This window comes from Taudactylus pleione, unplaced genomic scaffold (assembly GCF_031769625.1).
Source record: "Taudactylus pleione unplaced genomic scaffold, aTauple2 ptg000579l, whole genome shotgun sequence".
NCBI lineage: Eukaryota > Metazoa > Chordata > Amphibia > Anura > Myobatrachidae > Taudactylus > Taudactylus pleione.
The window spans coordinates 4,314,229-5,316,474 of NW_028284981.1; the positions used below are offsets into that span (position 1 = coordinate 4,314,229).

The 1,002,246-nt window shown below is 45.6% G+C and overlaps 11 protein-coding genes across 25 annotated transcripts; 4 read left to right on the top strand and 7 right to left on the bottom strand.

The window, feature by feature from the left end:
- Positions 1 to 889: 889 nt before the first annotated feature.
- Positions 890 to 36,797, bottom strand: PRICKLE3 (prickle planar cell polarity protein 3). Its single transcript, XM_088453390.1, has 8 exons — positions 36,725 to 36,797; positions 19,110 to 19,195; positions 11,136 to 11,316; positions 10,934 to 11,047; positions 9,685 to 9,825; positions 6,899 to 7,102; positions 4,113 to 4,299; positions 890 to 2,228 (listed from the first exon to the last, which is right to left on the bottom strand). The coding sequence occupies exons 1-8, from the start codon at positions 36,755 to 36,757 to the stop codon at positions 1,546 to 1,548; spliced, it is 1,629 nt and encodes a 542-aa protein (XP_088309516.1). The 5' UTR covers positions 36,758 to 36,797; the 3' UTR covers positions 890 to 1,545.
- A 19,569-nt stretch (positions 36,798 to 56,366) lies between these two features.
- Positions 56,367 to 57,608, bottom strand: PIGH (phosphatidylinositol glycan anchor biosynthesis class H). The gene is given in 2 exon segments (XM_088453502.1): positions 56,367 to 56,957; positions 56,960 to 57,608. Coding segments are annotated over 2 exon segments (651 nt in total). The 5' UTR covers positions 57,507 to 57,608; the 3' UTR covers positions 56,367 to 56,853.
- A 4,907-nt stretch (positions 57,609 to 62,515) lies between these two features.
- On the bottom strand, positions 62,516 to 96,619 carry SYP (synaptophysin). Its single transcript, XM_088453391.1, has 7 exons — positions 96,530 to 96,619; positions 94,977 to 95,042; positions 90,626 to 90,750; positions 90,224 to 90,419; positions 89,872 to 90,063; positions 80,667 to 80,973; positions 62,516 to 63,426 (listed from the first exon to the last, which is right to left on the bottom strand). Exons 1-6 carry the CDS (start codon positions 96,545 to 96,547, stop codon positions 80,671 to 80,673), a joined length of 900 nt encoding a protein of 299 aa, XP_088309517.1. The 5' UTR covers positions 96,548 to 96,619; the 3' UTR covers positions 62,516 to 63,426; positions 80,667 to 80,670.
- Positions 96,620 to 107,671: 11,052 nt separating this feature from the next.
- On the bottom strand, positions 107,672 to 262,117 carry CACNA1F (calcium voltage-gated channel subunit alpha1 F). Of its 2 annotated transcripts, XM_088453392.1 has the most exons (48): positions 262,079 to 262,117; positions 260,357 to 260,633; positions 257,106 to 257,211; positions 252,952 to 253,091; positions 252,714 to 252,856; positions 245,422 to 245,574; positions 233,593 to 233,789; positions 231,919 to 232,022; positions 229,191 to 229,351; positions 224,487 to 224,570; positions 206,000 to 206,081; positions 203,833 to 203,859; positions 201,098 to 201,258; positions 198,471 to 198,696; positions 196,560 to 196,767; positions 189,903 to 190,023; positions 181,285 to 181,363; positions 179,090 to 179,132; positions 173,950 to 173,995; positions 173,720 to 173,852; positions 170,935 to 171,064; positions 170,790 to 170,849; positions 168,647 to 168,753; positions 164,070 to 164,157; positions 163,641 to 163,748; positions 161,635 to 161,687; positions 161,311 to 161,457; positions 155,150 to 155,351; positions 148,721 to 148,879; positions 147,717 to 147,827; positions 143,442 to 143,525; positions 139,140 to 139,160; positions 137,697 to 137,825; positions 131,501 to 131,566; positions 131,307 to 131,398; positions 130,427 to 130,586; positions 128,313 to 128,440; positions 126,551 to 126,647; positions 122,138 to 122,240; positions 120,156 to 120,257; positions 119,771 to 119,901; positions 119,024 to 119,128; positions 118,688 to 118,926; positions 117,469 to 117,591; positions 110,080 to 110,240; positions 109,784 to 109,890; positions 108,961 to 109,224; positions 107,672 to 108,830 (listed from the first exon to the last, which is right to left on the bottom strand). In XM_088453392.1, exons 1-48 carry the CDS (start codon positions 262,107 to 262,109, stop codon positions 108,552 to 108,554), a joined length of 6,078 nt encoding a protein of 2,025 aa, XP_088309518.1. In that variant the 5' UTR covers positions 262,110 to 262,117; the 3' UTR covers positions 107,672 to 108,551. The 2 variants fall into 2 exon arrangements, with proteins under 2 accessions (XP_088309518.1, XP_088309519.1); XM_088453393.1 differs by lacking the exon at positions 224,487 to 224,570 and having other exon boundaries at positions 109,784 to 109,893; positions 110,059 to 110,240.
- Positions 262,118 to 268,544: 6,427 nt separating this feature from the next.
- On the top strand, positions 268,545 to 301,013 carry CCDC22 (CCC complex scaffolding subunit CCDC22). Its single transcript, XM_088453503.1, has 17 exons — positions 268,545 to 268,813; positions 277,565 to 277,742; positions 280,671 to 280,803; positions 283,351 to 283,457; positions 286,016 to 286,094; positions 286,187 to 286,356; positions 287,792 to 287,998; positions 289,157 to 289,222; positions 290,168 to 290,275; positions 290,352 to 290,471; positions 295,485 to 295,601; positions 296,391 to 296,492; positions 296,690 to 296,797; positions 299,384 to 299,479; positions 299,565 to 299,624; positions 300,044 to 300,118; positions 300,457 to 301,013. The coding sequence occupies exons 1-17, from the start codon at positions 268,764 to 268,766 to the stop codon at positions 300,568 to 300,570; spliced, it is 1,890 nt and encodes a 629-aa protein (XP_088309629.1). The 5' UTR covers positions 268,545 to 268,763; the 3' UTR covers positions 300,571 to 301,013.
- Positions 301,014 to 304,503: 3,490 nt separating this feature from the next.
- On the bottom strand, positions 304,504 to 472,796 carry FOXP3 (forkhead box P3). Of its 7 annotated transcripts, none has more exons than XM_088453506.1 (13): positions 472,764 to 472,796; positions 470,532 to 470,586; positions 331,384 to 331,526; positions 331,181 to 331,309; positions 323,397 to 323,538; positions 322,000 to 322,171; positions 319,193 to 319,282; positions 317,946 to 318,033; positions 315,385 to 315,459; positions 315,134 to 315,296; positions 309,306 to 309,382; positions 308,727 to 308,828; positions 304,504 to 304,732 (listed from the first exon to the last, which is right to left on the bottom strand). In XM_088453506.1, exons 3-13 carry the CDS (start codon positions 331,507 to 331,509, stop codon positions 304,607 to 304,609), a joined length of 1,290 nt encoding a protein of 429 aa, XP_088309632.1. In that variant the 5' UTR covers positions 331,510 to 331,526; positions 470,532 to 470,586; positions 472,764 to 472,796; the 3' UTR covers positions 304,504 to 304,606. The 7 variants fall into 7 exon arrangements, with proteins under 7 accessions (XP_088309632.1, XP_088309636.1, XP_088309634.1 ...); XM_088453510.1 differs by lacking the exons at positions 470,532 to 470,586; positions 472,764 to 472,796 and adding exons at positions 361,473 to 361,584; positions 372,294 to 372,331 and having other exon boundaries at positions 331,202 to 331,306; XM_088453508.1 differs by lacking the exons at positions 470,532 to 470,586; positions 472,764 to 472,796 and adding exons at positions 361,473 to 361,584; positions 372,294 to 372,331 and having other exon boundaries at positions 331,181 to 331,306.
- On the top strand, positions 425,712 to 459,599 carry LOC148481470 (putative G protein-coupled receptor 173). The gene is made up of 2 exons (XM_088453504.1): positions 425,712 to 425,854; positions 458,058 to 459,599. Exon 2 carries the CDS (start codon positions 458,254 to 458,256, stop codon positions 459,370 to 459,372), a length of 1,119 nt encoding a protein of 372 aa, XP_088309630.1. The 5' UTR covers positions 425,712 to 425,854; positions 458,058 to 458,253; the 3' UTR covers positions 459,373 to 459,599.
- Positions 472,797 to 472,958: 162 nt separating the features above from the next.
- LOC148481471 (uncharacterized) lies at positions 472,959 to 501,336 on the top strand. The gene is made up of 8 exons (XM_088453394.1): positions 472,959 to 473,185; positions 473,506 to 474,313; positions 475,980 to 476,057; positions 476,137 to 476,248; positions 482,090 to 482,229; positions 482,999 to 483,084; positions 483,164 to 483,297; positions 495,887 to 501,336. Exons 2-8 carry the CDS (start codon positions 473,567 to 473,569, stop codon positions 496,045 to 496,047), a joined length of 1,458 nt encoding a protein of 485 aa, XP_088309520.1. The 5' UTR covers positions 472,959 to 473,185; positions 473,506 to 473,566; the 3' UTR covers positions 496,048 to 501,336.
- A 28,373-nt stretch (positions 501,337 to 529,709) lies between these two features.
- Positions 529,710 to 601,355, top strand: LOC148481472 (semaphorin-3F-like). 3 transcript variants are annotated; one of them, XM_088453396.1, is made up of 18 exons: positions 529,710 to 530,957; positions 534,079 to 534,193; positions 570,179 to 570,339; positions 571,385 to 571,447; positions 577,197 to 577,316; positions 578,735 to 578,828; positions 579,691 to 579,810; positions 580,225 to 580,364; positions 581,336 to 581,450; positions 586,521 to 586,590; positions 588,068 to 588,212; positions 588,824 to 589,046; positions 589,138 to 589,226; positions 590,190 to 590,231; positions 590,696 to 590,853; positions 592,379 to 592,446; positions 592,593 to 592,726; positions 600,414 to 601,355. In XM_088453396.1, the coding sequence occupies exons 2-18, from the start codon at positions 534,094 to 534,096 to the stop codon at positions 600,654 to 600,656; spliced, it is 2,085 nt and encodes a 694-aa protein (XP_088309522.1). In that variant the 5' UTR covers positions 529,710 to 530,957; positions 534,079 to 534,093; the 3' UTR covers positions 600,657 to 601,355. The 3 variants fall into 3 exon arrangements, with proteins under 3 accessions (XP_088309522.1, XP_088309523.1, XP_088309521.1); XM_088453397.1 differs by having other exon boundaries at positions 534,084 to 534,193; XM_088453395.1 differs by lacking the exon at positions 529,710 to 530,957 and adding an exon at positions 531,706 to 531,819.
- A 35,097-nt stretch (positions 601,356 to 636,452) lies between these two features.
- On the bottom strand, positions 636,453 to 675,851 carry KDM5C (lysine demethylase 5C). Of its 3 annotated transcripts, XM_088453401.1 has the most exons (28): positions 675,500 to 675,850; positions 674,457 to 674,826; positions 665,411 to 665,488; positions 657,038 to 657,160; positions 656,386 to 656,556; positions 656,153 to 656,290; positions 655,800 to 655,865; positions 655,253 to 655,376; positions 654,770 to 654,945; positions 654,501 to 654,659; positions 654,243 to 654,362; positions 653,324 to 653,482; positions 653,064 to 653,245; positions 651,887 to 652,049; positions 651,589 to 651,708; positions 650,159 to 650,535; positions 649,918 to 650,042; positions 649,646 to 649,796; positions 648,844 to 648,940; positions 648,399 to 648,754; positions 648,150 to 648,288; positions 647,242 to 647,421; positions 646,368 to 646,508; positions 645,770 to 646,291; positions 640,986 to 641,040; positions 640,681 to 640,883; positions 639,421 to 639,639; positions 636,453 to 637,593 (listed from the first exon to the last, which is right to left on the bottom strand). In XM_088453401.1, the coding sequence occupies exons 2-28, from the start codon at positions 674,598 to 674,600 to the stop codon at positions 637,582 to 637,584; spliced, it is 4,500 nt and encodes a 1,499-aa protein (XP_088309527.1). In that variant the 5' UTR covers positions 674,601 to 674,826; positions 675,500 to 675,850; the 3' UTR covers positions 636,453 to 637,581. The 3 variants fall into 3 exon arrangements, with proteins under 3 accessions (XP_088309527.1, XP_088309525.1, XP_088309526.1); XM_088453399.1 differs by having other exon boundaries at positions 653,064 to 653,482; positions 675,500 to 675,851; XM_088453400.1 differs by lacking the exon at positions 675,500 to 675,850 and adding an exon at positions 675,438 to 675,478 and having other exon boundaries at positions 653,064 to 653,482.
- A 54,610-nt stretch (positions 675,852 to 730,461) lies between these two features.
- Positions 730,462 to 934,075, bottom strand: IQSEC2 (IQ motif and Sec7 domain ArfGEF 2). 4 transcript variants are annotated; one of them, XM_088453402.1, is made up of 16 exons: positions 933,500 to 934,075; positions 864,535 to 864,564; positions 831,008 to 831,103; positions 771,529 to 771,799; positions 770,736 to 771,122; positions 751,067 to 751,944; positions 741,450 to 741,611; positions 739,089 to 739,211; positions 738,823 to 738,989; positions 738,510 to 738,649; positions 738,248 to 738,373; positions 738,067 to 738,166; positions 737,498 to 737,659; positions 737,139 to 737,312; positions 733,455 to 733,504; positions 730,462 to 733,194 (listed from the first exon to the last, which is right to left on the bottom strand). In XM_088453402.1, exons 1-16 carry the CDS (start codon positions 933,964 to 933,966, stop codon positions 732,265 to 732,267), a joined length of 4,263 nt encoding a protein of 1,420 aa, XP_088309528.1. In that variant the 5' UTR covers positions 933,967 to 934,075; the 3' UTR covers positions 730,462 to 732,264. The 4 variants fall into 4 exon arrangements, with proteins under 4 accessions (XP_088309528.1, XP_088309530.1, XP_088309531.1 ...); XM_088453404.1 differs by lacking the exon at positions 831,008 to 831,103; XM_088453405.1 differs by lacking the exons at positions 831,008 to 831,103; positions 864,535 to 864,564; positions 933,500 to 934,075 and adding an exon at positions 798,197 to 798,365.
- Positions 934,076 to 1,002,246: the final 68,171 nt, after the last annotated feature.

A 1,002,246-nucleotide genomic window follows, 5' to 3' on the forward strand; every position in this document is an offset into this window, starting at 1 on the left:
CCAAATGTAAATGAGCCCCAAAGCAGTTAGTAAGATCTACTTGTTGATGAAAACACACTAATACTTTCCAGAAAATGCATGTAGCCATAGGGATCACTATGCCTTATATCCAATGCATGGAAATGGTACTAATGATCCCATTTAAATGTAGATATTACTGATTTTTTTTATATATAACAGCTACATAATGGGAGTAAGGTGCAATCAGGGAGATTACTAGACTCTTCAGGGAGTCAGGGAGATTGCTACTATTTCAGGGAGTCTCCATGACAATCAGGGAGAGTTGTCAAGTATGATATACTGTATGTATTACAGTCTCCTTTTTTTTATTTTATAAGATAACCTCCAGCATATTAGTTCTGCCATCATTGTGCTAGACACTGCGTGGTCCATTATACCATGAACCTAAATACCCAGCATGTACTCTATTCTCCTTATGCCTGAGCCACGCCCCATTTCGTGTGCACGTGCCTTCGGCATGCCAGGGGTAGATTACTGCCGCACCAGGTGTCACCACACTCGGTGACGCCACTGGGACAAACTGTTCAAAGGTGATGAAGTCTAACTTATTTCCAAACATTGCCCCCTTGTTTTTACTTATATGAACAATAGTAATGTGTTTATCTGCAGTTATCATGTAACACTTCTGCAATGGTGGATCCCGACACCTCACACAAACTTCAAGCCAACAGGAAGCCTTTGCTCATCCTGCACATCTATCCCCGGTGACGAGGAAAAAGACGGCATAGGGGGTGTTCCAGCACACGTTCCGCCATTTATGTGTACACATATAAGTATGATGGACAACAGCGGATGAATGAATGACGGTGGACTTGCTAAGTCTATTGATGCCAACTGCAAAGTACTTATTTGTCTCTGTACAATACAATGGTTTCCAACATTAATGTTTTATTTTTGTGGTCTAAGAGAGTTTATAATACATTTGTCACAATACAGCAATAGACATATCAATATCACAGTATCACAGTGCAAAATGGGGCATGGGGTAGGTCATCTGGCTCAATGTCATTAAAATGAAATGTTAAACCTAAAAACACTGCTTCAGTGTGAGCCAGTATTAAAAGCACCCTAATCACATGGTTTTCTTTAGTGGTAGTGGTATGTACTAAAGTGCGGGTTTTTAGAAGTGGAGATGTTGCTTACAGCAACCAATCAGATTCTAGCTATTATCTTCTAGACTGTGCTAGATACACGATAAGTAGAATCTGATTGGTTGCTGTGGGCAACAACTCCACTTGTAACAACCTGCACTTTAGTAAATATACCCCTAAGTGTGCAAATCCTGACCTTTTGTTTTGCATTATTTGTAGCTGGAAGGACAGTTCAGGGAACCACTTCTGGTTCCTCCAACACTTGCTTCCCTGTCATGTTTGGGCTCAAGATGTATAGCGGGAATGGGGTTAGAGTGCTTTTAAGTGTAAACATTGGGTTGTGTAGAAACCTGAGATAGTTTCAAGCTGTCTGAGTTCAGTAGGACACATTGGTGGTAGATGATGGCCTCTCGGTGGCCATGCTGCATCTATATCAGGACAGGATACAGTTCTTTTCTTTCTTCTTTGGTGTGGAGGCCGGAGTGGAAGGAGCAGAATATCCTGGTGGTCTCATAAAAGCAGGCAACGGAATGGGTTCTCCTAAAAAGTAACCATCCTCATCATCCTCAGAAGAAGAGGAGGAAGAGAAAGACGGGTAGGAAAACTGTATGGGTTCCTTGAGTTCAGTGCTAAGAGGAATCCTAAAAGTGACCCTGTGCCCTGTCCGATTTTGGCTTCTGAGGTCAGGCATAGAGCGTCTTTGGGAAGATCCACGGGAGAATTCAGCGGGAGCTCCTCTCAAACTGGAGTGTATGGATCTTACAGGAGTTATGTGGGAGTGGCAGGGCTGGGGTGTCCTAGATTGATCTATCATAGACACAGATCTCCTTCCTCCCCCCATTCTACGCTCTCCGAAACTTTCTCCCTCTGGGTCTATGTTCGTAGACGTGCCGACATCCCTTGTCTCCTTGCGCGGAGATACGTCTGATTGTGACGGGCTGACGGGACGCTCGCTGCTACCCTGTGTCAGACTGCAGGGCTTGGAGCAGTAAATTTGCCCATGACGTGGTAGGAATGGCCTGCCCAGAAGGGATGTCCCACACCTTCCACAACAGAAGCAGCGTTCTGATGCATGCCAGTGCTGTCCTCCATGCGATAGCTGTCCTTCATCTACACCTGGCAACAAACAGACAATATGTTTAATAGTGGAAGACTGCCACTGAGAATGTATTGTAGGTAGCCAATGTATAATGAGGTTTTAGGGAAGAACATAGCCCCATAAGTTAAGAGTCAGGCAATGGTTTTACACCGCAGAGATTCCTTCTGACGTGCTGTATGGAGTGCATATAACGCTACCTTCTAGATTTGTGCCTGTTTGTGACAGTTTATTTATTTTGCTTGTTCATAATAGGTTTTATATCTCTATAAATATACATTAGGGCATATTATACGGCACAGACAAAACACGTCTCATACGTGAGACTTTAAGCACTTGCTGTGTAAGAAGAGACATATGATTGGTAAGGGTGTGGTATGAAATGTCAACATGGTCTGAATGTTGACATTCAGGATGTCTACATTGACATGTTGACATTAATAATATCAACACTGACGTAATCCATACTTGCCGACAATCAGCTCCAGCCTTCCGGGAGGGAGCTGATTGTCGGCTAATAGCAGGGGGCGGGGCCGGCCTTTGGGGGCGGAGCCAGGGGTGGGGGCGGCCATTTTGTGGCACACTGGGGGCGGGGGATGGGGGCGGGATGCACGATCGCGTCATCGTGACTCCGCCCCCTCTTCACAATGCTCTTATTTTCAGCATTGCGAAGCAGGGGGCGGGACCACGATGACGCGATTCTGCACGAATCGCGTCACCGGGCCCCCCCGCTGCGGGGGTTTCCGTTTGTATCAGGGGGGAGGTTGGGAGGGTCAAAAGCTTCCGGGAGGCTTGCCTGCCTTTCCGGGGGGCCGGGAGCGGCACCCGAAAATCGGGAGGCTCCCGGCCAAATCGGGAGGGTAGGCAAGCCTGCGTAATCTTGTTCTCTTCATTATGTCGCCATTATGAATGTTGTTTTAGTCTAATACGAATTGCAGCCTAACCCTAATAGCAGTCTAACCCTAATAGCAATCTAACCCTAATAGCAGTCTAACCCTAATTGCAGCCTAACCCTAAGAGCAGTCTAACCCTAATTGCAGTCTAACCCTAACTGCAGTCTAACCCTAACTGCAATCTAACCCTAACTGCAGCCTAACCCTAACTGCAGCCTAACCCTAACTGCAGTTTAACCCTAATCTAACTGCAGTTTAACCCTAATCTAACTGCAGCCTAACCCTAACCTAACTGCAGCCTAACCCTAACTGCAGCCTAACCCTAACTGCAGCCTAACCCTACCTACAGCCTAACTCTAATCTAACTGCAGCCTAACCCTAACTGCAGCCTATCCCTAACTACAGCCTAACCCTAACTACAGCCTAACCCTAATCTAACTGCAGCCTAACCCTAACTACAGCCTAACCCTAACTACAGCCTAACCCTAATCTAACTGCAGCCTTACCCTAACTGCAGCCTAACCCTAATCTAACTGCAGCCTAACCCTAACTGCAGCCTAACCCTAACCTAACTGCAGCCTAACCCTAATTACAGCCTAACCTAAGATGACTCCCCCCCCCCCCCCCCCAAGTGAGGGGGCGGGCTGCAGGACCTGCCCCTCCCCCCTCTTGGTGCCTCTGTGCACTTGCATTGTCGCCATCCAGCTGCTGCCCCAAAACGCCCAATTTCACGGAAAGACAGATTCAACCGAGTTGCGTCCCATTCAGAATAGAACGGACACATGCAAAAATGTGCATCTCCGCATGTTGTGCATTCCCAAACACCCCCTTTGCGTCCGTGCGCAGAGATCCAGCCAACTCAGCATCCGCCCCATATGAGTACACAGTGGTCTTGTGACCTTTTTCACTGTACGGTAATGTTGCACCCGCTAAGTAATGCATTGCCTATGAAAATGGCCCCTCTCATATTGCATTGCACTAAAGCAAGTGGTGACACCAGGCTCTGCTTACCAATGCTCTCTCCACAGCTGTCACAGTACTGCGCATACAGTCTCTCATAGCAGTGAGAGCAATATGGCCGCTTGTCCTTCATTATGTAGATCTGACCTTCCAGCGCGCATTCACACTCAATGCAGCACAAGTGCCTTTTATGCCAATGATAACCCTCGGCCTCGGTGCACTCCACTGAGAAGATGACCTGAAAGAGGGAATAGTTATCTATAAACAGCTCAAAGAACATGAATAGTTTTCATAACAACGTCAGTTGAGCAGTTGGTTGAAATAAGTTGTATGAATGTTATTTTATATAGATGTGTGGTCCTGATTCAGAGACGAACGCTATTTGCGGACGGACGTTCTGAAAAAGGGGCCGGATATTTAAATGAAGTGCTCGCTCTTTGCGGTCTGTGGACGCCTCTATGTGTGAACGAGCGAACAAAACATGCGGTTGCTATTTTGAAAAAAACGCCCCCTGGCCGCTCGCATCATACGTCATCTCCACTATTTATTAGATTAATCGAGTACATCGAACGGCGTATAAACTGCTCGCTACTCTTGTGGTAGCATTTTCCTACCGCAATCATGCGAGCAGTTCAGGCTAAAAGACAACCAAGTGACGTGGCAGATGACGCTGCTTTGTTAATTATGCACACCCATAAAACGCCCGTTTTGACCGTTTGGGACGCCTGCGTTCGGATCTCCACTCCCCGTTTTCAAGCACCTTCCCACGTTACCACCCACAAACGCCTCATCCTGTCACTCAAATTATCAAGCATTCGCTATATTGCGAGCACACGATTTCTGACCGCACTGACTGGTTTGCGCATGCGTACTAAAACCCATACGCATGCGCAGATGTGCGAACATCCCTCCGAACGAACGAGCGGCCGCTAACGAGCGGCTCTGAATCAGGCCCTGTGTTTGATCCCACAATCATACGGTGTGATAGCCAGGAGCCTCATATTACTACTATGTGCTGAAGGAGGACCCTGTTCCTTTTACTACGGCTGTGGATTCCTGCTTCCCTCCATTCCCTTCCTCACATCGTGACACTGCCCTGGCCACATGGATCCCTCATGCTGGGAGTACACTATACAATTATCGGGGCGATCCACCCGATATCAGCGAATCACCCCAATATTTGTACTGAGTGTGCAGGCGACCGAAGGTAAAATATCAACCAGTTGGGCATGCCGGATTGTCCAGCATGCCCATCCGATGCAATATTTTGTATTTTAAATGTCGCCCGCATTGGGCAGTGTATGGGCAGCCATGGCCGACTGACAGACATTTCCCCTGTTCCTTCACAGGGAAGGAACGGGGAAATGTCTCCTCTCCAGGGGTGGAGAGCAGATATCGGGTGAAATATCTCACAGTGTATGCCCGAAAGGTCAGCCGCCGACCTATCAGACCATCGGTAAGTGCATACACAGGTACCAATTGTCTGCCTCATGTGCCATGCTTGACATCACAACTGGGCGGCCATTTATCTTTCAGATATATCGGTCATCTGCTGTACTGCACAGCTGATCCAATATGTCTCTGACCGACGTCGTTCACAGACATATTGGGCGGTATTCAATTGTTTTGCCCCCTACGCGACCGACAGGAGCTATTCATTCAATTGTTGGCGTGATCAGCTGCCGGCGCACCATATCAGCTTGCACCCCCTGGGGGATGCAAGCTGAAATGGGTGAAAAGTGACCTGTTTGGGGCGACCAAACGGCACTTTTCGTGATCGCGCCCAGCACTTTGGTCGGGGGTAGACGTTTTACGCGGCTATACCCTACATCTATGGGTGCGATTAACGTGATAACAGGCAACAAAAGAATAGCTCCCTGTGATCTCCTGTCACTTTAGACGGGAGATCGGTCGTGCTAAAACAATTGATTACCGCCCATTGGGTGAACACACCTGCCGATGTACTATAGATATATCGACGGTTTAGTGGTGATATAGATATCAGTGTGTACCCAGCTTACCAGTAAATCATTTGCGCTGCAGAAAAGCAGATTTCAATCTTGCTTGCAGCCAGGGGGAGCAATAAATTATTATCCATTCATTTCAACCATTCAGTTCCAACTTATTCCCATTCTGTGTACTGTGTATTTATAAAAACACTTTAATTGATGGTTTTAAATATATACAGTAATGACAAAAGGCCCTCTGACGTAAGAGCTAGCTAATGCTGCATTCATATCCGCCTACTATGTTAGCGATTTCTGGGCCTGATTCAGAGCCGCTCGTTAGCGGCCGCTCATTCGCTCCGAGCGATGTTCGCACAACTGCGCATGCGTATGGGTCGTAATGCGCATGCGCCAACCAGTCATTGCGGTTGGAAATCGAGCGCTCGCAAAATAGCGTCATCGACCACGTCACTTGGTTGTTTCTTAGCCTGAACTGTTCGCATGATTGCGGTAGGAAAATCCTACCACAAGCACTGCGAGCAGTTCAGACGCCTTTCGATGTACTCGATTAATCTAATAAATAGCGGAGATGACATATGATGCGAGCGGCCAGGGGGTATCTTTACAAAATAGCGAGCGCATGTTTCGTTCGCTCGCTCAGACATAGAGGCGTCAACAGACCGCAAAGAGCGAGCGCTCAATTTAAATAGCCGGCCCCTTTTTCAGAACGAGCGAGCGCAAATAGCGTCCGGCTCTGAATCAGGCGCTCTGCTTGCACCTCCATAAGCTCTAGGGCACAACCCACAAAGCCGCTGGTCACAGCTAATTGAATCTTGTCTATTAAGGACCTTGCATGCGTTTGGTTCCCGTTGCAGAGCGGAAGACACCCACCTCGTCACATGCTAAGCACCGTGGTCGTTGGAGCTCAGCATGGTGCCGGCCACAGTAAATCTGTCCTCCTTGGTAGAAGTAGATGAGGTCGCACAGGAGCTCCGAGCACTGGGTACAGGTGAAACATTGGGGGTGCCAGCATGTGCCCAGTCCAGCTCTGGATGCAAATATTGCCACATCACCCCCGCTGATCTGATGCCCACACTGCACAATGAGAAAAGGATTATTGTAAGTCATGGTCCAAATAATGTCCCTTTAATGCAGCGGTGGGCCATAAGCGTCCCTCCAGCTGTTGTTGAACTACAAATCCCAGCATGCATTGCAGCATGTGCGCAGTGTCAGCTTTCCCCAGAGAAGTCCTTCACATACGTGAAATACCTAAACAAAATGCCAGGGATATAACTCGCTGGGACAGCGGTTATCGCAACTGCTGTCCCTGCAAATTTCCCTTAGTACATACCATTTTTATTTAGCATATAAAATATTCTGCGACTATTAATACATAGGCTCCATATGAGAAAATTCACTTTTCAACAGCAATTAACAGTGGTAAGTTTAACTAAGTGGTGGGCAATACGTGGCCTGTGAGCAACCAGCGGCTCCTGATATTTTACCAGTGGTACTCCCCAACTCTGTGCCAACACTCTGACATAATATCTGCATTACATCATAAAGCAGAGCATAAAGGGCAGATTTATCAATAATCGCATTTGCAATGCGATTTGGCCGTGATATTAGTGCCCATGATCGCATGGCAGTATGCAATATTACCGCCCAGATGTATGAAATAGTTGTGCATGCGCAGTTTACAGACCATGCATGTGCGGCTGTTTCCGAAGATTTTTGGAAAATATAGTCCATACCGTAGGCTACAGCAGCAAAACACCATCGCATTCTGGAGCTTTGTAAATCTGGCAGCACGGCCGTAGCTAGGGTAGTGCGGCCGGTGCCATCACACAGGGCACCACAGGGCAGGGGGCGCTGTTTGGGCCTGTCACATTTCTGTTTATTATCATTCTCACTTGTAGCTTCCTCTTATTTCATCCCCAGCATCTCCTGGCCTCTCCTATCTCTTCCCTGGCCCTTCCCCATGAAGCCATGACCCTTTTTTGGGTGCATTATGTCCCTTTGAAAAATGAGGGGGGCGCCAATGCTCTTTCTGGCACAGGGCACCAAAAAGTCTAGTTATAGCTCTGTCTGGCAGCATCCCCCATAAAAACCTATGAGGGCTGCGGCTGCTATAGGAAATGGACGGGCCGCAGAAGATATCTCTGATTTCTGCTACGATCCGTCCTTTATACATTGGGGTGATACTAAATACAAACTTGCCGACAATCAGTTCCCTCCTTCCGGGAGGGAGCTGATTGTTGGCTAACAGCGGGGGGCGTGCCCGGCCATTATGTCACATTTGGGGGCGGAGCCGGGAGTGGGGCTGCGTGATCGCATCATCGTAGCCCCGCCCCCTCTTCACAATGCCATTATTTTCGCGTCACTGGCCCCCCCGCTGCGGGGGTTTTTAGTTTATTCTGGGGGGTGGTCGGGAGGGTTGTCTACTGCCGGGAGGCTTGCCTGCCTTTCCGGGGGGCCGGGAGCGGCACCCGAAAATCGGGAGGCTCCCAGCCAAATCGGGAGGGTAGGCAAGCCTGACTAAATATTTGGAGTATCCCCCGAAAATGGGTGTTTTTTTTCGGGGAACGTGTAGCAAATATGTAATAATAAATAGGCCCCTAGGACTATGTTAAGAAAAACATATACTTTAATAATCAGAAAGTGCTTTACTCTTTAGTTATACACTTATATTTTATATTATATAAATTGAAGCCTTATAATACAGGGGCTACAGCCCCACCTAGAGGGACAGAGTGAGTACAGCATAACTAGTTAACAGGTATGTTAGTAATTTACAAAGACTGTGCTGTAATTATTAACAGTATTACTATTAACATTCATCTATATAACACCTACATTTTCTGTTGTGCTTTACAATTTGGCAAATAATTTCCTGTACACAGCGTTAATCACTGGACACGTGTAAATTTGTACATTATACATATGTTTCCAAATACAGCAATCCTCAAATCACGCCAATGGCCCTGTTTGGCACGCCTTTCCGACTAAGCCACACCATGCGTCCCACCACACAGCTTTTCACCGAATTTGCATCTTATTTTCCTCACTAATGCAACAACTGTAGAATCCATGGGTGCCCTGCAGGTATGCCTTCGGCATCCCGGCGTTTGGCATCCCGACCGCCAGGATGCCGAAGGTATGTAACGGGGTTGGGGGGAGGGTTAGGTTTAGGGGTTAGGGTTAGGCACTAGGGGGAGGGTTAGGGTTAGGCACTAAGGGGGGAGGGTTAGGTTTGGGGTGCGGAAAGGGGGAGGTTAGGTTCAGGCACTAGGGGGGGTTAGCGTTAAGCACCAAAGAGGGTGAGTTAGCATATCGACCAACAAGTGTCGGTATGTTAACCCTGTCGGGATCCCGGCATCGGGATTCTGACCTCCAGGATCCCGACTGTCAGAATTTCATACTGGCTCTGGCAGTGCATGCAGCTGCTGTGTGCGACTCACACACTAACCTGGGGAGAAGAGGCTCCTGTATCCCGTCACACAGCGTTGTGAGACTTTATACCAGCTACATTGCAACAAAAAATACTAATCCCACTATAAGAGACTGTGGACGCAGCTATGTGGAGCAAAAATGATTAGGACACATCTGTATTAGGAGTAGGACACATCTGTATGCATAGGACTAGTGATTTACATAAATACATGCGGTGCTCTTACCTTCCGGCACACCGTCCCACTCATGGTTCTGGAGACTGGCCGCACAGACCCAAGACCCAAATTCTCTAGTCTCCGTTTCTGGTTGAAGAGTGTCAGCAGCTCCACCTCTTCCTCTCCCTGCAAAGAGCAGCAGTACCGGGCCTGGCACAGGACCGGCTTACAACTAACAGCAGTACTGGGCCTGGCATAGAACAAACAGCAGCACTGGGGTCTGCCACAGGACCATGCAAAGAGCCACACAAAGCATGCCATAAGGAGCATAGTAGACAGTTCAGATGTACACTAGAAAGCATTAGGGCAGATAATGCCAGAGCTGAGTGTAAAGGAAGATACAGTAAGTAGAAATTGGTAAAGGGCTTATGGCTTAAATAGGAACTGGTTGCAATAAGACTACAGAGACCTGGGCAGCACAAGACCTGGGCTTCCTCATCAGCTGGTCAATAAATCTAATTCCAGCTCTCTTCCTCAAAGTATGGGATTCTCTATACCAGGGGTGGGGAGCCTTTTTTCTGCCGTGGGCCATTTTGATATACATAACATTATTCGCGGACCCAGTCCAGGCCACGCCTCCTCCATGTGATGTCACATAAGGGCGGGGCTACAATCCCTGGTGATTACAGCAATGCACGGAGCATCCTGAGGATACTCTGGGGAGCTGTAAGGGCAGCGATGTGACCATCTGAAGCTTCCTAAGGATGCTCCAGGTGGCACTGTTGCATAGATTCTGGCTGCAGTGTGCCATTCTAGTCACCCTGCTAACCAGATGAGGCTAGCAGAGAAAATCTCTGAGGGCTAGACCAAATGATTCCAAGAGCCTTATATGGCCCCCGGGCCTGAGGTTCCCCATCCCTGCTCTATACCAATACAGAAAGGCACAGTCACTTAGTGATTCAGCTGATTGGGCGTCAAACGGTGCGTTTCATTTCATGACTGTATGAGGTTCCTATGTGCTCTGCAAGGGATAAATGAACCAGGTCTACATAGCTGGAGGTGATATGAGACAGCTCTGGTTCTCAAACCCCTGGATGAGCCCATTAATGCCATTTGCTGCCGGCTATACATCATAGTAAGTATAATTCAGCAACACATAAAGTGCTAAAGTTTGTTCATTAAATGATAGCCCTGTATAATAAAGATAAGTGAATCTGAAAGGAAATATGAGGGTGGAGAGGCTTGCTGACAGACCAGGCCTCAGGGAGTGGAAATTGCCGGGCCAAGTCTCAAGTGTGGAGTTGACCATTCTCCTTACCTCGCTGTCATGTGGGGGTAGCTGGCGGAGAAGTTGCCTCAGTCTGTATCTTTCTCCTGTACTCTGTACGTAGGGGACCTTGTCCTCAGGGATACAACTGAAGTATTGCTGTACCTGAGAGAGAGAGAGTGCAAACACTCATAGGTAAATAACTGAGAGATGCACTGCATAGCACTGACAGGACGGGTGATGAGGGATATACCTGCTCAGGAGTCAGTCCGGGGGGCACCCAGGCATACTTCTCCATCGCAGTGTCAGAACTGCTTTCGCCCGAGGACAAGCGATGGGCACCCACCATTCGGCAGAGAGACCGCTCTAAATCCTGAGTAGCTGCAGCGCTGCCATGCTCCTCCCATGGGCATTGACAGTGTTGGCAGATTTTCCTGCGCCAAATAAAAGAACAGACTAAAACGTGAGAAGTCAACATTCAGTTACATGCATGAAAGCAATATAAAGCTGTACAGTACACATCAATAAAGGCAACATAATTAGCTACATAGAGAGTATATACACTGCATAAAACAGTAGGCTTACCACAGCAGTGTGATTATCATACAATGTACTAAGCTCTGGAAAGTGATAAAGTGGAGAGTGATAAACTACCAGCCACTCAGCTCCTAACTGTCATGTTACAGGCTGTGTTTGAAAAATGACAGTTAGCAGCTGATTGGTTGGCAGTTTATCACTCTCCACTTTATCACTTTCCAGAGCTTAGTACATTAGCCCCTTTGAAGACCAGAAACAAATTGGAGAGAGCCATTATAAGGGTTTTAGAAGTTACCTCAGATTTTTGTCACCTGTATAAAAGTACTAGGCCTCTGGCCTCGCATCATCTTATGGACATGGAACTCATCAGTAATTCCTAATATCCATATTATTCACAGTAGGGAGTAATTATCACATATACAGTTTATAATACACAAGGACATTTCTGGAAAAAATTATATCAATAAGCAGAATAAACTGATGATGTATCCCAGTACACTGGCAGCTGCTTCTACCATTAATATTGGGTTCCGCATGTTTTGTTGAGAACCACAATGTCAGCAGTTATTATATAGGCACCATTATGTCGACCCAAACAAAATGTCGACAACCACTATGTTAACTTGCAAAGTGTCCACACTGACAAAATGTGGACATGAGCAAAATGCTGGCCGGGAGACTTGCCCACTCTTTCGGCCGGCTGGGAGCACCACCTGATTTTTGGGAGTATGTAAATCCCTAATTCCAATCACAGCCCTAAAATTTCCATTGTTGTTTTCTATTTCCTGCAAATTTCTCTTAGATTTGCTTTAAGTAAATCTCAGGACTGCAAATTCGACTGTAAAGCGCAGAAAAAAAACAATCCGACGCTTAGTGAATCTACCCCTCTGTGTGCAGTGGATGCAGTCAGGAAGCAGACGGTCGAAATGCCGACAGCCGGCTTCCCGACTGTGCAATTCCGACAGGGGAAGTATTGCTGAAGTATTGCTGTACCTGAGAGAGAGAGAGTGCAAACACTCATAGGTAAATAACTGACAGGAGCACTGCACAGCACTGACAGGACGGGTGATGAGGGATATACCTGCTCAGGAGTCAGTCCAGGGGGCACCCAGGCATACTTCTCCATCGCAGTGTCAAAATCCCGACGCCTATCAAAATCAAAATCCCGACGCCTATCATTATCCCTACACCGGGAGCCCAACGCCCGGGACACCGAACGGGCGCAGGCGTTTACAGCCGCAGGGGGGGGGGTTAGGTTAGGGGCTCCCGGGGGGACTTAAAAGAGTTCGGCACCCCCCCGGGAGGGTTAGGGTTAGGCTAGGGGAAAGGGGGGCTAGGGTTAGGCACCCCCGGGGGGGAGGTTGGGGATAGGCACCCCCCCCCCGGGAGAGTTAGGTTTAGGCTATGGGGAGGGGGGGATTAGGTTTAGGCACTTACGGGGGGGAGGTTAGGGTTAGGCCATACTTGCCAACTCTCCCTCATTGTCAGGGGGACTCCCTGAAATAGTAGCAATCTCGCTGTCTCCCTGAAGAGGCTAGCAATCTCCCTCATTTCATCCTTACCCCCATTATGAAGCTGTTATATTAAAAAACAGAGATATATACATTCAAATGGGATCATTAGTGTCATTTGCTTGCATTGGTTATTATAAGGCACAATGATCCCTATGAATTTCTGAAAAGTATCTGTGTGTTTTCATCAACAAACAGATCTTACTAACTACTTTTGGGCTGGTTTACATGTGGATGTAAGTCAGGTTTAGGACACACCCCTCAGATTTATCAGTACACGCCCACTGTAACACGCGCTCATAGGTGCTGCTTTCACAATCTCCCTGAAATGGTTTTTTAAAAGTAGGCAAGTATGGGTTAGGCACCAGAGAGGGTTAGGTATAGTTAGTTTACTTACCTATCGGGATCTTCACAGCTGCCGGACTTCCGGCGTCGGGATTTTAACGGCCGGACGTAGGTCCGGCGCTCATTCATACCGATCCCGTGTGCAGTGGAGTCAGGATTTCGCTATATCTCCCCAGCATGTTATTAATCTGGGCAGCATGCAAACAACTATAAATGTCAGAGACCTGGGGGCTGGGGCTGCTCTACACAACAAGTCACGTAACTATCAATGTCAGTATGTTGAAAAGTGTTTTAGACTTCCTACTAAAAAGCTGTGTATTATAAGCAATAATGTAGGGAGTAATAATCACATGTATAATACACATTGACATTTCTAGTCCTTACTGTAAATTATTATCGGATAACAGAAGACAATAATATGTTCTATAACCGTGTAAAATGCGTGAGACTGCAGTGCCCATATTGGTGGTATCTGATCACAAGAGAGATCTTCTTAGCTGGTATACACCAATCTGGTAGTACATAGTAAAACCATGCTTATAATAAAATCCACTTCCTGGAGTTTATTTACTAAATTGCGGCTTTAATCCCGCATAATTTATATCAGCAATGCTAATAACTGCAAAACCAGACGTGTATTGCATTATTGTGGTTTATATTGTATATACTGAATAATAGTATTGTTGTTTTAAATTCTATGGGCAAAAATTCAGATAATCGGCAGCTTTGAAAAGCCGCCATCTAGTAAATAAACTCCATGGCCGGTATCATACAGCAACATTCCAGATGTAGACTGAGATCAGCACTGCCACTAAAATACCTTTCAGCAATTTGCTTTTGAAGAATTACATTGCACAGGAAAGTCTCCAACGCTTGGATTTCAATTTATAGGTACACACAGATCTCAAAGGAATCTACGCAAATATTTCAGATATTACTTATAGTACTACAAGCAAACACAAAAGGCAGAAGTTCTATTATTGTAGGAAGTTAACTAAAGAAAGCGGTCCATTAGGAGATATATAAAAGTAATAAGGGGGTCATTCAGACCCGCTCGTGAGCGGCAGTACGCTCGCAAGCGGGTCGATGTTCCCCCACTGCGTATGCACATGACGCGAGACCCGGCGATGGTGACTGACAGCACGCCCCCTTTGGTGCGCGTGCCGGGGGCGTGCCTGCCAGACGGAGGCGTTCCCATGGGAACGCCTACCGTCTCAAGCCAGCCCCACTGACATCACTAGTGATGTCAGTGGGAGTGATTTTGGCTCTTATAGAGCCAAAATCACTCCAGGGCTTGCGGCAGCGAGACCCTACCGCAGGGTCTCCGTCGCAAGCCCGATGGTCGCTATAGCTGTGGGTGGTAACCCACAGCTATGCGAGCGTCCATGAGGACGCTCCAAAAAAAGGTAGGAGGGCCCTGATTCAGAGCAAGCGCTCTGGTCAGAGCGTTCAGCTCTGAATCAGGCCCTAAAATCACTAAATTATGATAATTTAATCTACACCAGCTCAGCTCTCTGAAATGTCCAATTGTAGGGGATTGATGCCCATTACTAAGAACATTTGTACCAACTGCTGGGACTATTAGGAGGTGTGTCCTAATCATACTGCATGGCAGGAGCTTTTATGGGAGTGCATTAGGTGGATACTGGTGGCATGACACGGCACCACAGTCCGTATTCCAAAGTTCCAATGTTGGGAGCTATTCTCAATCTGCCGGCACACATACAGGGATTGTTTTCTAACTGTGGGTGGTGATAATTAATCACTTCTAGTTTTTATCTTAGCTTCACTAGGACCTTGCCATGTTATTTATTTTTTTAGTTAATGTACTGTTAATGTGGAATATTATGAATGTACTATTTTGTAAAGTAGACAATGTTTCGATAATCATCCACAATTGTTGCACTGCTGAATTTCACAGCTGGGGGTTATATTCATGGGGTCAAATCAGTTGCGGGTGAAGCTGGCAATGTCAGCGAGTACCGTAATCTAGTTTAGGGTTGGCCATTGACCATCGATGGTTAGCAACCATCTATGGTCTGATGACAATCGCAAGTGTTTGACTGATGGACCCACTATGTACATGTGCAGAGCTCCGTCTGGCATGTCCAAACCATTAATGGATCACCATCTTTGGTTAATTCCTGATGGCAGAAAACCATCGACCATCAATGGCAAAGTCGTTGATGGCCATCCCTAATCTAGTGCATTCATATGACGCACGTATGGTAATCACGAGTTTCCGTATAGTAACATACACCCCTATGGGACTGCAAACAAAAAATGCACGCTTTCATGGAGAAATTGGATTTAACTGGAGACCATTTGGTGTGCTGATGCTGGCATTCCAACGCCTTCGCATCGGCACATCGTGGGCATCACCCGCAATTTGCCGTTAACAGAATTGACCCCTAAGATCTCATAGCTCTGGGGTCTATTTACTAAGCAGTGTTAGGAGACAGAGTGAAAAGTGATAAGGTGCCGGCCAATCAGCTCCTAACTGTCATCTCACGGGCTGTGTTAGTAAAATACAGTTGGGAACTGATTGGCTGGCATCTAATCACTTTTCACTCTGTCTCCTAACACTGCTTAGTAAATAGACCCCTAAATCTTTATTTATTCCTTTGTGATTGTGGGTTGAGTGCGGGGAACTCAACATTCTGCTAGTGGGGGCAAGAGGGGCAGTGGAAGTAACATAATAATCTGCTTGTAGATCCCTTCAATGATCACAAGCTCCTAATTTTACATTCATAGGCAATGTTGCTTCATCTTCATGGCGCTCTGAGCTATGCGATCTCCCAGAGCCAACTGTGAGCTGGGAGTTATTTCAGGAGCTCTGAGGAATGTGACATATGAAATAACACAGCATAATGTGAGATTAACCTGTGTCACTGTGAATGCAAAGGAAGAATCAGTCATAGACATAAGACGAGAATTGTAGTAAAAAGAAAGAAAATATACTTTTTTTTTTCTTTTACCAAATATGTAATTATACATTATATGTAAAGAGGTGTAATATGCTTTATGTTAAATAATTATTTTATTCTAGTTTCACATTCTGTATTCTGTAATATATTGTATTCCTTTTTATCTACTGCTTAGAGCAATGTGGTTTCCAGTCCTCAACGGGTCATTTATCCTTTTTTGCCTACTTTCGTGTTACCGCAGACACTTATGAAGCAGCAAATTAGCTTTTGGGCGATGTTGTTTCACGGCCACCAGTCTCAATACCGATAGGGGAATCCCGACAAGGGACTTAAGAAGGACGCGCCCCGGTTAGTCCAGGGCGCCCTTAGTGTTAGCCGCGGGGGGGAGGGGGTTAGGTTTAGGAAGCGTAGCGGGGTTAGGGTTTGGTTTTGGGGGGGAGGTTAGAGTTAGGCAAACCTAGGGGGGAGGGTTAGGCAACACTGTGTGGGGGGGGGTTAGCGGTAGGCATTAAGGGGGGAGGGTTAGGTTAAGGCACGAAGGGGGAAGACTTAGGTTTTTATTCACTAATGGGGCGGGTTGGGGAGGGGTAGGGTTAGGCTACAAAAAGGGAGGGTTAAGGGGTGCTGTTCAGGCCTGTCAATTTTCCTGTTTATTATCATTCTCACTTGTAGCTTCCTCTTCTTTTATTCCCAGCTTCTCCTGGCCTCCCCTATCTCTTCCCTGGCCCTTTCCCATGAGACCATGGCCCTTTTTCAGGAGCACTATCTTATGTCCCTACTTAAAAAATGGGGAGGGGGCACCAATGCTCTCTCTGGCACAGGGCACCAAAAATTCTAGTTACGGCTCTGGTTCTCGGACTCTATTACAGTGAGTTTACTCTCACATTTTCTAAACTCTCACCCTATTACATTTGGTCCACAGTGCGAACTCGAGTGGGCCAATCTCCCACATGCTGCCCACTTCCTGACTAAAGTGGGTGTACCCTTGGTTTGATAATGCCATTCATAGAGAATATCAGCACCTTAGCCCCGCCCCTCATTGGAGAAAGACACATTGGCGCAATCATTTCCCGCATGCGCGACTGTCCTGCCTAGCTGAAATTGGGACGGTTGGGAGGTATGAGAGCGCCGTTGTCTTTCTACTGTGTTTTTTTATAAGGCTATAATTATCTGCAATGTTTATGCAGGGAATTGTCTGGGTTACAGTATCTCTGATTAAAATAGATTGCGAGTCCAGTCTATGGTCAGGAGTAAGTGAAGTCAGCTCTGGATTGTTGGTTATTTATTTTGACCAATCCTTTTGCACCCACTTGTCATGCATGCCCAGGGGAGTTTTGTGGGGACAGTTTTCATGGGCCATTACCTGTTATGTTGGATCTCTGGGTAATGGAGGATTTTAATGGGTTTACTCAACTCATGAGGGGAAAAATATTTATATGTACATGTTACACCAGGCAGCTGGGACTACAATATGCAGTGGATGTTGTGCAAACTTGTACTTTGTGTTTGGTATAATATGTTGTTAATATTTGTTATTTATTAACAGTTACTTATATAGCGCCAGCATATTCCGTTGAGTTTTACAATTGGCAACAAACCAGTAACAGAACAAGACTGGATAACAACAACCAGACACAAAGGTAAGAGGGCCCTGCTCGCAAGCTTACAATCATATTTTTTTTTCAGCACAGATAGAATTATAGAACTCATTACACGGGATGGATACGAGGGATTGACAGACACCATGTCGATCCTGAAGCATACATGCCTACCCTCCTGGTTTTCACGGGAGGCTCACGATTTTTTGGGTAACCCCCTGCACCCCTGGAAGGGTAGGCACTTCTCCCGCATTCTGCCCACTTCCTAGTGAAGTTGGCGGAATGGGGAGAATTTCCGCAGCGATCGCGGGTCCCCATGTAGGGGGCAGGGCTTAAGGATGTGATTCTTCATTAATCGTGTCACTTAGCCCCGCCTCCTATGTAAATGTGCGCCAATCGCGGCTATTTATCGTGAAGGTGTGGGGCTTAATGACGTGAACCGTCAGGCCCCGCCCCCGTCACAACTCATTTTCTTCTCCTCCCCGTACATCTCCCGGGGATGGGAAATTAAAGGTAGGTAACTATGTCCTGAAGTACAGGTGCTGGCATGTCGACCAGGTGAACATGCTACTTAGAGCATGTTGACCGGATCAGCATTACAACTGCAAACATGTTGGTAAGGCTTTTATAAATATGTGTGTACAGGTCGGATGATGTGGTGGAGTTTCTGTACACACCAGCGGATGCCCTGAGACAACCAACAGCCCAGTGACTTAACCAGTGGAGTGGATTATTGATAGTGAAATGGGTAAAGCTGTACTCACTGTTATACACACTGGTTTGATGGAGCGAAGCGATTGATTGTATGCAGGAACCGGGTATCGGTCTACGCTGACTGGAACATGCTGTGGATCATCATTGGTCTCTCAGGAGCTAAGTGGAAGACCAACATCTCTCACTGTGGCGCTCTAACACAGTGACAAGATGGCGCCTCACATGCTCAGTAGTAACCTCGGTGGCCATCTTGGTACAAGGAATAAAGGCTCCATGGAGGAGCAATATGGAGTCTGTGCAGTAGCGCACTCCAACTTCAACAAAAACAGCATGTTTACTTTAAAGTTGTTCTGGCAATCCAAGTGACATGCTGTAAGTAGCATATTAACCTCGTCAACATGCCAGCACCTGTATTCCAGGATAGACATAGATATCGTCGTCATAGTGACTGTTGATCACGTAATTACTTCCCCATTACACACATCTACATAAATTTAAGTGTACAATATAAGTAAGGCACAGAGAAACCAATGTACACATTACAAGATGCAGATACTCAAGGGACACACAATAAACATGTAACATTTGTACATACCTCCACCTGTGAGCAAGGAAGCCTGGGCACCGCTCCTTGCAGGAGTAACATGGCTGACCGTGACCTGTGACATTGACCTCTGTTCCCTAGTAGAGATATACAAAGGTCTGAGATTAACCTCTGACTACATCATCTCATAATAACAATGACATATAATACTCATAGGTTGCATAAAATTGGATTTAAAAAAAAAATCAAAATCAAAAACGGATTTATTTGATTTAAATAGGATTTTTTTATTAAATTTTTTTTTTAAATACACGTTTAAAAATTTAAAACGTTTACTAAAAAAAAAAAAATTTTATAAAAAATCCTATTAAAATCCCGAAAAAAAATCTGATTTAAATCAAATAAATCCGTTTTTTATTTATTTATTTTTTAAAAAAATCCAATTTTATGCAACCTAATTAACTCATATAGCTGGTTTTTTTTTTTTTTTTAGGAAACAGTAGGACTGTTTGGGAGTACCGCTCTGATGAGACCACTTTAGCGTCTTTTGCTGTAGTCCCGTCTGCGGCTTTATGCTAATGTTACATATAGCCCATCCCTGGTGTACAAGCGTGCAGCTGACTGTGCAAGGACTGAGACACCCACTTTGAGTGTCTTTGGACGCTGTAATACCGCTTGGTGCGTCTGTAGATGCCACCATCAACTGCACCATTGAAACTTCTAGAATCCCTATACTAGGTGCAGATTCTCCGGCAGAGTATGGCCTCCAATGTGAGCCATTAAGTGTCTGTGTATGTAATCATTATCAGCGGCACGCCTGTGACACTCCCATAAGCCGCCCATAAGGCAGTCCATCGCCCTGTGCGCCTGAATAGCCACCTCCCTGTTATTAACGAGTCACCGCCCAGGAATGCGCAATACAGTTTCATAACACTTCTACATTCGTCCACCTAAAATTGCTACTGCGACTGTGTATGAACACAATTAGGATGCACAAGCGGTGCAGCTGAGATGCATGCGAAGTAAAGAAAATAATTCAACTGCGTCCAACATATCGGGCCGGTGAGTGCAAATCTTATAGTATCTCTTTCTAATTGGAGCACCAGTTTATTTATAGATTCTGGACACAGGGCCTGATTCACTACGGATCGCAACCGCAAATGCAATAGCAATTAGCAAGACTGCGAGACCATCGGCAACATCGAGTACCATCGCAGCCTCATGCACACTTGCACAAGGTCTGAACTTACTCAGGAATTGCTAACTTCATCGCACTCCATGTCCTCAAGGCATCGCAGTGGATAATTTATGCACACCCCTGTCACGGTGTTAAAACACACTGGCACGCCTGCGTTTCCCGGACCACCCCCCACAAACGGTACTTCCTGTCAATTACTCTGCGATGGGTATGAGTAGTTACTACGATCGTAGTCCCATTCGCAGTGGCCGGTTTGCACATGCGCAGTACACAAGAATCAGCCGATTGCGTGCGTAATTGCTGTTGCGATTGATAGTGAATCAGGCCAATTGTTTTATCAGTAACATTTAGTGATATTCTCTTGCTGCAACACGGGCTGTGATAAGAGCCTGTCCCGGGGACGTGCTGGAAGCAGAGTGATAGTTTGCTCCTTTCATACTTCATGGAGTGGCTCCTAAAGAATCTGGGTGGTTTGTTTTGCCCAGTGAAACGCGGAATAAGTGTTGCCTCCTATTTCATTTCACTACTTGGGAGGTATTGGAGGTTGTCCTAGGTCCAGCTGTTTATTATACAGGAGCAGATATTCACTTTGGCTCATATAGTGAACGTTTTAACTTTGTTACTCTTGAGATGCATATTTGTTGCTTCTTAATAAATGAATGTGCTTTTAATATCACACCGTCCATCTCTTATAGCGCTGGTTTCTGTGTATATATGTTTTTCTATATTTAGGGACTGACTATGCCTTTTTACCATCTGCCTTGTGACAGCGCGTTTACACTCCTTTGATTTTGTAATCCACAAATTTAAATGAATCTAAGGTTTTCTGAGTTGAATATTTAGCAAAGAAAGTGACCATCTAAAGAAAATCGTGAATCAAATATTCTAATAACTAATTAGATTACACTGTACAACAAAGTAATACTTTTAATTTGTTTCCTTTCTAAAAATAGTCATACATTGCTAATTTGAGGTCAAGAAAAACTAAAATGATTTCAGAATGTTTTTACTAGCTCTATTTTTAGAGCTACACTATTTGCACTATACTGTATGTACATTAGTAATATAGTCATAGTGAAAACCTATTTTAAAATAATTGATATTTTCTTGATAGAAAATAAATAACAGTTGTTTTAATTCAATCAATCACAAATAAGAACACAAAACGAAACAAACATACAGCATACGAAACAAACATACAGCATATGAAACAAACATACAGCATACGAAACAAACATACAGCATAGGAAAGTACTATGTAATATAGTGGCCTATTCATGGGGGTGCTTTCTCTTTGCTTGTCGCTTGTACTCCTCTTCTGGGGCATCTCTTGTCACTGTCCAACAGTAGTGATCACCTACCCTGATATCTTTGTTCCATTGCTGAAATGTCTTGGTGGAGTCGCTCACTATGCTTGTCACTCAGTGCACCACTTGTGTGGGTAATCCCATGAATCGCATAAATTTGAATAGGGGAGGGGACAAATAACTGATTAATTTAATTTTGTCATTAGGCCCCGCCCCCTCTGTGTGGAACGCAGATTGCTGGTAAGATTCTCTCCATTCTGCCCACTTCACTAGAAATACCCCTACATCGTCATACATGGGCTATATCTCAGAACTCGGAGCTAACTGAGAGTTTTACATGTCATATTCATTGTTTACATGCTGAAATCAATTAGAAGTAACTATTTTCACATCGGAAACATTTTCATTGTTGTGCAGTGTTATATGATCTGACCATTCTGCTGCTTATGCAACCAAAGCAACATTATAGCTAGTATACATTTTAACCAAACTCAGTAAACATATTAAAGGTACAGTTAAAATGGAAGGTCCATTAGACAGCATCATGCGTGACGTGCTTAGATATCTTCTCTCTGCACATTCCTCATAATAGAAAAGTTTGCCAATAATGGGGAAAGAAAGGCAGTTTAAAAAATAAATAAATACATTTCTACTTGTGCATTCAATGCACGTTAAGTGTGGATGTACTACTATACAAACACCCAACCACCAACATGCCCCATATACTTGCCACTCTGAGGGGCCTATTCATCAACACTAAAATAACGTTTCTAAGGCCATTTTCCTTAATTAACGTTATTTTAGTATTCATGAAGAGACTTAACACAGGAGATATCACTGATATCTCCTGGTTAATTCCGCCTGCGTTCATTTTCCACACTCCCCATACATTAGTACATTAGTATGGGGATATGAAAATTATGGTATTCATCAAATTCCGAAAATTATGTATTTTTGGAATTTGATTGAGTTAATATTCGCCACTGTGAGGTGGCGTACAGCGGGTTACACTTACCTGTGTCAGCGTGGGCAGGTCCCCCGGCGTCTCCCTCCAGCGCTCTGGTCGATCCTCTGGCTCCGGAGGCTGGTCTGACTAGTATTCTCCCAGCAGAACACAATAAAGTTTAGAAAAAAAAAAAAACTTTTTTTTTTCCTAAACTACTGTGGTCAGCTGGGAGAACCAGCCACTGGAACCGGAGGCGCTGCAGTGGGCAGGTAAGTGCAGGGACAGGGGGGAGGTGAGCAGAGGGGGGGGTGGGGTTTGTTGGGGGGGGACAGAAAATTACCGCAGCTGTAGGTAGTGCTGCGCATGTGCTGGTTTTACGAATGTAACAGCACATGCGCAGCACGGATTCCAGCTGCGGTAAGTTACAGTAGAGAGGGATAACTATCTATTTCCCAAAAAGCTGTAATCGCAAAAATTACAGCTTTTCGGAATAGATAGTTATGGAGAGGAGGAATGATGAATTCCTCCGGTATTTAGGTAGAACTCCACGCGAGTTCTAAACCTAATTACCTCCAGAGAAAGTTTAGGTATGATGAATAGGCCCCTGAGAGAGTTGAGGAGGTAGTAGAGTGACTGTGGCGCCACCTAGCAGCCATATTATCACAGCATTACCAGTTAAATACAGTAGGAAGAAGTCACTTTATAAATAAAGTAAACTTGCTATGATGACACGTGTCATACGATATACAGGAAGCCCTCACTGAGTGTAAGCTCTCCTTAACCAGAACATTATAAAGGAGATTCCCAGAATAAAGGTTACTTAGCTACAGAGAGAAAACCTTGGAAAATGATTGAGGGCTGTAGACAAAACATTTATTCTGTAACGTCCTTCACTCATCGTCTGGATTCATTACAACCCGAAGAGCAGAATTATCAATATGTATATATTAAGACTGCTTAAAATATATAGTTTGGGGGAATATCGAAAATGTGGATAAAGCCAGCATTATCCAGGTAGTTTTATATATTACTAAGTCAAGATTTAGCAATTCAGTCAACTAAATTCTCTCCCTTAGAAATTCTGCAACAGTGAAGAATTAGATTGTAACCAATTAAATAAGTCTTGGGGTGGGTGAAATAAGACAGAAGCCTGATTTGTAGCTATACTATTATAATAAGAACGTTGTGTCTGTCTGTTTGTTCCAAGATGCCGCAAATACTACTGAGCTGATTGTCATGAAAACTGTGTCATTGTGTAGTGGAGACTCCTAGGAATAACCTGCACTTTGTTTTATCTCCATCCGTCAAGTTAAAGCTGAGCAATAACAAAAACAACATTTATTGACATCATCAGTGCAAGAGATAGGTGTGGCACCATGCATGGCCGGTAAGGAGTGGGGGGAGAGGTGCTTTGTACCTGTGTTTACTTGAATAGGAGAGGCTACATAGCAGTCTGTGCACAGGGCACACAGTGACATTGGTGTGAGTGGTGGGTGAATAGGATAGGCTACATAGCAGTCTGTGCACAGGGCACACAGTGACATTGGTGTGAGTGGTGGGTGAATAGGATAGGCTACATAGCAGTCTGTGCACAGGGCACACAGTGACATTGGTGCGAGTGGTGGGTGAATAGGAGAGGCTACATAGCAGTCTGTGCAGAGCACACAGTGACATTGGTGTGAGTGGTGGGTGAATAGGATAGGCTACATAGCAGTCTGTGCACAGGGCACACAGTGACATTGGTGTGAGTGGTGGGTGAATAGGATAGGCTACATAGCAGTCTGTGCACAGGGCACACAGTGACATTGGTGTGTGAGTGGTGGGTGAATAGGATAGGTTACATAGCAGTCTGTGCACAGGGCACACAGTGACATTGGTGTGAGTGGTGTGTGAATAGGATAGGCTACATAGCAGTCTGTGCACAGGGCACACAGTGACATTGGTGTGTGAGTGGTGGGTGAATAGGAGAGGTTACATAGCAGTCTGTGCACAGGGCACACAGTGACATTGGTGTGAGTGGTGGGTGAATAGGATAGGCTACATAGCAGTCTGTGCACAGGGCACACAGTGACATTGGTGCGAGTGGTGGGGGAATAGGATAGGCTACATAGCAGTCTGTGCACAGGGCACACAGTGACATTGGTGTGAGAGGTGGGCGAATAGGATAGGCTACATAGCAGTCTGTGCACAGGGCACACAGTGACATTGGTGTGAGTGGTGGGTGAATAGGATAGGCTACATAGCAGTCTGTGCGCAGGACACACAGTGACATTGGTGTGAGTGGTGGGTGAATAGGATAGGCTACATAGCAGCCTGTGCGCAGAGCACACAGTGACATTGGTGTGAGCGGTGGGTGAATAGGATAGGTTACATAGCAGTCTGTACACAGTGACATAGGTGTGAGTGGTGGGTGAATAGGAGAGGTTACATAGCAGTCTGTGCACAGGGCACACAGTGACATTGGTGTGAGTGGTGGGCGAATAGGATAGGCTACATAGCAGTCTGTGCACAGGGCACACAGTGACATTGGTGTGAGTGGTGGGTGAATAGGATAGGCTACATAGCAGTCTGTGCACAGGGCACACTGTGACATTGGTGTGAGTGGTGGGTGAATTGGAGAGGCTACATAGCAGTCTGTGCACAGGGCACACAGTGACATTGGAGTGAGTGGTGGGTGAATAGGATAGGCTACATAGCAGTCTGTGCACAGGGCACACAGTGACATTGGTGTGAGTGGTGGGTGAATAGTAGAGGTTACATAGCAGTCTGTGCAAAGGACACACAGTGACATTGGTGTGAGTGGTGGGTGAATAGGATAGGTCAGACTTGCCGACATTTAGCTCCCTCCTTCCGGGAGGGAGCTGTCGGGCTTACAGAGCAGGGGGGCGTGGCGCGTCAAAGGGGGCGGGACACAGCAGCGACTCGTCATTGGAGGCGGAGCATGGGGGTGTGACAGCGCGATCGCGTCATCATGGCTCCGCCCCCTCTTCACAATGCCGATATTAATGGCATTGTGGAGCAGGGGGCGGAGCCACGATGACGCGATTCAGCGCGAATCGTGTCACCGGCCCCCCCGCTGCCGGGCTTTATACTTACAAGTCCGTGGGTTGCAGACACGTCGCCAGAGGTCGGGAGACTTGCCTGCCTTCCCGGGAGGCCGGGAGCGGCACCCGATTTTCGGGAGGCTCCCGACCAAATCGGGAGGGTAGGCAAGTATGGGATAGGTTACATAGCAGTCTGTGCACAGGGCACACAGTGACAGTTTGTGTTTGGTTAAAGTGATGGCAGGAGGACCCCACGCTGTGTGTAAACCTGCTATGGCATTACCACACCAGCCTGGTGTTGGTTAATGAAAAATAGGGGGAACCCAACGCTGGTTTTTCCACCGATTTTCCGTGACCAGAACAGGCAGAAAAGTCGAGGGCTGGCTATGGATTCAGGGGGACCTCACGCCGATTTTTAAAAAAGATTTTAACTATTTAATTGTTTTATACCCTAAGAAGCCTGCACAGATAATCGTGATCTGTGCAGTGTGTCTTTTCGGACGAGTTTGCTGTCGATGGCAAAACCGATGGCATTTACACCTGCCAAATCTGACTGACATCAATGACAGGTTTCAAATGAAGTTGAAACCTGACGGATAATAAATAAACGGATTCACGTCGATGTTGATCGATATAGATTGTTTTGGCCTGTGCAAGTCCAAATTTTTCCTAAAATCATTATTTTTAGGAAAAAATGTAGGGACTTGCTTCTGAACCCCTTGAATACCCACCCACCCCATTACGAATTAAACAATTGGAAATCTCCAATTAGCTAACTAGGCCAAAATGACTTACCTTCTGGCAGAGCTGTCCTCCTCCTCTGCCTTCCCAGCATCTGTTGTTAGCGGTGCTACTGCTGCCTGTGTATGTGGGGTGCTACTAGTCACAGGATGGGCAATAAGTGGCTGTCCAGCTGTTGCTGAACTACAACTCCCAGCATGTGGAGGGCAGTATCGCTGGTGTGTGTGTGACCTCCTATCAGTGTGTGTGTGTGGGACCTCCGCTGTGTGAGAGATGCCATCAGTCAGTGTGTGTGTGTGAGCTGCAGGTGATTGTGTGTCCTGGTCAGTCGGCAGTGTGGAGCATGCGGAAACCGGGCACAGGAGTGGCCGGCACACATCGGTGAGTGCCTGGTGTTCAATGGCCGCATTTATTTCTTCTCCCCCACAGGAGTTTGCCTCCAAAAAAAATGCTTGCAAGAATTTTTTTAGAATACCGCAGGTAATAGGGAATCAGTATGAATTATCCCGATTCCCTATCACGTCAGCACCTACCCAACATGGGTGGAAGTCCCGATCGTCTCCAGGTAAGTATTTACTAACCTTCCCCCCTAACCCTCCTTAGGGGTGCCTAACCCTAACCTTCCCCACAGTGCCTAATCCTAATCCGCCCTCTGAGTGCCTAAACCTACCCCCCCCCCCTTCCCCGCCGCCTAAACCTAAGTCCCCCCGAGGAAGTGCCTAACCCTAAGTCCCCCCAGGGGTGCCTAACCCTAACCCTCCCTCCCCCTAGCCTAACCCTAACCTCCCGGGGCGGTGCCTAACCCTAAGTCCCCCCCGGGAGCCCTAAACCTAACCCTCCCCCCCCCGCAGCTGTCCGCAGCGTCGTCCGGCATCACTTCGATCGGGATGCTGGGTGCCGGTCTCCCGGCGTCGGTAAAATGACAGGCGTCTAGATTTAGACGCCTGTCATTTAACCCTCGCTGGGATAAAGCAGTCAGGAAGCCGGCTGTCAGGATTACGTCCGCCGGCTTCCTGACTGCATACCGGTAAAAGGAGCGCACATACCCATAGTAATTCAAGATTGGCCGCGAGGTGTGCACTCAAGTGAATATGCCCCTTTGAAGTTAATTGATAGCTTTGGGCAACTTCTCCACTCCATCTTTCTCCCAGGCTTGGTACATCTCCCCATTACTGAGAGCTCGCTATAAGGAATGTGAGGTGAGCTGTCCTGAATATTGTGCAGGCAAATCATTGTTACAGATTGCCTACAGCTGCCCTAGATGAAAAGGATTGATGTGAAGATTTGTGTATAACAGCTCCAAAACCATTTAGCACCAGCAAGGCGGCAATAATAGTCTGAGAGGTCTTCATACCACATAATTATGGTGCCAGCTGTCCCATATTTACCAGGAACAGTGCAAGTTATAATGCTTTGTTCCTGAGTTGGACAATGTGTATGCAGAAGTATTTCAGCGATAAACGCTCCTGAAGGCGTAACAATATATTGTGTCCTGCACATTCTATATCATTCCCATCGCCCTGATCCCATGTAAGGGATGAAAGAAACATAACTCACTGAGCCAGGAATTACTCAGGGCCTAATTCAAAAATGGCCGCTAATGTGATTGCAGCTGCGTTTTCTCATGAAACGCAGCTGCGAAAATATGCTAATAGTTCCAAAGCTTACCTGATCATAGGGACGCCCACCGCCGCCTTCTCATCTGCGTACGACATCGCTTACCTGCGTAAATATCAGTGACATCGATGCGCATCGAGCGTCCATCTTGCCCTCGCGCCAGGTCTGACCAACTGCAAAGACTGCAGCTCTCCTAACATGCCGAGGGCTCTCATGCTGCATAGGAGATCGCAATGGCTAATTTTTGCACGCCCATGTAACAGCGTTTAAACGCTATGACACGCCTGCGTTTTTCCACCCACCCATTACCCCCCCCCAAATGCTGGCTACCTGTCACTCACTTTGCGAATGGGCTCTCTGTGCGTGCAGAATCGCAAGACAATCTCAGCACGTGCGCAGTGTATCTTACACGCATGACAATCGCTCGTTCTGAGTAATAAATTATCATTGCGTTCGTGTCTGAATCAGGCCCTCAGTGTGTACGGGTGTGCCGTTCCAACATCCGCTACGTCGAATATGACAGTTTACCGGATCCGAGTCACCTGTCGGGGAAAATCGGGCAGTGTGCACCCAGCATTACTCTTTTATCCCTGGAATTATCCATGCTGCACAATGGCATCACTCGTTATCCGTGTATGAGATGAATGCTATTGTTTTATGTTACAGGCCATATAAGGTGAAAGTTCTGTCAACATGACATGACGTAGATGCTTTGGCCCAATGAGACTGCACAGTGCCCCCAGAACCTCCCGGTTCTCAGCTTTTAAATATATGGAAGCTGTAAACATAAACTTTAATTGGTCGAACACACCGGAAATTCCGGTCCTGGAATCTCCCGAGGGCACATTCCCTTTTATCAGATGTCAGGTGGAGATCAAAGAGGGGGTGAGACACCGAGGGGGCGAGACATGACAACACTGACTTGCTAGTACAATGTAAAGCACAGAGGTTTGGCAGCTGCAAATGACTTGGTGCTGCCAGGTGCTTGTCAGAAGCTAATTAATCTCCCCTACGAAAGGATGCAGGGCATTAAATAGTTAACTATGTGATCCATAGTAATTCGTTTCATGTTAGGCTTTAAAGGTAATATATAAGCAGTTCCTGCTCAAACTGCATCTGTTGAATTCATAAGAATACAGCCTTCCATTCACTGGGAACGATCTAGGAATGGCAATCCACAGGTGAACCACTGATGGTACATGAGGCCTGCTTCAGAGATGCTCGTAAGCGGCAGTATGGTCGTTTCGAGCGATGTTCGCACTTCTGCGCATGCGTACGGTTTATAATACGCATGCGCGAACCAGTCAGTGCGGCCGAAAAACGTTTGTTCGCTAGATAGCGAGTGCCTGCTACTTTGAGTGACAGGATGAGGCGTATGTGGGTGGTAACAGGGGAAGGTGCTTGAAAACGGGGAGTGGAATTAAGAACGCAGGCGTGCTTAAAGGTCAAAACGGGCGTTTTATGGGTGTGCATAATTAATACAGCAGCGTCATTGACCACGTCACCTGGTTGTTTTTTAGTCAAAACTGCTCGCAATATAGTGGTAGGAAAAACCAACCACAAGAATAGCGAGCAGTTCATACGCTGATCGATGTACTCGATTAATCTAATAAATAGCGGACATGACGTATGATGCGAGCGGCCAGGGGGCGTATTTTTCAAATAAACGTCCGCAAGTTTTGTTCGCTCGTTCAGACATGGAGGCGTGAACAGACCGCAAAGAGCGAACGGTTCATTTGAATAGCCACCCCCTTTTTCTGAACGAGCGAGCGCTAATTGCATCTGGCTCTGAATCAGGCCCATGGTTTCAACCATCAGGAAGAAACTATCAATGGTTGAACCATGGATGGACCCTGATTGGGCATACAGCGACATCGGTCCACCGCTATTTACCATCGATGGTTACTAATCTTCAATGGTCAATAGGCATCTCTAGAACTATGGGCTTGATTCAGAGTTGTAACGCAAACCCGATGGTATGTACAACTCCGATGTTTGAAGATCTGCGCATGCACAGGCCACTCGCAGTGCCCGGATGCCATAGCTTGATTGTGAGGTTGTGGGCGTTTTGGGGTAAGGGAGGCTTCAGGCAGCATCTCAGAAAGCAGGCGGGTCTGCCCCCATTTTCTGGGCGTGCTGAAGGCAGTGGCTGCGTTCTTATTCGCAGCTTCACTGGCCTCAGCTGCGTGAAAACACCGGCCATCCTGAGTAACCTGAAGATGATCGATGGTCACGCAGAGTGATCCGATACTACGGACTATGGGCCTGATTCCAATGTGGAGACAAATGTCATCGCAGCTTCAATTTCTCATGGGTCGAAGTTGTGAAAATATGCCAATGAGCCACTCGCCGTCCAGTGCTTACAGACGCCCACTGAAAGTATTTAACATCACGCACATAGCGCTCATGCATTAAACTGAAAACATCGGAAACATGGAATGCAGATCGGACGGCCATCAGCCTTCTGAGTAAGTCTAAGCTGCCACAGGCACAGTGGGTCTCCAGACACGCAGAGGGCTCTCCTGCTCCGAGCAAGGGCACAGTGGCTAATTTATGGATGCCTAGAAGGAATCAGTATGATTTCCCGGCGGCCGCATGGCCGGGAGTCCGAATCCCGGCAACAGCAGCCCGACAAAACAGCAGAGCCCGGCAGCGGAAGCCCGACAGCGCTGGAAATCCTGATCGTCCTAAGGTATCTACTAATCTAACCTAACCCCCCTAACCCTAACCCTCCTTAGGGGTGCCTAACTCTAACCTCCCCCCTGTGCCTAACCCTAATCCCCACTTCCCCGCTGCCTAAACCTAACCTCCCCGGGGGGAGGTTAGGGTTAGGCACCCCCCCGGGGGAGCCTAACCCTCCCTCCCCCTAGCCTAACCCTCCTGAGGGGGTGCCTAACCCTAAGTCACCCCCGGGAGCCCTAAACCTAACCCTCCCCCCCTGCGGCTGTCTACTGGTCTCCCGGCGTCGGAAAAATGTCAGGCGTCTAGATTTAGACGCCTGTCATTTAACGGTCGCCGGGATAATGCAGTCGGGAAACCGGCTGTCGGACTTACGTCAGTCGGCTTCCCGATTGCATCCTGCCTAGAAAACAGTATTTAAATGGTCCCAAACGCCTGCGTTTTACTAACCTCCACAGTTACCTCCTCCCCCAAAGGCTGACTACCCGTCACTCTGTGAACGTGAAAGCAATTCAGACGCTGCATGTGCCTTACACACATGTGCAATGGCTAATTATCACTCAAACTGCTTAAATATTGTCATTGCGTCCACATCTGAATCAGGCCCTATTTACACAAGGCGCCTCCTGCAGCATCTCCATATTACATGCATTACCGTATTACCTGCATTACCGTAATACCTGTAATTACCGTATTACCTGCATTACCATATTACCTGCATTTCCATATTACCTGCATTACCATATTACCTGTAATTATCGTATTACCTGCATTATCGTATTACCTGCATTACCGTATTACCTGCATTACCGTATTACCTGTAATTACCGTATTACCTGCATTACCATATTACCTGCATTACCATATTATCTGTAATTATCGTATTACCTGCATTACCATATTACCTGTAATTACCGTATTACCTGCATTACCATATTATCGTATTACCTGCATTACCATATTTTAGCATCCAAAGACGCAGCTTTTTAGCGTCCAATGCTGTATCAAACTCTATCTACATCAGTGAACCACAAAGCATTTAGGTAATAATGACCCAGTGCAAGGTATGTTGCAGTATATTCTATTCTGTGGTTACCTTAATCCATACTTGCCAACTCTCCCTCATTGTCAGGCAGACTCCCTGAAATAGCAGCAATCTCCCTGTCTCCCTGAAGAGTCTAGCAATCTCCCTCATTTCACCTTACCCCCATTATGACACTGTTATATAAAAGAAAAAAAAAAGAGATATATACATTCAAATGGGAGCGTTGGTATAATTTCCCTGCATTGGTTATAACAAGGCACAATGGCCCTCATTCAGAGCCGTACGCTCTGAGCAGAGCGCACGCTCTGAATGAGGGCCGGGCTCCATTTTCATGGAGCGTCCTCCTGGACGCTCGTATAGCTGTGGGTCACCACCCACAGGCTATACGAGCGTGCATTGTGATGGCCGCGATGGTCGAGACCATCGCGACCATCGAAATTGCGAGTCGGAGCCTGCGGTTGAGGTTTTCAACCGCAAGCTCCGGAGTGATTTTGGCTCTATCAGAGCCAAAATCACTCCCACTGACATCACTAGTGATGTCAGTGGGCCGGCTTCTGACGGGAGGCGTTCCCGTGGGAACGCCCCCGTCAGGGAGGCACGCCCCCAGCACGCCCACCAAAGGGGGCGTGCTGTCAATCAACATTGACAGCACGCCCCCTTTGATCGGACACAACGAGCGAAGGACTTTCCTTCGCTCGTCACGTCTGGCGCATGCGCACGATGGAGCTCCCTCCGTCGTGCGCATGCTCAGTCCATAACATCGACCCACTTGCGAGCGGACAGCCGCTCGCGAGTGGGTCTGAATCAGGCCCAATGATCCCTATGGTTACATGTATTTTCTGAGAAGTATCAGTGTGTTTTCATCAACAAGTAGATCTTACTAACTGCTTTGTGGCTCATTTACATATGGATGTAAGTCAATTTTATGACACACCTCTCAGATGTAGTAGTACACGCCCTTTTTACCGCCGCGCTCATAGGTGCTGCTTTCACAATCTCCCTGAAATGCTTTTTCAAAAGTAGGCAAGTATGCCTTCCAGAATGATGAATCGCGTCCACGTACATTGCAAATTTTGTCTTGCACCCCATAGATGTGTTACCGTACTGGCCGATACATGCACAGCCCGGCGTCCCCAGCAAATGCGCCCCCCCCAATGCTCCTTGCCAGAAGGGATAGCAGAATGCTGTAATATGTATAAATGCCGGGACTCCGCACTTTATGGGGTGTGGAATATGACATTGCTGTTACTAATAAACCAAATCTATATTTTAGGACTCAGCAAAATAAAAAAAGTCCTGTTGCAAAAAATTCTACCAAACCTAATACTGAATCACAGCAATAATCTAGAGGCGCTGACAGCGCTCATTAAACTAGTTCACAAACCTCTCCCTGATTCTAGACAACCCAGAACGGAGTCCTGGGAGCCAGGTAGAATTAATAGACCGATTTGCTTATTTTACTTTCATGGAGTAAATGTCTGAGGACCGGTGATGCGTATATCTGTGCACCCTTGTGTATTTCCCAGGGCTGTGGAGAGTTCCAGAGGGTAAAAGGGACATAACATGCCGGATAATAGTGTGACCTTTATAGAAACAGTTATGGCAGGTTGCCTGATCCTGTCCTGACCTGGCTAGGGTCAGGGTCAGGGCAGGGTGTGGCCTAATTTCAGGACCATTGAAAGGTACTGTGATATTTTGCTTATAAACACAATAAAATCCCTTTTATTGTGATATGCTGATATGACACAGTCACACCGTGGTAAAATAGAGCCTTTATTTATCTGGTTATAGGGGCTAAACAGATCCCCACTGCACTAGAAAACTACAGTAGCATGCATTTCTTTTCTCAGTTCATGATAAAAAAAATGAGGTACAGGGTGTCTATTTAATAAGCTGTGTTAGGAGATAAAGTGAACAGTGATAAGGTACCAGCCAATCAGCTCCTAACTTTAGAATGTAAGCTCTCACGAGCAGGGACCTCTATCCTCATGTGCTCCTCTTTACATTATCTTCTACTCCTTACTCCCCATAAGGGCACCTAACACATGACTGCCAACTCCCTGCTGCTTACTGTGAGTGCTTTAATCGCTGTTGCAGCAATGTATATAAATCGTGTCCTTGTCCTGCACTGTATTGTACTGTAAGTTACTTGTTTCTTGTTCACTTACTAGTTCTATGTACTATGTAAGGCGCTGCGGAACACTTGTGGAACCATATAAATAAAGGATAATAATAATAACTGCCATTTTTCAAACACAGTCTGTGACATGGCAGTTAGGAGCTGATTGGCTGGTGCCTTATCACCATTCACTTTATCTCCTAACACAGCTTAGTAAATAGACCCCCAAGTGTATTAAGCTGACCCGTATTCCTGCGCATAGTGACATCCCGCATGGCGGCTTAGCACACCGTTTCAGGATTCTTGGCGGAATATAGAGTGTAAGCTCCACTGGGGCAGGGACAGATGTTATTGGCCAAATATTCTCTGTAAAGCGCTGCGGAATATGTGTGCACTATATAAATAACTGGTAATAAATAAAATGAATACTGCTTTAAAAAAAAAAGAAATTTAAAAAAATGTGTGAATGCTATATACAGTTATTTCTAATGGAAATTTGGTAGATTTCATAGAATTTAGAAGACAAGTTGTTTATTTCAAAGGATGGCTAAATATTAAAAAAATAATAATTAATTATATAAAAGATCTATTACTAAAATTCACAGATATATAGTTAACAGCTCAAGAAAGTTTCAAACCTGATCAACCTCATTCCTATTTATTAACGAACGTGTAAGGGCCCTTTACACATGCGGAAAAACACTAATGTTTGCATGTTTTACGTAACTGGCCTATTTACCAATAGTGGTCACTGGTTATTCCTCAACCTCCGTTTGATTGTGGGAACTGACGCCATCTTCAGATGGCGTTAAGTTCTAGAACCCCAAAACCGAAATGAAAAAGAGCGAAACACAAAACAAGGCACTTTCTGTCCAGGGTGATGTGTCTCTGTTGAAAGGAGTGAGGGTGAGACTGCAGCACACATGCTTTGCAACACCGCAGATATTGTTTTTTTTCTTTTGGTACGCCTCCTTCCCTTAAGCCACGCCCTTTGCCATTACCCAGGCTCTCTACAGCCCTGCCCAGGCCACCCACTTCATTCGGGAAGTGGGCAGCACATGGCAGACGGGACAACTCTGTTGGTAGTCCGGGAGAGCCGTCTGAAATTAGGTACTCTCTCGCACATTTAGGGAGAGTTGGTAAATAATTTTTAGAATATGAGGAGTGAGATCACAAATCTTAGGGATAATTATAGAGTGTGAGTTTGGTTTCCAGATGGGCAAAATCTTATTGGGTCTGTGAGAGGAGACATGGAAATTATCCACTGCTGACAGAACCACACAACAGCTGCCACACTAGACTAGAAGTTATTTAAAAGCATTAACTTCCCAAATAATTACAACTGAGTCACTGACGTAACTTCTTCTGCAATAGAAAGATACATGTCCTTAGGCATCGTATGTCATTTTAAGCTATAATTTATGAAACGTCTTGTCCTTTTAAGCTAAAAACCAGCGGATCAAATGATTCTACAGGGCAGAGATTTCTAGAAAGATGCAACAATTCTATTTCTGATATCGTAGTACAGTAAGTGTCACAGTAATAGGTTGCTATTCCTTTTAGATTGCGTTTAGATCTTGCTTTGCTTTTTATGGCATTAATGTAAGACAAGAGCAGAACGCTGGCACATGTCCTTTCTCTTTGCGTAGAAGAAGGATAAAACCATGTCTGATCATTCTTCGGGTATCATGTTATTTCATAACGCCACGCTGGTATTATCCTGTGTTTCACGGGCGTTAAAGTGGTGCTTTGTCGCTACCGGCAGATTTGTCTGACATCTATCTTACATTAGGGTTCTCTTATAAAGCGAAAAATATAAAACCACAGCAGGTCATGATGTCCCCGGTAAAAAAACATTTATCTCCGGGCTGATAGGAGGAGACAGGCAGATTTTGGGCGCTGTCACAGAATAAGCGCCTAGTTATGCCCAATAGTACAGGAGGATTTAAAATGCCCTTAGAGGACCCGGAGAACCTGTCTCATCCGATAATTTTAATGGGGTGGATTTTGCACCTTCCCTGAGCTTTTTTAGGAGCACTTTGCCCAATGTAGGACCAACCCCAGACTCTCCTCATTCCCATGGTTAGTTGAAGCCATAAATGAAGTGGCACTGACCTGTATTGTAGGAGATAAATGGGAATATCTGTATAAAATAAGTATTGAATCCAGGTGGGAATTTGAAGTTACGATCACACTTTTGCACACCTAGGAGCACTGCTAGTTTGCGGGACATGTTTCCAGAGTTGGTGGCCTGTCTAAATTGTGCTGGGATGACCATCTGGAGGTTCTGATGCAGAATTGAGGCCTAGAACTGCGGGCATCCAGGACGCCTCGTAAATGAGGCCCAATGAGTTAGTGCTTAAACCAAACACACAAACAAACAAAACACAGGCAGGGGGCAAAAAGGGCTGCTGGGGCACTTCTAGGCCTGTAACAATAGCTGACGTACCGCATCATCCTACCAATGACACATATCTTAAAACAGACAGTCGTAATTAATGCTTACAGTTATTGTGGTTTTACAAACCCAGAACCAGACACCATAATAACACCCCCCAGTGTAGAAGCTCAGATGGCATTGACGGTGCCTAATTACAATTATCCATGTCTGGGTTAGGTTGGTATTACCCAGGTTCTGGATGGTACTCTTCACGTAACAGCAGACGCAACTCACGACACTGCTGGCGACACTCACTAATCTGCCATTGGTGTCGTTTAGTGACTTTATCCAGCGCTAAGTAATACAGATTCAGCCCAAAAAAATCATTCACACCAAACCCAAGTGGAGATGAGCGAAGCACAAAAGAGGGCTCTGACGCTTTCTGCCCAGGATAATGTGTCTCTGTTGAAAGAAGTGAGGGCGAGACTGCAGGATGCCTGTGCTTGTGAGTGTCTCCCAAACAAAGAATAATAGGAGATAACCAGTTTACCGACACTATGCTGAAGACCAGTCGCAGCTGTCCGCCTTACCTGAGACCGGAGCCTCCTGGAACTGCGGAACATCCTCACACGCTGGATGTCTCCTGATGACTGTTCCTGTAACTCTTTCCTGGTCTTCAGTTCCGTTCACCTGAAACCAGACCCCACCCCTACACACAACACAGAACCTCCCCAGGGGGAAAGTCAGCCAGCCCTACCTGGGAAAGAGAAGACAGGCACTCCTAGCCTGGGAAGAGAGAGAGAGACACCACCCCCGGAAGCAGCTTTCATATTACAGAACATAGATCTCATTAACTCTTCAGTGTCTGGTCTGGGGGATTTAAATGAACAAAAAAAAAAAATGTCAGAGGCCACTTGTTTCCGAGCTTCCAAAGTGATAAAAAGGAACAAAACATTTATTATAAAAACATGTATGTCTTGTTTATACAGCATTCACCGAAGACTTGTAGATACATTTTATCATTAGAGATGTGCGGGTTTAGATTTCGGAAATCCAAACACATCCAAATTTAGGGGTTCCGAGTAGAACTGGGTCAAGGTTCGGATTCACTTTTGTGACCCAGTTTGAACCGAGACCCAGTTTGGATCTTTTGCTGGTTCGGAACTCGGATTTAAAAACTGAACTCGGGTTTTGAATTCAGAAATTTGTAGCTGTTTTTAATGATTTTATCGATTTTTATCTGAATCCAAAATTAAAACACTTGAGGGTGGTTTTGCAAATCCAAAGCACGAAGATGAATCCAGATCCAAAACCAAAACCCGGGGGTGCGCACACATCTCTAATTATCATATAACACAGTCAACAAACCTAGGGACCTATTAAATATCAAGCATGAGAGCAATCATTTATTACTGCCATACAGTGGCATCTCTCCCCACCATGACACCTGGTGTGGGGAGGGATGCCATGCGCGCGGTGCAGCCGTACGCTGTCAAAAGGGGGTGTGGCCTCATGGACAGGGGGCGCGGTCTCGTGGGCAGGGACGTGGCCACGCGGCCCGAAACCCGGCCCGTGGTTATCATCAATGGGGTGGTGGGGGGTGCCAGAGGTGTCACTGAGGGGGGCCAGCACCTTGGTGTCACCCTTCGGCGGGTGACATGCGGGAGTGGCCAGCACCCCCCTTGTGCAGCCACTGCTGCCATATTCCTGTCAATATAATGTTACAGAGGCTGCTGAGAGGTCCTGGCCTGGTGGGTACGGTTTAACCGAGCCTCAGGGGATATGCCGTGCCAGACACAGCTAGCCCCTAGTTGGACTTTCAGATCAGATCTACTTAGTACAAATAAATAAATCAATTTAAAAAGTAGATTATGCCGGTTGCGATGGCTCTCTATAAATGATGGATAATAATAAAGCTGCGGGCTTCAGAGATGGATGCTATGCCGTTATTTGTGCAGTTGGGTGATGTTTTCTATACTGTGCACGCACCTGAGTCGCACAGCGCATATGTCCACATGGTTTACCGATGGCGATTGTAGTGAGGATTTGGAAACCAAGTGATTGACAGTCAGTGTGTCTTTATGGGAGGCAATGGGGAGTGGCTAGTCAAACGCAGGTGTGATGCGAGTAGGTTGTGGGTGTGTCACAGCCAGCCCCTGCGTCTTTGGATGCAGTTTTCACTAGCGCACTCAGGGGGGGTTTGTGAGTACCCAGAACCCCCTGACAGACTGGAGCAGGCACCATCTTCATAACCCCTCCCCCTCATGATTCACAGGTCAATCGGGAGGAGGCGGAGCCAATATGATTTGATTCCATTAGAATTGCGTCATTTGGCTCTGCCCCCTCCCGATTGACCCACAAATTGCGGCATTTTATCACTAGTGGGAGGGGCCTAATGACATGGTGCCAGCCTGCCAGCTCCCATCGTTATCAGATCTACAACCTGCAGCTGCTGCAAGGTAAGTGTGTGCATAATGTATGTGTGTAAGGTATGTGTGGCGTATGTATTTGTGTCATAGTTACCGACCTTCTAGACATAAAATTCGAGAGCTGCCACAGAGGGCTGGTTCAGGGGGTGGGGACGGACTGGTGACAATTAGCCCCCACCCCTTTCCTGACCTAGGAGGAGGGGGCAGGACTAAATTACGCATATTGCGTTGTTTAGCCCCGCCCCCTTCTCGCGGACCCGCAAGTTCCTTATTAAATCTCCCCATCCTGCCCGCTTCACTAGGAAGTGGGTAGGATACTGGAGCTGCCTACACTTCTGGGGCTGTGGGGGGTTACCCGAAAAATCGGGAGCCTCCTCCGACTTCCGGGAGTGTAGGCAAGTATGATGTATGTATATATATATATATATATATATATATATATATATATATGTATTGTGTGTATGTATATATATATATATATATATATATATATAATATATATATATATAATATATATATATATATATACATACACACATCTATATACAGTATATATACTGTATATACACAGTATATATGTGTGTATTTGGAAAAAAAAAAACCCTGGTTTTACTGGTCCCCGGCGCCTCAGTTCTGGTGGACATTCCAAGCAGCCACAGGCTTTCTCAGAAGTTTGATGTGCGGCTGATCCTGCTTCTTTGTAAGCAAGCGGCGGATTAGAGACGCAGGTAGTGGGCGCCTCTGTACAAAATACAGCAGCTGCAGCATTGGCACAATTTCTCAGTACAAAGACGGCATTTGCGCCCACGACTGAATCAGGCCCTGCGTCATCTCTTCTACTGGCCCATAATGATGAATGCATTTTCTGAAGCCATGGCCCATGGGCCTGATACAGAGACAGATGCAAACGGAATCGGTATGAAATACCGCCGGCCACATGGCCAGCGGTTCGATTCCCGGCAGCGGCAGCCTGACAGATGAACAGATCCCGGCAGCGGCAGCCCGACAGCACTGGAAATCCCGATCGTCCTCAGGGAAGTAATAACTAACCTAACCTAAATCCCCTAACCCTCCTTAGGGGTGCCTAACCCTAACCTCCCCGCAAAGTGCCTGACCCTAACCCCCCCCTTCCCCTCTGCCTAAACCTAAGTCCCCCGGACGGTGCCTAACCCTGTCCCCCCCAGGGGTGCCTAACCCTAACCCTCCCTCTCCCTAGTCTAACCCCAACCTCCCGAGGGGGTGCCTAGCCCTAAGTACTTAAGTCCCCCCCGGGGGTGCCTAACCCTAACCCTCCCTCTCCCTAGCCTAACCCTAACCCTCCCGGGGGGCGTGCCTAACCCTAAGTCCCCCCCCACGTGCGCTAAACCGGGCACGCAGATGAGAAGGCAGCTGTGGGCGTCTTAATGCTCAGGTGATCTTTGCAGACATTTGCATATTTTCTCAACTACGTTGCATATAAATGCGCAGTTGCGATCACATTTAGCGTCCGTCTCTGAATCAGGCCCCATATTTGCTGGAGCTAAATAGCCGATGTGACACTATTCGCATTTTGAAGCTTTGGGGTCTGATACAGAGTTTCACGCAAGTCTGCAGGCGGCTCTCGCGGGTTTTAGCAACTGCGCATGCATCAGGGCCGACAGACGCAACACTGAGTAATTACGGGTGACGCAGAGTCATACAAATCGCAGCTCCTTCGGTTACTGGGTGGCAACTGGGAATTGCGGGCTAGTCAGAGGTGGATCGTACGGGGGGAGCCGGCTGATAGGGCTGGTGCAAGTCCACACTGAGGGCCTAATTCAGACCCGCTCGCGAGCGCTGAGCGCTGTCGAAGCTGGATAATTGGCTGAGACAAGACCAGCTTAAAATTAGGTCGTAACGACGCCATCTTGCGACTGCCCGCAAGACGCCATCTTGTAAATCAGACCGCAAAACGCCATTTTGCGAATGGCCGCCCAGCGCCATTTTAGCTAAACTCATACTTAAGTACATATGGAGCTGTTACTATTAGCATCATGCGATTGCATCTTACACCATTTCTCATACACGCATAAATACGCACAATTGCGCTGTTAACTAGTCGCATATTAGCGAATGCATAAGATCCTGTATGAAAACGCTGTTTGTTAGCTTCATGCGCACGCATCTGCCCCAAGTTAACTAGCATCTTTATATCAAACCCCAAATACTTACACAGTACATATTCACATAAAAGGTCTCATAAGCTTTAAAGTATAAGATTCAAGTTTGTTCATTTATTATAATTGCTGTGAAATAAAGGTTATTTGGTAGCTAAGGTTTAATACATGATAAGTAAGTCATGTTTGATATTATACTGATCTGCACTCTTTCAACAACATTCTGGTATCGTCAGTGTGAAGATCGCAACATGCATTCTCAACTTATGGACCGCAGAGACTTAAAGCACCGAAATGTACATTATATGACCAACTGTTAGGATGTGCATGAGGCAGGAAACCAGAGACAACCAGTTGTTAGAGGCTGGACTGTGTCTATTTGAATCAACCTGTTAAATGCTCTGCAACAGATGCATCCTCCTTGGGAACCAATGGTATCAGCGACAAGCCTCTCTATAGTGTTGTCTGTTTCTGTGAGAGTATAAACGTGTGTGTTGTGACCCCAGTCTGAGTCTTCTTGCTGAATGCTGATTGACGGGGGTTTCTTGCTGATGCCTACATCTGGTCCAGAAGCGCTGCGTATGTATAACTGTACTTGGGTCTGTATAATTCTTTGCGCTAAATTGTACTTAGATCATAGCGTGTAACTGACTGTACTTTTACTTGAAATATCACTTTGTGCTTTGGAACCATAGGTTCAAGGTCTGGAGTCTTTATTTACTATATGACTGCGTACGCAAAATAGCGTAATCCTTAGAGGTTTATAGGCAGGATATTAGAAGGTATAGGCAGGATATTAGAATGTATAGAGGTTCTAATTCAATATCCTTAGCGCTCGCAGGCGGGTCGATGTTGGCCCAGTGCGCATGCCCACGAGGGAGCCGGCTCCGTCGTGCGCATGCGCGAGACCCAGATAGCGACGGGCAAACCGTCACTATGGGTCTCGCTACAAAGGGGGCGTGCTGTCGATGGTGAGTGACAGCACGCCCCCTTTGGTGGGCGTGCCAGGGGCGTGGCTGCCCAGACGGAGGGAACGCCTACCGTCTGGGGCCAGCCCCACTGACATCACAAGTGATGTCAGTGGGAGTGCTTTCGGCTCTGATAGAGCCGAAAGCACACCAGGGCTTGCGGCAACAAGACCCTACCACAAGGGTCTCATCGCAAGACCGATGGTCGTGATGGTCTTGACCATCACCACCATCTTTTTGGCCGCTCGCTATAGCTGTGGGTGGTCACCCACAGCTACACGAGCGGGAAGGAGGCCGCTCTAAAAACTAAGAGGGACGGCCCTGATTCAGAGCGAGCGCTCTGTCTGAGCGTCCGGCTCTGAATCAGGGCCTGAGAGCAATGACTGCTTCTTGCACAAGCGGATGGAAAGGACGTGGTCTGGCCGCATAGATGTTACCAACTCAGGAACACAAGGGAATATCCGCATTTATTTGTCTGCACGCAGTTTAGCCGCAGATGCAGTCGCACTTCGGGCCGCACTGAATCAGGACGTTTGTGTATGTTAAGCCAAACCCACTTGCACAGACTCGCTTTCTAGTCTAAGCTGCAATTTTCAGTGCTATGTAAATAGTTTAGCATCATGTAACATGACTTCATGACATGCCTGATCACATATGCTGCCAGCAAGCCAGCAAGCCCAGCATCACTCACCACTCTGTAATCTGGTATAAAGGATGGAAATTATCATTTGAGTTATGTTATTAAAGATGTTTTCCCACCTTCAAATGATTTTAATATTCTGCATTTTCCATGCTCCATTCCCACCATATGTTACATACATGGGTCATGGGGCTCTAATCCACAGAGCTGTTGAGTCGCCACCGTCCTCTGTTTTTGTGTCTTACATACAATGCAGCTTTGCCCCAAAGAGGGGCAGAATCTCATTATCATGAGCACGATTGCAGCTCTACCTCCGTGCCACAGCCGCAGCCATTGTAAATATGGGGCAAAGCGTTGAAGCGTCCTAGACCCCATTGCTTTTTCTTCTTGTTTCTGTGCTTTTCAGACATGTCTTTCTATGAGCAGACAGAATTTTGTACGTTTAACTTTGATGCCCTAGGATTCAACAGCTTTTCTGGGCTCTCAGCACTGAATTCAAATGTATCTAAAGAGCAACTTTATCTTGTAACTCTGGGAAGGAAAAATAAGAAACACTGGGCCTAACTCAGACCCGTTCGCTAGGACGCGTTCGCTCGTAGCTGCCGATGGTTCGCATTGTCCAGTGCGAGAGATCGGGAAGCGTTCGCTCGCTGCGCATAGACTGCCCAGTAGAGTGATTGACAGAAGAAGCCCTTTGTGGGTGGTGACAGGGGCTGGCCACTAAAAACGGGGCAGTGGAGATGCGAACGCAGGCGTGTCTAAGCACCTCAACGCCATTTCAGAGGTGTGCATATTTAAGAGTCAGCATCATAGTACACGTCACCTGGCTGGATTTTACACTGAAGTGCTTGCAGTGCTTGCGGTAGGGTATGGTCAAGCACAAGTGCTGCCATCGCATCCGATGGTACCCGATGTTACCGATGGTTGCATACATTTCCTGAAGATGACGTGCGCAAGTGGGCGTCTTAAGACTGGCTGGTTGGCGTCTGCATACACAAAGCGATCGCACACCAAGACATGGTGGGCGTGCTAATGGCTTGCCGTACGATTGCCTGCCTTGCTGAATTTGCATACGCATCGAGCGAGCGGGTCTGCATCAGGTCCACTGTCTGATGATACAATATATGGCTGAAAAGCACAGCAGCCATACCTTACCTCTTCAAATTGGGACAGACTGTGAAAGGGGACGTGACCACATCACCATGGGGTGATGATGGTCGCTTCATCGTGGAGACATGGCCACACCCACAGGAGCGTGCATAGCACTTCAGAAGTGCTAAGTGCTCCTTTTCCCTCTCCCCTGCCCCTAAAAACACAGATTTATTGCCAAAGGTCCCGCTATCAGGATGGTGGGACATGTGTAATTCTACATACACACACTGCAGCCATAAAAACGCTCTTATACACTTACTAAAACAGCAATTTCCAACCCATATACTCTATAACAGGGTTGGGATGAGGGTGTTGGTGCAATAAGGTCTGCCACTGAAGGAGCTGCAGCCTATTGCCAGGGAAACACTGGGAGTTGTCACTTACAAAGAGTTACACCAGATATTGCATTGCTGCTTGTACTGTGGACTCCAGTTGGTGTCAGGAGCTCTTTACACAAGCCGCACTATTATCCATTAGAGAGCAGAGTGTGTGTAGCATTTGGTAACCAGGGCCAGTTCTAGACATTGCGGAGCTCAGGGCGAGAGGTCCCAGTGGCGCCCCCCCCCACAAAAAAAAAAATTTAGATGGCGTTTCTCTGCGCACGCGCTTCCAGAAAGGTGGCGTATCCTTGCGGAACACCCCCAATTCATCACACTGTGGGTCATGCCCAGCACTTACGAAGGTGCTGGGCTTCCCCCAAGCTCTCCCCTCGTGGCGAATAATTGCCATGTTCAGTAATGCTCCTTACACAGTAATGCCCTGTATAACACATTATGCCACACGCAGTAATGCCCTAAATAACACATTATGCCACATGCAGTAATGCCCTTTATAACACATTACGCCACACGCAGTAATGCCCTTTATAACACATTATGCCACATGCAGTAATGCCCTTTATAACACATTGTGCCACACGCAGTAATGGCCTTTATAACACATTATGCCACATGCAGTAATGCCCTGTATAATACATTATGCCATACGCAGTAATGCCCTGTATATACATTATGCCACACACAGTAATGCCCTGTATAATACATTGTGCCACACACAGTAATTCCCTTTAAAGTATATTATCCTCAATTCAAGTTACGCCACACAGTGGTGCCCATTTTACACAATGCATAAATTAATGCCCCTGATACACAAGGCCGACAGTAGTAGTGCCCCTAACACAATGCCCACGGTAGTAGTGCTCCTTATACAATGCCCACAGCAGTGGTGCCCAGGGCCTAGGGGTGTTCGACCAGTGCGGTCGCACAAGGGCGCCACCCCTAGAGGGCGGCACCCTTCCCCAGCATCCCGATTTCAGCGGGACAGTACTGTCCCGCTGCACCATCCACGGCCCGAAGTGGCCCGCGGGTGGTCTAATTGGGAGGTAGTGGACCCCCACCGCCGCAGCTGTGCGGGGGTGCCGGACCCCCGGAGTGTGAATGGATGCCCCCCAGAGGGCTGGGGGAAGCCCAGCCAGTGACGGATTGCTGGGCTTTACCCCCAGCCTGACGTTATTTGGAGGCGTGCCTTGCGGGCACGCCTCCAAATAACGTCACATAGGGGGTGTGGCCTATGGTAATTAGGCCACGCCCCAAATTCGGTCGCACGCGGCAAAGCGAAAGCGCCATGTGATGGGCCAGCACAGGGTGCTCTGACCCCTGGAGCCGGCCCTGGTGGTGCCCCTTACACAATGGCCCAACTCAGGAGTGAGCTCCGTCTTTCGGCTGCCGCTGCAGGGAGGGAACCGAGTGCCCGCTGATAACAAATATGAGCGGGTGCCCGGCAAATGAAGCCTCCCTGCGGCGGCCAGTGGGGGGGAACCGGCGCGTTTTTTTTTTTTTCTGGGAGATTTTTTCCTCTTTCTCCTGGGGACTCAGTGGCGCCCTCTAGGGGCCGGCGCTCCGGGCGACTGCCCTGTTAGCCCACCCCTAGAACCGCCACTGTTGGTAACTAAAGCTCCCACCACCACAGAACATTAGCAAACACTGATTACTAGAACATACTCTAAAGGGGCCTATCCATTAGCAGATCTTTCTGAAAGACAAAAGACAAAAGATTTATCTATTGAAAATTCCTGGGGCTGCTGAGACAGATATCTGTCATGTACATGACAGATTTTTGCAAACGATGAACGATATTGCATGACATCATTCTGGGAGTGCATTTTTTTTATGTTTCTATTCATTTTCACTAAAAAAAATCGTTAGTCGTTTACCGCGACAGATATTTCTAATATCTGTCAGCGATAAACGATAATTGACCAACATGTTGGAGAGGCAAAAGACCAAATTTGTCGGCTGCGGGAGTGCGCATTTTTATCGTTTTAGCCTATCCATTAGCAGATAAATTGAATGACTGAAAAATAAATCGTTCATCGTTCAAATTTATCTACTAATGGATAGGCCCCTTAATAGTCCTTATACCTACACTAACCACCAGACTTTATACTCAATACTCTAGCCACCAGAATGGCCTCTGCTCAATACTCTAGCCACCAGAATGGTCTGCTCAATACACTGGCCTCCAGAATGGTCCCTACTCAATACACTATCCTCCAGAATGGTCCCTGCTCAATACACTAGCCTCCAGAATGGTCCCTGCTCAATACACTAATCTCGAGACTCATAGGCAAACGCAGGGGGGGTTTCCGTCTGCCTGGAAACACCCCCTCCCCAGCACATACCATGGCCATAATAGAAATAGTAATATAATAGAATGTTATTAGTGCTGCATGTTCTTCTCAGTACAGATTGAGTCTCCCATATCCAAAATGCTTGGGACCAGGGGTATTTTGGATATCGAAATATTCCGTATTTTGGATAATTGCATACCATATTGAAATGTTTTAATAATAGGGCCCAAATCTAAACACAGAATGCTTTTATGATTTATATACACCTTATACACACAGCCTGAAGATAATTTTATACAATATTTTCAATAATTTTGTGGCTCAAACAAAGTTTGTGTACATACATGAAATTAATTTATGTGTTATATACACCTTATACACACAGCCTGAAGGTCATTTTATACTTTATTTTTAATAATTTTGTGCCTTAAACAAAGTTTGTGTACATTGAACCATCAAAAATCAAAGTTTTCAATATCTCATTAATGCCCAAAAAATTCTGTATTTTGGAATATACCGTATTTTGGAATATTTGGATATGGGAGACTCAACCTGTATCATAAATGAAATGATTAGCACCAACTGTGGATCTTTTAAAATATGTCAGCCAGTAATAAATATACCTGTGCACCAACTAAGAGATGTGGAAAACATGCACTGTTAGGGGTGCACTGCAAAAAACCATCAATAGGGTTAATAATTAACACTGTATAATAATACACTATCTAGTACATAAGGAGACCGATATGTACATATATGTCCAGGGCAGTGCTAAGTTCTTCTGCTGCTCCCTCAGACTCCCGGACTGGCTCCAATGCTCAGGAATGGAGCCCACATCTGAAAAAAAAACATTCTGCTCAGACAGGATGGAACTACTGCCGCATCTAATGGCTCACTGCGATCACTGGTCCTGTATATGCTGGAATTATGACACACAATTTACTTTGTATGTAACATATTAAAGCTGGACAAGTGCTAATTATGCCCTCTTCATGGACTGGCCACACTCACTCTAAAATCAAGCATTTGGAAACCCCCCTCTAGAAATCCTGCGTTTGCCACTGAGACTGGCACCTACTCAATACACTAGCCTCCAGACTGGCACCTACTCAATACATTAGCCACCAGACTGGCACCTACTCAATACACTAGCCTCCAGACTGGCACCTACTCAATACATTAGCCACCAGACTTTCACCTACTCAATACACTAGCCTCCAGACTGGCACCTACTCAATACATTAGCCACCAGACTGGCACCTACTCAATACACTAGCCACCAGACTGTGCTCTGCTAAATACACTCACAAAACGATCTGTATCTGTCCAAAACCTGGACTGTAATGGCAGAGTTTGGGAACCTCTGCTCTAAATGGAGGTACTTGACCATGCAATGCTTTCTATTAGGCCAAACTTGTTTGTATGTCCCAAGGGTTCCCAAACTTGGTCCTCAAGGCACCCTAACAGTCTAGGTTTTAAGGATATCCATGCTTGTGTAAAGATGGCACAATCCAACTGAGGAACTAATAAGTCACCTGTGCTTAAGCATGGATATCCTGAAAACTTGGACTGTTAAGCTGCCTTGAGGACCAAGTTTGGGAACCACTGGTATTACCTACACATTTGTCTACTCCAGAATTCAGCGATCACGTCTGTATGAACTAACTGGAGCTCATTTCTTGAATTCATGTCAATGACATGTTTTAGTCAGGGCTATGTTCAGCAGCAGACAAATATCTCCAGGATAAAATGGGTTTTAGTGGGTGTTCAGACTCAGGAATACAATACTTCTTTTATATCCGACAATAAAGCAGCAATCTCATTATACACCCACTTTAGTCTCTGCTTTTAAAAAAAAATCAGGAAAATTGGCAGAATGATGGTGATGAATGCAAGCCTTTGTCAGCATTCACTAATACTTCTGCACCGTTTACTACAATAATAAAATAAATGTCTACTCAAACATCAATGGGACTTAAAGGGAAATACACTTCTTTTATAAGTAAGGATTTTTTTTTTCTGACATAAATGTTTAGTTAAAAATAAAGTTTATTTTAGGGGTGTTGAGAAGGATTAGGGATAATGTAATGTTGATTGACTTTTTGGGGTGTGAATTTTTAGAAGTGAGTTTTAGAAGAGATGTTGCCCATAGCAACCAATCAGATTCTACTTAACAGTTAACTAGCACCTTCTAGAAGATAATAGCTAGAATCTGATTGGTTGCTGTGGGCAACATCTCTTCTAAAAACTCTCACTTTAGTAAATTTACCCCTTTGTCTTTTTAAAGCAGCAATCACTTTACTAATGAAGTTATTGGATAAGCCATGTGAGGTTGGTGTCACACAACCTGGAAATACGTATATATCACAGCTATCAGGGTTTGTTTAATAGGTTGCGATCTGCAGCCATTGCGGGAACTCCCGTATTTTGAAAGCGGCAATCATTTTAAAGGCAAAACCAAGCTGGTTTTGCCTTCAAAATTATTGTTGCTTTAAACATACAGGAAGATTTGCAGGAGTTCCCACAGCAGCTGAAGATCGCACTCAGGGTCCAATGCATTCACAAGTTGTGATCCGTAATGAAATAGCGATTATGCGCGCAGTTCCACTGCGAAGGTATGCTAATCCATTGCAATCGCTATGCCACCACAGCACTACATAAGGACGCCCACTTTACCTTACACACATCCGTAATGTTTAGCAAGACTGCGAAAACATTGGTACAATCGAGTACCATCGCAGCCTCACGCACACTTGCACAAGCTCTGACATTACTCAGGAATTGCTAACTACAGCGACGCTATGAGACCTCAGGCTGCGTATAGCATCGCAGTGGCTAATTTATGCACGCTCCTGCAACAGTGTTCAAACGCACTGGCACGCCTGCATTTCCTCGCCCCACGTCCCCGCCACCACCCCCAAACGGTACTTCCTGTCAATCACTCTGCCATGGGTCTGCGTAGTCACTGCGATCGCAATCCCAATCGCAGTGGCCAATTTGTGCATGCGCAGAATGCAACAATCAGCCGATTGCGTGCGTATTAGTAACTGCGTTCCAAGTTGAATCAGGCCCTTTATTACACAAACTCCATCAAGTTACTCTTTATAATCATTTTCACTTAATGGTGCATACACACGGTCAGATTTTTCCTTCAGATATGAACGATAACGATTTCAAAATCGTTCAGTCGTTCATATCTGAAGGAAAATCGATGCGCGTTCCCGATGGTCAGATAACGATTTCTGACATCTGATGTGTTTGCAGTCAGACTTGAACGATTCCATTCATTTTAGTGCAGTCAAAAATCGTTCAATCGTTCAAAACTTTGGTAAAATCGTTCAAATCGTTTAATCGTTCAATTGTTCACCGTGTGTATGCTCCATTAGAATCATGAAGCCATCAATTTCCTAGGCTGGAGTTTCCAGAACTCCGCCATTACAGTCCAGGTTTTAAGGATATCCATGCATGAGCACAGGTGACTTAATTAGTACCTCAGTCAATTTGATTTGACCATCTGGGCTCAAGCATGGTTATCCTTAAAACCTGGACTGTAATGTTGGAGTTTGGGAACCTCTGTTCTACGCTGTTAGTCAAGTTATTTTGTTATGGGTAAGATAACATGTTTTCTCAATAGACATCAGTAGGTGGAGCCAGTAGTACATACATGAAGGTGTCAGAGATTTGTTCTCAGTGCAAATAAATTAATATTATTATATTTTACTTATAAGGCACCACAAAGATTCACCATCTCCATACAGGGGGTAGACATAAAACACATATCAGAATTACAGAGCATAAGTACACTATAAGACAGATAACCTTGGCTGAAGTATAATGCATTATAACATCACATGGTACTGGGGCTGGCTGCACGTACGTCTGTGTGCAACTGAGTCCGGATTTGTGTAAAACGAGCTCTGATTATGCTGGGTTCCCGCTTGCAAATCAACTGCTTCAGGGGCCGTGATTAGTTGGATTTGAGGAGAGTAGCCACAGTAGACCTTAGGCAGGGGCGTATCAACAATGGGTCCAGGGGTGGCCCACACCGCACACCCTGCACCCATATTTTGTAATACTTACTGTACCCCTCCGAAGTCTAGTGTCGCAGCCCTGCAGAAAAAAATGGCCGCCACGGCCATTTTCCCCACGTTTTGCGCATGCCGCAGCGCCATTTTCCTGGTAACTAGTGCCCAGAATCTACTGCTGTGGTCAGTCCACTGTCGGCCGCAGGGGAGAGAGGAGGGGGCCCCGGAAATGGCTCCCCTCCTCTCTTAATACGCCCTTGACCCTAGGCTACTGCAAAAGTCGATGGTGCGACCTATGTGTCGAAGTTGGAAGGTTTACAAACTCCATTGCAATTAGGCCACACCCCCTGCAGTACCCGGCCCCGGACAGACCTGCATCCACAAACATGTAGTAATGAGCAGGGCCATAGCTAGGGTAGTGCAGCCAGTGCCATCGCACAGGGCACCACAGGGCAGGGGGCGCTGTTTGGGCCTGTCAAATTTCTATTTATTATCATTCTTGCTTGTAGCTTCCTCTTATTTCAGCCCCAGCATCTCCTGGCCTCTCCTATCTTTTCCCTGGCCCTTCCCCATGAGGCCAGTCCCCTAGTTACGGCTCTGGTAATGAGGTAGGAGTCCCTCCTCTGGGACAAAGACATTCCTCCCGACATATACCCAGGCAAAATCGGGACAAACAAACAACAACCATGGACTTGCAAGAAACTCCCCACCTCCCTCAAAACCTTTCCTGACGGAGCCTATTCTGATAGTTATTGTAACTTGCATCAATGCAATACCTGTTATTTCAACTTTAAAGGTGAATACACACGTAACGATTTTGTAACCAACGATTTTCTGTCAGTTTCCCTTGAAAATTGAACGATTTTATGAAGTGTAATGAACGATTTTTACAACGATGAACGAAAAAAGTTCCTTCCCTTAATGAAAATCGTTATGTTGGTCAGTCTGAAATGAACTACAAACGGGAGCGCGCTTGAACGATTTTCGTTCATTGTTATAACTCAGGAACTGAACGCTTTTTTGAACGATTGAACGATAACGACGTCGTTATAGTTAAATTGTTTAAAAAATTGTTATATGTGTTGTGTACGCACCTTACCACTCCGGGACAGGATTGCTGAGGTAATAATACTACTACCTTAGTGGTTCTCAAACTTTTTTGAATAACGGCACCCTAGAGTATCAGCATTTTTTTTTCGCGGCACCAATACGACACAAGCTTCTTATTGAAAGAGTCATAAGAAATTATTAAATTAAGTAAATTGTGCTCACCTGTCATCCTTAGGGTCAGTTTTGTGGGGCCGGACAGGGTTGTGCTTCTGTTTACACACACATTTAATGATTGATAGTCACCAGCACTGATTTTGCCCATCACATTGACCATAAATAATTTTATTTAGTCCTGGACCACCAACCTGTGTCACCCAGTTTGGGAATGACTTACCTCATGTAATAAAAATGTGTACACCACTGCCATCTAGTGAGAGAGCTGTTAATACCCAGTCTTGTATTATAACTGTGTTAGCAATTGTAAAGTGATATGGGGTTTGTTGGCGCTACAGAAATACATTTTCAGAATGGCGAGCAGCTCCAGCGACAGATGACGGCTTGACCAGGGAGGTACACCTATCAAACCAAAACACAGGTGTCCTAAGGCGTTCTCGGTGAGGAAGGGTCTTCATGAAGCATCTTATCCTGGTACACGCTAAGAGAGGGAGCTGCAGTTTCCAACTTGCCTATGTGGCCAAATCAGAATAGGTTGTAAAAATACAACTTATTCACCAGGCAGGGGGAGATGTACTAAGGCTTTGAGAGTGATAAAGTACCATCCAGTCAGCTCCTGTCATTTTAAAGGCTGTTTGGAAAATGACAGGAGCTGATTGGTTGGTACTTTATCACTCTCCAAGGCTTTAGTACATCTCCAATAAGTTATTTGGGACCCCATTATTTGAAATAGGAGAAAAACTCCCTTTTTTCAACCCCCGACTGCCCCTTAATTATTGGAAGCCAGTTTGAAGGGGATATTTCCCCATCCGTGGACTCCAGAATTTTTCTGTTTTCTGTAGGGTAGTGGTTTTTTTTGCCTGTTATTCATACTGACCACCAGCATTTTACCTAAATAAGGGTATACGTCCCGACATTTGAGGTCTTCATTATCTTGGGGCATGGTACCAGGTGTGCCTAGCACTAGGCCACTACTTACCACCCTACACAGAGCATCATGGACTGGGACATACCTCCGAACCTTACGATCTGTAGCACAAAGGTGTCCGCAGGAAGAGCAACAGGACAGAGCCCTCAAACTATGACTATACAGACTAAATCATTGAGAGTTAAGGGGCCTATCCATTATGCGACCTGAAAAACTGAACGACTAGTCCTTCAGGTCGCCGGGTGCGGTGCCCACACTGAACGTCATTCAGTGCAGGATCCCGACCTCCTATCTGGGAACATGTGGAACCTGACGATCGTTGTCAGGTTGACCAGCATGTTCCGTAGATAGTCGGGGTCGGCAAGGACCCAGCGTGCACACGCATCGCTGGTCCTTGCCGACTATTCGTTAGACGACTTTCTGAACAATGCGACCAAAACCTCCCGATTTTGGTCGGATCGTTCAAACAGTTGTGTAATGGATAGGCCCCTTTTATGAAGCAGAGATTCTGTCTATTGGTCCGGTGCGTGTCTGTGAGCCTGTCTCCTGGTCAGTCAGTGTGTTTGTCGGTGAATATATTTCTTAGTCCAGTCAGTGTGTGTGTCTGTGAGCCTGTCTACTGGTCCAGTCAGTGTGTGTCTGTGAGCCTGTCTCCTGGTCAGTATGTTTGTCGGTGAATAGATTTCTTAGTCCAGTTAGTGTGTGTCTGCGAGCCTGTCTCCTGGTCCAGTCAGTGTGTGTCTGTGAGCCTGTCTCCTGGTCCAGTCAGTGTGCGTGTCTGTGAGCCTGTCTCCTGGTCCAGTCAGTGTGTTTGTCGGTGAATATATTTCTTAGTCCAGTTATTGTGTGTCTGTGAGCCTGTCTCCTGGTCCAGTCAGTGTGTGTGTCTGTGAGCCTGTCTCCTGGTCCAGTCAGTGTGTGTGTCTGTGAGCCTGTCTCCTGGTCCAGTCACTGATAGGAAGATTATTTCACATATACCCATTTGGTTCAGCAAAATGCTAGCAACCGATTACACTCTATGGAGTAATATTCTCATTTAGAAGCCTAGCTTTTTTTCTGTTACGTTAGTAAATACATATATGTACATAAGACTATATGAAAGTATAAGGCAAACTACCAACTCAGGAAATATTTCAAAACTCAGGAGGTGGATTATAACTAAATGTTAATCTCTTAGATACAATTGCAACACAAGTATCTAATTTACTCATCCTTCAGTGGATATAGACAGCAGCACACAGGAAAAGATACAGTCAAAGGATATTCCGACAAAAGAACTTTTATATACTAAAAGTTAGGAACAGCATATTGGCAAAGGGACTACAAACTGACAGTTGTGTAAAGTACTTACCCCGTATTAAACAAGTTAAGGACTTGCAATGTATCAACTACTCTATGACCGCAGGTGTTACAGTAAAATATGACTTATTACTACTGTATACATCTAAGTTGTTAATGTATTTACAGGGACTGAGTGTTACTCTGTTCAGTTACATTTTACCATTCATATTGTAATCCAGTTATGTAATTACATGTCAATGCCAAATGTTCATATCTGGAGTGTCCCAGTTGTGAACTTAAGTACAATTATAAAAGTACAGTGAGGTAACTTAAGCGTGAGATTATTTACTGTAGTAATCTTAATTCAAGTAATTTATAGAGGTTTTTAGACTTTTGGGTAAGGCTTACCCAAGTCTAAATTGGTTTATGTGGGTTTTCCCAAGTAGGCCAATTAGTACTGATACTTGGATGGAAGCACTGAATGTGTAAGTGTACCACTTAGGGCCATATTCAATTAGGTGCGAAAAGTCCTGTACTTTTCGCATGCCGGACTTTTTGCCAACATCACTGACTTTCCATGCAATAAAGTATCGCGCTCGTCCCCGCTTATCCCCGTATTCAATTAGAAATCGGCGAAAACGGAACCTGGTGAAAAGTGCTGTCAGATTTGGGGAAATCAGCCTGATACCCCCCAAAATATGCACTGACATAGGCGATCACTATAGATACCCCCGAATACGCCTGCTGAAGGTATTTGGGGTACTTAAATGCGCTCAGTAGCTGCTACTTAGCATCTTTGCAGAAGTGGTGTAGAATAGCATTTAGCAGGTTTTTTTGCAGAAAATAAGTAGTCCCAGCAAATTTGGGGTACACGAAAATGGGTGCTAACATATTTTAAAGTTGCTAAAGTCATGTTTTAAAAATCATTAAAAAATCTGCAAGCAGGGAGAGTGCCGCAAGCACCTGCAAACTTAAAACACCTGGGGCATCCTTGGGGCCGCCCCTAGAGTCTATTTCGCTACTTTTTTAGTTGTCCCCCAACTTTGGTATTTTCACCCCCAAAATGAAAGTGCTTTTTTGGGGTAAGTATTTTTTAAACTTTTTTTTTGACAGTTTACTGTTGGGGGACTGTACCAAGGGTGCTAGGTGGTTTCCGGACATTTGCACCCAAAAACCCCAATTCTGACCTTTTTTTCCACACCTATTCATAGGCAAACTTTTTTGCTGGCTCCATTGCATTGACTTCCCGCACCAGTGAAAAGTCTTTGGAATTGAATATGGGGAAAAGTTTTCGCATGGCAAAATGACGTCACCGGCGATACTTTTCCGCAGAAACTGACTTTTCGCACCTAATTGAATATGGCCCTAAGTGGGAAGATCTAAGTAGGTACCCTAAATTACAAGTGAGTTAGTAACCTGTGACCCTTTAGTGGTAAAAGGGGGGCTACACTAATATCCATATATTAGGACAGGCATCGCTTTTCACCCCTAAAGTTGTAAAAATATGGGGGGATCACTTTGGGTACCCCCGTTTTAGCCTGTAATTGAAAGTGGATTTAAATAGCCGCAGCAGGTGTTTTTTTCCGACATTGAAGAAGTGATGCAGAAGAGCACTTAGATTATTTTTTTTGTTTTTTTAAGTGGTCCCATCAAATTTGGGGTACATGAAAATGGGTACTAGCATATGTTGATGTCCCTAAAGTAAGTTTTTAAAAATTCTGCATTTGTGCACCTGCCGCTATAATTCTATTCTAGAATACACCTGCCGCATACATGCAGAATAGCCCTGAACCTATTTCCCTATTCTTAAACAATTTTTTCCCATTTTTTTTTTTCACCCCAATTTTTTAATTAATTTTTTGGGGTGTCCCTATTTTTTTTTTTAAAAACTTTTTTTGACACAGTTCTTTTTTAAATGTCATTCTCAGGGGTGCAGGCTATTTTTTTTAAGCCTGCACCCCTAAACCCCAATTCTGCACTTTTTTTCGACACCTATTCAATGGTGAAAACTTATCCCCGTTTTTTATCAAAGACTTTTCGAACCTGCGAAAAATCTTTGAAATTGAATACCGTGTAAAACTAAAACCTGCGTTAATGACATCATAGGTGCGATATTAACGCAAAAACGATGTTATCGCACCCATATTGAATACCCCTAATACTGTATTTTACATATATTTGTAACATATATTCAGGGGAAGATAATCAAGCACTATATTACTCCAGGAGCTGTGGAGGAACCTGTGTTTTTGATGACCGGTGCCATGGTACAAAGCCACATTCTTCCCGGACATGTTGCTGGAACTTGAGGAGGCCACTTAAGCCTGTTTCCACAGACCAAGTGGAAATTAGAATGGCCGCCATTTTGTAAGGATGCTCTGTACATTCTGTCAGGAGTTACCAACATGACCAGGATAAATAAAATATTATATATATCACATACACACACACAAATGCCTTTAAAGGGTTAGACAATGCAGAACAGCTGGCTGTTAGAGCAGGTCTCCTGGATAGGGAGGGCCATCAGTGGATTAACAATTGATGGTATGACCATTGAAGGGGACAATCACTAGATTTCCCTGTTATGGCAAGCAGCGAGCCAATCAAAGAAAGGGGCAGGGCTAAGCACCAGACCATTGGTGCTTATGGAATAGGGCCCATAATGAGTGATTGCAGCAGTTATTTCTCAAATAGGTTGTACTTAAAAGTGTAGGAAGGATAACTTTTTTTAATAGATATTTCATTTATAGACATCCATGAACATGTGATCCAGCCACCTAATATTTCTAAAACAGATACAAAATAAACAAATCACCCATAATTATATTATATAAATTTGTATTTTATACTATAGACAGAGCAGCTCAGCTCTATGCAGATACCAGTTGGGAATTTCAGAAAAGCCTCGGATTTCAGGGACAGGTCCTCCTCAGTCCATGAGAACCACAACATGCATGGTTATGGGGCTTTGCTCCTCTGGGATAGCGCAGACTTGCCCCTCCATATTGGGTCTCAGCGCCGCCCCTCTGAGAAAGGGGCTCCTGGTCCCTCCATGTTGAGTCTCAGGGTTGTTCTTCTGGGATAAGATCTCCAGACCCCTACATGTTGGGTCTCAGTGCTGTTCCTCTAGGATAGGCCCTCCTGACCTCTCCCTATTGGGCCTCAGTGTTGCCCCTCATGGTTAGGATCCCCTAACTTCTGCATGTTGTGTTCCAGTGCTCTCCTTCTGACAACGTCTTGACCCCTCCATGTTGGACCTCAGTGTTGACCTTGTAGGATAGGACCCAGTGACCCCTCCATGTTGGGTTTTAGTGCTCCCCCTCTGGGATAGGACCCACTGACCCCTCCATGTTGGGTCTTAGTGCTCCCCCTCTGGGATAGGACCCACTGACCCCTCCATGTTGGGTCTTATCCCCCTCTGGGATAGGACCTCCTGGCAGCTCCTGTAGATCTCCAGCAGGCAGTCCAGGCGCGGCTGGGAGCTCTGGAAGAGCGGGATGACCTGTGAGAGCCCCCGGGGGTCGGAGGGATCCCCCAGCAGGATGCACAGGTAGTAGAGGACCTTCTGCATGGAGATCCCCTCGTTGATGACCACGTCCCGCACCCGGCACATCTCTATGAAGACGGTGCTCTCCCGGCCCGAGGCGTAGCTCAGCGTCTGCTGGATCCCCAGCGAGCCCAGCAGCAGCAGCGACTCCTGGTCGACCTTCAGCAGGTGCAGGTAGAAGAGCAGCCCCAGCACGGTGCAGAGGATGGCGGCGGTGAGCACGGCGCTGTGCTGGGTGTACAGGAAGGCGGCGTAGGCCAGCAGCCAGACCCCGCAGGTGCAGCCGGTCAGGGAGCGCAGGGACAGCTTGGGGCTGGTGACGGTGAGCTCCCGGCAGCTGTCACTGTACGAGCTCTGCTGCAGGGTGATCTTATTCCCGTCTACGTCCAAGAACTCTCTCCCCGGGACCTCCATGCCTGGCTGTGACCTCCGCAATCAGGGGGCACCCGTCTTACCCACGCCGTCAGCTGACCCCATAGATTTTGTGCCCTTCTTCCGGGATTTGGGGGGCGTGGCCGTGACGTAGGCTTTGCGCTTGCTGTCTGCCTTTCTGTTTTGCTGCTTCCATTGGGCCTGATTCGTACATCTACGGAAGGGGATCTATCTCTACACAGGTCCTCTCCGGGAAGGGGATTTAGATATTACCATTCTTGAAATCCCCTCTATGTCCACGTTGATAGTAACTAATGACGTTGGACAGTAACTAATGACTTCAGGGTACATCTACTAAAGGGGATCTTTCCGCTACCAATCTGGAAATGGGCGCTGCTGCGTTCGCTCTTACGCATACTTACCTACTCTCCCGGGACTGCCGGGAGCCTCCCGAAAATCAGGTGCTGCTCCCGACACCCCGCAAGAGTAGTCAAGTCCCCCGGAACGGGCGCCGGCCCCCTGTGACCTCCCTCGAAAGTGGGTGGACCAGCGGTGCGATGACGCGATTCGCCCTGAATCGCGTCATCGTATCCCCGCCTCCTGCTTTATAATGCCGGTAATATCGCCATTATAGAGCGGGAGGCAGAGTATGCTCTCACGTCTGTTGCCAATAGTTGCGTCTGAAATATTATGCGTTGCTTGTATCAGCCTTTCCCCCGATGCACAAGCGTCCAGCCACTTTAAGCGTCTCTGCACGCTGTAATACCGCCAGTGTTTCTTTAGATGCCACCATCGGCGCACCATCACTTGCACCCGCCCTATGGCAGGCGCAGTTTCTCAGCCTGACTCTGGCCTCCTATGGCTGTGCGTCTGTGAACGCAGCTGCCTGCAGTGGCACGCCTGCGACACTCATATTACACGCCCATGAGATGGGCAATTTCTATCCACCTTCCGGGAAGGCCCATCACTTTTCTATACCATTTCTGATACCATCTGTGCCAATCGCACCATCCTGTTTGTGCATACACTCTCCATGGAACATGCGCTGTAGGAGAGTTCAGAAATTTCCACACAAGCGGAGTTGCAAACAAAAAAAATTGCTTAACTACGGTAAACATCGGGACTGCGTGCGACTCGGAACCATTTAGTTAAGGCCTCGGGCAACATGTAGGCTTGATGTGCAGGGAACCATCATTAGGAGTAACTAGGTAGGGAAACATAAAGGCTAGCTGGAAAACCATCGATGGTCAATGGCCATCCCCAGACATGCTTGAACTTCTACAAACAGCTCGAGACATATAGTGCCTGATTCAGACCCGCTCGCGAGCGCATAGCACTTGCAAGCGGATCGACAGCCGGGCAGTGCGCACGCGCAGCCTGCGCGAGCCCTGCAGCGAGCGAGAAATCACTTGCTCCGGGTCTCACAACAAAACGGGTGCAGCTGTTGATCAACAGCTCGCCCCATTTTGTAGGCGGGGAGGGGGGGTGGCTGACCAAACGGAGGCGTTCCTGAAGGAACGCCTGCCGTTTCAAGGTGTCCCTACTGACATCACTCGTGATGTCAGTAGTGAGCTTCCTGCTCTATTAGAGCAGGAAGCTCACTGGGGCTTGCGGGAACGAGACCCTACCACAAGGGTCTCGTCGCAAGCCCGATGGTCGTGACCATCGCGACCATCACCTGGCCACTCGCAAAAGCTGGAGGCCGGCCAAAAAAAAAAAACAGGCCGCCCAGATTCAGAGCGAGCGCTCACAAAGAGCATCCGGCTCTGAATCAGGGCCATAGTTTAAGCAACATATGCCTCTCCAGCTATTGTACATTAACAAGTCCCAGCATACCTAGGCAATTTGGCTCTTATGAGTCCTGCTGCGGAACAAGAAGTCACTGCATGTTCTGCACAGCCTCCAACAGGACCCCTTTCACCAGGTGCAAAATACTCTGCTCATGAACTTATGTTGCGATCGAAGCATAGGCAAACACTGGGGGGGTTATGGTTGCCTGCAAAGCCCACTCCATAGCCCACACCATGTTTACCACAATAGAAATAGCATATAATACTATAAAGTTGCACGTTTTTTTTTAAGATCCCCTCAGTGTTATAAATTAAATAATTAGCACTACAGTACATGCTGATCTTTTAAAATGTGTCAGCTAGTAATGAATATATGAATATACTGTACTTGTGCATCAACTTGGATATCTGGAAAACATGCAGTTAGGGGTGCACTGATATAGGACATCTATAGGGTCAATTATTAATACCGTATAATAATACACTATCCAGTATATAAAGAGTATATAAAGAGACCAATACCAATATGTACATCTATGTTCAGGGTAGTACAAGGTTTTTTTGCCCCCTCCCGATTTCCGAACTTGCTCAAATTATCTGGTAATAAAAACATTCAGCTCTTACAGGATGGCCCTACTGCCGCATATAATGGTATGCAGTACCTTCCTATGACATATATTATAGCTGATCATGCCCTCTTCATGGACTGGCCACACTTCCTTTAAAATCAAGCATTTGGAAAGCCCCCTGTAGAAATCCTGTGTTTGCCACGGCAAAGTCACCTGTGTTCGACTAATACGTTGGTGAGAACAGTGTCTTTAACACAGGTGACTGATCACAACTTATGGTGCGTACACACTGGGCGATAAAGTGGACGACTGAACGATATCGTTATCGTTCAGTCGTCCACTTTATCGTCCATTTTTAACACCAAAAAGATGAACGATGACGACGACGCGCGTTCTCGCGGGTCGTTGGTCATCATCGTTCATCGGGCTGACATGCAGGCCAACCTGACGATCTCGTCAGGTTGCTGCATGTCAGGGAATGGGGCAGAGAGCCCGGCGCTGAACGATATCGTTAATGATATCGTTCAGCGGCTGTGCTCAATGTCATGAACGACATTGAGCACAGCCTGCCGGGGACAACACTACACGATATCGCTCAGGGAGCATATCGTGTAGTGTGTACCCACCATTAGTCCAGTAGCAGATAAAGTACTTGGTGGAGGGGATAATGACTAAGTGTCTGGTGTTGTCATGTTATTATACAGGGACTTGTAGTTGTAAAAAAGCCTAAGGGGTCTATTTACTAAGTGGTGTTAGGAGACAGAGTGAAAAGTGATAAGGTGCCAGCCAATCAGCTCCCAACTGTCATTTTTCAAACACAGTCTGTGAGATGGCAGTTAGGAGCTGATTGGCTGGCACCTTATCACTTTTCACTCTGTCTCCTAACAGTGCTTAGTAAATAGACCCCTAAGCCATCTATATGTGTCTTAACTATAGTGATGTATGGAAAACTGTCCACCCTGGCTTTAAAAGTCAGTATACCAGCAATAGCAAACCAAGGGCTTTGCATTGTATATATTTAATTGGATTTCATATATTTTGCATCCACTGAAGGGGAGTATGTAGGTGAAAGTAGGTGGTCCTCCAGGACAGGCAGGATAATGCCAAGAATCATTGGTCTGTGGGGAGGGGGCCAGGCCAATGTAATGCAAAACATCCGATGAGCATCACTCAGCTGCCCCGATAAAGTTTTATTGTTTAATTGCTGCAATATATTTTCTACAGCTGCAATAGGAAATATTTGCTTCTAACTATATCTATTTTACATTTTATTAGTTTACTTAATAATAGTGCAGCCAGGGAGGACAGACTTGTCACTGGCCTCTCCTGCACTGCCCTCTTGTGGGAGAGGTCATTGTGACATGACTGCAATAATATTCACAGTACTGTAATTCCAAAATAAACAATATAACAGGAAATGTTGTAGGCTTTGAACTCTCTGGGGCATATTTATCACAGGACAAAGAGGCCAGACATAATATAAAACATAAAGAATATTGAGTATGAAGTTTTTTTTGTCCAATATTATATTAATATATATTAATAAAATAATATTACCACCATAAGAGAATGATCAATGTTATTTGCCTCTTTAATCAATACATAATGATTGCCCTTATTATAAGTGTATTGTTATTCCTCACCGGCTGATTGGCCAGATAACTCAGACTGCATATGCTTTTTGAGCTATCTCGTCTGTCACATACACCTAATTTTTTACTACAGATTTGGCTGCGGTTTACAAAAACATTGCATGATAGATTCGGTGTTGTCTATCCTTCACATATAATAATAAAAAAAAAAAAAAGGATGTCAATGTGTTTAGTAGTGGCATGTTCTAAACTTGGCGGATTGTCGGCCATTTTGTCCAGGGTTTTTAAAGCTGCCAGAGAACCACCAAAAATCAACTGTATTCACAACCAATGCTCGGCCCACTAGCCCCGTTTTCTCATAGGCTACGGCAGGGATGGGGAACCTCGGGCCGCGGGGCTGTATAAGGCCTGCAGAACCATTTGGTCTGGCCCTCGGAGCTTTGTTCTCCTAGCCACATCTTGCTAGCAGGGTGCCTAGAATGGCACCCTGCAGCCAGAATCTATGCAGTAGTGCTGGCTGGAGCGTCCTTAGGATGCTTAAGACGGTCACACCGCTGCCCTTACAGCTCCCATTGCTGTAATCACCGGCGATTGTGACATCACGTGGAGGGGCGTGGCCTGCACCAGGCCCGCGAATAATGTTATATATATCAAAATGGCCATCGGCAGAAAAAAGGTTCCCCACCCCTGGGCTACGGTGTTAATTTGATCAATGTGTGGTACTGTGAGTGGTTTTAAAACCACTACACATCGCATTCTGTTTTTAGAATGTCTAAAACCGCATAATACGTTTTGTGTTTTGAAACCCTTTTTTTTTTCTTTTAATGGAGGCTCCTAATATGGGGATTTCAGCTGTCCAGTCAGTGACGGATCCGGAGGAGGGGCAATCTGATCTAGAGAAAAACTACCTTGACATACGTAAAATGGGCAGTCGCGGTCCTCTTGCTACACCAGGGTGGGAGGGTCCATTTTGTTATCATGCTGACCATGGTCAGGTGCACTGTTTATATGTGTTTACGTAGTGTATTTTGTACTGTATTAGAATAAATAGAAGATGGTTGTGCTACCGTTTGCAGAGATAATAAAATACTCAGACACAGTTTGTTCCAGCCTGTCTTTATTTTCCAGTCAGGATTACAACACGCAACTTTAGTGTCACAAACACAATATACAGCACAAAGGGATACTGGGCATGGGCGATTTGAAAGCTGATGTGCATAAAAAGCGGGCAGTAATGACGCTGGGTGAGGGAAGACAGGGGTTTAATACCCAGAGTGCACAGGGAAGGGATTACCCTTTGGTCACTTAGCGTTACAGTCCTAGGTTGTGTCACTCTCCTAATTAACTCTGTAGCTGGTGTCGCTTAACATAGCTTGTGCCACCTCAGCCCACTCATACCTACGCAGGGCACAATAGCAATCTTTAAAGTATTAAATTCTGCATCAATCCCATTATTGTGCAAGAGGGGCCTACAATGCATTGCAAAGTGCAGACATCACGGATTGCTAAAGGAAATCTAAAACTAACCAGAAGCTTAAAAACGGTGCATTAACTAACCGCCCTGAAAATTCACTTCCCTGCCAGAGGGGCTGATGGGTAATCTGAAATCTCACTCTCTTACATCACAATACTGTGTTTACTCACGGAGGGGGGTAATATTATATAGCGCTGCAGCCCGGCCCACCTGACAGGGAAAAGAGATTGACGGGGGTGTTCTGCTGAACTCTGGTAGGAACGGGGTTACGTAGCGATGCTCTGCAGGGTTCTGGCAAAGACAGGAAAGGGATTACACAGCAATGTTCTGCAGGAAGACAGTCTCTGGTAGAATGAGATGGGATTTTCCTGTGTTTTGGTACAGATATATCATTAAATATATATATATTATATATTATATAAACATCACAGACACGACATTCTCCCATTAATATTCACTCTGGCATCTGGGCTGCATTACCGCACATCAGAATATCACAACCTGCAGCTTGAGCTCACTGATCAGCCGCAGAGAACCCTGCAGGGAAGAGAAGGGGACACAAGGTGACGATTCAGGGTGAGAGTAATAATAGTGAGAAGGGGACACAGGGTGACGATTCAGGGTGAGAGTAATAATAGTGAGAAGGGGACACAGGGTGACGATTCAGGGTGAGAGTAATAATAGTGAGAAGGTGGCACAAGGTGACGATTCAGGGTGAGAGTAATAACAGTGAGAAGGTGGCACAAGGTGACGATTCAGTGTGAGAGTAATAACAGTGAGAAGGTGGCACAAGGTGACGATTCAGGGTGAGAGTAATAACAGTGAGAAGGTGGCACAGGGTGATGATTCAGGGTGAGAGTAATAATAGTGAGAGGGTGGCACAAGGTGACGATTCAGGGTGAGAGTAATAATAGTGAGAGGGTGGCACAAGGTGACGATTCATGGTGAGAGTAATAATAGTGAGAAGGTGGCTTAGGGTGACGATTCAGGGTGAGTAATAATAGTGAGAAGGTGGCACAGGGTGATGATTCAGGGTGAGAGTAATAATAGTGAGAGGGTGGCACAAGGTGACGATTCAGGGTGAGAGTAATAATAGTGAGAGGGTGGCACAAGGTGACGATTCAGGGTGAGAGTAATAATAGTGAGAGGGTGGCACAAGGTGACGATTCAGGGTGAGAGTAATAATAGTGAGAGGGTGGCACAAGGTGACGATTCAGGGTGAGAGTAATAATAGTGAGAGGGTGGCACAAGGTGACGATTCAGGGTGAGAATAATAATAGTGAGAAGGTGGCACAAGGTGACGATTCGGGGTGAGAGTAATAATATTGAGAAGGTGGCACAAGGTGAAGATTCAGGGTGAGAGTAATAATAGTGAGAGGGTGGCACAAGGTGACGATTCAGGGAGAGAGTAATAACAGTGAGAAGGTGGCACAGGGTGACGATTCAGGGTGAGAGTAATAATAGCGAGAGGGTGGCACAAGGTGACGATTCAGGGTGAGAGTAATAATAGTGAGAGGGTGGCACAAGGTGACGATTCAGGGTGAGAATAATAATAGTGAGAAGGTGGCACAAGGTGACGATTCAGGGTGAGAGTAATAATATTGAGAAGGTGGCACAAGGTGAAGATTCAGGGTGAGAGTAATAATAGTGAGAAGGTGGCACAGGGTGATGATTCAGGGTGAGTAATAATAGTGAGAAGGTGGCACAGGGTGATGATTCAGGGTGAGAGTAATAATAGTGAGAGGGTGGCACAAGGTGACGATTCAGGGTGAGAGTAATAATAGTGAGAGGGTGGCACAAGGTGACGATTCAGGGTGAGAGTAAAAATAGAGAGAGGGTGGCACAAGGTGACGATTCAGGATGAGAGTAATAATAGTGAAGAGGGTGGCACAAGGTGACGATTCAGGGTGAGAGTAATAATAGTGAGAGGGTGGCACAAGGTGACTATTCAGGGAGAGAGTAATGATAGTGAGAAGGTGGCACAAGGTGACGATTAAGGGTGAGAGTAATAGAAGTGAGAAGGTGGCACAGGGTGATGATTCAGGGTGAGAGTAATAATAGTGAGAAGGTGGCACAGTGTGATGATTCAAGGAGAGAGTAATAGAAGTGAGAAGGTGGCACAAGGTGATGATTCAGGGTGAGAGTAACAGAAGTGAGAAAGTGGCACAGGGTGATGATTCAAGGTGAGAGAAATAACAGTGAGAAGGTGGCACAAGGTGATGATTCAGGGTGAGAGTAACAGAAGTGAGAAGGTGGCACAGGGTGACGATTCAGGGCGAGAGAAATAATAGTGAGAAGGTGGCACAAGGTGACTATTCAGGGAGAGAGTAATAATAGTGAGAAGGTGGCACAAGGTGACGATTCAGGGTGAGAGTAATAATGGTGAAAAAGTGGCACAGGGTGATAATTCAGGGTGAGAGTAATAGAAGTGAGAAGGTGGCACAAGGTGATGATTCAGGGTGAGAGTAATAATAGTGAGAAAGTGGCACAAGGTGATGATTCAAGGTGAGAGTAATAATAGTGAGAAGGTGGCACAGTGTGATGATTCAGGGTGAGAGTAATAGAAGTGAGAAGGTGGCACAAGGTGATGATTCAGGGTGAGAGTAATAGAAGTGAGAAGGTGGCACAAGGTGATGATTCAGGGTGAGAGTAATAATAGTGAGAAGGTGGCACAAGGTTATGATTCAGGGTGAGAGTAACATAAGTGAGAAGGTGGCACAGGGTGATGATTCAAGGTGAGAGAAATAGAAGTGAGAAGGTGGCACAAGGTGACAATTCAGGGTGAGAGTAATAGAAGTGAGAAGGTGGCACAGGGTGACAATTCAGGGTGAGAGTAATAGAAGTGAGAAGGTGGCACGGTGATGATTCAGGGTGAGAGTAATAGAAGTGAGAAGGCGGGACAGGGTGATGATTCAGGGTGAGAGTAACAGAAGTGAGAAGGTGGCACAGGGTGACAATTCAGGGTGAGAGTAATAGAAGTGAGAAGGTGGCACAGGGTGGTGATTCAGGGTGAGAGTAATAGAAGTGAGCGGGTGGCACAGGGTGAGAGTAACAGAAGCGAGAAGGTGGCACAAGGTGACAATTCAGTTTGAGAGTAATAGAAGTGAGAAGGTGGCACAGGGTGATGATTCAGGGTGAGAGTAATAGAAGTGAGAAGGTGGCACAGGGTGATGATTCAGGGTGAGAGTAACAGAGGTGAGGAGCTGGCACAAGGTGATGATTCAGGATGATAGTAACAGAGGTTAGAAGGTGGAATAGGGTGATTATTCAGGGTGAGAGTAACAGAAGTGAGAAGGTGGCACAAGGTGATGATTCAGGGTGAGAGTAATAATAGTGAAAAAGTGGCACAGGGTGATAATTCAGGGTGAGAGTAATAGAAGTGAGAAGGTGGCACAGGGTGATGATTCAAGATGAGAGTAACAAAGTGAGAAGGTGGCACAGGGTGATGATTCAAGGTGAGAGTGAGAAGGTGGCACAGGGTGATGATTCAAGGTGAGAGTAACAAAGTGAGAAGGTGGCACAGGGTGACAATTCAGGGTGAGAGTAATAGAAGTGAGAATGTGGCACAGGGTGATGATTCAGGGTGAGAGTAATAGAAGTGAGAAGGTGGCACAGGGTGATGAGTCAAGGTGAGAGCAACAAAGTGAGAAGGTGGCACAGGGTGAGAGTAATAGAAGTGAGAAGGTGGCACAGGGTGATGGCACAGGGTGATGATTCAAAGTGAGAGTAACAAAGTGAGAAGGTGACAATTCAGGGTGAGAGTAATAGAAGTGAGAATGTGGCACAGGGTGATGATTCAGGGTGAGAGTAATAGAAGTGAGAAGGTGGCACAGGGTGATGAGTCAAGGTGAGAGTAACAAAGTGAGAAGGTGGCACAGGGTGAGAGTAATAGAAGTGAGATGGTGACACCTGGTGATAATTTAGGGTGAGAGTAAGAAGGTGGCACAAGGTGATGATTCAGGGTGAGAGTAATAGAAGTGAGATTGTGGCACAAGGTGATGATTCAGGTTGAGAGTAACAGAAGTGAGAAGGTGGCACAGGGTGACAATTCAGGGTGAGAGTAATAGAAGTGAGAATGTGGCACAGGGTGATGATTCAGGGTGAGAGTAATAGAAGTGAGAAGGTGGCACAGGGTGATGAGTCAAGGTGAGAGCAACAAAGTGAGAAGGTGGCACAGGGTGAGAGTAATAGAAGTGAGAAGGTGACACAGGGTGAAGGCACAGGGTGATGATTCAAGGTGAGAGTAACAAAGTGAGAAGGTGACAATTCAGGGTGAGAGTAATAGAAGTGAGAATGTGGCACAGGGTGATGATTCAGGGTGAGAGTAATAGAAGTGAGAAGGTGGCACAGGGTGATGAGTCAAGGTGAGAGTAACAAAGTGAGAAGGTGGCACAGGGTGAGAGTAATAGAAGTGAGAAGGTGACACCTGGTGATAATTCAGGGTGAGAGTAAGAAGGTGGCACAAGGTGATGATTCAGGGTGAGAGTAATAGAAGTGAGAAGGTGGCACAAGGTGATGATTCAGGGTGAGAGTAATAGAAGTGAGAAGGTGGCACAGGGTGATGATTCAAGATGAGAATAATAACAGTGAGAAGGTGGCACAAGGTGATGATTCAGGGTGAAAGTAATAGAAGTGAGAAGGTGGCACAGGGTGATGATTCAGGGTGAGAGTAACAGAAGCGAGAAGGTGGCACAAGGTGACAATTCAGGGTGAGAGTAATAGAAGTGAGAAGGTGGCACAGGGTGATGATTCAGCGTGAGAGTAATAATAGTGAGGAGGTGGCACAGGGTGATGATTCAGGGTGAGAGTAATAATAGTGAGAAGGTGGCACAGGGTGACAATTCAGGGTGTGTGTAATAGAAGTGAGAAGGTGGCACAGGGTGAGAGTAACAGAAGCGAGAAGGTGGCACAAGGTGACAATTCAGGGTGAGAGTAATAGAAGTGAGAAGGTGGCACAGGGTGAGAGTAACAGAAGTGAGAAGGTGGCACAAGGTGACAATTCAGGGTGAGAGTAATAGAAGTGAGAAGGTGGCACAAGGTGACAATTCAGGGTGAGAGTAATAGAAGTGAGAATGTGGCACAGGGTGATGATTCAGGGTGAGAGTAACAGAAGCGAGAAGGTGGCACAAGGTGACAATTCATGGTGAGAGTAATAGAAGTGAGAAGGTGGCACAGGGTGATGATTCAGCGTGAGAGTAATAATAGTGAGGAGGTGGCACAGGGTGATAATTCAGGGTGAGAGTAATAGAAGTGAGAAGGTGGCACAGGGTGATGATTCAAGATGAGAGTAACAAAGTGAGAAGGTGGCACAGGGTGATGATTCAAGGTGAGAGTGAGAAGGTGGCACAGGGTGATGATTCAAGGTGAGAGTAACAAAGTGAGAAGGTGGCACAGGGTGACAATTCAGGGTGAGAGTAATAGAAGTGAGAATGTGGCACAGGGTGATGATTCAAGATGAGACTAATAACAGTGAGAAGGTGGCACAAGGTGATGATTCAGGGTGAAAGTAATAGAAGTGAGAAGGTGGCACAGGGTGATGATTCAGGGTGAGAGTAACAGAAGCGAGAAGGTGGCACAAGGTGACAATTCAGGGTGAGAGTAATAGAAGTGAGAAGGTGGCACAGGGTGATGATTCAGCGTGAGAGTAATAATAGTGAGGAGGTGGCACAGGGTGATGATTCAGGGTGAGAGTAATAATAGTGAGAAGGTGGCACAGGGTGACAATTCAGGGTGTGTGTAATAGAAGTGAGAAGGTGGCACAGGGTGAGAGTAACAGAAGCGAGAAGGTGGCACAAGGTGACAATTCAGGGTGAGAGTAATAGAAGTGAGAAGGTGGCACAGGGTGAGAGTAACAGAAGTGAGAAGGTGGCACAAGGTGACAATTCAGGGTGAGAGTAATAGAAGTGAGAAGGTGGCACAAGGTGACAATTCAGGGTGAGAGTAACAGAGGTGAGGAGCTGGCACAAGGTGATGATTCAGGATGATAGTAACAGAGGTTAGAAGGTGGAATAGGGTGATTATTCAGGGTGAGAGTAACAGAAGTGAGAAGGTGGCACAAGGTGATGATTCAGGGTGAGAGTAATAATAGTGAAAAAGTGGCACAGGGTGATAATTCAGGGTGAGAGTAATAGAAGTGAGAAGGTGGCACAGGGTGATGATTCAAGATGAGAGTAACAAAGTGAGAAGGTGGCACAGGGTGATGATTCAAGGTGAGAGTGAGAAGGTGGCACAGGGTGATGATTCAAGGTGAGAGTAACAAAGTGAGAAGGTGGCACAGGGTGACAATTCAGGGTGAGAGTAATAGAAGTGAGAATGTGGCACAGGGTGATGATTCAGGGTGAGAGTAATAGAAGTGAGAAGGTGGCACAGGGTGATGAGTCAAGGTGAGAGCAACAAAGTGAGAAGGTGGCACAGGGTGAGAGTAATAGAAGTGAGAAGGTGGCACAGGGTGATGATTCAGTGTGAGAGTAATAATAGTGAGGAGGTGGCACAGGGTGATGATTCAGGGTGAGAGTAATAATAGTGAGAAGGTGGCACAGGGTGACAATTCAGGGTGTGTGTAATAGAAGTGAGAAGGTGGCACAGGGTGAGAGTAACAGAAGCGAGAAGGTGGCACAAGGTGACAATTCAGGGTGAGAGTAATAGAAGTGAGAAGGTGGCACAGGGTGAGAGTAACAGAAGTGAGAAGGTGGCACAAGGTGACAATTCAGGGTGAGAGTAATAGAAGTGAGAAGGTGGCACAAGGTGACAATTCAGGGTGAGAGTAATAGAAGTGAGAAGGTGGCACAGGGTGATGATTCAGTGTGAGAGTACACAGAAGTGAGGAGGTGGCACAGGGAGAGAGTAACAGAAGCGAGAAGGTGGCACAGGGTGATGATTCAGTGTGAGAGTAACAGAAGTGAGAAGGTGGCACAGGGTGAGAGTAACAGAAGCGAGAAGGTGGCACAAGGTTACAATTCAGGGTGAGAGTAACAAAAGTGAAAAGGTGGCACAGGGTTATGATTCAGGGTGAGAGTAATAGAAGGAGCGGGTGGCACAGGGTGAGAGTAACAGAAGCGAGAAGGTGGCACAAGGTGACAATTCAGGGTGAGAGTAATAGAAGTGAGAAGGTGGCACAGGGTGATGATTCAGTGTGAGAGTAACAGAAGTGAGAAGGTGGCACAGGGAGAGAGTAACAAGTGAGAAGGTGGCACAAGGTGACAATTCAGGGTGAAAGTAATAGAAGTGAGAAGGTGGCACAGGGTGATGATTCAGGGTGAGAGTAATAGAAGTGAGAAGGTGGCACAGGGTTACAATTCAGGGTGAGAGTAATAGAAGAGAGAAGGAGGCACAGGGTGATGATTCAGGGTGAGAGTAATAGAAGTGAGAAGGTGTCACAGGGTGATGATTCAGGGTGAGAGTAACAGAAGTGAGAAGGTGGCAGAGGGTGTTGATTCAGGGTGAGAGTAATAGAAGTGAGCGGGTGGCACAAGGTGAGAGTAACAGAAGCGAGAAGGTGGCACAAGGTGACAATTCAGGATGAGAGTAATAGAAGTGAGAAGGTGGCACATGGTGATGATTCAGGGTGAGAGTAACAGAAGTGAGAAGGTGGAACAAGGTGATGATTCAGGGTGAGAGTAATAATAATGAGAAGGTGGAATAGGGTGATGATACAGGGTGAGAGTAATAATAGTGAAAAGGTGGCACAGGGTGACAATTCAGGGTGAGAGTAATAGAAGTGAGAAGGTGGCACAGGCTGATGATTCAAGATGAAAGCAAAAAAGTGAGAAGGTGGCACAGGGTGATGATTCAAGGTGAGAGTGAGAAGGTGGCACAGGGTGATGATTCAAGGTGAGACTAACAAAGTGAGAAGGTGGCACAGGGTGACAATTCAGGGTGAGAGTAATAGAAGTGAGAAGGTGGCACAGGGTGATGATTCAGGGTGAGATTAATAGATGTGAGAAGGTGGCACAGGGTGATGAGTCAAGGTGAAAGCAACAGTGAGAAGGTGGCACAGGGTGAGAGTAATAGAAGTGAGAAGGTGGAACAGGGTGAGAGTAATAGAAGTGAGAAGGTGGCACAGGGTGATGAGTCAAGGTGAGAGTAACAAAGTGAGAAGGTGGCACAGGGTGAGAGTAATAGAAGTGAGAAGGTGGCACAGAGTGATGATTCAAGGTGAGAGTAACAAAGTGAGAAGGTGGCACAGGTTGAGAGTAATAGAACTGAGAGGGTGGCACAGGGTGATGAGTCAAGGTGAGAGTAACAAAGTGAGAAGGTGGCACAGGGTGAGAGTAATAGAAGTGAGAAGGTGAGTGACACATGGTGATAATTCAGGGTGAGAGTAACAATGGTGAGAAGGTGGCACAAGGTGATGATTCCCGGTGAGAGTAACAGAAGTGAGAAGGTGGCACAGGGTGATGATTCCGGGTGAGAGCAACAGAAGCGAGAAGGTGGCACAGGGTGACAATTCAGGGTGAGAGTAACAGAGATTAGAAGGTGGCACAGGGTGATTACTCAGTGCAGAGTAATTGAAGTGAGAAGGTGGCACAAGGTGACAATTCAGGGTGAGAGTAATAGAAGTGAGAATGTGGCATAGGGTGACAATTCAGGGTGAGAGTAATAGAAGTGAGAAGGTGGCACAGGGTGACAATTCAGGGTGAGAGTAACAGAAGTGAGAATGTGGCACAAGGTGAGGATTCAGGGTGAGAGTAACAGAAGTGAGAAGGTGGCACAGGGTGACAATTCAGGGTGAGAGTAATAGAAGTGAGAAGGTGGCACAGGGTGATGATTCAGCGCGAGAGTAATAATAGTGAGAAGGTGGCACAGGGTGATGATTCAGGGTGAGAGTAATAATAGTGGGAAGGTGGCACAGGGTGACAATTCAGGGTGAGAGTAATAGAAGTGAGAAGGTTGCACAGGGTGAGAGTAACAGAAGCAAGAAGGTGGCACAAGGTGACAATTCAGGGTGAGAGTAATAGAAGTGAGAAGGTTGTACAGGGTGATGATTCAAGGTGATAGTAATAATAGTGAGAAGGTGGCACAAGGTGATGATTCAGGGTGAGAGTAATAGAAGTGAGAAGGTGGCACAGGGTGATGATTCAGGGTGAGAGTAACAGAAGCGAGAAGGTGGCACAAGGTGACAATTCAGGGTGAGAGTAATAGAAGTGAGAAGGTGGCACAGGGTGATGATTCAGTGCGAGAGTAACATAAGTGAGAAGGTGGCACAGGGAGAGAGTAACAAGTGAGAAGGTGGCACAAGTTGACAATTTAGGGTGAGAGTAATAGAAGTGAGAAGATGGCACAGGGTGATGATTCAGGGTGAGAGTAACAGAAGTGAGAAGGTGGTACAGGGTTATGATTCAGGGTGAGAGAAATAGAAGGAGCGGATGGCACAGGGTGAGAGTAACACAAGCGAGAAGGTGGCACAAGGTGACAATTCAGGGTGAGAGTAATAGAAGTGAGAAGGTGGCACAGGGTGATGATTCAGTGTAAGAGCAACAGAAGTGAGAAGGTGGCACAGGGAGACAGTAACAGAAGTGAGAAGGTGGCACAAGTTGACAATATAGGGTGAGAGTAATAGAAGTGAGAAGGTGGCACAGGGTGATGATTCAGGGTGAGAGTAATAATAGTGAGAAGGTGGCACAGGGTGACAATTCAGGGTGAGAGTAATAGAAGTGAGAAGGTGGCACAGGGTGAGAGTAACAGAAGCGAGAAGGTGGCACAAGGTGACAATTCAGGGTGAGGGTAATAGAAGTGAGAAGGTGGCACAGGGTGATGATTCAGTGTGAGAGTAACAGAAGTGAGAAGGTGGCACAGGGTGAGAGTAACAGAAGCGAGAAGGTGGCACAAGGTGACAATTCAGGGTGAGAGTAATAGAAGTGAGAAGGTGGCACAGGGTGAGAGTAACAGAAGCGAGAAGGTGGCACAAGGTGACAATTCAGGGTTAGAGTAATATAAGTGAGAAGGTGGTACAGGGTGATGATTCAGAGTGAGAGTAACAGAAGTGAGAAGGTGGCACAGGGAGAGAGTAACAAGAGAGAAGGTGGCACAAGTTGACAATTTAGGGTGAGAGTAATAGAAGTGAGAAGGTGGCACAGGGTGATGATTCAGGGTGAGAATAATAGAAGTGAGAAGGCGGCACAGGGTTATGATTCAGGGTGAGAGTAATAGAAGGAGCGGGTGGCACAGGGTGAGAGTAACAGAAGCGAGAAGGTGGCACAAGGTGACAATTCAGGGTGAGAGTAACAGAAGTGAGAAGGTGGCACAGGGTGAGAGTAACAGAAGCGAGAAGGTGGCACAAGGTGACAATTCAGGGTGAGAGTAATAGAAGTGAGAAGGTGGCACAGGGTGAGAGTAACAGAAGCGAGAAGGTGGCACAAGGTGACAATTCAGGGTTAGAGTAATAGAAGTGAGAAGATGGTACAGGGTGATGATTCAAGGTGAGAGTAACAAAGTGAGAAGGTGGCACAGGGTGATGATTCAAGGTGAGAAGGTGGCACAGGGTTATGATTCAAGGTGAGAGTAACAAAGTGAGAAGGTGGCACAGAGTGAGAGTAATTGAAGTGAGAAGGTTGCACAGAGTGAGAGTAATAGAAATGAGAAGGTGGCACAGGGCGATGACTCAAGGTGAGAGTACAAAGTGAGAAGGTGGCACAGAGTGAGAGTAATAGAAGTGAGAAGGTGGCACAGGGTGATGACTCAAGGTGAGAGTACAAAGTGAGAAGGTGGCACAGAGTGAGAGTAATAGAAGTGAGAAGGTGGCACAGAGTCAGAGTAATAGAAGTGAGAAGGTGGCACAGGGTGACAATTCAGGGTGAGAGTAATAGAAGTGAGAAGGTGGCACAGGGTGACAATTCAGGGTGAGAGTAATAGAAGTCAGAAGGTGGCACAGGGTGACAATTCAGGGTGAGAGTAATAGAAGTGAGAAGGTGGCACAGGGTGACAATTCAGGGTGAGCGTAATAGAAGTGAGAAGGTGGCACAGGGTTATGATTCAAGGTGAGAGTAACAAAGTGAGAAGGTGGCACACAGTGAGAGTAATAGAAGTGAGAAGGTGGCACAGGGTGATGACTCAAGGTGAGAGTACAAAGTGAGAAGGTGGCACAGAGTGAGAGTAATAGAAGTGAGAAGGTGGCACAGGGTGACAATTCAGGGTGAGAGTAATAGAAGTGAGAAGGTGGCACAGGGTTATGATTCAAGGTGAGAGTAACAAAGTGAGAAGGTGGCACAGAGTGAGAGTAATAGAAGTGAGAAGGTGGCACAGGGTGATGACTCAAGGTGAGAGTACAAAGTGATAAGGTGGCACAGAGTGAGAGTAATAGAAGTGAGAAGGTGGCACAGGGTGACAATTCAGGGTGAGAGTAATAGAAGTGAGAAGGTGGCACAGGGTGACAACTCAGGGTGAGAGTAATAGAAGTGAGAAGGTGGCACAGGGTGACAATTCAGGGTTAGAGTAATAGAAGTGAGAAGGTGGCACAGGGTGACAATTCAGGGTGAGAGTAATAGAAGTGAGAATGTGGCACAAAGTGAGAGTAATAGAAGTGAGAAGGTGGCACAGAGTGAGAGTAATAGAAGTGAGAATGTGGCACAGAGTGAGAGTAAAAGAAGTGAGAAGGTGGCACAGAGTGAGAGTAATAGAAGTGAGAGGGTGGCACAGAGTGAGAGTAATAGAAGTGAGAAGGTGGCACAGGGTGATGACTCAAGGTGAGAGTACAAAGTGAGAAGGTGGCACAGAGTGAGAGTAATAGAAGTGAGAAGGTGGCACAGGGTGAGAGTAATAGAAATGAGAAGGTGGCACAGGGTGACAATTCAGGGTGAGAGTAATAGAAGTGAGAAGGTGGCACAGGGTTATGATTCAAGGTGAGAGTAACAAAGTGAGAAGGTGGCACAGAGTGAGAGTAATAGAAGTGAGAAGGTGGCACAGGGTGATGACTCAAGGTGAGAGTACAAAGTGAGAAGGTGGCACAGAGTGAGAGTAATAGAAGTGAGAAGGTGGCACAGGGTGACAATTCAGGGTGAGAGTAATAGAAGTGAGAAGGTGGCACAGAGTGAGAGTAATAGAAGTGAGAAGGTGGCACAGGGTGACAATTCAGGGTGAGAGTAATAGAAGTGAGAAGGTGGCACAGGGTTATGATTCAAGGTGAGAGTAACAAAGTGAGAAGGTGGCACAGAGTGAGAGTAATAGAAATGAGAAGGTGGCACAGGGTGATGACTCAAGGTGAGAGTACAAAGTGAGAAGGTGGCACAGAGTGAGAGTAATAGAAGTGAGAAGGTGGCACAGAGTGAGAGTAATAGAAGTGAGAAGGTGGCACAGGGTGATGACTCAAGGTGAGAGTACAAAGTGATAAGGTGGCACAGAGTGAGAGTAATAGAAGTGAGAAGGTGGCACAGGGTGACAATTCAGGGTGAGAGTAATAGAAGTGAGAAGGTGGCACAGGGTGACAATTCAGGGTGAGAGTAATAGAAGTGAGAAGGTGGCACAGGGTGATGACTCAAGGTGAGAGTACAAAGTGAGAAGGTAGCACAGAGTGAGAGTAATAGAAGTGAGAAGGTGGCACATAGTGAGAGTAATAGAAGTGAGAAGGTGGCACAGGGTGACAATTCAGGGTGAGAGTAATAGAAGTGAGAAGTTGGCATAGGGTGACAATTCAGGGTGAGAGTAATAGAAGTGAGAAGGTGGCACAGGGTGACAATTCAGGGTTAGAGTAATAGAAGTGAGAAGGTGGCACAGGGTGACAATTCAGGGTGAGAGTAATAGAAGTGAGAATGTGGCACTGAGTGAGAGTAATAGAAGTGAGAAGGTGGCACAGAGTGAGAGTAATAGAAGTGAGAATGTGGCACAGAGTGAGAGTAATAGAGGTGAGAAGGTGGCACAGAGTGAGAGTAATAGAAGTGAGAAGGTGGCACATAGTGAGAGTAATAGAAGTGAGAATGTGGCACAGAATGAGAGTAATAGAGGTGAGAAGGTGGCACAGAGTGAGAGTAATAGAAGTGAGAAGGTGGCACAGAGTGAGAGTAATAGAAGTGAGAAGGTGGCACATAGTGAGAGTAATAGAAGTGAGAAGGTGGCACAGGGTGATGACTCAAGGTGAGAGTACAAAGTGAGAAGGTGGGAATACAAGTGAGAGAAATAACGAGTGAGGTAACGAGGGAAGGAAGGATGTCAGACAGGAGAGATGGAGGGAGCAAGGGGCTAATTATACAAGATAAATAAAGAGTAAAATGAAGGGTGAGGGTGATGAAGGAAAGTGATGGAGAGATAAATAAGAATGTTCTGTACATGTTGCAAAGATATAAATCTAGATGTAAATTACTCAACATAACAGTACGGCATCATTGCTACAGAGACATGTTCATCCAGCAATTAAAGGCACATTTTGACATTCACAGACATATATGTACATGTTCCCCTACCATATAATAGGTAAACATATATGTATCAGTAAGCCATAGTAATGATTAAGGGCCATGTAGTAATTATACAGCTCACATGATGGACACACATGTGCTGTTATAACACCACAGAGCACAGTTAGAGAAATACTGTTGTAGATCTCCAAGTTTCAGAATGGGAGACTCATGGTACTGCTGGACTGTCCCTTGGGTACCTAAGTGCAGGGTCCGGAAGACAAGGACTTGTATTTGGGGATGAGATATGTAAGTGATCACTGAGAGATAGAAATTCTGTGTGTGTGATGTGGCAACTTTCTGTTTCCTGATATTCCTGTGACTTAGGATCTGGTGCAAAACTGCTCGCACTACGGATCCAAGCGCACGCATTCAGACCCGAGCGTATGAGCCGGCGATTCAGAGTTGTATGTCGCCTCTCCACTTGGTTGGTAGTTAGGACATATTAAGGGCGTGTAGATAAAACTGCAGCTATTGCAAGTAGTGGGATATCTTGCACCAAGTATAGGTGCGGTGCAAGTGCGCCCTAATAATAATGGCGGCCAAGCCAAGCATATGGGATAGGGATAGGGAAGGTGTGGTTGCAGAGATGTCTACAAGTTTGCATATGGGCAGGGCCGGATTATAGGCGGGGCGAAAGGGGCGGTCGTCCCGGGGCACCCACACATTGGCAACTTCCCCCACTACGCTTACAATTAAATCGCTGCTTATCCCGTCCACAGCGGTTACTTAGGTTACTTAGGCAGGCGGCGGCTATAGCGGCTACTTAGGTTACTTAGGCGGGCGGCGGCTATAGCGGCTACTTAGGTTACTTAGGCGGGCGGCGGCTATAGCGGCTACTTAGGTTACTTAGGCGGGCGACGGCGGCTATAGCAGCTACTTAGGTTACTTAGACGGACGGGCGGCTATATCCGGTGGCTCAGCTGTTTCTTACAGCGGCCACCAAGGAACTGCTGCACAGTCGGGGTCTCGCGTGATGATGTCATCATCCCGCGAGACAATGACTGAGAGTGACTGTGATGCTGCTGCCACATGCGACGTGAGTGAGACGCCCAAGGCGCCCCTTCACTCATTGCCGCTCCTCGAAGGCTGTCTAGGCAGCCGCTTCCAGCCTGCTGTGCTGCAAGTGCCAAGTGAGTGTGACACTCAGTGAGATCATCTCACTGTGGACCTCATTCAGAGCTGCTCGCAAAAAGCGAGCGCTCGCTCTGAATGAGGGCGGTCGCTTTTTTTTTTTTTTTTTAGCCGGCCTTCTGGCCGCTCGCTAAGCTGTGGGTAACCACCCACAGCTTTTGCAAGCGGCCAGGTGATGGTCACAACCATCGGGCTTGCGACGAGACCCTTGTGGTAGGGTCTCGTCTGCTGCAAGCCCAAGTGAGCTTCCGGCTCTAATAGAGCCGGAAGCTCACTACTGACATCGACGCGCTTGCGAGCGGGTCTGAATGAGGCCCTGTGTGTGTTCCCTGGCTGCCTGCCCTGTGAGAGAGAGCTAGAGAGGCAGATAGTAATCATGTCTCCCACTCAGTCAAATTATTTAATTTATATATAGATCTATGTATATATTTATATATATACATATATATATATACTGTATATATATATATATATATATATATATATATATATATATATATATATATATATACAATTTTGATCATTTTATTAATAGGAGCCCCCACAAGTTTGTTGCCCAGGGGTCCCCACAGATCTTAATCCGGCCCCGCATATGGGCGAATGCCCGCAATGTGGTTGGAGTTATGGTAGGCTTGCAGCCGTAGGGCATATAACCCTAAAATTATTGCTCCATTCTGATATGCAAATTATGGTTCCAATTTGGTTCAATACCTCACAGTATTACTTTACTTTAGAAGAGCAGGCGGTTTAGTATTCCCCCCCAGGGCAGGACTGGATGGCACTAATGCGAATGCCAGATGACCCAGTCTGGCCGCCTGGAAGCCTGAAACATTTACACATATATTTCTGAATGGTACTTTTTTTAATTATTGAATAATTGCTATTTTTGTTTTTTTTATTATTACTATCATGGTTATAATTTGCATCTGAACACACCATGTTACCGTACAAGGGGCTGATTCAGCAAAGGACACAGGCACAGGCCCTGGCCACTCCCGGAAAATGGGGGAGGCAAGTTTCCGGGAACGCATGCCGTCTCCGCCCCCCACCGCCCTGTAAACGCCTGGCATAGCAGGGGCTGCGTGCGATCACACAGGACCCATTCTGAGCAATTTCCCAATAATCGGGAATCTGCGATCAGCAGTGCTCGCAGCTGATTCAGGCCTAGGGTGTGCAATGCATTTTGCATTCGTGCAAGGAAACGCTGTGTGTTTTCCATGTAGCACACAAAGAGCTGGGACATGCCCCCCAACCAATCACATTTGCCGAGAGGCAGCCAATAGGCGGAGCTGGGTTGCGTGTGGTTAAAATGTCATCTTGCCAACTGAAATGAGATAAAGGGGTTTAGCTGCATTCCTGGCTGTATGGGGGACATTGCGCATGGGGTGCGCAGCCATTTCCGTGCTGCAAGTAGACTTGGTTTTGCACTAATTTTTGGGTCTCATCCTATATATATTTAATGAAACTTGTGACTTCTATAGGCACTTACATGAAGAAGCACATTTCTAGGGGCACCTACGGGGACTGATTCTAACTTGAGAGCAATCAGGAACAAACCAAGGGCCTGTTTCAGAGATTTGTACGCTGTGCCGATGTTTTTGCAGAGATTAGCGTCCGCCTGCCCATGCGTACGAGTCGCACTGCGCAAGCATCAAAGTCCATTACAGTAGTCACAAGCAGTGACTTTCTACGCGCAGCGTGGTGGACAGTTAAGGGCTGAATGAGGGAGGTAACGGAGTGTGCCACAAAAACGCAGGGGCATCGTCAATGTTTTCGGGATATGTCGCTCCCTGCGCCTGCGATCCAGAATGCTCCAGCGTCTCAGTTCAGACGGCTATTTTTCGCGACCATAGGGTCGATTATGGAAGTACCTACGTATGTGGCTGAGTATTAGTACGCTGTTGCTTGGATTTGCAATGGCGCCTCTGGTCTCAATACAGATTCCAGCGCCTGAGACGTTAGCGTGTTTTCGCATATCCTCTGCGTACAAAATCACAGCAGATACGGCAATAGTGTATTTCCCAGAATCCGGCCCCATGGTGCAATGCAAGGGGGGCAAATATATTTATTGTTTTATGCAGGGTAAATACTGGCTGCTTTTGCCAGAGCCGTAACTAGACTTTTTGGTGCCCTGTGCCATAGAGAGTATTGGCGCCCCCCTCCCCCCCAATTTTTAAATAGGGACATAAAATAGTGCACCTGAAAAAGGGCCATGGCCTCATGGGGAAGGGCCAGGGAAGAGATAGGGGAGGCCAGGAGATGCTGGGGATGTAATAAGAGGAAGCTACAAGTGAGAATGATAATAAACAGGAAAATTGACAGGCCCAAACAGCGCCCCCTGCCCTGCGGTGCCCTATGCCATGGCACTGGTTGCACCACCCTAGTTACGGCCCTGGCTTTTGCATGTCGCTCACAAATGCTGGCCAGCTTTATTATTACACTGCAATATAGATCTGATTTTGGACACTCCCCTCCCAAATCTATATCTCTGCACATTTTACATATATCCAACCTAGACTGCAGCACGGTTTTGCCAAGGTGCGAAGTTACTGGCTCTTTTTTGCTTTGTTCCCAGTTCAGAATCAGCCCCACAATTGTGCCATTGTGCCTTGGTGTACCCTCACTCTCATGATTTAGACCAGGGATGGGGAACCTCCTGCCCGGGGGCCATATAAGGCCCGCGGAATCATTTGGTCTGGCCCTCGGAGCTTTTTCCTGCTAGTCTCATCTAGCTAGCAGGGTGCCTAGAATCTATGGAGCAGTGCTGCCTGGAGCGTCCGTAGGATGCTTCAGAAGGTTACACAGCTGCCCTTACAGCTCCCCGGAGCACCCTCAGGATACTCCAGGCATTGCTGTAATCACCGGCGATTGAGGCCCCACCCCCTTGTGACATCACACAAAGGGGTGTGGCCTGCACCGGGCTGGCAAAATAATGTGATATATATCAAAATGGCCCTCGGCAGAAAAAAGGTTCCCCACCCCTGATTTAGACCATAAATCAGGATATACCGAGCAGTATTTTTTAAAAATACTAAACTAAAACTTTTATGTAATGAAGGGGTGGTTCTATGCATTAGGGGGCTGGACATTTCTAGTCAGCAGCGAGATCACTCAGCGGCGGACAGAAGACATGCAAACCGATGTGCTCTGGTCGGTCCATGTAAGCACAATAGTGCAAAACCAAAGCAATTAGTGCTACATACTTCATACATGACCACCACTGTGTAGGTTACTGTTGCTCACCATGCTGACACTTACCAGCTCACATCTGGTTGGAGAAAGAGGTTGGGACAGCTTGCTGGTTGTATGTCCCTTGACTGTACCCCTGTTGGTTGTATTCAGGTTGTTGGCCATAGTAGTCGGGTTGATAACCTCCTTGCTGTCCGTACGTGTCCTGCTGACCGTAGCCCTGAACCTGTCCCTGTCCCTGGCTGTAGGAGTCAGGAGCAGGCTGTTTCTCCTGGGCCGGTGGTGGGTACTTCATGAATGGAGCTGTCCATCCCGTCTCTTTGAATACAAACCAGAGGTTTCCCAGCCAGATTACGCAGTTGAGAAATCCAAAGGCCTATAAGAGAGGGAACAGTCAGGGTACAATATGAGCAGAAAGGCCTGAATTCCACCACAAATCCACCACAAAACAAGGTCTCTTTATGTTATATGTACAGTGCACTTAGGGGGGATCTCATCTGTCTGCGATGTCCGCTGGATGTCCTCTGTGTATATAACTGTCTATTACGGCACATTCTTCACTCATTTACCTGCAAATCTCTATAGGGGGCGAGGGAAAATAAGTAAATATAACGTTAGCAAAGTGCTTTCATCAGACAGTTCGTGAAGTACTTCATGGTCTTCATCAGACAGTTCGTGAGGTACTTCATGGTCTTCATCAGACAGTTCTTGAGGTACAATTTGTGAGGAACTTCAAGGCCACGCACTGAATTGAATTCCTCTCTTAGAGGGTTTTTACACCTTCCTTCCTAAGTGGTAACTCTCCATCCTTCCTCGCTAAAGCTCCACAAGATCCCCACAATATTAGGTGGGGATCTTGTTTTATCATCATCATTTTAATAGTTATCAGCAGTGCTCGAAGTGTGCCAGTATACAGCGGTATGGTATACCGGCACTTCAAGCACGGAGCCGCCCGCTGGGACATCTGGAGAGGCATATGGAGAAGGCGCCAACCGCTGAGATTTTGTGACACAGACTGCACCGCGTGTGTAGCGCTGACCGGACGGAGTTCGGTCAGCGCTACACTGACAAACACACAGCCGCCGGCTCCGACAGCTGTGTGTTTGTTGTAAGCAGCAGCCAACGAGAGTCTGTCAGACTCTCATTAGCTGCTGCTGCGCCCACTGCGGGAGCCGCTCCATCTTCCGGCTCCCGCAGTGGGCAATGGGAGAGACGTCATGATGTCACATGACGTCTCTCCCATAATGCAGAGCGGCCCGGCCCGGGAGGACAGACGGAGGAGCAGATGGCGGCGGCGGGAGCGGGGATTCAGCGGGGGACTACTACTACTGGGGACACTACAAGGGGGGGGACTACTACTGGGGGCACTACAGGGGGGGACTACTTCTACTGGGGGCACTACAAGGGGGGACTACTACTAATGGGGGCACTACAAAGGGGAGGACTACTACTACTGGGGGCACTACAAAGGGGGGGACTACTACCGGGGGCACTACAAGGGGGGGGGACTACTACTGGGGGCACTACTGGAGGCCTGCATAAGGGTGTTCTCTCCTGTGGCACACGGGGGCACTGCATATGGGCACTACGACAGGGGGCTGCCCTAATCTTTATTTTTACCTTACATTAATCCCATATGGACCCGCCTCCTCCCTGGAACACTGGAGGGGGGGGGCGCCGTAGCACGCATATTCTTCGGACACACACGCTACTCCTCTGCCAGGGCCGCCTGCATGCATTTGCCCCCCAGGCTAAAAGTTGCCAGCCAGCCCCTGGGAGCCACTACTACATGGGGCACTACTATTGTGGGTAATGTATAGGGGGCACTACTACAAGGGGCACTACTGCTACTGTGGGCCATGTATAGGGGGTACTACTACTATTGTGGGCAATGTATAGAGGGCACTACTACAAGGGGCACTACTGCTATTGTGGGCCATGTATAGGGGGTACTACTACTACTGTGGGCAATGTATAGATGTGGTGAACTACACTGATGAAAAAGTGACGCATCTTAATGACGGGATACATTGTGCATCCTGGCGGCCGTAAATGCCGGTGCTTATATCACCAGTGCAGGAATCCCGACACCTGTCACTATCTCGGCACCGGCATCCCGAGCACCGTGATAGCGAAGATAAGTGGTGGGGTTGGGGGGAGGGTTAGGCTTAGGGTTTAGGCACTACGGGGAGGGTTAGGCACTAAGGCCCTGATTCAGACCCACTCGCGAGCGGCTGTCCGCTCGCAAGTGGGTCGATGTTCTGCACTGAGCATGCGCACGACGGAGGGAGCTCCGTCGTGCGTATGCGCCAGACGCGACGAGCGAAGGAAAGTCCTTTGCTCGTTGTGTCTGATCAAAGGGGGCGTGCTGTCGATGTTGATTGACAGCACGCCCCCTTTGGTAGGCGTGCCGGGGGCGTGCCTCCCTGACGGGGGCGTTCCCACGGGAACGCCTCCCGTCAGAAGCCAGCCCACTGACATCACTAGTGATGTCAGTGGGAGTGATTTTGGCTCTGATAGAGCCAAAATCACTCCGGAGCTTGCGGTTGAAAACCTCAACCGCAGGCTCCGGCTCGCAGTTTCAATGGTCGCGATGGTCAAGACCATCGCGGCCATCAAACTGCACGCTCGTATAGCCTGTGGGTGGTGACCCACAGCTATACGAGCGTCCAGGAGGACGCTCCATTTTCATGGAGGGCGGCCCTCATTCAGAGCGTGCGCTCTGCTCAGAGCGTACGGCTCTGAATGAGGGCCTAAGAGCGGAGGGTTAGGTTTAGGGTGTGGGGAAGGGGAGGTTAGGTTTAGGCACTAGGGGGGGTGGCTAGGGTTAGGGGTTAGGCACTAGGGGGAGGGTTAGGCAGTAAGAGGGGGGATTTAGGTTTATGGTGCGTGGAAGGTGAGGTTAGGTTTAGGCACTACGGTGCGTGGAAAGTGAGGTTTAGGGTTAGGCACCATGGAGGGAGGGTTAGGGTAGGGAGAGGGGGAGGGTTAGTATACCGAACAACAAGTGTCGGCATGCTAACCCTGTAGGGATGCCGAGTGCTGGCATCCCATACCCAACCCCTTCAGGACACGCCCCACTTTGAAGTGATCACACCCCCTTTCCCAGAGCGTATGCGCATAAGTACATCCTTACATTTTCCATACTCCCACTTCGACCACTGGTTATCAGAATAAGGGCAACTTAAATGGTGCATGGCCTACATCACAAAAAGTAGGCGGAAAGACTAAAATGATCATAATATGTATAGTTTGGAGCAGAGAAGGGAAAGGGGGGACATGATAGAAACGTTCAAATATATAAAGGGTTTGAAGAAGGTACAGGAGGGAGATATTCTTCATAGGAAGAGAAGTATTAGAACACAAGGACATGCACTGAGACTGGAGAGAGGGAGGTTCAAGGGAAATCTGAGGAAAAATTACCTCACAGAAAGGGTACTGGATAAGGGGAATAACCTTCCATCAGAGGTGGTAGAGGCTAAAGGTCAGATGTACTAAGATCTGCAAAGTGATAAAGTGGAGAGTGATAAAGTACCAACCATGCAGCTCCTAAGTCTCATTTTTCAAACAAAGCCTAGAACATGACAGTTAGGAGCCGATTGGTTGGCAGTTTATCACTCTCCAATTTATCACTTTACAGTAGAGCAATTCAAACATGCTTGGGACAAAAGTAAGGATATTCATACAAAGAAGTAATGATCAGATAGGGTTGAGGTTACTATACTCGTATAAGGGTAAAAAAAGGGGCAGACTAGATGGGCCAAGTGGCTCTTATCTGCTGTCAAGTTCTATGTTTCTATCCTGCTGCAATACTCCATGAGTTACACAATAAGGTTCATGTACAAACGGCATCACCAATGCTATTCTGTGACGTGTTTTCCATAGCAACCAATCAGATTGTACTTAACATTTATCTAGCACTTTCTAGAAGATAATAATTAGAATCTGATTGGTTGCTATAGGCAACGCTTCTATAAACCCGCAACTTAGTGACTATACCGCTAAGAGTGTGACCAGTGTGTTTTTAAGAACCAGGAAGTGAAATGCTAATTATCTGCTCTATCTACCCATTTCTGTGTTTGCATTATGTACAGCGATTTTTCACATTTGGCAAATGCATGGTGAAACTACGCCCCCTGCTGGACTCTGTCACATCAGACCCTGGTAGCACAAAGGGAGGGATCCAGGGGCGTATCTATAATGGGTGCAGGGTGTGCAGTGCACATGGGCTCCTGGGTCCACCCTGTACCCATATTATCTAAAACTTACATATCCGAGGTCCCGCGTCGGGTGTCTCAGCGCTGCACAAAACGCCGGAAAAATGGCCGCCCAGTGCCCAGAGTGCACCGATGCTGCGATGGCCGGCCAGCCGCGCTCAGGGGGTCATTCAGACCCGGTCGTTAGCGCCGATGCGCTTGGACCGGGTCGATGGCCCCTCACAGAGCATGCGCACGACGGCGACGGCGCCGTTGTGCGCATGCGTGAGACCCGCTACGACCGACAGCGCCGGTCGTAGCGGGTCTCGATCCAAAGGGGGCGAGCTGTCGATGTTGATTGACAGCTCACCCCGTTTGGAAGGCGGGCCGGGGGGGTGGCAGCCCTAACGGGGGCGTTCCCATGGGAACGCCTACCGTTTGGGGGCGGCCCCACTGACATCACTAGTGATGTCAGTGGAGAGCTTCCGGCTCAGACAGAGCCGAAAGCTCTCCAGGGCTTACGACAAGGGAGACCCTACCCTAGGGTCTCGTCGTAAGCCCCGATGGTCGCGATGGTCTTGACCATCGCGACCATCACCTTAGGCGGTGGTAAGGCTGTGGGTGTTAACCCACAGCCTTACCACCGCAAAGGAGGACGTCTTGAAAATTCAAGAGGTCCTCCCCTCATTCAGACCGACCGCACGCTCTGTGCAACCGGCTCTGAATGAGGTCCTCAGTGTGCTGCTGGCCGCCGGGGCGAGAGGAGGGGGCCCCAGACGGGGAATGCACATGGGCCCCATCCTCTCTTAAGACGCCCCTGGAGGGAGTTGCAGCTGGAGATTTGCAAATGCAACCGACACTGAATTGGTCATAAAAAATTCAACTGTATTTGCGAGTCGGTATGCGTCTGCGGCACTATAGAGCTTTTTTGCATATGTTTAAATGACCATAAGAGCCTGATTTAGAGGTGCACGCTACTTCAGCCCTGGCTGCGTCTTTATGCTAATACCGCCGCCGCCGGACTTCATACAGGGACTCCCACCGGCTGCGTCGCTAATCCGCCATTGTGTGCATCAAGAGGCACCATCAAACACTGCACCAGCCCTACGAAGACGCAGATTATCTATCTGAACATGGCTGCCATTGTCAGTGCAAGCGCGGCAAAAGATGCACTCGCTGACCGCGACACAGTAATCCTCCTGCGGCGATTGCATATTGTAGCGCAGCCTCTGTGGGCAAAGATCCGGCGGCATCTTTAGGACATTTTGCGGAATGGAAAGGCGTAATAGTTTGGTAACTGTAACACGTATTTTTCTGCAATATGGAACTTGTCATGGAAGTATTTCTCTGCAATACATGGCTGTCTATGATCGGCTATACAATTTGCTATGCAGGAGAATGGCGGGTACTTTTTACTATGTAGTAGAATATGGACATCGCTAAGTATGAAACTATATTGTGCTGCATGCAAAGGATATGTAATAAAAAAACAACATCAACAAGGGACACATCCCAAATAAAGTCTCACCCTTTCTTCCCCATAGGTGTATAGACCTAATATAAATCACTGCCAAAAATGTAGCCCATCAGAATGACATTCCTTGCGTTATTTAGTGAAACGAACAGGGAGGCTCAGCTCTAAGTATATATAATACACTGGATGAAACGCGCAGGGACTCTTGGCAGGATTACTGGCACTATAATTATGTCAGTGATAACTTTCCTAATCCGCAGGTTTTCTGGATACTCTGCTTAAGTGAATAAGTAGTCAACTGCATTACACCAACAACTGCATGGGGTCACAGGCTAGGAACACCTACCAATGGGCTAGTCTGGGGAGAAGGTAAATAGCCACCAACCAGCTGTGCTAAAATATGGAAAAGCAGCAAGTTGGGGGCGTGTTAAGTAAATAGGCGCCTCCTGCCTGCTTTTCTGATCCCCTAGATGCAGCCATCAGGTCAACTACGTGACCATCGGACATCTGATCTGATATCTAATATGTCCCCGTTTTCTGGAATGCTCCGTGTCACCGCCCCCAAACACCAACAGCCTGTCAAACATTGCAGCCCCAAAAGCGGTTAAGAGGTCCCTGCCTGCAAGCTTACAATCTATAGGTCAATTTATAAGCCTTGATTTGTATAAGGCTTGCAACCAGTTCAAATGAATGCTGTCACAGGAAAGTAACCTGTAAATCCAATATAAGTAGGAGGTAAGTTAAGCATCAACATGCCCCCAACATTGGAGGTCTTGTCAGCGAGATGGAGCATCTGCTATATTTCTACAATGGTTTGTTTTTTTAGCCGCATGTTCTGCAGACACCTGCTTCCAAAGCGTGCGAAAATGCTTAACCTACCACCCCCTGCAAATCAGGACACTCCTGACCCTGATTGTTGGACCATAGAACAGTCCTCTAAAGGACTGCACTGCCCACCAAGAGTGGGATGGGTGGGTGAAATGCAGCAACATAATTCTAAAGAAAATAGCACTGTAGTTAGCATAATGGCCACAAGAGGGCCTGAGCAAGCAGAAGAAACATAGGGCCTGATTCAGAGATGAACTCAGGGCACATCTCTGATATTTAGGGGTCTGTGCCTACGCCGGACCCGTTCTGCGCATGTACAGAATGGGTCCTGCGATCTCGCTCGCAGATCACCGCAAGCTGCAGCATGATTGACATGATGCAGGATTTGGTGGGCGGAGCGCGGACATGCCTGGCTGCCGTTCACAGAAATGGAGGAGTGTCGTCTCCGATTTCCAAGAGGGATGAGGGCCAGGGTCTGCGTGGGCGGATGCAGATTCTTGGCCTCTTGTGTGTCAAGGCACCGGCCAGGCTGCGGGAAGCTTCAGCTCCTGCAGCCTGACAGTAGGAGCAACCATCGGCGATGGTTCCGATGGTGATCCCAGCCTGCAACGTCGGTCGCAGTGCTGGGATCACGAATGCAGTAAGGAGGTGTCTGACACAGCGATATTTTATTGATAAATTATGGTGATAAGAAGAAGTTCATGTGTTCTATACATTAAGTGGAAAATTTGTCCCAATAAGCATTTTTACTGTATATGTGATAAATATTTTACACCTAAGTTCGCAAAGTGTAAATTTTAACTGGAATTTAGTAAGAATCTCTTGCCAAGGAGGCCCCAGCCAAGAGTAGGAAGAAGAGTGATGGCCTATGCTATTGTTCCGGGTCCGGCATCTGTGCACTTACTGCCAGGGCCGTAACTAGGGTTATGCGACCTGTGCCATGGCGCTGTTCGGGACTGTCAATTTTCCTGATTATTATCATTCTCACTTGTAGTTTTCTCTTCTTTTATCCCCAGCATCTCCTGGCCTCCCCTATCTCTTCCCTTGCCCTTCCCCATGAGACCATGGCCCTTTGTTAGGTGCACTATCTTATGTCCCTATTTAAAAATTAGGGGGGTGGGCGCCAATGCTCTCTCTGGCACAGGGCACCAAAAAGTCTAGTTACGGCTCTGCTTACTGCTGTAGTTGACGCATGTTTTAGGGGGGGGGGGGGCACTGGAGAGGGATCTGGAAGATCGCCCTCTGAAAAAAATTGGGGTACAGTGGGCCTGATTCAGAGCCGGACGCTCTGACAGAGCGCTCGCTCTGAATCAGGGCCGGCCTTCTGGTTTTTTAGAGCGGCCTCCTGGCCGCTCGCATAGCTGTGGGTGACCACCCACAGCTATAGCGAGTGGCCAGGAAGATCATCGCGATGGTAAAGACCATCGCGACTATCAGGCTTGCGACGAGACCCTTGTGGTAGGGTCTCGTTGCCGCAAGCCCCCAGAGAGCTTTCGGCTTTAACAGAGCCGAAAGCTCTCCCACTGACATCACATGTGATGTCAGTGGGGCCGGCCCCAGACAGTAGGCGTTCCCATGGGAACGCCTCCATCTGGGCAGCCATGCCCCCGGCCCGCCCACCAAAGGGGGCGTGCTGTCACTCAGCATTGACAGCACTCCCCCTTTGCTACAAGACCCAGAGCGACGGTTTGCCCTTCGCTTGCGCACTCGGCCACCATCGACCTGCTTGCGAGCGCATAGCGCTCGCGAGCGGGTCTGAATCAGGCCCAGTATCCCATAGGCCACTATAGGCTAACACCTTCTTCAGATGGCATTAGTTACCGGGGCCAATCATTCTGAAGCTTGTTAAATCCGACAGCATAGCAGCCCCCATGTAAACCTATGGGGGCTGCTTTGTGGGTGGAAATGGAGGGCCGACGGCAAGTATGGGAGATATCTGCTGCGGTCCATCCTGTTTTCAGGTACTCCCCGAAAAGTCTGGCAAATATTGCTTAATATATATGCACCTAAATCACTTTGGCCGCTGCTCGTGGGCCACTGTTATGTTCTTCTCCCCAGGCTAAAATGTGACAGCCAGGCCCGGCCATACATATTCATAATCCAGGGACCGATACACATCAAATATGTCAAACACAATTAGTAGCCTGAGGGAGAACAAAAATGAATCATCCAAATTCGTGTCTGTGCGGCAGATCCTGCTCTGGTGATTGGCTGCATTATTATAGATTATAGTTCTACTATGTCCCAGAAAAGAGATTATTTATTTAGTCCTGGAAAGTAATTTGTGATTTGAGCACATGTTATAAAATGAGCCATATAACTGATCAGTGTACAGACCTCCTTTTAGAGACCTCACAATGAAGGGGGTGTGGACAGCAAAATAATGACATTACAACTTTGCCATTTCTTTCTTATTGTCCATGTTTCAACCTCCGCTAGTGCAGTCACACGAAAGTATGCAAGTTTTCCGTTTCTGTTTTTACTCTTGTTCATTTTATGAAACTGCTTTGCAATATTATTACCTTATGTCCTTTTGTTATTTTTCCTAAATAAATTAAGCAATGTGAAAGTCTTTGTCCTATTAAACTCCATTTAATAATGTTCTGTCTTAGGGTTCTTAAATAATTAACATGCTAGGTTAGGTGGATTTTTTCTATAGGCAACATTTCAGGCACACAACTGTTTTTGATACAGTAAATCTGATCAATCAGTAGTGTTTACAAAACAAAATATTAGACAAAACACAGTGAAACACTTTGCCACAAAGCTTACTCACCACAGAGGTATTCAACCCGGACATAATAGGATCCCGGACTTCTTGACACTTGTTCTCTGGGTTCTGACATGCCGGTATCTGATCCTTAATCAGCTCGGGGTCGGTAGCAAGCTTAATGTCAGACAGGCCCTTCGCCCATGCACTCGAACTTACCAGCCACAAGAAGGCGAAGACGGCTGTCACTATGCAGTCCTAGAAAAGGAAAAACCGGGCCGCATGTAAGTGAAAAGAAGAAGTAAATAGCTAAGAAATGGGAGAGAGGTAAAGGAACTTGATCAAGATAAGTCATTCTAGAACGGAAGTGATGTGGGTGCAAACTCAAGTGGACTGAAGGTTACGAATTATGACTTACAATCATGGGTCCTTTGTTGTTCTCGCGGTATTTGTTCTGCAGGAATATGTACGTGACCAGAGCGCCAAGTGAGTAGAGAAAGGCGAACACTGCCACGGTGACGAAGAACTCAGCAGAGGAGGAGTAATCCCCAACCAAAAACACCTTGCTTGTAGAACCACGGCATGTTGGAAAATCAAAGTACTCCTGGTGCAGCCTGTATGAGAGGACAGGAATCAGACTGGAGAACAGGGTGATGCAGGATGAACTAAGGGTAACATAAAAGGGTCATGCACAGTAGGAAAATGGGATATAGGTGGAAGGAAAGGTCATGATAGATCAGAGCAAGAAAAGTCTTAAGTGTCAAAGGTTTATGATAGACTAGGATAAGGGGAACTATAAGCACCAGGACTACACACTCACTTAAATGGATATTCAAAGTCCACTTTAACATTCGGCTTGCTCTCAGTTTTGTTGCTACATTCAATGCTCATAGTGAACTCTCCAGAATAGCTTCCACATGTTGCGAAGGCAAAGATAGAAAACAGCTGTAAAAGAGAGACAGAGCGATCCAGAAAAAGATAGGGTGACAAAAAAACGAAATCTAGATTGGGGCATGCAGCAAGATTAACATCTAGGAATGGGAAGATGAAGATAAAGATAAAGAAAGAGGATCTAGAATTAAACATTAAGAAAGAGAGGCTGATTCAGGGTTGTAGGCTATTCCTCTCGCGACTAGATACTGTGAGCTAATATGCAAATGTTGAAGCCGCCGGGATATGTGTTGGGACGCCCACCGGCGGCTTCGCAAATCCAAGCGGCTGAGTAAAAAATTGGAGCATCTGCATACGAAGAGAGCACCACTGGATGCAGATCAGTCGATTATCGGCGTTCTGAGTAATACCCCTATTACACCGGAGCTAAAACCTGGGTTATTGCAGGATTAACCCGGGTAGTGCCTTGGTGTAAAAGGGGAGAGGGTTGGATCGCCGGGTCGAGTGACCCGGCAATCCCACCCAGATAACTTGCAGGGTTTAACACAGGAGTAAGCCATGAAACCCTGCAGTGTGAACGGGTCGCGATGACCTGGAGCGCTCCACATGCCGGCCGATTGGCCCGGCTTCAGTGGTGCTTGGAGATGACCTCATCTCCAAGCGTCCACTTTAACGCCTAGAAAAGCTGGGTCCATGCAGACCCGGCCCCGGTGTGACTCGGGAATATCCTGGGTCGGTGCCAGGGAAATTCCGGGTCTGATCCGGATTGGAACTCTGTTCCAACTCCGGGTCAGACCCGGAATTTCGGTGTAAAAGCGGTATATCTCTATGGTTTCTTAAAATGGCCCACGGAACTAAGATGCCGGCACCAGTAAAACTGCGTACACAGACGCATTAACTGAATCCGACATGCCTATATAACAGTTGCGACACGCAACCACCCCTCCGTTAGCTCCCGTTACCACCCACAAACGGACCAAAACTGTCAATCACTCTAAGAGAGAGTAAATCTTCTCTGCAAGCGACACCACAGAATCAACGGGACACATGCGCCGTGCGCCATAGATTCATGGGCTATAATACAAACATTGGCCAACTTCGTAAATATCGACATAACGTACAACCCTGAGACAGGCCCAGAGATAAGATCTAGAAAAGAAAACTGTGGATGATTCGCTTAAGCATAGATAAAGTTCATAGAGACGGTCTTGATGATCCAGAAAGTGATATGATTGAGGAATGGTTCAGAATGGAAAGCTCAAATCTAAACATAAATAAAGGCCTTAAGAACTTCTCGCATATCTATAACCATAGGTAGTGTTCATTCTAGCACCTTGCACCTGTCAAAACATGCAGTTCCTCTTTTCTGCCTGGGGTGTCACTCTCTGCTCTGGTGCTTCTAGCACACTCCGGTTTGTATCTCAGCCATTTGTTGCGTCCGCTAAGTGTGCTAGAAACACCAGAGCAGAGAGCAATACCCCAGGCAGGAAAGAAGAACTGCACGGGTTGAGGTAGGTGCAGGGTGCTAGAATGAACACTACTAGGCAGACGATTATAAATAGTGGGGTACATGTAACTGTGATAAAAGATGTTGCAAGTTGATAGCGACCAATCAGATGCTCACTTTAGTTTTCTAAACTGTATTCTTCAAAAAAAAACTGCGAGAATGTCCTATAGGATCCGCACGCGCAACGTTCAGTGGTTTAGAAGGAAACAAAACACAATCGAGGGACAATAACTGTCGAATGAAATGAACACTAGTTTTTCATGCCTTCACTTCACTATACTCCAGAGTTAGGGAATTAGATAATGGCACAGTGGCACAGTGGTTAGCATTACTGCCTCACAGCACTAGGGTCAAGAGTCCAATTCCTGACCTATTTGTGTGGAGTCTGTATTGTTTCCCCTGGGTGCTATAGTTTCTTCCCACGCTCCAAAAACACCTGGTAGGTTAGCTGGATTTTGCCAAAATGAAACTCGCATGCGCACGCTTGTATGCCAGTCAATTTAGACAGAAAGCTCCAATGAGGCAGGGACTGTGGTGAATTACAGATATTCTCCGTACAGCCCTGCATAAAATTGTGGTGCTATATGAATAAACGGTAATGATAATTAAACTTAAATATATACATGGGTCTATTTCTTTAAGATCCGTCGGAAAACAAGATCGCTCGTCGCAGTGATAGAAAGTCGTCTTGGTGCGACTGAGCGATGCGCAGCACCCTGGTGACACTGCCGGCAGCGGTGGCAGTAATATTACAGCGCGCCAGGCCAGTAAGGGGTACATCAGCGAGTGCGTGGGTCGGCGTATCGGCTCCCTGCGTGCGCACTGGACTCCAGTTTTCTCAGGGTTTGCAGGATTTCTGTCTTGATAAACAGACCCCATAATATTCTTATAGAAATGTAGAACTTGGACTGAGACATACATAAAATCATGTGAAGCTAGAGAGACAATATGTCACGTTCTTTCGCTGCCAAATGTTATGGTGATAAGTAGTGGGTGGAACAAACAGTTTCTTTGCACTGTTGAGTACATTCCAAAGCTGGCAGCACCTTACATGGCAGAAACCTCCGCACACCTTAGTTCTCCCTGGCAGTGTATGGCCATGAAATACCTAATTTGCATTACATTATGTACTGACATCTGAACCCCACATATTGAGAAACTAGCACTTGGAGGGTTAAAAGCCAAATAATGACCAAATTAATGTCAAACCCAACAGCAGAAGCCGGTTGCGCAGTGGGTCGCTTTACCCCTGCCAACAGGCGAGTCATCGGCAAGCTGGGGGGCAGGTGGGGCTGAGTGCTCTGAGGGCGCAGTGGGCAGGCTGGGCTGGATTTATCTTGGTGGTAATCCACAGAAGGATTGTGACCTCCTGCATCTCCACAGAGACTGGAGAGTATTTTTAGAGCATACAGTAAAGAGGATTACTGTGTAACCTGGGGTGTGAGTGTGCACAAGTCAGAACATTAATAGACGCCAATGGTGACTACAGAAGGGGGTCAGAAGGAGGTGGATAGACACACTTGTAGGTACATAGAGGCAGATAAAGCCACACAGACAACTAGAAAGCAAGTACATTAATGTGCCCATACTTATGGACAGCTAGAGAATAACGTTCAGTTGTTTCTCCTGAGACTTCAGCTGTCTGTCTCTGCATGTACAACGGCACATGGGTGAACACATCTGGATGGCAGTGCCTAGCAGGTGCCCACACAGCCTTGTGTGGACACCTGGTCGATCCAATTAGACGTCTGCGAGTAATTGCGGCAAGGCGGGCGTGTTGCAGCCCGCTGGTGGCGTATCCACACCGTTACAACGGCAACTCGCCTTCCTCCTGTCTATTTGAATTGACCCCTAAAAACAACCTGATATTTGCCTATTCCTTGAGGTAGCAGAGATTGAGCGCCGGCCGTTACTCTCTCTATGGGATACATTATGCGCCATCTAGAAGCACTTTATATGGGAAAGCGCATTTCTGTGAGCATGTATACCCATGGGGAAACATTAAAATTTACGAATGAGGCACATGAAGTAAAGGGTAGCCAGATATCCCCTTAAAGGCACACTAACGGTCCAGTTTTTAAGGATATCCACGCTTGAGCACAGATGGCTAAATCAAAATAACAAGTACTAATTAAGTCACCTGTGCTCAAGTATGGTTATCCCTAAAACCAGGACTTTTAGTTTGCCTCAAGGGCCGAAGTTGGGAACCACGGCTCTATTGCGACTTATCTTGTATATAACTGAGACTCCAATAAGCATTATTTTGCCTCTCAAAATGCTAAAAAAGCAACTACAAGTATACACATGACAAAGAGGAGTGGGGCAGACACCCAAGTATGTATATAGCAAGCACTTGTGCAAAGGGTAAGTGTTAGTCCATACATGAGTACAACCGGAAATAGACAGACAAATACTGTATATAGATAAGCTACAAGGGCACATATACAAAGATACAGGTACACATCACACATATTTATTCATAGAATAACAGACAATTTTACAAATGCATAAAATCAAGCAGATAAATAGTCATGAATACACAGAGGCAATGAGATACATAGACATATACACATAGCACATATGCCAAACAACACAGTCAAACAGAAAGTAATACAGTTTATGACGGACATAAGGGCCTTTCGTTTTGGAAATTGGCAATACTGTAGTTATGTACCTACAGCAGACAAAGATCAAGAGAATAGATAGATAGATAGATAGATAGATAGATAGATAGATAGATAGATAGATAGATAGATAAAGTGAAATCACTCACCCACTCCAGAATTTTGATAAATCCCAATGGTTCCTTCACTATACGAAATTGCCCCCCTGCCACGAGCTGCAAATGACAGTAGAGTCAGCATAGCATATAATACATATAGACAGAGGGGGTGAAATAGTGCTGGACACATCTGCGCTGCGTAAATATGTGCACAACCTGCGCTAGTAATTTTAACGGCACGTATCTGACACTTTGCGCTTGGAAAGGTGGCTTGGGGGCGGGCAAGCGTAGAACAGTAAGGGCATGCAGACACATGTTAAACACCCCCTTTGAGATGTATCTTACTTTGCCTTATAAGTATATTACCAATTATATTCCTTACCAAACACAAATTCTGCCCCTAATAAAAATAGGAGCAGTATATTCGCAAACATTTATCTTTCTAGGTCCCATTGTAAAGCACCACCTGAACATACAGCAATGGTTCCCTGTCCAAGGTGCTGAAACTCTATGTGTAACATTTTGCAGTGTCCCTTTGATCCCTCCAGAGTAAGATTCCATAGACACGCATGATACATGTCACTGTGTAGAGGTGATAGTATATCCCTCCAAGATGTGATGTGATGTCATGTAATGACCTCAGAAGACACAACAGAACTAAATGACAGAGGACGTGAATTTGATACCTACTGTACACGCATTTATAACAACCCTGTATGCAGAGTGTGCAGCAATCTGTTTTGCTTAAACATATACAAAATGACAATAATCAACTGAAAACAATTCTATGCAAGTTGCAGCCACCATTCCTGGGATGAGTCTGCACTATACCGACTGTATCTATATTATTTATTATTATATTATTCAACTAGATCTGATCAAAACACAATTGCCTTTGCATTATCCATGCATGTGCCATCGATGGTTTTCAGCAGCACGGAATCCTTGTATATAATGCAGGCCACAACAGGACATTACAGGAGGTGGACCAACAGTATCCACCTCACTGGCCCAAACATGTCATCATACAGTATGCATACAACACGCCAGCAGGAAACATGTACAGTGCATTATACCACATATTGGAGACCACATATAGCCCATCCCCCCACACTGTACCCAGCAATCAGCATTGCAAAGACATATGGCTACAAACATGTAGGAGTATGCAGCAGCACACATATATATCAAGCACAGCAGATATTGCAAGCATATATATTATACATTATATCCCTGCATGTATGTATGTATGTATATTCCCTGCATGTATGTATATATGTATGTATGTATATATATATATATATATATATATATATATATACACACACACACACATTTTGGGAAGGATATATGCAAATATGTGATGGGATATAGGTGCAGTCACATATATTTGTGTCACCGGCTCATAGCTCTCCTCCACCTCCCTCCTCCTAGCTGTACCCCTCCTCCCTACCATTTTCTCTTCTCCCTATACCCTCCCTATCTTCAATCTGCTTATCTCTTCTCTGCCTTTTATCCCCCTGACAACCTCCTCCCTATCTGCACACTGTACCCACCTTGCTCTCCCTTCCCCAGCGTACCCCATCCTTTCCCCCGGATCTTACCTGGTTGACCACCTCCATGTCTGCAGAATGCTGCTGGTGAATCGCGGCAGCGCGGAGGGGGGAGTGCGCTTTATCTGCAGCAGCCCGATATGCGGCGGATGGGGGGAGAGCATTGCCTAGAACAGCTGGCTCGGTCACCGCCAATGGAATGCGTTGATAGGGGGCGCTGTTGTCACATGTAGTAGATGGGTGACGTTAGCGATCCCCCATCTTCGTTGAGGGCAGGACTGACACAATGGGGCTGGGGGAAGCCTTGGAGTGTGTTGACGTTATGAGTGACCGTTCTCAGACCCAGAACACATCCCAGCACGGCTCTGTGTGGGCTCCTGTCTTATAGTTATCTGCCCCCAGCATGTTATCAGACAACCTCCTGTCAGCTCCTAGTGCTGCTCTCATTATAGATAATCACTATGGTGTAGATGCTAATATAATGGGGGCAGCCCAATCCTCTGTATTACACACATAGGAGTCAGTTCATTCTGATTGTGTCTTTAATGTGAAGGTTATTGGAACCAATCTGATTGCACTTACTCCTGGTGGTTACAAATGAACTATGGTGAAAATAATAATAGTGATATTACTAATACTGGCTCTGCTCCCACTACTGTACAACCATGCACCACACCTTATTTGTGCATTACTCTATGCCTAATAATTACTCATTGCTGCTACTGTATGTAATATTCTTACATCTTTGTGGTTGCACACATACATTTGTTTTTAAATAACATGTTCAGATTTAAAAAAATATACACCCCCCCCCCCACACACACACACACACACACACAGATAAACCAGGTAATGCATCTCAGCTTCCTCTTTCCAGCAGAGAGTTAATAGCACTCTCAGTGTGTCCTTGATGTCACATTAACCCTGACACATAGGATCATATAGCATGGTAAGCTCATCATGGCACACTGTGGGGTGTGAGCACTGTGAAGCCAGCATTCACTGCAGGATAAGGCAGACAAATGGAGGACACCCTGAGCTGGTCCTCTGTCTGTTATCTATCTATTGTTCTTCTTGCCAACATGAAGCGGTCATGCCCGGAGTCAAAATGGTGGATGCGGCTCGTCACTGCTGTTACCATAGCGACACAGTAATCGCGTTGTAGTGAGATAATTATGGCAACTGTAATAGTCACGTAGTGTGTGGCCTTATTGCATGGCTAGGGTAGAGGTAATTGGAGTGACCTGGTTATTGCACTGATAAGATGGTAGTCAGCTTTTTTTACGACTAGCGGCTGCTAGGAAAGAAATTTATTATCTTAAGATGGGCTCCAGTTTATCCTCTAAAATGGTTACTAATGGCGTCACCGGAACAGCTGACGGCCATCTTGGTTGGGGCAGGCAATTTCACTCCATCATTCACATATATTTAGACTCTAATTATAGAAAGGAAAAAATATATATTTCTGCGTGGGATTTTAGTCTGAGGCAGTATTTATTACTAATACGTAATAGGGAAACCATTTATATCTTCTTTTCAAATACGTGCTGCTGGGTGTGCAACTATTCACCTTGGGTATTTTTACTAAAGTGAGAGTTTTTAGACGTGGAGATGTTGCCCATAGCAACCAATCAGATTCTAGCTATTATCTCCTAGAAGGTTCTAGTTAAATGTTTAGTAGAATCTGATTGGTTGCTATGGGCAACATCTCCACTTCTAAAAACTCACTTCAGTAAATTTACGATGCTGCTAGATCATATGTGGAAAAAGGACATCTGTGACGTTGCAACCACGTGACTGCGGCAGAGGGGCTGGACTGCTCCAGTATTACCATCCACGTGGGCATAGAGGGGGAATATATTTTTGTGGCGAGCGTAGCTATCCACCGTGGCCAAAGCGTGGTGAGCCCGCGAGGGGCCACTTTTGGCCCCCGTTCTGATCCTTGCCCCTCCCCCTTTGGTTGCGGGTCACGTGTAACATCAGAGGTCCTTTGCAGCTCCCACTTCTAGACCTAACTGTAAATTTACGAGAGAGAAGGATTCTAGGTAGATATTATTTATGATCTGTTATTTATATAGCACTCACATATTCTGCAGCGCTTTACAGAGAAAATCTGGCGATTCACATCAGTCCCTGGCCCAGTGGAGCTTACAATCTATGTTCCCTATCACATGCTCACACACATACACACTAGGGTTAATTTTTTTGTTGGGAGCCAATTAACTTACCAGTATATTTTTGGAGTGTTGGGGGAAACCGGGATACCCGGAGGAAACCCACGCAAGCACAGGGAGAATATACAAACTCCGCACAGTTAGGGTCGTGGTGGGAATCGAACCCACGACCTCAGTGCTGTGAGGCAGTAACGCTAACCATTACACCATCGATATGAAATGTTGCTACATTTGTAAATGTTTGCAATAAATAAGGGATTACATCATTTGTCATTATATTCTAACACAATTACAATGATTCAGAAAAGGAGAAACCTACAATTTACTAAGATGACTAAATGAATTATGACCTATTGAGCTGTATTTGTAGTGTGCTCCTTATTTCCCAAATTGTGGTACATTCAAAATCATTATAGGGGTTGATGCTAATGCAGCATTAGACTTACGCCGGGTTAATGAGTTTATCTTGCGTGCTCCAATACTGGGGCGCAGACAAGTTTGGGGAATGCAGTCTCATACAAATTCCAATCTCATCTACACTAATGACTGAAGAGCCGTAACTGGGGCTGTAATGGGGGGCGATCTCACTCAGGCAAAGTTCAGTGAGGATGTGTCAATGGAACTGGGGGCTATTAAGAGATAGATGTAGGGACATTTGCACCTAGTATGTGTGCGCTGATGAGAATAACTAGTAAGAAACCAAGCATACACATAGGGGATGGGTGCCAGTGTTAGACTGGGGCATTAAAGGCACACCAGGGAATGCAGTGGTAGGGGCTCAAGCTTACATAGAAACATAAAATTTGACAACAGATAAAAAAAAACTCTTGGCCCATCCCTTTAGAGGTGTGGCCAGCCACCAGAAGGGGTGTGGCCAACCACCACAGCGGGACTTGGTCAACCTTTAGATAGGATGTGCAAAGAATAGGGCACCTTTATAAACAAGGGGATGGGTTTGTCAGGACCAACAACTTTGATTGACAGGAGGGCTAATCAAGGTGTAGTTTCCATAGAAACAAATCAATCACCCAAGTTCATCAATGATCTTGCTCCATCAAGTTTCTGACCCGTAAGCAGGGTTGTACTGGCCCACAGGGGAACATGGGAAATCCCCGGTGGGCCCCCTGTCTGTGGATCCACCCCCTACTCTAGGTGTCAGGTTCCAGACCTCAAAATTATAGATTGATACTCTATTAGATGATCAGTTACCAGGAACACTGATCAGCATGCGGGCTTGGTCTCTTCTATAGAAACTACACTAAGATTTGCCCATTAGTTAGCCAAGCATCTGTGGTGGCTGACCATACCCCCTCTTGTGGATGGCCACACCCTTTAAGCATGGGCCCCTATCACTGTAGTCCACTGGTGGGCCCTTCATATCCCAGTCCGACACTGCCCCTAAGAGGAGGAGGTTGGGCCTATAGACAATAGGGCCTACCAGGAATTTCCCCTGTTCTAGGCTTGCCATACTATCCCTTTAAACCGGGACACTCATGAATTACACAGGTTCTGTGGCTGATTAAAACCAGATGAAATGCAGGCTTGAAGCCAATCAGCCTCAGAACCTGTGTAAGTTATATGTGTCCCGGTTTAAAGGGATAGTATGGCAAGCCTACCCTGTACATCTGTAGGCCACTTTGACCTGGTGGGTACAACACAAGATGAGTAGAACTCCGCATACAGGTGAATATATGTATTTCTTCCATGCATGCTGATCTGGAGCTTCATCTGCCTATTTTTCTTTGGCCTGTAGTGTTTATCAGACGACGACGAGAGACTGCAAGAAGTGGCTACACCAGCTCGCAGCTCCGGCAGCCTCAAACTCGCAAATGTTTATGTAGAAACCGCAAACTGTAATAACCCCGGCCTCACATGCTCTCATAAGGATCTGCAGCATTTGCTTTTGCAGTTAGAAAGTTCATTTGGACTGAGTGAGTGAATGTTTAAGAGATAAGTAGTTTTATTTGGCCGTACGACTATTTTTAAAAAGGTATTTATATGCACCTGCTGTGATTTTTTTTATGTACAGATTTAACAAAGTCTCAAGTTCTTGTTTATCTGTTATATTTTTTGATTTTTAAAAAAAATATACATAGTTTACTGACGTACCTTTTCAATATGTGTACTGTATATCGGTAGATTTAAACAAATAGAGGAGTAAGACCAGTATATAACAACTCCCTATAATTTAAAACATATCACTGTACATGCACTACACTAATATTAGAGAGACTAGTAGCACTTGGTTACTTGGCTCTTGGAGCAAGATGAGCACTTGTGGTGATGGTCAAAAGCACAGTCCTGCATTATTAAAGAGAACTCCAGAACATAGAAAAATGTAAAAGAACTGCGTGTGCAGTAGAGGGAGGAGATCAGCGCTGGGTCTCCTACAAAGCAGCACCAAGCTATGACGGTCTGGTCACAGGGAAACCCGCAGCACATGGTCTTCCTGTCTAGTGGGGTAACGTCCAAGGGCCAAATGTAACAGCCCGCGATTTGCGGAAGCTGGCGTGACTCCAGCGAGATATTCAAGCTGGTTTTGCCATTAAACTCATTGTTGATTTAAATCTAATTACAATCTTGCCGGAATTGTTAATCAGGGCTGGTGCTAAGGTGTTCGTGCCCCCCATGCAAACCATAAATTTGTGCCCTTCTCACCTCAGTCAGGGACAGGTAACTGCCAGCTGTCTGTCCCTCTCTTATTGTGTGGCAGGTCCTCCTCCTGTTCTTATGGTGCGCAGCTGAGGCATCTCCTGCATTGCTTCTCTTCTTGGGCACAGCACACCACACACAGAGAGAGTGCACGGCGGGACGTCATGGCATACGTCGTGCGTGTATACAGCCAGTCTACATGCTATTGCTGGCAGTGGCGCTGCTTATAACAACTTAACAAGGCATCGGAACGAACTAGCTCCTCCTGCTCAGGGACGGGCAATTAAATCAGTTCCTGACTGGGCGACAGCAGATATAAATTACATTTAAATTCAGGCGGATCGGCAATCTGGCTGAATTTCAATGCCATTTACGTTCACAGTTGCCCGGTCCACCTCCCCTAGTTTTGACCTGCCAGGCCCGGCCATGACACTGCCGCACTGGCTGCCTGTCACAGACGCAGCGAGTGCAGCTATAAAAGTGCTCAGAAAGCAAGCAACGGGGAGGGCACCTCTCCAGTCTGGTGCCCCCCTGCAATGCTTACCCCGTGGACTGCATTGCATCGACCCTGCTGTTAATAGGTGGCGCTCATCAGCTTTCAGAGCCCCAACGCATCTGACAGGCCAGGAGGCCTGTCTGCCAAGAATTAATATATAGATACTTCACTCTGATTGGTCAAAACATGTGAAAGCCACTTTGATTGGTTGGTAGTAGCTACACCCTACGAGGAGGAGTCTAGACAATTATCCTCACTGTGTCAGTAAGGTTCATTGATTCATCTTACCATTGGACCGGGAGTGCAACAAAACATTTGTCGGTCTCATAGTAAAATTTGGCAAGTTCCCCATGTATGGTGAAAAACTCACATATACAGATGGGTCTTTCCCAAGGAAGCCACCCCCCCCCCCCCCCCCCTCAGCTGTGGACCCCAGAGTGGATGCTTCCAATACATCTATGGTATTTATGTAAGACTTTGAGCACTAATTTAGAGGACGGCCTCCACCTCCACAACAGCTGAACTGCGCCTTCCTAAGTCTAAGAGACCAGGGCATAACAGGCAGGAAGGAGGGGACAATCTCCTGCAGCTTTTTCCCCCAAGAATGGAATGAGGGCCTGATTCAGAGTTGGGAATAGAGGCCCTGATTCACAGCCGGACGCTCTGACAGAGCGCTCGCTCTGAATCAGGGCGTCTTTTTTTTATTATGGAGCGGCCTCCTGGCCGCTTGCGTTGCTGTGGGTTGCCACCCACAGCTAATGCGAGCGGCCAGGATGATGGTCGCGATGGTCAAGACCATCGCGACCATCGGGCTTGCGACGAGACCCTTGTGGTAGGGTCTTGTGGCCACAAGCCCCAGAGAGCTTTCGGCTCAAACAGAGCCGAAAGCTCTCCCACTGACATCACTTGTGATGTCAGTGGGGCCACCCCCAAACGGTAGGCGTTCTCATTGGAACGCCTCCGTCTGGACAGTTCCCTCGGCCCGCCCACCAAAGGGGGCGTGCTGTCACTCAACATCGACAGCACGCCCCCTTTGCTGCGAGACCCGGATCTCGTGCATGTGCACGACGGAGCCGGCGCCGTCGAGCACATGCGCTCTGGACCACCATCGATCCGGTTGCGAGCGCTCAGCACTTGCAACCGGGTCTGAATCAGGCCCAGAGTGAGATATCTCTCTCAACTATGAACCTGAACAAACCATATTGCAATGCAAGGGGTGTAAATACATACATTTTTTACATGTGCGGTAAATACTGGCTGATTTTGCATGTAGCCCACAAATACTACACAGCTTTATTATTACTCTACAATTTAGATGTCAGTTTGGAAACTCTCCTCCCAAATCTAATTCTCTCTGCACATTTTAAATCTGCCCCCCCCCCCCCCCTTGCAGTGCAGCATGGTTTTCACCAAGATGATCAGTTGAGAGAGATATCTCACTCTGGGCCTGATTCAGAGCCGGACGCTCTGACCAGAGCACTCGCTCTGAATCAGGGCCCTCCTACATGAGAATGGAGCGGCCTTATGGACGCTCGCATAGCTGTGGGTTACCACCCACAGCTTATGCGAGCGTCCATGATGATGGTTGCGATGGTCAAGACCATCGCGACCATCGGGCTTGCGACGGAGACCCTGCGGTAGGGTCTCGCTGCCGCAAGCCCTGGAGTGATTTTGGCTCTATCAGAGCCAAAATCACTCCCACTGACATCACTAGTGATGTCAGTGGGGCCGGACTCAGACGGTAGGCGTTCCCATGGGAACACCTCCGTCTGACAGCCACGCCCCCAGCATGCCCACCAAAGGGGGCGTGCTGTCAATCAACATCGACAGCACGCCACCTTTGGTGCGAGACCCGGAGCGACGGAGAGCCCGTCGCTAGTCGGGTCTCGCGCATGCGCACGACGGAGCTCCCTCCGTCGTGCGCATGCGCAGTGGGGCAACATCGACCCGCTTGCGAGCGTCCTGCACTCGCGAGAGGGTCTGAATGACCCCCTCTATTCCCAAGTCTGAATTAGGCCCTGAGTGTTAATGACCAAGCTTTAAATTTGGTTGTAGTACCTCAGGCTTAGTTATTAATGTTAGGTTTGTAGTTCTGCATAACTAGTACACTTTGTATATCAATCTGTTGTTTCTCTCTGGCAGTGGATGGCACATTATTACATTTTATTTGCTTGAGCACAATCCCCGTTTGTCTGAGGGGCTTCTGTCAAGGCCTTGTGACACTCGTCTTGCGGAGATGTTTCGTCTTTGTTGCATAAAGTGAGCATCATCCCAGTGATTTGTGCTCTGCCTGGTGCCTTCAGATCAGCTCCCTGCAAACCAGCTGCACCCAGAGAGGCGGCTCATTCATAAATGAGCACTTGGCTCAGTCTAACTCAGCTGTGTTCTTATCCTCTGTAGAGGTCATTGAAGTTTCTCTTCAAGAAAATCTATTGGGACATGAAAACTAAAACCCTGACTGAGGAAACAGCAAATGCTTAGGTAATGATAATACTTGTGTCGCCCTCCAAATATCTAGCTGTGTCGATTTACACTGGCTGCCACATCCACTTTGTATGTTTAAAGGGAAGGTGTTAATAATTCAGGTGGTATTTTGTTTTTGGAAGGAACCCCTCCACTCCCAGCTAGGGGAACCGTGTCAGACACCCCACTAGACTCACAGCCTGGAGCTTAGATATAAACTCCTGCAGATTAATCTTGTTACCTGCAGATAGTCACTGACCGGCTGGGGAAAAATGTGGCAGCAATCCCAAAAATAAAACTGAATCACAGATTTATTTATTTTTTTCAACTGTATCAGTATTCCAAAACCATATGTCCGGCTCTCCCAAACACACACACAGAGAAGAAAAAAAAAAAAAGTTTCCAGATAAACTAAAGAGACAAAAATAATGTAACTTTTTAATTTTTTTTTAATAAGTGAAAATTCATATGTACACTTAAAAATTTATAAAATGTAACATACAGATAGACAGAACGTATATTCACTTAACAGTCCTGGCTGTCTGATGACCTCAGAATTTTAAATACTTCTAAATGAATATGTTTTCATTTTGGTGGTAACCTGTTTGCCAGTGGGGTATTTATGGAAAACAATAGCAAAAATCCTGCTTTTAAAAGGAAAAAAATGAATGCAGGCGAAATTTGTCAGTGGAATACAAGTAAATCTCTCCAGTCCCTAGTCTTATGCTGACCATACACGGGACGATTGATCACACGATTTGGGAAGTTTCTACAGGTTGGACAGACCAATCATTTGAAAATAGTTGTATTTTGAGTCTTCTGCGACCCCGATGCACGTCCCCGCCATCGTCTAGTTGGATCGCAGATCAGGTGGTTTTGCAGAGAGACCTCAACTGATCGTGTAGGAATTGTAATTGATCAAATCGTATGGTCTCATGTGAAATAGTTGCATTTTAAATACAAATCGCCCAGTATCTGAAGGGAAGAATTTTCAAGGGAAATCGTACAACTGATCTGACCAACTTTTGAATCTCACCGTGTATGGCCACCTTAACTCCGCAGAGTACGGTCAGTATATAAGAGTCAGTGGGGTTCATTCAGACCCGCTTGTGAGCGGCAGTACGCTCGCAAGTGGGTCGATGTCCACCACTGCGCATGCGCACGACGGAGGGAGCTCCGTCGTGCGCATGCGCGAGACCCGGAGAGCGACGGGCTCTCCATCGCTCCGGGTCTCGCACCAAAGGGGGCATGCTGTCGATGTTGATTGACAGCACGCCCCCTTTTGGTGGGCGTGCCAGGGGCGTGCCTGCCAGACGGAGACGTTCCCATGGGAACGCCTACCGTCTCAAGCCGGCCCCACTGACATCACTAGTGATGTCAGTGGGAGTGATTTTGGCTCTGATAGAGCCAAAATCACTCCAGGGCTTGCGGCAGCGAGACCCTACCGCAGGGTCTCCATCGCAAGCCCGATGGTCGCGATGGTCAAGACCATTGCGACCATCATCATGGACGCTCGCTATAGCTGTGGGTGGTAACCCACAGCTATACGAGCGTCCATGAGGACGCTCCAAATAAAGGTAGGAGGGCACTGATTCAGAGCGAGCGCTCTGGTCAGAGCGTTCAGCTCTGAATCAGGCCCTGTGTCTGTTGTTTTTGCAGGTATGTCGGTCAAGGCCCTATTGTGCATAGTAGTCATATTAGAGGTGTCCAGCCACTATTTATTTTCTAACTTTTACATTATTTTTTTTCTCCTAAAATGCTTCTTGCTTAAATCATATACTAAGTGATGGACACTAAGGCCGGGTACACACTTACACGATATCAGCCCGATTTGGGCAAATCGGAGCAACAAGTCAAGCATATCGCGCAGTTTGTATGCCCGATTGCGCGCTTCCACAGGTTGCATGCGATATTGTGTGACTGGCCGTGCTGCACAGCCAATCAAACAATATCACATGCGGGACTGTGTAGTTTAATGAAGGGTAAAACAAGTGATCGCTTCGTCACTCGTTAAATCTTCCTAGTGTGTACCTGCAATCTTGCACGGTCTGGGGCGAAGGGTAATCGCCCCGACCATCGGCAAGATTGTGTGTAATCACCCTGAGACTGTCATTATTGCGCATGTTACTATTGTACGTTTCTATATTGTATATTGAGAAGTCTTTCCTACATAAAGTACGTCTGTATGGTGCAAGCAGTATCCAGGGCCGGTGCAAGGTTTCTTGGCACCTTAGGCAAAACGTCAGCCTACTGCCCCCCGCAGCCGCCTACACACACTACAATACCCACTTTCCAGCCCCTCTGGTGAAAGTGTGGAGGCAAAGTTCCACAGCCGCCACCTACATTAAGTACAAAGATCCTTAATTTTGTGATAGGAAGACTCAGTGGCACCCCCCCAGATCTCGGCGCCCTAGGCAGCAGTCTACAGCTGCCTAATGGTAGAGCCGGCCCTGGCAGTATCCTATTGGAAATACACCACCTCCAAGGACATGGAAATAGCAAGTTCTCTTCCAGGGAACAAGACTTTGCAGCAGCCAGTAATCCAGAGAACACCCCAGTAGCTGCACCTTCTTTATGTGTTTAATCCTACTTAAATTTAGTCCCACAGAACCAAATCTTGGATTTGCAGGGAGTACAGCACATATTTGCTAAAGGGGAAGTCTGCATTTTGTGCCATCACACCAATGGGGAAGTGGCCAGGATCTGGGTGGGTGGTCTACTTTCCCAGAATTCTGGGATAACTCCCCGAAATTCAGGAGACTCTCAGCAGGCAAGTGTTGTATAACAAGCGGCAGACAAGGGCGCACAGCCCACATTGAGTTGTCAATCTGTCCATCTCCTCCCAAGTAAGTATAACTTTGTACCTCACCAGACACCACCATTTCACGCCTAAACTCCGGAAATAAAATATGCTGTGTTCGCGCTGTGGGAACTACACAGGAATAAATGACATTATCTGGGTTTCCTGTGTTACCGGTATATGGATAGCTCAGTAATATGTGCATAATGTATGAAAAGGGACCTCTCTATCAATGAGAACAAACTGAGGGCCTGATTCAGACCCACTCGCGAGCAGCTGTCCGCTCGCAAGTGGATCGATGGTGTGCACTGCGCATGCGCACGACGGAGGGAGCTCCGTCGTGCGCATGCGCGAGACGCGACGAGCGAAGGACTTTCCTTTGTTCGTTGTGTCTGATCAAAGGGGGCGTGCTGTCGATGTTGATTGACAGCACGCCCCCTTTGGTGGGCGTGCCGGGGGCGTGCCTGCCAGACGGAGGCGTTCCCAAGGGAACGCCTACCGTCAGAAGCCGGCCCCACTGACATCACTAGTGATGTCAGTGGGAGTGATTTTGGCTCTGATAGAGCCAAAATCACTCCTGGCCTTGCGGTTGAGAAACTCAACCGCAGGCTTCTGCTCGCACTGGCGATGGTCAAGACCATCGCGACCATCATCCTGCACGCTCGTATAGGCTGTGGGTGGTGACCCACAGCTATACGAGCATCCAGGAGGACGCTCCATATTTATGGAGGTGGGCCCTGATTCAGAGCGAGCGCGCTGGTCAGAGCGTCCGGCTCTGAATCAGGGCCTGAGCTCTCCAGCGACCAGATCCATTGAGATGCCCGAAAAGGCCTAACTACATTTCAAATAGCTCATGATGCTCTTTAGATTCAAAGTTTCCATACAGTTAAATACATTGTTTATTTTTACAAATAATAAATATGGTGTAGAAGCAGTGTTTATTTTGGCTATAGTTTTCCTATACTAGACAGTCTTTCTTCTATTTTGGTGTATTTTGAGCTTAAAAAAAAAAATGAGCAGTCACCCCCCCTCTTGACCAATAAAGGGAATATGTGTAAGGGGTAGTAGCTTATACTTATTCATCATAATGTGTCCCCCGTACTCTGTGGGCAAGCAGAGAGCAGGGCCGTAGCTAGGGTAGTGCGGCCGGTGCCATCGCACAGGGCACCACAGGTCAGGGGGCGCTGTTTGGGCCTGTCACATTTCTGTTTATTATCATTCTTGCTTGTAGCTTCCTCCTATTTCATCCCCAGCATCTCCTGGCCTCTCCTATCTCTTCCCTGGCCCTTCCCCATTAGGCAATTCCCCTTTTTTGGGTGTCCCTTTGAAAAATGAGGGGGGCGCCAATGCTCTTTCTGGCACAGGGCACCAAAAAGTCTAGTTACGGCTCTGGCAGAGAGGCAGGCTACAGCTCGGGCAGCTGAGGGTACGGATGTGTAGGCTGATACAGTAGCTTTGGCTAGTCTCCCTCTCAGAAGGAATAGAGTCTCAGAATGAGGACACACAAGCCATTTCATCCCGCAGCTCCTCCTCATCCCTGCAGTGCACGGACTCCTCATCGCTGTAGAACAGTCCTTGCCCCATCATGTCCTCTCTGCCGCCGGTACTCCCGCTCCAACTGCCTTTCCGACTCTGACTTAGAAGGTCACTGGCGGCGCTCTCCATCTCGTCGATGGTCATGTGACACGCGTCTGCAATCTCACGCTTGGCAAAAGCAACAAACTTGGGATCCCGTGCGTAGAGCCCCAGACCCTCGGATATCAACACCTACAGGAAAAGAAAAAAGTAAACATATCTCAAAATAAAATAAAAAAATCTTTAAAATATAAATAATAAAAACCAGTTACATATTTAAAATGTAACGGAGTATACTGGTGGTGGAGTCGCATCTACTCACTGCTTCCACCAGGCTGTCCGCGCTCCCTCTCTTTTCTGTCAGCCTCTGCCCGGGCACACGAAGCTGGGTGTAGGTGCAGTAAGGCGCCTTGTCCTCCTCCTCTCTGTACCAGTGAGTGCAAGGGATGGTGGGCAGGCTGCTGTCCTCCTCCACCAAGATAAGGGGAGCATAGAGAAGGCGCCCACGTTTTGGGGGGTTGGCCCAAGAGTGTGAACCACCGGATGAGTAATTGGTTCTTTGCCAGGAATCTGAGGTTCCATAAACCTGAGGGGCACAAAATACAATTAAAACAAACGCTCACAACCTGGAGAGGATGTAAGGAACACTCTGAGGGAGATTTATTAAAGCTTGGAGAAAGATAAAGTACCAACCAATCAGCATCTAACTTCCATGTTACAGGCTGTGTTTGAAAAATGACAGGAGCTGATTGGTCGGTGCTTTAACTCTCTCCACTGCATATCTCTCTCCAAGCTTTGACAAATCTCCTCCCATAGTGTCATAGGGTGGAGCATGACGTGACAGGAAATAACCCTAAGTTCCCCCCGGGAGCCCCTAACCTAACCCACCTCCCCCCGCCACACGTGGCTGTCCGCGCCCGGCACGCGGCTTACTTTCGATCGGTATGCCGGGCGTCGGGCTCCCGGCGTAGGTTAAATGACAGGCATCAGGATTTCGACGCCTGTCATTAGTCCCCTGCCGGGATTAGACAGTCAGGAAGCCGGCGGTCGGCATTTCGACTGTCGGCTTCCTGAGTGCATCCCGGTGAAAGGTAGCACAGAGGGTCGGGTGCAATGCAGAGAAGAGGCAATTGAATGGTCGTTACCCTGGTTCGGTTGGGCGGTGTATTTTGGTGGTATGTTCCTGGAATAGGGATGTCATCACAGCTTCCCTGTCTTTTCAGGCACTGGATGCTGAATGCAGATTTACTACCTGTGGTGAGACCAGAGTGTTACATTGTTTAACGTGTTACAGTCCGGTTGTAACATTTGTGATGCAACTGCAATTACATCGCTGTCAGCATAGTCTAATGCTATTTTATTAAAGTAAAATAAGTAATATACTCTACTATAAACCATCTGTTCCAGTTGAGAGTGTCCGCACTGAACAACTTGCAGTTACCAGGAGTAGGGGGCAGCAGTCGCCTTCGAGGGGCAGGTCTGCCATCCAGTGTGCCGTTAGCCCGGGGTGCCGCAGGATGTTCCGCAGGTGTGGGCTGAACCTTCCCCCTCTCTTCAGGAGATACAGAGCACTGAAGGGAATCCTCCAAATTCTGCTGCTGCCTGAACGGGAGCAAAGGATGAGATAGAGAGAATAGCAGATGAACCCCATTCACGTTTAACATTGGGCAATCATGTCACATAGGCCCTGATTCAGAGCCGGACTCTCTGACCAGAGCGCTCGCTCTGAATCAGGGCCCACCTCCATTAATATGGAGCGTCCTCCTGGACGCTCGTATAGCTGTGGGTCACCACCCACAGCATATATGAGCGTGAAAAAAGATGGTCGCGATGGTCTTGACCATCGCGACCATCGGAACTGTGAGTGAAAGCCTGCGGTTGAGTTTCTCAACCGCAAGGCCAGGAGTGATTTTGGCTCTATCAGAGCCAAAATCACTCCCACTGACATCACTAGTGATGTCAGTGGGGCCGGCTTCAGATGGTAGGCGTTCCCTTGGGAACGCCTCCGTCTGGCAGGCACGCCCCCGGCACGCCCACCAAAGGGGGCGTGCTGTCAGTCCCCTTCGACAGCACACCCCCTTTGATGAGACACTCCGAGCGAAGGAAAGTCCTTCTCTCGCCGGGTCTCGCGCATGCGCACGACAGAGCTCCCTCCGTCGTGCGCATGCGCAGTGGGGAACATCGACCCACTTGCGAGCGTACTGCCGCTCGCGAGTGGGTCTGAATGACCCCCATAGTCCCCTAAGCAGTCACTTAAGAGTTATATCTAAAATATTTAAATAAAATATCAAATACAAATAATAAAAAAACAAAAATAATACATCATATTTTGCAATAATAAAAAAAAGAAAAATAATACATCATATTTTGCAAGTTCTTATTTGAACGTTTATTACTATTGTGATATTCAATGTATTTTTGCTGAGAATCTTATTTAATTACTAAATGTAAATTTTAAATGGTAATTGTTTCCTTTTTTTTTACGGTGTTTCAATAATAAAAAATAAAATATAAAAAAAAATAAACAAGACCAGATGGATCGGACGTTTCTTTTCAAATTCTGTTTCTAAGGTCTATGCATCAGCCCTGTGTCATGCCAACAGTAAAGCATCCTGAAACCACTCATGTGTGGGGTTGCTTCTCAGCCAAGGTAGTGGGCTCACTCACAATTTTGCCTAAGAACACAGCCACATAGAACACATAAGACAAAGGGGCATATTCAATCAGCCGCGAAAGGTCCCGCACTTTTCGTCGACATTGCTGGTTTTGCATGCGAAAAAGTATCGCGGACTACCCGCTTAACCCCGTATTCAATTGCAAAGGACGCGAAAAGTGCTGTCAGATTTGGGTAAATCAGCCTGGCACTCCCCAAAAGATGAACTAATATTGGGGATGTGGTAGATGCCCCCGAATAGCCCTGCTGAAGCTATTTGGGGTACTTAAATGCTCTCATTAGCTGCTAATTAGCGTCTTTGAACAAGTGGTGAAGAATAGTATTTAGCAGTTTTTTCTGGGTGAAAAGAAGTAGTCCTAGCAAATTTGGGGTACATGAAAATGAGTGCAAGCTTGGTTAAAAATTGCAAAAGTGAGGTCTTAAAAAGCGTTACAAACGCGCCTTCAGCATGCACCTGCAATCAAATATACACCTCTCCCATACTTGTAGATACCCCCAAAGTCTATTTTGCTAGTTTTTAAATTTGTACCCCAACTTTGAACTTTTTCGTCCCCTTTTTAGGATTTTTTTGATGCAGTTTTCCTTTGGGAACCTGTCCTAAGAGTGCAAGGTGGTTTCCCCACCTTTGCACCCCAAAACCGCAATTCTGCACTTTTTTCCGACAGCTATTGATAGACAAAACTTTTCCGCTGGGTACATTGCATTGCGCTTTCGCACCAGCGAAAAGTCGCCACAATTGAATACGGGGATACGTTTTTGCTGTTGGCTAAACTTTTTCGCAGAAAACGGCTTTTCGACGTATTTGGCGTATTTGGCGTATTTATAATGGGTGCAGGGTGTGCGGGGAACACGTGCCCCTGGGTCCAGGGGGGCCCCGCACCGCAAACCCTGCACCCATAATATTACTTACCTCTCCGGAGTTCCACATCGGCGCGGGGGACCGGACCTGTAAAATGGCAGCAGCGGCCATTTTCCCGGTGACCTGTGCATACACTATAGACTCTGGGCACACTCTAGTGCCCAGAGTCTATAACTCCGGCACTGGCCGTGCACAGCTCAGTGGGCTGCCGGGCGGAGAGGAGGGGACCCGTGTCGGAGACTGCAAACGGGCCCTCTCCTCTCTAGAAACGCCCCTGCTGCCTGGTGTGGTCAGAAAATTACGACCATGCCAGAAAAGTGGTTAGTACAGTTCCTGGAGATAACGTATGTTACGAAGGGAAAGTGGGCGTCTTGTGTCAGCGTCAGGTGGGTATCTAAATACATACCGCGATTGCACGGCAAGACATAGTAGGCATGCCAATGTCTTGCTAGTGACCGTGGAACTTGCATACTTTGGCAGCTGATGGCTGCGTGCAAACACATCCTAGCGAACGGGTCTGGATCAGGCCCTGAATAAGAGGGGAGCTGTTTGTAGTTTCCGTCTGTAGATGTGATGCACAAGATGGAGAATTTTCTATATGACGTGATCCCGTAGACTGACTTCCCAATACAGTAGTGGGCGGGTTTACAGCGTATATAAAAACCCTGGAGGTTTCACTTTTGGACTTGGTTGATGTATTGATCTATGCTGAGGATCCTGCTGAACCATGCCGGGAATGCTAAGATAAAGCAAGGCAACCTGGCTCTACTTACTTATAGATCAATGCTATATGTACTGCAGGTCTGGCTCGGATACGGATGCTAGTAATACTTCCATCCCCTTCATTTATTGCAACCTGCCCGTTTTTCTCCTAATATTACACTGCCTTTAGCTTCATTATAACTATTAATTAGGAGGAGGGAACACAGATTACGTAACACTTTTGTGTCTTTAAATGTTTCTATTAAATTGGTGGAAATGTAGCTACTGGGCAGCACAGCAAGCGGAAAGTTAGCATGTATCTATGTATGCGAATAGTACGTACCTTGCGGTCTCATTACTGGCAGATACATACACAGCATACTGTATATACCTCTCTGTCTCATTACTGGTAGATACGCTGCATACTGTATATACCTCTCTGTCTCACTGCTGGTAGATACATACACAATATACCTCTCTGTCTCATTACTGGTAGATACATACACAATATACCTCTCTGTCTCATTACTGGTAGATACATACTGTATATACCTCTCTGTCTCATTACTGGTAGATACATACACAATATACCTCTCTGTCTCATTACTGGTAGATACGCTGCATACTGTATATACCTCTCTGTCTCACTGCTGGTAGATACATACACAATATACCTCTCTGTCTCATTACTGGTAGATACGCTGCATACTGTATATACCTCTCTGTCTCACTGCTGGTAGATACATACACAATATACCTCTCTGTCTCATTACTGGTAGATACATACTGTATATACCTCGCTGTCTCATTACTGGTAGATACATACACAATATACCTCTCTGTCTCATTACTGGTAGATACGCTGCATACTGTATATACCTCTCTGTCTCACTGCTGGTAGATACATGCACAATATACCTCTCTGTCTCATTACTGGTAGATACATACTGTATATACCTCGCTGTCTCACTGCTGGTAGATACATACACAATATACCTCTCTGTCTCATTACTGGTAGATACGCTGCATACTGTATATACCTCTCTGTCTCACTGCTGGTAGATACATACACAATATACCTCTCTGTCTCATTACTGGTAGATACGCTGCATACTGTATATACCTCGCTGTCTCACTGCTGGTAGATACATACACAATATACCTCTCTGTCTCATTACTGGTAGATACGCTGCATACTGTATATACCTCTCTGTCTCACTGCTGGTAGATACATACACAATATACCTCTCTGTCTCATTACTGGTAGATACATACTGTATATACCTCGCTGTCTCATTACTGGTAGATACATACACAATATACCTCTCTGTCTCATTACTGGTAGATACGCTGCATACTGTATATACCTCTCTGACACAATATACCTCTCTGTCTCATTACTGGTAGATACGCTGCATACTGTATATACCTCTCTGTCTCACTGCTGGTAGATACATACACAATATACCTCTCTGTCTCATTACTGGTAGATTTGCTGCATACTGTATATACCTATCTGTCTCACTGCTGGTAGATACATACACAATATACCTCTCTGTCTCATTACTGGTAGATACATACACAATATACCTCTCTGTCTCATTACTGGTAGATACATACACTATATACCTTTCTGTCTCATTAGTGGTAGATACATACACAATATACCTCTCTGTCTCATTACTGGTAGATACGCTGCATACTGTATATACCTCGCTGTCTCACTGCTGGTAGATACATACACAATATACCTCTCTGTCTCATTACTGGTAGATTTGCTGCATACTGTATATACCTATCTGTCTCACTGCTGGTAGATACATACACAATATACCTCTCTGTCTCACTGCTGGTAGATACATACACAATATACCTCTCTGTCTCATTACTGGTAGATACATACACTATATACCTTTCTGTCTCATTACTGGTAGATACATACACAATATACCTCTCTGTCTCATTACTGGTAGATACATACACAATATACCTCTCTGTCTCATTACTGGTAGATACGCTGCATACTGTATATACCTCGCTGTCTCACTGCTGGTAGATACATACACAATATACCTCTCTGTCTCATTACTGGTAGATACGCTGCATACTGTATATACCTCTCTGTCTCACTGCTGGTAGATACATACACAATATACCTCTCTGTCTCATTACTGGTAGATACATACTGTATATACCTCGCTGTCTCATTACTGGTAGATACATACACAATATACCTCTCTGTCTCATTACTGGTAGATACGCTGCATACTGTATATACCTCTCTGTCTCACTGCTGGTAGATACATACACAATATACCTCTCTGTCTCATTACTGGTAGATATGCTGCATACTGTATATACCTATCTGTCTCACTGCTGGTAGATACATACACAATATACCTCTCTGTCTCATTACTGGTAGATACATACACAATATACCTCTCTGTCTCATTACTGGTAGATACATACACTATATACCTCTCTGTCTCATTACTGGTAGATAGATACATAAATAATATACCTCTCTGTCTCATTACTGGTAGATACATACTGTATATACTTCTCTGTCTCACTACTGGTAGATACATACACAATATACCTCTCTGTCTCATTACTGGTAGATACATACTGTATATACCTCTCTGTCTCATTACTGGTAGATACATACACAATATACCTCTCTGTCTCACTGCTGGTAGATACATACACAATATACCTCTCTGTCTCATTACTGGTAGATACGCTGCATACTGTATATACCTATCTGTCTCACTGCTGGTAGATACATACACAATATACCTCTCTGTCTCATTACTGGTAGATACATACACAATATACCTCTCTGTCTCATTACTGGTAGATACATACACTATATACCTTTCTGTCTCATTACTGGTAGATACATACACAATATACCTCTCTATCTCATTACTGGTAGATACGCTGCATACTGTATATACCTCGCTGTCTCACTGCTGGTAGATACATACACAATATATCTCTCTGTCTCATTACTGGTAGATACGCTGCATACTGTATATACCTATCTGTCTCACTGCTGGTAGATACATACACAATATACCTCTCTGTCTCACTGCTGGTAGATACATACACAATATACCTCTCTGTCTCATTACTGGTAGATACATACACTATATACCTTTCTGTCTCACTACTGGTAGATACATACACAATATACCTCTCTGTCTCATTATTGGTAGATACATAGACAATATACCTCTCTGTCTCATTACTGGTAGATAGATACATACACAATATACCTCTCTGTCTCATTACTGGTAGATACATACACAATATACCTCTCTGTCTCATTACTGGTAGATACATACACTATATACCTCTCTGTCTCATTACTGGTAGATAGATACATAAATAATATACCTCTCTATCTCATTACTGGTAGATACATACTGTATATACTTCTCTGTCTCACTACTGGTAGATACATACACAATATACCTCTCTGTCTCATTACTGGTAGATACATACTGTATATACCTCTCTGTCTCATTACTGGTAGATACATACACAATATACCTCTCTGTCTCACTGCTGGTAGATACATACACAATATACCTCTCTGTCTCATTACTGGTAGATACGCTGCATACTGTATATACCTCTCTGTCTCACTGCTGGTAGATACATACACAATATACCTCTCTGTCTCATTACTGGTAGATACGCTGCATACTGTATATACCTATCTGTCTCACTGCTGGTAGATACATACACAATATACCTCTCTGTCTCATTACTGGTAGATACATACACAATATACCTCTCTGTCTCATTACTGGTAGATACATACACAATATACCTCTCTGTCTCATTACTGGTAGATACGCTGCATACTGTATATACCTATCTGTCTCACTGCTGGTAGATACATACACAATATACCTTTCTGTCTCATTACTGGTAGATACATACACAATATACCTCTCTGTCTCATTACTGGTAGATACATACACAATATACCTCTCTGTCTCATTATTGGTAGATACATACACAATATACCTCTCTGTCTCATTACTGGTAGATACATACACAATATACCTCTCTGTCTCATTACTGGTAGATACATACACAATATACCTCTCTGTCTCATTACTGGTAGATACATACACAATATACCTCTCTGTCTCACTACTGGTAGATACATACATATACAATATACCTCTCTGTCTCACTACTGGTAGATGCATACATACACAATATACCTCTCTGTCTCACTACTGGTAGATGCATACATACACAATATACCTCTCTGTCTCATTACTGGTAGATACATACATACACAATATACCTCTCTGTCTCATTACTGGTAGATACATACATACACAATATTCCTCTCTGTCTCATTACTGGTAGATACATACACAATATACCTCTCTGTCTCATTACTGGTAGATACATACACAATATACCTCTCTGTCTCATTACTGGTAGATACATACACAGCATACAGTATATACCTCTGTGTCCCATTACTGGTAGATACATACACAGCATACAGTATATACCTCTCTGTCCCATTACTGGTAGATACATACACAGCATACAGTATATACCTATGTGCCTCATTGTTGGGGGTGTACACGGGTGAGGAGGTTTTAGATCTCTGTTCATCTTCTGTAGCGGTTTCTTCTTGCTCATGTAAAGTGGGAGGTAGAAAGGTCCCATCCGAGCTCCTCCTAAATATATATATAACACACACCCAGGAAATAAGCATCGCATGGTCAGGACCACACATGTATTATCCATATTAATCACTCTGAAATGTAGCAAGTAAAAGGTAACCACACCTCATAATTTAGTCATACAATTTGATTGAATTAGTACATAAAATTTGGATTGGGCAAGTTGGAAAATGTATCTTAATGCTACTGCATTGTGTGTGTGCTGTAATTGTTTCATCTTTCACCACAATCTTATAAATATGCCAGTATATACAGTAATACGTGAATGAACTTGTACATTGTCTATGCAATCTACATGGTTTAAATTGTAATTGGTTTTCTAAAGATTGTAACGTGTTTGGGTAAGTTGAGGCAGCATTGAAGGCAAAGAAAAAGGATATAGAGCCAATCAGGAGACATGCTGAGGCATGTGCATGGACACTGAATTGTCTCACAGTCTATGAAACCAGGCAGCACCTGCTTTACAAAACAGCAACTTCCTATGTGATAAACAGCACCTGCTTTACACAGCAGCAACTTCCTATGTGATAAACAGCACCTGCTTTACACAGCAGCAACTTTCTATGTGATAAACAGCACCTGCTTTACACAGCAGCAACTTCCTATGTGATAAACAGCACCTGCTTTACACAGCAGCAACTTCCTATGTGATAAACAGCACCTGCTTTACAAAACAGCAACTTCCTATGTGATAAACAGCACCTGCTTTACAAAACAGCAACTTCCTATGTGATAAACAGCACCTGGTTCCTTGTGACACACGCTGCAGTAAAACAAGGGGACTAGGGCTGTTTCACCCATGAGGCGGGATGACAACCTCATCTCAAGCATGGGAGAGAGGAGGTTCTCTCCAGCACCAGGAAGTAACTACCGTTTGGGTAGCTGTATCAAAAAAGTGGAGCAGTTGCCCATAGCAACCAGTCAGCCTCTAGCGGTCATTAATCTAGTACAGTGACAGAAGCTGATTGGTTGCTATGTGCACCTTCTTCACTTTATCTCTCTCATACATCTCCTTTATGGGCCTTGAAAATTTCAGTAGAACATTTTTTCAGTGACAACTTATGTTGCGTGTTATAGAAACCTGGTTCACCTGCGTGTGCTGAGTTGCCTCTTTTTCCCACTAGTCATACTGGGCACCGGTGGAGGAGGTGGCAGCAGGCTGTCTTTGGAGCCCCCACCAGATCGATTGACCATTGAGGATCTACGATGAGTGGGTGTCTGCTCATCACAGCCGCCAATGGAGTTGGTGAGCGACAACACAGACGCGGAGATCTGATGTTCATTGGTCAAGCCTGGCGCACTCTCACATAGAGGTGTCTCTTCGGCAACCTAAAATTGATAGATGAGATGACGGTTGAACTATTGACACTCAACTACCCTCCAACCCCATCAGACCTGTGATGTCATCCATGGTTTTATTACTCACCTGGCGCCCCAACCCCCTAAATGCAGACAGGTCATCCTCTTCCAGCTCGCAGGATAATGCTCTGCGGATCTCAGATCCCAAATCCTGCAAGCTCCTCAGCCCAGCCTGGGGAGCAGCAATATAGAACAAGTAGAGATCAATTATCTTCCTGTACTTTTGCAGAACAAAATTAGACACACAAAGGTAACATTACTAAAAGATTATTTTAATCGATTTCAAATCGATCTTAATCGATCAAAATCGATGTTGTGTTTCAGAGGCTAAATCACACATTTACTAACGGACAATTTTTTTATGTTGAATTTTAAGTGTTAGTAAATGTGCGATTTAACCTCTGAAACGTAACATTGATTTTGTTTGATTTAGATCGGTTTGAAATTGTGTAGAAACGATTAAAATTGACCTTCAGTAAATTTACACCACAGTATTAGAAATGTAAGCTGCATTCCTGGACGGTGACTGAGAGGTGAGGGGCGTGGATAAAAAAAACCGCACAGAGAGGTTATGTCCTATGGGAGTGTCGCTTGCGTCTTGCCAGCGTGACTATGAAAGCGGTTGCATACAGAGACATCCAGGCGCTCAAATAGATGGCCATACTCAGACCTAGAAACTGCAGCTGCCATAGGATGCACCTGCTAGTAATGCAGAACCTATAGACGCCACAAGGGGGCGTCTCAGTCTTTGCACATCCAAACGCAGGAACTAGTAATAAAACGACTACATATATAGGACACTGGGGCCACTGACCTGTAATGTGGTAGAATTGCTGGGCAGGTTCTCTGTTCCCAGGAGACCCTTTTCCTTTCTACGGCGGAATTTCCGAAAGTAATCCTGGATCAGGAAGGTGGCGTAAAATTTCCCCACGGTCACCTCTTCCTCTGAAACATGATAACCGAATATATAACACTTATTTTTTTATCAAACTGGCAGCTAAAGGCACATTCCAATCCGACCTGCCCAGCTGTTAGCCTGATAGGTCACAGACGTATGATGCAAAGAAATGACTGGCTCACAGAAAATGAGAGCACCAATCAGGATACAGACATACTGTATATTGCAGATGCACTGTATAGTTAGATACTGTACGCAACGCGCCAACAATATTAATATATAGTGACTGTATGCTACTGACCTTCAGGGGGTGGGATGACCTCATCTAATATCTTCTGTTTGGTTCTTTTCCAGATTTTTTTAATGACGGCTCTTAGTTCCTCGTTAGCAGCGTCAAGGTTCCCTAAAAAATATAAAGGTCTATAATGATCAAACAATTTGCTGAGCTTCGGTTTGTAAATATAGCTCAACGCGCTATAGTTCTGGACACTTTCCAATAATGAGACACTGATAAAAGACTAGTCCAGCTTTATTTCATATATGATCATATCTTTTCCCTCTTGACTTATTGTAACACTTTAGCTGGTATCTTGTCTCAGATAACCCATATAAACATTTCAAGGAAATCTAGAATCTAGAGCTAATATATATATATATATATATATATATATATATATATATATATATATATATATATATATATATACACACACACACACACACACACAAGAGTGAGCCCGGCACTCAGGACAATAAGAAAAACAGTATGGGTGCCCTCCTAAAAAAATATAGCACAAGATCCTTCTGGCATGGGTGTATACCCAGCACACAATAAAGGAAGGCGGCACTCCAATAGAACATGTAATTCAATGTGTATTAATAATCAAAACGGCATATTAACATCCATGTGTCAACGTTTCAAGGCTGAACGCCTTTTCATCAGGACATGTGAAGGACACCGTTGACACATGGATGTTAATATGCCGTTTTGATTATTAATACACATTGAATTACATGTTCTATTGGAGTGCCGCCTTCCTTTATTGTGTGCTGGGTATACACCCATGCCAGAAGGATCTTGTGCTATATATATATATATATATATATATCGTCCGCAAGTCTTGCACTCTCACCCATGAAAAAGTCATCGGGGGGGGGGGGGGGGTGCCTCTAAGATCAAAAATATATACAAGAATATCAGGACGAGGGCACTCTCCAAAATTCTGAACATATTTTCAGTTCACAATACGTCGTCCAATTGTTTGTCAACGTTTCAGTCCATAAAGGACCTTCTTCAGGACAGCAAAATATTGATGTACCAATGATAAGTGCAACAAGATCTGTCCAACCTAGGACACAAGGCCCACAGAGTGTTGCCACTTCCAAACTTGCCACCTGGTAAATAACAGGGTTAAAGAATCCATGCATATGATGGCGTATGCATAGCTACCGGGGATTCACCGTACCACCAGCATATGTGGAGCACGTGTGCCATATACACACCAGATGAGTCAGTGACTCCCCGGTGGCTATGTATACGCCGCCATATCCATGGATTCTTTAGCCCTGTTATTTACCAGGTGGCAAGTTTGGAAGTGGCAACACTCTGTGGGCTTTGTGTCCTAGGTTGGACAGATCTTGGTGCACTTATTATTGGTACATCAATATTTTGCTGTTTAAATGTCCTGAAGAAGGTCTTTTATGGACCGAAACGTTGACAAACAATTGGATGACATATTGTGAACTAAAAATAGTTCGGCTTTATGAAGCCGTAATAAAAACATTTTTGCTTGTAGAATTTTGGAGAGTGCCCTCATCCTGATATTCTGGACTGTGCTATATATATCTATTAGGGGTGAGCGGGTTCGGTTTTACTCGGATTTACTCGGATCTTCAAACGGCATTTTATTGGCTATCGCCTATCATGTGTTTTGGATAGCCAATATAATAAATCCGAATTTGCGGTAAAGTGGCGATAAGAACCAAGTAAATCCGAGTAAAAACGAGCCTGCACATCCCTAAATATATATATATATATATAATATATATATATATATATATATATATATATATATTCATTTACTTTTTTCTGTGTCAGATGAAAAAATCATTGATTTTCTATGAAATTCAATCTACACAGCCACTTTACTGGCAATCTCAACTAGACTTGCAGATCAACTCGATTGGTTTTACTAAATATTAAATGTGGTTGATCTGAATTACTTCTTGAATGTGCGAATGTTCATCAACAAACTTCTAATACACAAGACACAATATATATACCTTCAGTTTTGATCCTCAATGAAGTTCGTACCAGGGCGAAGAGTGTGGCATTGAATGTCACAGTGCCATCGGAGTTAAGGGGCATATTCATGGCAACCAATCTCTGTGAAGACATTTAAGGATGGTAAGTACCAACTGACGGGGAAGTTAGCAACTTGAAGAAGAACAAACTTGGTTAAGAGAAGTAAGAAAGATGCAAGGTATGGCCAGGTATGGCTGCGCATAGTATGGCCAGCTCTCAGCTGCTAAGGAGGGCACGCATGGTATTTTTGAAAAAGTTTTTGTGATGGGGCGTGGCCATACCTTCGGGATTGGGCCACGCCCCCAGTACCTGGGCCCGTCTTAGCTCTCGACGGCCCTGGTCACTTGCACATTCTGGTTGGAGAAGGTGGCTCTACTTGCTAAGTACTGAGTAATGTTAATCTCTTGTTGTGGGGAGGGCGCCTTGTGGGGCGTTTTCTGAGACATTTCACCACATAACAGGATCTAAGATTTGCTCCAGTTCATAGCTGCCACACGTCAGGTCTCACCTCTTGCAACAGGACGCATTTCGCGCTCGTACATAGGAGCGTGTGTGTAGGTGTACGCCCAGCAATGTAATAAAAATCACAATTTAACACAGACACACATAAGTGAAACATGTAATACCGACTCCTATGTCACCTCACTATCATGATGCATTTAAGCCATAAACCATGCAGTATTTTAGGAGATCAACTTGAAAAGTTGACGTAATGCAAGGAGTGATTCTAAATTGATACGTGATTGTGTATTTAGAATGGACCTTTACACTTTTGCCCAGATTTTCCAGGTGCACTTCTAGTTTGCATCTAGAGCAGGGGTAGGGAACCTTTTTACTGCAGAGGGCCAGTTTGATATATATAACATTACTTGCAGGCCTGGTTTAGGCCATGCCCTCTCCGCATGATGTCACATGGGGGAGGGGCCACAATCGCTGGTGATTACAGCAGTGCCTGGACCCGGAGCATCCTGAGGATGCTCCAGGGAGCTGTAAGGGCAGCGGTGTGACCGTCTGAAGCATCCTAAGGATGCTCCAGGTGGCACTGCTGCATAGATTCTAGTTGAAGTGCCATTCTAGGCACCCTGCTAGCCAAATGTGGCTAGCAGAAAAAAGCTCTGAGGGCCAGACCAAATGATACCAAGGGCCTTATAAGGCCCCCAGGCAGGAGGTTCCCCATCCCTGATCTAGAGAGAGCAGAGGGTAGATGTACACGTTGAAGTGCACTGGGTATGCAATCTAGGCCCATTGGTACAATACCAGGGTGTTTTGCAGTTGGCATCCAGTGCGGCTTGTACGTAAGTGAGGCTTTGTGTGCAGGAGCAGGAAATGGCACTATGTTAAGCCCATGAATGCACCAAGCAAGAAGCTTTAGGTCACTGCTAGAGAAGACCCTACATCCTAACCATTTGCCTGCTGCTGAATCATACACAAGAAGACTCATTCCATCACACTGCTGTCCCGCTGAGATACATGCAAGGAAGTGCTTTCCCCCACAACACATGTGTATGTATGAGTCACAGTCTGCAGCAGCTGTGTGCATGGAGATAGTACATTATTCATTTTACCTAAGATGATGCTGGCAGACAACGAGGAATCTACACCGCATGGACAGTCGTCGCTTCAAAGCGACAGCACATAATTTAACAGAAATTAATATATAATGTTATACAGTACTATTTTCTCATTCATTTTCCCAATTATAATAACAAAAAAAAAAAAAAAAAAAAGATAATGGTTGTATCCACCTCCCTGCTGCCCTCTGGTGGAGAAATAAACAAACTAAAGTGTTTTGATTCTAGCTTTTTGCTTACTGGTGACTTCAGGGAGTCAAAAAAAAGACAGACTGGCCGCTCACATCCCCAGCTCACTACAACAGGCAGCTGGAGGCTGATTTACTTGTTAAATCAAATCTGCAGTTCTTTGGAAAATAGTTAATTCTTAATACCCCACCCCCATATTATATGTTGGCTGCAGTTGCTGGATCATTGGCAGAATTAAAGGGCCCACATGAGAAGGGAAAGGCCACATAGAGTTAAACGACAACGTAAAAATCCTGTCTACTATCACTTTTTGATCATATCTTAATTAATTATAACTTCTACACTTATCTTCTAAAACACTGCTCGCTAAGTCCTCATTCATATCGCGCGTGCGGCCTTTGTTTCACGTGTCACATTTGCGCCTGGTAATGTTATTACACTGGTACAATTATAGCTATCAATGTGATTTCTTATATAAAGTGCACTCATGTATTATTGAAGCCATTCCAAGCAGGTACAGGCTTACTCCCCATTGCGGTCACCTCTGATATGCAAAAAATCAGGTCATTTTGTTGGGTAAAAAAAGCTCTGCGACCACGCACTAAACAGAGGAAGCCCCCTAAACTGTACACATTACACCCTTGCTGCTCATTAATATATCCTGTCCTCCAACATACTGTACACTCTCCCCTGCATGTAGGTTTTGTTCAAGACCCCAATACACCCAGCTCTTCACATAAAGGAGCAAAAAAAATGTTGCACCCCGCAGTCAGTTTAGTACACAAAAATAGCTGGTTGGCGTCGCAATACAGTATTTGCACTGTGGGACGGCAGTTTTACAGCTTCATAAATCAAATTGGGGTATTCAAGCAGCAGCATATCTAGAGGTCTGACTCTGGATGCCCTGGGCAAAGTGGATGACGTAAGGGGCCTATCCATTAGGACGACTTTTTGAACAGTCTGAATGTTCAGAAAGTCGTCTAATGGATAGCTGGCAAGGACCAGCGATGCGCGTGCACGCTGGCTCCTTGCCGACGGCGACTATCTGTGGAACATGCTCGTCAACCTGACGACGATCGTCAGGTTCCACATGTTTGCAGATAGGAGGTCGGTCTCCAGCACTGAATGACGTTCAGTGAACACCGTTCAGTGCGAGCACCGCACCTAGACGACCTGAAGGTCTGAACGCTAGTCGTTCAGTTATTCAGGTCGCCTAATGGATAGGCCCCTTTACTCTACTGCCTCGTGACATCAAGACGTTGCACGCTCTACACTTCTGGGCCAAAACATCACGGCTATTCCTTGATGGAGCCCAGAGCCAGGAGATGAGACCAAAAAGCAAGGCTGGGGCAATCAGCAGAGAGCTTTCTGCAGGTCCCTTTAGAGATACAATTTTGTGGGTGGTTGAGTTGGTCCCCCTCCCCTCCTTGAACAGTGCCCCTGGCGAAAACCATCCTAGCCAACTGCTAATAATTACGGCTCTCTGTGTGCAAGTGCTACGGCTCTATGGTATCTGTGCAGTCTTCACTGATACAAAGAAGTTCATTCATAGTCCACAAGTGGTCTATACATGAGGAGCAAACAAGTACGGATGCAGTTATTCCTTGTTCTGTCACTACATGCTCTTCAATACAATCTGCATGAAATTTCCCAAGTCTGAGGTGCCCAATATATCAAGATCCATCTGAACACATGATGTGATACTGAATGTGGATTCTAAGTTATCTGTGAAATTGGGACAAAGGGCCTGATTCAGACCCGGATGCTATTTGCGGACGCTCGTTCTTAAAAAGGGGCCGGATAATTAAATTGAGCGCCCACTCTTTGCGGTGTGTTGACGCCTCTATGTCTGAGCGAACGTCCGAAAAATGCGCTCGCTATTTAGTAAAGACCCTTTGCCGTTCGCATAACACATCATCTCCGTTATTTATTAGATTAATCGGGAACATCGAAAGGTATCTGAACTGCTCGCAGTGCTTGTGGTAGGATTTACTTCCCGCTATCACTGCGAGCAGTTCAGGCTAAAAGACAACCAAGTGACGTGGTCGATGACGCTCCTTTACTAATTATGCACTCCCATTAAACGCCGTTTTGACCGTTAGGCACGCCTGCGTTCGGCTCTCCACTCCCACGTTTTCAAGCACCTTCCTCTGTTACCACCCACAAACGGTACATTCTGTCAATCAAATTAGCAGCCCCTCGTTGTTTTACGAGCGCACGATTTCCGACCGCAATGATTGGTTTGCGCATGCGCATTGCGAACTGTACGCATGCACCGTTGTGCGAACATCGCTCAGAGCGAACGAGCGTCCGCTTACGAGCGGCTCTGAATCAGGCCCAAAGTACACTAGAGCAAAGAGCTTAAATCTAGACAACCCTTAGGTAGATTATTAGTTATTCTTTTCTAGCAAATGTAATTATATATATTCACATTGTGATAGTTATGTCTGTAGTTTGCAGTCATTGCTATAAAAATAAATACAATCCCTGACCTACTGTATTTCCAATATTTAGTTTTTATGGTTCATGACTGGTTAAGTGTGAGCCTCTGACTCAAGTGACTATTGTTTACAACAAATCTTCCTTGGTAACTCCCAAATCTCATCAATGATAGTGTTATTGTAAGTTTACCTTACATGCCACACGGTGTGGACACAGTTTTCCAAATCCCAGGGGAGGTTGGATACGGCGCAATAAGGTCACCACATCCAAGTGTTTGATACGGCCCCTGGAAAAAAAAGTTGAGGGGCCATTTACTTTTTAGATGATGGGAGAAATGTAGTTTTCTGGTGGAACGGTGCTAGTGAAGGGAACCGGAGCAGATGTGGAAAGATCTAAGATCTGGTGGAGTGTTGGAGGTAAGCGGGCAAAGGCATGGCAAAGAGCAGGCGAAGGGGTGGAAGAGAATGGATAGAATTGTGGGTGAAACGGGAGGAAGAGAGTTGATAAGAAAGTATTTAAAAGAGAGAAGTTTAAATGGTGGAAGAGAGCTCGCTAAGAGGTGGGAGACTGTGGTGAAGAAATGAAAGACAGCAGATGAATTGGTGGAAGAGATTTGATAAATGGGTGGAGGACAACAAGGGAAGTGGTGGAAGAGAGAGATTGGCATGGTATAAGAGACCAGGTGATTTGGGGGAAGAGACCAGAAGATGTGCGGGAAGAGACCAGGTGATGTGGTTTAAGAGACCAGGTGATGTGGTAGAAAGACCAGGTGATGTGGTAGAAAGACCAGGTGATGTGGTAGAAAAACCAGGTGATGTGGTAGAAAGACCAGGTGATGTGGTAGAAAGACCAGGTGATGTGGTATAAGAGACCAGGTGATGTGGTATAAGAGACCAGGTGATGAGGTATAAGAGACCAGGTGATGTGATGGAAGAGACCAGGTGATGTGGTTTAAGAGACCAGGTGATGTGGTATAAGAGACCAGGTGATGAGGTATAAGAGACCAGGTGATGAGGTATAAGAGACCAGGTGATGTGGTTTAAGAGACCAGGTGATGTGGTAGAAAGATCAGGTGATGTGGTTTGGTATGATGAGGGCAAGGACTGTGGTTTGGTATGATGATGACAAGGATTGTGCTTTGGTATGATGGCAAGGATTATGGTTTGGTATGATGATGGCAAGGATTATGGTTTGGTATGATGATGGCAAGGATTATGGTTTGGTATGATGGCAAGAATTGTGGTTTGGTATGATGATGGCAAGGATTATGGTTTGGTATGATGGCAAGTATTGTGATTTGGCATGATGATGGCAAAGATTGTGGTTTGGTATGATGATGGCAAGGATTATGGTTTGGTATAATGATGGCAAGGATTGTGGTTTGGTATAATGATGGCAAGGACTGTGATTTGGCATTATGATGGCAAAGACTGTTTGGTATGATGATGGCAAGGATTATGGTTTGGTATAATGATGGCAAGGATTGTGGTTTGGTATGATGATGACAAGGACTGTGATTTGGCATTATGATGGCAAAGACTGTGTTTGGTATGATGATGGCAAGGATTATGGTTTGGTATAATGATGGCAAGGATTGTGGTTTGGTATGATGATGACAAGGATTGTTGGTTTGGTATGATGATGACAAGGATTGTGGTTTGGTATGATGATGACAAGGATTGTGGTGTGGTATGATGATGGCAAGGATTGTGGTGTGGTATGATGATGGCAAGGATTGTGGTTTGGTATGATGATGGCAAGGATTGTGGTTTGGTATGATGATGACAAGGATTGTGGCTTGGTATGATGATGGCAAGGTTTGTGGTTTGGTATAATGATGGCCAGGACTGTGATTTGGCATGATGATGGCAAAGATTGTGGTTTGGTATGATGATGGCAAGGATTGTAGTTGGCTTGGTAATGAGGTGAGGATATGGACTTCAATACTTACTTTGCCTCTGGGTCATACTCAGACCATATTCTCTTAAACTCATCCAAGTGATGTGGTCCCAAAATGGACCAATCCCTTGTGAGGTAATCAAAATTATCCATAATGACGGCCACAAACAAGTTGATGATCTGAAGTGAATAAAAGTATACCGATCACCACATTAATACAAATAAGTCACTTAAAGTACAGGTAATAGTGATAATAAACATTTAAAAACAAGTATATTCTACACCTATTAGATGGACTGTCCCTTCTGCAATATTGTGCTAACCTCCGTGGAACTAGTTATAATGGATGTCAGAGGAGAATTCTTATATATTCTGTCTGTGTTTTGTGCTCGGAATACAAAACAGGGCATCGCATGCTTCAGGCGTGGTCCAGTTTATATTATATGTAAATTGAGTCACCTAATACATCTCAGCGGCTAGAGTACATTATAATACTGGGAAAATCGTGTCTCTGAAATACGTCCAAGAGAATGGTGCTGAGATATTTGCATTATTTTACCTCAGAAGACCTCGCATTTCAATCGCTGCCAAATGCAAAGGCATACATACAAATTAGGACTCAGAGCCCGATTCAGCAAGCACCCGTCCACTGCGAGTATATGCTAATGATATGCACGCAGAACAAGCTTACTCCCAGCACTACACAAAACACCCACTTCCCTTATCATGCGTACTGTTGTACCACGCAAGACAGCGGAAACATCGAGAACCATCGAACACATTAGCATAATAATGGTTGACCTGACTTCGCGCAGGATTTCTGCCACTTCCTGCATGCAAATAGACCTCAGGCTTCGTCCGACACCCGACGCCGCAAGGGCTTAAATATGCATGCCCCTAAAACGCCGTCCAAACGCACAGGCACACCTGCGTTTGCCTGACCACCCCCCACAAACGGCACTTCCTGTCAGTCACTGTGCTCCGGGTCTGCGTAGCCTCTGCAAACGCAGTTCCCATCGCAGTAGCTAGTTCACGCACAATGCGATGCATATGCAACGTTCGATTGCGTGCGTCTGCATCCGTGCGATCCTTGCTGAATCAGGCCCTCTCTACGCTATCATTTTACACTGAATTAACCCTAGCATGTATGTGTGTGTCCATGTGATAGGGAATATAGATTGCAAGCTCCACTAGGGCAGGGACTGAAGTGAACAACTGCAATATTCTCTGCAAAGCGCTGCGGGATATGTGTACGCTATTGTATATATAACTTATTAAATTACATCAGTATTGGTCCCCTGCCCGTGTGCAGTCTCCGTCCGGGTCCCCTCCTCCCTAGTCGGCGGCACAAGCGAGAAGACTGTCACTGTGCCAGAGTCTACTACTCATGCGCAGGTCTCCAGGAAAATGGTGCGACGGCCATTTTGCCGGCTATGTTTCAGATTGTGGGGAAAATGGGCGATGCGGGGTTACAAGGTAAGTATTAAAGAACAGTGGGATCGATTTAGACCCGGACCCTAAGCTGCGATCGCTCACATCCAAAAGGGGCCGGGTATGCAAATCCCGCGATCGCACTGCCTGGTGTAAGGACGCCCTCTATGTCTTAGCGACGGCAGAGTGAGCGCACGCCGCTATAAAGACACCCACTTTTCTTAATTAGCACACGTCATCTCCAGGAAGTGTATGAATAATCGGGACCATCGAGAGCCATCGGAGCTGCACGCAGCACTTGAGGTAGACCTTACCCCACCGCAAGCACTGCGATCACTGCAGGCTGAAATACAACCAAGTGACGAGTACAATGACGCTTCCATGCTAATTACGCACACCCATAAAACTCAGTTTTGACGGCCAGACACGCCTGCGTTCGCAGCACCACTCCCCCGTTCACAAGTACCTTCCCCTGTTACCACCCACAAACGGTGCTGTCACTCAAAGTAGCGCTCAGTCTTTGTGCTACGAGCGCACGATTCCTGATCGCAGTGACTGGTTCGCGCACGCCCATAGCGAGCGATCGCGGCTTAGCGTCTGGGTCTGAATCGGGCCCAGACTGTGCAGTCATGAGCACTGTACTCCCTGCTCCCATTAAAGATACCCCACTGTAACATACACACAGGGATTTATAACGCCACACTATAAAAGCATCACTAATTGACATTTACTTACCAGGAAGGCGCAAAGCATGAAAAAGCTGATAAAATAAACAATAGCGAAGTTACTCCCACAAGTAAACTCTTCCTCTGGGGCAAAGTCTGACTCAATATCACATCTCTTGCCCGGCAAACTGGCCAACATAATCTCCTGCCAGGCCTCGCCTGTGGCACATCTAGAACAGAGAGAACTACAGTATGTCAGTGCCCTTGGATTGCGCTTCTGGACTGTTTAATGTTGAACTTTTAAAGCTCAGTCCTCTCAGTTGGCTTCAATTTAATGGTGGCATCACACGAGTTCTATCAAGGAGGCATCTAGGCTCTTCCAATTGAATAATGATATTCTAGTAGTAAAATAGAATGGACATTACACAAGCACTTTAACCAGTTTTTGAAACTCTGACAGCAGCAGCATTATGGACTCAATAAATACGCCCTCCTACTGAAATCCAACCTTTCCCCTGTGGCCGGGTCATGGTACTCACTTTCATATGCTCATGCGACAACTGACTGAACTAAGTCGCAAATCTGTGCGAGCCTACCCGCTACCACTTACCTAACTGCTATTACTTACCTGACACCTACCACTTACCTAACCACAATTAACGCTACAACTTACCTAACTGCTATTACCGCTACCACTTACCTAACCGCTAATCCTTACCTAACCACTACCACTTTGGAAGTATCTCAGAAAATACTGTGTTTCAGAGGAACCATGATGTATTTCCTCTACTTTCCCAGCCAGTATGAGCTTGTTTTGTCATTTATCATACAGAATATAGCATTGTAAGTCTGTACTTTATTTAATAGTAAAATAAATTCAGTGTTTATCATTGTGGTGTCTTTGAAGGGACTGTCCTGCCCTTGCCATTGCATAGCCAGGGCCCCAGTACCTGAACAGCAGCAGCACAGCCTGTGGGAAGGTCTGGAAGTTGTTATTCCGGTTGATCTGAGTCCCATCCTGCATAGCGATTTTCCCAAATGTCTGCACACAACAACAAGACAGAGGTTGGAGGCTGTACCCTGGCCCACACTGTGGCTGTGAGTGGGAAGCTCTATGGTCCCATACAATACACGTCTGACTCACCTGCATACCAATGACGGCATAGATAAAAAATATCATTGCGATCAGAAGAGCGACATATGGCAAAGCCTGGGGGAGGAAAACACAGGGAGAGACTTATAAAGACGTATACAACCAGCACCTAGCCCTAAGCTGAGACAGACAGATGCACAAGGGACGTCTATGTTTTATGCTTCCAGTACGCTATACGTATGTTGTGTTGAAGGTTGTGCCTAGTTAAACACAGCACGATTACGGGATCTTTTTTCTACAACCTGATAATCAGAAACAAAGTGAATAGAACTGCTGACGTCCACACAAAGGGGACAATTCATGGTTGCACATAAGTCCTTTTTTGCGGATTAATACATTTTTGCCAATCATCAACTTTTAGCAACTATGGGTGACAAAACTGTGCGCATCGCAGCCGTATGTGCAGCAGAGTGCGTGCAACAGAGTGACTGCGCAGAGGATGTGTTCTGTGTGTGTGACGTGAGCTTGTAGACCTTACCTGCCTACCTTTAAATTCAGCTGAACACTTTGGGGACAGGCTCTTTAAGTCATTAGGCCACGATTTAGGAAGCGGCCGGGATGCCGGGATCCACCCACTCCTCCGGGGGTGCAGGGGACCATCAGAAAAATCGGGAGTCTCCTGCACCTTCTGGGAGAGTAGGTTAGTATGTCTCAGAGAGCTCTCTTGCAACAATAGTTGCATTGAAGCGAATATGCACTGACAGTGCTGGCGGCTACTTTCACAAGATTGGGAGCAATGCGGACGGATAGATGCAGCCATCTCTGAATACAGGCGAAGATCCACATTTATTTAGAGCTCGCAATGAGGTCGCATCTACGGCAACTCCAAAGCAGTCTGAAAGTGCTTAATTCTGTTATCACTGCGAGGAGCACTGCTATACAACTAAATTGGGAGGGGAGGGTTAATATTTGAAGCATGACGTTCCAAATTAAATTACTGCTAAAAAATACTTTTATTATCTGTAAATATAGGGGGTCATTCAGACCCACTCGCGAGCGGCAGTCCGCTCGCAAGTGGGTCGATGTTCCCCACTGTGCATGCGCACGACGGAGGGAGCTCCGTCGTGCGCATGTGCGAGACCCGGCGAGCGAAGGGCTTTCCATCGCTCCGGGTCTCGCACCAAAGGGGGCGTGCTGTCGATGTTGATTGACAGCACGCCCCCTTTGGTGGGCGTTCCGGGGGCGTGCCTGCCAGACGGAGGCGTTCCTATGGGAACGCCTACCGTCTGAAGCCGGCCCCACTGACATCACTAGTGATGTCAGTGGGAGTGATTTTGGCTCTGATAGAGCCAAAATCACTCCTGGCCTTGCGGTTGAGAATCCCGACCACAGGGTTTTTCTCGCAAGTCCGATGGTCGCGATGGTCAAGACCATCGCGACCATCTTGTTGGACGCTCGTATATGCTGTGGGTGGTGACCCACAGCTATACGAGCGTCCAGGAGGACGCTCCATTTTAATGGAGGTGGGCCCTGATTCAGAGCGAGCGCTCTGGTCAGAGCATCCGGCTCTGAATCAGGGCCATAGTTCTCTGAAATTCTGGAAAACAGATCTTACCCATCTAAACAGAGATATTCAAGTGTATACCCACAGGGGATTCAGGGCCTGATTCAGAGGCGCAAGCTATTTGCGTGCGCTCGCTCTGAATCAGGGCGTCCCTATTTTTTTTAATTCCGGCCTCCAGGCCGCTCGCATAGCTGTGGGTGACCACCCACAGCTTGTGCGAGCGGCCTGGCGATGGTCACGATTATCGTGACCATCGGCATTGCGAGGACACCCTTGTGGTAGGGTCTCAGCACTCGCAATGTCAAGTGGACTTCCAGCTCTAATAGAGCAGGAAGTCCACTACTGACATCACGATTGAGGTCAGTAGGGCCGCCCACAAACGGCAGGCGTTCCTTCGGGAACGCCTCCGTTTGTTCAGCCACCCCCCCCTACCCGCCTACAAAACGGGGTGAGCTGTCGATCACCATCGACAGCCATCCTGTTTTGCTGCGAGCTCCGGAGCGAGTGAAGGTCTCATTCGCTACGGCGTTCGCGAACTCTATGCGCTCGCAAGCGGGTCTGAATCAGGTCCTCAGCTATTTTGTGGACTGAACCAATAGTCAGTGTATCAGTTCAGTGGGTATCATGACTTTGTGATGTCATTAGTTGCTAGTGAATGAATAAGCTGAGTATTGGTTCAGTCCACACCTACAGTGGCCACCTTTCCTCAGAACCGGCACACTTTAATGACATCCATTTTGCACCTATACTATTGTTTACTAGACTAAAAAAGATAAAAGCCCTTTTTACATAACACCGTTACATAAGTGCTGCTGATACCAGCAAGATGGTGGGCGCTTCTTACGACCTTCCTGTGTTATTCAATTGTATTCACGTTAATTTTAACACATTTCGCAAACTGACAGAAAAGACGCAGCAATTCATTTCAAAATGAGTACAGTGCACATGTGATGTACAATAAATCATACTTGTTCATTTGCTGCCTTGATATCACATTACTCTAATAAATTCCTATTGTCGATATCCGCTCAAAACACCCATTTTCAGGGGATACCCTGAATGTACACACTGGGGACTGCAGCCATTATCTCCTTTCCTCCATTTTCATTCGTAAAACCAGTCCCAGTAGTTTCTGTGGGGGCTGCTAAAATGAAGAATGTACCAAGCGCCGACATGCAAAGCATTTCGGAGCTTGGCCTCGCCCCGGTAGCCAACGCCATCTCCAGATGGCGTTAGCCATTGTAGCCTATGAGCTACATGCCGCAAAACATTCTGGGAGAGGGATCCGTAGGAGCGCTCCCTGGCAATGGCCGCTCACACGTGTGGCCTGATGACCTCACATGTGCAGTAGCGCGGCCAGTCCCTGAACCAGGAAGTAAAGTGATCGCATTAGTGTCTGCACTGAGCAAATTCATGCAATGTACGTGAATGGGCGTACGTTCAGCACTGTATCATGCATCACCCCTGTTTCTGGATGGGTGAGGAGGTCTTCAGATGATCTTGCCAGTCCATGAACCCCAACATCCAAGATTTTTAGAAATGTTTTGGCACCTAGGCATATTCAGAAACTAGAATCTGTTTTAGGTATGATATATGAGTGAAAGTCTATTGAGGGAGACATGTATCAAACCTTCTAAAAGGGACAGGTGGAGTAGTTACTCATAGCAACCAATCAGCTTCCAGCGATCATTTTATGGTATGTACTAGGTAACTGATAGCTAGAAGCTAATTAGTTGCCTTGTCCTCTGGAGAAGGTTATATACGCCTCACCATACTTGCCTACTTTTGAAAAAGCATTTCAGGGAGGTTGTGAGAGCAGCACCTATGAGTGTCGGGGTTAAAGTGGACGTGTACTGCTACATCTGGGCATTGTTACATTGCTGCTGGGTATGATCTACTTTTTTAATGCATGAGCTGTTTGTGCATCCCATTCGCATCGCTTTGCGAATAAAACGCATTTGAAGGTGAAAAGTCGCAGGAAAAGGGAGTCGCACTGCTCTCCCGCGTTATGTGTAACACAACTTGTAGCGCACAGAGGATAGATGTATGTGGACATATCTGTATGTTGCAGTAAAGTAGATGTGGAAAGGGGGTGTGTGGGTACTCTTTACCTGGGCCCAGGCCCACTCCCCGCCTCGTAGCAGAAAGCAGCACATCAGGCAGGGAGAGAGAGGACTGATTGCTGCCCAGCAGAGGGGCCCAGGAAGGCCGCTGCCCCTGTCAGTCTCTCTCTCCCAACATGATGTGCTCAGTGGAGCGATCACATTTTTTTTTGTAGGGGGGTGGCCAAAGCACACCGATTTGTCCACCACCCCTGGTACCTGGGCCCCTCACCTCTCTCGATGGCCCTGGGGAAATATTCCCTGCTCCACTGCATAACAAATGATCCCCATTGTGTTCCTTTCATCGCCCATTCTGTGATTGGCACACCGGTCCTCGCACGGTTTATCACAGCGTGTTCTGACCTTTCTTCTTATTGATTATTTTTTGCAGTGTATTACATTGGCCTATTATGAGCTAATAAAATCTTCATGAACTGGGTGAAGAGAAAAACAAGTCTCTGAAGTGTGTGAGCAGAAACACATCAATACCCAGGTATGAAAGACTGATGTAGCCTTATAGATTGGGGCAGTCTTTTCACAGGTGGAACTATTATTCCAACGGTTTATTACATTGGTAGAAATACACTACATTAAGAGGACTAATGGCTGAGACCTGGCTTCCACCAATACTTTGCAGGGAGGAATATGCTTTGTGCCACAAATCGGAAAACGCCCTATTGGACACGCGCGACCTCCCTCCCCTGTGAATCTCATTCACAAAAGAAAATCTTATATTTAGATGCGACAGTAAAATGTGCCATACTGGTAGCTCTGCCCAGAATTTAGGAAGGAATGTCCCCGATTGGTTCAGTTATTCTTATCCTAAGAATTTGCTCCCATCCACATGCTGACATTTTGTCGTTCAAATTCCATTTGTTTTGCAGACAATCGGGCACATTGTTCCTTTGTCTTGAGTGCTTGTGGGTCTTGTAGATAGGTTTGTGTGATAAAAGCAGGGTGGCAGTGAAGCTGTATCGCTTGCAAGTTGCAATGGGCAAGGAGCCTTGTTACCACAGATCAAGCCTGAAGCAGATAGTATAAGATAGGCTACTAGGAGATTATCATTGTAGTGTACTGACTAGGCCCTAGGCGCTATGTTAGAACCTCTGCAGCAGGGCCGGCTCAAGGCACATTCGACCAGTGCGGTCGAACAGGGGTGCCACCCCATAGAGGGTGCACACCTCCCAACCATCCCGATTTCAGCGGGACAGTCCCATTTTTCGGGCACTGCCCTGCTGTTCCACCCTCGAGCCGAAGTGTCCCGCTGGTAGTCGGGAAGTTGGACACCCCCACTGCCACAGCTGTGCGGCGTTGGGGGCTCGTGCGCATTCAGTGCAGGGAGAGGGCTGGGGGCAGCCCAGCTACTGAAGGAGTGCTGGGCTCGCCCCCAGCCTGACATTAAATAGGAGTCATGCCATAAGTGCATGCCCCCAAATATCATCATTTAGGGGTGTGACCTATGGTAGTTAGGCCACACCCATTTTCGGACACATGCGGCAAAGCAACGCGCAGGGTAAGGGAGCGTCGGTGTCCCTGTCTGCACAGGGGCGCACAGTAGAGAGCTCCAACCCCTGGAGCTGGCCCTGCGCTGCAGTGTGATTTAAGTTTTTAAACGTTTGCTTAAAGTGATATAGCTCTGTTGGCGATTTTATAGTACTATACTTATAGTATTATTATCTGGATATTTGTATGGATATTTGGCAAGTGATAGGCAGACGGTAGCCTGAAAAGTACTGACTTGGTGATCGTTTGCCAGATTAACCCAGGATACATATACACTGCCCCTTGGTCTGGGTAAATAGTCTGCAACTAAGCTTGTTTTGCACTTCACATTTCTTGTCACCATTGTTTAAAGGGCAGGATGAACAATCCATTGAACTATTGATGCAGTGGGTACCTTGTTAGTCATTGTTCATTTTATCCTTTATGTCTTATTTCCAAGTATTGCTTATTGCACATTGGGCCCGATTCAGCAGAGGACGGGATTGCAAAGACGCACACAAGCAGCTTTGCAATTCTGTCCTTGCTAAAATGCAAATGTAGCAGGAGGTGTCTGACATCTTCTGGTGTATCTGCGATCCCAGTACTGCGACCGAGGTCGCAGGCTGGGATCACCGTCACGACAATTGGTTGTGATGTTGGTTGGCGCTGGCCAGCTGAGTAAGCTTCAGCTTACACAGGCTGGCCGGCATGCGAGGCCAAGAACCCGCACCCATGGACGCAGATCATGGGCTGGCCACTCCCGGAAAATGGGGACGGCGCCCCTGTTTCCAGGAACGCAGGCCGTCCCCGCAATGCCCAGTAAATACCTCTGCCTGTCAATCAGCCAGAGGCATACGGGGGCCTGAGTTTGATCACGCAGGACCCGTTCTGCACATGCTCAAGGACGGGTCTAGCGCACGTACAGATTCCCGATAAATGTGCACTACTGAATCAGACCCATTGTAACTGACGTAGTGCGTCCAATACGGCATGCCGCTTTCCAGCCTGTCACCCCCCCCCATCCCCCAAACACAACAGCTTATTAAGCAGAATTTGTCGCTGGACTAATGGCAGCGAGATCCAGACCTGAGTCACCTACCTGAAAGGACTTAATAAATGTCCACAGCAGTGTCCTTATACCTTCTCCCTTACTGAGCAGCTTCACCAAGCGCATGACACGGAAGAGACGGAAGAAAGTGATGGAAATCCTGGAGCTGTCTTCTGAACTCTGGAGGAGGGGGGCACAGGTGAGAGCAATTATCAGTGACAGGAGGAGAAGACAGGTGACCACACTGTGCATGTTTTCCGTACTGATAGGAGGGTGAGGACATCCAGGAGCGCAATAAGCAAAATCATCTATATGACAGTGACAGTGGAGAATGGAAAGAAGAATACGGAGATTCCCAATGTCGGGCTCCGTAAATATAATAGTGTAAGAATGGATTATGCAAGATAATTGGTTATCCTGATATAGAGGTGGTCTAACGTTTCTCATTTATGTAGATGAATAATTATTATTGTTATATGAAGATGAGACGGAAACTCCTCTTAAGTTCATATGGCTCTGTGCCTCTGTGCCAATCTCATTGGGTGGAGTTCAATGAGTTTAAAAAGAAAAAGATATATAGATATAGAGATGGATATATAGCTAGCTATATATTTCCTTTGTGTGTATTGTCCGCCAGATTCTGGGGACAGCACCACCCTCTTGGTCTGGAGGTCAGAGCACAGAGCAAGGTGGCACGGGGAGATTTACAAGCATCAGGGATGCCAGCGGATCTGGCACATGGCACTCCCGAGGAAATTTTTTTTTTTTTTCAATTTAATGTATTGACCTCCATAAGGTAGGCAGAGTACAGTCAGAGCAGACTGGCATAGAAAGACATGGGTGTATTAATGCATCCTCGGAGCAGCACCCAGCCCCTCTAAACCCTCCACATTCCACCTGGTGCCAGCAAGTGGGTCCCCCCTTCTATGCGGCACCAGCTTCCCAATGATATTCGGGAAGATATTGCATGCTCGGGCAGTGTCAGAGCAGTGTCTTTGCTTTCACCGTGCAGCGCCATCTTTTCAAAGATGTAATTGAGAAGAAGGCGCTGCACAGCAGGGGGCACACACTTGCCAACATCAGGTAGGCATGCTCTGGGTGCAGGGTGTGCGCTGGGTCCAGGGGCTCGTGTGCACCAAACACTCTGCACCCTTTATAAATACACCTATGCAGAGACGCGTATATACGCGTCCAAGCTGTGGTTTTTGTGAGTGCTTAATGATGATGGCGGTTATCATCACTAAGTGGCAGATGCCAAGAGGAGCTATTCCTGCAATAGCCGCAGCTTTATATTCCCATGTCTCCTGGCCTCCTGTATTCCCTCAGTACAGCTTCCCACTAACAATAATCTCTGAATAATATGGATAGCCGCAGTTGGGTGCTGGGGGAGGGGTTTGATCATGAGGATGAGGAGGAGATTTCATGGGTCAGACAGATTTATTGATAAACAGATACAAGTAATAAGCCTCACACTAAATAGAAATAGCTACCTACCTCCCCAACATGCCATCCATTCTGAAACAGGACACACAAAGAACAGGACCAGGTGATGATGGATTATTACATTGATGATGATGAAGATGATGATCATGATGTATCCACGGGTTGCATGTGACAATGTACAGGAATATCATAGGAATTAGCACACACATATCTTATCTTAGCTATTCTTATAACAATGGTTTCATAATATCACTGGACATCATGCATAACACATAACATGTATATTCATACACACATATAACATCTAATATTAGATTGTTGGTTTATTTATAGAGTAGGTAAAAATCAGTATAGACAGAAACCTGTGCAGTGTCACACTAGACCAGGGGTTCCCAAATGGTGGGCTACAGAGACTACCCAACTCTGCTCCACCCACCCGCCTCCTCTCAGTTCCCGGCCACCTCCTATCTGCTCCTGCCCATGGTCTGGTTGCCTCTCCCCTAGGGATGGCCATCTGTGGTATAGCCATCGATGGTCACCATTTGTGGTTAACCTCAATAGCATTATACCATCAATGGAGAAGCATCAATGGTTTTGCCCACCGATAGTCATCCCTGCTCTCTTATTCACTGGGCAGCGGACCAATCCGAGTTGAGAGCTGGGCTTTGCAGGTTGCATTGGGGGATTTAGCTTTGTTCCGTATCCCATGTGACCAGCAGCGCTATACAGACTGGTGGCAGCAGCGCCTTCACCCACCACTCACACCAATGTCACTGTCACTGTGTGCCCTGTGCACTGACTGCTATGTAGCCTATCCTATTCACCCACCACTCACACCAATGTCACTGTGTGCCCTGTGCACTGACTGCTATGTAGCCTATCCTATTCACCCACCACTCACACCAATGTCACTGTGTGCCCTGTGCACAGACTGCTATGTAACCTATCCTATTCACCCACCACTCACACCAATGTCACTGTGTGCCCTGTGCACAGACTGCTATGTAACCTATCCTATTCACCCACCACTCACACCAATGTCACTGTGTGCCCTGTGCACAGACTGCTATGTAACCTATCCTATTCATCCACCACTCACACCAATGTCACTGTGTGCCCTGTGCACAGACTGCTATGTAACCTCTCCTATTCACCCACCACTCACACCAATGTCACTGTGTGCCCTGTGCACAGACTGCTATGTAACCTATCCTATTCACCCACCACTCAGACCAATGTCACTGTGTGTCCTGTGCACAGACTGCTATGTAGCCTATCCTATTCACCCACCACTCACACCAATGTCACTGTGTGCCCTGTGCACAGACTGCTATGTAACCTATCCTATTCCCCCACCACTCACACCAATGTCACTGTGTGCCATGTGCACAGACTGCTATGCAACCTCTCCTATTCACCCTCCACTCACACCAAGGTTACTGTATGCCCTGTGCACAGACTGCTATGTAGCCTATCCTATTCATCCACCACTCACACCAAGGTTACTGTGTGCCCTGTGTACATACTGCTATGTAACCTCTCCTATTCATCCACCTCTCACACCAAAGTCACTGTGTACAGACTGCTATGTAACCTATACTATTCACCCACCACTCACACCAGTCACTGTGTACAGACTGCTATGTAACCTATACTATTCACCCACCACTCACACCAAAGTCACTGTGTACAGACTGCTATGTAACCTATCCTATTCACCCACCACTCACACCAATGTCACTGTGTGCTCTGTGCACAGACTGCTATGTAGCCTATCCTATTCACCCGCCACTCACACCAATGTCACTGTGTGCCCTGTGCACAGACTGCTATGTAACCTATCCTATTCACCCACCACTCACACCAAAGTCACTGTGTACAGACTGCTATGTAACCTATCCTATTCACCCACCACTCACACCAAAGTCACTGTGTACAGACTGCTATGTAACCTATCCTATTCACCCACCACTCACAACAATGTCACTGTGTGCTCTGTGCACAGACTGCTATGTTTCCTATCCTATTCACCCGCCACTCACACCAATGTCACTGTGTGCCCTGTGCACAGACTGCTATGTAACCTATCCTATTCACCCACCACTCACACCAAAGTCACTATGTACAGACTGCTATGTAGCATATCCTATTCACCCACCACTCACACCAATGTCACTGTGTGCTCTGTGCACAGACTGCTATGTAGCCTATCCTATTCACCCACCACTCACACCAATGTCACTGTGTGCCCTGTGCAGAGACTGCTATGTAACCTATCCTATTCACCCACCAATCACACCAATGTCACTGTGTGCCCTGTGCACAGACTGCTATGTAACCTATCCTATTCACCCACCAATCACACCAATGTCACTGTGTGCCCTGTGCACAGACTGCTATGTAACCTATCCTATTCACCCACCACTCACACCAATGTCACTGTGTGTCCTGTGCACAGACTGCTATGTAACCTATCCTATTCACCCACCACTCACACCAATGTCACTGTGTGCCCTGTGCACAGACTGCTATGTAACCTATCCTATTCACCCACCACTCACACCAATGTCACTGTGTGTCCTGTGCACAGACTGCTATGTAGCCTCTCCTATTCACCCACCACTCACACCAATGTCACTGTGTGCCCTGTGCACAGACTGCTATGTAGCCTATCCTATTCACCCACCACTCACACCAATGTCACTGTGTGCCCTGTGCACAGACTGCTATGTAGCCTATCCTATTCCCCCACCACTCACACCAATGTCACTGTGTGCCATGTGCACAGACTGCTATGCAACCTCTCCTATTCACCCTCCACTCACACCAAGGTTACTGTATGGCCTGTGCACAGACTGCTATGTAGCCTATCCTATTCATCCACCACTCACACCAAGGTTACTGCGTGCCCTGTGTACAGACTGCTATGTAACCTATACTATTCACCCACCACTCACACCAAAGTCACTGTGTACAGACTGCTATGTAACCTATCCCATTCACCCACCACTCACACCAATGTCACTGTGTGCTCTGTGCACAGACTGCTATGTAGCCTATCCTATTCACCCGCCACTCACACCAATGTCACTGTGTGCCCTGTGCACAGACTGCTATGTAACCTCTCCTATTCACCCACCACTCACACCAAAGTCACTGTGTACAGACTGCTATGTAGCCTATCCTATTCACCCACCACTCACACCAAAGTCACTGTGTACAGACTGCTATGTAACCTATCCTATTCACCCACCACTCACACCAAAGTCACTGTGTACAGACTGCTATGTAACCTATCCTATTCACCCACCACTCACACCAATGTCACTGTGTGCTCTGTGCACAGACTGCTATGTAGCCTATCCTATTCACCCGCCACTCACACCAATGTCACTGTGTGCCCTGTGCACAGACTGCTATGTAACCTATCCTATTCACCCACCAATCACACCAATGTCACTGTGTGCCCTGTGCACAGACTGCTATGTAACCTATCCTATTCACCCACCAATCACACCAATGTCACTGTGTGCCCTGTGCACAGACTGCTATGTAACCTATCCTATTCACCCACCAATCACACCAATGTCACTGTGTGCCCTGTGCACAGACTGCTATGTAACCTATCCTACTCACCCACCACTCACACCAATGTCACTGTGTGCTCTGTGCACAGACTGCTATGTAGCCTATCCTATTCACCCACCACTCACACCAATGTCACTGTGTGCCCTGTGCACAGACTGCTATGTAACCTATCCTATTCACCCTCCACTCACACCAAGGTTACTGTGTGCCCTGTGCACAGACTGCTATGTAGCCAATCCTCCTATTCATCCACCACTCACACCAATGTCACTGTCACTGTCTGCCCTGTGCACAGACTGCTATGTAGCTTATCCTATTCATCCACCACTCCCACCAATGTCACTGTGTGCCCTGTGCACAGACTGCTATGTAACCTATCCTATTCACCCTCCACTCACACCAAGGTTACTGTGTGCCCTGTGCACAGACTGCTATGTAGCCAATCCTCCTATTCAAGTGACCGCTGGCCCAAAGCACCTCTCCCCCCCCTCCCCTTACCGGCCGCATGCATGGTGCCAAACCTATCTCTTGCATTGATGATGTCAATACATTTTGTTTTTATTATTGCTCAGCTTTAACTTGACGGATGGAGATGGTACAAAGTGCTGGTTATATCTAGGAGTTCCCACTACACAATGATGCAGTTTTCATGACAATCGGTTCAGTCGTTTCTGCGCCAACTTGGAACAAACAGACAGACACAACGTTCTTATTACAGTATATTAGTATAGATTTCTATTTTTATACTACCAATGCAGTACTCACATTAACCTCTGTGACCGCAATATCCACAAGGCTGCCCACCACAATAAGAGCATCGAACGTGTTCCAGGCGTCACAGAAATAATGCTGGCGTGACAATGTGATAGAGAGGGAGAGAAGATCAGAAACCATGGGGTCTATTTACTAAGCCTGGATGGAGATAAAGTGAAAGGAGATAAAGTACCAATCAACCAGCTCCGAACTGTCATTTTGTAAGCACAGCCTGTGACAAGGAGCTGGTTGACTGGGACTTTATCTCCGTTCACCATATCTCCATCCAAGGCTTAGTAAATAGACCCCTATATCTTACAATTGTTCAAAGAGGGACAATATCAAAATATGAATTTATATGCTGTACAGATTGTAATACTTGCTTTTTGTTTTAAATACATACAGTCTTCAATATAACCATTGTTTTATAATGTGTTGGGTTCTGTACTCTATGACAATGTACTGACAATAAGAAAGCATGTGCCGCCACCTGCAGGCTGTCTGGAGGTACTACGACTTTATAATTTCTCAGAACAAAGGCTATATAGCCGCAAATAAGCGTATTAGATTATTCAGTCTAATCACTGGCCAGTTTTAGCGCACAGATCAACACCCTTTTAAGTCAGCAAATAAACGCACACAGTGGGGCATCTAAATCATAAAAAATAGATAGAGATAACCCAATAAATGAAATGACTTAAACAGGTTATACCGTTCCATTCATTAATCAATCAAAATGAACCAACATTAAATTTCGTTGTCGATAAAAAGCAGAGTGAGTCTCTGTGATCTTCAGTTACGGGGATTGTTAGAGTCACTAGTGTCTATCAATGGGGTGACAGTAAGGTGTGAGTTGTGAGTGGAAACCCGCGACTTCCATTAATATTATGCCGGCCGCTGCCGTCATCATTGGTATCAGCACTTGTACCAGACCCATGCTAAGTGCAAGAGATCAGTCAGATACAGGCGTCCCTTCCCCGTATGTAGTGTCAGAATCACACTGAGCTTTGGATACATGCCCACAAGTAAGGACGAATCTGTGCAATCGCATTGTCACAGCCCAGTTCACACCCTGAAATGCCCGAGCTCACAGAAAGCGAGAGATCCAGCCAAGTTCTGTCAGACTCAGAGCAGAATGGACATACACAAATGTGTGTAAATTTGCATTTGGCCATGCGCTGTATGCAAAACTCGCCATTTGCGCCCGAAAAGAGAGATCTGTGCGTCTCAGAATCAGCCGCCTCGTCTGCGGAGGCATCTCAAGAACACAAAGTAGGAAAATGCAAAACCAAGGTATCTAACTGTGAACAAAGAAAAAACCCGGCACTTAAAAATGAAAATAATATAAAAAAATAGTATAAAAAAAAAACAAACCCGATCCAAGCTGCTGTGTTAGGCAGCTAACCTCAGGGGGGAAAGAATATAAAGTAACAAACCAGCACTGCAGTCAGAAAGCACATAAAAGAATGTGTATAAACAGTGATTATGTGTCATACAATATTATTTATTCATTAAAAAATATATATAAAAAATTGCAATAATTACCGTCCATTTAAAAATAGAGCAACACAGAGGACATACAGGCAGAATCATTTTTCTAAACAGAAAGTCACAAACAATTATGAGGCTTATTACATGGCATCTGCATCCATATGAGCTTCAGGCAATATAGACAATTACTTTACATTTTGTTGTGAACATGCAGCGCTCTTAATAACAGGGACCCATTTATTAATAATCGCATTTGCAACGCCGTCTGGGTGCGATATTAGCGCCGAGATGTATGGAAAATCACATGGAGGGACATGGGCTCCGAAAGGGAGCCCATACCTGCGATGTGCTGGGAGTGAGGTGACCACATCAACGGTCTCTTCATTCCTGCGCATACGCGGTCTACTGACTACACATGCATACATCTCTGCTGCGATCCCTCCATAATACATTCAGGGGATACTAAATATTTACAGGTATCCCCCAAAAATGTGTGTTTTTTGGGGAATAAGCCACAAATATTTAATGAAAGAAATGCGCCCCTAAATGAGTCGCCACAGCATCACAGTAGAAGCTTTGGAGGCGGAGGTGAGAAGAGGCATTGTAATCAGTGGGCAGGTGGGGCAGTTGTCATTGGCAGAGAGTGTTGGGAGAGTTAGTAGGACAGAAGAGGCTGACAACTTTATAAATGAGAGTGAAGCACTGAAAATGGATTCTACAGGGCAAATGGAGTCAGTGTAGTGATTGGCAGAGATGGGAGGGGGATGCAGTCAGGAAGCCGACGGCCGAAATGCCGACCGCCGGCTTCCCGACTGTCATATTCTGGCAGAGGACTAATGATGGGAGCCCGACGCCCGGCATACCGAACGAAGGTAAGCCGGGCGCGGACCGCCGTAAGGGGGGGGGTTAGGTTAAGGGCCCCCGGGGTGGGACTTAGGGTTAGGTACCCCTCCCCCGGATACCATGGGGTAAATTTACTAAGATGGGAGTTCTATTAAGAAGTGATGTTGCCCATTGCAACCAATCAGATTCTACTTCTCATTTATTTAGGGTTAGGGTCAGGCTAGGGGAAGGGGGGTTAGGGTTAGGCACCCCCGGGGAGTGGTTAGGGTTAGGCACACCCCCGGGAGACTTAGGTTTAGGCTGTGGGGACGGGGGGGTTAGGTTTAGGTACTTACAGGAAGGGTTAGGGTTAGGCACTAGGGGGGGGAGGTTAGGGTTAGGCACCCCTAAGGGAGGGTTGGGGTTAGGGGGGGGGGAGAGGGTTAGTTATACTTACCTTTTTAGCTGTCGGGATCTTCACTGCTGCCGGTCTTCCGCCATCGTGATTTGAACCGCCGGACATGGGTCCGCTGTATTTCATACCGATCCCATGGGAGGCACAGGGAATTACATCTAGCAGATGCACTAAGGATGGACAAAAGTGGGGAGAGGCAGAAGAGAGGGTGGCAGAGAAGAGGAGGTTGTCGAGGCCAGAAATAATGAGACAGTGGACAATAGTTTTGGTTGTACTGTATGGAGGGTGAGGCAGGGTCTGCAATGTTGAGTGTGTGGTGGCAGCAGGATTGGAGAGATACTGAATAAGGGGAGGGAGGAGTCAGGATGACACCCAGGTAGTGGACTTTACAAACAGAGGAGAGCGTAACGTTGGAGGGGACAGGGGTGAACTCTGGAGGCTCAGAAGACTATGTGTTCCATTTTATGCATGTTGCGTTTGACAAAACGTGGGAGGAGATGGGCAGGGAGACAGCTGAACACACAAGAAGAGAGATCAGGGAAGGAGAGGTACATTTGGGTGTTGTTGGCAAAGGGCTGGTATTGGAGGCCAAAAGTGCCAGGGAAGAGGAAAAGTTGAACATGTGTTGAAGTAGGTGTCGGTACTCGGTAGAGAGGGATCGGGGGAGGTGAGAGGAGATAGATATGTAAAAGGAAGGCAGAGATTGACCCCAGAGACTGAGCACATGGCGGGTTGGCTGGAGATGGTGGGCGAGGGTAGGAGTAGAGGGGAGAGATCTTGATGGATGGAATTAATTTTGGAGAAGAAATCTTCAAAGACGGAGAGGGGCAAGGAGAGAGGAAGAGTGGGAGAACAGATGAGGGAATTGAAGGTGTCAATAAGGCAGCCAGGAATGGAGGACAGGGAACAAACCGCCAGACTCCATAGTAAATGGCCCCATAGTAAATGACTGAAATGCAGTGTGTGGAACGGTCAGGTCGGTCTTACCATTGCATTAAATTTTGACTTACCACTACATTGTAAATACATTGGTCTATAGCACAACTACACACTAATATTAATCTACTTTGACATTGGATATTTGGACCGTCGAATGACATAAAATGGCTGCCCCGTATTATTCTGGTGATCTTGCCAATGCTGATAATAACATTTAGATAAAGGGAGCAAATGTTCAATCCACAAAATGACTGCATCCTGTGTCTTAATCTAATTTAATGTATTGTTACGAAAATCTCACTTTTAAATGATTAAAACAAATGTCATATTTTGTTTTTAACGCGGTAAGGGGTCAGGTACATGCGCCGCCGGAACTAATAATCAGAGATTTTTTGGGAAATAATCAGAGATTTTCTACTGTATTAAACGGTAAATGTGCGCGGCCGAACATGACGGTGACTTCCGGCGGCACCTTGCGTCATAGTCATTCCACTCCCTTCCTAGTGGCAGTAATCCAGGGCATAATGACCTCTGACCTAGACAAACCACTGACCTAGAGCTGGGGAAGGTGGTAACAGACACTATAGGAGAAGCTGGACATGCGACCGGGTTGGACTGACCTTAGGTCGGAATGCGATGAGTTTCAGCAACATCTCCACAGTGAAAAGTCCAGTGAAAACCATGTTTAGGATGTCCATAGCGTAGTTAAATGGCTTTGACTGTTCATAATGCTTTAAAATATAAAAATTGAAATATAAAAAATAAAAACCCTCAAAACAGTATAGCATAATACGATTATTAATGATACCATGGGGTAAATTTACTAAGATGGGAGTTCTATTAAGAAGTGATGTTGCCCATTGCAACCAATCAGATTCTACTTCTCATTTATCTAGCACCTTCTAGAAGATAATGCCTGGAATCTGATTGGTTGCTATGGACCACTTCTTAATAGAACTCCCATCTTAGAAAATTTACCCCCACAAGTTGTGAATACATAATTTACACATAAGTTATAATTATTTAACATTAGAATATGACCACTCTAGCCAGCCCCAGCAAAACCAGTATGCCTAAGTGCATTCAGAGGAAGATTTCCACGCGTGTGGATTAACTCCGGCCCAAGCTGGCTGCAGGGTGGCTTTGCTGGCCGTACCACTTTCCCTTCACTATTCCTGTATAGCACCTGATTGGACAGAAACTACAACCAATAATCTGGTGCATACACTATGCCATCTCCCAATGAACATCTAGGGTGCCCTCAGTCTACCACCACTCTCCTCTCCATGCCGACAGCTGGCTAGCCTAGAGGATCGGTACAGGTAATGCTGGAGGTCTATGGGAGACTGTGATAACCAACTGAGGGGGATTGCCCAAAAGTGGACATCAACTTTATAATTACACAAAACAAGTTTGAATTCAGTGATGACATCAATTATTGTTTGCATTTAATGACATCCCAAAATAAAAGTAAAGACGGTGATAAGGCCTCGTGCCTCTATATGGGTGGAAAACTCCTCAGTGACGTGTTCAATGAATATTATCCAATATATTTCATTATCTGCATATAGAAAGATGTAAAGAGTATAGAGTGCCCTTATAAGCATCCAAGCTGTTTATTTACCTGCATGGCCAGAGCAATAGTGTTGAGTAGGATCAGCACAAACATAATATACTCAAAGCCGGTGGAGTTCACCATGTACCACACTTTGTACTGGTATTTCTGCTTTGGGATGTATCGGCGCAGGGGCTGGGCCTTCAGGGCGTACTCCACACACTGGCGCTAGAGAGATATGAAGCAGATACATCAGGGGGTAATAGGGGCGTTTCTTAGGGGAAGATGTTGTTGGTTATGACATGAGGAGCACGGTAAGTGGTGTGAATAGTCCAGACTGACCGGTCAGCGCACACAGGGCCTGATTTAGAGCTGTACGCTAATGCTGCCGCATTTTCGTAGCCGAGGATTTGCGAAAATATGCTAATGGCACATCCACCGGGACTTGTACTAAGTCGCCCACCGGAGCCATCGCAGCTGTCCGCAGCTTTGTACACATACGCAGCATCGAACGCAGATCATGCAAACATCATCGACTCCTCGAGTGAGCCTGTGGTCACTCAGAATGGCCGACGTAGGTGAGGCGCTGGAGCCGTGTTATCTGCGTACTGGATCGCAGGTACAGCCAGAAACGCACCTGAAAATGCCCGAAACACTCCTCTGTTTTAGCCATCACTCCCCGTTACCTCCCACAAACTGTTCGCTTCATGTCAATCACTTACAAATGAATCCTCACTGCAACCGTAATCGCAACGCAATCGCCGCACGTGTGCATTGTGGCTGTGACGCATGCGCAGACCACCGATAATCGTTCGATTACGTGTACATCGAAATAGAGTATAACTCTGAAGTAGGCCCACAGTCACAGGGGAATGCGATCAGATGTTTTGCGTTTCGCCACGCACAGTGACATCGGAAAATTGCTTATTGGCCATTGTTTGGAAGAAGTCAAGTCGATATAAACACACTGTTAGTATTCAGGCGAAATCCAGACATGCAGGGAAGTGTGTCATTATACATGCAGGGAAGTGTGTCATTAGACATGCAGGGAAGTGTGTCATTAGATATATAGGGAAGTGTGTCATTAGATATATAGGGAAGTGTGTCATTAGATATATAGGGAAGTGTGTCATTAGACCTGCAGGGAAGTGTGTCATTAGACCTCAGGGAAGTGTGTCATTAGATATATAGGGAAGTGTGTCATTAGACCTGCAGGGAAGTGTGCCATTAGATATATAGGGAAGTGTGTCATTAGACATGCAGGGAAGTGTGTCATTAGATATATAGGGAAGTGTGTCATTAGATATATAGGGAAGTGTGTCATTAGATATATAGGGAAATGTGTCATTAGATATATAGGGAAGTGTGTTCTTAGACCTGCAGGGAAGTGTGTCATTAGACCTGCAGGGAAGTATGTCATTAGACATGCAGGGAAGTGTGTCATTAGATATATAGGGAAGTGTGTCATTAGATATATAGGAAAGTGTGTCATTAGATATATAGGGAAGTGTGTGATTAGACCTGCAGGGAAGTGTGTCATTAGATATATAGGGAAGTGTGTCATTAGATATATAGGGAAGTGTGTCATTAGATATATAGGGAAGTGTGTCATTAGATATATAGGGAAATGTGTCATTAGATATATAGGGAAGTGTGTTCTTAGACCTGCAGGGAAGTGTGTCATTAGACCTGCAGGGAAGTATGTCATTAGACATGCAGGGAAGTGTGTCATTAGATATATAGGGAAGTGTGTCATTAGATATATAGGAAAGTGTGTCATTAGATATATAGGGAAGTGTGTGATTAGACCTGCAGGGAAGTGTGTCATTAGATATATAGGGAAGTGTGTCATTAGATATATAGGGAAGTGTGTCATTAGATATATAGGGAAGTGTGTCATTAGATATATAGGGAAATGTGTCATTAGATATATAGGGAAGTGTGTTCTTAGACCTGCAGGGAAGTGTGTCATTAGACCTGCAGGGAAGTATGTCATTAGACATGCAGGGAAGTGTGTCATTAGATATATAGGGAAGTGTGTCATTAGATATATAGGAAAGTGTGTCATTAGATATATAGGAAAGTGTGTCATTAGATATATAGGGAAGTGTGTGATTAGACCTGCAGGGAAGTGTGTCATTAGATATATAGGGAAGTGTGTCATTAGATATATAGGGAAGTGTGTCATTAGACCTGCAGGGAAGTGTGTCATTAGATATATAGGGAAGTGTGTCATTAGATCTGCAGGGAAGTGTGTCATTAGACCTGCAGGGAAGTGTGTCATTAGATATATAGGGAAGTGTGTCATTAGACCTGCAGGGAAGTGTGTCATTAGATATATAGGGAAGTGTGTCATTAGATATATAGGGAAGTGTGTCATTAGATATATAGGGAAGTGTGTCATTAGATATATAGGGAAGTGTGTCATTAGATATATAGGAAAGTGTGTCATTAGATATATAGGGAAGTGTGTGATTAGACCTGCAGGGAAGTGTGTCATTAGATATATAGGGAAGTGTGTCATTAGATATATAGGGAAGTGTGTCATTAGACCTGCAGGGAAGTGTGTCATTAGATATATAGGGAAGTGTGTCATTAGACCTGCAGGGAAGTGTGTCATTAGACCTGCAGGGAAGTGTGTCATTAGATATATAGGGAAGTGTGTCATTAGACCTGCAGGGAAGTGTGTCATTAGATATATAGGGAAGTGTGTCATTAGATATATAGGGAAGTGTGTCATTAGATATATAGGGAAGTGTGTCATTAGATATATAGGGAAGTGTGTCATTAGACCTGCAGGGAAGTGTGTCATTAGACATGCAGGGAAGTGTGTCATCATTAGACATGCAGGGAAGTGTGTCATCATTAGACATGCAGGGAAGTGTGTCATTAGACCTGCAGGGAAGTGTGTCATTAGACCTGCAGGGAAGTGTGTCATTAGATATATAAGGAAGTGTGTCATTAGATATATAGGGAAGTGTGTCATTAGATATATAGGGAAGTGTGTTATTAGACATGCAGGGAAGTATGTCATTAGACCTGCAGGGAAGTGTGTCATTAGATATATAGGGAAGTGTGTCATTAGACCTGCAGGGAAGTGTGTCATTAGATATATAGGGAAGTGTGTCATTAGATATATAGGGAAGTGTGTCATTAGACCTGCAGGGAAGTGTGTCATTAGACCTGCAGGGAAGTGTGTCATTAGACCTGCAGGGAAGTGTGTCATTAGACCTGCAGGGAAGTGTGTCATTAGACCTGCAGGGAAGTGTGTCATTAGACATGCAGGGAAGTGTGTCAGTAGACATGCAGGGAAGTGTGTCAGTAGACCTGCAGGGAAGTGTGTCATTAGACCTGCAGGGAAGTGTGTCATTAGACCTGCAGGGAAGTGTGTCATTAGACCTGCAGGGAAGTGTGTCATCATTAGACATGCAGGGAAGTATGTCATTAGACATGCAGGGAAGTGTGTCATCATTAGACATGCAGGGAAGTGTGTCATTAGACATGCAGGGAAGTGTGTCATTAAACATGCAGGGAAGTGTGTCATCATTAGACATGCAGGGAAGTGTGTCATTAGACCTGCAGGGAAGTGTGTCATTAGACATGCAGGGAAGTGTGTCATTAGACCTGCAGGGAAGTGTGTCATTAGACCTGCAGGGAAGTGTGTCATTAGATATATAGGGAAGTGTGTCATTAGATATATAGGGAAGTGTGTCATTAGATATATAGGGAAGTGTGTCATTAGATATATAGGGAAGTGTGTCATTAGACCTGCAGGGAAGTGTGTCATTAGATATATAGGGAAGTGTGTCATTAGACCTGCAGGGAAGTGTGTCATTAGATATATAGGGAAGTGTGTCATTAGATATATAGGGAAGTGTGTCATCATTAGACATGCAGGGAAGTGTGTCATTAGACATGCAGGGAAGTGTGTCATTAGACATGCAGGGAAGTGTGTCATCATTAGACATGCAGGGAAGTGTGTCATCATTAGACATGCAGGGAAGTGTGTCATTAGACCTGCAGGGAAGTGTGTCATTAGACCTGCAGGGAAGTGTGTCATTAGACCTGCAGGGAAGTGTGTCATTAGACCTGCAGGGAAGTGTGTCATTAGATATATAAGGAAGTGTGTCATTAGATATATAGGGAAGTGTGTCATTAGATATATAGGGAAGTGTGTCATTAGATATATAGGGAAGTGTGTCATCATTAGACCTGCAGGGAAGTGTGTCATTAGACCTTCAGGGAAGTGTGTCATTAGACATGCAGGGAAGTGTGTCATTAGATATATAGGGAAGTGTGTCATTAGACCTGCAGGGAAGTGTGTCATTAGACATGCAGGGAAGTGTGTCATTAGATATATAGGGAAGTGTGTCATTAGATATATAGGGAAGTGTCTCATTAGATATATAGGGAAATGTGTCATTAGATATATAGGGAAGTGTGTTCTTAGACCTGCAGGGAAGTGTGTCATTAGACCTGCAGGGAAGTGTGTCATTAGACCTGCAGGGAAGTGTGTCATTAGATATATAGGGAAGTGTGCCATTAGATATATAGGGAAGTGTGTCATTAGACATGCAGGGAAGTGTGTCATTAGATATATAGGGAAGTGTGTCATTAGATATATAGGTAAGTGTGTCATTAGATATATAGGGAAATGTGTCATTAGATATATAGGGAAGTGTGTTCTTAGACCTGCAGGGAAGTGTGTCATTAGACCTCCAGGGAAGTGTGTCATTAGATATATAGGGAAGTGTGTCATTAGACCTGCAGGGAAGTGTGTCATTAGATATATAGGGAAGTGTGTCATTAGATATATAGGGAAGTGTGTCATTAGATATATAGGGAAGTGTGTTCTTAGACATGCAGGGAAGTGTGTCATTAGACCTGCAGGGAAGTGTGTCATTAGACATGCAGGGAAGTGTGTCATTAGACCAGCAGGGAAGTATGTCATTAGACATGCAGGGAAGTGTGTCAGTAGACCTGCAGGGAAGTGTGTCATTAGACCTGCAGGGAAGTATGTCATTAGACATGCAGGGAAGTGTGTCATCATTAGACATGCAGGGAAGTGTGTCATTAGACATGCAGGGAAGTGTGTCATTAGACATGCAGGGAAGTGTGTCATCATTAGACATGCAGGGAAGTGTGTCATTAGACATGCAGGGAAGTGTGTCATTAGACCTGCAGGGAAGTGTGTCATTAGATATATAAGGAAGTGTGTCATTAGATATATAGGGAAGTGTGTCATTAGATATATAGGGAAGTGTGTCATTAGATATATAGGGAAGTGTGTCATTAGACCTGCAGGGAAGTGTGTCATTAGACCTGCAGGGAAGTGTGTCATTAGACCTGCAGGGAAGTGTGTCATTAGACCTGCAGGGAAGTATGTCATTAGACATGCAGGGAAGTGTGTCAGTAGACCTGCAGGGAAGTGTGTCATTAGACCTGCAGGGAAGTGTGTCATTAGATATATAAGGAAGTGTGTCATTAGATATATAGGGAAGTGTGTCATTAGATATATAGGGAAGTGTGTCATTAGATATATAGGGAAGTGTGTCATTAGATATATAGGGAAGTGTGTCATCATTAGACCTGCAGGGAAGTGTGTCATTAGACCTTCAGGGAAGTGTGTCATTAGACCTGCAGGGAAGTGTGTCATTAGACCTGCAGGGAAGTGTGTCATTAGATATATAGGGAAGTGTGTCATTAGATATATAGGGAAGTGTGTCATTAGACATGCAGGGAAGTGTGTCAGTAGACCTGCAGGGAAGTGTATCATTAGACCTGCAGGGAAGTGGGTCATTAGACCTGCAGGGAAGTGGGTCATTAGATATATAGGGAAGTGTGTTCTTAGACCTGTAGGGAAGTCTGTCATTAGACCTGCAGGGAAGTGTGTCATTAGACATGCAGGGAAGTGTGTCATTATACATGCAGGGAAGTGTGTCATTAGACCTGCAGGGAAGTGTGTCATTAGACCTGCAGGGAAGTGTGTCATTAGACCTGCAGGGAAGTGTGTCATTAGACCTGCAGGGAAGTGTGTCATTAGACCTGCAGGGTAGTCTGTCCTTAGACCTGCAGGGAATTTTGTCCTTAGAATGGTTCACTAAACGGAATTCACTTAGAAAAGCGGCATTAGTGCCATGACAACACAATGTCATATTAAAGAATGGAAACTATCGACTTATGTGTCACCAAATGGAGCAGTTAGTCTATGGCCTAGCAGAATGGATGATGGTAGTAGGAGACAAATGTCTAAATATCACCATGTTGAAATGAAGAGGCCAATGCTCAGTGCGTCTAGAGGGCACCAGATTGGAGTGCAGAGGTTAGTAGAGAGTGTGTAGAAGGTGCCAGGTTGGAATGAACAGATCAGTGTCTTGAGTGTAAGAGTCACCGGGATGGAACGAGAGGTCATCGTCTAGTGTGTGAAGGTCACATATTGGGTCTTCAGTGATCAGTCTCTGCTATGTGAGGGTAACCAGCTGGGGATGACACAGTTACCTGGTTTTTGTCCAGCTCACAGTTCTTGTACTCCTGCTCGCCCTGTGCCCGAAAGGTGATGATGACAAAACCCACGAAGATGTTCATCATGAAGAAAGCAATAATGATGATGTAGACAATGAAGAAGATGGAAATCTCCACTCGATAATTGTATATTGGTCCCACGTTTTCCCCGTTGGCATCAATGGCCTTGTACAAAAGCCTAGAGGAGGAGTAAGTCAAGGTGAGACCCCAGGATAACTCTCCGGGGATGAACAGACAGACAAATTCTCCAACTATTCCCCTTTGTTCTAGAATTAGGGACAGTATGTTGGAATAAGTGTATGCTGCCTCATAAGAACTCGCTAATCTTTCCCTAATTTATATACTACATTCTTTTCAGTATCTACATGTTACCACTCCAGTAAGTATTTCCAATTCTCTTTAGGATCTTTGTTATGTTTTGTAGTTTTACATTATTATTTATATTTTATAGAACTTAATAAAGCAAGACATCGGTTATCTAGGTATAGGGATGGCCAGGATAATTCACCTGTCACTTTATTACTTACACCTATGGGAAACTGGACGTAACGACTAATAGGACAGAATGGACAACGGTTTGTGTATTGCAGTGGTTCCCAAACTGTGCCCCGTGGCACCCTGGGGTGCCTTAGGATACTTGCAGGGGTGCCTCAGGTTGGTGGTCCAGTACCAAATCAAATTATTTATGGTCAATGTAATGTAAATATGTGGACAAACAGAAGCCCAAATCTGTCCACCACCACATAACTGAACCTAAGGATGACAGGTCAGCACAATTTACTTCACTTGACTACAATTCTTTCTAATTTTCTTAATAACAAACTTTTGGCTTAGGGGTGCCGTGAAAACAATGCTGATACTCTAGGGCGCCGTGGCTCAAAAAAGTTTGGGAACCACTGGTGTATAGTACAAAACATTGACGCAATGAGGACAATCCATTAAGCAGTGAGTGTAATACCCCTTTTACACCAGAGCAAAAACCTGGGTTTTTGCTGGGTTTACCCGGTTCGCAGCTCAGTGTAAAAGGGTCCCTGAAAAATAACCCAGGTCAAGTGACCCAGCAATCCAACCCAGGTAGTTACCAGGGTTGGATCCAGGATGGACCCGGGTAATGTGCAGTGTAAACGGTGCAACCCGGGTTATCTGACCTGGGTCATGCCTAAAATGAGCTGATTGGTGGTTGTGGGGCATTCACCTCCCACTTTTTATGACCTCACAGGTTTAGCAGGGCAGACCCGGGTTCAGTGTGAACAGGGCTGACCTGGAAGTAACCCAGATCGAAGGTGCAGTGTAAATGGGTCTGACCTGGGTCTGACCAGGGTTGCAACCATGTCCAAAAACCCAGGTCGGACCTGGGTTTTTGGTGGAAAAGAGGTATAATGGAGTATATAGGTTACTAAGAGAGTGGGAAGCGAAACAAGTGGCAAAAAAAAATATGAGCCTCAATTGGAAAAGGAAATTAATATCCAAAGTATGTTCATGTGCAAGTGAGACACTGTTTGGGAACTCTGGGGGAATAAGCCAGGCACACATGAAGCCTGGAAATAGCTTCACAAATAGGAATCACTTTGTTGGGTGCATATGAAAGGTTTTGGAGTACTACGCCAGGTAGTAAACCGCTTGTGATTTTACGAATGCACCATGGATACGGATGGGTGCTTTTGTCGTTGCTCGGGCATATATTACCATTTTGTGTGTATGGTTTTTTTTTTCTCCAAAGCAAAACAAGTTGTTATTTCTGATATACTAGACAAATATTGACAGTTTCGTTGATGCCTAATAACGAATGCGGATTTTACAACCAAAACAATTGGCTATTAACATGGGCATAAGTGTATGCGAGTTTGCCTGGCATAAACCGGGGTCCATATGCTGCTGCTGCCGACCTGCATGGTTCTAGCGATAGCTGCAGCTTTTCTACAGAACGCAAAGTGCGACTGCTCTTCGGATATACTGTATGTATCTCTGATGTGCATAGTATAATGACACTTGGGGCATGAAAATTTTAGCAATACCACATTTATTTTAGTTATTGATTAGCTTCAAAGGGTGGCATCAATAATGCACCCTCTATTGCTTTTAGTCACTAATACGTTCAATATCCCAGCACATGGGATTCCGGTGGTCAGAATGCCGGTGCCGGAATCCCAACACCTGTCAAAATCCTGGCGTCGGCATCCCCACCGCCAGAATCCAGAAGGTAAGTAGTGGGGTTAGGGCTAGGGGTTAGGCACTAGGGGGAGGGTTAGGTATAGGGTGCGTGGAGGGGGAGGTTAGGTTTAGGGAGGGGGGAGGGGGAGATTAGGTTTAGGGTGCGTGGAGGGGGAGGTTAGGTTAAGGGTGCGGGGAGGGGGAGAGGGAAATTAGGTTTAGGGTGCGGGGTAGGGGGGGTTAGAGTTAGGGTGCGTGGAGGGAGAGGTTAGGTTTATGGTGTGGGGAGGGGGGAGGGGGAGATTGGGTTTATGGTGCGTGGAGGGGGATGTTAGGTTTAGGGTACGGGGAGGTAGAGGTTAGGTTTAGGCACCGAGAAGGGAGGGTTAGGGCTAGGTACTAAGGGGGGAGGGTTAGGTTTAGGGTGCGGGGAGGGGGGAGGGTTAGGCACTAAGGGGGGAAGGTTAGGTTTAGGTTGCAGAGAGGGGGAGGTTAGGTTTAGGCACCGGGGGGGCGGTTAGGTTTAGACACTGGAGAGAGTGGGTTAGGGATAGGGAGAGGGGGAGTGTTAGGATACCTACCAACAGCTGTCGGTATCCTAAACCTGTTGGGATGCCAGCATCGGTATTTTAACCACCAGGATCCCGAGCCCCGGCATCCCGTACCCAACCCACTGCCAACAACTACTTGCTCCATACTGTGGGTTTACTCTGCACTGTATCTTAAATAAATCTCATTTCATAGTCATTGTACTTTATTACTACACTGGAAATAATGCTGCAAAAATGGATCTAGTCACAAAGGGTATATCATACTGCCACACATGGGTCACTTTTCCCATATATGCCTTGGGTCCTTGTATGGTTTATCACCCACAGTGCAACCTTCGTAGTGCGCCCACCATGGCTGCCTCACCTGGTACACTCGTGGATGGGATGAAAAATACATGGACCTGACTATTATGTTGGGACCCTACTCCTAGCATCAGGACAACCACACCCATTTTGTGTCATCTCTTCTAGGCGTAACCTATTCCACCCAGGGTAATCCTACGTAGTGCGCCCAAGACGGCTGCCTCATGTGGTACCTTTGTGGGTGGAATATATAACCCATGGAAGTTATTTCCCAAAATGTCTGCACCAACCCAGCAATATGCTTATTGTACTCTCTAGGTTTCGGGTTGATGTTAATTATCTCGGTGTGGTTTTCTATTTTTTTGCAACACCAAATCCTTGTACAATGTACCATGTTTTCTGATGTCTGTAAAGCGACTTTGAGTCCTATGGGAGAAAAGCGCTATATTAATAAAATTATTATTATTATTATTTCCACTTACAGTATGTATGTAAAATACAGTCCCCTCCCATGTGGCTCTCAAGACCCACTATTTCATCAAAGCCTTTCAGCTCTCATCTTAAAGGGGGGTATCCACTAGACGATAAAGTTGAACGATTGAACGATAATGATAAAATCGTTCGATAATCGTTCAAACATCGTTTGAACATTGTTTGCAAATCATGCAGTAATTGTTTCTAACGATGTACGATGCGCGCTCCCACTGGTCGTTTCATCGTCTCCTCCATCGACTGAACATGCAGGTCAATTTCACTTGATTGCTTACAAATCGTTTACACATCGTTCAAGCTGAACGATCAAACGATGAACCACTATCTGCCCACTATAGCTGAAAGCTCTCAATCACAGATTCAAACAACATAGTTTATCGTTAGATCTTTTGCAAATCGTTTGCAAATCTTTTGCATATTGTTCAGAGTGGAAGATCAAATTTCATGGGAAACTTCAAGGGAAAATCGTTAAGAGGTTGGACAGGGATAAAATCGTCTAGTGGATGCTCCCCATAACTTGCTGCTGCATACTCCTTCCTCCCTGCCTACCCCATCTGTGTCACACCTGTATGTCTGTCCATCCCCTTTAGAATGTAAGCTCTTGCATATTATACCCCTAGATTACAATACTTAACAGGGAAATCCACAAATGCTGACTGCTTTAAATGCAAATCTCCCAACGCTGATATTTACCACTGGTCATGCCCATATATTAAACAATTTTGGGAACAGGTCTATTTATATATAAAAAATACATTACACATAGACTTTTTGATGACTCCAGAATGGGCCTTTTGGAGCAAATACGAATCGTCTTCCATATATATATATTGAGCAAGTCGGAGAAACTTCTCTTGACAAAAATAGCAGCTACAGCCAAAAAAAACAATCTTATCTTGCTGGATAGAACCTAATGCACCTTCCCTTAATCTGATGATGCCAAAAATACTTTACTTATTTAACATGGACTGGTCTTCCACAACTCTAGACAAAGAAAAGTTATCGGGGAAGTTTTTCTCAATATGGCTCCCTTTCATACATACACTAACAGCTGAATTGAAAATGGCTCTCAAACGTAGTTTTCAGTGGACGACTTGGTACAATTTAGCGGCTATAGAAGGACAGGCACCCTTCTAATACAAAGAAAAATAAAAAAAATAAACGACTTAAATAGTTACACATATATTTTTCTACAGATATATCGTTATGTGTTTAGAAATATACGTTGATGGTTAATTATAAATGTCAAATAAGACACTATTACTCCAGGAGTTAGATGGAGTTGTTTAACGATGTTACAAAGGATTACAATAAAGTCTACTGTTTTCTCAATACAAACTTTATGCAATAACAATGTATAAAACAACAAAAATTTTACAATATTGTAACTTTCTGAATTTATGTCAATAAATAAAAAAAAATGATTCAAAGAATGCAAGCTCTTATGAGCAGGGCCCTCTACCCTCTTGTGCTTCTGCTTACTCTACTTTCATCTACTTCTTAAACTGGCCACACATTTAAAGATTATCTGTCCAACCAGCCAATTAGTTGATTGGTTGGAATGAAAATCTGGTAACGTATGGGAGTAACTGATGATCAGCAATTTGCTCCTAAATGTCAGAAAACAGATGAAAATGGCGTCAAACGAGTTTGTTAAATGTTTGATCTAAACAATTTGTTCAAACAACAGTTTTTGTCCATTTTCTGGTGTTTGGGAGCAAATTGCTGATTGTGTCATTTGCTTTCATACCTTACTAGATTTTCATTCCAACCAATCAACTAGATGGCTGGTTGGACAGATAATCTGTAGATGTGTGGCCAGCTTTACTCTTTACTAGGACACTTAACACTTGGTTGCTTTGCATTGTTGCTTATCTGGGTGTTATGGTCACAAATGTAGCAATGTATATTATCAATGGCCCTCATTCAGAGCCGCTCGCTATTTGCGGTCGTTCGTTCTAAAACAAGGGGTGGCTATTCAAATGAACCGTTCGCTAATTGCGGTCTGTTCACGCCTCTAAGTCTGAACGAGCGAGCAAAACTTGTGGTTGTAATTTTGAAAAATACGCCCCCCCGCTCGCACCATACGTCATGTCCGCTATTTATTAGATTAATCGAGTACATCGAAAAGCGTATGAACTGCTCGCTATTCTTGTGGCTGTTTTTTTCAACCGCTATTTTGCGAGCAGTTCTGAGTAAAAAAAAAACAAGTGACGTGGTCAATGACGCTGCTGTATTAATTATGCACTCCCTTAAAACGCCCGTTTTGACCTTTAAGCACGCCTGCGTTCGAATTCCACACCCCCGTTTTCAAGCACCTTCCCCTGTTACCACCCACATATGCCTCCTTCTGTCACTCAAAATAGCAGGCATTCGCTATATAGCGAACGAACAATTTTCGGCCGCACTGACTGGTTCGCGCATGCGTATTAAAATCCGTACGCATGCGCAGATGTGCGAACATCGGTCAGAACGAACGAGCGGCCGCTTACGAGCGGCTCTGAATCAGGGACAATGTCCTGTATTGTATTGTATTGTAAGTCACTGTAAATCAACCTATTTGTTTATGTACTATGTAAGGTGCTGCGGAACACTTGTGGCGCCATATAAATAAATGATAATAATAATAATACTACTCACGCCGGCCAGCCCTCAAAAGTAGACACTGTAAATAGCGCCATCATTCCAGACAGAACGTTATCAAACTTGAAGTCGCTGTTGTGCCAGATCCTCTCTCGTACCATTGGGTGAGTAACATCCCCGTCCTTGTACACAATGAATGTTCCCCTGTGACAAGCATAGTGTAAAAACATTTAATAACTAATCATCCTCTCCATACAGACCTCTGCGTGTGGATTTCTGTATATAGTACATAAGTAGGAGTTTCTCTATCAGTGCGTACAATATGTGTATATGCACACAGCTAGTTAGTGAGGTATCTGGTATATGTGAGAGGTCTCTTACTTGCACTCCTCTGGGAGGTGTTTGGCCTCATCAGTGCAGCTGTAGAATTTGCCCTGTAGAGAGGTGATATGGTAAATACTGACTAATGATAAAGGCTGAGGAGACAAATGTATCATTAACCACACAATGAACAATAAACAGACGCAGCTACACAGTCACACGCAAAGCACTACCAGGGCCGTCTCTAGGGGTGTTCGACCAGTGCGGTCGAACAGGGGCGCCACCCGTAGAGGGCGCACCCCTCCCCAACATCCGATTTCAGTGGGACACTATAGTCCCGCTGTTCCACCCGTGGGCCGAAGTGGCCCATGGGTGGTCAAATCGGGAGGTTGGGGACCCCCACCGCTGCAGCTGTACAGCGGTGCCGATACCCGGAGCCTGAATGGATTCTGCGCGCATGCGCACGGCTTCCATTCAGTGACGGGAGAGGGCTGGGGGAAGCCCAGCTAGTGAGGCTCCCCCCCAGCTTGACGTTATTTGGAGGCGTGCCATGCGGGCATGCCTCCAAAGAACGTCACATAGTGGGCGTGGCCTATGTAAATTAGGTCACGCCCCAATTTCACCACGCGCAATGTTGAGGCGCACAAAGAGAGCCGGCCCTGAACACTACATATGCGCGGACAAATCAGTGTCTTACGCATCTCAATCTAATATGTAACCGGGCCACAATGGGGCATCGGCACGCAGGATAAGTGTGCCATTGGTGGAATTGCGGGCTACTGAGAGGTGAGCATATGCAGAGGTCAGCTGATTGCAGATGGATCTTTTGCACTGACCATAGGACTGGTGCAAATACGCGCTGATAATAATGGCAGCTGCTCTCACATAGGGATGTACAGGGACGTTGCAGGAGATCTGCATTTATTTTCACGCACGCCATGTGGCCGACTCGGAAACCGGCCCATAGGGTGTAGGCCAGGGGTCTTCAACCTTTAAGACAGTGTGGGCCACATTAAAAAATTAAACGAAGCCCGAGGGCCATAAGCTATACTGCGGTATTTACACTCTGCTCCATCCTCACACGATTATGTCCCATAACTGCCCCCTCCTACGATTTTAATTAGGTCCCAGAACGGCCCCGCCCCCCCACACAATTGTAATTATGCCCCATAACTGTCCCTCCTCCTCCATTAATTATGTCAGATAGTTGCCCCATCCACAAACAATTATGTCCCATAACTGCCCCCTCTGCAGTGCCCCCAGTAGTGCCCCTTATACAGTGCCCCAGTAGTAGTCCCCCATATGCAGTGCCCCTTATATAATGCCCCCAATAGTAGTCCCCCCTATGCAGTGCCCATTATACAGTACCCACAGTAGTAGTCCCCCTATGCAGTGCCCATTATACAGTGCCCACAGTAGTAGTCCCCCCTATGCAGTGCCCCAAGTAGTGGTCCCCTTATGCAGTGCCCATTATACAGTGCCCCCAGTAGTAGTCCCCCCTATGCAGTGCCCCTTATATAGTGCCCCCAGTAGTAGTCACCCCTATGCAGTGCCCCCATCCCTATGCAGTGCCTCTTACATATATAGGACAAAGACACACAAAAAAAAAACCCTTACCTGAATCCCCGCGCCTGCCACTGTCCGCTCCTCCTTCCTCTCTGCACTATGGGAGAGACGTCATGGCGTCATGACATCTCTCCCATCACCAACTGCGGGAGCTGGAAGGTGGAGCTCATGGCCTGGGTGCAGCAGCCAATGAGAGTCTGTCTGACTCTCAATGGCTGCCAAAACAAACAAGCCGCCGTGCCCGGCACCGACGGCGGTGTTTGTTTCTGTGTAGTGCGGACCACACACTAACCAACGGCAGGCCACGGGGAACAGCTCCACGGGGTGAAGACCCCTGGTGTAGACAATTCAAAGCCTTTTACTGATTAGCTGGTGTAAATTGGGCCTAGACGTAACATTCCAATGAGACGCCTTTTGGTTATTTCAAAAGCACACAGGCAGGGGCACTGAGTAGATAAATTGCAATACAACACATGAACAACAGACAGACATACTTTTACCTTAAAGAGTTGAACCCCGATGCAGGCAAACATAAACTGGAGGAGAGTGGTGACTATCATAATATTACCAATGGTGCGGATGGCAACGAACACACATTGCACGACATGCTGAGGAGACAGAAGGAGAGCCCAGATTCATTTTATGCAAGGCCGTAACAGTGTGCAGCTATGCCCTTTGACAGCTAAGCTGGTGCCCTTGTGCTTCTCCCATGGGCATTCGTAATGTAAGGGCACATCCATGCCCACTTTCATACTAGCTACTCCTACAATGTCCATCCCACTGGCAACAAGCTTTAGTTTAGACATCAGTAGAAGCTCCGGGCCCACACATATGCATGACATTACTACTAACAGCAGGGGGCGCCATTTGGTAGTGATGCAGGATTTCACCAGGACAGCTATATAAAAACAATGGTATACGGACTTTACCTTCAGTCCCTTGGCTCTGTTAATGGCTCTCAGCGGACGCAGCACTCTCAGTACACGGAGGATCTTTACCACGGAAATAGCGCTGGAACTGCAAAATAAACACAAAGCACTGGATCAGAAGGGTGGACTAAAACCACTGATACAGCCTAGGATAGTATGTTAGGTAGAATAGAGGTCCGATGCTATATCAATACAAAAAGGGAGCGCTGGATGAATTTATCGGAAGCTGATTCTTTTATTAGTTTGATAACAAATATTAGCTCTGAGGTCATCGAATATTGTTTTATTGGTGATATTTAATGTTATTCCACTAATGCGCTCTATCGGGCTGATACACAGTAGAACGTACAGCCATTTGTATGTTGTGTGTTTTCGCACTGAGCATAATTGGGGAACAAGCGTAAGTAAATAAGTGCGACGCAGAGACCTAGGTACCATAGTAGTAGTGCGCAGCAACTTTTACTCAAAGTGTGATTGACAGTCAGGGAACATTTGTGGGGGGTAGTGGGGAATGGCAGCAATAAACAAAGGTGTATAGCAACTGTTTTTAGGGCATGTTACGGCCTGCGTCTGCCATCCGGTACACAGCAAAAACAACTACAGCGTCTCAGTTCCCGTGCCTATTCTGAATAGCCATAGGGTTATTCAGACCTGTGATAATAGAATGATCTGTGACTGTACGCTGATGCTTGGATTTGCACAGCACAGGTGGGCGTCTTGATGCAAATCCCAGCGGTTGAGACTTTTTCATATTTTCACATATACACACACAACGATATATATATATATATAATATATATATATATATATATATATATAGTGCTGTATTTTATATATACTGTGTGTATATATCTAAAATTTTATATATATGTATATATATATATATATATATATATATATATAGTTAGTTATTATGGTGAGCGCAGAGGCCCTGTGATTTCTATTTAAACAATGTGGTCACATACCATGTTGCACCCCAAATCTAGGAATGGTGTGTGCCGTGGATTAGTGCTTTTTGTTTATTTTGATTAATTTTTCTAATTAATCATTTTTGTGATCACATTTTCTCATGCACCCCTTTTACCTAGTTTAATCTAACTTGTGTCAGCTGTTTTCCTAGGTGCTTTGCAACAGGTGTGCTTGGTAACTGTCTCACATTTAAAAGCAAAGTTGCTGTGAGCTTTAAACCTTGATAGCATACCCTGAGTTTAACACTAATGTGATGGCTATGTCCATGTTATAATTCTGAGCAATAGAGTAGGGACTTGCAGTAAAGTGGGGTCCCGTGACACGGGCTGCAAGCTTAAATGCATTGATCAATTCATGAACCAAAACCCTACTGTTTATTATGTTTATTATTATTATTATTATTGTTAGTTATTATGGTAAGTGCAGAGCCCCTGTGATTTATATATATATATATATATATATATATTGCTATATTTTATATACACCTATATATGTGTATGTATATATATAAATAAAATATAGCACTATATAGATCAATTAAATTCACATTTAAATATAAAAAAACGAAATATATAAAACACTACACTGATTCAGATTTGGACGCAGACGTGGCTGTAACGATTGCCGCAGTTGCCTCTGCGTCTTTCCCGCTTGGCGCTGCAAAGCCCGTCCCTGGTGTAGATCTGTGCATCCCAATGCGCAAGGACTGAGACGCCCACTGTAAGCATCCATGGACCCTGAAATACCGATTGGAGCAGCTTTAGCCGCCACCATTGGTCGCACCATCGAAATTTCCACCAGCCCCATGGCAGTTTCTCCATCATAGTACTGTATAGCGTCCTATGTGAGTGGTTTGGAGTCTTTCTACACAACCGCTTCCAGTGACACCCCTGCGGCTCTCCCATAGAAATGAAACATCTCTGATACCGCATGTCCACATCTGTACTGTCTGGTGAGTAATAAATAAAAACTCAAATCTTTTTGTTTGTGTCTATTTCTTCAGGGTCTCAGGGAAGTGACTTTTTCATTGTCACCGATGTAGAATCAGACCGCTGGAACGTAAGTCTTGGTATCAAATTCCTGAGTACCCTGTTCTCTTGTGGTCTCACAATCCCAGATATCCAGTTCTTTTGTGGTCTTCTTTGATCTCTTGCCAAGCTTGGCATGAAGCCACTTAATGAGTCTGTTTTTAGGAGATGACTTCATCTTCATAGTCTCCGATGGATATTGGGACCACGGGATCATAAGCATCCAGGATATTCAGTTATTTTATGGTCTTCTTTGATGTTTTGCTAAGGTTGGCACAAAGTCACTTAGTTAGTCTGTTTTTGGGCTTCTTTTTAAGAGGACTTCATCGTCATCATCTCCGATGGTGAGATGGAACCAAAGGATCCTTAGTCAAGGTATTCTTTGATGTTTTGTCCACCTTTGCCACTTAATGAATTTGTTTTTGGGGCTTTTTTTTTTTTGGAGATGACTTCAACATCGTCACTGATGGTGGTTGGGGCGGCAGGATCATATGTCATGGTATCAAAGATGACTTCCTCTTTGTCGTCACTGATGGTGGAAGGGACAACAGAATTAGTCACAGTATTAGAGATGACTTCACCTTCGTAGTCACTGCTGGTGAATGGGAGGACAGGGATTATGAGTCACTGTATCATAGATGACTTTGTCTTCGTCGTCATTGTTGGTGAATGGGACCATGGGATCATAAGTCACGCTATCAGAGGTGACTTCGTCTTCGTCGTCATTGTTGGTGAATGGGACGACAGGGTCATAAGTCACAGAATCATGATCCCGCTCATCCTTATCTTCTTCAGTTCTCATCTCTGGCCAGGCCTCTTGTTCGATCACGAGGCTGGCAGGTCTTTCACGCTCGTCACAAGACATTTTCAGTCTCGGCCTGCTATTAATTTCTGCCTTTTTTTTTCTTCATCTCTCCAAAACACTTCCACTATGCAACTCATATTGAGAAGTGAGGATTCCAAGGCAGCAGCTGAGACTATTACCACCAGCTATAATCACCTGTTGCTGAGGCTCAGGAGACATTAATATATTGTGATGCTTACCCCGGTCTGTTCCCGGCACAGATTGACCCTCCGTCCTCTCTGGCTGGTCTGTCCTGTCCTGTCTTGTATTGTATTTTTAAAATGCCCATGTGGTTCCTACTGTGCACCATGCACCTATCTTCTGAATCTTCTGCAGATAGTGTATCAGCAATATAAAAATAGCCCCCCCCCCCCCCCCCCAAAAAAAATGATCTTATTTATTATGCTGGTACTTGAAGTACAGCACAGCACATACATAGTTTGTGTCTTGAAGAGTCTTCTACTTAACCCAATGAAACCATACATTTTCAGTACACAGCACCCAGCCCGACGAGCAGAGGCGTACCTAGGGTTAATGGTGCCCAGGGCCCATTAAAAAAAATGGTGCCCATTAAAAATTGTTCTTTTCTGAGGTATGAGCACTTAAACAGGTTAAGAACCACTGCTGTACACTGAGGCACAGCCCAACTTATCAAGTCCCTCTTATATAGAACAGTGTATCTACCCTGGGACAGCAGTCTGCCAACGCTTGAAAATATTTTCTGCTGACCACAATTACAATTTTTGGCATCTTAAATAAATGCTAATAACACTACTGTGCTGTAGACTTTAGCACAGTGCCTTAGGGGTCTATGAACTAAACCTTGGAGAGAGATAAAGTTGACATTAAAAAATACCAACCATTCAGCTCCTGTCAATTTTACAAACACACACAGCTTGTAAAGTGACAATTAGGAGCTGATTGCTTGGTACTTTATCTCCATCCACTTTATCTCTAAGACTTTGGGGTCTATATACTAAGCCTTGGATGGAGATAAAGTGAACGGAGATAAATTACCAGCCAATCGGCTCCTAACTGTCATTGTTCAAACAGCCTGTAACATGGCAGTTAGGAGCTGAATGGCTGGTACTTTATTTCCATTCACTTTATCTCCATTCAAGGCTTAGTATATAGACCCCCAAGTCTCCTCTGGGGATGTGTTGCTGAGAGGGAGGGCCACACACGGAGACTGCACACAGGGTCCCTCCTCTATTAATCTGGCCCCTGTCATCAGGGTTAGGCACTGCCTGGGCACATGCCCCTTACGCTGCAGTTTATGTGCCCCTTTAGCTGCTGCACCACCTCACACAAATCAGGGTTGGAGGGTCTGACTAAACATTTAGCAGATGACTTGTTCAATCTCTCTGATTAGTACATGCCCTGCCTATTTAATGTGAGCAGATAACATTGGGTGCAAATGGAGAACTGCCAAAGCAAATTGCAAACTTCAATACTGAATCACGCTCCGTAGCCAACTGTTCGCTGTCAACATACCTGTTAATTCAAATGCTTTTCACACTAGTTTTCCATTTTTGAGCATCGCTATTTAAGTAATTTCTTATTCATCTTTAGCAGTAAACATATATATATATAAGCATGTACACACACACACACTTCCTCTACATGCTGTTTCTCCCCCCCTTACGCTACAGTGTTTGTTGTTGTTGTTTTTTTCTTTATATAGAATCTGTCCTCTGTTAGGTGTCTGAGGGACAGAACAAGTGATCCTGACTCACTGTATCCCAAAGGAGATGAGAGACACGCTCACAACAAGCAGATCCAGGAGGTTGAACCAGTTGCGGCAGAAGGAGCCTTTGTGCAGGAAGGCGCCGTACGCTGTCATCTGGAGGAGAGATGAGGGCGCATTACACACACCGGATATTTGGGAGCAGAATAATGACAGAAAAGGGCAACGGACACAGAAACTTGTATACCACAGGTTCTCAAACTCGGTCCTCAGGACCCCAACCAGTGCATGTTTTCCAGGTCTCCTCACAGAATCACAGGTAAAATAATTAGCTCCACATGTGGAACTTCTAAAATGTGTCAGTGAGTAATGACTACACCTGTGCATCCTGAGGACCGAGTTTGAGAACCTCTGTTGTATACCATCAATTCTGTTGTGGAAATAGGTCTATACTGTATTATCCTTATTGCAGAGGTTCACAAACGTCACAATTACAGTCCATGTTTTAAGGATATCCATGCTGGGGCACAGGTGACTTATTTAGTACGTCAGTAAATTTGTTTTTGCCATCTGGACTCAAGAATGGATATCCTTAAAACCTGGATTGTAATGGCAGAGTTAGGGAACATCTGCCTTACTGCATTCATCCCAGGTCTTAAGTGATAGTAATAATCCTGGCTGCTTGTCTCCCAGTTCTTTTCTGCAACCATTTTATTCAAATAGAATAGAGGACATCCTAAAACATTAATGTGCAATAAGGATCTGATAAAGAGCGCATACCATTGTAAGCATTCTGTCTGTGTGCGATGATTGCTATGGAAATGCAGTTGTAGGAGTATATTTACTAAAGTGCGGATTTTTATAAGTAGAGATGTTACCCATAGCAACCAATAAGATTCTAGCTATTATCTTCTAGAGAAGGTGCCACATAAATGATAAGTAGAATCTGATTGGTTGCTATGGGCAACAACTCCACTTCTAAACACCTGCACTCAATACCCTTTTTACTAGGGATGTGCAGGCTCGGATAGGTTCGAGTTTGCACGTGGAGTTCGGATTTTTCCCTCCAAAAAAACGGAACTCAGAACGAGGCAAAACGTCATCTTACATGGACGAACATCATCATTCCTGGACAAAAGACCAGGAATGATGATGTTCGTCCATGTAAGATGACGTTTTGCCTCGTTCTGAGTTCCGTTTTTTTGGAGGGAAAAATCCGAACTCCACGTGCAAACTCGAACCTATCCGAGCCTGCACATCCCTACTTTTTACACCAGACCTAAAACCCGGGTTATTGCAGGGTTAACCCGGGTAGCTCGTTGGTGTAAAAGGGGATAGGGTTGGATTTCCGGCAATACAACCCAGGTAACTTGCAGGGTTTAACACGGGAATAACCTGTGAAACCCTGCAGTGTAAACATCGCGATCGGGGTCACGGTGACCTGGAGCGTGCCGCATCCCGGCTGGTTGGCCAGCTTCCAGTGGCGCTTGGAGATTACGTCATCTCCAAGCGTCCACTTCCACGCCGGATGAGCCGGGTCACTGCAGATCCGGCTCCAGTGTGAACGGTGCCGACTCGGGAATTTCCTCAGTCGGCACCGGCTAAATTCCGGGTCTGATCCGGTTTGGAACCCAACCTCCGTGTCAGGCGTGGAATTTAGGTATAAAAGCAGTATATGTAAATACACCCCATTTTGTTTTTCATTTTGGATTATCTTGTACAGTATTTTAGGTTTGATGGTCCTTAAATGGGTTTGACGGTGTCTAAGTTACAGCAAAGTCAGGGTGCTACTTATGTTTCGTGCAGCCCTGGGAATTCTCTTTTAATTGGGACACTCCCCACGCTCAGCCTCTGTATAACATCACTTCTTCTATTATTTTTACTGGGTAAATAAGAGGTTGGTAAAGTAAAAATAAATAAATTATTAATTAATGAATATAACAAATACCATTTCAGGTACATTCCTACCTACCAGAAAGGTGCTGATAGGTGCATGTGCTACTTGGCTTATATGCTAAACACAGGCAGGCCCGAGCATCACTGAGCAGGAATGGGGGGTCTGGTAACACTAGAGAAGAGCACACAGACAGCAGGGAGAATCGGACAGAGGATCACTGGCTGCAATAGGATATGGAACACGAATGGAAAGAGCCAGCAAGGAAGAGGACACATGGGGAGAGGTCTCTTGTCACCTTCAGTAAGATTTCCACTGTGAAGATGGAGGTGAATGCATAGTCAAAATAACCCAAAATCTGTAAGAATAAAGAATCGATCAATCAAGTGAAATAGGGACAAGAAGAGATATAAACGCTGGCACATCGTTACGTTCTCACTCACGTGGTTGCGGAAAGAGTGGGCGCGTATTGGATCTTCCGCTGCCAGGGAGATGCTGCTGAGGATGATGAAGACCAGGATGAGGTTGGTGAATATGTGATGGTGAATCAGGCGATGACACCCAACTCGGAGCCTGAAGCACAGTAGGGAATCCAAGGAATATAGGAAAATACGCTGGTTATTATTGGTGACTCTGGAATGTGACTATTAGTGGTATCATTATTAGTATTTGGATGAAATGTCAACACAAAAAGGATTTCCTAATATAGGGTATGACTTCAGTTTGCACACAAAGATTCAGCAGAGTACACAATTGCAATTACATACGCAGATCGAGCGATTGTTAGCCACTGCGCATGCAGATTCACTGCACTGCACGTACGCTGCGATCATGCTGCGATTACGGACGCACTGAAGAATTCACCTGTCTGCTTCAACACCGTTTCATGGGCGTGCATAAATTAGCCACTGCAATTGCATGCGCAGCCTGAGTCAGGGCCGGCTCCAGGGCTAATAGCGCCCTGTGCCGGCCGAGTGCCCTACGCTCCTTGTCGCGTGCGACCGAAATGGGGTGTGTGGCCTAATTACCATAGGCCACGCCTCCTTACATGACATTTTCTGAGGGGCGTGCCCGCATGGCACGCCTCCAAATAACATCAGGCTGGGGGGAGCCTCACTAGCTGGGCTTCCTCCCAGCCCTCTCACAGCACTGAATGGATGCCGCACGCATGCACGCAGCATCCATTCAGACTCCTGAATGCACAGCTGCGGCGGTGAGGTCCCCAACCCCCCGATTTGACCACCCACGGGCCACTTCGGCCCCCGGGTGGAACAGCAGAACAGTACTGTCCCGCTGAAATCGGGATGCTGTGGAAGGGTGCGCCCTCTATGGGTGGCGCCCCTGTTCGACCGCTCAGGTCGAACACCCCTAGAGCCAGCCCTGGCCTGAGTACTCACTGCGTGTGAGGAAACTTGCAGTGTCTGCGGCTGGTAAGACCTGGTGCAAATGCTGCGCGATGAGCCGGTGTGCGTCGATGGTACTGATGTATACACAGGAGTGCGAGGCTGGACGGATATGAGAAAGCAGCAGTGGGCGTATTTATACTGGCAGAGCTATGGTGGACATTAGCATATTTTCACTGCTGCATTCTGTACGAAATCGCAGCTGCATACGTAATAGCGATCCTTACTGAATCAGGCCCTAATGTCACACTAATCCTACCCAAGACAAAACATTGCCTTTGGGGACATGTACGGGCAGATTTTATATTGTGGGCATGGAACTTATAAAACAGCTGCACCAAACCTATTGACGGTAAACAGGTGTGTGGTTAGTCGTGTCTCTTGGAACAATACTGCCTAGAGATAGCCACTTAAGTATATGCAGCACTAATTTGAAAACTACCGTATTTTGTAAGCGATTTCTTTCTTTATGTGTCCAGTGAGAACATCCGACACCAGAATGTCGATAGGTTCTGAACTTTAAGTCGACAACCAATATGTTGACATTGAATTTTTTTTGACACGGTTAAACTGTCGACATGTTCATAATGTCGGCATTTAACATGACAACACCCAAATGTTGACATACAGTTATCATTGCTTACTTTAAGGTTTAGTTTTCGGATTAGGCTAAAATAAGCAAGGACATGTATGTCGACATCTTGGTGTCGACATGGCAAACGTCTACAATATGAACATGTTGTCATTTTAAATATTTATATATTTTTTTGAATGTTGACATAACGTAAATGTCGACATGTAAACTGCCGACCTTCTGAAAGTCGACTTTTCATAGCACACCCCTTTCTTTAATCTAGTGTTAATCACAATGATGTATTTACTCTCAAAATATATTTACACTAATAAAATATCTGCAACGATGAAACTGATAGAAAACACACCTATTAGTGGGCCACCAGTGCCATTTAGCCAATTTTTTTTTAATCTTCATATGGACATCTAAGTTGAGTCTTCTCCCAGGAAGGGGCCCTAGTCTGAGATATACACTGTCACCTTAATATAACCACTAAAGGTGCGTACACATATAACGATTTTTTTTTTACTTGTTATCGTTAAATCGTTTAATAAATCGTTCATTTTTTGGGGTGAACGATGAACGATAATCGTCCAAGCGCGCTCCCGTTTGTAGTTTATCGTCCATTCAACATAACAATTTTCGTTCAGAAAATAGTTCATGTTGTACAGAATGAACGATGTCCGTTCACTGTATGCATGGTTAAAAAATAGTTCATCGTTCATGAAAATCGTTCAGTATTTTAGTAATCAACAGTTTTTGTAAACGATTTTCGTTCACTTTTTCAAGGGAAAATCTGACCGAAAATCGTTAACGAAAATCGTTGGTTACTAAAATCGTTACGTGTGTATGCACCTTAAGACTTTCACACTTCACCGTTCTCCAGGCATCACTTCCTGGAGTACTTTCCAGGTGACAAAGCTATTTATAAAAGGTAGGGGTGAGTGGATTCGGTTCTACTCGGTTCCATTCGGATTTAAAAACCGAATCTTATTGGCTATCAGCTGTCACGAGTTTTGGATAGCCAATAAGATTCGGTTTTTAAATCCGAACGGAACCGAGTAGAACCGAATCCACTCACCCCTAATTAAAGGTATGTCTGTATTTGTCTGAATGGACACAACATCAGTCGACAGGCGCTGTCATCCCATAGTACAGTCCCGGCCCTCTACAGCGCAATTGTCTCTTTTGTGAGATAAATATACTAAAGAGAACCATCTAGACATGTAACAGCCTGGGAGAGTCTCTCACGGGTTAGTGCTGCTGAGAATAAAGAAGGCGCTGCCCTCTGGGATTGGAAGAACTTTCTCCTTTGGTGCAAACTCTGCAAGTTTATCCAGGTGGGAATCGGGGAGGCTGGTTTCTTCATCTTCCTCATCCTCAGCTATGAAGACACAGAAAGAGACATTTTGCCACTGTACTCATTAATGATGTATAAGTACGCCCCAACAGAGGCGGAGAGGAGGTCAGCATCTACTTACATTCCTCACTTCCCTCTTTGTCCTCATTATCCTCCTCGTAGGGAACCTACAGGAAGAAGGAATAGAGGTACAGCCATAAAGCAGACGTTTATGTCCCACCTTACATATGCAACATAATTTCCAGATATTCCCATGGTGCTCCTACGTGTCACCAAAACACAGTATAATTTCTCTCTCACCGTTTCAGAACTTCTCCAGAGCTGCACCACTTCTGTGGCACTTTCAGCCTTACCATGGCACAGCTTCTATCAGTTTGTGGCTGAAAATTGCTCCGTGCTTTAAGCAATCAACGCAGTTTTCAATATGTGCTGCCGTCATCCCGTCCTCGCCATGCAGCATGCTATGTCTCACAGACACTACTCTATATATTTTGTGCTGTTTTTGTACTTGTTTGTAATTTCAGCACACCCTTTACTAAGTGTACTGTACAGCTTAGTGTTAAATTCTGCTGCCATATAAATATAGTCCATTCAGTAGGGAGGTGTAGGGTGGGCTCCATCACTTCATTCTGAGGCACATGGAAAAAACTTGATTTTGTGCTATTGGACGGTATATGTTAAATGCCTGTTATAAATAATCACATAGTCCTAGAGTTATCTAGAATACGTGCAGTGTAAAAAAAAAACTCAACTACTGCCCGTAGTCGGCAGTGCGGGTGAATCAGAATCAGCCCCATTAAGTGTATAAATAACTGGTAATAACTGGTAATAATTAAGTGCAACAGCCTTGTGCAGTTTCTCTCTCCCCTACTGGGAACTACAGTAACCATAGCTGATCTCTGTTTAATATAGAGGTGAGGAAGTTCCTTAGTCATTCTCCATTATTTTATTTTTTTTCACTTAGAGCTTAATCCTTCCACTGCTGGGACTACTTTGGCACTCTTTGGGCTGGTCCAATTCCTACATCAATATCGGCAATTATCTATGCAGTACCCACACAAATTCAATGGCGTAACTAGGGTATTTGGAGCCCAAAGCAAGATTTAAAAATGGAGCCCCCCCCCCTCCATGTGCGCGCGATGGAAAAGTGGGCGTGACCATTTGGTACAATGGGCGCGGTCACTGTAAAATGGGGGTATGTCAACATGACACACCACAGTTTCTTGTCACTCTGGGAACATTCCTTTCCATTCCATATGCACCTTAATGCCCCCAGTAATAGTGCCCCTTATGCAATGCCCCAGTAGTAGTGCCCCTCATGCAATGCCCCCTGTAGTAGTGCCCCTTATGCAATGTCCCCAGTAGCAGTGCCCCTTATGCAGTTCCCCCAGTAGTAGTGCCCCTTATGCAATGCCCCTGTTGTAGTGCCCATTATGCAGTGCCCCCTTTTTTGCCCCTTAAGCAGTGCCACTTATGCAGTGCCCAATATATAGTGCCCCCAGTAGTGCCCAATATACAGTGCCCCATTAGTGCCCAATATACACTGCCCCCAGTAGTGCCCCTTATGCAGTGCCCCAGTAGTGCCCAATATATAATAGTGCCCCCAGTAGTGCTCCTTATATAGTCCCCCTTATACAGTGCCCCCAGTAGTGCCCCAATATACAGTGCCCCCAGTAGTATCCCTTATGTAGTGCCCAATGTATAGTGCCCCCAGTAATACCCCTTCTACAGTGCCCCCAGTAGTGCCCAATATATAGTGCCCCTTATGCAGTGCCCCAGTAATGCCCCTTATACAGTGCCCCCAGTAGTACACCTTATGCAGGGCCCCCAGTAGTTCCCAATATATAGTGGCCCTTATATAGTGCCCAATATATAGTGCTCCCATTAGTGCTCGTTATATAGTGCCCCCAGTAGTGCCCAATATACAGTGCCCCCAGCAGTAGTGCCATTTACACATAAGGCACACACAGACACACACACACACAACACATAATTTACTTACCGGAATCCCCGCTCCTGCACCCATCACCGCTGTCCGCTGCTCCCGTCCCACTCGGCACTGTGGGAGAGACGTCATGACGTCTCTCCCTTCACCCAGTGCGGGAGCTGGAAGGCGGAGCTCATTACTGGGCTCCGGCCCTGGGTGCTGCAGCCAATAAGAGTCTGACTCTTATTGGCTGCAGTGCTAAAACAAACACATCGCCGCCGCTGTGTTTGTTTCAATGTGTAGTGCTGCGGACTGCATGTGCCCTGGACTGCGGCCAGTGGGCGACAGCGCCCAGGGCACGTGCCCTGCTTGACTTTTTTTTTTCCGGAAAGTTTTGAATTTTCTAAGAATATCATTAGTTTGTATAGTTCTCCTCTAATGGGAAAACCAATCTACTCAAGTCAAAATGGGCAAAAAATTATTTTTTTTTATAGAAATTGTGAGAGAGTGAACTTAACACAAATGTGTGATTTTTTTTTTCTAACCACCACCAAGACAAACTGTAATTGTGGTTCTTGATTCAGCATTAATATACAATTCCAAAACAGCAAAAACCCAAATTCTATACATCAATGATTCTGAGTTGGAGGCACATCACCCGCTTTGGAACCGACTGCGCATGTCTCTGCAAAGCATGGCATGCGCCGCACAATGCGTCCAAAGACGCAAGTAGGTGCGTGCGGGTTGCATCTTGTGCGAACGGAGCCTAACGTGAAGTAGGGCAGTGAGTATCGAGATGCACGGAGCAGCTGCTGGGAGTGTCGTGGGCGTGTCTAAAGCTCCATGCAAATCGTGCGTATGAAGGAGGGAAGACTGTTTCTGACAGATGTTTTGAACTTGGGGATGGTGCGAGTGCCAAAACGAATGGTTGCATCTGCGGACACTAGAACAGTGGGCCTGATTCAGAGCCGGACGCTCTGAAAGAGCGCTCTCTCTGAATCAGGGCGTTTTTTTATTTTTGGAGCGGCCTCCTGGCCGCTCGCATAGCTGTGGGTGGCCACCCACAGCTATAGCGAGCGGCCATGATGATTGTCAAGACCATCGCGACCATCGGGCTTGCGACAAGACCCTTGTGGTAGGGTCTCGTGGCCGCAAGCCCCAGAGAACTTCTGGCTCAAATTGAGCCGGAAGCTCTCCCACTGACATCACTGGTGATGTCAGTGGGGCCGCCCGCAAACGGTAGGCATTCTCATGGGAACGCCTCCGTTTGGGCAGCCACCCCCCCGGCCCACCCACCAAAAGGGACGAGCTGTCACTCAACATCGACAGCTCGCCCCCTTTGGTGTGAGACACAGAGCGATGGAGTGCCCGCCACTAGCCGGATCTCGCGCATGCGCACGACGGAGCCGGCTCCGTCGTGCGCATGCGCTGAGGGCCACCATCAACCCGGTTGCGAGCGCTCAGCGCTTGCGACCAGGTCTGAATCAGGCCCAGTGTGTAGGATAGGCTTGGACTTTCAGACGCATGGTTTTGCAACTTAATTTGGCGGATTGTTGCTTTAATATAAGAAAAAAAGCACAACGCCGCGGTCATGGGGAAAAGCAGCTGCAGAAGAGTGCCGAGGAAAAATATGCTAGCCCAAACACGGCACACCATTTTGGAAATAAACAACCGCCTGTCTCAAAAGAGGGCAGCTTTGTGTTAATTGATGCCAGGATGGGGAGATCTGGGCATTAGAACCCCAACGGTGGGGGTGGGGCTTAATGATGTCATCAAGTCTCAACCCTTTGCAAAATCCAAGTGACAGCAACTATAGGGGGGCACTCTGTTTGTCACAATCTGCATCTCAGATACGGATGTGATGAGATTAATTCACCAGAATTCGCACTGTGATATTTGAATACATCGCAAAAATTTATCATATATATCGCATGCAGGGAGAAATCTGCGAGAAAGCGCTGTCCCTGCGAATCCTCTCCGAACACTTCTCAGGGTATTTATTGCGAAAATTACCCTGAGAGTGGTTCTGTTCATCACTATATTGAACCCTAAAACTGCATACACACACAACGATTTTTTGAACGATAATCGTTTAACGATAATCGTTTGAAAAAATCGTTCACTTTCTGAGTCAAACGATGAACGATTATCGTTCCAGCTCGTTCACATTTGTAGTTTGTAGTTCAGTCAGGCTTGTCAACTGAACGATTTTCATTAAGGGAATATGCAAAAATCGTTCATTACACTTTAAAAAATCTGACAGATAATCTGACAGAAAATCGTTCATAAAATCGTTGGTAACAAAATCGTTGTGTGTGTATGCAGCTTTAGGGTTTGGCTACTTTAAATCCTTTGGTCAAGGGTGCCAATCATCAGCGGCTTTGACATACTGACACTTAGTAAATCTACCCTTAATTCCAAAGTGCTCTTCTTTCTTTTCCTTCTCCAGATAAATCCAAAGGAAAACAGAGAAAGAAAACTGATAGATGATGCTGGGCTGCGCTTTGCAACGCCCTGACCCGAATGATAGGCCAGGTTCTGCAATAAACAATATCACTGGAACGCACTGTGATAACATTTTATATCCCATGGGAACGCCTACTGTCTGGGGCCGGCCCCAGTGGGAGTGCTTTCGGCTCTGTTTGAGCCGAAAGCACTCCAGGGCTTGCGGTAACGAGACCCTACCACTAGGGTCTCGTCTGAAGCCCGACGGTCGCGATGGTCTTGACCATCGCGACCATCTTCCTGGCCGCTCGCTATAGCTGTGGGTGGTCACCCACAGCTATGCGAGCGGCCAGGGGACCGCTCTAAAAATCAAGAAGGACGGCCCTGATTCAGAGCGAGCGCTCTGTCAGAGCGTCCGGCTCTGAATCAGGGCCACAGTGTTGGACTGGGCATTCTAGAAGGTAGGTAAGATCAATTCAAGAAAGCACCAGTGACAATCTATACAATAGAGTCCACCTTGGCTGCATACCGCAGACTTATTCATATGACGGCTGTGTTTTGTTACCTGGTGGAATCCTGTGCTGCATGAGGAGGTTAATACAGTTTAAGATGTCCTATACACAGAGAGGAGAACGCTTGCTGACGCCACAAATGACAACACTAAATGGTTCTCACACTCCCTGTATCAGTTCAGATGGTGAACCTCCATATTTAAATCTCAACCCTGGATATTAAACATCATCACGTTTTAAATATTTGGCTTCTAGAGTCCAAATATCAACCTCTGCACTATTATGATAACTAAGCCTCCTGATATTAGCTGCGTGCTCACATCTATGAGAACATGGGTGCATCATGTTATTAAATATTTGCCAAATACAAAACTCACCGCAACGTTGTTGTCTTCTGTATTCCCTGATTTCTTGCCGCCCCTGTAATGAAATATGTACAGATGTAAAACTTGTTTTGTCGTAAGTTAAGGTGTACCTAATGGCAGCAAGTACAGTAAGTAGAATCACATCCCATTATACTTGCTGATACTTGATGGCCCCAAGTGAAATCATATACTCCAGCCCCAATGTCATTACCTTATACTACAGTCCCAATGTCATTACCTTATACTAAAGCCCTAATGTCATTACCTTATATTCCAGCCCCAATGTCATTACCTTATACTCTAGCCCCAAGTCATTACCTTATACTCCAGCCCCAATGTCATTACCTTATACTCCAGCCCCAATTTCATTACCTTATACTCCAGTCCCAATGTCATTACCTATACTCCTGCCCCAATGTCATTATCTTATACTCCAGTCCCAATGTCATTACCTTATACTCCTGCCCCAATGTCATTATCTTATACTATAGTCCCAATGTCATTATCTTACACTCCATCCCCAATGTAATTACCTTATACTCCAGCCCCAATGTCATTACCTTATACTCCTGCCCCAATGTCATTGCCTTATACTCCAGTCCCAATGTCATTACCTTATACTCCAGTCCCAATGTAATTACCTTATACTCCAGCCCCAATGTCATTATCTTACACTCCAGCCCCAATGTAATTACCTTATACTCCAGCCCCAATTTCATTACCTTATACTCCAGCCCCAATGTCATTACCTTATACTCCAGTCCCAATGTCATTACCTTATACTACAGTCACAATGTCATTACATTTTACTACAGTCCCAATGTCATTACCTTATCATACTGTCCCAATGGCATTACTTTATACTACAGTCCCAATGTCATTACTTTATACTCCAGTCCCAATGTCATTACTTTATACCCCAGCCCCAATGTAATTACCTTATACTACAGTCACAATGTCATTACATTTTACTACAGTCCCAATGTCATTACCTTTTACTCCAGCCCCAATGTCATTACCTTATACTACAGTCCCAATGTCATTACCTTATACTCCAGTCCCAATGTCATTATCTTACACTCCAGCCCCAATGTAATTACCTTATACTCCAGCCCCAATTTCATTACCTTATACTCCAGCCCCAATGTCATTACCTTATACTCCAGTCCCAATGTCATTACCTTATACTACAGTCACAATGTCATTACATTTTACTACAGTCCCAATGTCATTACCTTATCATACTGTCCCAATGTCGTTACCTTATACTACAGTCCCAATGTCATTATCTTATACTCCAGTCCCAATGTCATTACCTTATACTACAGTCACAATGTCATTACCTTATACTACAGTCACAATGTTATTACATTTTACTACAGTCCCAATGTCATTACCTTATACTACAGTCCCAATGTCATTACTTTATATTACAGTCCCAATGTCATTACCTTATACTCCAGTCCCAATGTCATTACCTTATATTACAGTCCCAATGTCATTACTTTATACTCTAGCCCCAATGTCATTATCTTACACCCCAGCCCCAATGTCATTACCTTATACTCCAGCCCCAATGTCATTACCTTATACTCCAGCCCCAATGTTATTACCTTATACTCCAGCCCCAATATCATTACCTTATACTACAGTCCCAATGTCCTTACCTTATACTCCAGCTCCAATGTCATTACCTTATACTCCAGACCCTCAAAAAATAAACATGCCTCTCGTATGTAGTATCTAGGGAGGTCCTCACGGGACATCCTCTCTTACCTGAAGCAACATCTGGCTAGTGCTAAAGTACAGATTTTCCTTGCGCAAACCCAAATGTATTACATGTAGTCCTCAGATCATAAACAGAGCTATATTGCAGAGCTTATTGATGGATTTCACTACAGGCCAAGAGTCAGCAGCAGATTGAGATGCTTGTGTGGTGGTGTATCCCTACTATTTGCTATATGCAAGGTGTATGCTCGAGTGATCATCCAAAGTGACCAATTCTATATCTACATCTGTCACATACATTACACCACCATACATTCCAGTAGGTAGGTATACGTATATGCAATAAATATATATTCAGTAATTATACATATAGCGTTTATCTCTATGCGCACCCTGCCCTCCATGTCTTTATTATTAGTTAGTTCTCCAGAAACCGCTTATATTGTACCACCAATCCCTTACACTGACATTATTCTTACTTCTTGTCTTTGCTGTTAATATTATCTCCGTCGGCCAGATTGTCCACAGCAATAGCCAAGAAGACATTCAGTAAGATATCTGCACACATAGGTCAAGGAAGCTTCTGCATGAACCCTGAGAACACGGACACAAACCCAAAAATCCCCTTAATCTCCCATAGAACTCAGTTGTTGAAAAGAAAAGCTTCTATTAATCACAAGTTACCTGACGTTCTGAAAGAATAGGCCTCCCCGAAAAAATGTACATTTCCAGTCACCCTTCCCCCACCCATTCCCCATATAACACAGGTGTGAGGGCACCATGCCATGATCACCCATGTTCTTTAAGTCACCCATTTGTTTTATTATTCCCTTTTGTTAACTTAACTTAATCCTAAACCTAGAAATAAACACACTGACACATGTATATGGAATTCAAAGAGGTCACAGCCAGAATTTATTGATCAAATTGAAATTCTAGTATAGGTGGCAAGAAGAAAGCAGTGCTCCAAGGCCACAGCCCAGTGGATATCAATACAAATAAAAAGGGGCGGATCCCCGCCCTGCACAGACTGACCTGGGGCAGTACCATCCTTCCCTAATTGGCACAGCATTGGTCCCTCCCTTGGAACAATGGGCCTGATTCAGAGCCGTTCGCTATTTGTGGTCGCTCGTTTAAAAACAAGGGGTGGCTATTCAAATGATCCGTACGCACATTGCAGTCTGTTCACACCTCTAAGTCTGAACGAGCGAGCAAAACATACGCTCGTTTATTTGTTAAAAACGCCCCCTGGCCGCTCGCATCCTACGTCATGTCCGCTATTTATTAGATTAATCGAGTACATCGACCAGCGTATGAACTGCTCGCTATTCTTGTGGTTGGTGTTTGCTACCACAAATTTGCGAGCAGTTCTGGCTATAAAATAACCCAGTGACGTGGTCAATGACGCTGCTGTTTTAAATATGCACACCCATAAAACGCCTGTTTTGACCTTTAAGCACGCCTGCGTTCGGATCTCCACTCCCCATTTTCAAACACCTTCTCCTGTTACCACCCACATACGCCTCATTCTGTCACTCAAAATAGCAGGCCCTCGCTATATTGCGTACCAACGATTTTCGGCCGCACTGACTGGTTCGCGCATGCGTACTAAAAACCGTACGCATGCGCAGATGTGCAAACATCGCTCGGAACGAGCGTACTGCCGCTAACGAGCGGCTCTGAATGAGGGCCAATGACCATGTCCCCCCTTTTAGGCGGTGACAAACTGGCCGCTCTCAAAGGAAGAATGCTACCACAGGCACTCCTGCGCTAATAATAGGCCGCCCATGAGCACTGCTTCCCGCCAGGCTGCACCTCTACCTGTTGGAAGCAAACACAGACAAAAGCACAAACCAACAACAGAAAAATTTACACAAACCATCTTACACGGGTGGGTGGGTGGGGTTGAAATAAACTGGAAAGAGGAAGATGGCTCCCCTCACCAGGCTATTTATATGGAACCTCTAAGCCCTCCCTTAAATCCTACCATAGGCTTATACTCCTCAAGTGACGAATACTAACCACATCCCCCTCCAGCTTTTAACCCTTAACTTACCTAACAAAATTACATATCAAACAGGGTGCTTATCTATCCTCAAACTTATTCAAGTATTCGGATGCATTAAGTCACCCATTTGTTTTATTATTCCCTTTTGTTAACTTAACTTAATCCTAAACCTAGAAATAAACACACTGACACATGTATATGGAATTCAAAGAGGTCACAGCCAGAATTTATTGATCAAATTGAAATTCTAGAATAGGTGGCAAGAAGAAAGCAGTGCTCCAAGGCCACAGCCCAGTGGATATCAATACAAATAAAAAGGGGCGGATCCCCGCCCTGCACAGACTGACCTGGGGCAGTACCATCCTTCCCTAATTGGCACAGCATTGGTCCCTCCCTTGGAACAATGACCATGTCCCCCCTTTTAGGCGGTGACAAACTGGCCGCTCTCAAAGGAAGAATGCTACCACAGGCACTCCTGCGCTAATAATAGGCCGCCCATGAGCACTGCTTCCCGCCAAAGCCTGGTTCGCAGAACCAGGCCCGCCACCAAAACTGTGACCTTCTTAATGAAATTGAAAACTGCAGAGGTCATCGGTCAACCGCTCTAGCCGCGCGCTCGTGAGATGTACCCCGTCGGGCCTATGCAAGCTCTCTGCCCCGTGACATAAGCTTGGGTATTGTATGACGCGTCCACCAAACGCTAAATGACAAGTGTGCAATGGCCATATCCGTTCAATACCCACGAGCGCGACCAAATCATTGCCTCCCAAGTCTGGCCCCAAACTTCTCCTCTGCTGCCCATGGGGCATCTAGCAGGCACTTACAGTGCATTTCTCGTAATCCTAAGCAATGCCACTTACGCACTCACAACCAAAATTGGGCATGTAACTCCAAAGGGTGCTGGCTAGCCCAGTAAATATAGGAATTTTCCCACACCCGACAGTTAGCACTCACGGACAACCCTGTCCGAAAGTTCACCTAGACAGAATTGGCATTTATACAGACAGATATTGGTATTTAATACAAACAGAAATTGCTATGTATAATAACAATAATAATCTAACCACAAGGAAAGGGAAACAAATAGTTGGGTGACCCATCTGAAGATGAAAAACAGCAAAACCTAGTGGCAGTAGGCATAAGGCCCCTGGGTTTCCCAACAAACTCGCAAGGAGCGCAACTACTTAATGTTACTTGTTTCAAATACGACTTCCACTGCCCTAGCTATAATATAATTCTGAAACACCCTCGTAAAGTACGACCTGGACAAAAGGGAGTTAGATTAACATGGATAACCACTGCCCGCCACCTGGAGGGCAAACCCTATTAAAGTACCCCAAAGAGCAACTGGCCAAATCACTGGATCTGCATGCATCTGAATAGAAATCCTTCACTCCCTGCCAATTAATCTGTCTTAGACCCATCTATTCAGCACAAGCTCAATACCGGTTTGATAACCACCTTATTTTAACATTAAACCTGATAGCGCAGAAATCTTAGTAGCAGCAACTAGCTCGCCCATTCTAAAAGCCCTAAAGTAAGCTAATGAAAATGCTAATCAAAAAGGGGGGGGGGGGGGGGGAGGTGCCTAGCACTTGACCGAAGCCACTCCTTTACTGGCCCAATCAAATCCTGTAATAGGGCTGCGTTGATGGGGCTCCGCGCAATGCCTTTGTTAGGACACTCCCTTGCCCACCCTATTAAATACCTTTGTTAATACTCTCTTGCCCACCCTATTAAATGCCTTGTTTAATACAAATAATTTGTCAGGATCCGCCAAACGTGCAACTTGGAAAATTATACTGGGTAACACTGGAGACAAGCCGCCTTGGAACGACCCCTGTCATAGCAGCTACAGACAAACTCTGCCATACAATCATTAACCATCTGAAACCGCCCGCTCTTGGAAGCTAAACACCTTGCCAATCGCACAAAACTAGCGTGTAGGTCTTAATGTACTTGGTGCCCATGACTTCCGTGCTAGCCCCTGGATGCCGGCGTGACGATCCGCCAGGCATGGAAGGGGAAGGAGAAACCATGTAAATTAGCAGGAGGCGCGAGCGAATGAAACATGTCCTACTGAACGATATAAGATGTCCACTATCTTGGTAGCAACGCCCGAAACATGCCGTGCCCTAAACTCAATATTCCTTAAACACATAGATGCCTAACCACTGCGAGGCCGGATCCAAGTCCGTCCTAGATTAGAGCCTTCTTATACCACACCTAAGTTATCACCAAACAGGATTTGCCTAATGCAAGGCTTGCTGGACCGCAGTTCGACCGCCACTACAATTGAAAAATTCTCAAGAATAAGGATGTTCCTGTCTAGGCCCTGAACCCCACAGGAAACCGGCCAAGGCTCCCTGCCACACTCCCCTTCAAATGCACCACTTAATGAACAGGATGCATACGTAACGGTCTAAGTTCGGACTTGGCTACGGGTGACGTGTGCAGAACTGTACTCCGTTGAATTTGCGCATAAAAAACAAACAAATGCGCAGCATGTCCACTCCGCTCCAGAGGGACACATATGAGGTGACGAGGCTTCCTAACCCCTGCTGTGGCTCCTTCTAGCCGTCTACTGAAAAACCGACCCCTATGTATGACTCTAAATGCCAAACTGAGGGGGCCCGATAGCGACTGCAACTGTACTAGCGAAACTTTTTTTTTTTTTCCAAAATGAAATGCTACTAGCAACTCCCCAAAACGCCACGCCTTCGCCCTAGGCAAGCGGCATAATCCTATCAAGGTATTGATTTCTATCCGCAAATAAGATAATGCGCATAACTGAACCTTCTTACCTGTCACGAGCCATCGGGGCTCCCATAACGACTAAACTAAGGAAATTATTTGAATACTGACAAACTCTGGTATCTACTAGCCCCATATCATGAAAACATCCAGGTAGCGGGACACAACAGTATGTCCCAATACCCGCATGGACAACTACTGCAAAAAGTAACTAAAACCTTCAACTAAAGTACACGAAATGAAAAAGCCAATCGGCCGGCATGTAAAAACAGTCATCTTAACCACAAGGCCATAAGGGCTTTCCCTCTGTGTAACGTAATTGAGCCCTGCAACTCCAAACCCCAAATATTTAAAGGACTTGGGGTAAAATGGGCAGCAGTCAAAAAGCAGATGCGATATCTGCCTTAGCTAGTAGAGCCCTCCCCCCGTTTGTTAAACGGCGCAGTGATCTGACAGATATTTTGTGTGATTGCCGAACCCTTCCATTTATGTAAGAGACTCTGTAACAACCCCAATTTACCCAATTCCTTCTACGACACCCCCTTGAAGGCGGTGCACCTAAACCCTACCAAAAGTGGGTGGAGTAAAAGGGGCCACGCATGGGCCCCCACCCGACTTCCGCTTTCAGATTCCTCTCAGAAACCAAGGATATTCCTGTGTCAAAGATAAATGCAAACCCACGCCAAAACCCCCCAAATTAATCAATGACGGTGCTTTTCTGAACACCTCTGCGCTGCTGCTGCAATATTCTCCTTGACCCTGTGCGGCAGACCAACGCGCACACCTTGGCTGGATGAATGCTCCCACAGAGCATGCAGATATGACTGTATCCACAGCCTGCCCCATATGACCCTGCGTGTTATTACACGCGTAGCACTACCAGCGGCTGTTGCCCACAGATCTGGGCAGGCCAGAAAGGGCTGCTTCCGACCAACCGAGGATTCCGCAGGCAAGCTAGGCAGTTGGTCGAGCAAGCCAAACCTCAACATCCTTGAAACCTAATTGAAAACACTGCCTGTCCCTCCTGTTGTGTCTGGACTCAAGGTAGCACGCCGCAAAAAACATAACATACCCGAAGGCCCCCGCCATTACTCCTGCTGACTTAGCCTGAACTAAACCTACGTGCGTCAGCCGTAATCACAAACATATCCACAAATTTACTCTTCACTAACCGCTCCCTACTTTAAAACTTTAAATCTTTAAGGATAGCCGTATTCGCTCAGTGAACCATAACCCGCACTTCATCCGGTACCTCAATTGCTGACACTGTGTTAAATCTCTAAGGGCACCCTTGCTACCCATTAAATTTGCACTAAGTAACGCCTAAGCTTGCGCGGATTTACAAATGAACTGGAAGAATCGCTAGAATCATCAGTGGAAGGGGAATGTGTGCTGCGCAAATGGGTTAACACCATGCTCACCTGATCCTGACGTGGAAGGCCCAGCCACTGGCTCCTTTGTGTTCGCCAACAGTCCCTCGTTGCGCGGTGCGCCCACCACGACTTGATTCGACATCAGCACCATCTGTCCGCTGGACTTCCACAATGGTCCTAGACGCTCAAAAAACTGTGACCTGGGGGCTCGAAAAAATATCCGGTGAAACCCACGCAACAAAGTCCCTCCGCAGAAGAAAGAGCAGGAGATGCTGTAGCCAGCGGGGGTACGGGATCAGGTTTTGGGGGGAGGGGTGTGAGGAAGGGGTGGAAACATGTATGGGTTCAGGAAAACAGCTGTAGTGGCATGCGGCTGGATGGGCATAGCTATTGCGCCTTGTAGTGAGGCACCAATCCCTGGGAAAAAAGGGGGGGGGCGCGTTAGCAGTGGAGGGGGCGAACTGGAGGAGAGTGGGGGGCAGTGGCTGGCAGTGCATAAGCGGGGCGGATGATAAGGGGCTGAAAAATGCATTGGGCTTATGTGCAGCATCCCGGTGGCAGGGAAATAAGGGGGGGGGCAGCCCGGCGGCGCGTCATTGTAGGCTTGAATGGGGCAGGATTATTGTGCTGTGCACCAGCCGCCCCTAAATGCAAGGGGGATGTAACCCCCACCCCAGGGTGCGGGGGGGGAAAGGGGACAAGTTGGTGGGTGGCGCGCTAGGGGACACCGCACCAAGGAGGTCTCTGGTGCTGGCAGAGCAGGGGGGGGCTGTGCAGGGAGGTGTCCCCCTGTTCTTAAGTAGTGGGGGCATGGGGGGGTCGGAGGGGTGCAGCAGAGCACCATGCGGCGCCTGGCTGCACAAGATGGCCGCCGCAACCCTGTGGGTGGAGCTAGCCACCAGTGCAGGGAGCGGGATGGCCGCGCTTAGCGTGAGGGGAGACGGGGAGTGGGGGCCGTCTAGCTAATATTGCTGCCACTTGAGAGCAGGCGGCCGCGGGGAAGGGGTGGTCGATGTGGGGGGGCGGCAATCGAGAGCCGGCAGCGGGAGTGCAGGCAGGTGGAGCCTTGCGCCTGAGCGGACCATGGCCCTCGCCTGGCTGGGGAAGCAGCCACGGAGGTGAAAGGCCTGGCAGCCGGGGGCGGGGGGGGACACGGGGCCTGTGTATCTGGAAATGACAGGGAGGGAGGGCACTGGCAGGTAACAGGGACTATATGGAAACACAAGCAGGGGAAGGGGGAGGAAAAGTATGGAACATGCGCAGAAAGGAAAGGACAGGGGGGAAATTAGAAAAAGGAAGGTAGTAAAACATAAAATTAACAGGAGACAGAGAGGGTGGTAGACCAGGGGAAATAAATGGGGTGTGAAATGTGAAAGAAGAAGAGAAAGACAGACATATAAAATACAATACATATGTCACTTAGCCAGCCTGGTTGAAATAAACTGGAAAGAGGAAGATGGCTCCCCTCACCAGGCTATTTATATGGAACCTCTAAGCCCTCCCTTAAATCCTACCATAGGCTTATACTCCTCAAGTGACGAATACTAACCACATCCCCCTCCAGCTTTTAACCCTTAACTTACCTAACAAAATTACATATCAAACAGGGTGCTTATCTATCCTCAAACTTATTCAAGTATTCGGATGCATAAATGTCTACACCCACTGGTGCTGCACCAGACCCTCTCAGCGCATCAACAAGAGAGCAGAGGAGGAGCAGTGAGGTTCTATCACAGGTGATGCAGCTATGTCTAATCTGCTCCTCCTGTGTTAGATACTAACATAGAGCTGTTTACTTTCGAAATCTCTACTCCCATGTTTGAAAGGGGACCTGGAGCAGTCCTGGTAGGCGTGATTACACTGGAAATGCATGGTACCCTGAGAGGAGCCTCACAGTTCTGCTACCGTGTTTCCCCGATAATAAGACACGGTCTTATTTTTTGGGGGGGGTCAAAAAAACTCCATAGGGCTTATTTTCGGGGTTGGGCTTATTTTAATTAACATTGACAGCATCATGCCCTCAGTCCTGCTTTTATCCCCATCATGTCCTCAGTCCTGCTTTACAATTCTTTACTTACCATTATTTTTTTTTCCTATTTTTTTTTTGTTAGGGCTTATTTTCGGGGTAGGGCTTATTTTGGACCATTTTTCAAAAGTAAGGGTAGGGCTTATTTTCGGGGTAGGTCTTATTATCGGGGAAACACGGTAGCTGATCACTCTCTTCTAAATAAAGCAGCCTCGTAAAGTTATGCCATGCAGAAAGATCCCAACCTGATTCAGACCCGCTCGCTAGATGCGATCGCTCACACGATGTGTATGCAAATTGCGTAGGCAGTGCTACCACACAGCAATGCATTAGCACGCCCAGTATTTCTTAGAGAGCGATCACATAGTGTATGCAGACACCAATTAGCCTGTCTTAAGACGCCCACTTGTGCACGTCATGTCCAGAAAGTGTATGCAACCATCGGTACATCGGGTAACATCGGATGCTATCGCGGCGCTTGAGGTTGACAATACCCTGCCGCAAGCACTGCGACCACTTCAGTGTAAATACAAGCCAGGTGACGTGTACTATGATGCTGTCTTTTAATTATGCACACCTCTAAGACGCCGTTGAGATGCTCAGGCACGCCTGCTTTTGCACCTCCACTCCCCCGTTTTTAATGGCCAACCCCTATTACCACCTACAAACGGCTTCCCCTGTCACTCACTCTGCTGGTCTGAGTATGCATAGCGAGCGAATGCATTGTGAACTTTAGCTAAGGTAAGCGCACTGCGATGCATACACATGTGCACAATGCATACCATCGGCAGCAGCGAGAGTTTGCATCTTAGAAAGCGGGTCTGAATGAGCTCCTAAGTGCAACAGATCCTTTTCCAAAGAGGGAGGCCCTTCGTGATTTTTGCTACTGATTTACAACAGTTATTTCAAATCTCAAACGCTCCATTTATAGGATACAATTTCCACATATGAAGAGGATGATAAAATACACGCAGACCAGCATTCCAGGGAAGAATGGTCCCCCATAGGCCATAATGCCATCATACATCACTGCGTTCCAGTCCTCCCCTGTCAGTATCTGAATGGTATTCATAAGTGGGAGAGAGAAGAAAAACACGTTATGGCAGATTTGTTATTACTATAGTACCTTAACTTCAAATAGACATTATAATACCCCGGCCGTAAGTAACGGTGTGCGACGGATGCTGCAGCGCAGAGCTCAGTACGTCGCCGCCCCATGGCCCTTGCTTCTGGCAGGCATGGCGCCTGGAACAGCACTCAGCAGCCAGGATCACTGTTGTGGCCCCACCGGAGCATCCCTTATACTCTCCAGACAGACACCCTGCAGTCTGTGCTGCTGATTGGAGCGTCCTGAGAGGAGTTTTCAGCTTTTATGGAACCACATGTCTCGGACCCAGGGCATGCTGATATTAGTAGTTTCGCATGAGCTGTAGACCTGCTGGCTGTCTAGCTTAGCTCTCATACTGTACCAGCTAGATGCTTATGAATTGAAACCACTCTAGAGTAATATTTACATTCAACAAAGTGTTTTCTTTTAATAACAGTACTGAAAACGGCAAGTCAAGCATAGGGATTATAATGAGACGGAACAGTTAGAAAATTGGCAATTATATAATATCAAATTTAAATAGTTGATTTGGGTCTAAGCCCTCAGGTTTTCAATCACTGATCTAGAGAAATTGCACTTGAGCATAATCACACTATAAATAAATATAAAAAAGGTACATAAGTAAGGTTCTCTGAGCAGGACTTCATATATACTTATGATTTGGTGAGTAGATAAAGGGAAAATAAACAAATCAGAACTTAACATATACATATATTATTAACTGAAGATTGTTTGTTTATTGGAATCACTCAGTGGCATCACAAGGGGGGTGCGGGCTGCACCCGGGTGTCACCTGCCGAGGGGTGACACCAAGGTGCTGGCTCCACCTCAGTGACAGGAGCCGGGTGCTGCACTGTAACATTAAGTGCAGCACTCGGCTCCTGCCACAGGGAGGGAGCCAGCACTCCGCACCTTCGGCACCCCCCACCACCCCAGTGATGATACCCACGGCGCGGACCGAGGTTTGGGCTGTGAGACCATGCCCCTATTAGTGAGGCCATGCCCTGTCCACGTGGCCATGCCCCCTTTTCGGTGACACGTGCATGGCATCCCTCCCCACACCGGGTGTCACAGCGGGGACGGACACCACTGGCATCACTTATGTAGAATTTTGGTGCCAGCGGTGGGGAACTTCCCTCTGCTGCTATGTCTCTCTGGGATATATTTACCAAAATGCAGCGGTAATGGTCAATATGTACCACACAGGTAACAGCAGCTGTACTACAGGTTACTGCTGCAATTCACTAAAGTACAGACCTCTTGAGGCACACTAACAGTCCAGGTTTTAAAGATATCCATGCTTCAGCACAGATGGTTAAAACAAAATAACTGAGGTACTAATTAATCTGTGATCAAGTATGGCAATCCTTAAAACATGGACTGTTATTGTGCCTTGTGGACTGACGATGGGAAACACTATCCTACGGTAAACTGTGATACTGACGAGACCGCAAGAGAAATCTATGATTTCTCAGTGCTAAAATGTTTAGGAATCTCACAGATAAAGGGGTTATCAGTGCTTAGTAAGTTTATCCCTCTATTCATAGCGGGGAAGATGTGTCAAACTTGCTAAAGAGTGGAGAAATTGTCCATAGCAACCAATCAGCTGCTACTTATCATTTTATAGAATGGACTTGATAAATGCTAGATGGAAGCTGATTGGTTGCTAGGGTCAATTTCTCCACTTCTCCAATATTTAGAAGGTTTGATACATTTCCCCCACAGCCTGTTATATGGTGGACAGTGCAGTCCAATAGGAGCTGCTGTGTATTGATTGTTGGTATGCTAGCAATAGTGCTTCATGGGGGAGATTGTAGTAAGTACAAGCAGCGCATCCAGGTGACGGGTGCTGTAACATCCAATCAGATCATTTAAAGCAGGTATGGGGAACCTCAGGCCCGGGGGCCATATAAGGCCCTGGAATCATTTGGTCTGGTCCTCTGAGCTTTTTTCTGCTAGCCTCATTTGGCTAGCAGAGTGCCTAGAATGGCAGACTGCAGCCAGAATCTATGCAGTAGTGCCGCCTGTAGCGTCCTTGGAATGCTTCAGACAGTCAGACCGCTGCCCTTACCACTCCCTGAGGATGCTCCGGGCATTGCTGTAATCACCGGCGATTGTGGACCTGCCCCCGAGTCACATCACACGGTGGGGGGCGTGGCCTGCACCAGGCCCGCAAATAACGTTATATAAATCAAAATGGCCCTCGGCAGAAAAAAAGGTTCCCCACTCTTGATTTAAAGGCTATCTTGCTAGGGCACAAAACTATAACAGTGGATTAAGAAGGGGCTCTGGGCTACACATGCTCCGCGGGACCCTACCCCACGTTAGTTTAGACTACATACCAAAAGCACATCATGGGGCGTCATGCAGCTTTTGCAACCGCTCACACTCTGTGTTGATTCTTATGCCTAGAAAACGCTGCATTTGGTCATTGTAAGCGTTGCAGGAGATGAGCATTAACCATTTACTTCACATGAAACACAGAGAGTGGTTTGTGCGTTGGCTGGAGAAGCATTATTGCCATTGGGAGTTCCTTTAATATTGATGCCTGCAGTCAGCCAGAATGTTAATCATCGATCTCATACTGTCACATAAAGAAATAGACCCAGGATGTCTAATTTGGTTTTGTCAGTAATGTAGAAACTGGATAAACTGCGGCCTACGGGCCTGATTCAGATATGTCCAGTAATGCACAGCCGCAGGGAAGCGGATGTGCAATGCCCTACAACTAATATGCTAATGCATTGCAGATCGGTATACTGTGTCCTAAGACGCGACATCTGATCTTCTGCAAGACCATGGCCATCTGAGTAACCCTAATGTTACCCAGATTGCCCCTCGCAGCTCCGTAGCAGGGGCCAGGAAGTCTGCGTCGGAAGACGCAGCCCCTGTCCTGGCCACACCTACAAAACGCGGCCAGCTGAACGGTCCCAGCTGCCATCCCCGCTTTGCCCCCCAAATGCTGCAGCTTAAGGGAGCTGCGAGCGATCTCGCAGAGGGAGACCTGCACATGCGCAGTACAGATCCTGCGCGGGTCTCTCACAATCGGAGCAATACACAAACCCATCAGGCCCAATGCTCTTTATTATACATAAAACAAGAACACCATTAAATTGGATTAGTAAGGCCCTTTAATCACTGGTATCAATATGCATGATTTTAGAGTCACTTAGCCGCAAGTGAATGCGTTGGGATCCTGGGAGTGCCCGGAATTCCATTGCCTCTCCAACTGCAAGTGCTCATTACCCTGCAGCAATTTCACTGGTGTTTAAAGAAACGCCAAAGAGTAATTAGCCTAAGATTTACCTTCACTATAGACCGGTAACGACTCCTTTTTGCATCACGGGCTGCTTTTTTTTTTTTTTATTATTAAGCGTTGCAGACTGGTTGCCATAGTAGACCATATTTGCATGTACTTAGTTTATACTTTACTACATAAAATCATACTGTAACATTTGATATCCTGTAACACCTTGTTGCCATGGCGAAACTGCATGCTTTGTAATTTTCTTATTAAGCAGGTAAAGTAACCCTTCCGGACCATTATAATTATAATAATAATAATAATAATAATGATTTTAGCACTGCTCTATAGCAAGGTGGAATGTTTTATGTTTTAAGCACACTATATACTGTTATAAGTTATAACACATTCATCATAAACATGAAATGAGATGGTCTTTCTAGGAATCACCTTAAGTACATAGACTACTGCTCTCTAAGGGCCTGATTCAGCAAGGAACGCAGTTGCTAATACGCATGCAATCGGCCGATTGTTGCGCACTGCGTATGGATCATAGTGCGTATGCGCGAACTAGCCAGTGACTACGCAGACTAATCACAGAGAGATTGACAGGAACTGCCATTTGTGGATGGTGAGGGGGGGGGTTATGGTGTCGGCCGAACGCAGGCGTGCCTGTGCATTTGAATGCCGTTACAGGGGCGTGCATGTGTGGAAGTTAGCAATTTCTGAGTAAGGTCAGGGCTTGTGCAAGTGTGCATGAGGCTGCGATGGTACTCTATTGTACCAATGTTTTCGCACATCACTCGGGGGACACTCTGTTGAAATTAACTAAATGGCGGTGCGGTGGCGGCCTTGGGCAAACCCCGACTGGAGGCAGGCCCAGTCATGTCTATGCATGTCAGCGTGCATGAGCGACCTTGTTGCAAGCATTGCATACAGGTATATTAGACCATTCACTGAACTTTTTTTTAGGGGGGGACTGGACAGGGAAGGCTGGCTGACTGGGTGGGGACAGGGAAGGCTGGCTGGACAAGGTGGGAGCCACGGGGCAGGGAAGGCTGTAACAGAGGGGGGGGGACAGGGCAGGGAAAGCTGACTGGACAAGGGGGGGAGGCATAGGGCAGGGATGGCTGGCTGTAACAGGGCCCGGGTTGGACAGGAAAGGCTGGCTGGAACAGGGCAAAGTCAGGGAGTACCTGGTTTAAAAGGTTTGTTCAGCTGGCCGCACTGGTGCTAGCCAGGTAGAATTAGCGCTCCTTTTAAAACATGGAGAGAGATGGGGACCCGGGTAGCAGCGGTGCTGCACCGGCAACCAGAGATGGCAGGCGAGGAGATTTCATATACAACGCTGACCGGCATTTCAATAGCCGGCCGCGAGCCAATCACAGCTTGCAAAACAGCCAATCAGGAGCGGCCGTTCCTGATTGGCTGCCATTCCGTGATCTCGGGCTGGCTTACGGGCGCTGGTTTTGATTCATTGTATAAATTTTCTCTGCATACCGCTGCAACCCGGGCCTCCCTCCCTCTCCCCTCTCACTCCGGGCCCGGGACTCGAGACCCGGCGGTCCTCCCCCTGATGTCGGCCCTGATCAGAGGTATGAACTGTCAAGCCATCAGAGATCTAGGATCTACATTTAAACCACCTTAGATTTGTGGGTCTGCACTGTATAATGGTCTCCGAAATATGATTGGCATTGTATAGTTGTCATTAGCATGTATTTGTATAGTGGTCATTAGAATGTTCTTTGAACAGAGCTCAATAGAATGATCTCTACATTGTATAGATGTCAACAGAATGCTCTCTGGAATGCTCTCTGCACTGTATAGAGGCCATCATATGCTCTCCGCATTGAATAGTGGTCACTAGAGTGCCCTCTGCATTGCATAGAGATCACTAGAATGCTCTGTATATTTTATAGTGGCCACATAATGGTCTCTGTATTGTACAGTGGTCACTAGAAAGCTCTCTGCTTGATATAGAGATCACTAAATTGCTGTCTGCATTGCATAGAGGCCAGTAGAATGCTCTATTTACAAATTGCATCTGCAAGCTGCAAAAATTCCTTTAAAATTCTCAGGTTCAGGGCCGGCACCAGGATCGGAGCACCCTGTGCCGGTCCTCTGAAGTGCGCCCTATCTTGCGACCAAAATGGGGGTGTGGCCTATTTACCATAGGCCACGCCCCTACATGACTCCCGTCACTGAATGGATGTCGCGCGCTTGCATGCAGCATCCATTCAGAGTCTCCGGGGTCCGGCACCGATGCGGCCGTGTGGGTCCCCAACTTCCCGATTTCACCACCCGCGGGCCACTTCGGCCCACGAATGGAACAGCGGGAGAGTACTGTCCCGCTGACATCGGGATGTTGGGGAGGGGTGCGCCCTCTATGGGTGGCGTCCCTGTGCGACTGTACAGGTCGAACACCCCTAAAGCTGGCCCTGCTCAGGTTGATGACTGAAGAGCAAAAAAAAAAAGTTTGTATCAATGCATCAGACTTAACAGGTGGATAAAGCACCTTACTGTATATTTGCACATAAGCAGAAAACGAGATTTAATTTTGCAAAACTGTATTTTTTTTTTTTTAATGAACTGACAAGTGGAGATGACACATTTAAGGAAAAGTGCCCCCATTGTATGACAGACGACCAGCTTTACGTGCCTGCAGTCTGACATTAATTCCCACAAGTCAGGGGTGCCAGAAAACTGCCTTCCTACTATACTTTTATTGGCACACATTTTGCCCCTTTCCGTTGCACAGTTTCTTAGTGAAAACCTTTAAACACACAAAAGAGTCACATGTCATAAAGACAGTCCTGATATATCTTCTCTATCTTATGAGTGAGACATAAATAAAACTAAACAGGACTGTGCTTTACAAGAAAAAAACATAAAAGTTTAAATTTAGAAACAGGAGGACCTAAAGTGAAACTAGTTTATACTCTCTTCTCCTCGTATCATTTTCAGAGTGCCCGCGAACCCGCAAATGTCTTTAACAGCGGTAGTTAAAAAAAAATTATAATTTGGTGTGAAATGCATTAAAGCTGAATTATGTGCGGTTTAAAGCTGTGTTGGATTGATGTGGTTATAGCTTTTGTCAACTTTCTGCTTTGCAATGATCCTGTGACATGGGTGGGGCCAGTTATGGTCCGCATGGGTGGGGGCAGTTATGTCCTGCCAGTTGTGTTCCGCAGCAGTGTAGGGTACAATCAGGTGACAAAAGGCAGGTGCCACCAATCCTCACCTGGAACACAGTGAGCAGTGCCTGCGGGAAGGTGTCAAACGTGCTTCGTTTGGTCTGGGTCTCATCGAAGTTGAACTTTCCACCGAAGAGCTGCATCCCAAGCAAGGAGAAGATGATGATGAAGAGGAAGAGGAGCAGCAATAATGAAGCAATGGATTTCATGGAGTTCAGCAGTGAGGCGACCAGGTTACTTAGCGAGGCCCAGTGTCTGCATTTTGGAGAGGAGAGTGATGGCAGGGAGGGAGAGAGAGAGAGAGAGGCACCAGATGGGGTAACCCACCCTTTTCCTCATGAAGTATACAGATTCTTTTCACTCAAGCTACTGGTGTGATATCAATACCTACAACCACGTGCCTGTATGCAGTCAAATAGACATATACACCTTTGTATTACCGTTTGTATAGCGCCGTATAATGCAGCGCTGCACATTGACTATTTCATCATTCACATCAGCTCCTGAACCCTTGAAGCTTGCGCTCTAAATAACCCTACCTTCATAAGGCTCTAAAGCATCACGGCCATATCAGCACAAGATGGCCTCAGTAAATTGGAGGAAGGGTGCAGCCCCCAAAAAAGAAGAGCACAATGGCACAGTGGTTAACATTGCTTCCTCAGAGTGCTGGGGTCATGGGTTCAACTCCAACCAGAGCCCCATCTGTGAGCAGTTTGTATGTTCTTCCTGAATTTCCTCCTAGTCAAAGACATATCGGTAGGTTAATTGACGTCTAACCAAATTGACTGTAGTGTGTGTCCACGTGGAAGGGAATATAGATTGTAAGCTCCACCGCGGTTGATGTGAATGGCTAAATATTCTCTTGGGGGAGTGGGTGTTGTGCAAAATGTTGACGTTTGGGATGTCGGCGTTCAACATGTCGACACCAGGATGTCGTCACTGCCAGAATGTCAACAGTCGGCATGCCGACTGGTGAGTATCTCTAACCCTAGCCACAGCCTAACCCTAACCCAAAAATCCTGAAAAAAAAATCAGATATTCTTGGGCATATTTGCTAAGGTGCGGGTTTTCAGGAGTGGAGTTGTTGTTCATAGCAACCAATCAGATTCAACTTATCATTTATCTCGCACCTTCTAGAACACAGGTTCTCAAACTCGATTCTCAGGATCCCAAGCAGCGCATGTTTTCCAGGTCTCACAGAATCACAAGTGAAATCATTAGCTCCACCTGTGGATCTATTATGTGTCAGTGAGTAATGAGTACACCTCTGCACCTGCTGGGGGACCTGGAAAACGTGACCTTTGTGGGGTCCTAAGGACGGAGTTTGAGAACCACTGTTCTAGAAGATAATAGCTAGAATCTGATTGGTTGCTATTGGCAACAACTCCACTTCTAATAACCAGAACTTTAGTAAATATACCCCTCTGATATACCGTAGGAGCTACTGTAGATAATTATCACAAATGAATAATAAGTAGGCCACTAATTTAAATAAACAAATATTAGACATTAAAGAACATTTAGGGCAAGTTTCCTTTTCAATTTAGTGTATGGGCTATCATATGTAATTTTGGATTAGGCTAGATTCCCGCGTAGACCATTCGCACTCCTCACTACAATATGGCTTCCATAAAATACATACAGCTGAGCACCCTGTAACAAGGCGGCTACTTTATCCCACTCACAGTGGTTTTATAGCAGCTGCTGTATACCAGATATGGGGGTAAATTTACTAAGATGGGAGTTCTATTAAGAAGTGATGTTACCCATAGCAACCAATCAGATTCTACTTGTAATTTATCTAGCACCTTCTAGAAGATAATACCTGGAATCTGATTGGTTGCTATGGGCAACATCACTTCTTAATAGAACTCCCATCTTAGTAAATTTACCCCATGGTGTCCTTCTTCTCACTGTTTATAATACACCCCAATGACTGGGAATCTTGTCCTGCTAACCTTGTGACTTTGAAGATCCTTAGTAGCCGCACACAGCGCAGGACAGAGATCCCCAGCGGGGACATGATGTGGAACTCTACGAGGACCGTCTCCAGGATCCCTCCACACACCACAAAGCAGTCGAAGCGATTGAAGAAAGACACAAAGTAGGCGTGGAACCCCAGGCTGTACAGCTTCAGGAGCATTTCCAGGGTGAAGAGAGACAGTAGCACCTTGTTGGCATAGCCTGGAAAGGAAGGAAGCTGGGATGTCACAACGGTGAGCATGAGGGAATGCTCAGTAAGTCAACAACTTATACAAAAAAACTAGCTGGACATACATTAATGGTATAGCGATGAGTGAATGAGAAGTAGGGACCTGTCACGGGATGTAGTTATGAGACTGGCGGCCGTGATGCCGCCGGTCTCAATCCCGACGCTGGAAGCCCGACAAGGGACTTAAGATAGGCGTCAAAATACAGACACCTATCTTAATCCCGACGCCGGAATCCAGGAGGACAACCGCCCGAACAAAGGTAAGCCGGGGCACCCTTAGTGCTAGCCGGGGGGGGAGGGTTAGGTTTAGGTAGCATAGTGGAGTTAGCGTTAGGTTATGGGGGGGTTAGGGTTAGGCACTCCTAGGGGGAAGGGTTACAGTCAGGTACCACTGGGGGGGGTTAGGGTTAGGCACTAAGGGGGAGGGTTAGGTTTAGGCACTAAAGGGGCGGGTTAGGGTGTGGGGTGGTGAGGGTTAGGCTACAAGAAGGGAGGGTTAGGGGGAGTAGGGGAGAGGGTAAGTATACTTACATGACCCCTGTCGGGATACCAACCATCGGGATGCCGCTGTCGGTATTTTGATATGAGGCATCCCGTCAGCTGGCATTACACATTACATACCGATTCCTCTGTCACTGCCTCATACACAGACAATCTACTATTCAAATCATTAATGGATATGTAAAGAGGTAAAAGACTGCTGATGGCAACTGCATATACTGAAGCTGCAGGCAAGGTAGTTATTATATGTAAAGTGCACCAGCCTGAGCACAGAGCAGAGAGACATATTTTAATCTATGCAATCTATTAGTTCACCAGGAATCAATGCACTTACCTAGAGACAAATGGCATGATGCAATTGTACATGGAAAAAAAAGCATGTATTTGCCCGTATTCAGAGTTACGCAAGTCTGCGCGATCACCCAGTATGCTACTAGTCATCATCATCAGTGCGGACTTGTATCTACCCTAGTTCCAAAAGATACGACTCCAAACAATGTATATTTCCGCTCACTTCTGTCTCTGCTCAGGAGAGCGCCCCATTACACCCCAGTGCTGCCTCTTTGTTTGTACGGGTGGAAGAGGCAGAAATGCGTTGCGCTCTGCATTACATACACTTCCATATGCAGAACGAATTCATGCAAGATACGCTCTGGAAATGGGCTTATGGCCCTCATTCAGAGCCGTACGCTCTGAGCAGAGCGCACGCTCTGAATGAGGGCCGGGCTCCATTTTCATGGAGCGTCCTCCTGGACGCTCGTATAGCTGTGGGTCACAGCTATACGTGCGCATGCTCAGTCCATAACATCGACCCACTTACGAGCGGACAGCCGCTCGCGAGTGGGTCTGAATCAGGCCCAATGTTCTTCTCTGCATCAGCCATAATGTGCAAACACACAGGCATTCTGTGGGCTGAAGTGACCCCAACAGAGCGCAGACACTAGTTCTTCGGTACTTGATAGGCTGCATTCTCTGTAGCATTGCTCTGGGACACAAAATTCCTGATTTTATTCATTTCATGGAGGAAGACGAGGAAGAGGAAGGAGGAAGAAGAGGAGGAAGAGGAAGAAGAAGAGAAGGAAGATGAAGAAGAAGAGAAGGAAGAGGAAGAAAAAGGAGGAAGAAGACGAGGAGGAGGAAGGGGAAGAATGTACCTAGTAAGCGTCAGCAAATTGTTTTAGGTGCCCATAGATCCCATCTAAAGTGATTGGAGCTATTTAAATGTTTGCCCGACTAGCCCCGCTCTGGTCACAACAACTGCGTTCTCTAGTCCAAAATGCGCTAGTTCAGTCGTGTACTCACTCGGAGTTGGACGTAAAAGCGAGCTGCAGCTTCTTAGGCCTCAACTTGCTCATTTTATTTAGTGCGCACGATCGTGATGTGCGTCTTTTTTCATGGCAAGTTGCACTTACGATTCCCTACAGCAAGTTATCAATGCATTATGCGCCTGAGATGGTCTTCTAAATGCTGCAAATGCTCCTGGGGGGGTGCCGTGGTGCCACGATTAGTGTCATTTTACAGCAGGGGGCACGGCTACGATGACATAATCCAATCGTGTCATCAGATCTCCGAGTTGCCCACTTCATTCGGGAATTGAAGGCTATGCAGGAGACTGGCTGACTTTTTCGGAAACACGGAAGAGCCCCCCTGAGGTTCTGGATATTTCGATAGAGTTGACAAGCATGAAATACGCACAGTTAGTGCCCGAAAAGTTGAAATTAATCTAAGAATAACATGTTTATTGCTTTTTTATGTAAAAGAAATATAAGAGGATGACTTGTAAAGTCTTGCAGTTGTAAATCTCTGCCTTTAATAAATAAAACATAATTAATGATTTGCATATGCCAGTCTTGTGTTCTTGCAGCCTCTCACCTTGTATCTGAGTAAGCCATTCTGGTTGCCGGTAGTGCTCAGAGGCAATGGTCAGGGTGTTCAGAAAGACCAGGATCAGAACCATCCAGTAGAACGTGACGGATTTAACCGCCAGCCGACATCTCCTCCGGAAAGCTCGGTTCCAGCGTTTCAGCTTTCGGCTATTAAAGGCAAATGTTTTATTTCAAAATGATGGATTTGCAGTCCCTGGAGGTAACTGTCACCCTTTCCAACAGAGTTCCCCATATATGCTGTCTATAAAGAAGTCTCTGCCACTGTAGGGGCTCCCACGCTGGCACTTTCCCTGCGCCCGTGGTATGATTGCCCTGACTGACGGACACAGGGTTGCCAGCACTGCATACAGGGTTTATTAATCCTTATGAGGAAAGTTCTGACAGTAAACAGGAGCATTTACAACATATAATGGAACATGCGCGTAACACAATAGGACAATATAGGGCTGATTCAGAGTCACACTCAGCCGCGCCCGTGTCTGCGCCTTTGGCCAGTCGCACATCTGTGACTTTATGCTAGAGATGAGCGGGTTCGGATTAGTTCGGATTTTCCCGCAAAAAAATGGATAGCAGAAAGAGGCAAAACTTTTGTCCATGAAAGATGACGTTTTGCCTCTTTCTGAGACCCGATTTTTGTCGGGAAAAATCAGAATTTGGCGGGAAGATCCGAACTAATCCGAACCCGCTCATCTCTACTTTATGCAAATGCCACTGCAAAGCCCTTCGCTCATGTACAACCACGCAAACAAATGTGCAAGGCCTGAGACGGCCACTTTCAGCGCTGAAATAGCGTCTTTAGATGCACCATCAGTTGCATTATCACAACTTGCACTAGCCACATGTCAGGGCGCAGTTTCTCTGTCCGAGTTTGGCCTCCTATGTGAGCAGTTGAGCATCACTGTACGCAACCACTATCAGCCACATGCCCGCAACACTCCCATACCACACCCATAAGACGGACCAACTTGGTGCGTGCGCTAAGCCACCTCCCTGTCACCGCCCAGGAAAGCCCCAATACATTTTTAAAACGCTTCTGATACCGCGCATCTCCCGTGACTGGCAGACCTAGCGACAACAGCATCGCCACCCACACCCCCAGTTCTAATTTTGTTCCCAGGCAGCGCTGGGCCAGAGACGTGGCCCGTACCGTGACCTACGGCAATGAGCGCAGTGACATCATAGTTCATGCAGCCATCCATCGTCCTGCCAGCACAGTGCTCTGGAATCTGCACTGAGGCTGCAGCCGCTGCTGGTGCCAGGTGCCGCCCCCTGGCTGAGGGCAGGGAGGAACTGGGAGCTCTTCTCTCTCAGGTCAGGTCAGCCTTCTGTAGGGAACTTGGACAACTTTTTTTTCCTGTGGGGGCCAATGTGTGTTTTTTTTTTTCCTGTGGGGGCCAATGTATGTGGGTTTTTTTTTCCTGTGGGGGCCAATGGGCCTGATTCAGACCCGCTCGCTAAGATGCATACTCTCGCTGCTGCCGATGGTATGCAGTGTGTATGCAATGTGCGCATGCATTGCAGTGTGCATGCGGATACCTTAGCGAGAGTTCACAATGCATTCGCTCGCTGCACATAGACAGCCCAGCAGAGTGAGTGACAGGAGAAGCAGTTGGTAGGTGGTAACAGGGGCTGGCCATTAAAAACGGGGGATTGAAGGTACAAACGCAGGCGTGCCTGAGCATCTCAACGGCGTTTTAGAGGTGTACATAATTAAAAGACAGCATCATAGTACACGTCACCTGGCTTGTTTTCACACTGAGGTGCTTGCGGCAGATTATGGTCAACCTCAAGCCCTGCGATAGCATCCGATGTTACCCGATGTACCGATGGTTGCATACACTTCCTGGACATGACATGCACAAGTGGGCGTCTTAAAACAGGCTGGTGGGTGTCTGCGGACACTATGTGATCGCTCTCTAAGATATACTGGGCGTGCTAATGCATTGCTGTATGATAGCACTGCCTACGCAATTTGCATACACATCGTGCGAGCGATCGCATCTAGCGAGCGGCTCTGAATAAGGCCCAATGTGTGTGTGTGGTTTTTTTTCCTGTGAGGGTCAATGTATGTGTTTTTTTTTCCTTTGAGGGCCAATGATTTAGGGTTTTTTTCTGCGGGGGCCAATGTGTTTTATTTTCTTCCTGCGGGGGCCCATGTTTTTTGCGGGGTTTCTGTGGGGAGCAGTGTGTTTTGTTTGTTTTTTGTTGATGCCAATGTGTGTTATTTTTTTCCTGTTGGGGTTAATGCGGTTTTTTTTTTCCCCTGTGGGGCACAATGTGTGTTTTTGTTTTATTTTTTTTAAATAATTATATTAAAAATAATAATATAAGTATTATGGATAACGTTGGATTGGGGGTGCGCTCTAAAATGTTTTGCACAGGATGCTAGTAGACCTGGTGCCAGCCCTGAATGGATGGACCCCTACCTGCAGTGCTGTCTGAGATGCGATTACCAAGCAGAGTGCTGATTGAATGGTGTTAATTAACAGATAGTAAATGTAACACGGTCATAGGGAAATCATCTATACATATATGAGCACAAACAATTGTATTAATAATTGCTATACGCTATCATACATATCTACCATATACTACTAATCTACCATAAACTATAAATTAAAGGGACATTTTGATGTCTAATAGACCATCAGGGGCATGGAGTAACATATAACTGAATGCTCCTCTCACACAGATACCTCGCACAACGCATGCAGTACTCACCAGCACCCGGTCTGGCCCAACTTGCTCCTGGATGAAAAGAACAAAACACAGCTTAGTAAGTACATAGAAGAAACAGAGGAAATATTTATATCAACAGGTGGTTACATCAGCAATGTACAAGTCACATTGGTCAGAGTTACTAGACGACACAAGGAATGTAATCAATGGGAGACGTCGAAGTGATTAGAGACAAATTAGATGGTGAAATGAAATAGAACCAGAAAACTACCCACCATCTGGTGAGAATTAGTGATAAAGGGAACGTATTATGGGCACAAGCTCAGCACAAACTACAGAGGTACTGTGGTCCTGGCTCAGAGATGGTCTCAATGCTGTAGGCGCATGTGCCATGATGGTCAAGGTGGTGGAGAGTCAGGTGCCGTTTGTGGGCGGAAGCAGGGAGGCAGCATCTCAAGGGCAGGCGCGTTGCGACCGTTTTCAGGAGTGCGATATGTATTACCGCCGGCCGCATGGCCGACAGAGGAAGAAATCCCGATCATCCCTAGGTAAGTATAAACTAACCTATTTTTCCCCCTAACCTCCCCCCCCTGTGTTTATAGCCCTAACACCCCTCTAAGTGCCTAAACCTAACCCCCCCTTCCCCGCTGCCTAAACCTAAGTCCCCCGGGGGCGCCTAACCTTAACCCGCCCTCCCCTTAGCCCAACCCTAACCTCACGGGGAGGTGCCTAACCCTAAATTCCCCCCGGGAGCCCTAAATTTAACGCTCGATCGGGATGCCGGGCGCCGGTCTCCCGACGTAGGTCAAATGACAGGCATCTAGATTTAGACGCCTGTCATTCGTCCCTAGTCGGGATTACAGTGTCTGGAAGCCGGCGGTCGGCATTTAGACCGTCGGCTTCCGGACTACATCCCGTTTTCAGGAAGTGTCTCAGCCTGTGACTGTCATCCCGTACACGGTTGCATCTCAGTTCTGAGTAACCATAAGATTACTCAGAAGTTCAATGATCGACCGATGTGCATACGATGGTTGTGTCCTTATACACAAGCGGCGGATCAGTAATGCTGCAGTTGGTCGTCTCAATAAAAATCCCGACGGCTGCGTCATTTGCACACGGTGGCTGCGTACAAATTTTCTGTATCCTTCTCCCTATATGTTGAAAAATCTTCAATAAAACAGATTATTTAAATGAAAAAAAAAATGTGAATACATGTATGGAGAAGCAGAGACAATCTCTCAAGTCTCACCTACTAGCACATTAGGACCATACCCAGCTTTAAATTAAATTATTTTATTACTCGCTCCTAAAATGCTGCTTGGTTTAGCCTCATTTATGGTTCCAATTAATCAGCAGAATAACGGGCCACTTGGGCTTACTGAGGATGTAGGGAGGGGGTCATGATGACCATTGTTCAAATATATTCTTTTTGACACCTCACACTGTGCACAGGAACGGTTTTGCCTCATTAAAGGTATAGGACAAGACCGAATGTCCGCCAACTCTCAGCTGATGCAGAACTCTAATCCTTTTTCTGAGAGTGAACGCTGCTTACACCAAGAAACACCCCTGAAAGTGGGAACTCTCCCCCTTTTTCTCATTACAATAGTCCCACCCTGCAAAATTAAATCTACTTTCTGCACTGATCCACAATACACGCAGCACCAGTGAGCTCACTCTGTATTGTATTATCTCAACTCCTCCTCCCTACTTGTGCAAACTTTTACTCCTCCGTAGGGTCGTCCGTCAATGAGGTAACCCTCGTTGGTCGATGTTTTTCGTGCTGTTGGCGGAAATCTATCAATTGATTTGCAGTTACGCATGCGCAATACAAAAGAGTGTGTGGCTTTTTATCATCTGTCCTCCCCAATCAATGGGTAAAGCCATTGACCATTGGCAGGAAACCATCGATGGCCAATGAACAACTCTACTTCTCCGCAAACTTTCCCAACAGACCTAAGCACGTCGGCAGACCAGTATGCACACTGGAAGTACAGTAGTGGTATTTATGCTGTAGAGCCGCATTTTGGTACTGCATAAATGTCCCCCATTGTGTGGCTGTGCCGGACCCCACCTGCTGACTATGCTGCATTGTGATACAGTGCCTTCTACTCTCACAGGTTTTATGTGGCTCCTTTAATCCTGACACATCTGCAACATAAGTCATGGGAAGGCTCTGGGCTAATGATGACACGTAATAATAACTCACATGCATAGGGAGCAGCAGTTTGTATGTTCATCATCTAGGTTCTCAGTGTTGAGCGATGTGGTCTCACTGGCAGGGAGGCTGGCTGTAGGGAGGATGCACAAACAATGGGAATAAACATTATTCTTACAAACACATTATGGCTTAAAGGACATTACATGGCTGCCTCCATGACCGCGCCCTACACTTCGATGCTAGCTACGTTTCCAGTCATACCCACAAACTTTTACCAAACCTGTGTTATGATCATATGTGGTGGTCTTGTCTAATTATATACAGTGTGTTATGTAGATCTATTCATAACCCGAAGCAAAAACAAATGTTCTATACTGCTAATATACCCACAATAAAGTTAAGCTAAACTTGCCTTAAAATGAAATGAACATTCACTTATCACCACGGCAGTGATACATTGTTATTATGACTATATTATTGGCGCTATGTATTCTTTAGTTGTGAGGTTGTCAGTAAATACTGGCCAAGCACTAAAAAGAGGGGCAATGGGAATGCTGCATGTTTAAATGTGGTTAGACGTAAAGGTCCACGTCCTCTCTAACCCCTTCTAACATCCTGATGTTTATAAACATCATGGGCCTGATTCAGAGCCACTCGTAAGCGGCCGCTCGTTCGTTCCGAGCGATGTTTGCATGACTGCGCATGCGTACGGATCGTAATACGCATGCGCGAACCAGTCAGTGCGGCCGAAAATCGTTTGTTCGCTAAATAGCGAATGCCTGCTATTTTGAGTGACAGGAGGAGGCGTATGTGGGTGGTAACAGGGGAAGGTGCTTGAAAACGGGGAGGGGAGATCAGAACGCAGGCGTGCTTAAAGGTCAAAACGGGCGTTTTATGGGTGTGCATAATAAATACAGCAGCGTCATTGACCACGTCACTGGGTTATTTTATAGTCAGAACTGCTCGCAAGATTGCGGTAGGAAAAACCAACCACAAGAATAGCGAGCAGTTCATACGCTGGTCGATGTACTCGATTAATTTAATAAATAGCGGACATGACGTAGGATGCGAGCGGCCAGGGGGCGTAGTTTTCCAAAAAACGACCGCATGTTTGGTTCGCTCGTTCAGACCTAGAGGCGTGAACAGACCGCAAAGAGCGAACGGTTCATTTGAATAGCCACCCCTTTTTTCTGAACGAGCGAGCGCAAATAGCGTCCGGCTCTGAATGAGGTCCCATGTTTCTAGATGACATTCGTCAAACTGATGAAACGATGGATGCTAAATGACTGCTTGGAGACACCAGAAAGTCATCAGGCATACTGTAGCTCTAGCTTGATTCACTTTATGGTGAAAAATAGGGATCAGCACTCGATGCCTGAGTGTTATAAATTATGAGGGATATTCCACTCCACAATTGTAGGGGGAACAAGTAAATTAGCATAATAAACAACACTAGTGAACAGTAATATTGCCACAGATGTGATAAAAGAATGAGTATAGAGAATGTAACGGTGTAGGAACTACTTTTAATAAATATGTAATATTAGGAATGATAAATCTAATAAACGAGTCAAGTACATACCATCAAACTTAATCAACTGAGAGCATATATAGAAACACACTATATTTCCAGTACGGAATTCTTTGGTAGGTGTCTCAGACCTCATAGCACCTAATTCTGTGTCAGACGCTGTGTCTGCGCCTTTTGACGCAATTGCGTTTGCGACTTTATGCTCATGCCCTATATAGCCCTTCCCTGGTATACATCCGTGCGTCAGAAATGCGATGAACTGTGATACCCACTGTCAGCGTCCATCAGGCGCTCATACACCTCTTGCTGAGTCTTTAGACGCCACTATCGGTCAAACCATCAAAACTTGCACCAGTCCTATGGGAAGTGCAGATTATGCGTCTCAATATGGCCTCCTATGTGAATAACTCTACGTCTCTGAGCTAACCACAGTCAGCGACACAACAGCGACGCTCCCATAAGAAAGTATTTCTCTTTTGATCATACTTAAAACAGATTCTAAAATAATCCTGTCTATTTTTATAGGGTTTTATCAAGCATTGGGGTTGTGTGTTGTGCCCACACAAGTGGAAATATTGGTATGGGGTCAGCCGCCCATATGGTCCACAACAAAATAGGGGGCCTGATACAGAGGCGCACACAATCCGCACACTATGCGCAAAAGTTCTGGAATCCACTGTGAGGCATGCATTACACAAAGTGTACGCACAAAGATGCGTAGGGCCGGCGCTAGTGCCAATCGTGCGCGTGATGGCTTGTCGATAGTTTAGTGTCAAGAATCACTGGTCCTTGCACATTCAAACGTAGGCCACTTCAGCAGGGGAAGGCTGATACTAGCATTTGCATATTATCGCAGCCGCGAATCAGGCAGCAGATGCAAGAGCGGACGCAGCAGCATCCACCATTGAATCAGGCCCAGTATGTTGAGACGGGATCGGTATGATTTACCGCCAGACCCATGCCCGGCCGTTGGAATCCTGACAGCGGCATCCCGGCAGAGGGGGAAATCCCGATCGTCCAAGGTAAGTATTGTCTAACCTAATTCTACCCCCTAACCCTCCCTTAGGAGTGCCTAACCCTAACCTTCCCCCCCAGTGCCTAACCCTAATCCCCCCTCTAAGTGCCTAAACCTAACCCCCCCTTCCCCGCCGCATAAATCTAAATCCCCCCCGGGGGTGCCTAACACTAACTCCCCCTTCCCCTAGCCTAAACCTAACCTCCCGGGGGGGGGGTGCCTAGCCCTGTCTCCCCCGGGAAACCTAATCCTAACCCTCCCCCCCCCCCCGTGGCTATCCGCACTCTGTAAAATGACACGCATCTAGATTTAGACGCCTCTCATTTAACCTTCGCCGGGACTAAGCAGTCGGGAAGCCGGCTGTCATGATTAGGTCCGCCGGATTCCCCACTGCATACCGTTGAGACTGCATCTATATTTGACGTATCTATTCTGGGGAGTAACTCCTGCAAGATTATTGTTCAGTTTGGCCATTACTCCCATTGTTCAATGGCTGACTAATGTAACCAGATGATGAAATGGACAAGACTCTTTACTTGATACACGTGGACGTGTGTGGAGTCTGGACCAATGAGCCTGCAGATAGAAAGAAGTATTTTCTCACATTGGGCCTGATTCAGAGCCGCTCGTAAGCGGCCGCTCGTTCGCTCCGAGCGATGTTTGCCCAACTGCGCATGCGTACGGATCGTTATAAGCATGCGCGAACCAGTCAGTGCGGTCGACATTCATGTGCTCGCAAAATAGCGAATGCCTGATAATTTGAGTGACAGAAAGAGTCGTATGTGGGTGGTAACGGGGGAAGGTGCTTGAAAACGGGGAGTGGAGATCCGAACGCAGGCGTGCGTAAAGGTCAAAACGGGCGTTTTATGGGTGTGCATAATTAAAACAGCAGCGTCATTGACCACGTCACTGGGTTATTTTATAGTAAGAACTGCTCGCAAAATTGTGGTAGTAAAAACCAACCCCAAGAATAGCGAGCAATTCATACCCTGGTCGATGTACTCGATTAATCTAATAAATAGCGGACATGACGTAGGATGCGAGCGGCCAGGGGGCGTATTTTTTCAAAAAACGACCGCAAGTTTGGTTTGCTCGTTCAGACCTAGAGGCGTGAACAGACCGCAGAGTGCGAACGGTTGATTTGAATAGTCACCCCTATTTTCTAGACGAGTGAGCGATAATTGCGTCCGGCTCTGAATCAGGCCCATTGGTCAATGATCAGTCCAAATAAAAGAACAGTCTATCTTGGTCAGATAAGCACCAAGTTTGGCAGGGTACAAATAGATTACGTGCACATAAAGGGACTGAGGGCCCGATTCAGACCCGGTCACAAGGCTGCGTTCGCACGCAGCCGTCCGCAGCCAAAGTATGCAAATCCCGTGATCGCTAGCAAGACATTAGCACACCCACTATGTTTTGCCGTGCAATCACGGTATGTACTTAGATGCCCACCAGCCTGACACAAGACGCCCACTTTCCCTTAGTAACATACGTACGCCATCTCCAGGAAGTGTATTAAACAATCGGTAACATCGGTTGACATCGGACCTATACGCAGCACTTGTGGCTGACCATGCCCTACCGCAAGCACTGAGAGTGCTGCTGTGTGTGAGTCAGCCATGTGTCGTGTATGCTGACGATGTGTCCTAACTATGCACGCCTCTGAAATGGCGTTCCAACGCACAGACACGCCTGCATTAGCACCCGCTCAACCCTGTTACCATCGATCACCCCCTGTCAACGCCCACAAACAGCACGTCCTGTTACTCAAGATTGCGAAGCATCTGTGTACTGGGTGCGGACGCTTCCCAATCGCAGTGACTGGTTCGCGCACGCGCACTGCATCTTGTACGCATGCGCAGATTGCAAACATCGGCAGGATACGTGCGAACGCAGGCTTATGACCGAGTCTGAGTCGAGTCCTGAATACAATAGTGATAAAACAGAAGACTTCTTGAAAAAGTTTAAATTGTGCACCGGGCTACAGTGCCACGCAACTCCTAACAGCATGGTAACGCAGAGAGAAAAAACCATCGTATCTGTGATAGTTAGCAAGTCATGCTCCTGAATGCCAATGACATATTGGGGTAAGGCAATCATGGTAGCCTGATATCTGCAAAATCACATGCATAGGCTACAAGGCAAACTTCATCTGATCAGCTGAACCGAAAAAAAAGTCTGTGCTGCAGTATATTAATAATGGAATGGGACGAATAAAGCACTCTAGGATGACGATAACAGTGGTGAACAGAGCCGTAACTAGACTTTTTGGTGCCCTGTGCCAGAAAGAGCATTGGCGCCCCCCTCATTTTTCAAAGGGACATAATGCACCCAAATAAGGACCATGGCTTCATGGGGAAGGGCCAGGGAAGAGATAGGAGAGGCCAGGAGATGCTGGGGATGAAATAAGAGGAAGCTACAAGTGAGAATGATAATAAACAGAAATTTGACAGCCCCAAACAGCGCCCCTTGACCTGTGATGCCCTGTGCGATGGCACCAGCCACACTGCCCTAGCTACGGCCCTGGTGGTGAATAACTGAAGTATCTAGCAATCGAGTTGTCTGTGGTGCTTGATAGCTGTCAAAGACGGAAGGACTGGTCCATAAACTAGACAGATTCACAGAGAGACTAGCTGCAAAAGAGTTTTTGCAAAAAAAATATGCTGAAGGCTATGATGACACTTTTGTTTCAGTTACTAAACAAAGTACACAGGGAACTGTCGGATGGGACAACTGTACAGATGAAAGGGAGATGTCATGACATAAAAACAGTTGTACAGGAAAGGAGAAGAGCATGTTCATAGGTTACAGTGATCACTTGACGGACTCTAGCCATCGGTCACATCAAGGAACTCTAAGACAATTAGGGCACACGACATCAAGCTAATCCATGTTTGTAGTATACGAAGGCGGAATAAGCGTGAGTATAACTAAGAATACTATGTTTTTTGCTGTATGGCTGTTGATGACAGCCTTGTTGCTGGGCAGATTATAAGGCTGTCTGGTCAGCTGGTTGGGTGAGCCAATGATATTGCTTGAAGGAGTGGTCAGATGATCAGTATATATTGGGCTGTGTGAGCATGGACAGCCTCTTGGTTCCTGGATCTTTGAAACACTATCAGGCTGAGTAGTTTTTCCCTTTTTCTGTGCATTACCTTTCTATTCCAGTTTAATCCTTGCATTCCCCCCTGGTATATATATTCCCACTAGTGCCTCCCTTTTACATTTATCCCCTTTTCAGGCTGTACTGCCCCCCACCCCTCCCTGCCTTCTTTCCCTGTATAGCCCGTTCATGCCATTTCTGCCCCCCCCCCCTCCACCCCCCTGTATTTGGTATTATTAGCATATGGCACCACTCAGCCCCGGCACCATGCACCCCCCCTCCTCCACCTCCACTTTCTCGTGACTCCCCCGTGTCTGTAGGTCTCCAGCCCTTCCCGCAGCAGACCAGCACTTCACTGCGCCAGCGGGAGCTTCCGCTTTCGCGCCTCCCGCTGGCGCCTTTTAGTTATCCCCCTAGCCCCCTTTTCCTTCACCCCCCCTGCGGGGGTGTGCGCTCCTGCACCTTCCGTCGGCTTCCAGCCCCGACAACACAAGCACTTTTGCACCAGCGGGAGCTCCCGCTTCCGCGCCTCCCGCTGGCATGCCGGTCACTGCCCTCCGGTCCCCATTTCACCTTCCCCGCCGGTGGGGGTGAGCTCCTCCCACCGGTGCCCAGTCCCTGGCGGCGCTTGTTACTCTCTGCGCCAACGGGGGGTCCCATCACGGCGTCTCCCGCTGGCGTTTCCTGGCTGCCCTCCAGCTTTCACTTCACTTGCGGCTGTCACCGCTCCCGCGCCGCCCGCCGGTTTTCCGGCCACACCGCCGCGAGTGCGGCCCCACACTCCCCTTCCTACCCCCCCGCGCCGGTTCCACCGCGCTGGGGGTGTCACTTTGTTTGTCAGCTGCTATACATTTTCCCTGCCCGCGCGGCAGGCCCGGCGGCCATTTCCCATGGCGGCCATTTTGGGTCCCACCTTGGTAGTGGGATCTCAGCCCAGCATCCATTTTTTTTTTTTTTTTTTTTCTTCTTTTTTCCCTAGCTGGCTTTGCAGCTTCAGCCCACATATGCCCTCTGCCTGCCCCTGCCTTTCTACCTCCTCTTGCCCGCTGCCCCTGCTTCCCCGCACCTCCTTTCTTCGTTTTTCTGCTCCCCCATTTCCCCACCCCCCGGCCGCAGGTTCATTGTTTCCCTTGCTTTACCCCCCCCCAATTGGTATTATTATCTCTGCCCCTCCTTCCTCTGGCTATCTTTCTTTGCCCCTTCATCCATGCCTTCTTATAATATTTTCCTAGTATGGCTCCCCGCCTCTCCTATGTCTCTGCTTCCTGTACCCCATCTTCCTCTCTACCCATTATCCTTCCACCCCTGTGGGTCCCATGCACCCTCCCTGCCTTCACATCTGTCACCCCCTCCACCCCCGTGCTTGCACCCGCCTTCTCCTGCTCACCTTTCTCCTTTAGTTACAGGTCGGCCTGGCTCTGTTGGCTCCTCAAGTTGAAGCTGAAGTTCATGCAGCTGCTGTTCCATTGCGGTGGCTAGTGATCCCGTGCGTTTTGAGATTTTTATGTCGGTCGACATGGTGGCTCCGCTGCGTTAAAACATCGAAGATGGCGCCTCGCAGAAGCATTGTAGAGGAGGTTCTGGGTCCACCTGGTGCTGGCGAGTATGATTGTGTCACAAATTTTGTTATGATTCCATTTTTGTTTCTCATCTACCGTTTGCTCGCCCGCGTAAGATTGACAGGAGGGTTGCGCAGCGGTTAGTCAAGGGGTTTAGGCGATAATTACAGGGTGGTTTATGACGCAGTTGTAGGGGTTAGGAAACAAGGGTACTGTACATTGTGTCAATTCAGCTTTTGCTGTGTGCTTTGCGCTGCAGCGAATAAGGATCCGCAGAAGTTAATTTGCTGATTTTTCTTGTTCAGAATCAGACAACATAGGCGAGTGTCGCAATTTTTGTGAATATAATGGATTGGATCATGCTCCCCTTTGCCATGGGCTATTTGGCGGACAGGGTGCATGGGTGGATTTATTATACATCTGTGTTGTAGTTACATGTATGTCTAGTCCAGAAATTTGGTATGGGGTGTTTTTTATGCCCAATGCAGGCGGAACCATGTCGGTAGGGCTGTTATGCCTTTTGGGTGCAAAAGGTGTTTCAATTTGTTTATAGGTTACGCAGCAGCGTCAACCCTCCTTGGTCACTGGCTGCCTCGCTTTACCTTTTCTAAGCGGGTGTAATAATGGTTTATAAGGCATTTGTTTTGCCGGTTATGACAGCCTATGTTGTGGAGGTTGGGCTTTCGTTTGCCCTCATGCCGCACCTGCGGGGGTAACGCCTATCCGGATATAGCCTAGGTGTATAGGAGGGTTTAACTCCCGACTAAGGGGTAGCTCCAAGGGAGCTAGTTAGGCTCAGTCGACATTTTTTGTTTGGTTTCTTTTCTCTGTGGTTATAGCCCCATGCAGGTTGTGGGTTAGTTTCGGTTTGTGCAGCATGCATCCTATACATGGTAGTATCCTATACATTGTGTAGTTCCGTTATTCTACCATCCCCGTTGGTTCCTCATAGCAGTTTCCACATTTTATGAGTTTTAGTTCGCAGTCTTGTTATGTTGACTTTCTGGTTACGTTTATTCTGGGTCAATTTTTTGGTTTGGTCTTGCACTCGTAGGACGGGCAATGCATGGGGTTTTCAGTGGTGTTCAGTTGAATTAGCAATGATTGTTTGCCTTCGGGCGGTGCGGTTTCCGACACCTAGATCGAGAAATCCAATTTTTCTTACTTTTGTATGTTCAGCCCGGCACTGACCATGTCGGTGTAGCACATCGTCTGGACTGATTTCTCTTCATGGGTGCAGGAAGGAGTGACGTCTTTTTGGACCTCCTCTTTTGGCACAGTCAACTTTTTCCGTGTTTTGGGGGTTCCAGTTGCGCTTGATATGAATGTAGGTTTTGTGTCCAGTTTGTCTGTTGGTGATGGAGATAGCAGGTTATGGTTGTTTGTTTGTTTGTTTTTGTAGCGTAGTGGGAAATGGACCGCATATCACACTAGACATTTAAGGTTTTGAGTCTCAGTAGAAACACTATAAAAAACAAAAAAAACAAAAACAAATTTAAATGACTGGGTTTGTAAGTTGTTTGCTTAAAGGCGGCTTGTTTATAGGTTTACGCAGTTTGAGCGGGCACTTCATTGTTTGGTCAGGTTTCTGGTTCAATTTATCGGTGAACTAATTTTGTACTTCAGTGGCAATGAGTTTTTGCTGCAGTTTTTTACCAGTTCGGCTGGCTGGCCGGGTATTTTGAGCTTTCAGGTAGAGGAAAATTTATCTGGGTAGTTTATTACGATGCAGGTCTTATGAGTAATGTTACTGTTGGAGCCGTTCCCAATTTTCATGGCCATATAGGCTGGTCAGTGCGACTGAGGATTAATTCTTTTCTAATCTACAGAATTGGGTGTAGCTCATGCCATCTACATCTGAAACTCGTTCTTTTTGCGTTCCCTTTGTCATTTATTTTTGTGCGTTTAGGTACAGAATATTATATTTCGTCATGTAAATTGCGCTTCGGTCTCTAGTCCCAATTATACCATGGACGTAACCGTCTGCCTGGCAATTTTTGGCGAGATTATGGGCTAAGCCATCTACGGAGGGTGAGTTTTTTACAGTATTTGCTTTACTTCATAGTTTGAAACCATTCGTAGCAGGGTGGGTCCAAAGCCTCTGCGGTGGTGGCGCCAACGGTTATCTCATCTATAGTAATCTTAAAGGTATACATGTACATACCCAGGCATTTATTACATGTTGGGTTAATTGGGTTCCCCGTTCGCAGCGTCTCCGGAGGCCTTTTTGATGTGCAGTTTTTATGCGTTGCTTGTGGTTACGGGTCAGGTGGCTTCTCACGGGTGTTAGACCTCGTTTTTACATTTTACTTTTCAGCTGCAATTTTGGAGTGTTTAGTTTCATCAGAGATTTTGTTTCAAGATATTGTTTTCCGGAGATCAGTGGTGCTTTGCAATTTTTCATGGGGCAGTGGAGACCATACAGGTGGGGGTGGATAGTTTCCTTTTCTCAACATCCAGAGGTTAATTTGCCCGGTACGCCTTGTGGTGCATTATAGATGTGGCGCCCTGCTTGTTGAGCACAAAGATGGTTTACATTCCAATCTTATCCTGCATACTACAGTTCAATTGGAATGCAAGGTTGGTTTACAGGCCCAATCTTATCCTGCGTACCACATTTTAGTTCTCTGATGTTTTTGGGCAAAGTTTTGATTGGGGCAGTTTCTTTGCTTCAGTTTCTAGTACTCATTTTCTTCAAATTGGCGCAGCGATTGCGGGGACATTCCCTGCAGAGTTTAGGGTGTGCAAACGGCTGCCTAGGAGACATGTGCAGTTGCGACTAGAGCTAGTTGCGCACCTGGCGCCAACCTGAAACATTGTTTACCAACCAATCGTTGAACGGCTAGCATTCAACAATTGGGGGGTGGTGAAGGGATTTTTTAATTTTTCCTCCCGGGAGCCTTGATCCGGCCCAATTTGGTTCACGGGTAGGTTTTTTAGTTTTTCCCCTTCACTCGGGTTACTTGTTTTCCCCTCTTATGCATCCCTGCTAGTTAGTTGCTATGTGTTTTCTTAAAGTTGTGTCGGGATGGTTTGGGTTTGGTGCGATACTCAGGGTACGGAACTTTGTTGCTCACTGGGTTTGCAGCAGTTTGGGTTGTGAATGATGTGCGCGGTTTAGGTGTAGAGTTTCGTGCTTGATTTTCTTGTGTCCTCGGTGACTAACTAGGATGTGTCTGACTAGGAGGTATTGCCTGTCAGGAGCAACGATGTGCGTCAGTGGAAAGGTGCGAGGTGATCGTTCGTGGTGAGGGTTTTTGTTGGGTTTAAGGCCAAATTGGAGGATGTGTGATCTGTATGGTGCATAGTTTGACTGGAGAGTGATGTATAAGCATGGTGCTTTAGACAGGACAAGGAAGAAGGTGAATGTGTCAGAAGCCTGTTATGCGGTGTCACTGGGTGGCTTGGTTGTGAGTCATAGCTTTTAGTTGGAGATTTAACTCGGTATTTTTCAATCCTGATTGAGGGCATCTTGATGACTTGGATTCAGTTTCCTTATTTAGGAATTCTTGTTTTGGGCTAGGTCGTGTTGGGTGGCAGTTTCCTTTGGAGTCTGGCTTTGGCGGGAGTACGCTGCAGCTCAGTGGCTTTATGTGGCGTAAGATACGTTGTGGGGGCACTTGCCCTCGATGAACCTGGCGAATTTGTCCTGCTCCGCACGGGGGGACCCGGGCGCTTTTTGGTACGGAAGCGCCTCGGATTGGCCCAGGAGGGAAGTGGGACCCTTGCAGCGTTAGTGCGTCTAGAGGGGGGACGTGTCAGTCGTTCCCCGAGTATTTGAGCAAAGAAAAAGCTAGAACTGAGTCTGCAGCGTCTCTTTGCCACCCTGGTTAGGTTAATTCATTATAAATAAAAGCTGTGACCTTTTTTAGCCAAGCTCTTGTTGTCTGTGTCGTTATTTATTAGTTTAAGTTAAGTAAGCTATACAAGGTTGTTAAGGGTTAGAAGCAATAAACCAATGTATTTCTTATACTATAAGTTTAAAGATGACACATGGATGTATCCGCTTATTTAATACTAGATGATACAAGGTTAAATAAACGTAAAAGATTAATACCCCTTTCACACTGGCGGTTGGAGCCGGGTTATTTCCCAGGTCTAGATGTTCACACCGGACCTGGGTCTACATTGACCTGGGTCTTCTGGCATTACGCTGGACTTATCTCCAAGCGCTACCGAATCCAGTGAATCCGCTGGTTTGAGGCACGGCCCAGGTCATCATGATCCGGGTTGCGTCGTTTAAACTGCACCATTATCCGGGTCCTTCCCAGGTTCAAACTGGTCTGGGAACCAGCAGGATTTCCGGATGTGCCGGGTATAGCTGCCAGCAGGATTACTGGATGAACTGGTCTGGGAACCAGCAGAAGCCTGGGATACACTTGTAGACAGGAAGACAGAAGTAGCACAATCTGTACACCGCGGGAAGTAACGAGATGCTCAGGCCCTGAATGCTATCAGAGGAGGATTGTTATACCCTGGGTCTGGCAGGAATTGGTGGATTCAGTCAGGTGGTCTGGCAGAAGCACTCTGAGTGGTGGAGGGCACAACATGCACTGGAAGCAATCATATCAGCAGTACTGAGAGTCAGAACTGCACCTGCGATTCCAATCAAGGCTAGCAGTGTTCACAGACAGAAAAGGCCCAGGTGAATAATCACTGTGGAAAGGTGAGCATAGTCCAAATGTATACACAGAAGTGTTGCAGCCAGCATGATTAGAGCAGATCTCCCAGGCGAATTACACATACAGATCCACGGGACAGTTGGCAGGAGTAAGTCTCACGGCAAAAAGGTGTAAAACTAGCCAGGGTCGTGACAGTGGGAACCTTCTACGTAACCAAAGTTCTAAAATCAGCACAATCTTCAACCAGTTTGGGATAACAGCAACCAGCCATTGCCAGCATTGGTGGAAACAGCTCACATGTGGTTGGAAAGCGATTATGTTCATCTACCTACCAACAAGAGGTGCAGACAAGCAGCGTCACAGCCGTACGTGGCAACAACTACAAATCCAGTTATTGTAGGAATTGTCTGTAGTCAGCTTCGCAAAGGGATTAAAAACAGTCAAGAGAGTCATGCAATATCCTAAAAAAGACCTGAAACATGAATCTAAACATCCCAGTAAATGATGATTTTATACTCATAAGCTAGGAGGATGCGTATTAAGCTGGTGACTCCAGTTATCGCAAGACAACAAGAGGTTATGTATTGAAATTATTGGAATCTGCTGGTAGAGCAGAAAGTAACTACAGTATAAAAGGGCGTACACACTAGATGATTTTTATGAACGATATATCGTACATATCGCTCAGTGTGTATGGTCTAAACCAGGGATGGGGACCGTATAAGGCCCGCAGAATCATTTGGTCTGGCCCTCTGAGCTTTTTTCTGCTAGCCTCACCTGGCTAGCAGGGTACCTAGAATGGCACACTGCAGCCTGAATCTATGCAGCAGTGCCACCTGGAGCGTCCTTAGGATACTTCAGACTGTCATACCGCTGCCCTTACAGCTCCCCGGAACATCCTAGCATGTTCCAGGCATTGCTATTATCACCGGCTATTGTGGCCCGCCCTTGTGTGAAGTCACACGGAGGGACGTGGCCTGCACCAGGCCCGTGAATAATGTTATATATATCAAAATGGCCCTCAGCAGAAAAAAGGTTCCCCACCCCTGGTCTAAACAATGGTCGTTAACGATGTCTGCTGTCGTCGATACATGCAGGCCAATCTGACGATATCGCCAGGAACTGCCTGTTCGGAGATCTGGCAGGATGACGTCACTGAATGATATCGTTAGATATATCGTTTAGTGTGTATGCTCAATGTCGTTTGCCTGGGAGTTCAAGGGCAAACACTGACGATATCGTCATGGAGCATATCGTCTAGTGTGTATGAGCCTTTAGTAGTGTTATCATCATCAGATTTTAGCAGCTGATGCTAGCCAAGAGGTGATTTGGGTGTGCCACCTCTTAGGGTGTCTCGGAGAGTGGGTAAGTGAGAAGATTGATGCTAGTACCAAGAATAGTCGATAAGGTGTTAGAATATTTTCTCATATCATAATAACAACAGCTGTATACTGTATGAATTTTGTTAGGTTGTTAATAAAGTAGAAAAATAAAAAGACAGGAAACTAGGAAGTGACAACTGATACGTGTGTTGCAGCTGTGTTCGGAAGATGTTCTGCACAATTAAAAAAAAAAAAAAGATATGTAAATTACTACCCGCGGCACAGTATCAAGAAATGTTTTTAAACATCCTTCACAAATTTTATTTCACTCCTCATAGGCAATACCTGGCAGGAATGATTTCTTGACATAACTGCTTACGTTGACAAACCCCTCAGGCAGTTTTCCTCCATTGTTTTTGGTCTTGCCCATTATTACATCAGTTCTGGCTGGCGGTTAGGAAGTTCTCCCTTGATGATTTAGTTAATTATGTCCCATTCACGGCAGAATGGGCTATGGGGCTGATTCAGAGCCGCTCGTAAGCGGCCGCTCGTTCGCTCTGAGCGATGTTCGCACAACTGCGCATGCGTATGGTTCGCAATGCGCATGCGCAAACCAGTCATTGCGGTCGGAAATCGTGCGCTCGTAAAACAGTGAGGGGCTGCTAATTTGAGTGACAGAATGTACCGTTTGTGGGTGGTAACAGGGGAAGGTGCTTGAAAACGGGGGAGTGGAAATCCGAACGCAGGCGTGCCTAACGGTCAAAACGGCGTTTAATGGGAGTGCATAATTAGTAAAGGAGCGTCATCGACCACGTCACTTGGTTTTCTTTTAGCCTGAACTGCTTGCAGTGATAGCGGGAAGTAAATCCTACCACAAGCACTGCGAGCAGTTCAGATGCCTTTCGATGTTCCCGATTAATCTAATAAATAACGGAGATGACATGTGATGTGAACGGCAAAGGGGGGTCTTTACAAAACAGCGAGCGCATTTTTCGGACGTTCGCTCAGACATAGAGGCGTCAACACACCGCAAAGAGTGAGCGCTCAATTTAAATATCCGGCCCCTTTTTAAGAACGAGCGTCCGCAAATAGCGTCCAGGTCTGAATCAGGCCCTATATACGGAATTATACCAGCCACACAGAGAGTTGCAAGGGGGTGTAAAAAGCTGCTCCTAGTTATTAGTGCAGCTGACAGAAAAGTTATCTTGCAAATTTGGATATCGACCTCTCCTCCATTGTGGATGTTTCAAAATAAACTATTTAATATCTTTAATATGGATTGGATAGAAACCTCATTGAACAAAGGGCCTGATTCAGAGCCGGACGCACTTTCAGAGCGCTCGCTCTGAATCAGGGCGGCATTTTTTTTTTTCAGAGCCGGCCTCCTGGCCGCTCGCTAAGCTATGGGTGACCACCCACAACTTTTGCGAGCGGCCAGGTGATGGTCGCGATGGTCGTGACCATCGGGCTTGCGACGAGACCCTTGTGGTAGGGTCTCGTCCATCGCAAGCCCCAGTGAGCATTCTGGCTCTAATAGAGCCGGAAGCTCACTACTGAGGCCGCCCCCTTCCGGAACGCCTCCGTTTGGCCAGCCACCCCCCCCTGGCCGCCTCCAAAACGGGGCGAGCTGTCAATCACAATCGACAGCCGCCCCTTTTTGGTGCGAGACCCGTAGTGACGAAGTGCCCGTCGCTGGCCGGGTCTCGCGCATGCGCATGCCAGAGCCGGCTCCGGCGTGCGCAGTGGGGGGCCATCGACCCGCTTGCGAGCGCTCACGAGCGGGTCTGAATCAGGCCCAAAGAGTGCTTGTCCCCACGATTTTTTGACACATGAGAGAGCTACATCTCCACTTTACCTGGGGACTTTCAGCACAGAATCGAAGATGCCTTGAAAAATACCATTGAACAAAGGTGACTTTTGGGAGATATCCCCTTTAGTACGTAGTGATTACATTAACTTTTGAGGTGGCTCCTGGAGGTTGGGTCTTGTTGTCCCGCGCAGCTTCCCCCCCCTCCCCCTCTTTATCTTTTCATTTATTGTTTTTCCTTTTGCATTGGTCTATTATATCCAGGGGCGCCGAGAGCCGTGCTGGGCTTGGGCGAAGGAAGGGCGTGTCCTAAACATTCCCTTAGGGGAATTTTTTTTTGCAGCGCGTTGGGGAGGGGGTTGCTGTGAGCCAGTGGGGGGTGCGATTAGTGTGATCGCTCTCTCCACAGGTATTGGAGACTGCTGTGGCTGCTGCTTAGCAGCTGCGAGCAGTCTCCCGGTGCAGCCCAGCACACAGCAGCGTGTGCTGGGCTGCTTTGATGTTAGAGGAAGGGAGAAAGGGCGGTGGCACCGGACTTGGGTCCACGCCGGGCACCTCCAGCAACTCGGGCCCGAGTAATTAGTACCCGCTCCCCCCCCCCCCCTCTCGGCGCCCCTGATTATAATCTAATATCTTTCCATAAAGATTTACTGTATTAATTCGTTTTTGTAGTGATTTCTATTCTATATACAGGTTGAGTCTCCCATATCCAAATATTCCGAAATACGGAATATTCCGAAATACGGAATTATTTTGGCATGACTCAGATAATGAAACCTTTGATTTTTGCTGGTTCAATGTACACAAACTTTGTCTAAGGCACAAATTATTAAAAATATTGCATACAATTACCTTCAGGCTGTGTGTATAAGGTGTATATGAAACATAAATTAGTTTAATTTCTGTACACAAACTTTGTTTGAGCCACAAAATTACTGAAAATATTGTATAAAATTACCTGCAGGCTGTGTGTATAAGGTGTATATAACACACAAATGCATTCTGTGTGTATATTTGGGTCCTATTCCCAAGGTATCTCATTATGGTATGCAAATATTCCAAAATACAGAATATTCCGTTATCCAAAATACCCCTGGTCCCAAGCATTTTGGATATGGGAGACTCAACCTGTATTATGGCTACTGATAGGTTATTATTTCTGCTTGTAACTAAATAAGTTCTGTCATTTGTCTTCTGTTATGAGACATATAATTGTTTGAATGTTTACTTAAAGCCATGCAATTGTACTATATGTATAGCATACTGAATTTTTTATCGTTGATACTTTTGGTGCTTTACACAATAACATTTAGTTGGAAAAAAAATGTTTTTATATCACGAGTCCTGAATCATCTGCTGCTAACAATATGAATTTGCAATAATGGAATCCAAGGCAATGTTGAATTCTAATATCATTTATGAAATCATGTTTTCATACTGATTTTCCTTTAATACATGTAATTATGGGCCAGATTCAGATTGGGGGCCTGATACATTATTGTGTGCTAATAAGCACACAATCGGACGATTGTTGCGTTCTGCACATGTGTACGCATCGCATTGCGCGAACTAGCCACTGAAATGTATAGCCGCCTTGAAATGTATTGAAACGCTCACCGGCGGCTTCGCAGATCCAAGCAAGTGCGTACAAGCACGCAGCGGTGATCTCAGATGCTTCAATAATCGACCATCTGCGTAATGCTATGGCTGCACAAAATGGCAGCGGAACTGAGACGCTGGCGGCATGTTTTCTGTGTATGGAATCGCAGTAGTATGCGGAGACACACCCTCAGAGACAGCCGCAACATGCCTGCGTTTTTACCGCCGCTCCCCGTAACCACCCTCAAGTGCTGCCTGAATGTCAATCACTTTGCAAAGAAATCCTCACTGCAAGGTACCTTGGCGCGTGAGCAGTGCAACCGTGACGCGCGCGGAGTTGGCCAATAATCGCCCAACAAAGTAAATATTGGCATTGCGTATATCCGAATCAGGCCAGATGTCAACTGGACAGTCCATATAGGCAAGTGGTGGCCCTCCATTTATTGTGACACCTTGACCACCAGGGCATGCTGGGCCTTTTAGCTCCACAAGCTCTAGCAAATGGTCCAAACCTGCCATAGAACATGTAATGTGGGGGTTTAAAAGGACAGGACTTGAAAAAGGATGTAAAATAATTACAACAATGTGACAAATAGCTAAAAATATCATATTTTTTATGTTTATCATTATCTTTATTAATTTAGTCCTTTTAATGCCCAGCAACCTCTACGAGCTTATAGTAATCAATAAGAGGCCATGGGCATTAAGTACAGACCATTAAGTACACGTAATAGAATATAAGCAGGCAGTGGCAGCAGTGATAATAGTGAATCAGTGAGGCTACTAGAGCAGCATTCTGGGTGCAAATGCCCTTTTTGTTCTGCCAGGCCAATCAATGCTGCGGGCTCAATCCCCTACCAATCAAATTCCATTTAAGCTACGTAATCAGGGGCACATTTGTGTTATACCGAATTTGCTTATCAGTTGGGTACAAAAGGTCGACAATGATTTGGTCGACATGCAATGTCGACAGTGCAGAAGGTCGACAGCACAAATAGTCGATATGGAAATGATCGACACAAAAATAGTCTACCTATTATTTTCTTCACCCTAACCCTAACCCTCTCCTTTGTGCCTAACCATAACTGTCCCTCCTAGTGCCTAACCCTAACCGTGCCGTCTAGTGCCTAACCGTCCCGTCTAGTGCCTAACCCTAACCGTCGTGGTAAGAGCCTAACCATCCCTCCTAGTGCCTAACCCTAACCGTGCCGTCTAGTGCCTAACCGTCCCGTCTAGTGCCTAACCCTAACCGTCGTGGTAAGAGCCTAACCATCCCTCCTAGTGCCTAACCCTAACTATCCCTCTGGGTCCCTAACCCTAACCCTTAGGTTTAGTGTTAGGGTTGGGCACTTACCAAACCGTAAAAGAAGCTCCAAAAAGATGCATCGACCATTTCCAAGTGAAATGTCATATATGAGGCCGGGGTTGCTATTCTAATCATATGCATTGCATTTAAATGGGTATTGTGACATTCATTTGCTAAACTGCATTATATTTATATATGTTGTGAAATATAATTTAGAGCAATGTCAACCAGTTTACAAATTGCATATTTAAAAAAAATATCTAACTTCAGCAAATAAATGTATTGTGTATTTTCCATCATTACGTGCTCAGCTTCAGCTTCTGTTATCCGTCTGTGAGTACTGTCCTGTAGCCCCTTTCTATCATAGGTGTAGTAACCGTCCAGTAGTACAGCACACAGAGGGCTAAATCTGTGCCCATTTCCAGTTATTAAAGTTTTTAAAACACCCTTTTTTCTTCAAGCCCCCCCCGCCCTCCGAACTTCTCTCCCACAAAACTATATCTAGTGATACAGCTATTCACTAACACCGCCACAGCACAGCACAGGTAGGCTCACGTCACGTGTCACTGGGGAAGGGACTGTGGAGTCTCGGGCCACAGTCCATTGGGAGGTGACAAGGGTCTAGATACAATTAGGCTACAAGTCACTGAATACACAAGCCAGAGAGTTACTGTGGTTTTCTGAGGAATGGTTAGGATGCATTAACCGTTGAAGTCTCCCTTTCCTCCTGCCCGTCAAGTCGGCCAGAGTGACGCCTGTATGTAAGAGACAGACGAACATTGCACGCGACAGACAAACAAACAGACAGACATTGTGCGTAAGAAATACACGGCAACACTGAACAAGACATGATTTGTGATGGAGAGGACAAAATGCACAATAACCAAACATTATGTTAGACAAATGAACAGAGATCCAGCAGATATATGGAAGGCTTTTCTGGCCTCTTATAATACAAAGACACTGAGGCACTCAGAGAACCCTGCACAGAAATACGTAGGTCATGGAAGGGGTTTTAGGGGTAAACAGAACACAATTTAGACTTTTATACAAACATAGATGGTTGGATCTAGGGCTTTTCTATATGCCCGAGAATAGACTGAACTATCGTTAAGCGGTGTGCTCAGCTGGGCCACCACGATGAGATTCAAGTCAGGATAGAGATTTCTTAGTCCCCCCAAGGCTGCACGCTCAGATATGACTGCGCTGACCAATAGGAAATCACCGAACACCGCCTTCTCCTGCTTTCTCCCCATCTATAGTCCGGCTCTGCACATCGCTGCAGCATGGTGGCATAATGGTTAGCATTATCTCACAGCACTGAGGTCACGAGTTCAATAATTATTCCAAACCAGGACCCTATCCTTGTGGAGTTTGTATCTTCTACCAGTGCTTGTGTGGGTTTCCTCCGGGTGCTTTGGTTTCTTCCCATACTCCAATAAAACATACCGACAGGTTAATTGGCTTCTGACAAAATGAACCCTAGGCGGGTATCCAATTAGCTGAGATATTTTTTCTGGGGCGAAAAACAGGCATTTTTCGCCAATAATTCCCATTTTTTCGGCAATTATTTTTTTGAATGAACAAATAGGATAATTTGCCTGAAAACATATAGGATCCGTGATAGGTCTTAAGTGTTTTCGCCATTGCACTGTCGAAAAAATTGCACTTTTCCGGTATAATTATTTGGGACACATCAGGTCCCGTAAAAAGATCCCTGATAAGTGCTGGCGTTAGGCTGGTCTTCGGCGCTAACTGGATAGCCCTGGGGGATCCATTTGCGCCCCAACAATGCTCGGGCGAATTGGATACTCCCACTAGTGTGCGTGTGTTTGTATGTTAAGGAATATAGACTGTGAAATCCAATGGGGCAGGGACTAATATGAATTACTTTTAAACATTAAGCAATATTTGCAGGCGATTGCACAATAACGACGTGGAACTATATAATTAAATTATAATAATGGTAATAATACTTAGGGTGGACAGAGGGAGAAAGGCACCAGATGGTTGGCATTGTTGTCTATCACTGCCAGGTCCCCATGGCAGCCAAAGGCCAGGTAACTTGTCCCTGCATAACCCTCTCCAAACTCCTCTCCCTGGTGCTCATTTCCTAATTTCCTAGCATTGCTTTTAATATCCTGTTTAATAAACACCCTGCCGGTACTCAGAAAAAAACAGTGCAAGTACTGCAAGTGCGGTTATCAGAACAAAAGATGTCGGTACTCAGGAGAAAAGGTGCCATTACTCAGGAAAAAAAGGTGTCGGTACTCAGGAGAAAAGGTGCCATTACTCAGGAAAAAAAGGTGTCGGTACTCAGGAGAAAAAGGTGTCGGTACTCAGGAGAAAAGGTGCCATTACTCAGGAAAAAAAGGTGTCGGTACTCAGGAGAAAAGGTGCCATTACTCAGGAAAAAAAGGTGTCGGTACTCAGGAGAAAAAGGTGTCGGTACTCAGGAGAAAAGGTGCCATTACTCAGGAAAAAAAGGTGTCGGTACTCAGGAGAAAAGGTGCCATTACTCAGGAAAAAAAGGTGTCGGTACTCAGGAGAAAAGGTGCCATTACTCAGGAAAAAAAGGTGTCAGTACTCAGGAAAAAAAGGTGACGGTACTCAGGAAAAAAAGGTGTCAGTACTCAGGAAAAAAGGTGGTAGTTATCAGAACAAAAGGTGTTGGTACTCAGGAGAAAAGGTGCCATTACTCAGGAAAAAAAGGTGTCAGTACTCAGGAAAAAAAGGTGCCATTACTCAGGAAAAAAAGGTGTCAGTACTCAGGAAAAAAGGTGACGGTACTCAGGAAAAAAAGGTGTCAGTACTCAGGAAAAAATGGTGTCAGTACTAAGGAAAAAAGGTGTCAGTACTCAGGAAAAAAAAGGTGTCAGTACTCAGGAAAAAAGGTGTCAGTACTCAGGAAAAAAAAGGTGTCAGTACTCAGGAAAAAAGGTGTCAGTACTAAGGAAAAAAGGTGTCAGTACTCAGGAAAAAAAAGGTGTCAGTACTAATCAAAAAAGGTGTCAGTACTCAGGAAAAAAGGTGTCAGTACTCAGGAAAAAAGGTGTCAGTACTCAGGAAAAAAGGTGTCAGTACTCAGGAAACAGGAGTCAGTAACCAGGAAAAAAGGTGTCGGTATTCTGGAGAAGAGCAGTCGGTACTCAGGAAAAAAAGGTGTCAGTACTCAGGAAAAAATAAGGTGTCAGTACTCAGGAAAAAAAGGTGCCATTACTCAGGAAAAAAAGGTGTCAGTACTCAGGAAAAAAGGTGACGATACTCAGAAAAAAAAGGTGACGGTACTCAGGAAAAAAGGTGTCAGTACTCAGGAAAAAATGGTGTCAGTACTCAGGAAAAAAAAGGTGTCAGTACTAATCAAAAAAGGTGTCAGTACTCAGGAAAAAGGGGTCAGTACTCAGGAAAAAGGGGTCAGTAACCAGGAAAAAGGGGTCAGTACTCAGGAAACAGGAGTCAGTAACCAGGAAAAAAGGTGTCGGTATTCCGGAGAAGAGGTGACGATACTCAGAAAAAAAAGGTGTAAATACTCAGGAAAAAAATGTGTCAGTAATAAGGAAAAAAGGTGTCAATACTCAGGAAAAAAAGGTGTCAGTACCAAGGAAAAAAGGTGACGGTAATCAGGAAAAAACGGTGTCAGTAATAAGGAAAAAAAAGTGTCAGTAATAAGGAAAAAAGGTGTCAGTACTCAGGAAAAAAAGGTGTCAGTACTAAGGAAAAAGGGTGTCAGTACTCAGGAAAAAGGGGTCAGTAACCAGGAAAAAAGGTGTCAGTATTCAAGAGTAGAGGTGTCGGTACTCAGGAAAAAAAAGGTGTCAGTACTCAGGAAAAAAAAGGTGTCAGTACTCCGGAAAATAGGTGACAAAAAAGGTGACGGTAATCAGGAAAAAAAGGTGACGATATTCAGGAAAAAAAGGTGTCAGTACTCAGGAAAAAAAGGTGTCAGTAATAAGGAAAAAAGGTGTCAGTACTCAGGAAAAAAAGGTGTCAGTACTAAGGAAAAAAGGTGTCAGTACTAAGGAAAAAAGGTGTCAGTACTAAGGAAAAAAAGTGTCAGTACTAAGGAAAAAAAGTGTCAGTACTAAGGAAAAAAAGTGTTAGTACTCAGGAAAAAGGGGTCAGTAACCAGGAAAAAAGGTGTCGTATTCCGGAGAAGAGGTGTCGGTACTCAGGAAAAAAAGGTGTCAGTAATCAGGAAAAAGGTGTCGGTACTCAAAAAAAAGGAGCCAGTATTCAGGAAATAATGTATTGGCTCTCACCTGAAGTTACAAGTAGATAGAAGAGTTAAAGTAGCTTCCACACTCTGGACAAGTCTTCAGATGTTTCTCTTATTTCTGATTTCACAAATTTCTTCCTCTTTCCAGAACTATTTGTAAGATTTAGTAGTGAATAGCTGCCTCGTCAGTAGTGAATAGCTTACTTGTCTGGTGTGAAAAGCGGCCTTGTCATGAGTGAAAATCTGCCTCGTCAGAAGTGAAAAGCTACCTCATCAGGAGTGAAAAGCTGCCTCATCAGAAGTGACAAGCTACCTCATCAGAAGTGAAAAGCTACCTCATCAGGAGTGAAAAGCTGCCTCGTCAGAAGTGACAAGCTACCTCATCAGCTGCTTCATCAGGAGTGAAAAGCTGCCTCATCAGGAGTGAAAAGCTGCCTCGTCAGGAGTGAAAAGCTGCCTCATCAGGAGTGTAAAGCTGCCTCATCAGGAGTGTAAAGCTGCCTCGTCAGGAGTGAAAAGCTGCCTCGTCAGGAGTGAAAAGCTGCCTCATCAGGAGTGAAAAGCTGCTTCGTCAGGAGTGTAAAGCTGCCTCGTCAGGAGTGTAAAGCTGCCTCGTCAGGAGTGAAAAGCTGCCTCGTCAGGAGTGAAAAGCTGCCTCGTCAGGAGTGAAAAGCTGCCTCCTCAGGAGTGAAAAGCTGCCTCGTCAGGAGTGAAAAGCTGCCTCGTCAGGAGTGAAAAGCTGCCTCGTCAGAACCGTTCGGTGTCTGTGGAAGTCAATGGAAGCTTTCCTTACTTCTGGCAAGGCAGCAGCCTTCTATCATATGGTACAGGCAATATGTTGCACTACGACAACAAGAATGAAGCCTCCCTTTACCATGACAGGAGTTAAGGGCACGCGGGATTGGATGCGTAACCAGCACACAAAGAATTATATTTTGTATTTATATTTAACTGAAATTAAAATAGTTTTCAGTTTCCAGTGGAATTAGCTCTTCAGGGGAAATAATAATTAGCCGCTCGCAGTACGTTCAGGGCAAGTTGTGATTTATAAAGTGGTCAGAAAGTGCAGTGGCGGAGGGGAATATTTTACCAATAAAGTAAACACCATTTGTATTTCACTGATATTCTCCCGTACAAAGCTTTCTTCTCCGATACTCACGGTTGTGTCTTTCACCCATTTCCTCCCCTTCTGGCTCAATGTCCTCAGCCTGTGTGATCCAGTCTAGATAGCCCTTTAGGTCCTCCTCCATTTGCTGCTTCTCCCTCAGCTTCTGGAAATCCCCCCTGGCTTTGGCCTTCTCTCTCTCCTTGGAGAACTCTCTGTGAGTGAACAGATTTCAGAGTAGATTGACACAGAAGAAGGATGAAATAAACTGAGCATATACAAATTGTGGGAAAAATTGGCCCAGGAACGGAATCAGAACCACAGCAAAGTGGAGTAATAACATTTACATTGACATTTGGGGAACATTGTTAGTCTCTGGCATTGAATCAATATCATCTAATTTGTAAGGCGCATTTGCCTATGGTCAGAAAACCTTCTATCAGTCTTAATTTGCTGCTCATCCGTGTCTACCTTTGTTGAAGTGGATGGGGGCAAAACTACCTTCAACAAATCTGGTTATTGAAATGGTTATTGGAATGAGCCAGAGCGCGCCACTGTGGATATTCTATATTGGCTCCTTTAGAGAGGCTTCAATCCCTAACCAAGATGGCTGCCACCTGTACTTCTGCTCATGGGCGCCTCCATCTTGTCACTGTGTTAAAGTCACCCTGCTATTACCACGTGTTCCATCCTATTACAATCGCTGATACCGCTTGCATCCTGCACCGCTACCCAGATACAGTCACATGCTGGTGACCTGTATGCTCTGCACAAGCTCAGCTCCATGCTGATAGTCTGTATATGCATAACTGTTAGTACGGCGGTACTAATCACATTACTGCTGAATAACTCACCCCACTGGCTAAGTACTGGGCTGTTCAGTGACTCAGGGTATCTGCTGGTGTGTGCAACTACTCCATACCACTGCCAATAGTATACACATAGGGCAGGATGTATTAAGCATCGCATCAACGATGTGGTACATCCCGACTGTCCTCCGGTACATACCGTGGTTCATTACATGTAACAAGAATATCGCAAAGGACAGCTCTCCCGATAAGAGCTGTCCTTTGCGATGGCTCCGGTCAGAGGGACTTCTGGGTTTAACAACCAGAAGTCCCTATGGCGTGCTTCTGCGCATGCACAGAAGGCCAACGGTCGCTGGGGGTGATGGGAGGTATCGGACAGGATCCCTCCCAAGGGGGGAAGTCCCGTTACCCATCGGGACAAAGCACCAAAATACATCGCATTCCGGTGCTTAGTACATTTGGGGAATGCGGTAATACCCCCGAAAACTGCATTTTCGGGGGTTTTACTGCATTTTCACCTTTAGTACATTCCCCATATTCCAACACACAGGTGCACAATTTATTTTAAGGAGAGGTTTGTTGTGGGTAACCTAGTTGACAATTCTCTCAAATTCCAGCAACAGTCCCAGGTTTTAAAGATTGTCTTATCATCTGTTCTTATTTTCTGGCCGGCCTTCCTGACTGTCTGTCTGTCGGTTATGTATTCGGACACCCCTGCATCAATTGGGATGAAACCAACGCGAATTGGTCCAGTTGGATCCTGGACAGGTTTTAGGGGAGTTAGGGTCACGGTCGGACCTCCTATTGGTGTACACTGAGCAGAACAGTGACCCGAGGAACCTTTTCTGAGCCTTCCACTGGATGTATTTGGACAAAAACTTCACAGAGTGGTAATATTGAATCCCAGAAGACATACTAGGGAGTTGAGGTCTCAGTCGGACCTCCTGTTGGTGTACGCTTGGCAGAACTTTGACCCAGGGTCTGTTCTGGGCCTTCCACTGGATGGAATTCGATATAAACTTCACAGAGGAGTGGCAATTGGTCTGAGATGCCTAATGGAGTGGTTGGGGTCCCGGTCGGAACTCACGGTGTAGTGCGCCGGAAAGAACTTTGTCCCAAGGAGCCTGTTCTGGGCCTTTCACTGGATGGATTTGGATGAAAACTTCACAGACAGGTGGCAATTAGTCTGGGATGTCTAATGAAGTGGTTTGGGTCACACTCAGACTTCACGGCGGAGTGCGCCGGCCAGAACTTTGACCCAGGGAGCCTGTTCTGGGCCTTCCGCTGGATGGATTTGGACGACATCACATAATAAAACTTAATAACTTGAAGATTTAAACCTGGGCAACGCCGGGTACTTCAGCTAGTACACTAATATTTATTGCTGAAAGGTATTTTTAAATGCAAGAAAATACTTTAGTCAAATTGAGGAACATGACCCAATGGGAAATGTAGTGTTCCAAGGTTCACCAAGACACGATCACATTTGGCGTGCTTAGATGTACCAACTCGTCAGCACAGTGTGCCTACAAATTGTTATAAATGTTGGCAAATGTTGGGAAGGTGACCTATGGACTTGTGTGATGTGTTAGTGAGGATAGGGCTGCATGTGACAAGGGAGGAACAAGGATCCCAGCAGCACAGAGTATATCAGGAGATGAGTGATGTGTCAGTTAGGTCAGGGCTGCATGTGACAGGGGCAGTGATATGATGTGAGGAAGGGAATTGAGGCAGCAAGAAGCCACAGACTGAGAGTTATATAGTGCTAGGTGCAGGGTCATCCAGCAGCACAGAGTAAATCAGGAGATGAGTACAGGGCAGTGATATGATGTGAGGGCGGAAATAAACCTCTAATCTCAGACTTACCTTCAAATATCTGTGCACTTTGCCCATAGTTATCTCATCTATCTGGGATTTCATGGTAAACAAAGGCTATCTATCTCCATCTGACCCCATGAAATATGTGCACTCACCCACTCAACACACCCAACACAAGGTTTAAGACGAAGAACGACCCAAAAATAACCAGGCTGACGAAGTAAACCCAGGGAAGCTCGTGGCCCATGGCATCCTGCATCTGGAGACACATGAGAGAAGGACATTATGTATAGACATTATCAGCCTAGGTGGAAACACAAAAACATACTGTTTTGACATGTTAATAATGAGGAATATAAGATATACTTCTAACAAAACTCATGTGTGACAAGTTCTGCAGCTCTGCCACTACTGGCTGCCCATATTCTGTGTCTTTTGGGGTCCCCCTTAATTCTCTGGGTCTTCTGTGTCTTTTTCCTGTAACAGCACCAACATCAGTCTTCTCCTCCGGTGCAGGAATTATATCTTATATTAGCCATATTTTTGCATGTTCTTCATACAAAGGTATTCACAAACGGCTTCACTGTGCAAGTGCACAACTTTCTTCTGTAATTAGAGGTGCACATATGCTGCCTCCCCTAGTACACGGAGAGTCGGGTCAGAGGCGTAAAACTGTAAGCGCTGAATAGAGACGACGACCACAGGCAAGGTAATCACGCCCCTTTGAGGTGCATCCCATTTAGATTTGCACATATCTTTACATACGTTATTTAAAATATGTCACTTTTGCTTGAGCACCAACTGGGTGCAGTTTTGGGAGTTGGTGATGCCTTTGGTTATATGTTTGCTCTGTATGTACCTGTACACTATATTGGGGGTGCACATATTTTGAGGTGGGTGCAACTCAAGATACAGACATAGGGCCTCATTCTCATGCAGGGCAGCAGCTGTGCAATATCGTACAACTGAAATGCAAATGCAGCAACCTGCTGGAGGCGTCTATAGGAAACAGATGCCTCCTGCATGCATCTACGATCCAAGTGCATCGGATGGAAAGCCATGATGCTTGCAGCCCATGGCCAGTTTATGTAAGCCGAAGCTTACTCATACTGACCATCGGAAGTGATCAGCTAGGTCCCTGTGTGGAGTGATGGCCGGCTACCTCAGTGTCAGGAGGGGATGCCGACCGCCGGCTTCCTGACTGTCTAATCCCTGCAGGGGTCTAATGACAGGCGTCGATATCCTGACGCCTGTCATTTTACCAACGCTGGGAGCCTGACGCCCGGCATGCCGATCGAAGGTAAGCCGGGCGGCAAGCGCAGACAGCCGCAGAGGGGGATTGTTAGGTTTGGGGCTCCCGGGTTGAACTTAGGGTTAGGCACCCCCCGGGAGGGGGTTAGGGTTAGGCTAGGGGAAGGTGGGGTTAGGGACTGATCCCATCAGGAGGCGAGTGCTGCACTTAATGCTACAGTGCACCACCAGGGCTCCTGGTAGTGAGAGGGAGCCTGCACCTTGGTGTCACCCCTCGACGGGTGACACCTGGGTGCGGACCACCCCTCCTTGTGACGCCACTGCAGTGGGGTGGGGTCATTGCCCATGGTTAGCATGTTATGTTGGGGCTTATAGAGATCCACTGGATTCCTATCTCGGGGTTAAAGAGTGAAAAGACAATGGGAGAGGGGATGATATTGCACTGCACAAATACTGGTGGCTAGGTACAGGGGAGGAATAAGAGCAGGGAAGTGAGGGGAAAGAGGAGAGATACTTGAAGTCAATGTTGTACCCATTACCATGTGATATAGATGTAAACGGCACCAACTGTCACTCACCCAGTAAAGCACGTCAGTCCAGCCCTCCATAGTAATGCACTGGAATACAGTTAGCATGGCAAAGAAGAAATTATCGAAGTTTGTGATGCCACCGTTGGGCCCTTCCCACTTGCCCCGGCACTCTGTGTTGTTGAGGTGACATTCCCTACCATGGCCGGAAAAAGCGCAAGGGGCGGGCTCTTCTTCTGAGACGAGGTCTAACACACAGTGCAGCAAAAAAAAGAAAAGTAAAACGTAAGTTACCAATCACAGACAAAAACACGACAACATTGTGTAGGTGTAGTATGTGTGTGCACACCTAGAAAACAGTAATATCAATTAGGGTTCTATGGTCCTGATTCATTACAGATCGCAACTGCGATTACGCACGCTATCGGCCAATTGTGGCGCTCTGCGCATGCGTATTATGCTCCTGCGATTAGGACTGAGATCGCAGAGGCAACGCAGACCCCTCGCAGAGTGATTGACAGGAAGTGCCGTTTGTGTGTGGTAAGGGGGAGGGGGGCGAACCCAGGCGTGCCAGTACGTTTCAACGCCTTTGCAGGGGCGTGCATAAATTATTCACTGCAATGCCTTGCGCAGCCTGAGGCCCGATAGCATGCATGGAAGTTAGCAATCTCTGAGTAAGGTCAGTGCTTGTGCAAATGTGCGTGAGGCTGCGATGGTACGCGATGTTACCGATGGTTTCGCAGTCCAGCTAAACATTATAGATGTGTGTAAGGTAGTGGGCGTCGCAATGGATCAGCATACTATCGCAGTTGAACTGCGTGCGTAATCGCTATTGCATCCGCAGTTGCTTTCCCTAGTGGATCAGGCCCTATGTACTAAGCCTTGGAGAGCGATAAAGTGGACAGCGATAAAGTACCAATCAATCAGCTCCTAAATGTCATTTTTCAAACACAGCCTGCAAAGTGACAGTTAGGAGCTGACTGGTTGGTACTTTATCTCCGTCCACTTCAAGGCTTAGTACATAGGGCCTGATTCAGAGCCGCTCGTAAGCGGCCGCTCGTTCGCTCCCAGCGATGTTCGCACATCTGCGCATGCGTATGCGTTTTAGTACGCATGCACGAACCAGTCAGTGCGGCCGAAAATCGTGTGCTCGCAAAATAGCGAATGCCTGCTAATTTGAGTGACGGGATGAGGCGTTTGTGGGTGGTAACAGGGGAAGGTGCTTGAAAACGGGGAGTGGAGATCCGAACGCAGGCGTGCCAAAAGGTCAAAAGGGGCGTTTTAAGGGTGTGCATAATTAACAAAGCAGCGTCATCGACCACGTCACTTGGGTGTCTTTTAGCCAGAACTGCTCGCATGATTGCGGTAGGAAAATGCAACCACATGAATAGCGAGCAGTTCATTCGCCTTTCGATGTACTCGATTAATCTAATAAATAGCGGAGATGACGTATGATGCGAGCGGCCAGGGGGCGTTTTTTACAAAAAAACGTCCGCATGTTTTGTTCGCTCGTTCAAACATAGAGGCGTCAACAGACCGCAAAGAGCGAACGGTCAATTTAAATAGCCAGCCCCTTTTTCTGGACGAGGGAGCGCAAATAGCGTCCGGCTCTGAATCAGGCCCATAGACCCCTTAGTACAGTGTAAGGAGGACTGAATAGAGTACAACAAAGGATGACTGTACATTGTAGCACACCTTAGCAGTCCTGAGCATAGAGCAGTGAGACGAGACTATAAAAAGCAATCTGACAATACATCTGGATGAAGTGTCAGGAAACAGACATGACAGTGTAATTTCTATATATAATGAGATCCGTTTCCTCTGCCTGTCTCAGCTTATACTGCTGAATATTATGAAGCATTCTGCAAATGATGAGAGACGTAACACTGGAAATGAGCGAAACCCCTGGCGCTCATAATACGTATCTTTTACACAGAGAAGATCAGAGGCCAGAAACATCACACTGAGGCCTAATAGCACAGAGTGTTTAGTATAATAAGATCTCTTGCTGGCCCTGGAAGCCTGCTCGTCCAGAGAGACATATGGTGATCACAGGCAGCTTCACAGATTAAATCGAATGAAAGTAACTCCTTCAGTTCTCTGTGAACTCAGAAACACTAATCTTTGCAAAGCTTCTGACTTGAAACAGAACTATGGATGTTGGAAAATAACACTAGGTCGGCATAGGCTTTGTACGTTGGCAGAGCGATAGAAGTGCGCTCGTTGATGTGTCTGAAAGGCACTCTGCAGCATAGTGTGCAATAAATTTAATGAACGTTCCACCTAAAAAATCAATTGTAATTTCTGCACCCTGCAAGTAACATCCAAATTGCTATGAAAGGTGTGTCTCTGTGCGCAATGCATTCATTTATATGGGTGTGATGTGGCTGAGGTTGCATGATGAGGGGGCGAGGCTAATTTATGCGTTTGATGCATCATTTAGCTCCGCCCCCTCCATACGTCGCCGTGATTCCCAGCATTTATCTCCCCATCCTGCCCACTTCACTAGGAAGTGAGCGGGTTGTGGGAGATGTGGATACTTTTCAGGGGTTGCGGGGGGCTCCCCGACAATTCGGGAGCCTCCCGACACTTCCGGGAGGGTAGGTAAGTATGACTCACCCCCAGCTGACACCTTGAGGTAGGCTATCAGTGATGTGCAGTGAGGTAAATGGCTGGGGAGGCACACATGGATCTGGGTCTGAGTGATGGGAGCCTGCCTCACCCCCTACTCACTATAACTCTCCCCTCACTACGCTAAGCTTCAGTGTCCATTGATTCTCCTACCTGCATAACTGTGTCTTCTCTAGCTTCTGCTCACTGAGCTCTGATCTCTAAACACTGCAGGACATTTCTTGGGCACGCCCCCACCCTCCCCCCATACTCAGAGGCATACCTCTTTTAGCTCTCTTTCTGTGCAGGTTATTGTCTGTGCTGTGGCCCTGCAGTGTCTGACTATACAAAAGTGAGTCTGAGCTGTTGCTACCTCGTCTCTCGTCTCCCTGCAGTCCCAGGGAGCTCCACAAAGCTGGTGGAGTGTTAACTATAGATATTATTACAATAAACAAAGGAGATGTTTATAAGTTATAAATATCTTCCTTGTATTATTCTAATATTTTTTATATAAAATCTCAGGAGTATGACAGGGGAAGCTCTGCCTCCCTTGTCTACCCTGACTGCACGTCCCTGCTAACTATGAGGACGTATGAGATCTCTAGTGAAGACACCAATCTGCCCCAATGCTGGGAAGATCCAGGCCTGCCGCAGTAAGGTTACATACAGTGCATCCGGAAAGTATTCACAGCACTTCACTTTTTCCACATTTTGTTATGTTACAGCCTTATTCCAATATGGAATAAATAAATTTTTGTCCTCAAAATTTTACACACAATACCCCATAAGGATAACATGTAAAAAGTGTTTTTTAGATTTTTGCTAATTTAATAAAAAAAAAAAAAAAAAACTAAGAAATCATATGTACATAAGTATTCACAGCCATTGTCATAAAGCTCAAAATTGAGCTCGGTGCATCATGTTTCCATTGATCATCCTTGAGATGTTCCTACAGCTTAATTGGAGTCCACCTGTGGTAAAATCAGTTGATAGGACATGATTTTGAAAGGCATATTATTATTATTACATTTTATTTATAGGGCGTCACAAGTGGTCCGCAGCACCGTACATACAGTAAAGCTTACACAGAACATTACATTACAATACAGTAACCAAAATATAAACAGAACACAAGTAACAATTAGCAACACAATTCTCAATGCACAGTACAGCTCTGAAGGTGAAGGCTGTCATAGAAGTACTAGAGAAGAAGGCTGTGAGACAGTGGGGAGGAGGACCCTGCTCCTAGGAGCTTACAATCTACAATCATACACCTGTCTATATAAGGTCCCACACTTGACAGTGCATGTCAGAGCACAAACCAAGCATGAAGTCCAAGGAATTGTCTGTAGACCTTCGACACAGGATTGTCTTGAGGCACAAATCTGGGGAAGGGTACAGAAAAATAACTGCTGCTTTGAAGGTCCCAATGAGCACAGTGGCCTCCATCATCCGTAAATGGAAGAAGTTCGGAACCACCAGGACTCTTCCTCGAGTTGGCCAGCCGTCTAAACTGTGCGATCGGGGGAGAAGGGCCCTACTAGTCAGGGAGGTGACCAAGAACCCGATAGTCACTCTGTCAGAGATACAGCATTCCTCTGTGGAGAGAGAAGAACCTTCCAGAAGGACAACCATCTCTGCAGCAATCCACCAATCAGGCCTGTATGGTAGAGTGGCCAGACGGAAGGCACTCCTTAGTAAAAAACACATGGCAGCCCATCTGGAGTTTGCCAAAGTGCACCTGAAGGACTCTCAGACCATGAGAAACAAAATTCTCTGGTCTGATGAGACAAAGATTGAACTCTTTGGCATGAATGCCAGACATTATGTTTGGAGGAAACCAGGAACCGCTCATCACCAGGGCAATACCATCCCTACAGTGAAGCATGGTGGTGGCAGCATCATGCTGTGGGGATGTTTATCAGCGGTAGGAAATGGGAGACTAGTCAGGATAGAGGGAAAGATGAATGCAGCAATGTACAGAGACATCATGGATGAAAACCTGCTCCAGAGCGCTCTTGACCTCAGACTGGGGCGACGGTTCATCTTTCAGCAGGACAACGACCCTAAGCACACAGCCAAGATATCAAAGGAGTGGCTTCAGGACAACTCTCTGAAAGTCCTTGAGTGGCCCAGCCAGAACCCAGACTTTAATCCAATTGAACATCTCTGGAGAGATCTGAAAATGGCTGTGCACCGATGCTTCCCATCCAACCTGATGCAGCTTGAGAGGTGCTGCAAAGAGGAATGGGCGAAAGTGCCCAAAGATAAGTGTGCCAAGCTTGTGGCATCATATTCAAAAAGACTTGAGGCTGTAATTGCTGCCAAAGGTCCATCAACAAAGTATTGAGCAAAGGCTGTGAATACTTATGTACGTGTGATTTCTTAGTTGTTGTTTTTTATTATTAAATTTGCAAAAATCTAAAAAAAAACTTTTTACACGTTGTCATTATGAGGTGTTGTGTGTAGAATTTTGAGGACAAAAATGAATTTATTCCATTTTGGCGTAAGGCTGTAACATAACAAAATGTGGAAAAAGTGAAGCGCTGTGAATACTTTCCGGATGCACTGTATGTATATATATATATATATATATATATATATATATACTCTTCAGAAGGAAAGATCCGCTGAAATCAGTCCAGACTTCACATAACTGTGTCCGGTGAGTGTACGGCGCATCATTGACCTGTTGGTTCTGAAGACTCTCCAACAACCAAATCTCCCCTTGTGGCCTTGTCCAGGTATTTTCCTCCACTGGGGATAATTAGCACTCTGTAGCACAGCGCTCCAACCACAGGCCTGGCGCCACTGATTTAGCTAATCTGTAAAGGTATGCCGACCAAGCCGCAGATCTGGGTTAGGCACCCTTTTGCTACATGACATTCGGATAATGCAGTGTGGGACATCACAGGGGTAGAGGCGGACTATATTAATAGAAACAGTCCTTAGGCCCACTTCAAAGGCACCATTAGAGCTTATCTGATCATTCCACCAACCAAAGTCATACACAGGTCTCTCGGGAGGACCTGGGAGTCCGGCTTGTGTAAGCCACAGGCAGTGACTGCCTTCAAAGTTTTCTTTGTAAAGTCCCCTTATGGAGGACAGTTGGTGCTGAACAGGGCTGGATTAAGGTATGTGGGGGCCCCTGGGCAACAAACTTGTGGGGGCCCCAGTCTATAAAATCAAAGTGATTATATGGGCGATGTTATAAAACAGTATAATGTATCAACCAGCATTGTTTATATAAATATATATATACATATATACACACTCAGGTATATATGTATATATAGATATATGACATCACACACATATATAAGTACAAAATCCACCACCTCAAAAATCAGATCAAAGTGTCTTGAAAAAGGTCTCCAGGAACCGAAACGTCGACATGACAATGTACAGTGTGGCTTCTTGTGAAATAAACCTTGGTGTTGATGATTGCCTTTTTTCTTGCATTTATACAGTCAGGTCCATAAATATTGGGACATTGACAGAATTTTCAGATTTTGGCCTCTATTCACCACCACAATGGCTTTGAAATGAAACAAACAAGATGTGCTTTAACTGCAGACTTTCAGATTTAATTTGAGGGTAATTACATCCAAATCGGGTGAACGGTGTAGAAATTACAACAGTTTCAATATGTGCCTCCCACTTATTAAGGGGCCAAAAGTAATGGGACTATCAACTCAAAAGCTATTTCATGGACAGGTGTGGGCTATTCCCTCGTTATTTCATTATCAATTAAGCAGGTAAAAGGTCTGGAGTTGATTCTAGGTGTGACACTTGCATTTGGAATCAGTTGCTGTCAACTCTCAATATGAGATCCAAAGAGCTGTCACTATCAGTGAAGCATGCCATCATTAGGCTGAAAAATCAAAACAAACCCATCAGAGAGATAGCAAAAACATTAGGTGTGGCCAAATCAACTGTTTGGAACATTCTTAAAAAGAAAGAACGCACCGGAGAGCTCAGCAACACCAAAAGCCCTGGAAGACCACGGAGAACAACTGTGGTGGATGACAAAAGAATTATTTCCCTGGTGAATAGAAACCCCTTCACAACAGTTGGCCAAATCAAGAACACTCTCCAGGAGGTAGATGTATATGTGTCAAAGTCAACAATCAAGAGAAGACTTCACAAGAGTGAATATAGAGGGTTCACCACAAGATGCAAACCATTGGTGAGCCACAAAAACAGGAAGACCAGATTAGAGTTTGCCAAACAACATCTAAAAAAGCCATTACAGTTCTGGAACAACATCCTATGGACAGATGAGACAAAGATCAACTTGTACCAGAGTGATGGGAAGAGAAGAGAAGGAAAGGAACTGCTCATGATCCAAAACATACCACCTCATCAGTGAAGCATGGTGGTGGTAGTGTCATGGCGTGGGCATGTATGGCTGCCAATGGAACTGGTTCCCTTGTATTTATTGATGATGTGACTGCTGATGCTCTTTGGATCTCATATTGAGAGTTGACAGCAACTGATTCCAAATGCAAATGTCACACCTAGAATCAACTCCAGACCTTTTACCTGCTTAATTGATAATGAAATAACGAGGGAATAGCCCACACCTGTCCATGAAATAACTTTTGAGTTGATAGTCCCATTACTTTTGGCCCCTTAAAAAGTGGGAGGCACATATTGAAACTGTTGTAATTCCTACACCGTTCACCCGATTTAGATGTAATTACCCTCAAATTAAATCTGAAAGTCTGCAGTGAAATCACATCTTGTTTGTTTCAGTTCAAAACCATTGTGGTGGTGAATAGAGGCCAAAATCTGAAAATTCTGTCAATGTCCCAATATTTATGGACCTGACTGTATATATATATATAGATAGATAGTTTGTGTGTATGTACAGTATGTGTGTATATAAATATATATATATATATATATATATATATATATAGTATAATGTGTGTATGTATATACAGTATATATATTTCTATACATACACATACATTTATACTATATATATATATATACACACACATACACACACATTTATATACATACAGACAGTATGTGTATGTATACAGTGTGTGTATATATATATATATATATATATATACACATGCATACATACGCTCATTTAATATATTTATAATAATGTGTGCGGTGGTGGGACAGCGGGCTACCTTTCCTTCAGCTCCACGGCTCCTCAGCTCCTTTCCTTCAGCTCCTCAGCTCCACGGCCCACCGCCTGGGGAAACGCTGAAGCAGGGTGAATTGTTCCTTGAGCGCCCGACTAGGCTGCTATGCCCCGCACGCCACGCACTGCAGGGCAAGCAGTCTGGGCTCTTCTCTCTGAGATTACATAATAATCTCACGACACTGTCACAGTGTAGAGAGTCTCCTCGGCAGCGGGGACAGTTAAATGTAAGTAGTAGCGGCCGGGGATCGGGAACAGTGTGTGGGGGCCCCCAATGTGTGGGGGCCCCAGGACGACCACCCCTGTCGCCCTGCCCTTAATCCAGCCCTGGTGCTGAATGTGCATAGGACTAACCATTATTGGGTACCTGAGACCTAATAATGATGAGCTTAACCCTCCAGCATGGGTAGCCATCTTTGTGACTGACATTTCAAAGAAGACTTCAGGACCGCGTTAATAGATCAGAGGAACTATAACTGTGTCACTAAAGTACAGTAATAATGGCTGATCATTAAATATTTCACCGTTGACATAGAGTAGTAACCCCCAAGCACTCAAGACAAGTGCAGTTTTTACTGAAAGCTCACACGTGTTATGTCTAAGGCCTCAGTAGCATACAGATAGAATTGAATGCTACTAGATTGCAGTATAATAATATAGCAGCGAGAGCAGATCAAATTATACCAGCTAATGTGTGTGGAAGGATCATTGTTATCCACTAAATGCATATATCAAAGAGGGCCTAACTTTGGGTGTTTGCCTTGTCCCATCCAGGGAATAAAACTGTATTAAATGTAAAGATCCATTCCTATTCGGCATTGGCTCTGAATGATTATTATACAGGTACATGAGCTTCTAGAAGACAACTAAGGGCTTCAAAACCTATGACTAAATACTATTTACCCCCCTACAACCTAGTAATAAAAGGGATACACCTGAAGACCTGAATATCATGTCTAAGGGACTGATTCAGAGAGGTACGTTCTTCCGAGGATGAACACACATGTCCAATGGTTTGTGCCTTGGCCTGCGCAGGACCTGTTCTGCGCATGCACAGAACGGGTCCTTCGATCTCGCTCGCAGACCCCCCCAAGCCGCATCATTATTGACATGCTGCGGCATTTTGGGGGGCGTGCCTGGGCATCGTTCCCGGAAACGGAGGCATGTCACCTCCATTTTCTGGGAGGGATGAGGCCAGGGTCTGCGTCGACGGATGCAGATTCCTGGACTCTTGCGTGACCAGACTGCAGGAAGCTTTAGCTCCCGTAGCCTAGCGGAAGGGACAACAATCACGTCCGATGGTGATCCTAGGCTGCAAACTCAGTCGCAGCACTGGAATCACGCAGATGCAGCAAGGAGGTGTCTGACACCTCCTTCTGTATTTGCATCTGAGATGAACAGATTTGCCCAGCCACTTGTGTGCGGTTGTACAAATCCATCCATCCTGGGCCGGCTCCAGGGGTCGGAGCACCCTGTGCCGGCCCTTGAGAAGGCATCCTAACATCGCGCGCGTCAAAATTTGGGGGCGTGGCCTAATTATCATAGGCCACACATCCCGTGTGATGATATTTTGAGGCGTGCCCGCATGGCACGCCTCCGAATAACGTCAGGCTGTGGGTAAAGCCCAGCACTCCGTCACTGGCTGGGCTTCCCCCAGCCCTCTCCCGTCAGTGAATAGTTGCCGCGCGCATGCGCGCAGCGTCCATTCACACTCCGGGGGTCCAGCACCGCCGCGGCGGTGGGGGTCCCCAACCTCCCGATTTGACCACCCGTGGGCCACCTCGGCCCGCGGGTGGAAAAGCGGGACACTACTGTCCCGCTGAAATCGGAATGCTGGGGAGGGGTGCCGCCCCTCTATGGGGTCACCCCTGTGAGAACGCACTGGTCGAAAACCCCTAGAGCCGGCCCTGAATCCATCTCTGAATCAGGCCCTAAGTGCACTTCTTTAAACCTTGCTTAAGTTCAGCAGAACACAGTGAAACCTCAGTAGGGATGACCATCGGGACCTTAAGCATTGATAGTACCATTGGCGGTTGACCTTGCTGGTATGCAACAATCGGCTGGCTATGTGCTATCGATGGCGGATAACCATTGGACCTCCGTCATTGATGGTAAAACCATCGGCCATTGGTGATTAACCATTGATGGTTGTTAACTATTGATGGTCGATGGCCAACCCTAATCCTGAGTCAGGAAGAACTAATAAACTGTTGGAATTAATCTGACTCCACTGACTCCTCACCTCTGCTGGAAGCGGAGAACCCCATTACCATGCTTACTATGCAACAGTTACTGAAAACACTTAAACCTGGCCTTACCTCAGATCTGTACTCTTCTGTACTGACCATGTACAAAATAAAAGGGAGGAATTAGTCTCTCCAAATAACGAGCTAACCACAGCTCAGGTAGCACTGCAAGACGTCACTGCAAGCAGACACTTACAGAACTTCTACAAGTCAGTCAGACAGGCAGTTTTTGGAACCGACAGAGAATTGTATCCAGTATGACCATTGGCGACAGGGACCATGGGAAGTAAAAAGGGACAGAAGTTCTTGGTCCAAAAAGAAGAACTTGTGTAATAGTAATATACACACAGTCCAGGCTCCATGCACAAGCTATACTGTATTGCATGTGAAGCATGGTGAACAGATTGATAATAAAGATTCAAATAGAAATGAATGATCCCTATGGGAACAAAAGTATGCATGCAGGAGAGCGTATCCCATGTCCTTATACCATTATGGAGAAATACCTGGATACACTGGGAGAATTTTTCATAGTTTCTTTGTTTTTTTCTGCTATGTGGGGGCTGCTTGTTTCTTTGACCAGATAGCTGGAATCACCCTTGAGTGTGGGATTCCCCCCCCCCCTGCTTTTGTGGCAATATTTGACACCATTTGAGAGATTAACTAATTAGCATTTCATATACAGTATCTAGAGGGGGTGATATTCTGTTGACTCAGCACAGCACCCTCCCAGTATATAGTAGTCACCTTCTACCTATATGATTACTATATAATGCACAGGGCATCACTGGCCACCACATAATACAGAGAGCTTCAGTGGCCACCATATAATGCAGAGAACATTACTGTCACATCACAGAGAACACCTTATAATATAGAAAGCATCAGTGACCGCAATATAATATGGAGAGGATCAGTGAATGCAATATAATACAGAGAACATCAGTGACCACCATATAATACAGAGAGCATAAATGACATCCATATAATACAGAAAGCATCACAGTGACTACCATATAATACAAAAAAACTCACAGTGACCATCATATAATACAAAGCATAGCAGTGACCATCGTATAATACATAGAGCATCAGTGACAGCCATATAATGCAGAGAGCATCAATATCCACCATATAATACAGAAACCATCAGTGACCGCCTTATAATACAGAAACCATCCCAGTGACTGCCATATAATACATAGACCACAGTGACCGCCATATAATATAGAGATTATCACAGTGACTGCCAAATAATACAGAGAACATCACAGTTACCACCAAAAAATAAAGAGAGCACCAGTGACCACATATAATGCAGAGAATATCAGTGACAGCCATATACCTAACTAGACATATGCTCTCTGCATTATATTTGTTAGGTTTACAAATTGCAGTTTGGGTGAGGACGCAATGAGGTCTAAACGGTGTTGTCCAAAAGTATAGATCAACCAGTGTCCATTGAAATGAGCCATCTGGCAGGAAGAGACAGAAGGAACTGTGAGTGCATTAGAGCAGTCAGTCAGTATCTGACTGGATAGGAGCTCTGCTCATTCAGTCACTTGTCACTTCCAATCAACACCTCCTGTTCTAGCAGACAATGAGTAGGACAGTTACAGTTGTTCTGCACTGACAGATCTCTCCTCTATCTGCTTTCAATATGGCTTAATTCAGGTAATAATGCTTGTTCCATAATTGTGGGGTCAGCGGCGGGGGTCCAACCAGAAGTGAACAAACCCTTCAAAGCAACAATATATTGACACATTACATAAATAACACAAGCCATAAATGTTTTGTAGAATAAAACAAGTGTACTCTAATATCTAAAAGCTATTTCACTGAATGGGGGTTAAATACCTGAGCCAATGTAGAAACAGGTCTTATGCATGCGTCCGATAAACAGCTCCAGTCCGATGATGGCGTAAATGATGATGACAAACAGGACCAGCAGTGCAATGTGCAGCAAGGGCACCATGGCCTTCATGATGGAATTTAATACAATGTGCAAACCTGCAAAGCACAGTAAGAAGGGTGAGACTGGCAACAACACGATGCAATGCAGCCCTGCATTCACCAACAGGACACAACACTAGCTGTGGTAACACAAACCTACATGTGGTGATATAATGGCGATTATTAAGTAGTCAAAATTTGCTGCTTTGCTGACACCAGAAATTAGACTGCAAGATGGACTGGACAGAAAATTAGTGCCTGACTAATTATGTAAGTACAGTGCTGGGTACAAATTACGCGTGTTATATAAAAATCATTACAATATATAAATACTGCTCCCTCCTCCTTGTCCTCCCCATCTGTATCATACCCGTCTGTCTGCCCCTCCCCTTGAGAATGTAAGCTCTTACGAGCAGGGCCCTCTACCCTCTTGTGCTCCTCCTTACTTTATTTTTATCTACTTCTTACTCCCCACTAGGACACCTAACACTTGGTGCTTATGCTCTGTCACTTAATTGGGCCACCAATGTATATTATCCATGTCCATGTCCTTCATTGTATTGTATTTTACTGTAAGTCGCTTTTTTGGTTATGTACCTTGTAAGGCGCTGCAGAACACTTGTGGCGCCATATAAACCAAATGATAATAATAATAATAATAATAATAATAATAAATACAGTATATAACTCTGCAATTCACAGAATCAATATAGCATACTTTTTTACTTAATCAAATAAACTGAGTATCAATAGCCTTCAGTGGGCAAAGTAACTCAATATAGCCTGTGATAGGATCACTGGTAAAGTGGTCTGTGGCAGGGACATTTATCCCAGATTCCTGTCCTATGTGTTTAAAATCCCCAGGAGAAAGTCTGCAGTGTAGCAGGCTTGAGTTTCGGTTTTTTTAAAAGCCGGTTTGGGACCTGGGGGTTGTGGGTGAGAGGAGAGGGAGGGCTCCACCCACGGCCACTCCAGGTTTTGGTTCTCTTAGCCTGGTAACAGGCTTGTTAGGGTTTTCCACCTGAGAGTGGCCAATATAAGCCTAGTGTGTTGAGGGCTGATTGTCTCACCTGGGAGAGCAGACAGGGAGTTTGCTCAGAGACACTGGAAAAACCTAACTGTAAGTGTTGTGCTGTGCTTTTGTTGCTGGTGAGGGCATTAGGCCTTGCCAGGTTCTGGTAGTGAGGGAACTACCTGTGAAGTTAGTGCCCCGACAGGGCTAGGATTTATGTTTATGTTTTCTTTATGTTATTTCTGACATTGTACAATAAAGACTGGCGCCGACCAGCTTGTACTTGCATCCAGACTGGTGTGCTGCTTCCCTGCTGCTGTGTGTGTGTGTAAGGAAGGAGTCCTCTACCCAGGAGAGGGACCCCCTAACCTAACTGTGTCACAATATGGTGGAGAATGCGGGCAACCACACACACTGAAGTTGCAGGGAGAGGAAAACTTTCCATTTAAAAATTAAAGGGACAGACACCCAATTGGTGAGTGTAGAAATAACACTGTGTCCTTGGAGTCCCATAGAGGAGGCGTCAGCCAATGCTCAGAGAGGCAAGGTTCAGCTTCCAACCTACACCCCAGGACAAAATGGAGGACATTATTAAGGCCTTGCTCCAAGCTACAGCAGCTCAGCAGGAGACAAACAAACTTCAGCAGGAATCTACCAGAGCTCAGCAGGAGACAAACAAACTTCAGCAGGAATCTACCAGAGCTCAGCAGGAAGCTACCTGGGCTCAGCAGGAATCTACCAGGGCTCAGCAGGAATCCACCAGGGTGCAACTGTTGGCCTTGGAGACAGCCCAGTGGCAACAACAGGTCGCCATTGAGGAAACCCGCCAGGCCTTAGCGGAAAACAGCCAGACCATAAGAGAGGTGGTACAGCACCTGGTCGCCCGGCCCAGAGATGTTAATACTGGTCCTCCCACCACCACTCACTCCGTACGAGCCAGTCACTTCCTCCAAAAGATGACTTCGGACGATGATGTGGAGGCCTATCTCGCCGCATTTGAAAGAACGGCCGAAAGGGAGAGTTGGCCCCAGGAGCAGTGGGCAAGTCTGGTGGCACCTTTTTTGTCTGGGGAGCCACAAAAGCATATTTCGACTTATGCCTGGCTGATGCCAAGGACTATAAAAAACTAAAACAGGAGATCCTAACTCGCTTGGGAGTCACCACCTTTGTTCGTGCCCAACGGGTCCACCGCTGGGAGTTCCATATGGACAAGCCTCCACGTTCACAGATGCATGACCTCGTCCATCTGTCCTCAAAATGGCTACAGCCCGAGACGCTGACGGGACCACAGATCGTGGAAAGGGTCGTGATGGACCGGTACCTGCGATCATTACCCGCGACTCTGCGCAAGTGGGTGAGCCATGCAGACCCTAAGACCGCGGACCAGTTGGTCGAGCTAGTGGAGAGGTACGTGGCGGCTGAGGAGCTGAGGAGTATGCCCCACGAAGCCCCGATGGCGCACCGGCGAACTCCCACAGACACTGGTAAGACTGTTCCAGGGGAGAAGGGTGCTGGGCGGTGGGATGTACCTAAGACTGAGGGTGTAGAACCTGGAGACAGGCCTGCCAGGCCAGGAAGGTTCTTGCCCAGTAAACAACTAGACATTAATATGATTCAGTGTTTCCGGTGTGGTGACTTCGGCCATATTTCCGCTAATTGTTCATTTACAACTGAACCTATGCAATGTGATACTGCTCATGTCTACCGCAGGGGGTCTTTCTTTGCACAGACAGCCTGTACGGCTGACCGGCAGGCTGAGTCTGATAAGCACATGTGTGTACTCACTGTAGATGGCAACCGAGTAGAGGCACTGTTAGACTCTGGTAGCTTGGTGACACTTATAAAAGCTGAGCTGGTGAACCCCTTGAGGCATACAGGGAAAACTGTTGGTGTGACCTGCATACATGGGGATACTCGATATTATGTTACTGCCGAGGTGAACATCGAGACACCATGTGGTTCGGTTATAGTTTCTGTGGGTTTGGTGCATGGTCTGATGTGCGATGCAATATTGGGGAGAGACTTTGCTCACTTCTGGAAGTTGTGGGAAAGCCGTTTTGTTCCAGAAGTGAACAACCCCGATCCATTTGAGAAGGTTGTCGATGTAGTGGAGGAGGGAGTTTCTTCTGAGTCAGAGGTACTCCCTTTTTCTACTATGATTGGCGAACTAGAGAATACGGAGCGTGACGGTGGCCCACCAACTGATGTGCCTCCCATTGAGGTGGGAAGTGTTGTTGGGCCAGTTGATCGTCTGCCTGATTTAGAGGTCAGAAGAGAGGTCTTTGCCGTGGAGCAGTTGAAAAACCCTACTTTGGTAAAAGCCAGGAAGAATGTAAAGGTAGTTGATGGTAAACCCGTAGACCCTGATAGTCCTTTGTCCTAACCCCACATGGCAATGTGTCAGGATTTATCCTGCCCTGAGTGTCAGTATCATGCTCCCAGACCACGTTTTAAGGGTCCACTAGTTCCATTGCCTATTGTAGAGGTGCCAATAGTGAGAGAGCACCTGAAACAGGCTCAACAAGCACAGCAGAGGGTATACAACCGCAATGCTCGGTTACGCAGCTTTGCTCCTGGGGACAGAGTGTTAGTGTTGGTTCCCACTGTGGAAAATAAACTTTTGGCTAAATGGCAAGGGCCCTTTGAAATCTTAGACAGAGTGGGACAGGTCAATTACAAAGTTTACCAGCCGGGGAAAAGAAAGCCGGAACAGATATACCATATAAATCTGTTAAAGCCCTGGAAAGATAGAACGGTACTGTCGGCCGTCCGAGCCCCACCAGTAAGTCCAGGGCCCTTAGTTCCTGAAGTGACCGTGGCAAAAACCCTGTCGGCAATTCAACAACGAGAGGTCAAGGAGTTTCTGGTTAGAAATAGGGTGCTGTTCTCTGACGTACCTGGGAAAACCTCGGTCGTTAAACATGACATCATCACTGACCCAGGGGTTAAAGTTAATCTAAAGCCCTATAGGTTACCAGAAGCACCAAGAGCATCGGTGTCGAAAGAAATTAAAAATATGCTAGAGTTAGGGGTTATTGAAGTATCACATAGTGAATGGTCAAATCCCATTGTGTTGATTCCAAAGCCCGACGGGAGTGTGCGTTTTCTGCAATGACTTCCGAAAGTTGAACAGTGTTTCAAAATTCAATGCCACAGTGGAGAAGGAGGCGTTGGCCATAAAGTGGGCGTTACAAACTTTTACATTTTCGGTGGAACACAGGCCAGGGGGCCTGTTGTTTAAAGCAGACGCGTTGTCACGCGTTCATTGTTTGGGGGCTTCAGTTGTTCCGCCCCATAGGTCGAAACAAAGGGGGGGGATATGTGATAGGATCACTGGTAAAGTGGTCTGTGGCAGGGACATTTATCCCAGATTCCTGTCCTATGTGTTTAAAATCCCCAGGAGAAAGTCTGCAGTGTAGCAGGCTTGAGTTTCGGTTTTTTGAAAAGCCGGTTTGGGACCTGGGGGTTGTGGGTGAGAGGAGAGGGAGGGCTCCACCCACGGCCACTCCAGGTTTTGGTTCTCTTAGCCTGGTAACAGGCTTGTTAGGGTTTTCCACCTGAGAGTGGCCAATATAAGCCTAGTGTGTTGAGGGCTGATTGTCTCACCTGGGAGAGCAGACAGGGAGTTTGCTCAGAGACACTGGAAAAACCTAACTGTAAGTGTTGTGTTGTGCTTTTGTTGCTGGTGAGGGCATTAGGCCTTGCCAGGTTCTGGTAGTGAGGGAACTACCTGTGAAGTTAGTGCCCCGACAGGGCTAGGATATATGTTTATGTTTTCTTTATGTTATTTCTGACATTGTACAATAAAGACTGGCGCCGACCAGCTTGTACTTGCATCCAGACTGGTGTGCTGCTTCCCTGCTGCTGTGTGTGTGTGTAAGGAAGGAGTCCTCTACCCAGGAGAGGGACCCCCTAACCTAACTGTGTCACAAGCCATACACATTAACATCCAAACTTAAGAGACAATCATTTTTATTTGAATAAGAAAAGAATATTATATTTTTGGAGCTTGATGAATTCAGTCCCTATACTAGTGTACTAGTGTATGGGGACAGCGGGTTATTCCGCAAGAGGAAGGTAAGCAGGAGATATCTGTGATTCTAGTGTATGGGAACAGAAGGCCAATCCGCTAGAGAAATGTAAGCAGGAGATATCTGTGATACTAGTGTATGGGGACAGCGGGCCATTCCGCTAGAGAAATGTAAGCAGGAGATATCTGTGATACCAGTGTATGGGGACAGCGGGCCATTCCAGGAGAGAAAGGTAAGTGGGAGATATCTGTGATACTAGTGTATGGGGACAGCAGCCATTCCGCTAGAGAAATGTAAGCAGGAGATATCTGTGATACTAGTGTATGGGGACAGCAGCCATTCCGCTAGAGAAATGTAAGCAGGAGATATCTGTGATACTAGTGTATGGGGACAGCGGGCCATTCCGGGAGAGAAAGGTAAGCGGGAGATATCTGTGATACTAGTGTATGGGGACAGCGGGCCATTCCGCTAGAGAAATGTAAGCAGGAGATATCTGTGATACTAGTGTATGGGGACAGCGGGCCATTCCGGGAGAGAAAGATAAGCAGGAGATATCTGTGATACTAGTGTATGAGGACAGCGGGTCATTCCGCAAGAGGAAGGTAAGCAGGAGATATCTGTGATACTAGTGTATGGGGACAGAAGGCCATTCCACAAGAGAAAGGTAAGCAGGAGATATCTGTGATACTAGTGTATGGGGACAGCTGGCCATTCCGCAAGAGAAAGGTAAGCAGGAGATATCTGTGATACTAGTGTATGAGGACAGCGGGCCATTCCGCAAGAGAAAGGTAAGTAGGAGATATCTGTGATACTAGTATATGAGGACAGCAGGCTATTCCGCAAGAGGAAGTAAGCAGGAGATATCTGTGATACTAGTGTATGGGGACAGGAGAGAAAGGTAAGCAGGAGATATCTGTAATACTAGTGTATGGGGACAGCGGGCCATTCCGCGAGAGGAGGTTAAGTAGGAGATATCTGTCATACTAGTGTATGAGGACAGCGGGCCCTTCCGCAAGAGAAAAGTAAGTAGGAGATATCTGTGATACTAGTGTATGGGGACAGCGGACCATTCCGCAAGAGGAAGGTAAGCAGGAGATATCTGTGATACTAGTGTATGAGGACAGCAGGCCATTCCGGGAGAGGAAGGTAAGCAGGAGATATCTGTGATACTAGAGTATGGGGACAGTGGGCCATTCCCCGAGAGAAAGATAAGTAGGAGATATCTGTGATACTAGTGTGTGGGGACAGCGGGCCAATCCGGGAGAGAAAGGTAAGTAGGAGATATCTGTGACACTAGTGTATGAGGACAGCGGGCCATTCCGAAAGAGAAAGGTAAGTTGGAGATATCTGTGATACTGGTGTATGGGGACAGTGGGCCATTCCGCTAGAGAAAGGTAAGCAGGAGATATCTGTGATACTAGTGTATGGGGACAGCGGGCCAATCCACTAGAGAAAGGTAAGCAGGAGATATCTGTGATACTGGTGTATGGGGACAGTGGGCCATTCCGCTAGAGAAAGGTAAGCAGGAGATATCTGTGATACTAGTGTATGGGGATAGAGGGCCAATCCGCTAGAGAAAGGTAAGCAGGAGATATCTGTGATACTAGTGTATGAGGACAGTGGGCCATTCCGCAAGAGAAAGATAAGAAGGAGATATCTGTGATACTAGTGTATGGGGACAGCGGCCATTCCGCTAGAGAAAGGTAAGCAGGAGATATCTGTGATACTAGGGTATGGGGATAGAGGGCCATTCCACGAGAGGAAGGTAAGCAGGAGATATCTGTGATACTAGTGTATGGGGACAGCGGGCCATTTCGGGAGAGAAAAGTAAGTAGGAGATATCAGTGATACTAGTGTATGGGGACAGCGGGCCAATCTGGGAGAGGAAGGAAAGCAGGAGATATCTGTGATACTTGTGTATGGGGACAGCGGGCCATTCCGCAAGAGGAAGGTAAGCAGGAGATATCTGTGATACTAGTGTATGGGGACAGCGGGCCATTCCGCGAGAGGAAGGTAAGTAGGCGATATATCTCTGATATCTCCGGCTTTACCTTCTTGATGAATGGCCCGATAACTTAATTTTTACAATTGCAGGTGATAATGTGCATTTTCATCTGCTTTTGTGAATATAAAGTGATGATCAATAGGCTTACTTGGGACACCCGACACAAGTCGTAGCGGTCTCAGTACGCGAAACGCTCTCAGTGCTTTCACGTCAAACCCCCCGGGCTTCCCACTCATGTGATGTGCGTCGCCTTGCTTGTGCGAAAACTGTTCCAGGATTACACTGAAGAGCCTGCAATACAAAGCAAACAGCAGACGCAGCGTCAGCCGGTGGGTGACTGCGAGAAGCGCAGAACGGGTTGTCCTGATCTCAGCCTGGTTCCTCACCCAATAACAACGATGACGAAATCTAACAGGTTCCACCCGTTTCTGATGTAGGCACTGGGGTGCATGACCAGCCCATAGGCAATGATCTTCAGGAAGCTTTCCACAGTGAAGATGATGAGGAAGATGTACTCCACTTGTTCCTGGGACATGTCACACACAAATAAACTCATCAATTCAGATAAAACCATTATTGTAGCTTTTTGTAAAATATATCTATTCATTTTTTGGACTGCTGTTAATTTATAATAGCCTTATCATTTTGTGTAGGAGCTTGTCTTACAAGCTGTAAGAAGACATAGAAGAAATACAACAGCAAAAAATACAATGATCTAGGGATGTAAGTTATTATTCCCATATCTCGTATTGTTTTTGGGGAGAAGGCCTGGTTTAAGGCCGTCTGTGCATCCATCAGCCCAATGGGTAGATTTTATCTTGCTATATGGCGCAAAATGTCTCATGAATCAGCCTCTTAAACGTTCTAATTTTCAGGAGACGACCCACTTTTTTCAGTGACCAAAGGGGTGGGACCTGTCGGTAAAAAGATATGGCATCGCCATATATAAGCATGGTTCCAGCACATTAGGGACATGGCCTAATTAGTCCTAATATTCCAATCAGTAATACTGTCAGACATGCCTCCGTGACATCTACTACATTGGCCCTAATGCCCCCTTACGTCCTCCGGGCCTAGTGCCCGCCTACTGCTCCACAGTCCTAATGCCAGACGCTGCCCACGGGCCTGATACTTAACCCGGGTGGACTAGTGAGGAAATATAAATGATGGACTTGCCAGTCCTTCAGGGATTTCAGGAACCTGGGATGTGGCACCCTCCACAACCCCAGGACTCATTACAGTCTTCACCTGATGAGCAGTGGCAGCCTTAGCCCTTTTGCAGGGCACACTGCTGCCTCAGTGCTTCCAACATCTTCACCGTTGGCTATTTTGTCTTCACCTGGTGGGCGGCAGCCCATTAATAGCTCTTAGTAATGGCTGCCACGCTCCAGGACTTTAGGCGTCTTCTTCCTTCTTCAATCATCAGGAGCTCTTCACTGCTCCTTCCCCGCCATCGGACTTTCAGACGCCACCTCATGCTGGTTTATATAAGCCAGCACTATGGAGCTGGGCGATGATGCAGATCACCGCGATTTGCTTGTGGCTGCCATTTCAGTTTGGTTGCAGGACCACAAGCAGCGATTGGCACCAAACTCGAAATGCCAGACTGTAATTGGCGGAGCCTGAATCTGCCATCGAAAAACATGGGTGGCAGTGGAAATTCACATCTGCTACTCCCATGGCCGCTGCCAAACTCTGCTTTCAGGGCCGGATCCCCAAGAAATCCAAGTCTGCCGCCATGCCTGAGACCGCCGCTGGTCACCTCGGCCTGCAGGGTCAAGATCCCTCTGGTACCTTGGCCACTGCTGATGCCCGGTGGTGGCCATGGTGGAGTCGATGAGCATAGTGGCCACAAAAACTATGGCCATTGTGCTGATGGCCCTGCTAAGTGGTCTAGAGAATTTCTCGGAGACATCAGCAGACTGCACTGGGATCCCTCTGGATCCAGGCCTAGCCTCCACACCTGGGACCACTTCCGGACCCAGGTACACATAGAATCACTAGTATTCTGCACTGTGAAGCTATGAATGCCAATAGACTGCACTGCAGCACATACAAGAGTCCATCTCCTGCTAGGCATAACTGCCATATTCTCAATAGCACTACTGTGGGGGAGATGTATCAATACTTGGAAAGAGATAAAGTGGAGTTAGTTGCCCAAGTGTAATTTCATAGACTGTGCTAGATACATGATTGTTAGTAGCTGGTCTCTACCCCACCCCCCTACTCACTCCAATGAGTGGACTTTAGTGCTGTGCACCAATCATCATTCAGGCCTACTTTATCTAATGACAAATCTGCCCGTGGTTTTTTCAGGCAGAGGTCTACAAGTTGCTGTTCTCCATCTGTTGCTGAAATTGTATTTCCCAAAATTCCCTGCCAGACACTGTTTATCTGAGAATAACCTGCCGTCTGCAACCAGCTCGTCTAAATCAAGAGTTCTATCTAAATATCTGCCATATAACTATAGATACAGTACAGGCAGCATAATGTCTATCTCCGTATTTCCTGCTGAGCATGTAGTAAAACCCTGTCACACGTGCTACACCCTCCTTCATGCGCAGGGAACCCCTACCCCTCCTCCAGGGAAAGCCCACAGTGACGGATTAAAACTCATTACTGGTTGAACAGTCTAAAATTAGCCATAACCACTGGAGCTTAGCATATAAATCAGAGCGGGAGGGAGGGGAATCCAGCTGTCTTCAGATTGCCCTGTCCAGGGTCCCTAAATCTATGGTCTGAAGTCTGTTTTTGTGAAAAAAAGGGACGCCGCCTCTCAACGGCACTAAACGTAGGGACTGTAGAGCGCAAACACAAAATGATCTAATAAGAGCAGTCATTGTGAAGCCATCACAGTACATTCAGTAGGGAAAGGTATCATAACCTGGCAGGATTTACGATGATTAGGATGTAGTCATAATGTCAACATCACAATGTCAACAGTTATATCAACATTGTTGAAATGTCGACTTTCTGCACGGACAGGCAGCAGAAGGTTAGGGTTAGGCACTAGTGGGATGGTTAGGGTTAAGCACTAGGGGAGGGTTAGGGTTGTGCACTAGGGGGAAGGTTAGGATAAGGCTGTGGGACGGGAGGTTAGGGTTATGTACTAGGGTTTAGGATTAGCAATATTCACTGCTGGAAGTCATCCTGACATCACCGCCTGACCCGGTCGGTCACCACTAGACCACCAGGGACATTTGTCAACATTCTAATCATGTCAACATTTCATCAGTGTCGACATGATGAATGTAAATGTGGTCAATGACAACATGCCAAGCATGTCGACAGTTAGCCGATTGGTTGCTTTGGGCAACTTCTCTCTCCAAGGCTTGATAAATCTCCCTCTATATGGCCTAATCCAATGTCTTACATACCTCTCTGATGTTTACTGAACTGAGCATGTGCAGATGGGGTCCTATGTTGTCGGACACAGCGCGGCTGCAGATTTCAGGTGAGCAGAGACGACAAGGGTGCGGCGACAGGCAATGTTTTACAAAGCGGGGGGGGGGTTAACACTGTTTTGGAGGCGTGCTGAGGCCAGCAGCAGCGGATCACAAAAGCGCGCAGTGGACGTCTTTCTACCACAGACGCTTTCCGCTGCTTTCACATATTTTAGCACAGCCGCTGCATATGAAGATGATCTGTGAATCCGGCTGTCGGTTGGGATGGGATATCGTTATGCATACATCTCTGGGCCTGATTCCGACCCATTCACTAGCCTGCCGATTTTCGCATGCATATAAGACGCAGGGTGCGTGCGCGAACCAGTCACTGCGAACGGGAAGCGATGGCACGTTGAACACAGACGCCTCGCTAGAATGAGTGACAGGACGAGCTGTTTTTGGGTGGTGACAGGAGGAGGTAGATGGAAACGAGGGGTGTGGTGCGAACACAGGCGTGCCTGAGCGTCAAAACGCCGTTTCAGCAGCGTGCATAATTAAGACGCAGCGTCATACTACACGTCACCTGGCTATGTTACACACTGCAGGGTTTGCAGTGCTTGTGGTAGGGTATGGTCAACCGCAAACGCTGCGTATGGGTTTGATGGTACTCGATGTTACCAATTGTTGCATAAACTTCCTGGAGATGACGTGCGCTACGAAGTGAAAGTGGGCGTCTTATGACAAGCTGGTGGGCGTCTTAAATACATACCGCGATCGTACGCCAAGACATAGTGGGAGTACTAATGTCTTGCCGTGCGATCGCGGGATTTGCATACTTTAGCAGCTGACGGCTGCCTGCAAACGCATCTAGCGAGCGGGTCTGAATCGGGCCCTCTCTTTCTTCCCATGCAAAGCGACAGTCAATTTCTCCAGGGAAATTACCGAGTTATCTTTAAAGCATATTAATGAAAGAGGACATGAGTGAGCCCACCAATGTTTTGGGCATTCACCAACTAGAACAAACTTTTTAACACCTTTACTAATACGAGTATAGGTATTGTAGGCAGTCAAGGAATAAAGGCGGCCTCACAATCGCCATGAGGTATTCTAGTAGAAAAGACTGGTTCCACTGTCCACCGATCATGTCACCTTACCAGGTTGTGGTTGGCTATGTTTGAGTCATCTTCAGGAAAAGGGATATAGACACCTAATGCCACGCAGTTTGCGAAAATGGTCATGAGAATGAGGATATCGAAAGGTCTGAGATAATAGTTTTAAGGAAACACACAGAGTCAAGATGGAAAAGCCCAAAGACCGCACATGCAGCACATAATAATGTCACCATCACCAGTGTGCAATACATATGCGGGCAAGCCACTAACGTTTTGCGTGTGCTTCATGCTGATAATCGGATGCTGTGTTGCATTGGCACCTTATTGTAACACCTTTACCCTTTGTAGAGTGTCCCCGGGAAACATTTTTTCATTGTTTGCTATTTAAATTTTGAGGGGTCTATTTACTAAGCAGTGTTAGGAGACAGAGGGCCGATGCCTGCTCAGTGCGCATGCGCACGAGGGAGCCGGCTCCGTCGTGCGCATGCACGAGACCCGGATAGTGTCGATGGTGAGTGACAGCATGCCCCCTTTGGTGGGCGTGCCGGGGGCGTGGCTGCCCAGACGGAGGCGTTCCCATGGGAACGCCTACCGTCTGGGGCCGGCCCCACTGACATCACAAGTGATGTCAGTGGGAGTGCTCTCTGCTCTGATAGAGCCGAAAGCACTCCAGGGCTTGCGGCAACGAGACCCTACCACAAGGGTCTTGTCGCAAGCCCGATGGTCGCAATGGTCTTGACCATCGCGACCATCTTTTTGGCCGCTCGCTATAGCTGTGGGTGGTCACCCACAGCTATCCGAGCGGCCTGCAGGCCGCTCAAAAAAAACAGAGGCACGGCCCTGATTCAGAGCGAGCGCTCTGTCAGAGCGTCCGGCTCTGAATCAGGGCCAGAGTGAGAAGTGATAAGAAAGTGATAAGGTGCCAGCCAATCAGCTCCAAACTGTTATTTTACAAACACAGCCTGTGAGATGACAGTTGGGAGCTGATTAGTTGGTACCTTATCACTTTCTTATCACTTTTCACTCTGTCTCCTAACACTGCTTAGTATCTAGACCCCTAAGTATTTAGGGGGAGATGTATTAAACCTTTGAGAGAGGTAAAGTGGAGAAGTTTCACATAGCAACCAATCAGCTTGCAGCTTTCATTCATGTAGAACAGTCTACAAAATGACAGTTAGAAACTGATTGGTTGCTAAGGGCAACTTCTCCACTTCATGGGTCTGATTCAGAGGTGGGCGCAGTGTTGAAGCCGCACGCAGTTGGCCGATGTAAGTTCGCGCATGCGTCCCGATTGTTGCTGCTCGGAGGCGCAGTGCAGAAATGAAGTCAGTGGACTTTAGTGGGCATTCCTGGGAGGTAACGGAGGTGGCTAAATCATCGCGGAAAGCAACTGCGCCCATAGGTGCACAGCCGCTCACGCAGGACGCCACACTCAGACGGGGAAACTACACCTGCCATAGAGCTGGTGCAAGTTTCTATGGTGCTTCTAAAAACGCTTCAAGGACCATCTAAAGGCGCTGCAAGCTGGTGCCTCCATTTAGATGACATCGGCTGCGGCATTAGCATAGGACGCAGTCGCGGATGCGGCAAAAGATGCAGCTATGTCTGCGACCGACTGGGTATCAGACCCTATCTCTCTCGAAGGTTTGATACATCTCCCCCTCTGTGAGGTAATAGGTGAGAGGCGCACACTTCTAATGGAATGCAAACAAAAGTGAGAGAGAACCAATCAGAGTCAGGCCAGTGCCAGGATATAAACACCGTATTACATACACCTCCGTGGATAAACTAATATGGACATGTTACTGAAAGGATAACAACTGCTCTTCGAAGGCACAAAATGATCTTCAGGTAACGTACTGTAGTCTTCATTCTAGCACCCTGCACATGTCACAACCAGTGCAGTTCCTACTTTTCTGCCTGGGATGTCGCTACCTGCTCTGGTGCTTCTACCACACTTTGGTCTGTATCTCAGCAGTTTGTTGCGTCAGCAGAGTGCGCTTGAAGCACCAGAGCAGGGAGCGTCACCCCAGGCAGGAAAGAGGAACTGCACGGGTTGTGACAGGTGCAGGGTGCTAGAATGAAGACTAGGTAACGGTCTGATAAAGTTGTGCATCCTCTCCACACTTCAAAAAACATCGTGCACAGGGGCGTATCTATAATGGGTGCAGGGTGTGCGGGGAACACGGGCCCCTGGGTCCCAGAGGGGCCCCGCACCGTTCACCCTGCACCCACAATATTACTTACCTCTCCGTAGTCCCACGTCGGCGTGGGGGTCCGGCGCTGTAAAACTACTGGAAAATGGCCGCGGCAGTCATTTTCCCATCGTATGCGCATGCGCAGTACAGGGAAAATGGCCGCCGTGGCCATTTTCCCGGTGACCTGTGCATACACTATAGACTCTGGGCACACTCTAGTGCCCAGAGTCTATAACTCCAGCGCTGGCCGTGCATAGCTCAGTGCGCTGCCGGGCGACGAGGAGGGGGCCCGTGTCGGAGACTGCACACGGGCCCCCTCCTCTCTAGAAACGCCCCTGATCGTGCACAAACAAACCTGTATCTGATGGCCCCCAGGCACCTGTACTACAGTACTATAATCCCATAAGGACCACATGCCTGGCCCCCGGGAGAATGCAGAGCTACAAACTAAGGGTCTGATTCAGAGATGGACGCTAATCTGTACACAGCGGCTGTGCGAAAATATGCAAACATTTCAGCCGCCCGGATTTGTATCGAGACGCCCACCGGCGGTTTCACAAATCCAAGCGACTGCGCACAAAGCCAGTACAGATCAGTTTACTATCGGAGTACTGAATAACTCTATGGTCGCGCAGAATGGGCGCTGTAACTGAGGCGCCTGAGCCATTTTTACCGTGTATGGGATAGCAGTCATAGGCAGAGGCAGGCCCTGAAAACGGTCACTACGCAGTTATGTCGCTCCCCCTCCCCCTTGTTGCCGTCCACAAACGGTCCCTGCTTGTCAGTCACTCTGAGAATAAATCCTGTCTGCAAGCGATGACGGTAATGAAACATGGGCTCGTGCGTAGCGCGAATCAGACACTACCGCAGATCACCGATAATCGCTCAACTGCGTAAACTGTGACCATCTCAGAATCACACCCTAAGACGCCTATTTATTACACTTACATATATCACAGTGAGGCCATCTCACAGGCTGTGTTTAAAAAATGACAGTTAGGAGCTGATTGGCTGGCACCTTATCACTTTTCACTTTGTCTCCTAACACTGCTTAGTAAATAGACCCCTGTATATATAAAACCTTTTGAAGGATACTTCCACTCTACAATGCTGATACTGGCCCTGCGGATAGGGTTGTTGAGGTACAAACAAAAAAGGGCCCTTGGATTCCTGTGGACCCCGCTGCCTCCTTGACTTTTGTGCTTGCTGTAATGCTGCCGCTTCCTGTGTGCTTGGGAGCTAGCTGTGGAGTTCAGGGTATCCGTCCCGTTCATCACCGCCCCGTCGATGGAGTACCGCCAACAAGAGAGGACAGCCTCCGCTGTTTCCATAAAGGGCTCCGCCTCCTCGCTGGAATACGGTGGAGCAGGGCCTGCAGGGGATTTATATATGATTGGTTCTGCATCCCTATTACTTATGAGCAACATTAAAGTCACACAGTTGGGATAAATAATTTTTCACAATACAGCTGGATTGAGAATAAAACTAGAATACAATAAATTATTTCCTGTTTATTGGAATAAGCAAAACAAAAAGCGTGAAATGGCGAGTTTTATCTTTGCCGCTTCCTTCTGTGCAATACAGGGCATGATTCAGAGGTAGGCGGATTTAAAATGATTTAAATCTGCGTCCGAAGCACACTGTGCATGCATCCCGATGGTAGATACATGCGATTTTAATAGGCGATCCTGGGTGGTGACTGGGGAAGTGGCTTTTATCAGTGGGCGTGTCGGTGGCGTGCAGGTGTCAGGAACTGCATTGAAAGACACAGTTCCACCGGCACTGCCGGCCATAACCGTCGGACATTCTGAGCAACCTTAGAGTGGCTCTAATGTCCAATGGTGCAGCTGATAGCCGCTCCATGGTGCACTTTTCAACGCACCGCAACGGATAATAGTCACAGCCAGGGGACATCTCAGTAGGAAGCCCATCGGTTGCAACGTTAGCAGAAATTCACAGTAGCAGTTGCGACAACCGTCCTCCTCTGAATCAGGCATACTCGCAGACTTTGGGCTGCCCCTCCAGGGAGGAAACGCCAGGACGGCACTGCGGGGGAGGGATAATGGCGATGCAATCTCTTTGTCTAGGCCCCACCGCCCGGTAGACAATGCCAAAATTAAGGGCATTGTAAAACATGGCCAAGTACCACCCACTTTACTCGGGACTGGGAAGTGGCCTGAAGTGAACGCAAAATAGATCAGCTGCATGGGCGTGTTATGGGAGTGTCACGGGGAGTCAGTGAAGCGGCTGCATTCTCAGAAGCAGAGCCGCGGCCACAGAGGCCATGTTTAGTTACAATTCAGACGGAGACACTGCACCTGCCATAGACTGGTGCAAGTGTGGATGGTGTGCCGATGGTGGTAGGTTCAGACTCACCAGTGTTGCAGCGAGTGCGGGCACCTGAAAGTGGGCATCTCAGTGCTTGCACATTTCGGCACACGCTAGTACACAAGGGGAAGGCTGAAACATAAACATTTGCATATTATCGCCACCGCGGGCCCACAATAAGACGCTGTCGCAGCAGTGACCTTGTACACCTTTGCATCTGGCCCAGTATGAGGTCACAGAGAAGGAATATTTAGTCATCTTGCCATACAAGCAATCCAGTGCGTGTCTTAACATAGCAGTGGGAACTCATTTAAGTTGATTATGTTGCTTAATCTCACTGTATACTTGTTGCTGAGCTAAACAATTTTGGCCTGGAATTAATGACTTTGCTTCTTATCATATCTACAGCAGTTTCCTTTCCACGGGACACTGTCCTAGAGCTGTCAACCTATATCTACTCAGCATTGCGGTGACAATGGCCTGACTTACCCTTCCCATTCTCCTCTGACTCTGCAGACATCTCCTCACAGAAAGGGAATGGGGGTGTTCTGTGAACTGAAGTCAGTCATCAAAATCTCATCTGTACTCTTTGCAAATAGTCCAGCAGCCCTGGACCTTATTGATTCCCCAGCATTCTGTGTATTCCTCCTCTTCCTCACTCCTAGGCTGCAAAGGAGACGGCAGAGAGAGAGATTAGTGGATGGACAGATGTACAGCTGGTATATGCAAGTGCAACAGATACATCTAAAGGCAGAGTGTCATACGCTGTATCAGAGTTGTGCAGAGATGGGATACCTGGGTAATGTTTGCGGACCTCACCTGGTGGTACAAAGGGGGGCAGTCTCCTCTCCATCTTTTTGCTGTTCCCTGGCCAGCAGTGCCCAGATCAAGCCGGGTTCCCTGAGTCTTGTCCCCTCATCCCTCCCTCCACCAGGGGATTACCACAGATTGAATGTTGAGCCTTTAAAACAGGTGGGGGGAGGGACCAGGGGTGGCAGTGACATAGGGAATATGTACAGAGGATGCAAAGCCTCATTATCTTTATATAGAGATTTATATAAAAGGACGAGCAGGCGTCTACACATTTAGGTAAATGGTGATATGAACGCACACCATTTACAGAGTAACTAAGGGCCTGATTCAGCGAGGAACGCAGTTGCTTAATATGCACACAATCGGCCGATTGTTGCGTACTGCGCATGCATTGCAGTGCGCGTCCACGAACTAGCCACTTCGTAGAGGATGCGCTGACCCATGGCAGAGTGATTGACAGGATCTGCCGTTTGTGGGTGGCGACGGGGTGTGTGTGGTCGGGCAAATGTAGGTGTGCCAGTGCGTTTCAACGCCATTGCATGGGCGTGCATAAATTAGCCACTGCGAAACCAGACGCCACCTGAGGTCTCATAGCGAGCTGAAGTAAGCAATTCCTGAGTAAGGTCTGGGCTTCATTAACTGTGCGTATGGGTCCGATGTTACTCGATGTTACCGATTGTTTCTCTGTTTTTGACCAAATATACGGATGTGAGTAAGGGGAAGTGGGCGTCCTTTTGTCAGGCTGCGATCGCAATGCGAATGCAAACATTTACACATCCCCGCGGATATTAGCAACGCAGTTGCGTGCGTATAAGCAGAATAGCGATCCGTAGTGAATAAGGCTCAAGAAGCGGAAATTAAATGGAAAACATCACTAGGCAGCATCAAGGCAACTATTGATAGATCGTAATCAACTCTTTGATAGTTAATCACCAGCCAATCCTTTGCTGTGTGTCAGAGCCCTGTATTACAGAGTATACTCTGGAGAGACAAATCAAGGCACATCCATCAGTCGTGTGTTCAAAGATTGCTCTACAAGGTTAGCATTGGGACTATATAAACCTCTCCTTGTTCCTCATTATCCCTTATCTTTCTCAGGATGGGAGCTAAGGGTGGTTAGAATACGTACATGGGAGGCAAAGCTACATTGTCTACTCATATCTATTTGGCTATACTGCTGACCAGCTGCACATTTCAAGACTTGGCCTTGAGGGTTAGTAAGAAAATCCTGCTCAACAGTTTTCAGTTATTAAAGCTTATGAATAACTTCTTCTTAAAGACCCGCCATCCGTTACAAAATGGAGTCTTATGTGGATAGCTTAATATCAGATTTATCACTAGCATATACAGATGTCATAATCAAGACATATAGATAAACTGATCATGGAGAAATGCAGACATTTTCTAGTATATAATGCATGCAAAACTATTTAGGTTTCACAAGCAATAGCAGCAATCATAAAGACTTTGGGGCTGATGAATACCAATAAAGTTACACCTGAAAGAATTGCACATAAAAAGAGTGTATTCCCGCACATACAGTTCCAACTGCGAATAAGTGCGTTCTGGCCTGATGCTGCAGCATATGTTTACGACATCTGTTCACCTTGCGTATGGCGATCGTCATCATCATTATTTGGTATTAACACTTAAGTTGGCCACACACTAGACCAACTTACATCCAACCAGCCAACTTGTTGATTGGTTGGAATGAAAATCTGGTAAGGAATGGGAGTAAATGATGATCAGCAATTTGCTCCTAAATGTCAGAAAACAGATGAAAATGGTCGTCAGACAAGTTTGTTAAATGTTTGATCTAAGGGCCTGATTCAGACCCACTCGCGAGTGGCTGTACGCTCGCAAGTGGGTCGATGGTCTGCACTGAGCATGCGCACGACGGAGGGAGCTCCGTCGTGCGCATGCGCCAGACACGACGAGCGAAGGACTTTCCTTCGCTCGTTGTGTCCGATCAAAGGGGGCGTGCTGTCAATGTTGATTGACAGCACGCCCCCTTTGGTGGGCGTGCCGGGGGCGTGCCTCCCTGACGGGGGCGTTCCCACGGGAACGCCTCCCGTCAGAAGCCGGCCCACTGACATCACTAGTGATGTCAGTGGGAGTGATTTTGGCTCTGATAGAGCCAAAATCACTCCGGAGCTTGCGGTTGAAAACCTCAACCGCAGGCTCCGGCTCGCAATTTCGATGGTCGCGATGGTCACGACCATCGCGGCCATCAAAATGCACGCTCGTATAGCCTGTGGGTGGTGACCCACAGCTATACGAGCGTCCAGGAGGACGCTCCATGAAAAAGGAGCCCGGCCCTCATGCAGAGCGTGCGCTCTGCTCAGAGCGTACGGCTCTGAATGAGGGCCTAAGTAATTTGTTCAAACAACAGTTTTTGTTCATTTTCCGGCGTTTGGGAGCAAAGTGCTGATTGTCATTTGCTTTCATTCCTTACCAGATTTTCATTCCAACCAATCAACAAGTTGGCTGGTTGGATGTAAGTTGGTCTAGTGTGTGGCCAGCTTTAGCCTGACCACCGCAAATAATCCAGCATGCCCAGGCATATTTCTGTCTCTTCCCGGGTCTGCATGCAATTGCGTGATTACGTCCTTACTGTACCTGACATCTGTAACAACGCCGCCATCTGACCACGATCCACTCATCCAGGCCCAAACCAGAGATAAGCAGAAAAGGCGAAGAGCTGTAAATCTGCATGGGCGCATATGTGATCGTACACTGCTCAGAGCAAGCGCAAAGTTATTTCACACAACTTACTATAGGTTTCGCCAACTGGTGTAGTACTCACTCAGCAGGAGACCCTTTAAGATTTGCAGAGGTACCAATTAGTAGAAATTAATTGCCCAAAACACACAAACAATCGGTACTAGCACCTAGCCTGCCTTAATGTCTCATCATGTAGCGCCCAGGCCAGGCAAATACACATCCCTCATTTGCCTCTCTGAATTATAGTGCAGAGCTGGGACAGAGTTACATACGCACAGAATTTAATGATGCTGGGCTGAATAAAACAAACATCAGTTATTGACTGACGACCTATTTGCAATATAATAAAGGTATGGTAACTAGTACTGTCTCCCAATTGCAGCGTTCATGCGCCAAATACCACCCCAAAACTGGCGGAATAATGCCGTTGGACAATAACCTAACCGTGCATGCAGTCATCATTCAACAGCACTAACTGTCCCCCAATTGTGAAGCCAAATTGGACATAGGGCCTGATTCAGAGCCGGACGCAATTAGCGCTCGCTTGTCCAGAAAATAGGGGTGGCTATTCAAATGAACCGTTTGCTCTTTGCGGTCTGTTCATGCCTCTAGGTCTGAAAGAGCGAACAAAACTAGCGGTCGTTTTTTGGAAAAATACGCCCCCTGGCCGCTCGCATCCTACGTCATGTCCGCTATTTATTAGATTAATCGAGTACATCGACCAGGGTATGAACTGCTCGCTATTCTTGTGGTTGGTTTTTCCTACCACAATCTTGCGAGCAGTTCTGGCTATAAAATAACCCAGTGACGTGGTCAATGACGCTGCTGTTTTAATTATGCACACCCATAAAACGCCCGTTTCGACCTTTAAGCACGCCTGCGTTCTGATCTCCACTCCCCGTTTTCAAGCACCTTCCCCTGTTACCACCCACATACGCCTCTTTCTGTCACTCAAATTTTCAGGCATTCGCTATTTTGCGAGCACATGAATTTCGACCGCACTGACTGGTTCGCGCATGCGTATAACGATCCGTGCGCATGCGCAGTTGGGCAAACATCGCTCGGAGCGAACGAGCGGCTCTGAATCAGGCCCATAGATCCAAGTACTTATTGTTTTGGGTCTAGCAACAGTAATTGCTACTGTTTGGACATTTTAAGACAAATTAGATTTTTGCTAGAAATTAATGGCCAATCAATATACTTGTATTTGAGCCTGACAAAAACTGAAATGATTAATTGAGCTTATTTACTAGAAAATGTATACCAACCAATCTGCAATTTTGTAATAAAGGCTCAAAATCACATGGTAAAGATACCTTACTCCAACATAACAACATTACTCTAATTTACCCCTTTCAGATATGAGAGACGGGAAATTGCCGGGTCTATGAACCTGTCAATTTCCCAGGTAAACAGCAGGGTCGGGGACCCGGGACGGAACTTAAGGCCCCCATACATCAGCAATCAGAAAACCACAATTGAACAATTTGAAGATTTTTTGTCTGATTTTTTTTTTTTCCAACCTAGCAATCTGCGCCCATACATTACAGATCTTTTTCAGTGATTTGCAGATCATTTTCAGCAAATACAGATCTGCCAATCTTGCAATTTGCAGACCGTTACTAGTAACGGTCTGCAAATCTGCTGATGATCTCCATACACTAGCAATCTACAGCCCCAATCCATCTGTGAAATCCAACATGTTGGACAATCTGAGGGCCTGATTCAGAGCCGAACACTCTGACCAGAGCGCTCGCTCTGAATCAGGGCCCTCCTCCATGAAAATGGAGCGGCCTCCTGGCCGCTCGCATAGCTGTAGGTGACCACCCACAGCATATGCGTGCGTCCATGATGATGGTCGCGATGGTCTTGACCATCGCGACCATCGGGCTTGCGACGGAGACCCTGCGGTAGGGTCTCGCTGCCGCAAGCCCTGGAGTGATTTTGGCTCTATCAGAGCCCAAATCACTCCCACTGACATCACTAGTGATGTCAGTGGGGCTGGCTTCAGACGGTAGGCGTTCCCATGGGAACGCCTCCGTCTGGCAGGCACGCCCACCAAAGGGGGCGTGCTGTCAATCAACATCGACAGCACGCCCCCTTTGGTGCGAGACCCGGAACGATGGAGAGTCCGTCGCTCGCCGGGTCTCGCGCATGCGCACAACGGAGCTCCCTCCGTCGTGCGCATGCGCAGTGGGGGAACATCGACCCGCTTGCTAGCATCCTGCGCTCGCGAGCGGGTCTGAATGACCCCCTGATTGCAATGTGCGATCTGTGAAGCCTATACATTGCAGATTTTTTTATGCAATCATCTGCAAATTGCAGAATGGACACAATCGATTGCTGATGTATGGGGGCCTTTAGTCCCGGGTTGTTTGAATTCACACTTACCTAAATCCTGGGTTGATGCACGTTCACGTGCATCAACCCGGGATTAAAGGTGCATACACACGTAACGATTTTTTGAACGATAATCGTTCATCGTTATAACTCAGAAACTGAACTATTTTTTCAACGATTGAACGATAACGTCGTTATAGTTAAATCGTTAAAAAAATCGTTACGTGTGTATGCACCTATAAAGAGTTAACCTGCTTATTTATTCTGGACACGTGAATTACACAGTTTCTGCCTGTGGCTGATTAAAAAAAACACTAGGTGAAATGGAGACTTGAAGTAAGCCAAACACAAAATCTGTGTAAAAGTGCGTATCTACTAATAGATACAAAAGCACGATTACGACATTGTAATCGTGCTGTAATTTCTCCGTCTGTGATGTGCCTACACTGAATGTTCATTGTAGGCACATCTATCGTCCCCGTACGTGATCGTCAGGTTGACCAGCATGTACGGGCGATGATAGATGGCAAAAACGACCAGCGGGCACGCACATCGCTGGTTATGACATTTAAATGCCCAATTTGTGGCCGATTACTGAGCGATTGCACGATTACGATGTTGGTCTCGTAGTGGGTATGCACCTTAATTCATATATGCTCTTTAGTAAAGGGATGATATGGAAACCCTGGTTAGAATTTTTGCTTTCTAATAGTTGGCCAACTGTTTACTAAAAAATAAATAAAAATATTGGGACATTTCCAGAAAGAAACACACATTTAAAAAAAAAAAACCCACTGGAAATGAATGATATTAGATAACTATAGTATTCATATAAATGTAGCATTGATATTATTATTATTAGTGAAATGCTATATTATTCGTTCAATTAAGTTACAGCGTCTGCTGTACAGTTTTATAGCTCTACAGATATGTACAAATAACGTTTTGATATAATGGTACCACAATATTGGGTTCCGGACTACATTTCCCGTAGTGCATTGCGACAAGGATGCGCGGAAAGTGTCCTATGTCAGGGGGAAGTCTGGCTCGCAGTCACCGCGGTGCATTGTGGGGCGTGTAGTCCGGAGGTGAGCTGTTTCCTGTGTACTGTAGTAAGTCAGTGTGAAAGGCAATATCTATGGGGAGAATGGAGCAGGGCGCGGGGTCCTAGCTGCAGACAGACTGCACACATACATGCACAACCCATGTACAGTTACACACACAGGTCAATGTATGTAGACATACAGGCAGCAGAGGGCACACAGTTATTCCATACAGCAATACTGCCCACTGTGCCATGGAGGAGGTGGACCGGATTCTCATTCACACTCTGCGGACCTGTGGCACGTAAGTAGCCATCATAGGGGTTCATGTGACACTTTTTTTTGTCCCAGTTATGCCATATCTCAGATCATGTGACATCATATGTTACTACACCCTTATCATGTCTCAGATCATGTGACTTCATATGTATCCACACACCCATCAGGTCTCAGATCACATGACTTCATATGTATCTACACCCTCATCATGTCCCAGGTCATGTGACTTCATATGTAACTACATCATGTACAATGTCATGTTACTCTCATGTGTAGTGGCACTATCACCATTCATCTTTATGTGTGATTCCCATGTAATGCTTTGCCATGTGCCACATCATGTGTGTACCATATATGGTTACATCTTCATCATATGCCTGGTTCTTATGCTGGGTACACACTATGCAATATGTTGTTCAGTGAGCCAACGAACAACATACCGCATATTGCCTCTGTACGTGTGTACAACAGGGGATCGGTATCTAATCCCGGCGGCTGGATAGCCACCGGATCAAATACCGACAGTGGAAGACCGACGGATCAAAATCCCGACTGGGGCTGGTAAGCACCCTAAATCTCCCATCTGCCTACCCTAACCCTCGCTTAGTGGTGCCTAACCTAACCATAACTTCCCCCCCGTTGGTGCCTAACCCTAACCCCCCCCTTCCCGCACCATAAATCTGACCCTCCCGGGGGATGCCTAACCCTAACCTCTCCCTAGTGGTGCCTAAACCCTAACCCCTCCTTTCCCTAGCCTAACCCTCCCGAGGGGGGCTTGCCTAACCCTAAGTCTCCAGGAGGTTCCTAAACCTAACCTCCACCCCCATTACAACCTAAAACACTCGGCTTACCTTTGTTCGGTACGCCGGGGGTCGGGATTTAGTCGTGGGGCTAATGATAGGCGTTGGGATTTCCACGCCTATATTTAGTCCCATGTCGGGCTTTCAGTGTCGGGATTCCGGCTGCCGGTAACCTGACTACATCCCGTACAAAAGGTATGGCTGTGAACTACATCGTTCTCAGACATGTTGAATCGGCCCTGCAGCACACCTACAGATCTGGCTGTGTGCATGGGCAATCCGCCGACCGCCCGTACACTTGCTGCATCCAGCGACCGCTGGTGAATGCCATCTCAGCTGGGCGGGCAAATTTAAATGCCCGCCCTGTTGTGTTGTCAGTGCTGACATATCGAGCGGCAGATTGGTAAGTGTGTATTGGCTTACCAATTGGTTGCTCGGTCTGCGGATCCCTGAGTCTGCGGACAAGTCGCCCAAGTGTGTGCCCAGCCTTAAGCACAATTTCCTCCACCAAAGCATTTAACATGTTTTTCACTATACCTAGGTCTTGTGAAATTTTATATTTTCTAGCACCAGTGTTTCTACTAGTCTCTTGCTGCCCAAAACTGCTAGTATGTACTGTATCCATATTGGTCTAAGACAGTGTTGGCTAACCTTGACACTCCAGCTGTTGTGGAACTATATATCCCAGCATGCCCTACCACAGTTTTAGCATGCCCTAATAGCAAAACTGTAGCAGTGCATGCTGGGTTATGTAGTTCCATAACAGCTGGAGTGTCAAGGTTAGCCAACACTGGTCTAAGATACACCGTGTGACCATAGTGACACAAGAGCATGCGAGGTCCCTGATGTGGGCTACAAGTTGACCAGTTCTGTTAATGTGCCTCATCTTTATTGTGTCACTATATTGCCTTATGTTGTACTATGTGGTATGTAATGTACAGGGCATTATAGTTGAATAGCAAAGGCTGGGCTTCTTAGACACTTTCATCCCTTCAAATATTTCTAGGGACATGCCAGCCTTGAGTTGTAGAGCTACCATAATGGTCTACCGATGTCCATCATAATTTCACCCTGTTTTTTTTGTGTTTTTTTTTTTTTTCTACCATTACTAGATCAAATCTGTTGGATTATGTCGTTTATTTTGGTTAGATGTGATGAGTGCACATAGAGATTGATCCAAATTGTATGCAGCTCCCTATGTGGTCACATTCGGTATGCAAATATTTTGGTAACAGAATACTAATGTGACTATATACTCATTGCATGGCCACTGTGCCGCTTCACTATTTCTGTTTGCAAATGCAGTATCACTAGTACCAGGACTTGCACATACCATATGCTGGGTGTAACAGATCCTTCTGAAATAGGCGTCCGTTGTTATACACATGACTGGGAAATGGGATGCAACTCCAGTATACATGCCCGTGACGCTCCTACACGTGTCATGGGAGTGTTAACTTAAAACCCAGAAACACCCATCCCACTTACAGGGAGAAACGGCTGAGATCCGTTGGACTCTGAGATACATGCGCAGTTTGCTAAAATGTGCTAGATGCGGCCACATATGTTGCTGCTTATGGCTCAAGCTGGGTACACACCTGACAGATATATCTGAAGATGATGGTTGTTTGTACACACTGAGCAACCATCATCTGGTCACGGGTCCCGCTATCCGGGGGGCGTGTCGCACCTCCCTCCCCGCAGTTTCCCCGTACACACAGCATGGTGGACAGATGTATCTGTCATTGGCTGTGCAGCACAGCCGTCGCGATATGTCTGTGATCGACGTTGTTCACAGACATATCATTGGTACACACATATCATTGGTACCGATGGGCACCTGATATATTGGCAGATCAATCGATCAGCCAATATATCTGCCAGTTTGTACCCAGCATTAGGATCGGGCCCATACTGTGCAATGTGGTTGGCCAGTTTTGGGTAAACCGACTAAAATGTTGAGAGTGTGAATCGATACAAGGTCATGACTGGACCATTACAAAGATCTGACCAAATGCAGTGACTTATTGAATTGGACATTCTCTGTACTTGCTACCAATTTTATAAAGTGTATTTATTTTGTTGAGTACAATCACCTGTAGAAAATAAAAATGAAATAACCATCCCACCCCCTACACCAGTGGCTCTCAACTCCAGTCCTCAACAGGTCATGTTTTCTGGATTTCTTTAATCATGCACAGATGAGCTAATCTATTTTGCTGGGTCAGCAATTATCCCACCTACTTCCACAGATAGAAATCCTGAAACTATGACCTGCTAGGGTACCTTAGGACTAGAGTTGTGAATATCTGCTCTACACCATCATTCTCTGGAAATGAGCATTCTAATCGGGGTGTTTTAGCATGATATTTGGCCATGCTAGCACGCTAAATGGATAGACAGTTGATATTTGGGGTGGGACACATATACCCCTTTCACACAGAAAAGCAAATTACCGGGTAAAGCACTTTTACCCGTTAATTTGCTGATCAATACGGGTCCTTTTTCTGTCTGAAAGGGTCAATCCGGGTCGAAAATCCTGGGACTTCGAACATGGTATTTACCAGGGTCGGAGACCTGGGTTGACCCTTTCAGACAGAAATAATACCCGTCTTGATCAGATAAATTACCGGGTAAAAGTGCTTTACCCAGTAGTTTCCATTTCTGTGTGAAAGACTGGTATTTCAGAAAATTCTGTCTGAAAGGGTTTAATGGTCCGTTTTGATCAAATTGGCCCACCAAAATCGTGCTGTATGTGGATGGTTTAAGGGTAAGCAGAACATGTGAGATGTGAGGATTGGTTAGGGCAAGTAGGGTATCAAGAGGTACACATGTAGATATACAAGAAAGGGACATAGAAGCATTGAAGGAAGGAATATGTCTTTAAAGTAGATGGGTTTTAGGTAAAAATGTCAATGATTCAGTGGTGTGGGAGATGTAATGGGCAGTATTTTTGATATCAAAGAACTTGGTAGTAGCTTTGAAGTCGTTGGTGTCACAGCTGTGGACAGTGTAACGTAGCATTCCGCATGCAGATTCACCCGCAGTCACACATAGAATATAGGCCTGCAGCATATCATTCTAATCAGCAGGAGCTACTTGTGCGCCCAATATGCAACGCTGGGCGTATAAACGCATTTGAAGGCAAAAAGACGCTTGGCGCTACCAAGTCACACTACGGCATGGCGCAACTAGAAGGGCTATTTAACGTGTAAAGAGGCGAGATGTATGAGGACACATCTGTAGCAGTTTCTTTGTTCCTTAACGGAAATCTCCTCTTATCAAACTTTTTATTGGAGATTATGGGAATCAAACAAACGTGATCAGTATGTACTGACATCAGGCAAGCGCTGGCAATGTTTGGTCTGTACAATCTCGGAGCCAGGCTCTGGAGGAGTGTAGGGGTCACTGCGGATGAATGGATTGTTTTGGGGGGGGATATTTAAAGCTCAGTTTTATGTTTAACTCGGATTCATTCCCAAGAGATAGTTGAATTAGTGGTTCTGGTTGGGGAGTCCTGTGAAAGGAAAGGTTCTGTTCTTTCCATGTTGTGCAAGAGGAAGTGACAGAACCGGGATAGATTAAATGTATGGCACAACGGACTGGGCAAATTGTTAGATGGCACTAAGGTAGCTGGCTCCAAATACAAGTAGTATGTGAGCCCAGGCCTGGGCTGTTCTTGTAATACTTGCTCGATTAGTGTTATTTAAACAATCATTTGGGACAAAACAGGAAATAGTTTTTTGGAACCAAACGCATATAGAAATGAAGCGTGTAAACGTGTTCAGTGCACGCGCATTGAGGTGAACGTCGGTTTTCAACCACATTGACGGGTGTGAAATGCCCTGAAATTGAACTTGAAGCAATCCAACTGAAAAGCACAATAAAACACAAATGGGCGAAGCCTCATTTGCAAAGGGCTTTTTATCTTCACAGTTGTTTACACGCATGTAACCTGCCCTAAACTGGGTACACAGCTGACAGATATATTGATCGGCCAATATAACTGGTGTCCCGTCGGCCAGTGTGTTCTAGCGATATGTCTGTGAATGACGTCGTTTGCAGACGCATCGCTTCGGCTGTGCTGCACAGCCAATGCCAAGTATATCTGCAGCTAGATCTGTCCATTAGCAAGTGTGTACGGGCAATCAGCCAATAGCCCATTCACATGCAGCAGCAGCCGCGGGGAGGGGGCAGACCTGCCCCCCGGCCAGCGGACGCCTGCGGCTGCCTGGAAGATGGTGGTAGTTCAATGTATATGAACGACCATCATCTACAGATATATCTTTGCAGTGTGGGCCTGATTCAGAGCCGCTAGCAAAAAGCGAGTGCTCACTCTGAATTAGGGCGGACGCTTTTTTTTTTTTTTGAAAACCGTTCTCCTGGCCGCTCGCTTAGCTGTGGGTGACCATCCACAGCTTTTGCGAGCGGCCAGGCAATGGTCGCGACCATCGGGCTTGCGACGAGACCCTTGTGGTAGGGTCTCGTCTGCCGCAAGCCCCAGTGAGCTTCCGGCTCTAATAGAGCAGGAAGCTCACTACTCACGAGTGATGTCAGTAGGGCCGCCCCCAAACGTCAGGCGTTCCTTCGGGAACGCCTCCGTTTGGCCAGCCACCCTCCCCCGACCCGCCTACAAAACGGGGCGAGCTGTCGATCAACATCGACAGCCGCCCCGTTTGTAGTGAGCCCCGGAGCGCCACCATCGACCCGCTTGCGAGCGGGTCTGAATGAGGCCCTGTGTACGCATCTGAAGAGCTTGATTTCAGTGCCAGGGTGCACATAGCCTAATGCCCGTGGGCATATTCCATGAGATCCTGCAATTGCTGTGTGCATGGTTTGCAGAAGATCTTAAAGATATTAACAGAGAAGATTGTTAAAAATATAAAAAACTAAAACAAAAATATAATTGTCCAAGTGTGAAAATTGTGACCTGATTGTAAAGAGTGCAGGAGCTGTAGTAGTAGGGTGTAAGCACTATAGCTGATGACATCCAAACCAAAAGTCATTTTTAGTTAGGAGGTGGAGTAATAAGGCGGTAATAAGATTGATGGAGACTTGCCCAAGTATTGCCTTACAGAGCATTGCGGACAGATGCCTTGTAATCTCGCTTCTGAGAAGTAAGCCTCTTAGGGGTGGTCAATATGCGGAGCCCCTTCTGTTGTAGAACTACACATCCCAGCATGCCCCGCCACAGTTTTGCTATTTGGCCATGCTAAAACTGCAAGGCATGCTGGAATTTGTAGTTCAACAACTGGCGGACCGCTTATTTCACTAACCCCAGTCTGAGTCTAGCTGCTCACAGGATGTGGCCAGGTTCATGTGAAAGTTTGAGATTTGGGTAAATAAATGATTTGTCCTTTTATTATGCTGTAGCATACATTACTATTCTCTTTACATTATTGCATATTACACTTAAAGTTGGATATAGGGACTTTGTTGCATACAGAGACTCCGTACATCAGTTATGAGTATCTCATCACTACTCTGTTCTTGTTAATGTCACTTGGAACTGGGGAGGAAATTCATCAAAGCTCCTAAAGAGGACAAGCGGGGGTGTTGCCCTTCAGTAGTAACCAATCAGATTCTAGCTATAATCGTATAGAGTGTACAAGATAGATGATAGCTAGACTGTGATTGGTTGGTATGGGTAACTTCTCCACTTGTCCTCTTTAGCAGGTTTGATAAATCTCCCCCTTGGTGGCCTAATCCCTCCCACTGCAAACTCAGATACGCATGAACACACAGGAGTTTTCTGAGCTGTAATCCTCTGTGCTGCTGTCAACATGGTAACTTTTTTTTTTTAGTTCAGCGCATCTGTGTGACCTCTGATTAGAAGCATGACTACTTTTCCTTAGTTTCATTATATGGGCTATTGCATGACTATTTCATTATATGGGCTATTGAGCACAGTGCCATAACCAATGTCCTTCTGCAGACCACAGATCACATGAGCAGCTTCTGTATGCATCTCATTATGTCTCAGCGACCATGTGATCAGACGGGCTCACCAGTGTGACACTTGTCAGGTGCTTGTGAATAGAGGCATGGCGCAACCTCACAGGATTTCATCCTAGCCTGTCACAGTCCTGGTTTTATGGTTCTGTCCTCACTGAAATCCTTGGGAGCTGTGTAGCAATATGATTTCATGGCTTAATATCTTTGTTCACCTAAACTTGTAAAACAACCACTTCTGTTTAGCTCCGCAATTATCCCATGGTGGAGCTGAGACAGTTTTCCAGCTCTTTACATGACAATTCAGCCCCAAGGGATTTGATGCTGCTGGAGGATATTTTGTTTCGGCCTCAAATGATCATTTTTATATTTGCTGATGCAGATAATAAATGAGCCTCTCTGTGCAGAATACCATGTGCTCATAAGATTTCCTTATTTTTTATTTGTCCTGTAAGGTATAATGATCTACTGGCCTGAGTGCAGCCACCTTATGATTGCACTATAAGCCCTAGGCTAGCGTATTTCGCAAGTGATCCAACCCTTCTGCGTGAACGTGAATCTGGCAGATCTCATCCATTCTGGCCAGTTGACGGTGCTCCTGGCTTCCAAGCCAACCTCCTGTGTATGACCAGCTTCACATGTCTCCCACGTTTAATTGTCCTTACTCTGCCCTGGTCTACATTTGTCTGCATGCCGCTTTGCACTGGTGGATTGTCCCACAAATGGAAAGACAGTTCACCTTTTTAAGTTTCGTTGCTAATCGCCACCAGTACCAGCCTGCATGGCAGCTTTTACTCAGCCCTGTGGAAGGTAGTAACACTTTGGTAGTGTTCATTCTAGCACCCTGCACCTGTCACAAGCCGTGCAGTTCCTCTCTCCTGCCTGGGGTGTCGCTCTCTGCTCTGGTGCTTCTAACACACTCTCTGGTCTGTATCTCAGCAGTTTGTTGCATCAGCTGAGTGTGCTAGAAGCACCAGAGCAGAGAGCGACACCCCAGGCAGGAAAGAGGAACTGTACGGGGTTGTGACAGGTGCAGGGTGCTAGAATGAACATTAAACAAATTGTCTCCCAGCACTTAAACTATCCTTATTTTATGCAGCAAAAAAGTGTATACAAACAATATGTATTAGCCTTTGCTACTTATTTCAGTAAAATGTTCTTTTTTAAGAAAAGATTGTTACACATTTATATTTTATGTTCCTGTTAAAAAGGTGTTACGCTCTAAAAATAACGTGTCATCCTTTTATGCCATAATTGTTTGCAGCTGTAGTGAGTTACTAAGATTAAAGGCCCCCATACATCCACGATGTAGTGATACTGCAACCCGGCATGGCAGGGTCAGTGAAATCCAACATGTTGGATTTCACTGATATGCCGATCACGATTAAAAAATTATCGTGATTGGCAGATCGGTGAAATTTAACATGTAGAATTTCACCGATCCTGCAACGGATCACGGAACATCGATGGGCGCCGGTCGGCATTGCACTGTCATTAGGATTAGTAATTTTTGTCGCAAAGGAATTGGTATAAAATAGCGGATTAAGCATAATGATGAGTGGCGCTCACTCGTATAGGAGTCTTTTCCCTTTAGGGCAGGGCGCTAAGGGGGTGGCCAGGGCGTCAATGGGTGCTCCCAGAAAGGGGCATGGCTGATCGGGGACATTGTGACCCCCCCCCCCCAATTGGTCACACTTGGGGGCATGCCCAGTACTTCCGGAAGTGAATAGATGCTGTGCGCATGCACGCAGCATCTATTCCCTGCAACTTTTCCCGCCCACGAAACACTGTGTGGCCTGTGCGCAGGGAAAGCACAGGGCAGGCTGTTTTAGCGACTTGAGGATAGTGTGTGTGTGTGTGTGTGTGGACCCATCTGTATTTTCTGTGTAACCTGTTATATGTCAGGATCCCCTGTCGGAAGGGTCTCTGGGTACAGATTTTGAAAATGTCACGAGACGGTCTTTATTGTTCTTCCATTGGTGCTTTTGTGATGTACTTATAATGCTGCCTTTTCTGCTGTACAGAGAGATCCCAGAAGAAGTGCAGAGCGTGCGTCACTTCACCACAGAACTTATTGTAGAGGCAGTGGTGAGATGTCTGCGTGTGATAAACCCTTCCGTGGGCTCCAGCCTGAGTCACGTCCTACCCCCTGGGATGTCGGCTCGCTTCCGTATAGGCACCAGCCTGGCGCAGGCCTGTCAGGTGAGCCGGGTTCTCGATGGATGGGAAGAGTCATTTCAACAGGGGAAGTTATTTTATAAAGAGTCTTAGGGCCAGTAAACGTTGGTTATTATTGTTTGGTGAGCACGCTGTCACTGTGATATGTTGTAATACACTAGTGATTTTATATATAAATATACACAAGTGATGCAAGTATATTATAATAATAATAATGTAATAATTCCTGTAAATATTATCCGTCTAAATGGTCTTCGCTTATGATTGGTGACTTTTTATGTAATTTATGTTCGATGGGAGTAATGCAGCCATTTTATATATGTATATAACAATCAAGCACACAATAATGTCATGTAATAAACCGGTCAAATACTCCTGTAATTAATCTAAGACATAAATAATGCATGACGAGCAGAGAAATTATAATGAATGAAGCGATGGCTATATAGTTATAGTAGGAAATACCTTAATACCGTTTCTACTAAGCACGTTTTTATCTGCCGCCCACTGCCCTGCACACAAGGGGAAACTCCTTTTACTGGGGGCGATCATGAAGGCAGCCTTTGGGCATGCTCAGTATATGCACTAGGAGGGCAAATGGGGGCAAGTGGAAAACCAGATGTGCCCTGCAGGGAATGGGATTGAAATGCCGGCGGTTCAAATCCCGACAGCGGCTGCCCGGCAGGATCAAGATCCCGACAGAGGCAGGTAAGTACCCTAACCTCCCCTGTCCTCCCCTAACCCTCCCTTAGTGGTGCCTAACCTCCCCCCTAGTGCCTAACCTACCCCCAGGGGTGCCTAACCCTAACCCCCCCTTACCGATCCCTAAACCTAACCCTCCCAGGGGGGTACCTAACCCCAACCTCACCCTGGGGGTGCCTAACCCTAACCCTGCCTCCTAGGGGATACCTATCCTTAACTTTCCCCCCGCCAAAAAATACCATGCTAGACTCCCTAATCCTAGTTTCCCCCCCCCCCCCCCTCCCCGGCATAGTTCGGGATGTCGTCCTGGCGTTCCGGCATCGGGGTTATGATAGGCGTCGGTATTTTGACACCTATCGTAACTCCCTAGCCGGCATTCCGCTGTCGGGACTGCCGCTGGTTACATGGCTACATCCAGCTTCCGCCCACACAGGTCTCACATGATGCTAGCCAAGATTGTAGTGTGGTAACACTGCCTGGTGCAGGGCTCCAGTATACAGTATACACCATTCTGGCAGATCATATTTACAGGAGTTGATATGTGTGATAGTGTGCCCCCTAGTGTAAACTGTGTCATAATGTGAAAAAGTGTCTGTACACTTCCATGCATGACACGGTCACTGGATCTCCACTATCTGTACAATTTATGGCCATTCCCTGACCCTCCAGCCCTTTCCCACAGTGGGGGAATTGTGATTTATTTGCAAAGTCCAGGAAGTGGCTTGGTATCCTTGTAAATCATCCACGGCAACTAGACGTATGATAGACTTAAACAAGCAGCACTGACATGGCCATGCTGAACTGGATGTATAATTGCCTGATATATATTCGTTATAATTGAATTAAGTTTTCATTGGATTTGTTGAAAAAATATTAAATTGAGACACATTGCTGTCCTCAAGGTCTCCCCTGTAAAAAATAAAATAAATGTAAAAATTGATGCAAATAAATAAATGGACCTTGTTACTGATTTGTAAACTGCCTTTAATCTAAGGAGTGAAACTCAGTAACAACTTTATGTAGCAACACTGAGAAGAAGACGACATCAGAGCTGGGTACACACTGGAGCAACCGCAAATCAGTCTGATTTTTGGGATGATTACCCTTGAGCCCAGAGTCGGCGATATTGAGCGTTAACACTGTGCAACCTTGCCATTGACCAAACGATATATCGTTTTGTTTTTTTTCCGTATACGATTTATCGTTGCTCCTGTACACACTAGAACAACCATCTTTAAGATCACTGGCTGGGAGTGGCAAGAGGTGACGTCTTTATAGAGGCCAAATGGGAACGACATATCGCCTGGTCGTCCGGTTGGCCGTACACACTGCCCGATGTGCACCATATTGTTAGCGATAGCTATAGGTTGTCCGTGCAGCAAGGTTGACCTAAGTCCGATGCTAACTACCCGCGGAAGCGGTCAATCGTGCGTATAGGCTAGGCGGTGTAGGCTATTTGTCGTTATGAAGCGGCAAATTGTCCCGATATCGCTCCAGTGTGTACCCAGCTTAATGCAATTACATGATTATAAGTTTCCTGTCGTACGTATGACTTATTCACAAGCTCTTCTGAATTCTATCATTTGTGAGTTCATGACTACACTTATGTCCGATTGTTGTGCTCCAGAATGTTAACGGCAAATGTTTCCAACTGGCTGCCAATAAACCTATTTACTGTACACGGACAAAATTGTGAGCCGATGCTGACCTATTGTCCGTTGTTTCTGTGCCTTTGTAAGCCATGAAAAATGTAGTGATCACTGATTAAATAAAATAGTAAGAATGTATGCACCTACACCCTATCACACCCCAATAACTCATGATAGTCATTGATGTTCGTCTATATCCTAATGATAAACCTTCAATTTTAAACTCACTCCGGGCAGCAACCAGCTCTCGTCTGTTAGTAGATCCAGTAATGGTAATGCTGGCCACACACACTGTAATATCTACAGCGTCATCAGAATATTGACCTTACATTACAGCATGCTTTGCCCTAGAATGTGCCCAAATAAGATGGCAAGTCATTGGATTTTTATTTGGCATGTTGGTAGATCTGGTGAAAGGTGACTGCTATCAGCCTCTGGGTGACGGCAGATTTAGAGAGGCCATATGGTTGAATCTTGGGTTCAGCGTTTGGGTAGTGTAATGCCGGCTATACTCGATGCGTATTAATGCTTCTGTTTTAAAGAAAAAGTTCAGTCTCTGTTTATAGGAGTAACTGATATTTGGAATATTTGAAATACTTAGGACCTGGGCTATACTGGAGAAGTTGGTTACCAGACATTCCTGTACAGCAGCGAGCCAGATATCCGAGCCCTTCTGATTTTCCTGGCCGAGAAACTCCCCAGACACTCCCACGATGACGCCCACCAACCCGCAGGTACTGGAAGACTACAGCTAGGAGTCACTGAACGTTCTACCACATTCCACAAGCTGATTGCTTGGCTTAGAAAAGAGTGTTTGAAAATCCAGTGTGAATAAGCTATGACATATAAATGGACACTTGTCCTGTAAAACACTCTAATACCTTATTTCTCATGTGTAAATCTGGGGAACACTGGATCGGTGGGTATAGGTTCTACTGCTTCCATCTGTACACTAAGGTCCAAATGTAATAGGCTCCAAATTGCTGGTCCTGGCGAGCTAGCCAATAGGTGTAAAGAGGCAATTAATTTTAAGGCAAAAGCAACCTGGTTTTGACTTAAAACTAATTGGCACTTTAAATCTAGCAACTATGTTTCCGTAATCATGCTGGGACCAGCAAATCAGAGGCGATTACATGTGGGAACAAAATGGCTCCATCCCCTGAGATTTATACTCTATACACCACCAGCACTGACTAGTTATCTTACTGCTTTAGGAGCTTGTTTTAGTTTACCTGTTTTTCTTTATATTTTACGTCATATGTTCTTCAGCAGAGAAGAGTAGAATGTCTTTAGATAGATGGACAGGTCACGTTAGAATTGTCAGCTCTGTGGACCTGATTCACCACGGATCGCAATATATCGTACGCGCGCAGCTAAACTCCGATAGTATGCTAATCCATAGCGGTCGCAATGCCACCACAGCACTACATAAGGATGCCCACTTCACCTACACGCACATCCGTAATGGTCAGCAAGACTGCGAAAACATCGGTACAGGCGAATATCATCGGACCCATACGCACAGTTAAGGCAGGAGGTCAGACATCATTCAGGAATTGCTAACTTCAGCGCACACTATGAGTCCTCAGGCTGCGTATGGTATTGCAGCGGATAATTTATGCGCACCCATGCAAAGGCGTTGAAACGCACTGGCACGTCTGCGTTCGCCCGATTTCCCACCACCACCTCCCCGTCACCATCCACAAATGGCACTTCCTGTCAATCAGCCTGCGATGGCAGGGGTAAACGCAGGATTTTTAGGGGGGGGTTTCCATATATCCCGGTCAGCCCCAGCCCCAAACAACCAGCCCCAGACAGCCCCTGTTCCAGCCAGACAGTACCCTGTCCAAGCCAGACAGTACCCTGCCCAGTCAGACAGCCCCTGCACCAGATAGCCACCCCAGCCAGCCTGTCCCAGGCCCAGCCAGCTATCCCCAGCCAGGCAGCCCCTGCACCGGATACAGTTGCCACACCAGCCAGCATGCCTCAGCCATCCCCAGATAGCCATCCCCTGCCTAACACAGCCAGCCCAAGCCCGATAGCCAGCCTACCCCCAGACAGCCAGCCCAAACCCCACACTTACCTGATGCTTGTGCTTTGCATAGCGGGCGCGGGGATCGGCAGCGTCGGAGCGAGTGGGCCCCCTCTCTGTCTGGGCCTCCAGTCAGTCCCTGATGGCCTCCGTCCAGGCCCTGGTGATCACTGCGTGCTGCCCGGCAACTGCAGGTTCAGCTGTCAGCGCTTCCGCATCAGGGAGTATGAAAGCCACCTGATTCAGAAGCGCTGACAGCTTACCAGGCAGCGGCTGGGCAGCTCCAAGGGTGGCCCACTGATAGTGCAGAGACAGAGACAAGGTTGTCTCTGTCTCTAAAAAAAAAAATTGGTTTGGTCAGGAGGGGTTTCTGGGTACTCAGAAACCCCCCCTGCGTGCGCTACTGGATGGGTTTGTGTAGCCGCTGCAATCGCAGTCCCGATCGCAGTGGCCATTTCGCGCCCAGCAATGCTTACGCAGTACGCAACAATCGGCCGATTGCGTGCGTCTTATCAACTGCGATCCTTGCAGAATCAGGCCCTGTATTTCCCAGTCTTGTCTGTCTGACAGCTACAGAATATACGACCTTTGATAAAAAACAGCAATAAATCCCCGGAGGAGGGTCAGGGGTGTAATGAGTGCAAGTAACTTATATCCATAAATTCCTGGGATCCCTAGAGCCAGACATAAATATTGTAGAGCACAGTAAGTCTCTCACTATCACAAGATAAACATGGAGGGCCGTTGTCCCTTCAGGAAAAATTACAGTTAATCTTGTGCAGTTTTATCATTCCTGCTTGTTGTACTCCATTATTGTCCCTCTCCGAAAGTGTTTGCATTGTTTATTCAGTGTTGGTACAGTTTGTGCAACGTAAAAACTGTTAACGCAAACTCCAGTAAAAGGGACTTTTGTAAAGGTGCCTATACACTAGACGATTAAAATGAGCGATTGAACTACAACGATATCGATATCGTTCGAAAATCGTTTGCAGATTGTTTAAAAAATTGGTCTTTTAGATATCTAACATCGGGCAAACATGCTGGACAACCTGATGATAACGTCAGGCTCAGCATGTTTGCAGATGATGGATGAGCCTGCACTGAACAACTGCTCGGTCAGTGCAGGCTCATCATAGACAGACAAACGACTGCACGATTACAATGTCATAATCGTGCAGTCTTTTGCCTGTCTTCTAGTGGATGGGCACCTTAAGACGATGACACAGATTTCTGTTAATTTTGTTTGTAGGTAAATCAGCGCTCCTACAAAGAGAGATCGCAACCAAAATAAAGCAGCAACTCTCCCACCCTTGGCTGCCGCCATCATGTAGAACGGTGGCCGCGCAGAGATCTCAGGTGTGTATTCACAGTAATCATAGTGCGCAGCAGTGTTATATGAAAGATGGGTTACTCTACAGACCCTGGGAGCTAGTTCTGCTGTGTTCATTTATTTGAAACGCACAACACGCTATTTTTACGTTGATTGCAATACAAATAATCCGCTTATCCTATCTGGAGACATGTCAGGTCAAGTTGGTATCATGATATGAGAGAATGCAACATACTGGGGTTTATGTATTAAGCAGTGAAAAGTGTGGAGAATTGGACCAGTGGAGACGTTGCCCTTAGCAACCAATCTGCTCCTACCTATTATTTTATAGACTGTACATGATAAAGGCCACTTCAAAAGCTGATTTGTTGCTATGGGCAACTTATCCACTGCTTTCCACTGCTTGGTACATAAACCCCACTGTGAAATGTAAGGATATTAGAAGTCACAGAGGAGTTCCATGATAACCAAGTGCTGTTATACAGGTCACGGAACACCTAGGTGACTTCTGTTAGCGTTCTAGATCAGCAGCAGGAGGGAACATTACTCCTTATCATACAGGAGTATTAGGTTTGGGACAAAGAAGATATTCTCTGATAAATGTCCCAGCTGTTATTAAATGTTAATCTTAGTGGTGCTCAATAGTTTTTCAGCTGCAACCCCTAGTGGCATGATGCTGGTATTCTGGGATCCCAATTGTTAGTGTACCTCCTCACCAACACCCCAAAAAAAATGCGACCCTACTTGGGTTCCTGATTTACCGGTTGTGAATCTCAGCTTCTCTGCGATGCGAGTTCAGTCTGGATTCACTATAATCTCATCATCTTTACTCGATGTCAGTCACCCAGTTTGAGAACTGTCAGATTAATATAATAAAACATTTGTGCAGAATAAGGAGGGGAATTCCTCAGGATATGATGCCGGACATCAGCAAGATGTCTGACTGCGCATGTTAGAACATCTTTGTTAATTGTCCTGCGCACCTCTATGGGTAACAAAGATACATTAGCAAAGATACTGTCCGCCAAGGGATTTCACGGACCTTTCAGAAGGGAACATTGCAGCCGTTGCGCAGAATTGATTTCTCCCACCGTCTAGTTTTCTGACAAGTAAACTGAAAGAGGCATTATTTCATACATGCCAACTCTCCCTCTTAGTCAGGGAGACTCCCTGAAATAGTAGCAATCTCCCGGACTCCCTGAAGAGTCTAATCTCCCTGATTGCACCTCACTCCCGTAATGAAGCTGTTTTTTATATATATATATATATATATATATATACATATATATATAAAAAAAAAACTCAGATATATACATTCAAATGGGATCATTAGTACAATCTACCTGCATTGGTTATAAGGCACAATGATCCCTATGGTTACATGTCTTTTCTGAAAAGTATCGGTGTGTTTTCATCACCAAATAGATCTTACTAACTGCTTTGGGGCTCATTTACATTGGATGTAAGTCAGTTTTATGACACGCCTCTCAGATGTAGCAGTACACGCCCACTTTACCGCCACGCTCATAGGTGTTGTTTTCACAATCTCCCTGAAATGCTTTATCAACAGTAGGCAGCTATGCCTTATTTTCATACATGGTTTAACTGTACCCTAACTGTCCAATGTACTGTAGCGTGATAAAATCCCCTCCTTCCACTTTAACACAAATATACAGTAGATTATGCCACAACCTGCAGGCGCTGGGTAAATGACTGCTTTGATAGCAATAAAGGGAGAGTGTACAAAGTCATTGATGAGTTCTGTCTGACGTGTGCCGATGCTGTGAGTTTTCTGATCACGCCATCTTGTAAATTACACAAATCTACATAAACAGTTCCGTTACCTAGGAGACCACAGACTGATCGCTAGAGGCTTTAGGCTAGTGTCACACGGTTGTTTGTAACACCTCTTTATTTTAGGACTCGGAACTGGTTGGTTCTGTGCTGTATTTGTTAGCACATAGCAGGCAGTGTAAATGTTGCCTTGCCAGCGCTAAGGAGTACTAAGAAAGCCATTGTCAGTGATCATTATGCACAGCGCCACTGTGTAGCAGGAACTTCGTGCTTCTAGTGCAGGGGTGGGCAATAAGCAGCCCTCCAGCTGCTGTTGAACTACACATCCCAGCATACCTTGCAACAGTTTTAGCATGGCCAAATAGCAAAACTGTGGCAGCTGGGGGGGCTGCTTATTGCCCAGCCCTATTCTAGTGCATTGCAGCATGTCAGAGCAGAGAATCATGGGGCTGAAACATGCAGGAGGTGAGAGGCTCATGTGACAGGAGTAACGTCACTATCCTTCTCTCCTCTCCTCTTACAGAGCAATGTATTATAGCCAGTCCCCAATCCTCCTAATAGGCCTCTGCGCTTTCACCACAGAAATAGGGCAGGTTATGTGCTGTACAGATGTAGCTAAAATTAGTACTTTATTGTGTATTTTATTTAATATTCGTTTTGACACACTAATGTCTAAGCATGAGAAATAAAAGTACTATGTACAAGAAATAAGATCGGGTAAAGGGGTTATATATGAGTAAGGGGCTGTAGTTACTCTGTAGATCGCTGCATAAGTTGTTTTACCTTACAGAGTGTTTGCTGGTTACATCGGTTCCATGCGCAGCCGCTGTCTCTAGCTGGAGATTCTTCTGTGAAGTCCGTCCCTGCGGGTAAGATACATGGATGTATTACTTTAGAGCGGGCTCGGGGAGGTTTGGCCGTGTTATAAGTCTTCCCTGACGTTCTGTACCCCGGTCTGCAGAAAGGAGAGAGTACTGGGATCGTTACCTGCCTTTTGTTAGCGCGCAGCTGCTTCACGCCCACTTCCTGGCCGCATCCTTACTGGAGAGAAACGCGTCGGACCTCAGTGCCGTGCAGGAGTGGGAGGCCGAGTGGAAAAGTCAGGGACTGGCCTCTCGGTTGTCCCCCGAGGTGAGTTCCGCAATGGTGCGGATGCAGAGGTGGAAGTAAATTGGACGTACTTTACTATATAGATAAAAAAGGAAACCTTTACGGAAACAACGTGTATATTTGCTAGGGATGTGCAGGCTCGGATAGGTTCGAATTTGCACGCCGAGTTCGGATTTTTCCCTCCAAAAATCGGGTCTCAGAAAGAGGCAAAACGTCATCTTTCATGGACAAACATCATCATTCCTGGACAAAAGTCCAGGGAAGATGATGTTTGTCCATGAAAGATGACGTTTTGCCTCTTTCTGAGACCCGATTTTTTGGAGGGAAAAATCCGAACTCGGCGTGCAAATTCGAACCTATCCGAGCCTGCACATCCCTAATATTTGCCTATTTGGAGAGCTGTATGCAGCTTGAGATACGCCCACACCTGCAGCATAATCGTCTGGTTTGCTACATGTCGTCATCGGGAGTACTGAGCGCAGATTATATGCCTCCGAACATGTGCATATTCTCGTACGCACAGATCTGCGTATTCTGCGTTTGCGTGAACGCCCCTTCCTGGACCCTGCCTACATGGGAACGTCCGTCTTCACACCGCGATTCGGATGCAATCAGAAAGTGGTCATTGTTCTGCTATCGTGCCCCCATTTTCAGAGCATCCGCAGTGCGACTTGACGCAAGATACGCTAAGCAGATGGGTGTATGCTCAGCTCCAGTGTTGATAGCTGGATTGCAACTGTTTATAGGCAGAATAGGAGAATAGAGAGATCATAGGTTTTATTCTACATATTCCTTCCGTCTGCAGAATGACTGTCCCTGGATGGCAGGAGCCATCTAAAAACAAGGGGCAGAATAAGGTTCTCTACTCAGAATAACCACTGCTTGTATGTCAGTAAAGTTTTTCCATTACGTTATCATTTACTGATATGATCTTAGTACATGAGTTGTTGGTAATCTGTTTTAGCTTCACCCCTCCCCCGTGGCTTTGGTTTGGTAGGGAGCCACACATTATAGTTGGATTGCAGTGTCTATACCATCTGCACTCACTACATCTGTGTGCAACATTTTAGTGCTTTGAAGTCTAATTCCTGGAAGAATATCTAAGGGGGATTTTTAGTTCTTATCAGGACGGCCACATTCAGACTTAAATAATTTCTGTTTACCTCACTTTTATAGTTTGCTATGGGTCTTATCCACTCATTTCATGGAAATAAATGCTGTATAATCAGTTAGGGCAGGGGTCTTCAACCTTGGCCCTCCGGCTGCTGTGGAACTACACGTCCCAGCATGCACTGCCACCTTTTTGATATAACAACATGCTAAAACTATGGCAGTGCATGCTGGGATGTGTAGTTCCACAGCAGCTGGAGAGCCAAGGTTGAAGACCCCTGAGTTAGGGGGATAAAACTTGCCATTTATCCTATATGAAGTGCTGTAACATGATTTTTATTCCCAGGAGTATCGCAATCGGAAACGCCAACGGCTGCAGAAGCGCATACAGGATCAGCTCCACCAGTGCAGCCAGCAGCTCGCGGAGAACCACCTTCCGGCCCCATCCACACAAGACCTGATGGAAATGCTGAAAGCTTTCACCGTAGAGGGAGGAGCCGATCAGAACAAAGGTTCCAGATTCACTCACGCCCAAAAATTCACCCACCAGCAGGTGACCGCTTTAATCGTCAGCCAGGCTTATTACGTATATGCTGTGACAATTTGGTGCTATTGCATTTCAACTTTTATTTAAAAAAAAAAGTACAAAAATGTGCAGAATGCTATTTTCTATTCATATTACGTGCTAGAATCACAACTAGCATATTTTATTACTTCCACTGTCATTTTAAATCAGTTAGTCCACTACTTAAAGTAGACTCATTACCATGAATTATATAAACTTTTTAAATTTTCTTTCGTTTCTTTCAGAAATTGATATTTTTTTTTATTTTTTTTTAGCCACAGCCTCATATTAAACTTTTCTCTTACAGGCATCCAAACAGTTTGGAATGTTTGGGATGGAGAAATAGAACGTTATAAGAAAAAAAACACATGTACAATGTATTAAAACAGACATTCATGGAGTATAATTCCACTTGGTACTAAGGACCTCATTCAGAGCCGGTCGCACAGAGTGTGCGGTCGGTCTGAATAAGGGGAGGACCTCTTGAATTTTCAAGACGTCCTCCTTTGCGGTGGTAAGGCTGTGGGTTAACACCCACAGCCTTACGACTGCCTAAGGTAATGGTCGCGATGGTCAAGACCATCGCGACCATCGGGGCTTACGACGAGACCCTAGGGTAGGGTCTCCCTTGTCGTAAGCCCCGGAGAGCTTTCGGCTCTGTCTGAGCCGGAAGCTCTCCACTGACATCACTAGTGATGTCAGTGGGGCCGCCCCCAAACGGTAGGCGTTCCCATGGGAACGCCCCCGTTTGGGCTGCCACCCCCTCCCGGCCCGCCTTCTAAACGGAGCGAGCTGTCAATCAACATCGACAGCTCGCCCCCTTTGGATTGAGACCCGCTACGACCGGCGCTGTCGGTCGTAGCGGGTTGCATGCTCTGTGGGGGGCCATCGACCCAGTCCGAGCGCATCGGCGCTAACGACCGGGTCTGAATGACCCCCTAAGTTTTGGGCGTTATTAAATCAAATTAAATTATTGCTAATATGCAGTGCTTAGAAAATTTGTTAAAATAGTAACAACAAGCTAATAATTTATAAATTAAGCACAATACTTTTACAAATACAGATTTAAAAAAAAGTAAAATTAAAACAAAAATATTATGTTTTTGTCCTTTTTTTTTTTTTTTTTTTCCCCTTGTACCGTTTCAGGATCCTCAAGTATTAACAGAACAGATGCAAAGAGCAGCTGAAAGTCTTCCCAAAAAAGATGCACAGGTATGGAAATATATAGTAATTAGGTCACTACTAAACCTCATTAATAGAACACTTTATCACCAGCCAATGGCTAATTGTTTGAGCTGCAGATGTAATTAATCTCTTCCTCTTTCTAAAATTTGGCATTTTGTGGTATTGCTAATTAACTGGTTGTGTTTAGCCTGAGCCAAACTGCATTATTGAACAGAAACCGAGAGATCATAAAATGAGACTTAGCTGCTGGGCAAGAATCTTGTAGGGGCATCGTGGATCTGCTCGTGTAAGGATTCTGTAAATCAGGGAGAATACTGTTAAATTGACATTTTATTTTATGATACAAAGAGTTCCCAAAATTATACTGATTATTTGTGGCTCAAAGCAACTATTTTACTTTGGTGGTTGCATTTGGTGCCTATGCACGTAGGGCCTGATTCAGACCCGCTCGCAAGCGAGTCGATGGTTGTGCATCGCACACGCACGGCATGCGCAAGCCCCGTAGCGAGTGAGAAATTCACTCATTCCGGGGCTCGCTACAAACGGGGCGGCTGTCGATGTTGATCGACAGCTCGCCCCGATTTGTAGGTGGGGGGGGGGGGTCAAACGGAGGCGTCACGAACGCCTGCCGTTTGGGGGCGGCCCTACTGGCATCACCAGTGATGTCAGTAGTGAGCTTCCAGCTCTATTAGAGCCGGAAGCTCACTGGGGCTTGTGGCAGACAAGACCCTACCACATGGGTCTCGTCGCGACCATTGCGACCATCTCCTGGTGGTCACCCACAGCTTAGCGAGCGGCCAGGAGGCCAGTTTAAAAAAAAAAAAAAGAGGCCGTCCTGATTCAGAGCGAGCGCTCGCTTTTTGCGAGTGGCTCTGAATCAGGCCCATAGTGTGTGTGATCGGATAAGACTGTTTTTTTTAGACGTTTTCCCAACTTCTGCAATGTTTATATGGCTCCATGTTCTCTCTCCAGGATGCGGATGCTGAGCACCAGGAACTGACCTCTTTGCAGCAGAAAATAGAGCAGGAGATCCAAGGGCTGACGGAGAGCACCAAACTTCTTCATCTCACTCGTACTCAGGTAGGAGGCCGCACGGCAAGTGGCGTGAGAGAGTCGGCAACCTCCCCCTGTAAAATAATGGGATTATCTAATGCAGGTGGAGGCAGAGGCCGACAAACTGCAACAGCGCTGTGAAGAAAAGGAGAGTTCGGTCAGAGTGAAAAAGAGAGCAGTGGAACTGCTACCAGATGCAGACAACAATCTCTCCAAGTTACAGGTAATCCTGGCCAGAATCCATTCTAGATGCATGGTTTACCTGACCATAACCTTAAAACAACCTATGTCGGCATGAGGAGCTTTAAATAAGTCGGCATGATCAAAACTTCCATCCATCTACTTTTCAGTCCCAGCACCTCTCATCTAGCAGCATGCACCAGTATGTAGACCTCAACATTACTACTGTAGGCCCACTAGCAACATGCAGTGATGTATAATTAGTCAGCTCTAGAACCCACGGATATGTAGGTCATACCATTTGTCAGCATGTACAGAACTCTAGAACCGTTTTTCCAGCATTATGCACTGATAAGTAGGTCATACCATTTGTCAGCATGTACAGAGCTCTAGAACCGATTGTCCAGCATTATGCACCGATCTGTAGGTTGTTCTATTTTCAGCATCTATGGAGCTCAAGGAAGTTATTCAGCATTATGCACTAATATGTAGGTTGTACCATTGTCAGCATGCATAAAGCTCTAGAACCATTTTTCCAGCATTATGCATTGATCTGTAGGTCATACCATTTGTCAGCATGTACAAAACTCTAGAACCAATTTTCCAGCATTATGCACTGATGTATATGTTGTGCCATTGTTAGCATGTACAGAGCTCTAGAACCATTTCTCCAGCATTATATACTAATATGAAATTTGTACCATTGTCGGCATGCAAAGAACTCTAGAACCATTTCTCCAGCATTATGCACTGATATGTAGGTTGTACCATTGTCTGCTTACATAGAACTCTAGAACTATTTCTCCAGCATTATACACTGATATGTAGGTCGTACCATTCGTCAGCATTTACAGAGCTCTAGAACCATTTCTCCAGCATTATGCACTGATATGTAGGTCGTACCATTGTCTGCTTACATAGAACTCTAGAACTATTTCTCCAGCATTATACACTGATATGTAGGTCGTACCATTCGTCAGCATGTACAGAGCTCTAGAACCATTTCTGCAGCATTATGCACTAATATGAAATTTGTACCATTGTCGGCATGCAGAGAACTCTAGAACCATTTCTCCAGCATTATGCACTGATATGTAGGTCGTACCATTGTCTGCTTACATAGAACTCTAGAACTATTTCTCCAGCATTATACACTGATATGTAGGTCGTACCATTCATCAGCATGTACAGTGCTCTAGAACCATTTCTTCAGCATTATGCACTAATATGAAAGTTGTACCATTGTCGGCATGCAAAGAACTCTAGAACCATTTCTCCAGCATCATGCACTGATATGTAGGTCGTACCATTGTCAGCATGTACAGAACTCTAGAACTATTTCTCCAGCATTATACACTGATATGTAGGTCGTACCATTGTCTGCTTACATAGAACTCTAGAACTATTTCTCCAGCATTATACACTGATATGTAGGTCGTACCATTCATCAGCATGTACAGTGCTCTAGAACCATTTCTTCAGCATTATGCACTAATATGAAAGTTGTACCATTGTCGGCATGCAAAGAACTCTAGAACCATTTCTCCAGCATTATGCACTGATATGTAGGTCGTACCATTGTCTGCTTACATAGAACTCTAGAACTATTTCTCCAGCATTATACACTGATATGTAGGTCGTACCATTCGTCAGCATGTACAGAGCTCTAGAACCATTTCTTCAGCATTATGCACTAATATGAAAGTTGTACCATTGTCGGCATGCAGAGAACTCTAGAGCCATTTCTCCAGCATTATGCACTGATATGTAGGGCGTACCATTGTCAGCATGTACAGAACTCTAGAGCCATTTCTCCAGCATCATGCACTGATATGTAGGTCGTACCATTGTCAGCATGTACAGAACTCTAGAACTATTTCTCCAGCATTATACACTGATATGTAGGTCGTACCATTCGTCAGCATGTACAGCGCTCTAGAACCATTTCTTCAGCATTATGCACTAATATGTAGGTCGTACCATTGTCTGCTTACATAGAACTCTAGAACTATTTCTCCAGCATTATACACTGATATGTAGGTCGTACCATTCGTCAGCATGTACAGAGCTCTAGAACCATTTCTCCAGCATTATGCACTGATATGTAGGTCGTACCATTGTCTGCTTACATAGAACTCTAGAACTATTTCTCCAGCATTATACACTGATATGTAGGTCGTACCATTCGTCAGCATGTACAGAGCTCTAGAACCATTTCTCCAGCATTATGCACTGATATGTAGGTCGTACCATTGTCTGCTTACATAGAACTCTAGAACTATTTCTCCAGCATTATACACTGATATGTAGGTCGTACCATTCGTCAGCATGTACAGAGCTCTAGAACCATTTCTCCAGCATTATGCACTGATATGTAGGTCGTACCATTGTCTGCTTACATAGAACTCTAGAACTATTTCTCCAGCATTATACACTGATATGTAGGTCGTACCATTCGTCAGCATGTACAGCGCTCTACAACCATTTCTTCAGCATTATGCACCAATATGAAAGTTGTACCATTGTCGGCATGCAGAGAACTCTAGAGCCATTTCTCCAGCATTATACACTGATATGTAGGTCGTACCATTCGTCAGCATGTACAGAGCTCTAGAGCCATTTCTCCAGCATTATGCACTGATATGTAGGTTGTACTATTTGTTAGCTTGTACAGAGAGCTCTAGAACCTTTTCTACTGCATATTCCACTAATATCTAGGCCCAACCATTTGTCAGTTTGTTCAGAGCTCTAGAACCTTTTTTTCCTGCAGCATGCACTAATGTATAAGGCCTACCATTGTTGAGCATGCACAGAGCACATGAACAATTACACCAGCAACATAAGCAAATACGTAGGCCCCAATGTTAGTCACCATGGACAGATCTCTAGATATTTTTTTTTTAGCACTATATATATAATTTGTAAGCCTGAATGGTACTCTAGAACGTCTCAGCCAGCCGCTTGCATGCATATATGCAGGCCCCAAAGTTTGTCACCATACAAAGTGTTCTAGAACAGGGACAGGCAATGTGTAGCCCTCCTGCTGCTGTGGAACTACACATCCCAACATGCCCTGGCACAGTTTTAGCTTGCCATAGCAGCAAAATTGTGGCAAGGCAATGCTGGGTTTGTGTAGTTCCACAGCAGCTGGAGTGCCACACGTTGCCAATCCCTGCTCTAGAACCTTGTGTGTTACCGAACAAGCTCATGTACTGGTCACTTTCCCAGCTGCTTAATCTTGAACCTGATTTATGTATATAATTATCTAATTAGAAAGGTCCCTAATGTGAACATCCCTATACCAAAAGAAAGACATTTGTCTGTAAGTACGAATATAAGTCTTTCTTCAAGTAGAATAAGTCATAAAACGTTATTATGAAAATGACATTCTGCAGAAATGTGAAAAACATGTGAAATGGTTTTACTGTGATCTTTGGAAATCTGCCAAATTTGCCACCTTGTGCCGCGTCCACCTCACCCTCCCAACGCCAGATACGTGGGCGGCAGTTAGTGTATCTACAGCAGTTCTAGTGGAGTAATATTGCTAATCCTTTCTCTTATAACATTGCGTAAGAACATAAAGAGTTGTAATATGCCAATATTTATGCAGCTTTCCTGCTTCACAGATCATTGTGTTTGAGGTGTGTTATACTGATATATAGTATTATGACGTTCTGGGGTATTTTGCTCAGGAGAGTGGTCAGTCGGGCATTATTTAGGTGCTCAAATCAAGTTAAAGCAAAACCTTGCCCCCATTTCAAAATATTGCAATAACTTGTTAAACCGGCCAGCTGCGTCAAAGGGCCGTATTCAATTAGAGGCGAAAAGCCGGTCTCGGCAAAACTTTTTCGCCGATTACGTTATTTTTCGCCGATTTCACTCTTCCCCGTATTCAATTAGTCTGACTTTTCGCTGGTGCGAAAAGTTTGCGCCTTGTAACCAGCTGAAAAGATTCGCCAATGAATACCAAAAATTCAGAATTGGGGTTTTGGGGTGCAAAATTGCGGCAACCACCCTGCACCCTTTGGACACCCCCCTTGACGCTAACTGTGTCAAAAAATGCAAAAAAACCCCACAAAGGACACCCCAAAAAAAGTGGGTGTACAAAATCAAAAACTAGCGAAGTAGCCTTTGGGGGGGTGTGCAAGTATGGGAGAGGTGTATTTTTGATTGCGGGTGTTTGCTGAAGGTGCGTTTTTGGCGCTTTTTAATGCTTGACATTAGCCATTTTTAAATATGCTTGCACCCATTTTCATGTACCCCAAATTTGATGGGACTACTTATTTAAGAAAAAAAAAAGTTGTAAAATGCTATTCTTCACCACTCGCTCGAAAATGCTAAATCGCGCCTATTGAGACCATTTAAAAACCCCATATACCTTTAGCAGGGCTAATCGGGGGTACCCATAGTGAACCCCCATGTCAGAGCATCTTTAAGGGGGCGTCAGGATGATTTCTCCAAAAATTACAGCACTTTTTGACGATTTTGGTTTCGCCGGGTCCTGTTTTCGGACATTTGCAATTGAATGCAGGGACGCGCGCGTTAAGTTTTCGCCGGCAAAACCTCCGATGAAACTGACTTTTCGCTCCTAATTGAATATGGCCCAAAGTCTACCCAATTCTCACATTTTAGCGAGTTAGTGTAGGGACTGACGCAGTTGGCCAGCTTGACAAATAATTGCAATATTTTGTTTCCAACATTCCATCAATGTAAATGAAATACAATTTGGAGAAAAAATTAGGTGAGTGCAGAGTCTGTATGATATTTTTTTTTTAAATTTAAATGGTGCGGTCACATGTATCTCCGACACTGCATTTGGCTGAGTGCCGTGGATTAAAGCCTATTGTGTTAGAATATATAGATATATAATCTCTATCTCTACATAATAGCAGACCTTGCTCTCTAATGTCACTTGGTTCAAGTGGGTCCTATAATGAGATGCTTAATAGTCAATTTAGTCCCCTAGGACTCCGGATGACCTCTGTCTAGCATCTTGTAGATCACTGCAGCACCGTCTCAGTGGGATTTGTGGCTAAACGTCTCCTCCTGTTTGCAGGCTATGGTAGACAGCAGTACCCTCCGGATGGGGAACCTCGTAGGCCAGTGGGAAACGCATCGAGTCCGGCTGATGGAGGAGTACAGAGAGATGAGGAGAGCCCACCAGGAGAAGGAGGTATGTGGCACTCGCAGCGGTGACACGCTTTGAAGTGAACGTGTAACCTATTCACAGTAGCGGTAGTAGTAGTGTAGTAGTAGTGGGTGAAACCATTCTTCATGGGAATGCAGCCTTATAGTAACCAGTGATATAACTGAGGTATGCTGTGCCATGTGCCTGCCAGGACTGAAGCTGTGTCATTGGCTTAATATTAAATAGTAATTAAAAACTTTTTTGTTTTGTGTTTGTAAAAGTTTGGTACTGTAGAGATCAGCCATCATGGGAGGATAAATAATAAAGAAAAACATCAGCCCTGGTCTTTTTGTCAGGGAGGGTTGTGGTTAATTGTAGATTAATAGGCAGCAGAAGTCACTTCTTATTGGTCCATGCGGTCACACCCCCTTGTGGTTTATACTTAGAACAAGCTTAATATGTTGATGGCTGTAGCTCTGGAATGCTGCAGCCCTAAGAAAAATGGCTTGAGTAGTTCCCAGGGGTTAGCGCTATATCCTGAAAGGACAATCCACCTCCGTGAGAACAATAATTATCACCTTTACGTCCAACTTTAAAACTATTTGACCAATATTGCCTAGTGTAAATAAATTGACACTAATTATGGAATTGTTACAAAAAAAATTACATTTAGACATTGAACTGAATTTGTTAGAGCCCAGCACAGTAATAATGGTGATATCACATGAGACAACAGCCACTAGAATTAATAGCAAAAACAGAAAGTCCCTTTATAATAAAATAAAGTTTTGTATATTGTCACATGTAATGCTTATATGGTTCGTTCTATCACAGGATGAGTCTTCACGCTGGATGAAAGATGTCAAAGATTTATATGAGAAAATCCGAGGAGCAGCTGACGAGGCCAAGCGCAAGGAGGAGCTGTACAAGCAGCTGGTGAGGGGGGCAGTGTATGGGGCTAATTTGGGGGACACCTATGAAAACTCTTCTACAGCTGATTGGTGGATACCTGCCACCCCACTGACTCTACACAGGTGTCCATCAAGCAGTTTTATCAGTGTCTACCATGGTGTGTTCACTAAACCATATAAACCATTCCAGATCATGTTCATCTCTAATTGTATCCACTTTAGGTGTCGGAATACGAATCTCTCCCCAAGGAAGTCTCTCGTGCAGCCTACACCCAGCGCATCCTAGAGATTGTAAGCAATATTAAGAAGCAAAAGGAGGACATCACTAAGGTAATATGTCAGAGGAACTCTGCTCTAGTGAGCGGCTTTATGAAATATTTTAAATTGGACTCTGGGTTGGTGTTCCTTGGACTCTAGGTAGTCATTGTTTGGACTCTAGTTAGGCGTTCTTTAGCCTCTAGTTTGGTGTTCCTTGGACTCAAGCTTGGTGTTACTCAGATTCTAACTTGTTCCTAGGACTCTAGCTTGGTGTTCCATGGACTCTAGCTTGGTGTTCCATGGACTCTAGCTTGGTGTTCCATGGACTCTAGCTTGGTGTTCCATGGACTCTAGCTTGGTGTTCCATGGACTCTAGCTTGGTGTTCCATGGACTCTAGCTTGGTGTTCCATGGACTCTAGCTTGGTGTTCCCTGGACTCTAGCTTGGTGTTCCTCGGACTCTAGCTTGGTGTTCCTCGGACTCTATCTTGTTCCTTGGACTATAGATCATTGTTCCTTGGTTTCTAGGTAGGCATTCCTTAGATTCTAGGAAGGTGTTACTTGGTCTTTACAGTGCCTTGAAAAAGTATTCACCCCCCCTTGGCTTTTTACCTTTTTTGTTACATTACAACCTGTAATTTATTTATTTTTTTAATCTGAATTTTATGTGATGGATCTGCACAAAATAGTCTATTTTGGTGAAGTGAAATGAGAAAAATATATATAAAAAAGAATCTTTATAAATAAAATTTAGAAAATTGGCATGTGCATATATAATCACCCCCTTTGCTATGAAGCCCCTCAAAAGTTCTGCTGCAACCAATTACCTTCAGAAGTCACATAATTAGTGAAATGAAGTCCACCTGTGTGAAATCTAAGTGTCACATGATCTTGTCAGTATAAACACACCTTTTCTGAAAGGTCCCAGAGGCTGCAACACCACTAAGCAAGAGGCATCACACCATGAAAACCAAGGAGCTCTCCAAACAAGTCAGGGACAAAGTTGTTGAGAAGTACAATTCTGGGTTGGGTTATAAAAAAAAGTATCCAAATCTTTGATGATCCCCCGGAGCACCATCAAATCCATCATCCTCAAATGGAAAGAACATGGTACAGCAACAAACCTGCCAAGAGAGGGCCGCCCTCCAAAACTCACAGACTGCGCAAGGAGGGCATTAATCAGAGAGGCAGCACGGAGACCAAAGGTAACCCTGAAGGAGCTGCAGAGTTCCACAGCAGAGACTGGTGTATCTGTGCATGTGACCACAATAAGCTGTACACTCCATAGAGCTAGGCTTTATGGAAGAGTGGCCAGAAAAAAGCCATTACTTAGTGATAAAAATAGGAAGGCACGATTTGAGTTTGCCAAAAGGCATGTGGGCGACTCCCCAAATGTATGGAGGAAGGTGCTCTGGTCAGATGAGACTAAAATTTAACTTTTTGTCTACCAAGGAAAACGCTATATCTGGCGCAAACCCAACACATCCCATCACCCCAAGAACACCATCCCCACAGTGACACATGGTGGTGGCAGCATCATGCTATGGGGATATTTTTCAGCAGCAGGGACTGGGAAACTGATTTGAGTCGAGGGAAAGATGGATGGTGCTAAATACAGGGATATTCTTGAGCAAAATCTGTTTCAGTCTGCCTGTGATTTGAGACTGGGACTGAGGTACTGCTAAAGCAACACTCAAGTGGTTTAAGGGGAAACATTTAAATGTGTTGGAATGGCCTAGTCAAAGCCCAGATCTCAATCCAATTGAGAATCTGTGGTCAGACTTGAAGATTGCTGTTCACAAGCGGAAACCATCCAACATGAAGGAGCTGGAGCAGTTTTGTCTTGAGGAATGGGCAAAAATCCCAGGGGCAAGATGTGGCAGGCACATAGAGACTTATCCAAAGCGACTTGCAGCTGTAATTGCCGCAAAAGGTGGCTCGACTTTAGTACTGACTTTAGGGGGGTGAATAGTTATGCACGCTGAAGTTTTCTGTTATGTTGTCCTAAATGTTGTTTGATTCACAATATACATAAAAACACTTCACAGTTGTAGGCATGTTCTGTGAATTAAATGATGCACACCTTCAAACAATCCATTTTAATTCCAGGTTGTGAGGTAACAAAACATGAAAAATGCAAAGGGGGGTGAATACTTTGGCAAGGCACTGTAGGTAGGTGTTCACTGAGCCAGCCTTATGGTTGTTAGTTGTTTTCATTTCAGTATTTAGGCATTTTGTATGACACACAGGGCACATAGATATTGAATGGGTAAAACTGTTTCCATGGCACAGGAGAAAGCTTCAGATATCAAAACACTGCGTAGAATCTTGTGTTGCAGTTCCACTAAGCAGTATATTACCAATTTGAAACGTGTATTGTACAGTGTTTGTGACTTAACACGTGAATGGATTATAAAATAACTAAAAAGTTCTTCAATTTCCAATTTGGCATTTTCAGTCCAATAGGTTCAATGAAAGATTTAGGAGGTATGAAAATACTTTCAGAAATAATTGAATGGATCTTAAATCCGTAAAAACCTTTAGTTCAGAGTATGTTAGCCAGGATGATACAAGAGGATAGTCTGATTTTCTTCGCAATGGGATTTTGAACCTGCACAATTTTGTAAATTAATTTGTACCAACCTTATTTTCAAATCAGATCCTCTCGGACACTAAAGAACTGCAGAAGGAGATAAACAGTCTCACTGGAAAAGTCGACCGAACTTTTGTAGTGACTGATGAGCTTGTATTTAAGGTGCAAAGCCCTCCCCTCCGATTAGTCTACCCCCAAGCTATAGCTGTATGTGATAAGCAGTATAATCCCTGTCTTTTCTTTACAGGATGCCAAGAAAGATGAGCTAGTCAGAAAGGCCTACAAATACCTGGCTGCCTTACATGAGGTAGGACAGAAATGAAGACCCTCCCTCTGTGTGTACCCACAGTGCAGCTAGCCATTTCATGGGCTTAACCAATATTCATGTGGATGCATATCCTTGCCAAATGTTATAGACTGACCATGGCAAATGGGCAAGTTATTTCTGATTAATTCGGCGATTTGCAATGGTAATTCTATGCCGTTTTTTCATTTGAGTTACAAGGATCCAGTTTGGAGATGCCTCTGTCGCGTCCATTGATAGGCTGCTGTCTCATGACAAAATGGCTGCCGCCTCTGTCTTTAGGTGAATGGTACACTCCATCTACAGTGATTTTATGATACGTGTTCATTCCTTCTTTATGATACATGTTCATTCTATCTTCATGTATAATCGATAGTCTGACTATGTGATCCATCTTGCTTACATTTTGGCTTCCTCCCTAGAACTGTAGTCAACTAATACAAACCATAGAGGACACGGGGACCATTCTGAGAGAAATCCGTGACTTGGAGGAGCAGGTAAGGGTTTTGTTTATTTAAAACTTGTGTACATAATACTTTAACAGATTTTTATCTTATTCCAGGTTGGTTATGGCCTTTTGCAGCTTTAAAATCAGTGGTGAAATCTCAGGGCAGCCTGCAACTTGCAGACTGTATACGTATTCCTATATGGCTACTATTTGATAACCCGCTTTTATTTTCTTAAGAAACAAAGAATCTGTGCTTCTATGTTACCTGATTTAAGAGGTGTAAGTTTGGTTGAGCATGCTGGGAGTTGTAGTTCAACACGTTGGATCATTGGCTATTGATGTAACGCAAGGTGACCATGCAGCTAAACTCTTTGTCTGTCTTTGCAGATAGAGACAGAGACGGCTAAGAAGACTGTCAGTAATCTGCAGAAGATTTTGGAAGATTACAAGGCTATTAGACAGGAGAACGCTCTACTGCTAGGTCGCGTGAGGGAGACTTAGGAAAGCTGGACATTTTAGTCTCCTCTCATTGAGGCCTACATTTGAATTTATTTACGGCCCTGAACATAGACTCCACATTTGTCATAATACTATATTCACATCTGTAACACAAGTGGACTTTACTTTCCTCACTAATTAAACAATCTTCGCACACATTGTTGTGCTTCCAATGCTGTTCAGAATACAACCTGCAGAGGGCACTGCAGAGCAAGCTATCTGGCCCTTGCGCTGCACCCAGTTGAAATGTGCGGTGCTGAAGGCGAATGGTTTTCATACATAAGCAGAGTACAGTCACTGGGGTGATCTGATCTGTTCCCCTTTTTTCCTCTTTAAAGGAAGATAACAGATAAAAAAACACGTTGCTTTTACACACAGAAGATAGAGAATTTTGTAACGTTCATGTATGTAAATGAAATAATTTCTATAAACGGAGATTGATGATATCCTATGTGCTGTTTTTCAGCAGAGCAAGTTGTATTTTCTACACTGTAGTCACTAGACTGCTTTTCAGTTCACCTGTTCAATGCATATGGAGGCGTACCCACCATATAGGCCTGTGCCCAAGGCTCCTCTGCTCATGGGGTGGCATAGAAATGGGTTCATCTTACTTTGAATATACAACTATTTATCGTCAGTTGGTCTGTTGCTGACATTCAATAATCCCTTATTATTGTTCATGTGCAAGGGAGGGACGTAGTCAGGAAGCCGGCAGTTGAAATGACGACCGCCGGCTTCCAGACAGCGAAAGCCCGTCATGGGACTAATGATAGGCCCATCATAAGTGGGGGTTAGGCTTAGGCACCCCTGGGGGGAGATTAGGCTTAGGCACCACTAAGGGAGGGTTAGGGGGGGAGAGGGGTAGGGATAGGCTTAATACTTACCCTGTCGGAATCTCCATCTGCCGGCCTTCCGGCGTCGGTATTTCATCCGCCGGGCTTCGGTCCGGTGGTATAACATACTGATTCCGTAAGAAGTATACAAAAAAACAGTTTTAACTTTACTACCTAATTACAGAAAATATATGGCGGGGGAAGGGATTAATACAGAGTTCTTTGATTTCTAGCCCTTGCTCTGGTTGTCGACATGGTCATAATGACGACAGTGTACATGTTGACATAACCAGTGACATCCCTCCCCACGGTGTCACCTGGTGTGGGGAGGGACGTTGTGTCGCGCGGCGCCAAAAGACAGCGTGGCTTCGCAGAAGGGACATGTCCTCGCGGAAAGAGCGTGGCCTCGCGGCAGAACCCCCGTGGTCCCGTTATCACTGGGAGGCAGGGGGAGGGTGTCGGAGGTGCGTGCAGTGCCGGCTTAATTATACAGTGCAGCACCCGTCTCCTGTCACTGATGGGGAGTCTGCACCTTGGCGTCACCCTCGGCGGGTGCCACCCGCACCACCCTTGTGACGCTACTGGACATAACGTTTTTCTACTGTTAGGGACCCATTTGTGAATAATCTCAAACTCCTATTAGCACCATGATCGCATTGCAGTATGTAATCATAGCGCCCGGATGCATTAAATAGCACTCGCAGTGACAGGGGTTCTGGAAGGAGTCCCTGCGATGTGCTCAGGCTGAAGTGACCACATTAGCGTTGTCTTCACTCCTGTGCTGGGACTCCAGACCACGCATGCGCGGCGGCCATTGCGCCATGGATAGGGTTCCCTCTCCGGATAATATTTGCGATGTGTAGCCCATAGGTTACAGGAGCTCAACGCCATCCAGAGCTTGGTAAATCCGACAGCATCGCAACATGATAGAAAGCTGCGGCTGCTGTTGGAAATGGAGGGGATACTTAATATTTGCGGATATTGTTTTCGGGGGAATATGCCGCAAATATTTAATGCTAAAAGGGCCCCTTAGATTCCTAGATCGAAACCTGTAATGTCGACATTTACAATGTTGACATTGTGAATGAGAACATAATGACTGTATAACCTCGCTCTACGTGCGGGGGGTAGAGTGAGAGCTTCTCAGATTCCTCAGCCCAGTGAAGGAAGGGTAGAAGCGGAGTCAGGAGATAATAAAATGATGTTACTGACCCTTGCCCCCCCCCCCCCCCCCCCCTCCAACATTTATTAGAACCGTAACAATAAATGGCATGGCAGCCTCTTGTCCATCTTGTGCCACAGCCGCCATGGGGGTCGAGGTAGAGCCGTTAGAAATTGGGGCCCAGAGAGTGATGATTTTTCAATTTAACTCCATGAGGGCAATGGTGGCATTCCGATGATGACTTGGCAAAAAAATGTTCTCCCTTCGTGGCATGCCTTAGCCCAGTGTTGGCTAACCTTGACACTCCAGCTGTTGTGGAACTATATATCCCAGCATGCCCTGCCACAGTTTTAGCATGCCCTAATAGCAAAACTAGCAGTGCATGCAGGGTTATGTAGTTCCATAACAGCTGCAGTGTCAAGGTTAGCCAACACTGCCTTAGCCCCACCCTCCACCTCTGTTTGGCTCACTACAATCACATGGCTGCACCTTTGACGGCCACTGATTGTTCAAACCATTGTTGATTTTTTCTTGATGGGATCTGTTGATGGTCCTCATACAGTATTGCAGTGGTCACGTCAAACAGCCCCTCCAAGAGTGTCAGGTCCCCTGCGACTCTGCTTGTGCCGAGCGTCTTTTTTTTTGCCTGAAAATGCATCTTGGTCACAATGTGATGTGACTAATCCCCCTTCCACACGTGGACGTGCAGTAGCCCGGGTTATTGCTCAGTGTAAAAGGGCTCAGTTGAAATAACCTAGCATTTCAACCCGGGTAACGCTTTCCACCCGGAACCCGTTCATAGAAGAGCCGGTGACGTCATTGGCGGGCCGCCAGTCTGAAAGGGGTCTCAGCTGGGTCGCATCCAGGATGAACCAGTGTACAAAATCCCAGGTGCGACTCCGGTTTACAGTGTGAAAGGGGTATAAGACGCACCAGGAGACTGCAACTGAATTAGAATCTGTTTACGATGCAGCGACCGCGTCTCCTGGTTCATGTAGCATCACATTGTGACGAAGATGCTTTTTCGGGCAATAAAGACTTGCGTTGCACGCAGAGTCACACGGGACCTGGCATCTCACTCATGCGTATTGAGGACGCATCTGTACTTGGAAGGTACAGATGGTGCCATCAACGTAGACCAGGGGTCTTCAACCTTGGCCCTCCAGCTGCTGTGGAACTACACATCCCAGCATGCACTGCCATAGTTTTAGCATGCTGTTATATCAAAAAGGTGGCAGTGCATGCTGGGATGTATAGTTCCACAGCAGCTGGAGGGCCAAGGTTGAAAACCCCTGACGTAGACCATCGATATTGAACCATTCAATGTCCATCCCAGCTCAGAGAAGCACAAAGACACTGGACAGTGCAAATGTTCCATAGACCTTAGCAACCAATTGAATATTATATTTTAGGGGAATTGAATCTCTGTACTTATAACAAGACATACCTGCACGAAAGGGACTTACTAGGACTGGATGTAAGGGTCATAATAGGGCGTGCTTCCTATTCTGGGATACCCTCTTGGGTCAGGTACAACCTGCAGTTACCAAGTCCCCAGACTACAACAATATTCCAGTGTGTATTGACATCTCCTTCCCTAGTAACTGGTTGCTATGTGTTACTGCACAGTTAAGTGTTTGGAATACTATTCTGTTTTAATGATGTTATTATACAGTCTTAGAACCCAAGAATATGAACATCTATCTTTTACACCTCTACAAGTGATCAGGAAAGGCGAGTGTTAAGATGCCGTTCAAACAATATTTGCACAGTAAAGGAAAAGACCGATTCGCTGATGTATTATTTTAGACTTACTGTACAGTGGGTTTTGGGCAGAGAGCATATTGCACAGTCAGGCAGGAAAGAGGGGTTACATCATGTGTAGCCAAGCGGTTAATTAGCTGTTGTATTCAGGCACAGAGGCGGACACTGGACCAGTCACATTATATTTTATTGCCAGCCTGGGATTTACACCCCAGCAGTTTATATAAGAGAATGACCTGTATACAAGGAGACTCGTGTACATGAATGGAAAGGCGGCTGCTTAACGGGAACCTCTCACTCCCCTCTTCCGCTGGAATTCCAGCTCGTCCACCATCCATACCGCCCCCCTCATGTTCTCCACTCGCACAAAGCATTTGTGGAGGCTCAGGTTGTGGCGCACGGCGTTCTGAGGGAGAGGAAAAATTAGAGGAATTAGGTTAATAGGAAATTCTCCACAGGCCTTGTGGGTTTTTTACAGCTCTGCTCTGGAAGATACATTACCAGCCACATATACCTGGCTGATGCTTTACCAACAGAGGCCTTCTTGTCATACTCTAATAGTGACCTGTTTGTTAAGGATTTCAGTAAATTACCTCAGAAACTCTGCCCGATGGCTTTCAGGCTGCCATGTGCTATGTGACTTACAGTACACGACAGTCGCTGCTAATTATTTAACCCCTGCATCAGTAATTGTACAGTATTCCCTCTTTATAACCCCATCCTCACCGCCATGATATTCTCTGCTCAAAAGTACTTTGAATATACTAAAGTAATTCCATTAGGCCAGGATTTATAGTGTCATTTACTACACAGCCAGTTTTACTCGTGTTCTCAGGCTCGGCTGCCATTCTAAAGGACCAGGAACCTCTAAACTTAAATATATATATTTTTTAACCCCCCCGACCCCATACTCCCAACTTTGCAGAGAGTGGGAAGCACAGGAGAGGCTGTCACTCCATGCAGATTATGGATAGAATCCTGACAAAATATACTGTAGTGCTAGCTAAAAGGGTCTGGAAACCATATTATAGATCTGCCATATGCCAGCGTAGGAGTTCTGATTCGCCAGATATAAGGAAGGTGTCTGATTGCTGCCGGGGGGGAGAGGGGGGAGGTACACAAAAAAATGTTTTTAATTTCAGGAATTTCTGGTCTTTTAAAATAACTGACAATTTTACTTCTGCCTGCTGTGATAATACCCACATTGGTCTTCTCTCTGTGGGAATTTCTTGCCTGATGCACAGAGCTATAATAATATGCGCATGAGTGAGTTGAGCGCATATCGAATACCACAATACATTTTAAAAATGCTGTCGTTAGGGCTCAATTTCTTACACCATGTTTAGGTGCAAATTGTGTAACGTAAAGTTATTAAATGAGGTTTAGTGACTAAAAATGGCATTTATTTCTCGGTGGCCCTATTTATCAAGCTTTTGTTTTTCATAAAATGTTGAAATGGCAGTTTCTGCATAATCTTATGGTTTGTTGCTATGTTCTAATGGCACAATGGAGGAGATTTCATAGAAATCTCCTGCAGAAGGCTAATCAGCACTGCAGATCGCAGTCACAGTATTATCTGTGGGGACTACGGTCTGACACCAATGCTGAGTTTGGCCCCGTTAGTTCACACCATCTTCAGATGGTGCAAACCGATTAAAGCCTAAGGCCCGTATTCAATTTGAAGCATTAAGTCCGGATCCGCGTTAAGTTTCCGCCGATTACGTAATTATCGCCTGTTTTGGTTTTACCCCGTATTCAGTTTGAAAGACTTTCCGCTCAATGCAATGTAATAGGCGGTAAAATTTCGCCTATGAGTGGCAGGCGGAAAAAAATGCAGAATTGGGGTGCAACGTTGCGGGAATCCCCGTGCAGCCTTCAGACAGTCCCCCAAAGGTAATCTGTGTCAAAATGTTTTTTTAAAAAAACTTAAGGACACCTCAAAAATTTACTTTGAAAAAGGGGGCGAAAAAAAAATGTTGGGGTACAAACTAGCGAACTTGACTCTGGGGGGGGGGGGTCCCCAAGTATGCCCCAAGTGTTTTTTTGATTGCAGGTGTTTGCGGCAGGTGGATTTTTCATGATTTTTTCAACTTCACTTTTTCAACTTTAAATATGCTGATCCCCATTTTCAAGTACCCCAAATTTGCTGGGATAACTTATTTTCTGGGAGAAATACTCTTGAATACTATTCTGCATCACGTATAGAAAAACGCTATTTAGCAGCTATTGAGCCCGTGTAAAAACACCAATACCTTCAGCAAGCCAAAACGGGGGGTACCATAGTGAACCCCCATGTCAGAGCATCATTTCGGGGGTGTCAGACTGATTTCCCCAAATCTGACAGTACTTTCCGCTTGTTAAAGTATTGCCGGGTCCCGTTTACGCGTACCGTATATACTCGAGTATAAGCCGAGTTTTTGTGCTGAAAAAGTACCCCCTCGGCTTATACTCGAGTCAAGTGTAGCGCTGACCGGACGGAGTTCGGTCAGCGCTACACACTGCCAAACACACAGCCGCCGGAGCCGGCAGCTGCGTGTTTGGTGTAATCAGCAGCCACTGAGAGTCTGTCAGACTCTCAGCGGCTGCTGCTGCTCCCACTGCGGGAGCCATCTTCCGGCTCCCGCAGTGGGTGATGGGAGACACGTCATCATGACGACGTCTCTCCCATGCAAAGCGGCCGGATGAGCGGACAGCGGCGGGACCAGGAGCGGGAGTTTAAGGTAAGTGTTTATTTTTTTTTTTATTCTTTTCACGTCTCTCTCTACTAGGGGGGGGGACTACAGGGGGCATTATCAGGGGGCACTACCAGGGGGCGATTACTACAGGGGGCACTACCAAGGGGCATTATCAGGGGGCGATTACTACAGGGGGCACTAAAAGGGGGGATTACCACTGGGGGAACTACAAGGGGGGGATTACTACAGGGGGCACTACCAGGGGGGGATTACTACAGGGGGCACTAAAAGGGGGGATTACTACAGGGGGCACTAAAAGGGGGGATTACCACTGGGGGAACTACCAGGGGAGGATTACTACAGGGGGCACTACCAGTGGGGGATTACTACAGGGGGCACTAAAAGGGGGGATTACTACTGGGGGGGGGATTACTACTGGAGGCACTGAAAGGGGGGATTACCACTGGGGGCACTACCAGGAGGGATTACTACTGGGGGCACAACTAGGGGGAATTACTACTGGGGGCACTACCAGCTGCTGCCATTTCCCACACTAGGCTTATACTCGAGTCAGTAAGTTTTCCCAGTTTTTTTGGGGTAAAAGTAGATACCTCGGCTTATATTCAGGTCGACTTATACTCGAGTATATACGGTACTTTAAAATTGAATACGGGGTAAAGCGTGCACGAGCGCGATACTTTTCCGCCTCCAAAACAGGCAAAGCCGGCGTTAAGTCCGGGCCGCATTAACTCAACGCGGCTTGGCTCAAATTGAATACGGCTCTATGTAGGATTTACTCGCAGGAGAGTGATCTTCCGATATCCCTCCCGAAACCTCCGGCCGGCAGCGAAACTGACGCTGTGCGAAAACGCAGTGTCAGCTTTCCCCGGAGAAGTCTTTCACAAACAAAGACGTATACAAAGTGCCAGGGTTTTAACTCGCAGGGACAGCGGTTCCCACAACTGCTGTTCCCTTGAGTTTCCCTTAGTACATAGCAGAGATATTTTCATTAAAAAATGAAAATATCCGCTGCAAAACGGATACATGATAGCGTCAGTTCTGCGCTTATTAATTCATAGGCCCCTTTATGACAGAGCTAAATAGAGTTCTAACATTTATGATCTACGCCCTGAAATGCACAAGCAAGTATGTGCCTCTGATAAGCACACAGCATTAGCAGAGTGTAATCTGGCATGCTGTTACTCACTATCAGGGATATTCTAAAGAATAAAAAAAGAGAAGGAATTGAAAAGTGCAGTTCTTTATTATAGCCCATATTCTATACTTGTATGAACCCATACCCTCCGCTCCATCACATCTCCTTATGCTAATTAGTAAATAGGGGCTTTGGTTTTCTAAACGCCACAACAATAACAAAAAAGTCACTGTTCTATGACCAGCGTGATTATTCTCTACAGAAATTTTTCGCACTGAATCCACGCTCCATAGCAAAAAGTGAGAGCTTGCCCTATCAATTCCTTCCTTATTGCAAAATAGAACGTTGTTAATAAATTAAAAACACACGGACACATTTTACATCCTAACCAGAGAATTTGTAGAACGAGGCAAAAATGTACCACTCCTCTATCAAAGACATGTTTTAGGACATTTTCAGGTTCCTCCATATGTCAGTGCAGCTATCTACCCATTGGGATTCGGCATATTTTAAAATATATATGTGTGTGTGTGTATTTTCATATTTGTGCAATTTTAAATATGAATTACCTTCCAAGTGACCTTGTTGAGCCTAAAGAAAGCAAACATTTTGGTAAACCAGTGATAAATTTCATTTAACGCCAGTTGTTTCTGTGGTGACTCCAGAATTGCCTATAAAACACCAATAAAGAAAATAATTAACAGATGTTTTAATAAAGTGTTGTCGCAGCCTGTACCTACTTTACGGGTCAAACACAAAGGTCCCCCCCCCACATGACAACTGAGATCTAGGAATACCAAGACTTGTAGATGACGATATTTGCTTATTGAGTATCAACGATAGACACCCTCCAGTCTTATAACAAGTGATACTACAGGGACATTACTTTTTCCTTTTGTAAAATAAAATAAAGTAACCAAACAATTGGCAGCATACAGTAATATAAAAGCATTGTGTATAACAATGATAGACAACAGAGAAAGAACACTAGGGTATAATAGTTTTTAAATGTAGCACTTGGAATGCAATAAATGCATTTTTAAAATGATAGCTTTGTTTTGTTGTTTTATAGTTTTACTATATAGTAAACCAGGAGAAATTAAACAGTAAACATCCAATGCATCATAAACCTATAGTGCTGTACTTACCCATCGGATGAGGGAAGCGTAGGTAAGTGGTGGTCTAACATTATTGGTCTTATAATATTCTACGCAGTTTGTCCTGTCTGTGAAGGATAAGAAACCATTATTCCATCTATTCCTATTCATTTGACCATCCTAAAATTCGTGAAGGTTTATTAAAAGGGATTCTAAGCCATTTTATGCTTAATTAAAATAAGGTAATTTATATGTATGTACCTTTTCCATGTACAGTATGTATCATTTTAACTGCTACCTAACATATACACAACCTTTGCGGAACTGACCACACCCTAGTTACACTTAAGCTGGGTATACACTAGGTTGACGGGTCGGCCAACCTGCTGATATATCTGATGATTGGTAAGTGTATACACACTTACCAATTGTATGCCCGATGTGCAGGGCTTGAAGGCTCAACTGGGCTGGCATTAAAATTTGCCCACCCAGTTGAGCCGTTCATCACCGCCGGGTCCCTGCAGCATGTTTAAGGGCGATGGGTGGGTCGCTAGTACACACCAGCAGATGACCGATCGATCTTTCAGATATACTGTAAAAATGTCGACAAATAACATTACTGTTTTTAGGCCACACCAGCAAACTGTTATTCTAAAAGGTTTATGACACCTCAATAAAACGTCCTGCAGAGCTCTGGGGGATGGGGATTTAGGAGGGATAATTCGGACCATTGGTATGTGAGTAAAGTAGAAATACAATTTTATTACCTCTGATTTATGGCCGACCATGTGGCCTGTCATGATGACAGGCCTATTTTTTATGTGGATGCCTGGAGCTGTAGCCCCAGCCACCCCGCTGTTAATCTGGCCCTTCCCCTGACTTGCTTTCATGTGTATCTTCAGGGGCCGGCACATACGCTGTGATCACCCTACTTTACAATGTAGGAAAATTATATTTTTGCACTTTGACCTTTTTGATTAAAAACACATTTAATGAACTAAAGCATTCAGTTATTAATGCAAAGGGGTATACGTTTATGGTTGTCAGAATGTCAACAGACGATTTTAGGGTTGGGCTGAGGTTAGGGTTAGGCTGCGGTTAGGTTTAGTGTTAGGCTGCGGTTAGGGTTAAGCTGCGGTTAGGGATGGGCTGCGGTTAGTGTTAGGCGAATGTTAGGGATAGGCTGCGGTTAGGGTTAGGCTGCGGTTAGGGTTAGGCTGCGGTTAGGGATAGGCTGAGGTTAGGGTTAGGCTGCGGTTAGGTTTAGTGTTAGGCTGTGGTTAGGGTTAGGCTGTGGTTAGGTTTAAGCTGCGGTTAGGGATGGGCTGCGGTTAGGGTTAGGCTGAGGTTAGGGATAGGCTGCAGTTAGGTTTAGGGTTAGGCTGATTTAAGGATTAGGCTGCGGTTAGGATTAGATGCAGAATTAATGCTAAAACAAATAGTTTTGAATGACTGTCGACATTGACAATGTCCACTGTCTGGCAATATTTTCATTAGGTCACTGTCGACATTGTGAATGTAGACATTCAGAACATGTCTATTTTCTGGCGTCGACATTCTGAATGTCAACTTTTTGTACCACACCCATGCTGAAGTACGTTGTACGTTATGTAATATAACCCGTGCTTCTTGATCCGTTCAACAATGTTTGAAACCTGGTTTAATGCTGCTTGATAGAGACAATCTGCCATAAAAAGAGGCGCAGGTTTATCTCATTTGCTGAGGCGCGTGAGGGCCACCCCAGGGTCTCCAGTGGATCTTGTGTTTCATATTTTGAAAACAAGGAGTAACCGCTGTACTGCTTGGGAACCACAGGTAATGCTGATGTCTCACTTATAGCCCGATTCTCCTAATGAAATGGAACACCATAAATACTTCCGGGATTGTTTATTGCTCCTCATCAGCAAATGATTGCAGAGCTGAACACCTTTACTGATTACCCTTGAAAGAAACAAAAAGGAAACAGGTGCTTCTATATATACAAATTATTTGAAGTGAGTGTCTATACTATAAAGTCAGATATCTAAGATATGAATACATTGTTTTAATAAGGTGGCCTTGTCAATCACGTTCACAACAATGGTTATCTAATGCATCCTCAGTATGCTTCCCAATTACTGGCGAAACAAAGGAACGATGATCTAATTGCAGATAGCAAGCGTTTGGCCCAGCTATCTCTGTTTGATAGTTGGCTGTCTTTATAACCGAGATAGGTTTACTTCTTATCCACAAGGCTTGTGAATGCTCTTGCAATTAGCATATGCTAATCTCGCAGAGGACTAATCCATTTACGTGGAGACCCCCTTCAGCTAATACTTGTTATTTGTTAGTCACACACAGTTTATTTCAGCACAGCTTGGGTAACGTTAAGTCTGGAGCCTAATGTGTTACTCATTATCATTCAGCACAGAAAACTCTATTAGTGTTTAGTCCATTCTGCAGACATATCATGGTCTATTACTTTTATTGACTGATTCATATCTTTTAAAGGCACATTAAGCCAAATTTGAAAGATTTTCCATATATTTTACCTATGGAAAATACAAAGAAATACATCTAAATATACATATGTACATAAATGCTTTTTGTACATTATGTGACAGTTCTCTTTATAAACAGCAATTAAACTGAATCATCATTATCGTTCTTGCTATCAAGATAAAATCTTATGTGTGTGCTACACCTTCCCTCCACCTACATATCCCTTCTCTCCACTAACCGTTCTCTTCCCTTCACCTACAGTTCCCTTTTCTCTACCAACCGGTCCCTTCTCTCCAGTAGCCGTTCCCTCCTCTCCACCAGCCGTTCCCTTCTCTCCACCAGCCGTTCCCTTCTCTCCACCAACTGTTCCCTTCTCTCCACCCACAGATCCCTTCTCTCCACCAACCGTTCTCTTTCCTTCACCTACAGTTCCCTTTTCTCTACCAACCGGTCCCTTCTATGCACCAACCATTTCCTTGTCTCCACCAACCGTTCTCTTCCCTTCACCTACACTTCCCTTCCCTCCACCAACAGTTTTCTCCACCTATAGTTCCCTTCCCTCCACCTAGATATAGTCCCTTCTTTCTACCTACAGATCCCTTCTCTCCGCCAACAGTTTCCTTCCCTCCACCTATAGACAGTTCCCTTCTCTCTGCCTACAGTTCCTTTCTCTCCACCTACAGACAGTTCCCTTCCCTTCCACCCACCTACAGACAGTTCCCTTCTCTCTACCTACTGTTCTCTTCTCTTCACCTATAGTTCCCTTCCCTCCACCTACAGACAGTTCCCTTCTCTCTACCTACAGTTCCCTTCTCTCCGCCTACAGTTCCCTTCCCAACACCTACACACAATTCCCTTCCCTCCGTTTACAGGGGGAAGAGAATAGTTTCAGGGACCAATGGCAGATATCTCGTGTATGTGTGAACAAAATCACTATCTTCCACACAAATGCCTTTATACAGAAAGATAACACAAAACCCCCCACAATATTATCACACTTATTTTTTTTTTGTACAATACAGAAATATAGAAGGCCAAGTTCCTTTATGATGACCTCAAATCAAGGAGTAGGGCAGGGGTGCCTCAGGTTGGTGGTCCAGCACCAAATCAAATTACTTATGGTCAATGTAATGTAAATATGTGGACAAACAGAAGCGCAAACCTGTCCACCGCCACATAACTGACCCTAAGGATGACAGGTGAGCACAATTTACTTTACTACATTTTTGAATTTCTCAATAACACACTTTTGGCTTAGGGGTGCCATGAAAACAATGCTGATACTTCAGGGCGCCGTGGTTCAATATAGTTTGGGAACCACTGGAGTAGGGTGTTAACCTCTGAAGTGTTAAACTCTTTGCACATGTGAATTTTGCGCAGTATGATTGCTGTTTTTTTACTTTAATTTATTTGAATTTATCATCGTGCAACCTTTGATTCAGAAGTGGAATGACTGCTTTCAAAATAAGCACTGAATCTATACATGTTACAAAAATAAAGTTATATATTAAATAGGGTGAATTTTAAATATCAAGTTTAACACAATAACTGAATCTTCCTCTACGGTAGAACACGAGCACAAATAATAAAATATTAAGTTAACTTCCAACTTGTTAATGAGAATAAATATACAGTATTTTGTCAAAGTGTGATGCTTTACACAAAATAGCTGCTAACATACTATACATACAGTATATATCGCGCCTGAAGAGGCGTGATCTCACCGGGATGGGGCATGTTCTCACGACCACTCTGGGGGCGTGCCCAGCACTCACGGAGATGCTGGGCTGCCCTCAGGCTCTCGCCCTTACTGAATAGATGCAGAGCCCCCCAACGCTGCCCAGCCTCTCTGCTGATGGGACTCCTGTTTTGTTCTATAAATGTTTCCAATTGTAAAGTGCAACGGAATATGCTGCGCTATATAAGAAACTGTTAATAAATAAATAATAAATGAGCTGATTTTTTTTTTTTTTTTTTTACTTCCGTTGTGAAACGATTGCAGTGTGTTTAGTTTGTGTGTATGTGTATATAGAATTTTGTGAACATCACATACCTAATGCGGTACATGCAATTTTTTTTTCTTTTCTTATGTATGCAAGACCTCCTGTTACTAAACATATTGCCTGAAAGGTATTTTCGGGTGGCTATAATAAAGTACTATAGTATGCAGACAAGGAGGAAAGAATGAGCAATACAGTTATATTGATGGGTCTGCAGAGGCTGTTGCTTTACTTTGTATGGCAGTCTTTCAAATTTAAGGCCATTTTCATAGGGAAAGCCTGTCAAAAAGATTTACAGAATATGTATGCTGACTTGCAGTAAGGCAACAATACTACTACATATAATTTAATTTGCCTAACAGAGCAGCCTAAAAGAAAAAAATATTAAACAAGATGAGACATTTTGCAACTAATATGTAAAGTTGCCAACACAAAGGAAAAAAACAAAAAACAAAACAAAAACTGGCGTAATAAAAGGCTGGTCCCGTGCATGACCTGTGCTAGATAGATAAGTGGCTACAGATCAGATTATTGGTGAGTCATCTGTACATCTGCATTGTATTAGTGTAGCAGACCCAGGCCCTGGACTGGTTTAGAGAGCATGTTTGCTAATAAAGGTAGAATAATTAATGACACTTTCTGTTTTAAAACCGTTAATTAATAGGGCGGCTTTCTTCAGCTTCCAATCCCAGTAATCACCATTAGCTGTTAGACATGACTAAGCTGCCTGGTACACATATAGATTTTGGAAAACACTAAACACCATTAAGGTCTGGATATGAGTCACACGCAAAAGCAAATCGCAGCAGCGCCTATCGGCGGTCATCCGCGTGCAAGTTTATGCAAATACTGCTACAACCTCCTTCCTTTGTGTACATTTGCGCGGCTGAATGTGCAAGGTGTGAGATGCTCACTTTTAGCGCCCGTGCACACTGTAATACCGATTGGTGCGTGCTTATACGCTACCATCGGTCCCACCATCTAAACGTGCACCAACCCTATGGCAGGTGCAGTGTCTGACCGCGGCCTCCTGTGTCTGTGTGTCTGCTCGCCTGCAACACTCCCACAACACGCCCATTGGGCGTACCATGTTTGCGTTACTTGCTTGTCACTGCCCATCACTTTTCCACGTAATCGGTCGATTGTTGTGATCCGCCACTGTCTGAATCGATCGCAATAGCACCTGTGTGTGTACGCTCTGTGTAACGCAAGCGGCGTGAGGGGTTTTCAGAGATTTTCGTGCATGCGCAGTTGCAAAACATGTTGCCATTACATGAACATCGCTATTGGGTGCGTCTCTGAATCAGGCCTTAATGTCTCTAGAAAACAACATCCATCGCACAAGCCACTGACACCAAACCAACGTCAATATAGAGTATAGTAAATAATGATACAAACTGTCAAATATGCTGCTGCTGCCGCCCTCCCAGAGATGTCTCCTCAGGGCCAGGACGGTATCAGGGAATTCTTTCTGCAGAGGGACGGAGAGATCGAGGCCAGGCAAAGCGGAGGCTCCAGGGTGATGTGACTGCTGTAGAAGGAGACCGCGCTCTCTCTGCTTCTGTACGAGATGACACGGCAGGTGTTGGTTTACCGCATTACACTGACACCACAGATTAGTAAGTATTGAGAGGTGTTCACTCACTTACAGGATTATGGACTGTACCGAGTTTTCCCGTCATCAAACTTTGCATCTCTTGCAGTCTATATTTCTCTACGGCAAGCTGTAATAATGCAAATAAATGGTCAATGGCATCATCAACAAAATGAAGGTCTCAGCTTCCCCTGCTTATAAATCTTGTCACAGGTTCTTGTATTGACACTGAGGAAATATTGGTGATACCAGGTAAGGGAACTTGTGGGAGGTTTATGGAAGGCGCACTGGCACTTCCTGTGGGGAGATGTTCGCAGGTGGATGATACTGTCAAATCTTTCCAATTTCACTAATGCAAGAAAATATGCTCTTATTAAAGTGAATCCCAGTAATATATTAACCAAGGATGTAGCTAGAGGTGTGCGACCGGTGCTGTCGCACAGAGCAAAGGGCTTTGCGGGCGCCACTGTTGCCACCCTGCGGCCCTTGCTTCTGGCTAGCAAGAAGCCTTGAATGGCACCCTGCAGCCAAGATCTTTGCGGCAGCTCGTTTAGATGCTCCAGACAGGCACCCGGCAGCCTGTACAGCCAATCCTTAGGATGCTGCAGTCAGGCTGTAGAGCCGATCCTTAGGATGCTCCAGTCAGGCTGTAGAGCCGATCCTTAGGATGCTCTAGTCAGGCTGCACAGCCGATCCTTGGAATGCTCCAGTCAGGCTGTACAGCCGATCCTTAGGATGCTCCAGTCAGGCTGTACAGCCGATCCTTAGGATGCTCCTCTCAGGCTGTACAGCCGATCCTTAGGATGCTCCTCTCAGGCTGTACAGCCGATCCTTAGGATGCTCCAGTCAGGCTGTACAGCCGATCCTTAGGATGCTCCAGTCAGGCTGTACAGCCGATCCTTAGGATGCCCCAGTCAGGCAGTACAGCCGATCCTTAGGATGCTCCAGTCAGGCTGTACAGCCGATCCTTAGGATGCTCCAGTCAGGCTGTACAGCCAATCCTTAGGATGCTCCTGTCAGGCTGCACTACCCGATGCTGCCAGCCCCTCCCCCTCTACGCGACATAACCTTATGCTCGTGACGTCATGATGTCAGGCACTCAGGGCCAGCACAGGGCGCATTTGAGCCCTGTTACGGCATTGATATTAACGTACTCATTCTGCCTCCATTTGGTACCATTCTCGCAGGGGTGTATTAGTGCCAGATTGCAGATGTTTTGTGTGATATTGTGTGAGTCTTTGCTATCACTTGAGCCACCTCCATCTTTCTGACATATCACCGGAAACATGGTGCCACAGGCAGAATACACAGGGAGGGTCTGTGCTGGGTGCAGGGTGGGCGGCGTGGGGTCTGCACCCCATGAGCCAGTGTGCACCACACACACCTCACCCATCACAGATATACGCTACGGCATTCTCATGTAAGAGACGATTTATTGAGCAAAAAGTATCAGCATTCACATAACTGGCTTAGAAGTTGCTTGAGCACAACATGCCTCGCAATTGTTAAATTCAACGGATTATGTTGGCGCTATATAAATAAACGTTAATACATCTCTCAGCTTGTGCTGCAATATTTTATACCATCTTGAACCATTTTTTGATGCAAGACGTTGTGTGAAACACAAAATTCCTGGCAATATGGGATCTGCACAAATAGGCAGTGGATTGAGGGCCTGATTTAGCAAGTATCGCAGTCGCTAATACGCACGCAATCGGATGATTGTGCGATCTGAGCATTGCGACCGGGACTGTGATCGCAGTGAGTACGCAGACCCGTCACAGAGTGATTGACAGGAAGTACCGTTTGGGGGTGGTGATGGGGGGGTCGGCGTGTCAGTGCGTTTGAATGCTGTTACAAGGGTGTGCATAAATTAGCCACTGCGATGTCCTACGTAGCTTTTGAGCTCTCACTGCGTGCAGGACAGTTAGCAATTTAGTGGCAGGGTCAGACCTGCCTTAAATGTGCGACTGGCTCCGATGTACTTCGATGTTTTGGCTGGATTACAAGGTATTACGGATGTGCGAGAGGGGAAGTGGGCATCTGCATGTTGTCAGTGATAGTGCTTTGCGATTGCAATTATTAGCCTACTTTCGCAGCAGAACTGCGTGTGAGCGATCGCATCAGCGATCCTTGCACAATCAGGCCCTGTGATCGGTGTGGACACCAGCCTAGGAGGACTTCCCAAAACAACACAAGTGGGGCAAATATAATCTTGACTAGAAATAAAGGGAGATGTTTGACTGTACATTTATGAATGTAGATGGATCTGTTCTGGATCCCAAAAACTTCTCAGGGTCTACAGCAACAGGAAGGAGTAATCTGATTTGTGTATCATTGACATTTTGTATAGACAAAAGCATACAGAAGGGTGAAAAAAGGTCTGTGACTTAAGTACTACCTAGGGCCAGAGTGTCTTACTTCTCTGCGGTACGGCACATACATTGTACGTAAATCAGTAATAATCAATCCCTTGATGAGTCACAAGTGTACATGTCAGTTTGGCTACACATGCCGATCACCCTGGTCTATGCAGATGAAGAGAACAAAGTAGAGATCTATACTGTGACTATAATAGGAGGCGATCCTGATGTACTAATATCTGTGGTATCTTACCTGCTCTTCTAGGCTGTATACCACCTCTGTCTGGATGAGGCATTGTACTGTGCTTTTATCATCCAGGTGATGGTTATTGTATAAGTGCCTGAACAGACAGAAGAACATCAGCTTATCAAATATCGTAATAAAAGTTTTTTTTTCTACTAAATTAATTTACAAAAATGCCCTACTCTTTCAATATTAGTATTGCAGGGGTCTCTCTCCTGGGCCCCCACCAATTCTATATTATAGCAGTGTCCCAGCACTTACATATAATTATATATAGTTGGGAGCTCTGAAGATCACCTTTTTTTTTGTGGCTCAGCTCTCGGTAGGCGGTAGCTAGAACATGCAATAGGTTGACTGTGTTAAAATGTTGACCAGTTCAAATGGTCACCACACATAGGATCTTATTCAGAGACGGCCGTACGGTCTATGACCGCACGGCCGCCTCGATGTTTTGCCAGTGCGCATGCGCACGAGGGAGCCGGCTCCCTCGTGCGCATGCGTGAGACCCGCTACGACCGACAGCGCCGGTCGTAGCGGGTCTCTTTCCAAAGGGGGCGAGCTGTCGATGTTGAGTGACAGCTCGCCCCGTTTGGAAGGCGGGCCGGGGGGGTGGCAGGCCAAACGGAGGCGTTCCCATGGGAACGCCTGCCGTTTGGGGGAGGCCCCACTGACATCACTAGTGATGTCAGTGGAGAGCTTCCGGCTCTGACAGAGCCAGAAGCTCTCCGGGGCTTACGACAAGTGAGACCCTACCCAAGGGTCTCGTTGTAAGCCCCGATGGTCGCGATGGTCTCTGACCATCGCGACCATCACCTGAGCGGTCGTTAGAGCTGTGGGTGTTAACCCACAGCCTAACGACCGAAACAGAGGCGGGCGGTCAGGATGCAAGCGGCCGCCCAGTTTCTGAGCAACCGCTTGCATCCTCCGACCGCCTCTGAATGAGGGCCATAATATGGTTGACACCTGGTTTTTTTTTTTTGGTTTTTTTTTCATTTAACTTTAATCCTGCCCCTGCCCCTGGTGCCTAACCCTAACACTAGCCTCTCCCTCACCACCTGTGACCCAGGCAGGCATTATACCAATGAGTTCCTGAATCTAGGAGTCTAGAAATCCTGTTAGCTGCGTTGCCACTGCCCTTCTGGCGCATTAATTGCTCCGTGGCCAATCTCCTAATCACATCAACATCTCACTGTAACAATGCACTTAGAATGTTCCCATTCTTATAGTCTCTTATACGATTTTGGAAATGTTCATACCTGAGGAAATATCGGTGATCTGCGAAGGTCTTCTCGCACCGTGGAAACTTGCAGGCACTGCCATAGTGTGTAGGGTGGATGAGGTCGCAGCTTTAGGGAAGAACACACAGGGACAATGAGCGAATGCACACAGTATGCCCTGGCATGACGACCATGTCTTGCAGTATTATATCGTATTAATCTACAGGATCTACTGTACTTATGTTATGGACCCCTTTTGGAAGTTAAGAAATGTAAAATGTAACCCACAGTCTAATGCTTTTATGTCCATTTACTACTTGTATCATTTATTATGTCCATGTCCATTTACCACTCGTATCATTTTGCCTAGAGCAGCAGGACGTCCGTGGTGTGAGTGATCTATGTGTTGTTATCCTATTATTATACCAAAGGGTTGTTTTTGTTTTAATTTTTAAACTAATGTGTCACCAGTGATTACTATAGTAACACGTATTGTGCATGCTGGGGACATCATTGTTATTGTGGAGAAATATTTGTTGGAGAGGGTTGGGGAACGCTATGACGCTGGCTGTTATATAATAATACAGTAATATAGTAAATATAGTTAAATAATAAACCCTTTTATAAAACCAGTACATTTTTAACCTGAGCTTAATAAGTGATGTTTTTGTTACAGAATTCAGAGTTAATGTAACAGAATTTTAATGGCAATTTAACTCTCTTGTTTCCACTCCACTTTAAACCTTATTTGCCATAACTGTTCTAATAGATCACAGGTGTTCTCAAACTCTGTCCTCAGGACCCCAAACAGTGCATGTTTTCCATGTCTCTTCACAGAATCACAAGTGAAATAAATAGCTCCAACTGTGGATCTTGTAAAATGTGTCAGTCAGTAATGAATACACCTGTGCACCTGCTAGGTGACTTGGAAAATGTGGACTGTGTGGGGTCTTGAGGGGATGTAGTTATGAGTAGTCTAAATCTCAATGTAGTCTATTTCCCGACGGCTGAAGCCCGACAAGGGACTTAAGATAGGCGTAGAAATACAGACGCCTATCTTAATCTCGACGCCAGAACACAGAAGGACGCCTGCTCGAACGAGGTAAGTCCGAGGCGTCCTTAGTGTTAGCCATGGGGGTGGCGGGTTAGGTTTAGGTTACATAGCGGGGTTAGCGTTAGATTTTGGGGGGGGAGGTTAGGGTTAGGCACCCCTAGGGGGGAGGGTTAGGTTTAGGCACGAAGGGCGGAGACTTAGGTTTAGGCACTAACGGTTAGGGTGCAGGGTGGGGAGGGTTAGGCTACAAGGAGGGAGGGTTAGGGGGAGAAGGATAAGTATACTTACCCGACCCCTGTCGGGATACCAACCATTGGGATGCCACTGTCGGTATTGTGACAGGTAATGCTTCCTGCAGAATATTATAGCCCTGTATAATGATCCATAATACATTATGAATGGTAAGTGTAATGTGCTATCTTGGTACTGCCACATAGTACTGAATGATCTCTTCCTCTACTCGAGTGGTTCTCAACCTCAACCCTCAAGTACCCCCAACAGGTCATGTTTTCAGAATTTTTGTTTGTAGAAACAGGCCGAATATCTACTGACACGGTAAATAGATTAACCCCACCTGTGAATGATTAAAGAAATCCACAAAACACGACATGTTGGTGGTACTTGAGGACTGGAGTTGAGGACCCCTGCTCTACACTAAAGCTGGGCACACACTATACAACGGCACGACCGATGTTACAATACTTTACGGGCAGGGACGGATTAAGTCTTTTGGGGGCCATGGGGCAACTAAGTTGTGGGGTCCCTTGTCCCCCTCCAATACAGCCACAGTGCCCCCCCCTTCCCCCTGGTGACCCTCTCACAGATCCTGTCTGTCTCTTCGGCACACTGCTTCTCCCTCCCCAGTGCCCAGACCCCACACTTACCGTATTTCTATGCCGGCTGCTCACTGCAGCACAGCTCCTCGGCTGCCTGCTCTCTTTCAATGGGCGCAGCGCTGCGTGACGTCATGACATCACGCAGCTGCACCGATTAAACAAAAGCAACTTTATTGCACCGGCCACTAGCACCGAAGGGAAAAACGATGGCCAGAACTTATGAATCGGGCGTACACACTATACGATGTGTACGATATCTCGTTCCGATCTGTATCGGAACAATATATCGTATGATACATCGTATGGTGTATAGCCAGCTTAAACCTAGTGATGGGAATATTTTCTGAGATGTGTTGCTTTTGCCAAGGGATTTGATTTCATATTTATATAGTTTGTCCATCTACTTTTCTACAGTTGGGGCCTGGTTAGGGTGGTGACACCAAGTACCGCAGTGAAGATGATAAGAGCAAGGATAGCCCAGAGAGGAAGCAAATGACGTTTGCGCGGATCTGTGTGTGGCCGGCAAAGTGCAGCATGCAACAACAGGATATCAAAAAAAAAGACAAAAGTATCAAAATCTAAATAATAATCAAAATAGTTTCTTATACAGTCCAGTATAGACTGCTGGTGCAGACCATTACTGCTTGATACTGGGTGGGAAATACTGTCCAGTGCCCTGTAATTCTTAGCATTAATAGATACTGAAAGCCACAAAATCTTGAATATGAATATGGGACAGACTTCAAGATTAAAAGGCCCTAAGCTCTTTAGCAACTTGTTTCTTAAATAGCTTGCACCGATTCCCAAGGTAGTTAGCTATTAGGTGTATTGTGTATTACATCTTACCTTTCATTATCTATTTATTTTGTAACACTTTATTTAAGGATTAGCAAGAGAGTGTTGCTTTCCCCAGCCACAATAGTGATCACACTGGTAGTTATACCCTCTCCACTGACCTGTCCTTGACCCGACCATCGATGGAGTACTTATTTTGGGACTTCTCAGTGGTCGGGGACGGCTCTTGTTGTACATATGCAGACGCTGAACTTTTCTGACTGACTGCGTCCTCTTCAGCTTTTCCAAAGTGTGATGCGTGTTGGACCCAGCCCAGGCTGGCGTGATTGAAACCTGTGACAGCATAATCCGCTTGAGAACATGTTATCAGGGTCAGACTTGCACAGAGCGAAAGTCAAGGGAGGATCAAAGATATCACATACTTTGGGTGTAACTGAATTCATTTGCCACTTAGTACATACTCACCTTAAGGCTTAGCTTTACCTTACTGAAACTCCCACATGTGGGTACAGTCTGCCGTGTTTTCCCATTCAAACAAATACCTTCCTTTATATAAAATTCCTTTAGCGATTAACTAGTATATCAAATATATATTATTATGCACTGTCAAAGATGCAGAACAGTGAATGCAGAGCAATCCAGGAAGATTAATGCCTCAGTTGTAGTCATCCAAAACGTGATATCTTTAGTTCTGTACGCATATTTGGGGACAGCTTCCTTAAGGTGGAACCACAGTTAATCGTTGTGAATGAAGGGGATTTGAGTAACAATTATTGCAGGCATTAGCCACAATGTGCCACTGCAACGCATTTGGAACACCAGCAACAGCACCTTATATCGCCCCAAATTTGCCCCTAAATCACTCATTTTAGCTTGCGGCCCTATAGGTGTTATTTTGAAATATGTCATTCAGGCATTACCATACTGTACATGCGGCTGATGTGCAAACTACATCACTCTTAAATGATTTGCCCCGTAGACTACAAGAGCATGGTCCTTCAGCTGGTTATGCCATTGCAATACTTATGTCATATCTGGGTTGTGCTTGATTGCTAATGAGCTCTGTTTGAGAATGTTGTTCTCAATCCATGACATGTGAGAAAGCCCAAGAATTTGGAGTGCTTAGTCCAATAATTTTCAGGCTTTCTTGGTGGCTAACGGAGATTCACCATACCTCTTAGTGCGGCTGTGAATCAACCAGTGATAGATGCAGCACAAGACACAGGTGGGCTAAGTAGAACACCATTGTATTTGTAACGCTTTATTAGCGTAAAGGAGGAGTTGTTGGAGAAGTATAAATACTAAGGGCCAGAGTGCCACCTTTATGGAAGGAGTGTACGCCCAATCAAAACTTTGATCCTACTTCAATACGCCTGATCGTGGACATACATGCATCCAATGGTGCTGGCCAATTTGGAGGATTTTAATGAAATCAGAAAAACATCCTAGCTGGTACTTGGTGACCACTCTAACCAATGTAACATGATGACGGTCAGGCCAAAAAGACTATAAATGGGCAACTGTCTAAGTTGTGCTATACATTGAACAGAGTACTTACCTGGGGCCAGGGTCTGCTGTTGCTTGTGTTTGCTCATTACTGGAAACAAACGTGTTGGCTGCAGGTTGAGTATTGATGATGATGATGAAGTAGAGGGCACCAGGTGGAGGGCAGAAGACTGAGAGGCAGAGTCTCGAGGGATCTGTGAGGAGAATCAGACACTAGTGAGCAGTGCTAGCTCTGGTGGTGCACTAAAGTGAGAGGAAGGTGTCATTATTTGCTGCCCCATCATGCAAGCTGCCCCAGACATTATGTGATACCCCGCAGTTGCCAGGTATCACTTAAAGACCTGCCCCAATCGCAGATAATACATCGCTGTCTCAAACTATTACATTATAAGTGATTCTGACCTCAGTTATAAATGGCCGGTGAGAGTCCACTCAAATTAGGCCATTTTTGAAAAGGGAATCGAGGCCGGCACTATATTAAACAAAGTTAATTAAAAAATAAAATAAAAGAGCAGTTGGAGGGGTGAAGCCATTGAGCAGAGTGAAGCAGATAAAGAGCTACATTGGAGAGAGAGAGACTACAATAAGCAGACTGGCTGAGACTTGTGGTTCCATGCAGAGAGTCCCACTAAAGTGAGAGCTGTACTTACCTTTTGGAGGGAAAGTACTACCCTGACATAGTATATTATATTGGTAAAATTAAACCATTTATATGCCCATAAACATCCATTGTTGTGGAACAGACATAGTTTATGGTACATTTATATACATATCAGTGCTGCAACTTTGCTGAATAGTTGTATATACTTTAAAGCCCCCAATGTGCACACAAAGGCTCAGATGTGACCCAGATTACCAGCATTCAAGTCACTTAGAGAGTCTTCATCATGCTCGTTTAACCGTGGGTAGTCGGAAGGTCATTACTATAATAACCAACGTAGCCAGAAAGAGTATCCTGCAGCAATGGCTCTCTCTTCACCCTCCTTCTCTTAGTATGTTTAAAGACAAACTCTTCTTTATATTTAAAATGGACTGGGTGGAAGCCTCCCTCCGAAAGGAACTTTGCGTAAAAAAGTTATTTGAAACCTAGGAACAATATATCTACTCACAACCTAACGACATCAAAAACCTCATACTCACATGCTTATAACCCACGAAATGGCTACAATCTCAATTAGTTTCTGATAACCACATACTCCAATCGTAAAGTATGACATGTGATTCATGGCTTTATATTATCATACATCATAGGTGGTCCCTTGTCCTGGGTCCGCCGCATCCCTTTACCCTACTCCCCTCCTTCCCCTCACACCCTCCTGGCTATTTCTCCAATATTCTACCCCCCTTAATCTCTCCTTTTTCTTGTTTTCTGTTCTTTCTTCTACTCTCACAAAGTTTCCTTATCTTCAAATAAGACACAAATAGTAGATCTTTTATGCTTATTCCTCTCTTCAATGATAAATCTTTGTGTATTTGTTATGTTTATCAACGGAAATTACAAAATTGAAGACAGATTAAAAATCTTTCACGTTAAATGTACTCATGAGGAACTTGCATTACACAATGGACTTTTCTTCTCTTTGTCTGATGCTATGACAACATAAAGTAAAACAAGAGACAATCGAACTAATTTTTACTACTGTATATTGGTATCTTGGATACTTTGTGTTATAACTTCTGTAACTGTATTACTATGATTAATCCACTTCCATACCCTGTGTGATGTCCTGTCTCTTATAAATCCTCATGATTGTAAATTTTTCTTTGTCTAAATAAAACAACTGTAGAGTGCTAGCAGAATGCATATTATGTTAAGTTTACAATATTTGATTCTCCAGGTTTTTTTTTCATTAGCAATAAAGCTAACAGTAATTGTGAGACTGTATTTAATTTATTGTGAATTTAATGTAAATATCCTTTCATTTACTACAACCATCTTGCTGTCTCATTCCAGTTGTCAGCTGGGGTCAGTTAAAATATTCCATTCTTGCTCATGCTAGCTTGTTTATGCATTCACTGTGCCTGGGGGAGAACCCTTGCCTCTCTGCTGGAGCATGGTCTGAGTTGGTAATTGCCGCCAAGGAAAGAAGCAAGAAGGTTGGTCTATCAGAGAGGTAACTCCAAATTACACCTGCTCAACACAATCCATATTCTAATTTTAAGAGGTTATCAAAATTAGTCCCATCTGTATTTTTATAAAACTGAACTGGGCTGATGGCTGCTTAGTGGTTAAAGAGCAATTACACCTTATACCAGGGGTTCCCAACCACGGTCCTCAAGGCACACTAACAGTCCAGGTTTTAGGGATAGCCTTACTAGAGCACAGGTGACTTAATTAGTTCCTCAGTTATTTTGATGAAACCATCTGAGCACAATCATGGATATCACTAAAAGCAGGACTGTTAGTGTGCCTTGAGGACCGTGGTTGGGAATCACTGCCTTATACAATGTAACAAGTTACCTTTACCCTAATCTTAGCCACTTGCATTTAAACTCCTCTAACCTATAAATCTGGGTATTGACAGTTTTGTATTTAATCCATGTAATTAACCCTGCACACAGCAATTTAAAGCGTTCATAGTAGAAGAGGATTTCAACATTATTGCTGATTTGCAGTAGGTGCATTTAACCACAACCTCTCCAGGCACAGATGAAATTAAAAAAAAAAAAAATTTCACCAGCTCAAGCCAGTATTTCAAAGTGAGTAAGAAATGCTTCCTCACATAGAGTGTCGAACAACAGAATATGTACTCTTTATTAGCGACCCTTCCACTCTCCCCAGTAGACATAATGCCAGTAAGACAATATTTGGGTCTTCTAATTTATTATGTAGGAAGTACATCTGCATACAAGTTCCTTATCTAGACATTCCCAAGTTAAAGAAAGGAAGGATCTGGGTCTTTCCTCATCACCTTGGGTAGCACAGGTGTATTAAACACTCTATGAAGTCATAGGAGAATATGGGAAAGATTTCTGGACTGCACACCCTGTAATATATATATATATTATGGGAGGTGCTACCTGATGAGACTAATTGCAGGCACAAAAACAGACTAATCTCAGGTGCACAACTCCAAATTATTAATAATATATAAATGCAATAGAATTTTGCAATCAATAGAGGTTTTAGCATAATCTTGGCCAAGGTTATGGGCCTACCCACTACATCCAGGTAACCCCTTTAGGGTAGGTCCCTAACATACTAGGATTCAAATCCAGAGTGCAGGACACCCCCAAACTAGCCCAGCTAAGCTGCCCCAGGGCACCGCCATAGTTAGAAAAGTGCAGTGTAAAAGAGATAGTTAAGAGCACCCACAGAATGAAAATAAAAAAGTGAGGTACATGTATAATAAACAAACAGTGAAGGATTAAAATGTGTTATAAAAGAAAAATGTGTTATAATGCGGTGCCCTGAAAAAGATCAACCAAGGCAATCCAGGGGGACCCACACCCCAAAAATTTAATCTCGTCCCATGTGTCTTCATCTGTCTCAAGAATATCTCACAACCATTTGGCATGGGTCCTATGTGTAAGCGGGGGCATTCTATTTGTCAGTGGGTCATAACAGGCAGAGACTGGTATTTTAAGGGTTTGTCTTGTTTTGTGATATTTCCTCCTGTTTATATGCCGGTCATCATCATAATAAAACCCACCTGGGGTCTCAACACCCCTAACCAATACAGAGCTGCTTTCCCAGGCTGTGACCAATCAGAGCAAAGCTTATTTGTATTGATAAAAATAAGAGGCCTGTGGCTTGTAATTTTTTTTCACAGCTCCTGATGTTTTTTTGTTTTTTTAAAGGAATTTACAATTTTAAATTTTAAATCTGCAAGAAAGGAAGAGATCCTGTCATGGGTAGTACAGGACAGGGGCTGCTACTGTCTATACTTCAAGGATGGATCCCAGTTGCTGGTAGCCAGAGGGGTAATCCGGGGACAAAGTCAGGGATGAAGCCGGAGTGTTTGTCAGATGAAGCCACGGTTTAAGAGCCCATGCGTTCATTCAGTCAGTCGTCAGTCAGTCAGTGACACAGTCAGACAGTCGTCAGTGAGTCACTCAACCAGTCAATCAGTGACACAGTCAGTGAGTGAGTGAGTCAGTCATCAGTCAGTCAGTGACAGTCAGTCAGTGAGTCAATCATCAGTCAGTCAGTGACACAGTCAGTCAGTGAGTCACTCAACCAGTCAATCAATGAGTGAGTCAATCAATGAGTCAGCAAAGCAAACAGGAAAAAGTGTACTATTCATGAATAAAGTGGTGTGTAGGGGGTGTTTTCATTTGTAGTCAATTATGTCTGTCATGGTGTGTGTGTTTATTTTACTGTATTTTTGGTATAGGTGCACCATGGGTGCCAGCAGGCCCCTTGATGTCAGGGCATCTATGCACACCCTTGTCGCTCTACAAGCACCACCATAACTTAACACTTTAGCCATGCCAGGGCTTGCTGGGATCAGTAGTGCACCAGCAAAATAATACTTATTAAACCCTTTCCACTTTAGTACCCCCAACACCCTACTTTATTACTCCAATACCCAGGAATGTGGGAAAAGCCCTACTGCTTTTTGACGTAAGGCAGTGCAAGTGTCAGATGCAAGCCCCTCTGTATTCCCGCATATGCGTGGGGGGTTATTTGTAAGCATGTACAGAGCGAATTCATGTAATTTACGACAAGCACAATGGAGCAGTGCTTACCCTGCAGCAAACATTTGGTCAAAAATCGTTGCAAAACATCGAGGGGGCGGGGCCATGATGACATAATTTGCTGTGCCACACCCCCAACCCACTTACCTGGACCTTTCTCTCCTGGAGACTTGGGCCCTCATTCAGAGCCGTTTGCTATTTGCGTTCGTTCGTTCAAAAACAAGGGGTGGCTATTCAAATGATCCGTTCGCACATTGCAGTCTGTTCACACCTCTAAGTCTGAACGAGCGAGCAAAACATACGCTCTTTTATTTCTTAAAAACGCCCCCTGACCGCTCGCACCATACGTCATGTCCGCTATTTATTAGATTAATCGAGTACATCGAACAGGATATGAACTGCTCGCTATTCTTGTGGTTGGTTTTTTTCAACCGCTATTTTGCGAGCAGTTCTGAGTTAAAAAAAACCAAGTGACGTGGTCATTGACGCTGCTATATTAATTATGCACACCCATAAAATGCCCGTTTTGACCTTTAAGCACGCCTGCGATCGGATCTCCACTCCCCGTTTTCAAGCACCTTCCCCTGTTACCACCCACATACGCCTCATTCTGTCACTCAAAATAGCAGGCACTCGCTATATAGCGAACAAATGATTTTCGGCCGCACTGACTGGTTCGCGCATGCGTACTAAAAACCGTACGCATGCGCAGATGTGCGAACATCTCTCGGAACGAGCTTACTGCCGATAACGAGAGGCTCTGAATCAGGTCCTTACTGACTAATGTCAGGAAGTATGCCCTTGATTTACCAACATAAGAAATATGTAATGAATTTGTGTATCATCTTCTTTATGCCCAGATAATCTTCTCTGCATCATTCCAATTTTATATATGTGTGTGTCACCTCCTGTATTTGTTGGGTTTACTGGTTAATGATTGATATAAAAATGATTTACAGTCCAGCCTAAATTAATAGGTACAGTAATAATTTCTTTCCAGGAATACGACAAGCAAATCATTACACAATCCTCTAATCATTATTGTACTGCCACCCACTCTTCTACTTGTCCTGAAAGTTACCTTTCAAGTCAGGAATTGTTTTTACGAACTATCTTTAACTGAAGCCTCAGTTTGTTTCTGAAAGGTGTTGAACTTGGCTTCAATGATCGGAACTTTCCCTTTTTAGGATTCATGCCAACATTATTCCCAAAACGTATAAATGTCTTATTTGACAAAGTGTAGTGTCATGTGCCAACGAGGTCACCGAGCTTCATCATTAACTTCCGATGGAAACAATGACAACAAAAGCTGCATTGATCAGAAGCTAAAATAATGAGCACTGTATACAATATGGTCATTTAGAGGAACATTAGCACTGGTTAGCACTGATCCAAACCAGACTGTTTGGTCTAACCTCCAGGCAGCCCCGTATCTGTCACAGGTGGCCCTAATTGGGCATAGCCTACACATGTATAGCCAAACAGGAAAGTTCCAAGAGCCAAACAGATGGACCGTTAAAGCACCATTTCAAGGACGTATCCACATGAATGAAATGGTGCCTTAATGGTACAGCATTTTGGCTCTCGGATCTTTCATATTTGGCGATACATATTTATGCACATGCTGGGACAACTGTGAGAGATGTAGGGCTGGATCAGGACTAACCAGTGCTAATGTCCTTCTAAAGTTCCATATTTGGCTGGACCAAAATGCAATATGCAGCTTGTACACTCATGTATCAAACCCCTATTTCCCTAGCTAGCGAGCAGGGCCCTCTCTGTCGGTCAGTTATTACCCAGTCTTGTTTTATTACTGTTTTGATCACAATTGTAAAGCACAACAGAATATGCTGATGCGCTATAAATAAATGTTAATAATAATAATAGTTATTTTTACTATTATAATAAATACAGCGGGCAAATGACGACTGCATAAAGGGTCAGATGCAGCCACCAACTCACAGCATTTATTGTCTGCCCCGACTGACAACTAATAGCTTGATCTTTTCAGGCCAGTACATGCTGTTATTACCAGCCAGTTAGGCAGGGCCGGCTCTAGGGGTGTTCGACCAGTGCGGTCGCACAAGGGCGCCACCCGTAGAGGGCGCACCCCTCCCCAGCATTCCGATTTCAGCGGTACAGTACTGTCCCGCTGTTCCACCCGCGGGCCGAAGTGGCCCACGGGTGGTCAAATCGTGAGGTTGGGGACCCCCACCGCCGCGGCGGTGCCAGACCCCCGGAGTGTGAATGAATGCCGCGCGCATGCATGCGGCATCCATTCACTGACAGGAGAGGGCTGGGGGAAGCCCAGCCAGTGACTGACTGCTGGGCTTTACCCCCAGCCTGACGTTATTTGGAGGTGTGCCATGCAGGCACACCTCCAAATAACGTCACATACGGGGCTTGGCCTATGGTAATTAGACCACGCCCCCAAATTTTGTCACACACGGCGTAGGGCGCATTATTAAGGGTGCTCCAACCCCTGGAGCCGGCCTGCAGTTAGGTATAATAAGTGTTGGGCCAAAAGGCTGTGAATGTCAGTTACCCTCAATTGTTTCATTAATACTCCGTGATTATTATGCTGTAATTTAAGATTATTATGAGATAATATATCTTGAGACTAACCAACACAATGAAAAGTTACTACTGACATCCTATGATCCATGTCGTTCCCCTAAACTCCACCAATCCGGTGCGGCTCTGCTCTCTGACCCTTAATGCGCCTGCTGCTGCTGACTACTCCCCGTATACTCGCACTCCTGCAGATGGAAGGTTCTCCGCAGAGAAATGCGTTGACAACACTGCCCGGTGTGTGGAAAGCCCGCTTCAGATGCACAGAGTAAAAAACGAGGATTGGGAGCGAAGTGCAGAGTATTTGGTAGAAACCAATAGATCACAGCTACTTGCAGTTTATTGGAACTTGGTGAAACCCCCTCCCTCTCTCATAAGTGGTTCATTTGATCCTGGGCAGAGTTCTCATTTAAATAGCTAATGGAAAGGGGCTAATCTAACTATTCTGCCTACATACCACCATTTTTCTATTTGAAAAAAAAAAGCCTTGTCACAGTTATTAACCAGCATTTGGAAATCAGATGTTATATTTACATTAAAAATCAGATAGTAGAGGACTGCGAAAACCTGATTAACACTGAGTGCAATAAAAACATCTTTCCACACGCAGGTTAAGCTACTTACGCTTATTTTAGTAGGACTTACTGGATGGATGACAACTGCCTGTTTGTTTTCATGAAGCAGGGCCCGCAGGTAAGGCGTGGAACAGATAGTGGCCGGAGAATTCACCATGATATAAGGACTCTGGTGCTGCTGTCAACATAACACAGTTAGAATAATATTGAGTATGATTTTTCTTTGTCTTACTTTTAACAGCAAAAGCTTACCTGGTGTGACTGCGAACTGGCTCCTGCAGTTCTGTGATTCCATTGGCCGATTTGCCCTTTTCCTTTCCCTTCTGGCTGTGGGCCACTCTCTGGTGCTGGAGCAGCCTTGTTTTGGGGGCTCGGCATCTGGGCCTTTTAATCAGCTGTGAATGAAGAAGGGTTAATCTGGTTGTCATCAACAATAGTGCACATAATACATTATATCACTGGTGTCATATCATCTAAGCTGTCACAGTGGTGGCAACCATTAGATGGTGTTCTGGTGATGCTTCTACCAGTATGTTGCCATACCTGTTCTGGCATTGTCCTTGCCTTTTTGCATAACTCCCAGCTGTTCGGTTTCAAGCAAGATATTCGTGATTTGACCTGGACAGTAATGTCTCTCGATTCAGAATGTTGATGGTATGTCTCCATTCATAATGAGTGGTGAGTGGACAGTACGTGCACCCAGAGCTGTAACTAGAATTTTTGGTGCCCTGTGCCAGAAAGAGCATTGGCACCCCCCTCATTTTTCAAAGGGACATAATGCACCCAAAAAAGGAGAATGGCCTCATGGGGAAGGCCCAGGGAAAAGATAGGGGAGGCCAGGAGATGCTGGGGATGAAATAAGAGGAAGCTACAAGTGAGAATGATAATAAATAGAAATTTGACAGGCCCAAACAGCGCCCCCTGACCTGTAGTGCCCTGTGCCATGGCACCGGCCACACTACCCTAGCTACGGCCCTGCGTGCACCTGCCACTGGTATTGCAATGGATGGGTCTTTTAATGGGAGTGTTAAGGAGCTGCCTAGGGCATTATAAATGGTATGCATGCCCATGCTCACTTCTATATGTATCCCAAAGTTAGAAGGTATGGTTTGGTGTGAATGTTCAACCTATTTTATCCCTGTGGTCTCCTAGGTCTGGTACCCCGTACTTCTTACTGATAAACTCCGCCAAGTTGGGCGTAAATCCTGGAGTCATCTGAGAGCAGGCAAGAAAGGGGATTTCTTTAGATATCAATTGTACTAAAGTCCCTCCATTTGATGGAGATCCATCCCGATACCCTCATTATACCATGTATTTAGTAGGTGTATGTAATTCACATGCGGCCAGAACCTCTGCAGTTAACCTTCGCCTCTGCTGGGATCTCTCTTATTATGCAGAGAGTTGCTCAGGGCCTGATTCAGAGCCGGACACTATTTGCGCTCGCTCGTTCAGAAAAAGGGGCAGGCTATTTAAATTGAGTGCTCGCTCTTTGCGGTCTGTTGCCGCCTCTATGTCTGAGCGAGCGAGCGAACGAAACATGCGCTCGCTATTTTGTAAATACGCCCCCTGGCCGCTCGCATCCTACGTCATCTCCGCTATTTATTAGATTAATCGAGTACATCGAAAGGTGTCTGAACTGCTCGCAGTGCTTGTGGTTGGATAAGAGACAACCAAGTGACGTGGCCGATGACGCTGCTTTGTTAATTATGCACACCCTTAAAATGCCCGTTTTGACCGTTTGGCACGCCTGTGTTCGGATCTCCACTCCCCGTTTTCAAGCCCCTTCCCCTGTTACCACCCACAAACGCCTCATCCTGTCACTCAAATTAGCAGGCGCTCGCTATTTTGCGAACACTCGATTTCCGACCGCACTGACTGGTTGGCGCATGCGCATTACGATCCATACGCATGCGCAGATGTGCGAACATCGCTCGGAGAAAATGAGCGGCCGCTTACGAGCGGCTCTGAATCAGGCCCTCAGTGCCAAAGGTGATCAGCAAAGGACGTGGTCTTCAAGTGCTGGGACCTTGCTAAATGCAGCAAATGATGGAGGCCCCATTGACAGAGGTCCCAAAATGCTATTGGGACGGGAAGAAGTTTGCTTTAGGCCATAGGCATGATCTTCTGATAACTGGTGTTTATTAACAGATAATAGGCCCAGACATCTGGAATCTGGAATGTGAAAAAAAACCACAGGGAAGTATTTTTCTCTTAGGTGATAAACCTCAAGAGTTTAATCATAAAAAGCCAAATTGTATCTTCTAAATTGCAGAGATTAAATATGTCCTTAGCCTTACTGCTTGCCAATTTGCATCAGATTTTAAGTGTCTAGATTGCATAATTGAATTTGTGCACTGCAAATAAAAGGTCCTGAATTAAATAAATTAACACTATAAGCTAAATAAAAAGTTGCATGCCTATGCCCCATCTTTGGTAATTTGTAAAAAAAATGTAATATGAATAAGAACTTAGCTGCATAAACCATTAATACAGTCAGGGCTGTAACTAGGGTAGTGCAACCAGTGCCATGGCACCGCAGGGCAGGGGGCCCTGTTTGGACCTGTCTCATTTTCCTATTTATTACCATTCTTACCTGTAGCTTCCTCTTCTTTTATCCCCAGCATCTCCTGACCTCCCCTATCTCTTCCCTGGCCCTTCCCTGAGGCCATGGCCCTTTTTCAGGTACACTATCTTATGTCCCTATTTAAAAAACGAGTGGGAAAGGGGCGCCAATGCTGTCTCTGGCACAGGGCACCAAAAATTCTAGTTGCGGCTCTGAATACCATTAACTCATCCAGGCTCTGGTGTTGACTGTTTTAGAGTGTTTTACCCTTTACCTTTCACACACTACATTGTGTTGCTGTTTTTTTAACCTTGTTACACGACACACTTCTGTGTACAGTTATACTGTATACTCCTACAGTAAGTGCACGGCAGGTTCACCAGTTTGGAAACCCCATCTGTCTTCTGATCTATAGATCTATAGATCAGATAGGAAGCAGCGGAGAAATTGCCACTGCTGGCCTTTATTGTGCAGCTGTGGCATATTACACTTACACATGATAAAGACTGGTAGAGGGGGGGGGGGGGGAGCCTTTAGAACCAGTTAGCCTGGCTTAGCTGATCAGCTGGTAATAGGGCCACCAGGTGTGCTTGACACTGGTTCTCCAGCAGGGCTTCCCTCTGCAGCCTTGTACAATATGGGAGGGCGGGAGGGAAAGGGGGGGGCAGGTATATATTACTGGTGGAAAAATAGATCACTAACTGGTCCTTTAGGAGGTTTCTTACTGTGTAATGTGCCGTAGAGACCACTTTTATCCTACCACACATTTTATACGGAGGCTGCATTCTTACGTCTCTATTAGAGACAAAAAATTAATTTTAATTAACGTGATGGAAAAAAAAAAACTCCACTTTACTAAACAAAAGCCCAAAATTGCGGACAACTTGTGACCACGGTATGTTGTGATGACTTACCCCATCCACGGTGGACACAGCCACCTGTCTCCAGACAATTGTGCCTTCTACTACAAAGATGTCTGACAAGTGACTTCCCATGGAAACTTTCCCCTCCCCCACCAGAGATGTGTTTTCCATTGTGACTTATAGTCCTGGCTCTCCGGGTACATTTTCATAAGGTCGTCTGCTGGTTTCTTTTGTCTGAGCTACAGGAAGCAGAGCCCACGTAGGATGTGTCTCTATCTGATGCTTCCCTTCCTGTGTCTCTTCTCAAATGATATACTGTATGGGTAACGGATTTTACTGTTTTGGGCTATGTACACCTCTCAGTAACCTTTAGAGGGAAAGGACTCGCTGAGTTTTCAAACAGAAGAAATTATTTTGGCAGAGCTATGAATAAATATAGCTCCTCGGCGAATGATAGTTCTGTATTGAAAGTATTGAAAAAATACCAACTGAAATATATAATAGTATTTATTCGTTAACATTTTTTTATTGAGTGCTAGCATATTCCATTGCGCTGTACAATTAATAGTAAGGAAAGTAAGAGCGTATGAACTTGATACAAACGCGTTCCGTCCAAAATTTTATTACATCATATTTAATGGACTCTAAGGGAAATTTATCAAACCTTCTAAAGAGGACAAGTGGACGTATTGCAGGTTCTAGAAATCATTTATCTAGTACATTCTATAAAAATAACAGCTCATACCTGATTAGTTGCTATGGGAAACGGCTCCACTTGTTCTCTTTAGTAGGTTTGATAAAACTTCACCTACAGCGTAGCAAATGTCACACAACATGTACTGACCAAGGAATCTTATTTATTGATTGCAGAATTGCCGGAGCGTGTAAAGGACAGGGCCGTTGAAACTGCCAAAGGGCCCGGGTACTAACATAGAATGCGACGGCAGATAAGAACCACTTGGCCCAACTAGTCAGGCCCTTTTTTACCTTTTGTTAACCTCAACCCTATGTGATCCTCAGTTCTTTGTAAGGATATTTTAATGCTTATCCCAAGCATGTTTACATTGCTCTACTGTCTTAGCCTCTACCACCTCTGATGAGAGTCTATTCCACTTATCTACTACCCTTTCTGTGAAGGGGTGTGGCCAAATCTGGGAGGTGTAGCCACGCCCCCTCCAGAAAAAAAGATGATAATAGAACGATGCAAGACCCAGGGTAGTGGTGCCATGCACTGCAAAGAGGGGTTATTGTCAGCAGCTGGCCCCTCCCCTCCCCTCTCAGCGTCAAGGGACATGGAAGCCGGGTAGCCTCGTGGCTAGTGGTGCGATGATGGGTACTCAGGTAAACATGTCCCTCCTTTCACACCTAAAGGACAGAGGGCCTGATTTAGAGCCGCTCGTAAGCGGCCGCTCGTTCGCTCTGAGCGATGTTCGCACAACTGCGCATGCGTATGGGTCGTAATGCGCATGCGCAAACCAGTCATTGCGGTCAGAAATCGTGCGCTCGCAAAACAGCGAGGGGCTGCTAATTTGATTGACAGAATGTACCGTTTCTGAGTGGTAACGGGAAGGTGCTTGAAAACAGGGGAGTGGAGATCCGAACGCAGGCGTGCCAAACGGTAAAAAGGGCGTTTAATGGGTGTGCATAATTAGTAAAGGAGCGTCATCGACCACGTCACTTGGTTGTCTTTTAGCCTGAACTGCTCGCAGTGATAGCGGTAAGAAAGTCCTACCACAAGCACTGCGAGCAGTTCATACGCCTTTCGATGTACCCGATTAATCTAATAAATACCGGAGATGACGTGTGATGCGAACGGCAAAGGGGCGTCTTTACAAAATAGCAAGCGCATTTTTCGTTCGCTCGCTCAGACATCGAGGCGTCAACAAACTGCAAAGATCGAGCGCTCAATTTAAATAGCCGGCCCCTTTTTTGGAACGACCATCCGCAAATAGCGTCCGGCTCTGAATCAGGCCCAGAGTAAGCATTGAGTAGCCCAGAGGGGGGGCGTGGCAATATTATCATGTTGATTTTTGATATAATAATAGAAATTCAGATTTGTAAACAATAGAAGAGCTATTGTGTCTTAAACATGGAGAAGACACACAGCCTTAACATATACAGCCACTGTCCCTGAGAGTCATATCCTCGACATTTAGGAGAAGTGTTTCACAGAAGTTAAAGACTTCTCTGGGGGAAGCTGACACTGCGCATGCGGGAGCCGGCCGGGAGCTGCGGGGGAGAGATTGAGATCAAAAGATCTGCCCCTGGAGTCCCCATAGGCTTACAGCAGTGTACACCATCTGATGGTGTAAACTACTAGGGCTAAACTATGAAAAGCTTAATTAAGGGCCCAATTCAGACCCGCTCGCTAGGCTGCGTTCGCTCGCAGCTGGACGATCTTCGCTATCTGCGCATGCGCATAATCCAGTCACTGCGATCGGGAAGTGATCGCACGTTAAGCTCAGACGCCCCGCAAGACCGAGTGACAGGACGAGCCGTTTGTGGGAGGTGACAGGGGAAGGTAAATAAAAACAGCGGTGTGGATGTGCGAACACAGGTGTGCCTGTGAGTTCTAACGGCGTTTCATGGACGTGCATAATTAACATGGAGCGTCATTATACATGTCACCTGGTTGTATTTCACACTGCAGCAATCGCAGTGCTTGCAGCGGGGTATGGTCAACCCGCAAGTGCTGCGAGCGGCTCCGATGGTACTCGATGTTACTGATATTGTATAACTTCCTGGAGATGACGTGTGCTGCGAGGGGAAAGGGGGTGTCATTAGACTAGCTTGCGATCGCACTGCCGTCGCACGCTAAAACATAGTGGGCGAACTAATGTCTTACTGTGCGATTGCAGCTTTTTGCATATATTAGAAGCTGACGGCTGCACGCGAGCGCATCTAGCGAGTGGGTCTGAATCAAGCCCTAAGTACATAGGGGTCAGATCGTAGCCCCCATTGATAATAATGGGAACTGTGATCTGCAGCGCTAATTAGCACTTTGCTGGAGATTTCAGTGAAATCTCCTGCATTGTGCTATTAGTACATAGCTACAATACATAAAATGATGCAGACAATGCAGTTCCTGCATAATTTTATGTAAAAAAACCAGATTGATTTATAGGCCCCTAAATCTTAAATAAAAAGTTGTTTGTAACCTCCACAAATGTGTATGTGAAGTTTCCCATATATGGATAGTATTTGATATGTTTGATATTGGCTTTACACTAACTACAAGCTAATTTCCTTTGTTATCAGTCATTTCCGATTTATGACTGCATGGTCCTTGTGTGGCAATTTCCATGGTCAATTTAACCTATAATAGCAAACAGGCCAGAAAATGCCATTTGTACAAACTACAAACTATTGCTCCTTCCGAATAATTATTTGTTTAAGTGAGCTCTGACTGCATTGGCCAATGAGAGATGTCACTGAGGAAAGGACGCTACTAGGTCGAGTCTCCCATATCCAAATATTCCGAAATATGGAATTATTTTGGCATGACTGAGATATTGGGGTAGATGTATTATAGTGGCACGTTAAGTGCCGCTATAACGCTTCCTGCTTTGCCTCTTTATGTGTGAACATCTCACCGGCCGGAGAGGAGGAGCGTTAACTCCCCCCTCCGGCGCTACCCGCTACAGACCACATCGCATCAGCCTAGTGCTGATGAGATGTGTGTCAGGCCCGGCCGACTCCAATGAGCATGCGCGGGATCTTGCAAGTATCGCGAGATCCCCGCGTGCAGCCATGGAGCCGGTAGCCGCCACAGCAGGGACAGCGCTGTCCCTGCTGTGGGTATAGCTAACGCCAGGCTGTAGCTGTCGATAACGACAGCTACAGCCGGCCGAACGGTCAGACGATCTGATCATTCGTACATGGCCCAGGCTGTCGGCGCTGCTATCTTGTAGATAGCAGCGCCGATAATGACAGGGGCGCATAGCGCCCCTGTCATTTACCGCCCAGACCCCCGATCATACATTGGGGAGAAACGGTATCAGCGCACTTAACGTGCGCTGATACCGTTTCTGGGCTTCATACATCTACCCCAATGATTTTTGATGGTTCAATGTACACAAACTTTGTCTAAGGCACAAATTATTAAAAATATTGTATAAAATTACCTTCAGGCTATGTGTATAAGGTGTATATGAAACATTAATTTCTGTACACAAACTTTGTTTGAACCACAAAATTATTGAATATATTGTATAAAATACCTGCAGGCTGTGTGTATAAGGTGTATATAACATAAATGCATTCTGTGTGTATATTTGGGTCCTGTTCCCAAGATATCTCATTATGGTATGCAATTATTCCAAAATACAGAATATTCCGTTATCCAAAATACCCCTGGTCCCAAGCAATTTTGGATGTGGGAGACTCAACCTGTATACCCTAATAATCTGATCCGTTTGTGTCTCTATTAGTCATGCCTAACGACGGAGGACCTGATTCAGTTTGGATCGCAGTTGCTTATACGCATACTATTATTGGCAGTCATGTGTTAGGTGCCCTATGGGGAGTAAGGAGTAGAACATAATGTAAAGAGAAGCACATGAGGATAGAGGTCCCTGCTCGTGAGAGCTTACATTCTTGTATGATTAGAAGAGCACAACAGAGGCCTTTGTAGCGGAGAACAAGTAGCTTTGGGCTCCCCCCAAATTTAATTATAGGGCAAGTAACCACGTGTTGGTGGACCATATAATCTTTAATCAACTTTGCAATAAATATCAAAAGATTTCACGTTTTAGGTCCTAAAGTTTTACATTGTGAATGTACATTATTTGTGAATGCTATTGGTGGTAGCTTTCAGATATTATTGCTTTTTTGTGGGCATTTCACCATACCATGATTGCGTCCTTGTGGCCCCCCCGCATGCTATACAATGCTGTGAATACTGTTATTGGAAAGAGGGGTGCGGGACCACGATGATTCAATTCAGCACAAATTATGTTGCCAAGCCTCTTGGAAAGTAGGCAGCTGCATGAGGCCTTTGGGGGTCTGCCCACTTTTCTGGGTGTCCAGGAGAGCCACCCGAGATTAAGGAGTCTCCAGGACCTTCCGGGAGGATGTAGGCAAGTATGTGTTTTACCAAGCTTGCAATAGCTACTTTTATGCAGGCGAATATGGGCCTTTCTTGTGTGCATGTCAGACCGATAGCATATGTGCTTTCTGACAGCATGCAAAACATTCTAAAACATACCACAAATATCTGTTAATTTGTTCCCAATTTTTCAGGTAGCCCCAGCACACCAGGAAGCATAGGTAGTTCTCCCGCGATCTTTTGGGAAAATTCTTTTGGGGAATTTGTGGGTCCTACGGGGGGGGACTAAATGAAGCAAATTGCAACGTCCCTTCCTTGCGGACCTCAGACTTTTCTGGGAAAGGGGTGGGGCCTAATGACGTTTGTAGTCCGGCTCCACCCCCCTAACCGGCCAGCAGCATCTCCTCTCCGGGCTGCTCCTGGAGAGGTGTATTCAAAAGTCGGTAAGTATGGTTAGAATGTTCTGCCAGCATTTATATTGTACGTATCTATATTGTTAGTAGTATTATTATGCTTTATTTAAAGGGACCACAAAGATCTCACAGTGCTGTACCAGGAATATACATAGTAACAATGTAACTTGACATATCATAAGTATAAAACAGTGTAAATTAACATATGTAGGAACAACATACAGAGAAAAAGTGACAGACTAGACTGTATGAGGACACGGGGCAAAGGTAGGACATCTCACTAATTTGTAGGACAAGCGGTGGTAAATCGCAAGGAGGCGAGGCAGCTCAACACTCAGCCTGTACACAAGGCAAGGGTGAGTATACAGTATGAGAATCACTCTTCGGACTTGGCAACAAAAGGCAAGAGCACAGGTGGCATGGATAGTGCTAGGGGATGAATGAGAGGAATGAGGGTCCTGCTTGTTAGAGCTTTCATACTAAGGGGAGGGGTCTGTATTATTATTCACAAAAACTCTTGCAGATAAGACACAAATCATATTAACAGATTAACAGATAGTTATGAAAGCAACATTAATAAGGAAATACTGTATATAAGGATTTGGATAAGAAGCATATTTGGTTTTTGCAAAAAGAAGGCACTAGGTGGCAGCTTTGCATCAAACATGATACTGCTGTCCGAGACCAGGGTCTGCTGAGGAAACGACATCTTCTGGTGTCTGTGGTGTAATCAAGTTACTAACTTAAGTGAAACACAAAACCATAGAAGGAAGCACAAGTGGGAGGACAGGCTTCCAAGTGCCTCACACATCCCAGTACATGATACAGCGAAAGAGCTCAGAGTTCAATATTGGGGCCTGATTTAACAAAAAAAAAAAAGGAGACCATTCATTGCATACAGAATGAGTTGCTGATTCTGTGTTAACGCCAAGCCAGAAAAATCTAAATGTTCAGTACCATTTGGTTTTCATTTATTTTTGTTAGATGGACCTCTTAACTCTTTAATGTCTAATGGTAACGTTCAATGGTTCCAACAGGCCTTGTGGGCAATTTCATCAGAAGCTGCTCTGCTTCTCATCTTAGGTGGGGGGGAGGGGGGCAGCATTATCTGTCAATCAGACTTGTTTTGTGGCGCTGAGCTATGACATCATATCCCAGATCTATACCCCCCAACGAATCGCCAGCATGGAGGACTACAATAGTATAAGCAGCTTCACCAGTAAAAAGTTTTCGACTGACGCTCATTTATCCACGAGTTTCATCATACACCACGAGATTTAAAAATCAATGCATATGATAATGGAGCTCCAGCCAATCAGCTCCTAGCTGTCATCTGTTTGTAAAATGACAGTTGGGAGCTGATTGGCTGTAGCACCATTTATCATATGCCACGAGTTTTAAAACTCGTTGCGTATGATAAAACTCGTTGATACATGGGCCCCTTCAGTTTGGGAGAGCTGCATGGACCTGTCAGCCATTGAGTGTTATAAACTTTGGCAGCCAAAGTGACTGCTGAGGTTCAACCTAATGGTTCCTCCGGCCTTGCTTGTAGGAGGATTTTTATTTAAAAAGAGCAACAGTTGGACTAGAGGTGGACGCTATTTGCATTCTTTTTGCAGTTGGCCAATAGTTGAGGATCTGCTCATGCGTAGGAGCTCGCCCTGCACATGTGCAAATCTGGGAATGTGATGTCACTCTCAGTGTCCCAAAAGTCGCATCTTCGGACGCAGTAGCGGATCACAGAAGCCTGTACTCGGCAGCTTTTTAATAAAGACGCCTCCTGCGGCTTTTGCATTATTTCGGACACCAGCAGTGTACAAAGACACAGCGGTTGCTCTAAAGCATATACCTTTGAATCAGTCCAGATATTACTTGGCTAGATAGCGTATATAAATGACTACAGTATTTATACTGTAAGTTTTTACACTGTTGAATACCCCTGGGGAAATGCAATGGGGTGATGTCTTGAAATGGATAGAAAAGTAGCAGTGCGCAGCAAATAAATATGAGAGACTTACTAACAAGTAGGATCAGTGGAGTAAAAGACAAACACTGATGCCAACACAAGCTTGACAGGAAATAACTGATAAACTTTGCTATTTTAGCTTTTTGTCTGTATTAGCCGTCTTATAATAATGTACTACCGTAGCTAAAAGAAAAGCTATGAAGCAAATGGCAAGTAGTGCCATGATTACAAAAACAGCCGTATCAAACACACAGGGCCTGTGCCAGCCCACACCTCCCCTGCAACCAGAACCATCAGAACCACCAGAACCATATGCCATTACAAAGAGTGGGACTGGGTCAGGAGCAGTCATGTAGCTGGGCACCAGGCACCTCTCCAGACTGCAGAGTGCCATCATTCCCTCACCCCACAAGCCGGAGGAGGGTGCCACTGGGGCAGAAACGGTGCAGCTCCATTAGCCTTACGTCCTGGGCAGTGGCAACAGTCACACTTCCTTACAAACGCAACAAGAACACCGCGTCAGTCATGGCATAACTGTCATTATATATTTACATTCTATAACTGACAGGATTTTTTTCTTATTCCTCCCATGGTGTACATTTTATACACATGTGAAATAAGCAACAACTTTAATAGGGTTGGATACGGAATCCCAACGGTCTTGATGTGGACGGTCAGAATACCGATAGCGGCATCCCTACAGTCAGAATCCTGACAGCTTTCTGTAAGTATTATAAAAACCTCCCCCTAACCCACCCCTCCCTAACCCTAGCCTCCCCTCATGCGGCCTAATCCTAACCCTCCTCTCCCGCAGCCTAACCCTAACCTTCCCCCTAGTACCTAACCCGGACCCTCCCGCAGCCTAACCCTAACCCGTTCTTTAGTGCCTAACCCTTCCTCTAGTGCCTAACCATAACCTTCCCCCTAACCCCAACTGTTCCCCTGATCCTAATACTTACCTCCAAAATCTGTCGGGATTCTGACAATCAGGATGACACTGTTGGTATTGTGACCATCAGCATCCTGCCTGTCGGGATGCTGACTACATCCCCTTTTATCCGTGCGTTGGATGCGTGGCCTAATGACGTGTTTCTATGAGAAGCGCGTCATTTAGCCCCGCCCCCTGTTCGAAACCTGCATTGTTGTGGCAAATTCTGAAGGGTGGGGCTTAATGACAATCTGGTCGGCCCCACCCCCAACTCCACCCACCTGCTTATCATTCATAAGTCGGCAAGTATGGGACAGACAGTATCAGAAATGGGGCGGCAAAGTGATGGGCGTTACTGGGTGCTGAATGGGAGGTGGCCTGTGAAGTGAGCGCCCAAAAAATCTGTGTTATGGGAGTGTCGTAGGCGTGTCATTGAGAGAGGCCCCGTTTCCAGACGCACAGCCACAGAGGTCATGCTCGGACAGAGAATCCGCATCTGCCATGGGGCTGGTGCAAGTGCCGGTGTTGCGCGTGATCCCGCGCCGATGGTGGTGTGTCGAGAACCATGGGTTCAGTGTTACAGCAGACACAGACGACGCCGAGCGTAGGTGTTTCAGTGTTTTCTCATTCAAACGCAGCCTACTGCACCAGGGGAAGGCTGATACTAGCATGTGCATATTATCGCCAGGACTCCGGCAAAAGACGCAACAGCGAATGCAGGATGCAGCGGCGTCCACCTCTGAATCCAGCCCTAGATCTATATAGCATGCTGATCGTTAAACTGCATACTTTAATGGTCAATGGGGTTTTAGCCATTGAATGCCTGAAAGTTACAAAATAAACTGATCCACCAATCAGACTGGAATCGGTATGCAATACCGCCGGCCGCATGGCCAGCAGTTCGAATCCCGGCAGCGTCAGGCCGACAGAGTAAGAGATCCCGGCAGCGGCATCCCTGGAAATCCCGATCGTCCAGAGGTAAGTACTAACTAACCTAGGTTACCCCCCTAACCCTAAATCTCCCTTAGGGGTGCTTAACCCTAACTTCCCTCCTCTAAGTGCCTAAACCTAACCCCCCCTTCCCTGCTGCCTAAACCTAAGTCCCCCGGGGGGGTGCCTAACCCTAACCTCCTCCCAGGGGTGCCTAACCCTAACCCTCCCTCCCCCTAGCCTAACCCTAACCTCCCGGGGGGGTCCATAACCCTAAGTCCCCCCCCCCGGGAGCCCTTCGATAGGGATGCCGGGCGCCGGTCTCCCGGTGTCGGTAAAATGAGCGGCGTCTACATCTAGACGCCGGTCATTTCACCCGCGCCGAGATATAACAGTCGGGAAGCCGGCTGTCGGCATAATGTCAGCCGGCTTCCCGATTGCATACCATCAGACTCTTGGGAACTATTATTATGGCAGAAGTAATCAACTGTGGATAACATTAGCCATATTATGCACATTGTTTCTGATGCAGAGTCGTAGGATTTGGGACCTACACTTACATCTGAAGAGCCTTTAACAGGGCTTCCTCGGTGCTGATCTCCCACTGCCCACCCCCAAAACCTCCGCAGCATGTTGTTCATGCGCCTCTGCTTAGGGGCACGGCGACCGTAGACGCAGAAAGAGACCTGTACACATCCTGCGCAGATCTCCATCAACCGGAGTTGTACGCAAGCCATCGGGGATGGTTTGCGTACAACTCTAAAATCAGGCCCTAAATTCCTGATCCATATACAGTAGTGCCCTCATTTCACTCCACACAAGAGGTGCTAAAAATAAATATTAGAACAATTCTACAAACAATCCCCATTCAGTTAATCTCTATCAATTGGCTGCACAATATTTGCTGGGTAAACAATGGGTATTATATCTCGCCACCTACTCCATGCCAAAGAAATTTGAAGCACAGAGTATTTATAGGTTGGAAGGCAGATGGAAAATATGTACAAAAGGAAACAAAGAAGCAGGGAATGGTAATTAACCCTAAGGACACCGAGTGTCATTTTCTTGTTCATTCTGGGCACTTAGAACTTGGCTGTGAATTCACTACCACTTGTATAACACAAGTGTGAGTGTGTCTCTCTGAGAGGCATATAGTATGTGTGTGCCACTCTAAGTAAATACCATTAGTGTGGATATTAACCATGGGCTGTTTCCAATCCTTCTTAAAGAGACTGAAAGCTCAATAAATTTATTTCAGATAATTAAGTCTAGTAAGTGTGTTTATGGCTGCCCATTGTTCTACAGTATGTTCTCTTTCTGTGCAAAATACAAGCCATGTATGAGGGCTGTGGGCCTGACTCAGAGCTGCTCGCTGCTGGCGAGCGCTCGCTCTAAATCAGGGCGTGTTTTTTTTTTCTCCAGCCTGCTCGCAAAGCTGTGGGTGACCACCCACAGCTTGTGCGAGCGATCTGGAGTCCGTTGCGACAATCGCGACCATCGGGCTTGCGACGAGACCCTGTGGTAGGGTCTCGGCTCCCGCAAGCCCAAGTGGACTTCCTGCTCTAATAGAGCAGGAAGTCCACTACTGACATCACAAGTGAAGTCAGTAGGGCCGCCCACAAATGCCAGGCGTTCCTAAGGGAACGCCTGCGTTTGAGCATCCACCCCAACTGTTGCACTGTGCGCTTGCGAGCAGCTCTGAATCAGCCCCTGTGTCTTCCACCTCTCTGTAGGGATGGCCATCAACCATCATTGGTTTGAAACAGCCCCGGCCCCCGCATCAGAGCTTTCCAGTGCCCAAATTCAGCAGCTGCTATATGGACACAGAACAAAGACTGCATCCCCCATGATGCATCATAGGAAGTCTCATTAGCCGGCGCATGTGCAATCCAGGAGCAGGAAGGTTAGGTTTGTATTGGGGAGAGTCTTAGGAGCGTGGCATGTGCAATCTGAGAACCTGAAAGAGGAGGTTCTAAGCCCACAATAGATGCCCGCAAAAGGCAAAAAGGACCCCTAACAAAACAGGTTGCTGGTGAAGGCAGAGCCTGGCCAGAATCCAGGGATGGGGGGGTTGGCGGTGGGCACTCAATAATGCCTCCTGACTCCTAAATCCACCCCTGAACAAGACTATGGGGTCTATTTACTAAGCAGTGTTAGGAGACAGAGTGGAAAGTGATAAGGTGCCAGCCAATCAGCTCCCAACTGTAATTTTTCAAACACAGCCTGTGAGACTGTAACTAGACCCCTATATGGTTGCACAGAACTATATGTTACTACAATAGTCTATGGTTGTACAGGACTGTATGTTGATACAATAGTCTATGGACTGCATTTTGCCACAAGACTCTGTGGTTATAAAGGACTGTATGTTGACATCAGACTGTATGGTTATAAGGGGCTGTGGGGTCTATTTGCTAAGCAGTGTTAGGAGACAGAGTGAAAAGTGATAAGAAAGTGATAAGGTGCCAGCCAATCAGCTCCCAACTGTCATTTTTCAAACACAGCCTGTGAGATGACAGTTGGGAGTTGATTGGCTGGCACCTTATCACTTTCTTATCACTTTTCACTCTGTCTCCTAACACTGCTTAGTAAATAGACCCCTGAATGTTGACACCACACTCTATGGTTGTTATGTTGGTATGAAACCCTAGGGATTGAGACTCAATGGTTGTAACTGACTATAGTGTCATGAAACTCTATGACTGTATGGGCTGTATGGTGGTATTACACTCTGTGGCATTAAGGAGCTATATGGTGGAATCAGCCTCTAAGGTAGTAAAAAGCTATTTGTTGGCATGGGACCCTATGGTGGTAAGGGGCTATATCTTGCCATAAGCCTCTGTGGAAGTGTCTGTACAATGACATGAGACTGTGGATGGAAGGGGCTGTACAGTGACATGAGACTATGAATGTAAGTGGCTCTACAATGACAATACTATTTCAGAATTATTTTTTTACTGGTTTGCTATGCCACCTGGTAACACACCCACCCCCCACCACCCATAATTACATAAGTGCCCAGGTGACATCATTCATACTGCTATTTTAATGTCAAACCATTGTAGTCCACATTCAAAAGCTATACATACCTTAAACAAATTATATTACATTTGAGCTTATATAAGATAATGTAATGCTTAAACTTAATTCTAATTTAAGATGGTGCTTTTACTCCCGGGCGCTAATTAAGAAAAATAAATAACATATAGAATAGTTACAAGTATTTTTTTTACTCATAGCAACAGCTCACATGGCATAATCTTAATTAGACGGTTGCTAACTTACAACCGGATAAACGTGTGCGCTCACTTATCCATGGTAGAGGATCAGATTGTAAGCTCCACTGGGGCAGGGACAGATGTGATTCCAACACACTTTGCTGGATGTAAAGCACCGAGTAATGTGTTGGCACTATACCCACAGAGGATAAGAATAGTAACCTGAGAGGTGATTCCCAGAACTCTAATGCCATCTCCAAAGTCAGCACCTTTTGCTCTGCCTATGAATATTTATAACCCTTTATAGCAAACGAATAAATAAAAAAGTTTATATATTTTGCAAGCATTCTCCTCCCGAGAAGGAATGATGGCAGAGGCCTTTGGCTTTTTCGCCACCTCGCAGTTAATGTAGTGTCCTCTAGTTGGAAGGCATAGAGGGACAGCTGTCCTGTATTACTATGCCTTGTTTGTTTTCCTTTGGCTGAAGCTAGTCTGGAGTGGGATCAGTTTTTGCACCTGTTTTTTTGGAATGGGATTACCAGCTCAAAGTAAGGCATGTAGTGAAGGGCTGTCTGCCTCTGCCTCGGTCGATTGAAGCCATGCCAAGCCGAGAGTTTATGTCTTGTGGCTAACCACCAACAGGCACTGCACTTCAAAACACAGCAAGAAACCTGATACCGATCTCATATGTCAGACTTCGGGGACAGGACCGGCCATCTCTCCCAATGTCACTGCGTGCAGTATTGGAGTGTGGGCTTTGCACCGGTCTGTGAGTGTGCGAGTGGAGCAGGGAAATCACCACATCCTTTGTGAAGTCACCAAAACCACTAATTTCACTAAAATATGCTCAGAAGCATCTACCAAGGAGACAAGTTCAAACTGTACAAAACGACCTTGAGGTATCTTTTTGTTTGCTTTTATCTTGTTCTTATACTTTTATACGGTATGGATTTTGAAACAAGATATTAGCAGTGCCAGGATCTTATTATCTGCGCCCCGGAACGAATTACCTGGGCCCGGGCTCGATTGAGGGGCCCGGGTTTACCCCCCCTCCCTTACCTGTCAACGACAGCAACGTGTGACTCCCCAGCACATGCTGTGTGTTGAGTTGCAGTGGGACCAGGGAGGCTCCTGCCCCTGATCAGTAGCACCAGTCACCTCTGGCTGTGCGGGAGGGGGAGCAATCCCCCCCCCGTGGATTTGCCTGGCTGAGGGGCACACAGTGCCACCTGTGAAGCATGCTGCGGCAGGACATGGCGTTGCAAATTCTATTTTGATAGGTTTTTTTGTAAGGAACATTAGGCAATCTCCCCCCCTCCCCCCATTACCTCTACCAAAAAAAAAAGTGTCAGGGCCCCACACAGCTCTCTATGTCCCTGGCAGTATTAAAGTATCAGTGATTTTTTTTTTGTGGTGGTACTCAGGGGTACACAGTACCAGCACTTTTTTTTTTTTAAATCTAATTTTAAATTCTAACAACTAGTTCCAAAAACAGGATGAAATCAGTGAAATCATCTTAGCAATGAATAATTATCTGCACACTTATCCAGAGTGTGGAAGCTGCTATATATATTGCATACACCTGTTGACAGTCAGAACGTCGGCAAGTAGTATGTGTCTGCATGCCTGCGTTCCGGGGTCCACATACGGCTTCTCGACATTCTGATTGTCGACAAGATGACGATCAAATACCCAATTGATTATATGTCTGCAGTGATACAACTGGCTGCTGTTTTGTTATTCTTACTTTGTGTGTAAATGTCAGGAGATTACAGATGTGCACGTTACAATATATATATATATTATATATATATATAAGACTGGAGTTGAGAACCACTGCATTTAGTGAACAATGATTACTGGGGCCCCTTCCACCCTTGTACTTTTGTATAACTGCTGACAGGCGGAGCTCAGGGACTGCCTACTATTTACAAACCTGTGCATTTACAATCGAGCAGAAATACTTCTGCAGAGCAAGGGAATTTTATGTTGGGAAGATATGGGACACAGCAAGGAGGGGGCATCTGGGAGGTGTTGGTAATATTCAGTGAAGGCTGCAGAGCAGTCCAAATTTTAAATAGGGGAGCCACACCAGCTGCCACCCTAAACGCTGCCAAACATCGCCGTCCTGGACTCACTGGTAGTTGATGCAGCTCCCCTATTTGAGTTTTGGACTGAGCTGCAGCCTCACCTCTGGAGCCGCCACTGGTAATATCCTATCTCTATTCTTAGTAGTTAACATCAGGGACATTGAGGGGGGAGGGGAGGACTGATTACTGGGGACAGACATTGTCTCGGGGGCCCATACTGCTGTGGAGGAGGAATGTCCCCGCAGGGACAAATGACTGGATGTCACTTTAAGGGACATCAGGAGCTGTCTTCTATTATTTTTGGCCACACCTCCCAGAATTTGGCCACGCCTCCTGTTTCGGCTGCCCTGTTTAGCATGGCCATGTCACGACTAGTATGTGACCACATCAGAATGACACACCTGAACAACACAGAAGCTACAGGGTTAATTTTATTCTTACACACCAATATTAATGGGGGCAATTCAATATGGCAGAATGTGCGCGTGTGTGAGACATATACCATACAAGTAACATTGCAAGTTTGTGCAGCTCAATGGTTGATGCTGCTGGATGCGATGGTACAACATTGCATATATATATATATATATATATATATATATATATATATATATACATATATATATACAGTCAGTCAATATTGGGACATTGACAGAATTTTCATATTTTGGCCTCTATTCGCCACCACAATGGCTTTGAAATGTAACAAACAAGATGTGCTTTAACTGCAGACTTTCAGATTTAATTTGAGGGTAATTACATCCAAATCAGGTGAACGGTGTAGGAATTACAATGGTTTCTATATGTGCCTCCCACTTTTTAAGGGGCCAAAAGTAATGGGACAAACTAAACAATCCTAAATCTAACTTTCACTTTTTAATACTTTGTTGCAAATCCTTTGCAGGCAATTACAGCCTGAAGTCTGGAAAGCATAGACATCACCAGGCGTTGGGTTTCATCCCTGGAGATGCTCTACCAGGCCTCTACTGCAAATGTTTTCAATTCCTGCTTGTTCTTGGGGCATTTTCCCTTCAGTTTTGTCTTCATCAAGTGAAATGCATGCTCAATTGGATTCAGGTCAGGGGATTGACTTGGTCATTGCATAACATTCCACTTTTTAGCCTTAAAAAACTCTTTGGTTGCCTTTGCAGTATGCTTCGGGTCATTGTCCATCTGCATTGTGAAGCGCCGTCCAATGAGTTCTGAAGCATTTGGCTGAATATGAGTATATAATATTGCCCGAAACACTTCAGAATTCATTCTGCTGCTTTTGTCAGCAGTCACATCATCAATAAATACAAGGGAACCAGTTCCAGTGGCAGCCATACATGCCCACGCCATGACACTACCACCACCATGCCTGATGAGGTGGTATGTTTTGGATCATGAGCAGTTCCTTTCCTTCTCCATACTCCTCTCTTCCCATCACTCTTGTAGAAGTTGATCTTTGTCTCATCTGTCCATAGGATGTTATTCCAGAACTGTAATGGCTTTTTTAGATGTTGTTTGGCAAACTCTAATCTGGTCTTCCTGTTTTTGTGGCTCACCAATGGTTTACATCTTGTGGTGAACCCTCTATATTCACTCTTGTGAAGTCTTCTCTTGATTGTTGACTTTGACACATATACACCTACCTCCTGGAGAGTGTTCTTGATTTGGCCAACTGTTGTGAAGGGGTTTTTCTTCACCAGGGAAATAATTCTTCTGTCATGCACCACAGTTGTTTTCCGTGGTCTTCCGGGTCTTTTGGTGTTTCTGAGCTCTCCGGTGCGTTCTTTCTTTTTAAGAATGTTCCAAACAGTTAATTTGGCCGCACCTAATGTTTTTGCTATCTCTCTGATGGATTTGTTTTGATTTTTCAGCCTAATGATGGCTTGCTTCACTGATAGTGACAGCTCTTTGGATCTCATATTGAGAGTCGACAGCAACTGATTCCAAATGCAAATGTCACACCTAGAATCAACTCCAGACCTTTTACCTGCTTAATTGATAATGAAATAACGAGGGAATAGCCCACACATGTCCATGAAATAGCTTTTGAGTTGATTGTCCCATTACTTTTGGCCCCTTAAAAAGTGGGAGGCACATATAGAAACCGTTGTAATTCCTACACCGTTCACCTGACTTGGATGTAATTACCCTCAAATTAAATCTGAAAGTCTGCAGTTAAAGCACATCTTGTTTTTTTCATTTCAAAGCCATTGTTGTGGTGAATAGAGGCCAAATTATGAAAATTATGTCAATGTCCCAATATTTATGCACCTGACTGTATATATATATATATATATATATATAATTGAATTGCTACCTTAAAATATAATTCCTGCCAGTAGTCCTTAAATGGCGGTTACTATACTGATTCACGCAATGAGGCGGGGCTTATTAAAAAGTGGTAGAGGCCTCAATCAAGTGTACTTGAGATTGGGCGGATTCAGTGGGGTTACGGCATCCAGAGGGGAGCTTATTTTATACTGTGATTTTGCACTTTTTATGATTATGAGACATGAAATATTGGAATACATAAAAATAGAATCAACATTTAATAGGAATTTGAAAAAGAACCGCCTGTGGTTCGAAACGCGTTGGTGGCGCTGAACGGCACTACCCGGTGGTCCAGAGAGAGATCGAAAACAAGCGTCTGACATCATTAAGCGGCGCCGCTGAGAAGGCACGCAGCACTCGTGGAGAGCGGGAAAAACAGAAGACCCGATTCCAAGCGCCCAGCACTTGTAACTAAAGACACTCCTTACCAAGTACAGGTACTGTAGGGAAAGTAAGGGCAATATTAGCGATCCTTCTCAATGCACCTCTCTGAATTGGGACAGTGACATTACCGTTCAATTTTAATTACATCTACAAAAGAGTTTCTAAACATTATTTGTTCTGGATGTTTTATAGTATAAGGGGTAAATTTACTAAAGTGAGAGTTTTTAGAAGTGAGTTTTAAAAGTGATGTTGCCCATAGCAACCAGATTATAGCTATTATCTTCTAGAAGGTGCTAGTTAAATGTTAAGTAGAATCTGATTGGTTGCTATGGGCAACATCACTTTTAAAACTCACTTCTAAAAACTTTCACTTTAGTAAATTTACCCCTAAGTCTTTTCTTTAGTAGCGCTTGGTTTGAAATTTTAACCCATTTAATAGGAGCATATGGAACTCTTCTATTAAATTTAAATTCCAAAGTACATTACATGTCATTTGTTTCCAATTCTATCTATAATATAATTCACATACAATCCCCACTGTAATTTTTATTTTTTTTTACATTTAATTTTCTTGAATTCATATATTCGTTGCGCACGCTTCCAGACATGTAGGACCTGATTCAGAGATGAACGTAATGCTGATGGTTACGCAGTTGTGCGATTATCGGTGGTCTGCGCATGTGTCTAAATCACGGCAACGGGGAGTTGGCAACTGAAAGACTGTCGCAACCATTTTGGGGGCGTGTGTCTGCTTGCGACTGTGATCCTTTGCACAGTCAAATTGGCTCCGGCGTCTCAGTCCCGGATGCCATTCTGCGCGACCATTGGGTTACTCAGAAGTCCGATAATCGTCTGATCTGCAACCAGATGCTGCGTCTTTCCACGGTGTCACTTGGATTTGCAAAGCCGCTGGTGGGCGTGTCAATACAAATCCCAGCAGCTGTGGCCTTTGCATATTTTTTCATGCCCACTGCGCACAAATTTGCGGCTATAGTGGCATTAGCGCCCAGCTCTGAATCAGGTCCATAGACATAAAGATATAAGCGAGAAAACAAATAAAGGGCGGTATTCAATTGTTTTAGCGCGCCCGATGTCCTGTCTAAAGTGACAGGCATTAATTAAATAGCACCCTGCGATCTCCTATCGCGCTGTTTGCGCCCATAGAGGGTCGCGAAAAGTGCCGTTAGGGCACCCAAACAGGTCACTCTTCGCCCATTTCAGCTCGCACCCCCCTGGGACTGTAGCTGAAATGGTGTGCCTGCAGCTGATCGCGCCCAACAGGAGCAACATTTGAAAAGTTCCTGTCGGGCGCGTAGGGGGGCGATATAATTTAATTCCGCCCAAAGAGTGAGTGAATAATTGCTCAATTTCAAACGATCAACTGGCCTTCACATCCTTAAGGTGACGTCTTTTATGCAGAATAGGTTTTGAAGAGAAAAAAAAAGAACTCTCTTTTTTAAGGTGACGTCTTTTATGCAGAATAAGGCCGATCGCCGTACACACTACAAATCCCATACACGCAGCACACGCTATCTTGGTGACAGATCAAACTTGATATCGACCGACTGTCTGACCCTGGTGCAGTGCTCACAAAACAATTCCCGAGCCAACAACCTGATATCGGACAGGTCAGCCTGAGAATTGTAAGCTATAGCTAGATTGTTCTTTGGATAGAATAGAATAGATAGATAGATAGATAGATAGATAGATAGATAGATAGATAGATAGATACCTCACTCAACATCTAAAAATATACAAATCTTGCATTCAGCAATGTGCTCTTGTGACACCAGGGGGCCTGTGACACCACAATGTCTCCCCACTAGTATCAGCAGGGTGAGTTTTAGATTGTAGAGTATCTTAATTAATAAGTATGCTCATTAACAGATTAAAATGCAAATATGTCTAATTATGAAAGAAAAAAAAGTGTGATCAGGGAAGCGGGCCAACAGTGAACAGCTGAACACAATTTGTAGACGTGTCAGTTACCTGAAATTAATGCTATAAGAGCTTTCAGCTAACACAACCCCCTTCTTTGTGGTTAACAAAAACTGCAATATCAGGCGTACTTATTCTAATAACACAGCTACTCTTTGCAAAATTAGAAATTCAGCAATTTTATAGCAATCAGTAATTAGTAACATTACCTAATGTTTATTATCAAGCAGGTTGCAGGATGACAGCAATGATAAATTATAGTATTTAAAAAATATATATTTTTTAAAGATTGAACTACAGCAATTTTTTTCCCCCAGGAGCCTCTGAGGTTTCACATCTGTTGATATATAAAGGTGGCCTGACTATTACGCAATTTAGAAGTGAAACAATGGGTTATTGCAATTAAATCCTGAATAGAATTCTTGAAGTAGTGACAGCCTTTTCTGCACATAGAGAATGGAAATTTTACCTGCAAACAATAGGCACTGTAGTAGTTATATGTAACCTAACCGTGCAGATAATATATGACCAAATTGGTCAACCTCTGTACTGTGTATAGCCCCATTGTGACAAATATAATTTCCATGAATCGGTACTCCTCTGTTTGGACAAAATATTCGGTTGGCTGATTAACACCCCTGGCACATGGCCTCTAGTCAATTGCTAATCTACAAGTGAACAGCAGTGCTGAAGACCAGCTGCACATACTTAGGAGTGCAGCCGAATTGCTTCCAAATACGACTGCTTGGTGATTATAGTAAATGACCGTTTTTCACTGGGTGTGACCAGTTTAATAATCCTCGAAAATTATCTAATTAAAGTGCTAGTAAATATTGAAACCTATAGATCAAGGTTTCTCGAACTCACACCTCAAGGCACCCTATCAATCCAGGTTTTAAGGATATCAATGTATGTGCACAGATGGCATAATCAAACTGGCTGAGATACTAATTAAGTCACGTGGGATTAAGCATGGACTGTTAGAGTGCCATGAGGACAGAGTTTGGAAACCACTGCTATAGATTGTAAATTGGCCAGTAACTTACCTCTTTACCTTTCATTCCCCAGTCCCGCTTTATTACATTTTTGTCCGCAATTATAAAGCAAAATGGAATATACTGGCTGTAACTACATGTTAATGAATAAAATAATAAATAAACCTAGAACAAATAAATTTAAATAATTCCCATTACATAGATTTTGCCATGAAAGTCACCCCTGCAGGTAACTGCAGCACCTTAGTACTCCAGCCTGGTGTTCTGATATAAAGACCAGCAGATGGGGGGATGTCAATGTAGCTGATTAATCGCATCAACAAAAGCCCTCTGTGGGAACTACCTGTACACTCAAACTTCAGGCTGTGAGCTCAAGCACCCCATCAGGCTGTATTACTGACAGTGGTGATTCCTGAACTAAAGCTGCGTACACACGTAAAGATTTTCTGTCCAACCATCCAACTAGTTGATTGGTTGGAATGAAAATCTGGTAACGTATGGGAGTAACCGATGATCAGCAATTTGCTCCTAAATGCCAGAAAACAGATGAAAATGGTCGTTCAGACAAGTTTGTTAAATGTTTGATCTAAACAATTTGTTCAAACAACAGTTTTTGTCCACTTTCCGGCATTTGGGAGGAAATTGCTGATTGTTATTTACTTTTATACCTTACCAGATTTTCTTTCCAACCAATCAACTAGTTGGATGGTTGGACAGAAAATCTTTACGTGTGTACCCAGCTTAAGAGGTGTCGGGTGATAGGATAACCATAGACTTTTTTAAAGTAATGTGTTGGTTATTTTAAAACATTTGGGTGGTATAGTTGTTTTTATAGGCAACAAATTTTTCTTACTGCAGTAAAATGCTTTAGAATTGCCATGAATGCTGATTTACCATGCAGCTGGATTATTGACATTAGACCTTATCATGTGAGCTGGGAAGTTATTTCATAAGCCTGTTGCTCTATTACTACGTTATTGCAACAACAACAAAAAATTTCCCACATTTCTTCTACAAACAATTTCAATACTTTTCAAAATAAATCTAACTCAAAAATGATGAGTTTGATGACAGAAGTTATGATTTGTTATGACCTTTCTTGACATACTGCAGATCAGTGTGAATTACAAATTAGCAGGTATGTGAGATGCTGTACTATTTTGGTCTTTTACATACATTTTTTTTTTTGTTGCGCCAGACTCACATCATGGAAATTCCACGTTTACTAAAAAATTTAATTTTGGGTGTCGGATTAACTATAAATTCAGTTGTACAACATGAATGTAATCTTTACTATTAATAATACTTGTAACTGTTGTACATAAATATTAAAATATAATAATAATAATAATAACTTGAAACTTTTATTTATAACTTTTAATACTGAATTAAATCTGATGCCATCACTAATAAAGGATGACTTCATCTTGGTCATCATTTGGATTATCAAATGTGTACATTTTATATTGCCGCATTAGACACAGTGCTATTCATATGTTAAAAATAAAATTTCCACTAAAAATTCAAAAACTCATTTGAGACTATTAAATACAATAAAGAAAGTAAAACAAGGAAAGTTAAACTAATTGGATCCAACAACTTTCACTTATAATATATATAAAAAAAAAAAAAAAAAAGAACATAATGGTAAAAACTTTGTTATAAATTGTATGGCAAATAGAACATATTTAATTTAAGACATATAAGGAAATTGTTTTTACACTGCCTTCAGATACTGATAATCTGTGGTTACACTAAATTTGGCGGTATATTAAGCTGTATGTAACAAGGCTGTGATAGCTAGGTGTGGCGCATCAACGGGATATGAGTTAAAAGAGGTGTTTTCTGGGTCTGTTTCTCAGAAATGCAAACATCGCTTTTTTTTCAGTATCGACCCTACCTCTGGCGTCATTGCGGTTGTTTTTACTTTGTTGTAGATTGTGTAAAAGGCGGCAGATGCGGGGAAATTGGTGTATGGTACTTTCCCAGTATACGTCACAGTTTGCAAAATGCGCACAAACCAATACTACTGATTAATCACTTTTAAAGTGACTGGAATTATATATTTCATGCAACAAGTGTACAGTTTCTTAATTGTGGAATCAGTGCCGTTATTGCTTACAGTATATGCATTTCACACCATAGGGCTGCAGGTCCCAGTCCTGAATTTTTTTAAACTTATTCAATATAAATATATAAATATAAATAACCTGAATTTTCCAGAGTCTAGCCTGTTTTTCTTTTTTTCAATATTAAGTTTTTATTGAAAGTCTAGTCTGATTTATAGGTGTAATATCAATGGATCAGTACTTTACAAAAATAATAATAATAATTTGCTTCTAAATAAAGTTCAACTTTACAGTACACCACGTAAACTAAAAGTCAGGCATAAGGTGACAATTACTCCCCATATATGGATACATTATTAAAGAAATTATTAATACTTTCAACAACCATTGTTGGTATATATATCATTGCTCATAGGAGGTTGGTCTGGTCACTATAATATACATCCAATTAACTTTTTTTTTAAGCACAGCCCTTTGTGCACAAAACTGTAAATTATTTTCCATCACATACAAGGTCATAACATTTTATAAGATTAATATTTACTTCAGCATTTGACTATAGATACCTGTTCCACTAGTTGTGGTTTACTAGATATGGAACGGGGAGGGTTCTATCCCAGTACTGATTTCCGTTATCCTGCTAATGCTATCTGACTCCACTGTGGAAGGAGCAGCATTAAATCTTTACTGAGAGTTTCCATGAATGGACCACGACTAATGTGTTTTGTAATTATTTACCAGTGTAAACTATTCCCGAAGATTGTGGCACTACTAGTTTCAAGAGCAGCGACCAGGTCGCATCCGAAGGCGCAGAATTATCAGGGTAATAATGAATTGCCTCCCTAAAGATTAACTTGATTTGGTTACTGAGAATAAAGGAGTCATCTGTCTGCATGGCCAGCGGAATCTGCATAAAGAGAAAGGGTCCGGCCTCCCACCAGATTATACCAATCGGCTGGAAGATAAAAGAACCTAGTCCCCAGTAGATTAAACTGAATCTGTACAATAATGAAAGGCTGAGACCCCAATTGATTTGTCAAAAAAAGGGAATTGAGAATTAATTTCCATACAGCCTGTGCCCTGAATATATGGTCTCTATGTTTGCTAGATTAAGTCCCATTAATAAAAATAAAAAGCCTTCATTAATCTTCCACTGCGTTTCTTAGAATGTTGTATAATTTATGTGCTGACAGATGTGTTTGTCTTCAGCCAAGGGGTTGTCATGGAGGTGAAACTGGCATGTGAAGTGTGAGACCTCAGCGCAGACAATGAAGTCACGTCAAATGGGAAAAGCTATTGGTATAATTACCCTTTTCTTCTTATTTTTCCTTTTTTTTGCTTCTTGGGGCAAAAGGGGATGCAAAAATGTCAAAACTAGACAAAATTTGCCTTAATTTCTAAGAGTGAGAGAGTGAGATGATAACTTTGTAAAGAACTTACACACACTTTTTTATATTGTGTCATTGTTAATGTTGTCCGTTTAATTTAGTTTTGAATTGACTGCATATGTGTGTGACTAAATATTCTGTATAATATATATATATATATATATATATATATAATTCAAAAGTTCAGCACTCACATCAACAATATGTTCACATCAATGGGGTGCACATCAGCTGTATGTCCAGATTCCAGAGTCCACCAGCATAAATATGTATTGGAAAGATGGCACTCACCAGTAAATGCAGCTTAATTTATTGCAGGCTTACATGCACTGCGACGTTTCGGTTCCCAAACGGACCTTTTTCAAGCAGCCCAGCATCATAATAGCACATGTAAATCACAAGTACAGGTCCCAAGCATGATTTCCATGTGCTATTACGATGCTGGGCTGCTTGAAAAAGGTCAGTTTGGGAACCAAAACGTTGCCGTGTACAGTATGTAAGCCTGCTATGATTCAATAAACTAAGCTGCATTTACTGGTGAGTGCCATCTTTCCAATATATATATATATATATATATATATATTTATATATATATATATATTTCCAATGATGGAATAATTTCATGCCAGGAACTGCAGGTTTTTTTAATTCAATAAAATTATGCAATGGAGAACAGCATAGTTACTGACGAAAAGTAGACAGCAGTACCCAACGTTTCTGGGGCGTGAAGGACCCCGTCATCTGGATGATGAACAATCAAAGAAGAGAATAATAGAGGTAATATATATATACATACAGCACTCATTGTTTTTTATTGCAAATCAAGTAACTAGCTTGTTCCTCTAAAACATGTGGTCTTGATGAAAGGGCATGGGAGCCCTGAAACTTTAACAAAATGTTTGACCATCTGCTTACAAGCCAGGGCTGTACCTGGTTATTATTTGCTGAGAGCTGTATCTCCTAATACAACGAACACTGTTTCGCAAAAAAACAAACAAACAGTGAGTTCTGCCTTTTCTTCAAAATGGGATATCTGCATTGTGTATTATTCATATGGAAGGCAACTTGGTGGTTGAAAATTAGTTTTGACTAATGTTGGACTTTGCTTTCCGGCCAGATAAGCATTTAGGCAAACACAGTATAAAAAATAGATTTCATATACCAAAAGATAGATCCAGTAGATCCATGAGATTGATATAGGTTAACATTTACAACATATAAACCTTGATAAAAGGGTTTGCTCCCTGAAACGTTGACCTACTCTCCAGCCTTTGGGGGATTCTTTTCCAGCACACACGAGACCTAGAGTGCCATCCATTTCATGTGGATATATATATATATATATATATATATATATACACAGCAATTACGGCCGGCACTCCAAAGGGCTAAAGACATAATGTGCGCCTGGTGCCTTCTTAGATTACCTATCCCTGTGTTGGGAAGGAAAAAATATATGCAGCAATGGGCGGCACTCACGGTGACTTCACAAAATACACAAACGCTCATGATATTAAATATATATAGCACATGGATCTATCTTTGGGAAGGCAAAATCTATTTTTTATATTGTGTTATATATATATATATATATATATATATATATATATATAATTTATAATTAAATATATACCACATCCACATAATTTGTCTTTTACTCATGTGAAGATGAGAGAGAGAGAGAGAATGACAATCTTTGGGATGATATTCATACCCATCCTCCTTGCCCCTTACCTCTGTCTTCCTGATAACTGTCAGATGAATTTAAAAAAACATGCCCCAAACAGCCCCTACTTATAGCGCAAGGAAGCACCGTGTCATCCCCAACACTGGCTCTGCCTCTGACCTCACGGAAATTGGCCACTTTAGCTTTTTTTGCATGAAAACAGACATCTCAGAATTTTTTTTTTTTTTACTTGGTATTTTAAAGAAATCTGCAGTTCAGATGGTGAAAAGGTTAAATAAATATCATTTAAACCGCATGGGAAAGAATTATCACTTAGAGATAAATAGTTCAGAACTGGTAGGTACCATCTAGTCTCTTTTCACCATATGAGTGCCCTCAAGATTTTTTTTTTTTTAAATCTATGTTGTTCATTTAAATATTTATTTATTTTTTTACATATCAGACTAAGCTGGTTATTTTTACATTATAAAAGAGCCAGCTCTCCTCCTCAGGGTACTTGATCGGAGACATCTTCAAGCGTCTGAGACATAGGGCACTGAAGGATACTCTGAGAATATAGTAAGCTCAGACGGCTAACGCCAGCTCGGCTAGCCTCAACATCTCTGTAGAACCTAAGTATGGAAGGTCAGTGACAATTTGTTGAATCATAGGGTTAGACTCACAAAAAAACCGCAATCAATTTATCATTAAATGTACATCTAATGGGAAAGTTTATTGACTTATAAAATGTTGTGATTTTATGGTTAGAGATTAGGTAAAAAAAAAAAGGAGGCAGAGATTTTCATCAAAAGCCATCGCAATCTACATTATGGCCAAAACCTTGGCAAGCTAGTTTAATGCTCTCAGAACAGAAATATCTTTTGTCTCAATGCCAGTGTAAGGGACAGGGAGACCCAGCACAAGTGGCATGTTTCCCAAGTTAAATGAAGATGAGTGATAACTCATTAAATAGACATAATTTATTATCAATATCTCTTTAAACATTCCATGTTAGCACTGTGGCAGCCTTGAACAAGCTGCTTATGAGAAAAAAAATAGCATTAAATCTAACCGGCTACGGCCCATTAAAATCATTTCAACATTGTTATAACTTGTAACCCAAACAGTATAACAGTATAAAGTGAGCATAGTATCTGACTGGAATAGATTATAGATTCAGCTGATACAGAAAATTATATATATATATATATATATATATATATATATATATACGCAATTTTATTTTTTCTGCTTATAAGGATATTACAGTAATGCGGCTTGGTTTGCATAAGATGCATTTCAGGCCTTGATTTTTTTTTATTTTTTTTTCTTACAGACCTTTATGCAAAATAGAGTAAATAGATCTTACATAAAATATCAGTAACGCATGTAGCATACAAGTCACAGACTATAAGTCAGGAGGAAGCACATTTTTAGATTTGGAATTGGATTACTCCTGTGCCTATAGTGCATAATAGGCTGCAGACTACACTATCTAACAACAGTTTACACTGAATAATGTGTGGTCACTTATCACAGTGATTGAAGCAAAACTGCTTACCTGCATGAAGTTCTCCACATATACAGTATACTGTATATAGATTGCAAGCTCTGCTGTCACCATCTGAATTGGTTACTCCACTGCCTGCTATGTACAGCCCAGTCGTGCACACCTGTGGAAGATGTTACTGCTGTATACGTAAATTATATTAATAGTACAGAAAAATTCAAAACCCAAGCAAAGACATATTCTTTATTACAGTTGTATTGGCCTTACAGGATCTAAATTCCTATTTGAGCCTTTATTCTGATTATGGATATTGCAATCCCTGATATGCAGCTGACAATTTCAATGTGTTGATTCTACAACTAAAGCCACTCTATGGGACCAGCACAAGGGGAACGGACTGTATACTGCAGAGCTCCTAGGCAGGGAATAGGTTAAGGACACAAGGCTGCTAGCTTAGGAGACCAATTGGAATATGTTACTAGTTGTCTGCCTGCTAAAATTTGAAAGGCTGGCACAGCTGTCCTGCGGGTCTGTTTCGGATGTCCCTGTGAGCCACCAAAACAGCACTATCGTCCCTCTGCACTGACAGAAGATGTCTCCTTAATAGGAAACATTTCCTTAAATCCCTGTTTCCTTACCATGAGAGTGATGAATGTGTCCTCGCCTCTACAGAGTCACACCAGTCGCTGTGACCATGACACTCTTGCCTGTTCATGCTGTCTGGCATGTTGAGCGGAGTCCTAGCTGGTACAGTGTGCCGTTCAAGCGGGGCACACTGCCTCTCGTACAGCTGGGATGCTATAGACCTTCAGGTACAGGCTCTGTCTTTTATCTCAAGAGTGCCCTTTCATCTTGAAGCCAAGAGCTGACGTCATATAAACCCATTGTGCCCGACAGAGGGACGCAGAATCTGCTACATCCAGACTGAGAACCTAGCAGAAGCAGTGCTGGGCTCCTGAGGCACTGTAGGAGTATATTGCTCGGACATATTTAATGACTGCAAATGTAAATATAAGCTGGTTTCATCATTCCAAATGCAAGTTGTACCTGTTGCCTACATATGCTGGAGGCAGTCATTTTGTGTCAGGAATCAATATCAATATAAGGGAATGCAGGTTATCCATTCACTACAAACTAGTGACATTTCTCTCTATATTGATTTCACTAGATAGCATGAAGTGCCTCATGCCTCATTGATGTTACTAATTCCTTGTGAACTGGTCGACTGAATATTGGCTTCTAAAATGGCTGCCTCCTTCTAAATAGATAACAGGTGCACTTTAATTCCCATTGCATTGAAGTATCTGTTCAGGTGGCTCAGAGAGACTGAGTGGACTTCTTTGTGGCCTACGGTACTCTGAGCCCCTTTGTAGAAAAAAGAAAGAGGGTTTCTGGGTATATGTTCGGTTAAACCTTCTAAAGAGGAGAGATGGAGAAGTTGCCGATAGCAACCAAGCTTCAGGAAGAAACACAATTTCCCTACAAACACCCTACTGGATGTTCAGCTGTGTGAACCAACAGATGAGGCTGTCAGTCTGAGAGAGGACGCAGATTTCAGACTTTCATGGGTATAACCAGAGCCGGCCCTAGCCAAATTAGTGCACTAGGCAAGATTTTATGTGGTGCCCCCCAATAGGATCCTGAAAAAGCATATAGCCTCACAGAAGGGCATGGTCTCACTGTGCTGTGTCCCCTTTCTTCCCAGCACCACTCACCCAGCACAGCACCCTTCTACCAGCACAGGTCGCAGGACAGTACTCCTCACCCAGCACCCCTGTCCCAGCACATCACCCCTCTCCCAGCACAGCACCCATCACCCCTCTCCCAGCACAGCACCCATGCTAACCACTAGCCGTCGTCCAGGTGCCCCGTCCCCGCAAACCGCCGCTGCCTGCTCACTGTTTGCTGCTGCCAGGCCCTATCAGAGCCATCAGCTGAGCTCCGATCGTGGACGCTGCATAGTGACAGTAGCAGCTGCCATAGTCTCTGCCCAGCCAGCAGCAGGTGCTCCGGCCGTGCCTGCCCCAAACCTCTGCCGGCCCTAGGCAGGCTTGGGTGCCCCTAGGCATTCCGAATGCCCTAGGCATTTGCTTAGTTTGTCTAGGCCTAGGTCCGGCTCTGAGTATAACTAATATCTGTAGTTGGTGTGTAAGTGCAAGCTTTAAGCCACAGATGGCGATTTGATTACACGAGCAATTACGGCAGGCTGATCTCTTCCTGCAACTCCATAGGCCCCATCTCTCTTCACATACTGTATTTACAGGTCTCTGCTACTGAGGTTCACCAACATGTGAATGTTTTGAGGAAAATAGGGTCTGCTTTAAAAAAAAAAAAAAAAAAAATTATTAATAGTGTGTCCTAAGAAAAATTGCCAGTCTCCTAGTCTTATTACTGTAAGCATGACAATAAATAAATAAATTATTAATAGTGTGTCCTAAGAAAAATTGCCAGTCTCCTAGTCTTATTACTGTAAGCATGACAATAAATAAATAAATGGCTCGACATTGTACACAATTTGGTATAGCCATATTGTTGTTAGGATAGAATCCTCAACATTACACGTGCCCTAAACATGTTTTACTTTGTAGCACATAACGTAGTTCTTTTTTTGTATAATCAATATTTATAGGAAATCACAAGTGTAGCAAAACATTGGCAACAATAGGAAGTTTTTAGAAGTGGAGATGTTGCCCATAGCAACCAATCAGATTTGAGCTATTATCTTCTAGAAGGTGCTAGTTAAATGTTAAGTAGAATCTGATTGGTTGCTATGGGCAACATCTCCACTTCTAAAAGCTCTCACTTTAGTAAAGATACCCCATAGTGTGAATGCGTTTTTCAAATATAGCAACAGAAAATAAGACAAAAGAAGAAAAAACATGGGGTAATGTGAGGAAAGAACACCAAGGGAAGGAGGGCAAAGAGAAAGGATGGAATGGAGGTTGGAGTAAAATAGGTATATGGATGTAAAACAATTTGACAAGCAGCATTAAGATAAAAGATGAGTCAATTTATCTTTACCCACCAATTCTATCTTGGACAGGTGATCCTGATACTTAGCAGATTCTTTATACTCCAAACAGGCAGACCATGTACTGCCAAGGCCAAAAGTTTTGAGAATGACACAAGTATTGATTTTCACAAAGTTTGTGGCTTCAGTGTTTTTAGACCTTTTTGTCAGATGTTACTATGGTATACTGAAGTGTAATTAGTTATAAGCATTTCATAAGTGTCAAAGGCTTTTATTGACAATTACATTAAGTTTATGCAAAGAGTCAATATTTGCAGTGTTGACCCTTTGTCACATTTAGCATCCTGGAGTCCCCTACTGAGGGGCTGGAAGTTGAGGTCCCGGGTCAAGGAAGGAGACAGGAGCGAGGGGCCTGGATGTTCAGTCTCCTCGTCCACAAGCATCGGGTGTTGGTGAGACCTGACCTAGGGTGCGGAGTCTAACCTGCCGGGAAGTGTTCACCAGTGACCCCTCCAAGTGGGATATGGGTTTCAGCTGCACCCGGCAAGCAGGTCGCGGTCCCCAGGTCAGGGATCCGATGCGAATGGGAATAGAGAAAGAGACAATGCTTTGGCCCACTGGAAATATAATCTCTGTACCACTAGTACAGAGAAGCACAATATAGATGTTTCCTGACAGGGCCGCCATCAGGGGGGCCCGCCCACTGCTACCACCTTTGCAGAGCCTGCAGCCTGAACTACCCCCGCCAATCCAGTCCTCGTTACTAAATTATGGAGCTGGAGGAGGCAGCCCACTCAGGCCGCTCCTCCACCAGCTTACAGTGGGACAGTCAGACTCCATAACAAGCTTTCAATAAAGCTTGTTTTAGAGTCAGCGCGCATGACGTCATGATGTCACACGCGCCACTGGAGGGCAAGGTCGACGTCGGAGGAGCCGCGGATCGTGGAGGAAGTAGCCGCTGCCGGATTCTTCTTATCGTAAACCAGGGGGGGGGGGTGGTGTATATAAAAAAAAAAAGGAAGAGGCACAGACTGCACTCAATAACGGGGGGGGGGGGCGAGAGATGTATAAAAAAAAAGGAAGGGGCACTGACTGCATTCAATAACAGGGGGGGGGATGTGAGGTGTAAAAAAAAGGAAGAAGGTCACACAGACTGCATTCAATAATGGGGGGGGGCCCTTCCTATTCTGTCAGTTCCGGGCCCCACAATTTCTGATGGCAGCTCTGTATCCTGAAGAGGTGCTGTGGCAGACCCGAGGGAGAGAATCCACTGAGGAGTAGGTTGTGCAGCTAGCACTGGAGGGAAGTGAGGATATGCTGCAGTCACTGAAGGAGAGTGGTGATTGCACCAGTTTGGATGCCGTGGTGTCTGTACACTGCTGCACAAGGATATGGCACTTTGTATATAATATACTGGCAAAGGCACTTTGTAAATAATACACAGGACTCAGTACATAGCAGATGTACGGAGCATATACTGGAAATACCACTGTGAAGAGTCTCTGGAAGATTGCATGTGACGCTTGGACGAAGCAAACAGCAACCATCTGGGAATAACAAAGTTGATGATGCAATTAACTGTTCACCTGGAGTCCTGTTTATACCCCCAGGTAGCTGTCCATTGGTTGAGCAAGTCAGCTGAAAACTGACACAGCTACCATTGGATAAGGATCTATCATTTAATTCAGCCCAGAATCCTGACAGTACCCCCTCCTTTTAGGGTGGACTCCGGACACCAATAAAGGTTCGGCTGAAACTTCCCAGATAAACACGAACATCAGCTATCCACCACAAAAAGTGAATATCTTCCAGATAATCTCTAAAAGCCCAAACCTCAAGATGTGAGGAAGCTTCCAAAAATAGTGAAAAAAAATGACAAATGGGATTTAGAATCAATTGTCATAGAAAGGTTGGTCCAAATATAAAGAAAACAAGGAATTCATCGATTTTTCTTTCTTCTACGGGATCGTTTAGGACCATTCGAAAGGAGAATACTCCGTTTGAGGAAAAACCTTAATGGGATCTACTGAAAACGGTGTTTCATCATGATCAGGGTCGTAATCAGAATCTGTGTTGTAATTTAACATCCGAATCGAACTCTTGTTCCTTGAATTAAAAATTTCCTGAGGTTCACTATAAAATACGTAAGCAGAAGATCCAATACATATCATAGGCACCAAAGGACCAGAGCGGTGAGAAGAACTAAGATGAACACAGCCCACCGTTATATGTACAATCTCATTCTCGATGTCTTGATCAACCAGAGGTTGAACTTGCTTACAACTAATGTTATATGGAGACGAGGAAGTGACATACTTCTTGTACGTCCTTACTATGCAGATTCTTTGACACTTGCTTTTTCTTGGGCCAAGACGAAATGTAGGACTGAGAAATAGCTGTATTCTTGGTGGAATCAGTAAGATGCTTGGAAAGAATATTAGAAGGAGACCCTCCATTGGGTCTCCTTCTAATAAGGGTGTTCAAAGGTGGATTCCCTGAAGACTGATGGGAACACGGGCCAAATTTCTTAAGTACAGCATCACTAAAGGCCACAAGATCCTGAAGAACTGGGTCATTGGATTCAATTAGCGGATTAGCCCATTTCAATACTTCTTCCCTAAAAGTCAGGAATAAATATTTAACTATGTTGTAGGGAGTAATTCCAGAGGAAGGATCAGACTCCATGATGGTAAGATATCGGTTAACCAGCGCAAAATATTGAGCTACATCTCCTTCAAAGTAGTCAAATGATGGAACAGCGGATGAGTTATGTGAAATTAAAGCTTGCTTCTCTGGAGATACTACAGATGGAATGATGAATGAATTGTCAACTAGGATGAATAGATCACTGGAAGTTGCCTCCTGAGGCTTACTACTGGAAACTTTCTCCTGGGAAACGGTACTTGGAACCCCCTCCTGAGGTATAGACTTCTCATGAAGAACTACACTTAGAACCCTCACCTGGGGTATAACACTTGAAAACCCCTGCTGGGGTGCGAGACTTGAAACACCTTCTTGGGGTGAAAAACTTGAAATGGAGACCCCCCCTGGGGTATGGGACTTGAATCCAACTGCTGGGGTGCGAGACATGAACCCCCTTCTGGAGTCCGAGACTTGAAACCCCCTCCTGGGATCCGAGATTTGAAACCCCCTCATGGGGTGCGAGACTGAAACCCCCTCCTGGGATGCGAGACTTGAAACCCCCTCCTGGGGTGCGAGACTTGAAACCCCCTGATGGGGTGTAAGACTTGAATCCCCCTGCTGGGGTGCAAAACTAGAAACGGAGATCCACTCCTGGGGTACGGGACTTGAAACCCCCTGCTGGGGTGCAAGACTTGAAACCCCCTCCTGGGGTGCGACACTTGAAACCCCCTCCTGGGGTGCGAGACTTGAAACCCCCTCCTGGGGTGCAAGATTTGAAATCCCTTGCTGAGGTGCAAGACTTGAAACCCCCTGCTGGGGTGCGAGACTGGAAATCCCCTGCTGGGGTGCAAGACTTGAAACCCCCTGCTGGGGTGCGAGACTTGAAACCCCCTGCTGGGGTGAAAAGCTTGAGAGCCTCTCTAGGAGTGTGACACTTGAAACTCCCTTTTGAGGAGAGAGACTTGAAACTTCCTGTTGAGGTGAAAAACTTATGACCCCCTCCTGGGGTAAGAAACTCGAAGCTGAGATCCCTCCAGAGGTATGCAACTGTAATATTTCTCCTGGAACTGGCGAAACAAGTGTGTCACTTGAAGCTAGCAAGTCAAGTGTCTCCCTGGCTGTAGATGGGTTAGACATCTTTCCTTGGTTCCCAGATCTGGAGTAAGAGTATCTTGTTACAGGACCCCAGTCAAAAAGTTGAACCTTCTTTAGCATAGTAGATTTTGACCCTTTGCCTGAGACTGAGGGAACTGTGACTGCAGACGACGAATGAGAAAAACTAGAGACATGAACACTGGAATGCAGAGCTTTGGTATCAGAATTAGGCTGGCGGATGGTACAGTCTTTTAAAAAATTGTCGGAGTTCCCACAGTACAAGCACAGAAAAAACTCCCTACACCACTAGCGTTCAGCCTCAGAAAGCTTAGGAGGTGGGAAACTCCGATGTTTTACTTTATTCTGTGCAGAGGAGGATTTAGGAGAATCAGAGGAAACATCAAGAAACTTAGGAAAAAAATGAAAAAAATTTGTGAGGGAATCTTGTACTTGCCTCAGTAATTGCTGAAAGGTAGTCAGATGTCTGGATATGAAAATACTAGAAAACAGGAGGGGGGTCTGAGGAAAAAACTTCGGAAGAGATGATACAGGAGGAGGCTTCTCAAAAGACGTTGCAGAAGAATTTGGATTCGTTGAGGCTAGAGTTAACTTAATGGTAGTTGATTGACTTGTAAGTGCCTGGATACTTTGTGCCAGAAGTTTTTATACTGCTTCATGACTTTCCATACGGGAGGCGAGATCTTGAATAGCCTCAATACCCAGAGAACCCACGACTTCCATATTTGGCCTGATCAAACTGTCACGTTTAGTGTCCTGGAGTCAAGGAAGGAGACAGGAGCAAGGGACCTGGATGTTCAGTCTCCTTGTCCACAAGAATCGGATGTTGGCGAGACCTGACCTAGGGTGCGGAGTCTAACCTGCTGGGAGGTGTTCACCAGTGACCCCTCCAAGCGGGATATGGGTTTCAGCTGCACCTGGGAAGCAGGTTGCGGTTCCCAGGTCAGGGATCTGATGCAAGTGGGAACAAAGAAAGAGACACCGCTTTGGCCCACTGGAAATATAATCTCTGTACCACTAGTGTATACTGGAAATACCAATGTGAAGTGTCTCTGGAAGATTGCATGTGAAGCCTGGACGAAGAAAAGTTGATCAGGCAATTACCTGTTCATCTGGAGTCCTGTTTATACACCCAGGTACAGTAGCTGTCTATTGGTTGAGCAAGTCAGCTGAAAACTGATACAGCTACCACTGGATAAGGATCTATCAGGTAATTCAGCCCAGAATCCTGACAGTACCCCCTCCTTTTAGGCTGGACTCCAGACACCAATAAAGGTTCGGCTGCAACTTCCCAGATAAACATGAACATCAGCTATCCACCACAAAAAGTGAATATCTTCCAGATAATCTCTAAAAGCTCAAACCTCAAGATGCGAGAAAGCTTCCAAAACCAGTGAAAAAAAAACTTGGTGAAAACCAATACTTTTGGCCATGGCTGTAGTGGTAAACCCCGATGCCTGTCCTGGCTGGATAGGAGTAGATCCTCCCTATACATGTACATATCTGTTAAACCAAGCAGATGTCGGGGGTTGGGTTTCCAATAAACCGGAATTACGCGAGTAGAGAGTAGAGATTTCTTATATGTAGAGATAAATATATTAGGTTAAGCAGGGTCAGATGGCGTCTACTCCCTAACAACAACCTTGGCAATCTGAATAATCGTAGTCCAAAACTCCCGGAGTTTAGGACAATTGCACCAAATATTGAAGGGGGACCCTGGTGTACCTCCACAGTGCCAACAGGAGTTGGGAAGACCCGGGAACATTTTAGCACATAGTTTGACAACAAAGCTGCGCTTGGAGATAGCTGCTAAATATGCTAAACACCTATAATAAATTAGAATGTCGTGATAATGTACAATTTACAATATGGAATAGTGCAAACCAAACTGCAAACCTTGCTATGTAATACTGCTCACAGTTACAGGCAACTGTAAAGGGCCACACATTACCTTTCATCTAAGTTATACGCCCAATCAGTACATTAAAAAAAAAAAATTAGACCCCTATATAAGATATCTACTAATCACGCAGGAAGGAGTATGAGATTGCAGGTGAATGCTGGGATGGCTCCATAAGGCCTTAGGGCCAGGACCGGCTCTAGGGGTGTTCGACCTGAGCGGTCGAACAGGGGCGCCACCCATAGAGCATGCACCCTTCCCCAGCATCCTGATTTCAGCAGGACAGTACTGTCCCACTGTTCCACCCATGGCCCGAAGTGGCCTGAGAGTGGTCAAATTAGGGGGTTGGGGACCCCCACCGCCGCAGCTGTGCGGCAGTGCCGGGACCTCGGAGTCTGAATGGAAGCCGCACGCATGCGCTTGGAATGCATTCAGTGCTGTGAGAGGGCTGGGGGTAGCTCAGCTAGTGAGGCTCCCCCCAGCCTGACGTTATTTGGAGGCGTGCCAAGGAGGCACGCCCCTCAGATGACGTCACGTAAGGAGTCGTGGTCTATGGTAATTAGGCCACTCCCCCAATTTCTGTTGCATGCGGCGCGATAAGGAGTGCAGACCACTCGGCCGGCACAGGGCGCTATTAGCCCTGGAGCCCGCCCTTATTATGACCACAACAATGCAAAACAGATAACCATTTTTATGCCGATAATTAAAAATAATTCTGTTTCTCCATACCAGTTACTTCCTGCTGGGCGGCACAATGCATACTAGCCAACGGGGGCAGCTAGGTTGGCACAGCACAGATTACGTCATTGTAAAGGAAGAGACGGGGCTATGATGGCATGCTTCAGCGCAAAAATCGCGCCATCAGCCGCCACTTCATTTGGGAAGGCAGACTCACAACACATAGCCTCTCAAACCATTTTTTGGTAGCACATAACAAAAATCCTGAAGGTCTAAAATTCATGATTATCCAGAAAATCGCCAGAAATTGGAGAGGCGGAAATATTGTGAAAACTTTAAGAAGAACAGAAACTAAGTGCATTTATGAAGTACAAACCCTACAACCTCTTGGATTGAATATAGATATAGAACTAAACGCTTTTTTATAAAGAATGGAATTTTAGTTTTTTAGTATCAGTTTTTTAAAAAATTATTTAATTCTTAAATACATATTATTCTTAAATTATTTAAAGTTAATTAATTCTTAAATACATATTACTCTGCTTTATTTAAATTTTGATTCATTTCAATTGACATTTTAAATTCATCAATACATATTTCATAATTTATATTTTTATATTATGTGGCACCTTGAAAACAGATCTACTATGATTTTTTAATTATTTAAAAAAAAAACCATTATGGAGGAGGATAGAGACTCCAAGATGGAAGAAAAGCACATGGTTACCCCTTTTTTTAAATACACTTCCGGGAGGAACTTGAATTTTTTTTTTAAAAATCAATAAAATTTAGTATGTATATAAAGGCAACTTGCTGACTATGATGCCATCCTTGACAATGTGCGTATGTGCACGAAACGCGTTGGAGGGTAACTGGTGGTCTTTTTCCCTGCACTCTGCACGCCTCAGCCGCACGGCTGCTCACTCTCCCGCCGTGGACCCGCTGACGTCATCAACATCGGCCGCTCACAGCCAAGATGGAAGAAAAGCACATGGTCACCGCTTTTTTTCAATACACTTCCGGGAGGAAGTTTAATTTAAAAAAAAAAAATCAATAAAGTTTAGTATGTATATAAAGGCAACTTGCTGACTATGATGCCATCCTTGACAAAGTGCGCATGCGCACGAAACGCATTGGAGGCAACTGGTGGTCTTTTTCCCTGCACACTGCACGCCTCGGCCGCACGGCCGCTCACTCTCCCACCGCGGACCCACTGACGTCATCAACATCAGCCGCTCACAGCCAGTCACCGGCGGTCCACGTGGAGCCAAGAGCCAGGACCCGGCTCAAGCCAACAGCCCACTGAGTGTAGCCCGGACCGACTCTCTGGAGAGAGAACGGAGGAACCGGATCTACCAGTAAGGGTAAGATAGGGAGAGTTAGTCCCATTTTCATCATCAGGCACAGTGATTGCTATACGGTACCCACCCATTTTTATCTCCATAAAGGAGCTGTAAACATCAATTTAATCCAATTCTTTTACAGGTGCCACATATATATAGCTATATATTTCAATTAAGCGCCCATTTCCTATTGTTCAGGCCATGTGAGACTTGAATACACTTACGGGAGGCTAGGAGGGCCAGCCGAGATTTGGGAGACTCCTGGACATTCCTGGAGAGTAGGCAAGTCCGCCGCAATGGAATGTGGTGGAGTGCCAGGCCGTGCAACGTGTTGAGGGTGCAATGTTTTTTTCATGATGGTGCTGTGAAATGAACAGAATAAATTATTAAAAAGTATAAATGAATAATGTATATGCTGTGTGTAACCCATCCTTAATTTCACATGTATTTAATGAGGTCACCACTTCACATCGAAACATTATTTAAAACTGCATGCCATTGACTCGCCAGCCTGGGTAGGTTAAGGTGGTACAAAAACACACAGGATATAGAGCTCTAAGGCAACTACAAAAACATGTCTATTATTAGATACATTTTGTGCAATAGCCACACAATCAACACAGCACATTAGTACAATGCACCAGAATAGTGCACATTTATCCCTCACACTAGTTCTGGGGGCAGGATCTGCCCTTCATACAGTATGCAGTGTTTTAAACTGTAGGTGGTATATTTATATTGGAGATGTGTTGCGCTTTGGTTAATTTACTGGGGCGTTGGTCCGGGAGCTGCTATATTTAAGGGATCACCACTCCCATTTTGCAGAGTTATAGTACAAGTTAAACAATCTAGCGCTCACCTTTATTGTATATGGTGTATTGTAATTACAATTTATATTTGATATACAGAGGAACTTGTTAAATAAGATGATGTGGCCAGCTCACACACCCCCTGCGAGGTATGTGTATTTATTCGGAATCGGTATGATTCACCGCATGGCCGGCTGTTCAAATCCCGGCAGCGGCAGCCTGACAGAGGAGGAAATCCCGATCGTCCCCAGGTAAGTATAAACTAACCTAATTTTACCCCCTAACCTTAACCCTCCTTTAGGGTGCCTAACCCTAACCTCCCCTCCCTGTGCCTAACCCTAATCTCCCCCCTTCTCCGCCGCCTAAACCTAAGTCCCCCGGGGGGGGTGCCTAACCCTAACCTCCCCCCAGGGGCCTAGCCCTAACCCTTCCTCCCCCTAGCCTAACCCCAACCTCCCGGGGGGGGGCCTAACCTTAAGTCCCCCCAAGAGCCCTAAAACTAATCCTCCCCCCCGCCCCCGCGGCTGTCTTCGCCCGGCATCCCTTCGATCAGGATGCCGGGCGCCGGTCTCCTGGCATCGGTAAAATGACAGGCGTCTATATTTAGGCACCTGTCATTTAACCCTTGCCGGGATTAAGTAGTCTGGAAGCTGGCGGTCGGCATTCTGTCTGCCGGCTTCATAAACGTAAACATATACCATTTATTCACTGATTGTAAATTTAATATGATATTGATAAAGAAACAATCCAATAAGCAAAATGTATAGTTTTAATTTTATTTATGACCTTTAAATTAATTTTTAATTTTGCTCATATGAATACGACAGGACAAACAGACCAACATAGACAGCATGGGAAAAGGCAATGCTGGGGAGAACGAAGAAAAGGGGGGGGTGGGAAGAAAATAAATGTGTCAAAAATTATAAAAAATGATAAAATTAGATAAAAATGTTCCTAGAAGAACGGTCCTAGTGATCCGCTTGTTATAAAGTTGCCAGAGTGGATAACCGACAATTGGCCTTATTCAATTAACGGCGAAAAGTCCGAGGTCGGACTTTTCAACATCATCGCCGTTTTTCCTGGGGATAAAGTATCGGGCGCGTGCTCACATATCCTCGTATTCAATTAGGAATTGGCAAAAACGGGACCCGGTGGAAACTGTTTTTTTTTTTTTGACACAGATTATTTTAAGGGGACATACCAAGGGGTGCAGGGTACTTTTTTTAAGTCTGCACCTCAAAAACCCAATTCTAAATTTTTTTTTCACCACCTATACACAGGTGAAAACTTATCCCCGTTTTTTTACAAAGACTTTTCGCACCTGTGAAAAGTCTTTGAAATTGAATATGGGGATAAGTGGTAATGGCGAAAATGACATCATCGGCGATAAATTATCGCCGATAACGGACTTTTCGATCCTAATTGAATATGACCCAATGTATCAAATATATGTTAATATAAAATGTTTTTCAAAGTTGCCAACATGGTAAGTTCCTGTCCAATTAGGCACATTCAATATTATCTTTAAAAGTTGATGTCTTTGAGAGAACCGGATTCACCCACTGTTGTGGTAACTGAGCCGTCAGCCCTGCAGTTGCTGACAGTTATCCCAGATGCTGGTTTATTGAGGAAGGTAAGTATCGGGCTAGCGCTGTTACATGTTGCGAAAACTGGCAGCATGTATAGCGATCCCTGTAGTTGTGGCTAAGAGGGGTATCTGACGGCGTTGCTGGAAGGAGTGCTGGAGTGCCCAGGCAGCGTGTACGCCGCTGTCTCTTAGCCCTCCGTCACGTCCCCAGCGTCGACAGTCTTCCCTGTTATGGCACACAGACCTGACTTACCTTCACTCGCGGCTCAGACTTGGATGTTGGTCGTCCTTCAAGGTCCGCCTTCCGTCTATCTAGGGGCTGGGTGATGCCGGCAATCTCAGAGTGTTGTTGCGGGAGGCTGTGATGTCCATCACGTTTCCTTCCTCGGCGGCCTTTTTTCAGGGTATATTTACTAAAGGTTGATTTTCATAGATTTTGATTGATTTCAAATCAATAAAAATTGATCACCATTGATGTTGCGTTTCTGGTGAAATACTGGCTGGTGTGGCTTCCGAAGGGCTTATCGGCTCGTTTTGGCAGCAACTTCCATCGGTTACAGGTAAATTGATGTGATTTGGGCATTTTTAAACTGATGGACATTCGGCCTGATTCAGAGATGTGTGCTTATGCCACTGCAGCTGCGATGCTGTACGCTGCTACTGTGCGAAACTACACTAATGCCGGGAGATGTATTGAGATGCCCAACATTGACTTAACAGAGTCCAAGCATCTCCGTACAAAGCAGCATTAGTCACAGGTCCTTCCATTATCCTTCTTCTGAGTAAACCTATGGTCGAGCAGATTGGCCGCAGGAACTGAGACTCATTTTTCTTCCAATCGAGATCGCAGACGCAGGATGTGACACGCCCCTGAAGCAGTCACGACATGCCTGCATTCTTTGCCGCCAATCCTCGTTACCTCCCCCAAATGCTCCCTGTCAATCGCACTGCGAGTAAATAGATGCTGCGAGCGACTACAGTACCTTTTATACCTTAATGCACGCAGCATGCGACTCCGATTGCCAATTATCACTCAACGGCGCAAACAGCGCCATATTGTATAACTCTGAATCTTGGCAGTGAACAAAATACCATCCAACCCCATGAATAGTAATACTGCAGGCATGACCATCAGTTCCAAAACGCGCCCTGAAAGTGACACTTATTATTTTTTTCCCATAAATCTTTTGGGCTTGAATGGGAGGAATAATCTCCTGACTTTCAGCTTCACCACATTTATTATTTAGGACTGTGGACCTCATTCAGAGGCGGTCGCACGGAGCGATTTGTCGTAGCGAGCGATGTTTTTTTCAACTGCGCATGCGTGTACATGGCAGTGGGCATGCGCAAGCCTGTCTTCCCAACCGCAATCCTCTTGCTCGCTAGTCACTATGAGGTCGTAGCTGTGATTGACATTTCGTGCCGTTTGTGGGTGGTTACAGGGGAAGGTGCTAGTGAACGGGGGTGTGGTGGTGCGCACGCAGGCGTGGTTGACCTTAAAAAGGGTGTTTTAAGGGCGTGCATATATTACTGAGCGAGTCATCACACACGTCATCTCGTTGCAATAACGACGCTACTGCTCGCAGAGCTAAGGGTAGCCCAGGGTCTACCTTAAGTATTGCGAGTGCTGGCGATGGTTTCTGCCTCAACCGATGTTTGTAGGCAATTAGCAATGTAACAGGTGTTAATCGTGCTGACATAGGTTGCCGCCTGCGACCGACTCTGAATTAGGCCGTAGAGATAGGAGGTGTGCTTTTATTGTTGTGGGTGTTTCCGCGCTTACGATGTGCGTTGTGACTGAGCGCTCGTTTTGCATATTCTCGATCACTTTGGGTGCGACCTATCGCTCCCGTGTGATCGCCTCTGAATGAGGTCCTGTATCCTAAGCCGCAGCAAGTCTGTGCATTGTTTATATGTTAATGATTTGTTCATTTCTTGATGTAACATAGCAATTACTTTGTCTAGCCCAGACTTCCAATTAATTGCCTGATGTAATCTCTGCTAATATGTGATCCTTTGAGATCCTTGTCTGCTGCAAGCGCATAGGATTATATCACAGTAATTCAATAAAATATAAGCACTAGTGTTAGCCGTAGTAAGGGCATGATTCAGATATAAAGGTTCATCCAAGGATGCACGCACATCTCTGATGCTTTGGGGTTTGCGCCTGCGCAGGACCGTTCTGCGCATGTGCAGAATGGTTCCTGCGATCTCACTCGCAGAACCCCTCTCCCACCCCCAATCCCCCCCACCCCAGCCACAGCATGATTGACATGCCGCAGTGTTTGGGGGGTGCAGCAGGGGCGTTCCCGGAAACGGAGGCGTGACGCCTCCATTTTCAGGGAGGGATGAGGCTAGGGTCTGCGTCGATGGACACAGATTCGTGACCTCTTGCGTGACCAGGCACCGGCCAGGCTGCGGGAAGCTTTGGCGACCGAGGTCGCTGCGCTGGGACCAGGCAGATGCAACAAGGGGGTGTCTGACACCTCCTTCTGCATTTGCATCTGAGATGGACGGATTTGCGCAGGCGCTTGCGTGCGGCTGTGCAAATCCATCCAGCTCTGAATCAGGCCCTAAATACGTAATTGATTTCATATGTTTTCAAATGACTATTAACCAATTGGTTATCAATAAAATTAGCCAAACTAACGTACAGCTCAATGATGGTCAGCCTTGGAACTCAAATAACGCATTAATATGGAGTCAGCTATTCAACAAAGATCTTGAATTCTGCGTCCAGGCAGAAACAAGTTGGGTGGCTGATTCATTCAGTATTGTGCTTAACAATTTTACCTCTGTATTTAATTGCGCTATGCTTCACAGACAGGTAAGAAGCGCAGAATATACTGTATGCCATAGTGTTGTATTTCATTATTTATTTTAAAAATACTAGTGACATGCAGATAAGTACTACATCAGGGACGAATGACCCCTTTTACACTGCAGCTAAAACCCAGGTTATTGCCGGGTTAACCCGGGTTGCTGCTCGGTGTAAACTAGGGTAGTGCAACCAGTGCCATGGCACAGGGCACCGCAGGGCAGGAGGCGCTGTTTGGGCTGTCAATTTTCCTGTTTATTATCATTCTCACTTGTAACTTCTTCTTCCTTTATCCCCAGAATCTCCTGGCCTCCCCTATCTCTTTCCTGGCCCTTCCCCCCTTTTTCAGGTGCACTATCTTATATCCCTATTTAAAAAATGGGGAGGGGGCGCCAATGGTCTCTCTGGCACAGGGCACCAAAAAGTCTAGTTACGGCTCTGTAAAAGGGGCCAGGTTTGGATTCCCGGGTTGAGTGACCCGACAATACAACACGGGTAGCTTGCAGGGTTTAACACGGAAATGGCCCATGCAACCCTGCAGTGTAAACGAGCAACCCGGGTCGTCCGGATTTCCCGGTGCTTGGAGATCCACTGCTCGGTGAACGGTGCCGAGACGGGAATAACCCAGGTCAGTGACACAGTGAGAAAGGGGTGTGATTCAGTTTGGAACGATGGTACAAATCCTGGGTCAGACCCGGGACTTAAGTGTAAAAGGGGTATATTCTGTCCTCTTTTGTATTCTCCATGGTCTCAGGACCTCATTCAGAGGCGGTCGTTAGTTGCAAGCGGCATCGGCGCTCGCGACAGACTCTGAATAAGGTCCTCAATCTTCAGCATGTGCCCTTTCTCCAGCATGTGCCTCCGGGCTGCTCGCATAGCTGTTGGTGACCACCCACAGCTATTGCGAGCGGCCAGGTGATGGTCGCGATGGTCTCGACCATCGCGGCTTACGACGAGACCCTTGCGGTAGGGTCTCGTTCCCGCAAGCCCCAGTGAGCTTCTGGCTCTTAATAGGCGTTCCGTCGGGAACACTTCCGTTTGGTCAGCCACCCCCCCTGCCCGCCTCCAAAACGGTGCGAGCCGTCGATCAAAACCGACAAGCGCCCCCTTTTGGTGTGAGACCCGGAGCGACGGAGAGCCCGTTACTAGCCGGGTCTCGCGCATGCGCACATCGGAGCCGGCTCCGGCGTGCGCATGCACAATGGCCTAACATCGACCCGCTTGTGAGCGCATAGCGCTTGCGAGCGGGTCTGAATCAGGCTCTGTGTTCCGTAACGTATCCAGTCCCTGGCTCTCAGCTCAAGGAGGTATTCAAATTAATTAGGGAAAGGAAATGTAAAAAATTAATCTGCATTACAAATCACCAGTTGGAACTTATATAAAATAAATCAGACAAAACTGTGTGATATGCTGATGACAGAAGGACAGTCTGCTGTCACTACTGCTGTTTTGGGATTTGGGAATTACAGTACAAGTTGAAATACATGGCAGCATAACAGAAGCAAGTGCTCAACAGAATCCCGTCTGCAGACAAAAAATTTTAATCTGTATGTTGCACAGTGAGATCGCATATCGTATGCTAAGCAGAAAATCCTATAGAGACACAGGGGTAAATTTACTAAGAATCATGTTTGGGCGAGATTGCAATCTCGGGTGAGTTTAGGCATGTTTTTCAACTGGCAAATTTACTAAAGACAAACTTGGGTGAGTTTGGGAGAGATTTCTTTATTTCCACTGATAAACTCAGGTGAGATTGCAATCCGGATTAAACTCACCATCGGCCAAACTCAAAAGTACTTTCACTGAAAAGTGACTCGGGAATTTACCTAGAATAGTGTAATTGTAGCAAACTCGGACCTAAATAGAAGTTTTAATTAGACCACCTCCTGGATGAAAAATATACAGATCAGTGTGATCAGTGTATTTTTCTGCATCTACAGATAGTTTAAAGTGTTAATTAAAATAAAAAAATAAAAATAAAAAACGTATGGCCCCAACCAAAAAGCATAACCACCCCCGGTCTGCTCAGCCTGTCCTGGTTTTAAAAATAGGGGGGAGGAAATTGCATAGGGGTCCCCCTATTTTTAAAACTAGCACAGGACTCAAATCCTGTCGGGGTGTAATACCACAGCCATGGGACCCTATCACCGGGTCTCCCCGGCCAAAGCAATATCACCCCAAGCCAGGGATCTCAGTGGAGGTGGGGACCCCCCCAATAAAGGAGTCCCCCCTCTCCCTAGCACCCCAGGCTTAACCTGAAGCGCGGGGGTCTTCTCCACACTCCTGGAGCAGTGGGTACGGGGGTAATAGTAGTGAAAATAGTTTGAAACTTTTTTTTTACCATGGAACTACAGGTGCCAGCGTGTCTGCCCTTTGGCACTTGTGGAACTACGAGTGCCAGCAGGCGGCCGGTACTCGTACCCCCGCTGTAAAAAAAAAAAAAATAGTTAAAAAACTACAAGAGACACACATCATAGAAAGTAAAGTTTTATTTCACACCTATAACAAAACAAATCAACCTCACTTGCGCTCTGGATTGTTCCAACAAGTAAACAATACGTCCATCAAAGGAATTGTCCTACGTCCTCCAGTATAGGTAATTCTCCGGTATAAAAAAGAAGAAATGGAAAACACAATATACTGTAGTGTAATAAAACGTCACTGTACGATGTAGCCACCCAGGGATGTGAATATGAGAATATGGTGGACTATGAAGATCTTCTCCTGGCTTATTATGGTCCTAACTTCCATAAGAATCACCCAGATGTGAATGAGGATATCTCGTGTGGAGTTCCTTACATATATGCTTACTTGTAAGGGCGATGTATGGACATATAAAGGTATCTTTATTTTCAGAAACCTCGACCTGTGGTCCTTAACGGAATGTGGGGACAGCAGATGGTAATAATATGCAGATTCCTATTGCCCTGCAGAAGATGGACCCAGATCAGTAAGGGCAAATGGGTAGCATATAGAATGGATGGGATACTGCATACAATGAGTGTAGCTTCACCGGGTCTTGACAAAGAAAAAAAACGGACTTCTACTTTGTATGTGCTGCTTACACATACACCGCTACCCGGCTAATGACGGGATACCCCCACGTGGCAATTGTCAAAAGCAGGAGCCAGCCAATCAGTGTCCATTAATTGCAGAATGTCCGCTGATTGGCTGGTGGGTCTGGCTAATGACAGATGCCACGTGGGGTTCTCAGTCATTGGCCAGGAAGCGGTGTGTGTGTGTAAACAGCACATACATCGCAAAAGTCCTTTTTTTTTTTTGCCAAGACCCAGGGATGCTACGGAGACCACCGCCAGGACAGAGGTGAGTATAGGATTCCCCTCCCCATTTTTAAAACCAGGACTGGTCAGCAGCCCAGTGCTGGTTCCTAAAATTCGGGGGAACCCTACACGTTTCCCCAACCCCCAGTATTTTTAGGAACCAAGACTGGCTGAGCAGCCTGAGGCTGGTTATGCTTTTTTGGGGGGGACCCTACTTAATTTTTTTTTTTTTACAGGTATAACACAAGCAGGCTTCACATATCTCATTGATATGTGCAGGCTGCTTGTTCGGGAGAGTTTGGCAGAGAGAAGACATTTGCAACTCGGGTGAGAAAACTCGATCACATATATCATCGGAAAACACACTCTCAGCAAAACACGATTCTTGGTAAAATTGAGTGTATCAGAAGCCTAAAAACACCAGAGTTTCAACGAGTCAAATCGAGTTTTAAAATGGCAAAACTGGACCAAACTCGGATCTTAGTAAATTTACCTCACAGGGTCTTGGGGGTGTGTGTAACGTAGCCACACTCCAATGTAGTCAGCCCCTCTACCCCGACAAAGACTGCTCCGCTCCGTGTAAAAGCCCCCAAAATTAACAATACTTATCACCACCTATTGTTACAATTCAAAATGTGTTTTTGGGGTATTTATTATTGCACACACGTCGTGACACAGGCTCCGCAAAGAGCCTCTCCTGGGCAAAAGCAATCACTTGACTTCCTGTCCTGGCGAAAGCAATCACTTGGCTTTCAGGTTCGGACCAGGCTGAGTCTCTGCGCACGCCATGTAATATAATCTTTTTGGAGATCTGTAAATTGCTCTGCATGGCTGATGATTGACAGCCATGAGGCTTACAGCCAATCAGCAGCCACTTACTGTAGCCACCCGGTTTCCTTCATTTACCGGGGTAGAGATGTATGTAGAACACATACATCTCTACAGTGTCTGAGGGGTCCTATTTGGTTAGTTATTTTGCCTAGTCCCGGACTGTACTGGAGAAGAGGATCGAGCTGTGCCATGATGTAGGTGGGTATTGAATTTTTTTTTTAGGAAAACCCTGGGAATTCTACTGGACAAGTGAACCAATCACCGGGGAGAAGGTAAGCATGTGTGAGTGTGTTTAGTAAGTCATAAAACTTTACAAGTAAATAATAGTAGTCATCTATTATTCACACTATTACCCCTACACCCACCAGACAGGGGTGCAGGGAAGAGCCCCAGGCTTCAGCCTAAGCCTGGGGTGCTCAGGAGACGGGGGGCACTTTATTGAGGGGGGCACCTCCCCTGAGATCCACAGCCTGTGCTGACTAGCTTGGGGTGTTAATGCTTTGGCAGGGGTGACTCAGTGAAAGGGTCCCCTGACTGTGGCAGTACATCCCGGCTAGTTTGAGTCCGGTGCTGGTTATAAAAATCCGTGGACATCCACACCCTTTTTTCCCCTGTATTTTAAAACTAGGACTGGCTCACAAAGCCCAGTGCTGGTTCATAAAATATGCGGGAACCCTACACATTTTGTCCCCCGTATTTTTAGAGCCAGGACTGGCTCGAGAGCCCCAGGCTGGTTATGCATTTTTTTTAACCCTTTATTTTCCTATTTACAGTCAGAAACAGACACGGATCACACTGATCTATGTACAGTATGTTTCTGATGAACTCGCAGCTCACGGGCAGGTTAATTGATTTCCTGAATCTGTACACGAGTCCGTTCTCGTGAGTGTTTTGAAACTCGATTATTGGTTAATTCCCGAATCCTATCTTTACTAGTGAACATTTTTTCGAGTCTGGCCGATGGTAAAATGAAACGTGTTTGCTATATTTCCCTCGACTTTTTCTGTAGCAAACGAGAATACTCTCCTGAGTTTAACATTAGTAAATTTCTGAGTTGCAAAAAATGGCCAAACTCTCCAGAGAATGCTTACTCAACCAAACTTGATTCTTAGTAAATATACCCCCACGTTTTTATCTCTATCTATCTGTATTGTAAAAGGAGTATTCGTTACAATGTAATCTCGCTTTTAAATCACATTTGCAGCACTTTGTTCATTTGCAACAGGGTTTCAGTAGCAGCATTTCCAGACCCTCCTAACATATATTATGCAACTTTTCACCAGTCATCTTAGCCACAATTTGGATCAATACACCTATAACACAAAGTTGCTGTGCTTTGCCCATGTCTTCATGCCCGTCTCCAACCCGTGCCCTGACCCCTTTGTCGTAGGCAGCCGCATGTGCAAGTCGCCAAGAAAAAAAAAAAAGGCACAACGCATTACATAGAGTAATTTGTAGCCGAAAAAAAAAAATGCAACTTGCATTAACGTCCAACTCAGAGTTAAGGCTGGTACACGCTAAACAATGTCTAGTGTGTACGAACCTTGTTAGTGATGGGACCCGGCATGGGCAAGTGCGTACACACTTGCTGATGCCGGCAGCGACGAAGTGACGGCGGGGGCATACTGCTTTTGTCAGTGACATAGCGGGTACACACTAGCCGATGTGCCCGATATGTCGTCCGATCCGGCCTGATCGGACGACTTATCGTCTAGTGTGTACCCGGCATTAGGCTCCTCATGCTGCCCAACTTTGTGGCAGCAAAGACATGGGGGCGTGTTCGTGTCACGCAGGGTGTGCGCCTGCATCGCAGAGTGGGCATAGCCATGTAACTGTGGCGTGTCCAGCGCTGGGAAGTGCTAGGTTGCTCCTTATCTCCCTTTCAACCCCTGCAATCGCCTTTTCACAGCCACATCTACCACTGGCAGATGCATGTGGGACGGAACCCTCAAATAGGGACTGTTCTGCTACATCGGGATGATTGGGAGGAAGATATGCAGCGAGTACCACACCCCCAGGCTCACACCCAGGGAAACATATCAAACTTTCTAAAGAGTGGAGTAGTACATTCTGTTAGATGATAGGTAGAAACTGATTGGATGTTATGGGTAACTTCTCCACTTTCCCTCTTCTCCACACTTTAGGCTTGATACATCCCCTCCTTTAACTCGAGTCAAGCTCATAACTGCACCAATTATCAGCGTTATAATCTACCCCTGCTACAGAAGATGTCCAATTCAGAATTTAGTCGCATAGAAACTTTTATATTATATATATATATATATATATATATGTATATATATATATATATATATATATATATATATATATATATAGAAAGAATTATAACAGTAAAACCTTTGGCAAAGTGCAAACATAATTCTGCCAAATAGTTTGTCAAGCCACAGAATAATAATTTCCTAAAACAAGAATCCCAACTTCCATGATTATATTGTATATGCAGCAATACTGGTACAAAGATACAATCGCATGAGTGGCACTGCAGCTGGAGGCCTAGGATGATTCTCCTAGTTAGGACTTGTTGGCACATGAATATAAAGCCGTAATCCCAGCCACCCAAGCTCCAGGGATCAAAGAAGATCGTGCCTTGCTCTTCACTTATATGATTTTAAATCGGCAGGTAGAATGTGTGAAGACAAACAGAGCATCAGTAAAGGAGCGAGGAGAAATCGATGACAATCTTGGGAATCTCCGAATAAACAGCTGTAAGAGATATCCTCATCGTTACCGACCTCTGCTGTTATCACTAGTCATCAAAGATGGTCTATTTCATTAGGGCTTTCATTGCCAAGAGTGACAAAGACGTCAGGCGGTCAGGAGGTAGACAGTGACGATGTCACCAATTACTACAGGTGTGTCCTTCCCATACAGCTAGCCTCAATACGCCATGTGGCGTAAGTGAGCTGCGCTGGGCGTGAGGCGTCTTGTTTGCGCTTTGCGAGACTGCATTGATTAATTTGATATGTGACACTTGTTTATCGGTGTGTGATCTAGTCTGAATCTGTATTACGGAGCTTGGTGTGAGATAAAAAAGCCGCTGCCACTGCACCGTCAGTCAGAGTCAGTCGCACACATATTTATACAAGTGTCGCGTATCAAATTAATCAGCACAGTCTTACAGTCATGCATTTGAGCAGAAAAAGACTCTCAACTCAGGCAGAGTGACACGGGACCTGGCACGCCGAAAAGGACTGTTTGGCGCGACTGCGTCAACACTATAGGAAGACACATCTGTATGTGAACTTCAATATGCCGGTGCCGGGATACCGACTTGGCTGAAATGCTGCTTACAATAGATTTCACCGTGCCGCTTACCAGCGCGTTTAAGCGGTAACACCAGCCTGGGTGAAACGCTCTAAGTAGCATTTCAGCTGTGCCGACGTAGGACAGAGTTGTATGCTATTTGCATCGCTGCTGAATCTTTGGACGCAGAAGCAATGCAAAAATACGCTAATGCCGCAGGAGGCGTCTGAGGACAGAAGAAGACGCAGCATTGTATCACCATCCAGACCATCGGTTGTGGCATCGGCCATCATCTCCATAGTCGTGGCCAATTTGGGAAACGATTCCAGTCGCTATCCACTCGCTGCATTAGCATGTCAAGGCTTAGAAGACACTGCAGGCGATCTCGCAGTGCAGGTCCTGCGCATGAGCAGGTCAATATGCCACAGGAGATGTACGCAAACCGTTGGCTTTGTGTACATCTCTGAATCAACCCCACAGTGGGGTCGACATAGCAACCGGTGACATCATCACTGTCAACCTCCCGAACCCAACCTACAGATAATCTTTACATTTGAAAACATGCTTACATTCCTGTATTCATGTTAATAGGCCTCGCCCCTCACCACAACACTGCAAATCGTGCATATATAAATATGGGGGGAGGGGGAATTAAATCGATTATCAAAGAAACACGTCATTAGGCCCCACCCCTCTTCACGGATTTGGCGATTCAGGTACGTTTCTCCCCATTTCTCTATGAAGTGGGCGAGATACGGGAGGCGTGCCTACTATTCTGGGGGGGGGCGCAGGGGGATACCAGAGAAATCGAGAACCTACCACAGGTTCCGGGTGAGGAGGCAAGTATGGTTTGTATTATTCACACAGACATAATAACACCAGGCTCTGCAGTCACACTGCTTTTGGGAGGCTGACTCCGGGGACCTGGTCACAATGGCTATCTGTAGCATGTTCCAAATTCTTTTGAATGACTACATTCCTGGGGAGGGTGAACCCAACTGGGAACTGTGGGCCTGATTCAGATATGTACGTATACCCGATGGTTTACGTACATATCCGATGGAGGGTCATCAGCGCATGCGCAGGAATCATTTTGCACATGGGCAGAACATGTCCTGAGATCATGATCACAGTGCCTGTGTTTCCAGGAACAATGCCCCCTCCCAACCCCCAAATGGCCGCAACCTGTCAATCAGGCTGCAGCCATTTGGGGGCAGCGCCGTGCAGTGTACCTGGAAACGGGGGGCATTACACCCCCGTTTCCAGGGAGTGCTAAGGGCAGGGTCTACTTACGCAGTCTGGGCAAAGCAGCAACAGGTCGCGATGGTGATACGACCTGTTGATCTGCCGAGGTGTGCACAAGGGCGCATGCATCGAGTGGACATTGGCCACACCATCGGACTTTGGAGCAACCCTATGGTTGCTCAGAATGTCCATCGGAATTTAGCTGTTAAGGTTAGAGGTACTGCGTCTTTTAACACAGTCCCTGACATCAGCACGCCCCCGACATGCCCGCAGTCTTGAGTCAACCTCCTAGGAATGCCTCTCGAAACTGCATGGATCTCCATTCAGTTCCAATCTGCGTCTGCCAGCAGTGACTATGGGTATGCACCTTGGACACATGCGCATAAATAAATGATGGTGCAGGAATCCCGACACCAGTCAGAATCTCGGCGCCGGCATCCCGATGGTAAATAGTGGGGTTAGGGGGAGGGTTAGGCACTTACTAACTATTACAGACAGGTGTTGGTATCCTAACCCTGTCAGGATGTCGGCGTCAGGATTCGGACCGCCGGTATCCCGAGCGCCGGCATCCCGTACCCAACCCGTTACAACACACCTATGTGTTATCCAGTAATCTCTCCAGAGACATTTTAATGATCGATAAAAAGATGCATTAGCAATGCTAACAAGCCAGGTAGAACGCTAGTTTACAAGATGAAAGCAAAGCACAAATAATTCCCAAATAACAACTTACATCCACCACCCCGGGGGAGACTATTACTCAAGATCATAAAAACATTTAATCACTACTATTGCTTCATCTACCCCCCCCCCCCCAAAACTCCACCACAAGTCCACCCGCATTAGAACAAATACCGCTCTTTTTTTATTCTCCGAATTCACCATAGGTCGCATATTCACTAGACTGCTGAACAACTCCATAATTCATGCATTTATTTCAAACTGCATAATAAGACTCCCTAAGGCTCCTAACTCATATGTCCTCCCAGGGGTATGTTACACGAGGTTTGGAAATTAACTTATTCCACACTCAGTTTACATTAAAGATGAACAGGCAGGTGGTGCGCTATTCCCAGACGTGTCTCAGTCACAAATTATTATGGTTCCTAAATCAAACGGAGGAGGCGAAAAACTAAATTAAGGATATTTAAATTATGTATTTGCCACAAGAGTAAATAATTGTTAAGTCAATTCAAATGAGGTTATATTTATACTTTTAAGGGAAGCTTCCAATAATGTCTGAATTTTTAAATATAGAGGACACTAAAACTAGGACCTCTACATTTCAGGTGGCCTTACAGTTAGAAAATACTTCAGACTGGGACTTTATATAGAAAACTAGCTGGAGTACCCAGCGTTGCCCGGGATTTTAAGAATGTTTGTTTACACATCATCCTCCAACAAACCTGTCCTTAGGCAGGCCTCACGAAAAGTGTGACAAACTTCCCCATCAACAGTCCTAAGGTCTTCGAAGGAAGTAGTACCTGTAATGGTGTAAAGCAAACTTCAGAGATAGAAGCATTCAAAATGTGTCAGATATACAGTGTAAACACGGCCAAGAGCTTCTGTTGCTCTGATACCTGGATGAACATCTAGAGCGACTCCCTGTTTTCTGCGCAAAAAAACTTTTCGAGAAGCATTCCATGTGTAATATTTTGGCAGCTCACAGTATAACAGGGTTCTTGCAAAGTCATAATTTTGTACAGTTCAAAGAAAGAAGTCAATGTTGTTGCGTAATTTGATATAGTCAGACAGCTGAGAATGATGGGAAAGCCTGTTAAAGCTCTCTTCGATAATAAACATTAAGATCATGACAAAACATGACAACACAAAACGCTCGCTCCGTGGCCCTACCCATATGCCGTGAGGCCCCACAATGAGCGTACAGCAAAAAATTGTGTTTTTTAATTAATTAAAAATTAACAGTAAAGTACTGATTTATTTTATTAAATAGATATATGCAAAAGATAAAACTATAGATTTGTTCTCAAGTTTATAAGATCTATATTCAATTGTATACTTTAACACTATATATGAATATAATTTGTTTCTGTATTACATTTTATTATGTATGATTATATATCAAATTATGTTTGAAACAAAAAATATGTTCCTTATTTTCTATACACATTGTCTTAATAAAAATATTTTTGAAAAAAAATTAACAGTAATTAATTACAATTAAAAAAAATTTCCATTGCTTCGGGCGTGTTTTAAGACGCTCGTATGTAAAATTTCACGATCTTGGCTTGTAAACTGTGGATTTGTATAGAGAGACAGAAGGATAGAAATAGTATAAATAGTATAGATAAGAAAGTTCTTAAATATCACCACTGGAGGCAGCAGACAGCAGTACTGAGTGCAAGGCCCCACAATAATTGTGGTTTTTAATTAATTAAAAATGAACAGTATTTAATTTCGATTCACATTTTTTAAGTTGTCTCGGCCGTGTTTTAATACACTCGTATGTAAAATATCACGATCTTGGCTTGTAAACTGTGGATTTGTATAGAAAGACAGAAGGACAAATTTTCGCTTTTATATAGTAGACTTGAAAAAACTGTTTATATGGGCCCCTCTTTAACTATTATCAAACTTTGTACTCCAGTGTCCCAAGCTTTGGTGAAAATGCCAGACAATGAGGATTTTTAATCAATAGGGGACAGTATCAGCTTCTGTCAAGAACATCCTTATATTAGGTCAAGAACATCCATTTATAACTTATCCAGCACAATTATATTATATTCATATGATTTTTTTGAAATACATAAAATTAATATTGATTTAATATTGAACAGCAATATAACGGACCATCGATATTCGGATCATCGCAACATTGCATTTTCCCTGGCGGCTGCTCCTCTGATAGGGCATGAAGAAGGTGAAAGCTTGGCAAACTGCATGGGTCCTCGGCCCACCTGTTGCCCATCCCATAAACACGTGTCATCAGCTTCTGACATGACATGACAAATTGCACTACTGCAATACAAAAGACATCTCAGCACTATTTACAATACCGATCACGACTGAGGAGCTCATATACCCTTCATCCTCCTGGAACAGAATTTGTAAAAAAAAAAAAAAACATTAAAAAAGGTGTTTAGATGCTTACAGGTTGTTTTATTCTATTTCTAGTAACTTCGAATCAAGACGCTATGGCCTGAGCTAGAATTGCCAAATTAGATGACAGCCAGAAAGCACATTTAATAGACAAATTGTAAGTTCCCACAGAATAGATTTCGCAGTCTCAAGCAAAACGTCAAAGACTTTTTCTAAAATGCTAGCGGGTTTTGTGTGTTTAGCTGTGGCTGGTTACTGGCAAACAGGATGCTGAAATAAAGAGAACAGGTCAAGTAAAACTTGAAGCAGATGGTGCAGAGTATTCTGCTACTTGATTAGAAGCACGTGGTCTGTCGTCCTTTACAGGAAAACATACTCAGTCACTGATGAGTGGACACTACATACAGTAACAAGCTTTTACACTACAGGCTGTAGCAGAAACAGTTCCTGCATTCCAGTTATAATCACAAATTCTCTTCATAAAGCCTTTTCTTCAACAGCCAACTGCTTGCAGGCTGGGTTATTCTGCTTGGGATCAACAACAGATAACTGCTTCAACTCTACGCAGAGTGACCAAGTGATCTATTTACTAATAGTCTCCTTGTTGTCCCAAAAATGAACATTCCTTATAGCGCATATCACATTGATTCGGAATCTTTTTAGCATCCAAATGGGGCCCCAGTAAAATCCTTCTACTTAGTGGTGTTTTTCTATATCTCACCTAATACTGCACCATGGAATTACAACAGGGTACGGCCATCATTCCTGGAAGAGTAGGCAAGTTTCCTGGACATGGCTTGCTGCCGTCCCTCCCCCCAGCATAATGTGGACGGTCCGGGCAGAGCTTGATTATACAATTCAGCACAAGTCAAGTCATCGTGACTCTGCCCCCCGCTTTATAAAGCCAGGAATAAAGGCTTTGTATTGCTGTACCATGCTCCAAGAACCTTCCTCCTTGTTACGCCATGTCCCCTCCGGACCTCTACCTGGCTTCCCCCTCCTGGAGGGGGCAGTCGAAATATTGGCAACTATGCCTTTAACAAAAAAAGCATACAAGAGTGTAAATAGTACATGTGGAATGGATAAAAAAAACAACAACTTAAAAGCTGAAGGATATATAAAAGACATTCAGGGTCTGATTTTGAATTGCACGCAGCGGGGTCCGTGTGTGTGTCTTGGCCGGTCACACATCTGCGACTTTATGCCCTGAGACGGATCTTCTCTGTGCCTTTGAATAGCCACTTCCCAGTCACTGCCCTGGAATACCCAATACATTTTTAATATACCTCTCTGTGCTTGCAACTGAAATCACAACTGCGGCTTTGTACGAGCACAATTCGGCGCACCTTAAAACTTGCTCAACTACGACTGACATTGACCTAGCATGTGACTCAGAAACAGGCCCCTGAAGAGCAGATCAATTTCCTATTCAACTTCCTAGCTTAAAATGAGAAAGAAAATGAATGCCTTAAGCCAGAAGTTCCCAAACGTGGTCCTCAAAGCACCCCTACAGTTCAGGTTCTAGAGATATCCATGCTTGAGGACAGGTGGTTAAATCAAATTGACTGAGATACTAATTGTCACCTGTGGTCAAGCATGGATATCCTTAAAATCTGCACTGTTCGGGTGCCTTGGGAACCTCTGCCTTAAGTGCTTGAACTGGACTATTTTTTATACCCCTTTTCCACTAGTTTGCCAGGTTGCACCCTGGATGATGTTCACGCGCCCATCCCGGGAGCGACCCGGCTGAGACCCCTGTCAGACAGATGGCCCGTCACTATGATGATGATGCTATTGGTGTCATGTGATGAGCCAGCGCTTGGAGATTATATCAACCCGGGTTACTCATTCACACTGCTTCACGAGCCGGGCTGAACCCGCACTCAACCTTGCTCGTGACCAGTGTTGAAATGCCAGGTCACTCGAGACGGCTTATTTCAACCCTGTCCTTTCACACAGCAAAATAACCCGGGTTGCTGCTCGCTCACGTGCAAAATCCCGGGTTATTGCTGGCAGTGGAAAAGGGGTATTAGAAAAAAACTGCTATAAATACTGGCTGCAATCAGAGGCTATCTACCAAACAACTACAGTACAAAGAAAAAATATATATTGCATCTGTAGATATAGTAATTACCAACTAGAGGTCAATTGTAATACATTTTCCTGCACAAATGCAAAACATGTAAACATTAAACCATCATTGAATGAATAAAATCACATTACTCTCATGAAACAGCATAAAGCTAGGTATTATTAATACACACACTTATGTAGTTCTCGCCCTACTGGTTGTGTCCAAGGATATTATGCTTATAGGATAGTATAAATAGCAATGTATCTCATAATCTACAAACACTTTAAGGGGATAATTCAATGGTTTTGTGCGCCTGATTGCACCTTAACCCCCAGTCTACACTAATATACATTTGCGTACGTCGCACCCAAATAGAATGGGGTTAGGCGCTTAAAGTGGCTAAACCCGTTCAAAGTCCTGGTTAGCGCGCCCAAACCCAGGACTTTTCACCCGCCAGGACTTTTCACCCGCCGACAGGATCAATTGATTAGCTGCCATCGGACACAAAATACTGTTGTGGGCGGCGAAAAAAGAATACAATTCCCCCTAGATGTAGAAATGGTCGCAGGTTCAGAAGAAAACAGACTTGTAAACAAATTTCTTTGTCCTGATAATTGCAAAATTCTTTTAAATAACAAGTATGCTCCAAGTAGATGTTAATCAGTTATAAAATTTATAATAGCACATGATAAAGCATGGAGCAAATATCTACAAGCCATAAATAAAGCGCTCCCTGATTGTATGTACAGTAGAAATAGATAACTATAGTCCTGAGTGCAGGGCCATAACTAGGGGTATGAGAGCAATGCTGCTGCACAAAGCACACTTTTGGGTGCTGGCGTCTCCGCCCCCTATGCGCGACATCATGTGCAAAGGGGTGCTGTTATGCCCTGTTCCCTCCCCCTGAGCGCTTGCCCAATAGCGCCAGGAGGCGGGCTCAGGCTGTGCATAACACACGCATCGCCGCCAGCACTGGCGGCGATGCGTGTGTTAAACAGCAGCCAATGAGAGTCAGATAGACTCTCATTGACTGCTGCAGCACCCACTGCAAGAGCCAGACTTCTGTCTGGCTCCTGCAGTGTGTAATGGGACAGACGTCATGACATCATGACGTCTTTCCCATTATGCTGAGCGCGCCAGCCCGGGAGGACTGGCGGGGGGCGGCGGCGGGAGCGGTGTCGCGGTCCGGAGCAGCAGCGTGGATTCAGGTAAGTATGTTTTTATATTTTTAAAAAAAAAAAACCTGTCAGCACTACTGGGGGCACAACGGGGGAGGGCGGTGGCTACTACTGGGGGGACCTCTACTGGGGTGGGGGCACAACGGGGGGGTCGCTACTACTGGGGGCACCATTATTGGGAGGACCTCTACTGGGGGGGGCTATTACTGGGGGCACCATTATTGGGAGGACCTCTACTGGGGGGGCTATTACAGGGGGCACTTAATCGGGAGGGGGAACCTCAACTGGGGACCACTACTTGGGGGGGGGACTACTACTGGGGGCATTATAAAAGGGGCCTACTACTAGGGGCACTGCACTGGGGGGACCACAACTGGGGGCAATAACAGGAAGGATCACTACAGGGCCCACTGGGTAGGGGGGGTCACTACTGGGGGCCTGCATCAGGGGGACCACTACTGGGGGCACTGCATGGGAGGGGGGGGGGACTACTGCTGGGGGCACTATATAAGGGGCTTACTGCTAGGGGCACTGCGGGGACCACTACAGGGGGCACTAGATAGGGGGAGATCACTACTGGGTGCCTGCATAAGGGGGACCACTACTGGCAAAACTGCATGGGGGGTGGACTACTGCTGGGGGCACTATATAAAGGGCACTGCATGGGGGGGAACTACTACTGGGGGCACTATATAAAGGGCACTGCATAAGGGGATACCACTACTGGGTGCACTGCATTGTGGGGACTGCTACTGGGGGCACTACATAAGGGGGAACACTACATAGGGCACTGCATTTGGGGGGACCACTACTGGGGGCACTGAGTAAGGGGAACTAATTGGGGGCTGTATAAGGGGGACCACTACTGGGGATACTGTATAAGGGGCACTACTATGGGCCTGCATAAGAGGGACCACAACTGCATACTGGGGGTACTGTATAAGGGGTACTACTGGGGTTAAGGTGCATATGGATAGGAATGTTCAGCGTGAAAATAAAGGGATCATGTTGACACGCCCCATTTTTAAGTGACCACGCCCATTTTTTTTCCGTGCACAGGGGGGTGGGGGGGGATTTCTGCACTCCGTTTTCAAATTTGCCCTGGGCTCCAAATACCCTAGTTACGTCACTGGCCCCCAGTAGTAGTCCCCCCATGCAGTGTCCTTTATATAGTGCCCCCAGTAGTATTCCCCCTATGCATTGCCCCCACTAGTAGTCCCCCCCTATGCATTGCCCCCAGTAGTAGTCCACCCCATTCAGTGCCTCCAGTAGTAGCCCCCCATGCATTGACAATGCCCCTTATCACACACACACAAAAAAAACTTACCTGAATCCCCGCTCCTGACGCGACCGCCGCTGTCCGCTCCGAGTCCCGGCTCTTCTCCTGCAGTACAGAGTGGCAGAGATGTCATGATGTCTCTCCCATCACCCGCTGCGGGGGAGCCGGAAGGCAGAGCTCATGAGTGAGCTCCGGAAAGCTCCCTCAGTTGACGCAGCAGCCAATGAGAGTCTGTCTGACTCTCATCGGCTGCTGTAACATATACAGCCGCCGCTGGCGGCTGAGCGTATGTCACTGTGTAGTGTGGCCGCGCTCACTGCGGTCTACACTACACTAGCAGAGGGGACACTAGCGGCAGGTGCAGACAGAGGCCACTAGTGGGGGCCTCTCTGTGTGTGGGGGCCCAGGGACGATCGCCCCTGTCGCCCCCCCCCCCTTAATCCGGCCCTGAGTGCATCACAGCTTACAGCGTATGGGGCAGCATAGCTGCAAACTAGTCAGACAGCACCTACGATGGGCACACCAACCACGGAGCAATGGGACAAGGTGGCCTGGTCTGGTGCATTATGTTTTCTGTTACATCATGTGGATGACTGGGTGCATGTGCATCATTACTTAGGGAATAGACGCACCAGGATGCACTATGGGAGAAAGGCAAGCCAGGGACAATGAGGTGAAGTTATAAGGAGGGTGAGGGTAGGGACACTTTGGGGCAGTTACAGGTATGGTGAGGGCAGGGACACTGAGGAGTACTTACAGTTACAGGAAGGCATAATGCAGAGACACTAAGGTGAAGTTACAGGGCTGGTTGACATCAGAGATACTGAGGGGAATCCTACATGTAATATGAGTACATAAAGAGCATTGATGCCCTAATCCACAAGTGAAGCAGGGAGAGTGCACACCGAAAGAGCGCGCTGAAGAAAAACAGGCATGATCTCACTGGGAAGGGGCATGACCAAAAAATAGTACCCCCCAATTCAAATTATGCAACACAGTAGTGCCTCTTCATCACATTACACCGTACAGTAGTGTCCCTTATTCACGTTACGTCATACAGTAGTAGTGCCCATTATAACACATTATGCCACACAAACTTTTATTTTGCTGTGGCTGGACAAAACGCTATTATTGCGCAGTAATTTCCAGAGAGCGTGGCTAAACCCGGTGCCATCATGCCCACACAGGCTTCTGAACAAACAAATTTAATTACTCCGTCGGGCAAACATTAGTTAAGGCAACTGATTAATTAATTTAATCGCCCCCAGATAGCCAGCCCCAATTGCTATATGAACAGATTATAATATATATATATATTTTGTGGCAGTATCACCAGAGGTGGCGCTGGTGAGCAGCAGATTCTGTGTGTGGCAGGAGAGATCCACCCACACAGAATACAAAAGCATTCTGGGAGAGTGTAAGGGCTGCCGAGTGAACTCAGTGCAGGGAGGACTGAGGCAGACCAGTCAGACAGAGGGCCTGATTCAGAGCCGGACGCTCTGAAAGAGCGCTCGCACTGTAACAGGGCGTGTTTTTGGGTTTTTTTGGAGCGGCCTCCTGGCCACTCGCATAGCTGTGGGTGACCACCCACAGCTATAGCGAGCGGCCAGGTTGATGGTCGCGATGGTCAAGACCATCACGACCATCGGGCTTGCGACGAGACCCTTGTGGTAGGGTCTCGTGGCCGCAAGCCCCATAGAGCTTCTGGCTCTGACACTGGTGATGTCAGTGGGGCTGCCCCCAAATGGCAAGCGTTCCGTTGGGAACGCCTCCATTTGGCCGAACACTCCCCCGGCCCGCCCACGAAACGGGGCGAGCTGTCACTCACCATCGACAGCTCGCCCCATTTGGTGCGAGACCCAAAGCGACAGAGCACCCGTCGCTAGCTGGGTCTCACGCATGCGCACGACGGAGCCGGCTCTGTCGTGCGCATGCCCAGTGGGCAAACATCGACTCGGTTGCGAGCGCTCAGCGCTTGTGACCGGGTCTGAATCAGGCCCAGAGCTCACTGTGCTAGCAAGCCAGTGTGGGCCAGGAGGCCTGAGGCTAGACCTGTGAGGTACAGGGAAGGCCATCAAACCCTGGCACTGAGCTGTGGTACCTGCAAGGAAGCAGGCCAGATCGTGAGAGGCGGCAGCCAACAAACTAAGGAAGCTATACCAGGCCAGGGGGCCAGTGTCCAGTCCTGCTTGTGGCAGGAAGGACCACCAATCTCAGAAACTGTGAGAGACTTTCATACAGAGTAGCTGCTTCTGTAGAGAGGGTTCAAGAAGTGAGCTAGTGCCGTAAGAAAGGGCTCGGCGTTTATTATTTTCTGTTTGTTCCTGATTATGCTGGAAGCACAGCAACACGTTCATTTGTTTTACTGGAATGCCATGTGTGGAGTCTGATCCTGCACCTAATCACTGCACCACTGATACTAGTCTACCAAGCTAATTACCCCAAGTATCACTATATATATATATACACAATAGATAGCCTATTATGAGAAGAACTTAGTAATAATAAGAAACAATGATTAAATACAGGAGTTACTCCCAAAACAGTCTGTAAATTACAGAGGTATATTTACTAAAGTGCAGGTTTTTAGAAGTGGAGATGTTGTCCATAGCAACCAATCAGATTATATCTATAAACTTTTACTTTTTTCTACTTAGTATGACCCCTCCCTTTCATGCACCTGATTAGTGCTGCTAGATTGATTGAGCAGCTGCCATTTTTGTTTGTTTGGTATGAGTTGCATGAAGGAGCCAGCATTAGTGGGGCATGCTGGTTCTAGTAGTGCTAGTTGGAGTTCCCAGGGGTGACTCCCAGGTAAGCTGGTTCTCAATGTGGATGCATTTATGTATGTGCCTTTATCAGGAGGCCTTACATTTGACAAAATTTATATGTGCCTTTATCATGAGGCCTTACAATTGGTACAATTTACATTTGAGCTGAGCGTTTAGGCGTATGGCCCCCGGGGCTGGTCTTGCTGGGCCCCCTCATTGCATCACCACTTAATACACATAGTTGCTTTTCACATCACTTGTTATGTTTGTATTTTTTTCTTGTAACATTTCACATATATTTTAACCACTTTTTTCAAACACTCATTAATTAGTCTTACACATCTATACTTTACACTGCACTATCACCCTTTTTCCAATTTTCGTGTGATGCCCTGGGGGGGTCCTGGGCTGGACGTTTTTTGGGGTGCACTGCGCCTCGGACGTGAACCCCTTAGTGTTAGGGACTGCTAGTGATAGAGAAGCCGTGACGAAGCCTAGCAGCATCCCATGTATTTGCAATTGCATGCAATCAATATCTCTGAATTTCTATGACCACATAGTCTTCATATATTGTTGCAAGTACTATTCAGTGTGCTGAGGAACAATAGGGGGTTAAATCCCCCTAATTTTTCTACTTAGTATGACCCCTCCCTTTCATGCACCTGATTAGTGCTGCTAGATTGATTGAGCAACTGCCATTTTTGTTTGTTATCTATAAACTTCTAAAAGAGGCTAAATAAATGTTAAGTAGAATCTGATTGGTTGCTATGGGCAACATCTCCACCTCTAAAAATCTACACTTTAATATACCCCTTACAGTCTACATGAATTGTACCCCCTCCCTCCTCCAACCCCTCAAGCTGCAGCCACAAATTAATAAATGCCTTACATGGAGAAAAGCAAAGCAATATAAATTGCTTTTTTAAAACTTTCTGGCCCCCTCTCCTCTTCTTCTGTAGACAGGCTGGGCAGTTCACTGCTGTAGTCAGCGTGGGTGAGGCCGCAGTGTCCTCCTCCTTTGGTTGTATCTCACAGCACCTCACTAGAACACAACACACCATCAGATTCATCCTATTGGTGCACGAGTGCGTGGTGACGAAATGCCGCCGGGCCGTGCGCGCTTGTGCACCAGTAGCTTGAATCAGGGCCAGAGTAAGGCTATGGGGGACCTGGGCCATTTCAGACAGGGGGGCCCTATTACAGAGGTAGGCAGATGACATTCTCTCTATATATAAAAAATATGTATTTTTTACAATATGTGTGTATAATTTATAATGTGTGTCTGCCTTATTTGCTCCCAGATGGTATTACTATACCCCTCACCCCACATAGTGAGCCTGTTTCTGGGGTGGACGCAGCTATGGTTACCGCCAGGGGACGCATATTGGAATTGCAGAGATCTATGCAATTTCGATAGGTGTTCCAAGGCGGGCACTTTAATGGCGATGGGCGTGCTGGTGTCAGTGCTGCGTCGAAAGACGCAGTTTCATTGGCACCGACAGCAGACATTCTGGGCCTGATTCAGAGCCGGACGCTCTGACCAGAGCGCTCGCTCTGAGTCAGGGCCCTCCTACCTAAAATTGGAGAGGCCTCCTGGCTGCTCGCATAGCTGTGGGTGACCACCCACAGCTTATGCGAACGGCCAAAAAGATGGTCGCGATGGTCAAGACCATCGCGACCATCAGGCTTGCGATGAGACCCTTGTGGTAGGGTCTCGCTCCCGCAAGCCCAGGAATGCTTTTGGCTCTAGTGAGGTCAGTGGGGCCGGCCCCAGACTGAAGGCGTTCCCATGGGAACGCCTCCGTCTGGGCAGCAACGCCCCCGGCACGCCCACCAAAGGGGGCGTGCTGTCCTCACCATCGACAGCACGCCCCCTTTGGTGCGAGACCCATAGCGACAGCTTGGGCATGCGCCTAGCATGCGCACTAGGGCACCATCGACCCGCTCGCGAGCGCTCAGCGCTCGTGAGCGGGTCTGAATTGGGCCCTCTGTCTGATGGTGAAGTCGATGTTTAGTTGATGGTGCGTTTTCATGCACACATCGGCGGATTTGCGTTGATGCCGGTGGGAATCTCAATAAGATGCCAAATGACCGCTGCATTAGCCTAAAGATGCAGTAATGGCTGCGACTTTGTCGCAGCTGCTACTGCAGATCCGTCCACTTCTGAATCAGGCCCAGTATTACTACACCCTACCCCCATCATATTAATACAACCCCCCATCCCATTAACACGGGAAGCAGTCGAGAAGCCGACAAACGGAATCCCGACCGCCGGCTTCCCGATGTCTAATCCCGGCAAGGGTTAAATGACAGGCGTCGAGATACCGACGCCTGTCATTTTACCTACGCCGGGAGACCGACGCCCGGCTTCCCGATTGAAGGTGCTCCAGGTGCGGACAGCCACGGGGGGGGGTGGGTTAGGTTAGGTGCTCCTGGGGAGGACTTAGGGTTAGGCACCCCCCTGGGAGGGTTAGGTTTAGGCTAGGGCAGTGATTCCCAACCTCGGTCCTCAAGGCACACTAACGGTCCTGGTTTTAGTTATATCCATGATTGTGCACAGATGGTTAAATCAAAATAACTGAGGTACTAATTAAGTCACTTGTGCTCAAGTAAGGCTATCCCTAAAACCGGGACTGTTAGTGTGCCTTGAGGACCGTGGTTGGGAACCCCTGGGCTAGGGGAAGGGGGGGTTAGGGTTAGGCACCCTCGGGGGGGAGGTTAGAGTTAGGCACCCCCCGGGAGACTTAGATTTTGGTAGCGGGGAAGGGGGGGTTAGGTTAAGGCACTTAGAGGGGGGTTAGGGTTAGGCACTTGGGGGGGAGGCCGGCGGTAAATCATACCGATCCCCATTAACACTACCCCCCACAGATAACATGAATGCATATACCCCCCATAATATAAGTAATGTACCCCCCTTCATATTAATACACCCCCATCCTATTAACACATCCCCCACAGATAACATGAATGCATATACCCCCCATAATATAAGTAATATACACCTCATAATATTAATACACCCCCCATCCCATTAACACATCCCCCACAGATAACATTAATGCACCCCACCCCCAAACTGCACTAATATGCTCCCTACACCTTATACACTGTACTTACCTCAACAGGTAGATGGTTTCCTTGTCTCACTGCAGGGCTCCAGAGGAGGAGGAGAGAGACAGGCTGCCCTTACACAGACAGGGGACTCGGTGAGAGAGGACTGCGTGGTTGGTGGAGACTAGGGGAGGAGAAGGCTAAACACAGGTTAGAGTGAAAAAGGGGTGGGGCTTAACAGATATGAAGGGGCGGAGTCTCAACTGGGAAGGTATGAGGAGAAAGAGGTTCATTCATCCTCACGGCAGTGCAGCAACTCCCACCCCCTCCACAGTGCATAGAGTTCTAGTCAGCACACAACAGCAGCAGTGCTGGACCTGACCACAAAGTTTCCTACGGGCCCAGGAGGGCCGGGATTACTTGCGCCCTTCCCTTAATCCAAATCTGGGATGAATCTGATTGATGCCAGAGCGGGGAGGCGGAGCTGTAGAACAAGAACATAGCTCAGTCAGGTGCGGGCTATGTAACAGTCTGACTGAGTGGTAATTAAAAAACATTGCAAATTGGCGGCAGAGACTAATGGGTGGTCCGGTGCACCCCCGGACCACCCCTTAGTTTCACCTATGGTTGGGGACCCCCACCGCCGCAGCTGTGCTGCGGTGTCGAACCCGGGAGTCTGAATGGATGCTGTGCACATGAGCGTGGCATCCATTCAGTGACGGGAGAGGGCTGGGGGAAGCCCAGCTAGTGAGGCTCCCCCCAGCCTGATGTTGTTTGGAGGCGTGCCTTGCGGGGACGCCTCCAAATAACATCACATAGGAGGCGTGGCCTATGGTAATTAGGCCACACACCTTGGTCGCGCACTAGAGAGAGCCGGCATGGGGTGCTCCGACCCCTGCAGCATACTACCTACCACATACTACCTACCTAAACATTGGTGCAGACCAAATGCACCCCATCATGGCAACGGTATTCCCTGATGGCAGTGGCCTCTTTCAGCAGGATAATGCGCCCTGCCACACTGCAAACATTGTTCAGGATGGTATGAGGAGCAAATGAAAGAGGCAGCAGTATAACAAATATTACACAGCTTATGTCTCACACAGACAATAGCTTACATAAAGTATGAATATTTAAATCTATTAAAAAAAATTATATTTTAGCTGATATTGGGCCTGATTCTGTAAGGATCATTATTGCACAGCTGCACACAGGCTATAGATATATGATGTATGCACACAGGCTATAGATATATGATGTATGCACGCAGGCTATAGATATATGATGTTTGCACGAATGCAGCTTTGCAGTTGCAATCCTTCCAGATATGTTAATGCAGCAGGAGGCATCAGGCCCCCTGTGTATTACTTATCTGACACCTATCTAATATATATGGACGCTAACCTATAGAGAGTACCAATAGATCAATTGGTGTAATTATATTTGTATGCAATTGACAGCAGCCTTTATATAGGTGGGAAGATTGCTGGATTCCCATCAACTGAAAAGCACACAACCAAAAAATATATATAACAGGCGTTAGTCAATATAAAAATTTTTATTAAAATACACCAAAATAAACAGGAAAAAATAAAATAAAAAATAATATATATAAAAATAAATATTTAATATATTAATATGTATATAAATAAATAAACAGGAAAAACAATTAATATAAATAGTAAAAAAATCACCATACGTATGGCTAACACAATTAATACACACTATCCAAAAGAATAAATATATATATATATATATATATATATATATACACATCTGCCTAAGACTAAACAGTCATCCTACTTATACACTTGATTCTTAACGGCGTTTATTAGCTATACAGATGTCAGCCTAAATTTGAGAGTATTGTCATATATGTTCACCAAATCACCAAAAACAACACACCTTTCCCTTGCTTAGATTTCTCTCCACCCCGCCTCTTTTGGTTACTCAGCCTCTTTTGGTTACTCAGCGGCTTCCTCAGAATCTGATTCTGAGGAAGCCGCTGAGTAACCAAAAGAGGCGGAGAAACTACGGTAGTTAATCACTATGATGATGTGGAGAGAAATCTAAGCAAGAGAAGGTGTGTTGTTTTTGGTGATCCCCTGTGTTTCCAGGACTATTGTACATCCAACTATCCATTACTAAGGCTGTGGATGTGATGGATACACAGAGTTGGCTGATATGTAGCCAGTTCCAATGCTGTCTGCAGACTGAGTGGGAGCTCTTTACATATATATTGCACACCGCATCATCGTGATTCAGAATCTGCTAGACAAGGACAGCAGGCTGGTTGGATGATCAGCATATCCTATGCATGCTGACATAATATTTTCTGGGATCACGTAAGACTTTGGACGCCATTTGCTATACATATATTTCTGCATGCATGCTTTTTTTAATTTACTTATTCCGGAAAGTAACAACAAATAAATCTTTTTGGCACACCTGCTGAAATTACTCTCCATGAACTGATATCCCCAACACTAATGGGGTTGAATTTATTTGTATGATCTGGATTCCTAATTATAGCATATGCAAGTTAGATATCCTAACAAAGAACATCTTCAGTTATTCATTTTTCTTTTTTCTGTGTTTTTTCACATATATACATTTTTTTTTTTTTGTGGACAGTACATATATGATAATACTCTCAAAATTTAGGCTGACATCTGTATAGCTAATAAACGCCATTAAAAATCAAGTGTATAAGTAGGATGACTGTTTAGTCTTAGGCAGATGTGTATTTTTAGCTATCTATATATATATATATATATATAATATATATAATATATATATCTATATATATATATATATATATATATATTCTTTTGGATAGTGTGTATTAATTGTGTTATCCATATGTATGATTTTTCACTGTTTATATTCATTGTTTTTCCTGTTTATTTATTTATATACATATTAATATATAAAATTTATTTTTATATATATATTTTATTTTTTATTTTATTTTTCCTGTTTATTTTGGTGTATTTTAATAATTTTTTTATATTGACTAGCACCTCTTATATATATTTTTTGGTTGCATTACTTATCTGAGCTGCGTTGTCCAGCACAGCATCGGTTAATCTGTGTAACATCGGCCGGCTGCGGTGACCCATGGGGTCACGCAGCTGGTTGCAGCAGTTTAGAGGAAGAGGCCAGGAAATCTCAATCACCTGATGGAGATCCTGGCTTCTTCCCTCACCGCAACGGCGGCGACACGCTTTTGGAAAACGGAGAAATGGAGGGCATCGCCACCTCCAAACGGCAGCAGATTGACAATTACTGACAGTCTGACGCCACTTTGCGTGCGGACTCAAAGAACGGGTCTGGCGCCTGCGCAGATTCCCGAACACTGCTGAATCAGGGCCACTGTTCCTTTAACTTAAAGCCTGTACATTTTCTACCTATAAATCCATTAAAAAGAAAAGATGAATAAATGTAAAAGGTCAGTGCCATTGTTTGCCTTAAGGTTTGAATTTCACCCGTATAGCCAAATGTTGTTTGTTTTGGCACCTTGTGAGGAATTCCTGGGTTTTTAGTAGAAAGGTTAATTTTCCTATGAAAGAAAAATAGCCGATTCTTTGCAATTTAGTAAATTTAGCACATGTTTTAGGACTGCTAGCTGGTGTAGTACATAATGTCAACATTCACCATCCTGACATTCATTAGATCAACATGAAAATGTCAACATGGTTGAAATGGTGACACTTGAACATGTCGACATGGTTATAATGTCGACATTGTTGCAATGTTGACGATGTGCTTTTTTGTGTGCTTCTATCCCTAACACTAACCCAAATGGAAATTTTCGACATTATGGCGTTGGCATTTCCTATAGCGACATTCTGTCAATGTTGACATATTGCAGATGTCAAAAATCACAAACGGGTATCACAAATTGGAAGAAAGAAACGGGAAAAGTTTAGGGGGAAAAGTTACATATTACATTTACTGATTGTCCTTTGGCTTGTAAGCAGGCAGTAATTTATGCTATCATGGTCGCCAGTTCTCCTGGAGGGTTGGTTATGGGATCCCGGTGCACAGAATACTGGTCGGAATCCTGAATGGGTGACAATGTCAACACCTCTTGATAAATACCCTAACCAACCCCTCCCGTAGCCTAAACCTAACCCTCCCCCGCCTCACAGCCTAACCCTAAGTCTTGTGCCTAACCGTAAAGCTGCCCACACACAGCGATTTTTACCCGATTTGGCCGATTTCGACAAATCGGGAGGACAAATCGTGTAAAATATGTCCAAACGTTGAGTTTCTACTCACGATCACGATGCAATGCGCGTTCCCACTTGTCGTACCTCGCATCTTCACATCTACCGTGCTGTAGGGCAGATTTGCCAATCTGCGACACGATGGATTTTGATTGTGAGTTTGTTTTCACACGGTCAAACGCACGATTCATCGTACATCGCAGAATTTGACAGACAGGACCCTGTACACGCCCATCCACCATCTTGTGCAGCATCGTGGAGAGAAGGAGAAAGAAGTACGATCGAGCCTGCACAACAAGTCTGCAAATCTGTATTTTGGTGAGTATATTGCTGCTGTTGATGCACCACCACTGTCCACCAATGTTATAGCCACCCACCTACCGACCATATAAATGTATGACCCAGCCACCGCCCGCCACAATGAGGTGGGCGGTGGCTGGGTCATGCATTCACCTACCCACTAATGTGTGCCAGCCACCCACCTACCCACCATAATAAAGCATGAGTCAGCCACCGCCTGCAGAAATTATGCGGGCAGTGACTGGGTCATGCATTCACCTCCCACCTACCCACCAATGTGTCTCACTGGCCACCTATCAACTCACTGGCCACCAATGTCACGGACAACCTAATAAATGTCCACAAAATCATAAAACACTAAAAAAATTATTAAAATGACAAAAACAATTTCAGTTCAACAACAACAAAAAAAAACTTTACAACAATATCAAAACATATCTAAAATTTGTTTTTGTTCTTGTGATACATGTGTTTATAATGTATGAATATTCCACCATAAACAATTGTATGTCAACAACAAACAATATATTAAAATACTATTAAAAATACATTACATTCCTGTAAAAAAACATATTACAATACAATAAAAATACATGAAAATCCTGTAAAAAAAACATATAATACTATTAAAAATAAATTACATTCCTGTAAAAAAAACATATTAAAATACAATAAAAATACATTAAAACACTAAAAAAACATTCGAAATTTACTAAAAAATGTACAATTGTAGCTTAATAAAATGTCCTTATTTCTTTTTTTTTCAGCAAAGTCTATATGGATACCGAAAAAGAGTTTGTGACTGGATTCTTGGAGATCCTCCAGTCAAAGGAGTGTCTATGGTGGATATCCAGTAAAAAGTACCACAACAAGTCTCAGAAGTTGGCAGCTTTGGGGGTGTTGTTAGACTACACAGAAAATTATATTGCGGATGCTGACCCCAAAACAGTCCGGAACAAAATTCAAAACCTGCGTGCCATCTACGTAAAGGAGAAAAAAAAAGTTGAAGATTCGAAAAGTTCTGGAGCAGGCACTGACGAATTGTACCAGCCAACACTGTGGTACTATCACCTCATAAGCTTTCTGAGTGAACAGGAGCCACAACGCAAGTCACTTGTCCAGATGGCCAAGCGAAAGGGAGAAGAACCAGCAGAAGTGTGTGGACCGTCTGCGGAAGTTTTGGTAAGTAGAGACACAATTCGTAAACCAAAACCTTTTATTGTTTATGTAGTTCAATCCCAATTGTCCAATATAGTAATTTATCTCACAGACAGTCCTCCTGCCATGGCACCGCACCTGGTCCGTTGAAATAGGCCATGTACTCCTCCCTCACTTCTTTGGCACGTGTGGTTGATGTTGTATAAATTGGTGGTGCAGACGCAGATGTAAACTGGGCAATGTCCTCCAGAGGTCCTACATCTTCTGGTGTAGCTGGGACTGGTCCTCGTTGGGTAGTTTTTCCTTGCAGAAAGTTGTGCAGCACACAGCACGCCATCACAACCCAGTCTATCTTCTCCACACGTAGGTTTATGGTGGTGTGGAAAATGCAGAACCGGTTGCTGAGTATTCCAAATGCATTTTCCACAATGCGCTGTGCCTGGGATAGACGATAGTTGTAGATCCTCTTCTCTCTGGTCAGGCCCCTCTGGCTTCATGACATGTTCATGCAATGCAAAAGCCTCGTCTGCGACGAAAACATAATTTAGGCCGTGCTTTGTTTCGTCCAATGATGGCAAGTTGAGGGTTTGTTGGTGAGTCTCTGGTAGAAAGCCGTCTGTTTGAAGGACCCACCATCTGAAGCACGGCCATTCTTGCCAACATCCACAAACATAAATTCATAGTTGGCATTCACCACTGCCATGAGAACGATGCTGAAGAAGCCTTTGTAGTTGTAGTAATATGATCCGGTGTTGGCAGGTGGGTTGATGCAGATGTGTTTTCCATCGATGGCTTCTCCGCAGTTAGGGAAATTCCAACGTTGTTTGAACTGTTCAGCGATGCTCTTCCACTCCTCCACGGTGTTAGGGAACTGTAAAAATAGTAAAAAATGGGTTAAAACATGACTATAATATTGTTTTCCTTTTTTTTTTTCTTTATAGACTCCCACCCAAGAGCCTGATATGTCCTCCACGCCGGAAATAGCTTTGCTCGGGGACAGCGATGTGGATAATACGACCCCATTGCCAACACCCATTGTACCCAGACCATCATCCTCTTCCATTAAATTTAAAACAAGCAAACCTTGCAATACTGGTACTGCAGCACTTTAACGATAGCCTTGCAGGTCTCCGGGATGATGATGCCCAAGGACTGAGGTGAGATGAGTGTCCCAAACTTCAGGTCTTCAAATGACCTTCTTGTAGCCAGGTACCTGAGGGTAGCCACCAGTCTCTCTTCAGCAGGGATTGCCCTCCGCCACCTTGTGTCCTGTCTCCAGATGTGGGGGGTCACCAAATGCAGTAATTCCTGGAAGGTGGCGTCATCCATGCGCAGGTAGTTGCGGTAGTCCTCCGGGTTGATTTCCTTGATCTCCAACAGCAGGGACATGTGAGAGCGGGTATCCCGTTGCAACAGCCACTCCTTAGTCCAGCATGCTCTCGTCCTTCCTCGCTGGGCCCTCTCCTTAATCAACCGGACCCCGGCATCAGCACAGAATTCAGGAACAGGATAGAATGCAGGTAGGTAGCACACACTTGCAGGTAGAAGAAACTTTGTAAAAGGCAAGCCAAATACAAAGAGCACAGTAGCAATGTACAGGATTCAGCAGGAATACACCTAGCCTCACTAGTAACAGAGCTGAATGTGCACAGGGTTAAAATGGCGTCTGCTTTTTATACCCCCTGGCTAGCCCCTCCCTTTGTTATTATTATTTAAATTTCCCACCAATCGTGAAGAGAATCTGGGGGTGTTTTGTAAAACTCACGATTAATCGTGCACAATCTCACGATGCGTACCATCCGAAAGTTCGTGAGATTGGAAGTCAAATTGGCAGCTTTTTGGAACTATTCGTGCTCATGACTGCCGGGGAGCTCCCATGGAGAGTTCAGGGGAAATCGTACACGATGTCGGATTGTGAGCACATCGCTATGTCTGTGGGCACCTTTACTCCTAATACTTACCATCAGGATGTCAGCGGGCGGGATTCTGATGCCGAGACTCTGAATATATTAGGATGCTGGTATCGGCCTCCCAACCACCAGGATACCAACCACATCCCCTCCTGGAAGGTTTGGTTTTTTTGCATTAACCGGATGGATTTAATTCAGGCACTCTCTTCTTTATTCATTTTTTTCCAGGACAATCAGATTTATTTTAGAAGCATATTGGAACATATGTCTGCTTATGTTATAAGAACATTACACGCGTAAGAGGTCTTGTTACCTGACTTATTGAAACAACACTCGTATGGGCCTCCCTGGCCTGGGCCCAGGGATCCGTGTGCACCCATTATAAATATACTACTGCACAAGATGACTCCAAATGTAGCCATCCTGTAGAGAGTAATATATGTAAAAATATATAGCTAACCTGTCGGAACAGCACAAGGCATAGTAGCACGTAGCAGGGCGCATAGAATAGTTTCACAATGCTCATGCAGAACGGGACCTGGATCCTCTCATCTGGAATGATGATGGAGAGGCCATCTTCCAAAAAATATTAATGATTTGACTAAACAAAGTTGGTTGTCGCTGGAAACGCCTGGGAGTCCCTTCTCAGCACCAATCTCCTAATAAAATGTAGTACATGGCATTTAAGTGTGTATATTTTAATAATAAATCCCACAAATATACCCTGGTGTGATTGGTGCACTTATAATAGCCCATCCTACCAAAGAGGCACATGCCAGGGCTCTTCTGACTGGTTACTGCGGTCACATTTACGAATCAATTTTATCTGTTACTGTGCTCTAGTGATTTCTGCCGTCAATCAAGCAGAGTCCCAGATGCCAGCATCTGGTGACCAGAGGTGTATCTATAATGGGTGCAGGGTGTGTGGTGCGCATGGGTGCAGGCTTAGGAAACAGTCAGGTCAATCCAATTAGGTGCGAATTGCGTGTTTGTTTCATGAAACTCACAGACTTTGCACGAATGCGCCCACCTGAGAATTCTCCAATCCAATTAAAAATGCCTAATCGTGGTATTAGCAGCAGAAGTTTGCAAATTGACTGCCAAATGCGATGATTACTGATTTGTACTTTTTAAAAAACAAACTTATTATAAACAAACTTTTCTTCTTTTAATCTAAAACGAATTAACCGGGAAAAAGAAAAATATTTTGAGGTAAAGGTACTTTAAAAAATTATTTTAAACAATTATATATTAAAGAAAAAAAAAAATATATATATATTTTTTCAATGAAAAAAAATAAATAAATACTGAAATTAGATTTGGGGTGCCAAAATTAACTAAAAGAAAAGTTGGTTTTGGGGTAATTTGGGGCCTTTTTTTTAGATGTTACCATATTTTATGCAATTTAGAATATTAGTGTATAAAACCCACATGGATTACTGACACCTCTGGAGTGACACAGGCTTTGTTTTTGTGCAATATAGACAAATGCAAGCATTATGAGACCACCTAAACATATATTAACACAATTCTAAACAAGAGTGGAGTTAATCTCATACAGTTTTAATCTAGCGTTCAGATAAAAACCAATATCAATAATAAAAAAAAAACAACAATAAATAAAATCTTTCCTGGCCTTCCCAATATTTGCTCTCTGTTGCATATCTGGTGGCTCTGCACTTCCTTAACTACCTTTTGGAACCAAGTTATTCAAATTGCAAAAGATATTGTGGGAGAAAGGGCTCCTGAAGGCCCAGAATTTTGGATTCTGAATATCATCTCATGGCCCATCTCTAGATACAAAAAGTCCCTCTTGCGCCATATGAACAGCGCAGCTAAGGCGGTTATACCAATTAAATGGAGATCAATGTCTCCCCCTACTATCAAAGAATGGTTCACCCATCTAGACATGTACATGACTATGGAAGAGATTGCAATGTCTGCAAGAGATCGTCTCTCTACTTTTACCACAACATGGTTCTATTGGCCTGAATTTAAAGAATCTGATAAATATAAGGCCTTAATGGCCTGAATTGATTTAGTGTTACCCCTTATTGATTTTATTTGCAATTGTTATAGTTAGTAGGAGACTCAGGAGGCTCTCTTTTTCCTTCCTCTCCCTCCTCCCTTTTTGTCTTTGTAGTGTCTTTGTAATTGTTGATTTGTTACTTTTAAAAATTATTGATGCATCTGTATATGATGTGTTGTTGATTCAATATTTCAATTATATGTTTAATCTATTTTTTTGCATCTCTAAATAAAATAATATCTAAAAAACAAACAATAATGTGGTGGTATATTAGAATTAGCACTGTAACTCCAATGCATATAATGGACAGGGATGCAATCAGGAAGCTGACGGTCTAAATGCCGACCGCTGGCTTCCCGACTGTCTAATCCCGGCAAGGTACTAATGACAGATGTCGAAATCCCGATGCCTGTCATTATACCTACGCCGGGTGCCCAACGACCGACATACCGAATGAAGGTAGGCCGGGCACGGACAGCCGCTCATTAGGTTTTAGGGCTCCCAGACTTAGGGTTAGGCATCCCCCCAGGAGGCTTAGGTTTAGGCTAGTGGAAGGGGGGTTTAGGTTGTGGGGAAGGGGGGTTAGGTTTAGGTTGCGGGGAAGGGGGGTTGGGTTTAAGCACTTAGAGGGGGGTTAGGGTTAGGCACTTAGAGGGGGGTTAGGGTTAGGCACTTGAGGGGGAGGTTGGGGTTAGGCACCCCTATAGGAGGGTTAAGGTAGTGAGTAGGGTTAGCGATACTTACCCAAATTAACGATCGGGATCTTCACGCCTGCCGAGCTGACGCTCCCGGCCATGCGGCCGGCCATATTACATACTGATTCCAATGGACAGTGTGAACAAAAATCAAATAATATTGTGCCTGTAATCAAATAAATCCTGCAAGGTGCATGAATAAATGGCAGCTGATACAATTACCAGGTGTAGGCAGCTGGCACAGTCCATGGTGGATAACCACACAATGTTACAGTCCGAGACAATGTGTTGATATCAGCAAGGCAGCTTTCCAATTGTGATCCTTGCTATTATGCGAATGCATCAGGAGGTGCATGACCATCGCGACCACCATCGGTGGTCGCGATGTATGGTGCCGGGCCTCCGGCCAGCTGAGTAAGCTATAGACTGGCCGGCCTGTGAGCCCAGGACACTGCGTTGATCAATGCAGATCCTGGGCTGGCCACTCCTAAAAACCTAGGCAGACATGCCCACTTGTTCTGGAACGCCGTCCGCCCCTTAAAAGCCTCTGCCTGTCAATGCAGAGGCATTCAAGGGTCTGCGTGCGACTACACAGGACCCATTCCTCAGACTCGCAGAATGGGTCCTGCTGAATCAGGCCTAGTGGGAGAGTTCCAGCTACAAATGGTCTAGTGGCATAGCCTGCACTAGTAACTGAGTGGGAAAAAGGCCAGTGTGAGAGTTCCAGCTACTGAGGGTCTGGTGGAGTAGTCCGCACAAGTAACTGGATAGGTGCAGGCGAGTGTAAAAGCTGAGGCCGCGGGTTGGGTATGGGATCCCGACAGTCAGAATCCCGACACCTGCAGGTAAGTAACCTAACCCTAACCCTGTCCTAACCCTAATACTTACCGTTGGGATCCCGGCGGTCGGGATTCGGGTGCCGGGAATCCGATTACCGTTGGGATTCCAATGCCGGTATTCTGAGCGCTGGCACCCCGACCACCGGTATAGAAACTACATCCTGCAGCTGTTGCTGGAGTACAGGCACTGTTCTGGTAGTGTCACGACCAGGGTTTCGCGGCATGGAGGTTTGCGGTCCTTAACGGTGAGGGCGCTGTGGCGCGGTCCTTCTGTCTAGGGAGCTGGCGTATGGAGACTGGCATTGGCTGTACGCAGAGGTCTGCCAGCATTGGGCCATCCTGGCAAGGGTAAGTCTAGCGGCATCTCTGCGTCACAGGTGTCTGGGCGCCACCATGTTGTCTTAGGCCATGTGAAATAGCAGGCCAATCGTCTGTAGGTCACCTGCCTATCACGTTCCGCTACTGGGTACTTAAGGGTGTTCACAGCATAGCTGTGAGAGAGTTATCTGCGCTCCTGAAACCTAGACTTGTGCTCCGGTGCTTGCCCTAGCTCCTTGTCAGACTCCCTGCATAGCCTGCACTGCTGTGCCTTGCTCTCTGCTGAGATCAACCCTGCACCTTCCACCAGACCCACTCCTGCCTGAACCCATCTCCTCAGTTAACCCACTCCTGCCTGAACCTGTCTCCTCAGTTAAACCCATCACAGCATTTCCATTTCAGCCGGCATCACAGCATTACCGGATATCCCATTCAGCCACTATTCAGCAAACCAGGATATCCACTTCACTCTCACAGTCTATCTGGATTCATCTCTGTCACTGATCTGCACATTCGTTCACTCCCATTCACTAAAGCTCCCTTCAGCCACATATATCAGTTTGTTTATTACTGGACTTTAGTTTATCTTATTATTCATGTCTACAAACAGTCACATTAAACAACCCACCTTTCAGTTTAAACCTGTGTCTGCTCCTGTTTCCACCCCGGGTCCACAACAAACACAGACTCTGACAGGTAGATACGGAATATTCCAATGTAGCTAACAAATTGCAGGTGGTCCCAAAGGTGCGTAGACATGGAACAAACAGTGAGTGGCCACCACATTTAACCCTTTCCCCTGTTTCGATGCAGCTAGGGTCAGCAATGTATTGTTTTTCCTTTTGGATTTGTACAGTATAACTAGTAAGGCCTGAATGTATACAAATATTCTTCTTACATGACTTAATGTCATTTCTATGTTGTTGCCCCCAAGGATGCCAAGCTCACCATTTACATGGTTCTGCTCTCTCTCCCCCAGAATCTGTAACGTCTCTGAGAATTTGTGCCGGCCATCTCCAGGACCAGGAAGGAGCAGAGCGCTTGGAGCGTTCTTAGGACACTATGAGCGGCTGTGTGGTGGCGTCCTAAGGATGCTCCGGGCAACTCTCTAGGCTGCAGGTTGCCATTTTACACATTCTGCAAGCCAAATGCTGGTGTTACAGGGGAGCAATGGCGCGTCCACCTAGGCCCTGAGAGGCAGCACCACTCGCACACTCTTCTGTGTGCGAGTGGCCCTGGCCTGCACAGAGATATAACATAAAACCTTGTCTAACATGTATTCAGTGCAGGAGAAAATGAAGCGAAGAAAAATGGGAAGATCAGTGAACTTTTAAATGGAAAATATTTAGGCTGGTTTTCAAAGTTTTCTTCAAAAAGGATAGCACATCCAAATAGCAATATTCATGCTATCATCCTGAATATACCCACAGAAAACGAGACATACAAAAGGATTGCATATCACATAACTGGCTCATATCCACTCAAGACTAGGGACATCCTATGAGGGAGCCTACCCCTCCCCCCATGTGCATGGTAGATTTTGGTACTGTGCCAGATTTTGCAGGGCTGGTGCGACATGTGCTACGGCACAGAGCACAACAAGGCAGGGGGCGCTGTTCGGCCTCTTCCTCCTTCTCCCCGTGCCATTTCCTTCTCCACCTCTCCATGCTGCCGCCTCCTCCCAGTCCTCCCTGTATCTGGTCAGCAGCCGCTTCTTCTTCCCCGTGCTGCCGAGCCTAGAGTAGTCGAGCCCAGATACTGGTTAATAGAACCAAAAACTAAGAGCAATCCATCTATATAGGACCGAGCAGCAGTACGAGTACCAGCGTGTTAAGTTTACACCATGTGACCCCGGTAGCAGCAGAAGCATGTGAGGGAAACGGAAAGCCGCCGGATTAATGAGGGCTCCGGGACAGCTACAGCTGGTAACATATACTTTTCGGTAGCTGTGTAGCAGCAGATGTGCATGACCAGCATGCCGCATGAGTAGCAACATGACATCCATATATTAGATCACAGTGCTCAGGTTGGACGCACACATGGCACAGGTTTAAGTTTCCAAGCGTCTGACGCGCCCAGCTAGGAGCACACAGCATACAGTGTTAATATCCAGCCTGAATCCTGTAATATATGTATTTTCCTGTTTTAGTAGCCATGTGCCTATGTTATAGCCAGCAGCAGCATCCCATTGTTACTGCCTTCCTCATAGCCTCACATATAACACTGGCAGGCCGGCTCGGATGGCCATCGACCATCAATGTTTTCAAAACATTGATGGTGGCTGGCTGATGTTAACTAGTTTCCCATCGATGGCAGAGAACCAACTGTTCTCTGCCATCGATAGATGAGTGGGAGACGATTTTTTTTTCCTCTGGACAGTACAGAGCTTATCCCCACCCCCGGCAGTTGCCCCATTTTTTATATAGATTGTAAGCTCCACTGGGGCAGGGACTGATGTGAGTGACCAAATATTCGCTGTAAAAGCGCTACGGAATATGTGAGCGCTATGTTTAGCAACTGGTAATAAGTTGGTGGTGCACCCATGACTCAGTTAATTGTGAGATATAGATAAAAAGAAAAGAAAGAAGACTCTCTTTTTGGGGCAGTCTTAAGAAAACAATACATGTATAGTTGGGATAATTAAAATGTAACTTTTATTTATGTATAAACAAAATATATCACCTTAAAGATAAATGTCTAGAATGGACGAGGGTGGTTCAATAACTGTCACGTGTATAATGTTCTCTATTTCATTTTAATTTCCCGCCAGGCCAGAGCAGGTAGGACCACTGTTTCCCCTCACAGCCATTAGACTGCATCTCACATTAATCATACTGTCCCAAAATCAGTTGTAAGGTGGCGTGGCTGGCGGAAACATGGTCAAACATTGAGGTGCAGAGTGTGATCAATCTGTGTGAGCTTTTCCCCAAGACACTGGGCTGTATTCAATTAGTTTTGCGTCCGCTATAAAGTCTCGCCTTCCCCGACTTTCCGCCTACATCGCGTGTTTTGGACGCGGAAACTTATTGTGCGTGCCCCCGCTATTCGCCGTGTTCAATTCCAAACCACGCAAAAACAGCAAGTCGTGAAGTCGTAACAGGCGGAGAAAGTGCTGTCAGAAATGGGGAAATCAGAATGAACACCCCAGAAAGATGCACTTAGATTGGGGATCAATGTAGTAGTGCCCGAATAGCCCTAATAAAGCTGTTTGGGGAACTTAAGTTGTTTCAATAGCTTCTTATTAGAGTCTTTGCACAAGTGGTGAAGAATGGCATTAAGCAGTATTTTTTGGTGAAAATAAGTAGTCCTGTCAAATTTGGGGTACCTGAAAATGGGTGCTAGCATATTTTAATGTCTCTAAAGTGAAGTTTTAATAAAAGTGAAATTTCTACATCATACAAGCACCTGCAATCCCAAAAACACTTGGCCCATTCTTAGAGCACCCCCAAAACCATATTTCGCTAGTTTTTGAAGTTGTCCCGCCACTTTGTGCTTTTTCAACCCCAAAATGAAAGTACTTTTTCTTAAGTTTATTCCAGGAATTTTTTTACACAGTTGTCCTTTGGGGGGCTATCCCAAGGGTTCTGAGAGGTTTCCCCACCTTTGCACCCCAAAATAAAAATGTTGCACTTATTTTCTCCAGCTATTCAGAGATGAATCTTTTTCGACTAATACATTGCATTGACTTTCCGCATACGCGAAACCCGGCTGGAATTGAATACGGAGATAAATTTCCGCCATGCGAAAAGCCCCGATCCGCTATACTCTTCCGCGGATCTCGGCTTTTCGCGTCTAATTGAATACATTAAGCAGCACTTAGTGTGCCCTTAGTATATGGCATTTTGTGCATTATACAAAGTTTGTTTACATTGAACCATCAAAAAAAAGCAAAGGTGTCACTAACTTAGTCACGCACAGAAAAATTCTGTATTTTGGAATATTCCGTATTTCGGGCAATATTTGGATATGGGAGACTCAACCTACTGTATCAGCATGATGGTGTTTATTTATTAGTGCATTTGTGCCGGAAGTGTACATTGTAACATTGTTCATTTTAAGTATATGCACCTGGTAGTTTTAATAAAAGCTAATAAGGATATTAAACAAGATATTTATTAACATCTTCACACTTCTCTCTCCAGCACCCTTCACTTCGTTACTTTAGGCAGTGCAGTCACTTGATACAAGAGCTGACATTCTCGCATAGTGAGACTGTCACTATAACTTCTCTGCCCATGCACAGCTGCGGTCACATTGGCTAAGCCGCTCACTCACGTTGGGTCACAGTTTGCTTCCTTCCAGCTATATCTTTACTCTCAGGTGCATCAAACACTCTAAAGAGGACGAGTGGAGAAGCTGCTCATAGCTTTAATCACATTTTAGCTATCTTTGTACAGCATGTAGTAGATAAATGACAGCTAAAAGGTGATTGGCTGCTACAGGGGTGGCTTAGAAGAGAGGAAAGGGCCCATGTGCAGTCTTCAAACAGCCCCGTCCCCCTCCTCCTGCCCCCCACTCACTGGTACATTTTCTCGAGTAAGTTCTGGCACTGTGCCAATGCGCAGGTCTCCGGGAACATGGCGGCCCACAATGTTCCCAGTCATTTCTATGGTGCACATGCTCAGCTCTCTGGGAAAATGGTGGATCACGCCATTACCCAGTGATTCCTATGGGACTCATGTAATGAGGTAAGTATGATGTATGGGTGCCAGTTCTGCAGTGTGGGCCCCCTTGGATCCAGGGGCCCATGTGCACCGCATACCCTGCACCCATTATATATATGCCTATGGGCTGCCACAAGCAACTTCTCCAGTTGTCTGCTATAGAAGGCTTGATACATCTTCCCCTTACAGACAAGCCAGATTAACATCCTCCTGCGCTGTGTTAGACTTGAGCTCACACTCCAACACTCTGTAGCGGCTGAAATCCCGACAGTGGAAGGTCGCATAGTACAGAATGCTGACAGTGGTAGGTAAGTACTGTAACCTACCCCTCCCCCCTTACCCTAAACCTTAGGGGTGCTCCTTAGGTGTGCCTAACCCTAACCTCCCCCCCTAGTGCCTAACCCTGAACTCCCCCCTGGGGTGCCTAATCCTAACCCCCGCCCCCGTTGTGATGTCAGTCACGGGGACCTGCAGCAAGTGTACGGGTGATCAGCTAGCCCGCTCCCTTACACACAGCACAATGAGCTGACACGATATGTCTGTGAACGACATTGTTCACAGACATATAGGGCCTGATTCAGAGCTGGACTCTATTTGCGCTCACTCGTTCAGAAAATAGGGGTGGCTATTCAAATGAACCGTTCGCTCTTTGCGGTCTGTTCACGCCTCTATGTCTGAACGAGCAAACCAAAACTTGCGGTCGTTTTTTGAAAAAATTCGCCCCCTGGCCGCTCGCATCCTACGTCATGTCCGCTATTTATTAGATTAATCGAGTACATCGACCAGGGTATGAACTGCTCGCTATTCTTGTGGTTGGTTTTTGCTACCACAATTTTGCGAGCAGTTCTGGCTATAAAATAACCCAGTGACGTGGTCAATGACGCTGCTGTATTAATTATGCACACACTTAAAACGCCCGTTTTGACCTTTAAGCACGCCTGCGTTCTGATCTCCACTCCCCGTTTTCAAGCACCTTCCCCTGTTACCACCCACATACGCCTCATTCTGTCACTCAAAATAGCAGGCATTCACTATTTTGCGAGCACACGATTTTCGGCCGCACTGACTGGTTCGCGCATGCGTATTACGATCCGTACGCATGCGCAGTTGGGCAAACATCGCTTGGAGCGAACGAGCGGCCGCTTACGAGCGGCTCTGAATCAGGCCCATAGTCTGTACACACTGGCCGACACACAATTGAACAGCCGATGTGGGCCAGTGCGTACCCAGCATAAGGTTACTCGGATTGGCCACCTTATCTGCGCTGCCGAGGCCATTACATCACACTGGCCTTGGCACTCCCAAAATGGGAATGACACGCCGAAGTTTTAAAAACATAGTCCGACGCCGCCACCAAACGTCTTAGGGGGCACTGTGAGTGATCTCGCAGGACCTGTTCTGCGAATGCACAGTCAACCCACCATCAAAGATGTATGCATACTAGCAGATTTGCATACATCTCTGAATCAGGCTCTTAGTTAACCAAAAACTAATCGCAGTCCTTTTTGTATCCTATATAACATCTAATCACAGTCCTTTTTGTATCCTATATAACATCTAATCGCAGTCCTTTTTGTATCCTATAAAATATCTAGTCGCAGTCCTTTTTGTATCCTATATAACATCTAATCACAGTCCTATTTGTATCCTATATAACATCTAATCGCAGTCCTTTTTGTATCCTATATAACATCTAATTGCACTGCTTTTGTATCCTATATAACATCTAATCGCAGTCCTTTTTGTATCCTATATAACATTTAATCACAGTCCTTTTTGTATCCTATATAACATCTAATTGCAGTCCTTTTTGTATCCTATATAACATCTAATCGCAGTCCTTTTTGTATCCTATATAACATCTAATTGTAGTCCTTTTTGTATCCTATATAACATCTAATTGCAGTCCTTTTTGTATCCTATATAACATCTAATCGCAGTCCTTTTTGTATCCTATATAACATCTAATCACATTCCCTTTTGTATCCTATATAACATCTAATTGCAGTCCTTTTTGTATCCTATATAACATCTAATCACAGTCCTTTTTGTATCCTATATAACATCCACAACAACCTCTGAACCAGTTTACAATAGATCTGTGGGGGGTAATTCAATTCATGACCACGTTAGGACTGTAACATTGCTCATTATATCTTGCACCCTTTATATGGGTGCACAATAAAATGAGCAATGCTGGGTTACTGTAAATATTGGTAATGTGTGCGGCCGCACATCGCAACCCAACATCGCTCCGAATTCCAAACTTCCATAGGGTCAAAAGCAAGTCTTGCCAGGCTTAAATGTGTTTTACTAATGCAAATTAATTAATTCTGGGGCTACAGGTAGGAGGAGGTATTTGCTGGCTCAGGCACTAAGGAGCTAGAATAAGTCTGGGCTTCAAGAACACATTATGGGGCTGATGCTTATTATGGGGATAATCTTTCATTCCACACCCAAAGTTCATTTTGGGTGTGGAATGAAAGATCTACACTATTTAGATAGTCAAAACATCGACACCACGCATTAGACAGGCAATAGGTCGACAGGAGCAAAGGGTCGACTGTTAAATGGACAACATGGTAAAAATGTCGGCGCCGAAATAGTCGACACAGAAAAAAGCCAACACTTTTTTCTTCTTCGTTATTTTAACCATAATCATCACCATAAGCCTCCCACTAGTGTCGAACCCTAACCCTCCCCCTGCTACCTAACCGTGACACTCCACCTAGTGCCTATCCCTTCCCCTTGTGCCTAACCCTCCCCCTGGTGCCTAAACGTAACCCTCCCCCTGGTGCCTGACCATAACCCTCGCCCTGGTGCCTAACCCTCCCTCCGGTGCCTAACCATAACCCTCCCCGTGGGGCCTAACCCTCCCCCTTCCCCTGGTGCCTAACCATAACCCTCTCCCTGGTGCCTAACTGACCATTCCCTTCTGCAGCCTAACCCTAAAAATCATGAAAAATTTATGTTGACATTTTCCGTGTCGACAGTTTGTATGTCAAACTTTTGACCATGTCGCCCATTTGATCCTGTCGAGCTTAGTCCACGTCGACCCTTTAACTGTCAACCATTTGCATGTCAATAATCTGGTGTTGATCTATCTACTGTAGACACTGCAGATCTTCCAACCCTGGTCTGTCCCTTTTACGAATGAATCTAGCGATGTTGTAGCGCTGCACATGCTTTGTAGATAAGAGTATAGAGTCATATGCATATCAGTCACAACACCACTTGTGACAATATGGGCGTAACGGGGAGGTAATGGGATGTCTGCACATAGACTAAGTGCGTATGGAGAGATCCGTTTGAGTCCAGACGGAACCAGCTTTAGGGATGGTATAAGTGTGCACTGCTAATGATGGAGAGATTCCTACAGCTGTGCGCATACTCTCATTTATTTCCACGCGCACAGCACAAGTGAAATTACGGCCAACTCGCCTGCGACTCTGAATCGGCTCTCATTTGCTTGCTTATTTTACACCACAATAAATGGATTTTCTGACGAGGCAAATCACTGCTTGCTGGCATCTACTGATACTTTGGCCAGCAGCGGCACTGTTTCTACACAGTCTAGACTCATATTTGTATTTGCTTCAGGCAAACAAACTATAGCATCTGCTACAGATGTTAATACATGAGTGTATGCAGAACACTGTGGATTTCTGTGCAAGAAGAGGTAAAGCCTGCATTTGTTGCTGAACACGTAGAGAACTAGGGGCCTGATTCAGAGCCACTCGTAAGCGGCAGCTCGTTCGCTCTGAGCGATGTTTGCCCAACTGCGCATGCGTACGGATCATTATACGCATGCGCGAACCAGTCAGTGCGGCCGAAATTCATGTGCTCGCAAAATAGCGAATGCCTGCTAATTTGAGTGACAGAAAGAGGCGTATGTGGGTGGTAACAGGGGAAGGGGCTTGAAAACGGGGAGTGGAGATCCGATCGCAGGCGTGCTTAAAGGTCAAAACGGGCGTTTTATGGGTGTGCATATTTAAAACAGCAGCGTCATTGACCACGTCACTGGGTTATTTTATAGCCAGAACTGCTCGCAAAATTGTGGTAGCAAAAACCAACCACAAGAATAGCGAGCAGTTCATACCCTGTTCGATGTACTCGATTAATCTAATAAATAGTGGACATGACGTAGGATGCGAGCGGCCAGGGGGCGTAGTTTCCCAAAAAACGACCGCAAGTTTTGTACGCTCGTTCAGACCTAGAGGCGTGAACAGACCGCAAAGAGCGAACGGTTCATTTGAATAGCCACCCCTATTTTCTGGACGAGCGAGCGCTAATTGCGTCCGGCTCTGAATCAGGCCATAGATTCCATATAAACCCTGCCTATAGACCGGGGTCCCTGTCCCTTTAAAAATGACATCTCATTAGGTCACATGAATAGGAATCACAAGCAAAAGATCAAACAAGGACAAAGGAACCTGTGAGGCAGTACCAGTAAAAGCTATATAAAGCTGCCGCCTTGCACATTTTCTTGCTAGTAACATTATTCTTGCTTTGCTATGTGACAATGTGTTGGGCGCCAAGTTCCTGGGAATTACCAGCACTTGTTAGGAATTTGCTAAACACTGATTTATTTATGAAGGTGTCTAAGCAGGCAGATAATGGAATGCCCTCCAAGGAGCTGGTATGCTGAAGGGATTACACCGCACAGGTCTGTTACTATAGAGCTCAGGTAGGCCACCCTGAACTGTCCCACTGCTTCGAACCACAAATCCCAGCATTACCATCCAAGCCAATGGATTGCCACACTGCTGGTTTCCATGACGAAAAAAAGTGGTTTATATCATAACTGTCTTTGGCTAATAGAGTCATGGCAACAATTTAAATTGATTTTGGTTTTTCCACCTTATGCTGGGCATACACTGCCAGATAAAATGTCTGTCAGACCGACAGACATTTTATCTGGCCGGCTGCCAGCTGCAGATGTCCGCGGCATACACTGTGAGAGAAATCTCACAGTGTATAACCCGACATCTGCGCTCCGCCCCCGGTGGAGGAGACATTTCCCTGTTCCTTCCGTAGGAAGGAACACAGGAAATGTCTATCTGTCGGCTGCACTGGGCATACACTGCCCAATGCGGCTGACAGTTTACCGGGTAATATCGCATCGGACGGGCATGCTGGACAATCCAGCATGCCCGACCGAGCAATATTTAACCCTCGGTCGCCCCCCCCCCACGCTACAATTATCGCGGCGATCCGCCGCTATCGGGCGGATCGTCCCGATAATTGTAGCGTGTATGGCCAGCATAAGATGTCACATGAAATGGAAATATGTGCCAGACTAGCATGTTGGATATATTATGGATTTAAAAAGTTACATTTTTTAGCGACCTGCTGACTTTGCTAATAATTCAGCAAGCACGTGTGAGTGTGTCAGATCTGTGCCTTCAGTATAGGAAAGGCCACCATACATCTGCCGGCGTATTGATCGATTCTGCGATCGGAACCGCTGATCCGCCGGCCATCGATGTTCCGCAATCCGTTGCAGGATCTGTGAAATCCACCATGTTAAATTTCACAGATTTGCCAATCACGATCATATTTTGAACGTGATCGGCAAATCTGTGAAATCCAACATGTTGAATTGAGCAACTGAATTGAGTGATTGAATGATAACGATATCGTTCGATAATCTGATAATTGTTTGAAAATCGTTTGCAGATTGTTTAAAAAAATATATAAAACTACCAGCAATGTGCGCTCCCGCTGGTCGTTTAGACATCTATCATCGCACAAATATGTTGTACAACCTGACGATATCGTCAGGTTCAACATGTTTGCAGTTGATTGATGTGCCTTCACTGAACGACTGCTCGGTCAGTGCAGGCACATCACAGACAGACAAACAACTGCACGATTACAATGTCGTAATCGTGCAGTCTTTTGCCTGTCGTCTAGTGGATGGGCACCTTTACTCTTTATGCTGGGCATACACTATACAATTATCTGTCAACTATCTGTCCAATCTGGCTGGTTGGAATGAACATCTGGTAATGTATGGGAGTAAATGACAGTCGACCATTTCCTCGCAAACACTGAAAAACAGACAAAAATTGGCATCCAGATAAATTGGTTAAATCAAATGAATTTAACCAATTTGACCAATCATTTTTGCCTATTTTCCAGTGTTTAAGACCATATGGTCGATTGTCATTGGCTCCCATACATTACAAAATTTTCATTCCAACCAGCCACATGTTGGATTTCACAGATCCTGCGATGTCGGGTTGCAGGTTGACATCTCGGCAATCCGTCGCAGATGTAAGGGGGGTACCAATAGGCTTGCTATGTCATCCCTTTAATTCGGGACACAAGTGACTTACATAAGTTCTGTGGCTGATTAAAACCTTGTGAAATTGAGGCTGGAAGTAAGCCAGGCACAGAATCTGTGTAATTCATATGTGTCCCGAATTAAAGGGATGATATGGTAAGCCTATGTATAGTCATTGTTTCTGGATAATTGGATGAAACTGTGAAAATCTGTACAGCTGCCAGACTTCAAAGTACTTGATTTGCAGTGATCCAACATACAGGGGTCGATTTAATTGGCTGCAATCCATCTCGCCTCGGACTCGCGGATCTGTGTATGCCACCTGAGGGCTGTGAACAAAAATCTGTGAGTACGGGGCTACCGTATGTGCCGCATATGCGCACACTCATTCCATTCATTCTGAGCTGGTATATGCAGCATAAATGTCATTTGGAATAGGGGAGTGGTTCTCAAGCTCGGTCTTGAGGACCCCAAACAGATCATGTTTTCCAGGTCACCCAGCAGGTGCACAGGTGTATTCATTACTCAGTGACACATTTTAAAATATCCACAGGTGGAGCTAATTATTTTACTTACGATTCTGTGAAAAGACCTGGAAAACATGCACTGTTTGGGGCCCTGAGGGCTGAGTTTAAAAACCTGTGGAACAGGGATTATTACTCCCTACTGTAAACATATCCATACTACACATATAAATGTAGTATTCACAGTATATGCTGGATCTGACCATAGTTTTGTGTTTGGGTTATTTTTAATGTGTAATGTAGTGTGTAATATCGATGATCCCTATTTCTAAAGCCATTCTGAACAGAACGAAACACAAGTGCACATCAAACATAGCCATGTGCCTACAGCTAACACAGGTATCCGTTCTGATATTTGTTACCTAAACATTTGGCAACTGTGGAATCTAATTGTTCACCTTTTGTTCTGCATTTTTTGAAGCTCTGATACTTTGCAGATTCACACTCTACTAATCTCTCCCTTGGACATAATGGCTGAATGCACAGGTAAAGTGACACCTGTGTCCTGTCTGGTTACAATGGTGACATCCGTGGAAAACTCTGTGATTTCCTTGTCAGGTAATGTGTTAAGGTGCCCATCCACTAGACGATTAAATTGAGCGATTGAATGATAACGATATCGTTCGATAATCTGATAATTGTTTGAAAATAGTTTGCAGATTGTTTAAAAAATATCTAAAACGACCAGCGATGCGCGCTCCCGCTGGTCGTTTAGACATCTAACATCGTACAAATATGTTGTACAACCTGACGATATCGTCAGTTTCAACATGTTTGCAGATGATTGATGTGCCTTCACTGAACGACTGCTCGGTCAGTGCAGGCTCATCACAGACAGACAAACAACTGCACGATTACAATGTCGTAATCGTGCAGTCTTTTGCCTGTCGTCTAGTGGATGGGCACCTGTACTCTTTATGCTGGGTATACACTATACAATTATCTGTCAACTATCTGTCCAATCTGGCTGGTTGGAATGAACATCTGGTAATGTATGGGAGCAAATGACAGTCGACCATTTCCTCGGAAACACTGAAAAACAGACAAAAATTGGCATCCAGATAAATTGGTTAAATCAAATGAATTTAACCAATTTGACCAATCATTTTTGCCCATTTTCCAGTGTTTAAGACCATATGGTCGATTGTCATTGGCTCCCATACATAACAAGATTTTCATTCCAACCAGCCAGATTGGACAGATGTCTGACAGATAATTGTAGAGTGTATGTCCAGCATTAGTATAAGTTTTGATTGCAGGGTGAGTTAATGTAACGCCCGTTATATAATACTGATGACAAATAGGGGTCAGTTGTTATCGGAGCTGTGCTAGAAATGTGTGGCGACTGTTTTCATGTGCCCATGTTGATGGCTAATCAATAGCCATAAGAATATAAATAGACCTGTAAGATAATTTCCAAAGAGCTCTGGGGGTCTTTTATAAACATGGAATAATAAGAGCTTGTAATGTTAAATAAAGTTTTTATTGCTGTGTGACATTAACCCCCTCCCCATTCCTTCTGCTTTTACGGAATTTGCACTGATAAAAGCACAGTTTTGTGCAATATAATTGGGTGGCACTGTGGGCATGGACACAGCTGAGCTCGAATTGCGAAAACCCAGGATTCATGCGATAGGGCGTACTGCAAGAACAACATTTTATTATGCTGGACAGGATACTGCAATGACTTCTGGGTGCAGTGCGCAGGAGCCTATGGGTCACAAAGGGGCGTTGCACACTCTGCATCCAGGAGATATTCATTAAAGTGTCTTTATACTTGCTCCCAGCAGAACCATCTTTCCATCGGTGTATTTGGAAAGATGGCACCGAGAGAGGAGATAGCAAAGTCTTTCTTATGTTCTACACATACGCCATCTTTCTGACCATATTGCCAATTAATATGAGGGGCGCCAGCTGCACAGTGTGGAGGCCTGCTGCACGCAGGACATCTCAGATCTTAAGGTGCGTACACACAGAGCGATAAAACTGAACGATACTAACGATAACGTTCATATCGTTATCGTTCATTTTTATGTACTTACCAACCTGTCAACGACCAACGATGCGCGTTCCCGCATGGACGATAAAGATATCTTTCATCGTCCATGCATGAGGCCAACTTGGATGATCTCGTCAACTTTGCCTATTCAGAGATGTGGCAGGATGACTTCACTGAAAGATATCTTTCAAGTTGTTGGGTGGTACAGATCGTACCGTCTGTATGCACCATTACAAAGCCCCTCCTTCAAGAAGCAGAGATTGCCCGTTGATTTTTAGTCTGCAGAGCCTTTTAGGTTGTGCATGAAAAGACAGCCAAGAGCTATGTAATAGAATAATCTGGGTCGGAAAGCAGTATATAAATAGGGAAAAAGGGATAAAATGAATTAAAGGGAGTTGTACACGTGTAACGAGACTTTTTTGGCAGATACATATATTGCAATCACAGAAAGAAAAACCTGTCGACTATGGCCCAAAGCTTCTGTTCAAAAAGACAATGACAATATAGGGCCTGTTAAGACGTATGTACTGTGCTGTTACATATACACAACTATCTCTGAAAAATGTACAGAGAACCAGCATTTTGCAGGAGGGGATTCATGAATGACAAAATGTGCAGCTGCCCATACCCTTGCAGATTCACCTGTTTTGGTGTTTCTTGAAAAAGTTTAGGAGCTTTACAAACTGGCTGTCCTTTAGTGAATCAGCGGCAAGGAAATCTTTATTACCATAACTCCAAATTCTACTAACAAGATAAAGAATGCCTTCACCTCTGGAGGAGACCTGTGATTCTGCCCAGATTCCACAGTCCACAATCCTACATAATGACATGTCTCGCACAGTCACGGCTGATACAGGATTGCACAGGGATGCTCTGTAGCTGTAATGAGCTAAGCTAGCAGTTATGGCACAGAGAAAATTGAGCAGAAAAACACTGTGCAGAAGAGGGTGAACATCGATGCTCTGCAGAGTTCTGGTAGTGTTTAAATAGCTAAATAGCAATGCATGATATTCTGCATGTCTCTGGCAATGAAGGAGACACATGGATTCAGCAAGTCCCTTGCAGGATAGTAGTACAAAATGAGAATGACGGCTCTGACAATGAAAATGTAAATACTTGATGATCATCTGCACATCCCAGGATAATGCAACCGCTCCAAATCCACACGTCCATGGAGTGAGACAGCAGCAGCAGCACCAGTCTGAGGAATAGACAGATTATTGGAGGATCCTGTTCGCTGAGACCAAGGCAAGGTTTCTGGTGCCCGAATGATGTCAGAACGGTGCAGGGGAGGGATGGAGCTGTATCCCTGCGAACATCCGGAGCCGACAAGTTATCCGGCTCCTGTATCCATGGCAACTAGAGGCGGATACCTCTTCCCCCCCCATGAGCCCCCCCTTCTCCATCTCTATCCTTCGCTCCCTGCCTCCCCCCTCCCCACCATGTAGAAGATGGCTGGTTCCCTTTTGCTGGAGTGGCCTGGAAAAAATCAGACGGGCACCCCCTACCTACAGCTTCTTAGTGTCCCCACCACTACCATTCCCAGCTGGGTCACCACTGAGACCTGGCAGCTGAACAGGTAAGACTGGGATTGGCCCCTGTGCTGTTCTGTTATACCTAGTGGGGTCAGGATGGACAGGCTGTTCCCGTCCCTGTGTCTGTCCCTACTCTCCCATATCAGTCTATGCATGTCACTGTATAATGAAGCAATCTGTCTGCCATCGCTCTATAGGCTCCATCTCTCTGATTTCATATCTGTTTGTTCCTGTGACACTGCTCGGCAGTGCTGGGTATGCCTGAGAACCCCTCCCCCACTTGTGTCTCTCCATCCTTTTTCTCTCATCTGCTTTATCTTTCCCTGCACTCTTTGTATCTCCTCCAGTCTGTCTCCCATCCCTTGCTTCGTGTCGGTCTCTGGAATACTGTCAGGGAGGATCGTGTCACTATTAAAATGGGGACAGGGGGCTAAAGCCATGATCACCTCCACCTCATAAAATCCTTCCGATGGTAGCTGGAGGTCTGTGTGCTGCACTAGACTTCACCCTTTCTCTGCCAGAAGGCCTGCAAAATAAAGGGTTAGATTTCGTGTGTGATCCCGGAGTGTGCCACCCTGCTAATTGTAAGCTATTAAACCCAGGAGAGAACCAGGGCCTCCTTTTGTCATGCTGATTAGATTATTCAGTTTAATTGATTCTTTATAGCCCCTTGTTTGCCTTATTGTCGCTGCATATGCAAATGGTTTCCTAGTGCCATCAACTTTTATTTTTAAATGCATTATTGCGGTGCCCCTCTCAATTCACTTACCCTATCTACTCCTCCCAGCACAGATGTAACCCTTTAGGCTCCAGACCCTTGTCCCTACACATTTGTCATTAGCTTCGGCTCTGTCACCCGTTTCACACATGCCTGCATAAAACTCATGCCAAGGCCACAGGGCATTGGACATGTTTCCCCGAGCAAGGCGTCCTGACCGTGTAAGCAAGAGGACATGGCACTGACAGCTGGGCTGTTTGTATGCCAGGCATGCCACAGGGGGAACCGAATGATCGTCATTTACTGATGTGGTCTGGTTATTGTCACGAATAATGAAGAGACGAGTAAAGACAGTTTCCTTTACTTCCCTTCTCTTAGCCTTTTAGCTTCTAAGCTTAAAATATCCTAATTCCCCCATACACACCACCTTTACCTACTTTGAGGAAGTCTGCATTCCTATAATATCTCTAATTACCCCAAGGCCAGATATGTCATACGTTACTGTTCCCCCTGTTTGCTAATAGGCAAAGGTGAGAGAATTGCGCTGAAATTTCAAGCCAAACGAGTTTGCTCAATAGGCCACTTTGCAGACGTGCCACGTTCCGGCAGTACAGATTTCTAGTACCGCTAGCTCTTCGCCATCCTGCAGAATAGCGTTACACACTGTGAGGCCGATGCAGAGTAACGCCACTTTGCGTCCAATACGCAGATTACTTCTGCGCGTTCTCAGAAAACAGGCCGCACATCAATGTGCATATGCAGTTTTAAGTTGACACTTACGTTTGACCGCGACTTGAGGAGCCGGACAGGTGGAAGGAAGGGCCAATATAACGTAGGCCGAGAACAGTAAGGGCGTGATTGCATAGTTGGGAACAGATGCAGACCAGCAGAGAGATGCACATAAGCCCGTGAAAGCCGCATTAATTGCGGGTGTCTGAGGGCTGGTGCAGATATAAGCTAATGATGGTCCCCAACGTTACCTAGCCACTTATGATTGCTGATTGCAGATTCACCACTGAAGCAGACAGTGGCTTTCTGTATTGCCCAAGAACATATACGTTCTAGTGAGTGTATTTTTTTCTCACTTATTAAAACGGCTGTATTCAGGTTTTCTTTTTTTTACGTGTTTTATTCAAACTAACAGCGAGTGCATATTTCGACGCCAAAATTCATGAAAAATCTGGGTGCGTCAGTAATGCATGATGCCTGATGTACACCTAGCGCATATGGATACTGGTACAGACCTGCCTGGGTCCCACGTTTTTATAACAATATTTACATATGCATGCAATTACAGTCTTTGTAATTGAATGCATTTTATAACGCAATCAAACTCCGCATGATCCCCTGTATTTGTAAATCTGAATGTGGCTGCATTAACAGTCTATGGGGCAGATGAGATGGGCAAAGATAAGGCAGTGTGACTTAACTGCAGGTAAAAGCAGCAGCAACGCGGGTTTCAATGGAAAAACTTGCGTCTTATAGTTCATTAGGTTATATCTATGAAAAAGTCCTTATTTTTAAGTAAAAATCTCAGGACACAGGGCCTGATTCACAGATGGATTGAATTGCAGAGCCGCACAAAAGCAGCTGTGCAATTCCGTCCATCTAAAATGCCAATGCAACTGGAGGCTTCATCTGCGATCCCAGTGATACAACCGAGGTCGCAGCCCGGGATCACCATTGCTGCCCCTTTGGCCAGGCTGTAGTAGCTGAAGTTTACCGCATCCTGATAGGGGCCCTGGCAGCTTGGAAGGCCAGGAAATCTGCGTCCACCGACGCAGACACTGGTCTTGCCACCACTCCGAAAAACAGGGGCGGCACGCGCCCATTTCTGGGAACGGTGGCCAGTCATGCCATCACCCAGACCCTCGAACACTGCAGTACGTCAATTGTGCTGCGGCTTGGGAGGGTCTGCGGGCAAGATCGAAGGACCCGTTCTGCACATGTGCATGCACAGACCACTCGCCATCGGAGATGTGCGCTAACCATCAGGTTAGTGTACATTTCTGAATCAGGCCCATAGTACAGTACCCCTGGGATATCCCATCCAATGAAAAATAATGTATTTATAGGTGCTTAGATAATAAAATATGACCAACGTGTCATTTTCCCCTTATAAGTAGAAAAAATGGGTTTAATAATGAGGAGCAGGGGCGTATTTATAATGGGTGCAGGGTGTACGGGGAACACGGGCCCCGCACCACACACCCTGCACCCATAGTATTACTTACCTCTCCGGAGTCCCACGTCGGAACTGGGGTTCAGCGCTGTAAAAACTGGAAAATGGGCAGCCATTTTCTCAGTGACCTGTGCATACTCTATAGACTCTGGGCGCACTCTAGTGCCCAGAGTCTATAACTCCGGCGCTGGCCGCGCAAAGCTCAGTGCGCTGCCGGCAGCCAGACAGAGAGGAGGGGGCCCATGTCGGAGACTGCACACGGGCCCCCTCCTCTCTAGAAACACTCCTGATGTGGGGTATGTATGATGAGTTGTTGGAATTGATAATAAATGGGTTCCTGAACTCGCAGATAGTTGCTTGTTATCAATTATAGGGCTTAATTCAGCCGTGCGCTGTTGAACACAGATTCCCGATAGTACATGTTCTGGGCATGTGCGGAACGAGTCCTGTGTGACCGGACGCAGTGCGGCAGCAGACGGTCAGTGATTGAAAGTCTGCTGCCGTTTGGGGGCGGCCTCCATTTTCTAAAAGGCATGTCGCCGCCGTTGGGGGTGGGAAGAGGCTAGGATCTCCGTCGGCAGACTGAGACTTCCTGGCCTCTTTTGGACATCTGCGATGGCCAGCCTGCGTGACCCCATGGTCACTCAGCCGGCCAATGATCACGCAGTTGATCCAATGCTGCGTCCGTGGATTATTTATGCACCAGGAGGCATGGCACTTCCTGCTTCATTAAGATAATAGCAAGGACGGAATTGCAAAGCTGCTTGTGTGCGGCTTTGCAATTCCGTCCAGAGCCGAATTACCCCCATAGTTCATTATTAAAAGTTATAGAAAATGTACCATCATGACACCATTCAGCAGCAGCCTCCAATACACTGTTTATGGCCACCAATAGCCTCCTAACTGGTCCTACTATCTATTTGCCACTTTTTTTGGGGGGGTCAGGATGATTACCTCACTAATTCATGGCCTTCACCTTGTTCGCACACAGCAGAATTAACGCTCAACATCGATCCAATGCGGTTCTAATTAAATTGTACAAACAGTTTTAATTTTTTAAAATGTTTTTTTTTAGCCAAAAATATCCAGTGACGTGTGGAAAATTAACGCGGGACTTCATAGCACAGAACTCGCTGTTAATTGAATTGGCCTGTATGAACAAAACAATGAAACAATGACAGTCAATTCCTTCTTTGCGGTGGGGTTGGTGCGGTAGAGCTTAGAAGGCGGCAATATTTATACCATTCTGTGCCAAAAGTAGGTGATGATCGTCCACTCTGCCGGGCTAGTATACACTTAGCCCGGAGATGGGGGGGTTTAGGGACCCCCCGGGGGACTTAGGGTTAGGCGCCTCCCGGGGAAGGTTAGAGTTAGGCTAGGGGAAGGGGGGGGGGTTAGGTTAGGCACTAGGGGGGATGTTAGGGTTAGGCACTCCCCCAGGAGGGTTAGGTTGAGGGTTCGGGGAGGGGGGTTAGATTTAGGCACCCATGGGTGGTTGGGTTAGGCACTAGGGGGGGAGGTTAGGGTTAGGCACCCCTAAGGGGGGGTTGGGGTTAAGGGGGGAGCGGGGAGGGTTAGCATACGTCAGGATCTGCACCTGTCGACCTGTCACTGTCGGGATTTGAACCGCCAGTATTTCAATCCCATTCCGTACTAATGTACATAGGGGATGATTCAAGGTATCGTAACTGCTGCCATGGTAGCAGTATTGATTGCACTATTATGGCAATGCAGCAGGAGGCATCACGCATGCATTACTGTTCCGAGCTGCGTCCACAGTGGAACATATGCGTGATCCCCTGCCGGCTTGAGTAACCAGGAGGTCCACTAAAGCCAGCGAACGCAGTTGCTCTAAAGAGACCAGAAAATCTCAGTCAGCTGACGGAGATCCTGACCCCTTCCCTTCCCCCAATGGTGGCAGCACACCGCTGTGTGGAGGAAACAGAGGCCATTGCCACCACCTCCCCGCCCAGAAACGGCAGCAGACTGACAGTCAATCACTGGCAGTCTGCTGCTGTCGCTCTGCGTGTGATCACGCAGGACCATTACTGCACGTGCGCATTAGGGGTCTTGCGCCAACACAGAATGGCACAATCGGAGATGTGAGCTAACCATCGGGTTAGCGTGCATCTCTGAAGTAGACCCATAGAGCTCTAGGGGTACTGTACATTTTCTAAAAGTAGGTTTTAATTGATTTAAAATTGATCAAGATCGATCAACATCTCTGACAGGTAGTCAGAGTTTGGGGGATGGAGAAACGCAGCGTGCCTGTCCGTTTCAACGCCTTTACATGGGCGTGCCTAAATTAGCCATTGCGACGGCATACGCAGCTTGAGTGTTTACTGCATGCATCGAGGTCAGCAATTTCTAAGGAAAGTTAGGGCTGCTGTAATGAGGGACCGATGGTACTCGATGTTACCAATGTATACGCAGGCCTGCAAGGTATTACGAATGTGAGAGCAGTGGGCGTCTCTATGCTGGCAGTGCGACCGCATTGCGATAGCATTCATTAGAATATTCTCGCAGCAGACCTGCATGCGATTACGGAGCTGCGATCGCAATAGCGATCATGCCCATAGACACCTATAGGATTCAGAGCGTGCTGATCCAACCAATTCAGTAGGACATACATCTTTTAGCGTCAGTAACTTAGGGCCTGATTCAGACCCACTCGCGAGCGGCTGTCCGCTCGCAAGTGGGTCGATGTTCTGCACTGAGCATGCGCACGACTTTCCTTCGCTCGTTGTGTCTGATCAAAGGGGGCGTGCTGTCGATGTTGATTGACATCACGCCCCCTTTGGTGGGCGTGCCTCCCTGACGGGGGCGTTCCTAAGGGAACGCCTACCGTCAGAAGCCGGCCCACTGACATCACTAGTGATGTCAGTGGGAGTGATTTTGGCTCTGATAGAGCCAAAATCACTCCGGGCCTTGCGGTTGAAAACCTCAACCGCAGGCTCCGGTTCGCAGTTTCGATGGTCGCGATGGTCAAGACCATCGCGGCCATCAAACTGCACGATCGTATAGGCTGTGGGTGGTGACCCACAGCTATACGAGCGTCCAGGAGGACGCTCCATAATTATGGAGGACGGCCCTCATTCAGAGCGTGCGCTCTGCTCAGAGCGTATTACGGCTCTGAATGAGGGCCTTAGTTACATGAGTTAAATAATTAAAAAAAAAAATCGGAATATTGAAAAAAAGTATATGCTTTTTAACATAGAATGGTATTCAATTAGTTTCGCACCCGCGGAAAAGTTTTGCCTTCCCGACTTTTTTGCCGGCATCACGTGTTGTGGACGCGGAAACTTATCGTGCATGTCCCCGCTATTCGCCGTATTCCGGTACAAAATACCCGAAAACAGCAAGCGGCGAATTCAGAACAGGCGGAAAGTGCTGTCATAATTGGGGAAATCAGCCTGAACCCCCTAAAAAGATGCACTAACATTGGGGATCAATGTAGTAGAGCCCGATTAGCCCTAATAAAATTGTTTGGGGTACTTAAGTTGTTTCAATAGCTTCTTATTAGCGTCTTTGCACAAGTGGTGAAGAATGGCATTAAGCAGGTTTTTTTGGTGAAAATAAGTAGTCCTGTCAAATTTGGGGTACTTGAAAATGGGTGCTAGCATATTTTTAAGTCTCAAGAGTGAATTTTTAAAAAAAACATAAAAAACCACCCTCACACATGCCCCTGCAATCCCAAAAACACTTGGCCCCTCCTTACAGCACCTCAAAAAGATAATTCCGCTAGTTTTTAGGCTTGCTTTTTCGCCACTAAATTAAGTAACTTTTTGGGGGTGTTCTTATGTTTTTCCCCAGGATTTTTTGACACAGTTGTCCTTTGGGGGGCTGTCCCAAGGGTTCCGAGTGGTTTCCCCACGTTTGCACCACAAAATAAAAAATTTTGCACTTCTTTTCTCCTGCTATTCTTAGGCGAATCTTTTTTGCTTATTACATTGCAATGACTTAGGCGGAAACCTGCTGGAATTGAATTTGGAAATAAGTTCCGACCACTTGAAAAGCCCCGATCTATTAGAATTCTCCGCGGAAAACGGCTTTTCGCGTCTAATTGAATACAGCCCATAGTGTGCCAAGTATTTACTTTTATGCTGCAATAATATTTTTTTCTTCTTCTTCCTAAACTGTATGGGTATATAATTAAAATATATAGATATGTTTATTTTTTATTTTTTTGGGTGCACTAAGTATGGGAATGTTCTAAGTTGCACATTGTTTGCATCGCTGCTGCGTCTTCGAACGCAGAAACAATGAGAAAATATGGCAATGCCGCAGGAGGCGTCTGAAGGCAAAAGACGCCCAAAGCTGGCATTGCCAATCCGAGGGCTATGTCCGAAGACGCAGCAACGGATCACCATCGGCCATCTGAGTAAGCCTAAGCTTACTCAGACTGGCCGCCGGAACTCCTCTCTGGGGTCAGGAAATCTGCATCGGTCGACGCAGACACTGACCTCGTCATGCCTACAAAGCAGGGGCAATGTCCCCATACTGTAAAGCAGTCACCGGCACCTGACTGGCTTAGGATGTGCTGCGAGCGTTCTCGCAGTACAGGATCTGAACATAGGCAATATAGATCCCGGGCATACGCAGATTAGTGATCATCGGAGAAGTACGCAAACTATCGCGTTTGTGTACATCTCAGCATCAGTCCATATTTCATATACAGTATATGCTATATTTGCTAAATTGCATTTTAAGATCTATACTAATACCTGTATTGTGTTAGATCATTGTTTATTCTCAGTAATTACTGGGCAGGTTTTTATATCTGATACTATGTAGTAACTGAAACTATTTTGTAAATTAACACCACTGGGGGGACTGTGCATCAGTAAGTAGACACCCGTACAATCCATTGATTTTACACCAGCCGCCGCAAGCGTCATCATTAATATCGCCACTGGCGCTAACCGCATGCTAGATGCAAGAGATCAGTCAACTACAGGCCTCCCTTCTCCATACACAGGACTCTGAATCGCACAGAGCGTTATAGACATGCCCATGACATTCCCACAAATCAGGGTGGTTCCGTGGTTACCGCCCAAAGTCACAGAAAGAGAGATCAATCTGCAGATTTTAAAAAATCTTGAACCATACAGCCTTAGTAATAACCTAACAGCAGTAAACTATTTATTATTAATATGCATACAGTTCTTGAGAACAATCAGCATTAATGCTGTGTCCCTTTCTGCCTTACTCAGTATTTATATGAGCTCTTAGGGGGAGGAATTCAATTACCCGCTGTATATTAGCGCGGGTAATAACGGGTGGTAGCCTCGGGCTTTAACGCCCGGGGCTATTCAACTGGCCTCCCAAATTCGCCCAATAGCCGTGTTAAAAGGCGTTAACACTGGGTATCGGGCGTTAACACACTGAATCCGTGTAAAGTTCACGGATTCGTGCGTCAGCTGGCTGTTATCACAGAACAGTTATCAGGGATTTCTTTTCGGGTCTCATGAATAGCCCACGGCGATCAATTAGCCCACTGTAAATGACCTCGGCTAATTGAATCTCCTCATTAGGTGTGGGTAGATGCTTCTGTGGCGCCGGGCTAATGGGACCCTTCAGATGTCACAGGATGGGTCTCAGTTGCACAAGGAGGGGCTGAAGTGGAGTTGTACATAAGCAAAGTTTTTCCAGTGCGCAGTGTGCCATTTTTGTGAATAAACATTCTTACCTTAACCATGTAGACCCCAACACATTTTGCAGTTACTCCTCGGTACATACAGAGGGACATAAAAAAAAGGATGGAGAAGGTGTGCAAGCATTGGCCAAGTACAATAAGGGAATGGGAAAATGTATCTCGTCCATTCTACTTACAAAATAGCAGAGCGGAGGTCTCTTGTAGGCCTGTGCTGCTGCAGCGCAGATTGTGGGTACATTCAAGGGATCACCCATACTCAGAAGAGGTATACATTCTAAGCAGAGGGATATGGGGACAGTGACATAGCTCCTGGAGGTAACGGAAGGAGGACACCTAAAGAATGTTGGGGCCTACAAGCATAGGGCGCTGTTCTGCCCTCTGTTCCCGCTCCACCCCCACTCTCTGTCCCCAGTCCACCTTCATCCCCGTTCCCCCTCCACCCCCTCCTCTGTCCTCTTTCCCGGGCTCGTTTAGTTAGGGCCAATTGTTGGACTCGCATCTATATTTTGGATTACTGCAGGATTGGCATGTCTGCTTTTCATACACTGGGCAAAATTTACTAAGCGGCGGTTTGACGGCGGGTTCTATTCTATTCTAAACCCTGGCGGCTTGGTGGCGGGTTCTATTCTGTTCTAAACCCCGGGGGTTTGGTGGCGGTTTTGCAGGGGTTTCTAAATGACAGCCCTATTCTATTCTAAAATGTGTTTTGATGGCAGTTTTGCAGCGGTTTTGGCCTTAGTAAATCTGCAGATAGCAAAACCGCCGCCAAACCACAGTCAAAACACATTTTAGAATAGAATAGAACTGGGCTGTCATTTAGAAAACGCTGCAAAACCGTCACCAAACCCCCGGGGTTTAGAATAGGATGGAAACCGCCACCAAACCGCCGGGGTTTCGAATAGAAACCGCCGCTTGGTAAATTTTGCCCATTAGATCAGTGGTTTTCAAACTCGGTCCTCAGGACCCCACACAGTTCATGTTTTGCAGGTCACCCAGCAGGTGCGCACAGGTGTAATCATTACTCACTGACACATTTTAAAAGATCCACAGGTGGAGCTAATTATTTCACTTGTGATTCTGTGAGGAGACCTGGAAAACATGCAGTGTGTGGGGTCCTGAGGACCGAGTTTGAGAACCTGTGCATTAGATCACTAAAATATTATCAATCTTATCTGAAATCGATATTACGATGTATGCGCCGTTAGCTGTTAGATTAGTACTACTCATGCGCAGTTGAAAAGTTAGACCAACCCATGCGCACGGTTGTGGGAGATGCCAGGAACGCACCGACTCATGAAGAGCAAGGGATGCCATGGACTAGGTAAGTATCTTGCTGCTGCAGCATCAGGGGTTTTGGATCGATTCTATGAAAAACATTACGGAGCCGATTCTGAGTCGACCGCGGCCGCATCCTTTGACGCTGCAGCATCCGCAACTAACTGCCCAACAAAGCCCTTCCCTGGTCTACAGCCGTACAGCCCGATTGTGCAAGGACTGAGACGCACACTTTAAATGTCTTTAGACGCCACCATCAGGCATAGCAATGAAACTTGCACCAGCCCTATGCCAGCTGCAGATTTTCCATTTGACCATGGCCTCTAATTTCAGCGACATGCCGCAAAACTCCCATTAGATACAACATGTCCGTGGATCTGAGTTGCCACCCTCTGTCACAGTCCAGGAATAACCAATACATTTCTAATGGTGCGACTTGGATGCATTGCGTGGTAGAAAAACAGTGCAACACTGCGTCTTGCAACTGCAGTGTAACTCAGAATCAGGACTCATGTTTCCAGAAACGATCCAAATATCACGATATATCGGCCATGGGAAAGCGGCCTTTTCAAAAAATTGGAGTTCGAAGCCCATTCCTAGGTCCATTATGCTTACCTTTCAGAGCCCGCCTCGTTTGTCATGTCTCAACGGTAGTGGAAGCCGTTGATAGAAGGGGGCTCGTCCTGGCTCCCACTGCACATATCAGGGAAATGGCAGACATATAAAATTTTCTATATATACAGAAAGTATCCACGCGACTGCCATATAATAAAGGGATGTAGTTATGAGACCGGCGGCTACGATGCCGCTGGTCTCAATACCGACATCCAAATCCCAACAAGGGACTTGAGATAGGTGTCGAAATCCTGACGCTGAAACACCGAAGGATGCCAAGTCAAACGAAGAAAGTCCAGGGTGCCCTTAGCGTTATCCGCAAGGGGGGTTTAGGTATAGGGAGCATAGCGGGGTAAGGGTTAAGTTTGGAGGGGAGGGGGGAGGTTAGGGTTAGGCACCCCTAAGGGGGAGGGTTAGGCACCACTGGGGGGGTTATGATTAGGCACTAAGGGGGAAGGGTTAGGTTTAGGCACTAACTGGGAGGGTTATGGTGAAGGGTGGGGAGTGTAGGCTACAAGAAGGGAGGGTTAGTGGGGGAAGGGGAAGTATACTTACCCGACCCGTCGGGATACCAACCATCGGGATGCCGCTGTCGGTATTCTGACAGGAGTCATCCCAACAGCCAGCATTACATACCCATTCCATAATACAGACAGCATACAGTTACCGCCATTTAGTTCAGACATGATTCCAGTGACTCTACACAGTACAGACAGCATTTCAGACACTGTCAAACAGCACAGAGAACATCCCAGTGATCATCACAGAATATACACATGATCCCAGTGACCTGGCTCATCACATATTTAAACCTGCTCTATTTTTTTATTACTGGATATACAAGAAATTCTAAAAAATGTTAGAAACCAATTTGCCGATCTCTACTAGCGACTCTGGGCCCGATTCATCACGAATCGCAATTGCATACACAGTTTGACTGATTGTTGTGTACTTCACATGCGTATGCACCACAATGCGCGTGCGCAGCCATTGCACTGCGATTACGGTTGCAGAGAAGAATCCGTAGCAGAGTGACAGGTCGTGAGCGTTTGGGGGGTGGTGATGGGAGAGTGGTCGGAGAAACGCAGACATGCCTGTCTGTGAGAACGCCGTTACACGGGCGTGCATTAATTAGCCACTGCGACGGCATTCGCAGCTTGAGTACTCACTGCATGCGACGAGACTTGCAATTTCTGAGACAGGTCAGGTCTGCTGTAATTGTGCGTGACAGAGCGATGTTTCCACAAAGAACTGCGAGTTATTGCGAATGTAAGAAGGCATAGGTGGGCGTCTCTTGCTGGCTGCGCGATTGCAGACATTAGCATATTTTCGCAGATTCGTTGAGTGCGTAATCGCAGCTGCGACCACAGTTGCGATCCGTGCTGAATCAGGCTCTCTGTTACTGCTGTTGGCACATGTTAGCGCACACAAGCCGAAACCAGTCATTTGACAACAGGTGAAAGACAAAAGGTAAACTTTTGGGGGAAGGTTAACTAGAGAAATTAAATAGAAGAATAAAATATATAGTTCTAGTAACTGTGGTTTCATGGTAATTCTCTGCGCAACTTAGTATAGAACTCTTTTCAGTAGAACACCTCTCCAGGATTCTGAGCAGGGCAGATGCAATGTCACACTAGTCTGAATTACATTGCTGATTGGTAGCTTCTATCTCGACTACAAGCTGTGACTCTTTTACCCTTACCACTAGAAGCGGGCAACACCCTGTGAAAAGTCATAACAGTAAAACCAACAGTCTAACATTGTTTAGGTCCCTCTCGTGTCCCCAAAATAGCTCTAACATTTTGAGGCATGGACTCCACAAGACCTCTAAAGGTGTCCTGTGGTATCTGGCACCAAGGTGTTAGCAGCAGATCCTGTAAGTTGCGAGGGGAGGTCTTCATGGCTCAGACTTGTTTTTCCAGCACATCCTACAGATGTTTGTCAAACCATTCCTGAACTAGTTTTGCAGTGTGGCAGGGCGCATTATCCTGCTGAGAGAAGCCACTGCCATCAGGGAATACCGTTGCTGTGAAGGGGTGTACTTGGTTTGTAACTATGTTTAGGTAGGTGGTATGTGTCAAAGTAGCATCCACATGAATGTCAGGACTCAAGGTTTCCCAACAGAACATTGCCCATGCCATTTTCCCATAGTGCATCATTGCGTCATCTTTCCCAGGTAAACGACGCACACGCACCCGGCTGTCCACATGCTATAAAAGAAAATGTGATTCATCAGATCAGGCCAGTTCTGACGCTCACGTGCCAATTCTAGGCACTTTCAGCGGGGTACATGGTCAGCATAGGACCTCTGACTGGTCTGCGGCCCCATATACAGCAAGCTGCGATGCACTGTGTGGCTGACACCTCTCTATCATAGCCAGCATTAACTTTTTCAGCAATTTGTGCTACAGTAGCTTTTCTGTGGGGTAGGACCAGACGGGGTAGACTTCCCTCCCCAAGGGCAATGTCGCCGGTTCACCGGTTGTCCTTCCTTGGCACTTTTGGTAGGTACTACCCATTACGTACCGGGAAAACCCCACAAGACCTTCTGTTGTGTAGATGCTCTTACCCAGCCATATAGATATCACAATTTGTCATGCTTGGATCCTTACGCTTGCCCGCTTATTCCTGCTTCCAACACATCAACTCCAAGAACTGAGTGTTTACTTGCTGCCTAACATATCTCATCCCTTGACAGGTGCCATTGTAACGAGATAATCAATGTTATTCACTTCACCTGTCAGTGGTTTTAATGTTATGGCTCATGGGTGAATGTATTCATTTATGGAATGTCCTCTGCTCGGGATCTTTCTTCCGCATATTAATAAAATAGAACAAAAACCGTTGGAGCAGTTTCTCTATCCTCTTGTTAGAATTGGAAATATAAGTTCTACTGAAAAAGAGTTCTATACTAAGGATCTTGTAGAAAAACCACCTTTGAAGCCACAAATGTTTGAACATTTTATTTGTCTAGTGAACCTGCACCGCAGAGTTCACCATTCCTCTTTCACTTAGGGGGACTATGGCTTTTCCCTTCATCTCTCAGCGGCAAAAACCTCCACTAGCTCATCTCTTTGCAGAGGAGTGGTGCAGACCTTCCGCCTCCTTAGACAGTAGGTGCCATTTTGCCAATATTGTACACAATATTGTCGCCTGAGTGGCATCGCAAAACAGGAGCACAATGGAGACAAATATTCTTAAACTTCCAGCATGTGGGCTGACCTATGTCAAATGATGCCCAACACAAGCCATCAGACAGCGAACTCCGAACACATCAACTCCAAGATCTGAATGTTCACTTCACACCCAATATATCCCACTGACTTTTTTTGGGGGGGACTTTTTACTGTTATTTTTGGCCCAAAAACACAGAGCTGCTGCCAATTTTGGTCATTGTAGAATGAATCACATATTTTTGTATGGGCAACTTTACTACAGTGATAACTCTTCGAATGATTTTGAGCTATCTACACCACTGTAAAGTCAGCAACATTCTACCTGACAGGAAACATTCTTTAATGATAGATTCCATGTCAACGTAGAAATAACATAAAACAGCCAAAGAATTTGGACTGCAGTTGACCTCTTTTATAACACGAGGACTTTTTCCAAAAATAATACTTCTATAACACATTGCAAAGACGGAAAGGTCATATGATCCTATTCTAGGCCAATGCTGTCAGCTACACAAGATATTATGAAATTCCTCAGTACTAAACTGTAATGGAAAATGTCTACAGGACCATTATATATACAAATATAATGTCACTAGTTCAGTCAGCGGCTGTCTTCTGATCTTCCAGTGCCTCATTCTAATACAGATGTTGGAGGCGTCCTCTTTCCTCTATAACAGTGGTTCTCAACTCCAGTTTTCAAGTACCTCCAACAGGTCATGTTTTCAGGATTTCTATCTATGGAAGCAGGTGGAATAATTACTGGCCCTGCAAAATAGATCAACTCACCAGTGCATGATTAAAAAAATCAAGAAAATGAGACCTGTTAAGGACTTGAGGACTGGAATTGAAAACCACTGCTCTATAGGGATGGATGCATGGCACTCTCTCACAGATTTGCACTTACGGTCATGTGATCGAAGGGCGTCACGGGGGATGATATTTTCATTGAAGGCTCACTCTGGCTGCAGCAAGATGCCAGAGTATTAGGCTCACAACTTCATGACCTCAAGTGTACAAGTCTTCAGCTTGCTGACTTCTCTCATATATTACCACCAGTTATGAACCAGCACAGGTGGTAGCAACATGCGTACCGGGTGCTGCAGAGCACAAACCTCCTTGCAGGGTTCCTGGTGAAAATCACTGTTAGATTCCTCTGTTACTGGTAGCGCCGATACTAGAAGATACAGGCTGATAGTAAAAGAACTCCCAAAGAATCTTGACATTAAGTTTACATATGAGAATAAGAGAAATTGATTGGGGTTGCAATTGGCCCTAGAAGTGTTTTTTTACATAATATTTAACACTCTAATAGACTAAGCCCCCAAGGGCAGGGCCCTCCACTATCCTTGTCTCCAGTGCGGTCACACTCACAGTCAGTGGCACTGATCCTGTCTCTCCGCCCTCCCAGGGCACTGGTTCACTTAGTGCTACTTTTAGTAACAATTACTTACTTAGTTGTAAAGAAATTTCACTGATTGAATTTTCCCCCTTCCAGTGTCTATATGTTTGTATTATCTGTGTGTTTTATTGTAACTTTCCCTGTACGGTGCTATGGACACTTTGTTGCTCCATATAAATAAAGGCTATTGTTCCGATCAGGCCAGAAGGTTTGGAGGTATGTCCCATTCACCACTGCTCTGCATGAGCGAGTGCTGAGTGTACCGGCTATGGTGTGTGCGGCATTTAAATGGTGCTTTTAGTGGAGAACGAGACTGGGCTCCAGAAGTTCTGGACACCAACCCATGATGCATGACTACATATAGAGTTGGGAGCCATGAATTACAATTAAGGTGGGTACACACTTGACCAATCTCATCCAATCCAACTTCAGACCAACTGGTTTGTCAGACATTGGTAGAGTGTGTACGCTCGCAAGACCTCTGGTTTCATACATTCCTGGTCTTCTGAAAAAGATTTTTAAATCTGCTGAAAAAAATCTGGAGACCAGATCGCCAATGACCAGACCAATTTAGAAGTGTGTACGTTCCTGAGACTGGTTTGTCCAATTATTTTCTCAATTCATCCCAGTGAGTGGCAGCCGGTCTGCCAAAGATTGGAAGAGAGTGTACGGTGACCAATTCCTTCATCAGACCATTTTAGCAGATGCAGATTGAGAGGTCTGCTGCAAAATTGGACAGGTGTGTATGCATAGATTGGATGTACAGGTCTACAGAGGGATTGTATAAACAGTCTGATCTGGGGTCTGATCTTACGATTGGACAAGTATGTACCCAGCTTTAGTGTCACCATAGGTTCAAGAACTACTTCAGCCTGTTAAATATAAATTCACAATTACACTTCACTGTAGCAAACAATAAAATATACACACAAAAAAAACCCAGAGCATGTAATTAATCAACATTTGCAGATGTCAGGATGTACTTGTTTAAAATTTACAGAAGGTAGGGATAATTAATAAGCATTTGCAAACATCAGGGTGTACTGGCCAAAACTTTTGCAGACATTAGGGAGGTAGTTGGCAAACATTTGTAAACATCAGGGCATATTGGTATACATATACAGACAGGGTGTGCTTAATAAACCTTTACAAAAACTGCAAGGTACTTAATTAACGGTAAGAATTACCGCCGGGATGAAATACAGACGCCGGAAGGTATATGATCCCGGCTGAGGTGAGTTAGACCCCTAACCTTCCCCCCCCCCCCTAATCCTAACCCTCCCTTAGAGGTTCCTAACCCTAACCTCCCCCCAGGTGTGCCTAAACCTAACCTCCCCCCGATGGTGCCTGACGCTAACCTTCCCTTCCCTTAGCCTAACCCAAAGTCCCCCTGGGAGTCCCTAAACCTAACCTAACCCCATCCCCCACCCCGCGGCTATCAGCTCCCAATGCCCAGCTTATAGTATTCACTCTAGCTCCGGCGGCAGGCAGGGCGCCGGAGCCAGAGAGGGCACCTTTATTTTTAACCTAGTTAACTTTTTTATTTTACTGCTGGTTAATGTGCATATCGCAACCTACTGTAAACCAATTATCGCGGCAACCATGCAGAATTTCTACATTGCATGACATGGGGGGGAACTGCATGAAAAGTGGGGAAATCACTCTGAGCCCCAGAAAAAGTGGCAAATACCATTGGATAATAAGAGTATAGACGGCTATTTTTGTCCTTCAGCAAAGGAATCAGCGGCAGCCCAAACAGGATGAAAATCCCGATCGTCCCCAGGTAAGTATTCACTAACCTATCCCCCCCCCAACCCTCCCTTAGGGGTACCTAACCCTAACCTCCCCGGGGGGGTGCCTAACCCTAACCTCCCCCCAGGGGTGCCTAACCCTAACCTCCCCCCGGGGGTGCCTAATCGTAACTCTCCCTCCCCCTAGCCCCCTAGGGGGGGGGGTTAGGTTTAGGGCACCCGGGGGGGACTTAGGGTTAGGCACCCCCTCGGGAGGGTTAGGCTAGGGGGATGGAGGGTTAGGGTTAGGCACCCCCGGGGGGGACTTAGGGTTAGGCACCCCCCCGGGGGACTTAGGTTTAGGCAGCGGGGAAGGGGGGGTTAGGCACTTAGAGGGGGGATTAGGGTTAGGCAATTGGGGGGAGGTTAGGGTTATGCACCCTAAGGAGGGTTAGGAGGTTAGATTAGGTTAGAGAATACTTACCTATCCACAATCGGGATTTCCAGCGTCGTCGGGCTTCCGCTGCCGAGAACTCTGCTGTTGTCGGCAAGGCGCTGCCGGGAATCGAACTGCCGGCCATTCAAACCAGTCAACTGGTTGGACAGAAAATCTTCATGTGTGTATGCAACTTAAAGGTGCATACACACACACAACGATTTTGTTACCAACGATTTTATGAACAATTTTCTGCCAGATTTTTAAAAGTGTAATGAACGATTTTTTTTAACTACAAACGATTTTTGCATATTCCCTTAATGAAAATCATTCAGTTGGTCAGTCTGACTGAACTACAAACGTGAACGCGCATGAACGACAATCGTTCATCGTTTTAGCTCAGAAAGTGAACGATTTTTTCAACGATTGAACGATAAACGATATCGTTAATCGTTCAAAAAATCGTTGTGTGTGTGTATGCACCTTAAGAATTACATTTATTCATTACTGGCCAAATTATGCTAATTAAATGCCTACAAATGCACAATTACTCATTGGGAGGAGTGTATAGAAAAGTTCTGCAAACATTCTGTCCAAACATTTTTACCTTCCCCTATTTTTCACCTGCTCAGGAGCTGCGAACTAAAATGCACGGAAACTCCCATTGAGACCCTTTTTAACATATTAATGGGTTTTCTAATTGTATAGCAAAAAAGTCGCGGCTGCCTGATTTTTTTTTTTTTTTTTCCAGCCTTGTTAAACAATTTTCAGCCAACATTGTGACTAATTGAATCGGCCCATTGGAATACTAAACAAACATTTAAAGACCTGAGGGATCCTGGGATAAACATTTACAAGTATTAGGGTAATCTGTAGATATCTGGTAAATATTCAGGCATAAGAGAAGTACATTTACATATATTAGGGACACCTGATAAACAATTACAGACAGTACGGAGCTGATTCTAGGTCGCACGCACAGTGGCTGTAGTTGCAGGCAGCCGCAGAAGTCTGGTTTACTACCTTATGATAATGCAAGAATCCACTTGGCTAATTCCGGAGTTGGTGCCTCTACAACAGGGGTCAGGGAACTTTTTTACTTTTTACCCCCAAATATATTTAGATACACCGACGTTACCCCCATATAATGCCTATGTAGTAGTGCCCCCATATAATGCCCCTGTAGTGCCGCTTGTACAAAAAAAAACCCCAAACACTTACCTTAATCCCCACTCCTGCATCCGCCGCCGTCCTGTCCGACCGGCTGCTCCTCGGAACTATGGGAGAGACATCTTGAGGTCTCTGCCATAGTGCGCATGGAGAGAGGCGGAAGCTGGAGTTCAGAAGAGAACTCCAGCCTCCGGCTAACGCGGCGCTGCAGGGAAGGAGCCGGGTGCCCGCTGGTAATAACATCTTAGCGGGCGTCTGGCTTAGAGCCTCCCTGCGGCACAGCCCGGGCATGCATATGAATCATTCTATATTATAGAATGATTCATATGCATACCCGGCTGTCTGTCCATTACCCCCAGGAATTTCATTTTTACCCCATGTGGAGTAATTTACCCCTGTTCCCTGACCACTGCTCTACAAGAAGAAAACTGTGCCACCCACTAATTTTACACCGGCCACTGTATCAGTCATTATGAGTATCAGTGCTTGCACCAGCCCCAGGCTTGGTGCAACAGATCCGACAAAGGCTTCACTTCCCCGTGCCCAAATGGAGCTTTAAATACAAGCCCATGACACTCCCCCAACAAACGTTTTAGCTTGCACCCCATAGAGGCACGAGTGAGAAATAGTCAAAATGTATGTACCGAGATAGGCAGAAATATGCGCACATTGCTTGCCCCATTGTGGCATCTGTGGTAAGCATTTTCCAGAGAAAAAATAGCAATACTTGATGCACAATACACAGTGACGATGGGCAACCTCCAACCTTAAAAGGGCTACACCACAACCTTACTTTTATTTTTAAATCAGCCTTTAAATGATCTCTGCACCACATCACTCCTCCCAAAATACTCTTGCATGCCCTCAGACCCCCATTTGCCAAAAAAAAAAAAAAAAAAGATCCCACCTAAAAACATTTGCATGAACATTTAGAGACGTTAAGGTAACTTTGTAAATATTGACAGATGTTAGGGGGTACTTTTTAACAAAAACAAAAAACAAACAGCTTACTCTTTAGTGTTAAAGGATACATTCACACAAGCAGTCATCTTACAATGACCTTCCAGCTGAGCTAAGATGGGACTTTCAAAAGGAAACATTGATCCCTACACAAGGGACATTCGCACTGCCTTTCGAGGCAGCACAGGAAGAATGCTCGATGAAGCAAAACAATTGTGGCTGCGTCTAGGCTGTGTCACGCAGTTTCCCTTTACGTCGTCCTTGCGGTACTCAGAGATGAAAGATATCACTTTGAATTTTCCTCTGAACTGCATTTTGCTTGGTTCAATGATAGATAAACAAAACACAGCTCAGACTACTCTAGGTGTACTGGCGTAATGTTTGGTGACATGGCATCACGTCATTGTTGGTTTTATTTATTTTTGTATATAATGTAATCAAACTGTACGTTTTAATTAATAGTTAAATAAAAAAGAAAAGAAATGGGAGGGTTCTAGACAAATTAACTTGCTGTATACCAGTTAGAGTTTGTAAATATAAATATTATAACTGGTATATTGAATCCTGGGCAATGCTTGGTTGAGGGGTCTCTTCCATGGTTGGACTGACCCACAGTGGTACAGGGGAAATCCCCAGTGGGCCCCACCTCTGGTCAGGTATCAGACAGTGCATTTGAATTATAGATTGTTACTCTATTACAGAGTCTGTTACCTGGAAGAGCAGGAACATGGATGAACAGACTATACACTGTAGTATCCATGTTGTCTGCAGGCTATGTCCTCTATAATGTTAGCCAAGCCTCTGTGGAGGCTGGTCTCACTCTTTAAGCCCAGGCCCCTACCACTGCCTTACCCGGTGGGCCCTTCATTCCCCAGTCTGACACTAGACCCTCCTCTCCTCCTACACTTACCCCAGCGCACTTTCCTGCAGTCCTGACTCCTTTCTCTTTTTCCATTACTGTCGCAGCCGTTAGCGGGGGGAGGGGGGTGGGGGGTAGTGGGAGAGCTCCAATGTGCCATTGATGAAAACTTTTGGTAAGGTAAAATCTGCTGTAAACTAAATAAACCAATCAGATACTTGTTTTTTTATAATCTAAACTGTACCAGAACAATGGTTACTATAATACAATTTGTTGCAATGGGCTATAGTACCTTTTTTGTTTTCTTTTCTAAAAGATTTAAAAAAAAACTAAAAAATGTTGACTGTGCCCCATAGCATAATTTTGTAATGACCCATGTACTGGTCAAAAGTAAAAAAAAAAAAAAAAAAAGATGTGCACCTGGGGCCTTGCCAAGGAAGGTGGTTCATCCAATCCGCTAGGCTTGTAGCAAGTGCACCTCCTGCTACTATCGTAGTTAGGGCCTGATTCGGACCCGGTCGCAAGCGCATAACGCTCGCAAGGGGGTCGATGGTTCCCCACTGTGCATGCGCATGCCAGAGCAGGCTCTGGCGTGCGCATGCGCAAGACCCGGGCAGCGATGGACGCTCCGTCGCTACGGGTCTCGCACCAAAGCGGGGCAGCTGTCGATGGTGATTGACAGCTTGCCCCGTTTTGGAGGCGGGCAGGGGGTATGGCTGGGCAAAGGGAAGAGTTCCTGCAGGAATGCCTGCCGTTTGTGGGCGGCCCTACTGACATCACTAGTGATGTCAGTAGGTGGACTTCCTGCTCTATTAGAGCAGGAAGTCCACTGGGGCTTGCGGCCACGAGACCCTACCACAAGGGTCTCGTTGCAAGCCCGATGGCATCTTGACCATCGTGACCATCACCTGGCCGCTCGCATAAGCCGTGGGTGGTCACCCACAGCTATGCGAGCGGCCAGGAGGCCGTCTTTAAAAAAAAAAAAAAAGGGACGTCCTGTTTCAGAGCGAGCGCTCTCAAAGAGCGTCCGGCTCTGAATCAGGCCCTTAGACCTTTGGCCTCAGTATTGTTATTCCAACTTCTCCTGCCTGTGTAGTACGATTTATCGCTGTCCCTACCTGACATTGCCACTGCAGAAAATAGCAACAAAAGTGTTAGCACGCAATTTATTTTACGTTACGTCTAATGTAACTATACCGCATCATCCTTGACATCGTCCCATCTGATGTGCAGCACATCCAATTGGAAGATGCGGCCACCCAATTCATTGTACGATGACTTGGGTGGTTTTCTTGGTACACACTATTCGATGGTCATTCCGATCTGTCGCGGACAATATATGGGACCAAATATCGTATAGTGCAGAGGTCCTTAAACGCGGTACTCAAGGCTCCCCAACAGTTCAGGTTTTATAGATATCCATTATTGAACATAGGTGGGTTAATTAGTACCTCAGTCAATTTGATTTTACAACCTGTGCTCAACCATGGATATCTCTAAAGCTGCATACATACACAACGATTTTTTGAACGATTATCGTTAACGATATCGTTTATCGTTCAATCGTTGTAAAAATCGTTCACTTTCTGAGTTAAAACGATGAACGATTATCGTTCATGCACGTTCGCGTTTGGAGTTCAGTCAGACTGACCAACTGAACGATTTTCATTAAGGGAATATGCAAAAATCTTTTGTAGTTCAAAAAATCGTTCATTACACTTTCAAAAATCTGACAGATAATCTGACAGAAAATCGTTCATAAAATCGTTGGTAACAATATCGTTGTGTGTGTATGCACCTTAAAACCTGAACTGTTGGGGAGCCTTGAAACCGCGTTTGGGAACCTCTGGTATAGTGTGTATCCAGCTTAATCCTTTATTCATTTGAAAAAAATGCTACAGTAAAGGGCAATGCACTTTTTTTGTCAACTGGACTATTATCATTGTTGTTGATTTGTATGGTGCCCCAGTGTTCTGCAGCACAGGATCATGGGAAACACAGAGCCTTTATAAAGGTAGACAACATAGGTGCAAATAACGTGAGTTATTCCTAACAGAAAACTTACAATCTAGAAGAAAAAGGGCTGCGTAACGGAGACCGAAGGAGCGACTGAGGCACAGGGTGGGGATTGGGACAGTTGTGAGGGTGTATCAGTGTGATTTGTATGGGTGGGAGTGGTATAGATGAGAAAACAAGAGATATGGTAAGAACTTACCTTTGTTATCTCTGTTTCTACGAAGTCCATAGGGTCCACAGGGTTGACCTTGGGGTATAGCTAGATCTGGATCCATGGGCACCACGCAGTTAAAGCTTTAGCTGCTCCCAGGATGCACTTGGGTCCGTCCTCCTCTATACCCCGCCCCCGGCCACAGCACCTCAGTTGGTAAGCAGCCAAGGCCGAAGGAGGAGACTAAACAGAGAGAAGGAAGACTGGAACACACAAGAAACCATACTCACAGAAATGGGAGACGGAAAACCGGTGACCAGCCACACAGCCCATTTGAAGCCAGGTGCGTCAGGGCGGGCGCCCTGTGGACCCTATGGACTTCGTGGAAACAGAGATAACAAAGGTAAGTTCTTACCATATCTCTTGTTTTCTACTTCAGGGTCCATAGGGGGTCCACAGGGTTGACCTTGGGGATGTCCCAAAGCAGTACAACTAAGGGCGGGGACGCTCCTGTGCTGAAAGGAGTACCCGGCGCCCAAAGGATGCATCCTGAGAGGCAAAGGTGTCAAACGCATAGAACCTCAAAAACGTTTGAATTGAAGACCAAGTGGCCGCCTTACACAGCTGAACAGCAGAAGCGCCACGTCTAGCAGCCCAAGAGGGACCCACAGAACGAGTGGAATGAGCCTTAACAGAGGCTGGCACAGGTAAGCCCTCCTGTGCATAAGCCTCACAAATAACGGAACGAAGCCAACGGGCTAACGTTTGTTTGTTGGCAGGCCAACCCCTCTTGTGAAAACCAAAGAGGATAAACAAGGAATCAGACTTCCTAACCGAAGCCGTCCGGTCTACATAAATTCTAAGCGCACGGACCACATCTAAGGAAGTCTCACCAGCTGAAAGATCAGGGGACTGAAAAGCTGGCACAACAAGTTCCTGATTAATATGGAACTTCGAGACCACTTTGGGCAAAAACTCAGGACGAGTGCGGAGCACCGCTCTGTCCTGGTGAAAAATCAGGAAAGGAGGGCGACAGGAAAGCGCCCCCAATTCAGACACCCTCCTGGCCGAAGCAATTGCCAGGAGAAAAACCGTCTTAAATGTCAGCCACTTGAGCTCCACCGCCTCAAGAGGCTCAAACGGAGGACCCTGCAGGACCCGTAGCACCACCGCCAAGTCCCAAGGAGCCACAGGAGGCACAAAGGGAGGCTGGATCCTGAGAACACCTTGGAAAAAGGTGTGAACGTCTGGTAGTATTGCAATCCGCCGTTGAAACCACACGGACAAGGCGGACACATGAACCTTCAGAGATGCAAGGCGTAAGCCGAGATCCAATCCTGACTGAAGAAATTCCAAGATCCTAGAAACTCGGAACACCTGAGGATCATAATGTCTGGACTCACACCACTGAAAGTAAGTGTGCCACACTCTGTGATAAATCCGTGCTGAAGCAGGCTTGCGTGCCCTGAGCATGGTACCAATAACCGAACTGGAGAAGCCCCGAGACCTCAAGACGGCTGTCTCAAGAGCCACGCCGTCAAAGACAGCCGACCCAGATCCGGGTAAAGGCAGGGCCCCTGAGACAACAGGTCCCGACGCTGAGGAAGAAGGTACGGAGCGTCGATGGAGAGGCTCCTGAGATCGGAGTACCAAGGACGTCTGGGCCACGCCGGAGCTACCAGCACGAGCATGCCGCCGTCCTGCTTGAATTTCCGCAGAACCCGAGGAAGCAGGGATATCGGAGGAAACTGATACGCCAGGTGAAACGTCCATTTCACCGACAGCGCGTCCACCAGACTTGCACCTGCGTCTCTTGTCCTTGACCCGTAAACGGGCAACTTGTGATTGTGACGGGAGGCCATCAAGTCCAGCTCCGGCAGTCCCCACCTGTCCACGAGTAGCTGAAACACCTCTGGGTGAAGCGACCATTCCCCGGGATGCACGTCGTGACGGCTGAGGAAGTCCGCCTCCCAATTGAGGACTCCGGGGATGAAGACCGCCGAGATCGCTGGAATGTGACCCTCCGCCCAAGTCAGGATACGAGACACCTCCGACATCGCTGCCTGACTGCGAGTTCCGCCTTGGTGATTGATATACGCCACCGTGGTGGCGTTGTCGGACTGCACCTGTACCGCCCTTCCGTGAAGAGCGGGGCCGGACGACTGCAGGGCCCTGAATACTGCCCGCAGTTCCAGGATGTTGATGGGGAGAAGTGCTTCTTCCGCTGACCAACGACCCTGAAGCGACAAAGAGCTGGTCACTGCCCCCCAACCCCGGAGACTGGCATCCGTCGTGAGCAGGACCCAGTCCGGGATCCAAAATGGGCGCCCCTCGACCAGATGAGCTGTCTGAAGCCACCAAGCCAAAGATAGCCGAACGTCCGGAGACAACACCAGCACCTGAGAGCGGATCCGGTGAGGTAACCCGTTCCATTCTGATAGAATCAGCCCCTGCAGGGGCCGGGAATGGAACTGGGCAAATTCCACCATGTCGAATGTCGACACCATGGACCCCAGAACTCTCATAGCCGAATGGACCGACAGGCGGCAACGGCTCAGGCAACTGCGTATCCGCAGCTGTAGGGAGGCGACCTTCTCCGGAGTCAGGAAGATCCTTTGCTGACGTGAATCCAGCAGGGCTCCCAAATGAACCATCCGCTGTGATGGAATCAGGGAGGACTTTTTCCAATTTATCAACCACCCGTGTGCTTGCAGGCAAGCGATCGTCAGGTGGAGATGTTGAAGCAGTACCTCCGGGGAGCTCGCCAGCAACAGGAGGTCGTCCAGGTACGGCAGCAGCCGTACATTCTGGTTCCGAAGATGTGCGGCCATGACCGCCATAATCTTCGTGAACACCCTCGGTGCCGTGGAGAGACCAAAGGGTGGCGCCCGGAACTGATAGTGGTGTTGAAGGATAGCGAACCTCAGATACCGCTGGTGTGAAGATGCTATCGGAACATGGAGGTAGGCGTCCTGGATGTCCAGGGACACCATGTAACCCCCCGGTTCCATCGCCAGAATGATGGAACGTAACGTTTCCATCCTGAACTTGGGAACTCTGAGGAATTTGTTCAGAGACTTCAAGTTGAGGATAGGGCGATGAGAACCATTGGGTTTCTGCACCAGAAACAGAGACGAATAATACCCCGTCCCTCGTTGTGATAGAGGAACGGGAACAATGACCCCTGCTTTCAGCAAGGACTCTATAGCCTCCTGAACCTGTAACGCCTTGGTCTTGTCCTGAGAAGGACTTGTGCAGAAAAACTGGTGGGGTGGTCTGTGCCGAAAAGACAGAGCGTACCCCTGGGAGACCACTTCTCGAACCCAGGCATCCGTGGTGGTATTGTGCCAGCACTGGGCAAATAGAAGAAGTCGGCCTCCCACTCTGAGGTCCCCCAGAGGGAGGCCCGTCCCATCAGGCCGCAGGTTTATCTTCCTGCTTGGAAGAAGGGCGCCGAGCACTCCAGGCTTGCTTCTTGGGTTTAGAGGCCGTCTTACTCGCAGACTGTCTCGGGAAGGACTGACCTTTCGCCTTACCCTGAACCCGAAAGGAACGAAAAGCCGAACTCCGAACCTTAGCAGGCAGTGCCGCCGAAGGGAGGAAGGCCGACTTGGATTTAGCCAGGGTGTCCACTATTTTGTCCAAGTCCGGACCAAATAGTAATTCCCCATTGAAAGGTAAGGCCTCCAGACCTTTCTTTGAATCAGAGTCTGCTCTCCAGGACCGCAACCATAAGGATCGGCGGGCAGACACCGCTGCAGCCGATACCCGCGAGGTCAGCAGACTAGCATCTAAAGAAGCTTCTCCAATGTAAGAAGCAGCGTCCCTCATTTGTCCCAACAACGCCCGCTGGACATCCGGAGCGTCGTCCGGGAAGGTATCTTCCAATGCATTGGCCCACCCCTCAATGGCCTTGGCCACCCAGGAGATGGCCATGGACGGTCGGGCCGCCGCCCCGGAGAGGGAGTAAATAGACTTTAAGCAAGTCTCAACTTTCCTGTCCGTGGGATCCTTCAACGAGGATATCGACGGTAATGGTAAGGTGGCGCCCCGAGTTAAACGGGTGACATGGGAATCCACCGCTGGTGGAGTTTCCCATTTTTTACAATGTGCCTCAGGGAAGGGGTAATTAGAAGCCAACCGCTTCTGAGGAAGGAATCTCTTACTGGGCGCCTGCCAAGCTACCGCCATATGATCCGTCAACTGATCCGACAGGGGAAACACCGCAGAAGCCACCTTAGTTTTTTTGAAACTAGGAAACTTCGACTTAGGAACCGGTGCCTCATCCTCTATAAGAAGAATAGCTCGCACCGCCCTAACTAGTGCTCGCACATTAATGGACGACTTGGTATCCATTTCCTGGACCGAGGCGTCCGAGTCAGTGTCATCAGGGACCTCCCCATCATCTGAGGAACCCTCTGAGTCCGATACCTGAGCAGCCCGTGTCATGAGTGGGCGTTTTGAAATCCTAGAAGGCATGTCAGTCTGCAACATTGACTGAAAAGCCGAGGAAGCGGCCGCCAAATTTTGCACGGAGTTGGAGAGCACATCCACCCAGGGTGGAGGAGTCACCATAGGGGCCTGAAAAGGTACCACAGGCTGCTGCGGCACAGGGGAAGCCTGCATATACATAGGCAACCCCGCATAGGGACCCACCGACTGAGACCCAGGAGGACTCCGCAATAACTGCGGGACACCCGGGGAATGGGGGATGGTCGGCTGGGACAACGACCTAGTAGGGAGAGCAGTCGGGACCGACAGACGGTCCGCAATAGACACCAGCACTTGAGAAAACATCGCCCACGGTGGTTCCTGCGCCAGAGAAGGTCTGGATGGGCCAGGAGCCACCTGGCATCGACTACACAGGCCATCCTGTGACAAATCCTCCCTATCTACTCCTGCAGAACAGCGTCCGCAGGAGGCCAACACCGGAGCCACTGAGCGCTCAACCTCCTCGTCTGACATGACAGAATATATTATATATCTGGCACCAGGGTAGAAGTAAAACGCACTCACCGGTGTGCTGAACAACAGCCCACAATATGGCACTGAGTAGCACACAACTGTATGTGACGGACCTCACAAATACGTGATCTATATAAGTGAGGTCAGTAGAAACGCCCCTCCCCCACACACCTGTAGGGCTTGTAGGAGAAGTAAAGGGATAGGTATAAGCTGACAGTAAGTAGAAAATAAGCACAGACAGGCAGCACTAGCAAAAGTCACATACCATGCAGGAAGATATACTCACTGCACCTTTCCACTACTACAATCAACCTGCCCAGATTCAGTGTCTGGGAGGGCTATAGTGCTGTGTACGCTGTCCTTAATCAGGGGAGAGGTACACAGGGGGACCGGTCCGCGTGCTCCCTGAAGATCTGCGCTGCCACTGTGAGAAAATGGCCGCTGGAGACCTCAGAGGAGGAGTGGCCGAGTAGCTGCAGCTCAGCGACGCCAGACTCCGTGCTGAAAGGCGCGCTGAGCTGAGGGGAGGAGCCGCTGACAGGGAAGGCTTCCTCCCCTGGCTAGCATATTAACCCCAGGGCTTGCCGGCATCCCGCTTGCCATATATCCCTGGTGGTCTAGTGGTCCCACGGGTTATTCCTCCTCAGAGGGGGAGCCCGCCGCCACCGCTAGCGGCCCCCGGTCTGTCCCCTAGGACCGGGGGCAAAGGACTGCATGTGCAGGCAAAACCCGCGAGCCGCCGCTAATCGGCGACTCGCGGCTTACCTTGTCCCCGGCGACTCCGGCAGCAGACCAGGGAGGGACCCAGAGTCCGGCTAGTACGGACTCTGGCCTCCCGCCGCGATCCCCAGTGCAGTACTGGCGTCGCGGCGCCAGCGGGGAAGGAGAGCGGCAGCGTGGGCGTCTGCATAGACAGCCCGTCGCTGCCACACTAGAGCCTCTGTTTTAAAATAAAAATCTAACAGGCTCTTTTTTTTTTTTTTTTTTTTAAATAGAAAGCTTTTGGGGGCTGCTCCTGCAGCCCCCCTGCGCAGGTGACCCTACTCCGGCCGGGCACCAACTCAAACTGAGGTGCTGTGGCCGGGGGCGGGGTATAGAGGAGGACGGACCCAAGTGCATCCTGGGAGCAGCTAAAGCTTTAACTGCGTGGTGCCCATGGATCCAGATCCAGCTATACCCCAAGGTCAACCCTGTGGACCCCCTATGGACCATGAAGTAGAAATTCTAGTTAAGGGGTTTCAGAAAGAATTTAAAGATTTGAATGATTGAGGAGAGTCTGATCAGACATGGTAAGGAATTCCATAGGCGGTCTGGGAGAAGTCTTGTCGGCGGAAGGTGAATATTTCCAGATGAGATCTGATATGTATGACATGGCCTTGTTGTTGAGGGTTTATATTTGAGGGTACTTTTAATTTGGCCTGTGCAGCAGCATTTAGGATGAATTGCAGTGGAGATAAATGGTTGAGGGAATTCCAGATAGGAGGAGGTTGCTGTGGCCAAGACTGAGAGAACATGTAAGGTTGGGTGCACACTTTGCGTCCGGCCAATACGAGGCCCAATGGTTCCGATGAATGGTACATCGGACGGTCAGTACTCTCTGCACAATCCGGTGAACGACCGTCCAATATGTCGTTCACCGGCACCATTGACCTTAACGGCGTCGGCATCTGGGTCACTCACTCAGCTGTGCATGCAGACCGATGGAACAACCCCAATTAACGACCCGTGGAAGCATGCATAGTGGGAACACACTAGACGATGTGCCCAATATTTCGGCCCAATCCGCGAGATCAGACGACATATTGTAACCAGCTTTAGAGTCTTGGGTGAAATCCTGGTTAAGAAAGAGACATATTATAGCAATATTTTGTTGGTGGAGGTGACACGACTGCAAGAGCGGTTGGATGTTAGGTGTAGGAGAGGCTGGATTAAAAAATGACATAATATGGCAACGTGGTAGATTTATCTCAAGGAAAATTGAGTCTCACGTCTAATACAACAGGTTAGGATGAAGGAAGTAGACCGAATTTATTTTTGCAAAATGCTTATATATTTGTGCTGCAGAAAATGAGCAGGTGGTTTGTAACTTGGGGCCTGATTCATTAAGGATCGCAACTGCGATTAAACACGCAAACGGCCGATTGCTGCGATCTGCCTATGTATCGCAGTGCGCGAAGACTCCACTGCGATCAGGATGACAATACCGTTTGGGGGTGGTGACGGGGGGGTTGGCAAAACGCAGACGTGCCAGTGCATTTGGACACCGTTACAGGGGAGTGCATAAATTAGCCATTGCAAGGCCATACGCAGTTTGGGCTTTCACTGCGTGCGATGAGGTTAGCAATTCCTGAGTAAGGTCATACCTTGTGCAAGTGTTCGTGAGGCTGCGATGGTACTCAGTGTTACCGACGGTTTCGCAGTCTTGCTAAGTATTACGGATGTGTATGGAGGTAAAGTGGGTGTTCTTATGTTAGGCTGCATATGGCATTGCGATTGCAATCATTAGCATATCTTTGCAGAGAGACTGCGTGCGTAATCACTATTGCGATCGCAATAGTGATCCTTACTGAATCAGGCCCTTGGTACATGGAATACATTTTTCCACATAAATATCAGTGTATGTCTTATATGGTATAATAAAGAAATACAAATGTGTGTGTTTGTGTTAGAGACTAGACTAGTGCTAGCCATCTCAGTTGCCACCTCATGCAGAGTGAGTAGTCACACCTCAATTCATGTTTCTCAGAGATAACAACATTTCAGAACCATGAGTTCTCTTTCTATACTTAGTATGCAAAACCCTATTGTGTGTTTATTTCCTCGCACATTCTGAGATGACAGTTAATGCTGTAATATGTTGTGCACACAATTTCCTGAGGAATAAATAGTGTTGCAAGGAACAAATGAAAAGTTACTGAGTGCTCGCTGTCAGTTGTGCCAAACAGGAGGATAAGATAATGGTAAAATAGTCGGAATCGGTATGAAATACCGCCGGCCGCATGGTTCGATACCTGGCAGTGCCTGGCCAACATCAGCAGAGTTCCCGGCAGCGATAGCCCGACAGCGCTGGAAATCCCGATCGTGGATAGGTAAGTACTAACTAACCTAACCCCCTAACCCTCCCTTAGGGGTGCCTAACCCTAACCTCCCTCCCAAGTGCCTAACCCTAACCTCCCCAAGTGCTTAACCATAATCCCCCCTCTAAGTGCCTAACCCTAACCCCCCCCTTCCCCGCTGCCTAAACCTAAGTCCCCCAGGGAGATGGCTAACCCTAAGTCCCCCCCGGGGGTGCCTAACCCTAACCCTCCCTCCCCCTAGCCTAACCCTAACCCTCCCAGGGGGGTGCCTAACCCTAAGTCCCCCCGGGTGCCCTAAACCTAACCCTCCCCCACCGCAGCTGTCCGCTCGCGGCACCTGGCATCCCTTCGATCAGGATGCCGGGCGCCGGTCTCCCGGCATCGGGGAAATGTCAGGTGTCTACATCTAGACGCCCGGCATTTCATCCCTCGCCGGGATATGACAGTCGGGAAGCCGGCTGCCGGTATTAAGGCAGCCGGCTTCCCGACTGTATACCAAATAGTCTACATATTGCAAGCCTTGCATGCTGATTATATATTCTCATCATCAGTCTGAATTTCTGCATCAAAAGAGGCCCACAAAGACATTCATATTCTGTGTTTATAATCATGTTATTTGATAGCAGAGTTTAGTAAAAAGGCAGGTAATAATAAAGAACTATATTAATGCAGGTATTTTTGTATAAACTAACAACAAAATAAGACTACTATTTTAAGGAATAAAGGGCCTAATTCGGCAGCGTACGCAATAGCAGTTACAGACGCAGATCGAGTGGTTTGCCATCGCGAATGCGTATAAGCCACACTGTGCAGTGATTGCATTGCGATTATGGACGCACAGAAGACTTCATCACAAAGTGAGTGACAGGCTGTCAGCATTTGGCGGTGGTGACGGTGGGGGTGAGTTGCCGGAAGAACGCAGGCGTGTGTTTGTCCGCTTGAACGCCGTTTCGTGGACGTGCATAACATTAGCCACTGCTATTGCCTACGCAGCATGAGAGCTCTCTGCATGCCAGGAGCCTTGCAGTGTCTGCAACTGGTCAAACTTGTCGTAAATTCTACTGGACTGACCGATGTGCCTCGATGATACCGATGTGTAAGCAGGAGTGCGACATTGGACGTATACGAGAAAGCAGCAGGCGAGTGTCTTTAGCCTGGCTGTGCTTCGGCAGGTATTAGGATATTTTCGCTGCTGTGTTCCGTGCAAAATCGCAGCTGCGATCGCATTAGCGTTCTGCTGCTGAATCAGGCCCAAAGAGAGAACAGACCACTCTTACTAGAAAACAGTTATCCAAAAGGTTTCGTAAACGAGAGAGGAAGAAAAGTCATTATTGTTGTCTATCAGTTTTGTCATATGCACAGACTTAATGGTAAGAATTTCTTACAGGTACTATGAGGAACTCTGCTAAACTATTTAAAGAGGAGGAGAATAGCTGGTGCAGTGTAGTATAAATATATTTTCGTATATTGTATAAAAGATGAAAAAACGCTTAAACAGAAAGCTTTCTATAATGACCATTATGGCTTCTAGATCCCATACCTGTGTATTTAAATATGATTAAAGTTTGATATCTATCCTTCTTAATAAGCCAGGAGTTACAGCGATCAGAAAAAAAGTCTTTCGATTATCTAGAGCTTTAAATTGGTAGATTGTAATCCTCACGTTTAGCCTGAAAACTGCAAATATTTACATTTTAAAATACAAAAGTTATTGTGAAACCTTTATTTGACTAATGTGTTACTTTTTTTTTAACAAATGCTGTGATGACAAAATAATAACCTTTATTTTTCCTCTCTCGCCCCCCCTTTCCCCAATTTTGTTCCTCCATCATTCCGTCATTAAATAACCATATGCTGTACAGTCATACCCATATTTTGGTCTTGCCACAAAACCTTTATCTCTTTTTTTTCATCTTCTCCCACTACCCTTTGTTTTCCCTGCTGCCACTTGAATACCCACCAAACCTGGCCCCCCTAAATATCACCGTAATTGGAAATGGAGCAGCACAGAAGGAGAAGGGGGCACTGACCAAAGGCTAGTTGGAGCCGGCCTCCAACATGGCTAATGGCAGTGATTCAGAGGAGCTGTCTGGCTCTCTTACCCAGTCAACAGCCATCTCCACCCATCTCAAGCTGGTGCTACTGGGTTTCATTATATGTGCCAGTTTGGCAGGCAACCTACTGGTTTCCCTGCTAGTGCTAAAAGACCGCTCCTTGCACAAGGCTCCTTACTACTTCTTGTTGGATCTCTGTCTTGCCGATGCGGTTAGATCATCTGCCTGTTTTCCATTCGTCCTGCTTTCCATCCGCAATGGCTCGGCCTGGGCCTACAGCCTATTAAGCTGCAAGGTTGTGGCCTTCATGGCAGTCCTATTTTGCTTTCATGCCTCATTCATGCTCTTCTGTATCAGTGTTACTCGCTACATGGCCATTGCCCATCACCGATTCTATTCCAAAAGAATGACCCTCTGGACGTGCATTGCAGTTATATGCATGGTCTGGACACTCTCGGTTGCCATGGCCTTTCCACCAGTGTTTGACGTGGGTACTTACAAATTTATACGTGAAGAGGACCAGTGCATATTTGAGCATCGATACTTTAAAGCCAATGATACCCTTGGATTTATGCTCATGCTGGCGGTGCTCATTGTTGCAACTCATATTGTCTATGCCAAACTACTCCTCTTTGAGTACCGCCATCGCAAAATGAAGCCGGTGCAGATGGTGCCGGCCATCAGCCAAAACTGGACATTCCATGGGCCAGGAGCTACAGGGCAGGCTGCTGCCAACTGGATTGCTGGATTTGGAAGGGGGCCTATGCCACCGACTTTGCTGGGTATACGTCAAAACACCCACACTGCCAACAGGCGTCTCTTGGGGATGGATGAGTTTAAAAGTGAAAAGAGATTGGGACGGATGTTTTATGGGATTACCCTCAGCTTCTTGGTGCTGTGGTCACCCTATATTGTGGCCTGTTATTGGAGGGTGTTTGTGAAAACCTGCAGTATCCCTCATCGTTATTTGTCCACTGCAGTGTGGATGACTTTTACTCAGGCTGGGGTAAACCCCATCATGTGTTTCCTACTCAATAAAGACCTGAAGAGCTGCCTTCAGCTCCACATCCCATGCTGGAGGACGAAAGCCTTGCTACCCAGGGAGCCTTACTGCGTAATGTAACAAGGAAACCATTGCACTCCCAATCTCACACTAACCTCAGTGATTGGGAGTAGTGGATTTACATGACCAAGTTGGCACAATCGAGGAGTCGATATGTTGGACCAACTTAACAATGAAAAAAAAAAAAAACACACAAAACAACAAGCTGAAAGACTAAAGCCTTTTTAAAAAAACAAATGAAAACAAAACAAATAATGTTTCCTTTTTCTAGAGATGTAATTGGCTAAAGAAAGACTTGGTGGGTGGGGAGGGGAGGGGAGTGTGAGAATTTCTGGGATGTCTCTTTTTTATTCCAGCTAGTGCATAAAGGGAGATTGGTGATGGCCGGGTGGGGGTGGGAGTGGCGATGGAGGCAATGCAAAGTGCGTCTGGTGGGAGGGGAGGCTGATGGGAATTTATGTATTTGTTTATGGGCATATTTATTGAAATGGTTATAATGCCACTACTTGTATTAATGTCTTTTGATTGATACAAATGTGAGGGAATTTGCTTTCTAGTTTTTTTTTCTACTGCTTTAGAAAATTCATGTCATATTCACATTGGATGTAAAACGGCTAAATCCAACGAGACAATGATGAAATCCTAAAGGTACCCCACACACAACGTCTCTTTGAATTTGACTTATTTGTTCACAAAACAATCTGTTAGCCTTTGAATAATTTATACACGGACACAGAAAATTCTGGCTCAACTTGGTAACACTGTACATGATTAGAAAAGCAGTTGTCTAATTATGATTGATCAACCTGCCCACACACACAGCGAGGCAATTGTTATTAAACACTGACCAATCAAAATGATTAAACTTTGATGACAAATATTTCTGATAGAACTTTTCCATAAAGAACCTTCCAGTAAGGTATCCCATGTGCTACATTGTAACGATAGCCCTCATCAAATATAATTGCATGGTAATAATAAAAATGGCTGTGTGCGTGTAGGTACCTTAAGGCCAATCACTAATTCAGCCATTATTTTAGACTTTGTAAAAGAAATATTGGTCAAGCACTACAATAACATAAGCAAATTTTAAAGGCTCTTTAACATCAATGTTTATTTCTCTTTAGTTATATTTAGCAAATATCAATTTATGAACATCCTGTCCGCTTTACAGCATTCATATGTGGCTAGGCAGATTTAATCTTGACACTATGGGGCAGATTCACGTTTAAAGGCAAATTCCAATGGCGACTGCACCCGTCTATGGGCGATTAAGTGGTCTATGTACTATGCCTTGGGGAGAGATAAAGTGGATGGAGATAAAGTACCAACCAGTCAGTGCCTAAATGTCACTTTAAGGGCTGTGTTTGAAAAATGAGAGTTAGGAGCTGATTGGTTGGTACTTTATCTCCGCCCACTTTCTCTCTCTCCAAGGTTTAGTACATAGCGGTCTATTCACTAAGCCTTGGAGAGAGATAAAGTGGAGAAAGATAAGTACCAACCAATCAGCGCTTTACTGTCACTTTACAGGCTGAGTTTCAAAAATTTGAGTTTCAGAGCTAATTGGCTGGTACTTTATCTCTCTCCACAGCTTAGTGAATAGACCCTTTATTTTCAGACAGAAAAAGGCAAAAAACCCGGCTTTTACCCGGCATTTGCATGCTGGGTTGTTTTGCGTGTCCCTCCCTGTACCCCCCTTCGGACAGAAGAGCAAATTACCGGATCATACACTTCTACCTGGTAATTTGCTGATTAACATAGGTATTTCCTTTGTCTGAAAGGGTCAACTCGGGTCTAAATTCCCGGGTCTCTGACCCTGGTAAATTCCTGGGTCGAAGTTCTGGGAATTTCGACCTGAGCTGACCCTTTCAGACAAAAAAAGACCCCTGTGTTGATCAGCAAATTACCGGGTAGAAATCTATGATCCGGTAATTTGGTTTTCTGTCTGAAAGAAGTATTATACACGCGTACCGATTTTAAAGTGCAATTTGATCGATAATGATATAGTTATCATTTAAATCGCTCTTTAAAAATTACCCTACCAACTTACCATCGACCAGCGATGCGCGGCCACGTATGGACGATAGCGATATATCTACATAGATCATCCAACACACCACCAACTTGCCAGCAACTATAGCAACCTATAGTAACTTGTTGTAGTTGCTGGCAAGTTGGTGGTGTGTTAGATGATCTATGATCTATCCATCCAACACACCAGGGAGGATGGAGTACGATCTGCCAGCGATATTGAATCTCTGGCAGATCGCTATGTGTGTATGCACCATAAGAGTCATACCCAACTCCATTTCTCATCTCCACCTGCAGCTCCAGGGGCGTAACTGGGCGGTAACGGGACATCTGCAGTCTAGGGTATGTAAAAAAATGGCGAGCTACGCTTTAGTTCTGCACCTTCGAAGATACGCCTGTTTTCAGATGTGTCTTTGGCACGAAGATTAAGGCTGGTGCAAGTGTGCACTGATAATGGCTATGAAGCCAAGTGTAAGGATAGATGTGTTGCAATCACTTATAGTTGTACAAACTTCATACTGAAGAATATACGCATTTTTACCCGACTTGCATTCAAATCTGCACCAGCCCCCAATGTTTTCATACATACTTTAGGTTACTTTGACCTAAATTGGGGAGGGAGTTTTGAAGAGATACTGCAAAAAGAAGTTTCCTATCTATACACACACACAAAACAACAACTACTGTCCTAGTAACGGCTGATACAGAATGCTACAGAAGTACTCAACATGAAAAAAAATTTTTAATGTATGAACCGTCATTTCATATAAGGATAAGTTTCAAACTTTCATTGTGTTGTTGTTTTTGTTACACAACATGACTGGTACTAGTTCATTGAAGACAGAAGTTGTGTACTGTGCACACAGTTCAGTCACTCTCAGCTTCGGAGATTAAAAGGGTTACAGTATGTTTATTTCGGATGACTGATGGTGGATAGGTGAAATTTGGGGTATGGAGGACTAAGGGCTAGATTGAGTACTCGACGGTTTAAACCCCAAAACTTAAAACGTCAATAACCTTAAATGCAAAACCAGGCATGCATTGCACTTATATTATTGCGGTTTTGTATCTCGAAGTTAAAAGCTGTCCCACTGGCCATATAGGACAACTCCCCATTACCACCCCCTGCTGATAACCTGTAAAGAAGGGAAGCTTTTGTGTCCCCAAGGTAACTCCCCTATAAGTACATGATTTCCTGTCCTGCAAAATAAAAATTAAATTTTGCATGTGGGCTCAATGAGAGACATTGAGTGTACCAAGCCTGCATTAGGTGATCGTGTCAGGGCACCAGCCAACCCCGCACATCAGAAAGTTTTTCACATCCACCGCCTATAGCTAAATGTGCTTCCTGTAAGAATAAACGCATTACATCACAGAGCATCCATCTGAGCTGCAGGGATGCATTTTTGGAAATGACCCTAAAACCTAATTCCACCAACTCACTTGCTCCCACTTATTTGAATTCTGGGGGTCCCTCCCGTGGGGATCCTTTCCCCTGTGTCAGATGCATAAATTGGTTTAGACATGTAACACTTAATTTGTCTAAACTAATGCAATAAAGAACACAGATCGTGGCTTGAGGGCAATGGACCTTATGCTGTTGGGAACCGGACAGAAGCATGGACTCCAGCAGTACACAGCAGATATCCTGGCCGATGACTCACAATAAATAAGGTAAGAGGTAGTAAGTATGGGGGCAGGGTAACTATAAAAAAACAAAAAACAGTTAATCAAAAAAACAACCATCTGGTCTGTATAGAGAAATTATTAAAGCCACCCCTCCCCATTATCTTTCCCACTCACTCTTAATTTCCCTATAATATAACTGCCTCAATGGAAAAGGTTAAAAAGAGCGAAAAACTTCAAGAAGGGATTCTGATCTGCCTACATAATACAATTAAGTCCCAGTTATCATTATCCAAATAATAACCTGTAGTAAAGGTAGCATGGGCCGAATCCACAGGCAAAATGGATCAGATAAGAATCACAGAGACCAATCTTATTAAATTAAATTTGATATGAGAAAGATACTTACAATGCTTAAAATATATATAAAATCAATTAATACGAACACGTACAAATATAGCCTTATGCAAATAATTTTCTGGAAACTTCAATGAACAGTTTCACAATCTGTTTGCTGGAAGACACGTGAAGATGGAACAATTCCTAATGTCAAATTGGCTTCCAGGAATTGTAAAGTTCTGCATGTGGATATGGTATTTAACCCCATCTGTTTGTCAAGTTGTCCCCCCACCCACTTTTTCTTGGCTTTATGTGTCAATGCAAATTAGCCAATACCAAGCTTGTCAAAACAACATTCTTTGGTGGTGGTGGTGGTGAAAAGGAGGGGGTGACACTCTCCAGGCAATCCTCATATTTTTACCATTATCTGTCTGTTGGATCATTTGCTGGCAGTCCTTATGGGCTATACATAAATATGCCACCCTACCCCTCACATGGCATCTTAGAAAAATGATTAACTCTGTAGATGGATATTACACCTCAAGGGTCAATTGCAGGTCACCATGCTGGTAATTAAAATAAATACACTTAATAAAGGGTTACATGTTGTCTAATAATTAGTGATCCATTACATAATCACAACACAAACACGTTTTTTTTAAGCTTACACAGGCCCTACCCATCACAAGAATAGCTGCAGAGTACTAATGCTAGATACTCTCATAGTTCTGGTGGAGTTACTCCTATCCCAGTTCCAGCACCTCTCCCCCTATTGATAAGGACAGGGAAATCATCCTGTTTTATTCCACAACAACCAATTACATATTCAATATATTTGATAAATCAAAATGTTTCTCTGACTATCTGAGAAGCAGAATCTACAAACATCAGACTGGGCCTCGGAGAGGTTGGCTCCAACTACCAATCTTTAAAGAGAGGTGTATAGATCAAGTGATAGACCACACAAACAGGTGTATGTATCTAATCCACACATTAGGGCTAATTAAACAGAGCCCCCCCCCCTCTCCCCTGACCCTGTGCTAAAGTGACCCTGACCCATCACTTGTATAGATAAGGTCTTATCAGATATTCTGTGTAACCTCTTTATTGATGCTGATCATCTAGAGACTCTTTTGTGCTAAGGCACAGTGACATTGAACACCTAACCTGTCACTGAACTGAGCCACTAACTGGAAGGTTTCATAATCAGACTTTCCCAGCAGGTGTACTAAATAGGAACAGCATGGAAGCAAGAATGGTTTGCAGAGCAATATCACACATTGTAATAACAGGAAGAAACAACCCAGTCCACACATGACTACTGCTGTAAAAAGGACACAAAAAGCGAAACACACACCTGATTCTTTAACAGGGAGGGGACTAGGACAAAAACAGGCACAATTAAAAATGTTAATCGCAAACTCCAGTTTTATGAAATGTTAATATAATAATATCTAACTATTGGCACCCCATTCTGCTGCATCATCCATCCGTCACTGGGTGCATTAGACCTGCTTGCCGAGAATTCAAACTATTGCCTGCTCACACTGACAGTCTGAGATACCAAATTCTGATGCATAATCCAACCACCACTGGATGTATTATCCATGCTAGGTGAGAATTCAAACTATTTCATATTCACACCGACAGTCTGATACACCCCATTCTGCTGCATCACCCATCCGACACTGGAAGTTCTGCTTCCTTGACACCAGACATTACACAGTGGTGAGTGAATACGCTTGTGTACCGCTCCACTATCTCAGCCATGTTGGTATTCTGGGACAAACAGCTAGAAATGTAAAAATCAATTAAGCCGCTGATTTTGGTACACATAACTTGAAAACTACTGGAGTTAGGTGGAAGGTTTGCATTCAGAAATGTTACTTATACCTCTTTTCCACCAAAAACCCGGGTCCGACCTGGGTTTACAGACATGGTTCTAACCCAGGTCAGACACCGTTTACACAGCACCATCGATCTGGGTTATTCTCAGGTCAGCCCCGTTCACACTGAACCTGGGTCTGCCCTGCTAAACTTGTGAGGTCATAAAAGTGGGAGGTGACTACTCCACAACCACCAATCAGCTTGTTTTAGGCATGACCCAGGTCGGATAACCCGGGTTGCGCCGTTAACACTGCACCATTACCCAGGTCCATCCTGGGTCCGACCCTGGTAGCTACCTGGGTTGGATTGCAGGGTCACTTGACCCGGGTTATTTTTCAGGGACTCTTTTACACTGAGCTGTGACCCAGGTAGACCCAGCAATAACCCAGGTTTTTGCTCTGGTGTAAAAGGGGTATTAGATTAGGGGAATGTTATATTACAGTTTCAGGAACGGTATAGTTAGGCTTTAAATTCTTTGTCGTGTTTTCCCCTGCCACCGTATTGGATGTTTTCGGTTGAAATTTTGTTCAGATACAGTTTATTTTCTCTACGGTGGGGCTCACACATTTTGTTGACCCAGCGGCTTGGCGACCGTCCCACTGAAGGAGCGATGTGGTAAGCAAACACACTTATCAATCGGTCACTCGATATCTCTGGCCAGACATCACAACTAGGTGGGCATTTACATTTGCCTGCCCAGTTGCGATGTAATCGTCGGTGGTTCCAAGGCCAACATAACGGGTCTGTCGGTAAGTTGCCCATACACAATGGCAGATACCACGCACAATCTGCAAGGTATATCACAAAAGCCGCACTGTACGGCCGACACAATATATCTGTGAACAACGTTGTTCACCTATATATCGTGCATACACACGAAACGATGCACTGAATGATATATTGTTCGTCGCCTATACAAGCAATATATTGTACAGTGTGTAACTAGCATTAGAGCTATCACAGCTTTTCGGCGACATTGAGAAGTACTCTGCAAATATGAAGCACAAAATGTTGATGCTAAATTGCATATACAGGGATATGGTTTTGATTTGATCTCTTCCATGATAACATCTATAGTAAACCTATTTTTAGTTTTTACATTTTGTAATAGTACCCCTTTATAGTACCCTCATACTTATATAGTAATTAGACGTTAAGAAATACTTGCACAGTATACAAACACTATGTTTCTACAGTCACACTTCACACAAGGTAATTATCAAGTATAAGAGACTATAATATACAGGTGTATCTCTAATGCTTCACACAAATGATTATGATTAGATAAATGCTTTGCGGTTCTAGCAGTGACTATATTCCAGCACGCACCATGGAACCACATATATATCCTTCCAACTGTCAGGATTAGCCTCGATTTGAAGGATCGGTCCTATTGTCCCAGCGGTTGACACGTTTGTCCCTGCTCACCATGGTGAACTAGTCACTTGTGCGTATGACAATTCAAGGGAGAGAGGGAGCCTAGCTCTTCTGAAGAATTCGAAAAGACCATGTCCCCTCTAAAGTGTATGTGACCACACCTAGGGCCTGATTCAGACCCGCTTGCTAGATGCGGCCGCTCTCTCCGAGCGTATGCGGTTCTAGCAGTGACTATATTCCAGCACGCACCATGGAAGCCAATATACTGTATTCAAAGCATGAGTTAGAAAAATTCACTTATGTTGCTGATTGATCCACATACAGTCACAAGGGCATGGTGGAAACATTTCAACCAGCGCTCATGATACAATGAAAAATGGTGTCACGATTTGCAGAAGCGAAATGATTGATGACCACCCCCCGTGCGCCTACCGCCCAGAGCCTACACCTGCATGCGGTGACTGTGAGACTGAATCCTCAGGGGGCATTCAAGGTTAATTGGAATTAAATGACAATCCTGAGAATTAATGAGGGAAATTAGGCTATGTCCCACTAAGTTGGTCGTCCTCTTTACTATCCATGAGATACAGGAGGATATTCTAAATGGTTTATTATACACACAATTGCTATATACCTGTATAGAGATATAACTCTGTGACTGTTAGGTGCTGGACAGATAGTCAGCTAATATAAAAGCAGGAAAACGTAGCTACAGTAAGTAATATAGACTTAAAACAAGGCCCAGTATAATTTAAATATTCAATTGCCAGCAATCAATGTGATTATTCACATTGGGCTCAATTTACTAATATATACAGTCATGTTAGAAAAGGAAGTACAACATCTTTGAAACGTGTTTTTGTTTGTGCAAATTTCCTTTATTAGTTTCAAAGAATGACCAATAAATGTTGAAAAATACATTGAATATCCATTAGCAAAGGGTTTAAGGACAAGGCAGAGACAAAATAAGCCTATCACGCATATTTAACAATCATCTAATCCACACCACATCCTAAAATTTGTTAAATCTAATCCTAAGTGACAACTAATCAGTGTCTACTTTTTTATTCAATCAGAAAATAAGCTAAAATGAAGACTTTATGAGACGTATTCAAAATGGGTGAAATTTTTGCCAAAAAACAGGCGAAAACGGCAACAGGACGAAAAAAAACTGGAGAAAAGTTTTCTTCACCCCCGACCAGGCGGAAAAAAAAGCAAAATCCCTATTTTTGGCTAAAAATGTAAGGATTTCTTTCAGAAACCTTTGGACACCCCACCTAATGATGAATTACCGGAAAAAAACATTTGTAAGTTGCGTACTTTGGCAAAAAAAAAACACGCAAATTTTGGGCGGAGAAAATAAAAAACGTTGAAAAAAGATAGAAAGCTATTTTTTTCCAGGAAATTACTGTTCCACGGAAATTGGGGATTCTTTAAAATGGGCGCAAGTATAATTTCGTGTCGTAAAAACACAATTTTAAAAACCGTTAAAAAAAACGCCTGCTGCGACCGCGTGATATTTAAAACACTTGACGCATCCTTACCGCCCATCGAAAAATCAGACTCAATACGTTAAAACCATTTAGAACTTTAAAAATAATAAAAAAATTTGCGCTGTTGTATTCCACCAAAGTTCACAACTTATGATTTTTTTTTCCCGGTAATTTATCATGAAAGAAATCCCCACATTTTTAGCCACAAATAGGGATTTTGCATTTTTTTTTCGCCTGGTTTGGGATGGAGAAAACTTTTCTCCAGTTTTTTTTCGCCTGTTGCCGTTTTCACTTGTTTTTTGGCGAAAATTTTGTGTTTTTTTTTTAGCAAAAACGGCCGGTGAAATAAACGGCCGTTTTCGCCGCTAATTGAATGCGGCCCTGTGTATGAAAAAGTGAGTACACCCTTACAGCTTTCATATCCATAGCAGAGAGGGTTCATCTGAAGCTGGGTAGACAAGGTACGATCTGCACAAGCAACGATATCGCTGAACGAATTCCCTTGAACTTTTCTTTAGTGCAGGACAAGCAATACTGAGTGTACACACCGAAAGATATCTATGATAGATATCTTTCAGTGAAGTCATCCTGCCACATCTCTTAACTTGCAAATCGCGATGTAATCGTCCAAGTTGGCCTGCATGTACGGACGACCATAGATATCGTTATCGTCCATGCGGGAATGGGCATCTTTGGTCAATATGAACGATTTATCGTTGAACGATATCATGATCGTTCACAAATATTGTACCGTGTGTACGCACCTTAAAGTTGCATACACACGGGACGACCTATTCATCAATCAATATCGCTGAACGATCTCCTTTGAATTTCCTGGTGTGTTGGATGAACGATATTGTTCATCCACACACCAACAATATCACCCACGACCAACAACCATTCCCTCCTGCAGGCACTGATAGATATCGTCCAGGTTAGCCTGCGTGCATGGACAATTAACGATATCGTTATCGTTCCGTACGGGAATGCACATCATTGGTCGATCGTTGGCAGCATAAAAATTAACAATATAAACGATGAAAGATATAGTCATCGTTTATATTGTTCATTTAAATCGTACCGTGTGTACGCGCCATAAGTCAGATACTGCAAATCACATGCACCCCGTCATTTGATCATCAGGAAGTGCCACCACCTCTATACACAAGCTGCAGCGTGGCAGATCAGCCTGAGGCAACTGTGCTAACACTATGGCAAGGAGACAAGACAGCCAAAAGATCTCAGAGAAACAGTTATTGTCTCTCATCCACACTCTTTATCTGCTCCCATTCACGATTAGAAGACTTTTTTGGGATGCACCCACTCTGTGGAATGCCCTCCTCCGCACAACAAGTCTTTCCTCTGGTCTCCAAACCTTCAAGCATTCTATGAAAATTCACCTCTTCAGGCTGCGTATCAAATTCCAGAACCACCCACATAACCATCATAAGCTTCCCTAACTAATTACAGCCCCTCTATACAGTCCACATATAACTTTACATATTTTCTCTTTCTACACTCCCACATCCCCCTGAACCCAGGCCAACATCGCTGGACCATTTGCAATAAGTAGCCCTTATCCTTATGTGTCAATGCATATTTCCCTATAGAATGTAAGCTTGGAGGAGGACCCTCTTACCTCTTTGTCCGTCTGATATTACCCAGTCTTGTTTTATTACTGTATGTTCCCAACTGTAAATTGCAACAGAATATGCTGCGCTATATATGTAACTTAATAAATTAAATAAATATCTATGTATAGATCCCAAAAATGAAGAATTTATAGTAAGAATGACATAAGGAGATCATAGTCCTGCCTGACTGGTCATCCTGTTGCAGGCCACCATAAAGTTATAGGTGTGAGGGCTGTGTGGCTGGGATGGGCGCCGTGTAGTAGATGACAGCTCAAGTCAGAACGATTGGATCACGTTTTGCGGCAGCCGGTGGAAGTTACGGTGATTAATCTCTACGGCTAGCTTCATCATTATATTATACATACAATCAGTACTATCATTGAGAAAGTAAAGGTGCCTACACACTTACCGATCTGCACACGATCCGACATCGTGTACGATTTCCCTTTAAACTCCTCCCCGGCAGCTCTGCACACAATTTGGTGTTTAAAGTGTCCAATTTACAAACGATCTATCGTGCATCCAGACTTTTTCCAGTGCATTTGTGTTTCCAAGATTGGCAGATCTGCCCTACAGCACGGCAGATCTGACGATGCGATGTGCGACCAGCGGGGACGCGCATCGCATAGTGATCGTGAGTGGGGACTCACGATTTGGGCATTTTTTACACGATCTGTCGTTCCAATGCGTCGGAATCGTCCAGATCGTGTAAAAAGTCGGTAAGTGTGTAGGCACCTTAAGGTGATGCAGTCTCATTGGTTTTTAAAATGCAAAACTCATTTAAAGATGTTAATATATGATTTTTAGACCATGTGATAACTTTTAGACTTACATTTTTGACCTCCTGGTTTTTGCAGGCCAATTGTCCCAGTCCCCACAAAGTCATTCTGTAAAAGAGTTAGAGCACCATCATTATTTCAATTGACAGATCATTAGCACCAGTTTATTTGTAAGGCATAACAAAACTGCGCAGCGCCAGTCAGAATAACATATTATACAAAGTACAATTCATATATGAGAACAGCACAACATACGCGGCTGACAAATGATGAGCGAGACGCGAGACAGAGGGTAGAGTGGCCTCTGCTTGTGTGTGCTTACAGTTGCAAATGTAAGGCACAACTAAGTCCTAGGGGTATATTCAGACTTGCCTACCCTCCCGATCTGGTCAGGAGCCTCCCGAAAATCGGGTGCCGCTCCCGACCTCCCGGGAAGGCAGGCAAGCCTCCCGGGTGCCGACGACCCCCTCCTATCCCCCGCAATTACATGTAATACCCCAACAGTGGGGGGGGGGGGCGATTCGCATCATTTTGGCGCCGCCCCCTGCTTCATACTGCCTGTAATATCAGTAGTGTGTAGTGGGGGCGGGACCAAAATGACAAGATTGAGTGGCTCCGCCCCGCCCGCAAAACTCGTCATCTGGTCGGCCCCGCCCCTGTTTTCTGGCCACGCCCTCCCAGTCATGCCGATCTAGCTGCTCCCTCCCGAAAGGGGCAGCCAGATAGTCGGCAAGTATGGGTATATTTATTAAAGAGCGGGTTTTTAGAAGTGTAGATGTTGCTCATAGCAACCAATCAGATTCTACTTAACATTTATCTAGCACCTTCTAGAGAAGATAATAGCTAGTATCTGATTGGTTACTATCATACTTGCCGATATTCAGCTCTCTCCTCCCGGGAGGGAGCTGCATGCCTGCACACAGTGGGGGGCGTGGCCGGAAAATGGGTCTGTTTTGGGGGCGTGGCCGCAGGTTCGTGTCATCATGGCCCCGAAAATAAAGGCATTGTGAAGCAGGGGGCGGAGCCACGATTCAGCGCGAATCGCTTCATCGGGCCCCCCGCTGCGGGACTTTCTAGTAGGCAGCCAGGAGGCTTGCCTGCCTTTCCGGGTGGCCGGGAGTGGCACCCGATATTCGGGAGGCTCCCTACCAAATCGGGAGGGTATGCAAGCCTGGTTACTATGGGCAACATCTCCACTTCTCTGGCTACTATGGGCAACATCGCCACTTCTAAAAACCTGCTCTTCAGTAAGTTTTGACTATAAAAATTATTAGACTAGTAAAGAAGATATTCATAATATTTCTTTAAATTTCTATTATTATTTTTATTGTCAAAACTTTGGAGTATACTCAAGTATGACAGTACAGGCTCTGCCAACCTGCCTCACATCACTGATATTATATATCTCCATAGAGAATTTGGTACTTCCGTATCTTTGCGGCCCCCTGGTTACGCTGCTTACGTATCATCACTGAATAATGAAGATACGTAAGTAGCGTAACCAGGAAATACTATTCGACCCCTTGTGGGCTTGCTGCGCTCGCCTTGCAGCAGGCACGGTGGCTCGCTTCGCTCGCCACATGGATTTATTCCCCCTTAATGCCCACTTGGATGGTAGGGAATGACGGGGGCCGAATAGTATTTTCTGGTTACGCTACTTACGTAGCGTTACCAGGGGGCCGCAAAGATACGGAAGTACCGAGAATTCCGAAGGGGAGGGCAGGGTGTTTAAGGTGCTATACCTCAAAAGCTATAGGAGGTACCGAGTTGAAATTTGGTAGGGGCGGATAGAACTGTCACATGGTGCTCCATGCTAAATTTCAGGGCATAAACATAAAAAATGAGGATTTGGGAGTAATCTAAAGCTCCAGCTGTCCCATTTCTCTGACATATATATGTAAATATATATATATCTGTGTGTATATATATATATATATATATATACACACAGATATATATATATTTACACCACACACTAATATAGATACAAACATATATATATATATATATTTATATATATTATTTATATATACAAACAACGGGGGGCATTACCCTATAATTTTTTTTATATATATTTTTTTATAATTAAGATAGTGTATTTTTCAAATATGTTGTTATAGACTGTGATAAATTATATAATAAAAAGAACACGTCTTGGATTCTTCTTTTCGTGGTAAAGTGCATTGCTGGAATGGATTCTAGAATGACAGAATAGAACAGTCACGAATTATAAAGAAAAGATGCGGGTTTGCTCCCGCGTTGCATTATGGGCAACTACTACTCACACACAGCCCGCCCGCCCTACAGATTGCGTCCCAAGCCTCGCTCTGGCTAAAAGCGGCAAAAAAAGACGGGCGACTCAGACACTGCCTTTCTATAGGTCACCACTCTGCCGGGGGTGTGGCTCGCCTCACACTCCCCGCGGCGTGATTGGCCTGATGGGATGATTGGCAGCGGGGATGTGTTGTCGGAGGAAACAGTCTGCGGCTCGTCATCACGTGATCACGGGCTCGTATTGGGCGGGAGATGCTGGCTGGGCCCGAGCGGCCGTCGGTGACGTCCGTTAGTCACGTGCACGGTTGTTGACGTGACGTGGCGCCTGTGCACTGGTGTAGATGTGACAGGGGCAGTGACGTCACGCGGTGACAGCTCTCGTCTCGTGGTCGTCGGCGCCGGGGGGACAAGTTTTGAGGGGGGTCCCGGTGTGGTGAGTTTGTCTATTTGGAAGGTGGTATTGCCGTGTGTGGGGGTGGGGGCTGGGCGACGTTACAGCGTTGTCTTGGGGGTTGCTGATAGCTGCTCGGTTCAAAGTTGACCTGTCACCTATACACGATGGAGGCATCCATTTTGTGGCCCCAACTAATATTCATGAGAGTGTAGCCTATCAGAGCGCTGGGGGCCGTGACTTCATGAATATTAGTCGGGCCTCTTGAATATTAGGAGGATCCCTCAGTGAGTCACTGCTTCCCAGCAGACTGACTAGCTGCATGCTTGGTGGTGTAACATTGCCTCTTATTTGATTGACAGATGATGATGGGCCATGGGGTGCATTGGTGACTGTCTACTGATACTTTGAACTCTCTGCACCATGAGTTGTCCCGAGAAGAACGAAGAGTGCTCGCCTCCGCCAGCCAAACAGAGGAAGGTCTTGGAGACTGAGGAAAAGGAGAAGAATAATGGAGCCCTCGATCTGCCCGCTAGTCAGGAGGCAGAGGCTGCTCAGGCTCTGTGGGAGATGATCAACTGGCGGGAGTCGGGAGATCAGCGATCGGAAGGAAAAGAGCGGCCTGGCAACGTTACGCCGCACACTCCAGAGAGAGGAGGGACAGAGGATCCCCACGTAAGACTCCCGGTGTGTACCCCTGAGAGGGGAGATACAGGGGAGACTGCCAGAGGGACGCCACACATCCCAGAAGGTGGTGAAACTGGAGAGAAAAACCCAACACCATTAAAACCAGATCCTTTAAAGACAGATACAGAAGTAGATGAAGATTCAGGAGATCAGCGTAGACGGAGTGCACAGCAGAACCTTGAGAGAGCGGATTCAGAGGAGCCGGCTGTCTTGTCGCCTCTTTCTTCGGATTCAGAAACTGTGGATCCCCGATCGTGTAGTGAGGGTGATGAGTGTTGCATTGTCTCTGTTGGCACCCAGGCCACCAGCACCGATCGTTCCCTACAGGCACTGGAGTCTGTGCAGCAGGAACTCAAGGCAGTAAATGAACGAGCCGACCGGGCTTTGCTCCAACTCAAACGGCGATACGGGCAGTTGAGAAAACCACACATCCAGAAACGCAACGCCATTATACGCACCATCCCTGGTTTTTGGGTCACTGCTGTATCCTATTATGCTGTTTAAAGGTGTTTGTACATTTTTGAGTTACCTCCCTCCTTTAACTTAATCTCCATCACGTGTAGCTGTTTAGTGGTACTATGCTGGTGCCTGATTCAGAGTTGTACGTTATTGCACAGTAGCTGCATCTTTGGACGCAGGAGGCATCTTGTGTAAATGGACGCCTCCTACTGGCTTCTGTGTTCCGCAGCTGCATCCGAGGATACAGCATCGGATCACTCTGCATGACCACTCAGGATGACCGGGGGTTTCACGCAGCTGAAGCCAGTGAAGCTTTGTACAAGGATGCACTGGCTTCAGCATGCCCAGAAAGTGGAGGTGACATGCCCTCACTTTCTGGGATGCTGCCTGATGCAGTCCCCAAACGTCCGCAGCCTGTCCATCAGGCTGCGCCGCCTGGGCACTGTGAACGAACTTGCAGAAGCAGATCTGCACATGCTCACCACAGATTTTGTGCGTGCGCAGAACTTTTAACATCGGAGTTGTATGCATACCATCTGGTTTGTGTACTACTGTGAATCAGGCCCGCAATTCCACTATTGCCTCCAGTGAAGCTCCAGTTGTGTCTGCGTGCATGGACCAATGTAATGCAATGTAAGCTGCACTCTGATCGGATTGGCTGTTATGGTCCAATTAGATACACGCTCATATTCTGCCGGATTCGCCAAACACTTCAGTACAGGTAATGGTAGAGTAATTCTGTTAGCTCTATCCATGAACCTTTCAAACACGGGTGACAAGGTTGACCGGAAGAGTTCAAGAAGGGGGATAGTGGCAGTAGGATGACATATGATTGTTACCTGCTTGTAAACAGAATTTGATTATTTAATAGCCGCCAAGAGTGCCGTACGAATCTGAGTATATTACATTTCCTCTACCTTCGGGAGAGGTAATTGAGGAGGGCACTGGCACATGGTAATTTACTAAACTGTGCAAGTACTGGCTACACTTTTCCATATATATATATATATACACTATTCAAAATAAAATACCAAGGATGTGTTTAAAGAAACGCATGTTAAGAACGTTTTTAAATGAATATAATGTAAGTTTTTGAATCAATAGTGCAGCAATTGTGCTGCTTATTCATTTCCTATATCATTAAATCTCCAGAATAATAAATATTTAGTATTCTAATATTTTGTCTGTGTTTTAAATCGATTATTTTAATTTGCTAATCATCTTCACTCCAGGTTAGCAAAGAGTATGTATTATTTTCTTATACAGTTAGGCCGATATACTTATATTTCTTTTTTTTATTTTTCAAAATAGCAAATTGTACATACATATAATGTCCATTAGTAAGAATAAAATGGAGTACTATGTGTTACATAAAAAAGTACTTGTACATATATGACATTAGTATAAAAGATAACATTCAGAAAGATAAACAAAGAGGTATAGTGGATTTTTTAACATATATATTATACATTTATTTATTTAATATTTTGCATATTATTAAATGCTTTTCACCTTCACAGTTCTATTATAACTAGTGTCATAGAGGTCCAATTTTTTTTTCTTTTAGTTGCCAGAAAGGGTTAGGCTTACGCTTATTTGTTCAGATGACTGAATTATGTAAGCATGGGAATACTGTATTGCTCAAAGCTTTGCCCCTACCTGTGTCTTCCTTGACTTCCCACAATTTCAGTTTCTCAATCACCCACAACTGTCTGCTATGATTGATAACCGTGATGAGGACACGCTGAGTTACATGAACAAATTGCAGGTAGGTGGGACAGGAAAAGATGCCCTTTTAAGCTTTAAGATGTTTCATTTCCATACCAACCCTGTTTCCTTTTGTATAGGTGGAGGATTTCACACACTTAAAGTCAAGTTGTAAGATCAAATTCTACTTCAACTCCAACCCCTACTTCAAGAATGATGTGATCATCAAAGAGTTTCAATATGGCTCCTCTGGTGAGTATTGTTTTTGTAGTTAGAGTAGACATCGCGAGTCGGCAACTTGGGGGTCTGCATTGAACCTCTTCTGCCCCACTGGTCTGTTTTTAAGATTGCATGTTTTCTCTGAGATTCCTCTACAATTGCTACCTTCACCCAGGGTCTGTGCTGACAGACCCAAGCCAACTCATTAAGCGGTTCTGTTTATTGCCAGCACCCCTGTGTTTTTTGGCAGGTCCCACATACATTTAAAGTAAACGCATCCTTTTATTGGGTGTCAATAAAGAGGGATTATATGTTAATTTTAAAGTATCTTGAACTCTAGCTGTGCGCTGCCAGTGATAATGACTCTTACTCCTCTGTGGGAGTATGGGTGGTGGTGGGGGCTAGGATGACTAATATCCATTTTTGCCTAGATTGCCCCCACACTCTATACAATATACACTTTACCTAGTCAGATCGCCATTTGTGCCATTTTGAGTTTCACATGTCTAAATTACATCAGTTTTTATGAAAAAACAGATCAATATTGCACCTAGTATATCAGGAGAATACAAAAAGTTATGAATATTTTTTTGTTGTTATTAATAACAAGTGAGATGCCCATTCCAGGGACAACCTTTTGGCTCATCAGCAATGGTTGAACTACATCTCCTGTGATGTTTAGCAGTAGCTGGTTGCCCATTCCTGAGTCATTCTGTAATTTACTGTTAATTATTATGTATTATATTAAAGTCATTGGTTTCTACTTCAGGGTCCATAGGGTATCCACAGGATACCTTGGGGTATAGGTGATGACGTCAGGCACGGACACCACAGAGTTAAATTTTCAGCCTCCCAGGATGTGGGCAACGCTCCCTGTGTTTCCCCATATGGCTTATTGCAGCGAGTGGTGGTTTCATCACATGCAGGGGTCCCTGGGCAGTTGATGGTACCCCAGTGTATCCTGTTTTTCGCCCCCCCAGGTCTTGCAGGAGCCTGTGGGTGAATTTATTGTCCAAATGGTATAGCACCTGATGGACGTTTTACAGGGGGAGTCGCCATTTCGGCCTTCTAAACGGCCTTTCGGGTCTCAGACGGCTAAGGATAATAAGGACATGACGTCTGATGACGGTAACATTATTGACTTTTTCAGATACGAGCCCCTTAGTGCAGAGGAGGCGTAGTCTGGGTCTAAAGTCTATATACCTGGCCTTATACGGGCAGTCCATGCGGCTTTGGTTATTACATATCCCCCGTGGCTAAATCCAAATATGCCTTCTTTAAGGGTAAGGGTGTTGCCACTGTAATTCCTCTATCTGGTCGGGTGGATCATTTAGAGGAGGCGTGGAAAATCCGGGTGATCGGTTCCAGCCTCAAAAACTGTTGACCTTTTGCATACCCCTTTGCGGATAATTACTTTTCCGAATGGGAGTTACCTTTACGGGTAGATTCTCATGTTACACGCCTAGTGAGGAGTGCTACGTTGCCCATGCCCTCCAGGTCCTCCTTGAAGGAGGTTACAGATTACAAGGTGCAAATATATCTAAAATCCAATTATTCCCTTGCTGGAGGGGCGTCCAGGCCGGCTATGGCCGTGTGCTGGGGGCCAGAGCCATGGACCGCTGGGTAGGTAACTGGATCTCTGCACACTGACTCTCCGGCAGAGCAGGTGGATAGTGGCAAATTCTCATAGACTTAGCCACGTTCATAATGAGACAGTCTTACATATAGCCTGCTCCTTTCCAGAATCTCCTTGGCAGCAGTAGCGGCTCGGCAGCAGTAGCGGCTCGCCGCTTCCTGTGGTTGCGCTCTTGGAAAGCGGACGCAGATTCCATTTGGAATGCTTTGCCTTTTATGGGACAGGTCCTGTTTGACCCTCATCTGGACACAATTGTGGCCCCGCAGGCAGCAGCTATTTCTGCGTGTCTGCCATCGGCTACAGTCCCATCGGGGTCTGGGGCTTCGTCTTTTCGGCCCTGTGAGGCCAGGGTAAGTCTAAAATACAGCTTTCCAAGACAGTCAGTAGCCAGGAAATCTGCTCAGCCATAAGAACAGTCTTGGAGTACAAGACATCCTACCCCCAAGTTGGACTATAAGTCTTCAGCCTCACGGGACGGGCCTCCTCTCGGGGGACCCCAGAGTTGGAGGCCGGCTTCTCCAGTTCGCCCAGTGCTGGTGTCCGACCACCACGGACACTGGGGTAAGAGAAGTATTTCTTGAAGGTATGTCCTCTAATCCCGGTAAAGGCCTCCCAGCTGGTTTTTCATTACAGGTCTTCTGTCAATTCAAGACAAGGCCCTGTAATTTTTGAGGGTGTTACACTCTATGCTACAGGCAGGAGTTATAGTACCTATTCCGTTGCCCCAAAGGGGAACGGGGTATTACTCCATCCTCTTTCTGGTACAGAAACCCAATGGGTCTTACCAGGACATCCTCAACCTCGAATCCTTCAACAAATTCTTAAGGGTTCCTCGGTTCAGGAGGGGGACCCTGCATTCCATCATTCAATGGAGCCTGGGAATTTTGTGGTGTCGTTGGATATATTCAGGGTGACTACCTGAATATCCCTATTTTCTTAGCACACCAGTGTTTTCCTCAGGTTTGCAGTGGTCGATAAGCATTTCCAGTTTCTGGCATTGCCCCTTGGCCTGGCCTCCGCGCCTCACGGTTTACCAGGGTCATGGCAGTTATGGCAGGCCACCTGCGGATGCAGGGGGTCCGCTTGTTACCCTATCCGGTTGACCACCTGTTGTTACCAGGGTATCCAGAGATACTTCAGTGCCATCTGCAGTGGACAATATCTGTGTTGCTACGTTACGGCTGACTGATAAACTGGAAATGGTCTTCTCTGATTCCTTACAGAGGATGCTCCATATCCCAACATCTGAGGATCTTTGTGATTGAGGAAAAGATCTCTGCATTACAGGAAAAGGTACGCAGTTGCCTGCGGATTCGCCGAGTGTCTATTCACTCGGCAATGTGTTCCTGGGTTCCAGGGTGTCACTGTTCGACATGGTGGAGAGTACCCAGTTTCACTCTAAACCTCTAGAAAAAATTGATCCTCTCCGGATGGGATGGGTTGCCCCATAGGATAAAGTCAATAGTGCTTTCCCCGGAGGTTTGTCTCTCTCTGGCCTGGTGGCTGCGGAAAGCTCACCTAAACAAAGGGCACCCCCTTTGGGATTGCGGACAGGGTCCTTCTGACGACGGACGCCAGTATCCGTGGCTGGGAAGCAGTGACGGGTCCACACTTGTTCCAGGGCAGGTGGACACCAGCAGATTATGCGCTTCCCATAAACATCTGAGAACTCTGAGCAGTATTCAAGGTTCTCCAGCATGCAGGACAGGTCCTCCACGGAAATACCGTGCAGGTACAGTCTGACAATGCCATCATGATGGCTTATGTAAACCACCTAGGAGGTTTCCGAAGTCAGGCGACACTGACAGTGGTGTCCCGAATTCTGTCTTGGGTGGAAGGCTATATCCCTGCCATCATCGGCAGTGTTCATTCAGGAATCCTCAGATGGAAAGCAGGCTTTCTTAGCCGTCAAGACGTGCATTCAGGGAAATGTCCGCTTCATCAGGAGGTGTTCAGTCTTCTGGTGAACAAGTGGAGCCTTTCAGAGATGAGACTCTTCTGGTAGACGTATGTAGGTCCAGTGGACCTTCCAAGCTGTGTACCTCGTCCCTCCATTATCCCTTCTTCCTCCAGTAATGGCAAGAAGAAGGCATGCTCCTGCTGATGGCTCCAGCGTGGGCCAAACGGCACTATTACTCGGATCTTCGGAGCCTCTCAGTTAACACTCCGAAGCTGTTGCCTCTACGCCCGGACCTGTTGTCTCAGGATCCTGGCTGATACCCAGACCTGGGTTGTCTGTCCTTGACGGTGTGGCGGTGGAGACTGCCCTCTTAACGTCTAGGGGTTTTCCAGCTCTATAGTTAACAGGGGCTCTGTCCATGCTAAGAGCTCGGAAGCTTTTATCTGCAAGAATTTACCATCAGGTATGGCATACTTTCTTTCAATTGTGTCGCCCTAGAGGTTATGCGCCTCGGGTAATCCGGATATCCAGAGTGTTGGCTTTCCTACAGGTGGGCTTAGATAACGGTCTTCGCCTTGCTTACCTGAGGGTGCAGGTTTCTGCCCTGTTGGTATGGTTTCATCGTAGGATTGCTACTCTTCCTGAGGTCCGCACCTTTGTGCAAGGTGTACGTTATATTCAGCATCCCTTTGTTCCACCGGTGGCTCCTTGGCATTTGGCTGTGGTCCTTAGGGCTCTCCGAGGACCGCCATTTGATCCACTGGGCTCAGTGGATTTCAAATGACTTACGACTAGGACTGTATTCCTTCTGGCCATTGATTTGGCCAGTAGGGTCGCAGAATGGGGGGCTCTGTCATGTAGACCTCCCCTTTTCTCATCTTTCCTAGGAACAGGGCAGTGCTTCGCCCTTGCCCTGGTTTTTTACCTACGGTGGTGTTTAGTTTCCACATCAATGAGGAAATTATAGTACCGGCCTTTACTTCCCCAGTCCTGTCTGCTGGTGAGGCCTCCTTGGATGTGGTACGGGCTCTATGAATTTAAGTTGACCGTACCAGTCCATTTAGGAAATCAGACTCTGTTTTGTCCTTTCTGGTTTCCATAAAAAGGGTTGGCCTGCCACTACGCTAACTTTGGCAGGATGGATTCACAAGTCTTCCTGTTCCATCCTCTATTAAAGCTCTTACACTATGTCTGTGGGTCCTTCGTGGGCAGCTCGACGTGGCGCCTCAGCGGTGATTGGCAGCCACGTGGTCATCTGTCCATATTTTTGTAAGGTATTATGCTTTTGATACCTTCGCCTCTCAGGATGCTTCCTTCGCGCGGCGGATTCTCCTTACAGCACAGGAGCATCCCCACCCTTAAAGGATACTGCTTTGGGACATCCCCAAGGTATCCTGTGGATACCCTATGGACCCTGAAGTAGAAAATATGAGATATGGTAAGAACTTACCCTTGTTATCTCTATTTCTACGAAGTTCATAGGGTTCCACAGGACTCACGCCCTGCCGCACCTGTACTGCAGATGGGCTTTGATCTGGTCACCGGTTTCTCCGTCTCCTTCTGGTGAGAATGTGATTATTGTGTGTTCCAGACTTTCTTCTCTCTTTGTTCTCCTCCTCCGGCCTATGGCTTGTTACGAAACTGAATTGCCTTGGCTTGGGGGTGGGGTATAGGAGAGGGACCCTGGTGCATCCTGGGAGGCTGAAAATTTAACTCTGTGGTGTCCGTGCCTGACGTCCTCACCTATACCTCAAGGTATCCTGTGGAACCCTATGGACTTCGTAGAAATAGAGATAACAAGGGTAAGTTCTTACCATATCTCATATTTTTGGTTTCAGTTTAGACTATAGCTTTCTCTAAAACGGCATCAGTTTACCTTTTTTAAACACCACAAGAACAGTTTTTAGGTCGGTTCTTACGAGGTACATATTATGGCATAGCAGCAGTACGTTTTGTACTTGCTAGGCTCTCACAACTAACCTGTTTAAAATGTCCAGTTATATAGAAGTTAATTTGATGGGGTTTATACTACAAATTTCTGTCCAAACCAATGTTAAGTTCCTATGTTAGATTTAAAAGTTTCTGTAGACCATCAGAATATTTACAGCAGCACAATTTTTTTTTTTTTTTAAGCAGATGAATGTGCTGCTCTTGTTGGAGTCAGTATCACTTTTAAGATTGCGGTAGTGATGACCGGGCTACATGCGTCAGGGACTGTCCCCTTAAGACCAGTGTAAGCTGCAAGCTGAGCGTATACAATGGAAGGACCACAACAGTAGTGGTATCCGGGTCCTGTAAAACATGTGGAAAATTTACAGAATTTTATATTTTTCTTCAGGGCGCCTCACCTCTCATTCCACTCCCATCCGATGGTGGCGTGGGCTCAATCCATCAAGTGAGAAGAACAGCAGCTCTGCGCCCAGTTTTTTCAGCTGGTTCTCGGATCACAGTTTCCCTGCTGCTGACCGTATAGCAACGGTAAGGAATTCCTCATACTTTCAGTATCTGCGACTAGAAGTGAGTGTTTAAAGGCCCCTACACACTAAACAATATTTTTAATGATTTGGTCGATTCTGACGCATCGGAACGACAAATTGTCCATTGTGTATGCACGCTCCCGCGGCGTCGTTCGTTGCATCTTCAGATCTTTTGCTCATGCAGGAAAATTTGTCAATCTCGTTAACGATTCGTCGCAGATCGTGCAATGTGTGTACGCAATACTGAACAACCAGGCGATATGGTTACATTATATAGTTAACAAACTAACCACCAAACGATGCAAGATATTTTGTTGGGTCGTTTGCTAGATTGCCCAGTGTGTATGCACTAGATCGTTTGTCCGGGAGTTCAGAGGAATCTTTGACGACATTGCATCATTTGCAAGTCTTCTAGTATGTACCTAGCTTAAAGGACAGATATCATGTTTGTTATCAGTTTAATACTGTGCTTTTTTTTGGCCATCAGTTAGCAGTATGCTGGAGGTCTTATCCCGCAACAATAACTGTCACTGAGTTACAGACCTCACCAGAAACTGGCCAGAAAAGATGTTCCCTGTCAGTAGTAAACATTCAGGGATATGCATTTTGTTCAGCCCATTCCATTCTGATAATTGTGGGGGCAAGCTCCAAAGTGATAGTTTTCCTTTAATGTAATGGTGCTCATTTTCATGTATGTTTGAAGATCTCCATCTGGCACATAGTTATCATGTATCGATTGGGTTTGTAGCAGCTACATGTATTTTCTGCAGATCATCAAAGAGGATCTATGGCCAAATCCCTTGCAATATTACCTCATTGGAGAGGGCGATAGCGATGAACCAGGAGTCGAAGACAGGTTAGTGATATCATCTTGGTAACTTGTTTGCACAAATGTTGTCCTGTTCTGGAACTCACAGCTCTAGTGTGTTTTACAGCGACACAGACAACATGGATGATTGTGTGGTCATTGTTGACGATGATGATGAGGAAGGGGAGGAGAACGAAGAAGACGACGATGATGAAAATGATGTACATGAAATCTCTGATAATACAGAAAAACAAACAGAAGGTAAATTTTGGTTGTTGAATACCACTCACAGCTTTGGCAACTTTTGTCCAGCAGTGCTGTAAAAGGCAGCATCTAATTGGTTTGTTACCACCCTCCCTAGTCCCTTTTATGTCAGAGTATAACACCGACATTCCGACGGGGTTAGATACCGACACCTGTAGGTCGGCGTCCTAACCCTCCCTACCCGATGCCTGTACCTAAATTTTTTTCCTTTTTTTTTTTTTTTTTCCTGCACCCTAAACCTGACTCTCCCCCCTAACCCCCACTACTTACCTTCGGCATGCCGGCGCAGAGATTCTGACAGGTGTCGGGATTCCGGCACTGGGTTTCGAAGCGCCGGCACCCTACACGCTGGGATATTGACCGTATCCCCATTATTTATAGCAGCACAAAAATCTCCCTGTGATACCTATTAGATAAGTGAATAGATTTGAGGCAATGGCATAAAGGGGGCGGAGCTTAGTGCCACTCAACCTAATTGTAACACTATGGGGCTTGGCAGCAATTGGCATAAAAAGTGACATGTACAAGAACCAAAATATATTCATTTTCGAATGTGAACAGTGCAATTCACCCCAAACTGGCACATAAATAAGTCACCAACTTTTGGCACAAAAGCTGATGGTTAAAAAGTATTTTTTCTTCTTCAGCGTCCATAGGCTCTACAGGGAGACTTTGGGGTGTAGGTGATGGAACTGAATCCGGGCACCACGCCGTTAAAAGCTTTCAGCTCCAAGGATGCATTGGTCCACTCTCCCTATACCCCGCCCCCGAGCCAGAGGCACCTCAGTTTCGTTGGTGCCCAGCCAGAGTCGGGTCACCATTACACAGGGGCAGCAAGTAGCCCTTAAGTTTGTTATTTTTATGATTTATTTAGTTTGACTTCTACTACAGTGCACAGAAGCAGACTGTCCATGGGACGTCTGCGCTGCCGCTCCGTCACCCCTCCGGAGCCACGACGCCAGTACTGATCTGAGGATCTTGGCGGACATTCCAGGGGTCAGTGCTAGCCAAGGCCCCTGTGGAGGACCTAGACTGCATCCGAACACAAAGGGACAGGTAAGGCGGGTTACTGCTCGCGGTGACCCGCCCGCTAAGGCAGTCTATACCTGGGTTACTGGGTGTGGACGCAGGCTCTAGCCACCGTGATCCACTGGACCACCAGGGACATTAGATTCGGGAACCAGCGTCTCAGGGGTTAACAACCAGCCAGGGGAGACAGCTTCCCCGTTTTAGCAGCTCCTCTCCTCAGCTCAGGGCGCCTTTCCTCTGAGTTCTGGCTTTCCTGAGCTGTACTCCTCCTCGGCCACGCCCCCTCTGCGGTCTCTGACGGCCATTTACTTCATGGTGCAGTCGCAGCTCTATCAGGACAGATCGTGGTCCGGTCCCCCTGCATACCTTTCCCGAGGGTCAGCATATATAGCACTATTTCCTACCAGACACTAAGACTGTGTAGTGCCAGTTTGCAGTAATTCCTGCATTGCGCTGCCTGTCTGTGTATCTTTTTTCCATCTGTTAGAATATGGCTATACCCATTCCCTATTTCATGCCCTAATACAGGTGGGTGTTAGGGTGGTTCATACATTCATGTATTATATATTTGTGAGGTCTGTAACATACTGTTGTGTGCTGCGCTGTGTCATATTTAGGCACCAGGTCCCTGCAGCTTACCCAAGCATAAGACAGGATCAGTGTATTGCTTCCCGGCTATATTAGTACATACTTGTGGTTGCATTGTACCCAGTGCCGCATTGTGTGTTATCTTACTCTGCAGAATTGTCCGACAAGGGTAATGATCACATTTCTGCACCCATTATGTACTGCAGGTTTCAATAAGGAGGATTTGGTTCGGGATGGGTTATTGTTATAATCCATCAGGTACCTTAAACCCTCTGACATCGGTACAGGAGCCCCCTGTGGGCGGTCTTTTCTCAGATGCGGGCAGTCTAGCGGTCCTGGCTGCTTTTCCTCCTATGGGGTTACCACAGCAGCCTGTCATTCCCTCGCAGGGACTAGCGCTAATTATGCAGTCCCCTCCTGTGTCACAGCAGGCTGTCATTCCCACACCGGTATTACCACAGGGTATACCTCCACCATGGGTGGATGTTTTCTCTACTTCAGTGCAGAGTCTGGCAGCTTCCTCTACGGCCATTCAGACCATGTTGCAGAGTGGGAAACCTGTACGGCCAGCTAAGCGTCCTGTGTTGTCATCTCAATCCACACAGCTATCGGAGTCTGAGATGACGTCTGATGACTGAGAAGTGGCTGACGCCTCTAACCCAGACTCCCTTTTGCAAGAGGCGGAGACTAAGTCAAGGATTAATATTCCTGCCTTGGTGCGTGCGGTCAGATCCGTTTTGGTTATAGAGGATGACTAGTAAGCCCCTAAATCCAAACACCTTCTGTTTAAACAGATAAAGGTGACTTCGGCAGTATTCCCTCTGTCAGATTAACTAGTGGATCACATGGCTGCTGCCTGGCAATCGCCTGGTAAGAGGTATCAACCTCAAAAACGTTTGACCTCATGTTACACATTTCCTGAGGCTCATTGGAAAAAGTGGGAATCACCCCCTGCATTGGTTTCCCACATTACATGATTGATTAGAAGTGCAACGTTACCTATGACTTCAATTTCCTCCTTAAAAGATCCTACAGATAGGAAAGTGGAAACTTGCCTGAAATCAATATACTTTTTCAGGAGCTGTTGCCCACCCGTCCATGGCTATCTCCTGGATATCTAAGGCTATAGAGAGTTGGGCCAATGCACTTGAGAACTCTTTCCCCTCGGAAGCTCCAGAGAATCAGGGGTCACTGGCTGGCCACATCTAGGATGCGGCTGCATATATCGGTGAGGCCACTCTGGATGCTAGTCTACTGACCTCCAGGGCCGCGGCCGTGTCTGCTCGCCGTTCCCTGTGACTGTGCTCTTAGAGCGTGGCTGCCGATTCTAAGAAAGGCTTAGAGGTCTTACCCTATAATGGGGAGATTTTGTTTGGTTCAGACCTGGACAAGATTGTTGGCAAAATCAGTCTGTGTTTCTGCATCTGCTCCTTCAAAATCTTTTAGGTACTTTCATCCCCAAGGAAAATTCAAAGGCAGTCCATTCCTAGACAGTCCACTGCCAAGAAGGCCGCCAAGCCTAAGAAGCAGGCCTGGAGCGCAAGACGTACTGCCTCCAAACCAGAGGATAAACCCTCAGCCTGACAGGGCGGGCCTCCCTCTGGGGGACCCCAGAGTGGGAGGCCGACTTTTTCAGGTCACCCAGTGCTGGTGTCAAACCACCAAGGACGCTTGGGTAAGAGAAGTGGTCTCTCAGGGGTACACCCTCGCATTTCTTCGAAGACTTCCCGACTAGTTTTTCTGCACAGGTCCTCCTTCAGATATGAACAAGGCCTTGCAGATCCAGAAAGCCATATGGTCCTTGCTGCAAGCAGGGGTAATTGTACCAGTTCAACTATCTCAATGAAGGACTGGTTATTATTCTACTCTCTTTCTGGTTCAGAAACCGAATGGGTCTCATCAGGCTATCCTCAACATCAAATCTCTGAACAAATTCCTCAGGGTGCCCAGGTTCAGGATGGAAACCTTACGCTCCATCATACTGGCTATGGGACCTGGGGATTGTATGGTCTCGCTGGACATTCAGGACGCATACCTACATGTTCCCATAACGCCTTCTCACTAGCATTATCTACGGTTTGCTATACTGCAGCAACACATCCAGTTTCGGGCGCTTTCCTTTGGCCTATCCACGGCTCCAAGGGTATTTACCCAAATTATGGCTGTCATGGCGGCCCATCTGCAGAGTCTGGGTATCCGGCAACCACCATATCTGGACGACCTCCTCTTGTATGCCAGTTTTCCAGAAGTGCTTTCCCACCACTTGCAACTGACAATGGCATTTCTACAGGCGCACTGGTGGTTAATCAATTGGAAAAAGTCCTCCCCAATTCCCTCACAGATGTTGGTTCATTTGTGGGCACTTCTGGATTCTCACCAGCAGAGAATCTTTCTGACTCCAGAAAAGCTCTCCACGCTACTGCAACGAGTGTGCAGATGCCTCCGCAGTCGCCGGTTGTCAGTCCACTTGGCGATGAAGGTCTCGGGAACCATGGTGTCCATCTTCGACATGGTGGAATATGCTCAGTTTCTCCAGGTGGACCGGATTACCCCATCGGATCAAGGCTCAGACGATGGTGCTCTCTCCAGAGGTGCGCCTGTCTCTGACCTGGTGGTTACTGACGTCTCATCTAACCAAGGGTCACCCCTTTTGGATCCCGGACTGGACACTCCTAACAACGGACGCCACTCTCCGGGGCTGGGACGCAGTGACCGGTCCACACTCCTTTCAGGGCCGGTGGACAACGGTCGAGGCATCCCTGCCTATCAACATATTGGAACTTCGGGCTGTGTACAGGGCCCTCATGATGGCAAAGCTTATTCACAGAAAACCCGTGCAGGTTCAGTCTGACAATGCCACCACAGTGGCTTACATCAACCATCAAGGAGGCACTCTAAGTCAGGAATCAATGACAGAAGTGTCACGCATTCTGACATGGGCAGAATCTCATCTCCCGGCCATTTTGGCAGTGTTCATTGTGGGAGTTCTCAATTGGGAAGCTGACTTCCTCAGCCGTCACGACGTGCATCCAGGGGAATGGTCTCTTCACCAAGAGATGTTTCAACTCCTAGTGGACAAATGGGGTCTCCCAGAGGTGGACCTCATGGTCTCATGACACAATCACAAGTTACCAGTGTACGGTCCAGAACACGAGATGCCGAAGCAAGCTTGGTGGACGTTCTGTCAGTGAAATGGACTTTCCGGTTTGCGTACCTATTTCCTCCAGTCTCCCTGCTTCCTCGGGTTCTTCGGAAGTTCAAGCAAGACTGAGGCACTGTCCTGGTGGCTCCAACTTGGCCCAGACGTCATTGGTACTCAGATCTTCAGGAGTCTCTCCATCGACACTCCGTTCCTGCTGCCTCAACATCCACACCTGTTGTCTTCGGGTCCTTGCCTTTACCCAGACCTGGATCGTCTATATGACGGCGTGGCTCTTGAGACATCCCTCCTAAGGTCCAAAGGATTCTCTAGCTCAGTCATCAACACAATGCTTAGAGCGCGTAAGCCTACTTCTGCCAGGATCTACCACAGAGTGTTGCATATATATTTCCGGTGGTGTCGTACTAGAGATTACAACCCTCGGGTGTTTCGGATTTCCAGAGTCCTGGAATTCCTTCAAGCTGGATTGGACCTTGGCCTACGCCTGGCCTCATTGATAGTGCATGTCTCTGCACTGTCAGTGTGGTTCCAACATAGAATTGCTCTGCTCCCAGATATCCACACCTTCCCTCAGGGTGTCCTCCGGATTCAAACTCCCTTTGTCTCCCCAGTGGCTCCTTGGGATTTGGCAGTAGTTCTTCGGGCCCTCCAGGGTCCTCCAGTTGAACCACTAGGTTCGGTGGAACTTAAGTGGTTATCAGTTAAGACTCTTTTTCTTCTGGCTATTGCATCTGCCAGGAGGGTGTCAGAATTTGGAGCGCTCTCCTGTCGTTCTCCCTGATATTTCACCAGGACAGGGATGTGCTTCACACTAGCCCTGAGTTCCTTCCTAAAGTTGTTTCTAGTTTCCATATTAATCAGGAGATTATAGTACCGGCCTTTCTATCACAAGACCTCTCAGGAGGGGAGGCCTCCTTGGATATGGTCCGCGCACTCAGGATTTATGTGGACCATACCAGTTCCCTTCGGAAATCAGACTCCTTATTTGTGCTCTATGGATTTCACAAGAAGGGATGGCCAGCCAACAAACAAACATTGGCTAAATGGCTGCATATGACTATCTTAGAAGCTTACACGCAGAACGTTTTTGTCTGAGCTCTGGCAGACCAAGATCAGAATTATTGACCTCAGTTGATCATATCCGGGAAGCATTGGACTTATTAGGTGATGCACCTTAGATTATGGCCTTGTTTCATCCAAAATTCCGCCCTCAGTTGGAATCCGAAAAACTCTGACTCAAGGCATGGTAGGCTGACCCAGAGTCCAAAATAACTTGGTATTTATTTATTTTTTGCAGGTGATATCCTTATTGGTCCTGAGCTGAATATATTTGTCAGTCAGACCACAGGAGGAAAGACTTTTTATCTTCCCTGTTAATGCTCTTAAATTGAGGTGTCTTTTTTTTTTTGTTTCTGTTACTTTAGACCTTCAACCTGACCAAGAAGCATTTATTCTAGGGTACAATTCTCAAGGAGGAAAGCAAAATTGAAGACTGGCTTAGTCACATTAAAGAACAGCCACCAAACATTCAAATAAGCTATTGGCATTCTTCATCTTCTCTTCAGGTGGTTCAATTCCACTTCAGATACCAATGTGAGGGGAATAATAGATCAAGGATACATACCAGATCTGCTGAAGCCGTCTTAGATTTATTTTTTTCACCATAGATCTTCCAGAAGACAAAGAGACATGATTTGCTAAAGACCGTTCAATCTTTTAACATTTTTAGGGATTTTCATTCCAGTCACAGAGGAGCAGAAGAGGTTAGAATTATGTTTGAATATTTTCCTTGTGCACATACCAGGTGGAACTTTGCAGGCCATTCTGATACAGAAATCCCTATTTTCGGGTGGATGGGTTAATGATGGAGTCTCCTTGTGCTCCGTCATAAATTGCTTATGGGCATCAAGAACATTGAGTTCCAATCTGGGAATGTCACCACTGCTTCCAACATGCACAATTCATTCACATCATTATTCATTCCGGGTACTTCTTGGCTTGGTAATAGTGTCCAGGGTATAATAATCTCTTACTTGGGCAACCATCTAATTATGGCAGGCATCCTTGACTATACTCCAGACCCATATGCAGGCTGTGGCACAGACCTTAGAGTCCCGCAGGCTGTTTATCAACTGCCAGAAATCCAGACTAATTCCAGACAATCTAATTACTTTTCTAGGGCTGCTGTTTGACAGCACAGAGTGTTACTCCCAGAAGACAGGATCTTTTCATTACAGAAACTAATAAAATCTGTAAAGGAATTGGTAGACTTTAAAGCGCTGCTCTATGCTGTCATGGATGGGAAAACTTCAGGGTTGAGAACCATTGGTGTAGACCAAACCTGAGTAAAGATTTCGGTACCTAGTTCCAGCGAGGATAATGAAAAATGTCAGTCCCTTTCCAAGGTGGATTCCTCCATAATTGTCTAGAACCTTTACTGTTCCGATCCCACTTGCGGAAACTTTTAGAGATGGTAGGTGGTAGGATTAGCTGTTGGGACAGAATGCTGAACTTGGTTGAGCACATTTGTGAGGTGTCAAGATATCTGGGGATGCAGCTCTGGATCCTGGTCTCACTGGGGCTAATATTTTAATTTCTCTGGTCTCTGTCCACCATACACTCTGGCTGAAGGTCTGGGAAGTGGAAGTAGTATATGAGGAATATAGTCCCATTATTGTTTGGGCTGGAACTGGATTAGGCAAGTGACGAGGTGAAAAAGTTCCTTTTTGCCCATTAATACCCTAATGTCCTATGGTCCTTTCTGTAAGTTGAAAAGTAGTTCCATTGTTGAGAGAAAAATCCTTTACTCCCCATGGAGGCCAACTGAAAGAGAAACCGGCTTGGCCAGCTAAGAGATCATTTCATTTTATGAGCTAGCTACCAACTCAAGCAACAGTGATGGGAGCCAGTCTTCTTGGCTTCCGGGATCAGCAGTTAATTTCCTCTTCAGAAGCCTGGGCTAGATTGGGGGGTAAATTACTGATCTACAACCACGTTTAATCCACTCTGCTCATACTGGAGATAAAACAAATCTTCTAGCTCTCTGGGATCTATTCTGGCATCAACTACAGTGATTATATTCAAATCTCTTCTTTGTGCAAAAGCCAGACACATCGTTTTTATCCCATTGTGAACCATAAAACAATCAGCATGATGGACAATCTGTCCACCCAAGAGCATCTTCTCTTCAGATATTACTGGTATGGGTGAGAGTTAATGTAATTTGGATTTAGTCTACATCATAGACCCCTGAAGTTCCTATCCAGAGGGGTTTTCACCACTGGCTTTCCCAAGGACAAAACAAAAGCACGGACTCTTGAGTGAGGCCATTCTGTTTTTGTTAACCTTAGGGATGGACAGACATTCCAGTCCTGGTAGAGCAGAAATCTTTTCTTGGTCCAAATGTCAGACTGATCTTTCCAGCCCATTTTAAACCTTCAAACACCCAGCTTCAGGTTGATAGGTTAAAGGTGAAATCTCTGAGGTTAGTCACCAACTTCAAGGATGCATACCATCTAAGGTCACCAATTTCTTCTCAGAGTTGTAGTCCAGACTTCTAATTCTCAATTTCAGGCTCTACTTTAGCTTAGTAAAAGGTGGATCATCTACCAAAATACCATCTAGTATCTTCCCAGTGGTTTGTTTTTCAACACCTGTTTCAACTAATAGAAATGCTTCAATGTATTCTTGAGAAGATACAAATAGTTGTTCAGGTGATTCTGGTGACATCAGTCTGACAAAACCGTTTCTGGCTCCTATCACAGCAGTGGTTGTGGTGAAATCCCATTTGCTTCTCTACTGGGATCAGTTGTTCATTTTCACTTCATATTCCTGGGTGAGAGGCATAGTGGATCAGTTTATAGCCTAGACTTCCTCAGATAACCATCAAGCAGTTTCTTAATTACTAGCTTTCTGATGGACCAACAAAATGCCAGGTCCTGCAAGTGATAATATAGATCTTTATCATGGCAGAATTAATCACCCCAGTGACACCAGTGGTGCAGAAGGGGATGGGTACTTTTCAACTATTTATTTTTCAAAAACAAAACTGTACCCTTTGGTCCAAATCTGGGAGACCTGCCAATGTCTCAGCAGATTTGCGGTTTGATCATCATTTCCAGCACTGTTCTTTTTGGTCTGGTGACAACCACTCAGGTATCCACAAAGAATTTGGCGGTCATGGCCATTCTTCTGAAGTTCAGGGGGGGATAGTGATCATCCCTTACTCTGCTTTAGACGCATTAGGAAATGGCACATGTATTGGAGTCCCACTGTTAGATAATCAATTATCAGAACTCCAACCTGGTTCCTATCCAAGGCTGAACTTTCTGGGTCTGTTGTTGGGAACCAGTAGCAGACTGTGGGGGTCATTCAGACCCGTTCGCGAGCGCAGGACGCTCGCAAGCAGGTCGATGTTGCCCCACTGCGCATGCGCACGACGGAGGGAGCTCCGTCGTGCGCATGCGTGAGACCTGGATAGCGAAGGGCTCTCCGTCGCTCCGGGTCTCGCACCAAAGTGGGCGTGCCGGGGGCGTGGCTGCCAGACGGAGGCGTTCACATGGGAACGCCTACCGTCTGAAGCCGGCCCCACTGACATCACTAGTGATGTCAGTGGGAGTGATTTTGGCTCTGATAGAGCCAAAATCACTCCTGGGCTTGCGGCAGTGAGACCCTACCGCAGGGTCTCCGTCGCAAGCCCGATGGTCGCGATGGTCTTGACCATCGCGGCCATCATGGATGCTCGCATAAGCTGTGGGTGGTCACCCACAGCTATGCGAGCGTCCAGGAGGACGCTCCATTTTCATGGAGGAGGGCCCTGATTCAGAGCGAGGAGGGCCCTGATGAATCAGGCCCTGTGTTTCTTCCAAGAGACAAGACAGACTGACTGGTAGGGTGTCTTATTGGCTCACAGATGGACACCTGTCTTGTTCTGTAAGAAGGTCCTGGAGAAGATTGTCTTGACTTCTGAGGCAGTTTGCAGAGTCTCCTTCAAGGACATACCCGATAGAACTTCTCCTGAAATGGGACAAGTGTCATGTTCACCTTAACACTCAACAGATTTCTGTCTCCAATCATGCATTTTCCTTGTTTCTGGTGGCTAAAGGTCAACAACCTCCCTTGGAGCTGTCTATTTGCCCCAAAAAACTGGACAATTATTACTACAGTCTTCAGGATGGGCGATTTTACTCCATCATTGTCTGTTGTCTCCAGCAGAGGCCAAGCTACTGATCCACGTCCTAGAAGTCTGCAGGAGTTTCTTGTAGGTGCCTTGGGATTCAGATAAATTAAATGATTTCCCATCTTTAGTTGGTCCATCATTGCATCTTTCCCCAAGGATATGTTAACCCAGGGACTGTATTTTTTTTTTTCCATCAGGGATTAGTACAGCTGTTTTAATAGTGTGGCAATTTAACCATAAAAATTAAGGGTTTTTTATTTAACAGGGTAATTTGAGCTATTGTTAGGGCCTCCTAAGGTGTTGCAGTCATCTTAGTCTCAAGTGTGTCACACTTTGCAACCTTTCATTCTTCCTTAAGGGGGAGATTTATCAAGCAGTGTATAGTGGAGAAGATGGCCATAGCACCCAGTCAGCTTCCAGCTAGCATTTATCAAGTACATTCTATATAATGATAGGTAGAAGCTGGCTGTTGTTATGGACAACTCTTTCACTTGTCCACTCTTTACATTGCTTCATACATCTCCCTCTCAGTTTTTTTAAACATTAATTTAGTACTGAAGGTTTTGCAACAAACTCCTTTTGAACCAATGGAATCACTGGATGTGAAGTTTCTTACATTCAAAAGCTGTTTTCCTTCTGCCCATTTCCTGGGCTCGTTGGGTGTTTGGAACTGGGGGCTCTATCTAACGAACAATAGTGTGCATGGACTATCTGAATGCTCCCGCGGTCACATGCGATATCGTCTGGTCGGCCGTGCTGCATGGCCAACCAGACAATATCGAATGTGACGTTGTTGCAAGAAATTATGGATGTTTTGTCCTTCTTTACATCGCTGTGTACCTGCGGTACAATATGTTGGGCTGTCATATCGCGCGGGTAGACATTGGCACAAGTGTGGACCCAGCATACCAGATCTCCCCATCTTTACTCTCCTGTATCTAAAACTCTGTTTTCAGCCTTAGGGATTTCTAACTTCCACTTAATTCAGGGCATCGTTATCCTGGCATTGAGTCATAATGGCTCCTCAAAGTAAGAGTAATCTTTTCACTTGCTAGGTGTTATCAGGGCACTAAAGATGTGTAGGAAGTCAGATGATCTTCTGGTCCTCTAAGATGCCTCTAAAAGAGGTTGGCCAGACTATATAATTAAAGGTATCAGTTCTGTGATTCGTCATGCACATTGGAGCGGAGCAGTCTGTTTTTGTTTTTTTGTTTTTTTTATAATGTGATGGCTCATTCCATCATATTATGCTGCATACACATGGTCAGATCTGTCAGATGAACGATTTTACCAACGATTTGAACGATTTCAGACAGTATTAAATTGAATGAAATCTGTTAAAATCTGAAAGCAAACACAGACTATGTCCGATATCATTATGACATGTGGGAACGCGCATCGTTCATCATTGCAGGCCCACATGTCAGATTTTCTTTCAGATATGAATGATTTTTAAAATCGTTATTATTCATATATAACAACAAATCTGACCGTGTGTATGCACCATTAGTGAACACTTTGGCTGAGCAGCTGTTTTGGGCGGCCTCATTATGTACATTCTTGTTTGTACTCTGTATCCATTACAGGGACACTGGGTGCCTTTTTTAATTTTTCGTTTTGTTTTCAACAGGTATTTTTGCTAATATGTGCTGGATAGAGAAGTTAGACTATAAGCCCCAATATTGAAGGAACTGGTTTATATTAATATGCAATTTAACAAATTCCTTATTCTCTCTGTGCAGCTTTTTATACTATGATGGTACTATGTAAATAAACTTAATTAAAAATGCTATTCAGAGCTTCACTGACAGCATCTGATGTGGAAGCAAAGCTTCTCCGAACTACAGATGTGTCCTTACACATCTTTGCTGCAGTCGCTTCTAAGAACCCCTCTTGGCGCGCCAGGTCCAGTGAGAGACTGCTAGCACTGGGTGTCTTTTTAGCGTCTTTTTTTTTTTTTTTCCCCGAAAATGCTTCTAAGTTGCGATGAGACTAGGATGCACGGATAGACTGTGCTGATAAATTTGATATGTGACACTTTCATACCTGTGTGCGACTGAGTCTCTGAATCTGTATATGAAGTGCTGCAATGCAGCGGCTGCAGCTTTTTTTTCATTCCAAGTTCCAATTGTGCTTCATATACGGACTCAAGTGCAGACAGATATTAAATGAATCTGCTTGTGCATCGTAGTGCATTGCGACTTAAGGCCGGTACACACTAGACGCTGTCTAATGTGTACCGACATCGTCAGTGACGGGAACCGACGAGGTGCCGACATCCTCAAGTGTGTACACACTTGCCGGTGCCGGGAGCGACAGCAGGGTCCATGCTGCATTTGGCAACATGGCCCCCGCTAACGATATCGCCCATCAGACCTGCAATGTCGCGAAATCGTCAGCGACATATCGGGTACACCCTGGCCGTTGTGGGCCATATGTCGCTCCGAACCAGCGGATCGGATGACATCTAGTCTAGTGTGTACTCGGCTGTAGACTGCAAACAATAGACGCCCGACGCTAGCGGAGTTGCATGGGACCTGGCGGCTCACTCACGCCAGGCAAGTCGCGCTAATATGGATGTAGTTTGTGCTGATTTTCAACTGCTTTTTTTATTTTTTTGTGTTCTTCAGAAACAGATGACGAAGAGGAAGATGAAGAGGATGACATAGATGGGGACTTGGTACCCGATGAAATGGTGGAATCGGCCATCGGAGAAGAGAACGATGTTGTTCTGGATGCAGAAGATTCAGAAAATTCCTCAGAAGAAGAAGAAGGAGGCGACTCTGAGTAGGATATGAAGATGGTGTTGCATAGCTTGAGATTAGGAGGGTGCAGGGAAAGCCGCTCCACCCCCACTAGGAGGTGCGTTGCACTACAGGGAATAAAGGTGTGCAAATAACACAGTGAATTCCACTGTCATACAATTATTCAAACTTGCAGGGCTTCCCCTACCCGATTCTACAAGCATGTCTAATCAGGGACGATGCGTTCATACGCTTTTCTAGATCATGTAGTGGGGAAGCGGATGGACATTTTACCCCATTGCAGTCACCCATAGTATTTGCACTGCAGAGTAGGCACACGGGAGCCAGACTTAAATACTACATTTATTAAGGTGGAATCTAATTTAAAAACAAAATAATGATTCAGTAAATTTTATGAGGGGTTTTTTTTTTTTTTTTTTAGGTAAATAGATATATACTTGCATTTTTATAATTCAGGTGTGGTGTGTTTATTTTATGTTTATTTTATGTTTTATTTTTTAAGATACAGGGGTGGTACCAATGTGTTTAAAGTCGCTAGAAAAACACAAAGGAATGCAGTGCTTTGCAGGCCATTGTTTGTGAGGTTGAATTTTTTTTTTTTTTTTCTTGACAACCAGAGATTTCTTACGGGGGTGGCCTGTTCATTCATCCGTTTTATTTATCGCCCTGTCATAATCCCTTTCAGTCTGTGCTGTCTGCTGTGGACTTTTAGCCATATATTTCCATGGCGAGCATCAGATCTAGATTTACATGACCCAAGACTTCCCATGAGGACCCCACCTTTCAAATCCCATCTCACTCCACTCACACTTCCCGAAGCAGGCCACCCCCCCCCCCTCTCTCCTTGCCTCTCTCTATCCCTCTGACTATAGTGTGTACACTGGTCTACTGTGTATGTGTGTATTTATAGAAAGAGAGGTGATTGGCTACAAACGTGGAAAACCATCCTGCTAGGTTGCGTAGATTACTATGCAATACTGTACTCAACATTATGGAAGTTGTACTGCCGCTGCTGTAAATAATTAGGAGATAATAGCTAGCAGATGCATACCCTTGGTCTTGAGGATACCTTGTTGTTTTGTGTTTTATATCCAGAGATGTTGCAATAATTGTTTTAGCAGCTTTTTTGGTTTTTGGCAATAGCAGTGCAGAACACATCTTTACTTAAATGTGACCACACTGCACCCTAGCGGTAGTTATGTGGCGTTGCAGATGCAAATAAGTTGGCACGAAAGCTGTGTATTTGAGCAATGCGATCTCTATTCTTTTATATACATAGCACTCGGTCGCATAATCCCACTGGTAGGGGCAACTGTAGCTTTGCTTTCACATAATACCATCCGGCGTAGTTGATGCCGTTTCTTTTTTTTTCAACATATGCCATCACTTCTGTTTTTTTATTTTTTTTATTGTAATTTACTTCAAAGGAATATCGTAGACTGAAGTGAAACAAGTAGTGTCACTAAATAGCAGGGCAGAGTGCCTTGCCCAGGCTCGCTATCGTTGCATGTGCAAATCCGGACACTGAAAGTGTTATTTCTGGGGTGGAAGTCGGTAAATGCTTGATTCTCTGCTGCTTGGCAGTGTAATGCTCAGGATTTTAGTGCACTGATTACTCAATATATTTTCCTCTCATCTTTTTCTTCTGCCATGCTCCTTTATACCCACTGAGCAGAGAACTTTGAACTGCAAGAACAGTTTAGTTAGGGAGCTGCTCTCACTGTAAATGTGAACGTCACTTCTATCAAGCCGTGGAAGATAAAAATAGACGCTAATATTTCCCTAATAAAAACTCCAATGTGTCATCCATGCTCTGTTTGAGAGCATATGGGGTCTGCATTCTCCTGGAGTATTTAGTCATGTTATAAAGGGAATGCTGAGGAAGGGGCTTCCTCCACCAGTGCATTGTAGAGATGGCCATCGGAAGGTCACTATCTAATAGTTGTGGCGCTTTTCTGCCCGCAACATGCCTTGCTATGGCATGTATCCATCGATGGTATGCTAGTGCTCAGGCGCTAAGACGATCTGCTGCGGAGACAGAGTTTCTCCTTCATGGTAAAAGCAGCAGGAGTCAGGCCAGCAGCCATCGGAGAGAACGATGTGATGTTGGGAACCATAGCAATCCTGGCATTGAATGGCAAAAGCATCTCCATCGGAATGGAAACCCATGGCTGCCAACTATTGTTTTCTGATGACCAACCCTTGGACCTAATAGCTTTCCCCACTGGGAGTGTAAACCCGATGACATTGAGTAGAATGAGGCACTGGCGAGGACTGTCCCATCTTTATTGTTTTCTACAATCGCTAACCAAAGTATTTAAACCTATCCGAAACCTATCAAAATTAAATGCTTGTCATGTTGGGATCCTTATTTGAAAAAAATACATTTCCCCCTACACACACGAGACTTCCTGACAGCCATTAAAATTATACAATACCTTGTAGTGGTGTTTAACAAAGTATACATTATAGAATTTTATATTAGGCCTAGAGGCAAAGGAAAAGTTTTTAAAGACTACCTTGTCCCACTACAAGTCGGTTCAACATTTCGAGGCATTTTGTAACACTGAAAATATATTACTTTCTTCGTATGTATGGTGTTCTTATTTTTCCTCTATTGAGATAGATAGATAGATAGATATATCTATCAGTCATGCAGATATATATTAGTGTGTGTGTGCGTGCTTGTTCTGTCTTTGTGTTGCTAAATTGCATTGATTGTGCAAAGCATTTAATTACTAAATGACAAAGCATTAGGTCTGTTCAGTAAGACTGAACTCCAATCATCTGTCCATTAAGGACAGAGTGGACCTTCCAATTCTGTGGATCCATATATCTTAGCATGGACTTCTGCTCCCCTAAAAACTGTAGTCCGTCACATTGATGCGGCCTGACTAGAATTAACTTTCCCCTTCCTGTGTTTCAAAGTAAACATTCAAAACTGTGTTTTGTGTGTAAGCAGCACTCCATACTTCATTTACTGGAGCAATCTAGGATTTAATAAGTACAGTTTACAAAGACTCCAGACACATTTCATATAAGTCTCAACCAAAGCGTTAAATTTACTCCAACATTCAGCCACACGCAGTAAACAGATTACGTTTTATTTTACCTCAACTCACCATGGTAACCTGCTTAACTCAGTTCATTGAGAAAAGTGTGTTGAATTTATAACTGGTCAGGATGGCTTACTGCTGTGAACCCTTCCTTTTATCTATATTATTCAATATAGCATCAGCTGGGTCACTTGTACCAATGATGAGGCAGCATTGAGCATAATATACATTATCTGTGCTTATAATACCAGTGCACGTAAGTGTAATTCTTTAATCCTGCAGTGGATGGTTGTAAAAGTTATTTTCCTAAATTTTTCAAATATGTTTTGTGAATGTTGCTAATTATTCTTTCTTATAGGGATTTTTGTAATTTATTGGTGTTGGGTCTTTCAGTAGTTGGGAAAAGTGATGCAATGTATGAGCTGCACTTTGCATTGTTTTAAAAGCAATTGTGGAAAAAAAAAGTTTTTATGACCCAACCCCCTGTCAACTTTAATAGGAAACTCTAGACTTGGGGATTAATTATCATATTAATGTAGTGAGGATAGGCCACCGAATATGTTATAATGTTTATGTAATAAGGACTGTTAAACGTAAAATATAGGTTATCTTATGTAACGGTGACAAAAACATTCACAAATATAATAGTAAAAAAAGAAAAAGTCGGGATATTTGAGAGAGAGAGAGGTCCTGATTCTGAGTAACACATAATGTTCTCGCAATTCCTAATGTCTCATTGATTGGAAGACCAATACAACTATCTGCCCGTATTTAAACTAATACAGCTTTTACACCTAATTTCCGGGTCTGACATGGAGGTTGGAACAGGGTTCCAATCCGGATCAGACCTGGAATTTAGCCGGCGCCGTTCACACCGGAGCCGAGTCTGCATGGACCAGTCTTTTCCGGTGTTGAAGTGGATGCTTGGAGATGATGTCATCTCCAAGCGCCACTGGAGCTGGCCTATCGCCAGGCATGCGGCACGATCCTGGTCACCCTACCCGGATCACGCTGTTTACACAGCAGGGTTTCACGGGTTATTCCCGTTTTAAACCCTGCTAGTTGCCTGGGTTGGATGCTTTTACACCAAGGAGCTACCCGGGTTAACCCTGCAATAACCCGGGTTTTAGCTCTGGAGTAAAAGGGGTATAAGACTCATCTGTGGGACAGCACCTTCGGCCACGAGAATGGCTGTCATCACTTGTTATGACACTTACACATATCCCATGCTTGGTGCAGAAGATGTGACTGAAAATGGTGTGCTCGCTGCATATGCATAACTTGGAATAGGACGCAACCAGGATTACATGCCCACAAAACTCTTCTCCCTAAATCACCTTTTAGGGGGGAATTCAATTAACTGTGGTAATTTATTGCAGCTTATTGATCCCCCAGCGTCTATGAAAAAAAACTCCTGTTTTTTGCGTGTGAATAATTAGCGAGGCTAATTGAATTCCCCCTTAGATGCGTATGACTCTGAATTGCTTGTAGATGCTCCAAGATGCTTATGTCAGCTGCGTCACACATCCGCTGAAAATCTCAAGATGCGTCAACGTTCAGGTTGCATCCATCTCTGAATCGGGCCCAAAGTTGTCATCCTGGGAGTAAATATTTCTCTATGCACAGCAGACTTTCATTAAAGGACCCTATGCATTGGCCTTTTTGTCTGAAAGTAAGGACAGTGGCTTGTGCTCAGCCTTACAGCAAGTGACGCTTCAGTGAAACATTGCAAGTTCTGTCATGGTATAGAGACTTTTACACACATGTTTGTGAATGGTTTTAGTAGTTCTTTTAGATAGGACAACTTGTGTTACATGTTATGGTTCTTTTTAAATACTGAATTTACCACGAGTTCTGATTGGCTACAAAATATTCCACTGGCCAATCCAAACCAGCCGACAGTGTGAGCATTCCACTATATAGAAAGCCAGAAAAATGTGCAATGAGATTAAGCATTTACCTTCCGGCTGGAGACTTTTAATTTTATTAGTCAAAGAGTGTGAATGTCCTATAATCTGTTCTTGCATTGGGAGGCCAAAGCAGGGCCCTGTATCAGCTGGTGTGGGGTAAAGCCTGTTGCCTTCTAATATATTGTATAACGTAGCCAAATGGTGTTTGCTTACTTGTTGCTACCTACCCAGGGCTTTTTAGGATCCTACTGTTTGCAATTCCCTTTTTTGTTCTTTAATAAGAAAAAAATATTCCTTCCCTCAGGGAAGGTTGTTAATTTTTAATAAAAAAAAATTCTTCCTTTTGTGATTTTTATTGTCTTTGATCTCATTACTCCTGTTTTATCTCCGCATACATGCATAGCAATAACTGATAGGTCAGTAACTTGTTGTCCAAAGCATTCTTGTGCTTACCGCTGTTTTGTAATCGAATATATTTGTTGTTGATTGTGTACATTTGTATAAACCCAGGCATCTGCCACTCATACTTATACTCCTTTTGACAGCAAACCAGAGGTACCTCGACCTCCAAATTGAATATTTTATTCTTAGTTGTGTGGGAGGCCACGTTGAAATGCTACAGTAGGAAATTTGGCCCAAATTGTTTTCTGCTAAAGTCATTGTATAGTGTGACTCCAAAATTTAAAAATAACACTTGTATCCTGTATTGTTGTACTGACAGGTAATATTATTGAGCCAGTAAATCAATGCAGGCTATCCATGAGTTTAATGTCTAATAACACCCCTGTAATTAAGCAGGGATATAATTTCATATAATCTGGCGAGTTGCAAATTGATTTAGGTAAGGTAGGCTAAATGGGCAAAAAAAAAATCATCAGTAAAAGACTTTTTATTTCTAACTCGTGTGTTACCCACAAACCTACGTTCTGGCTTTTTTTTTTTTTTTTTTAAATCTATTTTTATTGAAGCAACGTATAAACATTGAGAACATATCTTACAATACAAAATAACAGGTATGGGATCAAAAACAGTTGGACACAGTGAGACAGTTTTTTTATATAAGGCATATAGTTTACTCAAGTTCTAAAATACATACATATTAAAAAGTTGATTTCTGTTCTGGCTTTTTAATGTAAGTCATGAGCGCCAAATTCAAGAATCGTCGCAGACATGCCAAAAAATAAAGGCGGATGTGATGGGCATGCTGTTTTAAAGTAAATAAAAAGTAGCCCCCTCCCCTTCTGTAATGGGCCTGTGCTAATCCGCTTTGATCCGCTCCTCTGGGATGGGGGTAAAACGAATGCTCGCACCAAGAGGTAGCCTACCTGGAACCCCTAGGCTGTGGGTATCAGGGTAATTTTATAAATTATTCATACTTTTTTGCCACCTTTATAATAGAATAATTCAAATAATATATTACCCACTTATATATATATATATAAAAAAAATCTTCTTTAATACTTGCCTATTCTCTTGTTCCTAGCATAATCCAACATAAACAAATGGGAATTAATAATAAAAACAACATTATGTCCTTGAGCAAGTGGCACTGGCCTTGCAATGGTTTCAAATCATGCTGTTAGGCTTAATAGCCGGACTGTCAAGTGTAGTGTGGCCAAAAGTCTTGTATCACTAGCACATCAAGCTTTTTCTGTACTCTAGAAAGGAATTTGAGGCAGCTTGCATTAAGCTATGTGTACATGTTGTTATATAGTGTTTTTATTTGCCTATTCTATGGTGTCTTACTTGATTTTGCACCTAAAAGTGAGAATAATACGAAAAGCCAAGAATTATTTTTCAGTGATAAGTATATTTTGCCTCAGACCTATGTTTTGGTCAGTACAGAATTAATTTCTGCAGCGTATGTATAAGAAAGAGTGAAGCGATTAGTATTTGGTTGGCCAGCCCTTAACCTTGAGCACAACCACACAGGCTTTGAAAAAAACAGGTTCTGTAGAAGAATGGGAGAGACGATTCCATTCCAGTTTGTGGTACGAGCTTCAGTTAGCCCCCTTTTTGTATTGGGCTTCTTCTTTGGGATCTCATATCCCACCTCGATTGGGTAAAGATCAGGGGACGGTCCAAGCCAATTCAGCAACTTCATCTTACAGGACGCAATCCAATTCTTCACATCTTTAACTGTAGGGCAAGGTGAATTGTAATATTGAAAGTCGAAATCTCCGCATGGATACATTTATTTTGCAGAGGGAAGCGGTTTTGTCTCTAGTGTTGTAATCTATTTTGCAGCATTCTTCATTCCTTCCATGATTTGAAGACTTGCAACACCAGCGGCTGACATGCATCTACAGACCATGACTTTTATCGGATACTTTACAGTCACGCTTAGATACTCAGGACAAAATAGCAGAAATCATTGTACATATAGGCTTGCTTCATTGCTGTAAAGACAGTAAAAATTACTTTCTGCCATTGTTCAACAGTCCAGGATTGATTCTACTTTTAGCCCAGGCTCCTTTGAAACATTGTCGCCAGCAGCTTTCTCCTCGCCCTCCGTCTTAGAAGAACCGTTCAAGTTGTGCAATCTCCCGAACATGGTTTTCTTCCCAACGCAGTTCGGAGGCTTCATTACTTACAGCATATGAAGAGAACCCAATTCATATGTGAAACGGAGAGCGCAAAATGTAAATACATACCCGCTGGAAGACTACAATTGGTCAACTCATGGCAGCACCTGATTTGTTGATGGATAATGCGACCTGATGCAAAATATTAGAACTGCGGTGTCTTCAATGCAGTTTTCTGTTTGTAACTTTTAAACCACTGTATAATTAAAGTTGGGGGAGGGGGGGGGGGGAATTTAGGATGCGTGCTCTGTATGCGTTATTTGTGCCTGAAAATCCCTGTCAGTAGCAAATAATCGCTCTGTGAACATTGTGCATGCCTCAAATCAGGTCTTGAGCGCATGAGCGTAACCCCAAAATAGTAGAGGAGCTCATTCTGAGGGGCATATTCAATTGTGTGCGAGAATAGCAAAAAACCTGCAAGGTTTTTCCTGCAGGTACGGGTTTTTTGCTATTCTATTAGGTGCGTGTTTTTTTTAAAAAAAACACGCACTGGGAGGTTTTTTTTTTTTTCATGCACCTGCTGAGCAAGCGTGATTTTTTCCTAAAATCAATGATTTTAGGAAAAATCACCGGGACTTGCTCTGACACCCCCGTGGCACCCCCCCTGAGGACTAATTAAGCAATTGGAAGTATCCAATTAGCTTAATTAGTCATTAATTACCTTCCACCGCGCTGTCTTCTGCATCATCTTATGCATCCAGCGTCGGGAGCCGGCTCTTCTGCAGCAGGATGAGTATGTCAGTGTATGTAGGTGTTTGTGTGTGAGTGAGTGACCCCCTGAGCGGTGTGTGTGTGTGTGTGTGGCCCCCCCGGAATGGGCGCTGGGAGGACTACATCTCTCAGCAGCCCCTGCTCCTCCCATCAGCCCCCGGGACTCCCAACAGCCCCCTCTCCAGTAAGAAGAGAGAGGGGGAGCCGCGGAGACCCCCTCCCAGGTGGGTTTTTTTTTTCATTTTACGCGGCGCAGGGTTTTCAAAGCTGAAAACCCCGCGACCACTATTTTTTTAATTGAATTCCGCGGGTAGCGGGAACGCTCATACCTGCGGTATTCCGGAATTGGGCGTGAGGTACAAGGTTTTAACTCTCTAAACCTTGCGCCCAATTGTATATGCCCCTTAGACTATTGTAATTCATAAATCCTTATACATTAATAATTAAGACTATACCTTGCAACCAAGGTCATTTGTTTAATTTTCAATTAAAATAAAGTTGACTAGTAATCCCCACAACATGCACACGTGGGGCCGCAGTCACATTGCAGATGGATTGCAAACGGAATTCTAAAGCAACTGTATGTACGTCTTAATGCTTGCGCATCACACCACCCCACTTTATTCCGTCAGCTGCCATCACTAGTGTCAGCACTGACACCTACCCCATGCTGGGCGCAAGATATATGACTGAAAAATACGTACCTTCAGTGTACGCATGACTATGGCACAATTCTGGCGACACTCCCCCAAGACTGGTCTTTTCCCTGCTTACAGCCAGTTAACACTCAGAAATGCCCCCTTTCTCAGAGGGCAAGAAATGCCGGTGATCCGCCTGGCTCTGAATCGCCCGTAGATACATAGATGCAAATGTTCACTACGGCATATATAGAGAGTTTGCTATAACCTGCTAGATGCGAACGCGTTTAGACCTGCATGCCACCCAAGCTTCTTCATGGGTCATTGGTGCACTGTACATAACTTTCTAACTGGTTTTTGTGTGCGGTAAGTATAAATGCATGTGTTGGCATTCTACCTGTTAATGCTGACTTTGAAACATATATTTTAGCCCACTTGGTATGTGTGTCAGTATAAACACAGGTTGCCGCAAACATCAGCTTGTACTACAACAGGCCATGACCTAAGGTGACTATACACTGTCCGGTAAAACTCCCCACCTGTCAGAGAGACCAATTACCCCGCATGCTGAAAACATACAATATCCTTACCATACACTGTCAGTTGTCTGTCTAATGATGAGATATCCAAGCCGGAAAAAAAATCACATCTGCTGGGCGTGCTGGAAGATTTTTCACGGCCGCCAGACCGATAATTGTTACTCCGATGCAGCCATATGCTGTTCAGTTATCATGCCGATGAGCCTGAAAATTGGGCTATGATTGTGTTGAATAGGAAACATCCCTGGTCGTCAGAAGCACTTTAGGCATATCGAAAAAAGTGTTATGGAGACAGTACTATTTTAATGATTTTATTGTGAAGCATAAAAGCGCAAAAAAATACAATATACAGTTACTGCAATTTTTGTTGTGTAAAAGAAATGCATAGGTACAGGTACACAACTGAAGTATAATTGTACCTCCATCTCAGTAGGTGTTTTGAGGAGTCTCTTCCTGATTACAAGGGATCTGCTGGACAAAATAGACTGGAAGATAAGGTATTAGAGAGACCTATGCATGTAATAGTTTCAGGTGTTCGATCTGATCTAATTTTCCTTTAGGTGGCGTTATTTGCTTCCAGTGGCTTAAACTTAAAAATCATGTGGCTACAAATGCTTGGTCCAAGAGACCTTGATCTTCTGGACATATATATAATCCTGGCTCCTGTTAAGGACTGCATATTTTGGAACAGCGAATAAAAGGTACTTTAAGCATATTTTGTAAAAGTGAAAATAACCTTGTTCGTGATGGTTTGATTTTTAGTAGTTTCCGCATAGTATGAGTTGTTTTTTTTTTTTTATCGAGTGTATTTCTTGAAAAGTTTTTCAAATGATACATGTACAATAAACAATCAAACACGCAAATATAAAAAAAACAAGTAATGAGCACACTCAACACTATAAAAAAGTGATGGCAGTGCAATAAAAATAAATATTCATACCGAAAACAACATAATATGGAAATTGCAACAGAAACATAAATATGACACAATTCCAAGGAGACCCAGCTATAAAAGACAACCCTTCCCCATGGCCATAAAGGGAGAGAAGACGGGAGGGGCAAGGAGAGCGTCCTTTCCCCCAGGCAACCTCTGGAGAGGATTCGGAGCAGCCGCCTGATATACACAGCAATACTGCACTGCCGATCACCGCAGGCCCATGCCAGAGAAGGTAACAAGGCTCTGCACCAGGCATCCAGCAGCCCGGGAGTCCCTTTTAAAAGCATAGGCAGGCGGAGACAGACCAACCAGCCCGGTACAGGTGGGTAAGACAAACACAGGCGGCTACAAAGTTAAGGTCCAGGATTTACACGCTGGAGAGCGCTTGTACAATATAACTTGCAGATCTATCAATGGGACATTTTTGTTCAGAAGTTAAAATCGCCGTTCATGCACTATTCTGTGATTACCCAAACTCTCCAATCCTAAATTTGTTTTATGTTAAATGTGTCTCATTTGGGGAAACTACCTGCTGAGAAAAATTTTACACTGTTCCTTTTCATTTTAATAGGAATTACATTTTTAATGGACATAGCCATTTGAAATGCATTGCTTATAGAAATCAATGGGAAATGCTCAGCCAGTCACAAGCAATATTTAACATGCTGGTTGCTTGTGTTTGGCTAAGTGGAGAGTGGCCACAGCCATACAAATTTAAAAAAATGCAGCTGGCAGCAAAACAATCCAGTACTATTGCAAAACTTCCAGAGATCCCTAACTGACAAGGGAGACTGGCACTTCTAGTTCCACACGATCCGGCAAGTTTTGGCAACCATTGGCTCCAGTATAGTATTGTTATAAGTAATACCATACATTTTGTGATACACCCTTAGAATTAGGACCTAGATTTTCACCTACAGTATAACAGCGGCCTTTGCCTTAAAGCTCATTATGCTTAACGGTACTCCGACAGCACTTAAGTGTGGGCATCGCGTATAGGGAATACTGCTAGAATAAACCAGACATTAATCAGGTAGTAGAAGTGCACAATGTGATATGATAATGTAACATAACAACCTAAAAGAATGCAGAGTAGATCTCAATGTATGCAACTTAGATGAGTACTAGGGGTAAATTTACTAAAGAGAATTTTTAGAAGTGAGTTTTAAAAGAGATGTCGCCCATAGCAACCAGCCAGATTCTACTTAACATTTAACTAGCACCTTCTAGAAGATAATAGCTAGAATCTGATTGGTTGCTATGGGCAACATCTCTTCTAAAACTCACTTCTAAAAACTCTCACATTAGTAAATTTCCCCCCTAATATCAAAAGTGTACTCACAGTGTTGGCTGATTGTGATAAAACCCACCAATAACTAATTCTGCTGCGGTGCATAGAACAAGCTGAATGGGGTTTATGCATATAACATTTCAACATATCAAAGAGTGTAATCCAGTGATCGTGCCATTTGGGTCCCAGGGACCCAACACTCAAAATTTGAGGTCCTACTCCATTGTTTTAATTTATTGCATTGTGCAAAATCTAAAGGGTAATAGCTTACACAGACCACATACTTGATATAATAAAATATTGACTAATCCAGTTCAACTAAATTTACAGATGCAACAAAAAATACATTTTTTGACATCTCTGTGCAGCGATAGCAGGAAAATAAAGTGATATATTAATATGGAGTATCTAAGAGAATACATGGATATAAAGATGTTAAAAAACAGTATTATGTCTATGCAAGGTGACCAGTACTATAGGGCTGTGCGAGGTGACCAGTACCATAGGGCTGTGCGAGGTGACCATTACCATATGGCTGTGCGAAGTGACCAGTTCCATAAGGCCTGTGTAAGGTGACCAGTACCATATGGCTGTGCGAGGTGACAATACCATATGACTTTTTAAGGTGACCAGTACCATATGGCTGTGTGAGGTGACCATTACCATATGGCTGTGCGAGGTGACAATACCATATGGCTATTTGAGGTGACCAGTACTTTATGGCTGTGTGATGTGACCAGTTCCATATGGCTGTGCGAGGTGATCAGTACCATATGTACTGTGTGAAGTGACCAATACCATGTGGCTATTTGAGGTGATTAATTCCATATGGCTGTGTGAGGTAACCAGTACCGTATGGCTGTGTGAAGCGACCAGTACCATATGGCTGTGCGAGGCGACCAGTACCATGGGGCTGTGCGAGATGACTAGTACCATATAGCTGTGCGAGGTGACCAATACCATATGGCTGTGCAAGGTAACCGGTACCATATGCCTGTGTGAGTTGACCAGTACCATATGGCTGTGCGAGGCGACCAGTACCATGGGGCTGTGCGAGGTGACTAGTACCATATGGCTGTGTGAGGCGACCATTACCATATGGCTGTGCGAGGTGACCAGTACCATATGGCTATTTGAGGTGACCAGTACTTTATGGCTGTGTGAGGTGACCAGTTCCATATGGCTGTGTGAGGCGACCATTACCATATGGCTGTGCGAGGTGACCAGTACTTTCTGGCTGTGTGAGGTGACCAGTTCCATATGGCTGTGTGAGGCGACCATTACCATATGGCTGTGCGAGGTGGCCAGTACTTTCTGGCTGTTTGAGGTGACCAGTTCCATATGGCTCTGTGAGGTGATCAGTACCAGATGGCTGTGAGGTGACCAGTACCATACAGCTGTACAAGGCGACCAGTACCATATGGCTATTTGAGGTGACCAGTACTTTATGGCTGTGTGAGGTGACCAGTTCCATATGGCTGTGTGAGGTAACCAGTACCGTATGGCTGTGTGAAGCGACCAGTACCATATGGCTGTGTGAGGTGACCAGTACTTTCTGGCTGTTTGAGGTGACCAGATCCATAAGGCCTGTGTAAGGTGACCAGTACCACATTGCTGTGTGAGGTGACCAGTTCCATATGGCTCTGTGAGGTGATCAGTACCATATGGCTGTGTGAGGTGACTAGTACCATATGGCTGTGTGAGGCGACCAGTTTCATATGGCTGTGTGAGGTGACCATTACCATATGGCTGTGCGAGGTGACCAGTACTTTCTGGCTGTGTGAGGTGACCAGTTCCATAAGGCCTGTGTAAGGTGACCAGTACCATATGGCTGTGCGAGGTGACCAATACCATATGGCTACTTAAGGTGACCAGTACCATATGGCTGTGCAAGGTAACCAGTACCATATGCCTGTGTGAGTTGACCAGTACCATATGGCTGTGCAAGGCGACCAGTACCATATGGCTGTGCAAGGTAACCAGTACCATATGCCTGTGCGAGGTGACTAGTACCATATGGCTGTGTGAGGCGACCAGTTTCATAAGGCCTGTGTAAGGTGACAGGTACCATATGGCTGTGCTAGGTGACCAATACCATATGGCTATTTAAGGTGATCAGTACCATATGGCTGTGCAACTTAACCGGTACCATATGGCTGTGTGAGGTGAGCGATTCCATATGGCTGTGCGAGGTGACCAATACCATATGGCTATTTGAGGTGACCAGTACTTTCTGGCTGTGTGATGTGACCAGTTCCATAAGGCCTGTGTAAGGTGACAGGTACCATATGGCTGTGCTAGGTGACCAATACCATATGGCTATTTAAGGTGATCAGTACCATATGGCTGTGTGAGGTGAGCGATTCCATATGGCTGTGCGAGGCGACCAGTACCATGGGGCTGTGCGAGGCAACCACTACCATATGGCTGTGCGAGGTGACCAATACCATATGGCTATTTGAGGTGACCAGTACTTTATGGCTGTGTGATGTGACAAGTCCATATGGCTGTGCGAGGTGACCAATACCATATGGCTATTTGAGGTGACCATTATCATATCGCTGTGCGTAGTGACCAGTACCATATGGCTGTGTGAGGTGACCAGCTCCATATGGCTCTGCTGGGTGATCAGTACCATATGGCTGTGCGAGGTGATCAGTACCATATGGCTGTGTGAGGCGACCAGTACCATATGGCTATTTGAGGTGACCAGTACTTTATGGCTGTGTGAGGTGACCAGTTCCATTTGGCTGTGAGAGGTGACCAATACCGTATGGCTGTGTGAGGCGACCAGTACCATATGGCTGTGTGAGGTGACCAGTTCCATATGGCTGTGCGGGGTGATCAGTACCATATGGCTGTGTGAGGCGACCAGTACCATATGGCTGTGTGAGGCGACCAGTACCATATGGCTGTGTGAGGTGAGCCTCATGGTTTGGAAAGGTACAGAACTGCTTTGTTCCATTTCTGATTTTGAACTGAATGGGAAATAAATGCAGTAAGAAAATGCTTTTTATTTTTTTAATCCCCAAAAAAAAGTTGGCTGCCCCTCCAAATGACACATCCTAAGACACCTAGTAGCCCAATGTTTTCATCTTTCTGAAACTTATATGACGAAACCAAAAGGTCGAAGCTGGAATTCCAACTGCCCCCTCAGGCTTTAGCAATCACAATCCATGGATTGCTATCGCAGTTCGTTTTCTAGAAACGGCAGACTGGTAGCAACAAGAGGGATTTTAAGGATTAACACAAGATACTACTGGCTGTCATTACGTGATTTGAATGAAAACGATAAACTGTAAATAGCAGCACTGCATGTTGCTTTTGAACTTATTTTACAAAAATAAGTTGGAGGAAATCTGAAAGTACAATTATTGAATAAAGATTATAGTGGTAAATATGAATTCTGTTCTGGCACTGTTTCAATATCAATAACCTGTCAGAAGAAGTAACTATAGCCAATTGAACAAATGAAAAAGGAACCACATGTGAAAATAAAATATGTACTATTGTTTTGGAGCCGTAATTTACCAGGTTGCTAGCTATTGTGCCTCATGTTGCAGGGGTCTTTCAAGTAAGCAGGCGCATATGCTGTACTTAAAGTAGACCCGAGATCGGATATTTTGTAAGCAGCCCTACCACATTCTGCTGGATGATGCACTTATATCTGCCTCTACTCCATATAACGCTTGGTCTTATGAAGAATTAAAGAAATAGATTGAAGTGGACTTGGATTTACATACTTAAGAAAAAAAAATCCAGAGAATCAGTGATCCAAAGCTCCTTTGTAGGACCTCAAATAAAACTGTTTAAGATGAGGGCTTTGATGGTCAGTTGAATCAGGCTGAAAAAGCTGCATTGGAGTCTTTCAAGAGTATATGTTGGAACATCTTAGGGAAGCCTAAGGCAGACAACTACGAAGAAATAGTGGACAATCTTTTAAAATCCTAAAAGACCATGTGATGCAACATGTCTTTTAAATTCCATTCCTTGGACACGCACCTGGATCTCTTCCCAGCAAATCTTGAAGCAGTCAGCAATGAACATGGCGAGCGGTTCTACCAGGATATTAACCTAATGGAAAAGCGGCATCAGGGCAAGTGGCACCCTAGTATGCTTGCTTGCTATTGTTAGAACCTTAAAAAGGATGCTCCTGAGGCAGAATACAGCTAAAAATCCAATACGTCTACATTTTAAGTGAGTTAATAATTTACTATGTATGTATTGTTAATAAACATAATATTGTAAACTCAAGATACTTATGTAATAGAGACATTCTAAAACCACTTTTTGAATTCAGCACAGAAAATACTATTAGATTAGATTTTTACTGACAAACTACAAGTCTCAGCAAGCTTGTCATGCCCAATTTTGATGGCTGCCAGTGCATGCTGGCACTTGCACTTGGAGAACTACACTGGCACATGCAGTGTACCTGTGGGGAGAACTTGAAGAAGTTCTTCATTGAAGGGAACACTCCCCCCACACAAACCTCGTTCAACGTTTTATTACCCATATTCCATACGACCCTGTAGGCATCCACATACTGGGCAAAAGTAAAACAATATGGACCAACGAACAACTTGTCCCATGAAGGACTGTTAGCTCTTGCCATCCCTATTTTTAAATTAATAGGTTACTACTAACCAATCTGGACGGCTTCTCTCACACTCTGACCAATCAGCGCAGCCATCCATTTTAGTAGAAATCACACGTGGTCCTTCACGGGACAAATTGTTAGACTTACCATATGCCAATAAACTGGGCATGACAGGATTTGATAGGATCTGTTGTACACCAGTGTGACTGAGTGGGTCTCTCCCACATTCTGAGGAAAGGGTTAACCTGTAGCCAGGGAGGAACCACACGCTTATCTTAATTAAGACCAGCTAAGGTATAAAAACCTGGTACATTTAGTTAGTCAGTGGAAATGTGAGGGAGAGGTTGTGCCTTCAGCAGCTCCCTCTGCTGGACAATCTGACCATGACTGTGCTGGGAATATTCTGCTCGTTTGAACTTCTGTCTCATGTAAGCTGAATTATTGTTCCTGAACTGTGTTTGCCTTATGTAAGAAGTCCTTACACTGACTCTGCCTTTTTAAGCCTGGAATAAAAAGTTTGCTTGTTTGCATCATCTCAGACTCCCATTGGTCATCTGAACTTACCCGCTACATTGTGGTGTCAGAAGTGGGATGAGGTGAGTTTTGTGCCAAGGATCCTAAAGAGAATGTTGAACTTTTTTAAACAGCAGCAAGCAGTGGTAACAGCTCCAGTACTTACCAAAATGCAGGCCTCAGATGATGTGGAGGCCATTCTTACCACTTTTGAAAGCGTTGCTACCTTGCAAGCATGGCTCACAGATTCCTGGGCCATAAGGATTGCCCCTCTGCTAACGGGGAAGGCCAAGCTGCATACGCCACCCTCTCCCTGGAAGATGAAAAAATATATGACCGAGTGAAGGCTGCCATAGCAAATCGATTTGGCCTCTATCCATAAGTGTACCAGCAGAAATTCAGGTCTGTGTCCTATGATCCTGATGGAAGGCCACGTGTCCTGGCCCAGAAACTGTCCGACCTTGCAGTTAAATGGCTGCAGCTGGACCTACATAATTCTGCCCGGCTGGTAGAGTTGGTCACTCTCGAACAGTTTGTTGCACTTCTCCCTGCCAAAGTTGCTCGCTGGGTCCAGCTGCATCGCGTTGAGAATTTGGAGTCCGTTGTCTGGCTAGTGGAAAATGCCTTGCTGGCGCAGGATGGTATGGAGAACCTTTCGTCTTTAATTACGCTGGAGTCTCCCCATCTGTCTCCACAGTGGGTGTTGTTCTCGACCTTCTGCTGGAAGCATGGGAAGAACAACCAATAGAGGGCGAAACTATCCTTCAATATGTGGTCCAGATGCATAATCGCATAGACCTACCAGGTCAATTGGCCCGGGAAAATTTGGTAAATGCACAGAAGGCTCAAAAACTTCTAGGCAGATTTACCATGTTAACCTGTTGAAAACATGGAAGGTTCAAGAGATGTTTTTTGTAGACCTTGGTAATGGCCATAGTGACCTTGGTCCACAGATTCCTCAGTCTGATGGGGTCTCTCCACCCCTTGAACCTTTGAATTCAGACAAGCTGAAGCCTTTCTTGGGGAACCTAGTTAATGAATGCTCATGTTTTTTTCTGATAAACCAGGGAGGAGCAATTTTAGTCTGACATGACATTGTAACCCCACCTGGCGTAGTAGTTTGACAAAAACCCTATAGGATTCCAAGGGAAAAACAAGCGCAGGTAATCAAGGAAATACAATAAATGTTGAAGTTAGGGGTAATTGAGGAGTCATCTAGTGAATGGTGTAGCCCCATTGCCTTGGTCCCAAAACCAGATGGTTCTACAAGATTCTGCATAGACTTCCGCAAAGTTAATGGAGTGTCCAAATTTGATGCCTACCCAATGCCAAGGGTTGATGACCTGCTTGATAGGTCAGGTTCGGACAGATATATTTCTACCCTTGACCTTACGAAGGGATATTGACAAATTGAGCTGACAGAGGAAGCTAGGAAGAAAACTGCTTTTTCTACTCCATTGAGCCTCTTTCAGTGGAAAACAATGCCTTTTGGCTTACATGGTGCCCCGGCTTCTTTTCAGAGGGTAATGGACCAGGTGCTTCGTCTTTATCAGAATTATGCTGCAGCATACTTAGATGATATTGTCATGTATAATCAGCATTGGAATGCCGTTGTTGGGCTTAGGGCTGTTCTTCAGTCTTTGAGAGAGGCACGTTTAACTTCTAACTTGAAGAAATGTGTTCTAGGTAAAATGAAACCAAGTACTTAGAGTATGTGGTGGGCAGTGGGTGTCTGAAGCCCCTTGTGAGTAAGGTACATGCACTAGCCGATGCCCCAGTTCCGACTACCAAGAAAGAGTTAAGGTCCTTCTTGGGTTTAGCAGCCTATTACAGGAGGTTTTTGCCTTGAAAAAGCTGCCCCAGTGCAGTGAAACGCGTTGGTGATATTCCCTGTCACTTTAACTTATTGGCACCTTATCATCTATTGGGCTCCTTTAGATACAAAGCACCTTGATATCTATTGGAGTGTTGTCTGGACTTGGGACATTGTGCATCAATATCCAGCTACTGGCTACAGAGAGGAACCACAAAGTCTTTGTTGGAAGTTTTCGGACCCTGAGGCCATAACTAATGAAAGATTCCCTCAGGACTTTAGCACAAGCTGGTAACCCTTTATAGCTGGAACCTTTGTTTGCTACCAAGAGACTCTATGACCAGGTGCATTTGAACTGCTCGATTAGAATTAACATAGTGCTTTCAGGGTGATTATATTATATTTGCCTGCTTATTTTTAATGTTTACATTGGTGGATTAATATTTTCATTGTATGTGAATTTCTATACCTTCCATGTGCCTATACACAGTACTGTGTGTATTTTTATATTTTATATATTATTAAACCCTTTTTAGTTTTATTTCTGTTAACTAGCGCTGCTTTATCTTTTCTTCTATCACTTACAGGAGGCTGACTACCTCCTTTCAGCAGCCGCTTGGAGCAGCAACACCTAGCAGCGCCCCTAACTTTTCCTACCATCTTTTGTGTAAAGGCCCGGTTTTAAAGTCCCCAGATTTAAAAAGCATTTTGTCGTACAAACAGATGCCCCAGATGTGGGCTTGGGGGCAGTTTTGTGTCAGGAGTTCGATGGCATTGAACACCTTATTTTATATCTTAGTAAAAAGTTGTTCCCACGAGAGACTTGATATTCTGTAATAGAAAAAGAATGCTTTTCTATAAAATGGGCTCTTGAGTCATTGAGATCTTATCTTTGTGGAGCCAGGTTTACTGTGGTTACTGATCATGCACCATTAAAATGGTTACAGTCCATGAAAAATTCTAATGCAAGACTGACAAGGTGGTACCTGGCTCTCCAGCCTTTTTCTTTTGAAGTCCGACACAGTCTGGGACGTCTACGTATGAATGCAGGTTTTTTTTTTGACCCGACCTGGGCTGGAGAGTCGAGCTTCTGCTGCGGGCAATTTAGGTTTTGCCCTTTAACGAGGGAGGTACGTGACAGAGTGGGTCTATCCCACATTCTGAGGAAAGTGTTAACCTGTAGCCAGGGAGGAACCACACCCTTACCTTAATTAAGACCAGCTAAGGTATAAAAACCTGGTAAGTTTAGTTAGTCAGTGGAATTGTGAGGGAGAGATTGCACCTTCAGCAGCTCTCTATGCTGGACAATCTGAACCAAACAGAGCTGGTTTCTCTTTGGGGTGGGGGTGCTTTTTTTTGTGCCCAGCCCCCAGATACAAGCTAGTGTTGACCAGCGTAGAGCTGGTTTGTACTATTGAGGAGGGATCCTTCACTTTGTGTCTCTCTGCTATAGTGCCTCTAACCCTGGCTGGTAAAGCCTAGTGCTGGATGTGGAACATTTTCCCCAGACTCTCCCTTCATGTTTGCACTACCAGTCTAGACTGACAGTTCTAATTTAACGTGAAGGACAATATATATTTTAAAAACATGTGAGAATAAAGCACTTTGTTGGCAGCTTGGCTTCCAAATAATTTTTATCTATTTCCTCTTTTCTTTTCCCTCCTAATCTCGCTCTCCCCCCTTATCTCTTTTATCCATCTCTATTTTCCTCACCATCTCTCTCTCCCCCATCTCTTCCCCATTTCTCTCCCCCTCCATATCTCTCTTCTTCCCCTATTTCCCACCATTTATCCCTAACTCCACCGCCATAAAATTTTCTTCACACATTATCTCTCTCTCATCACCTATGTATCAGTCTCTCCCTTCATTTCTCTCTACCACCCCATCTCTTCCGCCCTGCCTTCCTATTTCTCTCTCCTAGCATATACACCTCATCTTCTGTTCATACCCTCCTTCTCGCTCTATTCCTATCTCACCTCCCCCATTCTTTCTCCCACTCCTGACTTCAATGGCTGAAGTTTATGGAAACATTATTATAGATGTGGTTAAGGTGTAAAGCTCATACAAAAAAAATTATAGCCAAAGAGACTATGTTTAGGGCAAATTACAAGAGGGAATACAAACCCCAATATACAGGTTGGCTTTCATAGAGCCGCTACTACCAACATACACTCCCCCCATCTCTCTCTTTTCCCCATCTCTCTTCCCCCTCATCTCTTTTCCTGCACATCTCCCTCTTCCCCTAATTTCCCCCTTTTCCCTCCCCTCTAATCTCTCCCTTTCACTTTCCCCCTCATCTCTTTTCCTCTAATCTCTCTTTCCCCTTATTACTCCTTCTCTCCCTGTCATCTTTCTCCCTGAATGTTCTTCCCCCTTATCTCTCCCTCTTTCTCCCTTCTCTCTCTTCTTTATCCATATCATTATTTCCCTCATCCCCCATCTCTCTTCATATCGCTCTCCCTCTCCTCTATGTCCCCCCCAATATAATTGTCTTACAGAAATTGTTGTATTCTAAGAAAAGCACCTGCAGTTTATGCACTTTGGCAAGTCAACCATGGAATGGTTTGAAGAGTCTCTTTATGGGTTCAGATGTTCTATGCTGATAATCGACAGTGGTAGTAGGAGGATGATTGTTAGGACTCTGGTATCTGAAGCTTATGGAGACATTATACATGTGTCAAGGTAAAGCTTTTACAAAGAAAAATAAAAGTGAAATGGTGCATTATGTAACATGGTTCTTTTTAACTCATGCCAGGCTTTTATGATATGTTTAGGGCTTTCATAGAAATACTACTAACAACTTACTCTCTTTCCCCCCCCCCATCCATATATCTCTCCCCCCCACATATCCCTCTCAACCACATACGTCAATCTTTTCCCCCTTATCTCCTCCCATATATCTCCCCCATAACTCACTTTCTCTTCCCCATATCTTTCTTTCTTCTCTATCACTCTTTTCCCATTTCTCTTTTCCCATCTCTCTCACTCCATATCTCTCTACTCGCCATCTTTCCCTTTTTTGTTTTCTCACCATCTTTCACTCTTTTCTCCCCAACTCTCTTTTCCACGTCTTACTATCTCCATTCTCTTCCCCATCTCTCTCTTCCCCCATATTTCTATCTTCCCCATCCATTTCTATTTTCCCACCTGTCTCTCTCTTCCCCTCATATCTCTTTCTATTGTCCCATCTGTCTCTCTCTTCCCCTCATATCTCTCTTCCTCGTATCTTTCTCTCCACCCCTCACATTTTTCTCTTCCATCATCTCTCTCCTCCATCACCCATCACTATTTTCTCCCATCTGTCTTTTCCCATTTCTCTTTCCCCATATCTTTCTCTTTTCTCCTCATCTCTTTACTCCCCACCTCTCTTTTCTCCCACGTCTCCATTTTTTCCCCCATATCTCTTTCCCTCATCTTTCTTTCTCCCCTCCCCCATATCTCTCTTGCCCCATATCTTTCTTCCCCCATATCTCTTTCCCTCATCTTTCTTTCTCTTACCCCCCCATATCTCTCTTCCCCCATATCTCTTTCCCTCATCATTCTTTCTCTTACCCTCCCATATCTCTCTTGCCCCATAACTCTTTCCCTCATCATTCTTTCTCTTACCCTCCCATATCTCTCTTGCCCCATATCTCTTTCCCTCATCATTCTTTCGCTTACCCTCCCATATCTCTCTTGCCCCATATCTCTTTCCCTCATCATTCTTTCTCTTTCTCCATATCTCTTTCCCCAGCTCTTTTTTCATCTCTTTTCCCCAGCTCTCTTTTCCCATGTCTCTTTCCCCATCTGTCTTTCACTTTTCTCCCCATATCTCTTTTCCCTCATATCTTTCTCTTCCCGCCATATGTCTCTTCCCCCATATCTCTTTACCCCTCTTTCTTTCTTTCTCCATATCCTCTCTTTTCCCATATCTTTCTCCCCATCTTTCTCTTTCCTACACAAGCCTGTTTCCCCCATAAGTCTCTTTTCCCTTGCTCGCTCTTACCCCATAAAGTCTTTATCTATTTCCCCCATATCTCTTTCTTTCCCCGTATCTCATTTCCTTAATTTGTTTTTCCTCCATATATCTCTCTCCATGTCGAGCTCTGCTCCCCTCACATCTCTCTCTTTCCCCACATATCTCTCTATTTACCCTTTTCTCTCTTTCCTCCACCTCTCTCTTTCCTCTGTATCTCTCCCCATCTCTCTCTCTCTCTCTCTCTCTCTCCCTCCCTCACCTCTTTCTTACTTCCCCTCATCTCTTTCCCATCTCTCTCTCTTATCCTTGCTCCTTTGTTCATAACTCTCTCTCTGTCTTCCTAACTCGCCCCCCCTGCCCATTCTTTCTCCTCTTCCCTCTATTTTCTCTATAATATATTGTCTCGCTTAAAGGCAATTGCCAGATTGTTGTATTCTAGGAAACGCACCTGTAGTTTGTGCACCTTGCTTGTTCAGCCATGAAGGGAATTGTATGAAAAGTCTCTTGATGGGTTCAGATGTTATGTGCTGATAACTCACAGTAGTAGGAAGAGTGCTAGGACACCTGTGTCTGAAGCTTATGGAGACATTTTTATAGAGGTAAAGCTGACATACAGAAAGGATGCAGTGGAGCGTTGTTTCACATGGTTTTTTATAACTCCTGTTAGTCTTTTCGACTATGTTTAGGGCAACGCATGTGAGGAACCATGAACCCTGATTACAAAAGTTGGCTTTTATAACACAGCTGCTACAGTGCCAACATACATTAACCTATAACTCTCATGAGCGTTTCAGAAGTGAAGGAGTTTAGATAAAACGGAACATTTTTTCCATGCACAGGTGACTAATGGGCGGTACACACTAGACGATCGTCTAGTGTGTACACTCAATGTCACTGCATGCAGGTCCAACGGGCGACATCGTCAGCGAGGGCTGAATGCAGCATGGCTGCCACCGTCGCAATGTTGCTCCCTACATCGGCAAGTGTGTAAGCACTTGCCTATGCCGGGACCCCCACTGGTCCCGTCGCTTACGAGATCTTGCTGGTATCGTTAACTTCGTTAAATGTGTACCCAGCATAAGGGGGAATTCAATTAGATGCGGTAAGCCGCTTTTTTGCAAAACGAATTATACTTATCGCACAATAAGGTGAAAAGTTGAGCAAATTCCCTATTTCAAGGTATAAATGTCGGGACTTGGTTCAGAACCACTGAGACACACTCCTTAATGACTAATTAGGCAAAAATAATTAGCTTAATTTGGCCAATACTGATATGTCATTTTTGGGTTGAAAAAAGAGCAAAGTGCTGGAAAATGGGTTAATTGATGTGGGACTGGAGGATATATGGAAGATTGCAGGTGGGTTTTAGAGCCGTATTGTAAATGTTTTTTAAAAGTGTCTTTAAATTAGACAAATATATACTTATAGGCATTTTTATACCACCCCAATTTAAAAAGAATATTTTGCAAAAAAAGCAAAACACTTGCTTTCATTATTTGACTGTTTTAGAAACATGCTTTAAACAGCCATTTAATTTACAATTTAGGAACCCCAAATACTTTTATAAGGGTCACTAATACACTTCTATATTGTTATCCTATATCACGTTACCTTTTTTTGGGGGGTACAAGTAGATTTCTCCATCTTCACTTATACTTATCGTGCATAAAACCAGGAAGAATTTTTGCGCGAATGTTGCATTGCGACTTTTGGAATTGGATTGCGTGAAAAATGGGAGCGCGCATAGACGCAATAAATTAAATTTGCACGCGTACGGTGCAAAAGCTTAGTGCAAGAAAAATTATTGCAGCGAATTGAATTCCCCCTTCCTTGCTTTCACTGTCCTTTTTCCTTGCAAGGGACCCAGCCGCCTTTTTGCCTGACAGATCCATCTACAATATCATAGTTATCAAACTTTTGCATATATATTTCTTATCATTTTAGTGGTTCTTTTGTATAAGGTGACTTTCAGGTTTTGTGATCCTTTTAAAAGTGATTTATTGACTTGCAACAAACCAATCACAGAGGGCCTGATTCAGTGATAGACGTTAATGCGATTTTAATGCAGATCGAGTGATTGTTTACCATTGCACATGTGTACAGTAAATGGACGTACTGCGCACGCACTGCGACTGTCTTGCGATTCTGCCTGCACAGAGGACCCATTCGCAAAGTGAGTGACAAGTAGTTAGTGTTTGGTGGAGGTAACGGGGGGTGATAAAACGCAGTTGTGTCTGACCGTTTAAATGCCGTTACATGGGCGTGCATATATGAGCCCTTATGATCTACGCAGCATGAGAGCCCTTTGTGTCAGGTGAGCTGCCGCGTCTGCAGCTGGTCACACCTTCCGCAAGGGCAAGATAGCCGCTCGATGTGCGTCGATGTTAGCGATATTTATGCAGGTAAGCGACGTCATACGCAAATGAGAAGGCAGCGGTTGGCGTCCTTATGCTTGGGTAGGCATTGGAACTATTTGCATATTTTCTTCTTCTGGGTCCATAGGGCTCCACAGGGAGACCTTGGGGTGTTGGTGGTGGATGAGGACCGGGCACCATGCAGTTAAAGCTTTCAGCTCCCAGGATGCATTGGTGCAACCCCCAATACCCCGAGCCAGAGGCACCTCAGTTTTGTCAGTGTCCGGCCAGTGTCAGGTCACCATTATGCAGTGGGCTGCTTAGGTAGCCCAAATAGCTTTTATTTATTTTTGTTAGTACTTCTTACTGAGCTTGCAGCAGCAGACTGTCCACAGGACGTCTTTGCTGCTTCTCTGTCACTCCCTTCGGCGGGCATCCCTAGGTCCTCGCTAGCCGGCCCTATAGACAGACCCGGACACCAGGAGGGCATGTAAGGCGGGTCATCGCTCGTTGGCAGTCTTACCTCCGGTCTCAGGGGACAGACCGGAGGTGCTTAGAGTGAACACAGGCTTTGTCCACAGTGATCCACTAGACCCCCATGGTACATATTGAGCGGGAATTCAGCGCCCCGGTGGTTTATAATCAGCATGGGGAGGTCAGCTTTCCCATAACAGTGACCCCTCCCCTCAGCTCAGGGCGCCATTCCTCTGAGGTCTCTCTTCCCTGAGCTGCTATACTCCTCCGACCACGCCCCCTCAGAGGTCTCCAGTGGCCATTTTCTCCAGGCTCAGCCACAGCTTTCTCAGGGAAAAGCTGGGTCCGGTCCCCCTACATACCTCTCCCTGGAGTCAGGTTATGTAGCGCTATAGCCTACCAGATGTTGAGTCTCTGACCACAGAATCTGTGCAGTTGATTGTAGTGCCATTCTGCAGTTATATTGTATTTCTGCATTGTATGTGACTTATGCTAGCGCTGCCTGTCTGTTTATTTTCTCTATACTGTCAGTATATGTCTTTCCCTTTTTTTTTTTTTCCTTTACCCTAACATATAGGTGTTTTCAGGGTTTTCCTGTGCCTCACATCTCTAAAAACAAATGTATTTGTGAGGGTTGTCAGATACAGTTGGTTACTGCACTGTGCCATATTTGTGCTGTGCGCTCCCGCAGCTTGCCCAAGCAAAAGACAGGATCAGTATATTGCATTCCTACTTGTATTGTACTTACCTAGTGGTTGCATTATTGTGTGCTATACTACTCTATGGCTATGCCTAGCAAGGGCAAGAGTAACAAGCAAGCATCTGCACCCATACTGCTGTCATGCAAATTATGTGCTGCAGGCTTAAGTGAGGAGGATTTGATGCAAGATGGGTTATGTGTTAAGTGTTATACTCCACCAGGCCCATCAGACCCCCCCAGCTCCTGCACATGATGAACCAGCCCCTAAATCGGATCAACTAGCTGAACACATGGCAGCAGCCTGGCATATGCCTGGTAAGAGGTTTCAGCCCCAAAAACGTCTGACCTCCTGTTATCCATTTCCTGCGGCTCATTGTTCAAAATGGGAGACTCACATGTTATGCGCTTATTTAAGAGCGATACGTTACCTATCCCTACAGTATCCTCTTTGAAGGATCCTACGGATAGAAAGGTTGAAACTTGCCTTAAATTGATGTACTCTCTTTCAGGGGCTGTTGCCCGTCCAACCATAGCTATTGCATGGCTGGCTAAAGCTATAGAGAGCTGGGCTGACGCACTTGAAGACTCTTTTCCTTCAAATGCTTCTAGGGATCAGATGTCTTTCATAGCTCACATGCGAGATGCAGCTTCCTATATTGGAGAAGCGACATTGAATGCCAGTCTCCTAACTTCTAGAGTCTCGGTCACGAAGGTCTCTGCCCGCCGTACCCTGTGGCTACGCTCATGGAAGGCAGATGCGCATTCCAAGAAGGGCCCAGAAGTATTGCTCTACATTGGGGAGATCTTGTTTGTTCCAGACCTTGACAAAATTGTAACCACATTCTCGGCATCAAAAACTGCATTTCTGCCTTCAGCGACTACTTCTACAAAGCCACATATTACATCTTTTAGGTCCTTTTCATCCTCAGGGAAAGCCTAAAGGTCAGTTCTTTCCTAGGCAGTCGGCTTCCACTAGGGCCGCCAAGCCCAGGACCAAGCAGGTATGGACCACCAGATGCCCTGCTTCAAAATTTGAGGACAAGCCATCAGCCTGACGGGATGGGCCTCCCCCTGGGGGATCCCAGAGTAGGAGGCTTAGTTCTTCAGTTTGCCCAGTGCTGGTGTCAAACCACCACGGATGCTTGGGTAAGAGAAGTGGTCTCTCACGGGTACGCCCTTATTTTTGCGACGGCCACCACACCAGTTTTTCTACATAGGCCCTCCTTCAGACCCAAGCAAGGCCCTACAAATCCAGAAAGCCATACAGTCCTTGCTACAAGCAGGGGTAATTGTGCCAGTCCCGCTATCTCAGCGAGGGACCGGTTATTATTCTACTGTCTTTCTGGTTCACAAGCCGAATGGGTCTCATCGGCCTATACTCAACCTCAACTCCCTGAACAAATTCCTCAGGGTACCCATGTTCAGGATATATAAACGCTATGCTCTATCATCCTAGCTATGGAGCCTTGGGACTTTATGTAATCTTTGGATATTCAGGACGCTTACCTACATTTAGCTATAGCGCCTTATTATCAGCGTTATCTCCGGTTTGCTATTCTACGGCAACACTTCTAATTTCAGGCTCTGCCCTTTGGACTATCCACAGCTCCACGGGTATTTACCAAATTTACGGCTATCATGGCGGCCCACCTGTGCGGTCAGGATGTCCGACTGCTACCATATCTGGACGACCTTCTGCTCTTAGCAGGATCCCCAGAGGTGCTTCAATGCCATCAACATATTGGAACTTCAAACTGTCTACAGGGCCAAGGACATACTTCAGGGAAAACCTGTACAGGTACAGTCCAACGATACCACAATAGTGGCTTACATCAACCATCAAGGAGGCACTCCAAGTCAGGCAGCAAATGACAGAAGTGTCACGCATTCTGACATGGGCCGAGGGTCACCTCCCGGCCATCTCTGCGGTGTTCATTCCAGGAGTTCTCAATTGGGAAGCAGACTTCCTCAGCAGTCACGACGTGCATACCGGGGAATGGTCTCTTTCTCTTCAACCAGAGGTTTTTCAACTCCTAGTGAGCAGATGGGGCAATGGCCTCTCGACACAATCACAAACTGCCGGCGTATGGGCCCAGAACAAGGGATGCCGAGGCAACCTTCGTAAACGCTTTGTCGGTGAAGTGGACCTTCCAGTTTACTTATTTATTCCCTCCAGTCTCCCTTCCTCCTCGAGTTCTTCGGAAGTTCAAACAAGAAGGAAGCACTGTCCTGCTGGTGGCTCCAGCTTGGCCCAGACGTCATTGGTACTCATTCTTTGGAGTCTCTCCATCGACGCTCCGTTCCTGCTGCCTCTACGTCCGGACCTGTTGTCTCAGGGTCCTTGCCTTTACCCGGACCTGTCTTTGATGGCATGGCTCTTGAGACATCCCTCCTAAGGTCCAAAGGATTCTCTAGCTCTGTGGTCAAAACTATGATCTGAACGCGTAAGCCAGCCTCTGCTCGAATCTACCATAGAGTGTGGCATACATATTTCCAATGGTGTCGTATCAGAAGTGACAACCCTCAAGTGTTTAGGTTTTCCAGAGTCCTGGCCTTCCTTCAAGCTGGATTGGACCTTGGACTCTGCCTTGCCTCATTGAAAGTGCATGTCTCTCCTCTATCCATTTGGTTCCAGCATAGACTTGCTCCACTACCGGATGTCCACACCTTCCTCCAGGGTGTCCTCCGTATACAACCTCCTTTTGTCCCTCCGGTGGCTCCATGGGATTTGTCAGTAGTTCTTCGTGCCCTCCAGGGTCCTCCATTTGAACCTATGGAATCTCTGGAACTCAAGTGGCTCAAGGCGAAGACTTTTTCTTCTGGCTATGGCGTCCGCCAGAGGGGTGTCAGATTTAGGAGCGCTCTACTGTCGCTCCTCATTTCTGATATTCCATCAGGACAGGGCTGTGTTTTGGACTCGCCCCTGGTTTCCCTCCAAAACTTGTTACTCATTTCCAATTGTAGTCCCGGCCTTTCAATCACCAGACCTATCAGCAGGTGAGGCCTCCTTGGATGTAGTCCGTGACCTCGGTCTATGTGGACTGTACCAGTTCTCTTCGGAAATCAGACTCCTTATATGTGCTCTGGATTTCACAACAAGGGATGGCAAGCCAACAAACATTCATTGGCAAGATGGCTTCGCATGACTATCTCACAGGGATACACGCAGGCAGGCCTTCCTGTACCGGCTACTGTTACTACTCATTCTACTTGCTCTGTGGGTCCTTCATGGGCTGCTCACCGTGGCGCCTCAGCTGAACAGCTTTGTAAGGCGGCCATGTGGTCCTCTGTCCATGCCTTTCTGAGGTTCTTTGCCTTCGTTACATTTGCCTCTTAAGATGCTTCATTTGGGCGCCGGATTCTCCTCTTGGCTCAGGAGCGTCCCCACCATTGAATAACAGATCTCCATGTGTAGCCATATGGACCCTGAAGAAGAAAATCAGTTATGGTAAAACTTACCTTTGTTAACTCTCTTCGTAGTCCATAGGGTCCACAGGGCACATGGCTTCACATGGGCTATGTTTCTGGTTCCCGGGTTCCCGTCTCCTCCTACGAGAGTGAGATTCTTGTGTGTAACAGTCTTCCTCCTCTCTTCTCCTCCGGCCTTTGGCTTGTCACGAATTGTTGGACCAATGCATCCTGGGAACTGAAAGCTTTAACTGCGTGGTGCTCGGTCCTCAACCACCAACTACACTCCAAGGTCTCTCTGTGGACCCTATGGACTTCGAAGAAAGAGAGTTAATTTTACCATAACACTCATTTTTCGCTGCAGAGTTCTGTGTAAAACCGCAGCTGCGACTGCAGTAGCTTCAATATCTGAATCAGGCCTAGAGATCAAATAAAGGATTTTCAAGTCTGACCAACATATTTGTCTGTACAGGATTTTTTTATTTTTTTTAATCGATAGCGAACTCTTTTTCCAGCCAAAACAGAAATAAATCCAGTGCCTAACCACGATTGCAGAAGACATGCTTACGTCATTGCTTGAAAGAGCCCTGCAACTTCGCTTGCCCATGGTTTCTGTGCTGTACACACTAATCTCATAATCTAATGGATGAAACAAAAATATAAACAGTTTGGCGTATTGTGAAAATAAAGTACTCCAGCCGTAGGCATGGTATCCAAGATTTAATTTGCGTATATTCAGAGATAACTGTAGAAGGAGTAATTGCTTACACAGACACAGCATGGCATGCCAGCGGTATAAATTGACACCCTTATCCATATGTTATCCAAGGATAAGGAAAGATGCAATATGCAGGCACCCACATATTCCCTGTCAATGTCACCATCTGCTTGGAGAACCGTAGCATGCTGTCTTTTGCGATAAGAATACTGTTTTGAACTGGTTACTTTTTATTTTCCCTTTCCCTCACTGTTTCACCCCTCCCCTCATCATTAGCTCCCTGCCAGCTTGCTCTCCCTGTTTGTCTGATTGTTATCGCTGGCTCTCAGTGCAGGATTAAACACGCTAACAGGAATGTTAACATAGGGCCAGGGACACCGTTAAAAATTAAATTAAGAGTGGCAAATCAGGATGACGCACTGTTTCGGATCCCCCTTTTCTGTTACACAATCCCTGCCTCCCTTCTTTTCTCCTGCTGCTGCTGCTGACCCAAGTGACTCTTGGGTATAAGTGCTCTGCGGCACACACTTATGTAACCAGAAGTGCCTTCCAGCACACTTGTCTATGATCTTAGTGATTCCCCTGCACTGCTTAACCCCTGCGTCCATATCATCTTGCTCGCTTTAACTTCGGCACTTTGCTTGACATTGGTATTTTGTTGTACTCTTCCATGACCTAAAATCTCATTCATGATCGATTAGTGTCCTTTAAATGCAAGTCATTTGGGGACTCCCTCTGACGTGCCTTCTTAAATTGTCTTTACCGTTATTGTTTCTTTCTCTCTCCTTAATTAGTTTAGGTGTCCTCTTCAAGCACACTGAGCAGGGGGCCAGCATGTTCCCCAGTGTCTCATTGGAACAGGCATCAATGTAGGGTTTGAAGTGAGTGACTTTAAGCTCAGCTCACTGTGGGAGTCTCGATCACTTTATGAGACCCTCAGCACATTCCAGACTTCTATGTCCCTTCTATCCAGTGTTTGCACTGCCGGAGAAAAAGAAGCCACTTACATAGAGAACGGAAGAAACGCAGCCGCTTGGCGGCACTTTTTCTGGGCCCAGGTCTGTCTCTCAATGTACAAGTCTAAAGGTAATGAGATTGATGATACAACGCACCTGTGTTTTGTGTGCAATCATCCTTGTGCTGCAATCCTGTGCAGCGTTGCTTTCCTTTCTTGCCTAATGGTGCATACACACGGTCAGATTTTTCTTCACATCTGAATGATAACGATTTAAAAAATTGTTCATATCTGAAGGAAAATCTGACATATCTGACATGCCTGAACGATGGACGATGAACGATGCGCGTTCCCGATGGTCAGATAACGATATCTGACATCTGACGTTTTTGCAGTCAGACTTGGACGATTCCATTCATTTTAATGCAGTCAAAAATCGTTCAAATCTTTGGTAAAATCGTTCAACTTGTTCAATCGTTCATCTGACAAATCTGACCGTGTGTATGCTCCATTAAGCTGCATACACACACAACGATTTTTTGAACGATTATCGTTAAATGATACTGTTTAACGATAATCGTTTGAAAAAGATCGTTCACTTTCAAGTCAAACGATGAACGATTATCGTTCATGCGCGTTCACGTTTTGTAGTTTGTAGTTCAGTCAGACTTGTCAACTCAACGATTTTCATTAAGGGAATATGCAAAAATCGTTTGTAGTTCAAAAAAATCGTTCATTACACTTTAAAAAATCTGACAGATAATCTGCCAGAAAATCGTTCAGAAAATCGTTGGTAACAAAATCGTGTGTGTATGCAGCTTTATGGTGCGTACACACTGGGCGATTAAAGTGGACGACTGAACGATAACGATATCGTTATCGTTCAGTCGTCCACTTTATCGTCCATTTTTAACACAAAAAAGATGAACGATGACGACGACGCGCGTTCCCGCGGGTCGTTCGTCATCCTCGTTCATCGGGCTGACATGCAGGCCAACCTGACGACCTCGTCAGGTTGCTGCATGTCAGGGAATGGGTGAGAGAGCCCGGCGCTGAACGATATCGCTAATGATATCGTTCAGCGGCTGTGCTCAATGTCATGAACGACATTGAGCACAGCCTGCCGGGGACACACTAGACGATATCGCTCAGGGAGCATATCGTCTAGTGTGTATGCACCTTTAGTGTAAGATTGTACATACATCTGTTAAAGCAGCACATCAAACTTTATTTTTATTTTCTTGTATTATGGGCACTAATTTATGCAGTTAAATATGTGCCTAACTCCAGCGAAAATTGGACTTATCCCTTATAAAATGTTACAGCGCTGTGATTAATAAGTGTGCCAAGGGTACAGTCTCCAGTTTGGTTCAATTAAAGGTAATGAAGGAGTTGTGCACTTCCTTTTTGTTTTTGTATTTGTGCCTTTCTTTATCTTGAAGTCTCCTCTTCCCATCTGAGGGCAGCCTTGTCTCTCCCCAGGGTGGCTAGCCCTGCCTTGTCTGTATGCCAGGTATAGCAGTATACCAGGTCTCTCGCTATAAAAGTATCTATTGTTAGAGTCTAGTTAGACTATATCATGTTGTTCTAGCCTACCACAAGGGTTGGCTGTATCCCTGGCTCTTTGTTATGTTATCACTCTGGATTCTGAGCTCTGGTCTTCATCCCATTGAGACCTCTGATAAGCTGTATGTTTAGAATTCCTCTGGGAGGGGACAAATTTGTTTGGAGTTGTTTCTATGTAGTGTTGTGTGCACTGACCTCCCTCCTGCCTGTGTGACTAGGGACCTGATCCCTGCTGGCTTCCTGGTCCACTAATAACACATCCATTGTATCCTTGTAACCTGTGTTGCTGATAAACAGCAAATTGCACTCTGCCATCCATATTAACCTTGGCGCCGCCAGAGTGGGAACCCTCTGCATGGAAAGAGGCTTTAAATGTTTTTTTTTTTTTTTTTAAATTTCACTGCCATTGAGCACATCACTATCTGTGCTGGTTGCTATGCTCTGTGTCCAGTTATTTACCATGTCTTGGTGTCCCGCTGAGGCAGAGAATAGACTACAGCCCTCCAGCACAGAGCTTTCTCTTGTATAAGCTAGGGGGTAAAGGGTAGCAAGGCCTGCACTGCCATTGCCCTTGATATGTCTATATTATGGATGAAGCCATGGTATAGAAATCCGCTGCGCACAGTGGGGAGTTTAGATGTGGGGGGAGGAGGCTAACGCTGCCAGCTATGTACCTGCTCTGTATATAAATGCAGTGGTTGACAGAGCAGGGGATTGGCAAAACAAAGCAGAAAGGGCACGCCAAGGTCACGAGAACATGCAAAGAACAGAATATGTAATGAGTCTTTTCATGGCACATAGGAACATTGCTCAAAAAAAGTTGCAGTCCTTTGGGCACGGGCAGCACACACACACATTAGAAGAAAGAAAAAAAAGCCGTATCATTGAAAACATCCTTGGGAACTCTTCGAAGGACAGTCATCTGGTACTAATTATTGGTGGTTTATTTATTCATTTTAAAGGTAGTTTTTACCATTGTGATTGCCTGATGGATCCTGGCCTTGTGGTCTTACACCTGAAATTCGTTTACTAATGGATGGAAGGGGGTGAGGATGCTGCTAGTACTGTGAGTGCAATGCAGTCAAATCCTTTTTTGTGCCAAGTTATTACTATGTGGGTGTCGGCACATCAGAGGTTAATCATATAGTAATACAGACCGGAGAGCTCAGGTCTTCACACAGCTAAGACATGAGTGATGGTATTCTCTCCCTATCTCTCTCTCTCTCTCTCTCTCTCTCTCCCTCTCTCTCTCTTTCTGTCTCTCCCAGGTATTACGCTCTCCTTCCTACTTTCTCTCCTCAGCCTTTGCCAGTACCCCTCCTTAACTCTACCCCTCCTTGTTGGCTCATTCTGCCTCTCGGGGCTTTAGGTGTTGTTGCTGTCTCCTATCAGGCAGATAATCTTTGTCTCTTCGTTTTGATTGTTCTTGTGTTCTTCCTTACGATTAAAGATCAGGTAGTTTGCTCCAGTTCTCTTCCTTCCCTTTAATCATCTCCCCTCCCTCATACCTCTGGCTGTGTAGTCCCTCCCTATAGGCTTAAGCTTATTTGTTGTCTTTTGCGACCCCCCCCCCCCCAATCCTTTTCCCTCCTCTCCCTCTTTCTTTCTCTCCCTCTTTCCTTCTCCCTCCTCCCCGCTCCAGTGTTTCTCTCCCCCTTTCCTTCTCACTTCAACAGAATGGAAAGTGGAGCTGTCAGGTTCTGTCATCCTGGAGCCTCCCTCCTACAGTCACTCTTTGCTCTGCAAACATAGCTGCACAGAGTGGCACTGTGTGATACTGTACTGTGCATGTAGCTTGCCTACTTTCCATGTCCGTTTCTGGGTCTAGATTCCAAGAACTGCGCAGAAAGCAGGAAAACCGTTTGGAAAACTTGGACCTTTACAACCTGCAGACTGTCAGCACGGTTTCGTTGTACTTGCATCTCCCTCGTCTACTTCTCTACCCTCTGACATCCTCACCTAACCAGTCTTCAACTTTTCAGCAAACAAAACCCTGATTTCTCTCTAGCCGGTGTAACACACCTGTGTACACCTGTGGCTCCCCTGGCTGTCAAAGGGGTTAACCTGACAGGTCGCATGCTGCCTCCAGTGATCACGTATGCTTCCTGTAATGCACGTTTCGAAATGGCACAAAGTCATATCAGCTGATTGGGGATATCTGCCTCCTTTTCTGCGATTTTCCTGTCCTGTTTTGTGAGAACACGTCCGAGGTAGGTACCGCTTACATCCTCTTCTATAAACTGACTTGACTTTGACAGTTGTTCAGCATTATTCTAAGTATTTTGTACATTCCTCTTCTCTTGCATACAATTACTTTAGTAACACCTATGATTTGTGTTGTACCTTAACTACAAAACTTCTTTTAGTCCTTATTGGCTGAATGCGTCTGCAGGTTTGTGTCTTCACAATTTCAGCCTGCTGGGGGAACCTTCCATGCAGACACTCATTATAATGGTAATAATTCATCAGGCTAGTTTTATAACATGGGTATTTGTACAGTACATTGTGAAATATGCTTGTAACGTATTATAACAACTTCGTCACTCTCCCCTACACTTTATGGTTAGTATCCACATGTGCAATGATTTGATCTCCCTGTGCCATTGTTTTAGGTGTTTCTTTTGTGCTATAGCTTCTCCGCAGTACAGTAGCTTCTGTCCTACTTTCCACTTACTGTCCCTCCATTTACACCCTAGCTAATGTCTCATTCTCTTGGCTTGTACTTCTCTCACCTTTTGCAATTGACAAGTACTGTATATCTCTCTCCCTCTCTCTCTCTGCAAGTCTCCTCCCTGTCTAGTCTTCCTTGAGCTTTACTCTTTAACCTCATCCCTCCATCCCCTGTCGAGCTCTCACTTTTTCTGTCTTCTCCAATCTTTCACTATTTTTTTGTTCCTGCCTTCCAGCACGTTCTCCCTCGCTCACCCTCCCATCTAACCTCCTTTGTAAGTTGGACAGGATTGGGAAAACAGAACTGCTCCATATCTAGTGCCTGGTACGAGGTGTCCCTGGTTTGAGAGGTGCTGGTTGCTATGTCGTAGAGAAGCCAAAATGACAGATCGGCGAAGCCCTGTAATTATATCTCTGCCAAAATAGAGTAATTAGACTCTTAACACTCTCTCTGTTTCAAACAATCGTACATTATAGCCCAAATGTGCCATTTCCTATAGTTCCTTCATCCGTAAAATAATAAGCAGCAAATTGTTATCCCATGTACGTTTATTAGGGGTAAACACGTTTTCTATATTTGCACAGCAAGCTTTATTCAGCTGGCACTAATGTTACCATCCATCAGTAATGATAATGCATACAGTAATAATACAGCCATTCTTTCCATCAGTAAGAATCTCGTATCCTCCTTACTATTCTGCATCAGGCTGTATACTGTAAGATTCTAGGATTCCTTCTAAACCACAGCCTGCTGGATGCTGCTACTACTTTGTTCTTGGATGGATGTTCATATTACATAATGTGTTTTGGGTAAAATAAAAAAAAGGGGGATTATTAGTACAATAAACGAAAAAATTGCAATGGTAGAGCTGAAATGCTTGTCACCATATCAAACAATACAAATTAGAATTTTTCAAGTATGGAGATATGTGTGTGTGTGTGTGTGTTTGTATTATATACTTTAATGTGTATGGCATGAGTTAGAAAATAACATGCATGGTTATGTAGTAAAGAGAGAGATTCTCCGCACAAAGGTGTGATTTTTCTTTAAGGATTGATCGAAACTTTGGCGTGTCTGTCCAAAAACACTGTCTCTAATCTGGCATGACTATAAATCATAGCATGTGTCGCAACCCAGGCAATTTACATGCACACGTCCCAATCCCAGCATCCAGAGACAGTCCGGTTAGGAAAGTCTAAATCGTGCGCAGCAACCCTTTTCCCAAAAAAAGTAATTTCCGATACCAAACCTCAATGATACTAAAAATATATTCTGACTCTCTCTTGCGTTTCCTCCTGAAGGATACCCTGTTATAAAGGACTTCCTTATTACCGCAGTATATTCTCACGCTCCTTTTCTTACACACAAATCCCTTGAAAGCCTTGGACCCAAAGGTACAATTGCTTTTATACAAAGTGCATTTGCACCCCAGTTTGACCCTGAAATGCCATCCCCACACCACTTTCTGCTCATTGTTACTTTCACACTATATTTTTGTATAGAATAATTCCAGGCTTCTATTTTTTGCTATGACCAGACAAAACATACAGTATGTTATATCACAGTAATTCAAGGGTCGTCTTTCTAAAAATTGTTTATTTGGTTAATCATAAGTTACTCATAACCTCCGGTGTTGTTAAATCTCTATAGAGGATTTGGTTTATAGAAGATGTCATTTTACTAGGTGCATAGGAAAGCACATGTACATCGGAAGATTCTTTAAACCCAGTTTACTATACATTGCTAAAAGCGTATACAAGGTAGTATAAATGTAGATGACCGGCAGACATGACTTTAATGTTTATTGGTACAAATTAAAGCCTGGTAAGTTAGAATTCGAGAATCAAGTTGGAATTGTGGTTTATTTGTTCCAAAAGGTAGACAGTCGCTGTGTGTGTTTTCTTGGCCCTAACACGTCCGACCATTGAGTATTAATCGTGAGGGAGATTAAAACGTCATGTGAATACTGAAAAGCAAAAATATTTCTCTAAAATGAACTGCAAGCGATTGCTGTCTGAAATCAGAATAAAGCAACAATGTACAGCAACTCTTATCTCTGTTGTTTAAAAAAAAAAGATAGCTATATATTAGTCTGTAGAGGCTAAGTAATCAAACAGGTTTTGTGAAATTAAAATGCTCCAGAACATAAGCCTATGTTACCTTACATCATGTTTTGGTGTCACTTAAATCTCATACAGTTCCCTGAACCCATCCAAACAAAACAAAAGGCTTTAATGATTTCCTTTTCATTGTCTGTTTTGTCCTTGCTTCTGGGATGCTTATTTTAATCAGTTTGACTAATATCCTCATAATTTTCCTTCTAACCAAGATTAGACACAATGGAAATTTCCCGGAACATCCCTGTATTAACATGAACCGGCTAAATAGGAACTATATTCAGCAAATGCAACTCTGTTATATGAAAGTAGTGATAAATGGATGTTATAAGTAAATAGTTCTGGGCTACTCATTTCCTGCTATGAGGCGCTGACAGAGTTGGACTTTGGCTCTATATTATGACCTTTTTTAGTTTTAAATGTGATGATCTGACAGTTGACCCATCCTGTAGCACAGTAAGTAAAGTGCTGTGTGCCGGTGTTGTGGACAGTACTGTTGGGACGGTTTGACTAACATCTCATCTTATCTCTCACTTTCTCTAGGGTAGTAGTGGCAACATGTGGATCTCTATACTGCCCTCTCTAGTTTTACTGCTTCTAAGTCTTCCTGCGAGTACATGGACGTCCCGACCTGCCCGAGTCTACCTGTCATACAAAGGTAAGTTGCAGACATTGCACAAATGCAAATTAGATCAACTCCAGGGACCTATTTAATTAACAGGTGCCGTGTACACAAGTGCATTATAACCCATAGCAACGGATGCCTCTGTTTTGTAAACTTTTCTCGACTAAGCCTTTTATGTTTAAATCCCAAGCACCTGCCTGATGTGCAACTCCCTTTGGTGTCACCTCGGGGGAGAGGTAATGACTTTTTAACAAATTGGCCAGAAAAATGATACCTGCACTGTAGAAAATGTCATTCTTTGCCCTGTTTGCAGAATGCACTATGTCAGAAGCCCTAAAGGCAGCTGACAGGTCCCATTTCACAATCCTCCTTATTACCTGCGATAAAATATCTGCGACCTTTGCTACCATAGGGTCATTAAGGGGAAGAGATTACCTTTGTGTTATTGTGTGTATTTGACCTCTAACCTCGGAAGGTCACAGGAGGGTGAGGAATTGTCTCCTTAGGTTTCCTACAGAAGGAATTTCTTGGGGGGAAATATTGGCAGACTTGCGATATTGACATTATTAAGGGCTTGTGAACAAAGAGGGCTGTTTAACACCTATCCTTCCATAAACAAGTTTGTGCAATAAAAACACACCCTCATTGTCACCATTTTGTTCAGCTTTTTTGGCTGTAAAGCAGAGGCTGAATTCTAAAGCCATGCCCTCTCTGCAGCTCTTGGCAACAAGTTGTACACACACTCATGTTACAAGCGACAGCAAATTCTCTAATACGGTAAATTAGTATGAAAAGAACACAAGACCGGCTGGCTTTCTTTTTAAAAAATATTTCGGAATGATCTGAAGATTTCAATCTGTTCCTCGGCAATCAAGTTGGTACAAGTGACAGGTCTGCAGTTGTGCGTTTCTCTGTGTTTAACGTGGATCCCAGGCAGAACAAAGAAGGGTCAACAGGACAGGGCTGTTGTCGGGATTTTGATGTACTTTGTTCTTGACAAGCTCATCCCAAAAATACTGTGTTACCTCACCGTAGACGTGGGGACCTATTAATAGGGTGCACTGAGCCCCTCTTTCTGTGTGTGACAGCTGGGCTTTTATCCCACGCGTCACTGGGTGTGAAGCTGTGCGCGTCTCCACAGCAGGCAGGGTTCGGGGACACCCTCTGTGTGTCTGTGTATAAATCCTGAGACATCCTGTGTGTCAGGACAGATCTATGTATGAATAGGATGAGCTCACAGCCAGCGTATGCCTGCCGGAGAGAAGGCATGCATAGGAACGAGTCGGGTTTATGGGAAATTTAAGCGGAGCATGCCAGCTCTACTTGACATTCGTTATCTCTCTGCAATTCTTCCTCTATTGTAAACCATTGCTACCCCTTCACTTCCAATATGCCATTGCAACTTTTTTTTTTTCGTTTAGCTTACATTTAGATGTATAGTCATTATAGTACCGGGAAGTAGTGTTTTTTTTTTATAATTTATCTGTCCGGTCTGCATTTCTCACCTCTTTAGTGTGTGGAAGGACACATGATAATATATATTTACCATTTTAAACATAGTAGGAGAAGGTTTATTTAAAGGGGCTGTCTCTTTTGTACAACCCCTCCTCCAAAGCCCCTCGCCGTTACCTGACTCCTTGAACCATACCGTGCAGTTTATGTGAAGACAGCAGCTGCAGTTCAAAGCGCCCGGAGGTCTCGACGACACATCCAGTTCTATTCAGCAGAACACAATAGAACACTTCCAGTTTAGTCTGTTTCATAGGTCTGTACGGATTGGGTCCCCCTGCACTGTGAGCTGCAGCAGCTGCCGGCAAATAAACTGCGCGGTTTGGCACGAGAAATAACAGGGAACCCATGAAAAGGCCACCCCTTTTTTTTTCTACATAGGGGGCAGGACGTAGAGGGTTGGAGTTGCCCAAAAGTGCGAAGCCCTTTTAATAACACAATTAAAATTGTACCAATTTTTTTTTTTAGTCCTACACCAATTGAATATTAATTTCATCAGTCTAACTTTGTTCAAGACAGGTCAAATCTTTTTTTTTTTTATTTGCATGACCTTTTATTATTTTGTCTGGTGTTTTTAACTTTTGTTGGAAGGAGAGGTTTTTGCTTTTTTTGTGATGTGAAGTTAACAAAAATGTCTCTCTTGTGTAGGCCTAATGTCTGCTCCAGTATTTCTAAATTAAAAGGCGAAACAAAATCAAAATATTGTTTTTTGTATTTGAAAGTGTGCCACTTACGCAGCCATTACTAAGTACAACTTTAGTTAAGAAGCAAAAAAAAAAAATCAACTTTACTATGTTGCAACTCACATACATCTGGTTTAGTGGCCAGTGTGTTGCATGAATGCTGAAAGTGCACTAATTGCAATTTTGCAACTGTCTGTGTTTGTGAAATGCTACAGAATTTTCATTTTGGAGATTAGATATTAAAATATCTTTGTCACCACCTCAGATGTGATGGAATCAACTTCACATTTACTGTTTCTATGAGATGCGGTTGTCTATGGACACAGGGGTGACGAGAGGCGTGGTGGTGGTGGGGAGGTAGAGGTGGGGGAGTATTAATTAACCAGGCCCGGCTTGTCTGAGGGTCCTGGTCCAGCCATGGGGAGAAAGGAATGTCTTCTCCTCAGCATGTTTTGAACTGTTAATGAGTGGGTGTGGCCACACCATCTTATTTAGCCACACCCCAAGGGAATTGTGGGAATGAGGCTGTGACTCTGTTAATGTGTTAAACTGTGAACTTGGCAGAACAATTATAGGAGCTAGGAAAAGTCCTAAATCTTGAATATTAATATACACAAATCTACTCTCTGTATAGATTATTTAAAAAGAAAAAAAAGTTTTCATGGCAATGTAGACATATATATATATATATATATATATATATATATATATATATATATATATACAACGTGGAGTGTAACATAAGCGCCTAACTGTATCAAATTAATTAGTGATATAGTAACACGTGCAAAGTTAAAGAAAAAATCGACACTACTTATCTGGTAGTGAAAGCTTCGGTCACATGACCACCATGGGAATAAATAATATGTAGAAGAAAGAAAAAATTCAACATAGTGTATACTGTTTTCAGTGTTTCATAAATATTGCTGAACACAGCTTCATTAGGAACATATCAGTCCCAAAAAAACATCCACTTCACAATATATGAAGATTAAAAGACATTTAATTACACAGAAAACAGACAATGGCTAAAAAACAAACGTACAAGATGTATGACAAAAAAAGGCTTATCTGTCCATAAAATGGTACTCAGGTACTGCAGACCCAACGCGTTTCGTCTATCAGACTATCTATATATATATATATATATATATATATATATATATGCACATTCACATACCTACAGCGGGTAAAATAAGTTTTGAGAACATCAACATTTTTCTCAGTAAGTATATTTGTAGTGGGGCTATTGTAATGAAATTTTTACCAACTGTCAGCAATAACCCATGCAATCCACACATGCCAAGAAATCAAACCATGGATGTCCATAAATTAAGTTATGTGTAATAATGTGAAATGACACAGGGAAGAAGTATTGAACACATGAAGAAAGGGAGGTGCAAAAAGCCATGGAAAGCCGAGACACCAGCTGAAATCTATCAGTAATTAGAAGGCAATCCTGCCCCTTGTTAGTGCAAATCAATATAAGCTGGTTCAGTCTCCACTGATGGCCTATAAAAAGGTGTCTCATTACCAAGGTGTCACACAAGAAAGATGTCATGATGGGTAAAAGCAAAGAGCTCTCTCAAGACCTTCGCAACCTTATTGTTGCAAAACATACTGATGGCATTGGTTATAGAAGGATTTGTAAACTTCTGAATGTTCCTGTGAGCACTGTTGAGGCCATTATCTGGAAGTGGAAGAACATAATTTCACCATAAACCGGCCATGACCAGGTGCTCCTCGCAAGATTTCTGACACAAGAGTGAAAAGAATTATCAGAAGAGCCAAGGACCACTTGTGGAGAGCTTCAGAAAGACCTGGAATAAGCAGGTACAATTGTTTCAAATAAAACAATAAGTAATGCACTCAACCGCCATGACCTGTATGCACTCTCACCACGCAAGACTCCATTGCTAAAGAAAAAGCATGTTGAAGCTTGTTTAAAGTTTGCTGAACAACATTTGGACAAGCCTGTGAAATACTGGGAGAATATTATCTTGTCAGATGAGACCAAAATGGAACTCTATGGATGCCATAATACACACCATGTTTGGAGGAGAAATGGCACTGCACATCACCCCAAAAACACCATACCAACAGTGAGGTTTGGAGGTGGGAACATCATGGTGTGGGGCTGTTTTTCAGCAAACGGTACTGGCATACTTCATATGGTTGAAGCAAGGATGAATGGAAAAATGTACCGAGACATTCTTGATAAAAATTCCGCTGCCTTCTGCCAGGATGCTGAAGATGAAACGAGGGTGGACATTTCAGCAAGACAATGATACCAAACACACAGCCAAGGACACTCTCAATTGGTTTCAGAGAGAGGAAATAAAGCTGCTAGAATGGCCCAGCCAATTACCTGACTTGAATCCAATTGAAAATCTATGGCAAGAACTAAAGATCAGAGGGCCTGATTCAGACCCACTCGCGAGCGGCTGTCCGCTCGCAAGTGGGTCGATGTTCTGGACTGAGCATGCGCACGACGGAGGGAGCTCCGTCGTGCGCATGCGTCAGACGCGACGAGCGAAGGAAAGTCCTTTGCTCGTTGTGTCCGATCAAAGGGGGCGTGCTGTCAATGTTGATTGACAGCACGCCCCCTTTGGTAGGCGTGCCGGGGGCGTGCCTCCCGTCAAAAGCCGGCCCACTGACATCACTAGTGATGTCAGTGGGAGTGATTTTGGCTCTGATAGAGCCAAAATCACTCCGGAGCTTGCGGTTGAAAACCTCAACCACAGGCTCCGGCTCGCAATTTCGATGGTCGCGATGGTCTCGACCATCGCGGCCATTAAAATGCACGCTCGTATAGCCTGTGGGTGGTGACCCACAGCTATACGAGCGTCCAGAAGGACGCTCCATTTTCATGGAGGCCGGCCCTCATTCAGAGCGTGCGCTCTGCTCAGAGCGTGCGGCTCTGAATGAGGGCCAGAGTTCATAGAAGAGACCCACGGAACCTTCAAGATTTGAAGACTGTTTGTGTAGAAGAATGGGCCAAAATCACACCTAAGCTATGCATGCTAGTTTCTCCATACAGCAGGCGTCTTGAAGCTGTCATTACCAACAAGGCTTTTGTACAATGTATGAAATAAATTTCCTTAAGCGTGTTCAATACTTTTTCCCTGTGTCATTTCTCATTATTACACATAACTTAATTTATGGACATCTACAGTCAGGTGCATAAATATTGGGACATTGACAGAATGTTCATGTTTTGGCCTCTATTCACCACCACAATGGCTTTGAAATGAAACAAACAAGATGTGCTTTAACTGCAGACTTTCAGATTTAATTTGAGAGTAAATACATCCAAATCAGGTAAACGGTGTAGGAATTACAACGGTTTCTATATGTGCCTCCCACTTTTTAAGGGGCCAAAAGTAATGGGACTATCAACTCAAAAGCTATTTCATGGACAGGTGTGGGCTATTCCCTCGTTATTTCATTATCAATTAAGCAGGTAAAAGGTCTGGAGTTGATTCTAGGTGTGACACTTGCATTTGGAATCAGTTGCTGTCAACTCTCAATATGAGATCCAAAGAGCTGTCACTATCAGTGAAGCATGCCATCATTAGGCTGAAAAATCAAAACAAACCCATCAGAGAGATAGCAAAAACATTAGGTGTGGCCAAATCAACTGTTTGGAACATTCTTAAAAAGAAAGAACGCACCGGAGAGTTCAGCAACACCAAAAGCCCTGGAAGACCACGGAAAACAACTGTGGTGGATGACAGAAGAATTATTTCCCTGGTGAAGAAAAACCCCTTCACAACAGTTGGCCAAATCAAGAACACTCTCCAGGAGGTAGGTGTATATGTGTCAAAGTCAACAATCAAGAGAAGACTTCACAAGAGTGAATATAGAGGGTTCACCACAAGATGTAAACCATTGGTGATCCACAAAAACAGGAAGACCAGATTAGAGTTTGCCAAACAACATCTAAAAAAGCCATTACAGTTCTGCAACAACATCCTATGGACAGATGAGACAAAGATCAACTTGTACCAGAGTGATGGAAAGAGAAGAGTATGGAGAAGGAAAGGAACTGCTTATGATCCAAAACATACCACCTCATCAGTGAAGCATGGTGGTGGTAATGTCATGGCGTGGGCATGTATGGCTGCCAATGGAACTGGTTCCCTTGTATTTATTGATGATGTGACTGCTGACAAAAGCAATGAATTCTGAAGTGTTTCGGGCAATATTATATGCTCATATTAAGTCAAATGCTTCAGAACTCATTGGACGACGCTTCACAGTGCAGACGGACAATGACCCGAAGCATACTGCAAAAGCAACCAAAGAGACTAAAAAGTGGAATGTTATGCAATGGCCAAGTCAATCCCCTGACCTGAATCCGATTGAGCATGCATTTCACTTGATGAAGACAAAACTGAAGGGAAAATGCCCCAAGAACAAGCAGGAACTGAAGAAATTTGCAGTAGAGGCCTTGCAGGGCATCACCAGGGATGAAACCCAGCGTCTATGCGTTCCAGACTTCAGGCTGTAATTGCCTGCAAAGGATTTGCAACAAAGTATTAAAAAGTGAAAGTTAGATTTAGGATTGTTTAGTTTGTCCCATTACTTTTGGCCCCTTAAAAAGTGGGAGGCACATATAGAAACCGTTGTAATTCCTACACCGTTCACCTGATTTGGATGTAATTACCCTCAAATTAAGTTTGAAAGTCTGCAGTTAAATCACATCTTGTTTGTTCATTTCAAAGCCATTGTGGTGGTGAATAGAGGCCAAAATATGAAAATTCTGTCAGTGTCCCAATATTTATGCACCTGACTGTATGGTTTGATTTCTTTGCATGTGTGGATTGCATGGGTTGTTGCTGACATTTGGTGAAAATTTCATTACAATAGTCCCATTACAAATATATTTACTGAGAAAAATGTTGATGTGTTCAATACTTATTTTACCCGCTGTATATCACTGCCTTGAAAACTTCACAGCTCCAGAGTAAATCTCAGGGACTCTCTGAAGCAGGCCATCATTTTGTGGTCTCATTGAGCTGATGGGTTTCACAGCCCACTGCTTCTGCAGCAAAGGGTAAAGTAAAACCCCACTGTTATAGCCAATGGAGAACAGAACATCAAAGGCAATGCAAGCTTTATTTATAGAACACAACATTAGAAGACCGAAATCTAAATTGAACAAACAATTATGTCTATGACACTACACTATATTCATTTTGTTGCTTATTATTATTATCATTTATTTATATGGCGCCACAAATGTTCCGCAGCGCCTTACAAAGTACGCCTCACAGTTATAAGTGTTCCGTGTCACCATACATAAAGATTAATATGCAACAGCTCTATTGTACATGGCACCAGCTGCGTGGCAGTATTCATACCATATATGTATACAAAACAGACTTTTGCTGTTGCCACTTTCAATAATAATATACTGCAAAGTGCATTTAACGACCATTTAATAGTGTGTTGGGCTTATTTGCTAATATAGGAACCTCCAGAGAATTGGGGTCCCTTGACGGTGGGCTGCAAAGTCCCCATAGTTTTATTTGGTAGATACACATAGATTTGTAGTATATAATTGCTCGCGCCGACAGTAAAAGGCTTTCCGTTTTGTAGCATTATAGAAGTACATTAAACAGTTACGGATGAGTTAACAAATGCACTTTTTAACATAATAGCATAATTACAGCAGCTACTCGCGGCTAATTGAATTGACCCCTTAGAGGAGCCAATAGGAGAGAGGTCCCTGCTGGTGAGAGCATTCTAGAGGCGGTGGGCAGACACTCGCAGGGTAAAGGGAGCAGCTAAAGGAGGCCAAACCTGCTAAATTATGCAAATCAGCACCAATCATTACATCTTGTTTATTTCGGACGTAAGATCTGAGATTGTATAGGAACTGTATATAATGTTTATTTATAAGCATCACTCCTTTTTTTTTTTTTTTTTTTTACTAGGTATGTTTTTATAAATGTCACCTAGTGTGTAGCAGAACATACTGTATGACTCCATTGTTCATGCTACACAGTGGGTTTAACAATGTTCTACATGGATTAGGAAAACTGAACTCCAGATTGTGCGTTTCACCATTTGTTTCTCATCTTTGTGAGCTTGCCTTGTGCACTGTGAAGCTGGAATGGGGCCACATACCAGGCACAAAGGATGCCTTATGATGGGTGAGAAAAAGAGTGGAACAAAACCCCTCCTGTACAAACTACAATGCAGATAAAGGTGACTTCATGAGCCCATGGACTTTACGCTTGAAAATATATTTTTGTTGAATGTTTCAGTATTTTCCCAGGGACAAACTTTCAGCAGATGTAGTTGATTGGGGAGGGGGTTGTTATAAGATGATGTCATTGGTGCTTCGTTTTTTTCTCTCTCTCTCTTTCCTCCACTCTCTGCTGTTCCCCCTCATCTGACTGTGGGGCATAATTACAAAAAGTAATTTCACGGGAGATCCTCCCAAAACAGACATCCTCACAAAAGCTAAAGACCACCAGGTAAATCCTGGGCAGTCCCCCCATTTCCTACCACAATCGCGGCCTTTATAGGTTTCTATAAGAGCTGCTGAATTTTGAGCTCCAGAATGCCAAACAATCCGGATCGGGGTCCCGGTACATGTGGGCTACTCTTCTGCATTCTTCAGAGAGCGATCCTCCAGATCCCTCCCTTTTGGCTCTTATTAACGCATGTGCAGAGTGATTGCTTCCAACACTTCGTCTCAGGACAGAGCTTTCTCGGAAGCTCTGTCCCGGCACCTAAAGCATGGTAGTTGGAATCTGTAATTTGCATTACCACATTGCAATTACCAGCGAAAATATCTCGCCATCCCCTGTTTCTAAAATGAGAATTGTGGTAAATATGCCCCTATTTCTTATCAGCACTTGATTTTATTATATAGATTATGTATAGCATTATCTTTTTCCTTTGATCCATCCTTACCATTGTACTTTTTGGGACGTCCTTGCTTTTTCTCCTCTGCTACATCTATTTTCTGTAGGTGACTTGCTGCACACATTGAATGGTGGATATCTGATCTTCTCTTTCTATTGTGTACTACTAATGAATGAATGAATAAACTACCGTAGTTGTTAATTGTGGATAATTTAAATATAATATTATTAGTCACAGGTCCTTCACTCCACTTATTAATTATATTTGTGTGTATATATATGTGTGTATATAATATATATATATATATATATACACAGTATAAATATATGTATGTATGTATGTATATATATATATATATATATATATATCCAACTAAGGTGCGGCACTCACGGTACTTGCAAGAAATTCTTAGACAACGCGTGGCAGCAGTCAACGTTTCAGTTTATATTCCAAACTGTTTTCAAGACATATTACAAAATGACATATCTTACCTTAATATACTATCACCATACACCACGTGAGAGAACTGTTGTCCTCGCGCTCTGTTCCTTGCGTCGCCGGATAACGTATCATGCGCATAGCGCTGATGTCGTCCCGTTCTCGCGCACACCACGTGACCATCAACAACAACCCATCACCAAGCAATCAAAAATATTTTACTACGCTGGACAACAAAGCTACAATTAAAAACAAACAAATATTTCAATTAGTTACTATCAATCGCTATATGATATACATGGTGAAACTGAACCTGACATATATATCCATATATTATACATCATTTTCAGACAAAAGAAATAAAGGGAAGTTAATACTGCTCTGGAAAACTGCTGATCTATGAATTAATTTGTGGATTACATATTCGGTTGGATGGAGAGACCAGATATACTGGTTTGTGTACTGTAATACTGTGGCATATTTAATATGAACACTAATCTTTGTACACCTGGGTGTGCAGATAGAAGATGTGAACCCAAAAAACAGGACAGACCCAATAAACAAGCCACACCCTATTATGACATTATGGACTACAAAAGGATACTAACATGAAAACACTATTATGCTTTTAAATTTGAGGTACTGTCTGGTAAAGTAACAATAGCACAACAGTACATTTTCAAAGCTTGATGTCGTTTTGTTAAGATTTGTCATTTTCCGTAAAGTTGGTTCAGCCCCAATAAAATGGCTGCCTCCTGTGTGTAGATGACAAGTTCACCTATGAAAGTAACTTATACTGTACACCAAAGGTTCCCAAACGCCGCCAATACAGTTCAGGTTTTAAGGATATCCATGCTTGAGAACAGGTGACTTAATTAGTACCTTGGTCATTTTGATTTGACCATCTGGGCTGAAGCATGGATATCCTTAAAACCTGGACTGTAATGGTGGCCTTTGGGAACCTCTGCTGTACACCCAGATTCCTTTCAGGAGCCATTTCCATCTCTGACTGACTCTGTGCAGAGCAGCAAGTTTATTCTTTGCCTCAGTAATAATAATCTGCTAAATTGCTTTTGCTTCCAGCGGAGCTGCAGTGTGTGCCCTGTAGAGGAGAGGTTAAAATCTGATAGCTGACCGCACAGGGCAGATACGCAGACATGCATTTTGTAGACATCCCCATTGATTTTGCTTTACTGCAAGCTGTCTTGCACACATCAGCAGAGGCTTACCAATGAAAATCAGTACTTTTCCATTAAAATGTCATTTTCTTGTTATGAAACATGATCCATACACCTCAACGCCGAGTGTCCTCAGAGTCTGACAGCTGTGCGGTCCAAAGGTTTGAATCATCCTTATTCCAGTCTGCCGCTTCTCCCGAGTGGTAGGCTGCACCTCTAAGGCTGCAAGGCTATGGCTGAACTACTTTTCTATATTCTGATCTATATATTATACCTCAGGCACTCAAGCTTATCGAACCATTACAGATTTTACCAGCAATCGTGGAACCTGAGCGACTGGACCTCTCCATGTGGTCATTGCTTTCAATTAAGTCATAAAAGTACATAGTAGATATTAAATAGTGGACGATATATGTTGCAGTTTTGTGTTTTTGTATTAATATGCTATCTTTTGTGTGGTGTGCTGCAATTGTCAGGTTTTTTTTTTTGTCTTCATTTTAGTCTGTATGTTCAAGTGTCCAATTGGTTAATTTGGAAAACTTAATAATTAATACGGCTATGTTAATATGGGTTGGGTATGAAATAACGGCGGCTTAACCCTCCCCCTCCCCAAGCGGCTAACATCGAACATGCCCTGATTTCGGCGTCGGGCTAAAGATAGGGGTTGGGATTTCGACGCCTATCTTTAATCTCGAGTCCGGAGTCCGATGGCCTGCATCCTTGCTGCCGGTAAATTAACTATATTCCGTCAATATGATACAAAAACATTTCAATGATACCCCCAGGATGACTGCTGGTCAGATAAAAGTACTCTAATCACTTGCCACATGTGCGGTTGGTTCATTGAAATCCGTTCATTACACATGTCCACTGAACATGAGTCATGAGTTTTATATATATAATATAATATTATTTATTTATTTTTTTGTGTCGCTATCCCATGAAGAGATTAGCCGTGTTTTAGCTTAAATCACTGTGGCAGATTATTAGAAAAATCTTTGTGTTTGGTTTGTTTCTTTAGACTGCTGTTAATGATTTATAATTCTGGGGAGTATCCTATACCTTGCAATGTAATTACAATGACCTGGCCAAGGATGTAGTGAGCAGAGAGGCTTTGGAACTCCCCCCTGGGCTCTCTCTGATCTGGGTACTGGTAAAGAAACACACCCTCTTCCCCAATCTGCCATCACAAGACATTCTGAGAGTTATGGACACTTGTCTATCTGATAAGGAGATAGTGATTTTTAGGAGGACAGCGAAAAAAAAATGAGATGTACGTTTAACAGTTGCTAGACGTATTATTTAAAGAAACCAAAAATAAATGTTCTATGTGGGATTTCTGCTTTCACTAATTCACTTTATTAAATATTATCTTTCAATGCACGGATGACGTTTATAACAGTGAAACTTGTTGGCAGTGCATAATACTGAATAATACATTTGTAGTCAAATATAATTCTGCATAAAGGGGATGCAATCAGGAAGCCAGCTGACATTTTACTGACAGCCGGCTTCCCGACTGTCATATCCCGGCGAGGGTGAAATGCCCGGCATCTAGATGTAGACGCCGCTCATTTCCCCGACGCCGGGAGACCGGCGCCCGGCATCCTGATCGAAGGGATGCCGGGCGTCGCGAGCGGACAGCCGCGCGGGGGGGGGTTAAGTTTAGGGCTCCCGGGGGGGACTTAGGGTTAGGCGCCCCCCCGGGAGGTTAGGGTTAGGATAGGGGGAGGGAGAGTTAGGGTTAGGCACCCCCAGGGGGAGGTTAGGGTTAGGCACCCCCACTGGGAGGTTTGGGTTAGGCTAGCGGGAGGGTGAGTTAGGGTTAGGCACCCCCAGGGGGAGGTTAGGGTTAGGCACCCCCTGGGGGAGTTAGGTTTAGGAAGGGGGGGTTAGGTTTAGGCACTTTGAGGGGGGATTAGGTTTAGGCACTTGGGGGGAGATTAGGGTTAGGCACCCCTAAGGGAGGGTTAGGGGGTTGGTTAGTTTAGTTAATACTTACCTAGGGACAATCAGGATTTCCAGCACTGTCGGGCTGCCGCTGCCGGGATCTGTTCCAGTGTCGGGCTGCCGCTGCCGGGTTCTGTTCCAGTGTCGGGCTGCCGCTGCCGGGATCTGTTCCAGTGTCGGGCTGCCGCTGCCGGGAATCGAACTGCCTGCCATGCAGCTGGCGGTATTTCATACCGATTCCTCATAAAAGTATAATTTTTTAATTGTTATATACACATTGGCCATCCAACTATTGTTATCATTCATTCCACAGTCATTAAGTACAGCACTTATTCATTTTGCCATTCTATAGACTATAAATTGACATATGGCACTAAAAGGCTTTTTTTTTCACAAATTCATGTGTTTCTGTACTAAAAATTTCCTGAGGCTAGTACAAGACAATGTTCAACATTCACACTCCCGACTGTTGCTGAACTTCTCTTGTTATCAAAGTCAGACTAAGGGGCCCAGCAGGAGATCTAACCCACAGGGGCTGAGCCTTGATTCGGAGTTATGTTTTAGGTACAAAGTAACTTACAATATAAAGCTAACTTGGTTCTCTTTTGTTTTTGTGGAGTGGGGCATTTTACAGATTATGCTAGAGGGCACATTTAGACCAATAAACTCTACCTCACCCTTTGAAATATGTACTCAATCTTGGAGAGTGATAAAGTGGGGCAGATGTACTAAGCTCTGGAAAGTGATAAATTGGAGAGTGATAAAGTACCAACCAATCAGCTCCTAACTGACATTTTTCAAACACAGCCTGTAATATGACAGTTAGGAGCTAAGTGGCTGGTAGTTTACCACTTTCCAAATTATCACTTTCCAGAGCTTAGTACATCTCCCCCCAAAGTACCAACCAATCCGCTCCTAACTGCCACATTACAGGCTGTGGGGCCTATTTATCAACGAGTTTTATCAAACGCAACGAGTTTTATAACTCGTTGCTTATGATAATGGTGCTCTAGCCAATCGGCTCCCAGCTGTCATCTGTTTGAAATTTGACCGTTGGGAGCTGATTGGCTGGAGCACCATTTATCATACGCAACAAGTGTTAAAGCTTGTTGCGTATGATAAAACATATATGAGAAATGACAGATAATAGCTGATTGGTTGGTACTTTATCTCTCTCCAAGGATGAATCTGACCCTCACTGTCCATGGATGAATCTCTGACTCTCTGAGTCAAGAGTTGGGCAGTTTCCTTACAGGATGCCAAATTGGCAAACTCTTTTACCCAGTGCTCTGGGCGCATTCAACTCCAGTGTATGTTATAATGCAATGATTCTGGTTTTTGCACTTATCTTCCTCATTGTCAGCAGTAACCCTAATAGACAATAAATAAAACAATAGTTGGTACATGACAAGAAAACAATGCATAATATATTTACCATTTATTTGTCTTTTTTAGTTAATTTATCATTTGCTTTAATGATTACATGTTTGAGCAAAAAAGTATGGTTTATCGGTTTCATGGTTAGCATTACTGCCTCAAAGCACTGAGGTCATGGGTTCGATTCCCACCACGGCCCTAACTGTGTGGAGTTTGTATATTCTCCCTGTGCTTGCGTGGATTTCCTTCGGGTACTCCGGTTTCCTCCCACACTCCAAAAATATACTGGTAGGTTAATTGGCTCCCAACACAAATTAACCCTAGTGTGTATGTGTGTCATCATGTGATAGGGAATATAGATTGTAAGCTCCACTGGGGCAGGGACTGATGTGAATGGCCAAATATTTTCTGTAAAGCGCTGCGGAATATGTGTGCGCTATATAAATAACTGGTAATAATAATAGGGAAATAAAGCAAAAAAATTAATAGAGTTCGGTCTTTAAAATAGTTCTCACCTTTAGACATCCACGTTATTTTGGGACAGGCTCTATATAACCCTTTAGTGTGTGTATCCACTTAAAAAATGTTTCTTTGTACAGATGACGGGGTACTCTTAGTATGAAAATTCATAATATTAAAACATAACTTTCAATAATTTTAATTAAAACATTATATAGTGAGCAATCAAAGAGATGGACATAAATACAGATACACAAAAAAAACTTTTGAATAATAAATATAACATATTTGGAACAAATTTACATACTTGCCTACTTTGAAAAAGAATTTCAGGTAGATTGTAAAAGCAACACCTATGAGTGTGGCGGTAAAGTGGGCGTGTCCTACTACATCTGAGAGGCGTGTCATAATATTGACTTACATCCAAATGTAAATGAGCCCCAGAGCAGTCAGTAAGATCTACTTGGTCACGAAAACACATTGATACTTACATGTAACCATAGGGATCATTGGGCCTGATTCAGACCCACTCGCGAGCGGCTGTCCGCTCGCAAGTGGGTCGATGGTGTGCACTGAGCATGCACACGACGGAGGGAGCTCCGTCGTTCGCATGCGCGAGACGCGACGAGCGAAGGACTTTCCTTCGCTCGTTGTGTCTGATCAAAGGGGGCGTGCTGTCGATGTTGATTGACAGCACGCCCCCTTTGGCGGGCGTGCCGGGGGCGTGCCTCCCAGACGGGGGCGTTCCCAAGGGAACGCCTACCGTCAGAAGCCGGCCCACTGACATCACTAGTGATGTCAGTGGGAGTGATTTTGGCTCTGATAGAGCCAAAATCACTCCGGGCCTTGCGGTTGAGAAACTCAACCGCAGGCTCCGGCTCACAGTGGCGATGGTCAAGACCATCGCGACCATCAACCTGCTCGCTCGTATAGGCTGTGGGTGGTGACCCACAGCTATACGAGCGTCCAGGAGGACGCTCCATAATTATGGAGGTGGGCCCTGATTCAGAGCAAGCGCTCTGGTCAGAGCGTCCGGCTCTGAATCAGGGCCATTGTGCCTTATAACCAATGCAGGGAAATTATACTAATGATCCCATTTGAATGTATATATCTCTTTATTTTTTCATACGTAACAGCTTAATAATGGAGATTTCTACTATTTCAGGGAGTCTCCCTGACAATCAGGGAGAGTTGGCAAGTATGGAACAAAATAATGAATTAACATTGTTGGCCTGATCATCCTATTGCAAATGTTCTAGTCCTGTGCAGGGTAATTAAACGTTCTGTGTATATCCACTCCTAGACCATGATGGGTACAGGGCAGCAAGGAGATCAGTGAAAGCTGGGTGTGAAATTCACCTTGTGTTTAGTAAATATATAGAGAATGTGACATCCGGTTTAACAGAAGCTGTGGTCTGCTCAGTCGGGGGCTCAGTGTTATTCGTACACTACCTTGCTGCCTGATCAACTAAGATAGATTGGGGCTTCGAGTGCCGGCAGCTTTTACCGCTACCAGTTGCCAAAGAAAAGTTGGACCCCCCCACACACACACACAGACTTATTAAATACTGGGGGTGAGGGCTGCTCTGAGAGCTTCTTATGACAATTCATGACCCAGTCCTGTTGTGATGGTTGATCGGCACGCTCAGAACAGCTGGATTATCCAGCCACAATGTCTGTAAACATAGGCTGATTCTTGGCATCAATACTTTGTACTTATCATCATGTACACAATTACAAGATATTGGCAAAGCTTAATGCAAGTTCTACCAAGCAAGCTCATGGATTGTCTTACAAGAAACATATTTGTTGCTTTGGCGACACGCTGTCTCTAAAACACTGACATCTTCTGACAGGCGATAGAAGTACATCTCCAAGTAAAAACTGCGGGATTGCGACCACGATCCGTCCGTCGAAGAAAAGGTAAAAGTCAACTTTGCCCACGCTGCACTAATAAATAAATTATAGCAGCCAAAACTGCAAACTTACTGAGCCATTTGCCATTCAAGAAAATTAAGCTAAATGAAAATATATTTCGATACGTCGTATAGAAGGATATATCGTATTGACTTGCTTTTGCTGAACAGCTCTGATTAATTTGAAAATTAACCTCAAGTTGCTCTCTACATGCTGTTGAGTGCTGGGTTACAATACATCGCGCACGCTGTACACACTGCACGATCCGGTGTACGACGGCGCGATGTATCGTTACATGCTGCATGTAACAGCACCACGTCGTTCATTGAATCGTCCCATCTGATGTGCAGAACCCTCGTACACACTATACGATGTGTGTGATATATATCAATTCGAGCTACATAGGAGCAATATATACATCGTATGGTGGACCTCATTCAGACCCGCTCGCAGGCGGATCGATGGTGAGGGCCTGCGCACGCGCAGTGCTCGCACTGCGCGTGCGCAAGCTCCGGAGCGAGTGACAAATGCACTCGCTCCGGGGCTTGCTACAAAATGGGCGGCTGTCGATGTTGATCGACAGCTCGCCCCGTTTTGTAGGCGGGGTGTGGGGGCTGGCCGGACAAATGGAGGCGTTCCTGAAGGAACGCCTGCAGTTTGTAGGCGGCCATACTGACATCACCAGTGATGGGGTTTGCGGTAGACGAGACCCTACCGCAAGGGTCTCATTGCAAGCCCCAATGGTCGCAATGGTCTCGACCATCACCTAGTCACTTGCTAAAGCCACAGCTTAGCGAGCGACCAGGAGGCCGCCTTTCAAAAGAAAAGTGTCCGCCCTCATTCAGAGCGAGCGCTCTTTTTTTTGCGAACGGCTCTGAATGAGGTTCTGTGTGTACACATTTTAGGGGCTAGAACTTCAGTTGTCTGAAATGATACCTTACCAGTAATGAATACAGCTGCTGCATTACCTCATCTAGCCAGTAGGTGGCTTTGCAGACACGTTTTTGGCTCCCATTAGGGCACTGTACTTTGCTATTTCTTTAAACATGTTAACAGGTACTGTAGCAATGTTCAGTCATTGCTTGGAAGTGGGACAAGCATTACATAATACCTGGTTTGAATTTCTTATCGAGTCATGCGAAGAGAGTTCAAATATAAAGCAATAATTTACTTTTTACTGGGGGAGGTTTCAGTAACCGTGAATTCAAAGAATTTGTCAAGTTTATTCACTTTACAGAATAATGTTTAACTTGTAAGAATGCCAAGATGTGAGATTTAAAAAAAAATAATAATAATAATAAAAAATCCTATTTTTCTATGGCTTTCCTATATGTCATTGCATGTCTTGAGTATGATCTAATTGAGACTTAGCTTGTCCATGTACATTATCTAGACATACTACTGTTACCCATAGTTTTGATTATTCCATTGCGCCGAGTCAGATTCCCACTTAGGGCGGTATCCAAATAGCCCCGATCATAATTCGGACACTAATGGATCACCCAGGACTATCCAATTAGTCCCAAAGTGCCGTCCGACACCAGCAATTATCGTGGGTTTTTATTCAGGACCAGAAAAAAAAAATTGCCACCGCAAAGACAAAAACACATAGATCCGTGTACTTATCATGGATCCTATGTGTTTTCATCCAAAATATCCTATTATTTTGGATGAAATAATAGGATAGGGAGAAAGGAAAAAACAAAACTGGTGAAAAACTGGGCTAATCTGCTTCCGCCGCTAATTGGATACCCCCCTAAGTGTGCCTCCTAAATTGTTCTAAGCCAGTAAATGTCTTTGCAACACCCTATGATTGTGTTTTGGTGTAATAGATGGCTGTGAAAGATTTAATTCCATGCTTTGTAGGTGTGCTGGCTTCCATTATTGACTGTGTGGTTTAGATTGGAGATGTCAGTGCCGAGGTTCATTTACTGTGATGTGAAATATATGTAATATAATGTAAGTTACGTTATCGGATTTACCACTGATTTGGCTTATGTCTCTTAGCAAAGCTATTATAATAGATTACTGGTATGTAGACACTTGGTACAGAGAATATTTTCCAACACTACTTAGCTTTTTTTCATTTCAGTTTGTCATTGACATTGCTTTTAAGCCTGGTACACATGAGACGACGTGTGTTCCCGGCTGACAGCAGATGCGACAAACAACATATCATGCCGTCCGTACACACCACACGATCTGGTGAGCGACTGCACGATATGTCGTACCCCCGTCGCATCCAAATACATGGGGCATACTTGCCTACCCTCCCAATTTGGCCGGGAGCCTCCAGAAAATCAGGTGCCGCTCCCGGCCCCCCGGAAAGGCAGGCAAGCCTCCCGGCAGCCGCCGACCCCTCCAGTCCCCCCCCCCCCCCCCCGCGATTGTATGAAAAAAATCCCCCACAGCGGGGGGCCAGTGACGCAATTCACGCTGAATCGCATCATTTTAGCCCCGCCCCCTGCTGTATAATGCTGGAAATCTCACCATTGTAGTGGGGGCAGGGCCAAAATGACGTGATCGCATGGCCACGCCCCTGCTCCACCCACAAACACCGGCCACGCCAGGTATGGACAATTGCAAGGTGCAGCTATTCTTTTGTATGTTCTCCGTATAAGGGGAGATGTACAAAGCCTTGGCAAGAGATAAGTTGCCTAAAGCAACCAGTCAGCTTCTAAGTGTAATTTCTAAAACTGTACCAGATAAATAATAATTAGAAGCTGATTGCTTGCTTTGGGTAAATTCTCCACTTTATCTCTCTCCGAGGCTTGGTACATCTCCCCCTATGTCCTTATTATGTGTCTGTGGACTAACCTACAGTGCAGCCTTCTCTTACTCTGTCTTTAATTCTCCAATATATGTTTGTATTTCATATGTTCAGCTTGGACCATTGCATAGGGGAGAAATGACATGTCAGCCTATAAGGTTTTTATCAGACATGCCGACATTCTGGCTGCCCCTTTCAGGAGGGGGCAGCCAGATCAGCAAAACTGGGGGGCGTGGCCGGCGCTTGTGGGCAGAACTGGGGGCGTGACCACACAATCACGTAATTTTGGCCCCGCCCCCGCTACACAATGGCGATAATCCCGGAATTGTGAAGCAGGGGGCGGGGCCAAAATGACGCGATTCGCCGTGAATCATGTCACAGGCCCCCCGCTGCCGGGGATTTTCTTGTAATTCCGGGGCTAGACTTGCCTGCCTTCCCAGGAGATCGGGAGCGGCACCCGATTTTCGGGAGGCTCCCGACCAAATCGGGAGGGTAGGCAAGTATGGTTTCTATACTCTAGGCTGGTGTCATAAAAGCCTATTTACTTAGCAGGTAACAGCTCTCAGATATTTTTGGGGATTTTTTATGGTGGAAAGAATAGTGATGCTCAGATCGATGCTGCAATTCTAGCCACAGTATAATTGCTTGTATGACAGGTGCAGTATAAAAAACATAACATATATGGCCTGACTCAGACTTTTACGCTATGCCGATGTTTTCGCAATTGAGCAATTGTGCTCCGGTGCATGCGTCTGATTCGCACTGTGCATGCGTCAAGGTACGTTACCGTAGTTGCATTGTGTCAGTGGTCAATTCAAATAAAGCTTGCGGCAGCCTAGCAAAATACACCCTGTTCTGTGGGCACATTAAAATAAAATGTGGGGATGGCTAATCGGAGGCCCTGTGTCCATCTTTTGGACCCACACAGGCATTATTGTATTTAGCACACCTAAAAGTAATGGAAATAATATCGGTCTTTTCTAGGATCAATATTATGTCCGCAAATGTGTTTTGGTATTGGGGTGAAAGGATGCCCATCTGCATTAGAGCAAGTCTCGCTGGTCAGGAAGCTAAGAACATCACTGCCACCATTGGATCAATTTCTGGAACGATCCTATCGATACGCAAGGTCTCTGGGATTGATCAAAAATAATAATAATTAAAAAAAAAGAAATTGTGATGTATTGGACACGAAGCCCGATTTTTCCGAAAAGAACAATCTTCGATGTCCATCCCAAGTCCAGTGTACTAAAAGGAGGAGCACATAATACTTCAATTTATATAAAGTGGGAACATCCTAAAAGAGTCTGTACGTTCCATGTTCCAGTGTCCCCCATGGGATGATAGAGTAATGTTACCTGCTTTGTTAAAGAGGCTTTTAATTAACCCAGTGCATTCATTCATTATCAAAACAGATGTTAACAACCTTTTCTTGTGCTTATAACGTGGTTGGTGCATCTTGTGATTGTTCTTCTGGCTGTTTCCAAATAAATGATGTCAGGCAGCCCTAGGCCCCTAATGTGTGCTGTACAGAGAGATAGGGGCCTGATTCTGAGACGGAGGCGGGTCCACATTGCAGACGGATCCGGCGGATATCTCCAAACTGCACCTGCACCATAGAAAGCAATCGCTGACTACAATATGCCGCACCATGCATGCTCATTGCTACTATGGGGTCAATCCAATTAGGTGCTAATTGCAAGGTGAGAGTCTCTATTTTCTCTTCGAATTCGCATAGCGAATTTATTTTGCAATCCAATTAGCAACTCGCACTGAATCAGACTGAATTAGCATCTTTCCATTCACACTTCCCTGAGGGTGTGAGATGGAAAGGAAAATCTTTATTTTAAGGTTAAAATGTTGGGACATTGTGCTGAACCCCTTGGACACCCTGCCTAATGATTAATTAGGCATTTGGAAGTTTCCAATCAGCTTGATTAGTCCAATAATTACATGTCATTTTTTTGGGTAAAAAAAAATTGTCCTCAAATTACAACAAAATCAACTCGCTTTCGTTAGTTTAGGCACCGCAAATGTAATTTCAATCATTTTTTTTATTCAAATATATATATATATATATATATATATATATATATATATTTTTATATATATATAATTTTTTTTTTTTTCAAGATGCCCTCAAAATCACCCTTTTTATGAATTTTTTTTTTTTTGCATATGTCGTTAATTCGTTTGAAATAAAACGAAAAAAGTTTGCTTTTTATCATTTTCTTGCATTTAAAAACAAAACAAAAAACACAAATCATCCATTTGACACCATTTCAAAACCTACAGTACCTTCCTAATGCCCACAAACAGTCTTCTATACGGTCCTGCTAACAAAATGATCCATTTTGGGGGTTCCAGGATGGCCTCCCCACTTTTTCATACACTTCTCTCAAATCTCATTTGGCAGTCAATTCGCAGCCCTCTGTTGCGAGTAGTGCGAATAGGAATTTTTAATTGGATTGGAGAATTCTCGGGAGCGCGCTTCGATGCGAAGTGTGCGAGTTTCAGGAAACCAAACTCGCTACTCGCAATTCGCACCTAATTGGATAAAGGGCTGGTGCAAGTTCCTATGGAGTGATGATTGTTGCGTCTAAAGACGCACCAAGTGGTATTACTGTGACTGAGGACACTAAAAATGGGCCTCTCAGTCCTTGCACGGTCAGGAGCACGGCTGTACACTGGGGAAGGGCTATTATTAGTATAAAGTCATAAACGCGACTACGGAAAAAGGCAAAGCACAGTCGCCGCAGCAGGCAAATCAGAATCAGCCCCTTAGCGAGCTGTAAGCAGCAAAGGACACAGTACAATATAGAAGTACAAATCTTGCAGGAAAATAATCTGCGCAGCAAACCCAATTATCCACCTTATTCTATAGCTCATAGACTCCAGTTTTTGTTGTTCCATTACAAATGACACTTTCTTTAATTTTATGGGGTTTTTTTTGTTTTTTCGGGACAAACCCTTGTTTAAATGTTGTAATAAATAAAACCTGCATTTTGAATAAATAGCATGATATCTGGAATCTAATTAGAATTATATCTATTTTGTTTAACTTGCAATTAAAATAGTTCATACACAATCGCCTAGCTTCATCTTATCGTAAGAATTCTCCCCCCCTGTCATTATTTATTGCGACAACCTGGTATCGCGGCACACAAACACGTCCTTTCACTACGAACGGTAATGATCCCGATGCGCGGTCCCGCGGGTCATTTGTCGTTTCCTCAGATCTTACCTACCTGCAGTAAGATCTGGTGATCTCGTTACCGATGCACAGGAAATCGTTGAGGACGCATGATAGGTCGTTGGTCAGATTGCCCAGTTTAAAGCACAATATCATATGTCCGGGAGTTGCCCGGGATTTCAAGGGAAATCGTTGACGACATCGCGATTCATCTAGTGTTTAGGCACCTGAACAATAAAATGGACTGCTGACATTCACAATGTCAGCATTATTTCTATATTGACATTGTGAAAGTTGACATTCTGGCGTTGACCTGACTGAATGGCAACGCCGTGAATGTCTACCTAATGACTGCACACCTTGCAGGGCAACTGCTTCAGAATCTGCTGTGCATTTATTTTATTTGTAGGCTATGTGCGTGCGGGATAGTGACAGAGCCTCATCCAACTGTAGAAAATATATCATCGAGTCACTGCTGTCTATTGGGGATACTTGATATGACTTTGAAGTTGAAAAAGGCAAAAGTGCAAATCCTTTCTAAGGATGCTTGATGTTGTGTTTCCCAATTTGGTCTGCTGCTATGGAAACCATCTAGAGAGTCAGTGAGCCGAGCACATTGCTCGTACTCTGCTGCATAAATGTATATTTTCTGTTTTGAATGGAGGTCCGCAGCATAATGTCGAAGTTTTGCCTGGGGCACAAAGTATCCTTGCAGAACTCTCTGCTTGCTCTAAGAAGCAACAGAAAAATAGATTCTTGCCACAGGGCAGGAATTCAGTCGTGTAAATGCAATTAATTGAGTAGGCGACTGTCAACAGTAAGGTGGGGAGGGTTTGGGGGGCTCCTCTAATCCGCTGAGAAATTATTATGGTTCAGCAAAAAAAAATAAAAAAAAATACCATGCATGTTTCTTCCATCTGTGTAGTATACAGTCATAACTTTTGCAATGCAAAGTTAGAGCCATTTTTGTGGCATGTGCAGTGGGCCAAGTTAGGAATTGGAACCACAACTTCAATAAAAATATTATATAAATAAACGATACATAGCGGGAAGCCAAGTCAGATATGCTGATTTGGAATATGTCGTTTTCTTATGTTGGATTTTTTTTCTACATTTTTCTTTTTGTTATCCCGGTAGAATTTAAGTAGAATGTTTTTTTTTTTCTGTTTGATTTATTATATGACATTAACAGGTAATTACATTTTAGATTTAGTTTCCGTGGGGGGAAAACAAAACCTAGTTTAATTTTTATTTTGTTGTTTGTCTAAGTTATAAGGTTTCTAAGTTTGTTAGGCTGGGTGCACACTAGAAAGGCGGACCGGTCAGTAGACCGATCCGACTGTACTAGTGGCCGATTGGTAAATGTGTATAGCTTACTAATTGGCTGCTTGATGTGTCTGGGCTTACATCACAACTGGGTGGGCATTTAAATTTGCCCATCCAGTTGAGATGTCGGTGTCGGCGGGCCCTGCAGACAGTGTACAGGCGGTCGGCGGGTGATACATTGCAGGCAAATGTACATTGATTAATAATTTAATGGCAATACTTGGACAATTGGAATGAGTGAGCTGTTCCTTGCTCATAACGTGACTTATAAGTCTATACATTGTGTCACCACTGGAAAAGGGCAACAAGGAAACAAACTGTCTGGGGAGGTTTATCATGTTACTGTGTTTTGCTGCCACTGACTATTGTTACATATATTTTATATATGGTATAGACAGTTTTACGGTATTATCTTATACATAACAGGGGGGTGCTTGCCTATGTCCGCTCATGTCTGGCGGTCTACTGGTGCACCGCAAAGAACAATGGAGGAGATATATCAAACCTTCGGCGGGCAGGTGGAGAAGATGCCCAAAGCAACCAATCAACTACTAGCTATCATTTATCTAATACATTCTATAAAATGATAGGTATTAGCTGATGGGTTGCTATGGGCAACTTCTCCACCTGACCTCTTTACAAGGTTTGATACATCCCACCCCATTATCTTTAAGGTGTTAAGCTCTTGCGGTAACCGGGAGTAGTTTATTAATGTGAAAAGCACAGTGTATTACTTACAATCTTTCCTGCCATTATTTCTACAATGCTCCACTAGTTCCGTCACCTGGCACTGGACCTCTCGTGGCATGCCAGGTGATATTGGATTTCCCCACTGTTACTGTAATATAATGGGGACATTGTGTGGGTTGGCAGTGCCAGCAAACTGTAGTTGTATACTTCCTTGGGCTCTTATATTTACCTATTATTGCTTGGCAGAGCAAACACTGTGACACACACACTACACTACACTACACTTTGCACCTGTAGAAGTGTCCTGATGATGGAGTCCAGTCTTCTCAGTTTGGATCGCCCCAGGCTTATCATGTGTATCAGGTTTGGTATCCTTACCTACAGCCAGAAATGTAGAATATGTGCCAGTGCAAGCCTATGTATCCTGGTGCACATAAATCTCTGCTTGGTCTTGTACTGCAGGGATGGCTGCAGAATATATAGGCTGGCTTACTAATGACTGACAGGTTAGTGTTATACAGTCAGGTGCATAAATATTGGGACATTGACAGAATTTTCATATTTTGGCCTCTATTCACCACCACAATGACTTCGAAATGAAACAAACAAGATGTGCTTTAACTGCAGACTTTCAGATTTAATTTGAGGGTAATTACATCCAAATCAGGTGAACGGTGTAGGAATTACAACGGTTTCTATATGTGCCTCCCACTTTTTAAGGTGCCAAAAGTAATGGAACAAACTAAACAATCCTAAATCTAACTGTCACTTTTTAATACTTTGTTGCAAATCCTTTGCAGGCAATTACAGCCTGAAGTCTGGAGCGCATAGACATCACCAGTGGCTGGGTTTCATCCCTGGTGATGCTCTGCCAGGCCTCTACTGCAAATGTCTTCAGTTCCTGCTTGTTCTTGGGGCATTTTCCCTTCAGTTTTGTCTTCATTAAGTGAAATGCATGCTCAATCGGATTCAGGTCAGGGGATTGACTTGGCCATTGCATAATATTCCACTTTTTAGCCTTAAAAAACTCTTTGGTTGCTTTTGCAGTATGCTTCGGGTCATTGTCCATCTGCACTGTGAAGCGCTGTCCATTGAGTTCTGAAGCATTTGACTGAATATGAGCATATAATATTGCCTGAAACACTTCAAAATTCATTCTGCTGCTTTTGTCTGCAGTCACATCATCAATAAATACAAGGGAACCAGTTCCATTGGCACCAATACATGCCCACGCCATGATACTACCACCACCATGCTTCACTGATGAGGTGGTATTTTGGATCATGAGCAGTTCCTTTCCTTCTCCATACTCTTCTCTTCCCATCACTCTGGTACAAGTTGATCTTTGTCTCATCTGTCCATAGGATGTTGTTCCAGAACTGTAATGGCTTTTTTAGATGTTGTTTGGCAAACTGTAATCTGGTCTTCCTCTTTTTGTGGCTCACCAATGGTTTACATCTTGTGGTGAACCCTCTATATTCACTCTTGTGAAGTCTTCTCTTGATTGTTGACTTTGACACATATACACCTACCTCCTGGAGAGTGTTCTTGATTTGGCCAACTGTTGTGAAGTGGTTTTTCTTCACCAGGGAAATAATTCTTCTGTCATCCACCACAGTTGTTTTCCGTGGTCTTCCGGGTCTTTTGGTGTTGCTGAGCTCTCTGGTGCGTTCTTTCTTTTTAAGAATGTTCCAAACAGTTGATTTGGCCACACCTAATGTGTTTGCTATCTCTCTGATGGGTTTGTTTTGATTTTTCAGCCTAATGATGGCTTGCTTCACTGATAGTGACAGCACTTTGGATCTCATATTGAGAGTTGACAGCAACTGATTCCAAATGCAAATGTCACACCTAGAATCAACTCCAGACCTTTTACCTGCTTAATTGATAATGGAATAACGAGGGAATAGCCCACACCTGTCCATGAAATGGCTTTTGAGTTGATAGTCCCATTACTTTTGGCCCCTTAAAAAGTGGGAGTCACATATAGAAACTGTTGTAATTCCTACACCGTTCACCTGATTTGGATGTAACTACCCTGAAATTAAATCTGAAAGTCTGCAGTTAAATCACATCTTGTTTGTTTCATTTCAAAGCCATTGTGGTGGTGAATAGAGGCCAAAATATGAAAATTCTGTCAATGTCCCAATATTTATGCACCTGACTGTACATACATTACTACCTGTGCTGCAGAATATAGGCTGGCTTACTAATGACTGAGTGGCATAGACATCATAGACCTACCCCTCCCTTCCTGGGTGCATAGCACAGAAGGCAACACCTGGCCTCCCTAACCATGCCTGAAGGGGATACCCATCCAGCTAGATGGAGTCACTGGCCTCCAAAGTAGAGGCCATCAGCCAACACGCCACTTTCTAGGACAGTATACCTGCTATGCCAACATTATTTCTGATCTGCCAGACCCACTCTGGCACCACTCTGGCATCTCACTCATACCCCTTTTACACCAACCGAATAACCCGGGTTATTGCCGGGTCGATCTGGGTCGAGGCTCTGTGTGAACGGCTCCCAGAAAAATAACCCGGGACGATTTACCCGGCAATCTTACTCGGGTTGAGAGCAGGATTGAAAACAGGTTGTTCCCGGGTCATGCGGCAGTGTGAACGGGTGCTACCCAGATTATTTGACCCGGCTACATTCCGCTATTTGTTGGTTGGAGCTTCTGGGGCGCAGGCAGATGATGTCATTTGTCAGTGCCCTGCAGAGAGACGCACACGCAGCCATCACTTGCCTGCCTAACCTCCTGCACACAGCCTGACCAACTCCCACAAAACGCAGGCTGATACACAGCCTGCCACAGTCAGAACAGCAGCCTGCACCACAGCCACACATGTGCTCCGTCTGCCATCATTGCTGCAATGCTGTAAGCAGTCCCCACCCCTCTCTTTTGTTGCCTTTTGTGACCTCATCATTGTCAGTCCTTAAAAAAGACCATTTTTAATGACATCTATAGGGAAAAGCAGGGATTACCCAGGTTCAGTGTAAACGGTGCAAATCCGGGAATAACCCTGGTCGAGTTGCAGTGTAAACGGGGTCTGAAGCCGAGTTCGACCCGCGATTGACCAGTGTTCAAATTCCAGGGTCAGACCTGGGATTTTGGTGTAAAAGGGGGATAATACCACTTTCAGACAGAAATATCCATAAAACCCATATCTTTGCTCCTAACCCCCTTTCACATCACATTAGACCCGGGAAATTCCCGGGTTGACCCCTTTCACACAGAACCCAAGTCAGCCCTGCAATATACTGTGAGTCATAATAAAATGGACTGCTTTTATGACACACAGAGATGAGGTCATGAAAAGTGGGTGGTGACTGCTCTGCAAAAGTGTGAGGATCTTAGCAATGTTTGTGTAGACTATAGCGTCCTTCGCTGTGCCACTGATCTGTTTGCTGATCTCCTCCTTTCTGACTGCCAGCAACTCGCGTATCTCCTCCTCTTTCCAGTGCGCCATGCCTCTCTCTGTTTTTCAGCAGCACAATTACGACATCAGACGCCACTGCCCCGCCCGCTCAGCCGCTCCAATCAGCCAGTGCCGCGCCATCTCAGCCAATTAGCACTGCCCGGAGTTTAAAAACCTGGGTCGGAGCCTTTCAGGCAGCCGCCAACCCGTGTAGGACTCAGGTAAATACCTGGGTCGAAGTCCCGGGAATTAGGTCCCGTGTTAACCATTTCAGACAGAAAAAAAACCCGGGTCGACTAGGCTAGAGCCGGGAAACTACCGGTTTGTTTTCTCTATCTTAAAAGGGTATAAAAGTAACCACTTTTGTGCTGCAATTGATCATACAGTATATTTTAATATAATATTGGTCCCAGAGTACTACCTATAGTAAAACTGTTGTGTCCAAAAGATATGTACAGTCTATCTCTTCCCGCAGTGTGTCCTGCTAGCTCCAGCAAGAATGTTCTTGTAGTGCCACGTTAACCCTTCCACAGCACAACCACTCTAAGGACCTCATTCAGAGTCGGTCGTGGCGGCCGCACGGTCGTACGCCACCGATGTTTGCTAAACTGCGCATGCGTAAAGTTTGCAATGCGCGTGCGCAAACTAGCTGCTACGATCAGAAATTTCTCTCTCCTTGAACACAGCCAGGTCGGTAGTTTGAGTGACAGAATGAGGCGTTTGTGGGTGGTAACAGGGGAAGGTGCTTGAAAATGGGGGAGTGGAGATCCGAACGCAGGCGTGCCTAATTATGCGAACGGCGTTTTATGGGAGTGCATAATTAACAAAGTAGTGTCTTGGCACACGTGACATGGGTGGTTTGTACACTGACCTGATCGTAGTGCTTAAGAGAGGATATGGTCAACCTTAAGCTCTACGACCAGTTCCGATGGTTACCGATGGTCTCGATTAATCCTTATATGGCCGGAGATGATGTGTAATGCGTACGGGAAGGGGGCGTATTTTTTGTATTTTTTGTCTTACGGCCGCATCCTCCCCTTGGTCGGCCAGCTAATGATCCGATCTTAAGGACGCAACTTGCGAGTGCATCATTTGCATATCCGGACCCTTTTCCCTTACGACCCTGCGGCCGCAACGACCGACTCTGAATGAGGTCCTAAATTCTCTGAAGGTTGTAGCTATCAATATACACAGTCAATACTTTATGGTTTTAGCTATGAATAGGCGCAACAATGATGGTTGTCTGGTCTCAGCCAAGCTAGCAGCTGTTATTAGTTGTCACCCCTCGGTCTGTTAGAGATTGACTGGTCGGGTATGGCAAGCAGACGGCTCACCTGTTGGCGGGTGCAGTGGTGCCGGCTGGTTTGTCACGCTGTATTAGACCACAAACGGATGCTATCTCTTCAGCAGGAATCGGTACGATTTACCTGACAGCGGCTACCTGACATGGGTGAAAATCCTGATAGTCCCTAAGGTAAGTATTCACTAACCTAATTCCCTCCCCTAAGGCTCCTTAGGGGTGCCTAACCCTAACCTTCCCCCCAGTGCCTAACCCTAATCCCCCCTCTAAGTGCCTAAACCTAACCCCCCCTTCCCTGCTGCCTAAACCCGGGGGGGTGCCTAACCCTAAGTCCCCCCCGGGGTGCCTAACCCTCCCTCCCCATAGCCTAATCCTAACTTCCCGGGGGGGTGCCTAACCCTAAGTCCCCCCTGGGATCCCTAAACCTAACCCGTCCCCTCCCCCTGCGTGGCTGTACCCGCTCGGCGCCCAACATCCCTTCGATTGGGATGCCAGGCGCCGGTCTCCCGGCGTCGGTAAAATGACAGGCGTCTAGATTTAGACGCCTGTCATTTATCCCTCGCCGGGATAAAACAGTTGGGAAGCCGGCTGTCGGGATTAGGTCCACCGGCTTCCCGACTGCATACCCTTCAGCATGTATGAATCCTGGCTTCTATTAGCCCGTTGCTGCCGCCTCCAACACCTCCTTATGCTGCGTGTGTATATGCGGCTAGCGGTCTCACACTACTGTCGGGAGGAACACCAAGAGCAGTTCGTAGTGGTGGATGATGTTTAAGAATATAGAGGTCACAGAAGCAATTGTAGTATCCCAATCGACGCGTTTCGCTCCCTAGCCTACAAGGAACTTTTTCAATATTTGGATCATTCAAGTATATTGTAGCAATAGCACGGCTTATTCATGCAAGTGTTGTTTTCTCTATATATGTGTCTGATATGCAACTGACATTTGGTCCAGCTGCATTGCTCTAAATTAGCTACACAGAAATGCCCAAATTACAACCAAAGTGGGTTTATTTAAACATTTTTTATTCAGTATATGTGCAGCTCTAAATTTCTAAATATATATATATTTACATATCTCCCAAGTGCCAGGAATACTGAAACAGTCAGGTCACACTGACTTGTTTCAATATTAAATAGTTCCTAAGGACCAAACTCCACTCCCAACAGCTAGTTTATTGGTCGGAATCACAGTCAAGAGAGAAACATAACAGGGGTTTTTAACACAGTACATAAGCTTGGCTCTGCTTCAGTGTTTAATGTGAATGGACTTCGTCAGCCTGCTCAGCTTTTCACCTATGTGCGTAACAAAATAAAATACTTCACTTAATGTGTCTTTTAGATGCAAACAAGCAGCTATGTACGTATATGTATTACATTTTCCAGGATCCTGGGATATTTTTCCTGCTGTATACTCGCTGTGTCTAATCTCTAGCAGGACGTGTTTCCCAGCACAGGACTTTGCTGTTATCAGTTTCAGTTATTAGTTTATTACAACAGGCTGGCATCACGTTGCACTTAAACCAAACTACTCAGATAACATTTCATTACGAAGACAGTGTTGTTTATTTTCATGCAAAAATTGATTTTCTTGGCCCCAAGTGCACAGATTTCCCAGACGCTTAACACATGTCCAAATTTGGCGTTTACTTAATTTGTTTATTTGTGCATCCAGTTAAAAAGTAAGTAATCAGGGACCATGATTAAATCCAGGGCTGACTTTAATAGGTGGAACTGTCTGTGTGGATTAAATGTAGGGATAGGACAGATATTGGTCACTAATGTAATTACACACATGCGGGAAGAGACATAATCAGCTGGAGCAGTTATTCTATATACAAGAGGAACAGCACAAATTTGCAAGGTCAAATGAATAGGTGAAAGAAATAGAGTAAAAATATTAAAATGTATTTTAATTTGGTCACATTGTATTAAATATTCCTCACCGTCTTCGGGGGATGCATGTTTAAGAGACCACACATAGCGAAGGGCTACAGTAGTCTGCCAGCGACACTTCTGGGAATGCTACAAAAATTATCCAATTGAGTTTGATATCTTTTTTTCAACCGTGCTGATTGGTCTTGGCTGAAACATGATTTTATGAGGCCAGTTAATTGATATCTCCACCTATGTACAGGAAATGTTTATGTGGCAAGTACACCTAATGCTGGGTACACATTGGAGCGTTGTCGTTCCGATTTGACCAAATGGGAACCACAAATCGGACATATTGCTCGGTGTGTATGATTGATTTGCGAGCTCCCGCAGTCGCATGTGATATCGTCCATCGGTCAGACGATATCGAATGAGGCGCCGTGCATATTAATGCACGAGTGATCGTTCTGGGCCTTCATTACATCGCTGTAATGTGTACCGGCAATCATGCGATGTCCAGGGTGTCACTGGATATCGGCACGATTGCCGGTCGCTCAAGTCTGTACCCGGCATTAGAGTCAAATGATTTGTATTACTCAAAATGAACAAACAACTCTGTTTTCATTCAAGGCTGATACTTTCATACAGTTCTGTGTGTGTGTATATATATATATATATATATATATATATATATATATATATATATACAGTATTTATGTGTGTAGGTATATGTTTATAGACAGGTGGGTGCTCATGTTGCACCATATCATTAAGGTAGTAGTCCAGTTGTCCAGGTCGACGGTGGGAACCACTGCTGGATATAACACCTCTAGGGTAACTAAGAAATAAAACTTTTGCTGGTGCAATAAATACTTTAAAAAACATTTTGCTTTATTAAAACAAATGTATTCTGCTCACATTATGAAGCTGACCTCATGCTTATAACCAATACTGAGCAAAGATCCCCAAGGTAAAGTAACCAACGAACAGCAGACGGAGCAAGGGAGGCTACCCAACGCGTTTCGTCACACCCCTGAGTAAATATTACATCAATCTTTCTTTGCTGACCTTTTATTCTATTGGCATAAAATAAAACATTTTTAAATACTGTATCGTGCTTAGAACAACGCTAGTTTAATTTTAAGCTAAACTTAATATGCTTAACACCATGGAAGGAGATGTGAAATCATTCTGCATGTGGTACTCTGGGTCACAGGTATGTAATTGGGGCAGAACCATGTAAATAAATGAATACATAATTAAGGATGACTTTAAAAGAGAAACAGGGCCTTCCATATGTGATCTTAAAACAGCGCACACCACTCAGGTCCCCGGAGAATATCCATCCTAAGAAATTGTATAAGATCAACATCTCATACAAGGCTATTGAGCGAGCGAGGGCCAGTCTGTAAATCCATCTGGACTCTAGATGGAAACATTCCTGCCCACAATTTTCACCTCTGCAGAGTAGTGGGACATGTTTCCACTTAACCCTGTCTTATAGATGTATAGTATAATGATAGATGTACAGTATAATGATTTGCAAGTATTTACGTAAAGTGAAATATTGTTTTCCGCTCAAATTATAATCCACAAAAGCAAATCAGTATGTGACATTATAGTGCCTGTGGTGAGCCCAGTGGCATCTCCTTCCATCTGGTGACACCCGGTGCAGGTAGTATTGTAATGCCGCGCGCCGGCAAAAGGGCTTGTGGCCTCGCAGCCCAAACCCTCGTTTTAGTCCCGGAGATGCGGACTGTACCCAGGGACTAGTCAGTTTGCATTGCCGGCTCCCTCACTGTGTCAGGAGCCAAGTGCTGCACGTAATGCACGCAATGCTACAGTACAGCACCCGGCTCCTGTCACTGAGGAGTTGGCACTTTGGTGTCACACCCTTGGCAGGTGACACCCGAGTGCGGCCCGCACCCCCCTTGTGACGCTACTAAGTGAGCCTGGAACCCCTGGAGCTTCCCCGATACACAGTTTGCCCTGGAATAAATTAACTTGCACAACACACACACACACTGGGGGGTATATTTACTAAAGTGCGGGTTTATAGAAGTGGAGATGTTGCCCATAGCAACCATTCAGATTGTACTTATCTTTTATCCGGCACCTCTAAATGATAATAGCTAGAATCTCATTGGTTGCTATGGGCAACAACTCCACTTCTATAATCCCACATTTTAGTAAATATACCCCTAAGTCTGACTATGTACAGTGTCATTTGGCATAATCAAGTGGACCAACTGGTGTCCTCCACCAAGATCATTGTACTTAATCATAATTTAATTTATTGGGTGTATGTGAGAACTGGACTGGATAGAAACTCACTATGACATTTGGAAGGGGATTATAATCCTAGTTAAAAGTGAATATGCAATGCAAAGCATGGTTAGATGTCAGGCATCTGCATATCCAATCCAGATGAGTGCACTTTGGGCAAGGCGTGGTGCTAACTTGCTCGTTGATCTGGCCTATTAACATTTTTGTGGTAGCTATTATTCTTTCATAGGCCAGGAAATGCAACATTATTAAGAGATAAAATCGCATCAGCTGCGCTACCACCACCTGTCCAGTAGGCGGTGCTACAGAGTCTTTCCAGTACATTGGCTATTACAGGACACTTATGTGGGATAAAGGCATTACGGTGAGCGTTCATCATCTTGTCTGCTAAGTGCTGTAGAAGGATTGAATGGCTAACTAGAATTAATCTTTAATTTGAATCGCACCTTCGTGGACAGTCAAGGAATGTGTCTAGTAAGTGCAAGGCAGCCATGTATCTCCTGACCCAGAGCTGCAGCGAATGTTACTTACAGTGAGGCAGCATACTTCTGCTAATGGACTGCGCTCAACATTAGCAGAGCGAATATAGATGTTGGCTTTTATTACAGAGGTTTCAACATAGCTCTGTAGTTATACCCTGTTATAGGCCAGCTGTCGGCTCATAATGTTGTTATGATAAAACACTCTTGTGAAAGAGACTCGTATAAACGTGAATAATTCATTATAAATGTGCAAGTGAAAGAATATTAAATAAAGTCCGTAAATTGTGAACTTTGTGACGTATAGAACTGTCCAACAATACCTTCTGTAGGAAAACATGGTTGCTGAGCTGCCCGGGTTTTTCAGGGGAAGTCCACCTTGAAGTAATGTTATTACCCAGGCAGATTTGTCTGTATTAATGTTCTTGAATATGACCTATAACAGATGTACGCAGTTCTATGCATTGGTTACAAATCTACCTACTCAGATCTATTGTTACATCTAGGGTAACAAAGATAAGGGATGCTGACGGTCTAAATGCCGATCGTCGGCATCCCAGCAAGTGTCTAATGACTGGCGTCGAAATCCTGACGCCTGTCATTAGACCTGCGCCAGGAACCCGAGACACGGCTTACTGATCAAAGGTAAGCCAAGCGCCGGCCGCGGACAGCCGCGTGGGGAGGGGTTTAGGTTAGGGGCTCCCGGGGGGATTAGGGTTAGGCACCCCCCTGGGAGGTTAGTGTTAGGCTAGGGGAAGGGGGGTTAGGGTTAGGCACCCCCTGGGAGACTAAGGGTTAGGCTGCGGGGAAGGGAGGGTTAGGTTTAGGCACTTAGAGGGGGGTTAGGGTTAGGCACCCCTGAGGGAGGGTTAGGGGGGGAGGTTAGGTTAGTAAATAGAAAAAGCACGTACCTGTCGGCATCTCCACTGCCGGGCTTCCGCTGTTGGGATTTGTTGGGCCGGCGGCAAATCATACTGATTCAAGGACGTAGCTATAGTGGGTGCAGGGGTTGCAGTTGTTATGGGGGCCCCAGACCCAGGTCATGTAGTTGTCTGCCAAGTTCCCAGAATTGCCCACTAAGCAACTGTATCTGACCTTTTGTCCGGCCTGAAAAGGGGAACGCTTCAGTGCTCATAGAGTATGAATTTGGATCACTGTGGGTGTCTTTTGAAATAGGGCACTACTATGGGGGATTCATTTAACCTGGGGGACTATTATGGGGCATTACATTAACCAGGGCAATGCTATGAACTAGGCGCAACTTGTCTAGGTCATTAGTAAGGGACATAAAATGTACATATGATGTGGACGTTTTAGTCAGCAGCCAATTTACCTTAAATGTATTTGGAAAGTGGGGAGAAATTGAAGTACTCGGTGGAAACTCACGCACATATAGGGAGAACATACAAACTCCACACACCAGGCCCAGATGGGAAGTAGAACTCGTGATTTCAGTGTTTTGAGATATATTAACCACTGTGCCACAGAGTTCGCTGAATTTATGGTCTGTAATAAAAGATGGGAAGTGACGGTCCATTAACCCCTGTAACCATGGCTTTCTACAATAACATACAGAATAAGGTCTCAGATACTGAGAATTGCAGCCTGCATACAGAAGTGATACTGTGCTCTTGTCTAGAGAAGTTTTCAAAACTGTTCCATGAAATAATCCTCATTGCATGCAATGCTCAGTGTCTGTGAGCTGATGCTGTATTTTGTTTAAGCTAGGTATTTAAAATGGGGCCGGTATAGCTTGTCTACAATCACTATGTCGATAGTGACTTTGTATACACGGGAAAGCCAGCGCCGGGATCCTACAGCATTTTAACCTGTGCATGCATTATATAACATGCTCCAAAAGTGCCATTTTATCCATGTTGGCATCCCGGCACAAGTTTACTCCTCTTTGCAGAGTCACTGTTGACAGAGTGACTTTAGACATCCAGGGGTAAATTTACTAAAGTGAGAGTTTTTAGAAGTGAGTTTTAAAAGTGATGCTTAGTGATTGATCTGGAGCTCATTGAAGATAATGAGTTATGAATTGTTGGATTTGCAATTGTAACAAAGAGGAGTTATGAATTTTGGTCTTGCCATGATGATGATAATAATGAGTTATGGATTTGGGGCCTACTGTTGTGCTCTCTTTGCTGTGGTTTGCTAAGGTTGTCATTTCAACTCTAAATAGTTTTTGGAACAAGAAAATCCATATGAACTAACATGCTTCCAAAAAAAAAAAAGGAACATTTCTGCACATGCTGACTATCTCGCGCTCTTTCCGTAGAACTCATGGAGTCCCGCACAGCTCGTTTCTTCAGCTTCGGCTTTAATACCAGCGATTATCGGATCCTTCTGCTAGATCAGGACCAAGATCGGATGTACGTAGGGACCCGTGACTACCTGCTCTCAATGGACCTCGGCAACATCAACCGCGAGCCCTTAATTGTAAGCCCAGGAATGGAAGGAGAATGAGACAGACAAGTGAAAAAACCAGCCACAAAATGCTCACACTTGTAAACAAAAAAATCCTTTAATCGCTATATTCTGCCACTAATCACATTTGTTAAAAAAACAGACTAATTCTAGTAATACGTAATGAGTATTCTAATAAATTCCCAGGCATATGGGCTCACTGGGCTGAATATCCCGCAGCCTTTAGGTGGACTTATGTCAGCGAACACTCCACATTTGAGACTCCGACAAATTCATTTAGTAATCTCCCCTCTTCCCCCTCATATACCCTTATTAACTGACCCCCCCACCTCCCTACCCTTATACAGTAATGACTACACCACACGTGTGACTTATTACGATTTAATTTATTAATTATTAATTTTCTGCCTGTACTTTAAGCCCTTGTTGACTGTACCTAACTTGTTTGTCCTTGCGTAAATTTAGGGATATTACTCTTAAATTACTTTGGCAGATACCGTATGATCTAAGATTGTGCTATTGTTTGCCATGCTGTGCCCCCTCCCCACACCTTTTTCTCCTCTTTATTCTTTATAAAATAATAATCTAACTAACCTAATCGCATTTGGATAGGTAAAAGTGGCGTATTATTAGGGGCAGAAGTATAAAACCTTCTAAGAAGGACTAGTCCCATAGCAACTAATAAGATTTTGGCTATAATTGTATAGAATGGACTAGATACTTGATAGCTATAAGCTAATTGGTTGCTACGGGAAACTTCCCCTCTTGTCTTCATTAGAAGTTTGCTATACCTCCCCATTAGTGTCCAATGTGTGGATCAAGCCTGATATGTATGTTACAATGTGTGAAATATCCAGAATGTATTTATTCTGGTAACTGATGAAGAGCGTTTTGGATAAAGAACATTCTCATACCCGTTAGGTGCTTGCCTGTGTACTTTGGACACGTAGGCCCTATAGTCTTCATTATGGGGGCACCAATAGTGTATTTAGTCTGTGGTTCTTTCAAGTACGTGTTTCTAGACTCATTAGTGTCTGTTCTCTTTTCTCACTGTCAGATTCATTGGCCAGCTGCCCCAAGCCGGCAAAAGGAATGTCTCATGGCTGGGAGGGGACGTGCAGTGAGTATGCCGGTCTATCCTCTACTGTACTTTACTAATGCAACCTGTATTTATGTTCCCTCTTCCAAGTCTCTGCCACAAACACACACAGTTTGCGAACATTACGTTGTTTGTTGTTTCCATGGACGTCTTACAAAAGTGGAGAAGGGCAGATGTACTCACTATGGGAATAGAGTATACAAATCCAATTGGCCTCTTGGTGTAACTTTAATGCAGTGTAATTATATATACAATATGTCTTCTGTGAGGTATAGTGTAGCAATTATTCTATTTGATTTTTAAGGTCGTCTAGAGTGCTCTGCAGAACTGGGCAGGATATGCTTAAAACAGGTGCATAGAGTATCGACAAAATAAGTGCAGACATGATCGTAAGAGGGCCCTGATCGCAGGAGCTTACTGTCTAGTGGGAAGAGGCTAGAGCTGATGCAAGAGGTGCGATTGTGATTCAGAATGGAGATGTTTGTGCCGGCATGTGTAGCATAATTGGAAGTGGATTGGACTGTATTAAAGAGCTGAGAGGTCTATTTACTAAGCCTTGGCTGGAGATAAAGTACCAACCATCCAGCTCCTAACTGTCATTATTCAAACACAGCCTGTGACATGACAGTTAGAAGCTGATTCACTTTATCTCCATCCAAGAACTTAGTAAATAGACCCCTGAGTCTTCAAAGATTGGGGAAACTCCGTAGGTGGGTAGTGGCACAGGAGAAAACTTATCAGCGGGAGGGAGAGCATGTTATCAGAGAGAGTTGCAGGTCAGAGGCAGATCTGTGAGGCTGTGAGAGCAGGCAGAATATTATGAGATAAGATTTCACATGCATTAGGGGTGGCGTTGGGAGGGGGGGTATTGTAGGTGTGGAGTCAGTGTAGGGATTTGCAGAGTAAATGCTGAGTGGCAAGAGACGATGATCAGACTTCTGGTGACATTTAGGACGGATTGAAGCAGGGACAGATGGGTGAAGGGGATGCCAAATAGGAGGAGGTTGCAGCTGTCTATGGTAGGAGAGTATGGAGGAGAGTTTTGGTTGCCTCTTAGATAAGATAAAGATATATACTAGTAATATGGTGAAGGTAGGAGCAGTAAGGACAGCACAGCAACAAGCTGGGGAGGCCGAGGAAATCGTGGTTGTGTTGATGGGGAGATTTGAGGGGAGGTGTTGGGAAAAATCAGGATGATGAGCTCTGTATTTGGAAATGTTGAGCTTGGAGCATCCTTTAGAAATGGTAGAAAGGCAGATAGTAGAGATACAAGATAGAGGAGGGGAGAGGTATATTTTGGGGGTCGCCAGCATAGCGTTAGATTGGAGGCTACATTCATCAGGAGAAAAGGTGTTCAGTGAGAAAAGTAGAGTGCCAGGCCCAGGAGAGCATTGTGTAACCCCAACAGATGGCGGACGTGCCGGCGTTAGAGACACCGAGGAGTTGGGCAGGTAGGAATTGAACGCTGAGAGACTGTGGGGTCTATTTACTGAGCTTTGTTAGGAGATAAAGTGAACGGTGATAAGGTGCTAGCCAATCGGCTCCTAACTGCCATGTCACAGGCTGTGTTTGAAAAATGGCAGTTAGGAGCTGATTGGCTGGTACCTTATCACTTTTCACTTTATCTCCAAACAAAGCTTAGTAAATAGACTCCTCTGTCACAGAGGCTGACAGAGGAGGGGGCAGGTGATTAAAGCCGTTAAAAGCGTCACAGAAGTCCAGAGGGATGAGTTAGGAGACGTGACCCTTAATCGTTACTTTTACAAGATCACTGATCACCTTTCCTTGGGCAGTCTCCTTGGAATGTAGGCGGCAGAAGCCCGATTTCAAGAAATGAGAGAGAGGCGGTTGGACAGGCGCTGCTCAAGTAGGTTAGAGGCAGAAAAATAGGACAGAATTAGGGCAGAAGCTGGAGAGAGGCTGGAACTTTAGGGGAGAGACTGAGGGGGTGAGGTACAGACAGGAAGGGAGGAGAATGAGAGTGAACAAGATTGAGGTGCGGAAAATTGAAAGCGCTGTAGAACACTGAGTCGGACACAATGGCGAAGTTCACGTAAATTGTTGATTTTTTTTTTCAATGACTACTCGTGTCTAAATCCCTAGAAAGCTGCACAGCGCGTGTGTGATAGGGTGTTAATCTTATGGGCCTGTTATAGGCGCTCTGCAGGAGTGGTTTTTGGGCTTAATCGCGTACATTGGAGACCATACTCTGATGGAGATTCCACACCTAGCATGGGGCTGGGGCAAGTCCCCGATGGTGCTACCGATGGTTTTATCACCCGTTGTGATTGTTGATAAATAAGGCCCTCAGTTAGGGACCGATTTTGAGATGGGAGCAAGCAAAAGAACAAGTAACTTTGCATCTGGAACAAACCATGTTGCACTGTATGGGGTGTAAATACATTTATTATGTTTTGCATGCAGCACAAATACTGTCTGCTGCTGCTTGTAGCCCACAAATGCTGGACAGCTTTATTCTTACATTGCAATTTAGGTTTGAGTTTGGACACGCCCCTCTCAAATCTAATGGTGTATACAAATCTAATGGTGTGATAGAGCCAAAATCACTCCTGGCCTTGCGGTTGAAAAACTCAACCGCAGGCTTTTGCTCGCAGTTTCGATGGTCGCGATGGTCAAGATCATCGCGACTATCATCCTGCATGCTTTCGTTATCGTTCATATCTTCCAGAAAATCTGACCGTGTGTCCCCTCCATATCTCTGTACAAAGTACCAACTGGAGAGGAGCTGTCTAGTTGAACTAGGGATGTGCAGGCTCGTATAAATTCGGATTTTTCCCGCCAAAAATCCGGTCTCAGAAAGAGGCATAACGTCATCTTTCATGGACAAACATCATCTTCAGTGGACTTTTGTCCAGGAATGATGATGTTTGTCCATGAAAGATGACATTATGCCTCTCTCTGAGACCTGATTTTTGGCGGGAAAAATCCGAACTTGGCGGGAAAATTCCAACCTGTCCGAGCCTGCACATCCCTAAGTAGAACATATATTTGATCCAATATGCAGATCTGGAGGGCATTTAGATTACAAATAAAACATTGTGTAAAAGCTGGATTTATAGAAGGTTAAAGCCTGATCTCCTGAGATAATCTTTGAAGCTTGTAGACTGTAAAATTCTAAAATATTCCTATGTGGTCCCCATATCTTTATAACATACTGTATTGCAAGTTTGCAACACGATTGGAATTAAAGACCAACATTTTGTGTTGAGTAAGAAAGTACAGGAGACTATGACGAGGGGGGATTTAAGTAATTAAGGGTAGAAGGAACTGTAAAGCTGGGTACATACTAAACGTCTGTGTACCCAGCGATACGACCCCAGCGCCGACGGGCCGACATATTGGGCGGCTCGGTGCCCCATATGCTGGTCCCCGCCGCATACCTCTGTATGGGATCGTCGGCTGCATCGCCTGATCTTCCTGCATGTACAAAAGATCAGGCGATGCGCAACACGATGTAGGGCATACACACTGCACGATATTGATGATTTGTCGTTCCGATGTGTCGGAATCGCCCAAATCGTTAGCAATATCGCGTGATGTGTAGGGGCCTTAAATTTATTAAAGAACTACAAGGCATGTAGCAAAATATATGAAGAGATTCAGGTTTGCAAAGACCGAAGCTAAAAAAGAGGATTGTCTGATCCCAAAACCTCTAGTACATAAACAGCAAGATAAATAAAACTGGTACCTGGCAACTTAAAGTAAATGTAATCCTAGAAGATACAGACAAAGATAAACTTAAAAAAAAAACTGTTTTGTCTGTCTTCACAAAGGATGAACAAAGTTCCAGGACATTGGTTGTGCAGAAATAGCCTACACATTCCATCATATGGTACTTTCCTAGCACAGGAGGGGGTGCAGTTACACCCAAGCATGGTAAAGGCAAATAATGCATCGGGACCACATTACGTCCACCCATGTGTGCTAAAGGAACTAAGGACCTGATTCAGCTTGGATCGCAACTGCTAGTAAACACGCAATCGGGCGATTGTTGTGTACTGCACATGCGTAGGCATCGCAGTGTGCTTGCGCAAACCGGCCACCTCGATCACAGAGACTGACAGGAGGGCGGGGGGAGTGGTCACCGAAATGCAGGTGTGCCAGTGCGTTTGACCGCCGATGCTGTGGCGTGCGTAAATTATCCACTGTGATGCCATACGCAGCTTGAGGACTCATAGCGTGTGCTGAAGTTAGCAATTTCTGAGTAAGGTCAGAGTTTGTGCAAGTGTGCGTGAGGCTGCGATGGTACTCGATTGTACCGATGGTTTCGCAGTCTTGCTAAACATTACGGATGTGTTTAAGGTAAAGTGGGTGTCCCTATGTAGCATACCATAGCGATCGCAGTGGATTAGCATATTATCGCCTTTGGACTGCGTGTGTAATCGCTATTGCAATCGCAGTTGCGATCAGTAGCGAATCAGGCCACAAGTTCAGTAATAGATAGACTGCTCTTTCTTATATTCATGGGCTCCCTCAAAACTGTAAATGTGCCGCAAGATTGGTGGAATACAGAGTTGGTGCCAACCTTTAACAAGGGTAATTGAAGAGATTCTGAGTGGTGTAATTCTGCAATACAGTATAGATTGGTAGCGCAGTGTCCGAGTGCAAACATAACATATATCGTTACATTTGTTTTTTAAATTGAGCATTTTTTTATTGATTTTAATGTGCATTTACAGAAAAGAAAAAAACAAGAAAGAATTTACGTCTGATTGGTTGCTATGGGCAACATTTCTTCTAAAACTCATTTCTAAAAACTCTCACTTTAGTAAATGTACCCCTAGGTCTTGGTTGTGCAGTTTATGTGATCTATTTGTATGTTGCTGCAGTGATTGATACTGTCCCACATAACTGATATACAGTATAGGATGAGAACACTAGTTTTAGGGTAAAAATTTTTAAGTATTCCTTACATTCTGTCCAAACTCTTCTTCCCCTCCCACTTGTGCTAAGGTACTGAATGTTGACACTAGGCACTTGGAGATCCTGAGGATATTGTACACTTGGAGATCCTGAGGATACTGTACACTCGGAGATCCTGAGGATACTGTACACTCGGAGATCCTGAGGATACTGTACACTCGGAGATCCTGAGGATACTGTACACTCGGAGATCCTGAGGATACTGTACACTCGGAGATCCTGAGGATACTGTACACTCGGAGATCCTGAGGATACTGTACACTTGGAGATCCTGAGGATACTGTACACTTGGAGATCCTGAGGATACTGTACACTTGGAGATCCTGAGAATACTGTACACTCGGAGATCCTGAGGAAACTGTACACTTGGGTCTTGGAATTAGGAGCAAGTAACAAAAATAAGGAGCTAGAAAGAGCAATTTACACCTTGGCAAAACCGTGTCGCACTGCTGGTGGCACAGATTTAACATCGGTAGAGAGATTTAAAGTTGGGAAGGATGTTCTAGCTTAATTGTAAAATTCAGTGTAAAAACAAAGCTACGTGCAAGAGCAGTTAGTATTTACTGTGCATGCACTATAAATGCATTTGTACCCCTTGGGATGCGAAATGCTCCTAACTCTGCTTCAGGGGTGAGTGGTGAAATGTTAGGGGTTGAGCAGGTTGCAGCCTGACTACTTGCTGGCGGAGGGGGACTTGGATAGCACTTTATTCTAAACTGGAATTCCCTCTAAACATGTTTGAGATTTTATGTAACCTAAACCGCCATCAGCTCTCCGTTTCCAGGGTCATCCTTATATCTGATATCCTATTTGTCTCCCACCGTAGGATGAGTGCTCCAATTACCTTCGTGTCATCCAGCCTCTGAACCGAACACATCTTTATGCTTGCGGAACAGGCGCGTATCAGCCCCAGTGCACACTTATCTATCGGGGCTGGAGGTCCGAGGTGAGACAACAAGCTCCCGTGAGAGTTAGCTTCCTATGCTGGAGAGAACACAGCTGTGAAAACTGTAGTCTAACAATACATGGCAACTGAATCATGTCACAAAACATGTAGCTAAGTACTGTAGATGGTCCGTCACCCACACGCTGGAGGAAGCTGTTTGCTGAGCCGAGGCACTGTTCATGAGGTGGCAGCCTATTGATTCACTAGGAACTGATGACATCACTGAGGAGCGAGACTCCAGGGTGCTGATTATGTCATTGGTTCCAAAATTGTTAAACTGCATTATATGCGATCTGTATTTTAGGTGATGGATCCTTTATTTTTTTTTTGTTAAAACACAAAACCATGTAATTGATTTGTGCCATAGAAAAAGTTAGAATAGTGCACGTAACTTTATATTGAAAGGTGAATGTCCTTCTATAGAAGGAGGAAAATGTCAGGGTTTCATTGCCATTATAATTGAATTTTATTTGTTTTTCCTTTAATCGGTGCTATTATTAACACTGTTTTCAGCATTTTCATGTAAATTAATGGTGTGTGTATACAATATGGCAAAAAGGAGAATATACTAATAGAAATTATTGCTGTATATTTTTTTTCATGCACAGTTGAATTAGAACCCACCATTTTATCTGCTAGGAATGTTCTATCTTTGAAAAGATCCTGCAATGTTATCTGCATTTTACTAATTGCAATGCTATTTGTTTTTTAATGATTCACCTGTTACGTTTTTTAATCTGTAATGATATCTAAGGAGCCTTCACAATTTGAATAACCTTGATCTCCAGTAGAAGAGCTACAGCGCCACCTTGTGATAGACAGTTGTTACTGCAACCTTGTTAAAGCAAATGCATGACACCACATTTTTGTTCTTAAAACATCAGAGATAGGACTTTACAATTGAAAAATAAATATGGAGCCTAATGCAATAGCTTTAGTTCAGTTGTGTTCGGGGGACGTTGTCCGTTTTACTACCTGAATAAATATTTATCTACTGCACATGTTCTCAAACTCGGTCCTCAGGACCCTAAACAGTGCATGTTTTCCAGGTCTCCTCACAGAATCACAAGTGAAATTATTAGTTCCACCTGTGGATCTTTTAAAATGTGTCAGTGAGTAATGAATATACCTGTGCACCCGCTGGGTGACCTGGAAAATGTGAACTGTGCAGGGTCCTGAGAACCGAGTTTGAGAACCTCTGATCTACTGGAAACATTACGTATATTGTAATATTATTGTCCTTTACATAGCAATAGGGGACTGAAAGATTACTTTAATGTCTCACATTTTTTTGTTTCTTTTTGATGACTTTAACTTTAGTTTAACTGATGATTGTTATTACTTTGTTCAAAGTTGGATTCCTTCTTAGATCTTGTATATATTTCATCTCATTCCTATACCATTTTTCTCTAACCCAGGACTATGTATTCAGGATTGTGTCTGGTTCTCATGAATCTGGGAAAGGGAGATGTCCGTATGATCCCAAGCAGGAAAATATGGCCACCATTATAGGTACGTTTTACACACAGCGCCCTCTACAGAGACATAGGGGCTGATGCCGGATGAGACCCACTGTAGTTAGCTTAGGGTAAAATATGTAAATTTGCTCTGCTCATGCTAGCGACGTGCACATGGGCTCTGCAGATCTGCCTGTTTCTGACATGAGCACTTGTGAGTGGAGGAGGGGTGGGAAGGAAGGGACAGGACAGACAAACGTAGGCCCAGTGCAGTAAAGAGGTGTATGCATAGATGGATGGATAATTGTATGTGATGTATTAGAGAAGTGTATGGTTTATGTGACATATGCCTAATATATACCTGGCTACTGGTGTTTGAAACCCACGCATTTTGCCATAGTTGCATCCTTCCTTATGCAGCAAATTGCAGCTTTTATTAAAGAACACCCTTTAATCCTGCAATGTGAGGGACAATGGTGTCCATCACGGCATCAGTCCCAAGGAGCAGTGCACGCAGACCAGGCTGGGCACAGTATGACTAGCAGTCAGGATTATCACAGGCTTTACATAATGACCTGCTCAGCACATTTGACCATTTTCAGCCACATTAGCAGACATTTGGGGGTATACTTGCTAAAGTGCGGGTATTTAGAAGTGGAGATGTTGCCCATAGTCAGATTTTAGCTATTATCTTCTAGAATGTGCTAGATAAATGTTAAGTAGAATCTGATTGGTTGCTGTGGGCAACAACTCCACTTCTACAAACCCGCACTTTAGTAAATGTACCCCCTGGACTAAGTTTGGACTCTGAAATAATCATTCTTAATAAAGAAAATAAGTTTTGATTGGAATGGGTATTCAGAGCATTGTGTCTATGAATTATAGTGCCTGCTGACGGGGTGATTTGTGTCTCACAGATGGGGTGCTGTACGCTGGGGTACAGGTGGATTACATGGGGACGGACTCTGCCATCTTCCGCACGATGGGTCACAAACCTCCGATACGGACAGAGCAGTACGACTCTCGCTGGCTGAACGGTAATACCCCACATTGCTGCTCTCTTCCTCTACAGGACCTGAACACAGGTCTGCATTCATTTGCTAATAGTGTTCAGTAATCTTGCAGCTATTGTACTCCAAGTTCCTGAGAGAAGACAGAGGGCAATGTGCTCTGCCCAACTCTTTGTGTGAACTACAGGAGAATGATAAAAGTCTATGATGAGCAAAGACAGCTTAATGTTAGAGTAACTTTAACTAGCTGTTGATGGGTCTCCCCAGATTTACATTGACTAACCATGGAGCATCTGTCCTAGAGGACATTCTGATCATTACAGTGACACAACCTGTAGTCTGGTGTAAATCAATCTGCTGATCATACCTGTGATATGGTCTCAATCCCATGCAGGTAATGCATCATCGCACAGATCTCCCAATATATGTTTCTGTCCCCAGACCCTGTATTTATGGGATCGCTGGTCGTGTCAGAGAGCAGCTTCCGAGAGGATGACAAGCTTTATATATTATTCCGGGAGAGGAGCCTGGAGGGGGAGAGCGGTCCAGCGGTGGTGTCGCGGATTGCTCGAATTTGCCTGGTGAGAATGGCCAACCTGTGTTTTACTATGTGCTGTACAGTGTTCCTGGGGTATCAGTGAATTGCTATTTATTGTAATGCATGAGAAGTCTCATGCAGTCAGTGACTTGGTCTCATACTGTCTTATTTATTAGTCATAGCTTATTAAGTATATACTGTAAGATAACAATTATTTACTATGGAAAGATAGTTGTAAGGATTGTTCTCTTAAATCTACATTTAGGTTACTTTCTCTTTAATTGGCTTGTACACTCCGTCTTGCAACTTTGGCTAATAATAATGTGTTCTAGCTTCCTTCTTTGCCAAGTATTAAAATATGAATCACAATGATTGGTATCCAGCATACTATACTGATCACGTGTTCTGCATTGGATACATATATATTGTATCCAGGGTGATTTATAACCAGAGAAATGGCAATGTAAAAACTTAAAATTGCAAGCGATTGCATGCAAGTAAATAACCTAATGACGTCTGAAGGTTTAAATCTCCTTCTGAATGTGTATTTTCTTTTTTTTATATATTAATAATGAGATTTAATGCTATATTATATATTTAAAAAAAAACTATTTTGGTCCTTTTATATTTTTATCTTCAAAATATCTGCAAACTGGTCCGGGGTACCGGGAATAAATACATCCCTGCCGAACAAATGCTACAACTACCTGCAACAAATTATCTATCCATTAAATAACTCCCAAAGAAAGTATATGGAGAGGAGGTCATAGAACAGTACATTACAGCTCCCAGATACTGTGATGCTGGTGCTGAATAGATGCCATCAATACTGTGGGCTGCCAGTGACCCTGATGTGTAAAACATGACATGTAAGGTGTCTGCGTTCTGGTTCTCATGGTGTATGTCATGCTGTTTGCAGACCCCACGTGATACCTGCGCAGAGGTGGGTTTCTTGCACATTATGCCGTATATACACTTTTGGGGTAGATAAATATGTAGATGATCTCATTGCAGAATGATGATGGCGGTCTGCGCTCGCTGGTGGGGAAATGGACATCTTTTCTCAAGGCAAGACTGGTTTGCTCTGTCATTGGCCAGGATGGGGTGGAGACATCGTTCGACCAGCTGCGTAAGTATTGCCAGGAGCACGCACCGCACTTCGCCTACTGCTCTCCAGATTTCACTTTGGTAACGTGGTTTGTGGTTCGTGTAAAGAAGAATCTATGAATGAGCAGGTTAGGATTGCCAGAAGACTAGACCATAAGGCTGCAGGAGACTCTGGGAGTCCTGTCCCCCCCCCCACCACCTACTCTTTGGTTTAGAAACACGAAGGGAGATTTATCAAAGCGGAGAGAGATAGCGTACTAACCAATCAGCTTCTAACTGTCACTATACAGGTTGTGTTTGAAAAATTACAGTTAGGAGCTGATTGGTTGGTACTTTATTTCTCTCTACTCTATCTCTCTCTAAGCTTTGATACATCTACCCCATGGAGAGAGAATGGTATCAGGTCAGGTACTTGGCAGTCAGAATTTGTCGACATACAATATGGTAGACCTGGTTAAAATGTCAACACGTTCAGAGTGTCCCAAACTTACCATGACACCAGAATGTCGACATATCATTTTTTTTTTTGTTGTTGATTTTTAGGTTTGGCTAAAATAATAATAATTAATAAAAATAATGCAGACATATTGGTGTCGACGTGTTAACTGTCAACATTCTGAACAAGTTGACCTTTTAACCATGTCGACCCAATTTGTATGTCGACATATTGGTTGTTGACCTATTGTCCATGCCGACATTCTGAATGTTGATTAGTCCCACCACACCCGAGAGAATGGCACTTGTGGCCGCAGTGAGGTTTCCCTTTAAAATAGGAAGGGGAGGGGGACATGCTGGGGTAAGATCTGATGGGGAAGGTGAAATTAAATTATTAATTTAGGGTTTAGAGGTCCTTTTAAAGGCAACCGGGGAGAAAGAAGTAGCAGGGGGTTATCCAATAGCGGGCAAAGCTTTTAATGATCTCTAAGCTTGGTGTAAGCAATTGCCTTCTATTCTGCTTCCATTATTGAGTCTGAGTGGCTCCATGCTGTGTGCTTAAATAGAATTAAAAATGAGGCTTAATCCGTGCTGGAAGTCTTCCGTGTACAGCAATGCTGCAGCTACAATACAGGCTTCCTGAAATCGGGAACAGTTGTGTGGTTTCTGTAGATGTTCCTGTACTGCGGTGGTGATGGGGTTAATGCACTTCTCCTGTAAATCAGTAGCACTTCCAGCAGGATAGTTACCCCTGAGCGCTTTCCGGTGCAGCGCCTGTGACTTCCACATGTAGAGCAGAGGTGACATTGCCGTTACGGATATTACTCATTAACACAATTTGCATACTGCGCGCTGGACGCGTTTCACAGGGCAGATTTCTGCCATGACAGCAGCCAATTAAGCAGCAGTGGCAGCCGAGCAGACAAAACAGAGCGATTTGTACTTTTCCTACCCCGTTCTTGGCGTTTGGCGTGCGTCATCACTTCTTGCGGTTTAATTGGCCGCACAGCCATGGAAGAGATGCCTGTGCGAAAATGGCCTAAGGGCTGTGAACTGTAAACAGACAAATGAGTGACAAGAGATGCTTAACAAGGAGCTTGTTCCAAAAATACATGTCATCTTCTGGTTCCATGTGAAAGAACCGAATGCCGACCATATGAGGTCTTATGATGGGTCCTTTTCATTTTTCCATGGTTAGTTTTTATGGATTTGCAAAAATGTAAAGGGGATACAGAACCGGGATTGTCAGCCATAGCCTTTCAGTAGTTGCTGTCGGGGCTCTGACAGCTTCGGGTGAGAAGCTTCTCTCGTTTTCCTCTTCTGTCTGACCCCACTCTGTCTGCCCTGCATGCGCGCCTGGTGGCAGATTCCATACGCCTGCAGTGTTAGAGGACAGAGCAGGAGGCCTGGGGAAGAAAGGGCTTATTTCATAGGTTACAAATGGTTTTCTATTATAAAGACATTAGCTCCCCATGATGCCACTTCAGTCGCCACATGCCTTGGCAGAGCTCCGCGCTGCCAGTAAGTGGCCTTCTCCTTTACTGATCTGGCCTGTTAAAGAGGAAGTAAAAAGTGTATAACTTAAAGAGGCTTTTCACATTATATCAATTGTATTGTCTGCATAAGGCAGAGCTGTTTATAGTCCTGTCCAGGAGACACAACACAAAGTCGCTGTCTAGATACAGTTGCAGCCGAGCCGTGTTGTCTACAGCAGCGATGAGAATCATCCACCGCGTGATGATATAAATGCATGGTTTTAAAGCACAAAGGCCTCCAGAAGGATGAAGCTATGTGTCTTGCAGTCATTATGCCCTCAGTGACGTTCTTGGCAATGCCGGCACCACGAAGTCGACGAGACCAAAATGCTACTTAAGGCATTTTAACAGTGTTGGCAGTGGGTGTGGTATAACAGGTCAACATGTTCTGAGTGTCTACATGGTCAGCTTGTTGACATGAGAAATGTAATTCGCAGTGATGATATTGTGAATGTCAACAGTCGGCATGTCGACTGTTTTTTTTCCATAGACTGCTTACCTAACTCTATAGAAGATCTATCGTCCAATATATTGTTCCGTTGCAGACTGTAACGGTAGAATGTACACATCGTATAGTGTGCATGTCCGGTCCGTCATTCCCGCCCATCGTTCATCGCATCGTCCCATCTGCTGTTTTGCACATCAGACGGGCCGATGCGATGATGCTCATTGTGCAGTGTGTACATACAACCGCAAGACCTACACAATATATTGGTACAATCTTTCCTCTGTTTGCCATTGATCTATACAATCAATTGGATACAATCCCCCAATACGATATATCGTGCCATCGTTGGGAAGATTGCATAGCATGTGCGCTCTCTATCGGGTGTTCTGGGACCTACTAAAATTAGGACGACTGTCTCATCATTTGTTAAATCGTATAGGTTGTACCCAGCCTAACCACAGCCAAAACCTAACCGTAAAATTGGCAAGAATAGGATGTCGACATTCTGTCCATGTTGACATTCTCGTGTTGGCATTCTGAATGTCGACATCCTGAACGTATACCATCGGGGGTATTACTAAACTTGCTTTCACAGAACGTTACAAGTGATACTGTTGACACTGTTAAAATGCTCTCAGTCGCATTGTACATAACATAAAAGCAGATTCATAAGGTTTATTCCCACAGATATAAATCTGCTGAAATACAGTCTCATTAGGGAACTTTCTGCCAAATGCTTTAAGAGGCAGATTCAGTGAACCGCAAGGCTCTGATGGACCTGCAGCTACGCAGATTTCTGGCCATTACTGTACGGAAACCTTGCTTGTATTTTTTTGCTTGTTCCCCTGTGGGGTGCGTGATTCCCCTGGCCAGATATCCTGCGATACATCAGCCAATTGTACCTGCACTAAGTATTGCATCATTGTCATTTACACCAAGATCACACACATGCAGAGAAATACAATACTGAGGATAGTGGGCCTGATTCAGAGCCGGACGCTATTTGCGCTCGGTCGTTCAGAAAAGGGGCCGGCTATTTAAATTGAGAGCTCGCTCTTTGCAGTCTGTTGACGCCTCTATGTCTGAGCAAGCGAACGAAACATGCGCTCGCTATTTTGTAAAGACGCCCCTTTGCCGTTCGCATCATACGTCATCTCCGCTATTTATTAGATTAAGAGAGTACATCTCGCAGTGCTTGTGGTTGTATTTTCCTACCGCAATCATGCGAGCAGTTCAGGCTAAAAGACAACCAAGTGACGTGGTCGATGACGCTGCTGTATTAATTATGCACACCCTTAAAACGCCCTTTTTGACCGTTTGGCACGCCTGCGTTCGGATCTCCACTCCCCGTTTTCAAGCACCTTCCCCTGTTACCACCCACAAACGCCTCATCCTGTCACTCAAATTAGCAGGCACTCGCTATTTTGTGAACACACGATTTCCGGCCGCACTGACTGGTTGGCGCATGCGCATTACGACCCATACGCATGCGCAGATGTGCGAACATCGCTCGGAGCGAACGAGCGGCTCTGAATCAGGCCCAGTGTCCCAAGAAGAGATACTTAGAGAAAGAAAAGCTCAGGATTTCCGTCATAAACCAACCAGCTATACTACAATATTACTAACTTAATGTCTATCCCCCGTCCCCTCTGTCTCTCCCCTCCATCCCCTTCTCTTCCTAATCTAAGCCACCCGCATGACTATAAAGCACAGTATGAGACACTATACGATGATGTTGTTAGAATACTTGAATTGTATTACATACTGCTGCTGTGACCATGTAAAGCCGAGGCCTGTTCTGTTATACATGTTTTCTGCATGGTTTTGTTACATTTCTTGTCCAGAAAAAAACTATTTAAGAAATTAAATAAAACAGTTTAACTTAACAGAGAAACACTATATATTTTTTTTTTCTAAAGATGTATACATATTTGATTATAGTACCTGTATAAATGGTGAATTCTGATCCTGATAGGAGAAGTGTGTATTAGGCTGGTTACCCACCTTTCCTTGAGTTAATGTCAGGGACAGATTATTTCAGACCTGCTTTAGTGATTAAAACAAGTACAGAAGGGATGTAATTGGCATCCCGACAGTCAGGATGCCAGTGGTCAGAAATCCGACAACACGGTCAGAATCCCGGCCCCAGGATCCCGACCGCTGATATCCCGATGTAAGTATTAGGGCTAGGGCTAGGCACTAGGGGAGGGTTAGACTGCAGGAGGGGACAGTTAGTGTTAGGCTGTAGGGGGAGGTTTAGGTTGTGGAAGGGGCGTGTTAGGTTTAGGTTGCGAGGGGTGGGGGAGAGATGGTTAGGGGTAGGGTTACGCTTAGGGTTAGAGTACAGGTGTCGTTATTTCAAACCAGTCAGCGTTCCGGCGTCGAAACGTATAATGATATTCTGCCTGTGGTCTGCTGCCTTCTTATGGCCACAGAACTGCTACGTGACTTCCACTTATTTATACAGTAACAAATGCATTATCCCATCTATTGCATAGAGTATAACAGTATGGGACTTATATTGCACAAAGGACAGATCCTGGTCAGAGAGGTATCCTGTGACACACTGAGAGCCCATGGCAGATTCACCAACCCTGGGGATTGTGGCCTAAGGACAATTGTTTATCTGCGGTCCCATTGGGCCAATGTTCTCACTGTCTGTGTCTTCATGTAGGTGATATTTTCATTCAGCAGACTCAGGACAAGCAGAACCCCCTGATTTATGGAGTCTTCACTACGCTGGGGTGAGAACACAACTACATTCTAGCTGCTGTGTATGTGCTGTCTCTGTAATCTCTGTAATGGTTTATTTTGCCCTGCTTGTGTCCTAGTCTCCCAGTAAATGTGCGTCTTGTGCTGAACACACCGTCATTGTCAGCCTGTCCTGCAAAGTGCTCAGTCTACCCGCCCAATAACTGTGTGTCAATGTCAGCCTGTCCTGCACAGTGCTCAGTCTACCCGAACAATACATGTGTGTCAATGTCAGCCTGTCCTGCAAAGTGCTCAGTCTACCCGCCCAATAACTGTGTGTCAATGTCAGCCTGTCCTGCACAGTGCTCATTCTACCCGAACAATACATGTGTGTCAATGTCAGCCTGTCCTGCACAGTGCTCAGTCTACCCGCCCAATAACTGTGTGTCATTGTCAGCCTGTCCTGCACAGTGCTCAGTCTACCCGCCCAATACATGTGTGTCATTATCAGCCTGTCCTGCAAAGTGCTCAGTCTACCCGGCCAATAACTGTGTGTCAATGTCAGCCTGTGCTGCCCAGTGCTCAGTCTACCCGCCCAATAACTGTGTGTCATTGTCAGCCTGTCCTGCAAAGTGCTCAGTCTACCCGGCCAATAACTGTGTGTCATTGTCAGCCTGTGCTGCCCAGTGCTCAGTCTACCCGCCCAATAACTGTGTGTCATTGTCAGCCTGTGCTGCCCAGTGCTCAGTCTACCCGCCCAATAACTGTGTGTCATTGTCAGCCTGTGCTGCCCAGTGCTCAGTCTACCCGCCCAATAACTGTGTGTCATTGTGAGCCTGTCCTGCACAGTGCTCAGTCTACCCGCCCAATAACTGTGTGTCAATGTCAGCCTGTCCTGCACAGTGCTCAGTCTACCCGCCCAATAACTGTGTGTCAATGTCAGCCTGTGCTGCCCAGTGCTCAGTCTACCCGCCCAATAACTGTGTGTCATTGTCAGCCTGTGCTGCCCAGTGCTCAGTCTACCCGCCCAATAACTGTGTGTCATTGTCAGCCTGTCCTGCACAGTGCTCAGTCTACCCGCCCAATAACTGTGTGTCAATGTCAGCCTGTCCTGCACAGTGCTCAGTCTACCCGCCCAATAACTGTGTGTCAATGTCAGCCTGTCCTGCACAGTGCTCAGTCTAACCGCCCAATAAATGTGTGTCAATGTCAGCCTGTCCTGCACAGTGCTCAGTCTACCCGCCCAATAAATGTGTGTCAATGTCAGCCTGTGCTGCCCAGTGCTCAGTCTACCCGCCCAATAAATGTGTGTCAATGTCAGCCTGTCCTGCACAGTGCTCCGTCTGCTGTCCACAAGACGCACGTTCTTTGGGCGGCCAGACTGAGCACTGTGCTCAGTCTGCCCGATTGGTCCTGGTAATCTTCCGTCTGGCATGGACACCTGTCGCCCTAGTGTGTGATATCTCTAGTCTCCCTGCTGCTTGTACGCCTGTTGGTCCTAATGTATCTGTCTCTGTGTGTGTCTCTTAGTTCCGTGTTCCGGGGCTCCGCCGTCTGTGTTTACTCTCTTGCTGACGTCCGTGCTGTGTTTAATGGGCCGTTCGCACACAAGGAGGGACATGGGTACCAGATGACTGCGTACACAGGGAAAACGCCCTATCCCCGGCCTGGAGCGGTGAGACACGTCATGACCCTTTCTGAGAATCTGAGTGGCAGGATGATGCTGTGGTAAAGGCACAGGCACTTTAAGGGGAAACTGTCGCTAAGAATTGCTTACGTGGGACAACAGGGTCTGTTCTGTGGCGCTTGTGATAACAACTCATATGAAGTTTGAAGTCCCCAGCAATTAGGCATCTCCCTGTTTTAAATATAAATTCTTCAAAATTAAGTATTTGTAAGGAGAGGACAAGTACATGTGTTCTCATTTATGGGGAAGATTTACTAAAACTCCTAAAATGGTAAATTAGAGGTGTTGACCATAGCAACCAATTAGATTTTAGCTGTTTACAATGTACCAGATAAAGAGCTACGATCTGATTGGTTGCTGTGGGCAATACCTCCATGGTTCCTTTTTAGAACTTTTAGTAAATCTAGGCTCAGACCTATTTCTCTGTAAGGTTGGAAAGCAGCTGTGTCTGGAGAATCATGGACACTGAGGCATCACGCTGGGGTTCTCATGTTTTAGTAGGGCTCATGCTGAATGTTGGGTCAGATTTTTTCATTACGCCTGCAGTATTTTCCATACTTGCGTTGCTATTTCCTATTACATTGTGATCTATCTTGTAGTGTGCAGGTGGATTCTCCGTTACCGGCGTCCGCTCCAGTCGGCACTTTGGGGAGGACGTGCTGAGGTTTGTACGCACACACCCGCTCATGTACAGCTCCGTGTACCCCGTCAACCGCAGGCCCCTTCTCCTGCTATCAGATGCCTCGTACACCTACACCAGCATTGCTGTGGACAGTGTGCCCGCTGCTGATGGGGAATATACTGTTCTGTTCCTGGGCACAGGTGAGAAAGCAGCGGTCACGGATTTGTAACACTGCTCGGCAGTAACTTGTGTATCGTCTAACACCTTGTTCCCGTCTCCTCCAATCCTCAGATCGTGGTACAGTCCAGAAGGTGATGATCCTGCCTAAAGGCCCCGAGGAGACAGAAGGCATCACCCTAGAGGAGGTGGAAGTGTTTAAAGTAAGATCTGTTCTTTGTTTAATTCATGTGCAAGTTGTATTGTTATATGGAATTGTAGTTTGAGAATAAGATGATGATGTTTGTCTTGGATCATCCATTTGTAAGAGACTCTGGGATTTAAAGCTTCACTACCTGCTATGGTGTACAATAAAGATCATCTATTCCCGGAACTGCTCCATGCAGACTTTTTCCGGGCTCTGATGTCATTCTCATGTATTATTGTTGTGCCATTACTATTCTGATTTTTTTGTTTGCCCTTCCCCCCATGGCGTTGCACATAACCCTGGAGAAGTAGGAGCTATGCTTGGAGTTTAGGGAGCTGAGACTAATTTACATTGGTGGAAAAGGGTGCTTTGTCATCATGGGGACCAATAGGAAGCCGTTGCCCTGAGCAGTCACTTTACTCCGCCTATAATCCAACTTAAGCCGGGTACACACGGAACCTATATGCTTCATGAGCGATATCGTTCAGTGTTGTCCCCTCACCTGCCGGGCTCAATGTCGTTCCCGACATTGACCATACACACTGAATGATATCATTCAGTGACGTCACCGGCTGCATCCCCGAACTTGCAGGATCTGACGATATCATCAAATTGTCCTGCAAGTTCGGCCGATGAAAGATATAGTTAACGATCCGCTGGAGCGTGCATCGTTAACAACGTCTTGCATACACGCGGAACAATATTTAACGGTATGAACGATATCATTATCATTCATATCGTTCACAATATCGTTCCGTGTGTACGCAGCTTTAGATTGGGCACTGGATGGCTATGTGGGTCCAGAGCAGTGGATTGTGTTAGTTGCCCCATCCGTCCCTAACATAATCCACCAGCTTCGTGCACCTATTCCCAGAGATAGTCTTGGGTTTGCTGCTTACTTACCTCGGCCCCTGTCCATTAATATTAGCATTAGTTAATGTACAGTATAGTAACTGTCTCTTCATTGTGTCACACACAGGTAGCGTCACCTGTTAAAGACATCAGAATTTCTTCCAAGAGGGTGAGTGTTGCACCATTACTGCTCTGATTGATCCAGAACGTCATCAGTTCCATGGAAATGTTTGTTTTTACAATTAATCTCTTTCCCTAACTGGCAGAAGGGTGGGATTTCTGGCTCTGGGACTCCTACAGTTCTGGGATAAACTCACAATACTCCTACAGAATGACATGGGTATAGGGTAAAAGGGTGAGATGGGAAGGGGGGATGGGGAGAGCCAGAGATGGGATAAGAGACAGGCCAAGAAAGAGGGCGCTAACTGGAGTAAACAGGGTCTTGTCCTATATGTTTAATGGGATTCCTCTTACACATTGTAGGCTGATAGCTTAGCTTAGGGAAAGGAGAATAGTACTGGTAAAACAGCATAATCTCATGAAGTTATTACGGCATTGCTGCCTGGTATAGGAAATCGAACATCTGAGATGATTGGCGGCTCTGGCCTCACCTGCATCCTCTATTAATTGCAGCACCAGTTATACGTCTCGTCAGACGCCGGGGTGACCCAGCTCTCGTTCCATCGCTGCGCTGTCTATGGAGACTCTTGTGCAGATTGCTGTCTCTCCAGAGATCCTTATTGTGCCTGGGATGGGAAGGCCTGTGCCCGCTATACCCCTTCGCCCATGAGGTAACTATTTCTGAAAATCTGCGCTGGGTTATAATAGGGACTATTGGGACTGAACTTTGGGACCGCCGTCTGTCTTTCGTTTTGGAAAATATTACCCAGGAGGCTTGGGGTTTGCAAGGTGGGGTTCTCCTGTAATTATGGTTCATGTATTTTATTCTTAAAATTGTGCCATCTTTCCATGCACTGCGCCCGGCATTTCCCTCATTAGGGGCCTTCGTATTACTGATGGCGGAACTGCCGCGATTATTAAGGCTCCATATCGTGGCGGATATTTTCATTTTTAATGAAAATATCCCAGCTATGTACGAGGGAGAACTCGCAGAGTAACCGATATTCTGGCATTTTGTTGAAGTCCTTCATGTTTGTGCACACGGTGTCAGCTTCCGGAGCCGGCCGGGGGCTGCGAGAAAGATATCGGAAGATCTCTCTCCTGCTCCTGGAGCCTCCATAGGCTGAAAGCAGTTCCCACCGTCTGCAGATAGGGCCAAACTCCGAAAAGCTTCGATTGTTGTAGTTTGGTATATGGGGGTCAGATCGAGGTCCCCATTGATAATAATGGGGATTGCAATGTGCAGCACTAATTAGCACTTTGCCGGCAATTTCTGTGAAATCTCCTGCATTGTTCTATTAGTACATAGCTACGATACATACATTATGCAGAGCCTTCAGTTTCTACATCATATTATGAGAAAAAAAAAAAAACTTGATACATAGGGCCTCCAGATTGTTCAGCAGTGATCACAGAAAATCAACAATAATTTCCGAGGAACCCATAGGAACTCTTCTGCTCCTGGTGCATCCAACATCAGACGTGTTGTGCATCCTTACAGCCGGAATTGGTATCATTTACCGCCGGACCCATGCCCGGCGGTTGGAATCCTGACAGCGGCGTCCCGGCAGAGGAGGAAATCCTGATCGTCCAAGGTAAGTATTGTCTAACCTAATTCTACCCCCTAACCCTAACCTTCCCTTAGGGGTGCCTAACCCTAACCTTCCCCCCCAGTGCCTAACCCTAATCCCCCCTCTAAGTGCCTAAACCTAACCCCCCCTTCCCCGCCGCCTAAACCTAAGTCCCCCTGTGGGGTGCCTAACCCTAACCTCCCCCCGGGGGTGCCTAACCCTCCCTCCCACTAGCCTAACCCTAATCTCCCGGGGGGGTGCCAAACCTTAAGTCCCACACGAGAACCCTAAACCCGGTGTCTGTAAAATGACAGGCGTCTAGATTTAGACACCTGTCATTTAACCCTCGCCGGGATTAAGCAGTCGGGAATCTGGCTGTCGGGATTAGGTCCGCCGGCTTCCTGACTGCATACCTTACAGCCAGGTGATAACAGGATTATTTTATACCTGAATAAATACCTAGAATTCACAGAATGAATACACTCCAGTGCTACACCAAAAGTAACATTGGCAAGGAGAAGAGAGATCTAGATTGTGTGTGTACAAGAGCCAGATTGTAAAACCGAAGATAAACACTGAGCAAGGTGCTGCAACACCCACATGTCGGTGACTTTCTCCTCTGCAGGCGGAGCCGACGACAGGACGTCAGGCACGGAGACCCCATGAGGCAATGCAGAGGCTATAACATGCAAAGTAAGTGCTGTGTGTAACTACCGTACCTCAGAGGCCACTGCTTGTTTATACATTTCCCCAGAATGGCTTCGCTTGTGTCTAATGCTAGCTTGCCTCATACGAGCCGGCTCATGAAGCTGAAAGCAGATATTGTTCTTGACTTACAGTGGATCGAGGGGTCTCGGAGCGCCTGCAGATAGGAGTGGAGGGAGGAAGCGTATTCCTACAGTGTGACACTCACTCTCCCCTGGAGAGCGTTACATGGTTACTGCAGAGAGAGGGCTCACAGCATCGGAAGGAGGTGAGGCTGCCATTAATCTGCTTGACTAGCGTTACTACACACATCACAAATATATTTCTTTCAATGTATCAATGTGTAAATATGATCTCAAGATTTACTGAGTCAACCGCTGACAATTAGCAAATATACATATTACAGTCTAATGAAAATGTCATTTGTTTAAAGTACTTATGACATACAACATCACCAAAAACTTATCCACAGGCGCTAAATCAAACTTCTTAGGCTGTTGGCGTTCCCCACATTAGACGTCCTCCTCTTTAGAGTCTGAAGTCTTGTTACTCCAAGGGGGGGGAAAGAACATAAACCACACATAGTGTAATAACGTCAAAGTTCAATAGGTACCAAATGATATAATAATTATAGATTTGTGCCAGAAAACAAGGTCTACAAGCTAAGATAGTAGACACATAAGCCTTTGGGGGTTTTCTTTTGAGCCTCCCACTCTCAGATGATATATATTGATACTACTTTGTCACCAATCATAACAGATGTAATAGTCCACTCCGCAAAAAGTGGACAGTAAGAGCATTAAGGTAGTCCTTCAGGCGTCCCCGGAAACCACCTCCAAAGTCTTAAGTAAGATGCCAGTAGATCCCCACACAGTCCTCTCAACCAACGCGTTTCGATATATCATTTATCTTTCTCAAGGTATCTTAAAAAAAGTACTTGACTAGCTGCAGATTATTATCGGGGGTCTTGGTCAGTAGCCCATTACCCCTAAACCATCCTTTTCAACACCATGATACAAAGGTGAGATATAGGGCTGGGGGCATACAGGTGTGTCCACGCTCATCATCATTGCCGCTGATGCGGTAAACATGCGCACTTATCACTGTATGCGATTTGCAGCGTACGCCACTCTACGCCAGGCAGTCACAGCATTTGCACCATGCAATATGAACTGCGGGATTGAAGAAGAGCCCCCCATTTGTGGACGCACGACTCGTGGCACACTGCCGCCGCAAAGATGAACGTGGACACATCTGTGCAAGCAACATTGCATTTCCTTAAGGATCTATTGCGTAAGCCACTTCTGTAGGTAGACACCAATATGTGACCTGTTTTATTATAGATTACCTTATGGACTGGTGTCAGTGTACATCAGGGGTTAAAGCACAGGATCAATAACGGAAAATATATAATACATTATTGCTTAAGTGTAACAGACCTAGTAAGGGACCAAGGGGGAGATTTATCAGACCTTCTAAAAAGAACAAGTGTCAACCAATCAGATTTTAGAAACAAATGCAAGTGCACACTCTAACCATGCTGAACCTAATAATAATACTGCTAAATTGCATCAGAGAGGTTCTTGGCATAATAATGGCCATAATTATGGGCCTGCCCACCATATCCAGGTGACCTTCATCAGGCAGGTCTCTAAAGGTACATACGCACGTAACAATTTTTTGAACAATTTGTCGTTAACGACGTCGTTATTATTCAATCGTTCAAAAAAATTGTTCAGTTTCTGAGTTATAACGATGAGCGTTAATCGTTCATGCGCGCTCCCGTTTGTGGTTTGTAGTTATCGTTAATCGTCCATTTCAGACTGTCCAACATAACGATTTTCATTAAGGGAAGGAACATTTTTCGTTCATCTTTGTAAAAATCGTTCATTACATTTACAGGGAAAATCTGAAAGAAAATCTGACAGAAAATTGTTGGTTACAAAATCGTTACATGTGTATATGCACCTTAACACTCCTATGGAACAAATACAGGGCACGGGACCCCCCAGGCCAACCCAGCAGAACCACCCCATGGCATCACACTAGTGTGAGATTTAATGTGAGGTTTACAGAATTATAAAGAAATGCCTATGTGTTAGGTCCAACATAAGTAGGAGTATAGAATTAAAAGTGTATAAAGTTCTACATATATAAAAAACAAACTAAAGAAGTGAAAAAGTGTCCATAATGATGCCATGAAGCAGTCCAGCCACACCAGCCCAGAGAGCCCCGCACCCCAATACCAGTCCATAAACTGACACACAGTGTATGTGTATATATATATATATATATATATATATGTGTATATATATAGATATATATGTGTATATATATATATATATATTTGTATGTATATAGTAGGTCTTACCCTTAGTGTGCCTTATTAGATGTGCTGTCTTGGAGTGCAAGGATTCCTTGCTAATTAAAAATACTCAGGAACAGGTGGGAGGAGTCTTGTCCTTCCAGTATACATATATACATACACAGTACAGAATACATAGGGGGAGGGGCCCTAGACTGTACACCCTAAGGACAATGTGAGGTGCTACCTGCTGAGACTTGTAGTGCTGCAAGCAGAAAAAATAAACAAATGCAAGTGCACACTCTAACCACGCTGAACCTAATAATAATACTGCTAAATTGCATCAAACAGGTTCTTAGCATAATGATGGCCATAATTATGGTCCTGCCCACCATATCCAGGTCAGGGCCGCCAAGAGCCAAGGCGGGCCCCGGTAATATTGGGCGTGGCCTAATCTCGGGAGACGTGGCCACGCCCCCTTGCCGGGAAAAATAAAATAAAAAAGATTTGCAGCGCCAGGGAGCGCTCTGAGCCCCCTCAGCCCGGCGCAAAGCCAAGGGGGGCGCGATCAGTGTGATCGCTCCCCCGCACAGGCATAGGAGACTGCTGTGGCTGCTGCTCGGCAGCCACGAGCTGTCTCCAACTGCAGCTCAGCACACGCTGTGTGCTGGGCTGCTGTGAGGGAGGGGGGGGGCAGCGTCGGACCCGGGCCCCCGCCGGCCCCCTCAGGAAACCCGGGCCCGGGTAATCTGTACCCGCATTTATCTAGTACATTCTATAAAATCATAGCTAGAATCTCATAGGGGGAGATTTAACTCGTAGCAACCAAAGTTAGTTTGGAGTCAAGATCTTGATGTTTGTTGTTTGGCAGATGACCAGGGACTAATGTAGGTGACTGGTGACTCACTGACTTGTGCTTTGTGCAGGGTTATGATTTACAAAGGTAACATTACAAAATGATGTAGAGGAAATACATGTTGCCTATAATATCACTTCCTCTCTGCAATACGCATTTCCAGCCCCTGGCTCACAGCCAGCAGCTGCCGGTTACAGGATCTTACGCCTGGAACAACTACGGTGGATGGAGATTCACCTTTACTTCCAGCTGAGTTCTAAGATTAAACGTCATTGTGTTTCCTGATCGCCAGAGCTGGTATCACTTCCAGCAGCAGGTTGTCCTCACCTCTGTCACCGCTCAGGTCTGATATTGAAGTGTACAGTATAGGGTGTGACGTAGAAGAGTCTATACCACCCAGTGTCAGGAAGGACTGGCAGTGTTATTAGGGACTGGAGAGAATGACGCTGAAGATATGAGGCTGGCAATCTCTCCAAACACACCCGTTCCCTAGAAATGACTCAAAGTCAAAAATACATTAGTTCCCAAAATAAGAGCCACTGTGACTCTTGCCGTAGCGTGTAATCACGCCATGCGACTGCATATTTTTCCATGGTAAATTCCAGCGCCCGTGATCAGACAGACGTTCTGCACATCCATGGGGCTGGTGCAGTGTTCCATAGTGCAACTTTTTACGCAAAAGCAGTGTTCTAATGCCGTAACCAGTGTGTTACATATTAAATCGGTTTCGGCATTAGCATAAAGCCGCTGTAGCGCTGCGTATAATGTCACAGTTGCACCAGCACTTGCGTCCACCTCTGAATGAGGCCAACTGTGTCTTATTTTTCCCATAAAAGAGAGCAGACATTGTTCGGTAGAGCCCTGTGTATCACAATCCGCATCTCGGAGGCGGATAGGATGTGATAAATGCACCAGGATTCGCATTGCGATATTTGAATATATCACATGGCTGTATCAAATACCGCATGCAGGGACAGACCTAGCCAGAAAGCTCTGTCCCAGGGAATCTTCTCCGCACACTACTCAGGGTGTTATATTTTCACAAACAAATACCCTGAGAGTGGGTCTGTGCAAGCGCCTCCCCCTCCCCCATGCAACCTACACTTACCTTTTTCAGATGATTGGTGACCCAGTGAGGTCCTTTGATGGTGGCTGTGTCCCCGGTCATCTGATGCAGTAAACTGAGGATGCAGCACAGCATCTCAGTTTATAGATCAGATAAACGGATCACACTGGGTCAGGGGTGCCACAATGTTTTTAGGTTGGGGGGGGGGGAATATAATTTCATTTTGGCGCCCCTAAATTGCTGATTGTCAGCCCCTCAGGGGAAGCTGGAGTAACCCGCCACACCACCTACCTGATGACAGAGGTCAGTAAGCCTTTGTTTTTGCTGATTTGGCCTCTGTATGCGGACATCACTGCTCTCTCCCAGCCGCCTCACTCACAGACACAACACTACCGCACAGCTCCGCGGCCAAAAGCGCGTCCCAGTACATACAATATATCTAACCAGCATTGGGAGAGGATGAGGACGGTTACCCGCGTGCTGCCGGGAGTTGCAGTTTGGCGTAGGCTTAGCAACTTATCGCTACAATGCACTGAACCTCGCTCTAGGTCGGACTACAGAGACCATCACGCAACGAGAGTTCACCTTGAGACCCTACTCACACCTAATAGGATTGAGCCCAGGGTATGCATCCTGCTATTCCCTGTTCTACACACACAACAAAAAAAGTTCTAATACTATAGGAGGGGATAGTAGACGCCAGGAGCCCGACCAGGTCATAATGCCGACGCCTAACCGTAAGTACTCCTAACACCTAACCCTACTCCTCCCTCCCAGCAGCCTAAACTTAACCCTCCTCCCTAGTGCCTAAACCATACATGCCTACCCTCCCAGATTTCGCGGGAGGCTCACATTTTTGGGGTTACCCCCCGCACCCTCAGAAGGGTAGGCACTTCTCCCGCATTCTGCCCACTTCCTAGTGAAGTGGGCAGAATGGGGAGAATTTCCGCGGAGATCGCGGGTCCCTGTGTAGGGGGTGGGGCTTAATGACGTGATTCTAATTGCAACATTTAGCCCCGCTCGTATTTAAATTTAGGCCAATCGCGGCAATTTGTCACAGCCCACCTGCTTCTACCAAGGCTTCTCCGGGGAGGAGAAGCCAAAGGTAGGCAATTATGGCCTAAACCTACCCTTCCCTCCCCGCAGCCTAAACCTAACCCTCCCTCCCCACAGCCTAAACCTAACCCTCCCCCCTAGTGCCTAACCCCAGTACTTACCTTAGGGATCCTGGCGCCGGTATTCAGATAAGTCTCATCCTGACCGCCGGAATCCCAGCGGTCGGGATTCTAACTGCATCCTCCATAGGAGGTGTCAAGGGAATGTATTGTGAGTTGGCAAATATGGTAAAAAATAATGCAATATGCAAACTCTGTTTCCCTAAACTTTATCCTGTAATAAGTCAGACATGTTACATACAGGTGTATATGTGTATCCAGCATAGTGATTACCTCACCCAGCAGGTGCTGCCTGGCTCTGATTAATTCTCCCATGAGGCTGCTGTAGGGATGGACATCACAATCCAATGTTTACTGACCATCAATGTTTTTGTTTCGATGGTAGTGATTTTACCATTCGATGGTGGCCTTCCCATGTTTGTCACCATTAAATGGTAATCATTCAATGGTGTTCCAATGGTGGCTTTTTTTTTTTCAACATTTCTAATAGCTATGCTTCCCCTGGCTCCTTGGCTTCTCTCCGAATCAGGGAATCTTCATGGGTCCGTCCTGGGTGCTGTCAGTACTGTCAGTGGTGACACGGTATAGTAGCTGTGTCTCTCCTCCTCGCTGCCTGGCTGTACAAACACGCTGGACCCACTTCAGCAGCCCCCCCACCTGTGCCAGGCACGCTGGAGCTGGACTGCATATAGTGTACCCTACACTCCCCACAGCACAGTGCGGTACCCTTGCTACATTGTCGTTGACAGTGGCATAACTGAGGTATTTAGAGCCCAGGGCAAGATAAAAAATAAAGAGCCACCACCCATGCGTGCGTTGAAACATGCCTCATGCAATTCCCACTGTAGTAGTGCCCCTTACGCAATGTCCCCAGTAGTAGTGCTCCTTATGCAATGTCCCCTGTTGTAGTGCACATTATGCAGTGCCCAATATATAGTGCCCATTATGCAGTGCCCCCTCTAGTGGCCAATATTCTGTGCCCCTTATATAGTGCCCAATACATAGTGCCCTAAGTAGTAGTGCCTTTTACACATAAAATACGCAGACATACACAGACAAAACTACACTTACCTGAATCCCTGTTCCTGCGCCTGCCGCCGTCCACTCCCCCGGTCCGGCTTGGCACTATGGGAAAGACGTCATGACATCTCTCCCTTTACCCAGTGCGGGAGCTGGAAAGCGGAGCTCATGAGTGAGCTCCAGCCCTGGGTGCAGCAGACAATGAGTTTCTGTCTTGGGGGGGGGGTTGGGACCCTGTTTAACACCATCTCCAGGTGGTATTATTATTATCGCAGGGTGTCCATCCACACACACACACAACCACACACACACACACACACACAACCACATTTTCACATTATTTAAGTAAAACGATGATTGATAAATAGGGCCCTTAATGACTTAACTGTGGTCCTAGAGAGGTGGTCCTCTACTCCCCACCCCCCACCACGCTGGTCTGACAGGCCAAAACAAGTGTGAAAACTGTTCTTTACACAGACACTATTGTGTATAGGAAACTGTACAGTGTATGGCGGGGGAGCCTGGGGTTGCTTAGGTCCCCAGAAGCTTTTGGGGCTAAATACATTTTTGATGTTTTTTTTTTTTTTTTTTTAGCACTCCTGCCATCAGCTGAGACTACAATGTTACAGAACTTTTTTTTCTTTGTAAGTGATCTATCATCAGTGTTATTTTTCTGCCAGGCCCCTGAGCTTTTTTTTTATGGGGTCCCCACAAACTAGTCTACAGGATGTAACTTGGAAACCTAATGTATTTTTGCAACCCCTATGTATTGCCTTTGCTTGATTCTTTCCTTACCTACATGCTGGTTTCTCTGAGATGAGGGACCTCTGAAGAAATTGAGCCCCCTAGGCAGAAAGTGAGTGGCTCTCTGTCTGTGGGACTTCTGTGCAGGGACTTGGTGGAGGTGGAACTAGTTCTACCTACCATTAGAGGTGACTGAACTCCGTTCCGCCCTGTTCCTGCCCACTTTAACCCCTGCTTAACTGTACCACACAGCATACATGGCAGATGGTGGTTATCAGTTATGACTGGCTTTGGGAGGCTGCAATTGGTCTTCCGGTAAATGAGAACCGAGCACATTCATCCATTGTACATTTTATTCTGAAACCGTATAATTGGGCTGCTTGGCAAACACAGTTTTCCTAAACTGGCATCCTCCATGTAACGTTCCTGTTATTGTCTATATCAGTGGTTCTCCAACTCGGTCCTCAGGACCCCACACAGTTCACGATTTGCTGGTCACCTAGCAGGAGCACATGTGAATTCATTACTCACTGAGACTTTTTAAGAGATCCACGTGTGGAGCTAATTTTTTCATATGTGATTCTGTGAGGAAACCTGGAAAACATGCACTGTTTGGGGTCCTGAGGACCGAGTTTGAGAACCTGTGGTCTATATTAATATATACTTCTGTATCTTGATATCCATTCATTTCCTTGTACGGTGCTGGGGAACCCTTGTGGCCCCTATAAGTATATTACTACCATCTATTATTAATGTCTTTCCGCAGTAATCTTCTTCTTTACTCGCCAGGTACGGCTTCACACCATGGAAGGAGGAGCAATACTACGCTCGGTACAGACCAACGACGCAGGCCTCTACACCTGCTTGGGTACAGAAAATGGCTTCCGCCGCTCCCGTGGGAAGATAAGACTTAATGTTCTGCCCCGGGAACTGCTGGAAAAACTGACAGCTGCCCCTACCCTGTTCCCTCTGCCAGCACAATGCCCACCTGCTCGCAGGCAAAAGTCACGAACACAGACAGAAAGGAACTGAGGCTGCTATAATACGGGGGGCGCGGACAGAGAGCGCCGGCCAGCAACAGCTCCGGGGCCGCCTCCTTCAGCACAAGAGACTCCACCTGATGGGAGACTGTGGGGAACGGAGCCTACCCCGCTCACTACCCGACAAGCTGGCCAGGAAGTGGGTGGGTGCCAGTATGTGTAGAGGAGAGAGATGCGTTAGTGTTAGTAAGACATTCCAGAGCGATACTTTGTATAGAGAACTGTGTGCGAGTGTGAGAGTGTATATAGGGGGAGATGTATCAAACCTGAGGGAGAGAGTGTGGAGAAGTTTACTATAACAACCAATCCGCTTTTAACTGTTATTTTAACGCTAGATAAATGATAACTAGAAGCTGAATGGTTGCTATGGAGAACGTCTTCACTTCTTCTCTCTCAAAGGTTTGATACATCTCCCCTATAGTGAGAGCGTGTGAATTATTTCTATTTATCACAAACACTGGATGCCAGATTTCATGTCTCACCCTGTGAGCCGTTGCCACTTTGTGTACCAGTCTTGACCTGAATCACTATGTATTCCTGCTGTCTGTGTGTCTCCCTCCACGAGAGACCCCAAGTTACACCGTGAGCAGCACATGAAGCTGGGCAGATGCCGCTCGGCACACCTGTAACTTTTCTAGCAATACCGGATTTACAAACTGAAGAAAGATATTAAATCTATTTTGTATCTGTATTCCTTGTTATTATGATCAGTGTGTACCTGTCATGCTTTTATATATTTATATGTTTTCTTTTGTTCGATCGTTTTTGCTTTATGTTAAAACAAAAGAAAAAAAAAAAGTAAAAAATTTGGCATAACGAGATAATCGGGCACAAAAAAAAAATAATCATAGAAAAAATAAAAACTTGTTGTCTGTAATATCTGCTGCATGCTGTAAGGCCGGGTACATGTTAGACTACAGGTTCTCAAACTCGGTCCTCAGGACCCCAAACAGTGCATGTTTTCCAGGTCTCCTCACAGAATCACAAGTGAGATATTAGTTCCACCTGTGGATCTTTTAAAATGTGACAGTGAGTAATGAATACACCTGTGAACCTGCTGAGTGACCTGCAAAACGTGAACTGTTTGGGGGTCCTGAGGACCGAGTTTGAGAACCACTGGACGATATCACATGCGACCTGCGGGAGTGCGCAATTGCGGCTACACAGACAATGTGTCCTATATTTCTACTTCAGGGTCCATAGCGTATCCACAGGATACCTTGGGGTATAGGTGTGACGTCAGTCGCAGGGCACCAAAGAGTTAAGCTTTCAGCCTCCCAGGATGCACTAGGTCCCCCTCCTATACCCCGCCCCCGGGCCAAGGCACCTCAGTTTAGTTTGGTGCCCGGCCGGAGTCGGGTGCACCTGTTGGAGTGGGGGCTAGAAGAGCCCCTGAAGCTTATTCTTCATGCAGCTGTGGCTGCACATCTGGATGAACAGCATGGACAGTCAGTCCTGACGTCCATGCTGTCTTCCCTACACCCCGCCGGTACCAGAACGCCGGTACTGATCCGGGGATGCTGGTGGGCGTCTGGGGTCACAGCTAGCGGTGACCCCAGATGCTCCGGACCATGGCCGGATTCAACGGGGACAGAGGTAAGCAGCGGGGTCCCGCGGTGGGTCCCCGCTGATCACATGGTCCTAAGTCCCCAGGCAGGGGGCTCCCTGGGGACTGGCTGCAGCGTGGAGCCAGGCGACCAACCTGCGCTTCCACTACCCCCTGGGACAGCGGACCGCAGCAGAGCGGTAGCGCTGCGGCGTCCCAGGGGTTAAATGCATGCCAGGGGAGCGCGCCTTCCCTGTCTCACAGCCGGCGCCTCCCCCGCTGCACACAGCCCTCTCTGCATGCTGCCGACTGGTCCTGTGGCAGCGCTCCTCCCCCAGGCCAGCCTCCTCTCTGCTCCTCGGCGGCCATCTTCTCCAGAACGCATGGTGAACGCTGCTGGAAGCGCTGGACGGAAGCATCGTGGTCTGGGTCCCCCCGCATACCTCTCCTCCGCTGTGGTCAGGTCTGTGTATGCAGCGCTGTGTCCTACCAGGCCCTGTGTCTGTGTAGTTGAGTGATCAGCGCTGTTAGTGCAGGAATTGTTATTTTTCTGCATTGTATGTGACTGTGCTAGCGCTGCTGCCTGTAACTTTTCTTCTCTAAACTGTCAGCTTTATTACTGTCCCTGTTCTTCTGCTAAAGCCCTTGCGGTGCGGTGCTGCAGGGTGGTCTCTCGCCTATTTAATACTTAATTGGTGAGAGAGGTCACATACGTGGTGCCATCATGTCTGAAAGTGATTTTCCCCTCCGGCTACAGTGTACCACGTGCAAAGTACCGTTAGCGGAGGGGGAGGGTAGCGCGGAGGGCCTTTGCCGGCAGTGTTTGTCCATGGCGCGGCCTATTACGGTTACAGCACCGGTACAGGAGCCGCCCTGGGCTTGTTTCGCTCAGGCGTTAACAGCTTTAGTGGGCCAGTTAGCTCCGCAGCCCGCGTTTACTCCGATGGGTTTGTCCCAGCAGTCTGTGGTGTCGTCACCCATGCAGGGGTTCCCACGACAATTGGTGGTACCCCACAGTCTCCCTATTTCCCCGCTCCCGGGTTCTCAGGAGCCAGCGTGGGTTAACTCCCTGACGAGTTCTGTACAGCACTTGTCGGATGTGTTGCAAGGGGAGTCTGTGATGCGGCCTCATAAAAGGCCGGTGGCGTCTCTGTCCGCTCCTTATGAGGATGACGAAGGGACGTCTGATGATGGGGAGATTCTGGATCCTTACGATCAGGAACCTCTCCATACTAAGGACGCTGATGCTAAGTCCAAAGTATATATTCCTGGACTTATTCGGGCGGTCCGCACAGCCTTGGTGATTGAGGACGAAGTTCCCCCAGCGGCTAAATCTAAGTATGCCTTTTTCAAAGATGTGAAGGGCGATGCCACAGTCTTTCCTCTTTCGGGTCAGTTGGTGGACCATTTAGAGGAGGCGTGGAAACAACCTGGCAAAAGATACCAGCCGCAGAGACGCCTGGCGGTGGCTTATCCGTTCGCGGATAATTATTTTGCTAAGTGGGAATCCCCTCCACAGGTGGATTCTCACGTGACCCGTCTTGTCCGTAGTGCCACATTGCCGATGCCATCCATGTCCTCCCTTAAGGATGCTACGGACCGCAAGGTAGAAATCTGCCTGAAGTCCGCTTATTCCCTTGCAGGGGGGGCAGCACGGCCGGCTATGGCCATTTGCTGGGTTGCCAGAGCGATGGAGCGCTGGGCGGATTCATTAGAGGCTTCTTTTGAATCCGACTGTCCGGCCGATCAGGCGGAGTTGATTGGCAATCTCCGTGATTCGGCCACCTACATCAACGAGGCGGCTCTAGACATTAGTACTCTGGTGTCTAGAATTTCTTCAGCAGCGGTAGCTGCTCGTCGCACCTTGTGGCTGCGATCCTGGAAGGCGGACGCAGATTCCAAGAAAGGTCTGGAAGCGTTGCCGTTTACCGGAGAAGTTCTCTTCGGTCCGGATCTGGATAAGATTGTGGCCACGCTGGCGGCAGCCAATCGGCCTGTCTCCCGTCGGCCGCTGCTCCTTCTGGTTCGGGACCATCGTCCTTTCGGTCATCTAGGGCCCAGGGCAGGCCCAAACCACAGTCGTTTCCTCGACAGGCTGGCCCTAAGAAATCGGTCAAGCCCCGGAAGCAGGCATGGAGTACCAGACGTCCGGCCCCCAAGCCAGATGACAAGCCTGCGGCCTGACGGTCCGGGCCTCCCTTTGGGGGATCCCAGGGTGGGAGGCCGCCTGCTACAGTTCGCCCAGTGTTGGTCGACCACTACGACAGACACTTGGGTTCTGGAGGTGGTTTCCCACGGATACGCCCTCTCCTTCCGGCACAGACCCCCGGCTCGCTTCTTCACCACGGGTCTCCCATCAGACCGGAACAAGGCTACGGAGCTGCGGAAGGTATTGCACACTATGCTCCAGGCTGGAGTTATAGTGGCGGTTCCATTCTCCCAGAGGGGCCAGGGTTTCTATTCAAATCTATTTTTGGTACAGAAACCCAATGGGTCATATCGTCCGATTCTCAACCTCAAAGCACTCAACAAGTCTTTGCGGGTCCCGAAGTTTCGGATGGAGACCCTACGGTCCATCATTCTGGCGCTGGAACCTGGGGACTACTTGGTGTCATTGGACATACAGGACGCTTACCAGCATGTCCCTATTCTTTGGCGCCATCAACAGTTCCTCAGGTTTGCAATCAGCAGCGACCACTTCCAGTTTCGGGCGTTACCTTTTGGCCTGGCAACAGCACCACGTGTTTTCACCAAGGTGATGGCGGTCATGGCGGCTTCTCTGCGGCTGCAGGGAGTCCGCATGTTGCCGTATTTGGACGACCTGTTATTGGTGGCAGGATCTCCAGAGCTCCTGTTACGCCACTTGGACCTGACCATTGCACTGCTGCAACGGCACAGCTGGCTAATCAACTGGCAGAAGTCCACTCTAATCCCGTCTCGGAGGATTCTGCATCTTGGAGCCTTATTGGACTCGGGACAGCAAAGGATCTTCGTGACGGAGGACAAGATCTCTGCTTTACAGTCAAGGGTGCGCAGTTGTCTGCACAGCCGCCGGGTGTCCTTACACTCGGCGATGAGGTTACTGGGCTCCATGGTGTCGGTGTTCGACATGGTGGAATACGCCCAGTTCACTCCAGACCTCTGCAGCACCTGATCCTGTCCAAGTGGAATGGGCTGACTCAGTCTCTGAAGTCCCAGACGATTGTGCTCACCCAGGAGGTTCGCCTGTCCCTTACGTGGTGGTTACAGACGACCCACCTCAACAAGGGACGTCCGTTCTGGGTTCCAAATTGGGTCCTGTTGACAACGGACGCCAGTCTTCGGGGCTGGGGAGCAGTTTCGGGTCCACACTTGTTCCAGGGCAGGTGGACGCCGACAGAAGCGGAGCTTTCAATAAATATCTTGGAACTCCGTGCGGTCTTCAATGCTCTCCAGCAGGCACAGCGGTTTCTCCAGGGTCGCCCGGTGCAGGTCCAGTCGGACAACGCTACCACCGTGGCCTACATAAACAGGCAAGGAGGAACTCGCAGTCGGGCGGCTCTCGTAGAGGTCTCTCGGATCCTGGTTTGGGCGGAGCGCAATCTTCCGGCCATATCAGCGGTCTTCATCCCGGGAGTGCTCAATTGGGAGGCGGACTTTCTAAGTCGCCAGGACGTTCATCCGGGGGAATGGTCCCTGCACCCGGACGTTTTTCAACTACTGGTGGACAGGTGGGGTCTTCCAGAAATCGACCTCATGGCGTCCCGGCACAACAACAAGTTGCCGGTGTACGGGTCTCGCACAAGAGACGAAGGGGCGTCTCTGGTGGATGCTCTGTCCGTCCGGTGGACGTTCCGGTTCGCATACCTGTTCCCTCCGGTCTCCCTTCTTCCACGGGTAATCCGGAAATTCAAACAGGAAGGAGGGACGCTCCTGTTGATAGCTCCCGCGTGGCCCAGACGGCACTGGTTCTCAGACCTTCAGGGTCTGTCCGTGGACATTCCTCTGCGGTTGCCGCTACGACCCGACCTTCTGTCTCAGGGTCCTTGCCTTCACCCGGACCTGACTCGGCTGTCTTTGACGGCGTGGCTGTTGAGACGGCCATGCTGAGGTCCCGGGGGTTTTCCAGCTCTGTGGTGCGTACCATGTTACGAGCTCGGAAACCGTCTTCCGCGAGGATATACCATCGCGTGTGGCATACGTTCTTCCAGTGGTGTCGACCGAGAGGTTATGCACCGCGGGAGTTTCGTCTGTCTCGGATTCTCGCCTTCCTGCAAGCGGGACTAGATCATGGGCTTCGCCTTGCTTCTTTGAAGGTACAGGTTTCGGCCCTATCTGTCTGGTTTCACCGTAGGATTGCTACAATCCCGGATGTGCGCACCTTTATGCAGGGTGTTCTCCGCATTCAGCCGCCCTTTTGTTCCACCTGTGGCGCCTTGGGATTTGGCTGTGGTCCTGAGGGCTCTCCAAGGACCGCCGTTTGAACCACTGGGCTCAGTGGATCTTAAATGGCTAACAGCTAAGACTGTTTTCCTTCTGGCCATTGCTTCGGCCAGACGTGTTTCTGAGTTAGGGGCTCTTTCTTGTAGACCCCCTTTCTTGGTTTTTTATGGGAACAGGGCAGTGCTCCGCACTCGGCCCGAGTTTCTTCCCAAAGTTGTTTCCCAGTTTCATATTAACGAGGAAATAGTTGTTCCGGCCTTTAACTCACCGGGTCTTTCCGTGGGTGAGGCCTCTTTGGATGTTGTGCGGGCCTTAAGGACTTATGTTGACCGCACTTCGTTTAGGAAGTCGGACGCTTTGTTTGTCCTCTTTGGCTTCCGTAAAAAGGGTTGGCCTGCTTCAAAGCAAACTTTGGCAGCCTGGATCCGTATGGCTATTTCTGAAGCTTATCTTCATGAAGGCCTACCGGTCCCTCCTTCTCTGAAGGCTCATTCCACTAGGTCTGTGGGTCCTTCGTGGGCAGCTCGACGTGGTGCCTCGGCAGTTCAGATCTGCAAGGCTGCTACGTGGTCTTCTGTCCATACCTTCGTGAGGTATTACAGGTTTGACACCTTCGCCTCTCAGGATGCTTCCTTCGGGCGGCGGATTCTCCTTTCTGCACAGGAGCGTCCCCACCCTTAAAGGATACTGCTTTGGGACATCCCCAAGGTATCCTGTGGATACCCTATGGACCCTGAAGTAGAAAATATGAGATATGGTAAGAACTTACCCTTGTTATCTCTATTTCTACGAAGTCCATAGGGTTCCACAGGACTCCCGCCCTGTCGCACCTGTGCTGCAGATGGGCTTTGCTCTGGTCACCGGTTTTCCGTCTCCCTCTGGTGAGAATGTGATTCTTGTATGTGTCCAGATCTTTGTTCTCTCTCTTCCTTCTCCTCCTCCGGCCTATGGCTTGGTAACTAACTGAGGTGCCTTGGCCCGGGGGCGGGGTATAGGAGGGGGACCTAGTGCATCCTGGGAGGCTGAAAGCTTAACTCTTTGGTGCCCTGCGACTGACGTCACACCTATACCCCAAGGTATCCTGTGGAACCCTATGGACTTCGTAGAAATAGAGATAACAAGGGTAAGTTCTTACCATATCTCATATTATCGTTCCGTTCCGCCTCCAAGTGATATATCGTCTAATGTTTACCCAACCTGAGGGTACCTGGACCGCATCCCACAGTGGTTGTACATACAGGTGTGTCCTCGTACACCTAACCTGGAGACCCCATGCATGAGTGAGCTGCCAGGTTCCATTAGACTCTGCTTGTGCCAAGCGTCTTTTTTGCGCTGTGTTTGCACCCATTTATTCAATACTTACCTCTCCAGAGTTCTGCATCGGCGGTATCAGTGCTATACAAATCACCCTGCAAAATGGTGCAGCGGCCTTTTTTCCCGGTGTTTTGCTCATGGGCAGCAGGGAAATCACTGGGAAAATGGCTGCTGCTCCATTTCCATGGTAACCTGCGCTGTAGACTCTGGCACATTGTTAGAGTCTACTAGTCCCCAGAGTCTAGTGCTGCGCTCAGTGCGCTGCCGGGTATAGAGGAGAGGGCCCCGGACGGAGACTGCACATGGGCCCCCTCCTCTCTAGTCTCATCGCATTGCACACTGGGAGTGGCTATTTGCTGCGACTTGAGCAACAGTGTATGAGGACACATCTGTACTGCGTGTGAGGGTGCATGAGAGGCTCGGGAGGGAGGACTACATCAGAGCCAGCTGACAATGGACATCGACAATCTATGGAAGTGGCCTACTAGCATGCATTGCGTGAGTAAGAAAAAAATACTACCTGGCTGTAAGCGATGGCTGACTTGATGCATAATGAAGTAATTACAAGGGGCAACATGTGAAGCACATAGAGGGGATTAGTAAAGATGTGAATTTCAGCTTCTTTGTGTCATTGAGAAGAAACTGCTAAGCACAGCATGCGATGGCTGCAAGAATCGTCATTATTGTGTCTAATGTCAGGTGGGACTTCTTGGGTGCTCAGAGTTACAGCCAGACACTTAGGGCCTGATTCTGGGGCTCACGTACGCATGTCGGACGCAGTGCAGCGATGTGTACGATGCACGTACATCTAAATCGTACCATCCTGATTGCGCACTGAGGACCTGATTCAGACCCGCTCGCTAGATGCGTTCGCTCGCACGATGCGTATGCAAATTTGGGAAGGCAGGCGATCGCACGGCAAGGTATCAGCAGGCCCACTATGTCTTGGCGTGCGATCGCTCTGTGTATGCAGACGCCCACCAGCCTGTCATCTCCAGGAAGTGTATGCACCCATCGGTACATCGGATGCAGCGCTTGTGGCAGACCATACTCTACCGCAAGCACTGCAGTGTAAAAACCATCCAGGGGACGTGTACTATGACGCTGTCTCTAAGTTATGTACGCCTCTGAAACAGTGTTGCGACGCTCCGGCACATCTGCGTTCGCACCTCCACTCCCCCGGTAAGAATGGCCAGCCCCTGTCACCACTCACAAACGGCTTCTCCTGTCACTCATTCTGCTGGGCTGTCTATGCGCAGCGAGCGAACACTTCCTGATCTCTTGCAGTGGTTCACACACTGAGATGCATGCGCACAATGCGAACCATCGGCAGCTACGAGCGAACGCATCTTCAGCGAGCGGATCTGAATCAGGTCCAGAGTCACAGCACTGAATTAGACGCACCATCTCAGGAATGTATCGGCAAAATTGGCTAGTGTTATGGGAGTGCTGCGGGCGTGTTGCCATACTCAGAGAATCTGCACATGGCATAGGACTGGTGCAAGTTTTGATGGTGCGACTGATGTTGCAGTCTTAAGACGTACCAAGCGGTATTTCTCAAGCTATGAGCACTGACACTGGGCGTCTCAGTCCCTACACATTCGCACATGGCAAGACACCAGTGAGGGGCTTTGTAGCGGCATTAGCATACAGTCACAGATGCACTCAAGGACGCGATTCATCGCCTTAGGGAGAGATTCGATCCTTGGCAGTGGCAGGTTAGTGCCCCCGGATTGGTAGTGCCAGGTCAGGTTGCAACCAGTGTCTTCATTAATTCTTCCTCGCGCACCATAGAGGTGCCCAGCAAAATCACAAGATTTCTTAACGTAATAGATGGTATTTTGTGCAGCTGGACATCACGGTTACGTCGACGACACATCACTATAAATTATATTCCCCCCCTTATAGTTGTGGTGTGGAAATGGGCAGAATGAGAAAGCATACGCGTCATGTGACATTTATTTGAAAAAAAAAATGACAGCACGTCAAAATATGCGCTACATAATAAACTGGAAGTGTAAAACAAACTTGTAAGTTTCATTGGGAAAAAATGTCTGATGACAGAATGTACATTTATTTGGGGTGTATGTTCATTTAATATTTCTGTTACCCAGTGTAATGGGGTTGGGTATGCAATGCCGTCGGTCAGAAACCTGGCAGCGTAATCCTGATGGTGGAAATCCCAATGTATGTATGTAGGTAAGTATTCTAGCAGACCTTTCCAGCAGTCTAACCCTAAATTTCCCCTCTAGCAGTCTAATCCTAGCCCCTCCCCCCTGGCTGCAGCCTAGCCCTAAAGTTGGGTACACATTAGGACGACGGATCATTATCTGATGATTGGTAAGTGCATCCACACTTACCAATTATCGGGCCGATGCATCGTGCCCGACATCACAAGTCGCAGTCACTGGCAGCCTCTGCAGCAAGTGTACGGGCAGTCGGCTGACCGCCCGTACAGACAGCACGATGTGCCTATATATCCAAGGATATATCTGCCATCGGCTGTGCTGCACAGTCGACGAGACGATATGTCTGAACGACGTCGTTCACATTCATCACTGGTACACACCTACCGATGCACACAAGATATATCGGACATTCAATTGAATGGCTGATATATCGACCTGTGTGTATCCAGCATAACCCTCCCTCTAGTGCCTAACCCTAATATTCACATTCGTAATTGCAGCCATCGGGAGCCGGCTGATCAGGGCTAGGGCATGCAAACCTGTGTGACAACCAACTAACTTCAGTATTATTGCTGAGATATAAAAGAAAATGATATACACACACATCATAAGTTATCTGAGCTTTAAGCACAGCTAAAGAACAATGGAGTGAAGCCTTTTTCCACAGGAGATATGTGCTTTGGGCCGTGAACTTACACAGCAGGGCTTCATGATCTGTGTGGCATGGTAAGGTGGATGGCCACGCTGTAGTTATTGTATTGCAGGGGTGGCCAAACTCGGTCCTCGAGATCTACCAACAGTTCACGTTTTCCAGGTCTCCTCACAGAATCACAAGTGAAATAATTAGCTCCACCTGTGGATCTTTCAAAATGTGTCCGTGAGTAATGACTACACCTGTGCACCTGCTGGGGGACCTGGAAAACGTGAACTGTTGGTAGATCTTGAGGCCCAAGTTTGGCCACCCCTGTTGTAGAGCCCTCTGAGCATGGTAATGGTTCAGGTGAGGAGATGTAGGCTAGAAAAAAAAAAACCTCAGACATTGCTAAATATTCATAAGGGAGAAAAAACACCCTAAAGAGCCTTTACCTGGATACTGTCAAGATACAAATTAATCTTCCAGGAATGTGGATAGGACTGTGGTCCTCCTATATGGGAATATGACCACGGATGCTCAAAATTACAGGCCACAAGGAACAGTTCGGCCTAGAGACTAGGAGGAGATTGAAGTCCAGACACTGCAGATCTACACGAAATACTTTTGAAAAAGCCAGATCCACATTGAAAAAAAAAATTAAGACAGTCCCACAATGTGCCTCCAGCCAGCCCCCGCATCTCTCCTGCTCTAGGCAGCCCCACAGTGTGCCTCCAGTCAGCCCGCATCCCTCCTGCTCTAGCCAGCCCCACAGTGTGCCTCCAGCCAGCCTCTGTATCCCTCCGGTTCCAGCCCACAGTGACTTACCTTATCCTGGGTCTTCTGATCCTCCTCTAGGCACCATGGCTCCTTGAGTTCTCTTCCTATCCGATGCGGCGTGACATCAAGACGCCGTGACGTAAAAAAAAAACTTGATTTGCACTGTCCACTGAATTGAATTTGGCAATGGTTGCGAGCCAATCGCAGCTCGCAGGCTGGCAGCCCATCAGGAGTGATGGCTTTAAGAGTGGTTCCCATGCTTTCTTGAAGCACGGCGCCCTAGAGTACCAGCATTCTTTTCATGACACCCCTAGGCCGAACGTTACTTCATTTAATATATTTTGATAAAATCTCTCAATAAGTACATTGTGCTCACCTGTTATCCTTAAGGCCAGTTATGTGATGGTGGACAGGGCTGAGCTTCTGTTTGTCCACATATTTTATGATGGGTAGCCATCAGCACTGGATTTGTCTATCACAATGACACTAAATAATTTGATTTGGACAAGTTCCCCATGGCACCCAGCTTGGGAACCACTGCTTTAAGGGAAAAGCAGCTTGCTAGAGGTGAATACCTCAAGATGATGTTCTAAAGGTCTGATCACTGTCCTCACATAAACCTTATAAGATATAAGAATACAATAAACTTTGATTGTGAAATGTAATTATTGAAAATACTTAAATCACATGATGTTTGCCAGGAAACCCCTGGGCATAGTTAAACAAGAAGTCACGGAGCATGGTAATATAAACAAGATGATATTTAGGGGCCCATATATATTCTATATTTGCGGTTATATCCCCGAAAACACCCGTTTTCAGGGGTTAACCACAATTATTAAGTTTCCCACAGATATATGAAGAAGGAACCGTAACAGATGTCTTCCATACCTGCTGCTGCGATACCAAAGTTCTCGCTGGCAGCCGCATCCCCCAGCATTTCAGGAACATTTTACTGATAACTAAAAAAAACTCTTCTAGTCACTGATTCTTAGCCCTTAAGACACAGATTGGTCTAACTCATAAGCCTAGGGGTCACTGGGAGACATATTATAATAACTTACTGGATTGTACCACCGGTGGTTTGCTACTTATTGTGGAACTACAAGGCTCAGCATACCCTCCTTATTGGAGGGAATTACCATATGTTACTGTACATAAAATATATGCATGACATCATTTATCCCTACTGAACAGAGAGCCCTGGATTGGGCAGATAGGGTGAGATGGAAGATGTTGTCCGGCCTCTCTGCAGTATACACATAGATACATCTTCAGAGGATATAGCAATAGCTGGTGCAGCCTAGGGGGGTGTGACCACACAGACCAATAGGAAGCCACAAGCAGAGAGCTCACCACTTCCTACTGGTCTGTGGAGGGGATATGGAGCCCGATTCAGCAAGGATCGCAGGGGCTAATACACACGCAGACGGCCGATGGTTGCGCTCTGCACATGCATCGCAATGCGCAAACTAGCCACTGTGATTGGGACAGCGACTACACAGACCCATTGCAGAGTGATTGACAGGAAGTGCCATTTGGGGGTGGTCGGTGAAAGGTAGACGTGCCAGTGCGTTCGAACGCCGTTACAGGGGATGCATAAATTATCCGCTGTGATGAGATACGCAGCCTGAGCTCTCACTGCATACAGGGAGTTTAGCAATTTCTGAGTAAGGTCTGACCTTGTGCAAGAGTGCGTGAGGCGCCGATGTTTTTGCAGACTTGCATAGTATTACATATGTGAGTAAGAGGGAAGTGAGCGTCTTTATATTGTGCTGCGGCAGCATTGCGATCACAGTCATTACCATATTTTTGCATAGGTTAAAAGTGCACTTACCTTGATTTCTCTGGATGGCCAAGGGATCCAGAATCCTCAGTGGGCTGCTGGATCCCCCAGCCCCTTCTAGAGAAACAAACTGTCCTTCTATGCAGCCTCATGCCTGAGAGTGGTATGAGAAGGTGCATAGGGAGCTGGCTAACACAGCCAGCTAGTTGTTTTTAGAAAGCTCAATAGGGCTCCCACTTGGTGGGCAGGAAACGCTGCCAGGGGACCTGGGCTGCCTATCTCTGGAGCTTGGATTCAGGCTAGAGGTGGTGAACTGAGTCCCTGGGCAGATTCCTGAAAGTCTCTTTTGGAGGGAAAACTTTGTCCCTTGCAGACAGGATGGAGCCAAGGGCGCGTCGAGCTCTGCGGGTGGGCTGAGACACAGGGTGATCACTCCCCACTGTCCATAGTGGACAATGTTAAACATGCATGTGGCCAGCACATGCACTTAAGGTGAATGGTTGGAAACCACAGGGCGGGCTTACCCCCTGTGGTAATGTGTATTGGAGTGGCATAAAAAAAAGGCTGTGTGCCTGGTAAAAATATACATCTTTGTATATCTTTTGAACATCAAGACTACTGTATGATCTCTGTATGCTTTACCCCCTTGAAGATAAGGGGAAGGGTCTTTTTAAAGACCAGTGAGCAATAAACATTTTTGCCTTATGACTGCATCTGCATCCTGCGACCAACAGAATTGCGCAAATACTATTCCGTTCTTCCGGCTGTTCTGGATTGAGCATCTCCAAAGCTCAAGCCCTCTGCCAGCTATCATGTAGAGCCTGGTCCAATGCAAGAAATCAGGGGGTCTGGCTGCAGCTAGTCAACGCATATGCAGCAGAAGCGGTTCCAGGTGCCGGCAATAGGAGCCTGAGTGTACATAAGAAGCAGTTCCAAACGCAGATGGTAGAGTTTGGTGGTGGCAGCATTGTTATATGCCAACGGCGCAGTGGGTGGAGTCAGTAACAGGAAGTTATTGATGGTAAGTGGGAATCCCCAAGACCCAGTGGGGATCAAACCCAATCTGTGATCGGGTGTCTTGTTCAGAGACCTGAGGTTGAGGATAGGCCGATGAGACCAAAAAAGGGTAGAGTATTAACCCGTCCCTCACTGTGATGATGGGACCGGAATTATTATCCCCGAGAGCAGCGAGGACTGAATGGCCTTCTGGAGGAGCAGGGCTTTGCTTGGGTCCGATGGAGGTCCTGTACAAAAGAACTGCTGGGGGTACTGCCTCAGGAATGACAGGATGTCTAGTAGCCCAGGCCTGTTTGGTTCTTGGCTTGGACACCTTTGTGGATGGTGACTACTGTGGAAAGGACTGACCTTTAGCTTTTTCCTTGGAATGAAAGGACCGAAAGGATGACATCTGAGGCTACGTAGTAGATGCAGAGGGCAAGAACGCCATCTTAGAAGCTGCCAAGATAGTCACAAACTTGTCCAATTCTGGGCCAAACAGGATCTCCTCAGAGTAGGGCTGGGTACACACCTAAACAACCAGCAATCGTGCCGATGTTCAGGGTGATTTGCCTTCACCATGGACATCGCATGATTGCTAGTACACACTGCACAATTTATTGAACGATGGAACGATTACTTGTTCCGTCCTTCATTAATATGTATGGCGCCACATGCGATATCGTGATTGACTGTGCAACACAGCCAATCACACGATAACGCATGCGAGCAGCGGGAGCACATAATTATGTATACACACTATACGATATACACGATTTGTCGTGCCGATACACCAAATTGTGCCAATATTGTCCTGGTGTGTATGCACCCTAAGGCAGAGACTCCAAAGCCTTTATAGAGTTTATGGGGCATATTCAATTAGCCACACCGGACCTATTAAATTAGCGGGGATACCCCACGCATGAATATCCGCAGTTGGACTTTACCTTGCAGCTCATCCTAATAAAAACCACCAAATCGGGCTCGCACACGGGTAAAAAAAAACAAAAAAACATTGATTCCGCAGTTTACGGAATGTGTGTTTTCGGCACGGGAAAAAGGACATTTTATTGAATAGCTTTTCCCCGCGTCGCGGGGATTTTGGCTGGCAATTGGCCGTGGGGTGAACACCACGGTTAATTGAATATGCCCCTAAGTCTGCCTTCCATGAGCAAAGCCGAATGATATGGCAGGCTACCACGGAAGTACTAGATGCTTTGGGAGCTAGGAGACCAGTATCCAAAGCCGCTTCTCCTAAATAGGAGGCTGCATCCCTAATGTGAGAGATGTAGGACAGCTGTTCCCGAGAAGCATCAGAGGGAAATGTGCACCAACAACAAAGCTTTTCAATCCCAGGATGCTTCGGTCCTTCCCCCTATACTCTGCCCACAGCCTGAGGGCAAGTCAGTGTTGTTAACAAGCTCAAGGCAGGAGCAGGATAGGAGAGAAGGAAGACTGGTACACTGAAGAATCACACTCTCACACAGAGAAGGAAACAAGGGACCAAGAGAAGAAACCCATAGAAGCCAGGTGCATCATGGAGGGTGCCCTGTGAACCCTATGAATTTCGAAGAGAGAAAGTCAACAAGTTAGGGTAAGTGTTACCATAACTCTCCTTTTCTTCTTCAGGGTCCATAGGGCTCCACAAGGGAGACAATGGGGATGTCCCAAAGCAGTTGTTCAAGGTTGGGAATGCTCCTGAGCTGAGAGGAGAACCCTACGCCCGAAGGAAGCATCCGGAGAGGCAAATGTATCAAAGGCATAAAATCTAAGAAAGGTGTGGACAGAAGACCACGAGTAGAATGAGCTCCTGTGCCGGCATAGGAAGGCCAGTCTGTGTGTAAGCCTGTGAGATAGCCATTCAAGTTCATCTGGCCGGATCTGTTTGTTAGCTGGCCATCCCTTCTTGTGGAATCCATATAGGACAAAGAGAGAGTCCAATTTCCTGATGGAAGTAGTACGGTCCACATAGATCTTCAGAGCATGGACCACATCCAAAGAGGCCTGACCTGCCAAGAGACCTGTTGATTGAAAGACCGGGACCACAATTTCCTCGATTAGGTGGAAACGAGAACCACCTTGGGAAGAAAGCCCGGGTGCATTCTAAGAACAGCCCTGCCATTATGAAAGATTAAGAGAGACTTTGAAGAATGGAGTACTGGGCCCAGCTGGAGCAATCAACAGGACTGTGCCTCCTTCCTGCTTGAACTTTCGAAGAACTTGAGGAAGCAGGAAAATTGGAGGGAAAAGATACGCCAAATGGTAAGTCCACTTCACTGACAATGCATCCACGAAGGCTGCATCGGGGTCCCTTGTCCTGGCTCCATATACAGGAAGTTTGTGGTTGCGTCTTGAGGCCATGAGATCCACATCCGGTAGACCCCATTTGTCCACCAGGAGCTGAAAGACTTCTGGATGTAGAGACCACTCTCCTTCATGCACGTTGTGACAGCTGAGGAAATCTGCTTCCCAATTGAGAACTCCTGAAATGAATACTGCGGAGATGGCCGGGAGATGGTGTTCAGTCCATGTGGGAATGTGGGACACTTCTGCCATTGCTGTGTGACTTCGAGTGCCTCCTTGGTGATTGAGGTAGGCCACTGCCATGGCGTTGCAATGCTATACTTGTACTGACCTTCCCTGAAAAATATCCTGAGCCAGAGTGAAAGCTCTGTAGATGGCTCAAAGTTCCAGGATGTTGATTGATGTTGATACAGTGGCCTTGACAGGAGTGCTGGCCGGTCAGTGTGTCCCACCCTCGGAGGCTTGCATCCGTGGTGAGGAGAGCCCAGTCCGGGATCCAAAAGGGTGACCCTTCTTTAAATAGGAGACCACTTCTCAGTCAGCCTCCCACCCTGGGAGCCCCCAGAGAAAAGCCTGCCACATCAGGCTGAAGGCTTGTATTTATATTTGGTAAATGTACGTCTAGTAGCCCAGGTCTGTTTGGTCCAAGGCTTGGAGACCTTAGTTGATGCCTGATGCCTTGGAAAGGACTGAACTGTAGCTTTTCCTTGAGGACGATAGGATGACGTCCGAGGCTTCGCATTATATGCAGAGGGCAGGAACGCTGTCTTGGAAGCTGCCAAGATAGTCACAATTTTATCTAATTCTGGGCCAAACAGGATATCTGCAGAATAAGGCAGAGACTCCAGAGTCCTTTTAGAGTCCGAATCTGACTTTCAGGAGAGGAGGCAAACAATACATCGGGCCACTACAGAAGTGACAGATGCCTTGGAGGCTAGGAGAGCCTTATCCATAGCTGCTCCACCTAAGTAGGAGGCTGCATCTCTAATGTGAGATATGAAGGACAGCTGTTACCTCAAAGCATCAGGGGGAAAAGTCTCTTCTAGGGCCTCTGCCCAACTCTCAATGGCTTTTGCCACCCAGACTGTAGCCCTAGCAGGACGAGTAATAGCTCCTGTAATAGAGTATATAGATTTTTGACAAGCTTCTATCCGTAGTCTCCTTCAAGGAGGTTGCAGTATGGATGGGTAAGGTAGCATTCTTGACCAGACTTGGGAATCCACTGCTGGGGGAACTTCCCATTTAGTACAATCTGTAGCTGGAAGAGGGTAAAAGGAACTTAAGCGTGTAGGCAGCTGAAACCTTTTACTGGGCATATTCCATGCCTCATTCATGTGATCAGATAGCTGGTCAGAGTGAGAAAACTCTGGTAAAACTACCTATTATCATTTAAAAAGTGGCTGTTTTGCCTTAAGAGCGGGTTCTGCCTCTTCTATTTGTAGAATAGATTTTACAGCTATCACCAGAGCAGGTATATTTAATTTATAGGTCGGCTCCTTATGTCCCGAGAGGGAGTCAGAGTGAGAGAGGTCTGTGTCTTTTGCCTCACCAGATAAATCAGAATCTGATAGCTGGGTGGACTGGGAAGAGAACAGCACGCTTAGTAGGTTTACTAGGTAAAGGCCTCTCTTTTTGCAGCATTTGCGGATAAGCTGTGGAGGTATCCGCCAAACTCTTTATTGAGGTAGAAAATACGTCTACCCATGGGGAGGCAAAGGATGTTCAGGGAGAACTTGCCGTGGCCATGCCATCGGGGGAGCTACCACGGGGGCTGCTAGGTGTCCCACAATTTTTGCCAGCACCTGTGAAAAGGTAGCCCAGGGTGGGTCCTGAGGAGATGACACCGGGGCTGATGGGCCCGGGGCGGTATAACAAGTTGTACAAAGACCATCCTGAATGAGGTGCTCTGGAGCTAAGCCCGCTGAGCAGGACTTACAAGACACCAGAGTAGGAGCAGCAGCATCAGCCTGCTTGTTATTCTTTCCTCTGCCAGACATTGCCCCAAGAATAATAAAATACACAATCTAGGCGCGCGTAGCTTTGCCGTCATCCAGGGCGGACACATTACACTTGGCTCCTACTGCCCCTGACCTCATAAGGTGGATTTAGCGGTAACTTCCACCCCCCACGCTAGTCTCCTGCCCCCAGGATCTCTGCCTACCCTCGGAGCTCCCCTTGGCTGACCTCCGCTGCTGCCGGCCCTACATATCCCAATCGTAGCCTACCTCGGTCAGAGTGTCTCTCTGCTCTGTTTGTTCCCTGCATTTCCACCAGGCTGCCTCCTTACCTTCTAGGAGTCCTACATTGCCTTATAGGAGGTCCAACATTGTGTTAACAGCGCAGTAGACACTTGAGAAGCTGCAGTGACCGGGGCTACAGAGAGGAGACTTTCCTTCTGCACTATTTTCATTATACAACCTGACTATCTACAGAGCAGTGAGGTCTGCGTCCCATTAATATTCCACGGCTTATTTCATGTGACTGTCCTTTAACATTTGAGTGACTGGCGCTCCACCTGGTGGTCGATTGCTGTAATTGCTCTGGATAACTCACTGAGTTTTTGGTCCTTCGCCATTTGGATTTGCCTTCTATTTTACTCACTAATCTACATGTATTGGGGATGTAGATTAATCCGGCCCCTGCTACGGATTTGGTTGAGATTTCTCAGATTCTGCATATGCTTCGATCCAGGGCAACAAAGCAGGATGTCGAACAACTGGAAGGCCGACTTCATGACACTGTCCGTTCGTAGATTGCTTCTATTCAATCTGAGGTGTCTCAGCTTGGCACTAGGTTGATCTCGATGGAGGAATTTACTTTGGACTCTGCTGCTGCTCATAATGCTCTCCGTGCGATTGTCCTCCGTCAGGCTGCTGAATTCCAACAACTACACGACTGCTTAGACGATTTGGACAACCGTGGAAGACGGAATAACTTGCGGATTAGGGAATTTCAGAGGACACCCAGCCTCAAGGAATTATTGATTTCCTCACTAGGGTCTTTAACGAACTTCTAGGTCAAGACCTCAACTCTCATATTGAATTTAATAGGGCCCACCGTGCCTTGCGGCCTAGAGACATCATATGCCGCCTGCATTATTTTCCCCAGAAAGACATTTTTCGCACAGTCCGCCAGAACGATGTTATTGTTGTGGATGATCAGCGTATTCAGATCTTTCAGAATGTGTCCTCGTCTACCCTGCAGAAGCTTAGAGCTCTACAGCCTTTAACTTCGGAACTTCGCAAGTTGGGGATAAATATAGGTGGGGCTTTCCCTTTAGCCTCCAAGTCTCACACAATGGCAAAGCCCACACCTTTAAGGACTCAGCTGATCGAGCTTCCCTTTGTACACAACTAGGTCTACCATTGATCTCCCTGCCAGACTGGCAAGAGCCACTGCTGCGTTCCATACCGCAGGAACTTTCTCATCCCAATAATGATTGGCAGATTGTGCAACGCAATCCGAAGCCTCCCAGGTCCCCACGTTTAATTGGGTCCCCTGCTCAGACATAATAGATCTCCAACGGGCAGACTTACCTCTCCTCTCACTAGAGTTTCTTGAACATTTTATTTGGGTTTTGGAGATGATAACCTGTTCGTTTTTGTTTAGCTTTCCATCAACTATGTCCTTCGGTTTTATCTTTTTTGATTGCTGCACCTCATTATCGGGTTATAGAAACTGCTGATGGCGAGATACTATTCCTATCCACAGATGCCTCGATTTTGTAATGTTACTCCAAAGATGCTTAGATTTTGTAATGTTATTTGCCTGTTTCATTTAACGTCTATTTCCTAGGCGGCTCCAGTTAAGCTATTCTACATTGGGTTGGGTTGAGTTGGGTTATTGGGTTGTGTATTCGCTATTTCTTGTTTACCTTTCTAGCTTAATGCTGTGGTCACTGACCCACAGTGACCACCTCACCGCCTATTTTGAATTGGTCTCGGTTGTGTTTCCCACACCTGAACTCCCAAGTGGCGGCATATACTACTCGTTTCTTTACGTTTGAATTTTGTTTTTGTTGTGCTTCCTGGGATTCTGGACATGTTGTACATGTTCGGGTTCTCTGGAAGTGTCCTTTCTTTTCTTCATTATGATCTTAGCTTATTTAACTGCATTACTGTCTATTTACATTTGCTGTGTAATTTGTTTGTTGTCTATGTTTACTTCCCTTCTGTGTTTTTTCCCCACCTAGCTCATCTACTGTCTTTTATTTTTTATGATGGTTAATGCGCGAGTGCAGACTATTAAAATAGTCTCTCTCAATGCCAAGGGACTCAATATTCCAGAGAAGTGGACTAGGGCCCTCCGAGATTTTTATGCAGCTAAAGCAGGGGTGGTGTTTGTTCAGGAAACACATTTTAAATTAGGAGCAGTGCAGAGATTTTCAGATCGTAACTACCCCACTGTCTTTTTAAGTAACAATAGCAGTTCTAAATCTCTGGGAGTAGATATATTGATCTCAATATCACTCCCTTTTCAAAATTTTTAAGATTTTCACACACGGTGTTGATGGAGGGTAGAGTGCTTATGGTGAGATGCTCACTGTATGGCCAATTGTACTCTTTCGTTAATGATTATGCTCCCAACAAGAATCAGTCGACGTTCTTTGCTAAGATCCATTGACCAGATGGAACCTTTGCTGTCTTTGCGATCATTGGTGGGGACCTGAATTGGTCCATTCAACCTGAACTTGACATCTTGGGACCCTCCACTAGACACTTCACAAAGCAACACAGGCAGGTACGACGTATCTTGCATGACCACCAGCTGATGGATTCCTGGAGGCTCCAGCATCCGGGCGATAGGGATTACACGTTTATTCAAGAATTGATTGCCTGTTTTTACCTCACATGTTTCTACACCTTCTTCAGCAATCCGACATTGGGCTCACCACATGGTCTGACCACTCCCCTATCTCCGTGACACTGCTGACCTCTCACCCCTCTGTTAAGCAGTGCCTTTGGCGCTTAAATGAGCAGATTCTGGCTGATCTTTGGTGCAGGACTCAGTTGGAGTTGGCATTACATGAATATTTTTCTACTAACGAAACTCCAGAGGTCTCTGGTGTCACGGTTTGGGAGGCCTACAAATGTGTCCTCCGGGGCAAATTGATCCAGTTGGCATCAATGCTGAAGAAGGAAAAATTAGAACAAAAATTAGCCCTCTTACAGAAACTTAATTCCCTAAAAACATCTCATAAGAGTCACCCCTCTTCCCAGCTTCTCTCTGACTTGACTGCTACTAGAGTAGCTCTGAATAAACTACTCTTTGACTTAGTTAGGCGAGATTTTTGCTTGTGTAGAAGCCGCTTTTTCCTGTGGGGTAACAAGCCAGGAAAATATTTAGCTAGGGCCCTCAGAGCTCAAAGAGCTTCCCTCTTCATTCAAACTATCCTTGAGCCTTCGGATGGTGCTCGTACACTTTCTAGGAGTATCGCAGCAGCTTTCCATTCTTATTACGCTAAACTGAACAATCTGCGTGATCCTAAATCTCTAGAAGAGATTAATACCTTGAAGAAGTTGATAGCACAATATCTTTGTGACGTACATTTTTCTACTGTCACAGGTGAAGACAGGGCTGGGTTAAATTCCCCCTTCTCCCTGTCCAAGTTAGAGGTAGCTCTTAAGTGGACTCCATCTGGGAAAAGCCCGGGCCAGGTTGGTTTCTCTGTTGCTTATTACAAGTCGTTCCGGGAACTATTGCTCCGTAAAATGCTCCTGGCCTTTAAGTCAATTACAGATGATGTTTTTTCTCACCCCAAACCCTTGAGGCGTATATCATTGTTATTCCAAACGTGGGTAAGGACCCGGCCCAATATTCCAGTTATCGCCCTTTATCATTGCTTAATGTAGACAGTAAAATATTCACTAAAATCCTCACCAATAGACTTAAGCTTTTGCTCCCAAATCTTATACATTCTGACCAAGTGGGATTTGTTCCAGGGAGGGAGGCTCGGGACAACACTACCAAGTTATAGATTTGATACACTTGGCTGCTGATGGTGGTTCTGTCCCGGTTGTCCTCCTCTCCACTGATGCCAAAAAGGCGTTCGATAGGGTTGAGTGACTGTTTATGCAGGGGGTCCTCGTACATATGGGTCTGGGAACGGAATGTCTACATCGAATAATATCGCTATATCACCTCCCTTCATTAAGGTTTGACTCAGCTAGGCGAGATTTTTGCTTGTGTAGAAGCTACTTTTTTATCTGAACTGGTGGGGGTTAGAAATGGTACTAAACAGGGCTGCCCTCTATCCCCTCTAATTTTCATTCTCTGCATGGAGGCACTGGCACGAGCTATTAGGGCAAATCCCAATGTGACGGGTTTATGTGTCCAGCGGGGCGACTATAACTTAGCTTTATTTGCTGATGACCTATTAGCAGTACTTTCCAATCAGATCACCTCTGTCCTTAACCTAGTGGCAGAATTCAGCAGATTTGGTGCTTTATCTAATTTCAAGGTCAATTATTCAAACTCGGTAGCAGTGAATTTAACAGCTCATTCCTACGCTATTGACTCGCATTCATTTGGCTCACCTCTAGTCTCAAATACAATGGAGTGACTCTTGATAAGGATCTCTCCAGATTGTTTGAATATAATTTTAAGCCACTACTACAGACCTTGCGATTGGAACTAAAGACTTGGACAAAGAAGACTTTTTCTTGGTTGGGGCGGGTTAGTGTTATCAAAATGAATGTTCTGCCCCAGGTCTTATACTATATATACTACAGTCTTTGCCCATAAGTGTCCCTCAGCTGTGGTTTCGTGAGCTGCATAACATAGTGAGAGACTTTTTTGGGGCTGGCCGCAAACCTCGTTTTAAGCATTTCCCCACTTACTATGATGCAATAATGCTTGGTCGCATAATGGACTAGACGAGGGTCAGGGATGCCAGACAATGGGTCCAGTTGGAAAATCGCTCGGTTTCTGCAGCTCTATCTACCTATCCATGGAGATCTAAAGTTCCCAGTCTGCCCCATCCTACCATAGGTCCCACTTTAGATATATGGAATAAGCTGAGGAGATATTTGATAATCCTGATTTCCCACCAGGTACTTCTGGACATGTTTGATAAATGGAAAGCGCAGGGTGTCTCCAGAGTCGGTCAGCTGGTGGACTCTGGTAAGATCATGCTCATGCTCTTTAGTTCCCTTCAGACCAAGCGGTCCCTGCCGGCAGCTGAGATTTGGCGATACCGCCAGCTTAAGCATTTTGGGCCCGATTCAGACCTGGTCGCAAGATGCGTTCCTTCGCACCCAGCGTATGCAAATTCGGCAAAGTGACGGCATAGCAGGCGTTCGCGTGGCAAGGCATAAGCACACCCAATATGTATTGGTGTGCAATCACTTTGTGTATGCAGACGCCCACTTGCACACGTCATCTCCAGGAAGTGTATGCAACCATCGGTACATCGGAAGGGAAGGCAGCGCTTGAGGTTGACTATACCCTACCTCAAGCACTGCATTTCAGTTTGAAAAACAACCAGGTGACGTGTACTAGGACACTGCCTGTCAATTATGTACGCCTCTGAAACAGAATTGAGACGCTCAGGCACGCCTGCGTTCACATCTTCACTCCCCCGTTTATAGTGGCCAGCTCCTGTCATCACCCACAAACGGCTTCTCCCGTCACTCACTCTGCTGGGCTGTCTATGCACAACGAGCGATCGCTTCCCGATCTCTAGCTCTGGTTCGCGCACGCGCAGAATGTGAACATCGGCCAGCTACGAGCGAACACTTCTTAGCGTCCAGGTCTGAGTCAGGTCCTTTGTTCAAAGTGGAGAAGTGCGGTTGGCCTGCAGTAGACCATTGCCCTCCTTTGAAGAGATGTGCCTGGCAGCTGCTCACCCGTCCCATTCTCTATCTTTGGCCCTGATTCAGAGCCGTTCGTTCGTACGCGTGCACATCTACGCACGCGTACGGATTTTAATACGCATGCGCGAACCAGTCAGTGTGGCCAAAAATCGTTTGTTCGCTATATAGCGAATGCCTGCTATTTTGAGTGACAGAAGGAGGCGTTTGTGGGTGGTAACAGGGGAAGGTGCTTGAAAACGGGGGTGTCGAATTCGAAAGCATGCGTGCTTAAAGGTCAAAACGGGCGTTTTAAGGGAGTGCATAATTAATACAGCAGCGTCATTGACCACGTCACTTGTTTTTTTTTTTACTCAGAACTGCTCACAAAATAGCGGTTGAAAAAACCAGCCACAAGAATAGCGAGCAGTTCATACGCTGTTCAATGTACTCGATTAATCTAATAAATAGCGGACATGAGGTATGGTGCGAGCGGCAAGGGGGCGTATTTTTCAAAATGACAACCGCAAGTTTTGCTCGCTCGTTCAGACAGAGGCGTGAACAGACCGCAATTAGCGAACGGTTCATTTGAATAGCCACCCCTTGTTTTAGAACGAACGACCGCAAATAGTGAGCGGCTCTGAATGAGGGCCTTTGTGTTATAAATTATTGATAGCAAACACATATCCTGCAGCCCCCAAGTTTTTAAATGATTGGAAATGTGATTTGGGGATTTCTTTCACCCCTAAGGCTAAACTTAAGATTTTTGATAACTCTTTTGCCAGCTCCGTTAGTTACTCAGTGACCGAGAACCCACTAACGAGTAATCACACGCTGGTACAGGTGTCCACAAAATTATCAAAAATGTTCCCTACTGTATCCGCTGCTCCAACAGAGGATATTAACAAATTACGGCTTATCTACACATCCCCCCCTGCTATCAACAGGGGTGGCTGCCGGACGAGGAGTTAAGTGTCCCCATCTAGGACACATTCGGCTGGTTCAGGAGATTCACGGACACTTAGGCTCCCTTTCAATTAGGTTGAGCCCTCACTGACACCGGGATCAATATTCCTTCTGCTCCTAAGGATTGTGGCTGTCAGCATTATTCAAATCCCCTTTCATAGAAGTATATTTCTTCAATTTTTCGATTGATTGGCAAGTATATCCATACCTTTGAACTTGTTTCAACTATATCAGAAACCACTTAGACTCCAAGTGAGTCACAAGATTGTCTACTCTGCAACATTGTGTTTTTATTCCTCATTGTTTATTCTAAAACATGTACTAATAGAGGTATATTATATGTTTTGATACATTTTTGTTAATAAATATTTTACAAAACTAACGAACCTGTTACACTGTTTACACAACCTGACTTTCCAGCTGCTTCTATTATATTTTCATGTTTTTTGATTATTGGGATTGACTAACGCTATCAGCTGTGAACTTCAGGCTGTGATATCCACTCATTAAGCGCCAGGTACTCTATTTATTTATTTTACAATTACTATGTAGATCTGAGCAGAGGCTGGCTTGCGTGCTCAGAGCATAGTTTTGACCACAGAGCTAGATCCTTTGGATCTCAGGAGGGATGTCTCAAGAGCCACGCCATCTAAGACAGACAACCCAGGTCAAGGCAAGGACCCCCGAGACAACAGATCTGGTCGTTGAGGGAGCAGGAATGGAGTGTCGATGGAGACACTCCGAAGATCTGAGTACCAATGACATCTGGGTCAAGCTGGAGCCACCAGCAGGACAGTGCCTCTGTCTTGTTTGAACTTCCAAAGAACGCAAGGAAGAAGGGAGACTGGAGGGAAGAGGTACGCAAACTGATAATGCATCTACAAAAGGTTGCCTCGGCATCTCTTGTCTTGGACCCATACACTGGCAGTTTGCAACTGTGTTGGGAGGCCATGAGGTCCACCTCTGAGAAGCCCCATCAGTTCACTAGGAGTTGAAACACCTCTTGGTGAAGAGGCCATTCCCCGGGATGCGCGTCTTGACGGCTGAGGAAGTCTGCCTCCCAATTGAAAACTCCCGGAATGAACACTGCAGAGATGGCCAGGAGACCCTCGGCCCATGTCAGAATGCGTGACATTTCTGCCATAGCTGCCCGACTTAGAGTACCTCCCTGGAGGATTTAAGCCACTGTTGTGGCATTGTCGGACTGAACCTGTACAGGTTTTCCGTGAAGTCTATGTGCTGGGCCAGTCTGAGGGCCCTGTAGACAGCTTGAAGTTCCAATATGTTGATTGGCAGGGTTGATTCGAACAAAGCGGACCCTTCACAGCACCCCAGCCTCGGAGACTGGCATCCAATGTTAGGATTACCCAGACCGGGATCCAAAATGGGCGACCCTTGGTTAGATGAGATGTCTGTAGCCACAAAGATAGAGACAAACGCACCTCTGGAGAGAGCACCATCGTGGAGCTCCGTTCCACCTGGAGAGGATTAGCCTTTGTAAAGGCCTGGAATGGAACTGAGCATATTCCACCATGGATCCCAGAACCTACCTTGCTGAGTGGACCAACACTCGGCCACTGTGGAGACATCTGCACACTCGTAGTTGAAGTGTGGAGATCTTGTCTGAGGTCAGGAAGAGTCTCTGATCCTGAGAATCCAGCAGGGCTCCCAGATGAATCATTCTCTGTGAGGGATTCGGGGAGGACTTTTTCCAGTTGAATGCTTTCCTGCACAAGCACGGATGGTTAATGGTTACCTGCAGATGGCGGTGAAGTACTTCTGTGGATCCTGCTAGGAGCAGGAGGTCATCTAGATATGGTAACCATCGGACACCCTGGCCACGTAGCCATAATTTTGGTAAACACCCTTGGAGCTGTGGATAGTCCAAAGGGCAGAGCCTGAAATTGGAAGTGTTGCTGTAGTATAGCAAACTGGAGATATTGCTGATGTGAGGGCGCTGTAGGTACACGTCCTGAATATCCTGAGATACCATGAAGTCCAAAGGCTCCTTAGCTAGGATGATGGAGCATAGGGTTTTCATCCTGAACCTGGGTACCGAGGAATTTGTTCAGGGATTTGAGGTAGAGGATAGGCCGATGAGATCCATTCGGCTTCTGAACCAGAAAGTAGGACAACAACCAGTCCCTCGCTGAGATAGCGGGACTGGGACAATTGCCCCTGCTTGCAGTAAGAACTGTAGAAAAACTGGTTGGGTGGCCATCGAAGAAATGAGAGGGCATACCAGTGAGAGACCACTTCTCTTACCCAAGCATCCGTGGTGATTTGACACCAGCACTAGGCGAACTGAACAAGTTGGTCTCCCACTCTGGGATCCCTCAGGGGGAGGCCCATCCAGGCAGGCTGATGGTTTATCCTCGGGTTTTGAAGCAGTGCGTTTGGTGTTCCAGGTCTGCTTGGTCCTGGGTTTAGCTGCCCTTGGGGAGGCCGACTGCCTAGGAAAGGACTGGCCTTTAGGCTTTCCTTGAGGACGAAAGGACTTAAAAAATGTAGTCCGAGGCCTTGTAGTAGAAGTTGCTGAAGACAGAAATGCAGTATTTGGTGCTCCCGTGGTTACAATCTTGTCAAGGTCTGGCCAAATAAGATCTCCCCATTATAGGGTAATCCTTAAAGGCCTTTCGTTGCATCCGCCTTCCATGAACGCAGCCACAGGGTACGGTGGGCAGACACCGCCAAGACTCTGAAGGTTATGAGACTGGCATTCAATGTTGCTTCTCCAATATAGGAAGCTGCATCTCATATGTGAGCAACAAAAGACATCTGATCCCTAGAAGCCTCTGATCGAAAAAGAAAGTCCAAGAGTGTTAGTCCAGCTCTCTATAGCTTTAGTCACCCATGCAATAGCCATGGTCAGACGGGCAACAGCCCCTGTAAGAGCATATCAGGCAAGCTTCCACCTTCCTATCCATAGGATCCTTCAAGGAAGTAACTGTAGGGATAGGCAACGTAGTGCTTTTAATTAAACGCGTAACATGTGAATCCACCGGAGGGGGTGTTTCCCATTTTGCACAATGAGCCACAGGAAACGGGTAACATGAGGTTAGACGTTATTGTGGATGAGACCTCTTACCAGGCGATTGCCAGGTTGCAGACATGTTTCAGCTAGTTGATCCGGAGGGAATTCTGCTGAAGCCACCTTCTGTCGTTTAAACAGAGGGTGATTGGATTTAGGAGTTGGCTCGTCATCATCTAATAGGATGGATCTGACAGCTCACACCAAGGTAGGAATATTAATTTTTGATAGACTCTAAAGCTGACTCCCCTCTGGAGAAAGATGAGAGAGATCAGCATCTTCTGCCACCTCAGAATCTGAAAGTTGCGTGGACTGTGATGGTAACACAGGATGCTTAGAGGGCTTACTGGGTAAGGGCTTCTCAACTTGCAACATGGTTTGAAAGGCATTAGATGTAGCCACCAGAGTCTGCACCGAGTTAAGAGAGTACATCTACCCATAGTGGGGGCACAGGAGGTACCTGTATAGCCGAACCTGTTGTGGCAACCCCAAAGGGGGAATTATGGCCTGCTGCGATAAGTCCATAGGGGGAATTACAGCTGGAACCGCTAGGCGGTCCGCAATTGCGTCCAGTACCTGGGTGGTATGATGGGCCTGTGGAGTATAACACTTACTACATAACCTATCTGGTATAATGCAGCCACCATGTATGTAGGATACTAGTAGGAATGCAACATACTGGTCCTGCCTTATGCTTGGCTAAGCTGCAGGAAAACACAGCCCAGATATGGCAAAGTGCAACAAACAACTGTATGTGACCAACCTCACAAACACTTAGTTCTATAGATGTGAGGCACAGGAAACACCCTGACTACACGAAATGGCAGTGCCTCTGGCTTGGGGGCAGGACCGGTGCATCCTGGACCGTTAGGGTGCCTTGAGGACAGCATTTGGGAACCTTTTGCTTACAGTCTAGGGTAAGTTGTTCTCTACGCCAACCCTCAGGGTGTCCCAGCAGGTCATGTTTTGAGGATTTCTATCTGTAAAAGCAGGTGGGATCATTACTGCCCTAAAAGAATAGACTGAACAGAAAATCTTTAAGTGTGTACCCAGCTTTAACCATCCAACTAGTTGATTGGTTGGAATGAAAATCTGGTAAGGTATGAAAGCAAATGACAATCAGCTATTTGCTCCCAAACGCCGGAAAATGGACAAAAACTGTTTGTTAAATGTTTGATCTAAACAATTTGTTCAAACATGTCTGACGACTATTTTCATCTGGTTTCTGGCATTTAGGAGCAAATTGCTGATCATCAGTTACTCCCATACGTTGCCAGATTTTCATTCCAACCAACTAGTTGGATGGTTGGACAGAATATCTTTACGTGTGTATGCAGCATACCTCACTTGTGCATGAATAACAAGAGATATGGTAAGAACTTACCTTTGTTATCTCTGTTTCTACGAAGTCCATAGGGTCCACAGGGTTGACTTTGGGGTATAGGTTGGGAACCAAATCCGGGCACCACGCAGTTAAAGCTTTTAGCTCCCAGGATGCACTGGGTCCACTCTCCCTATAACCCCACCCCCAAGCCAGAGGCACCTCAGTTTGTAAGTAGCCAAAGGCCGGAGGAGGAGAGAAAAAGAGAGAGAAAACTGGAACACTCAATAACCATACTCACCGAAATGGGAGACGGAAAACCGGTGACCAGCCACACAGCCCATATGAAGCCAGGTGCGTCAGGGCGGGCGCCCTGTGGACCCTATGGACTTCGTAGAAACAGAGATAACAAAGGTAAGTTCTTACCATATCTCTTGTTTTCTACTTCAGGGTCCATAGGGGGTCCACAGGGTTGACCTTGGGGATGTCCCAAAGCAGTTCAACCAAGGGTGGGGACGCTCCTGTGCTGAGAGGAGAATCCGTCGCCAAAAAGGAAGCATCCTGAGAGGCAAAGGAAACCAATGCCTAGAACCTTAAAAAGGTGTGGACAGAAGACCACGTGGCCACCTAGTAAGGCAAAACAGCCGAGGCGCCACAGCGAGCCGCACACGAGGGTCACATGGCCCGAGAAAAAACAAGCATCAACAACAGGAAGGCCTACCCATGGGTAGGCCCCTGAGGAAGACCTACGAGGCCATCCAAGTCAACATTTGGTTATAGGCCGGCCATCCTTTCCTGTGAAAACCAGAAATCTCAGACCACCAATAAGGAGTCCGATTTCCGTAAGGAACCTGAACGGATCACATAAATCCAAAGAGGCCAGACCACAGTCAATGAGGCCACACCAGCCGAGAGGACTGGGGACAGAATGGCCGTACCATAAGTTCCAGAATAATATGGAACCTGAAAACCACTAAGAAGAAACACAGGGCGAGAGCAACTCCCACCCTGACATGATGCCCTCCAGAAGAGGGAGCCACATGAGAACGCTCCCAATTCAGACACTCTCCTGGTTGATATAAACACCCTGAGAGAAAGAGAGAGCCTAAGCAATAGACCATGTAATGGCTATCACAACCAGCGGTTCCATTGACTGTCCCCGGAGGTAACGAAGAACCACTACTTACTCCCAAGGAGTCCCTAGGGAGGACAAATGGAGGCATAATCAAGAAAACACTCCAAAGGATGAACTGGATACCAGAGTGAAGCAATTCCATATCTTAACCATACTGACAGTGTAGAGATCCGCACTGTCAGGAAGACCAGGCCAAGTGTGAAACCCAAGCCAGCCGGAAGGAATGCCAGAATATCTGGAAATCCTGGACACCGGAGGATTGTATCGACAGGTACAATACCATAAGATTTATGGCTTCCACAGTTTGTGGTAGGTCCCAGCAAAAGCTGATCCATGTGCTCTAATCATTCCAACGATGACAAAGCCAGGGAAGCCGTAAGACCACTGTAAGGACACAGTCAAAGACAAACGACCCAGGTCCAAGGCAAAACCAAGGACCCTGAGACAACAGGTCCGGGCAGTGAAGCATCAGGGATGGAGTATCGATGTAGAGACTCCGAAGATCCAAGTACCCCTGACATCTGGGGCAATCAGGAGCCACCAGCAGGAAAGCATCTCCGTCTCGATTGAAAACACTTCCAAAGACCTCGAGGAAGAAGGGAGACCGGAGAACACAGGTACACAAAGTGGAAGGACCACTTCACCGACAAAGAGTCGCTGAAGTTTGCTTCAGAATCCCCAGAGCTGAACTGTAACACCCTAGTGTGATAAAGTCAGAAGGCCATGAGGGTCACCTCAGGGGGGCCCCCCCCTGCTCACCAGGAGATGAAACCTCTCTTGGGGAAGAGACTAGTCCCCGGGATGCACGTCGTGACGGCTGAGGACTCCCGCTTCCCAATGGAGAGCTCCTGAAATGAACGCTGCCGAGATGGTCGGGAGGAGACCCTCGGACTATGTCCGAATATGTGACATACCTGTCATTGCCACCCAACGAACAGTGTTGCTAAAAAGGAAGCCACTGTCCTGACCCTGTCGGACTGAACCTTTTCAGGTTCACCGGGAAACAAGAGTTATGCCAGAGTAAGTTAATTGACAGGGTGGAATCGACAGACGTCCAACTGCACTGAAAAGGATTCGGTCCAGACACTGTCCCTAGCAAAGAAAACCCTGGACGAGATGGCCATAGCCACCCGGACAGGGACCGACTTGCCTCCGGAGAGAGCATCATCGTTTGAACAGTTATCCGACAGAAAAAACTCATTCCATCTGGAGATGAGCCAATTATGGAAAGGCCTGGAATGGAACTGAGCCCATTCCACCATGCATCCCAGAGTGTAAAGACATCTGTCGACTGCGCAGACAACCATGTACTCCTAATGGAAGAGAGGAGATTCCGTCTTACGCCAGAAGAATTCTCAGATTCTGAGAATCCAGCAGGGATCCTAGATGAAGAATACCCAGAGAGGGATGCAGGGAGGACTTTTTCCCCGTTGATTAAACGTCTGCACCCTGAAGAAGCCACAGTCATCCTGACCTGGCCGTAAAGTACCCCGGTGATCCCGCTAAGAGCAGGAGGCCGTCCAGGTACAGGAGCATTGGGATATACTGAACAGAAGAACTGTCAGAAAATCCAAAACGCTGGTAAACCCCTGTGGGGCTGAGGACAGTCCCAACAGGCAGAGCCCGAAAAATTGTAAGTGTTGCTGTGATACAGCAAACCTCAGCCCATGCTGAGGAAAGGTCTCTGTAAGTACCCGTAGGCACGCGTCCTGTATATCCAGTGATACCCTAAAGTCCCCAGGTTCCAAACATCGTATGATGGAGCATAGGGATTTCCTCCTGAGCCCAGGTAGCTTTAGGAACTGGTTCAGGGAATTGAGACAGAGAACAGGCCAAAGAGGACCATTCAGCCACCGCACCAGAAAGAAAACAGAACAACCAGTCCCTCACTGAGATAGTGGGGATGGCCCAATTAGCTCCGCTTACCGCAACAACTGCATAGCTTTCTGGATCTGTAAGGCCCTTGTAAAGAGGGCGTACCCTCCTACCCACGTAGCCGCGGCAACTTGACACTAATACCGGGCGAACTGAGAAAATCGGTATCTCCCAGTTGTAGGCCTGTCCCGTCAGACTGAAGAGATATCCGTAGGTTCAGAAGCAGGATCGGCTGGCAGTCCAGGCCTGCTCGGTACTGGATATGTCGGCCCTTGTAGATGCCGACAGTCTACGAAGAAACAGACCTTTAGGCTGACCGAGAGGACAAAAAAGACTTAACAGACTTAGTCTGAGGCCTTGTAGTGTGCATAGCTGAAAGCGGTAAACTTGTCGTTAGTAATACTGCCAATGTTACTACAATCTTGTCAAGGTCAGGACCAAACAATATCAACCCTAAAGATGGTATCTGCACCTCTGCATTCTCAGAGCGCAGCCATAGGGTATTACGGAGGATACAGTCGCAGCCGGAACTCTGAAAGTTAGGAGACTGGTATCCAATATAGGCATGTCCACCTATGACAACTGCATATATTACATGAGCGACCAAATACATTTGAACCCCCGACGTGTTGGAGGGGAAAAAACGTTACAAATGCATCAAACCCAATATGCAATAGTATTAACCAACCATGCTATAGCCATGGTAGGATGGGTAACAACTCCCGAAAGCAAGTATACTGATTTCAGGCAGAGTTACCACCTACGGATCCGAAGAATCCGACCACGCAGGAATGGGAGGCGTAGTAACGTCTGTAATCAGACGAGTAACACGCCCATCCCCCCCAGGAGGGGCTCGTGATGACCCTCAGGGAATTTGGGACAGGAGGCCAAACACTGTTGTAACACCTCCTATCTGGCAACAGCCAGAGTCCCGCTATGCGATCCACCCGCTAGTCAGCAACAGGTAACCCGAAGGCACGCAATACTGAGGGTGTATGATACAGGTGCAGGTCAACATTCACTCTAACCAGAATGGACCTGCTACCAGCCCTAAAGCAGGGATAATAATACCTGAAATAGGCTTCCCCCCGTGTAAGAGGGAAAGAGCCCCGAACAGTACCCAGTTCACGGCAGAGCCAACTGGGAAGTAACCACAGGGCGTCAACCACGCCAATTAGCGTTTCGTAGAAAACGACATCCACCCAGGGTGGCTGTTGTGGTAATCCCTGCAAGGGGAATGACAGACTATTGTGGCACCAGGGGGAATTCATATACTGCAAAAAACCCCTGCAGGGAGCGGTAGTCTGTGTCACAGGGGAAGAGTGCAAGAAGCTGCAAGATACCCTGAGATGAAAAGGGCAGTATGGTGAAGTAACCCCAAGTGAGGTACAACAATGGGGCCCGCCCGGCGATCCGCAATTGAGAGGATCCCGAGAAAACAAACCGCCCAAGGGGGTCGTGAAAGAGGCCGGCACCAGATGACGCCACATACAGAACCCTTTATGAGTCAAATCCTCCGCACTAACACCTGCAGCACATGACTTGCAGGATAGTAAAAATGGGTGCAGTATAACGCTCTATCTCCTGGTCAGACATATCTGACCCATCTTGGCGGAAATATTAAGCAGCACTATACTGGTCCTGACTGATGCCAAAAATAGCTGCAGGGACCCATTTTCAGCGTATGCAACACACAGTTCCATCTAAAATATGGCAACGTGCAGCACGCAACAGTATGTGACAAACCACACAAATATTAACAAGTATATAAATGTGAGGTCTCAGAACCACCCTAAGTACAGCTGTATTAGGGCAGATAAAGAAAAGGGATAGATATACACTGACAGGTGAGAGAATAAAGTACAGTCAGCACTAGCATAAGTCACATACAATGCAGATATATACATATATACATAAACATGTCATATAATATACTGCACTATTACACTGCATTCAACTGCCCAGATTCAGTGTCTGGGAAGGCTACAGCGCTGTGTACACTGACCTGATGGTGAGGTACGCAGGGGGACTGGACTCACTGCCATCCTGAGATTTCTGCTGCACCACAGAGATAAAATGGCCGCTGGAGACCTCAGAGGAAGCGTGGCCCGCGGAGGAAGCAGCTCAGCGACGCCAGACTATGGATACTGAAAGGCGCGCTGAGCTGAGGGGAGGAGCCGCTGTAACAGGGAAGGCTGCCTCCCCTGGCCGGCTATTAACCCCCGGGACGCCGGCTCCCTGCACCGATCGTTAAGTCCCTGGTGGTCTAGTGGACACACGGGGTATGGGGGGCCCGCCGCCACTGCCGGCGCCTCCGGTCTGTCCCCTGAGACCGAAGGCACAGGACTGCATTTGAAATGCGCGGATCACCGCAAGCGGTGATCCGCGACCTTACCTGCTCCCCGTGGATCCGGCAGCAGTCCTGGGCGCCCGCAGAGTCCGGCTAGTACAGACTCTGGGGTCCCGCTGAGATCCCCAGATCTGTACTGGCGTCTCAGCGCCAGCGGGGTGACGGAGCGGCAGCTTAGACGTCCTATGGACAGTCCGACGCTGCCGCTCTGAAGAGTCCAAAGTCCATGAAAAAACTTTGTCCCTAAAAAAATAAAATAAGCTTAGGGGCTGCTAATCAGCTCCCCCTGCGCTAACGGTGACCCGACTCCGGCCGGGCACCAATTTAAACTGAGGTGCCTCTGGCTTGGGGGTGGGGTTATAGGGAGAGTGGACCCAGTGCATCCTGGGAGCTAAAAGCTTTAACTGCGTGGTGCCCGGATTTGGTTCCCAACCTATACCCCAAGGTCAACCCTGTGGACCCCCTATGGACCCTGAAGTAGAAATATAAAAAAAAAAAAAAGCCACAGACCGTGACCTGCTAGGAGTACTCGAGTCGTTTGACACCTAAGTATGCATACATAAGTATGGGAGTTGTTCATCAAATTGACAGATTGAGCCTACATGCTGCTCAATGAGATGAACGACCCCGCGGGAGCATGTATAGTCGCTCATAGTGGGTACTCACTTGCCTATGTGGACGGTCACCAGCTACACTTTCACAGTAGTCCTGCAAATATATAGTTCTTCCCTTTTTTTTTTTTTTTTTTTAAATCCTCGTTATGTGTGTTATATGCCAGTTACTGTGCTCACCAGATTCATCTGTTTTAAGGAAAAAAAAGGACCCAGCTTTTTGCGATCTCATTCTTATTTAGCAAAGGGTGGACGACTCAGTATAGCAGTAGTTCTAAAGGTGCAAGAACCAACTCTCCAGGTCTGTATGTAAGTGTGACACTCAATATGTACCATATACACTCCGGCAGACCCAGCCCCACACACAGACAGTGTTTTGCAACGAATGTTCGATAATACTATTGAAAGGACTTCCACCTTCAGGTGAGTTTAATATTGTTGGTTTGCTCATTCCTAGAAGTTTTATATGAATATATTTATCTGCCAAGTTTCCTTCTTGGTTTTTAATCAAGGCCTTTACATCAACCATGTAAAAGTTATTGCTTAGTGGATAGAACTGCAATATTTGCATTAAGCAGAACCAAGTCACATCCAAGGGTAACGTACTAAAAACATATTCACCCTCATTCAAGAGGGCGAGTACAAACCAAAATATTAGTAACCTAAAGGGGGAAGTGTAAAACTCCCCTATAGTTGCAACATTTGTTGTGTTCCCACCACTGACCACGGCAGAAGTCACAGTGATTGTCAAAGAACTTTATGAATTGTTAAAAAAGTGGGATATCTCGTCGTTTTCTCTAGGAAAGACTAACAACTTCATAAACGTAGACACAGTCCCAGGTAACGAACGGTAATAAATTAATCTTCCCTACAGGAAATAAAAAAACAAAAAACAAGCAGGAACCATAGTCTCAGGCATCTGGAGGTCATGCTTAGCATAATTTATGTAAAATAAACATCTGCAATACTGAGGTATAACACAGCGCAAAGTTTGCCTTGCAACGCAAACCAACAGACACCGTCCAAAAACCTCTAACTTTATTTCTACTTGTCAGAAAAGATAACGCTCCAGGATGGAGATTTCAGAGTTATTTTTTTTGTTTGTTTGTTTTTTTGTCCTTTTACTTTTTTCTAGAAACAAATTTCTGGATTTTTTTTTCCATTCTTTTTTTTTAAACAAAGTGTTCTTTACAAAGTGAACAGGTTTTACAGGGGTGGGAAGTGCAGAGCGCCCCCATGGATCCTGTACTACGGGTGGGGGGGGGGAGGAGTGGGGACGACAGGAGGGTAGCCGGGCAGTTAGTGAAACTATAAACCACAAGGAGAAGGAGGGAATAAATAAAAGGTGTGCCCCCACACCCCCCCAAAAAAAACCCACTGTTACAGTTTCCTTCGTGACAAATGTAGCCCCTCGCCCAACGTGACACCAGATGCTGGTATTGGTCACAAGTGCAGATTCAGTCCAGAATGGGATTCAATGGGTCCGAACTCCACATGCTTGTTGGGGCTCCATTATCCTGCAGGGGCCCATGGAGAAAACCTGACAGAACATACAGCTCGTCACCACCTGGAGGCTCTTTAATCCTCCAATGTCTCCTAAGTCTTTGCATCCGTCAGCAGGGGTTTGTCGTGTCACGTGGCGGTAGCACCAGCTTCCACTAGGTGTCCCCAGAAAGAAGAAGTTCTCGCCTCCGACCAGGAGAGGAGGGAGTATAGAGCAGAGTGCTGTGTAAGAGGTAGAGGGGAGGGGTTTCTAGGTCGCTGCACCCCTACAGCCGCCTCTTTCCTTTGTCCAGCGAGGTAAAACTCTGAGTGTGCCCAGTGGGGAGTGTCACTGTCTCAGTTCCATAGTGTCAGGTGAGGCTGAATGTCACAAGCGCTTCTAGAGAGAAGGAAAAAAAAAAAAAAAAAAAAAGTTAGTGAGGGATTTCACATTATAGGTCTGAACTTTTCCAAGGCAGTGAAAGCTCGTTCTATGTAGTGTCAAAAATTAGCAAAAAGTTCCCAGTTATGGAGCAGGAAAAAGGTCATAGGTCACTCATACAGTGGATGTACTTCATCAGACAAACACTGAGGGGCAATTCAATTGTCAGTGATGTGCAGTCACCATGTTTAGTTGCAGATATTACGAAAGTTTACGGTAACCCAAACATCACACATTTTCCTGCACGTCTATGGGGAAAAATGTTAAAGACAGTCAAGTGCCAGTGTACCAGGCTAGTGCAGACTATTACCAACAGCAGCCCAGGAGTGTACACCAGGCTAGTGCAGACTATTACCAACAGCAGCCCAGGAGTGTACACCAGGCTAGTGCAGACTATTACCAACAGCAGCCCAGGAGTGTACACCAGGCTAGTACAGACTATTACCAACAGCAGCCCAGGAGTGTACACCAGGCTAGTACAGACTATTACCAACAGCAGCGCAGGAGTGTACACCAGGCTAGTGCAGACTATTACCAACAGCAGCGCAGGAGTGTACACCAGGCTAGTACAGACTATTACCAACAGCAGCGCAGGAGTGTACACCAGGCTAGTACAGACTATTACCAACAGCAGCCCAGGAGTGTACACCAGGCTAGTACAGACTATTACCAACAGCAGCCCAGGAGTGTACACCAGGCTAGTACAGACTATTACCAACAGCAGCCCAGGAGTGTACACCAGGCTAGTACAGACTATTACCAACAGCAGCCCAGGAGTGTACACCAGGCTAGTGCAGACTATTACCAACAGCAGCGCAGGAGTGTACACCAGGCTAGTACAGACTATTACCAACAGCAGCCCAGGAGTGTACACCAGGCTAGTACAGACTATTACCAACAGCAGCCCAGGAGTGTACACCAGGCTAGTGCAGACTATTACCAACAGCAGCCGAGGAGTGTACACCAGGCTAGTACAGACTATTACCAACAGCAGCCCAGGAGTGTACACCAGGCTAGTACAGAATATCAACAGCAGCAGCCCAGGAGTGTACACCAGGCTAGTACAGACTATTACCAACAGCAGCCCAGGAGTGTACACCAGGCTAGTACAGACTATTACCAACAGCAGTGCAGGAGTGTACACCAGGCTAGTACAGACTATTACCAACAGCAGCCCAGGAGTGTACACCAGGCTAGTACAGACTATTACCAACAGCAGCCCAGGAGTGTACACCAGGCTAGTGAAGGCTTTCAACAGCCCAGGTAAGAGAACATCCCTACAAGATTATAGTGGACTGTCACATACACAATACAGGCATCCAATATACATCTTAATATGGACTAGTGCCATCACCAATGCATTATGTACTGTGCGCACTTGTGCCTCCCTGAAATTACTAAAGAATAAGCTGCATGTTTAAAATATGGCTTCAGTTCACTATAGGTCTGCCTGCACATTCTGCTACATTGATATCCATGGACCTTACCACAACTATCAGGGGTGTATACACCAATGCTACAGTAGAAACCGTACTGCACCATTCTGCACTTTATACATAATGGATCCCTGAGCCATTGAATAACTAGGATTCCTCCCTGAAAGCGGTTACGATTATAGCTTGTGTAAAAGACCCAACCACTCCAGCCAGCCCCCCCCCCCCCCCCCCTCCCCTCCCCCTCCGCTCATGCAATTAGGTGGAAACATCCAGACTAAGAATTTCATGTTACAGAAATCTAGCACACACATAGACCAGTAGGTTATATGCCATCGAGCCACGTTCTTACCTCACCATTCTGGTTACTCTCAGAACCCACTTTTCTCAGACTCTCCTTGTCTGTCGTCGTGTCCTGTGCGCGGTCACTGCGACTTCTCTTTGGTCCCAGCTCCTCCTTCGGGAGCGTTGGTGGGGAATATTCCCCGTCAGCCCTTTCACTCCTCCTCTTCTTCCTTTTATCCTGGTCTTTGCCCCTCAGACGACTTGCTCTCCGTTCACAACGTTCAATCTGTGAATGATGGGAGCAAATTTGCAATTGGTCGCATAGAAATTAGTCCTCTGTCAATTGGGGGGTGGACACACATACATCGGAGCTAACAAGCGCCCTGCCCTAACAGCCTGCGGGAGCCGTTCTCACCCGCGGGCCGCAGTGTCCCACGGGTGGAGAAACATGCGGTGTCCCGGTCACCGCCGGAGAATAGACGCCGGGCGCATGCAGCGCTTGGGGGCTGCCCAGCAAGTCCGTAAGTGCCGGGCACGCCCCCAAGTATGACGAAAAGAGGATGCGTCTTATAGACACGCCCCTTTCATGACCACGCCCCTTTTCGGGCGCGCGCACTAGATTGCCCTCTCTGGCTCCGGCACCCTACCTGCCGCCGGAGCTAGAGGGATATGGATATATATATATATATATATATATATATATATATATATATATATATATATATATATATATACATACACACACATACAAACACACATACATACATACAAACACACACACTGTATATATCAATATCTCAACATGTTACTGAAATGGTTTCAAAATACCTTAAACTTTCAGTACAGTACCTGCATTATCTGTATTAATATATTTGCATTGTAAGTGTATAGTTTATAAACTTTCTCTGCATACAACCTAATCATTAGTTCAGCACCATATGTGCCAAAATCTATATTGGATGACCTGTGGTTAGCCAGATGAATATTCTTAAAGCATTTAGGACTTCCAACAACAACTCACACGACCAATGTTGAAACAAATGGGACTCGCTGTATTAGTAATGAGACTTTATGGGCAATTACCAAACAATGAATGTTCACAAGCCGGCCTGCGTGATAACACATCTCGCTTTGGTAAAGGAAGATTTTAAAATCTTTTTACACATTATAACAAAGACCTCTGTAAACACTGCATTGGTATACAGAGGTCAAAAATGGAACCAAATAAGAGCCACCTTCTCGAAAAACAAACAAAAGTCCAACATCCGACCGTGATCATAGCTTCTGCAATTATGATTTCATGTACAAATTAATGCTCGCTTGTTACCTCAATCAGGGTACGCAGCCTTTCCACACACGGTGTCAGCGACGCCTGTAGCAGCCTCCAAATACTCAGTTCTTCTTCGAGTGTTACTTCGAGTAGATCCCCTTCCAACATGAGGTCCTCAAGCAGAGCTCTTGAGCCAATAGAAATCTCCAGAATCTGCTTCTTTTCAATACGAGGGAGCAGGACAGTCAGGGCATCTAGATCTTGGTTGCGATGGAAAAAAATAAAATAAAAAAATCAGCCTATTTAGTACACATGCAACACCACTGTGACCTAGAATAAGACCACCGATGAGAGCAGGTTACCTGGCATGGCACAAGTGCCGTTCTCTGAGTGAGAGTCTCCGTTCTCATGGGAGACCTGAAAACAGAACACTAATTAGTATGCGGTTAAAACAAGCATTATAATTAGAAGAGATTATTCCCCTCCCCATTCTTCATATATATTCAAAGACAGGCACTCACCCCCTTGTTGTGCAACCAGCCACCCGAGGGATAAAGGCTGAAGACATTTGCCATGACAAGGTGTAAAGAACACAAAATAATACAATTCAGACCAACACTTAAGCCAATATCGGGAAGTTATAAACTCCAACTGAATCTTTTAGTTTAAAATAATCCCACATATATATATATATATATATATATAAAAATGTATGTATTTCAATACAATGGAACAAACATTATAAAAACTGTTGCAACAGTATAAGAAACAATGTATTACATAGAATCAAATATTAGAAAAACAGTAGTAAGTTCAGAAATCCTGTATTTGTAATTCATAAACAGACAATATCCAAAAGCAGAATCGGTATTGAGATGCTGGGAGCCCAAATGGGGCAGAATCATAACAGGCGCAGGTAAGAACCCTGGCCCCCTCCCCCCTGACCCCAAGTCTCCCTTAGTGGTACCTAACCCTAACCCCCCCCCCCCCCCCCAGTTCCCGTAACCTAACACTCCCCAGGGGGTGCCTAATCCTAGCCTGCTATCCCTGACTAACTGCGCATACTTACCGCTGCCCAGAATTCTGACGCTCAGGATGCAGACGCCGGTATCCTTATGTCCTTTGGGGGTATCGGTGTCGGTATTTCGACTGCCGGGAACCCATCCTCCAGCATATAAACTGTATCCATCCAAAGCCTATATTGCATAAATGTCAATCTGTGTATAAGTTTATATTAGTGTTCCTTAAATGAATAATTAAAATCCAGGGTAATTAGGAACCTGACACAGTTTACCTAAAAAGGGGGCTAAAATGACAATTCCCCTATATGAAGTCTTGCACTCTCACCAATAACCGCAAATGATAAAATAGTACCTTATACTGTTGCAACAGTGTTTTTATGCTTGTGACATTGTATTAAAAACAGAATTTTTTTTTTTCTTTATCTAGTTGGAACCAATAGATTTATTTAACCTATAAGTACAGATTTCCCTTGTTAAGTTCATCAGCTAGTAAGGTTTACACCACATAGAGATTTAACAAACGGCTAAGGTTTGAACTTCTCTATCATCTACTAACGCAGTTTGGTATTTTGTGTTTTGGGTTTTTTTTATTGTAAGGGGACAAAGGCTGTAAATTATGTCTGTCTCTAGGAGATTGCACAGTTGAAAACATAAAACAAAAAAACAAACCATGAATGACTTTTTCCCTCCTAAATCCCACCAGCTCAATCCTCAATTCACAACTAGCCTGGCAGTGACAAAATGAGCAGGGGCAGATGAAGGGGGGAGAGGGAGAGAATAGACGCCTCCATGGGTGCTTTTTTTTTTTCTTCTATGCCCTCGTACAGCCTTCAAGAAAGGGATTTAGGAGACGATGTATCAAAAATTCTTAAGAGTGCAGAAGTGGACAAGTTGACCATAGCAACAACTCAGCTTCTACTTATTTTAAAAGGATTCACTTGATAAATTCCTCTTTCCTGTATGGGATGTTGCTCTCTGCTCTGGCGCTTCACTTCTGAGATACAGAGTATGCTAGAAGCACCAGAGCAGAGTGAGGCAAGAAGGAGGATCTGCATGGGCTGTGACAGGTGCTGGGTGCTAGAATGAACACAATAAAAGATGATTGGTTGCTATGGGCAACTTCTCCATTGTCCACTCATCAGAATGTTCTATACCTCTCCTCCTGTATAACAGCACAAAACACAACTTTTTTCCTTTGACAGTAGAAGCACACAGACCGCGAGATGCCCGAATGCCACTCTGCAGAAAGGATGGCACGCCTTTTACAGACAAAAACAGCAATCGGTGACCCTCATGCTACAAAAATAAGGAAGCATTAAATTGAAAAAAGCTGCACAGACCACAAAAAATTGTTCCGATGCCCCATGAACCCCCACACAAGAATGACCAACCACATTGGCTGGGTGTGCCCATAGTCAAAGCCACCATAAACAGAATGTAACTACCAGGCTTCTGTCTTTATCCATCAAAAAACTGCCGAGTCACTACATCCCATGTGTCTATTAATGAGGGCAAATGGTCAGAGGGGCGCAAGGTCAGGCTCTCAAGTCATGGACAGATATCACCAGATCACACATCAAATACAAAAAGGAGTAATGTGCTGCCTCTTTGGAACTGCTGGGATGAGGCCACAAAGATTGGATACGAGGGAATCTTGTACAGGAGGACTGCCTTGGGGAGGGGAACCTTTTTTCTGCAGAGGGCCACTTTGAGATATATAACATTATTCGCGGGCCCGGTGCAGGCCATGCCCCCTCCACGTGATGTCACACAGGGCGTGGCCACAGTCTCCAGTGATTACAGCTATGCCCAGAGCATCCTCAGGAGCTGTAAGGGCAGCAGCGTGACCGTCTAAGGATGCTCCAGGAGGCACTGCTGCATACATTCTAGTTGCAGTGTGCCAATCTAGGCACCCTGCTAGCCAGATGAGACAAGCAGGAAAAAAAAAAAAAGAGCCCCCGGGCAGGAGGTTCCCCATCCTGGGTTTAAAAGAAACAATCCAGGTAAGAACACTTATGGGAAAAAGCTGCCAACAGAGATCCCACAATCAAAAACAAATACAAACAGCATATTCCCTGAAAGAGGCTGCGAAGATGCGAAGACTGGGAGCTTCTGGTTAGTGCTGCCTGCTGACACAGATGTGAGTGGGAGATATTAGAGGCTAGCTGGATCAAGTGCAATTGCCAATTTGCTATGTATCTAGAGGTTAATCTGCCCAAATGAATGTGGCCAGCAGCATAGTCAGGTCTAAATACAAATAAAAAACAATTGGGAAATGGCACTTTAAAGACAACTTAGACAAGACGTTAGATTTTTTTATTTTTTTTTCAATTATAAAGAAACACGCCCATAAGAGGTATCGTGCTATAGTGACCGCCATGAAACTGGAGATTCCAAGGCTGCAGACGATTCTCACATCTTTAAATCTCCCTCTAAATCTCATCTACAAACACTCCAGAGCACAGAGACCATCACCAGGCTGCACTCTACAGCGGTAATTACTTTTACAAGGAGAAAGCAGCGAGACCTAGAGTGACTGTGACAGGATATAGTACCACCACTACATATATTTAGCCTATAAAAGACTTTTCTCTAACTAACTTGTGACATTTAGCCCAGCATCCCGACACTTGGACAACTTAGCCCAGCATCCCGACACTTGGACAACTTAGCCCAGCAACCCGACACTTGGACAACTTAGCCCAGCATCCCGACACTTGGACAACTTAGCCCAGCATCCCGACACTTGGACAACTTAGCCCAGCATCCCGACACTTGGACAACTTAGCCCAGCATCCCGACACTTGGACAACTTAGCCCAGCATCCCGACACTTGGACAACTTAGCCCAGCATCCCGACACTTGGACAACTTAGCCCAGCATCCCGACACTTGGACAACTTAGCCCAGCATCCCGACACTTGGACAACTTAGCCCAGCATCCCGACACTTGGACAACTTAGCCCAGCATCCCGACACTTGGACAACTTAGCCCAGCATCCCGACACAAATGTGCCGACACTTTGGTTGGAAGCCAGAGACCTAAACATTGGAGCAGCCTATGAATTAACATTTCTATAATACACCATAATAGCTACTGTCCATCTCCGTGAGGTCACTGCTTTCTAATAAATGTATAGGTTGAAACTAAACAAATAAGGACGTTGTAAACTGTGGCTTTATGTTTTCAAAAGCTTCTCAGATGCAATCTTATGCAACCTGACCATGGATCTCAGCCCCCCACACATGGGAGCCTCTTTCTCTATGACCTTTCCTAAGTTAAGCCTTTACACAGTCCCCCTAATAGGAGGATAGCAAAAGTAGCATTGACAATACTGCAGATTATGAAAGTTGCGTAGGGTCATAAATAGAGACACTGACGTCACCTCTTGTCATGACTACGAGGCTCTGAGTCTCATTCTATCTAGTGAGGTCATTGACTGGAAACCAGTATGAAGCCAGACCCCACTTTTCATTTTATTGGCCCACAACAAGCTATGTATATACTGCAAATATGGAGGAGGAAACAAGGAGGAGGGTGAACTAGGAGTGTAAGTTCCCACACTCATTTCGTAGTGCCATCAGTGGCTCCTTGGAAATTATTAGGCTGAATAATCTGCCTCCATTTTGTCTAAGCTACAACAAGGGGTTAAATTACTAATCGGTGACTTTTTTTTTTCCCCCCCCCCAAAAAGTTCAGCTTAAAAAGACAAAACAAAAAAACAAAACTGATTTAGAATTTGTCGCAGCAATGAGTATTGTAAAAAGTGACCCCCAGCTGCAGTGTTTCATTGACAATGCGTACAGTGTTGGTCATTGACTAAACAAGTAACTGAAGCTGTAGAATGATACAATACCAACCAATCAGCTTCTGTCATTTTACAGCCTGTGTTTGAAAAATGACTTAGAGCTGATTGGTTGGTACTTTCTCTCTCCAAGTTTGGCTAAATCTGCCCCCTTAGGAATCCATCTTAGGTAAATGAACTAACATTTGACAATGAAACTTTACAGTAAAAGTGACAATTAAGTTTATCAATTGACTCTATTATTCCCCACATCACCATCTAAAACCTTTGCACCCAAAACCCTGCTGTAGGGTTTAAGGTATCCAGCAGAATTACTTACAGGGTTCTGCTCGTTGCGGGTAGTCTCCCTTAGTGCCTGTGGGTCTTTACAATGCTGTACTCGCTGTCGCCTCTCTACCAGGGTGGCAGCAGCACTGGAAATTTCTGGTGTTGCCAGGACCCTGCGAGCTCGGTCCTGCCAGCTCATTGCTCGCTCTGTTAAACATTGTAGGGCCTCTCCTTCTGGCAAGCGCACAGGCAATTTCTGAAGAGCAACCAAGAGAGAGAGAATAGTCTGCAGCCGGGGTCGCCGTGACCGCACACAAAGTGGACACAAGAAGCGACTGTCCCATTCCCACCAGGCCAGAGATGGGGAGGAGTGTGTCCCGCGATGGGAGGAAAGTCTGGGGCCTGGGACACAAAGCCCATGAAACAAGTCCTGGCAAAGCTCGCAACGAAGCATAAGCTCTCCTGGAGGCTCGCCACACACACAAACGCAATCCCGCTCCAGTGAGGAATTCATCGCCCGCAGTCGCAGAATGCCAGCTTTTTCCTTCTGTTCCCCTTCTTTAAACGCTAGAACCTGAGGGGGATGGACATGAGGGTCAGTATCAGAGCTCGATAGCGTCACACGGTACACAAATATGGCTGTTACTTACTATGCAGCCAGGGTCGCGCAGGTCTTGTGCAGACAGCCCTAGGCTCTCTATATCAGACTGATAGAGGCCATGTTCCTTCTCATGCTTCAGCTTGGACCTCTTCCCAGTACCTGACGATACATCTGCACTCGGGCACAGCACCTGCAGCAGTGAAGCAACCACACACACACGTATCTTCATCATCTACTGACTAAAACTGAAATTGACCCATTTTTGCTTTTTTACTTACTTTATATGATGAATGTATAGAAAATAATCATGGTCTAAACTGCAGGCCTCAAGTACCCCCACAACAGGCCATGTTTTGTGGATTTCCTTAATCACGCACAGATTCTATTTTGCTGGGTCAGTAATTATCCCAAGCTGCTTCCACAGACAGAAGTCTATACCCCAGGGCCGAGTGGATGAAGGAGAAAATTCTCAAAACATGACCTGTTGGGCAACCTTGAGGTCTGAGATGGAGAACCACTGGTCTAAGGCCTCGCCTAGCTCCTATGCTGCTGCCAGGGTGCTCGCAGATCTCGCCGCTTACTGCGGCTGCATTATTTTCTGTCTCCTCCCCATAAAATCCCTTCATCTCTGGCCTTAATAAGGTGCACTAATTCTAGTAATATACAGCAGGTAGCTAGAGTAACCCAACAACTAACGCGAGACATCACCGGGGCAGAGTGTATGACCAAATGACTATTTAAAGGGGGTTGTGGGGGAGGTCCAGGGAGAACCAAAAAGACAGCAAACAAGATAGTGAAAAGCCTATATGCAATATGTTCTAAAAAAAAGGCACATACATAGTCAATTGTGGACCAAACACAGAAAGTGTCTTATCTGGGCCAGGAGGATGGACCCCAGTCAGTGATATTTGCACTGTATTCACCTCCAAAAGGGTGTAGGAGGAGCTTTTCTTGAGGAAAGTCTTGGTTGCTTTGTCCCGCCAGGAATGAGCTGCGGCCACTTGGACCTCCAGCTGATGCAGCTCGTCCATTTTCACAGGAAGGTCCCGACCCACAGCGACCAGCCCCTCCAAGTCATCCAGGCAGGGGTAGTGATCTCCACTCTGCAGATGCAGAATATACACGTCAGAAAAGGCACAAATACATGTATATGCAGGATTGGACAATAAAAAAAATAAAGAAAATTAAAATAAAAGAAAAAAACAACAAAAAAAAAAAAAACACCGCCCAACACTAGTTTCCATTGCTAATGCTGGGCATACACTATACAATTATCTGTCCAATCTGGCTTGTTGGAATGAAAACCTGGTAATGTATGGGAGCAAATGACAGTCGATCATATGGTTTTAAACACTGGAAAACGGGAAAAAAAACAATTGTTCAAATTGGTTAAATCATGTGTTTCAACCATTTTTGTCTGTTTTCCAGTGTTTGTGAGCAAATTGTCAATTGTCATTTACCAGATTTTAATTTCAACCAGCCAGATTGGACAGATATCTGAGAAATAATTGTATAGTGTATGCCCAGCATCAGGAATGGATAATATTTTTGTAACAAAAACGAAAGTGCATTTTCTTTTGGAATCTTCTATACAACTGCACTTATTCTCGAAATCAAACACAGGGTGCTCCACACATCTGTGTGTCTACTCTGCAATGAGCACTCAGCATTCCATCACAGAACAGTTCTAAAACCAATCAATCATTCCACATTTACGGTGAAGTCCTGTTTATTGCTACAATAGCCAGACTGACCATACAAGAAGAGTCAGCTAGTGAACAACCATTACAAAGCGATACTTGAACACAGTAGGAGTTGGTAAAATGATTACCTGTATCTCATCCACATCCGCACTCCAGGCCCGGGCTTTGCAGAGGGCTTCCTTCAAGCTTAGTGTATTAGGGAGCTGCACAGGGATGTTCTCTGCCTCCTTAATGATGGCCTCTAATGTTGCGGGAGGATGTTTCTGCCTAAAAGATAAACAAGCAAATCAGTGGCCGCTAGGCACTTGGGAAATGAAAGGAGATAGAGAAGAGATGGGGCGAGATGATGGAAAATAGAAGGAGTTGGTAAGCATCACCTGGCCTCTAAACACATTTGGGCCTTCTCTTCCCAGCGTAGAGCAATAGAGATCAGCTCCTGCAATTCGCTACGGGCTTTCTCCACCGCAGGGCTCTCCGCCACTTCGCCAGCCTCCTGTAGCAGCGAGCGCATCTCTTGGAGTGTGCCTGACCGACCAGCAACCAGGGCCGCCCGTACCCGAGATAACCACTCCCCCTGGCGCAGCTGCCGCTCCAGCTGTTCGGCTTCCGGCAGCCGCACGCCCAGAGCTTGGCACTGATCCAACATGTCCTGCATCTGGGACGCTCTGTCTGGGAGAGACTGCAGGCACTTCTTGGCCTCTTCCTGCAGGGATTCTGCCTGTTCCTGCAGTTCCTGAGAACAGAGGCCACGTGTAGATGTCAGACGGCTGTCGGAGGGCATGGCAGTCATACAGCAAGAAAACAGTGTAGAAGGAGGATTACCTGTAGTGGGGACAGCTGATTCATGACACATGGAAGAGCTTGGATACGTTGCACAAGTTTTTGCAAATTGTCCAGAGACACAACCGTAGCACTGTTCCTAATAAAGAGAAAGAAACATTAGAACGTTAACGAAAAGTTTAAAATATAACTAGATTCTCTGGGCACGATTCTATTCTACGCGATGTGAATAGCGCCGGGAATCAGCTCCCGTAGCCATTCAGTACACCGCGCATCTAACACCGACTAAGGATTTCTTCTCGCATCCCTCCGGGGATGCAAGCAGAAATCGGAAAAAAAAAAAAAAGTCCCGGCGCGAGGCTGTTTTCTGCCCTTCGTGCCTGGAAAACAGCTTCGCGGTGGGAAGTTAGGTCGGGGAATGCCAGTAAACCCTGTTTAAGGCGCGATAAATGAGCCTTCCCCGACATAACACTGCGATGGATTGAATAGCTGCGGGAGCTATCTCCCGGTGCTATTTACATCGCACCCTATGAGATAAAAGGAGGATGTCTGTAGACTTGAACAACCTCTACATTTAGCTAGTGGTGTACACAAATCTGCTGGAACCAACCAATGCACAAGTACTCTCTCTTGCAGGAGTGTAAACAATCTCTTTCACGCCGCCAACATTCTTAGAACGAGCGTTTGTTTTACAAAGAGTGCATAGCTTGCAGATCACACATTTCTATGCCCGGTATACTCACTCTAGTATAAAGGCGGCACAAAAAAAAGCCCCCACATCCCCATTTATAACCAGAGACCCTAGAGAACTGACTATTCTGCACAATCTGCTCGAGATACAAACCGTGTCGACCGGAGGTCACTTTGCACATTCTGTGCCTCCCTAATACACAATTCAGCCTTTTTGACGGTGGTCTTCAGTTGATGGAGCAATCCATTCTCTGCAAATCTCTTCTCCGAGGCCTCTTCCTCCAGGGCTCGCAGCTGCTCCAGCTCTGCAGTACAGAAGAACAATCACAATCTGTTGCTCCGCATACTGAAGAAATGACTGTAGGCAGGTACGGAGCAAATGACAGAAGTTGGGAGTTTACAGGGGTAGCTATGCACAATCCTCACCTTTCTTGATCCCATCCTGGCACTCCAGGACCCCGCGCACTTTGTTTGCCCACGTGTCAAAGGATTCAGCCCGAATTTTTAACTTGTGTAACGTGGCTGGGAGCTCGTCCAGGGTGTAGCGATACCTGAGGGTGACCGCAAGAAACACGGAACGTAAGAGTCACCTCTTTATGAGGATATCCACCGTGGTCTTACATTTATACATTGTGCCAAGAACAAGCTTAGGAAAGTTGCGCTTTACCTGAGATACTGACGAGCTGGCGGGCACTGGCACAAGTCCTCGATGTGATAGAGACATACCAGACCTTGAGGGCAGTCGTAGCACGCCAAAGCAGACAGAAAGCATGTCGTCTTGCACTTCTGGCATTGTCTTTCATCATCAGGGAGCAATTCGAATGCTTCCCTTTCGGCCTCTGTGACTCCCCTAACAAACAGCGCCTTGCGTAGCCTCCGTTCCTCCTGCACCAGCAGAAACATTTCCTTGTGCACTGCAGCCGCCAAGGAAAGGTCCAGTCTTTCAGGACAAGCCGCCATCTTGCACACAAGCTCCTCATGTGAGAAGACACAGTACCGCCTGAGCCTCCGGTAATGCTCAATGCATTTTCTGCCTGCGGTGAGCTGGAAATGGGGCAGAAACGTCAAGATTTACTCAGCCAAATCCTGTACACATTTGAAAGCCATCCTGTCATTTCTATTGCAGATGTCACGATTAACTTTTAATACTAATGGTTTTTATGTTCTGACTACACATTAAGTCCAACCCCGATAAATTATTAAGAAGCTCTGGTTCACTGAAGGTTTATCATGACCTGGAACAATATGGGCAAACAAATTGGACTTTTATATCGGTTTCCATTGAGGGGCACTAGAAACGCTAAAGGTAGAGAAGCTGGCTGAAGCTTGGGATGTTAAAATTGGCTACAAAAGCCCAAGAGCCTCTACCTTCAAACTCACAGAGATATACTCAAAGACAATTCTTTTTATTTTTTAAATATAAAAAAAACTCCATCGACAAACCAAGTTGAGTTAAATAAAAGAACAGATAACAATGAATACCCACCACTTGGAAAAAAAAAAAAAAAAATCAAGGAAAATATGATAACAGAGCATAAAGTTTGGCCATCCAGTGTACCCAATGGTCGCAGAAAAAAAAAAAGAAGATTTTAATGCAAGTTAAAAATTTGTTTCCTTTCATTGTCCCAAAGCTGTCCCTACAGGAGGGTATGCTCAGAGGTTGCATTGTGCAGAACTTTTTGTCCAAAACAGGAATCTGGATGCAAAAATGTTGAATGTGCCACACTTTGTGAACATGTGTACTGCAGACCAGGTAACCTCGGATAACAGCCAGTACCGCTAACCACCCACGCCAAACAGAGCTTCCCGGCATGGAAAGGGGCAGTTAGGAGCCTAGCCTTTGCTTTTGACAAACCAAGTGCCATCTCTTCTGTGTATGGAACTTGCCCTACATGGTTACGGAGATGTAGAAAGTAATAGAAAAAAATAAAAAGCTTGTCTAAAACTCTTCCGCTATCTGTAGCATTACTTCAGAACAGTTACGGTCATGTGTCCATGACCTTTTGCCTAGATCAAGAGCTCAAATACAATGTCGGACTATAGAAGACAATAGAGAAAGAAACACCCTTCAGTCTCCTACAAAGTCTTCTCACTCACCCAGTCGGCAGTGCAGAAGTTGACAGCCTCCGCAAAGTTGTAACCCTGGTTGAAGCCACTGTGATAAGCTCTCGGAAACGTGATGACAAACTCCCCAGCACATTGGTTAGTGCGCACAACCTACAGGAGACAGACATCACGTGAGGGCATGAACAGAAGAAACAATGACACGCTGAAGATTGAGAGAAACCAACACAGCATAAGGTTCTACTACATTAACAGACTTGACTTTTGGAGAACAAATGGCAAAAGAAAAAAAAAAAAAAAGTTTTCAAACCAAAAAAAAAAGGGAACTCACCGGCACCCCATGTGCCATTAGAGTGTTGGGGTTCATTAGAGTGACCAACTGATGCAGGAGATCTGGCTGGCTCTCAAAGAGCTCTGGGGTCAATTTCTTCATGACCTCTTCAAGCTCTTCGGCAGCAGATGAGGGTACCCCATACCAGGTCTTAGGTTCACCCCTGTAAAATGTCATGTTCGAGGTTTAATACATAAAACTGCTTAACAAAAACAAACACTGCATTCTACTATGAAACTAGGAATTAAAATGTTTCATTTATAGATATTGTATAGAAGTAAAACCAGAAGCACCATTTCCTTAGAGCATACTGGGGGTACAGAGTCAATGTCCTTACCCCTTTGAAACAGGTCATTTAAAATAAATAAAATAAAAAAAAAACACACAAAGAAAATAAAGAGACGGACTTCCTTCCTAGGAACTATCACCCCAGTCCCAGAGGACTTCTCTCCTGAGGCGGCAGCAGTTAGGAACTTTGAGAGATCGTGTTCCCATGACCAAAATTAAGCTCTTGCAGTCAAGACTAATTATAGGTCTTTTCTGGGAAGAGAAGGAACTACTTCAACATATAGAGATCGATTCAATTCACCGTGAGCGGAGCCACTGTTACCACATGTAAACGCTAGCAATGACAACTCCCAGATTTTTGTAAACAGCCCTATAGGTCTGCCAACAGAAATCCCCAAGTTCACATGTGCGCACCCAGTCACGGGGCGAGCTGGCTCACGGACAACCGAGCAGACCCCAAAAGCGTCTTTGTCATCTCCTCATCTGGTGTGAAGAGGGCCTTCCCTAACATGCGGGTGCCTATTGGAAGTATTGGCTGCTGTACATGATTTGAGTGAGAGATCACTCTACAAGGTCATTGCACCCAAGATAGAGCAAGCTGAAGTTCCAGTATGCAACCTATCTAGTACGCTGCCCAGCTGAATGCTTTACGTGGATGGAAAGGGAGGTTAGAGGTATAGGAGGGAGAGAAGATTGCAAGAACTTTGTGGGCGAGATTGGGGCAGTGTTTAAACTGGACCCTGTGGAGGATAGTGAGCAAGTGGAGCGATTGGCAAAGAAAGCGGCATGATAGTTCAGAGACACAGGTAGCAACTAAATGCACAACAAATATCTCAGACAGTTATTTTATCTATAGGAACTCAGTAAAAAGGATTTCTAGGACACTAACCAATGAAGGTAGTTGATGGAATAGCTCCAGTGATCCTCAATGTGCCAGCAGAAAGCAGAGAACACCATACCCACATAGAGCCAGGGCACCTTCATGCCAGAGATGTCTGCATTGATGTGGCACAGCACGGACTGCTCCAACACTGGCATCACATTTAAGTTCCAGCCACTGGTAGCATATGTCTGAGAATGAGAGACAATATAAAAAGATGAGACATACAGATCAGCGAGAAAAGCTGGAGGAGAAGAGACATCAATTACCTCCTCCTCAGCTGTCAACTCAGTCTTGCCATCCATCATTGGGAAGCCACTGCCGAACTCCTTGGAGTGTATATCTGCCCCGTACTGTACAGTGACATCCTCCTCTATGCTGTTCACCAAGCGCCAGAATTCTTTCTCCACCAGCTCCGTGGGTACCATCTGTACAGAGACAAGCAGCGTGAACATAAGCCAGCACTTCTAGAGCAACACTAGTTATTGGCTAATGGATCGAGTCTAAAAAAATACACTTGTGCTTCAATCAAAAAGTACAAACTTTGCCAATATTCATTATGGTCTAGGCTGCACCATTAGCACATATACACCGCTTACCGAGACTGGGTTCTTAAGAAACAAAACAGGTTTCCTGTGAAGAACTCAACCACAGAGAAACATTTACTGAAGGCTGCTGCATGGCCGCCTTGCCCTAACTTTTTGTGGAGAAAATGAAAACACCAATTTCGGCAGGATAGGCACCAAACAGATAGGTGGCCGCTCACACTGACTGACTGTGAAATGCTTCTATGATAGATGTAGGTATAGCACTTGTGTGTGCTTGCGATCGAAAATCTTTATAATAAATTGCTATGGTCCAGTCTCCAACATGCATGCACAGTATGAGCCGGGGACGCACCAACGTCACCTACTGCTAGGGAGGCGGGACACGCATAGCCCAGGTGTCACACACAAGGAAAGGGGGTAGGTATGGGAGCAGCGGGAGGACCGAGCAGCAGAGAGGGGCGGGAGCAGCGAATAGAGAGGGGGAGGGCCCAGACAGAGCCAGGGGCGGGCAGACTGAGGTGAAGCAGCATATCCCGGGTATCTTTACTAGTAGAAAATATATCCTTAATTTGTAAGAGCTGTACAGTTTCCAGAGAACACTCAACACAGAATCAGGGATGGACAATGCTGGCACACTCACGTGAACTGGCATGTTGAAGTAATCTGCCTTAAAGGAATCTGCCATTTCACCAAAGCTTTGCAGAGTGTACTCTCGTGTTGCTTGTTCAAAGCCAAAGGCCTCAGGTGGCCTTTTACATTCCTGCAGGAGGAAAAACAAAAAAACAGATAATTATTATTGGTCCAGTTGTTCCATATATTAAGATATTTGGAAAACAGATTCACAAAAAAAAATAAAAAACTTCACTCATTGCATTCAGCAGACAGACATTTGACTTACTGCCATGACACACTTGGGACAGTGCCAGAGACCCTTTGGAGGTTCCGGAAGAGGAGGCAGCAGGCAAAACGTATGGTAGTTGTCATCGCAGCCGTCACACAGTAACAATCGCTCGTCGTCATCTCCCCGGGCACAGATTCGACAAACATAAGAATCCACCTGAAATAGGAGGTACTGTGAGGTTAATTCAGTCTGTTTCTAATGGCATATGACATAAGGACAGTTACAGTGACGTATAGGAACAGGATGAGATATCTACGATCACTTACAAACTGTGTGCTGCTATTATTCCTGCGAAGCCTCATGGTCATCTTGGTGCAGGGTTCAGGGCTCAGGGACCTCTCCCGCTTTATGTATGGCTTCCCTTCTCCAGGCTCTTCCTTTACATCCACCCCAACCTCCTCCTTAATTACCAGTGTTGGCGGGCACTCGGGGATATCACCCTCTGTGACAGAAGACCATACGTTATTGTCCCTGCCACAATGAAGTGCCTCACTATCACATAATCGTGTCTTCAAAAAAACGAATTCCGATGCTTATTAATCCTTTGGGTTTTACAAAAATAGCATTTCCTCTTCAGCTAAACCTCAGACAGAATTATGATCTATTACAGCTAAACAGTTCTGTTCATGAACTGTACTTATAACATTGAGCCTAATGCACACGGGAGGCCACCATAAGTGGAACGGCTACTCGTTGGTGTGGGGTGGGACTTGGACAGCAGCTTGTCTACGAACTGCTGTTATTTTTACCTTTCTTGCGCAGATTTTTATCTTTTGCCATCAGCCCGAGCCCCATCATTTTCGGGCCGGCACCATAGATTTGAAGCTTCTTCAACTCTGGGTTCTTTTCTATGTCCTCCTCAGTGGGTTCCGGCTTCAGGTAAAAAGTAGGAGGAGAAACAGGAGGAGTGTTAGAAAGATGTAAGACATTTGAACATTGCGAAAGACAGGGAGAGCTTATAGAACAGCTCAGACAGCACCCAAGGGCAGAATCAAAAAAGTAAGAAGACGATAAGACAAGAGAGCAAAACCCACTAGCACAGAGAGAAAAGATATATATTCCTACTTGGGGGAACACTGTACAGAGATGCTACACAAACAGGAGTATTATATTTTATACAATATTTCAGGACATAGTGAATATTTAACGTGCAGTATTAGACTTAACGTGTCTAGGGAAAACGCACGCACACACACACACACACACACATCCAGGATCACACACATTTTCATTAGGAAGATGAGAGTACGCAGACTGGAGTTTTAGGGAATAAAAAACAAAAACAGGACCGTATACCCAGGGTGGTGATGTTTCAGGGGGCAGAGAGGAGCTTTGAGAGGCAGGATCTGAGCCGTCAGGATCCTGCATAAAAGAAGGACAAGAACATGAAAAAGGGGAGTGAGAGAGGCCCAGAAGTACACGGAGGCCAGGCTCTTGGTGAAGGCTCCATCACAGCCTCCATAAACGCACCATCCTGAAGGGCCAGCTGGATAAAAGACATGAACTAGAACAAACGCAATAGTTGGACAATAATGATTTGAAATCAATAGGAAGTTGCAAGATATAGCAATAATAAGATAACTGGATTAAAAAAAAAAAAAAAAAAAACCTAGTGCCAAGTCAATGACAGGGGGTTATGAAGCCCTTACCTCTTGCGTCAAACGTTTAGCGCGGCGTCCATAGCTGGTGATTTTGGAAGGCTGCACAGACTGCCGTAGCGGGATACTATGAGGTTTGTACTCCTTATCCTTCTCCTCGTTATCATAACGTGGCCTTTCACCATAATCCTGTAACAGAAACCCAGGACGTTGGGGGGAGGCTGGTAAATGAGGACTCCATAAAAAAAAAAAAAAAAAAAAAAACACACCACTACGACTCTTACCACCATATTTGCTCCCGACTGGTACATATGAAAGGGGTATATGATGCGTTCATAATGGGATCGCAGTAGTGAACCAATGTTCTTCCCTGAGGGATACCCCATGCGCTGTGCCACTCGGGACCATCTTCTCTCCCTGCAAATCGGTTCATATCCACCCTCTTCTATTACAAGCTAAAAAGGAGAGACGCAGGGTACATGAGTAGCAACATCTAAATACCAAGACCACCCCCCGCAACACTCTCCATCCTGTGCACTAATAAATTCAATACAGGGAATTGGAGAGGGACAGCTGAATATATATCTAACATATTAGTAGTTCTGCTATGGTTACTCCAAGAATGGACCTCCCTGCGCGCTACATAGCTCCCGCTTTAATCCCCAGCGTTACACATTTCTCCTAACCACACAACTCCGGCTTCACAGATTACAATTGATGTCATTACTTTGCATCACGTCAGCTATATAAATGACTACCCTCCCTGCCATGCCCAGGCTGTAATATACATAGGGGTTTTATCCGCAACCCCAGCCTCCTCACCTTGCCGTATCTAAACAAAATAATAATTGATGACTATAACACTCAGGACATACAATAACCAGATCTGAATGTACAAGCTAAGAACGGTAAGTGCAGCACACGACGTGTTACCACCTTATTCAGGCTGTACAGGTCCAGGATTCTGCGCTCTACATTTGGAATTTTCAGAGACGATCCCTGGATTTCCCAGAACTTGGCAATTTGGTCCAAGTAATTTAGCTTCACCCTAGTTTGTGCCTGAAGGGATTTGAAAACAAATGAAAACCATTTTTAAAGCCAAAAGACAAAATTTTAAACATAAAACATGTACATTCTGCTAAATAACCTAGCATGACTTTCTGTACACTGCACTAAAATCTATTACCCAAAAAAACACACACAAAAAATTATGGAAAAGGTCCAGCAGAGGTGTTTCAACTTCATAGTGGATCATTAGTCATTATCGCCGGACATAAAAAGGAGAAAGCGCAGGGTACACGAGTATCAACATCTAAATACTGAGACCACCCCGCAACCCCCTCCCTCTTGTGCCAGAGACCATATCAGTTCTTTCCATCTAGCAAAGATTAAATGTGCAATATGGCACCAAGCCAAGAGGTCTATATTTAAGAGAAACAGATATACTAACTATATTCATTAATCCCTTGACTATAGGTGTTTCCAAGAAGAAAGAGAAGATACATCATTGACTATTTCCCTGAAATGCAAAAGTAGCCTGGTTCTGAATAAACTATGGCTATTCATTAGGTGATTGGAAGTGACCTTGTGCAAGAAGCACCACTGTGTAACCAGTCATGTGTGCTTGCGTGAGCCATTAGCTGCTAGACAGTCTTCGGAGAAAAGACTGCTGAAAGATGACACGACAACACAAGGCCAAAGAGCAGTGTTTAAAGGATGGATGCACCAAAGACAGACAGACCCAGCTTTTCTAATGCACTCTATATAAAGAATTATCCTCGAGAACCACGACAGCGAGAACAAACCTGTTTGAGGAGCTGAACTGTAAAATAGAGCAGTATAAAAATAATGCAGCTGCGATTCCCTGTTTTGCAGATCCAATGATCGGCGGCCACCGATGATCGGCGATACGATTGCAGATCGGGAAAATGCAATATGCAACCAATCCCAGACACGCCGATTCCGACCATCTCTGGGTCAGGATTAGGGAATGGAAATTGTCCAACATTTTGAATAACCCCAATTCCCCGACACCGGCAGAACAGGGAATTTCAGCAACCAGACAGATGTACGGGTCTGTTTTCTTGACCATAGACCTTCAATAGTTTCCAAATTCCTGGGAGAACTGGGCATAGACACTAAATTCCAGACCTTCTACATCACTATAAAAAGGGGTATATTTACTAAAATCTGGTTTTTAAAAATGGAGTTGTTGCCAATAGCAACCAGATTCTAGAATGTTCTAGATCAGGGATGGGGAACCTCAGGCCCGGGGGCCGTATAAGGCCCTCGCAGTCATTTAGTCTGGCCCTTGGAGCTTTTTTCTGCTAGCCTCATCTCACTAGCAGAGGGCCTAGACTGGCACACTGCAGCCAGAATCCATGCAGCAGTGCTGCCTGTAGCGTCCTTAGAATGCTTCAGGCGGTCACATGCCCTTACAGGTTCCCGGAGCATCCTCAGGATGCTCCGGCATTGCTGTAATCACCAGTGATTGTGGCACGGCCCCTTGTAACATCATGCGGACAGGGGGCGTGGTCTGCACCAGGGCCGCGAATAATGTTATATATATCAAAATGGCCCTCGGCAGAAAAACAGATTCCCCACCCCAGTTCTAGATAAATTATAAGCAGAATCTGATTTGTTGCCCATAGCAACCACTCTACTTCTAAAAACCCGCACTTTAGTATATACACCCCAAAGTGTGTTCTATAGCGATGTATTCATCATTCCACCCTCTCCCAGGACACAAATCGTCTAAAGGTGCCCATCCACTAGACGATTAAGTTGAGCGATATAACGATAGTTTGCAAAAATGTCTAAAACGACCAGCAATGTGCGTGTCCTCTGGTCGTTTAGACATATATCATCGTGCCAACATGCTGGTCAACCTGACGATAAGGTTGAGCATGTTTGCAGATGATTGATGAGCCTGCACTGAACGCCTGCTCGTTCAGTGCAGGCTCATCACAGACTGACAAACGACTGCACGATTACAATGTCGTAATCGTGCAGTCGTTTTCATGTCTGCTAGTGGATGGGCACACTAAGAAGCTATGCAAATATTCTTTAATTAGAAGAGTAATTTTCTTTTTACACTCTGAGCACCAGGGACACGTCCTGTGGAACTGGACGTATCAGTCACTCTCTGGTCATATAAAGTTGTAAAAAGAAACACACACACACACACCTAATGAATCCAACCCATTGTTGCCTTTGTCCACATCGGTGTAAGAGATCAATATGGCATGTTCTATTGCAACAAACCATGGCAAATATTTACCAAACATTAAAAGGTAACATGTTAGTACCCATTTGCTTTCTAAAAAAAAAGAACAATACTTTTTTGTGGTACATAATGTCTGACATAAAAATTACCAGATATTCCAGACTGACAACCAGAGGGGAGGGGGGGTTACACAACCTCAGGCTCAGCTGGTGTTTGGCAACTTTATTTTAGCATTAAAAGTCCGAACTGCGGCCCATCTACATCCCCCTCTGTCTTATAGGAAACGTTCTTTTTTGTAACCAATCCCCAGGGTCAGAAATAGGAGGAAACAAAAGAGAAAAACAAACCAGTAGCCCCCACAAATAAAGGTTTAGGAGAAGAGCAGAATAGGGTGAGCATCCAGTGTAACACAATGGACTCAATGAGGGAGATTCAATTGTTTTTTTAGGCATGAAAATTAATGAGCGCCCAGTGTTGCAATTCAATTGTTCTGGGCGTTCACTAATTATCGCCCTCTTCGCCCCGGGTTTAGCTGTGTAAAACGGCTAAACCCGTCTAAAGTTCTGGTAAGGGCGCGCTGTAACTGGTTAGTGCGACCTAACCAGGCTGTTTCTCACACATTCCTGCTCGCACCCTCCTGAGGGTGTGAGCAGAAAAGCTGGCGCCTATCGCGCCCTGACAGAGCAACAATTGTATTGCAAATAGCCACAGGAAGAACACTTGACTCGCCCCCAATAAAAGCAGTTAATGCAAGTATAAAAATCCCTATCTTTCATCCTACAGGGGACACCAAAACATTGGGGATACCCCAGTAGTTGCACCTTCCATCCAAAACGGAGACCTTTTGCTGTAAAAAACTTTGAATCTGTAGAACTTTATAAAATACGCAAGCTAAAATAATCCACCTAGAAATTGTGTATATGTCTCAGTATAGAAATGATAATCCGTCCTGCGCACATCACATCCTATGAACCATAGGTCCGCAAGGCCATGACAATATCCAAAGAGGACGGAATCAAGGTCCTGATTGTGATGAAACTTTGAGCCAACTTTGGGCTGAAAGGAAAATTGAGGTCAAATAATAGCCTTGATGAAAGAGCAGCACTCACTGCTCCGAAACCCCCCTAGCTGTGCGTTTAAGGGTCATGACCTCATATGACAGAGTTAAAGCCAGCCGCACTAAACCATAGGCTCCTGATTTATCAGGTCTGGTTTTAAGGTGCGTATCCACTACACGAGAGTGGAAGGACTGTACGATTACAACATTGTAATCGTTCATCATCCTGTGCAGTGGATAATGTGCCCACACTGAATGATATGTCGTTCAGTGCAGGCACCCACCACTCATCCCCGAAGATGCACAACCTGTCGATATCGGCAGGTTGGCCTCCATGTTCAGGCGATGACAAATGCCGGCAACGACCAGCGGGAGCGTGCATCGCTGCCGGCATATTCACTGCACGACTGACCAATAACGATGTCGTATTCGTTCAATCGCTCATTTTTCTTGTGTAGTGGATACACGCCTTGAGGAAGACACAACAACCAGCTCACTGCCAGGTTGAGACTGTCCAAGTACCACAACCTTCTCAGGTAGTTTAGAGTGCCAGAATCACCTGAACAAACTCCTTTCACATACTTTACCACACGTTAAAAAGGTATTTGCACTTGAGGGAACAGGTAAATAAGATGAAACGTCGAAGGGACAGACATGCGGTCTCAAGCACAAGGGATCTGAAAACATTGTGGGTACAGACTCTCCACCTTGTAACTCAGATGCCATAATTTCAACATCTGGGTGACTCACATCTTCCCACGATCTGTTGAAAAACTTGCAGTTGAAAGGACCATTTCCCAGGGTGTAGGGCATGCCACATTCTCTCTCTCCACCCACTGTATGATTTTGCTGGTTTTTCAAATTGCAAAGAAGGTGGTTGAGGTACAGACTGCCCAACTAGATATTTGTGGCCCTTCTATTCAGAAGATTATATCCTGTGTCAAGAACACTGACCACCACTCTCAGTGCCATCACATTTAAAATCAGGAGATTTGACTCCTTTGGAGTCTGAAGACCCTGAAAAAAGGCACTCAATGATGATGGCCTCTCAAGCTCATAGGCTGGCTTCAACGGTCCCAATAGTCTAATACAAGATGGTAAAGGGACGAACTTGTTCAAGATGAGGATCCTTTGTCACCAGAGGTTCGACTGAAGGTCCTTTGGAGACAGTCTGATGAACTGGCTGATCAAATTATGGTTTGATTTGTTTCCAAATAAGTCTAATCTGGAACTCCTGCATGGAACTGTCCAGACTGCACCAAGTCGAATCGAGGCAGTTTACCTCAACACCTTATTAACCGGCAACAATCTAAGGGCCAAACAAGACTATTAGCCAGCAATGAGAAGATATTCTCATTTTCAAAACCACCTAACAGCTCGTTAGCCCAAATGGAAGAGACCAAAAACTGAATGGCTTCACCTAGGAAACTTGTGACTTGAACTTGTGATTTTTCACCCAGGCATCTAAGGTGGAATTAAAATAATGGGTCCTGTGAAGAGAAACAGATGGACTCCACTACAGGAATAGGCAGTGTACCCCTCATGTCGAATGTTGGCCCGAGGGCTTAGAAGCTGGTAGTTTAGCTCCACTCTCAACTGACCTCCACAAGGAACATTTTACTCTGGAATAATAACTCCTTGTGTTTTCAGAAGAACGAAAGAAGTGAAACCTAGGGCCCTTAGACCTGTTAGAAAATAACTCACCCGTCCTGCCCCCTGACCCCCTGCCTGAGTCAATTTAGATTCGGAGTCCAAATTTCAGGCCTTAAGCCAGATGGCAGAGAATGCAGAGGACAAAAGCCTAACCACAATGAGACTAGAATCTAGAGCTGCGTTCCCAGTTATTCAGATGCATTGTGGATGTGTTCAACCAAAGTTAGCAAATGCAACGTGGGCCAACCATCTTCATGTTGCTCTGGCCACCTCCCAACTGCCTTACTGACGCAAGCGAAAGCCAAGATGGGTCCAAGGAGAGATCCCCATCATAATGTACATAAACTTAGGGATAGCACAAAAAGGAAGACTGAAGCCACCCTTAACGGCTGTGGCATGCAGAATCGGAATAGCGGAGGTCTTAAATAAGCTTGATATGGGAGCATTCACCTTAAGCAGAGACTCCCATTTCCCCATATCTTTGCCGAGGATAGATGCGGTGGCAGATCCAAAACTCCTTTCTAAAAGGATAATGAAACCTTAGCCAGGCCATGGCACTGAATTGGCCAGGTGCTGTGCCCAAGTCAAATCATCGGGTGAGACAGCCAAGATGCTTGAAGGACCCTGTATGAGCAACAAGGAGAGGGAACAGTTGATTCCACAAAAGAGGCAGAAGAGGGGAGGATCCCTGCTTGGCCCCCTGGGAAGATCAACGAACTGCATAATTTCCATAAGAGATTAGGCCAAGGATCTCACAGAGGCTGGTTCAGCTATTTCAGTGGTACCAGCTGCAGGTTAATGGTGGTTTGCCACCCAATTCACACGCTGCGCATAAGACTACACCTAACTGACCACTTAAGGAGCGTACACACTAGACTATATGCTCCCTGAGCGATATCGTCTAATGTGTCCCATGTCGTTCATGATATTGAGCACACCCGCTGAACGATGATATTAACGATATCGTTCAGCGCCGGGCTCTCTCCCCCATTCCCCAACATGCAGCAACCTGACGATATCGTCAGGTTGGCCTGCATGTTTGCTCGATGGACAATGACGAACGACCCACGGAAACGCGCATAGTCGTTATCATTCATCATTTTGGTGTTAAAAAATGGACGATACAGTGAATGACTGAACGATAACGATATCGTTCAGTCGTCCACTTTATCGCCCAGTGTGTACACACCTTTACACTTAGAACAAGTTAACACCTTACTTACAGTATGTCCCCATCCTTCAGGTTTAGCTTTGGACACACTCTCCTTTCAGAGAGAACAGGTTAAATGAGTGAAGGGAGAGGACAGCACTATAAAACACTAAGGAGTCTATTTACTAAGCAGTGTTAGGAGATAGAGTGAAAAGTGACACGGTACCAGCCAATCAGCTCCCAACTGTCACTTCTCAAACACAGCCTGTGACATGACAGTTGGGAGCTGATTGGCTGGTACCGTGTCACTTTTCACTCTGTCTCCTAACACTGCTTAGTAAATAGACTCCTAAGGGGCAGATGTACTAAGCTATGGAAAGTGATAAATTGGAGAGTGATAAACTACCAACCAATCAGCTCTTGTCATTATTCAAACACAGTCTGTAACATGACAGACAGGAGCTGAGTGGCTGGTAGATTATCACTCCCTAAAGCTTAGTACAGCTCCTCCACAATGAGCAAACCAAGGTGGATGTGAAACTGCAAGGACAGCCACACACCAAGAACACAGGATGTAATCCCAGACAAGCCTCACCTGTCAACACACTACTTTCCCTGCAGATGTAGAAGGGCAAAAGGGAAGGAGTAGAAGAGCTGCTGGCTGTGCTGCCATCTTTGGCTGATTTTGTTCAGTGAGGAAAACCACACTAAGAGGTAGCATTTGGTAGCACCTCTCCCACCAAGAAAGCGGCTATTGTTGAGAACGACTGCCCCTCTCAGAATTCTACCATGACTGATCGAGCCCCCATCTGAATAGGGCACCCACTCCTACCGTGACTAAGATTCCCATTCCCCTATCCAGCAAGAGACTCACCTCTTACCATCCAGCCATGCCTCTGGTGCTGGCTCCTACTATGCAATGGTGCTGGTAGCATTGCTCATTACCTGTGGAGGAAGGGAACGGGTCTCCCCCAAAGGCAGTGCAGGTGGGCAGGAGAAGGTGGAGCCACCTTTGCCAACTTCAGGCATCAAGCAGCTGCCAAGACTGTGGCGATGTAAGTGAAGGTAAAAACAAAACAAAAAAAAATGCTGCCAATGGAAGCCAAAGAAAAAAAAGCACCCAACTCCAGGAGGCACTTAGGGTCTGATTCACACCCGCTCGCTCGGATGCGTTCGCACGCTGCCAGCCGACTGTTTGCATTCTGCGCATGCGTACGCACCGCAATGCGTGAACCAGTGCGAGCGATCAGGTAGCGTACGCTCGCCTCCCATAGACAGCCCTGCAGAATGAGTGACAGGAGAAGCAGTTTGTGGGTGGTAACAGGGGCTGGCCACTAGCAACGGGGGAGTGGAGGTGCGAATGCAAGCATGCCTGAGCGCTTAATGCCGTTTCAGAGGCGTGCATAATTAAGAGGCAGCCTCATAGTACACATCACTTGGTTGTATTTCACACGGAAACACTCACAGTGCTTGTGGTAGGGTATGGTCAGCCACAAGCGCTGCGTTCGCTTCCGATTGTACTCGATGTACCGATGGTTGCATACACATCCTGGAGAAGACGTCCGCAAGTGGGCATCTTAAGACAGGATGGTAGGCGTCTGCATACACAGAGCGATCGCACGCCAAGACATAGTGAGCGCGCTAATGCCTTGGCGTGCTATCGCTCCCCGAAATTTGCACACACACATCTAGCGTGCGAACCCATCTAGTGAGCGGGTCTGAATCGAGCCCTTAATCTCCAGTGGAGCCCATTTCTACTGCAGTATTCCCCATAAGATGGGACACATTTTTCTTAAACAGTACAGCAATAATAAACCCCACCCAAACTAGTAGGGCTACAGGTATGACAATGAAAGCAGCAACTGCAGCTTAGGAAATATTCATCTCCACTGGAGGATTCTGTGAATAAAGTGATCTGTACAGGGTTGTCAGACAAATCTTCTGTACAAAAGGCCATGAAAGTTAGTCTGTACACAAAATTTTGAGGATGAGGAAGTGGGGTCATTTTTAAAATTGTGGCGATTCCAGCTGGTACACTAGCCGTGGAGAAGAGGGTTACAGTCACCGGAACTATCTAGGTAGCCATCTAGAAAGGTCACTGAGGGACAGTGGGATTACCAGTCAAAAGGAATATATACACAAACCAGAATTAATGAGGAAAACAGAAAAATAGAACTTAAAACTGCCATCACAAAAGTTTACATTTGGTCTTAAGACACTCACCTCCAATTCATTAAGCCTTTGAATACGAGGGGTGAAACGAAAGTTATCAACCTCAACGGCAAACGGAGGTTGCCAGTCCTGTAGGAGAAAGGAAGAACCATTAGCTGCATCATTAAAAACTGGTAGATATGGTGGTCCTGTCCTCTCATAGAACCCTTCTGGAAAGAGGTCATTGCAACTTCCAAAGACATACTTGCGATATCTGTCCCTACAGATCCAGCCTTTTGGCTGTTAAACCATTCTCCCACTCCACTGTCTCTGTATAAAATAATCACTGTTACGCCATTTGGGTAACGCTGCTCAAAAGTCAATACCCATTCTTTGGAAGTCACCTGTCCCCCCCCCCCCCCCCTACTCGCAAGACATGGTTTTCCAGACTAGAGTATTATATGTCAATGGAGGACCTTCTTCTAGCCTCAATAGATAAACGGTCTGTTTTTATATCTACCTGGTACCCTTGGTTTGATTATAAATCATTGAGTTCATATACCAATTATATTTCTATATATATGTTGATGCAAACTGATTTATTTGAATAAACTGTACAGATTTTTCTCTATGAAGGTGTCCTTTTAAGGTCAAATATTCTTTTATATTCTTTTTTATTTTTTGTTTTCCTTTCCCCTTCCCTTTATCTTAGCCCCCTTTGTTTTTCAGTTCAGAAATTTGATGTGAAAATTATATTGAATGTCTCTTCATTTGTATATTGTTATGTATAGCAATGTTAATTTTTCTTGCTGTGTCGAGACTTTATACAATGTTTTGTAAACAGAATGTTTTCTTTTTCTTCAAGATTGAATGGAAACGGTTTTGTTTTATTATTCAAATAAAAACAGAATTTATAAAAAAAAATAAAAAAAAACACAAAAACAAACTGGCAGATAACAATGACGACACAGACAATAGCAGGTACTCTAACAGTTATGCGACTAGGAGAATACCGGTCCTTACAGCACCACAACACCTTGAGGGGCTCACGGAAGTCGCAAATACATTTTATGCCACTTTAATATATCCATTCCAGCCTATGAAATGGTTTGTAAGTTCAGGGATACCAGCCTCCTACTGCAGTATATAGAAAAACAGAATGTTCCTACTGCCATGTTCGATAACATAATATATTTCCCTACTGTCTTAGATATTTTAGTTTGATAATTTAGTAAAGTTTGTCAAGAACCTATTTAGATATTAAATTTAGCTAGAAGGAGAACACACAAGCGTCTATTCCAGTGGTGGGCAATAAGCGGCCATCCAGCTGCTGTGGGACTACACATCCCAGCATGCCCTGCCACAATTTTGTCATCACGGCATACTACAAATGTGTCAGGGCATGCTGGTATGCGTAGTTCAACAGCAGTCGGGGGGCATCTTATTGCCCACCCCTGGTCTATTCTGTATAGTATAAAAACCTAATTCTATCAGCATATATACAATGTAGAAATGTATACAGCTTTTACATGCCTGGAAGCTCCTGCCATCTTCAGCAAGATGGCTGCGGCAAGTTCTCGACTCTAAGGGCGGCACCTTCCAATGAGTCTTCAAAGTGAAACAACGACAACGAGGGGGCTTGCTATACACAGAGGACTCGCTGCAGCCAGCATGCTGAAGAGGACAGCAGCTCAGTCCTGCATTCCTGTGATACGTATTAAAGCACGCCATCTAATATTTATAAAACTCCAACACACGTCTGTATATTGAGGGGGGATCATAATAATATACACATGTAAAGATGATCAACCCAAAGAAGGTTACAAGCTAAAAGATGTAGGGTTCACTTTAAACATAAAAGGTAACAAAACATCAGCACCGTGCTAGCTCATATCTCAGGGGGCCAGCCTTTGGCCCAGAGACGTGAGCTTGCACGATACTTGTATGCAGCCAGTGGACACAAGCACTCTGCTAGCTCCTGGCTCCGGCCAGCTGGTGCATACAGGCACTGCGCTAGCTCCTGGCTCCGGCCAGCTGGTGCATACAGGCACTGCGCTAGCTCCTGGCTCCGGCCAGCTGGTGCATACAGGCACTGCGCTAGCTCCTGGCTCCGGCCAGCTGGTGCATACAGGCACTGCGCTAGCTCCTGGCTCCGGCCAGCTGGTGCATACAGGCACTGCGCTAGCTCCTGGCTCCGGCCAGCTGGTGCATACAGGCACTGCGCTAGCTCCTGGCTCCGGCCAGCTGGTGCATACAGGCACTGCGCTAGCTCCTGGCTCCGGCCAGCTGGTGCATACAGGCACTGCGCTAGCTCCTGGCTCTGGCCAGTTGGTGCATACAGGCACTGCGCTAGCTCCTGGCTCTGGACAGTTGGTGCATACAGGCACTGTGCTAGCTCATGTCTCTGGGCCAGTCATTGGACACAGTCACTGTACTAGCTCCTGGCTATGGCCAGTTGGTGCATACAGGCACTGTGCTAGCTCATGTCTCTGGGCCAGTCATTGGACACAGTCACTGTACTAGCTGCTGGCTATGGCCAGTTGGTGCATACAGGCACTGCGCTAGCTCATATCTCTGGGCCAGTCAGTGGACACAGGCACTGTGCTAGCTCCTGGTTCTGGCCAGTTGGTACATACAGGCACTGTGCTAGCTCCTGGCTCTAACCAGTTGATGGATACCGGCACTGCACTAGCTCACGTCTCTGGGCCAGTCAGTGGACACAGGCACTGTGCTAGCTCCTGGCTATGGCCAGTTGGTGCCTACAGATGGTATGCAGTCGGGAAACCGGCTGCCTTAATATCGACAGCCGGCTTCCCGGCTGCTTTAAATGACCAGCGTCTACATCTAGACGCCTGTCATGTACCCGAAGCCGGGAGACCGGCATCCAGATCGAAGGGATGCTGGGCGCTGCGAGCGGACAGCCCACGGGGGGGGGGGGGGGGGGGGTTAGGGCACCCGGGAGGGACTTCGGGTTAGGCACCCCCCGGGAGGATTAGGCACCCCCAGGGGGAGGTTACGGTTAGGCACCTAACCGGGGGACTTGGGTTTAGGCGGCGGGGAAGGGGGGGGTTAGGCACTTGGGGGGGAGGTTAGGGTTAGGCACCCCTAAGGAGGGTTAGGGGGTTAGGTTAGTTTACACTTACTTTAGGAACGATTGGGATTTCGAGCTCTGTCGAGCTTCCGCTGCCGGGCTCTGCTGATCTGTCGGGCTGCCGCTGCCGGGAATCGAACTGCCGGCCATGCAGCAGCCGGGATTCCATACAGACATTACGTTAGCTCCTAGCTCTGGCCAGCTGGCAGATACAGGCCCTGCACTAGATCAAAGTCAACAATTCCTAGATGACCGGACTCAGCCACAAAGAGGTTTCCAGATTTCAGGCCTTGATAGATGATACAGCCTGACTCAGAGATGTACTGTAAATGCAATCACAACTACATTCGCTCACAAATCACAGATGCTAAAATATGCTAATGCCTTTCAAAGCACAGAGGAGCACAGGGACGCCCACTGCTGCCTTCTCCTATCCGTCCGACGACAGCATAAACATCGGTACCAAAGACGTACATCGGGGCAGTCACGCAGCATGCAAGTCAAATCTGGCCTGCTATAAACAAGCAGAGCGCCCTCAGGCTGCGCAGGAGAACGCAATGGATAATTAATGCATGCCCATGAAACGGCGTTCAAACTGTCCAATACGTCTGCGTTTTACTAACCACTGCCAAATACTAACTAACTACCTGTCATTCACTTTGCGAGTGGTTCCTATGTACAAACGTAATCGCATTGCAATCGCTGCGCTCGTTCATGCGCAATAGCAAACAATTGCTCGTTCTGAGAGAATATTGGCATCGCTGAAGCCTTCAGTCTGCAGCCTTGTGCCTTCATATAGTCAGAACTCCTCAGTGACTTCTAAGGTTACAGTATGGGGTCACTACATTCCCATACACAAATTATTGGGACGGTGACAGGAAAGAAGCAAACTCTGATCCAGCGATCTAGAGAATTATATATCCCACCTACGTCCATATTGCTATCAATCAATACTATTACTGGGCATCCATGATCACAGCCTGTGTTTCGTCTTGGTTTCTATTACACAACGCATTGAAAACACTATATACCCATTTTCCACCAAAAACCCGGTTCTGACCTGCTAAACTGGTGAGGTCATAAGAAGTGCTCCACAGCCACCAGCTCATTTTAGGCATGACCCGGGCCGCGCCATTTACACTGCACCATTACCCAGGTCCATCCCGGGTCCAACTCTGGCAGTTGTTTTTCAGGGACCCTTTTCCACTGAGCCACTACCTGGGGAAGATCCAGTCAATAACCTGGGTTATTGCTGCAGTGGAAAAGGGGTCTTATATATCTAAAAAAAAAAAAACCCATACCAACTTGCTAGCTGTATTTTTGAGACTAATACGCTACTAGCCAAAAAAAGCAGCCTCTGATATCAAAATTGGTACAAATTGCACTGTGCCAGACATGATCCAATATTAGATCTCTCTACAACGTATCCAGAGTTTATGGACGTTATGCGACACTGAAAGCAGAGACCCGAATCAGGTCATCCAGAAGTCACGCAGGTCACCATAGCAAAATGACAGTTAAGAAACATGGGGAAAATGTTGCGTCATGCAGCCATTATGTGTTACTGCGTTTGTAGAGTATTTCAGATTTGCATCTATACATTATGGCAAATTAAATACCTGCAAACTTTTAAAGCTCCAAATACAGGTTTAGTCAGAATGTCTGGCATCTGCAATTTTCTAAACAACTATATCACCACACCTAAATTATATACAAAATAACAAAAAAAAAAAACAAAACAACCTCCCACCACCCTGCCTCTGGCATTCTTCTAATTAAATTGTTTAGCAGCGCAGCGCATAGCGATTGTAGGAGATTTTGAACAATCACGTCACCGGATGGATGACCGTGACAAACAGCAACAATTTGTTGGGCAGTTGTTTTCTTCTTCTTCTTCCGTCTTTAAAACCTTTTCCTCATAAGAAAGTCCATACTTGATATAGTCTAGTAAGTACGAGAACAGAAGGGATTTTCCACCATAACAAAGTTTCTATGAAATCCCCTACCACACTAGTACCAGGGACCACCCCAATTGCGTGTACTTAGCAAGGTAGTGACACGCATATAACCAGGAGCTTTGCTAAACCTGTTGGGCGCTGCTTGGCTCTCTCCATAACAAGGTCAGATGCCGCAGCTGCCGACTGGAGAGGGTGAACTTTATTAGACTGCTTTTTCTTGAATTGCACAACAGGTCTGACGATGTATTTAGGATATCCCTCCACTGCTCACTCTCCTCTACTGGAAATTGTTCCTCCGCCATCTGACATGCGAAGTCATCGCTCCCATAGCAAAGAAACAGTATTGCAACTTCCGCTAGTTTACAAAGCCTAGATTTCCCAAATTTGCACTGCGTGTACTCTCAAACAGAGGCAGAACAAGGGAGGAATGGGGCATGAACACGTGGTCTGAGAACAAGCAAGTCAAGTTCACGTAAATGCAACTAGTGCAAGCCTGTAGAAACAAACATGTACGTCTATTAGGAGGTGTATATATTGCAAATGTTAAGAGGACAAGTGCAAATGCATCCTGGTGACTTGGCGAAAAACCAGCCACACGTGCTACCAACATTTAGTCCGACACATCAAAAGGAGCGCCGCTCTGCATACAGGTGGAAAGACACTTGCGCCCATTTAACTTTGCACCCTGGGTTACAGAATGTGTTCAGGAACACAATAAGTGGCTGTATATGGTTTCATTTTCTGCAACTTGAGGGTCTCCTTTTAAGCGGGTCAAGGTTCAATGGTTCTGCTGTGCAATGCAACAATGTTGGGTCTGGTGTTCTCTTACCCAATAGTAGCTTACAGCAATGGAATCAAGGTTACAAGAGATTCCAGAACCAAGCAGGCCATTTTCAAGATATGTACACAGCACTGACAACTTGTGTTGAAGCATTTGGGAGGAGCAGGCACCAAACAAGTGGGCTGTATCCACCTTTAGCTAGTCACACATTACTGCACTTTATTTTTTTTCATTGTTTAATGAGCTGAAAGTGATAAAACTAATAATGCTCAACCAGAACTGCCATCACGTGTCAAACTGAAGTCAAAGCATGACATCACCAGGAAGACTGGGCAGTGTACATTGATGAACACAAACTCCACTAAACCTCAATGCAATCACTACATACATAGTTACTATGGTGATATTGTGCCAGTTATTACGGTGCCTGGGACCCTGGATGTACCCAACTTGCAACATAGTACTCCATGGGGGCGATTCAATTATTTGTGCCTGCGGCTATTATTGATGGGCTCCTGAGGGAGCAACTAAATTGTTGCTCTGTTAGTGTACGAATGCCGTAGGTGGACACATTTCTGCTCCCACCCTCTTGAGCTGGCGAGCAGAAATGTTGCGAAAAGTCCTGGTTTTTGGGTGCCCAGAACACTTTTTGGGGCTAACCACGACTTTACGTGGCTAAACCAGGTCTATTTGGACACGACTGGGGCAAAACCACATGGAAGCCCAAAAACCATTTGAAAAATCGACCTGACCTCCCGTCGCTTTAGACGGGTGCGGTAAAACAAATGAGGAGCCCCCCTATAGGTTGCGTTATGACCATGCCTTTGTGTGTTCTAGATAACACTGCATTAACTGGAGATTCTCTCTAGCTAGACCAAATTTGCAGCCCTAACAAGGACATAATTTTCAGGCAGAAAAACACAACCTACACAGCCTGTTAGGTCACTTCAGTTCTGTCACAAAAGGAAATTCAGGCTTCCACGTAAACCTCACTATATAGGGCTTCTAACCTGATCTTATCTGCTGCATGACTAATCTACCTAATGACTATATGCACAGCCATAGTTACCATATGGTGAGTTAACACAATGACATCTGTAATCTTACTAGATGCATGTGCCAACTAAGGTTTGTTTTATTTAATGATGACATGAACATACACCAAATTTTAGAAAAAAATAATTATTCTAAACTCCACACGCCATGGTAACATACACTTGGGATTCTTGTAGATCTAATTTTCTAAAAGGCCTGAAAACATGACCTGCACTCTAGGTTTAGGTGTAGATGTGACTGCACTCTAGCTTCCAGATTATTATGTTAGTATATGGTTTTATGCTGGCCATACACTAGCACGTTTTCGGGCCGATTGCCCAATTTTCGAGGCGCAATACTATGAATCGTGTCAAAATCGTGAAGCATTTAGGTAGGATACGATCCGATGCACGCTCCCGCAGCTCTTAAAACGCATCGTGTGACCAGATGTGCAGCCCACCATATCTATCGTAATCATATGCAAATCGTGCCATCGGGACTGCCGAGGAGTTCAAGGAAAAACATACAATGAATCGCATCTTACTAGTGTATGGCCAGCACTAGACATTTTCCCATGCAGGAAGAATATGTATTGAGTATTTCTGGTGTAATTACTTCAATTTCATCCTATGGAGGCGATTCAAATTGCTCCCGTTTAAAGTGACCAAGAACTATTAAATTGTTTGCGCAACCAGCCCCGTGCTAGTCACATCGGACGCATTCTCACACCCTAATGCATGGGATTAGCTGCGTTAAGTGGCTTCTCCCGTGCTAAGTGCCAGACACCCTGCACTTAAAGAGCATCCGGTATTTGCGACCATCCCTAAAGCCCAACTTCATGCAGATTTCTTCTCGCCCCTTAGAAATCCGCGGTAACTGCAGCCTTCAGGGCTGGTCGCCCAAAATAATTGAATAGCACCCGATCACTTTAGACGGGATCGATAAACAACTGAAATCGTCCCCTATACGTCAGGACAAGTATATGATGGCGATTACATTTTATTTTTGCCTAAAGAAAAAAATAAATAAGTTGTATAGTAAAATAAAGCGAGGAACAACATTTTCCAACACTGCTCCTTTAAATAATAGCAACTGACACAAACAAATGGCTCTTCCATGTCACAAAGGCCCACGGGGTCCAGTCAAGCCCAAAGCCGGTCTTTTCTGCAGCAAAGAAGGCCTTCAAATTTCACTGCTTATGTGAGAGACGAAGAGCCAGATAATGGACGTGCGCCAGTATTAGGCATGATTACACTACAATGGGAGACTGTGTTGAACAGCTACTTCACAAATTAGCTACACCATAGATTTCCTGGGAACAACATGGCTACAGAGGCCCTTCTGCCATGCTGCTTGGAGCATAAAAATAGATCATGGGTTAATTAAATAGATTAAAAAAAAAGGTATGTAGGCTTTTTTGGATGCTCTCCCTCATCTAGGCCCACCCCGCTCAAACATTAGTGCTTGTTCTGTAGAATTCTATGCCATTCTTCAGGCTTCAATTATCTTGTCGTAAAAGTATTGTTGAAAAGTTATCAGCAGCAGCAGAGAACAATCATGTATCCGTACACAAATATCCCGACGATTTGGCTTCTGTCCCCATGTGTGTATGTAACCCACAGGGCTGCCTGTCGCCTTTAACTATCCTGCTGCTCTGCAGACAAAGGCTCTCACTTAGGCAGCCATGTCATACAATACCAAGGTAGTGCATAGTGGTAGCAGGGGGGAGGGGTGGACCGGGTTGTACTACACTCAGATCTTGAAGTTGCTTGTTCTGCTAGGGTCAAAGAACATGGAAACAAAAGGGGCCAGTGGTATCTTACAAGTGGCCGAAAAATGTATAACAGTCACCTGCCTATCTTATCACCAAGGCTTTAAAGGAAAAGATAGGCAGTCTGGTCTTTCTTTATAATAGGATGAAGTAAACATTGTAAATGGTAGAGGACAAGTGACATCAGTCCTGGGCAGACTGTACACAATGGTTACAGACTAACAACGTCCCTAACCAGCAGCCATTTTTGTTGTTGTTAGAGTTCCACTCCAAACGGAATGATTGAGATATGGATAAAGAAAAAAAACAAAAACAAACACCATATAGGCGGAAATCTTCAGAAATATCCTTACTGTTGGGTGTAGAGATAACAAGATCTCCTGGTAACTATGTTCAATACTGGTGCACCCATTATAAAACTCAATTTAAAGAGTTCATAATAAAAATGGGTGCCAAATAATACCGACACACACGATACTCACCACAGGCGGGCGTATTTTGCATATGCCAGACTTTTCTGCAATAGGCCTGATCCTGGCAATGTAACCCAGCGGGTCCGCAAACTCCTCCCAAGTTGGCTCGAAAACAGGGCACTCTGGGGGCGGTACAAAGTCTTCGGACTCCATGTCTGCGCGTCACCTTTTTACAAAAAAACGTGACTGGAGAATCCAAAAGGGGAGGGTGTCGACACACGTTTCACAGCATTATCCTTCGACGTCAAAGGACACTATGACGTGCGGGTAACAATGCAGAGCTGGTGGAGTGAGTCAGCCCTGTGACTGTAATGCTTATTAAAACCGTAACCTAGATGAGAAAGGCTTCAGCCGGTTCCTGAGACACAGATAATTCTGCCTGTGTAATAAAACAGAAGAAAAAAAAAAGGGAGTGATCAGACTGAGACAAAAAAAAAAAAAATCACCCTTCCTCCCACCGACCTCGGTGCTATTTATATTTAGAATGTTATTGCAACCCAGCCTGGCTATACCTGTACGTGCGATCAACACAGGGGTTTCATTACAAGCGAGTTCAGCGTGTTCGCTACTAATGGGACATCGATGGCGCTTTGTTTTGAAATTGATAACTCTAACCACATCCATGTTGGCAGGGATGGGTAATTAGACAGCGACACCACCCAAACCCATGTCTACTCACGCTCCCATTAAGCATATAGATGTCACCGTGTATATAATACTTATTTAAGAAAGCAACTAATCTATTAATATATGGCATCAAGCATATGTCTTAGGACTGTAAGGCATATTCTAATGGGGCTCACACATTCTAGAACTTAGAATTCCTATACCACAACTCTCCCTAGGAATAGAACTTGTTATACAGCCAATGGCAGCTGCTTGTCCCTAATTAGTACATGGGAGCCCATCTTTTCCCAGATAATATACTGATTTATGGCAGGGTGACAGGGATGAGAGACCCACAGTACAATCCACAGCCCCACAAACCACCTCCTCCTCCTCCATATGGCTGCCCAGAAGGCTGACAGGGATACTACTGGGAAGCTCTTCACCTTGTTATTGTTGTTTTCTTCCCTCAGAGTCGATTCTCCCCCTCAGTCTCCGCAGCCGCCATCTTGAAGTCGCATCACCGCCTCCTTCCGCGCCCCCTCCGGTGACCCCGCCCTTTACCGGCCTCGCTGCGGCAAAAGCAGGACGCCAGGTTCGAAGGGAGAAGGTGAGACGTCTGACAGGACACTTGTCGAGGCCCACGACGGGAGGAAAGATAGGGGGAGAACGCTCATGGGATGAACACGTCAAGGAGTCCCCCTCGGCGGAAGGATATATGAACACACCGCAAACAGGCCGGGGGAGAGAGAGCCGGACTTGATATTCCCGTCCAGTCGCACGTTTAAAGGTCCCAGCTGCGCATGCGCGGCCAGACAGGAAGCGGGGCTGTGCAGGGAAGGGAGAATGCCTCATGCATGACGTCAGCGGCACCCGGAAGTCGGAGGATGCACGTTGGGAAAACTAGGTTTAAAGGGACAGAATCAAATGGGGACTGATGGTGGAGTAAAACTCCCTGAAACCAAATAACTATTTTTGTAAATGTTCTAATGTAGAATCACAAGTCCTTAAAATAATGCAACCCAAAATGTATGTAGTAGTTTTAGTAACATTCACTATTCATAATATTATCTATATCATTAGACAGTGTATGTGTGTCTGTCTGTTATGCACTGCTAGAGTTTTGGACCTAGCTCCACCAAATTTGGCATGGTGGTGTAGTTTGCCCAGGATTAGGTTTTTGCCAAGGTTTGAAATTTGTCAGGTCCTTACACTGTCACACAATCCCTAAAAATGGGGACACACTTAAAATACACATGTTCTGGGGCTAGCTCCAGTGGAAATTGGCAGTCTGCCAAAATCGTGTGAAAGCTACAAAAGTATCTTTTCACAGCCTGAGCAAGTGTTAAGGTGCCTATCCATTAGCAGATGTTTTTCTGAACGACGAAAGACAAAAGATATCTACTGAAAATTCCAGTGGCTGTACTAAAAGATATCTGTCATGTACATGACAGATTTTTGCAAAAGACGAATGATGAATGATATTGCATGACAACATTCAGGGAGTGGATTTTTTTTTCTCTCCAGTGCTTTGTAGCTGCTTAATATCGTTCGTCGTTTACCGCAAATAAACTGCCAGATATTTCTACACAAGCTGCGATGCCATGCGCAGCTTGTGTACTCACTGCGTGCGATGAAGTTAGCAATTCCTGAGTAAGGTCAGAGCTTGTGCCAGTGTGCGTGAGGCTGCAATGGTACTCGACGATATTGATGGTATCGCAGTCTTGCTAAGTATTACGGATGGGCGTAAGGTAAAGTGGGCGTCCTTACGTTGTTCTGCGACGGCATAGCGATCTCAGAGCATTAGCATACTATAGCAGTGAGACTGCGTGCGTAATTGCTATGGCGATTGCAGTTGCAATCCGTAGTGAGTCAGGCCCAGTGTCGTGTAATAAGGAGGGTTGGTAAGCTTTAATGAATAGGTACATTTTAAGAGCGGGTTTAAAGCTGGGGAGACTGGTTGAGAGTCTGATTAGGCAAAGGAGTGAGTACCAGAGGATGAGGCACTTCGATCTTGGAGGTGAGCATAAGAGGAAGTGTCCAGGGTGGAGGAGAGGCGTTGGCCAGAGGAGGAGCAGAGGGAGTGTGGAGACTACATGCCTACTATCCCGGGAATCATGGGAGGCTACCGCTTTTTCGGGTAACCCCCCCACACCCCCTGAAGAGTAGGCCTATCTCCCACATCCCACCCACTTCCTAGTGAAGTGGGCAGAATGGGGAGATTTTACTTGGAATTTTCGGGTCCGTAGGGAAGGGGCGAGGCTAAATGGCGCAAATTACGTCATTTAGCCATGTCCCCTCTTCATAGCCTCGCAAATCGTGGGGGTTTCCTGTAAAGGGGGTGGGGCCTAATGCTGTCTATCGTCTGGCCCCGCCCCCTGAAGAGGAGAGCAGCAGGTCCCCTCCTGCTGCTCCCGGAAAGATGCCCAGGAATGTCGGCAAGTGTGGTGGAGAGTAATAAGGATGTAGATGTAGGCAGGAGAGGAAGGGTTTGTTGTTAAATTGGGAATTATTATTAATCTTATAGGGTGCAGCAAAGATTCTGCAGCAACTTTCAGAGTACATATACAAATAAAGGGCCTGATTTAGATATGTATGCTAACCCGATGGTTTGCATATATCGCCGATGGAGGTGGGGCTGCGCATGCGCATCACCTGTTCTGCGCATCTGCGGAACAGGTCCTGCAAGCCCCAAGCTGTAGCATGTTTAATATGCTGTGGCCGTGCAAAGGCAGGGCGGCGCTGCCTGCGTTTCTAGAAAAAGGGAACGCGTCGGCACAATTTTCTGGGAGTGATGTGGCCCGTATCTGCGTCTTGCAACACAGATTTACTTGCCCTGCAGTAGAAATGGCTCCAGCGTCTCAGTTTCCGCGGACATTCTGCGTGACCATAGGGTTACTCAGAAGGCCAATACTCAACTGATCTGCAACCGGCACTGCATCTTTGTACACAGACACTTGGATTTACGGAGCTGCTGATGAATCGTCTCAATGCAAATCCCGGCGGCAGTGATATTTGCATAATTTCGCACAATCTCTGCATACAAATTAGCTGCTGTGGAGGTATTAGCGTACATCACTGAATCAGGTGCTTACTTCATGCCTCCTTAGCAGACTAGGAGGTAGATTTACTAAAGCTTCTAAGGAGGGAATTCAAATGTTTTCTCGTAGTGATCAGAGAGGCTTTGGAGTGCTCCTCTGAGCTCTGGGCTGAGCGCTCGCAAGCGGGTCGATGTTACCCAAGTGCGCATGCGCATGAGGGAGCCGGCTCCGTTGTGCGCTTGCGCAAGACCCGAATAACGACGGCCAAGCCGTCGTTATGGGTCTCGCACCAAAGGGGGCGTGCTGTCGATGGTGATTGGTGGGCGTGCCAGGGGCGTGGCTGCCCAGACGGAGGCATTCCCATGGGAACGCCTACCATCTGGGGCCGGCCCCACTGACATCACTAGTGATGTCAGTGGGAGTGCTTTTGGCTCTGATAGAGCCAAAAGCACTCCAGAGCTTGCGGCAGCGAGACCCTACCGCAGGGTCTCGTCGCGAGCTCGATGGTCGCGATGGTCTTGACCATCGCGACCATCATTTTGGCCGCTCGCTATAGCTGTGGGTAGTCACCCACAGCTAAGCGAGCGGCCAGGAGGCCGCTCCAAAAAGGAGAAGGGACGGCCCTGATTCAGAGCGAGCGCTCTGTCAGAGCGTCCGGCTCTGAATCAGGGCCTAATTCAGACCCACTCACGAGCGTAGGATGCTCGCAAGCGGGTTGATGGTGCCCTACTGTGCATTCGCACGACGGAGGGAGCTCCATCGTGCGCATGCGCGAGACCCGCATAGCGACAGCCAAGCTGTCGCTCCAGGTCTCGCACCAAAGGGGGCGTGCTGTCGATGGTGACTGACAACACGCCCCCTTTGGTGGGCGTGCCGGGGGCGTGGCTGCCAGACGGAGGCGTTCCCATGGGAACGCCTGCCGTCTGGGTCCGGCCCCACTGACATCACTAGTGATGTCAGTGGGAGTGATTTTGGCTCTGATAGAGCCAAAATCACTCCAGGGCTTGCGGCCACGAGTCCCTACCGCAGGGTCTCGTCGCAAGCCCGATGGTCGCGATGGTCTTGACCATCATCATGGACGCTCGCATAAGCTGTGGGTGGTAACCCACAGCTATGCGAGCGTCCAAGAGGCCACTCCATTTTTAGGTAGGAGGGCCCTGATTCAGAGCGAGCGCTCTGGTCAGAGCGTCCGGCTCTGAATCAGGCCCTCTGTTCCCACTGTGACATCCTCCCGCTCCTTCCCCCCCACTGGCTTCAGCAAACAGACTGTCTGGCAGCCAGACAATATGGCCGATGCATGTAAGTTTTGTGGATGGATCTTGCACATGCTCCTTAGCCAAGCGCACATATCTAGGTGCAATTGGTAAGCAACTCTGTCGCAAATCCACTGTAGACTGAAGGATAGTAAATGGGTTATAATGGGGAACGTGTAGGCTAAGTTCAGTAAGGCCATGTCAACGCTACTGTGGGCTGGTATCTGGACTATAGAGCTACATCAAAAAGGTTGACAAGGTCTAGATAGACACCAGATGTTAGACAGGCAATAGGTTGACAGAGACAAAAGGTCGACACTCTAAAGGTCGATATAGAAGAAGGTTGGCAGGGTCAAAAGGTCAAAACAAAAATGGTCGGCAACTTTTTTTATATACTGTATATATATATTTTTTAGGGTTAGGCCCTTACCCCGACAGTTACGGTTAGGCATTTACCCAGATGGTTAGAGTTAGGCACCAGGAGGGAGGGTTACGGTTAGGCACTAGAAGGGACGGTTAGGATCAGGCAGGATTGTGCATACACGGAGATCCACCTGTTTCCAGATAGATCTCTGCACTAAGGATTGAAACAGTGCAAGGGGGCACTGATAATAATGATGATGGCTATGAAACCAAGTCTATGGATAGGGGCGGCCAGCATAACAGATGCATATGGCCAAATATCCTTATATTTATAAATGCACATTCAACAAGGCATCATGCCCCTATGTGTTTTGTGTCTGCTCTGTGCACTGTAAAATCTTCCCCACCTTTCTCATCACATGACACGTTGAGAGCTTTAAACCCTGGGGCAGATATATTTGGTCGTTGTCCCGTGAGACATTGGTAAAAAAAAGATAATGACTTGTAGGAGGATAGGTAAGAGAAGTTACAGAACCCATGCAAATGCCTAGCTCTATTGTTCCAGCCATCGAGATTGCTTACTGGCAGTTTGCTCTGCCCGTATCTGCTGATATACAGAGTTTTAATGTCTATCTTGGGGCAGGGCCCTGGGAACCCCACACACAGAAGGGCCCCCACACAGGGTCGGTGCAACCCTGCAGTTGCCAAGAACAGATGCCCAGCACAGCTGTACCTGGACGGGCGCTGCCGTGCCTCTGTGTTCTGCATACACAACACAGCCAGTACTGCCGCATACAGCGCAGAGCCTCTCCTATGTCCCCTCTGCAGCACCACCTGTCTCAGCCAGACAGGTGAGTAATCAGGGACACTGTATACCAATTAGGGGTACACTGTGGGGCATATTGGTGGTGTCACCATGTGGCATATAGGGGGGGCACTGTGGAGCATATTGTGGGGGCACCATGTGGCATATTGGGGGGGGGCACTGTAGGGCATAGTGGCAGTGTGACAATTTAATTTGAGGAATAGAATAAACTATTCCACTTGAGGGTGCGCGATAACATAGATTAACTGAGACACAGATATGAAAAAATATATATATATTAAATAATATGTATATAAAAATACGTAGTCCTCAGCTAGGCTTTCATAAAACAATACACATCACAATTCCAATATTACATATACACGTAATTAAAATGAAACACCTGATATAACCCCACTTGACTAATAATAGACATATAAATTGTATCTAGAGACCACTAAAGCAAGCAGCCGGTCATATTCTTCCACAATCTCACTCTAGATAGCGGTAAATCAGTGCTGCAAAGATTGTTCATATATCCTAACTAATGTCAATTGATGATCTCCTAATCATTTATGGAGGAAATATGAAAGGTCTTTCATCAGGTGAGGAATATTACCTCTTTAGTGGCTTCTCCTTATAAAAAAGCAAACATCAGTTGGATATAATAGTAACAACTGCTCCGATGTTTGAGAGCTCTCACTGGCAGTATCCCGTTTAACAATCCGACATCAGTCGTCACCGCTGGTAACGCTGCACCCGCCGTTAATCGCCAAGGAGTAATGGGTATTCACTACCATTCATAGGTCATGTACCGCCCTGTATGGAATAGTATTGGGCGTACTCACAATCTTGTATCGAACGCTCCTGGCTAGGCTCCGGTGCTATTCTTTGTAGCGTGTAGCGTGTATAGAGGGAATCACATCACATCACTGCCATTTTAATCAGGCAGAGAAACGCGTCAAGAACATCTATAGGGACATCATTTGAACCAGTCCTGATCCCCTGCATACTTGTGGATTTTTACCGGATGATATTTGTGGAGACTCGGATGCTGGCTGTGCCCCTTAGAGTACTTTCGTATAACGTTAACCCCTTAAGATTATTTCTTATTATGCTAAAGACTTGAATAACCTACGCAAGTGTAAGGAGATGTTTGTCTCTATTAAGTCCCACAATTGCAGTTGAAGTTTAAAGCTGGCCACACACATAGCGATATTTTACCCGATCTGGCCGATTCCGACACATTGGAACGACAGATCGTGTAAAATATGACCAAATCGTGAGTCCCCACTCACGATCACGATGTGATGCGCGTCCCCGCTGGTCGCACATCGCATCGTTAGATCTGCCGTGCTGCAGGGCAGATCTGACAAACTAGGACGCGATGCACTGTGAAAGTCTGGATGCAGGAGAGATCGTATGAAGATTGGACACCAAATCGTGTGCAGATGCTGTGCTGAGCTGTTGAGGAGAGTTTCAAGGGTAATCGTACACATCGGCTGATCGTGTGCAGATCGCTATGTGTGTGGGCACCTTAAAAGATTTTCCACTCTTTTCATGAGTGCAATGACAATCAACAATAGAGGGGGCGTTGCGATCCTGCTGTTATGTTACCTGTGTTTTATTCAACCCCTCTGGGTGATCAGAAGCACAGAAAAGGCAGATTTCTCATTGTTATGGGCGAACTGAACTCTCATTTATGTACTATATAGTGACTAATGGTTACACACCCAACAGAAACATTTCATACACGTGGGGATTTTACTGTCTCAGCACAAGTAGGGAGCGTTAATCCTGGCGGTGACTTTCATTTCATTAGCAACCCATTCTTGGACGCTCTTTGTTCCTCCGAAGCTAGTCAGATTCCACCTTCTGCATGTCTCATGGGGGGCGATTCAATTCAACGCGAATTGAAAAGCGCTGGGAGCGAGCTCCTGGAGCTATTCAATTTAGTTTGTTTGGGCGGGCTACGGATTTTTTCTTTCACCCCCCCCCTGGGGATGCGAGGAGAAATGCGACCGGAGTGCCGGCTGCGCAGCTGTTTTTCTGCTTAGCGTGGCGCTAACAGCCGCGCGCCCAGCACTTTGGTCAGAGAATGCCGTTTACTGCGCCTTAACAACCTTGTTAAGGCGCGATAACCAGCATTCTCCGACCACACAGCGCACTGAATTGAATAACTCCCATGGAAGGAAATCTTGACACTGGGCCTAATTCAGAGACAGACACTAATGCCGTCGCTGCTGCTGCGTCTGTTTATACAGCGAATGTGCAAAAATATGGAAATGTCGCAGATGTCGGGATATGAATTGAGACTCTCATCTGTGGCTTTGCAAATCCAGTTATCTACGTAGAAGACGCTGCATTGGTCACAGATCATTCAATTAGCGCAAGTCTGGTCAGGCAGAATGAATGCGGGAACTGAGACACCGGAGACATTTTTCTTGCACACCGCATCGCAGATGCAGGAAGTGACACCCCCCCAAAACGGTCCCAACACACCTACATTCTTTGCCGCCACTGCCCTCAATCTCCCACTAAGGCTCCCTGATTGAGCTCACACTGCGAGTAAATAGTTGCTGCGAACTACTGCTGTAATGTACCTTGACGCATGTGCCGTGTGTCTCAGATGCGTGCGCAGATTGACGACTATCGCTCAACTGCAGAAAGATTGGCACAAGTCTGAATAAGGCCCATAGCACGTATCGCTTATTCTAAAAGAGAGAAGATACTACTCAGACCCTCCTCTGACCATCATTTTATTAATACTCAATATACTAAAGCTTCTAAAACAGGCAAGTGATGGTACAGCCCATGGCAACCAATCAGATTCTGTCTATAGTTTTCTAGAATGCAATTTAGAAATGTTAGCTAGAATCTGATTGGTTGTTGCAATGAGCAACATCACCACTTGTCTGCTTTAGAAGCTTTAGTAAATGTACCCCAAACTCTCCACCACCAGCTGCGGCTAGAGGAAAACATATTATTGCTCTCTACAGGGTGGTCTTCCCCGCCTTCAGGTGTAGCGGCAATGTACAGGCCCGTCAAGAGCCGCGCCGGGCCCGGGTAAAAGGGGGCGTGGTCTAATTGCGGGAGGCGTGCCCGCGCCCCCATCGGTAAAAAAGAAAAGTTTTGCAGCGCAGCATGCTGGCCTGGAGGGTGCAGTGAGCCCCCTCAGCCCGGCACATAACCAGTGGGAGGCGCAATCAGCTTGATTGCTCCCCCCACAGGCATAGGAGACTGCTCCGGCTGCTGCTTTAGCAGCCACTAGCAGTCTCCCAATGCAGCCCAGCACACAGCAGCGTGTGCTGGGCTGCTGTGATGTAAGAGGGGGGAGGGATTAGCAAGCCCGAGCCCGGGTAATTAGTACCCGCCCCCCCACCCTCTCGGCGACCCTGGCATATATGAGGACGGCCTTCGGTTGGGCACATTTGAAACAATGAGAATCAGAGTAAGCGCCATTGAGAAGGCGCAGTTTGAGAGTAAGGTATGAGCTGTGCAGTAATTTGTAATGACTCTGACAGCAGCTGAGAATTCAGCTTAACAACGGACTGTAAGACATATTAGTGAATTCACCACTCCATTTAGGCATCCCACCAGTTAGTCTGTCTACATTCAAATGAAGGTGAGAGCGTTTATAAATAAATGAGGTGGTGAAGGTCTCTGGGGGTTGCGATGACGCAGCGCACCATCCGGCACACAACCTACATTAGATGAAGTTGTGGGTTTAGCTTTAGCTCTGATGGATTCACTCCCTCGGAGGCCACGGTGCCGTTTGGTCATAAATTTTTACATAACATAATGGCAGCTGCAAGGTGAAGAAAAGCAGGCGGGGAAGAAGGCAGAATCCAATGACACAGTGTTAGGTGCTGTTGTAAATTAAAATAGAAGTAAGGGAAGAAGAAGCACATCAGGAATCAAAGCGTTTTACATTTGAAGATAACAGTACATAATACAGTGAAAGAGTTTTCAACTCTTCATTGGCCAGTGATCGCACTTTAGTATGGTGGATGCCCCTAAGTTCCTCCAATAGGTGACTTGTCGGTCCTGAAGATAAAAACACAGGACGTCAGACTATTCCATTTGGGAGTCTGAGGAAAGTGATCAGCAGACAGCCGATCCAAGGCTGAGACCCTGATTCAGAGCCGGACGCTCTGACAGAGCGCTCGCTCTGAATCAGGGCTGGCCTTCTTGTTTTTAGAGCGGCCTCCTGGTCGCTCGCATAGCTGTGGGTGACCAGCCACAGCTATAGCGAGTGGCCAGGAAAATGGTCGCGATGGTCAAGACCATCGCGACCATCGATCTTGCGACGAGACCCTTGTGGTAAGGTCTCATTGCCGCAAGCCCCAGAGAGATTTCGGCTCAAACAGAGCCGAAATCTCTCCCACTGACATCACTCGTGATGTCAGTGGGGCCGCCCCCAAAAGGAGGCGTTCACATGGGAACGCCTCCGTTTTGGCAGCCACTCCCCCGGCCCGTCCACCAAAGGGGGTGTGCTGTCACTCAACATCGACAGCACGCCCCCTTTGGTACGAGACCCGGAGCAACAGATTGCCCGTCGCTATCCGAGTCTTGCGCATACGCACGACGGAGCCGGCTCAGTCGTCCGCATGCACACTAGGCCACCATCGACCCACCTGCGAGCGCGTAGCGCTCGCGAGCGGGTCCGAATCAGGCCCTGAGTTCACTGTGTGGATCGATTGGGGAGCAGTGCAAGAAGGAGCTAATTCAAACGGAGGTGATCCCTAGGACCAGTCGGGCATTATACCTCGGCACCCTCCACTATTCCTAGATCACGGCAGCTACTATTCCCCGCAACACCTCCCCTTCTCTTCACTGTGCCAACAACACAGCTCTAAATAGAGATTACATCTAAAACCACCAGTGTACAATTTCTGGATTGGACATTGAACACCTGGGACTAGGTGAGATTCCATATTTGCTTTATTCATATGCCATTGGGATAGACGAATCCCAGGAATGAGACCTTGGGGAGACTTTATTCATCAGTTTTAGCAGCTTGTTTTTTTTCTGTAGTAATTTACTGCATTTTTTTTTTCAAATATCTTTTTATTTTAGTTTTTCAGACAGAAAATTCCAAAGAACAACAACAAAGTGTTCGTACAAATACAATAAAAAAAAATAAATCACTATATGTGACAGAGTAAAGGCAATCACATTGGGTAAGAATTATCCAGAATTTAGATAACAATTATCTAGTATCCCAGAATAAACACAAATAAATATGAAAATGTAATAAAGGTTAGTTAGAGAGAGGATCATAGCATCATTTTGATCATTTAGAATTTCCAGAGGCCAAAGTCTTCTCCGTTCAAAATTCTGGTAATACTATTGAATAGAAACAACATGTGCCATTTAGATAAATAATACAAAATAGTACAATAGAACAGGAACTAAAATAAAAATATACAGACAATAATCATAGAAGAGGGGTAGAAAGGGGGGAAGAGCGGAGGGAGGGGGGTAAGTACATATATGTCTAGGTGACTCTGAGGCAAGGCCATCTATAATAGAGGCACTTAATATTTCAATACAAAAATAAGATCAAATCTACTTCAAACCTATCAAGAGAAGTAATCACAGTGTGTGGACTAATTCAGCATTTCATGAGAATACCAAGTTGTGGCTTTGAAAATTTTATTAATATGGGATTGAGTGGTGTTATCCAAATATGATCTATAAAATCCCCATTTTTTTTGGAAACGCTCTACACCCTTCTCTATATCTGGAAGCGTGTCACGCCGGTCAAAGTAGAGTACTTGGAGTATCATGCGTTTGACATCGCTAAGAAAAGGAGGAGTCTTTATCGTCCAATTTATTAGAATTGCTTTCTTAGCGATCGTTACTATTGTCGTAAGTAGCGGTATTACGCTTTTTTTATTGTGTGGGGTTACATCCCAATTTTTAAAATTTACTAGGATTAGAGCTAAATGGTCTTTTATCAGATGTAATGATAACAAGTCGTTTATAAAGAACATAAGTTTATCCTAGAATTTGCGGATGCGGCCACATTCCCATATATTATGCCAGAAGGTGGCTTTAGTGGCTTTGCACTTTATACAATGTCCTGTCTCTTCTAACACCATATGAGCTCTGCTACTTTGTGAAATATATGCCCTGTGTAAGATCTTTATGTGGACTTCCTGTAGACATGCTGAATGTAAGATTTTCAAGGTTTCCTCATAGTGTCCTAGAAGAGTTTTAGGAGAGTTTAATGCAGGAATGTCTATTGTCCACCTCACTGCACATTTGTGCCATTGGGTGTTTGGGATGAAATGAAATCAGTTGTCAGAAATTTGGTTTTGTAGTTATTTTGTGTTGTAAACGTAAATAAGGAGTCTAATATATCTTTCACATTTGGGTTTTTCAAAGCAGGAGGTATATGTTGAACAAAATGTCTGACGGAGGTACATAAAGAATTGCGAATTAGGCAGGTTAAATTTCTCTTTGAGATTCTGGACGGTAATGAGGGTACCTCCTGGGTCAAAAATATCTTTGACTTTTGCAAGACCTTTAGTTTTCCAGATGAGGAAGTGGGAGTTTTCTAGGCTAGGACTAAACATAAGGTTTCCCCACAGAGTGTTGTATTTTGAAGAGCTGGAGTTTCGGTTAAGTCTTCGGTTGATGGCCAGCCATGCCTTGTAGGTGTCTCGAAAAATCATGTTGTTTAATATTAGATTGGGGAGGTCGGGTTTTGGCGTGTGTAAAAGGGCACTTGGAGCAAAGGGAGTAAATAGTTCTGTTTCTAGAGACAGATCCATGTATATACTACGTCCAAGACACCAATCTAACACATATCTATAAAATACAGCCTCTGAGAAAGTATTTAAATCCAGGATTCCCAAACCACCCTTCTCTCTAGTACATTGAAGCTTAGCTAAAGCTATTCTGGGTTTCCCGCCGCGCCACAGAAATTTGGAGGATGCTTTTGAGTAAATATTAATATCACTTCGAGTAAGGGCAATAGGAAGCATTTGAATCAGGTAGGCAATTTTTGGGAATATTATACTTTTCAGGACTGCTATTCGTCCCATTAGTGACAATGGAAGTATACACCAATCTTCCAACAGTGTATTGATTTTAGAGAGCATTGGGGTAAAATTACAGCTGTATAGTTTAGAAGTTGTTTCGGGGATATATATTCCTAAATACTTTAATATGTTCTGTGCTCTATTAAATTGAGAGCAAATTGGAGGCAAGATAGATAGGGGATTTGTTCCCAAATATAGCAGCTCAGATTTGTGGAAGTTAACTCTATATCCCGAGAAGGATCCAAAGTGTTTAATATTGTCTAATAGTAGAGAGTAGAGATCACTCTGGATGGGAGACAAATAGCATCATGTCATCCGCAAACAGAGCCAACTTGGACTCCACTGTACCTATCTTAATTCCAGAAAACAGTTTATCCTTCCTCAAAGTGACAGTGAGATGTTCCAGCGCCAGTGCGAACAGCAAGGGGGACAGCGGGGATCCCTGCCTTGTCCCCCTATCTACCGCAAAGGGTTGGGAAAGATAACCATTGCAGGCTATCTGGGTTGTTGGATTAGTGTAAATAGCAGAAATTAGTTTTATGAAATCTTCTGGGAACCCAAAGCGCCGCAGGGATTCAAAGAGATGATCCCATGTTAGTAAGTCGAAAGCCTTTTCGGCATCTAGGTAAAGAAGTAAAGGCGTCCCTGGGCAGGGGCGTATCTACCCATTGGCCAGGATGGCACTCGCCAGGGGCGCCGACCAAAGGGGGGGCGCCGTCCGGCAGTGCCACCAGTAGCCAAGGGGTGGACAAGTCCCCCGGCCCCACAAGTGTAGGGCAGACTGCAATGATAGCGGTCTGCCCTATACCGTTTACAAACACACAGCCGCCAGCGGCTCTCATTTGCTGCTGCGTCATCTGCAGAGTGAGCCGCCTGGAGCTCACTAATGAGCTCCGTGTGCCGGCTCCCCCCGCAGCATGTGATGGGAGAGACGTCATACGTCATGACGTCTCTCCCATGCAGGAGAAGAGCGGCCGGGACTCAGAGCGGACAGCGGCGGTCGCATCAGGAGCGGGGATCAGGTAAGTTGAATTTTTTTTTCTTTGTGTGTGTGTTTGTGTGTGTAAGCCTGGCACTACAGGGGGGGCACTGAAAGAGGGGGTGGCCGCTACTGGGGGCACTTTATGGGGGGGTGCCCATTACTGGGGGGCACTATATAGGTGTCGAAGCTGAATAATTGGCTGAGACAAGTTCGGTTTAAAATTTAATCGCAGCGACGCCATCTTGCGAATGGCCGCAAGACTCCATTTTAGAAATGAGATCGCAAGACGCCATGTTGCGAATGGCCGCCTAAACGCCATTTTAGGTAAACTCACAGTACATGTGGCGATATTTATGTTAGCACTATGCGATCGCTTCTTTCATCATTTCTCATACACACAATCATACCCACAAGAGCGCTATTAACTAGTTGCATATTAGCGAATGCATAAGACTTTGAATGAAACCACTGTAAAAGTAGCTTTATGTGCACGCATCTGCCCCAAGTTAACTAGCGTCCTTATATCAAACCCTGAATACCCACACATTCCATATTCACACATAAGGTTCCATAAGCATCAAAATGTATGATTTAAGTCGGTTAAGTTAGTTTCAATGCTGAGAAATAAAGGTTTTTGATAACTAAGGTATTATACATGATAAGCAAATTGTGTTTGGTCTTGTTCTGATGTGTACGCTTTTTACAGCATTCCGGTATTATCGGTGGAGAGATCGCATCATGCAAACTCAAGTTATGGATCGCAGAACCTACAAGCAACAAAATGTTTAACTGTTGGAATGTACAGAAGGCGTTACTAGAAAGATTCCCCTGCTGTTAGAGGCAGGGAGAGTCTATTTGAACCAGCCTGTTAAATGTGCTGTAACATATGCTTCTCCTCTGGGAACCAATGACATCAGCAAGAAACTTCCCCTTTGTCCTGTTTTAGTCTGAGGGGGATAAATATGTGTGCCCGTATACTGGTTTTTTAGTCCATGCTGAATGCTGTATGAACTGAGGGTCTCTATTCTGAGGTCTATCTCTGGGTCCAGAGGCGCAGCGTATGTATACTGTACTTGGGTCTGTAATATTTCCTTTTACGCCTAAATTGTGTATGTATCAATTGCGTGTAACTGACTGTACTTTTACCTGAATAATAATTGTGCGTTGGAACCACAGATTCCACTCCTGTCTTTATTTGCGGTCAGACTGCGTACGCAAATTAGCGTTATTCTTAGAGGTTTATAGGAAGGATTTTAGAAGGTATAAGCAGGGGTATATAAAGGTTCTGATCCAGTTTCGTTATAGGAGTGGCCACTACTGGGGGCAATTTATGGGGGTGGCCACTACTGGGAGCACTGTATAGGGATGGCCACTACTGGGGGCAATTTAGGGGGTGGGTGGCCACTACTGGGGGCACTGTATAGGGGTGGCCAATACAGGGGGCAATTTAGGGGGGTGGCCACTACTGGGGGCACTATATAGGGGGGACTACTACTGGGGGCACTGTATAGGGGGGACTACTACTGGGGTCTACTACTGGGGGCACTGTATGGGGGGACTACTACTGGGGGCACTGTATGGGGGGGCTACTACTGGGGGCAATGCAGCATAGGGGGGATTACTATTGGGGCCACTGCATAGGGGGGGCGCCAGTCCATTACATTGCCATGGGCGCTTGGATCACTAGATACACCCCTGTCCCCGAGTTCCCACGGATTTCTAACCCTTGCATAACAGATATTACTCTACGAATATTGGTTACCGAGTGCCTTCCCATGATAAATCCTGTTTGGTCTGTATGTATTACAGATGGGAGGCTCAGTTTAAGTCGGTCTGCCAAGATCTTAGTAAAAAGTTTATAATCCAAGTTTAGTAAAGAAATAGGTCCCGGAGCTTTGTTGGGTTTGAGTAAACGTATAGCTCTAGAGAGCTCTAATATTGTAATGGGGGTACTCAAGCTTTCCGAAATTTCTTGATTGATATGGGGTAGGTGTAGTCCCTCCCAGAACATATCATTTTGTGTACAGTCTATCTGACTGTTTGCATATAGATCTGAATAAAACGTCTTAAGAGTTTCGGAGATCTGTGCACCTGTGTGTACTCGGTTACCTTTTTGATCTATTAGGGATTGAATAATATTCGTTGTGCGAGGACCGTGTAAAAGATTGGAAAGCAAACGTCCCGATTTGTTGCCAAACTTGTGGAATTTAAAGTCTGATACATATTGTGATCTATCATGGTAGTTTGATACAATGGAATCAAAAATCAATTTTTTCTCTAGGTATGTTTTTTTTGCATGGGAGAGAGTGTTAGTTTATATGCCTGAAAAGCTTCAGTTAGTTCTTGTTAGGCTTTATGGTCATTTTTGTAGTAGTTCTTCATATGTTTAACATATGAGATTATTTCACCTCTTATTACTGTTTTGGACATTTGCCAGAACAGGGTAGGGTCCGTGAGCCTGTGCTCCTCATTGTCATTTTTATATGTTAGCCAGGCTGACTCAAGCATGGATCTGAGGGCCTGATTCAGACCCGCTCGCAAGCGCATAGCACTCGCAAGCGGGTCGATGGTGGCCCAGTGTGCACGCGTGAGCCCTGGAGCTCACTACAAAAGCACTCGCTCCCTGGCTCACTACAAAAGGGGCGGCTGTCGATATTGATCGACAGCTAGCCCCATTTTGTAGGCGTGGCGGGGGGTGGCTTCACAAACGGAGGCGTTCCCATGCGAACACCTTCCGTTTGTGGGCGGCCCCATTGACATCACCAGTGATGTCAGTGGGAGAGCTTCCGGCTCTATTAGAGCCAGAAGCTCTCTGGGACTTGCGGCCACGAGACCCTACCACAAGGGTCTCGTCACAAGCCCGATGGTCGCGATGGTCTTGATCATCGCGACCATCATCCTGGCCGCTCGCAATAGCTGTGGGTGGTCACCCACAGCTATGCGAGCGGCCAGGGGACCGCTCCAAAAAAAAAAAAAAAACGCCCTGATTCAGAGCGAGCGCTCTTTCAGAGTGTCCGTCTCTAAATCAGGCCCTAAATTCTATTGAATTAACCAGGTGTGCCGGGAATCTCCATTGCCTATAAGGTCATTTGTCAACTTCTTCCGCAATAGTGACCCGGGTCAATGCGTGATCGGAAATACAATTTGTCTCAGTGTGTGCCTCTTGTACCTTGGAGAAAAGGTTAGTAGAGATCAACAAGTAGTCGATTCTGGAAAGGGTGCCGTGGGCAGCAGACAGACATGTATATTCCCTCTCTAATAGGTGCAGCGCCCTCCATACAGAGCCGTAACTAGATTTTTTGGTGCCCTGTGCCAGAAAGAGCATTGGCGCCCCCCCATATTTTTCAGAGGAACATAATGCACCCAAAAAAGGGCCATGGCTTCATGTGGAAGGGCCAGGGAAGAGATAGGGGAGGCCAGGAGATGCTGGGGATGAAATAAGAGGAAGCTACAAGCAAGAATGATAATAAACAGAAATTTGATAGGCCCAAACAGTGCCCCCTGACCAGTGGTGCCCTGTGCGATGGCACCGACCGCACTACCCTAGCTACGGCCCTGCCTCCATATAGCTATAAGATCTAATTGTTGTTCAAAGGATGGAATACCAAGCTTAGGCGGTTTAATTGATCGTGCCCTGTTTGTTTGTCTGTCTAAGATTGCTGATGATATGATGTTGAAATGTCCTCCAACTATAAACTTAGGGCCTGATTCAGAGCCGGCCGCTATTTGCGCTCGCTCGTTCATTAAAAAGGGGTGGCTATTCAAATGAACCGTTCGCACTTTGCGGTCTGTTCACGCCTCTATGTCTGAACGAGCGAACAAAACTTGCGGTCGTAATTTTGAAAAAGACGCCCCCTGGCCGCTCGCACCATACGTCATGTCCGCTATTTAATAGATTAATCGAGTACATCGAACAGCGTATGAACTGCTCGCTATTCTTGTGGTTGATTTTTCCTACCATAATCTTGCGAGCAGTTCTGACTATAAATCAACCCAGTGACGTGGTTAATGAAGCTCCTGTATTAATTATGCACACCCATAAAACGCCCGTTTTGACCTTTAAGCACGCCTGCGTTCTGATTTCCACTCCCAGTTTTCAAGCACCTTCCCCTGTTACCACCCACATACGCCTCCTCCTGTCACTCAAAATAGCAGGCATTCGCTATTTAGCGAACAAACGATTTTCGGCCGCACTGACTGGTTCGCGCATGCGTATTAAAATCCGTATGCATGCGCAGTTGTGCAAACATCGGTCGGAACGAACGAGCGGCCGCTTACGAGCGGCTCTGAATCAGGCCCTTAGTCCCGTTAGGCGAGTTTAGCTTATTTATAATTTTTTGGGAAAAAAATCTGTCATATACGTTAAGTGCATAAATATTGCATATTTTGTATTTAGTACCATTTATAGTCATACCAACTATTACAAAACGGCCCTCTGGGTCTATGACAGAGGAATGCACTACGTATGAGTGTCTTTTATGTAATAGTAATACCACACTTCTTGCTTTGGAAGTGAAGGAGGCAAAGGCAATAACTTTGTATTGGAACATGTTCAATTTATTTACTTCAGGCTCTAGTAAATGGGTTTCCTGAAACATCATCAAGTCAATGCCTAGCTTGCGGATATATGTAAAAACTCTCTTTCTTTTAACAGGTGAATGTAAACCACCCAAATTCCATGAGCCAATATTTAGAGAACCCATTATTGAAGGGATAATCCAGGCATCTCACTAGTGTCACCACTAGGGGTCATCCTATATAAGAGACCAGTGTGAGTGGGCCCTAATATACCTTTGAAGTAGCGAATTGCAAATTGAGTACTTTACCCATTTCAAGATGGGGGAAAGGGGGTGGTATGGTAAGTGGAGAGGGGGGGAGGGGGAATAAGAGAGAAAAAAACATTCCAATAATTAAAGACAAAATAGAAACATATATAATTATCCTCTAAAGGGAGAAAATCTACAGATGATTCCCTCAGGCAACACATTATACTTATATGATTAGGACCGATACCTAAAACATCAGGCAACAAAGGAAAAAAAATAAAAAAATCACACTCCTAGCCTGCCACGATCTCATGATATGAGTGTTGACATTTATCATATATAACTAAAAGAGCGTTATAATAAGTAAACAGAGCGCTAGAATAAGTAAACAGATTAAAGACAGATACGAAAATCGTATTATTTACCACATTCACTATGCATCTTTCATTTACGTATTAAAGGGTTGTCCCACTGAAGGGTGAGAATGGATGGGTGAGGATGTTTGAGCGGTGTCACCTTCCTCCGATAGGAAGGCCATAGCATCTGCCGCCATGGAGAAATCTTGGTCTGAGGAGCCATCAAACATCCGAAGACGTGCAGGGAATAATAGTGCAAACTTGCGCCCATCTTTAATCAGCCGGGAACATACTGGGTTGAACTCCTTGCGGGCTCTGGTAACTTCGATTGAATAGTCTTGGAACAAGAGAATAATTTTGCATTTTCCCACATTAAATTGCGTTTGCGTTGAGAAGCTGAAGAGATGGCCTCTTTATGTGTAAAATTTAAGCATTTGAAGATGACCACTCTAGGTCTATTTGATCCTGTGTCTCTGACAGGGCCCAGACGGTGTGCTCGCTCACTTACTAGATCGGAACTGATATCACCCAACTCCAACTGTCTGACGTAGGAAATGGTATAGAGCTGATCCCTTGACAGATTCAGGAAGTCCTACTATTCTCAAATTGTTCCTTCTGGAACGATTTTCCAAGTCGTCGATCTTATTGCATAGTTGATAGTTAGTCTTCTCTAACGCATCACATTTACTTTTAAGATTTTGTATGTCGTGGAAGTTGACCCCCACTCTGTTTTCAATTGTGGCCACATGTGTTTCAACACGTGTAACATTAGACTTAATGTCAGCTATAGGCTGTGTAAAAATGGTTGCTTGGTCTTGTAGCATCGGACCCATTGTTTCTTTTATAGCTTGCACCATAGATGCATAATTTATAGGCTGCTCGGAGCTAGTTTGTGTAGGCTTAGTGGAGATTAAGTCGGAGGGTTGTAAGTTAGAGTCCCTCACCTGCGGCTCAGTGATGGTGGCCATGGTGGAATCCCGGCGTCTGTCTCCACGTTATTTCTGACTTGATTTTCCTGGCATCAGCGGAGGGAAGAATCTCTCCATACAGTGGAGGAGACACTCAGCGAGAGGTATGGCGAGTGGTGAGGGGGGTCGTGTACGCCTAAATGGCGTTTAATAACACGTGGTCGTGGCAGCAGTGGAGTTTCAGTATGAACTTATTCCATATCTTGCCGGAAGCTAAGGATCAGTTGAATTCTCCTGTAACACAACAGAGGACAGCTGCTTGGCCTGTGCGGTGTGTAGGAGTCTGAGGCTGGGAGCAAACGACAGGCACCAGAAGTGGAGGGGGAGACCTTGACCCTTAAACAATGGTCAAAGTCAGTCTCTGGAGTCAGGAGAGCAGGGAGACAACTAATCCTCCCGTCTCCAGGTGATTCACTCCTGGTCTGTGAGCCACGGCCAGCGCACTGCTCTCAGGGATCCACAAAATGGCGCTGGCGTCCTTCCCCAGCCCCGCCGCAAGACCCGCTCTGGAGGGCAGCTCCGGATCCTGGGAACTATCGTGGGTGGGTGGTGGTAAGTAGCTCTGGTGCAGGACGGAGGGAGAGGGCGCACCTCGGCGCGTGTGCACCAGCCGCGAGACCTGCCGGGATGTGGCAGCAAATCGAGGCAGCGGCTTAGGAGGGAAGAGAAGGCTGCAACCCACGACAGTGGAATTATACACTGCCCGCTTCCGCGGACCTCTCAATCCTGGTATGACTGCTTGCTGGTGGGTATAGGGGGTGAAAACCGGCCACCCCAGTGTGATATGTGCCAGTAAAAGGTGTAATCAGTGGGAGCTCGCGTCCGTCTTTACCAGTGGTCAGGCCACGCCCCCAATTTACTGCATTTAATTGACACTTTGTATATCATTTTATTGTTACTATTTATTTGTGCTTATGTTATATACTGTTAGTAATAAATGTTTTTATTTGTCTATTAGTGCTACCACCCCTTTTTTTTTATTTACTGTCATTTGTTTTAGTGTGTTGCAGTTCCCACTTAGTGTAGCAACAAATCAGCCAAATATCGTTCTCACGTAGACTTTATTGCACACCATTTTCCTTTTATACAACTTTTTGTATTCTGAAACTGCGGCTGAGGCTATCTTGGAGAAAGAATGTATAAATTAACAAGCGGAAGCTTTATCTGCAGAATGCATTTACAGGGATTTATTGAAATTAAAGAAACGGGAAATTAATTTCCAATATCATGGAATAACCCTGAGTGATTACTATAGGACCCCCAAATTAATCTCACCTCCACACTACAGCAACCCTGATAATCTCATTCACATCTCTCCCACAAACTCCGTCCCTCTATCCTGTGCCCTCTGGAATGCTAGATCAGTCTGTAATAAACTGGTCCCCACCCATGATCTCCAACTCCCTGAATCTCCTAGCTATTACTGAAACCCGGATTTCACCCTCTGACACCACTTCTCCTGCAGCTCTCTTCTCTTGGGGCCTCACCTTCTCACACACCCCCAGGCCCGGGTGGTCACTATGGTGGTGGTGTTGGGTTCCTTCTATCCCCCAATTACTCATACCAACTCATATCTTCTGTACCATCCCTTACATTCTCTACATTTGAAGTTCATGCCATACGCCTCTTCCAACCAGTACATCTCTGAGTAGCTGTCATTTACCGTCCCCCTGTCCCTCCCTCCAAGTTCCTTGACAACTGTGCTTCCTGGGTCCCTCACTTTCTCTCCTCAGACCCTCCCTCCATTATCCTAGGTGACTTCAATATTCCAATTGATATCCCCTCAGAATCCTTTGCCTCCAAACTCCTCACATCTTCATTTGGCCTCTCCCAAGGGACCTCCTCACTCTCCCATGTGAGTGGGCATTCGCTTGATCTGGTTTTCACTCACCGTTATTTCAGATTACTCCAATTCCCCATTCCCCCTCTCTGACCATCACCTTCTCTCTTTTATCCCTCTCTCCTTCCCCTCCTCTACCTCCTAAAGCCACCATCACTAAACGTAACATTGAGACTATCGACAGTAGTCTTTTTTCTTCCTTGCTTGACTCACTTCTCTCCCCTATCCTCTCTCTCTCCTGCCCTGACAACTGTGCTTCCTGGGTCCCTCACTTTCTCTCCTCAGACCCTCCCTCCATTATCCTAGGTGACTTCAATATTCCAATTGATATCCCCTCAGAATCCTTTGCCTCCAAACTCCTCACATCTTCATTTGGCCTCTCCCAAGGGACCTCCTCACTCTCCCATGTGAGTGGGCATTCGCTTGATCTGGTTTTCACTCACCGTTATTTCAGATTACTCCAATTCCCCATTCCCCCTCTCTGACCATCACCTTCTCTCTTTTATCCCTCTCTCCTTCCCCTCCTCTACCTCCTAAAGCCACCATCACTAAACGTAACATTGAGACTATCGACAGTAGTCTTTTTTCTTCCTTGCTTGACTCACTTCTCTCCCCTATCCTCTCTCTCTCCTGCCCTGAACAAGCTGCTTCCCTATACAATGCCTCCCTTACTTCTGCTATTGACTCTGTTGTTTCGGTGATTACTACTCACCCCCACAGATCCACACTCAACCCTGGCATTCCAATGCACCAGTTATGTCCAAAAGTGTTCGTGAACCACCGTGCGACAGTGGAGAAGATTACGCTCTAAGGCAGATTTTCTCCATTTCAAATTTATGCTGTCATCCTACAGTGCTGCCCTTTCCCTCTCTAAACAGTCATATTTCAAGAACCTCATCTCCTCCCAGTCCTCAAATTCCCAGCGTCTCTTCACCACCTTCAACTCCCTCCTCTGCCCACCCCCTCATCTCCCCTCCTTGCTCTCTGCCATTGACTTTGCTACCTACTTCACATCTAACACTGATTCCATGCATCACAACATCATATCCAACCAGTCCCCCAGCTCTCCACCTCCTCTTTTCACGGATCACCCCTCCCCATCCATTTTACTGACTCTGACATCCTTCTCCCCTGTATCTGCAGAGGAAGTCATGACCCTCACCCGGTCATCCCCCCCTTCCACCTCCCCCTTGACCCTATCCCCTCCCGGTTTCCTCTGCTACCTTTTCTCCTTCTGTCTGCTCCCCTCTTGCCCACCTCCTTAATCTCTCCCTCTCATCTGGCACTGTCCCTTCTGCATTCAAGCATGCCCTTGTCTGCCCCATTCTTAAAAATCCTACAATTGATCCTAATATTCTCTCTAACTACCGACCCATCTCTCTATGCCCCTTTGCCTCCAAACTCCTTGAGCATATTGTTTACAGCCTCCTTACCACCTTTCTTTCCTCACACTCCTTCCTTGACAGTTTTCAGTCTGGCTTCCGTTCTCTCCACTCCACTGAAACTGCCCTCACAAAAGTTAGCAACGACCTCCTTGCTCCCAAATCCAGGGGCCACTACTACCTGCTCATTCTCCTTGATCTATCTGCTGCTTTCAACACTGTGGACCAAGGTCTCCTGCTGCAAATCCTTCACTCCCTTGGTCTACATGACACTGTCCTCCTATCTCTCTGACCGATCCTTCTCTGTTTACTTTCATGACACCTCTTCCCCCACACAGACTTTTTCAGTAGGTGTTCCCCAAAGTTCTGTTCTTAGACCTCTCCTATTCTCCCTCTATTAGTCCTCTCTAGGTGAACTCATCAGCTCTTTTGACCTCAATTATCTCTATGGTGATGATGATGATACTCAGATCTACCTTTCCTCCCCTGATCTCTCCCCCTCTCTACTGACTCGTATCTCCAACTGTCTCTCTGGTATCTCTTCCTGGATGTTCCAGCATTTTCTTAAACTTAATATGTCTAAGACAGAGCTGATCGTCTGCCCACCCTCCACCATTACCTCACTTCCCACTATTTCTTTATCTATTCATGGCACAGCTATCTCATCTAGCCCCAAAGTGCGCTGTCTTGGAGTTATCCTGGACTCATCCCTCTCCTTCAACCACATATGCAGAACCTCTTGCAGTCTTGTAATTTTCATTTAAAAAAAAATTCCAAGATCAGACCCTAACTCACCCAGGATGCTAGTAAAACCCTCATACACTCACTGGTTATCTCAAGATTGAACTACTGTAACCTCCTCCTATCTGGCCTCCCCAAATCCCATCTCTCTCCTCTCCAGTCTCTCCTCAATGCTGCTGCTTGGCTCATCTTTCTCTCCAAACGCTCTACATCTGCCTCCCCTCTCCTACAAACCCTCCACTGGCTCCCCTTTCCTTTCAGAACCCAATTCAAGGTTCTCACCCTCGCTTACAAAGCCTTCTCCCAATATTCTCCCATTTATATCTCTAATCTAATCTCCTTTCACGCTCCTGTCTGCCCTCTTTGTTCAACCAATGCACGCTGTCTTTCATGCCAACTGATTACTTCCTCTCACTCTCACCTCCAAGATTTTGCCTGTGCTGCTCCGCACCGATCTCTCCCCATCAGACTCTCCACCTCTCTACAATCATTCAAACGGGCTCTTAAGACACACTACTTCATTAAAGCCTTCCAGCTCTCATCCTAACTTGCTGCTATATGCTCCTTCCTCCCCGTCTACTACCGCCTTCTGTGTCACACCTGTTTGTCTGCCCTTCCCTTGTAGAATGTAAGCTCTTATGAGCAGGGCCCTCTACCCTCTTGTGCTTTTCCCTACTTTACTTTCATCTACTTCTTACTCCCCACTAGGGCACCTAACACTTGATTGGTTAAGCTCTGCTGCTTATGTGGGTATTATGGTCGCTAATGTATTGATCCCCAATGTTTCCACATCTTTTAGGGGGTGTCAGACTGATTTCCCCAATTCAGACACCACTTTCCGCCTGTTCTGACTTCGCGTGTCTCCGTTTTCGCGTCTTTTGGAATTGAATAGGGTGAATGACGGGTACGCGCCTGATAAGTTTTCGCGGCTAAAATACATGAATCTCCGGCTGGCTAAACTTTATTGCGTACGCGAAACTAATTGAATACCGCCCTAAGAGTTCTTCAATAAACCTGAGAATTACCACAATAAGAAACTAAGTACTATCCCTCCACAATTGCGCAAAATTCAGAAACATTTTACCTTTTAACATACTTCTATGAATGCAAGTATTAAAACCTTTATTCATCTTCTTGATAAAGATGTTTCAAATATTGCTTAGAAAGAACTAGTTCATTCGAGTTTAACCCCAGTGGAGCGGACGGCATTAAGATCTTTGTTAAGTAACCCTAATCTAATTATACGACCTGCCGGTAAGGGAGGCGCAATTGTGCTTCAGGACCTTAGCGACTGTAGAACAGAAGCCATGCGGCAACTCAATGATACTTCAGTATATCACATTTTACAGAATTATCCAACAAGTTTATGAAATAATTATCGTCTTTATTGTTGACAGCATTAGATAGTAAGATCATTAATGAAGAATTATTTAAGGCTTTATTACCAGAACATCCAATAGTTCCCCTATACACTACCTAAAATTCATAAGGGGATATGTCCCCCTCCAGGACTTCATATTATTGCTGCTAGGAGTTCGCTTGCACAACCTGCTTCTATTTTTTTGGATTCCATATTACAGCCTTTGGTCCAAAAACATTCTAAATGCCTTTTGGATACCACTAAATTCTTGAATCAATTGAATAATTGACATAATATTCCTGAGGGTGCTTGGTTGACTGTGCAGATGTGTCGAGCTTTTACAGTCATCCCGCATGGAACTGGGCTTTGTGCCGTTGATCCAGTCGAACCTGTATGATCCAGCGTTAACCTAGTTTTGCCTTCAATTATTGGAATTTATATTGACTAAGAACTTTTTCTTTTTTTGATGGTTGTTTTTATCTTCAAATTAACGGTTGTGCTATGGGATCAGCAGTAGCACCTAGTTACGACAATTCCTATATGTTTGATATGGAACAAATTATCTTTTTCGATGACCCCGAGATAGCTTCGAGGATTCTATTCTATACCAGATATATTGACGATCTGTTCATAAATTGGAATGACTCTGACATTACTTTCTTGGATTTTATTGAACAACATAATTTGAGTGACTGACCGGAGAAATTTACCCTTAGACTACACCAAAAGTCCATTGATTTTCTAGATGTACAAACCTCTAGGGATATCTCTACGATTATCACGTCTGTTCATTGTAAGGAAGCAGATCGCAATAGTCTTTTACAGGCTCACAATTGTCAGCCACAGTCTTGGAAGCATGGGCTTCCATTCTCTCAGATGATCAGGATCAAACGTATCAATAGTGATATTCACATGGATATAATCCAGATGGATGCTTTCATTGATAAATTTGTGTCCCATGGATATTCTAGGGATTTGTTAGACAAAACCAAGAGTAAGGTGTTGTGTTTAGACCATAGTCAACTACTTAATAAGAAAATTAACAGCTCTTCAGATGTTCCCCTACCTTGGGTAAATAGGTTTAACGTTTTGTCACCTAGAATTAACCAGGCAGCTAAACACCACTGGCTGATTATTACATCTGATACTTCTTTAAAGCTAGCTGAGACCAGATTAATGCCATGTTACTCCCGTGGCAGAAATTTACGTGATATTCTCTTTAAATCCGATATTACCAATAGAGATATTATTCCTCCTACACATTTCTTGTCTAACAAAAAACTAGGGTGTTTCAGATGCCATTGTGCCACATGTAGATACCTCATTCAGGGCGATTCCTTCTGTCACCCACAGTTAGGTATTGGTAATATCTGCATACTGTGCTCTGTGTTGCCGACGAGCTGCTATACAATTAGATAGGCACCCTTACCTAAATATATATACAGTCTGGAAAACAAGTTATTGTATCGCTCAGCCTATCCTTGTTGTGGTAACTCAGTAGTGTGTTCTGAACCCTATTGGGGGTTCTACCGGAATGTTAGAAAGGGGGTGGTGTTGTTGTTGCTGTCCTAGTGGTGATCTAATGATATGCACAGATATATATATAATAATAAAATAACTTTACTTAATGAAGGAATGAACAATTGTGTATCACGCAATTGCAAACATGCTGAAAAGTACACTTTAAAGGTAAACTGTAAAAGACAGAAACAATATATATATACATACAATGATACAAAAGTTCTTGGCTTGAGAGTCAATCGTGGATCTATATAGTCAAATCACACTTATGCAACTGTTGGAAATGTTGCATATGTCAATAAGTGGTATAAGGGAAAGAATCTCCAAGGTGATCAGAACACTGAACTATGGACAGATCGCGGCGTCCCGCTTATCTGTTGTTGGAATGTCATAGAAAAAAGGTGCCGTTGGTAATGAACCTTGTGGGTGCTGCCTGGGATGATCTTCTCAGGAAAGGGGAGCTGGGGTGCTGGGACACTGGAGAGAGCCTCCTGGCTTGACGTGTCTACCCTTCGGATGGGATACCCAGCGATGTGTCTGTAATACAGACGCACACCAGGTACTGTGACTCAGAGGGGGCTGGTCAATGCCTATGGAGCAGATGTTCCGGCCAAGGGCTCTTTCGAACCGGTGACCGGGCACCTCCCTCTGAACAGAGACTCACCTCGGTGCTGTATGTCAGACGTCCGCTCCCCTTCCTTGCCGGCTCACCATCTGGGTTCCGTCTTGAGGTTAGGTCTAGACTATAGAGGGCTGATGGACCTGTGACGTCACGCCCACGTGACCCAGCCAGAAAGGGGGAGGGGCAGGGATGCTAACGGGGGACCAAAGTGTCCGCTCACCACGCTTCGGGCGCGGTGGCTCGCTGCACTCGCCACAAATATTTATTCCCCCTCTATGCCCTAGTGGATGGTAACGCAGGAGCAGTCCAGTGGTGTATACGTCACAGAGGTCCTTTAGCCACATAGGACATAGCAGCAACCTTCCGTCTTCCTCTCTCTTCGTTGCTTCCGGGTTCCTGGTCACGTGATCGTGGCTAGTGTAGAAAGGTGAGCTGGGTACTTCAACTCGTGCGCGGACTTTGTGCAGTGTTCTTATTACTTGGAGGTATGATTGTATCTTGGTGTAACCTTCTGTCACCCACATTCAGGCAAAAGATATCAAATTCGCAATAGACTTACCGTCAATAGCTCTAATGTGGTTTATCTTGTGTGGGTAAAACCCAATGTAAGTTTAAAGAGCGCATTGATCACCCATCGCTGGACGATTAGAGCAGCTTTAGTCAGTGGTTCAAGTGAACAGCCGGTTGCCCGAGGCGAAACACAATCTGGGCAGCCTAAACTACCGCATCATAGATAACATCCCTCAACTAACTAGGGGGGAAGATAGGATCACCTTTTTTTGCAATGTAAAGCATGGTAGATACACCGTTTAGATGTGAATCTGCTATTGTTATATTGTGTATATGATGTCTTGATATTTTTGATGTAACTCTGCTTTTGTTTTCCTTTCTTTGTACAGTGGTTGTTTACTTGTGTTGTTATGGTGATGGATCACGCGGTGTCATCAGCAGGCGTCAGCTTAGCGCAATTACATCATCAGCTACCGCCCCTGGGCGGGTGTGTGGTCCCGGCGCAGCTTGTTCACTTGGGTGAAGTTATCTATTTAAGGTAAGATGTACATTGTTATCTTTATCCTGATGATAGTGTTACTAATACTGAAACGTTAATCATATCCGTTCATCTACGCCTGTAATTGTGCTGAGTGCCGCACCTTACCATGGCTTGTATTGCTTCTGCTGTGAGGGCACCGGCCAAGGATATATCGAGATTTGGAGTTCCAGACCTTGGACATATGCATTGGATTCATTCCGGAATTCCTGTCAAGACACCCTCCTGTATTTTCTAACTATCATCCTGAAAGGACCATTATCATTCACAGTATGTGTGTGTGTATATATATATATATATATAGAGAGAGAGAGAGAGAACCTCTGGGGCCCGGCTAGGCCTTTCTTCCACGAGGCTTGAGTCTATTTTCAGTCTAGGATGGGGCTTCCAAATAGGGGAGATTGCAGGTTTGCCGATTTTATAGTGGGGCCTATCCATTACACGACTTTTTGAACAATCTGACCAAAACCAGGAGGTTTTGGTCGCATTGTTCAGAAAGTCATCTAATGGATAGCCGGCAAGGACCAGCGATGTGTGTGCACGCTGGGTCCTTGCCGACCCCGACTACATACGGAACATGCTGGTCAACCTGACGACGATCATCAGGTTCCACATGTTCCCAGATAGGAGGTCGGGATCCTGCACTGAATGACGTCCAGTGTGGGCACCACAACCGGCGTCCTGAAGGACTGAACGCTAGACGTTCAGTTTTTCAGGACGCGTAATGGATAGGCCCCTTTAGAGTTAGTGGAATTCTTAAAGGATTTTGAGCCACTCCTGAAGTTTTAAGAATAAATGTTATTTGAAAAAGTTTTACAATACAACAGTGTAGATCAAATCACTTAAATCATTTGCAATACAAAGTAGCAATAATTAGCAAACAAAAACTGGATGGGGAACAAACAGTCAGGGAAAGCAAGGAAGGGGGAGGGAAGGGTGGACAAGACAATAACATTCAAGTAGTAAAACAGAAATGTGACAGTAGGTTCATATAGTTTGGACACATTAGGACCCATTTAATAATAATCGCAGACTCAATGATCGCACCCATAATCGCACTGCAGAAGACGATGATAGTGCCTGAATGTATTAAATAGCACACACAGGGACATGGTGCTTGGCGTGAAGTGTCAGCGGCCTCTTAACTTCTCTATTGGGATTCCTGCGCATGTGCGGTCTACTGACCACGTACGCGCAGCACCCATTGCTGGGGAGGGTTCTGCAGGGACTCTCGCCAGAATTTTTGGAAGTGTAGCCTACAAGCTCTAACAGCTAACGCCATCTTCAGCTGCGGGGGCCAAACTCCGGAATGCAAAGCTTGGTGAATCTGACCGCATCGCATCCTCCATATAAACCTATGGCTGCTGTTGGAAATAGGGGAACAGCAGCAGTTATTCGATATATCTAGGGCATACTAAATATTTATGGATATCCCCTGAAAACGGGTGTTTTCATGGAATATGCTGCAAATATTTAATGATAAATGGGCTCCTATGTTCTTGATATGTGTCTGTGCAGTTACATTCAACTCTGTTAGTTCAAGCGACAGTCCCTGGGTTGGTCCTCAGTACGTCTGGGTGTGCAGGGGACGTAGCTCCTGCTGTTGCTGAAACATATTGGATTGCACTGAAGGAGACAGAGAGAGCTCCCTCTTGTGGTAAAAATGCTGTGGTACTGCTGCTATTAAGTAGTAAGTAGAGGCAGAGCATATTGTACTCAGTTGTACAAATGGCTACAGACAGATTCACTGTTCTCATTTAGAATCTTTGCGTTAATCCCAGAAGTGTCACTATGGGGTGAACACGGGCTCAGAGGAGAGAAGCAGTGCCTGTAAAGATCTCACTGAATGGAGTATTTTGTCTGGGACAATGTGCTGCAGGTACAGGCCCAAAGCCGCTGTATCCGATATCACACCATCAAGGTAATTGAGCCACGGTAAGGGTTGAATAAACCAGGTGAAATGCAGACTGGAAGTCAGCCAGCCACAGAACTGTGCAATTCATATATGATTAAAGGGACATTATTGCAACCCTAGTCACAGATCTTTTCCTACAGAAGGTGTTACTATTTTAAGACCCCTTAGCCTCTCTGCATCTGACGTATTCCTGTAAGGAGAAGTACGATGGCTTGCAGGAAATAGAGCTCTGCTATATGGAGTAATGTCTAGAACCGCGAGGTCTGGTTGGCAAAGGCAAGCTAGTAAGCCGCAGATTTCTCCTCAGTAAAACGTCCAAGGATGTTTATAAAAGCTCCACCCTCAATTGCCCAAGGTGCCAGGGAACTATTTAGGCAGGGTAATTGAAGTGCTGTTTGTAAATCAGAGCACCAATCACCAATAGCTGCCAGGCCATGCCCCTTAGAGCCTTGATTCTTGTTTCCTTGTGGAACATTGATAAACCCATCCCTAGCTGCCCAGAATTCTGGTCTGTGATTGTGGATATTTTATATATTTGTTTTTTTACATATTTCTTCTGCTGCTGCCAGAGAAGGCAAATTAAATGGTGCACAAACTATCAAACATTTGTATTGAAAGTTGTGTTTTGAAAGACAAACATTATAATGTATAAATAATTATAAAACATGAGATCGATCAACAAGGTTTATTAATACAACCGATTTATTTATTTGCATTAAAAGATGTTTTTTTTTTAATTAACTCCAGTGGCAGCTCCTACCTTCTTGGGTGAGGGGTGCAGCCTGTACTCCGGAGACAGTCCCGGCACCTGCGTAATGGATCTGTCAGGCACTGGCGCATACGCACAAACATCGGCTTCTAGGGACTACATCGGCTGCAGCCCTTAGAAGCCGGGTAAGACAGGACAGTGGATACCCATTTGAAGAGTTGTCTCTGTTAATCGCGGCCTGAACTGGCTGACCCAGGGGGTAAAAATACCTCCCCCTGGGCCAGGGGCATCTTAAGAGAGGAGGTGGCCCGTGTGCACTCCCTGTGCGGGGCCCCCTCCTCTCTTCCCGGTGGCCGGCAGCCGACTGACGTGGCTGGCCAGCCACCGCAGCATTAGTAGACTCCGGGCACTAGAGTGTGCCCGGAGTTTACTGCGCATGTGCAGAACGCCGGAAAAATGGCCACGGCGGGCATTTTCCAGCGTTCTGAGCAGCGCAGACACCCGACGCGGGACATCGGACATGTGAGTTTAAATCAATATGGGTGCAGGGTGCGTGGCGCGGGGCCCCCCTGTACCTGGGGGCCCGTGTGCTTCCAATGGAAACCCACTGCCAGGGAAACCAGAGCACAGACTCACTGGGGGTGGCAGATTTTACTGGGAGAGGGGCTGCAGCCCTAGGTTAAAATCCACCACTGATTAAGGGGGAGATGTTAGTGGCGTCACTAGGGGGGTGCGGCCCGCACCGGGTGTCACCCTTGAAGGGGGTGACACCTGAAAAGCGGGCCGCACCCCATCCACAGACACGTCCGCACCCACCTTCTGCGGCACGAAGCGCCGCGGCTGCAATCACCACCGCACCCCCACCAACTCCATGAGCTAGAGTCGGGACAAAAGGGATGGTCTTGCCTGCTGCCGCTGGGGATCTGACTCTGTGCGGTTCTGGACGCCGGCCACGGTGACGTCAGGCCTTGATGATGTCATCATGCACGCGGCACACACGCCAGCTCCGCTGGTGTTTCTGGGAGGGAGAAGTAGGAGAGGACTACTGTCTGTCAGCGCTGCCAAGAGGGAGGAGGACAGGACCATTTATTTAAGTGCGCACCCGGACACCACCAGTGCAGGCACGGTTAGGGCAGTTTCCCCGCTGGCTCAGCTGCTGTCAGCTGCCTGTGTGCATTGAAAGTTAGTAGTAATATAGTATGTATTTAGTTACAGACTTGTTTATTTACCAATTACCATATATACAGTATATATGGTAATTGGCAAATACACAAGTCTGTAACTACATACTATATTACTGGTTATATAATATGCCTTACTGTCTGTCTTTTAATGGAATATTATTATTTTTTCTGAAGTAGAAATGGATTGTATTGAAACTTCCATTTTTTTTTGTAACAAATAGTTAATTTCAATATTAATCCAGTATTATTTCAGAATAAATATATATATATATATTTGACCAAAGCTGTGTGTAGTGGCGTCACTAGCGGGGGGTTGAGTGCTGCACCAGGCAGCCTAAAACAAACACCCCCCCCCACCCAGCGCTACGGGGCGGGGGGGATGACACCATTAGTTACAGCTCCGGGTGACACCATCCCCAGTGACGCCTCTGGGAGATGTACTAAGTTCTGGAAAGTGATAAACAACCAACCACTCAGCTCCTAACTGTCATGTTACAGGCTGTGTTTGAAAAATGACAGTTAGGAGCTGATTGGTTGATAGTTTATCACCTTATTACATCTGCCAGAATCAGTATAATTTACCGCCAGCTGCAAATCCCGACAGCGGCTGCCCGACACAGGAGGAAATCCCAATCGTCCTAAGGTAAGTTCTAACTAACCTAATTCTACCCCCTAACCCTAACCCTCCCTTAAGGGTGCCTAACCCTAAACCCCCTTCCCCTAGCCTAAACCTAACCTCCCAGGGGGGTGCCTAACCCTAAGTACCCCCGGGAGCCCTAAACCTAACCTCCGCCCGTGCGGCTGTTCGCGCCTGGCGCGCGGCTTACCTTCGATCGGTAAGCCTGGTGTCGGGCTCCCCGCGTAGGTCTAATGACAGTCGTCGGGATTTCAATGCCTGTCATTAGTGCCTTGCCGGGATTAAGCAGTCGGGAAGCATATTTTCGCATCCGTAAAAGATCGCAGTTGCGAAAGCATTATCCTACATCTGGGAATCAGACTCAGAGCCCGTGCCCAATTCATGTAGGAGTTATGGGGAGACAATATCAGGCAGTGAAAGGAGTGGGAAAGTGGCTTCTGCCTTGCATCATAGAATGTACTTGATTAATGCTACCTCAAAGCTGATTGGTTGCTATGGGCAAATTCTCCACTGTTTGTACTGCTTAATACATCTCCGGTGCAGGGGATGCCGGCACCAGCATCCCGAAGGTAAGTAGCGGGGTTAGGGAAGGGTTAAATTCAGGCACTAGGGGGAGAGTTAGGTTCTAAGGGCCTGATTCAGAGCCAGAAAGAGCGCTCGCTCTGAATCAGGGCGTTTTTTTTTGGAGCGGCCTTCTGGTGACCACCAACAGCTAGTGCGAGCGGCCAGGTTGATGGTTGCGATGGTCAAGACCATCGCGACCATCGGGCTTGCGACGAGACCCTTGTGGTAGGGTCTCATGGCCGCAAGCCCCAGAGAGCTTCTGGCTCTAATAGAGCCGGAAGCTCTCCCACTGACATCACTGGTGTCGATACTGCACCCGTCCCATGCTAGGTGCCAGAAACAGACTTCCCTTCACTCAGGGCCATAGAGAGGGATACATGAGTGGTGCCATCACCCAGGGCCCGGGGCTGGCACTGTCACTGCCCCATGGCTCCTGCATCAGGCTACCAGGATGCTTGGTAAGCCACCATGCAGCAACCAGCGCCACTGCAGAGCTGCTCAGAGTATCCAAAGGACCCTCCAGGCGCACCCCGCAGAGTGTGCAGCTGCCCATAGCATCCAGACAGCTCTACACTTTCTCCTGCTAGCTGTCCCTCGCGTGACATCACATGTTGGGGTCACAGGGCGGCTCTGCCGTCACCGTATGCACACCTCAGGATTGCATGGAGCTTTTGATACACGCCCACAACACTCCCATGAATCAGGGCAGCTCTGAGTGCCCGCATTATTGCTGTCCCCGAAACACCCAATGTAATGGAGAGACAGTTCCAGCCGAGTTTCCCAAGACTCAGATAAGGACGGACATAGGCAAAAAAAAATGGGTAAATTGACATCTGTGCATGCGCTGTGTGCAAAACCTCACCATTTGCATCCGTGCACAGCGATAAGCCCCCTTATGGTTTGGCTACACTAGCAGCAGTGGCTGATAAGAATTAGTGGTCTATTTACTAAGCAGTGTTAGGAGACAGAGTGAAAAGTGATAAGAAAGTGATAAGGTGCCAGCCAATCAGCTCCCAACTGTCATTTTTCAAACACAGCCTGTGAGATGACAGTTGATAGATGATTGGCTGGCACCTCATCACTTTGCACTCTGTCTCCTAACACTGCTTAGTAAATAGACCCCTTAGTATTAACAGCAGGGTTATATCTATAATGGGTGCAGAGCAGGCTTGCCGACTGTATGGCTGTCCCTTCCGGGAGGGAGCAGCCAGATCGACATGGCAGGGGGGCGTGGCCAACACAAGGATGTGGGGCCGGCCAGACTAGTATTTATGGGGGGGAGGGGGGCACATGATCGCAACATTTTGGCCCCGCCCCGCTACACAATGCTGATATTACAGGCGTGAATCGCGTCACAGCCCCCCTGCTGCAGGGGTTTCAAAGGTAATTGCGGGGGGGATAGGAGGAGTGGGCGACAGCTGGGAGGTTTGCCTGCCTTCCCGGGAGCGGCACCCGATTTTCGGGAGGCTCCCGACCAAATCGGGAGGGTAGGCAAGTATTGTGCAGAGTGTGCATTGCACACTGGCCATGGGTCCAGATGGGCCAACATCGCACACCCTGCACCCATTAAGTATCCTTACCTCGCCAGTGTCCCATGTTGGCACTGCACAAATCTCCAGGAAAATGGCACGGCCACATCTGTGATCCGTGTGCTGCTCAGCATTGGTTCACCATAATCGCCCATTTGGGCAAGCTTAAGCTTACTTAGAATAGGCAGCGGAACTGCTCAGCAGGGGTCAGGAAGTCGCAGACCCTGATCCTCTCAGAAAACGGGCGAATTGCTCCCGTTTTGGGGAACGCAGACTGGGGCCTCTCCCTTCACAACCCTAAATAACTACAGCCTGTCAATCAGGCTGCAGCTTGGGGGAACTGCGAGAGATCTCGCAGTAGAAGACCGGCACATGCGCCGACCTTCTAACATAGGAGATGTACGTAAACCATGGGGTTTGCGTACATCTGAATGAGGCCCTCTGTTGTCCTTTGGGACAGCACAAAACCAAAAAATTATGAAGCCTCGTTTCACTTCTGCATTCTCTGCTAAATGCTAAAAAAAAATATGATGTGATCTTAAATACTTCTAGAGAACAAAGACAATTTGACGTCGTTTCGGTGGTGCAGTATCGCATGTCAGTAAGAGGGTTATACTTAGACTACGGCATATTTTAGAAAGGAAACAAAACAAGAAGCCGTCCGTAAGAGCAGCGAAGCGCTAAAAGCTGTTCCTGCTTATGCCTTAAAAATAGCCATGTTCTACATTGTGTTATTTTATCTAATTAGAACATACTTGCCTACCCTCCCGAAATGGCCAGAAGGATCCCGACAAATTAGGTGGCACTCCCGCCCACCCAGAAAGGTGGACAAATCTCCCTGGGGCTGGGGCCCCAGTACAGTGGGCGGTAGAGGCGGCTGATGACACCATTCACATTAAATCACATCAACGTGGCTCTGCCCCCTGCTCCACAATGCCAGTAATCTCGGCATTGGATAGCGGAGGACGGGGCTACAAGGACGCGATTGTGTCACGCCCTATCCCCGCTGAGCCCTCCACAGTGCCGACCTTGCTGCCTGGTCCCGGAAGAATCAGCCAAAGGGTCGGCTACTATGAATTATAATAGTGAATGTATGTTAGGGGGTCATTCAGACCCACTCGCAAGCGGCAGTACGCTCGCAAGTGGGTCGATGTTCTCCACTGCGCATGCACACGACGGAGGGAGCTCCGTCGTGCGCATGCGCGAGACCCGGACTGCTACAGCCAAGCTGTCGCTCCGGGTCTCGCACCAAAGGGGACGTGCTGTCGATGTTGATTGACAGCACGCCCCCTTTGGTGGGCGTGCCTGCCAGACGGAGGCGTTCCCATGGGAACGCCTACCGTCTGAAGCCGGCCCCACTGACATCACTAGTGATGTCAGTGGGAGTGATTTTGGCTCTGATAGAGCCAAAATCACTCCAGGGCTTGTGGCTGGGAGACCCTACCGCAGGGTCTCCGTCACAAGTCCGATGGTCGCGATGGTCAAGACCATCGCGACCATCTTTTTGGACGCTCGTATATGCTGTGGGTGGTGACCCACAGCTATACGAGCGTCCAGGAGAACGCTCCATTTTAATGGAGGAGGGCCCTGATTCAGAGCGAGCGCTCTGGTCAGAGCGTCCGGCTCTGAATCAGGCCCTTAGTCCCAGTGGGTCATTGTATTATAGCCATAATAATGCACACACACACCTATTGTGAGAAACAGCACTGTGAATGCTCACAAGTATAATCTGAAAGCTTTTAATGTGTGTTGTCACAGCCTACTGGATGTGTGTTGGTGCTGATAGTCCATAGAATAATGTGAGTGGATGGACATGTACACACACTACCTGACTCTTTGCGCAGAATGGCCAGGAGAGCCGAGATGCCAGATTAATAATGGGGCTGATGGAGCTACAGCTCCAGGCCCACCCTCAGAATAGGCCCACAGAAGCAGCTGCTGAATATGCCGCTGTAGATAGGATTTTTTTTTTCCCTTCGGCCTGCGAGTGGCCGTCCGAGGCCCCGCTCCCCGCCCCCACCTCCGCACTCCCTTGCACGCAGCTCAAAAGCATAAATGTGATGGTGGCGCATAGAGAGCTTCACTAGCCCTCCCAGCGCCGCTAACGTACAGTGTCAGCAGTGACTCGCTGGTGGCCAGAGCCATCTTTACCGCATACGGGACCGCAGTTGCAACACTTCTACGTTTGCCTAATAGAAGCCTATAGGCTTTTATCGTATTTCTCTCAGGGTACCCCGCAGCTTGACTCCCAGGTCCCTCTTTGCAAAGAGAAGCTCTTTTTGGAATTTGTAAGTGCATACCGCCAATATGCATGCGGAAGGTGGTGGGATGTATCGCATCCTTAATGTGATGCTTGATAAACCCTGCTCTGAGTTTGGAAACCACTAACCTAATATATTACACTATGTGGTCTTCTATTCCCCTTATGGGGCCCATTTATCAAAGTGTATTTGAGGTAAATGCCCTGTTTTCGGGGGTTTACCTCAAATACTAAGTATCCCCTGGATGTATTAAGGAGGGACCACAGCAGGTATCGGAGATACCTGCTGTGACCCCTCCATTACCGCTGGCAGCCGCCTCTCCCATAGATGCTGCCAAATTTACCAATATCCGGAATGCGATGTATTCCAGATATTGGCCCCTGCAGCTAATGCCATCTGAACATGGCGTTAGCCACTGTAGCCTATGGGCTACACCACGCACTATTAGCCGGCAGAGCGATCCACTGGAACCCTCCCCGGGTATGGCGGATGTGCACCACCCCCTGTAGTGGCTGGCCACTCTCCGTAGACCTATCAGGGATGGGGTCCTTTCGGAGCCCGTGTCCCTGCATGTCCTGGATGATATATCCGGCCGAAGAGATCGCTTTTTGCAATGCGATCATGGGCGTTACTGGCATGCCCTGATTGCATTGCAAAAGAGATTCTTGATAAATGGGCCCCCATTTGAGATATTCAAAGTGATAAAGACCTCAGAGTCAGTGTATTAAGAGACCTGGACGATGACAAGCTTGGAGCATTAACTGTTTGCTATGAGCACGTCTGTACTTTATTGAGCACCACATTCTAATTTAACTTTTTATACATACTACACTATTACTATTTATTTTATACTACCAACGTTTAGCAAAAAGATATTTACTCTTGTGTCCAACTCTTCATAGACCGCAATTATGTGAACACGTGTTGACTGAGCATTTCCTACGTGAGAACATCCAGTTCTGTTTCTTCAGACATAAGTGGAGATGTTCCGGACTACACATCACCTGTATGCCCGGGTCCTGGAGTGTGAAAATGCACAATGTATACTCATGGGTGCTGATTCAGCAAGGATTGCAGATGCTAATGCGTACGTAGATGGCCGATGTTTGCTTTCTGCGCAAGCGGCTCACTGCGAACAGGAAAGCGATTGCAGAGATCACGCAGATTCATGTGGTTTGACGAACGCAGGCATGATAGTGCGGTTGAACGCAGTTACAGGAATTGCTGTTTGTGGGTGGTTACGGGCAGGGGCGCCGAGAAGGAAGGGGAGCGGGTACTATTTTCCCTGGCCCCGGCTTCCCCCCCTCCCCTTCTCCCTCCCTCAGATCAGCCCAGCACACAGCGGTGGGAGACTGCTTAAGGCTGCCGATGTTTTGGCTGTATTGCAACGTATTACGGATGTGCGAGGGGGGAAGTGGGAGTCTGCATATTGTCCGTGCGAGTGCTTTGCAATTACAAACATTAGCGTACTCTCACAGCAGACTTGCAACCGCGATCACATTAGCGATCCTTGCTAAATAAGGTCCATGGTATGTTCACACTGCATCAGGCTCGTAATCAACATGTACATTAACCTTATATTTCAGTCTCTATACAGTCTCCATCGCTGGTGTATCTATACAGTAATAGGTACAGGAAGTGCGGTGCACACAGGCCCCTGGGTCCAACGGGGCCCACACTCAACTCTTGGGGCGTTCAACCAGCGAGGTCAAACAGGGGCGTAACCCCATAGAGGGCACATCCCTCCCAACCATCCCGCCCGAAAAATGGCACTGTCCCGCTGAATGCGAGCGGTTGGGGACCTCACCGCTGCAGCTCTGCTTTGCCAAGCAGAAGCGGCGATGCCAGTGAAGCTGAATGGATGCCATGTGCACGTGCTCTGAGTCCATTCAGTGCAGGGAGACGGCTGGGGGCAGCCCAGCTACTGAAGGAGTGCTGGGCTCACCCCAAGCCTGAAGTGAAACGGGAGGCATGCCATACAGACAGGGGCGTAGAGGGGGGCGTGACCTAACCGCGGGGGGGAGAGGGGGGGCTGGCCACACCCTTGTGCTACGCAGCGCTGCATGCTGTGGAGGGGGGCGCAGTGAGCACCTCAGCCAGGCGCAAAGCCAGAGGGGGGCGCTATCACTCCCCCCCACAGGCATAGGAGACTGGACCTGAGCATCTCAGGACCTTTCCATCGAAGGAGAGACCCAATCACTTACTGTATATCACAATATCCGCAGCCAAATGTTTCACAAACCAGCCAATGAGAAGTCATCTTTAGGCACTGGAAGGTGACCTGTGGTTGCCCCCACGAATAAAGAGCAAATTAATTTTCACATACAGTCAGGTGCATAAATATTGGGACATTGACAGAATTTTCATATTTTGGCCTCTATTCACCACCACAATGGCTTTGAAATGAAACAAAGAAGATGTGCTTTAACTGCAGACTTTCAGATTTAATTTGAGGGTAATTACATCCAAATCAGGTGAACGGTGTAGGAATTACAACGGTTTCTATATGTGCCTCCCAAGAGAAGACTGGTAGTGTCATGGCGTGGACATGTATGGCTGCCAATGGAACTGGTTCCCTTGTATTTATTGATGATGTGACTGCTGACAAAAGCAGCAGAATGAATTCTGAAGTGTTTCGAGCAATATTATATGCTCATATTTAGTCAAATGCTTCAGAACTCATTGGACGGCGCTTCACAGTGCAGATGGACAATGACCTGAAGCATACTGCAAAAGCAACCAAAGAGTTTTTTAAGGCTAAAAAGTGGAATGTTATGCAATGGCCAAGTCAATCCCCTGACCTGAATCCGATTGAGCATGCATTTCACTTGATGAAGACAAAACTGAAGGGAAAATGCCCCAAGAACAAGCAGGAACTGAAGACATTTGCAGTAGAGGCCTGGCAGAGCATCACCAGGGATGAAACCCAGCGTCTGGTGATGTCTATGCGTTCTAGACTTAAGGCTGTAATTGCCTGCAAAGGATTTGCAACAAAGTATTAAAAAGTGAAAGTTAGATTTAGGATTGTTTAGTTTGTCCCATTACTTTTGGCCCCTTAAAAAGTGGGAGGCACATATAGAAACCGTTGTAATTCCTACACCATTCACCTGATTTGGATATAATTACCCTCAAATTAAATCTGAAAGTCTGCAGTTAAAGCATATCTTGTTTGTTTAATTTCAAAGCCATTGTGGTGGTGAATATGAAAATTCTGTCAATGTCCCAATATTTATGCACCTGACTGTATCTGTAGCCCATAGATGAGCGCAATGCACAGCACTGATTGTGTACATTTGTAAATCATCAGGCATATTGAAAAATGTGGTTGGAAAATGACTGCAATCGGCAGCTTGTGTAGTCATTTTTTAATCACACAAATAGGTGCCAGTCCCACGAAAAAGTGATTCTGCTGCGCTGATTAAGTGCCAGGTTGGCACCATGTGTTGCCATTTTTAAGAGATCAGCAAAGGCCCAATTCAGTATTGTGCCCAAGTCCGTCATCTTTAGCCTGCATACGCAACTTAGGACTACAGGAGAGTCATACACTTAGGGGTATATTTACTAAAGTGCGGTTTTTTAGAAGTGGAGATGTTGCCCATAGCAACCAATCAGATTCTATCTACTTATTGTCTAGAAGGTGTTAGTAGAATCTGATTGGTTGCTATGGGCAACATCTCCACTTCTAAAAACCCGCACTTTTGTAAATATACCACTTACTCTTTTCAGACGAATCTCCATTTGCAGTTTGGTGTGTGTAACGGAGGCAGCAACTACTACTAGGCTTTCACTCCTAGGATAAGTGTGCCGTAGGCGGGTAGGTGGAATTGCGGGCTGTTCAGAGTCATCTGGAGGCAGAGATACGGCTGATATCAGACAGATCTCTTTCACGAAGGATAGTGTTGGTGCAAATGATGGTGGTGACGGCTAATTTTACAAGAGGGTGGATAGGGGCGGCCCGGTCACATAGATGCGGCAGCTCTGAATAAAGGCAGACATTTGCACTTATTTCCACGTGCGCAATGCTGTACAAAACACAACTCTGAATCAGGCCCTGACCGGTCACAGCTAGTCCCAACCAGCTGCCATTACTAGATGAATTTTGGAGCGAGGTCACATAATAAGACAGCATTCAATACCAAACTCCTTCACTTGCAACAGGCAGGTTTATGGGGCAAGAATTTTTTTTTTACCCCCCAGCACACTGCATAAAGACCAGCAATAATATTTGATTATTACATGATAAACAAAATCCAGAGATCTTTGTTGCCTATATTTGCATAGCTATGTTTAAGCACCGGGCGATGTAAAGGCGTCTCTGTACAGATGTCCTTAATGCTACATGATAATAGCACCCACTTTGGGTCATATACTGTAATTGCATACTGTTATGCCTCATGATAATAGCACATACATTAATATATCCAAGTTGAGAGCCAACTCACCAGGAGATACCCCCAAATAGGTCGTTTTCAACTCTCCTGGGAACGATAAAGAAATTCTGAAAACATGACATGACCTGTTGGAAGTACAGTAACCGAGAACTGAACCCTTCAAACACTGATTTTATTTACCATCACACAGGTGCCTGAACACTATCTAGATTAAGGGTGGGAAATAAGCAGCCCCCCCAGAATCCCCTGCCTGTTTTGCTATTTGGCCATGCAATGCATGCTGGGATTTGTAGTTCAACAACAGCTGGAGGGCCGCTTATTGCCCACCCCTGATCGATACTACAGTACGAATTTGTGCGCAATAAATGCTAAATCATACTACTGTCCAAATAAACAGTGAGGGGTAGGTTTACTAAAGCTTCTCAAAATGAACGGTTTTGGTGATGCACCATAGCAACCAATCAGATTCTACCATTTTCTAGGATGCACTATAGCAGGAATGGGGAACCTCAGGCCCGGGGGCTGTATAAGGCTCCTTGAATCATTTGGTCTGGCCCTCTGAGCTTTTTTTCTGCAAGCCTCATCTGGATAGCAGGGTGCCTTGAATAGCACCCTGCAGCCAGAATCTATGCAGCAGTGCCGCCTGGAGCATCCTTAGAACACTTCAGACGGTCGCACCACTGCCCTTACAGCTCCCCGGAGCATCCTCAGGATGGTCTGGGCATTGCTGTAATCACCGTCTATTTTGGCCCCACCCCCATGTGACATCACATGGGGAGGTGTGGCCTGAACTGTGCCAGTGAATGTTATATAAATATCAAAATGGCCCTCGGCAGAAAAAAGGTTCCCCACCCCTGCACTATAGAAATGATAGACAGAATTTGATTGATTGCTATGGGTTTATTTAACTGCTGGAAAGGCCACATGGGCCTGGGACAGAAAATGATCATGGGCCTATTGTGAGCAGAGGTGTGACCTCTGCTGTGTGGGTGTTGCCAGTGCCATGTGGGCATGTACTCCCCTATACTATCAGCCCCAATGTCTCCATAAATATGTAAATATAGAAAAATTGCATCATTTTGTGAGGAAAATAGAAATACAATTTGAATGGTTTATGGGCAACCGTGTGTTCGGTTAGGCAGATGTTATCATCACGCTGTCATGATGGTGGACCAATTTTAGGTGGAGGCCTGGGGCTGTAGCCCCATCTGGCCCTGCTTATATGAGTGTTTAGTCACTGAGAACCCACTGTCCACATATTTCTGTCTGTACAGTTTCAGTCATTATGTTCCTCCTAGCATCCATCTTCATGTCACTTACCCTCTGCTTTGAACGACACACACAAATGGTGTATGCAAGATCTCTCTTCATGCTCTGCACTTTGGAGCCGCCATTGATACATGGTTGGTCAACACAATCAGACTAGTTTGCTACTAGTATCTGACAGTGGATGAGAAACAATTGTAGTAGATGACTATTTTGTACATCTTCTCCATCTTACCAAGGAGTGTCCGCCTATAAAAAGGAAATAAGGCCGGTGGAAAGGGGTCAAGTGTGAAGCCATGAGAATCCTTGATGATTGTCTGCAAATCTCTATACTGGTCCTCACGTTCATGAACAGCGAATCAATGGACTGCTAAAATTTCACAAAAGTTCCACTTACCTGACTCTAGTGACGATCATACTGCATGGGCTCTCCAAATAACACTCAAACCATTGCCCTCAGAAGCTAGGAAACTAGGTTATTACACCGGTAGCACCGATGGGGCTCCACTGTTTATTTGTAACATACTATAACTGTGGAGTGGAACAAAACTATAATTTGCTATCAGGAAAGCTTGGTTCCCATGCTTCTGTAAGCCCAGAGATTAATGCAGAACGTATGGTCAACGCTGAGCTTCTCAATCAGGAGGTGCAAAGTAGCATTTTCACAAAACGAGATGCGGTAACTTAATGTGCACTTGAAATGTCATAGCAAATCCACAACTAATAGCGAGTGTTATTCCCAATCTGAGCAACCATGTCTTCTACCAGCTGCTCTTGTTCTCTTATTTCAAAAGCCAAACAGCGTTTCACACTTTTCTGATCACATAATCCTGCAAATGTTCCTCTTATAGGCACACTATAATGGCTTCAGAGAATTGCCAAGATATTTTTATGTGCTTTCTGTAATAGACCAGCCTGAGGAAGTGGAGGGAAGTCTGTGAAACGCGTAGCTATATAAAGATACACTGTTCTACAGATTCTCTTCATAGCTATAGTTATTTGGATTTGTATATTTTTTTTTTTTAACTTTATTGGAACATACAAGATTCTGCCGCATATCTATGTGACCGCCCCGCCCCTATCCATCCTCTTGTAAAAGTAGCCATCGCCATCATTTGCACCAGCCCTATCCCTCGTGAAAGAGATCTGTCTGACATGAGCCGTATTTTATTTTCTCTTTAATATTTTTTCGCTAATACAGTGCCTTGCAAAGGTATTCATCCCCCTTTGCATTTTTCATGTTTTGTTGCCTCACAACCTGGAATTAAAATGGATTGTTTGAAGGTGTGCATCATTTCATTCACAGAACATGACTACAACTGTGAAGTTGTGTTTTTTTTAATATTGTGAATCATAACAACATTTAGGACAACATAACAGAAAACTTCAGCGTGCATAACTATTCACCCCCCTAAAGTCAGTACTTTGTCGAGCCATCTTTTGTGGCAATTACAGCTGCAAGTCGCTTTGGATAAGTCTTTATAAGCCTGCCACATCTTTCCCCTGGGATTTTTGCGCATCCCTCAAGGCAAAACTGCTCCAGCTCCTTCATGTTGGATGGTTTCAGCTTGTGAACAGCAATCTACAAGTCTGATCACAATTCTCAATTGGATTGAGATCTGGGCTCTGACTAGGCCATTCCAACACATTGAAATGTTTCCCCTTAAACCACTCGAGTGTTGCTTTAGCAGTATGATGCGGGTCATTGTCCTGCTGGAAGGTGAATCTCCGTCCCAGTCTCAAATCAGACAGACTGAAACAAGTTTTGCTCAAGTATTTAGCACCATCCATCTTTCCCTCGACTCGAATCAGTTTCCCAGTCCCTGCTGCTGAAAAACATCCCCACAGCATGATGCTGCCACCTCCATGTTTCACTGTATGGTGTACATGGGGTGATGGGAGGTTGGGTTTGCGCCAGACATAGCGTTTTCCTTGGTGGCCGAAAAATAAAATTTTAGTCTGATCTGACCAGAGCACCTTCCTCCATACATTTGGGGAGTTGCCCACATGCCTTTTGGCAAACTCAAAACGTGTCTTCTTATTTTTATCACTAATGGCTTTTTTCTGGCCACTCTTCCATAAAGCCCAGCTCTACAGAGTGTACGGTTTATTGTGGTCACATGCACAGATACACCAGTCTATGCTGTGGAACTCTGCAGCTTCTTCAGGGTTACTTTTGGTCTCTGTGCTGCCTCTCTGATTAATGCCCTCCTTGCCCGAGTTTTGGTGGGCGGTCCTCTCTTGGCAGGTTTGTTGTGGTACCATGTTCTTTCCATTTAATGATGATGGATTTGATGGTGCTCTGGGGAATCATCAAAGATTTGGATATTTTTTTATAACCCAACCCAGAATTGTACTTCTCAACAACTTTGTCCCTGACTTGTTTGGAGAGCTCCTTGGTCTTCATGGTGTGATGCCTCTTGCTTAGTGGTGTTGCAGCCTCTGGGGCCTTTCAGAAAAGGTGTTTTTATACTGACAAGATCATGTCACACAGGTGGACTGTATTTCACTAATTATGTGACTCCTGAAGGTAACTGGTTGCACCAGAACTTTTGAGGGGCTTCATAGCAAAGGGGGTGATTACATATGCACATGCCAATTTTCAGAATTTTATTGATAAAGATTATTTTTTATATATATTTTTCTAATTTCACTTCACCAAATTAGACTATTCTGTGCAGATCCATCACATAAAATGCAGATAAAAATAAATAAATGACATGTTGTAAAAAAAAAGGTAAAAAGCCAAAGGGGGGGGGGTGAATAGTTTTGCAAGGCACTGTATATCTAAAATTATCGTTGGCTGCATTTTATTTATGGCATTAAGAGGGGCCACATATTATTAATATTCATTCTCTATACCTGTAATTTGCACTAATAAGCAGCCAAAAAAGACAATCACTCCAACTTTAACCAATAGAGTTTCCCAAACTCCGCCATTACAGTCCAGGTTTTAAAGATATCCATGCTTAAACCCAGATGGTTAAATCAAATTGACTGAGGTACTAATGATGTAATCTACGCTCAAGCATGGATATCCTTAAAACCTGGACTGTAATCAAGGAGTTTGGGAAACTGTAAACCAATACAACAGGATTTAAATGAATATCCAGAGCTTAGATAGCCTTGTCCATAGACGCATGGAAAGTCTCCAAAAATTGAAACCGGTACCCAATATTATCCACTATTTCTTCCTATTTCTGTGGACCTGTGACCCACACTTGACAACCAGAGGTGTAGCATGTAGCCAGGGTGCCCGGTGCACGTGCGTGCAATGGCGCCTCTGCAAGCGTTCCAGGAGCGAGGCGGGTCCATACGGGGTTAAAGTAAAGGGAAGTAAAAATAAACATTAGGGGCAGTATCAAACAGGGGCATGGAGGGCTCAAATACCCACTAAAATAATTTCACTAATAAAATCCAGTTTTGTGTGCACTCAATAAAAATACACCTTACAGTATATGGCAGTGTCTCTGCAATTGGAAACCTCCTAAATAAATTGATTCTTCCTGGGCAGACAATCTTCAGTCTGTATCCACTATTCATGCATGTAAGAGATCACACGGTCCCGAAGATGCCTGTTTGTGTAGGAATATAATGTCCTAATCATACAACAAAGGTTCAACCAGACCCTTGATTCATGTCCCGTTTCCCGTACAGCCTTCTACCCCATCTCTCCAGCCTCTTTCCCTGCCACTCCAGCCCCGACACTCCAGCTTTAAGTCTCTTCTTACTCCAGCCCCCTTATATATCAGCCCCCATTATATATCAGTGTCGAACAAATCCCCCACCTCCCACACTGATTGCAGCAGGCCAGCAGCATGCACTATAGAACCCCTCAGTCACTGACTTCCCCACCCTCACCTCCCTCACGCAGGGCCCTATAAAACTTATATTTGTAAAGGGCAGCACTGTGCAACAAAAAGGCGTCACGCTGCCAGAATGCACCTCGCTTTTCATTTTATTTGGGGGGGGGCAAGAACCGGCTCCTCTGTCTGTGCATGTGACGTCATGACGTCACTCACATTGCATGAAGATGGAAGTGCCCTTGAAGCTGGCTCCCGTATACAGTCCAGATTCCTAAAAACCCTGCCTACCTAACAGGGCCGGATTAAGCCTTCGGGGTCCAGGGGCACTTAAGACAGGGGGGGTCATCTCCTTCTTGTCAGCACCACCTCCCCTGTCTGTGCCCACCTCCTCCCCCCACAACTCCATGAGCCTGTTAACTAAATATATATATATATATATATTCTCTATCTATATCCACACATAAACCATTCTATTGTGTAGTAAATGTCCCCGACAAACTCCGTCCCTATATATATCGACAAACTCTGTGTGTGTGTGTATATATACAGTCAGGTCCATAAATATTGGGACATTGACAGAATTTTCATATTTTGGCCTCTATTCACCACCACAATGTCTTTGAAATGAAACAAACAAAATGTGCTTTAACTGCAGACTTTCAGAATTAATTTGAGGGTAATTACATCCAAGTCAGGTGAACGGTGTAGGAATTACAACAGTTTCTATATGTGCCTCCCACTTTTTAAGGGGCCAAAAGTAATGGGACTATCAACTCAAAAGCTATTTCATGGACAGGTGTGGGCTATTCCCTCATTATTTCATTATCAATTAAGCAGGTAAAAGGTCTGGAGTTGATTCTAGGTGTGACACTTGCATTTGGAATCAGTTGCTGTCGACTCTCAATATGAGATCCAAAGAGCTGTCACTATCAGTGAAGCAAGCCATCATTAGGCTGAAAAATCAATACAAACCCATAAGAGATAGCAAAAACATTAGGTGTGGCCAAATCAACTGTTTGGAACATTCTTAAAAAGAAAGAACACATCGGAGAGCTCAGCAACACCAAAAGACTCGGAAGACCACTGAATTTAACTGTGGTCGATGACAGAAGAATTATTTCCCTGGTGAAGAAAAACCCCTTCACAACAGTTGGCCAAATCAAGAACACTCTCCAGGAGGTAGGTGTATATGTGTCAAAGTCAACAATAAAAAGTGGGAGGCACATATAGAAACCGTTGTAATTCCTACACCGTTCACCTGATTTGGATGTAATTAGCCTCAAATTAAATCTGAAAGTCTGCAGTTAAAGCACATCTGGTTTGGTTCATTTCAAAGACATTGTGGTGGTGAATAGAGACCAAAATATGAAAATTCTGTCAATGTCCCAATATTTATGGACCTGACTGTATATATGTGTGTGTATGTATATATATATAGTCAGAAATCCACTGCACTCGCCACTCCTAGATTTGGGGTGCAGACCTGCACTCGCCATTCCCAGGACTGGGGTGCAAGTGGCCTGTGACCACATTGCTTAAATGAATAATATAAGAAAACCCAGCACTCACCATGTTTAAACACTCACAATGATGTATAAATAAGTAAAAAAATAATGGGGATTTGGTTCATGGATTGATCAATGCATTTAAGCCCGCAGCCCACATCACGGGACCCCACTTTCTGCAGGTCCTACACTATCCGTCACACTGATGGAAACCTGGTAGCTGCTATCACATAGCAGATTTCTGACTTTGTTTATGCGGTTAATTTTTATTAACCATTTGTGATCATAGCTTTCTCATGCACCCCATGTGCAAACTCCTTTATATTAACCTGTGTCAGCTGTCTTTTTGGTAGTGTGATAGAAGCTATGTCAGGTGACTGCCTTACCTTTAAAAGCCATTAGCTGGCAGGTGAGCTTTAAACCAGGTAAAAAATTTTCAGTCTAAACTATGTGATAGCAGCTACCAGGTTTCCATCAGTGTGACGGATAGTGTAGGACCTGCAGAAAGTGGGGTCCCGTGATGTGGGCTGCGGGCTTAAATGCATTGATCAATCCATGAACCAAATCCCCATTATTTATTTACTTATTTATACATCATTGTGAGTGTTTAAACATGGTGAGTGCTGGGTTTTCTGATAATATACATATATATTTCACTCTAGCTCCGGCGGCAGGCAGGGCGCCGGAGCTAGAGAGGGCAACCTTGTGCGCATGCCCGAAAAGGGGGCGTGGTCATGAAAAGGGGGCATGTCTATAAGACGCGTCCCCTTTTTCGTCATACTTGGGGGCAGCCCCCAAGCGCTGCAGAAAGGGAGAATAGATGCCGGGCGCATGCACCCGGCGTCTATTCTCCGGCGGTGACCGGGTCACCGCATATTTGAGCATCCGCAGGACACTGTGTCCCGCCGGGTGAGAACGGCACCCGCAGGCTGTGAGGGCAGGGTGCTTTTTGCCCTTCAGAAGGAGGGCAGGGCGCTGCGCCCCGCTAAAACAGCCTAGCGGGAACGCTATATATATATATATGTATATATATGTGATTTGGTCTCTTTCCGCTTCTAAGCAACTCATCACTCCCACTCCTATATATTTATGGATCCTCCTCACCTGTTATATATTTAATGGTCTTCTCACTCTAATCTCTTATATTAAATTATCCATCCCCTCACCCCCCGGTCTTACATATTTAATGATCCCCCTCACCTCCAGCCCTTACATATTTAATGATCCCCCTCACCCCCCCAGCTATTATATAATTAATAATCCCCCCCTCACCCCCAGCCCTGATATAATTAATAATCCCCCCCTCACCCCCAGCCCTGATATAATTAATGATCCATCCCCTAACCCCCAGCCCTTACATATTTAATGATCCCCCCCACCCCCAGCCATTATATAATGATCACCCCCAGCCGTTATATAATTAATTATTCTCCCACCCTCTCATCCCCAGCCGTTGTAAAATATATTTAATTATGCACCTTTCCTCATTTACCTTTGCTGCCTGGGGTGTGCTGCGTTCAGCTCAGTCCTATCCTCCTACTGTAGCTGTCTGCCAAAACGAGAGTCTCGCTCCTCATTGTCTCGGGCATGAGACGTCATGATCTCCCGCCCCTAAGTGTCTGTAGTGCAGACGCAGTTCGTCACCCTGACCGCTGGAGAAGGAAGCGAGGTAAGGTCAGGTGCAAGCCACTGCACTGGCCGGGGAGGGGAGCAATTCTGCCAGTCTGCAGCCTCCACCGCCGGCAGCAGCGCAGGGTGGCGGAGGCTGGAGATGAGCAAAATTGTTCCCACACTGTAGCTCCAGCCAAGACCCCCCTGCGAGAGTGGGCCCTGGGGGTACTCGCCCCATGTGCCCCTCCCTAATCTTTCAAGTGCAGGTGGCCACGGCGCAGCACCAGCGCGATGCTGTCAGCTGCTTAGTCTTCGGCCAGCCAGCAGGCACAGTGCGCGGCGCCGCCAGACACCATCGGCGCCTGGAGCTCGAGCTCCATCGGAACCGCCCTCCCTACGCCCCTGTTGACAACCACCGGTGAATACTTGTCCAAGGCGAGATTAAAATTTGGGGAGGGCACATGTGATACAGGACAATATTACCCATACCATCATTCACACTCAGGGGTATATTTACTAAAGTACAAGTTTTTAGAAGTGGAGATATTGCCTATAGAAACCAATCATATTCTAGCTATTATCTACTAGAATAGGGGTGGGCAATAACTCCCCCCCTCCCCAGCTGTAGAACTATACATCCCAGCATGCACTGCCACAGTTTTGCTGTTAGGCCATGCTATAACTGTTGCAAGGCATGCTGGGATTTTGAGTTCAACAACAGCTGGAGGGCCACTTATTGACCAGCCCTGTTCTAGAAGGTGCTAATTAAATGTTAAGTAAAATCTGATTGGTTGCTATTATGGGCAACATCTCCACTTCTAAAAACCCGCACTTTAGTAAATATACTCCTCAGTGTACACTATGCATCTCTCTCATTTTCATGATGAGCCATTAAGGCTAACTATCAAGAAAGATTATACTGTGAGATTCAGAGACTATGGGGTCTATTTACTAAGCAGTGTTAGGAGACAGAGTGAAAAGTGATAAGGTGCCAGCCAATCAGCTCCCAACTGTCATCTCACAGGCTGTGTTTGAAAAATGACAGTTGGGAGCTGATTGGTTGGTACCTTATCACTTTTCACTCTGTCTCCTATGTCTATAGTCTTCATGTACTGCTTAGCTGATCAGCTTTTTTATTCCTAGTTTTAACCTTGATCCTCTTTGCTACCAAATTTGGCACGTGTCAGCACCTGTTACCTTTCTGTACTAGCACCTGTTGTATACAGCCCATTCGGAGCACTATCGTTCTGGCCTTTTTAGCCAAGACTTCCTCCTATACGTGAACGCTAGCAATTCCTGCCCCCACCTCTGTCTGCACTACTCCCCTCCCAAACTGCAGCCAGAAGCACTTTACTTGAGTATCAGACATTTGTGCAGAGGATTGGAGAATGAGAGGGAGCAGAAGGGGCCGCCGATCACAAAAACACTTTCTGCCCCCAGACATGCCTTTACCCAAAGTGAGAACAGTCTCACATTTACTTTCCTGCAGCCAAAGAAGTTTCTTTTATTCATACTAAATACCTCCTAATACATCTAAAGTTTGGATATTTGGGATTTGTACATTTTGCATATTTTCTGCTGAACAAGAATAAAAAACATTTAGTTAAATTGTGTTTTGGTAGAAATTGAATAGGTTACACTAGAATACATATTTCTACTGGCCTATGATATTTCCCCTGAGCCGAAGGTTTGATCAGCCCCGTACTGCTCCCCTTTCTTCTAGACAGGTAAGGAACTTCTCCCATCCGCGTGAGTGAGAGAACAGCAAAGACGCTGGTTCTTAGAAACTTCTAAAAGGTTTAATTACCCCACGACTGTGTCTGAAGTTCCCCTGGGATTCTCGTATTGTCAGAAACCTTTATTTTGTTCTTAAATGTAAAAGTAATGCAGAAAATCTTCCTATGGATAGGATACTCATCTGTTACGTAGCAACTATACCCCAGACATCTGTTAGCTCATTTGAGTAGGGGTCATCGGTACCTTCTCATTCATGGCATTGTATGTTTGGCATTGTGATCCCTTCAATGTACAGTGCTGCATAATATGGATAATAGTTGTGCACATTATTCATTGCATACTATGTTAAGAGCTTTATCTTTCATAAAAACCTCACTGTAAGGAAACCTATAGAATACTGCTCTTCACAGTCTCTCCTTAAAGCCTTTAATTTGCTTAATTACCCTATATTATTTCTCATGACGCATGAAACTCTGCAACACACTAATGGGCCAGCTCTTAAGCTGGGCATACACCTAAAAGATATACCTGCAGATAACGGTCGTTCATATACAGTGAAAAACCATCATCTGTCATTTGGCCGGGGATCGCGTTGGCCCCCGTCTCTGCTGCAAGTGTATGGGCAGCCTGCTGACCACTTGTACACACAGCACGATGGACAGATATATCTGCCACTGGCTGTGCCGCACAGCCGATGTCGTTCACATATCGCTGGTACACACTGGCCGACGGGCACCTGATCTATTGGCCGACCAATTGATCGCCCAATGTGTACCCAGCTTTAACCTTTCCTCTGCAGCTTTACTGTTTATGCACAAATACATTCATTTTGTGGGCGTCGATAAGTAATGGGCACCCAGTGTTGCAATTTAAATGTTCTGGGTGCCCATTAATTATCACGGTCATTGAGCCTTGTAAAACTGCTAAACCCGTCTAAAATCCTGGTTAGGGCACCCACACGGTTTTTGTGCCCAAGCCAAGGGTTAATTGTACAATTTTGCCCACACCCTCCTGAGGTTGCGAGTAGAAATGCCAGCGCCGGTGGCTATCGTGCCTGAACGGAGCAACAATTAAATTGCTCCACCCGGCGCCCCCAAAAAACAATAGAATCGCCAACGTTAATATCATGCTGCTCAACCAGAGCAACAGGTTTCGTCATACACATGGGGAGCAAATCGGACAATACACCTTTCCACTCTTGAGGTAAGTGACCACTAGAAAGATTTATCAAACCTTCCCCAGAGGAACTGTTTTACATTTTAACCAATCAGATTCTAGCTATCATTTTACAAATCTGCTAGATAAAAAAAAAACTAATAATCTCATTGGTCACGATGGGAACACCTCAGCCAGTTCTCTTTAGAAGGTTTGATACACTTCCCCCACAGACTGCAGGCGCTGGGTAAGAGGCCTACAGAAACAGGTCAATAACGGCCCATTTTATCACTACTACTAATAGGATTATTACCTGGAATTGTGACAGGTTTAGGGGTCACCCACACAGAGGAAATATCAGGCGATTTAGTTTTCAAGTAGACATTACAGTATATAGCCCAATTTCTGTTATGACTGTAGAGGCAGCCGGCCTCTGGGGCCTTTTATGATAAATGTAATGTATGCAGAAAATGAGACACCAGTTGAATAATAAAAAAAAAGGACACAATAGAATACACACCAGTAACAGACTTTTTTTTCCATTTCTGAGGCATTAAATATACACAATATATACATCTGGATTTAATATATACTTCATAGGATTTTCATTTACCCCTGGACCCCCGCCCCCCAAGCACGCCCCACACAAAAATAAATCAGTCCATAACTGGGCGTAAAAACAGACCATAAAAATAATATAACCAAATGAAAATAAGGACAAGATACCTGTCCCATGGAGAAATGGTGCAATACGTCCCCATAAACCCCTCTCCCACCCCCACGCGGCACAGGCTGGATTACCATTCCATAGGAAATATTTATCATATATAGTCTATACACACATCCAGAACTGTACAGCAGTGTTGTGCCTGCAAGCAGCACACCACGAGCATGCTATGCGCATACAGAAGGGCATAGAACCCAGTTAAAGAGAATAAAATATATATTTAAGAAAAAAAATAAAAAATAATAATGGCATTTTTTTTTTGGCCCTGTGTGGGAACGAGAAAAAAAAAAATTGATAGCGAATTGACTCTCTATAAGAACTGCCTAACCTATCTCTGCTGGACTGTGTCACAGACCAAGGGCCTGGAACATTCCAATCTCACGTCATTTGTGAGAAATACAAACTTCATTGGGTCTTAAAGAGGTTTATGAGACTAGACTGACTAACAGAGAGGTAATCCCATTTTGTGGCACCTAAATCAAAATGTATATCCGCTCTAATTTGTGGCGAGAATATTTTTATGATTAGAATCGCTGCAGAAGGTTTATGGTGTACAAAAACAGCACCTCCCACAGGACACCCTGAGAATTACTACCACATTTCCTAAAACGTTTCTATGTAAATTGATGACAAGCGGTAATGTCCAATGTACGTAGTGACCTAGTGTAGCACTGTCAGCAGTCTCTGCCCAGGTCTAAAGGTCAAGGGGTATATTTACTAAAGTGAGAGTTTAGAAGTGGAGATGTTGCCCCTAGCAACCAGATTCTAGCTACTATCTTCTAGAAGGTGCTAGATAAATGTTAAGTAGAATTTGATTGGTTGCTATGGGCGACATCTCCACTTCTAAATAATGTTAGAGACATAACAGAATCCTAATGCATTATATAATCCTTATTATATGTACTACATAATAACACCATATATGTTTAAAGAATAGTACACAAACTTTTTATGGAAGATCCCCGTAAAACGTTCCCACTTGGGGTAATATTACACTTTTATGTCATAAGTCTGTCAAATAGTTTTTGGTTATTGTCCAACATGTTAGGAGGATTAATAAGGTGCCTCAATATAAGAGGATATTTAAATAATAAAAATGACTGCCAGTTGACTCATTTAAAGCAGCGTTCCTCTCATGTAATCTAAAGACGAATGTTTAAAATGATAACTCTAGGAATGGCTTCTGGTTTACAAGCATTGTAATTAAAGGGAAGGGTGGCCGCTTTAATCATACGATGTTATGTTAGATTTAGAAGCTCATATTCGGTATACACTAATTGTCGTCATAGGAATATTAAACTTATGTACTACAGATAGCCAAGATCTGTTAAAAAAAATAAATAGTACTTATAGGATCTATTACCACACACAGGTCACAGTACATTGGAATTACCTGGTAAGTAAAGATTTTGGGAATAATTGCAGATGACAACTCGGTCGTCACATTTAAAGTGCATTCAATATATAACAAAAATCTGTCTATTCCTGCTGTGCAAGTGTCTTTTTAAAGCATAACATGGTTAATATTCTGGAGTTAAAGGACTGGGAACGAAGAATAAAGATATGCAAAAGAAATATTGGCATCTATAACATCCGCAGGCAAAAGCAGGTTCTTCAATGCACTCAAAGAAGGTTTAGGTAGAACTTTTAGGAATAATTTAATATTAAACAGAGATCAACTGGAATTTAAGATATATATATATATATAAAAAATCTGGCTAGCTGTACCCCATAAGAGGAAGACGGAGTGAAGAGGCCGATCAGATTCTACACGAGTGCGGTTTGCCTTAGCCTGCACATATACTGTAAGTGGATAAAATAAAATATATTACAGGAAACTGGTCTCCATTACAATTCATATATTGCACCTTCCCCCTCCCAACTAGCTGCAATTCCACATTCATTATATTAGGGAATGTTGGATATCTTTTACACCAGGGGTCTTCAACCTTGGCCCTCCAGCTGCTGTGGAACTACACATCCCAGCATGCACTGTCATAGTTTTAGCATGCTATTATATCAAATAGGTGGCAGTGCATGCTGGGATGTGTAGTTCCACAGCAGCTGGAGGGCCAAGGTTGAAGACCCCCCTGTTCTACACAGATGGGGATTTCATTATAAAAAAAAAATCTGGCAAGCCCAAAATACACATTTAAAAGGCTCATTCCTATACATACAAATCATATTTTACATAACATCAATAGTAAATACGTATAGGGCAGAGCGGGTGGGGGTGATTGCTGCCGCTGAAATGGCTATCTTATCTATTGCACAAACTTGCATACAAGTAGTGTACAAGACAAGAGACAAATATTTTTTATTTTACTTTAATCACTATTTGATATAATCAACATGGTATTAAAGCCACTATCCTAGTATCTTATTGTAAATGCTTAATTTAAATGACCAACGTTTTGATGGCCGTCCTCTTTGTGCCCTGTTGTACGCACGCCCCTGTAGCAGACTAGAAATATTACTTTGTGCCTTTAAATCCTGTATTTAATAACACTCACATATGGCAGAGAGAGAAAAAAAAAAGATTAGTGCTGGCTTCCACTAAACACAAAATCATATTTAGTATAAAGTACATTTTGTTGCATTGCTTTTGGTGAAGAGAGATCGTGATCCCTGTAACAGGCTTAATATAATTTAGTCATCTATTATTATAGTAATCGGTATCTGCAGAAATCTATTTTGTATTTTCCTTGCCGTTCAGCGCAGAGCTATACATGCCATTGCATATAAAGCCATACATGTCATTGCATATAGGGTGGAAAGAAGGAATGCACGTCAGATTAGGGTTCAGCTGCATGAATGGAAGATTTCAAGTGGACCCTGTAATGTATGCATAGAATAGGCGGCCATTTTGTGAGCTGAACCAATGTTCTGCTCATCAGCTCACGAGGAACTAGTTGCATTAATGAATCATGGGGTATGAAGTGCCTCATGCCTGAAGTGAGGGTACTAATGCCTAGCGAGTTTACAGTTTGAATATCACTTTAGTTCACAAAATGGCGGCCTCTTCTGTGTGTGCACATGATGAGTCCCCCTTTTCAAGTGAATGTGATTTACTTGAGGTAATTTAATGCAGTGCTTGTGATACCCTTCCGTTCATCCGGAACAATCTTCACATGAAAGAACATCTGAAGCAGACAGACTACCTCGTACAAAGGAATATATAGATCTCTGTATATAGTTTCGATAAGGAAGCAGTGACTGCTTAATGATTGTGCGGTAAAGGTCGGGCACAGAGAAGATGCCCAAAATATCTTTTTTTTCTCCTATATACATTTTCTTTCTAAATGTTATAAAGGGGTTCCCATTCTTGCATCATTTAGTGGTGTATACCCTGGACTACACATATACAGGGGAGTGTATAAATGAGAGTTCATTTATCACATAAAATAGCGAGCTCCTCTTGACACAATGCATGAATGGCACGGGACTGGGTGAACAGGGCAGGCCTCGAAGTCGCAGTAACTGTGAAGCGGTGGCATTGGCTCCAGAGCCCATGCTTGCTCTTTCTGTAACCACAGCCAGCTGCCCATCACTCTACACATTCACAGGCCCCTATAGCAGTAGCAGCAGAGTTGGGTATGACCCATTAAGTCTAATTATCTCTCCAACACACAAACATACTCTCTGGTCACATACAAGCACCATGCAGGCGCAAGAACCTATTCACAAGATAGCATAACAATCTCTACACCATCACTCCCTACCAAGACTACACACGTGGCTCTTGGATATTCATTTCACTGTCCTCTCAGGCTCTCAGAGCTGGGTGAGCCTAGGATGGGGCGGGGGTAGGGCACCACCCAACGTAAGAGGACTTCCGTGCAGAGAAGGATATGGAAGGGTGATGCGTATATTAGGACTGGGGGACTTTGTGTGTCACTGCTTCAAATGGCAGAAAGAGTTCCAGCGAGTGAGTATAATCGTTAGCTGTGGCTCAGTCTTGGTAAGTGCCGAGGACTTCTGATGGGGAAGGAACAGCAGGGAACCCTTCAGCCAGTTCCCCACGTGCATGCTATTCCCTCGCTTCTGATCCTGCTCCTCCTGAACGAATGTCTGCACCCAATGTCAACTGGGGGGGAGGGTGTCGGCCATCTTCTCACACTACCGTACTGATTCTGTTAACTGGTTTCTGTTTCGGGTTGCCTTGGGCAGTGTTTGTCCCCATAGGATGGTGAGAAGCATGCTGGGGCAGGGGGGAGGTCGGAGGGAGTGGGGAGTGTGGTGTGAGAGGAGTGTGAGGCGTGTGTGGAGATGGCGGGGGAAGAGGTGGATAAGATGGATGTGGTGGTATGGGTGATAAGGGTGAGCAAGGAGACTGGTTGTGCTGCATGGGATGTTGCGGGTTATACTGAGATTGCTGGGGGCGCTGTTGCTGAGGAGGCATCTGAGAAGGGTGATGGCTAAACACAAAGTGCTTGGGCGGCTGCTTCTGCATGGAGTGTTGGCCCTGGTGCATGTGCTGGGGATAGGTGTGCGTCATGGCATGCTGCGGCACGGAGCCATACATGGGTAAGGGGGACTGCGGCTGGTTTGAAGGGTGTCTGCCATGCAGGGTGTACTGGGGGTGTGGAGAGCTGGGGGTCAGGGGTGGGCCTCCTACAGGCGGTCTCTTCTGCTGGCCTGGGCGCTGCAATGTAAACTGAGCCGAAGATGGCGGCACGTGATAGCGATGAGATGGCGGCTGGGGAGGTTGGTGCTGCTGCGGTATGGGGGGTGCAGAAGATGGTGGAGGCTGGGAGTGGTATGGAGGTGGAGGCTGAGCGAGCACTCCCTGACTGTGGCAGTACTGGGCATGCAGGGCCTGGATCTTGGATGGTCCATCAATTCCTGGCGGTGTGTGAGGGTGGGGTGGCAATGAGGTTGGAGGCAAGTTCTGGAAGGGGCCCTTTCCTCTCTTGCTTCCAAACAGGGAGCCCAGGAAAGAGGAAGAGTTTGATGCTGGTCTGGGAGTCTTGTACTCCTCAGGAGGCGGAGGTGGCGGAGCAGGAAGCCGCTGGTGAGGACGAGGGCTGCTTATGATTGAACCCTGGGACAAGAAAGACAAAGATATAAGAGCAACTCCAACATTATTACCCGTTACAGTGACATGCATTGCTAAGCCCCTGTATCCCCCCAACCCCCTCCCCTTGCTGTAAGGGACATAAAACTACAACATCAAGAGCAGGGAAGAACAATAAGCAGCTATCCCTATATCCCCACAACACGGTGTAGTAATAGCTGGGCGGGGGAAGAGCTAGCATACACACACACAGTAGCAGTCACATGCAACTACATCTCAACACTTACTTCAATAGTGCTGTCCAGAGATCCCGCGCTGTTACGCCTCCCTCTCTTACCTAAGCACCAAGTTAGTAACAGGCAAGCATTAAGGGGCAGGAGGTAAAAAGAGAGGAAAACGATGGATGAAAGGGTGGAGGAGATGGAGAGGCCAAAGGAAGAACGAGGAACCAACTGCGAGATACAGATGTGAGGGCAGATGCATTCGTACACAAGCGAGAACACACCGGGTGGAAACAGACAAATGCAGAGAACAGTGAGAAAATGTAGAATATAAAAGGCCATTTTGTGTGTGTGCTACTTAGCTACACGGTCCCAATTTACACCCAAAGAGGTTACAAGCTGTTGAGTGCTGGCTGCTGCGCTGCGAGTTACATGCCAGCCCACGCAACCCCTACCTTCTGGGTCTACTCTATGGCATGCCTGTCATGAAGCCACATCTTCACTAGGTGGCAGCAAATCTCTACCTGTTCTGCATAATCAGCAAACTGCAGTTTGCTAATGGGAGATTTCCGCACACTAGACTAAGGGTGACTGAGGATTATATTCATCAAATATAAAATCACGGCATCAGCACTGTCAACCGTGTACAACCGGGGCCATTATTAAGCGCTCTCAACAAGATTAATGCTGTTACAGCTGCAAAAAGACACGTGATTCTCAATACTGCTTGGCTTGCACAATGTGCGTATCCCCATTCTCCACGGGCCAGTAGCAGAAATCCATTCATATAATAGATTGGTCTCCCCTGCCTGCGATGTATTAAACTACTTCTACTCTTTGCAATACACTAATCCAGAGAAAAAGGCAAGCATTTAAAGTCGCACATAAGAGTCGCCTAGTTTACCATTTACCCCACCCACCGCCTTTATTGTTATATTACTGCCCTTTTGATTGGATTACTCCACTGGAACGCTTTGTGATTGTTGGCGAAGGCTGTGCCATGCCCATAAGAGGTATGCCTAGGATGGTTAATTCAGACCTGGCATGGATGTGGGCGGGTACTGAACACTATATATCAGGGTTGGATAGCTGAAGCTCTAGTGAGGGATATTGGGGCAGATGTACTAAGGGATCTATTTACTAAGCCTCGGATGGAGATAAAGTACCAGCCAGTCAGCTCCTAACTGCCATGTCACAGGCTGCGTTTGAAAAATGACAGTTAGGAGCTGTTTGGCTGGTACTTAATCTGAATCCAAGGCTTCATAAATAGACCCCTAAGCCTTGGAGAGTGATAAAGTGGAGAGAGATAAAGTACCAACCGATCAGCTCCTAACTGTCATATTTCAAACACAGCCTCTAAGGTGGCAGTTAGGAGCTGATTGGTTGGTGCTTTATCGTTGTCCACTTTATCACTCTCCAAGGCTTAGTACATCTTCCCCCATTGTCTTCTACCACAGCAGTCTGTGGTGAAGGATCACATAGGGGAATCCCAATCAGGAAGGGAACGGCTGGAGATGTGCGGGAAACTATACTAATAAAAAAGAAAAAGAACTTTGTGGAAAACCCCTTTAAAAGAAAACTATAGTGAAAAATATATTTCGATTCAATCTATATTTAAAAGGGCTCTGGCAGCTGTATAAAATAAGGGCAACACAGAGCCTGATAGATGTCTTGTTTTATAAAGCTCAGCGCACAAGGGAACAAGCCCATCACCCGAGACCATGCACTTGGTTGGGATGGGGCTCTTTATAGAGTTTGCGGATAGCATGCCCAACCAGCAGATTGTATTACACAGTCTTATTGCAAATACAGTCACATCTTTGGGCACTGGCTTCTGCAGACAACACAAAATAAGAGACTGGTACCTTAACATTTACAGTCTATTGTATAAACCTAAATAATAAAAAAATCTGCAAGAATTAAGGAGGACCTTTCATATAGATTTACCCAGAACAGGTGATGAAGCACTTATGTTGACATTGTGAATGTTGACAGGCGATCATAGGGTTAGGTGCAGAATTAACGCAACCCGGTCCCATAATGTTATGTCTGTGTTGAGAGTGTGCATGACGACATTCTGTCCATGTCAACATTCTGATGCCGACTTTTTGTACTACGCCTAGTATTTCTTCTGTTGCTATGAGTTAGTCTAATGCTGGGTACACACGTAAAGATTTTCTGTCCAACCATCCAACTAGTTGATTGGTTTTCAATGAAAATCTGTTAATGTATGGGAGTAACTGATGATCAGCAATTTGCTCCTAAATGCCAGAAAACAGATGAAAACGGTCGTCAGACAAGTTTGTTAAATGTTTGATCTAAACAATTTGTTCAAACAACAGTTTTTGGCCATTTTCTGGCGTTTGGGAGCAAATTGCTGATTGTCATTTGCTTTCATACTTTACCAGGTTTTCATTCCAACCAATCAACTAGTTGGATGGTTGGACAGAAAATCTGTACGTGTGTATGCACCTTAATAGGTTTGGAGCAGATCCGATCTAGACACCCCCTGCACTAGGGAATCCTGGTGATGTCATGGTGATCTCATCAGGCTTACTGGCAGCCACCGAGCACTGCATACGGATTATGGTCAAGTGTTCAATCGAATTTATTCCCTCCCAGCCTTCAGCCTACGCAATAAGCGATATGTTAGGTCCATTGGTTGTGAATGCAGCCTGCAGCTTTTCTATGTTGTCTCAAAAGAAAAGGTCTGCCTTAATGCAACAGGGCAGTTAGGAGGTTAAGTAGAATCTAAGATCTCGCCATCCCAGGCCAATTAGTATGATGCAGATCAAACTGTCTAACACGCTACATAACCTGACCGGCATGCTAATCATAGCCACCGCCAAAGCCCTGCTCCCCGTCCGAGCACTATACCAGTGTTAAGTATTGCAGTGGAGTAGCAGGCTGGCAGGGGAGAGACAGAGAGCTGCTTGGTATGCAATACGCATACCGAACCGGGTTCTTCAAAAGGAGGGGGGAGGCAAATTACTTTTCCACTACAGAGTTTAAATAGCCTGTAAGTAACAAGAGAATACAGGTCATAGCTTTGCTTTAAAAAGTGTTGAATGCTCAAATTTTTATATTATGTGAGTTACACACAGTTGAAATCTACCGAATCTCATTAAGAAAGTAGCTGCTTAAGTCTAAGAAAACCTTGCTATAAACCTGGTTAATTATGGTTAAACTGTAAACCTGACCCAAGAAATCAGATTACTCTTTGCCTTGTAGCTGTGATGCTGAAGCTTGCAATGGTAGGTTACCCTCCTATCAGTCTATCGTGGCATGTTGCAATCCCCTGTGGGTAGCAGGAAGGGACTGGGCATGTGGGAACCAGCACAAGTCTTATTCTAGCCCACAGGTTCTCAAACTCAGTCCTCAGGACCCCAAACAATGCATATTTTCCAGGTCTCCTCACAGAATCACAAGTGAAATAATTAGCTCCACCTGTGGATCTTTAAAATTGTGTCCGTGAGTAATGACAGCACCTGTCAGGAGACCTGGAAAACATGACCTGTATTGGGGGTCCTGGCGACCGAGTATGAGAAATACTGATCTAGCCAATAGATGTTGAACCTTGTTTCGAGGCTTGGTTGGAACCAGCGGTAAACGCCGCTGATCTGAGGAGAGAATGGGGTGTCCTCTTATAACTTTATGATTTCAGGTCTGCACAATGCATTCGGGTATGATAAGGTCATGTTCATGAGTGATGGAGCGGAGGATCATGGGTGGAAAGGGAACAATACTTACCACCATCAGAGAGATCTCTTAGAGAGCTGCTCAGCGCACTTCTCTTAAGACCCTCACCAAGCGCGTATGAGTCGTCCAGGCTTGGCCGGCCCAGAGTGCCATTCACCGCTTCCTTCATCCCTGGACCAGGGGAAGTGTTTGGCCGCATTACACCTTTCTGCTTCTCAAGTTCGGCTAAAGGAAGCAGGTAAGTCGTTTTAGAATGAAATAAAATGACTTCCATATATTGATGATATGCCACCTAGGCACTTAAGAAGGTAGACGTGGATAACTAAACAAAGTGTACATCAGGGAAGACCATTAGGACATAGGAATAGCTAATCTTATGCATAGATGACCATATCAAACCTCAAACTTACACTCTACTCTGTACTTCTCCATTTCCTGCACCTCAGCAATAGACTCTCGTAAATCGCTGGTGAACCTTAGGCGGTCTTGAAGGCTTGGAGCGTTGAAGACTATCAGCACTTTCCTCTCACCACCAGGGGCAGCGGAGAGCAACTTGATGCCATGCTGGTAATCTATAAACAAGAGTTAATAATGAAGATAATGGTTCCCAACCTTGGTCCTTAAGGTACAGTACACTAACAGTCCAGGTTTTAAGGTTATCCATGCTTAAGCAGAGGCGAATTAGTTTGATTATACCATGTGCGTACAAACATGGATATCCTTAAATTCTGGACTGTTAGGGTGGCATTGAGGACTGAATTAAGAGAAATATTGAAATTAAAGATGGTCCCACATGGTGATTATCAAATGACCATGTAGGACACGCATGCAGTGTGGGCACCATATTGCATGTTGTAAATCTAGCCAATGTCGTCTACAGTAGCCAATTTGCCCAATGAAACAAATATGCAGGAGTCAGGACTACGTGGGTTTAAAAAATAAAAACAAAAATAAAACAGGAAACTGCGTCACTACTCACAGGAGTTCTGGAAGAGCTGCATCTGCATGTCCACCAGTGGAAAAGACTGCCGGAAGCTGTAAGTCACTGAGATCTTCTTCTTCTGGAAAATCTTTGTAACCTGCAGATTATGAGAGATACATTGGACACCGTTTCCCGTATATGAACCCACTATTCGCTAGCCAGACGAATCGTCACTCACCACCAAAAGATCATTGAAGAGGAAGACCTCCCTCTGGTGCAGACCCATCCTCTGCGGACGATTTGGATCTGGGACCTCGTAGAGTTGACAGCAGCAGACAAGACGTCGGTGTGGAAGAGAGAGCACCTGCAGTGGCGGTGGAGAGGAGCAGGGGTGAGAAAATTGAAAAAAATAAAAAAATATCCAAAAAAGTAAAACTAATGCATATTTAAAACGTGACATAACGAAAAAAATACAAAATCAAGCAGAGCGGTCTTCTCACCGGCTTCTTTCCAACAATCATCCTCTCCACGGCTTGCACCTGAGATACATGGTCATCGTTTGTTCTCAACTCTCGACCCTGGATTCTCTGGTATATTCCAACTAGTAAGTCCCGGGGAATGTCTTCTCCGTTATCAACCCCTAACAAACACAAATCGTTATTTTTTGGGGAAAAACATGCGCAAAGGATTTAATTGGTGGCTAAATAGAGTTTGGTCCAAAAATAAGTAAAAAAATAAGGATGTAGGAAGACGTTTCCTTCTGCGCCTGTAGAACTTTAATAATTGTCCCCCATTGTTTACAACTTCTCTTACCACGCAGATTTTTGATGAAGTCATCTAATTTCATCTTGCGCTCGGGTTTCACGCTCGGGCTGTACATGTCCGTGTTTAGCAGGATGATGGCAAATGCCAGGATAAATATGGTGTCCGGGTTGCGGAACTGACGAACCAGAGCCGGATTGCACACACAGTAACGCTGGCTGGGAATCAAATGGATTGCAGAAGTGTAAATACAGAGGATGGGACAAAAGGGACAATATACAGTACACAGGAATACATAATGTGCTATGAAGATTTACCTGAAAGCTTCAATGAGCCTTTCCACTTTCTGTGCCTCCCCCTGAACGCGGATGTGAGCCTGGAACTTCCGGAGAGCATCGTCTAGATCCATGTTTGAGAAATCCATTTCATCCACCACACAGCTAGAAACAACAACAGGAGTGAGATTAGTGAGAGAAATAATCATCAATATTAGTAGAGGCACATTTATCAGTCATTGGGTTTTGTCACCCGTCCAGAATAGCCAGTTACGGCCAATCAGGGAACTGCCAGTTACGGCCAATCAGGAAACTGCCAGTTACGGCCAATCAGGAAACTGCCAGTTACGGCCAATCAGGAAACTGCCAGTTACGGCCAATCAGGAAACTGCCAGTTACGGCCAATCAGGGAACTGCCAGTTACGACCAATCATGGAACTGCCAGTTACGACCAATCAGGAAACTGCCAGTTACGGCCAATCGGGAAACTGTTTGAGGTAGACAAGTACCACTGCAGACCATGATGGTCACTGAGGGACCAGCTAACCACAGAAGATAAATGACAAGCTTATTACATACCCACAAGAGACACACACTTTATACTGTCTTTTTTTATTTATTTTTATTATTCTGCTCAATTTTCTGTTCCTTCTCACACGAGATATACAACACTATTACTTGCGATCATGCACAGTAAATGGCAGGATTCTTTACTTCAAGACATCCTGATCCTTTAGAAAAGAGATGGCAACCTCCATTATTTTGGCACATGCTGGTCTCCCACAAAATGGCAGGCCTCCAGCTCATCCTGATCCTCTCGCACAAGATGTCAAGAATCTTCATTCCAGCACATTCCTCTCCCTCACAGCCAGGATGACAGAGCTGCTCTCTCTAGCACACTGTGCTTCCAAAAACAGGATGCGAAGTCTCCTCACTCAGCAAATACTATTCTCCCTTACTCACATCCTAGCACATGTCTTCCTCACACAGACATGATGGCGGTTACTCACTCTAGAGTACACCTTTATCACACAGAAAGTGTGTCAGGACACCTCACTCTGGAGTACTCATTTATAACACAGACACAAAGGCAGTACTTCTCATTCTAAAATAAAGCTTTATCACACAGACATGGCAGGACCTCCTTCTGGAGTACTCATTTGTCACACAGACATGGCAGGACCTCCTTCTGGAGTACAGCTTTATCACACAGACATGGCAGGACCTCCTTCTGGACTACAGCTTTATCACACAGACATGGCAGGACCTCCTTCTGGAGTACAGCTTTATCACACAGACATGGCAGGACCTCCTTCTGGAGTACAGCTTTATCACACAGACAGAAAGGCAGTACTTCTCATTCTAAAATAAAGCTTTATCACACAGATATGATTGCAGAACTCATCACTCTATAGTACTCCTTTATCACACAGACACAATAGTGGTACTCCTCAGTCTAGAATACAGCTGTATCACACAGACACAATAGCGGTACTCCTCACTCTAGAGTACTCCTTTACTCCAGAGTGAGGTGTCCTGCCATTGTGTCTGTGTGATAAAGGAGTACTCTAGAGTGAGGTGTCCTGCCATTGTGTCTGTGTGATACTCATTTATCACACAGACATGATGGCAGAAATCCTCTCTCTCCAGAGTACTCCTTTAACAGCCACGCTGGCACAAAACCTCACTCAGTACTCCTTTAGGACACATACAATCTGGAGTACAGCTTTATCACACAGACACAAAGGCAGTACTTTTCATTCTAAAATAAAGGGGTCTATTTACTAAGCAGTGTTAGGAGACAGAGTGAAAAGTGATAAGAAAGTGATCCGGTGCCAGCCAATCAGCTGCAAATGTCATCTCACAGGCTGTGTTTGAAAAATGACAGTTGGGAGCTGATTGGCTGGCACCTTATCACTTTCTTATCACTTTTCACTCTGTCTCCTAACACTGCTTAGTAAATAGACCCCAAAGCTTTATCACTCAGATATAATTGCAGAACTCTAGAGTACTCCTTTATCACACAGACACAATAGTGGTACTCCTCAGTCTAGAGTACTCCTTTATCACACACACAATAGTGGTACTCCTCAGTCTAGAGTACTCCTTTATCACACAAACACAATAGTGGTACTCCTCAGTCTAGAGTACTCCTTTACCACACAGACACAATAGTGGTACTCCTCAGTCTAGAATACAGCCTTATCACACAGACACAATAGAGGTACTCCTCACTTTAGAGTACTCCTTTATCACACAGACACAATAGAGGTACTCCTCACTTTAGAGTACTCCTTTATCACACAGACACAATGGCAGGACACCTCACTCTAGAACACTCTTATCACAGACAATAAAATAAGCCTCTCTTTCATGTAGTTCGGAGTACGGGTCGCGCCTTACTCTAAAACATCGCGATTAAATTGTTTCTGGCGGTTTCCAAGGAACTCTCCAATCATCTGTCGGCTCAGGCCTTTCCTCTCAAGGGTGAAATGTGCTACTCCCACAGGAGTATCGGATAGGAATCCCCTCTCGATTAAGTACTGTATCCCCTTCTCTGGCTTTCTGCAGACAAGAGGAAAAAAAGATTGTATTTACTAAACAAACCCATAACAATTAATATGCCACGTTCTACACTCTACTCTGATATATAAATAGATGTTATTCTATCGGTAAATTGCAGGCCTGTAAAGGATTATTCATAGGAGCACATTCAAACATTTTCAACTAAGTTGCATTCTAAACGGAATACAAAACGCATCATTATCCAGGCATCCATTTTTTCATGGGGTATATTTCAATCGATTTAAAACTGATAAAAATCGATCATCATACTTAAACAAAAAAAAAAAAAATGTGTGTTAGTAAATGTGTGATTTAACCCATAAACACATTATCAATGTTGATCGACTTTAAATCCATTAAAATCGACCTATAGTAAATATACCCCAACAAGTTTCGGCACTGCATCTTCAGATGATAGGATGTTGAAGTGTCATTGTATACCCAGCTCACTCAGCAGCAGAAATGGTCTGGACAAGTGAAGAAAATTGTTGGAGAACACAAAGCACCCGTCCACTATAGCAAACTCAGAATGCAAAACTCGTACATAATAGCCAGCATCTAGGCTCGGAGCCGGAGTCATAGCATCGGAATGTGAGGCACCCTAACCCTATCATTTTTAAAGATAATAATCATGTAAATGTACAAGAGCTATTTAATTAGACACCTGAACACTCTGAAAAATTCCTGCTATGTTCATTTTATTACTGTTATTACCTTTTACACAAATTATCGTGAAAATCCCAATAAATCATCACCATAAAAACACCAGAGCCGCAACGAACTGTGTGTGTATACATAGATATACATCCATTAGCCATAACATTAAAACGACCTGCCTAACATTGTGTAGGTCCCTCTCATGCCATTAAAACAGCTCTGTTCCATCGAGGCATGGTCTCCACAAGACCTCTGAAGGTGTCCTGTGGTATCTGGCACCAAGACCTTAGCAGCAGATCCTGTAAGTGATGTAAGATGGGGCCTCCATGGCTCAAGGCCTGATTTTTCCAGCACATCTGACAGATGATCGATTGGAATGAGATCTGGGGAATTTGGAGGCCAAGTCAACACCTTGAACTCTTTGTCCTCTTCCTCAAACCATCCCTGAACAATTTTTGCAGGGTGCATTATCCTGCAGAAAGAGGCCACTGCTACCAGGGAATACAGTTGCCAAGAAGGGGTGTATTGGTCTGTAACACTGTTTAGGTAGGTGGTACTTATCAAAGTAACATCCACATGAATCCCAGCAGAATATTGTGCAAAGCATCACACGGTTTCCTCCAACTTTACTTCTTCCTATACTGCATTCTCTTCCCCAGGTAAACGACGCACCCGGCGTCCACAAGATATAAAAGAGAATGTGTTTCCGCAGACCAGGCCATCTTCTTCCATTGCTCCATGGTCCAGTTCTGACGCTCACATGCCTGTTGTAGGCAATTTTGATGGTGGACAGGGGTCAGCATGGGCACTCTGACCTGTCTACGGCTACGCCACCCCATATACAGCCATTTGTGCTACAATAGTTCTTCTGTGGAATAGGACCAGACAGGCTAGCCTTTGCTCCCCACGTATCAATGATCCTTGGGCGCCCATGGCCTTGTTGCCAGTTCACTGGTTGTCCTTTCTTGGAGCCACTTTTGGTAGGTACTAACACCTGCATACCGGGAACACCCACAAGACCTGCTATTTAGGAGATGCTCTGATCCAGTCCTCTAGCCATCACAATTTGACCCTTGTTAAAGTCGCTTGGATCCTTATACTTGTCCATTTTTCCTGCTTCTAACACATCAACTTCAAGAACTGAGTGTTCACTTCATGCCCAATATATTTTACCCCTTGCCAGGTGCCATTGGAACACGATAATCAATTGTATTTACTTCACCTGTCAGTGGTTTTAATATTATGGTTGACTGGTGTGTGCCTGTGTGACATCCTATATGGGTACAATTAGCGTGATGGAGTAATGAGTGTACACACATGGAGGTTGTGGTTATCAACAGAATTTCTATTATCTTTTTTTTTTTAGTTCTCCTTAAACTCAACATGCCAAACTAAAGTGTAGCTTTGTCCATACACCAATATATGAATCACAACATGTAACACTTGCCTAAGACAAATACACCATATTTTGATACTGTGCACCAACAATGGAATTAGATTTCTTTTGGTATGTGCAGATTATCCAGCTGTATGACACAGGGCTCTCACCCTTATCCCCTGGTGTTCCCAGTGTACACACATGACACTCGGACATGCAGACTCAATAGGTTGCTGTGCAAGTTAGAACATAGCAACCCAATGACCAGGCTTTGAGTTGGAGAACAGAGGCTGAGCTCTAGAAAGGTGCAGCCATCTATATGATACATTATTTAAAACAATATTAAACTAAATGACATGGAAAATACACTAATCCTAAAACTTACATAAGGAAAGTCGGCAGAGAGTAATAGCTATAGATGCCCTCACGGGTTAAAGGGTTCGTCATTAGAGCTATTGCTTTAAATGGAAATATTCAAGAAATGCTTGCTTTATATACCACATTCCTAAAACGACGCATCTACAGATCTTTGCACAAGAAAAAAAACAAACTCAAGGAAATAGCTGAAAAAAGCATCAGTAATGGTCACATATGGTGCTAATCTCTACCACATCTCATATTAGGATGGGCAAACTGTTTCTAGATTACAGCTCCCTTGTATGTATTACAGTATGGGCATCCCAGTATGGACATACAAATACAATACAAATTTATTATCATCAGCAAAAGAGTTTGACAGACGAAATTACATTGCACAAGACACACCAAAAAAAACAGCGAAGCAGCAATCCATGGTAGAAAATATACAAATAAATAATACACAGATAATAATAAATAAATTGACTAAAAGACAGGCATGAAAAGGAATTGGGCAGCCCGACAGGAGCAGAGTGCGACGCAGCGGAAGCCCGACAGCGCTGGAAATCCCGATCGTGGATAGGTAAGTATCCACTAACCTAACCTAACCCCCCTAACCCTCCTTAGGGGTGCCTAACCCTAACTTCCCCCCCAAGTGCCTAACCCTAATCCCCCCTCTAAGTGCCTAACCCTAACCACCCCCTTCCCCGTTGCCTAAACCCAAGTCCCCCAGGGGGTGCCTAACCCTAAGTCCCCACCGGGGGTGCCTAACCCTCCCTCCCCCTAGCCTAACCCTAACCCTCCCGGGGGGATGCCTAACCCTAAGTCCCCCCCGGGAGCCCTAAACCTAACCCTCCCCCCCGCAGCTGTCCGCTCGCGGCGCCCGGCATCACTACGATCGTGATGCCGGGCGCCGGTCTCCCGGCGTCGGGGAAATTCTGGCGTCTACATCTAGACGCCCGGCATTTCACCCTTGCCGGGATAAGACAGTCGGGAAGCCGGCTGCCGGTATTTAGGCAGTCGGCTTCCCGATTGCCTCCCCATGAAAAGGACCCACAAATGATACATATTAATTTGGTTCCTGATTTCAAAAGTGGCCAGTGAGAGATCTATGGAGTGTCTATACTACAGGACAACACATCAGCAAAAGGATCATATATACCTCTTGATGATTAAAAGCACCATAAAGCCCCCCCGGGAAAAAAAAAATGGAAGACATCTTTTATGAACCAAGAAGGTTCCTCTTCAATTATGAAATGTCAGAACGCAAAGAAACAAAATGATTAGGAAGGAGCTAGACATCTTACCCAAGTACCCTTGAAACAACCTAATGCTCTTCTCAACTGGATTGGCTGTAGCTTAGTGACTAGGGGTGAGGGAGGAGGAAGGGACTTTCAGGGGAAGGAGTGAGGAACTACAATATATGTCAATCAAATATGATTACATAGCAGGGAGGAGCTGAGAGCAACAAATAGAGAGCTTGGAAGGCCGCCTGTTGCCCACCACTGACACAGTGTCAGGACGAAAGCAATGTTCATCTCGCACTTTCAGCTCCTTAGTGACGCGATTGGATGTGGTGTCTAGATGAGTGAAGACCTATAATAACTGTCATGAGGTGTCTAAGAAGGGCATACAGAGGGGAAGCCTGATGGCAATGTTTTTAGTTTGGCATCTAAGATATATGAAGCCTGTTTTACAAGCCTATGTCCTTGAGAGGAGACCTACACACAAGAGCTCACAAATTTGGTAACTGTGATTTATAGTCAATGAGTCTGCGTTAAAATACCCATACATCTGAGCCGCAATTGCCCAGTCCCCCAACCCCGATCCAATCCGCTAATCAAAACCGATGATTGGCAGGCATCACTGATCCATCGTGGAATCAGAGAAATTCTGCATGTTAAAATCCCTGATCCTGATAAGTTTGTGGTTGGGATTGGCAAATCAGGGAAATCCAATATGTTGGATTTCCACGAAGTCCTGACCCAGGGACCGGGGGAATTTCCACGATCCGTCGCTGATGTATGGGAGTCATTAGACCTTCCCCAAACTCTCAGTTGTTTGGGCTAGTGTAACCCGTGCACTACTGGTCACAACTGATGTGTATGTAAGGATATTTTACAATGAGAATAAAATTTTGGTGTATTCTTCTAAATAGGGTGAAGAATCCAGCAAAAAATGAAATGGTCTCCATGTGAGCACGTTCACCCTATCACTACTCTTATATCCTGGTAACATTTTGGAAGTGATTTAAAAACAGAATTATAAATTTATACACCAGTTTTGGAATGCTTCAGAATAGAAGGTTTTCTGGGAAAAAAAAATGGTTTTTAATTGAATGATTGTGAGTAACAGAATGAAGGGAAATGGCTGGATACATGGTTACAGTATCTGGTACTGGTTACATAGTAAGCAGAGCCAAGTAAAACTGCCTTCATTAGAAACAGTGTATCTTAGGCCCAGATGTGACTGCCACTTGGGCATTCCCTAGGCTGCGAATGGGATGTAGTTATGAGACCGGGGGCCGCGATGCCGCCGGTCTCAATACGGACATTGAAATCCCGACAAGGGACTTAAAATAGGCCTTGAAATACCGATGCCTATCTTAATCCCGACGCCATAACGCCGAAGGATCTCAGCCCGAACTAGGTAAGTCCGTGGCACTCTTAGTGTTAGTGGAAGGGGCAGCAGGAGGGGGGGTGTAGGTTTAGGTACGAGGGGCCCCGGGGGCTGGAAAGGGAAGGAGGGGGGGGCGACTGTCGAGCGAAGGGGAGAAAAAGACCAGGGGCGCCCTTAGCGTTAACCACGAGGTGTGTGTGTGTGTGGGGGGGGCAGCGTAATGGGGTTAGGTTTTGGGGGGAGAGAGGTTAGGGTTAGGCACCCCTAGGCGGGAGGGTTAGGCACCACTGGGGGGAGTGGGGGTAGGCTTAGGCACGGAGAGGTGGGGGTTTAGGCACTAATGGGGAGGGTGAGGGTGCGGTGTGGGTTAGAGTTAGGGGGGGGGGAAGGGTAGGTATACTTACCCAACACCAACCATTGGGATGCCGCTGACAGTATTCTGACAGGACGCAACCAGACAGCCGGCATTACTGTACATACCCCTTCAGCTTCAAATGCAGGACCCTCTTCTCCAGAGTGGTTGCACAACTTCATGCTGGGTGTACACCCTAGAACAGGGGGTATTCCACATGCGGCCCACCAAATGCTGTTGAACTACACATCTCAGTATGCCCTGCCACAGTTTTGCTATTTACTAAGGCAGAGCATGCTGAGATGTATAGTTCCACAGCAACTGGAGTGCCAGATATTGACTACCCCTGCCCTAGAGGGAGAGATACCGTATGGACCAGTAGGAAGCTAAACCTGCCTCCCTGCTCAGCGTCCCTGATTAGAGAAATGTGTATGTGTCACAAATAAAAATGGCAGCTACCAATAGATCAGTATTACACAGACTTCTAAAGTTATTAAAGCAACAACTATATTTGCACGAATGTGAGTCTCTATTACAGTAGATTACCAAATTATGAGGGAGGTGCTTCTCTAAGGGTGCAGACACTGACTGACTGACACCTTGGCACACTTGATATGCGGAAATGCTCTGTGTAAATTATTAGAACATATATGGGGCAGGACCAGTGCTTTCAAAATAACTTAAACGTCTGACGTCTCGGGTTTGTATGTGGAGGAGCTTTGGGGGGTGGGAGGGAGAAGGAGTGGGGTGGGTGGGGGAGGTCTTTGGTTCTGTAATAGAGTGCGATAACCCTAATCCTACTTGCAATGTCGACATTTTCACTATGTCAATATGTTGTCCAAGCCAACATTTTGCAAATGTTGACATTTCAATCATGTCGACATCATAATATTTGACATTCTGATGCCGACATCCTGACTGCATATCTTTATAGACAAATCTGTTGGTAATCATACAAATATTACGAACGAAAAATGTGGTAAGCAAATGTGTGCAAAAATGCAATATACCATGGCACACGAGTACGCTGGATTACATAAAAGCTCACTTCAGCAGGGAACACACATTCTCTTCAGATGATTCATTTCCAGATTCCAAAATAACAGCACACAACACACAGACAGAAAATGATATACGTGATGTCAGAGCATATGTTTAGCCCTAGAACAAAGAACTAACATTCCTCAGCTAAAAGCAGCTTGTGCATTTGATGGGCAAGGAAACATTTGGGTAAATTCAGACACTTGCTCAACTTCTAAAGAGCTTCCGACACGTAGACAGAGTGGAGGCAGCCATTTTGTGACCTGGATCAACGGTTATGACACCACTAGGAACTACAGAGGTCACTGAGGTGCTGGTTCCAATTGTAACCGTGGGCAGGATTCTAGCGAATATAGCTTTAAACCTACAAAAAGTCTGCCCCACTGTTAGAAGAAAACACATGCTTCTGCAGATAATAGCAGAAAACAAAACAGGTTACGTTCCAAGTTCTGTCCCGGTACGAGGGCTAGTAGCTTGTTAATTCTAGGTTTAGTGGCCATCATTCTAAGCTACACTGGGATGCACATGGCGCAAGTCCAGGATCAAATAGTACATGCAAGTATAGGCGAGTATGTAAGGCACCTTTACAGGCAATGACCATGCTCTATACATTTATGGACTGAAGTCTCATAAAATACATTTCTGTTCAAACTTTTGCAGATTTGCCAATACAGACTCATATTCAATTAGCAGCGAAAAGTCTGAGGTAGGACTTTTCGCCATCATCGTTGTTGTGGGGATAAAGTATCGGGCGTGTGCCCGCATATCCCCGTATTCAATTAGGAATCGGCGAAAACAGGACCCGTCGGAAAGGTAAGTATCGAAAAGTCCTGTCACTTTTGGGGAAATCAGCCTGTCACCCCCAAAAGATGGTCTGACATGTGGGATCACTATGGGTACCCCTGATTTGGCCTGCTAAAGGTATTTGAGGTTTTTAAACGGCCGTGACAGGTGCTTTAATGCGGTTATAAAGAAATGGTGATGAATAGCACTTACCTTTTTTTTTAAATAAATAGTCCCATCAAATTTGGGGTACATGAACATGGGGGCAAGCATATTTTTAAGTCCATAAAGTGATTTTTAAAAATTCTTTAAAAATCCACCTTCCGCAACCACCCGCATTCTAGAAAACACCTGCCGCATACATGGGGACCCCCCTGAGGCTATTCCGCTAATTTTTAAGTTTGTTTCCCAACTTTTTTTTTTCGTCCCCAAAACGAAACCAATTTTTTTGGGGTGCCCTATGCTATTTTTTTTAATTTTTTTAACACAGATACCTTTTAAGGGACATTCCAAGGGGTGCAGGGTACTTTTTTTTTAAAGTCTGCACCCCAATTCTGCATTTTTTTCGCCACCTATTCAGTGATGAAAACTTATCCCCGTTTGTTTACACCTGCAAAAGTCTTTGAAATTGAATATGGGGATAAGTGAAAATGGAGAAAATTATGTAATCGGCGATAAATGATCACCGATAACGGACTTTTCGCTCCTAATTGAATACGGCCCTCCATCCTCTTTATTTATGACGCTGCCATTGATTCCTTTCTGCAGAATAAAATAAAGACCTGCCAGGATGCAATGTCTTATACTAAGCACAGTGATGAAGTGGGCTGCAGCTTGAACACGTGCCAGTTGCATGCACAGAGCACTGAAATTACATCAGGGAATCAAACTACCACATGGGTAATCCATGCAGCCCTCCTGACCAGTGGATACAACTATGATAAGTATGTGAACGGGGAGAGATGGACCAGCATTGCGGTCCATGGCTCCGATGAATGCTCTAATTCCAATAAACTGTGCATGCTTCAGCATTGTGGCGTGAATGACAATAAAGTCTAAATAAATATCTTAAGATGGTTAACGCCCAAAGCAAAGGAACGGTCACTGTTGTGATGGACTTCTTGCAGTGATAATCTATGCTGGCCATATACGGTACAATGCGACTGCACAAAACTGTCAGCAGCTCCCAATTCCCTACTACTTGATGGTCTGCAGATAATTGTATAATAATACAGATGACCTGACCTAATGAAGGTGGACAAACAAACAATACAGGAGAACAATGATGATAAAACTAGTGTAACCCATAACACTGAATTAGGCTGTGTGAGTAAACATCTCATTGGATCCTATTTTGTGGTGAACAAGCGCCCGCATGGTAACTATCAAAGTTTTAGTATTAGAAGAGTAACTGAGAAATTCTATTTATTTTACAATTCCATAATGCTGCAGATGAACTTTGTACTTTGTTAGAGAAATTCTAACATATAGATAAACCATACTCTAACCTCAGAAATAATATTTTAGGGACAATTCTACTTCAATATATATATATTTTTAATGGACATAACTTAAATGGGGACCCTCTCCTATCTGCTCTGTGGCACCCATGGTGAGGTCTGAGAGGTAGGCTACAGCAGGTAAAGCTTATCCCCCAAATGCATCAATTACACCAATACAGCAGGCTGACAACAACTTCAACGACTGAATCAACATTGTGGGGGGCTTTCTTCATAAGGGTAAGAAAAAAATAAAATAAAAAAACAGCCGTAAAATCATTTTACAGTATTGTACGAGGAAAACAATATTTATATTTTAGACCCTTTTTACTGGCAGATTAGGTAATAACGCCATTATGGTGGCATCTTCTACGCTGTGCCTCCGAACGCCTCCTACCAACTGGTATGGCAAGCGTTAGAACTATAATAGACACATGAAGGGTCTAGGCCGGTGGTGGCGAATCCTGGCACTCCAGCTGCTGTGGGACTACATATCCCAGCATGCACTGCCACAGTTTTAGCATTCCCTAATAGCAAAACTTTGGCAGTGCATGCTGGGATATGTAGTCCCACATCAGCTGGAGTGCCAGGGTTAGCCACCACTGGTCTAGGCTAAACATCCCAACAATATACACCGGATACCGCAGTCACCCAACCTGTCACACTCACAATAATGCATAACCTCTCTGCCTGCTGTACAGCACCGACCCCCTACATGCAAAGAGTTAGGAGAACCGAGAATCCCTTTTTCCATTAAGGCAGCACCTACTTGTTAAAGAGGTTGAGACCGATACGGTACTGTCTCCTCTGCACCACATCGTTGTTGAAAGCAGGAGAGTCCCAGCTGTGCCTAGTTTCCCTCTGGTACGTCTGCTTACACATCGTGTTGGGTGGCTCCCGGAGACTGTCTCGGGAAGAGGAGCCAGAGCTGCAGTTGATGGTTTCGTTGGAGTTGGTGGTGCTGTTTAGACTTTCATTATCACCATCAGAGTTCTCCGCAAGTTCCTGTTTACCATGGTGGAGATGCCGCACCCCTCCCATGCCACCTCCAACCCCAACTCCCACCGGTGCACCATTATTGCCCCCTCCAGTGTCAGGAGGCGGAGGTTCTGGATGGTAGTGTCTATGTGGATGTGGGGAACGAGCGGGTGGTTTGTGAGGTGCTTGTTTAAGAGTTCCATGTGGGCTGCAGTTCTCTTGCTCGTAAGCAACCTGCCTATTTAGAGACCCTCGGTCCGACCTATCACTCAGGTCCACAGAACTGTCACTGGGGGGCTCAATAGTGAGCAATGGAAGATGAGCCCCTCTCATACGAAAGTCTCGGCACTCCATGCAGGGTGTGCTCCGCCTACTGCCATTCTCCCGGCTGTCTTCCCGCGAGGAGGAGGTTGCCCAGTACTCCTGCCGGGAGCTAGTTCCTTGTGGAGTGTCCTGATCAGAGCTCGGGGGTCGGTCAAGAGAGAGGGGAGACACAGGTACTCCCTCGTCCATATACAGAGTGACATCACTGAAGGAAGTGGCGGTACTGTCTCCATGTTGCTCTTTGCTTTCTCCTTTTTCCAAGCTCCCCTTTTCATCTCGTGGGTCTGTGCAGTGCATTGATCGGCAGCTTAAAGCATCATCTATGGACTCAGCCAAAGACTTTACCTAAGTGGAACAAAAAAAACCCATTTAGAGTCAAATAACAGGGACCGGCTTTCTAAACAACATCTAACCGTAGGAAAAAAGCAACAACAGTATTTTAAGAGATTGTGGTATAGGGAACAATACATTGTGGCTCATCGATCTGGTGGAAGAGCTGTGAAATTGACCATTAAATAAATCTAGGTGAATAAATAAAAAAACAAATATGATTCATGTACAGAAGAGCAGCTACAGTGATGATTAGCAGACAATACCAAAAGTTCTTTTTTCATTCATGTGTTGATCCAGAAAATAGAAAAACAAAACTCCCAGCGTCACAGAAAGCATTTACCCTCACTAGCAAAAATATCCTGTTGCCATAAATGTCTCGCAGACGTACAGTATTCCCTGGGTTAATTATCACTGACTGTAACTACATATTCTACTAGCTGCAAGAAAGGCATTTAACCCATTTTTGTCTGCCACCACCCCTTGTGTCTGTTTGTCTATATATAGGTCTAATACACAAGGGTGTTGGAAGCCAGTTAAAAGTGAAGATGAAGCTTTGTACTTTGTACTTTCTTCCAACAGAGCTGTCAAAGCCTTTTTAAACTATCCCAAGTACGAAGCGTTTACATTCGTGGCCACTATAGGCAATGTCGGAACTTACACAAAGCGGAAGCTTCTCAGAAAATGTGGGTGTACCGTGTATGGGACCGTTTACATTAGCTTTTGGACTATGAATGTTCTGGGGTGCATAAAACCCAACGCACCTAAAAACACTGCAGCCAGTCCTTGAATAGGAGTGTCGCCTAGCACAAGCGTACATGAAAAGAAAGTGATCACTTACATAGGCCTTGAGACAGATCTTTTTGCAAAGACTTTAAGAAGGTCCACAAGTATGGGCAAATAGAACCATTTTTGCTCTTGTTGTAATGGGTGCATGACTTTATTATTATCTCCGTTTGAGTAGCAGAACAGTGAGGTTCCCGATGCTGCAGTAAGGCCACTAACCTTTACTTATCCAAGCCTTGTTGTCGGGAGAGGTTAATAGTCTTTGGAACCAAGTAGACAGCTGCGGATAGCAATATATTACAATGGACGCAACTTTGATCTCACTTTACTTTATAGTTTTGCACTACAACTACCAAGCCTACCCCCCCAACTCTCACAATTTTGCTGGAAGGTCTTGTAAGTGTGTACATTTTGTTCAAGGGCTTGCAGATTCTAGACCCCCTAGGTTGAGGGGCAAATTCACACAAGAAATTTTTTTTAAAAACAACACCTATAGTTGCCGTCATCTCTGCAAGTATTGTTGGATTGAATCGTTACTGATATAATAAGATTAAGTGACTCAGCAGTATGGAGAGAAAACGACGGCAATACGATCTGTAGTGTTTAATGCCAAAAGCTAGAAGAACAAAGTAATAAAGCATTCTATGCTAAAATGTAAAATGTATCACTTTCACTCAATATTAGTTCAGTTAGTGGGTACGATAGTTCTCATAATAGTCCAGAAACAATATGAGTTCAATTGTATAATAGAATCTTTAGGGGGACTAATCTTAAGTGAGAGATACTCATTGTTGCTACTGTGTATTACAATTTAGCATAGAATGCTTTTATTACTTTTTTTTTTTTTTTTTAGCTTTTAGCACAAAATAGAGATTTACCACAATAGATTGTGTTGCCGTTCTCTCTACATACTGCTCAGTCACTTAATCTTATCATGTTATTAGCGCAGTTTATTGCATGTGTATGGGATTTTATTATCATAAACCTGAATTTAGTTTCTGGTTTCAATTGGGGATATTAGGTTTGTTTCCCCTCAAACCCAAACCCAAACCCACAGCTCTTGTTTATTGGAGGTTTAACAATAATTATATATATATATATATATATATATATATATATATTTTTTGTCATTTTTCTCTGACTTCATATTTCATGTCTAATTGTAAAGCGCAACATAATATCCAAGCGCTATACAAATAAGTGTTAATGAATAATATGCAGTTATCTAGAAACTGGAGATTCTCTTGCCCACCCGCACTCTGGAAAGAGGTACCGCATTAGACAAGTACTTACCTGCACATTTGTTGTTTAGATCATCCATTGCCATCTGTGGTTTATATCATCGCTCTGAGATCAGAGCTGCACTAGACTAAAGATCAAGATCAACCAGTTGCACGGCACTTCAAGGAGCTCCGCCATGGATTGGCCACGTTGAAATATAAAATAATCGATTGCATCCCTCTGTCTATCAGTGGGGGTGATAGAGCCAAAGCCATTCTACGCTTGGAGGCCAAATGGATCCACGATTTGAACACAGTGGCCCCCGCTGGTCTTAATAATGGCAACATGTCAATGACAGTGATTCGTTATCATTGTGATACCCTCCTTGGTTTGCTGAGACATAGGGAGTACGGGTTACTCTGGTTAGGTAATGATTACTACAGTTATGGCTGTGTGATAGATGATGACCTGTATATTGTGAAGACTAATGCTGGGTACACACCGGAAAGAAATGTCTGCAGATCGAGTGATCTGCAGATAGATCCTTTAGATGATGGTCCTTCATACACACTGAACGGCCATCATCTATCCGGCAGCCGCGGGTCTCGCTGGCAGGGAGGCAGGTCAGCGGCCGGGCCGCCCCCCTCCCAGTGGCTGCCACTGTGTGTGTACGGGAGGTCTGCACTTGCTGATGGACAGATATATATATATGCAGACATATCTGTCCATGGGCTATGCAGCACAGCCAATGCGATATGTCTATAAACAACGCGGTTCAGACAAATCGTCTGTACACACTGGCCGATGGCCAGCAGATATATTGGTTGATCATTTGATCGGCCCATATATATCGGCCAGTGTGTACCCAGCATAACACATTTCACATCGTTCTCCTTATTTATTTATTTTTTTACAGTTTTGCTCTGTGTGGATCTATAAAAAACGACTTTTCACATAATCCCCTGTGTTGGGGGTGAATCTGCTTCTACAAGTTAATACTGTTCGCATTTGAGGTATGTACTTCTAGTAGTATATTGATCATGAGCTTCCTTGCATTGATTCATGTTTGTTCTTGTATATTTTCATGTTTTCTAGGTTTAATTTCCTATTCATGTTCCTTTGCACACCCGCCCCCACCAGTTTATGCATATCATTGTCCTTGTTTACACGTACAATTTTGTTGCTTAAATGTTTTGGGGTAATGTCTAAATCCCCTTCATGGAGAGGACTCTGACGTCATCAATCAGTGTCCAGCGTCATTCCCTGCCATCCAAGTGGGCAAAGAGGGGGAATATAACCATGTGGCGAGCGTAGCGAGCCACTGTGCCCGAAGCGAGCCGAGCGCAGCGAGCCCGTGAGGGGACAACAAACTTGTTTAAGAGGGGACAAAGTACTTCTTTAGCTGACTGTCATGGGCAGGAACTGCACTTCCGCCCTCACTCACGTCACTTCCAGGTCCCTAGCACGAAGGGGGAAATACAGCCAGCCAATGTTTTGTATGCCCGAGGCAGTGCATTAGCATGCACCCGGGATTTCCACTGTTTGATGCTTTGTCTCCGGCGGCCGGGGACGTGGTTGGCCGGGAATGACGTGCTGGGGGTTTGCCCTGAGCGTGGTGCAGTGTGGAGTCCGCCCTGGTGCCATGTACACACCCATTTGCTGAGTGGTTGTCTGGGATGCGGCCAGGCCACGCCTGACGTCATAGGCCTCTGAGCGCCGGACGCTGCGTGGTGCCGGGCCATCAGCTTACAGCTGACATCAGTTCACTGGTTGTATAAGGTATGGTTTGTTCACATTATGTTTGCGGTTTTGCGTTAAAACCGAAACGTTGCAAGTCTACAGTTTTTTTCATCCACACTACTTATCCAGGAGTGCCACCCCTTGTCTGGAATATTATATATATATATATATATATATATATATATATATATATATAACACACAGCACTCCCGACGACTTGAATCACTCCAATATCCAATACTCGTTAGTGAATTATCAACGTTTCAGAACTATTCATCAGTTCTTTCGTCAGGATACAAAAACAATCTTTTTGTATCATGACGAAAGAACTGATAAATAGTTCTGAAACGTTGATAATTCACCAACAAGTTTTGGAGTGATTCTTTAAGTCGCCGAGAGTGTCGCCTATATACACTGTTTTTATATTCCTCTCCTTGCAAGGAGAGGTAAAGAGGAGGGCAACAGGCGCCAGTATTTGTTTACTAACACAGGGAGTGCTGGCATCCTAAACACTATAATTTATATATAGTCCACAATAACAGGCTGCACTCTGAGACTTGAAATACATAAACCCTCACCAGAGGGATTTATTTAGTGCAAGTGGACTATATGAAATAGGGGTATCTACCCCATAAGGAGGGCACCACAGCCTATTGGGCTGCATGCCCTATGCGAACAGAGGGCCTGATTCAGACCCGCTAGCAAGCGCTGAGCGCTCGCAAGTGGGTCGTTGTCGGCCCAGTGCGCATGACGGAGGTGGCTCCGTCGTGTGCATGCACGAGACCCGGATAGCGACGGAGCGTCGTGTGCATGCGCGAGACCCGGATAGCGACGGGCAATTCGTCGCTCCGGGTCTCGCTACAAATGGGGCGTGCTGTCGATGTTGAGTGACAGCACGCTCTCTTTGGTGGACGGGCCGGGGGCGTGGCTGCCCAGACAGAGGCGATCCCATCTGGGGCCGGCCCCACTGACATCACAAGTGATGTCAGTGGGTGGACTTCTTGCTCTGTAAGAGCAAGAAGTCCACTGGGACTTGCGGCAACGAGACCCTACCACAAGGGTCGCGTCGCAAGTCCGATGGTCGCGATGGTCTTGACCGTCGCGACCATCATCCTGGCCGATCGCACTAGCTGTGGGTGGTCACCCACAGCTATACGAGCGGCCAGGAGGCCGCTCTAAAAATCAAGTAGGACGGCCCTGATTCAGAGCGAGCGCTCTGTCGGAGCGTCCGGCTCTGAATCAGGGCCAGAGTGCCGGAGGAGCGTATGTTTATATACAAGCTCCTATTTGTAATTTTTTTTCTGTTTGACTTAATATTTCATGTCTAATTGTAAAGCGCAACGAAAATGAGAGTTGTGGTAAGAACTTAACTTTGTTAACTCTCTTTCTTCGAAGTCCATAGAGTCCACAGGGAGACCTTGGGGGTGTAGGTGATGGGAACCAAACCGGGCACCACGCAGTTAAAGCTTTCAGCTCCCAGGATGCATTGGGTCCACTCTCCCTATACCCCACCCCCGAGCCAGAGGCACCTCAGTTGGTAAAAAGCCGGAGGAGGATAAGAGAGAAGGAAGGCTGGAACACTCAAGAATCACTCTCACAGAGATGGGAAACCGGTGACCAGTACAAAAGCCCATATGAAGCCAAGTGCATCAGGGTGGGTGCCCTGTGGACCCTATGGACTTCGAAGAAAGAGTTAACAAAGGTAAGTTCTTACCATAACTCATTTTCTTCAGGGTCCATAGGCTCCACAGGGAGACCTTGGGGATGTCCCAAAGCAGTCCTTTCAAGGGTGGGAACGCTCCTGCACTGAGAGGAGAATTCGGCGCACAAATGAAGTATCCTGAGAGGCAAAGGTATCAAATGCATAGAACCTTAGAAAGGTCTGGACAGAAGACCACGTGGCCGCCTTACAAAGCTGAACAGCCGAGGTGCCACGGCGAGCTGCCCACGAGGGACTCACAGACCGAGTAGAATGAGCTGTAACAGAAGTCGGAACAGGCAGACCTGCCTGCGTGTAAGCTTCTGAGATAGTCATACGAAGCCATCTAGCCAATGTTTGTTTATTGGCTGGCCATCCCTTCTTGTGAAATTCATAGAGCACAAACAAGGAATCTGATTTCCGAAGAGAACAGGTACGGTCCACATAAACCCTGAGGGCGCGGACCACATCCAAGGAGGCTTCACCTGCCGAGAGGTCTGGTGATAGAAAGGCCGCTACTATAATTTCCTGATTACTATGGAAACTAGAAACCACCTTAGGAAGGAACTCAGGGCGAGTACGAAGCACCGCCCAATCCTGGTGAAATATCAGAAAAAGAGAATGACAGGAGAGCTCTCCCAATTCTGACACCCTTCTGGCAGATGCAATAGCCAGAGTCTTAACTGTTAACCACTTTAGTTCCACTGAATCTAGTGGTTCAAATGGAGGACCCTGGAGGGCCTGAAGAACTACTGCCAAATCCCAAGGAGCCAATGGTGGAACAAAGGGAGGTTGAATCCGGAGGACACCCTGGAGGAAGGTGTGGATATCCTGAAGCAGAGCAATTCTACGTTGGAACCACACTGACAGTGCAGAGACACGCACTTTCAACGAGGCCAGGCGTAGGCAGAGGTCCAATCCAGCTAGAAGGAATGCCAGTATTCTGGAAATGCAAAACACTTGAGGGTCATAAGCTCTTGTACGACACCACTTGAAATACAGTATGTATGCCACTCTCTGTGGTAGATCCTGGCGGAGGCAGGTTTAAGCGCTCTAAGCATCGTGTTGATGACTGAGCTAGAGAAACCTTTTGACCTTAGGAGGGATGTCTCAAGAGCCACGCCGTCAAAGATAGATGATCCAGGTCCGGGTAAAGGCAAGGACCCTGAGACAACAGGTCTGGACGTTAAGGCAGCAGAAACTGAGTGTCGATGGAGAGACTCCGTAGATCTGAGTACCAATGACGTCTGGGCCAAACTGGAGCCAACAGCAGGACAGTGCCTCTGTCTTGCTTGAACTTCTGAAGAACTCGAGGAAGCAGGGAGACTGGAGGAAATAGGTACGCAAACCGGAAGGTCCATTTCACTGACAGAGCATCCACCAGGCTTGCTTCGGCATCTCCTGTTCTGGACCCATACACTGGTAACTTGTGATTGTGTCGGGAGGCCATGAGGTCCACCTCTGGGATACCCCATATGTCCACTAGGAGTTGAAACACTTCTTGGTGAAGAGACCATTCCCCTGGACACACTTCATAATGGCTAAGGAAGTCCGCTTCCCAATTGAAAACTCCCGGAAAGAACACTGCCAAAAAGGCTTGGAGAAGAGATTCTGCCCATCTCAGAATGCATGACACTTCTGTCATTGTTGCCCGACTTCGAGTGCCACCTTGATGGTTGAGGTAAGCCACTGTGGGGGCGTTGTTGGACTGAACCTGCACGGGTTTTCCACACAGAATGTGCTTTGCCATCATGAGGGCCCTGTACACAGCCCAAAGTTCCAATATGTTGATAGGCTGCCTCTACTGTTGTCCACTGGCCCTGAAAGGAGTGTGGCCCGGTCACTGCGCCCCATCCCCGGAGACTGGCGACCGTTGTTAGGAGTATCAAGTCCGGGATCCAAAAGGGGCGACCCTTGGTTAGATGAAATGTCTGTAGCCACCAAGAGAGGGACAGACGCACTTGCGGAGAGAGTACCATCATCTGAGCTCTCATCTGGTGGGGTAATCTGTTCCACCTGGAGAGGATCAGCCCCTGCAGGGGCTCGGAGTGGAACTGAGCATATTCCACCATGTTGAATGTGGACACCATGGATCCCAGAACCTGCATCGCCGAGTGGACTGACCTCCGGCGACTGCGGAGACATCTGCGTGCTCGCAGCTGCACCGTGGAGTTCTTTTCTGGAGTGAGAGCCCAGAAGGGCTCCCAAATGAGCCATCCTCTGTGAGGGAATTAGGGAGGACTTTTTCCAATTGATTAACCAGAAGTGTGCTTGTAGACAAGCAACTGTCAGTTGCAGGTGGTGGTGAAGCAATTCTGTAGAACTCGCCAACAAGAGGAGGTCATCCAGATATGGTAGGAGCCGGATACCCTGACTCCATAGGTGCGATGCCAAGACAGCCATAATTTTTGTAAATACCTTGGAGCCGTGGATAGGCCAAAGGGCAACATCCGAAACTGGAAGTGTTGTTGCAGTATGGCAAACCGCAGATAACGCTGGTGAGAAAACGTTATGGGAAAATGTACAGTGCATCCGGAAAGTATTCACAGCACGTCACTTTTTCCATATTTTGTTATGTTACAGCCTTATTCCAAAATGGAATAAATTCATTTTTCTCCTCAAAATTCTACACACAATACCTCATAATGTCAACTTGTAAAAAGTTTTTTAGAGATTTTTGCAAATAAAAAAAAAAAAAACAAAACCTAAGAAATCACATGTACATAAGTTTTCACAGCCTTTCCTCAATACTTTGTTGATGCACTTTTGGCAGCAATTACAGCCTCAAGTCTTTTTGAATATGATGCCACACAAGTTTGGCACACCTATCTTTGGGCAGTTTCACCCACTCCTCTTTGCAGCACCTCTCGAGCTCCATCAGGTTGGATGGGAAGCGTCGATACACAGCCATTTTCAGATCTCTCCAGAGATGTTCAATCGGATTCAAGTCTAGGCTCTGGCTGGGCCACTCAAGGACATTCACAGAGTTGTCCTGAAGCCACTCCTTTGAGATCTTGGCTGATTGCTTAGGGTCGTTGTCCTGCTGAAAGATTAACCGTTGCCCCAGTCTGAGGTCAAGAGCGGTCTGGAGCAGGTTTTCATCCAGGATGTCTCTGTACATTGCTGAATTCATCTTTCCCTCTATCCTGACTAGTCTCCCAATTCCTGCCGCTGAAAAACATCCCCACAGCATGATGCTGCCACCACCATGCTTCACTGTAGGGATGGTATTGGCCTGGTGATGAGCGGTGCCTGGTTTCCTCCAAACATAACGCCTGGCATTCACATCAAAGAGTTCAATCTTTGTCTCTCATGGTCTGAGAGTCCTTCAGGTGCATTTTGGCAAACTCCAGGCGGGCTGCCATGTGCTTTTTACTAAGGAGTGGCTTCCGTCTGGCTACTCTACCATACAGGCCTGAATGGTTGATTACTGCAGAGATGGCTGTCCTTCTGGAAGGTTCTCGTCTCTCCACAGAGTAATGCTGTAGCTCTGACAGCGTGACCATCAGGTTCTTGGTCACCTCCCTGACTAGGGCCCTTCTCCCCCGATCACTCAGTTTTGACGGATAGCCAACTCTAGGAATAGTCCTGGTGGTTCCGAACTTCTTTCATTTACGGATGATGGAGGCCACTGTGCTCATTGGGACCTTCAAAGCAGCAGATATTTTTCTGTACCCTTCCCCAGATTTGTACCTCGGAGGTCTCGGAGGTCTACAGACAATTCCTTGGACTTCATGCTTGGTTTGTGCTCTGACATGCACTGTCAAGTGTGGGACCTTATATAGACAGGTGTATGCCTTTCAAAATCATGTCCAATCAACTGAATTTACCACAGGTAGACTAAAATTGAGCTGTAGGAACATCTCAAGGATGATCAGTGGAAACAGGATGCACCTGAGCTCAATTTTGAGCTTCATGGCAAAGGCCGTGAATACTTATGTACATGTAATTTCTTAGTGTTTTTTTTTTTTAATTAAATTAGCAAAAATCTCAAAAAAAAACCTTTTACACGTTCTCATTATGGGGTATTGTGTGTAGAATTTTGAGGAGAAAAATTAATTTATTCCATTTTGAAATAAGGCTGTAACATAAAATGTGGAAAAAGTGACGCGCTGTGAATACTTTCCGGATGCACTGTAGGTATGCATCCTGAATGTCCAGTGATACCATGTAATCCCCAGTTTCCATAGCCAGTATGATGGATCGTAAGGTTTCCATCCTGAACCTGGACACCCTGAGGAACTTGTTTGGAGATTTGAGGTTGAGGATAGGCCGATGAGACCCATTCCGTTTCTGAACCAGAATTAATATCCAGTCCCTCGTTGAGATAGAGGAACTGGTACAATTACCCATGCCTGCAGCAAGGACTGTATGGCTTTCTGGATCTGCAAGGCGGAAGGAGAGCCTGTGCAGAAAAATTGGTGGGGAGGCTCTCGAAGGAATGAGAGGGCGTACCTCTGAGAGACCACTTCTCTTACCCAAGCATCCTTGGTGGTTTGACACCAGCACTGGGCAAACTGAAGAAGTCGGCCTCCCACTCTGGGGTACCCCAGAGCGAGGCCCACCCCATCAGGCTGCGGGTTTATCCTCCAGTTTGGAGGCCGGGCGTCTTGTGCTCCAGGCCTGTTTCTTAGGCTTGGCAGCCTTCATGGCAGCGGACTGCCTAGGGAAGTCCTGCCCTTTGAATTTTCTTTTGGGTAAGAAAGGACCGAAAGGAGGAGCTTCGAGACTTTGCAGGAGCAGATGCTGAGGGCAGAAATGCAGATTTGGATTTGGCCAACGTGTGGACCAAACAAAATCTCTCCATTTTAGAGAAATACCTCCAGGCCTTTCTTAGAATAGGCATCCGCTCTCCAATAGTGTAGCCACAGAGAACGGCGAGCAGACACGGCCGCAGCCGAGACCCTAGACTCAGTAGCTAGCATCCAGAGCGGCCTTACCTATATACGCAGCCGCATTCCTAATATGGCCTATCCAGTGACACCTGATTCTTAGGAACTTCCAAGGAGTCCTCAAGTGTATTAGCCCAACTGTCTATAGCCTTAGCTACCCAGGAGATAGCCATGGACGGCCGGGCAACAGCTCCTGAAAGAGAGTATATAGACTTTAGGCAAGTTTCCACCTTCCTATCCGTAGGATCCTTTATAGAAGAAATGGGAGGCATAGGTAACGTTGCACTTTTAATTAACCTTGTAACATGTGAATCCACTGCAGGGGGTGATTCCCACTTCTTCCAATGAGCCTCAGGAAATGGGTAACATGAGGTCAAACGTTTCTGAGGTTGATACCTCTTACCAGGCCTCAGCCATGTGATCCACCTCTATCTGTTTAAACAGAGGGTGTTTGGATTTAGGGGCTATAACCAATGCGGATTTGACCGCACGCACCAAGGCAGGAATATTAATCCCTGATTTAGGCTCCGCCTCTTGCCGAGGGGAGTCAGGGTTAGAGGCATCAGCCACTTCTCCGTCATCAGATGACATCTCAGATTCCGACAGCTGTTTGGATTGAGATGACAACACAGGACGCTTAGCTGGTTGTACAGGTTTCTCACTCTGCAGTATGGTCTGAATGGCCTTAGAGGTCGCAGCCAGACTCTGTACTGCGATAGAGAAAACATCCATCCATGGTGGAGGTCCATCCTGTAGTAATCCCACTGTGGGAATGACTGCCTGCTGTGGTACAGGAGGGGTCTGCATAATCAGTGTTAGTCCCTGTGAGTGAGGGACAGGCTGTTGTGGTATCCCCATATGAGGAACAACAGCCGGGACCGCCAGGCGGTACACATAGAGACCAGCATATGCGACAAAGTCGCCCAAGGTGGTGTTGATGTCGGGGGGGTTCCAGGAACCTGGCAGGTTATAATGTCACACATAACCTACCCCGAACCACATCCTCCTCACTGAAAACTGCAGTACATAATCTGCAAGATTGCAACACAGGTACAGTAATGTGTCCATTGCCCTTGTCAGACATGTTTGCAGGGTAAAATGACGCTCAATATGGTACTGAGTACAAAGTAACCACAAGTATGTGTAAATACTAACAGGGAGCAATATACTGGTCCTGTCTTATGCTTAGGTAAGCTGCAGGAACCTGTTGCCTAAATATGGCACAGTGCAGTACACAACAGTATGTGACAGACCTCACAAATATTGTATTGCATATACGGATTATATATATATGAGGTCAGGTATGAACCACCCTAACAACACTTGTATTAGGGCAGAATGGGAGAAAGGGTATAGTCATAAGCTGACAGATAGAAAAAAGACAGATAGATGGTGCTAGCACAAGTCACATACAATGCTGGAAGACGCTGCACAGACGCAGTGTCTGGTAGGAAATAGCGCTACATACGCTGACCCTGGGGAGCGGTATGCAGGGTGACCGGACCATGCGCTGTCCTGGGAGAACTGCGACTGCACCATAGAAAATGGCCACCGGAGACCTCAGAGGGGGCGTGTCCAGAGGAGGAGAGCAGCTCAGGGAAGTCAGACCGCAGTGGAAAGGCACGCTGAGCTGAGGAGCCGCTTAAACAGGGAAGCTGTCTCCCCTGGCCAGTTATTAACCCCTGGGATGCTGGTTAACCCGCACCAATATGTCCCTGGGGGTCAAGTTGGAGCGCGATGGCCAGAGCCTGCGTCCACCCCCAGCACCTCTGGTCTGTCTCCTGAGCCCGGAGGTATCGACTGCGATTACGCACGGGTCACCACTAGCGGCGACCAGCCTTTCCTGTCCCCTGATGTCCGGGTGCAGTCTGGGCCCTCTCCGTGGGCCCTGGCTAGCGCTGACCCCCGGAAGACCCGTTGAGATCCCCACATCAGTACTGGCGCTGAGGCACCGGAGGGGTGACGGAGCGGCAGCGCAAACGTCCCACGGACAGTCTGCTACTGTGCGCTCTAGTCGCTTGTAGAAGTCAACTAAATAAAATAAAGAACTAAGCTTTAGGGGCTGATTACCAGCCAACCTGCAAAATGGTAACACGACTCCAGCTGGGCACCAACGAAACTGAGGTACCTCTAGCTCGTTGGGCGGGGTATAGGGAGAGTGGACCCAATGCATCCTGGGAGCTGAAAGCTTTAACTGCGTGGTGCCCGGATTGGTTTCATGAAGAAGAAATATCCTAGCGCTATTCAAATAAGTGTTACTGAATAAATATTAGTAAATAAATCCTTGTCATTTGTCTGTCTGTTCTATCCTGACATCTAGTCAGAAGAAGTCGCCCGTGACCTCCCTGCGCTGCTTTTGGATACATCACTATAATAGCAGCTCCCACCAGAAGTGAAAGCCACGGTCACCTTCAGGGTCCTGTCAGGGTGCAGCGCTGGGCTCTGCCTTGGCTTCATCAGCTTTATAATACTAAATGAGTTTTACATTTAAAACAAGTAAAACAGGCCCAGGCACCTAATCCTAGTCACGTGATCTACATTATACAATACCATTATTAGAATCCATTAACTTTTTATAGTTAGAAGTCAAGGAAGCCCAATAGTCGGTGTGTGTATTATAACCTCATGCTCGTCGTCCGGATCTCATTAAAGAGGATGAGGTCATAGTATGGCTGCTATGTAGCTCTCACGCACACAGGCTGTTGTGGGGCACCAGACTGCCAGACCTGATGTACACCATATCCCATCTCTCGCTAATGACTTCAGTATGGATCCAGGCACATACACGTCTAAGTGCATAAATGTTTCAAACAAACAAAATAAAAATAACAGACTAAGGGCCTGATTCAGAGGCGCTCGCTGTTTGCAAGCGCTCGCTCTGAATCGGGGCGTTTTTTTATTTCCGCCTCCAGGCCGCTCGCATAGCTGTGGGTGACCACCCACAGCTTGTGCGAGCGGCCTGGTGATGGTCGCGATTATCGCGACCATCGGGCTTGCGAGGAGACCCTGTGGTAGAGTCGGGCCGCCCACAAACGCCATGCGTACCTAAGAGAACGCCTGCGTTTCTGCAGCCACCCCCCCTCCTCGCCTACAAAACGGGGCAACCTGTCAATCAACATCGACAGCCGCCTCGTCTTGTAGCGAGCCCCGGAGCGAATGAACTTCAGTCGCTCGCTGGGGCTCGAGCATGCATACGCCGGAGGTGGTGCATGCGCAGGGGCCAAACATCGACCAGCTTGCGAGCGGGTCTGAATCATGCCCTTACTGCACTATAAGCAAAAGGATGTTGGAGAAAAGACTAATACAGGAACTGTAGCAGACGACAATAAGAAAACTCTGGTGATTATATATATATATATATATATATATATATATACACATACACACATATACTATATATATGGTGGACATCATTAAACTTCCCTATTTAGAGCAGTCTGTAGCTTGATCCAATAACCGGAATGGTACGACATTTGGTTGGGGAACTAATTAGGATACGGGAAGCAGGATTCTGTTAAAAAAAATTTTTAGTGCAAAAAGTCGCCAAAGTGAAAACCGTGTGCTATTAGTGTAACACAAAGGTAATCGTTCATTTGTCTGTCCATTTTCATGCTGTTTTCACATTTTGGGGGAATATGTATCACTTATCGGGTTTTAGACCCGAGAATTGTAGTTTCTTATCAACGCTATTTGCGGTGATTAAAAATGAAATACCGCCCAAATGTATCAAAAACGTGCAGGGGCAGGGGCTCTGAAAGAGCATGTACCTGTGATGTGTTAGAAGTGAAGTAATCACATTAGCGGTCACTTCACATCTATATCGGGACCCCAGGCAATTGCTGTGCATGTACGGTCCGCTGACCACGCATGTGCAGTGGCCAATGCCGAGGAGGGTCCCTACGGAATCTTCAGATGACTTTAGCTGTCGAGGCCAAGCTCCGGATTGGTTCGCATTCCAGAGCTTGGTAAAGCTGACAACTCCGCAGCCCCCCGTAGAAACCTATGGGGGATATGGCTGCAGTCAGAAATAGAGGCATTGCTGCAGACATCTCCAATATTGGGGGGTGATACTTAATATTTGGGGGTATCCACCGAAAAACTGGTGTTTTCCTCAAAAATATTGTACGATAACTAGGCCCCTATGTGTTGATTTGCTGTTCATTACTTTATATATCAATCTGTTTATGGGATCGGTATGAATACCGCCGGATGCATGTCTGGCGGTTCAAATCCTGACGCCGGAAGACCGGCACCAGTGAAATTTCGAGAGCAGCTAAGGTAAGTACTAACTAACCTAACCCTCCCCCTAACCCTCCCTTAGGGGTGCCTAACTCTAACCCCCCCTGTAGGTGCCTAAACCTAACACCCCCCCTTCCCCGCAGCCTAAACCTAAGTTTTCCGGGGGGGTGCCTAACCCTAACCTCCCCCCCAGGGGTGCCAACCTTAACCCCCCCTTCCCCTAGCCTAACCCCAAGTCCCCCTAGGGAGCTCCTAACCTAAAACGGCTGTCCGCACCCGGCTTAACTTTGATCGGGATACCAGCCGTTGGGCTCCCCGACGTCGGGATTTTGACGCGTATCATTAGACCCTTGCCGGGATTGGTCGGCATTTAGAGCAACGGCATCCCGACTGCATACCCTGTTTATATGTGATTATGCAGTTGTCTGCATGCAAACTTATAAATCAAGTATAAGTATGTCCATTAACATTACAAATCTTGAAGAGAGCGGACTGAAAATACTTGATTGGTTCCTCCAGATTGGCTGTAGGAAGAGAATCAGTGTAGCAAAGGGAGGATCAAGCTAGCCTGCTCCTTACTGATATATCCTCTCTCTGTAGCCGTGTGACCTCATTATACCAATGAAATGGCACGGGTTCCTATCCCAAGTGTTTCTGTTATTGCAGTGCTCTCTCTGCTATCGGAAATGGTCATTCACTCCTGTGATCAGCGTGGGGAAAACCAAATCACTTATTGCATATTGAACCTTCCTGCTTGGCTGCTCTCGTTCCCCATCTCCAGGGCTCCTGTTCTACTAATTCCCCTGACAACTGACACAATAACAACCAGGCTACAAAACCCATTCAAATAGGCTGCATTACTACAGCTGCCGCCTGTACTTCACAATATTGAATATATTTTATATAGTTAAGCTACGGAGTCCTCATCCACTCTACTAAACCCCTCACATGAAATGCAACATCTCCAAGTATCAGACAGTCATGCAATCTATAATGGGTTTCTCAGTATTCCCATTGATCCTCCCTAGCTCACACCTTCACTGCGTCATAGAAGTCACACATTATAATCTCTCACTTATTTACATCCCTTTGTGCTATACTGAGAACCTCAGCCTTGTGGTGCATTCCTCCTTGCAGGGGAACCTCAGCCACCTAGTACTGTATCTCTGAATGCTTATGTAACCTAATGATGTACCATAGGGTTTCATTTGCCTTATGTACAGCAGGGCTCAAGATTTTGCAGCACTGTAGATGCAATAATATCACCGTTGCTCCAGATAGTGCTGCAAGCTACATGTGAAAGATGAGTACAATTACACCAATAGAACAATGAAGCTAGCTGTGAATATAAACAGGTTTAAAGACAATCGTTCTGTATACACAAGCAAAGGTAATTCTTTTTTACTTTCTTTCTTCTTTTTTTCAAACGAAGATCTTTTCTAGTAGGATTTGGAGCAATTTTGGAATAAGACTTTAAAACAAAGGCTTTCAGAAGAAAAGGGATTACAGTCTGCACAGAACTTCACCGACAAGATAAGTAATAATGCAATGGTGGCATTATTAAAACCAATCTCAAATTCATTAGCGACTAAACTGTGGTTATTAGTTTCATAGCGGATGGTCACCGGTACTTCCAGTAAGCGGACTCAACCAGGAGGGGTCGGTAGGAGTTATGTGTGTGTAGGGGGGGGGGGTTGAATGGTGTTGAGAGTTGCAAAGTCTGAGTGGCCTGTGGGGTTCTGATGGCATGTGGGGTAATTTTGGAGCAAGTGGGTGCTCCGATTGGAGCGCAGGTCAAATATGGACTAGTGATGTGCAGCCCGTCTGAAGGCAAGAAGGCTCACACACTGCCCTTGCAGGGCATCAGGTCGCCCATCACTGGTCTACAGGCTCCAAATACTTGGGTTGATGTATCACGCAGTGAAAAGACTGGCGAAGTGGACCAGTGAAGTAGTTGCCCATATCAACCAATCAGCATCTACCTATAATTTTATAGAATGTACTTCTGAAAAGCATCCTCAAAGCTGATTGGTTGCTATGGGCAACTTCTCCACTCTTCTCACGTTATGTTAATCTGTCGCTTGTCCTCCACAATAGAGAAAAAAAAAAAAGTAAAAGGAAAAATTATATAATGTATATAATTGTAGGTTTGAATCAGGAGTAAAAGCGAGACTGTACAGCGGTAACAATGTCGTAATTTCTGCAAAAACAACAACAAAAAAAGCTGGGAGGGGGAGGTCACACGAGTGTAGCGGGAGGAAGACAAATGCAGCTATAGACTGCGCTACGCGTGACACAGCTAGGAGAGGGGACACAATAGGAATATATATTACATGGGATCCATCACCCAAGCACATTGGAGGCAGCTATTCTGGGGGCTGAACCACCATCATCTAGGACCATCCTCGCGTTTCATGTAAGGCATTGTAATTATTATTACTACTATGCAGACAGAAATATAATTTGTGTGATTTTAATAGTGGCCCTTCCTTCTGAATGTACAACTGTACATAGGAACATAGGACACTACACTACAAATCCATTACATTCTTCTACAAGTCATACCCACTAGCCTAAACTACATGCTAGGCTGTCATCCTGAAAAAGTATTTAACAGTATTTAATGCACATTGAATAACACTGAAAACAGCGGTTTCAATTTCTCCCTTACTGTCGTGGTCAGAGGTTTTGGATAAGGTGGGACGGGGGGGAGGTTCTGTCTCCATTTTTTTTATTTTTAAATTTTAACGGCACTCCTATCCTACGAGAACATTACTTTTATGTAAATGTACTCTACACAGGATTGACTGGACCCTCTCATAGGGCTAGATGTACTAAGCCTCGGAAAGAGATAAAGTGGAGAGAGATAAAGTACCAACCAATCAGCTCCTAACTGTGCTTTATCAAACACAGCCTGTAAAGTGACCGTTAGAAGCAAATTGGTTGGTACTTTCTCTCCCCAAAGTTTAGTACATCTTAACCATGATATTAAGGAAATTCTTACACCATTTTTTTTTATTATTATTATTCTGATAAAACAGGTTTCTTTTTTCTTTTCACTTTAACTGCAATCTTATCCTTCCAGTTTTTTAAGTGGTGCCTTTTATATATAATATTATGTAGAAATCCAATACCACCTTATACACTTCTCTTATTCTTGTTTTTAGGTTCCTGCATTATGTCCTGTTATTTTTATACAAGATATTATTAACAACTAGGAGCTTTAGTTTATGAATTTGTGTTGGCTCAAACGCAACATGCAATTATACAATACTACTTAGAGGAGTAATCAAGAAATTAATTGCTTCTAATTGATGAATGAATTAGTCATACAATAATCCGGTTAGGAAGAAAAGGATTTTTTGGGGGCACAGCTCAGCCATCTGTGTTAAATCTGCAAGTTGAAGTGGATACATTAACCAATGTTATTAGAAATCCCTAAGAAACTAGAAGTCTTGTATAGGCTGCTTGTACTATAGTTGGGGTAGAACAGATATCTAATTTGTAGGTGGATACAATTAAATTGCTCCGAGTAATGATATTACCTAACTGGATACTATGTTTCAAATATGAAAACAAAACAAAACATATATACAGTATTATATACGGTAAGTAAACTAAACACAACGGTTACATTTAACTACACTATTTAAGGGATGCCTTGATTAAAATCCCATTCAATTGAGCGATCCCCTTTATTAGTAGTATAATTACTTCTACCATTTTGTACTGATTGATCCACTACTAATTACAGGCTATTGGTTTTCCTTGTAATGTCTTCTTTTGGATAATTACTGTGCACCGCATGTTCATTAAATCATTTTTATTATGCCAACAGTGCATTTGCCTTTAAATTCCTCCGTGGGGCGCTATAGGAATATTTTTTTTTGGTTTTGCTTGTTTGAAACCAATATTCAGCCTATTAAATGTATTCGGACCGAAAGACATTGGTCATGCCTCACGTATCCGACGTCACTAACTTCTACTATGTGCTCCAAACTCGGGGGGTTGTCTGTTCATCTTGCAAAAATAGCTGACGCCAGTAGGCAGCGGGTCTACTTTAGCCATGTGGCTCATTATTACATGGTAACAACTAGTGCATTGGGAGTTACCAGACTAGGATGTCCTCTTATCCATATTCTCTCCGGTATAACTAGTGACGTAACTCTAGTCTAATCCCACTTTTTCTTCCTCCCGGAATAACACTCACCCCTTTGCTTGCTACTCACCTGTTTAGAGAAGGAATCCTCAAGCTCGGTGATCTCGTTGGAAAATTCCCCCGAGGTGTTGATGGAATCACCGTCCATCCCGCTGCAGGAACCCCCATACTGAAGACCTCGCTCCCCCTGCCCAAGGCATGCAGCTACCCCTTCGTCCAATGACACAGGCTTGCCCTGGAAGTATGGGGTGTTGTGGCTCTTGTCATACTCCTCAAAGGAGTACTGCATGCGCATGTTGGATAGGATGATCCGACGGGACATGCGGCTCTCAGAAGCAGAGCTGCGTAGGCGTTCAAAGTTCTTATTCATGCGATACTGTCTGAACGCAGTCTGGATGGTGCGAGCCGCTCGCCGGCTGAGGAAATAGCCCCCATACTTCCTCTCCAGCATTTCCACCTACATCAGGAGACAGGTAGAGGGCGGGTGTAAGAGAGGGCCCCAGGGCACAGCACAGGGGTAAAGGAAAGTCTGAGACATGAGGTTGAGGGGAGTAGGGGGGAGAGCAAAAAGGGGGACAGGAAAGAAGCAAAGACTTTACAAGTGAGAAGAGTTTTCAAACTTGTTCTCGGCATCTGCTAATAGGCCCGGTTTTAATTTTGAGACTTCTTAAATCCTACAGTGTGATTGAGTCAAAGTCAATAGAATATGACCCGTTCGTCATTCTTACATGTTTGAAAACAACTGCTCTATGAAAAGGATAGGGAAAGAGACTGAAGTTACAGACGAGGGTTAAAAGTTGATATAAAACATGAGGGGGGAAGGACGGACAGAGGACAGAAACGGGCGTCATCAGAGTAGATACCTTCTTGTCCTGTAGGTCGGTAGACAATTCATAGCTGTCAGACAAGGCTTTAGATCTTTTGTTTTCTTCTTCTTCCTGCTTGCGTAAGGCAACGCTGGCTGGTTGCAATCTGGCCCTTTGACTCCACTGGAGCGCCGGGTGAGAGATGTGACGGGTGGGTGATGGCAAGTCGTAGTGATCGCTTTTCACCTCACTACGGTACGAAGGCTGCTGGCTCGGACTGTCAACAATTGTTCCAGATTCGCTGCCAAGAGAGTCGCCACCTTCGACACTAAAGAAACAGACAGTGGTGATAACAAAGGGAAAGTAGAGTGACCACAACTACAGATCAGAAGTTGAGAGAACAAGGCTACACAACATACAGTCGGCCATGTGCGGAGATCGAGGCAGCCCAACATGCAGTCGGAGTGCATGATAGAAGATACTATCAGTTGTTTAGCGTATACTGAAAAGGAGGCACTGCAACATACAGTCAAGGTGTAGGGTGTATACTGAGAACAAGGCAGCACAACATACAGCCAGGTGTAGGGTGCATACTGAGAACAAGGCAGCACAACATACAGCCAGGTGTAGGGTGCACACTGAGAACAAGGCAGCACAACATACAGCCAGGTGTAGGCTACATACTGAGAACAAGGCAGCACAACATACAGCCAGGTGTAGGGTGCATACTGAGAACAAGGCAGCACAACATACAGCCAGGTGTAGGGTGCATACTGAGAACAAGGAAGCACAACATACAGTCAAGGTGTAGGGTGTATATGGAGAACAAGGCAGCACAACATACAGCCAGGTGTAGGCTGCATACTGAGAACAAGGCAGCACAACATACAGCCAGGTGTAGGGTGCATACTGAGAACAAGGCAGCACAACATACAGCCAGGTGTAGGCTACATACTGAGAACAAGGCAGCACAACATACAGCCAGGTGTAGGGTGCATACTGAGAACAAGGCAGCACAACATACAGCCAGGTGTAGGGTGCATACTGAGAACAAGGCAGCACAACATACAGCCAGGTGTAGGCTGCATACTGAGAACAAGGCAGCACAACATACAGCCAGGTGTAGGGTGCATACTGAGAACAAGGCAGCACAACATACAGCCAGGTGTAGGGTGCATACTGAGAACAAGGCAGCACAACATACAGCCAGGTGTAGGGTGCATACTGAGAACAAGGCAGCACAACATACAGCCAGGTGTAGGCTACATACTGAGAACAAGGCAGCACAACATACAGCCAGGTGTAGGGTGCATACTGAGAACAAGGCAGCACAACATACAGCCAGGTGTAGGGTGCATACTGAGAACAAGGCAGCACAACATACAGCCAGGTGTAGGGTGCATACTGAGAACAAGGCAGCACAACATACAGCCAGGAGTAGGGTGCATACTGAGAACAAGGCAGCACAACATACAGCCAGGTGTAGGCTACATACTGAGAACAAGGCAGCACAACATTCAGCCAGGTGTAGGGTGCATACTGAGAACAAGGCAGCACAACATAGAGCCAGGTGTAGGGTGCATACTGAGAACAAGGCAGCACAACATACAGCCAGGTGTAGGCTACATACTGAGAACAAGGCAGCACAACATACAGCCAGGTGTAGGGTGCATACTGAGAACAAGGCAGCACAATATACAGCCAGGTGTAGGGTGCATACTGAGAACAAGGCAGCACAACATACAGCCAGGTGTAGGGTGCATACTGAGAACAAGGCAGCACAACATACAGCCAGGAGTAGGGTGCATACTGAGAACAAGGCAGCACAACATACAGCCAGGTGTAGGCTACATACTGAGAACAAGGCAGCACAACATTCAGCCAGGTGTAGGGTGCATACTGAGAACAAGGCAGCACAACATACAGCCAGGTGTAGGGTGCATACTGAGAACAAGGAAGCACAACATACAGCCAGGTGTAGGGTGCATACTGAGAATGAGGCAGCAAAACATACAGTCACGTGTAGAGTGTATAATTGGAATGAGGCAGCACAACATACAGCCAGGTGTAGGGTGCATACTGAGAACAAGGCAGCACAACATACAGCCAGGTGTAGGGTGCATACTGAGAACAAGGCAGCACAACATACAGTCAAGGTGTAGGGTGTATACGGAGAACAAGGCAGCACAACATACAGCCAGGTGTAAGGTGCATACTGAGAATGAGGAGGCACAACATACAGTCAGGTGTAGTGTGTATAATGAGAATGAGGAGGCACAACATACAGCCAGGTGTAGAGTGTATACTGAGAATGAGGAGGCACAACATACAGTCAGGTGTAGAGGGTATACCGAGAACGAGGCAGCATAACATACAGTCAGATGTAGTGTGTATAATGAGAATAAGGCAGCACAACAGATACAGTCAGGTGTAGGGTGTATAGTGAGAAAGAGGCAGCACAACACACAGTCAGCCAGAGATGCTAGGTACTTAAAAGTAGGCAGTGCAAAATACAGGCAGCCAGAGAGAGCTTGAAGAGACAAGGCGCATATGATGAAAACCGCACTGGGCCTAAAAGAGCGATCCTGCACAAAACAGGACTGTTCTGCTTACAGAATGGGCTTAATATTAAATATGGGAATGGCAACAACAGGAAAAAAAAGCAAATGTTCACAGCTGAAATACACACCAAAGCAAAGCGGTCACCCATGGAGGCAAAAAATAGTGACATTTGCAACTCCGCCAGCAGACACCAACCAAATCACCACATCCCCTTATTCCTCTATACACAAACCTTTCCATTAACATACGGCCTTTTCCTCTAATGCAAGATTTAAAGTCACCACAAATATACCTCCAAGGTACAGCAGCCCCACCACCTTCGCAATCCCGTGGCACAGACAGACCCAAATCTAAACACAACCCTACCCACTAAGCACAGTAGTACAGGCTGGTGCAAATGCCCCCAACATTCACCAATGAAGTCATAGACCAACCCAAAACCTCTACAGTGCAGGTACCTCTGAACTCACAGACCCATGGCACTGGAACCTCTATATCCTCAGATCCATAATGGAGGCACCAATAACAGATTTCCTCCAAGCCCCTTCAGTACAAAGCTCGTCTATATCTCAGGAGGTGAAAAGTACAGCCACATAGGAAAGGCAAAGCATGCTTTACTGTGCACACAATAGGTAAACAAGAAGAGGTATGCACGCTCAGGTGCTCGTAATGCAGAGATCAAGGCGTTGGCCAAAGAATCTGAGCCTCTCATCTCCATAGGGTACAGAACCAGCATGGAGCATGTCTCCTGACAAGTCCTACACATCACAGAGACCGTCTGTACAGAAGCGCTGCACTCACATGTAAAGGGCTGCACGGGCAGGGAGGCGAGGGGTTTTCTCCCTTTTTTTCTTCCTCATTGTCTCAGGGAAAGTGCCCCTTGGATGTCAGGCTGCATCCACACCCGTCCCTGTGCAGAGTGGTGATGTACAGGACAGGTGAGGAGACACCAGCATGCTACTGAAGGCTGTTTGTGATGAAGATCCAAAAACCCATCACTATGGTGCTGCAGGCAACACCTAAGCACTGCTCCTCCTACCTCCACCCTCAGCACATCCTCCCTGGCTCCTATTATTAAGCTTTATTCACCGCTAGCAATGACAAAAGGTACAAATCCGAAACCAACCCAGGGGAGATTAGCAAACACCACATCATGAGTCTTTTACAAGTGTAACCATGACAGAACCTGGACATATTCCACTGTAACATACCAGGCACAGATTTCTGCAATGTTTAGTGAATGGCACAAAAAATAACCAGAAAAAAAGTGGCAGATAAAAAGCCCATACACTAAGGGGCAGATTTAATGAAGTGTGAGGTCTTGTTGTAGACTCAGGCTAGTGGCGTATCTATAATGGATGCTGGGTGTGTGGGGAACAGTTCGCTCATGTGTCAAGGGGGACCTCATATTGCACACAATGCACTTATTTGCTAGTTCGCCTATATGTGGTAGAACCCCCCTCAATATACTGGCTGCCAGCGGCGTTATGGGTCCAGCAAGGTCTTCAGAAAGATGGCGCTGGCAAGGGAGCTTGCACACACTCTAGCTCTGTGACAGAGTCCTTTCTATCTTAGGGGGGTGGGGAGCACGCTTAAAAATCCCATGTCCCACCCAATTTGCTTCTGCGCACATTTCCACATATAGGGTACAGAGAAAAACACTTTTTTGCTTGCACCATTAAGAGGTGCTAGCAAAATATAAGCAATGTTTAGTACCAATAACCTCCCAGGGAGACATATCGAACAAGGATCTAACGAGTACTTACACTTTATAGAATCGACCCTAAAAGAGAAAAGAAACCTAAAACTATGAATAAGTAGTTTAGGTTTAATATTATAGTGGGCCTGTCACTCAATCACAGTGGAGGCAGCCATTTTGTGTAATGAACCTCTATTTAGGAGCAGCACCATCTTGTAGTGGTTAGCATTAGTGCCTCACAACACTGAGATCACAAGTTCAATTCCCGGTCATGGCCTATCTGTGGATGCGTTCTCCCTGTGTTTGCGTGGGTTCACTGAGAGGCCCATTTATTAATGATCGCTTTTGCAATGCGATCAGGGCATGCGATCCTATCGGCTGGATGTATTATCCAGGACATGCAGGGAGACGGGCTCTGAAAGGAGCCCATCCCTGTGATGTCTCCGGAGGGCAGTCGGGGCTGCTGCGCATCCCGCGGACTGCACATGAGCGGCTCTCATTGCCGGCGGAGGGTTCCGTGAGTTCCATCCGCCGGCTGAGATGCGGTAAGTTGCCATAGACTACAGCGGCTAACGCTATCTTCAGATGAAGTTGGCTGCTGGGGCCAATATCGGGAATGCGATTGATGCATTTGGCAGCATCGCATCCCCCATAGAAACCTATGGGGGAGGCGGCTGATAACGGCAATGGAGGGATCGCAGCAGGTATCAGAGATACCTACTGCGGACCCTCCTTCATACATCCGGGGGATACTTAGTATTTGACGTAAACCCCGAAAACGTTTGTTTTCGGGAATTTTACCTCAAATAATGAATGATAAATGGGCCCCTAAGACATGTCACCCCTCGTGAAATGACAGGTTAAATATTGGTTCAGTCCACAACATGGCTGCCTTTACAGCATGCAGGTGACTGGTGCACTTTAATATTTATCATAACAATATGTAGCACTGATCCTCATGTATCAAATACCTATTTCCCTATAGATGGTAAGCTTGCGAGCAAGGCCCTCTTACCACTACGCCTGTCTGTTACTTCTCAGTCTTATTTTATTACGGTTGTGTTCCCAATTGTAAAGCGAAATGCAATATGCTGGAAAATTTCATTATTATGTTATTAACAAGTAAATGTTTATTAATGAATAAACATATAGATAGATGGCAGACTATCACGTCACTAGGATGTAGGGTGATTATGGAGGTACCATGCCTCTGTGATGTCAATAGTTCCGAGTGAATGAAGCCCAAAAATGCCTCCATCCGCTGTGTAAGCGGGTCAAACATTTTAAATGCACCAGATAACGTACTTGTAGCAGTGACAGAGCAGGTAATGCAACAATGGTCAGACTGGGTGGGCCCAGCTCCTTATCTAATGTACAGTGCTGTTCTTTTATGCAGTGTGTCCACATTCCTCACTAATCTGCTTGAGAACTGCATAAACCTGTTCCTCCATGCAGCTTGTAAAACTGAAAGAGCGACACTTAGTGATAGGAGTAACCATCAACACATTACTTCCTGTCACATGCTGGCTGGGTCACAGATGACATTATGATATGAATACCAAGGATAGCTGGGGTGTTCTTCAGAGACATTACTACGGCTAACATTTTAGACTCCAGTATTGGAGGCATTACAGTAAGTAGAAGTACCATATTAGTCACTTCATGAGAAGGTGCTCCGATTGGTCCACTAGTCAGGAGTTCTGGGGGCCGCAGCATGGCCTCACTTCCCGGAAGCAACAGGAAAAACCTGTGTTAAAGCCCCATTAAAAAAAAAAACCACGATTGCTGAAAATTTAAACAGACTGTACTATTTATGTGGACCCACCTCATAGAATCTGTGGAGGCAGCCATTTTGTAGGATGAACCATTATTCGACCCATCAATGCAATGGGACCTGGTGACATCACTGATACGTAAGACACTCATAGCTCAGTGATGTCACCCGTTCTTGGGGGACGGATTATAGGTTCAGTCCACAAAATGGCTGTATAGGTCGGTCCACATGATTAAATTGCAGTATCTGAGCGGCTATTAGGAATGCAGTGCAATTTACGTCAAATAACTAGTTATTAACTAAATGTAATGCTTACACTTATATTAAGAAAACGCTGAACTGAACTGACAGCCCCGACGTCAGCATATGTTTTATATTAATCTCCCAAATAGAAAGTTGTTAATCTGCAGCTTAGGAAATGAGCCCCTGCTGCTTTGTACGTCATTCGGAATGGGGCATAAGGCCAACTTTCATAAATATCACAGCAGCAAATGCATTGCCTCCTTGCAGAAGTGATATCTAATAGAGAAGGTAAGAGAATCAGGAAACAGAAGCCAAATCATAATGGCAAAACAAAACACCACAATAGTAACAGAAAATATCACAATAGTAATCAGCAAAACCACCACCAGAGTCCCTTACTGGTGATGCTAGTCTCACAAGGCAGGTACACACAACTCGATGTGGACATATCCTCTAGTGTGTACACTACTTAAGTCGCAATTCTGTGTAAAGAAGGTTCCAATAAGTGTTTCCGCGGCTATTCCTCCCGCCACATTCTGTTATGCTTAATCTTTGTACATAGGTTGTACAAAATCTTTTCTGATAAAATTAACAACCTAGTGTCACACTGTGAGCGGCTTTGTATACCGCTAGGATGCAACTAAGATGTGAAAAAAGTGTGCTATGCGTTTCGGATCACCTCAGTGGCGCCAAGCGACTTCCATCGCATGGCGTAAAGACGCTAGGTGTTTGAGGACACACCTGTAACTAGGCGGGATATTTATTACAGCTAGGTGTACAGGAATCATTGCTTGCTGTGGGAGAGATGCACATTATATATATATATATATATATATATATATATATGTAAATAATCAGTCAGGTCCATAAATATTGGGACATTGACAGAATTTTCATATTTTGGCCTCTATTCACCACCACAATGGCTTTGAAATGAAACAAACAAGATGTGCTTTAACTGCAGACTTTCAGATTTAATTTGAGGGTAATTACATCCAAATCAGGTGAACGGTGTAGGAATTACAACGGTTTCTATATGTGCCTCCCACTTTTTAAGGGGCCAAAAGTAATGGGACAAACTAAACAATCCTAAAATCTAACTTTCACTTTTTAATACTTTGTTGCAAAACCTTTGCAGGCAATTACAGCCTGAAGTCTGGAACGCATAGACATCACCAGACGCTGGGTTTCATCCCTGGTGATGCTCTGCCAGGCCTCTACTGCAAATGTCTTCAGTTCCTGCTTGTTCTTGGGGCATTTTCCCTTCAGTTTTGTCTTCATCAAGTGAAATGCATGCTCAATCGGATTCAGGTCAGGGGATTGACTTGGCCATTGCAGAACATTCCACTTTTTAGCCTTAAAAAACTCTTTAGTTGCTTTTGCAGTATGATTCGGGTCATTGTCCATCTGCACTGTGAAGCGCCGTCCTAAGAGTTCTGAAGCATTTGACTGAATATGAGCATATAATATTGCTCAAAACACTTCAGAATTCATTCTGCTGTTTTCGTCAGCAGTCACATCATCAATAAATACAAGGGAACCAGTTCCATTGGCAGCCATACATGCCCACGCCATGACACTACCACCACCATGCTTCACTGATGAGGTGGTATGTTTTGGATCATGAGCAGTTCCTTTCCTTCTCCATACTCTTCTCTTCCCATCACTGGTACAAGTTGATCTTTGTCTCATCTGTCCATAGGATGTTGTTCCAGAACTGTAATGGCTTTTTTAGATGTTGTTTGGCAAACTCTAATCTGGTCTTCCTGTTTTTGAGGCTCACCAATGATTTACATCTTGTGGTGAACCCTCTGTATTCACTCTTGTGAAGTCTTCTCTTGATTGTTGACTTTGACACATATATACCTACCTCCTGGAGAGTGTTCTTGATTTGGCCAACTGTTGTGAAGGGGTTTTTCTTCACCAGGGAAATAATTCTGTCATCCACCACAGTTGTTTTCCGTGGGGATTTTGGTGTTGCTGACCTCTCCAGTGCGTTCTTTCTTTTTAAGAATGTTCCAAACAGTTGATTTGGCCACACCTAATGTTTTTGCTATCTCTCAGATGGGTTTGTTTTGACTTTTCAGCCTAATGATGGCTTGCTTCACTGATAGTGACAGCTCTTTGGATCTCATATTGAGAGACGACAGCAACTGATTCCAAATGCAAATGTCACACCTAGAATCAACTCCAGACCTTTTACCTGCTTGATTGATAATGAAATAATGAGGGAATAGCCCACACCTGTCCATGAAATAGCTTTTGAGTTGATAGTCCCATTACTTTTGGCCCCTTAAAAAGTGGGAGGCACATATAGAAACCGTTGTAATTCCTACACGGTTCACCTGATTTGGATGTAATTACCCTCAAATTAAATCTGAAAGTCTGCAGTTAAAGCACATCTTATTTGTTTCATTTGAAAGCCATTGTGGTGGTGAATAGAGGCCAAAATATGAAAATTCTGTCAATGTCCCAATATTTATGGACCTGACTGTATATATATATAATATTATATTATATATCTCCAGAAGGGATCCTGCACTCACATCTCCAGGTTCACAACATGGGGGATGCTCTCCAAGATCAATACATGATCATAATTATATCTTCCGGGTTTCCAAATATATTATTGAAAGGGGCACACACCAATTTATATATATATATATATATATATATATATATATATATATATATATATATATATACACATACACGCTTCACATGCTTTTTTTTTTTTTAACAGAACCTGTATAAGTAGTGACAGGTGGTCAGACTTCACATTATGGGCCTCATTTAGAGTTGAACGTAAATCTGCATAATGTGAAAAACTGAAAATGGATTTTGTTGGGCTGGGCACCGTACTTACAGTACCAGGCATCTTGCATCTTTGCTCCTATGCGCATGGAGATTTAGAGAGGCATCCTGTTTACAGCTGGAAGTATACATAGGCCTAAAGCAATTTTATGCATTGATGAGGACTCGTGTATCTGGATTTTATACATGATATATATATGCAGTGGATTTCTGACTTTGTTTATGCGGTAAATTTTTTATTAACCTTTTGTGATCATAGCTTTCCCATGCACCCCATGTGCAAACTCGTTTATATTAACCTGTGTCAGCTGTCTTTTTGGTACTATGATAGAAGCTATGTTAGGTGACTGCCTTACCTTTAAAGGCCATTAGCTGGCAGGTGAGCTTTAAACCAGGTAACATTTTTTCAGTCTAAACTCTGTGATAGCAGCTACCAGGTTTCCATCAGTGTGACGGATAGTGTAGGACCTGCAGAAAAGTGGGGTCCCGTGATGTGGGCTGCGGGCTTAAATGCATTGATCAATCCATGAACCAAATCCCCATTATTTATTTACTTATTTATACATCATTGTGAGTGTTTAAACATGGTGAGTGCTGGGTTTTCTGATTTTATTTATTTAAGCAATGTGGTCACAGGCCACTTGCACCCCAGTCCTGGGAATGGCGAGTGCAGGTCTGCACCCCAAATCTAGGAGTGGCGTGTGCAGTGGATTTTTTCTTTTTAAAAACAGTATTTCCAACACACATCTAGTTACCACTTAAAATCCATAACCAGCACCATCGCTATACAGCCTTGGTGTGTTCCTCTAAAACAGGGGTGGCCAACCCATGGCTCTCAAGCTGCATGCGGTTCTTTTGGTATTGAGATGCGGCTCCCCCCCACTGGAACTGTGAACGCTGGCCTCTGAAGCGGTCAGAAACTAAAGAAGCCTCTGATTGCTTCAGAGGCCAGAGGTCCCAGTGATGCAGTGCGTGGGTGACATCATGACGTCACCCGTGATGTGAGGAGCCTGCCCTGCGTGCGATCCAGTCAGAGGCAGCGGGAGCCAGCGTGGTCAGACAAGTACTGGGCTGGGGGCACTGCATATGGGGCAAAACTACAGGGGGCACTGCATATGGGGCAAAACTGCATAATGGGCACTACTGCCAGAGAGCCAGTGGGGGCAGCCTGAGAGCTGAGGGGGGGGAGAGATTGATGCTCGCTTTCATGCTTATGGGGGCAAAGTGGGGCTGTTGAGACAACTCCTGGGGAATGGTGGGGGTGGCTGGAGAGACACGAGGGACCGCTGCAGTGGCATGGGGGAGGGGGCTGCAATGCACATGAATGTGAGCTGGAATGGCAAGGGAGGGAGCTGGAGTGACACATGGAGGAGCTGAAGTGTGTATTATGTGGATCTGGCTTGTTTCAGTGTATTTTATGTGGATCTGGCTTGTTTCAGTGTATTTTATGTGGATCTGGCTTGTGTCAGTGTATTTTATGTGGATCTGGCTTGTTTCAGTGTATTTTATGTGGATCTGGCTTGTTTCAGTGAATTTTATGTGAATTTGGCTTGTTTCAGTGTATTTTATGTGAATCTGGCTTGTGTCAGTGTATTTTATGTGGATCTGGGTTTGTGTCAGTGTATTTTATGTGAATCTGGCTTGTGTCAGTGTATTTTATGTGGATCTGGCTTGTGTCAGTGTATTTTATGTGGATCTGGCTTGTGTCAGTGTATTTTATGTGGATCTGGCTTGTTTCAGTGTATTTTATGTGGATCTGGCTTGTGTCTGTGTATTTTATGTGGATCTGGGTTTGTGTCAGTGAATTTTATGTGGATCTGGCTTGTTTCAGTGAATTTTATGTGGATTTGGCTTGTTTCAGTGTATTTTATGTGGATCTGGCTTGTTTCCGTATATTTTATGTGAATCTGGCTTGTTTCAGTGTATTTTATCTGGATCGGGCTTGTATTTTTAATGTACTGGGCGAGCCCCCAGCGTGACTAAAAACGGGTGTGTGACACAAGATCATGCTCCTACAAGCGTCATACCAAAGGCGTGCGCACAGGAATGGGGCATGGCCTTGTGACAGCCTTCAGCGCATCGGCTCTTTAACTTGACTACAAACATTTTTGGGCGCTTTGCCTCTGACTTGTTGGCCACCCCTGCTCTAAAAGGACAATACTGTATATGCTAAATATGTGTCTGCTATAGTGGAAACCAACACCAGGCTAGAGAGACGGTGCCAGTCATACTATAACCGAGAACGCCACAGTATGGGGCCCCTCTGTAATAAATGTGATCTGGCACCAGCCTGCCTAGCACTGGGCTTGTCTCTCTATGGGGCAGCTAGTAGCTGCCAGTCACTATATGAAAATGACCCTCCTGGCCAACTAAGACCATTCTGCAAATGTAAAAAAATGTGTGTGTTTAATTGACTTATTCATCCTGTATAATGGGGAGCGGTCTTCCCAGCCCACGGGCACTGAGAAGAGCCCAACCAGTTTACAACACGGTGCTGATAATCTTTGGGAGGAAGGGAGATGCTCTTTTGCTTCAGCCCCCGAGCTGATTAGGTTCTGGTTCTCATTACGATAGGCTGGGTGGGAGGGGGACTTTATGCTGTGGTTTTCCCTAATATAGAGTGACTGGCCCAGCCTGACCAGCCTTGTGCTGTTGCCAATTTAGCAGGGGACCTGGCTATACAGCTCTGGATCAGGTTATGGATTTGAGCCCACTTGTCTGGCTTTTTATATATATATTTTTAATTAAAGACAGAAGTCATCATTACTAACTTCCTCCCTGACCCATTCATATTATCTTTTGCTGTATCTTTACTGTGAACACGTATATACCCTCTATGTTATACAGACAAATAAGTAAGTTTGCAGACTTATTTCTACATGTACTTTCTTGGCTCTACTTCGGGTCTAGCTCTAATAGAACCCCTATCTGATCAATGGCTGACCATGCTTACCTATCGATGGAGAGACTAAGGAACTGGTTAAGAGGGGGACGCAGTGTCGATTACAGGAGCAAGCGGACGATGTTTTCGCACTGCATAAGTGCAGCGACGGTCTTGCGACGGCGGACACAGCGAGGATTTATTCGCAAAGTGTTTGACAGACAGGAACCATTTGGGGAAGGTAACGGGAGAGAGGTGACAAAAAGCGTAGGCTTGATGCGACTGTTTTGGTGGCGTGTCGCAGCCAGCGACTGCGCCTTCTTAGGCAGAGCTTCTGACCCCAGCGTCTTACTTGCAATGGACATTCTGAGCAACCGCAGGGTAGCTCAGAGGTCCGATGTTGCGACTGTTCATCCGATGCTGCATCTTAGTGAGAAGTCGCCGATGGGTGTCGGTGTAGAAAACACTACGGCTGCGTCGTTTGCATATTGTCTCAGATCCGTAGCGAATGAAGACTCAGCACCGTCGGACATCACCTCTGAATCAGGCCCTAAGTAGGGGTAATATCTCAGGAAGTCTGGCAGAGTGTTCCTCAGAAATAAAGCAATATCCTCTGAGCAGGAATGTAAGCGATCTGAACAAGCGAGCATCAGATTAAACTGCTATTCTGCTTGAATAACCACAAGCTTGTAACCGATCAGTGACCGCTCTCCAGTTATAGAACAGGTTGGTGTATGGTAGCAGCCACAAGGATGTACTTCTAAGAAGAAAGGTCAATAAACAGAAAGGCTTTCCCCACAGCTACAGGAATTATGGTTAGGCGGGGTATGCAGCAGGCCTATTATCTAAAACAACTTCCCTACAGCCTCAGAGGGTTCAATAACCTAGTTATACTCTAAGATGCCACCTCTGTGGTTTCTTACACAATATGTTATGAACTACTGCAATTACATGGTTGTCCTCAACTGTTTACACATTATAAAATACAAGTGGTGTTCCTGGTTGCCTATATAAACAGCAGGGGGTATGTTTACCAAAAATAGATTTTGATCGATTTTAAAGCAATCTAAATCAATGTTGTGTTTCTGGGTCTAAAGCACACATTTACTAACGCTTAAATAAACAAATCAAAAACGCTCTGTAAGGAAAGGGGTGATTTAGAAAACTCAACATCGATTTAAATTGCTTTAAAATCAATTAAAATTGACCTTTATTAAATATACCCCTAGGTCCTCAGGTCAACTCGGCAGTAACCATGCACTCCGTTCATTCCTTGGTCAGCTTTCTATGGGGGGGGGAATTCAATTAAGTGCGAGGTGAATGGTACCAGGAAGTTGGTCCCAGAGCTATTCAATTCAGCGCAACGTTTAGTCCGGCTATTACAACTTAAGTCGTAGATTGATGTTTCTCGCGACTTAACTTGGATGTTTAGTTGTGAGAACCGCCATTCTCTGAATAAAGTGCCAGCCGCGAGGTTGTTAACGCCGCGTTAAGCCCAGAAAACTGCTTGGAGGGTGTGAAATGGAATCCTTTATTTGGCCTACCAGCGCGCTGAATTGAATAGCTTTGGGACCTCCTTCCCGGCACTAATAACAGTGCTCTTAATTGAATCGCCGCCTATGTGCCTCACGCTGCACGCATCTCATGTTGTAGGGGCTACAAGATGCTGCCCAGGAGGTCGTGTCATGGTAAACGGGTTCACAGAACCACTTTTATTTTTTTAAATAACTATATAGTGACACAAGGCACTATGTACTAAATAATAATAATGCCATCAAATGGGCCAGTAAAGTCTGCACAGAAATTATGGGGGTAGGTGAAAATCAATAAAATAGATGTGTGTGTACTGCCCTCTTCAGCATGTAATAAATTCTCCATTATTGTCCAACTTGGCTCCGGCATTTAGAAACACAGGTAAGGTGCGTACACACTAGACGATATTTTGCAGGATTCGCACGATTTCGACGCATCGGAACGTCAGATCGTGTAAAATGTCCAAATCGCGAGTGTCCGATCACAATGCGCGTACCCGCGGGTCGTACATCGCATCTTCAGATCTTACCTACAGCAGGTAGGTAAGATCTGCCAATCTCGTACACGACGCACTGGAAATCTTTAAGGACGCACGATAGATCGTTGCTCAGATTGGACACTTTTTAGCACCATATCGTGTCCGGGAGTGCCGGGGAGCGTTCAAGGGAAATCGCTCACGATATCTCATCGTGAGCTGTACGCACCTTTAATGTCATCTCAATACTTGTGTTGAACTTGATATAAAGGTTTCAGGAGATTCTATTGGTAGATGACGGAGCTAACGGTACAGGGGTGGCTGGAGGTTATGTAAAGGCGTAGTGAATAAGGATCTTCACAATATTTCATGTATGTCTCGTAGTTGACATGAACTTAGTAATGCAGTTCTCATGTGACTTTGCAATTTCCCATATGTCTATCTTGTTTGACATTTTGTTATGTGTTCGTTAAATTAGAGATTCAACGAGGCAGCATGAAGGCAGAAGCCCAAGGTCATTATCAGCAACAGGAATGGCCCCCATGGTATACTGGCTTTTGGAATTAGTCCTCCTCTGGCTTATAACAGTGATCTATATGTTATAAACAAACAGCAACAATTGTTTACACAGCTTTTTAAATTATTCATTAATAGAAAAAGAAAAGAAAATTATAGATTTAAAGCAACAATTTGCAGATCATGTCAACTAACGAACCAATGTTAACCTGATAAACTTAAGTTGGGTACACACTATGGACCTCATTCAGAGGCGGTCGAGAGTTGCAAGCGGTCGCACTAAATCAGGGCGGCAGCTTGCATCCTGAACGGCCGCCTCCTTGTCGATCGCTAAGCTGTGGGTTACCACCCACAGCTTAACGAGCGACCAGGTTGATGGTCGCGATGGTGATCACCATTGCGACCATCGGGGCTTACGACGAGACCCCAAGGTTGGGTCTTGGCACTCGTAAGCCGCAGGGAGCTTCCTGCTGTTTGAGCAGGAAACTCCCCACTGACATCACTGATGTCAGTGCGGCCGCCCACAAAACGGTAGGAGTTCGTTAAGGAACGCCTCCGTTTTGCAAACCACCACCCCCCCCGGCCCGCCTACCAAACGGGGCTAGCTGTCGATTAACCTCGACAGCCGCCCCTTTGGTAACGAGCTCCGGAGCGACAGAGTTTCTCTGTCGCTCCGGGGTTTGTGCACGAGCAGTGCGGCCGCTGCGCGTGCGCAGGACTAACCATCGAGTCGGTTACGAGCGCATCGGCGCTTGCGACCGACTCTGAATAAGGTCCTATATGATGTGTAACACAGCCCACGGTACAATACGATGTAACGTTGTATCATGCATGCCGTATACACTGCACGATCTGGTGTATGATGGCGCAATGTGCCAGTTACATGCTGCATGTAGCAGCACCGCGTCATTCATTGCATCGCCCCATTTGCTGTGCAAGACTGCAGCTAGAATAATGAGATGACCGCCGTGCGCATGTGCAATCAGGCGTACACACTCCATACTATAGAGCGGTATCCAATTAGCCCCGAACATTGTTCGGGTGCAAATTGACCCCCGCGATCGGCGTAAAACGGGGATTTTTCGCCAATGTTTTTTTCACTCTATCCTATTATTTAGGTCGAGATAATAGGATAGTTCTCCCGAAAACACATAGGTGCAGCGATAAGCACGCGGACCTATGTGTTATCGCCTTTTTTCAGGTGAAAAAACGGCAGTTATCGTAGATTCTTTTTCAGGACACATCAGGTCCCGAAAAAAAATAAACCTGATAAGTGCCGGTGTCAGGCCGAATTCGGGGCTAATTAGATAGCCCCGGGCGAGGTAATTAGTCGCATTAATTTACCGCGGCTAATTGGATAACCCCCATAGTTCCGATTTGTGTCGGAACAATATATCATATGATATATAGTATAGTATGTACCCAGCTTTAGGGGTATATGTAACATTGACGGCAGTGAGGCCTTGAAAAGTATAATTTCGTATCCCCTGAAGTTAAGAAATTTAATTTACGTAGGAATTTAATAAAGGGAAACAGAAGGGAAGACCCCTCTTTATAGGTGTCATTTCTATAGGGTCTAACGCTTCTACAGAGGGCACTGGCACAATACTCCATAAAGCTAATCATCGTGGAGCTCGACAGAGCGGCCTAGTCTGCAGATCCCTTGCAGAATAATGGGGATTGCTATATCTTGTGTTGGCTTCACCTAACCAAGGAGATATCCGATAAATCCTGCATGCCTTTCTATTGTAGCAGGGAAACTTCAGCTTCCATATTAGTTTCACATTAATGAATAAACCCTTTGGGTGTTTTTTGCGAATGAAGGAAAAACCACTATTTGCACAAGTGACTCATTTCTAGTTTCCCATATTCGAGGAGACATTAGAACCTATTTTACACCTGCGTTTCCTTTCCCATGCCAGAAGCAGAACCTACAACTGATAACACAGGACAACAGTAACTGCACTGGCGAATGGCACTTGCAGATTCATTTAGTACATCAACCTGAAGTAGATGAAGATACACATTGTTCATCAGTCATTTTTAATCCCATCTGTTGGTAGATTTGGACATCAGATGGGTAGAGAGAGTTCTGGCAGGCACAAGGAAAACAGATTGCTGACCATAAGGTAAAACATGCTACTGTATCATGTACATTTATTAATGCTAGTGATATCTCCTGCTGGCAGTTGCTACTTAATACCAATTTAACGGATGGCTAAAAGGAAGAGAGATTTAGCAGGAACTCCGGTAATGTAAAAAGAAAGAGGAGCCTTAATTGTGCTCTGGAGAGAGGAATAAATGGTGCGGAGAACACCCATTTATTTAAGGTTTTTACACACACAGGGGACTGATGTATAACGCAGCACGAGTAGTGGAGAATGGAACCAGTGAAAAGCAGCAACTAGTCAGCTTCTACTGCCACCTCAATGCTGATTGGTTGCTATGGGCAACTTCAACGCTCTTTTCACTCGTACAGATGTGCCCTCACTTTGCTGCAGTCGCGCCAAACAGCCCCTATCGGTGCGCTTGGTTCTGTGCAACTATGCTGATGCCGGGCATCTTTTTTTTGCCGAAAATGCATCTAAGTTGCAATGCGTTGTACTAGGACGCAGCAGGAGGCTGCACTGGTTCACTTGATTTTCGACACTTGGGATATCTGTGCGTTCTAAATAAGCATCCAAAGTGCTACGCTGCAGCGGCCACACTTTTCCACGCCAAGTTCCGCTTACAGACTCCATCGCACACAGATATACAAGTGCAGCATATCATATTAATGAGCAGTGGGCCTGATTCAGAGCCGCGCGCGAGCGGGTCGATTGTGGGTTCTGCGCACGCGCAGCGGACGCACTGCGCGTGCGCAAGCCCCGGAGCGAGAGAGAAATTCTCTCACTCCGTGGCACGCTACAAAAGAGGCGGCTGTCGATGTTGATCGACAGCTCGCACCGTTTTGTAGGCGTGGCGGGGGGGGTGGGCGGCCCCACTGACATCACCAGTGATGTCAGTGGGAGAGCTTCCGGCTCTATTAGAGCCAGAAGCTCTCTGGGGCTTGCGGCCACAAGACCCTACTGCAAGGGTCTCATCGCAAGCCCCGATGGTCTTGACCATCGCGACCATCATCCTGGCCGCTCGCAATAGCTGTGGGTGGTCAGCCACAGCTATGCGAGCGGCCAGGAGGCCGCACAAAACCCCCCCCCAAAAAAACCCTGATTCAGAGCGCCCATCTCTGAATCAGGCCCAGTGTTTCCTGGTGCGTCCTAGTTGCATCGCATTGTTACTTAGATGGGACCTGGCAGCTCACTCACACCAGGCATAGCGCACTGCAAGGAGTACTGAGGCTAGATGAGCCCGGACACATCTGTACATCAACCCCATGTAGGGGACACATGGAAATAGCAATCACTATGAATTACAATGGAGGCCTTTCAAGCATGGACAATGCCAAATTCAGGCTTGTTTGTATTGCCCAGGGCAACTAACTGGTTGGGGCCCCTACGAAGAGAATACCAATAAAACCAAAAAAAGAAAAATGAAAAGTAGCTTGTTTAACATTTACCAGTCTTATTTAATAATGCTGCTCTGCACTTTTAAATAAGATCAGCGTGGAGAAATAGGACAGCTCGGTCACCAATACTGCCCTATGCGTGAGGACCCTGGGACGACTGCTCCGGCCAACCCGAAAATTCTACAGCACTGCAAAGGGACTCGCTTCAACCTGATATTGAGGAGATAGATTGGGGACATTAGGTTCAGGTTCTCAAGCTGGTCAGGGAACAGGGTATGGGGGGATTCCCACAAATCTGAGGAATGGACGTGCATTAGGTCTAAAACCGTTACTTCCTCCCTTTGTGTACTTATACCAGAAAATAACACTAAAGTGTTTCACCAATAGTACATGGTTTCTACATGGATTCATAAGATACATGCGTGTTTTTCCAACGCTCTGCTGGTGCGGCTGTGGTTAGGACGGATGTCCGAAAATGCCCCCGTCCTCCCTTCCAGATATCCCTAAGAGCACTAATCGGCTGATTGGCATCCTAAATCATATTGTATATGTCCTAACTCCTCATAGTGGGTAAAAACCTGATCCCCTGCCAATAAAGTTCCATCAGAGTAGATCTGGCTCATTTATAGAACTGTGCATGTACCGTGCGTTATAACTAATCATCCAGATACAATTTCAGCTGTAGGGGTCTCCATGGCTGAGCTACTGTGGAAGACACTGCTCCCCTATCCCATGGCTTTTAGTGTTTTTTTAGTCTTCTTAGAGGGGTATTCAATATGAAACGTTAACTTCACTGTCGAAGTTAACGTTTCATATCGGAGTTTTTGCCTGCGTTAAAGTATCGGGCAAGCTCCCGCTTATACCCGTATTCAATATAAAATTAACGAAAACGGGAAACTCCGAAGTTGGATTTGCGTAAAGTTACGAATTTTTCCTTAAAAAAATTGTAGGACCCCCCTAAAGTAGTAAAAACATGGGGGAACATTATGGGTACCCCCCTTTTAGCCTTTAATTGAAAGTCGGGGATTTAAATAGCCACAGCAGGTGTTTTTTTCCCGACATTGAAGAAGTGATGCAGAAGAGCACTTAGGTTATTTTTTTTCGTTTTTTTAAGTGGTCCCATCAAATTTGGGGTACATGAAAATGGGTACTAGCATATTTTTATGTCCCTAAAGTAAGTTTTTTAAAATTCTGCATTTGTGCACCTGCCGCTATAATTCTATTCTTCAAAACACCTGCCGCATACTTGCAGAATAGCCCTGAACCTATTTCCCTATTGTTAAACACTTTTTTCCCATTTTTTTTATTTTTTCACCCCAATTTTTAAATTAATTTTTTGGGGTGTCCCTATTTTTTTTTTTTTACTTTTTTTAAATGTCATTCCCAGGGGTGCAGGCTTTTTTTTTTTTTTAAGCCTGCACCACTAAACCCCAATTCTGCACTTTTTTTCGACACCTATTCAATGGTGAACAGTTATCCCCGTTTTTTATCAAAGACTTTTCAAAACTGCGAATTTTGAAATTGAATAGGGTGTAAAAGTCAAACCTGCGATAATGACGTCAAAAGTGCGATATTAACACAAAAACGATGTTGTCGCTCCCATATTGAATACCCCTGTTAGTGTTGTAAAGACGACGTCTAGAGTTTGGCCCCCTTATGCTGTGCTGAATGGTGCTCTGTATTGTTCCTCGTCTTGATATAATTCTGCTATGTTTGTATCAAACATAATGATGTATAATCCTGTACAGTAAGGCTCATTGCTCGCTCCCCTTCCTCCTTTCTGAATCCACTATTTAACCCATCGTTTTAAAATAACTTTATTGATATTGGCCCTCATTCAGAGCCGGACGCTCTGAGCAGAACGCTCGCTCTGAATGAGGGCCGTCCTCCATAAAAATGGAGCGTCCTCCTGGACGCTCGTATAGCTGTGGGTCACCACCCACAGGCTATACGAGCGTGCAGGTTGATGGTCGCGATGGTCTTGACCAGCGCGACAATCGCCACTGCGAGCCGGAGCCTGCGGTTGAGTTTCTCAACCGCAAGGCCCGGAGTGATTTTGGCTCTATCAGAGCCAAAATCACTCCCACTGACATCACTAGTCATGTCAGTGGGCCGGCTTCTGACGGTAGGCGTTCCCTTGGGAACGCCCCCGTCTGGGAGGCACGTCCCCGGCACGCCCACCAAAGGGGGCGTGCTGTCAATCAACATCGACAGCACGCCCCCTTTGATCAGACACAACGAGCGAAGGAAAGTCCTTCGCTCGTCGCGTCTCGCGCATGCGCACCATCGACCCACTTGCGAGCGGACAGCCGCTCGCGAGTGGGTCTGAATCAGGCCCATTGTTTTAGTGTGTGTGTGTGTGTGTGTGTGTTGGGCAAAGTATTCAGCGAGCTTGTGATTATGTGACGTCCCTTGCACCCCCCTCTCTGGGATTAGAGAGCAGCTTCATATACCTTTCCACGCCCTCTTGTAGCAGGTGATTTGTATAATGAAGTCACACGCTGTGCAGGTATGCAGAACAATTAAGCTTGCCTGTATATTCTCTCCAATTTCATAAATATCCCCCTTCCTGACCTAGACCCGCAGTACACAAAAGGGACGCTATTTGCAATGCCTCATTTAAATACCCAACACCATTATATAATACAAATGCTCGCTAGGTAGAGTTAGTGGACAGTAACAAATGAGTTTCTTTAATTGAAGTCATTGAAATTCTTCTGCTACCTGTAGGCTGTGACAGAAGGTACAGTCACAGATTGGGGCCTTTCATCCCTCCTCATTTCCTTGTACTAGATGCCAGGTCACCCTCCATCTAAGCTCCCTTCCATCACCCTCCGCTTACATAGGAGCCGGACAGCAGCCAATGGAGTTGGAGGAGGTATTTATAGGCTCGGTATTTTCAGAAAGGAGGAGGGGCTGTGAGCAAGCTGACTGCCAAAAGGTTCCAACACAGTCATCCCATGCATCAGCCCCCGTTCAAGGCAGAGGAGAAACAATGGGCATCATGCTGCTGCTGCTACCCATAAACCCACATTTTCAATGGGCTGCCGAGAATAAAACACAAAGCGCAGAAAACGACAAGCACTTCATTGCTGACATCACCGCACGTTGCGCCAATATACCGCCAAGCTCTAAGTGCACCATAAGCGCTGTACATCACTGCTGGTCATCTCCTCAATTTAAGAATAGTCCATGGAATCCCCCTCTAAATAACGCTAGCTGGAGCAGCCAGAATATCATTAAATAATAAATATAGATGGTTGTAGATGAAATAAGGTAAGTGTGTATTTCCGCAGGTTAGATCAAAGTACCCCAACCCAATTAAACGCTGCAATTACCCGGGTACAGTGCCTCGTGGAGCTGGGGGCTTGGATTAGATTCTGACCTGGGTGTAGAGTTTGTATGTACTCCTAATGTTTCTGTGGGTTACCTCCTGGTGCTTCAGTTTCTCCAAATACATAATATTATGGGGTCTATGTACTAAGCCTTGGAGAGAGATTATCTCAGTCGACTATAAGTACCAACCAATCAGCTCCTAACCGTCACTTTACAGGCTGTGTTTTAAAAATTAGCTGATTGGTTGGTACTTTACCTTCGTCAACTTTCGCTCTCGCCAAAGCTTATGGTGTATACACATGGGACGATAGTTAGCGATAACGATATCGCTGAACGATCTCCCTGCACCTTCCCGGTGTGCTGGATGATCGATATCGATCATCCAGCACACCACCAACGACGGCCAACGATCGCAGGTCCCTTTAGTAACCTGGTCGATATCGACCAGGTTGGCCTGCATGCACGGTCGATGGACGATAACTTTATCGTCCATACGTGCCCGCGCATCGCAGGTCGCTGGTGGGTTGGAGGCACCGAAAAATGCACAATATGAGCGATAACGATATGATCGATATCGTTATCATTCATATTGAGCATTTTTATCGTACTGTGTGTACGCACCATAAGTACATAGACCCCTGTGTTTCTGACTAACATGGCAATGGTGTGTGTATTAGATAGTAAGCTCCACTGAGGTAGGACCTTAATAAACTTTTCTGACAGTACAGTGCTGCAGTATATGCTACCCCTATAAGATAAATGGATGAAAGATAAAAAGTAGTAATGCACACTGGGTAACAAGCACAGAACATCTATACTCTGCAATACAGAAATATACAATACCTGGTGGAGACACAGTTAAAGTCATTCTGGATGAATGGATAGCACCTTCTATGGTCACTGTAACTTGGAACAAAGGGCCTGATTCAGAGCCGCTCGCTCTGAATCAGGACAGGGATTTATTTATTTTTTCTTCAGGCCGCTTGCTAAGCTGTGGGTGTCCACCCACAGCTTTTGCAAGCGGCCTGGAGATGGTTGCGATTATCACGACCATCGGACTTGCGACGAGACCCTGTGGTAGGGTCTCGGCTCCCGCAAGCCCGAGTGGACTTCTGCTCTAATAGAGCAGGAAGTCCACTATTGACATCACTAGTGATGCCAGTAGGGCCGCCCACAAATGGCAGGCGTTCCTTTGGGAACGCCTGCATTTGCTCAACCACCCCCCCTACCCGCCTACAAAACGGGGCGAGCTGTCAATCAACATCGTCAGCCGCCCCGTCTTGTAGCGAGCCTCGGAGCGACTGAACTTCAGTCGCTCGCTGGAGCTCGCGCATACGCGCGTGGGAGGCAAACATCGACCCGCTTGCGAGCGGGTCTGAATCAGGCCCAAAGTCTACTGTGATCAAACATTAACATCTCTGGATGTCATTTTTTAAGATGTCTGATAGTAAGAGTGCCTTTAAAAATCTCCCCCCCTCCCCTGATAGTATTCTGTACACAGGACTATCCAAATTGTCCAGCTGAGATGACCGCTTTGATGTCTGAGCAACAGGAAGAGACAAAGTCACTTATCCAAGGTCACAAGGAACCAGAGATTCCAAGAGTCCTCTAGGAATTCTAAGTGTCTTTCTTTTTTAACATCAGGGACCATTTAACCAATCGGCCACTTTGTTCAACAATAAGTTTGGCCATCATTGTGGTCAGACCAGACGACTCATATGGGGATGAGGCTGAGAACAGGATAATAGGAAGAGATAGAGCGAGAGAGCCACTTCCTCCAGCCCAAACAAGGCTGGCAGCAAGTAAAATATAAGCAGATGTATTACAGAGTGCCAGCACTCGGCGGCTGATGCCACAAACAGAGCAACGCTGGACTGGCATTCCAAATGGCAAATGGGACAAGAGTCTGTGGCAACGTACTGCAAGCTTGCCTCTGGATTTCCAGATACGCCATACACCACTTAGCCTTTGCTGGAATATAATCTCGTTAGGTTTGCAATCCCAAAACGTACAAACACAAGAACAGAAAACATTAACCAGCTCCGGGTGCCTGCAGAAAACAATTCTGGCAAATCATTAAAGCTGCTCTCCCAATATCACGGCACTCCAGGATATAAACCGTGATATACAGTGTTTCTCCCCCTGCAATGGTTATACTTAGGAAAGACAACGTTACTGATGCATTTATTTTTCCAAGTGAATTAAAAAAAAAAACAAGGTTTCCCATAAACAAATGTAGCATTAGGGTGAGAGATCTGCAGATGGAGAGCAGCCGGTCCAGTCTCTGGCGGCAGGAAAAATGCTACTTTTGCTTAAATTGTATGTTTTTTTCCATTGAGTCATGTAGACTCCAACATTAGTAATAGTCACAGGCAGGAGATAGGAATGTGAGTACTTAACTCTTCAGCTGCACTGTGGGTTCTAAGATGAAGTCTATTGCTGGCAGTAGAAGGGTTAACACACACCCTCTGCTGCCCCCCCCCCCCCAACAAAAACATCAGCGAGCTCAATCAGTTCTAGTTAATGTATAAACACCTTAAGTTCTGCATCACTTCCCAATGCTCAAGCTACTCATCACTGAGAGCTGCCAAACTGCTGGGTACTTTGTGCCTTGACAGACATAAGTGCACTGGCAGCTTTGCTTCTATAAGAGACTTATTATACTTGTCATTGCCAACGATTGATGCACCCATTTAAAAAGTTCTCCATCAGCCTGTACAGTGCACACACACGCACACACACACACAAGACACAATGCTGAACACATTCACACTCACAGACCATGCACCACTGATTAGATGTGCAGGAAAAGCTTATTTCATACCAGAGGCCATGCTGCAGAATCCTGGGTGTCCGGTCAGAAGCGCAGTGCAGGCACCACATGCTGACGGGTCCTGGAAGGAGCGGTGTGGCTGCTTTATCTCCACCGAACCCCTCCTGCGCTTGTCCAGTGCACAGATGTTCCCCCTTCTTGCAGATCAGCGGCACTGCCGCCTCTCAGCTCAACACCACAGTGACAGCAGCCAAAAGGGGGGTGGAGCAGTCCATGACAGCCCGAAGGAGGGGAGTGGGCACCAGGAATAGGACAGGAAGGAACCAACATAAACAACTCAAATGGTGTGAGGGGATGGGATCAGGGATCAGCGATTTAACACTCAGACCAACCATACAGCAAGGCTGTGGAGTGTGAATGGTGATCAAAATACAGGGACAATTGTGAATGATGATTAGAGAGGTAATATCATCAGTATCTACAGCAGCCCCCAAAATAGGACTATAAAACACAGCTCTGTGAAAGTGACCTTTAGCACAGAAATATACAGAAGTCTAACTTGCCCCTGGCTGCAGAAAGAGGATAGAATTCACTGACCCCCCCCCCCCATCCCTCCAGTAGCACAGCGTGGCATTCTACCGCTGCTGCTGATAAACTGTGCATCAGGAGAGGTGGGCTGTGCCCCTGACCACAAATGAGTGGCACTCGGCTCATGCAGAGCTACATTAACTTCTCAGGCATGTGACATTTCACTTGAATGCCCGCAGCTGTCACAAAAACTGCGCGCGGAGATCAGCTTGCAGAGGGTAATGTTCTGTGAATGGAGGGGGAGAAGTATGCAGAAGCCACGGCCGTGATCAACCGGATCCCCCGCACTCTGCAGCCCTAACGTGCACCCACAGAGAGGGAGGGGGTCAGGCAGGGCAGCATCTCCTCAGCACAGTCTCAAATAGTTGAGGATGCAGTTGCCATGGCGATGAATAAAGTTGCCATGGTTACTGTAGGAGGAGTGAATAAGGAGGAAGAATAGACGTGAAGGAGTACCCAACGCCATGGAAACACAAAGATGGGATATATATATATATTTATTATATATACACACAAGTATACATACACACACAAAATGAAGTTGCTACATAATAGGATTACCCACATTCTATATATAAGAAAGGGCACGCAAACCCCCCCCGTAAAGTAAATTAAAACTGTACACATACATACACACACACACACATATATATATGTATACACAAACACATATATATATATACACACACACACATAATGAATGATTACGGGAATTATCATATTTAAGGGGATAGCGTATGTAGCAGATACAACATGAGCACTATTTTGAGACATGTGCCATCATTGGTGGGGATTCATTTGAGTGCGATGTATAATAATGCCGGGAATGAGTTCCCGTAGATATTCAATTATCCCCATTGCGCTCTGCACTTAAGTCGAGAAACGCAGGTTACGGCGCCTGAAGCGGGTGTCTAGGGGCAGTAACCTGCCTTCTGCTACGGAAATGCCAGGCGCGATGCTTTTAAACCTGAAAATGTTCATTCACTGGTAGTGTTCCATTCACTGGCTGATTCCTTTAACTATACGCTGTACTTCTAGGCCAGATCTACAACTACATTAAAGATTTTGAGACCTGTCTCCTTGCTCTCCTGTAAGAGACATGCTGTGAGGTACACGTCTAAGTAACCTTCAGCACAGCCTCTTATAGTGAGATCTGTCTACTTCCTCATGCATGCATTTCCCACGTCTGCGAACGGAGCATTTTCCCCAGGATAGGAAGAAACCTATTAAAGGGCAACTGGTTCTAAAATCCAACTCTGCATCATTAGCCGGCTTCAAATTGATAGTATAAACAAAACAGCCCTCTGGGAGACAGACAGGAGCACCAGTGATCATAATTGTGGAAAATGGGACAAGAGAGGAGAAACTAAAGGGCACCCTGCGTGTGTTTGAGGGGATGGGCAGAGGAGTGGGAGGTTAGGGAGACGACAGGGGGCATAGGAATGGAGTGGGGGTAGCAGAGAGGAGGCAGAAAACTTGCGGGGGTTGCAGAAAGAGGGGGCTGGGACTGAGGGGGAGCAGCAGAGGGAGCGTTTCCTCCAGATGTTCCAGGAGCCTCTCATTGTACTAGGAAAAACTGGTTTACTGGCTTCTGACTACATTATCTCCAGTGTGGGGGTTTGCCTGACTGTGATAGGGAAATTAGATCAGATGCTGAACTGGGACTGGTGTGACCGATGAAATATTGCTGACTGTATAGTATAATATGTTGACACTATGCAAAAGGTGTGAGACGCAGAGACAGAACAAATCAATGGGGGCAGAAGGGTTGGTAAAGGAGTAGTGGGATAGAGAACAAATGTGTGGTTGGTTTTTGCAGGAGGACAAAAGTGGTGGCTAAGAACGCAGGGACAGCGAGAGGGGGGTATAGAGAGTACAAAACACTGAAAGGAAGGGTACAGATTCCAACTGATGACATGAAGAGAAATGTATAAAAGAGGGGAGAGGGATTGAAAAACAAGGAAGCAACATGGAAAGTAGTAGGAAGGTCACACACAGGGTATTAGAGGTCAGGTATACACTGTACCGTGCGGACTGGCGACGCAGCAGAAACCATAGGAAGTAACAGCTGCACTGACAACTGCTCAGGAAAGTGTGTATCCCAACCATAGTGCCTCCATGTGAGCGTGTGACTGCCGTGTGCTCTGCCGGCTCTTCCTGTTCTCCAGCCCTACCCCTGCTATGCCTTCCCGTCCTGCTAGCTGTCACACTGCCACCAGCTGAGACCTGCAGCTCCTAGTAAGAGCTGCACCAGCAGAGAGAGTCTGGGGAGGGGGTGGGGAGAGCACCTGCCTAAAATATTGTACACAAACATTCAACCTCCTTTAAGTTTTGCCTTAAGCCCATTGGGAGGCGGAGCTATTCTCTGCCACCTTATGCAGGTGTAGGCAGCTGGAGAGAGACAGGTTACCCAAGCCACATAAGCCTTATTCCCAGGATGGGAAGAGAACAAGTCACTGTGCAGATAGTGCAGGCTTAATGAGCTGTAAAGCCCTCGCTGTGCTGTGAGATCAGCACAAACTGAAGGAATGACAATTACCGCACAGAGCTGCTCAAGGCGAATGCACAAAGACTGGAGCAGTCTGATGTGCAGGGATGTGTCACGGCAGCTCCAGGCATCGACAGCTCATTGCATCCAAGAGAGACACAACGTGACACTCAGCTGCCTGCACGTGGACCCATCTCAATGATACAACTCTTCCAAGCTTTGTGCTGGAACAAAGTGGCATTGTGTTACTGTACTTCCCAATGTGTCATGACTCCCAGTCACAAAGACTTACCATTGACACTAGCTGTGAAGAGTTCACCTCTTTTACACATGTATCATCAGGAGGGCCCCTTAGATCTTATTCCGGGGACAGGTGGCGGCCATGCCAGGGAAAGGCTATTCCATATAAATTAACGTCTAGCTTAAGAGGTAGGCAACCTGTGGCTTTCCAGCTGTCCGTAACCACTACATGCATTTCTCTCATAGTTGTCCACAGTCCCACCTTCCAAGGCACAATTGCAGTCTTGCAAGATTTGTCCCTGCGAAAGTCCGCAGTCCAACTGCACAATTATTAACCCTGCTAGATTCTGCTATTGCCATCTATTTTTACTCTCTAGCCTTTAGAAGTTAATGTTTATTGAAAATGAATAATTGTAATGCAAACAAGCAAAAATGCTCACATTCGGTAAACACGGCATGAATGGAGATTGCAGCGTGCGGGGTCCCCTGAGACAGTATGGGGATTAGCTATGTGGATGCCAAAGCTGAACAGCAAAATGTCCTTTGGACTCTCAGCATGGTATAATCAATGACTTGGTTATCGTGCATCCTTCTAGTATTCCCATTAAGAGGAGCACTCTGATCATGAAAGAGTTAAAAACCTTATTCCAATGTTAACGCTGCCCTGAGGGTTTACGCTGAAAATCAATTGTAGAGAATTGCACTGAGGAGGTCAGTTTTTAGCACAATCATTTCCAGATTGCCTTTGTCTGTTCCTGGTTTACTGTTTTCTATGTATCACTGAAGATGTTCCCTGCTCCCGGCATGGGGCTATTATCCTTGTCTTATCAATTAAAGCTGTGAAAACTGCATGTCTCGGCTCGTATGGAAGCTTTCATAAGCTGCTCCATGCTCCTTCCTCACTGTCTCTCCTCTATGGGGCATATCCAATTGCGGGCGTGAAAATGGAAAAGCCCAGCGGCGCAGGGTTTTTCCCGCAGCCGCGGGGTTTTGCTATTCAATAAGGTGACTGAAAATGGGACGCAATGATTTCTATAGAAACCACTGTGTCTTAAATCGTTAATTTCGGGAAAAATCACCGGGACTTGCGCTGGGACCCCGGCGGCACCGCCCCCTGAGGACTATCTAAGCTATTGGAAGTTTTCAATTAGATTAATTAGTCCTTAATTACTCACCTTCCGAAGTGGTGTCTTCTGCAATCCAGCGTCGGAAGCCAGGTCTTCTGCAGCAGGGTGAGTATGTAAGTGTTTTTAAGTGTGTGTGTGTGTGTGTGACCCCCCCATGTTAGTGTATACCCCCCATGTAAGTGTATACCCCCCGTAATAGGTGCTGGGAGAATCTCCCAGCAGCCCTTGCACCTCCAAGCAGCCCCCTCCCCAGTGACAAGATGGAGGGGAGGCCACCGGGAGAGCCGCAGAGACCCCCGGACACGTAAGTATAATTTTTTCTTTTCTTTTTTATACGCGCTGCGGGGATTTCAGCTCTGAAAACCTCCGACCACTTTTTAAAAAAATTTTTTATTGGATACCGTGAGTATTGGGAACGCGCATACCCACGGCAATCCGAACTTGGATTCAAGGTTTCACTAAACCTTGCTCAATTTGATATGCCACTATGTGTCAGCCCACTCCCTTGACTGAGAAGCAACCCCACACATGAATGGTCTCAGGATGCTTTACTGTTGGCATGACACAGGATGAAGGCTTTTGGAGCATGGCCTGGTGTCGAGAAGGTCAGCAAAGAAGCCACTTCTCTGCAGGAAAAACATCAGGGACAGACTGATTTTCTTCAAAAGGCACAGGGATTGGACTGCTGAGGACTGGGGCAAAGTTATTTTCTCTGATAAATCCCCTTTCAGATTGTTTTGTGTTTGGGCATCTAGAAAAAAACGCTTGAAAGGTGAACGCTACCATCAGTCCTGTGTCATGCCAGCAGTAAAGCATCCTGGGACCATTCATGTGTGGGGTTGCTTCTCAGCCAAGGGAGTGGGATCACTCACAATTTTGTCTAAGAACACAGCCATGAATAAAGAATGGTACCAAAACATCCTCCAAGAGCAACTTCTCCCAACCATCCAAGAACAGTTTGGTGAGGAACAATGCCTTTTCCAGCATGATGGAGCACCTTGCCATAAGGCAAAAGTGATAACTAAGTGGCTCAGGGAACAAAACATCGAAATTTTGGGTCCATGGCCAGGAAACTCCCCAGACCTTAATCCCATTGAGAACTTGTGGTCAATCCTCAAGAGGCGGATGGACAAACAAAAACCCACAAATTCTAACAAACTCCAAGCATTGATTAGGCAAGAATGGGTGGCCATCAGTCAATATGTGGCCCAGAAGTTGGTTGACAGCATACCAGGGCGAATTGCAGAGGTCTTGAAAAAAAAAAGGGTCAACACTGCAAATATTGACTCTGCGTAACTAAGGGGCCCATTTATCAAAGCGAATTTGAGGTAAATTCCCTGAGAACACCTGTTTTCGGGGGTTTACATCAAATACTAAGTATCCCCCGGATGTATGAAGGAGGGACCGCAGCAGGTATCTCCGATACCTGCTGCGATCCCTCCATTGCCGCTGGCAGCCGCCTCCCCCATAGGTTTCTATGGGGGATGTGATGCTGCCAAATGTATCAGTATCTGAAGACAGCATTAGCTGCTGTAGTCTATGGAGACTTACCGCATGTCAGCCGGCAGAGGGATCTCCCAGATCCCTCCGCCGGCAATGGGCGCCACTCATGTGCAGTCCGCGGGACTGGGCATGCGCAGTAGCCTCCGGCCACATCGCAGGAACAGGCTCCTTTCGGAGCCCATCACCCTGCATGTGCCGGATCATACAATCGGCCGCTATGATCGCATTTTTGCAATGCGATCATGGGCGGTACTGCATGCCCTGATCGCATTGCAAAATGCGATCATTAATAAATGGGCCTGTTAATGTAATTGTCAATAAAAGCCTTTGACACTTATGAAATGCTTGTAATTTTACTTCAGTATACCATAGTAACATCTGACAAAAAGGTCTAAAAACACGAAAGCAGCAAACTTTGTGAAAACCAATACTTGTGTCATTCTCAAAACATTTGGCTATGGCTGTACAAGCGCTGTTTACCACTACACGTCAAATGCGACTACCAGTGAGCGTGCGCTCTGTAATATGAGCAGAACATTAATGAAACGTTTAAATTTTCTAAAATATAGTCCTCTGATCCATTCCAAGGACAGTGGAATCTATTTGCAGTGGATTGAGATTTGTTCTTTTGCTTTCTAATCGTTCCCTAAATACTAATCTTTTCTTGGTATACCAGGAGAAATAGGTGCTTCTGCAATACTTCATCAGGCAATGTTCTATTTTATTTTTTTTCTGGTGTCCTGAGATAGAACACAAAGCTGTCTGGATACAACGGACTATAATGCAGACAACACAAGTTAGCCGTCTCTAACCTTGGACTAATTAAAAGTAACTTTAGTGGATGATATATATACATTGCTGAAAAGCACAGTATCCAGTCATTGATTGATTACCTATGAAGCAGAATAATCCCTTCAACTATATTGCTGCAATTGCAGTAGAACCCGTTCCCCCTCCATCTGCTTACAGTATGTACTAACCAGTCTCAGTAGCACAAGATCATGGATTATCCATTGGACTCCGGGGTAGACGTGCTCCCAGGATAAGCTGTCCCATTTCCAAGATGTAAAGTGTCTGTGTAGAATGTGCTTCGAACGATTGCACTGTTAAACTTATAACAGTAACAAACAGGAATATGTGGAGAGGAATGAATAGACCATAGGGAGTCATCTCATGCACGCCTAGAATGTGGTTCTACTGGATCTCCTTTGGGTGACTGGTGCAATAACAGATGCAATGAGCTAAGAATAGCACAACGTACAGTACATAGGCAGAAAAAAATGCAGGAAATAGGAGTTAACACATCAGATTAAAATGTCAACAATAGTAAAGCTGTAAAAGATAAGAGGATACTCTGGGCTGACACGCCTGAAGAGGAGAGTGACGTTTATCAGTGCAAGCATCAACTCATCGCATCTCAAAACAGGACACAAGTGCATTGATCCAAATATAAAATGCACATTCAAGCTTCATTAAATCTTAATCAAGAGAAAACACTTTTGTGCAAGGCATGATCTAGACCACAGGTTATCAAACTCGGTCCTCAGGACCCCAAACAGTGCATGTTTTCCAGGTCTCACAGAATCACAAGTGAAATAATTAGCTTCACCTGTGAATCTTTTAAAATGTGTCAGTGAGTAATTACTACACCTGTGTACCTGCTGGGTGACCTGGAAAACGTGACCTGTGTGGGGTCCTGAGGACCGAGTCGGAGAACTACTGGTCTAGACAAACCAAAGAGAGATGTCGACTGGTTATGAAATACGGGGGACAGCACAGCAAAGGGTTAAATATTTTCTGTATTACGGTTTTATGAGGTAAAAACTCTCAATAAAGCCGCCGGAGCCATAACCACTGTGTAGGACTTTGCAGGCACGCCCCGCAACATCCTGGTTACCACCCACAATCGTTCTGACTGCCAATCACTCTGCGTCCAAGTCCTCACGGTGACCCTTGTTGGTAATGAAACTTGACTCATAACGCGTGTGCAGTGCACCTCGTACGCAGTACAAAAATAATCGCACAACTCCACAAACATCGGCTCTGCGTTCACCACTGAACCAGACACTCAATTGTCCTACAAGAGCATGATGTGTATAAGAATGAATCTGTGTCTGATATAAATGATTAAATAGTCTTCTAAATATGTTGGCGCTATATAAAGAATAATAATAATGTAATAACGATGTATATTTTTTTTATCACTAGTGCTGTGTAAAAAGGGCACAATGTGCTATAAGGAGCTGCAGAGTTTTCGTCGTACAAATGACACAGAGCATAGCTGCTGTATACGTAGCTCCCCTTCTTAGCAAGCTGTAATTTCTCAAAAGGATGTGAACAAACCGGCATGGGAATTATTCCACCAAACCATTAATCAGCCTCCACAGCTTGCTGATCCATCTTACCACAGTGCCCTGCGCTCCTCTGTACCAATATGGGAAGGAGTCATAGCTCTGACATGAAATGTTCCAAGGGTCAAAGCTAAAAAAGCAAATTGTCCTTGGTCATTTTATCTACTTAGTATATGTAACTCTGGAGCAGGCCGGTGGACATGAAAATTCACAGCTAGGTAATGCCGTGCCAGCCCCGCTGGCGTGGTTAACGGTTGTTTGTTGTGTCAGTATCGCAGCGCCTGAGATCATAGGCAGAATAAACACTGACAAATTACCGAAACCTCCAGAGAGCAAGATATTAAATAATGGAATATTCATGAAATGTTTAAAACAAACATTGGTGATGTTTTTTTTAAAAGTGTGCCGGTTATCCACTCAAAGCGGAGGCAGCCATCTTATGGGCAACATTTACTAGGAATTAGGGACATCAATACTGTGGTAAATATTAGTTCTCATCCTGCACGTGATTGGTCCGTCCTTAGGTCATTCTTATGTGTCGCCTTTTGCTTTTCCGATACCTAGATGTGGTTAAATAAACCACATAGGCCAACATACAGCCCTTTAGCTTCTGTGGAACTAATAATCTCAGCATGCACTGCCACGTTCATGCTAATAGGGCATATTAAAACTGTGGCAGGGAATGCTGGGATGTGTAGTTCCACAGCACCAGAGGGCTGCATGTATACCCCTGACCTAGACAAATAATGGTTGAAAAATGCGCCATTTATGATATATAAACACACACACAGCACACACACACACACGCACACACACACACACAGAGCACACACTAATAGCAAAAAAATACGACAATACTGGGGTCTAAACCCCTAAAAGATGCCCCATTTTGTCACAGATCTACAAAGTGCCTCATCATGTGCCGTTAGCTCATTAGTTCCAAGTGAATGGACAGACAACATTCTCCTGAATATATGAATACATATACATCGGATTACATACATCATTAGTGCCTCATGCATTTAGCGATGTTAGTTTAGTACACAGAAATTCAGGAGTCAGTCTGTCAGGTCTATGAGCCAGCAGGATCTTTTAAGTAGTTGGGAACGGTGAGAATCCGCTGACTAAATTGGAAGTAACTCCCAAAAGCTAGGTGCCAGCAGTCATTTATTGTGGGAGCAGTAAATGCCTGGCTCCCGGGATTTCCAGAGCACCGCATTATCAAATCTCTCTTTTGCTCTCTAATATCTGAAAAACTAATTAATCGTTATTAACTTGATGTACAAAAACTGCAGCGGAAGCCACAGTGAAGGTAAAACTGGAATAAATCCCTTCTCTACAATATGACACAAGTAATTAGAAATTACAGAGAGGGGTCAGCAGAGGCATGCAAGAAAGCACGTTCAGATTAATTACATTTGTACGGTATTGTGATAAAAAGAGGATTCCAAGGAAACATTTTACCCTGGCTGTCATTTAGAATAATGCTACAAACCCCTATCTTCCATTAACCATTTCCACCTACTTCTGTACTTAGCATTATTTTATTGCTCCGGCATGTTGATCGGCGTAAGCCGGGAATGGTAATAAACGCAAACACAATTATTTAGTGACCGCACGCAGGTCAAAAAAGTAAAAAATGAGGAGTCTGTCTTTGTTATGCAATGGTTTTATCTGTTTGGCTTGCAGTGGTATTATGATCACTGTGCAAATAGACAGAGAATGTAAACCTCAGATAGGCGGGTAAGAATATGTGCACACAGGGCAAAGACGGCACAGAGCCTCCAGTCAAAACATTAATGCCCATCAGTTGCCAATTAAAACGTTTACCAGTCACCAGCACACAGTCCAAGCAGCTGCTTTGTGGAAAGGGCCAGCGTTTGGCCCATCAGAAAATAGTGACATTACTGAGGCATGAGGTAATAGGTGTCTCATGCCTCTGTGAATTCACTAGTTCCAAAAAAGTTGGTATGTTCTATCAATGGCCTAAAGGTGGGTACACACCAAGCAGATCTCTCTGCCGACCAGCCGTCGCTCCGATCAGGTAAGCTATACACACTTACCGATTGGCCGCTGACCCAGCTGAGATGTCAATCACCAGCGGCCCCTAGAGCGTATGTACGGGTGATTGGCTGACCGCCCGTACACGCAGGCAGATGCGCAGAGACATCGGCTATCGGCTGTGCTGCAGAGCAGATGTGATGTGTCTGAATGATGCGGCCGACACGCTCTCCATATATCGGCTGTTCGATATCGCCTAGTGTGTACGCAGCTTTAGTCTGACACACACACAGCTATCAGAAGTGGGCATGAGTGCAATAGTTGTGCTGCCTTTGTCATTAACCCTTTTTTAAATCGGCAACAGCAGTTCTAACCCTCACCCCAAAGTTCACTTCGAAGTTACAGCACATATCAGTAGAGGTTCAATATCCCTGTGTGTGGTTCAACCCAATACCCATTGTTTGATCAAAATCAATAATTATCAGACTTGTTGATAACTCCAGTGGTTAAGATGCCGCTTATTGGCCAGTAAGGGCAGTAAACCTCTACCCACTTGAGCAGCATGGTTGGTGTAATGGTTAGCATTACTAGCTCACAGTACTGAGGTCATGGGTTTGATTCCCACCACGGCACAAACTGTGCGGAGTTTGCATATTCTTCCCAAGCATGCGTGGGTTAACACCAGGTGCTCCGGTTTCCTCCTGTACTCCAAAAATATACTGGAACGGTAATTGGCTCCTGACAAGTGCGCTGTAAAGCGCTGCAGAATATAAGTAACCACTTAACAGGTACCGGTCACAAGTTCCATCTTAATAATTGTAGTGTTTGTGCAGGCGACCGAGGGTTAAGTATCGGTCGGTCACGCCGGATCGTCCAGCATGCCTGTCCGATGCCGTATTTTGTAAATTAAATGTCGGCCACATCGGGCAGTGTATACCCAGTCGCGGCCGACAGACAGACATTTCCCCTGTTCCTTCGCAGGGGAGGAACGGGGAAATGTCTCCTCCCCGGGGGGGGCGAATCGCAAATGTTGGGGCCAATACACTGTGAGACATCTCACACTGTGTGCCTGCGATATCTGCAGGGTGACAGCCAGCCAGATAAAATGTCTGTCGGTCTGACTGGCATTTTATCTGGCAATGTATGCCCAGCGTTAGATATTTATTTTGAGAGTAACTGTGTATATATCGTGCACTATTCATAAGTGACCAAAGCTCAACAAAGGCACCCTACAGTTTTGAAAAATGTGAAAACAACCCCAAATCTAGCAATATGGGACGCGGTTTAAAGTAGCATTTTATTTTCCCAACTTCCAGGATAATGTATGCTGCAAATACTAGGGAATGGCAGTTATTTCATATAAAGCAATTAAATAAAGCAGTCCTTGGCAATAATATAGGCTGTGTAAAACACTGTGTAAGACCTCCGAAAACTGTCAGGTTTTAAATGCAATTACATGCTTTTTTTTATAAGGTAAAAGGTATCTGACAATAGATTCTAGTGTTACCATACCAACTGGCATTTTTACTTGGATTGCAGTTTTTTTAAAAGCTATTTGTTCCATTTTCTGCTTTTGTACTGGGAAGATTACAATGAGCTCAAGTGTGCTAGTAAAACACAAGTAAAAATGCTAAGCAAACATGTTTGTGTGTTTTTAAATGCACAGACTGAATAAAATACATGAAGTAATGGGAGTGTTTGCAGGGCCAAAACTAGGATATCCGTCACCCGGTGCAAGGTAGCAATTTTGCGCCCCCTCCTTTCCCGTACCTGGATTTTGTCCTTGCTCCTCCATAAGGCAGTGCACTAGTCAAACGTCCCTGGTATAGAGACTTACATTATTCCACACACAATAATGCCCATTACACATTATGCCACACACTATAATGCCTATTACCAAAGTGCCACTTACATATTTGCCCAACACCATTGTATGCCCCACAGTAAGGCTTCTAATTACTTTAAAATTATCTGCTCGTTGTCAGGGGTTTCATGCTCGTTGCCAGGGGGGTTCATGCTCGTTGCCAGGGGGATTCATGCTCGTTGCCAGGGGGTTTATGCTCATTGCCAGGGGGTTTCATGCTCATTGCCAGGGGGTTTCACGGGAGATGATGCAGCTTTCAGTATCTTCTCCCGGCACTTGCGCTGGCCTGACACTAGAGGTCCAGTAAGGACCACTAGCATCTGTCTCCTCCTTGGCGGCGGCCATTTTTGGATGGCCATTTTCTGACTCTCCAGCCCCCAAGCCACCGTGAGTCATCCCTTTATTACCCCCTGCATTCCAGCACCCGGTGCACGTGCACCTCTAGCCCCCCCCCCTAGTTGCGGCCCTGGTGTTTGTACTGGCGGAATATAATCACCTTGCTCTTTTACCGCAGGCTGTCATGTTAGGTGTGACTGACAGCTTGGCAGACTTGCTATGCAGAAACACATTTCATTGACTGCTTAATGAATACACAGGGGCAGGCAGTTAATGTGATGTCATAGTAAAGGTGAATACACACGTAACGATTTTTGAACGATTTAACTATAACGACATCGTTATCGTTCAATCGTTGAAAATAATTGTTCAGTTACTGAGTTACAACGATGAACGATTATCGTTCATGCGCGTTCCTGTGTGTAGTTCATTCTGACTGACCAACTGAACGATTTTCATTAAGGGAAGTTACAAAAATCGTTTGTAGTTCAAAAAATCGTTCATTACACTTTAAAAAAATCTGACAGATAATAGTTCATAAAAACGTTGGTAACAAAATCGTTGTGTGTGTATGCAGCTTAACTGATAAATAAATCCTAAGCTTTTTCATCATGACGACACTGGAGGTAATACTTTACTTTTTAACAGAACTGGAGGAGAAATCCCGTGTTAATGCTGAACAATTTATTGAACGTTCCTGGATTGTTATTTTTGCATAAAAAAGCAAATAAGAACTACCAAAAATGTTAAATTAATAAAGGTTATTACCAAAATAAATCAGACAGAGGGGCCGTATTCAATTGCTGGCGAAAAGCCGTGATCTGCGAAAAAGTTTAGCCAATGAGGTCATTTCGCCAGGCGTAAAACTTTCCGCCCGATTCAATTGCAAAGAGTTTTCGCCGATGCGAAAAGTCTGCGCCTTGTAACCAGCGGAAAAGATTCGCGAAAGAAAGCAGGCAAGAAAAAGTGCAGAATTGGGGTTTTGGGCTGCAAAGTTGCGGAAACACCCCTGCAGCCTTGGGACAGTCTCCCAAAGGTAATCTGCATCAAAAAAAAGTTTAAGAAAGCCTTGTGATCACCCCAAAAAAAGTACCTTCGTTTTGGGGGCCAAACTAAAAAACTAGCGAAATAGAGACTCCTGGGGGTCCCCCAAGTATGCCCCCAGGTGTTTTTTCGACTGCAGGTCATTGCTGAAGGTTTTTTTTTACGTTATTTAAAACCTTACTTTAGCAAATTTTAAACATGCTTGCACCCATTTTCATATACTCCAAATTTGCTGGGACTACTTATTTTTACCAAAAAAACACTGCTAAATGCTATTCTTCACCCCCTGTGCAAAGACGCAAAATAGCAGCTATTGAGAGCATTGAAGTATCCCAAATACCTTGAGCAGGGCTATTCGGGGGTATCCATAATGATCCCCCATGTCAGTGCATCTTTTGGGGGGTGTCAGGCTCATTTCCACGTTTTTGACAGGAGTTTCCACCTCTCCAAGTTTCGCTGGGATGCGTTTTCGCGTCCTTTGCAATTAAATAGGGTGAATAGCGGGGACGTGCGCAGTACTTTTTCGGAGCACAAACAAGTGATGTAGGCGGAAAGTACACCAGGCGATAAGTCTGGAGCTTTTCGCCGGCAATTGAATACGGGCCAAAAGCTCAAATCAATATTTTGTTAAAGTATGAAATAGTCTACGCAGCCGTACATTTCACGGTTGCCTGAGCAGCTCTTTTTCCTCAGGGAACTATGTTATCGTTGCACAATGGCTACTGCCATATACAAGTACTTTTCACACTTGCTGCAGGAGGGGAGACTGAGGGGCCTGATTCAGACCCGATCGCGAGCGCTGAGCGCTCGCAAGCGGGTCCATGGTGCCCAAGTGCGCATGCGCACGACGGAGGCGGCTCCGTCGTGTGCATGCGCGACACCCGAATAACGACAGCCAAGCCGTCGTTAGGGGTCTTCCACCAAAGGGTTGATGTTGATTGACAGCACGCCCCCTTTGGTGGGTGTGCCGGGGGTGTTGCTGCCCTGTCGGAGGCGTTCCCATGGGAACGCCTACTGTCTGGGGCCGGCCCCACTGACATCACTAGTGATGTCAGTGGGAGTGCTTTTGGCTCTGATAGAGCCAAAACTCCAGGGCGTGCGGCAGCGAGACCCTACTGCAGGATCTCGTCGCAAGCCCGATGGTCGCGATGGTCTTGACCATCGCGACCATCAGTTTGGCCGCTCGCTATAGCTGTGGGTGGTCACCCACAGCTATGCGAGCGGCCAGGAAGCCGCTCCAAAAAGGAGCAGGGACAGCCCTGATTCAGAGCGAGCGCTCTGTCAGAGCTTCCGGCTCTGAATCAGGGCCAGAGTTTGAACACCGTTACAGGGGCGTGCATAAATTAGCCCCTGCAACGGCATACGCAGCTTGAGTGCTCACTGCGTACAGGTATGTTAGCAATTTAGGTCTGACATGCCGTGCAAGCGGCTTCGATGTACCGATGTTACCTATGTTTGGATGGATGACTGCAAGGTATTACAGATGTGCGAGAGAGGAAGTGGGCACCTGCATGTTGTCCATGCGAGTGCTTTGCGTTTGCAAATATTAGCAGCAGAACTGCGTGTGCAATTGCAGCCGCGAAGGCATCAGCGATCCTTACTGAATCAGGCCCACAGTACGGCACTTTGCACTTTATTTTTCATGTGGCATAATTTTTCCTTTGCCCGAATCAATGATAAGGTTTATATTCCCAGGGTGTGTATTCTCCCCCTAATGCAGATACGTTGCCAGGGTGTGTATTCTCCCCCTAATGCAGATATGTTGCCAGGGTGTGTATTCTCCCCCTAATGCAGACACGTTGCCAGGGTGTGTATTCTCCCCCTAATGCAGATAAGTTTCCAGGGTGTGTATTCTCCCCTAATGCAGCTACGTTGCCAGGGTGTGTATTCTCCCCCTAATGCAGCTACGTTGCCAGGGTGTGTATTCTCCCCCTAATGCAGCTACGTTGCCAGGGTGTGTATTCTCCCCTAATGCAGCTAGGTTGCCAAGGTGTGTATTCTCCCCTAATGCAGCTACGTTGCCAGGGTGTGTATTCTCCCCTAATGCAGACACGTTGCCAGGGTGTGTATTCTCCCCTAATGCAGACACGTTGCCAGGGTGTGTATTCTCCCCGTAATGCAGATACGTTGCCAGGGTGTGTATTCTCTCCCTAATGTAGATACGTTGCCAGGGTGTGTATTCTCCCCCTAATGCAGACACGTTGCCAGGGTGTGTATTCTCCCCTAATGCAGATACGTTGCCAGGGCGTGTATTCTCCCCCTAATGCAGATACGTTGCCAGGGTGTGTATTCTACCCCGTAATGCAGATACGTTGCCTGGGTGTGTATTCTCTCCCTAATGTAGATACGTTGCCAGGGTTTGTATTCTCCCCCCTAATGCAGATACGTTGCCAGGGTGTGTATTCTCCCCTAATGCAGATACGTTGCCAGGGCGTGTATTCTCCCCCTAATGCAGATACGTTGCCAGGGTGTGTATTCTACCCCGTAATGCAGATACGTTGCCAGGGTGTGTATTCTCTCCCTAATGTAGATACGTTGCCAGGGTTTGTATTCTCCCCCCTAATGCAGATACGTTGCCAGGGTGTGTATTCTCTCCCTAATGCAGATACGTTGCCAGGGTGTGTATTCTCCCCTAATGCAGATACGTTGCCAGGGTGTGTATTCTCCCCGTAATGCAGATACGTTGCCAGGGTGTGTATTCTCTCTCTAATGTAGATACGTTGCCAGGGTGTGTATTCTTCCCCCTAATGCAGATACGTTGCCAGGGTGTGTATTCTCTCCCTAATGCAGATACGTTGCCAGGGTGTGTGTTCTCCCCCTAATGCAGATACGTTGCCAGGGTGGGTATTCTCTCGCTAATGCAGATACGTTGCCAGGGTGTGTATTCTCTCCCTAATGTAGATACGTTGCCAGGGTGTGTATTCTCCCCCTAATGCAGACACGTTGCCAGGGTGTGTATTCTCCCCCTAATGCAGACACATTGCCAGGGTGTGTATTCTCCCCCTAATGCAGATACGTTGCCAGGGTGTGTATTCTCCCCTAATGCAGCTACATTGCCAGGGTGTGTATTCTCCCCTAATGCAGACACGTTGCCAGGGTGTGTATTCTCCCCCTAATGCAGACACGTTGCCAGGGTGTGTATTCTCCCCCTAATGCAGATACGTTGCCAGGGTGTGTATTCTCCCCTAATGCAGCTACATTGCCAAGGTGTGTATTCTCCCCCTTATGCAGACACGTTGCCAGGGTGTGTATTCTCCCCCTAATGAAGATACGTTGCCAGGGTGTGTATTCTCCCCCCTAATGCAGACACGTTGCCAGGGTGTGTATTCTCCCCTAATGCAGATACATTGCCAGGGTGTGTATTCTCCCCCTAATGCAGACACGTTGCCAGAGTGTGTATTCTTCCCCTAATGGAGACACGTTGCCAGGGTGTGTATTCTCCCCCTAATGCAGACACATTGCCAGGGTGTGTATTCTCCCCTAATGCAGATACGTTGCCAGGGTGTGTATTCTCCCCCTAATGCAGACACGTTGCCAGGGTGTGTATTCTCCCCTAATGCAGATACGTTGCCAGGGTGTGTATTCTCCCCTAATGCAGATACGTTGCCAGGGTGTGTATTCTCCCCTAATGCAGATACGTTGCCAGGGTGTGTATTCTCCCCTAATGCAGAGAAGTAATAAGTTGCTTCAATGAATATACCAGTTGCCCCAACATACGCTGTCAGTGAGATGCTAGAACTAGCAGTTCCGCAGCAAACGTAGGTGAAAGGTGGCCTAAGCCTGTTAGTGGGGTACATTTTACCAGATGTACTGTATTTATTCTGATATTGAACTGCTTTTCCAGAACTACATCGGAAAAACCAATGTACGGACTTCCCGCATCTTGTACACACTGTACACATCTCAGCCTGGATCAGGGACCCTACGTTTTTACACCTGGCAAACAGACCACGTTCTTGTGCCAGGACACGGTGAGGTCTGCATGCAAACGACCAGTACTTTTCTTCCCAGTTCATTTTTTGCATAACAATTAAAAGCAACAGCCCATATTCATTCAGCTGTCAGGAGAGAAGGCTTTGGCACTTGTCATACACCAGGAACCTTTATACCAAATCCATTCCTCAAGCTGTCAGTATTCATCGTTCTCATAATGGCTTCAGTAAACTTCCTGGATTCCAGTACACAAAGCAAAGGAAAAAGAATACACTGAAATATAAATACATTGCAGGCACTCCCTTCATACCATTGCTTCTTATACATGCTGCATTGGGGGTCAGGAATGAATTGTGCTTTTATATGTCAGTTGTTGCTTTGGAAGAGAGCCGCATTAATATTATTGATACAAGGAGAAGGATTAGAGAATGCCCGATAATAAAAGCCGTCATCTTATTGTGCTGTAGGTAAAAAGCTCTAGAATCCTGAATTAACCGATTAACAGCCTGTGATGAGAATGAGATGCCGTTTGTGCCTTATTAATGTTGGTCATTGAGATAGAACGTAGTAGCATGGGGACACAATATTAAACAATTACAAGCAAATAAAATGGATATTACATATATGAATATATAAAATATGCAATATTTACAAAAACTCTGCCACAAGTAAAACAATGAAGGTTTTCCTGAAATAGATGGATAAGACGTGCCTGTAGCAAACCTTTAAGTGCCTGATTCACTACGGAACGCAACTGTGAATGCAATAGCAATTAAGCGCAGTTCAACTGCGATAGTATGCTAATCCATTGCGATCGCAATGCCTCCAATGCACTACATAAGGACGCCCATTTTACCTTACACACATCCGTAATGTTTAGCAGGACTGCGAAACCCTCGGTACAATAGAGTACCATCGCAGCCTCACGCACACTTGCACAAGCCCTGACCTTGCTCAGAAATTGCTAACTTCCATGTACGCTATCAGACCTCAGGCTGCGTACGGCATCGCAGTGGATGATTTATGCACGCCCCTGCAACGGCGTTCAAACGCACTGGGACGCCTGCATTTGGCCGACCGCCCCTGTCACCACCCACAAACGGCACTTCCTCTCAATCTGTGATGGGTCTGCGTAGTCACTGCGATCGCAGTCCCGATCGCAATGGCTGGTTCGTGCATGCGCAGTACGCAACAATCGGCCGATTGCATGCTTAGTAGCAACTGCGTTCCTTGCTGAAATCAGGCCCAAAGTACATAAAGGTTAGCAATTCAGCCTCTTAGCACTGAGGTCTTTGGTTCTATTCCTGCCACGTCCCTATCTGTGTGGAGTGAGTATGTTCTCCATGTGCTTGCGTGAGGTTCCTCCGGGAGCTCTAGCTTTCGCCCACACTCTAAAAATATACTGATAATGAACCCTAGTGTGTATATGTGTGTACATGTGTAGTGAATATTTAGATTGTAAGCTCCACTGGGGCAGGGACAGCTGTGAATGGCCAAATATTCTCTGTAAAGCACTGCGGACTGTGGACCTCATTCAGAGGCGGTCGTTAGTTGCAAGCGGTCGCTCTGAATCAGGGCGGCCGCTTGCATCCTGAACGCCCGCCTCCTTGTCGATCGTTAAGCTGTGGGTTACCACCCACAGCTTAACGACCGACCAGGTTGATGGTCGCGATGGTGATCACCATCGCGACCATCAGGGCTTACGACCAGACCCTAAGGTTGGGTCTGGGCACTTGTAAGCCCCAGGGAGCTTTCTTCTCTGATGGAGCAGGAAGCTCCCCACTGACATCACTGATGATGTCAGTGCGGCCGCCCACAACGCCTCCGTTTTGGAAACCACCCCCCCCCAGCCCGCCTACCAAACGGGGGCAGCTGTCGATCAACATCGACAGACGCCCCTTTGGTAACGAGCTCCGGAGCGACAGAGTTTATCTGTCGCTCCGGGGCTTGCGCACGCGCAATGCGGCAGCTGTGCGTGCGCAGGCCAAACCATCGAGTCGGTTACGAGCGCATCGGCACTCGCGACAGACTCTGAATGAGGTCCTGTGTGCTCTATATAAATAAATGGCAATTAATAATAAAACAATTCTATGTACCCTGTATGTAGATCACTGAATCCTATGGTGACCCATGATCAGCATAAACACAAGTGGGCTATTTTTAAAGGACCTGGTGCTATGTGCAAATTGCCCTGTAACCCATAGCAACCTTTTTATTTTTAACTGCACGGAAAAAATAAATTGAGCCTCAAGGTTCACAACACAGACGACTGAACATGGGCGGGGTGGGAAAGCAATGCTTGGTCTTCTGCCCACAGGGATCAATGATCACTATTACATATTCTCTCTCTCCCTTGTGTCCAGAGCTCAGAATACCGGATAGAACACAGGCCGGTGTACACACACCCAGTGATGGGAGAGGAAGTGTGGAAAACGTATGCGGCAGTATGAAACGCCACCATGCACCAGCCCACACCGACAATTGCACATAACCATTAGGTGTGCTGTACTCACAGGCAAATTAAACAAAAAGGACGTTCATGATTCGGTCTTCTTGTGTGCACATACAAAGTGCATATCAGGCCCGCGTGTGAGATTTGTCCCTTGTAAACAGTCTGTTCCTTTGCCTTTTTTGCAAATGTCAAACACTGTGCAACCGGAGCTTATCTAGAATCAGCCACTCTGACTGGGACACAGAGGTGTCATCACAACCATTACTCTGAACTGTTCTAGATTATAATGGTTTTGATTGGGTGGAGGAGCCGGAGCAGATGTCGTATTGCTCATCGCTCATGGAGGCAGCGCTGCCTTTTCTCAGTGTTGCGCAAGTGACTTTCGTGTAAACCAGGGATGGGGAACCTCATAAGGCCCCCGGAATCATTTGGTCTGGCCCTCAGAGCCTTATTCTGCTGGCCTCATCTGGCTAACAGGGTGCCTAGAATGGTACCCTGCAGCCAGAATCTATGCAGCAGTGCCACCTGGAGCGTCCTTAGGACGCTTCAGATGGTCACACCGCTGCCCTTACAGCTCCCCGGAGCATCCTCTGGATGCTCCGGGCATTGCTGTAATCGCCGGCGATTGTGGCCCCGCCCCCATGTGACATCACATGGAGGAGTCGTGGCCTGCACCAGCCCTGCGAATAATATTTATAAATAAAAATGGCCTTCAGCAGAAAAAAAGGTTCCCCACCCCTGTTGTAAACTTAAGCCAGCCGCGAAATCAGAAGAAAAAGCCATGTGCTATTCTGACGCTGTGATCCCATCAGACGGTACTGTGTGTGTCCAGTAAAAGGCATGTGAGATGGAAGCAGCTGAAGACTGTAGATACTAGAGGGTGCATTTACTAAAGGTCAATTTTAATTAAAATTGGTGAAAAATCAACATTGATGTTGTGTTTCTGGGGCTAAATCACACATTTACTAATATTTAAAAAAAATCAAACCATTCTCGTCATGCTGGGGGCTTGTCCCCAATCTCTCCCGACACAGGGCGGTGTAGGTGACGCGCATACGTGCGTCATCCGTCACCACTGCTGCAGCGCTGCTCAGTGACACCATTCGAGCTGCTCTGCTATTTTGGGGTCACCCCCTCAGATGGTGTCACCCTGTGCAGCCTGCACCCCCCTAGTGATGTCACTGCCTAATGTTTTGAGTGTGTGTGATCAGGAATTTAGACTGTAAGCTCCAATGGGCAGAAAATAATATGAATGATTAATTGGAATAGATATTAAGTGTTTAAATTAGTATACAAGCCTGGTTTGCTCTAGGAGAGAACAGTAGTATATGCGCCTGGTCTGCTCCAGGAGAGAGCAGTAGTATATGCGCCTGGTTTGCTCTAGGAGAGAACAGTAGTATATGCGCCTGGTTTGCTCCAGGAGAGAGCAGTAGTATATGCGCCTGGTTTGCTCCAGGAGAGAACAGTAGTATATGCGCCTTGTCTGCTCCAGGAGAGAGCAGTAGTATATGCGCCTGGTCTGCTCCAGGAGAGAGCAGTAGTATATGCGCCTGGTTTGCTCCAGGAGAGAGCAGTAGTATATGCGCCTGGTTTGCTCCAGGAGAGAGCAGTAGTATATGCGCCTGGTTTGCTCCAGGAGAGAGCAGTAGTATATGCGCCTGGTTTGCTCCAGGAGAGAGCAGTAGTATATGCGCCTGGTTTGCTCCAGGAGAGAGCAGTAGTATATGCGCCTGGTTTGCTCCAGGAGAGAGCAGTAGTATATGCGCCTGGTTTGCTCCAGGAGAGAGCAGTAGTATATGCGCCTGGTTTGCTCCAGGAGAGAGCAGTAGTATATGCGCCTGGTTTGCTCCAGGAGAGAGCAGTAGTATATGCGCCTGGTTTGCTCCAGGAGAGAGCAGTAGTATATGCGCCTGGTTTGCTCCAGGATAGAGCAGTAGTATATGCGCCTGGTTTGCTCCAGGATAGAGCAGTAGTATATGCGCCTGGTTTGCTCCAGGAGAGAGCAGTAGTATATGCGCCTGGTTTGCTCCAGGAAAGAACAGTAGTATATGCTCCTGGGGTACTCCAGGAGAGAACAGTAGTCCCTGCGGTTTACACCAGATGATATGACGTCACAGTGGTTGTAATAAATGCTAATTATACAGGAAATGCCTGAATCGTGTTATTAATAGCTGCACACAGCATGTTATAATGAAATATCAAGAAATCAAATACAAAAGTTTTTATTAAGTCCAATTCAACACACACATCAGTCACCTTCCCCTTTAAAAGGAAAACTGGAAATGTGGTTTATTGCTAATAGCGCTGTAATAGTGTGAACAGATCGCAGCAGAGACAGAGATACAATATTAACATAAATGGGAGGGATTAAGGTCAGCTTGTATTTTGCGCCTGGTCGAGCACCTGCAAGTGATCCCCCTCTGGTCAGACGCATCTGTATTGTGCTCAGTGTCCCTTCCATCTTAGCGCAAGGGACCCTAAAACGCAAGATGTATCTATCTCAGATGGCTCGTGCGCACAGTTGAAAAAAAAAAAGTGCAGTTAAATGGGTAAAAAGGCACAAATTGTACTTACGACCAAATCTATACGAACCCCAAGTGTTTTGTTGTTGCGGGTTATTTTCATTCTTATATTGATAACCTGAAACCAGATATCAGCAGAGAAGGGTCACAGCAAGGCTGACATGGTCAGCTAGCCAGAGATCTGGGGAGTTTCCACCCTACACTACAGCGGAGATTTCCATGGTGAAACTTCTGGAAAGTTTCCTCCATTTCAACTTCTTTTTTTTTTTTTTTCAGTTTCAAAAAGAAGCTTTATTAAAAAAGAAAAACCAGAACACTATTATTACCGCCCATTAACCTCTGTGCCCCATACGTCTATGAGCATTAAACTATAGTGTCAATTGCACCCAGTGGTTCCCAAGCGTTCTTGAATCACGGCGCCCTAGAGTATCAGCATTTCTACCACAGCATCCCGAGGCCAAAAGTTATTGAGAAATTCAGAAAAAAAATACTAAAGTAAATTGTGATTACCGGTCATGCAAAGCCTCAGTTATGGTAGACAGGGAATGCATTTTCGTTTGACCACATATTTTAGGTTATAGCCTCTTGAGCCTATCCATTAGCAGATAATTTTGAACGATGAACGATTTATTGTTCAGTCGTTCAATTTATCTGCTAATGGATAGGCTCTGAACGTTCAAAATGCGCACTCCCGCCGCCGACAAATTTGGTCTTTTGTCTCTCCAACATGTTGGTGAAGTATCGTTTATTGCTGACAGATGTTAGAAATATCTGTCGTGGTAAACGACAAACGATTTTTCTAATGAAAATGAATAGAAACAGAAAAATAAATCCACTCCTAGAATGATGTCATGCAATATCGTTTATCGTTTGCAAAAATCTGTCATGTACATGACCGATATCTGTCACAGCAGCCCCAGGAATAAATCTTTTGTCTTTCAGAAAGATCTGTTCATGGATAGGCCACTTTACATTGACCATAAATAATTTGATTTGGTGCTGGACCAACAACCTGATGCACCCCTGCAAGTGTGCAGAAGCACCCCAGGGTACCACGGCAACCAGTTTGGGAACCACTGGTGTAGCCAGAAGAGTGCACCAACTCCCCAGCTAACATACATCAAGTACCCAGGTTATCAGCCCTGTGAAATAATTGTTTAGCATGAATCCTGACATTTACTTATCACTAGAAAATTATTTTTAGCATTATAATACAGTACAATGCTAGGAATCCACCTTCAGGCAACTACAAGTTAGTGGCTTGCACATAATGCACTACAGCGACTTAATACATTGATTTACTTTTTTTTTTTTTAATTTTACTTCTGTGCTTTTCAGTCATGTATTTATATCAGTGACATTTTTTATATATATATATATATATATATATATATATATATATATAGATAGATAGATATATATATATATATTCTCCCGAGTTATGGCACAGGTCTGCGATACATTATACATAACTGTGCCAAGGGAGCATCTTTATGTTATATACCAGGTAAACTAATAAACAACTGTCTGATGATATAAATACATACGGCTGAAAAGCATAGGGGTCAATCCAATAAGGTGCGAAATGAGAGTTGTTGTTTTCTCTTCGAATTCGCACAGTGAATTAATTTGCAATCCAATTAGCAACTCGCACTGAACCAGTCGGAGTGAATTCGGATTTATCCATTATCACCATGCGGAGTGTGAGAGATGGAAAGGAAAATCTTTATTTTAAAGATTGCAATGTTGGGACACCATGCTGAACCCCTTGGACCCCCCCCCCCCCCCCTCCATAATGACTAATTAGGCAATTGGAAGTTTCCAATTAGCTTAATTAGTCCAATAATTACATGTAATTTTTTTGGGTAAAAACAAAATTATCCTCAATTTACCCCAAAATCACCTATTTTTCTTATTTGTTTTTGTTTTAATTTTTCCTTTAATTCATTTGAGATTAAAAGGAAAAAAAGTTTGCTTTATAATTTATTTGCATATTATTATTTTTTTTTATAAAAAAGCACAAATTTGACAATTTAAAAACCTACAGTACTTTCCTAATGCCCCACAAACAGCCTTCTAACTAAATTAGAAATTTCAGAGGGTCCAGGATGGCCTCCCCACTTTTTCATGCACTTCTCTCATCGCACTTGGCAGTCAATTCGCAAAGCTCCGCTGCGAGTACCTGGAATAGGCTTTTATAATTGCATTGGAGAATTCTCGGGTGCAAGCGTGCAGTCATCGAGTTTCATGAAACAAAGTTGTTACTCGCAACCCACACCTAACTGGATTGACCCCAAAGAAGAATAGAAAGAAAAAGTAATAGTGCGTACACACGGTATGATTTTCATGAACGATAACGTTCAACGATATTTCATTTTTAAGCAGCCAACGACCTTTCAGCGACCAACGATGCGCGTTCCCGCATGGAAGATAACGATATTGTCCATGCATGCAGGCCAAGCTGGACGATATTGTTCATTTTCCATATGGTCGTTCAGGATATCTTTGGTGCGTAGATTAACGATATTGTTCATTCAGCACACCGGGAATTTCAAGGGCGATCATTCAGCGATATCGTTCACTGAACAGATTGTTCTGTGTGAATGCAGCTTTAGGCATTTAGTGTCTACTGAGGGGTAACACCCCACTGACAAAGGTTTGAGTTGTCTGATCACTACACCTTTTGTGTCAATCCCTTTCTGTAGTGCTATGCAATATACTTTATCTTATTACACTAGAGAAATAATGGTATCAAAATAAAGTAAAAACTATAATAAATGTAAATCTAAACCCCGAAAACTCTGACCATACTAGCTGCAATCAAGATCCCACCTTGATATGGACAATCACAATTATAAGGAAAGCTTCCATTCTGCTTGTAAAAAAATAAGGTGAAGACGACACCTAGTGGTGAAAAGCCAGCATTGCCTCTTAATAGTCCATGCAGGGAATGGGAACGATATGCGGCCGGCGGTTCGATTCCCGTCAGCGCAGCACGACAGGAGCAGAGTGCGACGCAGCGGAAGCCCGACAGCGCTGGAAATCCCGATCGTGGATAGGTAAGTATGTACTAAACCTAACCCCCCTAACCCTAACCCTCCTTAGGGGTGCCTAACCCTAACTTCCCCCCCAAGTGCCTAACCCTAATCCCCCCTCTAAGTGCTTAACCCTAACCACCCCCTTCCCCGCTGCCTAAACCTAAGTCCCCAGGGGGGGGGTGCCTAACCCTAAGTCCCCCCCGGGGGTGCCTAACCCTAACTTCTCCCTCCCCCTAGCCTAACCCTAACCCCCCCGGGAGCCCTAAACCTAACCCTCCGCCCCCGCGGCTGTCCGCTCGCGGCACCCGACATCACTACGATCGTGATGCCGGGCGCCGGTCTCCCGGCGTCGGGGAAATGCGGGCGTCTACATCTAGACGCCCGGCATTTCACCCTTGCCGGGATAAGACAGTCGGGAAGCCGGCTGCCGGTATATAGACAGTCGGCTTACCGATTGCTTCCCTCCATGCAGTGATGTCAAACGAAAGTCTCTCAGACTCCTTTGCCGGTTATGGCAGTCTCTCAGTAGATGCTCAGCTTTGAGACATCTGCACTATGGGCCTGATTCAGAACCGGACGCAATTAGCGCTCGCTCGTCCAGAAAATAGGGGTGGCTATTCAAATGAACCGTTCGCTGTTTGCGGTCTGTTCACGCCTCTAGGTCTGAACGAGCGAACAAAACTTGCGGTCGTTTTTTGGGAAACTACGCCCCCTGGCCGCTCGCATCCTACGTCATCTCCGCTATTTGTTAGATTAATCGAGTACATCGACCAGGGTATGAGCTGCTCGCTATTCTTGTGGTTGGTTTTTGCTACCACAATTTTGCGAGCAGTTCTGGCTAGAAAATAACCCAGTGACGTGGTCAATGACGCTGCTGTTTTAATTATGCACACCCATAAAACGCCCGTTTTGACCTTTAAGCACACCTGCGATCGGATCTCCACTCCCCGTTTTCAAGCACCTTCCCCTGTTACCACCCACATACGCCTCTTTCTGTCACTCAAATTATCAGGCATTCGCTCTTTTGCGAGCATATGAATTTTGACCGCACTGACCGGTTCGCGCATGCGTATAACGATCCGTATGCATGCGCAGTTGGGCAAACATCGCTCGGAGCGAACGAGCGGCTCTGAATCAGGCCCTATATCCATACTTGCCTACTTTTGAAAAAGCTTTTCAGGTTTCAGGGAGATTGTGAAAGCAACACCTATTACCACGGCGATAAAGTGGGCGTGCCATAACATTGACTGGCATCCAAATGTGAATGAGCCCCAACGCAGTTAGTAAGATCTATTTGTTGATGAAAACACAGTGATACTTTTCAGAAAATACATGTATCCATAGGGATCATTGGGCCTAAATCAGCAATTGTTGCAAGAGCTAAGACGCACGCAGTCGGACGATTTTCGCAATCTGCGCATGCATCGCAGTGCACATGTGCAAACTAGCCACTGCGATCGCAGATGATACGCAGACCCATGGCAGAGTGATTGACAGGAAGTGCCGTTTGAGGGTGGCAACGGGGGAGTGGCCAGGCGAACGCAGGTGTGCCAATGCGTTTCAAAGGCGTTGCAGGGGCGTGCATAAATTAATCACTGCAATACCATAAGCCACCTGTGGCCTCATAGCGTGCGCTGAAGTAAGCAATTCCTGAGTGAGGTCTGGCCTGCCTTAACTGTGTGTATGGGTCCGATGTTACCCGATGTTACCGATTGTTTCGCTATGTTGCAGAAGTGAACGGATGTAAGAGGTAGTGGGCGTCCTTGTGTTAGCCTGCGATCGCAATGCGAACATTTACATATCCCCGTTGATATTAGCAACTGCATTGCGTGCGTATAAGCAGAATTGCGATCCCTGCTGAAATCAGGCCCATTGTGCCTTATAACCAAAGCAGGGAAATGATACTAATGATCCCATTGGAATGTATACATCTTTGTTTTTTTATTATACATAACAGCTACACAATGGAGGTAAGGTGCAATCAGGGAGAGTTGGCAAGAATGACCCCGATGAGCTCACTAGTACCCGTGACGGCGTAGACCACGTGTCAGTCGTAACTTCTTGCACTGTTCAGGGTGATGGAGACGATTAAGGGTGTTGTTGCCTAGACATTTTCCACTCCCTGTTTGAAGGGCGACGTGCAGACACTCCAAATGAAAGTCATTAATTTCAATGATGGGAGAGAACATTACGCAAGCACTTTAAATACTCCAGCAATTTTTCAAAGCACTGCAGTATTTTGGACAAATGTCCCCAGCGCTCAATACCAACGTTATCCAATTATATGTGAGCAGGTCCAGGACACGCCGAGCGATTAAAGTGCTCACTATAAGATGTGAGATAATAAAAGTGCTGGGCTGTTCCAGCTGCAATAAAAACAAAATGCTAGAAATATTAGCTAAGGGCCTAGGCTGGAAAAGCGCCAGGCTGGCACCACCTCTACTGTGCAGTGCCCCCGATAAGTAACAGTGACTGACATGTAATCCACCCAATCAGAGGCAGCACTTAGTCCTAGGCAATATCAGATTAAGCACACTGCGGCCTGCAGGACCCTGGTTCTGTTTGCTGTGATGGTAATTGTTGCTGCACTCTCTGGGCCTGATTCAGACCCACTCGCGAGCGCTCGATGTCGACGAGAGGGTCGATGTTGGCCCAGTGCGCATGCGCACGATGGAGGCGGCTCCGTCGTGCGCATGCGCGAGACCCGGATAGCGACGGGCAAGCCGTCGCTCCAGGTCTCGCTACAAAGGGGGCGTGCTGTCGATGTTGAGTGACAGCACGTCCCCTTTGGTGGGTGTGCTGGGGGCATGGCTGCCCAGACGGAGGCGTTCCCATGGGAACGCCTACCGTCTAGGGCCGGCCCCACTGACATCACAAGTGATGTCAGTGGGTGGACTTCTTGCTCTGTAAGAGCAAGAAGTCCACTGGTACTTGCGTCAACGAGACCCTACCACAAGGGTCTCGTCGCAAGTCCGATGGTCGCGATGGTCTTGACCATCGCGACCATCATCCTGGCCGCTCGCACTGATTCAGAGCGAGCGCTCTGAAAGAGCGTCCGGCTCTGAATCAGGCCCTCTGTGTACAGTTTGTATATTCTCCCCCCACACTCTACAAATACACTGGTAGGTTAATTGGCTAACGACAATAAATAACCCTAGTGTGTGTGTACATGTGGTAGGGAATACAGATTGTAAACTCCACTCGGGAAGGGACTGATGGGAATGAACAAATATTCTCTGTAAAGTGCTGCGGACTATGGTCCTCATTCAGACCCGGTCGCAAGCTCTGAGCGCTCGCAACCGGGTCGATGTTTAGGCCCTGCGCACGCGTAGCTGCCGCACTGCGCAAGCCCCGGAGCGAGAGAGAATTTCTCTCGCTCTGGAGCTCACTACAAAAGGGGCGGCTGTCGATGTTGATCGACAGCTCGCCCCGTTTTGCAGACATGGCGGGGGGTGGTTTCCTGGTCGCTAGCTAAGCTCTGGGTTGTAACCCACAGCTTAGTTAGCGACCAGGAGGCTGCACTTAAAAAAACAAGCGGCCACCCTCATTCAGAGCGAGTGCTCGCTTCTTGCGACCGCCTCTGAATGAGGGCCTATGTGTGCTCTACGTAAATAACTGTAAATAATTAAGCGCACATGGCAACACCAGCCACAGTACTACAATTAAAGATATAATAAGGAGCAGTGTACCCAGTGGTAAAACTGTAATGTCCTATCCACCCCATAGCCCAAGCTGGGTACACACTAAATGCCTGTGTACCCAGCGATGCGACCCACGACCCCCCCGTCCACGGGCCGACATATCGGGGGTCCGTACACATTGGGCAATCCGGTGCCCGACCGCCTGATATGCCGGCTCCCGCATATCGCTGCATGGGATCATCAGCCGCGTTGCCCGATTTGACTGCATGTACAAAAGATCAGGAAATGCGGCTGACGACCCCACAGGAGCACGCACAACACGTTGTAGTGCATACACACTGCATGATATTACCGATTGGACGTTGCGATGCGTTGGAATCGGCCAAATCGTTAACAATATCGCGTAGTGTGTATAACTTTACGGTCGCCAGCAAACTTTTGAGCAGGGAACCCCGGTCGCAAGGGTAATAAAGGTTTTACAATTTACACAGACTGGTTATATTTTCAGTTTTGCTTTTCATTCATTTGTTCTGACTTATTGTAGATGTATTGGTTATCGAATATATAGATACTTTTTTTATACTTATTAATTAAGAGTAGCAGAAGTTTTTTTTAAAGATGCCATTTTTTTTTTTTACCTACCACAATATCTGAATAAGTCTCACAAAATAATATCATATATCGACTAGATCATGAGAACCGATTTTCTAGGACAAGACACAGAGAGAGGAAAAAAAAATGAAATATGCCCGGGACAGCTTTCAATTGTCTTTATTTAGATTTGAGCATCTTTTTATTGTAAATTATTCTTTGAGTGGAGAGTACCATAAATAGCTATTTACAGAGAGGGGAACTTGTAGGGAGAAAGGAACAGAGCGAAAGCCTGGGGAGGTTTCCCAAAATAAAGCATTGAAGAGTGGAAGAAATAAGATAGCCTTAGAGGGATAAAGCAAGCAAACGGAAGCTTTGGAGGACACAGAAGGAGCCAGACGGAAACGGAGTGACAAAGGGGGCAGGGGTCATGGGTGCATAGGGACCACACAGCTGGAGAGGAAGATTTTCGATACCTCGGACATGATGGTTGGGACAGGGGAAAGCTTGGGTTCGAAGGTCACACCGAAAAACACAGAGGGCTCGGAGGTCAGACAAAAAGGACACTTTGCAGTCACAGTCAATGAGGACAAGAGTCCGGGTCTCACAGACAAAGATGGTGAAAGAACACACAGACAAAATGGCCGTTGAAAGAGCAGCATACGAGGGGAGGGGGAGTTTGAAAAGATAGGCTGTTGGGTTGCTGGAGATTCATGCACACAAGGCTTGGTCTGTAGGCAGCCTCCCCCCATGTTACTGCATAGGAAATACGCAGAGTAGCAGGCCTCTGCAACACAAGGGGAAATAATCTCGGGGTAATCACAAAATACACCTCACGCCATTTGGTTTCACAAAAGGATGAGCTCCTCACAGCCCCCCCTCCTCCCCTAGAGAGAAGAGAGTAGGGGATGATGCAGTGAAGATCTGCCACAGGCAGGAACGGTCCTGGTTCCTGGGACCCTGGCGGAGAGGAGGTCGGGTAGCATGTGTTTGGTGTCTGTGCGTTTCTATGTGCAGAGATTAGCGGCCATCTCTTCGCTGTGTTGGTGTGTTGAAGCAGGAGGCACAAAGAGGTTCGGACAATGAAGGGATTGGTCACTCAGCAAGTGGCTCCCCCTCCTGGAGCGAGTGGTCAGTGCTGAATCCATGCTGAAGCATAAAAAGGTCCGTACTGGGTCACAGTCCTCGGATGAACACCCTTTCAAAAAGGCATGGAGCAGCCCCAACCCTCGACGGAAACCTGTGATCCAGAGGACGGGGAGGGGGAGATGGCAGAAGTCCAGGGGAGTGGGAGGCAGGGACCAAGTCTCTCCATGTTACCTGGAGGATGGACTGCTGCACTCAGAGGCAGGGCAGCAGAACTGATGGACAACCTCCTCCTCATCGTCATCACCACCCCTGCAGAGAGACACACGGGGAGCAGAGTGGGAGGTAAAGATGTAGGCGTGATTCCACAGCAGGGTGAGAGATGGTAGCGAGTCTGTGGTCAGAGAAACTTGGAGACATGAAACAACCCATGAAAATGACGGTAGGAAGCAGGACACGAATCACGAACAAAGTAAAATTCCAGTGAAGTTGATGATGAGATGAAGGAAGGCAGGCTGGAGACACCGGTGAGGTGTAGGTCATGATGTGGATGAGCACAGTTGGATGATCCAGAGCAGAACTTCATGAAATGACTGGGGTGGCACAGAGGACAGTGCGATTGCCTTACAGCAGAAGGAGGAGGAAACCTGGGTCTCTCCAGTAGCAACAGAACTACCAGCCACAGCATGCCTGGTCATTGTAGTTCCATAACAGCAGGGGAGCCGCGGGTTACCTACAGCAGCCTTACTACTGGCGACTGCACTGAGCGTTGCTACTTAGAAAACGTCAATCAGAAGTGCTTTTTGTTACTGTTAATAAACTATTACCAAACTGTATATCATACGCATTTATGCATATATTTGCCAAATTTATGGGACAAGATCATGAAACAAATGCTATAAAATATAATTATAGCACAAGCAAAAGGTACAAAAAAAACCCCAGGAGTCTTTAACCAAGGAAGCAATGGAGTACTGTGTCACTACAAGGGCGCTGCACAGCACGCCAATCTCCTGCCCCTATCGCTGTAATTACTGGAACTGATGTGCTGTGGTAATAAGATAAGAGCGTGTGCCGAAACATTAATAGGTCACACCCAGAACCAAATTCACCTGATCGGTGACAGGAATCCCCCTTCTCCACAAGGTCTCCTTATGCTGGGTGCAATGTAGGGTGGACTATATCATCTCAATACAGTCTGTGTCTATGTGCCATACACTCCAAGGAATTTAAAGGAAAATATACTATTATTATTATTGTCTGTTTGAGTATTAAAGCTGCAATAAAACAAAATAATATATTTTTCTAATATCCCCCCCTTCCCTCAAGATGGACCCCCAGGAACTTCTACATGCATCTGTTTTATCCGGGCCCTGCCTGTTCTGTATTGTGGGAAACTGCAAACCACCATCTTTAAATTGGGACAGAGAGATGTGCGAGGGAGAGGACCAATCGCAAGCCACAATCTTGTCACTGCTGCCTTCTGATTGGCCCTTCTGCTAACCACTATACTCCACTGTTTTTGCCCAAGGTTGTGGGGGAACACAGCAGTCCCAGGAAACATGGCTGCACATAGAAATCCCAAGTGCTCCCATTAGGAAACATGTTCAGGAAATATTTTATGACTAAATTGGTTTGGCTAATAGTTCTAAGCTCAGTCTTTAGCTCAGTCACCATGGGCAAGTTGTCAGTGCATCAATATCTGTATTAGGTCTCTGGCTGTGAAACTTCAGCCCAGTCCAAAGCATGAGGGAACAAACAATGCTTTGACACAAAGATACATCCAGCCCTCTAACTGGGTATGGGGTATAGGACTGTTACTGAAATGTAATTTCTTCCTATTGAGCTGACTGCGTTACTATGAACTTTAGTTAATTTTATTCCTCAGAGATATCAGAGCTTCCTAGTAAATTGATATTTGTTCAGCACTCAAAATGGCCACCTGCATTTTATGTAGGGGACTGGTATGCTTTAATGCAGGGGTCTTCAACCTTGGCCCTCCTGCTGCTGTGGAACTACACATCCCAGCATGCAATGCCACCTTTTTGATATAACAGCATGCTAAAACTATGGCAGTGCATGCTGGGATGTGTAGTTCACAGCAGCTGGAGGGCCCCTTGCTTTAGTAGCACAAAACACTCCCTGTACTTACAGAAAACTAGACATGGGAACACAGCGATTCCACACCAATAAAATATTCAGAAGAAACATTAGAAGCCCAATAAATAAAAAAACAAAAAACATTTGTTTCATGGTAATGTCCCGATAAGGTATTTTGTCATTTTAGAGTTAGAGGTCACTGGATTCTGATATGTTCGGACTGAATTTAACCAATTACAGGTTGCGCAAGATCTTACAAATCACGATTGACTGGTTTCAGTAGCACAAGGAAAACTGCACTATGGGTTCTACTCCTTAACCTAAAGGGGAACTACACACAAAAATAAGCACTTAATACATGTTTTATTATACCATGTATTCAACTTGTATCAGAGTAGAGTTCATTCCAGCACCCTGCACCTGTCTCAGACCATGCAGTAACTATTTCCTGCCTGGGGTGCTTCTAGCACACTCTGGGGGTCATTCAGACCCACTAGCGAGCGGCAGTACGCTCGCAAGTGGGTCGATGTTCCCCACTGCGCATGCGCACGACGGAGGGAGCCCCGTCGTGCGCATGCGCGAGACCCGGCGAGCGAAGGACTTTCCTTCGCTCGGAGTGTCTCATCAAAGGGGGCGTGCTGTCAATGGTGACTGACAGCACGCCCCCTTTGGTGGGTGTGCCTGCCAGACGGAGGCGTTCCCAAGGGAACGCCTACCATCTGAAGCCGACCCCACTGACATCACTAGTGATGTCAGTGGGAGTGATTTTGGCTCTGATAGAGCCAAAATCACTCCTGGCCTTGCGGTTGAGAAACCCAACCGCAGGCTTTCACTCGCAGTTCCGATGGTCGCGATGGTCACCATCTTTTTGCATGCTCATATATGCTGTGGGTGGTGACCCACAGCTATACGAGCGTCCAGGAGGACGCTCCATTTTAATGGAGGTGGGCCCTGATTCAGAGCGAGCGCTCTGGTCAGAGCATCCGGCTCTGAATCAGGGCCTCTGGTCTGTATCCAGCCGAGTGTGCTAAAAGCACCAGAGAGCGACACCCCTGGCAGGAAAAAGGAACTGCATGGGTTGTGACAGGTGCAGGGTGCTAGAATGAACACTATCAGATCCAGGAATTTGCATTGAGTAAGCACCATTCCTGTATACGTGTCTAGACACAAACATCTGATATCAGTGACTTTCATACACCTGCAGGCTTGCAGGCAGAGATCATTAGATAATTTGGTAAAATGGTGCAAAACCGTTAAAATAATCGAGTTTATATATGAAATGCTTTGCAACATTTCACAATAACTAATCTCTGTTTCCTGTCTGTCGTTCCCATTTATTAGAAAACACATTATTTCTCGGTCCCCACCATCCAAATTCAGAGGAGTATTTTCACAATGTTATTACTTGAATAAAAACGGCAACCACTTGTTTTACAATTTTTTTCCAAGTGTGAATGGCCTGCTGTTTCCACACACCATCAGTGTGTCAACATGACAGCGGATACTGGTGTGCGCCTATGCTGGGAAGAGAACAGAATAGTAATGAGGCACCAACTTTAGGGAAGAAAGAACCTGTCAATATGTGGTCATTATCTACATACAGTGGAGTCAGCCATCTTGTGAGTTGGACCAACCAATGACGGGACTTAATTTCAATGCCAACAATTCATCAAAGATTAGTGTCATTGGTGCACAAGGGGTGATGTCATCAGTGCCTGGTCTGATCATAGGCTGAATTATAAATGTTGGAGCAGTCCACAAAATGGTTGACTGAACTCTATACTTAACTTATTGACCTCAAGTGCCTCCCTGAAATACTGTATATTTTGGCTTGAAGGGAGAATTCCTTATTTTGATGGAGGCAGCCATTTTATGTCAATAGTCCGAATAGGGACTACTTGCATTACTGAAGCACAGGCCACAAACTCCTCATGCAGCAGCGATGCTACCAGTTTGTTATAAGCTGCGTTTGCATGAATGTTGATTTGGACAACAAATAGGCTGAATCTGCTGTGTATAGGTAACGGGTACCCTCTAATGAGGATAACGACTGAAGCAACAAGACAACAGAGACTGGCAAAAAAAAAACATTATAAAAAACAGTTGAGAAGAGGATGGTGGGAACCAAAGAAAAGGCATTTTGGCAAACAGATGAGGGGTTAGAGCAGGAGGGTAAGCTTCCTTGGATGTGACTCTGCAGTGGAGAAAGACAAGTGGCTTGGTGTGAGGATGTGCACCAGGATGCCTGGTGTAAAAATGTGCACGAGGAACTCTGGTGCAAAGACGTGCACCAGGAACCTACATGGGGGGGGGGGGGGGAGGGGGTAGAGGTGTTGAATTGCAGTGATGGTGTTATTTAATGAGATACATAACAAACACGAGACAGATGTGTGGGAAGACAGGATATGGGTGCAGGAAGTGATGTCACCGGCCCAGTCTGTGAGAGGCACTGGACCAGTCTGTGTGGGAATGGGGGGGGGGGGGGGGGGGCAGTGTGAAGCCTGCCGCTCTAGCTCTTACCTGCAGTCAGTGTGCCTGACGGGGGGGGCTAGCTGCATGCAGAGCTGCGACTGAGCGGGGCAGCAGTACTGGTGAAGAGTGTGAGACGAGGAAGACCTACAGGGTACAGAGAAAGGGGGGATGGAGGGAGAGAAAAAGGAAGAGAATGGGGGTCAGGGAGATAGAAAAGGGAGGAAGGAGAAAAAGATCGTGAAAAAAGAGAAGACAAGAAGATGGGGGGGGAGAGGAGTTGGGGGGGAGGGAGAGAGAAAAAAGAAAAAAAAACACAGAGTCAAGAAAAAGACAGAACTCAAACACAAGACAACAGTGACAGCGTTGACCCTGAGACAGGACACATGGGCCCAAATAAGAGGCATACACACAGCTCGGGACCAGCAACGGTGCCGGACTTATCCTACGGGACAGCGCTGCTCAGGGAGGCATGCAAATGGTCGGGTTTTCCCTAATAGTTTTCATATTTATTTATCTGGCTACTTGGTCTTAAATCAACCACCTACTGTTAAACATTAACAGATGGGGGCGTGTTAGCTCACTGTGCCTAGGGCAGGGCCGACGCTATAGAACAGCCCGCGCCCGTCCCCTTGTGTTATATGAAACCCGCTTCCTCACAGCTAGCTTTTCCTCTGTGCTCTTATACAGGGTGTACAGGAAATACAGGAGACAGACAGCCAGCACCAGCTTGAAGTTCGTTACCAAGAAGCCCTGTATCACATACATTGGTAATCACAACTTATCAGCATATACCCCCAATATTAATGCACCTGTCGCCTCCGCACCCTGGAAGCAGCCGATTTGTGGGCAGCCTCTATATACAGACTATGGGGGTTAATTCAATTAGCCATGAGGTTCCGGCGCTAATATTACGTAGTGTATGCAGGCAAGAAAACCGCTCTGGTTTCTGTATGTAGTCCTATAGAGGTGCGAGCAAAATAAAACCGCAAAGTTCTCCTCTCGGTACATGCGTGGTTATAATGGAACTGAATTGAATCTGTCCCTATTAATTTACTGGGGTCTAGTGACTGAGCCAGGGCATAAAATGGGTACATAGGCTGCATTCTCACGAATATTGGCTCTATCCGCAAAATGGGTATTAGCTGCTCTTAGTAAGGTGACGGCTACATTGTGTGACATTTGGTTGTAAGAGAAGAGTGCATTAGATTTACACCACAGTAGTCAGACATGGTTCTCCCATACCCTGTGACCTTTGCAGCACAACACTGATCTACAGGGGGCCTGGTATAAAAGATAGACAGTACCAAGATCGACAGTCAATAGTTCGACATCACATGGTCGACATGCAATACAAAAGGTCGACAGTGCTAACTTAACTCTAATCCTAACCCTCCCCCTGGTGCCTAACCCTAACTACTCCCGCCCCCCCCCCCCATGCCTAAACCTAACCCCGAAAATGTTGAAAAAAAACAAAACATAAAAAGCATGCCGACCATTTTTGTGCCGACCATTTGAACCTGTCGACCATCTGGTGTCAACCTCTTGACTGTCAATCTTTCATCCGGATACCTTTACAGGGGGATTCTCCCGATGAATAACCACTCAAAGCGTAAAAATGAAGTCTAGTAATTTCTAGGTGGGGATTCCTAGCCCTCGCCATGACAGCTTCTCTGGATTTAAATAGGTTTTATATTAAAAGCTTAATGTATTTTAAGACAAAGTGTACCGCTCACCTGCAAACAGCGGTAGGTCACCATTTGTGGGCTGAACTAATATTTAGGAAAATGCAGCCTATAAAGTCATTCGGACCTAGTGTCGTCACAGAGATCAAGTTCCATTTTCATGAAAATTGGTTCTGCCCACAAAATGGCCGCCGTCACTGTGTGGCACAGTGATGTTCCTAGTAGACAGATTAGCTGCATTGTAATAGCTATTGTCCCAAACCATCACATAGCTATCTCTGCTGTAGGTAGGTGTTAGATTCACTTAAAGGCAAAAATGGAAGCAATGGATAGGACACCAGATTTTTTGGATTGTAAACAAAAAGGGTAATTATACACAACTTTTAAAGATCTAATTGATGGGTATTTGAATCATTTAAAGCAAGGATGGGCAATTAGCAGCTCTCCAGCTGCTAATGAACTACACATCCCAGCATGCCCCGCAAAAGTTTTAGCATGGCCAAATAGATAAACGGTGGCAGGCAATGCTGGGATGTGTAGTTTTACAGCAACAGGGGGGGGGGGGGGAAGCACTTTTTTCCCGTCCCTGTTTTAATGCTATGTACCATGTAAGTTATAAACAGGACAGCATCTACATGTGCCTACATAAGTGTACCCTGAAAGCAATGGTTCTAAGGAACAGAATTTGGATTAAAAAAAAAGAAAAAACTTACCCAATTCTAATGATGGAACACACTTATTAATGGGATACTTAATTAACATTTATAAGGTACTTTTTAGGTCTGGATTTATTGCAAGCATCATCCTTTGGCCAAAAATGGATAACTGCGTCTAAATATAAAGCTGCAAGTAAATCAGAAATAAAAAAACAGCACCGCAAACTAAACAACTACAACAAAGTCACTATAAACCTGCTGCACTTACAGCCACAGGAACCCAGCACAGCAATCACAAACAGCAAAGGATGCACAACCTGATAATACACAACAGACTCAGCAGCGACTACGTTACACACAAGGAGAGAGAGAGAGAGCGATGAACAATGAGACAGATATAAAGAATGGGAGAGCGGAGAGCCTTGTACAGGTTATGGAAATGGATGGTTCGGGGGAACTGGGGCGAGGGATATGGGGGTAACCTACTCTAAGAAGAGCAATACAAACCGCATAGGATTGCCTATATGAGAGGAACACAATGTTCTCTTCGACCAATTAAACCCAGCATACGGTTTACATGATGCTGCAACTGAAAGGTTTATAGCAATGCAGGACAGAAAATCAGATTGTGCGCGGCCGTTTAGGTGGAATCCGTGACAAGCAATTTTACTCTCCCCAAAAGCTTACTATCCGACCGGCATAGTAGCAGTGTTACCACAGCATAGACCAGTGGATATATGGTGGCAGAATGGTAGAAGCGAGATTAGAGCAGTGAAACCATGGGGATAGAGGATATTCTCTTCTATAGTCAGCATGTGGGTGACTATGTGGTGATGGAAGGAACTTGGAAAAGCAGAAAATGGATATGTAGTGACTGGACTAAAGATAGTCACACACAAGGAGACTTGGGGAGATCGGGCGATTTTACCAGTTTGCCTAAAAAAACAGAAGGGCTGATACAAAGTGGAATTTACCGAGACTATCTCGGGCACTGCGATGCTCCAAAATGGGCGCAACCAAGTACAGGAGACGCGGAGTCGCAGAAATTCTGACCTGGATGTTACTGGAGTAGATATCACTTAGGAAAAGTTCAACGTAGGCTATGCAGACCTGTACGTAACGTAAATATGCCTGCTTGGAGGTGTATCTTTATCACCTAATATAGGTACAAGTCTACATAAATGATGACTTCTACAAAACCAGGAGCACAGACAGAGGCATCTTCTGGAGATGGTCACACCACTCCATACATATACCTCTTTCCCATGAAGGCTTCTTTTGAGCACAATACACTCCACTTCCTACTCTGCAGTAGGCTCCCCTATTTGAGAAAACCAATGTTTCCACATAGCCAATAACCACGATGACGGGCGACAGGTGCTAGCAGACAGGATATTCCTCCTGGACGAGTCACTGCCACTCAAATTTTAATTGCATAAGAATTAGTTTGTGACCCAATCACACACAGCACAATGATATTTTTGTTTTTAGTTAAAAGCAATCCAACTGCCAGTCAATAATTTTGTCTAAAAAAACCCAACTGCCAGTTAATAATTAGGTGGAGGCAGAGAAGCTGCACTTATGGAGGGAGACACTGAAAGGGATAGGTACATCTCAGCATAGGGCAGATATCACAAATACATTACCCTGCTCTCAGACCAATAGTTTTCCAGAAACGCCCATCTAAGCTTCCCAACCAATTCGCTCTTTGAAACAGTATCTCAAAAATAAAAAAATGATATATTATATACATATACACAACTGCTTAAATCTGTTGGCATCTGCAGCAGCACAAAAGTTTGGACAGGAGTTGAGCAGCTCCTGGCTGAATTTGGATTATTTCTGCACTGAGGAGTTCGTTTTACAGGACAGGAGTCTATGAGATCGATAACGAGGTGGGTTGGATGCGTTTACAGTGGCGATGACCAGCTTTTCTTTCTGCTTCTTTTGTTCAGCTTTTTTTCTTTTCATTTTGTCTCACAGTCTTTTCTTTCCAACAAGAGGACTCAAATGCACGTTTGCCGTCCTGAAGATCAGTCCTCGTCCCTTTTACTTACAGGAAAGCACAGTCCAACAAACGCAGTACAAATATTCAGGATTTCTAGCCTTTCACACGGTGTGGGCACTGAGGAAAATTCTGATTGTGAATGAGCCCTAAAGACAGTAAGGATTTATATGTCCACAGAGTGAGTTTTAGCTGCAAATTCTATTGAGAGATCTAGGGTGAAAAGACATGTAGACCTATTCAATTTATTAACTCTACCTTAGCGAATATGCTCCAAAGCAAGTTATATGTTTTGCTTTCTTTCAATTTGTAGACTGATGTATATAATAATAAATTAACAATAAGACCACCAAAGACAGAGAAAGGCCTCTGAGCGACTGTTTACTTTGGCCTTTGTCCATTTACATCTGGAATGGAGAATGACGTTACATACTATTTTATAGCTCGTAGTGCTATAAAATAGACTAAACTACAGGAACACCCTCAGACAGTTTGGACGCCACGGCGCTCCCTTCCAGCCAAATTCTTTTTTTTTTTTTGGGCTGAAAGATGACAGCCGAGATCTGTGTCCCTTCTAGTGAATGTGTTTCTAATGGAAGCAGGGGCGTATATACCTATTGGCCAGGACGGCACTCGCCAGGGGCACCTGCCAGCGGTGCCACCCATGGCCAGTTCTGTCTGTCAAAAGTCTGTGCTGATGCTGTCAGAAGCATCAGCGCTGGACGACGAGGGAAGGGGTGATCGCCCCACGTACAGCCTCCACGGTGTCTGTTTACCAACTACCAGCTCCGGATTTGGGGGGTGAGCTGCATTTGTTGCCAGCCGGCCGCACAGAGTCAGGCAGCACCACAGTGGCCGGAGGCGGAGCAAGGGCTAGTGACACCCCTGATCGCAGACTAGCTTCGCCTCCACTGCCCAAATCCTGGCACTGACTTGAAGATTGGGGCCCCCGCCCACTGGCGCTGTCACACTGTTAAGTGATTTTTTTGGCTGCACAGCACTCTGGGTAGAGAACTTGTCAATCGGAAGGAAGTGTCAGGAGAGTGGGAGGAGGAGACTGGCCACAGAGGCAGAGGCCAGGTAAGGGACAGGCATCACCCACTTGCTGTGGAACCACAAGTCCCAGCATGTTGGAATATGATGCATCTCATCTAAATAGCAATTTCTATGGAGCTGGCACTAGCCCAGTATCAATTCATACTGTGGCCTGAACAGTGTGCAGCTGGGATTAGATTAACAGACAGACATAGGTTAAAGGGCCCTGCTTGCAGGCTAACACCCTATAGGGAAATAGGCATTGATACACAAGGATAGGTGCCACAGATTGCATATTGGTCCAGCCAGATCAATTTATGGGCTTGATCCAGCACAGGATGGAATTGCACGCAGGCAGCTTTGAAATACCGTCCTTGCAATTATTGCATCATGCCCCTTGCATGCTTTACTTATCCGCGCTACATTGTACAATTTAGCATCGGATAATCTGCGGCTAAGTGACCCACGGTAGAAGTCAATATTTAAAAATAAAACTATTTTTTATGAAAACCATGATCCCTTAGCTTCAAAACAAGACCAACATGAGAGTTCTACCACAATTAGAAGCAACGTTATGATTCGTTTTAGTTGACCTTGCAAGTATAAATTTAAATTTTTTTTGTCATGTTTGCAACTTGTATCACTGAGGGCTAAAACTTTACATATGATATTCACTTTATGTCATTACCATCCTACCAAATTGCACGAGAATCTGAAACAGTTGGGTTGAAAAGTTACTTTTTTTGCGATGATTTGGCATGGAACGACCCACAGATATGTCGTCATACACTATTGTTGCTGTAGCACCAAACAGTCCTTCTCGGCATGCCAGGTCCCGTCTGACTTGGCTTGTGCAGAGCGTCCATTTCACCTGAAAATGCGTGTTCGTCACAGACGGAGGCGACAATCCACCTCATGAGACTGTACCGATTCATTTGATATGCGACAGTAGTATATATGTGTGCGTCCGAATCAGTATACAAAGAGCTACTATGGCTTCCATGCCAAGTTCTGTTGTGCTTCGTTTATAGATTCAGGTGCACACAGATATAAAAGTGTCGCATATTAAATGAATCAGTGCAGGCTCGTGAAGTGGTTTGTTACTAAGACACAAAAAGGATGCTTGGTGCAAGATGAGTCTCGCGCGAGCTGCATGGTGTATTGAGGCTAGGTGTACAAGGACACATCTGTAGGTGTAGTGAAGCGTGTTTAAAAAAAGGTATTTAACCGCTGAGCCAGACTACACAGTAAAAATAAAAGCCAGCCAGGCAAACTTTTTGCACCTGAATACTGGAGATTGCTAAAAATACTGCCAATAGGAGATGATATAAAATAAAAAAAATGGACAATTAAATAGATTAATCATTAATATTTGTTTGTAATGTTAGTTGTCACTTGGAAAAATGATAGGAAGAAATAAAAAAGTTGCTCACTGAAGTACTTGTTCTAAAGATCCACAAGAGGGCACTCTAACAGCACGTAACACTGAATTTTAAAGCTGCATGCCATATTTCTTATAGGGTGAATCTTCCAGTGGCGGTTAAGGGAATTCTCATATTTAAAGGGGATGGTGTATGTAGACAATACAACTTAAGACATGTGCCATCATTATTACTATGTATACTTTGAAAATAAAATTTGGGTTCAAAGATTGAAGGAATGGTTAGAATTTTACAACCAAAAATACAGGAGAGGTGTAGAGATTACCAGTGAATGAATGCACAATGCTAGCAAATGAAAAGACAAGTCCAGTAAACTAATAATATGACTTACATCTACAAAACATAGTCAATGGGGGCGATTCAAGTGAACGCGAAGTGAGTAGCGCTGGGAAAGCGTTTCTGGAGCTATCTAAATGTTTCAAATACGCCCGTCACTCAGACCCGGTCGCTAAGCTGCGTACGCACGCTGCCAAAAGGGGCCGGGTATGCAAATGCCGCGATAGCACTGAATGGCTTAAGGATGACCTCTATGTCTTAGAGAGCGACGGCAGTGAGCGCACGCAGGAGTATAAAGACGCCCACCTTTCTTTCTTAGCACACGTCATATCCAGGAAGTGTGTGATTAATCGGTGACATCGAGAGCCATCGGAGCTGCACGCAGCGCTTGAGGTAGCCCCTACCCTGCCGCAAGCACTGCGATCAGTGGGCCTGATTCAGAGCCGAACGCTCTGACCAGTGTCCATGATGATGGTCGCGATGGTCAAGACCATCGCGACCATCGGGCTTGCAACGAGACCCTGCGGTAGGGTCTCCCTGCCACAAGCCCTGGAGTGATTTTGGCTCTATCAGAGCCAAAATCACTCCCACTGACATCACTAGTGATGTCAGTGGGGCCGGCTTCAGACGGTAGGCTTTCCCATGGGAACGCCTCCGTCTGGCAGGCACGCCCCCGGCCCGCCCACCAAAGGGGGCGTGCTGTCACTCACCATCGACAGCACGCCCCCTTTGGTGCAAGACCAATAACGACGGCTTGACCGTCGTTATTCGGGTCTCGCGCATGCGCACGACGGAGCTCCCTCCGTCGTGCGCATGCGCAATTCGGCACCATCGACCCGTTTGCGAGCGTCCTGCGCTCGCGAGCGGGTCTGAATCAGCCCCTGTGCTGGCTAAAACATAATCAAGTGACGTGTACAATTACGCTTCTTTGCTAATTATGCACACCCCTAAAATGCCGTTTAGCGGGCCAGACACGCCTGCGTTCACACATCCACTCCGCCGTTCACAAGCACCTTCCCCTGTTACCACCCACAAACGCCGCTGTCACTCAAATTAGCGTCCAGTCTGTGTACTACGAGCGCACAATTCCCAGACGCAGAGACTGGTTCGCGCACGCGTACTTTGACGCATATGTGCGATAATCGCCCACAGCGTGCTTACGCAGCTTAGCGAACGGGTCTGAATTGGGCCCTAAGTCGAGAGATGCCAGTTAGCGCACATTAAGCCAGGTGTTTAGGCACGCTAACCGGGATTTTTCACTTAAATGCTGGCCGCGATGTCGTTAGCGCCACGCCAAACTGAAAAACTCTGTCCCTGCGTTATTCACATTGAATTCAATTGAATTGCTCCCGATAGATCTAATCTCAGATTGTATGCATTCATTTTAACATTACTGTATTAAACCTGAAAATGTTCATTCCCCCTACCCCTCGTTTAATTACAATATTATACTGGCATATCTATGTATTATTCCTCTATAATGATCATATATTATCAATGGCTAAAAGTAGCGTTTTATGTAGCAGGTCCCAGAGAGTATTCCATCGTTCACGGCGGTCCCTGCCCCATTGGAGCTTACAATCTAAAATTAGTCTAAATATTACAATTACGGTTGTAGGCATTACGTATGGGAGGGGTACAGGATGCAGACGCTCCGAATCCCAGCGGTCAGAATCCAGACGCCGGCATCCACTAGTGTCCACTATAACACTAGCAGCAGGATGCCGCCACAGTGACATGTGTGCAGTCCCAGCCGTCAGGGAAAGTGCCTGCGTGCACTGGGGAGTTGCTCCTGAGGTTGTCATATCCTTGGAAACTGGACATTCAAATCATCGGAATAAAACATATGGGGCCAGATCCAGCAGATTGTAATAAATAAAGCAAGACCAAATAACGGAGACCGCAATAATCAATAAGTATTGATTTGCTGGAGAGGTGCGTGTGATTGCAATTCCCTCTGAGTGCAAGCGGCGTGATTTCACCACATATTTTATTTTTCACTGGATGAACAGGCGCACTGTTAGGAGGACTGCAGTATTTGGCCATTGTTCTTCATTAGGACACAAAAAAAATAAATCCTAAATAATCCATATTTATAGAAAGGATGAAGACTAAATGTAAGATGTACTGTACAGAAAAATATCATTCCTATTCCACGTGTTCCTCAACTGCTTGAGAAAAGTTCCTCTTCGTGTATTCAGCAGACGTGGACGACAATCATATTGGAGTCCTCACTTCATTCCACTGTGGCCCAAGCAGTTTCATCCCCCGACTTCCCAGAGGGGAAGTTATGCTGCAGTATTAAATCGTTCAATCGTTGAAAAAATTGTTCAGTTTCTGAGTTATAACGATGAACGATTATCGTTCATGCGCGTTCCCGTTTGTAGTTTATTCTGACTGACCAACTGAATTTTTTTCATTAAGGGAAGTTACAAAAATCGTTTGTAGTTCAAAAAATCGTTCATTACACTCTAAAAAATCTGACAGATAATCGTTCATAAAATCTGACAGAAAATCGTTGGTAACAAAATCGTTGTGTGTGTTTGCAGCTTATCACTTTAATAAGTAACATCCAGGACACACAATAGGCGGTACAGTATATGTACTAAACTGCAGGTTTTTAGAAGTGGAGATGTTGTCCATAGCAACCAGATTCTACTTAACATTTATCTAGCACCTTACAGAAAGATAATAGCTAGAATCTGATTGGTTGCTATTGGCAACATCTCCACTTCTAAAATCGCACACGTTAGTAAATATACCACTAGGACTCGCATTTCATTTAGATCTAAGGCCATCAATGAGCCAACTGAGCGCTCCTTCAGACCACAGTGTGGCTGTCACTACTGGATGGATGTAAGAGTCCACTGTACGGCTGGGTACACATCAGATGATCCTGGATCGTGGGCGACGAGACGGCCAATGTAACTACACACTGGTCATCCGTACACACAGAACGATATAGCGCACAAAGTTCAGTGGCCACATCCAGGAGCATGCCGTCCGCCTCCGGATCATCACATCTGCTGGGCACCTGAATAGCACTTTTCATGATCGCGCCCAGCACTTTGGTCGGGTTTACCTGTTTTACGCAACTGAACCCGGCCAATATGAGAGTGATCAGCGCGATAATTTTCATCAATAGAATGGCGCCCAGCAATCTCCCCTCATTTTAGACCGGAAATTGGGCGTGCTAAAACAATTTTACAGTCGGGATGTCAGCGTCGGCATCCCGATAGCCAGGATCATAACTACATCCCCCACCAGGAAAGGGTCCCGAGTATCATACATGAGCCATTAACTCAGGAGCTGGGTCCCAGTATTGTCCCACTAGTTGTTAGGAGGGTGGTCAGTATGAAACATTATCTGACCAAAGGGAGAAGTATTGTATTGTTAGTGTAAAGGAAGCATGTTAATGCGTCTATAGTCAAACTTAGGCTCATACGCCAAATGTGTTAACTGATGTTGGGAATGTTCCACCACAGCTGAAAGTACAGAACTTTTATATTCTTGCCCTCTAACAGCCCTTCTTCTGAGCAGTTTGTGCACCCTTGGGCTCCATAACAGACATCCGTCCCTTGGCGTTCTCCTTCACAGGAGCAGAGATCCATTAATATTTCATCGCAATTGCCTGGGTAGAATCCGAAATGAAGGCATTTGGAACCCATGCCAGCGAGCAGATTAATGGCTTAACATCCAGCTTCATTCATTACCAAAGGAGAGCGTCAGGGCACCAGAGCTGTAGTTCCCTCACTCACTATCATCATTGCCTACAGCAAAGGGAGCATGAAGCACATTTAAAGATATGTAGCGATAACCAACCTTTTTGATGCCAATGGGGGACCAACCTCAATTGGAGCTATAATTGAATTTGCATTAGATTGTGTATCTGTAAAGAACAATTACCACTTAATACAGGAGGTATCCATAGAAGTCTAAAAGGATGGACAGTTTCTACCATCTATCTATAGGACTAGATGCAATTTTACGGCCACGTGCCTAAGGTTACAGGCCTGTCCGGGTGATCTGTTCTCAAACGAGAGACATAAAACGGTGTAAGAGATAATGGCATCATGTAGTGAACAGCTGATGGCCATCACAATGTCCTATAACCATTATATGAAATTGTACCAGTGCAATTTGCAATGAGTGACTGAAGACCGGCAGATAGCGGAATGGAGTTCAGATCTCCTCTGAAGCTCTCAAACTGAAGCATCTCCCAAATTCATGACCAGCCTTAATATTTAATCTTGTGGTTTTGTGCAACTCTGTTTCAAGCATAGCAGATAACAGTTCATGTGCTTCTGCAAAACCTATAGTACAAGGGATATTTAACATGCATCCCTCCAGCGGCTGTGGAACCACACATACGAGCCATTTAGGGCATGCCACAGCTATGGCAGGTCATGCTGGGATATGTAGTTCCATAGCAGCTGGAGGTCCACATGTTGACTACCCCTGAGTACATCAGGTATGAGTCATAAGAAAACTGAGCTATGTTTTTAACCTAGGTGGATCCTGCTGTAGAAAGAATACTACTACCCCGGTATGTGGCAAGTTAAACCGACTATGTGCTCAAGTTCTTAAATATTGCTAGGTGGGTTGTCTAGAGCCGTAAGCGTATCCCACATTGCTATAGTCACCTGGGACCATTGGAGTACCCAATCCTCCAAAGACGTGGCATCCTAGGAAGGGACATGGTCTTAATTGGTTTGAGCAAATGGGTGCCTTGTACATTCCCAAGGTTATCTAGACTTCCTAGAGTTCTCCTCAGCATGGTGCCTGTTGTCACCTGAGAACTTAGGGAGGTTCAGTAGCCGCCTTCCTGCAGGTAAAGAGCCTAATCCAGCGGGACAATGTCCGAACAAGACCAGGAATAAAAGGAGGGAGCCAGGTCACCCAGGCCTTGTGTTCTACCCTCTAGTTTAGATAGGTTGATAAAAAGAGTCATTACCCCTGTTAGACTGGTTCTGGGTTCTACCAGTGGGGTGTGGTATAACAGATAGACAGTAATTAGATAGACAATGTCTAGGTAGATACCAGGGGGTAAATTTAGTAAAGTGAGAGTTTTTAGAGGTGGAGATGTTGACTATAGCAACCAGATTCTAGTTATTATCTTCTAGAAGAGTGCTAGTAAAATGTTAAGTACAATCTGATTGCAACATCTCCACTTCTAAAAACGCTCACTTTAATAAATTTACCCCCAGATGTTAGACAGATAATAGGTCCACAGGGTCAAAAGGTCAACATGAAAATGATCAACAAAATATTGGTCGACATGATTCTTTTTTTTTAGCCCTAGTCTTCACCCTAACCCTCCCCCTCCCTCCTGGTGCCTAACCCTAACCCTCCAGTAAGTGCCTAAGCCTAAAAAAGAAAAAAAAATAATAATAAAAAATGATGTCGACCTTTTGTACGTCGACCTTTTGTCCCCGTCGACCTATTTACTGTCTAAAATCTTGTGTCTATCTAATTACTGCCTATCTACAGTCCGAAACCCCTTACCAGTGTTGACGTTGAATCCCCATAAACTTTGCTTTCCGTGTGGACCTGCCAAAAAGTTGGGAGACGTTGAGCTGGGTCTCTGCCCAGCTGGTACAGAGGAGTGAAGACTGTATGGCGTGATGGGCGCAATATTGCTCCAGAGAATATGGTGATCATCACCCTTTATGTTAGGGTTGATGCTACGAACGCCTAGGTTTTCGGTAACAGATATTCCGACTTGCTCTATATAAATCCATTTATGCCAGAAAATAAAGGCACTCCTGCATCCTCCCAGGTATAAAGTGATTCGGAACTCACGCTGGTACCTGTTGCACCCAGGCGGCACATAAGGCATCTCTGGGTGACTGGTCAGTGTGCGAGACTATATGGGAGAAGCTGGCCAGTAGCAGAGTTATAGGCTCCCCGCTACAGGAGAGATTCATTACCAGGGAATTGCTGAGCAACAACAATAATATACAGCTTACAAAACCCAAGATCTCCAATGGAAACAACGGTTTAATGTGGGGAATACCAGCATTCTGCATATTACAGGCTTGTGTATTCCCAACAAGATATAAAAGTAAATAATACATCCACTGCAACAGACACCCATCCGGTCACTTTGCCAGTATACTCACATGAATAGAACCCTCTTCATTTTATACCGTTTGTGTATTAACCCTTAACTTGATTTGCAATACATTTTTATTGCATCTTGTAAATGCAATGTACAGGCAATTCAGTGTAGCCACAATCTGCCTCCTTCTGCTCTATTGAAAATGGATTATATCATGGAGACAGACTGCAAACTTTGTGTACACCAACAGAAATAGATCTCGACAGTGAGCGGTCCCCTGGAGAATTAGATAAAGTGAATCCTTTAAATGATCTTAAATATAGCCTAAAGGGGTGCAGGGTCTGGCTGAGCCCCTCTTTGATGCATCGGGTGAAGGGCAGACCCAGCGGAGAGCATCACTAGTACAGCTGCAGAATGACTCACACCCAGCAATTAACATAGGAGGGAGGGGGAGAGGGAGGGGCTATTTTGGAAAGAGACTTTTTTTTCTTTTTTTTCTTCCCTTCCCTGTACAGTTTACCAGCTACAGTCTCCAAGGCAACGATTGGGGGTGAACTGACAATGCAATCTGGAAGTGAGATAGTTGCCTTTTAACCCTTTATTATTAAAATTCTGTGGCGTCCTGACAGAAGGGGGGGGGGGGAGAACGGTCGTTCAACTCTGCGGAGGTTGCGGAGCCGGAAACAGATGGCATTGTGGGGAGCAGGATGGAGGGTTCAACGTGAGAGTGAGCACCCCCCCCCCCCCCCCCCCGAAAAACTAAAGTGAGGATTTGTAGCCAAAGAGACAATTCAGCTCTGGACTCATCTGCAGGAAAAAAAAATGTGTTTTGACAGTAAACACTGCTGGATAGCGTAGGATGGATGCTGTACTAGTACCAGATACATGTACCGTGTGCGTGCGCATGCGTGTGTATGACACATCTGCAGCAGAAGGCTTGGCCGGGCATTTAGGAAAAATTAATGCACAGCAAGAGGGTCACTTGGAGGAAAACAAAGACGAAAGAAACAAAATTATACAACATGAGTAACAATATTAGTCTAGAAGCCTTTAAATTGCATCTGACAAATAGTGATGTCACTCCTATTAAGTCTTCATTCAGTAACCCCTTCATGATCAGGCCGATAATCCTGTATTACATCACTAGAAATAGTATTTTTGGTGGGAATTCAAGTGAATTCTACAGTCAGAAAGAGTTGCTAACGGGAGGGGGGGGGGGTTTGGCAGACGGGGTCATGACCCCTCTAATCCAATACTAGTTTTCATGGGTACCTTCATCTGTGCTGCAGCCTGAACTTGTGTATTTTTGAAAATGACTCTTAACAGGGGGAGGGGGTATTGTGGTATGCAGTCGGGAAGCCGGCGGACCTAGTCCCGACAGCCGGCCTCCCGACTGCTTTATAAAGCTAGACGTCTGTCATTTTCCAGATGCCGGGAGACTGACGCCCGGCAACCCGATCGAAGGGATGCCGGGCACGGACAGCCTCAGGGGGAGGGTGGGGGGGGGGGGGGTGTCGGGTTCAATTTTAGAGCTCCTGGGGGGGACTTAGGGTTAGGCACCCCCCCCCCGGGAGGTTAGGGTTAGGCTAGGGGGAGGGAGGGTTAGGGTTAGGCACCCCCAGGGGGGGGGGGGGGGGGGGGACTTAGGTTTAGGCACTGAGGGGAAGGTTAGGGGAGGGAATTAGGTTAGTCTATACTTACCTTAGGGACGATCGGGATTTTCACCCATGTCGGGCAGCCGCTGTCGGGATTCTGACCGCCGGACTTGCGTCCAGCGGTAAATTATACTGATTCCATTGCAGCTGCATGACCAAATGCAGATAACCATTTTTACGATGAGTTGCTCATAGGGCAACTTTTATTGCAAGGCTATCGGAAAATGTTATATTTCTTTTATTAATAACAGGAAAAGGTTTCTTTTGACGATGCTTAAAAAGCCTTTTTTTTTTTTTTTTTTTAGAAAAAAAAAAAAAAAATATTGAAAAATACATAATTACTTTTCTGAGATTGTTCTCGTAATTAAATTATAAACTATCTGTACACCTCTAGAAACATTTCCTTAAATGTCTTCCCAAATTTTCCGCATTCATTTTGAAACCTCTGTAAAGCGCTGCGGAATATGTGTGCGTTATATAAATAACTGGTAATAAATACCCAATGTGTGTAATCTTATGTAAAAATATTATTATTTTTATCATTTTATTTACTAGCCTCTAGTAGATTGTCTATTACATTAGTTTAGAATAAATTTTAGGGGTTAATGTAAATATTTTCAGTTTATAGTAACTGTCCACTTCCAACACAAAACAAAGCTCCTCATTTATATACTGTACATAGATCGCCCTAGCGATAATGATTTAGCTCAAGCTTTGCCAAAGTGACGCAAGATATAGAGGGTCCATCCCCTTAAGCAGATAAAGAAGTCTGCTCTCAGCAAGAGCATGGGCCACCGTGTTACACATATTTAGCTACATGAGCACGTATGTAATCTTGTCACCATTATCTAGGTCATTAACATGGAGGCTTGCCTCTTCCATATTTAATAACTATAAAATGTTACTGTTGGCCTATGCTGGTGTACAGAGCACGGTAGACAACGACAGGACTAAAAATAAAATTATGTCCTATAGACCACAAAAGACCCCCCCCCCCTACTCTGCATTCCCCCCTCCCCTGTAAAGAAGGTATCTTCTACATCGTTCATCAGCCATGAACCATTATGTATGGTTTCAGTCCTTTCCAGCTCAGGTTCAGCGCGATCACTGCAGATTCTCACTTCTGTATGTCTTTGGAATCCCCACTAATGCCGCGATCAGGATAGCCCTATAGGAATGCAGCTCCTCTTGCAGGTATAAGACAGCACTCTGTGGGTCTGCTTCAGCTTGGATGACAGTCGCCAATACGCACGCAATCGGCCGATTGTTGCTTGCTGTGCATGCGTACGTATCGCAGTGCGTGTGCCGGCCACTGCGATCGGGACTGCGATTGCAGAGGCTACGCAGACCCATCGCACAGTGATCGACAGGAAGTGCCGTTTGTGGGTGGCGACGGGAGGGGGTGGGGCTGATCGGCCGAACGCAGACGTGCCACTGCGTTCGCACGCCGTTTCAGGGGCGTGCATAATATAGCCACGGCAAAGTAATACACAGGTGTGAGGTCTCATAGCGTGCATGGCTGTTCGCAATTTCTGAGTAAGGTCAGGGCTTGTGCAAGTGTGCATATGGGCCCGATGGTACTCGATTGCACCGATGGTTTCGCTATTCTGCTAAACATTACGGATGTGGGTGTCCTTATGTGGTGCTGAGTCTGCATTGCGATCGCAGTGGTTTGGCTTGCTATCGCAGTTGAACTGCGTGTGTACGCAATATTGCGATCCAAAGTTAATCAGGCCCCTGTAACTGGTGCAGCATGATAAAAGTACAAACTGGCTGGATTGGCTGATGATTTGGGCTGGACAATAGATTTTCCATGCAATTATAATCTAACAATTTAGTATGTTACTTTGATAGCAAACTTTGGAATGAAGGTACGGTATATTCATGTAAGAAACATATAAACTTATTGGTTATATTTCACTTTGGAAACCCATAAATGTAGTATAGCACGTGCTGTGAAAGTCGTGTGATTACAATAATTTTATTTACGCTGAGAAATCACTAAGCCGTATTTATTTATTACCAGTTATTCATATAGCGCACACATATTCCGCAGCGCTTTACAGAGAATATTTGTCCATTCACAGCAGTCCCTGCCCCAGTGGAGCTTACAATCTATGGCCCTCATTCAGAGGCTGTCGCAAGAAGCGACCGCTCGCTCTGAATGAGGGCGGCGGCTTGCTTTTTCTAGTGCGGCCTCCTGGTCGCTAGCTAAGCCGTGGGTTACCACCCACAGCTTAGCGACTGAGCAGGTTGATGGTTGCGATGGTCAAGACCATCGAGAACATCGGGGCCTGCGACGAGACCCTACGGTTGGGTCTCGGCAGGCCCCAGGGAGCTTCCTGCTCCGATCGAGCAGGAAGCTCCCCACTGACATCACTGCTGATGTCAGTACGGCCGCCCACAAAACGGTAGGCCTCCGTTTGTGAAACTATCCTCCCGCCACGCCTACAAAACGGGCCGAGCTGTCGATCAACATCGACAGCCGGCCTTTTTGTAGTGAGCTCCGGAGCGAGAGTTTCTCTCTCGCTACGGGGCTTGCGCACGCGCAGTGCGGCCTCTGCGCGTGCGCAGGACCAAAACATCGACCTGGTTGTGAGCGCGCAGCCCTTGCGACCGGGTCTGAATGAGGTCCTATGTTCCCTATCAAATGCACACACACATACACACTAGGGTAAATTTTTGTTGGGAGCCAATTAACCTACCAGTATATTTTTGTGTGGGAGGAAACCGGAGTACCCAGAGGAAACCCACGCAAGCACAGGGAGAATATACACACTCTGCACAGGTAGGGCCATGGTGGGAATGAGGAGAAGCCTTTCATCAGGTATAATGTATTATACTTCCAGTACTATGGAGGTAAATATAAACCGCTTATAAAGTAGAGCATCCTGCCTATGAACAAGACCCAATGGGCTCATTAAAGAAAAGCTGGTCACCATCAATTGCAGACTTTTACATGTGTAAAGAGCAAATCTATCCGTGACTTCTAGTACACACAGCACAGAAGGCTGCCTGCTTCATACTTTAGTTAGGTGGTGCTTCTCTATCTTGTTTTATTGAGAAGCTGTGCACAGACCGAGCTACCATGCAGAATGATGATGCCGTACCTTGTAGCTACTATTAAATTCCGAATTTAGAACATAAAAATGTTATTAGTAAATCTGTCCTAGCATTGGTCACATAAATTAAAACTCAAAATAAATCATAAAATGTATTTAGGCTCCATACAGGTGTCATCTGATGGGCTTGAGATATAAAGGTTTTCCCAAATAAAATTATTAATCCTTCACTCCATTCATACACTCAACCCCTTCCGTCCAATCACTGCCATTTTCTTACCTGTGATTGTATTGCTAACAAGTCCAGCAATGCATCTGGTGTGTGGAGATAGAAGAACCTGGGATTATAATGAACCTCCTCATAGGAGGTGATATCCTTTGCGGGATCCGGTCAGAATCCCGACATGCGGGATGACGGCACCGGAATCCCGACATGTCAGAACCCCGCCCGGCTCCGGCATCTCGACCGCTGCCAGTCCTACAGTAAGTAGTGGGCTTAGGGGGAGGGCTCGGCACTATGGAGGGAGAGGTAGGTTTAGGATGCGGGGAGAGGAAGGTCAGGTTTAGGCACAGGGGGGAAGGAATAGGTTTAGGAAGCAGAGAGGGAGGGTTAGGGAGAGGGGGAGGGTTCAGGTGCGTACACAATTGGCCGATATTTTGAATGATAACAATATCATTATCATGCACTATAATCGGCCAGTGTGTACGCTAAAACGAACGAATGACTAACAATGTGCGCTCCAGCAGGTCGTTGGTCATTGTCGTTCAACGCCCGAGCATGCAGGCCAACCTGACGATATTGTCATTTTGTTGCATGTTCGGGGATGATGGAGGGAGCCTGGCATTGAACGATATTGTTCATGATATCGCTCAATGTGTGTGCTCATTGACGACATTGAGCACAACCCTGCCGGGGACACACTAGACGATATTGCTCATGGAGCAAATCCTTCTAGTGTGTACGCACCTTAAGGATACTGACCGACAGCAGTCGGTATCCTAACCATATCGGGATTCTGACCGCCGGCATCCTGCACCCAACCCGTCCTTTGCATGGAGGTTGAAAGCATGCAATGTCTGACCACCACTCGATCGATCCCGCAATCACCAGCTAGTTATAGTAATAATTAGCACTAGTTGGGGTGTACTGTCAGTCTGTGTTATAAATGGCTGGATGGAGCTCACTAATTTTAAGAACCTCTAATATTTTGTAGTTGATCGGCAGAAAAATAAACAAGACATTTCTAATGCAACAGTATACGGATATATTAAAGCATAGTTTGTATATCCTCAGGGGGTATCCTTTGCTTTTAGGATTAGATATCTCAGTAAGACAACCCAAAGGCTTCCTACCAGGTTGCCCACGACTGAAGTACCTAGCGCCGTTGTCACGTCTGACGTGCTGCACATCAAACCGGATGTTGTTATCGTACCTAAAGTATGTTAATGATGGACGGAATGATGCATCGTTCCGTCCTTCTAGTGTGTACGCTCAATCCCCAAGCGCATTTCTGTCACTTTACACACTACAAGCACGTTTTCCAAAGACAATTGTATTGTAAGTGTGCATGATCAGTATCTGGTAATCCCAACACAGGGGCAACACTCCCCCCACTCTATTACCAGCAGGATTATGAGAACACACCTTGTCTTCTGCCATTTGTCTTTCACCTCTCTTAGCAACACCCATCTATCCTACGGAGCTTCACGTAGCAACCCGCAGCCTCCGTCGCCTCGCAGCAGACATGGGTGGAGGGGCTGGGGAACCCAGAGGTACCCGCAATCATCACGAAGCTCTACAAAGCAGGTTTCACATATATAAACCGAGGGATCACCATCTGTATTGTTTTCATTTCCAGAGAGGTGTTTCTATAGATCTAATCAAGGCCTGAATGAAAGACTGCAGACATAAGAAAGGACCTTGGTAGTAACAGTTAAAGGACCAGCCTATACATTATAGCAAGGACACTGACAGTATGCCGACAGCTGGGAATGCAGAATAACACACTGTAAGACTGCAGAGGATCATTTGCTTGTTTAGGTGACGCAGATTAACGTCATACTTCCTGCAGAACACAACATTTCTCTACAAGAATGACTTTGTTTTGTCACATGACAAGGCAAAGGACTTGTAGCTCTATCTAGGTGTCGTGGAACTACAACTCCCAGCATGACTTGCCATTCCACAGCATCTTAAGAGTCACAGGGGAAGAAAAGGACTCTTTATTTGGGGGCACTCGTTGTATATATTATCTTATTAAAACGCAACTTTTCATAAACTTACTAAGATATATGGATATTTATACCAACATGTAGACATACAGGAATAAAATATATAAATTAAGCACCGTTCAGTGCTTCGTAATAAGCAACAATGTGTTTTAGCAAAATAATGCTATTAGATATGAGAAGCAGCAAAGTATTATTGACAATAGATCATAATATTAGTGTGAGGAATATCCCACCGCTGCCACCATTTGTCAGGGATACGTCAGGGATACTGGGTACAGGTCCCTGACAATTAGAAGAACGGATACTTCCGTTACATGGTGGCCAGCATAGTCACAATAAATGAGACAGAAATCTGTGCTGAGTGTCATACATTACTGAACAGGAATATAACGTTCTCTTGTGTAAAATTATTGTACCGTAAATCAAGCAATATGCTTGATTTACTGTACAATACTTTTACACAAGAGAGAGTTATATTCCTGTTCAGTCCTTTTCTTCCCCTGTTTCTTGCCATATATGTTTAACTCTCAGGGGTGCACCCCCATGAATGTGATTATACTTTACTTTAATTAGTGGGCTACATACTAAATTTTGGACATAATTATTGTGTTACTCGTTTTTACTTACCTGCGCTTAGATTTTTCTCCCCAATTCCCCCTTGTGATTAGAAGTCACATAGGTTGCCCACATTTAAGACTTTGTTCAATCAAAGTTATACTGTATGAAGAAAGTCTGTAGAGGCATTTAGCATCTGTAAATGAGTGTAGGTTACAGCCAGCTGACAAAGGTATGAATGTGCATTTAGATCGCGCACAGAGCGTCTAATGACTGCAAAATACTAAAAAATATGAGATATGGTAAGAACTTACCCTTGTTATCTCTATTTCTACGAAGTCCATAGGGTTCCACAGGATACCTTGGGGTATAGGTGTGACGTCAGTCGCAGGGCACCAAAGAGTTAAGCTTTCAGCCTCCCAGGATGCACTAGGTCCCCCTCCTATACCCCGCCCCCGGGCCAAGGCACCTCAGTTAGTTACCAAGCCATAGGCCGGAGGAGGAGAAGGAAGAGAGAGAACAAAGATCTGGACACATACAAGAATCACATTCTCACCAGAGGGAGACGGAAAACCGGTGACCAGAGCAAAGCCCATCTGCAGCACAGGTGCGACAGGGCGGGAGTCCTGTGGAACCCTATGGACTTCGTAGAAATAGAGATAACAAGGGTAAGTTCTTACCATATCTCATATTTTCTACTTCAGGGTCCATAGGGTATCCACAGGATACCTTGGGGATGTCCCAAAGCAGTATCCTTTAAGGGTGGGGACGCTCCTGTGCAGAAAGGAGAATCCGCCGCCCGAAGGAAGCATCCTGAGAGGCGAAGGTGTCAAACCTGTAATACCTCACGAAGGTATGGACAGAAGACCACGTAGCAGCCTTGCAGATCTGAACTGCCGAGGCACCACGTCGAGCTGCCCACGAAGGACCCACAGACCTAGTGGAATGAGCCTTCAGAGAAGGAGGGACCGGTAGGCCTTCATGAAGATAAGCTTCAGAAATAGCCATACGGATCCAGGCTGCCAAAGTTTGCTTTGAAGCAGGCCAACCCTTTTTACGGAAGCCAAAGAGGACAAACAAAGCGTCCGACTTCCTAAACGAAGAAGTGCGGTCAACATAAGTCCTTAAGGCCCGCACAACATCCAATGAGGCCTCACCCACGGAAAGACCCGGTGAGTTAAAGGCCGGAACAACTATTTCCTCGTTAATATGAAACTGGGAAATAACTTTGGGAAGAAACTCGGGCCGAGTGCGGAGCACTGCCCTGTTCCCATAAAAAAACAAGAAAGGGGGTCTACAAGAAAGAGCCCCTAACTCAGAAACACGTCTGGCCGAAGCAATGGCCAGAAGGAAAACAGTCTTAGCTGTTAGCCATTTAAGATCCACTGAGCCCAGTGGTTCAAACGGCGGTCCTTGGAGAGCCCTCAGGACCACAGCCAAATCCCAAGGCGCCACAGGTGGAACAAAGGGCGGCTGAATGCGGAGAACACCCTGCATAAAGGTGCGCACATCCGGGATTGTAGCAATCCTACGGTGAAACCAGACAGATAGGGCCGAAACCTGTACCTTCAAAGAAGCAAGGCGAAGCCCATGATCTAGTCCCGCTTGCAGGAAGGCGAGAATCCGAGACAGACGAAACTCCCGCGGTGCATAACCTCTCGGTCGACACCACTGGAAGAACGTATGCCACACGCGATGGTATATCCTCGCGGAAGACGGTTTCCGAGCTCGTAACATGGTACGCACCACAGAGCTGGAAAACCCCCGGGACCTCAGCATGGCCGTCTCAACAGCCACGCCGTCAAAGACAGCCGAGTCAGGTCCGGGTGAAGGCAAGGACCCTGAGACAGAAGGTCCGATCGTAGCGACAACCGCAGAGGAATGTCCACGGACAGACCCTGAAGGTCTGAGAACCAGTGCCGTCTGGGCCACGCGGGAGCTATCAACAGGAGCGTCCCTCCTTCCTGTTTGAATTTCCGGATTACCCGTGGAAGAAGGGAGACCGGAGGGAACAGGTATGCGAACCGGAACGTCCACCGGACGGACAGAGCATCCACCAGAGACGCCCCTTTTTCTCTTGTGCGAGACCCGTACACCGGCAACTTGTTGTTGTGCCGGGACGCCATGAGGTCGATTTCTGGAAGACCCCACCTGTCCACCAGTAGTTGAAAAACGTCCGGGTGCAGGGACCATTCCCCCGGATGAACGTCCTGGCGACTTAGAAAGTCCGCCTCCCAATTGAGCACTCCCGGGATGAAGACCGCTGATATGGCCGGAAGATTGCGCTCCGCCCAAACCAGGATCCGAGAGACCTCTACGAGAGCCGCCCGACTGCGAGTTCCTCCTTGCCTGTTTATGTAGGCCACGGTGGTAGCGTTGTCCGACTGGACCTGCACCGGGCGACCCTGGAGAAACCGCTGTGCCTGCTGGAGAGCATTGAAGACCGCACGGAGTTCCAAGATATTTATTGGAAGCTCCGCTTCTGTCGGCGTCCACCTGCCCTGGAACAAGTGTGGACCCGAAACTGCTCCCCAGCCCCGAAGACTGGCGTCCGTTGTCAACAGGACCCAATTTGGAACCCAGAACGGACGTCCCTTGTTGAGGTGGGTCGTCTGTAACCACCACGTAAGGGACAGGCGAACCTCCTGGGTGAGCACAATCGTCTGGGACTTCAGAGACTGAGTCAGCCCGTTCCACTTGGACAGGATCAGGTGCTGCAGAGGTCTGGAGTGAAACTGGGCGTATTCCACCATGTCGAACACCGACACCATGGAGCCCAGTAACCTCATCGCCGAGTGTAAGGACACCCGGCGGCTGTGCAGACAACTGCGCACCCTTGACTGTAAAGCAGAGATCTTGTCCTCCGTCACGAAGATCCTTTGCTGTCCCGAGTCCAATAAGGCTCCAAGATGCAGAATCCTCCGAGACGGGATTAGAGTGGACTTCTGCCAGTTGATTAGCCAGCCGTGCCGTTGCAGCAGTGCAATGGTCAGGTCCAAGTGGCGTAACAGGAGCTCTGGAGATCCTGCCACCAATAACAGGTCGTCCAAATACGGCAACATGCGGACTCCCTGCAGCCGCAGAGAAGCCGCCATGACCGCCATCACCTTGGTGAAAACACGTGGTGCTGTTGCCAGGCCAAAAAGTAACGCCCGAAACTGGAAGTGGTCGCTGCTGATTGCAAACCTGAGGAACTGTTGATGGCGCCAAAGAATAGGGACATGCAGGTAAGCGTCCTGTATGTCCAATGACACCAAGTAGTCCCCAGGTTCCAGCGCCAGAATGATGGACCGTAGGGTCTCCATCCGAAACTTCGGGACCCGCAAAGACTTGTTGAGTGCTTTGAGGTTGAGTATCGGACGATATGACCCATTGGGTTTCTGTACCAAAAATAGATTTGAATAGAAACCCTGGCCCCTCTGGGAGAATGGAACCGCCACTATAACTCCAGCCTGGAGCATAGTGTGCAATACCTTCCGCAGCTCCGTAGCCTTGTTCCGGTCTGATGGGAGACCCGTGGTGAAGAAGCGAGCCGGGGGTCTGTGCCGGAAGGAGAGGGCGTATCCGTGGGAAACCACCTCCAGAACCCAAGTGTCTGTCGTAGTGGTCGACCAACACTGGGCGAACTGTAGCAGGCGGCCTCCCACCCTGGGATCCCCCAAAGGGAGGCCCGGACCGTCAGGCCGCAGGCTTGTCATCTGGCTTGGGGGCCGGACGTCTGGTACTCCATGCCTGCTTCCGGGGCTTGACCGATTTCTTAGGGCCAGCCTGTCGAGGAAACGACTGTGGTTTGGGCCTGCCCTGGGCCCTAGATGACCGAAAGGACGATGGTCCCGAACCAGAAGGAGCAGCGGCCGACGGGAGACAGGCAGATTTGGCTGCCGCCAGCGTGGCCACAATCTTATCCAGATCCGGACCGAAGAGAACTTCTCCGGTAAACGGCAACGCTTCCAGACCTTTCTTGGAATCTGCGTCCGCCTTCCAGGATCGCAGCCACAAGGTGCGACGAGCAGCTACCGCTGCTGAAGAAATTCTAGACACCAGAGTACTAATGTCTAGAGCCGCCTCGTTGATGTAGGTGGCCGAATCACGGAGATTGCCAATCAACTCCGCCTGATCGGCCGGACAGTCGGATTCAAAAGAAGCCTCTAATGAATCCGCCCAGCGCTCCATCGCTCTGGCAACCCAGCAAATGGCCATAGCCGGCCGTGCTGCCCCCCCTGCAAGGGAATAAGCGGACTTCAGGCAGATTTCTACCTTGCGGTCCGTAGCATCCTTAAGGGAGGACATGGATGGCATCGGCAATGTGGCACTACGGACAAGACGGGTCACGTGAGAATCCACCTGTGGAGGGGATTCCCACTTAGCAAAATAATTATCCGCGAACGGATAAGCCACCGCCAGGCGTCTCTGCGGCTGGTATCTTTTGCCAGGTTGTTTCCACGCCTCCTCTAAATGGTCCACCAACTGACCCGAAAGAGGAAAGACTGTGGCATCGCCCTTCACATCTTTGAAAAAGGCATACTTAGATTTAGCCGCTGGGGGAACTTCGTCCTCAATCACCAAGGCTGTGCGGACCGCCCGAATAAGTCCAGGAATATATACTTTGGACTTAGCATCAGCGTCCTTAGTATGGAGAGGTTCCTGATCGTAAGGATCTAGAATCTCCCCATCATCAGACGTCCCTTCGTCATCCTCATAAGGAGCGGACAGAGACGCCACCGGCCTTTTATGAGACCGCATCACAGACTCCCCTTGCAACACATCCGACAAGTGCTGTACAGAACTTGTCAGGGAGTTAACCCACGCTGGCTCCTGAGAACCCGGGAGCGGGGAAATAGGGAGACTGTGGGGTACCACCAATTGTCGTGGGAACCCCTGCATGGGTGACGACACCACAGACTGCTGGGACAAACCCATCGGAGTAAACGCGGGCTGCGGAGCTAACTGGCCCACTAAAGCTGTTAACGCCTGAGCGAAACAAGCCCAGGGCGGCTCCTGTACCGGTGCTGTAACCGTAATAGGCCGCGCCATGGACAAACACTGCCGGCAAAGGCCCTCCGCGCTACCCTCCCCCTCCGCTAACGGTACTTTGCACGTGGTACACTGTAGCCGGAGGGGAAAATCACTTTCAGACATGATGGCACCACGTATGTGACCTCTCTCACCAATTAAGTATTAAATAGGCGAGAGACCACCCTGCAGCACCGCACCGCAAGGGCTTTAGCAGAAAGAACAGTAATAAAGCTGACAGTTTAGAGAAGAAAAGATTACAGGCAGCAGCGCTAGCACAGTCACATACAATGCAGAAAAATAACAATTCCTGCACTAACAGCGCTGATCACTCAACTACACAGACACAGGGCCTGGTAGGACACAGCGCTGCATACACAGACCTGACCACAGCGGAGGAGAGGTATGCGGGGGGACCCAGACCACGATGCTTCCGTCCAGCGCTTCCAGCAGCGTTCACCATGCGTTCTGGAGAAGATGGCCGCCGAGGAGCAGAGAGGAGGCTGGCCTGGGGGAGGAGCGCTGCCACAGGACCAGTCGGCAGCATGCAGAGAGGGCTGTGTGCAGCGGGGGAGGCGCCGGCTGTGAGACAGGGAAGGCGCGCTCCCCTGGCATGCATTTAACCCCTGGGACGCCGCAGCGCTACCGCTCTGCTGCGGTCCGCTGTCCCAGGGGGTAGTGGAAGCGCAGGTTGGTCGCCTGGCTCCACGCTGCAGCCAGTCCCCAGGGAGCCCCCTGCCTGGGGACTTAGGACCATGTGATCAGCGGGGACCCACCGCGGGACCCCGCTGCTTACCTCTGTCCCCCTTGAATCCGGCCATGGTCCGGAGCATCTGGGGTCACCGCTAGCTGTGACCCCAGACGCCCACCAGCATCCCCGGATCAGTACCGGCGTTCTGGTACCGGCGGGGTGTAGGGAAGACAGCATGGACGTCAGGACTGACTGTCCATGCTGTTCATCCAGATGTGCAGCCACAGCTGCATGAAGAATAAGCTTCAGGGGCTCTTCTAGCCCCCACTCCAACAGGTGCACCCGACTCCGGCCGGGCACCAAACTAAACTGAGGTGCCTTGGCCCGGGGGCGGGGTATAGGAGGGGGACCTAGTGCATCCTGGGAGGCTGAAAGCTTAACTCTTTGGTGCCCTGCGACTGACGTCACACCTATACCCCAAGGTATCCTGTGGAACCCTATGGACCCTGAAGTAGAAATGATCATTTACAGATGTGTCCTCACTCGTCATTGCTGCAGTCGCGTCAAACAGCCCCACTTATCGTGCCTGGTCCTGAGACTCTGCTAGCACTGGGTATCTTTCTTGCGGAATATGCCTCGCCATGTAAGTTGGAATGTAACGAGACTCGGACGCACCAGGAATCTGTGCAGATTCATTTGATGTGTGAAACTTGTATATCTGTGTGCGACTTAGTCTCTCAATCAGTGAAGTGCTACGATGCAGAGGACGCAGCTTTTATCCCACGCCAAGTAACGTTTACCGTTTCTGTTGCACACAGATATAAAAGTGTCACATATCACATTAATCAGCACAGTCTCCTGGTGCGTCCTAGTTGTGTATCGCATTGAGACTTGGACACATTTTCAGAAGAGAAAAAAAAAGCGCCAGATTCTAGCAGAGTTGCACGGGACCGTATGGCTCACTCACGCCAGGCATATCGCTCTGCGCGGCGTACTGAGACCAGATGAAGGTTTGTGTGCGATTAATCACACGTTCCTTTTAGATTGAAATCTCGAATGTAATCTGAATCCTACAAATCATGTGACTTAGGAACCTATTTATCATTAAATATGAGGCATATTCCCCGAGCACACCAGTTTTCGTGGGGATATCCGCAAATATTAAGTGTCCCCTATATGTACCATCTCTGCTGCTGTCCCTCCATTTTCGACAGCAGACGCAGCCCTCGTAGGTTTCTATGGGGAAAGCCATGCTGTCGGATTTACCAAGCTCCGGTGTGTGGACCTGCAGATTTACGCCAGCTGAAGATGGCGTTGTATTGCTGTAGCCTATGCTTCGCAATATTTACCAGGAGAGGGTTCCGGAGGGTGCATAAAAACCACTAATATGAGGTAAATAATATCTGACTGTGCACATCCTTTCCCCTGGCATTAGGATAACATGGCCGGTAAGCAAGAGATTAAAAAATAAAAATACCAGTGACTATAAATGTAATAAGAGGTACTCATACTGAATTCTACCCATTACCTATACCCACTAGGTGCAGCCTTTGTGTGGCCCATATTAATAACATATCACCAGGAACCATTGACATTTCAGACCCGAGCTGCAGAGCACCTCATACTTCAGAGATGTCACTGGTTCCCCCGTGAATTAAAAGTTTGAATTCTCAGATACTTGTTAGGCCACAAAATGGCTGCCTCCGCTGTGAGTAGGTGATGCGCGCACTTTAAATGGGGATGTTCTAAACTGATGAGTGTAAAGCTGGCCACACACTAGACCAACTTACATCCAAACAGCCAACTAGTTAATTGGTTGGAATGAAAATCTGGTAAGGTATGAAAGCAAATGACAATTAGCAATTTGCTCCCAAACACCGGAAAATGGACAAAAACTGTTGTTTGAACAATTGTTTAGATCAAACATTTAACAAAACTTGTCTGACGACCATTTTCATCTCTTTTCTGGCATTTAGGAGCAAATTGCTGATCATCATTTACTCCCATTCCTTACCAGATTTTCATTCCAACCAATCAACTAGTTGGTTGGATGAAAGTTGGTCTAGTGTGTGGCCAGCTTAACTCATTGAGTTGCTTATTTAATGCAGCTTTTTTCCTTAGGAAGTGGGCGTGGCTACATTCATGATTATAAATGAAGAGTCAATTATAAAAACAGAGTAAAGATCCATGGTATATACAGCTGTGTACTAATGTTACTAAACTGAAATCAAGATGCCAGAACAGGCTCAGTTTTATGTTCACAAAGTAACAAAGGGCCAGATTCAGACCCGCTCGCTAGGATGCGTTCTCATGCAGCCTGCTGATACCTGCAATCTGTGCATGCATATAAGACGCAGTGCGCGTGCACGAACCAGTCACTGCGATCGCCCCTTGTGCACAGACCCCTCACTAGAATGAGTGACAGGACTAGCCGTTTGTGGGTGGTGACGGGTTGGTCGATGGAAACGGGGGTGTAGTGGTGCGAACGCAGGCTTGTCTGTGCGTCTTAACGCTGTTTCAGAGGCGTGTGTAATTAAGACGCAGCGTCATAGTACACGTCACATGGCTGAATTACACACTGCAGCACTCGCAGTGCTTGCGGTAGGGTATGGTCAGCCACAAGTGCTAGGTATGGGTCAGATGTTACCGATTGTTACATACACTTCCTGGAGATGACGTGCATCACTAAGGGAAAGTGGGCGTCTTATGACAGGCGGGTGGGCGTCTACATACAAACCGAGATCGCACGCAAAGACATAGTGGGCATACTAATGTCTTGCTGTGCGATCGCCAGATTTGCATACTTTGGCAGCTGACGGCTGCGTGCTAACGCATCCTAGCAAACGGGTCAGAATCGGGCCCAAAGGTCAATCTTCAGAAATTGCGGTTCTTTGTGATATATAAATGTAGAGAGAGAACAAACCAACAGTCAGGGATCACAGGATTCAGAACATATTTAGGGCCTGATTCAGAGCCGGACGCTATTTCCAGTCGTTCGTTCAGAAAAAAGGGGTGGCTATTCAAATGAACCGTTCGCTCTTTGCGGTCTGTTCACCCCTCTATGTCTGAACGAGCGAACAAAACTTGCGGTCGTTTTTTGGATAACTACGCCCCCTGGCCGCTCGCATCCTACGTCATGTCCGCTATTTATTAGATTAATCGAGTACATCGACCAGCGTATGAACTGCTCGCTATTCTTGTGGTTGGTTTTTCCTACCACAAATTTGCGAGCAGTTCTGACTATAAAATAACCCAGTGACGTGGTCAGTGATGCTGCTGTATTAATTATGCACACCCATAAAACGCCCGTTTTGACCTTTAAGCACGCCTGCGTTCTGATCTCCACTCCCCGTTTTCAAGCACCTTCCCCTGTTACCACCCACATACGCCTCCTCCTGTCACTCATATTAGCAGGCATTCGCTATTTATCGAACAAACGATTTTCGGCCGCACTGACTGGTTCGCGCATGCGTATTACGATCCGTACGCATGCGCAGTTGGGCAAACATCGCTCGGAACGAACGAGTGGCCGCTTACGACCGGCTCTGAATCAGGCCCTTAGACCACTATTAAAGGATCTCTAACCTTAAAAAAAACATGGCCTATTTCTGTAATGTACAGTATAGTTAATATGCAAATATTGTGTATATTTTATGTTCTATCTTTGGATAAATGTATTTCTGTAGGGCAGTGGTTCTCAAACTCGGTCCTCACACAGGTCACGTTTTCCAGGTCACCCAGCAGGTGCACAGGTGTATTTATTACTCACTGACCCATTTTAAAAGACCCACAGGTGGAGCCAATTATTTCACTTGTGATTCTGTGAGGAGACCTGGAAAACATGCACTGTTTGGGGTCCTGAGGACCGAGTTTGAGAACCTGTGCTGTATGGGGGAGCCTATATATTAATAGTCCGATTACCTTAGTAAGATTTTTAATTGCCGCTGCTGGCCTGGAGCGGTAAGGGTTAACTTACTGCTTCCTCAGGAAAATCCTGCTTGCCAGCAATAAGCTTTTCAGCTGGTGATACATCAGCCCCAGTTAAGTTTGTTTACACACAGCAGCAGGAAGCCATACCTGGTCCTCAGTGCTCCCTTCTGTTCACCTCTAAACAGACGTCTAGTACCTGATACATGCAAGAGGGGCGACGTACACGGGAGATTTATTAGTAGCCATACAGGGCAAAGTCTTATCGGAGAACACAAGAGTGGTGGTTCTTGAGAAAGGTCTGTTTAATTGTCGTTTGCAGCAGTCACTTCTACAGCGGTACAGAAGCCATTATGTGCAGACATTTCTATTAATAGATTGCTAACTCCATTAGATAATGGGAAAACCATTGAGAACACAGTTAGAGTGCCTTTCAAGACCACTTTTGTGAGCTCGGGTGAAAGTGGTCTGATGAAAGTTTCACAGTGTAGATCACAAGTAGGAGGGGAGGACAGACAAAAAAAAAGGTAGACCGGAAGGAGCCCCCCTCCCCCCCAACTGTTTATATCCAAAGCCTTCCACCGAACGGAAAGCCCTGACTGGCTACAATGGGTATCTGCCACAACTTTCTACCACCGGGCAACCATCGCCCATTGGCAACCCTAATGTTTACCAGCTGCCAGGCTTCAAATAGTCACAAAGCAAAACCGGACACTGTGATTCATAGCGAAAGCTGAACTTGTTACACAAACCCTCTCCCCATCTGCTGCTAATCTGATCCTTACATTTAAATTCATATGGAGACGCAGGACAGCTACTTAAATTGAAAACCGCACACGCTTGTAACCCGCTCGCTATCCCCCCCTTATACGTTACTTGGCGCATACAGGGCACCTCACCCGTTATGGAAACCTGCTTTTCCCGTTCACATCTCGGCCTTATACCTGTCACTTCCTACAAACAAGTCAGCTACATTAATATCAGGATAAGCAACATGACCCAGAGATGAAGTTCCAGGTAGAGAAAGCATTTTCATATACTGTATGTTCATTAAAAAGAGCCACTTAAAATCAAGTTACCCCTAATTATTGCTGTTTATTAATATAACGTCATCAATTTACGCAGTGCTGTACACGAGCTCCCCAACAGTTCAGGTTTTCGAGATATCCATGGTTGAGCACAGGTGATTAAATCAAATTGACTGAGGTACTAATTAAGCCACCTGTGTTCAACCATGGATATCGCTAAAACCTGAACTGTTGGGGAGCCTTGAGGACGGCGTTTGGGAACCTCTGCACTACAGTTAATCTCGTCAGCAGTCAATTAACCAACTGTTCTGTTTTTGGAGTGTGGGAGGAAACCCACACAAACACGGGGAGAAAATACAAACTCCACACATACTGTATATGGCCCTGCTCGGGAACTGAACTCATGGCCTCAATGTATTGAGGCAGTAATGCTAACCGGTATGCCATGGACTGGCCTATAGTGGTACAGGGGAAATTCCCGGTGGACCCCACCCCCTCCACTAGGGGTGGAGCAGGTTCATGGATGAACTTGGGTGCTTGATTTGTTTCTATGGAAACTACACTAGGATTAGCCCTCCTGCCAATCAGAGTGGGTGGTGCTAACACACCCCTGTCCCTTCTTTTATAAAAAGGACACTGTTCTTTGCAGGTCTACTCTAATGGTTGGCCAAGTCAATCGGTTTTGGCTGGCCACACCCCCTCTGGTGACTGGCCACACCCCTTAAGCTTTGGCCCCCTACCATTGAATTCCCTGGAGGGCCCTTCAAGCCCAAATCCAACACTGCTATCCAGCTGTCCATGGTAGACTAGTTTTGGTCCCTCCCCTGAAACCCTATCACTACTGTAACTTGCAAATGCACTGCCATGTTCTAAGCCCATTAATGTGCAGAAAAACTGATAGACTGGGTTAGGCTGGGTACACACTACACGATTGTGTGTACCCAGCAACTAGATGATGCGATGGAACGATGCATAACACCATCCGTACACACAGCGCGATGCTGTAATTAATGGCACAATGTGCCGTTCCATGCTGCATTTAGCAGCATGGTGTCGTTCATTAATTCATTTTATGGGACAAGCAGCACATCAGATGGGAAGATGCAATGAACGACCAACATGAACACGCAAATTGGGCATACAGCGGACCGAACAATATATTGTTCCGTTTCGCCTCAAAATGATAGATTGCCGAGGAATCGCCAAATATGTACCCAAGGTAACACACAAAACAGGTGCCATAGCAAGGCCCTCTGAAAATAGCCAGTAGATTATTTTTATCTGGAATACTAAAGCCATCAGAACAATGGCACTCCCTCACATGTGTGTCATGGTGTATAACACACACGTTGCAATTCAGCACATCTTACATATATGGGAGTATTCTACTGGCGACTCCACGCGACTATCAACAATGGACTCTTGAGCGCTGCCGAAGAACTGGCCACACTCCTAAAATAAGAATACCACCGTTGTAATAGAGCTGGTATAAAAAGCAGTGATAAGAAAGAGCTGGAGGAAATTATTCAATATTTCCTGCCTGCATGTTCTGGAAATACAGGAATAGGTACAGTACATATTGGCGTGAGGAACTGCTCTTTTTGGGACCTGTAGATCTTCATCAGATAAGATTTTAGCAGTAAATACAGAAGCTATATTACATGAATTTTTTGGACTTTTTTCCCCCCATGTAGTATAAAAGGCATCGACCTATGCCTGGAATAGCAGCAAACCTAACAAGTCTGGGCTATATTGAGCACAGTTTGTGAAGTTATGCTCCTGTGAGATAATGTGCAAACAAAATTACACAGCCTACATTGCAGCAGTACTGGTGTTGGGCAGCCAGATAAAACGGTGTGAACCGTAGTAAGAACACAGGATCCGATCCAGTACACTTTTATACATTTTACCAGTGTGCACAACATACAGAAGCACTACAGCTAACCATTACACATTTAGAAGATATAACAAACTTCTCTTCCTTATTAAAGCCAACTAGAGACCCTGCTGGGCTTGCCAGAGAATGATAGGAGTTGGACTCCACAACCCCGGTAAACGTATGCATCGATGTCACTCAATTAGGCCTCCAGAAAAGCAAAAAAATAGTCTGGATAACAAAGAGTGGTGGTATCATTTACTCTACTCAACAATACAGGTCACCTCCTACCACAATCTACATTATAATCACAACACCCCCAGCACCATAAAGCCCAAGCGGACAGGAATAACACGAATGATTTAAGATACAAGCTCACCTCACCGTCCTGGAGTTCTCTCCGTCAGACCTGTAACACACAAAATGATAGAACGAATGACATATATGAACATGACATGGTCAGTATTATCAGAGGTATAGGTATAGGAGGTGAGTGGTAGACAGGGACGTAGCTGGGCATACAAGGCATCTTGTGTATGGAGGATTCAGAAATCCTTCTAGCCATGCATGTTACTAACTAGTGTTCATTCTAGCACCCTGCAACCCGTGCACTTTCTCTTTCTTGCCTGTGGTGTCGCTCTCTGCTCTGGTGCTTCTAGCACACTATGGTCTGTAGCTCAGCAGTTAATGTTTTAGAAGCACCAGAGCAGAGAGCGACACCCAAGGCAGGAAAGTAGGAACTGCCTAGGTTGTGACAGGTGCAGGGTGCTAGAATGAACACTACTTACTAGGTTAACAGCTAAGATCATCCTTATTAGTCTCACTTCTTAAAACACCCTACACAGTTCATCGAGCTCCAAGTATATGCAGGTCACGGCCAGAGAAGCCTGGTCAATGGGGAATCTAACATGCAAATCCAACCCAGTTTTAGGGGCCTATTTATCAACGAGTTTTATCACGAGCAACGAGTGATTGAATTTGCTGCGTATGATAATGGTGCTGCAGCCAATCAGCTCCTGTCATCTGTTTAAAAAAATGACAGCTGGGAGCTGATTGGCTGGAGCACCAGTTATCATGAGCAGCAAGTTTGATCACTCATTGAGCATGATAAAACTCATTGATATATAGGCCCCTTAGAGGGAGCATTGATTAGGGTGTGGAAAGCGGTGTGTGGCATTTCTGCCATTAAAGTCTAATTGGCATTCACACAGAAGAGTCAGCCATTTTATGGTCTGAGCCTATAGGCTCCCTTTGCCTCAGTGATGTCACTCGTTCATAGTGATAGTGAATACTGGTCAAACCCACAAAATGGCTACCTCCGCCACATGCACCCAGTACTGGCAGAAATACCACACCAAGGGGTAGATGTACTAAGCCTCGAAGAGAGATAAAGTACCAACCAATAAGCTCCCACTATCATTTTTCAAATAGACTTTAAAATGACAGTTAGGAGCTAATTGGTTGGTACTTTATCTCCCCCCAAGGCATTACACGTAAAACATGATAAATTGAAATTAATGAATAGGTGCTAAAGAAATTGTGTTCATGGGGGAACCTTCCTTTAAATTTGGTGGACAATCACAAATTATGGGCCTGATTCATCACACCAACATCGTACGCAGATCGTCCGATGGTGCGTACTGCACATGCGTCGCAGTGTGAGTGCGTGAGATAGCATTGCAATCGCACTGCGATCACCTACGCAGATATAAAGCCATCGCAGGCCGAGGGACGGGTCGTTAGCGTTTGGGGGTGGTGACGGAGAAGTGTTAGGAGAAACGCAGGTGTATCTGTCAGTTTGAACGCCGTTGCATGGGCGTGTATAAATTAACCACTGCGATGGCATACGCAGCTTGTGTACTTACTGCGTGCGCCGAGGTTAGCAATTTCTGGGTATGGTCAGACCTGTTGTAATTATGTGTGAGGGTTCTGATGTTACTCGATGTTCCCGATGTGAGATGGCGGTAGTGGGTGTCTCTATGCTGGCTGGGCAATTGCATTCATTAGCATATTTTTTGCATGTGTAATAGCAGCCACAATTGTAATAGCCATCCTTGGTGAATCAGACCCTATGTTCCTTTTTGAGATAAGAATTCTTAACTCCGTATTGGATCACCCTATTTACAAGAACCCCTGGTTTTAACTTCTCAGTTTTCCACCTCAGAATGTGGTTAAACATTAGGATCTGGAAACAATATTAGCGCCCACGATCGCATTGCAGTAAAGGACCATAGCGCCGGGGTGTATGAAAAAACACATGTAGGGAGAGTGGCTCCAAAAGGACCGCGTCCCTTCACTCCCAATCCCTGGAAAACGGGTGTTTTTTGGCGAATATGCCGCAAATAGTTAATGATAAATGGTCTCCTAAGTCATAACACTTCCCTTGGCTCAAGAGTAAGCAGTTCCCCTTGGTCCTTCTCAAAGCACCCATTTCTCCCCCTCTACCTATTATTCCCATGTCATTTGTCTCTGGCAAAAGTGCAGACTGTATAGTGTTTCTGCTAGCTTGTTTCAAAGGGGCGCTGCGCCCTGCCCGATTTTAAAAGGGCAAAATACGCCCTGCCCTTTTAGCGGCGCCCCTCTAAAACAGCATGCCCTCAGCCTTCGCCACCCGCAGGCTGCAGTGTCCCGCGGGTGGGAAAAGTTGCGGTGACCAATCCAGTGCACGGCATCTATTCACCGTGAGGGGAGAGCTTGGGGGAAAGCCCAGCACCTCCGGCAGTGCTGGGCACGCCCCCAAACGTGACAAATTAGAGGCGTGTCCCGAGGACATGCCCCCTCCCCAGCAGGCCACACCCCCTTTCCGGGAGTACAAGTCGAGAGATTCCGCAGCCTGGCGGGTACTCTACTGTGTACGGTTTTGAACAGGTCTTTATTGAACATCTCTGTACAAAGTAAGAGCGTTATAAACCCTCCATACAAGTAAACACGTCTATTAGCACAGAGTCCTTGAACAGGCAGAATTCGCGGGCAAGTTATTTCTATACAGCACTAAACGATTTTGGTTTGAAGGTTTCCAAACGTTAAAGTGTTGTCTAAAAATGCATATAAATGCTGCACAATAGCAGCCACAATGGTTTGAAATGAGATATTAAAAAGAAAGCCTACAGTTTGAGAATCATGCAGGTTGTAGTAGCTGAAAGTACACATGACAAAAGTACTGTTGTTACCGTAACTGTATTTCCCTTATATTGTAATTCTGATATAGTTTTAATGAAATGCAAACCTTTTAAAGAAAACTATAATGGTTCATTTCAGGTCAAATGGGCCAATTTTGAAGATCGGCCCCCCCTGCTGATGGTGCACTGCCGGGTCGGTGACTGTTGCACCCACTTCCCACTTTGGAGGTCAGTAGTTTTGCTACTATTTCATTTTTCAATCAAGGCTATAAAAGGCCCAGCTGAGTGTGGCTCATACGCCAGCCCTTGTCTAGATCACGGGTTCCCAACTACAGTCCTCCCGGCACACCAACAGTCCAGGTTTTAAGGATAGCCATACTTGAGCACAAGTGTCATAATTATTTAACCATCTGTGCTTAAGCACAAAACCTGGACTGCTAGTGTGCCTTCAGGACCGCAGTTGGGAAACACCGGTCTAGATCAAAGGTTCTCAAGCTCTGCCCTCAGGACCCCAAACAGTGCATGTTTTCCAGGTCTCCTCACAGAATCACAAGTACAATAATTAGCTCCACCTGTGGAGCTTTGAAATGTGTCAGTGAGTAATGACTGCACCTGTGACCTGGAAAATGTGAACTGTGTGGGGTTCTGAGGACAGAGTTTGAGAACCATTGGTCTAGATGATACTCTCTGTACCTGAGAGGTGAGTGCATGTAACTGCAAATGAATGCTGTGTTGGGCATATACAGTATGATAATGTAGGGACTTGCAGAGAATTGTTGTCCCTTGGCGGTGGGTTGCAAGCTTAAAATGTTTTGATCATTATATAAACAAAATAGGGCTAATATGTTTAGGGCTCCCGGGGGGGACTTAGGGTTAGGCACCCCCTGGGACGGTTAGGCTAGGGGGAGTGAGGGTTAGGCACCCCGGGGGGGGACTTAGGGTTAGGCACCCCCCCGGGGAACTTAGGTTTAGGCAGCAGGGAAGGGGGTGGTTAGGGTTAGGCACTTGGGGGGGGGGAGGTTAGGTACCCCTAAGGAGGGTTACGGTTAGGGGGGTTAGGTTAGACAATACTTACCTATCCACGATCGGGATTTCCAGCGCTGTCGGGCTTCCGCTGCCGGGATCTCTGCTGATGTCGGGCTGCGACATCTAATGCGAACAAAAGACTGATAGAACGGGCTACGGGAGATGACGTCATTACATCAGGTGACAACAATGGCACTCTACTGAAAAGAGGACTCCTACTAACAAATAACATATCTAAAATAAGAATTATCTATTCGACCATAAATATGGAAGTTAGACAAATGGGATGGGAAAAAATTAATTAAAAAAAAAATAGGTTTAGTATTTACCATTATTGCGTTGGCTATTTAAACTTCAGACACACGCGCATGTACCAACTGTGCACCTAGTTACTGGACATTGAACACGCTCTTAACATTAGCAAAGCAATAAAACCCGAGAACTGTGCCAGCAGAACAACAAGCATTCTACAGACCATCAAATAAACACACTATAAGAGCTGGCGCACAGTTCTAGTCCACCCAGTTAGTGTTACTTCAGTGGGTGAGATGGCATGGGTGACGGCAGCACAATTAGGGAGCAATTCATCCCCAATGCGGAAAAAGCACTGCCATGCACACGGGCATCTTCTAACGAATCAACTATTTGCTATGAACAAAATAGAAGCCATCGGTCTTATTTCATGACACGCGGCAGTCGGCGCAAATCGATTGTAACCGCGCTAACCACCTATCCGTTAATGGCTTTCATTTGTAACTGCAAAGTGAAAGCTAGAATCTGATTGGTTGCTATGGGTTAAAGTAGCTTTTCTGGCCCATGGTTACTAAATAAGCCCCCAGTCTTTTCTAATAACAAGTCAAAAGCCAGCCCTATTTGACATCTGTTATTGAAAGTAGTTATGAATCCGTCGGCATCGCCGGCAATGTAGCCTGCCTATTCTTTCAGTAAATATTGCTAGAGAATCAGACAAGTGATGTTGTTTCGCCAGATTCAAAGCGTAGAGAAGGACCAATGAGAAGACGTTGGGCCCCACGGCTAGGCGAATGCAAATGAATGCACATCCCGGCAGTGTATGCGGGGATGTGTAACACTAATGTACGATATAAAGATGTATTCATACACAAGTGCCTGCAGAGCTCTGTGCCCAGAGAAGAAGTGTGGGCGTTAGGACAGGCAAGCGACTCCCACTTCTGCAGTGTGATAACAGCCATAAATATTCATAACTACACCACACAGAATACAGGGGAGGGGGGTTTCAGCATCACAGGATACCAGAGCCGGGGACAAGGAAGGAAGGAAGGAAGGAAGGATGCATCTCAGCTGGGATTCACAGTACACTGTAAGCTCCACTCAGTCCAAACAACACAACACAAACTATCAGGGCAGAAGAGGTGAGGCACATGATGAGGCATTAACTTCAAGAGCATGGAGACACACTTGATAGCTGGGCTACTTTGACAGGGGCCATTTTTCATTTACAAGTAAATGGTACACAAAAAAAAAAAAACACAACCCCTGCTGATAAATGGTTGGAGAAATTAGAAGAACTAATAAAATGAGGACGCCTAAAGACAAGTATTCTTCTACGAAGCAATCTAGGCACGTTTCCAGTCATTGTGTAACTACAGACGGTGTAATGGTTAGCATTACTGCCTCACAGCACTGAGGTTGTGGGTTCCATTCCCTCCGTGTGGCGTTTGCAAATTCTCTCTGTGCTTGCGTGGGTTTCCACCGGGTGCTCCGGTTTCCTCTCACACTCCAAAAATATTCTGGTAGGCCCCCAACAAAAATTAACCCTAGTGTGTGTGAGCATGTGGTAGGGAATATAGATTGTGAGCTCCACTGGGGCAGGGACTGATGTGAATGGCCAAATATTTTCGGGAAAGCGCTGCAGAATATGTATGCGCTATATAAATGATAATTTGAGACCCTTTTCTCCTATCCTCCCCACGATATATCGGATGGGGGAAACGGATCACTCGCTGTCTGCTTCTCTTACTTCTCCTTCAACTCACAACAGGTGGGCAATTGGCCAATGTGCGGTGTTAGTGCCAAACCGCAAGATTTATTACCAAATGGTGTGGAAGAGGATTTCTCAAACCAAACGCTGATTAGGCCAAGTCACCCGGTAAAACCATATGAAAAGGCCCAGCCACTCCCCGTAACCTCCCACAAACGCTCGCTGACTGCCAATCACACTGAGTGAAAAGCCGCTGCGAGCGACTATGGTAATGTACCTGGACTTGGACGCACTCGCAGTTTACCGATAATTGCCCAACTGCATAATATCGGCATTGCGTACTTCCCTGAATCGGTCCTTTGCACGGGCCCTTGTACCTAAAGAGATCTATAATCATCCTGTTCCCCTGGGCGATGATGTGGACCCGGGTAATTGGCTACTAGCGCACTCATTTCTAATAAAATAAATCTTCTGCTTCATGTGTAATCATTGTAAATAACAAGTACACCCATTATAATGCAATATATAGTGCCCCAGGTGTATCCTAACAGTGGTGCCACAATAAAAATAATTAAGGCCCCCATTAAAGAAAAAGTGGCTCCATAATAAGGGCCTAGCTAAAACCATCTTTCCATCTTATTACAGCATAATCCCATTGGAATCTTGAAAATCTAAAAGGAGCAAAAAACAAACAAGAAAAACAAAAACATTGAGTGCAGTAGCACCCAGTTAGTGAAGCCAATCAGGAGCAGGCTGATCACCCCTTAGCCAATCATAGATGGCCTACCAAATAGAGGATTTTACACGCATTTGGTGGATGGACACTTCTTCACAATCCATCTGTACAAGGGGTAATAAAATGATGTAGAATTCAGGACCCAGCGAGTCAGTCAAAGACCGATCAAGACAGTTTAAGAAGCCATGAAAGATGACAAATCCACTTATAGACAAAGCAGAAAACAAGAAATGGGGCTGGAGCTGGAGAGGGAAGCGGGGCAACTTTTAATTTTGATATTCCATTACCACACACGACCAAATAAATGAAAGAAAGGACAAGACAATGTCTGAATGTGTCATTTACATGGATCAAAAGGAGCCAAGAAAATGATATTGATAAAAATAAATTTCCCCTCTGCATGTGTGTGTGCTTTCCCAACCCCCCTACAATACAATACAAACAAAGATGAATTAGGTTCGCCAACCCATTGCCCTTGTAAAGTGACTCCTATTTAAATGCAAGATTTGATAGGATTTCCCTCCTGCATTAACGGGTAGCTGAATTTGGACTCTCTCTCTGTATTATCAGTGTGTTACTTGCACTATCAAAGCCATAATCGCCATAATCTATTTCTGAACCCCAGTGCGTTGTCTGGGACAGAAACAAGGCTTGAAGAATGAAGGAGCTGTGCGCTTTATTTGGTTTCAGACAGATATTTTTGCCAAGCTCAGAAAGAGAGAAGAAAAAGTAATTACACGTCGATGGAGGACATTCATAAATACGCATGCCAAACCCGGCAGACACAGCCCGGCGCATTGTCAGCACAAATAGATTCTGCATCACAGGGAGGATACATTATTTCATTACAGGATCATTTCTTGGTCCAGAGCCCCCACAGCTCGCAGCGTGAGGGAGTTCCGTATACAAATCAGCTCCAAGCCACTGTAAGCTCTACAAAATACTAAATTGGGAAATATATGGGCCTGTAAGTGGACACATACACACACTATGGCAAGGTATTTTTTTGGACCCAGCGATTGGGAGAGGGGGCGCGGGGTGGGGGGGTGGGGGAGTTAGGCACAACACACAAAGACCGGACCAACGTACCACAAGACAAAATAGGGGCCATTTAAGACCACTCATGAACAGGTAGGTCTGTATAATCTGTGATGTAATCTATAGCAACCAGATTGCTGCCAATATAGGATTGGTTGCTATGGGTTACAGTACAGTTTCTAAACACAGTCATGTGCACATCTATGCTTTATTCAACTGGTGCTTTAACAATTTGTCTTTAGAAAGTCTTGCAAAAAGCAGCTGAATAATGTTTTATAAATGCTTCCTTAGAGAATTAGCTGTGCCAAAAGTTAAACATGCAGTAATTACAAATTAATGGCTCCATTATGTAACACAAGACTTATACTTGTGATTTTCTTCTTGTTGCTGGCCCGTGGCAACCTCCCAAGCTCTTAGGGCAGACAGGCTGGCAGAGAGCTGCACAGCAGATGTAGATTTTGCCTGGGTTCTTGCAATCTGCTGGAAGGATTCCGGTACAGACCACAAGCTGTCCGTGCACCTTGTGCCTCGGCCATCTGCTTCTAACAGGCAGGGTGCAGGTAAAAACGGATGGAGGAAGACAACGTTCACTGGGGGTTGCTAATTACGGCAGCTCCCCGACAATGCAAGCATTTGCTCCGTGGTTTTCGATCGTGGCACAACACGCCTGAAATAAAACAGGGCCATAGGATTGGAGGAATACCTAGATCACGGTGATAGTTTTGGTTGCATAGGTAAATGCCATCATGGAACCATTTTTTTTAAAAGATAAAATAGTTGACGTCTTTGACAAGCCTCTTTGTAGCTGAACTAGATCCTTAACATTTGCAACCAATAAGGGAGCAAGAGAGCGCGCAAGAGAGAGCGCAAGAGAGCGAGAGTGCAAGAGAGAGCGCAAGAGAGCGAGCGTGCAAGAGAGAGCGCAAGAGAGCGAGCAAGAGAGCGAGCAAGAGAGCGAGCGCGCAAGAGAGCAAGCAAGAGAGCGAGCGCGCAAGAGAGCAAGCGCGAGAGCGAGCACGCAAGAGAGTGCGCAAGAGAGCGAGCGCGCAAGAGAGCGAGCGCGCAAGAGAGCGAGCGAGAATCACCTAAATAGAACAGATTACAGTCTCCTAACTAATTAATTGGCTGATAAACAAATATTGTCTCAGCCCCAGTCTATTTAGGGTGGGAGGGGGTCCTACTCGGAATTCCCACCTCAGAATTCAGATTTTGTTTAGCAGGAAGGTCAAATATGTACTTGGTCCTGGCTGACACTTGCCACAAGTCTTACGCCATATATGTAATTCGGCTGTCACAGTGATTAAAATATCTGGCGTGGGAATCTATTTTTTCCCACAAGGGATTTTAAAAAGCACAGGGTGAGCTCAGTGAACAAGTTACATTGCTGTCTGGATCAAGCAAATGTCAGAATCCAAAGATGAGAGATCTCTAAAAAAGGAAGAAAGAAAAAAAAAACAAAAAAAAAAACACAAAAGTTTCCAAAGAGAGAGAACAGATTTTTAAGCTAGCAGGAATTTAAGAGAACATACCACACAGGAGAGCTTCCTTTAACATGTAAATTCCATAGGAGCCTGTTCGCATAAATTTAAGCCACCCAATATTCCCAATTGAAAAATTGTAACAAATTAGGCCATGCCCCAAATCAACACAAAGAAATCTAATTTCACACATTTGCTTAGGTCACACCCCTTTCCCGTGAAGCCACACCCATCACTGGTGGGCGGTACATAACTCTACGTGGGAAAATATGAGATATGGTAAGAACTTACCCTTGTTATCTCTATTTCTACGAAGTCCATAGGGTTCCACAGGATACCTTGGGGTATAGGTGTGACGTCAGTCGCAGGGCACCAAAGAGTTAAGCTTTCAGCCTCCCAGGATGCACTAGGTCCCCCTCCTATACCCCGCCCCCGGGCCAAGGCACCTCAGTTAGTTACCAAGCCATAGGCCGGAGGAGGAGAAGGAAGAGAGAGAACAAAGATCTGGACACATACAAGAATCACATTCTCACCAGAGGGAGACGGAAAACCGGTGACCAGAGCAAAGCCCATCTGCAGCACAGGTGCGACAGGGCGGGAGTCCTGTGGAACCCTATGGACTTCGTAGAAATAGAGATAACAAGGGTAAGTTCTTACCATATCTCATATTTTCTACTTCAGGGTCCATAGGGTATCCACAGGATACCTTGGGGATGTCCCAAAGCAGTATCCTTTAAGGGTGGGGACGCTCCTGTGCAGAAAGGAGAATCCGCCGCCCGAAGGAAGCATCCTGAGAGGCGAAGGTGTCAAACCTGTAATACCTCACGAAGGTATGGACAGAAGACCACGTAGCAGCCTTGCAGATCTGAACTGCCGAGGCACCACGTCGAGCTGCCCACGAAGGACCCACAGACCTAGTGGAATGAGCCTTCAGAGAAGGAGGGACCGGTAGGCCTTCATGAAGATAAGCTTCAGAAATAGCCATACGGATCCAGGCTGCCAAAGTTTGCTTTGAAGCAGGCCAACCCTTTTTACAGAAGCCATAGAGGACAACAAAGCGTCCGACTTCCTAAACAAAGAAGTGCGGTCAACATAAGTCCTTAAGGCCCGCACAACATCCAAAGAGGCCTCACCCACGGAAAGACCCGGTGAGTTAAAGGCCGGAACAACTATTTCCTCGTTAACATGAAACTGGGAAACAACTTTGGGAAGAAACTCGGGCCGAGTGCGGAGCACTGCCCTGTTCCCATGAAAAACCAAGAAAGGGGGTCTACAAGAAAGAGCCCCTAACTCAGAAACACGTCTGGCTGAAGCAACGGCCAGAAGGAAAACAGTCTTAGCTGTTAGCCATTTAATATCCACTGAGCCCAGTGGTTCAAACGGCGGTCCCTGGAGAGCCCTCAGGACCACAGCCAAATCCCAAGGCGCCACAGGTGGAACAAAGGGCGGCTGAATACGGAGAACACCTTGCATAAAGGTGCGCACATCCGGGATTGTAGCAATCCTACGGTGAAACCAGACAGATAGGGCCGAAACCTGTACCTTCAAAGAAGCAAGGCGAAGCCCATGATCTAGTCCCGCTTGCAGGAAGGCGAGAATCCGAGACAGACGAAACTCCCGCGGTGCATAACCTCTCGGTCGACACCACTGGAAGAACGTATGCCACACGCGATGGTATATCCTCGCGGAAGACGGTTTCCGAGCTCGTAACATGCACCACAGAGCTGGAAAACCCCCAGGACCTCAGCATGGCCGTCTCAACAGCCACGCCGCCAAAGACAGCCGAGTCAGGTCCAGGTGAAGACAAGGACCCTGAGACAGAAGGTCCGGTCGTAGCGGCAACCGCAGAGGACTGTCCACGGACAGACCCTGAAGGTCTGAGAACCAGTGCCGTCTGGGCCACGCGGGAGCTATCAACAGGAGCGTCCCTCCTTCCTGTTTGAATTTCCGGATTACCCGTGGAAGAAGGGAGACCGGAGGGAACAGGTATGCGAACCTGAACGTCCACCGGACGGACAGAGCATCCACCAGAGACGCCCCTTCGTCTCTTGTGCGAGACCCGTACACCGGCAACTTGTTGTTGTGCCGGGACGCCATGAGGTCGATTTCTGGAAGACCCCACCTGTCCACCAGTAGTTGAAAAACGTCCGGGTGCAGGGACCATTCCCCTGGATGAACGTCCTGGCGACTTAGAAAGTCCGCCTCCCAATTTAGCACTCCCGGGATGAAGACCGCTGATATGGCCGGAAGATTGCGCTCCGCCCAAACCAGGATCCGAGAGACCTCTACGAGAGCCGCCCGACTGCGAGTTCCTCCTTGCCTGTTTATGTAGGCCACGGTGGTAGCATTGTCCGACTGGACCTGCACCGGGTGACCCTGGAGAAACCGCTGTGCCTGCAGGAGAGCATTGAAGACCGCACGGAGTTCCAAGATATTTATTGGAAGCTCCGCTTCTGTCGGTGTCCACCTGCCCTGGAACAAGTGTGGACCCGAAACTGCTCCCCAGCCCCGAAGACTGGCGTCCGTTGTCAACAGGACCCAATTTGGAACCCAGAACGGACGTCCCTTGTTGAGGTGGGTCGTCTTTAACCACCACGCAAGGGACAGGCGAACCTCCGGGGTGAGCACAATCGTCTGGAACTTCAGAGACTGAGGCAGCCCGTTCCACTTGGACAGGATCAGGTGCTGCAGAGGTCTGGAGTGAAACTGGGCGTATTCCACCATGTCGAACACCGACACCATGGAGCCCAGTAACCTCATCGCCGAGTGTAAGGACACCCGGCGGCTGTGCAGACAACTGCGCACCCTTGACTGTAAAGCAGAGATCTTGTCCTCCGTCACGAAGATCCTTTGCTGTCCCGAGTCCAATAAGGCTCCAAGATGCAGAATCCTCCGAGACGGGATTAGAGTGGACTTCTGCCAGTTGATTAGCCAGCCGTGCCGTTGCAGCAGTGCAATGGTCAGGTCCAAGTGGTGTAACAGGAGCTCTGGAGATCCTGCCACCAATAACAGGTCGTCCAAGTACGGCAACATGCGGACTCCTTGCAGCCGCAGAGAAGCCGCCATGACCGCCATAGCGTCCTGTATGTCCAATGACACCATGTAGTCCCCAGGTTCCAGCGCCAGAATGATGGACCGTAGGGTCTCCATCCGAAACTTCGGGACCCGCAAAGACTTGTTGAGTGCTTTGAGGTTGAGAATCGGACGATATGACCCATTGGGTTTCTGTACCAAAAATAGATTTGAATAGAAACCCTGGCCCCTCTGGGAGAATGGAACAGGCACTATAACTCCAGCCTGGAGCATAGTGTGCAATACCTTCCGCAGCTCCGTAGCCTTGTTCCGGTCTGATGGTAGACCCGTGGTGAAGAATCGAGCCGGGGGTCTGTGCCGGAAGGAGAGGGCGTACCCGTGAGAGACCACCTCCAGAACCCAAGTGTCTGTCGTAGTGAACGACCAACACCGGGAGAACTGCAGCAGGCGGCCTCCCACCCTGGGATCCCCCAAGGGGAGACCCGGACCGTCAGGCCGCAGGCTTGTCATCTGGCTTGGGGGCCGGACGTCTGGTACTCCATGCCTGTTTCCGGGGCTTGACCGATTTCTTAGGGCCAGCCTGTCGAGGAAACGACTGTGGTTTGGGCCTGCCCTGGGCCCTAGATGACCGAAAGGACGATGGTCCAGAACCAGAAGGAGCAGCGGCCGACGGGAGACAAGCAGATTTGGCTGCCGCCAGCGTGGCCACAATCTTATCCAGATCCGGACCGAAGAGAACTTCTCCGGTAAACGGCAACGCTTCCAGACCTTTCTTGGATCTGTGTCCGCCTTCCAGGATCGCAGCCACAAGGTGCGACGAGCAGCTACCGCTGCTGAAGAAATTCTAGACACCAGAGTACTAATGTCTAGAGCCGCCTCGTTGATGTAGGTGGCCGAATCACGGAGATTGCCAATCAACTCCGCTTGTTCGGCCGGACAGTCGGATTCAAAAGAAGCCTCTAATGAATCCGCCCAGCGCTCCATCGCTCTGGCAACCCAGCAAATGGCCATAGCCGGCCGTGCTGCCCCCCCTGCAAGGGAATAAGCGGACTTCAGGCAGATTTCTACCTTGCGGTCCGTAGCATCCTTAAGGGAGGACATGGATGGCATCGGCAATGTGGCACTACGGACAAGACGGGTCACGTGAGAATCCACCTGTGGAGGGGATTCACACTTAGCAAAATAATTATCCGCGAACGGATAAGCCACCGCCAGGCGTCTCTGCGGCTGGTATCTTTTGCCAGGTTGTTTCCACGCCTCCTCTAAATGGTCCACCAACTGACCCGAAAGAGGAAAGACTGTGGCATCGCCCTTCACATCTTTGAAAAAGGCATACTTAGATTTAGCCGCTGGGGGAACTTCGTCCTCAATCACCAAGGCTGTGCGGACCGCCCGAATAAGTCCAGGAATATATACTTTGGACTTAGCATCAGCGTCCTTAGTATGGAAAGGTTCCTGATCGTAAGGATCCAGAATCTCCCCATTATCAGACGTCCCTTCGTCATCCTCATAAGGAGCGGACAGAGACGCCACCGGCCTTTTATGAGGCCGCATCACAGACTCCCCTTGCAACACATCCGACAAGTGCTGTACAGAACTCGTCAGGGAGTTAACCCACGCTGGCTCCTGAGAACCCGGGAGCGGGGAAATAGGGAGACTGTGGGGTACCACCAATTGTCGTGGGAACCCCTGCATGGGTGACGACACCACAGACTGCTGGGACAAACCCATCGGAGTAAACGCGGGCTGCGGAGCTAACTGGCCCACTAAAGCTGTTAACGCCTGAGCGAAACAAGCCCAGGGCGGCTCCTGTACCGGTGCTGTAACCGTAATAGGCCGCGCCATGGACAAACACTGCCGGCAAAGGCCCTCCGCGCTACCCTCCCCCTCCGCTAACGGTACTTTGCACGTGGTACACTGTAGCCGGAGGGGAAAATCACTTTCAGACATTATGGCACCACGTATGTGACCTCTCTCACCAATTAAGTATTAAATAGGCGAGAGACCACCCTGCAGCACCGCACCGCAAGGGCTTTAGCAGAAAGAACAGGGACAGTAATAAAGCTGACAGTTTAGAGAAGAAAAGTTACAGGCAGCGCTAGCACAGTCACATACAATGCAGAGAAATAACAATTCCTGCACTAACAGCGCTGATCACTCAACTACACAGACACAGGGCCTGGTAGGACACAGCGCTGCATACACAGACCTGAGCCACAGCGGAGGAGAGGTATGCGGGGGGACCCAGACCACGATGCTTCCTTCCAGACTTCCAGCAGCGTTCACCATGCGTTGCAGAGAAGATGGCCGCCGAGGAGCAGAGAGAAGCTGGCCTGGGGGAGGAGCGCTGACACAGGACCAGTCAGCACAGTGCAGAGAGGGCTGTGTGCAGCGGGGGAGGCGCCGGCTGTGAGACAGGGAAGGCGCGCTCCCCTGGCATGCATTTAACCCCTGGGACGCCGCAGCGCTACCGCTCTGCTGCGGTCCGCTGTCCCAGGGGGTAGTGGAAGCGCAGGTTGGTCGCCTGGCTCCACGCTGCAGCCAGTCCCCAGGGAGCCCCCTGCCTGGGGACTTAGGACCATGTGATCAGTGGGGACCCACCGCGGGACCCCGCTGCTTACCTCTGTCCCCCTTGAATCCGGCCATGGTCCGGAGCATCTGGGGTCACCGCTAGCTGTGACCCCAGACGCCCACCAGCATCCCCGGATCAGTACCGGCGTTCTGGTACCGGCGGGGTGTAGGGAAGACAGCATGGACGTCAGGACTGACTGTCCATGCTGTTCATCCAGATGTGCAGCCACAGCTGCATGAAGAAAAAGCTTCAGGGGCTCTTCTAGCCCCCACTCCAACAGGTGCACCCGACTCCGGCCGGGCACCAAACTAAACTGAGGTGCCTTGGCCCGGGGGCGGGGTATAGGAGGGGGACCTAGTGCATCCTGGGAGGCTGAAAGCTTAACTCTTTGGTGCCCTGCGACTGACGTCACACCTATACCCCAAGGTATCCTGTGGATACCCTATGGACCCTGAAGTAGAAATATAAGTACCTCACAGACGGAATACGCAAATTTATTACATGGATACGGAGTGACTGGGATATCTGCACACCGCCCAACATTATACCACACCATAGCGGTACTTAGGTGACCCAGTCATCAACACACAACGAGACATCCATTTTGTGGGCAGAAGCCATCTTGAGCCAAACGATGCATACCTCGTGCCTCACTAATGTTGCTAGTTTATACTGAATTATCAAAATTGTATTCTTATAAATATTCTTTCAGCCCCCCAAAAATTTCTCTGTACTGCGTGCAGGCGACAGGCTCACTCTAATTTTATAACAAAGCCCTTTTTTTGTTTCTTATTTATAGACACAAAAGTACCTCAGCAGGTATAATGTACAGATCACAGGGAAATAGACAGAATATTAAGGAATGTAACATACACAGCTCCAAACGTAGCGGGTACCACGCAACTGGAGGCGATTATCAAAGCAACTTTAGCTACACGTCGAACCAAAAAGGGAACATTTTTTTTTTTTTCCCTGTTATTTTTAGAAAAGGACGGTGTAACTGGGTAAAAAAGAAAAAAGAAAATGCATTAAGGAAACAATGCAATCTGTACAGACATTGATTGGACATCCAGGCATTCCTAGGTGAACACACATCTTTCTGTATTAGCATAACTGTACTGCACTGATCAGCACGGGTCTACATGCGGTGTGCATCGCTGGCAGAGAGTCTGGAAACGGCAGCGGTATGCTCACCGTGATATAAATAAATGCTGGAGCCTGTGACTCACTCCTTGGCACTCCACAAAATCTGCAAGGGGCAAAGGATTTTTAACCAAATCAACAAGCTAGGGAACAAACTTTAACCTCTTAGCATCCAGGTACATTGAGATGACTGAACGCAGGGAAGATTATACACTATACCCTTTATTTATACAGTAGTGGGCCAAGGGGAGTCCACAGTGCCTAACAGATTAATAGAACAGTACCGTACATATAGAAAAGGACATGAAATGCATACAAAAGTATAGTACAAAAATGAAAGTACAGGTTGAGTCTCCCATATCCAAATATGGAATTATTTTGGCATGACTGAGATAAAGGAAACCTTTGATTTTTGATGGTTCAATGTACACAAACCATGTCTAAGGCACAAATTATTAAAAATTTTGTATAAAATTACCTTCAGGCTGTGTGTATAAGGTGTATATGAAACATAAATGAATTTAATTTCTGTACAAAAATTTTGTTTGAGCCAAAATTATTGAAAATTTTGTATAAAATGACCTGCAGGCTGTGTGTATAAGGTGTATATAACACAAATGCATTCTGTGAGTAGATTTGGTTCCCATTCCCAAGATATCTCATTATGGTATGCAATTATTCCAGAATACAGAATATTCCGTTATCCAAAATACCCCTGGTCCCAAGCATTTTGGATATGGGAGACTCAACCTGTAGTAGTTAAAAACTACATTTCAATACACAGAGGTCACTGCAATTAGGCAATTGACTCTGAACCCCCCGTTGATTGGCGCAGCAGACAGGGTCAGAACCAATGGATGTCAAAAGGTATGCCAGGGAAAGGAAGATTACACAAGATAAAATTACCCCGCTGGTCAGAATTTACAACTTGTAAGAGACAGTCTGTTAGGCAGAGGGGTGAGTCAGTGTATGGGGACAAAAGAGTGTTAGGAGAAGGTTAGAGATGCAGGGTGGAGAGGATTGGATAAGGAGTATGAATTGGACTCTGGAGGGGAAGGGGAATCAGTGTATCGCCTGGCAGAGAAGGTGGACAAAGAGAGAACACAGAGAAAACGGAGCCACACAGTGGTGTTGAGGACTGACAAGTGAAGAGAAGAGGATGAAAGACCTCATGAGCTGGATGGACATACAGTTTTATTCAACTATATACACAGACGCGTCAACTGAACGGTCGTTTAGACCATTTTAGATTTAACTGCCATGCAAGGTCACAAAACCACTAGTTCTCGATCAACATCCTAAACACCGGGCAGGCCAGATAGGAGGCGGCTGCAGTGGTCCAAGAGATAACCGGTGAGTGGATGAGGGTCTTCGTTGCATCAAGGGTGAGGAAGACTAATTTAGGACATATTACGTAGGAATAAGAAGGGAGATCCTGAATGTGGGGTTTGAAGGAGAGGGCAGATTTGAGAAACTCTAGGCAGAGCAGAGGGTGATGTTGTCAAAAAATAGTGAGAAGAGGAGTGGAGGACTTAGGAGGTGAGAATACATGGTACTGGAGGTAGGACAAGCTCATGAGCTCACCAATGAGAAAGGAGGGGTCAGGAAAGGTACCTTCAAGGAGGCCTACAGGTCGGGAAGTTGAGAAGAGACTAATAATGATGCGCTCTCACCAGAAATGACTCTTTACAAATGAAAGTAACACTTATTTAAATTCTGTGCATTTTGCATTTTCCAGCTGCACTTTTGCAGAAAAGCACAAAATGTGCCTTGTAAACTTCACACTCCAATCCAAATGTAATGAAGGCAATTCCGATTAATTAGGCAAAATAAAACAAATACGAGCAGTATTTTAGGAAAAAGTTATTGAAAAGGGGGTTCTAGGGCGGCAGAAGGTTGCGTGATGTTTTACGGTCTCACCATGCTCATTTTCAAGTGGCTTCGCAAAACTGGGAATAAATTGGGGTCAGTTCTAAGGATCGTATAGTTGTGTAACTACCAACTTTCCCATGTTCGGTGGAACAGTCCTAATTTCTGGGCCTTAAAAGGGGTGGAGTGGACTAAAGTGGGTGCTTCTGATGATTAAGGTGTGCCTTTTGGCAGACTAGGGATTGGGGTTTATTTTATTCCTCTAATTTCACGTCTAAATTTTGGGACTATGAAGCTGAAATGTGCGAAAAGTGACCCGCCCAAACGGCACTTTTCGCGATCAGCACTTTGGTTGGGGGTAGCAGTTTTAAGCGGCTAAACCCGACCTCATTGGGCGCTATCATCTCACTTTAGACGGGAGATCAGGCGCGAGAAAACAACTGAATTCCGCCCAGAGTTTGATTTATTAAGAAAAGGGGTGCAGGTCCCAAATGAGCCTTATTACAAATACAATATACATATTCCGTTCCTGACCACCTGGCCAAGCAAAAGCGGGTATGTGGTTAATGTAACCCGTAGGGTTCAATATCCATTTGCATTTACTAGCTGTTACTATAACGGAGTAAGCTGGCATATAGTCTTTGGCTTATTGCTTGAGCTCTTGAAAAAAAAAAAAAAAAGATCTAAAGTACAGAACAGCATTTTTATATTGATACGAATATTCCTTTAAACGTGAAAACAGCACTTGAACATAACATAGGCTAAGCGGCTAAGATTGCTCCTTCTGATCAGTTCAATCAGTTATACCCATGTAACAAGTCTCCAATTATTTTACTGTGACAACCAGATCATAGTGCTCACAATGGTCGGTGTTTCTTACACCTATGCTTAGCACCCCTCACTGAAATATAGGTATCCTGCATGTAAGAACTAGGTGCCAAGTAAACCAATTTATCATAATCAAGAGTGAGGTCAAGTGGAACACTACTTACATTTAAACATCATAATTAAATAAATAAGAAAGCACTTACAGAACTACAGTTGTATTCTCTGCTTGCAATGGGGAGGCAACTAATTTGTTGAAAGACAAAATGTCGACCAGAAAATGCTGACATAGTAGTAATATTATTGGAAGCATTTTAACCATGTTGGCTTTCCCATCATGTTTAAAGTGGGATGTAGTCTGGAAGCCGATGGTCTAAATGCCGACTGCCAGCTTCCAGACACTGTAATCCCGGCGTGGTACTAATGACAGGTGTCGAAAACTCGACGCCGGCATACCGAACGAAGGTAAGCCGGCCGAGGACTGCCGCAGGGGGCTGGGGGGAGTTCCTAGGGTTAGGGCTCCCGGGGGGACTTAGGGCTAGACACCCCCCTGGGAGGGTTAGGATAGGGGAAAGGGGGGTTAGGGTTAAGCACCCCCAGGGGGAGGCTAGGGTTTGGGCAGCGGGGAAGGGAGTGTTAGGTTTAGGCACTTACAGGGGGGATTAGGGTTAGGCACTTGGGGGAGGGGGGGGGAGGTTACGCACCCCTAAGGGAGGGTTAGGGGGTAGAATTAGGTTAGCGATACTTACCTTAGGGACGATCGGGATCTTCACCCTTACCGGGTTGCCGCTGTCGGAATTTCAACCGTCGGCCATGCAGCCGGCAGTAATGCCTACTACACCCTTTAAAGTTGTAATACTTTAAATAACATGACTACGGTATCGGCATTCTCTGGGGGATATTCTGGCGACAGATCATACCAAATCCCTCTGCCGGTTGTGCAACTAAACGTTCCAGCAGTACACAATACTTGAAGAGCCACAGTTCTGCCAAGGCTGCAAAACCACCTTAAAAGAAATTTCTTTTTATATTAATCATGAATGACAGTAGCCCCAAATAGTCTTTATGGCATTATTAGCATAATATAGTATAGATCCAGGGAATTGCTCCTGCATAGGGTCAGAAGGGTGTTACTGACCCACTTACGATGCATTGGACTATACTTTTTAGACTGTTTCTATCTTCTGGATCAACTGCAGTCTCCAAGGATGAAAGACTGAGCTGGATGGACAGAGTTTTATTCAACCTCAACAAATGTGTAACTGTATACAGATGCACCAATTGTACGGTCGATCAGACCATTTTAGATTATAACTGCAATGTATGGTCACAAAACCATCAGTTCTTGATCAACATACGGGAGTCCTAACGTTCCTCACGGAGTGTGGGGGGGGGGGGGCAGTAGCAGGTGCACACTTTAAGCACTAAGAATACAAATGATCAAAATATCTATAATAGACTGCAATAATTAACATGGTTTTAAATGTAAAGTTTCTTAGTACATGTTTGGCCAAAGATGTTTGCCCACCTACCACGTCACGGTGAACCTTATATAGGTGGGTTGGTAACATCTCTAATACTAACACACTAATTAATTTATCTAGGTCTTACCTATCATAGAGCCCATTAGATGTGTGTACTGCAATGCAAGGACCCATACCAGTTAAAATCACCTGGGGCAGGCAGGAAGAGTGCTAGCCCAAAGAAGGGGTCTCACCTTCAGAATGTACCTTAAATACACACACACAGGAGTGTTAAGGTGCCCATACACAGTGTGATATAGCAGCCGATCCGACAGATTGTTACGCTATTGCTGCTATATCGTACCGTGTATGGGCATGATATCGCACACAGCGCTATCCCATGGGGTCGTACATCCCACCTCCAGATCTTACAGCAGGTTAATTTGATCTGGGGATGCGATGTACGATCCCATGTAGCGCTAAACTGGTGGGGGAGGGGGCTTTCTAGTATATCGGGTGGTCGGCCACCCGATCGCACCGTGTGTGGGGACCGCCCCATATGTCGGCTGTCGGATGCCCCGTTGTGTCGCAAGGTGCACCCTCAGACCCTACACCTGGTAGATAGTTATATAGGTTCAGCAAACCAAAAAGTCGCAGCGTTTGCAGAGCTGCAATAGATCATAGTCGGTACAGGGAGCTTGGAACAGTATCAATCATAAACATGCATGTACTGCGTAATCAACGCTTTAGGGGAAGTTTGGGCGAGAAAAAATTAAATATCTTTGATGGAGAACCCCCTTTAAAGAACAATGGACTATTACTGTGTTTATTTTTTCTATGCTTCCCTTTTTTGTTTGCCATCTTATCCCTTTTTTAGTCTTTTTGGTAACTGCTTGAAGTAGAGGCACTAAGCTGCATAATATACACAGTTCTGGAGACCTTCTGTTTAGCCTAATCTAATGCAGGTAGGTGCCAAATCTACAGACCTCCTGGGCGCACGTTAAGTCTGCACAGCTTTCTACACTCCGGCTTAGGGAAAAGTCGACAACCAAATAATTTCCTATTAACACAGCACTTCAACTAGAACGAGACAAAATGCACTTGCATACTGCATCCTATCAGCAGAACAACACGCCTTCTATACGGGTTTCTACGAACTCTAAAGACTTCTCTTTTCTTTTATTTCGAAGACATTAATAGTTTCTGGGAGGTTGTTTTTTATTACTTTTGATACATTTCCAACTTTCACATAAGATATACACAACACACTTGCTGACAGAATAGCTCGTTACTTTGGGGGCTATTCACTGGTTTAAGGTTGGAACAGTATATTTTACAATTAATTTTCATACAAGTTATGTTGGATATTGGTAAACAAACCCTATTGACACATAAGATTGACTAAACATCTACTGGAGAAGCAGTTTGGTTCCAAATAACCCAGAAGGTAAAGTGCTGAAAGACACCAGTGGACTTAAAATTGTGATATGCTGCTAGCCCCAATGTGGTGTCACGCGTTGATGAAGATCTCCAGGTATTGCTCAGAGCCTAAAAAGTCTGAGCACTTAGAACGGTATGCAGTCGGGAAGCCGGCAGCCCTAAATCCGATAGCCGGCTTCCCGACTGTCATATCCCGGCAAGGGTCTAAAGACAGGCGTTGATATCCCGACGCCTGTCTTTAGACATACCCTGGGAGCCCGACGCCCGGTATCCCGATAGCAGAGACGTCGGGCCTCTAGCGCAGATAGCCGCGAGGGGGGTGTTTCGGTTAGGTTTAGGGTCCCCGTGGGGGGGACTTAGGGTTAGGCACACCCCCAGGAGATTAGGTTCAGGCTAAGTGAAGGAGGGGGCTTAGCGTTAGGCAACCCCCGGGGGGGACTTAGGTTTAGGCAGCGGGGAAGGGGAGGGGTTAGGTTTAGGCACTGGGGGAAGGTTAGGGGTAGGCACCCCCAAGGGACGGTTAGGGGGTAGAAATAGGTTGTTATATACTTACCATTGACGATCGGGATTTCCTCCTCTGCCTGGATTCCAACCGCCGGGCGTGGGTTCGGCGGTAAATCATACCGATTCCCTTAGAACAGCCTTCCTGAGAATTATTAGGTAAGAACATTGCAACTACTAATGTACATTATCCAAAATACAAAAGAGCAAGAGATAAAAGACAGAAAGGGAGGTGCACAGTTTTGCAGCAGCTTTTCTCTAGAAACAAGTTTGCATCAAATAAATGCACATTGTTGTTAGGTTTTAGTATTAATGATACATTTAACAGACCCTCATCACAGGTTCACTTTAAAGCCAAATTATCAAAGTGGGACTGGAGATGTGACCCATGACTGCAAAGAGCGAGTCTCGCTCATCCTCTGCAGTTCCAGGTAAAAAAGGTAATACTCAAAAACAGTGAACATTTCATCCCGCCACTGTTAGGTGAAGGGGATAGATCTAGTGAGGTCATTGTGGCATCAGCACAAGGATGGTGGGAGGTCCAAAAAGCACTGATCTCCCCATCATGGCTCCTTTGGAAACACTAGTGCCCCCTAGCAGGTATATTGTATGTGATCACAGAACAAAAGCTACTGCACCACAGAAAATGAAAGTGTATGTCAGACTGGGCCTTCCTGCGGGTGGCATGCGAGGCTGTACATATCAGTGAGGGATGAACAGTGATCGTTCCGTCACTCATTATATTCTTTTAAGTGTGTACCAGATAATCTCCTTTGAAGTGGGGCGAGGGGAAATCGCCACCTCCATCGGCACGATTGCCGGTCATACAAGTGTGTAGGCAGCCCAAGTACTGCACAGAAGAATGTATTTACAACGATTTTGGAATGTGACCTGCACAAAAAGTGACAAAACAGGCTCAGCACAGAGGTGAGAAAACATCAGCATCAAAAGGTCATAAAAAGGTTTGTACAGAACAATTCTAAAACAAAGTGGGAGATTACAGCAGAGGTCGGTATCCCCTGGCACATATGCCAGAAGTCTGGGGCACGCTGAAGGCAAGCGGAAAGTTAGTTATTACTTTTATGCACATCGGGCCCCTCAAGCGTGTCTATTGAACGCAGACGGAGAACGTGGCGCCCACCCACATACACCACGTGACTTCACCATCAGATCAAAGTTTCCTGACCAGGCCGCGGGCAGGACCCTTGAAAAGTTTTAGTTGCTGCCCTCCCTCTTGCATTCCCATAAGGAACAGCTGCACTGGTGGCTGTGTAGTGATAGGCTGATCCTCAGTCTCCGAGAGAGAAGCCATGCTACACTTCTCCACTGCCTGGAATTCTGGGAAACACCCAAATTTTGGTATGCCACTTCGGGCATTCAGACAGGCAAACCAGCCTTATGGATCCTCACCACTTTCCCTGGGTTTGATAATGCTAGCTGGCTTCCTGGAGGGTAGATGGAGAAAAATGGTCAAGTATAGGTAAATTGTAATTTATAGAGAAGCTGCATACTGCAATCCTTGCATGCTTGTTGGCTGTTAGACCATTAATCACTTTTATTCATTTTATCTTAAGATATTTGACCACAAAAAAAATAAAAAATAATATTAATACTTAAACAGCAACTTGTCTGGTTTATTAAATGAGAACAATAAAGTTTTCAACCCGGCTTAAGGAGAGCAAACTTATTAAAGCTCCCAAGTCATTGTGAATAAGGAAATATTATAGATGTGGTCATTTAAGGGTTAGAGAGCAACGTGGCTGGCAGGGGAGAACAGAGAAAGAGGGATTTATGTCATGTGGAAGCCAGGTCACAAAGCTTAGATGGAAACCGCATGGCCGGCTCCAGGCTCCGGATATTGCATATCCACGGATCACTTGTCCTGTGCAGCCAAAACCTTGCAGGCTGTCTGTAGACCATAAGGAAAACCCACAACCGACACAAATTCAATCCATATAATTTACACAGCAACGGACAGTGCTTGCAGAATGCCTAAGTAAAACCCACATGATTTATAAGTTACGATACAATTTTCCCTCTATAAAGGCAGGCATATAAAAACAATCACTGAGGACCAAAGTGAGTGAGGGTCACACATCTATAGCAAGAAATCAGTGTTCATTTTTACAGTTAAAGAGACATCATCAAAATTCTTTAGAATGAAAATGTTCAACATTATAGAAGCGGACCATTGAAATTCTGTGTAGACATCACACAAGGAATTTATATGGTGTTATGGGTTATAATCTCCCACAGATTTATAGTATTATTATCACTTATTAACTGATGGGAGTTATCTATAGGCTACGTAACACACGTCTGAATATGTGAGCGATGGGAACATAAAGTATCATAAAATGAAACCTAGGTGGTGCCAAGAGTCTTATACAAACATCAAGGACAAAAACACAATTTTCTCTTACTGATTGGAAATCAATGTGTAACTTGTAATCATATTTAACACTGATAAAGAGGACATTGCCCTAGATTTAAAAGCATAACACACTTGCTATCATTATAGTCTACATTAAGATTATGGGAGTAAAAACAGTTTTAATGAAGTGTCATTCTCTACATTTTAAACCAAAATTTGTCAGCGAAAATCACAAAATAATAAATAAAATATTAAACAAAACCGCTGACTTACCTACTAAATAAACGGATACAAGGTTGATTACCCAGTGGCGTTCGGATAGCGCCAGTTACACTGCTTGTCAAACGTGACCCAAAGGAGGCCGCACAGCAAACGATCTTGAACAGGCGTACGTAGTTATGGGGTCAGTGGAACTTGTATGTTCCATCCCAATACTGTTCATGTGCTTTCACTAGCATCAAAAAACCCTGGTAAAAGCACAATTGTTTTATACTAGTAGGTAATGATGTAAAGAATTATTGAAAGTCACAGAAATGATCAAGTGCCATAATGCAAGACTGAGATGTTATCTTGCCCACAAAATGCCAGGTTGGCATGCCTGCTTAAAAGACTACTATCAAAACTGTCTATAATCAGGTACAGTTGCTTAAGGCGATACAGTTACCTGATTCTACAGATTCAATTTTGCATATAACCACTTGCATTACAACTTACTATTAAAAGAATAAGGTCTGCAAAGCAATTCGCTTGCTTGATCCAACACAAACATACTGAACTGGGTAATAGCTTTACCAGAAGGCTATTGAAAGTACCATGGTATAGTAGATGATCCTGGCAATCTGAGCAACCTGAAGCGAGCTGCGTCCAGGCAACGTCACTGACCTGACGTCGTGTTATCATAAGTGTGTAGGGGCCACGGATTGTGTTAACAGATTTCAGTCACGTATTAACACACTACAAAATTATCCGTATGGTTGTGAGCTGACAGTGGTGTGCACAGGTGAGAACTTAAAGAGGTATTTGGGCTGAAATTGGTTAGAATGACTAAAGCTGCGTACACACAGTACGATTTCAATGAACGATAGCGTTCATCTTTAGATCGTTAATTTTTATGCAGCCAACGACCAATGAACGACCAACGATGCGCGTTCCCACATGGCCGATAACGATATTGTTGGTCAGCCATGCATGCAGGCCAACCTGGACGATATCATTCATTTTCCATAGGGGTTTGCGATCGTTGGTTGTTCATCGTTGGTGATATCTTTTATGTGTGGATGAACCATATCGTTCCTCCAACACACCGGGAAATTCAAGGGAGATCGTTCAGCGATATCATTCAATGAACAGATCGCCCCATGCGTACGCACCATTACTCACTCACTACCTGAAATATTCTGTGCTGCTGTCCTGATTGATTGGCTACAAGTTGTTCTGACCTGTCTACCTTAAAGACAAGGACTTAAAACGATCCTTATTGAATCAGGCCCAATATCACCATGAGCATCAGAACTAAAAATAGAAGTTATGCTCTGTAATTCCTTATAGCTACCTGTATCAATAATGAATAATGGATATTATATATGTGTGTATATTTTATAAAATATATATGTGATTATTACCTTTTATTTTTAAGATGCCACAGGTTTGCAGCACCACTAAGAGAATATACAGGTAATAGTGAAATAAACAAAAAAAAAAAAAAAAAGAGACAGAAGTCCATTCGGTTAAATTGTTGATCTGCTGGAGGCCAAAACAATTTCATTTACTGATTATGTAACTCAATTACTGGCCTGGCAAGCGGGTGTAGTAGAACAGACACGTCAACATTGTCAAAATGTCGATAGTCTGGTTGGCTACCATGCAGATTTCTGTTGCTGAGGTGTACCCAACCACCGCTAACCCTAAAACTGCCCAAAAATCAGCTGTCGGCATGTCAACATTCATACCGTGACAACCACATGCGTGTCCTGTAATACATGCAGGAACCCTGCAACTGAGGTATGGGCAATCAGCTGGACATTAGCTATTACACAGTTTACAAATGCATGCCACCTCTCTTGCCTACTGATTACTTCCCCCCACTCCTGTCTCCAAGATCTCACCCGTGCTGCTCCCTTCCTCTGAACCTCTCTCCCTTATCAGACTCTCCATCTCTCTACAAATCTTCAAACGGGCTCTCAAGACTCACTACTGCTGACATGCTTCTTCCTCAGTCTACCTTATCTGTTTTCTGTCTGTCCGCCCCCCGATAGCATGTAAGCTCTCACGAGCAGGGCCCACTTCCCTCATGTGCATTTCCTTCCCCTCGATCGATACGATCATCTACTCAAAACTCTCCACAAGTTCACTGACACCCTGCAGCTTTTTTGAGTTTTATGATCGCTGCTGCAATATTTATAAACTGTGTTCTTATTCTGTATGGTTTTGTACTGTAAGTCGCTGTTTTACGAGTTTGCTCATTTGTTAATGTACTTTGTGAGGTGCTGCGGAACCCTTGTGGCGCCATATAAATAAAGGATGATAATAATAATAATAATAATAATAATAATAGGTTTGTCAGCATTATATAACTACAATATATCAGAGGTTCCCAAACTCTGCCATTACAGTTCAGGTTTTAAGGATATTCATGCTTTAGCACAGGTGACATAACTAGTACCAAAGTCAATTTTATTTAGCCATCTGTGCTCAAGCATGGATATCCTTAAAACCTGGACTGTAATGGTGGCCTTTGGTAAGCTCTGCTATATATATTTTGACAGTAACAGCAACCCCATACACTCCACTGCTATATCAGTGCTATCACCCCATACTACACCATTGCTTTATATACTACAGACAGTTTCTACTAATCACTGCATACAAGTGAATAAAGCACTCCCTTCATATAAACTTGTGGAGCACTCATATAACGTTCCAAAATTCCATGAAGTTTGGACCCCTTGGTTCTTACACTTTAATAGAACCCTTCCGAGCCTGGTGTGAACCACATTTTAGAATACTGGAATTGTTTGTCACCTCTTTATATTCTACTAAGGTTGGTTATATTCCCCATACCCTTGCGACTCTGCTGCCTGGTGTTCCCCCTTATATGTACAGATGAGTCCTTACACATCTCTGCGCGCCAGGTCCCGTGAGACTGTGCTAGCGCCGGGCGTCTTTTTGACGACAATGCTCCCAAGTCGCAATGTGAAGCGACTAGGATGCACCATCAGACTGTGCTGGTTAATTTGATATGCAACACTTGCACATCTGTGTGTGACTGAGTCTCTGAATCTTTCTGAATCCACTATTGGACAATGATAACACAATGGAGCATTTGGCCTCACCCGGCAATACCATGTGCCTTTCCACGTGAACAGAAGATACCACAGAATTTATCCTGCCTTTGTTATGTAAGCAAAAGAGTTCCTGTTCCAGATCTGTTAAGGTCGTCTGATTGTGATGCCTGTCATTACATTACCATCAGTGGCATAAACACCGGACCCAAATCACAGGGCTGTGGCTGGTACTGAATACAGGACGGAAGAGGAGGAAATGCAATCAGGGCAGGAAGTCCGAACCCCCGCCCTCCCACCCCCCCACACACACACTTTTCATGAGAACAAACAGAACTGGGTTGAGGCCAGAACCCTGTGTAATTGCTGCTTTAGCTTAAAAAACACAGAGGGATATGGGTGCAGCTAGCACATGACACTGCCTCGGAACATAAAAACACAGTCACGGGACTAAATGGTATAGGACTTGTAATCATAGAAATAGATAAAATTATTATGCATATTTGCAATGATAGAACAAGTCGATACATTTCTGGAAGACCCATAAAAAAGGTAATGAGTAATACATGAAAGTGCTTATATTAAATGCACTGAGACATTGATCTAACCGACGCTGGTGGATTGCAATTTGTTACCATGCCTGGAGTGCCTTAATGCTATGGAATGCATCTATGATATTTAATACATTTTGTCAGTTTCTGATAATGTATAAGACAACAGAAAGGGATATGGTCGGATTCTGCAAGACATACAAGGAGACTTAGGGTCCTGCTATATAACCTTTGACACTATATGGTCATCTTGTAAAAATTCAATAAAATAAAATTATTCTATTCAATGTCCAAGAGGAAGGGGTTGGGGTAAGTCTGGGACACCTAGAACCCACGGACCAGCAGTGGACTGAAATCAGTGTTCAGGAGCCTATGAAAGCATGGGGACAAGTTTCAGTGCAGGGATCCAGAAAGGAACTGTTAAGCTGGGTACACACTAAACAATAAATTTGGACGATTTGACGATTTTAGACAAATGACAACGACAAATTGTCTAGTGTGTACACACTACTGTGAGCTCCCGTGCGTCGTTCACTGCATCTTCAGATCTGCCCAGTCGTTCATTAAATCCTCTAGTGTGTACTAGCAATCTTGTATGGTCCGGCAAGATTTGCCGGTTTGCCTAGTGTATGTACCCAGCATAACATTAGCTTTCCCCAAACATGAGCCCAAAAAAACCTCCAGAAATCTGTAAATTAGTGTCAGACTATATTACCAATGTCAGAATTTACTGATCAAGTAGAAAGTGACGTAGATTTTGATAAATAATGAATGAAACACCTGCGCTAAAAGTAAATAGGTATACACATAAAAATATAGAAATACCACTGATGGACAATGAAATTAAAAATATATGATATTTAATACATAAAAATGTATATATTGCTCTAAGTGAGCATAGGTGCTCAGAAATAGTAAAAGGGCTATATGTATCGGTATAACATGGGAATTGTCCACTTATATCCGCTCCTAGTGAAAAAGTACTGTACAGGGGCACATCCACTAGACGATCTACTCCCTGTCCAATCTCTAAACGATTTTCCCTTGAAATTATATCTCTCAGTCTGAACGATTTGCAAACTATCTTTAATAGATCAAGTGAAATTGACCCGCATGTTCAGTCGACTGACGAGACGATCAAACGACCAGCGGGAGCGTGCATCGTTGACAACCAAACACTGCACGATTTATAAACGATTTTTAAACGACATCGTTATCGTTCAATCGCCTGCTAAAATCGTGTAGTGGATGCCCCCCTTAAAACCTTCGGTAGTGGGACTTGCTCTCGTTCTCAAAGTTAATGTATAAGCAGCAGAACTTTACCAGTGATGGAAATGTTGTCCTGGGGGAATCTTCTGGCATCCAGCACACAAAGTGTTTGTGTTGAAGTATGAAGGTATCCTCTGGATCTGCATAGATGTTCCAAGGCTGAGAGAAAAGTCCAATAACGTCCAATAGGTCACAGGAGTCTGGATCAAGGTGAAAACTCAACGCGTTTCCCTGAGCAATGGTCGCTCAGCTTCATCAGGATGAAGTTCTTTACCATCATTGGTAAAGTTCTGCTGCTATACATTAACTTTAAGAACGAGATCAAGTCCCACTACCAAAGGTTTTACAGTACTTTTTCACTAGGAGCGGATCTAAGTGGACAATTCCCATGTTATACCGATGTCTTTAGCCCTTTTACCATTTCTGAGCACCTCTATGCTCATTCAGAGCAATATATTAATTTATGTATTAAATATCATATATTTTTAATTTCTTTGTCCATCAGTGATATTTCTATATTTTTATGTGTACACCTATTTAGTGTTAGCGTAGGTGTTTCATTCATTGTTTTTTACCATTACATTTAGTGGGCCTAACAACCCCATACACGTACAGCATCAGGTCAGCGCGTTAGATTTGTATAGATTTTGATAAATAAGTTGTTACAACCTCATAATAAACAAACTACACTTGGAGAAAGTTATTTTCCAGTAAACCTACCCTTTGGAGCTTGTTGCTAACTTTCCAGCATTAAAACTGTATTGAACATAACTATAATGATCATTGATTCCACTACCTCAAGAAAAAAAAAAAAAAAAAAATCGCACTGCATACTTAAACATGAACGTAAGACGACTTGCTACTTGCGTCAATATTTTTTTTTTTTACATTTTTAATGAACCAAGACAAACAAGCTGAATGAAAGCCACAGTGGACTGACTAATAGCCATCCACACATCAGCTTACAGGACACACAATTTCCCCATGGACTCTCCCGAGCACAGGGTACATAGAAAGACTTATAATTATTTTTAAAATTCTCTATTATGGAAGCTGTATGTAAAAACAGTATCAACACAGAAGTGACCGCTCGTTACGCAAAGCGCGACAACATTTCTGTATTTGGCCACTTGGACTTTTGTGCACGGATTTACAGCACATAGAGTTAAGAAGACCTTATTATAAAGAAAAAAAATATAAATCAACTAAAAACTTCAAATTGTGCACACTGGGGGTAGAATTTAATGGTTTTATCACGGCCACGGCATTAGTCTAAAGTAAACTAAGAGTAATTGTCAGCAGACACATGCTGCTTAGTTATTGACGGCTCCGCGCCATTCCGTGACTGGCCGTTAAATAACATATCAGTCATACTCAGAAGGCGGAAGAGACAACTGTGACTCACCATGGAATGGTGCACCAGAGGCATCGAGGGGTATGAAACCACCAGACAGCTGCAGCAAAGGGTCAGTTGTATGGTTATCTAGGTTTGGGAGTATTTCCACAACACAGGCTGTTTAACACACCAGCTGACATGTTGCTGCCTCTCTGGCTGAATAGTGACAAAAGTAGGTGTCTACAGAGGCAACACCTGAGTAAAAGCATCGCACCGGCCGCGTACACCTGCTCTCTGATTACACTGTGCCTAGGGCTCTCACTTGCCAGAGACAGATGTTTCTACAGGTTTTTATTTTTTGGGGTGGCGCCTGCGGTGGAGTTTATTGCTTAATAGATGCACAGCAACGCACGCAACTCTTATCACCTGCTGGATTTTATCTACATGAGAACCCAAACACACATCCCCCCCCCCCCCTTATACATCATCAGCCCTCCAGCTGCAGTAGAATGAGGTATCCCAGCATGCCCTGCCACAGCTTTGATATTAGAGCATGCTAAAACTGTGACAGGGCAATCTGGGATGTGTAGTTCCTCAGCAGCTAAAAGGCCGCATGTTGAATGCCCGCCCTACATACTTTAATAATTACAGCTCAATGCCGGATCCGTAAGCAGCACAATGGATCTAACTGACCAACATTGCACTTCGGTACAAAATGCTTATGTGAACTCATATGGTTCAGTTCACAATTAGCTCTTAACCGCCTAGTGCAAGTTAGGCCATTAAAGCTTGTGTTTGTACAATATTATACTAGCAATAACATCAGCTAGAAAAAAGTACTGTTGCTGTTCCACCTTTCACCTGAATCTCCTTTACCGCCTCCAAGGGCTCCTGTTACTCTTATTCAGGAATGATCTGGGCACCAGAATCCCCTTTACAGCATCTAAGGCCTCCTGTTACTCTTATTCAGGAATGATCTGCGCACCAGAATCCCCTTTACAGCATCTAAGGCCTCCTGTTACTCTTATTCAGGAATGATCTCCTCACCAGAATCCCCTTTACCGCATCTAAGGCCTCCTGTTACTCTTATTCAGGAATGATCTCCTCACCAGAATCCCCTTTACCGCATAGAAGGCCTCCTGTTACTCTTATTCAGGAATGATCTGAGGTCAAAGTGTCTTTAAACACTTTTTCTTACAGGGAAGCCTTTTAATACAGAAAACACTTTAAAGGTGCCCAACTCCACCGATCCAGTACTTCTACATCATCCATGTATGACAACACGGACGCAAATCAACCTTCAGCATAAGGAGGGAATATTCTAGTTGATGAATAAAACTACCTGTTTATATTGTGTTTTCATGAAACTACATTCAAATTCTGGGTCTGATACAGAGTTGGCCGGATTTGCAGAGCAGCGCACAAGCGGCTGTGCAAATCCGTCCATCTGAGACGTAAATGCAGACGGAAGTGTCAGACAGCACCTTGCTGCATTGGCAATCCCAGCGCTGCAAATGACGTCGCAGGCTGGGATAACCATCGCTGGGGTGGTCGCTCCTTTGGCCAGGCTGCGGGAGCTGAATGTTCCTGCAGCCTGACCAGGTGCTGGTCACTTAAGAGGTCAGGAATCTACATCCACTGACGCAGACCCTGGCCTCATCCCTCCCGGAATACAGTGTGGCGGAAACGCCCCAATTTCCAAGAACGGTGTTAATCATCCTGCGTCTTGGTGGGGTCTGCGAGCGAGATAGCAGAATGGGTACTGCGCAGACGCAGACCCCCTCAACACCAGAGATGTACATTAATCATCAGATTGACGTACCTCTCTGATTTAGGCCGTCTATGCGAGACCCTAAACACACAAAATGCTAAATTAACTACCCAACTCCTGAGAGTTCTCCAGGCCTTGCTTACGGGGCTAATTTATGGGGCCTCTATCTAAAAATAAATTACCATATTGGCCAAATCTGTAAGCATGTGATCAGCATTAGGCTACTGATAGCGAATCAATAAAATCAATAATACAGTAAGATCAATTGTAGCATGTTCATTCTCTGCAGTTTCACCACTGTTAGGGGTATACGAGGGGAGAGTAAACCCGGAGTACAGGGGGCTGTAGGAATAAATTATTAATTGGTGAGGAATTTACAAGCAGCTCTAATTGACTGAATGCTCTAATTAAAACAGCTGAACAGTGAAACTAAACATTTACGTTCCTATGAAAGGGTCCCATGAAGCCTTTTATGGCCAGTTAAGTAAGAAAATGATTGACGTTTTAGCAAGTCAACAAGAATACATGCAAGAACCACCTTTGGTTTGTAAAGCAGCTATCCTATTCCTTGGATTAGCTGAATTTTCAGTGATTAACATTTGATCAACTCACCCTGAAGTCACTGTATAGGGCTACTAGCAGGCCGAATGCATCCTCCAAAGGGGGTCAGATGCAGTCCCTAGCCATAAGCAATGTTCCCTCTTTGCCCCGAATTACAGAGCACGCTCCTCGCTCAGCCTGTGGCACAGCCCATGTAGCAGGTTAGTCAGTAATCATATGTCCTTCTTCGGTTCGCAATCTGTGTCAGGAGCCGGAAGCATGGACCCACAATTGGTTTTTCGGGTCCGCATACACCTAGCCTCAATGAGTCACACCATGCGAGATGCCTGGCCGAGGAGCCGCCAGGCCCAGTCTGGATCAGTTTGCGCAGAGCATCTTTTTTTTGCATCTTATTCACCCGAAAATGCGTCTTATTCGCAAACTGATGCGACAAACTGCTTCCTGAGACAGATTCATTTGAATATCTATGTTCGACTGAATCTGTACATGAAATACAATGGAATCTGTATACAAAGTACAATGGACCTTGTTATGGGAAAAAAGCAGCAGCTGCATCGTAGCACTTCATATACTGATTGTAAGCTCCTAGGAGCAGGGTCCTCCTCCCCACTGTCTCACAGCCTTCTTCTCTAGCACTTCTATGACAGCCTTCACCTTCAGAGCTGTATTGTGTATGGAGAATTGTGTTGCTAATTGTTACTTATGTACTGTTTATAAGTTGGTTACTGTATTGTAATGTTCTGTGTACCCTTTACTGTATGTACGGAGCTGCGGACCACTTGTGGCGCCCTATAAATAAAATGTAATAATAATACAGGTTCAGAATCAGTTGCACACTCTTCTATATATATATATATATATATATATATATATATATATAGAAGAGTGTTGCATATAAAATTAAATAGCACAGTCTCAGGAAGTGAGGTTCCGCATCAGTTTGCGAAGATGCATTTTCGGGCACACTGGGGACCTGGTGCGCCAAGAAGGGCTGTTTGGCGCCTTACTGTGTGGGGATCGGTGTGAAATACTGACAGTCGGGAACCTGGCGGTCAGAATCCAGACGCTGGGATCCCAACAGCTTTAACATAACGTCCACTTGTTGGTCGTTATGCTAACCCCACCCCCTCTCCATACCCACCCTCTTTGGTGCCTAACCCTAACCTCCCCCCCCCCCTTAGTGCCTAACTCTAACCCCTAAACCAAACCCTAACCATCCCCCCAATCCCGCTACTTACCTTCAGCATCCCGGCTGTCAGAATGCTGGCTCCGGGATTCTGACCGGTGTCTGTATTCAGGCGCCGGTAATGTAAGTGTCCACATCCCGACCGCCGGGATGCTGAACACATCCCCTACTTGAATTAGGTTAAGACTTCGGCCATGTGAACACATCCTGCCGACGCCCTGATCACATATTGAGAACTGAGGCTTTTTCTGATGATACGTACAGTATTGATGCTCGTGCAGCTAAGGGCCACTTGTGAAGCCCCTAATGAATACTATGTTGCATTAAGGAACAAAGAGATCAAGATTAAATCCACATTTTGTATATCTTGTATAAAAAATTACAATTTATTTTACTTTTAATCTACACAAATTGGACAAAATGAAAAATACAATTAAACAAAATGGATATTTATACAATTTTACTATTAAAAAAATAAATGTTAGGAGCTTTAGCAACAATAGGAAATGTAATGTAAAATATATATTTTTTAAAGTATTGAAATTATTTAAATTAACCTTTTTTTTTACTGCAAATTTTTTTATTTTTTTATTTTTAAACAGTTGAAAAGAATGGGGTTTAAGTTTGCAAATGCTGCAAAACATGCTGGAAAAAGCTGTATTTCTGTAAAGGTGCCTATCCATTAGGTGACCTGAAAACTGAACGTCTAGCTTTCAGTTCTTCAGGTCGCCGGGTGCAGTGCCCACACTGAACGGCGTTCACTGAACGTCTTTCAGTGCAGGATCCCGACCTCCTATCTCGGAACATGGGGAACCTGACTATTGTCGTCCGGTCGACCAGCATGTTCCGTAGATAGTCTGGGTCGGCAAGTACCCAGCGTGCCAGCTATCCATTGCACGACTCTGAACAATGCGACCAAAACCTCCTGGTTTTGGTCGGATTGTTCCAAAAGTCGTGTAATGGATAGGCCCCTTAAGGTTTTATTTTTTTGCAGAATGTAGAGGAGCAATGATATATCTGTCAGTCTAGTACAGGTCACTGTAGGTTAATTGATCAACCGTAACCGCACATTTCCTAAATGTAAATATGTGGAAAATCCTTCCATGGTGCTCCAGCTGTTACAGAGTTGGATAGCAACAGGTAGCCCTAGCTACAGTACATTCCAGGATTAACAATCTCTAAGCCAGCAATAGGCGATCCGATTCACTTCAGGGATGCGGTCCTCAAAGCTAGAAAAAAGGGCCACATTTCACCCTTAGGGGTGTTTGTCCACAGCAACCAATCAGATTCTGCCTGATTAAATGTATTGTTTTAATGTATTACAAAGACAGACATCTGTAACTTTATATCAGCAGATATTTAAACAAGCGTTACAAGTTATAACAATCACACTTGACTATGAAGTAGGAAGGTGCTGGGAGCAGCAGGTGAGAACTCAGAGGTGGCTCTAGGGCCCCCTGTTGTCCATCACTGCTTTGAGTCCGCTGAAGAAAACTGCAGACACATATAGAGAGTCTATAGCAAGGAAGGGACATTGGGGTGATTTACCGAGAGTCCAACTCACAGAAATCCCATAGCAGCCAATCTGAGACTAGCCTGCATGCACTTGGGCAATAGATTACACTTACAGAAATATCATGAATTCCTTACATTGCTCCATCATTTGATACAAATACCACTTCAAAAATCCTTTAACCCATAAATGTTTGACTATCAAGGTCTAACTTCTGTACTGGGTTGTTTAGGGTGAGACGTCAGACTTTTTTTTTTTTTGCAAAACAACTTCTGTATTCCCAAAAAATAAAATAATAGAAGACAACAAAATGTAATAAAATTTTAGTGCAAGCATTTTAATTTACCATGATTCACAATGTACTTCATTTACAGACTACATCAAAGTACTATTAACGATGAAACAACGGGCTGTGACACATTTCATGCCTAACTAGTTTCCAAATTCTGGATGACTAACGGTTGAGCACGTGACCTCCTGCGAAATTTACTCATAGCCTAATTTTTCTGGCTTTATTCTCTGTTTTGTCAAAGCCTTTCATTTCCCTAGAACCATTTTCGTGATGCAGAACTGTTTTGCCTATATTATATAAAGACTTTGATGAAACACACAGAATGAAGCATAAAAGGAATAGAGCTGGTAGAAGTTGCATTTGTTTTTTACATTCCCTCGTGCAAATTCATTAACAGCAAAAACCCTGTTACGATATGCTGTTGGTTAAAAAAGTTATGTAAACACTTTTGAGAACATGTGTCTGACGTCTACCCGTCCGACACACTCTCTCTCCAAAGGCTATAAACTCCTGATTGAGAACGCTTTCTCAACCCTGCCCAAATTCACGGGAGATTGGGAACGTGAATTGCAACTTCGATTAAATCCGAAGGATTGGCAGAAGATTTTTCTTACTACATTCTCATGTTCTGTTAGTTATTCAGTAATAGAAACCCAATTCAAGGTCTTGTCCCGTTAGTATCGATGTCCCCTGACCTTGGCGAAAAATTATCCCCAACATGTCTAACAGCTGTTGGAGATGTAATCGAGATAGGTTCCCCACTACATGTATGGTGGAACTGTTCAATTTTAAGACCACTTTGGAAGAAAGTTATCTCTCTATAGGATATACTTTTAGGTGGGGACACACCCACTGATCCCTCCTTTTAGTTATTGAACCTATTCCCCGGTTCTATAGCGGGTTAAAAAAAAAAGTCTCTGCATCTTAATAGTGCCGCCAAGGCGGTGATCCCTGTCCACTGGAGGTCGGTGTTCCACCCACCATACATGAATGGTTTCATAGATTAGATCTCTATATGACCATGGATGATCTCCTATTGGCGGGGGAAAGAAGTGAAGAATTTAGTCCTATTTGGGGCCCATGGCTTGATTTCAAGTCCTCTGCAACCTTTGCCACGATGTGCAATTAATTATAAGACAATGCTATATGCTGCAAACATTTTTAATGTGGGGGAGATGTACCAAGCTCTGAAAACTGATAAACTGGAGAGTGATAACTGACCATCCAATCAGTTCTCAACTGTCATGTTACAGGCTGTGTTTGAAAAATGACAGTTGGGAGCTGATTGGCTGATGTTTTATCACTCTCCAGTTTATCCCTTTGCAGAGCTTAGTACATCTGGCCCAGTATGAGGAAATTGTTGCTATACCCCCCCTCCCTTCCCTCATTTGTGTTGTGTCTAATGTTTGATGCTTAGATTTTTATTTCTGCTGAGCTATTTTTCATGGTATTGTTATACGCTCATATTTCTGTATGTGTATGAGGTTATTTTGATTGTACGATTTCTGGTGATTTGTACTGCACTAAATAAAATAGAACATATCGAAAAGAAAAAAAAAGTGTGTGCTATACTTACTTTGTAATGCTGGGTACACACTACTACATATATCGTCCAATCAAACAATATATCGTTAGCAGATTGGCAGGAGTGCACACCCGATATGCCTGTGAACGATGTAGATCACAGACATATTAGGTCGGTCCTGCAGCATAGCCTATATAACGGTGCATCTGCATTTGTGTAAGGGGCGACCCGGCGTCTGTCTGTACACTGGCCGCATGGACCACAGATACCGGCATTACAACTGGGCGGGGTGTGACGTCTGGCCAGACATCTCGAGCGGCCGATGGGTAAGTGTGTATAGCTTACCAAATTGACCAATCAGTTGGCGTGACGGCTGGTCGGTCGCTTCATCTGGTAAGTGTGCATCCAGCTTAAGAGCAAAATATTTTTTTAACACGCTGAACATGCCTTCCAGCAATGACAGCTTATACCTAATTAATTGAGATTAGTTTTTGTGCATCCTAATGGAATTAAAAAAAAAAAAAAAAACAGCTTTTTAATTCAAAGTATAACTTTAAGGCAGAAGGCTCGAGGCAGCAGCTTCTGGCCAATGTGTTTTTGCAGTAACTGAGTCAGCATCTAAATAAACAACATCAGGAAATATTTTGCTGGTGTTTAATGAATTTATTTTTGTACGGACAGGGTGTGTCGCAGTGAAACATTCAACAGGCCAATTCAGGATACGCGGCTGAGAATTATAAGGACCAGGATCTGTAACACATGTCGTATAGGGTAAAGATTACCTGGTCTGTAAAACCCTGAGGGTGTGCTGTCCCATAGAATTGTGCCAGACAGACTTAACATCATCCTAAAAGATTTATACACTAAAGCAGGAGCAGTATTGTTCGTGGGGACAAGTAAATATAGTGTACAAACACAACAATTTGTAGATCTAAAACATTTTAACAATTCAACTAAAATCTGGTTAATGAATAGAGGAAAGTTGTCCTTTGTTGAAGCCTGCCCTGACCTCCGTAGTGCCACTGCCCAACCCCTGATAGTAGCTTGAAGACGTGACTAGAGATAAATTATCTGTATTGTTTATGGTGTGGTAATACTGAGGACAAAGACAGTGTAATGAGATCTTCCATGAAAGCTAGAAATGAGTTTAATTATATTAGTTGACATTATATTTATCGGATCGGGTATGAAATCCCGGCTGTCGGGATGCCGATGGTCAGAATACCGACAGTGGCATCCCGAAAGCCAGAATTCCAACACCCATAGGAAGGCACGTAAATATTTTCCCATCCCCTACCCTAACCCTCCCAGGTGCCTGACCCTAACATCCCCCCCTCCCCTCCAAAGTGCCTAAGCCAAACCTCCTTGTCAAAGTAACCTAAACTTAGGATGCCCTCCCTGGGGCCTAAACCAACCTCTCCCCCTAGTGCCTAAACCTAACCTCCCCCTCCCTGCACCCTAATCCAAACACTCCCTCCCCAATGCTTAACCCTAACCCCGCTACCTAACCCTAACCTCCCCCTAACACCCCAATACTTACCTTCGGGATGCCGGCGGTCGGGATACTGGTGTCGGGATCCCTGTCGGGATTTCATCGCCGGTATACAGACAGTCACGCTGGGGTGCCGACTACATTCCATATTTATCACTAGCAGCTGCATTCCTCATACTATCAAAAACACTAGTAGCTTGGCATCCATCCCACATGGGATGCGGGTAACATACAGACGGAGGGGATTCCGGGGGTCAGAATTCCGCGCCAGAATCCAGACAACTGTCAGAATCTCGGCACCGGAATTCCGAAGGTAAGTACCCGGGTTAGCGTTAGGGCTCAGGCACTAGGGGCAGGGTTAGGCACTGGGGAGGGAGGGTTAGGGTAGGGAGAGGGGGAGGGTTAGCATACTGTCCAACAAAGTGTCGGTATTCTAACCCTGATGGGATGCCGGCATTGGGATTCTGACCACCGGCATCCCGTACCCATCCGATCCCACATCCACCTCCATATTTACTACAGTGGTAGTGAGTGGTGTGGACCAACTAGGGACAACCATTGGGGCCTGTGTGATATCCATTGTGGGGCTAACACTATTGCACAGAAGAGGGTGTGACTAGCATAAGGGGTTTGTCTTGAGACCCCCTCCACCCAGAAGCCAGCAATAGAAAAAAAAAGGGTGTGGTCATAATTTTTCAGAAATATACTATGGGCCAAATGTAATAGGGTGAGAGTTTAGAAAATGTGAGAGTTTAGCAGTAATCTCTCACATTGGTCGAGATTTATCTTCAAAATGGGAATACATCTGGATGAGATTTTAAATCGTGAGAGTTTTCTAAGTCTAAAAAAAACATGCAAGTTCGCTCTGTTACTTTGTTTTTGGACTCTGACACTTTTTAAACTTTGCAAATGTAATAAACTCTCAATTTCTAAACTCTCACCCTATTACATTTGGCCCTATGTGTCAGAAAAGTAAATTAAATAATATACCTTGATGTATATGTGTAAAACCATTAAGCCGGGTACACACTAAACCAGGGCTTGACAAATGTTTCTAAACTCTAGGAATCAGGATGAAAATGTAGGAGCCAGACCCCCCCCCCCTTCCCCCGGAGAAGCATTACTGCGAACCTAAGGCCCGGGCAACCAACGCTCATGGACACACCACTAACGGAGTACCCCAGGTAAACCACCATCCCACAGCCACATTACTGAGCAGCGAGCCCCCCTCTCCAAGCAACCAACCCCCAGAAAGACCACCCTCCGCAACCAAAAATCCCCAGGCAAGCAGAGCCACCTTCGGCAGTGGCCGAACTAGAGAGTGGTGGGCCCAGGTGCAAGAATATACTTTGGGCACCCCTATGCAGTGCCCCCAGTAGTGGTCCGCTATGCAGTGCACACAGTAGTGCCCCTTTATACAGTACCCCCAGAAGTGGTCCCCCCCTATGCATTGCCCCCAGTAGTAGTCCTCCCTATACAGTGCCCTAGTAGCACTCCCCCTTATACAGTGCCCCAGTAGCGGCCACCCCCCCCACACAGTGCCCCCAGTAGCAGCCACCCCCCCCACACAGTGCCCCCAATAGCGGCCATCCCCCCTAAGCAGTGCCTCCAGTGGTCCCATGTAGTGCCCCTTTAATCAGTGCCCCCAGAAGTGGTCTACCCTATGCATTGCCCCTACAAGTTGTCTCCACTATACAGTGCCCCCAGTAGTAGTCCCCCCCCATGCAGTGACCCCACTATGCATTGCCTCTAATAGCAGCCCCCCCCCATACAGTGTCCCCAGTAGCGGCCATCCCCCCTATGCAGTGCCCCCTGTAGCAACCATCCCCCCATGCAGTGCCCCTTACACACACACAAAAAAAAACCACACACAATTTACCTGATCCCCGCTCCTGCAGACGACTGCCGCTGTCCACTCCTCCTGGCCTGCTCTGTACAATGGGAGAGACGTAATGGCATCTCTCTCATCACCCGCTGTGGGGGGAGCCGGAAGGCGGAGCTCATGAGTGAGCTCCAGCCGGCTCCCTCCGTGGACGCAGCAGCCAATGAGTCTGGCTGACTCATCGGCTGCTGTAACACAAACACAGCTGCTGCTGGCGGCTGTGTGTTTGTTACTCTGTAATGTGGACCACACGGTGGCAGGGGGTTGCTGCAAATCTGGTCGCCAGGCAGCCAAATCTGGTCGCCGTGGCGACCTGACCCCCAGGTTTTCTCGAGCCCTGCACTAGACGACCTATACACCCAGCCAATTGCAGATGCGGCGGACGACATATCATACGGTCCGTACACGCCACACGATTGGGTGAACGACCGCACAATATGTCAATCCCCCGCCGCATCCACATGCTTGGCATCGTCAGTCACATCTTCAGATTGAGCAGCATGCAGGGCAGACCTAAAGATGTGACCGACAACACCGCGGTAGCGCGTATAGGGCCTGATTCATGGATGAATGCAACGGCGATTACGGACGCAGATCAAGTGATTGTTTGCCAGTGCACAAGTGTATAAGCCACACTGCGCATGCGCAGCGATAACGTTCCGATTACGGACGCACAGAGGAACCGGAGACAGGTAGTCAGCATTTGCGCGGGGGGGGGGGGGGGGTCGGACGAACGCAGGCGTGTCTGTCCGTTAAACGCAGTTTCATGGGCGTACATAAAGTAGCCATTGCGATCTCCTACGCAGCTCTGCATGTTAGGAGAGCTGTCAAGGCTACGGCAGGTCAGACAGGCAGCAGTGGGCGTCCTTATGCTTGGGTGATCTTTTGAGCCATTAACATAGCTTTGCAGCTGCGTCGCGTACGAAATCGCAGCTGCGATCGTATTAGCGTTCATCTCTGAAAGAGGCCCATAGTGTGTACACACTTGATGATTTGAATGAATCACGCCTGCCTGCACACTGCTCAGTCACTGAGTGTGACTGAACAACCTCAACCGATGAGGGACAGGACAGGGATGAAAGGGAGAATTCTCATCTGGTTATTTCATTTTGTCTGTGGGGGCCAATGTGTGTGTTTGTTTTCTTTCTGTGGGGACCATTTTGTTCTATATTTCTTTCCGTAGGGGGGGCAATGTGTGCGTTTGCTTTTCTGTGGCAGCCAATGTCTGTTCTTTTTCCTGTTGGGGGGGCATTTTGTGTTTTTTTTTCCCGTGAGGGACTGATGGTGTGCCTTAGAAATTTTCAAATCTTGTTCAGTGTGCCACAAGTTTATAAAGGTTGAATATCACTGGTCTAATGTTTACCAGACTCCAGTCGATCCAACACGAATAGCTACACAAACAAATAACTTATCACAACTTACCAGAAGGTCTGTTTTGAATGTTCCTTGTAGTAAACTACCCTGAGATATGAAATCTAGTGTCCCTGTGACTTCCTAAGACAAGAAAGCAGGGTCGGGGGTTGGAGGACAAAGTACAGCAGGGCGTGCCAGTGCAAAATGCACCTAAAAGGTCCTTTAGAAGATGTAAAAGGGACGTAATACATTACTTGCAGTAACCCAACCCTGGGGACGATGACCATGGGCTGCAACTTTGTCTAAGACATACGCATCTCTGCAAATGTAGCACAACTGGTGCGGCCAGCAGTATTACTGTGTAGTGAAAACTCTTTTTTTTTTAAATAAATTAAGTGCATCTCCTACTCTATTCGTGATTGGGAAGTCTATCGATATGATTTTTTTTAGTATGGACTTTAAAAAAGGAAGATTTTATATCTGCATCTTGTTGGACTTGCATTTAACCAGCTCCTAGCGACCAGGACATCTATTTTCAACACCAGTGGTTGCCAAACTTTCACTGTTCATGACAACCTTAGGGCACGATTCAATTCTACGCGATGTAAATAGCGCCGGGAGATAGCTCCCAGAGCTATTCAATTGATCACGATGTTAGGTCGGGGAAGGCTCGTTCTCGCGCCTTAAACAGGCGACCTAACTTCCCGGCGCAAGGCTGTTTTCCAGGCGTGAAGGGCAGAAAACAGCCTCGCGCCGGGACTTTTGTCGGATTTCTTCTCTCATCCCCGGAGGGATGAGAGAAGAAATCATTAGTCGGACTTGGCAGCGCGGTGTATTGAATAGCTCCGGGAGCTCACTCCCGGCGCTATTTACATCGCGCTGAATAGAATCGTGCCCACAGTCTCTCAGACTTTTTTTTTTTGTTTTACAGAACCCCTAGGTGCCAGCGGGGCCAAATTCAAACAAATGGTATATAGGGGTCAGACTGTAGTCCCCAGTGAAATCTCCTGCATTAGGTTGTTCATAAAATTATGGAGGAACTGCTGTTTCTGCATAATTTTATGAAAAAAAAGTTTGATAAATAAGCCCCTAAATCACACAAGACACAAATAGGAGCTGTGTGTACAATTACTCCCCTCGGATATAAGTCGCATGCTGTATATATTGCAGATCTTAATTTCTCCATAACTAACTATATCTGGTGCACCGATTGGGGGAGGGGGGGGATCCTATTTACCCAGGCTTACCTGTCATCAGCCTCTCTTCCCAGTGGGGCAAGGGAGGCTGCTGCAGTCTCGCCTGTCTGTGCAGGGAGGGGTATGACACCGATCACACTGATCGAGCCTCAGCCCCTCTTCCTGGATTTCAGCCTGGCTGTTCAGCGGAAGCGGCGCTGTGAATATTTCCGCCTTGCCCCAGCTCAGGGGGGCACCCAGTTCATCTTGATGCTCCTGAATTCAGCCGCCATGGTTCACTGCCCCACATACTTTTCCTACTCCTTTTTGTCCTCCTCCACGGGATCTCTCCGGCATGCTGTTCCCCACACCATTGTTGAGGCCGGACTGTCTGTGCTGTGGAGGCCTGGAGGAAGTAGCTCAGAGGAGAACGGAGGGAGCGGAGCCAGAGACGCTCGTCACCTGAGCCTGCTACTCTGTGTAACCGGCAACGCGCCAAAGCAGTGTGCGGCATGAATTAACAACTTGAAGGCCCAAATCATTTCATTTGGGATTGGGCAGGACCTCCCGGCCCAGTCACCCCTGTAAGTGCAATGCGGCACCCCCGGGTACTGCGGCGCCCAGGTTGGGAAACGATGATGTACGTATTCCAGCCACTTACTGTTATGTGTATGAATTGTGTACTGTATTTTGAGCATCTTTTGTGCCAACAGTGACGCCACTTCCCCTGTTGTATTCCTGCAGCACCTTCTGCTGTTAGCGCATGGAGACGGAGCCCCTTTCATTGTCTGTGCAGAGTTTCATGCAACTCGCGTTTGCGTACAGCTCTGAATGCAACTTTTTCCACCGGTCGCATTTCCCGTTTGCGCGCAAATCTGACTGAGGTCCTCGATCTTTTGCATAGACTCCCCTTACCACTTTGCCTATCTGTTAATGCTCAGTCTTGCTTAATTAAGGTGATTGCTCCTGATTGTTAAGGAGTTTGCGCTCGCTACATCAATGATAATAAATACAATTTAAACAAAAGCAATATAGAACAATCCTAGCCATTTGTCAGCTTGGTAGCTTGTCTACAATATACTCTCTGCAAGTGACTGTACAAATTGTATTGCAATATACTGTAGCTTCAGAATGATGTATTCACAATGAGCAAATGTTATTGCAGGTCAAGATGAATGTACTCTACATACCCACATCTTAGGTACAGCTGTCCAAGTACTTAAATAAAGAGGGCCACATACCTGTCATATTGTAGCTGTTTCCATGCAAATGGTTAAAATATATATGTAAACACACACACATACATATACGTATGCATACATACACACATATATATATCTATATCAACGCATTCAGCTATGGATAGCTCCAGTTGGCATCTGTACCTTGGATTGAACAGCCCTGCCATAGAGGATCAGTGCTGGCTATGCACACTCCACCCATCGAAAGAGTGCAATTGTAATTCGGATGGGATATTGAAGCCCGGAAGAGGGTGTATCAACACCTATCCCAAGTCTCAATATAGCCAGTGAATGCTTCAAATTGCATGTGTTTTTTGGATTCAGAGTGTGTCTGGCTTTAGGATACACACAACAATGGCACTTACAGTACCAGCCGAGAAGCAGCCACAGATAACCTGATACAATATGAAAAGTAATGATAAACTCCCCAGTGCACATAGCCATTTACTGGGGTTGTGAAAGGTTACACCTTAGAGAGTGAGGAGTTTTAAATAAATTCATTATACCGCCTGGGCATTGAAGACTGGTAGCGGCGTGGGAGACCTGCTCTGTGATGTGACCATGAACATGCGCCATTATCAGATAAATAAAAGGTTGTGTCACAGGACAAGTGCAGGGCAGTTTTATACTAGCCCTGTTTGGCACCACAGACTTTGCAACTTAGCTGCGCCAAGCATCTTTTTTTCTAAAGCGGCAATACTACATTGCAAGCATATGCTGACCACTGGGGCTGGCAGTACTCGTACTTCTGTGTGCAACAGAGTTCCGACACAAGGGGCGGCAGCTTTTGTATGTGATTGCGACTAAGATGCAATATTTAGGAAAAAATATGCTGAGCTCCCCGTGGCAGAGCATCTAAGTTGTGCCAACGGTCCCGCGACATACGGCAAACAGATGCTAGATGCATGTGGGCACATCTGTAGACTATCCCACGTCAGCCAGTGGTCGAACTGGGCCGCAGGACCAACAGGGGACAACTCAATTCAGTACGCTGCTAATATCTCCGGGGAGTTGGTCCCAGAGCTATTCAATTCAGAGCGCTGTTTAGTTCTCGCGACTAAACCTGGGTGCTTAGTGGCAATAACTGGCATTCTCCTACTAGAGTGCTGGTCTCCAGGCTGTTAGCACCGCACTAAGCTGGCAAACAGCCTCGCGATCGGCACTTTAGTTGAATTTCTCCTTGCACCCTCAGGAGGGTGCGAGAAGAGATCCTTTAGTCGGCTTAACAGTGCGCTGAATTGAATAGCTCCAGGACCAATTTCCCAGAGCTATTCAAAGTGCGCCGAATAGAATTGACCCCTTAGACCAGGGATGGAGAACCTCAGGCCCATGGGCCGTATAAGGCCCTTGGCATAATTTTATCTGGCCCTCTGAGCTTTTTTCTGCTAGCCTCATCTGGCTTGCAGGGTGCTTAGAATGGCACACTGCAGCCAGAATCTATGCAGCAGTGCCACCTGGAGTATCCTTAGGATGCTTCAGACAGTCACACCACTGCCCTTACAGCTCCCCGGAGCATCCTGAGGATGCTCTGGGCATTGCTGTAATCACTGGCGATTGTAGCCCCGCCCCCATGTGATGTCACACGGTGGGGACGTGGCCTGCACCAGGCCCGCGAATAATGTTCTATATATCAAAATGGCCCTCGGCAGAAAAAAGGTTCCCCACCCCTGCCTTAAGGACTATCCCACAACAGAAACAAGGCTCAAAAGGAGGGGACCGGTATGAAACACCGCCGGATGCATGTCCGCAAGTTCAAATCCCGATGCCGGAAGACTGCCAACAAAAGTTCCTGATAGTTAAAAAACAAAACAAAAAAAACTTACCTATTAATAACCCTCCCCCCCCAAACCCTAACCCTCCTTTATGGGTGCTTAACCCTAACCCCCCTGCAAGTGCCTAAACCTAATCCCCACTTCCCTGCAGCCTAAACCTAAATCTCCCAGGGGGGGGGGGGGCTAATCCTAATCCCCCCCCCTTCCCCTAGCCTAACCCCAACCCTCCCGGTTTACCTTTGTTTCCTATGTCGGGCTCCCGGGATTTCAACGCCTATCATTAGTCAGTCCCCTGTCGGGATTACACAGTCGGGGAGCTGGTGGTCAGCATTTCGACCGTCGGCTTCCTGACTGCATCCCCAAAGGAGGAGAGAAGGGATGGGGTGGGGGGGGTGTACAGGAAATTCCTATATAAGGAAATCAATTCACCATTTAAAAATAAGCATCTCCAGGCAACAAGGGGAAAAAAAAAAAACAGCATACCAATGCATAGTATGCCCATTTCTCAGAAATCCCAGGAGTCCAGACAGCAGCAATACTGATGAGGGGGCAGCAAATACTCTAACGCATATGGGATTAGAAGGTGTACGGGGCAATCCGAGATCACTTAATACATCTCTGCGGCTACTTAGGTTGCCAAGTAAAACGTGGACGGATATTTAAAACGGCAACTGCTTGCTTTTCTATAAATCAACCCATTGCAGGCCCGAGATTATTTTAAATGTCTCCGTATTTTACAGGTTGCTAATTACATCCCCGCATTGCTAGTTGCCATGACAGTCAAATGCGGCACCTGGACAGCTTTTTTTTTTTTTTCTCGACGGCTGGCTCTGTCAGCTCCGATTGTGAATGTCTCACTAGCAAAGTGCTTCTTTGGGAGTGACGGAAGTCTGCGTGGGATGACAAGTGAATTTAGCGATAGGTTATGGCTGACGGGACATCAAGTGAGAGGAAGCGTGTGGGGGCGTGCAGGAGTGGAGCGAAAGAGACAGACAGAGGGGGGTCCGAGGGTACAATGGCTGGGGTGGGAATCAGAGCTTGATTCACCAGTGTGCATGCTGATACAGGCACAGATGGGTCATTTTGTCTGACTGTATATGGAAAGAAAAAAAATAAATAAAAATGAAAGGAGATTGCAAATTCTGGTCATTAACGTATTAAAACACCCTTCAAAAAAAAGGTACATCGAGTGGACTTACCGCCCACACACAGTGGAGGCACTAGTGATGTCACTGAGGCACGAGGCACTGAAGAACCCACACAATGTCCTAACAGGCCCCTCCACTCCAATACCAGCACTTATTTTAGATTTCAGCTCCTGCACTCTAGAACAGGTGACATACAGTGTATATATATATATTATATTATACTATACATTATACACACACACACACACACACACACACTGTTGGGCAATCACTTGTCTTCAGGAGCAATTATAGACCAGTGCACCTTTATGCAGATGCTTCAAGGATTTTAAAATCAACAGTCATTGTACCTTATGATAAGAATTTACTTCACAAGGTTGTTGACTCCAGGAAAACATCTTTAAAAGACAATTAAAGTCTGCACAATATTATTTTACGGTAACTTGGAATTGCCAGCACACAATTGCACTTTTAACTATATTGAATCATTGTAAATATCACCACATCTGGCATACCCGGGTATGTTACAGCCAGCGTCAGAACAAGAAGGGAGCGCCGAGAGGCAAAACATCACAAAATATAGTTACAATACAATGACAAAACGAGTTTAAGGTCTCCTGTGGATTCCCCAGGGTCACAAATTAATGCAAACTATCATTTTGTAGTTCCATATTACATCAAAACAGTCTACGCCAGTGGTTCCCAAACTGGGTGCCTCAGGACACTCTCAGGGGTGCCTCAGGACACTCTCAGGGGTGCCTCAGGACACTCTCAGGGGTGCCTCAGGACACTCTCAGGGGTGCCTCAGGACACTCTCAGGGGTGCCTCAGGACACTCTCAGGGGTGCCTCAGGTTGGTGGTCCAGCACCAAATCAAACTATTTATGGACAATGTAAGAGACAAAAACCTAAAAATGTGGACAAACAGAAGTGCAACTCTGCCCACCACCACATTACTGACCCTAATGCTGGGCATACACAGCCAGATAAAATGTCTGTCAGACCGACAGACATTTTATCTGGCAGGCTGCCAGCCGCAGATGTCCCCGGCATACACTGAGAGAAATCTCACAGTGTATAACCCGACATCCGCGCTCTGCCCCCGGGGGAGGAGACATTTCCCTGTTCCTTCCGAAGGAACACAGGAAATGTCTGTCTGTCGGCCGCGCTGGGCATACACTGCCCGATGCGGCCGACAGTTTACCGGGTAAATATCGCATCGGACGGGCATGCTGGACAATCCTACATGCCCGACGAGCAATATTTAACCCTCGGTCGCCCCCCCACACGCTACAATTATCGGGGCGATCCGCCTGATATCGGCGGATCGCCCCGATAATTGTAGCGTGTATGGCCAGCATAAGAATGACAGGTAAGCACAATTTACTTTTTTCTGAATTTCTCAATAACAAACATTTGGCCTAGGGTGGGCGTAAACATTTTGATACTCTAGGGTACCATGATTCAAGAAAGTTTGGGAACCACTGGTATACACAGCTATACATCTCATAATAGGTATATGTTATTGATTTGATTCCTAGTGTAATGGAACGTCAACCACGCGAGGGAGAAGATTGAAGAAGAAACATGAATCGTAGACATAAAGAAGAACAGAAAAGTTATTGCCACCTCTGACCCAAATGCCGGAATCTCCAGCTTTGGAAATGTTTATTTATACAGAGATCTAATACCCACGATGTCCAGGCTCAGTATATCGTAAAGTACAGATATGGACAGCTCTCTGCAGTGGTGTGGGTTGGAATTTGACTGCACAACCTGTAGGAATGAGTATCATGCAAACAATGGGATGTCTGCAGAATCTAGAGAGGTTGCATGAAGTAGAGAATATACCAAGGGGCTTATGTAAAAGGTTGCGTGCTGCAGCCTCTGCGGACACTCCTGCGAGTCTTTCCGTATTTTTAAAGCAGCAATTATTTTAAAGGAGAAACCAAGCTGGGTTTGCCTTTAAAATAATTGCTGATTTAAAAAAATACGGAAAGATTTGCAGGAGTTCCGGCAGAGGCTGCATCTCGCAACCTATTACATAAGCCGCCATGTCTGAGACCACAGCAGGTAAATTTCACAGCCACACTTTTAAAATGGCGGAAGAGAAGATGTGTTGCAAGAATGCAGAAGGACGCAACGCAAGCGTCGGGTAACTATTTGTGACTAACAATAGCCTCAGAAGGCATAGACTTTCAGCTGATATTTTCTTACACCTCTCGTTGCCTCATAGTAATAAGTACCCATCTAGAGACGTGCCTGACAGAGTAATCCAATTGTTGTTCCGTTCGGACGCACGTGCAGTGTGCGCGCGCCCGACAGCACCAGGTTTAGAAGCTCAAAGTGACAAAACTCGCCTAGTGTACTGCTTTGGACGTCCAAAGTGCAACATCTAGCAGTCAGCGAGCAGAATGTGTCTACCCGCGGCTATGCGCACTTGAAAGGAGCAACAATTGAGTTGCTCAGTCAGGAGCCCTATAAAAGAATTGAACGCCTCCTAAATACACACAAAATCTATGTGTTACTTAAGCGTAATACAGTTTTTGGGTATTTCACAGCAAAGTAAAGGAGCACAGATATCTGCATTATCTAGCACAGGGTGAGAGGGTATGCGTTCGGCATCCCGGCGGTCAGGATGCAGACACCGGTCAGAATCTGGGCGCCGGCATCCCGAAGGTAAGTAACGTGGGTGGGGGGTTATGTTTAGGGGTTGGGCACTAGGGAGAGGGTTAGGCATCAGGAAGGGAGCATTAAGATTAGGGTGTGGGGAGGGGGAGGTTAGGTTTAGGCACAAGGGGGGCAGGTTAGGTTTAGGCACCGTAAAAGGGGAGTTAGGTTTAGGGTGCGGGGAGGGGGAGGTTAGGTTCAGGCACTAGGGAGGGGAAGTTAGGGTTAGGCACCAAAGAGGAAGGGTAGAGAGATGGGGAGGGTTAGCATACCGACCAGCAAGTGACGGTAAGTTAACCCGGTCGGGATCCCAGCGTCGAGATTCTGAACGCCAGGATTCCGACTATCGGTATTTCATACAGATTCCAGTGAGAGTACATCGAAATATGGCTGCCGCTGTACATGGCGAGAATAGTCGAGTAACCACAGAGAGCTCGTAGATCAAACCGATATTTCACCTACACCAACTAGTACAAAAACAAATAAAAGGAAACAAAAATGGAGATTAACCATCAAAGGTTTGATGCAGAGTTGAACGAGCACTCAGATACAATACATTCCCTCACTTACTGGCCAAGAAAGGACTTGAACGTACATTTTCCTTCTGTGAGTGACATTTACGAAGGAAAAAGTAGAGAAAAAAAAAAAAGTAACAACCTTGAAGAACTTTTTTTTTTCTCCTTGAGCCACGAGATGTATTTAATCACATTAGCATTTATGTTCCCCGGTTTCTGCGACCATTGTACTGGAGTGATCCCTGCATTAAGAACCACGCCACCGCGCTAGGTCTATAGATTAACCATAGTACCGGATGGGATTTTTTTTTCAGCAGATAAAGACAAAACCAAAAAATCCTGTTCGATCCTAAGGTAGTGCAGAAACTAAATGCAGCGTGTCAGGTGGTCGCTAATGGTATTGTTGCTCGTTTTCATTTAAAGGGTTTGAGTAAAATTTAGATAGCATATTACGTGTCTATAAAAGCAGTGTTGAGTATCATACAGGGTTGGAAAAAAAAATAATAAAGTTTGCTTTTTTGTTTAAACCAGATTTTTTTTTGTATTAATGTTTTAATGAAAAAAAATTTAACCCTGCTTATTATATTAATACTATGAAACATTACTATATATTAGAAACCCTGATTAACAATTTTTTAATGCTTTCTAAAATTAACAATCCAAAATTAGGATTGTTTTAGCTCATCAAAACAGAGCCAAGACTAAGGGGTCTATGTACTAAGCCTTGGGACCATATTCAATTAGGTACAAGAATAGCAAAAATCACACACCTATGCACCTCCAGAGCATGACCAATTTTTCCTAAAAATCCATATTTTTAGGAAAAATGTTCGGGAAATGCTCTGGGACCCGGCGGCACCCCTCCTAATGACTTATTAAGCAATTGGAAGTTTCCAATTAGCTTAATTAGTCAGCAAATACTCACCTTCTTCTCCCTCCAGCATCAGGAGCCGGTCTCCTACAGCAGCAGTGTGTGTAAGTATGCCTAATACCCCTTTTGCACCGGCCTAAAAATCCCGGGTTAATGCACATCAACCCGTAATTTTTGTCTGTGTAAATGAACCACCCAGATCCAGGGATGCGGGGATCAAACTGGGGTACTTTGCAGGGTTGGTCACGGGTCGTTCCCGTAAACGGCGTGATCCAGGTCACGATGACAAAGATCATGCCACGTGCCGCCCGATTGGCCGGCTTCAGTGGCGCTTGGAGATGACATCTCCAAGCGTCCACTGCAAACCCGGGCTCTGGCGTGAACGGCGCCGTCTCGGGAATTTTCTGGGTCGGTGCTGCAGTATGAAAGGGGTAAGTTCCGGGTCTGATCCGGATTGGAACCCTGTTCCAACCCCCGGGTCAGACGCGGAATTTTCATATAAAGGTGGTATAAGTGATCGTGTGTGCGAGAGTCTGTGTGACCCCCAAGTGTGTGTGTGAACCCCCCCCCCCCCGAAGGTAGCTGCACAGAAAACTACTTCTACCAGCAGCCACACCCCCTCCAAGCAGCCCCACTCGACTCCCAATAACCCCCTTCCCTGTGCAAAGATGGAGTGGAGATGATCGGGAGCTGTGAAGACCAACGGACCGGTAAGGTTTTTTTTTTTTTTTTTCCCTCGTACTGCAGGATATTCAGTGCTGAAAACCCTGCGCGGATTCTCTCTTTTTAATTGAATACCGCGGGTATTGGAGGCACGCATACCAGCCGAATTCCACAATTTGGCGTGAGGTCTGCCTAATTTTTTTGTGAATAAAACCTAGCTACCAATTGTATATGCCCCTTGAAGAGAGATAAAATGGATATAAAGTACCAACCAATCAGCTCATGTCACTATACAGGCTGTGTTTGAAAAATGAGTTGAGAGCTGATTAGTTGGTACTTTATCTATATCCACGGCTTAGTACATAGACCCCCAAGTCTTACTTCCTTTCACTCATCTCAGTAGGACTGACTGTTTTGAACTGAAATAAACATGAAGTAGATTAAACCATGGGGTATTTCTCTGTGTATTGCCTCTTTAATGTGTAGGAGTTGTTTACCCATTAAGATTGAGAATGTTAGTTGTGGTTTTCTCCTGTCCCATAGGATGGTTAGGGGAGTAGTTTGTGGAGTCTTAGCTTTGCTAGGTAATTTAGTACCGCTCTGATCTTGTTCACCCTCCGAATTCTCTGTTGTGTGTGAATTTACTGTATTGGTTCAGCCCACTCAAATGAAGACCACAAGCAACAAGAATGTAGAATAAAACCAGGGGATCCCCTTATAACAGACTTTTATTTTAATTTTACTGATTTATTTCTTTAAGTGAGAGCGTAGAGCCTGTGGTCACAGCATAATAAAACTAATATATATATATGTGTGTAACAGGTTCTGGGTGACGGGGAGCTGTGGCTGGCGGGGAGAGCACCTATACAGGCTGGATACCCCCGATGTATGAATTAGAGGGTGAGTTCTGGTAACTTACAGAACAGGAGGGAGCTTATCTTTATATGCATCACTATTCGCTACATCTGGTACGCAGAAATATTTATTTACTATCCACTCTAAATGGCTGAAATTACTACACTATAATATATGTATGGGCTTGGCTGGAGCCTTTTCATTTAAGGTCCATATAAGAGGGTACCTATCTCCGGAATCTATTGTCAGTTGTTTCCTGACCATATGAGGGAGACCTGGACATCAGATAAGCTTTATTGAAAGTTTTTGTTTGGTACACACATTACTTATTTTGAGCACTATTTGCTGTTATTTAAATACTACACTATTAGGCGCACGTCTTCTTATTTTTCAGTATATATATATATATATATAAATATATATATATATATATATATATATATATATATATACACACACACACACACACACATACATCTACAGTCAGGTGCATAAATATTGGGACATTGACAGAATTTTCATATTTTGGCCTCTATTCACCACCACAATGGCTTTGAAAGGAAACAAACAAAATGTGCTTTAACTGCAGACTTTCAGATTTAATTTGAGGGTAATTACATCCAAATCAGGTGAACGGTGTAGGAATTACAATGGTTTCTATATGTGCGTCCCACTTTTTAAGGGGCCAACAGTAATGGGACAAACTAAACAATCCTAAATCTATCTTTCACTTTTTAATACTTTGTTGCAAATCCTTTGCAGGCAATTACAGCCTGAAGTCTGGAACGCATAGACATCACCAGAACGCTGGGTTTCATCCCTGGTGATGCTCTGCCAGGCCTCTACTGCAAATGTCTTCAGTTCCTGCTTGTTCTTGGGGCATTTTACCTTCAGTTTTGTCTTCATCAAGTGAAATGCATGCTCAAATCGGATTCAGGTCAGGGGACTGACTTGGCCATTGCGTAACATTCAACTTTTTAGCCTTAAAAAACTCTTTGGTTGCTTTTGCAGTATGCTTCGGGTCATTGTCCAGCTGCACTGCGAAGCGCCGTCCAATGAGTTCTGAAGCATTTGACTGAATATGAGCATATAATATTGCCCGAAACACTTCAGAATTCATTCTGCTGCTTTTGTCAGCAGTCACATCATCAATAAATACAAGGGAACTAGTTCCATTGGCAGCCATACATGCCCACGCCATGACACTACCACCACCATGCTTCACTGATGAGGTGGTATGTTTTGGATCATGAGCAGTTCCTTTCCTTCTCCATACTCTTCTCTTCTCATCACTCTGGTACAAGTTGATCTTTGTCTCATCTGTCCATAGGATGTTGTCCCAGAACTGTAATGGCTTTTTTAGATGTTGTTTGGCAAACTCTAATCTGGTCTTCCTGTTTTTGTGGCTCACCAATGGTTTACATCTTGTGGTGAACCTTCTATATTCACTCTTGTGAAGTCTTCTCTTGATTGTTGACTTTGACACATATACACCTACCTCCTGGAGAGTGTTCTTGATTTGGCCAACTGTTGTGAAGGGGTTTTTCTTCACCAGGGAAATAATTCTTCTGTCATCCACCACAGTTATTTTCCGTGGTCTTCCGGGTCTTTTGGTGTTGCTGAGCTCTCCAGTGCGTTCTTTCTTTTTAAGAATGTTCCAAACAGTTGATTTGGCCACACCTAATGTTTTTGCTATCTCTCTGATGGGTTTGTTTTGATTTTTCAGCCTAATGATGGCTTGCTTCACTGATAGTGACAGCTCTTTGGATCTCATATTGAGAGTTGACAGCAACTGATTCCAAATGCAAATGTCACACCTAGAATCAACTCCAGACCTTTTACCTGCTTAATTGATAATGAAATAATGAGGGAATAGCCCACACCTGTCCATGAAATAGCTTTTGAGTTGATAGTCCCATTACTTTGGGCCCCTTAAAAAGTGGGAGGCACATATAGAAACCGTTGTAATTCCTACACCGTTCACCTGATTTGGATGTAATTACCCTCAAATTAAATCTGAAAGTCTGCAGTTAAAGCACATCTTGTTTGTTTCATTTCAAAGCCATTGTGGTGGTGAATAGAGGCCAAAATATGAAAATTGTGTCAATGTCCCAATATTTATGCATTTATGCACCTGAGAGTGTGTGTGTGTGTGTGTGTGTGTGTGTGTGTGTGTTATATTTAATTTATTTTAACAAAAACATTTGGTTTAAACCAGCCAACTCTGGTATGATGATATGTCAACATATTGTCCCTGGTGGCCCAGCAGTCACTTACCTGCTCTTGATGGCGAAAGCGGAAGGGCCAGATTAAGACCTTTAGAGGCTGCAAGCACTTACAAGATATTGGTGCCCCCCATAAATGTTTTGCACCCCAAAAAAAAAAAAATTGAAGAAACCCCCACCCCCCCCATCTGGCAACACTGTACTGAGCGCCGCTGCACTCACTTTCAGTAGACGACTGAACAGGACAGCCGACATGACCAAGAAAAGAATGATCACATGATCCTCGGTATACCGTGTGGGAGTTTGCCATTTACCAGATTCTAATTTTGTTGTATTACCAAGATTAATGTATATCATTAACATCTATTACTACTATTTTTATTATTGTATATAGCCCCTTTTTGTGGAACCTGGTTCAGCTGCACCAGTTGTGGTTTTGCACCATATGGTCCATTTATTAATCCGGCACTGGAAAATTTCTGTGGTGCCCTAAGCATGTGCTTATTTTGGTTTAAGACTAATCCAGCCCTGGCAGCAGCAACTTCTGGCTGACTGGTGGACCAGACCTCTGATCCTCTGAATTTCGGGTGAGTATTTCTCTCCTGTCCCAAACCCCCTACCCCTCCCTCTAGTGCTTAACCCTAATACAGCCTAACTCTAACCTCCCTTCGCAGCCTAATCCTAATGTCGACATTTTGCCTGTAGACATTCTGAGTATTAAGATACATTGCCTGTCGACATCATAACTGCCAACATTTTGATTGTCAGCCTTTTGACTACATCTCATAAAAGTGTTACCCTACCACATATATAATATCAGTAGCTGTCATTTTATAGAAACTGCTCCATACATTTTTAAAGAGACTACATTTTATGATTTAAGCAGAGTGGTGCTGGAAAATATTTTATGCTAAATAAAAAATAAAATAAAAAAAAAGGGATAGGAATTATGTATTTAGCCATAATTAGCGACAGCCAGGAAGGACAAGTGCACTAATTAGCATTAAAACCTAAATTGCGGAGTTAACCTCTTTTAGAACTATAAAACAAAAATAATAAAAAATAAATAAATCTGTTAATACCGCAATTTAAATAATATAAATATATTGCAGGGACAATAAAGCTCATCAGCAGTAGAGATACTAGCTCGGAACGTTAAGCTGGGCCATTTATTGCAGATGCAAGCCTGCTTTCAGTTCCTATGTAAAATAAAACGTTTAAAAATAGATATAATTAAGCTAATTGAAATTCTTTATTCAAAAGAATAAATTTTTTTTATTTTTATTTCAAAACATTATCGCCAACCTGCGAAACTTGTTAATATGGAAATGATATCGGGAAGCGGTTGCCAGTGAATGTTACCGCCACAGCAGGGCTATTGCTGGAGGTAATGCGGGCGTGCACAGCGAAACGAAAGAAAAAGCCCTATCTTTGGTGAAAACAACCATCTCTATTGGCAATAGGGATTGTCCTTCGATAAATCTACCGATAAACAAAATAAAAAAACGTTCATGTTTGCTCCTAAAGCTGGGTACATACTAAACGATTGTGTACCCAGCGATGCCACCCACGATCCCAGGGCAGATGGGCTGACATATCGGGCGTTCCGGTGCCCGACTGCCCCCATATGCCGGCCCCCGCCGCATAGAGCTGCATGGATAGTCAGCCGCATCTCCTGATCTTCCTGCATGCGCAAAAGATCAGGCGATGCGGCTGACGACCCCGGGGGAGCGCGCACTACACCATGTCGTGCATACACGACTTGTTCCGATGCATCGGTCAAATAGTTAGCAATATTGTGTAGGGGCCTTTAGAGAAATAGGAGGAAGGGTTCATCCACAAATTCATGGGGTAGAGTATCATAACTATGGGAGGGGAGGGGGAATTCATTTCTTTTGTTTTTCAATTGTAGAGATCAGGGAATGAACCGCTTATTTAGCACCTGGAACATCAGGCGATATTCTGCTACAACTGTATGTGAAATGCAGGAAGAATTAATTCATCCAAAATACTCAAGCACGCATTACGCTGGCCGTTCAGCTGTAGTGGATAGATGGGAAGTGTGCAGAAATGTTAATGACCTGCCTTACCTGGGGGAACCATCAATCAGGCACGGTGACTTCAGCCAATTCAACAGAAGCTCTTACTCAGCACTTCCGTCCATCACGCTACATAACGGCAATTATACATTCCACTTATCAAGAGGTTATGCAGCAACTGAGACTGTATTTCTGCAAGTATATATTAGCCCTGTTAAAGGCTCATATACTGTATATGGGATTAGGCTACCCTTCCTGTAAATTACAAGTACATCTGAAGATGTAGAAGGTCAGTGATCATATAATAGCACAGGGTGAATACTTTTATAAGGTCACAAAAATACAAAGCAAACTCTAAAATCCGTAATAATTCACTATCTAGGGAGTTAAGGGGCCCATACACCTAAAGCGCATTTTCCTGATTCCCCGATCTGACTGGCGAACCGTCGTGAAATTCTGCATTTAAAAATCCCCGACTTGCTTATTCCAACCATTTTGTGGTCAGGATCGAGATCTTTCAACACGTTTCCTGATTCCCCGACCCCACCATCGGCAGAACGGAAAATTGCCCCAATCCGTCGTAGATGTATGGGGACAAATACCTAATAATACACATACTATAGTGAAACAGGAACCCATATTGTACCATTGCCGCGATTGTCAATTTAAATTTTGTATAGAATCCAATACATCTGTATGCAGCCGAACGTCCCAATAAACCAGCAATGTATGTATTTCATCGATTGCTGATTTCTATCAAAAAAAGCGGTTGCAATGGCTAAATCACGTTGTCCAACATGTTGAATGTCCCCCGCGATCAATCGGGGCTGTGGTGTATGGAGGCAGTCAGCCGATTTGCCAATCCGTTCCTAGTAAAATTATGAGCCTTTCCAGACGGACCGATCTGTCATTTGCTGAAAATTCTTACACTCTTACACACACTCACACACACACTCACACACACACACACACTAAGCTCCAGCCTGATAGACAGCCATATGTGAGGCAGGGCCGGCCTCTGTTCCCAGAAAAGGGAGCGCGTCGCCCCAGATTTCTGGGAGTGTCGAGGACATGGTCTATGTTACTGGCCTCTGCAACAGAGCTGCAAGAGGCTATCTGAGTAATCAGATTGCGGATGGTATCACATAAAATCAGATGCTGTATTAGGCCGCAGAACTCGGATCTGTGATGCAGTCGGGAGTCGTCTTTTTACACCAGACTCCCCTTGCTGCATTTGCATATGAGTTGTACATTACAGCACAGCCATGCACAGCCGCTTCCCTGCGGCTGTGCTACACCATACAACTGCCAATCATGCCCCATTTTTTTTTTTTTAATGAGAATATCAAAATTACTAGTTAGCTATTAATACATGGATTGTATACCGATGTCAGTAACCTGTGGACTTAGAGCTGTAGCGCTAGACGTCCCATTACTCCAGCTGGCAATGTATATCGGGACATGCAGCTCCGCAAAAGCTGATGTGAGACTGCTGGTTCTTTCAGAAGCGATTAATATAAAAATTTGCCTGCACGTATCTGACTTGAGAAACATTCACTGTATATAAAAGAGTCACTGGCAAGAAGGATTTTTATTTTTTAACCTAGTGACAAATTTTTACCTCAGCAAAGCAAGCATTGTTATGTCTATGTATTACAAACAGTCATAACGCAGACCCTGAACTACTTATTTAGTGCACATAGTATGCAAGATTCAGCGCATGCGCCACGTTACAAGTAGAGATTTGCGGTTCGGTTTTACTCTGATATGTTCGGATCTAAATAGCATCATATTGGCTGGCACGTGTTTTGGATAGCCAATAAGAGAAATCCGAACTTGCGATAATTTGGCGATAAGAACCGAATAAAACCGAACCCGCACATCTCGAATTATAAGGTTATATATAGTCTGAAGCCATTTAGATTATTTTCAGTCCACACAACCTTAAACAACAAATCCCAGCAGCAGTTATTGGCAGCACAGGCGGTGTAATGGTTAGCGTTACTGCCTCACAGCACTGAGGTCATGGGTTCGATTCTCACTACGGCCCTAAGTGTGTGGAGTTTGTATATTCTACCAGTGCTTGCGTGGGTTTCCGCCGGGTGGTCCGGTTTCCTCCAAAAATATACTGGTAGGTTAACTGGCTCCCCACAAAATTGACCACAGTGTGTATGTTTGTGAGCATGTGGTAGGGAATATAGGGGAGGCAATCGGGAAGCCGACTGCCTAAATACCGGCAGCCGGCTGTCATTTCCCGGCAAGGGTGAAATGCCGGGCGTCCAGATGTTAGGCACCCCCCCGGGGGACTTAGGTTTAGGCAGCGGGGGAGGGGGGATTAGCGTTAGGCACTTGGGGGGTAAGTTAGGGTTAGGCGGATTAGGTTAGTAAATAATTACCTATCCACGATCGGGATCTCCAGCGCTGTCGGGCTTCCGCTGCGTCGCACTCTGCTCCTGTCGGGCTGCCGCTGACGGGAATCGAACCCCCCGCCATGCGGCCGGCGGTATTTCATACCAATTCCGGAATATAGAGTGTAAGCTCCACTGGGGCGCTGCGGAATATGTGTGCGCTATATAAATAACTGATAATAATAATAGTAGGCACAGAAAACAGTACTGGTAGGTTTGGTATAAACACACCAGATTGATACACTACACTGCACCAACCCATGGAGTCATCCATACCAACGCATCTTACTCACACTAAATGCTACAAATATAAATATTTTACCACCTCAATTCCTGCAAAGAGAACAAAAGACTGTAAAATAAAGATTATAGCCAAATAATCTGAAATACACTGTGCCCATATCACTGAAGGCCCAGCAATGTAACATCACTCCAATTCTATCCGTGAACTACAATATATTTGTTTGCTGGCGTCTTGAAAGCCCTGTACATCGTCTACAAACTGAAGCACCAAACCACAGAATTTTTAGCGGTTTTGTAAACCACAATCGATCTGTTTTACGGAAGTTTTGTGGCGATTTTTTTTCTCTCTACCATAAACCTGCTACATCTATCTGGCCAGAAAAGGGATACACTCTACACTTATAATAAGGGCAATCATTATGTATTGAATAAGGAGACAGATAACATTGATAATTCTCTTATGGGAGAAAAACGAATTTATTAAATTTACTAGTTTAATAGACGAGAGTCACTGCAATCTCAGCCCCCCACTTAGCCCCACCTCTTCTCTGGCTGGCTCCGCCCCCTCTAGGCTGCCACCCTCCTAGGACTGTGTACACAAAAGTGCGAGCCCAGGGTCAAGTTGTGGTGTGTTGCCAGTATTTCCACTCAGTTATATATAACGGCAACTTGCCGCCCTCACGGTTAATTAAATTCCCCCCTAAGTGCACTATGATTCCTCTCCTTCTGATTGACCAGCTAGCAGAAACAGAATAGTTTTAGCTCTCTCGCCTCTCACATTCACCTCATTATTTTGTCGGGTTTGCAACGGTTTCTAAGCCAGTCAATTAGTACATCTTGGGTTTCCATATTTGTAATGGTAAAAACACTGTTGATCAATCAATGATGTATTCTATACTTTAGTGTGGTTTCCAGGCCTGTTTGAGCTTAGTAAATCTGTGGGATGCAATCGCACCAGTAAACCGCAGCAAATCCCCTGGCATTTCAAACCCACTTTTGTCATATTTGCAACAATAAGGTATTGAAGGTGAAAAGTGTTTAGGCCGCATGTCTTGGTGTTTTTTTTTGTAAAATAAAAAAAAAGTTTACAGGCGAAAAGTCTTGTTACCCAACCCCCAGAAGAGCTAGTTACCTCAGAAACTATGGGTTAGATTCAATTGAACGCATATTAAATAACGCCGGGAGGGAGCTCCCGGAGCTATCAAATTCTGCGTGCTGTTAGGTCGGAGAATACCCGTTCTCCCGCCCCTCGCTCAGGGTGTTCAGTTGCGAGAACAGGCATTCTCCGACTAACCTTCCCGGCGCGATGCTATTTCCGCCGCACTAAGGGCAGAAAACAGTACCGCGCCTGCACTTTTGTCGGATTTCCGCTCGCAGCCCTGAAGGGGTGCAAGAAGAAATCCTTAACAGCGCACTGAAGTGAACAGCTCCCGGAGCTATAAAATTCGCGTTCAATTGAATCGAGCCCAATGGGCAGTCACTAACGTCTTTCTAACATTAATGCCATGGCTCCCAAACTGGGTGTCACGGGGCACTTTCAGGGGTACTATGGGTCACTGTGATTTATAGTGAATGCCACTGGCAGCCTCCAGTACTGGATTTGCCTATCATAAAATACATGGGCAAACAGAAGTGCAACCCTCTACTACAACATACAGTAACTGAACCTAAGAATGACAGGTGAGGACAGTATACTTAATAAAATACAATTTTGCTGCATTTCTCAATAAGAAACTTTTGCCGTAGGGGGTGCCGTGAAAAAAAAAATGCTGGTACTCTAGGTCACCATTATTCACGAAAGTTTTGGACTCACTGCATTAGTGAGCAGCAACAATGTAACACATTCCAAAGCCTACACCAAAATATACTATCCCAATAGGTGGATATTTTTCAATTACCAGGTCCTAAGAAAAAAAAAAATAAACATTCACAGCCAACACAAATAGATTACAGATTTTTAACTAAAAAAAAATAAAAAATGCACTCTAATGTGAATCTCGTCCTTATAGAAGATCAATGCTATAAAACGTATCATTTTAAAGAAAACTTTTCATCAAATGACAGGTTTATAATGACAACCATGTTCCCAATATATTAAAAATAAGCTTGTTCATTCAAGCAGATGTGAAAAGAATGTGCAAACTGAAAACATTATTATTATTTATATATATATATTTTTTTTTATTACTTATTTTTTTTATTATTATTTAGTTTTTATTATTATTATTATTTATTTATTTTTCAAAAGGGTTATTTTGGCGCCCTTTATAGGCCCTAAGCAGCTGGCTGACCCACTCAGTAGTTCGGTCCTGGACCAGTCAATGCTTCTGCATGATTGACCTGGCACACGCAAGACAGTGGCAGCTCCTCTATGCCGTCACAGTCCGCTGTATGCAGCAGTGAGTAATACATTCCTTAGATCAGGATGGGGGAATTCGTCACCATGAATGAGGTTTAACGGATTGAAGCTATTTAAAGGATGCGATAGTGATGTAATGTGAGGGAACGTGATTACCTCTCCATATAGTGGGTTCACGTTAACTAATTCACTACCAGTGTATAATCCAGCTTCCTACTTCCTTTTTAGAGGCATTGACCCTCATGAATGTCTTCATGTTTTCCTTTCACAAAAAAAAGATCACTGCACGCTACAAGAAGTAATCATGTTTCACGGTTGTTTCGTATTCAAACCCAAAAGCCGGTCATGGTATAAACAAATTAGCAGATTTAACTTTGGAACCAACCGCAATGAAAGAATACGATCTATTTGCGAGTGCTTAAAATAGCCCCAATGGCTACTCTGGAAGAAGGAACGCATACCATAGCTACGGAGCAGGGATCGACATATTGTAGAACCTGGGAGCCGAGCAAATCAAAAATAAAAAAAGTTTGTGACATTTGCTAATAAATATGACCGTGCATGAAGCCCCCTCCCCAGCTTACCCCTCTTATAGACATTCACAACTCATTCATTCCCTCCTCAGCATCATCACAGCTCACTCAGTCCCACCAACCATCCAACTGCCCCCTCATCCTCCTCCTCATATACCCCCGATCCAGGTGTCCCCTGCATTACTACCACCATCCTGCCCTGCTCCTTATCAGAATGTCACCCTAATCATCCCTACAATCGTCATAATTAACCCTCCCTCATCCTCAGTCAACATTAACATACTCATCATTAAATCCTCCCTGAATTATCATCATTACCAAAATTGTTCATCACAAACCATTCCAACACTAACCATGGTATTATGAACTCACCACAAGACTTCCCCAGAGGGCTGGGCCACCACGGTGCCCGAATGATCAGAAAACTATGGAATCTGAACTGTTCCCCAGCGAGCAAGGTTAAATTTTGCGCTCCAGAAGGCCATGCACAGCTCATTCTGGGCAGTCAATAAGGACCGTTATGTAACCATCTCCTCAAGAACAGCCGTACTGATGCCCCAATTGATGCATGGCACGGACCCACCAGGAGTACAGTACCATGGGCCTATTTTTAGGCACCTGGCTGACCTAGCATCTGGGGTTTGTCGAGTTCTGCCGTACAAGCTTCCTATAAATAATATAGATCCGCAATGTATATCACACAGCACGACATCCTTGTAGACAAGAAGTGGGTCACCCGTCAGGTATCTCTGTACAGTGAGTGTATGTATCTCTGTATTAGTCACAGCATAAAACACATGTTCCAACTGAATGTATTACAGCACAACGCCAGGACAAGGTGCATTTTCCAGAACCCCCGAGCCCATGCATAATACCTGTAACATCACAATGAAACATGAAATGGCTTTGCGAAGCATCCTGTATTTCTGAATAACAAATGGACACAGCCATTAAGAGAAATGGTCGCGCAGTTCTGAAAAATTCTTGTATGAATTATACAGCTTGTAACACTGGCGACGCACGTTACAATATCATTCATCTGACATTGCAGTGTGTAAAAGGACAACAACAAAAAATATAGTACTGAAACTGAAGTTTACGCCGGGTGTCGCAGTCGCCTTGTGCGTGGTCACTTTAGTAAGTTAACTGCAATGTACGAACAGTAGCAGACACAACATTTTTTGTAAAACCAGCTATTAAACTATGCCCCTATGTCACACTTGCATTATTACTTCGGTATTATTTTAGTTGTTGGTGTAGGAAGACATTCCAGAGACCCGGATATCATGTGACCATTTTGAACCAATGTCCTGAAAGCTGACAGCTTGATGAGATCACAGGATTTCTGTCACTTAAGCACGCACCTTCCAAGACAGAGGCTGTTCAACACTTTCATTAATAGCCATGATTATTATAAAACTTTTATCTATAATACGTGCACACCACCTAACCATTACCGCAGTCCTCAGAGCAACACACACACTGGATGGAAACTTTATACTGAAGGTAATAAAGGTGAATACAGAAGGAAACTATACAACTGTAACTCTAATATATTTATATTATATACATACACAACCAATCGTCTGTTCAGATTATTTTTAAATTAATTGGTTCAGTATTTTTATTCAACTAATCATCATTGTTTCATAGAAAATTTAATGATACACTGTTGTATTGTCCCACCGACCAATAACCCATTATACAGGGATTTACTGTGAACAAGACAAGTTGCACAGATTCTACACCCCCACTCACCTGCCATCTACATCAATATTACCCGTCTCCGCCACGAGAGCTGTGCACCTGTCCATACATCTCCCCACACACTATAATGTACTGCCACGCACATCTGTCTCCTGTAATATATGGCTTGGCTGCTTGCAGCTGGAGCCTGAGTGACCCAATAGCAGAGGCTGCAGCAGAACACCATCGTTCCTTATTACAGTAATATACCCCAGTAAAACGTCAATAGAGGGTTACCTCATCCGAGTGTTGTCATTTCCTGATGCTTTACATCATTTTTATGTCACTGGATCCAAACAGTATGGCTTGTTGGTAATGAATACAAATGCAATCCTCCTATGATGTGTGCACACTGAAATATCACTTGTCACCTATGTCTCTATACGAGTGCATTCACCTGTCCATCTGTCACATAGGTCCCCCCAAAGTTCATTCCCCTTTCTTAAAGCAGGCGTCTCAGGTATGCAACAATATGGGTGATGCCTCCGACTCTCAGCGACAATTTTGCCTTACATAGTACCACTACCGTCGTACAAATCAGGTGTCGTCTTATGCCAAATAGCACACCCCAAAACGCAACCACTCTACAAAATCTCATTATTACATACCCAAATACCACTACATAAAGGAAGCACATTGATGTCAGTGACAATAATATTGTTAGCCTGGACATATGAAACAACCCAATATTACTGTCACATAGGGATACAAATAAAATTATTTTAATAAGAATAATTTATAAACGGTCACTGTTCACTTACTTCAGAAGACATTACCTTGTTCCATACACAAACGAGAGCATTTACAAGTCATTTGTAATCTTAGTATATCAGAATAACATTTTCTTCACCAAACTGGATTTTCTTCTTTTTTTATGGCCTACGGGAATTTTCTTAAACCAAATAATTTCTGATGAGATCTTGGTTACCACTTACTAGCGCTACTGATTATACCAGCTTCGCTAATTGACTGTACATGCAAAACTTCTAATTAGTCACTTACCCTCTATGGTCACAGACAGTACCTCAGTATATGCTTTTATCTATAATAGGTGCAGAAGGTGCACACCACCTGCAGTCCTCAGAGCAGCTGTCATTGACAACCTATAGCAGTGGTCGGGGAACATTTGGGATAAAACTGAAATTCCTGGGGGTAATGGATGCAGTGCTGGAGGTGCACGTGAACCGGTTGCGCCACTGCACCCGGCGCCAGTGACCTCCAGCCCGGCGCCACAGGGAGGCTCTAAGCCGGACGCCCGCTGAGATGTTATTACCAGCGGGCGCCCGGCTCCTTCTCTGCAGCGCTGCGTTAGCCGGAGTTCTCTTCTGAACTCCAGCTTCCGGCTCTCTCCATGCGCACTATGGGAGAGATGTCATGATGTCTCCCATAGTTCCGAGGAGCAACCGGGCGGACGCAGGAGCGGGGATTAAGGTGTTTTTTGTTTTTTTTGTACAAGCGGCACTACAGGGGCATAACTATGGGGGCAATGCTACAGGGACATAACTATGAGGGCACTGCTACAGGGGCATAACTATGAGGGCACTGCTACAGGGGCATAACTATGAGGGCACTGCTACAGGGGCATAACTATGAGGGCACTGCTACAGGGGCATAACTATGAGGGCACTGCTACAGGGGCATAACTATGAGGGCACTACTAGAGGATTCCCTTCCTTTCAAATCAAGGGGGTAACATCGGCGTATCTAAATATATTTTGGGGTAAAAGGTAAAAAAGTTCCCTGACCTATAGTCTTGTAATGTGCAATATAAGTTCTGTGACCCCCAAAATGGTTTTAACATGATTGTTATGCATCCCAAACCATCAGAGGCCCCTGAAGCAGATTCCTACTTTAGAGAACACACATTCCGAGCACCCCAATACCAATCAGTGTTCTCCCCAGGCTGAAACAGCCCAACGCCCGGTACTTCCCCCAACCGCATTCCCGGTCACCCTCCGCCTCCTGGTGTGGAATGCTGGCCTCTAAAGCGACCATAGGCTAAAGAAGCCTAATAACGCTTCAGAGGCAAGCGTTCCCAGTGATGCACTGCGCGGGCGACGTCAGGACTTCACCCGCGACGTGAAGAGCCTACCCTGCGCGTCTGCTAGATCCAGTCAGAGCGAGGCAGCGGGAGTGGGAGCGCCGCTGCCGAGCATGTGCATGTAAGTGCTGGGCTGGAGCCAGCCTGGGGGCACTGCATATGGGGCCAGCCTGGGGGCACTGCATAAAGGCAAAACAAAACTACAGGGGGCAATGTATAAAGGGGATAACTACAGGGGGCACTGCATAATCGGCACTTTTGACAGAGCCAGTGGGGGAGCAGCCTGAGACCTGTCGGGCTGGAATGGTAAGGGAGGGCAGTATTCTCCCCAGGCTGTTTTTTTGCGGGTGCACCACCTGGCACTTTGGGAGCCTGCAAATGGGGACAGTATCTGGGAGCTGTATAAAAAGGACCACATCCAACAGACTTTGTAGCATTTCATAATCAGACAACTGGGCCTCTAATAAGAGGAGAATTAATATATAAAATGTTATTTCAAGTTTAAAATCATTATAGGTCAGGGTTTAAAACATTTTATTATTGCGAAGGCCCCACCCAGCTACTTCTTGATACCACCCGGCTGGAAAAAAATTCTGGGGAGAACACGGTCAATGGTATCTCAGGACTTAATATCACTTTCATGTCTCGGTTCTATTCCCATATCACAAAAAAAAAAAAATAATAATTCCAGAGCCTCCGCCTGCCCCTGTAACATTGATGCCACATGCTACTCCATTTACCAATGCCCCCTCCATATTGATGCCACACACTAATCATACAATTGTACTGCCTTCACCTGTCACTGCCATAGTGATGCTAGCACTACCCCATTATACCAATGAAGAGCCTTCACCTGTCACTATCACCGTGATGCCTCAAACTAAGACACTCTACCAATAGAACCTCCACCTGTCACCATCACCCTGATGCCTCAAACTAACCCATGATACCAATACAGAGCCTCCACCTGTCACATTCATCCTAAGGGGAGGGAATTAGGTTAGTCAATACTTAAGTTAGGGACGATCGGGATTTTCACCCATGTCGGGCAGCCGCTGTCGGGATTCCAACCACCGAACAGGCGTCCGGTGGTAAATCTTACAGATTCCTCTCACACTAACCCATGAGACCAATACAGAGCCTTCATCTGTCACATTCACCCTGATGCCTCACACTAATGGTGCGTACACACTAGACGATATGCTCCCTGAGCGATATCGTCTAGTGTGTCCCCGCAGGGTGTGCTCAATGTCGTTCATGACATTGAGCACACCCGCTGAACGATACCATTAACGATATCGTTCAGCGCCGGGCACTCTCCCCCATTCCCCAACATGCAGCAACCTGACGACATTGTCAGGTGGGCTTGCATGTTATCCCAATGAACGATGATGACGAACGACCCGCGGGAACGCGCGTCATCGTTCATCGTTTTTGTGTAAAAAATGGACGATACAGTGGACGACTGAACGGTAACGATATCGTTATCGTTCAGTCGTCCACTTTAATTGCCCAGTGTGTATGCACCATAAGCCATGGTACCAATACAGAGCCTCCACCTGTCATCGTCATTCTGATGCCACACACTAACCCATGATACCAATACAGAGCCTCCACCTGTCACATTCATCCTGATGCCTCACACTACTCTATTTTACCAAAACAGAGCCTTTACTTGTCACCATCTTAATGACAAACACTATTCAAAAACTGAGCCCCCACTTGTCAGCATCATCCTGATGTCACACGTTTCTCCATTACACCAATAGAGCCTCTACTTTTCACTATCTTGATAACACACACATTAGCCCCATCACAGCAGTACAGCGAGCCTCTACTGTTTTCCTTAATGACACACACTCATTCCTTGCCATTATATCCATGCAGTGACTCCCCCTTACCATTCACACCAATGCCAGTCACTGCCACTGACATTTACTACTGTGCGCCAATGCAGAGCCTTCATCTGCCCCTCTTGCCAGTCACTACTATTGGAATACCTTACAGTATGTCACCATGCCAATCCCTCCTGCCAGTCACTACATGCCAGTGCAGAGCACATCTGCAGAGCCTCCGAGTACCTCCTGCTAGTCACTACCATTGGTATACCTTACTGTATGCCCACCATGCCAGTGCAGAGCCCCCCTGTCCCTCATGCCAGTCACTACCTTTGGCATTACAGCATGTACCCATGCCAGTGCAGAGCCTCCACCTGTTACCCATGTTAGCAGCTCCACCTGGCACATACTCACTTCCTCTGCAGGGTGGTGGCCGGGCTGTTGGTGGTGCTGTGTCCGGGACTAGAGCTGCGGGAGGTGCCCCGGTTGGTGCGGGAGGGGTCCCGGGCCCGGTGGTGGTGTGTCGGTGCGGAGTAAGCCGGGTAGCCCGGCTGGTGATGCTGCGGGTGGTGGTGGTGGTGAGGGTGCTGTGGGTGATGCTGGTGATGCCCGTAGCCCCCGCACCCTCCCCCGCCCGGCTCCCTGTAGTCTTGCCGGTGCTGCTCTCTCTCCGCCCGGCTGGCCTGGTTCTCCCTCAGCTCCCGGTTCTCCTGGCTGACCCGGTCCAGCTGCACCTCCAGCTCCTCGATGCGGCGCCGCTGGGTCTCCAGCAGCTTCTGCTGGCTCTCGATGATGTTATTGAGCTCCAGTAGGTACTCAACGGCCCGGTTCGGGGACTCCTGCCCCCCGGGGTTGGCGCCCGAGCCGGCTCCCCCTTCCATGGCCGCCGTGTGGGGTGACGGAGCTCGGCTGCGGGGCTGCTCAGGTCGGGCGGCCGGGCATGGTGCCGGGGGCGGAGCGCACGATGCTACCGCGGCGAGTGCTGCAGAGTCACTGCGCACTGACAGGCGGGAGGAGCCTGGGGGGCGAGAGGCGAAGCGCGTCACTGCCCGCAGCCAGCCAATCGCGGGGTGGGGGGCGGGAGCCATCGGAGATCGGAAGCCAATCGAGTGGCGGTGTGGGCGAAGTAAGCCCCGCCTACCTCCGACCTGTCAGATGTGACACCTGTGGGGGCTGCGCGGGAGATGCGGACTACAACTCCCATCATTCCTCGGGAGAGCGGGACCCAAAAATGAAAATAAATAGCAGAGCCAGGGCAAGCTGCTGTGGAAACACGTGTATGCTGCAGCTTGGCAGCTCTGGTGTGTGTGTGTTCACTGGCTGTCAGTGAGCTGTCAGAGGATGCAATTCCTCCTGCATTATATCAACATTGCTACCAGGGATCTGAGGCATGTGAGGACGGAACAGTCTTCAGCAACTGCTTTTCCCACTTATTTTTCAGGTGCAATAAGCGAGGCTAAATGAAATACACCATTTATAATGGCCAATCTTTAATGCATAATGGAAATTCAGCTAGTACAATAAATAATACAGCAAAATTCTCACAATCAGAATTAAAGAACTCAAATCAGCGTCTAACAGCTGTGGATTTAAATAGAAGTGAAAATAAAAACCATGTTGTATATATTACAGCATGTGCGTACAAATGCCATAAAGGTGGAGAGTCGCCTCCAAAGGGTTTGGAAAGATATTTATAGGGGTATTCAATATGAAGTGAAAACGCCGTTTCTGTGAGGTTTTTGCTTGGGTGACGTCATTTTCGCCGGTTTTACTTTTACACCGTATTTAATTTGAAAACTTTTCGCCGGTGCGAAAAGTATATTGCATTCAACCCTGCGAAAAAGTATCACCAAGGAATGGGTGGTGAAAAAAAGTTCAGAATTGGGGTGCAACATTTCAGAAACCACCCTGCAACCTTCAGACAGTCCCCCAAAGGTAAACTGTGTAAAAAAAAAAAAAACCTCAGAGGACCCCAATTTGGGGGCAAAAAAAAAAATTGGGGGATACAAAGTTAAAAACTAGTGAACTACAATCTAGGGGGGTCCCCAAGTATGCCCCAGGTGTTTTTTTCATTGCAGGTGTTTGTGGCAGGTGGATTTTTCACGATTTTTTAAAACTTCACTTTAGCAACTTTTAAATATGCTCACCCCAATTTTCAAGTACCCCAAATTTGCTGGGACTACTTATTTTCAGCAAAAAAAACTTCTAAATACTATTCTTCACCACCTTCCCAAATCCCCAAAATAGCAGCTACTGAGCCCGTTTCAAGACCCCAAAAACCTTCAGCAGGGCTAATCGGGGGTATCCAGAGTGATCCCCCATGTCAGAGCATCTTTTTGGGGGTGTTAGGGTGATTTCCCCAAAAATCATAGAAGTTTTCGCTGATTTCTCTTTCGCCAAGTGCCGTTTTCGCCGATTTCATATTGAATACGGGTATAATCGGGGTCGCGCGTGATACTTTTTCGCTGGCAAAAGCTCCGATGTGCAATGAAAACTTCGACGGCGAGGTTAACGTTTCATATTGAATACCCCTGTTAGACTTAACTTTATTTTATATATATTATTTTTATCCTGGCGCCGGGGTACTGACAGGTGTTGGGATTCTGGGGCTGGTATTCTAAGCTCCGGCATCACCTATGTCAGGATATTGACTGCATCCCGCCAAAATCATTATTCTCTTTTATTAGTAAAATTAGGCTGGGCGGAATTAATGTATAATTTAATAAGTTAGTAATATTAATTATATTAAGGGGCAATATTGTTAATTGAGTATAATAAAAAAAAGCAGCGCCGTAACTAAGGTAGTGCGACCAGTGCTATGGCACAGGGCACCGCAGGGCAGGGGGCACTGCTCAGGCCTGTCAATTTTCCTATTTATTATCAGTCTCACTTGTAGCTTCCTCTTTTATCCCCAGCATCTCCTGGCTTCTCCTATCTATTCCCTGATCCTTCCCCATGTGGCCATGGCCCCTTTTCACATGCACAATCTTATGCCCCTATTTAAAAAATCAAGGGGGAGGGGGGCGCAAATGCTCTCTCTGGCACAGGGCACCAAATAGTCTAGTTACGGCTCTGAAAAATTGTATTTGCGACAATGGCAACAGTAATAATTTTGTGGCTCTATTAATGATGCCCACATCATAAAATAATAATCGTTATCCCTGTCATAGACACACTGCTTGCTGTACCAGGCCTGCCTGTATGCGTGTGCCCTGTGCAACTAACATGCCCTTCGATGGATGGCAGTATCTGTGCAGCAGACCAGCGGTGCCCAGGTGCCATGTTCAGGTACATGTAGCAGAGAAATGCTGGGTCCCCGTGGATCATATATACACGGGTGCAGAAAGCGCCACAACCCTAACATAAGACCATATGAAATGTACATGCTTTATTGTAACCCATTCAGACCGTGATTCTGAGTCACACGCGCTGCCGATGTCAGGTGTAATGGAGCGATTTTATTCTTCTAGATAGTGTGCGCACATAGTCAAAGTTGTGATTGAGGACAGGGGCGCCGAGAGGAGGGGGAGCGGGTACAATTTACCCTGTCCGGGGCTTCCTGCGGGGCCCGGGTCCGATGCCGCCCCCCTCCCTCACAGCAGCCCAGCACACAGCGTGGGAGGCTGAGCAGCAGCCACAGCAGTCTCCTATGCCTGTGCGGGGGAGCGATCACACAGATCACGCCCCCCTGGCTTTGTGCCGGGCTGAGAGAGCTCAGAGCGCCCGGCGCTGAAAATCGTTTTGTTTTTTTTCCCCGAAGGGGGCGTGGCCACGCCTCCCACGATTAGGCCACGCCCCCTGTTACCCGGGCCCGCCGCGGCTCTTGGCGGGCCTGATTGAGGAATACGAGAGACGCATGATCTCATAAATGTGTTTAAAATGTATTGGGCAGTGACAAAGAGGTGGCTTAGAGCACGCACAGAGATGGCACGCATTATGGGCGTGTTATGGAAGTGTGGGTGTATTGGTGACAGTAGTTGCGTACAGAGACGCTGAGCCACTTACATAGGTGGAATGGAGTGTCTAAACGAATTTTGTACAGTTTTAAATGTGAATGATTTTAATATCAATTTGGTTTTTAGTATAAGCCCCGCAGAAATCACCTTTTTAGATCTTACTATTTATATAGAGATTGACAATATTTGTACTAAAATATATAAAAAGGAAACCGACTCAAATTCCTACATAGACCGGACGAGCGAACATCATAATAAATGGCTGAATAATATCCCGATCGGTCAGTTCAAACGATTAAAAAGGAACTGTACCAATGAGAATATAGTTCAAACCGAAATGATGATCATGGAACAGAGATTTGTAGATAAAGGTTACTCTTCAGAAACCTTAAAAAAGGCTAAGAAATTAGTTAATCCTACAACAAGAACGGATCTCCTAAAGATAAAAGAAAGAAAAAGTCGGGATCCCAAACATGAGTGGTCTTTTATTAGCCAATATGGTTCCCATTTTAAACAACTGGAGAAAAGCTTTTCTAAGAATTGGAGAATCCTGTTGGAAGATCCAGTTCTAAAACATCACCTCCCCAATAGACCATCCTTTATTTATAGGAGGGCAGATACCCTTAAGAATAAACTAGTAAGAAGTAGTTTAAATGAAATGAAACCAGCTAGTGAAAGAACAAAAGGGTCCATAGATGCGGCTCTTGCCTTATGTGCAGGAGTACAAGTCGAGGAAACCCCTTGAAGAAAATTACATCTTTCTCACATGACAATAAAAACTTTGAAATAGGGACTTTTATCACATGCCATTCTAGAAACATTATTTATATGCTAGAATGTGCATGTGGATTATTGTATATAGGGAAGACAAAGAGGAATTTAAAAACCAGATTGTCCGAACATGTGTACAATATTAGAAAAGACCTTGTGAGTCATCCCTTGTCTGAACATTTTAATAATGTTCACAATAAATCACCTCTATTAAAAGGTTCATAGGTATCGAACAAGTGAAAGAGAATTGGAAGTGTAAGGATAGTGAACTTAGATTGGCAAACAGAGAAATGTATTGGATTTTCACTTTGGATACATTCATACCAAAAGGTTTAAACGCAGAATTTGAATTAAAATGGTTTTTAGAATAATTGAATTGATTCCTTTTATATGAATGGTTTGAATTTATTTGTCTTTTAACTATGTTTTATTTCTGTTCTTATGTTTTTATGTACTTTGGAATCAGGAAACTGGAAAACATGGCATCACCTAACTATTTGCCCACCTTCCTGAAAGGTAGGGTAAGACTGTGTGGGAATCCAAAGTACCACACTAGTATAAAAGGAAGGTGGCATGAACATATTCTATGTGGCGTTTTTGCTTATAATTGGTGACCCTAATTGGAGAAGTGATTAATTGGATATACAAAGCCAAGCATATGGGTTTCGATTTCAAGTACAACAACATAAGGCATGTCACGGCCAGGGTATTTCAGCATGGCGCTAGGCGGGTGTTACCTGTGAGGTCGTTGTGGCGCTGGCTGTCTGGTGGCGGAGCTGGTGTCTGGCGGGGGGCTTTGGCTGTGCGCGTTGTTGTGCGGCCCTGTTGTCACTCTGCGCTGGTGAGGCCTGGCGGCGTCTCCGTTCCGTTTGGCATGGGCGCCGCCATCTTGCCTTCTGGCCATGTGATGCGGCTGGCCAATCCTGGTGAGTCACATGTTCCCTCCGGCCAGTAACAGCACGGCATGGGGTATTTAGGAAGGGTCAGTGCCTTCCTTCTTTGCCAGTGCAACGTGTATCTCAGCCTAGCTGAGAGGGAGTTCTCTATGCTTATCCTGTTCCTGTGAATTCACTGTCTGCCAGTCTGCCTGTCAGCTCCTAGCTCCCACTGGACTACCCCGCTTCCTCCATCACCCTTGCTCATACCTGAGTGCCTGAGCCTGCTGACATCCTGCGCTTCAGTTCACTACCTGCATACCTGGCTTGTTTATTTTCAGTTCACTCCCTGCATACCTGGTTTGATTATTTTCAGTTTCACTACCTGCACACCTGGACAGCTCTAATTGTTTCTACTTGGACATTAACCCTTTTACTCCCACCACAGAACTCTTGTGCACCTTTATATATTCCTGGACTTTTATTTTTCTGCCACATTATATGTCTGCTCGAGCACTTATTAAAAATCCTAGTTTTATTTTCAAATCTGCTTCTGTGATCGCTCCTGCTACCCCCCCGGGTCCACAAACAACCCAGAACATAACAAGGCATATGTGGTTTCCGGCTTCCTTTCACGATGACACGCATCTATTAATTCCCCTTCAGTGTCTGTGACACGCAGACGTCACTTCCGGCGAGCCATTCCTGGTTTTTCGAGATGACACGCATTACAACTTCCGGTTTGAATACTGGTGACACGGATGACGCGACTTCCGGTAATCGACTTCCGGTCGCGGTAGAAGGCTGCCGGATAGATGATTGGCTCACATAGAGGAGGGAGGACCCTCTTTTGGTTTAAAAGGCATACCAGCAGTGCAACATGGCATCTGCACTTGAAAAAGGACATTAAGTTTCCGAAATGCATTGTACAGACGCCGTGCTGCTTTCATCGGATTCCTGATCTACCTCCCAAAAGGCTTTTTACTTCGTGGTGTGCTGTTGAAATACAGCCTTTGTCCGGTCCTGGGCTTAAACAACACCTTTCACACACACCACCTGCCAATGTTGGTATGTTTACAGGACTGATCTACTTCATTTTATTTGTGGAATTTATATATTTGTATTTTTATAAAAATAAATGTGATTATTTTATTCTTCTATTTACCCTTTATTCTGGAATTATCTCATTGATTTGGGGGTGATTATTACATCCCACTGTGAATTAGCGCAGGCAAAGGGTTATTACTTATTCTATGTGCACTAATCTATGTTTCAAGTATTTGTGTGTTTTTACTTCTTGCTAACTAATAACTCACCTGCTGCATATTTACAGCTAATTGCGCCCCGATATAAGTATCTACAATACCTCCTTTTTGGATAAACTGCATCTGCCATACAGTAGGGTTGGTGTTTCCATGGTGCGTCTAAAGACACACGTATCGGTATTTCAGCGTCTAAGCACGCTGACAGCGGGCATCTCAGTCCTTGCACATTTAGATGCTTGAATGCACACCAGGGAAGGACTTTTTAGCGGCATTTGCATAAAGTCACAGGCGGGCGACCGCCAATAGATTCAGTATCTCAGATTCTTGTTGCATGCCACGAGTTGTTACTGGGTATGTAATTGTATCTGAACAAATATCAGTGTAGCATGTTTATTTCATATTCTTTTAATACAATATAACAGTGGTTCCCAATTTCTAGGATACTGGCACCTTATGCTGCCCATCCACTAGGCAATTATACCTAGCGATGGAGCGATAACGACGCATTGGTAATCGCCCGCAAATCGGGCAGTAAAAGGTTAAAAATGACCAGCACTGCGCGCTGGTCGTTTTTAACATCAATTATCTCCCGAACATGATGGTCAACCTGATGACCGCCATCAGGTTGCCATGTTCGGGGTTGATTGATCTGCATACACTGAACGTCTGAATGTTCAGTATATGCAGTTCACCCCGCGGGAGACAACGGCGTCGTAATTGTGCCATCATCCCCCGCATCGTTAAATGGATGGGCAGCTTTAGAGTATAAGCGTTTTTTTTTTTCACAGCAACCAAAGGCCAAAAGTTTCTTATTTCAATTATTAAATTAAGTATATAGGGCCTGATTCAGTGCAAGGATCGCTGTAGCAAAGACGCACGCTATCGGTCAATTAATTCGCATTGCGCATGCGTATGCATCGCAGTGCGCAAAGTCGCAAACTAGCAATTGCGGTGGGAAATGCTTTTGCAGAGGCTATGCAGACCTCGAGCACATTGACTGATAGGAAGTGCCATTTGGGGTGGTGACGGGGGGGTGATCGGCCGAATGCAGGCGTGCCACTGCGTTGCAACGCCGTTGCAGGGGCGTGCATAAATTATCCACTGCAATACCATACACAGCCTGAGGCCTCATAGCGTGTGCTGAAGTTATCAATTCCTGAGTGAGGTCTGACCTGCCTTAACTGTGCATATGGGTCCAATGTTACCGATTATTTCGCTATGTTGCCCAAGTATACGGATGTGTGTAAGGGGAAGTGGGCATCCTTATGGTAAGCTGTGATCGCAATGCGATTGCAAACATTTGCATTTCACCGCTAATAGCAACTGCGGTGCGTGCGTTCTAGCAGAATAGAAATTATTGCTGAATCAGGCCCATTGTGCTTACCTGTCATCCATTAGTCCCACTGTGTGGTGATAAACGGGGTTGTGCTTCTGTTTGTCCATGTATTTTATGATTGGCAACCACCAGCATTGGTTTTGCCTTCCACATTGACTGTAAATAATTTGATTTGGTGCTATACCACCAGCCGTGGCACACCTGCGGCTCCCCAGGGTGCCACGGCACCCAGCATGGGAACCACTGCAATATAGTGATTAGAAAATTAGATGATAAATCATTTTAAACTTCAGATCTGAAAAATTTTATTTTTTATTATTATTATTAGTTTAATTATAATAATTATTAATTACTTTTTTTTAATGATCCTGACCTTTTTCTTGGTGTAGTTTTTAAAGTCTGGCTGACTCTAATATGTATAACAATGTTAAATAAAATATATATATATTTATATATATATTAATTTATTTTTATTATTATTATTATTATTTATTTTTATTTGAGATTTAATTGGTCCCAAACACAATACTACCCCTAATTTTAATGTACTATATAAAACAGCGTAATTTTTTTTTTTAATTGTTTGCAACGGTTACTGGATCATGTTTAGTGCAGGGTCTTCTCCTCTAGTGATATATTAGTCGTCATTTCAAAGACTTCAAAACTAATTCAGGTCTAACCTCTAGCTGCAGGTCCCCCTCCCCTGTCATTGCAGGCAGCATTTCTCAGCTAGTCCCTGCTGCCCCCCTTTCTCTCCCCTTCCATTTCAGTGTTACTTCTACCTGATACCCATTACTCATTAGGCTACACTAATCTCTAGGAGAAGGCAAAGAGCTCACACTGCACAACTCCCACATGCTTGCAGAAAAAGAGGGGGGGGGCAAGGGGTGTGAGAGTGGAAGAAAAATACACCCACCCACACGCTGACAGACGCTAGCAGAAATCAGCTCTATACATCTCTCGGATGTCTTCAAACACTAATTCTGCATTGCTGCTGTCAGTTCCAATGGGGTCTTTTATCAGCGGACTAAAGGAAAGCGTCGCAGGACCACAGGATTGTTTCCATACACATGCCACAAAACATATAAGTAATATTCTCAGGATGCAGTGCTGCACGTCACCAAAGCATTGTATTTGCATCATATCACTGGCTTTCAGCTGCTTACAGCTAAAACGTATATATATTTTTGTGTTATAGACACTTAGGTCAATATTAGCGCCGTATAGAAGTGCATGCATGCATCGTAAATTTGAGAGTCAACAAAAAGTTGTCAAAGCTGCGCATGCACCCAATTTACACCAGTATTCTGAGCTGTACTGTATCCGGGGGCCCTACACAAGGAGAAGTGGATCAGGGGTGTTCACATGCAGTGTAGTAAGGGCTTGCAACGCAGAATGGGGCCCATTTTTCATTGTATATTTGCGGGTTAACCACAAATATTACGTTCCCCCAGATGTATGAAGGAGGGATTGCAGCAGATATCTCCCATACCTGCTGCAATCCCTCCATTCCCGCTGGCAAACGGGAATCGGTATGATTTACCGCCGGACCCATGTCCGGCGGTTGGAATCCCGACAGCGGCATCCCGGCAGAGGAGGAAATCCCGATCATCCTAAGGTAAGTATTGACTAACCTATTTCTACCCCCTAACCCTAACCCTCCCTTAGGGGTGCCTAACCTTAACCTTCACCCCCAGTGCCTAACCCTAATCTCCCCTCTAAGCAGGGGCTGGCTGGCAACTTTTAGCCTGGGGGGCAAATGCATGCAGGCGGCCCTGGCAGAGGAGTAGCGTGTAGCCAGAATATGCGTGCTAAGTCGCCCCCCCCTCAAGTGTTCCAGGGAGGAGGCGGGTCCATATGGGATTAATGTAAGGTAAAAATAAAGATTAGGGCAGCCCCCTGTCGTAGTGCCCATATGCAGTGCCCCCGTGTGCCACAGGAGAGAACACCTTTATGCAGGCCTCCAGTAGTGCCCCCAGTAGTAGTCCCCCCCTTGTAGTGCCCCCAGTAGTAGTAGTTCCCCCCCTTTGTAGTGCCCCCAGTAGTAGTAGTCCCCCCCTTTGCAGTGCCCCAGTAGTAGTAGTCCCCTCCTTTGTAGTGCCCCCATTAGTAGTAGTCCCCCCCTTGTAGTGCCCCCATTAGTAGTCCCCCCTTGTAGTGTCCCCAGTAGTAGTAGTCCCCCCCTTGTAGTGTCCCCAGTAGTAGTAGTCCCCAGTAGTAGTAGTCCCCCACCCCCCTTGTAGTGCCCCCAGTAGTAGTAGTAGTCCCCTTATAGTGCCCCCAGTAGTAGTAGTCCCCAGTAGTAGTAGTCCCCTCCCCCTTGTAATGCCCCCAGTAGTAGTAGTCCCCCCATTTGTAGTGCCAGACCCCCCCCAGTAGACACACATTATATAAAAAACAAAATAAAAAAAAAACACTTACCTGAATCCCCGCTCCCGCCGCCGCCATCTGCTCCTCCGTCTGTCCTCCCGGGCCGGGCCGCTCTACATTATGGGAGAGACGTCATATGACATCATGACGTCTCTCCCATTGCCCACTGCGGGAGCCGGAAGATGGAGCAGCTCCCGCAGTGGACAGACTCTCATTGGCTGCTGCTTACAACAAACACACAGCTGCCGGAGCCGGCGGCTGTGTGTTTGTCACTTGTGTAGCGCTGACCGAACTCCGTCCGGTCAGCGCTACACACGCGGTGCAGTCTGTGTCACAGTGACACAGACTGCACCGGCCTGCGGCCCGCATGACACTGCGGCCCGGGGGGCACATGGCACCCTGCCCCCCGGCCCAGCCCGCCACTGCCTCTAAGTGCCTAAAACTAACCCCCCCTTCCCCGCCGCCTAAACCTAAGTCCCCCGGAGGGGTGCCTAACCCTAACCTCCACCCGGGGGTGCCTAACACTCACCCCCCGCTACCCCTAGCCAACACCTAACCCTCCCGGGGGGTGCCGAACCCTAAGTCCCCCCCGGGAACCCTAAACCTAACCCCCCCGCGGCTATCCTCGCTCACCGCTCGGCGTCCCTTCAATCGGGATGCCGAGCGTCGGGCTCCCAGGGTATGTCTAATGACAGGCATTGGCATATCGACGCCTGTCTTTAGACCCTTGGCGGGATATGACAGTCGGGAAGCCAGCTGTCGGGATTACCGACAAATGCATCCCCCATAGGTTTCTATGGGGGAAGCGATGCTGCCAGATTTACCAATTTCCGGCGTTAGTCGCTGTAACATATGGGCTACACATCGCATAATTAGCCGGGAGAGGGTTCCCCCGGAACGCTCCACAGCAATGGCGGCCGCACATGTGCAGTCAACGGGACTATTTTCAATTTAATAACAATAATTGCTTCATGCATATTTGCTCTGTGCGCATTGGTTTAACTTGATTTAAGGTTGCACGGATGTTAAAATGCGGTTAATAAAAAAATGGAAAGTAAATTGTGCAGCATCATTCAAAGCAAGGAGCTAATACGTGCAATTTTGCGCCTTGGCATTACCATGTTGCACTACAGGAGGGGCAAATCTATGTAATAAGTGGAGAAAATGTGTGTCTGTTTGTCCTTTATGTACAGCCAAAGAACCTTGCACTGCCCTGGACATATATGTACAGGTTAGTCTCCTTATGTACTGGATAGTGTATTATTATACAGTATTAATAATTGACCTTATAGATCAGGGATGGGGAACCTTGGGAGGCAATCGGGAAGCCGACTTCCTACATACCGGCAGCCGGCTTCCCGACTGTCTTATCCCGGCATGGGTGAAATGCCAGGCGTCTAGATATAGACGCCCGCATTTCCCCGACGCCGGGAGACCGGCGCCCGGCATCACGATCGTAGTGATGCCGAGCGCCGCAAGCGGACAGCCGCGGGGGGGAGGGTTAGGTTTAGGGCTCCCAGGGGGGACTTAGGGTTAGGCACCCCCCCGGGAGGGTTAGGGTTAGGCTAGGGGGAGGGAGGGTTAGAGTTAGGCAACCCCGGGGGGGACTTAGGGTTAGGCACCCCCCCGGGGGACTTAGGTTTAGGCAACGGGGAAGGGGGTGGTTAGGGTTAGGCACTTAGAGGGGGGATTAGGGTTAGGCACTTGGGGGGGAAGTTAGGGTTAGGCACCCCTAAGGAGGGTTAGGGTTAGGGGGGTTAGGTTAGGTTAGTGGATACTTACCTATCCACGATCGGGATTTCCAGCGCTGTCGGGCTTCCGCTGCGTCGCACTCTGCTCCTGTCAGGCTGCCGCTGACGGGAATCGAACTGCCGGCCATGCGGCCGACGGTATTTCATACCAATTCCGGAACCTCCGGCCCACCAGCAGCATACGGCCCGCAAGATCATTTCATCAGGCCCAGCCGGCTGAGGTTCTCTCCCCCTCAGCGGCAGCAGAGACAGCGCAGCAGGCATGCAGGGCTCGGCAGCAGACAGAACAGCGGGCGTGCAGGGCTCTCTCCCCCTCAGCGACAGCAGGCAGTGCAGTGAGACTGTGTACATGGCTGCCGGAGCCCACAAAGAAGTAAGTGTGATGGAGGCCCATCTGCCTGTGTATTCAGTGTATTGTGTGATTCCAGTACCAGTCATCAGATTAAGGGTGACTTCATTAATTTTTTTGACGAAATATAGCAGGCTAATTTTAATTTGATAATTTTGTATGGCCCGCGAATGATTTTATAAATCCAAATGGCCCTTGGCAGAAAAAAGGTTCCCCAACCCTGCTCTAAATGGTCTATAATAGTGCAACCCTAACAGTGCATGTTTTCCATATCTCCTAGCTGGTGCACAAGTATATTCATTACTGGCTGACACATTTTAAAAGATCAACAGGTGAAACATAGAAACATAGAATATGATGGCAGATAAGAACCTCTTGGCCCGTCTAGTCTGCCCCATTTTTTAACATATTGTTACCTCAAGGGTATCCTTATGTCTATCTCATGCATGTTTAAGTTGATCTACTGTCTTAGCCTCTACCACCTCTGATGGGAGGCTATTCCACTTGTCCAATACCCTTTTTGTGAAGTAATTTTTCCTCAAATTTCCCCTGAACCTACCACCCTGTTTTAGAACATGTCTTCTTGTTCTAATACTTCACTTTCTTTGAAGAATGTCTCCTTCCTTTACCGTGTTAAAACCCTTTATATATTTGAACATTTCTATCACGTTCCCCCTTTCCCTTCTCTGCTCCAAACTATACATATTAAGATCTTTTAGTCTTTCCTGGTACGTTTTGTGGTGTAGACCTTGCACCATTTTAGTTGCCCTTCTTTGTACAGTCTCTAATGTATTAATATCTTTCTGGAGATATGGCCTCCAGAAATGAACACAGTATTCGAGATGAGGACGTACCAATGACCTATACAGTGGTATTATCACTTCTTTCTTTCTGATACCGATTCCTCTCCCTATGCAACCAAGCATCTGACTTGCCTTCCTCATTGCTTTGTTACAATGTTTGCTTGCCTTCAAGTCACCTGAAATAGTGACTCCTAGATCCCTTTCCTCTTCAGTAGTTTCCAGTATAGTGCCATTAATACTATATTTAGCCTTTGGATTTTTGAGACCCAAGTGCATGATCTTGCATTTTTTTGGCAGTAAACTGTAGTTGCCACGTTCTTGACCATTCCTCTAGTCTACCTGTCCTAGACCATCAATCATTTGTTTTACCCCTCCTGGTGTGTCTACCCTGTTGCATACCTTAGTGTCATCTGCAAAAAGGCATAGTTTCCCTTCAATACCATTTGCAATGTCACAAATAAAGATATTAAAAAGCACTGGTCCATGGGGAAGTCCCCTGGTCCGGATGGGTTTACAAACTCATTCTATAAGTATTTTGCAAGCTCTATCTCCCCCTTACTTACTTCTTTATTTAATTTTGTTTTGGCCCAGGGTAGTTTTCCAGCAGAGATGCTGGAAGCTCAAATTATTGCTTTACCTAAACCAGGAAAACCTCCCACTATTTGCCCGAACTTGCGCCCAATAGCCTTACTTAATTCCGATATTAAAATTTACACCAAAATGTTAGCCACATGTTTATCCCTTTTAATTCCCCATTTGATCCATCCGGACCAGGTGGGCTTCGTCGGTGGCAGACAGGCATCAAACAACACATGCAGAGTCTTTGATCTGGCAGAACTGATGTTGAGGCGACGCAAGGAATTAATTCTTCTATCTCTAGACGCTGAGAAGGCATTTGATCGCCTTCATTGGCAGTTTCTCTACGAATCACTAATGTGTTTTGGTTTTCGGGGGGTTGTGTTGCAGTCTATCAAGGCTCCATATACAGCAACCCTACAGCTAGGGTTTATAGCAATGGCTTTTTATCATCACCGTTCAACATTAGGAATGGTACAAGACAGGGATGCCCCCTTTCCCCTCTGATGTACATATTAGCTATCGAACCACTTGCTTCAGCAATTAGAAATTCTCCTTCATTTCCTAGAGTGGAAGTAGGCACAAATTCACACAAATTATGTCTGTTTGCAGACGATATCCTTTTGTTTGTAACCAACCCGGTTTCGTCATTGCCTACCCTTCATGACCTACTAGACAAATTTAGTGCAGCTTCTCTGTATAAGCTCAACACCACCAAGACCGAGCCTCTGCCTTTTAACATCTCTGATCTGGTTTTGTCCCGTTTAAAAGCCCAATATAGTTACAAATGGAAATTAGACTATCTCCTCTACCAAGGTATTAATATACCAAATTGTCTAGATGACTTTGCTAAAATAAATTTTGATCCAAGCCTTAAACATATAGCGGAACTGTTACACAATTGGTTGGGCTTTGATGTCTCCTGGTTGGGCCGCCTCGCGGCATTTAAAATGATGATTCTGCCAAAGCTAATGTACTTATTCCGCATCATTCCTTTTTTGGTCCCAAAACAATACCTAATCAAGGCTCGTTAACTAATAGTGTTGTGTATCTGGAAGGGTAAAACACCACGGTTAGCCCACCAGCGCTTGACTGAACCTAAGAATCAGGGGGGTTACAAATTCCAAATCTAGTTATGTATCAATCAGCATGCTTAGTTTCCCAAATTAGTGATTGGTTTCTTCCCCCAACACTAAACCATGGGTTGACCTAGAAAGGGCATTATTAGACAAATTCCCCTTGGTTGTTCTAATTTGGACACCCAAATAAATGCGCCCATTACTAAAACATACCCCTAGAGCAATAATTGACTCCCTTAAATTGTGGGATGAACTGGTACTTAAGTCCAAATTATTAAACTACTGACTAGAACTTTGGCCCTCATTCAGAGCCGTTCGCTATTTGCGGTCGTTCGTTTAAAAACAAGGGGTGGCTATTCAAATGATCCGTACGCACATTGCAGTCTGTTCACACCTCTAAGTCTGAACGAGCGAGCAAAACATACGCTCGTTTATTTGTTAAAAACGCCCCCTGGCCGCACGCATCCTACGTCATGTCCGCTATTTATTAGATTAATCGAGTACATCGACCAGCGTATGAACTGCTCGCTATTCTTGTGGTTGGTGTTTGCTACCACAAATTTGCGTGCAGTTCTGGCTATAAAATAACCCAGTGACGTGGTCAATGACGCTGCTGTTTTAAATATACACACCCATAAAACGCCCGTTTTGACCTTTAAGCACGCCTGCGTTCGGATCTCCACTCCCCATTTTCAAACACCTTCCCCTGTTACCACCCACATACGCCTCATTCTGTCACTCAAAATAGCAGGCACTCGCTATATAGCGTACAAAGGATTTTCGGCCGCACTGACTGGTTCGCGCATGCGTACTAAAAAGCGTACGCATGCGCAGATGTGCAAACATCGCTCGGAACAAGCGTACTGCCGCTAACGAGCGGCTCTGAATGAGGGCCTTTATCTTTAGCCGCTATTTCCCGCTTGATCCCTGATCTATCGGTAAAACTCTGGTGTTCCCGAGGGATAGAATCTATTGCAGACATCTCGAGCCCTACCTCACTCATTCCGTTTGCCCAAATACAATCTCAATTTCAGTTACCAACTGGAGAATTATTTACCTATCTCCGTTTTCAACATTGGGTGGTTAGTGCTATTAAAGTGAGCGGTCCTCTGGAACTACCCCCACCAGATTTTTTGGCTGAATTGAAAAAAGGAAACTCCAAGGGCTCTATAGGTTTTTGGTATACCATGTGCCTTGAGGCTAGCCCCCCAGTCAAATCCAAGTCCCAAGATCAGTGGCAGTCAGACCTTCAGGAGTCATATACTCTCCAGCAATGGCAATTTATTTACACCACTGCCCACAAACTGTCCAGGTGTTATAATCATTTGGAGTAACAATATAAAATACTTCACTGGTTATACTTTACCCTAGCCATACTGCATGTAATATGGCCAGCGCAATCAAAATATTGCTGGAGATGCATTGTGAATGTAGGAGACATATTCCATATTTTCTGGAGTTGTTCTCATCTTATAGCTTTGTGGCAAGCTATATTTGACTTGATTTCCAAGGTCTTGAAAGTGAGTGTACAGCCATCCCCTTCTTTAGCACTACTACACATCTACCTTTAAGTTTGTCCAAGAGTGACTGCTATATAATGGGACATATTTTAATAGCAGCTAAAACTGCAATAGCACAATTATGGAAATAATCTACCCTACCTACTATCTATAATATTATTCATAAGGTACAATTTGCATTTCTGATGGAAACAGCAGAAGTGGCTTACTCCACGTCCACCTCCGCACCAATGATGCTATGGTTTAAGTGGCATGAATATGTAACTGAAGGTGAGGGTGTGGACCTTCTACTTAGGGATATGCCCTGATTATAAATTATCTGTCTGATTTCTATACTAACGAATTAAATTTTTTTTTTTTTTTTTGGTTGTGACATTATATATGGTAATGTTTATTATTGTGTATTAGGGCACCCCCCCTCTCCCTTCTGTTTTTCTTTTCTTTTGTTGTACACCCTGGCCCCCTGATTTTTGTAATTTATTTTATTTCTATTCTACTGTGATTTATTGTATATGTGTTTTCTTATTGAAAAATTCAATAAAACTCTATTGGAAAAAAAAAAAAGCACTGGTCCGAGTACAGATCCCCGAGGTACTCCACTGGTAACATGTCCCTCTTGAGACTGCACTCAGTTTACTACAACTGTTTTTCCTAATCTGCAGCCATGATCTTATCCATTCAACTCTTTGTATACAATCCCATGCTTTCCAGTTTATTTAACAGTCTGCAATGTGGAACAGTGTCAAAAGCCTTACTAAAGTCTAGATAAGCTATATCTATGCCCCCCCCCCTTTATCTATTTCCTTAGTCACCCAGTCAAAAAAGTAAATAAGATTTGTTTGACATGATCTCCCCTCAGTAAAGCCATGCTGTTTGGGTTCCTGCAAATTTCTGGAGATAATCTCCGACTCTTTATTTTAAGAGTGTTTCCATCAATTTCCCTACTACTGATGTAAGGCTCACTGGTCGGTAGTTGCTTGCCTCTTCCTTGCTTCCACTTTTGTGCAGAGGGACAATGTTTGCTCTTTTCCAGTCCTCTGGAATTACTCCAGTAGCTAGTGACTGGTTGAATAATTCTGATAATGGTGTTACCAGCACCCCTTTAAGCTCTTTTAGTATCCTTGGATGTATTCCATCTGGCCCCATTGATTTATCCACTTTCAGTTTTGAGAGTTCTGTTAGGATCTTCTCCTCTGTAAATGTGTTTCTTCCTACCTCATTTTTCTGATTACACCTGCAACTTAACTGTGGCCACTTGCCCTCTCTTTCAGTAGTGAATACAGAATAAAAATAATTATTAAGATGATCAGCTATTACATTTCCCTCAACAAGACTCCCTCTTTCTGTCTTTAGTCTTTTTATTCCATCTTTTGTTTTTATCCTTTCGCTTATATACTTAAAAAAAGTTTTGCCCCCTTTACCGAATGACTGTGCAATTTTTTCCTCAGCTTTTGCCATTGCACATCTGATTCCTTTCTTAGCCTCCTTCTGTTTTACAAGATACACCTCTTTGTCTTCATTATTTTGCATCTGCTTTCCTAAAGGCCATCTTTTTTGCTTTCACAATACTTGCTACCTCTTTCCCAAACCACACTGGCTTCCTTTTCCTTGTGGTTTTCCTAAGCCTTTTGATACAAAAGGTCTTTTGCCTTTAATATTGCACTTTTACATTTTCCCACCTCTCCTGCAACTCCTTTCAAGTTCCTCCACTCTGCCAAAGATTTGCTTACAAATCTTCCCATCCCTGCAAAATAAGCCTTCCTAAAATCAAACACCTTTGTTTTTGTATGGGGTGAGTCAGTAACTGTCTTTATTCTGAACCATACTGCTTGATGATCAATGGATTCCAGGTTTTCACCCACTTTTACATCAGATATTCTGTCTCCATTTGTAAGTATTAAGTCTAATATTGCCTCTTTCCAAGTGGGCTCCCTCACCAATTACTGGAGGGAGGCTCCCGGCAATGAATTCAGGATGTCCCTACTTCTAGTGGAACTTGCCACAGACATCTCCCAGTTTATATTGGGTAGATTAAAATCTCCCATGATTATAACCTCTCCTTTTAATGCCATTTTAGTGATGTCCTGCAATAGTTTATTGTCCAGTTCCTCTTCTTGACCTGGTGGTCTGTAGATCACCAGAATACTAAGAATAACTTTCTCCCCTGTTTCTTTAGTCACCCAAAGGGACTAATTTTTTTCTTCAATACTATGTATTAACGTAGTAGTTATGCTTTCCTTGACATACATTGCTACTCCTCCTATTCTTCCCATTCTATCCTTCCTAAATAAAGTATATCCCAGTATAGCTATGTCCCAGTCATGATTTTCATTGCACCATGACTCCGTATTATCAACAGTATCCAGATCATCCCTTGTCATTATTGCAATTAGTTTGGGGATTTTATTTCCTAAGCTCCTAGCATTTGCACACATTGCTCTTAGAGTTTTAATTGTTTGCTTATTTTGCCTGTTCCTAGGTATGTTCATCTCTCTGCCTATGTTTATTTGGTTTTGTTCTATATTATCTTCTTGTCACGACCAGAGTTTCTCGGCATAAGGGACGACGGGTATTACCTGTAAGGGCGCTGGGGCATGGCCCTTCTGGCGGAGGGGCTTGTGTCTGGCGGTGGGCGTTGGCTGTGCGAGGTGTTCCGCAGGCACTGTCTCCTTCTGGCTGGGGTTGGCCTGGTGGTGTTTCCATTCCGCTCTGGTATGGGCGCCGCCATCTTGCCTCTGGTCATGTGACTTAGTTGATCCAGTCCTGGCATGCCACATGCTCTCTCTGACCTATCACGATTCTGCACTGGGTACTTAAGGGAGTTCAGGGCTTCCCATATTTGCCAGTGCAATGTGTTTCACAACGTATGCTGTGAGAGAGTTCCTGTGCTCCTGTAAACCTGCCTGTTTGAGTGCTCACCTGTGCTCCTGCTGGATCCCAGCTTCCAAGTAGCCTGCACTGCTCTGCCTGCTCCCAGTCTCCTACTGGAACCATCCTGCCACATTCTACTTACCCTTTCCCTGTGTGTAAAGTTAACCCTGAACCTACACTTCCTCCATTTACCTAGCTCTCTGTTTTCTACACTGAGCCATCTCAGTACAACTCTCCACTTAATTCATCAGCTGCTGCTATTCTGTTTACTCCATTACCTCCCCGGATTTCACCTCACCAATATCAGTCAGTACTGTTATCCTGTCTGCAGCCTTGCAGTGACCATTTGGATTACAAAGACTTTTATTAGTTCTGCCACTACCTGGACATTACCTATACATACTTCACTACATTTTCTAATCATCACCCTCCTCTTAATATTCTGGACTTTATTTTATCCATGTACATGTCTGCAAGTTCACCCATTAAAAAAAACACTTTTCAATTTAAATCTGTTCAGGTGTCTGCTCCTATTTCTACCCCGGGTCCACAACAAACTCAGGGCCTGATTCAGACCCGCTCGCAAGAGCTATGCGCTCACAAGCGGGTTGATGTTAGGCCACTGTGCATGCGCACGCCGGAGCAGGCTCCGATGCGCGCATGCGCGAGAACCTGCTAGCGACGGGCGCTCAGTCGCTCCAGGTCTCGCACCAAAAGGGGGCGGCTGTCGACTTTGATTGACAGCTCGCATCGTTTTGGAGGCATGGCATGGGGGTGACTTCACAAACGGAGGCGTTCCCATGCGAACGCCTGCCGTCGGTTGGGGGCGGCCCCACTGACATCACCAGTGATGTCAGTGGGAGAGCTTCCGGTTCTATTAGAGCCAGAAGCTCTCTGGGGCTTGCGGCCACGAGACCCTACCACAAGGGTCTCGTCGCTAGCCCGATGGTCGCGATGGTCTTGACCATCATGACCATCATCCTGGCCGCTCTCAATAGCTGTGGGTGGTCACCCACAGCTATGCGAGCGGCCAGGAGGCCGCTCCAAAAGAAAAAAAAAAACGCCCTGATTCAGAGCGAGCGCTCTTTCAGAGCGTCCGTCTCTGAATCAGGGCCTCAGATCCTAACACTCCTGTTGCTGTGGATATAATTCCTGTTCCATTTGCCAGAGGAAATAATACCTCTTTATTGGTGGAGCAGATATATTTTTTCTTGTTTGGTTCACTGTCCCCCTCTTCTAGTTTAAATAGTTCTTGGTGAAGCTTTCAAACTGTTCACTCAGTATTCTAGTTCCTTTTGAAGATTGGTGCAGGCCATCTTATTTGTATAAGCTTCTATATTGCCAGATGGCGTGGCTATGGATTGTCAATCCAAATCCCTCCTTATAACAGCACTAACCAAACATCGAAGTTTCTGATGCAATGATTTCTATACTGGCAATACTTCTGAAAAAGTTACAATGGTTGCCACCTGCTTTAGAGCAGTCCCTAACTTCCTGAATTAATCTTTTACTGCCATGACTTCAGCATTGGGCAGGTCATTTGTCCCTAGGTGGACAATGACATCCATCTCTCCATCTTTTTTTGCTGCTTTCACAATTCTCAACAGGCGCTCTTTATCCCTTGGAGCTGTGGCTCCAGGTAAATACTTACTTGTATCTCTACTTCAGCAGTGTTTCCCAGATGTACTCCTCTAATAATGGAATCTCCAAAGAGAAGTGTAGTCCTTTTTGAAGATGTCATTTTCCTGTTCCAATTCCTTTTTCTATAGTCAGTGGAAGACCCTATATCTTCCTGTTCTATATTGCCTATATTATTTATTATTATTTATTTATTATTTATTACCAGTTATTTATATAGCGCACACATATTCCGCAGCACTTTACAGAGAATATTTGTCCATTCACAGCAGTCCCTGCCCCAGTGGAGCTCACAATCTATATTCCCTACCACATGCACACACACTTACACACTAGGGTTAATTTTGTTACGACTCAATTAACCTACCTGTATATTTTTGGAGTGTGGGAGGAAACCGGAGTACCTAGAGGAAACCCACGCAGGCACAGGGAGAATATACAAACTCCACACAGTTAGGGCCGTAGTGGGAATCGAACCCACGACATCAGTGCTGTGAGGCAGTAATGCTAACCATTACCTTCCAGCCCTGCAAGAGCAGCATATGAGTTTTAAAGTGTCACAGCTTGTGGGAGGTGTCTTGACCAGGGGCGTATCTACCCATTGGCCAGGATGGCACTCGCCAGGGGCGCTGACCAAAGGGGGGGGGCGCCGTCCGGCTGTGCCACCAGCAGCCAAGAGCTGGACAAATCCCCCAGCCCCATAAATGTAGCTGTAGGGCAGACCGCAGTGAGAGCAGTCTGCCCTACACAGTTTATAAACACACAGCTGCCAGCGGCGGCTGTGTGTTTGTAATAGCAGCCAGCCAATGAGAGTTAGACAGACTCTCATTTGCTGCTGCATCGTCCGAGGAGGGAGCCGGCTGGAGCTCACTCATGAGCTCCATCTTCCGGCTCCCCCTGCAGCATGTGATGGGAGAGACGTCATATGTCATGACGTCTCTCCCATGCAGGAGAAAAGCGCGATGGGACTCAGAGCGGACAGCGGTCGCGTCAGGATCGGGGATCAGGTAACTTACATTTTTTTTGGTCCTTTGTGTGTGTATGTGTGTAATCCTGGCACTACAGGGGGGGCACTGAAATAGGGGGTGGCCACTACTGGGGGCACTTTATGGGGGGGGTTGCATGCTACTGGGGGCACTGTATAGGGGTGGCCACTGCTGGGGGGAATTTATGGGGAGTGGCCACTACTGGGAGCACTGTATAGGGGTGGCCACTGCTGGGGGCAATTTAGGGGGGGCACTATTGGGGGCACTGTGTAGGGGTGGCCACTACTGGGGGCAATTTAGGGGGGGTGGCCACTATTGGAGGCACTGTATAGGGGGGACTACTACTGGGGGCAATGCAGCATAGGGGAGACTACTACTGGGGGGACTACTACTGGGGGCAATGCAGCATAGGGGAGACTACTACTAGGGGCACTGTATAGGGGGAACTATTACTTCGAGCACTGTATAGGGGGGACTGCTACTGGGGGCACTGTATGGGGGAGACTACTACTGGGGTCTACTACTGGGGGCACTGTATAGGGGGGACTAATACTGGGAACACTGTATAGGGGGGCTACTACTGGGGGCAATGCAGCATAGGGGGGATTACTACTGGGGGATTACTACTGGGGGCACTGCATAGAGGGGGTAGGGGGGCGCCAGTCCATTAGATTGCCAGGGGCGCTTGGATCCCTAGATACACCCCTGGTCTTGACCATAGAGACCATCATCCTGGCCACTCGCTATAGCTGTGGGTGGTCACCCACAGCTATGCGAGCGGCCTGGAGGCCGCACAAAAAAAAAAAAACGCCCAGATTCAGAGCGAGCGCTCTTTCAGAGCGTCCGTCTCTGCATCAGGGCCTGTGTTTTAAAACAATATTGCACCATAAATAAAATCCTCTAATAAAGATTGTTCATATATTTGAATAAAGCCCTTTAATAAACTCAGAATAGCAAAGTCTTGTACACTTATGGGACCCTTTAAAACTCTAAGCTGTAATTCAAATGATTAGCATTTCCTCCAAACATACCAATTCCAGTGACAAAGTAATGTAGATCTCTGTGTCTGGTTCCTTGGTCAGGAGGGCAAACAACCCTTTCATGCCAATAGTTTATCAGAATAATCCAGGAACAATTAACCGTTCAGGAATCCAAATGAAAGAGCACAATTTTCATTCACTGCTGTATGGGCTGCAGATAATGTATTGCGTAAGCCCTCCACTAACGCATTTGTGAGCTACCCACGCATTTCTTTAAGGTTAACAGAGGTATTAAGGTGACTGTGATCAGGGTACTGAAGTGTGGGGGAGGAGGGGTACTAATTACCCAGACATGTGCAGGTCTCCAGGAACGTGGCACCCGCACTATATTCAGAGATTTCTCCACCTCTCATGAACAAATCACCGGAAACATTGCCGCTGTGCCATTCACCCTCTGATTTCAGTCTGCAGCTCCAGTTGACTCGGGACTCGGAAGAGGTGAGTATAATTATAAAGGTGCAGGGTGTGCGTTGTGGGCCCCCCCGGACCAAGGGGCCTATGTGCCCCTGCATCCATTATAGATATGCCAATGGGGGAAATGTATCAAACCTTTGAGATAAAGTAGAGAAATATAAAGTACCAACCAATCAGCTTCTAACTGTCATTTTTTACCTACTTGCCTGGTGTGGTCGCATCAGATATGACCACGCCAGACTGTGCTTTCCCTGACATGGCCGCATCTGATGCGACCAGTCAGAAACCCCCACTAAGCGGCTGCAGGAAGCAAATCTTCCCACAGCTACCTACACTGGTGGCCAAAATTGCGGACACATTTTGAAATTTGAATGTTTATCAACTTCGAATGCTTATAACAACTGTTTCACTTCACGCAGTGCAATGATTCATATATCAAATGAAAGGAAATTTAATGCTGAATTCAACACAATAAACAGAGGTCAAATATTTGCATTACATGGGAAGTTATGCCATGAAAACAACACTTAGGGTGAAAATCCCTGTGTACTTATGATGTTACTGTACTATCAGTATTTCATTGGGTATCCTTTATTTTTCAAGACAGCAGCACAGCGACATGATCCAGGATTGTGGTGTTAAGTGAAAATGGTCTTTCGTATGCAGCACTTGCGAGAGAAATTGGTGGGAATGTGACAACATCAGGAGTACGAAAGTATTGTTCACGCTATCAGGAAACACAATCTATACAAAACAAAGAAGGAAAAGACCGGAAAAAGTGCACAACAGCTGTTGATAATAGGAGAATAAAACGAATTTGCGTCAGGGACAGATGGATGTCATCTGCGGCCATTAGCAGTAAACTGAGTGCAACTGGTGTGTTTGTCAGTGCAAGAACGGAACGGAGAAGACTAACGGAGGTTGGCCTAAAAGGTAGGATTCCCCGAAAAAAGCCATTGCTGAATAAAAAGCAGCGGCAGAAACGAATACAGTGGGCAAAAGAACACATTGCATGGACAGAAGGTCAGTGGAAACAAGTGATATGGAGTGACGAAACTAAGATATCGATATTTGGTAGTGATGGGAGAAAATGTGTGAGACGTCGCATCGGGGAAGAGGTACATCCAGATTTTATTCAAGCGACAACAAAGAATCCTACAAGTGTTATGATCTCGGCATGTATGACAGCAGGTGCTGTAGGGCCGCCTTTATGTCATAGATGGCACACTGAACAGCAGAAAGTACATTGACCCCATCCTACAACCAAAACTTCTACCTTCTATCAGGGATCTTTTTCCAGATAATGCCCCATTTTTTTTCCAGCAGGATTCAGCTCCCTGCCACACTGCACGGACATGCAAACAGTGGTTCACGGAGAATGCTGGGATGGCCAGGAAACAGCCCAGACCTGAACCCCATAGAACATTTGTGGGTCTGTTTGAATAAACTGGTACATCTGAGGCGTCCATCCAATAAAAGACAATTAATTGAGGCTATAATTGTCTCATGGCACCACATAAAAAAAGAAGGAAGAGCTCCAAACATTGGTTGGCTCAATGACACATCGCTGTGCTGTTGTCTTGAAATATAAAGGATACCCAACGAAATACTGATAGGACAGTAACATCATAAGTACACAGGGATTTTCACCCCAAGTGTTGTTTTCACTGCATAACTTCCTTTGTAATGCAAATATTTGACCTCTGTTTATTGTGTTGAATTCAGCATTACATTTCCTTTCTTTTGATATATGAATCATTGCACTGCGTGAAGTGTAACAGTTTTTATAAGCATTTGTAGTTGAAAAACATTAAAATTTCAAAAAGTGTCCGCAATTTTGGCCACCACGGTATATCACAGGGATCTCCTGGTCCCTCTACACCCGCACCTCTCCCTCCTTTGGGTCCCGATCACTGTTGACTGCACTGGCGACACCCACCTCCCAGCGCGGAATTCAAAAGATGCAGCAGCCGCAGCTCCTGGTAGCCACGGCTGCTGCTGTGTCCAGATCACTGTGGCCAGCAGTGATCGGGATGCTGGGATCACCCCCCGCTATGCCCAGGGCAGCCGTGTTCTCCATGGAAGCAACAGCCGCGGCTACTGGAAGCTGCTGTTGTGTCCAGCCAGGGGCACCCCGGCAACTCCTCCTTCTGGCTTCTGTGCAGCTGAATCTGCACTAGAAGCCAAATCCGCCTCCGCCCCCCCATGTGCCGAACACTGCTGGCCACAGTGATTGGGCAGTTTGTACAGGATAGATAGAAATATATATAGAGAGATAGGTAGATAGATATATGCATGATGCATATATATTTATATATATATATATATATATATACACATACACACACACAACCACACCTGCCCCTCGCTCTGTCCCCACAGATAACATTTTTTTAAAACTATAAACTTTTTTTTTTTTAAAGTCCCCAAAATGGTCATTTTTTTTTATTAACACATTATGTAAATAATAGCTATTTAAACGTGATTTTATATATATTTTTTCTAAAAAAATATATTGAATCAGGCTTAAATAGCTTTTATTTACATAATTTTCTAAAAAAAAAAAAAAAAAAGACAATTTTGGGGATTTTTTTTTTTTTTTATTTTAGTCAGTTAAGTGGTTAAACACAGACTGTAAAATGGTAATTAGAAGCTGATAGATGAAGTAAAGAGAGATAAAGTACCAACCTATCTCCAAGGTTTGATACATCTCCCCCTGGTGCTGATTCTCAGACGTCCGCATCTGCGGCTGCTTTTTTGTACGCCGTAGCATTCTACTTACATTCACATGCAAATGCGGGACTCCGTCGAAGTGCTCAATAAATCCGCTCCCGTCCGCTGGGTTTCCATCTGCAGATTCACCCTTCATCTTTAGTTTACACCATCATGAAAAGGGGCTGTTCCTTACAATCGTGATCGCGAGAACCATCCGCTTTCCCTCTTACGTTCAATTTAGAATCAGCCCCATTATATTATCTGCATGGGACTTAGGCCCTGATTCAGAGCCGCTCGCTATTTGCGGTCGTTCGTTCTAAAACAACGGGTGGCTATTCAAATGAACCGTTCGCTAATTGCGGTCTGTTCACGCCTCTAAGTCTGAACGAGCGAGCAAAACTTGCGGTTGTAATTTTGAAAAATACGCCCCCTGGCCGCTCGCACCGTACGTCATGTCCGCTATTTATTAGATTAATCGAGTACATCGAACAGCGTATGAACTGCTCGCTATTCTTGTGGCTGTTTTTTTCAACCGCTATATTGCGAGCAGTTCTGAGTTAAAAAAAACCAAGTGACGTGGTCAGTGACGCTGCTGTATTAATTATGCACTCCCATAAAACGCCCGTTTTGACCTTTAAGCACGCCTGCGATCTAATTCCACACCCCCGTTTTCAAGCACCTTCCCCTGTTACCACCCACATATGCCTCCTTCTGTCACTCAAAGTAGCAGGCATTCGCTATATAGCGTACAAACGATTTTCGGCCGCACTGACTGGTTCGCGCATGCGCATTAAAAACCGTACGCATGCGCAGATGTGCGAACATAGGTCATAACGAACGAGCGGCCGCTTACGAGCGGCTCTGAATCAGGGTCTTATTCACTAACTGCAAGCGTGCACAGCATGCTTAGCCAATGACAAGACATTCACAATCATTGTCTAATTTATAATTGCCTGCAGTGGTTTTTGTATGGGAAGTAGTTACATTGTTGACAGTCACTATGTCGACAGTTAATCTGTGAGAATTCCTGCAGCATAATAATGGCACAGTTGTAATATTACTTAAAGTATTTTAACCGTGTCGGCAGTATAACTTTCAGCATGATGCTTTATTATCATGATTATGATGAAATGATACTGCCGACTCAGTTAAAATGCTTTAAGTAACATTACACTTGTGTGGGTAGGAATGTAGTTATAATACCGACGTGCAGCATCCCGGCTGAAGAAATCCCGGTGCCGGAATGCCACTGCCCGGCTAGAAGACTGGTGCCAGAATACCGACAGGAGGTCACATCTCGACGCGGGAATCCCGACAGCCAGGATGCCGAATGTAAGTATAGCGGGGCTGGTTAGGACTTAGCCGTGGGGAGGGGGAGGAGGTGTTAGGTTTAGGTGTCACGAGAGGTTAGGGTTAGGCTAGGGGAGGGATAGATTAGGGTTAGGTACCCCCAGGGGTGGGTTAGGGTTAGGCACCACTGGGGTGGATGAGGGGGTTAGGTGTATGCACCAAGGGGGGAGGGTTAGGTTTAGGCACCAAGGGAGGAGGGTTAAGTTTAGGCACTAACGGAGAGGGTTATAATAGGGTGGGGGGAGGGTTAGTGTTGGGCTGTAGAAACAGAGGGTTAGGGGGAGAAGGGTAAGTATACTTACCTGACCCTTGTCAGAATCCTGAGCATTAGAATGGCGCTGTCGGTATATTGAAAGCAGGCAGCCCGACTTCCGGGATTTCATACCCATTCCGTGTGGCCCGGGTATTGCTGTCAACATAGTGACTAATGACTAAAGGTATGCATCCCTTTTGAACTTAGCTGTTAAGTAGACTTCCATTGCATATTATTACTGTTGCAATATCCTTATGTATACATTATTATTTTAGCTATGAGCACTGATATTATCATTGTACCAGCACTATTTTAAAGATTAGCTTTATCTATTATAAACCTCTATCCTCTGCCCCCAGCTTTTTTACAGCACCTCTGCACCCAGCATTCGTCAAAGAAATAATACACCTTTGAAATGTATCAGCATTAGTAAATACTGTGTTTATGCCAGGGGAACATTGCTAAGCCTACACACTACAGCAGCATTCTGTATACCTGAGACAGCCGCTGATTCTGACTCAAAATGACTCATAAAGGAATACATTCCCCCCCTCCACACACACATACACACAAACATCCCCCTACAATGCAAGGGACCCCGTGGAGAATCTCTTTGCTGAACGAGTGCTGAAGTTAAAGGCTGTGGGGAGATGGGCTGCCGCAGACATGTGACATGCAAGGGACTCACCAGGAATGGACTATATGACCTTTCCAGACTATAATTACTGCTAACTATGTACAAGAAAGAGAGATGACAGACAGGTGGAGAAGTGGCTGGAGAAATAAATGAGGCAATGAGGATAGCAGCGCTATATTGAACTCATATAGACAGATGGGTGTGTGAAATATGCATGAATGTGTGTTTTTTTTTTCAAGTCACACAATAAAGACCTGTGTCGAGCTAGGGCAATTCTAGTAAGGGTCTGTGGAGAGATCTGGAACTAACAGGTCTGCATATGAGAGTCACACACACCAGTACCAGATTAAGGTCTACATGGGCCTGGAGCTGACATTTAAGAAGGGCCTATTGTGTGCTGCCGCAGAAGGTGTTACCAGCTCGGCGGGGGTGTGACTAGTAATGTGGGGGCCAACGCTATGGGGGAGATCAGTATGAAATACCGACAGTCGGGATCCTGTCGGTCAGAATTCTGATGCTGGGATCAAGACAGGGTTAACATACCGACACTTGTTTGTCGGTATACTAACCCTCCCCCTCTCCCTACCCTAACCCTCTCTCTTTGGTTCCTAACCCTAACCTCCCCCCCTAGTGCCTGCACCTAACCTCCCCCTACCCGCACTCTAAACCTAACCCTCCCCCTAGTGCCTAACCCTAACCCCCCAATAGTGCCTTACCCTAACCCCTAAACCTAACCCTCCCCACTTAGTGCCTAACCCTAACCCCCCAATAGTGCCTTACCCTAACCCCTAAACCTAACCCTCCCCCCCACCCTGCTACTTACCTTCGGCATCCCAGCGGTCGGGATGCTGGTGCTGGAATGTAAGCGTCGGCATCCCGCTATGGGGTTGTGGTCTGCACAGGTAGTGTGGTCTGTGACATGGGGTATGGATAGCACCATGGAGAGGGCATAGCTACCGCCTACTTTCGACAACATACACCTCCCTCCCCCCTTTGCTTGTATGAAGCATACACCACCTGTTATATTATTGATTACTGAATAGAAAAAAAAAAAAGTGTACGTATATATATATATATATATATATATATATATATATACACACACTGCAGCGTATGAGCATGAAAACACTTTAGTGACACTCCCATAATACGCCCATGGGATGGATCATTTGTGCCCGCATTCATAGCCACCTCCCAGGAATGCTCAGAAATTTTCAATGAGATTTCTGATAGCGAGCATCTCAATCACACAGCGCCTTTGTGTGTACACACAATGTATCACATGCACCTTATAAGATTATAGGACTTTTCCTGCACGCCTTATAGCAGAAAATCACTCAACTATGTGAACATCGGCATTGCGTGCGACTCTGAATCAGGCCCATATTATATCCATGTGTATTACACACAATTATCAGCCAATTGTAAACGTACTTGGGATAAGATATAGGTCACTTATTAATGGCCGTTACCAGCCACCCATTAATGCCAGATAACCAGGAATTGTTTCCAATGGGTACTATAGAAAAGCAATACATACACACCCATCTGGTGCATTACCACTAATACAATTCCGTACTTAATTAGCTTAATAAAATTTTCTCACATAGCAAATAAATGTATGTATTTATCTGATATTAGAGGGGCCCCAAGACCGAAGTGTCCTCGTATAAATCACCAATAGCATTATTAATATATATAAATGTACATTATTCTGATTGTGAACAGAATAATAAAAAACACATATTGCACATATAAAGAGTAAAACATACAATCAATAATTTCAAGAGATATTAATTTCAGTATAATTTACAACTTACATCTATAAACCCTATTCTGGAAAGAGAATTAGAAAACATACCACCCGTGAAATAATAATATATATATATACATATATATATATATATATATATATATATATACGACCTAATACCTTACCAAGCAACCGGACCGTCCATGGTGCTGCTTCACCGCAGGATTCCACACTGCGTGGTGACATCACAGATCTCACACGATTCGTCATCACGGAGCATCACAAGTGAGCTGTAAACAAAGATTGTGATTGGGATCTTGCTGCGAAGCGGTACCATGGACAGTCTTGGTGTGGGTATTTAGCTTATTGGGCTTGTGTTCAACCTGAGGAAAATGTTTTATAAACATTGAAGCATTGGTTCAAATAAGCTACAGACCATTTTTATATACAGTGTGTCTGTGTAATTATATATATATATATATATATATATATACTGTATATATATATGAAAAAATCATACATGCTCTGTATATTTTAAATATATACAGGATTATGATATATATATGTATGTATATATATATATATATGTATATATATATACACACACTTGTATATTTAAACACAAATATATATATATATATGAAAATGTTTTCTCTATATTTTTAATATATACACACACACCTCAGCCTGCAGTGCAAGTGCAGCCTGAGGTGTGTGTATATATTAAAAATACAGAGAAAGTATATATATATATATACCTAATGTTTCAGCAGCAGCAGCCAGGCTGGCAATAAGCAGGACTGACACCTCACCTCAAGAGGCTCAGTCACCATACCGTGCTCAGGGCTACTTCATGGGGCTTCCTAGGACTCCTGTGCTGCGGCTCCTTCCTTCAGGGCGGCGCGCTGACGGCTGGGTGGCACCTTGGTGATGTCACACGTCCTGACATCACGTGGTGACACAGAGGAGGCGCCGGGTCACTGCATGTGCAGTGCGCGCCACCATGTTTATTGAATTTATGTCCCCAGCAGTTCTTTGATCTGTCGGGTCCGCGGTTGGGAGCAGGGAAAAGGGGTCGCGAGTTGCGGCCGGGGGGGCGTGGCCTAAAATGTCCACTGACAGTGACAGGCTGCTGCAGCAGGAAAGTTTTTTTTCCTGTGTACAGCAGTAGAAACAACACAGCAGTTGCTGTGGGCCTATTCTGATGGGAGGCCTGGAGCTGCAGCTCCATCCGGCCCATTGTTAATCCGGCCCTGACACACACGTGTTGTCATTGAAAACTGAGCCATGTTGTCATGTAATGTTTGCCGATGCCCTGTGCCACTCTCTACTTCTCTTAGTTATCCTACATATTGGAGAGGAGGCCTAAAGGTAAAATGCTGTACAGAGGACCTAGAAGATTTAAGTAGGGTACACACCAGGCTTGCCTACCCTCCCGATTTGGCTGGGAGCCTCCCGAATATCGGGTGCTCTCCCGGCCCCCCGGAAAGGCAGGCAAGCCTCCCGGTATCCACCAACCCTCCCGACCTCCCCCCAGAATAAACTAGAATTCACCGCAGTGGGTGGGCCAGTGACGCGATACGCACTGAATTGCGTCATTGTGGCCCTGTCCCCTGCTTCACAATGTCAAAAGTAACGGCATTGTGAAGAGGGGGCGGGGTCACGGTGACATGATCGTGCGGTCCCGGCTCCGCCCCCATTGTTTTATAACTGTCCTGGCACGCCCCCCCGCTGTTAGCCGACAATCAGCTCCCTCTTGGAAGGAGGGAGCTGATTATCGGCAAGTATGGTACACACTGATAGATATATCTATGGTGCATCTGCTGGTGTGTGCAACGGATATGTCTGTGAACTACGTTGTTCGCAGACATATCCGATCTGCCGTGCGGCACAGCAGATGAAGCTATACCTTGCAGATATATTGTTTCATCTGCTGGTGTGTACAGGCGACCCTCCTATTGCCCGAACACATGCTGCAGGACCCAGCGGTGAGTGACAGCTCAACTGGGCAGGCAAATTTAAATGTCGGCCCAGTTGTGGCATCAGCTCTAGCTACGCAGGCACATCGCCAGGACGATTGGTAAGTGTGTATACATTTACCAATCGTTAGATAGGTCGGCAGGTTTGCCAAACGACCAAGTCATCGGCCTAGTGTGTACCCAGCCTTAGCTACACCTTCAATCTGTGACAAATACTGGTATACAGTATATAAGGGACTGTGAGCCTGAATCAGAGATGTATGGAATTGCACAAACGTCCATCTCAGATGCAAATTCAGAAGGAGGTGTCAGACACCAACTTGCTGCTTCTGCGCGATCCCATCGCTGCGACCGAGGTCCGAGCTGCAGCTTATCGCAGCCTGATCAGGTCTTGGCCCCTTGCTAAACCAGGAAGTCTGTGTCCATGGACACTGACCCTGTCCTCAGCACTCCAAGAAAATGGGGGCAACACGCAGGACAGCAGGACCTGTTCAGCGCATCGGCAGAACAGGTCCTGCGCACGCACAGTAGGAAACATCGGAGATGTGCACTAACCGGTATCAGGCCCTTTATTAAGATTCCTTTTTATGCGTATTGCATATATTCTGGTTTATTTTTCTCTGTTATTAAGAACCGCTGTGTAGGTTTTGTTGTATGTTTTTTTCATCTATTGAATAAAAAATATTATAAAAAAAAAAAAAAAAGATTTCTTTTGATGTTTTAATTATAGGGACACCTCCTTGTTATCAGTGTTACAGAAATAGAAGGCCAACCCAACTTTTCATTCTCCAATGTAAAGACTTGAAATTGCTATGGGTACAGATCTGTTGTATGTTCACAAGAGGCCTGTACAGCAGCTTAGTTTCACTGTATATAAGGCTCTGGCCTCATTTAGGGATCTATTTATCATTGGTGGCTGAGTGGCTGCAGAATCTATCATTATGTATGACGTCATATCACACTGGTGCATAATTATGTAGCAACGCTATTTACCATGATGGAGCTGTTTTGGGAGCTGGCGAAATCCCCCCTCCTCAGCGATTATTTTTCCCCATTCACTGGCAGCATGACGCTGCCTGCAAAAGGAGGAAGTGATATGCGCGTCCGCATTAGTTTGTAGTGGAAAACTTTTCTGTTTGGCGCTTAACGAATTGCCTAATTCTGCCGTCCCCATAGAGGTTTAACGGGTATTTTTTTTTATTAACAGTTTCTTATATAGCGCAGCATATTCCGTTGCGCTTTACAATTGTAAACATTGATAGAACAAAACAGGGTAATAACAGACAGACATAGAGGTAAGAGGGCCCTGCTTGCAAGCTTACAATCTATAGGGAAACAGGCATTGATACACAAGGATAGGTGCTATATATATTGCAATTTGGTCTGGCCAGAATGCAGAGTTTCTTGGTTGGCTGCATGATCCAGTCACACAGGAATGTCGGCAAAATGTCAGGAGTATGTGAAAGAAAGACAATATGTGAGGTTATGTGTGGACTGTGAGAGGGGATGTGATAAGACATGGAAGCTATGAAGGTTATGTGGTCGGTTCTGGAATCTGATAAGCTTGTCTGAAGAGGTGAGTTTTCAGGGAACGCTTGAAGGATTGAAGAGTAGAGGTAAGTCTTATTGTGTGTGGTAAGGCATTCCATAGAGTGGGTGCAGCCCGAAGAAAGTCCTGTAACCGTAAATGGGAGCAAGTAATACGTGGGGATGAGAGACGCAGTTCTTGTGCTGAGCGGAGAGGTCGGGTTGGGAGATATTTTGAGATGAGTGAAGAGATGTATGTTGGTGTAATTAGGTTAATGGCCTTATGTGTAAGTAACAGTATTTTGTATTGAATACGGTAGAAAACCGGCAACCAATGGAGGGACTGACAGAGCGGGGCAGCAGACGATGAACGTTTGGCAAGGAAGATAAGCCTCGCAGCTGCATTCATAATGGATTGTAATGGCGATAGCCTGTTTTTGGGAAGACCAGTAAGGAGACTATTGCAATAGTCAATGCGGGAAATAATGAGTGCATGGATTAGAGTTTTTGCAGTGTCTTGTGTGAGATATGGTCGAATTTTGTATATGTTTTTTAGATGTATGTAACATGATTTTGAGACAGATTGAATGTGGGGAACAAAGGACAATTCAGAATCAAGGATGACACCAAGGCAGCGAGCTTGTGGGGTGGGGTGGATTGTTGAGTTATCAACAGTGATAAAGAGATCAGATTGGTAACTGTTATTGGCTGGTGGAAATATAATTAATTCTGTTTTAGAAATATTAAGTTTCAGGTAGCGAGATGACATCCAAGATGAAATGGCAGAAATACATTCAGTGACACGGACCAATACAGATGGTGATAAATCTGGAGAGGATAGGTAGATTTGAGTATCATCCGCATACAGATGGTACTGAAATCCAAAAGAGCGGATTAGTTTGCCAAGAGAGGTGGTATAGATTGAGAATAGCAAAGGACCTAAGACAGAGCCTTGCGGTACTCCAACTGATAGAGGTAGCGAAGAGGAGGCAGAATCAGAAAAACGAACAGAAAAAGAGCGATCAGATAGGTAGGAAGAGAACCAAGAAAGGGCTGTGTCCTTAAGACCTAGGGATTGTAATGTTTGTACGAGAAGAGAGTGGTCAACAGTGTCAAAAGCAGCAGAGAGATCTAGAAGAATTAGAAGTGAGTAATGGCCTTTAGCCTTGGCAGTGACCAAATCATTTACTACCTTAGTCAGTGCTGTCTCTGTGGAGTGCTGGGAACGGAAGCCAGACTGAAGTGGGTCCAATAAGTTGTGGGTGTTAAGAAAGTGTGTGACGCGGGTGTAGATAAGTCTCTCCAGTAGCTTGGAGGGGCATGGGAGCTGGGAGATAGGACGGTAATTAGAGAGTGTTAGGGTCAGAATTTTTTTTTTTCAGAATGGGAGTAATCACTGCATGCTTGAACAGTGATGGAAAGATGCCAGTAGAAAGAGAGAGATTACAGATTTTAGTTAGGGTTGGGATGAGCACAGGAGACAGATCTTTACTAATTTGTGAGGGTATAGGATCTAGAGGAGAGGTAATAGAGTAGGAGGATGAGAAGAGTGTAGATACTTCATCTTCATTTGTGGGGTCAAATGAAGAGAATGTGCCAGAGGGTTCAGGTAGGGAATTGAGTAGGTCACTAGCTGAGGAAGAGAATAACATTTCATTTCGGATATTATCAATCTTGTCCTTGAAATAGGAAGCAAGATCTTGTGCACAGATAGTAGCAGGTGGCTTGGGTGAGGGAGGGGTAAGAAGCAGTTTAAATGTATTAAAAAGTCGCTTGGGGTTAGAGGCTTGAGCAGAGATAAGAGATTGGAAATATATTTGCTTGGCAGTGTCCAGAGCAGTACGATAAGAGTTGTAGATAGACTTATATGTGAGGAAGTCACTTGGAGTGCGAGACTTTCGCCACTGACGTTCTACTTTACGTGAGAGTTTTTGTAGATGCCTTGTTAAGTTAGAATGCCACGGTTGACGTCTGAGTCTACGCGGAGTGTGATGGGTAGCTGGAGCTACTTCATCGAGGGCTTTTACTAAAATCTGGTTTAGCTGTGATGCAGCAGTCTCAGGAGAAGTGAGTGCAGAAATTGGTGAGAGTTGTTGTTGTAGAGAGGTAGATAGTTGTTGAAAGTTAATCACATTAATATTTCTGCGGGTTTTAGGAGGTTTGGTTGATTTCACTGACATTGAGGTTGATGTAATGGAGGAAAGTGTGCAGGTGATAAGATTGTGATCTGAGAGAGGGAAAGGAGCATTAGTGAAATCAGAAACTGAGCATAGTCTGGTAAATACAAGATCAAGGCAGTGGCCCTCCTTATGAGTAGAGGAGTCAGTCCATTGGGAGAGGCCAAGAGAGGAGGTTAGAGAGAATAGTCTGGAGGCATGAGGAGATTGTGGACTGTCAATGGGGATATTGAAATCACCCATAATGATGGTGGAGATGTCTGAGGATAGGAAGTGAGGGAGCCAGGCTGAAAAATGTTCCAGAAATTGGTGCGGTGGCCCAGGCGGGCGATAGATAACAGCAACTCACAGAGAGAAAGGGGTGAAAGTCCTGATAGAATGTACTTCAAATGATGTAAATGTGAGTGAAGGTACCTGTGGGAGAACTGTGAATGTGAAAGATTGTAATATTCCTACCCCACCTCCTTTACAATTGCCAGGCCTGGAGGTGTGTGAGAAGTGTAGGTTACCATATGAAAGTGCAGCAGGGGAGACAGTGTCTGATTGTGTTAGCCATGTTTCTGTTATTGCCAGAAGGTTGAGGTTGGTTGAAATAAAGAGGTCATGGATGGATTTGTTTGTTGCAGACAGAGCGTGCATTCCATAAGGCACATTTTAGTGACTTGGATGGTGAAGGGAGGCATGCAATATTTATGAGGTTAGCTGGATTTATAGTTCGTTGTGGGTGTGGCATGTGGGCTGGGCCTGGATTTGGAGATATGTCACCAGCTAATAGAAGCAACAGGAGCGAGATATAAATATATTTGTGGGATTTGACTGAATGTTTGTTATGGCGAGAGGTTGTGGATGTTATTGTCAATGTGTTTAGATAAGTTAAAAGCTCATATGTGTTTGTAAGAGAAGAGGAAAGTACTGAGGCAGCAATATGTACAAAAGGATGAGCTGCAGGGAGAGTAAAGGATGTAGTAGTGTTAGAGATGATTCCATGGAGTGAGATCATTAATAGAAGTTTCTGATACATTTTTGCAATACATTCAATAATGTACAACGCACAAACTACTGGTAAGGAATGATATTGTAATTACCTTGTTGTAGATGTTGTTCATTGTGTGTTCAACTGTTTTTTTTAACTGTTATATAATTACACTTTGTGTTATAACACACTTAGTGCTTATAATACACGGCTGCCATTGACATCCACGGCTGCCTCTATACTGATTCTAAACTTAAAGAAAGTCTGATTGAGACATGCTACAGCTGACCACAAATGCTAAGTAATCAATGAAGAAATTTGGCACTGGGTTTGTGTAAACACAAGCAGTATCCTACCATAAACTAGGCATCACTGAACAACATCCCCCACCCAGGTAATACAAAATACAATCAAGTCATTACATCTAAATCTTTGCAAACAGAAATAAATTCCATTATGCAGAAATGTAAGAGCAATATGTTGCTTGCTAGATGGGAATGGGTAACATACTTTTTAAAATCCAAACAGCTGATCTGAGTGATTGCAAAGCACTAGTTAGACTATGCAGCTTGTAGAATGGGTAACATACTGTATAGTTGCAAGCGCTGAATCTCTAGTCTAGGGATGGCCATCAACCGCAGACTGGTTCGAGCGACCATGCTAACCATGTCCACCATCGAAAGTGCCTACAATGGGCACATGAGCGTCAGAGCAGGACCAGGGAGCAATGGAAGAAGGTGACCTGGTTTGATGAATCACGGTTTCTTTTTACATCGTGTGGACAGACGGGTACGTGTGTGTCATTTACCAGAGGAAGAGATGGCACCAGGATGCACTATGGGAAAGGAGCGCCAGCAGAGGCAATGTGATGCTCTGGGCAATGTTCTGCTGGGAAACCTTGGGTCCTGGCACTCATGTGGTTACTTTGACACTTACCACTTACCTAAACATTGTTGCAGATCAAGTACATGGCAATAGTATTCCCTGATGGCAGCAAACTCTTTCAGCAGGATAATGCACCCTGACACAATGCAAAAATAGTTCAGGATTGGTTTGAGGAACATAACTAAGAGCTCAAGGTGTTGACTTGGTGCTACGAGCCGCCGCGGTTCGCCCTTTCCGAGCATCCCAGTCGTTGCCAGACCGGGACGTCACGGCACTTCTGGCCGGCGGCTCCCCGCCAGTCGCTAAGTAGCTGACGCCTGGCAGCCGCGGGGGGTTGTGGGACTATCAGGAAATGATGCAGACGTGCAGTGCTCCAGATGCACGGTATCCAATTCATTTAGGGGCTTGTAAGGGCTGGCCTCTGATTGGTCCCTCTTCCTTTATATGTCAGTCGGCCCTGCATTACCCTGCCGATTATAGCTTATGCCTGGCTGCGTGAGCCTCTGCTCCATGTTCCTGGTACCTGTATTCTGTTTGACAGTGGTCCTGTTGGTTCCGGTACCTGCTTCCAGAGTAGCTGGCCTGCTACTATCCAGATTTGTTCCTGCATTGCTGGTTCTGGCATCTTCCTGCTAGAATCCTGAGTAGCTGGCTTGCTGCGATCCAGATTCGTTCCTGCATTGCTGGTCATGCCATCTTCCAGCTACGATCCTGAATAGCTGGCCTGCTATGAACCAGATTTGTTCCTGCATTTCTGGTTCTGCCATCTTCCAGCTGGAAACCTGAGTAGCTGGTCTGCTACAATCAAGGTTCGTTACTGCATTGCTGGTCCTGCCATCTTCCAGCTAGAATCCTGAGGAGCTGGCCTGCTACAACTTGCTTTGTGTCCTGTATTGCTGATCCTGCCATCATTCAGCAAGTGCCCTGCATAACAACATCGGGACTGACTCATTCTCTGTTTCTGCACTAGTACTGAGAGACCCAGCCAGGGGGCTGCGACCTGCCAGTCGGACGCTGCAAAGTCCAAACTTCCTTGCGGGGGTCCCTGGTGAAGACCGCCGGTGGGTTACACTCCATTTCCCTGGTTTGGGTCTATTCCAACACTCAGTGCTAGCTTCTACTCATCGGGGACACCCAACGTATTAACCTAGCCTAATTACCCTAAGGGTGTCTTGGAGATTCCTTCAGATGTTCATAACATGTGGCCTCCAAATTCCCCATACCTCAATCCGATCCCAGCATCTGTGGGATGTGCAGGAAAAACAAGTTCGAATCATGGAGGAGCCAAGTCGCAACTTACAGGACTTAAAGGATCTGCTGCTAATGTCTCAGTTCAAGATACCACAAGACACCTTCAGAGGTCTTGTTGAGTCCATGCCTCGACAGATCAGAGCTCTTTTGATGGCACAAGTGGGCCCTACACAATATTAGGCAGGTGTTTTTAATGTTATGGCTGATCCATGTATGTACTAGGTACAGTTTCTCTGTTTGTACATCCATAAGGGAGCTTTAGGAGATAACTTTCTTTATATTATATTATATATTCTTGTTGTCAGACTTTAAAAGGGAGATGTATGAAACCTTCTAAATAGGACAAGGGGAAAAGTTACCGATAGCAACCAATCAGATTGTAGCTAGTAGCTGATTGGTTGCTCTGGGTGTCTCCTCCACTGGTCCTCTTTAGAAGGTTTGATACATCATCTCCCCCAAAAGTATGAGCAAGAAAGAATACATTTGTGTCATATCATATCTAGACAAAGTGTCATTCATTACCTTGTACTGCACGGTCATGGGACGGTGGGATAGTCCTCTGAAATCGGGGCTGTCCTTCCATGATCGGGGCTGTTTGGTGTATAGCAGTGGTTCTCAAACTCTGTCCTCAGGACCCCACACAGGTCACGTTTTGCAGGTCACCCAGCAGGTGCACAGGTGTGTTCATTGCTCACTGACACATTTTCAAAGATCCACAGGTGGAGCTAATTATTTCACTTGTGATTCTGTGAGGAGACCTGGAAAACATGCACTGTTTGGGGTTTTGAGGACCGAGGTTGAGAACCTGTGGTGTATAGGAACAGTTGGTGTTTGTTTTTTAATGCAGCATCTGCATGGTTTTAATGGTAATTAACACGAAGCTACTTGAACAAGCTCTACAATGGTGAATTATATAAAAGTTAACACATTTGCAGCACTTTGCTTGCTGTCCACTGATAAGGTTACGTTCATACTTTGATCTCCTGTATGTGCACAGTAATGCACTGGGTGATCTGCGTATGTGCTCTGGAAATGACACTAATGCTTAATTGGCAACACCTGGATCATTAAAATGGCACTTGTAAATACGGTAAGAAGATGGCTTAATATAGAAATATACATTTTCATTGTTTCTGCATCAATATGTTCCTGAAGTCCATTACATTAATTACTAACTATGGATCATTTACATATTGCAATGAAGTCACGTTCTCTGTAGATATCACAGCATCTAATATAATGTAACAATGTAATATTAGTATTTGGTTAGTCCATGCATGCACACATGATACAGGGACGTCTGCCACCTGCTGGTGAACTTTAATATTAATTATCATAAAATTTTTACAAGTTTGTTAAAAAGTAGCTGCTGCCCGCGGCTTTGCCCACGATTAAATCGCTTCTGACAAAAAAAATTGTTCTCAATCCTGACAAAGGAATCCCAGAAAAGGTGGAAACACCACCAACGCCGGAACGCCGAGAGGACGCAGGACCGATCGTCCTCAGCCGGGTGTAAGTATAAACTTAGCTGGGGATGGGGAGGTTAGGTTTATGGACCCCTGGGGAGACTTAGGGTTAGGCACCCCCCCGGGGAAGGTTAGGGTTAGGCTAGGGGAAGGGGGGATTAGGTTTAGGCACTAGAGGGGGAGGTTAGGGTTAGGCACCCCCCCGGAAGGGTTAGGTTTACGGTGCGGGGAGGGGGAGTTAGGTTTAGGCACTAACGGGGGGTGGTTAGAGTTAGGCACTAGGGGGGAGGTTAGGGTTAGGCACCCCTAAGGGAGGGTTAGGGGGGTGAGAGGGGTAGGGATAGTAAACTTTAAAAGAAGAATAAATAAATTCTGTGCCCTCAAACAATATGGAGAATGCTGCTCAGTAAAAATGCGGTCCCCACCACATAAATAATCTAAAAAAGAAAGAGGACTTTTTAAAGTGTATGGACTAATGCACAGCTGTTTTCAGTGTGTGGACATTCACGTAATTATTGGTACCCTAAAGGAAATTGCGCTTATTATATATTTGTTTTTCACAGGGATAGTATACTTACCTGCGCTGTCGGGATTTTGAACCATCGGGCTGCCGGCGTCGGGATTTGAACCGCTGGGCTGTAGTCCAGCGGTCATTGATACTGTTTCTCACCAATGTTACTGTGTGCCCTGTGCACAGACTGCTATGTAACCTATTCTATTCACCCACCACTCACACCAATGCCACTGTGTGCCCTGTGCACAGACTGCTATGTAACCTATCCTATTCGCCCACCACTCACACCAATGTCACTGTGTGCCCTGTGCACAGACTGCTATGTAGCCTCTCCTATTCACCCACCACTCACACCAATGTCACTGTGTGCCCTGTGCACAGACTGCTATGTAGCCTCTCCTATTCACCCACCACTCACACCAATGTCACTGTGTGCCCTGTGCACAGACTGCTATGTAGCCTATCCTATTCACCCACCACTCACACCAATGTCACTGTGTGCCCTGTGCACAGACTGCTATGTAGCCTATCCTATTCAGCCACCACTCACACCAATGTCACTGTGTGCCCTGTGCACAGACTGCTTTGTAGCCTCTCTTATTCATACACCACTCACACCAATGTCACTGTGTGCCCTGTGCACACTGCTATGTAACCTATCCTATTCACCCACCACTCACACCAATGTCACTGTGTGCTCTGTGCACAGACTGCTATGTAACCTCTCCTATTCACCCACCACTCACACCAATGTCACTGTGTGCCCTGTGCACAGACTGCTATGTATCCTATCCTACTCACCCACCACTCACACCAATGTCACAGACTGCTATGTAACCTCTCCTATTCATACACCACTCACACCAATGTCACTGTGTGCCCTGTGCACAGACTGCTATGTAGCTTATCCTATTCACCCACCACTCACACCAATGTCACTGTGTGCCCTGTGCACAGACTGCTATGTAGCCCATCCTCCTATTCACCCACCACTCACACCAATGTCACTGTGTGCCCTGTGCACAGATTGCTATGTAGCCTCTCCTATTCACCCACCACTCACACCAATGTCACTGTGTGCAATGTGCACAGACTGTTTTGTAACCTTTCCTATTCACCCACCACGCACACCAATGTTACTGTGTGCTCTGTGCACAGACTGCTATGTAGTCTATCATATTCACCCACCACTCACACCTATGTCACTGTGTGCCCTGTGCACAGACTACTATGTAGCCTCTCCTATTCACCCACCACTCGCACCAATGTCACTGTGTGCCCTGTGCACAGACTACTATGTAGCCTATCATGTTCAAGTGACCGTGGGTCCAAAGCACCTCCCCTCACCCCTTACCGGCTGTGTCATGGTGCCACACCTATTTCTTGATGTCAATTAAATTTTGTTTTGTTATTCTTCAGCTTTAACTTGGCGTATAGAGATCAAACAAAGTGTTCGTTATTTTTAAGAGATTCCACTACAAAATTATGCAATTTTCAAGAAAATCAATAGTAGCTTTTACATACAGACAACTTGGAACATACAGACAGAGGCAACATTCTTATAATACTAGTATAGGTGATTCTATAATAACAGAAGTCTAACATTCTTCAGCACCTATACATGAAAACTCATAGAAGTTATATTTCTTAGTGTTCGTAGTCAGAAGTGGCTTAGTCCATCCTTGGTGCATTGTTCTGAGCTGATTTCACTTTCTGCTGAACATATGTTAAAGATGATTGAAAATAGTGTTCTGCAGCTCACCATGACAATCCCAGGTTAAATAAACTCGAATCCGTTTTAATAATTGCAGATAAGGATTATAAAATCTTACATATAGCCTGCAATAAGCACCTACTGCATACTTACCTACTAACCCAAAAGTTGCGGGAGGCTCCAGAATTTTCAGGTAAGCTCCTGCACCCCCGGAATAGTGTCCAGATCTCACGCATCCCACCCACTTTCTAGTTAAGTGGGCAGGATGGGGAGATAATTGCCAGGAATCGCGACTCCGTATGGAAGTGGCGAGGCTAAATGATGTGAAAATGCCTCCTCCTCGTGGTCCCACGGTTCGCAGCAGTTTACCGTGAAGGGGGCATGGACAGCTACGGCTCCTCTCCAGGCTTCTCCTGGAAAGGAGATTTAAAAAGTCAGCAAGTATGACCTACTGCTACGTCATGACATTGTACACTGAGGGGGCGCGGCCGGCACAGGGTATAATTATGAGGCATTACTAATATACAGATGCAGAATTCTATATATTACATAGTGCTGTCATTAACCTATATTACTAACAGTGGCGTAACTAGGGGGGATCAAGCGAGGCACGTGCCCCGGGCGCCGTGGCTGGCCCAGCAAAGGGGGGAGCCGCCGGCCAGGGCACCATACTGGAACCGCCCACTCTCCTCTGCCACAACTGTGCCCAATGTAATGAGTAGGCAACTGTGCCTGCTGGTGCTGACTGTAGGGGGAGCTGCAGCAGAAGTGCGCAGCCCATCCCAGGCAGTCATTCCCATCCTGACAGCTGCCAGGTGACAGAGTCACTCTTCCTTCCCCAGCACTCTCTCAGCTCCAGAGCAGCCAGCTGAGTATTAGTTTTTTTGGGGGGGCAAAAAAGGGGGGCAGGGTGAACTGCTGCTGCGAGGGGTGCATTTGTGTGAAAGAGGTGTGTGTAGCTGTGTCAGTGTGTGTGTCTGTGTCAGTGCGTGTGAGTCAGTGTGTGTATCTGTGTCAGTGTGTGCGTGTATCTATGTCAGTGTGTGTGTATCTGTGTCAGTGTGTATCTGTGTCAGTATGTGTGTCAGTGTGTGTGTATCTGTGTCACAGTGTGTGTATCTGTGTCAGTGTATGTGTATCTGTGTCAGTGTGTGTGTGTGTGTGTGTATCTGTGATGGTGTGGCTGAGAGACAATGCAGGGGGGGAGGCGATGGTGTGGCTGAAAGACAACACAGGGGGGGAGGTGATGGTGTGCTGAGAGACAACACAGGGGGAGGAGACAATGGTGTTGCTGAGAGACAACACAGGGGGAAGGCGATGGTGTGGCTTAGAGACAAAGGAAAGGGGGAAGGTGATGGTGTGCTGAGAGATGATGCAGGGGAAGGCGATGGTGTGGCTGAGAGATGAGGCAGGGGGAGAGGCGATGGTGTGGCTGAGAGATGACGCAGGGGGAAGGTGATGGTATGGCTGAGAGATGATGCAGGGGGAAGGCGATGGTATGGCTGAGAGATGATGCAGGGGGAAAGGTGATGGTGTGGCTGAGAGATGACACAGAGGGGAGGCGATGGTGTGGCTGAGAGACAATGCATGGGGAGAGGCAATGGTGTGGCTGAGAGACTACGCAGGGGGGAGGTGATGGTGTGGCTGAGAGACGCCACCGGGGGAGAGGTGATGGTGTGCTTAGAGACAGCGTAAGGGGGAGGCGATGGTGTGGCTGAGAGACAATGCAGGGGGGAGATGATGGTGTGCTGAGAGATGACACAGGGGGAGGAGACAATGGTGTTGCTGAGAGATAATGCAGGGGGGAGGCGATGGTGTGGCTGAGAGATTAAGCAGGGGGAGAGGCGATGGTGTGGCTGAGAGACAATGCAGGGGGAAGGCGATGGTGTGGCTAAGAGACAAAGCAAAGGGGGAAGGTGATGATGTGCTGAGAGATGATGCAGGAGGGGAGGCAACGGTGTTGCTGAGAGATGATGCAGGGGGGGAGGCGATGGTGTGGCTGAGAGACGACGCAGGGGGAAGGCGATGGTATGGCTGAGAGATGATGCAGGGGGAGAGGCTATGGTGTGGCTGAGAGATGACTCAGGGGGAAGGCTATGGTGTGGCTGAGAGACAACGCATGGGGAGAGGCGATGGTGTGGCTGAGAGATGACGCAGGGGGGGAGGTGATGGTGTGGCTGAGAGACGCCGCCGGGGGGGAGGTGATGGTGTGCTGAGAGACGACGCAAGGGGGGAGGTGATGGTGTGGCTGAGAGATGCCGCCGGGGGGGAGGTGATGGTGTGCTGAGAGACGACGCAGGGGGGGAGATGATGGTGTGTTGAGAGACGATGCAGGGGTGGTGATGGTGTGGCTGAGAGATGACACAGGGGGAGATTGTGTTGCTGAGAGACGCAGGGGCAAAGGAAGTTACACAGGGGGACCGAGTCTGGTTGAACCGCTGTTGTATGATGATGACCTTCTTAATATTCCTACACAAACAGGCATCTTCCAGATGATGTGACCTACATGAAAAGTGAATACCGACTGAGGACACCGTCATCCTAGAGAGGAAGCATTTCTTTAGAGGTTCCACATTGTGAGAAACTACCATTTAGGTAAGGTGCATATGGAATAGAAAGGAATGTTCCCAGAGTGACTAGAAATGGGTGGTGTGTCATGTTGGCCCGCCCCATTTTCAGTGGCCATGCCCCTTCAGCATGTGACCCCGGCCATTTTGTTTGCCGCGCGCCGATATTCTGCTATGTGTTTGTGTGTGTGCGTGTGTGTGCATGGGGGGGGCATTCTTTAACTTGCCCTGGGTTCCAAAGACCCTAGTTACGCCACTGATTACTAATATTAATTTGCAGAATCCTGTGTGTATAAGACAGTGTTATAATTTGTTAGCAGAGTCATGCATAGGGACCATAATCTATTAATTCAATGCAGCTAGACTGCATCCTGGTCCCATAACCTATTGGCAGAGCAGCCTTGCAAAGTGCAACGGAATGATGCTAGATATATTTATTAGTGGTTAGTCCACACGTGGTACAACTTCAGGGGCACCAAGAGGAGGGGGGGGGGACGGGTACTAATTGCCCGAGCTTGTTGGAGGAGCCCGGCGAAGGCCCGAGTCCGGCTCCGCCCCACTCCCCTTCTCTCTTACCTCACAGCAGCCCAGCACACGCTTCAGGTGTGCCAAACTACTGTATATGTTCTCTAGACACCTATATTCCCTGGTATTTAACAAAATAAACCTACATCATCATATATGGGCTAAATCTCGGAAACGAGGGCTGAGAGATTTAAATATCATAATCGTTCTTCGCATGCTGAAATCAATCAGAAGTAACTATTTTCACATCTGAATCATTTTCACTGTTGCGCAGTGTTTTCAGACATACTGTACATACTAATAAACAATGACATAGGGGTCTATTTACTAAGCAGTGTTAGGAGACAGAGTGAAAAGTGATAAGGTGCCAGCCAATCAGCTCCCAACTGTCATTTTTCAAGCACAGCCTGTGAGATGACAGTTGAGAGCTGATTGGCTGGCACCTTATCACTCTCTCATCACTTTTTCACTCTATCTCCTAACACTGCTTAGTAAATAGACCCCATAATCCTATATATTAGCACTTATACAGAAACCTGGGTATTAGACAGTGGCATCATTATCAGAACATGGGGCCTTATTCAGATGTGGACGCAGTGCAGATAGTTAAGCAGATTGAGCGATTGTTTGACAGTGCACATCCGTATGCGCAGTGATTGAATTGTGATTATGCTCGCACAGTGGAATTACTCTTAAAGTGCGTGACTGGTAGTCAGTGTTTGAGGGAGGTAACAGGGTGGTGGTAAGAAAAACGCAGGCGTTTCGGACTGTCTAAACACTGTTTTCTGGGCTTGCATAAATTAGCCACAGCGTTCTTGCTCGCATCAGGAGAGCCCTCTGTGTGTCTGGAGATCTGCTGTGCCTGCAGCTTGTTAGACTTTACTCAGAAGGCTGATGACCGCCTGATCGATGTGCGTTTAATGTTTCCGGTTTTGTGCATGAGCGGCGGATGTGAGATGACTTCAGTGGGTGTCTCTAAGCACTGGCCGGCGAGTGGCTCATTTGCAGATTATCAGACATGATTACTACTGTACAAGTGCAGGATCCTGTTATTAGAGATAGTAATATAATTATCAGACATTATTACTAATGTACAAGTGCAGAATTCTGTTATTAGATAATGATATCATTATGAAACCTCAGTACTAATGTGCACCTCCCTGTGTATTAGACAGTAGTATTTTCATTACTTATAATCAGTTATAAGATGCATGCATTATCAGATAGTATTATTAATATACAGGTACAGAATTCTGTGTAACATTATTAATCTATGAGTGGCACAGTTACCAAATTCCTACATTATATTAATATTTGTAATATGTAACAAGGAAGACAGACAAATGACATAATGAATGCAATAAAAGTGGAATTAGGGTAGGACTGTTTTTTTTGTCTCTCTGATTAAATCTTCTGAGTTTAGTCACTTAGAAAACACTCTGCTACGTTATGCTACTTTGTGGAATTAATTGACGGAGATTTATCTCTCAGAATCTGATTCTACAAATTAAAGTAGCATTTCCTGTCCTGAATTGCCTAAGCAAATTGCCTCAATGAGCAATGAATCGCTCATCCCATTACAGTCAATGGACAAGTTTAATCACCTTGAAGTTCCCATACTGGAGTGAAAGCAACAATCCCACATAGCAGATTTTTTTTTCTTTAAATAGCAAGTTAACTACCTTTTAAGCACACATTTTTCCTGGCTTCTACAAATCATTATCTCATTTAAAAATCTCTGGAGGGCAAACAAAAATGGCTTCCAAACACAGTCAGTCAGTCTGTGTAGGTTCACTGCTCTCAGCAGGTCATGTGGTGGCAGAGGGGGGGGGGTGCGGGGAAGGAGGATGTTACAGTGGGTGTTCCAAAGACTCTCTGTTCACTACATCACGTGTCAGTGAGTCATAAATCATTAGTAGTCTGAAGAAAAAAAATCAAGGAAAATAGTAAATATCAACCTACTTTTTATAGACAGCAACAGTTATTATGTCATGAACAATAAAAAACACACCTGATTTTCTTCATGGTATTGCTGTTTTGAATTGTGGCATAGTGCAAACATAAGTAATGGCTGGGCTTCTCTGAAAAATCATCGGTGCAATTAACTTGAAAACGATACCTGTGTGACTCTCTTACCACCTGTGAGCACAGACTGGAATGGAAAATGGAGAGCATGCATTCATCTTTGCATCTCAGACAATGCAGTGATAAGCATGATGTTATTGGCTCCATATCATCCCTCTTTTTGTTGATTGTTAGGGTAAGGTTTAGGTTTAGGTCTGGGATTAGGCTAAAATAAGCACACAAAAAAAAATCCCATGTCGACTTTCTGGTGGCGAAATGTTGTCATCATGAATGTGTCGACTGTCTAACAACAGGGACATAATTGTATGTCGACATACGGGTGGTCGACCTATTGTCCATAACGACATTCTAACTGTCGACATTCAGAACCTGTTGACATTCTGACTGTCGAACCTTCTGAATATCGACAAGTTATATCATACCCTTACCTACAATAGCCAAAATTCCCAACATATAGTATAAAACAGGTTTGAGGCCCTTTTTTATGGGCATCACAGGAGAGCATAGGCTAGTGGCTGGAGGGGAGTATATACGCATGGAACCAATCATAGATCAGAGCAACACACGATACATGATAAAGTGTGCATGTTACAAGTGATAGTAAAACGTTTAGGGTGCAATTAATTTAGCAGTGAGGGCCGGGAAGTACCATTGGAACACTTAGCACTTCACTGCCATCCACATCGCCAATTTTCTCCACACTCCCTGCTAAGGTGTAACAATGTTGGGGTACTATATTCTGCCGTAAGGTGCGCAGCCAATCGTCGCGGTCGCTCATCATGGAGAATTTAATAAGGCCCTTAGAGAAGATGCCATTATCGGTGGTATGGTGCAGCCACTTATCTTAGCAAACACAAAAACTGCACCTGATACTAGTCTTTAAAGACAAGAAAATGAAGGGAGGTGACTGGGAAGTGTGTGGCATGGCCGACCTCTTGGGGGTGATGCGGTTTGGTAGATCCGAGATGACTTATCACTTTCAAATTTAAATAGTATTTCTGTATAGAATAGGCTCAAATTATTGACCTACAAAATAATGGCACCATTCTATTGATATAATGCTTATGTAGTAGTGTTTAATTATAATAATTCTATTTTTTTACAGATAAAGAAACCTGATGATATATATGATTTATTTATTTCTTTGGAAATGTTTTAGTATAAGTAAAGAAAAAAATATATTCACACATTCTAATCTTCATATTGGAAGCAAAAAGATGGCACAGGGGACTAAGGATTCAGATCAATATTACATTAATTAATTAAATGGCAAAGAATCATGAAATGTAGTTCAGATTTAAGCTGATCCTATTAACAGGACAAACAAAGGCGGAATTAGAGCAAATTAAATAGGATATTATCCAAACAAAATCTGATTTGGCTATGTTGGCAGAAAATACACCTCCATAAACTGCTTAAACATACCTTCCAATTGGGCAGATAATTATAACTGAGATGATTTATAATATATAAAAACAAAAAAAACTGATGATAGATACTATAAAAAATATATACATTTGGCAGAAAAAATAACTATACAGCTCACAGAGCAACATTAGTACTCAGAAGAAAAATGTGTAAGTTTATTCGTTCTTTATATCCTAATTTACGTTTTTTCAATCATGATCCATTTGTTGTATCATTTGGGAAAAAAAAATATACAATTATAATCTTCCACAATAAATATAAATTGTAAAATAAGAAAGAATACATGCAGGGCCGAATTGTTTTTTTTTCCGGAGGGGACGTGACGCCTTTCGGATTTAGCCATGCCCCCTTGAGTCCACAGAATGGCTTCACGACCCTGATGGCTCTATCTTAACCATTTCATCCACAGAAGGCCCCCATACATCAGCAATCTGAAAACCACAATTGAACAATTTGAAGATTTATTGCCCGATCTTAGGATTTCCCAATCGAGCAATCTGCGCCCATACACTACAGATCTTTTTCAGTGATTTGCAGATCGATTGCAGCAAACACAGATCTGGCAATCTTGAAAGACCCATCATTTTGCTAGAAACGGTCTGCAAATCTGCTGATCATGTCCATACACTAGCAATCTACAGCCTCAATCGATATGTGAAATCCAACATGTTGGACAATCTGATTAAACAATTCCAATCACTTTTTGGTTGCAATCTGCGATCTGTGAAGCCCATACATTGCAGATTTTTATACACAATCGATTGCAAATTGCACGATTGCTGCAATCCATCTCTGATGTATGGGGGCCTTTACTCATGTTCCTCTGCTTTCCACACAAAACCCAGTTACTGTACCATTTCCCCACATCAATTAATGACTCCCCCTCAGTTTAAGCCATATTAGGTTTTTTTTTCCAGCCCTTCTGTTAATGTGTTCTTTGTTGATGAAAGAGAAAATATCAGCACCCGTGCTGCGCAGGGAGAAAGCCACCTCTCTGCTTCTGCTGCCTGTAGACACTATAATGCTAACTCTGTCACTGCTAGCAGTACTACGCATAATTGTGGGTGTATTACTAACAGCCTATTAGCACTATTGTAATTTGCAGACGTTCTGTTGTTACGGTGAATAAGACTGTGCAAAATGGAATTGTTTCCCATTCTCTTCCCTTATTATAAGAAATGTGTGACTATTTCTAAATATTTCAAATTGTTCATCTTTTATACAGTATTGCACCTCTTCTTCTACGTCACAAAAGAATAAATTAATTTGATCAATGAATAATTATTATTTTTTCATACAGTAAACAAAGAAAAAGCTTTTGAACTGCAACTTTCCACCAAGATGTAATTTGATTAATTCTAGCAATATTGTGATATATAAGAATATTCCGAAATGTGATATAGTTACATTTCCAAAGAGATGTGATACAGTTACATTTTGAAAGAGTACTGTGCATTGGGATATGTATGGATCTTGCCATATCTCCCAACCATCCGGATTTCAGTGGGACCGCGTTTCACATACAGCATACCTCCCAACCTTTTTGAAAACTAAGGCCCGTATTCAATTTGAGGCAAAAAGTCCGGATCCGCGATACTTTTTCCCCGATGACGTCATTTTCGCCTGTTTTGCTTTTACCCCGTATTCAATTTGAAAGACTTTCCGCCTCAGTGCCATGTAATAGGCAAAAAAGTTTCGCCTATGAATAGCAGGCGGAAAAAAAGTGCAGAATTGGGGTTTTGGGTTGCAACGTTGCGGGAATCCCCGTTCAGCCTTCAGACAGTCCCCCAAAGGTAAACTGTGTCAAAAATTAAAATAAAAACACTTAAGGACACCCCAAAAAATGACTTTGAAAAAGGGGGCAAAAAAAAAATGTTGGGGTACAAAGTTAAAAACTAGCGAACTTGACTCTGGGGGGGTCCCCAAGTATGCCCCAGGTGTTTTTTTTATTGCAGGTGTTTCCGGAAGGTGGATTTTTAAGATTTTTCCAACTTCACTTTAGCAACTGTAATATATGCTGACCCCCATTTTCAAGTACCCCAAATTTGCTGGGATAACTTATTTTCTGGAATAAATACTCCTGAATACTATTCTGCATCACGTATAGAAAAACGCTATTTAGCAGCTATTGAGCCCATTTAAAAACACCAAATACCTTCAGCAAGTCAAATCGGGGGGTACCATAGTGAACCCCCATGTCAGAGCATCTTTTGGAGGGTGTCAGACTGATTTCCCCAATTCTGACAGTACTTTCCGCCTGTTCAAGTTTCGCCGGGTCCCGTTTTCGCGTACTTTCAAATTGAATACGGGCACGCGCGTGATACTTTTCCGCCAGCAAACCAGGCGAAGTAGGCGAAAAGTCCGGGCCGCGAAGAAGTATCGCAGCTCGGCTCAAATTGAATGCGGCTTTAAATGAGAGACTTTGTGGATGTGGTGTGACCTATTGTCCGTTAGGCCACACCCCCTGGTGTGAAGTTTTTGGGCGTGACCGTGTGTCATGCCCCCATTTCTCGTCATGCTGGGGCCGAGGCCAGCACTCTGGCAGCTGCTGGGCAGCACCCAGCCACTCCAGGCACTAATGGGAGGCAGCACACATGCATGTGGCATCCATTCCCTCTGCAGCCAGAGCAATGGTGACAGAGTGACCTCCCCGACTGCTCACGGGATCCTGCGGCGCGTGGGTGGGACAGCCGGACAGTGCCCAAAAAGCAGGACTGTCCCGCAAACTTGCCTTCCCTCCTGGAATTGCTCCCAAAAATCAGATGGCACTCCCGGCCTCCCGGATGAGTGGGCCGGCCAGCTCTGCAAAACTCCTTACTCTGCAAGGCAGACCTCCCAACTGCCCCGATTTTGGAGGGACAGTTCTGCTTTTTGGGCACCATCTCGCCATCCCACCATAGTAGCAACAAGGGAATGGATGCCACGTATGGATGCATACGTATAGCATTTAACCATTACAGAAGGTTGACTATGGGCAGCCCATCAGCTCAAGGAGCACTGTGCATGCCCCCAGAGTGACGAGAAATGGAGGGCATGATCAGGCCTGTAGAGAGCTGCCCCAGGCCCTTTAGGGGGTGTTGCCTTATTGTGGGAGGTGTGGCCAGGCCCCCTTAGAAAAAAAATGGAGAAGAGGGGTACCTGAGCCCCTCAACCAGGGGCAAATCCAGGCAGTGGGGTGTGTTCGCTCCCCCCCACAGGCAGAGGAGACTGCTGCTGCTGCTCAGTGGCAGCACCCTCCCTGTCCCCACTGCACCCAGCACACGCTGCAAAGACACAGGCTGCTGACAGGTAAAAGGGACAGCGGGTGGCAGTCACCTGGGCCCTGGCCAGGCCCCTCAATCAAGCACGGCCCTGGTAATTAGTACCCACTCGGCACCCCTGGGCATCATGTGTGTCCACGTCCTCAATCTATGAGCCCATGCCTCATAGGTAAAGCCCCCTTTTCATGCGTCCCACCACACTTTTTTTTTTACATTTTTTTATTGAAGCAAATAACACCGTACATCAAAATAATAAGAGATAAATAAAAAAAGATCCAGTACAAGTTCGAGAAAATAGTATACATGGTGTCTTAACATATACGAATATTCCAGGACATTTTCATATGTCTGCATATATATCTGTGTTCATCTTGTCCAACATTCAATCCAATACAAATTAAAATTTAGACACCGATAATAGATAATAAACAAATAATAGTTTACTGAGTAAATAAAAAGAAAGAAAGAATGTCCGGCACTCACCCACCAGACAACGTGATAGAAGGATCACCCAAGAGGATTCTAGTTTCATACCATTGGGTGAGACGCATACTATGATAAATTTGGGTTTGTGTTGAAATTGGCAGTCGCAATGAAACTTTCCCAGGCATCAAAGAAAAAAGCGACCCTCCTCTCCTTTTCAAACACTGCTTCAATCCAATCCATACGGAAAATAAAATGTAATTTTTCTTTATATAATTGAAAATTGATGGGGGTTGGGTGTATCCAATCCTGTAAAATGGTCTTTTTTGCTGCGGCACTTATGGCAAGTAATAATTTCCTGCTCCCCGCGGTGAGCCTCTGACCCCTTGGAAAAATACCCAGGATGGCCCATTCTGGAGTAAATGGTACAAAAATAACTAGGTGGTTTTCAGCCTCCTGCCGTACTTGCCTCCAGAAACCCTGGACTACCGGACACTCCCATAAACAATGATAAAGATCGGCCTCTTCCTTGGCACATCTAGGGCAATTGTGAGAGTTGGATAGACCCATTCTGTATAATCTGTAAGGGGACAAATAAGTCCTATGATATACATTTAAAAAAAGTTCATTATATGAACTAGCGGTTAATAATGTACGAGACTTCAGTAGCCCTTTTACCAAATCCTCAGTAGTCAGTGTTGGAAATTGCGTCAACCATTGAAGCATCCCTTGACTGACCAAATCATGGTCTAGATCAGGGATGGGGATCCTGAGGCCTGGGGGCTGTATAAGGTCCCTGGAATCATTTGGCCTGGCCCTCTGAGCTTTTTTCTGCTAGCCTCATCTGGATAGCAGGGTGCCTATAATGGCACACTGCGGGCAGAATCTATGCAGTAGTGCCGCCTATGTGGCACCCCACCAACACCCTGTGTTCCTACCCATGCTGATATGCCTCTATGAAAATGTAAAATATTAATGTGACTCCTGCCATTGTCTAATATAGGGCATGATTTAACTGGTTTCATTAAGGTTCAGGGACTATTTGCACTGCCTCCTCAGTGGTGGTGGACGTTAGGGGACCAGTGAGTACTGTGGCAGGCTCAAGGATTTGACCTAGAAAAAATGGCAGTTGGTGTGTGCAGTTGGTGAGGTAGCTGGACAGGAGAAGGGGCTGCGCTGCCTTGATGCTTACCTGAGTGCTGCAGCCATACTTCGGGACGAGCAGCGGAGGTCTCTGAGGCGGGGAACATCCAATGGGACTAAGCAGTGTCATCCGGGGAGGTTCTGAGAACAATCAGCATAAGAGAGGTGTGTCGGATGACCCCCAAGGGAGTGCCTCAGCGGAGCTACAGAAATATAGGGACTGAGCTTGTAAAGGAGCCGGAGGTAAGAAAGCTGCTGCAACCTCCCAAATAGACACTCAGTGACATTGGCGCTTATTAACTGGAGGCCTACAGTTGTCCACCGTTACATATGCACAGCAGTCCCTGCAGAGATCAGCATGGGGTTTATAGACTGCATCATAATAGTAAGAGTAACCCCCTGAATCCGCATATTGGAGATTAGGTACAACAGTTACCAGCAGCGTTAGGGGGACACTTCAGTGCCAGCACCTGTAATACTATGAGTATGAACTAAGGCCCTCATTCAGAGCCGCACGTTAACAACAGTACGCTCGTTGCGTTCCGATGTTGACTAACCGCGCATGCGTCGGTGTTACACTGCGCATGTGCGTACGGCAGATTGCGAGTTTTTTTTCTCTCGTTCCTAAAATAGCGTACAGGAAGTGACATGTCAAATGTGATTGACAGAACAGGGCGTTTTTGGGTGTTGACGGGGGTGGAGATGAAAAAACGCAGGCGTGGCGAGGCGTTTTTGGGGCGTACATACATTAGCAGATGCGAACGTCAAATGTGTTCGGACCGTCTCATACGTCACTGGAACATCCGCTTTCCCTTCAAAATGCTCGCACAGCTTAGGGTCAGGATTACTCGACCACATTGGCGATGGCCTTCTCCTCCGTGCCGGGACTCAAGGATGGTGCTGCGATTAATCGCGGCTGGTCAGTAAAGTAATTAGTGTTGGATTGAAAACCGGCTTGGTATGTGTTTGGAAAGCAGTTTATTGGGATAGCACAAAGCGTACGCAGGTGGAAATCAGAGCTGCTAATGTCATGATTACACAATCAAGTAGCGTACATTTTTGGTGTTTTATTTTGGCCACAATTTGTTGGTTATGGCCTATTGTAACAATAATGTCATCATGTTTTAATTAGCTCCCCTTTTTTTTGGTTTACTGTGGAATTTGCATCGCTATGTGATTTTTTAAACGTTCCTTAAAGAGGCCTTTTTTTTTTTTTAAGAGGGTCAGTTTTTGCCTTTAGGGCCAGGATTAAATGTAACCCATTTGTACAATAATGTCACAATACAATGTCAGTTTTTGGTTTTAAATTTATTGTTTAAACACAAACAAATTGGCCTAATATTTTGTTGCCTTTTTTTTGTGGCAAAGATATTTGTTAAAAAAAAAAAAAAAGCCATAACTGGTAACATAAACGTAAATACCAAATTTTAAAAAATTTCACAAGAAAGGAGAGGGAAGTTTTGACCAGAAAGGAATATGAGCCAAGCACAGAAGGAGTGTGGGAAAAGTCGCCATTGCTGTCACCGTTTTCTCGCCCGTTTGGCTGGGTGAGGGTGGGCGCCAGACCGGGTCCGGGATGCCATCGGGCTGGCCTGTCCAGAGGCAGATGTTGTGGCCTCTGGACTAGGCACAGGGCTAGGCACATTTGGAGGATTGGCTGATGTTGTGCCAGAGGTGGAGGATCCGGATGTTCCGGCAGGAAGGGAGGTCGGCTCCACCATGTGCTGGCGAACGAGCTGCTCCAGGGCATCGGCGATGCGGATGTTGGCCCTGGTATTTTCCGCCAGGGCCTGAGCAATGGTCACGTTGTCCGCAGCATTTTGCTCCAGGGCCTCAGCCACCCGTATCAGACTGGCGTCCATCCTCTGCAGAATCTCCGTATGGAAATCCGATTTAAAATTGAGTTCTGTGAGGAGGCCCACTGCCTGCGAGGGGGCACGCCCTGGACTGGCTTCTGCAGGGTCCTCAGCCGGATGTACTGGTTCCTCCCCTGCAGAGCCAGCAGAAATTCTGCGGCCAAGGCTCCCCTCTGGAGCAGACTCATCCGCCTCTGTCTCTGTTAGGAAAAATGCGAAAAGACTCACATTAGAATCTACATATTAGCACAATAGCATTTCAGAGTTGGTGACATCACAAGACTTACCTTGGCCAACATGAGGAGCCGCAAAGTCTGGCATGTCCGTATCCATGTTGGACACGCCAAACACCTCCACAGCCTGCACACACCCCTGTGCCAGCTCTTCTAAGTCTGTCAACTCCAATGACACAGGGGTGGGACCCCCACCTGTCCCCCTTGCATGCCTAGCCCTGTCGGCAAGTTTTTGCTTGAGACGATATTTGAAGTCTGCCCATCTGTGGAATGAAATTGGAACCATTATCCTTTTTTTTACAATGGGGTTTGTTTATAGGATGGGAAAGTGTTTACTTACCGCCGTTTGACATCCCGGGCTAGACGGACATAATCACCCACCCTATTGACAGCAACGGCGACCTCCTCCCACATTCTCCACTTCTGGCTTTGGCTCATATTCCTGGCTGCCTGGGGCAGGATGTCAACGCACTTCTGGATCAAAACCTCCATCTCCTTGCTTGTGAAATGTGGCTGCCTTTTTTTTTTGGCAGCTTTGGCGGGTTGACTGGGGCCAGCAGTCTCTTCCATGTCATCCTCCTCACCTATTTGGGTAAATATGCAGATTTAGCCACTTCACAACTTGCACAATATTATGTTTTAAAAGAATCATTGAGACAAAATGCATGAAGGCCTTACCGCCGGAATTTTGGCCATTGTTTCCCTGGTCTGAAGCCATGTCTCTGCTTCCAGAATGAAATCAACCAGAAATTAAATGTGATTTCGTGACGTATTTATACATGCGTCCTTAGTTTGCGGCCGCATCATTGATTGTGCGTCCCTATGATTCCTCCTTAATTTGTGCGGGAAAATAAACACTATTTATGGCTTGGTGTGTGTGGAGTCGAGGTTGCGTTGTTGGATTGTTGGCGGTTAAGTTGGTTGGATTTGGTTGTTTGCGGTTGGAGGATTTGGCGGTGTTTGTATTTTTTTTGTTTTGCTACAGTTGTTTTGGTTTTCCGTTCGCATTTTTTTGGTTTATTTTTTGCCATCGTTTCCTGATTGGGTAAGTTTTGTGCAGTCTAATTTGTGGCCAATTGGTGTCTACTTCTGGTTTTTTGTTTTATATATTTTTTTTTACACTAATTTCATCTATTTTAGTTTGTTTTGGCTTTCGGACCCAAAGACCTTTTTGTTGGAAATCTTATATATTCGATTTTGGTAAGTCCATTATTTTTCTTGCATTTGCGAACTAATTAACGCATTTTTTACTGTTGGTGTAGTGACTTGCATTTGCGAACTAATTAACGCATTTTTGACTGTTGGTGTAGTGACTTGCATTTGCGAACTAATTAACGCATTTTTGACTGTTGGTGTAGTGACTTGCATTTGCGAACTAATTAACGCATTTTTGACTGTTGGTGTAGTGACTTGCATTTGCGAACTAATTAACGCATTTTTCGAGGCTTATTCATCATGTAAACCAGTTTTGCTTTTCCCTTTTCCATTTTTGGGGTCCATTTGACCCCTATTTGACGTACGGTGTGCAATGTCGTTTTCATCGATGGCCAAATGTGTGTTTCGCCTATTTTATGTGTTGGCTTGCACCAATTTGACAAACATAAAATCACCCTCTAAATTTTTGATGTCTCATTTTTGGCTTTTTTACAGTTTATACGTATCATGACAATACCCCAGCATGTAAGCAGCTATGGATGGTATCATAAAGCTAAGTTGTTTTATGTTACTTTTGGGGTGGCTCAAAAGCCTTACATTGTAAACTTTGAATTTCAGGTAGATCTGGGGCGAATTGTTCTGGCCCTGCTCCCGGAAGACGACCAACCTCAAACTCGTCCCAGGCGTAGGCATCGTAGGCATGCAAGGCCCCAGATATTTCGAACACGTGTCACCCTTTTTGGAATGCCCGATGATGAGGTTTTAAGACGCTACCATCTACCTCCCAAAATCATCATAGACACTCTCTCATTAATAGAAAGTGATCTTGAGCGGCAAATTGACAGTCCAACAGCAATACCACCACTGACGCAATTTATGGCGGTGTTACATTTCTGTGCCTCAGGATCGTTTCAAACAACGGTGGGAATAGTGGCGCGCATCTCCCAATCATCCTTTTCCCGGATCCTGAGGGCAGTGATGGAGGCACTTTTCAAGCACCTCCATCATTTTATTAAAATGCCTTTGGATATGGGTGCCCTTAGTGTGGCCAAGGCCAATTTTTACCAAATAGCTGGCTTCCCACACATCATAGGGGTTGTGGATGGTACTCACATACCACTTCAGCCTCCAGCACGGCTGGAGGCAATATTTAGAAACCGTAAACACTATCACTCCCTGAATGTAATGGTGGTATGTGATGCCTCCCTCCAGATCCTGTCCCTGAATGCTAAATTACCAGGAAGTGCTCATGACTCCTTCGTCATCCGGAAATCAGGGATATGGCAGAAATTAACCAACCTACAAGCTGGTGATGCGTGGCTTCTGGGTAAGTGGAGACCTTTAGTACATAACAATGTTAAGCTTGATACACAGTGTTCCTGATGTTGTCTATTTTTTTTCACAGGAGACAGTGGATACCCTTGCATGTCCTGGCTGCTCACTCCTTATTTGGCTCCCACACCAGGGCCACAAAGTGCGTATAATTCCGCACTTACAGCCACCAGGCAAGTGGTGGAGCGCTGTATCGGCCTTTTAAAAGGCCGATTCAGATGCCTCCACCGCTCTGGTGGCGAGCTCATGTATGTGCCGGATATGGTGTCTAAAATTGTGGTCCTGTGTGGGATATTTCACAACATTGCCATAAGGAGTGGTGTCCCAATGCAGCCAGAGGATGCCTTACCTGAGGATGGCCCCCCCGAGGTTGGTCGGAGGTCAGTATGTGGGGGGGCCATACGCGATGATGTGGTGGCCAGATTTTTTAGGTAAGTTGTTACAAAACTACAGTGTTTATACCTAATGTGTTTGTGTTTGTTTGCGAACATCTAATTTTGTGTTTTTTTTCTCACCATCTTCTGTTTGTTCACATAATCTTTGGCACTCCAACGCACACTACTGCTACCCTTACTAAACCTGGATCTGGTCCTTTTGGGCATATATTCTGGAACCCATATCGCAACGCCATGTTTGTGGAATCATGTTGGCATGGTCCTTCGTCAACCAGTTCTTGATTTTTTGTTTTTATTTAATTATTTCTTGGTATGTGTTGTATTTGAATTTATCACTGTGTTCTTTTTTTGGGAGTGACCACTTTGTTTTCTCTGTTATGTTGTGAATAAATGTTTGGAGAGTGAAATGGTCTTCCTTTTTTGGGACGTTAACAGCAAGTGTAACCAGGTTAACACAAGTTACATTTGACTAAGGGGTAAACCAGTACTGACGCCAGTTGAGCTAAACTGAAATATGTTTTCAGCTTCCCAACCCACACCAAAAGGAAGCCTGGCCCAACCTTGGGATTTGTAAGATTGGCCTAAGCAGCTTGCGCACCAACTAGGAACCTGTAAAATGTAGAAATATGTAATTGACACTACACCCAAAAAGGGAAATGACATTGTTACTGTTATGTGTTTCTTGTGTCTGTTTGACATACAAAGACAAAACACAATCTAACTTTTAAAAAAGGGAAATCCTTGCAGGAACAGTCTACTTATGTCATGCTAAACTATCTTGGTTTTGGATTTAAAAAATGAGCCAGAACGTATATTTGTCTGAAAAAATTTATTTTGAAAAGTTAACAAAAATAAAAAAACTACTGGGGAAGGAGGCCAGACAGCCGGTCGAGGGCCACAAGAATGCCAATTACATGTTGGCGCATCTGGCCAACACAATCCGCCACCTCTTGCCGACGCCTCTGTTCCTCTGTGGGTGAGAAAAGTGTGTGGGTTAATACAACAATAGGGAATCCACATTAAAAAAACAAAAACACAACGAAATCACTCCTAAACCTAAAAAAAAAAAAAAAAAGGGGGTGCTGCCAAAAATACAAGGCCTATGTACAAATTCCCACAGGTGTGATATGTGTATGTTGAAATCACCAGGAAGAGGTAAAGGCAAACTGCAAAATCACCAAAAGTCAAGCCACAAAAACACGAAGAAAGGCACGACACATGATTACATACAAACAGTTTGTGCTTTTAAAAAAAAAAAAAAAAAAACATACCGGGAGCCAAAACGGGAGCTCCGGAAATGCCTCCATGATCCTCCTCGGAGGATCCGTCATTCCCCAAAGAATGGGGATGAGTTATGATGGACTCCGGGGAGGGGGTAATTGGAAGAGGGGTGGGTGGAGGAGAGGGGGAAGTGGGACGGAGGGGAAGGAGGCCCGACATTTCCGGGAGAGGGTCTGGGAAGGATGGGGAGGAGTGGGGAATAGGGGAAAGATTTGGGGTGGAGTGTTGGCTGGGGGTTGGGGATAGTGGCCGGGAACGCCGTCTGGACGGACGGTGACGGCGGAGTCTTGGCTGTCCCCCTAAAATATGTAAAAAGAAATTGCGGTTAGTTTATGGACAAATCCGGGGACCAAAACTAAAAAAAAAAAACAACCCAAAAAATAAGCCAAATAGGAGTAGAATGAATAAATCAGAAATAGAGGGAAAACATGCACACGCAGATATGAGTACAAATAATAAATAGGACAGACAGGAAAACATGCACACGCAGATATGACTACAAATAATAAATAGGACAGACAGGAAAACATGCACACGCAGATATGAGTACAAATAATAAATAGGACAGACAGGAAAACATGCACACGCAGATATGAGTACAAATAATAAATAGGACAGACAGGAAAACATGCACACGCAGATATGAGTACAAATAATAAATAGGACAGACAGGAAAACATGCACACGCAGATATGAGTACAAATAATAAATAGGACAGACAGGAAAACATGCACACGCAGATATGAGTACAAATAATAAATAGGACAGACAGGAAAACATGCACACGCAGATATGAGTACAAATAATAAATAGGACAGACAGGAAAACATGCACACGCAGATATGAGTACAAATAATAAATAGGACAGACAGGAAAACATGCACACGCAGTTTGCCCCACAAACACAAACATTAAAACCACAATACATAACACTTACTTTCCTCGATCTGCATGCGAAAGCATGCCAGCAAGCGGGGCGTTCGCCGTTGCAGGTCGGACCACCTGCGCTCCAGCTGCCCGATGTTGCGGCATGAGCCGAAGGACCGCAGGCGGGACCGTGCCTCCGCATACGCGGAGCGCTTCTGCCGGTTGGTGATGGGTTGAGGTTGGCTGGTGATCCGGCGATCCATGACCTCCGTAAGCACCAGCAGCTCGCGCCTGGTGAATGCGGAGGCTCTCATGATGGCAATGGTGTTTTTCTTAAAAATCATTTTTGATAAAGTGTGTAAAAATTTACTGATTGGCTAATGTATTTTGGAAATTAACAGGAGCAATTTTATTGGTTAGTGTATGAGTCATGTGTTCGACAGGGCCAGAAATCTCTGGAGAGTTATGATAGGCTTGATGCAGTGACATGCGTAAGCAAATTTAAATAAAGAAATGAACCCAGGGAAATATGCGGGGATCCACAGCAATAGAACAATTGTTTAATTGTGGTTCACATGTTTTTTGAACAATAAAAGCGAATGTTTCATCCGTAAGTATTCTGCGGGTAAACACAAACACGGACAAGAGTAAAGTTTCTTGCATTGTGTTGAAAAAAAACAAACAATTAAGCTAATTGATACATTGATTGGCATGATACGATTGATGGAGGTAGGCAGAATAAAGGAGCAGGTAATCGACATCTGACAAGGCCACTTCCTGTTTATACTTGTGCGTGCGTTCCTTTCAAGCCATTTCGGGGATGTACGCTCGCTATTTCGTACGCTCGTTAGTTAGAGGAGGGGTCGTCAGAGTTTAGGGAGGAATTTTAGATGCGAACGAAAATACGAGCGAGCCATTGAATTTAAATATTTTTGTACGTACGCCTAACGTACGTGCGCCCGCTTGCGAGTGGGTCTGAATGAGGGCCTAAGGTTGCTAAGCAGAGAAGGAACTGACTGTAATACCAACACCATCGCAGCAGGATAATATACAGAGGATTACAGTATTGCATTAAATACAGACAAGTACTGTAGCTGGAGCAGTTTAAGAACTGTTCTTCATATCCCGGGCAACGAAGGGTGCACCCTATTAACTATTTCAGCGCTGAACTAGCAGTATATGAGACCTGTAAAGTGCAGTAGTGTGAGGAAAACATTTTCCTAAAAAGGTGTAAAGAAAAGTAACACAACTTTGCAATTGTATCCTTGATGTAAACTTGTCCGTTTATCATTCTCACGTGAGGTTTTTGTATATATTTTAGAGATGTTAGGGGAATTGCAAAATTAGTCATTTATTAATTGCCACTAGAGCATACTTACCCATTTATAGTTTGCAGGTTCGAAGTTCAGAGTTCGCTAGTGATCTGCAGGTTCCTGAAAAATAAAATAAACATAAGAAAGGATTCACTATTGCCATCTTTATTGTTATACTATGTTGTCTGATTACATTATGAATAAACTCATAGTATAGGGTATCACACCTGGAGCATCCTTAGGACACTTCATGTGGTCACACTGCTGCCCTTACAGCTCCCCAGAGCATCCTCAGGATGCTCCAGGCATTGCTGTTATCGCTGGCGATTGTGGCCCCATCCCCGTGTGACATCACACAGAGGGGGCGTGGCCTGCACCAGGTCCGCAAATAATGTTATACATTTCAAAATGGCCCTCGGCAGAAAAGAGGTTCCCCACCCCTGGTCTAGATCCTCACTTAAGAATCTATAGCATATGGAGATAGCTTTACGTGAGGATATTGGTCCTGAAAGCCGTTGATCTAATGGATTACGCCAGTCATCAGCCGAGTGTCCGTATTACTGAAGCTATATAATGTTGTGCCTGAAAATATGCTAGAGGATAAGCCCTTAGAGTTTCAAATATCGCGCCCACCACACTTTTACTTAGTGAAAAATGTAAAAAGTCCTAATGTGAAATGGGCATGGCACAGCTTAATGTTTGCTGGTGATTTTTGCAGTGACAAATGTTGCTTTCAAATCAACTTTTATTTTTTGAAAATTCTTTTTATTGAAATATAAAACATTACAAAAGAATGTCATGTAGTAGCAATAGAAAAGACATTGCAAACTATACAATAGAAACTGAGACATGACAAAGATAAACAAGAGCATATATTTGCCACTATCATAGTAAATATAAAACATTACAAAAGAATGTCATGTAGTAGCATTAGAAAAGACATTGCAAAACTATACAATAGAAACTGAGACATGACAAAGATAAACAAGAGCATATATTTGCCACTATCATAGTAAATATAAAACATTACAAAAGAATGTCATGTAGTAGCATTAGAAAAGACATTGCAAAACTATACAATAGAAACTGAGATATGACAAAGATAAACAAGAGCATATATTTGCCACTATCATAGTAAATATAAAAATATTAATACACAGGTGTCAAGGTAGATTTAGATGAGTAGCAATATATGAAAGTAGACATTGATGGGCAAACAGATGGTCAGTATGATGGGGTTTAGAAGAAAGAGAGGAAAAATGGGGAAGAGGGCAAGAGGAGGTGTGGGGGGCACAGCCAGTCAGCACTAGGTAGTTGTATCATCGGTTCCTGGTATGGGAAGAGCGAGTAGTTAGGGGAGGTTCAGCCCCAAAATGACATGTCCAAAAGGACCAAGTTTTGACAAAATGGTCTGGAGTGTCATTCAAATCAACTTTTAAAAATGAAAAAGTAATTAATCACATTCACTTATTTTTTTTAAGTCTACCTGAAAGTAATTTCTTTTTACGTTAACGCCTTACATCGTTTCAGCTAGAGGTACTTATGGTGCTGCTCCCCTGTAACAACGTAATCACAGAGCAGACACCTCACTAGAGAGTTAATACTTTAACCCCCCCCAGGACATTGATTTGCTTTTGAGTGTTCTCTCTTCAGCCAAGAGAATGTGCGATCAGCAAACCTGACAAAATAAGTGTCAATTTTCCAGACACCAGCATTGAAAGTGTGTGAGGGGAATTGCAGAGCGATGCTTAATGTATTGACAAGCCACGCAGGAAGTATAATCACTTGGGATTCAGTGAAATTTCCATTGGCACTTTCTATGTGGGATACAAAGATCTAAGATGGTGTCTGAATGGTCTCACAGTTGGAGGAAATACGTCCTATCTGTGGGTGTAATTTCATCTGGAACCTTTTCTATGGTTCTGCAGTGCATTGCGATATTTGTCCCCCCATATCTGTAGAATGACAATGATATATTTTCCAGCTGGCATACAGTGAAGACCCCATTTAAATGGCTGCTGTAGAATTCAGATTTCATTCCTTACGGTGACAATTGTAAGGCCTATTTTAATATTTATCCCCACCTGTTGCTTATTATCAATACCGATAGTACAAAAACCTGCAATTTGCAACTCCCATGGTGTAACCACTGCAGGAAGTTTAGTGTTCCTCCAGATGACTGCATGTCCTGTTCTTGCATCATCCCCATTCATCAGAGTAGGGGTTCCCAACTCCAGTCTTCAAGTACCACCAACAGGTCATGTTTTCTGACTTTCTTTAGTCATGCACAGGTGAGTTGACTTATTTTGTTGCATCTGTAATTATCCCTCCTGTTTCCACAGACACAAAACTTGCCGGGTATACTTAAGCTGGCCATACATTTTAAGATTATGGCCCGTATTCAGTTTGGAGTGAAAAGTCAGAGTGCGGACTTTTCGCCGTCATCGGAGGGTTTGCCTCCGAAAAAGTATCGCGCGCGTCTCCGTGTATCCCCGTATTCGATTGCAAATGTGCAAAAACGGGACCCAACAAAGTGGAAATTGGCAAAAAGTCATGTAGTTTTTGGGCAAATCAGCCTGACACCCCCCTAAAGATTCTCTGACATGGGAGTTCACTATGGGTACTCCTGATTAGCCCCGCTGAAGGTATTTGGGTTTTTTAAATGGTCTCAATAGGCGCTATTTAGCGTCTTTGAGCAAGTGGTGAATAATAGCATTTTGCTACTTTTTTGGGGAGAGAAATAAGTAGTCCCATCAAATTTGGGGTACGTGAAAATGGGTGCAAGCATTTTTCAAGTTGCTAAAGTCAAGCATTAAATAGCGCCAAAATGCACCTTCAGCAATCACTTGCAATCCACAAGACACCTCCCCCATACTTCCAGACACCCCCAAAAGCTATTTCGCTACTTTTTGAATTTGTACCCCCACTTTGATGTTTTTTCGCCCATTTTTTCAGTGTTTTTTTTGGGGGGGTGTTCTTTGTGTGTTTTTTTTTTTTTTTTCAATTAGCGTCTAGGGGGGTGTAAAAAGGGTTTAGGGAGGTTGTCGCAATTTTGTACCCCAAAACCCCGATACTGCACTTTTTTCCGCCAGGTATACATTGGCGAAACTTTTAAATGGAATCTGCAAAAATTATGTAATCGGCTAAAAAGTTTAGCTGAAACAGACTTTTCGCTCCAAATTGAATACGGCCCTATCTGTCCAACTATTCAACTAGTTGGCTGGTTGGGAAAAAAAATCTGGTAAGCATGGGAGCAAATCTAAATCGACCATTGGCTACCAAATGCCAGAAAATGGACAAAACCAGTCATTCAGACAAATCGCGTAAATCAAACAGATTTAACCAAGTTGTCTGACGATTGTCATTTGCTCCCACACAATACCAGATTTTCTTAGTTGGATGGTTGGACAGATAATCTTAAGGTGTATGGTCAGCTTTGAGGACTGGAGTTGAGAACCACTGCATTAGAGCATAGCAGTGTTCTATATTGTCCAGTTCCTGTCAGGTACCAATACAGTTAGGGACAAACCCAATGGCCTTTAAAAATTAGACTGGCTCATACCAGTCACTATAGACACTGTAGACCTGACGCTGGGTTGAACTTACTAAAGTTTGTGTTGTATAAATTGTGCAATTTCACACTGCACAAGCCCACAATGAGCATGTATCCTTATGCGTTGATGCAGATTTATTCGGCAGGTAGAAGTGAGGAGCACTCTGACATAGGCTGAGTAATGTGGCTCAGTACTCTAAAAAATTAGCATATACGCCTGTTAGGAGGTGTATATTTGACGGTAGGTGACCAATATATCCAGTTCACTGTGTGAAAAGGAACTAGCATTTAAGGTGCCTACACACTTGGCGATGTGCTGTCAATCCGACGATGGGTACGATTTCCCTTGAAACTCCCCCGGCAGCTCCCCGGCAGTCCTGCTCACAATTTGGCACACGATTTGGTGTATGATCAAACGATACATCGTGTATCCTTTCTTTTTGTTCAGTTTGATAACGTGATGTATTCTAGATTACTTATAAATCTTACCCGTCACAAAGAAAAATGAAATAATTCACACAAATACAGATTCTAAAATAAATGGCAATGCTTTTACTTAAGAACAGCGTAATTATACATGTATTTTGCCAGTGCAGACTTACAACAAAAACATAGGTTATATTAACAGCAGTAGGGAATACTTGTAAAATAAATTTGTGACACCCAGTGCAAAAATACCAGTCAGTCAAATTCATACATACGTACGTCGGCAACGGCACCCGGCAGACCCTCGTTGTGTGCTCTCTCCTCCTTCCTCCGAGTGCTCCCCGACTGCTCCCCCCTCCCTTCTACAATCATGAGCTTTATACTATAATTCTGGCTATAATCTAATGGGGAATATTAATTTATTTAATAATCGTACGTGCTAGGCCTTAATTGGTTATGTGTCTAACCATATTATTGACAATATAATATGTTATCTTCAATTTCTGTTCCCATGTAGCTTTCAGCTGCTGCTTCTTGCAGACCAAGGCTATCTGATTTAATTCTTTTTGTTTATAAAATCTGAGACTTGCTGCCTACTAGTCTGCACACGCTAAATACTGACATTTTACACCTACAATTCTTATTGCTAAACCACTAAACAAGATGGCTGCTGCATTAGACACAGGATTTGCCTACTTTAAAGAGGAAAGGGTAGGCCTTATCCACTCTAGGCCATTCGACAAATACGGTTTTCTGCAACTCACACAACTAATTTATATATTCTCAACTACTTCTATATACTCTAAATTGCAATAAAAGAAATAGTGAAATACACAAGCATGCATATATTCGTGAATTGCTGATGGAACGTATACAGTCCACATACCCCTGTGTTATCAAGTGCATCGTATCCCAGATTGTCAGATCTGCCCTACAGCATGGCAGATCTGAAGATGCGATGTGCGACCAGCGGGGACGCGCATCGGCATCGTGATCATAAGTGGAGACTCACGATTAGGACATATTTTACACGATGCATTGGAATCGACCAGATCGGGTAAAATATCGCCATGTATGTAGGCACCTTAAGAACAAGGTGAAAGCTAAACCCAACTTCATAAAAACAGCATGTTTCCAAGTGGAAACAACCAAGATTTTAAATGTCTTTTAGGAATGTAAAAAATTAACTAGGGGTGAGTGAGCAGTGCCACCGCCCAGTAAGCAAGGTCGAGGGAGCGGCACTGTCGTAGCCCCATTGGCACCTGCACTTTGCTTGCAGGGTTCCTGAAAACTTTCCCTCCCTTCTCCGAGATTCAGGAATAATTTACTATCTAATCAGTACCTTCAGATTACACATATTCATCAAACAGCTAAAGCCAGAGTAGTAAACAGGACTCTCACCACTTAGGAGTCAACATTCTCAGTAGCAATGTTGGTACTGAACATGGCAACAAGAACATACTTGCCAATATTCTGGTTGTCTCCTCCGGAAGGGAAGAGCCAGATCGGCACAGTGATGGTGAGTGGACACGATGCGGCATAGGTAGATGGTGCAAGAGGCGTGTGCTGGCTTGATCATGTCATCACACACACCCCTCCCCCTTCATTAGATAATATTAATTATAACAGCATTGCAAAGTGGGGGCGCAGCTAAGATGACTCGATTCAGCAGGAATCGTGCCATCGGTCGTCTTGGAAGTGGGTAGGGCCGAGCGGACGGGAGGCACTGCAGGATACTTGTGTGCCTTGCTGGACAGCCTGGTGAAGCACACGATTTTCATGATACACCAGGCTGTTCCAAGGCGGTAGACGGGAGACTCCCAATAATTGAAAGGGTTGGGTACTGGAGGCCGGCACTTGAGATCCCGGCGTTTAGAATCCCGACGTTAGGATACCAACACCTGTCAGTCGGTAACCTAATCCTCCCCCTCTCCCTACCCCTAACCGTCCCTCCCCGGTGCCTAAACCTAACCATCTCACTCCCTAAAACTAACCCTCCTCCCTTAGTGCCTAACCCTGGGGGAGGGGGGAAGGGGGAGGGGGGCTGGGGCAGTAGGGTGAATTTTTTTCTAGGGTGCCCATAAGCCTTGAGGGGGTGGGGGTGCTGTTTTGTACTCTAATATCTCACAATTACCAGTCCTGTAACTGTCCATAGGTATCCAGCTTATATTAGAATATAGGAATCTCCTCTCTGTGTTGATGTAGCGTCTGTGCTACCTACAAGTCCTTTCTCAACTACGCGTTTCAGACCTACAAGTCCTTTCTCAAGTATCGATCCATAGGATCCAAAGGACTGGTAATAACTACCCAGGATTATACTGGTTCCTTTAATATCAGGCACTATTTTAACTTCCTTATGGTGGGCATTTGAGATTGAAGGCCTAATTCATTACGGATCGCAACTGCGAATATGCACGCAGACAGCCGATTGTTGCGTACTGCGTATGCTCCACTGCGATCGCAGTGACTACACAGACCCATCGCAGAGTGATTGACTGGAAATGAGCGTTCAAAGGGGGTGATCT

What these genes read in the sequence shown, in the direction of transcription:
- LOC148481472 (XM_088453395.1), top strand. Translation starts at nt 531,799, where the DNA reads ATGACAGATCGGCGAAGCCCT. An exon ending in TGGCTGGGAGGGGACGTGCA is followed by an intron (nt 571,448 to 577,196) that starts GTGAGTATGCCG and finishes CTCCCACCGTAG; the next exon opens with GATGAGTGCTCCAATTACCT. An exon ending in TATACCCCTTCGCCCATGAG is followed by an intron (nt 590,854 to 592,378) that starts GTAACTATTTCT and finishes TCTCCTCTGCAG; the next exon opens with GCGGAGCCGACGACAGGACG.
- LOC148481471 (XM_088453394.1), top strand. Translation starts at nt 473,567, where the DNA reads ATGAGTTGTCCCGAGAAGAACGAAGAGTGCTCGCCTCCGCCAGCCAAA. An exon ending in GTTACATGAACAAATTGCAG is followed by an intron (nt 476,058 to 476,136) that starts GTAGGTGGGACA and finishes CCTTTTGTATAG; the next exon opens with GTGGAGGATTTCACACACTT. An exon ending in TACAGAAAAACAAACAGAAG is followed by an intron (nt 483,298 to 495,886) that starts GTAAATTTTGGT and finishes TGTGTTCTTCAG; the next exon opens with AAACAGATGACGAAGAGGAA.
- SYP (XM_088453391.1), bottom strand. An exon ending in TTATCAAAATTCTGGAGTGG is followed by an intron (nt 90,751 to 94,976) that starts GTGAGTGATTTC and finishes TCTCTTTTACAG; the next exon opens with CTGTTTTCTATCTTTGCCTT. An exon ending in GACTTTGAATATCCATTTAA is followed by an intron (nt 90,420 to 90,625) that starts GTGAGTGTGTAG and finishes CCTCTCATACAG; the next exon opens with GCTGCACCAGGAGTACTTTG.
- CACNA1F (XM_088453392.1), bottom strand. Translation starts at nt 262,109, where the DNA reads ATGTCTGCAGAGTCAGAGGAGAATGGGAAGG. An exon ending in TTCGTCATCGTTGTTATTGG is followed by an intron (nt 252,857 to 252,951) that starts GTGAGGAACCAG and finishes TTTGTATTGCAG; the next exon opens with GCTCTTCAGTGTAATCCTGG. An exon ending in AACTGCTGCTCCCTATGCAT is followed by an intron (nt 203,860 to 205,999) that starts GTGAGTTATTAT and finishes CTTTTCATCCAG; the next exon opens with GAGCAAGTTGGGCCAGACCG.
- IQSEC2 (XM_088453402.1), bottom strand. Translation starts at nt 933,966, where the DNA reads ATGGAAGGGGGAGCCGGCTCGGGCGCCAACCCCGGGGGGCAGGAGTCC. An exon ending in GAGAACTCCAGGACGGTGAG is followed by an intron (nt 831,104 to 864,534) that starts GTGAGCTTGTAT and finishes TGTACCCTGTAG; the next exon opens with GTCTTCCTCGTCTCACACTC. An exon ending in AGGCTCATTGAAGCTTTCAG is followed by an intron (nt 738,990 to 739,088) that starts GTAAATCTTCAT and finishes TTTGATTCCCAG; the next exon opens with CCAGCGTTACTGTGTGTGCA.
- KDM5C (XM_088453399.1), bottom strand. Translation starts at nt 674,600, where the DNA reads ATGGAGTCCGAAGACTTTGTACCGCCCCCAGAGTGCCCTGTTTTCGAG. An exon ending in AGTGACCTCCGGTCGACACG is followed by an intron (nt 648,941 to 649,645) that starts GTTTGTATCTCG and finishes TCTCTTTATTAG; the next exon opens with GAACAGTGCTACGGTTGTGT. An exon ending in CCTCCTACACCCTTTTGGAG is followed by an intron (nt 646,509 to 647,241) that starts GTGAATACAGTG and finishes TCACTGCTGCAG; the next exon opens with GTGCTGTGCCCGAGTGCAGA.
- CCDC22 (XM_088453503.1), top strand. Translation starts at nt 268,764, where the DNA reads ATGGAGGAGGTGGACCGGATTCTCATTCACACTCTGCGGACCTGTGGC. An exon ending in GCCTGGCGCAGGCCTGTCAG is followed by an intron (nt 277,743 to 280,670) that starts GTGAGCCGGGTT and finishes TGAAATACTTAG; the next exon opens with GACCTGGGCTATACTGGAGA. An exon ending in ACCTGGCTGCCTTACATGAG is followed by an intron (nt 299,625 to 300,043) that starts GTAGGACAGAAA and finishes CTTCCTCCCTAG; the next exon opens with AACTGTAGTCAACTAATACA.
- PRICKLE3 (XM_088453390.1), bottom strand. Translation starts at nt 36,757, where the DNA reads ATGTTCCGCAGTTCCAGGAGGCTCCGGTCTCAG. An exon ending in CCGGACTGACTCCTGAGCAG is followed by an intron (nt 11,048 to 11,135) that starts GTATATCCCTCA and finishes TCTCTCTCTCAG; the next exon opens with GTACAGCAATACTTCAGTTG. An exon ending in CAGCTGTGGAGAGAGCATTG is followed by an intron (nt 2,229 to 4,112) that starts GTAAGCAGAGCC and finishes GTTTGTTGCCAG; the next exon opens with GTGTAGATGAAGGACAGCTA.
- FOXP3 (XM_088453506.1), bottom strand. Translation starts at nt 331,509, where the DNA reads ATGCCGAGCCCCCAAAACAAGGCTGCTCCAGCACCAGAGAGTGGCCCA. An exon ending in CCAGTTCGCAGTCACACCAG is followed by an intron (nt 331,310 to 331,383) that starts GTAAGCTTTTGC and finishes TTATGTTGACAG; the next exon opens with CAGCACCAGAGTCCTTATAT. An exon ending in GATCACCGATATTTCCTCAG is followed by an intron (nt 318,034 to 319,192) that starts GTATGAACATTT and finishes CTGTCTGTTCAG; the next exon opens with GCACTTATACAATAACCATC.
- LOC148481470 (XM_088453504.1), top strand. Translation starts at nt 458,254, where the DNA reads ATGGCTAATGGCAGTGATTCAGAGGAGCTGTCTGGCTCTCTTACCCAG.